The sequence below is a fragment of the Anthonomus grandis genome, chromosome 12 (genome assembly GCF_022605725.1).
Source record: "Anthonomus grandis grandis chromosome 12, icAntGran1.3, whole genome shotgun sequence".
Lineage (NCBI taxonomy): Eukaryota > Metazoa > Arthropoda > Insecta > Coleoptera > Curculionidae > Anthonomus > Anthonomus grandis.
The window spans coordinates 16,928,852-18,082,284 of NC_065557.1; the positions used below are offsets into that span (position 1 = coordinate 16,928,852).

General features: G+C 29.6%; 6 protein-coding genes and 1 pseudogene across 21 annotated transcripts; 4 read left to right on the forward strand and 3 right to left on the reverse strand.

The window, feature by feature from the left end:
* The first annotated feature begins 37,832 nt into the window (after window positions 1-37,832).
* LOC126743099 (CUGBP Elav-like family member 4) lies at window positions 37,833-922,930 on the forward strand. Of its 16 annotated transcripts, none has more exons than XM_050450048.1 (15): window positions 37,833-38,297; window positions 209,030-209,100; window positions 563,213-563,377; window positions 762,894-762,942; window positions 763,209-763,277; window positions 827,839-827,964; window positions 841,648-841,727; window positions 884,151-884,297; window positions 884,689-884,824; window positions 891,655-891,852; window positions 896,524-896,640; window positions 899,740-899,817; window positions 908,653-908,676; window positions 909,458-909,616; window positions 920,856-922,930. In XM_050450048.1, exons 3-15 carry the CDS (start codon window positions 563,279-563,281, stop codon window positions 920,981-920,983), a joined length of 1,410 nt encoding a protein of 469 aa, XP_050306005.1. In that variant the 5' UTR covers window positions 37,833-38,297; window positions 209,030-209,100; window positions 563,213-563,278; the 3' UTR covers window positions 920,984-922,930. The 16 variants fall into 16 exon arrangements, with proteins under 16 accessions (XP_050306005.1, XP_050306009.1, XP_050306004.1 ...); XM_050450052.1 differs by having other exon boundaries at window positions 909,479-909,616; XM_050450047.1 differs by having other exon boundaries at window positions 37,834-38,297; window positions 899,737-899,817.
* LOC126743101 (uncharacterized) lies at window positions 83,136-84,949 on the reverse strand. Its single transcript, XM_050450064.1, has 2 exons — window positions 84,705-84,949; window positions 83,136-83,695 (listed from the first exon to the last, which is right to left on the reverse strand). Exons 1-2 carry the CDS (start codon window positions 84,925-84,927, stop codon window positions 83,316-83,318), a joined length of 603 nt encoding a protein of 200 aa, XP_050306021.1. The 5' UTR covers window positions 84,928-84,949; the 3' UTR covers window positions 83,136-83,315.
* On the reverse strand, window positions 744,187-751,778 carry LOC126743097 (probable cytochrome P450 6a17). The gene is made up of 8 exons (XM_050450045.1): window positions 751,516-751,778; window positions 750,025-750,222; window positions 749,623-749,757; window positions 745,954-746,149; window positions 745,746-745,894; window positions 745,466-745,690; window positions 744,603-744,842; window positions 744,187-744,487 (listed from the first exon to the last, which is right to left on the reverse strand). The coding sequence occupies exons 1-8, from the start codon at window positions 751,736-751,738 to the stop codon at window positions 744,321-744,323; spliced, it is 1,533 nt and encodes a 510-aa protein (XP_050306002.1). The 5' UTR covers window positions 751,739-751,778; the 3' UTR covers window positions 744,187-744,320.
* A 27,167-nt stretch (window positions 922,931-950,097) lies between the features above and the next one.
* LOC126743111 (meiosis-specific nuclear structural protein 1-like) lies at window positions 950,098-982,057 on the forward strand. Its single transcript, XM_050450074.1, has 9 exons — window positions 950,098-950,265; window positions 950,338-950,618; window positions 955,968-956,091; window positions 956,248-956,502; window positions 956,860-956,999; window positions 957,113-957,191; window positions 975,619-975,822; window positions 980,693-980,877; window positions 981,776-982,057. Exons 1-9 carry the CDS (start codon window positions 950,263-950,265, stop codon window positions 981,921-981,923), a joined length of 1,419 nt encoding a protein of 472 aa, XP_050306031.1. The 5' UTR covers window positions 950,098-950,262; the 3' UTR covers window positions 981,924-982,057.
* Window positions 959,149-960,173, forward strand: LOC126743113 (uncharacterized). Its single transcript, XM_050450076.1, has 2 exons — window positions 959,149-959,814; window positions 959,871-960,173. Exons 1-2 carry the CDS (start codon window positions 959,538-959,540, stop codon window positions 960,059-960,061), a joined length of 468 nt encoding a protein of 155 aa, XP_050306033.1. The 5' UTR covers window positions 959,149-959,537; the 3' UTR covers window positions 960,062-960,173.
* LOC126743112 (calaxin-like) lies at window positions 960,277-974,253 on the reverse strand. The gene is made up of 5 exons (XM_050450075.1): window positions 974,061-974,253; window positions 973,397-973,578; window positions 967,132-967,326; window positions 962,866-962,976; window positions 960,277-960,717 (listed from the first exon to the last, which is right to left on the reverse strand). Exons 1-5 carry the CDS (start codon window positions 974,158-974,160, stop codon window positions 960,532-960,534), a joined length of 774 nt encoding a protein of 257 aa, XP_050306032.1. The 5' UTR covers window positions 974,161-974,253; the 3' UTR covers window positions 960,277-960,531.
* A 74,624-nt stretch (window positions 982,058-1,056,681) lies between the features above and the next one.
* Window positions 1,056,682-1,057,224, forward strand: LOC126743344 (uncharacterized; annotated as a pseudogene).
* The last annotated feature ends 96,209 nt before the right edge of the window (window positions 1,057,225-1,153,433 follow it).

Consider the following 1,153,433-nt stretch of genomic DNA (forward strand, 5'->3'; position numbering starts at 1 on the left):
AAACTTATCCAATTTTATTTATGTGTTTACATAATACTTTTAAGATCCAGAGAGGCATATAGAGGTGAAAGGCGCACGTGAGTCGTTTCTAAACTAAGGCCTGTGGGTCCCACACCACGTCCTATATCGACTTTATAACTTTGCTATCGTGTTTCAGTAATGAGATTTAGTTGCCGGAGTCCCAGTGCCTGGTCCCTGGACATGCCCTATGTTTATTTTTGTTAATAAATATTGAACGCGAAATCGGCAAACGTGATAAATGCTCAAAACAGCTTGGAAACTTAGTTAGGGAATATAATAATATAAGAGAAAATGGTCAAATGCACAAGCTTGTTTGATTTGACAAAGTTTAATTGAATTTTCAATACTAGTTGTTTGAACTTAAACCGAATATAGAATGCAACTACATGTTTGTCTTTCAAAATAAGATTTGACGTGGACGGAGTTTTTAAAATAAGAATTTGCTACTTAAATAAAAATTCAAAGCCAGTGTACTAGCTCTACTAAATTATTAATTAGAACTAGAAGAATACACCAATAAGTGAATAAAATTAAAATATTTACCATATTTACAAGTACATTATTTACTTATTTTCCACAAGTCAAAGCTTTTTTTTATTTTTAAAACCCAATAAATCATTTAATATTAGCACAAAGGTAAATAATTACACTTTTCCGAGAGCACGGACATTTCTGAGGTTAAAAGAACCCCTTAAATAGAGCACTTTTTAACCTGTGTGAATACTACTTTTAATTCCAACCAAGCACTTATTTTTATACGTGCTACTTATTTTTACATTATACATATAAGTTACGTCGTTTGTTAGTTTTCGGATTTTTCTCATATATCGTTTTAGGTTTAAAAAAATGCTTGCAGATAGTAAAAAATATATTAAAAAAAAATTAAACCATAAATATATATGTACATATAATAACTATGAGGTTTCTATAGTCTAGTGAGTTTAGGCTATATAACCTATAAGCTTAATTTCTTATTTTTTGTAGTTACAGACAATAATAATTTTAAAAAATTAGGTATTAATTACCAATGAAACTAAGACTGTGGAAAAGTAAAATAAGTAATTGTTTGCTGCGTTTTGGTTGTCAGGACAATAAGATGGCGTAATTTGCCATGCAGCTTTAATCATATTAATTATTAAAAAATTTGAATCAAAAGTTCTAAGATTATATATTTTCATAGTTTGGTAACGCCAATCGGCCTTTACGTACGAAGATCACATGACTTATTACACTTGATTTTTTTTTAATAGGGTTACGTTAATGGTTAGATTTGCATAAATAAAAAGCTTTTAACAAATTGGATCCGCCAAGATACTCTCAGAATATATTATTCCGAAATATTTTAAAAAACACCAAATACTGCGGTAGATATAGATGCGCCCATTCAATTGATATTACTTATCTTATTTGAGGAAATAAATAAAATTTGGAAATATTAATACAAAATAAACGCACATGACCAAACTTATTTGGAATAAAGTAAGCATATATTTAGAGCATAGTTTCGACAAATATTTCACATATTTCTATATTTATATCTTTGTCGTCAGTAGAGTAAATCGTTTTATTTTAGTAAGTTTATTTTTATCAAAAGAAAAATAACAGCGCCTTACGTTGGACTAATCTGCAACAGGGACAAATTATTGCTCGTTGAATAAGGCATATCGCAGTGGCAGCAGTAATGGGTGTGTGACCCGAGGAGCAGTTTCCAAAACTTGTAACAGATATTTAGAAATAGGAATCCTTAAGAACAGGCCAAGACAAAGTCGCCAAAAAGTCACAATCAAATAGCAGGATTATTTTGTATGCCAAATTGCTAGGAGAGGTCCTAATGTTTCGCATATAGAGCTAAAACGTCAATTTCTGGAAGTTACCGATGTAAGTGTTTGCATTGAAACCATATGAAAAAGGCATCATGCGTGCGGTCTATATAGCAGAAGACAGTTACCGGTTCCTGAGCTATCCAGGAAATAAGATTATTGAAAATTGGAAAAAAGTTCTTTTTCCTTCTTCAGATGGTCATTCAATTCGGGTTCTCAGAGGTCTAGGAAGACGAGCTAAATGCGTCGTCGAAATCTATTTTAAGGAACCATATATTATAAGGAACCATAATGTTTTGGAAAGGAATAATAATAGGAACAAGAACATCATTGATACCACTTCAGCAGATATTGACGGAGACAATTTTATTTTTATGCAAGATAATGCACCTCCCTATGCCAGCAGAGTAGCTCATGATTATTTTGACATCGAAGAAATTAACATTTTAAATTGGTCTGCATGTTTACCGGACATAAATCCGATTGAAAATTTATAAAATCAGATCAAAAGACGAGTAAAAGCTCATTGGGATAATGCTGGAAACAACCAACAAGTTATTTAAGCCATATCAGAAAAATAAGAAAATCACATCGGAAGAAATAATTACATCAGAAGAATATTTATAATAATTAGAAGCATACCAGTACGTACTAAAGCCTGCGTAGAAGCTAGAGGAGGCAACGGCGGACTTTTAACATTTATGACTTTGACTTTTTGCCTTCAAGAATTATTTTTATATTTTTTTGAAACCCAGAAATATGTTTTGTTTATTTTTAAGTTTTCTTTGCTGGTTCACGTCGTATTTTTATTTTTTTTGTCAATAAATAAAAAAGTTTGTAAGCAACGAATAACTTTTTTATTAATATTTTTTAACATAATTGCAAAATTTAAGGTGATTCCAGATAAGGTTGTGTGTATATTTAATTCAGAAACAAAAATTTGATTACCCTTTATATAGGTTTTACCTATAATCTTAAAAGAGGGTATTTTTCTATATTTATTATTACGACAAAATTCAGCAACGTGTTCCTTGAAAAAAATTAGGCAAAAAATCTTATAAAAATAAAGTTCTAAAGTTTCCTTAAATATGTTTAGGCTGAGTTTTGAACTACAGGGTAGTAAAGTTAACGGAACATTTTTTTTTGGTAAAATTGACACCCTTGTAGATGTTTCAGTAGCTTCTCTTAAACAGCGCTTCAAAATTGCAGTTCATCATTCTTCTCTAAAAAAATACTGTAAATTGTATTAAGTTTTTTTTTTATAAACCGTACATCAAGCAAAAAAAACAAATATTTTATATAAGACAATATGGTGTATCGTTTTCTTTTTTAAAAGTGTTTAATTTAAAGCCCATATCAATGTTAATAGTAAATAAGAAAATTCAAGTGGTGTGTCAAAAAATGGCTCTGGACACATAGTTATTGTATACCAATTTTGCGCAAACTATCTACAGTATATCAAATTTATCAAAAATAAAGAGTTTTCTGTTACAATTTTACGACTACTAAACCTATGATATTTAGGATATTTAGAAAAAACTTTTCTAATTGAATAATAATTTAAATAACAGTTGCAAATCCTTTTTTGCTATTAAGTTTTTTGTTGTTGTTTTGTTTGTTTGTTCAATAATAATTAATTGAAAATTTGATAGTAATTTAACTCAATTATCTACGTTCTTTTTCTTATATACCCTATAAAAATAATCATTATTTTATTGCCTAAATTACCGTGATAAACCGCAAAACCCGTTTTGTAAAATTAATTGTGAAGCTAGTTTTTTTTTATGGTAGGGGCTATTATGAAGCCACTGAAGCTTACCAAAATTTGCGCAGCGGGTATCGAGGCCAAAACAGGTTTTGTCTGCAACAAATATGGAAATTTCCACACATTGTCCTATATTCGCTAACGATAATAAAACCACCTGCCTATTATATACGAAATCGTGCACGGATTAAGGTCTAACCTAAGTGAATTTAGTAATAATTTATGAGTTTAATTGCATCAAAAGCTTGATGTTAAATAAAATGGACTTTTATTATCTTCAAAAATAAGCAAAATATTAAGTTAGGTTTTACCAATAAACCATATAAGTTAAAGTACTAAATTTACGGTAAATTACTTATAAATCTTAAATTAAAAATATTAAAATATAATTTTTTGTTTATTATTTCTCTTAAGTATCCTATACAAAGCTTTAATAATTATGGAGATGGAGTTAGTTTTTGGGCATTTATTTTAAAATTGAACTTACCATTAAGACGTTATATTTCTGTAAAAATCTAACAAATAACAAATAATACGTTTTTAAAATAATTATAAATAAAAGATATTTTTCAGGTTCGCTCCTCATTGTAATTTAATTTTTTTAATTATGAAATTACGCCCTTCATAAAGATTTATTTTATTATTTTTATTAAAACATTTTTCAGATATTTGAGATTTGTGTCATCCTTTAAAAAAAATATGTTAAAAAAGTCATCAAATCGATAGATTACCTAGCAACTAACAGTGGGTCATTAATCCGCAGCACAATTAATCCAGTTTCGGGAGTAAAAGCAATTAAGCCCTAAAAAACGAATATTGAACGTAAAGTGCGCGTGGATGCAAACACTCTAGTCCAATTTATGCGAAGTCAGAGAACATTATTTAAATTCCTACTGCGACCGGTCTGAATCAATCGAGTAAATGGGGTATTTTGGGGCATATGTTTAGAAATTCACTATTTATACGAAAATACTAACTTAGTGCCTCAAACATTAAAACATTTTTCACTTTCCTCTTAAAGGGTTTGTAGTGGTATATATTTTAATAGTATACTGGGTGCTGCCTCGCTAAATTGAAAAAAAATCATGTAAGTCTCGGGAAAAGTTTTAGCTTCTCTGTATATTTTCTAGAAAAATTTGCACGCAAAGCCGGACAATGGCCGAATAAAAAAAAAACTTTTTAAAAAGTGGCAATATCGTTACCCTATATAACAAGTTAAAGTACATTCGAATAAGTCAATCTTAAGGTATGTAATTAAAAGAATTAATAGGCAAACATAGGAAGTTTTAGGCAAAATATTATGAGACCATTTTTTCTAGAACATGGCCGTATAGCAGAAACTCATTATAAGAACAGTATACCAAAACTTTAGGGAATTCTAATAGAGTATTGTTATTGCGATAATATTAACTACATTGGTCAGCCAGATTTCCTTACCTTTATGTACTTCAGATACCAGTGTTGGGCAAATGAGTCTATCTATAAGGAATATTAGATCAAGAAGCTTTATTACAAATATTTTTACTATTCACTTTTCCTTTTATCAATTCTCAATACTCAACTCCAATATTTTCATTCAATCTCAAACTAATATTTCCTGTAAAACCATAGATTACGATTTCATTTAATATTTTAAGGTTTGATTATTAAAATTTCATGGTTTTTGGGCTTTCGAAGTGAGTTGTAAATTAGCTTTTTTATTTTTTTCCGCAGGATCTATATGTAACTTAAAACAATTATCATTCATAAATTAATATATTTTTTTTTAATTAAAAGTTATTATTTAATTAAACAGTAGCATTACTTGTGCCGAAAGAAATCTAAATGTTTTATCAAATTTAAATCTTTTAGCTTTTAACACTGTTTTATTTTTTTTATATATTTTAATCGATTTTTCACTGTCTATCATTATACTAATTTTAAAGTCATCTTGTTGATCTCCTAAACTATTGTCTTGCATTTTCTATAACAGAAATGCTATTAAATTTATACCTAATTTTAGAAGATACCTTTAAAAAGAATAGGATCTTCTGTTTCAGATAAAAATCTAAAAAATCAATAAATAAGCGTAAGTGATAGTTTTTTCTAAATTTTTATTTATTTAAATTTTAACGTAATACCAAACAAAATAAGTAACTAAATATGAACTTCTTACAGTATTAGGTTTTACTTTTTATCAATGATAAAAAGTGTATTTCTTTTTGGTTGTCTTCATGATGATTAGCAAATATATAAAGTTCATACCATTGAAAATAATTAGATAGACTAAATACAAAATCAATGTTAAGTCCCTCATAAATAAATGTTTAACCTTAAATGTCTTTTGTTTATAACCTTTTGGCACTGTCCTCATATATTTATTTATTATACACTCATAAAAATATAGTGGAAATATAGAGAGTGCTTACTGCCATAAGGCAGAAAAAATAAATACTATCTATGGTAATTATATAAACTTACTAAAATAAAACAAAGAATAGATAAGAATCATTTATGACACTAGACTATTGCCTAAAATTACAGATCAAATTTGTCTTATATAACTATTAAAACACCTATATCAAATATTAGTATGATTTATTTACTTTCATACATCAATTTATTTACAGGGGAACTACTTATGGATAAACATTAAAAGAGCTTTTTTTGTTTTATTCTAAAGTTTATTTTAGGAACTACGAAAGATATGTTCTTAATTAAATACCATTTTTTATATTTTAATTAAGTAACAATATTAAAAATAAATAGTACATTATATAAAATACGTCTAATACTTAATCTTATTATATTGAAGTCATGTAAGGATAGGTATTGAGAGCTCTTAAGTATAGATATCTTAAAAATTACTTTTGCATTTTTTAAATCATATCAATATGTACCATTGTCTGTAGTGACCTAATAACTGAAGCATATTCCAAATGGGGTCTGACTAATGCATTATACGGGGTGTTAAAAATATAGCCATCTACTTAGCCATAAAAAAATCTAGAATTACCGTTTCTTTCATGTTTGCGATACAATTAATTTGATTTGACAAAAATTAAAGCTGTCACGACCTACTTCGTTTCCTTCTAATTTAATAGTTTAGCTGGGTTTAGTAATGCTCTCTCATCGTTTACCAACGATTTTCTCTAAAAAGGTTAATTGTTTTGAAAAAATGCAAAGAACAAAAATTTAAGACTTTTTTCTGGCTAATGCATCATCTCATATTGCTGTATTTTTTTAATGTCTTACTGCAAACATAAGATAGGCACCATCAGAAGAGTAAGCTACCTGAATACTACCCTAACATTGAATTTACATATTTTTTCGGATGTCAAATGGCAAAAACACTCAAAAAACAGAAATTTTCAGGACATTTGACGCATAACTGTAGGACGGTTTCAATTTTTTTTCAATCAATTTGCGCAGACTGAAGCTCTGAGAAAGGCATTTTGGGACACATGTTTATAGAGAAAAAGTCTTATTTCGACTTCAAAAATACTCTCTTTAAACACTTGCACCGAATTTTGTAACATCTTGATTACCATTATAATTAATTTCCTTTTTGTGTTCTTAATTAAAAAACCAAGAAGTTTACAAGCTTTAATAACAATGGTTTCATAGTACTTAATAAATTTAAAATTTGACTACATGTGCGCACCAAGGTCCCTACATTCTTTTCTTTTGCTCAATGACAAATCATCAATCATGTAATTAATTTTTGTATATATGACTTTTCGTATAAAGGTTAAATTATGAAATTTATTACTATTAAGTGACATTTTATTGATATTAAACCAATCAGATATGGAATCTAAATCACACAGAAACTCATTACAATTTTTCAAAGAAGATACAAGTTTAAATAATTTAAAGTCATCTGCAAAACTTAGACATTTAGATTGGTGTAAAAAGTTTATTAAAATATGAATACAAATTACAAATAGCAATGGATAAAGGTTATTCTTTTGCGGCACTCCAGACATTGCTGCGTATTGCATGGATAATTCTTTACCTATTTTAACTTGTTGAATTCCCTTGCTTGGATAGGATCTTATTTCAGACAGCGAAAAACCGAAATTACCTAATAACAGAATAACCTTCAAAAATAGCTGTTGCAGGGATATTAGGTTTTAAACGTTTGGATTATTTAATGATTTATATAGTCTCAGAAGCTATTTGGATAAATATAAACATTGCTTTTAACAAGGTTATAATACGATTGAAGTTCTTATTCTTTTATATGTTTAACTATTGCTTTCAGAATTCTAAACGTGTCTTTAACTCTTAATTCCTATATCCTTTTTGTATTTGTCTGTAATGTTTATTTTTTTAATTAATGATTTTTTCTAATCCTGTGGAAAAGTAAATTAGATAGTTATTACTCTTGCAAATGTCTCTTTTTACTATTTTTTTGGCTATTGCTTATTAAGGTCATTAAGTTCTTAAAGGTCTGACCAGTCAACGCCCACTAATAAATGGTACAAAAGATAGAAATGTCCCTTTAAATAATCATAAATATATGTATTGCAAACTTGTTCTTTTTTGTTGTGATATATGTAAGGTAGGAAGTCCTTCGCTAAAATTAGGCTACCACAATCATTTACATTTAAAATGTTTATATTTGACAATACAAGATCCAGCTGCCATTTGCAAGTTATATTGATTCAAATTATAGTAGTTTAAAAAATATTTAATAATTTACTGTTCTTACAGCCTCCTATTGAGTGCTAAATTGAAATTACATAAAATTATTATATATACATTTTTATCTAAAATACTTTTAAATTGATAAAAAACAGACATATACATCAGCAATTACATTCGGTAGGATATAAACGGTACATAAGTAAAATACTTTTCGTTTAATTTTAATTTTTACGAGCAACCACTCGAGACTAGAGTTATTAGAGATATAGGGATATAGTTCACATGTTGCATGCTGATTTTATTCCTCTTTGCAGCTACAAAAACTCTAACTTCTCTTTTGCCGTCATCTGGGTCATTCCTGACTATATGTTACCTGTTGTCGAAGTGTTCTGCAATATAAAATCTATCTGTAAGCCACGTCTTTGTCAGGATGATGAGATCATATTCTTCAGCTAAAATACTTGATAGTAACACGAATATAGCAATTAGCAATAATAGAATATTACATTTGTTGGCTTGATCTTTGGCTTGAAGTTGGACAATTTTCTACCATTAAAATTAGTAATTTCTCGTTTGAAAGCAATATTTTTCAGGTAAATTTGCTAGGATATCAAGAATCTGCTGCAATTTAATTTTTATAAGTTAGAGGTTAAGCAAAGTCTTAAAAATAAAAATTGTATATATTATAAAATATAAAAAATTGTGTCAAAATTTAAAATTAAATAAATAATATAATAAGTTCGAAGAATTTTCGACTTAAAAACCAATACATTATGATGCGGACCATATAAGAAATAAAAGTAGGCTAATTTACTGTGTTTATTGTGTAATATTTAAATATCTTATGTTTAATTCTCAATTTTTTTTTGTTTGTCAATATAAATATACTTTTTCTTAAGCTTCTAGATAACTTTAAAAACCAAACTCAATATTTCAAAGGAAAGTACTGCATAAAGTAATTGCATGAAACACATCAAAATATCTAAAAAAATTTTATCTATTCTTACTAGACGGCACTTTAAATACAAACAATAAAACATCTTTAAGTTAGATGCGCTGCTGGTAACTTTAATAGGATATAGGATCGCATTAATTTACAAAGGATAGAAGAACATATTTATATAAATGTATAATCTGCATTATAAAATTAAAGAGAACCACAGGCCACACTTTACGATGATGCGCTAACTATTCATCTTTTCAAATTAACATGTGTAAATAATAAATTTTACAATATTTTTCCGGAAAAATATTAAAATTTCCTAGTTATTCAGACTGATTCTGCTTGCGAGCCTTAAAGCGATCATATGAAGAATAAATCAATTTTATTTCCCAGAGAGGTCAATTAAGTTTTTCTAATTTGAACATATCGCAATAGTTTATGAACTAAACGTTTGTAACTTAACTAAATCTGTATCTAAATCAACAGAAACAATAGTTGATACTTTATTGTCTAAATAGACACACTAATTAAACCAAGATATAAATAAACCATATGGTATAAACACATAATAAAATATTTATTTCTTTAAAGTTAAAAAGGCCGTCAACTTGTACGCTCTTAAAACTTAAATCACGAAACTAACCGGATGTAAGGTAAATTCATAAAACAGCTTAATTTACAATAGCGTAGTTCGTGCGTTTTCAAATTTGCCCTTAAGTCATATTATTCATAGTTCTATTACGATTATTTTTATTTCTGTGTATGTGAAATGATTTTTTAAATAACACTTTTTTATTCTAAATAGGGTATAAATATATATTCTTTTTAAAATCTTTAACAATTTTACTTGTTTCCGGGTTAAGACATTTAATTATTGGTAAGGTCTCAAAAAATAAAGGTTTGCTAATATTCAAACGAAAAATAAAATATTGCCTTTCAATTTTTGATGATAATATTTTTTTTTAAAACAATTTAAAATAATTACTAAACTAAGTTAGGTATTTTTTTTATTAATAAGAATTTAGTCATATTTCTAAGAAACTTACACACTTATAAACAAAAACGTTTAGTTAGTACGCTATTTTTAATGTTTTAAATTTTTAAGTAATTGACACATTTTTTTTAATAAAAGCGGTTGAAGCTAATAAACATTAACAATGGGCAAGGAACCACATTGAGGTTAGAGCTGACATTAAGTTTACATCCTTATCTCACTGTAACATTTTTATTTGCACTCTGGAACGATTCAATTTAAGAAAATTAAACTTCGTCCGGTTTTAAATGCAAAATTACCGAGAGACTATTTAGTTTCTTGGCCATTTTCCAACTTAATTTTCCCACGTCTATTTCCGGGAAAATCTATCATTCTGTTGATGATCAAAGTCGTCGAAACGTGAGTAATTATCCAACACTAACCTGGTTTTATATCGGTAAAATGTAACAGAGAAAAAATCTATTAAATTCAGTTTTTACTGGAAATACAATGAATCTTAAGAAATAAAATGTTTCTGCTGTGGCTTATGTTAATTACTTTTATGAAAATTAATTATACAAATAAGCAAGTGAAATGAACCAAAAATTTTATTTATCAATTTCCTATTTATCTGAGTTAATAAATACGAGCATATTTCTGAGAATTTCGCATTAATCAGAAAAGGAGAAAACCGATATTAACTTTAAATTGAGATTTGAATACATGAAGGTGGATCCAGTTATCAGAATGAGGTGCAACTATGAAGATTTGTCTGTAAACTCACCTAAAACTAAAATAAATAATAACTTCACAAAGAAAAGGGCCCTGAATTAACTAAGCGAAATACAATTATTGTTCTTAAAAGAAGTTGGGTACCTAATAGGTAAACATTAATTAATCTGGAAGCATTTAGGATGTGGTTGTATAGGAGAATGCTCAAAATACCATTAATAAGTCACATTAAAAACATAGAAGTGCTAAGAAGAACGAGAAAAGATCTATAAATTATGTATATCATTAAAAAAATTAAATTAAAAACCTAAGGCATATTATAAGAGATAGAAATACTTCCTACTGCAAACCATAATACCAGGAATCGCATCACATTATGATTGCGGAACTTACGAACTTGAATTCGGAAAAGCTCAGTTAAACGTTCTCGAATTGTTATGAAAAAAGTTATAATTGCCCTATAATTGATAGGTACTTGAAGAAGAAGAATGCTGTCATATTATCATATCTCTATGTCTTATTAAATATTGTCATATGTCTTCACCTGGGAAATGAACAAAATACAAACCACAATCAGGCAAGTGCAAAAAGTCCAAAAGTTATCTGCATGTGTATCACCGGAGCTATGAGAAAAAATCTCCGCTGCTGGATCTACCGTCAATCCACATATTCATAGAACCGAATTAAAGATAGTTATGAGAAGGTATAAACATAAACATGACCTATGTATTTTCTCAATTTCTTAAATGTATTTTAAGATAATTTCTTCTTCAAACACTTTTCTATCAAAATTAATAAAATATATAGGATAGACTAGAAGAGTAGCACTTCAATAGAACTAGACTTCAGGAATCGGCATTAATTAGGGTAATAAGAATACTATTAAAAAATATACCAAGTTTAATGAATTTTAGAAATGTCTCTTTAATAGGTTATTTTCATTTATCAGATTAGTAGTATCCATTTAAGTTATGCATATTCGGAAGTTAAATTCGTGATTTTTATTTATCTTCTGGATGTATATACTTAACTGGTTTACTTAATAATACAGCTAAGAATCCTTTTATATTACTAAAAATCATAAAAAAAGGAAAACTATGATATTTGTTTTAATTACCCTAAAAATTAAATATTATCTACGCCATATTTTATTATACAACTTTATTTACGTTATTCAAATGATAAATTTATGAAAACATAAAGGGTATCTTGATTTAACTAGATAGTTGAAATAAACAGAATATCTGCCTCGCAACTATCATAATATCGATCACAAAGACGAAACTTGTCCGTCCAATATCTAAGCAAATCTTAATAAATAGATTCCTTAATCCGGAGGACCCTTTGAAACAAGCTATTGCTATGGAAACCTTGATAAAGCTATTCGGCACCGGTTTGCTTATCGAGGTCGTTATCAGTTCACCGGACGTAGATAGCGCTGAGGAAGGATATAATCACCGGTTACATAGAAACTTTGGTAAACGAGCATTTTAACAATTTAATAATCTTTTGAAAGTTAAACACAATTTTTTTTAAAAATAAATATTTGTTCCTTTTTTAATTAAAGAGACGTTTTGTTTTTTTTTTGCATATTCAGGATTAATAATTTTATTCAAACATGATTTTATTATGCATTTTATGCAAAACCTCATATTATAAGCTGTTATAGCCAACAAAGAAGAATACTAATTATTCCATTTGTGGCCTACTTTTTCTTATCTTTCAACGTTTTTGTTTCGGCCATTCCCGGAATTAACATTTAAATAACCTTAGAATTTTGAATGCAAAATATGTTTTTAGTTTATCCTGTCCGAGAAATTTTCCTTTGACTGATAAAATATTATACTAATTTCTAATTACTAAAGCAGTATTTATTTAAATTTCTTTTTTGGCTTTTATTAATAAAGTAAATAAATGCACGCATGGTATTAAATTATCCTACGTGAATCAAACCAACTGCGATGTACAATCTACTAATATACAAAATGGTCTGCAATGGAAACAGATTATACCGAGTATAATCAAGTGACACTAGAATACTCCAATTAATATTTACCTTCACCATTTGCAAATGAGATTAGCAGGAAATGCAAAATTTATTGGACAACAGTCGGTTGTTCAAGTGTTAATAATAGAGAAGATCTTTTAATCCTTTTATGTTTGTATGTTTGCACTATATAAAGATAAATAAATATATACTATCAGTATAGTACTTGTATGTCATTTTAAAAATTCCTATAATCACTGACTTTTTAAGTATGCAATGGAACTCTTTTTCGACAATTACATGATGAATTTGTTTTAATATCAAATATTGAAAATTTTATATTTAGGCGACATCAGCTCCTTTTTAAACTTATCCTTTATTTTAAATTAAGGCATTTTTATAATAAAGGCTATAAAAAGACTTAAATAATTAATTTTTTAGTCGTGATATTTTTCTGTTTTGCTAAGAATTTTATAGTGATTGCTACAAAAATACGAAAGTGAAATAGCTAAATTGGCAAAATGGTACTGTTGATACTAAAAATTCCTGAGAAAAATCCAAGATCTGAACAAAGTTTTAAAAAGTCGAAATAAGTTGATTTAAAGCAACTTGCTTTAGTAAATAAAATTAGTTTTTTTTAATATATGTATAAATATTTTTAAAAGTATTACTTAAGTATCCTGGTTATTTAAATAGTAAAAAAAATAGGTCTTTACTTATGTATCTTATTAGAAATTGCTAAATATATTCACATATTCTGCGTTTTTAAAAAAAAGTAGTAATAGTACTCTTAGTCTTATTATAATTTAGCTAGAGGTTTACCTAAGAACGTATTGTTTTTATACATAAATCTTTGTATTTTTCCCTTTATGCCAGTTACCTTCAATTTTTTTTGTGGACAGATTATTTATTGTTGAAAACATGCTTTATAATTCTAGTTATGAGTCATATTTTTAACAAAAAAAATTTGAATCACAAAACAGTTTTACCATTTACCAGAATTCTTTATTTTTACGTTCGGCTCCTGTTTAGCTTAAGATTTTGGCATCATCGGGAAAAGTCAAGTTTTGTTTTTCTTTCGAAAATGTAATTTATTATAATTTAAGTATCACATCAAAGATTTCAACCATAGATCTAAAAAAATGAGAAATTTTTTTACCAAAAAATTTATTAAATGTCAAAATATAATTGTTAGGTGTCAAATAAATATATTTATACATACATGCAGTTATGTACTGTCAAACAATAGTCACACATGATCAGATCATTTAGCACTAACCTTATAGGTTATATAGCTCTTTAAAAAGAGATATTTTTTCATATTTTTTGTCTCATAATATCTAAGTAATCATCAATGTTTATATTTTCAAAAAAATTAACTTATTATTGACCCAATGATAATGTCATGCAGGCATCAAAACGTTACTGTAAAAAGTTTTTAAATAAATGATCTTATAAATACTAAAAATGATATGATTTTTTATTTAATTATAATTAAAACTCAGAGGAGGTAGTTTCTTTCAGAATCTTTTTTTGGTGTCTGGTATTCAAAAAATTAATTTATATTTTAGAATTAAACATATTAGATATATGTTTAGATCGAAGAATTCTATGATTGAATTTAATTTAGTTGTTTACAGTTATTTGCAATAACAATATCCAAAGAAATTGAATTGGCGGAAATTTAAGATCGAGTAAACTGGCCACAACCAGAATCTAATAAATAAATAATATCTTTATTTAGCAAGAAGCTACATTCAATAAAAATATAGGTGATATATAAATAAACTAAAAGTGTAAATTGGCACACTCCGGTTTGTCCATGGATGGTCTCGGTAATCCAGAAACAGCATCCCGGTTCCAGAAATATCCTGTCAGAGGTAGACCATAAATTAAAACTAGACTTAACCTAAACATTATTTCCTTGCCCTACTAATTAAAAGCACAGTTTATTATTGTTTGCCTTATAGTAATAAAAATAATGTCGACTCAGGTTGATCGAGTCGGTTCGGTTGCAATCAGCCGATGACACACATTTGGTACTTGGTTGACCTTGCCGACTAGACACATTGGTCCCCCCGTGTAATACTTAGAAAGGCTTCGGTAGTTCCAAGAAGCTGTAACCAGTATCCCGGTTGGCCCAAAAATACCCAGTCAACAGATAAACCAACAATCAAGATGATGATTGGAGCGGAAACAATGCATACTATAGTAAAACTTAATAAATTACATAATTAAAATAAAATAATAAAATAACAAACACAATTTTACTTATTTATAATAAATTTTCTCAAGAGCCCTCTGAATTGATTTAAAGTAATACAATTTTTGATGTTAGCAGGCAAGTTGTTAAATAGTATTAAACCTTTGTATAGAACTGAATTATGCATTTGGGTTGTGTTACATCTGTCGACTAGTATGAAGTCTATACGATTTCTCGTATTATAGTTATGTATATCTCCAAAAACTCTTAATTTATTACAAATATAATCGGGGAGCATCTGATGTTTTAATTTAAAAATAAACAAATAAACGTTATACAAAATTCTTTGATGTACAGACAACATATCTAGGACACCCAACATAGAGATAACAGGCGTGTAACGGTTACAATTTAGAATCAGTCTCATAGCTCTATTTTGAATTCTTTCCAGTTGGTCAATTCTATACTGTGGTAAGTTAAACAATAATGTTGAACAGAACTGTAAATGAGGAAGAGCAATGGCGTTGTAAAGTTTTAATTTGATGTACATTGACAAATTTTTTCCAATTCTTGTGATAAATCCAACTTTTTTTGAAAATTTTCTCATTACATAATCTGCATGAGCATGGAAATTCAAATTGGCATCGAAAATTGTTCCCAAATATTTAATTTCTTTGTCGTACAAAATACTTTCCCCATTCACAGAAATCTGTACATTGCCCATGTCTATAGAACTTAATCTAGATCTCTTGCCAAATATACAAAACTTGGATTTACTTGTATTTAAACTTAGTTTATTTCTACATAGCCAGATGAATAAGTTATTGAGTTCAACGTTCATGACCTGTTGCAGTTGGTGAATATCTTTACCCACCACATACAACATTGTATCGTCCGCAAACAACACCACATTACACCCCCGCACTACCTCCACCATATCGTTAACATACAATAAAAATAGCAAGGGGCCCAAGACCGTTCCCTGCGGTACACCATGCTTTACATTAACACTTTCAGATGAACTATTTTTGTACATGACTCGCTGAACTCTACCACTTAGATAAGATTGAAACCACTTCAATACATTATTTTTAAGGCCTAATCGTTCTAATTTCCTAATTAACATTTCTCTACTCACGGTTTCAAACGCTCTCTTAAAATCCAAAAATACAGCAAGTACTAGATTATCAGAGTCAAGGGCCTTGAGAAAATTATCAACTATATTAATAATGACAGACTCACATGAATGATTCTCACGGAACCCCGATTGGTTAGGCACAACTATTTTATTTATATTACAATGTTCGAGTAGCTGTTCCTTAACAGTTGTTCTGTATTATTGTTCTTAACATCTGTTGCATTATTTCCTATAGATATTTTCTTTCTTTAAAAACTTAGATATGCTTCAGACTTATTATTAAGGAGTTGAAAAAAAAATTCCAAAACGAACATAAAATATGAGAAAATAATTTGTTGAGTTTATTTTCAGTTATTCTAATAAAAGAATAATACCGAACTAATTTAAAATTACATTAAAACTAATTATTATACTCATAATATTGGAGTTAAATATTAATAGAATAAGATATATAAGATAATAAGATAAATATTAAAAATGAATATTAATTTAATATTTTATATATATTTTAATTTTATTAAAAAAAAAACAGATTTTTCGGTTCGGCCTGTAACTTTTAAGTATGAAACCTTAACTGATAGTGTAGAAGTAACACAAAAAATATATATATTTAAAAAAATTAAAGCCTTTTTTTAATCTTTTAGAGACACCTTGTATGTGATAAATATCTTATTTAATATACTCTAAAGTTTATGACTTAGGCAAAAAACAATATAATTTTTCAATAATTCAAATATTCAATAAACGTTTATGTATTGGGTTTAATATAAAGTATTTACAAAACATGTTTATTTTAATACTTAATTATTAAGCATTGATAACTCAATGTCCTCTAAAATTTCGTTTTTTTTATGGACAACATCGTTGACTCAAAGCTAACGTCAATGACAATGGCTCACACTACTTATTGAAATAAAAAAGTAATTCTTAGTAAATTTTATATTTTTCGGTTAATCCTTTTTAGTTAAGTGATCATATTTGCACGCAACGTAGCAGTCACAATAATTATACTTACTGTCACAAAAATTTTATTTTATGCAACAGAGTCACGAATGTTGGTGCATTTCTTTCCTTTTTTTATCGTCTGATTAATTTACGAGGTTTAAGGAAGGTTGTTTTTTAAATGTAGTTTCCTTGTTGCTTTAGGAAGTCGATATGCAAAGCGAGAAAGAGTAAAAATGCATAGACGGTATGAGTTTTATGTGATTTTTTAGCTAAAGTCTGTGCATAAATTTTATTTTAAAATGTGCCACATGACATTTGCAGTTTTAAAAAGAAGTTTTATTTAAGCTTAGTAAATGACTGTTTACAAAAGATATGTGTAGTCAGTGGTATATATATAGGATGTCTGTTATACAAGAGATATTATTTTATGTATGATATTGACTTTTATTTTAATCAAACCATATTTTTTTAACCCAAATGCATTTTAGGACAAATTAACTTTTTTTATTTATTTCTCATTTAAAATAAAATTTTCATGATTAAGCTTTTATAATATGACACTTTCAAAATATGAAACTGCAAAAAAATACAGAACTTTCTAATGAATGTAGTTTTAATAAGCATACATTATTTATTTATATTATAGGTTTAATTTTTGAGTTTTGAATACTTTAAACTATATTAGCAATGGAAAAGCAAACATTTTGGAAAACATAATAATTTTAATACAGCTTAAGAGTAAAAGAATATTTAAATATTTCTTTCTGTTTTTGAAGGTGGTAGACGATGGTACAGTGAAAACATCTTGTCGAACTTGCATTGTCTTATTTAGTTAATGTAATACGACGTTTCGGTTGGTAAGTATCTCCAACCGTTATCAAGTGTAAACTGACAGCAAACTACTATTCTATAGGCTTATATACTAGATGTGTGCAGCGATGTGGAACGGAAAGTCATCCGTGAAAAGAGTTGGGGGGAGGACGCGCCTCTCTCTAGATCCTACACTGTCCTGAGAGTAGAGGCTTTTTAAATATTTCTTCATTAAATAACTTACGGAACGTAAATGTCTTTGCTAAAGGGGCGCTTTTTTGCTTCCAGCAGCTGTTAGTAGGAAGCACAATTAAATGTACGTCGATTTTGTAAAAAATCACTACCTTGCATTTAAAAAAACATGGTTGCTAGTGCCTTATTAAGTAATTACGTTAATAAAGACATGTTTTTTAACGTAAAAAAATTTTCTAACTATCGTCTGAGGTATTATTTGATTAACTTTGATACATGTATACTAATATTTAAGTTTAAGATTTCCATAGATTTCTCCAGGGTGAAGTACCATTATGAAAAGCAAAATAATAGGCGAAGAATCCTGTTTACTTCACAATCTTTATTTGAAAAATCCCGACACGTTTTGGTTATTAAACCATTGTTAATGGAAACAATATATTATCGCAAAATGTTCATGAAAAGGTTAAAAAATAACGGCACACACAACATTGCAATACATTAACCTAAAAACAACTCATCTTACCGTATATTTACAAACAATGGAAACGCGTCGGGATTTTTTAAATCAAGATTGTGAGGTAAACAGGACCCTTCACCTATTATTTTGCGTGCATAATATTTAAGTTGTTTGTATTTTCTCAAAAAATATACCCTTAATGGACATCTTAAAGTGGTATCAATGGTCCGTTTTATATAACCCTGAAAAAAGCCTAATATAGGTCAAAACGTTTACGTAAGGAAAAATTTAAAAGTTTAATTTCGCTTTAGATCCAACTAAAGCTAAAAAACTAAAAACAATCAACTGGATCACTAAAATAACATTTAAAAATATTATATTTATTATGTTGAAAATTCTGTTCCTTAATCTGTCTATTTAGTATTTAGTATTTCTTATTGTAATTTTCAATCCTGGTTAAGAAAAAAAATTAAATTGTTATCTTTTCATTTTTGTTATTTTAGCAATAAATCTTTTTTAAGATATTTATAAATAAACAAATATAATTATATTAAAGCTAACTACAATAACAAATAGATATTAAAATTAGAAATTAGAAATAGAAAAAAAATTAAAGTTAAATTTCAAGTAAAACATTATTGAATAATTCGTTTTCCGCTTTACACAATCCTTTTTATGTCACCATTTGATTTATTATGCATAAAAACACCTTGTCCTACTAAGACCTTATGTATTATCTCCACATCTATTATAAAATACATACTTCCGCCTCGCTTTTTATCTTTTTTAACCTGATCCATATATAGCAAGTCAGACACGGAACAATAAATGCCGTGAGCTCTTCCAGAGCTGAGTGCACGCAACGCGCTTTAACACCGATAATATGGCATCCCGCTGCTAGAAAATGATTGATTTGAAAATTCGGCCTTCGTGCTGAACTGCTGAACCCTAGGTGTAGTTATCGGCTACCATTGAATTCCCTTTAAATTGGAACACGTTGTTGATTTTCTTTAAGATATAAATCTTGTAATGAGCCGTGTAATAATTGCCGGCACTCCATTTACCTTTCTAAGCTTTCGTTAAGGATATTGATTTAAAGGGTTAAATATAAAATAAATATTATAGAGATTGCAAAGATCATATAAGCTCAACTTCAATATGCACATTTATTTTCTCATTATTATATCTCCTATTGAACGTAGAAACTTTTAAAGTGCTGGTTGTTGTCAGCAATAGGTTCAGGAATAAATTTTTTTTAGTAAAACTTAAGATTTATCTAAAAATATTAAATATAAATTCTTCCTTATTTATTTTTGTCTTAAATGTTAAAAAAATAGTTATTATACATATTATTATTTAGCAATGTCGAGTGGATCAAAACTGTTATTGGTGATTTAAAAAGGAAATCATGTTAGAGTAATACATAAGATTCTTAGAAGCTTTTTATAAAATATTTTTTTGTTCTATTTATTGTCTTTGTCTAAAGAGTGAGATAGGTATATTTTTTATTGGTAAAAATCTTTCAGCTGAAACCAAACTCTAGCTCAATCCAATCTAATCATATTAAATTAATTTTGATAATCAAAATCTATTTCACTAATAATTAAAATAAATTAGAACTTTGAGGTACCTCTTTAAGAACCACTTTTAAGACTTTTAATCTAGAGTATTATTAAAAACACTAGAAATGTGTGATGTGAGTACACTCTCTACATTGGGTATAGAGAAAATATTACTAATATGATTGGCAGGCATGAATTGTTATTGTGGACGAGTAATATGAATAGGTGGCAAGTATCCTGAGCTGTATTTATAAGTAATTTAAGGTAGAAAAAAGAAAATATATTTCAGATGTAATTAACATATCCTTAGCGTAAATTTTAGAAACACAGTGATTGATTCCAAAGTATCTGGTATATGTTCACATATTTAAATTAACAGATAAAAATAATCTTGTATTTAAAAATCCCGTTTATGTTACTTTCGGCAAAATTAAAAGAGGTACTTAATTGTTTTAATGATCTACACTATTACTAAATTTAAATCTAAATAATTTTAAATGCCCAAAAATTTCTCTTTCTTAGTAAAATAATTAACTCCCTATATAGCTTTAAATCTTAATAGCTTTAAATCTTTTAAGGTAATATGATGATCATAAAATTAGATTATCAGTTTGTTTTTTAAGTATGTATTATGTTAAATGTATAAAATTTTATCATACCTTGTTTAATAAAATAATACATGTTTAAAATAATATAGGATTTCATATAATAGGTTTTGTAATGTTTGTCAGCTATCTTTTTTTAATGACGATATAATATATATGTTATTCTTTTATTTATCTTCTTATAAGTTCTTTGCATGAAACTATTATGTAGTTACATTATAATGACGTGATGTTACATTAGAGTACTGCCCATTGAATGTCCAAGATATTTTCAAAAATTAGGGTGCATAACCTAATTGGATAATATTTACAATTGTCATATATTAAAATAAGTCTTAAAATTATTATTTTAATTAAATAATATAAACTTATATACGAAATAATTAATAAATATATACAGTGATTTTAACAGATTTTAGAAAAAAGTTGAATAGGTGAAATAGGTTTTAACAAATATAAAAGTTGTTTATTGTCATTCAAATTATGTTTTTTTTATTATATATAAGTGTTTTTAATATATACTTCTTAACTGTAAAGTCGCTATTCAAAATTTTAAATTTTAAATATGTTTTTCGAATAAATAAATCTCAAAAAATAAATTTTAGAATTGAAATATTAGAAGAAATCTAAGACATTATACTTTACTCGTAAAACTGCAAGACTACATGTTAAATAGAACTTTCGATATTTATTTATAAAGAACTACCAGAAGACATATATGTAAAGCATATACTTTATCTTTCCATTGTCCCTCAAATTTAGTATCAGTGTGGCTAAAATCGAATATTTTGTAGTCCTCTAATTTTTTTATAAATTATATGCTTGGGTATAATGTTATGTTATTCTGTAAAAACCAAACTTTTTAGATAATACAGGAATGTTTACTACCAAATGTTTCAATTAGCTTCGCAAGCTTTAGGAAGATAAAGAAATGCGACACTTTAAGTTAGGTCGCAGTATAGGGAGAGTTTATGCATTTATTATTTCCTAAAAAATCAATATATCTTAGACAAATTAAAAAATCATAATTTAAGTTGACATAAAATATAAATGAATATTAAATTTATCTATTAATATAATCACACCAGTAACACCACTGCTCTTTAAACTGAAAAACAAGCTTATAAACATAATTAAAACTTACGACCCAAAATAGTATTTTTCCTTATAAAGCTTAATAAGCTTTTTCGCTCCGAGCGCTAAGTAGTATAAAATCTGCTTATTAAAAAATTTCATGAAGCCAGATACAGCGTAACCTCAGAAAAAGGTAAACAAAGCTTATTAGCCAGTTTGTTTAATTTAAGCGCAAACAATAAAAGTAGAGACGTAAAGCGCCGCCCTGCGTCCTGGAGCAGCTGTGTAATAGTGTTAATATAAAAGCGTGTAAATTCAGTCATTTCATTTTTATAATTTAATTGCAGGTTGCGCATTCCTTACGTACTTCAACCCGGAGAGCGCTCTTAACTGCCAGAACGCTCTGCATGAGAAAACGACGTTATCAGGGGTGAGTGCTCTTATAATGCTTATTTTAGTCTTCTTAGTTTGTGGCATGGTTATTCATTTACATATGGCTTAAAATATATTTACTTATTAAATTAAATATGATTATATTTTCTAAAAAAAAGAATATTGAATTTAATACAGTACGAAATGTTGTAAATAGCTTTAAAAAAAATAGTCGAGACATTTTCGGCTTTAATGCAAGACTAATAAAAACAATAAATTTAACTTATTTCTTTAAGCTTTACTGTGCATCAAAGACCAATCGTTGCCCGATTTCTCTAAAAAAAACTACAGTATGTCTAATTTCCAAGAAGAGCGCTATGGAAATTGTTAAATATATAGACCAGAATCTTGGCTTCCAATTTTCTCAAAGATTTATGGCCTTGCAAATAGTCAAGTTTCTAGAAATGGATTTAATTAGATGAAGTATATACACTCTTGTTTTGATGTCCGATTTAAGTCAACCGTTCAAGTGTATCAACCATGATATCCTGCTAACTTCTAAAATCTAACTTAGAAAACCAAAGGCAGATGAATGCTAACAAAACAAAACATGTTGTGTTTTCAATGAATGCCCTAGACTGTGTAAATAAAAATCCTAGGGAAGTGATTTGATATTTCTGGATCTTAACTTGACCCGAAAATTACTTTGGAAATCATATATGGTTAAACTGTACAAAAATCTCAGCAAAAATCTCTAGCTTCTGAGAAACCTCTTATACTGTGTATTTGGGACTATTTTTAAAACAGCATAATATTTCTCTATATTTTGCTTCTATTTGTCCTACGCAATACTAGCTTGGGCAACAGAATGTCTTTGGTCTTCAGCGTAAAGTATTAAGGGTACTTGCTAGCCTCGATAACAGGGAGTATTGTCACTAAACTTACAAAGACCTTAAAATATTCACAATCCCTGGACAGTATATTTTTAAAAATCCGAAATTTCCTAGAGCGAAGTTGAATTCCTTTAGAACGCAAGAGAAACTTCACAAATATCGGATTAGATATAGGGAATATATTACTTCAATCTTCTGGAGAAAAGGTTTTAAACTGGGCACGAATATTGGACAGTAAAATGCTATAATCCTCTACAAGATAAAACAAAAACAATGACAAATTCTATATTTCAAAAAAAGATTAAACAGATCTAACTGAGAATGCATTTTATTTAATCTATGAATATCTTAATTACAGATTCATATCGTCGTTTATTTTGTGATATCTCTTTTTTATGTTGTCACTGGTTGTGAGTATGATGTATATTGGTAATGTTCCTGTAATTTAAAGCATCATAATTGTAAATAATCTAATTATTTCCTGTATTTCAGTTTATTTTTATTACTAATTTTACTTTGTATATTATTAATTTATTATGACATGTGTAAGTACTAATAATAACATAAATAGACTATTTGAATTTGAAAACAAATCTTTCAAATATGCAAAATATAATAAATGCATTTAATATAGTAAAAATATATTTATTATAAAATTGTTGGTTTTGTGTAGTCACTGGTTAGCATTGTACTCATACTTAGTGAAAACAAATAAAGACAATGAACTAGAATGAAAAACTGTTTGTATTGTTAAATGATTTGAATTGTAATAAAAAAAAATGTTTTCTTTTCTCGTAGTTTTACAACTATTTAAAACTCAACGATCCATAATTATATTTACGTATTAATCTTTTTTATCTACAAGAGAAAACAAAAAGAATATAAAGTTTACCTAAATATGGGACCCTTTAGGAGCCTATGCATGGATAAATTCATACCTAAATTAAAGCATTTAAAGAAAAAATATTGATATTTTAAAATATACATTATAAATATCAACATATAAGGAAGAGGAAAAAGGAAAAGAAAACTTAATAAAGCCTAAAGATTTTCATGAAAAAAGATTCATACAATTTTAAAATAGAGGCATCATACTTGCATCTATCTTTAACAAAACAACTAATTATTTTTGGTATTTGATCGTAAAAATATTTAGTGTGGCTGAAGAATTTATGAGAGAGTTTTTATGCAATATATCTAGCATTACTAATAAAAAATCTAATATTTTACAATTCTTAAAAAAAATTATTTGGAGTTTAAAAAAAAAAAGTTAAATGAAAATTGCAAAATTAAACACATTTTCTTAAATTTCCTAAATGTTCTAAATACTTTTATAATTTTTAAATACCTTTTGCAAAAAAATCCAACCCATGAAGTATATAAGAATTGGTGACAAAATCATAAATCAGTATTTAATAAAGAACTTATAAAAAAATACTCTAATTGTCAGCGTAAATGAAATTTCAAAGTACAACAGAAGTTGTCTTTAAATTTATGTCTTTAAATTTATCTTAACCCTTACCACAGAGCGAGCTCAATGTAATAATTTGGAACTAAAATATTCTACCCTCGGATGTAGGTCATCCTATTATTCTCTTACCTTCGCAGATTAACCTAATTTATTTTTACAATAACTAAGACATATAAAAAAAGTTAATATCTTCTAAATATATGTACAAGTGCTGAATAAATGATTTTATTAGTAGTTTATTTTATTTTTTACAGAAAGAAGGCACTCATAAAAACTAGTTAATAAAATTATTGCCAAAAATCAAAAGGGAAATAATACGAAATGCTGCTTTCAATAGGAAAATCTATTAATTATTTTCTTTTGATAAAAACAACGATTACATGATTGCCTAATTACATATTATAAAAGATGAAATTTTTTTGTATAAACCTGAGACAATTTATTTGCAGTAGGCTAGACGATATGCCATCACATAGAGTATAGTAATATAAGAGAAAATCCGGAGCATCACGTTTCAAAGTTTTACATGTGGAGATAATATTCAAAATCCGTCAAACTCTAATTGAACCGCCGAATCCAATTAGTGTTGCCGTTGCGCTTCTCCTGCAAAACGAACGAATAATAATCAACAAGAAACAAGACAGAAGGGCTGAGATTCGCCTGATATTCCTTTTGATATTCATTTTATTTCGTTTTGATATTCCTTGATATGTGTCCGTAGAAAGTAATAGAATTCGTCACCAAATTTTGTTGTTAAAAAATTCGTAAATATTATAATACATATATAAAATACGCAAAAACACATTTAATAAAAATATAATTTTGGTAGTTTGGGTCCTATTAAATATAGCAAGAGCGGTTTTAAATAAAAAACAAAAAATAACTTTTTTTGATAGCTTATCCGACATGCAAAGCTAAACCGAAAACAGTTTTTTTGTAAAATAATTTCGCACAGCATAAGATGATTCCTATAATAGATTTGAGATACTAGGCATGCAGGCTGAAAAGAAAGGCTAAAGTACTACAGTAGACTAATTGACCAGAGACTCAATAAAAATACGTAGTTTAATTTAAAATGATCTGCTTAAGAAATTGATTTGGATCTCAGTTAAAATAAGTAAGGTGTCATCAGCATATTGGCAAATAGGCTCCCATAAAAGTGTTTTTAAAAACTCGTTTTCATACAGGTTAAGAAGAAAGGCCCTGCTTAAAGAAATATCTTTGAAGTGATTTGACCTTCCATCATTACAAACATAAAAATTAAGATATACGAGGTAATAAGTTGTGAAAATTCATGATTTCAAACTTTGCAATCAGAATATAGAAAATTGACGAAAAACAAAGAAAAACATAAAGTCACGGTCTCACAACATGTAATTGAACAGGCTACACGTGTTTCGCTCTAGTTAGAGCATCATCAGGCCTTTAGAAGCTATCCACACACTTCACAGTACATAAATAAACCTATCGTTTAGAGCGAAACACGTGTAGCCCATTTAATTATATGTTGTGACACCGTGACTTTGTGATTTTCTTTGTTTTTCGTCAATTTTGTATGTTGGTCTCTTAGAGAATAATGGATGAGATTTTTGGATTAGAATATGGAAATATTAATGGTAATAATAATATAAAATTAACATTTCTTCTAATTATAGTTGCTTTTTAACTTAAATATAATATTTTATCAAAAGAACTATATTTATTATGAATTTTTTTATTAACTACTGGAATAAACATCAAAATAAAGATTTAATTAAAATATGTGTATACAGACAATTTAATATTATTTACATTATCTGTTTTGAATTAAATGTTTAAATTTTACCACATTAAAATTAAGTTTTTTGAGTAAATAAATTATTTTTTAATAATATTTAATTAGTGAATATTAAATAATTGACTAGAATATCTTTAATTTTACATGGTATGATATGAAAACTCAGACGCAGGCTGAAAAACGAGAGTATTACAAGGCAATAATGAATAATTATTACAAATTAAAATTTTAAAATTTAATTTATGGCTGCAAAATTGACAAGAACATATGTAATATATTTTTTTTGTATAGTACGTAACTATTTTTAGTATAGTCCAGCAACTTGTTTTATGATGTTCTAATGATTTTTATAGATTTTTATAGTTTTATAATGTGGAATTTTAAACATATGATAATGCAGTTGAAAAGTCGCCATAAACAATGTCTCCATAATCTAGCAGTGACCATACAAGGGAATTGTAAATGATTTTTGTACTGAAATAATTTTTTTAAACGCAGATAGGCAATTTTAATTTTGTTTTTATTATGAGAAGTGAAATTAATGTTGTAATCAAATAGAACTCCTAAATATATTTTTTTACAACTATTGGTGTGACTCTTATATTAATAGCTCTTTTAATATTTTTAAAGTGCAGTGTTTTACAGATAACATTTTTAATGCCAAAGAAAAGCATTACACATAATTTTAAAGTATTCATGTTGAATTTATAGGTTTCTGCAAGTAAAATAATCTTTTGTTAGCCAAAGTTATTTTATTCTGTGCCATCTGAATATCCAATATTTTAAAAGAAGTACAAATTTGGAAATCGTCGGGAAATTGAAGTAGCATGGAATCTTGTATGCACTAATTCATGTCAGCATCATATAGATAGAAAACTAAGAGACTTTAGAGCACTCCAATTTAAAATGGCAAAGACTAGAATAATCTAAATTTATCATCATTTAGCATAAATAAAATATAACGAATTTTTAACGTTAAGAAAAATTAAGTGAATTTTGCTGAAAAACCAAAAAAGCGCAAATTTACAAATAGTTATCTTAATATAAAACCCAAAATTATTAGATAGCGTAGTAATTGAAATAATTTAACACGACTTAACTAAGAACAAAAACATAAATAAGCTCTTCCCAATCTAAACTAATAACTAAAACAAACCCCAGATTAGAATATTCTTAAAGCCAATGATGTCGAACTAACTTTTGACGTCACTCAAATTAGTGTTCCAGGTCGCGCGTGCTAATATTAATTCAAGTGATTTAGATAGTTTCAATGTATGTACAACTTAAAACGACAAATGATAAATTTATAATTGTTTGGTGTCTATTTATTATATTATGTAAATATAGCTTAAAAATTTACCTATGGAAGCATTATATAAGAAAGAAACCTAATCTGGACATATTTTATATTTAAACTTATACTTACTAATTATTTCAATAATATTTATTACAGTCATTTCACAAAAATCACAAAAAGTAGATTATATGTTTCTTTTTCTTTCTCTGAATCAAATTTCTGTAAATACTTTCAGTCATATATGTATTATTTTTTTAATGGATATGTAGTATCCCTTTATATAGCTTTAAAGGTAAACCTGAGTTTGATGGAGTCTTGTGCACTACATCCATCTTAAAAATTCTGCCTAGCTAAAACCTAAACTAATAGGCTAAGATTCGTCATACTTGAAACAAGGATACATTTTTTATATGATTGGCTTATATAACCAGTATATAAAATCTTGATATCTATTAATTTTTTCATTAATTGATTTTACTACAATCAGGTGGCTAATAAAGAAGTGGATAACGAACTTTCAGAAAATGTAAAAATACAAGGTGGTGTAGGGCAATCATGTGTACTATAGTCACTATTATTTAATCTGTATTAAAAAAAAAATCATTCAAAGAAAAATGGTAATCTTACAAGGGGAGTAAAGAATAATAGAATAGCATACTTATTACCGAAACAACAGAACATTTACAGAGTTTGGTTGATCAAGTAGTGATAAGTAGCGAGGAAAGCGGACTTACCTTAAATATCAAAAATACCAAATTCATGACCATTACAAATCCAGTTATGCAACAGAAAAAGCTATGGATCATCGGAGAACTAGTAGAGAGAGTCAGTAAAAACAGATTCTTAATAAAATATTGTAAATACTACTTAGGAATAATGGTCAATAAAGAAAATGAATTCACTAAGAAAATTAAATACAAAGAACTGGACAAGTAAGAACTATATTTAATAGAATAAGATATGTGTTCTGCATTAGAGATCTTAACTTACAGCTTGTAGTTAGAATACTGATATGCTATGTTTCTTCAGTATTGCTATATGGGATTGAATCCTGGACATTAAAAAAGCATAAATGTGATCGACTGAAAGTGTTTGAAATATATTGATATAGAAGTATCTCGAGAATAAATTGGGTGGACATGCTAATAAATGAAAAGGTACTAAAGAGAATGAGAAAGGAAAATAATAAATTAAACCTAATTAGGATAAGGAAGCTGCAATATCTGGGAGACGTCATAAGTGGGAGAAATATATATTGTTGCAGAATATCATACAAGAAAAGATACAGGGAAAAAGAAGCATACGAAAAAATGCATTTTTTAGTTAAATAACCTGAGAAAGTGGTACAACTATAGTTTCGTTGAGTTGTTTAGAGCTGCAGCATCAAAACTCAGAATACGTTGTTGCGAGAATATACAAACGGAAAAATATAACCACCTTTTGAATCCATTATGGCATCTAGAATTGCTTAAATGTAGTAAATTGCGTATTTACTTAACTTAGGTCTTTGTATATCAAACAATTTCTTCTTTCTTTCGCTTTTACTTAATAAGTATTGCGATTTTCTTTTAACTACCTGTAACCTAATTTGAATATATTTGAGGAGATCAATAATGTAGACTGCAGTTTCTTAGATGAGTGCCCTAAGATTCACTCTTTATCTCCGGTGTCTGTAAATGATTTTGTTTTTTTTGTCAAAGATTGCTCTGTAACTCTTTTTACAGGCATAGTAGTAAATCTAGATACTAAATGGATTCTGGCCTTGGCTCAGCATAAAACTGTCAAATTGACCAATTGGAGCTGATATGTAGGTTACCTTAAAGCAATCTTGCAGTTAAAGAATATCATCAGTATTTTTCGCTAAATACCGTAATTTATATCTATTTTTTGTAGTTATCTCTTATCTATATGTGAAAAAGATCAATAATATAGTATTAGAAATGCAAACAAAAATAATCTCTTAAAATTTCTAATAGTTTCTTTATTATGTTAGGAGTGCTAATACCCTTCAAGTTTTCAAGAAAGCTTTTAAGATCGTACTATCTAACTACTGTTGTAAGCTTTGACAGAATTTATTAGGTGTAGCTTCAATACATATGTTTTTTTGATATTTTACTACTAAGTTTAGAAATGTACTTTTACCTTTTTATAAATTTTGCTACCAAACAAATCCCGAAAATCTGCTTCATCTAAAATCCTAAAAGGTACATTAAGATGTTCCGACGTGTAAACGTATTTAAAATACATCATACAATTGAAACGACAAATTCAATTCGAGTTGAATTTGGGGCGATGGCGTAACACGTTTAGTGCGAAGTAAATGGATGGAAATAGTGGAAAATAAATGCGAACTAAAGCCTGCAAAAAAGGATGTACGGTTACTTTTTATATAGCTTTCGGTATGATGGATTTGGGAATTGGCGAGTTTTGTTAAATTCGATGCAATATTGCTTTTTCAAGTGGCTTTTTTAGACTTCAATCATTAAAAAAGTTGGTATTCATCTGATGTCAACGATATGTTTATTTTTTTTTTAAATTTTAATTTTATAAGTTAATTGGAAATACTAAAGCAAATATCGATACAAAATTGCAAAAAAGAAGAGTATATATTTTAAAATAGAAGGTAGCAACAGAAAGTTAAATGACAAATAGTCGTTAGCCAGAAAAAAGAAAGAAAAATGCGTTTTTTGCTAAATAAAATAAATTACTTAATTAATTATTTAAATAGTAAATATCCTATCCTGATAAATCTAGTTTTTATGTATGTAAAATTCTATTGATTTGGATATTTTTAAAGAGAAATAAGAATGTTAACTATATTTTTTTAAATCCGGTTTTAATTCTGTGTCAGATTCTCGTTATAATTCATAGCGTCATCCAATCTTTAATTTAGATAGAAAAAACTAAAAAAGTTACAGACTAAATTCTATTGTAAATTGATTTTTGTCCAGATCATAAATTGGCAATAAAAAATGATATTGAACATAAAATAATATCTATATTATTAGAAAAACATATTTATTAATGAAAAATGATAATGTAAAATAATAAAAATAAGATATATAAATATTAACTACTATAAAAATATTAATAACGTAAAATTAGACATTTTATTACGAAGTTAAGTAAAGATAATTTTCATCGCGGATATCTAAAATAACTTCAAGTAATAGCATGTATTAACTAACATAAAAAAGTCAAATTAGGATAAAAAGGTATAACTTAAATCAATTTTAGTTTTTAAAATATCTTTTTTATAGCAGGAAAAACAGATTTAAGTTACATACTTTATAAATGACAAAGCAAATATAATTATTCTATTAGTAAAAATCAAAAGCTGTGATCAATCAGCAGAATTTATTATTTTCACAGAATAATTTTATGTTATTAATAAGCACCATGTTAGTCTATATTACACTTTACTCTCAGTTATAATTCTCGAGAGTCTAATTCTGAAGTAAAGTGAAAATGGTGGATTCTTACTCAATTTAACAGAAATCAGAGCTGGCGGTGATAAATGTTACTTTCTCGTTACTAGCAGGGAAATAACACGTCAAATATAAAATGTCCCTTTTGCTCCTTTTTTTTTCTTAAAAGGTTGTAGACAAATGGGTGGACTAATCGAAAGGTCACGTAATTTTTGTTATATATAATTGTAAATTATTTTCAAGAATAAAGAATGTTTTTTAAGTTCGATATTGCAGTAAAATAGTATCTAATTAACAAAGACTACGTATCAGTTAAATTTTAGAAAGTAACAAAACAGATAATATTCAGCAATTTCAGCAACATTTGTTGAACATTTTACATATACAAGCATATAATTTAAAATTTTAAAATATTAATTGCATAAATATAAAAGCAGCAACAATAATTTTATTTACTTAATATAAATAGTTATATTTTTTTATGAGAGCTAAAGACAATGCTGTTGTGTTGAGATTATAAACAAAAGAAACCAAATTAAAACAAAATATAAAATTTTTATGGTACTTACATATAAACTAAATGCATCCGTTAATAAATAATGTAAAAAACATAAGCAAATATAATAATATTTGTTGTTTATAATTTAAGTGCTTGTGGCAAAATGGGGAGGCTAAGCAAAAAATAATAACTACTAAATACACTTGACTTTTTAAGAACTTAATTTAAAAAAAATTAATAGTTATTCATTTTTTTAAAACCGGTCTCTATTTTTCTTACTCAGTTTTATTAAATCCCACTAACAAATAAATAAATTAATTTTATTAAAGGGAGCTAATAATAATTATCAATATTAAAAGAATAAAAAGTTAGCAGAGTTTCTTATTTTTATACAATAATATCAAATTAACTATGATTTTGCATCTTAATTGCTTATTATAAACTTTAAAATACTTACAGTTTTCTAAAACTCAGTTTTTTTCAAGTAATGAGGAAATACTAAACTCTTAACAATAATAATAAATATTAGGAAAAACAAAACATTTTAAATGTCTTATTTTCCAACGAGTTTAAAAAAACATTGGTGGGCTAAGCAGAATATTTTTATTAACGGATTTAATAAAATTATGCTAAAAAATTCTTTTAAAAGCAAAAATCGTTGTTATCGTAAGGCAATAATTAATTTACACCCACAACTCTAGTCTACAATACGCTTTAATTTATTTATATCTTTCGGAAACTTGAACCGTTAATCAGTAACAAATTCCTAGAAACTGTTATTTTTCCAAACGCTTTAAGGCTTAATCGTGACGATCTTTATCCTAAATATCATGTAGTATGAGAAGTTGCTGTGCCTACAATCATAATCAAAGTAACCTGATTTAGGAAAATAATATCCATACTGATGAAGCTACATAACCTTTTACTCTTGGTTTAAGCAGTTAGTCAGCAGTCAGCAAATAGATCAAAAATTTTTTAACATGCGGTGTGTCTCTTAAGGAATTAATTACCTTTTCCGTATAACTGAAGTAGCATTAAGTTTGATAATGATCTAAAGATATATAAGGTAATTTCTTCAAAGAATTAGGCTCGCAATCTCAAAAGAAATTTAAACTGCCTGCAGCAATAAACACATATAAACAATATCTTTCTAAATACTAAAATTTTTTTTATAATTTTCTTTTCATCTACAAATAGAAACACTATTACCTATTTTTTTGGATGGCATATCTTTACACTACATTTTTCTTATCCTTGTTTGCTGTAGGTAGATGAAAACATAAAAATGATATCAAATACCTAAAAGACAAATTAAAATTACGCCAGATTTTAGAGAAACGCAAAAAATTATTTCCTATCGCTGAAAAATAAATAATTGCGTCAAATACCAAGAAGACAGATACAAAAATGAAACCTAAGGCCTGGAAAAAATCTAATTCTTAAAGAAAATAAAAGTTACGCTAAAAGTCAAGAATAAAACAATGAAGTGCCTAATATATATAATTTTTTTAAGATATATTTTTTTAATTAAATCACTTCATAGATGTCTCCAATTACTAAGTGAAAAAAACTTCATAAAACGTTAATTATAGTTTATAGCAAACTTTTCCTAAACTAGCATGTCTAAAAAAAGGCAAACATTTTTAATTCATGCAATACTAAAGTTTCACCGATCCTATACTGAATTACATAAATGACTCGTAAGGGAGAGAATTTTGAAATATTGGTCCTTGCTGTTGACAAATGGGAAGTGCGCACATGTCTCGTAGAAATACGACAAACGTGAAAGTTTAAAAGCATAAGTAGGTCTGGTGAATCGATAAAGTTATTTACTAGTTTAAACAAAAACTGTAGGTCAGCTGATTTACGTCTATCATTAAGAAGAAGAATTGAAAATCTGTCCAATAGTTCCCGTTATGAAGATCCGATCTCAATATAAAACACTCTTATAATTATAATACACTTTCGCATTTAGTAAAACACACTGCAATAATTTGTTTTGTTTATTCTCAAGTTCCTAAATATGATTGACATAAAAAGTGATATTCTAATACTGACCTCACTAGTGAGAAGAAAAACATTTTTATCAAGAATTATTATTAAAATATTTGTTACTCCTAACAAAACCTAACATTTAAAAACTATGGACAGCTACATTATATCTAAAATAAATGTGAGGTGAGAGAAGAGTAAAAAAAGCCCCATTTTTGTAGAGATTTAGGTTACTATCATAAGCAAATAATTAATAATTTATAGTACTACTAACAAAGACTAAGAATACTATTCATAAATACATCGAAAAAAAAGGTTTAATATTAAACCCTGTCTTGGCAATAATTCTGACCGAATTGTGAGCATAGCATTCTACAAAATAATAATGACCAGTTTAATAAGCCATAATACTGGTCATAATTACCTACAAAAATGCCTTGATCAAGTTTAAGTTAAAAATATATGAGTATTTAAACCACACTATATAATTATATCTTTTGATTTTAATTTTACTTTAGTTAACAAAAAAACTTCATTAGCAGAATACAAAAAAAAACATAAAATTTTATCGTAAATAAAATTATTTATGATTACCAAATTATTTATTATTGAAAAAGCGACAACATCTAAAATAAGAATATGTTTTTATTTTTGCCAAATTACAGTTGAATATATTGCGCTGATCTTCCATATAGTTGTACGTATTATAAACTCTTCCTAAAATTTAGTAGTAATAATTAAAGACCTTGTAAGATAAAAAAAAGTTTAATGACTGCGAGCTGACAGATGAAGAGTGTGTAAATTTAGAAGCTGTAATATCCTTGGCCAGTCAAAAAGTTCAATAATTCATTTATATAAAAATTTTAAAGTTTTTCTGATATATTTCTTCGCATTTCAACCAATTAAATTTAAAAAGTTACGCTGTATATTTTCAAGCTCTTGAATATGATTCTAATAGTACGGTAAAAATTAGAACTGGGAAGAATATTCTAAACCTAAATAAACATAAAAAGGTAAAAGAATTTAATGCTGATAGATATTGCCAAAAATTTGGGGATTCCCATATTTTTTAACTTCTTTTTATGAAATTTTTAATGTACAAGTTAAATGTAAATAAGCTATCAAAAATAATTTTTAGGTCTTTTAAGTGAGTTGATATAAATAGCATTAAATATTCAGTTTTATAGTACTATAAGTAATTAAATTCTTTTTTTGGCGTTTTAATGAAAGAAATGAGCTTTTTCGAGGGCTTTAATGAAACATTTAAAGGACAAGTTGTTTTTTCTTAAACTAGTTTGAAAAGCTTAACTGATTATAAAGCTCTTCTGTTAGAAAGCAATGGTCGTTTCGAAATATCATCCATTATTGTCATAGACCAACATTCAACAAGATCAACATATACCAACATTTGACAAGGAATCTTCTCTGGTTTTCGTAAAATGCACCGATTATATAAAGACGGTTTAGACGGTTAGAAAAGAAGCTCTTTACCCTATAAACTGTAGAACCCCTACTCTACGCGCTGCCTAAGGTTTATAAAGAAGGACAGCCAATCAGATCAGTGGTATTTTTTATGGATTTTCCTTGCTACAAACTTTCTTCTTGGTTAAATGGAGTTTTGAGGAAGGTAACTGGCTCTAAAGTTGTTTCACTAAGAATTTTAATAGAAATTGTAAGTTATTTAAAATGTATAAATATATACTAAATAAAATGTATAATTATATACCAGACATTGCCATTCTAATTTCATTAGATGTCAAACACTTTTTTCTCAATATACCATGTACTGACTGCGCTGGTATTAAATAGAATTATTACTAGGAAATTTTAGTATACCCAAGTTGAACTCTTCAGACCAAATTTGCTCATTAAAAATGGTTTTTAGACCGAAACTTTTTTTAATTTAGTGGTAAAATGTATAAGTAGAAAGTTAAGTTAGCCGCAAGTCCTTGCATTTCTTCTTTTTTGAGTGAAGTTTTTATAAATAACTCAAATAATAAAATTATAAACACCACTTTTGTTGTTCGATATATAGCGGGAACCATCTATAGGAACCAATATAAATTATTTTATTATGTTTTATATTAAAATTTAGTAAAATCTAATAAATTCATATGATTTGTTGTGAAGAAATAGTCCATACTTGCAGTGTAGTCGTAGCTTAAGGTAAAATGAAAATCCTTCAGGCTTCCTCCACTTATTAAATAAACATTTAGTTAGCTTAAATAAAATTGAAAAAAATAGTAATAAATAGAGGGTTTTTAGTATGTAACCAAAGCCTGGGGTGTGTGCCTGTGACCAAGTTTAAACCTTTTACCCCCTGATAATGGACATCACTGTGTCCGAAACTTGTAGGGAATCTTAAGCTAACTAAATGTTTATTAAATAAGTGAAGGGAGACTGAAGGATTTTCATTTTACCTTCATATTATTTGGTTAAAGAGATTAAAACTATTTTTTTTGTTTTAATATTTCTTTAGGCCTAAAAACTAATAAAAAAACACCTGGTAAACGTAAGGGGTAACAAGCAGCAGGCTTTAAAATCTGAGTTATACTCTTTAAATTGTAGTGAGTAATCGGCTGTTTATGTTAGTTAGTCCAGGAAAAGAGTATAGAGATGATAAAGAAACAAAGTCAGCATTTGTAAATCATATTTTGTCAACTAGACAAATTTTTTTGGTGTAGAATGATGTAACTAGTTTACATGAGTATGCGAACGATAAAAACTTGATCTTCTGGAAAAGCTAAAGATTACAAGGGCTAAAAAAAGTCCAACCTTAAAATGTGTCAATGACGTCTATAATTTTAAACCCAGTCTCATTAAGAATATTAAATATTTCCAATAAATTTAGCTTTTTGGAAGATCTTATTTCATTACTACAAGTCTATCCTTGAATAAATGTAACACTTTAATATCCTTTGCAACCCGGTTTGGTGACAAGGTTAGTGCTTAGTAATTTGAATGCTAAGCTTCCGGGGTCCAATCACCATTCAGTTTTCAAAAACTTTTTAATTTTTTTGTTTTTATTTTTTATGTTTATATTTTGTGTTATTTATTATAAAAAATATGTATAAAATGTATTGGATTTTAGTAATATTCAATGTTTTAGGGTTCATATTATAGTCAATAACGATACGCGATGTTGTAAATAATATTTTTATTTTAACTATGTTTTAGGATTAGTGTTTGTTTTGGTATGGCATTGTACTTTAATCAGGTATATTCTTTCTGTAAATTAGTGTTTAACCATAGTTACTCAGTTTTATTGAATTTCGTCGGTTGTATGCTGTAATTACCAATCGAAAAAGTCGAATAGAAAGAGATCATATGATGTCGTTAAGAAATACTATTATCTAGTACTAGTAGAAAGCTAGCGTAAGAAATACTTTCTATATTCTATATTAGTACTTTATCTATATTCTATATCTAGTATTTCTATTTATTATTACGCTATCGTACGTATTTTTATTCTATTTATTGACTTTCCCGATACTCAGTTTTAGTTAAGGTTATTAACAATGCCAAAAGGCGAAATGCGTAAGCCAATAACTAAATGCTGCATTTATGAAACTGACTTTGGGTTTGGCTTTCTCCTTGTTGCAATGGCAATGTATTCAAAAGTTGTCTTTTAAAAAATCTATATAGACTACATTAGGTGAAAAATTATTATTTAAAGATTAAGAAATAAATTCTATGATCGTAAATAGATTAAAAATAGTAACCTTTTTTCATAAAGCCACGAGTATCAATGAAATGTTTTAAAGGAAAGTGCAGTGCGACATAAAGGACTTGCTCGAAAACTTCAAAAGATTTTTGATAAGTATAACCGGCCGATAATCTTATTTGGTCTTTAATAGAATATGAATAAATTTTATTTTCGTTTAGAATATTGTTAGGAGCTAGCTTTGGACTATAGTTTGAGCTATAATAAGATGAAACCACTAACATAACATATTCCTTGTGAAGTCATTGGGCAAAGTCTTCATAATTTACTCTTTTAATTCCTCTTGAAAAATTAATTCTAATTTAATTCTGCCTACAATATGTCCAATACTATATTAAAGGCTAACCGTGACCCATATATTTTTAGTGTCTATTCTAAAACATCCACAACTCTCGAGAACCCTAATTTATCCCGACTAGAAGAATATCGAAAGCAAGTACATGCTTCACCTTCTGCCAATAGTCAACAGTGCAACAGTTTATCGTTTGTATCGAGGGCTCTGGAAGCTTTTAACAGTCCCGCATTTTCCTTCAATAAAAACGCCCGAAATTTTACACCGTGCGCGCTCTTTGGCTTGTGCTTAACTTCAACCGGGAGCCACGCGATAATATAAACAAACATGCCGGTCGACTAAAAAACTATTCGATTTTACCAGTTGGGGTCCAGATTGCCGCTCCGTTTAGGTTGCTATTTATCTGGATCGAGACTTTATTTACGTAAAATTTTACGCCCGAAAAAACAAAGCGTGTTTTATACGTTCCAAAAAAAAAACGTGTTTGTTAAATAAAACAAAAAGCGACGGTATTGGCATCCGTCGAATCCATTATTATTTGTGCGCGAGTGCTTGTGTTTGTTTGTTTAAGGGTGATACTGTTTACTTTGCAGGTTGCAAAACTAGGATACAGTGTTTGCCGTGCCTAAAATGGAATATGATTTATTTATCTATCCGGAATTGCTGGCCTACTATGATGCCGCAGCTTTGGTATGCTTGCGCTGTTAATACGTAATACATTTACCTAGAGTATTCCTATTTCAGTTAAAAATATTAGTCAATAAAGAACATTACAAAAATAGGATTATATACGTTACTAAAACGTACATATTAAAATATTTATTATTTTAAAATACCATTTAGTATTTGCGTAATAACTTTAGTATATTCTAAGATCATTCTTAATATTGTTAAATATCAGTTCTATGATATTTTACTAAAAAATGAGATAATAGGATAGTTTAAAGATTATCCAGAGATTCCTCCAAATAACTTTCAAGTAAGAAATATCTTACCTTGCTTGACTACTACATGTTTCAGAAAAATCAATCTTGAAATAAGATTGTTATAAGACATTTTCTTTGTGGACATAAGACTTCCTTATAAGAAAACATTTTAATAATTATTTTAATTAATTATTATATATTAATTTTTTTTTTTATATAATTATATTTTTTTTATTATTTTGTTTTATTTATATTTTATATTTTATTAAATTATTAATATTTTATAATTATTATTTTAAATATTTTCTTTATTAACTATTATATATTAATTTTGTTTCTGTGATATTTTAGAATATCGTATGTATGTCTTTAATACATGATATATTTGCTTTAGAAATATAACAGAAATGCTTCATTTAAAACATTTATAGGAATATTTTTGACTTAAATCTTATTAAAATGAAAATTATTATTTATCTTATAGCGTTAAATGTATTTTATACATACTTTTATAAGATAACACATAACAAAAATTAAAACTATCTCACTTAAATATATTGTTTTATCTTAGAACTAGGGTAATAAGAAAAAATTACTTACCTGCAGAAGCAGTAGCCGAATTTTAGCCTCTTAGAATTTTATTCAGAAACGTGAAAATTAAATGGCAGGAAAATCAGCTTTAAAATCTGAAGTATTAAACCATAGATTAATACTTTCATATCTTTTATTTCATATTCTAAATTTTATGCCGGTAAAAATGACAAAAAACGCCGCCTGCACCCCATTTATCGAGTCACTGCAGCTAGTGCTGCCAACGTAAATGAAAGTGTCTTCTAGTTTCTTACCAATAATTAAACGATAACTAATGTCACTTCTATGACGGTTAATTTAAATACAAAATTTGGATGATTTTTATTTAAATTATGTATATAAATTAACCACCTATTTAAACGGAATGTTGTGGTGAAGTAGTATATTAAATTATTATTTATAATTATAGCCGACACTTAATCAAACAACTAGATATTTAAAATTATTGATTTTCTGCATATTGTATATATCTAATTATCTGGGTATATAATAATTAATTATGGCTTGTAGATTTTTTCTGTTTTTTATATTTAAAAAACCTCAAAACTTTTGTTGTTATAACATGTTGTTGTTATACCATAATGTTAAACATTTTGATTTTTTATTTTGTGACTGTTAAAACTTTCACATTCATTTAAAAATTAATCAGTTAAATATTTTAGAGCATTGTATGAGAATCATACCGGCAATGTTTTACAAAAATCATCGCTACAATATACGATTAATGTCCAAAACATGTATTATATGGATTCACCCCATTTCCAAAATGGACTTCTTCAATAAAATATATAATAGCCTAAAACTAAGTTTTTATTTTAACTATAATAATAGATGCAATTATTATTATCCTAAAACTATATCACTTTTAATTTAAAATATTTATTATATGATAACACTATTGACAAAAAATAAAAAAGAAGACAACAAACAAGAAAAAAAATTATAATGATTTTAATTAAATGCAGGAATTTCTAAGAATTTATTATTGTTGATCTATTAAAGTCTTTTATCTTATTAAAGGACGTACTTTTTAAGTATATTGGGTAAATGTTTTATATTTTATGTATTGTATAGATGAAAATTGGTTGACATTTTGAATTACTACTAATTTATTATGCTATGCTCCAGTGTTCATATTATAAAAAAACCTAGGTCAGACAAAGAGGGTAGGAGAAAAAAGCATATGTTCATATCATATCAATATCATATAATATTGCTATTATATTGAGTAAAGTCGTAATAATAATAGCAGTTTATAGTTGAGTTATTCAAAGAACGAGACTTATATTTAATAACCAGTAAGCACACAAAATTGAATTGAAAAAACTTGAATTGTTAAAAAATTACTGTACTTTTATGCCTTCACATTCTTTGTGGCATTTTATACTTTATATTTTACCTCTTTACTACATATTATCTTCTCCTGCAAGTATAAATAGTTTGAAGAGTTCATCTAAACATATAAGAAACTTAAATATGATCTATAATCATATGAAGGTAGTATAAAGATCGCATTAAAATATGCTAATGATTATACGATGTTTCTAACGTTTTCATCAACATTTTATTATGAGTAATCAAGATAATTACGTAATAATGTTCTTACCGTGTGAAATGAAGAGAAAGTGTCGCAGGTTTAGGACTTCAAATAAAACCGATTTTATTTGAGAAGAAATGCTGACGTTTTTGCCCTACAAATAGCCTTAATAAAGGCAAAAATGTCAACATTTCTTCTGAAATAAAATCAGTTTATTTGAAGTTTTGATCAAGATTCAAATTCTCCGTAAGAGCTGTATAATTGCATTGACAATATTACTGATTTATTTTAATTTCATAAGTATGCAATTAAAAAGCTTTATCAATTAAATACATATAAACTATAAAAAAAATCAGTGCATTTTTCTAGAAAAAAATAACGAATATCGTTTTTTACAATCAATACATTTTAATTAATTTTCATAATAATTTAAGATGACTTTTGCAGATTTTGGTAAAGTTCTATTTCTTTTTTATTAGGAAAATATACGCCATATAATCTCTCTTGAATCTATGATTTTAAAGTATATGTTAGTATATGTTTAATTTGGATTACAGTGCAATTATTTTGATAATACTCATCAAAACTTTAAACAAAATATAATTATTTTAGAACAAAAATACTGTTTATATGATTTTACTGAAAACTATTTTTAGGCATCATTTCCGGATAACATCGAAATATCATTAGTAAATTTGCTTTACCAATTAAAGGTACCCTTAATATTCACTTCTACAGTAATTTAGAATGCTATTGTAATTTATTAAAGAAAGAAAATCTGGTGCCATCAGCAGGAATGGTCATATTCTCTTTCTAGTACATTTCTTTTTATACAGAGCTAAAATTAGTCCAGAAATTAGAGTCAAAATAATATTTTGACCAGAATTAAAGTCTTACTATAAATAGGTACTAGCCCAATAAACTATACTAATTCAATTGTTGCATAATTTTCTTCTAGACTTCTGATATTGGTAATAATAATGTTGACATAAAAAGTTATCAAGATCGTTTTTTCTAAAACTTATTGCAGTCTGATCAATAAAAATAATATAAACCTCATATTTTTGTATCAATAATAAAGGAATAAATAAACTGTGGCGTTAACTTTACAGTGTTACTATTTTGCCAAGAGTTTGCAGACGGTAGCTCAAAATTATTGGAGGCTTAGGATTGTTCAAAGGTTCACTTATGACTGGCTATTAAAGAATCTAAGCTTGATTATAACTATTAAATAAGAGAACGCCATTTAGTTTTTTGTTTTATAAATGAAAAAAAAACTAAGAAAAAGACTTGGTATATAGGTTTTAATTAACAATAACATGACCCTGGAAAATTAGATTTACAAAAGTAACATTTAAATTATGATTTCGCTACTAGGTAGAATTCAGCACTTGAAAAATAAAAATCTTGGGCATCCTGCACCAGAATTATGAATTAAACAGTTCTCTAAAGGAACAAAATTAAGGACTATAAATTACAAACCATATTGGCCACTTCCTGCTTCACAAACTTCGGAAATAAAAAACTGGCCTTTTAGGTGTACTCCTACCTGCAACACGGGAACAAGTCGTCAAAAAATGGACCAGCACCGACTAAATCAGTAACGACCCCACCTCTCGCCTGAGCTGTCAATATCAGCTAATCAGAGAAAACATTAATTAAGACTAATCAGAAAAGTGACGGACAGTCAACAGAAAGCATGGATAATTAAACCAGGAGAGTGATGCGTTACAGTAGTAATGTGTTATTGACAGTGTGAATATAAAGAAATATGAATAAAAGAAGTTGACTGAAATTATTAATGTAATTATTTATATTAATGAAATATCAATGGAGCAGTAGTGAACATAAGGAGTAGAAAAATAAAACGCTACAAAACTAATACTGTTTTAAAGAAAGTAAAATCAAGTCTTCATATATTTAAACGGATTTATTTGTAAAAAATATACAATTACACCTATAATTAAACTATAAGGAATTGGAACTTAAGAACTAGCAAATACAAAGTACCTTTCTAGGATGTTCAAGTCAAAATAAAGAAAGTAGAAATAAACGCATCTAATATTTATTTAGTTTGTATCAAGACTAACATCCTGTAGAAATCACATTTCTCAAGTCATGGAATGTCAAATTCAATTTTTATTATTTATTCTGTCAAATCTTAAAATGTCATGACTAAATATTGCAAGCATATTACAAGTTATATACTTTTAATATCAATCTTATTGTGTATGCATAATTATTTACAATATATGTGTGCACATGGTTTAATTATATATAAAAAAAGTTATAAGTAATGGTAAATATAATATTACACTAAGTACTTAAATATGTAAATGATGAAAGGAATAAGTTATACCAGAAAATAAATTAGCAAATAAGCACGAACAAAGTCATTTAGTAAACCAATCTATATTATTTACAAGTAACCATGTATAAATTTTGCGTTTTATTTTGTTCAAATTTTTATTTTTTATATCTAATAAAAGCATGTTGTATATTTTTGGCACTATATAAAAAAGACTATTTTGACATTTTCCAAGTTTTACATTTTGTGTTACTGCTTCCTTATTACAGTTTGCCCTAGTAATAAATGTATGAGTTAAAAGACTTATAAATGATTTGTTTCTTGATATGTATCTAACTACTGTATTAACATATAATTAATTTAATTTTAATACATTAGCTTCACAGAAAAGCAGTAGGTGAGTTAAGTTTAGTTTTATTTTTAAATAATTTTTATTTTAAATTTCTGGGTAATTACTAAAGGTTCTATAATTGTTTTATTTGTTGCTCCCCATACAGCAACGCAATAATTTAATATAGTTTCTACGAGAGATGAATAAACTAAACTTTAACATTTAAATTTATATATACATACACATATTCTATATATGCCAATAAATTCAGATTTGGGTCAATAACTATACCGAGATATTTTATTTATACTGTGTTTTTTATAGTGACATTCACACTGAAAATGATCTGAACAGTTATGATCGCAAATAGTGAGGTTATCTAGAAATGCATATTTATATTTAGTTACTGAGAAATTAACAAAGTTTACTTTGTTTGCATTTATCGTTAAATAATTAAGATCAAACCAGGTTTTAATTTTTTTTACGACATTTTTTGCTTTATTCCTAATCTCCTCACAGTTGCTCCCTTACACTAGAATGGCCGCATCGTCAGCAAAGTAAAATACTTCTCCCTCTTCATAAATCGAGTAATTCATTTACATATACAAGGAACAAAATTGCTCCCTAGACTGTACCCTATGGCAGACCAAACTAGGGTACAGTCATGGTGTCAGCACAGTACATGGTAAAGGTTCACTTATACTGTTATTAACATTTACACTTTGGGTTCTCTTTCTCAAATAAAACTCAAAGAGCCTAAACGCCACGACTCTTTTGCCTAATTAGTTTAGTTTATTGAGTAGAAATTGATATGTCAAATGCTTTACTTAAATCAAGCAAGATGCCCAAACACAATTTCCTCTCCCAAAAAGTTTTATTGACAGATTCCGTTAGGGATATTATGGCATCCTTAGTGCTAAGGTTTTCTTTAAATATTTTCTAATATGAAATACTTACATCACATCCTGTTCATTTGGTAATAACGGATATAAATACATTGTTAAAATGGTATTTGTAATGAACTATGAATAATACATTAATATGATAACTAAATCCAAAAAAAAAAATGGCCTTACTGAAAGATCATATAGATGAAATAATTTATAACTATTAAATTTAACGCATGTCAATAATAACTTAAAAATAATTTGTTAAAAAGACTGTTAAGCCTCTAGTAAATAAAAATATTATTTACTTATTTTAACTTAAAAATTATGCATATTCAAGGATAAAATATTTGCAATATTAACTGAAATACTAAATATAATGTTTACATGCAAATTTCGTATTTTTTCATAATCACCATCCCGATATAATTAAAATTTGCGGTTTTTTTAACGGGAAGATTCAGAATCGGCGATGTTTGGCATTATAGGACATACCTTGTATGCTTATTATGAACGGTTAGTATTACTTCATATACGATTCTTAAGATTCTTGAAATTGATAACATAAATGGCTTCCGGTGTCTGAATATCAAAATAAAATTTAAGTATTTAATTTCACTTTATTTAGATTCTCTATCTTTTTAGCTTTGTACCACCAAAGATAATTATACTAACGAACTAGTTTACTATTATTTTCTTTGGTACCACTTATTGATTAACCTAATTTTCTGAAAGAAAAATCTACCTTTTTCTTTATAAATAAAATTGATTAAAGTTTATAGTGAAATGTTGATTTCAATAACTTAAATATCTTAATATCAAGAATCGCTGAAATACATAAAAAATATCGAAGAACGGTTTTAGCCCTCCGCCTCACCTAGAAATCTTGAAAAGAATTAGTACTGTATCTCTATTAAAGATTTTATCACTTGACACCTACTTTTTTTCTAACTCTTTTTCTCATATGAATAAAATATTCTTTTACCGTTTTTATTTTGGCATTTTATTTATGGTCTTGTTCGATTGTCAGTTTTTTTGCAATTAATTAATTTTTAAATTCTGACTAACTTTTTGCTGAGTCCGTTTCACAAAATTATAATTTTATCACTTTAATCATTATCTGGATTTATTAAAAAATGCTATTAATTCTCTAGTAATTAAAGTTCTTAAAAATCAACTCGATTGTGGTAGAAATTTTCAACTCAATATGGCTGGAATACATTTTCAACAAGATGGGGGTTTTTCTCTCTACGCTTTTCCAATTCGGTAATAATTGGATAATAAAGTTCCAGATCAATACAGCCATAAACCATGTAAAGTGGCCAGCTAAATTGCTTGAGCCCATTATACTTTTTATTTTAAGTCAATTAAAGTCTCATTTTTAAATCCCTAAATAATACAATATACAATTGTTCAAATAAACTCACTTGAAATTAAAATAATATTATTATTGGGCCAATGACAGATGCCTATTTTCAGTATTTATTAAACTATGAATTAGCATACCAAAAATATTTATTTTAGTATACACTCATTTTTCTTAAAATAGATATTATATTTGTGGAAATTTATTAGAAATTTAGGACTGGAAAACCATATATATAAAACAAAAATAAAAATTATTGGGTTGAGAACATGTGAACTTTATCTTGTGATCCCTAATAATTCCAATAATATAACAAAACATAAAACCTTATTTGGATCGTTGTTAGAAAAAAGAAATTAAGCTTCCAGAGTTTTCTAGAAAAATAAAGAGTATTTTAATTTCCAGATAAACCAAATGCTTCTTGTTATCTCACCGACCTTGATATTTCAATTACCACATAATTAAAATTATATTTTCCTTACATAAGTTGAATGACTACATACGGCAAAAATAACTGCCTTACAATTACCAAATATAGTTGAATTTAAGATGACATAGCATATCTGCAAATTAAATCAGTTGTTTTCTTCAATTAGGTGTTTTCTTCGACTTCTCTTAAAGTTAGTCTCTTTTACCCTTAAAATTTTTGCTTTATATGTATATATCCTATTTGTATTTGAGTAATTATTTAAATCTGTAAGAATTTAACTTGTGTACTTAAAAAGGGCTTTATATAAAAATTATATTAAGATTACCATTACACAGGCGAAAACTTTTAATTTTCAGTTTTTGCTTTATTTTTTGTGAATTGGATATTGATGTAATAATTTATCCTGAAGAATAGATGAAAAATCCAATAAAAATTATTATGATTCTTAAATTGTTTTCATTTTAAGTTCATTTAGAAGAATGATCCTAAAGTCACTAATATAAAAGGGTTTTGCCAATTTAGGTTACAAAAATTTAGTGTTATGTCAATCGCTATCCTAAATACTTTTCTTTAAATAATACTGGAGTGTTACGTAAAAAATATATCCTACCTTTTCCATTGCTTAGAGTTTTAATTAACTTATAAAAATTAACACGCTAAATTTCCTAAAATTCTAAGTTGCATTATTGATACTTTTTTATGATAATAATAAAATATTTTAAGCACCTATACATCAACAAAAAATATACAAAATATAAAAAAATTAAAATGCCATTAACTACTCTAAAATTATCTAATTCTAATTATCCGTTTGCATTAAGGATTGGTATATTATCGATAAGCAAACAATAAAATAATAAATTTAAATTTAAATATTATCAATTATAAAAAAGTTAAAATGACATATATATAAACTACTATTACTGTGTCTAGTGTGTCTGCTATGTAAGAAACCATAGAGAAGGCCCTGATTCCTAAAATATAATTTGCATCGTCGATAGTACTTCTATAATTCTCAATAAACATTTCAATAACGCTTTTTTATATAATGTTTTAAGACAATATTAGAAATCTATTACAGGAAGAAAAACAATTATTTTCCTGACGATTATACTCGTATTTGTATATTATATGTATTCAAAATCTATAAACTAGAAACCTGATACTAAAATTTAAAATAGCTTAATTAAGATTACGAGAAGTAATAGGATTTGAATAAATATATATTGAAACATCAATTAGTTAAAAAATGTTGGCATATCTTAAAAAACATTTATTACATAGTCTCTCTGCCGAGGCCTGTATGATTAGAAAATAAATTATCCTCTATCGAGCCATAAGTTTTAAAGATGAAAGAGTCAGAAATAGATATTGGGTTGGGTTGGGATGTTATATCAGTTAATTCGTTTTGTATTTCAAGTATCATATTATATAATTTTAAATATGATATAAATTATTCAGTATAAAATAAATAATTTTTGGCAATATTACATTTATAATTAAAAACATAATAAATGTACATGCGATCAAGAAAATTCAGGAATATTTAATATAAACAAATCGCCTATGGAAGAATAGGTTTTGTTTGTTTTTTTTTGTTTATTTACTCGTATCTAGTTAAAACTCGAACAAGCAAGTGGTATAAAGATTTTCCTTACAGTGTTAGGGAATCTGCCTTGTTCCGACTCTTAGCCATTGAACTTATAAATAAGTCAATAGTCGTCCGAAGACAAGTCAAAATCGTAAGGTTTTGAAGACCAGTCCAAACTAAAAAATCATGCCGAGGCTGTTTGAAAGTGAAAAATTTATTTGTTACTTTTTACACACTGTCTACTTTTATACCGACTACCGAGCCAGACAAAGAAAAAAGAATATAAGTTTTCTGTTTTAAACCATTTAAGGGATGCCGAATGTATTATGGCCAGAACTATATGATGATAATTGTGGATTTTGTACGGCGATAATGCGTCATCGCATCGGGCCAGAATTGTGCTTATTTATTTAAAATGATAAAATAATTATCAGTATAGGAAACCTACAGGCTTTAGATCCTACTTAGGCGTAGTTTAACATAAATCTTTCTAAGATATTGTATATAACTCATCCAAAGAAAAATTCTCTATTTTGTACTTCCAGAAACTATATCTACGACGTATAAATAAACGCAGAGTAAATATATTTTATTATAAGTATTTTTCATATATACAAACACTAAGTTAATGTGATCTTACAAGTGATATTAACAACTTTAATTAAATATTATCTGGTAACTTGTTAAAAAATTTAATGCAAGAAGAAAATCAAATTTGAGGTCTGTATATCTTTTAAAATACTGTGAAATGGTCTTGATTGTTGGAACTTTTTCCTGTTTTGAAATAAAAATATTAAGCAGTCACATATTTAGAGATTAGTAAATGAAAGTAAACCTAATTATCTAAATATGGCTCTACATGAGTGATTCGGTAGAAGATAAAGCATGGTTCGTATTGCTCTTTTCTGTAAAATAAAGCCTCAATTTACTTTAATACTTTTGCCCTAGAAAATTATACCATAACTTAGCAAAATAGACTTTTAATATCCTGCCATAACTCTTAAAAATTAACAGGCAATGTTCTGGTCGACATACGTCACCATAAATCTTATAAGAATTGATAGCATTATAGTTTGATTAGTTAACATAATTTCCTCCGGGGTACTCCTCTGTTTTAGTATTGTGTGAAATAACAGAAAATTGGTTTCCTCAGTGTTCAGTTTTCAAATAAAACTATTGCTAATTAAATCGTTGCTAGGCAGTTTTTAGTAAATCAGAAAAAACATGAAGGAACTCTGAAAGTATTGAAGCAACCACAAGAAGATTTGAATTATCAGTGAATTTTACCAAAAGTGCTCCGTCATTAAGTATTTCTCTGGCTAAGTTATTACTATAAAGAAGAAATAAAATGGAACCCAGTATACTTCTCTGAATAACACTAAGAAAAAAGTAGTCCCGATCAAGAAAACATTGCTCTCCCATATTAAAAGAGGCTCAGGTATCCCATACCTCTTTAATTTTTATAGAAGATTCTATAGAATCACATGATTTATGCTGTCTAATGTTTTGGATAGATCTATTCCCATAGAAATCTTCCCATCCCCCCAACTATTCAGAATTTTCTCGACAAAGTCATAGGTCACAGCTTGAATAGATCTGTCACTAAGGTAACCATGCGGTACATGACTTATAAGTTTTTCAATATAAAAGAAGTGCATAAGCTTTGTACACATGGCAATGTTAAACACCTTATAAAATGTTGACAAAAGACTAATTAGTCTTTAGTTTTTAAGGCTTTACCAGAGCTGATTTTAACATGTCTAGGGTAATGCCATATTTAAAAGAATTATTGATTACATAGCATAACAGATCTGCAGTTTTCTTCGCGTGAACTTGCAGAAATTTAATCACTACCGGCATTATTTTTATTTTTTATTTTTAAAAAAGGTTTAGAGAGTCTCATTTGGTGTTACTGCTGGTAAGAAAAAGGATTTAGATCCAAGAGGTGTCACATGAAAAAGGTATCTTCTCTTAATTGTCTATTAGGTTTGGGGCTGCATGTATTACGAATCGGCTGAAACTAGAGCACACTCTTACTGGTATCTTTGAGGCGTAACCAACGTAAGCCGTATTTGTATTATACTTTTCAAACACGTATATAATGATTTTCATGTGCCTCCTTAAGAAGATAATTTTATTAACGTTTTTTTGCCCTCTAGTTTTACTTATATTCATTATCACTTTTGCTAAGAACTAAAAGGGTATCAAGTTTCCTTTTACATTACATCTCGAGGGCAACAACCCTCGAACTACAGAACTCCGCGACCTGCGGCCTTGGTGGTCTGTTTTTAATAGAAAGTTCTCTTTAGAGAGTGATTTTATTATATTATTAAAATTTGTCCACTGACAGTCCACCATAGGCTCAGGAATAGAGAATATTTCATTTCAACCCTGAGTGCTTACTTGTTTTTGAAAATATCCGGTTATTAATTCTGTTAGGTTGCTCGGATTAGGACCCTTAAAAGACGAAAGATATTTTATATGGCAGATAATCTGACATATGAGTATTTACCAGTTTTGCCTCAAAAACCAAATGATTGGTATAGATCTTGTCAATGCTACTTTTAGATTTCCCATCTACACTTTTATTAACCAAAATAGAGAGCTTATCATCGAAAGTCTCGAATAGGTCTATGAAATATTTGGTATTCTTGATCTCTAATATCCGAATTAAGTCTCCATTAAATCTTTCCTTATACTATATTTCACCTCATTTTTGAAAAAGATAATTGAGCCACCGTGGCCTTTAGGTCTGTAGAAACACGAAGCTAGTGTGTAAGATTACTAATAGATTGTAAGTTGGTCCTCTCGTAACTGTTCTTTTATTTTCCAATGCTCACTGACGCAAATTGTGAGACAGTCCTTCTCTGTGTTAATTATAAAAACTCTTAGATATAGGCGTTATAGGCGGTACCAATCGAGTGCAGATTTTGAGGTAGTATGCACACTCGCTTTAAATTCTTGTCTGGCTGTTGACCTCTTGCCATTCATGAATTTGAGATGCTAGGTACTTTGGGCTAAAAATCACGAGCCTTAATATCAACCTCTTGTGGCTCTAGTATGTCTATTTAAATGAACCGATAGACTGTTTTTTAGTGCGAAGTTTTTCTGACCTGCATAATTGAATATCCTTTTTTCTTGCAAACAAGTTTTTACTTCTTCGGTAGTAGAGTCCTCTGATAGCCCTAATATAAAAAGCCTGGTATAATTTGGTCCTTTGAGGCTAATTCTGAGGGGGATAGCTGCACCTCTCTTTCCACACACTAGGGGGTGACCAGATTCTGCTATTGAATTGGTGTTGTCGGATTAGTTTGTCGAATTTTTTTGTCGAATTCCTGGAAGTCCGCACAGCCGTATGCAGGAACTTGACGACATGTTGCTGATTTCTGTGTGGCTGTCTGTACTAAGCAGAAAAAATTAAAGAATTTTTCAAACTTCGCGTTTTGCCCGTAATTTAGCGGTCGATCTCGCAAGAGTTTTTAAACTCGATGGTAATAACATATTGGAAAAAGAAAAACAAATCCGATAAAGTAGTTGAAAAATATTTAAACTTATGAATAACTAAAAGAGAATAAGCGTAGTCTCAAATTTATAAGAAATATGACAAATTTAGTTAACAACTTTTTTATATTTTTATGAAACAGTTAGTATTTTTAGTAATTTTATTTATTATCTATTTGGTTTCTTTAAAAAACAAATTAAAACATGTTAGATAGAGTTCGTTTTTTTGGCAATTGGGGTGAATTTTATTTTTATGGGAAAACTAGAAACAGTTTTAGACTGACCGTCTTTTATAGACGTCGGATAAAAATATAGACTTTTGCGTTCCATATTTATATGAAAAAAAATCCAAGGCAATAAAATATTTACATTTAGAAATAAAAACACTTGGTCAGCACCAGCTTTGAGAAACTAGTTTAAGATTAAAACGGTGAGCAAACTTCTATAATATCACGTTAAAATATAACTAAGTATACAATTAATATTTTTTATGTTAATACTAAGCTTTTTATAAAAAAATCCTTGGTTAAAGACTTTTAATTATTTCTACAATTTTGTTGAGGGATAGAATTTTTAATTCTTGAGCAAAAATAGTGACACAGCTAATTATAGAAGTTAAATTATATTGTGATACGGTTTTTGATACAGTTTCAAATAGTTTATGCTTCCTCCATAAAGAGTTTGCTCTCCTTACTGATTCGTTATATGTTTTATCCTACTCAATAACGCTCTAGCTAAGTTACTCTGATAAAGTTAAGCCAGCAGAAACGCGAGTGGGCAAATGCGTCTTTCTAGGTTCTACTCCCATTTATGCATAATATTTCATTGGACGACTACATTTTCCAATATAAGCTGTCCTTTTAAGTGTCTATCTTTGTGTAACAGTATGCAATCGTTAAATAAGCCCGGGTTTTCGTCAGACCACTGTAATAAGTTAAGAAGCAATGAATGTATATTTGGCTAATTATTTAAATTTATATTTGTACTTGCATTGGCTGTATTACAAAATAAAAGCCGTTTCAATAAATGTCATATAAAACATAAATACTTTTATATTGAGGACACTCGGCAGATTATTCCACTCACATCCTGTTTATTAGATAGATCTCCATTAAGAAAAATATTTTCTTCTTTACTTGTCTTTTTTCAAGCAAACATATTATACCTGCAGTATCAAAAACCTTATTCATATTATTCCAGGAGAAGCTGTTTTTACTAAACCATTCTAAATATATTTTTTAAGCAGGCCTCAAACGTTTTATACTAATAAACATGCATGACATAAATAGCCCTAGATATATTTTGGTGAAATTTTAAAGTTTTTTATAATTTCTTTTTGAGATTAAAAATTCCTTTATACACGTTGTTTTAATAGTATACAAGTTTGTTAAGATTTTCTTGGATGAAATATTTTTTTTTAAAAAAAAGAGCCTACAATAAAAATTTAGACAAAATTAGATTTTTACCTAAAAAAAACATGGTTTTTACAATTTATATTATTTTATGGTCAGCTACATAAACTTTATACAAATTGAAAAAAAAAATAATTTGTGTATTGAAAGAAAGAAGCAGATGAAAAATTTTATTTTTGAAAATAGAAGGGAAACATAAAAAGTTCTATAAACTATTTTTTAAGATTTATAATTTTTTAGAACTCTTAGAAACTTTATCATCTCTAGGAGCTAAACAAGTCTTTTAATAACAAATATTAGGTAACCAGACTTTTTAATTAGGCAACTCCATGCATTTCAATGATTTTGCATAGGCTTTTCAAGTAAACATATTTTCGCACTATTTTTGTAAGAAGTGTTAGAATAAGATTTTATGAAAGCAAAGTGCTTTTAGAAAAATCATAAATATCTATTATAAAAGCCATGCAAGACCCTTTAAAAAATATATGAGATTCACCATATTAGTTCTTTAAGTTCAAATATTAACTATTTTTAAAATTGATGACGAAATTTACAAAAAAAAAGACATAAAAGCTATATTGTAAATATTTAACAAATAAATAAATTATTTATATATTAATAAAATAAAACCTGTAAACTAATATTAAAAAATTTAATTAAATCTATGCAGCGAACGTATCATAATTTCTCGTAAGAGTACTCGAACTGCGTATTCAAATTTTCGAGAACGTTTCCATCGTCAACTTCTCCGCGCAAATGCAATTCGAATAATAACGTCGCGAACATTTCACTTTGCAGTTTGAAATTGTGGGAAGTTTGCGCAAACTTCAATTATTGTTGCTTCAAGGAAGTCCAAACTAAGAATATAAAGCAATTTCATATGGATGGAGGATCGTTACATTTATTAAATCATGCTGGCTGACTAATAAATTTTCAAATATTAGAAACGAAGTTTGCTTCCAAGTTTTTTATAGTGCTAAGATGTTTTGTTAGGCAGATTTATTTAGCAGAGAAAATTGATGTAATATACTTGATAATATTATTGGTTTATGAGTTGATGATTAAATCTTTTTAATGATCTTTCGAGAGACTTAACAAGAATATTTTTTCGTTATTAAAATATCAGTTATTGAAACATCTAATTCATTATTCTAATTTATAAAAATATTTAAAGATTTTTTTCCAGAAAGAAAATTTTTCCAAATATTTCAATAAATTTCTTATAATATAAAAATTATTTGTTAATTTTATCGACTTTTGAATAAAAATATCGGATCTTATTAGACACTAATACCAAATTATTTTCAAAGACATGTTTAATTTAATAGAGGACCAAGAACCTTCTAGAGCTAATATTAAGCTAATTTAATATTGTTACACTTGGACTAATAATATCAAGTTAATTTTTTTTTGTTATATATAATTGGTGAATTCTTAAATAGATTCTCTTTAATTATTTAAGATTGAAAAAACTCTATGATTAGATTAAAGATTCTCCCAGAGAGGGATCTTAATTCCTCTTATCTGGAACATGATGAATAGATTACTCTTAGAAATTAAGGAATATTTAAGGAAAGTTTAACACGACAGCAAAAGACCGACTACATTGGGTGTGCCAAAACAAAGAAAGAAAAAAGGTCTAAATATCAGTTTTTCTTAATCCATATTTGTGTCATTAACTAAAAGATGAGAATTAGAGGGCTTAGGATATATAATACTGCAAAGTAGAGAACTTTCTTTGTTGGGAGAAATTCAATACTTGAGGCTTATTCTGGTCTCCAAGAAACTAACGAAAACATTGAAACGTTAAGAAACAATTTTTGTGATAGTTAGATCAATGCATAAACAAAAATGGGCTTACAACTCAGGATAATATATTGAATTTACCTCAGATTAACCATTACGTATGCAACACTGAAAAATTACAGCAAGACAGAAGTTGTGGAAAATGCAAAGACTAGCTTGTCTGAGAGAATCTAAATATTAACTAGTAAGAAATATGATGGGTAATATATCAAGAAATAAAGAAAAGCTATTGGCTCATAACTATTTACATTGCCGTTATTTCTTTAATTTTTATTTAAATATGTCATATGATTTATGTCAATTTGAATATCTGCTGTAAATATTTAGTTTAACTTATGGTGTTATTTTCTTGTTTGATTATATACATATATAATACCAAGAATTATTTTATAAAAAAATGTTTGCTTAACTAATGCAAATTTAATTTTTTACTTATAATTATTTGTTTGGGTGCAGCACACTTTTTGTGTATTTTCTGAGTATTTGAGCATATATTGTAAATTCTTTATATCTTTAAAAATTTACTATAGGTTTATTTTATTTTCGTGGGAATATATTTTTTTTTTAATATTCAGATGTCCACACTAGATCTTTGTTATCAAACTTTGCTTGTTTTCGAAATCACCTCAAATATATAAATAACGATGTCATTGAAGTGACAGAGACCTAACTAAGATCTGACATCGATGTGAATGTTGTGGGGATAGCTGGGCATAATTTTTTTTGTCAAAGTCAACAATGCGTTCAAGAAGGAGGTACAGGAATTTTTATTAAAGACCATATTAAGTGCTCTATTTTATTTAATGAAATTCAGGACTATATTGAATGCATCTGGCTAAAACTATCAATTTATAAAAATATAGTAGTACTAGGTATTATATATCGCCCCCAAATTCTAATTTTTCTCAATTCTTAAATTATTTTGAGGATATATTTTCAAATATATACTCAGAATATGATAATATTATATGTATGGGGGATTTTAATGCCAACCTAATTAAATCAAGTTCTGACAAATCAGTAAGTTTAAATCGATTTTATCCTGTTTTAAGATGTCTCAATTAATAAAATAACCCACTCGTGTATCTAGGTTTGGCATGTTTCTCATTCCCTTATTATATATATTATATTATAGGAATAGCAGATTTTGTTTTAATTTAATCCGAATTTAAAATCGAAAACGTCGAAAATAATTTCGAGAAGCCATTTTTATATAGGTCTTTTAAAAATATTAACCTGGAGCAAATCGAACTCGATTTACGTAGCTATAGCTTGGAACAAATATTTTATATACGCATTGTTGAGAAAATAGTGTACATAATTTTACTATACTTAAATCTTTTAATTTACACTCTCCGATAAAACAATGTAAAAAACTCAAAAATTACAATAATTATGCTCCATGGTTTACGGAAAATATTAAACCTATGCAAAAATTAAGGATTAAAGCGCTAAAAATCTTTAAGCAAACAAAATCTTCAAAACATTATAAATCTTATAAACAAATAAAAAAATTCACTACGGCAGCAATTAGAATAAAGCAGTATGTATACTTGCGTACGAAATTTTAAAAATCATTGTACAAAGAGAAATGGTAGAAGCTACGTAGATTATAGCTTAAAAAATCAAGAAATAATGTGTTTGAAAAAATTTAAGTAGTCCTAATAACATAAATCACTTTTTGCGATTTTTAAAAAATAATAACACTTCGTCGCCTAAAATTTTTAATTTTTATATATACAAAATGTAAGCAATCCTCCCTTCAATTTTTTGTTATCGAGCGAATATGAAATATTGCAAATATTGAGACAAATTCAAAGCTACTGGTGCAGACTTTCTTAATATACAATTTTGCAGCTTTTATTTCACCATTTCCAGATTCATCCAGCTTTGCTCTTCATTTTTATTTCCTTTTATTGCACATATTATAAATGAATGCATTTTAAACTCCCAATTTCCGAGTGCGTGGAAACAGGCACATGCTATCCCTCTGTCCAAAATTAAAAATCCTTCCGAGCTCTGTCATCTACGTTGTGTGAGCATACTGCCTATAGTTTAAAAGTACTTAAAAAAATTGAAGAAACAAATTAGATCATTTTAACAATAGTATAATATTTCATCGAAACTAAATAAAATCAGGCATCAGAGCTGGCCATAGCTGTGAAACAGCCTTAGCGCCTATAACAAATAATATCTTTAAACCCATGGATGAAAGTGAAATAACTGCTCTAGTTTTTCTTGATTTCAGTAAGGCGTTTAATATGCTAAATTATAGATTTTTTAATCTCAATCTTACATTATGTAGGGTTTGACGTAAATGCTAATGTTGTTTCATCAAATCCTTTTTAACTAATAGAACAGAGAAAGTAGTATATAATATTTAGTACTCGGAATCAAGTTTGATTACTAATGGTGTGTCGCAAGGTAGCATATTTGGCACTTTACTTTATTTCATTTATACTGTCAACTATTCTTTATATATTAAAAATCTCAAATCTCACTTTTATACCGATGATACACAGTTATATTTCTCTTTTCTTTTAAGCGAGGCTGAGGAGGCTGTAAATTGTATAAACTCTCTTTAAACATTTTGCTAAATGATATTGCCTTACCTATCTCTGGTCCGCGTGTTTAGGTCTAGTCATGGATTCTAAACTAAGATTTACAGATCATATTACCTACATTAAAACTTCGATTGGCCTACTCAAACTTCAACCATTTTGATGGTGTTTATCATTCCTGCCTTAATAGTTTTAATCAATGCAAAAAGTGCAAAATTCATCTATCAGACTTATCTATGGCCTAGAGAAACTAGAATTACACCATATCTTCAATTATGTAATTGGTTATGTATAAATAATTGGCACAAACTTCGTTTGTTTTGCTTGAATTTTAAAATTATCAAATATAAAATGCCTTGTTTTCTTTATGAAAAATTGCGATTTAAAAGGGACATCCATAGAAATCTTTCTTAATTAATAAATACATTGCTATATCTATTCCGGTTTTCAAAAAACATATTAAAAATTACTCACAAAGTGGCATTATCATAATGGTATTTCCAAATTTATCTAATAACTTGTTTTCCAGTTCTAGCCCCACGGCATCAAGATGTCTGTATTTTCTTTTTCTTTTCCAATTTTTTAATGTTAATTAATAAATAATAAATTTTGAAATCATTTGCTTTCTACTTCTGGATGGATGTATTAATATATATTATGTAGGATATATGTGAATATATGGTTATCCAGTAAAGGAAGGGGTTAAAAGCAAGATTTATCAAGTAAATAATATTTTTATTTAGGTTAGGGCTTAAAGAGTATTCAGTATTCTTGTGTGAAAGTAACTGAATAGCTGCAATGCTAAAGAGCCCATTATACAACCAAGAAAATACTTTGCTAATTTTGTATTTAATTTGTTTGGTGAATGAATAAATAAATAAATAAATACTTCTCAATAAGGAGACTAAAATTTTTATTTTTTGTATCCATATTTGTACTTTTTTTTAGCAACAGTTTAGTGACATTTTATATATCTGGTCTTAATATTTATAATATTATAGCAAACCTATAATTAGCACATTTGAAAAAAAATGTGTAATAATTTTATTTTATTCCTTCTTCCATTTTTTCCAAAAATAATAAGACTTTTCAAAATATAAATAATTTTTCTATTAAAACATTTGAAAATTGGAAAAATGGTTTGACTATCTTGTAAGATTTAGGTATTTTAGGTTATTGCACTTTTCAGAATTTAGGAAGTACCTTATTTTTACACCAAAAGCACTAAATTACTTAAATAAATAACTTACTATCTAGTTTCTTGTTTTAAAAATATTTTTTAAATCAAACAAAAGTTTAAATAATTGTGTTTTTGTAATAAATTTTGGGGCATTGATATATAAAAGCCAAGTTAAATGCCTAAGTTTTATGATGCCATTTTATATTTATATAAGCATAGTGTATTTTTTAATTACATACCACTGTATATAATGTATTACCCTAATAATAACTAGAACACTACTTATTGTTCATTCTTAAAATAACCCCAAGTAAGCACATCGAAAGGTCTTTTCCTCCTTGGCACATAAAATATTTCCGGAAAGGAATTTCGACTATTTATTACGATTAAAGCTGAAATAGAACGTGCAATACTTGAAAACAACCGTAATCCATCTTTATTCGTCTTACATCCGCGCCTAAAAATAATTCTTTATTTTAAGTTTACCACTTTCGCACACTAGTGCTATTTTCTTTTGTTCTATTAAGATTGATGGTAATATTTTCAAGGCGACAGCTTATAAGCTGAAAATAACCAGATAACATATTCCAGTTATATTGTGAATGATATATATTGTAGCTACTAGAAAAATTTATTTATAAAACATATATAAAGTACAAGGTTAATGAGGATCAAAAATGATAGTTACGATTAACTTCATTTTTGTTAAAAACATTTCCATTATTTTCTAAACTAGGACTAAAAATTCCGAAATTATTTCCAATACATTTGAAATAAAAGAAATAGAAAACTGTCCAACGCTTTTTAAGATCAATTTATTCTTAGATACTTATAGTTGTCACTAGGTTCAGAATGCATTCTAACCGTTATTTTCATCATAAGAAGACTTGTTTACGTCTCCTAATTTATAGATATTGCCAGATGTATACTATTATATTTACGTATATAAGATATTCTTATAGTTAGATAAAACAGAAGAAGAGAAATAATAAAACAAATGAAAAGTAACAAAAATATCTTATGTGAATTGTCGAACAATAAAATATTATTGATAAACGCTAAGAAAGTCTAATCTGAGAATTTCTGTCACATTTCAGAATGTTTATCGCAAAATATTATTCGCATTACTGTAATTCCGTTTTATCACATTTTAATAAGAGGCTTTAATAGAGTTCTCAAAGCTAAGCTCAACTAAAGAATCTATAGGGAAATACATAAAAGTTCTAGAACTGGAAAATAAGGGTTACATGCGATAAATTGCATCTATTAGATTGTATTAAGAAATATATGGGGCAAGGCAGAAGATCTATTGATAACCGGATTTTTTTTTTTTTTTTTTTTTTGGGTCGGTGGAGAAATTCTTTATGAACACTGGTTACGCGGCGCCGCCCCCAGTAGTGTGGGACTCAGTGTCGAGTCTGTCTCGTCCTATACCCACTAAAACTCCACCGCTGGTTCTCCACACTGCTTCTACTGGGAGCAGCTGCCAAAGATGGAACAATCCAAACAACTTATAGGCAGCCCACCCTTCAAGAAGGGTGAGAACATACTGGGCCTCTCCAGATTGATAACCGGATTAAGGGACGAATTGTGCATATGAAGTATGCCAGAAAAAATGAGTTGTGGTGTGGCTGAAAACGTATTAAATATTCGTTATTCCATAGAAATTGAAAAATTTAAATTATCGAAACTCGTAAAGTAATACATTTTCTTTCTTTCGAAAATCTCGAAAAAAGTTACAAAATCAAAATATTTGAAAATAATATAAAAAAAGGTTTTTTTTAGTGACTACTAATGTAGCTAATAAGATGGATAATGCTGCTTATTAATAGTTACTAAACTATTTATCAATATTATAAAATCTGCTGATGTATTGATAAGGCACTTCAATACCGACAATTATATGTCAATTGACTATTGTATTAGGAGAGCAACTTAAATAAAGAGTTAAATGATTTGAAAATTGCTAAATGATACAAAACAAAAATTAACTCCTTAGAGTAAAAAAATAAACACACTGCAATATTATATAAATGTTTGTTTCTTAATTTTAATAGACGAAAATAATTTATAACATATATATTTTTTTAAACAACAAAATATTTAGTGTTTCATATGAGTTGTCGATTTACTATTATCGATTTACACACTAATAAGGATTAGCCGCTTACTATCATTGCTAAACTATTATGTTACCTCTTGTATTATTCATTTATTATAATTTTTATAAATTATACATATTTGTATAAATATTTATTATGACTCGTCAGAAGTTTTTAAATGTTTTAAATGTTTAATATAAATTTTTACCTATTATATCTTCGCTCAATCCTTAAATTTTAAGCCAAAAGTGGCAAAAAAGGCGTATTTTTTGTGAACATCTCCAAAAAAGTTGTTACAATTTTATGTCTACAATTTCACTATAATAAATTCTATATCTTTTTAGTTTGATAAAAAATATCAGCTACACTTTTCATTAGTAGTTACGTAGTTTTTTAATTAAAAGCAAACATAAGAATAAAATAATTTCAAAGCTTATTTGATGTTTCTTTTTATATTTCAGAAATTCTTATATTTTAAAAGCGTGATTTTAAAATTTAAGTTTTTTCTTGTATTAAGCTTTAACATTTTTTGTAAACAGTGTTCACTGACACATCAAATACAAGAAGTAATAATTTTCTTTTAAATAATTAATTATTATTTTTTACACTTGAATGCCTTTCTTACTATTTAAACGTTTTATGCGATTGATGACTATTTTTTTAGGCAAGAATGTTCGAATTGAAAATGTCGTTAGAATATACATAAGTCCGTAAATGTTTTTACATCAAGATAGCCCCGCGCACCGGATTTATATCCTTTGAGCTATTACTGGTATGGACATACATATTAAAAGTTTAGCGTATCAACAAAAATTACAAATCACAGCTTAACTGCTTTGTAAAAATAATTTTTAACTCATAATCTAAGTAAAAAATCATCATGTTATTAGGAAAGCTATTAGTCCTATTATTAAACAGGCTAGGCTATGGTTACAATATGAAGGAACTACATTTAAGAATTATTTTAAACATGTATTTTCATCAATAGAGGATCGGCGGGTGAAGTGGGTCACTAGAGATTTTTTATCTATCACATTTATCTACAGGGTTATCCAAATTTAAAAAAATTGAATGGAAACCCCTGTACATTATATTTTTATTGTTAAAACATCAAATTTTAAAGAAAAAAGTTTATAATAAATTTTCTCGTAGGCTACAAATTAATGAAGTTATCAAACCCAAACGGAAACAGTTAAATTGTATCGACCAACTTTATTTTTACCATTAACTTATAATCTTACAAAATAAAATAATTTTTTTTTTAAATGCTTAAAAACACTACCTTGTCTTTAAATACATTTTTTGGCATGTTTTTTAACTGCTTGAACTGTCTTAAGTATGGTCCTACCATCGATTTGGGTTATCTTTTTGCTGACTGCAGTCTTTAAAGCGTCGACGTTATGGTACCTTTACTTGTAGATTTGGTTCTTTAAGTAACCCCAAAAGAAGTAATCAAGTGAGGTTAGATCAGGAGATTTGGGAGGCTACCGGGTGAGACCATATGTTTCTATCCACTAATTTAAGTAGTACTTAGAAAATGATAAGTACCTCTGTAGTTGTGGCTCGGTCTGGCTGAAAATGCAGATGATATTTACTTATAAGATCCATTAAGTCTGAGATAATATTTAAAATTTCCGTTATGAATTTCACATATCTTTCACCAGTTAGTGTGCCCTTATAAAAGAACGAACCAATAATTTTTGAACCAATTATACTGCACCAAACGTTGAAATTGAAACGGACTTGTGGACCTCTTGGATGTACTAACAAAAGATTTTCTCTTGACAAATAATGTGGTGTTTTCTTTTCCAGAATTTGAGAAATTTGATTGATCTGTCCATAAAATGTAACGAAATTTATTTACATTTTGGTGACAAAAATAAGATACCAACAGCAAAGAACAAGTCTTCTCTCTGGGTCCCCTGTCAAAAGCTTTTAAACTGGTTGGTACTTATGCGTAATAAATTTTCCGTTTTTTTAAATCTTTTGATTACTGAAATTAGATTCCTTAAGTTAAATATCTAGTATTAAATTCTCACGATAAGCTGTGAAATATCCAATACTAGTAAAAAATATCCAATAACTGCCCGCTGACTTTAGTTTATAATGACTTTTCCGATGACTCTAGCAGAAAAGTCATTATATTTTTTTTTTTTTAATTTGATGTTTCAATAGAAAAAATATAATATTCAGGTGTTTCCATTTAAAAAAATGTCATTTTACTAAAAAACTCAAAAATACGAGTCTCAATTGTTTTATTTTTCTCTTGATTTTTACCAGCATTAAAGATGCTACAAGTTGGCTAATTTAAACAACTTTGTATTTTAACTAATAACACAGTACAACTAATGGTGGACACTTAATTTGGATAACCGTGTATAGTAGATTTTCTAGTTCTGCATATATCTACACAATTTTCACTAAATTTAATAACTAAACTTAAATCACGGTGAACAAGGAACGTGTCGGAACGTAAGAAGACACATTTTTTGCTGGCGTTATTTTTAAAGTTCCCAGTAGCATCTATTAGCAATCGGAGTATTTGATATATACTTTAAGGTGTTATTAGCTCTTTACGGAAATTATGAATGACAAAAATATAATATAAAAAATATATAATTTTTGTGTTTTATTATTTTCGTTTCTATATTTATAAGAAAAATAATCACTTATCAATATGTCATATACACATCACATGCGTGTCACATACTCACAAAATCAATATGTTCGCAACTTTGCGCAACATATTGATTTTGCATACCCTCCTGAAATATCCAGCAAGGATTCAAATAAAATATTTGTCAAAGAAGAATTTAATTTACAGATTTTAATTTATGAGATCATCTGTAACTGTTGGTCCATAATCTAACAATAATCCATATGAAGTTGACTTAAATCAAGCGGTGAACAAAAGTAATCTACGTGAATAGCCACGAGCTATTTTGTAAAAAGAAGTCCTAGAATAAACGAGTATTGATGCCATCGGAAATGTGTCCACGTCCGAGAGCATCACTCAAGAAAAAAAGTAAACAGGAGAAGAATATTTTGACAGGCTTTAAAAAAATATACTATGTGTAGAAAAAAAAAAGTCCAACAAGAAACAAATTGCCATAATAAAGGAAGGAAGATAAGAGAAAAAAACTCAAAAATTAGATGATGCTAGAGTGGCAGCTAAAGTAAAAGTAAAAAGAAGGAATAAAATACACACAGATAAATAGCTGCAAAAAAAATACACACTATAGATAATGCCTATCTAGGTAGGTAGAGTGAGTCATTTTTTGTACCTGTCGACTTTGTAAAAATTTATAATTAATATATAAACTCCTTTTTTGTAAATTGATAAAAAAATATATTAGCATATTAACTTTCAACAATTTGCATAATAATTATATATTTGTTTTTTCATGAAAAATTTAAATAAAAAAACTGAACCACCATACACGGCGCTCTCCTTGACTGAGTTTTTTTGGATTAAACTAGTATATATCAGTAATTTTGTTTTCACTGACAACATTAGATTATCTCAATAAGGAAGTATTTACAAACCTATATTCATAAAACAATTTCGATTTAAATTCATTTAAAGAACACGTAGTGAAATTTTGTCTTCTATCTCACAAGAAACTTTATATACAATTTAAAAATAAATATTAAGCTTTTTGGATAGCTTTTTGTCTTTTACTATATATTACTTACTATTTATTATTAGATCAAAATGCTAGAAGGATTTTAAATATTAAATATTAATAATACTTCTAATGCTTAAAATAATACAAGATATTCCTTAATATAAAAAGCTTATTCATTGGCCATTTACCATTACTACAACTACTATAAAAAAAAATATATATATACTGTGTATATTTTGAAGCTATATTTAAAACCAAAAAATTTAAATTTTTTAATAGAAGTAAGATCGTGAAATTTATAAATAAGTATTTATAAATATATATTTAATTATATATATTTTAAAATTATATATATTTGACGCTTACCATTATGAGATTAACTGTTAATATGACTATAATAAACTTTACAAGTCATTAATGAAGTTTTCGCATATAGTAACCATTTTACTACCTTTGATTTTACGGCGTGTATAAAAGTGCAGCGATGGCGCCTGTATTACCGCGGAGTTGAAGTAATGGGCATATTTTACATGAAATCACCCATTAAGCTAACACGACTGATAAAACTACGTATAAAAAAGAAGCCTTAATAAGTTCGTTGGTAAAAGTTAACGTGAATTCTTAGAATATAAAAAAGATACAATGTTGTACAACTTTTCACTGTAATGCCATACTAGAATTAAAAAAAAATAACCGAAACATAATAATTTACAATAAATTATATACTCCTACTATCTACACTTAAATAATTCTTAAATAACTTAAACATGTTTTATGCATTATGGTATTATTATAAATAGTTGGATTTAATTAGAACATGTTTGATGTTCTAATGAATGCACGGTTATACTTCACGGTTATGCTAGTCGGTTAAATTATTGATATTAGTTTAAAAACTATACTTATTAAATATATATTATAAATTTATTGCAATGCGAATTTAAAAATTTTTTAAACCAACTTTAACGCGCTTATTTATCTATTATATCTTAAGAGCCACGATACACAATAACGTGAAAATTTGCTGTCATTAGTTTTTACCCTCGGAAGGGTATAGGGATGGTCTTATTTGCAAACTTCGCTCTAAATTTTGTAATGACAATTGGCTGTTTAACAATTTAGAACGGCTGATCCTTACCGGGTGCCCTCACTGCTAGGTGGGAATTACGTAAGTAAAATCGGTAAAGCGGAAAACTTTTAAAACTAGATGGCGTCGTAACCACCAAGCTATCTTTACAAGATTGACAAATACTTGTATTTGGAGTGGAAACTTTGTTCTCCCTAGATCTCTTCACAGTAAATAAATCTTTTGATTATTTCTAAAAATTAATTTAGCAGGTTTCATTTATGTTTATGTATTGTTTATATATTTAACCAATAAGATTTTATAATTAGGTAAGAGTTTTATGTCAATTTTATGTCAGACAATATGACTGGACATAATTTTTTTAGAAAAACTAAAATATCAAATTTTAGTTTTAATTTGATAACGAAGCTAATCAATGGAATAAAATACGTATTTCTAGAGGCACCTAATTTTTTTTAATTTCTAGTGAAAAAGAAGAGGTCAAAAAAATTGGTTTTTACTAAGTTCAATTGAGTATTATCGTACATAAATTACTCTAACCAGACTTGTCCCTCAAACACACAAATCGATTTCTGTGACCTCGTAAAAGTGGTCTTAAACAAACCGCATGTATGTTGAGTATAGATTTTATTTTAATCGAATAATCAAATCCTACTTGTATTTTTCAAGTAAAAAACGATTTCGTATAAAACGATTTAACTAGCTATAAAGCAATCAGTCTAAATTAATAAATTGCATACATTTTAATTAAAATATTTCAATGCGGTGTATACAACATGGATGGATTAATAATAATTCTCGTTTTTAATATTATATCCCTTTTATAAAATAGGTACCTTGCATTGGTACCTAATAGTAGTGTGTACATGACCGTGAATCAAGATTTACATCGAAACTTATGATTTTGCCAGTTTTTACTTTTAGGAATTGATGTGAAAACTAAAACTTATTTGGTGCTTCTATGCAAGATTTTATTAACGGCAAAACCGAAATGAAAATTTTAATAGCCTCATTATCTTTCGGGACAGGCAACAAAGCATGGTGACAAGAAATGTCACGGTCCTAAATTAAATATTAAATTTTCCTGATTAACTTTATAAATAATATTTACAACGTGCCTGGACTGTCAGATTGGTGTTTATTGATACATAAATTCCTGGTCTTATATTTTACGGTTGCAGAAAGCGAGGATTTCGCATAAAACTTTTATATAAAAGTAAACAGACTGAACGTGCTAGGAGGTTTACGCCGGCGGTTATAAAACTTTGTCACAATGTAGCGCGGTGACTAATTTTGGTTTATAGTGCGCTAAAAATGTGGTGTCTAAGGTTAAGATCTTTATTAATTAGCTTTGTTATTTCATGTAATTAACTTAATCTGGGCTTTATAGTTTAATTTTGAATATTACATAGTAAAAGATTAGCATGGTAAGGTAATCATGAATTTATAATTAAAGTAGAAAGCACCAGATTTTTTTTCAATTTACTTACACAAACGTATTATGTGTGGTTAAAAAATGACGCTTTATTTTATTGGGAAATCAATCAAAATTAATTAAGGATTTAATATAATGTTCACACGCATAGTGTGTATTCATACTACAAAACCATCACATTTACGGCATCTCTAACAGCGACAGGTACGGTATTATTTGCCGCAAGTTTAAGAAAATATTACAAATGCTAGGTCATTAAAACAATATTTAAATAGGTTTTAATAGATGAAAATAATACTCCTACATACGAGTTTGTGTCATTGTGTACTTATCTTCCAAGTTCTATCTTAATTAATAGTTCTTTCAATTCGTTCAAGGAAGTCTTGTTCTGTTTCTACTTAAGTTTCGTAGGCCAAACTTAACATTTCCCCACAGAAAAAAATCTAGCGACGTTAAATCGGGTGACCTAGAAGGCCAAGAAACTGCTCCAGTTCTGGCAATCCAACGGTGCCCAAACCGCTAAGTCAAATCCTCAAATACTGCCCATACGTTGATACACCAACGTTGCTGATGTTGAAAATCATCAGCTATAAAATTTTTAAACGCTGACATTGATATTTTGAATTTTTGAGCAATTGTTGTGATCTCATATACAAAAGGCAAAAATTAAATGCATTAATTCCTATTTAGGCAGTTCATCGTATTTCTAAATTTTAACGCATCTAAGGGCCGTAGTACCGTAGTGACCCTTTTCTGGATATGGGTCCCTTATACTTAACTATTTTCTATTGTTAAACTCAATAACCCTTAGAAGTTTGATCTCATAGTTTTAAAAGACCCTGTATAATAAGCCATTGAAAAATTCATAAACTGGTACAGCATAATTAGGAGGCGCCTTATCTTTTCGAGGCAACACTTGTTGATTAACTAGATCTGGTTCTTAATGATCAGAAGGTGAAACTAATAGCAGGAAATAATTAACTGGAGAAACTTGAACCAAATAACCTGATAATAATAACTCAAATTATTTTCTTGAGATACATTAATCTATTAATATTCTTGCTAATGTACGGAAAAGCTTTACTGTATAAAATCTTTAACTCTAAATATCATGATTCGAAGGTGTATTCGAACAAGCTTTTATTTTCTTAAATGCATATCTGATTTTTATTTTATTATTTAATAATTTATATGGTATGTCCATAGTTATAATATTTATGTAATGATTATTTATATTAGTATTTAACAGAAACTTATCAAACCATATATTTTTATAAATTCATAACTCTTTTCGTAACTTAGCTATACTCATAAATGAAAATTTATAAATTTTTTATCAAGTAGATTTTATTGTTTATTTTAGTGTAGTTTTTTTAAATTTCTTTTTAGCATAAAAATAAAGCTTCATAAAAATTATATGTAGTTAAACTCAAAAAAAAAATCAAAAAAATTTAAATTAAATATACAGTGGGGTTTACTTTGTCTTTAAATAAAAGTTATATAAATATTTTAATAAAAAATAATAAAATTAATTACCCAACGATTTTTCTAAATTATTTTGTAAAAACTACCATAAAAAAACCAAACAACAAAAAAAATCTTAGGAAAAACTTTTATTATTGACTTTAATATAATCGTATGAAGAAACATTTTTTTTTTAAATAAGCCACAAAAATATTGTTTTGCTATTTTCAGGATAATAAATAACAATCCAGATCAGATGAAAATTGCAACGACTTTTTTTATTTGAAAATAGGTACAGAGAGAGTGTATGTAAAAGGCCTTTGCAATAACCAACCGCTTTATGGGGCCAAAAAACCCATTTTAGACTTATGATTCATAAGTCTATTAGAGAAAGAACAAAAGGGATTTAGGTATAAAATTAATTTTTGCTACAAAGTACATTTAATAAGATTCGATTAACTTAACGGTTTTTGAGAAATTTTCAAATTTTGCTATTAAGAGGGCTTTAAAAAAGCGAATTTCATATTACTTAGCCCAAAATTAGTCTACTTGAGCAATCTCATCTAGTATAAATTTGCTTATTTTGGAGGCTTGACGGCGCTGAAAGAACATTTAAGATTCCTACTTTAATAAGAAAAAGAAGACAAGACAGGATTGCATTTAATTTAGGCGACAAACGTGTCTACGTAATCCTTAGTTTCATGTAAAAATTTCCAAAAAGAACTTAGCTACAAGGAAATGTCAGCATTTAGTTTTGTAAGGAGGGTTAAAAATGCAATTTTTTTACTGTCAGGTAAATAAAAAAATTCGGTTCGAAATGATTAAAATTAAAGACTATGGTACTCTATAAGAATTAACATATATCTATTAAATGTTAAAATAGTTTACCGTTTTAATTATTTTTTATAAAAATTTATTTATTTTTTAGCTTTTAAACATAAGTAATTTATAGTATGTACTGTATTTATTAACTGTTTATTTAAATAAATTGCATAGTTTTACTGTTATTTAAGTATTCTTTAATTCTTTTGTCAGTTCATTTGGAGTGACTTTATAGCACTTTGCTATTTAAATTATTTATAATAACATATTATGCAGTAATAATAAAAATCTATATTATGCCTGAATATATTTTATTATTTTGTAGCAATTACATATATGACATAAAAAATTTAAATAAAAATTATTAAGATCTTGTGTTAATGAAACCTTATTGCCTAAAGAAAATCGGTAGTATATAGAAGCCGAAAAATAAAAAATATTATTTATTTAGTCCTAGTTAATCTATTATTAAGGTAAATGCATCACACATATGTCATCTCACATACGTATACAAGTTAGAAAAATCTATTTTATATAGTTTTTAAGGTTTTTTGGGTTTTGTATATTATTGAAATTACTTAACGGATAAAATTTTAAAACAACTTTATTTATCTAAGAAGGAAATAAAAGAAAATGCTCACGGTCGCATCAAATATTTATAAATGATTTTATGTTCAATCTAGTTGTTTATTATTTAAGTCATTTTTGCAATGTTAAGAAAAAATGTAGCACTTTTTTAATTAAGTGCAACTGACTTATAGTTAACAAACTTAAAGACAAAGATGTCGATCACAAACACTATAAGAAATCTGAGTGATAAAAAATATATCTATTATCTGGATTATTTATTAAATAAAATCTATAATCTAGTAAATCTATATTCTAATTATTATAATACTATTAATCATTTTGATTTATTGTATATACTACATTTGTGAGTTACTTATATGGTTAATTATAATATTTTCTGGTTTTTTACCTTTTTGTATTATTAACAATTAATATATGTGTCGTATATTATATGTATTTTTTTCATTTGTTCAAGTACCCTTAGAATAATTGTAAGTAATTTTTAAATTCTTTTTTTTTGAGTAATTTTATTTATAAAATTATATAATAATAATTATATTTGTAACTTTTTTTTATAAAATAAAGTATACTTACATTAGGATATAAGTACCTAGGATACTAGGCTAAACCCAAAATAAGCCGAAATTCTGAAAACAACAAAAATGTATTCCTACAATGATTTTTCTGATATAATATCTAGCAAATTTCTTCCACTCTAAATCAAATTTAATAAGTGAGATCCTTAGGTTCAATGACTTATCACAGAAAACCTGGTTTATTTTAGAAACAATAATTAATTAATTAAAAATATATTATAGATAAAACTACAGCAGATGCATAAAATTTGGAATATTCCATTAGATGCGGACTATGATATGAAGAATAACAACTATTGGACCATTGGCATATTATTCATATTATATCATTGTAGTAACAAAATTTTAAATAGAACCATAACCTATCTTGAACTAATAAAACTTTTTGTACTAGCATAAGCCAGACATTGCACAAACAATTATTTAGAAACCGAAAAACTTAATAACTCTTTAATAATTATATAAACTATTTATTTTCAAAATTAAACTTTCCTTTAAAATATTAGTTAAATATTTTATAAAAGCATAAAACATTTATCTAAATATCTATGAGTTTTTTCTATGTGACGCCGTCACTCATATGACTAAATTCGATTTTATATATTTTTAATGCGAATATCTAGTAACTTTATTAGGATTAGTAAGTCTGTTTTCAAGACAGCAACAGAAGCAGCACTAGAGTTATTTTAAGCGATCGTAACTCTTTTAACCCATAAATAAGATTATTAAAGCACAAGACCAATGCTGAAGGTGTTTCCCATTGCCGTTACATTAAATTTTATGACTTTTATCCAGTGGAAGTGATTTCTGGCATTATGATTTATTATTCGGCTTAGAGTTATCGGTGTACTCGTGATAAATTTTATTACGATTCCTACGGAGCTTATATCGTTTAAGCCTTAAGTTAATCTGAAGAACTGGGTTCAAAAACTTTTAATTAAGTTTATAATGTATTATTACAAGAAATAACCACGTATAATACTAAAAACTATATTATTTTAGACAAAAATAAGATAATTAAAGCTTAAAGTTTAAAATAGAAGATTAAATGGAACTTAAGCTATGACGTTTTTCATACAAATTTTTTCTAAAATTAATGAACACAGTAAATCTTTGTCCACAAGTTAACTTTCTTAATAAATAAGCACCTTTAGTTATTATTCATGTAAGTGTAAATATAATTATATAATCACTGTAATAAGCTTCATTTTACACATTTTCATTTATTGGCTACTAAATTTTATGTTATTTATTTTAGATTTGGGTATCGTAAATAACCTTATAAAAAAGAATGCTAATCTAACTTAAAGTCTCAATAGTTAAGTTGGATTTTTTATTTGCTGAAAGACTGTTGGGGTAAAAACGAGCAGTAGTAAAAAAAGCGAAGTGAGTAAACTGTGATTTTTGTTAAATAATATATAAATAAAAACTGAGAATCTAATTAATCTTAATTGTCTTTGCTATATAGTTTCACCTAATTTTGAATACTTAGTGGCATTATTTCTATTAGAAAAAATGTAACTATGTTTCTAAAAATTCAAAACTTTTAGTTGCTGGTTGACATCTGTTTGCTCCTAATTAATTTATTAATGTCGCTTTATTCAATTTGTAGCCACTGCTTTTGAGTATAGTTTAGCAATGTTATTTTTTTGGAAGACTGTTAAAACACTTACAAAATATTTCCCAAATTCATTCAAGGTCAACTTTTTGAATGGTGTAATGAAATTTAAATTTGACTCTTTCAAAGAAATCTTGAATAAATGCGCGTTACCAGGTTTGCTACATCCTTACATTCTTGAATCAGGACGTAAACCGAACCTTGATTCATTGATGAAAAGAATTCAGACCCAGTCATGTCATCTTGTAATTCTAATCTCCCTGAACGAATTCTACGGGATAAAAAATACTGCGTTATACTGAGTGAATTTTTTTCATCTAAGAATAAAACGTATTTTTTTCCTTGTTTTCTAGACCATCTTAATGTGTATGTTTAAAGCAAAAAAAACATCTTTTTTTACTAAATATCCTTGATAAGGACTGATTGCTAAACCTGTTCCTACATATTTTATACAACAATACTGTAATTGAATCTTACTCAAACCACCGGAAAGCCCTTAAATCAGGTTTAAAAATTTAAAAATCAAAATTATCAAAACCTCAAGATAGCTAAGTAAAATAATGGTCGTTCTGATCTAATAGATCTTTAACAGGGTAAATTCTTCGATATAAGAATAAAAGACTATACGTGGCTAGGATTTCGCAACATTATCTTATTTGACCAATACACCACCCTAATATTTAAATTGATGATTAACCTGTAACGAGGTCCTCTAAAATGTTGTGCAAATTTACTGCTTGAACAACTGTTACTAAAAAACCTGTACACCTAAAAGTATATCAACCAAATTTTCCTGAATAAATAGCAAAAGCTAAAAAAAGTTGTGATAACTAATCTTCTAGATCCTAAACTTGTAATTTTCCTAAAATAAATAATGAAAATTAAACTTTATCTAGTAGTTATCATCACTCTCTAGTAGTTATCACGCAAAACCACTCGTCAAGCTTTATAATTACTAATCAATAAAAATCTTAAATAAATAATTAAATTATATTATATCAACATTCATATTAAATCAATATTCAAACAAAAATTTCCTGTGGCTTAATGTGGAAAAATGCTTATTTTTTTGCCTTCCAAACCACCGAGAAATTATAGAAGCACTATAATCTAAAGATAAATTCTAAAAAACTTCCATATTTGGCAGTCTTCAAAACCTTGGACTTATGGTTTATAATGACCTAAAATTCGCTATGCCATTTTAAGACCACTATGTAGCAACATTCACATAATTAACCATAAATTAAGAAAAACGATCTACAAAAATCTTCTCTTTCTATTAATTGAGTACTGTTGTTTAGTATACTATGCCTTTTTAGACTTACTAAAAATAGATCGCAGAAAATTAAAAATGTTTGGTATAGATTTGTTTGGGGAATAAACAAGTACGATCATGTCTCTTATGGATTGGTTGAGCTGGAAGGGCTTAAAGTTGATACATTGCATACCAATGCCTATTCGCTTTTTGTACTTTATCTATTTTTTTACACATCACTTTAATATCTTTACGACAAACTGAGGCTATAAAAGCTTAAGAAATCGATTAAATACTTCAATCTTTCTAGTGAATAAGTACTATATGCATTGTGTGTTTTTTTTAGATTGTTTTAAATATAGACTCACAAATATGGGCCAGTTTTGACTAACTAAAGAATTATAAATATCCATTTAATAATGTATTTTATATGTGTTATTGCATATTAGTTTGAATTTAATTTTAATTTTTCTCTTTTCTTTATCACGTTTCTCTATGTTGGTTTTAGTTCAAGGATAAGTAGAGTAGTTATGTAACACATTTATATTATAATTATATTTAAATTATAATTATGCTTTTTATTATTAATATTATTATAATGCAGTTATTTAATTTTAAAACATGGATATTCCAATAAAAAGAAAGTCGTTTTATAAATATAAGTTATATTATTATAAGTAAACCATCTGAAATTATGTTAAAAAGATTATCTGAACAAATTGTTTTCATCTTTTTTGCCAAATTATTTAATTCATCAAATGCATTTGAAATATACTCAAGAAGTGCTTGATGAATTGTCAATAAGTCATTAAGCAACATGCAACATGTGAAGCAAGCTTTCGTGATCAAATGGTAATATCAAGTAAAAAATACATAATTAGCAATAATAGAATTTTTAGCATTCTTTTTACTCCATCCTTGCTTACTACATTTCTTAAGCAATGCTAGAAACTAAAATATGTATTTGCAAGCTCATTAGTGTTTTTACTTTAAAGGTGCGCTTTAATAATCAAACGTAAAAGAGCTTTTAATTTGCAAACCTAAAATAGGCTTATTAGTGACAATGCATTTTCTAGCATACAAGTAAACACTAAAGTTAATTAAAGGCGAGTTAATTGCCATTTTCCACATATTAAGTACTAATTTCAGCTTGTGTTTTGTTTATCGAACTGTGCTAAATTACTTAGCATAGAGTTTACAGTTATGCAACAAAAACAATTCAAAATAAATATTAGCGACTAATTCAGAGTTGGGGCTCTATTTATGGGCAAGCCACTAACCCAGTTTGTCTGTTTTGAACATAGACCATAAAATAATGTTTTATAATTTAGGGTTTTTGCGGGTATGTGCAAGGATCATACGTGCGGTGGACACCGTAGTTCTGGTTTAATAATTACATTATGCTTTATATTGCGGTGTGCTCCTATTAAAATATAATAGTAATTTGCGGATTCCTTTGGCAACAACATATATTCAAACCAGAGGATACTACTGCATTTGGCTTATATTCGGTTTTACAGATATGTATATTAAATTAAATAAACCAAGAAGTTTATTAAAAAATCAGTAAATTTATAGCAGTTCTAGATATAAATTCTTTAGGCTTTACCGTATATCTATTTTATGCAAAATAAAAAAACGAAATAAACAAATTCTTTACTTTTCAAAAACCAGGATTCAAAATTCTGCAACGAAAAGGCGTATAATTTGCTCGGATCCGGCACTCAATTTAATAGTGTTCGTGTCTGAAAGAATAGAAGTCGTCGTAGCGGCAGAATTAATGATTTCTGCCTTCTTGTGAGCAATTCAGGGGCTGCACCTACTAATTTACTTATACACTTCAAGTCGCTGCAAACTGGATAAGGATAGCTGCTCAGTCCTTAATAAATTCGAGTTTTGGAGGCTGGGGGAATATTTGTCATCAAAATGAATATTTTAATGAAAGCTCTTACACCATGCTGATTCCCCGGCTCAAAAATTAATTTAATATTAAAATTGAATAATTTATAATTAAGATAAAAATCTATATTTAACAAATGATTACGATATTAAATAAATATTTAATTATTGTCAACATGCTATAGTTTGGAAGCGCTGCAATCATTGATGTAAAATTTTTCTCTAATAACGTTAGCACAAGGTTATATTTTAGGAGAAGGCTTAAATAAACTCAGTTTAACTAACTTAAGATAAACCAGTGTGTACAGGGTGTTCGGATAAATAAAGGCCACTGCTTATCTTGACATTGGTAAAGCATAAAAGATTATGAAAAAAATTGATAAGAACCAAGAACCTAAACATGTAGGATTTTGAAAACCTTTAATTTTCTCTTTCTTCTCATTTAGAAAATTACTTGTTGGAAGCTCTAATAATTATGTGGTTTTAGCTTGATGATTATCCAGCTCATAACGACCACTATAGGACCACTATAGCGATTCATTTTTATTTTCACTCACTGTTGAGTAAATAATTTGAATAAGTGTTAACTAGTCTGAAGGTATGTTTCTTGTTTTGTTGTGGTGCTGTTATTATATTGATTAATAAGTATTTGTTCATCAAGATTAAAAATTTTATTATAGAAGTCCTATCTATCGCCGCGGCTTATTCTCATGTGGCTTATTCAAGAGCCTTGATAACTTTGTCTGAAGTAATGTACCAGTATTCTATGTACTTATTACATCTTTTCACTTCGTCTTAAAACAAGTACTGTCTTTAAAATCTAAATGGTCTTTTAAAGTTATTTAAGCATAATAATAACAATATATACAAAATACAAGTGATTTGAAATTTATAAAAATTTTCATATTATTTAGAAATACCTTATAAATTTAAACGATGTTAATGCTACAAAACTGATAAATTGTTAGTAAAAAAATTATGAAATGTAGCAGAGAATTAAAGCAAAAAATAAAATTATAGGCATCTTCGAATACTTTTCTAATGCCTTCATCTGTAGTAATATGAATAGAATTAATGAAAAATAAAGCCATTATAAAAAATATGGGGTAATAATAGAATACTTCTGCATTATTGCTAATATTTTCTTCTAAGTAAATAATAGTAGTAATTATTATGCATGCGTGGCTTAGCCTAATCATTGTTTAATATGATAATGCATGCAGTACAATACTTTACAAACCTTGGCACTGAATTCACATATACATATGGTTAAACGTTAAAGTTCTCATGGATATGGAGTATGTGTTCACATGCAAGAAAGATAAACGTTTCAGAATGGTATTTTTATTATAGCATAGAGCAGTCATTTTACTTTCCAGTGTTGAGAAATGTAACACAAGTAAATCCACACCATCCAGCTATGATGAGAAATTTATATTAAAATAATCTGTTCATGTTTTTTAGGTTTGATTTAATTTTGAATACTTTTCTTAAGAAAAATATAACAAAATGACTAAGTTGAGTTTACTAAACTAATATACCACTATTTTTAAGGTTTAAGAAATATGTTCAAAATTCTGTTTTTAATATAATATTAATTTGCCTCACTATTGGTTAAAATAGTGATATACAGAGTGTGTTCTTATGTAATAAAATTTAACCTGAAATATATAAATGGTGTCTTAAATTCTTGAATCGTATGTTCTACTATTGATTTCTCTAAATTGACAATTCTATAAAATCGGTTAATTTAAAGAAAAGCCTTATTTTTTTTCAGACTTATTAACCTCTAAGATAACACCGTGATAAATGACAAACGTCAAAATTAATTTCGTCAAATATTTGAAAAACTCTGAGTTTTGGAGGCAGAATTTAAATTTCAAGATTTACTAAGTTTAATTTTAACTCTACAACTTGCTGCCTTGAAATTTCAGTTTTATTGATGTACTTTTATTTTGTGTTCCGGCCATCACTAACAATAGTTTTTTTTTCATTCGGCCTTTTCTTATAATACAAATTTTTTAAAACCTTAATGATAATGGATCAAAAGTATTACTAACAATTTACTCTCCGTAAATCAATTATATTAATGAGATGAAATCAAAGACATATAAGGTACGATAAATCTGTAAAATAAAAAAGATACACCTGACATTTTAATTTTTCAGAAAAATGTAAATTTTATTGCCAATATTGATTTTTACGAATTTTAAAGGTCCGAAAACGCAATAAAAACTTCGGGTTTAAATTCTAATTAAATTAAAAGTTAAAAACTAAGTTAATTTAAATTTAACAATCTGTGTGGTATTATATTCTGAAAAATTTAACATAATAAATGTTGATACGTAATAAATGTTAATAAATAATAAATGTTTTCTAAATATCCTTTTATTTAGGTTACAAATAGTAGGAGTTTTACCATATTATTGAAAAATCTTGATGAATATCAAAAACGGTTTTAGTTTGGTGATTCATTTAATATCCTAATCCGCTAAGGTAGGGTAAAGTAATTAAGATAATTCAAGGTACAGAACCTGGTGCAGCTTCTGGACTTTGTAAGGCGCAACTGATTTTTGTCTGTCTGAATAACTGACTGAATTTTTTTTATATTTCTCGTGGGATAGCTATGAACCTCTTGGTAACTTTAAAACAGATGCAAGTTGTTTTTAACGTACGGGGTGGCGCATCGAAAACGAAATAGAGCCAATTACGGGCAGTCCATTAACTTTTTAAAAAAATGCTCGGACCCGTCGATTTTATTTTCGAGGGGGACACTTAATAATCACAAAATCACTTTCCCACCTACAACCCCCTAAGCGGGGATGGCACTACCCCTAAAATCTTAAATGGGAAGGGGGGTCGAGTGACACCTTATTGGAAAGGTCTTTTAATTTCCTTTACAAGGGTACTTGGTTTGACGCAATTTAAGTAAGTACTAAAAGTACTTTTAAGAAAAACAATACCAGGCAGTAGGACAAAACCATCAAGTATTATGAAATTATGAGACAAAAAATGAGATCTATCATATTACAGAATATTTTGACCTTAAGTCTAGACATTTAAAAATTATCGCAAAAATACATTTAAAAGGAATTTGCTTTAGTTCACTATCTTAATCACGCACCACGTTGGTATTAATATTAATTTATTTACGACAGGTAATAAATATCATTAGAGTAATACGGATGAACTAGAGAACGGGTCAGCCAAAAAATTTTACAAATATTTGTAGAATTTTCTTGTTGACCAAAACTAAAAATTGAATTATTCTCAATTTATTCTAAATGTAGTACGCTGTTACAAAGGTGATTTATAGTACGGGACTTTGTTTTTTTTAGGTAATACCTATTTTTAAAAATAAAAATGGTGCATACAACGGCAGAAAGAGTTGAAATAATTAAATTATTTTTTGGAAATAATCAATGTGCTAATAGAACGGCGGAATTATTTAGCGACATGAAAACAGCAAGGTGCAGCGAAAGTATTTATCGGAGCTTGTTTCCAAATTTAGAGAAACTGGATCAGTGGCGAATCGCAAACGCAATATTGAAAATCCCGTAAGGAATGTAGGTATGGAAGTGGCTGCCCTAGTAGCATATTAATCTATATCCTACATTAAGTACCCATCAATAGGAAACTGTCACAGGTATTAGTCGACGTAGTATCCAAAGAGCTCTAAAAGCCCATAAGTTTCATCCGTCAAAATACATCTTGTGCAAGAGCTGAATGAAGATGATTTCGATCGGCGATCACAATTTAGTGAAATTATGAGTGAACGAATTATTAATGACCCAAATTTTTTGTTTAATACGTGTTTCTCCGATGAAAGCTCTTTTTTCCTGAATGGCTTGGTTAATCATCATAACTGCCGATATTGATCCGACAATAATCTTAGAGTGTATCGTGAGGTACACACCCAATACCCACAAAAGTTAAATGTCTGGGCTGGTATCTTTGGTGATAATTTAGTTGGTCCATTTTTTTTACCTGGAAATCTGACAGGTGAAATGTACTTAGAGCTATTACAACAGGTCATTGATCCAGCATTGACAGCTATAATTGAAATTAAAAATGACAGACACGATGATGATAGATTGGTGTTTCAGCAGGATGGTGCCCCACTACATTATACGTTATTCGTGCGAGAATATTTGGATCGGACGTTTCCAGGATGATAAATTGGAAAAAGAGGTGCTATTGAATGGCCTCCACGATCGCCGGATTTATCACCTCTAGACTTTTTTCTTTGGGGTCACTTAAAAAGCAAAGTTTATGAGACTGAACCCACTTCGTTAGAAGATTTACAAGGCAGAATTGTAAATGAGTGCCTTCAAATCACGCCTGAAGTATTGCAGAACGTGCGACAACACTTTGAGCAAAACCTTTTTTATTGTATGGAGAATGGAGGTGGCCATTTTGAACATTTATTATAAGTTAACACAGGCAAATTCTTTTTAAATCTATTTTTGCGATAATTTTTTTAATGACTTGACTTAAGGTAAAACTATTCTGTAATATGATAGAGCTATCTAATTTTTTGTCTCATAATTTAATAACATTTGATGGTTTTGTCTTACTGCCTGGCATTATTTTTCTTAAAAGTACCTTTAGTAGTCTATGATAAAGTAAAAATATTGAAAAACCTTTTACGGTTTAAATGCGAAAATTTTAAAAAGTACTTACTTAAATTGCGTCAAACTAAGTACCTTTATGAAGAGAATTAAAAAACCTTTCCAATGAGGTATCGACCTCCCTTCCTATTTAAGATTTTAGGGGTAGTGCCACCCCCGCTTAGGAGGTTGTAGGTGGGAAAGTAAATATGTGATTATTAAGTGTCCCCCTCGAAAATAAAATCGACGGGTCCGAGCGTTTTTTTAAAAAGTTAATGGACTGCCCGTAATTGGCTCTGTTTCATTTTCAATGCGCCACCCGGTATATGTATAGGGGACTACAAGAGGTATGCACTGAAAATTGTCAACATCTGCAGATTCACAAAGGCCTGTTGACAGTCCTTTAATATAAAAACTTTAGTGGCATGAGAGGAATGACCACATTTCTGATAGCATAGCCCATGACTGATCTATTAATACGTTTTGTTTGAGTATCAAAGGTATCAAATCCTTTTGTAAAAATTTAACTCCATTAAAGGAGCTCCGCAGAAAAAAAGTAAAGTAGATCAGTCTGATTCAGCAAAGGGTCATCTACTTTGTTTTTCCTTAGCCTAAAATTTATTGATGCTTATTTTCCCATTCAAACATAATTTATTTGCACAGAATCAGTCTTCGATTGACACGGAAATCTCCTTAATTCCACTAATATCAATTAAGTAGTATGTTGTAAATGTGGTGCTGTTATCTGCAAAAAGGGTTACCTCTTTCAGTAGGCAGGCAAGGTCGTTTATAAAAATTAATAATAGGATGAACCCTAAGAGCGATTAAAATTTCTAAGGTGTAAAAAATACCATTAAAATGGAATTACTGTATGTGATTTGACAAGTATAAGGTTAATAGTTAAATATTTTTTGCCTAAAAATCATAATGGGGCAGTTTGTAAAATAAGGGCATTATACGAAACACAGTCAAAGGTCTTGGTGAAATCCAGATATAAGGCGAAGATATCAAATCCTTCTTAAGAAATAGATCTCATAAGACAAGTCAATCAGCTAGAAGAGTATTCTTAATGTTTTTAAAACCAGACTGATTTTTAAAGAAGAGATTATTCTGTTTACAATGTATTATTTTTTGTTTTTTTTAGGCGGATCAAGAATTATTTATAAGTTTGGAAATTATTACCATTTTCCTTTTTATTAATCGTAATTAAAATTATTATTATAGTAGAATCAGACCATTTGACATAACTTATCAAAACAACACACCCATTTTATTTACTACTTTGTAAGCAATAATTAAAGTCAAACAAATATTTTCTTAAAAAAAAGACTTTTGAATTTGAATTTTTGTAAGAAGAGACTAAAATCTAAGAATACTTAAGCAACCCTTTTCAATATTCATGTTTTTAGTTAAATTACACTTTTCCTAAATCTAGAAGCCATGAGATTTGAGAATCAAAATGTTAGTTAATACATAATCGATATATTTATTTGTGTATTAAGTGATTGTCTATCTAAAATCTCTTATCAGAGAAGCTTTCGGATAAAGAACATTGTAATTTTTATTTAGCCGCATATGTGCGGTACGCTATTAATTCCGTTCGGTTCAAAGCAAGGGGACACGGATTTTCAATTCGCAATATGCTCGAGCGTAATTACTTTTCGTACTTGCAAATCAATTTATTTGTGTTCAAACCGAACACTTTTTTACTGATCTCTATTTTTTTTTCGGAATTGAATCCGTTGCCTGTTTGTAACCATTAGATAGTCTCTCGGATTAATCTGGCAATTTTAAATCCGCACAAAGCATTCTATTTTTGTGATGACTTCAAAGGGATTTAGTTTTATTCACTGAGCATCCATATTTAATCTATTTTGCTTTTGCGGTATTTATTAATGTAGGAAAATTTATATAAACTAGAATATAAAGTTCACTAACGGGTTTTTATTATATTGTACTTTAAAAATATTTTTTTTATTGCACAATGTATATTTTAGGTATTTACAATAAAAAATTGAAATAAATTTAATCCGTACCAATACTGGTAAAGAAATTTCATCTTTTATCAACATGCCTTAATTCAAAAAATTAGTGGGGATTGAAACATAAGAAATTACAAAATTCCCTAAGTGCATAACAAAAGTGTGCAATTGTGTCGACTGACAATTAACAAATTATATGACATGAATTTAAGAAAGTATTACAGACAAACTTGTTAATGTAGAGCTCAAACCTGAGGATGTACAAAAGAAGTTTACCCAAAATCATTTTTCATTCAAGTTTATTCAGAATTAGATATGTAGTCGGAACACCCACTAAGAACATATACTGTACCATGACAAAAAAGATGATTTGGGTGATTATCCCCAAAAATTAATGCGAAAATAATCTTTAGTGTAGGAGAATTTACCATCATTATTAAATTAAATAAGAAGAAAAACTGAATTATTAGTTGGTTGAAACTTTCCAAAATTTCAAAAAACATAAAGAGCTATAAAAGGTCCTAAAGCTTCGTTAAACTTACAGAAATTAAAATCAATAAATCCATCAAGGGTGTTAAGATACCAAAAACTAACGTACATACCACGACCACTAAGATTATTAGCAAAGTATATAGATTTCAACGATAGTAGAGGTGTTAGACTGTGTTATTAGGGTGAGTGCACTGCTAATGAAAAATAAAAAGTATTTGTCATGACTAAAGAAACAAATTATATTATTCAACGACATAAAATATCAATAAGTAAGTCAGGATTAGGATACATCGTAAAAGTTTAATGTTAGCCAGGAAATTGGTTTAATTTACCAAATAATTTAAAGTTTCTTTGAAATAAATTTTATGTAGTTATATAAAAATAATTTCGAAATCATTATTTTAAACATGCCATTTCTCAAAAATTTAGACTGTGTAAGCATTAACAGAACTAGTTAAGGAATTCGCTATTACTGCACTTACGCTAATTTTAAATATTTTATTTTTGTACGGTTATACAAATATAAAAATTATTATATCCTTAAATCTAAAATAAAAAAAAATATTAATTTAATAGCGAAAACACTATCTATTTAAGCTTATTTTGATTAAAGTAATATTTGTAGATAAAGAGGTGTTTGTAATTACTTTTACCATTATTACATTTTATTTGATATTCGAAGGACTGCCTGAATCGAGTAACTAGATTGGACAGGGTGGACAAATAAGCGAGGCAAGCGGCTGTATTTCAGGCAACATCTGGCAGCAATGGATTTTTTTATTATTATAAGTGGTGACTTATAGATTAACCCATACTTTTGATAATACTATTAGAAAGAATGCCAAGAAAATTCTCCTTAATTTTTGGTTAAGGCTGATTAACTATGAACGATAGTAGAGGTGAAGGCAGCTACTAAATGTGTAATTAATAAAATCGGTGTAAATTCTAAATAACTTCTTCCGTCTTAGCAATTCAAAATTGATTTACAAGATCAATGTAGCTGTTTGAAATGTCCGATCTCATTATTATGCTATAATTCCTAATAAAAGAGCTATAATTATAATAATTCCAGTTTTTGTCATTTTATTTCAAAAGTTCAAATTAAACGGTATATTTTCAATATTGCATTTGAAAACTAGATAAAATTGGCAAAATGATTATAAAAACCAGACTGTAGGTTATTTGTTGTCGCTCAAGAATTAACTTTAAATGATTTTGAATGAACATTTCAGTCAATGTACAGAATAAGAAAAGCTTCATTCCAAGAATAAGTAGTCCAATTATTTGTAGACAAAATACGAACATGAGAGAATGTGTAAGTGCTGGAGAAAGGATTTTAATAACTTTGCGGTAAGTACTATGAATAAAACAAAACACATTACTCTACATTATCTGTATTGAAATTCGAGAAAAAAGAGAAAACATTTGGTGCTACGGCTGACCCTGATTGCGCTGTCGGAATTTCATTGTAATAAGTTTCTTCTGGAGAGTGAATCGGTCGATCAGGAGACACTAAAGATGTTCGTACAGAGTGGCTGGTAGATGGTCTTTCGAATGAAGATGAGGAGGATGGATTAAATGTAGGTTGAACATTTTGCGATTTTATTCCATCAACAAGGATCATCAGTTTGATTTTAAAGTAATAGTAAATAAAGTAAAGCATAATAAGAAGTGGTGCATGTGGCTGATTTTTTTCTTTATTTTCAGAGTTCTGCACATCTTAAACCTTTCTTGTTTTTGCTTTTAAGTAGTTGACAAATGTTTGCTCACCTTCTATATTGTAACGTTTACGACATCGAACGGTACTCATTGATGTAGATGCTGGCGTCGCTGATAAATGTTGTATTGTTTTCTGTTTTGCTAATGATGCAGGTCGATTAGTTTCTTCTGTTGAATTAAAGTCGTCATTCCGAGAATTTTCATTAAAATTTTCATTTGAAGGTGAGTCTTCTGTTGCTAGATTTTCACAACTACGGTCTTCATCAGGAATAGGTTCTGGGACATTGCGATTATTTTCGGAAGTATTTACTGCTTTTACATACTTCATACTTCGAAGAAATGAAGATCTAATGTTGCGCCATTTTTCCTCACACTCTTGAACTGAAATAAAATAAAAACAAATCAATTTGTAGAAATACAAAAGTTATATGTTTGATTATTTCTTATTAATTCTAGGTATCTTGCCACGGGAGGCACTTATTCTGCTCTGGCCTTATATTTTGCAAGAGGAGTTACCACAGTATCGTATATAGTAAATAAAACAACATTAGCTATTTGGAACACTCTTCACAATGTTTATATGAAACTTCCCTCTAACGAAAAGTGGAAGGAAATAGCAAATCGCTTTTACGAATTATGGAACTTACCTAACTGTTCAGGAGCAATTGATGGCAAGCACGTTAGAATACAAAAAATTCTCAACTCTGGATCAACAAATTACAACTACAAACACTACCATTCAATTGTTTAACTTGCGGTTTGTGATGCAGATGGCTTATTCACAATGATAGAAACCGACTATGCAGGCAGAAATAATGATGGAGGAATTTTTCGTGCATCAAATTTAGGTCAGTGGTTGGAAAGAAATGGTCTAAATCTACCCGCTAGTGCTTGTTTGCCACATGATGAGAGCCAGGAAAAAGTACCATATTTCTTCGTAGATCGCGTTTCCCATAAAATGATATTAATGAGACCATTCCCTATACAAACACTGGATAACAAGAAACGTATATTTAACTATAAGTTGAGCAGGGCACGAAAAACCATAGAATGTAGTTTTGGCATGGTAACTCAAAAATTTAGTGTTGCTAACCCCCATAAGGTGGACAAAAATCTCTAATATTATAAATATAATAAAATGTGTTTGTGTTTTTACATAATTTTATAAGAATTAAAGACGGGACGTGGTATTCGACACTAACATCCGAACACCGACTGAATATCGCAGTTCAAAACTACAATTTGATAGAAGAGATTATTCGCATAAACCCTGCATCTTCTAGAGCTACTGTTCGTAATTATTTAGCAAATTATTTTATCAAGCCAAATGTTAGCATCCCATGGCAGTATAACTATTGTTTATAAGACTAATATAAAAAATGTTTATTACCTGAGAGGTTTGTTTTTTTTGCCACCCTTTCCCATGCTTTATCCGTAATATCTTTCCGCGAATATTCTGCGATTTTGTAGTTATAGAGACACTCATATTTTTCTATTTCTTGTACTAAATTTATCTCGTTCGACATTTTCAACTTCCAAAAACAAACGTAAACAATCAAACATACATGCGGTATAAACCATTTACCGCCTAAAAACTTGCAGATAAGCAGCATGTAGAAAGCATGTCGTGCCGAAATCTTGTTGCGTCGACCCGTGTGAAGTCAAACATTTGGTTATATAGAAGCGACATTTGCTCTGCATACCAAACGTCTACCGCACGGCTGTTGTACCGCTGCCATACCGACCCGTCTGAAAGCGGCCTAAGAGTTATAGCGAATTAAAAAAATCTTATGCACTGAGTCAAAACTCATGTTATGTTAATAAAATACTTTTTACATATTTTTTTTCACTATTTATTTGTCTCTGGTTTAGCCTTTTGCGATCAACTAGACAATTTAATTTAAAACTAAAATAAACTCTATGAAATAATTGTCTAATTTAATTTAGAAAGTGAAACTGACTAATCAGAAAATAAAAAAATAGCATTTCTAGTACACGAAGATTTAATAGAAACCAAAAGGTTATTGAAAATAAAGCAATTATTATAATTAATATTAAAGCCTAACTAAAATACGTTAAAATGTTTAAAATAAGATCGAGAAGAAGGCTTGTAAAGAATTTAGAACTAGTGATATAAATGTGTGTGTCCTTAAAAGGGTAAATAGGTATTTTAGCTTAATATAAATTTTTATGCTAATAGAAATGAAAGGTGAAAGAAAGAAGGATTTCTTATTATGATAGGACTCTTATTTAACTTGTCTCCGCATAGTTTTGGTTCTTATACGCCTACATATAACCAAAATTAAATATATTTACGAATATTTAATAAAACTGTTTTAAATTCATATTACTGACAAGACGTGATACAATGTAAACATGTTTACATACGTATGTTACTTTGTGTTACATATATTTTTTCCTTTTCAATGATTTACACAATAAATAATTTTGCTATTTACATATTCACAGGAAGCTAGCATGGCTATACACACAGCTATTAACAAAATGGAAGAAAAACAAATAAACGAAACCAATTTGCCAAGAAAAGCCTTTTACTTGAGTTACAGTTATTTTACGATTACCACATATTTATGCGTTCAAGATTTATACCACGCGGAGAATATATCTAAATTTAGAGTAATGTTTATACTGCTATAATATTATGTCTTAAGTAATGGCAGCCATTTTTTTAAATGAAAATAATGTGCTTAGGATTTAATGGTTTGTAGAGTTTTACTCTAATAACAATAAATATTTCTGGAATATTCAACTATACATCATGACTTTAGAAGTTCAAAACATGCTGGTATATTCAGTTCTCTGCTGGGTGCGTTCTGAGGACGTTTTAATTTAACATTCATAAGATGACGAAACAAAATACCTATTAATATATAATTGGATTTAATTCCCGAAGAAAAAAAAAACAAAATTGGATATTTGAATAACTTCTTTTAAATAAAACAAAAATATTTAAAAAATTTCATTTTCAACTTAAATATTTTGTAATTTTTAAAAGTATATCGTAATTACTATTTTAAATTAGCTTTAAAAAAGATTTAAAAAACTTGGAATAAATGTTTTTTACTTTCTATTTTAAGATGAGCTTTAATAACAATTTAAATAGTTAAAAGGAAAAAAAAAGTTAAAAGAGAGAGCTCCTAAAATTTTATTTAGATATTTACATAATTATTAAGAAAACAATAATACCGAAATAATAAAACATTGATTTGAACTAAAATTGTGTTGGAAGTAGTGTTTAATTATAATGCATGAATATTTTAACTAATAATAAAAAGGCAATTCTTATTTAAGATAATAATATTACATTTTTCTATTTAAGATATTTTTGAACAAATACAGTAAATAAGAGCCACGTGCAAAAAAATTGAAAAAGTTACTGTATATCTTTAATTAAAATTTTTTTTTAATGTTAACAAATATTTTTTATCAACTTTTGCAAAAAATTAACACAGCATTATTTTCGGTCTTACAAAGGCTGGTCACTGGCCATTAGACAGTCGTGCGGCCAGAACACGTAATTTAAAGTTTGCACAGCCGAAGTAACGAAATAAATCCCGATAAGGGATTTATCTCATGCGCCTGGCTTGTTAAGGTAACGGAAAAACGTAAAAAAGACGTATGTTTTGCTTGGTTTATTTTTTGTTTCAGTTGGGTCACGTTGTGGACCTAAAGGCGTGTAGTATTTATTTGTCTAGAAGGCATTGTCTTTAAATGCTTTTAAGTAGTGGATTTTTAAACGCAAACAAAATATATTACGGCGTTTAGTAAGCGTATTTGCTTTTTTTAAAGTAGTTCGGACTTAGACAATATTTTTCAACTGTAATGCCTTTTCTTTAATAGCATCCAAGTATACTTACTGATCTTTAACTTAAAGGACCAAACTAATACCAAAGGAGATAGCGGAACTGCTAAAAGGCTCATTAGTTTTCAAAATGATTGCAGTTTTAAGTTCAGATGCCTGTAAAGAATTTTTCTTTGATTCATAGGTGTCTTAATTAACAACTGAAAAAATGTCACAAGAAAAGCCACACTAAATTAATTTTAAAATTAAATGGGCTCACGTGGTTTCACCTACTATTATTAAAAAAACGTACTGAAAGCTATTAAAATTCTCTTGAGAGCAACTCATGTTAATAACATTTTAGAATGAGGTTAAAATAAGTAAAAAATTAACCGATAAGAAGTTTGCTCTTGTATTTTTAAAAAAATATTAATTAACTTTAAATAACGAACAACACTACAAGGGCACAAAATAAGAGAAAAAGCTACGTCTACGGTAGAAAGATCACAATGTGGAACGAAAAGGATCGAAAAATATTCGCAAAATATAAAAAATATACCAGATTGGGTAATTTTAAAGTAATATAGGCAGACAAAAATTACAAAAATATTGACTTTGAATGGTTTTGCCGAATTCGTCCAGTATTACTTGTAACTTAAAAGAACATTTTGTGGCGAGCTTTAAACAATATTTAGAAAAACATAAAATAGATCTAAATCTTATTTGTTTATGATTTATTTCGTTACTTAAAATTATTATAAGTACCAATTATACAAAAATATGATCACTTTATTGCAACGTACTAATAACTCTTTTTCTTGTGTTTTTTCGAAAACCATTTATAAATAGGGAGAGGTCTGGTATATGTTTGTTCACATAAGCTGCAATATAAAAGGAAAAGCTGGGTTTAAAAATTTCTTTGAGATACCAAAACCTTGGAAATTCCTACAAGGGCTAATAAATAAAGTTTTAAAAATAACAAAGTCAAATAATTAGAACTTAATAACAACCATTTAAAAGCAGGATAAGAAGATACTTTTAAAATAGTTTAGTTTTAAAAGGTTTCAAAGATAATAATACGAATAAATGGAATTTAATGCTTTTGTTTATTCTTTTTTGGAATAACAGACCTAATCATTTAATGAAGTAAAATAAAACTTTAAAGAAAAAACTTAACTTCACGAAATAGGGATGAGAAGTACCTGGGATAAAACCAATTAATTTCAGAAAACGAAAAAAACACAAGCCAATATAAGAAAAATTCATCCGCAGTAAAGCTAGAGGGTGCTAAAGTTAAGATAGAAACTATTAGCAAAGAAGAGATTTCAAAGATTATTACACAGCATGATTAAATAAAATCCTGAAAAAAAAACATAGTTTAATGGTTCCTAAAGGAAACTTTTCGCAGGTTAATTTCTATTAAAACCACTTAAGCCAGACCTAACTTTTAACTTATGCTCTTATCGACTATAAAAATTGACAATTATAGTTAAAAGTTCTGGGAAACAAAACTGACATTTCAATTAGGCCACATCACAAAAAATATCAGATTCGAACTACTTAACATAAACGGAACTAACATGATTACATAAAGTACATGGTACCACTGATATTAGTATTTGATTTAAATTTTTTCTTGGCTTGACATTGTGTATCCTCTTTTTTTATTTGTGAAAGACACAAAAATAAGTACTTAAAATGAGCCATTTTTACAAATGGGAAATTTATCACTTAATAATTAACGTGTAAAATAATTTTTTTTCGCTACTAAAGAAAATATTTTAAAACGAAATAAAAATTACATCATGCACTAGGGCAGAAAAAAATTAAAATGAAAATCAAAAGTCAACAAATACGGCAAACTATTAAAACATTTTGAACAGCCCAATAAAGCACGATTCTGTACACTATTACTTTCTTATGCAATTGTATATCTTTTAAATATAGCTTATTTTAAAATATTTAAGTTTCACATTTAAAAACTGCTCTCGAACCGCGAAACTCGATTAATTTTGATAAAAGTCAAAAGAAATATATGAAAAGCTAACATTTTATTGCTTGCAAAGAAAGCAAAGGTTTCTAAGTCCCTATAATATTTAAAAAAAAATTGTGGGTGTTAAGAATGAAAATGTAAATCGATTTATAATGCTTTTAAAACAATACAATGGGCGTGGATAAATAAAAAAAAATGGCAATTGATTTTTGGTTGCTGGCAACAGATGTTCCGTATGCTGTGTTCTTAGTTTGGTTTATTAGAACCGATTGGACGCTAGCTTCACACACATTATTAAAAAAGGTTATTGACAACAGCTGTGCTAGGCCAACTGACAAGCTAATTTTTAGAGCAGCTTTATTTGTACTATAGTGATATTTCTTGTTTGTCAACAGTATTTTTATTAATATAAAGATCCAAGTAATATACAGGGTGGGTCTACAGGAATTCTGTCGATTAACTGGGAAAAAACTATAGTAAAAATCAGAAAATTTAGCGATATACTGAAGTGGATATAGGCAATTCGGCTAACATATTTTTAAGATGATCACTGCCAGTTATCTTAATATAATTCCGCTATTTTAAATAGAACATCCTATATACGAGTATAAAGGCATTCTATATTAAAATCTGAATACTTTTTGTATAAAGGTCCTATATGAAAGGAAATTATTTTTTTTTATATCTCCAAAATGATATTTGCATACAATAATTACCATTTTGTCCTATGAAAAACCTTTATCATTATTGTTGAAGAAGTAGTCCATTCTTGCAATGGAGTTAGTAGTTCAATGGGTAACTGAAAGTATTCTGATCATCCTGATTAAAGGACCTATTATTTTAATTATGTAGTTTTAAGTTTTAGTAAACCCAAGTTTGTCTTATTCACATGTATTTTAATGTGTCATTTTTGTTTATTCTTATTCGTTTTAACCATTTAACTATATCTGAGGCACTAGACGTATAAGTTTGACAGAACTCCTTAATCGTTATTTCTGATGATAAAACATGTTAAATTGATGGTTTTAAATAAGCTTAGTAGACGATGACCGGAATACTTTCAGTTACCTATTGATTTTTATCATTATGTTTTATTGGGGTTTCTTGTAAACCAAAACCAATTTTGACAGACTTTTTATAATCAAATAAAATTCAAAGATATGTATAAAGTGACATGTTTTAAATAAAAAACTGCCAATTTTTATATTTTATTCGTATTAAGCATTAAAAATAATGGCAATAATTATAAAAATGCGTTATGCAGATTCAAAAAATTTAATTTTTTAAAAATATTTATAGTTTTTTCTAGGAAGAATACTATACGGTTTCTAAGTTACTTATCATTTGCAAATAATCAATATTTAATCATGCCGGGACTCACATATACGAAAGATTATTTAAAAATACTTATTATTTATTAGGGCGAAGTAATAAAAAAAAAATTTAAAACGTCTTATCCCCGGGTGTCGAATAGTTGCCTTTTAAGGTTATAATTTAATTTAAAAAAAAAATTTTATTGTGCGATGACGTCTTCAGGTTCCTTTTTGAATGCAAAAATTTAGAAAACTTTGAAAAATCCAATTTTGTGGCAATCTAGGTTTCTCAAATTTTACTTCAAGTATTAGGAGGATTGCCTTTGAATAATGTGCGGCGTACAAAATATTAAGTAATTAGCAAAAAAATAACATAAAATATAAAAATCAATATTAAAACCAAGGCAGTTTTAAAGACTTTAGAAAGAAAAGAGCTTAAAAAAAAAGATTTGAGATGAAAACTGAAAAAAGTAAAGACTCGAATTTAGACTGTATTAGGATTTAAAATGAAAGTGAAGAAACAGAGGCCGACTACTGCAACCCGATCTATAACAAAGAATCTGCCGATTGTGCTAAGTCTCAAGAGTCACAAGCATCAACGTCTTCAAGAATGCCTTACAAAAAAGGATTAGTTTTATCTAATGTGGCTGAGGTATGTGACAGGGGTGGACTCTCAGATCGAAATGCGTCTCTCCTGGTAAATGCTATACTTAAAGATTTCAATTTAGTCAGTGACGAGGACCCATCCCTAATAATTAAAAGAGAAAGAAAAAGACGTAGGGATAATTTAGCTAAAATGGAGAGGGACCAGCTAAAAGAAATTTTCGGAATTTACTTTGACGGTAAAAAAGATAAGTCGCTGGTGGTTGAGAAAATCTTCGTATCACAATAAGCAAATAACCGAGGAACATGTAGTTCTTGTTCCAGAGCCAGGTTCAATTTACTTAGGTCATGTGACGCCTACTTCCGGGAGTGCCAGTAGTATCAAGAGAAGTCATTTTAATTTTCTTCAAAATCATTTGGTAAATACAGGGTTTAAGAATGGTGTTATAAAACAGTTAGAAGTATGCTTAGGAAAACCAGTTCATTGATTTATATGTCTGTTGCACTGTAATGAACTTCCCCTTCGTCACTTAGTTCTAGAAATAGATGGTAAGATCAAGAGGATTTACTGGTCCCATAGGAAAGCAGCTAGGTAATTGTGAAAAAAATCCGGTTGTGCCATTTCGGATTATTAAACCTGACTTCAAATTGCCTCCAATAAATTTTACCGATTTAAGTCAGACCAAAAGTATTTATATGAAATGGTTTTAGCAGTAGGAGAAGGTAATATTTCCTCTCAATTGAGCGCTAAATAATCAGGGAAGATGTCCCATGCACGATGGTTGACAACAGCTAACAGAATATTAAGACTGTATGTTACAATAGAACAGCCATCGACTGAATTAAATATATTAGCCGAGTACAACCTGGTTCATGATAAAGCACAAACCTGCTTGTAAGTATGGACCCAAATATTTATTCCATTTAATTCAAGCTTCTCGATATTTACCGACAAAATTTAAAAACATTGTAAATAAAGTTATCCAAAGAAACGCATTTTTTGCCCATTCAGAAAACATTTTAATTGCAATGCTGGGAGATGACAGAAAGCACATTAGAGAGAATTTTAAAATGTCGTAGTTCTAAAACTAATCACCAGCTTCGTGATTTTAAAGTGCCAAAACTGAACTTTGATGCTACCGATTATACAGAGCTTATTGATTGGCAATCAAATGAAGTTACGGAGCCTCCATTGACAAAAGGCATGTCAGAAATAAATCTTAAAGAAATGGTTGCTAATGTTCCCGATACCATAGAAATTCTAAATTTCCCATACTACACTCGGGCAGTCGAAGGACATATTAAGATGGTGACTGAAGCGTCTACATCAGTATGTGGAAATACGGCTAGAGATGGCTTTATTCGAGCAAAAATTGCTTCTAGAAAAGCTATACCCCAGATGGAGACAAAAAAAGATACTTAGTAGGTTTTTAGACTAATGGGAGGATGGGAGGGGGAGGGAGGGGGAGGGAGGGGATGGAATCCGCTTTGCAGCCACCTTCTCGTGGTAGATTCTGGGTTGTTTTTTTTAATTAATAAAATTAATATTTTTTATTTAAAAAAAACAAGCAAAGAGCTTCAACAAAAATTGCATTTTTTTAGATTTTTCGCGATTTTAAAATAAAAAAAGGAACCTGAAGGACCAAATATTTTTTGATAAAAATTCACCAATTTACTTAACTAACTAAAAGGCAATTATTCCGAACCCAGGCTAAATAAAAAAAGGATTTTTTTTTACCTATAACCATTGCTCCGCCCTATTATTTATGCAGAAGGTGATAAAGTTATTTTATATATCACATGTCTTTTAACCCGATTTCCATAAAACACAAACTGACATAAAGTATTATCAAGAAAATTTTACAAAATTTCAAAAATCTTGGATCCGTACCAGCAAAAGTAAAATAATAAAATTTGATATCTATTTATTTGCTAAGTGTGCCTTTATATTAAATACAATTTACATGTAGACTACTATCTTATTATTATATACAAAATGGGTCAGCTTAATATTATCTTCAAAATTTTAAAAGGACACTTTAGTGACTTTGCGCCATATCAACACAATCACTGTTGTCATGCCAATATGCTCTAACTTACTAGGTATATGCTAAAACTAGTATCTCAGAGTTATCGAAACTTGAAAATTTATGATTCAAATAATATTAATGGGTAATAGAAATTCTCTACAGCACACATTATTTAGTAATTTTAATATTTTCGAATTACTGTGTTTTTCCTGATTAAAATCTTAAAAAAAAACGAACCGTTTTAACCGGAAACTCAAACGGTCGCCAAAATTTAAAGTTATTTTCCGTGTTTTACCGGTTTGCTAAGAATAAAGCCATTAAAGAAATATAAATTTTATTCGACTCATACATTGAGTAACACGGTATATACATATACATATACATTTAATATTGCAAAAAATGTATGATCTTAACATGATTTCATAATCTCGTAAATATTTTAGACCATTCACTCTTCTTTTAGTTAATATGTGTAAAGAATTTTAGAGCCTTATTTCAGATTTTTCCTTGCACTTAAAGCAAAGATATTTATAACGCAATTACTATACAAAATTCTTTATTTTGTTAAGTTTCAATTTTTTTTTCTTTAAATAAATTGGTAATGCTAGCATTAAAAATATTAGATTACTAAATAAGTAATTTCACATTTTAATTAATATTAACATACAAGTCTACTGCTTTTTTGCGGAAAAGTCAATTTTTACCAAAATAGGTAAATACGCATCTCAAATGCAATACCCGACTTATTTGTATTCCGAAAACCTTTGATAGGTCAGAATATATTTTTGGGTATCCATCTATTCAGGTCCGCCTATTACTTTGATGTAACAAAGAAGTGGACCAGAAGAACGCAGAAAAGCCAGCCGCTGCATATTTATTTTCATCTTATGCCTTTCATCCTCTTTCTCCATTATTATGCGGGAAGCATCCATTGAAAATGAAAACCTGATTACATTGCTCGGAACTACGATTATATTTCATAAATCCTTTGTTTTGTGCTATCATTATAGTCCAAATTTTTAAATTTTATTTTATGTTATAAATCGGCAAGCTTGAAAACTGCCTGTTTCGGTGAAAGAAGCCGCAGTAAATAAGAGATTAAATTATATTATCGCTAAAATTTTTTAATTATGTTGTTCGCTTTATATTTGGGGTTTCTTTTTATCATCTATATATTAAATTACATAAAAATTATAATTGTATGTATATTATTCCGACGAAATTATATGTATATAATTTTAAATTGAAAATTTTACTAAAAATTTGTAAGCGCAATCTATAGCAGCCCTAATAGTCATGTTTAAAATGCATTGAAACCAAGAGTTTCAGACCATAAGGAAGATATGGAAATCTAAAAGTAAAATTTTGTTGATGCAATAACTTGAAAGGATGTTTAGGAAACCGTTGAGAACCGTTGTTGAAAACGGTAAGTCTAATTTTCTAAAGTAATACAATAATTTATTTATCCTAATTAATTATAACCTATTCATTGAGTAGTCAGCTATTTAGGTTAGCGCGATACTAGTGACACCAATGCTGCGAGGCTTGGACAGTATAACATTGTGACAAATATAATTAGATGGTTTTGCAAAGTCATAAAAGTATATAAGGAATTAATCATCTCCATTTTTAGTAATGATAACAAAGACAAATAGTAGTAATCATTTTGGTTTTATCAATATTTTGTATATGGCTATTACAAATCTCATTGTTCAATAAAATAAAATTCAACTTCTTAAAAATAATGTTAAATAGTTCAAAATAATAAAAATAAATTAATAAATAATTTAATAATTAAGATTATTTATTAAAAAAGACAAAATGTAATGAACCTATATTTATAATAAAAAATAATAAATTTTGCTTATGCAAACTGTAATAAAATCTATCCCAAAACATATTTAAATAAAACTTATATTAATGCATTTAAGATGCAACTTATTCATTTGTCTTTTGCAAGATAGCAAAGGTGCTAAAAATAATTTTTATTAAGCAAGTACAATTTAAAACTTGCGACATAATTTTATTATTGAGTATTCTTAGGAAAATGTTTTACATTAAGCTTGTAGCATAGACTATATCTAAAACGAACACCGAGTTTCTTTCCATTTTACGTTATCAAACTTCTTCATACAGAGTTCGTCCTCCGTTGAGTGCAGATCACCTGCACTTAACGTCGAAGTGTTCTCTGAACCAGTTTCGCTGTACCGAGTGTACCAGTACGACCGACCCGCCGTCCTTCTGCCCGATGATCGAGTCAATCATGGCTCAAGAACTTGACGAAAACTCTTCCTTCCTGTTGGAGGATGACGAGGATGGATTCTGGGAATTCTGCAACATGGATGAGGATGAAGAAACACCCCAAGACGAGGCCGAACTAAGAGCGGACCTAGCCGTCCTACAATCCACCCCGTCAAGCCAAGAAGAGGTATCCCACTACTACGTTATCCTCATCCGTAGTGCCAAAAGGAGGCACGACAAAGAAATGAACGGTCTCCGATGAGCCTTCCACCGGACGACCAGAGCACTTAAGAACCGAATAAAGGCTCTTGAGTCCGCCCTGCCGTCTGCTAACACTGCGGTACAGGCCAGTATCGCAGTGGAAGCTCCCCCTGCCGCCCTGGAAACGCCTGCTGAGTCCATCGAGATGGTCGAGCCTCCAGCACAGGAGCCTAGCTCCTACCCTGCGACTTCAGCAGGCATCCATGACGAAGACGACGGGTTCCAACCTGTCGTCAGCAGGAGGAAAAGGAGGAAGACCTCGGACCCGGAGACGATCTCAAGGAAAACTCCCACCATGTCCCAGACAACAACCACATCCATGCCCACAAAACAACCTACCCAGCCTCCTTCCACTTCCAGAGCTGAGTTCAGGAACACTCCACCTGAGCCCAAAACTGAGCCCGCTCTACCACCAACGAAGTCAAAGATCCCTTAATTAGCATACGAGAGAAGCAGAGGTACGAGGAGGTATATGCTGCCCTCCAAGCCATAGGAGTAAATCAAGGCCGCATCGTCAATACACGTGACGGCGTAAAAATCCATCCACAGTTAATAGAGGACTACAGGATAACCCAGAGCCACCTTGTCGAAAAACAAGTGCAAATCCACTCAATTTCCTTACCAAAGGACAGGAGACTATACATCGTCCTCCGAGGACCTCTCGAGCACTGGCCACTCGAGAGCATCCTGGAGGACTTAAAGAAACTGGGATTCCACCCACAATCCGCAGCCCGGTACTACCATAGGCACAGAGAGCCCACGCCACTGGTCCTCGTTGAGCTCCCGAAAGAGGAGAAATCTATCTTCTTAATCACGGAGCTGAGGGGCATCAAAATCAGGGTGGAAGCCCAGAGAAACAAATCAAGAAGGATTCAGTGCCACAGGTGCCAACTCCACGGGCACGCCCAGGCCAGGTGTACAGCAGCCTTCAAATGCGTGCAGTATGGCCAACCTCACACAACCGCTGACTGTACAAAACCAAGAGACCAGCCAGCCACATGCGCAAACTGCGGAGGTCCGCACACAGCAAACTACCTGGGATGCCCCAGAAACCCCAAACAAATCCTGAAGGCCAAAGCGGCCAGACGGGATCGCCCATTCACCTGGGGTATCCAGGACAACAGCCGTCTTGCCGCTCCCCCCATACTCCAGCTTCCAGCAATAGCTGCCGCCCCTCCTCAACCAGGTGCAGAATCAAATGCCATGCTCCAAGCATTCCTTGTTTCGATGCAGCAGCAACTCCAAATGCTGTTGCAGAGCATCAAACCAGTGGAGGCCAACTAATCTTCCCCACATTCTTCCTTACAAAGGCCATCTATTTTTGTTTTTATGCCATTTCCTTAATTTTCAAGAAAATATCCTCTTAGCTCAGTAGGCATAAATCTTAAGATTAACTTGTGTATATATATTTATATAAATAAATGTCAGTTTTAAAGTAAACGTAATTTAAACTTCTTTATCTCAGTAACTCATGTTTCGATTTTTCATTTTCTCAAAAACCATATTAAAAATTTTTAGCTGTAACTTTTTGTACTATAGATTATATCTAAAAATGAATGCATTAATCATGTTCCTGATATTTGAGAGAAGTCAGCAGGCGTAAAGCCATTATAATAACTATCACTTCATTTGTCAAAAATATATGTAGTTTCTTTTTAATGCCAATGTAAGATGTCGAAGAAAAAGCGGCAGATTTTAATGAATTAGAGATTGTAGTATTGGTGCATTTTTTGAATATGCCTAATATATTAGCAATCATTTGTTTTGCTATACTTGCAAAATGGGCTTTCACTTGTACATTCTTTCACTACTTTTTAAATTCTATCAAAAGTTAAATCAACATATTTCGATATGTTTTGACTTAAAATAATTATATTTTTTCATAATATTATAAAAAAGTAAATTTAATTGAAATTTAATTTAATTTAAATTTAATTGAAAAGAAGAACAACAGAGTACCGCATAAAAATGATATTAAATATTGCACGTGACAAAATTTAATTTGCGAAATCTGTTACTTTTTGAAAAATATTTCTTAGGTAATTATAAGTGCAATTCTTAAATATTCCGCATCTACCTACGTTTGGGCTAAGAAAAAAATACTTTATTCCAAATTTATTAATATAGATTTTACTTAAACAATTTAAGTATTCGAAATGAAAATTTATAGAATTTTGTAAAAAATTTTTTTTATGTGCTTTTTTTACTTTGCCAAGCTAAACAGTAATACCACGTTAGTTTTGACAAAGCAAAGAAAATAGTAAACTAATCATCAAAGAAAACAAGGAATGCTTATATCGCATGTTTATTACCCTCAGCTTTTATGTAAGGTATCACCCTAGGTGTTAACATACATGCGATTTTAGGCATTCTTTTCCTGTCGTCTATTCACCCTTTTTTCTTTTTGTAGAGTTAGGAACTACGTTTTTATATAAAAGTGATTAAAAAAATATTATTTAAAATAATAAAATATGTACCACGATTATGCACACACTTATGTATTATATATTTAGTAAAAAATAAACTAAAATAACATATCTGTTTAAAAAAGTAGGTAAACCATTAGCGTTGATGTAGATACATCTTTCGCATGATGTTTATAGAAACGTAAAAAATATCCAGGTATTTATCATTTATGGAAGTAAAACCTAAGCCTCCAAAAATTATCATTTTTTATAAAGCAAAATCATTTGATAGATTATATATTTAAATTTATCTAAAGATTTAAAGAACAGAACAATAAAAAACAGAACATCGCAAAAGTTAACTTACAAATTTTTTTTAACTTTCCGCAAGATATAACATATCCTTCTTTGTGTTAGACTTAATAATAAAAAACTTGCTTTTTGAAGGTGGTAGACAATGGTACAGTGAAAACAAAAATGCAAGTCCGACAAGATGTTTTCAAAAAAATTTGCCTTATGAAATCATTATAACAATATAGATTTTTCTTCTATTTTAACCTTTATTCGTTTTTCCAGGTGCGTGTATAATATTTTTACTCAAAAGGGATAAATATTTTATACTTTTGGGTCACAAAATATGACCCAAGATATAAAAGGATGTCGATCAGAGTACTCTAAAAATGAAACTAAGATGATATGTAAGTTAATGACAATTAAAAATCTCCATTAGCTTTCAAGTATTGCTAATATTTCAAAAATTATACTGTCCGAAACAAATTACCTAAAACTTGTGATTGTACAAATCTTAAATGTATCTAAAGAATCGTCATTATTTATGAAAATAAACCTAAACATCTCAAAGAAAATGCAGCATGTTCAAAACGTATAATATATCTTTCAGAATTTTTAATAAAATACCTAGAGTTGTTACATAAGATATTTCTTACTTTATTAGTAATAAATGTCACCGTAATAGGGAGATAAAACTAGGCAAATTGCAGACCGAAATATACACCGTATATATAAATACAAAGCGACTGAAAAGATGTAAAGGAAAAGGAAAATGACGTATTATGTTCTAGTCTTATTCCACGGAGGAAGAATATCTCGCGACTGTAATAATTCTCAAAGGCACTGGACCGAAATATGTCAGGGTGCGTTCTCGTAAACCATCAAATATATTTAGAATTAAGCAGAATATATTTTACTAGTCATTGTAGCTAAATTTATATCTATGGTAAATCAATTCGCATCGAAAATTGCCTTTTCATTAAAACAAATTAGCTTACAAATGTACCTAATTCTCCATAACGTTTAAATTTGGCTTGTTCATTTCTCATATCAATCAATACCCACACCTTACGTTTATACTTAGTATAAACTTATAGCAAGCCAGAACTTATCCTATCTAAATTTAGGCTGTAAAATAAACATTTCAAGTATTTAAGAAAGTAAACTGTTATGAGCAGAGGAATTGCGTTTTTAAAAACAAGTAAAAAGGTAATTTTAGGTAAAATTATTTGTAAAGTGTGTCCACACAAGTGTTTTATGGAAATTCTGGTAGTAGCTTGACTAAAAATAGTTGCGTACCACCAGATTTCAGAATTAGTAGAAATAATTCATAAAAGTTATATATAAAATAAACCGAATTATATGTAAATAAACTGATTACAGAATTAAATATTAAAAATTTTAATCGGACAAATGTCTCAATATTTTCTGAAGTTTAAAGTAGCTTTCTAACGATTTGAACATGCTGTTATAATAAAAAGGATGGTAGTACCAATACTTGCAACTTGGATATTATAATCAGGATAAAATGATCCTTAATTCTGATTTAAAACTACTCATGATTTTTTTGAATATTTTTCTTAATATTAATTATTTTTTTAGGACAGAATACAATATTTTTATCTACCACTATAATAATAATATTATACTAGTAAATAATAACTTTACCAATTACTCGCCATTGAGTCGATCTCAATTATTGCCACAAATATTTTATATATAGATATATGGTAAGTTTTAAGTCTAAAAAATGCAAAGAAGACTTTTAAAAAATAATATATTATTATTTCATTGTCATGGATGAGGTTATGATCTATAGAATCTTAATCGCATAATTGAAAATATATTTATTATTTGTCTAAAAAAAGTTAAGTTATAATATAGAAAACTGATTGGTTATAACAGAGATCGAATTTTGAACCACAGGGATTTAAAACTCTCATTTCCCTTAAAAATACGTAAGTAAACTTAAATTATTTAATTTAGTAACTCACGAATAAAGCATAATATTCTACTCCCATGTAATAGCTGTTATTCACTCACATGATTCGACACACGCCTCCAGCTCTTTATGTACTTATTTATATATTTACTTCGTCGTCTTTGTGAGTAACAGCGACAATTATGATGTTGAATATTGTACTAATATTTGTTATATTCCTATTAAAATCTCTACTTAATTTTTTCTGTTAAATAAACACATATTGAATAGAAACTTTTTGTTTCTTAATAGAAATATCAGTATTTTTCTGTTCTAGGATATCATTACACCTATCGCTCCGCTTATAGAAGAACATCATAATTCAAAAATTAATATTTGTCAAAATAGCGGTTTAAAGATTAATGATTTTTTACTCTTTTGTAACAATTTAACCTTGCAGACAAATTAAATGCTTTTATTGTGATTTTAGACCTCAAAGTATAGTGGTGAACAAGTGACATGAAATTTACACCTGAATTAAGAAATTTATGATTTATAAACACTTGTGTCTTTCTTCTCCAAAAAAAAATGCATTATTTAATTTTTTTTAACTTTATCATTATAAATCATATTGTGACTTCGTTTAAGAAAAATATTTAAACTTTTTTAATATTGTGACGCTAAAATAAATTTGAAGTAAAAACAATCTTTGTCTTTTTTTGTATTAAGGAAGTACAAAACTTGTAATTACTAGTAACATTTACTAAATCTTAAAGATCTGACCGCTTACGTTCACCAATTTTTATTTTAGACTTGTATGCAGGTTCAAGAGTCTGTGATATTACGTTACTCTTACCTCGAACTGCTTTGATCGGCATTTCCAAAAATTCTTCCTAAGAATACGATGTTTTATAAAAAACTGTAAGTGGATAATTTTTTTTAATTTTAAGAATTCTGATGTCGCTTAATTTATTCTGTCCAACGAAATTTTCAATCCTTCCATTTAAATGTCTTAAATCAAAAAAATCCTTAAAACTTAGCTCCTTTACTTGAAAAGGCTTACCACTTTTTTTTACAGTTCGAATTAAAGTTATGTACTCGTTAAGTAAATATATTGAGCTTGATTTTAAGTAGCGCTTTACTTGCCGTTCTATTACGGAATGTGCACAATCCCCCTCATTTTGCGTATGTGCCGTTACAAGAAATTATGGCATATAGATCTAATGTTAGGATACTTTCTTAGAGCATACATATACATAGAAATTATGTACTTGTTTTTTTGCTGACCAGCGCAACGTTCTTCCACAAAATTAGGACCAAACGAACAGTCTCTCTTGTGAATTTAGTAACTATCGTTCTTCTGCATAACCGATCAGTTAATCTGACGAAGTGTAAAGCGACACTTATGCCATCTGTCGGTAATGTTATGAAGTGCAAGTTGTGAGGTCTTTCACATAAATACTAGATTAGATTATGAATTGTTTTTATAATTTATCTACAAAATGCAGTTTTTTGAGTTATGACGTTCTTCTATGAACGGAGCAATATACATTCAAAAGTTTTTCATTACTCTTCATTTTCGAAAGTTTTTTTTTAATCGGCAAAACTAGATTAGAAACCTATTCATTAATTAGTTTTAATTAAGAAAACCTAATTTAACTTAAATGTTTGTATAACAAAACTTTATTGCTCTTAAGAATTTTTTTTTTAATAAAGCGTTATTTGTTAATACAAATTAAAATTAACAAACTGATAGTTTTTCTTAATGAAGGTACTAGAATTTTTTTTAATACCGGATATTTTCCTCTGACGTTTATGCAAGCTTGAAGACACCTGTCCATACTGTCTACGAAATCGGAAATGTGCTGTTGAGGAATATTCTGCAATTTTTTCTGAGCAGCATAAACATGATGAGAACTAGGTAATGCTTTGCATGCTGCCACTACCCTGGAAAGTATGTTTCAAACATATTCTATGATATTTTTGTTTGGGGATAGTGCGGGTCAGCCGAAACGATTGATACCTTTATATTCTAGATACTCATTTATAGCTCTAGTACGATGAGGCCGATCGTTATCATCCGTAAAAATAAAAGCCTTGCCAACAACTTCTCGCCATAGTCGCACATAAGGCTCTATAATCTCCCTCATGCATCTGTTAGAAATGATATCACCCCAGAACCGAGCACTTCCTCCTGTAAAAGGTGGTACGAATTGTGCATTAGTAGGCTGGGCACCTTCTGCTGGCTTTCTCCATACCCATATCCGATGACTATCCTGCACCAAGCAACAGTCAACAAGTCGAGTTACAAAATTCCTGTGCCCACTGTTGTCGAAGAACTTTCGGGTTGCAGTCAGGGCACTTTTAATAATTGACAACACTTCAAACCTGTTGTTAGTATTTGCCTCTGGAATGTAGAGACTGATACTCGAACTCCCAAATCATCACGCATGTCTCTTTGGAGTGCCGCTATTGCCATAATTAGTTCATAATTGCTTCGGATCATTAAGTGAGATTAACGGTTCTGTTATTGATTAGTTACACGCGTTCTACCCCTTCTCGGTTTTTTATAAATAGGATTTATTCTGGAGATAATGGTTGAAAGGGCAAAGCACATGACTTCAAATACACTATTAGCCACGAACCTTTGACAATGACTTTGACTTGGAATGTAACTTTTTTTAAGTAAAGCAACTCTTTTTGCACGGTAAATCTCACTTATGACTTCCCGAGGCATCTTTTCACGTTAACTCGTAAAATGTTACTGTCTTGATCATAAAGCTTTTTATTAAAGATTTCATTAGCTTAATCTGCTATTCTACGTATTAATCAGTGGCTTAGAAAAAGTATTGTGTGATGCATTTAATCTTCATGGACATCTCCAAGCCTTAAAACAAATGGTATCATGCTGCTTATGACAAAGTATATCATATTACTAAATAGGGCAAACTCATACAGTCGCATCAGTAATTTTTAGTCTTAAGTCATTGAGACCTCTATGAATGTATCTTAAGGCTTTTATATAGGTTCTTTGTTGTTAAATTTATTTTAGATTTATATTTCTAATAGTTTATATTTTGCTCAGTTTCCACTATTTTCCGATGACATGAAACTTCATAACACAGTAAGGAGAGGTGAAAAATGTTATAAGCTTCAAGTTAATTTTTTTTTACCTTATACATTGGTATAGACAACATGGTATGATATTAAGTCCCACCAAATGTAATGTAATGATTTTTTTAAACATATAGTTCATTAGTATATGAAAACCGAACTAATGTTACTCTTATATAGCATGTGGATATAACTAAGGATTGGGTATGATTTTTGACAATTTACTCACTTTTACTCTGCATTCTTTAGGTATTATCTGCAAATCCTTTAAGGTGATACATATTACTTAGATCCATACTAGAGTACTGCGCATTTTCCCGGAGAGCGTTAACAAACTTCAGAGAAAATTCTTACAATCTATTTACTTTAAGTATTTTCATATTATTAATTAATGGCTACTAAGCTATTTAAATCGCTTTAATTCTCGATGCTTTGTCTAGCTGTTACACCCTTCGGAAGATATTATACTTTTTTAAATAAATTCTTTCGCATATTTTCTTTTTTTTTAACAAAAATTAATTTAGAGTGATAACTATCCATAAACCTTTTTTTATCGAATTAGTTATGGTTTACATATGAATCTATCTAGAACAATTGATGTGGCTAACAATCGTGTTGAATTGGACCACTTTTCTTCTCTTTTCATAATTTAATTTAGGTATATATAAAAATCAAAATGCTTTTAAAGATTTAATATATTTGCTAATAGATATTTAGTTATAATTTTACATTATTATTTATTATAATTGAGCTTATACCATCAAAGAATCAACTAATAACTAATATCTGTTAGGTATTGTTCATTGCAATGACAACAGCATACCAAAAACTACTTCTTTACGCACTAGTTACATTACCAAGTACTATTAAATCCTCTTTAACCTAAAAAAACGAATAATCTATATTAAGTATTTTACTTACATTACTTTTTTAATTTCAGGTAAGTTCTATAAGCTATTCCAGATGCATAAGAAACATGTTCCTTGTATCGAATGGTAAGTTTAATCGCATTAATCTCACATGTAAAATATGGGTCATTAGATCGATAAAAGAGTCTATGTTCCTTAAATCACTTAATAGATAAAATACAAATTAAAGACGTAAAGTAAAAGTCACAAAAAGTGCAACAGCCAAAAAAGCCCGATTTTATCTTGTGTCAATGACGTACTTAACACTGAACTACATTTCTATTTTAATATCCAAAATTCAACATTTTAGTTTAAATTAATTAATATAGCTCAGTAGTCTTGTCGTAACGATATGACAATGAATTTAATAATATTAGGTCATTCTTGGTTCAATCTTTCCAATCATCTTAAGTTAATCAATTTAATTTTATTTTTAATCTCATTGTTGTAACCTTATTTTAGTATGTATTTCTTTTTAAGGTGTGTCATTTGTTTCAAAATATTTTCTAAATACTTTAACCTTAAAACCATGTATGATTATTAAAAGCTAGAGTCTGGAAATAGGTATATTTGATTATATTTATATTTTGTGGCTTTTTCCATATTTTTAGATTTTATGATATCTTAATACATGGGGAAGTCCGTGTGATCCACACAATTTTATGACTTTGACTTTGTGTTTTTATTTTTTATTTGCCTATAAGTGCTTAAAACATATTTAAACTTAATAATAAATTGCGTTTCTTATAAATCTGACAAGATTAAAAAAGAATTATTATGACATCTTACAATTTCAAATCTAAGGCATTGTCAAGAAAGGCAAATTTATAAATTAAACTTTTGTTATATCTTTTCGAGATACAAATCTTTTTTTGTTCCGCCAAAATGAAAAGTATTTTTTATTTATTTTTTCATTTTAATTTTGCAAAAGATGGACAAAGGTACACATTTCTTTCGACTAAACAGAAATTAATTTATAACATTTATTGTTGTTCAGGCCTCGATAAGAAGTTTATTTGAGGTTCTAATTATGTTTAATGCAATAGTTTCAACTGTAGGGTGTAATTTTTAGTAGTTTATCTTATTTAAGGGCTCCAATTTACGTTTTTTATATTATTAAGTACTTACACAAAATTGTCTTATAGATCTTTAAAATATCTGCATTTTTTATATTTTTATCAAATTTGTTCTTAATGGAAACAGTTAAAGTTAGACCGTCAACGCGAGTCTCCTAAAATGAGAGTTTATTAGAGTGAGAAGTATGTTATTACTAGAATATTTTACGATATAATAATAAAAAAAAAGAAAATACTAAAAAAAAATTAAAAAGTAAAAAAAAAATTAATAACTAATAAAAACTAATAATGGAAAAATTTATTTATTTATGTGTGCTAAAGATAATAAGATTTGTATAAAAATGTTTCTAATTTGACATTTTAAAAAAAATTTTTATAGGTTATGGCTTTTTATATCAATGAGGCGTGAATCCAAAAAAACAAGAACTTAAATTTTATATTTATTCTTTGTATGATTTAAACTCTTATTAAATCCACAGGATAACAAATTTTTGACAGTTGTATAAAGTCCCTCCATTGCCAAGCGAGATTAATCAATTTATAGATAGATTTTTCTTATTTTATTCCTAATTTTATCTTTTATAAAAGTGTGTAATAATATGAATCTATTTTCAACAAAGGCTAAATAAGTCAAAATTGTCAAAAATTAATAAGTCGTGTTTAAGTATGTTCTATTTTGCTTTATAACTTTAAGACTAAAATTTAATAGGCTTGAAAGTATAATTTAGCAAGTTTTAAATATTTCAATTATCATTTAACTTAATAGCTAAGCCGATAATTATCTTTTATTTCAACCAGTTTAAAAAAAAATAAAAAAACAAGTATTTGTCACAACCAAGTTGTTTTGCGAACACATTTGTAATATAGTTTTTAGGATGCGTTACATTTATTATAACTTGCGTAGATACCGAGATATAAAGGACATTTGATAATTAAAAATTTTGAAAATAATTTTTAATTTAAAAATTTAATTACATTAGTTTGCTAAAAGCATATCTCTAATTTCAACGGATATTGCCAACATAGTATCGAATTTGAACTCCTTAAGTATTCAAATGTCATTAAACTGTAATTTTACAGCATATAGTAATCGGACTATATCAGGTGGTGCATCGCCAAGCTGGCCATAGAAATTCCCATATAAATTATTATTGGCTATCGTGTATATTTTACAGAAAAACTGTATAAACAATTTTTTAAAGGTGCAAGTAAGATTAGCCACCATGCTAAAAGAAAAGAAAAACTTTATAACCTTCTTATAGGCGATTCAAGCTTTTTCGTTTTGAAAAAAAACTAAAATATGATTTAAACAACTAAAATAAATTTAAACAACTAAAAAACTAAAATAAGTGTTGTCAGCTATGTTCTATATACTATATACTATGATCAGTATGAATAACTATTAAAATATTTAAGAAATTATAACTATAATTAAGTGGAACCACATAGAAAATATTTTTTGAAAAGTCTCCGAAATATTCTCTGTGAATTTCCCTAATAAGCATTTACCAAGTAAAAAAAACATTGCAGAGTATTGTTAATAATTTTGAGTTAAAGGATACAATAATTAGGAAATGTAAGTGCTCAGAGCAGAACAATAATAATGGCAGAGCTAAAGAAAATAACTTAGATTCTGAAATGTTATTTCAGAAACAATAATAAAATAAAAAAAATTAGCAGCAAAAATCGTGGAGAAGTTACAGGAAAATATCCATAGTACGGTATTGCACATACTAGAAAAATACAAATACTGTTCCTTTAAGTATTAAGAACATCAGGGAGTAAGGTAAAAATAAATAATTTGTTTTACTGTCGAATGCACTTTTACCTTAAATAATAAGCCAAATATTTAATATTTTTGTAACTGGAGTAATAAAAACGAACAAAGATATGTTCTTTTAAGGACCCAGTACTCTCAGAAGCTTTGTAGTTTGTCTCACGAAATGTTTGGGCGGCTATTTTTGGTTATAAAATTATTGGACGTTTTTTTTTGTAAAAACGTTTGGAAGGAGAGGCATTTTCAAAACTTACAAAATCAAATTGGACTACAATTGAAAGAAGTTGCACCTGCAAAAGATTTGGATTTAAATGGATGGCTGTCCTAGGCACAATTTACAGCAAGTCAGAAAGTACCTTCAAAACGTATTTAATGGGCGTGTAATAAGGCTAAATTACACTATTAGTTGGCCAGCAAGGTGTCCAGACCTTTCACTAAACGACTATTTCTTGTAAGGTCATATGAAAACTATTATTTATAAAGGTGTTCTTAAAATTTAGAAGAATTAAATATGGCAATTTTAACGGCTTGTAGTCCAATAACGGCATATAAGCTTAGTAATGTAGGAAGTGAATTTTACCCTTGATTAGGATATTGTTTGGCGGTAAATAGGGGATTGTTTGAGTATCTGATTAAAAAAAAATAATGTACTAGTGTGAAAATAAATTTTGTATTTGGTTTGTTTGCATTTTTTTATAAATTAGCTTATTAAAAAGTAATAAAATTTGATTTGAAGGCTTATTTTACTCGCACCTTAAAAAAAAGTCTAATACTGTTTTTCTGTAAAATATACAAAAGGTATTAATAATATCTTTATATTTGAAATTATCTTATATTTGAAAGTATCATAATTAATCTAGAGTTTTCTAGGGCCACCCTGGCGATGCCCAGTATAAGAAGATAGTGATACCAATCCAATTTTAGCCACTCTGGGTCCAAAAAATATATTGTTTTTAAATGATTGATTAAATGTTTAAATAAATTTAAAAAATGTGTTGCAAGCCTAATTCTTAAAATCACAATTCTTCAGCCGTGATGATCCCTAAAATATTTGATGGATCGAGTGACTTTTATATCGAATATATTCAAGTTTTAATTAGCTACTGTCTGCCTATTCATGATCTTTCAACAATGTTAATTTGTTCTAAATGCTTATTTGTTAGTAAATTAAATGCTGACCCTGGGCCTTCATACAATAGTAGAGGTATTGTTTAAAATGCCTTCGGATATTTTAAAGCATCTCTGGGGTGTTTTCATGATATTCATTAAATATTCGCTATCGCAGATCTTGCTAGAAAATTAAATGGTTTTCTTTACATTGATTAACACTCTCAATGAATTCTACTAATGCTGGATAAATGGTGTTTTTTAATAATTCTAGATTCTCAATTATACCAAATTGCGGTCTCAAATATTTAGTTTTCCGGATATGGCGTTTGTATCTTATGAGGTATTCTGGGATCTGAGTCGAATCAATTATGTTTAGATGATCTACCATATTCTATAGGAAAAAAGTCTATTTGTCAGAAAAACGTTGGTTAAACAGGAATTGCTAATCATTTATTAACATGTATCTATTTTCTTGTACTTACTGCGTGTTTATTAATAGGAACATCCTAAAATTGCCACTTCAGTTACTACACCATTTTTCGTTTCACGTTTTTTGTTAGCTGCAGACCACTTTTTCCACAATTTTTAGGCCAACTTCAAAATATAGGTACTCTTGATGGATTTGTTGATTTTAATATTGATTATTAGTAGTTAGGTTGTTCTATCAACAGGTTCATCATTTGCAAAGAATTTTAAGAGAAATTTGGATTTTCTCATAAATGAAGTAACCATTATCACTGATATACCCCATTTAAGATACAGAATATGATCTCATCGAATAATTATTATTAATATTGCACAATATTATTTTAAAACCACAGATTCTCAATTTTATAAATAAAATATAAAGATATCATAAATTAATTTTGTACGTTTAGTGAGCTAGTGGGCTAATGGGCTACAAGCATAGTAGCGGTAGAAGCTCGGGTATTAAAAAAATACCGTCAATACTTGACACTTACCCTCGCATTAGGGATAGCGTTTAGGAGTTCAGCCTGTATAATAGACCGATATAACAAAAAAATTCTTTAACACAAAAAAGAGGTAATCCTTTTTCTGCCTTAAGAGACACTTATTAAATTTTTTATTTAAAAAAGACTTCCACAACATAGAGAACATATGTAGCAATTCATAAAAAAGGAATAAAATCCCCATACAGTACAATAAAGCTTATTTATTTTGTCGACACTATCGGCCATTCTTTCTTGGACCACCCATCAAAATTTATTCTCCGACAACCCCTGTCAGTCTTTCCGGCTTATAAAGGGGAAATAGTAAAATTGAGTGAGTGACGTGCCGGGATGAAAAATCGCCTTTGTCTTTTAAGTTTGGTTATTTTCGCGCTTCTGCAAATGTTGGGGAAACAAGATAATATTTTTTTGCGCGCGGCAATGCAGAACAAAGCTGCCTTTATTTCACCGTTTCAGTCTGCCTCTCTGTTTTGGCACAATCATAATCCCTTTGCCTGGAACTTTATGATATCCAACTTATTGCGAAAAATGTTTTCTGTCTATTGTTTTGTTCTATACACTGTACATCGCTACACCAATAAAGTCAATAAAACGACGAAGGAACAGCAGAATATTTATTATTTAGAATTTTAATGAAATTAAATTTTGGAAGTAAGCCCTTTTAAAGGCTAATTGCAATTACTAATGATTTTAGATGGATTTGTGTTATTCAATTATCAGATATGAATAAGGGGCCAATTATACAAAAAGTCATTCCAAACAATTAGTTTTTTCAGAAATTGCGTATGCACCTTCTAAAGTATTTATGAAACTTTAGTCAAAATTACTGTACCAAAAGTACTCTACCAGTTCTTAGGAAAAAAGTACATCTATCAGAAAAACATAGGTTTAATTGCTGATCGTTTATTGCTTATTCATTATCTACTTTTTTGTACTCATTTTCCAATACAAGATACCTTAGCACTTAGCTTATGATCTTGGTTTTCAGACAGAGAAAAGACTATACATGCTAGACACTTTATTTCTTAGCTAGGTATGCAATAACACGCAACGGAAAATAATTCTTCTATTTAAAGTGACAACTACATTACTTTACCGCATTTTGACTTGTGCTAAGAATTTACTTCACAAGTCGCACATCTCGGCCTTCTTTAGGTTGAAGTTTTGAATTAAAGTCAAACCCTAGTAAGTAGATGTATAGTAGGAGAAAAATTATCATTCTCTTTTTAGCTTGTGATTTAGTTATAAAGATTAAGATATTGCGTTATATTAATTTTCGCAACCATTTTTCTTAAATTTATGTTTTATATCCCTGATCCTGATCATTTTAGTTTCTTGCACTTTTTCTACTTTGAGTCTATATAAGAAATCTTTTGCCAAATAAATTCCTTTCTTAAAGTCTTTTTACGTAAAGACTCACCCTACTATCTTTTTCAATGTAACATATCTTTTGCTTTATAAGTTATATAAGCATTTAGTTGTTTTTATTTATTTTAGTTTGCCTTCATAAAATAAAATCCATTATTACTATAAATTTTTGCCAATACGTCAGCTATGTATTAAACTATAAAGGGAGTCAAATTTGACATATCAAAGTGAGGTTCAAAATTAAAATTTTCTCTGTTTAACTAAATTAACGCATTTTTTTTCTTTTCTTTTTAGTTACTATAGTAGTTCGATTAAAATGAAAACATTCTGTAGGGAAACTGATAAATGTTATAAAATATATAATATCATGTTCTTGTGCAAAAATGAAATTTTAAATATCCTTAAAATTACAAGCTAATTCAGTAATTACAAAAGTAACGTGAGTAATATCTAGCAAAATAGCTTAATATATCACCTTTTAGTTAGCGTGCTACTCACTCGTAGCTACAAAGATACCCAAACCGTTTTTCTCTTCCGTTATTTGCTTTGTACATGGCATAAACGAATTCTCTTAACTTCTTTATTTCGGTTTCTTTTATTTCTTTTTTGTTTAATTACAATAGTCGGTTTGCAGTTACAATAAAACTTTAAAGTTTATATACCCAAGTGTATTGTGGTAAAATACATTTAAATTACAACTGCACTTAACTTTACTTTCATTAAATTAAATCATATTTTTCAAATTAAACTTTTTACATCTCATTAAAAAATACTTAACATAATATCGGTTCTAATTAAATATTATGTCAGCCTAAGGGAATCATCATTTGCAGGTCAAACGTCGCATGGTCCTAAATATATTTAAACATTTGCAAAGTGGGTTTACTGAAATAAATAAACCACCATCATCCCGTGTTTATAATTATTCATTGGCAAACCAGCACAGATAGCCCGCAGTGCCGTAAAGCAAACACTTTTTGATTAGTGATATTTGTGGAAGCTGCCGAACGCGTACATAAACACTAGAAATGAAAACTAAATATAGAACTTTTCGATTATAAACAGAATTCCAAATTTTAGTAGCTTTTGGATAAATATTACTTCTGCAACATTTACGGCTTGCATTTGGAAATTTTTAATAAACCGAGTCACAGTCATCGGCCATTCTATTTCATCTTGTAATTTGTAAGATACAGCTTATGGAAACATGGTCTATGAGATAATATGGAAAATAGTCACTGATATGACTGATATGACTGATATGATAATCACACTCTTTTATAATAAAAACTATTTTATTTATTTTTAATTAATTGTTTTTGATAATGTTAGCTATTAGCTACTAATTCTGTTTTGTAGATATAATAATCAATAAGTTAGTAAAATAATTTACATTTTATTGTGAGTAGTTCTGTATTAACTGATTAATGATTATTAAAGGTAATCAAGTTACGCAAGTTAAGTAAGAATTATGATATTAAGCATAACCTAATTGGATATGGAGATAATATTTTCAAATGCCGTAAAACTTACCTAGGAAGGAACCAAAAGTAAAGAAAAAAGACTTGTTATAAGTAATTTTTTTAGGTAATCAATAAATCTTAAAAACTGTAAGATCAAAAATAATAACCAGATAAGATATAGTAATTAAAATCAGTTTTACTACTAATAAAGTCGTAGCCAGGGATGATCTATTTTGAACACCTAATAAAACTCTTGTTTTTTATTTGTCACAACAATATTGTTATCTGGTACTTATATATATTATAATAAATAATATTGTTATCTGTACTAATATTAATTATCATATTCTTTAATAGATTGGCAAAATAAAATATGTGTGTAAAAGCCGCGATTATATTTACTATTTAACCCACGTGACTAAATAGAATTTGATTTTTAGAGGGATATCTTTTTAACTATAACCGCTTAGTACAGGGAAATCTAAAAAAAAAATTTGCATTTCTTCCCAATTTTTTAAATGGAAACACCCTTTTTATTAATTTTTAGATTTTCTATTGTGTTTTTAGTAACTTTTGTTTAATAAAGTGTATATTATCTTTAATCGCGAAAATATCTCGCTTAATAAAATTCAAATAACTTATTTTAAAGTTACTAATAATAAATGGCAAAGAAATAATAAGCATGGATATCAGCAAGAGAATTTAGCATTAGTTAGTGTCAACGTATCTCATCGAAAAATGATGTTCCTAATTTCAAATTGTCAAATTGTTAAGTCACTTTCATAACTTTACTAACTTAATACTTTTTACTAACTAATAATAAAGAATAATTCATTTAGTTTAAGAAAAGGAAGTTTAAGAAAAATAATAACAAAATTGTAATATCAAATTGGGAGCATTGGAAAAGCGACTGCCCTATTGGTTAATATTTAAGTTGATATAAAAGTTTAAATAAAGAAATTTTTAACTTTTTAATATTTGCCATAATCCAGAAACCAAAGAAATGGGAGTTATTCGAATCTACATTTGTTTCGAGAGGTACGTTCGCGATATCCTAAAAAATATATGTGTGGCTCGGCATTTTCGCAAATCATATTATAGGACCGTTCTTTAATTCTAGAAACGATAGATAAGTCCCTTAAAATATAGTCCCTTATGATCGCATTTATAGAATTTTACCGTTATGGAGAATCTAAATATAAATGTTTTTTTTTTAATTCAAAGTGTAACGCAATATCTTATTTTTAAATCATTCTGTATTGTACGGCTCTAGAGGAAAAGGCGTCTTGTTAGAAATCATAATTGACTTGTCTTAGCATTTTTTCACTAACACCAATAGGGATGCGACCTTTTTGACAATATTAATTATTACTAGATGCTACTATTAGTTTATAAAAACATAGTCATTTAGCTAATTTTATAGTTAAATATTCTTATTCTCTTCAAAAGTAAATATACATAGACTTTATTTATAAAGTTTTGTTTAACCCTTGGCCAAAGATCGATATCGTAACAAACCATTATCATACTTGAAGGATGAGCTTGTCAACCGCAGCCGTCGGCTCTAATTTTGTTAAAATATGGTGCTTTGAAATTACGTAAATGTTGGGTGACACTCATGACACGTTTCGCGCCATGAATGTGAAAATTAAACGCTGCCTCGCCGGAATCAGGTATAATTTTGTTTGAAGGGACCGAGTTATTGTATGACATTAACAAAGACAACATTTATTTAAAATTTTAATAAAATTATATATATACAAAACAGGAAAGCAAGGCTGACATTTGCAATTATTTAAAACTGTGACAATGCTTTAAATAATTAATTGTTTAAATAAATTTAAGTTATAAGTTTGCAAGAGGTACAATATGGTTTTTAACGGAAAATAAAACTTGGGTTTTTTTATTATGTGATGCTAATCATTTACGTTATTACTTAAACAAAAAAAAATTAAAATTATATTATGCTAAGCCGTAGGTTTTTAATGCTATACTTGCTTTTAGAAAATGTCTTTTTATTTCTACATGCGAAACAAAGTAATGGCCATGCAACCTTTCCTTTAACTTTGGAAAAGAAAACAATACCTTTGTGTACAATCCAGAGTACAGATGTTCACAAAATTTCCCTTTTAAATTTTTCTAGAATAATTTCTTATTGATCAGCGTAAAAAGCTTCAAAAAATGTAGTTAAAAAGTTTAAAAAATTAAAAAAAAAGGTACTCAGCCACATTGCTTTTTTAAGTTTCTCTAATATATAAAGATTTAACATTAAGTTATTTAGCTTTATTTTCAAATGATAATTTCCAGAGATTCAATACAAGCTTTAAACATATTTGTTTAAGTTTATTTTTAGGAGAAAATTACACAAACAATATATTAATCATAAAAGTAGAATTGTCAAATAAGTTACTATTTTGCTTTTATATTATAACTTAACTTTTTAATAAGGTCTTGAAAAAACGCATAAAATATTGGAGAGTTTTTATAAAGACAAGCTATAACAAACTCTTTATGGAGAAAATTCTAGTTTTTGGCGATTTTCTTCTTATAATGGCCTCATTAAAATTTTTATCGGTCTTTTACGACAATCGTCTTGAAATGAAATCTATTCTGAGAGCTGTGAATAGTTCGCAGATCGTTAGAATTTTTTTATTTAAAATATGTAATTTAAAAATAATTACATGAATAATTTAAAAAAAAGTTAAAAATACTCATGTAAACCGTATGAATTATTTTATTAGTGTAATAGGAACTCGTGCCATTTAGCTCGATGACTTCTCAAATCTAAGTCTTAACTACGTTAGTAACTTTTGTTATTAACTACAATCAAGCATTTTTGTTATTTAAGTATAGGGTGTCTTAAAGTTCATTATAATTTATTTTTCATAAATGTACTGTCAACGTTTGCTTACTAAAGAAATACACACCAAAGGAATTTTTACTTTGTGGTTAAAATCAAATCAATTAAACTTATGGATTTCCTAATATTTGCATGTATGTTATCTGATGGTAAGACAGTGCTGCAGATACACTATTTTCTAAATATATCTTTTTTTTAGGTCTTTTTAGAGAAAATTTGTTTAACTTTACGTAGTTAAGTTTCAAATAGCACTATTGCTTTTGTATTTGGAACATTACAAAAAATGATTAAGAAACTGTGACACTTTACACTGAACTAGTATTAATTCAGAAAACAAAACGTAATATAATAAATCAACTGTCCTAATAGGTCTCTAATCTATTGGGACAGTTGCGATTTTTCATCAGACCTTCTTAGCTTATCCTTTGATATCTGAAATCTCAAGAGCCCTAATCAATGTGGGCAATCGTGTCATCAAATCTAAAGTTTAAAACTGATATGACTAAGACGGACGGAGGTGTGACGTAAATTGATATTTTAATAAGGAAATGACGAGATATTAAAGTTTGAAAAGGATTAGGATTAGGCGATAAGATTTACTATAAAGACAATTCGCTAAAATAAATAATATAAGCTAAGCAATACTAGAGTCATTCCATAAAAAAAGCTATAAAAAGAAGGAGACATACGATGTTCCGCCGGCCATGCAATTAATAATAATAAACGACTTAATACTTTTATTACAACAAAAGCTATCTATTTTTGCTCAATCAAGCTGCGAAGAACTATTAAATACTGTATATGATGTTCTGCACTTCAATTTTGTTTTTAATAGAACATAGTTTTTTTGGTATATTATGTTTTAATTAAATGACAGCAAGAGTCCACATAAATTATAGTTATTAGTTTAAGTTCCATTTTATTATCACTAAGTGTGACCATTGGAGGTTTGGTTTCAAAAACCAGTTAAAACAGAATAGTGGTTATGTCTCTTGATCCAGCTTACTTTTACTCATATATTTGTGTTTGGAAAAAACTGGCATAGTACCTATTGACAGCATTACGCTGCCCTTTATGCCCTTTATGTTGACTGAATAGAGTTTGTTGAAGGAAAAGATGTGAAAAGCAGAGGCTAGTTTAGCCTCCAGTGAAGAAAACAATTTTAAGAAGTGTTTTTAATAGAGTTAAATAGAAGGAATTTAACGACGTTGTAAATTAATTCTACAATATGTTTCAGTTAAAAATGGTCTTCTTATTCTCCTGGTTAGGTGACTAATACAAAAAGAAATGTTCGCGTCAGTTGCATTTGGTAAAACTATAAAACCTTCCCGAAATTACTTCGATTAAATATTAAACAGCCAGACCCTAAGAGCTGTTTAATTAAAAAGATGATAATGAATATACCGCTTTTGGAATTAGGTATAGCGGCGGAATACGGGTAAGATAAATGGGCCTAAATTTGAATTCCTCGGTGGGTACAAGATGCCGGTTTATTTAAGGCCGCTATTGCTAGTGGGGTCCTTAATATTGCCACAGTAGGTCGACTAAAGAGACCGATTATTAGTCAAAATTTTTAAATAATAATTAATTTTAAATAATAAAATTGCACCAGCAGAAAAAAATAGGTTTATTATTTCTTCCTTAATAATGAAAAGACTTAAATATTTAAAAACCTATAAAATATCACTTTGATATACAATATAATACATTAAAATCCAATCAAAAATATTTATTACCCGCAGAAGGGAAAATAACTTTTTTTTCAAATATAAGCAAACCGCAATTATTTACTAATTCTGCAAATGTAATTAAATTTAAATAAACGTTAAGCTCATTTAATTAGAAATTGCAAAATACAATTCGGGATGGATTAAATTGTCATATATATTTTCTGCGGATAAATGCATATCGACATCCATTAATATGCGTTATCGATTTGAAATTTTGTCGCAGTTAGGTTTTTTGCTTTAGAATTGTTATAATAATTAATTTTCAATAAAAAATACTCTACTACAGAGAATTGGCTTATTTTAAATTAAATACATTATTTTTACTTTCAACCTAATACCACTTTTTGGAAATTTTTATGCAAAATATTTCTATTAAAAAAATATTTATTTGAAAATGGTTTTTTTTATAATTATTTCGCTTATTTTCTCAATTTTTTAATATGTGTTTCTAATTTATATTGAATTAAGTTTCAATATAGGGAATTTCAGGATGAGTATTTATTTAAAGTTATTTGTCAAATAAATTATGTATTAGAAGTTTAGTGACTATTTGTTTATATTTAAATTAAAACATCGTTTGTTACCCAGCTATATCTGTGATAAGTTAAAATCGTTTAGGATGTACACACATACAATACTAGACATCGTCAAGATTTCGCCATAGTGGATAGGTGTGCACTGTTCAGTTACTTAATTCGATTTTATTTAGAGGCTCAATAGAATTTAATAAATTACCTGTGATAATATAAACCAGTTTAAAAAGCATCTTTTAAATAGGGATAGCTATGAGTATTTATATTTTTTTTTGTGTTGTACATTATATTCTTTTTATGATTTTAGTTATAAGTTTTATTATACCATTTGTGTCGTCCTAAATTAGGTTTTATTTATACCAATAATTGTTGTGTACGGTTTCTTTTATTATGCTGATCACCACTCTATTATCTAATGTAGCCCTGTATGTAATGAACTTTTATTGTTACAGTTTATTATTATTATTGTAGTTTATTTTCTTTGAAGACTTTAGTACTGCTTTATATTATAATTATAATTATTGTAATGTATGTAGCTATTATGCTAAATGAATTTCTTTATTATTTGTTATTATTTAAAAGTACAACTTACACATTTTTTGTATATACTATATTTATTTCCTTATTTGTTCTTATTGTCAGAAAAATTTTAAAAAATTAATACAATTTTTATTTCTATTATATTTAATTTATATTTGGTTTTTATATATTAAGAAAGTTTTACTCATTACAGGTTAGTCATAAAAAGTCATCTACTTAATTAGTAAATTCGAAATGTATATTACATACTTACTTTTATAAACTAATATATTTTATAGAAAATATTAAATATAATTTATAATTAAGCTATACAGATATTTTTTATATGCATTTCAGATATTTTCACTTCTATTTTAAAAGAAATATTATTATTAATAAATAATTTAAATGAGGCAATAAAAGAACATTATACCGGTCAACCATGATCTTAATTGTGGAAATTAGTGTACTAACAGATAATAACATAAAGGTGGCCATGACATAAGGCATATTATGTTTCTCCTCTAATTGGCAAGTGCAAGTAGGTAATCGATAAGTTATTGTCGTTCGCTGGTTAGCTTAAGGCTTTACTTATGAATTTCTGTTACACGTAAGCGCATGGGTATTTTGGCAATCAAAAAAAAGATTTGCTGGGCAGGTATATAGTATAATAAATATATATTTTTGACCCAGGAACTGAAGTGAATACCTGGCTAAATAATTCAATTTATACGATAATTTCCAGTGTGTAAGATTTAAAATTTAAACTCATGCTCCTAAATATTTAATTTTATATATACTCCATCTATGTTTCTTTTACTTTAATATTAAGATTTTTTAAATATTACCTTGAATACTTAAGCAATCCTATTTTTAATACTTGCCTCTATTTAGTTTTTAAAATAGTTTTATATTATTTAATTTGCATCAAAACTGACTGAATTCATAATAAAGTCATCTGAAACAAGTACTCGAAATGTTGCTAACATATTAAATGCAAGCAACTTCACTATATTTATGATTCATAAAGAACGTTAATTGTATCCGTGTCCAACCTCTACTACCCAGAGACTTCTTTCTACACTAATTTGTATGCCAATGAATTCGTCATCTATGTCTGTCATTTTGTTAACTGACTAGGATCTTAAAAACCATATATACAGGGTGGTCTAGTTAAAACGTCATTAATTTTACTACGTTATAATGAATTTAAAAAGAAATAGACTTCCACTATAAATTTTTTCTCGGAAATGTTTAATGACAAAGATACAGGGTGTTAAAAAAAAGAATAATTCTTTGTTTGTTTATCATAATTTTTAAACAGCTCAATTGTAATTAAATTTGGCATGCAGGTTATTGTAGTGAATTGTCAATTACCGATGAAGCCAATTTTTTCTAAAAGGACTTGGCCCTTTCTTGCCTTAAATTTGCGAGGTGATAAAATCTTTTTTTTATAAGAAGTCAACTGATTCTTTTAGATAAAAGTTACTCAAAGTTACTAAAATTCTGATTTAAGGCACTTTTCTTAAAATATCTTAGTTTAATTATACAGGAACGCTAGTTAAAATGCTGCAAAAACTTTGAAAAAAATATTAGGCTTGAATCTTAAATTTAACCTGTCAAATAAACTGTTGACTTAAGGTAACGTTTGATCATCTTTTATATTTAACTTTTGATATTTAACTTTTGATATTTAACTTGAATTTTTAAAAGTTTTTGCAACATTTTAGCAGATATTTCTGAACAATTATATTAAGATAAAAACAGTGCCTTAAATCATAATTTTGAAGTTTTTTTTTTCAATTTAAATGGAAAATCCAATAGTAAATCTTCTAATAATAAAATATTTTATCGCCAAGATTTAAGATAAAAAAGGACCAAGTCCCTCCGTATGTTACGCCAATGGTACTTTTTTAAAAAATTGGCTTCATCAATAGTTGATAATTCACTACAATAACCTGCATACGAAATTTCATTAAAATTGAGCTAGTAGTTTAAAAGTTATGATAAATAAATAAATAATTATTCTTAACTTTAACACCATGTACCTTTGTTATTAAACATTTCTGAGAAAAAATTTTATGATGAAAGTATTTTTTTTTTTAATTTTCTAACACGTATTTAAATTAATGTCGTTTAAACTAGACCACCTTGTATATGAAATTTCCATAATAATTACTTATGATGTAAAGAATGTAAAAAAACTTTGAAGCAGTCAATATTTGGCTTCGGATATATTTTTTTTTATAACTAATAGATCAATCTTACCATAGTTTCCCATGAGAATAGTTACCTTTTCTTTTTAAAAATATTGCTTTTCACCTAAGACAAAAATGATTGTTTACTTATCTTAGCAATATAATACATAATCATTTAGATAATGTATATACAAATTGGTATATACAATAGGTAGAAGGAATACGGAATATTGGCCTGCTGGATAACTTTATTTAAATCTTATCCGAATCTGGATTTAAAACATAGGGTTTTGTTAAGTCCTTAGTTTACTTTATTCCCATTCAAAATGTTGATAAAAGGAATTGTTAATATAATTAATTATGAAAAAAATATTAAATAGGCAAAGTATATTTGAGTGAATATGATAATCGTTTGATAAGGCGAAGAATTAAATCTTGTGTCACATCTGCAGATCATTTTGAACAATTGTAGTTTTTCGCTGATTTAAAATTATATTAGTGGTACTTTTTGTTATGGTTTCGGTGTAATGCTATTGTGTTAAATAGTTTTTGATAATGTATTGAAATAAAAAACACGTGTTAGGAAGTTCAAAAAACTCAAGAAAGTTTTGTATCACAAAATGAACAAAGATTAAAAAATTATTTCTAATTTGAAATGTTTTACGCAGTATTTCATTTTTTCTTTTAAAAAATTAGAAATATTAATTTAAAAAAATTAAGACACTTGTTTTAGAACTTTGTTGACGTATTTTTATCATCGCCGAGCCACAAGTAACATTGAGATTTTTCCGAAAACATTTTCTATTTTTCATACCTTCATACCAATTTGGTTTGTTTGCTATTTTAACATACGATGAAGATCTGTTAGCGGAATTACTGACCTCGAGTAAGATAATAAAGTAAGCCTGTAGGAAGAATTGGCTATACAAAAACGTTTCTTAAAATATTTTTTACTATACGTTAATGCCTAAACGTAAGCAATTTGAAGCTAGTTTAGTTGCTCTATAATTATTCTATATAGTCCGGAGCCCCCTCTGTATAATCATTATTGATCAATTTTAGTGTAATATTTCTTCTTTCCATCCATATGGCAATTTGATTAAACTCTATTTCTGCGTATTTTTTTAAAGAGAACATTCGAACTGTAGCCGTTATCTCAGAGCGATACTTGCAAATGCTACAAATATTTCTTACTGCCGAATTACGTAGATTGAGAGTTAAAGATTACGAAATATGGTTTCAACAGGATGAGGCAACTAGACACACCGCTAGAATAGTTATACAGTACTTAAAGCCTAAAATATATCTAAACAAGACCCGTAGATTGGAACAGCTAAAGAACAATATAAATAAGGAGATCAGAAAAGTTAAGGGAGAGCTTCGAGGCACAGTTTTGAACCACATGTGGATATTTCAAATTTGTAATTTAAAAAAAATAATAAACTATTAAAAACTGTATTTAATGAGAGTATTATATTTTAGATTTTCAACAAAATTTCTAGTCAGCACAGTGTAGCAAAAAACTTGATACTCCACAGCCGTACCTAATATTAATATTAATATCTTAGTACTTTGAATTCTAAGATAATAATATTTATATAGTTTGAATAAAAACATTGTTGATATAGATCTTTTAATGTGCAGGTCTAAAAACATTTTTATATCGTAAAATATTCCTGAAACAGGTTCAGAATGAAACTCGACGATCTTTAATATTATGCAGCACTGCACTAAAGTAGCCTTGAATATGATAATACTTCATCACTATTTAAATCCTAATCTTAAGATCAGTTGCCATAAAAAGAATTTAAACACTCAGGTAAGTGAAAGAGAGCAAAAAAAATACTCCTAATAAAGTAACTCTTTACAAGCAATTATATTCAACTATTTTAAATAATTAGTTTTAAATAGGGCTTTCCCTAAACTAATAGAGTTTTTCGAGATATGTACGCTCAACTTTGTGGAAATAGACTATTACTTACTATCTATTTGGCAAAAAATCAGAAATAAATTTTTTAGAACATATTCTGGTCTGCTTTTATGATAATTATAACAGTTACATGATTAGAATAAATTAAAGCTTCATTATTTATGTTGTAACGTATTTTGTTACCTATTATAAGTCCAGGCGTTCTCAGATTTGTTAAAAAGATATTTATAAATTATAGTGTTCTCTCATTAAAAGTATATAGATATTTAAATAAGAATATAAAAATAAATAAAATGCTTGTATAGATATTTTAAACGATGAGAAAAATTTATATAATAAATATTATATTAAATATTCTCACTATTAAATTTAATACTCTCTTTGTGGTAAAATCTTGATTCATGTTAAAATACCCTGTATGTACTTAAATGTTTTTTATCTTAAATCTATAATAATTTAAGTTATTACAGTTACATAAAAATACAAATTATTATAACATCTGTTTTAATGTTATCCAGTGAAAATAATGCATAACTTAAGTGGATAGAAATCTTACTTGCCTCCCTTTTACTAAGTTACTTATTCAAGTTATCATACATCTTTTATATTGGGAGCATATATATTTATATTTTAATACTTTAACTGAATTTTTATAAAATAAAGAATATAATTAAGCATATTATTTCCAATAGTAAGATCTTTTTGAGATAAGAAGAGAATAGATATAAAAGCCTGTTGAAAAATGGCGATGTAAAAGAACAAAACTCGTGGTGGATTTACGATTGTGTGAAAAATCGATCATTGATACGATTACAGCATATCAGCGGTGTAATTTTAAGGATTTTCTTTCTTATACATTTAGATAAAAGATTAAAAAAAAAGAACAATTAAAACTTATTACTAAATAATATTTAAAGCTAATTAGTTCTATATTTATTCTCTAATGTGGTGTTAGTGAAGTAAAATTAAGTCATTTTAACAACCTCTTGCTTTTGTAAATATATAAAATAATAATAAAAAATACACACATTAATATTTAATAGTTATGATTTCAACTATACTAAAACAAGATAATGACAGCAGTTTTAATAGCTCCCTAGGGGTTATTGAATAGCATCGCGCCTCATAAAGCACTAATATTCCGGGTTTTATCTGAGCTGATGCTGATGTTAAGCGTCGCGACGGCTCATCACCATAACATTCCCATTATTTCCCAATCTGATGGACGAGAAGTTCGTATAATGAACGGAGTTAATTCTGTGAATTGTACTGGTCTCTCTGTGTAATTAAAAAAACTTCAGCTTTCAAGTTGTATTTGTTGATATATTCGGTCTTAATGCATTTTGAGAAATGAAAGTTTTATTTTAATTTCCTATAGAACGAGTAATTTATTTGAAATTCTTTAGTTTTCCTAATAGCTACAAGAAATAATTTTAAATTTGTTGATATTTATTATATTATTAAAAAAGGCTAAAATAAGACATTCATATTAATTAGGAAATGTTTAATATTCATATCGAATAATGAGTTAAACAATTAAAAATAGTTTATAAACAAATAAAAAAATAGGATATTGAGAAGAAATAGTTTAAACCAAAGTTAACGTAATTCAATAACTCACAAAATTACAAAATTAGTAAAAAAAAAACGCCTTAACTTTAATGCTCTCTAACTTTGTTTTGGTATTGATTTCATAAACTAAATTGTAAGTAATATATTTACGTAAATTTTTTTGTTTATTAAATTTTTCTACATTGTCTAGCTAGAAAATCAAATTTAGAATAAATTAAGCGTAAATATTTTTTATGAAAGAAAGCCAAAGAAAGAAATACCGAGACTGTCTTGACAATTAATCACTTTTAATTTTTATTCATTATTCCAGTTATATGACCTAGAGCTCTAAATTCATCTAAAAACTACTGATAGTTTCTTTTAAATGTAGTATTTGATTGAAACTTGCATTCCAAAGATAAGAAACGATATCTTGCCTTTTCCCACAATACTCCCAAAGTATCTGCAGAAGTCTCAAGAAGCATTGAACCAACAAACCGATCCTTGTTATCTCTTTGTGTCCTTATATTAAGCTTCACAAGCCCTCTCCTCATCTGACTACAACCTTTTTTTATTGCAAATATCATGCTCTCATCTCCCAAAATCTATCTCGCAAATCAAAGTAAACCTCGGAATATGAAATGTATATTTTAAAATTGCAACTTACTTTTGGATTATTAACTGGACCCTTTATAGGACCGGATAACACCCATCCGAATCTAGTTTTCTGCAACACAGACTTGCTAGATCCTAAATTTATTTGCCCAATACATAACAAATAGTAAAACGACTAAATTCCAATCAATAAATCTACTTTTCCAGATATATAATAAGAAGGGTCATCAAGTTTCACACTTGGTATATAACCTGTTATCTCAGGTAACCCTAAGCAAGTCAAATATATACTAAGCCTATTATGTTAAGACTCTACACGCATACCGCATCGACATTTGACATGAATAGAATTATGTCCTCTTTATCTATTTTTAATATTTCACATAATTTTGAGTTTTGACTGACTTTCGCAGTTAAGTAATGCACGAACAACATGTCAAGATCTGTTTTTATCCTGAATTTCCAATAAAACTGTCGATAAAAATACATGGACATTAGAGTTGAAAGAAGATGTCCCTTTCTGTTGGTCTTGATCTACATTTAACTCTGGCCCAGAAGGCTTCGGAGCTTTAAAGTCTAACAATACATTATGTTTTAATTCACTTACTACACGAATAAGGCCTACTGTAGTGCTCAACTTTCAAGCAATTTATACACAGCTTAAATGATTATTTTCCAAAGATACATAAATTTGTAAAAAAAATATTTACATAAAAACTGTTTATGTAAAATAGGCAAAGTTAAAAAAATTTTGTATAATATTTTTATTGGACATAAATTATAATGTAGAATTCTTTTTAAACAATTGCAATTATTCTTATTAAAATGTAATTACCAGAATGATAGTATTTTAACATGGATTATACAATTTTAAACTAATTTAATAAATATTACTTGAAATTGTCTTAAAATAACACTTTTATATTATTCTAGGTTTATCTAAAATGTTATTACCTGATGTACCTTAAGAAATACAAATGTTACTATATTTAATGGTGAATTTATAGTACAGCTTTAACTAGTATTAAATATAGCATGATTTATTTATTGTATACTGATGTTATTAAAAGCCCTATAATATATTTTTTAAACTGATCTAATATAAAAATATAAGATGAATATGTATTAACGCGATACAGGACGAAGGTAAGAAGCGAATTTTGCCATTTCATTTAAATATCCTATTAATATTTATTAATAGGATAATATTTAACTTTCACTTGTGAAAATATAAAGTGAAATAAAAATTGCTTTCCTAATCATATTTTTTAAATACAAAATGCTGTATTTTATTATGAATCAAGTATGTATATTATTTTTTTAAAAAAACACCTAAACTAAAATTTATCAATATAGCCCTATAACTTTACTATTTTACAAAAACAAACCGGAAAAAAAATTAATAAATATAAAATAATACCCCACTAAATTTAATTTCGTTTTTAGCGCCTGCCATCTGAATGAATATTACGCTCGTTAAACAGCCTTAATGAAAATTGTGATAACAAAATTTTCCGCCGCAACAGCAGGTGTTTTTTATGTGATTAATACTCTAATGCTTCCTTTGGGACTTCAATAATGAAAGTGGAGTGTTATTTTAATTCCTACTTTTAGGTATTAACTTAAAAAGCTGCTCAGTGATAATTTTATGCTATGAAGTTTTATAATCCGAATTGAATGAGGGATCAGAAACTATTTTTATTATAAGTCAGTTAAAAAGACCATAAACATAAAATATTTTATTTATATTACTGTTTGTCATATAATTTCAGCAAGTTTATTTTTTAAGAATATTGATTTATAAATGTTAAATAAGAAAGATAATAATAATTTTCATTTTCATGAGCCTATACAAATCCACTTCTGGACATGGGCCTTTTTCATTTCCTGCCATGCTGACCTAATCTTTGTTGGGAGCATCCAATTCTATCCCGCTTTTCTCTGTGAGTCATCTCGCCCTCTTAGCATAGGTCTGCTTTTGCTTCTCCTTGTCCTCAGTGATCTCCACTGCATATTAATTATTGTTCATATCTGATCATTTCAGGCAACGTGTTCTGCCCAACGCCATTTGTTTTTGTCTCTGATATCCTTGTTTCTTTTTCTATTTCTTATTTTAATTCCCATTATCGTACACTCCATCGTTGACAAACGCATTGTTGTGCACATTTCTTTGTCTTTGTACTATATAACTGGTAGTATGCACGCATATTTTCCATTTCAGATTAATTAGTATTTTCGGTTTTTTGAGAATATATGAGAGTTTTACAAATGCTGCCCATGCCGAACTGACTTTTTATATGGCTGTCAGTTGTCTTTGCCTAGCCTGATGCTGTATCCCAAATATATATTGTGCTTTTACTTCAAAACAAACTACTCTTAATACCTTCTTAAAAAAAATCGGCGAATTGTAAGCAAACATATCTGTAATAATGAATACTTTATCGACGTTACACATATTTTGGTATGTGAAATGGCGTCATATAGTGTATTACCTCATCTTAAAGGCCTTATTATAAGTAAAATGGTAATATATGTAAAAAGGCGTTTAAAAAATAAACAATTTATTCAGTTTACAGAATTTATTTCATTAAGTGCTCAAAATGTGCTTTGTTATTCGCGAGACAATAATAAAGTTTCTAATTTGAACTTCCTCAAGAACATCCGCAAGTGTTTGTTTGCTAATATCCCTATACTCGCGAGTAATTCGATCCTTCAAATCCTCAAATTTTTGGTTACGATTTGCTTTACGTCAACCAATTTTGGTTTTTTATTCGTTTTAGTTAGATAGGAATTTGTATGCCATTTAAATGAATGTATAACATTTACAGTAGTTATTTTAAATATAAAAGTTTGAGATCGATGAAATATTTATTATTCCCAGATATTTTTGGGCGCTATTCGCTGTCAAATAGACATTTTAATGCTATTTACAATGATGTGACACACGATGGGGGTTCACATTTGAGATATCAAAGTAGGGTTAGCTGAAGGTGAGAAGATGATTGACAGAACTTCATCAAAAATAAATTAAACGTCCCCTTGTATATCTAGATTGACGTATTAATCCTAAGCTCGTTCTGGTGCTCCTGGTGACAATGTCATCGGCGAATCGTAGATGACTCAAAAATCTATCTTTCATGTTGACTCCTTTTTGTCGCTATGTCGAGTTCTTACACAAGTCTTCCAATGCTAGTAAATAATTTTGAAAAAATTTAATCGCCTTGTCTTACTATCTTTCGGGCTTGTCATATTTTCATTTTCTTTCATCTTGTAGATCTTTATGAGATTAATATTCTTAAGTCAGTCCTCGCATAACCTATTGTCTCCAATAATAATAATAAACGACTTTTATTTTTAAGAAACATTATCGCTAATTAACATCTCTAAAAATATGTTAATGATTAACAGATGAATAAGAAAAGGGTAACTGGCTTTAATATATTTAATTCATTAAAACTAGCATTATCTAATAGAATAAATAGGCATTTTAAATTTTATAAAAATTTAAACAACTATGAGTAAAAAGAAACAGCTAACTTTATTTTCCTTAACTCATTTATAATACTTAAAAAAATTATCCTACTTATTTTGGTCATCAGGGAAATCGTGAAAGTTGGTTGGGACGAAAAATATTAAAATGCCAAAAATTTATTATTTTATTTTAATAAATCATCATCCTTCTAATTATGTTTATTGAAGTTGATTGGGGTCTCCTATCTATATAATTTCATAAAGTATATTTTTTTACTTATAGTTACTACTCCACATCACTGAACTATCTATATTAAGTAAACTTAATAATTTTTAATATATCTAACATAACTTCTAATATACTGTTAACAATTCTCCTATAATTTGCATTTCAAGTAACATATAGATGATTGCTCTGTTAAGAATAAAGGTGTCATTGTCCTGTTTCTTCATTGTCAATTCTTTACATTAATGCGAGAAAATTTTAAGATATATAATAATCAATTTTATCCTATAGATATCCTTACAGACAAATAACTATCTATAGGGTTCAAATTAAATGTGTTAGCTGCTCCTTTATTAATTTTTTATTTTTAACATATTTATAACTTATGCAATTTATGGCTTACTTACGACTTAATGAAGAAAGTTTAAATAAATTATAAACAGAATAATGCCTAAATTGTCCTCTGCGTACTATTTATATAACCTCTTGTTTTCTTAAAATATTAATTATTTTAGCAACTTCTAATCTATTTTGCAAATTATTTTCCATTATCCTTATATCTAAGCAGAAATTTTTTATTTACTTTTTGAGAAATAATTTGCATATCTTTGGCTATATGGAGAGCAAAATGTTAAATTTCTTATATTGCCTCCTTATCATTGGGCATAGAGTTTAATAAATTCATTATAATCCTGTTTCTCTGAAGAAGGCGGAATAGACTGAAATTTAAAAATTTAATACAAAGTTTAACTCAAATAAAAGGTATACCTTATTTTTAAAATATTTAAACAACAAATTACTGGGACTAAAATGTCCCAAAACAAAAAGAGGCTGTATACCTTTCTTTTAGAGAAGATCGGTATATAGAATGTCTTATTGTGAGTAAACAAAAGTGATAAAATAATTAAATTGCTTCAGATGGTAAACAGTAAATTAAATAAGAAAGTGCTATAATAAAAATACTTTATCTTAAAAGAGTTATAAAATATTTGTATAAAAAAAAATTCTATGAGTTCGAAAAATCAGTTTTTTGAACTTATACACTTAAACAGTACCTAATTTAAGAACAAGTTTTTTCTTTTAGAAACATTATATTTTTAGGTAATAAATATTATAATAAGCTGACATAGCTACATCCTTTTAAAAATATTGATTTTTTGCTATTTTTTTTTTATAAATAACTTTAAATAATTGGTCTCTAGAATTCTTTTTAAAACAAGTTATTTAGAGAAGGCGTTCTAAAATTTTTACACAGGATTGCTTAATCAGATATCTAACGTTGTATAAAAAACATTTTTATTTTATGATTTATTAACTTTTTTATTTATTTTATTATTGTTGGGTATAAACTTATAATTTTTACCTAAATAGCAAAACCGATAACAAATATTAAGGCCATTTTGCGGCAAAAACTGGATAGACATATTCGCATAATAATAGTGCAAGTGAAAGCATACGGAAAATTAACGACGCGGTCAGCAGACGACGTATTTGCCAAGAACAGTTGAACATCTGGTCCTATGCCAGTAGGTATTACCGTCTTTACTTTTGCAACGTATTCCATTTTTCAGCAGACTAGCAAATTGTTGCCAAAAAAGTTTTGACAAATGTCTTTTTAAAAGCTCTAAAAATTCGGCAGAAATTGCCTATTAATGTCTACAACATAAATCTAGCAATGAGAAATTATAGGAAAATAATTTTATGCGGTATAAATAAATATGTTTTAAAAATTATTACTAATAGCAACAACTATTTTTACTATAGAGCTATTATTTAATACAATAAATAATAAGAAGGCATTTCTATTAGCATAAATGTGATAAAATCTTATTCAATCATTTGCGACATAGAATTTTATAGTTAATTTGGTAAAAACTATATGATGGTTGATTTAACACTATGATGATTAAACCATTCTAAATTTTAAGAACTTGTTAGTATAGACTGACAGCTCTTCTATCGCCCAATGAAGTTTAGTTACGGTAAAAGATATTTAAGTATTTTTATTTAACGAGAAAGAAATATTTAATTTAAAACAATATGACTTAATCATATTTTTAAATTTTGGAATATTATGTATATAATTTTAAAATAAATCTGCTATTCCTAAATATATAATTCTATAATTACTTAATTTTTCAACAGTATTTTAAATAAAGTTTCTATTTTTAAATATTATTTACAAAATAAAAAAGATTAAATTTACATATTAAGAATAAGGAGTAATAGGTATTAAAATAGAAAATTTTTAAAAATTTTAAATTATAAATTGATGAAACTCTAAACTAATCAACTGAAAGGTTATAATTCCTATTTAATTTATACTAAAATCTGTTCAATTATAAAAAACGAAATGTATACAAATAAGCTTAATAACGTCAGTTTTTATAACTCAAGACTCTTGAAATACATAAAAAAGTAGTCCAATTTTAGTTTCGTGTTTCCTAATCGTTATCTTACATTTTAAGATTGATTAGATAGATACTTACATGACCTTTTTAATTAATTCTTTGCGTGCCGGTGAAACTCTCATTTTTAAATAGACTTTTAGTGCTGATAATTTGTTTCTACCCTAACATAGTAATTTAATAATTAATTAGGTTTGGTGAGCATTTATTTTAAATTGAATATGAAACCACATATATTGTAAATAATTACATAAAATAAACTTTTACTACCATCCTTTATCATAATTACTGTATAACTTTTAAATACTTAAGAAAAGTATGCATAATTTAATAGTATTTTGTAACTTAAATGATTTAAAATTAAAGTTATAATATTGTGCAGGTAAGGCGACCAATAATAAGTTTAAATAACTTATTGTCAATTAGGCAAAAATAATAGGTTTTTGATAATATACCCCTATATTCATTTTTAAATATTACTGCTTACTACAATATATTTATTTATAATAATTTTAAATATTTATTTGTGAATATACTTATATACTTTTATTATTATTACCTATTTGTTATATACTTATAATAAAATATTTTATTTAAAGAAAAAAGTTATAAATTTAATAAACTATAAGTGCTGCTAGAATATTTATACACATTGATACAATAAAATACTATTGACGTAATAACATATATTTTTAATTTATAAAACAACTTTTTATGTTAATATTCCAATTAAATATAAATTAGTATTCAAAAGCGTTATATTAAATTTACGTTTGTACAATCAAAATTTATATTACAAGTTAAATGTATAGCCATTTGCATTTGAAATATGGCTTGATTGCCTAGTATTTTTGTATTATTAATTGGTTTATTCATAGAGATACATTTCTTTTATCTTTAATAAAAAAATACATTGAATATTTCGTAATATTAATCTCTAAATACCAATATTTTATACAATGTGAAACATAGTTAAAAGATATTCAATTAAGGTCTAAGTTAAGTTTTGGAGCCTTATCAAGTTTTACAAGAACTTCGTTGTTTTCATCGAGTTGGTTTTCTAAAGAGGAGTGCTTAAAAGATAATTAACTATCTGGAGGCTCATCAGTTTCATTTTAATTTTCCTTGAAAGCTGGCTAAAAACTTGTAAAGTAATGAAATCTAAATTAGATAATCCGTGTCTTGGAGGTTTTTGGCATTATAATAATATATAATAGTTTTTTCCCTATGGGATAATAATGGTTTGTAATTATTATAACTCTAGTTAAAATAATTAGGTGCATTTTGAAATAGTTAATTTGTGCAACTTTTGCACAATTTTAAAAGTATGTTAACAAATTCCGCATATTAAAAACACGTTTTAGGTTACCCGTTTTTTACTTTTAAGTTCTGAAATTCCTATTCATCTGAAGGTGATCTTACTCGATATAGTAACATTAGCAAGAATTAAATCTCATCATTTAAGGATTTAACAGTAAATAAGAAAAATCAATTTTAATTTTAATAAGACTGATTTTTCAATAAAATCTATTAGTGAATTAGGTAAAAGGTAATAAGTTACCGTCAGATATTATTATAATTAATATAAATATTTTAAATAGTCAATGTTAAAGTCAATTAACCTCACTGTTCTTCTAAAGCACAAAATGCTTACGTTATTCATAAATACTTAAAATTTAGTATTTATTTAATAAATAAGAAATTAAAATTTAAATTATGCTATAATAATAAATTAAATATAAAACATAAATCTAACCATTTTATATTTTACCATTTATTAATAAGTTATTAACATTAGTGACTCATTACGTCAGAAGCCTAACGAGTAAATGTACTTTTTTTTGGATAACTTCTACGTAACTTGCCATAGTTACCTAGTTATCTTAAAAGATGCTTATACTTCGTGATGAAGTGACACAGTTTTTTTATAGTCTTATGGTTGCAAGCTTGACACTTAAATCACTTACCTATCTATCGACCCCTGAGCTCGTTATTTCTTTTCAATATCCTACCTAACTTTTTTTATAATAAAACCGAAAAGAAGAAATAACATATTTATTGAATAAAAAGCAACCTTTCGGTAGTTAGACCTACTATCATTTTCAGGCTAAAAAAATAAGATAAAATATATAAAATACCTTAAGCCGACCCCGGTAGCACCGTGGGCAAAGTCTTCACGATGCGATCGTGTGGTCTTAGGTTCGAATCCTTGCATAGGCATGGCTGTTTGTGTTTGTCTTACAAAAACGAAACATTTGTGGTTCGGAACCCACGTTAAACTGTAGGTCCATAATAAACAACAAGATTGGGCGGCCGTCGAAATATGACGCGAGTTCATTGTAATTGAGGAAGAAGATGAAGAAAATACCTTTAATTTTTCTGTAATATGGGGTTCTTACTAACAAATTTTTATTAATGATTTAAAAATATTTCATCCCCAAACTCATAGTCAGAATCCCAATATCTTGGAATTATCTAGCAGAGCAATTTATTTTATTCTCTGGAACATAAACGAAAAGTTGCGAATTTCAGGTTACTTTATAAGTTGTTGTATAAAATTGTGAGCTGCAGTAATATATTAGAACAGCTCTCTTTTTTATACCTAAAGCAGCTGCTCGTCAGCTATTAAATATCTTTTAACAATATTTTTGTACTAAATTGAGAATTTATCATTTTGTTGCAGCATTGAAAAATTCCGTTTCTTGATCAGGCTATTTATTATATATTTATGTCTAAATTATTAGTCAGAATGACTTACACAACCACAGGAAAATACTTAATTGTTCATGATTGTTTTTGTATCATCTGTTCTAATCTACTTTCTATTAATTAGCTTTCATAACCATATTTGCCTAAATGATTGTTGGATACTGACCAGAAATAATCTGATTTTATTAATGTATATTTAACTAGGAACGATTTATTTTTATCCTTAATCTATTTAATACTTTTACAAAATATAAAGAATTTAGCCCAATGTTGTTATTTTTAATAAAATGAAATATTAATAATAAATGCGTGATTACTTCGATCATTAATATACGAAGTGCATAGGTCATTTTTTTAAATCAGGTACAATATATATACACTCTATTTTATTATAATCTATTAAAATCAAAAATATTAAAAATATTTTAATGCATTTTTTACGGTTTTCCATTTTTACATTTAAAAATATGCTCAATAATATTTTTTCAATTTCAGTTTTTCAATTTTAATTTCAAAACAAGTATTTGTGCATAAAAAAATGCAATTCTAATGCATCATTATACATTGGGCCCTATTTACAAAATAGCACAATGAAAATGGAATAATAATGCAAAGCGTATTCCGTGTGCATTAACCCATCGTCCTGTGATTAAAAATTACAATATGTGCAGAAAGTAATAACATATGACAAAAAGCTCTATTTACATAAATGAAAATTAAGTGCGCTCTATAATTTGTAAGCAAATTGGTAGTTTTAACCTTAGAATTGCCGTGTTTTGTACTCGTGAAAAATGTTTTGAACAAAACAGTGAAATAGGTTGCATGCTACTTTATGCTAAACACATTTGTGAATAAAATGACCATTGCGTTTCGTGTCGAGAATTTTATTTATGGATAATTATATTTAATCGTCAAGAGGTGCTTCCGAAATTATGTTTTATTGCTTTATGGGACTTTGTAATGTGATGTTTATGTAATAATTTACTTAACTAAGGGTTAAAAAACTCTTTACGAGGTTTAATAAATTTATATTTAGATACTAAAATATGAATATTAAAAACAAACGAATTTTTAAAGAAAAAAATTTGCTTTTTAAGTTATTTTAATTTTTTCTATATTTATTTTGTAGTAAACTTTCAGTATAAAGGTTATGGTATATAACAAAAATATTATATGAAATTAAAATACATTATTATAAGGCTATTTTATAGGTATTTTTTTAGAAAGATTGCCCAACTTCTACAATTATCTAACATTTATATATAATTGTTAACTTTTTATTCTGAGTCATTAGTTATATTGTAAGTTTCATAAAAATCCAAAAGTAATGTTATATTTTTTTAGTAGATATATTTATTACATCATGTCCCCTTTTTTAAAGGAATCGTGTTCAATATTGGCAATTTTTTCATTGTAACAAGAAATGTCATATAAATTTAAATTTTTCTGCAAGCTTTTGCAATACCTCCTCGCTCCTAGTTGTGAGCATAAAGTATGGCTAGTTTCTAAAACATCACATGAAAGCTAACATTTTTTGTACTTACATTTCTGATAAGCAGGGAATTTTTTTACCGATCTCTATCAAGAAGTTAGAGATATAGTAAAACCATTTACTATTATTAGAGATTCTGTTGGTAGTGATTGAAAGGTATGTGTTGTTCTATAAATAAAATAAAGTTAGCCTTACTACAGTTAAAACATCACTTTTAAGCACATCGGTGAGTTATTAATAATATAGTGTAAAATTTCAGTTGAGTCAGCTCTTAGGACGACTCAACTAAATTTGTACACTATTAGTTTATTAAGTGTTGTTAAGTGTCATAAAGCAAAATTTTAATTGCCAGCGTATAAGCTATAACTGAAAGGTTGGCTTACTCGTCGATTGTTTTCAAAAAACTCAAGATGTTTCCAAAACCTAATTTTTTTGAGTGAAATATTACTTTGATATTGTAAAAATTTAAAAATTAAAAAGTTTTTAAATACCTACAAAGTCCAAATGCATTTTTTCTTCGATGCGTCAACTTAGCTTTAAAAATTTTATAATGTTAAATCTATGTGTGAGATTAGCGGCCTAAGCTATTATATTATGGATTAGGTGTTTTATAAACGCCATACATATTTTAGTCCATACTTGGTCGGCCACTATCAATTTAGTTCTGTTTTAATGTTATTTTTAATCATTTCTAGTTTATAACAAGATCATTAGGAAGCGTCACGATATAAAAATAAATACAAGACACATATTTATTTTGCTTTTAAAACTAATGACTTTAAATAGTGTTCTAAAGAATGATTTTTAGATGGCGCCACAGATACTGATTTCGAAACAAGTAAAGGCATATTATATGTTCTAGCTTTTTTCGTGGAATACAGCATATGTTAATAAAACCTAGAAATGTAACCTATGTTATAAAAAATAAATGTCTGGAAAGGATAAAACTTATTACAAGAATCTCACAACTTCATTTTTAAGAAATTTGGCGCTTCCCAGGATTTCACAATTTTTTATAGAGCTGTGAAAATAAGTTTACAATTTCATCCTTTATAATGTTTGTGTTTTAGGTTTTCGTCTACAAATATATTTTTTTTAAACTCGTAAATGTGGTTTCAGTTTTGAATATTTTTGTTCTCAAAAAAATATTATGTGACGTTTATTTAATATACAGGGTAATTCATTTTTATTGCACGAAAATTTATCAGGAAGGTGGTTCAAAATATTGAAAAAACTTCTTATAAAATTAGGTCCGGAAATACTTATAAAATGCCAAATATAATAAATTAATAAATAAAAAGTAAACTTCAAAAAAATTAGAGGACTTTCATTTAAGCTTTGTTATCAAAGAAAAACATACATATATATTGCTTGTACACCACAAACAATGCAAGAAAATAAGCTTTACCATAAAATTTTTATAAATAATACTGTTGCAATTTTGTAACTGTTTTTTGTAACAAAAATTGACCGCTAACAATGAACGACTACGTGCAGTTGAAAAAGCGGAAGAGGCAGTGTTAAACCAAATTGAGGAGGACCCTTTAACAAGTACATATAAGAAAGATTGCTACAACACTTAATATTACATTGCAAACACTTATATTCTTACCATTTAAAGTGAATGCAGCACTTTACCAGATGCTTTTCCTCAAAAACTCGCATTTAGTTGATGGCTATAACAAAAAATAGAAGAAAAGTTCGTGGTAAGATTATTCTTCACAGGTGAAGCAAATTTCTACGAAAGAACACAATTACGAATTTTCGATGAATGTGTAGGTGGGACTTATTGGAGATAACTTGATTGATCCATTTTTTGCCAGAATAGTTAATCGCATTATCGGAATTTTCTCGAGGACGAATTACCTACATTATTAGAAGAAGTCATTGTTTAGCTAAGATATCAAATGTATTATAAGCACGATGGTTCTTCAGCGCATTTTAACTTAATTGCTCGATAGTATTTAGATAGATAATATCCAATTCGCTGGATAGGCCGCGGATTATACACTCCATTTGAAAATGTTAAAGAGTTAAGAAGAAAAAGGATATAGGCAAGTTGCGCAACAATTCGAAATACATCAGGCATTTTTAAACAAGTGTGGCAATCAACGGTTCATAGGGTAGGTGCTTGCATTAAAGTCGGAGGGCAAGACTTTTAACAACTTTTATAACCGCCACTTCTAGTTTCTCTTTTACGTCATATTAATCACTTTTCCCTGTTTTAAAAACCTTTGATTTTATAAGAATTAAATTGAATAAATAAAATATTTATTGTTGTACTTAAGAACTCAAAATTTAACACGTGGAGCTCTATTATTAAGATCAAACCATAAAAAAAATTTAAATTTAGTATTTAAGAATACCTTTTTATATCTAATTTCATATGGTTATTTTCGTTTACTTTTAAATTATTTAGAAAAATTGACAATGAAATTAGAATTTTAACGCCCTGTATTTGCAGAGAAGCATTTTTGAAAATAGGTTTATAGGAAGCTTTTTCAATAATTTTACCCAAGGAATGCGCCTATAAATTTTTGTGCAACATTAATGACTCACCCGGTAATTCAATTTTTAAGAAGTATAAGAAAAATGCGTGGATTTAAATTTTAACCTTAAACTAAAAAAATTTTCAAATATTACATAGTGTCATTACCTAAAGTCTTAATTTTTTCGGAAAATCTCTTACATAACGTAATTTCACAAAATTCGAAATCACTCAGCAAACAGTCCGAGTAATTAAAAGAAAATCATGCCTGACTATTCGAAAGCCATTTTAACAACGTAGCCAAGTCGGCAATAGCACGTCGGCCCGTGATTGATGCGAGCAAGAAAATCCACTCGGCGCGTCGTGATGTCGCCGCCTATCGAGCTACGAACTACGTGTTTCGTGAGCATATCTGTGAATTATTACACATCTTTCGCAAACCTAATGACCTTCTTGGCTGAAGCCGAATAAGATCGATCAGTTTATAATTCGATTGCGGCTGGCTCCGTCTTCAATAGAACAAGTTGTCAGACTTAAAATTCCGTGCCGGTAGAGCCAGTCACTCAAGAGTGCCGACGCGGTTTTCGTATTCATGACGTGCCATAAGTCGAGGATTTTTTTATTACATTATCATTTTTATAAGATGCTAAATGTGGTTCATTAAAGTCTTAAACGGGTTTTATACCAAATTTTCCTTTTTAGTCTCTTTTTCACGTATCTCTACCAAAATACATGTTTTAAGGAATCTATTCTAAAAGCTTTTAAAGGATTAAGTGATTTTAAACAAATGCATTTCAAGGCAGAGAATTGGACAGATCCTCAATAGAATACCGGAAACTAGGCAAATGAGTAAATGCAAGAAGCATTCGAAGAAAATATGAATGTAAAAATCAAAAAGAAAAAAAGGACAATTGCGCATATATAAAAATAAGAACTCCCAAGGACAAGTTGTGATAGAGACTTGGTAGTCCTAAACGTGGGCTGCAAGGCCATCCCGGAAATTGATATTGCACATATTACATTCAAACAGTATGTATGTATTGAGTGGGAGTCACAGAAGAAAGGACTAGAAATAAAACTCCAGAAAGTAAAGATCATGAGCTCAAACACCAACAACATCAATGTCAATAATATCGATAATCACAACCAAAGAGCTGATATAAGGAGGAGAATTAGGAGAGGATTTCATGACAAAGAAAAGTGCACAATAACTCCGGTTTGTCAGCGTGCGATGGAGCATACAATGTTGGGAATAAGCTTAAGAATTGGACAAAGAAAGAAAGTCTCGAAGCAAGAGCCAAAGTGAGTGACGTCGTAAAACAAACTGCAAAAAACAAGTAGCGTTGGGCAAGATACGTTGCATCAAATGATGAGAGATGGACGAAAATCATTATGCAGTGGAGACCACGTAAAACAAAGAGAAGCAGAGGCAGACCCATGGTAATATAGCGAGCTGACGTACAAAGAAGAGTGGGAAAGAACTGGATGGTCCCATCATAAAACTGGTCAATACGGACGAAAATAGAAGAGGCCTATGCCTAGGAATGGATTAATACAGGCTGATGAAGATAAAAGTTCTAACACCATAGAATTTAATACAAGATTCTACTTTTCTATTAGCACAAAATGATTTAATATAGGGCAATTAAGGGCTTAAATACAGAAGTGCGGGATTGGGAAACGAAGAAATTTTTCAGTGGCTTATATGCTGTAAATTTAATTTTGTAATATATATTTAGTCTACTCTGATTAATTTTTCAAAATTTCTATAACAGAAAATGTTATAATTATAATTTAATTTTTCCTTTTATGTGAATAACACTTTAATCAACTTGTTTTTAAAATTATGGTATTTCGAATGTTTAAAAATTCTGTTGCCAAGAAAGTGCTTTATTAGTTCTGCACATATATATATATACACTGGGTGACACAGGAAAAAGGGAATACTTAATAAGATAAAGAAAATAAATTTGGCATATCAATAGAATAGTTATAAAAGCATCTTCTCGCAGATTTGGTTATTTTTCGTTACTTCCCGTTTAACAGGAAGACAGGAAGTATGAAAAATAATACGAAAGTACGAAAATTATATTCTGAGAACAATGATGCTAGATTTGTATACTTTATATTTTATACTGATAGAAAAAACCGATTTTGTAAACTTTGAAATTGGGTGCCACGAAGGCGTCGAAAGTTTTAATTTTAAATCAAGTAATTAGGGAAAAATAATATTCATTGTATTTTATTACTTGCATCTTTTACACGATTATTTAAAATTTCCAAACCAGTATTTTTGGCATTTACTTTATTTTTTTTTAAATAGCATCTAATATTGAACAACCACTTTTGAAATGCAGTCAGTTAATATTTGAAATATTAGTGAACACTAAAATTTCATTTGACAGGATGTCAGGTATTATGCCAATTGAACAGTAATTGAAGAATGCGTCAAAACGCAGGCTCCTATTTAAGAAATTAAAGCCTTCTATGCTATTTCTATTAAGTAAATGCCTTTATTTATGTGATTTATTTTTTTTCTACTTATGCGCTTATTTATCAACCGATTTAATAAATAATCATATCAAATTATATAGAATAAAATCTGCATTTCAAAAGTTGTTGTTTCTCAGAACGTGGTATATAAAAAAATTATGTAAGTTCTAAAATTACTGGTTTGGACATTTTAAACAAGCGTGTAAAAGAGTTAAGTCATAAAATGTAATGAAATTGATTTTTCACATAGCACTCTTTTTTGAAATTAAAAAAAATTGATTTCTTCAATGAGTATGAAACAAAAATTAGCTAGCATCACTGATCTCAGAATAGTATTTTCTATCGAAATACGTAATAATATATCAAGTGTCTTATTTAAAACAAAAAATTGGATATGTCAAAAGATACTCTAATAATAAGTCCATCAATAAGTATACCAATTTTCGTTTGTTTATCTTAAAAAGTAACATAGTTATTAAGTGTTCCCTTTTTCCTGTGCCACCCCGAATATACTTTTAAAAATATGTGTGCGCTTTAGATAATTAGCAAAATTAAAAATTATTAGTATTTAATTTTGTTGTCATCATGTTTTTCAATTATCACTATGTTTCTTTAAAAAAATAAACGAATTTTATTTCCTTTATTGACTAAAGGCCAACATAATGTAACATTTATTTTTCTTTATATAAAAAACTAAGTTTTATTTATTATTTATGTTTTCGTTTTTTATGAATAGAATATGTTTAATATAAAGGTATTTTTTCGATGTGTATCTTTTATTATTTTTAAACACTTCTACATAAATAATTCTTCTGTTCGATCAACAAATTTCATTAAATAAAAAAAATATACTAATAAAATCTGGCCATAGTCAAGCTACACACACAAGCCTGCTATATTTTATTCACTTTTCCTAACACTGTTTGGTAGACTTTGGGAGAAATATTTTGAATTGCTCTTGTAATATTTCGGAAATATCGTTTGTAAACAATTCCTTATTTTCCTAGCTTTTCACACAAGCTGTTCTTCTGGAAGCACATTATTTATTATTAGGCATTCCAAGGAATTTTTCTTGAGACACATTCTTCCAAAAAACTTACATGGTCCAACAACTTCAGGAAAATAAGAAATATTATTACGAGTTCTGGCTCTAAGATTGGTAGGTGAAGCATCTGCAGATCATTTATATCGATTTTTGGAATTTATCGATTCTCGGCGTGGAAGTTGAAGTTTCTTAAACATCCAGTTTTGTTTTCAGTTTCACGGTTTCCGGCTTTCATTCAATTTCTAATTCACTTTCATACTTACTGACATAGTCGGTGGCATAGTCGGTTCATCATCATTAAAGTCGTCATTTTCGCTAAAGTCATTCTCCTTTACCTTTAATATACTTTAAGCTCATTTTGTAAATCTGGGATCATTGCTATTCAGTTTATTAATGCATGAGATGTCCAATTTTTCTGAAAATACAAAAAAAGTTCATTTTTAAGGATCTTAAAAAAAACTTAACTAGTGAGGTGTATTGACATTTTCATGATCAAAAAGGTATTTTGACACGACATAATTAATTATATACAGTATAATTTGCAAACACTTACCGATTTACTCGCATCTATCCCTTCGGCTCACAAGACACTGATAATAAAATACTGAACATTAGGAACATAATACTAATATTAAGAAACAGCAGATATTCTTCAAAGATATAAGCAGCAAACTACTCTAAATATACAATTTTTAAATGTAATACATTATTATCAGATTATCTGAATAAAAGATGAAATGTAATAACAACTGTAAGTAAAAAGGGAGCAAACTCAAAATCACTCGCTTTTACAAAAGATCAAAATAATCTTCATATATTAAAGAAATTTTTCCTGATTAGAAGTTGTGAGCATCTGCTGCCTTTATAAATGTTTTCTGGCACCTGAGCCGGGTATTAATTCAACAAGGGAACTAAAGCAGCGCGCCATGGGAAAATAGCGACGGAAGCCGATTCGAAGCGCAGTGGCGGAAAATAAAGATAATGAAGACATTTTATTTGCTCAAAGTTGTAAATATACTGCTTAACTTCTTTCAGCTAACATCTTTGGCATCTGTGTTTTTAACATAAAAAAGATATTGTAGAATTGGTAAAAAGGGCAACGAGTTTTAGGTTTTGATACTTTAATTTTTATTTTATTCTGCTGAATAAAATAAAAATAAATGTTCATGTTTTTGAATCGATAATAATAAATAATAAGTTTTCATTTTTAGTTTTTTGATAATATGGTAGTACTCACAATGTAGACAAATTTGACTTTTTTCCATTTTTTGATATACATATTTTTATTACAAGGAAATATTGATAAGGAAAGATCTTTTTAACTATTTAACAGATATATTCCGTACTACATTTAAATAAACAGAATAATTTTTATTATAATCAAAAAAATAAAATTAATTAAACAAATAGGCGTTTAATTGTTTTTTGAATAAACTTATTGTATTAAATCAGACTTTCGTTTATTGTTAAGGTTAATAAATTGAGGATATTTTTTTGGATTAATTTCATATACTAGCTGGCACATTTATTTTTTAAGTGCCCGAAATACGCATACGTGTCAAAATAACTCATAGGCAAACTAATTTAAAGAGTAGAGGAATTTGTTTCAATGATTCTGCGATTCTCCATATGCATTCATAACTAATAGGGAAAATGTTCGTGAACACGATGCACGTCTCTACATTCAAGTTAAGTCAAATAATAGTTCGTAGAGTAGAAGTAGGAGAAACACTATCTTTCAGTTTTTGATTTGTGCCTTAGATTGCTAATGCAAGTTAAAACATTGATTTTCGCACCTAGGACGTATATTTGCCAGGCAGGTATAGAAAAGTTTACTGCTAGCATTTTGAAAAGATTATGTTTTCTGTTTGTACAGGGTTGTTTCTTATATTTAGAGAGAGCCTAAATCAGTTATTATACGAGGTGGGAAAAAAACTAAAAATATGAAAATTTTAAAATAACAGGGGTATCGTAAATTTATTAAAAAATACAAACTTTGTAATATTCAAATAGAACACTTTGTATATTTGTATACTAATTAAAAAACGACTTTTTCTTTCGATTTGAAAAATATATAATATATTAATATTTAGTTTACCATTTTTGAGATATTAACATTTTTTGAAAAAAAAAACTTAATTGCTGTGAAGCGTTTTTTTTTTTTTAAATTTACAAACGTTGTATGTGGTTGCCATTAATTTTAACACAGTTTCTATGGTCTATATCTACATTTAACAGAGCCTTGGAAGTCAACTCAGGATGCTCTTTATTTAAGTAGTTTATACTTTCTTTATAAACTTCATTTTTTGGATACCTTTATAAAAAAGTATCTAACGCAGTTAAATTAGGGCTATTTAGTTGTTTATTTAATGAATTGATGAGTTCCAATACACGCTTCAAAGCAATTATTATTAAAAAATATGCTTATTGACATAAAGTTATAAGGTGGTGACCCATTTTGACGCCACATATTATAGGTATATTCTCTAAGAGAAATGTCTTCTAATAAACTTTTAATTTCATTTTTTAAAAACTGGAGATATCTATTTATAGTCAAGGATGTTCAATAAAAAAGAGATAGAGAGAATCTAGATAGAAGAGTAAAATGTAACAAGTTAAGAGTTATAATATAAATAAAGTACAACTATTACTAACATACTTTAACTCTTTCTAGAGGCATCTTTTAGAGACATCCTCAGAAGCTTTTATGGGTCGGAAGGGGTGATAAAGTTACCACCGCAATAAAACAAGTGTGTTGTCATTAAAAGGCATTTATTTATAACAATTTATTTATTGATTGTACTTCTAGTTGTACAATCTTTACCATTTACTTATTGATGAATTTAATGATAAAACTTACCGGTGAGGAAGGTAACCCAACATCCAATCTAACCTGCAAAAATCCGGAAATATATTCGCGAACAAGATCTGTTGAGGCACTTAGCCTTATAAGGGATGAAAGTAGATAATTGTTTTTAAAATTCGATATTTCGGAATTTTTTCCTCAGGAAAATTCACTCACGATGCCCTTTCAACAAGACGTAAAGATCGAGGAACAATGACATGCAACATTTCGTCATTTCGAATTGACACCTGATAACCAACTTCACAACCGGAAAATATTAAGCCATTTAGATGTACCAACTGAACGAATTCGTTTTGTAAAGAGCAGATAAAGGCAAACCCACGCCTGCTTAGCGCAACGGACAGATGTGTTAGGTCGAATCAACAAACAGGTTGGATATTATTTTTGATGTAATATCTATATTTGTTTAGTCGATATATAGAAACTCAAGTTTATTTTGCAAGTTGTAAATATAGAAAATTTATTTATATTGATTAGTATTCTTTTAGTTTCAGTGACTTGACCAGGCCTTCAATCAATACCCTCGCAATATATTCCTCACTACCGAAGTATCAATAAACTACCCAAAATAATAAGAATTTAAAAATTTGTACAGGTTTTGTTGTATAAAAAAAAACACCGTAACAAGAATCCCTGAAATATAATGTGTGCAATTATTTGGTTTTTAACGATACCACACAACACATTAAATAACATCAAGGCAGGATGCAGTTTTTTGTTTCGACATAAGCGCGATGAATTTCTGGTGTCCATATGTGAGTATTTATTCAATTATACTTCCTGGTCCGTTCCTAATAGAACACCCTGTAGTTGCTGCAAAGCGCTGACAGTACACTAAGTTTAAAGAGAGAGAGAGAAGAAATGCGACACCATCTCCGGCGGCCACCCAGCCATTCATTACGCTTCTTAGTGTCGACAGTGCATTATATTATTTTCATATTTTGTCAAGTGTTAAAAATGAAAGTTTTCAAAGGAAAAAATACTAAAAAAGAGAAGATGAAGAGGAAGTTAGAAAAGTTGTTAAAAGTGTTTTCTTCAAGTTTGTCAAGTTCAAGTAAGTAGTTATTATACTGTCTAAGATTTATTTTTTTTTATTGTGTACCTAATAATTACCATAACAATAATTAGTGCAGAAAATAATTAAATGATTAAATTGGGAAGTTTTAATCAGCTTCAATTACTAAAAAATGAGTGCTAATCAACTCCCCTATTATAATCATAAGGGTTTTTCCATATAGTCAAGATACACGCATTAGAGAGATTCAATCATCTCTTGATATAAAAACGCGGGGTTAAATCACCCCATAAATTGCATTAAAATTTTGTGTTTAACGACAACAGTTGTGTTGAATTAATGCTGTTTTAATGATGTCAAAAATTGTGGGTTAAATCACCCCTAATTGTAAAAATGGCACCATGTATTTTTAGAGAGATTCAATCATCTCTTGGTATAAAAACGCGGGATTAAATCACCCCATAAATTGCATTAAAATTTTGTGTTTAACGACAACAGTTGTGTTGAATTAATGCTGTTTTAATGATGTCAAAAATTGTGGGTTAAATCACCCCTAATTGTAAAAATGGCACCATGTATTTTTAGAGAGACTCAATCATCTCTTGACGTAAAAATGCGGGAAATCACCCCATAAATTGCATTAAAATTTCGTGTTTAACGACAGCATGCGTTTAGTTAATGCTGTTTTAATGATGTCAAAAATTGTGGGTTAAATCACCCCTAATTGTAAGAATGGCACCATGTAATTTTAGAGAGACTCAATCGTCTCTTGATATAAAAATACGGGGTTAAATCACCCCAAACATTGCAATAAAATTTCGTGTTTCATGAAAGCAATTTGTAAGAATTAATCATAAAATTGCAATAAAACACGAAAATAATTCAATAACGTTTAATCTATAGGAAACGGTCTCAACTTATCTAACTTAGAATCCCCCCTTGCCTTTTTTGACCTGGGTCGTAGACATATTTATGGCGTTAAAATAAACAACCGCCTATATTCGAGAGTAAAGCGATGCCTTTATGCTAAGGTTTTGGATTTATAAAAGAATCAGTAAATACCTATGTGTATCAGTTAATGACGTAATTTAGAAATATTGTTTAGTTTTTCAATGCCGTTTTTTGTGATTTTTAAAAAATTAAAGGGTTAATTAACTTCCAAATTATGAAAATAATACAATATATTTTCATTTGAAAAAATGTGAGGGTTAATCACCTTCCAATATTACGTAATAGTTAAAAGAAAAAGGCGCCGCATTATTTCGTCTTCCGATTCAGATGAAGAGGAAATAAATCCTACGCAGACAAAAACTGCAAATTAACTACTACTACTAAAGGAATACCTCTTGATAAAGAAATTATGCTTCGGTGGTCAAGGTACCTAACTAAAGGATTAAGTACCGATAATAAAATAGAATTAAAGAAAAAATGGGCCATACCGGAAGACTTTACTATTTTAAGTGCTCCGAAAGTCAATCCAGAAATTCAACCTTTACTTAATAATACAGATGGTACCAAAGATTCTATCTTTGCACACATTCAGAATGAACTGAGCTTAGGTTTATCATCTATGGGCACATCCCTAAACAAATTATTAGCTAACGACTTGTCAAATGTCAAGGACGATATTCTGCCTGGCCTAATAGATTCCGCCAAACTTTTGGCTAGGGCCCATTTTTTGTTATCACAACACCGAAAACATCAGATTTACCCAATGTTAAATGCACCTATACAAAAAGTTGCACGAGAATGTAAATCGGATAGTTTCTTGTTTGGCAAAGATTTTGCTGAAAAATGTAAATCAGCCACAGTCATTAAGTCATCCAGTATGGCATTAAAAGTTGCATCCAAACCTGGGGCAGTTCTCAAACAAAACAAACCAGGAATGATTTAAACTGGAGACGTCCCTTCACCAAAGCTCTATTCAAGAAGGGCCAAAACTACAAGAATCCAAAAAAAGTGCCGAACCGTTCACATTGAAAGTATCAGAAGGAGCCATCCTTCCAACCTCGTCAGGCCCGTCAACGCACCAACTACAATCCCTAAAGGTAAAGGGGAAATCTGCGGGTTGACTTTGGAATTTTCTGATAAATGGGAAAATATAACCAATGATTCATTAATTTTTCAATGTGTTCGAGGATATCGTATACCGTTTAATTAATAGCCCATTCAAAGAAAATTCCCAAAATTAAAACAGTTTACTAAATTTGAAATAAGTAAAATTCTAGAAAATATTTAAAATTTGTTAAGAATAAATGGCATTCAAACATGTAGTTCTAAGAAAGATCAATTTATATCATCATTTTTTTTTGGTTTCCAAGCCTAATCAACAGTTTCGATTCATATTAAATCTAAAAGCTCTAAATAAATTTATTTCACCACCACATTTTAAATTAGAGGATTACAGGTCTGTCAAAAATATTATTTCTCCAAATGTTTTTATGGCTACAATTGATCTTAAAGACGCGTACTTTGGTATTCCAATACACAAATAAAAAATATCGAAAGTACTTACGTTTTAAATTTCAAGATCAATTATATATTTAATTTCATTGCGTCCCATTTAGTTTAAATACGGCCCCTTTTTTGTTTACAAAACTTATGAAACCACTTATAAAATAATCAAGATGGAAAGGTCTGATGTCAATAAATTATTTGGATGATTTTCTGCTGTTAGGATTTACGAGACAAGAGTGTTTAATGAATGTCAGAATTACTATTTCTCTATTAGAATCCTTAGGTTTCATTATAAATTATGAAAAAAGTAATTTAACGCCTACCAGATGTTGTAAATATTTGGGTTTTTTATTTAACAGTGAAAAAATGAAAATAGAATTACCTTTAAAAAAAAAAAAAAAAAAAAAAAAGGGTTCAAGTCGTGCAAATTAGAACTTTTGCAAAGTGAGTAGGAAAACTAATATCATTTTGCCCTGCAATTAAATATGGTTGGTTGTATACTAAAGTATTAGAAAGAGAAAAATTCATTGCTCTAAAAAATAATGGAGGTAATTAGGATCAGAAATTAGTACTAAATAAAGATATAATTCAGGAATTAAACTGGTGGTTATATCAAATTACATTGAGTAAGAATAATATAAAAATAGAGAAATATGAATTAAATGTACTCGGACGCATCAAGTACTGGTTGGGGTATATCGTGTAATGGAGAAAAAACGCACGGTTCTGGAATACAGAAGAGTTAAATTATCATATAAATTTAGAATTATTAGCTGTATTTATTGGTCTTAAATGTTTTGCAAAACACGGTAGCAATTGTGCCATATTACTTAAAGTAGATAACACCACCGCAATTTTATATATAAATTGCATGGGTGGAATACGATACAAAAAATTGTCAGTGCTTACTAGTGAAATTTGGCAATGGTGCGAAGCCAGAAATTTATGGATTTTTGCTTCTTATATTGAATCAAAAATAACGTTGAAGCTGATTTTGAGTCTAGATCCAAATATATAGATACTGAATATAGTTTAAATAACAATTCATACCAAAAAATTACAACCTTATTGGGTACTCCAGAAACCGATTTATTTGCAACTCAAGTAAACGCCAAATGCAGTCTTGGATATTGAGAAATATTAAGATGCAGTCTTAATATTTCTTGGAAAGGGACCCAGGCTCAATTGCCATAGGTGCATTTACAATTAGCTGGAAAAATATAAATTTTTATGCCTTTTTACCCTTTTTTATTAATGGGAAAAGTTTTAAATAAAATAATTGCACATCAAGCGGAGGGGTTGGTAGTAGTTCCGTATTGGGAAACACAACCATGGTTTCCGAATTTTAAAAGACTTCAAGTTTCCAACCCCATTTATTTCCCTCCGAAAAAAGACTTATTAATATCCCCTTTCTGGCGCAGTCATCCTCTTTGGAAAAAGATTATCCTGGTGGTAGCGAGATTATCAGGGAATCTTTATTACGACGAAACATCTCAGAGGAAGCTTGCTTAATATTAAAATCTTCTTTAAGTAAAAACACTGTAAAACAATATGAGACAGTTTATAAAAAATGGTGGAATTTTTGTAGTAATCAAAAGATAGAAGAATATACAAGCCCTCTACTAATTAATTTGTACAATTTTTAAATGAACAGTATAAAAGGGATGTAGGTTATTCAACATTGAATACATTGTATAGGTCTGCTATTAATTTTATTATTAGTATAAAAGTAGAAGAAAAAATAATAAATAGGTTCCTGAAGGGCGTTTTTAAACTTCGGCCCATGTTCCCGAAATATAAATTTACCTGGGATCCGTCAATAATGTTAAATTATGTAAATTCAATATCTTTAGAACAATTAAGTTTTTAAATTCGAAACCTTAATGGCACTTTGTACGGGTCATAAGATTCAAACTTTATCAAAGATAAAAATTAATAATATTGTAAATCTAAATACTAAAATTGAAATTTGTTTTTTTGACATTTGAAAAACATTCACCTTCACGACAACAATCAAAACTCATAATACCTTTTTTCCCAGAGAGACCTGAACTCTGTATAGCATCAACACTTTTATGTTACATGGAGAGAACCAAAATAAATAGAGGTCAAGAATCCTATCTTTTTATTACACATAAAAACCACATAAAGTCGCTTCAATACAAACAATATCAAGATGGATTAAGACCACATTAAATCGAAGCGGAATCGATACAAAAGTTTTTACCGCACATGGTACTCGCCATGCTTCTACTTCAGCAGCCTTTAAGGCAGGTATTAGCATCGAAACTATCAGAGCTACAGCAGGTTGGTCTAAAGAATCTGAGGTATTTTTTAAATATTACAATAGACCTTTGGAAGACCAATGTAATTTTCCCAGAACTGTATTGGGATAAAATTATCTATTTGCATTTTATGATATTTCTATTATTAATTTTATGTACTATTATTTTATTATAAATAATGTTGAATTATTTTAAATATGTGTACATTTTTAAAGTTTATAATTTTTTTTTCTCTTATTTCTAGAAATAAAAGGAAATTTTTTAGGATAAAATGATCTTTTATTATTTCATTATTCTAAAGGGATAATATTATCTAAATATAATATCCTATTTACCGAAAATCGCTAGTTACTTTAAACAACTACAGGGTGTTCTATTAGGAACGGACCAGGAAGTATAATTTAAGATTAAACGACTTACCTGTAAGGAAGTTCAATCGTAATTATACGACTGGTCCGTTCCGTATAGAACATACCCTCCACTTACTACTGTTACAAGAATTGAAAAAATTCCCACCCTTTTCTGCGATTTTCTGAGTAATACGAAGCGTAATGAATGGCTGGGTGGCCGCCGGAGATGGTGTCGCATTTCTTCTCTCTCTCTCTTTAAACTTAGTGTACTGTCAGCGCTTTGCAGCAACTACAGGGTGTTCTATACGGAACGGACCAGTCGTATAATTACGATTGAACTTCCTTACAGGTAAGTCGTTTAATCTTAAATTATACAACCCTGCTGTGGTAATGACGGCGTCGACGCTTTAAAATATATGGTTATTTCTATTTTACCTATCTAATATATCATTGCAATAAGCTTGTCTTTATATTTCATCTGTTAATTTTTGTACTGGCATTATTTTGTAAGGATAATATCCATATTTATGCAACACTCTAACAGAATCTTTTTTCTATAATATTCAAAGTCTCAACTAGCATCTACGGTTGATAAATTAGGTTTTTCTAAAAAAATCATACAAATTATAATCTGATAAGACTCTTAAATATAAATTTGCTTTTTACCTTGAAAATGTAATAAAATTTGTACCTTTTTTTAAATTTTGCGGCTTTTCATACTCCTTTAGTGTAATAAAACATGAACCTAACTAAACGGAATAATATTCAGCTTGCGCTTGAGCAACATTATTGCTGTTTTTGTAAAATAGCCTAACAACCCTTTCTTCTTTCGTAAAAACCATATGTAAAAAATATTAACAATCTAAATCACAACCCGAAAAATAAATTTATTTACTTTATTATTAACAATGAACGTCATAGTAACGGGAACTTAATTAAACAATATTTTTATTTTATTTTTCCTAAGATTTATATATTTGCAGAACAGCTGAACCAAACGTTAACATATTATATATTTTTAAAATCAGAAGAGAAAGGTCATTTAATATACAAAAGCACAAGGTATTGCTTTAAAAAATACAAAACTTTTGCATAGGTTGTTAAAACTTAATCTAAAAACATAATGGTTTTTATTTTTGCCTGTGATAACATATATATGTTATATGTTACAAAATTCGGTACAAATATTTTAAGAAAGTGTTAGTATAGTCAAAATATTTTTTTTCCTATTATCATATGTCCTAAAACGCACTCCCTCAGAACTACAGCCCCGAAGATGATAGTTGTTAGCGAAAAACGTGTCGAGAGTAAACTAAGTTATTCTCAACATTTTGGTTAGTGCTAAAACTGTTTTATAATAACATAGCCTTATCCATTATCAAAAGTGTAGTTACCCAGTCTGCATCTTCAACGGTCGTATTTTTGATTTAAGGATAAGAGTACTTTTTACTTATACCCTCAAACAACTTTCCTAAATATTTGTTCTTCTCTTTAATTTATGACCATACTTTATTGTTGCTATATAAACGTGAAAAATTTTGCAAGTATCCCCTGAAATAAGACTAGTCAATTACATTCCCTTCTACTCTAAACCTGATGTAATAGATAGATAGAAAATCAATATACGAGTCTTAAAAGAATAGGTATTTTTTATATATTCCCTTTTACAATCTCTTTAATCGAGGAGCCCAATGAGCAAGTTTTCGCGTCCTTATAAAAGTTTTACTAAACTAAGTTAACTAACCATTATTGCGCATTTTAAACTTGCTAGCAAAAATAATTAGCAACCTTAACTATATAATTTTTATATTAAGTATAAAAACCTATTTTTAAAACAAGAACCTGCTATATCAGATAATGCCGTTCAAACTAAAACCCTCTTTATCAAAAATCTTTCTGAGATAGAAGCCCATATACTCAAAAATATTTTCTTTAGTAGTCAACTTTAAGTTTAAAGCTGCTGCAAAAAATATATTAAAAAAAAATTCTCAAGATTATATGTACGGTAATTGGGAAATTAATAGACACGTAAATTAAACATATGATAAGCGATAATCTAAAGGCATTTGTCAACAAAAAACACTTATATTGCCAACATTTTAGAGCTTTTATAAGCTAATTAATAGCCCAATTACCAAAAAAACTCTAAAGGTAAACTTATTTAACCTAAGCCAGCAAAAAGCTACTTTAATTACATAATTTCTTAATAAGTCTTGAGGTATGGAGACCACAAAGATTTTTCAATAATTTTTGAAGTGTAATTATTCAGTAGCTTTTTTTGATAGTTGATATAAATTTAAGTTTCTATATAAGGCCAAAGGATTCAATTATTGCCTATTTTCTCATTGTATAATTAAATTCAGGTTCATGGGTTTATATAATCAAAATAATCATTATTTAAGTATCCTTAAGATAACCCAGGATAGTACAATAGAAGAAATAACGTTGACAATTTTAAGACCTAGACTAAGCCAAACTAACGCCATACACCTAACCGAATAAGAAGTCCCCATAAAATAAATTAAATATAATTTTCATATGGAATTTCTTAGAATGCTTACTCTAAGCGAAAAACGTGTCGAGAGTAAACTAAGTTATTCTCAACATTTTGGTTAGTGCTAAAACTGTTTTATAATAACATAGCCTTATCCATTATCAAAAGTGTAGTTACCCAGTCTGCATCTTCAACGGTCGTATTTTTGATTTAAGGATAAGAGTACTTTTTACTTATACCCTCAAACAACTTTCCTAAATATTTGTTCTTCTCTTTAATTTATGACCATACTTTATTGTTGCTATATAAACGTGAAAAATTTTGCAAGTATCCCCTGAAATAAGACTAGTCAATTACATTCCCTTCTACTCTAAACCTGATGTAATAGCTAGATAGAAAATCAATATACGAGTCTTAAAAGAATAGGTATTTTTTATATATTCCCTTTTACAATCTCTTTAATCGAGGAGCCCAATGAGCAAGTTTTCGCGTCTTTATAAAAGTCTTACTAAACTAAGTTAACTTACCATTATTGCGCATTTTAAACTTACTAGCAAAAATAATTAGCAACCTTAACTATATAATTTTTATATTAAGTATAAAAACCTATTTTTAAAACAAGAACCTGCTATATCAGATAATGCCGTTCAAACTAAAACCCTCTTTATCAAAAATCTTTCTGAAATGGAAGCCCATATACTCAAAAATATTTTCTTTAGTAGTCAACTTTAAGTTTAAAGCTGCTGCAAAAAATATATTTAAAAAAATTTTCAATATATGTACGGTAATTGAGAAATTAATAGACACGTAAATTAAACATATGATAAGCGATAAGCTAAAGGCATTTGTCAACAAAAAACACTTATATTGCCAACATTTTAGAGCTTTTATAAGCTAATTAATAGCCCAATTACCAAAAAAACTCTAAAGGTAAACTTATATTATTAATTAGCCAGCAAAAAGCTACTTTAATTACATAATTTCTTAATAAGTCTCGAGGTATGGAGACCACAAAGATTTTTCAATAATTTTTGAAGGGTAAGTATTAAGTAGCTTTTGTTGATAAATGATATATATTTAAGTTTCTATATAAGGCCAAAGGATTCAATTATTGCCTATTTTCTCATCGTATATTTATATTCAGGTTCATGGGTTTATATAATCAAAATAATCATTATTTAAGTATCCTTAAGATAACCCAGGATAGTACAATAGAAGAAATAACGTTGACAATTTTAACTGACAATTTTAATGATAATGAACTAATGCCTATACCTAATCGAATAAGAAGTCCACATAAAATAAATTAATTATAATTTTTATATGGCATTTCTTAGAATGCTTACTCTGAAGATAAAAGTTTTAATGTATTGCTTTTGTGAATGACTTATTAACGATATTTCAAAACTTTCTTTAGATGTCATAAAATTGCTGAAAACTATAAAACAGTGACTCAATATTCTTCAAGCTAAATGTTTAGCTGTAATCCTGATAGAGGGAGATCTAAATACTTATCTCAGCTATTCCCAGCATAAAATTATTGAGGTCTTTGACCAGTTAATTTCAGTAATTTTCGCAACCCTGTCGGGTATTTGCCCTAAATTACTAAAGAATTTTTTTGCTAACGCTTTTCGAAAAGGAATTTATTTATTTTAGTAAAATTATCCTCATTTAGGTTAGCTTTTATTTTTATATAATTATTTTATTTAGATCTTTTTTCCTAAGCTACTGCATCTTTTAAAAACTATAATACATATCAATGATATCAGTTTTTTATAAATTTAATTCGCTTAATGTTCAATTTATGTCAAAACGGGTTTCTTAGGGTATAGTTTATCAATATTTAATATATGCCGTCGCTTTTCCAGGAAGCATATTCTACACTCTGTTTCGGGGGTGTGCGCTCGGTAAACATCGCTTAATAGATCATGCAACGAATTGAATTTCCTTGCACATATATCTCTTTCATCATGCAATGGCCCATATATCTTAGATTAGCATATTGCTCTTCGTTATTTTCGGGTTAAATGTATTTTTATATAAAACGTAAATTTTAAACTTTGTATTTTATATTTTTGACACTTTATTTTTTAATGTTTTTTTTTTATAGAAATAGGTAAATTAGAAATTCTAAAAATATATAATTCCGCAATTTCCGATAAAAATAAAAAATTAGGTTTTTAAAAAATCTTTATTAGTTTTACGAAATTTTTATAACTCTTATATTTATTAAATTATTATAAGTTACATCCTTGGCAGCATCAAAGTATTATCTATTATATTATCTATATTATATAATTTATTATTATCTATATATATTATGCTATGTTTGTGCCTATAAATTGTATACAAAATATCTGAGACAAAACAAATCATCCTAAAAATCTTTTTAGGATGATTTGAAATTTTGAAAAATAATTTTTTTAGCTAAACACGTCAAATTTAATAATGAGAGGAACATTGATTGCGCTCCTCTGACGTCTTTTCTTACATCATTATTTAAAAAAAATTGATTCTGGCGATCTCCTTATCCGCCAGAATAATTTTTTTTAAATGGGAATAGGGGTCGAGTGATACCCTGAGTTAAAGGTAATTTTATTTTCTACATACCTCTTTTTTAATTTTACCTAGTCGTTTTTAAGAAATATAATTAAACGTGGCTGATACCCTTTAAAAATTTAAATCTTGAAATTTTGTTGCTCGCATAATTTTTATTTTCTTTTTTAATTATCCAGGTATTATCGCTTATCAAGGAAAAAAATACGTGCCGAAAATTGAAGTTATTAGGGGTATTACGACGTATAAATATTAAGAATATTTTGACGCTTTTGTTGGTTTAGTTATTTTTATTATGGTATCGATATTTCACTGCTGTGAGCAATAGCAACAGTACCACGCAGTATTTCTTTGATCTAGTCCTGGTCATATTGATAGTATTGAAAACACTCGTTTTTACGCTACAAGAAAGAATTGAGTTGGTGGGTCTTTATTATTAACAAAATAAGTCTGCTAGAGCAGTAGCACATATTTATAATGGTGATCAGATAAAAAAGTAAATAATCTATGTCACGGATTTGATGCGACAGTTTTAAGAAACAGGGTCAGTACAAAACAGAAGAAATGAAGTTTATCATCCAGTGAGAAATGAAGTAGTAGAAGCAGTGTTGGGTTATATTGAGATCGAACCTAACACATCTGCTCGAAAAATTGCTACCGCATCTGGCGTGTCTAAAAGTACCCTTCACAAAATTTTGAAATCACACAAATATCATCCCTACAAAATCAAACTAGTACAAGAGCTAAATGAAGGTGATTTTGCTATTACCCGTTTACAATTTTGCGAGTGTTTTAGTAATAGGTACAATGTCTGTTTTTCGGACTAATGGTTCTTTTATCTATTACAGACACAACGGTAGGTACTAAAGAGATACTAATCCTCATTTATTTTGGAAAACACATACGCATCGACCTCAAAAACTTCATGTATTGACCGGTATTTTGGGAGATCATATTGGTGGATATTTTCCTATTAATACAAATCTGAATGCTAAAAATTAACTTCTGCAGGATGCCATCAATCCCAGACTAACTAAGTTACTTGGACAAGATGATAGCCTTCTAGAAAAATAGCTGATGTTTTAACAAGATGGGACACCACCACATTATTCTGTTATCGTTCGCCATTTTTTCTAGATGATGGATTGACCGGAGGCGTACCGTAGAATGGCCTGCTAGATCGCTCGACATTACCCTATTGGATTTTTTTACGGGGTAATTTAAAAACCAAAGTCTTGCTAGAGAGCATGACTCCCTTGACTTCAAAGTATTTCCAAATAGAATTGTTAATGAATGTCAAGTATTAGGGTTGGAAATATTCGCTAATGTGTGCAGACGTTTTAATCAACAATTGTATTTTGGTATAGAGGCCAACAGAGATTATTTTCTACTCCTTATACATTTACTTTTTTATCTCAATTAATGTTATCCACATTTACTCATATTCTTGAGAACAAATTAATAAAATAAAAATATAAAAATAGGGCTAGATAGAGAATAAAATTACTTTTAATTCAAGGTATGACTCGGTATTCCCATTTAAAAAAATTGACATAGGGGCTCTTGGGATGAGGAGATGACATCAGAGAAACACAATTTCTGTCAATAAGTATCGCCCTTAATATTTCATTTAACATGTTCTAGCGTATTTGGTTAAAGAATTTATTTTTCAAAATTTTCAGGGTGAACTGTTTTCTCTCAGACTCATGCAGGGAATCTTTATTGCTAAAATATAATTATTTATTTGTTTAATGTTAGACCCTGTGTATTTTACATAATTCAACAAGTACAAATATCTTTAACATATATATGTAATAAAAAGGTAAAAGCAATACAAAAGCTTTATTCTAAATCCTACACAATACTAATGAACTTTATATGATTAAAACAACTCCATCCTAAAAAAAAAAAAATAATCTAGATAAAAAGGATTTTATTACTCTTTCGAAAAAAATGACTCTTGAGTTCAGCTCTGTACATCCTAGAGATTGTCCGCTTTAAGCGAAATTGCAAAAAGCATGTATTTTTTCCTTTTAGTATTGGTACTTTAAAGATCCTCATTATCAATAAGGAAAAATATAAGTCAGAATATCGGATCACAAAAAAGACCGGTTGATATCGGCGTTCTTTAGTTCTACACCTTCCTCTAATAAAATCATGTTAACCCTCCCAATCTGCTTCCTATTCTCTAGGTATGGTTTCGTAAGTTTAATGCTCTCAGGAGTAAAGTTATGTATCCTAAGCTTTGCTAATAGCATCTGATGGCCAACAAACACAATCAAAGACCTAAACCACAAAAATAACACTGGTATCCTGCAGCTTATTAAATGATTCAAGAATAGATAATTATAATGTTTAAAGATATGCTATATTTTCTCGTTTCTTTATATACATTGTATACAAAATTAATAATAGGGTTGTTTAACACAAAATCCACATCCAATAATACCTATTTTGTTCAAAAACCAATTTAGATAAGGAGCGTGTACTTATAAATTTGCCTACAGAACTATTATATAATTAATAATTATTGATTTACTTAATATAAAGTGCAGGATTTAAGGTATAACTCTTAAGCGTTTAACTTGCCTTAACTTTAATGTTATGCAATCTGTGTATGTAAATATTGTGTGCCGCAGCGTCAAAGGCCTTTTTTTAAGGTTATAAATAAAAATTTTGTCCCTTTGTTTAAATTCCTTATAATATAGTAAGCCACTTTGCATAAGGTACTCTTTACAGAAGAGTTTCAACTAAACGGAAACTAGCCTTTGAGAAACGACTATGGCGGACAATAAGAGAAAAAATAAACCAAATATTCCAAGCCACAGATTATCAGCAAATTAAATCTGATACGAACTCAATTTTCATTAAATATATACTATCCTTAACTAAATATTTAAGATTTTTTTTCCTCTTACTTACTTCTAGTTATATATTTCACAAAAAAGTTTTTAGTTTTATTATTTCTATTTTAAAAAACCCTAATTAAACAAAAACTCGTAAGTAATTATTTACAAACTAATTTAGGTCTTTCGCTTTAAGCCACAATGAAAATTGATGAGCTTATAAAGATATTGGCTTATACTGACAGCAAAAATATTAATGAAAATCTGGCTTTGTTATATGCTGTATTCAATATATTATACAATAGCGGCGCTGGTGTGGTCAACACAGTATTGGTTTCTTGGTATTTTTAGATAAAACAATTAGCTAGGGCTTATTGGATTACAAATTATATAACGTTATTAATTACATATAAAAACGAAATGTTAAATTATAAAAATATGCTATTATTTAATATTATTTTACTAATTGATTATTTAAACCAAATATTCGTTTTATTATGCTGATATTATGTTCTTGTATGATATGTTTAGTTACAGATTAAACTACGTAATATTAAACATAATTAGGTTCGACAAATCATTGAATATTGAATTTATATATTACATTTTTATATATTTTCTTCTCTTCACACAATTTTTTAAATTTTTCATAAAAATTGTGCAATAATTCATTAGAGTTCCATATTTGCTTAGGTTCCTTATTAATCTATATTCGAGTTAAACACTGTAATTAAGTAGTTTTTTTAAAAAAGTCTTCTGCATATTTAGGAAATATTTTCTCTAATTGTCTAAAAATCAAAAACAATCCATTCCGCTAACAAAGATTATTTTTAACTACTCTAGTTTTTGTAAAGTTTCTCTTAAAACCAGCAAGTAAAGGGGCGAGACCTTCAGAGAATATTGATAATACACTAAGTTATTAATAATATTTGTTTTATTAACATACTGTGTTCTATTTTTTGTTTTATATAGTTATCCAGTTATTATTAAAATTTTCGCATAAGGTTAAATTAGAAATATGTCAAACTACATCTATATAATGTATAATGTATTTTGGCCTTTCCTAATACCGAATTGCACTAGTCTTAAATCTGAATACGTTCTAAGTTCTATAGCCTTGATAAAGGCTTGATGCTGTGAAGGTTTTGGTGTATATCTCCTTTTGAGACATTATAGTTGCCGAGCTATATTGCACGATTTTTATAAACATGCAGTAGGCTTTTTAGTTTTAAAGTTTCTTTTTCTAACAGAGTCTGCGTTCAATTGATTGCTCTAATTTTAATTTATTGCAATAATACTAAAAGAGATAATATTCTCTCGAAGACTCTTAGTTTTAATAATTATGCTGACGTAAATGTTAAAAGTTGATGACTCCAACATATATTTCGAATTATTTTGAACTCCAAAGATCCTTTTAGAAGTATTATTTAAATTTTTTTTCTTTTAGTTTAGTTATTTACTTTTTTAAGTATTATCGAGACCTCCTAATGAGGCGAGCTTATGACAGCAGGTGAATTTAGCGAATGACTTCAAATATTTACCGGTAAGCCTGAATGCTGCACTTCCTTCATATTTTCGAAACATGTATGTACTATTAAGTAACCATGTAGCTTTTCTATTAAGCAAAATACTTTTACTTATTTTAGGAAAGTTTTCCTAAAATTTCGTGTACCTGGTTACTTTTTCCAATGTCTACATCCGGAACATACAATAACCCAATTTAACACAGTTTCCTAAAGCATATAGGTCTTCTTGAAACTCAGTTCTAATAACCATTGAGCAATATTGCCATTCATGTACAATCAAGATACTCGACGGACAATTTTACTCCTAGCCCTGCACATAAAACCAACTATTACCATAACTCATACCCACTTGATGATGTGATTCACATATGTTGTGTAACATATCAGGAGAACCTTCTGTATTAAAATTGTTACTTATTAAATCCATATATTAGTGTAAGTAGTGCTTTGCTTTTTAATAAAAGCATGCTGGCTGGTTAGCTGTTAAGATTATTTTTTAATATCTATATAAAATACCATGTTTATACTTAATTCTCTTTATATTTTCTAATATTGGGCTTTAAATAAGTGAAAAAAAAAACTTATATTCCTAGGTCATAGTATAGGAATATGCCGTTTGCACATTGGGATCTATTAATTTTATATTAGTCAATCAATTGGAATTTACTATTACCAATTTCAGTCTTCTATTTTATAATATTTGCATTCTAGTTGCATCAAAAAAATTAAGATCTTAGAGGATTCTCTACACAATAAAAAATGAAATGTGAAAAAAATACTCCAACATTAATAAATACTTCTTCGAGTTTAATAATTTTAGGTTTTAAGCATCCGAGTTGTCAATAATTGTCTTTTCCTCATAGTAAGAGATTTTTAATGATTATTGTTTTCATATATGTCAAAAATACTCTCTCTTCTAGAATCCAACATCAATACTTTCATTAGCACTCCAACTTCATAATTTCAAATGGTAACTGCCCCGCCGTATCATGACAGTTCTTAAAAAATGTTTTCTAATAGGACCCTACAAAAGCACATATACATGCAATGTAGTAATTTTTTGTTTATTAAATGAATATAATGCAACTAATTTAAAATTGTATTATTTTATTTTATTCCCTTCCACCTATTATTATAGAAATTGTTTTCAGTGACTTTTTTCTTTGTAAGTTTTCACTATATTATATTAGTATATATCAACTATATTATAGTCGTACTTTTTTGTTTCTGATTCATTAAATAAAGCATGAATCTGCTAATATAAGTGAAGTAAGTAATTCTAGTAAAGAACTAAAATAAAAATTTTAAATTAATTCTACCAAAACAAACATATGCACAATTGTATCCTTATAAAGAAAACAAATAATAACAAAATATTATGGCATAAAAGCATACATATAAATCGGTCACTGGCTTTAGGTCGAACGCGATAAAAACGACCAAAAATTTCTTCGATTCTTTCTCTAGGTAAACAAAGGAAAACTTTTAATCGAACATTTAACCGTCAATACAATAGTCCGTCGACGTACTTCTCCTTTACTACCTCACCTCGACGGCTATTGCATCCTCCAGGGAAAGAAAGTTTCGAAGTTTCCAAGGAGTTTTCATAAATTACTTTTAGTATTGCGTTTGCTTTTATTAGAGGTTATTTTATAAATTATCGAATTTATTGAATATTAATTATATATTTTAAGTAAATAAATACTTAAATTTAAACAAACAAAAATTTTAAAAATTAGAGAGAATATAAATAACATATAAAAAACTAATGCAAAGTATAGCTTAGAAATGTTTTCTATCATGCGGAATCATAGTAAAACATTTATAAAAGCAATCATTTTTTGCTCGATGCACCAAAAATACGATAGTCTAAATCTATAATATGTCAACTGTACATTATTTGATCTTAATGCAATAATAAAAGCTTTTTCATTTACATCTTTTATTGGGTTAACTTAACAAGAAAAAACCAACTAATAATTTTCACTAATATTAATTACAAATTTGATATAATAAAGATATTTTTGAAAACTAGAATTATCAATAGTAGTTCTCCATCTTGGTTATCTAAGTAGTTTTATTACTCGTAACTTATGGATTTTAAATTCTTACACAATCTATGAAATTCCAGAATTTACTAAGGCATTTTAATTATAGAACGTTGATTAATACGACATGATATTTGTATTTTAAATCTTTTTCGTTAAATTATATAATATATTAACATGTTAACGTATATACTAAATTATATCTATTATTCAACTGATAGAATCGCTGTTATTGGCAATAAAAGGTTTTTTGCTTTAGAGTTTTTAGACAATGGAAACTTTTAAATTCGTTTTGCTTTCTTCATAAATCATTTTACGAATAATATCTAATAGAAAATAGCATCATGACTATTGAATTTTTAATACTTTATTTCAGCTAAGTAAATATGTAAAGAGAAATATGGGTAAAGTTTAAACAAATCGTAGTGTAACGTGCATATACACGTCTCGCAAATGTTTTGACGTAATAGAAATGTACATCGCTCATAAAAAGTTTCAACTAACAATTTAAACTGAACCCTTTTACTGTACAGTCTTTTTATTAATCCCTGTCCTCATGAAGACTGACATTGTCCTGGATGCAGCAGCTCCAAAAATTTTGCTCGAAGTGCACTCGATCAATATTTTTATATTTTTTAACCAGAAGTTTAGACCTTTTTTAACATATTCTTTTCCCTGAGTCTTTTCTTCAATTATGAGCCTTAGTATTTTGTACTTTTCGCCTATTTTGATATGGCCTATGCCTTTCTTTTTCTGTTTTTAATAATGCTTAATTGCTCTTTTACTTTTTTATTCTTCTTAATACGTCTTCGCGTGTAACACGGTGAATCTAGGAGATTCGAATACAGTATACTAGTTGGTATTTTAATGTTAGTTTAATTGACACAAATTTGTGTGTGTAGTAGTTCTCTCACGAATAAACCTAAGATTCTACTTATTACCTTCTTTAACAGAAGAAATAAGAAAAAACAAACGAAAAATTAAAAAAGGAGAAATTACCAGATATAGTTTTTTGCAAATCAAGTGGTTTTTCGCTTATTTTGCTTAAGAAGGTGATATCCAAAGATTAACTTTGCCTATTTAATTACCTAATTTTTTTTAAACTTTAAAAAAATATCCAATAATGGCAAAATCATCCTTCTCCTTCAAATTCATTGTAAAAAATGAACAATAAAACTGTATATATGTATGTATGTATTCTTCTACATTGTATAGTTTTAACTGTTAATTAGAACTGGACGTGTGACTAACTTAACTTTTATTTCGTGAATACGTTTCTTTAACATATTTATATTTATTTGGAACTTTGACCTATCTCATGTAATTAAAATGAACCTTATTTTTGTGTTCTTTATACGAAAACATTACTTATATCTCTTATTAAGGTGAAGACGGAGAACGCTTTAATTATCCGTTAAATTTATTTTGCTTTAATTGATTTTTTTTTTCTTATTATAATTAATTTAGTTTATGAAAATAATACCTTATTTAAGGTTTTTATATCCCATATGATTAACTGAACATGCTACCTGATGATATTATATATTATTCGGCATTAATTTTGCCACAGAGGACTCCACTTACTGTTAATAGAAAGTTACTTACTTTCCTCAATTTTGAGATTGGATATAAAATATCTAAGCCACAGTTGTTAAAACTGTTTAACTTCAATTTATTAACTCTAAATAATTTTTTTGTTAAAGAGTAGTTTGTTCATAAGTCTGTTTTTATTTAATTCTTTAAATAACAATTTTTATTTTGCTTCTAGTATAATATTTAACATGTCGATATGTTTTAAGAATTCTGAGAGACTAAATCCTTTGATATTATCTTAAATTAAAACCGGTTTTACCACTTTAAGATTTTGTTTTTACTACTTTACTTGAATTTGACTAACGATATTTACATCTTTAGGACAAGATTAAAACTCTTTTTTATTATTCTGAGTATGATGTGAAAGCTCTTTTATGTAAAAAACCTGCGATTAGATTTTTGTAGTTAAGTCAAATTTGACATAAGAAGAAAACAAAGTCAATGGAATCATAATCATATGATATATATATTTGTTTATCTAATTTATAAAATGTTATTTCTTCTATTTTTTATAAAATACAAAAACTAAGTTTTATTCTTTTAAATCAATACTATAAAAGCATAAGCTAATTAATCAAAAAAGCTTAGTATTTATAATAACTTAATATTTAAAATAAAAACAATAAAAAACTAGAATAAACCGATCATTATTTCACTCAAAACACGTGTATTCCAATAAACCATATAACGTTTTTTTAAAACACAATAAAACCTATCAATACATTTAAGCTCTAAAAGCAGTATTAACGTCAGTTAAAAAAAAACAGGCTATATAGAGCAGATAGCAAAAAGGAGAAAATCCTCATTAATGACCTCGTTGCGCGACGAGGCACGAAACAGCTTTCCAGTCTGGTAAAGATTCAACATGTGAGTTTTCGAAACCGATACGACAAGCCTTTCTATTCGTACCCTATTTTCCATGTCTTTTAATCTAACAAGAATAAGTAATAGTTCAATTATTAACGGTTTTAGTTTCCAATCCATCAAGATATAATAGGGTTTTGCTGAGATGGATGTCATTGGGTAAATGAATGAAGAAGTACATTAGAAAGGCGGTTGAAGTAACAGAGGATAAAATAAGTTTTAAAAAAATCAATCATTTTAAAATACACTATGTTTCAAAATGTCAATAATTTATTTGACATCATATCAAATAAAAAAATTCCATATAGCGTGTCCATTTAAATTATGCATGTTTGTCTATTTTTTTGTATTGCCAATTTTTTATTTAAATTTTTAGCCAAGTGGCTAAGTCGAAACAAAAATTTTAAAATATTTTTTAAATATTATTTACTTAAAAATAATAAGTTTGATTAAAGAGAAACTGTTCAAATGAGAGTGTGATTATGATATCACTAATAATTAATAATTAGTATTCAAATAATTATCTTATAAACCACAAAATATGTTATTACGTTTACAAAATAGTATATTAGAAATCGTTTATTCATATTTAATTTAAGTCCATTTATTTGATACTGACGGGACGGGTAAACCGAACTAATTTTTATAGAATTTCCATAAATTATAAAATTTTGTAAGAAACTAATATGACACGCTAATCATTATGTCTTTAATTTATAAAGAATAATAATAGTTTATCTATTAATGGTTTTAGTTTCGAATCTAAGTTTTAAAAGACATTTTTGGTAAGTTGTGGGGTGGGTTATAGTAACAGAGTGAAATAAGGTAAAAATAGATATTAGTGTCTAAATATGTATTTAAGGCAGATATATTAAAATACATAGAATCTTAAAACATAAACCGTGTCCATTATGCATTTGTTAAGTTGTTTTTTAAATTGCATTTTGCCATAGTAAAATTTGTTTAAAAAAGTCGCCTAGTTTTTAATATTTTAAAATTATTCACTCATAAAGCTATTTATAATATAAGCTCAAATAAGAGTATAATTTTGCCATTATTTATATTCGATTACATCATTATTAGATTATTTTTCATTTATTTAACCCTAAATTACATTCTCAAAATAGTGCAATGCAAGACGTTTATTAAATTAACTTTAATTTAATAAGCAGCTGCTAAATTAAAATGTTATTTATTAATTATAACAATAATATATTTAGTGGAAAAACTGATCAAGTGATTAATTTTAAGTGATAATATTTCGCCTTCTATATGAAAAACTGAGTCCATACTAACATTTTTCATATTAATATAGTTTGTAAGATTTTAACCGAGTAACGCTTTTTCCATATTTCATTATTCACACGTCAAAAGGCGGAAGCAAACACAACATTTCGCCGAAGCTAAGGAAAACTAATTTCTTCACTTCTCATAAAAGTTTTAATGTGCTTATGTGTTTGGCGTTGTTAAATAAATAATTTTGCAGTCGTCAAGACAGATTTTAAGTAGCTTAAAACTTTTAGTTTTGCAAGTTTGAAAATCCCGTCTTGCTTGTTGTGGCTTAAGTGAGTGTTTGCTAATGTGCCTGCGGAATACGGAGATCTGTGTCAATAGGTTTAAATCATTAGGTTTGCGGTAGTTCTAAACTTGAACCCATAAGACGCTTACGGCTCGGTTTCAAGGAAATGTTGACCGATCATTTAAATTTTAATTTGAAAGCAATACGCTTATTTGTTTACATTGTGATATAGAATGCGTTTTTATATTTAGAATATTCTATTTATTCCGTAAGCCGGGAAGCAGAAGTAGTAAAGGTGGTACCTGCTAATACGTCTTCTTGGTTTTTGTTTTTGTCAGATCAGGGCCACTAGAAAACCAAAGAAAAAAGAGAGGTAAACAAAATTCGTAAAGGATCACAAACAGGAGCGATCAACCAATTTGTATAATCATTTCTAAAACTTTTGGTTTTAAAGGAAAAATAGAGCATCCACACTACGTACTAACTGTGTGATAAACTGACTACGTGATATAACCTTAACTCGATAATTTTAAGCTACTAAGCACGAAAAATTAAATTGTAAAAAAAAATTAAATGGTAAAATGGAAACTTTATTATAATACCCCGTGAGACGAGAAGCAGAAAAGTAAAGGTATTACCAGCCGTATATTTTTTTTTATCCAACTTTCTTTTCTTTGGTTTTCTGGTTGCCCTGTTCTGAAAAAGACAAAAAGTGTGTGTCGGCAGATACTTTCTTTCTTTTGCTTCCCGGCTTACGGTTTTCTGATAAATTTATCTTCTTACCATTTAAGTTTTTTTAATCTACTCTTCTAAAGTAGTAGTTGTATAATGTATAATATCTATATTAAAATTAAGTAGTATTAAAAAATATTTTCTAACAAATTCTGGCGTTATTTTTAATGGATTTTCTTTATTTACCTTTATTTAGAAATCTTTCGATTTTAAGTTTAAATTTATAAAATATAAAATTAAAGGGAAGCCAATATTATAATTTTGTTATACATATAATAATAATTAATATTTAAAGGTATACTTAAGTTTATAAGTAATAAAATAAGGAACTTTATATTATAATTCTGCAAATACTTGTTAATAATAATTTAAATATACAAGAAATCTGATGATCTAGAAATTAAAAATTATATTCTAAATCACAGACTTATTAAGTGTTAAGAAAACTAATAATAGAGTTTTATTTTAAGATTTTAGGTAAATTCTCAGTTTATCACTTAACCTTAACATCAAAAATATCAGATATCCAACATCTCTCGAAAAAAACAGAAATAATAATAATAATAATCATAATAATTTAAAAAATCAGTTTATAAGTAAATAAACAATAATCACAGCAGTACTAGCATACGATTTGTACATGATAACTTATAACACCTAAATCTATACATAATAATAATAAATGTAGACAAAAATAAAGATTAATAATAACAATTTTTTTTTGTCTTGGGTCGTAGCTCTAGGTAATATAAATTTTGACTAGTTCAGTATTTAATATTTTTCTTTGGGATGTGGGCCATGTCTTGTTCAGTAATTTTCTTTTAATAATAAATTACTTTTTGAGCTCTGCAATTCCTTAGTTTAGTCAATTTATGTATGTGTCTCGAGACCAAACTTAGATATTCATAAAAAAATGCTTGAACTTTCTCAATACACATTTTATATTTCTGACTAATAAACCTTTATAAATTTGACACTTTTTTACTGGTAGTCATACTTTTTAACTCTTTTTAACATTTAAGCTTTAGCATAGACATGTTTAATGGTATGTTCATGATGACAATGTATTATATGGTCTTCTTAACATTGAAAGGCAGAACATCTGCAATAACAATATTCATAACATATTCTGAAGTTCCTCACGTTTCTTATATTTTGGTTACAATTATCTACATAACTCAAAATGTTTAGTGGGATATTCTTAATTCATGTATAATCAACATCATTTTTCAGGACTTATGCATTATGATTTTTAGCAAAGGAGATATTTGTAGAGAGCAATATTTTTCATATTTGTATTACAAAATAGCATTTATACTTTTTCAGACCAATAAAGCATATTTTTCAGATATGGTGTAATTTTCGAAATATGTAAATATTCTTCTACTATACATATCTGGATAGAATATTTGAAGATAATAGTTTTTCTCATAAACTCATTTAAAGTATATTTTTGTTACTTAGAAAAATATGCTAGATATACATTATCTGATAGCTACTCAAGAAGTAAAGAACCACGTTTCGATACCCTTACAAAAATAAATTATTTAATTTTACTGTACAGCTCACTAAAATTAAAATTATTAACATAAAAAAATATGTTTGTTTATTATTGAAAAATTTAATATACAAATTAAATAAATAGTCCTTTTTTAAAATTGTGTTACCTATTTATTGTAAGAAAAAAATTAAAAATATTAGAAATATCATAAAAAATGCCTCCTTTAAAGGAAATGAAAAAGAACCAGAATTCATTTAATGCATTCTTATCTTTATTATCTTATTTAAAATTTTTCCAGCTTAAGTACGAAGAATAATAAAAGTTTACTTTTCACTTTTTTTGTTTAATAACCTAATATCAATCCTAATAATAATTAATTTTTGTGATTAAATCACCATAATTTGATTCGTGCTTTTTTCATTTTTTATAATTTTACATAATTAGATATACAGTGTGTCCCAGTATAAGCGAATTTATACGTAAAAATGACAAAAAATTTTGCAGATGAAATTTGACCGTTTTGCCATCCTGCTTGAATAAAAAATAAAATTAAGCATATTTTTATTTTTTTTAAATTGAGCATGCCTTGATACAAGCATTTTTTAAATTTTATGAGTAGGTAATTAGTATTTCTAGGCAAGATATAAAAAAAGTTTATAAGAAAAAGTTGTTTAGATTGCAAAATTATGCCCGAATACCGAATTTTATAGCCATAGACCTACTTTGTTTTTTACGTTTTGTGTACCAGTTAATTTTGTTATTCATATTATTAGAGAAAAACTAACAAATTTATTTATCTAATAATTAAATCAATGATCTAAGAGTTACATCCTCAAAAAAAATGTTTGTAATAAAATGTACATAGTACGTCTAATTTAACAAAAAAATTTATTTTATTTACTTATTTTTAATTTATTCAATGTAGCTACCTCCATTATCGAAACTTTTTTCAATTTTTCTCCTAAACATATTAAAAGAATTTCTAATTTCTTCAATGGAAATTGAATTACAAGCGTCTCTAATTCTTTGTTTTAGTAATTCTCTGTCATTTGGTAATGGCTCGGAATAAACAATTTGCTTGAGCCGGCCCCATAAATAGGAATCAGAAATGGTTAAATTAGGTGATCTTGGCGGCCACTCAATTGGGCCGTGTCTTCCAATCCAGTTCTTTTCAACCATTCTGCTACTCAAATAGTACGGAAGTGAGGAAGAGTGCGGAAATTTTCTGCTCGAGATTTTACGTTTTTCTGTAAATAATAATTATATTATTAATAACTTTTATAAATTTTACAAAAAGATAATGACATAAGTACGTTTTCTGTACATAACTTTGACTGTGACAATGTTTTATAGTAGTTGCCACATTTAATTGAGAATGTTTACATTTTAAAAAGTTCGACAAAAAAAACTCATAAATGCAGCAAAAAAGAATCCAATTTAATAAGCGGCATGGATTCCATGAGCAAAAAATTCCTACCGATCGTAAAAAGAATTAGTCCAAGGGCAATAATTTTCACTATAAATATTTATTTGGTTTTTGTTTAAACTTTGAAAAAAGTGAAAATTAATAATTAATAAATAATTTAAACGTACAACTCAAATTAGGCCTATGATTATGAAATTCGGTATTCGGACATAATTTTGTATTCTAAACAACATTTTCTAATAAACTTTTTTTATATCTTGCATAGAAATACTGCTTTATATACCTACTCATAAAATTTAAAAAATGCATGCATCAAAGCATGCAAATGCAATGCATAATTTTAAAAATATAAAAATATGCTAAATTTTATTTTTTAATCTAGCAAGGCTAGATGCCAAACGGTCAAATTTGAACCCCAAATTTTTTGTCATTTTTACGTATAAATTTGCTCATCCTGGGACACAATGTATATAGAATCAGTGTCTAAACAGAAACATCTAAAAAAAATAAAACCAAGAAATTAGAAATTATTGTTTTTTGCTATTTAGCTAATATATTATTACGTTTGCAGCGATAAACTTTACCCTGTATTTATTTGTAGGATAATAGAGCAATATTTTAAAAGTTTTTCACCATAAATACTTTTACTTCTTTTGCTGGTAGTTGTAATTCTTAACATGTTAAACCACTAATAGATATCACTGCACTATATTATTATCACCTTTTTGACAGTGTAAAATAAAATACTTATTAGAGTTAAGCTGTATTCTGCAGCAATTAATTTTTTAAGTACCATTTTAGTAAAAGATACAAGTGCACCGATTTATCCTATTCTTGAGGCTTATTGGCTGTTTTCAACATATAACTTTTCGATTCGTGCTTTTTTCATTTTCTATAATTTTACATAATTATATTTGTAAAAGATACATATAAAGCAACTTAGATTATATTGACTGAAACATTTCTGATAACCTGTTGTTAATATATAATAGACTTCGTGCACGTCATACAAATTTATCATTTTACCGTAAATTTATTCTTGTTGAATCCAGAAATAGCAACAAGTAAACTTTAATTCTAAGTAAGGGGGAAATTTCTCATCTTTTAAATAAACCAACAGAGAATTCTAGTACAATTAATAGGTAAGGTTCTTTTCGTGACTTGGGTAAAAATATTTCGTAAATTGTGTTAGATTTTTTAGATCGAATTTAAGGTATCAGATTGTTTTAGAAGTTAATATAACAAATGAACGTAATTATTATAAATGAAATAGGGTGTTTTTTTAAATAAGTTTAATATTAGCCCATTCCTAGTTAATAAGGTTTTCTTGTATGTTTATTCCCAGTACTTAAATAAATATTACAGTTTATTATGGAGAGTTTTACAAATTGCATATGTAATAATTAATAAAAGCATTATTTAAACCATGAAGTAAAGTTTGTAATAAATATAAGTTAAATATGCAAATTATCCATTAGATTTGCCGAAATATATTTATACAAAAATTTACTTATTTAAATCTGTTTTTGTTGTAAACTCAGCATTTATGTTGTCAAAGTTCCAGTAATAAATTGGAAAAGTTTTAACTATCGCCTCTAATCTGCAACACTAATTTCCTTAAAACTTTTTAGTGGCGATAAAATTCTAAAGGTATTAAGACGAAGTTTGTCGCATCTCTGGGCTCTTTATGCCCATTCTTAAGAAGTGATTTTAACTTTTACTATCAAATTTCTTTCATTATGTAGCAAAAATTTTAACTTAATATTTAAATGTAAACCTAAAAGTTGTTTTTTAACACAAATCCAAAAATTTATTTGCTAAATCTTTTTGACTATACAACATAATCCTATTTAAAGAGTATCGATGAGTACTATTAAAAATATTTTCCTGTCCGTCCAAATTATGAAAGATAAACATTTATCATTCTTTATAAACATACATATATTTGGGTTGTTAGCTAAATAAAAAATTAGACTTATTTTATAAAATTAAATGCAAAATAGAGCAAGTAAGAATGTTACTTAAAATTATCCAAATGGTATTAAACAATTAACCGTTAAAAATATCTTGAAAGTGCATTTGTTACGCTTTTAAAACTTTAGCACTTTATTTTATGACATAATATATTTCTGAGTTGAAATTAATTATACAAGCAAAATTACAGTTTTTAATTTAAGACTTTGTAAAATTAATGTTCAGTAATGATACAATCATTGGATAATTATTACCGTAATTACATTGGGACACTAAAAGACTATTATTTTTTTAAGGTTTCCTATTAGTCTATTAGATAGTGTATAATTTCGGAATAGAGGAATATTCGCTTTCCCATTTTTCCTATAGGTTTTAATTTCAATTTCTGGAATATAAGGTAAAAAATATGCTGGAACTTTAACATTTGAATCTACAGATGTTCATTAGATAATTACCAGACAATATTTATTCTTTATTTTTATATCTAAAATTATTCAAAATAAGATTAATTTAATTGAAACAAAAAAATGAAATTCAAACATTAACACCAATGCTAAATAAGTCAGTGTTTCATATTATTCTATAAGAAATTTAATAATAGTAAACCTATTAAGATATATAACCAAATATTTTAATAAGTCTACTGGATTAAATATTTTTTTAATTTAAATTATTTGGAAACTTTTTACTTCTCTTATGAATAATAAGTTTTTATTATGAATATAAAATTTTTTTATAAAAAACTTAAAAAAAACGCTTATATAGTAAAATATTAAAATATTTAATATAATTTTTATTATTTAACAGGCTTTTATTGAAAATAAAATATAAATGTATTCCAAGTCAAGTGCCATACTAGAATTAAAAAAAGAGCATTTAAAATATAAAATAGAATTTATGTCAGTATTCAATAAATAAAAATATTTATTAATAAATATAAATATAGTTAATATTTATTAATGCTTAAACACATTTATATAAGTTAGTTCTAGTAGTATATGTTGACATCATTGTTCTAAAAATATGCTTTATTCATTTATATCGTAGAATACAAGTACTAAGTAATTAAAAAGAAAAATTAATAATTGATAAATTATGATATTATCACATATGTTGTTTAGAAGCAAAATATCCTAATATTATTAATATATATCTGAGGAAGCAACAAAGTAAATACAATTCATGAATAAAAGAGACATACTTGCAACAATTTTTACTGTTATGTGAAGTAGTAAAATATGTAATAAAAACATGTTACTATCTTGAGAAAAGAAATTAAGCCTTATTGCGTTAAATAGGCATTTTCGTGATGGTTTGATTTACTTTATAGATACGAAAAGAAATTTTTCTCCCTCATTTCTTTCTGATATTTATTAAGCATGTTGATATTATTCTAATTTATTTAGGTAGAAAGCTTTGCTTATTTAGTTAGTGGCATATTATTACTTACATATATCCTAAGCTTTTTTAGTTTAATAGTAGACTAGTTTTAAGTTTCATTTTTTTTAACAATCAATCATTATTTAAATGCTAGATTTTTTTAGGATCATACTAAATTATCCTGTTTTGAATTGACTGTAGCATTTAATTTTACTAATTAAATTTAGACCGTTATATCAGCGAGAAGGCGGGAGTTCCTAACGACATTTCTATCGCGTTTGATTTAGTGCTCTATTAGTTCGTTATGAAGCTGTTAAATTAAGCCAAAATTATTTGTTTTCCATCTAGCCCATATTATTCATGGTGTATGAATCGGCAAATTAATGGCTGTTTTTGCTCGACTACGGTAATTGATAATAAAATTTTATTTACCCCCATTTGCATTGAATTGAACGAATTATCGATAGTGAAGTGCCACTGTGGCGTGTTGAAATATTGCCAGGGCAATTTATAATTGTGTCTAGTTGGTTAATTGTAATGTATTGTAACAGAAACATTTTTTAATATTCTGGTTTTTTTTTAAAAGCTTTACTATAATGTTATTAATAATATTAATAGTATTAACACTACTTAAAAACGTATTAAATAAATTAAAAAAGATGTTCTTTAAATTTTTAAAATTAATATTTTTTTTTGTTTTTTAAAAGTATAGTAATTATTTGCTTATTTTTTTTCCAGGAAAGCATAACTTAATTGAACATCAGATACATTTTTAATATAAAATATTTTTGTAATACAAAACCCTGAACAAAATTGAATTTTTGGTTAAAAGATGTTTAAATTATTCAAAAAAAAAGTCATTGATCTCAATCTATAGATTGAATTAATATATTAGTTCGTCAATGCTGATACGTGTTTCGTCCACCAAGACTATATCATGCCTATGTTTAAAAATAAGGAAGAAACAAATCTTTATAACATAATAGAAAACCAACAAAAGGGTCTTGCATATTAAAATTTTACATTATTATCAAGGACTTTGCCACTAATCTATAAATCCTTAAAATTTAATTTCACCAAGATGAAGTTTTATATTGCCAAGAAGTTCTATTTAAAATGAAAAAATATAAAAGTATACTAATTAGTATATAGTAGGTATATAATACAGTTTTTAAGTAATTTAATAATACAAGTATATATTTGGCTTTTTGTATATTCTTCATATATACCCATATATACCCATGCATATAAGGTATCAACTCAATTAAATTTTAAGAAATTAAGAAATGTTTCTATTTCATCAATTAATTTTATTTTAGTTTATTGAGATTATTATCCCGAAATATGCATGTTTAATTTACTTTTATGCGAGGTTCGAATGAAGAAGAATGATCAAATATAATACCGAAAGTTTTACTTCTAGTTAATTAAAATACCAGTTACAATAGTTAAAATGATTGTTTATGTTTAACTGAATATTATACTTAAGATTTTGCCTGAGCATTTTATTAGAATGCATAAAAAGATTTTTTAGATTTTTACTTATTAAATACAGGGTGTAACATGACTTTTATTTTAAGGGTTGATTCCTTGTAACTTTTTAAGTAAAAAGGCTCATATAAACATATATCCGGAGACGTTTCGTTTTCGAGATACAGAGTGTTAAAATTTTTTGTAATAAAAATTTTTGTAACAAATAAAAATAAAACTTTTTTGTAACTTAAATTTTCTACATGTCTTGTTTCATTTAGAGAAAATAATAACATAAAAACCAGGTACTGTTAATTCAAAGTGTTTTATTGGGCAAATGACTATGAATAATGTCAAATTAGCTCAAATACATTTAATTTATGGCCTTGCAGATGGAAATCGATATGATGAAAGTCGACTTCACCACGAACGCTTTCCCAATAGATAGTTAAATAAATAGATACTGTTGCCAAGAGGTTTTCCTGCACGATTAGAGTTTTGTCGGTAGATTCTTCAAAGAAATGCACAGAATCCAAACTTTATGTCTAATATTCTATTCACATATGAGGCAAGTTTTTTTATAGAAAGCCATCAAGAACAACGAAAATCCTCATGCCATTGAAGAAAGTGGATTCCAACAATTTTCGGTGAATATTTGAAGAGGAATTCTTGATGATCATCTTACCGCATTTTCTTCCTCTTCGGCTGAATGATGACTTACATCTTAACAACACTTTTCTTCAGCAATGGATTAGTCGGGGTGGGACCTCAGCTATGGCCAGTACGATCCCCAGACCTGAATCCTCCGGATTATTTCTTTTGAGGATACCTGAAATCGCTTGTTTATGCGACGCCAGTTATTGATGAAAATGATTTAAGAAACCAAAGTGTGGATTCTTCTAATGTCATACGCAACATTCCAGGAATATTCCAACGCGTGCGACAATCGATGGGAAGAAGATTACATGCTTGTCTTGTCAGTCAATGGTTCTTATTTCGAGCATTTAATTTAATAAAAATTTTATGAAATTTGAAACTCAAGTTCTAATTATTTTTCATAAAAATTAAGCAAAGTACAAATAAGCCAAAGGATACCTGATAAAGTTATTAACAAACTGTAAAAATGTTAACAAATTTGTTAAACGTGTTTTTTAGATAATATTGAAAAATCGAACAGTTTTTTAACAAAACAACAAAAAAGTTTAACGCCCTGTATCTCGAAACCAAAGTGTCTTCGGACTCATGTTTAAATCAACTTTTTTAATTAAAAAATGACAAGGAATCACCCCTTAAAATTAAAGTCATCACTTATGTTACACCCTGTATAAGGCTAAGGTTTTCTGTGTATTTATGTAATGTCAGGGTTAAAATTTTGTTAAAGAGTATTGATGTTAATAATCTAAATGAAAATGTATATTTGTAAAGGATCTGCATATTGCTGGTCAAAATGTTGTTGTAATTTATGCCTTTTAGTTACGTACATTAAAAAAATAAAGATGATATTGTAGGCCCTTGAACTACTTCTCGGTTAGATGGTTTCAATTTACAATGTTGTGTATCAGACCGATGGTTAACCATGATATCGTTGATTGAATAATAGGTATATTATTATTATTCAATCTATCTATCCTATTATTCAATCAACGATGATATGTTAGCTTTTTTTACTAACATCTCATGGCTTAATGAATCGGAAGCTTTGGTAAAGTTTAGCAACGCGATACATCTAGAAAGACTTTTTTCTTAGTTTATTCTGGTATCATTTAATATTCCAAGTAAACCCGTCAATGCGTAATTTTTTTTTGAATTATGACTGACAACAGAACTTATGAAATTCTATATTTTGTATATTTTGAATTTAATTGTATATCTGTTTTTTAATTAGTTTGTTTGCAGATCGTAAGATATTTAATGCCCTTAAGTCTTTAAGCCCCCTCTGTATTGCTTTTTTGCAATATATTATTTAATTTTTTTATGTGAAATTGGGTAAAGTAGTGATTAACAATGTATAATTCAGAACCCAGACAAGAAATAAATATAATTTTATATCTCTTATATGAAAATACCGTGCACCATTTAAGGGGGTATTTTTAATTTTAATCAATTTTATTCGAAAAAAGATGATTTTGCATTATTGTCAGAGTTATTTATATAAAATTTAGTAGATGTAGTAAATTTAGTATGTATATATATTAATTTAGTATTCGTGTTGTAAAAAAAATATGAATTTCGTCTTTTATCTGAAGATTGTTTGCTATTTTCCAAAAACGAGAAACCAATTTGTTGGACAGTAATTCAAAAGATTTAAAGGATCTTTTATTTTATTAAAAAAAGATTAAAGATTTATTTTATATACACTATATTTATTCACTATTTCCTAAGTTTACTAGCAGATTCATATGTTCTGTTATTCATAAAAAACATTTTTTTTTTCTAAAATTGAATTATGTTCTAATAATAGATCTGGAACAAATAGGGACTGTTATTTTATAAAAACTAAATAATTACTACTAACACTACTATTATTTTCCTTTTTGTTTCACCTATAAATCTGATGTTGCCGATTAGTATGCGAAGCACATATGATCATTTATGAACTAATAAACCATTTTCTTTTTATTTTTGTCGTTTTAACATTACTTTAATTTTACCAGGGATGCATAACTTAAATGGCTATGATTTACTCTCTCTTATATATAGTTTATTTTACTAACATTAACACAAAAAAATGCCAGACCACGTTTTATGTCGTCGTTTAAAGCAAATTTCATGAATAGGAGATCATGAAATTTGCTTAAAACACAGATACTACCAGCTATTTGACTATGCGTTTGCGGTTCACTTCATCGGCATTTAATTGCTTTAAATAAAAACAAATACTTTTTTTATAAATATTATGTTGTTTAACAGCTTTAAGGAGTTTTATTTAAGTAACGGCTAATTTAAATTTATATTGTTTTATTCGGAGTCTTAAAAAATACCCCAAATTTTAAGAAAAATTCTTCTCTAAATATACTAATTCCAATTTTTCTTTATTGTTGCTTTCTATTTGCCAGTTTTAAACTAAAAGATGACTTTGAAATTTTATGTGCTACTCCATTACAATAATATAGATTAAGATATTTAGCTAAAAATTCTCTCTGAGCACTTAATTTCTATTAATAGCGTAAGGCCTATGATTAAACTACTTTCTGTCATTTAACTAGATTCACAGTATTTAGCTCTTATTCTCCTATACTTACCAATAATAAATAAGGTTTTAGTTGTAGCAGAAAGTTACAAGAGGAACATAAAACTTAAATTTTGGCTACTAATTAAGATTAATTAGCTGCCAAAATTTAAGAATTTTTTGATATAAATAGCCTTTAACGTTTACTTGGTAGGGATATAAACTGGTTATTTTTACCTAATCTATTCAATTATTTGTACATTTATTAATAATTACCTAAAACGAATTCTACTTAAAAAGTAAGTAGTTAAAATTAAAAACTGTTATTTTTACCTACGCCTTTATAGGAATTATCATATACATATATCATCCATCATAAATTATTATTTTTAACACAAATAAGTATGGTACGTTAAAGCATTACTTTAAAGTGCACAAAAATTAAAAGAGATGTAAAATAAAAAGTTTAAATATTAAGTATATTAATTTAAACACATTGGCTAAGGAAAGGAATTTGTACATGGAAGTGAATAAATGGGGGTCGGCATTATTCAGCAAAATATATGTGAATTTCCATTACACTTTACAGGGGCAATTAATGTATATTGCACTTGCTAAATCCCAAGGAGCGATAAAAACGTTATCAGTGCAGCGAGCTTCGCTAAATTACTACCCGACACAAACCATTATTATACAAAGAACACTATGAAATAGGGCACAGCAAGACAACAGTGTTGCTTCAGGGATTTATTACATTGTATTTAAAACTATTTAATGTTCTGAACTAGTCAATTGATGATTGAATACAATTTTATTTATCGGCCAAAGCTATAAGTTAAATTTGAGTTAAGCTAATCAATACAGATTTTGCAAATAAAAAACCGAATTTGCAATTTACAAATAATGCAATCCTTTGATTTAGTTTTTGGGTATATGCTCTGATGCACTATTTACCTTTAAGATAAAATTGAGAGAATTAGGCAGTAATTCTATTGATCTATTGCCGCGTATTTTTGGTTATGGCAAAAGTAGGATTTCTTTCTATGGTTGAAAAGACCTTAATTTAATAGGAAAATATACTCCTTTTATTTTCCAGCCAAAATGTATTTTAATCTTATAAGTAAGTAGTAAAAAATTAAAATCTAAACATTTGAAACGCAAATTCAAAACAATATTCTTTTTTTGCTAAGATTTGTTTAAAGAATTCTAAAAGCAAAACAAAGACTTCTAATAAAACAATCAAGTTGATTCCTCTTCCGGTCAAACTAAAAGTCATATTTGATTGTTTAATAGGTCAAAATATAGCAACCTTTTAATGATAAATAATACCAAATTTTTTTAAGGTGTTACATCTTGTCGTGTTATCGGTAATACACGGACCACTTTTCATTTATTAAAAAAAAAGCTACCTAATAGATAGCCACAGTAGTATAACTAGATGGCAAAAATTGTATAGTGAGTGTCATTAATACGACATAACTTAGCCATTACTAAGCATCCTCAACTAAGATAAAACTTTAATTTTTATTTTAAAGGTGTAAAGATATTGGAGTAAAAAAATCAAACTGACTTGGATATATGTTAAATTTTCTAGAACAAGATGTGAATAAAGAAAGTAATTTGACTGATATCTTGGAATATTAAAAGTTTACCTGGTGTTAAGGGTATTAGTATGGGGGCTTATATAAATATAAGGTGAGCAAAATAACAAGTCACATAATATGTTATCATTTATATAAATAAAGATTGCATATAAATTTTCTAAATTATCATTGTTTATGTGAACATATCTCCGTTAATTAAAACAATAATTAAAAAGGTGTATAAAGTTACTCCGTATTATCTCTATTTCCCGCACTTGATAAAAATCCTAAATAACAGTCGCATATTTTAACATTGCACTAAATTAGAAAGTATACGATGTTACTATCGAGGCAAATTTGCTAAATCACTTGCTTACTGAAGTTTAAAGTTTAAGATATGCATGTGTCCTTTAACAAAATTTTTTGAACAAAAAAGGTTTAAACATTTACATAAAATAACAAACATCCTATTTTTATAACAATACATAGAAAATTTATTTAGATCTATTTCCAAATTAAACTATATTTACTGTGTAAAACAGCCGTCATAAAAAAATAATAAAAAGCAAAGATAATTATACTAACGAAATAAAAGCAAAGATAATTATACTAGTTTACTATTATTTTCTTTGTAAAAAGTAAGGTATGCCTAGTAGTAGTCCGTATATCGCATCTACATCACTAGGTCGTGTATTGTTTACCATATATTAAATTCTACCAAAACCTTTCAAAAGCCTACTTCTCAGGCTTTTGAACCATTTTGACCATTTACTCCAACATTTTCAATAACTGAAATAATCAACTTTACTAAGTGCTTTGGAAAAATCGGTGTACAAAATACACAACTCTTAGTCTCTCCGTAGCCTTGTATCTTTTCAATAAACGGGGCCTAACTGGTAAAAACTGACTGTTACTTTTTAGCAGTTGGCGAGAAATGTTATGAAATCTATAAAAAAGTTATAGGATAAAAGAATTAGATATATGATAATTTAGCACAATTTACAAAATAATAAAATTTTAATTCTTGTATTCAAAAAATTACTAAAGTAGCATAATGTTCAAATAAACATTGTGATTTAAAAGAGCAAAATTTATCTAAATTATAAATATATCCTAAAATTAGTTGCGAGGTTTGGTTAACAGAAGAATTGAACTTGGATTTTACTCATGAGTGTACGTTTTTTCTTTGACGGGAATACAAATAAATAACATTAGGGCTATCGAAACAATAAAAATCCTGGATCCCTTTTTAGAGATCAAACAGTACAGTATCTAGAAAAAGTTAACAGTTGCGTAGTTACTGATGAGTCTATTTAGCTCTGCTGAAAGAATATTACGCTACCTAATAATATCTAGTTTCAAAAATCAAATTCATGCAGTAACATGATTTTGCAAGATTTTATTTACTTTTAAAAAGATCAGGCTCCAGCACACTAATTCTAGTTAAAGACTGGTAAATTTTTCCAATTTTCTGATAGATAGGTTAATCAAAGAGAAGAAAAGGACTGGTCCTTAAATCATCCGACTAATTGCTTTTACACTTACGATTATTGCAAACAGTTTCGAGAATTTGAAGAGAGGAATAAGAGTTTTATGTCATTTTTATATATAATCTCTACGAGGGACATTTAGGTAAAAGTTGCTTAAAATGTAAGGAAGAAATTTAAAAGCATATTTTATCTAATTAAGTAAATTTAGTAAATACATAAATATCTTCACCATTTTGCTGATTTTTTTAAGGTCATTAAAAAAATCACGTAATTAAATAAAGTATTAACCGACCCATAAATGATGCCTTTCTACTTAGGATTTTCGAGGTTATGTCCGACCACGCTAAACATTTGGTATAATTTGTTTGAAAACCACCCTACAATGTATTCATGCGTATTTTCAGATTTTATATAGGATTCGAAATATAGAAAATTGTGCATTTTAATATGGAATTCTTACTATAATCTTAAAATAGTTATACTATTACATCTTATAAACTGCCAGGCGATATAATATTGGAAGCGATGGCACCCATCGGCAAGCGCCAAATAGCATGCAATCTTGACACATTCGAAGTAATATTTCGAGGATGCTGTATCAGCCCGGGATAGCTGTTGGCACTAAGAGGGTATTTGGCAAAAAGTATAATCCATTTGTCTAAATCCGGACATAAAACCATTTAACTTGGCGTTAAACTGGATGTTCTAATTACAATGATATCTGTATCCCACAGACTGTCCTAATTGCTCCATAAGTTGGATTTTCGGGTTTTATGCGTTGAAAATGTAGGATTTACTATTCGCATACTTGGCTTGGCAACCTTTTTATAAAGATAAAGGGTTATTAGGTTGGCCAAGGGATAATTTTGGCCATATGGTTAGCTTAATGGAAAGATAAAAATATGTAGGGAGCTCTGTAATTAAAAATGTTTGATTAAGTTGTAAAAAAGTTTATGTTTTAAGTTTAAATATTATATTCATATTGTACAGATTGGTCAATCATAACTAAACACTGCCAATAATTAATATACCATGCATTAAGACAAATAGTTTCGATCCATAAATTTTAAATTTCCAGGAAAAAAAAATTGTTCTTTTAACCCTTTTACTTGCAGAAGTAACCACAAAATCCAAAATGTATAAATAGAATATTACTGTATGTTAAAAAAAAATAGATTTTCTTCTCAATCATCTTAATTATAACAAAAGATTTAAAATAATATATCGACTGTATATAATTTCAAATCTAAGAAGAAAAGAAAGAAGAGAAATAACTTAAAAAAAATAAATTAAGAATAATAAAACTGAAACTACCCACTTTATTACCTAAAGAAGAAAACTTCTTGGTTTTAATCCTAGATAAATTTAGTTTTTCTATTGTATAAAAATGATTACTGTGACTATATAAATCCTTTTTTATAAAGGTGAATTTTAATAAATATAAAAAGTGGATTTTACACATGAGTGAAATAAAAAAATTTTTTCTACTGTTAAAGAAAGCATTTGAAAATACCAAAAATACTAAATTACTTTACGTACTAGTATATAAGATAATTTTTGCTTTACGGGCTAAAACTAAGAATTAACAATATTGACTTTTTATTGACTATCTATCCTACATGAAAAATTTTTATTTTTTTTTTAATAAATTTGTTCTGACTTATAATGCCTACCAGAAAAATGCAAACTATATGGTTTATCTTATTAAACCTTAACTTTTTATTTTTTTGTCACCACACCATTAGCCATAGTGTTTTCATCAGGGACAAGCGACTCTGCTAGTCTATTGCAATTAATAATTTTTGCTTTAGGGCTTTGTCATGCCTAACTCATTTTTATTACACTTTGCTCATTTATTCCTTCTCATTCCTATTTGCCCTAACTCTCTATCGTCTCTTTTCTTGCTCTGCAATAAGCCCTGTGACCCTCTCTTTATTTATTATTTCTAATGCGATCTTAATATATCGCTCCTCTCTCTCTGACCTCACAAATAACTTCTTGATAAGCGCATAACTTTTACTAATTATTACTTAATATTCTGCCATCAGTATAGCAATTTGGTAACCGGACACTATCAGTTCGCTTTACCCTTCTTTTAATCTCTAGTGCTATTACAACACTCTTTTATTCTTTCTCATTCAGATTTTACTACTTCATCTTTTTTGACTATCTATTTTTTCCATATGACCTTTTTAAACTCCAGATTTTTCATTCCTTTATTACCAATTGGATCTTGACCCCCACATTTATTATCACTTTATCCTACAATTGACTTTGTCTTTCCATCTTAGGTTTTTTCGCTCTTATGTTTGTCGCTTGTACCAATAATAAGGAACAGCCATGTATCACATAAAAAGTTGCATAAGACTGTGGCCTAACTTTATTCTATTCCTTTTAGGGCTATCCTGCGTAAAGTCAATACTTGACAAAAATTTCGGCATTCCTCCATCTCAAAATATTTTTTATACCGTGTATTATATCATTATAATCATAAAAAAATAAACTATAGACTTTCATTAAAATAAAATAACTTATAAACTTGATAAAAGTAAAATTTAATTGTAAAATAAAAGGCTCAAACAAACTTTTTGCTTGGGTTAAACAATAGGATAACCTATCGTAAAAAACATTTTGTATTTCCATAAGAGTTTATGAAATGGAAATGGCGGACTCTACAATTTTCTTTCGCTAAATACTCCTCTAAATTGTACTAATTTCGCTAAATACTCCTTTATTTTAACCTGACAATGCCGTGTTACTAACACGATGGTCTTCTTAAGGTAACCCTAAAAATAAAAGTCATTTAGGAACAAATGGAGATCGGTTCGAAAAAGTATTTATATTCTTTTGATATAACCACATTATGAGCAGAATAGCATCTTGTTTGATTATTTTTGGCTGTTTAATGTACGATCAATGAAAAATTGCCCATATTACAGGTCGCCAAAAAGCCAGCCAAAAATATTTAATTTTTGAGGATACTGAGTACGTATTTGACTTCTAGGCTGATTTTCTTAATCATACAAAAATAGAATATATCGTAAAAAATTATAATTTCCATTTGCTTTTTCCATCACGGTTTCACAAAATTTATTTTGCACCGCTGGTCTTCGGGAACTATCTCCTGATTTTATTGGAATAATTAAAACATTTGCACCAATGTTTTTTCAAAATACTGGTAAGTTTTATGGTTCATATTCAGTTCTTTTCCAACACTTCTACTTAATCGTATTCGGCTTTTAAATTTCTAGAAGTAGATTCAAGAGCCCTACAAACCATTTCTTCCAGTCGTTCTTGCTTAGTTTTAATCAAGCCATTCCCTAGAATCTAAAATTTATATAGCAATTTCACATACTTCTTATAAATATATATTTCTATATTAGATGTCTATAGACATTAATAATTAGTTTATCGGTCTTTTTTAATAACATCAGTAGACCTTAAGTATTTTGCAGTACTATAAATTAATACTATTATTAATACAAATGATATGGGATGCGCTAAAAAATTTTGACTAATAAATCGGAATAAAAAACATAAAATAAATTAAGCCCTGCAGTTACACAAACACAATACACATCGTTGTTAGCTTTTGGATAAACGTGCGTTTAATATTTGAAAACAAATCTGAATTTTTTAGCCAGCATGCATGGTGCGTCGGAATAATAATTGATGAAGCTCATCGTTTAAAATAAACTAAAATTCGCTTTTGTTCCATTTTATTTTATTCAAATAGACTACCCTTAACGATTAAAAAGTTTAAAAATTATTATTTATTGTTTACACGCGGGATATTCACATCGAAAATTATAACCGAACTTTTTATGCGTGTGGTCTAGTTTTATTTTAATTAATGGATTACTTGCAAAATATTTTTTTATTTAAAAATAAGTTTACAAAATACCTAACACATTGTGGGCATCACTGTCATGTAAGGTTTAATATATTGTAATATTTTTTGCTGAACGATTTTTTTTTAGTTACTCATAATCAGCTTAATATACCTGATATGCATTTATCAATATTTTATAGTTAATGAGTTTATCTAGTAACAGAAATATAGAGATAATAATCTTAAAATTAATTCAACAAAGTCTTACACATCTCTACTTGGGTGTTATTTTCATTTTGCAATTGCGCTTTAACAAATAAAAACATTTTTAGAAAAACTAAGATTTTACTTCAGAAAATATTTAAAATAAGTAAAAAGCTGTTATAATTGACCATTTCTATTCTACATGATTTCTATTTAATTAAATATATAGTTAACGCATCTTTAGGTGAAGCAAAAACTGGTGATTAACCTTTCTTAATATCTGAAATATGATCTTAGCTGAACTTAAACATGAATATTTTAGAAAACTACTTGTATAAAATGGAAGCACGTCTATAGCTATAATAGTTATTCTGATGGGACTAAACTTTTTAGTATAATTAATAATTCAAATATGTGTTACCTCTTTAGCAAAACTCTATTTTATAAAAAGTTAATAGATTTAGTTTAAAAAAACAGGGTAATTCAATAGTTACAGTTAATGATTAACGACAAAATTATTATCAAATTATCAAGTAAATATTAGAAACTCATTTTAGGAAAATATTGACACAACAACTTCATATCCAACAAATATTGTCATGCAATATTTATTTTATGAAAGGGTTTTTCTCTTTTCTTTTAATCTGAAATTCCTATAATAAATTCATTAAATATAAAGTAGTAACTCGCGTTATATCTAACTTTAATATTAATTCGTAGGGGTTTTGAAAAAATAATTGTGCAATTATAAAGATTTTTTTTATTCTATTTTTTAGAGCTAATATATGTTTTTATATCGCCTATTCCTAAAATGATCCTTAACACTTAATTGTGTCATTTTTAATCTTGTGTTATTAGAAAACCTATAAAAACTTAAGAATTCTCTTACTACTTACTTCAACTGTCCATGCATCAACTTATTAAAGATGGTTCGTTTAGAAATAGAAGCGCTTATGTGTCAGGGATAAAAGGTGTTTTAAATCATGTAGGTTATTTTAAATCAAGTTTTTTTTATTGAATAAATATTACTAAATGCGATTTAAATTTTATATTGTATATGGTGCTAGATGCGTTTATGAATAAATCTTCCAAAACTAAAGAGGAGAGAAGCAAAAATGGCGCTCATATATACTAAAAAATAAAAAAATTATTTAACTGAAAAATTCAATTAATTTCAAAAATTCCCAACACCATTAAAATTTATAATATTATTTAAAACATTAATTTTGTTATGTCACATTTCCAATGTATACATCAATAAAATTAATTATTTAATGAAATTTCCATTTCCAGTTATGCTTTGGAGGTCATAAAAACTAATGAGTTTTTAATACAGAGTTTCCCATCTAGCATACAAAGCTTATTTTCGATTACCACGATTAAAAATTCATATTAATTAAACTCAGCCCCATTGGATACATCCAAATTAAGTTATCACTTATGCGATGTCCGTAAAATACGATGTATTATGAACGTACACAGTGTATACATACACATTTGGTGCGGAAATTAAAGTTTTGTTTATTCGTTTAATTTTGAGCGGAAAACGCTGAAATTTAAAGTACTTTTGGGTAAATAACCAAATACTCAATATTGGTTTTTATATTGTACTTGTTCGTTTGGTAATATTTTTTTAATGTTATTTAATCGGTGTATAACGATATTTAAAGCATCAAAAATTGAAAATGGTAAACATGTAAATCGTAGTTGAAAATGGAAAATTCTAAATTTTAAAGCTTTGTTTACATAGTCATTTTAAATAAATGTTTTAAGTATTAAATTCATTTTAAATTTATTTTTCAATAACAAGACTTACACTCGAAAGCACATTATTGTTATAAATATAACTTAAAATATACTTTCCATGAGGCATAATATAATTTGATGTGATTGATATAATTTTTTTAAAGCTGAAATTTCATCAATTATATTTTTTGAAAAGTTCTACATTGGTACCTTATTGCTAAGAGCATTAATAAAATACTAGACAATATTTTAAATTATTAATTAAAAATTTAGACTTTTAATGTGGAATGAATTAATTTAAAATATGACTATATAAAATATTAAAAAAAATTATTCAGGAATTACCAAAATCACTTAGAAGATTTTTAAATTTTATGTCAGATCTTGAAAAACTGTCAAAATGTTAAAAGAATAAGATTTAAATTTTTAATTTGCATTGCCTTTTCTACATTATATAACTTTAACTACTCAAGTTTACTTGGAGCCATAAAATAATTTTTGTTAAAAACTATCTAAATCTTGACAAAAATTGACTTCCTTCCAAGAATTTTGTAAAAATGTTACAAGTATCTTAGTAACTAACATTCCATTCCAGCATTTTAGCACAAAGTATATTCAAAGCTAATCCGATAGCATTTTAATGGGGATTTATCGATGGCCAATCACTATTTGTTGCAAAAAGTAAGATAATTTTAGGTCATTATAGGTCAGATAAATAGCTAGATATAATTAATATACACACCGCTATTAAATTTTCTGCGCTCCTCCTATCTTTTGAATGTGTTTCTATAAAAATTTAAAATTTGGCACACATCATTAGCAACCACTTTCTATTTCCTAGCTCATTTTGCAAAATTTCAAAATGGCGGCGGGAAGCCATTTTGACAAATACAAAAGACTTTTTGAAGATTTTTTTTTTAAATATATTATTATTGTGGGTGCTTTTCATATATTCTGCAGCGAATATGCTGAGCGGGTTGGCAATAACTCGCCGCGATCAATTAAATTGTGGTTAAAAAAATTAAAAGCTAAAATCATAGTAGTCAATTTTTTAATTCTAAGGGATTTCCAAAATGATCCATAAGACAGTTGTTTCTTAAAGTACTATTATAAATTCTATCAGTTTCATATAATAACATGTAAAACATAAATTACAAGGATGCACGCTTTGCCCAACTAGGCCAATATCAGACCTACAAATATACATAATAGCCCTTCCTGAATCAAAATATCCCGAAATTATAGTAGCTTCTTATTCAGATCTCCGGGTGCAGGCTGAAGGATTAATCTATGTAATATATAAAAGGCCTGAACATGAAAATAAACGTCATGCACCAAGATCTGCAAACCAAAAGATCTTACATTTTAGCTCTAGTAGAGACCAAATAATCAAAGTCATGTGTTATATCCTGGATACGACACACTGGATACACAATCGACTTAGGTATAACTTCGGCCTCGCCATCTTCATTACAAGCGACAGCAGGTGCTAGCAGGAAGAAACTCTGAAAACCCTTGCTATCGCTGTCTTGTAGTTCAAAATACCAATCTAAAAATCCACAAAGTATTTCTGCCTCATCTCCAAATCATATAACATCAACGATCTGCAAGCAAACTTTCCTAGTTTAGAAATTATTATTGCGGAAGACTTTGACTTGTGACAAACAGGGAAACTTTGCTAGCCTCCTGGATCTGTTTCTCGTGGCGAATCTTAACTCGTACAATTTTACCGTAAATGCACTACTAGGAACATCCGATCACAAATTAACAACCGGAATATCTAAACTAGACACAAAAACTCATTATCCACGCATGCGGCGAAGAGTGACGTTTAAAACAAACAGTTTCTCTCTTTGTTTCCTTGAAATAATGTGTTTCAGAACCAATGATTCTTCAGCGTGGGTAAGCGAGATTTTAGAGATAATTTTGGCAAGTATAGAAGCCTATATTCTGAACACTTCGAAAACCTGTTTAGATAGTAAACCGGGATTTGATAAAAGTTGCACCACAGCCGTTAACAAGAAAAATGCTGCCTTTTGGAAAAAACGCCAAAAACAAACTTCTGAATTGCTATTTTGATCTGTAGTAAAAGCAATGAGTCATAGTTTTTGTAGCTTAAAAGTTCCATCGTTGACTAGATTCAAAAAATGGTTCCAGTGACCACATTGGAAACGAGAGACGTGTGAGATTGGATGTTTCTATCAAATCTATCATAGACTTACAATACAAACACCACCAACTTTGCCGAAAAAGGCTTGCTCGATGCCTGAAATAATCTTCCGTCACAGAGATTTTAAATAAATTCTTAAAGACTTGAACACCAACCTAGCAGTATTATCCTATATAATCTGGCGGTTTATATCAGGGTCTATTAAAAAAGTGTGTGGACGTGCTGAAACAACCGTTGTGAAAACTGATTTCTCTATCATTCAACTCTGTCAACTGGAAACTTTGCACCAATACCCAAAAACAACTAATAGTTCCGACACTAAGGTCATTTTAAAGTGCATGGGGTGAAAGCATTTTGATTGAGTTTAGCGAAGCTAGTATCCTGTATTAACAAAGAAGGCTGCCTCGGTTGGCCCATGTGTGAGCCTACTTTCCCATTATTACTTTCCCATTATTTTCGTCAGTTCGCTTCTTAGGTGTGGAGGTTGGAAGTAATATGGCATGATCATGTGGCGAAAATAGTTAAAGCGGTGTCTCATAAACTTAAAGAGAGTCTTAAAACAAAAAAAGCTTTATTCACTATAACATTTCTACCGTTATTATCACGGTAAGTGCTCCTCTGAGCTGGCAGACCTGATCCCACCCAGGGCTGTTCCGGCAAGAAGGACGCGTCTAGCAGTTGCGGCTCATCAACATCGAGTCCACCTGCCTACCCCAAGGACGTCGCTGTATCGGGACTTATTCATCTGGAGAACATCTTCTTTGTGGAACGGGCTTTCACCTCACATATTTCCCGACGCATACAACCTGCAGCGATTCAAGATAAATGCCCACAAATATCTTCGCGCAAGCACCACTCCAAGAGTGACATAGGACTTTCCTCTTGTGCTTGTGTTTACCATAAAAAAAAAAAAACAGCTTTTAATGTTTTACAAGGCTCAGATTTATTCACCTTTTGAGAATTGCTCGCGCATATGGAGTTCTGCTCCCAAACACTAATAAAGCTTCTTGATTCTATTCAGAAGAGGGCCATATGCCATATAGGAAAATCTAGAGATAACTTCTAAATTTGTTTTATCAATTTCATCATGGTTATTATTTTTTTAAACTGGCCGAATATCGAGTGCATCTTCAGTCGCCTAGAATGCCGTTATCGGGACTCCTTTTTAAGCAGAAGTGCAACTCAGTGAAATCTACTCTCAAAGAATGTCTTTACTGAACATTAGAACTTGCAGAATCTTAAAAAAAATATTCACTGATGTTTTTGTAGCATTGGTACTGGTACGAGAAGGAACCTGCCAAATAAATTAAACGTATAACTCGTTTAAATTCTTATTACAAGATAAGATCGCCAATCTTCATTGTTTCCAATAAATATAATTTTTTCCCTTTCTTAATAAACGTGATATATTATTGGTATAATATTTTCCTATGAAAAATCATGATTAGCGTCCAGGAGATGATTTGTAGAATGATTTAGTCACTTTGAAATCAGTGTCATTAAGCCTAATAAATTAATTATGTTTATGTTTATTACTCCTAGTTAAGACCTATTAGTGCGTAGAGTCCCTTAAAAGGGACGCCACTGGTATCAAGCACATGCGCACTTATAATGTTTTCATAACCTCATGCATATATCTAGATGTTCGCTATTTGTTATAAAATCAGTTCATGTGCAGAAATCGGAGAGAGCATTTTGATTTTGTATTTTTATGTAAACATGGATCCCGAACCTTACTCTACTCGAAATGGAGGGTAAGTTTTAATTTTTTATATCGATAGGTTTTGAAACCAGGGTAAAGAAATTCAGTAAATATATTGTGTTTGAGGTTAGAATCATCATACAATTTTATCTGCAAAACAAAAATGTGTTATTGTTTTCTTAGACATAAATATTTGTTCTGTCCCTTATAACTTGACTCTATGCAAAACAGACAATCCTCAGTATAATTCGTAATTCGTATTTTGCAGATTATCTCTGCATGAATTGCAGACAATATTTAAAGAAAATGATGGTGAAGTTCAACAAGATCTTGATGTTTACATTGGAATTCCTGATGACCTAGGCGAAGACACAGAAGAAGACAGCGACAGCTCTGATGATGAGCATATCGGAGATGTAAATCGCTTATGCCGTGGAATACTTCAGCAGAATTGTGAAGTAAGAGCCAGAAAATAAAATGATTTTGACGAAGAAGATCTAGTTCCTTTAGCCCAATTATTTCCAAAGTCTTAGGGTTTATCTCGTTAAACCTATGAAGCCCCACCTAATGAACAAGATGATTTTGATGAAGAAGATCTAATACCTTTAGCAGATCTGCATTCTAAACCTGGGTCAAGTATAAGTCAAGGCAATTTTCCAACCCCTAAACGTAAAAAGCTATACGAATGAAAGGCAGATCCTCCCTTTTTTTCTATGAATACAAACTGTGTGCCACGAGAGTCATCTCAAGAAGCAAAAGAAGCCCAAAATCCATTAGATTTTTTAAAACTGTTTTTCGATGAAGATCTCACATCGAAAATTGTTGAGGAAACCAATAAATACGGCCAACAAAAAAATAAGGAGCTAAATTTTACAAAAGAAGAGTTATATGTACTACTTGGAGGAATGCTTCTTTCAGGTTATGCAAAATATCCGAACAAGAGGATGTTTTGGAATCCAACAGAAGATATACCAAACATTTTAAAAAATTGCATGCGACTAAATAGATTTGAAGTGTTACTTCGCCACATCCATTTCAACGATAATGCTAATATTGATCGCAGTGACTGGCTTTACAAAATTCGCTCTCTACTGAACTCACTGAATGAGAATTTCAAAAAACACCGAGGTTTGGATGAACATCTTTCAATTAATGAAAGCATACTATGGCAAACACTATGCCACACAGTACATCAAGGGCAAGCCGATAAAATTAGGCTTCAAAAACTGAGCTCTATGCAGGGTACATGATTTCTTTTGAGATTTACACTGGCAAATCAGATGCAGAAATAGTTTTTGGTCTTGGTGGAGACGTGGTTATGTCTTTACTATATAAATCGGAAGTGCCTTCTAACCAGGGATATAAAATATTTTTTAATAATTATTTTACAAGCCTGAGTTTACTGAACCATCTCTCGGAAAATAAAATTTGTGCAACGGCAACAGTAAGAGAGATTCGAACGGAAAAGTGTCCATTTCCTGAAAGTACTTCATGGAAATCAAAACCAAGGGGAAGCCACTGTTTTGTTTTTTGTGATAACGTTACTTTTGTACAATGGAAGGACAACAAGGTTGTGACATTGGGTACCAACTTTGAAAGTAATGACATTGTTACCACATCTAAATGGTGTAAGGAAACTAAAACTAAAAAACAAATTCCACAACCAAAAATTATAGCTGGATGTAATAAACACATGGGAGGAGTTGAAAAAGTGGATGGGCTGATTGCTTTGTATAGGACAAGAATGCGACAGCGAAAATAGTATTGGCCAATAGTTTCATATTTATTAGATGCAAGCATCTTAAATGGCTGGGTACTTATGAAAAAGCTAAGACCGAATGATGCAAATTGTGCCTCCTTACTAGAATTTCGGAGGTATATCGCTCTAAGTTTTTTACAGTCCTATGGTAAAAAACCAAGTAGAGGAAAAACTATGCTTTCAGTTCATAAAGCCTCTAGATTTGATAATATTAGGACATTTAATTCGGTACAATGAATCTGATCGATGGTGCCAAGTATGCAAGAAGAAAAGTAACTTTATATGTGTAAAATGTGACTGTGGACTTTATCCAAAAAATTATTTTTTGGATGAAAGGATGGGAAATTACCATATAAATTAAATAATATTAATTTTATGTATTTTATGCATGGAGTCCCTTTTGAGGGACGGACCTTAACACACTAATAAAAACTAATATTTGATTTTTATATTTTTTTATATCTTATTTAAGTCATTTAACTAATTCATAAAGAAAAAATACATAAAAAACAATTTTTATAAGTTCATGCACTAATAGGTTAACCAGACTGACCAACGTATACCACTGGACGATTGTGAATCTTGCATTTTACCAAAAGCTACTTGATCGCTTGTGTAAAAGATTGCGCGTTAGATCTGACGAAACGAGAAACGTTTCTTTTTTCTTCTACACGATGATGCAATAGCACTTACTGCAGCGATTTAATTCTTGACCAAAAATATGCTCCTGTGTATACTCATTTACATCTAATTTCTAAAGAGTCCTTCTAATTACCCCGGAAGAGTTTTACAAAAATAGACAAGGTACAAGGAGGTGTGACACCGATATTAAGCAGTGTTCTAAAAAAGAAGATTTTAAAGGGAAACTAAGAAAGTAAATGCTGCAAGGTTAAGCCAATTTATGTATTACTTCTAGGGAAGACTATTTTAAATATATAATTTAATAATATAATAATTTAATTCTTGTATTTATGTTTATTTGCGTTTTTCATATCTTATAATTCTTAAACTTTTTAGAATTGATAGTGTCTCTTCTTTTACAAAAAAGTTTCTGGATTCTGAAGGTATATCCAGACCCTATGTATTACAGCACGTCGACGTCTAATAAATGACTGACTTATAAATTTTATTCTTTTTACAGCAGCGTTTTTAAAAAACTTAAAGTCGCTGTATTTTTTAAAAAGTATATACTATCTAATATTTTAAATAGAAAACATGAAATTTAAACAGTAATAAAAAAACCATTGTTATGCGGCAAGAAAACGTTACTCTACCCGTATTAAAGTAGTAGCGGTGTGGGCCACCAGCCGTGCTACGCTCTTGAGATATAATATTAGCATTTGGGAGCGACCTATAAAACTGCACGTCGTATTACACCCTACAAGAAAATATGTTTGACACGGTTATGATTTTTAGAACAGTAAAACTTAAAAGCAAGTGTGACCTAAGTATCATGTCGTAAAGTTATATGACATGAAAAATTTCTTCCGGTGGCTCTGGGTGCTTGCATAGTTTAGAACCTTGTTAAAAATAAGAGTTTAGAAAAGTCTAAAATAATAAAAATTATAGTAGATAAAAGAGAAATGGTTGGCTTATAAATTTTACGCGTCGTGGGTAAAATTATGTTGCAAATAGATTGCCATTTTTAAATGGAATTATTCCTAAAATAATACATACAAAATATAATAAAATTTAAATGATTTTAGTTATTGGGATGTTAACTCAGAAACTATTTTAAAGTATTTTAGGTATTAGATTCTATAAGCTTTCATTTGGCTCAACTTCAAATTATTTTAATTTTAAGCAATATGTCATATCTAATCATATATATAGTTTGTTTAATTACTACAGTACTGATACATTTTAGTAGAAAATTATGTATTTACTTTCACTACATAATGTGTTGATTTACAGTTTACATAAATAATTTTAAAACATGAACTAGGCATTACATAATAATTTTAAACTAAAAATATATTTGGATTAAAATTTTTGTGTATTTTTGAATAATAATATTTATATAATGTAACCGTTTGAAATTACTATCACAAGATTAGTAAATTTTGATAATTAAAGCATAACATCTATTAAATAAGTCTAGAGTTTTGCCTGATTAAACATGTATTTTATTATCTCTGATTAAACCTAATTCACCTAAAGCGAGCACTTCCCTGTCTTGATTATTGTGCTTGAGATTCAAGCAGGTTTCATTGGTTCGTAGTCATTTTTCCTTCGTTTTGCAATATAATTTACAAATTTTTCTTGTCAGTTTCTCTTATCATAAAACAATTCTCAAAGTAGCTTTCAAGAATATTTAATTTTTTCATTTTTTGATTGCAGTATCATGTTGTCATCGCAGTATCATTATTTGTCAAGATATTTGTAGTTTAAAAGAATGGGCAATTACTATTATTATTATTATTATTATTATTATTATTATTATCATTATTATTAAAATCTGATAAGTAGGTAGCGTTACACACGTTGGACAATTTTTTCTCCTCCACACTTTCTTCACATCAAGATGTTCTAAAAATTCAAGATCAAGTGTTCAACTCTCCTTAAAAGACTTCTCGTTAAATGTTTGGATCTTAAAGATCTTAATAGTCAATCGTACTATTATTTTTGGAGCTGGATACCGGTTTTTAGCATGCTTTTGTAGCACTATCTTAGTTTTCCCCTAAACCCTTTCGGATATTTTGGACTTCCTTACACCTTTTAACCTCGTAGAATTTAGTCATACATTATTATAGAGCTGCGAATAATAATCAGTTATAATTGATCCTGGAGTCGAGATAGCAGCCGAAGAAACAAGAGTGTGTGAAGTCGTGCCATTTAATTTTTTAATAATATAAGCGAACCGTTAGTTCAGGTTATTTCAAACTTCATTTGTAATCCTTTTCCATTTTTTTTATTAAAAATTTTCAACTCTTAGATCCTCAGATTTAAATAAATACTATTTTTTTATTGATTATCCGGCTAGATCAAATTTCAGATGAGGTTAAAAAAATTACAATTAAGCCTTATGCAACGGCTTAGAATTTATTCAAATTCAAGTTCAAGTTCAAAAAACATTTATTTGCCAAAAAAAATAAAAATATAGAATGTCAATTACTAAATTTACAATGTTAATTACCTAGTAAATAGGTAATTTAACCCTATTTATCGAGCTAGCCTTAAATTATTTAAATCTTAGTCGTGAAAACTTGTAGCAATGCCAAATGTAAAGGTAATTTGGATTTAAATCTATAGAGATATAGCAGTTTAAAATATAATTTAAATTTATAAAATATACAGCATTTATTGAAATTAAAAAAAAGTAATTATTTTGATCATTTGCCTTGTAATTAACATGGTATTACAAGTGAGCACGATATTTATTTTTATTTATAGTTCTATAAATTTGGTACAAATTTTCAAGTTTTTTAAGTTTAAAGAAACTAATTTAAAAAATGTGACAAATAATTCACAATAATCAAAGAATGTACAATAGTAGTATTGAACATTAAATGTAGCTTTTATTACATGAATTTTTCGAAATTCATAAAATCGTTTTTAGGTAGTATAGCGATAATTCATTCATTCGCGTTTTGTTTATTACCAAAGAAAAAAAAATCTCATGTAAAGGGCTTTAATTGTGTCTTTATTTATTCTTTCATTGCTATTAAAATTAAAGTTATTTTTTTTATGTTAAATTACATTTTAGGTTTATAATATATCAAATTGTGAGATGTTCTAAGAACTTAATGTTACATCAGTTATTTAAAGATATTAAAAATTGGAAGTAATATATGTATCTTGTTTTTAAAAACCTGATACTTAGATCTCAAAATTAAATATTCAATTTTGTGCAATGCTAAAATTTGATCAAATAGCGGGTCCAAATTTAATTAAATATGAATCACAAGACTAACAGTAAAAAGCTTTGATGTCCCTAATCTCCTAATATCAATAAAATATTAAAATTTACCTTACTAAAGATTTATAAAGAAATATTAATATTTTTCGATCTTCCTTTTTCAATTTTAGAATAGCTGTAGCAATTCTCCAGTGAGGATTGGAAGGTAAAACCTCTTTTACAAGACTCAAATTTCTTTTTAAATTAATGAAAGAAAAAATTAATTATAAAGTCAAACTAAATTCGAAACTTGAGAATCAAAGCCTAAAATAAAGGAAAGTACGTGCAAGAATATTTAGAGGTCTCAAGGCATAGTAAAACTTATCAATGGAAAGGAACTTTATTTGCAATAAAAAAGAAAGGATTATCAGAGCTGACGGTGTATAGTCTTAGCTATATTTAACTGAATTTTATTCTAGTCCGACAATATTAGTCGCGTGATATGAGGTATATAAATATAAAATTAAATTTGCAAGGTGCGCTTTCTTTTGTGAAATACTATTCTACAAAATCCGTGAAACATTGGAAACGATTGTATATTTAACTGTAATAAAATATTACTTATTATTTGACTTTTTGGATGATTAATAAAGAAAAATTATGGAAAAATTTGTAACAAATAAAATGATAGTTACAACGTCCTTAAAAAGTACTTAAATAATGCTATTAACGTGAAATAAAACATTATTTAAAATTAGTAAAATTATTCTATACTACATAATATATAACTTGCAAAAATATTTAATAGGGTCCTATTAAATTTACTTGCCTCTACAGAATATTTTTATATGAGACTTCTAAAAACACAAGCCCCGTTAAACTAACGCTTACGGTAAAACCCACTTTGCTAAGGGGTTTACCTAAAACAGCGAAAAGTCATCTGGAAAACCGGCATGCGATTTCCCAGCAACCGACGAATATCGAAATATTTTCTTGTGGAATATAGTGGTCCACGGTCTACGCGGTATTTTGCCAAGGGAATTGCTCAGCCATGCGAAAGTATTTGAATACGTTACAATATGCCAGATGAAATCGCAAAACGCCGAGTTCACTCAATTTCATCCTGATGCCGCGATGTTCTAGAGGTAACATCGATATTGCCATTTTCTTCTTATAGCTGGCTGGGTCACCGTTATATAGGTTTCGTGCATTCGAATTCATTTGAATTACATTTTGCTCATTATGATTAATGTCTACTTCAGTATACGAAACGAATAATTTAAAGAGATACTTTGTATGGTAATTTTTTGCTGTATTTACAAGCAATTATGCCAAACATAACATGTTTGATAAATTAAGCAACATATAAAAAAATTACAATAATTTTTTATTGTATTACAATAAAAAATTATTGTATTGCATCAATTTTGTTGTATTGCAAAAAGAACTTTTTACTATGCTACTGAATACAATTTCTAGCTGTTTTTTTAATTATTTTTAGCCTGAAATAAGAAAGAAATTTAAAATTTTTTAAATTAAGTTGATTTATAATTACAATGTCTATATTAGTTTTCTTATCGAATATCTTTGGAAATAAGTGTCTCACAAATTTAATACGTAGTATCAAATTTGCATGTGTTTTGCTTAGCTTAGAGGATTATTAAGCGTTAAAAAATATTTACTTACATCTAGATAATTCTATATTCAATATCAAATAAATATGTTCCATATTTAATATTAAGGTAGCCTTTTATGAAATTCGTTGTTTTAATTTAAGACTAATATCATATATCTTTTAAAAAATTCTTGTTTTTTTTAGACACTAATTACATAATTTTGCCTTCTGCCAAAATTAAATCAACCTTATATTTGTTACTGTTTTGGATTGGAATTCACCTTAATTCATATAAATATTATTTAAAAAGCTTGTGGGAATGAAACCTTCAACTAGAAAAAAATATATTATAAGAGTAGAAAGCAGTATGTAAACACATTTAAAATATACTAAAAATATTTTCTTACAATTAAAATTATATTTAAAAATACGAATATAAATTCAGGTTATTGTATAATAAATTAATAAAGTCTGAAAAGTAATAAGTTTAAAGTAGGTAGTGAATTCTGTCAAAATACGGTTTCGCATTTTAACCAAAAATAAATAGCTATAACAGGGAGCACTGAATACATTTTTTGACAACCGGTTAGGTGTTTTGAGCCATTAACGCAAAAGTGTGCAACTATGTTGTAATTATTGTATATTAATTAGAACAAATAAAAATCTTTTTAAATTTTCTAATAGCTATAGAATGGTAAAATAGCTGTCTTTTTGGAGTACGTCAGAAGCTGAAAGTACGCTTTTATGTTCTTCTGTTCAATAAACGTTTTTGAATAATTTCTAGTAGCCTAATATTTCTATGTTTTTAAAACGCTACTCCATTCTAAAATTTCATATGTTAAATGTAATTATCTTACTTTATTTTTAATACATCCAATATGGCTAATTAATTTTAAGTGTAAATCAAGTACAACTCTCAGATACTTAATTTTTTCACGAAAATTAATATTAATTGCTTTACCAGGAAGAATAATGTTAAGTGCAATAAAAATAGATAAGGATTTAATGTTCCAATGAAATAAAAATTGTTCCCAAAATGCAAGTTTGTAGGTTCTTAATTATTAGAATTTTAGGTACCTATTGTTAAATGACCAAGCTATTTTTTTAAGAAAAATGATAGACAAAAAGTCAAAAGTTATACAAGTGGATTCTAAGAATGTACTGGAGAATAAAAGAGGCGTCTAAGACAATTAAGGGTTAGCTATATGACTATTCAAGTACTCGCAACAGAGTTGCTAATATAAAATGTTTTTTAATTAATAACCCGTGTAATATTCTAGCTCTATTTAAGATAAGGTTAACTAAGGATGAGGCATTCTCGTATGACATACATCTCGTGAGAATACCAAACTGGATTTTTTTAAATATTAGTAAGTCTGACTTAAAAGTAAGTCTTATAAATGTATAAGCCACTCTCATAGAGTAACGTTGATTTTATAAGAGACTTAGAAAATATTCTTATAAAATATTCTAGGAAACAAGTTATTGTTTGAGATTTATTATCAATTTATTAGAAGACTATATATTAGTTAATAATTATAAAGACCTAGTAACTATGAATAAAATAAAAATAAAGTTATTATTAAAATTATTACATTAAAAATTATTTTTTTTATTTCGAGCATTTTAAAGAATGGGATTTCAATGGTACACATCAAAAAAGCAATTTATCAATAGTTTTTATGATAATAAATTTGGCAACACTTATATTGACTTATTTAATATAAATCGGAAAATTAATAGAAAATAAAAAGAAATAGTTCATAACTTTTTAAACATTTTTCACGGGATGGTGAGAATATTATCAGTGAGTTAAACAATGCAATTTAAGATATAAAAATTAACTTAAATGACTTAAGTTTGAATGAAATTATTGGTAAGAATACTATGATAAAAATTGTACCAACAAACCCAATTATGTTAGAATTAAAACGTTACTCGTCCCCAGACTCCTCAGATGACGATGAAGTACCTATATTAATAACAGTATCATATTTAGTTAATTTAAAATTTTACTTTATAGTTATTAATGAAGATTTAACTACTTCTTAGGTTTTACTAATGCATAAGAGTGAAAAAAAGTCACTCCAATTTTAGAATCAGGTGAAAAATATCAAATGAATAACTATGCACCAATTACCGGAATAAATACTTTATCAAAAGACCTAGAGAAAGTTACTAAAAGCAGGTTGGTATCTTTTATTTATTATAATATGTTACTTGATCAGTACCAGTATGGATTTATTAAAAATTGTAGCTCCCTCGCTGCAACTATCGATTTTATTAACGCCATTTTAAAAACAGTGGATAAGAAAAAATATAGTGGTTATAGTATTTATTGAATTGAAAAGGGCTTTAGACGTGATTAGTCAAAATTAGTTATTAAAAAAATTAGTGGAATTGGGTCTACTATCAATCTTTTTAAAACATAAAAGAACCTATTTGAAAAATAAAAGTCAATATAAGTAACTTAAGTAGTGTTACAAATAAGTTACAAGTAAGGTGAACCTAAGGGTTTGGTACTAGGACCACCATTCTACGCTTTATATGTATTAAGCCTATTATGTTTAATTAAGAGCACGATATTTCACGTTCGCTAACGATATAGGTGAAATATGCATAGGAGATATTAAACAAGATCTGGTGAAAACTACGAATAATGATTTAGGTTTATATAATAGATAGTAGTTTTTAATAAATATATATTCAAAAAAAAAACAAAGTTATGCTATTTAATTAAAAAAATTAACATATAGGTAAGACAGATATTAAAATAGATATTAATGTTATTTCACAAAAGGCACCCTGTATAAAATACCTTGGTTTGACGATAGATAAATCTTTAGACTGGCAAATATATATAAATGAAATTACACAGAAAACAAATTGCCCTGTATCATGTATATTTAAAAGTAGAAGTTGTCTAAAACTAAACTAAATTTCTATAGTCCCATTTTCTTCTCGAATAAATATTTTTTACCTATATTGCCTACATGTTGAAAAATAAACTTCGGCATGTTGATTTGAACATACAAAATAACGTGCTTAAAATAATCTTTACCTACAATAGAACTATCTTATTATCTATATTATTTTACAATGTACTAACACTGTAAAATAATGTATAAAATTCTTAATAACCTAATAAAATGTAACTCTAGATTAATTTGTTTACATAAAATTCACAGCTACAATTACCTAGAGTTCAATTTACGAATTTATATGTATTATATATAATATATTTTATTATATATTTATATATATATCTTATATAAGATATGTATAATGTAGGATTAGTTCTACTATATAATATATATAAATTTCGTAGATTAAAGGCTGGAAATATACGCCTCTTTTCAAAAAGAAAATCATACGCGTCTTCTTTTACAACTTGTCGAGAGGTTTTTCAGTAGATAATGGTAGAGTCATATGCAAAACATGATACTATCCTAGAGGATTAAAGGTCAAAAATGTTATTAATATGGTCCTAAGATAGTTTCTATCGGATACCGGGGTTTACTGGTACTTCAAACTTGTAACATTACTAACCTCCACATTCTAAAAGTCCATTTCTCTAATGTATTGCCCTTTAATTCAATTTGTCTTTAAAATGTTGATGTTTGGTAACTAGATTTAGAAAAAAGATTTTTTGGAAATTTGGCTAAAGCATCTTTTGTGGCAGATATTCGCTTTTCCAAGCATTAAAATTTTTATTTTTTTTAATGTATCAAAGCATACTGATACATTAAAAAAAATCAAATTTTCAATACTTCATCTAAAGTACTAAATTAAGACATTAGTCTATGATTTATTACGGGATAGTTTAAAATATCGCTTTTTAAAGAATCTGTGGAAATAATTTTTAATATTAAATAGGAGTTTCCATTTTTAAATTTGTAGTTTTTTAGGGTTATATCCTTTGCGCCTTATCTACTAATATTTCTATGCCCTATTTCACTTTTAGTCTTATTGATATTCTTTGATTCTTGAGGACAATTTATCATATAATAAAATAAAATATATTTATTGTTTGTTTAAAAATGTAACTTAAACTTAAAAATACCTTAACACACATATATTGCGCAAGACTAAATTAAAGTAATCTTTTTACTTGAAATAATGCGATGTACTGATACCTAGCTAAAAAAAATATATTCATTTTAATTAAATGACAAAATCCCTAAAAAGGCCTGGTATCAAAACTTAAACTAGTAAAATGTTTAAAAAAATTATTCATAAAAACCATATTAGCACTAAAACCATCCTAATATAATATATATGGTATACTTCTTGTGAAAATGATGTATTATTTTAGAAAAACAGCATAAAATGTTGAGTAAAAAAGGGATATTAAATAATTCAATGAAGTATTAATCAAATTGAAAAATTTATAAAAAAATAAAAGAAGATATACTCATTTGTTAATTTTTCTTTTTAAGAACCAAAAACGCGATAATCCTATTAGCCAGATATACATTGTCACTTAAGTTTTCAATAAAAATTCCCAAAGAGAGCAATAACACTAAACGAGTCGAACAATGCACGGCAAAATGAGCGCTGAGGCATTGAATATTTAAAGGTCTCTAATGGCACGAAAATGGATTTTTTAATGCGACTAAAGTTCAGTCAAAAAGGAAATATTATTTAAAGTCGAGAGCAGTAGTCTTAGGTTTTATGTTTTATCATAAAGCCAATAGCATGGGATTTGAATGGACTTATAGTTCGTAAATCTTTATTGATTTACCTCTTCGTTATTTAAATAAAAGTATTATTATCTATTTCTGTCTAATATTTTGTTTTTAAAAATACGTTTAACCTTCTTTTCAAAATTTTAATAAAAGTAGAGGTAATTCGTCCATATTCTTGGTTCTATTTTAATGATTGGTAGACAGGGTGACAAATTAAAATGCTTTGATAGTTCTGATATTTTAGGTTTTACCAAAGAGAAATTAATTATTCCTTACTGAAGTGAAATAGTTTTTAAAATGCGTAAAGATGTTGCATAAAAATTATTTTTGCAATTGGCAAAAAAACCGTAATAATTTCCTGTGCTAAGGATTTTATTTTTTTATTTTAAATCGTGAAAGAAAATCAACTTATATATCGACGATATTGGTAAAAAATATTTAATAGACAATATTTAAAATATTTAATACATAATATAGGGTGATTAAAACGCAATAAAAGCATTAAAAAAATTAAGATTTGCTTTTAAATTTAACAAGGAAGTTTATGATTGTGCCTAATAATAATAATAAATATGTTGTAGTATTTTATTTTTCAATTTAATTTAATTTTTAACATAATAAGGGTCTATTCGTTACTCAAATAAATTTTAATATAAATTATTTTTAATTATTAGTTAAATAAAGCAACAATTTTTTATAAAATACCTTTTTATTTCTTATCTCATATTTATTAATTAAGTTTTATGGCCCACCAAAAAAAAGAAAATAAGTCGCCTAAAATTCGGCTTACCATTGATTTCTTGAAACCTCTTTTAATTGATTTCTTGAAACCTCTTTTAACTTATGAAGCCTTGATTTAGTAATTTCGTAACAGGATACCTAAGATTCAAATGGCAATTAAGCAAGGGTATAATGGTTTGGACTCCTGTGATGTATCCACCCATGACACTAGAACACTCTGGTTTCCAAATCACAGGGACTGTGAAAGACTCTAACATCATTATCAGCGGTTATGAGTACCATTTGACATAACACAATTTAAGACAGACCGTCCAGCTTATCTTTGTGCTAGCGTCCAGCTAACTTTACATATCGCTGACTGGAGACTAGAACAATTTAGGCCAGTTATTTTGTAGTAATTACTTCATCGCTAACCTTTTTTATTTTTAAATTATTTGTAAATATTAGTGAAGCTTGTTATTCTTATTTTGGTAAATTATACAGCTGTTTGAGTTTAATTTAAATCTATAATAATTTATTAATCATTCTTAATACTACACTTACCAAAAAAGGATCATGAATATTCACTCTGGTATATAATATTTTATATAAGCAAAACCTTTATTACCCTTTAATTATAATTGAACCTAAAGTGTAACCGTATTTCATATTTTTATTTTGATTGATAACATTCTGTGGACTTTATCTCTATAAATCAAAGATTTAGTTTTTATTCTATATAAGGTGTAAATAGGGTTATGTAAATAAAATAGGTTATTGTGAGTTTGCCTTTTCTTGCCAAATGATAGTCCAAATTGCCTTTATAGGAATTAAAATGATCAAGTTAGAAGTTTTCTTAGTTTTATCAAAGTAACTCGCTTATTTATTATCCTAATATACAAACTGTGACTTATATTCAATTTTAACCTACAAACGCCTAGCTCCCAATACCTGAGCTAACGTCTAGATTACTTATAAACAAGTTAAAATTTGTGCTAAAATGTCATCAAAATGCATTTTTTAGGTTTTTTATATAAGCACTTGGAATATTTTTTTACGATATCTATCATCCTTTCCTACGTCTTTTTTTTAACGGTAGGACAAGTGACAAATCAAAGGTGCGTGCTGTGTCGCATCAATCTTCCTCACTTTAACATTTGTCCTTACCGAGTTCAAGGAGCCAATGTGTTGTAACCACTTTTTATTAAAGTTTTGCTCTTAATTAAAATCGATTGATGTTGAAAGCCTTTAATTGAGTTGCATATATGCTAAGGACAGCTTATCAGTCTGGAGAATATTAATTGGTGGTGGGTTGGTATGAATTATTCTAGAGATGCTTACCTTTTAAATTGTGGGCGCCATATAGTTTGATGTGTTGATTTAAAGTGCAGTTGTAAGAACCTTTAACTAGCAAATTGGTACTTACATAAACAAAAAGGATGGTAAAAAATATAACACATAGTAATACACAAAATAAGCTTTAATAATTAACGCTACTATATATTAGAAAATATGCAATTTCTGGTCAATGTTCTTTGTTTAAAATTTTAGTTAAATAAATCACTATTGTAAAAATTATTAGACAGTTTCTTATTTGAAGTACAACTCCTGAAATCAAAACTCCATGCACCAAAGTTTCTTATTTTTTTACAAGGTCATTAACCGACGTTATACTAGATGTCGCGATCAGTACTATGTTCATACAATAATAAATTATTACCTTATATAAGCAAACAAAAAAAGTAAAAGCTTTACACTGTGCCAAGTTGCATAAACATGGCCTCCATTATTGATTCTTTCACAATGTTTGAATTCAGGAATGTTATTCTTTTCCTGCATCGTCTGCTGCTTGTACAGTTCATACAGCCAGGGATCATGACTAACGCAGCTGTTCATTACCAAATTTAACAATATTTGCGGTAAACAATTTTAACAAAAAAACAGGAATGCTGACATATGGAATTATTGTTCTGCATGACAACACCCGCCCTCACAATGACGGTGTAATCTAACAACTTCTTTAACAATTTAAAAAAGCTATTTTGACTACCCACCAATCAGTCCTCTCTAAAGAGATAGACTCCAACTCTAAAGAACTTCAAGATGAAGTCATGTTCACTGGTGGTAAAATTAGGTTAAAAAAGAGAGCATTAAAAAGTTTGTCCACAGGTGTAACAAATGCCTCAGTCATAATAGAAGACTAAGAATATTAGTAATTTTGGGACTTTGGAGTAACAGTTTCAAATATTTTATTCAGTATGAAATTATAATATTATTAGCTTTCGCGTATAAGCTATCATCAGTGCTAATTGTCAGTTATGCATAAAAATTCCTCAGATTAATATAACATCTTCACCCAATCAGAACATCGTTGTTCTTTCTGCTTCGGATTCCTTTCCTAGACCTTGCCTGCCCATTGTCTTTGAGAGCTGAACCTAATCCCGCCAGTAAATTTTTTTAATGGTCCGTTTTTATTGGTCAAATATCAACATCAAAAAAAGATATTCGTGACGACCTGCAGTGTAAGTTTTGACAAAAAATTTAAGATATGAATAAAACCATAAATTCAATATAATTAAAAATGTTAAAACCAAAAATATTTTACTTTTCTACCTCAAATGATGTGGCTAAATTTTTAATATTTTCCTGTTTGTAGCTCTCCTATGCTCCACACATGACGATTGTATTGTTGCGCAAGATTAGTTGGCAATTTTAAATGGCTTTAACATGAGTACTTTTTTAACTCTTTACTAAACAACCACTTTTTATCTTCACATGTAAAACCACCTACCTAAATTTTGTATTGATCATTTTATGTTGGTTTTTAGGTAATGAAGCATACAAGTAGTAATATGTGTGATTAATTATTGGACAATGTCCCTCGTGGAAAATACATATTCCAGATGGAAACGTACAAGCAGACCATATGTAGTGTTCACGCAACGTGTAAGTGACAAGTAGTACATATGCATACTGTGCAATGCGATGCTATGAATATTGGATATATAATATACATATAGGGCACCATCTGTTTTACGATTGCATTTATTTTTGGGTATTTCATATTATTTTACGTATAAAACTATATGACTATTATTTTTTATAATTTAAAGTTTATGCGACAATACGTACAACTCGGAAACAAAAGGATTTTAATTAATGATTTATGGAAAATGGAACTAAAATAAAGCTGTTCAGTAAGTGACAGTTTTTCCACTAAGTTATTGAAAATATGTAAAGATAAAAAAATTGTTAATTGAACCTTTAAAGTAGTCATTTTAAGCAGCTTTCCAAAATTTAATAAAATCATAATGGATAGATAGATACATGAAATTAAAATGTTTAAACTGAACAGGCTGTTATTTTTTATATTTTATAATAAAAATTTAACATATTTATATTTAATTTAACTTAAAATTTTTATTTTTATTGTTATTTTTTGTTAAAACTTTTCTTTTTCAAAAGAGCTTTTTTCTTATTTTGATGCCTAATTTTTTCTTTTATATTTCTTTTCTTAAGACACTAAAAAATTCTTCAAAATCTTGAAAAAAAAATGACACGTAAAAAAATAGAGTAATGATTTTTGCTACTTAGAAAGCAATGACTCCAAAAATCAGGACAAAATTTATTTTATTATAAAATTTTGCACCTTAAAATGAATTTAAAATTCTCTTTATTATCTCAAGAAAATAATATTCACAGTATAAAATAAAATTTGAAATGGCCTTAAAATCCTGTAAAATATATATTTTTAAATGTCAAAAAAAATTAAAAAATTTATATTTCTGACTTTTTCGTAAAATTTTAGTTTCTTCTCGAAATAAAAAAATGCCACGTCAAATACCACATAAAAGGCATGAAAAATTATTTTCAATAGTGAAAATATAAAAGAAATTAAGTTCAGTACCTGGAATTATAAAGAAATTAATAAACTACCTATTTTGTCTAAATCGGTAAGACACAAAAATGATACCATTAAATTTAAAAACATTAGCTTATAGCTTTTGAAAATTTAAAGAATGATGCCAAATACTGAAAACATTTTTTCTAGAATCATGAAAAAAAATATTTCGAGACCTGCAACAAAGAAATTATGATTTTAGCTGCCAAAAGAATACATTTAAAATGACATTAAGAAATCTAGCTTCAAAATTAAGAAAAAACTTAACTTAATAGCATAAAATGGAAAATTATTAAAAAATTTTGAAATATATATATGTAGGGAATTTCGTTAAAGCTTCAACTATAATACTAAGAACAAATTTAAAAGAAAATCAAATTTAATTTTAAATTTAAATTAATTCAAAAGAGTGTAACCCATAGGAAACTTTAAATGTCTACAAGCTGTAAGTATAAAACAAGGCGGAAGCTAAATAATCAACTGGGTTTAAAGAACTTAGACTATTTCGTAGTTTTTATATTATCAATTGATTTGATGGTCAAAAACCAAATCAAAACGTAAAAAAAATACACACTTATCAATTATCACTGGTAAACAGCTATTTTAGCGCAAGAATCTAAGTATATTGTCTTTTTTTTCTTTTCTAGTAAGATGAGTGTACTGAATCTGAAATCATATTCATTTTCTCTATCAGGTAAAATTTTTAATACTGCAAAAAAATCATTTTTGCACTTATGCAAAAATTCAGCATTTTTGTTTCTAAGTGCATTATTCTATGCAGCATTTTTAAGTGCTTTGATTCAACATGCAATAAAACTAAGGTTAAAAGTTATCAAGAGGATAAATTTCTTACTCTATTTCAGAATAACATTAAATTCGCATGATTGAAAAACTGACATATCATGTTGGATCGCGATAATATTCACAGAATCTGTAACTTATTATAACTACATTAAAAACAAGTTATGAATCAATTTTTTTGAAGATTGATAATTTACCATTTTTCTATTACAATAAGCATGTACAATATCATACTTGAGAATTACATCAATTAAGCATTCAATCATTAATAATAAGGTAAGCTGATCAAAGTCATAGGAATCATAGTCAACTAATGATTCTTATTATAATTGTTATAAATAAATATAAAACTTATATGATTATGATACTAAGTTTACATCTAAATTTACTCAAGCAGTGCCATCTGTTTATAACGTACCAAAAACCAAGCACATACACGGTGAAATACGCTGAATGTATTAGAATTATTACAATGATCAATTACAATAATTTCGCATGTTTCTTTAATCCGGGACTGTTGGATGGTCAACAAAAATATCTGTTGTATCGTAATCTACAACTTAAGTTGGGATTTAAATATTCCCATGAACTAGTCTTAAAAGTATTACTAAATTAATTAAAGAGTTACCTATTTTATTGAGTATTATGTCACTTATAGCAAAAATCAACCTAGAACATACTATCTCACACGCTCAAAAATTGAAAAGAAGAAAAAATAGACTTATTCGCGTATTTTAAAGAAATATGAACTTAAATATTTAATGATACTTTTCAATATACTTAATTTAATTTAAGTTTGATGAGTTTGAAATACAATAATTTACAGGAAGTATAAAAGATTTTATTTTTAATTTATTTATTAACATACCTAGGAGCAGAGATCTATTAATCTCTGCGCTCGTTTCTTCTTTTTAATTTCCTACCTAACCTTGTTATGAATATTAAAATTAAAAACGATAAAAAGAACGAGAAGACCTACTTTTTTAATAAAAACACCTAATTTGAACCAACGTTTCGGTAGTTATCTACCGAAACTTTAATTATTGTTGCTATAAGTGAAGTAATACTCAATAAAATAAGTAACTTATTATGAATTCGTCACAACAATACCGATTTTACTTAAGATAATTAAAAGTATTTATTACGCATATGCATAATTCCAGAAATATTTATGTTGAATAGAGATCCTAAAATAATTAAGAAATAAATAGCCCTTTTCTGTCTGGGCGGAACATATGCACTTCGCGTGTTCATTAATTCAAAATAATAACTTCGACAATTCTTTTCGAAAATTTGAAAAATTCACAATAAGCTATTAAACCACAGAATTTTATTAATTTTCAATTGATATTTTCTATGTTTTTGCAGTTTTAATTTCACCTAATTATGGAAATTACTCGAAAAAACGTGATTTTTTTATATTCAACTATGATATTTATCACGATTGATCAGAAATAGTCAAAAAATATTTTTTTCGTGGTTCCTCGGCGTATCGTTAAAATCATGAAATCAAAATTTTTGTCACCACACACCGGAAAAAATTCAAAGACCTTATCAAAATAAATGAATGTTATAATTATAAGTATTATATTTACCAGTTAAATTCAATTAATTCTAATACTTTCTATGGTCTCCCTATTAAATAGGTTATCACTGTGCTACTCGGCACTATTATTACATATGAACACATATTTTATACAGGAAGCGTTAATGTAGAAAATTGGTATTTATTTAAAAAATTATATTTGGATATTTATCAATAAATAAATGTATAATTTCATTTATCGGTTACTAAATTAATTTTGCCTAATGATCTATTGACAACAACTACCAACCAGCTATTAGCATACTTAAATATTTATTAATGACTCTAGGGCTAGACCTATAGAATAATGGAGCATTTCATTACAATTAATCATAATATTTTTCATCATAATCCCAAACCAAATATATTAAAAAATGCTTTCCTCCATTATGACAAATGTCGAAAACTTTAACAATGATTTGATTAATAATTCATTTCAATAGAATTGTTAGAAAGGTTCTTGACTTACTAATACGCAGCATAATCAGCCCTAAAATATGTTAAAAATATTGGCCTTTTTGAGAACATTGAGTAATATATTTTTATTTTAAATATATAACTTAATATTGTGCCAAGTAGGGTTATTTATAGTACAATTTTGGCTATGTAACTCTGGTTTTGCATTACAATTAAACAGGGATACATTTCGGAAATTCCAATATCCATCAACATTATTAAAAAAAAAACGTCAATTACTAGGTTGTTTTTAAGGTATAACTTTCCTGGTTTTATTTCCGCACTACATATTAGATATCCTTCTTTAATTAAAGTAACTAATTAATTTATTCTCTATCGACGAATATATGTATACTATCTGACCTTACGCTTGATGACCTTCTAAGTATATCAAATCATATATTCTCAAAAAACTTTTACGTAAATATTGCTAAATGTGCTTAAGAAATAAATATATATTACCAAACTTAAATGTTTTATTTTTTCGTTATTAAGAAGTGGCGAAACATAAAAAATATGAAACTATTTTTATCTATCTGTATGTTCTTTTCCTCATTTTGATCAGTATTTTTTAGTTTTTAAATATGACTGTAAACAACGTTGTATGCACAGGTGACAATTAAACTTTATTTTTTGCAGGGACTGACCGCAGCGCCACCCTGCTGGCGGCTCGGCTTGGTCTTGCGTTCCCCTCAAATGGTTGTTTTTTGGTAGGTTGCCTCCCGCAACTAGTCGATGTTTTAATATTATGTGTAAAGTTTTTCAGTTTTTTTTCTCAATAAACTTTTTTTCCCATTAATTTATACTTTTTCATATTTATTTACTGCCCATGGTTGAAGAATAAATGTTTTTTTTAATTTGATGTTGAAATTTAAAAAAATTAATAAAGAAAATGCTAGCTATAAAATAAACATAAGGATTTTTCTATTATATTTAGAATATATAACTACAGATAGAAAAATCTAACCAATTATTTTTTAAAAGCCTAAAAATAACCTGACGATCATGATAAAAATATTATTTATAGAAAAGCAAATACAAAATAATTGCTTTTTTTATTATATATATTTTATTATACTTAAAAATACTTTTTAAATATCCCTCTATATTACAAATAGCATATTAATTCTTATATTCTAATTATTTTGTGACTAATAAAAGCATAGTTAAATTCATTAAGATCCACGACTATTCTTCAGCCATAGTTATATTTATTTTATAGAAAACTGTTCAAAAAGTTTAATTATTATAAAATATTTTGTTGTAAAAATAATGGGTCTAGCATATAAGAAAATACAGAATTAATTTAATTTTTATTAAAGTAAGCAACATTTTAAATATAAACTCTTATTATTTTAGGTTGAGCTAGAATTTTTTGAACAGTGTTTGCTTTTTATTACCGCTTTTTTAACTGTACTTATTCCGTGTATTATTTCTAGTTATTGTGTGTACTCCCTCTATTTGGTGCACGGTTTTATTGTTCTGTTAGATATGTTGTAAATTAGATCCAACAAGTTTTAAAAATGTCTAACTTACCTTAGGCTTTCACTCAGGTAAGTATCAATTATTTAAAAAACTAAATAAAGAGCAGTTTCATAAAAATACCTCATAATTAAGGAATGTTAATATTTTGTTTTATTGAAAATAAACTGGGACGTTAATTAGTTTAAATGATAAAGACTAAAAAGGAATCTTTTATGAAATAACGTGGTCACAAAACTCAAGTCAGATATAAGAAATAAAACAAGAACTTCTATTCACTTATAGTAAAATTAACAACAAACTAAGTCAGAGAAAAAGAAAACATTGGTCCGATATCCTTTAATATAAAGGTTAGCCAAATTAGGTCTTGATGCGGAAATACATTTGATAACTTATTACGGTTTTGGGCAATTCTAACCAGCATTTACAGACTATATTTCTGATGTCCTCTGTCCAACTTCTTTGTGGTCTTCTATTGTTTCTGTTTTTTCTCTACGCCGCCAATGTATCATTCTCTCTGTCCATATATCTTCATCTTGTCTCGCTACGTGACCCACCGAGGTTCATTTCAACTTATCAACTCTCCTGAATATATCAACGTTTCTAGTCCTCCTCCTGATCTCCTGACTTCCTATTCTATCCCTTAAAGCGCTTTCCAACATTGCTGACTTTATTGTTCTCTGAGCGCTCTAAGCCAACTTGCATTGTGTTGGTTTAGTGTCATTGTCTCCAGACCATATGTCGCAAGAGGTACAACGCACATATCATGCACATTTCGTTCTATTTATTGGGATATCTGGATATCTCAGAACGTGTTTCAGTATGCCGAAAGCAGCCTCAGAAATAACGAAGCTGCACGAGTCTGGTTATTTCAGCCTTTTGACTCTCCATCCCGAGCTTAACAAACTGTCCAAGGTAGATGTATTCGGTGACAATCTAAATAATCTGGTTATCTAGAACCATCTATGTTCTAGATAACCAGTAAGATTATTACTTTCGTTTTATTAATCAGCATGTCATTTTCGCATGATGACCTATGCTCTAAGAAGCCTTTATTTTTGTAAATTTTTTATTTTATCTAGGGATATTTTTCTGGTATATCTTGTGAGACTACGTACTGCACACTAGGGTATATTGATGTACAGCTTTTATATTGGACATTCCAGATATGTATATTTCACAATAGAAACTTTTAATATTACTGTTTCTGGCTATCGTGTCTTGAATGATTTTGGTTCTGTATGCTCTCAGAGCTTTGCGACTAGTCTTTTTTATACGGGTATTGAATAACTGTGTAAATATCTCTGTCCTATCATTTAAATTGTTAATTTGCTGAGTCTATTGCCTTTTTTAATATTTAGAGTCTGGTTAATGTCCATCTTCTCTAGAGCTTCTTTTGGTTGCAAATATCTTATCACTTCTCGTATTTTCTGAATTCCTCATTTGTCATAGATCTCTGATTGTTAAAAAGCTTTTATGTTTCTAACTTAATTTAAAAAAAAAACGTGATTGAACCAATCTGTGGTTGTTTCGCATATTGAATCTTTTCAAAACTGCAACATCCTTACAGTATTTTTAATTATTAGGAAGGTTATAATCGATTTCGTTAGGCTTTTCCAATTCCAATTTCGTTAAAGCCTTTTTTTACAGAATGTGTTTAAACAATAGAGAGTTTCGTTTTTTAGAAAATTTTTTAGCATCTCTCTTCTGCTATTCTTGTCTCCTAGTCTGCAGTAACTAATAAAGTCAGAATATTCTAGTTTTCTTTTTCCAATTTTGACGTTAAGGTCTCCAATTATGACTATAAAGTGCGCTTTTTGCTACTACTCTGCAATGCCTATCACTTCTTATGGTTCTTTATCTTCGGCGGTGCTAGTAGGCGCGTATAGTTTAATTACTTACATTGCATGACGTTTCAGCTTGTTCAACCTTTCAGTTGTGTTCAATTTTAGCATCAGGTATATAACTTGAATGGATATAGCACAGAATTTAGATATTCTGTGTTTTATTCTTCTATTATATCCCAGTTAATGGGTTCTGTCGTTTGTTGCAGTTCCTCGAGATGATCTTCCATTCTTATGGTGCGTATAATATAGGTCGCAATATTTATGTGTATGAATGTGTCTAGCTGAATTGTCGAATTTTTGCCCTTCCCAAAATCCATAGGGCTGACCGACAGTATGGGATTCTTGGTTAATTTAGAAATTTTGACAAAATAAAATGCTATAAAATAAAGCCCTTCTATTAGTTTTGAGCAAATTAAATCATAGAAATCAACGAAGTTTAGGCCAAGACGTGTGTCGTGCTGCATTTCTCCTTTTAGAGACATGCGCAGGTGATAAAATAGTGATTCAATAAAGCATTGTCATTTTCTCTTTAACTTAACAGCATAATAAATTGCGCTATCAAGAACGTCAACTGGAGACGAAAATTCAAAATGACATACAGCGTGTTGACTTTAAGAACATAAGATATTTATGTATGTGTATAAATTGAGAGTAAAGACTACGTAAAGAAGACATAAACTGCCCGCCAGAGCCGATATTCACTCAAACAGCTAAAGTATATTTCGGTATTTCTAATATTCGTACAAAACATCTATATCTTGTAGTACTTATATTTTTACAACTTTTTTACCTACAACTTTTCTCTTATTGAATGGTCGAATATGGTAAATCACTTTATATAAATAATGCACAATACACATTATTTTTACTTAGGATCAAGTAGTTTCATTTAATTTTTTTACACTGTGTATATATTCAATAGTCTTTGGAACTCTAGTCCCAATTTTTGGGGTTGACGATTTGACCTTCCTGGTTGAGAGCCTGTGGGACTTGAGCAAAGAAATCTGGAAAATTCTGCCTTCTGTAGTTTGGAAAATAGCCATCGTAATGGTGTTTAACCCGAATTTATCTTACCATTGCTAAACCGTTGCAATAATATATTTCGGTAGTGAAAGAGTTCAGACGATTGTAATATCTCTCCATGGTCTGTGCCCAGATAAACTTGGTGATAACAACTTTTGCTTTCCTCAGTAGTTCCATTGGCTTTAATTAGTGTAACTGCATTTTTTTTACTTTGCCGCTCGTCATAAAACGAGATTAAAATAACATAAACAAATAGATGTTAAATTTTGACGTGACTTTTCTTAGAACTAGTATAAAGACGAGGCGGACAGGACTTCATTTAGCACGCACCTGCAACTTAAGTAAAGCTCAAATTCGACGTTGCGCCAATTTTGTCGCCAAGTTCAGTATTCCTTTTTGTCCATGATTCTTCAGAACACATTTCATGGTCCCAGCAAATCAAAGACCAGTTTTTTTTGTTTCTGGAAATTTCTGCTGTCTTTTATAATCTGTCAAATTCACTGCTCACCATTCCTGTTTTAACGTTTGAATTCTACGGTTCTGTGAAATCACGCGCGCGTGTTTCCATTATAAATTGGTGATTTGTAGAGAAATTGACTAGCTTTGAACTATTTGTTTTTAATTTTTTAATAGAATTTTAAAGTTTGGATTATTTTTTAATGTATGATTCCCAAAACTTCATGTAGTAAATCTTAGTTTTTTTTAACATGTTGGGATTATTTAATTTTTTGTGTTGCACACTTATTCAGTTTTTCTTTCTTTATTTATTTTACTAGAATTTCTCTCTAAAGATAATAAAACCATAAAACTTCGTTTGGAGCTCTCTAGTACTCTTGACACGTGTCTTTTCTTTATTAGCACACCTGTGGCCAACGCCCCCATTTTTGGTTTATTCTGGTGGTCGCCTATGAAATCCTTTTCGTCATCTTCTCATCAAGTATTTGAAGCTTAGTTCTTATTCATCTTTTTCTAATGAGAAGATCCAATAATATAGGTCCCTAATGCCCAACGTTCCAGAGATGATAAAGGATGAGAATTTTGTATTATTTTAATATTTTTTTTATTACTTTAGTATTTTTTTTTATTATTTTAATAATTTTAATTAAGTTTTTTTAATAAAAACCAACTAATAAGACCATATTTGCATTTTGCACCTTATTCCGTTTTCGGCCTCCCGAAACAACAAAATATTAGAAGTACAAAATAACAGGTTTCATAGTTTTTCCTTAAAAAACTACGTAGCCTCCTTTAACCGTTGCATTCCGATATATTTACGCATTTTAAATTTAAAGGATAAATTAAAAAATAAAACTAAACTTACATTGAATTTTACTTGGAACCCATAGGCCTAACAGATGCAGAGCTGTCGTCAACTGAAGTGGATGCATTCGGGTGCATATACATTTAATCAGAGACAATTTGCAAATTGCCTCCGATTTGTCTCGATAGCTGAGAAGCTCCTAAGATAGTTTGCAGCTTCTCGTATTATCCCACCGTTTTTTCAAAAACCTGTGACAGCATGATTTTATTAGTTCTTTGATGTTTGCTATGGTCAGACTTACAGAGGTTAAAGTCTCCGATCCAAGTGGTTAAAGAGCGGGGCTTCATTGGCAAGGGAGTTGCCGGCCGATTTCCCTTGCTGTGGTTGTGCCACTTAATTTCCACGAATTTACTATAGTATTTCTGCACTAGTTCTGATGTGAGGCCTAGTAATGACAGCACACAAATTATCTATCTGCAGTCCGTGTGGATAATCACCATTTTATCAGCAAAGTTGATACTGATTGGTTGTTTTGCCACCAGGTTATTACACGCCATATATTTTGGTTTAAAAGACACTTGGCATAATACCAAAAGATAGCATTGTGCTTAGTTGGAGATATTTGAACCACGCACCACAGCCCAAACCTGTTTAAGTTTTGAAACTATCTAAATATATGTGAGGAATAAAAGGATTGTGTAGGGTTTGTTGAATGCAAAGATTAGTGAGGCAGAATCAACTTGAGCCTCCAAAAGAGTTTGGACAGCGAGTTTGTTGCTTCTTGCCAGAATCTAGCTCTTTGCAAGCTTATCCCTATACTTTTGTTTATTCCATTAAAGTAGGACAGTCTATTTAATATATATATATATATATATATATATATATATATATATATATATATATATATATATATATATATATATATATATATATATATATATATATATATATATATATATATAGAACAGCCTAACTTCCAAAGCCCTAGTTAGTGTCATTCTCAGTGCCTTTGTTATATTAAGGATAGGTCTTATCATAAAGGTGTAAATCCATATTACTAGATACTACCTTGGGCAAAAATCCGCAGGTCTTTTTTATTATGTGCCTATGTTATTCGTAAAAGATATATGCTTTCTGAAATATATGGCAATTACAAGTTAGTATACTATTGAGTTTCAAAGCGAAATACTTTATTTCCAAAGTATACCTAACTAAGTGTCTCATAATTTGTGTGGTAGAAGAATTATAATACAATCAATAAGACTAAAGATATAAAAAATTAAACCCTTTTAAACCAAAGTGTTTTGAAAAAATAAATGAAGAAAAAATATAAATGAAATATTTTGATTAAATAATTTTTAATCATTTAGAATAGATAATTTTTAAGTGCATACAAGTGGTATAGGCTTGAATTTACAAAAATAAAAACCGATTAGATTTGTTGTTTCATAGTGGATTTTATTATGAATTTTCCCAAAAGAATTTTTCGATCCCCTGCCTAAGTTAACTCGTTTGTTTCCTTATTTTTCTAAGAGTATGAAAGCTTTTAGGCTTTAGCTTTGATATTCTGATGTATTTTAATGTCTGGATATTATAACACCCAAGAAAGGCATTGACCAGATGTATATAGGAATAAGTTGTTATACATTCTACCGAAAAAATATAGATTATGTAATAAGATACAAAATGTAATAAGATACAGTCAACGATTTTTACTATGACATATTTCAACTTTTAACAAAAAAAAAACCATTTAATACGTTGATCTCACCGTATTTCAAAACTTACTAGCTTAAAGAAATGAAGTTTATTTTTATATATCTTGAACAGTTTTGGTTATAAAGGTACCAGAAACTAAAATTTCAACTTCAAAAAGTTTTACTATCATTGAAGAAGATTTAGGCGCTTTAAATTTAATAAAAAAGTACGCAGCATTAAGACCAGCTGGAATAAAGGAGCGAAGATTTTTTTTTACCTCTAGAAAGAGTCGCTGTATAGTACAACCTGTTGAAAAAAATACCATAGGAAGCGTCCCAACATTGATCGCAAAATGTTTAAAACTGGATAATGCAGAAGCTTATACCGGCCACTGTTTGCGTCGCACATCGTGAACTTTACTTGTTGAGGCAGGTGCTTCGTTTGAAATGTTAAAACAACATGGAAAATGAAAAAGCTCTTCAGTAGCTGAAGGATATATAGAAGAAAGTATTTCATCCAAAAATAAAGTAGCCAAAATGATTGCCAATTCAGTTAATTCCGAGGTTAATTCCGTATCGACTATTGAAAATTCTTTAATGGACAATTTACAAACTATACAAAATAGCGTTAGTGTTACCACCTCTACCATCACAAAAAACACCGACCATTCTATAGTGGGATTAACTACATTTTTCGGGACATTTCAAAATTGTAATTTTTCTTTTGGAAATAAACTTTAATTTTAAGTATTTAAAGAAACATTCTTTTTTGTATAAAATGGATGTTTGTTCTTTATTATCAGAGAAATAAAATTGGATAAGCAATAAAATTTCCGGGCATTATCATAATGCCCGCTTATAATGCCCTAGGTGTGATAGCAGGTATTATTGCTACCATAACATATTCCATTTTTAACGTATTATAAATCAATAATAGATAGGTAAAACATAAATATATTAAAATCCATATTATTAAGAAGTTTTTTCTAATACCTAGTTCAGAATTCAATTACCTGTATATGTCTGAACATAAAATGTTAGCAAAAAGGACTTGTCAAACCAATTTATTAATTCCAGTCAGGAAATTAAAAATCTTGCATTCCGCGCTTATTCAAATCCCATAGACGCGACGTTTTACGCGGAAATTAAGCAGAAATTGCCGCGATAACATCGGCAGTTGATATTTACACAAAGGTTATTGTATTTGCAAAGGCTATCAAGGCACATACCTAAAAAAGCTATGGTATAATAGAATTTTTAATACTTTTTTATAGTGGTAGTTTATAACTGCGTCATGGAAAAATATATAAAAGTTTAATTATCAGATAAGAACCTTTGAGTTGAATATTAAATGAATTTAAAGAGAATTTTTTTTTCTTATAGCAAGGTGTCGAATTAATACAATTAATTTATCAGTTAGGGAAAATAGTAAGTAATTTCATAATTATTAGTGACTGCGAAATATGGGCCACAGAAAATTAAATTTCTGTGAAAGAGAATGCTAAGGAATGCATAAACTTGCATTAAAAATACTAGGTCTTTGCCAGGCCAATTTTTGTATTACCTAAGGCGAGAAAGTTGGGGAATATAATAGCAAAAGTGCACTATTGCTGTTATTTAAACTTCGTGACTAGAGTTTAAACATTAAACTTAGTAGAGGTTTAAAGAGATTGTGCTAATACCTTAATATTAACACGCCACTACGAAAGGACTGACATAAGGCTAGTAAATAAAATTTCCATCAAATTTTCTCCTAAATATCTTATATTAAATATAAAAACGGTAATTTTCTTTAAACAACTAAAAACCTAAAACTTATTACTAAGTGAACACACTCATTCCAGCAAGCACTCGAATAAAAATAAATTTTAAATTTAATTAAACACCAAGACAAAAGTAATTAACTAAATTAAACCCTTTGGCCTTAATACAAATAGCGTAACAAAATTATTATTGTTTAAAATAAAACACACAAGTGAAAATTACAAAGGTACCTTGTTTCTATGTGAAGACACAGAAAAACAAAATCCAATACACTGCTGCTTCCACACTATACGCTTCCACAAAATGTTCAATAGTCTTATCCTTGGTTCAGTAACAGCCTCCTCACTAGTTATTAAAACTGTTCATGGAAAATGTCATAAATGTTGACTTTTCTGTTCACAACTTTATATTCTTACGAAGCGCCCACAAAATAATATGCTTTAACTTAAAGGCAATTTAATAGTTAGTTTACAACGATTTTAACTGCAACGCTCAATTTCGCAACATAAATTTGCTTTTTATTTAAATTATTACATACAGGAAACAGGACAGGAAAGGTTTTATACCATTTCCGTCAAAAGACACAAACTGTTTACTAACTCTTTAAGAAGATCAACTTATGTGAAACAAAATTAACATCGACTTCGATGTTTTGGGTTTTTGATTTTACGTCGCTGGCTGGACGGAGCAGAGATCTTGCCTGGTTTGCATTTATCGTCATACTGGGTGTGGTGCGGGGTAAATTTCGTGTCGCCGCGGCTTGATCGGGGCAAGACAGACCCAGACACCAATTCCAGGTATCGGAGAGTTTTTGTAGACTGTAGTTATTATTTGAGACAAATTTAATTTGTCTGTGTTGAGAAATTGATTTCGCAACATTTTGGGGCCCGGTTGGAGCAAATTGCTCCAAACTACATAAGTATCCCCAACTAATTTAATGAGGACAAAAAGGTTTCAGGTATATCTTGTTGAGGCAAAGGACAGACCTTGGCCACACTTCGAGTAAAAACTCCGTCCTTGTTTTTAAGTTTCACAACTCTTACTTTACCATCATCTCCGGGAATGACTTCTATGACTCTGGAAAGTGACCAATGAAATGGTGGAGAGTTATCTTCCTTCAGAAGAACAAGTGAGTTGAGTTCTATATTTGGAAATTCTTGAAACCATTTTGGTCGATTTTGCAAACGATTTAGGTAGTCTTTAGTCCACTTTTTCCAAAACAATTGTTTTATTTGAGTAATACGTTTCCAAAGCGTTAATCTGTTTTCAGGGATTAAAGAAATGTCTTTTTCAGGATATGACATCAAACTAGTACCAATTAGCAAATGACCAGGAGTCAAAACTTGAAAGTCATTTGGGTCATTTGATAAGGGACATAAGGGCCGTGAATTAAGAATTGCTTCTATCTGTACAAGTATGGTATAGAAAGCCTCAAAGGTAAAATGACTTTGACCAATAATACGATGGATATGATGCTTGGCACTTTTAACGGCAGCTTCCCATATTCCTCCCCAATGAGGACTTCGTGGAGGAATAAACTTAAATTTTATTTCGCTCTGGGACAAAAATTCCTTAATTTGATTAGAAGTTTCAATTTTATTAAAGAATGAATAAATATCATATAATTGGTTCTTAGCACCTATAAAGTTGGTCCCATTATCACTGAAGATCATAGATGGGTTACCACGACGACTTATGAATCGCTTCAAAGCACATAGGTAGTCTTCAGTGGTCATGCTGGAGACTACTTCCAGGTGAACGGCCTTAGAAGACATGCAAACAAAAATAGCCAAGTAAGCCTTTATTCTAGGAGCCTTACGAAGGTTGGAAGATTTTAGGGTAAATGGCCCTGCATAGTCTACACCAACTTGACTAAAAGGTCTAGATACTAACACCCTGTCTTTGGGAAGGTTTGCCATGATTTGTTGAGCTGGTTGCGCTTTAAAACGATAACATGTGACACATTTTGAAATTATTCTCTTAAGGTCTCTAAGACCATTAAGTGGCCAATATCTGGATCGGAAATTTGAAAGAACATTTTGAGCACCTGCGTGTCCAAGTCGCTGATGCTCATATTTCAACATCAATGACACAATATAGTTATGAGACGGTAGAAGTAATGGATGTTTGTGGTCAAACGGGATATTAGCATTTTCCAATCTGCCACCAACTCTTAGAAACCCATTTGAATCAATAAAGGAGTTCAGTTTTCTCAAAGTCTTATCCGAAATATTTTTATTTGACTTTAACTCAGAAATTTGCTTTAAAAAATATTTGGATTGTATGACCTGTATTATTTGGTTAAGAGAATCTCTTAATTCTTGGACCTTTAAAGGGCCAGAATTTTTAATGTTTTTATTTCTGCAATTATGTAAGAACCTAAGCATATATGCTACTGTACGTTGCAATTTCAAGAAACTTGAAAAGCGTTTGAAAATGTTAGACCAAAAAACATCCTGATTTAATACTTCAGTACTAAGTAACGAAATTTTTCTTTCTTCTGGCAAGTTATTTAAACTCTGAAATTTTTTAGACTTTGTCAAATCAAGATCTGGAAGCTCTAGAAAGGCTGGTCCATGAAACCACACTTTAGAAGTTAAAAGATCAGTAATAGAAATACCTCGAGAGGGTAGATCTGCTGGATTGTCAGAGGATTTAATATGCCGCCAAGTAAACTCAGAGGTTAATTCCTGTATCTTGGATACGTGATTAGAAATAAATATATTCCAACGGGATGCATGAGACTCAATCCAAGATAAGGCTATCTCGGAATCAGACCATAGATTTACTGAATCTACTTTAAATCTATTAGCATAAATGTTTATGAGTTTTGTGATTAATTGTGAGAGCAGAAGCATAGCGCAAAGCTCTAATCGAGGAAGTGTAATACTTTTTAGAGGAGAGACTCTAGACTTTGATGAGACCAGAAAACTAGAAATGCTACCATCCGAATAGGATGTGCGTATATAAACGCAGGCAGCATAGGCTTTCATGCTTGCATCTGCGAAGCCGTGTAACTGAATTTCCTTTAAAGGTTTATCCAAAAAAAAATATCTTGGAATTTTGAGATGTTGAAGAAGATGTAAATTGTCAACAAAGTTTTTCCACTGGATAATTACATTACTATCCTTTAAGGGTGTATCCCAATCAATTTTTAAAGTCCAGATATGCTGAATAATCAGCTTACCAATAACAATAACTGGTGACAAGAATCCGATAGGATCGTAGCACTGTGCTACTGTTGAAAGGATTTTTCTTTTAGTAAAGGGTTCAGGAAAAGTCTTCTTAGGACTTGAAATTAAAAAATAATCGACTACTGGATTCCATTTTAATCCGATAACTTTATTTAGGGTTGAATGAAATTTAAATTCCAATTCTGAATAATAAAGTTGGTCAGTACATGCTGACAAAAATTGTGGTGAATTGCTGCACCATTTATGCAATGGAAATCCATGCTTATTTAATAGGGAGTTGAGTTGATCGTACAGAATTTTAAGATCATTAAAATCATCAACACCTCCTAAAATATCATCACAATAAGTTTGGTTTAGAAGAGCATTTGATGCGACTGAATAGTCAGATGAGTTGTTCTGTGCTATTTCAGTTAACACACGAGTGGCTAAAAAAGGAGCATTATTAGTGCCATAAGTAACCGTTAACAATTCAATGCATTTGAGTTGATCCTCAGGTCTTTCTCTCCAAAGAATATTCAATAAAAAGGTTTGCTCAGGATTAACCAATATTTGTCTAAACATCTTTTCAATATCACAAGTCAGAACATACTTAAACGAGCGAAAACGACACAAAATATCGTATAAATCTGGCTGTACTTGAAAACCCTTTAACATTATGTCATTGAGAGAATACCCTGTTGAAGTTTTACAAGAGCCGTCAAACACAACACGCAATTTAGTGGTTGCACTGTCCTCTCTAATCACTGCATGATGTGGAAAAAAGTACTTTTGCTGGGAAAACTCATTACATTGAGTAAGAGGAACAAATCTTGCATGACCTAGGGACACATATTCCTCGATAAATTGTTTATACTGTATATAATATTCTGGACTTTTCTCAAACCTTTTCTCAAGATTTTCAAACCTTTTACGAGCAATTGAAATTGAATCACCTAACTTGAGGTGCTCATCTTCATTTTTAAGAGGTAAGTTTACTTGGAAAGTTCCATTTTCTAAGATTTTTGTAGTATTTACAAATATAGATTCTGCCAAGTCATCATCTGGGGTGCGAAGCTTAACAGGTGGAAGTTCTTCTAACTCCCAAAACTTTGCAACAATGGTTTCAAGGCATTTTTGTTCATCATTTTGAGCAAAAAGGGCAACAGAGTCTTGACCTGATTGAATTACGTTCAGATGTGCAGTAGAAATATTTGAATTGGAATTTGAAGGATATAAACCTCCAATTACCCAACCAAGATGAGTGTTAAGTAGGGTAGGCATTTTGTTTCCCAAACTAATCATACCAGGGGTAAGTAATTGATAATATAGGTCTGAGCCTATAAGAAGATCAATTTCTGAGGGTATGTTAAAGTTGGGATCAGCTAAGAATATATTACTTGGAATATTCCATGCATATGTATTAATTTCTATATGAGGAAGGGAACATGTAATATTGGGAAGCACTACACAACTTAACTTAAAAGATTTTTGATTAAAATTGGAATGTAAAATGACATCCACCATTTTTTGTGAGACGCTATGAGACAGGGCAATACCTGAAACTCGTGTTCTTTTGTTATATGGAATATATTTTAGTTTTTCAATAAGAGAACTTGTTATATAGGAGTTTTGAGATCCATTATCTAAAATACCCTTGACGGTAACTGGGTTGCCATCGGCATCTAACAAGGTTAAAGAGACAGTAGCTAGAAGGACTTGACAGTTTTTGGTAGACAAATTTGAAACTGTGTGGGTCTCTTCGGAATGTTGACTCACTTCATTTTGTGATACATTAGCAACAGTTAGATTATTATTCTGCCTGCAATTATTGTGTGAAGTGAATTCTTGATCAACCATAGAATGGTTTTGATTATTGTTTATTTGGGAATGAATATTGTTCGTATGATTTCTGGCAGATTGATTATTTTGGAAATTTCCATGTATTGATCCTTGGTTAGATCTGGTTGGAAATCGTGAAGTCTGGCTAAAACGATTTTGATTAACTCTGTTTTGTAAATTCGAGCTTGGACTATGGGATTGCTCAAAATCATGAAGAAGGGAATGGTGTCTTTTGCCACAATAAATACAAGTTTTATTAGAAGGGCAATTACTTAAATTGTGCTGAGAAGCCAAGCAATTATAACATAACTGTTTTGATGAAACAGTTTGTCTCTTTCCTGTAAGTGATAAACCTTTAAATTTATTACAGCCTAAAATTACATGTGAAATTTCATTACAGTATACACATTTCTTATTGTTACCTTGATTTGTATTTGTGTGTAGGGAAGTATGGGTTCGAACCCTATTTGGTTTTTGAACTTGAGGTTCATTACTTGACAAATTTTCTAGAGTTACACATTTTCTTTCAACAAATTTAATAAAGTCAGTAATACTAGGCAACTGGTCTTGTCTACGTTCACTTTCATAAGCTTTACGTGTACCTATGTCTACCTTTTTTATCCATAGATAAATTACTAAAACATCAAACAATTCTTCTTTAGTATAGTTTAAGTTATTTAAAGACCCTATACTACCTTTGCATTTATTAACAAAATCTCTAAGATTAGCTGAGTTAACCTTTGAAACAACTGGAACATCTAAAATTGCACCAATGTGTGCATTAAGGACAGTTATTTTATTTTCATACCTTTCTTTAAGATAAGCTAAAGCTGTAGTAAAATTTTCATTAGTAAAAGATAAATGCTCAACTATTTCAAGTGGCTCACCTCGTAAACAGGATTTTAAATAAGCAAATTTTTGTATATCTGATAATGTGTTATCTTGTATAACAATTGACTCAAACATTTGCATAAAGGAAGGGTATTCTGACATGTTACCCGTAAAATGTTTAATTTTTATTATTTGTAAAATATTCGTAGAAGGAGACATCATTGATTTCCCTACTACTGCTGGCGATGCATTAGAACGCTGTAAAGAAGTATTTAAAGTACCTGACAACTCTTTAATTTTATTATGACACAAAACAAATCCTGTATCACATTTTTCATCTATTAATACCCTATCTTCATCATCTGGTTCACTATTATCTAAAGTTGAATTCAGCTCGAACTGATATTCAATTTCATCTTGAGCTAAATTATAAGCATCTAACGCATTTTGCAACTGATTTATTTTGGTTTCAAAAAAGGTTATATCAATTTCAATATCTTTTTTCTTATCAAGTGAATTTAAAACTCTTGATATTTTACTTTTGGCCAAAGTACGGTTCTTTTTTAACTGGTTAATATCCATTTTGAACTATGGATAATTTAAAAATAGTACTTAAAAAGGTAAACCTTTAAATAAAAACTCAGTAAAGGTATTGATTTGCTCAACAAAATTTGACTGGACTAAATTAGAATCTAATCTATTCCAGTACTAATTTTACTGGATGTAAAATTAAATATAATGGGTGCTGGAAATATGTTTTATTTAGAAAACTTGATGGAACATCCGGCTCGAAGGACCATATTTAAACTTCGTGACTAGAGTTTAAACATTAAACTTAGTAGAGGTTTAAAGAGATTGTGCTAATACCTTAATATTAACACGCCACTACGAAAGGACTGACATAAGGCTAGTAAATAAAATTTCCATCAAATTTTCTCCTAAATATCTTATATTAAATATAAAAACGGTAATTTTCTTTAAACAACTAAAAACCTAAAACTTATTACTAAGTGAACACACTCATTCCAGCAAGCACTCGAATAAAAATAAATTTTAAATTTAATTAAACACCAAGACAAAAGTAATTAACTAAATTAAACCCTTTGGCCTTAATACAAATAGCGTAACAAAATTATTATTGTTTAAAATAAAACACACAAGTGAAAATTACAAAGGTACCTTGTTTCTATGTGAAGACACAGAAAAACAAAATCCAATACACTGCTGCTTCCACACTATACGCTTCCACAAAATGTTCAATAGTCTTATCCTTGGTTCAGTAACAGCCTCCTCACTAGTTATTAAAACTGTTCATGGAAAATGTCATAAATGTTGACTTTTCTGTTCACAACTTTATATTCTTACGAAGCGCCCACAAAATAATATGCTTTAACTTAAAGGCAATTTAATAGTTAGTTTACAACGATTTTAACTGCAACGCTCAATTTCGCAACACAAATTTGCTTTTTATTTAAATTATTACATACAGGAAACAGGACAGGAAAGGTTTTATACCATTTCCGTCAAAAGACACAAACTGTTTACTAACTCTTTAAGAAGATCAACTTATGTGAAACAAAATTAACATCGACTTCGATGTTTTGGGTTTTTGATTTTACGTCGCTGGCTGGACGGAGCAGAGATCTTGCCTGGTTTGCATTTATCGTCATACTGGGTGTGGTGCGGGGTAAATTTCGTGTCGCCGCGGCTTGATCGGGGCAAGACAGACCCAGACACCAATTCCAGGTATCGGAGAGTTTTTGTAGACTGTAGTTATTATTTGAGACAAATTTAATTTGTCTGTGTTGAGAAATTGATTTCGCAACAGCTGTTGACTTTAATAATAGCTAGCACTTTTGTCTAAGAAAACTGACTTGCTAAAGTTACATTTTTCCATTCATCTTTTTAAATCTGATAAAGAATAAGACAGAAAAGATAAAGAAAAATAAAAAATGGGCATATAACCTTTAGAATCACTTAATATAATCTTTAAAGTATAATTTACAAGTTCTCGTATGAGATCTTGCAAATTGCACACTTTTTGGACTTCTGAAAATTCGATAACGGATGCATAGACTTATATAAATAAAAATTTCGATTAATAGTAGATGTTTGATATTTTTAAAATGTGCAAAAGTTACATTCGCTGCATAGAGAAAAAAAAATATTTTTTCATTCAATTCCTTTTAAACTAGTAAAAAGCAAAACTAAAAAGGCATAAACGAAGAAGAACAAAAAAAATTAAATGCAAATGTCAACTTGATCTTAAATTAATAATAAAGATATAAAACTAGATTCAAATAATATCGAATGAAAACATTTATAAATTTATATTAGGTCTTACAAGTAATATACTTTTGCACTCATTATAAATGCCAAAATGCACTTATGCATGGACATATCTCAAAGGAAAAATCTTAAATAAATAGTAGACACTTTAGTCAAAAAAAAATATATTACTTGAGGTGCAAAATTTATATTCAGCAAACTTCATACAGTAAAAATTCAGCACTGGTTTTGACTTTAACCTTAGCAGGTACTTCTGTCTAATAAAAATATTTGGAGTCTTCTATCCAATTTGTGTTAAACTAGTAAAGAGCAAAAAGGAAGATTTAAAGAAAAAGACGAGTAAGAAGAAAAAAGGTGTACGCCTAACCTTAACCTTAAATTACCCATAAAGAGATAAATTTGAATAAATCGATATACAGGGTGTTACTTAAAGACTTGATAATATTTAAGCGAGTCTTCCTGGAGCCATTTTAAGAAAAAAAGTTTCTATAAACTTATGTCCTAAACGTCTTAACTTTTGAGATACAGGGTGTTAAAGTTTCCAAAAAAAATCATTTTTCTAATAATAACTTAAACAATATTGTAGACATTTTTATGAAAATTAGAAACATATGCATCAAGGCGCTTTTTTTGATGTGCAAAAAAAATATTTTCTCTGCCACTGGCGTCCCTACAGGTCTTCTATTAAACATTTTTATTAAAAAAAATATTACGCCAATGCTTTTTCTAAAAATTATTTTTAAAATTCTCAATCACTTTTTAGCAAATTTAATTTCTTAGTTTTCTTTCGTTCGACGCATGGTTTTCGCTTAAAAAAATTTAAACCATTTTACTTCCCTAAAAATCTGATGCAGTGTGATGTTTGTCTGTCGATTGCAAGCAAATTAAGGTATCAGATTTATTACAAGAAGTATGAAAAGTTAAAAAAATTAAATAATTTAAGAAATACTCATGTTTTTAACGCGTTTAAAAAGTAAAAGAAAGTAAAAAAGTGCTGTAACGCGTCTTTATTTAACGCAAATAAAGTCGCGGAGTCGCCTATACATGTTTCTTAATGCTCGTTGCTATAAGCAACGAGCTGTGATTTTAAATGTCAAATATTTCTTTATCTAGTTATGCATAAATAAATAATGTTTTCATACATAAACATCGATGATGGCAATAACTGTTGTCTTAAAAAGTAATTTGGTGTTAAATACCATTAATTTTATTTTCTTTTTTGAGCAGTTGAGTATGATTAATATCAATTGGCAATTAGTTCAGAAATAACTACCTAATTTTACTTTGAAAACAACAGGGTTTTAAGCGCAAAAATTTGTTCTATTTAATTTTATGAAACTAAGCTTAAATGAACGACTCAAATGTATTTTATCTAAATTACATTGATTAGAAAATTTGTTTTTTAGAAATTGTTGAAAATGGCTACCTTCGCTAAGTAGGCATGCTTCCGCTCGTCTACGCAAATTAGGCACACGTTCAAATATTTCCGGCATATTTCGTATAGTTTCACATGAGGCAACTATTCGGTCTCTTAAAACTTTTAGAGTATTTACTGAAGTTTTATAAACTAGAGTTTTAAGGTGCCCCCATAAAAAGAAATCTAAGCTATTGAGATCGGTGGATCTTGCTGGCCATTGTTGTGGTCCTCCGCGACCGATCCATCGATTCGAATAAACGGTATTTAAATAGTTTCGGAAAATTAAATTAAAATGAACAGCTGCACCATCGTGCATGTACCATACTCAATTTCTTAGCAAAAGTGGCACATCTTCAAGAAGCCCGGGCAGTTTTTCTTCGAGAAACTGTAAATATGACCGACCATCGAGGCGCCCTGGTAGAAAAATTGGTAATCACCAAATCAGGTAATCACCAATAATTCCTGCCCAAACATTAACCGAAAATTGATGTTGAAAATAGGTTTCCTTTATGGCATGGGGATTTTCTTGTGTTCACAAATGATTGTTGCGAAAATTTTGAATAGCGTTCTGAGAAAAATTTGCTTCGTCTGTGAACAAAATCTGTTACTCAAACTGCGGATTTAGTATAATATTCTGGAGATACCACTGACAGAAGTTCACTCGCTGCGGAAAATCTCCGGAAAGTAACGTCTGTACTCTTAAAATATAGTATGGGCTTAATAAAAAATCAACCAAAATGCGCCAAACAATTTGATGACAGATATGCAGAGTTCTAACGATCTTCCTCGTACTCGTCTCAGGGTGTTCTTGCTTGGAACACCACGTTCTCAATTTTAGGGGTTCTAACAGTTCGAGGTCTACCTTCCGGAGTACCTTTCCTGAAACAACCAGTTTCCCTAAGTCAATGATGAATTCTTGAAAAGATACAGCTATCTGGTAGGACACGATTCGTATACCTTTCCTGATAAATATGTCTGGCTTCGGTTGCGTTACCATCGGCAAGGCCATAAACGAAATGCATTGGTACCATTTCTTCATTGGTATAATTTGCCATTACTGATAATTAGAAAAATTGCGTGGAAACAAAATAGCTTCAATAAATAGTTAAAAATCAAATAAATGATGCGCTGTGATAGTTTTTAACAATTTTACATTTAAAATTACTCTAACTATAACTCTACTAAAATACAGCTCGTTGCCTATAGCAAAAACGCGTTAAAAACATGAGTATTTCTTAAATTATTTAAATTTTTCAACTTTTCATACTTCTTGTAATAAATATATCTCCTAATTTGCTTGCAATCAACAAACAAACCAAGCAATCAAATTTGCTAAAAAGTGATTAAGGATTTTAAGAATAATTTATATTTTAAGGAAAAGCAGTGGCGTCGTATTTTTTCACTAAAAACACGCCACTGGCAGAGAAAATATTTTTTTGCACATCAAAAAATGCGTCTTGAATAGAATACGTGTACCAAATTTCATAAAAATTTCTACAATATTGTTTAAGGTATTATTAAAAAAATGATTGTTTTATAATTTTTATTTAATGATTTCAGAACATGATTAATGAATGCATTATTTGTTTAATTTAATAACATTAATTTGGGATTCTCGCAAACTTTAGCTTTTTTTTATATTCACGATTTCTGTTTACTACTTTCTTATTCCCATAATCTTTTTCTATTTAAAAAAATCTTCTACTTAAATTAAAACTGAACTGCAAAAAAAGATCATAAACCACAAATATGAAAACAATTCAATTAAGCCTTAAATGGTTTAAATTAGTGTCTGTCAAGTGGAGAAACAATAGCTCAACTGTACATGATTTAGGGAACAAAGAGAAGGGAAAAAGTTACATTCGCGACATCATCTGAAAAGGACAGACATCCCCGAACCGCGTCCATTGTGCACTTAATGAAGACGGATGATCAAAGCATTATATAAAGTCCAGGTTCACCGCTCGAATTTAGCCTTGGAAGTGCGGTGTTCTAATATCATTATTAATTTTACTTCTCCCTTTTGTAAAATCCGAAGTGCGGAAGACCTTTACAAACTAATTGTTTCTTTAGTGTCGGCTTGTTTTAATACTGTAGAGTTTTAGGAGTTATAATTATATGGAAAAACTGCATTTTCAGAAAGAAATATATAATATAAAAACTTTTATGCAGTTATATATATTTTTTATAACTAACACAATACTCTAATAGATATAGACATAAACGGGAAAAATTAATATTTATTCAACAAAATTCCTAATATTTATTTTTCTTTTAATAGTTTTAAAAAAAAAAATTGTTTTTATTAAATAGGAGTCTCTTGTTCCAGTTTAGACCTTATGCTGATTACTAGAGGTCACTAAATAAAGTATTGATCTTAAAATTCAATTCAATCCTATATTCTCATACTTTTTATTGCTTTTTTTTCATTTTACAAATGATTGCACGGGCATCAAACAAAATATATAGATGCAAATTACATTTTAAAAATATATTAAAAACTTCAATTAAATTAAAATGCAAATTTCTCAGGATTTTAATTTCAAGATATTTAAATTAAGAATCCTGGGACTAGAACCTTTGATGTAAAATTCTTTAAAATTAATTATTTAAACTATTTGACACGTATTTTTTAATGATAATAATATCCTTATAATAATATTAACATTAATATTAGATAAAATAAAACTTTTTAATATAAAAAAGATAGTAATCATTTTTTAGTTTATAGCTTAGGTTTATCTTCAATAAATATAAAGAGATTTAGAAAAGGTAAAAAGACCGCTGTTACCATGCTAAACATCTTTCACTTTCTTTCGTTTTAACAATAAGTTTTGATAAAGATTTAAGTCAGTAAAACTCAAAAATAAACAACATGGCGACTAAATGATCAGTGATACTAGGATTCTTATATCCGACAGCGAAAAAGGTTTGATATATCGTAATAAAGCCTTAAATACTGGTAATATTGTAGGCATATAAAATTATTGCTATTGTATTTTAGGAACCATAAAAACTTTAATAGCAAATATATTAATTAATACCAGAAGAGTTACAGAAAAAAATTAAAAATAAACTGTTTGGATTTTGGCTTTAATTTTATATAACTAAAAACAGAATAAATATTATTCGCGAGTTGTTTTAATATAAGTACTTCTAATATCTTTTTTTAAAATTTTATTCTCACTTTTTAGTTGCCACTAAAGATGATCTAAAGGGCAAAAGCACTTTGCATATTTTAATAAATTAATTGCTTGAACTTCTTTAAGCTCTAGGAGCAGCGCTTATTAGGAACTAAGTTTATAGGCAGCTTTAGAGGCAATAATAGTTTTAAAAGCAACTGTTATTGCCTCCTTATTACTTGCGACTGAATCTGTCGAAGTCGGTCGTAATATACATTGGTCCTGATCATGGGTGGGCAACGAATAATTTGGCTATTCATCTATCCCAAACTCCAATTCCAATCGTGAGAGAATGTAAGAATCTCGGCATTATTATTGATTCTAAGTTACGATTTCGCAGCCAATTGGCAGCGGTCCTTCAAAGGTCGTATATGTCATTGCGTAATCTGTACAAAAGTAAAGATATACTCGAACTGCCGTTGAGAAAGGTTTTGTGCGAAACATTGGTTCTCTCTCATACTGCTTATTGTAATATTGTATATGGCCCAGCCCTGGATGTAATATTATAACAAAGCTTACAACGCTTGCAGATTTCATATATAGGTTTTATTTACAATTTAAGGGCCCGTGATCACGTCAGATATAAGTTACCTACACTGAAGTGGTTAAATATGCAGGATCGAGAGACGGTACACTTCGCATGCTTTCTTCATAGAATCTTCTCTAGTGGAGCATCTGAGTATCTTAGAGATCGTTTAATTTTTGTATTCTCCACTGATGATCGTATCACACGTCAAAATACCCCTTTAAATATACCAAAGCATCGCACAGCAATGTTTTGACGTAACTTTTCGTTTCTTGCTTCAAAAGTATATAACAATTTGTTGCATAATAAGCTTCAAAATTTTAGTTTGTCTGTCAAGTTTTAAGACAAACATAAAAGGGTTTATGCTGAGTAAATATAGTTCTATACCAGGGTTGTAAACTTTTAAATATATTTGGATAGAATTTTGTGAATTTCTCATTATCATAATTATTGTTACTAATGAGAACTGTTAGTAACCATGTAAATTATAATATTATGTGTTGCTGATTTCTGTATGCTCGCTTAAGCAAACAGCTTTGGCTGCCCTTCGCCGAAATTATATAAAAAAATTTTAAATATTTAAAAAAAAGTATTTTCAACACGCATAATACATTTACTGTTTATTTATGTTATATATTATAATAAGTAAAATATGTATTATTGTGACGAATTCATAGTTCACTCATTCAGAAATATTTTTCACGGTTGATTAATATATAAAAATTAAAAAAAAACTACTTAAAATATTGTCGAGTTAGGAAAGAGTTTTGAAGGAAATATTAACGAGAAATTTAAGAGATAAGTATATTTAGTTCATATTTTTAATTTAATTTAGTTTAACTTTATTTACCTTGATAACGGTAGTAGATATAACTACCGAAACGTTGGTTTAAATAAGGTCTTTTTATTAAAAAAGTAGGTCTTCATCGTTGTTTTTTATCGTTTTTAATTTAAATATTAATAACAAAGTTAGGTAGGATATTAAAAAGAAGAAACAAGCTCAGAGATTAATAGATAACCTCAGCTCCTAGGTATATAAAAAAAAATTGTTATACCTAAAGTAAATTATTTTATTTAAAACTTATTGAACTTAAATTAAATTAAGTATATCGAAAGGTATTATTAAAGATTTGAGTTCATATTTCTTTTCATATATTTTAATACGTGAGTAACTCTATTTTCTTCTTCTTTTCAATTTTTGAGCGTGAGTGATGGAATTATTATTGAACATCTACTTTTTGAAAAGGGAATAAATTTAATTCAAAATAAATTCTACACAAATTTGACCATCGATTAACTACAACTTTATTCGTCGAAAATTAATAGATGAGTGATTTTATATAATGCAATTTTTATGGAGCCTAATAATATTAAAATGCTTATTTTGTTAATTCAAAAATATTTATAATAATAATAATTATGTATGGGGTCAACTGAGGTTCTTGGCCTGGTTGCATCACATAACTCGTGTGAGATAGTATTTTCTAAATTGATTTTTTCTATAAGTGACGTATACTCATTAAAATAAGTAACTCATTTATTATATTATATTATCTTATAATTTTGTATGTTAATAAGTCTAAGTTCTATAAGCCTTTATGATAGTGTTTGTCAATATCTCAAAGTTAAGTATATCCAAAAGCAAAAAATTTTTATTTTAAATGTAAATAGATTAGCATTGGGTAGCTTAAATTTTTTTAAATTTATAGGCATCAATTTTCCAATATTTGTCGGTAAAACAAATTAATAAGACGCTCATAAATTTATTATTTATTACTCATTATGGAACAAACATTCCTAATAGAGATGCAATATCATTTTTACATAAAAGTACTTTTATATAAATAGAAAGATATTTGATTCTATATGAAGACATTTTAAATTTAAAGTATTAAAATAATGCAATAATTATTTCAAACAAGCGTTGAATTGCAGAGGTTCCTAATAGAAAATGGCGAAAAAATCTTGAATCTTAATTTTTTTTTTGTTAAAGATTTAATTAAAGTAACCATGAAAAAGTTATGACTCCACAAAAATATAAAAAACGCATATCAAATTACTTCCAGGTACCAATTTTGATTCAAATACCGGCATAATTTGAGAAATTACTAACAAAAACAAATCTTTAATGCTATCTACGAAACGAATGGTTAAAATTTGATCTATTTGTATTTTTTAGTAAAGGAAAATGCTACATAATATGCTTTGGTAATATTCAAGCGTAGTTTAAATGTATTTAGATACTTTTTAATTTCTTTACCTTACTTTGAGCTTATTTTCCACAGATTCCCAAATTTTAATTTAAAATATTATTCCCTAGGCTTAACCATTCCCACCCATATTAAAATTACAAAGCATATTTATGTACAGAATAAATAAAATGGGCCCAAGAACGGTATAAGACAGAGTACACTTCAAACGGGTGAAGTTATATCATCCGTTAACATTGGTAAAATCCTTCCAAGTACAGCTACCCTCCCAGATGTGCGCAAGAAGCAATAATTACTAATTCCTAAAATAAAATCCTGCTTTGCAAAGCATGCAAAAAAATTAAGGCAAGGATCAAGGAAAACATTGACATGGATGAAACAAAAAAATACAAACCTAGTAAAATCCCTTTTTAAGCAATATTTAAGTCCTTTAAGAAAGTTTAGCAGAAACAAATGGGGACTCTTTTGACAAGTACAAATCTCATATGGATAAAGTACTATCTTAAGTTGTTATTTTAGTGGATAATAATATAAAAGCTACAAAGGTGAAAAATTAATTCATGTAGAATGGATTGAGACTCTAGAATGCGCAGGGGTAGATTGAAAAGAAAAAAATATCGTTAAGGTTGTTATTTCCAAACAAGATATCCATATCATTACGGTGACTAGATACATCATTAGAGCCATAAAGCCACAAGTTTTAAATGATAAAATTATGGATGCATACAGAGTAGGAAATATAGACGACTAAGCAAGAGATTTTAAAGGTTATTAGAGAAAAGAAAGGGAGGAAAAGCAATGAATGTGGATTAAATACATATGGAAGAATATATTTTAACACAGAATTGATATATTATAATCAGACTCAGAAGAAAAGTAAGGAGGTACAAAAAACAAAGAATCTAAAAAGTGTTTGTTGCCTTAACGGCAAAATGTATCTACCCTATAAGGATTGTGATTCTCCGGTAAGGATAAAAAGTCAGAATGACACCTAGATGGTATAAATCTAGACGGATAAATAAAAATATAGATTTGTTGAAAAAGTTAAATTAAAAATGTTAAATATATTAACATACAAAGCCTAAGAAAAAATTATCTGAATTAATTGATATTTGGTCATAAAAACCTTATAATAACAATATAAGTTCTAATAGAAACTCGGTTATATGCTAATAAATCACAATTCATTAATAATTAAAATTTTTCAAAAAACTGTAGAATTAGAAGAGGGGAAGGTTCAAATATTTAAATAAATACAGATTTAAATTCTACCCTAAATGATACCAATTTTATAGATTCGGACGAATGCAATATACTATAAGTAAGATTACGAAATCCTAAGTGTACAATATGGAGCATTTATTTATCACCATCTAGAAACATTTAGTATTTCTTAGAGAACTAAACAAAATAATGGAGAATGAAAAAACAAATACGTAATAAAAATCTATGTCCTTAATTTTATTATCCTAAATCTATTACAAGAAACAACTATAATTAAAGAATATAAAAATTGTATTACAACGCATGCTGTTGAAGTGGAAAACAAAATAACTACAAGTAATATTACAAGAAGTACCACTCAAAGCAACTCAATAATCATGTGATCGCAAATAAACACTTATAATACCAAATAATATCTCTTACCGAATATATGATCTCCGATCATAAAATAATGGCAATCAATTTAAATGGTAAAGTTGAGAAATTCGTAAAAAAAATAACAAAACAAAACTTATTAAAGAAACATAGATAAAATGTTCTATGAATTTTAAAATACGTAGCAAAAGCCAAACCTAATATCTTTTTGAATTTAGCGGAAAGTATTAAAATTTCAAATATACAATGCTCTAAGCAATATACTTTAAAAGTTAGAACTAAAAATGAGTGGGTTATAGCCGATTTTAAAAATACAATAAAAGATAGAAATAACTTATGTGTTAAATGAAAAACATTTCTTAACAAGAACGTTCCACTGTATGCAAGTATACAAGCATATAATTCAGTACTTAAAAGTATTCCAAATATGAAAAATAATTAAGAAATTGGTAAAAAAAACTTAAGTGTTTATAGCTAAAATAAACTAGTTATGTTTCTTCAAGTCACTTCATAAAATATGTAATCAAGAAACCGTAAAACTAAGTACCTTAGGTTAAGACTTAAAATTAACGTTAATATTGCAAAATTTATTAAGTTAGAGGCTCTAATTAAAACCTTCATAGTGCCAGTTTATTGTAAACTATTTAAGGATCAATAATAAAGTTCATTTAAAAAAAAACTTAAAAGATATCAAGATTGACTTGCTCAACGTCAACGAGTTTAAGTTGCACAATAATTTTTCCCCCTAGAGATTTTTCAATTATATTTAACGCAAAGCAGATCTTTGTGATATGACCTAATTGATATCCTAGTAGTAAACGATATTAGATTATTTGCAAATTCTCTAATGTAATAAAATTAAATTTCAGCCCTTAGTGGTCTATATAAATAGACCGATAAATAGTTCGAAATAGCCTTCATCTCCTATATCATATATACGATTATAATAAATGATAAAACGGCTGTTAAATCGAGCGACGTCGTAAAATTACCCTGAGAGATGTGGCGTTCCTGGCTGAGAGCCGAAGGCACTGAAATGCTATTCGGGGGTTATTTCATTACAAATTTTATTTTCCTTTTTTGAATATAAATATAGGTTACTATTCTGTAATAAAAAAATAACACGTAGTTTGATTTAAGCTTATGTACAGAAATAAAATGGGTTCTTCACTATTCTTAGAAATAAAATAGAAAAAAAAATTACTACTTAAAATTTTTTTTAATATTTTCCTAAAATATAAAATGCAAAATTAAACTTAAAATTTTACACACTTCACAGTTTTTTTAGCTGATTTATATAATTTATTAAAAAGCTTTTATGTTAATATATAATACAAATTTCCTATAGCAAATAATTAATTTATAATATTTTTCAAACTACACCATTTTGAATTCAAGTTATTTACTCAACCGTTATTATAGAAAGTGGATTAATATTGCTCGTGGCTTAGACCCGTGAGAGAAACGGGAACAGAAAAATAAAAACGTATAACACCACCATCCGAAGGGCTGTAGCCATTGTAAAAACTGAGTCATTAACTTGAATAACTGAAGCATTACAATGCGAGCCTTTGAAATTTTGGAGCTTAACCGCAATAACAATAAATGTAAATTTAAAAAGAGAATTTTATCATGGAAAAGTTGGGTCTTACTAGCTACGGAAACTGCAAAACGAACGTGAATTTAAATGTTACTTTATTCATTTGAAAAAACTTTTAACAATTTGGGATAACGACTTTAGTAAGTATATGTTATTTATATATAGCTGTTCTAGTGTTACATTATTACTTGTTTCTAATTTTAAAATATTTTCTTATTACTATTACAAGAGACTATTTTGTATAGAATACTTATACAACCGATTTTAATATCTTTACCATAATTAAATTAAATACAAGAAGCAAAAATAAAAAAGTTTATTTGCATTTTGTATTAAAACGTTACATATTACAAAGGTGTATGTTTGTATGTTTGTAGTACTTAATTTCAAAAAATTAAACCATGTAACAATGTTAGAATATCCTAAATATAAGGAAATAATTCTCTCGAATATTAACTAATATTATTTTATGATATTTTTTTAAAGTTTCCTAATTTGAAAAAGCTTACTATATTATTTTAACTCATGCAGACAGGAAGTGGATAATATTTTTATTGTCGTAGATCGAGTTTTTCTGCCAGTTAGTGGAAACTTCCTCTGAATATCAATAGTTATAGATTATAATTTATTGACTACCGCTCAAAATCGGATAATAATAAGTTATAAATTTTTTTCTTTTTTCATAATAACATATTTTAAATTAAAAGATTTTTCTAAACCATTTTTATAAATGAATATGAGACCTACATCACATTTAAAGTACGATTTAAAGTACTCATGAATATCCCATTTAAAATCTATCCTATATAGACGTAAGAGTATAACATTTGTTAATTAGCAAATTTATTATTGCAAAACTAATATTTTGGGTAAATTGTATTTTTTAGCTGTTTTTTTCACAGTAAGTTTTTTTCCCGATTTCAAAACAAATAAAATTTTAGTGGCTTACAAACTCTAGTGGAAAAAACCAGTATAGGGCCAGTATTAAAAAATCCAGGCCCAAAACCAGTATTAAAAAATTTGGAAGATTTTGGAAAATATTGAATATTGTAATCTAAAAAAAATCCTGGTTCTTAGAGACACTAAAATAAACATTTATACCATGGTTCACAAAAATTAGAAAAATTTCCTGAAAATAATTTAATTTAAAAATTGGTGTTCCGTGTTTTTCTTGGAAATTTGAAGGTTATGTAGAAAAGTGACTTTTACAAAAACTGTAGATCTTTGTATTCTCTACAACTTGTGTATTTAACTTTTTTTGATTTGACGTCAACTTTAAGGATAAATTGTAAATATAGGTTTTTTCTTCTTTCCAACCCCCTCTCTCCCAATGTGTATGTGTCTGTGTAGTATATGCTCCTCCACTATTCTCAGTCGTTTTTTTTTAGGTATATTTTTTTTGGCTATGGAAATTATAACCGTTGGTTTATTACTTTCTTGTTCTAAATACACTTAAAGCTAAGCACTCTTTTTACCTTAAATATTTTTTAGATAACTTATATACTAAATTAATTCTGAAATTTATCTTAAATATTCTGTTTTGGTTTTGTAAAATGTTTGCGGAGTCACTGGTGAAAGTTTGATATATTTCTTATTTTTCACTATAAATCGTTACATCAACTTTTGCAGATGATTAGACATCTTCTTTTGAAAAAGGTATGAAAAATATATATTGGTACCTAAATAGTTTCAATTCACTTAAAGTTATGATCATGAAATTCGCTCTCTAAATATATACTAAGTACACTATCTTGTAAGGAAAAAAACTATTTTAATATTTATACAACCACTCCATAGTAAATTATATAGAGCCATTAACTAGTTTGAATTTCTATTTGAAGAACGACAACCATAAGCTAAATTAACTAAGTTTATTTCAGGAAAAATAAATAAAGCTAAAAAAATTATTATTACTACTATCATTTTTTTCTACTACTACTATCTTTTTTTTCTTTGTGGCTATATTTAATTGTGCTTATTTTTTTTATTTTTGTGCTTTAATGAAAATTAAAAAAGGTAATTTAAAAGTTTTAAAATTTAGGCTTAAAATTATTTAGTTTTTACTCAAATATTTATTTTATATAATGTTCCGCAGGGATCTACACACATCGGAAAAGTCTAAGGATATTTTTATAAAATAATAAAATTATAAAAAAAAATTTTTTTTGTGTGATCAATTTAAATCAAATTTGAAGATTGGCTCATCCTGTAGATTTCTGTGAGACAAACAAAATCTTAACACTGATAACAAATATTTTAGGAATTTTTTCACAAAACAGAAAAAACCATGGTTTTTATATTGCATTAAATATTCTGGTAGTCTCGATTTCGTTCATGGTACAGAGTTACTGCTTTGCAGAGTGAATAAAAAAATTGTATTTTATCATGGAAGGACATCATATATAGAAGTCTCCCAGAGCGTTATAAGTCGATTGTCGCGGCGTTTTCGTGAAACTAGAAATCCAGCTGAACAACATCCAGGACGTGACCGCGCTACGACAGCTGCTCAAGATAGATTTTTAGTTTTAACTGCTAGAAGGCAACCTAACATTACAGCTTCTGAATTGGTTATCAACTTGCAGAGAGCACACAATATTATCGTCGGCCGTGATACTATAAGAAGTCGTCTCCATGAAGCCAACCTCCACAATCGAAGGCCACTTAGATGTCCACCTCTTTCCAGAGGCAATCGCGCTGCGAGATTAGAATGGTGCCAAGAATATCAAAACTGGAATGAACATGATTGGGCTACAGTTTTATTCACCGACGAATCCAGATTTGGATTTCATCCAGATTCATGTTGAGTGAGTGTATGAAGACGATCTGGAAATGCAGAACTGTTAAGACATGTCCAGGAAGTGTATACATACAGAGGGGGTACAATTATGGTATGGGGTACCTCGTTTTTTCAGATCGCTTCCTTACAGCTCAGCAGTACATCGATACCATTCTTCACCTGTTGTTCGTTTGTTTGCTGGTGCTATTGGCCGAAACTTCCACCTAATGCATGATAATGCGCGTCCACATGTCGCACGCGTAGTGAGAGACTAGTTGGAGAACGAGGGGATTGATGTATTGCCATGGCCAGCACAATCTCCTGACCTTAATCCAATTGAGCATGTATGGGATATGCTTTAACGAAGAATGACTCCACACATGGGTGACATTTACACTGCCTTTCGTTTCCGGGAGCGACTGATAGCGGAATGGGCAAACTTACCCAAACAAAAGATCGACAACGTTATTTTGCCTATGAACAATAGATGTTGAGCCGTCATAAACCAGCGTGGAGCTCATACTTTGTACTAATTTGCATTTTTTTATAAAGATTTTTTTGTATCTAATTTAAAAAAAAAAAAAAAATTTCATTATACAAAACAATAAATTTTTAAAGAAATTGTAGACTTTTTTTTTTAATTTTAGTTAAAGACAGTTCTTTACTTTTGTAATTTTGGTTATTTTTTTAGTATAGTAAAGGAGTCTTAATTACTATAATTCGGCTATTATTTATCCAGAACAATTAAAAAAAAGGTCAATTTATAAAAATATCTCTAGACTTTTCCGATGTTTGTATATTGGGATTGCTGCTTTTTATTATTTAAGCTGCTGATGTACTCAAATCACCACATTTTTGTAAAACGCAAGCATTTGCGGATGATACATAGCTGTTTTGTATACAAGAGCATGTAGTAAAACTTAACTCTGGAGTCTTTTGGGGTCGTTATAATAATAAAAGGATATTTTCAAATGTTAATAAAATAAATATACAAGGCAAAAAGCTGGAAATTTGTCATTCTGAATTTTAATTGATTGTAAGCTAAATTTTGAGGGGCATGTTAAGAATCTAATATAAAAAACTTTTGTATCTCTGAAACAATTATATAATAGCCGAGATTTTTTAAATATTAATAAAAAAAAATAAATTATTCGAGTCTCCTATACTCTTCCACTTTAACTACGCGGACTTTGTTTACGGTCTTTCCCTTACACAATATAAAAGTTCCAGAATTGAAAAAAATATGTTGCCGTTTTATATTTAACTTAAGAAAATATGTTAGTGTTTTACATAGAATCGATGAAATTTAGTGGCTAAGTATGTCAAATAGAAGACTCCTTCACCTAAGTACATCTTTTAATAAAATTTTAAACTATGAAAACAATATTGCTTCATCTTTTAAAATAAAGATTATAACCAACTGAAATATCCATTATATAAATACAATAATAAGGATAAGTTTATTATCCTTAAGAACAGGACTGCATTTTTCAAGAAACGCCTTATATATAATGCTATAAAGCTATATAATTCTCTGCGTAAAATTATAATATCATATAATTTAAAACAAGCAAATTTAGGTATGCATTAAAGTCTCAAATATTTAAAAAACAAGTAGAGAATTATGATTTGGCCCATCACTAGCCCTTTTGCCAATTCCAAAGGATTGAAATATTTAAGGAATTTATTAGTATTTTTATTTAAAGGTAGTTTCTAATATAAAACTGCTAAGTTATAGTATTGTTATTTTTTCTATATGCGGTTTTTAGCAAAACATTTTTTTTTAAATTTTTATCTATTAGAGATTAAGTTTAAGTAGCCATAGACTAGACTTCGCTTTCTCGGAATATTATTGTATATATGAATGGGTCATATAATTTTATGATGTTATATTTGATTTAATAAAAAAAGATTAATATTATTATTATTATATTTTTGTGGCATACCAAAAAAATTTTAATTTAAATATATACTCTAACATTTTTTAAGACAATTTTTTAAACAATGCAAAGTTCTTATAATAATTTTATATTATTGATCTTCTTATATATATACATATACACAGACCGCCTAAAGTTCCGCATAAATTCGATAAAAATTAGAGACATGATTTTTTGAGAAAACGCTCGGATCCGTCGATTTTTATTTTAAGTTGCGCATTATTTCACATAAATTTTGGTATACAAGGTGGAACAAAAAAAAGATATGACGTCATCGGTCATTTTTTTAAACGGAATGCTATATTTTTTATTGCATTTATGAAATATAGGCGAAATTCCAAGCAGGTTTCGTATAACACACCTTAACTCAAAACTCAACTGTTTCAGAAATATTTACATTTAACCAACAAGAAAGCAAGTAAGTACGTCTATTTACAAATTAAGATAAAATGGAGGATAAAATGTATAAACTCTGAAAACTCTTATTAATGTATCAAGTGTTCAAACTGATCTCCATTTACTTCTTGGCAGAAAGCAAGACGGTTTACAAACTCATGTAAAACGTTATTAATTATTTCGGGTAATATACGTCTAATTTCATATCTAATTCTATTTTTCAAATCTTCTACATTGTTTGGCTTCTCAATATAAACTTTACTTTTCAGGTACCCCCCATAGAAAATAGTCGCAGGGATTTAGGTCTGGTGACCTGGCCGGCCACACTATTAGCCCTCTTCGTCCTATCCATCTTCCTGGGAACACTATATCTAAGTAATTACGGACATCTCTGGTCTTGTTCGTCTGGGTATAGGGTAGCCAAAGCAGGGATAAGATCTTCTTGAAGAAAATTCAAATAGTGTTGTCCTGTTAAGTTTTCTTCGAAAAAGTGCTTCGAAAAATGGCTCTATTACTTTATTTTCCACGATACCAGCCCAAACATTAATAGATTTATGGTACTGTGTATGAGCCTCAGTTGCCCAGTGTGGATTTGACACTGACCAGTACCGACAATTTTGCCGATTTACGACACCGTTTAAACAAAAAGTTGCTTCATCCGAAAATAAAACTCGTAACACAAACTGACGGTTATTATTGCAAATGTTCATCATTTGCTCACAAAATTGATTTCTTCGATCAGGATCGTCCTCATTTAATTCGTGTATTAGTTAGTCTAATTTTATAAGAGTGGTATTCATTTGCTTTTAAGATGCGTCTTACTAACGTTCCGGCTATATTATTATCAACTGAAATTTGTAAAGTTGCATTGTTTGGATTTTCTTCGACGGAGAGCAGAACGTTTAATTTTGTTTCTTCAGAAATTTTTGGACGACCTGATCTTGGCAAATCCCTAATATGACCTGAAGTTATGGATTTTTGCTCTATTCTACTAACTGTTGACTGAGAAATAGGATGGTTTGGGTATTTGGCATTAAACAGTTCACTTACTTCTTTTTGCGTGCGAACTCGATCCCCGTACCTTAGCATCATCAAAATTTCAATTCGTTGGGTTTCCGTTAAATTAGCCATAATTTATTCTGATAAAAACTATTAATTTTCGAACTGACAGTGACATTCGAAAATGGAGATTCTTTACAAGTGCAACCATTGAAATAGAAACAATTGGCAGTGTTTATAACATTATTTTTATTCTCGATTTTACCTTAATTTGTAAATAGACGTACTTATTTGTTTTCTTATTATTTAAATGTAAATATTTTGGAAACAGTTGAGTTTTGAGTTAAGGTGTGTTATATGAAACTTGCTTGGAATTTCGCCTACATTTCATTAATGCAATAAAAAATATAGCATTTCTTTTAAAAAAATGACCGATGACGTCATATCTTTTTTTTGTTCCACCATGTATACAAAAATTTATGTGAAATAATGCGAAACCTAAAATAAAAATCAACGGGTCCGAGAGTTTTCTCAAAAAATCATGTCTCTAATTTTTATCGAATTTATGCGAAACTTTAGGCGGTCACTGTATACATTAAATTGAAACTCTTGTGTGTTGCAATTTAATGTAGAAATTGTGATCAATGGAGGAACTGCAAGACCTCTACCCATGCCATTGCCATTTTGAATATAATTTTCTCTTTTAAACGTTTTATATATATTATTGTTTTTATATTTAGATTTTCTCGTTTATACTACTATTTAAAAATGTCAATGTTTTTGAAATTCTTAAATTTTTGAACTACACATCTGCCTATTATTTTTAAATAAATTAATTTAGTTTAATTAATTTGTTTTACTCTTTTTATAAAATTAGACAAAATTTTAACTAATAATTAAAATTTTACTATTTTATAAAAAGATTATTAATAGGCTATTAATAATCTTTTAAGTCTCTACTATTAATTATATTCCTATTTAATCATTAGATTAGATTATAGAGGATTCAATTAAAAAAATACTAATTTTGAGTCATACCTCTGGAAAAAATACTTTTGTTTCTGAAAACGCCACTGAACGTAAAAATAATCAATCATATGATAAAAAAGTACAAATTATTAAAAGCCGCAATTAGCAATGAGCTTACAAAAATCTTAAATAATAGTTCGCACCTTCTTTTACTTATATTCTGAAATATCTCTATGGGTTATTCACACCTACACAAGGGTAGTTTGAGTTTTTTAGATAAATTAGGTTTTTCTATACAGAACTTATCTCAGTAAATAGTTTTATACTATAACATAACTACTGATTAAAATAAGAGTAGTTAACCTATTGACCTACATTTGCCAACAAACAACCCCATTTTCCAAAAAATAAACATTTCCGAAATGTCAGAAGTGCAGTAACAATATTATATATTTCGAAGAAAAGGGTATTACCGCAAGAGGGTCGTACACTCGCATTACGAAATTCTGAACAAACGTAACTTTAAAAGCAGTTCTCCAAACTAATACTAGAGTTGAAATCTCTGTAGAAATTACAAAGTTTTAGAAGTTTTGCTAAGTTTACTTACTCGGGTCAATATTCTTGATTATAGTTATCTTCTCTCCCATATATAATGTATATTATATGCCTCAACCGATATATATTCAGATATTTATTTTAAAATATTAACCTATAAGGGGTCAAAAAAATATGATATTTGTTACATTATTGTAATAAATTAATGTATTTGTAAAAAAAATTAAATATATTATAAAACCACATTTTATGTTATGTTAAGGGATGTGTTTTAGTTTTCAATTAAGCCTAAATGTCAAAAAACTACAGTGGTTTATTTTAATATTACATTTTTGTTAGTGTTTATTATAATAAATTATAATCTAAAGTTTAAATACAAAAAGTTAAATCCAAAGAAGTCATCTCATATCTAGGTGTCACAAAATATTACATTTGAATTTTTTTTAATAATATTCATGGATGATTTTTATGTTGTATGATGGATTATTTATGTTTATCAGTTATTAGATTGTCGATAATAGATGTTGTAAAATGATATTAATTGAATCTCTATTTTCTGACTATTAATTCATATAAATATTTGGTATAACATCATGTAATCATAATTATGGAAATTCTATTTAAATACTGGTTACATAAGAAAAAATTTAATAAATCTGTCTGAATTATGGATTATATTTAAGAACCAGTAAGTAGTTCTTCTAATAGATATAATATTGTAGTTATCTAATTATATTATGAATTCAAAGTATATTCTAATGATAAGCCTAACTTAAACGTACTTAATTTTAAGGAACGTACAAAGATTGTAGTTGCTAGTGTCAAAAAAAGTAGAAGGGAAAACTATTTTAATATATTTCATTATTTTTAAACTAAGAAATAAATTACGATAATTTTTTTTAACTTTCTTTGGCAAAATTTATTACAGTTTTTAATTTTTTCTTTTATTTCTAGTTAGTTTTATACTTTTTAGAATAAAATGTTATCCTGCTTTAAAATTATATATTATAGGAAAAAATGCCTGAATTAATATATCCAAAACAATTACTATTACTAATTTTATTTCAAACTGTAATTAAATATTTTTAGAGACCATTAACTATAAAAAGATATTCTTACTTAAGAAATTCCACTAAACTGAAAGCCAATTTCGACAAATCCTCTTATTCGGTAATTTCGCTTTCTGATTAAAAGTCAAGACACGTACTTAAAGGTCCCTTTGCCATCGCCCTTATGAATATTGATGATTATCTCATACTGGAAATGGTGTCGAATTTAAAACTGCTAAATAGATTAAAAAGTCAATAGGTTTAATTAATTTATATTAATACAAAATATATATTTTTATTCAGAAAATAGTTCCAAGGTAAATGGAATTAAACCATAAAATATTAACATTATATTCATGTCTAAAGAGAATTTGTTGAAATTTTAGTGAACTTTTCATTATAGTTCTTTGATGAGATTATCATTTTCAATTAGTTATTTTAATTTTCTTTTCTTTTCTTTTCTTAATAAAATGCATCTCTAGGACCTAATATTTATTGAGTTTTAAATAAATAACAAAATATTAATTAAATTATTCTGTATCATTGTTAAATATCTATTTTACGCTAGGATGACAATGCTGCTAGTATATTTCAAGTTTGTGAGAATAATATTAGGTAATGACATTTACTCCATATAAGTCAACTTTATACTCTTGATATTTGCTACTAATATAAATAAGGACACTAGATTAGATATCGTTAAGGCAACCCCTCTTTTTCAAACAAAGACAAGCTTGGCTCTATCAATTAGGCCAGAAAGAAAATAGAAAATTTCATTACAAGATATTTTTCCCCTGTTGTTTTATTTCACATTAAGATCAGTTTTCTTAAATAATGTAATTCTTTTTATTAATGATTGTTGCATATTAGACTTAAGCATAATTCTATAATGAAGCCTTTGAGATTATGGACCGGTTGCAAACATAAATAGTTTTTATGATTATATATTGTCCAGAAATTAAAAAAAGATAAGAAACTTATATATTTTTTAATGAATATAAGTTCTAGTTTACAATTATTGCAAAAAAATATTAAAAAATATGCTTTTTTAAATATTGATGTTAAATTAAGTTAAACCTATTTAGAAACTTCCTTACTGGAAGCTCCTTTAGCCATGTTTTTAGTCTACATTCACCAGAATTTTCGTATCGAAGGCTTTACTCAGATCACAAAAGATAAATGATGCGTACCTTATTTTATTAAATAATTTCAATATAAGTATATCTATATAGTACATTTTGGAAATTATAATTTATTTCGTTCTTACCCAGCAATTATTTGTCTTCGCTGTTTTCTACTTCAAGATCAATTGTATTATACACAACAAACAACTATTATACACAAGAAAACAACTGACCCCGTTATTTTCTTAATAAATTTATAATGTTTGTATGCACATTGGATATATTTCTCATATAAAAAATGTAAGATTCAATCTAGATTATCATATATATTGTTTCCGAATGACCAAATGGCCATAGGGCAACCTTATCAGAATACTCAATAATTAAATTGACACTATATTGGGTCACAGAGAACTACGTCGTTGGGTGACTTAATTAAAATTTGCAGCACGTTTTAGAAACCCTTATACCTCTTGCATTTTAATATCAATTAATTTTAGTCAGGCACAGATTAAAATAGAAGCACTTGCTTTTTTGTCATAAAACTGTCACTTTCCTTACATACATAGAGAAATAGCAAAGATGATCTAATCTATTAATCTTTTTTGAATAGAATATTGAGTTATGATAAAAGTAATGATGTTTTTGCATATAATTACATCTATTCCAATAATTTTCTAATTTTTTAATGCTTTTTTTATAGAGTGCTTTATCTTTGCTTTTAAAATAAGCCTCAGCTTTGGCTATCACTACCTTATTGATGAGAAATTTCTTTCTCTAAAGAATCCTTTTGAAATCTGCGAAGACCAAGTAGTTGCTAGTGGACAGACCTGGATAATTCGGCGTACGCAGAAGTATTTTAAAGTTGATTTTAAATATTTTTATCATAGTTTTCATCTATAATTTTGTAACATGGAGCATTGTCTTAGTTAAACAGCACTTTTTCCTTTTTCATATGTGGCTGTTTGACTGTTTTTTTTTGCCTTCAAATGCTTTAATACCATCATTTAATAATTGCTATCGACGTTTTTTCGTATCAAAGTAGTAATTTCCATGAGCATTCCAAAATCCGGAACGTTTTCTACTGAATTGGTCGCTTCGGACTGGTCCATTATATTTGATTCATAATGGTAGACAGTTTTGTTTATTGTGAAATTTTCTTTGAATTTATTAGTTAATTTTGAAACTTACTAATACCTTACAAACTTAGAACTATCAGGCGGTCATGTGCTACTGTGCAAAAGTCTTAAAAATACTGCCAAAGACGTGTTAATTAAAAAAAGTGTGTTAATTAATACTAGGATCTGTAATACTTTTAAGTCCCCTAAATCAAACTGTTTTTGGGTATATTGTTTATTTGTTTATAATTTAAATAAGTATATCCTTAATGCATTTTTCAAAGATTTGATCAAAATTAATAATTAAGCATACTAAGAGTAGTTGTATATTTTAGACTTGTCACTTATTGTGATAGGGGCGATTATCAAGTTTTTAAAATGTATTTCCGTTTGAATTTATTAAATGATTAATAGAGTATATTAATTAATAATTAAGAGATTAGGGGAGTATATTTATTTTTAAATGAAAGCTACAGGAAAAAAGAAAATGCGAAATTTAGGTTTATTCAACATATTTTAGAAAACCAGTAAACAGTTATTTATAACACTTGAAGTATTATTTTTACCTCGCAATTGTGACAAAAAGTTATCTATCAAAAGAGTAACTATATTAAAAGTTTTGCCTTTGACTCACTTAAACTTTAGATTATAATAATAAACCCATAAATCAAAAATTTGCATTTTGGCAGCAGGTATTTTGTATTCTCGAATAAGGAGGAAATCCAATTTTTGCATTTTCTTTATCCAATATCTTGTAGAGTGGAAGTTTAGCAGGGGGATAAGGAGATGCAGACATATTTAGGTCACCTAAAAATTCCTTAAATGGTTTTAATCATTTCAGATTATACGAGGTTATTTTTTATATTTGCACATAAACCAATAGGATTTTTTGTAGAGTAAGGTTAATTACCCTTTTTAGACTTCAGCTAAAAAAAATTAAATATCTACCACAGCATCTAATACATTTTAAGTGATAGGCATTTTTGACAAGTTCATATATAACAGACATCTATTATACATTTATTACTTAAGATGTTTAGAAGAAGAGGAAGTGACTACAAGCCTTACATTAGAATATATTTAAATGTTTAAAAAGTGCATAAATATTAAAAAAGTTTAATTACCCAGTAAAAGAATTCTTTTATCATTAAAAATGGTCTCAGGAAAAAAAGTTAAATTTTCATATTAACTAGACTGTATTATACTAAAATTTGGAAAGCTGATTTTTATTCAATGGACTTTGTACAATAATTTTAGATTTCAGTAAAACATTTAATGATTAATAATTTTGATAGACTTAATAAGATTGACCAGACAATTTACGCCGTTAAATGCATGGATAAATAGCTGCTTTTAGACTAAGGCAAATAAATTCTCCAAAAAGAAAAACAGTAAATATAAAAATAAAAACCATTGAATAAATGTGTTAATAAAAAAGTTATGAAATTTTAAGGAAAAAGACTTAAAAACGTTAAATTTTTACTATTTTATGTTAAGATTAAATTAGTTTAAGATGTTCAACGAAATTTACATTACTTAATTGGTAAAAAATAAGGCTGCTATCGCAAAAAAAATCATTCTAATAATTAGTTTAAGCGCTTTACTGTAATTCATTATCTTTTCTAGCTTTTAAAGAATAAGATAAAGGCTTAAAAAAATTTGAAAAAGGTACAATTACGTTTAACATACCTTATTAAAAAAATTAAAAAATGAGTTTTGTTTTAAATTAAATTTCCTTTATTTTTAGAAAATGTTAATTTTTTCTAAAGTATTATGTATTATTATTAATTTATAGTAAGCGAATCATTAATTTTAAATATATAGCAAGTTTCTATTTAAGAATATTATTAGGGCTTTTACACCAAATCAGTCACTTAAAATTATTTAATAGTTACTGTTTTTAGTGAAACATATAAAACAAAATACTTCCTAAATAAAGAATAATTTTATAGAACAAAAGTAAATAAAAGAAATTTAAAACGAATTATAATAAATAAAATAAATTATTTATTTTATATTTTCGTCATTTTAAATAGCTGAGGCATCTATAAGAGAGTAGAATCATTGTTAGCTACCAACCAATAATTAAAGAAGGAAATTAGAATTAGAATTAGATTAAGTAACCGGCGAGATACGAAACCTACAGAAAGAACTAAGGGACAAAATTAAGCAGTGAATAAAGAAAAAAAAAACAAAGCTCTAAGGGAAGACGTTAGCAGTGTAAACGCTTGTCTGGAGCTTTTAATTATTATTTATAAGTAATATTATTTTTAATATTTTTAACTATATAATATTTGTCAGGATTAAAGTACCCATTCAATTATTTTCATAATCTCTACAGACTAGGAAATTAAAATAGCGAAAAACAGGACCCTTTTTTATCGAAGCTAATACTTATTTGTTGAGAGGGGACATAATAAAAAATACAAAAAAAATAAAAATGGAAATCTATTTTCACCACAGCGTGCACAAAAATATGTTTTAAGGATACAAATGTTTTACAAACCCATTTTGAAAAAAACATGTTAAAGCCATCAAGAAGCAAATATAAGCAGCGAGCTAGCTGTAGTCGGTACAATTTATATATTAGAAAAAATAAATAGTGAAAATTTCGCTAACGATCCATTGGTGAAAATAAAGGAAACACCGAATCAACTTCTTTCAAGTGTAAAGCTATTTCGAGACCAGAATATTAGGCTTATAAGTTTTGTGAGCTTTCTTTATTATTTTTTTACGTGTACATCGCGTACGTTTGAATTATAGATTTCTCGTATTTCAATCAAACTTATTTTTTTTATTTTGTTTTATTTATTTTAGTTTCTGTGATATTGTGACATTTTAATAAAAATTATTGCGTGATTTTTTTAGTATAGCTATGGGCTATAAGTAAAGAAAAACAAGAGAAAATAATAGAAATAATAGCACGTTAAATTAGCAAGTATCACAAAATCCTATATAACATACAAACATAGTTTAAATACCTATTTACGAAATTTTAAGGATGGCAAAATTCAAAACATAAGAATCAGAATTTTCATTGAAAATATAGATGAACAGAGTTTTATTGTCTAACATATTTTAAAAACTTTCTATTTTGTTATACTTCTATATATATATTTTATATCGTATACAATGGATAAGCGTATTCGGAATTTTGCAGATGAAATGAGATATGGAGAGAGTTAACATTTTTGATATATTTATATTTTTTTAATTTAACAAGAATTTAAGAGTATTTTGTTTAAATATTTACAGTTTGAGCAAAAATTTTGACAAACTTTATTAATTTTTGCATAGTTAAAATTAAAAATTTGATTTAACTCATCTCATCCCAAACATTTAGACATGGACAAAATATGATATATTATACTATTATGGCGATAATAACATAAATGATGCAGAAGTCTAAAGTGTTAGGACCGATTTACAATATAATAGTAATGTAATTCTTCTTGGCATAGTCAAAGTGTTAAAAAGGTCTGTTTTTTTTTTCAAAATAAAAAATTAATTAAACTGAAATCTATAAGTCTTTACACAAATTAACAAAGAATTTTTAAGTCACCAAACAGATTCGACACTAACCAAAAATCTACATTTTATTCTCGACACGTATATCGCTAACGATTTTAGCACTTTCGGGAGAATATACATATTTGGCATAGTTTGCGTGTACTCTTAAATAAGATATTCGATTTACTAAATAGTTATTTATTAAACAGAAAGGAACGTGTTAACATTTGATAACCAAAGGGTACCGTTTTAGGTCCTCTGCTTTTTACCATTAAATTTTCATGGTAAAAAGCAGAGGAATTTAAACTAATCTAAACTTTTTACATATAAATCATATCCTTGAACTTAAATTAAAAACGACATTAATGTTTCTTAGTTTTGCGGTAATGTTGTTAATCTAGATCTTGTAAACTATTGAAAATATAATATAATCTAATATAAAGTAATTTAAATTAGAATTTTCATTTGAGCTTAGCAACGAATTTTATTATAATAAATTATGCTTATTGCAGAAAAAATAACATAATATGCATTTTGCAGCCTATAAAAATTTTCTTTCAATACCTGCAAACTTAAAACTGGCAAATCATGAAATTCCAGATTATATATTAAACGAGTTAAAAAATCAAAAACTTCTTTTAAAATTTATTTACCCTAAAAACTGTGCATTTCTCGTTAGTTCAAATTAATTTACATGTAGTATACTAGGTTGGGGAATAATCTCTAAAAATAATTTAAAAAAAATGAGAGACTATGCAAAAATTATTTAAAAAAAAATAATATGTATCCAAAAAATGAATTTTTCTCCTCTAATCCAAATCAAAATATTGGATCTACGCCAGTTGCTGTCTTGAAAAATTAAAAAAGTTTAAAAATTTGCCTAAATATTCACACAAGACGAAATACCTCTGCATATCAACATCAAATAATAAAACTAATGGTCAAAAGAGCTTGAAATACTTTTTGCGAAGATTGTATAATATGCTTTTTAAGTACTTAAGGTAAATTGAAAACTAGAAGACTTTCAAAACTTAAATTAGAGACTAGATATTTTTAGGGACAGAAACGCTTTTGATATATTCTAGTAGTATACTTATTGCTTTGTTTGTTTCATATAAGTATATTTTTGGATAGTGCTACCTAATGTAAACATGATAATATTCTGGATGTTAGTTTTATTATAAATTATGTCACTTCACATCGAATTTTGACAAAACCCTAGTTTGCCTCCTCATTCACGTACAAGCACTTAATGTGCTTCAGTGATTTTTCTTCTATACATTTATTATTCAATTTTGAATGTGCTTATATTTTTTAATTATTTTAAATATAATTAATAAACTTAATTGTTATCATTATTGTAAATAGAATTTATAAATTTTTAATTAATATGTGGAGGTTACATCCTATTACAATAAATTGGTAAACCAAACACTTAAACCAGAAAGTTAAAACTGCATTTCCTTGTTTCTTGATAAAATCTTCTTTTAGCAAACGGGAATTACTTTTTCTTCTTATTATGTTATTTACCAGGGCGACTTTCTACATGCAAATTACTGTAATGGATTTTTCTGAATACACCTTTAACACAGACAAAAATTAAAATTACGTTGCACCCCGCCATCTTTTAACTAAATTTCCATTGAAATTTTGCGCATAAAAATGTGGTTTAATTAAAACCGAGGGTGAGAAACGCAAGGAGAAAATCCGGTGGAAAATGAATTCTCATTCTCGCCGTTTGCTACTTTTCGAGGAATATAGACAAAGCTGCTTGGCTGGCTGCCTGGTTCGGGTAAAACGGGCAATTAAAAAACAATTGGTTACGGTTTATGTATCATGTTTAGTAGACGCTGTGCATGCTTTTTGTTGAAACCTGGAATTTAAATTAAAAATCGTTTAATTGTTTTAACTTTTATTTAATTTAAAAATCTCATTTAAAGGTATAAAATACTACTCTGGTATAATAATCTACTTTAAATATTAGGCTTAATTTTTTTTTAATTTTAACACTTTTTTCTTGAAATTGACCGGAAAACAATAAACCAACGATGAAAGTCCCTGTACATAATTTATTCATAAACCTTCAGCCTTAACATAGCACTAGTGACGTAAACCACAGTTTAAAAAAAGGAATTATTACAATTTTTCACCTCCTGAACCTATATTTCTATTTGCATTTGATACCTCTTCTCTTGCCTCTCTTTGAAAATAGCATCGACCTATCTAACTATAAAGTTAACGATATAAGTAGTGAATTAATTAACATTTTTCTAGAGTTTATTATTCTATTAAAAATTGTTCTCTTTAGATGATATAAAAAAGATAAATTCCAAAAACATTATTAATAATAATAATAAAAGAGATGTGTCTAATGTCCAGTAATTTCTTAAAAAACATTAATATTTTGCAGTGAAATTCACACATCTTTATAAAAACAATATCAATTTAGCTTTTCTTAATGAAACCTGGTTCCAACCAGAAAAAAATACTTTTCTTATTCTTTAGTTAATTTTATTTAAACCTATAACCCTAGTATATTAATATGCTCAGTATCTATTAATAATGAGAAAGTTATTTTTGCCTCAATTTAGAAACCACTTAATAGTAAGACCAGTAATAATGATTGGAATAATATAGCTCAACAAATATCATCATCATATTTTAGATTAGAAGATTTTAATGCACATAGTAATTTATAAGATTCATAAAAAATGATTTGGTAGAAGATCAAATACTTCGATGTAATATGGTTAGTTTAAATTATGTATCACCCACTAGGATAACATAGTAAAATGAAATAGGCTCTACCGTTGACCTAAGCTTAATTTCACTACACTTAGGGGCTAGAGTCCAACGGAACGTTGATAATGACTCTCTTGGATCAGATCATTATCCTATTTTATTAAAACTAAAAGGTAATTATTCAATACCAATCAATATAAATTCCAAAATCAAATGGAATACAAAAAAGCCAACTGGTATGAATAAAGTATGTTTATTAAAAATCGTATTTTTATTAGCTCAGTTCCTTCTAACACATCTAATAAATACACGTTTTTAAATGATAATATAAATAATGCTGCTAAAATATATGTTACCATAAATAAACGTTATTGTTATAAACGATCACCTCCTTCGTGATGGGATTCTTCTGACCATGATGCAATAATTAAAAAAAGGAAAAATGCAATGAATTTTTACTTTCACGTTAAATGAACTTGATTGTTTAAAAAAAAACTGCAGTACTTTCTCTGAATTTTAAATTCCCGACAAATTGTGTATTCTGCTTTTAAATTTGCCCATACATGCTAAGAAAATTTTACTTATAATAATTACTAGTAATAAGATATTTAGATATTATTAGTAATAAGATATTAGATAATTAGAATTTCAAAGTATCAGAGTAATCCTTATACAAAAACATGAAAAAATCTAGATATATAAATAGCTTTGGTGCTTAAAACCTTGGAAAGACTTATTAAAAATAGATCAAATAAATTTGGTTAGAAAATAAAAATCTTTTTTCCACTAATCTACGAATGCAGTAACAAAATTAACAACCGTTAGTCAAATCCGTCTCTTAGAAAATGATTACCCTACTGCCCTATTAATAACCAGGGTGCTTGTATAGTTCCGTATACTTACCAGATAGTATTGCACAGTCCTATCATATCTCTATATTTAGTGAGAAAAAATTACATTAGAAATCAGAAAAATTTTAAAATTGGCCCTAGATTCAGGTATATGGGTCTACCTAAAGGGTCTGTATTAGGCCCCCTCCCTTTAATATGTGCAAAATGTACATAATATAAGCTCGTACAGTATTATTCAATATGGTGACGATATCTGCCCTCTATAATACGTCAAAAATAGGTAGATATAAATAGCTTACACGCAATATACAGAGAAACATCCTTTTTCCAAATTGGTCTTTAGCAATTAGTTTTAGAATTTACGTAAATAAATCAAATACATGGATTTTTGTGTAGTTATGTGTCTGATTTATATGTCTGTAGTTTCATAACATAATTAAAGACTTGAATACAGATTTGTCTTACCCAATTTCTAATGGAAAATACTTTATTTGTACCATTGCCACATTTTTTCAAAAATACAAGAAATTGTAATAATATTTTATTTTATTTAATTATTATTAAGGTATTAACTACATTAAATGTTCAAAATGTCTGCCGCCTACCCTTACACATAATCTATATCGTCGAATAAAATTTCTTTTTAACCGTTGGAATCCCTGCTGGTTGTTATTGATCGCTTCTTCCATTTTTTGACGCAATTCGTATTCAGTGCGACTTTCTGTAGTGTAAACTAATTCTTTAAAATAACGCTACAAAAAGAAGTCCAATGGGTTAAGGTCGGGGGACCGCGGTGGCCAGCGGATAGTCCCACCCCTTCCAATCCAACAATTTGGAAACTGTTGGTTGATATAAGCTCTCACTACTCGAGCGTAGTGTGGAGGAGCTGCATCATGCTGCAGCCACATGTTTCGACGTGTTTCTAAAGATACGTCTTCTAGTAAGCCATTTAAATGATTTTGTAAAAAATTCCTTCTCTGGGCAAATGCTGGCCAGGAATTTGATCATTCACGTATATCCTATGAACATTTTAAAACACTCTGTAATCTGGATAATGTGCTCTGTTAGGAAATCGTGCCCTATACTCTCTAGCAGCAGCCCGAACATTACCGTCACAAAACCCGTAGACATAATGCATTTCTGCATATTCCTGTGGTGCATAAGGCATCTTTAATAGTTGAACTAACAAATAAAAAAAGTAGGTACTTATTAATCGCAAAGGTCGAAATGTAATAGCCCAGTATGGAGGAATACCAAATCGTTTGTTATTTTTATCTCAACAAAAAAGGATAATGCAAAATATTCATAATATTTTTAAACTGAACTTTAACGTTCACCTTAAATTTAAGAATTAGGTAAATAGTAAATACCTACCTTAATAAAATTGGTATGAAATAAAAACCTTTAAAAGTTTTTGTGATTTTTAAAAGAATTGGCAATGGTACAAGTAAAGTATTTTCCATTAGAAATTGGGTAAAACCAATCTGTTTTTATTATTTATTATTATGTTAAGAATCTACAATAATTTCTCAAAATTTTCTAAGGGCGGGTCAGTTTGTTAAAGGGTAATTCCTTTTTATCACCATCCATAAAAAAAAACTTTCTAAGATTTTTTAAAATCAAAACTTGTTTTTAAAAAGTTTTTTTTTTGGACTAGAAAACATCAGAGTTTTTGAAACTATTTTAAATTTAAAAGGACATCCCTAAGAATTAAACATAATCAAAAATAAAATACTAGTTCATCGCATTTATTTTGCATAACTCTTTTATTGTTCGCAGTATTCAATTTAAATAAAAAATGCAAAAAGGTGAATAACTTTTTACCCATCAATATTTTGATAATCACATATATAGATATTTAGATTCTAAATGACCTCCTCCTTCCCCTCCTTAAGTTTGATCGTCGACTTCTGGGACACCCTATATAGGTGTAATTTAAGACAAAAGCTTACTTTAATAGCGCGTACTAATAGCATATCTTCTAAATGTGAATGACGATTTAACTTTCTTTGATACGCCACTAAAACTTGGTGGGGATTTAAGGTAACGACGGCTTTAATTTTTTATATGTCTTATATAAGATCTATAATTGGTTATGGATGTTACTTTTATGGGTCGACCTCCAATAGTTTTCTAATCAACGTATATCGATAGAATTCAATATTTTTACATATTAACCTTGAAGCTCTGCGTTCTTTACCTTTATCAGGTTTAGAACACTTTTAGTTAAAGCACTAGAACCTTCCAATATATCTAAAATATCTAAACACATAATTTTTATGCAAAATTTATAAATTAAGCAGATTTAGCCAATACAATATCGGCGACTTAAAAACGACTCCGTCTCGTTTTAAAGCCTATCAAGAGTTTTACCCAATGTTAGAATTAATTACTACTTTTGATATTTAATAATTTGACTATTTAAGTACGTTCCAAAGCACAATAGATAAATACCCTTTATTTACTGACAATCTGATGATTAATGAAAGATTTTTCAAAAAAAGTCGAATTAATCAATAAAAATTAGAGAAGTACTTAATTTTTGTTTAAAATACAAATCCACTAATTTGATAATTTTGTCAGACTCCATGCCTATACTTAATAATGGAATCAGAAATATAATTTTATTTATAATTAATTTTATGTATAATTAGACTAACAATTTCAAATTTATATGGGTTAAGTCACAAATAGGGTTAACGGATGATAAATTTGTAGAGTACAATCAAATTTATTTAACGTGAAAGGCTTAAGTAAAAAATTATTGCATTTTTCCTTTTTTTAAGTATTGGATCATAGTCAAAAGAATTCCCTGACGATGGAGATGGTCGTTTATAACAATAACGTTTATTTATGGTGATATATATTTTAGCAGCACCATTTAAAAACGTGTATTTATTAGATGTGTTACTAAAAACATGCGCTAATAAAAACATGATTTTTAATAAACATACTTTATTCATACCAGTTAGATTTTTTGTATTCCATTTGAATTTGAAATTTATGGTGATTGGTATTGAATAATTACGTTCTAGTTTTAATAAAATATGATAACGATCTAATAGAGATTTAAGAGAGCCATTATCAATCTTCCGTTGGACTCTAGCCCCTAAGCATAGTGAAACTAAGCTTAGGTCAACGGTAGAGCCTAGTTCATTTTACCATGTTTACCATAACATTGTGAAAAAATAGCCCTCTCATTTTAAATGCAAGAGCATATTTAAAAATATATAATAAGTATGAATAGATAATACAAAAATTGATATTTCTATTTATAAAAAAATTGCAACTGGCTGTATGGATATTGTTTTATGCCAAAAAAAAGTATGTAATATAAATAACTGCTAAAAAATTTTTAAGAAAGTCGTAGCCTGATAGATTTTGCTACTATGCAAAAGCAAATATTTCTTTATGTACTCAAAAGTTAATTTTATTAATATTTGAAAAAATTTCACAAAAAATATTTTTAATCTTAATTTACTGTTTGACAACAGTCACCTATTAACCCCAAGATATTTTTTTTTAAAATGCTTTTATTCATTAAAATTCTACGAGGAAAAGAGCCAGAAAAAGTAATATGTGTTAAAATACTTTATACATAAAATTGTCCTTAAGAATTATTCAGAGTATGACACTCCAATTTTCTGGACCGAATATTTAGATAATTAAAAAAATTAAATTTAACTAATTCCGATTATTTATTTGGAAAAATTAATATACAGTAATAACATACAGATTTTTAAAATCATATATTATTTTTGTTCCAGAAAATTTGAATAAATTTTTATTATTATTTTAATATTAATTTTTACTCACAATTTGTTTGACACATAATTTGACTTAAAGTGTTGGCACCAAAATTAAAAACTGTTATAAAAATATAAAAAATATAAAAAAATTAATATTCGAATTAAACAGTTTTAAAATTATATATATTTTATATGTATTCACATTATATTATAAATAATACTATTTGAATATACTAGAAATACCTTTTGATTACTGAAGTTATAAAATAATTGACTCCCCACTAATTCCCTTCCTCTATGAAATCTTTGATAAATTTTATCTAAGACTTAGTTTCTTAATTCATTTTAAAATTTATTTTATAACCCAGTCCAATTCAGCTCTTGAGTGTGAAAGCTAATGAAAGCTAAGCTGAAAAATAATATTATAACTTGCAAAAACAAATCAAAATAACATATTTAAAGAAAATAACAGCATTTTCTTCCTATTTCCCCTTAATTACTAACGATCAGTCTCGTGATATGGTGTTCGCTATTATTCACTATGCAAAAATACTTTTCTCTTGTTATTGGGCAACGCAAGTGAAGAATTAGGAATCAGAATTTTTTTTTTTAATCGGATGCTTTGTCTATAATTTTCTCTTAAATCTTATTGCATGAGTATTTCAGCACTCAAAAACAAATTGGTCAATCGTGCATAAAAACATATGGCGTATATATTATTACATATCTTAAGTTTTAAATCCGTTTATCAGGTAGATGTTTCAAAAAATATTTAACACAAATTATTGCAAAAAACCATTTAGACCTTTTATTCTTAAGCTACAGCAAGCATCATACATTTTTTGTTTTGCTATTGGAGCATTTCAATGCATTCCTGTTGCTGTTGTGTTCGGCTTTAAAATAGATTTAACAACAACCTTTTAAGTTGAGAATTGCGGCGGTTCGAAAAACCGAAGAAACGGGAATCGCTGTTGTAGCCCATTATTCGACTGGCTATGTTCCAACATATCATAACGGTTGGTTGGCTTTGATTGCCTATAATATTATAAGGCTATAAAATATATTCGTATTAGAATTTTTCTTTTAATAACTTTATTAACTTTTTTATATAACAGAACATTATTAAATATGTATGAAATATATTTTATTAAAGTAGCGCATGACTTTTAGCACTTTTTATGTTTATTTGAAAATAAAATGAAATTTTAGATCTGTTAGTGTTTTCCCAACCCTATTTATCCAATATCCAAGATCTATTAACGCAGTTCTAATAAACTTTTCTTAGGTATTAAAATATATTAGAATATAAAGGGAAATAGAAAAAATATATAACTGTTATGGGCTTAAATTAAGTATAAATTTATATTTAAACCTATTAATGCCTGAAAAAACTTAAAGGATAAATATAAAACAAATATAAATTTTATTAAATTAAAACGGTATAGCATTGAATTTCACAAAATGCGCTTGGATTATCATAAATAATTTGTCAGGTTAACGTCATGTTGAAAAAGAATATTGGTATTGGTTTGCGATTGTGAATATTATTAAATTATTTAAAAAATTCTATTCACTATTCATCCGTCGCAGAACACAAATAATTAGTTTATATAATAAAATTATGCTATTATTGCTATTTGATTCGATCTGAAGTTTTACGAACTGGTAAAGAACACATTGAAGTTGACTAGCCCTCATGACGTATGAAGTTTTATTTTTAGATTCGTTATAGGAGAATTAACATATTTTCTGGTGCTTTGAGTTAACATACCATTTTGCACTAGAACTTTTCCAGACATTTTGAAAATAGTTTAAATTATTTATTTTAATTAAAATGAAATGAAATGTAACAAGGTTTTCAGCACAGTTAATCTAGTTGTCCTGTAGTTTATATACTATAAAATGAACTTTTAGACTTTATTGACGCGGTCGAGAGTTCTGTTTGGATAGTCAAAGTCAAAGTCAAAATATACTTTATTTACTAAATTTACAAACACATACATAACAATACTAGTATTTAATTGGATAATCTTAAAATAGAGTACAGAATTCATTTTGATTGTACATAGGAATATAATTTATATCATCAAGGAAAAAACTAAAAAAAGAAGAAAAGAAAAGGCAAGAACTAACATAAAACAAGAATAAAAAAAATCTGATCAACAGATACATAATTAATTTTAAATATTAAAATGAGTCGTTAAAATACTGTTTAATGCTGTAGTAAGCTTTTGGTAAGATTAATTTTTTTAGTTCCCTCCTAAACTTTTAAAGGTCTGTAACAGTCTTAATCGAAAAAGGAAGATGATTAAATATTTTACGACTAATAAATATAAGAAAGTTTCTCGTAAGTGAGGAGGTGGGGCTTGGAGTTAAAAGAGTGTTTCCAATATAAAGAGTGAGAAAACTGTTAACATTTTTTTAGCTACAAAAAGAGTTTCACAAGAGATTCTTAGAACAGCACCACACAAATACCTTAATGCTTTTTTCTGAATAGCAAAAATGATATTAAGGAGTCCCTTGGAGCACCAACCCCAAAACGGTAAGCCATACTGGATATGAGAGTCTATTAAGGCGAAATAAACTGAACAAGCAAATAACCTCCCCAACTCGTGCCTAGCTGCAAAACATATAAAAGTATAGCAGCGAGGCTGAAAACATGGTTATCAAACCTTAAACTCCCATCAATGAAGAGGCCCAGAAATGATGGCTCTGCTCATTAAACAAAAAACCCTCCACATTACACCTAAAGCCTAGAATAAAAGTCTTATCAACATTGAATACAAGCTGATTGCAGATGCACTACTCTTTTGTAAAGGTCCCCTTCTATGAGCAATCTACACAAAATAGTAATATCATTGGCAAATAAAATCACTAATCCATGCAGTGAAAAAGCTTATGATTGCGTCAATCATACGCTATTTTTGAATAAACTTTATATTTATGGGTTAAAAGGTTAATCTGGCAACTAAATAAAATTATTTTTAATTCGGAAACAATAGTATAATTTGAATTTTTACAACTCATTAAACAGTAAAGGCCAAGTAAAATAACAAAGTATAGTTCAGATATAGATATTAGTACGTCCCTTGATTTGTAAAGATTCACACTCGAAGCACATGCTACAATTTAGGAGAAAAACATTTCCGATAAAAAAAAAAGATTTTGTTCAGGATTTAGTCTTCTCTTAGTCTCTATTTAGTTTTGCGCAGTAAAAGTACTGATAAATAAGCGAATATTATTTGATTTTCATAAAATTTAACTTTTGTTTTATGACAATCAAATGAGAAAGATATTATATTATCTTTTTTATTTTTTTAAATTGTGTTTTTATTGTGTTGTTTATGATAAGGCTTTTTCAACAAATTAAGTAATATTTAGTCATAAATAATATGTCATTAAAATTGGTTATATTAAGGATAGTTAAAATTTCTAAAAATAAAATCTTGTCTTGTTAGACAAACATTTTAATTGATTTAAAACGATATATTCTTGTATTTTGCATCGAGAGTATACGGTTTTCATGGACTCAGATGAAACAGAAGGCGCACATTTTGGCGTATTTATTATGTTATGAATATAACAGTACCCTCTCCTATGTAAAACCCCATGAGTCGCCAGTAGACTCGACAAAGAAACTGCATGCTTTTGAGAACAATTGTCAATGCTTAAGTTAAGAGAAAGAACACATAGGTAAACTCTGCAATTTCTAGGATTGTATGTTAATTTACGTCTAATATGGAACATAGAATAAAATTTGCTTGTGCGAAATAAAAAAATTCGTATTGCTATTATTATATCATACCATCTTATAGTACTTAAAATATAAATTTTCTAATATAATAGAAGCAAATATGTTACCATAATATGCAACGTTAAGTTCCTAGGACAATATATTACAAATATTTTTCCTAAAACTGATCTCATAGGGTTGTCAAAACGTCGACTCAGTTTGCATAAACTGATTTCAAGTGAAACGTATAGAGTAAGTTTTTGGTAAAATCCCAGGCAATTTGATTTCTCAGTTTGATTGTGCAAGAATAGTGGCCTTACATCAAGAAGGTTAATCAAATCACCAGATTAAGCTTCGTCTAAATATTCTAGGGACTTCGATAAGGCGCAAAGTGGTCCTTTTTCAGCAAATTAATAATCCTGACAGTATCCTGAAAAAATGTGCGCGAAAAGTCCGCTCTCTGGTCGACGTTATGGTTAATTTTACCCGAAGAAAATAAATCATAACAATAATAGGTATTCTTTTTTTGCAAAAGAGCAAAAAGGCCTTTAGGAGTTGCCAGACTTTCATCTGACTATAGAGCCAGGCGTCGCCAATGGGCTGCTGAGTACCAAAATTAGCTTTAATCACAATGGTGCATGAATTACTTTCGGAAAAGTCGCTGTGTAGGCCGAATCCGTCCGACAAAAAGAGTCTGGAGGAGTTTAGATAAATTGGAACGACCGACTCTTACCAAAAATACAGGTGCCATATACTGGATAATAATATTGAAGCAACCATTTAACCTTTACGTGACGAATTTGGGAATAATTTCATTTTTCAATACGAGAATGCCAGACCATATGGCACGCACTAGGTAGAAAACTTGTAACAAGAAGGCATTGTCCAGAAATTGAATTGGCTAGCGAACTCTCTAGACATGAATTTTATTAAACGTGTGGGATTATCTTGGTAAAGCAATATCAATAAATTGGACAAGAAAGCAGACGAATTCTGTTTCATTAAATAATTATTATAAAAATGTAAAAAAAGTTGTTAATAAAAATATACAAGAAAAACGAGAGTTACATGAAAACAAAATGTGCAACTATAGGAATAAAACAAAAATGCTTTGAAATATTATAAATAAAAAATTGGGCAAACAAACAAAAAGCAACAGAGATTCCATTATTGCCATTACAGATAATAATAAAAAAACCGCAGATTTATTCGGAGACTATTTTGCCAATTCAGTAAAAAACATCTTGTGAAGAAAGTGTCCCATGATAATATAATAACAAATACTTTTTATTTTAAGCCTTTAAGCTCAGACGAAATCTCTTTGGTCGTAAAAGGTTTAAGAAATAAATTTTCCATAGGACTTGACAAGGTCCCAGTAAAAATTTTAGAACAGTGTTGTGATTTAAGTTCAACATTGGCATTATTAATGAAGAATTCTGTGGCAGAGGGAGTATTCCCGATAAAATTGAAATGTTCTAAATTTTCTGGTGTTTAAAAAAGATAATCTTGATATGATGATGATAATGATTTCACATATAATGATTTCTTAAGTCAGTGTTAGTATGAACTTGGAACTTCACAGGATGTAGCACTTTGAGGCCGTTGCTTTCCTATTATATATTAACGATCTCTCAGAATCCAATGGCGGCATTAAATTGTTCATGTACGTAGACGATACTACTATTATAGCTACAGGTGAAAGCATGGAAGAAATTGAATCACGTCAGTTAAATTTTTGGGATGCATAATAGACCAACACCTACCTTTTCTTTCTCAAATTGACTGGATATGCAGCAAACTATTCAGACTATATTTTTTATTAGATACTCTTAAAAGGCATCTAAAAATGAAGGGTTTATAGAGTGTATGCTATGGGATAGTATACCCTTTCTTGACCTCAGACGTTGCTGTTTGGGGTAATAGATTAGAGACACAAATGGTATTTGTATTCCAAAAAAGATTTATGAGACTGATTTTTGGTTTAAAATATAATGAGAGCTATCGTAAAATATTTAAAAAATATAGTATTTTGATAATGCCTGGAATTTATATATTTAAATTATTGTTGTACATATATAAAAATCAAGAACATTACTCCAAAGTAGGTTTTTTTAATAAATATATTGTTACATGTAAAGATGCTCTTTATTTGCCAAATTTTAACTTTTTTTATTTTAAAAGGACCCCCTTTTATGAAGGAATTAGCTTATTTAACCAACAGCTTATCATAGCGTATATGGTTTATGATATCAACGAATTTAGCAACAAGCTGTAAGTTGCTTCTGCCTAGTCAGTGTCTGTACTTTGTACTATTTGTTGGTACTTTTGTGGTTATTATAGTATCTAGGTTTTCTATATGTGTAATTAGATTTTTTTTATAATACCTTTTGCTCTTTTTAATAAGTTAGTTAAGTTTATAATTTTTTTTCTCCTGATTTCCCCTTCCCTTTAATAATAAAGAGAAGAGGTAATAATGTATAAATACTGCTTTATTTGGAAAGCAAATTAAAACATTATTTGTCAGCTTATGGTATTCGCATTAAGAATAAAATGCAATATATTTCGAATTTTTTTTCTCGTGGGTTTTCTTGTGATCAATATTAAGAATTAAAATGATAAAAATTCCATTATTTGTAAACACCTTTATAGATCTGACCATATTCTGGTGTACCATTCACAAAATATCAGCCATCGAGTATCATCCCCGGGTCTGACATCTTGACAAACTCGATAATTAAAAGGCTTATATATTTTTTTTTAAAACAAAAAGAGCCATTGATTTTGGCACTTCTGTATTTTTTTCTATTTTCCTTATTGATATTGTAGAATCTTTAACAACTGACTGGAGTATTGTTATTTTTGGGTTATTTCTGGTTAGTACAGATTTGCTGAAAGCACCGTGTTTCTTGAGATTTTAAAGCAGTTTTAAATATAGAACGACTAGGCTCGTTTCTCTCAGGATACTTATTCTCATACATGTTTGCAAAGGCATTACAATTTTTTTCGACATAAGATATAATACTCCATCATATCCAGCTTTTCCTCGTTTGAAAATTCTCGTTCCATAGCGCAAATATTAATAAAACCGAAAGATACTTAACAAACTAAATTATAAATGACTCTTGGAAAATTATAATAACATAAATCAATGAATAACAAAAATAAATTAACTGAGAAAACACTATTAAATTAATTATCTAAAAGTACTGAACACAAAAAATGTCAAGAGAAATGTTTGACATTAATTTGTTTATCTCGTCGCAATGAGTGAAAATTGTTTTTTCAGCGGCTACTCGTGCAGGACATAAAGGCCAATTTTGTCTAATATCTATGAGCTTTAGTTAGTTAATCCTTGCTCTTTTTTATTATGCGTAAGCGCTAAATTTTTTTCAACGCTCCTTTATGGCCTACAATACAAACAACAAATTTTCATAAAAAGTTACTTTTTGACCATACAGCTTTTTTAAATATTATGTGTGATACATCGTTTTAATTGTCATTAAATAGGCTTATATACAGAGGTTGTAGTTTTTTTTCGGTTTATATAAAAAATAAAAGTTGATGACGATAACTCAGAGCCAAAACGTGGGATTTAAACACAAAAAGTGGCAATAAAAAAGTGCTCTCGATTTTTTGGTATCTGTTAAAATAGAGCTGCTAAAAAATAGAATCCATTTTGCCAATTTTAGTTTTTTTTCCGTATATATCCGGAAGTATTTGGAATTTTAAAATGGTTAAAACTTGATTTAATTAAGATTTGGATTGCGCAACTTTTTTGTTGACTTTGACTGACTAGCCCAATATAAGTTTGTATAATAAGAAACTAGCAAAATTCCAATTCGGTTGTATATTATGATTTAACTTATTCTATACTAACAGAAAATTAAAAACCCTGCTTAGTTATAATAAATATATATGTCTTTATTTATAGCATATGTCTATTTTTAAAATATAGTGCTCTTAATTTTCATTCTGATTATAGCGGCAAAATCGATTTTATAAATTCTGTTGCAACATATGGCCTTCAATAAAATTTCTTAAAATAAATCCCTCTCAAACTGGTAACACTTATGGATTACATCCATTAAATATTATGTTGCGGCACCACTTGATCGTTCTAAATCGATGTTGGCGGAGTGTAATCAATATGTACGGAATTTCACTTTTGGTTTTGATTAAGTTGAACGTATAAATAAATCCCTGAAAATTTGTATTTTTAGATACAAAATTGAAAAAAAAAATATTTTTTTCTCAATAAAAATATGCTAACCTACTTTCCATTTAGGGCCCAGTAATATAAATTCGTTCCTGAAATAAATCATGAAGCCGTTCACCCTTTCTCATACGTGGAGTAACCCTAAATTATTGCTTTTACTAACCTGCTGCTGCCCTTCCGAATCAATTCCACTTTCGGTCAGTCATTATTTATTAATAATATACGTAGCTATACGACAGAATTTCCATAGAATATAAATGGGTCTGACACCTTGAAAAATTATTTTGAATTTGTATAATGCCAGCCGTACCCCGATATTTTATAGGTGTATTAGGAAATGGACGAAATGGTGTGATATTATGGAACATAATGGGTATGTCTGGAAATATTTGATGTCATGTCGTCATTAACATTCAAAGGTTAAAGAAATATATGTGAAGTATGCTAGAATCAATATTGTAATAGCAACTTTTTTATGAAGTTTAAATACTTTATATAAATAAATAATTTAAGAAGAAGCTTATTCACCATCTAATATATTTCTGTACTAATTGAATATAATAACACATACTTTTAAATTTTGGATATTATTATAAAACAGCAATAGAATAAGGTCAATATTATCCTAAATTTAGTAAAAAATGTATTACACCTGATTTGAATTAAATATACAATTTATCCTTGGATGACATACAGTATCGTAGGGCAAAACACAATTAGAATTATAAAATATGACACATTATATAAAATAGAAAATATTATTTTTATAGTTTTATATTGCCTAAACATATGATATGATGTTTAAAATCGGATAAGTATTTTTTTAATTAAAAAAATAAAAAAAAATATATTTAAAGTCATTTATATATTATATACATGATATAATAATATGTTTAAAATATTATCCATAATGTAAAATACAATAATTGTTATTCAAACAAAAAAAAAAGGATTTTTCACTACTGTATTTATTTATGAATATTGTTGTTTTGGTAAGAACAAAATGTAATTAAATTTTTTGTTTATTTATTAGAATATATGAAAAACAGACTTTATTTTATTATACGTTTTTAAGATTATAGTTAAAATCTTAAACTTAAAGAAATAATTCAACTGTCCATAATATGCAAAAAACTTGTTTTTTTAGGTTGGATTACCTATATATAATACAAACAAATTTTTTAAATACCACATGAATATCGCAGACTTCAAAATTCTCTCCTTTTTTTGTGTATTATTATTCTATATGTATAGTACTATACTATACTATATTTCTATATTACTGCCTAGGTCTGCTGGTGATTGTGTGTTCCTATGTACATTTTATCCAATTAAAACATTACTTTATCATGAATATTTTTAATACCTCAGGCTAAAATGAGAAAATAAGAAAAACTTTCGCTTTTTTTCACCTATTTTTTTCAGTTATACCATTTAATACTGAATCTTTTGAAAATTGTTTATCGTAGTTTATCTTATAACATTTAAAAAATAACACTAAAATACCGCTCTGTGTGATACCCTAAATTAAAAAGAATAAAAATTGTCTTACTTTTTATTTTTGTCATTACTTTTTACACTATTTTACTCTTCGGATTTGTTTGAAGTTATTGGGATGAAAATAACACGTTTACAATTTTTTTAATAGTACCTATTTATTTCTTTACTCCATCTATATTTGGATATTTTCTAATATGTGTTTTCTCATATATTTTACCTAGAGTAAAAAAAAAAACATAAGTTTAATATAAATATATAATTTAAGATATGATTGCAATAGAAGAATTAAAATTGAACTTTTATTTTATAGAAAAAAATCTTGGAGTAATATTAGACAGTAAAATTTTTGTTTAGTATACTAGATTTAGGCAATATTATTTTTAAAAAGTGTGAAAAACATAAATAAGTCTAATTAAAAATTAAAACTAAAGACTTAGGAACACAAGTTTAATAAATAAATGCCTTTTTTTAAACTAATAATGCTTTATTCTCAAGGATAGTACCCTAAAGCTTTTGTAGCTATAAATGAAATGTAATCCTTGACACTCACTCTATATATTGCTCTTAGTGCAAAAAATGTGAAGCAAAAAAAAAATAAGTATGCATTTAATTTTTTTTAACAAATCGATATCTGATTTCCAAATAAGTTTTTCTACTTCTGGATTTTTTTAATCACTCATATACCGAGATAGAATTAAACTATCTCGGTATATGAGTGATTTTTTATGACCTTAAGTATCATAAAATGTGATTAATACACAACAGATACTTCTTAAAGCTCTACTCTGCCTACTATTTTACTTTTCTAAAAGATAAAATTTGCATTCCTTGAAATTGTTAATAAAGAGTTTTTTGTAATCTGCGGTTTAACCGTAAGAAACAACATTTAAATATTAAATTGACCTTTAATTGAGGATCAACTTTATTGAAGAAGGTGCTACAGGCTGCTGAGAACCATGCAATAGTGTATGGCAGCATAATATATATAAGAAACCCAAAAAATACATATTTCATCGTTGTTCCTTTTTAGGCCAACTATTTTTTAGCAATAATAATATAAATGATTAACATAGATTCTTCTCCTTCCACTATTAGGCAACGTCGTAATAGTCGAAAAGTAACAATATTGACTGACTCAGTTTTAACTTAATAAAATAAAAAGTTCACTTTTAATAAATATGAATCTGTAAATAGGTCTTAATCTATTAAAATACAAGCATCAGATATTAATTAAATGAGCAATACATATTAAATAATAATTAAATATAAGTCCGAGACTTAAACGTTTGGTCTTCAAAGAAACAAAAGTATCTTTTAAAAACAGCCTATAAGTAGTAAGAATCTTTTTTTGAAGAAATTAGCTGTAAACAATGTAAATAGCAAGTATCCCAAAATTAACTCTTGTGGTATTTTACCTACTATATAAAGAGTTTTAAAAAGTAATTATACACATTTATCCTTACTCACTGGTTTCGAACCCTCAAATCGTCTGACTGCATTTTGAGAATTTTCATAGAATTTCAGTTTAACTAACAAAACTTGTGTGATTAAGACAGTAATATGCATTGGAGTAATCGAGTAACAGAAGCACATAAACAGATGAGTTATTTATTTCCCCGAGAAGGCCGTCGGTTATATCTAATATTGTTTTCCGACCTAAACCACAACGGTTCACACGGTAGAATATTTTAGGGAATCGATATAGAAGTAAGTGGTCTGTGTACAATTTTCTCGGTTACTTTGTGAATAGCATTTAAAATGCTTATAAGAGATGGCAAAAAAGGTTAAATATAATGGGGATTAGTTTTTTTGGAGAGGGTTTATAATATTTTCAACACTTTGTTTTCATCTACTTTACTTTTCTAAGGCTATTAAAATTAATATTATTTAATTAAAGTAAAAGTTTATCGTTATGAATATGTTGTAGGACCGAAGTCCTAAAAGAATCATTATTTTATCGGAAGTTTTAAGCTTATTTCAAATTTTTTAACAAGGATATCTCATTTATTTAATGTGTTCCAGAGTGCCTTTAAGTTTTTTATATTGTTTTTAAGCTCAGACTAATATAATATAATGGCAGCTCATATGTCAACATTTGACACAAATATTTAAAGTTAATGTATGGTAAACGACTTAAAATATATGTTTATTTTTTACAGCTTTTAGCATTTAAAGTACTTTTTTCAAACGATACTAGGAGAGATCGTTTGCATATTTGAAAAAAAATATACTCGCCGGCACAAAATTCCGCCACCCTGAAATATCGGCCAATTTTGATGTATTATGAATTTTTTATTTTTATCAGATTCTCACGATTTTGCCATCAGTTTTTAGATACATTTGTTGTGATTTTTTAAAATTTGTAAAGTAGCATTTGTCGATTAGGCTATATTATACAGGAGTAAAACAAACTGTTGTTTTTTCTCGTAATTTCAAAAGACCCTGTAGGAAAATTAAGGTGGATAATTCTATTAACATACTGTTCCTTGTAATCTTTGATGTATTCTAAACATTTCGATTTTTGATTCATTCCAATATCTCATTTCTTTTACGAGCTGCAAATTTTTTATTAAAACGCTGATTTGAAGCTTATTTTTAGATAATTAATGTCAAGTTTTCGGTTAAAATTTATCGACCTTGGCTAAGGACGCAATTAATGTGACATAAAGTTTAACAGTGTCACTATTATAATTTGTTGTGTGTCAATATGGTATTAACTCCAGCAGATCTGGGTAGAATTGTTGCGTTAATAGAGCATGGCCGTAGCAAAAGTTATGTCGCCCGTACTCTAAGATTTCTGCGGTCTACAGTTCGAGATACCTGGAATAGATATTTACAGACGGAAATTTTTACTAGACGACAAGGTTTTGGCAGAACGAGAATGACCACTGCAGCTGATGATCACTTTGTCACCATTAGTTCTTTAAGAGATCGAAGATCTACTGCTGTGTGTCTAAAAAATGACATGCGAATACTTTATGGAGTGTAAGTGAAAGCACGATACGTAGAAGATTCGCAGAAGCTGGACTTTATTCACGAAGGCTGTCCTGAAGAAGCCACTGAAGATGTCCACAATTACTTCCTCGGCATCGACAACACCGACTGAGGTTTGCAAGATCGCATTTTGAGTGGACTCTAGAACAGTGGGCAAACGTACTATTCACAGATGAATCCAGGGTTTGTTTAAGGACGCCGGATGGTCGTGAGCGGGTATACAGACGTAGAAATGAAAGATATGCTCACTGCACCATTTTAGAACAAATCTCATATTGTGGCGGTTCAGTCACAAGATTTGGGCGGGTATTTCTACCCAAGCACGCACCAATCTTGTATTTATTGAAAATGGAGCTCTAACCGCCCACCGTTACATTGAGGAAATCCTTCAAGAAGTTGTTGTCCCATTTGCTCCATTAATTGGGAACCAATTTACATTAATGCATGATAATGCTAGACCTCACGTTGCACATGTAGTGAGCAAATATCTAGATGAAGTTGGACTCTCAAGATTGAAATGGCCCGCATGTAGCCCGGATCTCAACCCAATAGAACATCTTTGGGATCAACCTAAAAGGGCCGTCGTCGTTGTCCTGTACAACCACAAACCTTGCAAGACTTACGACTAGCGCTGATCAAAGAATATGAGGCTATTCCTCAAGAAAGAATAAGGAACTTTATTTATTCGATGCCGCGAAGACTGCAAGCTGTTATTGCTGCGAGAGAAGGAAATACACGCTATTAAAATTGTTTTCTTTTAATTTACTTTATGATATACCTAGTGTTTCTCCTAATAAAAATACGCTTCAAATCAGCGTTTTAATAAAAAATTTGCAGCTCGCAGCAGAAATGAGATAATCGAATGAATCAATAATCGAAATGTTTAGAATACATCAAAGATTACAAGAAACAGTATGTAAACAGAATTTTCCACCTTTATTTTCCTACAGGATATATAGGGTATTTTGAAATTACGAGAAAAAACAACAGTTTGTTTTACTCCTATATAATTTAGCCTAATTGAAAAATGCTACTTTACAAAACGATTTTAAAAAATCACAACAAATGTATCAAAAAACTGATGGCAAAATCGTAAGAATCTAATCAAAAATAAAAAATTTATAAATCATCAAACTTGGCCAATATTTCAGGGTGGCGGAATTTTGTGCCGGCGAGTGTATATTCTTTAAGAGTAAATTACACTAATTTCCCAAATAAACCATAACAAAAAAAGATTCCCATTTCTAGTTACAATGTTGAATATATGTATACTTAATTGACTAAAACAACAAAAGGTTTTGCGGTCATATTCCGTAATACAGGAAATACATATTTATGTGGAGCGCGTTGCATTTTAAAAAAGGCTATATGCAGTTAAATCGTTCCGATAGTGCAATATACAAATTGGAACGGTTCCAGACAAAATACCCAGAAGCCAGTTTTTTCGTTATGTAGACGACCTGTCATTCCGTGAGCCACCGGAATAATAAATGCATTGTGACGGTCTAGGGAGAATGCTCCGCTATACATTACATAAACATGAATTTTATAAGTTAGTCAAAATGGATGCCAACGAGGAAGTTTCCTGTCCCTTAAGGATATTACCGTCTGGTAATATTTCTGTTTTTTAAGAACACGCTACGGAAACGAGCGAGGATTTACATCTTATTTTCTTTTTGCGGATGTTTGCTTTTTTTTCCTGTTTATGTAATTTCATCGCAAATATGAATTTACTTGCCGTCATACTGCACTAAGGAATAAGCTATAAACCTCAAAAGGGAAACCAAAATTTAATTACTAGATCCATGTGTAAATTGGTCAAATTTGAATAAACTTGTAAATATAGAAATACAGCAAGAGATGTAAAGCAAATTTCATGTTCTTATCAGAATATTTAAATAGAAAGGTATGCCATATGGAGTAGAGGCTCTTATCTTATATACACTTATATACAAATAGCGTATAGTGGAAGCTTCCAGGAAGTTATTGTATAAATTTTGAAGATTTATTTTATGTTTAACTCTAAACTATTTATTAAAATTATTAAAAAACTATTTATTAACTCTAAAACACACTTTGTGAGTTTTACAGTTAAAACAAATCTAATTATCTTAGCAATAAAATACATAAAATATAAGTAAAGTTCATTTAAAATATAATAATAATAATAATAATATTAATAAAAATTAAAATATTATCTATTAAAATTTATTATGTGTAAAATATAAGTTGGTAAAAATAAAGCTCAATTCCTAATTTATCAATATAAACCAATTAAGGTAATTATAAAAGTTTTAAAAATATATCTCAAATAGTAACAAAAAATGTTAAGAAATATATGATAACTAAGCCTAATTTTCTGATAAAGATAATCGAGAAACTTTTTCAAGATAATTTTATTGAAGATGACCAGACTATAAAATACCAACACGCATTTTACTATTCACGTCTCTATTCAATTTTCTCATTTTATTTATACATTTTACGTAATAGTTTTAAATCAATTGAACCCATCTTAAATCACTTACTAAGAGGCATACACCATATTCAACATCATTTTAAGTAAAATAAGATAACGCAAGAACTTTTCTTAAATCTTTATTAGGTAATTTGTATTTAGCTTAATAAGGATCTTCCTTATACATTAATCAACACCGTCATTAAATTTTGACTTAACGTTTAAGAGAATTAATTTCGAAGATGTACCTAGACTGCATCCGACCAAAAAAGAGGAGCTTATATTTACTTAGATTTAAACTTAAAACCTTTGCAAGTGAGATAGGGTCGTAAGACATCTTACCACTAGCTTGCAGGATGTCGTTAGGAGAAAATGAGAAATAATATTGAGTATCATCGGCCTATAAGTGAACTGATAAATATTTAAGATTTTTACATAACTGAGACCAATACAGAGTAAAAGAAAGTGGACTATGAATAGATCCTTATCGTATGCCATAGAAGAGACTCCAGATAGACTCCATTCTATTCTTAAGCTTCACCGATTGAGTGGGGCCTGTCATGTATTATTTGATGAGATACCAAGCGTTATCTCCGAGACTAAGAAATTTTAGTATTGTCACTTTTGAGACACTTTTACATACTGTGTCATTGAGATAGCACTTTTATCTCTTTGAACTGCCGCAGACACTTGGTTTTGAAATTGCCTGTAGTTTTCCAAACCAAGTTATATTTTAAGTGTTTTATATTAAGATAACGCCTTATTTTTAAAAAAATAAGGTACTATATCCTTATTTTCTTTTACCTATATATGAGGTATATTATCCGTGATCCAAGGACTTTTTCTTTATATTATTCGTGCTGTTGATTTTAAAATAGTGCTTGTTTGTTATGTTTAAAAAATGTTTATTAAAAAGATAAAAAATAGTGATAAATGAATCAACTTTAGCATTAATCTCGCCTATATAAAATATACCATAAAATCGGGTAATCAATAATTCTTCATAAAAATTACCTTGCACAAAATACTTAAGATCCTTATAAGTCAATATGATATCATATTCGAAAAATTTATTTATTTTAAGAAATTTTACTTAAAAGGAACGAAGGCTTGAGGTGAAGGAACAATTAACTCTAGCCCAGGGAATATTTACAAGTATGTGAGAGGCGTGTCAGTAGATTCAGTCAGCTGATCAGGTTAATCATGCTTAATAGACTTAAAAGAAATCTTAAAAATTTCGTCGGGTTTAACCATAAAATTAGATGTGGTACGTACAATCAAACATATTGTACGTATGGTCAAAAATTAAAGGTTAAAGCACAAGTTAACTTAGTAAGTTATTAAAACAAGAAAACATCAAACAAAAAATACAAATTACGTTCTCGTAATCTCGCCTTACGCTTATTTGACTCTGAAATAAAAATAAATTTGTTCTTATTTCGCTTATCGCCCAAATAATTCTTTGTAACAGTTCTTCATGCTTTCACGTGCTCCAAAAGAATATTTACCAGCATATGTAAGTAATTTTTTATATTAGATGATTGAGTTGCTCTGTTGGGCCAATAAGTTGATCCTAATTAATCACTAAAAAATGTCATTAAAAACTAATAAACTTTTTCAAGGTAAAAATTTAAAATACGTAAAATGTCAGCAAGGTGTTTTATAAAATTAAAAGTCAACAAAAACAGTTAATTACATTTTTAATTATCTTATATGCAGTGAGCTTTTGATATAACTAAATGTATCTTAAATTTTTTATAATTGATTTTCTTATAAAAACCGGGTCACTTATCAAAATATGCAAAAATTATGTTTTTTTTTGGTCTTCGCAACAAAAATAAGGTAAGCAGTAACGAGAAAAAAAGTTTCAATGTTTTTATCTTTGCCGACTTTTAATATTACTAAACCCTGTATAAATTTTACCACATTTTGAAATACTTTTAAACTATAAATTTTAATAGGGATAACTAATTACTTATTTCTCAGCTATCGAGGTTCCTAGAAAGCTGAAATTTTAAATATCACTTTAAAAGATTATTTTAATTAACTTGCAAAAGCCTTATTTAGTCAGCCTTTCATTTCTTATCTTATCTTTCATTGATTAAAATAGCTAAAAGTCCATTATTTTATATAGAACACCTTATATTTTATGTTCTAATGGACAGTTAAAATACCGAGTTCAACTACCCCAAAATTATGTTGTTTACCAAAAATCCATAAACCTGCCAATAGAATGATACCAATAATTGTCTTCACTATAGGATCTCTAACTTACAACATTTTAAAGTTTTTAGTAAAGTGGTTTAAGACATTAAAATTACCATTAATTTAAAAAGTCAAAAGCAGCCAACAGTTTATTTTAAAAGTTAATAATTTTATTCTAAATAAAAATAAAATTCATGTTTCTTCTAATGTATCGTCTTTGTTTCCAAGCATTCTTATACTAGATATTTTGAAATATTTGATTGAACTTTTGAAAAGTAACGGTTTTGATAATATACAAGTAAAAATAAATAATTAAATTAACAAAACTGTGCTAGTCACAAAACATCTTTCAATATAAACCTCGTACTATGAACAACTGGAAGGTACAGCCATGAGTAATTGCCTCTCTCCCTAGCAGAGCTCTTTATGAACCGTTTTGAGTAAATTGCAAAGAATACATTCCAATACTTTCCACGAGTTTAGTTCAGATATGTATGTTGACGATGTGTTTGCCGTATTCGATACAAGCAAATGCAATATTAACAATTTGGTAGAATATCTCAATAACTATTTTCATTCTATCGAAATTCTTAAAAAAAAATCATTTGTATCCATTTCATATTCAACGTGTGCAAGCTCTACTACCTAGAGACTTTTTTCCCCCGTCTATTTTTTTGCCAATGGATTCTTCATCAAATCGCTTAAATTCCTAATTTTTTACATGGTATTTTATTTACTGACGAGGCTACTTTTAAAAGATATTGCATACGAAATTTTCAAAACAATCACTTATGGGCTGAGGAGAATCCACATGTAATCTTTGAGTCTCATTTTCAGCATCAGTTTTCAGTAAATGTATGGCTTGGATTAATTGACGATCATTTAATGGGCCCATATTTCCTTCCTCCCACAACGCCTAACAGGAGAATCTTACCTTCATTTTTTACAGGAAGAGTTCTTTTTGAAGAAATTCCTCTACAGCTGAGGCAACACTTATGGTTCATGCATGAGGGTGCACCAGCCCATTTTAGTATCAATCACTACAGTATTTCTAAATCGTTGGATAGGTAGAGGAGGTACAGAACATTAGCCTGCTCGATAGCCAGATTTAAATCCTCTAGATTTTTGCATTTGGGATTTTCTTGTCATTAGTTTATTCCACTCCCGTCAAAAATTTTGATGATCTGAGGAATCGAAATATAGCTGACTATGAGATAATAAGAAATACATTAGGAATGTTTGCGCGAATACGAGAATCAATGAGGCGAAGAGTTAAATCCTGTGTAACGTCTGAGGGAGGTCATTTTAAACACTTGTAGCCTTGCGACTATTTAAAATTTTAGTATTGTAATTTTCTATTATTGTTATAGTTTAATGTCGTTATATTAGATAGTTCTTGATAATCTATTAAAGAAATGAAAAATACGCCTCAAGATGTTTTTTTGCATAAAAATGGCGCCTCATACGAAAAAAAGGTGAGACAGGTTTTTTGTCACAAATTGAACAAGAAATTCAAAAATTATTTTTAACTTAAAGTATCTCAGTAGCGTACCATTTTTCTGTTTAAAAAATTGAGATCAATACCCGTATGGGCGCCAATAGTGAACATAAAATTCTTAGTTGCACGTCAAAAAATGCGCGATAACTACCTCTTAAAACCGTCCAAATTTTATTTGCATATGTCAACCGGTTTTAAAGCAATAAAACGAAGCGTTTGCGGACATACGTTTATATAGCAGACGGTCATTATTTTTTCCTGCATAATCACTCCCTGAAGTTTGTCGCGCTTATTTACGAACACCCTGTATGACGCCATTTGTAAGTAGTATTAATTTAGTTTTAATCTTTATCTAAAGATGCTAACATCTTAAGCGAAAAACATGTCTAGAGTAAAATAAAGTGTTTTGGTTAGTGTCATACTAAATGTTTGAACCACAAGACAACTGCGTTTTATGATTAACTTAATTAAAAAGTCTAAAATAGAAGATATAAACTACTCAAATAAAGTTTAGATGAGGTCATTTATTTTTCATGAACAATGTGATTAAATAATAGCAAGAACATGTAGAAAAATAAAAAAATTATCAACCATTAATGAATCTGTGAAAGTTTGCAAGGTTACAAAATAATTAATTTTGGTAATAAGGGCTATAAATGAAAACCTGAGTTACAAGAAAACAAAGCTAGTTATCAATAAAGAAGATAATAGTATAATAGTATTGGTATATTTTACCGTATATCCACAACCTTCAATTAGAAGTTCTAAGGATGATTTAGGTTTGTCTTATTATTTAAGTCGAAAAACATCATATCACATATTCATCAAATCATAAAATGCAACCATACAAGTTCACCAAAGTTTAGGCTTTGCAATCACAAGACTATCACAAAAGGGTAGAATTCTACGAAAACATTTTCATTTATATTGATGAAAACGCTGACTTTCTGAAAAAAATAATTTGGACCGACCAAGCAAAATTTTCCAGGGGGGGAATTTTTAATAGAAGAAATAATCATTTTTGGGCTGATTTGATTCCACACGCGACAAAAGAAATAAGTTTTTAAGAAAAAATTAGTTTCTAGGATTTTTGCTTTTTAAAAGATAATCAATTAAAATTTTTAAATTATGATGAAACATTAAATTCTGCCAAATTTTTAGAAATTTCAAGAAATGTTGTAATTTTTTGGAAAATCTGCCATTGTACACAAGATTTTCGTACTGGTTGGTTTTAATTTGACAGAGTCCCGCCTCCTGTGGAGACAATATAATAAGATAACTGTACAATGTACAACATCGATAGTTTAGGCGGATGGAACCACGGTATTAGTCGGCGAGATCTCCAGGTCTGACATCCTTTGATTTTTATTTATGGGGTAATATAAAGGGTGTACGCAACACCACTAAAGAAAAACTATGCCAGCAAGTTAATACCTGTTTATAAGTGCTAGATGAAATCGAAATTAGAAGAATGACGAATATATTTACCAGAAAACGATTTTATAAATATTTAGATAATAATGGTAGCTATTTTTAAAAATTTCTTATGATAATATTTTTTTCAGTTACTTTTACGTGTAACTAATGAAGTCTTTTTCAGTACAAATTAAAAAAATACATTTTTTTTTCTTGAAAACCGCTACAGATAGGTATAGGGAAGTATAATTAAAAAATACTTAAAACTAAACAGGAAATCAAAGTGTTTAAAAATAAATAGAGTAATCTATTAAAAACATCAAAGCTGTTTAAAGGTAGTTTTTCTATATAGAGCATTGTGTGTTACCATGGCTATGAAATTTTCAGAAAAATGAGTTCCCTTTTTCAAAAAAGAGAGTTTAAAACTAAAAACTAATGTGTATGGTTCTTTTGAAAAAAATTGTGCATTCTAGTATTTATAAAATAAAAATATTTAAAAAAATCAAAACAGATAAAATGGCAAATTAAACGAAATTTAGTTTTAAGTAGAGTTGTATGAAAATTTTTCTATTAAAGCATTTTTATATATTGAACGAATTACAAAATAGCAATATATTAAAATATTAACTAGCTATTCTCTTCTTTCTTTAGGGTTGATACCTCCTAAACCTAAGACTCTACGTAATGCCTCTAAAATAATAATATTTTTCCTAAAATAACTCTATTAACTTATTAGTTCATCCATATCAAACAAGTTTCGGATGCTTTCTTAGCACCCTCGGAGTTAGCTAGTAAAGTTTTAGAACTTATTGCGTTATATATCTTTATAGAGACCCTGTAAGTTTATTACAGCGAGACATAACGTATTTCACTAGACGCTCTATCCCATATACACCTAGCACCAGTACCGTGCCAAAAGTTTTCGTTCATAAATAAACGAGAAGGTCTCATGTAATGTCCGTTAGGCGCTAAAATAAATCAGGCGTGCCATGCATGCAGCCGGGAACAAAAGTGCACACTGGAAAGAGCAATAAGGTTATCATTTTCCGGTGTTTTACTAAAGAAGACGCATGGTCGAAGGGTGTGCCAGCTAGCTATGTATATCATTCGTTCGATTAGGTATTTCTAATTGTATTTTAAATTAAAAGAGATTCATGGAGTTTTTTCGAACAGAAACACCTGTTTGCTGTAAAAAAAAATCATTTATTTTAACTTTTACTTAGAGTCTTGTTTTACGAGTATTAAAATATATATAATAAATATTCTTAGAAGGATTTTCATTTTGTTACCCAACTCCTCATATATAGAGTTTCATAGATATGAGCATGCAGATGACACCATAAACAGATATCCGGAGGATTCATATCGGGACTGTGAGCTGGCCAGTTAGGTTCGGCGCGTACAATGTATTCCTGTAGCTTTATTATGCATAAACCACATATAACCTCTTACTTAAACGACATGACAAACAGCAACTGATGATGCTTCTAACAAAATAAGTAAATGATGTCCAAAAGGCCTATGGAGGATTTACCTGTTAAACCTGCTGTAAGAAAGAGCCAAATTTGGTCACAATAATTCCTACGCAAACTGAAATTTACTTTTTCTTAAAACATGAAGATTTCCATCGGCATAATAAAATTATCATAATAAAAGCTTCTTAATAGCATCTATAAGCCATTTATGCATCTTAAAGTATTTTTTTTAAAAGTATTTCAGGATAAATAATTTTATCACAAAATACTCGTCTTTAACCAATATTTGTTAAAATTACAAAAATACATTTTGTACTATCGTATGAATCAAGCACCTGCAAGACTTAAGTGAAACTCTAGAGGTAGTAGAGCTTGAAGTAAAGCTATATATACAGGATGTTCCGTTGATCATGTTACAAACTTCAAGGCCATGTTTTCTAAACATCAAAAGAAAAACAAAAGTTCATATCAACATGGGCCCGGAAAAGCTTCCTCAGGGAGCTAGAGCTCTTTGAAAATAACCTTTAAAAACTAGTTTTTTTTTAATAGCTCCGGAATTACTTTAGCTACCGCAACCAATTTTGAGAGGTAAATTATTGTTAGCACGTTTATTCTTTTGAACCTACTAAATAAAAAAAATATTTACCAGGGGCTTCAGAATCAGGGGGGTATTAAGTAAATTTAGGCCTATTTCTTTAAGACGACTTTTCTTTAAGGAGATTTTTTTAGGTAAATGTTTACTTTTTGGGCTGACTTAAAACTGCAGCGTAATTTTTCTCGTACTATTTGACGATTTTCCTCTACGGCATTAAGTAAGTGTAGCAGTTCAGGCTTTGTTTCAGTTTCCGGTTTTCCACCACCCGTATTTTAACTCCCTTGTGGGTTGAGTCGTAATAAAAAACTTGGGAATATATGAGGCAAAGAAATTATTCTGTTATGACATTGGTCTGTATATTCTGCATGATTTTTACATCTTTATTTGGTTGTTAATAAATAGAGTGCATGTAAGTCATGTAAGCCTTAGAAAATAAAGTCATATTAGAATCACCGTATATAGAAAATCCTATATTTTACTGATACAATAATACCATTATTGAGTGGAGATAAGATAGGTAACCTAAACAAGATATAAAAAAAGGTTAATTGCCAAAAAGTTGTATTTTTAATTACTTAGTCTAAAGAAATAGTGAAACTGTAAAAAAAACTCATTGGCATTGTTTGTTTTCTGCTTTTTTCATGTTGTAGGTCAGTAGTGTCAATATTTACATGTTTGAGTCTTGGAGTTACAATAAAATATTTTAGATGTTTCTTCTAAGAGTTTAATTTTTAAACGTAGGTTCAGACCTATTGTTGGCGCTAAGATTCGTACATGTCAGAGTTACTTGGTTTCGGTTATCTAAGTTAAAGGAAAAGTCAAACAACTCAATACTAATTCAAGTCTATTATAAATTATGTTTATAGATACTGCTAGTTTTAATGTATATCTTAAATCTTAAATACTATTGTATTTTTACCTTATGATGCAGACCATTTAAATTCTCGTATATACCTGTTTCTCTTCCAGTATTCATAATTTACTCTTTTAGTACTATACTTTTTCTAACTTTTTATTAGCAATGAATGAGTATTTTAACAGTTAAGTAAGTTAGGTAGTTTATTAGTTAGTTTTTATTTTGAGGTTCCTAGCCCTAAGTGTCCTTCATCATAATGGAATTGGGTGAAAGGTTTGCACTTGGTATGCAACTTATTGCTTAAGTAAGACAAATTAGGCTGGAAAATTCTATTTTGACTTCCGTTTTTCCTTGTAGGCCTAAGGTCATACTAAAAATTTGATACGACGACTCTGATGCAATGAACTGATATGAATAATGAAGAAGTATCGCAGAAACACATTTACACTATTCTTTAATATAAAATATGACGACTTTATAAAACACGACAAGATATTAAAGTGCTAGTAAAAAGGTAGGAAATAGTAAAGTAACAAATAGAAAAAAATTCAGATAAGGTTTAATTAGCAAATGTCACTAGAAAACAAGCATTCACGTAAGTAACGCCTATCAAAAGGATAAAGTTAAAAGCTTAAAGCTAAGTTTGAGACGTTTCTTAAGATGCGAAAAAATCACTTATGATCTGAAAGTAATATTAAATGTTAAGCTCATGTCAATGCCGACAAAACTCTCTAAAACTGCTTATTTGAATATTTCCTCCTTATGAAGCCTAGAACCTCAGAAGACAACAATAAAAAAATGGTATTTTTACAGAAAATATACAAATATTATTTTTTTTTTGCACAATAGCTATAAAAATGGGTTTCTATCGCTATTATTAAAAGAAAAATTATAAATCCATACAAAATACATATAAATACGATCTCATAAAGTTTTACATAATGCCTTGAAACTTATGCTGACTCATAAAGAAAATGTTTGTCTTACTTGTAACACCCTCTACATAAAACACAAAATTGGATAATTTAAACTTTGCCTTACTAACTTTGTACTGTTTCGTAATAAAATCAGTTTCTCTGAAAACTTGGCAAGACGTTTTATATAACACCAACAAGATACCGGTGCGCCGTTTTTAGTTTCTAAGGCATAGGGCGGCACGATCGTAACTTGATATGCAAAGTGCATTCAAAATGTGGAGCCTGAACGTCAGCTTTCGAGCGCAAAAGAGCCCGTTCTCCTGTGCCTGAATTCAGCGAAAACTTAACAACAATTGCGCCATGCAAAAGCATGATGTTTGCAGAAAATTCGTATATAGATGGTAATTGGAACTTAGTTAAGGTAATGTTAGCCTTTGTTTGTTCTAAATTGAAAGCAGCAAATTTTCCGCTTGGGAAAATAACATTGTGATAGTATGAAAACCATTGACGACCTTTCTTTGAGTGCTATTTTCTATAATGCTGTTTAATATTCAAGTAAAAGAACTATTTATAGCGGTATTTTAAGTAAGTTTAATGAAAAAGAATCCATTACTCATAATGACTGAACATTTAGTGAACATTAGTTTGCATAGTTTAAGATATTGAATCTATTAAAAATTTTTGACAATTTTTGTTATTAACTCCAATTACATAACTGTTGTATTAAACACTAAATAATAATTTCTATAACCATGCGTAAAGTACTTACTCTGCGCACTCTTAATTGCTTATACAGGTAAGTTTATTAACTATCTTCATTACGAACCAGTGTTTTTTATATCATTTAATTTAAAATTTTTAGCGTTATATAATTCACTCTAGTTTCATTGAAAAAGATGACAAAATCACACACGGTAGCCTACCCAATCCAATCCATCATCAATAAAGCGTTAAAAAATACACTTAAAAATAAATCAAATGCAAGTAAGTTAATATGTTGAAGTGCTCTCAGGAAGGTTGATATTTTAGAGCCTTGCAATACTATTTTCATGAAAAAGCGTTGTATACAATGGTATCTCTTACTACGCTTTAAGGTATAAAGGTAGCTCATTTGACTGTCTGATATCACGCAATATAGGCAACAATATGATCTGAATATCAACGTAAAAAAAATAAAACAAATGATCATCAGAAAAAGAGATATAAAGGGAAATTACCTACCTATAAGTCAACGGATCTCGAATTAAACGGATTCAACAATATTGCTACTTTAGAACTATCATAATTGAACAATGGGACAGTGCACAAGAAATAAAATTTCGTACCTATACGATGACTTTTGCTGAAGAAGGGCGATGTTTCACAAAATAAATGCTATCTTTAAAGCGACAACATATCTTTTGAAAAATGTAAGTAAGACACTTCAAATGCTTTATCTTTTTTGTTTTATTATATGGCGTAGAATCCTGAATTCTCACAGAAGCCACCACTAAAAAACTGGAAGCATTTAATAAGTGGGTGTATAAAAGAATGCTTAGAGTACCATGGACAACTCACATTACATGCATGGAAAAGTGCTAAGAAGAATAAAAAATCAATCAGATCAATCTCACTTAAGACAATTCAAAACAGCTTTTTAATCCAAACTATTTTTTGGAAATCAATATTTAATATAAAATATGTACGGAACTGTATTTCTAGCGCTTTTAAGTGATCTTCAATAATTTTTTGCAATCAAAGTTTTACAATGAATTTTCTCGATTATAAATTGTCGACACTGGAAAACATTTCGAACGAATTTTTTTCGACCCTACTTTTCCAAATGTTGATCTGTTGAATAAAATTTTCAACTTAATCATTTGAAGTAAATATATCGCAATTTTTTTCCTTGAATAGACAAGTTTATATCGTTTAACTTCGCAAAAATATCTGACAAATAACACAGCTTGGATAGCAAAAGGCATTTTGAAAAAAAACAGCAAGTTCACATTTTCGTTCGGTTAAAAGTATTTCGATCTCGTCCTTTTATAACAATAATCTTCTTAAACTTTGACCTCTTGACAACCATCTTACTTCTGCATGTAATAACACAGTTGTGTATTTGGAATCTGTATCCTTACAGAGATCTAAAAATAAGCGGCTGTTAAAAGCATGGCTCTTAATAAAATTTATGATCTTAGCAGCATCCTGAAGCACATCGTTAAATTCTGGTGCATTTTTTTTTTGCTGCAAGAGCCTTTCGATGAATAAGGCAGTGAGTGGAAGTTATATGATTACAATGAGTACCTTGAAAAATTTAAAAACCTTCTGCTTTTAAAAATTTCGTTAACTTTACAATATTATATGTCTTTCCCTGTGGTATGATCTTCCATAGGTCGATAAAATTTAATTTCTTTAATTTTTGTAATAAGTTGTACTAATTGATCCTTCTTAATATCAGAAATTCTATTTAAGACATTGTCGTTCGACAAAGGAATTTTTCATATATCATCGCCATATTTTCTTCCATGTAGTATTTCTACCATGTTAATAGCAGCAGGTAACAGAATATCTTCTCGGTCAATATTATTGAATCATTGTTTAACCTCAATGTTATAAAATGGTATACATAAATATTTGACAGTAAAATCTCTCGTGACCGCAGAATTTTGATATGCGTATTTGGGGTCGCGACCCATAGTTTAAGAAGCCCTGGTTTAGAGGCTGGAGATTGCTGGATTTGTGGTAGCAGAGTTTGTGCAGTCGTTGGTGTCATTGATGGTGTTTGTCTTGTAGCTATATTATCATCGCTATCATACTCGAAACCCGCTTCATCAATGTTAGTTGGCCTAGAATCAGGTTCGGGGACACTACCTTCCAAGTTTCTTGGCGTCATTATATTTTTTAGAAAAAACATGAAATTATAAAATGGCCATTTGAAGGTGTAGTCCTTAGGTGCGTCGCTAGATTTATGTAAAGTAGATTTTTTAAACTCTCTTCTGAATATAGATCTTAAACCTCTTTTTTTTTTCTCTAAGTCATCACCTGCAATAGAATATATTTTATTATTTGTTTCATGTCTTGGCCATATATGTTGTAAATGATATTTTAATTTTATATGTAAAGTTGTGTGTTTCTCCACGCTTTGCGCTGAATACGATTGATAAAGTACGATGTTTGGAAATAAATATGCTATCATTTTAGATAACTTATTATTTGGCCATTATATGTGAACGGGGTTTAGTTAAGAAAAATTCATAAAATATAATTATTTTTTTTTATATATCTCACTACTCACGCTCATCTTTTCGGAATATTGAATTTTCAAGTCTTTTTTCAATGATAATCATATCTAATTTTTTTTAGCATTAAAAAAGAAAGTATTCTGTACCCAAAAAAATTTTTTTTACAACATACATGTCTGTGCACTTTAGTTGTGATGCTATTTTTCATTTTTATTTTTTTTATGCAGAAAATTAATTAAACACGTATGACTATACAACAAAATCCAAACCCGTTTGGATCGAGTTGCTTGTCGCTCCTATACGTGCATAGTCGTACGAGCAAGTCATACATAGTCGGCTCCAGTGTGAGCGTTCCCTAAATAGGAATTATTAAGAATATTAACTTTAGCAATAATGCATTGTTTAGATGTTAGTTTATCCTTAGAATATAAATTATCATCTATTAGCTGTCAGGTGAAAGGAAACGACGGCTTACACATTTACAGAGAAATCGAAAAACGACTTTCAGTAAGTAAGAAAAAACTTATAAGATGAAATTCACAATAATTAATTGTCTGAGATGTTCAAAACCGTATAACATATTTGCGATAGATCAAAAAATAAATATAGTATGTTAACTTATATAGTTTGTTAGAAGCAGGTTTGTCAAAGAATGTGTATACATTATTATGAAGAGAGGTGAAATATTGTATAATCAAATGTCTTAATTGTTTTTCCCTTTATTTGTTATTTAGTATAATATATTGATAATATAAATCAGGTATTTTTACTTTGCTTTAGTTTCTCAGAGCAGTTTTTGTTTTCAATTTTGATTTCATTTTGCTAAGCGTTTACTATAATTGCTGAGATATATAATGTATTTTATTTCAGACAAAAATAAAACAATGATATTTTTGGGGATGCTTAGCTCAGTCGTTGATTTTTTTTAATTGCCCTTATTCAAATATTTTATTAATCCCAAGAGGATAAAAAAAACTTTAAAAAAAGCACTAATACAAAACATTAAATATTTTACGATTTTTATTCTAGACAAAGAAAAGTATTTTTTTTTAACGATTTTAGTTTGCCAAACATTATAATGGATACAGAAATAACAATTATATTGAACAAATCCTTTTTAAATAACTGCTTAAATATTTTAAATAAAGCAGTTTTATAATGCTAAAATAACTCTCGAAATAGTAATTTATAACGGTATTAGTTTATTATTCCTTTTTCATCGTCATGAACTTTATAACCACTATTAAGATAATAATTTTATCTCGTTAAAGTTATAGATTTTAGGTTACTGAAGCCAAATAAATCTTGAAAAATTTACTTCTACAAAAGAAAACATAAAAAAACTAACTTGTTACATTGTTTTTAATATAATTCTATAATTTGTGAAAAATCAGTGACATATAATTTATTTTAAATTCATTATAGACGGTTTACTTTATTTCACTGCAAGCTAAAAAAAAATGTAAACTTTAAAAACTCTAGAGAGTGCGTAAGTGAGTACGCACATAGGTAAATAAATATTTTATTATTCTCAAGTAGATAACGGAAAAGTCTTAAAATCGCTACTGATACAAAACACTAAATATTTAAATATTTTCTGCCTCTAAAAGAAAATACATTTTTTTTACCAATATTGGCTCATCAAACTTTATTAATCGTTACTAAAGTAATATTATTATCGTATTTAATTCGCTGAAAAACAGTTATTTATATAGCGGTTGGGAATCACTGATTTGATAAATATGTTACGACTTAGAAGCCAGTATAAAGTCCAGGAAAGCATTTATTAATTATATTCTATTGAATTAATGCCAATATTTTTTTATTCGCTTTGTATGGCTTAACCTCTATCAAAACGTCTATCAGAAAATTATGAAATAGCAGAGTAAAAGTATTTTTAATATGGAACATGCTTTTAAGATACGACCATTCAAAATCAACAATGAAACGTTCCAGGCGGAAACCTCTATTTTTAGGCAGCAAGATATCTTCTCCAATTATTATAATGCTGCCTTGCTACGTGCCCCATGTCAAAAGAATAGACTTTTTTTGCTTAATTTTGGAGGAACGCTTTTTTATTTCAGACTGTGATTAACTTTGGTGCATAGCTTGGCGAAGTGTAAAGAACAGTTGATTTATGATTTTGCTGCATAAAGAAGTTTAATTATTTTAAAATGCAAATTTGGGTGTGCTAGAGGAGTCGCTAGGAAATGAATTAATAGCGTTTGCTCAGTTTACTCACACAGAGTTGGCATTGATGGACAGGATCGAATGATAAAAAGTTCCAATTTTGTTACTTTGAGGGTTGCTCAATTAATTTTTATGCATATTTATTCCAAGCAACTTCCAAATTACCATTTTTTTAAATTTAAATGAGACAATTAACAATTATTTTTGACATTCTAAATTAAATATGAGTTTTAATCCTTTCTTGTTGCATCCCAACAGATGCCTTAACTATAAAAAAAACTTCATTTTATTATAAAATAATTGATTAGTTACATAAAATATCCACAAAACATCCATTTAACATGATTGCCATTATAGAATCAATCAAATAATGCCTTTTGTATTAATATTTTTCTCGTAATATCTGAGTACTGTCAATATAATGATTTTATCATGGGAATGGCTTACGACCTTTTAAGGGAGACCAAAAAATTTACATGTAATATATTTATGATTATTTTTTTATTATATTTTTGCTATAAGATATATTAAAGTAGGCAAGCTTAATAGATCTACAATGGCTATTTTAGGAAGATTCTATAAGTACAATTTAAAAGTAAATTTTCAAGAAAGCTTAAGAAGAATTCCAAAATTAGACTATTGTGACTGGTTATGTAATGGTAACTTTACAGACAAGTTATTATTATGTCTGATGCACCCATAGATATTGTAAATTCTATGGGCTTCTATATATTAAAATCCTTGAAGATTTATAAAACTAAACCCTAGTAGTACAGTAAGGGCAAGGCTTGGGATAGCCTGATTGTAGCTATAATTGCATGATGTAACCAATAAATAGAAATTCCTAAGCATAAAAGAATAAATTATGGTATTTAGTAAAGAAATTTCTAGTGGATTCAAAATAATGATTTGGTTGAGTGGTCAATTTAATCAATTTCTTTCTAGAAAATGCGTTTCGAGTAATAAATATGATTATACCTCATCGTAATCCTGAAATTACCTTTAAAGGAGAAAGTCTTTGTAAAGTGCTTTCTCAGGTAATGTTTCGCCATCATTGGTACATAATTACCAGATTATTAGTATACTTAGTATTACTATGTTAAATTAATTAAAATGAAATAATTTAAATGATCTTATGATTATTAAAAATGTACTTAATGAGCCTAATAAAGGTGATGGTCTTTAATCAATTAAATTAAATAGATTATGGTAAAACAAAAATCCTAGAATAAAATAAGTGGAGGAGCACTGCAAGACTTTCATTTTACCTTAATCTACGACTCCACTTTTTATTTCTTCACTAAATGGATTATATTCATGTGTTATCATTAATTTAATTTTCTTAAATAAAGGGTTGATAAAAAATGAAAATATATAATATTAAATAATTGATACTGATGAGTCTAAGATTAGTAAAAGAATTTGTATTAAAATTAAAAAAATTCGTAAAGAGGCTGTAACTGAGTGGCTAAATTTATATTAAGATAACTTGTAAATATTCTGCAATAATATTTCCTATTAATCGAACAGCTTAAGTCCCTGGCCGAATTATTCTGATTATTTCAATGATTAAAAGAATTGGTGAAATAATTTTAGATGCATTGAAGTGTGCAAATATGTCAGTTGTATTTTTGAATCATTCGAATATTGTATGTCAATGTTTAAAGAGAGTCTGAATCTTAGATATCTTAAAAAGATTAAAAAATATGAAAATATCGCATTTAAATTAAAAACTTATACTTTAATGCTAAAAACAGAAATAAACCAAAACAAATTTCATGGGAAATTAAATGTTGCTAATACTACTTCTGTTATTAAGTTATTACTTGAGTTATTAAGCTTTCACATCAATTTTACTTTTTACAAATTATAATTTTAAAAAATCAATAACTAGATGATTTAGCCATAAAAAAAATTCTTCTACTTTATAAAAAAGTCGCCAAGGCTCAAGACCTAATGCGCCATTTATATAACTCTTTTATTGTCGTTATTAACTTTAAGACTTTCACTGGTATGTGTATCAAGATAATTATATTTGTAATTTTTTTTTAACAGATAATACCTTTAAATATTTAGAACGGAAAAAACTATTAAATATAAGAATAATACATTTTAATCATATTTCGGTTAGATTCATAGCCTTTATATACAAATATCAACATAGAATAATTTTTCTTACTTTCAGTGGTTTATTACTTAAATTTAATTTAATTAATTACTTGACTTTATTTTAATATCCTTATATGATAGACCTTAAACCTACATCATTGATAGGGTTTGAACACAGAGCTCCCACAGTCTTTAGATCATAAATAATTACCTCAAAACAAAACTAAAAAATTATCACAAATAAATAAATAATAATTATCACAAACAAATATAATTTTTCTTAATACAACTTTAACATACAACATTCCGATTACATTTGATCTAATTTCAAATTTACTGAATTAACAGAATTAATAAATTTATATATATTTCATAAAAATTATCACATTTTAGCATTCTCTTAATATAAGACCATATTAATTAAATGACCTAACTAATCTACTATTCGATCAAAGTTTTTTTGAGCAGACTTTGTAGTAATTTGGGAAAAATCTTTGTTAGTAATTATGCTACCCTACATAACTAATATGGGGATGTTTCTCATTGAGTTTTCCTATAGAGAATTGATTCAAATATTGAAATTTAAAAATAAAAAATTCTCTAGGTCAACTAAACATAAATCAAAATCATATAGTGACTACCTCTAAGTAGGACTCGTCAAAAGGAGATGATACATAAAAAATCACCTATCTAAAAGTCGCATAATAAAAGATATAGTAAAACATAAAAATTTAAAAAAGTAGGAATGTTGATATAGAAATTTTTTGATTATCGGCAAATGCCGTGTAAATTCTTTTTGTTTTTTATTTAATGCTCCTACCGTTTATCAAAGTTTGTCTTATGGTATGGTTTTCAGTACAAATCTTTGGTTCGATCAGTTCTCAAACTCAAACTCAAAAATGCTTTATTGTCAATATAAACATAAAAGTTGTAGACAAAGCCAATAGACTGTACATTAAGGGAATAAAAACGAGAAACTAATTTAAAATAAAATAAAATTATATAAAACTTTGAAAAATACTTAAATGCTAATCATTAAAAAATTCACTCAAACTGTAGCACGATTTACTAGCAAGAAATATTTTTGTCCTTGTACGTAGGCTTTTTTCAGTCTTAAGTTGTCTTATTTTTAGTGGAAGTTTATTAAACAGCTTTCTACCTCCATATATGATAGAGCTATGGACAAGTTCAAAATGAGGAATGGGTAGCCTCAACAAATAATTTTGTCGCGTATTATAGTGGCTTCCTAAGTGGAGTTCCTGTTTATATTTTCTAAAAACTAAGCAAACTATTTCCAAAATAAAAATACAACACAGAGTTAAAATATTATGACTTGCAAAGAGCAGGCGACATGAGTCACGAGGCTTGGAATCTAATGGCCCTTTTCTGGAGTATAGACACTGAACTAAAAAGTGAATTTGAACATGAACCCCAAAAGCAAATTCCATGTCGAAGGTGAGCCTCGATAATCGCGAAGTATGCAGATCTGGCGATGGATAAATTAAGACTAGTGGCAATAACCCTTAGGGCGTAGCAGCCTGATGAGACTTTTCTACATACATTCACAATATGGTCTTCAAATTTAAGGAACTTGTCAATGGAAAGACCCAAAAACTTAGTTTGAGTGTGGCATGGTGATGGCTTCATTATTTAAACATATATCATTTAAAATTAGGGATATTTGTTTTGGAAACATTAAATGTCAAAAAATTTGCATCACACCAGTCTTTTATTTTTAACAAATCTGCACGTATATTGCCCTTCATTTGAGAAACAGCAGAGTCATGCCAGAGGATGGTGGTATCATCGGCAAACAATGTAAATTTGCCAGTTACCTGCAGTTATGGCAGATCGTTTACATAAATGAGAAAAAGTAAAGGACCAAGTACTGATCCTTGCGGAACCCCCACTTTTATATTAAGTTCCTTAGAGATACCACCATTAAATTTGACAGTCTGGACACGATTTGATAAGTAGGAACGAAACCACTCAAGGGCAGTTCCTCTAAAACCATAGAGCTCCAGTTTCAACAGCAGTACTCTGTGACTCACGGAGTCAAATGCCTTGGACAAGTCACAGAATACCGCTGCTGCAACTTCACCAACATTTAGTCGGTTGTACAGGTGCTTTAGAAAGCTAAAGATAGCATCATTTGTACTCACACACTCACGAAAGCCAAACTGCTGAAGACTCAATAGGTCAAACCTATTTAAAAATGAAACCATCCTCACCTTAACGAGCCCTTCCACTATCTTGGCTAAAGTAGGCAATAATGCTATATGTCTAAAGTTAGAAGGACAGTCGCGATCGCCACCCTTGTAAAGAGGAACAACTATTGCTCTTTTTAAGCACTCTGGGAAAACTCCAGATATAAATGAAAAGTTAATTGACTCGGTCAAGACTTGCAAAGCAACAAGAGGTAAAGCAGAAAATATTTTAAGAGAAAGCCCATCCTAACATGATGAACTCTTATTCTTAATATTAACCATTAACTGTTTAAGCTCATCTACACTTGTGGGGGCAAAAAAGAAAGATTCGGCTACTACCATATTGCTGAGATAGCTCCTGGGATCTATTTTTTGTGAGAGATTGGCTGCAAGGTTACTAGCAATATCACAGTGGAAGGAATTGAGGACATTGGAATCTAAGGTACTTGGAATAACCAAGATATTATTTTTGCCCCTTAGATCATTTAAAATCTTCCAAGACTCTTTTGCTCTATTGGAGGAATTATTTATCCTCCTTTGAAAGTAGGTCCACTTAGCCATTTTGATTGAGTTTCTGTAAATCTTGCGGTATCTGTTATAATAATTTAAAAATGTTGCATTGTTCATAGCATATTTCCTAATGTAAAAAAGGGAGCGCATATTTTTCCCAGATACTCGTAAACCCTTAGTATACCAAGGTTTTCTATTTCGTTTCTTAATATTGATAACAGGAAAAGCAGTGTTAAAATTGTTTAATACTATTTGATGAAAGCTATGCAGTGGGTTAACAGTAGTTAATACATTATTCCAACTTGACATATTGCAAAGCAAAGAGAATTTGCGGAAATAAGCTCTAGTATAAAGTCTATCGCGTGCAAACTTATTCTCATTAGCTGCACTATTAAGCTTTACTAATCCCACTATTGCCTCATGGTCAGACAGACCGGCATTGATTGTTGTACACTGATTTTCGTGTTGGTTAAAATTCGTACAGAAGTAATCTATCAGTGAGGAAGAAAATGCTGAAATCCGGGTTGGCTGAACTTAGTTGTCTTTTAATAGTGCGTATGTCACTTATCTGATTATTTTGTGCGAAATAATGACCCATGTTTACGAAATCAATGAGCTAGTGGACATAAAACTTACCTATGGAGAGTGCAAACTAAATGGAGTCGCAGCATGCAGATTGTACGCATAAGTGTTGCGTTAAAAAAATTATCGGATCCCATATATGTTCGTAAATTTAGTTATTAGACTTCGTGATATTTATTTTTCGTGATATTCTTAAAAGAACAATGAGAAGGCCACTCTAGAGGAGCTGCTTAACCTAAAGTCTTACAAATTGAGAAAGAAATTTTAGAAATGGTTAAAGACAACTCAACCATGAATGCTAGAGCTATAGCAGCTCAGGTTGTCAAGTCCCTCCTTTCTATTAAAGTATGGAAGATAATATGACCAGAAACGTATCATCCTGATCATTATTATTGGGTATAAGTGTTACAACCTGAAGATAATCCTAGAAAAGTTGTATTTTGCCAGTGGCATTTAGTATAGTTCGGCAAAAATTAAGATTTAAGAAAACTAATTTTGTGTAAGGTCACATTTACACGAGATGTGTAAAATTTTAACAACAATCATGTTTGGGTAGTGGAAAATCCGTATGTTGTAAAAAGATCAAATTTTTGACATCGATTTTTATTAAATGGTTGGGCTAGTGTGGTAAATGACATACTTATTAGACTTTGCTTGTTTTAACCTCGACTGACCAGTAAAATTTTAAAAAAATTTCCTCGACACGATCTGCGACAATTATTAGAATATGCTCCTCTAAATATAAGACAGAATAGCCGTTCCTACTTAATAGGGCTTTACTATATTTTAGACGAGAAGTTTATAAACATCTAAATATTGATATTCCGAAAAGATGGATAGGGTGCAATAGACCCATTTTTTGGCCTCATTGCTTCTCAGATTTAACGCCTTCCAATTTTTTTCTGTGAGGTTATTTAAAAGAATTAATGTATTATGATGGAGCAATAAATATAAATATAAAAATTAAAATGCATTAAAAAGTCTTATGAGTTATTTCATAAATACAAGGATTTTATTTTCGAAACTTGTAAAGAGTCGTGGATTCGCCAAGCAAGATTCTTTGTTAGTCGAATAAATGAAGACAACTTTAAATAATTTTTGTAAAAATTAATAACTATTTAACTTACATAAAAACTTTTTTTAAATAGTTTTTAATAATGTAAAGTAGCTCTTTTATTATGCAACTTTTTTATAGATGATTTTTGGTATATTGACTTCATTTGACGAATTTTGCGAAATATTTAAATATAAGACTCAACTTCGAAAACATTGTGTATCAAATGTTGATAAATGAGCAGCTTCAAGAATAATAATACTGGTGTTTATTAGTCAAATACATTACTTAAACTATTAAATATAAATACATTTCGAAAGTAAATACAGAAAAAAACCTAATTAATAATACACGAACATAAGAAAATGCTAGAAAAAAAATTAGTTAATAGTAATTTTATAATTATATGTAAATATTGATTTAAAATAAAGTTTTGAATTTCTTATAATTTTGATATAATACGCAGGCAAAATCACGAAAACCAATTACGCTACACACATATTTTAAATAGATTTCCGACGAAACCAATCGAGTTTCAAGCCTTGAGAGTGGTTTTGATTAACTCTTTAACATTTCTTAAGTTTAAAATTAAAAAAAAAACAGAAGGTAAGATACAAAAGTAACAACTAAGAATTGATTTTCCAGGTAGTTTTAAAAATTGTTTTAAAAGTCCTCAGAAAGCCTAAAAAAGTATTGTTTTTAGATTTAGCTTAATGCGCATTTTTTATTTTATACTTACCTCTAAATTTGTCCTTATCAAATGTTAAAAGTTCTTTAAAAAAGTAAATCTATTAAAATGTAAGCGAAATCTGGTTTTTAAATATTATTATGTAAGTGTGGTTTTAAAATTACATATTTTTGTTTTTGTACTTTTCTTTGAACATTAATATGCGGTATAACAACGTGGTATATCCTACTTCGTTTTCCATTTTATATCAATATTTAGAAACAAGTTTTAAAGATTTGTTTATATATTTTAGAAAGGCATTTTGAAATTGAGCAATTTACATATTTTACATGACAATAATTTAAAATTCATAAAATGATAAATGCAGTAAAATTAAACAAAAAGAGTTATGACCTACGTAGAAAGTGCCGAAATATTAAATGTACCGTAATAGCCCTATAAAGAAAATATAGACTGTATAATAATATTTATTGTATTATTAAAGGTTACCTCCGCCATATAAAAGTTTCTTTATAGAAATATGACTTTAATTCTCTCAAAAATGAAAAATGTGGCAAGTTAATGATAAATTAATTAGTATTCATTACAAATAAATTTAGGAATATTAATATAAATTTGTTTAAATGATTTTGTATTAGGTCATCATTACGTTGTAAGAATATGTAATTACTACAGTTAACTACATACTTGTAAATACCTAATTTTCTAAGAATCTTGTGCTGCTAAGATCCGAATTTTCTTTCAAAATTTTCTCAAAAAAATCTTATAGTTTAATACAATGGTTTACATTCTAATAAAAGAGTATTTTAATAAAACATAGATTTAAAGGATTAAGTAGAAAAAATGCTATTAGCAAATTATATTTCTGTCAAGAGCTATCAACCATATAAAATCTTACCAAAATTAGTAATAAAAATAAAAGTCTTTCACACAACACTAAACCTATTGTGTATGCCTAGTAAAGAAATAAATTAATAAGGGTAAGCCTTAAGAATAGACGGACTCGCCTAAAAAGCAAAAAAATAATACTCGTACTATTCAAGTTGCCTCGGTTTTATGGCATCGTTTACTCAGGCGCTATACGTCAGAAACGGGCTCAGCGGAGCTATTATTGGGGTGAATCACTCCCTCATTCCCTTTAACCGAACACCGAGTCATTAGAAGCTGCGTGTTCTTTGCAGTTATGGCTCTAGCTTAACAGTAAAGAAGACTATCTGATAACTTTAGTATACTCGGCTGAATCACTTAAGAAATAATATCCTAAAATAATTTTCGATCTTAAGAGATTAAGGTTTTTAGAAAGTTAAGGTGTCTTTCAGCGCGAACTTATTAAAAATAGATTATTATTACGTCAGTTTAATTTTGCCCTTTTAACAGTAGCTATTCTAAATTCTTATAATTTAATTAAATTATTATTAATTTTATTAGTAATTCTCTGTAAATAAAACTAATAAATTTGTTATTTACTTTGATACGCGAAGGTAATCCTTAACACTTAATCAGAGATCAGTTTAACCTAACCCATTTCAGGCATACCTCAGTTTTTAATTAAAACTTTCACTTTCAAAAAACAATCGCAATAATCTTTGATAGAATCTTACTTCTAAATTTTTGAATTAGGTTTTTGTCCCAAACCCTAACTAACAACAAATTTTAAGCTTTTCTGAAAATTAGAGCAATTCTTCATTTTAAAAATATAGATTTTCTGAATACTTTTTTAGATTTATATAAATTATTTTTTCTTGCATTTACTTTTTTCTGTGTTTACTTGCATGATTCTTATATCATAGATTCTATCAAATAAATCTAACTTAGTTCTACAATAGTCATTCCTCGTTTTATTTTTTATGTTAGCTATTATGATAAGCATTACCAAACATGAAGCTCAATTAATAATCCATTTGTGAATTTTGACGTAATTTTTTACTTTATAATGTTAGACAGATATTTTACATTTTTATTTCAATTTACTGCGATTTAGTTAAAATTTAACCATAATAATTGTAGAACTCTGTTAAGGAAAATCGTTAGTGTGTTTCTGAAAAGTAAGAACTTTTTTAGCAATCTCACAAAACAAGTTTATATTTTGCCATTTTTGAACTGCCAGAAAAAAATTAATAAATAAAAATTAAAAGCTCTTAACATACATTTACAAAAAGAAACTAGAATTTGCCAAATATTCTAAGAAATTTACTAAGATTCCATTAATTTTATTATTTAAAACTTTAAACTATTTCTACTACAGAAACTACAATTGTCTTCCAGTTTAATTTAGAAAACTCGTAACAAAATCGATGTTTCTCAAAATAGGTAGATTCGAAACTTTTAATAGCAGCTTTCCTGTGCCAAACTTTTTGAGAGCATTACATGCTGTTCAATGAAGTTTTTATAAACTTAAATTAAAAGCGAACAAACTTTGGGAATGTGGCATGCCCGTTTTCCGACTTTTAGCAATATAATGGGATCAAAAAGAGTTTAAAACAGTTTGAATCTTATCATTATAGTTTTAGGATAAATATTTATTGATTTTTTTTTGTTTCAGGTAAGTCTTTAAAAACTGCAAATTGGCTCCGCAAATTTGTACAAAGAACTATACTAATATCTATTCAAAGATATAAGGCGGTAAGTAATAATTAATATTATATAGATATATTATAATTTCACATAATATTTTTTATGCTGTTTATCTAATTAAAAAATGTATTATTCGAATATAATGAAAGACTCGTCTCTTTTAGAAATGACTTTTAATCGTGGGTTCTGATTATTATTCACGTATAAATAAAAATTAAACATTTTCAGCGGCTAATAAATTTCACAATCTAATTTAGGATCCTTTTCGTAAAATTTACTCACAAACCCCAAAAAGAAACCCTTATTCTAGGCTAAAAATCCACTATTGCATTTGGTTTCCATAAAATTTGCATCAATCAGGGTCCTATCTGCATTTAAAGGGAAAATTTATTTACCAGTTTATCTAAAAAGGAAAACCTACTCACTCGCAAAATTCAAATAAAATTCTTAAGTGCATAATAATATACTGAAAAAAGCTAAAACTGATAAGTATTTTTGACTTCTTATAGAGTAATATAATAAAAACTCTTTTGGAAAAAAAAAAATGTCTTAGCAAATGAGTGTGCTAAATTTTTTTCTAAATAATTTTTGAATTTTTAATACAAACTACGAGTAAATTATTATAATTATTGACAAGAAAATATTTAAGCAAAATAATTGACTTGTAGCACTTCTTAGCCTGAAGTAAGTCACTAGGGTATGTATATATTTCGATATGAATCAAAAACATTTAAAATACCAATTATGTAAAATTTCCGCGACAAATGGGTATCTGCTCCAGATATAAGTATATGGACAATATTGTGATATTTCTTTCAGCCAGCCATAACTATGTCTAGCTTAGTTTGATATTTTGTACTTATTTATCGGTAATGTTTTCCCTTTCTTGGGTTTGTATGTTGTTAACAAGAAAACTCTGTAATAAAACGTAGCGTTTTTACCGTTCATTAGGTGTAATTTTTTTTTTGTCGATTAAAGAAAAGAGGCAACTAATTCATTTTCACACTTCACATGCGCAGTACTAAACACTATCACTTATGACTACTAGAAATATTTATTTCCACCGTATTTATGTCCGATTTAAATCTCGCGTCAATATTCTCAGCAACCAACGGCGCGGCTCTTTATATACTCGGCAAAACGCTATGCGGTGTGCTCGCTTGTATCATTCCGGAATGGCGAAGAGAAGGTAACATCGGCGGCGTTGCAAATATCGTCACAGTATCATAAATTCCTAAGTTCATTTCATTAAAATATTTATTATTATATAAAGAAATTATATAAGAGTAATATATTAAGAAAAGGAGTTATTTCAATTGATAAAATATGATTCGTTTACGATATTATCAACTACTAACTTTATTATTTCTGTTCAAATATAAGTTATAATGGCAACTTTTAATCAAACAGTAGATTGGCTATAATACGATTGAATAACTATAAAGAACTTACGCAGCTACATTTTACTCCTTAATAAATCTTTGCTGGGTATAAAATTAGGGACAATATTAGGTATTCCTAACATTCCTTAAGTATTCCTCTTTAAGATGCCGACTAACTAACTATTTCTATATTTAATATCGTTCGTTCTTAATTACTATCCGCATTTCTTTTAGAACTTAGAGGTTATATTGTCAATCTCGTCCAGTTTATTTATTTATTAAGATCGCGGTAAAGTGAGTATTATGAAGAACCGACAGATCTTGACTGTGATTCTTTATAAATTCTTTATATTAATTAGAGAAAAATTAAAAGTATATATGGTGTAGTAGAAGATGAGCTTTACAGACTCTGCAGCTGTGTTTTCTATATTAATTTACATAATATTTAAGTCAAAGCTAAAGATATTAATGCTATCCTAATCCGAAAATTCACGGACAATATTTTTCAGTACTTATCCTTAAGATAAATGACTAAACTTAGTATTCTATATATATTGGTCGATAATTTTTTATTATATGATTGGCTCATTTTTGGTCTTAGCTGACTATGTTTTGATGAAAAAACTATAATAAAGGTTAGAGTTACATAAATATGCATTAATATGCGAAGTCTTTTTAGTAGCTAACTGAAGAATGGAATAGTTTCAATATATTCAACATATTCGTTTTTAATCACTTACTATATTCCTTTCAGGACATGAGTAAAAATGGTGATTCTATGCAGTACATAAGTTGGATGAGATTTCGATTAATATTCCACAAAGCTTCATTATACTCTTTAAAGAATAAACTCTATTTTGGCGTATAGAGGAAACTTCGAAGTTTGTGTACTGTCGTCTTATCTGGTAGCTCAATAGCTATATTCTCAAAGACAAGTTTAAAATCAGTGTTTTATTATTGAAAAATACTATATATAGTACCTATAATGAAGTTGTGCTCGGATTAATATATCTTAAGAATAAAAACATAGACTCAATTTTGTAATGGCTGGTGAGGTTGCAACAGTGGAAATATGATCTTATCCCTGTCATGTCATGGTTACGTGTCGCAAAAGAAAAAGTTATTTCTACTATCTTATAACCCTTACTTAGTGAAACAGGATTATCTAACAGGTTTAAAGAAAAATTGAAGAAGCATTAATAGAATCTTTCAAGACTTTAAACAAAAAATTCTCTTAAAATAAACCAAATACTTCAATATAATTATATATCGATAATAATTTTAACATTTATCCTATACTAGTTTTAAAGATGTACCGAAAATGCTAATATTTTTAGCATAATCCGTGTCAAATAGAAAATAAATATTTTGTGAAATTTTATTCTCTATTCTACTCAACTATGTATATTTTATGATCAATATGTTTTTAACTCAATCATTGAAGATGAAATTTAAATATTTTAATATTTATACTAAAAAGATTCTTTTGTTTAATTGCATTTGATATTTTTGGTAAAAACTTACATATTTTTATAATCATCATTGAAGATCCATTTATATTAAACTATTGTCATCAATTATTTAACAGTCTACTCTAAAACCTTAGTTTTTGGTGTTTCAAATCTCAAAAACAAGATTTATATGTCTTATTATCGAGTGTTTGGTTCAGGTGTCAGTCCTCGCTTTATTCAATCGGCTTTTAATTTTATTTTATTTTCCAATTTTAAGTGCCTTTATTCATTGCTTTCTATTAAAAACATTTTAACCAAAATAAATTTAACTTAAAAAGAGGTCTGGTCTACTAGATTTTCTTGATACCACAATTAAAAGTATATTATTGATTGGGAGTTATTATGTATTAGTGAAACCAGATTGACATTACACTATAACATGAAATTTCTTTAAATCAGGTTTAATATAGATATAAATTTCTTATTATAGATTATACAGTGCGAACGTAAAGGTTGGAATAAATTCATTTAAAATTCAGGGGTATGTTCAAAAAAAAAACGCTCGAACATGTCGATTTTTATTTTTAACTGCGGGTTTTCTTACTATAATTTTATCTATACAGGGTGGCCCAAAAATAAGTTACGGTCATCAACGTAATTTTTTTAAATGTAAACACCTATTTTTTATTTTAGATTTAGGTTCTACATCAAATTCTAAGTACATTTCATGTACCATGTCCTATACCTAAACTCGACCGTTGACGATTGAATACAATAAAAGGCTATTTTTGGAAGAGTTATTTATATCAAGCAACCTATCAGTTATTGTTTGGTTATTTACATTTGTGGTTGGTGTTTTTGATTGTTAACTTGTCACAATTTGTTGACATCAAATAATTTTGAGTGAATTTAGTTTGATTTAGATGCCTAAGCAAAGTTTTGCTTGTGTTAAGTTTATCAAAAGATAAAATTAAAATTTCAAAAAATGGTACGTCTTAGTGAGCGAGAGCGAATAGAGATTTTGATTATGATTGGTTATGGAAACAGGATGCGCACTCAGATGGAAGTCTGTGAAATTTATCATGCCAAGTATGCTGATAGGCCACGTATATCTCAAAGTACTGTCAGTAAAATAGAACAGAAATATCGGGATTTGGGTCATGTCAGGGATAATTATACGAAAGGTCGGTCAAGTATATCAGAAGAGAAGCAACTAAATGTTTTGCTGGCAGTTGAAGAAGATTGCCATAAAACGACTCGCAATATTGCGTTAGAAAATCAGATATCCCAGACATCCGTCGTTAAGTATTTAGGTATAAATAAATGGCACCCTTACAAAGTTCAATTGGTTCATGAACTAAATGAAGATGACTCAGATAGGCGTTTAGAATTTTGTGAGAGACTTATGGACTTGTGCCATGCTAATCCACAATTTTCAAAAAAAAATGTATTTTCTGATGAGGCAACGTTTTGTCTTCATGGTAGTGTAAACCGGCAAAACTGCCGATATTGGGCTACTGAAAATCCGCACTGGATGATGGAGTGCCACAGCAAAGTCCCTCAAAAAGTAAATGTTTGGGCGGGGGTGATTGAAAACAGGGTTAAAGGGCCTTTTTTCTTTGAAGGATACTTGAATGGTGAGAGGTATTTAGAGTTTTTAGAAAATTACTTGGTTCCATGCCTTGCCACTTTATACCCCGATCCAAAAGACCCGGATATATTAGATAATTCCTTATGGTATCAGCAAGATGGAGCTCCAGCCCATTACACTCGTCCCGTGCGCCAGTACCTGGATACCGTTTTCCCTGGACGTTGGATTGGTCGGAGGGGTGCAATTGAATGGCCGGCCAGATCGCCGGATCTGACTCCTTTAGATTTTTTTTGTGGGGGTATCTTAAGTCAAAAGTTTATGTTAATCGGCCAAACAACATTGAAGTCTTAAAAATTAGAATAACGGAAGAAATAAGATTGATAGAACCTTCTGTTATCGATAACGTTTTACAAGAATTTCAGCATCGACTGGGATATTGCCAAGAGGTTCGTGGCAGCCATTTTCAACACTTAATAAATTAATTAAAATATTTTTATGTATTCTTGCTTGATATAAATAACTCTTCCAAAAATAGCCTTTTATTGTGTTCAATCGTCAACGGTCGAGTTTAGGTATAGAATATGGTACATGAAATGTACTTAGAATTTGATGTAGAACCTAAATCTAAAATAAAAAATAGGTGTTTACATTTAAAAAAATTACGTTGATGACCGTAACTTATTTTTGGGCCACCCTGTATACATAAAATTATAGTAAGAAAACCCGCAGTTAAAAATAAAAATCGACATGTCCGAGCGTTTTTTTTTTGAACATACCCCTGAATTTTAAATGAATTTATTTCAACCTTTACGTTCGCACTGTATAAAAAAAATGTTTAATATTTAATATATATACATTTCTAGAAATACAGAGCAAGTAGCAAGATTATAAGGCTATTTTTGAAAATAGCAAAAAATATATAAATATATTAATTAGACCAAGATCTTACTTTAAAAGACAATGTTTAAAATAATTAAAAAGAAAAAAAAACTTTGTTAGAGCCTTCGTGAAAATTATTTTATCATCGGTCAATGTCAGGGTATTGCTGGGCAGCACGGCCGACATCATTTATGACTGTAAAAGTCATAAGTCAACATTTGTACGGGCTGTGTACATAAAAGGGGCCAAAGAAGGGCACGTAGGTGGTCGCTAATTAAGGAACGTCGAGCCAAAAGGGAGAGAGAGGGTTAAACGAGATGATGTAGACATCGATCAATGAATCCCTCAGGATAGTAGCACGAGCAATTACGAAATTTATCCGGGTTAATTGATAACCAGGACTTAAGTTTAATTAAATTTTTTCTTAGTCGAGAGTAGTTTGATGTGTGCTCTTTTTTAGGGATGTAAAGCTTTTTTAAGATATGAAGAAGTATATTAAGGAATTAGTGGCAAAAAGGAATCTAAAAACTATAATAGCAAATGATTTCTGTTTGTCAGATTAATTTAACATAATTTTAAACCACTTTTTTCACTTAACCCAGAAGTCAATTAATTTTTTGCATTAAGTTACTTCTAAAGAAGCATATCTTGACTTAGTCAATATCCGAATATTAATTCTTTTAAGGGCTTAGTTGTTATATATTTTTTCTGTTTAAGTTTTTTTGTGACTTCAGTATATTAAGTACCTCTAACTACCTCTACCCCAAATATTATATGCAGTTATTGGTGGATGATTATGAAGGAAACTATCTATAGCACTTATCTATCTATTACACTTACATTTTTGTCAGCAATTGAACCGGAAGGCCAGTTTTAGAAGGACTTGTGCAGCGTTGGCATTGTCATATCTTTTTTTTTTTTAAAAAAAGTCTTAAAGGTTCCACCGTGATATTTACTGAATTGCTCACGGATGAAAACCTATATCTTTTTAAAAAAGCTTATACAGTCTTTAAGAATTTCTGTTGGTCTCAATATGGGAAGGTGTTTGTGATTAGCGAGGGTACTAAAGTGAATTTAAAATCTTGATGAATTAATCCAGGCTTTCACTGGCATCGTCGTTAGTGAAGCAGAAAATGAAGCCTCTAGTAAATGAGAAAAAATACATTGTTTATTATATACTTATCTTAAGGGTATGTTATGTTTGGGGTTTAATATGGTATAATATATTGTTTTAATATTGGGTATTTTACATCTCGTATAATTTGAAATATGTTGGCAACCTCAACTGCTGTTAAAATCATAATTTTTTTTGTTCTTTTTATATTTCGATTTATATTTAATAATCATTGGTTTTCGTTTTATCGAGGAAAATCAAATTTAATTGTTTATTGTTACTCTTTTTTTTGCTGGAATTACGCTATTAATAATATACGCTATTAATGTTTATACGTGTAATATATACCTAGTATTTCTAATAATATATTTTTGATATGAAAATATGTTTTTGTGCTAGGATACTTATGTTTACTTTTTCTTATATTTATATGTCTATATATATATATATGTCTTAAAATTTAAGCCAATAATTTTGTAGGCAATCTTTTTTATCGATCAGTGTGCTTGCTGGGGAAAACATTTTCTTGCTGCAAAATGGCTAACATTCCAAATCAATCACAAATCTATCGCAATTCTAAATATTACGGCATTATTTTAAAATTTTGCGTCTCAATCTAAGATCATTGACTACAGGTTTCGATGAACTAGTTAATTACATTTGTTAATAAATTTAACATACTAACTCTATCTGGAACTTAGTTTACATCAACTCAATGTGCTAGTGCCTTTAAAATCAATGGATATAATTGTTTTAGAAAGGATAGGTTGGTAGAAGTGTTACACTACACTGCTCAATGCCAGTCAGTTAATTTTAATATTCATTCTAATCCTTGCGACTCTATAAGTTAAAATTCTAACTTGGATAAAAAAATACTTTGTTCCTATCTGTTTTACCTTGTTTTAGACTTTTTCGATATTGTTTTAATAATAATTTATAAACTCTCTAAGATCTAGTCATTACTAGCATAGACTTAAAAGTTATTAATAATTACTCTAATTCTATTTTTGCAGCAATGTCTGATAGTTGCCATATTTATGCAATTTTATAAATCAAAATTAATATAAATAAAGAGTTATATTAAATTTAAAAATTGTGATAATTGTAATCGCCTTGATTTTGAACAGACCGCCAATAAACTGCCGTGGTATTTGATCTATCGATCCAATAGTATTAATGATAAACTTGACATATTTTATTTAAACATTAAGTACTTAATTGACAAATTTACGCTAGTTCAGCTTAAAAAAATTAAAAAATGTCTATCTATATTTGGTATCGCCGATATCATAAAATTATGAATTAAATTAGGAGATAAGGCACTTATAAAATAATTAAAATATAAAACAAAAAATCACTGTTAATAATATCTAGTTTTAAGGAACTTGCAAGTTCTTCATTCATTTATTCAGTTTGTAAAAAACTTACGAAGCATGCCATAACTCTTAACGGCGCCTAATTTAGTTGATAAAAAAATACCTAGTCGAGCCAAAATATTTTTTTTATGAATTTTTATATTTTTTTGTAAAATTGTAGTAATTTAATACGTTAGTAATAATAAAAAAATAAAAAAATGAAAATCTGCCAATCAGTTTTTTGTTTAATTTGAATAATTCGGTGGATCATATTGTGCACCACCGCGACACAAAATAAAAAAACTGAGAGTAAGATAACAAATTTATTTAAAAACTCATACAAACTTGGGTACTAAAAATTACGTTGCATGATAACTTTGGAAATACTCTTTACGTTTTCTCAAGCACAAAGGGACTTTACATAATTATGGAACATACCCAATCCGTCCTTACTGCTACAAAGCGCGTATCTTCTTCTGGTGCTCCTTGTAGGTTAATGAGCACTTGACTGCTGTCTTATCTCTAAGGATACGTAAAATTTGTATTTCTTTATTTTAACATCTGATGGTGCAACCAAATTTCTCTTTCGATTTACAAGCGTTTCTGAAATTAAACCGTTTATGACAGTTCGTCTAAAATCTTTAGCAGACATTTTTGGTAACTCCAACCTATTATAAATAATATTGGAATTTACAATTGATGCATCTAATAAGTTAATTAATATTCGATGCCACCACTTTTTACTGCGACGGTCAATCTTGTAGTTAGAAAGTCTTTGGTCAAATATGTCGACTCCATTCATATTAGAATTGTAATCGATTATAGATTGAGGACATGGAATTTCAGTAATTTGTCCACTTCTTTCTTTTCTTTATACTGTTCTTACATCTTCTGGCTGATGAAAATTTGATAACATGTGAACACGTCGACGGTCTTTCCATTTTGCAGCTAACAATCCGGTACTGCTTGTAAACCATTGCACATCACCGCGTTTCAAATTCTTGTCTGGTTTAAATTTTGGTATATGACGACGATTAACATTTACGATTCTAACAGCATGGATTTTTCTTTCTTTTAATTGTTGAAATAGATCGACGCTAGTAAAAAAATTATCAACATATAACACATGGTCTTTATTTTCTAAGTGTTTTATCAAATTTGTAACGACTCTTTAACCAAGGCACTTTTCTATCTCACCAGTAGGTGATTTTGTGTGTATAAATCAAATTTCAGGCAATAACCAGATTTATCAGCTAACATCCACATCTTTTGATTCATCCCCTTTTGATTGGCTTTTTTGGCAGGTACAAGGCTACTACGACCCTTAAATTTAATCATTGACACATCAACTACAACTACTTGATTAGGAATTAGGTATTTTTCAAAGTTATGAGTCAACAGTTCTAGCATAGGGCGAATTTTGCGAATTTTATAAAGCTTATTATAGTCTGGGGAAGATTTTGGAGGCATCAGAGAATTATTATTCAGATAGAGATGACTCAAGAGCCATCCAAATCTTTTTTGGGTCATTACTGAGCTGATAAAAGCATCATGCAATTCGGGAGCAGTTGACCAATAATCCTTATAGCTAAGACTACGTTTGATACCCATTAACAAATTTATGCCCAGAAAAGCATTAATTTCACACAGATTTGCAGGGACATAGTTTTTCCCAGTTGAAAGTTTTTCCTGCTCGGCTTAAAGATTTGTTTGAAACACTAAAGTATCAATAAATTCCTTAGTAATAAACAGTTCAAAAATCATATACGGTGTGGGATCATTAATGTCTTTGATAAACTGAGGAATTCCAAAAGGTTCGGTAAATTAAGAAAGAAGATCAGGTCTATGAACATTAGACCAAACAGGAATTTTACTTTTTGACCACTGTTGTTTTAGTTCGGAAAGGGGGATATTATCACTTGGATCTTCCTCCTCAGAAACCGGCAGATCTTCTTCCATATCTGTAATAACTGTAGGAACTAAAGTTTCATCCTCTATATCGGAGGAGTCCATATCAATTTCTGACTCAGACCCCGAAAGCAGTGTATCGACATAAAATGTGTCGATTTGTGTGTTGACTTCATCGTAAGTCAAACCTCCTACTGTCTTATATGGCAATGGCTCCATACCTGCAAGAAAATATCGTATAGATATTTTATAATTAGTGAAACTCGATATTCTAAGTGGAGCGGTGGTAGTAAAAAAGGACCACATAAAAACAATGTTTTTTTACAACATACTAATAAATATATGTAAATTAAGTATCTATACTTACTGGAATGATATAAGCTATCACTTTTTGCAGGATCTAATAGTATTTATCAATTTAGACATAGATAACTAACTTTTGTTTATTTTAACCTCAAATTGAATTCGTAACAGGCGTTTCATCAATGCTGCTATCCACCGAATAAGAAATCTAACCGCCAAAGTAAAAAAAAACGTGCTTTAAATTTTGTGCTTCGGCAACGCATTGCAAAGCAACCTCAAAATATGGTCTATTTTTTGAACCACCGAGCTTTTAAACCATTAGTCAGGGTGGTTTAAATTTTCGACCATGAATACTTGAAGACATAATACGTGAAAAAAAAACTCATATCTTAAAAAACTATTAAAAAAGACCGGTAAAATCTGTTGGTCCACTGCCAAAATATTAAATCTTTTACATAACACAGATTCTAAAATATCTCATAATTTAACTGATTTTGAATTACTTAACAAATATTTTGCAAATTGTAGCAATTTTACTGATACTACATCAAGAAATCAGACTTTGTTTTACAATAATAATATTTATGCTAATAGTTTATTTGATAAATTTAATTTTACACTACTTGCTGAATCTAATTTAATTTAATTAATAAAATCTAATAGTACTGGCTTTGTATAAGAAGATGAATTATCAAAAAAGAATTTAATTTTATGTTCGCCATTTTGTCTTAAACCTCTGTTAAATATCATAAATTCCTGTATATATTAGAATAACTTTCCTGACATTTGAAAAAAAGCTATTATTATACCTTTACCTAAAATATCTACACCAAGAGAGCCACAGATTAAAGGCCCATAAGTATTTGGCCTGTGGTTTTTAAAATTTTAGAAAAACATATTTATAGTCAGATACCTCAGTTTTGTAATAAAGATAATTTAATATATGATTGTTTATCTAGGTTTAGAGAGCAATATAGTACTACATCTTGTTCAATTAACTTAGTTATTAATATAAGACACCATGAGAACCAAAAAAAAAAAACTGTTTTGTTACTGGCTTTCTTGACTTTAGCAAAGCATCTGATACTGTTAATCACGCTATGTTGCTTACTAAACTTCACTATTGCGGTTTTTTAAATAATTTTATTTCATCTTGAAAATCGTATTTCAATAATAGATATAACTGCGTGACAACAGGACAACACCTTATATTTGAAAATCTAACTATGCTTTAATTAAAACAAGGAGTTTCACAAGAATCTTCTCGGGCCTTTGTTATTTTATCTGTATGTCGCAGATATGAATAACGTAATCTCTTATTCTAAACTTCTACACTATTTCGATGATCCCCAGGTGTATTTAACTTTTTTTGCCGACTCTTTTCTTTTTTTTCAAAATCAATTTAATCAGTACTTAAATAATAATTACAAATTTGCTGAAGAACATAATTGTAAGTTAAATGTGTCTAAAAGTATTTTTTGTCTATATTGTAATCTGTAATTTTTTTGTTGGAAAATAAAGTTTTTTCTTCCTTTTGTTCTTTTTTCTTTCTATAAGATGGCTTGAAAAAAGAATAACAAATTAGTTTGAACAAAATCTTCTTGAAAACTTATATATTCGTACTCTATACATGGTTCTGACTTGGCGAAAGTCAAGAAAGTAGTTTGGTTTTACCCACTAAACTATTTTAGATGAATAAAGAGTAGTATTCCAAAATGTCTAAAAATTATCTTTACGCATAAAGAAGTTTTAAAAAACACCTTCGAATTATTCGGTAATAAGCAAACAGTAAGACAATTATTCTTATCGATTTTAAACAAGCTAAATATTACAAAAAAAATGTATCAATTAAAGTATTTATAATCTTATTAAATCGTTTCAATTTTTAAAATTTCATGACTACGTTTTCATTTTTAATACTACAATAAATTTTCTTTTTGTTTTAAATTAAATATTAAAACAGTTTTTAAATAATTTTAATATTTGTCAGAAGCCGTGTAAAAATTAAAATAAGTAAATAAATTTACAATGGTTATAAATAAATTCATAATACGGTGTTTTATTTTGTCTGAATATAAGCAATTCGAACAGATAGGAAGTGATAGGGCCACAATTAAAACTATAGAAGGTTTTATCCGCCATTCTTGAAAGTTAATATAAAAATACATTAAGGACATGCAGAGAAGACATTTATTAGCATTATTATCCATATTTTGGGAGTAAATAACCGTTCTAATATTTATGAAGTCACAAGTCTTTACAATCTTCACCGTTATGTTTTAATATGTTTTTTAAGCTCCTTGTCTAAGATATTTTAAACTATATTAAACAATTTTATGACAATGCTTGGAGTTTGCAAACTCCTATGTAAGCTTTTGCATAGGAGTTTGCAAATCGGTGCGATATCTACAGATGCAGAAAAGGCCTTCGATAAAGTCAGACACAGTATCTTATTACAGGAAATTGTAAGTGATGAATTTTATAAATGGTTCCAAAATCTCATTAAAATTTACTTATCTGCACGACCGTGGAACGTTCGTGTAGATAAAGAGCTCTCGACTGGATATATGCTGTTTTCTTTTTTATAATTTGGTTACGCAGCTATCCCAAGTCTTAATGTCTACTATTTATTAATTATATCAAGGTATTTAAATTGGTTGTATTTCTAGCAGAACATATTTTTTTTGAAATCTTAGACTAGACGTCAAAATTCCACTCAGTATAATTACTCCATCAATATAAATCACTTTAACAACCTTGAATCTTTAATACAAGTTAGCCTTCTCTTTAACGGATGATTTTACTAAATTACTACTAAAGGATATACAATGCTTGGTTCATTACTTGGGTCTATAAGAGATTTTAAGGTCGAAAATAGCATAATAAAGCATAATTCATAATACTATTATCTGCCCCCACTTAGAATATATCAGTTTTATATAGTCATCGACTGCAGAAACTATTTCTGAACTACTATAAAAATGGTAAAAAGTTCCCTATTCTTATAAAAAAATTGTCTACCAGGTGGTCAGCTCAAGCATAAAATTTATATACTTAATTATGAATAAAATTAAATATAAAGATTAATTTTTTATAATTTTTTTTCATATTGCTGTTTATAAGGTAAAATTAAAATCTAGATAGTTTAATCCATTCTTCACTGACCCTACAAATTCCACTGCTTTAAATCGTATGCTTTGAGATTAAATTATTATTATTTTTAATACAATCTAAGTTAGGCAATTCATAGGTGTAATATTTATTTCTGTATTTTTATTTTACCCTTTGGATGTAATTACTTTTAAGTGCTTGTAAGGAGAACCTAATAAATAAATTAATTATTTTTTTTTAGAAATTTCAGCAAGACCTAATAATAACGTAATATTCCTTTATATATTCTTTTAAAAAAGTAAATCAAAATTTTCCCTAACAACAGCGAAGTTTCTATGTTTTTGGACAGGTTAGAATTTATGGGATTACCAAAGTGTAATATTCGGATAGCGTTTCAACGATAAGAGCCGGACGCGGGCTGTATATGATTAATAGAGCGTTTAGATTTTCGAAATCTGAATGCGCTGACATGGAAATACGGAACTTGACGTCCTGGCATTTTGGAGATCGCAAAACAGCCTGTTAGTTCGTATTAATTAGATGACTGGCTCGACATTAATTATTCCCTATGTAGTAAATTGTCCTAAATGCCAGAAATCAAGCATATTATCTTAATATACATATATATATATATATATATAGAGTTTCTATCTAAATAAGGATACGCATATTTAGGATGATATATTTTTTTAATTTGACTTAATTTTAAAATACCTCTTTAATTTTTCCCTAAGTTACCAAACAAAAGATTAGAAACGATTAATAAGCCCCGAGTATCTGTCTAAAACATGTAAAAAACAATAAAGCTACACATGTTTCGCCCTCTAACAAAGCAACATTAGACCTGTAATATAAAAATAAAGGTAAACATGAAAAGTAGGAATAAAACATACAACAAACCTTAGACTTACACCTACATAACTCGAAAAATTCATCCATTATCTCAAAGATGCTGATCATACACCTTTATAAAAGCTTTACTAATTTAAAAGCTTTACTAATTTCCATTGTCTCCAACAAGTCTAGTTTTTTATTTGTTTTGCATTTATTTTATATTTTGGCTGTCAGAAAAATTATGTTTGGAGTCGAGGAGGTGATTAGCAAATCCGATCTGGTGACTGTGATATCGGTATTTTTAAATTTATTATATTGGGCCTTGTGTTCACTAATCCTAGTAGAAATCTTCCTGCCAGACTGGCCGACGTACACTGCAGGGCACTCTTTACACCTAATCTTATAAACTCCCGGAGAAGATAGTAGGGGTAGTTTATCTTTAGTTTTAATAAGATGTCTTTTTAATGTATTATTGGTTTTAAAAGCTGGGGTTATGCCAAAGGGTGAAAGAAAGCGGGATAGTTGTGATGAAATTGGTCCAAAATAAGTAAACGACCTAAAAGTTTTAATATAGTTTGTTTGTTGTCTGATAAAATTAAATGATAATTTATACTTGTTCAGATACTGAAAATACATTTTATATATAGGTTTAAGAGGGAAAAAGTTACTGACTGCTAATTGTTTAATGGTTAGGAATTCTTTTTTAAAAGATTCACGAGAAAGTGGGATGTTAAAAAGTCTGTAAAACAAAGAATGGAAAGCAGCAAATTTATGTGAAAACGGTGATGTTGAATTATATGAGAGGGTTTAATTATGGTAATTAGGATAAGGATAAATTTTAACAAGTTTTATAACGAAAGTTCTTGAGCAATATGTTTATAATAAATTAAAAAAATAAATAATATCTTTTGGGGGCATATAATATAATATGGAATACTTTTGGAATATTATTATTTTGTTTACATCTGGTTTTTTGCGCGGTAGGAAGTGGATAAAACTTAGAGACCATCAGGCCACATTTTTTTCTTATTATATGTTTGCATATTATTATATAGTCGACTGTTTTTTTTGTGCATTTTTTTGTGGAATGACATGGAATTTGGAGGGATGGGGCGGTGGGGCGGTTTGGCACGGGTTGGGGTGGCGAAGGGTTGACGTATACGATGGGGGATAGTTTTGAAATCCTGCAGGATCGGCAATCTGAGGCCAATTTCAGTGTTGCTCATTTAAATCTTCGCTCCATAAAAACCGGTTTCGATGAATTTCTAAATTATGCCAGTGAATATGACTTTGATATTTTGGGAGTTACAGAGACTTGGCTTACACCAGATGATGATAGCTTGATTTTTAACATACCTAGTTATAATTTTATAAGGAAAGATCGGAATGGGCGGGGTGGCGGGGTTGGTATTTATGCAAAGAAAGTCATTAAGTTCTCTTTAGTAACATTTCCCCATATAACTGATGAGTTTGAGTATTTAAGTATAAGGTTTATTGCAAATAAAAGAAATATTTTATTAGTAAATATATATAGGCCACCCTCTTCTAGCATTCCTACATTTCTTGAACTTGTTGAAGAAATTTTTACTATATCTGTTCCATGCTATGATAGTATAATTTTTATGGGGGACTTAAATATAGATTTACTTAGACCAACTGCAGCAACTCAAAACTTTAAGTATCTTTTGGAAGTATTCGATCTTCGGCAACTGATTAATAACCCTACTAGAATCAACAATCGGTCTAATACCCTTATTGACGTCATTGTAGCTAGCAGTAACATCGAGTGTCTTAGCTCTGAATCTACCTGTATATCGGAGTCCATATCTGATCATAATCTAGTTCAAGCGATTTTAAACTTACCAAAATCTAAATTATGTAAAAAAGTTGTTAGGTCCAGGGACTACAATAGTATTAACATGACTTCATTTGGGGAGGAGGCCCAGCAGCTACAGTGGCATAATATTTATTATATTTCTGACATTAATCAAAAAGTGTCATTACTTAGCAATAATATTTCCTATTTAATAAATAAATACGCTCCGTTTAAAACAAGACTATATAAGGATAGACCATTTACGCCGTGGATAACGAGTAATATTAAACATCTAATTAAATTAAGAGACAAAGCTCGGAAAAAATATACTCGACAAAAAACTCTCGTGAATTTGTCATATTACAGGCAATTAAAGAATTATACTAAACACGCAATTAATCGCGAAAAAATTACTTTTTTCAAGCAAATGTCTACAGAAAAGGGTAAAGAATTTTGGAACAAAGCAAAAAAACTTAATTTTACTAAAAAAAAGATTGACTCTGTTCCTGAAAATCTCAATTTACCCGAGGACTTAAATAATTTTTTTTCGAACACCGTGGGCCCTACTAATTCAACATCATTAGAAAAACTTAACTTTTATAATTCAAATACATTTAGTCACTTTGAGACGGAATTTAATATAAGTCTTATAACTGAAAATAAAACTGTCGATATTATAAATAAAATAGGGTCAAATGCAATAGATGGTGATGGAATTTCCATTAGAGATCTTAAACTATGTCTTCCTTTTTGTCTTAAGCCATTAGTCAATATTTTAAATTCCTGCATCTTAGAAAACCAATTCCCCGATGATTGGAAAAAAGCGATACTCATTCCCTTACCAAAAATACCTTGTCCAACAGATTATAAAGACATTAGGCCAATAAGTATTCTGCCTGTCATTTCAAAAATCTTAGAACGTCACGTATATAACGAAATAGCTGACTATGTTTATAATTTAAAAATTATTCCTGATTGCCAGTCAGGATTTCGTAAATCTTATAGTACTATAACAAGTCTTATTAGTATTGTTAATGATATCAGGTTTAAAGAGGATTCAAAGGAAATAACTTGCCTAACTCTTTTAGATCTAAGTAAAGCATTTGATACCATAGATCACCAAATGCTTTTGGCAAAACTGCACTATTATGGTTTTTCGGCAAATGCCATAAATTTTTTTAGCTCTTATCTTAAAGATCGGTTACATTGTGTCCGAACGGTGAATGATGGTGAATTTAAATTTTCAAGGTTTTTGTCATTTAAAAAAGGGGTGCCTCAGGGTTCCATATTAGGCCCCTTACTTTTCTCTTTATATGTTGCTGATATGAATCAGTGCATCGAAAATTCTAAGCTGCACCAATTTGCTGACGACTCCCAAATTTATAATTCTTTTAAAATATCAGATGCTCAGGTGGCACAGAATAAAATTAACGCCGACTTAAATCAGATTGCTTTGTTTGCTGAAAACCATAACCTCAAATTAAATGCTTCAAAGTCATGTGCAATGTTTTTTTCACAAAATAAAAGTCATCTTCTAGATTGCATGGAAAATTTTAAAATTAATATTAATGGAACAGTTATACCAACCGTTGCGGAAAAACGTAATCTAGGGGTTATATTCGATTCAAATCTCAGCTTTGCCTCCCACATTAAGAACAAAATTAAAATTGCTTACGGTCGTTTAAAAAACTTATATCAATACAAAAATCAGTTACCATCAAACACCAAATATTTGCTTTGCAATTCGCTTGTACTGTCTTTGGTGGATTATGCGGACATTGTGTATGGCGACTCACTAACCGTATCTCTGTCAAGGACGGTGCAAAAACTGCAAAATAGTTGTATGCGTTTTTCCTTTAATATATCGTATAGAGACCACATTACTCCTTATCTAAATTCACATTTTATATTAAATATGAGAAATAGAAGGAAGTGTCATATGTATAATTTAATTTACAAAATAATTAAATCAGGTCAGCCGCCATATTTAAGAGACTTATTTTTTCACCATGATTATATACACAATGTAAGAAATCCAAATTTAATTAGAATTCCATTTCATCGAACATCAGGTTTCAAAAAATCATTCCAGTATGTAGGCATTCATATGTGGAACAGGTTACCGGAATACATTAAAAATAGTTCACCAAAGAAATTCATTGCATATGTTAAAGAAATTCTTCTTGATTCTCAATTAACATAGGCATTTTAACAAATTCACGCCATCAAATTCTTATTAAAAATATAATTTAATTATTTTTATTTAATTGCAACCATATTATTTTTGAATTTTTACTTTTTAAATCAACACTGGTCTTGTTGATCTTGCAGGCATAAAAATAAAATTTTAAATGGTTCATTTTGGAATATCTATTCATTTTTGCGTCGTGTTGCCCTCGTTTTCCAGCCTCGGCTCGTGTTTTTTGCCGCCCTTCCTCCTCTCTGTCTATTGCACAGATGGTACCTATATTAATGTAATTGATATAGTAAATTATTACACTATATTTTTTTTTTGTTTTTATCTTTTATATGTTTTTAGGGTTTAATGACTTATTTTCTTAATAATTATAATTGGGAAAGTCTTTATTCTTCTTTTAGTTGTAATTAGGTTAGTATGTTTTAACGGTCTGAGCAGCACATGCGCGCTAGCCCGTGTATGTGTTATCGGTTGTTTTTATAATCGCAGTTCAGTCCGCATTACTCTTAGCATTGTGTAAATTCTTGTAATAAAAAAATGTAATTTTCTATGTACAATGTTTAAGTGGTAATAAAAGTCTTTTGAATTTGAATTTGAATTTGAATATTGTATAATATTATCTGTTGTTGCTTGTTTATGAAATATTTTAAAGGATATCTTATTTCTTTCCATCTTAAGTAATAAATCTAAGAATGGTAAGGTGTTGTTCTGTTCCCGTTCATATATCATCCACATACCGCTTATAAAGGTTACTAAGAAATAATTCACTAAGAAATGGCGATAAACAAGAACTCATTGCTAGTCCCTCTTTTTGCTCGAAAAAATGGATGTTAAATTGGAAAAAATTTTGATCTAACACAGTAGAAAGGAGCAAAAGTAGATTTTCCACCAAGAGTGAATCAAGTTTCCCCCTGAGAAGATCTTTGACTAAGACCAGACAATCAGCGGGTGGAATGCTTGGAAATAAGTTTTTCACGTCTAGCGATATAAGCTGGGCGGCATCTAGAACGTAAACATTCTGAATGCTTTTGGCAAAATTCACTGAATTTGTTACAGAATATGGCGCATTGAAGTTTTTCGGGTTACATCATTTTAATTATTATTTAGGTCTGATGATGCTCTAATTGAGCGAAACATGTTACCTTTATCATTTTATTAAATATATTTGTGATGCTGTAGATTTTCTGTTTTTATCTTTTATAGAAGTTACACCTACATAGTGTAAATTATTACAACTAAAACAAATCAGAGAATCTAGGTTAGGATAACAATTCGATGATGCTCCGTTAGGAGCAAAAAACGTGTAGTTTTGTTAATTTTATTATATTTGTTTGAGGCCGAGACTTAGTACTTACTTTTGGCTTATAATATTTATTTTAATACTATAATAAATATGCAAAAATAAAACTATTAATTACTTTTGGCTTATAATATTTATTTTAATACTATAATAAAGATGCAAAAATAAAACTATTAATTTTTTTTAAATTTTTTAACAAACCAAAAATAAACTAAAGGAAAATCAATTCTTTAAGGTAAAATATAATAGACTAGTATACGTTTTTCCTGAAACTCCTCTTTATTAAAACCCTGTTTAAACTTTTTTTAAACCTCGACCGTTCGTTCTGGTAACAGCCGCTTGTGTCTAGATTTTAATGAATTTGCAGCTGAGGCTTTTTCGCTTTAAAACTGTTTTCGGGCTCCGGACTAAGGGCCGTGTTTGACACAACCATTGGAGGTTTTTTTAATTTCTTGTCAAGTTTTTTTTTTTTTTATAAAAAATATTAAAAACGTGTTATGGAAGAAATAGTTTAGAGCAAGCGAAAAAAGTAACTTATTTTAAAATATTTTTTTTATATAAGGCACACAATCACATAAATTTAAAATCCTATTTTATCTTGTGTTTTTATTATTTGTTAAGATTTGCGAACTACAAAGCTATGTAGTATTTTTAAAAATCAGTGAGCAAGCATTTTTTAAACGTATTATGAAAATATACATTATTAGCTTTTGAGGAAATCTAGTAGAATTTATTGAATAAATTCATTATTGATGTTGTTTTTATAAGCAAATTTGTTTTAAATTAATTATGATTATTGAAGTAATAACGTACCTGCACTTATATAAAAACAAAAACTAAAATTTGTAAAAAAATAAAAATGAACTTAATTTTTTAAACTCACATGAAGGCCAAAGAGTTAAAGATGAAAAATTATCAAACCTTTAAAAGATTTACGAAACATGATATTTATAGGGTTATATGAACTAGATAACATGTTACGCAATATAAATATTTTAATATAAGGAAAATGTAATTTATTTGGTAGTAATAAACTTGCTTTGTTTAAAATATTAAGTTAATCTTCAAACTCATTTTTTTAAAGTCATCTCTATGAATTTATGGTAAACCAATGATTTTATATTAAAAAAAAATACATAAAAAAGGCGTAGTATTAAAAATATGTTAGTCATTCTTTACGAGATATTAAATTTATTAAATATAATATATCCCGGTAGGTTTAAAACTTCTATTGGGTCAGTATTAGGGAAGACCAGAGAAAGGTGGTGAATCGAGGCCATTAAATAGGTATAAAATCAGTTAAAAAAATAGTGGACAATCATCGCCAAATGCTCAGGCAAATTTAAGCTTATGCTGCAAGGAATGCTCATAGGAATGATAATCCTTATTTTTATTTATCCGTTATTTTCTTTATAAGGTTTTTATTAAGTACTGGAAAATCTATATGGGTAGCTTTTCGAGGCCAGCAAAAAAATAAACCAATTTATCGGAGACGTAATAAATAGACTGAATATTGAATGAAGTCGGTAAGAGGAATCATTAAAAAAATTCTAAAAAAAATAAAAAAAAGTAATCGTATGAACTAGGAATGAAAATTTAAAGCTAGCCATAATACGAAAGGTAAATAATCTTAGAACATTGAGAGGCTAGAATTAGCAAACAACAATTTTATTTGAGTTCAACATGTGCACAGGGACAAAGAAGGGTGTTTTATTCACATTTCATAAACATATTCATCGATTCGCTGTTGGCAAGTTTACACGCATTTTCAAAACGAGGAAATTTTCAGCCATTTATATCAACACATGTAATAATGTTAATTTAACTTATTAATGTGCTATATTACGTAAGAATAATCTTGTGTACAAGCATCCTACAAGCTAAAAAAACAAAACACAAATACAATTTCAAAAATTGACAAAACAATGAACAAAGTTAAACACAAGAAGACATAACTTTTTGAACATACTTAAATTAAAGATACCTAAATAAAACAATCAATTACTAAATAAAGGTAAACTTGTTGACAAAACTAGAGAAGAAAAAAGGAAAAAAAGAAAACTTTCCAACATGTCCAAGGTTAAAACCTATCATTAAAAAAGTCATCCAGGTTATAATATGCCTTAGACAATAAAAGCGACTTTAATTCTCTTTTAAATTTCTTAATATCCGATATATGTCTACCACACAGAGGAACATGATTGTAAATTTTTTTACTTATGTAAATTAATGAGTTTTTGGTAAGGGAAGACGTAGGAATAGGTAGGGGAACATCATTTACACGACGAGTCAAATGGCCAGTGTCAGAGGGTAGTTTGGGAATTTTGTGAATAAGATTATTGTTGCCTTTTTCTCTAATATACGTAACCTACATTTGTTTTACTTTAAATGTTGACTTCTTTATAGAGTATCTTATCATATTTTATAAAAAAAAAGATTCACATTTTATTAAAGAGGAATAGTATTGTTTTGCTCCTGTCAAAATAAATTAACTTTTTTTATGATATTATAAAGTGTGTTTTTTTGCTATTTCTACACAAGCATTTGGTATCATTGCATCAGAGATGTTCCAAGCAAGCAAACTGCCCATAGCTCCACGACAATGTTAATTATTCTAGCCTTTAAATGTTCTAAGTAAATAAATATTTACACTAATCACTGGTCATTAATCCTTATAAACCATTATAAGGAATAAATAAGGTTTTATTGGCTATCCAATAAGGAAACAAAACAGCTTTTCCCGTGATCTTTAGAATCTCTGTTGAGACAAATATTTTTTTTATTTTTAAGCTGATTGGAAAATAATATTCTTATTCTCAATCGATAAGGCAACAAAGTTAAGTACTTTATTAAGACTTGACAAATAAAGTATTAAGCTGCTTTTACTGACTGACGTCAAGAAATGTTTAATCACTTATTAAATAAATTTATAATCGTATTATGGCCCATAAAAAACAAGTAATTGGTTAGTGTAAAATAAACATGTTAAAACTCTTTAAATCGGCATATGTGTATATTTTACTATTTTAATGCCAAATCACTGCCAAGATAAATATTTAATTTACAAAGTATCAACTTGACAAGCACATAAATCAGTTCTTATCTAGCAAAGATTTATTAAGTCTTAAAAATCATTAAAGTTCATAAGATTTTTGAATAACGCCTTATGACCCTTAAAATGCTCCAGTAATGCTTCTGAGCTCTTATTATCTGATATGTTACAGAAGGCTAAAATTGGTAAGTATTCATCTAATGTAATCTCGTTAAATCCAAGGTTTTTCGGGGATGTTTAGATCTATATTATTAGGTCCTTAATATTCAGTAACTAGGTTAATCAATTATTTTAGTATTGGGGCTGCTGGTGGAAGGCTTAAAGGTAAAAATAATTTTTATATTAAATTTTTTATTTATTAATTTTTTTTTTAATTTAGCATCAATATATATCCACCATTGCAACATGTAAATTTAAATAATTATTTTTTTAAGATGTTTAATTTTTTTTTAAGTTCTTATTAAATTTACTTAAGGGAATGTAGATCGTCATTATATGGGTTAAGTAAGAGTAGCTTTTCAGGTAGGCTTTGACTGACTGATCATTTTCGTTTTTCTTAAGATACTTTTTGTGTGTCTCGGTATTATTCAGATTTAAAAAAATCTTTAATTATTATTTAGTGAATAATACCTAGATACACAAAAAGTTTCTTAAGAGAAACGAAAACGATCAGTCAGTCAAAGCCTACCTTAAAAGCTACTCTTACTTTACTCATATAATGATGATCTACATTCCTTTAAGTAAATTAAAAAACTTAAAAAAAAAATTATTAAGCTTACATGTTGCAACGGTGGACAAAAACTTAAATTAAAAAAATAAAAAAATTAATATAAAAATAATATTTAAAATAAATTTAAAAAATAAAAATAGGATCTTTAACAAAGATACATTTTAATATTCTAAACTACTTTCTATAAGGAAAAACTTAATTTTTATATTAAAAAAAATTACTTCCAAGCCAAATTAAACCAAACGGTCCGCCTCATCTTCATAATGGGATATTAAATAATACGAAGTCGTAAATTCCTTACTTCCTCACATAGGCGGTTCTAGAGCAGTGCGTTTAATAAAAGATTAAGGTATAAGTCAGCGAAACAGCGTGCAAACTTCGTCCTTTACGGAGCCTGATTTCCATGTTGTTGTTATTACACGTTTTGGTGAATACCGTCGGCTTTATTTAACCCTTTGCGGAATAAAATAACTACGGTGTTAAGAGCTAACGGACTTACTTGCGGCTTTGTAGCCTAAAGTTTTCATTTTGTAACTTGGCGTTACACGCTATGCCATTTTCTGGTCTACCAACGCTGACTTGCCATGACCAGGAACAAAAGATATTGTGTTATTACTTAATAAAATAGAAAATATTTTCATGTTATAGAATGAGGTTTAAACGAAAAATGTTTTCTAATGTTTAGTATTTTATAGTTAAGAAAATCAGTAATGTACTGGTTAGATTCTGAAATGAATGGCAAAGTTACTAGATATGGCCAAAAAAACTGTTTAACATTGACTAACCGCAAGAATAAATACAATTAATTATTCTATTAATGTTATTCTTTTGTTGATTTTATATAACATAGATAACAGTGTGACAAATTTGCTTTTTAAAGAAGAACTAGGTTTAATTGGGCAAAGTTATATACAGGGTATTTCAGAACTATCGGATCCAACTTCTAGGGGTTGTTCAGTGCAACAGTAGAATCCATTTTGAGTATAGGAACCCATGTTCGGAAATGTGTCACTACGCCACTACGGCCCTAAGACGCGTTTAAATTTATAAAAAATATTAATTACCTAAATAAGATCTGATGCATTTATTTTACCTTTTGTATATTATACCATCACAACAATTGTTCAAAATATCTTCTCCCAACCTCAATACACCGATTTAAACGGCGCACATGATTTCGGCGGACTACACTAAAAATGTGATCCTCGTTTTGAATAATTTCAAATGCTGCTGTTATTCATCCAATTAAGTCTAGCTCTGATTCTACTCGAGTTTCGTAGACTAAAGACTTTACATGTCCCCACAAGAAAAGATCGAGCGACGTTAAATCGGATGACCTAGGAGGCCAAGAAACTGCTCCATCTCTAGCAATCCAACGGTGCCCAAACCACTGAGCCAAATACTCACGTACTTATACAGCAAAGTGAGCCAGCGCTCCATCGTGCTGAAACCACATTTGCTGTCTAACGTTTAGTGGAACATTTTCAATGAGTTCTGGGAGAACTTCCTCCAAGAAACGCAGATAAATAGGTCCTGTTAACCGTTCCGGTAGAAGGTATGTCCCAATTAAATAATCATCAACAGTGCCTGCCTATACGTTGACAGACCAACGATTCTAATGTTTTCTTGGAAAAATTGCATAAGGATTTTCTTTGTCCCAAACATGGCTATTCCTATTATTAAAAATACCGTCTCCTGTGAAAGAGGTCCACAAAACATATCGTAAAAAATTTGGTTATGCAATGATGTGATCCAGAAGCCATCGACAAAATTGAACTCTAGGACGATATTCAGCTGCAGTCATACCTTGAACTTTCTGGAAGTGGTAAGGATGGAGTTGTTGCTCGTGTAATACCCGCCAGACAGAAGCGTTACTCGTATTCATATTCTTAGCGACGTCACGTGTGCGGTGTGGTTCATCGGCAACTCGCTGAAGCACCTCTTCTTCAAATTCGACCATTCTTACGGTTCGAACAACACCAGTATCATGCATCTTGGTCTTAAACATGCCTGCCTCAGCAAGCCGCCGATGAACCGCAATAAACTTTTTGTATCCAGGATGCTGTCGTTCGGGATAGCGTTCATGATACAACAGCGATGCTGCTCGTGCATTGCAGTTCGTTGTTCTGTATGCCAAATGCATATCCGCCTATTTTTAATTGGTAAAGTTTTCCATTAGCAATAAATCTTTAAAAATTGTAAGCTATAAAATTTTTAAACATGACATTGAGAATTGACATTGATAAACGTTGATTTTAAATAATTGTTGTTATGGTAATATGTACAAAGGGTCAAAATAAATGTAGCAGATCCTATTTAGGTAATTCATGTTTTTTATAAATTTTAACGCGTCTTAGGGCCGTAGTGGCGTAGTGACGCATTTCCGGACATGGGTTCCTACACTCAAATGGATTCTTCTGTTGCACTGAACAACCCCCAGAAATTTGATCCCATAGTTCTGAAACACCCTATATTTTGATGCTTAATCTAACGCAATTTTAAAATCAAATCAATCTGAAAAAGTAACAAAAAAATATATTATATCTAATCTTATTCTTATTAATAAAATAGGCTATTCGTAATATTTGTGACAAAAATAATTCGTGTATTAAAATATAACAGTAGACAAGAATAGCATTAGCAGATTTGTTCGTCTTTTGAATTATTTGCTCAAATTTGATATTGAAATTGAAAGATCCTTGGCAGTATCGACAAGATTAAATTAGGAAATGAAGGATTTTTAAAAGTCCTTTTTTACTTTAGCACTTAAACAATTATTCCAAGTAAAAATAAATTATACGCCAATCTGTTTGCTTAAAGGTAAATATTTAACCCAATGCCTTAGTCTAAAGGTAAACATTGTAAGCCTCGTATTTAAGAACCATTACGGAACATTTTCAACTAATAATTAACCAATGATTTTGACATCCTATCTGCGTATCATCCGCCTCTAAAAAGATACTAATAATTTTTTGACATCTGTTATTTGGTCCTAATGTACTATCCTGAGAAGCTTTTGTTCTACAGACAGTACATTCTTACTATTTAAAAATTCACTATTTAGGTCATATTATTTGTCAGGCAAAAATGTTTTTAATTAATTGAAAAGCCAATTTCAAAAATCCAATAAAACAGGATAAAATATTTTATGGTTAGTTGGACTATGGTTATCTCATATATAGCAGCAAAGTTGATCCAGTCTTTACGCAATTATTTCTTATTTCCAAGTTGATCTATGCTGTTTAGATTATCTTACTCTTATCAAAAATAGCAGAAATAACATCTGCGTATTGAAGCCAAAATCGTAATAAAAAGTATTAAAAGGTAGTTTTTGCATTTAATTAAAAACAGTCCATAAAAAAACTTTGCCAACAAATAAGCGGGAATGCAGTTTTTCATTACTGTTGCCGCAAGTTGTTCATAAAAAAAATATTATATTGCAAACAGTATTGTAACATGCAAGGTTTTCTTAATTTAATTAGTTCTTTTATGATGTTGTTATTTTATTGATAATGTGGTAAAACTGTTTTTACTTAAAGGTTACACCAAATGTTTCAGTAATAGGATAATCAGTAAAGATTTAAAAAAATATTTTAGGAATTACTTAATTTCTGAGACTAATTTATTTGGCAGCATCATGACATAAACAAAACATTAATGTATTTTTAATAAAAAAAATATTTCAAGTAAACCGCCACAGTAAAATAAAAATGTATTGCTTGTTACTGTCAATTCGTGTGCACAATGATATATTAAATATGTTTACAATATAAATATATATATTGTTATTTAACTAGTCGGTCAAGACTACCCTCCCTCTCATTTTTTTTCGATAAATTTGACATCCCTCTAGATATTTTTTAAAAAATTAGTAGGCAGTTTTCTACTCTATTTAACAGTTATATATTTCTATGCACCCAGTACTATTTTTAAATACATAATTTAATTTTCTATTTTACTAATGATATCCATGCGCGCTGGAACCTAGTGAATTCTTTAAAAAAATAAATAATAAAAAAAATATTTCAAGTAAACCGCCACAGTAAAATAAAAATGTATTGCTTGTTACTGTCAATTCGTGTGCACAATGATATATTAAATATGTTTACAATATAAATATATATATTGTTATTTAACTAGTCGGTCAAGACTACCCTCCCTCTCATTTTTTTTCGATAAATTTGACATCCCTCTAGATATTTTTTAAAAAATTAGTAGGCAGTTTTCTACTCTATTTAACAGTTATATATTTCTATGCACCCAGTACTATTTTTAAATACATAATTTAATTTTCTATTTTACTAATGATATCCATGCGCGCTGGAACCTAGTGAATTCTTTAAAAAAATAATGCGCCACTGTTTTTTCTTAAAAAAAATATTTTTTAAATCTCCATTTAATTTAAAGTAAACTTTTATTAGTCTTTTGGCTTTATTTTCTCCGACGTACCGTTTTCCAATAAAAAAATAAAATCCATTTTTCAAATCCATTTATCTATTTATTTCTCGCTAAAATTTAAATTTTTATTTTCATCCGTTTGATAATATTTACGGTATTTAATATAAGGAAAAAAATTATATGTTTTTAATGTGGAATTATCTACAAGGATTTTGAGTGGCCGGATATTTCTAAGTTCATAGAGTTTGCAAAGTCTTTTTTTGGTTTTACTTACAATATGATTTACATGATCTGAGTTAATGTTTTTATCAAGATACCTTAAATGAAGGTTTTCTAAAAACGTATTTGTTGCAGTCATTATTCAATTCAAAATTATACCAATTCAAGAATCATGTACTGTTAAATTTTGAAAGTCACGCAATGACCAAGCAGAAAAAGGCCATACACTTGCTTTTTTATATATTAAGATAGTAAATACTGCCGTTCTACCTGTTTTTAATATCCGTATTGCCTATATTCGTACTTTGTTTTTCCCCGAATTTCAATTCATGCCAAAAAGTTCAGAAGAATTTAGTTAGAAATCATAGTATCAAAAGTCTTCAATGCATCTTAAAACATTCTAAGCCAACTTCATTGATCCAAATATTTTACAGATTTTTTCTGTAGTTCTCACTAGTATGTTCTTTGTAATTAAAACTATCTAAGAGAATTGATTTTCATGATGTGGATTATATTTTTCTAGAAATTTTACTAATTTAGTATATTGAATTTTTTTTAAAGCCGGAGGTCTATAAGTTGATAAAGATTTTGTATTTACCCATGAATGCAATTAATTTTTATATAATATTTTAAACTTAATCGTTCGAACAAAGTTATCGATAACATATCTCCTAATAGATAAAAATTATAATTACCAAGACAGTAGTTAGTAATAACCAATTTAGTTAGAGACTCGATGTTTTATGGAAAAATGATAGAGGGAGTATCATTGAAAAATGATTTTATTTGATTTTCAATAATGCCTTTTCATTGCTACATATATTCTTATTACCCGTCGGACAATCTTCATGAATTAACCCTAATGAACTACAATATAAACAAATTAAATAAATCATGATTATTTCGCTATATACCTCTAAGATTCCCTCCGTTGACCACATTATCTAAATCTTACCGTTTGTTATGGTGTAATAACATTTTTGGATGTCAGAGGTAGTCTAAGTTCAGCTAGCATTGGGTGAAATTAATCATATGCCTTTACCCTGCTCTCTCCAAATACAGACTGTATTTAACATGCTCCGGAAGGACACTTTAACCTTTTTTTTAGACGCATCGTCACCAAGGTAAGTTTTTACGTTTGTGGGATGCTCTTGATCAAAATATCTTAGATCATTTAATTTTGTGCATGCCTCACCAACTTTAAGCAGTAATAAAACTAATAATTATTCGCTACCCTTTTTTTACTTTTTGATAATTATCTGCTTTGTTACATTATTAACAAAAATAGTGAAAATATAGATTCTAATAAAATATTTTTTCGATAAAAATGAATTTTGATTCGTTTTTATAAGAGATAAATTAAAGTAAATGTACTTCGTACAATTTTTGTCGGAAAACTATGTTTTTTTCTCAGAGAATTGAGAATATTTTGAACTCCTTTCGATCGCTTTATTTTGAACTTATAAAATTGAAATATAGCAGAGCCTATTAAAAAGCTAATAAACGCAGCAATATTTTCAGGACTAAGTATTTAAATTCTTGCACGTCTTTATATTTCACAACCTTTTAAAGCCAACCCAAATTAGAAAGATTGCACTTATTATAAAGCCTATATTGCTGTAAAAAATATTCACCCCTTGTATAGCCTGTATAATTTAACAGGGAATTTTTCTGCAATCAGACAATAAAACCGCATGCTGACCAAGCAAATCGGACAAGAGGAAATTTTGTCGGACAGATATTCGACCGAACGCTGACCGCTGGCAATTTAAATTTTACCCACGAGGCCCAAATGCAAATTTTAACATATACTTGATTGAATTGATCAATGTTAGACATCGATCTCTCTGCACGTTAGTTTCTGACCTATTTTTCTGCAGGATGCAGCTGAATAAAACCGTATTTTTAAAGGGGACAATAGCCTGGCTATAAAACAACTAGTTTATGTTAGTTACGTAAAATAAAATTTGCTTTACTATATTTTATACTGAATAAATTTACCCTACGCTCGTTGACCGGATATTAGATCCGGTTAAAGTAAAACTTACAAAACAAACTCGATTTAGCTGTGCTCTGTTGTCCATGTAATTTTACGCTTATCCAAAGCATCAATAAGCTCGATCCCGGAGGCGACATTGGCTTGAAAATTTGCACCATGGTGTCAGGCAGTTTTTAATTAAACCAGTCTGTCAATATAAAATAAAGAAGGGTGCCATCAATTTTATTTATTTTTACAATGCTTTTATTTTTGCATTCAATCCTTTTTCAGGAAATTTATTAATATTAACGTTGAACGTAGCTAGTCATTTGTTAAATTAGGTAAAATTTTTAACATAATTTATAGTAAAATAAAATTAAGAAATATCTTCGGACATATTTATATTTTTACTCAAATGCCATTATTTTCTTTTAATAAAATGAATTTTTAGAATGAGAACTGTAATTGCTAATAATACTTCGGATAAGTATTTGATTCTATAGTTTTCTAAGAGTAACTTTGTCTAACAAAGCTACTACAGTCTGTAGAGCATTCGTACAGTCGCCAACTAATCTGGTATTGTCTTTGGGACAACTAAACTGATTGCCGTTGTTCTTACTTGGCCATCTAAATATTTTTTTTATTAATGTTATTATTTTGCTTAGATATTTTGTGATATTCCATGATATCATAAATATTTGATTAATTTTTCAAAAAATTAACAACATTTTTAAAATTTATGCTAACATCGACCAAGAGTTAAAAGCCTATCTTCTACTTGTTCAGTTATATCATATTAGCACTTTACATAAAGAGAGAACGTCTCTGTAATCTTGTCACCGATTTCATCAGTATTAATGCTTATAATATCGTTGATTTAACAAAAAACCAGCCAACCATCAATTGGTTTATAGACTCGACAACTGTAACAGTAAGAAATGTAAAAAAAATATATATTTGAAATTAAATCCATGGCCATTGGTTCAATCATTTTACCCTACTTAACCAACATAATTAATTCTAGATTCTTTATTTTCAGAATGTTAAAACACTTTACAAGTTATTTCATTTGCAAAGAACTTTCAAAAATCATCGTTTCAAGACTTGCGGCCAGTAAATAATCGCGCAAGTATATCTAAGGATATTAAAAATATAAAGTGTTCATACACCTAGACACTTAAGTGGGTACATTTTTTTTTTCATGTCAATATGGATTTCGAGCTGGCTCTGGTTGCACTACAGCTCATCACGGTGTAACTAACCATATCATAAAAGCCACAGAGTAAATGCACAGCCCTGGTTCTGTTAGAGTACATTAAAGCATTTGATACAATTAATCGCAACTTTCAAATATCGATCCTTAGTTTTATCGTCTTTTCCGGGCATGCGGCAAGCTTTTGATAGACGATCTTGCTGAAATTTAAACTTGCAGAACTTGCAGTCCCGACAGTAGTGGTATCCAGATGTTGGGAATATTAATACTGGACTGGGTGTATATTCTTTGGTTTTGCGTGTTATAGGTTGCTTCCACGAATATTCTTTTCCAGTGCAGCTTCCTTTTATTTCCCTGCTGAGGTCAAGAACAATGTTAATTGGAATTTACTTTTTGGATTGGTTGTGGACTTAATGGACACAATACTTCAATTAGTGAACAATGGACAAAACACCATAAGATGCTTATAAATCCAGCTTAATCAAAGTTGATGATATTTGATAAAATCGAAGACCATATTAAATCAGTAGTCGATAAAAAGAGGATTGTCAAACAATTGGGTTTATACTTAAGCGTTGGTTTAAAAATAATTTTCATTGATGCTTGATCATACGCCATTTTATTTTTGTAATGTTTTTTATTCACTCTACTTTGATTTACTAGATTTACTAGAAGAAAATATACAACCTATTCAGAAGTCTGGTCTAAGGTATGTCTATGAGCTGTATCGCATAAATTAGAAGACTGTTTTGAAGTGATATCACTGTTTGATATTTATTATAATATTTTTAATAATTTTTTCCATAATACAAAAGTTAGCAAGTGTCCACATTATTAATTGCAAAAATTAAGTATAGTTATAACTTTTTTAGGAAAAAAAATATAATTCTAGTATTTTTTTTTGCGTGGTTTTTGGATATTTGCGACATAATATCTGTGTCGTTAAAATATTTGCAGGTACTCAGTGTTTAGTTTATCTTTTAAGAGCACTTTTTTTTTAATATCTGATCATAAAGAGCTAAACTCAGATCTTTTAAAAATTATTTTTGACTCCTTAATTTAAATTTTATATCTAGATTAATACCTACGTTATTGTATTTTTTGATTTCTGGTTTGATTAATTTATTTATAATGTTTCTAAAGATATTTTTTTTTAAGAAGTGATCGAAAAAGAAATTTTATCTAAAAATTCAACTGTGAATTTTCTATACAGGTTTCAGAACTATGGGATCAAACTTCTGGGGGTTGTTCAGTGCAACAGAAAAATCCATTTGAGTATAGAATCCATGTCCGGAAATTCGTCACTACGCCACTACGGCCCTAAGACGCGTTAAAATTTATAAAAAACATTAATTACCTAAATAGGATCTGCTGCATTTATATTTACCTTTTGTACATGATACTATAACAACAATTGTTTAAAATCAACGCTTATCAATGTCAATTCTCAATGTCATGTTTAAAAATTTTATAGGTTACAATTTTTAAACATTTATTGCTAATGGAAAACTTTACCAATCAAGAATTGGCAAATATGCATTTGGCATACGGAGCAACAAACTACAATGCACAAGCAGCATCGCGGTTGTATCATGAACGTTATCCCGAACGACAGCATCCTGGATACAAAAAGTTAATTGCGGTTCATCGGCGGCTCGCTGAGACAAGTATGTTTAAGACCAAGATGCATGATACTGGTGTTGCTCGAACCGTAAGAACGGTTGAATTTGAAGAAGAGGTGCTCGAAGAGACGTGACGTCGCTAAGAACATGAATACGAGTAACGCTTCTGTCTGGCGGGTACTACACGAGCAACAACTCCATTCTTACCACTTCCAGAAAGTTTCAGGTATTACTGCAGCCGATTATCATCCTTTCAGAGAGTTCAATTTTGTCGATGGCTTCTGAGTCACATCATTGCACCAACTTTTTACGATAGGTTTTGTAGACCAATGAAGCCTCTTTCACAAGAGACGGTATTTTTAATAGTAGGAATAGCCAAGTTTGGGACGAAGAAAATCCTTATGCAATTTTTCCAAGAAAATATCAGAATCGTTGGTTTGTCAATATATGGGCAGGCATTGGTGATAATTGTTTAATAGGGCCATACCTTCTACCGCAACGGTCAGGACCTATTTATCTGCGTTTCTTGGAGGAAGTTCTCCCAGAACTCTTTGAAAATGTTCCACTAAACGTTAGATAGCAAATGTGGTTTCAGCATGATGGAGCGCCGGCTCACTTTGCTGTACAAGTACGCGAGTATTTGGCTCAGCGGTTTGGGCACCGTTGGATTGCCAGAGGTGGAGCAGTTTCTTGGCCTCCTAGGTCACCCAATTTAATGTCGCTTGATTTTTTCTTGTGGGGACATGTAAAGTCTTTAGTCTACGAAACTCCAGTAGAATCAGAGCTGGACTTAATTGGACGAATAACAGCAGCATTTGAAATCATTCAAAACGAGGATCAAATTTTTAGTGTAGTCCGCCGAAATCATGTGCAGCATTTAAGTCGGTGTATTGAGGTTGGAGGAAGAAATTTTGAACAATTGTTGTGATGGTATCATATACAAAAGGTAAAAATAAATGCATCAGATCCTATTTAGGTAAATAATATTTTTTCTAAATTTAAACGCGTCTTAGGGCCGTAGTGGCATAGTGACACATTTCCGGACATGGGTTCCTATACTCAAATGGATTCTACTGTTGCACTGAACAACCCCTAGAAGTTTGATCCCATAGTTCTGAAACACCCTGTATACAAATAAAATCTGGAGCAATATTACGAATCCTTTCGTAAGATTTATTACTGTCAATTTTGAATATGACTGTAGTTTCATTCCCGACGTAGCAATTTTTGAAATAAGCAATAGTAAAGTTTGAACAAGGCCCTTCTTTTACTGCTTACCTCTTTGCTTAACAAATATTTCTAAATTTATTAATATAATAGAAATTTTAATATAATATAATCTAAATGTTTAAGTCATTTAAGATTCCTACTAGCCCGTATTTAAAATTATTTCCAACATAAGAACTTATATGGCATATTTTTTAAAAAGGCATTATATTTTCTTTAAAATTGCGCTTTTTCTAAATTTAAGTTTTTTTTAATTTTAGTTAATTACGGATCGCCAAGAAGTTGAATTTAATTTTATCGACTGGAAATTTTTTTTATTTTTTTAATAATTGTTAAAAATATCTGTACCTTCCTTGTCTTGTGTCACTTCCTTACATAAGTACAGCAACTGCTCAAAGTATTCACGGACATTGCAAAGAATATTTGAGTTCCGTAGATTCTTGGATTCGTGTCGAACCAGTAATGACAATTATATTAATTGACAAACATTATAAAGTTAGTTGGGAGAATTTAGAATTATTTCAGGTATTATCATCATCATTTGACTTAGGTTAAATTTTATATGGGTGCCATTTCTACTGTTTAAATATTTTATCGACTGAATGTGTTTGCGACAGATCAGAAAGTTTTTGTAATTAATGTAATGTAATGTAATGTAACTTAACATAGGATTCATAGTAACTTGAACCAGAATAGGTACGTCTACTACCTGATTTCTCATCAGATTGAATATTCCGCCTTTTATTTTTCACTAAACCAGTTTAACACACAGCAGTTTTGCTGTTAATTCTCGTATGAATCTATGATATACATTTCTGATGCATGCTCTTAATATACAAAGTTACCATTATTCTTCTAAGTTAAGCATTGCCACAAAATTTTTAAATCATACAAAATATCTACGAATTTTTAATGTCTTTTTTACATCATACTATTAGTAATGCTGCCTTTGATTTAAAATGTTAATAAAAATTCTAGATATTTGACTCTATTTATCTAGGTTTTTGACATGTTTTTTCTGCATAAAAAGATAAATAAAAATGCACCATTAATTTTCTTACTAATATCATAAAAAGTTTTTTAGATAGAGCGGGTTGTAAGGCATAGTCAAACTAAGAGACATTTTACAATAGATGCTGGAGTATTAAACATTGCTATGATATTTAAATAATGATTTGAGTTTGCTCATTTATCAGATTTTTTTTAGAATGACTTAGTTACTGGATTATTACTCAGCGAATGTAGTTCTATTACTAACATACCAGATCAGCTAAATTAATATTGCTCAAAGCCTTAATTTGAGGAATCAGTTTCGAAAAGTAAAACATTTCTCTCTTCTATAATTGATAGAAAATACCTACAAATAAAAATTTTCTTTTACCTTTAAATTTTCATGCTATTTAATCGTTAATCAAATTATTTCCTTTTATTAATTAAAAAAAAATATATATCTTAAAGACAATTATTATTATTATTTCCGTACTTATCCTCATTTTCCCTCTCACCGTTCTCTTCTCACCTGATGCTGCTTGCGAACAGCTGGCGTCTAACGATCGTATTTATAAACAACACGTGACCTGTTTTAAGCACGTGCTTTAAATCACGTGTTCTCGAGGGGCGGAGTTGACGCTTCTATTGATCTGGAGCTGGAAACTAACTGGACGGCCATCTGTAGGTAAAACGGTCCAAAGTGCTTTGTAACAGTAATCTGCTCTTATTAGTTTACTCGATTATCACGATATGGCGCTGTATGCCTGGACCAAATTTATTGGAAGTGCCTTGTGATATTTGAATTATAGATTGCTTTATCCTCTTTGTAACGAGAGGCAACATTATTTGTAATAGGGTATTTAAAACCACTTAATTTTTATGATATTTAAGGTCACACCGTGAAAATTTATAAGAGATTATCATCTTTCACATTGATGCATGCTTATAGCATTTATAGAGAATTTATACTAAAAATGTATCTGCAACAATGCATAATTTTTTGCTGTTAAAATAGATGGCGCTAGGTCGAAAATTCTTGATTTTTTGCGTTGTTTTAAAATGTAATATTACATTTTGTGTATCTAGAGAGAGTATGGTGAATCTAGAGCTCAACAAGTCCTATCATAGCATTATTTTTCATCATAGGTTCTATTAACTTTATTTAATATTGTAATAACTGAATATGTTAATAGTTATGAATATTATCTTTGATTATAGCATATTATATTTCCTATATGATTCATACTACTCAAAATTATTTTTTAAACACTCTATTAATTTTTTTTTGTAAATTTACTTTTAAAAATAACTATGAACAACTATTAGTATTCTTTGGCATTGGGCTGAAAACACCAGTGAGTAGCCACAATTTTTTAAGTAGCTCACGATATAATGAAGGCGATTGCATTTGTTCACCCAACTGATATCATATATTACTCTATTATAATATACAGTGCTTTATTCAATACTGACCGCCCTTAATAACTTCTTGTTAAATGGGAATGCCCATCGTATGACACGTCATTGTAAGCAGCATGAAATTGTCATAAACATTTGCCCATCTGCGTGAGGAATTTCAAAATAGGCTTTATTATTGTCTTGCGAATAACCAAGAACATTTTAAGCACTTAATAAAATAAATGTGAACTGATTAAATTGTTAATTTGTTCAACAGCTTTTTACACCCTTACAGTTTATATGTTAATAAACGTAAATTTTTTATACACCGTTGGGTGGTAGACTATATGCCCTTTAAAATAATGTATTATACTATACAGGATAGCCGTTTGATATACCAAAGTATTACTTCGATAAAATATATCATTATTACCAGACATTTTAACTCACTATCCGCTGGTTCGTCAACCGAATAATAATGCTACTTACAATGACGTATCACATGGTAGTTCCCATTTAATATTTCAAAGTAAGGTTAGCTGAAGGTGAGGAGGTGATTGACTGGCCTTTGTCAAATATTAAATTAAACGTTCGCCTGTATGTCTAAATTGACGTGTTCTTTTTTTTGTTTTAAAACGTTATTAAGAATGGTTCGTTTTGAAATGAAAGCACTGTATATATCAAAGAATATATTTATTCTTAAAAAATATTCTTGATGAAGTGATACTATAATATGTAATAAATATACTTGATAAAATATAGATTATAACTTAGTTGCTGTAGGTATATTTTAATATCCTAATTCAATGTACAACCATAGCAATCATTGATTATGTGGGCGCATTGTTGTATGTTTTGTCAATTTCTAGTTTAAATAAGAATCTAAGGCGCCTAGCTTGTTGTCCAAAGACGTTTAAAACCTTGTCAACAAACTCAATATCTTCCTCTATCCTCTTTCGATGAACGCTCATCAAGTTAGTCTCGTGTCTCCCATCGTTGATCTATTCCACATCTTAACCCGCAGTAATGTGTTAAATGAATGTTCAATGCTGCAGGTTGTCGCTGGAAGAGTTAGGCCAATCTTAATTGCTTTACACACTGCTGGATAAAATGGAGTGGCTTTAGAAATTAAATCTGCATATTCTATAGATTCGTTGGACGTAGTTCCTTCTTCGGCTGTCTTAAACATCTCGTACCACGTAGTAGCCTCGGCAACAAAATTCTGTAAAAAGGCCCCAAACAATTCTTCAACTTTCGCTACTTGTAAAAACGAAATTTTATCGAGCTTTCTCATATTTTCGGGATGTAGCTGTATTAGGAAAAATGATTTTTTATGTGTAGCGGAAAATCGAGTTTTAAGAGACGAAATAACCGACTCTAAATATGGAGTGAAAATAGAAGTTCTAAAAAACTCCTCTACATTTTCAGATGTAGGTTGGTTTGATCGATAGATTTGTCTTGCTACGATTTAAGGACGCTTAAGCTCAACATCCAGTTCCTGGCAGATTTTTTGAGCTCTTTCAAAAATTATAGCGAACTCTATCAAGGAATTATTTCGATGAGATTGAAACACGGTCGTCAATTTATTAATATGGTCAAGAAGTTCTTTTGTATTTATATTTACATTTTGTAATTTATTGCACACTGGTTCGAGTTTGGTAGAGTAGCAAGCAATTACTAAGAGCGTAACAATGTATGTTGAAGTTGTCGCAGTCATATAAAGCTGATATGTTTTAGTTTTTGTTTTTGAATTTCATGCAGCAAGGGAAAGTTCTTTTAGAACTTGTATAATCGTAATAAAGTTCTCAGAAAATTTCCTTATACTTTTGTATTAGGCTGCCCAACGCTTTTCACAAAAAAGAGGAATATTTGGTATTTTGTTTCGTCGCAATGTGCTTTCTCTAAGTTTTTATAGTTTATGATATCCTTTGTCGTCTCAGCGGCATTTCTTACTTCACTAACTTCATTGATGTCATTGATTACAAGATTTAATATATGATTTGCACCGTGGAAAAATAATGCTGTAGATACTTATCACTAATAATTTTCTGTACACCACCTATATGACTATCCAATGCAGCACACCCGTCATATCCTTGACTAACAAGTTTATATAAATCCAAGATGCAGTCTTCTAGAAATTTAATAATTGTTTTTGAGATGGTGTTCGCATTTAATTCTTGCAGCGGTACATATCCCAAAAATTCTTCACAAATGACTAGCATTTTATCTGTATCAAAACGAATGTAGCGAACTCCAATTGATAATTGCTTTGTCCCACTTATATCTGCAGTTTCATCTGCTAACACAGATAAAGTCAAAGCCTGCTTTATTTCCTCAATTATTTTGCGTCTTAGAACATCACCGCAAATGTCTATTAATTCATTTTGAGTTTGGTGCGCAAAGCATTCTTAGCTCCAGAATCTAAAGGGCTTTTTAAAACCGTGTCCCCAGATTCAACCCGAAAATTTAAAACATCTGTAAAAACGGAACTCTGGTCTACTTTATCTCGAAGTGGAAGATCATGCCGTCCGCAAAATAATATTGTCGAGACAATTGATTGAAGTTTTACACGATTTTCTTCAATTTCCTTGTGATAGGCTGTATTTAAAAATTTTAAAAACCTCATTAAACTTTTGGTACTTCAGGCATGGCGAAATAATAAACTGTTCTTTTATACCATGCCGCACTGGAGGCCGAAATAAAACACATATTCGACAAAGAGGTCCTTTTGCTTTAGCTGAGTAGGCTAATCATAGATACATCAAAAACCACTCACATCGAAAACTCACACTAGAATCCACGTTATTCTTAAAATTGTAAGTCTGATTAGGACTCCAACGATGTTTAAGTAACTTGAAACGAAACTCGTCATCAATTTTATAATTAACGTCTAAACATATCCCAATATTTAATAATGAAGCACTTATGCAACTGCTTGAATTGCTAGTAGATTTCAACGATGAATTTGGTAGAAGATCCTATTTTTTTTGTTACACTAATAAATAAAAATATTTAGGTATAAAGTACAAATTTTTTTATTTGGAATACGGTAATTTTTGCAAATTACTCAGTTTTTTCGTAATTTATATAGTAAAAGCTAATTAAGAAATAGTTAATTACCTATGCAGTAGTGGATCAATCCGATAATGCAGTCTCGCAGTCTCCCGCAATCTATGCGTAAACATGTGCATGCCATTGTTATACTATTTTAAATGGACGAACTCTTTAAAAAGTCGAAAAATTGAGCATATGTTTCATTTAACATTTGATGTGCAACATTTAAACGTTGATTGTTTGTAAATATTCCATGATTAAAATTGCAAAGCCCACAAGTTAGTTAATTAATCTTGTTGTGTTTTTAACATTTTCTGAAATATTTTTTGAAATTTTCTCGGTCGATATCCCTAAATAATGATAATTACGTCAACTGAATGATTAATCATTCCTAGGCACATTTTCTTCCTGTGCTAATCTGATAGTCAGGGTATTCGACAAAAAAAACTGTTTCGACTTATTTTTGACATAATTCCTTAACTAGTTTTACGTTGCTACCGAGCTTGATGTAAAAGAAATCCGCCGTCAATTGCAAAAGAGACGTGCCTCAAGGTCGTATTTCGAATATTCTCCTAAATCTTTTTCGCTTTGTTTCGTTCTGTGCAATAAAGTCTATGTGTTGCCAGTTACTTCTTTTGAACCTACCTTCTTGGTGGAAGAACGCATTGTTGCCAAAAGTGCAATACACCTGCTTTGTCACAACTTATTCAAATTTTTCTAAGCAAATAAAATAAACATTTTCAAAATGTTGCTATAAATGCAATGCAGCATTAAAGTGCAGCATTGATGCATGCATTTCAATGCTGCTTTTTCTTTGAAGAAGTTCCTCGTACGTTCACAAATAATGCTTTTCCTTGTTAGTATTGATACCATTCTACGGTACCTTTTTGATGTCGCCTGAACTTAGAGATTTTTCACCAAAAAGCAACTATCCATTTTTACTAACGCTTATTAACAGGAATAGCATTGACGAAAAAGACGAGCAAAGATTATAACGAATTTTTATGTGTGGAATACAAGGAAACAATTAGGTACCTTTTAATTAGTCACTGTAACTCAAAGTTTTTATGTAGTAAAGAAACACGCCCGTGATAGCACCCAGAAAACCTGCACTGACAGATCTTAATATATCACACAAAATTCAATTTCATGAATGAAAGATATACACATATTCATTAAATTCATTCTACAATAGATATTCCACCTGCACAAAATAGAGAAATTATCTAAAATATACAAAACGGGATAAAGTACCAATTTTCGACATGCACATGTCGATCGAGTACTAAAGGTTCTTAGCGATAAGGTAGAAAGAAACTTTTGCAAAAGCGAAAAGGTAGAAAGAAACTTTTGCGAAAGGAATTTGCAAAAAAACTTATTTGAAATAAAACATTTTTATTTTATACTTCTTAGTAAATTTTATTATATGATATAAATATCTCTCATTATGACTAAACATTAAGCCAAAGCTCCATTTTTTTATAAATTCAAAACAATTTAATTACATTTTAATTTATTGTTTCAAAGGGTTTAACATAGGTCTATGTTAATACAAAGTACGGACAACATTGGATGTTACACCAAAAGCTTTTATTACCTGAAAAGTCAAACATATATATTACTGAAAATAAATTACGAACGTAATATATATGTTAATGTGATTCCCGCAGATTCGATTCCTAAAATTGGAAATTGACTTTTAATGAAACCAAAACTAACAAATAAATTGGTTGCATTACGTGAAGAGATAAAGTGTGTTTTTAAAAATAGCTGCAAAAAATATAGGTATACCATTAAGTGACAATGTTAAAAAAAATATTTTTTAAAGAAATAAGTAATTCATATCAATTAGTAAAATATAATATTTTTTTTAATTAAAGATTAATCATTTTCGCTTTTAAGTGGTTGCTTAAATAAAAGACCAGATTTACTTTTTTAAACACGACCATCAGGTTTCGTTTTTAAGACCGTCAGGTTCAGACTTTCGCATAGAACGCCTTAACGGTGGAATAGTCGCTGACAGCTTAATTTCTTCTTTGAGATTACCCTACCGTAGGAAATTGCGATAAACGTCATTAAGTCGATTTTTTTAAGATTTAAGCTTATTGGAAAATAAAATAGAAATTTAAAAAAGTAAAACGTTATCTTTCAAAGTTTAAGAGCTCTGTTTAATAAAAAGTTTTGTGTATAAGAATTAAAGGAAGAGGAACTCCAGGAGTACTAGGAATAATTTATAGCTAATAAAATGATATCTTGATGATAGTTAAAAATTGTAAATATTATTTAACACATTGATGGACAGTGCAAAAACAGTCGATGTTCTAAAAATCACATTGATATTTTAGAAACCTATGAACCGATTTTTTTCATATTTTGACCCTGTATATAAACTGGGATAAAGTGGAAAATAAACAAATTTGGACGCCATACTGCCAAACCACCAACATTACTTTCTGACTTTATGACAGGGCGCATTAATGCATAAGCAATAATTCCCTAATGACGATTATCGGACACTATACTCCTACACCAGTATACATTTTTAAAACGTTAACTTGGTGAAACTTTTATTTTAAAAAAGCAATAAAATACATCTTAATCTATAAACTAGTTCCTCAGGCCAAAATGTTAACTGCAAGTATTTCGAGCAATCCTCGAATAATCTTTTCTCGAAATTCGATTATTCTAATATTTTTTATTTTTTTCTTGTAAATAATAAATGCATTAAATAGTGTAACGTTTAGTAAATAAAAAATTATTTTCTTATACCACCTTATTGTCTTTCTTGGTTATCAATAGTAAGATAAAAGTTGATCCAGTCAATCAATACCAGACATATATTTGTTATATTTTGTTACTTCAACTGGTTTTAATTTTACCTTAAAAAAGTATTTTATAAAAACAAAAAATTTACCTTGCCAAAGCGATTTGAGACTTTAATTAACTTAGGATGATACTTGTTGGTTAAAAGTAAGACATCCCTGTTGTCTCTCTATTTGCAGACGTATACACTTTGACGTCTTTTCCAGATGAATTCACCTTTTTCGACATTTTTAAAGCCAGAACTTGTGAATTGCTTTTGCTATTGCTCCTGAGGGTCACTGACGTGTAAGTTTTGTGCTTTTAAAGCATTTCTAAGAGCCCTGCACTAGTATAAAAATTATTCATTACCAAATGGTGTCCTCTATTAATATATGGACTCATTAGTCGCAAAACAAGCAAATTTATTTTTGATTTCGCTTCAATTTTCTCACTTTTTCCTTTGTATATTTCTATATTAAATAGGTATCCATTTGGCGCACAAAACTCAAAATATTGTATTTCTTAACTTGCTCTTTTACTTTTTATGTACTGTCTGAAACTAAGCCTTCCTAAAAGCAGTAGTAACTCATCTAAGCTTAAGTGTTCCGCATTTTGGAAGTCCTGTATAATAATATCCAGAACAAGTTGTATCTTGTACAGTTTATCTTGACCTACATTTTCATAAGAAAATAAGTATCTTCGAATTTGCTCATATCTTCTTCCAGGCACAAAGTGAAAAAATATAGGGGGATAGTATAAGGGATCCACTGAAAATACCTTCCTTAATCGCATAACCTATTTGGGCTCTAAGAAGGGTCACAGCTATAAAAATATCAAATTCCCTTAGTTCAATTGAAACATAATTATATGACCTGGAGTTTTTTTTGTGTGGTCGACAAGTTCTGGACATGATCTTTCATATTTGTTTAATATTTTTTTCTCTGACATCTCAATTTTGGAACTTCTGCTTAAATCACTCTCATTGTATTCACCACTTAATACTTTATCATAAAGTTTTATCAATCTCTGTTCTTCTTTAAGATCCATCACTAATTACGCAGATCACAAAAACAAAAACACGTGCTACCTCTGAGATAATTAAGATGCAACTGGGTAATAAACAATGAGACGGTTACTGCCATAACAGCAAGGGCGCCAAAATTACTCCCCACTCAAGAAACTTGCTTATGCCAACTAGTTTCTCCTACTAGTAGGACAGTGCCCCAAATTTAAAAGCGTTGCGGTGAGAGTAGTAGTTGAACTGCAGTAAATTTATATTTAAATTCCTACTGTTATGGCAGAAGCGAATTTTTAAAGGAATTTTTAATTTATTTTACTGCCATAGAAGTAGGTGTCCCACGGCGGGTATCTTAGAATATTACTATGGCAGTAACGCGAGAGTAATTTCGAAAAAGTTGGAATTTCGAAAATCAAAATTCCATAAAAATTTTGGGACTATATCAAAAAAATATAAGATATGTTGAAACTTTATACGTTAATAAATGGTTTATTTTTATGTTAGCTTAAAAATAATAAAATTAAGTTATTGGTGATATTTCAGCAGTATATAATATATGTTTACAAAAAAACTTTTTATCAGTATAATATAAAATATGTATTAACTTTCAATAAGTCTCTTTAAAATAATACTAATTTTAATTACTTTTGGTGCCTTATAACCACCTGTTGGAAATTGAGAACATGTTAAAGAAGAAGGTCAACCTGAGGTTTTATTTCCAACTGTAAAAAATCAGGCAGATAATATTAGAAAATTCTTAAACTTAATAACATAATTCAATTTTTTCTGAGTATAATTTAGAACGTATCATTTACACAGTCTCTTTTTCCTATTCAGCATTGTTCCTTTAAAACTACGCACAATTAAAATCTTCGTGACTAATTCTATATTTCGTCTTACGTTCCGCTTTTAAAAAATTACAAAAATATTATTCTAGGAATCTTTCCGATAAGTGTAATACGCGGACGAGAAAATAAAACACAAAATTATTTATTTTCTTTTTAAGAACACATTCACACTTTAAAAAAGTAATTTCCCATATCCATTATGTACTAATCTCACTATCATTTATAGAGATGCTCATGGCAAATACTGACAATAGTTGTCGTTTGTTAGACAAATATGACATGTAAAGTGTATCCAAAATTATTCTATCTAGCTAATTTTCTAAGGCATCTTTTTATGTAAATGCCACCTTTAAATGCAGTTAGTTATGGCATTTACTTTAAGTCGTTAAATTAATATTAGAAACAACCAAGTTACAGGACATTGCGGAGAATTTGGCATAGTTCTTTTAATGATTTCGGAGAGCATGCTTTAATTTCGAAGTTTGATCTTTAATTTCGGTATTTCAATCGTAAACCCACGAGCTAAATAATCACCAACTAAATAATTTTTAAGAAAATTTTTATCAATATTAATTACTTCCAATTTTTTAGTAATATTGGCGTGAACTTAGTATAGAAGACAATGATCTGCAAGTCTTCAGTTAAATTTTTTACATATCTTGCTACTTAGCAGGTAAATTTCTAGTTATAGCACGGTTAGTTGATGATGTTCATTTACTGCAGGTCGCATATGTCTACTATTATTGTTTGTTTTTACTATTCAAAGCCGCCCAGCGCGCTATCAATTGATCTGTGGCAATCTTTCAGCCGTTTATGCGAATATTTATTCCTGTATTAGATCCAATTTGTTAAAGCTTATAATAAATTTTAATAAAAAGGTGTTGTTATAATCTTTTGCTAATTTTAGAAATAACAATATGCTACGAAGGCTAAAGAGATAAATGCAAATAAATGCGCAGTAGTCGCAACACGTCCACAGGCTTCCTGTCGGTAACTAACGCATTTATAAAGTAGGTTAACTTTTGCTACTTAGATCCGTACCTGACAGAGGTCAATTGAACTTTGCCAGTTTTCGATTCGCTTGTCGTTTGGACAAGTACAACAATATATAACGATACAATAGCATACATTTATTTAGCACTTCGCACTATTGGAAGAACCATTGTCAAATATTAACCGTTCCAACTTATATTACCCAACTAACCCGGCCTTCTGTTCGGTGAAGTTATACTGAATTCTAATCAGTAAAGAGTGAAATAAGAGAAACGCAATTTCTCTTTTTGATTGACTGATACTTATTGCGCAGCACCCAAGATCTCTATTAGCGAAACCGGTATATCCCTCTGCTCTTAGATCAGCTGCGCTATTTATTTATTTATTTTCTTAAGGATACAAATAGGTAAACCCACTACAGTATCCACTCATAAATATAGAAGCAAATATAAACTTGCAAACACTAAAGTTAAATATACTTAACAATTGCTAAACCAGAAAGAGACTATTAAATTTTAAATACTAATCTGTAAATACTAATTCCTACATAAAAGACAAAGTCTGGGACACGAATTATTGTAGCTCTCTCTTGAATACACCTCTCAGGTTTTTCTGGGTTTCAAAAAAGAGATCTTATAAAAATTATAAAAATTTGATAATCTCATCATTCTACACAGTGGAGATGACTGACAACTGATGAGCTTACTTATTGGACGGTAGTTGGAGATAATATTTTTTTGTCCGTTCTTATATATAGGAATTACATTGGAAACCTTCCACGCATCCGGAAATTGACCTTGTAAAAGCGATTGATTATATAATTTATATAAAGGATATGAGAGCCCTCTAGAACAATTTTTTACAAATAATGAAGGTATGCCATCAGGGCCTGCACCCTTTTTAGGATGCAGATCATTAATTCCTGATACAACCTCATCCAGTTGAAATTGAATTAAACCTAGATTATCATGTGTCATGTTACTGTTATGGTGATTATTTGATACACTTGGCGCTACAAAAACTGATTTAAAATACTCTGAGAATAAATCGCTAATTTCTTTTGAGGTGGAGGCTTCAATATTATTATATTTCATAACTGAAGGTAAGCCAGAATTTCCCCTCTTAACAGATACAAGTCTCCAGAAAATTTTATTATTTGTTGATATTTCGTCCTCCAAAAAGGATATATAATTGTTAAAATCACGTTTTATTAGCCCCTTAGATCGACTTCTTAAGAGTTTAAATATGTTTAGATCAGATGGGTTTTTATATATTTTCCATTTTTTGTGGAATTAATTTTTTTCCCTAATTACTTTAATAGTAGCTTTTGAAAAATAATGAGGGTAACCACTACTCTGATGAATAAGTGGGACCTTCTCTTTGATTATATCCATTAAAATATTATAAAATTTACTTAGATTTATATCAATATTAACACTAGTAAGAATAGTATCCCAATAAATTTTAGACATTTTATTATTGGTTTCCTCAAAGTTTGCCTTTTTATAATTAAAAAAACTATGTTTTGGGTTTCTTAAGGATTTAGGAATATCTAGGCAAAACAAAAATTCAAGAGCAGGATGATGGCTATCCTCTTTAACTGCTGGGGCTGAACATTTTATAATATGACTAATATAGTTCTTATTACAAAGAATTAAATCCAAAATTCTGTTAATATCATTTTTAATAGGATTATATTGCATTAGTCCACTAAATGATAATGTATCTATAAGTTCTGCATGCTCAGCACTTACGGTAATAGGTATCAACAAATCCTCAGTTTTATTTTTCTTTTCCCATGTAACCGAAGAACAGTTCATATCACCACACACCAGAATAGAACTATCACCCACATTGTCACTTATTCAGGATAATTTTGAAGAAAAACAAGAATATGCCATACGATCACTTGGCGGAATATAAACGCTACAAAGATACACTGTATTGATTCCGACTTTCAAAGCCACCCATACATCTTCTGCATCACTGAAAAACTCTGGTACACTAACTGCATTAAGCACTTTCTTGGTTGCTATTAACACACCACCCCCATCCTTCTTTTGTGAAATTGTTGTCTCCCGATCACGTCGAAAGACATTGTACTTATTTAAGTCAAACAGTTCTCCATCAGATATGTTTTTATTAAGCCAGGATTCACTTAAAGAAACAATATCAAAGTTCATTCCATCCATGGCCAAAGAAAATTCATTAAGCTTGGTTCTTAAGCCCCTTGTATTTTGGCAGTATATGTGAAGAACCATTTTATTAACAAAAATATCTTAACTAATGAAACATTATAAATATATTACGCAGAGCCATCACCCAACTTCTCCAAAACAGATGAGTTTCCCACAAGAAAAATTCGTGATGTTTCATTTTTCCTCAAGAAGATATTGCCATTTTTGACCCAGACAAATTTAAACTGATGATCCTTAGCAAACTGCTTGACCTCCTTCAACAATATCTACTTTTCGCTGATTAAGTTTTCATTGATAAATATTTGCTTTTGAGCACTGGCCAGCATTAAACCAGGTCCATTTTTCCCAGTAGAACGAATCTTGGCCTTTACAGCACCCATCTACCAAAAGCTATATCATCGAACTACTATAGGCTTTGGTAGATTTTGATTTCAACTCTGGACACGATGAATAAAATCAATTTTTTCTTCTTCGATATCGCACTGAATAGATTTACCTATATTACTTACAATTGTAATAAGATTTTCATTTTTTATTTCTGGTATCCCATGGATCTCTTTATTATTGGATCTGGAAAACTGTTCGAGTGGGTTAATTTTTTGCGTGATTAACAGAAAATCAGCCTTTAATCTCTCGTTTTCCTCTCTCAAGATTTTAATGCATTTAATGCTTTCAGAAAGTGCTTTTAAAGTAGCCTCAAAATCTGAAATTTTGTCAGAACAAAATATAACAGACTCCTATCATCATTTCACCCTCAGCTATCATTTCTAAACTGGTATTCATACATTTACTGTCTTAACTGCTCACTTTTTTATTAATTGATATAAACGTAAACTTCAATATCATTGGATATTAAACAACATAATTAAGAAATAACAAATTTACGATATAACCATAAGTAACATCTCGCAGCTCTCGTCTTCGGGTTATATGTTATTCCACAGAGAGAAAGATATACTTTATAGTCACCATTATAATTGTTGTTCCGGGGTTTAGATAACAAAACATCGTTGTTAAACATGAAGTTTAAGGTCATTAATCAGGTGGTCGCTTTAGCGGTGACGACTAGAAGACAACAGCAACAAGGATCCTCTCAGGATCCTGGCAAACCCTCATTTATTATCGCTTTGTGACACGTACATAATTAGGAACACAGTTATATGCTAGAGTTTAACAGGTTTAAGGAGCCTCTAATAAACAGTTTAAAAGATAAAATACTAATTAGTCTTATTTTGGAATTATACGAATAATCGATCGAATCGTCCGCATGGTAAATTATGTTTCTTTTAGAAGTTCCACCGCTCTTAATAATTGCTATCAAAGAAGCAAGCTGTTAGTACTTTTGCTATTTTTCGACAAGTATTTCTAGAATCTTGTTAATGCATATTTCATGTTATTCCAGTTTTGGGAGGTACCAGGTATTACATTTTTATTTTACGAAAATTTAGATATGTATTCGTTAGATGGAAATAAGCAAAAAAGTTCCCATGAACATATCTAAGCATTTTTTAGATTTTAAAGATTTGGTTCATCTGAATCACCTGGTATCTACCATATGTATTGAAACGATTTTACCTTTCCTTAAGGTGTAAACTTAAAGACTCGATGAACTAAAAGAGTCAACTAACTTATTAACATACTTACACTACTAAACACAATCACTTACGACCACTAGAAATATTTATTTACTCTATATTTATTCACTACTATTTAGGTCTAATTTAAATATCGCATCAGGCAATATTTCGAACCGAACTTAAATTGAAGTCTTGATTCTCTAAATAGAAATAAATGTCAACAGCTTAATAAAAGGATGGACTGGTGGACAATTCTTTAGATATACGGGACGATGACAGATAATACATGGATGTTACTAGTCTAGGATAGAGATAGATAGTGCGTTATTAAGCCGCATAAAAGTGCTTAATATTGTTAAATTGTAACCAATATAATATATACCAGTATATGTTAACCTACACAAATATTATATTGGCCGAAAATTTACATACATACATACTCAAACATGGTCTCTTTCCAATTTACTACTAAACGTTGTTATTATACCAGCCTTCTGCTTGTCTGCTAACTATTTCCGCTGGCTTAATAGATATTAACTTGTCCAAGCCTATCAAATATCCACCCCTTAATAGAAATGTTTACTATATGTATACGCACTGAGAACATAGAGCCCGCCCTTTATAGGGTGCAGTGTCTGGTCCGAGCTACGAATCCAAATATAATAGTCTGTGATTTAACACGGACCCTATTAGTGCCAAAATGAACCTAAATTACTAGTTGACAGATACGGTGTCAACATTCCACGTCCAGCACTTCAACAGTGTCGTCTTAATTAACTTCTATTATCAAAGAAGCAATCTGCTCCAACCAAGCTCATTACGAAAGCAATTTAATCTGCATAATACACATCAGCGGGCCCAACGGACAGCAACTCCGATTCTGGTTCGAAAACGCTTATTAAATTGAAATTAAAGTGAAACTTTCAAAATTCTGTTAAGTTGCAAGAGAATATAAAATAGTTTACGGTATACTAAAAGTAACAGGTAATGCCAGAAAAATTAATTATAAATTTATCACAACTACATATGTTTTTGGCAAACACATTAAAAAACACATCCTTTTAAAGAGTGGCTAATTCACACAGTTAATCTGCCTTAAAATGTTTTTGGCTGAAAAAATAAGTAAAACTGTTTTAAGCAAAAAGCAATAGCAATGGGTTTTCAGGCTAAAACTAACTAAAACCAATACTTTATATTTCGCCTCCTTCCTTGGAGGTTTTAATGGACTCAAATATTTTTGGATTCAGTTTTCTACGAAATCAGAGAGAATCAAGTTTATGAATAATGTTTTTTACAATTCATCTCATATTGCAGCTCCAAAACTACAAAAAGATTTTTTTTCTTTTTTTTCTCAACTATTTAACCCATTAAAAAAAAATGATTTAAACTGAACTCCGGATAACTGCTATTTAAGTATATATTTCATAGAAGTACATATAATTTAAAAAATCGAGACCCTCGATCGAGGAATCGAGAGTTGAAAAGCACTGTGTAACAATAGAGAAACAAAATACATTTTTTTGGAGTTTTATGGCCCCACTAAAGTATAAGGAAAATATAATCTGAGATATCAAAATAAGCGGCATACTCTATGTTACTAATTTTAAGCACATCCTATTTTCTACTTGCAAATGAATTAGAAAGAAATGAATTTTAAAAATATTTTGGGATTAGTTAGAACCCTCAAATGTAATAAATTTATTTGATGTATTATCACGAACTTAATACTGTATTTTTGCCCTCTATCTATACTATGTTTCTCTCTTTAGAGCCTGAACTATTATTTTTTATATCTACAGATTATAAATTTATTATTAATTTAGCAGGTCTATTCAGCAAATATTTTTAAATCATTAATGATTTATTACTACAAACCTATTTTCAAATTTTACTAAACGAAAGAAAGTGAAGACTTTACAAATACCTTTACATGCCACAATACTTTGCCAGAAATTTATTCATTTGCCAGACTATGATTTCTGACTTATTGATTCTTCTATTATTGTCGATTATCATTTTTTATTGCAATTTTTAAATATTTATTTTTCATTCAGCTTTTGTACTTTACTATAATTCATAATTTGTACTAGGCTTATTAGATTAATAAATAAATATATGCATAACACAAATAAAGAAATATACGCACTGTCATGAGAAGTCTGTTACACTCACAAGGAATAATTTCTTAAACTTAATTTTTCAGAAACATAATAACAATATTTAAAGCACGCTATGGTAACAACGACAATATTTTTTCTTTGTTTTTGTTGACCATTCCTAAAATTAAATAAGACAACGTTTTTTTTTTTGTCAATGTAATTTTTAATTATAATCTGCTAACCGCTTTCGATCTGTTAGACCATCTTCAAAGCCACTTTGCCAAAGAGTACACAGAAAAACACACCACATAAAGAGGAACGCAAAAGACATGGACTGATATACAAGGTTGAATCAAAATCAGCTGTGGCAAAATTTAAGGAGATTCACTTAGCCTCCTGTGGTTCTGCTTGGCATTGAACCAACTCTTCAGATTGTTAAATAGGAACGGAAGAGGATACATGACACATTGTGATAAACTCAAAAAACTGATCATCTTAGTAAAACAGTTCTCCAAACATATTAATACCAAATTCAGTCTTGGCAAATGTAAAGTAATCAGTATAGAGAAAGGCAAATGCAAAACAGGCGAAGTGTAATAAAATTGACAGACGGTGGCTTGATAGAGTCCATGCTAAAGGAAGAGGCCTACAAATATCTTGCATACCAACAGGCGAGGACAACTAAGGATGGCATTACCAAGAGAAAAAGAAGGAGGAGGCCTTACTGAGATAAAAACCCTGCACAACTGGCCAGTTAAGCTGTTGAAAGAATACTTGTACCAAAGAAAACCAACTCGCCCTTACATAGAAGTGCTTGCCTAGCCGACCGCGCATACATAGCCTTAAACCTGGCCAGTGATACTCTACAAGCGAATGAGTTGATAATCAGCATGGAAGAAAAACAAAAGAAATATTAACAAGATAGCGCTGAATACATAATTATGGAGTGAAGAACTCTTCCGAGAATTGGAGGGCTTCATGATAGCTATCCAGGTGGTAGATACTAAGAACTACATCTAGGTCATAATAGACGCGACAACACCAAACATAGCTGCCTGCTGTACAGTATTGCAGAGAAGAAGAGGAAATATACCGATCTGGCAGATGAAATCAAGAAATTATGGGGACTTAAAAAAGTAACAATTCTACCCGTTGTATTATCAGCCCCAGGAATCAGACCCTAAGACCTGCACAGAAGCCTCGAGAGCCTTGGGCTACATAGCAACTTTTTCCAGCTGCTATAGGAAGTCGGAATTTTAAGCACCATACGAATAGTCAGAAGATTCTTGAGTCAAGAATAGGTGAAAGTGCTTGGTACTGCACCCGTACATCTCTCACACTAGGAAAACTTAAGACTGGAAACAGAATAATAATAAATTTTATTTATTTAAAAAAAAATTTATGATGATACCAACGAGGTAATACTTAGACAGAAAAAAGTATCCAAAAAAATCATAACATATGTGATATATGAGAGACAACTATGTAAAAAATATTATAGTTTTATTTATTAAAATTGATGTAGCGTAAAAGGCTAAAACAATCAAAATTTAACTAGAGCCAGACCATAAATTTAAATCAGACCTAGAAGAAAATAGTTTTGACTTCTATATACAGTATCCGTGAATAGAATATAGGTATGTATACAATGAAAGCCATATATCGCCTTAATCTTGATTCTACGTAATAAGATTTTTTTTAGAATATCCTTTTTAAATAAATTAACCAAGCAAAGTTGTGAAATCAATCTACAATGCAATAAAGGTGTTAACTGTATTAAGTGTAAAAAAAAAATAACTTTTCAAAAATATATATTATTTTAAAATATAAGTTTATTTTTAACAGCGGAGATGAACTAGTTTTATTTAAAATTTTCAGCACGAAAAACGCGAGATAAGATTTTCTGCGGGTCTTTATATTAAGCCATCCAAGATCGCAAACCTTTTGAAAAATGTGGTCAAACTTTTTAATACCATGAACCAATTTATAACACACAATTTGACCTTTTGCATTTGAAATTTGTCAAGGCTCTTAAAAAAATATGTGTTGTATAAAATAGCAATTGGTAAAATGAAAAAATTAGGGAGTTTTACACAATTATTTAAAGGATTTTTTAGTGAAATAAATAATTTTGTATCAGAGCTTTGACATATTTTCCTAAATCTTCTAGCAGATTCTATAATAACGCCCAGATTTTAAACAGTTTCTACCACAGGTAATTAATTTCCATCAATTACAATTCTAAATCGGTGTTTTAGTATAAAGGTTTTACTTTTATTGTTAAAATTAAGTTCTACTCTAGTTCTATAAGGCTATTGGCGGTAGCTAATCTTTATATCAAACCCAATTATATGTATGTATAATCAGCACATCCTAGTAGCTGGTAGCTTTTAACCGACATCAAAATATTTGTGGCGTATAAAAATAAAATTAAACCCTAAAGAACGCCAGAATAAGCTCTAAGACATCAATTTGACAATAAATTTATTAAAATCTTTTATTACAATAAGAACGATTAATTTATACAGAGGTCTTATCTAACCCATAATATCGCAATTTAGAACACAGAGAACTGCCTGATTATGACATCAACTGGAGAAATCTATAGTACAAGAACTGAACATTTCTACTGAATCACTACTAGTTCTACTAGTTCTTTCAAAAACCATACTAAAAACTAAGGGCAAAATATTATCAGCTAAGACATATAAGAACACTTGGGTGTATAAAACTTTTTCAAAAATATTTAAAGGTATCGAAAAAATTATTACCAAAATTAGTAGGGTTTGTACATTTGGAGGGCGGATCAACCCTTAGTCCGATACAGCAAATTTATAATATGAACCACATATTTATAACAACTTTCTGTACAGTGGTCATTCCAAACGAAAATATTTCAATAAAAAATTAGTTACAGCTGAAATATCCAATTTTCTCATTAGAGTTTTTAACGTTTTGTAGGACTCATCATATCAATAATATTACTTTGGATCTCAAAGTATATTAGTAATATTTTTCATTACTAAAATAATCAAACAAATCTTTTAGAAACTATTTTATAATATAAAAACACATTTAATTATATCTATTTCGTTACTAACAGGAAAAAAGTAAACATAGAATAAATTCCGTAAGAGCAAAGCAAATAAGAAGCTGGATATGGCCATTATTTGATTACATACACATACCGACAAAATGCTATACATTTTATATGATTGAATATCGATTGACTAAATAAATATAGGCATCAGGGCTGTATTCGTATTCGGGCTTTATTGTGAATGATTTTTGCAGGCAAATTCAAATTTCTAACATGCTAAAAGTGCAAAATGCAAAAAAAAGACTAAAAAATATATTTAAACCTTACATTCATGTGAATTGAATATTATTTTGTCTCTAAAAATTTATTTATATCTATATTATAATTGCAAAAAAAGTTATTATATTTTATACATTGTTAAAATATATGCAATTGCATTATAGGCTTTAAACAGTGATATGAACGCCCCGCCTCGCAGGTCAATAACTAACTAGGTCAGTTCTCTTATCCAACGAAATAACTGCCTAAGTAAAGAACCGCCCGCAAATTCGGCCATTGGTTATTATATATCCAATAGTAAAAATTATAAACTTTGAAATGCTAGAGAATAGTTTTCATAGGTAACTTTTAAGTAGTGAAATAAATATGCGATTTAACTTTGCGAATAGAAACGACACGAAACCAGAGCTTTACCGGCTTTATAAGCAAACGAATTTATACTAAAAAGTTAGTTTAGACTGAAAAATTACGATGTCTCGTTGGCAAAATAATTATTAATGTGCGTTATGTTACTTGGGTGCTTAGAATACTGTTGAGTTTTATAGCATTTTTAACAAACTTCATAATTTTAATCAGTTTTATTCATATTTAAACTAATAACATTCACTTATTTTATCTGATTTGCCTATAATATTTGTTAAAAAATAATAAATTTAAAACTTAGTTATTTGGAAATCAGCGCGTAAGAGATAAATTTAGTGGTTTGAGATTAACTGCTATTCCTATATTATTAAAAAGAATTGTCCACTACCATATTGCCCCCTTAATGCTAAAACTAGATAACTTTAAAAAATCCGTTTTGCAGAAAGTTGATTTCAAGTTTGAGAACCAAAAAAAAAACAACAAATATTTCCAGAAACTTAAATTTTATTTTAAGAAACTAGCCTTTTTGGAAGTTTTAAGCATTGCTATTGAAAAAGATTATACAAATTATTATTAACAAAAGTTTGAAACGAGATGTCTACTTTTAGCACAAATTTGCAATATATCTATTTATAGCATGAATTTTTTAATAAAAAAACAAAAGTTATCGTGTTGAAAAAAAAATTAAATTATTCTAGTGTTTGTTTTTGTTGAAGAAAGGTTATTAAAATTCTTCTTCAGTATCAGAAGCAGCTTCAACTCCTCTATTTGTTGAACGATCCTGACAAGGCAGTTTTTGATAAAACGACCGAAATTCTTCAGGAAGACCCAGAGGTTTAATCGTAAATAAAGAGTTAAGATCATTATATTTCTCTTTATTTAAACCTAGCTGTCCCATATATAGTGGTTCCAGGACAATAAATGTAGTGCGTGTCTTCCTTTGGCAATTATAGTATCTAAATTCGAAATGAAAATCTTCTTTAAAACGTAAAGTATTAGGTAAATTTTTAGAAAAATTCATCCACGATATTTTTTGCCAACCTACGGGTTTTCCATTGCTGTTTTTTTTTCAAAAAATATAAGTTCGCTCAGAATACTTCTTCCAGTCAAAAATATCTTTATGTGTGACGTTATGAATTATGTATGGTTTGTCCCCCTTTCTCCGAGCACATCTCGTGATTGTTCTGCAGTCAGAAGGAATATTTACCTTGCCGACTCTTTTAAATTCGGTTGCTATGGCAGTATGCATTGAGTCGCATTCCATTTCGCTGTGTCCTTTTACCAAGAACTTCAAATCTATAGTTTGCAAGTGAGGAATTTCTTGAACTGCTTTCAAGCACATACCTGCTACATACTTGTTTAAGTTTTGACCTCCACACCTGTCGCTGTAGAAAATGATATGGCTAACTGCTTCTGGCAAATATCTAAAATAAGAATAGAGCCAACTAGCAATTTCGCACCTGCCTCTTTTTCCTTCGATTTCGCTCCACATAAAACAATCACCTTGATGAGAAACGGTGTCATAGATTGTAAATTTGTAGGTTTTAAGTATTTGCTTATAAAATAGCACATTATTAGTTTTGTCACTCGGAACCAAAAGCACTTGCTGCAAATCAAAGTTGCAGCAAACATTTCCCTCAGACTCGGCTGCTTTTTCTTTGTCAGATTTTTTCTCCTCACGGGCTCTATTTTTCGCACTTGTGTGCTTGATATTCAGACGGGCTCTATTTTTCGCAATGTGTGCTTGATATTCAGACTCTAAACTACTCTGATCACTTCCAGGGGTATTATAGGCATATTCTACACTGATCTTTTCGTGGACGAAAAAAGCCCAAATTGTAGTCATTGCAAAATACCTTTCTGTGAATAGCTGCAGTTCCAAATTCAATATTTCGCTCCTCACAATCTTTTTTATACATACCGTACATTATTGTTATGTTTAAGTCTGGATATAGGTATTTTCTTTGCGTCTTTTCACGGCAATAATGGGAAGCCATTACTGGAAATTTCGCAATGTGACTTCTAATTGCTCGAATTATTTCAGGAGATGTTGATTTTTTCACGTGTTTTCCTCTGTTGTCACTCGTAGTTGCCTTCAGTTCTTTTATTCAAAGCTATGTCCACGACACCTTTGTGTACGCCAAGAGTATTAATAAAATTTTTTTGTAAGCTTGAAGTTTGTTATCAGTTCGAGGTAAAAAAATAAAATTGTGCTATTTCGTCTTGAATTTTGTGTAGTGGTCCATTTTTTCTTAATTTTTTCCGTATTGCTATTAATAAAGTGCCTTTGCTTTTCATAAGAATCCCACTTGTAGTAATTCTGAAATACTTTAAGCCTTTCTTCATAAGCAACCTTATTGCTGCAATTACGTCTACAAGTTAGTCGACAAGGATCTTTTAAAGATGTTCCAGGTACAAATTTTCCTTTTGATGAAACATAGGCCTCTCCGCACAGTCTTTTTTTTTTGGATACATTTCGGTTCCAATTGTTAAAATTCTTTTTTTTTCCTAGGTTTGCTAGTTCTAGTTGGAAATTCCTCTATACCTTCTAATTCTTTTTGAGGTTCGGCAAAATCTATTTCTTCAATAATTGTCCTCGCAATTTTTTTTGGTTGCTTCAATGTTACGGATTTCTTATACATAGTTTTCTTTTTCCTAGGATAAGTTTTCTTTGAAATTGTTTTTAATGTCCGAATTGCTTGAAGAGCTTGATGGAATAAAATCAGAATGTGCCGGCGAAAAGGGCTCAACATCTGATTCAAGGTAAAAACCACTTGATCCAGGTTGCATAATAGCCATATGTACCCTTTCTGCGAAACCATTGTTACCATCTAGAAAAAATAACAGCCGTTTTAATTTAAGAACAGCTTTTAGTAAAGTATTTTTATACCTTGGGCATCACTGATAATGGATGTAGTACTGGGTGCAGGCCGGCATTCTATCGTTGCGAAATTAGAAATACATTATCGGCTGCGATAAAAATCATAATTAGTTGTTAAATGTTGTTCTGTTTTACAAGTGTCGTTTATACTTTAAACCGAAGTTTAAACTGCAAATTGCAACGCAAGCATGTGCAGTTTAAACTTATAAACGACACTTGTAAAATAGGCCCTTAAACTATAAAAGCAACTTACTTTCGGTATCCGTTAAGGGTGATTGGGGCTGCTGTCTAAATGGAAATAACTCCGTTGATTCATTTACTTTAGCTTCTAGAAGAAAGAATTAGGGTGCAGAGCTTATAAGATTACTTATAAACAACAATATTAATTTGTGTGTTATTTTACATAACCTCACTTTTTTAGACTCCAATTATTATTCACAAGAATTGCTTTTTTAGGCTTATTTTAACTTACCTTTAATATGCTTTAATGCCTCCAGAATTTTTTTACCTCTAGAAGTCATATTTTATATTTAAATAAACTCGTTCCGCAAGAAAAAAACAAGAAAACACACTTTCACTAATCGCCACGAGTTACAGCTGACAACTGGTAACTGGATATCTCAACTAACCAGAGAAGAGGACATCCAAGTAGATTTAAAAAATAACGCAAGAACTAGATAATTTAAGTTATCTCTATTGGCCTTGTCAAATGATTTTATTATTTTAATGCAACAACTAGGCAACTTGAAATATCTCACTATAGAACGAAAAAAGATAGGAATGTCGAAGTTAACTACTTTTCGCAACTTTATTTAAATACCTTTTAGTCATTCTAGGAGATATCTAGTTATAAAATTGAAAAGGGGACAAAATATTTAATGGGAAATTATAGATAACTCAAAATAGCCCAAAATCAAGTTATTTATTTTTAGCATTGAGAGGACGATATGTGCCCGTAAGAAATAAATTACTAACTTGTTAAAGTTGAGCTAATATAACTACTGACTACATCATATATCTGAACACTTTTGTAAGGTTATTGAAATTGAAAGATAAAGTTAATGAAAATAGAAGTTAATTTTATGTCAAAATTTTATATAGTCAACGAAATTGATAGCAGTGCTTAAGTAAATTTTAGCATAAATAGCAAATTAGATGAGGTATCAGCAGTAAAAGTTTCTCGTTAAAAAATTATTGTATTATTTGTTAACCACACACTTTAGATGTTTTAAGGCAGTGTTATTCTTTAATTTATTAATTTAGACAAAGGTAATTTTAATTTTGCCTAAATTGTGGTCGTACTCACATCATATTGTTGTTTGCAGAGATACATCAGATTGCTCATATTTGGATTTAATGAACTTCTTAAGCTCTTTTAGGTAACACATTTCACTCGCAGAATTAGAAGAATATTTGAATAGCATTCTAGCTAGAATAAAACAAAAATCTGGCACGGTCTGAATAAAACAAAAGTCTTGATTGTCAGATCATAGGGATATGATAATCTCTGTGCGAGTCTCCGAAATGAGGTAAAGGAAGGTTGACAGTGAGCCAGTTTTTACTAGGGCTATTAGACAATGAAATATTTTTGAGGCTCACTTATCCATAACTGAAATAAAATAAAATATTTTAAAATATAAATATGCAAGCCTAATAAACCAATTTCAGTATTTATTTTTAATACAGAAATAAAAAAAAAATATTAAAATTTATTTAAAAGGCTGTGGCTTATAATAGTAATAAAAAAATTAAAGACCATTTAAGATTCTTTAATGAACTGTGTCACAAATTTAGGTCGGTATTTTTTTAATAAGGTATAAAAATTTAAAAAAAGGGCTAATGCAGGGCACAGCAAATTGGCACTTGAAAACAAAACGACTAAAAACATGCTGGAATCAAATAAATTCAAAACGCTAAATGAAACCAAATGCAATACCATATGAATTTAATTTCAATAAAGTAATTATTTTTTTGTAAGCGTGAACCCTAGTATTTAGTAAGAGTTAAAGAATAAATGTAAATTTTAGTGTCTTATAATTAGTCTTAAGAAAATCCAAGAAACATAGATAGTCAAAAAAAATTAGGAAAAAAATATAAGTATCTATGCTCCTATACCTGAAAAATCAACTATATGATAACTAATAGCATTATTTAGAAATTAAAACACAATAACTTATTAGTCTAAATAATATAAAACCTATCAGCTGTCGCTTATAAAGCAGAACAAAGTATATTTAGTGGCCAAAAAGTCGCGCATTATGCTTTAGCATCTCAATTACCTGGTATAAGGAAAATTAAATTTCTTAATAAAAATTATTACAGCCTGCATGCATACAATTTTGATATGGTTGTAGATATTTTTTTTGTGACTTATACAACTAAATTTGGTATTGGCATATAAATTATTAAATTTGAGTCAAAATTATTTGTTTTTCTTTAATTATGAATTCACTTTTTACCGACGTTTATATATGAAAGTAATTATCTAAATTAGGTATTTTTTTGAAAAAAAAATTACCATGTGGCTTGTGTCTATTGTAGTTAATATTAACACTTGTTTTATAACTGTTACTTTGTAATTTTTAATATAACCTTGCTGTAACTGTTTTAGTTTAAGCAGTTTTTGTTTTTTTCTGGAAAATTAGTATTATATATTATGCAATTATAAGTTTTTTATTAAATAAAGGACAATGTATTTTAAAAATAGAGATTGATTCTGCTTTTCACCAAACTACCCTTCTAGTTCAAAGATTTGAAAAATTTTTGAAAAATTTAAAGGTTATAAAAAATTTAGAAAAATACATATATGATTTATCGTAGTTGAGTGAGATATTTTAGTGTAATCGGTAATTTCGCATCCTCATTTATATTCCTGTTGCTATTGTAATTCAAGATGAAATTATAATATTTTGGATTTTGCAGTCGTTATTGTTCCTCACCAAATATATGTGTGACAACTGATTACTTTTATAACAGAAAATATATAAATTTTTTATGGTTTATTAATCATGATGTTATCTACAAATGGAGAAAGGGATTCTTCGTATTAGATTTTAAAGCAATGTACATCAAAAGTAGCCTAAGTTTCAGCTAAAACAAAATTAAGTCATATCCCAATTAAAATGGTCTTAAAAATAGAAGAAGAAAAATGTCTATTCCATATTTTCTGTATAAAAAAAAAAAATATGTAAATATAATGAAAACTTAACCCTTTTATTATTATTATTTAGCCTTTAAAATTTCATCTGAGAATTGGGCCTAAATTAACATGATATTAACTAAGTCCCAGGGGTTTTTTATTTTTGATTATATAAGTGATAAATTCAAATTATCTATCAAAAATTATATATCTAAACAAAACAGTTTTTGTTTTTAAAAAATACCATAAATTTATAAAAAGATTATCTTGCAACATATAATAATATAATTTAAAAAAATTCATGTTGTCATCAAAGCATATAGCACACAGCCCATGACTACATTTTTCACGCAGAAACTGAGATTCACTTCTGTTTTTTCTTGGCATGTGGCTATATATTTCTTATTGGAGACTAAACTTTAGAAAAACTTTTAGAACCGCGTATTTTACTTAACAATAAATCTGAGCCCGAAGCCATAAGATACATAAATGTATGTACTTTTAGAACACATGCAGAAAACTGGATGGCTAAATACTACAAATATAAGTTCACTTGTACGTGACAGATTGAAACCAATTATATTGCAGTATTATGTACGCACATACGGTTATGCACATACGGTTTTGAGTATGCATAACCTATTTCAAATGTATTTCTTCGGATCTACGTGAAAACAAGTAATTTGTTTTGTTACGTGACACTGGTACTACTAAAGGTCAAAAATCTTATAGTAACCTTATTTAAAAATAAAAAAAAACAATTAAAAATACTACTTAATTATAAAACTTAGAATGGTTATTTTCCAATTATAAATCCGATTGTTTACATTTCCAGAATTAAATGTAAACTTTAGAATTTATTTTTTAGTCCATAACAGTCTGCCTTCTTAGTTTTTGATAGTTGTAGGTTTAATTTAACTTTAAAAAACGCTATTACGATTGCACTATATTGATTATGGAGGGTTAAAATAATCCATGTTAACTCTAGTAACATTACTCTTTACAGTGTTTATTTTCTTGTAAAATATTACCTAGAGAAGTACTAACATACTCTTGAATATACTCCGGTGAGTTATAAAGTCAGAATTTAAGGGATCGTCAGATTCTGACGTTGGTGTATGTGATGACTTAACTTTTATAAAATTCTTTTCGTACTGCATCTACTCAAGTACTAGTATATAAATTCCAATAATTTAAACTGAACTGTACAGAATATAGCACTTTTTACTTTTTAAAACCATTGCTGACTATATATTTGGAAAATACGAGGAACAAACGACTATTTGTGTATAATAGTGGTATCTACAACAGCAAATCTACAGCATTGAGCATAGCTTCTTCTTATATAAAAACTTCTTTATCACTCCATATAAGTTTGCAATTCTTAACGCATATTCATGCTTTTTTGATAAACGCTGATCAGTATACTAGTAATATTGACTATTTTAATTTATAATTCATGATTATGCAAAAATATTATTATTGCAAAAAATACAAAAATCTTATGATTTTGTAGTACTTTTTTTTCCAGAGTTTGAATTAAAATTTTAAGATTAAATTCAAGCTTGCTATCTAAAAATAAAACATTAGCAGTCCCCTACAAGTAAATTATGTTACCAGTTTTATTAATACCACTTCTATATATATAAATATTTGTAGCGACTATTTTTGTTAAAATAAATTGGAATTTTATATTAGGGTAGGTCATGATAGGTAACCTTTAATGGAAAACACTATTATTGATTGATCACTTAACTTGATTACATGGCGTAGAGGTAACGTAAATTTCCAGGTCACGTGGTCACCACATATAGCAGAGTCGAGCTGAGTGGTGACAATTCACGTCGCTAAACGTGTAATCCTCATGCGTATTTGTCGTTTAATTAAACTGGATAATTGCGAAAAGTGGCTAGCTCAAGGCGATCCGGTCGTTTACCATTAAAACCCGATTTGGTTTAGTGTTTACATTTACTTTCCTTCTATAAAATATTCTTTTACGATTTTTTTTAAGGAAAAAATCAAAATCTTTAAACATTCTAGGTGATTGATGCTTCCTATTTTTATTCTGACTTAAATGTAATCTCTGGATTTATCCGAAAAATAAGATAAATCCCTTTTTAGTACTTTTACTCTGAAATCTTGTTTTTATATTGTTTTAATCAAAATTTGCCTTGGTGATTTCGAATAAAAATATGATAACTTAGTATATTCTACAAAAAACCGAAAGGTGTAAAAAATTCCAGTACAATGACAATAACTTATAGGTTATTACAATGTGAACTGTAATATATAGAAAATAAAGGAAAAAATTGAAAAAACTGAAAAATTAAAGAGGATGGAAATAATATAATATTTTTATGGTAAAACTAAATAAATTAAACACGAAAGACCAAACGATCCAGGCACTAATAATAAAACAAAACCATGATATAGAAAATAGAGGAAAAAAATGTAATTCTTATTATCTCAGTCTGAAAATTAGAAAATAATGAAAATATTATTTGGTGATATTATTCTGGTATATTTAGATGAATTAAACCCGAAAATCATTATTTCCAGACGATCCAGACACTATCAATAAAACGAGACTATGATATAGATAATATAGGAAAAAATTGAATTTTCTTTTATATATCCCTATCTCAGTTTAAAAATTAAAGGGGACTGGGAATAAAGTAATATTTTCCTGGAATAATTAGACGAACTAAACTCGAAAAATACTAATTTCCAGACGATTCAGGCACTACCAATAAAATGAAACCTTAATATAGAAAAAAGAGGAGAAAATTTAATTCTCATTTATATATTCTTATCTTAGTTTAAAAATTAGGTTAGAACAACTGAGGAGCAGACTTTCTAGATGCAATTTGTCCATTTTTTGTAATTTTGGTAAATAAGCAAAAACTGCTACGTGTCTAGCAAGAAATTTATCAAAAATATGATACACCCGAAAAATTGATCAAAAATTATGCAAATGATGTACTTATATGCAGACAATCTGGTATTGATTATATCCTAAAAAACTTTGAAAAACTGTAGGACATACTGCATTTAGTTTCTCAACCTTGGACAAATTGCATTTTGTTTGTCTATACAAAGCGGCATGAATAAGTATAGCAAGGATATGAAAAAAACGTAAGTAGGTTTATAAGATCAGTATTTTATTTTTGATATACAAAATATTTTTAAATGTCATAGAGGTCCCCGTCGTCATCATTATTGTCACCTTCTTCACTAGCATTATCACCCTCAGTTTCATCTTGGTTCACTTGATTCTCATTTTGTTCATGGTTATTAGAGATAATAGGTTGCAACCATGTTAACTCAGGATCATTAATCCAATTTGCCCCTGATAGTTCCACCAATAGTTTTAAGAGGCTCTGGAGTTTTTTTGTTTTAAGATCATTTTAAAGCATTACAACAGGTAGCTGTAAAGTCGAAAGCTTTTTTTCGCGTTTTAATAACGTTTGAAATTGCTTGGATGGATCGTCATTTCTGTAGAACAACTCAGTCTTAAGCAAAATATTGCTGTTGTTTTGTAATCTCTTAATAATAATCCGTTTGGCCGCACTGATCCCTTCAATTTTCTTTAAAGAGGTTAACGCAGTTTTTATATGGTAAACAACCCAGTCCTTACCAAGTTGTCTAAGGGAGACGTTCTTGGAGTATATTTCATGATATTTTGTAGGTGTTTTTATTGTACTGTAGGATCATGTAACTTTTTCTATTTGCCAGATAACACGATCCGCTGGCAAATACGAATGGCTGCGTACCGTAAAGGTAAAACTTACCTGACATTACTTTTACACTCTTTAGACGTAAGATTTTTTTTCCTTTTTCTACTACCACGATCCGTATCACTAACTATATGATCCCCTGTCACAGGAAAATCCATTATTTTAAATTTATTCCGTAAAAAACAAAGAACTTGAAAGTACTCAAAATAAACACTTCTAACCGCAATAAGTGTAACGACAAACAAATGGCAATAATTCCACGGTGCAAGGACAAACTTCTGTTAGTTTTTCTACTGGTAATGGACATATACCATATAGAAAGTCCAAGGTATTTTCATTATTTAATTTGCATGAGACAAAGTGCATTTGGAACGTCTTTTGTGGCATAATACTGTAGCAAAGTGTATATAGTTTGCAACGCCATCTTTGGTTGGAAATTTGAAAAAAAGGACAAAATGCATATGGAAAATCTGCTCCACAACTGTCATCCCTGGTATTTTTTAAGTCTCGGGGCCTACATCAGCTTGAAGATTCGATTTTTATTAATAAGTAGGTAAACCGAAAAAAATTTTGAATGCAATTAGATTTTTAAATAAAATTTATATAAGTTGAAATTTTATAACAAAGGAATATTTTTCTTGAGATACTCAGATATAGCCATTGTAAGTTTTTAAATTATCTTCCTGTTCATTTAAGATCGTATAAGTTTATTTTTTCTTTTTAAGGCGGTTATAGAACTAGTGTTGATTATTTACAAAACTAGGAAGAAAATCTAGAAATACCACTAACAAAGAACAGTCAAACTTTTAAAGTTCTTTAATTTGGGTTGTTTACAAATTGCTAGTCTTTGATGATATTTTCAGAACCTTTGATGAGAGTTATACAAGTATGAATATATCCTCAATATTTTTAAGGTTTTCAGTTCTCTTGATCATAGAATTTTAATGGGTGGCTAATCTAGCGTAATATAAAGCACAAGTTTTAAATAATAAATGTATCTGCTGAATAAATGTGGACTCTTTTAAATTTCAATAAATGTAATTATCACGTGTTAGCATCAAAACTAGTACAAATTTTGATTAAAAAATAGTAATTTTTAACCAACAAAAAAGTCAAGAAATCCTTATTTATAGATAAAGATTAAATTTAGGAAACTGGTTTAATTTTTTTTAAACTTGTTCTTTTGCCCAGAAAAATTACCGTAATTTTTCACATTTATTTAAAATCACTCTAATTGTTATATTTTATTTATAGTTATGTTATATATATGGCTCATTTCATATATTTTATGGCAAACATAAACTTAAAATAGTGAATTTTCCAAATAAATGTTAGTAATTTAAATGCATAAATTTATTTTCTAATAAACGGTAGAATCTTATTGGCCTAATGTAAAAAACCGAAAAATACTACATGCTCGTAATTTTGACGAGAATATCTCAATAGCTTTAAAATTCTTTTTAAGCAAATTTTGCTTTTGATATGCAAAATAAAAGAAAAATTCAAGTATTTTTTATACAACGCTCACAAAACCTATATTTGAATATTAAAAAAAAATTTAATGCTGTTTTGTTTTTAAAAATACTAATTCGGATAAAATTGTCAATAATATTAAAATATTATTGCATTTTATGTCAACGTTATTAAGATCCTAATTCAGAGAATTAGGAAGTAATTAAAAACAATACTAGAAAATTTGAAATTGAAATATTACAAAAGATTACCTATAACTTAATGAAATATCTATCATTTGTTTAAGTTAACCTTATTTTGGTAAACTCTTTAGAGTTAATAAACGTATACTATTTTATATAAAAAGTTAAAGAAAAACAAATCTTTTAATTTTTCCTTTGTCTTAATTTAGAAACTTAAACTTATTTAAATTCAGACTTATCTTACTATTCCTACACGAATAAATTAGAATTAAATACTTATTTTCGTAAAAATATGACTCGTTATCGTAACAAATAATTAACAAGTTAATATTATTCTTCGTACCTAAACAATACTTATTTAATTACATAAATTTTTCCAAATATATACTCGCAATAGTTATTTTCAAGGACCCTAAAGTTCTAAAAAAAACAAACTCAATTTAGCGAGGGCAAAACACCATTTTCTCGGAAACGTTACAATTTTGAATAACGAATTATAAGCTCGCCTTCGTCGGCATCGTCTTAAACTTTTCTCATTTGCAAGTGTAATTGCGCGAATCCATCTCAATGTTTGATTGCATTTGACCGCTCTGGATCGCAATCTCAGAGTATTCTCAATTGGTGTTGTGTATATTTGGTCTGTCTAGTGACATAATGGATTGCATTAATAGTCAATATGGGACATATTAATATATGTACATATTTGTTAATATAATATGCAGAAATTATATATATAGGATTATTTTCTTAACAGATATTGCTTATGATCGCATTTAAATTAAAACACTGAACTAGATTATAATGTAAGTCTATTTGAGTCAGCTCCATTTTATTAATTTGCTGCAGTATATTTTTTTCTGAAAAAATCTATAGACCAATATTATCAGTTAAAAAAAAATAAATATCTCATATTATTACTCGTGCAGCATAACTTTCCAAATTAATGGAAATAAACTAATGATAACCATGCTCAATTAGGTTATGCAGTAGCTACTACTTCAAACGTTAACTATGTCATTATGAAAAAGTTATTTCATGTTTTTCGTAAACTCAGTAAGAAGCCTACATTATATTCAAAAATTGTAAGGTTTGCGTGTGATATTTACGGACGTGGTTACACGACACAGAAGCCGATAGTAGATTTTTAAAATAAAAATACTATAAAACTCTCAAAGGAAAATAATGTAAGTGCATATTATTAAATAAACGTTAATTATTTTTTTTTTATATATTAATAACTAATTATTTAATAACAAAATATTAATATAATAATTTGTCGCTTTTGGAATATTAGCAAAAAATGAAAAAATAAATTATAAGATGACTAAGCTGAAAAAAAAAGATTTATATTTTTTCGCAGCCTTTAACTGTTTTGAAATATTGGAAAAAAGATTTAAGTCGAGCTCCAGCGTCCAAATTAAGAATTTTTTAATTTAGGGTATATTCCCTTTTTAAGTATACTTTAAATGTTTGCATATTTTTAATCGGCCCAGTAGCTTTCTTATACATTTTTTTTCTTTTAAGAAGCTAATGAAATTTTTCTTAAATACACCAACATTTTTAAGGATCATTAATTTTTCCCTCGATAAGAAAAATGTTTATTTTGCATATTTAAAAGAAAGCTTATTTAAGTGCTTTGAATCAAGATGCTTAGACCTTACGAGAATAAATAACTATTTTAGTGCATATAATTTTATGTCATTATAAAATTATGTGTAATTCTTAACATCTTATTATATTTTTTACATGCTATATACTAATATTAAATGATAGTTTTTCAATTATGACAGAGAGACTTATTTTTTCCTGTCAGGATTTAGTGTGTTAAATATTTTTGTTTTTTATACAAGCTTAGTTTGTATCTGATATTTAAGATTTTTATGTTTCAAATTTTTATTCATTCAAATCAACATAAAATACAGGCCGCATAATAAAATCGCACATAAAAAAAGGTTTATTTAAATAAACTTTAAACTCTTTTAAAAGAAAGCCTGCCAATATAAGCTTCTGTTTTCGTTTTATAAAAAGGCCAAGCATCTTAAGAATTTTCCAAGGAGGAATTTCCATCATGCAAAATCGTGCGGTCTATTAAAGTTTCATTAAAAGTGGAATTTCAGCATGCCCAATTTCTTGTCGAAATATCTATTATATGCCGATATAGCTTTGGGAAGCTTCAAATTCATTTTGTTGGGATTTTACCCGAGGCCGAAGTTGCAGCCAATATCACTTTAGTGGATGTTGTGTGTCCTGCATGTTAGATGGGGTCCGGATTGAATAACGAAAAGAGAACTGGTCAAGTCGTAACAGATTTTATTTTAACAAAATTTCTCTGCACACATTTTACGATTTCCTTTATTTTGGTTTATTGTCAATAACTGCCACTGACAGCTTTTGTAATATTTATTAAATGTTATTTTTTGTATACGATATTTATTTGTCTTTAATTATTTAGCGGAATAACCATTAAATATTTATAAATTATTAGGAAAATTAAAACAAAAAAACTTACATCTTTTAAGCTAATTGCAATTATTTTATTTTTGAAAATATTCGAAATAGGATGTATATACAAACTCATTAGACAAAAATATGACAACGTCAATTTTGTGGTTAGCTCTTGCGAGCAATTTATAAAATGTATTATTAAGAGTTGTCGCTATAAGAGTCCAACGATTTATTTAGTGATATCAAAGATGCATTAAAATAAACTAAAATCGACAAATCTAACAAAATATAAATTGGCTTGCCAAAAATTACCCACTCAAAAATTATCGGGTAAGCCACTACAAATCAATATTTTCTGAAATATTGGTTAATGCATCCCTTTTAACCTAAAATAAATATAATTTTTAAATTGAAATACAGAGCTTTAAAACTACAATACATAATTTTCACAATAAAAATAACATTAAAGAACTGCAAAACTAATCAAGAGAATTTAAGAATCAGCCACACTTAACAATTTAGTAATAAAAACAATTTAATAAAATAACAATTTAACTTTTACTACTGAAAACCAAAAAAGAAATTAAAAAATTCCACAGATCAAAACATTTCCTGAAAGATTATCAGATACTCCTAATAACGAGCTTTTTATAATTTCCTTCAAATGTAAAACTACAGTAAGGCAGCAGGCAAAAAGCCCCAATTACCAAAAATTAAAAAGTCGTTTCATTTAGAAATTTCCTCTGATTGTCAAGGTGTAGGTCAAACAGGTCGTTATTTAAAAACTAGGAAAACGGAACACAAGAGAAACGTTAAACATAAAATATTTTTACGGTCAAAAAACAAAATAGCTTTGACAGAATCTGCATATTCAAAACAACACCAAAATAATTATAAAAAATATTAATTTTAGCAATGATTAAAATCAAAAACATTATAAACAAAAAATAAGATACTTATTACTTAACTACTTACTTACTACTTAAGCACATCCTCCATAAATCTCATTAATTTATAAAAGCCTTAAAATTAAACTCTAAAACTCTTCAAATATCCCATCTATAACCATTTAGCAACATTTAGTAGGGAAATGAAAACATTTTATATTGAGTTTACATTATTTAAATACCCTAACAACTTAAACCTATAATTTGAAATATTATTCTTTTAAATTTGTTGCTTGTACACCAGTACTTCAATAAAAAACTAGTCACCTAATGCAATCGTCAAAAGATACACTAATGTTCCACTTCAAACTGTCAAACGAAAAGCTTGATTGATTTTTTCTGTTGTAAGTACATTTGAATAATCCCATTTAATATTAATTTTAATTAAGATTTTTAACTTTTAGTGTTAATTTTTATTTCCAGAATTTAAATACATATTTTAGTTATTAAAGTAGTTATTAATATCGAAATAGTTTCATGTAATTAAGTGTATAATTGTTGTTGACCATCACTCTTAACCAGGGAAAAGGGAGAAAAAACAAATTTGTATACCACAATTAATTTTAACTAAACGTTTAGCTAATAACGTTTTTAAAAAAAATAGAATAAAACATCATTTAACATCTTATCTCTTAAAAACTATTTAACTGTCCATGTTTATATAATTTTTTTGACCCAAAACTGGTGTAGAAACGCTTTTTTTAAATTATAACATACAGCATGTGTCCATACAAAATTTTAATGGATACATGCTGTATGTAAATAAGTAGTTGAGAGGGCTCGACAAGCACTTTTCAAGCATTTGCCAAAATAGTTCTAGGTCGTACTTATAGGGCTTCAAAAGAGGTCAAATTTTAGAAACATATATTAGGGTATTCTTTAGAAAAAAAATTTGAACAGAATCTTTATTAGCATCACCAAAAGCCTCCCCATACAATTTTTAACACTTTAAGTTGCTAAATAACACTCATTTCGATATGTCCACCGCATTCTCGAAAGCATACGCTTATTGCTAAGTTCTCAAGTTCTTTTCATGTTGAAGGTCTATTGATAGATAGGTACCTAATTATTTTAGGTGCCCCATAGTAGTAATGGTGGGGCGATAGTGTCCGGTGGGTAGGCCTAAAATTCCCTTTCCCCCAAAGGTACCCTATAAGTAAAAATCAAGCGGTGTGAGATCCGGCGATTACGGTGGCCAATGAGCCAAAGCACTGTTACTTCCGATTCAGGTATTAAAGAAATTTTGATTGAAGCTTGAATTTGAATTATGAATTGGTGCTCCATCCAATTGTAAATGCAACTTTCAAAGATATTCTAATGAAAGTTGTTAAATGGCATTCGAAAAATCAGGTTGTCAAAAAAGTGATTATTTTACTTATTATATTGTCCTTCAATATAAGACAAAGAACATATCTTTTAAAGAATTCTGCATCATACATACTACTGCACAATTAGGATTGTGCTCACTCTAAATCCTAATATTTTGTGATAAAACCACGCCGTGGGTAGTAAATGTGGCTTTATCCGTGTACAAGATATTTTTTAAAAAGGCGCCGTCACCTTTAAGGTACATCCCTGGTAACCACAAGCAATAATCTAATCTGGCATTTGAATCCTCTTTTTCCAGAGTTTGCAGGTACTTTAATCAACTTTGGATGCACTTAAATTTCGGGCAGCATCTCTTAGCATTGATCTTGGGTTATCTCTAAAGAAGTTTGGTGATTAATTTGTGCTCCAGGATGTCGCCGAGTTAATTTGTAGTCTCTCGGAAACCGAACAAATAAGTCTAATTAACAATTTTTATTAAAATAGATATTATTTTATTCCATTGTTTTCTCAGTTGTATATTAACCCTAGAACCAAAAGGTAGAAATATTGTAACAATAACCACGAGGTGGCGTCGTATAGGACATCTTTGTATTGCACATTTATTTATTTATAATAATAAAAAATTATTTACAGTCAAAACAAATACTAAGACGATGCTCAGCACATACCCCATTAGGGCAGTGTTCACATTTGTTTTGAGCTTTTCGGTTTTTTTTTTCGAGCACAGAATGTACATCGGCTTAGAAAGTCTGCTGAAGGTTCTGCTATGGAATGTTGTGTTTTTTTTGCAATTCAAAATCTTGTAAATATTACTCCTTATTTCTCTTAATAAGACGGCATTTTTCATTCTATTCTTTAAAAATTTATTTATTAAAGAAAATTAATAGTTTTTTAAAAAGTAGGATCGTTTTATAAATTTTAAGCCTTTTGTAATAATATATGTATTTATTCCCGCTATATCTAATATGGCATACATTATTCTAAGTGGCCATATAGTTTTTCTTGCAACTGTTGTTAAATGGCATAGTTGATCGAATGTATCACCGCCTTTGGTTTGATTATAAAATAATAGTTCCGGTTTCTTAGATTCATCAATGATAGTTTCATCGTGCATAGTAGATAGTAATATCACCGACTTATTTTTTTTCGGTAAAAATAAAACTACATGTGCAGTTTTCATCAAATACAAATAAAGAAGACTCTACCGATTTCCCTTTGGTTTCCACCGGTTACGGAATATCAGGTTTATTTTTCCTGATTGTTCTCACTATTATTAATTTTTTTTCCAACAATTTGTCTGCAACCTCGTAGGAACAAAATTAATTATCCATCGTGCTGTTTCTGTTTGTTCCATGTATCTATTGGGTAAGTTCTAGTATATATTGTGTATGTATATATTCTATTAGTAAGTTCTATCTATTGTGTGGGAATGGAGCACGAGCTTGTTCTGATTTCTTTTCCTATGTATGGTTTTGCAGAGCACATGTAAGATGTTTCGGCGTCACACATTGTTACCAATTTTAGACCATTAGATATTTATCTGGCCTATTTGGTACAAACATTTCAAGTGGGCAACGACTTTTGAAAAGTGTTTCGTCTATGATTACATATTCTGATGGCATATAGCTCTGCCTGTACTGCCTTTCAAAAATTTCCCCTGCAGCGGTAAATTTATCCGATTTTTTTTTCGTCTCTGATTTCCTTGTTATTAAACCCCAAACTAAAAATTTAAACCTATTTTTGCTTACGGTACTCATAAAAAGTACAGATTTGAAAATTGGCGACCATCAATCATTAAGTGTGAGGTGTGCGTTTTTCAATTCGTTAGGCGTTATTTTTTAAATCATATATTTTTTAAATAATACCTAGAATATCATCTGTAAAAAATAAATTCTATATTTTCTTTGGGTCCGTAACATTTTTAGCTTTACCTTTTGGCCCTGGTAAATGAATAAGTATATTTTTTATGCTGTTTAACATTCCGTTGCCATTTTTGTTTCTATAAGTGCACTAATATGTTTCCTGAAATTTGAAGCTCCATAATTACCCGTAACGATCCTGGAAGTAATTTGGCATATGCCCAAAAAGTGTTTATCGAGGCCTATCAAATATTTTTTTTGAAACTCGGTTAAAAAACAAAAATTTTATAGGGACTGGGATTTCTTAGGGCCACACTGTATAATTAGGTTTACCCTGCATATGGAAACTGGTCCAATGTATTTATGTTTAAAGACCTTACTGAAGTAAACTAAAGAAACGGTTATAACAAAAGAGAATATACTTTACAAATTTTGTAAAACTTAAGTCTGCATTATTACGTTCATCTTTTTATATCCCCAAAAATTAAGCTTTGCAACCTAATTAAACAAGGTAATTCACCATTAAAAAAACGGGTATCATAAAGTCATTTTAGTGGGTATATTAGTGATTTATCCTTATGCTTTAAAGGGAGAAAAAAAAGAAGTAGCCTAATAAATTATTTATATTTATGCACCGGCACCTAACGGCATTCGCGGGCGTATATCCCGAAAATTAACCCCGGTGTTTGCTGTAAGCGGGCGGCTCGTACCGAAACATCCAAAAATGATAAATGTTTGCGAAGTTATGTATAAAAGTCGTTAATAATACTCAAAACTGGCGCGCTAGGTTATAATAATTCTCTTTTGCTCATCTTTCGGGTCCAAAGTTCCCCGCCCGTCCGCAACCGGATACCAAGAAATAGTCGGTGGAAGGAAAATTTGTCTACGTCGAAACGGAAAATGAAACTGAAAACAAAATGCTACATATATTACGTTTTGCTAAAGTAGGTTGGCGTGGTGCAGTTATGGTGTAAATTTATGACCTTAGTCGATTAAGATTTATTGTCGGTTTGTGCTTACGTATACAACGGATATATTTTTGGAGAAACAAAACAGATTAAGTGCCACAGTTACAGGCGAATTCTTTAATATCCTATTTGGATGGCTCAGTAGCAAATCATTAAGTTACTCTTCTATGAAAATTGAGTTTGGTATTAAAAGCATTTTGTAGAGAACCTTTTAGTAAATAAAAGTTTTTACCTTGCATTGTTCTATTTCATTACTTGATTTTCAATAAAATTTAAAATATCTAATTAAAAAGACAAATTTATAGTAATCAATACTTGGTTTAATCCTAAGTCAATTATTGTGAATATACTTCTAAAAGTGAAAATATTTAGTCTGAATTTAGTCCTTGATAAAAAATCTAAATAGGACTTTAATAAATTGTCATAATATAGTCTTATACTCTGACTCTTTCACAGGTTAAAACTGAAATTTTAAATTAAATTTATCGCTGCTTAAAACTTGATGATTTGAAAATAATTACGTAAGTCTCGAATTTATCATGAATTTTTCTCGATGATGTAGATTTTAAAACTGTTCATAAAAAAGAAAAAGAAGAAAAAGAAGCTAAGACAAAGAAAAAGAAGTTTATGTTCAAAAAATGAGATAAGCTTGTCAGTACTAAAAAAACTAAACTATTTAGCTGGTAGTAAAAAAGTTAATAGTGTACACACAACATATCCTCGGTATTCTAAAAATCAATCAGTGCTATATTTTATAAAGGAGAAGCTTCCTATTCATTAGTAAAGATAGAAAAACTTATTAGTACAATATTGTTCAGAAAATCCCAACCCAATATAAATTGAAGACTGTTCAAAGATAAAAAAGATAATTTTGCACTTGCTGCTTACCAATAATGCAAAATCAAGTTAGATTTAGAGTGTTAATGCATATTTCAGATAAGTAAGATATTCTATTTAAATAAAATGAAAAGATTACCCTCAAATTTTTGTTAATTCGGTTATATTAAGTTCTATCATTTTGTTATATCTCAATAACAATAGACAGGTTGTTACTATCGTAATGACATTTTTTTTATAGTTGTGAACTTCACTGATTAGTTGGCAAGATCTTTATTTAATACTCATTTATATGACAATTTTTATATTTGCACTGTACAAATAAAAACACTGTTTACCAAAAAAATTCTAACTATTCCATTTTTTTTTTAGTGACATTATTCAAGACCGTATTCACGGTTCTCAAATCAAAATTTATGTGGTTAAGGTAATGGTTCATAATTTCTTGATCGATTGTGTTCACTTTAACTAACTAGAATCTTAAAGATTTCTGCAAATCAACATTAAAAATCACTAAATTTTATTATTAAAATTTAAGCAAAAAAGCAAAAAAGACTTGGCTAAATAACAAAAAATAAGATAGAAAGTATAAATTAACATTGCCAATAAATGTAATACTTAAATATTTAAAAAAATATTATAAAGAAATCAAAAATCTGACGATTTTCGATTACATGATTTAAACAATCATACAATTTTAGAATACTTTTAGATTATAACCTCTTTATTAACTAGATAGTAACCTCTTTATAATAATAATTGAGGTCTATTGATTTACAGTTATTAAGAATTTGATATTATAAATATTTGTATGGGCACACTCCCATGTATTTACATTAACACTTCTAGAAAAATATATGAAGAAAAAATATATACTTCACGTGACATTATTCAGCTTCTTGGATAGCCTAGGAAGACTCTTTCTTGTATTTTCGACATTTTTATAGTAGTCGTAGTATATGTTTGTTGTAAATGTCAAAGTGGCACCTAGGCACCAAATATATATAATAGAACTTAGAGTCTTATAAAATTTCATTATAAATGTCCTAATATACCTATAGATTTCCAATTAAATTAAACTCGTTTTTATTTTTTTTGTAGCTGCAATATTCTTTATTAAGAGAAATTAAACCTATGAACAAATTTTTCTTACCGCAAATAATTGTATACTTTATTTTAGGTAAACATTTAAGAAAAAAAATAAAAATAAATATTTAAGTAAAGTAATTATATAAGCAATAATGAATTCATTAAAACTAGCGGAGACAGCAATAAAAGGTAATTTTACTACTACAAAAAGCACAATATACGAATGTGGCATGAATTTTAACGAGGGAAAATAAGAAAGGAATGTAAAAAACGGCTAAAAATACATCAATAAAAGATGTTTTTGCAAAAGGTTTTCTCAGTGCATTTTATAATAAAGATGAAAATATACAAAAAAGTACAAACATGAGACGGTTGCTAACAGCGTCAAGGGTAAATATAATAGCAACGGTATCGACGAGGATAACATAAAAGATCAGTTTCGCGATTTTCTATTCTGGCGAAGTTACCATCCATTTTTTTTTAAATTTAGAAAAAAAAATTAACTATGCATGTTTTTGCCTGTGTATGATCTAATCTTAGGGACTTACATATTTACCACACATCTTTAATATACATAGTATACAACGACCTGATTATAAATTATAAAGATGTAAGAACATGAATATGTAAAATATTGTGGTTTGTGGATTAATATAAATTTAATTCCTTACATGAAACTAGTTGTCTTATGTATTGTAAAAATGAATTTAGGGTTTTTTTAGGAATTTATTTTGTTAAAATTAATGTAACAAGTATAGTCTTATACACGGCAGGCAATGAAGGTCTTGGGTACAGAATTTAATATATTAACTTACATAGGCAAGTCCAAGCCACAAGTTAAAAAGAGAATAATGCGTTTTTTTTATTCCTCTATTTTCTATTCGCTCTAGCCCAACTTAAACGTAGAGATAGGCTTTAGCAGCAAATATTAGATTTTTCTTTCAGCTGCAAGCGCAAGTGGGGAATCGGTAAAGCATTTTAGGTTTGTTTTAAACCTAAAGTTTTGCCTATATTTTTCAATTATATTTTAACACATGCTGATACAAAATATGGAATTCCTTTTTACATATATTCTAGGTATCTATTTCAAAATTATCTTAAATTAGGCTATATTTTATTTTACCAAAATGTATTAGTACTAAAAATTTTAAGAAATGGCTCTGTAAATCACTGTCTGTTATTAAAATATACTGTTTAATTACTAGCAGAGAAGATTTTTAATTTTTTTGGCATTTACAACTGTCACTTAATTATTTTTTTTTAAATCTATAGTCCAAGCAAATAACATTAAAAATTTAAATAAATTTGATACGTAGTTTTATGTATTTATTATTTTAAATAAGTAAGAAAACAGAAATGATATATTATTAATAATTATAATAATCGAATCAAATTGACCCAGATTTAACAGGCCTGGAAAGTATCCATATATTTATTAGAAAAAAGCTGAATATAAAAAACACCATCCCAATTCTTGTAAGCAAAGAATAGATAGACAATATTATTATAGTACTACATACTAAACAGATACAGCAACTTCGAAAATTCTTGCTAAGCAAACATCCCTTCACCGGGCAGTCTGCAAAGCTGATAAAAATTACGCACTCTTATGGTCTATTAATTACCTGATTGATCTACCCTCAGCCAGTTATCCATCGGATACCCCAACACAACATATAGAAGAAAGACTTATTTATCAGGTACTCGCAAAGACATATAAATTCAAATTCAAATTCAAGGTGTTATTGTCTAACAGAAAACAAATCTTAATAATAAGACAATTATTGAAATATTGACAGAAAATACAATAAATTCAGTAATGCAACAAATAACAATATCAAAATAATTAACTGGTATAATATGAAACTAATAGTAGGTGTTACATTAAATACTTAAACAACTAACAATCTAATTCTACCTGAAATAACAGATTTGAAATTACTCAAACTTATGCCAAACAGATCAACATCAATCCTTAGCTTAACATCATTGAACCAATTGCCTGCTCTATATATAGGCTCTTCCTTGGCCAAATTGGTGCCATAAGTATCGAGATAAAATACACTGTGTCTTCTTATATGGATGTAGTAAATAGCAAAATTTAAAGCTGATAGGAGATCTAAAGCATTAATTTGATTGTATCACATTTTTTATAAAAACATCTCTTATATAAACTACCGCAAACAGTAGGTTGCTGAAGAGCTCATCAAAGTAGAAATACCCTACTACAAATATTCCCCAAACAAGATTATAGAGACCAACTTATACAGACTTTACTGGGATGTAGAAATTTGCACAGATTAAATAAAACCCTGCAACATACCAGACATCGTTTTTCAAAACAAAAAAGATAATATTAAATTAATTTATTTTTTATGTATTCTATGAAATAAGTTTAATTCCTACGTTATTTTTAATTATTGGTTAAGGGAATCAACCTGAATGCTCTTATCTTATAGATAAATCAATACCTAACGACCCATACATTTAAAACAAATATCATGAAAAAACAGCAAAGTATATGAAATATAGCCACATAAGTTTAGAGACCTCGAAACGGAAAAAAGTAATTAATAAACCACTTATTATTTCAATGACCGTCATCACCCTACATATTTTTAATACCTTAGAATAACTTCATCAGAATAAAAATATTCATACAAACATAAAAAGTCTCTAATCCCTAAAATATGCAATATACACTTAAACCTCTAGATAGAATATAATTAAGTATTTGACTGGTACTACAACTAATAACCAAAATAAAATTAAAATTCTTACAATTTTTGGTTTTATAATTGTGAACATCATGACAAATTTAACATTAACAAAGTTAACATTAAGCACAATTCTATAGTGAACGGATGATAAATTTAGAGTATCCCCAACATAAGTGGATGTTCTAAATTTGTTAGACTTTCTTGATAGGTGTGTATCGGTTACATTTTAGGATCGTTCTTACAGCGCTATTTGATCTGGGTTTTTGCCAATAATGTATAACACTATGTCATCATTAAATAATACAATTTTAGATAATACTATATTTAACAAATAGGCTGTCTTAGATAAATATGACTTAAACCAATTTAAAATACTATGCTGAACCCGCGCTTATTCTAGTTTTTTAACCTATAGTCTATAGTTTTAAAGTTAAAGAATACACAATCCGCCAATAAAAAATTCCGAAAATCTATAGCTTGAAAAAAATCATCACAAATATAAAAAGACAATAGATTCAAATAAGTGATTTTCACGAAAATTCGATTTTTTTCAACGAGTATATAATTTTTCCTATAGAATTAAACTAATCCCTTTTCTGCATATTTTAAACATCTTTTTATAAATTGGCACCCTGTTGATTAGCCGAAATTCATTATTGAACTTTTAATTTTAGCCTTGGGATTTGGACTAGCAGTTGACATTTTCCAGTAACTTAAGAAGACACCATTGGGTAATGATATATTGACAATATCCAGAAGTTGATCTTCAGCAACTAAAAACAAATCACAAAGAACTTTCCTAAAAAACCACACTATCACCAATTTTTTAGGGTTTTCAAGATTTATTTTATTTTTACCATTGTTATCTTTTCATAACTTGTAAGAAAATTTTTCGCACTAGAATTCTAGAAGTGTGAATGATACTCCGATGAAGTATATTGTGCAAAATAGTATTAACACTATCCACAAAGTAACGTGACAGTGGACGCTAACATACTTCCAAATCAAAAGAAACTTCATCTGGCAGTTTGTTTAAGTTTTTTTCCATTAAAAAAGTCTTTAGATATTTCCGTGATTCTTTTGGATTATTTTATATGACATAAATAGCAAGTTAAAAATTTGTGTTAAAAAAAATATTATTGTATGTAAAAAAAATAATTTTTTTTTGGTAAAATTTTTCAACCTAGAATTTGAGGAACGGTGAAAAACAAGCTAATAAAATCTTAAAAAAATTTAGTATTATACATTCCTATTAAAAAAAATTGTGGCCAACTATTATTTTTTATTTAAGCAAATTTTTTTTTAATTATCGACCAACATTAACCAAATACAATGTTTTTACAATTTTCATTTTATACACGATTTTTACATAATTAAAAAGCATTTTCAGTCTACACGGACAAATCGCTAATATCCAATTTCCAACTTTAATTGCTCCAAAAATTTAATTTCTTTATTCCTGTCGAAAATTTACGTTTCATCGAATTTGATCTAATTTTTATTTTTCAGTGCCGGGTTAACCTTAAAGTCTTTCGAAATATCATTGATTTAAATAGATGGATTTTGAGATGCTGATTAAATTATTAAAATAAATTTCATAAAATCTGCATGAATATGTTTGATACAAAAGTTGTGGGTAAATGAGTTGTCATTTCTAAAATTACACTTTTTTAAATAAGCACTTATACAAATATAATACATAATTAATTTTATACTAGAAATTAATTATTAAAGCTAATTTTTGTAAGTACACATAAGTGATAGCTTATGACTTAAAACTAATTATGTCATGTAAATTCATTAGAGCTAGTTATAAAGGGATATACAAAAAATATAATCGCTGTGATTGGAAATCCTTTAAATAAAAGATAATTAAATCTCATGATTAATCCGAACTTATTTATTTTCATAAGTAATAAAATTCCTTGGGTTTTCCTAACCTTTAATAAATCTTATAAACATCATGGCCGCAAAAATTCAATAAATTTAATTTAACTGAAAATGAAGCCAACACAAATACAAAATAGAAGGGTAAACGTAATTAAAATTCTCCGGAAAGATGCTGTTCAACATGGGGCTGAATCCCCAACTCTCGCAAAAGAATAAATACTCGAGCTCGAATTAAGGGGGGTTGCAAAACTTTTAACTCCCGAACAGGTAAAAGAAATATGATCGCTGAATTGGGGAAAACTGGCAAACAACATAACAGAAATACTTGAGAGGGTCTTGGAACTTGAAGAAGAGAGAAGACAAAGATTTTTAGACCGGTCTGCTGAGATATTGATTTTATCAATAATGTTTGTACGCTATCTTGTTCCGTGATTTGTTTGTTTATCCTGTTCAATTTTTAAGTATGTTGCTTATTTGAATACCGCATATCTATGACACAGGTTTATATGTGTATTTGCGATTCGCAATTTAGTAACAAATATATTATGTGATTAAAATTTGATGTTTATATGATTATTCATGTTATATGTGACGATGTTGGAAGTTAAACATGAAACTTGCATGAAAATTTTAATTGATATTAAAAATACGGAATTTTATATATTTTCACATTTTTTTATATGTTTCATTTGATATTTTTACTAATTGATTTTTTACTAAATAATAGATTTATTACTAGTTAATAACTAAGGATTAATTTTAATGGATCTTTAAATAAAATTTTAATAATTATTAATACAAAGTAACAAAAAATAAGAGAATATAAATTAAATTTAATAACCATCTAGAGTGACGTTTTCCACTACCTTTATTATTATAATTTAAACGTATTAAAATAATCAATTGCAAATATTTTAAAAACTATATATTCCTCTCCCAATAGGTATCCTTATACAAAGTCACCCTTATTTTTTATGGGTTTTAGGATTTATTTATCAAAATAGGTAGTTTTCATGAAAAAAGTTACTTTAGGTGAATTATTAAATTTTATTAGTATACTCCTTAATATTTTTCTGCTTCTTAAATTCTACTTTCCACAATACTTTCTTTTCGTATCATGTATTTTAATTTTCTGTTTTTCCTTTTCAAGAACATATATTTATATGTTACAAGAATATATATTTGTCCTTTGATTTTTTAACTCGTATCGTAAGTACCTAAATTTTTATTTTAGACTTTATGTTACTATTTTTATCCCTTTTAGATTTGTAGACTTAAAATTCCTTTATTGTAAGAAAAAATAATAAATGTGGCCAATAATGTTTTCTTATATAGCAATAGCCTTTATATAAAAAAGATTCTAGGTACTTTTTTTGGATAATACTAGTATATTCTACATAAATGTAGTTAAAAATATAAGAATATATTTATCAACTATTCATATTAAACTAAAGTAAAAAACATCGTTTCATTATTTTTAAAAATAGTTAGATTTTTGCAAAGCGATTGACAGGATAAACATTTTTTTTCATATAAAAAACTACGTAATAGCTTGATATTTCGAGTTAAAAAAATATTTCGCATAATTTACATTATACCTAAAAAGTAAGCAACGCCGACGGGCAGATAATTTTTACATATCTCAAAATATAATAATTATAATTATTTACTTATAATTTTTACTGTTTAAACAATTTTAAAGGTGAAATATTAAAGAATTAATAAATGGTAAATAATTAAAGAAACTACTTAAATCTGGTACAATTTAATATAATGCGTTTAAGAAAAAAAAAGAACAATGTTAAAATACTAAAGTTAATACTGTCAATTTTAAATCACCATCATGTTAAAGTGATAGAAGTGGCCATATATGGTGAACCATATATGGCTATTTAAGAAATTGTTATATTTTCTTATTAAGTTTCCGAACTTTCTCTTACTTCACGGTTACTCTATTTCTAGTTATTTTAATGTACTTAGTTTTATATGTTTCCTCTTCAGAATTTACATTTTATAGCCTGCTTATATAAAAAAATTATAACGTAAATGAGTTGTATTTATATTATAATGTTTGAGGGACTTGTTCGCCTCTCTTGCAATGTAGATACTAGGTGATAAAGTTTAGATGCTCTGTCCTCGAAGCAAGACATACATTTACCTTGGTCACTTATCAAAGAACCTAATGGTAACATAGTTTTGACAGGCTTAAGGCAGGAGTCTTTAATACAACTATAAATGTATATATATATATATATTTTTAAAGGTCTTCTGATTACTAGTTTCTAGAACTATTGTTTATAAAGCCTGTTAAACATTCAATAATAATTTTTAATATTATTAATTTTTAGAGATTTTTATATGTTTAAATTGTTGCTGACCCTTTTTAAACATTCCAAATGATTTGATATACTGGATTAAAAATCTAATTTCTCATAAAATGAAGAAAGCAAAAACCCCAATACATGCAACGAGCAATCAACATATGAAATGAAAAAAGGTGCAAAACGTATAAAACAACCTCCTGTGACATGTAATACGAAGCATGTCGAGAGCACGCTGCTCCCCCTCAAAGCTTTGGTTGCTCGGTGTTGCAACACATTCGTCAACTTCAAATAATTATTCCACTCAATAATGGCCCACTATGGCTTTATGTTGTCCGGAAATAGCGGTTATAATAAATTTAATATTTTTACATTTTTGCCGCTATAAATTATTTATAGGTTTAAGCGGAAAATATCGGTCTTTATTGTTAGCAGAGTAAAAATAAGACATTGTATCAATATGTTAGTTTATGTTTCTTAGTTTTGGAATAGATCTAATATTTTAATTTTGTGTTTTTCTCTTTATGCTTATTGAAGTTAAGTTCTACAACAGAGATTTTCTACAAAGATTTTAAAAATGCAAAGTTTATATTAATTCATATTACTTATTTATATACAATCTATACATATAATACCTATCTTGGTGTTTGTAGATATTTTGACCTTATATGAAAGTATCATTTCTATAACCAAATCCAACAAACTAACCAAATAAAATCCGATGCATGTCTTGTAAAGCGTATTTAGAAATTAAGTTGTTAACCGTATACATTTTCAACGCGGTCAACTGACTATAGTTATAAATTTAAATTTCCCGCTTTTACATTTTGTTGGTAGACAGTGACATACTATAGTCTGATATTGCAATGAAAAATCATTAATTTATTAAAATTGTTAGCTCAAATATATTTAATTGGATTAACTTTTAATAATTGTTAATATATTTCTCATATGCTTTTAAGTTCTGAGATTATCGTGTTTAAAAATATTGTAATCAATACAGTACATAGTTTTTATTGAACACCTTAAAAACTCCACAAATTATAATTAAATAACAAAATAAACCGACAGGCCCAAAAGTCGAATTAAAGGTGAGTTATGGTCACTTTTGCAAGTAGTATTAAAATTATATTCTTTTACATACATTGAAGTATTACGTATGACAAGTATCTTTTCATTATTACTTTTAAGTATTTAGATCTAGGATAAATTATTAAATCCGAGTTTTAAGTTTGAAAATGCCAAATATTTTACCTTTTTTTCACAGCATTTATGTGTTAAATTACTTTTCTTTATTTATTTTTCTTCTCATTACGATATCTACCTTCAAAGATTGACTGATAATAATTAGCCGAGAAACTGCTGCTCTGAAGTATTTGGATGTCTTTCTGAGCCATGGCAAAAATTTTTGAGCCATGAGTTTCATGTTCCCCCTTTTGACCTTTTTTACTGAATTTTTTTCTCGATGATCAACCGAAGTATTTTATATCTATATCCTCTTGTTACATGTCCAATATATCTTAGTTTTCGCTCTCTAATTGTGAGTATTAGGTCCTTGTTTTCTGCGTTCTATTGAGAGGTTCGGTATATCGTATTGCTTAAATCCAAGATAAGCGTAATATTCTCCTATAAACTTATATTTCGAAAGCTTGAATGTCATTTTCTAGCAAGGAGGTTGATCATCTCTTTTTTTTCTTAATTTTTTCTCTCAATTGTCTGAATTATTCATAGAACTTTAGTCGTCGAATTTCTCGTTAGTGCCCTTAAATCTCTGAAGGATAATGCTTATTTAACGATTTTATTGTACATTCAGAAAGCAGCTTGTGTTTGCACTTTCGAGAAAACCATAGGTTTCATTTGAGGATGTTTATATGTAGGCCGTAATGCTCGCTATAATTTTTGATGCCGATGCGCTAGGGTTTTTAAGATATTCTGCGAAAATGTTTTCCAAAAAGAGATGAAAGAGCAGTGCGGATCATATGCCAACTTGTGTTCTACCCTTTTTTGAGCTGTTCATTTATACAGATTTTTTTATTATTGTATTTAAGCCTTATTTAAATTATTTTTTGGCTCTCTAAATATAAGAAATAATACCTAACTAAGCCTTTTAAAGATTCTTAGGTTGCAATAATACAATGTGATATTTTGCATGATTAAGAAATCGTGTGTCTGAAATGATCTATCTATTACGTTTGAAAATAGGCAAAATATTTGCTTTAACTTTTTTTTTCTTCGGAGGAATAGTAGACTGTACATTAAGAAAAAGAAATGTCTTTCTATTTTTTTTGAATGAAAAAATAATTAATCAAAAGCAGAGAGATTGATTGACATTTTTATTATTTCCTAGATAAAGCTTAATTTAATGCAATCTTCCAATACACTTAAAGCCGTGTTATGGTTTCTGAAGATATTATTAGTTTTTAATAATTATGAGTTTTTCTCATATATATATTACGCTGTTATTGGTTTTTCATAGGTTGCTTACTATATACAAATATTAGGTCACACTATAAAGAATGTAATAGGCATTTTCGACACCGCTTATGAGAACTAATAAATTTATTTAAAAAAAATTGATCTTTTAATGCTATCATTTTCTGACGATGATAGTTAAATATTAACTTATTCTCTTCTTAAGTCACTTATTAGTGAGAGTTTAAAAATATCTTTCATAAAAAGTTATTCTAGTAATTTGATACGAAACTAAGTTAATTTATATTCTGATATAAAGAAATAAATAATGCTTTTATTTTAAAACTAGTCATTAAGATCATTGTAAATATGCAAGACTGGCAAAGCATAGAAAATTAATACGATTCTGCTTAGCCACCAAGTCCTAAAATTTTAATGGGTCTGATATTAAACCTAAACATAACCGACTTAATTTATTTTAATATGAAGCATCATTAAACAAATAAAACAAAAAGTAATTTCAAGATTCTTGTTCATTTTGTCATATTTTTATGTTGCAGTTTATTTTTAATTTTTATTCTTTGACTGTGGTCGAGTTTAAGTTATTATTATGATTTAAAAAATACACATTATCCTAAAATTGAAAATCACATTTATTTAGTCAACTGGTTTCTACTTATCACTTTTGGCTTTATATATCGGCATACTTCCTATAAACATATACTATCCTCATAAAATATTTAAAAGACTACACAAGCTATAGAGCCTAAGAATAGACCTAAAGTCAGACCATTTTATATATTCTGATTAAACCTAAAATATTTCGTAATAAACAGGGTGTTTTATTATTGTTGCAAAACAATTTATTACCGCTTTTTTATTTAAAAATTAAAAAACAATTATATAATTTATGATCGGTAATGCTTTGTTTCGTAGATAGAATTTAGAGTTTTATATAATTTTTTGTTTTTTCTAAATAGTCTTTTGTCTAAATTCAAAATTATGCCGATATTTAAATCACGATTGGTATTTGGAAATTTCTTTGATGAGTGAAATTCAAATCGAATATTATTTGAGCTTTAAGTGGTACTGATCTGTCTACATGGTTTTTGAATTTTTTAGTCTTCATAATTTTTAGTATGCTAGCGTAAATTAAATCTTTTAGCAAAGAAAGGAGGAAAAAGTGAAAGAAGTTTCTACGAACCACCGTTTTTAAGATATAGAGTTTGTATTTTTCTTAATCTATATTTTTATTAATATTCCTTAAATGACTACCCGATACAATATAAGATATAACAGTTGTTTAGGATGCGCAATTGCAATACTAACCGTAACCAACGAAGCATCGATTTAGGAGCTCATTCAAATATTCCGGGTGTAAACCTAATTATTTTACAAGATGCGATAATGCGATTTTGTACTTCTTTCACAGTTTTTACTGGGATGGTCTAAACTAAATATTTAATGTATCCCAAAAGAAGAAATTCCAAGTAATTTAAGTTTGTAAATTTAAGGGCTAAAGTTCATTTCCTCCTTAATCTATCTAACGATTCGGATACATTGTCTCCAAATATTTATCTGCAATTAAAGCGACATAATATTGAGCATAATTGTGCATAAAATACATTTGGAATCTCGACTGGTATAAAATATTACCCAGAAGTATGGGAAATTCATTTTTAAGAAAACCAGGATAAATTTCTTCATTAAGCTTTAATGGCAAAAACAATAGTCTGCAATTTTTGTCTGTATGCTAGGAAAAAATCTGGTTTTAATGATGGCCTTCTTAAATTGCAAGTGGATTCTCATCTGCCCATAGATAATTATTCTAAAATTTACTGTGTATTTTTTTTTAATTTGCTTCTATAATGTTTGTTTAAGAAACTAAAGGCTTTCCTGTTGCATCAAATTACATAAACTAATACTCTTAACTAAAAATTAGTCGGCCTGTACTTACAGAATATGATCTAGGATAGTGAATGGAACCTTTGTGTGACCCTCAACTCTCAAAACACTAACCAAAAACTCTTTACTTCATTTTCGACACGTCTTTTGCTCTTAGGGAGAAGATTAAAACTAATTTATTCTACTAATCTGTTACTTCATATACACAGTTTTTTGTAAGTATACAATAATACAATCAAATATACAATCTTTCTTCTACTTGTTAAGTTGCTGCTATCTGCCTTTGGTTATCAGTTGCTTGATATTTAAAATTATTAGTTTCACAAAGGAGTTGATAGAGATGGACAAATATCATATAAAACAGGATAGCGTGACCACAAAATTTTTCCCAATAAAATATGTAAAAAAAATATGTATAAATTTTACAACTTCAATTAAAACATATACGGTAGGTAGGTAGTACCGAATACGATAAACGTCAGAGACCTTTTTATCTTATTTTGTTTATTTCTGCTGTTTTCAGGAATTTACATCGAAATTATTTTTTTAGGTTAAATCTGTTTTATTTTTTAAAACCTAATACATTAATTATCTTAAATCCAAATATGTCAAAAACAATGGCTTGTATCAAGACACCTCCTTTACGTGAAAGAACTTTTTTTTTACCTCATTATTTATCTTAAGTAAGTATTAAAAAGTTTTTAATATGTAAGTAATGCCCCCTACAAATGGAAGTCCGGCATACATGCGAATTATCGCAAAAACATTATTTTGTAAATATCGTGAATTTTTTGTAATATTAATAAAACATTCTGTCTAAATTGAAAATTCACGGTTAAACGATATCGCGTTAATGACATAGTAGGTTTCTAAAATGTCCTTCATTTACTGACATGATCAACCGCTAGTACCAATTATGCCCGTAATTAAACATTGTAATTTGAAATTACATATTACTGAATTTGAAACTAACGCTTTCGATCAGGGCATAATATAGTAAAATAGGTGCCAACAGAGATTGTATTTTAAAGGAAAATGCTATTATGCATAAAATAATGATTTATGACTATATATTTTATATATGTAACATTAGTGCAATAGAGTAATTAATATCTCTAGAAATATACTACAATTACATACACAGTGAGTAGTAAATAATTATTAGAATCGTATTTCAACATAATAAAAAAAAAATAAAACTAAAAAATCCGAGATCTGTAGTGTTTTATAAACAACCCTGATGAATCTCGTAATCAGATCTTCTCTAATTGCCCTTGGCAAAAATGGGGATGTGTTTCCATATTAAGTAAAAAATAACATATCTGGTTAATTGGACTTCGCTGTTAAATGAAACACAGTTTAATGAAATTTGTGTGTATATTACTAAAATGCATGATTTTATTTGCAGCGTAAAGGCCCAGAGCAGCAAACGTATTATCACAACTTTAACATGGTTCGTATTGCGCTAAATAGATATGAAATGACATAAATAAAGGGGAAATAAATGAGCTTAAATAGGGATAAATTTTAGTCGTATATGCAGTTTAAAATTTTATAACTTTTCTTTGCTAACTTAATGAAGCTTCTAAAAGAAAACATAAAAGAACCTTTTTAAATACGTTTTTAAAAAACTTTTATTAAAAATGAATTTTAAAATATCTTTTACCTCTTTTTGAATCAAAATATAGTGCGTTTGAAATAATACTTTAAAACTTTAAAATTGTGAATAAAATAATTCAGCTTAATTATATTATTTAGCTTAAACTATAGAATTTACCATTTCTGGAACTAGCTCTAATAATAAACTATAAATTTCTATGTTTTCATAAAATATATACAACCTTGATTGTCAATTTGCTTCTTAATGATATTTAATATAACCAGGTCAAACCCTTGCTAATATTATGTATTATATATTACTTAGCAAATGGTTGCCTTGGTTAGAACTGTTATTATAAGGCATATTAAAACGCCGCATAGGGTTTTTTATTACTGAACATTTCTACAGAATTAATTCAGCCTAATTTTTTGAGTAGGTTTTTATACGTACTCAGCATTGTAAATTTGACTTTACATAGCCTTTTAAAATAATGACATAAGAAGCATTTATCTGCCACAGAGCTTGTAGAAATACACTTTTTTTTTTAAACGTTAAAATTTTGTTTAATTTATCCTATAAGGAAAATATAATAATACTTCCATACCATCATAAAAACTACACTTTATGAGTTAAGCCTTATTTCTTTTATTTTTCTAAAATTTTTAGTCTGTTTTATAATATTTTCATAACTGTTGTATCTAAATATTGTTAAAATGGGCCAAGGTTTTAAAAAACAATTAAATCAGAATTGGGAAATTTATCTGCAAAATATTGAAATTATACACATTAAAATTTAATTTGAAATAACTGCTGAACAGTATTTAAAAAAAATACAAACATTCATCGTGCTATATCGGAGGATTAATCATGTACCAAAATAGAAAGAAGTAAAATTTTAAAAATTAGAAAGAAAATGTAAAAGAAGATAATAGAAAAGAAAAAGTCTTTGTTAATAGTAGTGGATTTTTAACAAATTCTAAATGTGCTTAATAGAATTTAGTCCCATTTTCACTTTTGTACTATGAAATCGTCAAATATGCATGATCTTGTATATTGTATTATCTTTACTTTTAAACATGTAAATTTTTTTTAATCTGCACCTGCTACAAAATCTGCTATTTTATTTTTATCCTCTAGTCGATACTCTTTAGTGCTAACATTAAAATTGGGGATTTAAAAATTTTTGATCTTTATAACATGTTCATTAAAAGTAAGTTAGGGTTTTTTCAAAACAATTACGTTATACTTTCTTATCAATATTTTTCTAAAAAGGTCATAAGTATAGAATATTTGACATTCCTAAAAAAGAGACATAAATTGTGAACGAAACTATGACATAACTACAAATTCAAATAAAGTAGTCCAAAGATTGCCAAGTGATAAGCATCTAGACATTTATTTATAAAAAATCTTGAATATCCTTGCTGTTAAAAATTTGGCATGAAAACTGCAAGAAATGGTGGTGCGTGCATAAGCATGCTAACTTCGGAGTACTACAGCTACCATGAAGGACGTTAAAGGATATCGAAAGTCATAAGAACAATAATTTAAAGGAAAAACGCAAGTGAATTTGAATATGTTTAATATTCCGTTTTTCTCTTGCCTTGTTTTACTTCTTAATTCATAATAAAAACAGTTTTAAAAGTACCAAGATATGGCAGTAATATTTTTTTGATAAATTGTTCGAATTTTTGGTACCAGTATTATAAAAACTGCAGCCTACGTTTAAGTTTGGAGAGAAAGACACATAAGCTTATCATGTATAGGTTCTATTGCTCTTGTTGTACCAGCACGTCTTTCTCTCACATTACCTCTCTCGTGTGGGGGTATGCAGACGTGATAGAAAGGGGTAGGTGAGTTAGTTAAGCAACTTTTTGTGGATAGAAACGTTGGTCTATTTAAGTTTACTTGAACGTTTAAGCAGTAAGGATTATCAGACATTTCTTTGTTTATTTAGCATGCTGTAGGAAATCTTTGTTAATTTTAGGGCTGTTGTTGTTTTTGGATAATTAATGTGGTCACTGAAAACTTAATTGAAATTGATTAGATGTTCATTTATATGGGTTTTAAGAGGTCCGAAAGTGCAATCACAAGTGTCATAATCTAGCATGTAGATGCTACTTTTATAAAGGGTGTCAAGTTGATCCTTGTTGATGATCTAAACTGAGCCCTGATTGTTCTTAGTTTTGTATACATTCTAAGATCATCTGCTCACTCTTTTATTGAGGTAAGGGTCTAGGGGATATATAAATGAAGAACTGTAGGATGGGTGAGTAAATCTTTTTAATTTTATTAAACTAAACCTTTCTAATCATAAGTTGAGTTTGTATATGACTTTGTTTAAGAATGTTTTTTATGTTTTTAACGTTTTTAAGAACGTATTAACGGATATAATATATTATTTCCTAATTTATAAAAGCTACTCTTTTCCTTCTTACCCCAATTTACCTATTAAAATTCTATTAAGGTTTAGTGGTAAACGTGTCTCGTAATTTGAAATGAGGTATATTCAGGAATTATTAATGCAAAGATGTATGTATAACGCAGAATCCAAATCTAGCACAAATATAAAAAACGTACAAGAGGTTAACTAAAGATTAAAAAATTTGCAAACAAAGTTGATTTTAAGTGGATAAAAAAAACTAAATGATAGCTAAGAGATAAACTTGGAGAAGCCTCTGATAAAAAACAAAAACAAATTTATAGAGTGATTATATAGTATACAGATTATATAATATACAGAGTGATTTTTAAGCAGATGTCAATGCTTCTTTATTAAATTATTCTATTTTTTTAGTAAAATTTATGATAAGGTTGGAGTAAAAATTGGTGACTGGGTTTTCTGGTATGACAGATTTGAATTTAATATGGCTCTAACTTATAAGAGGCATATTAGATTTAAATCTGTCTACACGTCTATTTTGTCTGATCAACATAAATATACCTAATAATGATAATATGAGCAACTGTTCTCGAGATATTTGGATTAAAGGAAAATAAATAAAATATATAATTAAACAAAAAGTATTTTAATTTTTAGTATAACTGTTATTCTCAAATTATGGTCAACAAAGCATAAATTAGATTTAATAATTTTTCTCTGTGTATTGATTCAGGCGAATTTCTAAGAGTTTGTGAAGGGTTTGCTAGTTGAACCTTCGTAGAATATACCAGTGACATAACCCATCCCCAAAGACAATAATATAAAAGATTAAAGTCTGGCTATCTAGGTGGCGAATTCTACGGACCGCGACCAATCTATAGGTTTGGAAAGTTTTGCCATAAAAAATCTCTTAGACGTAAACTGTAGTGTGCAGGGGCTCTATCTTACTGCAAATAAATGTTTCGTCTTACATTTAGGGGACATTTTCTATTAGATTTTCCCAAGTGATTTTTAAGAAAGTGTAAATATATTTCTCAGGTAAGGTCCGTCGATTAAAAACGTAGCAATTAAATGACTATTTGACATTCCACACCACACAAAAATGCTAAATGTATATTGAAAATTATGTTTCATAAGATGTGAAGATTTCTTTAGACAATTGCGTAACTGAATAAGAATCTGCAATCCGTACAGTGCTTATGCTTAGATCATTTTCGACGGCACTGAGAATAGCCTCTTCTACTTTAACGTCATGTTCCGCTTTACATTTAGATGCAATTTTGACACTTGGGAACATAAAAACTCTTCTATCTGACATCCTTCGATCTAGAAAATGATGCTGGTACTTCGTGACTGCTTGAATTGAGACCCCATTGCAGAAGCCATTGACGTACATATCTGCACAATGTACGACTTACGATGTGGAAATTTCGAAAGCATATTAACGCACTTTGATCTAATATTTCTTAAATGATAAGACAATAAAAATTATGAATAAAATTTCATCTTATTTGTTATAACTCTTGTTACTATTGCTAAGTAAGAGGACGAAAGAGAGAAACGCCAATTAGCTCTGGCAGATAAGGCAGACTTTTATTTATTTACATAGGACTTTGTATTTGATAAACAAAAACAGATTTATCGTATTTTAAAATTATGTAATTTTATAACACCCGGAGAACAACTTTTGCGCCAATATATACATTATCATAGATTTTATTTAAAAATCAAAAAATTAATTAAAAACGTTAACACCTGTATTTTGAAACGAAGGCCTTAACGGATCCAAGTATGTTTATTTTTGGCTTTTGAAGTATTGACATTTTGTGATGCATCACCCTGTATATTACATATATTAGTATACAACTACTGCTAAATAAAAAGAAAAAGTATAAGAGAGATGCAAGAACTTACATCTGGCAGATTATTTAATGGAATGCAGCCTCCGGAAATAATAGTTTAATGGAAAAATAATAACCCTTTGACCTGAAAAAATAAAGAACGTTCAGTCATTGAATAAAAAAGGTATTTATTACTAATTTATTTTAAAAAAAAGGTTAATAGACATTACAAAATAAGTAGGATAAAAAGTAAAACAAAATAGAAATAAGTGTATTTGTTAAAATTAGGTTAATTCAAGAAATATATAGGAAAGGATCATACACTATTTGTGTTGAAAATCAAGACACAAATAAGAATGACATGATTGAAAACTAGCGATAAAATTCTTTGTTTACTCGCGACACGTGTTCCGCTAAAGATGTTAGCATCTTCGAAAGAGAATATTAAAACTCAATAAAATAATATAATAGGATAAAGGTCCCATACCTTAGTTAGTGTTTAAGATGTTTTCGGCTATGCTTCATAGTATTTTTCGCTCTATTAGTTACGCCACTAGTATATAAGCCTATTTGTAAGTAGTTTTAGTTTAGCTTTATTCTTCTTCCGAAGATGCTAACATCATTAACAGTGTCGAAACACATGAATAAAAATAAAGAATTTTGGTTAGTGCAAAAACTGCCTTGTAATTTGAGTGTCACACCAAAGGTTCCTATCATAGGACTATTGATGGGATAATTGTACTATTCGATTATTCCAAGGCATTTAATACTAAAGATCGATATGTTGTTGTTGTTGTCGATATGTTGGCTCAATTTTAGGTTCAACTCTTTTTGTTTTATATACTTTCTTCTTTTTATTTTCGTTACCTAAAATCTAGCATACATCATAGTTGTGTGCTATTAACTATAATGTGTGTTAGATTTTAAGTAGTTGAGTTACTTCACAACCATTTCATAGCTCCCCACCACAAACCTTTGCTTCTTGATGACTCTATTATCTTAATTTATTTTATTTTGACTTCATTAATAAATAAACCATTTGTAAGTATAGCTAAAAGGTGTTTATTTACTAGGTGATGCAGCGAAGAAGATATTTTTATCAATTGAATTATTTACTATGAGAATCTATTATAAAGGCTTTCTGCCATAATTCGTTTGTACTTTTGTAATTTTTATAACTAATAAGTTGTTTTTAAAAGAGCTTCATTCCTGCTATTCTTCTAGGAATTTTTTTCTAACTTCAAAAGTAGCTGCATCAACCTGATAACATACTACAAAAATATGCAATGGTAGTAAACCAGTTGTATTTGCTAATCACTTGTTAAAAGATGTATGAAAATACTTAAAATAGATAGATCCAAATTATAATCCTCTATTATTTTTACCCTGGCAAGCGCAGTGGGTTTGTATGTATCCACTAATCTGCAGCCATGGATTCGAGCTACAGACTTGGTATGGTGGTTTTTTAATACGGTAATTTTTGGGATTTCAATATCTAAATAATGCATGAATTATTAGATAACGAACTAAAATAAGCCCACTTAACTGCAAATAAAGGCATATATTTATTTTAGCGATTAGAATAATTTAAATCAAAAAACGAAAAATATATTATAACTATCATCAAATTTCGATGTAGGGTTTACACACAGCGATGCTTGCCCAATCGTGCAAAATAGCTAAAACGACGGATTTCCGTAAAGACGATGTACGTGTGATAACAACTCCAGACATTTTTAAGCTTAGAGGGGTCCAAAAGCACATTATCACTTGTGAGTGTTAGAATTTTATGAAAATATATTATACTTATATAAGTAAATTTTCGGTAAATAATATAATAAAGTTATTTAGTATACCATGATTTAGATTATAAGGAATATGGTTAAATGGTGCGCGTTGCGTAGCATATGCTTGTTTTAAAATATTAATATTAATACAATTAGATAATAAAATTTAAACGTAAATCTAAAAAAAATGAACTAAAAATAATTAAATCAGTTAGTTCATCAGTCAAATTTAAAATTTAACCTAAGAACAATGAACTTATTAATACTAATAATTATAATATATAAAAAAACAAAACTTTAATCAACTAGAAAAAGCGGAGGATATTTATTGATAAAAGAAGTGTCAATAATTATATTAAGTTATTAAAGAAATAGCTCAGAAGCTGAGAAGTCAAAGCTCACTAGGCAATTGTTCCTAAGATTTTTTCTTTTCCAACAACGTTAATTTTTTTAAATATACTGACGAGCTTAGGTTTTATCTCTGAGTTTTTTTTAGATCATACCTAACCTTATTTCATATAAAAAGAAAAAAAAAATTATTGAATTAACGCCTAAGTAGCTAAAACAGTCAAAATTAAAATCAAAAAGCTTCTAACTTTGTTTGATTTTTATATACTGTTTAAAAAAGAAAAATACACTTAATATTTTAAATTAAAAAAATACGGGTCTTTTACTTTATGTTATGATTTTATATTGATAAAATTGTAATTATTTTAATTTACATGATAGTCTATTTTGTGATTTAATAATAGTTCCTTATTTTTTTTCACTTCTATCAATTTTATTGCAAAACTCAGGTATTAGTACTAGAATAGGTGAATAACTGAACACTTTCAAACTTTTAAAACAATTTTTTTTAAATTTTCTCAAACGGTATTTTATTAATTTAATATTGATTTAAACAGCAACGTACTATTTAAATTAATACTAAAATTAATAACTAATTATAGTATTAAATTTAAATATTAGCAAACTAAGGTATTGAATCCTGTTGAAAAATGTAAAAAAACAAGAATATTTTTTTGAAAGAAAATTGTTATATAGTTGAAAAACTCACACTTTCTCAAGAATTTTTGACATTATTAATTTATCTTATTTAATAATTCTTAAAACATTAAAAGATTTCATATTCATTGTATTAAGTTATGGTTTACAGGTAACTTAAAATTTAAGCTGCGCATACCAACAAAACTTTTTTACGCCATTTTCCAGTTGAAACCCGTTATGTATAAACCTAATACGTGGTTCATCTTAATGTTTATTATATTTTTAAACATCACTAAATATGATCTAGAAAAATTGAGTGTTGACAAATAAGAAAGAAATATTTTACCTAATAATCATAAGTCCATAATAATCTATTGAGAAATTAGAATTATAAATTTGTGTGTCATCTGGGTGCATTAAAGTGAAGACTATGAAATATTTAAGGTATTCATGAGGAAAAGTGAAGAATACCCTGGAGCATCTCCGACTTAAATTCATTTGTATTTAAAATCTTTAAAAATGTTTGGATTTTTGGAGATCTCTCAGATAAATATGTATACTGTTAAAAAAGTAACTGTAAAAATACAATTTAACCATTGATATTCACTTCTTTTTTTATGTGTTTTTTTAAGTGTATTTTATTGTGTACAAATAATTAATTATTTTTGATAATAGTTATCAAGTTTCACCTGTATAAAATTTTCCACAATCCCAAGAAATTTTAAATATTTTAATTTTTATTTAATTATTTTTTACTAAACGGTTTTGTTTTTATTAATATACATCATAGTATATTTTGTAATTAAAAAATAGTGCTTATAATTTTTTTATAATTCCTTCATTTTTTTTACAAAAGCTAGGAATTAAGAAATATATAATGTGAGTTAAGTAGTTGATTGTGTTTATACATGAAATATCAAGAACACCCAAAAAAAAATCGAGAATTCCTTAATAGTGATATTACTTATTAAAATAAATATTTCCTTTCAATATTATGCGAGATAATAAATGCTCTTAAAATATTTAAATGTACAAGAGTACTTAAGATTATTTGAAAGAAAATAATTATCCAGTTGATTAACTAACACTTGCTTAAATTATTGATATTACTATAATTCATAATTTATCTTATTTTAAAATTGTTAAAATTGTAAAAGAATTAAGAACTATTAAGTTATGATATTAAGTTAATGGTTTATGTCGTACTTAAAACTTAGCTACGCAGACTAAAACAACTTTCTTTTAACTTTTACTTCGTTTTCCAATTATTTAAAATACAAATTGCCTCAGGTGATGTTTAGTTCAGTTACTTAAAAATCATTATTTAAAAGCTTAAAATTTTTTCCGTCTTATTTTGTCGAAAACGCGGCACAAAACATCTTTTTTTTTTCAAATATACCCCGAGCAATCTGGTATTAAACGATGAAGTTAAAGCTTGGCAAACATATAGCCTGGATCTTCCAAACTGCCGCTTATTTGTTGTTTACAGTTAAAGAATAAAAAACAGGGCTCAAAAAATAATCAAAAGATAATGAATTTTCTAATATAAAATTCAGACGATTTTTTACTGTACCTTATTCACAAAATTAGCTTTTTAAAAAAAAAAATAAATATCTTTTAATGTAATATCAGTAATAAACTGTGTCTTTTTTTAATATAATGATGCTGTTTTTTGATTGAACTCAATTTAATTTAATTTAATGTAATTGAATTGAATTGTTGATTTCTCTTTTTACATTTAAAAAAAATTTGATCCATCCACTGTATTTATTTTAATATATTGTTTTGTAAATTATTATATCAGTTTACACGTGTTATTTGTTTAAAATATATACAAACCAAAACGTCATGTTAATATATTTTTTAAAACATAAAGCTAAGTCCGACAATTAGTTTTTAATACTATTGTAGTTATAACACTTTTATTTATTGAAAATATTCTTAAATGATTCAATTTTTTTTGTTTAAAGCATAAGAAAATCTTAAAGTTCGACCATTTCTCTTTAATTACATAACTACTCTTTGTATAACTTAGTCTCTGTAGTCTAATATATTGTAAATAATATTTTTGTGAAAACAATATTTTTTTTCCATTTACTTTTGACTTTTAAATTAGTCTAAATTAGTCAATTTAAGAGTCAAAATATTCCTTTAGGATAACAATATAGGGATAGTCAGTTTAGTTAGAATATTTTCACATTTTATGCCATAAACTTTGATCGAATGACATCTTTCAATAAAATTATTTAAATAAGATATTTTTTTTTAATTAACGAAATATATAGCAAAAATAACAAAGTATTTATTTATTTTTGTGAGTCTAGCTCCGAAGGTAATATTTAAGATATTAACTGACTTGTCTCAGTTATCTTATGAAAGCTTTTATTACTAAATACTATTGCATTTAATATATAATTATATAAGAAAAATTTATTTTCTTTAACTAAAAAAATAATAAATTTCTTTCAATACACTATTTCTAGCAGCTTTTAATACCATAAACATTTTAAAAGCCAATAAGTTTAAATAAAGCTGTAAGCTATGTATTTTTATTATACATATTCTAGAGTTTCTTTAAGTATACATACAAAAATTAATAAAGAAATATAAACTATTAAAATTTTTAATGAATTGCAATTATGAGTCTTTTATTACCAAGTCGTTTCAATAGTTAAACTTTGTAATTTTATTTTAAGACGTTATTTTACTTAGTGTAAACATTTTGTTTCTGTTTTGAATAATATTTTAAAAAGGAAATATTATATAAATTCTTTAAATTTTAAATTTAAACAAATGAGTTCATCCGACAAGCCGTCAATGCAATTTATTATATCAGCGGGCAGTGCAACAAAATTAAATTACTGCGAAACAGGATTTTCATGGAAATATAGGCAGGCACGTCAACAAACAGTCTATCAATGTATAGCAAAATTAGTATCGGTTTAATTATTGTCATGATGGTCATACGATACGTGACAGGAAATATTAAAAACTGCATTTCCGAATAATCTATCAGTGTCATATTGCTTCTTGAAAATAGAGTTTCAAATTTTCTGTGTTACTCTCTACAAAAGAGGATTCCATATTTGTAAAAAGGTTTCAGTAGGTGATAAAGAAAAAGAAAATAGAGTAGACAGTATAGTTATATAGTTAAAACTTTTTTTTACTTTTGAGTCAACTCAAATAACTAAAATTTTTAGAGGATATAGATAATTATATGCATTTATAATTTAAGGATAATGTTTTTTTTTTAATTTACATTTTTTTAATATAGATATGTAAATGATATAGATAAAACATACACAATATTCAATAAGGGATAAAGTCATAGTAATTGGCTTTTCGAATATACCCACTGACCACCTCCGAAATAGTTATTGGCCGTAAATTCGTTACCATTTGCTATCTTTTTGAAATTATCAAACATTTTTACATACATAAAACAACAGTCAGTAAAGAAGTGAAAAACCTTAAGAACAAAGTATAAACCTTTAAATTAACTAAAAAATATTTTATATTTTATTTAGTTGATTTATGCATGTTATGCTTTTTTACGCAAGTGAGCTGATAGTTCCTACTACAGTTGTTCTACTTCACAGGTGCCTTTAAAAAGGTCATATTGCATGTGCATGAAAAACAAACTCCTACATTTATTATTTATTATATTTTTGACAAATATTATCTCATTTTTGTCTTTCATTAGATTATCTTCTTCAAACAGCTTTTCTTGACCATCAGAATAATCACTAGATATTTCTTGAAATTGTAATTTTTACGTGACACCTTGAAGTCTTTTTTCCTTTAGCTGATTGTAGTATTAAAGGGTACAGGTTAAAAAGGGGAAATGTCAAAAATCGTAGATTTTCAGGAAATCAATTTTTAATTGTAAAACCCTTATTATTTAATATTTTATCACTTTGTATTGAATGTATTAATGGATTTAGTTTGTTATGTCTATTTGGGATTGGAATTGAGAAAATATTAATAAAATTCCATTAAAAAATTTTTTTAGAGCAAAAAGAAGAAGAAAGTACAGATTGTAACGAACAAGAAGGGGGAATGTCACATATTTTTACTGTAGTTTTGTGGTATCATCATTTTTGTATACACAAGCAATTCTAAAGCAAAACAGCAAAGGTTAATTCGAATTTCTCATTTAATTGGGAAAGATACAGAAAAAATTCAAACACTTTTTTTTGCGCTTCTTACACACGAAGCTTTTGGAAAGCAAGCCTTGTCTTTGACATTTCTGGTATGTTTTAATGTAGAGAAATAATAAAAAATATAGTGGCTGGATTGCGATAGAATTTCATTAAGCACTGCAGGTCATTGTACTTGGCTAGTGTTATAGGCAGTAGTCCTGCAAATAGATAAAACATCCTTAACATTGGAAAATAATATTATGTGTATAATTAGGTACCTTTGTATAATTGGCCTGGTAATTCGAACAAATTGTTTCGTTAATTATTGATAAATTTTTTCTTCGGTTCAATCAAAACAGCCGATTCCCACATACCATTCCATGTTGATCGATGGTAGACAAGCCTGGGATGATCTTTAACGACTTTTAGTTCACGTATGGACTGGATGTTCCAGCATTTAAAAAAAATCGAAAGTGATTTCCCTAACATCAAAAGGATTTAGTTTAACTCGTGCAGCTCTAAAAACTTCAGTCCATTTATTTGGAAGTTTCACACGCGACTTTTGCTGAACTAGTTCAAAATCCTTGTCGCATTCCATAAATGAATGTCCTCTAATGGAAAAACTGATCTTGATTTCATCAAACTTTTTTTGCACATGCACTAAGTGATGGAGGTAACGGATAACTGTGTAATTCTTTTTCTGTCCTCCACATGAGTCGCAAAATATATCGAGGAGTCGAACACTACTAGGTAGAAAGTTGTAAACAAAATGATGCAACATCGAACATACATCGTCAGAGCCTTTTCGACCGTTTGTTTCAGGATAAGTATCGAAAATACTTTGACTAGTCGACAAAACATGCATATTAAAAGAGAATACAGATAACTGTCTCTTATAATAAACATCATTTGTGCTGATGTTGGGCACTGGCAGATTTTTAGCAAAATCCATGCATATTTCTTCTTTGTTCTCATTTACCCGACTAGATAATTTTGCAGCCTTTTTTCTTGAATAAAACACTTCAGCTTTATGCTTGTGAAGTAGATTTTCCTGTTGGAGGGTAGTGATTTTGTCATCTAGTTGTTTTTTTTCTATGGCATTTTCTGACATATTCTTGATTTTGGCTTCTAGGGACCTAATATTTGCCAAGTATTCGTCACAGATACTGCACGTATCCAACCTTGGGTAACTAAATGAAATGTTGAAGTCTAGTAAGAAAATAGATCTATATGTTTCATATGACACACAATATTTTTGATCTGTAACGGTATTTTTGTACATATTGTACATTTTTCTGATATTTAAATCTTCGGGCTGGTAGATTTTTAAAGAATCCTTTAGGCTGTAATGGGTTTGTTGTCTTTTGAAAGAACTAATATGATTGACTACTAGATCTTTAGCTTCCTGTTTCAGCTTGAGATGCCTATTTAAGTGTTTTCCTCGTTTATCAATTGGGGCGCTACCAATCACTTTTAAAGATTTCTGGAAAATTTCAAGCTTTTTTTGGTTATACCATGTAAGGAAAGAAAAGCCTTAAAACAAACTGGTACTTCTGCTGTCTCACCATCTAAAGAGATTATGACACGATAAGCACATGAACTCTCATGTAATCTTGTGACCTCTTCTGCGTTACGTGGATGTCGCTTTTGTACAGGACAGATACTAATAAGTCCACACATAGATGTTTTGCTCATACACGGATTTTAATAAATTAAACTCACTTATTATCTTTTGTCTTGCACGAAGTGGAACTTTATCAAAACACTTGAGACGTTTACATTAGCAGTCGCTTCCTGTCACGTGGCTTTGTAGGTTAAGTTTTTTAGAAACATCGGTTAGTCTTCCGTAACTTTTTCTCTTTTTTACCTGAACTGGCATAACAATAAAGTCTTTACTGTCACTGACACTTGGATTCGATTTATACTGTTTATTAGCACGACAGTATTAAAATACGACTTGTCACTTATATTTCCACAAGTTTGACGAGCAATAAATAAACACCAGAACCGGTAAACACAATCAGAAAATAAAAGTAACTGCAGTCAAGAGAGCCTTCTGACAGTTCCTGAATAACGTGCATTTGTGACGTTCCCCCTTCTTAGCATGTGGCGCGCGGACTCTCCTTCTTTTTAGCCAGTACAGCTTAATTTAAATTGTCGATATCTGGCGACTTCTTCCCTTTTTTCGCCTGTATAATGGTGATATTTCTGTCTATTAAAGTTTGAACGGACTGAACAGCTCAAAATGAGCAAAAAGTGACATTCCCCCTTTTTAGCCTGTACCCTTCATATGCTATTGTATATATTATATATTGCTGGTGACAATATGTTTATCTTAGCTAGTCGTAAAAATTGTTCTTACTACTAAGGTTATTTAATGTGTTAATTGAAAGATCTTTAAGTAGCAGCTGTTAAGTACTAGCAATGGCAGTTTCAAGCTTGTTCTTTGGAATACTTATTTATTCACTCTTTCTTCTTATGATTTTTCTTTTTAAGTGATTCATTTTCTTTGTTATTTTTCTACATATATTGATATTTTTTTTAATTCTCTTTTACTTTTTCTTATTTTCCTTTATAGTCAGCTTAATCTATTTCGTCAACTTTTTATTACTCTGAAACTTTTTCCATGACGTTGAGAATTGAAATTTTTTCCTTTTCGTTGAGGCGTATTGTGATTGTTTAAGCAAGTCTATATATTTAAAATTTAAATTAAAAAATCTATAGACTTTAAAATAAAGATGTTGAAATATATCGACTTTGGTATAAATATTGATCCACAGTACTGGACTGGTTCATGTTTTCTGTAAAATCTTTAACTAAATCATAATTTTTCTATATCTGCTAAAGCTTATAGAATTTTTGCGACTATTTAGAATATTGAAACCTAAATTCTTTTTCCTAAGACATTAGCTTAAGTAATTGCGTTGGAATTCCATAAAAATAGCTTACATGCTTTAAAGATATTGATTATAATTTATAGATGAACTGACTATGAAATAACACCGCTAAATAATTCTAAAAACTCCTTTTTGGTTAATTCTTTAGATGGATTATTTCTACGCCATTTTATAATACCCACACTTTCTCCATCCATTTTTAATGGTTCAAATGTAGATACATCTGCGGGTTCTAGCATGCGGGTCGCATTTGTTTAAAGATAAATAAGAATAATTTCCAGGTCCAGTCCCAACTGGCTTAACTTTCTATCAATGTGTGTTTTATGACCGTCGACGATGAGAACTACCGGAAACTTGATACCCAATTTTTTGGAAGTATGCATGAAAATTATTTTTCTGCATATTTGTTGAATATTTTTATTTTCATCCAATCTGTATCACTAGTACTACATGTAAGTCCGTCAGGAATAGAATCACTGATATCTTTACGAAAACTTATCCTGGATATATAATCAATAACGGTATATAAATTGTCGCAGCACTAAAAGTAAACAGCACAGTACTAATACAGCCCAATTACAAACTTTTGTTTTATATGTATTAAACAGTCGCTCGGGATACTAAAGCACTTCACGATATCTTATATAACTTAACTAGGATCCTATATCAGTCTTGCTAATAGCGGATAATGTAGAGGATACTCCTTTAGCTTTTTGGGTTGTTTTATAAAAGTCTTATATCATCAATCTCCTAGCAGATTTTCTCGAGGAGATTCATCGAGTAATTATTTTACTGCTAGTAGGATATCTCCTTTTCTTTGGAGGAATCCCTTTTTTGACACTCTTTAATTTGGTAAACTAAAATAGCCTTCTTTTTAGTTATAGTTTTTATTATATCTTCTACAGGCATCTCTCTTAGGCATTCCGTTACCTATTTGTTGAATAGCTTTATTTAAACTATCTTACCTTTTCCGAATACCTATTAGTATTCAATTCTTTATTGGCGGTTTTAATCATTCTAGAACAAAATAAAGCATCTCTCATTCAAATATTAATAAATTGATAATTATTAGGGCTTAAAAAGATTAATTATGAATTAGGTATATATTAGATTGTAGAAGAAAATTGCAAAAAATCATCAATTTGTTGTTAAAACAGTTATTGACAGCCATATTTGATATTTATTGGCTGCGACTGAATCCCAAAACTGAATTTCAACAAATTATTGGAACTATGGTATTAACAATAACTTAAATTATTACTATTTGCATTGTAAAAATTATTAAAGTATACATTTTATATATTAGATAAAAAACTATCTGTTGGCTTAATGACTAAACTTCAACATTTTATAAGTACAGTCATTGGTCCGGGCAATTTGTAGGTAAAAAGAGATATTTTCTAATGGCCTACAAGTAAATGCTAATTAAAAAGGATAATATATATAAGGCAAATAATAATCAAAATCAAGTCGTAACTAACAAAACATTTAGTAACTCTGATAGCGGCTAAATGTCAGTATAGGACGTTTCGCACTAGACAAATAAAAAAACAAAAGGTAATGTGTAGATAACACATTATTAATTACACAAATTAGTAAAATTGCTGGTCAATAAGTGTCACAGGACCAAAAAGTGTATCTTTTATCCTATCTTAAATAAGGGTCAATTTAAAGAAAATAGACATTTTATAAAGGATGCAGTAAGATTGTTGTTGAGTGGAAAAAGAATAATATTTCATTGCAATATTATTGTTTTTTTTGCATTATAAGTATTTTTTAAATTGTAACATATATTTTTTAGAAATTGGGCACTTTAACATAAATTATAGGATAGGAACTTGTAATCAATACAATGAACTCATCTACATCTCTTAAGAAAAAATAATAAGTAAATCTAGAAAATGCTTACGAAATAATCTATTTACCTGAAGACCACGAAACCCTCTATGATTAAATACTTCCAATCCAATAAAAGCAAATAACAATCCAAAAGACTTGATAGCAGATAAGTATTGCCTCTTATATACAATATAATTCTTTATATATTTTTTATTTTACCACACTAACATTTTCCATTTTGCGTAATTCTTGTATTTATAAATATAGGGAAGTACCTAGTTACCTAATAAGTATGGAAATCAAATACACCCTATCAAAGTAGATATTCATCTTAAACAAGTTAAAGTTTAAATTCATTGAATTTTATTTTTAATGGGTACTAAATTTGGTTAACCATTCTTGCTAGATTGCTTAAATATATAGTAAATAATATGTAAGGCTTAACAATAGAGATGTATCTGTTATCCGCCAACTTTCCAAGTTCGTTATATAGTTTAATTTAAAATTATCTCGAAAGCATAATAATTCGGTTACCCGTATATATAGGAGAAACTTTATCCTCCAATTTACCTTACTTTGGATTTACGGATTTCGTGGGTCCACGTATGGAAGCTGCTGTCGTGCTGTTTCTGCCAGCTCATTTAACTTTGTTTTGAAGAGTTGTATTAAATTTGGGTATTTTTTGCAAAAGAAAACTTTTCGAGCGTACCGCAGGTCTAATATAACGTAACCCTGGCGAAAGCTTAGAGCTTTTTTATCTGCACGCAATTTGTTTCATTTAACTAAAAAATAAAACTTTAGTATTATTTAAATTTATATAAAACTGGAACAAGAAAAATGTCATAATTAGTTTTTTGCGTGACTGTAAAAAACTCTAATATTAATAATAATAATATCACACCGATGGCTAAAAGTAATGATGTTAAAATGTTTATAAAAAAAAACGAATTTTAAGGTATTAAAAATGCTTTTAGTCATTTTAATGAAATTTTTAGGTTTTAAATGGTAGAAGGTGATGCCACTTTTTAAGGAATTGCAGGTGATTTAACTTCTATAGGGATAGACTTGCAGCACATGTGCGTTTAGTTTTTTGGAAAAAAAGAGTACGCTTCTATTTTTTTGAGATTTTTTTTTTGTAAAAACTGTTTTAATTTTTGACGAAAAGGACTCTTTTAATTTTTGCGCTCCAACCGTTTTTATTTAAAAAAATTAAATTTATATCAGGTTTCTTTGAAACGTTTTTTGGTACAGCGAGAAATTCAAGATCATAACGATGAATAAATAAATAAACAAGAAGCAATTAACACCTTAAACCAAATACTTATTGTTCTCCATGACAAAAAAGTCTAGAGGTGTAATCAGGTGGTCTTGCTGGCCAAGGGACTGCGACAAGTTTGGTCTAGGAAAGTCCTTAAAGCGCGAGTGAAATGCTCTGGGCAGCCGTCGTGCTTGAACCAAAATTGTAAAACTGAAATTTTGATTTTTTTTTAAATTTTTTGATGATACCGTTACGTATTTGTAAAGAAAATATGCAAGATTGATGTGAAATTAAGCTCTCATCTCAATAGGTAATACTACTCTCAATAGGTAATCTATTATTAAATGTAGTTGATATTTGTAAGGTAGTTTCACTATGTCTCCAAAAAAAAAGCTATTTATTTGTCATAAAAGTCCTCCAACTACCAAACTTATTAGCTCAAAATGCCATGAAAAAATTATAAAATTGTTTTCAGTGGTTCAGTTGAAAGTTATGACCGAAATTGTTTGTTAAAAAATAAAAACCATAAAATTATAAATGATTTTAAATTTTTGCGGGACTCTGGGCCTTAGGTAACAAAATTATCTCTAACTCCAAAATAGCATAAGAAACGCTTATATTTAGAGAATGTTCTATTTATTTTACAAAAATATTTGTAATAAAAGTCAAAAATTGATAAAAAACTTATAAAAAAATGCCTTATCCAAAAATGCCCTTACTATCCAAATATCTAATTCAAAGTAACGCCGTTACCTTCAAATTTGTTCTTAGGAATCCTACTACTATGGTTTTAAACACAATTTTTTTTGTGGTTTTCAAGTTATGACCGAAAAAGTAATAAAATTACAATTTAAGATCTTCAAATATGGCAAGTTCTGTCATAATCGCAAAATCGCCTTAACCATGCAAGAAGTTAAGAGGTACTTAAGAGGAATTTTAATAATTTTGGTTTATTATTGCGCATTTCTTGGAGAAATGCGTAATATTAAACCCAGAAAAAGGAAAAATTAAACATTGTCAAGAGAAGGTTTGTAATACGAGTATAATTACATTCATATTTACCTAGAATTTAGATCGATTACATATTTCCCGATAGAAAGTTGGCAGAGGGTTAATAAAATTGCGTTAAATATTATTTGGCACTATACCATATATATAATAGAAAATCAGCATTTTGATAGATAGTATTTTAAAATAAAATTAGATAATTTTAAAAATCCAAGTCACTATCCTAAATAACCCCTAGTTTTGTTTTTTATTTTAACCACCCTTATAATTTAAAATCGCTTAATGCTTCAAATTTCCTCTTATTACTAAAGACATTTAAAAAAAAATTGAAGAGTATATAATGGGAATATTACTTCTAGACAAGTTATTATTTGTTAAAAGACCTGTATTTATCAGAGGCTGGAAGTTTATAAACAAATTAGCCTCAAACTAAAAATATATTTAGGTATCATCAGCAAAAGCTTTCACTGCACAAAAATTGTACGACCTCAAAATAAAATAATAGTTTTAGAATTAACCTTGAATATGAGTATTTATTATTAACAAAATTTGTGATTTCTTGTTGATACATCATACTAATGCATTGGGAGTTATACGAAGTCTAGAATTGAAACAAGAATCGGCAATGTAATAAACCTGGCAATTTTTAATAAATTCTGAAAAATAAATTATGGTCAGACGATAAATATAAATGATTGTTAATGTTTTCATGACTTGAACATAGCAAAATTAAAGCTTTCTCTATTTTAACTTATATAAAAAATATATAAGATATAGTAGAGAGAGCTTTGACTTTACTATGTTCAAATCATATTGATAGTAATAATCATTACTAATAAAAAAATATAAGAGTTTTTAAATTAAATATGAGCCTTTAGAAGCTGTTTAAATCTGTATTAAATCCATTGTTATAATTTATATATATATATATATATATATATATATATATATATATATATAATTTTTTATCATAATAATAGTATTTTTGTTTTCTCTGAGTTTAATAAAAATATATCAAATGAAAATGAAAGTTAAAAATATTATTTTTAATCCTTAAAATTAAATATACCTAATTATTTATGCAAATGTATTTATTTAGTAAAAATATGTAGTACTTTATCTGATGAAAGACTAACATGTAAATATAAAATGAATTTAATTTTTAACTGGTATATTTCCATTGCTGAAATTCTATGTTTACGTTTTAAACAAAACAAGAAATGATTAATTCGTTTTGTTTAGATTAAAAATTTTAGTTAGGTTAATTGATAAATACCTTAAAATAAATAGTGATTACAATGTTTTAAATAACTAAAAGCTTTATTTCATTTTTAAGATTTAATTAATTACAAAAATATTTATTTAGATATTGTAAGATTAAATCAAAACTATATTTAAAGAATGCTATATATTAAAAAAAAATTAACAATTATATAGATATTTAGTTTTAAATGAAACTAAGTAATATAAAATATTGCTAAGAATATTATATTTTAAGGGTAAATGGGTATTTATTTATTTTAACATTGCAAATTAATGTTAAAAATGTGATTTAAATAAATAATGTATTAAATAAATATGATTTATTATATGATATGAGGAAACATAGAACGGCATTAAAAAACTGGTTTCTAGTATTTATTACGTAACTAATTTATACAAGTTTAACTATTTTTTTTTTTACAAAAATGAATTATCGATATTTAAAAAATTTCAAGCGGCTTTTTTTTAACACTTTTTGAACCATTTTCGTTCTTTTATTTAAAATTATATTTAGATATGTGCATGTGGTCTTCGCTTAAACATTGATAATCCTAATTAAATGATTTAAGTAATTATTTAAGTTTATTGAATATATTTTATAGTTATCAAATTTCTCTAAATATAGAGTTGAAATTAAAAAAAATACTTTTACGCAATTATTATAGGTTGGGTATAGTTGAAAGTACGTTATTATTTAAGTCCATTTATAGTCATTTATGGATTTGTGTTAAAAAGTAGACGACTAAAAGTTACTTGGGATCAACAAAGCTATTAACCATTTTTTTTGAACATTTTTTCATTGCAATTACCTAATATAATTAACTTAATTACCATTTTTTATTATTTCACCTTTGTTATCAGCTTAGTTGACAGACAACTTAAAATAATTACAAAATATCTCTATAAACTCCGTATATATATCTATAAGTTTTTTAAATGTCGAATGATAATATTACAGTTATAAATATTTATTTAAATATATAATATATATTTTTTAAAGATAATTAAAAAAGATTCAATCTAATAAAATAAAATATATCCTGATAATAAAAAATTATCCTGTATAATTTGTTATTAACAACCATGTAACAACAATAAAAGATTCTAATAAATACTAAATTTAATTGCGTTACTAAAAATTAATGTAATGCAATTATTTATCTAGACTAAGTGTTGTTAACGATATTACTTAATTAGATATATCAAAGATTTTTAGAATTTGTGTTACCTAGACTTGGTAGAAGAACTTCTTATCCATATGAACATGTAAACCATACTTAAATATAGTGGCGCGACAATCTTTGGATGCAAATGATCGTAATCGCTGGTTTGAGCGAGTACGCTTACAACTTTGGTCCCCTCGACACCTTAAAACATTGGCATACAAAACTCCCGTTGAAATAAAAGAAGATTTTAGGAAGAGTGAGTCATTTAATGATGAGGCGGCTAGACGATTGTATTGAGACTGAAGAAGGCTAAAAAAAATTTCGATAGTTTACTTGTGCTTATTTATTTTTAATGTTAAAACATAAATAAAATAATAGGTTTCTTTATGAATATCTTCAATATCTTTTATACAATTTTGCTGTAATTCTTAAAGGGTGTTTTAATAAAAAAAGTAAAATTTGAATTGCTATATTTAAGAGACATAATATCACATGACGCGACAGGTTGAAACTTCTACATCTACAGCATGTCAGTAGATGGTGTGCATTATAGTTTGGAGAAATAATTGGAACATTGTTATTTAAAAAAAAAAAATCTTGTGTTTTTAACAGTTTGAAATATATGTTTATTATTAGAGCTTTTTGTTTTTAAATTATTCCAAATTACGCCTGTCAAATTTATTATACCTACGTAAGTAACAACTTGTGTTGGATAAATTAAAAAATAAATAATTTTTGGGTTTTTAAAATTTCTAATTAAAAAGTCATATTATATTATTAAAAACATGGTGGTTTCATTTTTTTTTTAAAATTTAAATGAATTTTAACAATAATTAAATAATATACTTACTTATACAATTTATTAATTTAGTCACTACTTTTCAGTGAAGTCATAGAACATGTCTTCTTTACCTTATATATCTATGTAAGAATTAAAGAATTATACATAAGAATATATACGTAAACACACATATATATATATATATATATATATATATATATATATATATATATATACAGTGCGAACGTAAAGGTTGGAATAAATTCATTTAAAATTCAGGGGTATGTTCAAAAAAAAAAACGCTCGGACATGTCGATTTTTATTTTTAACTGCGGGTTTTCTTGGCCCAAAAATAAGTTACGGTCATCAACGTAATTTTTTTAAATGTAAACACCTATTTTTTATTTTAGATTTAGGTTCTACATCAAATTCTAAGTACATTTCATGTACCATGTCCTATACCTAAACTCGACCGTTGACGATTGAACACAATAAAAGGCTATTTTTGGAAGAGTTATTTATATCAAGCAACCTATCAGTTATTGTTTGGTTATTTACATTTGTGGTTGGTGTTTTTGATTGTTAACTTGTCACAATTTGTTGACATCAAATAATTTTGAGTGAATTTAGTTTGATTTAGATGCCTAAGCAAAGTTTTGCTTGTGTTAAGTTTATCAAAAGATAAAATTAAAATTTCAAAAAATGGTACGTCTTAGTGAGCGAGAGCGAATAGAGATTTTGATGATGATTGGTTATGGAAACAGGATGCGCACTCAGATGGAAGTCTGTGAAATTTATCATGCCAAGTATCCTGATAGGCCACGTATATCTCAAAGTACTGTCAGTAAAATAGAACAGAAATATCGGGATTTGGGTCATGTCAGGGATAATTATACGAAAGGTCGGTCAAGTATATCAGAAGAGAAGCAACTAAATGTTTTGCTGGCAGTTGAAGAAGATTGCCATAAAACGACTCGCAATATTTCGTTAGAAAATCAGATATCCCAGATATCCATCGTTAAGTATTTAGGTATAAATAAATGGCACCCTTACAAAGTTCAATTGGTTCATGAACTAAATGAAGATGACCCAGATAGGCGTTTAGAATTTTGTGAGAGACTCATGGACTTGTGCCATGCTAATCCACAATTTTCAAAAAAAATTGTATTTTCTGATGAGGCAACGTTTTGTCTTCATGGTAGTGTAAACCGGCAAAACTGCCGATATTGGGCTACTGAAAATCCGCACTGGATGATGGAGTGCCACAGCCAAGTCCCTCAAAAAGTAAATGTTTGGGCGGGGGTGATTGAAAACAGGGTTATAGGACCCTTTTTCTTTGAAAAATACTTGAATGGTGAGAGGTATTTAGAGTTTTTAGAAAATGACTTGGTTCCATGCCTTGCCACTTTATACCCCGATCCAGAAGACCCGGATATATTAGATAATTCCTTATGGTATCAGCAAGATGGAGCTCCAGCCCATTACACTCGTCCCGTGCGCCAGTACCTGGATACCGTTTTTCCTGGACGTTGGATTGGTCGGAGGGGTGCAATTGGATGGCCGGCCAGATCGCCGGATCTGACTCCTTTAGATTTTTTTTTGTGGGGGTATCTTAAGTCCAAAGTTTATGTTAATCGGCCAAACAACATTGAAGACTTAAAAATTAGAATAACGGAAGAAATAAAATTAATAGAACCTTCTGTTATCGATAACGTTTTACAAGAGTTTCAGCATCGACTGGGATATTGCCAAGAGGTTCGTGGCAGCCATTTTCAACACTTAATAAATTAATTAAAATATTTTTATGTATTCTTGCTTGATATAAATAACTCTTCCAAAAATAGCCTTTTATTGTGTTCAATCGTCAACGGTCGAGTTTAGGTATAGGACATGGTACATGAAATGTACTTAGAATTTGATGTAGAACCTAAATCTAAAATAAAAAATAGGTGTTTACATTTTAAAAAATTACGTTGATGACCGTAACTTATTTTCGGGCCACCCTGTATACATAAAATTATAGTAAGAAAACCCGCAGTTAAAAATAAAAATCGACGAAAAATAAAAATGTCCGAGCGTTTTTTTTTGAACATACCCCTGAATTTTAAATGAATTTATTCCAACCTTTACGTTCGCACTGTATATAAATACATATAAATTTATAAACATAAGGTCAATAGAAGTTTTAACAAAAATTATTTATTATTTTTCTATGGTCACTTAATATTAATTAATATTAAAAATTAATGACCAATATTGAATTTTAATTTGATAGGAGTGTTGGTTTTGATGTAACCTTTTAATAAAACATATAAAACCCGCAGTTTAAAATCTAGGACATTTAGAACACTCGCAGAAATATGTTCTATGGACAGCCAAGACCTATTTTCTAAAAATCCTATGGATGTCCATAGGATAATACCAATGTTACATATGTACACCGGTGCATAACCATCAAATAAAATATATCAATGGACGCATAATTTGGCAATGCAAAGGGATACATAAATAATATGTACAATAATATATAGTGTTCAAAAAACGTATTTCGTATATCCGAATAATTACTTAACCAAAAATAAATGGAGATCTACCAGAAAGCACGGTAAGGCAAGTCCTGAGGAGATCTTATTTGCGATGTGAATACATTAAAACAAATTATTAGAAAATACTACTTGTAAAACGGATAAAAGCTTCTTTATCTCAAATTATGTTTATAAATTTAACTACATAATAAGAATAAATAATAACAAAAGTTAAAACTACAAGATATTTAATAAAAGAAGCTATTCATAAAAATTCGTTTTGTAATAATATTTTTATGAGCAGCCCATCTTATCCACAATTTCAAAGTCTTCAGGGATTCTAAAAAATTAAAAACTTATATTTAGAAAAATGACTCTTTGTATTCATTTTCACTTATTAATATGCAAATTTACAACTCCCACAAAACCTCTTTAAGTTCCTTTGCACAAACCAGCTTTACTTGGAACTAATTATTTTTGCAACTCTTGCACAAAAGGCATAAAGCTTTATGTCCTTATTTTGATATGTTGCGAGACCTAAAAAATTTTTAGACTATAATTATTCCTTAATTCAAAAATTTGTATTCTTGTAAAATTTGTAAAGATATTCCGACTCATACTTAAGGCTTTATTAAAATTTATTGGATTTTCTAAGTACCCACTGAATAATTCCTAATTATCTTTAGATGTGAAAACTGCCACTGAGGTAAAAACCTTTAATGAACTGGAATATTTTTTTATTTTTTTTTATTTTCTACCTCTCTTCACACCACTGCCATATTAAACGTGCAAGACCGTTTAACTTTGGCAACTGAACACTCCCGCCTTAACCGCCTTATTTACATAGGCCAAAGCTGTAGTATTATCAACACGACACAATATATTACAGTTTTCTAAATTATAAGCGAAACATTTTAATGCAAAAAATGCCGCTAATATCCTTGCCTCAATTCTTTAGACTTTCGTTTTCATTATGAAATACTCCAATACATGAATTATATTATTCATATATTATTGTATAAGAGTTTTACATTTTTGTCTACCAAAAAAAAAGAAAAAAATTACATTAGGTTTCTAAGCAAAACTGTGTGACAAAAACGTTTAGCACATTACTATAATCACGTTTTTACATGATGCCATAATGACTACAAAAATCACGTGAATAAGTCCGACCAAAATAACGCCAGTTAGGTAACGTAATTTACGTATTTAGTGACGTAACGTCTATTACTAATCATTTGTAACTAATCATTATTTTTACTGACGAAATTCTAGTGACGCTTTTACTAAACTATTCTTTAAATGCGTTAGTTGCGTTTCTAAAAATTCTAAATATTTTATATAGAGCTCTCACATTTGTTCTGTGTGTCACTCGTCATTTACATTTATAATAAAAATGTAATACTCTTTTTCCTGTAAATATAAAGCTGTAGTCCGATAAATGCAGTGTTATTTAACCCGATATTTTAATTTAACGGACATATTTATATCTATTTGTTTTTTATTTCATTATGACGTGATTTAATTTTTACTCACAGGTGACCATTCTCTACAGACCGACCAGGAGAACTTAAAACAAAATTTAATTATATATAAAAAATTGCGAGGTTAGGTACTTTTTTTTTTAATTTTTAATTTAGGGTACTGAAAATCAAAATGCAAAAAACCTCTCTAAATACATTTTTTTATTAGGTATTCATACATCACCTTCTTGATAATAAAATGGTTATTTCAATAGCAGTTAAATAATTAATAATTTCATCACTAGAGGTTTTGCTGTTAAAGACCAGTTCGATGACATGTTAAAAAAATAAAACATTATTTGATAATAAAATTAAATACAATACTTGTTCCATCTATTATTTATACAAAAGGTACTTAAATTAATATAAAGCATAAATCAAATATCAAATCAAATATATTACAGAAAAATAAAAGTACTTTTACAATATTTAAATGTAGTTCTACACCTAGATGTACAACATATAATTACGTTAAGTCGATTTAACTGTAGCACATTTGTTAACTTAGGCACTTTCTAGTCTAACTACAAAAATGAAAAACAAAAAGAAAATTCGCTGAATAACTAATAGATACCCATATGTATATCATTATATAGCACTGATTAATAATGTACTTACTAATAACTATGCTTATTAAAAAATATTAAATATAATAAAATGTATAAACCAATATCAATGTTAGGTTATTACGATTGGGCCTTACATTATAAAGAAACAAGAAAGACCAAACCGGCAATTATCGATTGCCAAACGGAAATGCTGTAAGAATTTGGTGGTAATAGGTTATAATACATCACAATATAGGAAAGTTATCTTTTGGAAGATAATAGTTAATAGTACCAGATTATGTATATTTACTTATTCGTATCAGTGTACCTCAATAAACATCACAAAACACAAATTTTAAAATGCACAAGTGCATCAACGACGCCGCCGCCATCATGACATCATGAATATACAAGAAATATTTTTCGACCAAGTCGTCATTTTATTGCCTAAAATTGTTATCAATCTCAAGCAGCAGACAAAGTCTACTACGAAACAAAATTCGTTTATATTTATTATATTAAGACCGTATTGACCTATAAAATATTATTTAACGACTTTAATCAAAATAATTCTGTCTTATAAAAAGTTATATTTTATAACTAAGCTTTATAGTTACTTGCCATTTTATTAAATTATTTTTATAAAGCAATAAATAATTTGGTATTAAGCATTTATAAAACAAACTTATATAACTGAATTGCGTTGAGCAATATTTGTTATTTAGTTGATTTAAATTTTTTTTAATACATATCTATAAAACAGATATAAAATCATTTTATAACGGTTTTGTAGTAAGTTATATTATGTGATGTGTGTATTGTATTATGTGTGTAAGTTATGTGAATTATGCAGACTTTTATATAAAACAAATTACTTCAGAATTTTGACATTCTGACCAGTGTCCAGACATCTATGATAAAGGGGAATAAATAGTACTATTAAGGTTAAGGAACTTACTGACATTCCGAAAAATATAGAGATCAGTAGTGATAAGTCAATATTTTTAATAACAGTGTTTCAAATATAATTTTTTTAGACCTCTCAGAATAATAAAATCACGTAACGTAAAACAGTGCAAATCTTTTCTCTTGGCCCCGCCTAAAATATATTTTACCAAAAACACCTCATCTTTGAAATTTACTCCTATAAGAGCGCCTGTTGATAGCGTTCGCGTATAAAACAATTATGTTTTAAACGGATTCTTTAAAAAATAAAATTATATATCACTTTTATTAGTGATAAATTAATTATGTTATATTAGTATTTCTTATAAAATTAAAAATAGATTTATCTAATGATGTAACTTTGTAATGACATTTATTTGGGTTCATTTCCGCCGTGTTGGTTTTTACGAATTATTTAAGCGCATGAGATGCAAATTTAAGAAAAACATACTGGAATTATGATTCAGTCTAATTTAGTTATATTTATCGTACAAATGTAGGAAAAAATTAAGCGAAAAAACGGCCATTTTTTAAAATCTTAATTTCAGGAAATACTTTTTACTCATAAAACCTTTAATATTCCAAAAGGGCCTTAAAAATGAGATGGCAATATGCACTGATAATACCAGTAAAATTCATTTCGCAAGATAACATTTGCCCAGAGATTCCTAAAATAATGTTTTCCTATATAATAATCATTACAGATATGATCAGCTAAGCCGCCATGATAGGCGTCGTGTTGTTTTCAATTTCGCCATTTATGTTTTCTTTTTACAAAAGATATAGAGCTTTTAAACTCTGTTAATTTTATTAATTTCTATAGGTGTAATAAAATAATCTCAGCCGAATACAAATTGATGGTGAATAAAATATTTATATTTTATAATTGTATTTATATAATCTTAAAGTATTAAAACAAAAATATAACATTAATAAAATAATTCTATAAAAACTATTAAACGAGTTTAATAAAATAAAAATATTTTATTGGCGTGTGCCCTTTTTGAGGTTTTGCATGGTTTATAAATGCTTATAAGATTAAGTTTGGCGACAATAAAGTTTAATTATGATATTGTATTGCTTGCTATATAAAAATTTCAAGCATATTTATGCTGCTCGGAATAGAATATTCATTATTAATCCATTGATATTTTGACCTAATTTGGACGAATACTGGACATCCACTGGAAGATATATGTTATCTGGCTATTTTTATAAGAACTTTTTTGCTTGAATTTATTATTTTTATAAAAATACTGGGAAACCAGAAAAAATAAGGGCGATACTTGCCAAAACTTATTTCTGACTTAGGGTAAGGTAACTAGAAGACCAAATAAAAAGAAAAAACTTATATTTATGGTATGTCGACCAGTAGTGAGCAAATGAATCATCTAAACAAGGAAAGTTAGCTGTGTGATATAACCTTAACCCGAGTCAATAAAATTTAAAAAATAAAGGAAACACGGAAAGTTGAATATCAGACAGGTAAGTTTTCTCCTGTATTATTCATTACTAGAAACACCCTAAATTAGAAACTTTTATACCTGATTGTCAAAAAAATTTTTTTTATTGCAGCTCATCTCTATGTTTCAAACAACAGTTGTTAGGAGGCATGTTGCGTTCAAGGTCGCCGTCTTATTGTGTCCGACAGGTTACCACGGACAACGCACCGCATCCTAGCACGCGTTGAGCGAGGGACGCACGGGTGGGCTCTCGCAACGTTTCCCCGACGACGAAAGCTTAAAGCCGACACAGTGCGCAAAATTGCACCGCCTCAAACCAAGTGACGTCACCTAAATCAAACTCCTCCTCGTTTGCTTCCTAGCCACATTTTGGCCGCCTGTTGATAGTTTTTCAAATTGCGAGAGCCGGCACGTTACATGCTGATTCGAAAGTAGTAGTATTTTAATCGCGATATCCAACCGGCTTTTATAAACAAAAAAAAACTTTTCATTGGAGGCAAAAATTAAGCATCAATGGCTCAGGGATAATCCACAGGTTAGAGCTTTTGAAACACCGGCTTTCATTTTATCCCCGAGTTGTCCCTATTGGCTTTTAAGTATGTTCCTTTAATAAAAAATTCATGCATGTAGTTAAATATTTTGCTTCTTTGCTTTGAAGTGTATACAGAAGGCTGCCGATTAATTTGCATAACATGAATATATATTTATAACAAAAATCTTTAAATAATTAAAAATATATTAATCATATTAATTAAAAAGGTAAATAAGAAACGATGGAAAAAATAAGTTCAAGTTTTCTGTTTTTGTTTAAAAAAAGCAACGCTTCTTAGTCTAAGTATTTTTATTATTAAGAGGTCTCTGGACTACTTTTTTGAATTTAAGTATTTTTACATTCAAGTTATTGTTATGAAATAAATCATATAACAAATAATAATATTCTTTATCAGATATCGACGTATCATAAATTTTATCTTCATTAAAAATTAATAGACCAACAAAAATTTGATCAATAAAACACTTATCAAAGATTGATAAGTGTAAGTAAAAAGCATCTAGTAATTTGATTTTAATAAATCCTGCAATAATTATAATGCAGGGTATTAGAGTTTCAGTTTTATAACCAGTAAACTTCATTTATAAAAAAGGTGTTATTTTATAATTTACATTATTTAAATTCTTTTGTTTAATTTTGACTTATATATTACTTTCTTTATTTTTTTATACTACTATATTACTTTTTTTTAATTTAAAATATGATACCACCAGCAGAGCGACAAAATATTTATCTGATATGATTGCATTAATTTATTGGACACGATGAGATTTCTTTATTTCATTTAAGGGTACACATAAATGTTACTTAAAAGAAAAGAAAATATTCGAGTTTATATGCCTATTAAATAGCAAATTAAATTTTTTAAATGCCGTCCACTGCTATGATGTTTTCAATTATTTTATAAAAATTAAGATTTATCCTAACCAAAAGAAAATCAAATCAAATAATTTATAAAAATTCTATTTCTTCGTATGTCAAAACATAGACTAAAAGGTCAGTTACAACTAATTAGTTTCCAAATGGGACAGGGTCCTCTAAAAGGTTAAACCTAATTTCGTCTCCTTGTAAATTGAGTTTTGAAATCGGGATTAATTTTTTTTAATGGACTAATAAGAATATTAAATAACAAAAAACTAGCCACCTTATCTTAATAACTAAAATTAAATAGGCATTTAAAGTGACATAAAAATAAGGTTAAGTTAAATTAAAAAAGAAAAAAAATTAAACGATGATGTAGTATGCATAACATACATTTAATAAATTAACTCATACTATTTGTAAATTCATATTATATGTAATTGTTGTTACGCATAATATTAATGGCTAAATTAGGATAGTAACTATACAAAATGATTTTTTGTCTAATTTAGACAAGTCAAGCAATAAACAAAATAATAATTTGAATAAGAATAAATATAGTTTAAATATGTTAATAAAAAATTCATGCATGTAGTTATAAATATTTTGCTTTTTCGCCTTAAAGTATATACAGAAGGCTGCCGATTAATTTGCATAACATGAATATATATTTATAATGAAAAATTTTTAATAATTTAAAATAAATTATTCACATAAGTTAAAAAGGTAAACAAGAAATCATAGAAAAATTAGTTTGTTTAAGTCTCCTATTTTTATTTAAAAAAGGCAAAGCTTTTTAACCTAAGTATTTTTACATTTAAGTTCCTGTTATGAATTAAATCATATAGCAAGTATTAATATTCTTTATCAGATATCGACGTATCATAGATTTTAACTTCATTAAAAAATTATAGAGCAACAAAAATTTGATCAATAAAACACTTATCAAAGATTGACAAGTATAACTAAAAATATCTGGTAATTGGAAAAATATCATATAAATTTGATTTTAATGAATACTGCAATAAATATAAGGCAGGGTATTGGAATTTTAGTTGTGTAACCAGTAAACTTCATTTGTAAAAAATAAAATTATGTTTTATTCACATTATTTAATTTCCTTTCTTTTATTTCGGCCTAGAATAAATTACTTTCTCCTAATTTAAAATATGATACCACCAGCAGAGCGACAAAATATTTATCTGATATGATTGCATTTATTTATTGGACACGATGAGATTTTTTATTTCATTTAAGGGTACACATAAACGTTACTTAAAAGAAAACAAAATATTAGAGTTTATATGCCTATTAAATAGCAAAGTACATTTTTTGATTGCCGTCTAGTGCTATGATATTTTAAATTATTTTGTAAAAATTACCATTAATCCTAAACAAAAAAAAATCAAATCAAAAAATTTATCAAAAATTCTGTTTCACCGTATGTCAAAAGATAGACCAAAAGGTCAGTTACAAGCAACTAATTAGTTTCCAAATGGGACAGGGACCTCTAAAAGGTTAAACCTAATTTCGTCTCCTTGTAAATTGAGATTATTTTTTTTTTAATGGGCTAATAAGAATATTAAATAACAAAAAACTAGTCACCTTACTCTAATAACTTAAATTAAATAGGCATTTAAAGTGACATAAAAATAAGGTTAAGTTAAATTAAAAAAGAAAAAAAATTAAACGATGATGTAGTATGCATAACATACATTTAATAAATTAACTCATACTATTCGTAAATTCATATTATATGTAATTGTTGTTACGCATAATATTAATGGCTAAATTAGGATAGTAACTATACAAAATGATTTTTTGTCTAATTTAGACAAGTCAAGCAATAAACAAAATAATAATTTGAATAAGAATAAATATAGTTTAAATATGTTAATAAAAAATTCATGCATGTAGTTATAAATATTTTGCTTTTTCGCCTTAAAGTGTATACAGAAGGCTGCTGATTAATTTGCATAACATGAATATATATTTATAATGAAAAACTTTAAATAATTTAAAATAAATTATTCACATAAGTTAAAAAGGTAAACAAGAAATCATAGAAAAATTAGTTTGTTTAAGTCTCCTGTTTTTGTTTAAAAAAGGCAAAGCTTTTTAGCCTAACTATTTTTACATTTAAGTTCCTGTTATTAATTAAATCATATAGCAAGTATTAATATTCTTTACCAGATATCGACGTATCATAGATTTTAACTTCATTTAAAAATTATAGAGCAACAAAAATTTGATCAATAAAACACTTATCAAGGATTGAAAAGTATAACTAAAAGTATCTGGTAATTGGAAAAATATCATATAAATTAGATTTTAATGAATACTGCAATAAATATAAGGCAGGGTATTGGAATTTTAGTTGTGTAACCAGTAAACTTCATTTGTAAAAAATAAAATTATGTTTTATTCACATTATTTAATCTCCTTTCTTTTATTTCAACCTAGAATAAATTACTTTCTCTTAATTTAAAATATGATACCACCAGCAGAGCGACAAAATATTTATCTGATATGATTGCATTAATTTATTGGACACGATGAGATTTTTTATTTCATTTAAGGGTACACATAAACGTTACTTAAAAGAAAACAAAATATTAGAGTTTATATGCCTATTAAATAGCAAAGTACATTTTTTGATTGCCGTCTAGTGCTATGAAATTTTAAGTTATTTTGTAAAAATTACCATTAATCCTAAACAAAAAAAAAATCAAATCAAAAAATTTATCAAAAATTCTGTTTCACCGTATGTCAAAAGATAGACCAAAAGGTCAGTTACAAGCAACTAATTAGTTTCCAAATGGGACCGAGACCTCTAAAAGGTTAAACCTAATTTCGTCTCCTTGTAAATTGAGTTTTGAAATCGGGATTAATTTTTTTTAATGGACTAATAGGAATATTAAATAAAAAAAACTAGTCACCTTATCTTAATAACTTAAATTAAATAGGCATTTAAGGTGACATAAGAACAAGGTTAAACATAAACTTTACTTAAAAGAAAACAAAATATTCGGGTTTATATGCCTATCAAATAGCAAAGTACATTTTTTGAATGCCGTCCACTGCTCTGATATTTTGAATTATTTTGTAAAATTTAAGATTAATCCTAACCAAAAGAAAATCAAATCAAACAATTTATTGAAAATTATATTTCATCGTATGTCAAAAGATAGATTAAAAGGCCAGTTACAAGCAACTAATTGATTTCCAAATGGGACAGGGACCTCTAAAAGGTTAAACCAAATTTCGTCTCCTTGTAAATTAAGTTTTGAAATCGAGATTAATTTTTTTTTAATGGACTAATAGGAATATTAAATAACAAAAAACTAGCCACCTTACCCTAATAACTTAAATTAAATAGGCATTTAAGGTGACATAAAAACAAGGTTAAATTAAATTAAAGATGAAATACAGTATACAGAAGACTGCCGATTAATTTGTATAACCTGAATATAGATTTATAATGAAAATCTTTAAATAATTTAAAATAAGTTAATCACATTAACTAAAAAGGTAAACAAGAAATCATTGACAAATTTGTTCAAATTTCCTGTTTTTGTTTAAAAAGAGCAAAGCTTTTTAGCCTAAGTTTGTTTACATTTAAACTATTGCTATGAATTAAATTATAAAGCGAATATAAATATTGTTTGGCAGATATCGACTTATCATAGATTTTAACTTAATTAAAAATTTATTAAGCAACAAAAATTCGATCATCAAAACACTCGGAAAAATATCATACAAATTAGAATCATACTGTAGAGGCAAATGATAGTTTTAATCCTCCAGGCAGATTTAAAAAGTAAGTAAAATAGTGGTTTCTCCTACGTTTTTTAAAATGTTCAAAATATGTAATTAGGGATACAGATAAATAAGCCTTTGTAAGTAATTTTGCTTATAACTGTAATTTATAGTAGATTCCTGGGTGCTTGCAAATCTTTGCATTTTATCTCAAATAATTTTAAGTTATTTTGGGACAATTTCACAATAGTGCTAATTTATATTTTGTTAATAATTTAGTAGATTCTTATTTGCGTGTATTTAAAATATTATTGTAAATATAAAAAAAATCAATCTACGGAATATTTTTCCCTAATTTTATCTATGTTTAGCACTTTCTTAGGATTATGTTCAAGCCCAACAAATGATCTTACATTATTTATTAACTTAGTAATTGATCACATTACTCTGTTTAACAGAATTACCCTATCATTCTTATAACATTATACCTTATATGTCCACTCTATAGTTACATTTAAAAGCTGATCAAATGTGGTAAAAGATTTACTTCGTTCTGGTCGGCTAACATCTTCTACTGAACTTATTATCTCTAGTAAAGGAAATGATGACTTAGTAACTCAAGAGATCTTTTCAGTTTAAGACATATAGCCGCTAAAATTTCTTTACCTCGAAAAACAGTTTGGATTTTTTAAACTATTACTTGCACATGAAATAACTTGCTGCAATTTTTCTTAAAAACTAAATCACGTTAAGGTCATCGTAGAAGATTAAAGAAAGTCGCTTGAAATTCTGACCTCTTGTTCATAAAACGCATTGTAACTGATGACGAGACAAATCTTAATAAATTTTAAATACAAACTGGCCAAGAAGTTTTAGAATGATGCCTTCCAACTGCTTTTTAGCTGAATTAACAGCTTTTTCCGATTATCGTGGTGTTGTAAAATCAAAATTCTTGCTAGAAGGCAGAACAGTACGTACAAAATAATTTCTGAGCTTTATACAGCCTAAAGATCAGATTTGTAGAAAAAACTCATGAGTTTTATTGTCAAGGTAACGCACTAGCTCACAATTATATCCTTATGAATAAATTTCTAACCAAAAACTCAACGGTTTTATGGTATTTAGAGCCTACTTTGAAGGGAATATAGTAAACTAGCTGAATTCCCGTGGCGTTGCTCCCGTGAAAATAAAATAAAAGTCGAAGAAGGCCTCCAATAATAGTAAATGCAACCGACAATACACAAAAATAAAATCCGAAGCCTCGCGTCATTGATAGTACATGCAACCCACAATTGCCACGCCGTTTTTCTTGAGGTCAAGGGGCGCGATTAATATAATATAATTATTATAAAACCAAGACACAAATAATCTTAAAAATGATTTGGTAGATGCAGAGCGAGTGGTAAGACTGAGTCGAGTCACCTCTCGGGTATCAGTCTCGCACGGACCCGCCTTGTTGTTATGTCTACCAAAATATAAATAATACCGAGGCACTTTTTCAATCGTATTTATTAATCAGTTTTATGCGGCTATGCGATATTTATCATATCGCTAACACCCCTTATCGGTGGAATTTCAAAAAGTTCGTTCGTATCCGGGGCCTACATTATAAAAAAACATTGTTGCAGTTAATTTTTTTTCTTAAGTTAATGCCTGCGACTCGTTGGTGCGGGCAGTCTCCGTTCAAACTCCGAAGCCACGCCCCCTTAGGGTAGTTTGGGCTCTGCGATGATGAGTCAGTCAGTCAGGACAAACTCTTTTATATATATATAGATTTGGAGCAATAATATATATATGACTTTTTATTCACTAATTAAAGTAGATTTAAAGAGATTTAAATTAAAGAGTTAATTTAAAGAAAGTAGCACTTTCGGCCCACTGTCCAAAAAAATTACTCTTTTTCCCTACAGACCAGAAAAATAGTGGACTAACCACGAAAAGAAATAAAAATGTCTTTGTTGTCCATTTGTCACCCTAAACTTCCACTCGGATGCTAAATTGCATGTGAACTTTAACACTCTTTTCGCCCCCTTGATTAGTTACCTACCACTTTTTGTTTTTCCACATTTGAAAAACTCTATTATCGCGTCACCTCGAAGGTGTGCTTACATTTTTTAGTTTTCATTGATTTTTCCATTTTTACTGCTTTTTTGTCTATATAAAATTACTACTAGCAGTATTTCTAGCAGAATGCCATACTATAAAAGTCTTTCATATAACATAAAAGAAAACTTTTTATTAACACTTACTTTAATGACAACGTCGCGTAGGTCTCGGGACATGTCAATAGGTCGTTACTGTCAGCCCATTTTCGAACCAAGCAGTTTTGAGGTTTAAAAGGAAATGTCTCTTTCCGGATTTAACAAGGTTCTGTGAGATTCAGGGAATTGAGGATTTATAAAAGCTATGCTGAAAAGGCCAGGAAACAACATTCCCGGGAAGTAAATGAATTTTTCACTGGGGCGAATTTTATTTTTGTCGGTTTTTTTTCCCGTAATTTTGGTCGACCAACTAATGATTCGTCTCGAATGAAATTTAAAATGCAATCTGATTGAAATGAAATAGCCGCAAAGAATATTTAGTAAAGCTCGTAAATAGAAATAATTATCAGAACCAATTAACTTTAATTCCAAATTAATTAGGTATTTTGTTAGTGAGAGGGGTATTAAAACTTATGTTTTGATGTTTGCAGTAATATTTGCAAAATCCGAAGTAAAGGTATTAAGTTTTTTTTTATATATGAGCATAATAGTGGAAAACTAATTATTAGTTGCTGTAGAATGCATTTCTTAAAAGAGACTTTTAAATGCATATAATTTATAGATAATATAATTAAACACAATGCTCAAAAACTTGGGAAATATCTCCTAGAGAAATATTTCAGAGTAAAGATTTATTATGTAGTTACTTTTGCCCTTTCTATCCTTTAATATTTATTTTTTTTTCCGTTTTTTTGTTTTAATATCTCCTTTTATGTACAATGCGGTAAGATAAGAGATTCGATGACAATGAATAGTCCAGTTAAAAATGAATAATTTTTTTCATAAAACAACATCGATATATGTATATTAATCGACTATACAATATAAATATGTATAAAATAGATTACATATTAAACAAATACCAGTATCCTCTAAAAATTGTAATTTTATTTACTTATATTAAAATAAGCATAATATTGATATCTTAGCAGCAACAGAAACTTAGCTACATCCCTAAATACATAATGTACTTTCAACTTTTTAAGGTTGTAATTATTTAACGTTATATAACCTACAGGATAGAAGGGCAGGGGAATATAGGTTTTACGTTAGATTGGTTTTTTGTCCAGAATTAATCCGTGGTTCTTCTAGATCGAATGAGATTTTTAAGCAAATATCGCTAAATGTAAAAATTTGTGATACCAAATCGGCTTTTTGATTATTTATAGGACATCTAATTAAAATGTTCGATAGCTTTTAGGGGCTATGGAGGACACTCTTTCTGCCGTGTTTCCCTTTATAGTCGAAGTGGTATTATCGGGAAATATTATTGTCAATTTATTAAGTTCTAAGTGACGTAAGTTCTAAGTAGTGACTCGTTTATATGGTTTTTTTTTTAAATTACTAAACCTTAACTAAACCTATAAAAATATTGGCATTTTTTACATAAAAAGCTTTAATGCCGATGTATCTAGAACATATATAAAAGAATTTTTTAAATATTTTCTATACAAATGATATTGGTCGAAAAGTTGACATGCTGCTCAATATATAAGTTGATATATCGCAAGATAATCATTTAAGAAATTAAGGTCTTTAAGGTGTATATGAATAGTTAACTTGACATAGTCTTATAAATAAAACGATTCTTAGTCATCAGTAATTAATTTAATAAAATTAAAGTATATGAGGATATCTATAAAAAAATATAACATATACCATATTTATTAATAGAACAAGATTTGTGACAAAAACCGTTGATATTCTTATTGGTGATTTACGCTTTATATCATCTTTTCACTTTTTAAGAATTTTTTATAAAATTATAAAAAAATTTTAACACAAGATATAAATAAAGAATTATGTAATTCATTTTTTTTACATAGATACTAAATATGCAACAAAAAAAAACTTTATTTGCGAAGCCTGATTAAAGAAGTCCATTTAAGAGAAAAATAAATCCATGATCTCTAGTAGATTTAATATGCGAATTAAAAATATATTAGAAATACCCCGTCACAGAACAGTACTTTTCAAGGGATTCCTTTAGATATAGTGCAGCTGAACTTTGCATGTTTCTGGTTGTTTATTCATTTAAACGGACTTATGCTGTTAAATTTAAACAGTTTATGTTGTCGTCGGAATGATCAACAAATTCTACACAATGTTTCTAAAATTAACGATGAATATATAAATTAAAGCATAAATCTTTTATACGTAAAATAATTTTTTTATTGGTCCTATTAATAGGTCCTATAATATATACCTATGTTGGATTCCACATTCGTTGAGCTCTCATTGTATGAAGTGAATATTTGTTAACTTTTTTGCTCTTTATTTTGGTAATATTTACATCTGAGGGTATTGAAATGTCAATAACGTACTACCGTATATTGTTTTATTTGTATTTTATCTATTATAAATTTTTTTTTATAATAGAATATCTTGTCGATAAGCAGGTATCGTTTTATCCGTATGAATTCTAATATCGTAATATAGTTTGCATAATGGTAATATGGTTTTTTTTAAATAATGTAATATGTAAGTTTTAGCTTTAGGGCAATTTTTGTTCTAATATTTTTGTCGCTTTATTTTATCTTTTCGTAAAGATTATGCCTGCAACATTTTATATGTTTCATATTTTTTTATTTCCCCTCGATATTTGTTTAATACTTTTTTGTTATTGGTCACATTTTCTATATTTATCATCAACAAGTGTCTTTTAATTTTTATTTAAGTTTTAATTTTTAAGGTAATTTACTGAAGAAACTTATTTTTATTTAAATTTGTTTGAGGATCACCCGTTTATTGCCCGAATTTCAAGAAACAACCAAGTGTTGCGCAAAGCGCGAGATTTCGTTAAAGGCGTAGGAATTAATTAATGCGATTGGCCGGATACGAAAAGTCTATTAAGATCGTTGTACCAATACGTACGCAAAGGTGCGACGGAAGCAGTTGAGTCGAGTTAGTCAAGTTAAGTTGATTGTATTGACCTAAGTAGCAGACGGCGAAAGAGGCAAATATTAATCGTTTTTTCTTAAGAAGTGCCTAATTAAAGAAATACGAATAAAAGACGGTTAATCATGTAATAAACGATGAGTAATATAACAAACTCAGATGGGGTTTATTGTTATAATTACGTTTAGTTAAGGCCGAGACGCGACCTTCATTATTTATATTAAAGAGGTGGATTAAATGTACTTTCGTATGTTAGCTGTTGTAGCTGTAAGATTTTGGTTGTTTGTCATGAAAGTGTAATTACAAATGTCGTCAAACCTTTTTCTTTCCTAATGCCAACTTATTATCAATTTATTTTATATTTACATTAAATAATATTTAGAAGTAATCTGAGTATCTTTCTGAAATCCAGCCCCAATAGAAAATGACATAAAAAAGTACACAAGTGCAAACTCTTAGGTTTACCATCTTGTAGCCATTTCTAAAAAATGTTGGAATCTGTATTTTAATTTATGATTATATTTAAATGCTTATGGTGTCTCTTCTTTCTCTCCTGTGAAACGATTTTTGTGTCCATTGTTTAAATAGTTCTTCATCCTTTTTACTCAATATTATTATTTGATTGCAGGTCTTGGGATGATGTTATTTTTATTTTGTAAGCATTCTATTTCTAACGTAATAAAATGAATGTTTGCTAATAATAATTTTATTATTATTATTAATATTATTATTATTATTCTATATTATACCTGAGAATAAGAAAATAAAAATGAAAATAGTACTTTTTTAATATATCAAATCTATTCCTCCATTACAATCTTGATATTTTAGAAATTCTGTTTTTTTTTATTTATTTAATTAGGTTGTGAAAATTAGGTTTTAATATCAGTTTTATCATCCTATTTGACTTTGAGATAGAGATATGAGGATGAAAATGAAGCATTTCCACTATTTCATATTAAATACTACTATCATTAAGCTTCATTCTTAAAAATGTGTAATAATTTAGTTGACTAATAATTTTATTAATATAGTAAGAAAATCTTTTTTTTATTAAAGCGTTAATAAATCGTTTTTAAGACAAATGTTATTTACTTTTCTACTTTTATTAAAGCTAGAAAAAAAATTACAAAAGCTAAATTAATTTATAATATTTTTAGGAAAAATATTAAAAGAAAAATTTGTAGGTTATATTACTTGTTTTTGACTACTTATTTGATTTATAGATGCTCCCATATGGAGCCAAAAATACCATGAAAAAGAAATTTGGAAAAAAAAATTCACATATTTAGCCAAATAAAAGAATCTATCTATCTGTGATAAACTGAATACCAAATCAATTCTGAAGTATGATCAAGGAAACTGTAAACGACTGAACAAAGAATTATTTGCCTTATTTAAGAAAAAAAACAGAAATAAACTAAAAACTAAACTAAAAAAGAAAAAAAATTTAACTTTAACCCTATCGTGGGATAAGCCTTTTTAGCGCAATATTTAAATTCTCAATGAACTCATATTGTAGGAAATATAAAGATTCAGAATATGCTTGGAACAGAAATATTTCCGACAGAATAGATCAAAGGTTAATGTAAATACGAAATATCAATATATTATTAAATACAGGAAAACACAAATGAAGAAAACAGCAATTCTATATTTGGACATCAGAAAAATATGAGGAATTCGCACAATTATTAAAGAACTAAACAACAATAACAGTATATTTGTTGTCAGCGAATTTGTTGTCAGAAAATATAGACCGGGTAGTGCGCCGCCGAGCGGAACATAGGAAAACCCATGTAAATATTAAGGGGGTCAAATATTGGCTTCCCTGTTCATTTTATAGAAAAAATTTATGATAACTTTTTGATGAAACCAATCTGGCAAACCCTTGTGCAAAGTTTCAAAAAATTTTAATAAGAGAATCTTGATTTATTTAGTTAAATGTAATTGCAAAAATAGCAAATTTTTGGTTCAGGTAAAACCAAACGGGCACCAGTAAAATGAATATTGTCACTGACGTGAGGAAAAGTGTTAATAAATCAGTGACAGTCGATATTTGAAAACAAGTTTGAATTATTCAATCAATGAAAAAATAGCCATAATTAAGTGGCATTATGCGGGAAACAATAAAATTAATTAATTAAGTAATGTTAACGTGTCTTACTTTGAATGTATGGTTGTGAGATTGATAAAACGAAAAAAAAAAACATTTCTTGTATTCGGCTGTACGTCAGATTTGACAAAGCTTTATAACAAATTGTTTGTTGGTGGCTGGTATCTGGTTTTACCTGAACCGAAAATTTGGTAATTTTGCAATTACATTTAATTGAATAATTCAGATTCGCTTATTAAAATTTCTTTAACTTTGCACGAGGGTTTGCCAGATTAATCTTTTCCAAAAGTTATCTTACATTTTTTCTGTAAAATGTACAGGGAAGCCAATAATTGACCCCCTTAAAATTTACATGAGATTTCCTATGTTCCGCCTGGCGACGCACCACCCGGTATATAAATAGGAAGAAGAGAGGACTGCTTAAGCCCAATCATCCCTAATAATCTACAATGACTATTTTAAGGATTCCAAAATGCCGCAGAAAAATTAGGCATAGCCGTACCTAAGGCGAAAGCATAATCACCTACAACATCGAAACAACCTGAAAACATATGATTTACCGAAACATAACTAAATAACTTAGCAAGTTATCAATTTGAAATACCTAAAGATTAATATCACCAGCAACTAAAACCTTAAGGCAGAAATCAAGAAAAAACTAACAATGCAGTGTAATATAATACTGATACGTAGCTAATATTATATAAAGAAATAAATACATTCTAACACAGAGTCTAAGAAGTAAAGACAAAACAATTTGATTTAATAGATGGTGAGTATAATCACACCCAGACATAATTTATCCTGTCAAAACTTATGCTTTTTAACTTTGACAGCTTCAAGCGGGTTCTTTGGCAGATGACTAAAATAAATTATGTATGATGTTATTATTAATACTATAGATATCTTTCTATATATAACATTTGTTAATTTTTGAAATTTTCAATGTTATTGCTTATAGGAATCATCCAAATTTAACCTTAAATTTTTGAAAATAGCCGCTTGTGCAGTTGATTCTCTTGGGATGAGTAAAATGAATATCTTTTATAGTCAACTTTAGGTCAAAATGAATCAGATGCACCTAAATAAGACAGAATGATTATAGTTATTGTTACTTTATAATATAAATGGAAACATCAACAGCTAATGTATCAAGTGATAGAACTTTTTGGACTTTTCTAGATCTTTTTCTTCAATAACAAGTAGAAAATTTATATTTTTTTACTGATGCGTGCATTGTTTAATGCGATTCTTAATTGGTTTATAATCTCTGGCTATTAAGAAATATATTAACGTGTATACTAGTTATGAATTAACTTTTTTATTTTACCTTTAACGATACTACCAAGTATCTTAACGCAAAACTGATAATAAATTAATATGGTATTTAGTTTAGTCATCGGTTAAAACTTTAAAAAGTCTTGCTAATAACATTTTAAAGACGTGTAGTAAATTTAATTAAAATATGTAATAAGGTATTAAAGTTTGTTTAAAATTCACAAAAGTTAGGAGGTTTAGGACAAAGGTTTATTTAAATTTTTCTTCTTAAAATTAGCTTGGGATTTATCCATTTAGGAATCACCATTGTATTTTAAAACACCTTATTAATCACCAAATTATTTCAGATATATAATTATGATTTAAAATTATTATTAAGTTGGATATAAACAATATTAAATAAATGTAATTTTTAAAGAATATCAATATTTATTTACTTATGATGTTAACTAGTAAATAATTTTTTTTGTGGTTTTCGCTCATTATTTTAGTAGCTTTAGCGTAATTTAAGGCACATTTTAAAAATGTTTATAATGACTTACTCTTGATATGTCGAGAATAAAAATAAAGAATTTTGGTTACTGATAAAAGCGCCTCGTAATTTGACAAATAATGCTTATAGATTAATTATCGTTATTTAAATATGGTCTTTTTTTAATACAAATAAAAAAATCGCAGTAAATTAAATAATTGATTTTTTAAAGTAAGCAAGCATAAAATAAAATACAAAAATTAAACACTAAAGTTTAAAAGAGTAATCGTATAAGAGTTCTACGAATTTAATCACTACTTCCTGACTAGTTATCTCTGTGACCGAAATTGGCTTTTAAAGGGATTTAAGCTCTTTAGCGAAGAGCCTCGGTAACTTCATTTAAAATGTGGCAACTTAAAAACCTTTTTAAATTTGCATAACTTCTGGGCTCTCCGTTCATTTCTAGCAGTGCACTTTAGTAAGTGTAAGCAAAAATCAGAGGCGCCGAATTTATGATCTTCTGTTTTTCGTTCAAATATAGAATTCACATTTTTCCTAAATTCATTTTTAAGGTCTGACATTTAGGTAGAGCAGAAATTCGAATAGATATCAGTAGTAGATAGTATATAAATTATACGTTTAGATTTAGTAATTCTTTTTTATTCTTATTAGTAGTCATTATATAGGGTGGCGTAATAAGTAGCTTAATCCGTTAACTTCATATTGCTAGTATCAAAATATGAAACTTTAGTAAGTTACTAGAAATTTTAATATTTGATAAACGATCTTAAATTAAACTGTATGCTTAATTTTATTTTATTTAAGAACTTGTAAAAAAACATACAATTTGTTGATTTAATGTTAGCTATAATGGGATTTCAGTGGCCAGGTAGGTGCATCTTATTCCTAACCAATTAAAAAATAAATAAACAGAATTTCTTATATCCTATTTTTCTTATATTCTAATTTTTGTTAAATAAATATTTATGAAGCACATTTTTGGATAAAGGCAAACTAGATAAAGTAAAAAGTCTTAGTTTTAAGAGGATATTATATTATTTTTTAATTATCAATATGATTAATTTTACTTTATGTATTCTGCTTGTATTAATAAACCAAAGCACCCAAATCTACTATTTTCCTTTTTACTTTTTTATAAGTAATTGTTTCTTTCCAGCCATTTATTTCTTTAAATTTTTTAAAATAATTAAAATATTAATATGTTTTATTATTAAGATCAGTTAGATTTTTTAGTAAAAATTTGTGTCAAGCTTTCGAAATTTATTCCAAGTAGCTAAAAGTATTTTATGGTACAAATTGTATAAAAATATTTAATATCTACATTTTATGCATTAAGGATCATATTTTGTAACGTGCTGAAAAGCAGAGCTAAACGCGAGATCGGTACGGATAAACTCTACAGATACACGAATAGAATTTTAAATAGATGTAAACGTAGTTGAAGATATAAAGTTTGAAATCAACAAACCTTTTTTCAGTTAATCATTAAAGCAAATAGTCGCATTCTTAGGTGTATATTTCTTAATTATTTTAGATAATTTGTTATTCTTTGGGTAGTATTTTAAGATACGAGATAGGTTCTCATTAACTAATATCCTTATCACAATAGGTAGGTCCTATCGATAACAGGCAGAATCTCTGTTTGATTTATCTACATATTATTTTTATTAGTTATGTTATTAGTTATTACATCTATCGTCATAATGACTTAACAAGAATTGTGTTGTTTGTCGAGAAAATAAATAATAATAGCATAGGACGAGATCTGCTGCGTTTACCTTAACGTACTATGTTCAGTCCAACGATCTTTTATTTCAGGCCCTATCTGTACACTATTTAATATACATATTTAGACAAAAAGAAAAAATAAGAATACCTAGGAAGAGAGAAGGAAAAGCATGCCAATTATAAGGATACTATTAGCGAATTCTAAAGACTTTTTATGGATCACAGTCATTTTGATCATGATCATTTTAATAATACAAGAGAAAACATTAGATAAAATTCCAGTTAATGCAGAATCGACCCCACCAATTAAAAAAAGCTTAATTTTGAGACAAAACAAACGGCAAAGCAATTGCAAATCATTATTTTCTAATGAATTGGCCATCTGTATGACAGTATTTTAATTAATAATAGTAAAACTCTTTATAGAATGTATAAAATTCCTACACATGCAAAAATATATATGTTATATAATCTACATTGAGGGTATTTGCTCTATTTTCAAAGCTTGCAATGAAATATAATAAGTCATTAAAAATATGTCTTAGGCATTTATGGTCCTTTAACTTTTGACAATTGATTTTATTAAGGTAATATTCAGTGTTCACGGAACTATGTAACTAAGATGTGACAAAACTTAATAAATTAACAAAATGGAGTGACGTAATCAATAAAAAAAAAACAAACGGTAGGAATAGCAGGTTTAAAATGAGCTAACGTTTTATTGTAGAATTTAAAGATTGTAGAATTGATCGGCATGTACTGCACTCAATAGCGTTAAAAAAGGTAGAAGTGTTCTAACTCAATATTACCTTATAATTAGTCATATATTTATTTGCCATTGCTATCACAATCGAGGGACAAGCTTTATCGTAAGATAAATTTTTAATTTTTATTTTAGATGTAAATAATTTATAGTTACCATGTTCCTAATTATTTCTACATAAATCCCATTTCTCTGTAAATCATTTTTATATTATTTGTATTTGTTTTTACTTATTTTATTAACAATTGTGATTTTTTAAAAAAGCAAATGTACCAAATAAAAAAAAATTGTTTAAATATATCGCTATTGTTGGCATATGTCGCTATTTGTTTGACGCATCTTGGGATTATACCGTTCAACCTATCCATCTAATGGGAAAACGAGCATTTACTTTCTCTATGCTATGGGCCGAATTTTTCAAATATTGTTGCATTGTCAAAAAAACAAATATTGTTGCACAGCCTTTAAGTGTGAACAGCAGTGATATGGTATTGAACAAGATGGGTAACTGACAAAAAAGGCCATGTAACCTAATGTCTTTAATTTTCTAGAGAAGTGAGAACATGAGGACAAAACTGAGACTTAATTGTTCTTGTTCCATCTAATCAAGAGCTCTTTGGAAATCAATGATTTTGCCAGAATTGACATAAAAGGCAAAAATTACTACAGATTGCTGAGAATCAAACTAAGTTCGCCAGAGGAAGTACGCAAAGTGCTCCGAAACAAGAGAAACTTGAACATATTAAACCTAACTAATCAGCAACGCTAAAATCTAAGTGGGGAATTGATCATTATGCATCGAGAGGTATTTAAAGGCCAAATATGGCAACGCATTGTAGCAGAGTGCTACACACCTGCCACGTTATTTTTTTCAGTACGACGTATATCGCACCTTTAAAAGATTGTATGGAATTGGTATATTTAACAATTTTCTCTTGTAACTTCTCTAAATTTATTGGCCTGCTAAGTTCGTGCTTGTAAATATTCTTCTTAAGATAATCCCAAAAATAAAAGTCTTTTGGGGATAAATCTAGAGATTAGATTAGACACTAATTAGAACTGGGATTAAGAATATTATATTCTGACACAGTTAACAACTACGAATTAATTTTTAAAAATTTAATATTTTATAAAATAAAAAACAAAAAATCTTATTAAACATGACAAACTGAACCTCGCCTTTTAATATTTTTTTTTCATTTGATTTGTCAATCTATAATCTGAAATGTGAATGTACAAATAAAGTCCTTATTATTACTTCTATTATTATTAATTAAAAATTTAAAAAAGTATGAGAAAGTTAGTTTTTCATATGTTTTAAGGCTTCGAACTCCTACTGCTTATACATTTTATATTTTGTTATAAAGGCAAGCCTCAACATGACTATTTTTTAGGATACAAGCCTGGTAGATGCCTGAAGCAAAAAGACGAATAAATATATACCATATATTTAGGCTCACGAACTTAACCACATTTATTAACTTCCAGAGGTCACGAAACATCCATTTGTTATCATAGCAAATAGCTTAGTCGGAAAACATATGCTTTAGTACACAGTACAATTAAAAATATAAAATCCAAAAAGATAGTGATGTTGGAAAAATATAAGATTGGACACTTTTAAGTCGAGTTGATTTATTCGAAATGTGCTCGCCCATGATAAAGATGCTGATTTAAATTTACTTTTTTCTCTATGAGAAAAAACTTGTTTTATTAGTTAAGTCCAAAAGAAGCATTCATTAATACCTCCCTGATCTTAACTCACCTAATTAACATATATAGTCATTTAGTAATTAATGATAATATTATAACGCAAGGCGCACTTAAGTATATCATATTAGGAGAACACCACTATTTTACGTTTAAACGTATTATTTATGTACAAAAATATTCTGTCAAATCTGCAAATCAATACTAAATATAATTTTGTAAATTTAATCGATATGCAGATGACCTTCTACTTATTAAACCTATAAATACCCTAAGAGTCAAGAAAAAATTAATGTCTTATTCAAACTGATTGGGTTTAAGTTATCACACGTTTTAATAACCACAGGTAGAGTAAACCTTTATATAAGACTAAATTAGGCATTCGACCAGTGTTGCATCTATTTATCAGTATGAAGTCTGTACGGTGTCTAATATTTCGTAATAATGAACATCTCCAAAGACTCAACTTATCACAGATATAGTAAGGTAGCAAATAACATTGTCATTTTAATATAAACAAAAAAAAATTATACGTGGACTTACAGACATCATACTAAGGACACTTAACATAGAATTAACGGGTGTATAACCATTACATTTCAATATCAGTCTCATAGTTTTTTTTTTTTGGATTATTTGTAGTTGGTGAATCCTGTATTGGTGTTATAACATACAACAGTGATGGACAATACGGTAAATGAGGAAGTAATTGTGTTAAAAAGAAATAATTTAATATGCATTGAGAGATTTTTTCCCACTATCGTAATAAATCCAACCTTTTTAGAAACTTTTCGCATTATGTAATCTGCATGTGCATTAAAATTTAAGTTTGCATCTAGAATAGTGCCGAGATAATCAATTTTTTTCTCATAATAAATGTTTTCCCCATTTACAAAAATATCCATATTGTCTATTTCTATTTGCCCTATTTTTTCTTAGCCAATACAGAATAACAGAATTTTGATGTCGCCGCATTTAAACTTTTTTTTCAATTGCATTTTTTGTAAGTTTTAGTCTTTTTTATACACCATTGTATCATCTGCGAACAAAAAAACTTTACACCTTTTAAACACTTTTATCGTATCATTTATATATAACTAGCTGAATGCCCGCGGCGTTGCTCGGGTGAAAATAAAAGAAAAGTCGAAGAAAGCCTCCAATAATAGTAAATGCAACCCAAAATACACAAAAATAAAATCCGAAGCCTCGCCTCATTGATAGTACATGCAACCCACAATTGCCACGCCGTTTTTTTTGAGGTCAAGGGGGCGATTAATATAATATAATTATTATAAAACCAAGACACAAATAATCTTAAAAATGATTCGTTAGATACAGAGCGAGCGGTAAGACTGAGTCGAGTCACCTCTCGGGTATCAGTCTCGCATGGACCCGCCTTGTTGTTATGTCTACCAAAATATAAATAATACAGAGGCACTTTTTCATTCGAATTTATTAATCAGTTTTATGCCGCTATGCGATATTTATCATATCGCTAACACCCCTTATCGGTGGAATTTCAAAAAGTTCGTTCGTATCCGGGACCTACAATATAAAAAGACATTGTTGCAGTTAATTTTTTTTTCTTAAGTTGATGCCTGCTATTCGTTGGTGCGGGCAGTCTCTGTTCAAACTCCGAAACCACGCCCCCTTAGTTCTCGAGGTCACTTATCGGTGGAATTTCGAAAAATCCATTCTCATCCGGTGCCTACATTATAAAAGAAACCCGTTGGTAACATTTCACGTTTCTAGCTATTGTAGTTTGGGCTCTGCGATGATGAGTCAGTCAGTCAGGACAAACTCTTTTATATTTATATATAATAGGAATAAAATCGGCCCAAAACAGTTCCTTGTCGTACCCCAGAATTAACATAAACACTCGGACTAATATTTTTAAATAAAACGCGCTAGACTCTATTATATAAGTAAGACACAAACTAGTTCAAAACGCGTCTACTGACTCCCGACAGTATAAGTTTTCTTATTAAAATTTGTCTGTCAATAGTTTTAAATGCCCATTTAAAATCTAGGAATACTGCTAAAATAATGTTATCATAGTCAATGGCTTTGAGAAAATCAGCACAAATATTAACAATTACAGACTCGCAGGAGTGATTTTCACGAAACCCCAACTCATTGGGACTATTATTGCATTTTTGTCACAAAAATCACGAAGTGGTTTCTTTACGCAGGACTCAAAGAGCTTCTCATAAACAGATACAGTGTTAATAGGTCGGAACTAATTGTCCTGTTTGATATTTTGAACTTTAGGAACAGGAATAACAGTAGACAGTTTCCAAGATTCGGGAAATCTACCATTAGTCAGTGAGGTATTAATAATATCTAACAGTCGATTCCGAACTACACAAGAGATATCACGGAGAACTTTAAAATACCACTTTCACCACCTCCAACATTTTTAAAATTTATTAGGATTTCTTTTATTTTTATACGTAAGACATAGTAACTTTTTTAAATTTTGAAACTATATGATGTTCAGATCGCAAGATAAGATTTTTAATCTAATTAATATAGTATAATACTATATAGTCTTTTTAAGTTTAATCTGTGAGTTGCCTGTGGTATATCCCGTATAATCTGTTCCACACTCTCAATAAAATATTTATTAAATCTATAAGATATTTCTGCTTCTTCCTGGATTATCTCTAATTAAAATTAATTTGCTCGGACAGAGTTTGCTTTTTATTAATAAGGGTCTTTAAATTTCTGTAAAATTTTTTAGGATTGTTTTTGTTGGAATCTATGCATTCTCCAAAAAAATTCTCCTTTTCCACTCTAGTTTTATTTACAATGAAGGTTCTTTTTGCCTTATATTCATCCCACATATTTTCATTTCTACTAATCGCAGCTCTCTTGTATAGGTTATCTTTTTCCTTCATAAGTTCTTCAATCTCAGCGGTTATCCATTTTTTGTTGACATTTTTGTTTTTAAATAATTTGAGTTCTTGAGCATATTTGATCTATAATTACTTGAACATAATACCATAATAAAAGTGTCTGTTAATACATTTACGTTTTAAATATTACTATTCTAATTGATTGCCAGCAGTTCTTTTTGTAATTAATTACAGTTATAATTCTTAAATGATCTTTGATATAGGAGATAATTTCGACAGGTTTTGGTTATTCAAAGAGATTGACAAAATTGAGTAGTCACTGTTTATAGATGTAAGGGTGCATCTTATGTGGTAACAGTTTATCATCGGTGACTATATATTAGATTAGTGTTTGACTTGTACGAACGATTCGTGTTAGTGTTTTAACAATTTGTGTAAATCCATTTGTATAAATGATATTTTTTACTTTATTGCTATAAAATATGTTTTTAAGCAGGTCAAAATTAAAATCACCGACAACAATATTAGTGCCTCTTAAAGTACTGACCTCATCAAGATATTTGCTAAAAAAATCCAAAAACTTGGCTTCTTCTTTTTGGGGTGGATGATACAAAACAGAACATAATTCTATTACTAGTACATTACTAGTATTAGAATTAGTAACATAGTTATTACTAGTACATTGATCCAATTTGTACCCATCGATGATCAGTTCACATGACTCGATGTCAGGTGTAATGTGAGTCTCACTCAAAAGTGTGATCTTAAGTTTCCAATCATAAATTAAAATTGTTATGTTATCTTTGTTATTGATAAATCCCTGAAAATTGAAATAAATAATATTTGTATTAAGTTTAATATTAAGGTCTTATTGCCATTTTATATACTTACTTCTTTGAATTTCTTTAATCCTCGTAAGATTGACATTTATTAACATCTCAGGTAGTATGATTTACATTTAAACCAAGACCATACTTCTTATTAGACAAAGCACACTTTGTACACCTTAAAACATTTACCTTACACTCTTTAAAATCGTGGTTTTCACTTCATTTAGCACACACATTATTTTCTTTACACTTTTTAAGTAGGTTGGTTGGCAACATCTGAAACATATTTTTATCCCATATTCATTAAAAACATGACAGCCGTTCCATATAATGTTTAACTTTTCTTTATCACTTAAGACTCCATAAGTGTTTCCATCAACTTCAACCACTATTATGAATCTATTATTTATTATAGGAGATTTTTTAACAATTTTAATTTTATTGCCAATGCTACCCTGCAAATTATTCTGGTTCGTGATTTTTGACACAATTTTACTCAGTTAAACTGTGTTTGGATTCATTTATACCCACTACTTTGATACGATGTTCCAAGCTTTTGGGTATATTCATACCCATATTCTTTTGTATTTGGGCCTAAATGGTAGTAATATCCTTTTCTGTCACATTTAACAATAATGCTCTCATTCTTAGTCAATTTACCCAAGGATAAACCTATATCTGAAGGATTGACCTTTTTGCATAGATCCTCTTTTTTTGCCGGAAATCTTCTCAGCAGACTTTTGTTTAATGACCAGTACTTTGTTGTAATTTTTTTCATTGCTCTGGCATAAGATAACTAAACATTGTTACTTGGCGGCACTGTTTGCTGTTTACAGTCTTGTAATTTTCCTATTTCAACTTTCAGGCTACGATTTTCTATCAATATCAATTATATGGAACGCAGTCAAGATCCCTAGTCAAGAATCTCGTAACTCTTCAGTTTGGCCTTACTTACTATGTTTTTTCGTTCATTGTTCAAAGAACATTCCTTCGGTATATTGTTTATACATGTAAGTTTATACATTTCTTTAATTTAGGACTTTTATATGAATTTTTACAAAATATACTTTCTTTTTTTACTTTAATGATAAGAAGAGATAACTTAGATCATAAATAATTTCTTGAAACTTTTTTCACAATTTTAGTAGCATTCCCAGTTAGCAACACTATATCAGCAAATATATTGTTACAAAATTCGGGAACACACTTTTATTATCAACGTCAAAAAAACACTAACCTAACTCGCCTTGACTGTCGTTTAATTGTTTCCAAGGGAAAAACTGACTAAATAATTAGAACTGAATGAATTGTCACGAAGCGTCCTTTTTAAAACCGGATGGAACATATTTCGAAATATTAAGAATTATCTTCATTGTTTTTGCCCAAAGAGACCAATAATTTTAGGAGAATACTGACAGTCAAAGCAAGCAAGTATACAAATTCTAGAAAATTAGAACTACAGGGATTTACAATAATATAACCTAAATTGGGGCCAAAATGGGGCTCTCGAACAAGATGAACTACTTAGAAACTAAACACTATATACTCCTCAAGGGTTTCAGACTTATGGGGTCTTCCAGTAATAATGTCCAAAGGTAAACGAAGTTCATCACCGTAGACAACTTTTGCTGGGCTTTTTCCAGTTGACTTGTGGATAGAAGAACGATATGCCAATAGGAATGGTTGTATACAGGTATCCCAGTCGGTTTGCTTAGAGTTTACCACCATCCTCAAATAGGTTTCAAATGTGCGGTTAAATCTTTCAACCATTCTATCAGACTGGGAGTGTAGTGTGGTTGTACGGGTCTTATTGATTCCCAGCAACTGGAAAAAGCCCGGCAAAAGTTGTCTACGGTGATGAACTTTGTTTACCTTTGGACATTATTACTGGAAAACCCTATAAGTCTGAAACCCTTGAGGAGTACGTTGACCATGATGGTCTCATGTTTGATCGGGATGATCAAACTTAAGAGGGGAGCAGTATTATGAAAATGTAAATATGTTAATTATTCTTCTAGTTTTAGGTGTTGATCATATCCTTTTAAATTTACCATTCGAACCAAAACAGTAGATTTCTTCTGCGTAGATAACGTCTTGGCTGGAAATATTCCTTGACCATATAGTTTGCAGTTTTCCATGGGCTCAATCAAAACAGTTTCTTTTTTTCCTCCCATTGTAGCATTAACCACCACCTCTAAATTTGCTCGTATGGTAATATCCTTGAATAACGTAACGACTCTGGTATTTACTTTACCTTCATATAGGTGGTGCATAAAAATCTCTTCATTTCTCGTCGTCAATATCCGGTTATATACATCCATTTTAAACTGCTGAGCATTCATAACAACTAATCCTAATATGACATCATCCATGATTTCCGCCACTAGTACTGGCTGTTAGAATGTTGTTAAGCCAATGGTGACTGTAGCTTCATGCAATCCAAGAATTGGGATCCTTTTTCCATTTCCAGATTCCAGAATTAAATTGGGTGGTGCTGAAAGCCTACAGTGTGCTACGATGTTCGGCTTCATGATAGTATGACTTGATCCTGTATTCACTACCATCTCACATTCACGATCGCATATTTTTCCCGGTACTACCAAGCTCTCTCCAGGATGTGGCAGCCGGTTTAGTCTTATACGTGGGGTTTGGTAGCACCCAACCAGCTTGCAGTTGAAGTTTTCCTGGTTCCTTGGATCTTTTAAAGGCTTGGGGCATTGACGTTTAAGGTGCCCCTCCTCATTGCAATTCCAGCATTGCAATGGTCTTTTAGGTTTCCTCGCTAATAATGATTCAATCTTCTTTAGGCGGTCTTCGAGATCACTTTCCGAAGTTCTGATTTGTCTTATTCGTGTCTGCCTTTTAGTTGCTTGAAAAGCTGCCTCATACTCTAGTCCATGAGCCAAAGCTTCTGAAATACTTTTATGATGAGCCATCCTTAAAGCGTGGTTAGTATCTGGATCTCGAACTCCGTCAATAAAACAATTTATAGAAATTTGTTCTCGGAACTCTGTTGGGGCTGAAGGGTAAGCCAGATTTAATAATCGAGCAACATCGGCCTCAAACTGTTGGAGTCCTTCCTCGGGTTGTTGTCTTCTAGATTTCAATTGAGCCTGGTACACTTGTTGTAGATGGGCTTCACCGTATCTCATCTCCAGGGTACGCACCAGTACGTCAAAATTGAGGTGATCCTCAGATGGCACCATTCTTAATATTTCTGTAGCCTCTCCTCTAAGGCTTAGCTTAAGATTGATTGCCTTTTTTTCGTTATCCCAGCGACTACCCCTGGCAGCGGCCTCAAATTGATTCAAATAGGTACTCCATGCATCTTTGCCGTCGAATTTTGGTGGCTTTACTTTTATCATTGTTTGCATTCCAGGATCGGGATGAAAAGGAGTCTATTTTACTTTCATCTCTAGTTCTTGGATCTTTTTTTGTACTTGCCCCAATTCTTCTTCCACCGTTGCTTCAAAGTTAGTTATTAATTGTTTCTGATTCTTCTCCACTTCTTCTTTAAGTTGTAAAACTAGTTCCTTTTGTTTTCTGTCTCGTTCCTCCTGCTCCTTTTTAAGATTATCTTTTAAATTAAGTAAGTCATCTTTCATGGTTCGAATCAGGTCTTCATTTTCTTTCTTTAGGTCATCTTTCATGGTTCTTATCAGGTCTTCATTTTCCTTCTTCAGGTTCGATTTAATTGTCTTTAGTAAATATTCCTCTTTCTTATCTCGCTCTTCTTGTTCTTCCCTCTGTTTGCGGTCTCGTTCTTCTTGTTCTTCCTTCTGTTTACGGTCTCGTTAAAACTGAATGAATTGTCACGAAGCGCGTCCTTTTTAAAAACCGATGGAACAGTTTCGAAATATTACGAATTATCTTCATTGTTTTTGCCCAAAGAGACCAATAGTTTTAGGAGAAGCAAACAGTCAAAGCAAGCAAGTATACAAATTCTAGAAAATTAGAACTACAGGGATTTACAATAATATAACCTAAACAACCTAAATTGGGGCCAAAATGGGGCTCTCGAACAAGATGAACTACTTAAAAACTAAACACTATAGATAAAAATAATAAACCAAACGTAAGTAGAACCCTAAAGAAACCCTACGAATCAACTTTAACTACAGAATACTAAAAAAAATGTACAAAAACTATGAGAATAATTAACGTATTTATATTTTCATAATAATATTATATTAGCCATTTAGCAGAAACAATGTTGGCCATTATTTTTATATACATACCTAGAGCAATACAAATGCCTAAATCGTAGGTTGATAATTTAGATGTTCGGGACAAATATACAGTAAAAAAAGTCAATATATCATTTTATAAATACTTAAAGTCCTTAAATTATAAATTAAAAAAAATATATTAAAATATTTACAATTTTCATACATTTTGTAAGCTAGACGTGTATAAATAATTTAATTAAGCCTTTAGTAATTACTTTACGACTTCTAACAAAATAAAAGCAAATCAAAAGCGTAAAAGCTCATTTCTTAGTTAACAAGCACGCTTGTTACGGCAAAGCTGCAAATTGGCAACTCGTTTTTATTTTGCCCTTTATTTTCACCTCACATCGCAACAAAAGATGTAATAGAAAGCACCCACTTAACACTTTTGCTAATAAGCTTTATTTTTCAAGAAGAAAAAGCAAGAGTCAATTTATAAGGCAGGCATATCAGGTTAATTGCTTTTTCTTTTGAATCGATACTCTTGTTCTGCTTCTAGTAGTTTATAGTTCATTAGGTTCTTATGTTCTCTTGCTTAAACGCATTTAGCGTTAATTCGTTTTTTACGCTTGAGAGGCTTACGAATGGAAGTAAGTGAACCCTAAAGAATAACAGGATGTGTTAAACTGTGAATGTAAACTTACTTCTAATATTATAATCTAGAAAATTATTGTTTTATTTATAAGTACCTGTTGTTAATTATAATGAATTTTTTAGCGTTTTCATTTTCTTAAAAAATGTATTTTAAAAAAAAATTAACGACATGCTGTGAAAAACATAGAGTTTAATACATCACTTGAGATTCTTATTATAATGTAACAAAAATGATTTACAGGAGAAAAGTCCATATAAAAAAGAAAAAATATAAAGGTTTGACATTATTATTTTCTGGCTTTATTATTTTTACATATGTATATGAGAGCAGGAGAAACGTAAAAGTTTGTCATACACAAAGTGGCTTTGAAGAAAAATCTTTTAACTGAATATATTTCTATTAGTTTTAAAATTTCAGCAGGCTGCTCAATTTCTTCAAATAAAACTTTTTAAAGTCTTTTTTGTTCTATCATTAATTGTTGTTAAATTGCTACGCATAAATGCTTTTCGCACAGAAGGTTTTTTTAGCTTCGTCAGAGCTTCTGGATTCTGACACTTACGTATATGGGGTCTTTCATAATTAGTGGTACAAATTTAGACGGGTTGTAGTGAGCCTGAAAATAAGCCAGTTTAGGCAATAAATATAGGAATTTAGATCACCCTGTATATCGGCTCAGCAAATTTCTTTATTAGGTGCTATAAAACTCATTGTAAGTAGTAATTAGTAAAGGGAGAGTACGAAAATTGTTTATTCTCTTTTTAACTTGTGACTTCTTATTGCAACTCAATACATTGATTTCGGCACACAAGATTTTCGTTCATCTGTATAAGGAGATAAATGAGCTGGTGGTGGGTTCCACTATACATAGTTTCCTCTACGTTAATTATTATTAAAACTATAATAATTAACTAAATTATAAATTAGCTAAAATAATGACTTCGATTTTTTAATTAGGTATATTATATCTATAATATGATAAGACACTTAGCAATTATGTTAAAATAGCTTTGACGTTAAAGAAACAAAGATAATAAAGCCATCGCATGAGTTTATTTTAAATTATAGATGATTTCATATGATAACAAGTATAGTTGCTAATATTGAGAAAAAAATAAAAAAGAAAATTCTTTCAGAAAATAATTTATTCTTATTAATTTTACTATAATAAATCTACAACTTATTAAACTGTATGAACAAATCACATATCTACTAGATAAATCCTATAAAAGTTTTTCTATTAACACCTACAAATACATCTGTATGTGCAGTGTATTTTTAAAATGTATTTAATTTATTACAATTAAAAATAATTCAATAAGATTTTTAAATTATTATAAAGACAAGAAAAAAAAAATATTATTTACACATTACCCAACATTTAAATCAGAAGCAGAAATTAAAGAGGAAAAAAATACATACGTATCATATATGATACCTATCTAAGAACTGTTCAAATTAGGAATCGTTTTGTTATAGAATTTATGTATAGGCTTCCCGCGAAGAAGTTTTTCAAATGGTTTCTATGATTTGTTAAATTGAATGAATAGTAAAACACCCGCAATAAATCCACCCGAAATACAAGGAGGAATACGAAATATTATTACTTTCATGAAAAGTAAAACTTAGTAAATCTGTCGGGAATTCTATGAAAATAATATATAAAAGTTAATTAAGAAGAAAAAAACTAAATATAACTATAAAGTTGATAACCTCATTTAATCAAATTGACAAGGGATTTAAGACTTAAAATTAAAGTGCAAAAATGTAATTAGGTCTCATAATTAGGCAAATCTTTGACATCATATATTATGTCTTACCAACTGTAGTAGTAATAGTAGTAACTTAAGCCTAAATTTTATTTTGAGCAAACCGCGATAATCCTCCATTTTCACCGCTGACCGCTGCAGGACTTTTAGGTCCAGGTTATTGATTTTTTGCCAAGACAGATGTGGAGATCCCATTATTTCGATCCATGGTTCAGTTGTTTCTCCGTATCCAGCAGCCAGGCTGCTGTTGCTTTCATTGGGGTTAACAAGATTTCTTTAGTAGCTAGTCAGCATTTGTTGTTCCTGGTAAGCATTACCTAGTTTTTTCTATGCCCAAGTATCTAGGGTATAGGAAATGTACCTTCTGATCAGTTCGATGGATTCAGCTTCAACCAGCGGATAAGATGATCCAAACCTCGCGAACTTGACCGCTCCTTCGTTTCTTTTTACTATACTGTATCAGATTTAGCAAAACTGAAAGAGCATCTTCTTGATCTACCGATATAGACATAGAAATGATACTTCGTTTTTATGCACTCCGGCTGCTGTGAACCGTTTTGGAGCCCTATGTATACTATACTAGTAAATCGTTATGACGTTTAGCTCGTATATTTAGCCGTTCTTTCCTTTTTGCTATATCAACTCTGTAACCATCTAGTCATACTGTGTACTATAGCATCTTTGTATTTGGAAATAGCAAAAGAGGCAGTACCTTAACCACTTATTTAGGAAAGGAGATATGGCTTGCTTTCCCTGATGGATGTTATTATGCCACAATATATTTCGTACTTCTGTCACATGCGACTATCTTTTGCAGTTACCATAATAGGGCTATTGTCTTATTCTCTCAACCCTTATAGATCCCAAAGTATTTCAGTTGAATCAGGATTGACAGAGAACCTTGTTTCTATTCACTACTTTTGGATGATCCTGCGTGTAATTTCATGCGCTTACCAACTGTTACTCGTAAACATTTTTCAGTAAATCATAATTTCACTTAGAAAGCAATGACGATCATGATGAAAGTAATAAAGATGATGATTATGATAAATACTAAGTTGAGTGTTATTACTCAATAAAAATAATAATTATTTTTATTTACTTTTTTTATATTTATACCTGAACAGTATTATTCAAAAAATTTATTTAATTTTTTCAAAAAACTAATTATTGATGCAGATCTAGTACTTCTAATCTAGTATATGAGTGACTAATTAACTCTAAAAATATGTTCATTTAATTTTACTTTAATTTTAATATACATATATGTAATACGTCCAAATCTTAAAGTTAATTAATTAAGCCCTAAATGAGGTAAAAAATTATAAAAATAGTTGAAAATGAAAATAACCTGAAATATATTTTTTCATAATGCTCGAATCTCAAATATGACTTTCGTTGTTTTTTAAAAAGGGTCAAAAAGATTGATTCCTATCTAGTAGTATGAAAATCAGTTGGCATAACTGAAACTTTACTTCAGCCTGACTTTTTATGAGTGGAAGTATAAAACGTAAATATTGTCTTTTTAATCATTTATGGCTATATTTTGATTGTACGGATTCCACTAGTTTTGAAATATTCACTATAAACATTGTAGGAGAAAGTTGTAAGCCAATGAGAAAATCAAATAACCAGAATGACAGCTAAATGATCAAGAATAGAAATATGTAGTCGGCTATATATTACCTCAATTTTTATAAGACAAAATATCCAGACAATATAGCAAATACTACTGCAGATTCGACTAAGTTCTAACTACCTGAGACGCATAGGCCATTGCATCCCCACTACTGTTAGGTTCCATGGCATCCCATATTTTAGCGCGCTCTCTTATGTAAAGTACGAGAACTATTACTAATTGGTCTGCCTTGGCATAGACCGTATGCTTATATTCCGATATATTTAGATACTATTCACTGTTTTATTAGTTACTTAGTTTATATTGAGGGCATTTAATTTTATAGCCTGGTGGCATTATACAAATTACATGCATGTATGTAATGCTTATTAAATTTTCATATGAACAATATTTACATTCTTATATAATTATTTTTTCTTTGCATAGAGCAGCATTAGCTGTAATTGTTTTGAAAAACAATTGTATGCTTATAAAAAAATAAAAGAACATATTCTTGTATTAACTGCTGTTTATTGTTCACCTATTTTACAAATAAAAACTTTAAACAAAACCTTTTCGAACTGGCTCTTTTTCCTTAAATAAAATATTAACCGTTTGTGTTTGCCAAAAGATTATTCATCTCTAATTTAGAGATTTTAGCGCCTCTCGGAAAATTAATTATCACGATGAACCACCGCTGAATGAGAGTCGTTTTGGGGAAACTAGAGGCTTGAATTTTAATTAGTACTTTGTATGGGGCTGGCAGATGAAGTAAACTAGAAGCAGACTACGGAGGATATTGGAGCTGGCTTAGCGAACAGGGCTTTAATGGATTTTTTATTAGGTCCCTCTGTAAAAAAACTCCTATGCAAAATGAACATAAATGCTGTAAGGTTATTGTAACATTTTGAGTTGGTTACCAGTATTCCAAAATTTTATGGATAGATAATAAATGTTCATGTTAACTAAGTTTTTTTTTGTATTTAATCAATAATTTTTTGTATTTTTTTATCTAAAACTAATTATAATGCTATTCTAAACAGAGTAGCAACTATTGTGTTGTACAAAAAAACAGTTACTCGTTCTTTGTCAGACCTAATGGATTATAACCTCCATAGCAGGACATTAAATAAATAGCTTTGATATATTGACAAATCATCAAACAACAGGTTGGACAATCAATATTTTTTTATTTTACTTTTGTAGTATTTCTCTTTTGTTTGATCGTAGGGATGATGCACTTATCTTGATTAGAAATGCCAATTTATATTTTGTTTTGGTACCAAATATTTGTTTGGGCATGTTTTTCTGTTATACCTTTGTTATTTAAGGGGCAAGAATAAGCTATTGACTTTGTTAAGTTAAAGTTATTTTTATGTTTGGTGATATAAAAGTAAAATTAATTATTGCTGATATGTTATGAATTTAGACTTTTTTTCTATTTATGTTCCGTCAAAATTTTTTAAAAATATAGGTGAGCTAGATTTGCTTGTTGCAAATACTTAATATTTAAATTAACCAAAAAGAAAGACCTAAAAAGTTGATGATTACCTATTAGCTTGCAAAAAGATTATGAGCTTTACCAAGAGAAAGCATAGGAACAGTTTTTTTTTAATCAAACGTCTAATAGACTCAAAACGACAAACTTACATCCCTAAGTAAAATAGCCAAGTAGGCAAAAGATTAGTTCAAAGGATATCTCGAGCTATAAATAATCAATGATATAAGTACAGAAATTTTACCAAAAACTTTGAGGCTCTCGAGATATTATATATATCTTTAACTCTTTTATGTTAGGTAAATAAGCACGGGTTTTTTGACATATCCTTCAACCTATTTTTGAGTTTTTTATATATATATTTAGTTATGTGATCTATTATTATTATGCTAATATCTGTAATTTTTAAGACAAATAAAGATTTTTGATTTATTGATTAATTGATAGTATTTAAAGTAAGTTCCTTGTCTCCAATGCTGTCATAACACTACCTACCTTGACATGTGAGACCTAAATTTATTCTCAAATTTAAAAGGAATACAAAGGCCTGTAAGAAATATAATTAACGGTTTCTCAGGTGTATACTCCTAATAAAATTATAGGATCAACAAACATCAGTATATTAGAAGAAGCTCACTCAAATAGTAATGAGGTAATATTAACTAAACAAGATGAATAAGTTACCTAGTCCATATGTCAGATACGCTATTACTAAAGAAAATTCTTTACTGCCAAATAAAACATGGACAAAGAAATCATAGCAAGCAATAAAAACCTTTTATGGATATCCTCAACGCATATTTGAAAAAATGTCAAATTGACAAGGCCGACCCAAAAACAACAGCTTTCGCCGTTTTTTTGTGGTGACGGTACATAAAGTAGGAACCTTGGTACTTTAAGAAAGAACGACAATGACTTTAAAATGAAAAGCAGGATCTGGAAAATTTGCTGCCGTGTATTTTTTATTTACAAATATAATATTTTATAATATATATAAATATAAATCCCTCCAATTAATTTTCTATTATGAAACAATGGATTTTAAGTAGATAATGCTTTCCACTAAATAAATATAAATGCATTTTAATAAGGAGAGTGTGCTTGCAATTTGAAATTAAAATTATTTTGAAGTTAACAATGGTTATTAAAATGTAGCCTAAATTGGTCATTAAAAAGGATTTCCTATCAGTAGTAAAGCAGCAGCTCTGAAATTATAAAAATCATTGAATTTTTCAAAAACTCTTTTTTCTCAATATATTTTAGATCATACTTAAAAAAAAAAAACTTTTAAATTGCTTTCTAAAAACGAAAGTGCTGTAAGAATCCTGTAATAAATTTGATTATCCATAAATAAACGTTAAATTTATTTGCCAATTAATAACTTTTTAAAGCCTAAATGAATAATGCAATATTTTTACATATCTTTCATCCACATTTCTTTACGCAATTTTTTTTTTGCAATAATTCATTAAAATTTGATTGTTAATTTTACTTGAGGCTTATATAGTCACTTAATACCAGTTTAATTCAAATCCAACAGTACCAATCCACTACTTACAAAAAATATTTTTTTGTAAATATTTAAATAAAATGTTTCCACTTTTTTGTCAGACTTGATTTACCTTCACTCGTCTTAAAAATGCTTGGCGTGTAGCGAACAATATAAAAACCAAAATTTGATTAGAATACGATTTTGGTCCGATTTCTCGTCGGCGTATTTCTGTCCAAATTTTATTATAGTATCCCCGCTTGTAAATTGATAAAAAGTGAAAGAGACCCTTTTCCGTTCCCCAAAAACTGGAAAAACTTGATTTTGAAAAAGGAAATAAATTAGGAGACTGAATATACTTTATCTAATAGTCGCGTCTCCTTTGATAATAAAAAATGTACGTTACGTTTGAAATTTGATTATAAAAATCATTTTTGACGCTCATATAATATCATTTATAGACGACACGATTTATATATGACCTAATTTAAGCCAAACTTAAACGAGACCCACCGAAAATAAGGTTAAAAACATGAATATAAGATTTGCAATTTAAACCCATTAATTAAGTCGTTTATAAATCAGGAGTAAATTTTCAAAACGAATTACGTCCATCAAAACTTTTTCTCGTTAACAACAAAAAACAAATATTTCTTGTTTCCGTTAATTTTAAACCCGCATAGTAAAATATTTTCATAGATACTGGTCAATACTTCTGTAAAAAGTTCTTCTTAAAATCAAAATTAACAGATGGATATAATGCGTTTTGTTGTGGCCGATATGGGACATAATGCTCTATGTTGTAAACTTCAAATAGCGAATAAAAAAAGCATACCCAGCTGAGCAGTTTTTTTGACTTAATATAAAATAAAACATATAAAACCAAGATATGAGAAATATATATATTAAATATGGTTGGCTTTGTCTTTTTTCAAGTATTCTTCTAGAATTTGTGACGCAATACTTAAGGCATTGTTAAAAAAAGCTGAAAATGTTAACTAAATTTCACCTTCCTAGTCGACATATAGCTAGGATCAATTTTTCAAAAATTTTTTTTTAACTTTGTTGATTAAGTTAGATGAAGATGAAATAGATTTTGACCACGCTTTACTAATGGCAGTGCTATTTTTGATTCATCGTCAAAAATAACAATTTTATTAAATGTCAACAAATCAACACGTTAATACATCAACAGCTAAACTTTAATGAGTTAAATTATTGAGCATGGGAGAATTTAAAAAATCAGATGATTTGTTTACACGTTATCGTCATACAAATTTGCCACCTTCTATTGGCCAAATATCGTTATGCGTTTTGATGTATCAGATCTCGCGGACATAATGCGTTTCGATGTAACCATCAAGTTTTGCACTCAAAGTAGACAAAAATATAGTACTATTTGATTTATTCTGAGTTAATACGTAAATAAAAGAGGTGAAAATAAATTTAAAACCGCAATAAACTGAATTTTGTCCTTAAGTGGATATAATGCGCTTTGAAAAGTTGCTCCTCAAATACGGTCTGGACAAAGTTTTATATTGTTAGTTTATTATATATTTATATTATTATAAGTTAATAACAATGTTTTATCTCTTTTCTTTTTTTCCTGTTTACTCTTCTAAAGAAACATAAAATATTTCCGCGTTCTTTTTTACCCGTGACATTTTTATAAATTATATTATTAAAGGGAAGAATACTTAATCATTATATTCATTTATTGTTGTATATAACTGGTGTTGCAACCAAGTGTTTGATCCTATGCCTTATTTGAAATTTTAGAAAAAAAATTATGTATGGATATTTTAAATAGAATTTATATATTTTTGTTTATAAAAACCTTTGAATAATTAAGCAATTGCCTTGATCTATGCTTTCAATCTATATGTCTTTTTAAATGTGATTATCTATTATTATTTTTAGTTTTTTAAAGCGTGTTTTAAAAATTGTTTAAATAGAATGCTGCTTTGGCAAGTAAAATTCCAAAATCGCTCATTGATTATATTCATCGTATAATAAGTTCGCCATAAAAAAATATTATTTTGTATGGCAACTTTAAGAAAGTAGAAAAGAAATTATAAGTTTTTTATTATATTTCCGTATTTAACGTTTGAATTAACATAATATTACAAGACATTGCTTACATTAATATTCCGAAATCCCTATGTTCGCCCTTAAATTAAGGAAATGCTATACAGTTTTTTTATAATAGAAAAATTCTTTAGTACTTTTTAAATGGTAGCAAGGCCTCTGTTTACAAAACATAGTTTGGTCATTAAGAAAGAAACTGAGTTTGAATAGAATGCTGATTACGTCATAAATGCATGTCAAAGTGAATGATATCAAAAGCAAAACCGACGGGTTTCGAGAACAAACACACTTAATGAACTGGCGAAAGATTAATAATGTCCCATGGAATGTACGCCGACAAACAATTCAATTAAGCGCAAAAACCAGAATTCAATTACCAGCGTTTTTCGAACACATATATGAGTAACCTCGCGGAATTTCAGAAATTAGAAATTAAAAAATGTTTTTTAGCTTTATGCTACAAAAAACCTACTAGAAGTATTATTGATGATGTCACAAAAAATTCGTAAAGGTAAATTTTAGAGTATTATTTTGATATTAAAAAAAAAAAATTCTATTAATCAGAATAATCGTAATGATTGCAAGACTTTAATACGTTATATACTTTTGTTAATTAGACTCACCAACTAAATTGGGTAAATACTGATTACTTGAAAAGATTTTATGGATAGATAGATCTATAGACATAACAAATACTAAAATAAAAATTAAGGCAAAAAAAAGTTATTCTGGTTCATTAGTCAAAAATATTATACAGAATAAATCTAACAGGTGATTGCTACCTAAATTTTGTATTGAATAATTATCAGGTTTAAAGTACTTCATAATCTAAACATATAATAAAATGAAACACTACTATTTTATAGTATTAAGGATTTAAGAACGTGATCCTTGATAATTTATATTTTTTTATAAATAATAATTTTTCATTTCCTTGATTTATTTGCATTAAAAAATAGCTGCTTTAAAAAATGATAAATTGAATCATATCGATGGATCACAATATAAGAACATAAATGCAAAAACGAAAAGAAACTATTAATTTCCGTTTATACTTGCTTTTAAAAGTTATGCATATTATAACATATCCCATATTTCTTAAACATTTTATTTTTTTTATTTTTTTTTCTCCAATTCATTTATATAGTCATGAAGATGTAGCGTTATATTGAATGAAGTATGGACAAAATATAATTACATGTTTTTTTTATAAAGAGGTGTTATTTTATTTGTTGATCTGAATTTAACAATTATTTGTGTATCTATCATATAAGATATACAAATGAAATATGAAAAAGACTTAAAGATTCAAAAATAAATATATATCCTAATATTATAGCAGGTAGTTTTAAATATTTTCTAAAAAACAATTTTACCTACTTTAATTATTTATATCAGGACTAAGCATAAACTCATTATAAAACATAACTGGAACCATATAACGATGATAACCCAATCTTTCGTCTTTATCATAGTTTAAAGCTGATGATAATATTTAATTGGATAATTAAAAGTAGATTTCTTAATAAAATTTGCTTTTAAATAAATCTTTTATGATATAAACCTGATAATAATTTCTAAATTTTAAAGGTTTCTTTGAGTCTTTTTCAAAATTTTCTCAAAAGAATCTGTAAAGTTCATATATTTTTAATAATTCAAAAAACTAAGCATTGTTTATTTCTAGTGAAAAAATTTTTCATTAAAACACACGATTTTTTATACTCGCGACTCAATAATGTGTTTTATCTTATAATTATAAAAAAAAAGAAATAATAGTAATATGAAGAAATTTTTTCTCTATTGGCTAAAACTGCTTTAACTTTACGAGCGAAGCATACATAGAACTAAATTTTCAAAGTTATTTTAATAATGAATTAATCATATTAATATATGAAAAAGAACTTAAAAGAAAGAAATAAAATAAACACAGAACTAGAGTTTGAAACATGGCTTCTAAGCATGTCTTACCCATCTTTAGTACAGCTTATGTCTAAAAATTAACAGGTGTAATCTATATAAAATTCCTTTAGCTAGCCGTTCTTAGACTAGCTTGGCTCAGTGTGGACGAGCAGTATTATTCAGAATTCTGAAATTGATGTCGCGTCAATAAACTTCATCTCTCATTGTACCTTTGCGTACGAAAAACTGTTAGATTTTCATAGAAAACTCAACTCTAGGGCATTATACGTTCACCTTTAAATGGATGCACTTTTACGAGTTTCTCCAGACAGGAACTAGACAACTTAAATAAATAAAAAAGAGGATTGTAGCACTCAACATCATAGTGTACCACTTATCATTGCAGTAAAGTCTTTCCGTTTAGCTCTATGAAATGTGGTCGTCAACGAAGGGCATCTTATTGACCTAAAGCAATGTAAACCTTTTTCATGTAAATAATTTAATACTATCCAGAGGTCATACGAATTCAGATGGGGCCGAAAAACTCCTGGATAAAGAAAGTGCAATTTTTTACAGAATCCATTATAGTTCCACTCAGTTATATTCGATCCTTCCATTTGTCAATCTTGATCTACCTTCTCTGTGCCTATCTATAACAGATGTAGTTTTAGTATATGTATTACTAAAATATAAAATTTTAATTTGAAAGACTTTTCGAATTATATCAAATACTAACATTAGAATTCATTCAACATGCAATTCGAAGAAGCAACACAAGGCCTTGATTTGCAACCTATACTGTTAAAAGACATTTAGTTATATTGTCGATGATTATAATATAGCAAACTGCCACTTGGTAACATATGAACACAACTGACCTTTACGAAAATAAACTATAAATTTTTTTTAATCAGACGATATAAATATTATAGCTATAACACATTTTATACAAAATTTCTTAATAGCGAAAATAAAATATCTTTAACTTTTTGTGATCAGTTTATAAGTAATATCAAAATGCCTATATATGCAAAAAACATCTATAAATCTCATACCAATGCTTTCCTAAGCTAATAAATTATATTTCTCTCCAATTCCAATTTAGAAAAATTCTATATTAAAATAACGATGTAATAATAGTGATAACTCCTTTACTAATACACTTTTCTCTTTCGTTTACGTAACCCCTTTGAAAACGGAATTTTTATTCAGCACTTTGAAATTGAATTCAAATGAATTGGTTCAGCTTCGAACAAACACCTAAAACGGTTTAAAAAGCTATTAGTATAATTGCTCACCATTTAAAAAATGTTGAAATGTACCTGTGAAAATACTGTTTTTTACCGGTTTTGTATGTCTACTTTATTTTAAAGGATTTATTTAGATTTATTGTTGTAAAAATTAATTAAATTTAATTTTTATTAGATTTTTTTTGGTTTAATAAAAGAACTTAATTACTAGTTTACGAGTGATGCTAATAATAGATTCATTATTAATTCCGACTACGTAAAATTCTGCAATTTTTTGCGTATTTCTCGTGAAAAAAGCTTTGCTAATAATTGAGTCTATTGAGTACAGAGATGTACTCTATTGTAGTACGCTTATTGTTATTTCACTTATTGTGTTTTATTAAATAACTAATTAAATTATAAAAAAAATAGGTAAATTTTTATTATTGTTAAAAAATATTTAAAGTACATTTCCATAAGTTTTATGAGTCCTTAAGTTCTTAGTATCTATTAGATTTTTGAAATGTAATCTCTCGAGTTCTAGGTTCGTTTATTATTTAAAGCAAACAATATATTTTGTTTTTTCATATTGCCATTTAAGGGTGTAGTAATAGAAACAAAAATCCAATTTAAAGAAAGGGAAATAAATTGTAATAATATATACTGTATTATTTTATATATAAACAATCAAATTGTACACTAAGTCTAAGCAAATTAATTAGTTAAGAGCCACTGAAGTTAAATAAGTCAATTACGTTATATCTAAACCTACAAGTTACATAGCTATCCAGAGATTTTCATCGTTTTCCGTCTAATATTAAAAATTATAAAAAAAGGAAAAACACTTAAATAATATATACTGATATTGACTATTAGATTACCTTATAATATTGCTTTATATTCATTTTTAAAGCTGTATATTTCTTATAAATGGTTTGCTGTTTATAAGAAAACAATTAAATGAATTTTGATTTTAAAGTGTGAGAAAGTTATCGGACATTTAATTAGATTCCAATCAGTAGTAAAAAAGGATCTATTGAAAATTTAATTGCAAACGTTACATCAGTGTTTTGCAGCAAAATATTTGTTATATAAAATTGAAAAATAATTATTAAATATAATAAGAATACACTACAAGAACGTAAAAATTAATATTAATTTACTGCTTTTTCCAAATTGATTTTATTAAAACCGTCTTTTCAACATTTTAAGCAATTCAAATATACTGATTAATTAATTTAAATTTCTGTCTGTTCCAGGTAAGCAAACTCGCACGATTCACAACTTCAAATTACTTCAACAAATAATGTAGTAGGTGGTAAGTTTACAGCAACAAAGGTTTAAAGCTTTTGCCGTGAATGCCTAATAGACGAATATTGACGCTAAATATATAATCCTTCTGTACATATCTATCTATATTCATAATTAATTTGTGTTATTTCAGATAATTTTCATTTAATAATTTTAAAATAGTAACTAAAGATATTTAATTAAAATCCTCATTATTTATTTCAAAACCCAGAAAGAAGCTATATATACATAGATATATTGATTCAATATAATTTTTGTATTTTATCCTGAGGCCCTGAGGAAGTAAAACTATCTTGGAAGCAAATATAATTTTAAGTAAATAAAATATCCCTTTTGGAACAGAAGACAAATATTTGCTTTCTCATCGAAAGCTGAGCAGTTTCTATCACTTGTGAAACAAGAATTTCGTTTGGTTTGGAGTGGTAACAAATCAGGCCGTGCAAACACATTTAAAAGGAAAGATTATAAGACGTTCATAGATTAAATATTTTAGAGAGTTTGTTCTCTAAAATTTAAATTTTTATAGGAATTGATAGAAAACTTTTAACCAATTTTAATGTTCCTTATTCAGTATTATTTTTTCCTTAACTGAATCGCAACATAAAAGTATACAAATAATTAACTTAGCATAAAATCACTTATTGTTAAAAAAAGTTTAATTAAGTTTTAGTAATTGAAAATTGTATTTTTTATTCATATATATTATAATCAAAAATAAAAAGATTAAGTAAGTTTAGATAAAAAATAATAATATTTTGTACCGGGTTTTGAAATAGTTACTGTATTTCATAAAGTTTCCTAAAAGTATATAAAGTAATATATAAAAAGAGTAAGTATATTTTAACTAATCATCTTAGTTTTAAATAGGGGCTGTTTAAAAACATCCAATTTCAAGGGAAAGAAAAAGGAAATCATTTATAATCAAAATAATTTATTACAAAAACATTTTAATTTTTGTTTCTAGTATAAGAATTACCAAAATATTTTTAATCTTAAATTATAAAATTATTAGTAAAAAAAAACTAATCATAATATATTCGTATATTATATTTTGTTACAAGAGAAAAGGAAACATGTCATAATGTATTTATTCATTATTTTATAGTTATTTTACTTAATTAATTTTTGCATTAGCCGGTTAGTTTTTTCCTGTCTTCCTAAACGAGAATGGATCTTTTAATAAACAACAAAGTATTTATTAATTCAATTATTAATTCACAATTTGACAAAAGACCAAATATCTAAGTAACTTAAAATAAAATAAGACTTATGTATTACGACCGGATCTTAAGAAAATATTGACATCAAGACTTCGTATTTTATTTTTATTTTAATAGTAATAAAAGGCTTTTTGAGGATCAAATAGTTTTATTAGGACTTTTACGGCCTTAGTGCCGATACAACTTTTTTCATAGGGTATTCATAATTACGATCAGTGTTGGGCCTACTGCATTTTTTAGTATAATCTAATAATGTACTACCAGCTGGCGTAAAGGTTATTATTATTTACAATTAATACCAGTGTTAAATCATTTATTTAAAATATTTGGGATAAGAATAAAAGATGCTTGATGTTAATGTAATGTAATGTAATGTAATTGTATAAGTTAACTCTCAATGTTTCTAAATCTTCATACATTAGTTTCTTCCTAAAGCGTAAAGATCGACTGTGAACTGGGACCTTTAGAAGTTCCTTGGTGTTTCATTTATCACGGACTCTTATGGGAACAAGATGTACCAATTCTTGTTTAAAAGCTGTCCAAAAACATTACCTTAATTTATTCTTTGAAATCCCAGATTTCTGTGCAAGCGTACCATGGAGTTTTTTTTTAAGAATGTCTTATGGTTCATATATGTTGTAGTTGTGTACAGGTGTTTTTTATAAAATAAAAATAATAATAATAATAAAATTTAATTATTAAAATTGATGTCACTTAAAATTTGTTATTCTAAAGATCTCCATACAATTTTCAATACCTTTACAATGCATGTTATATCAAAAATAACAAATCTTGAAGATCTTAAACATTTTTGATTATATAAGAAATGTAAATAAAAAATGCTTCGCTTGCACACTAAAACAATATATTTTATTTAAAAGCTTTAACTCGGGATTGCCTTAAAAATGACTCAAGTAATATTAAATATCTGATTTGCTGTTAATTTTATTTGTTTACCTTTTGCCGTTTATCTTTGTGGTTTATTTTTGCAGGTTCAGTGATTTGCTTTGTGTGCAACATTTATATATCTGAAATATTTCTTTATTTAATAATTTTCTTTTACTCTTTTATTTTTTGACATGCAGAAAGGCATTAAGTTTGACAGTAGTTTAGTATCAAATATTATTTTATTTAATTGAATTTTATATTAATAGCAATTTAATTTCATATTAAAATTGCATAAGGTTTAAAAAAAAGAAACCCAATGAACCGTTTTTTTTATAAAAGAAAATAAAATAATAAAAGTTCATATTATTTTAATAGTACGTATGGCTAAGAATGTACACTATATAGGGTAGTTTTTATTATCGCAAAAAAATTAAGATCAGATTCCTTGAATAAAATTAGGCAAACGAGTATCTTTAAAATTTTCATATAAAAAAGCTTTATTAGACATTCTTTTACATTTAAATAAAACTTTGTAATTTCACTTAAACTGTCCATTATCTCATCCTAAATAGTTAATTTACTTTAGAAGAGATCCTAGCAGCTGCTACATTAGAATTTCAACTTTTTTAAATCATTATTATTTAAGCTGTTACCTACTTTCAAAGGAGGATAAATAATTCCTCCAACAGAGCAAAAGAGTCTTGGAAAATTTTAAATGAGCTAAGGGGCAAAAATAATGTCTTGGTTATTCCAAGTACCTTAGATTTCAATGTCCTCAATTCATTCTACTGTCATATTGCTAGTAACCTTGCAGCCAATCTCTCACAAAAAATAGATCCCAGGAGCTATCTCAGCAATGTGGTAGTAGCCAAATCTTTCTTTTTTGCCCCCACAAGTGTAGAAAAGCTTAAGCAGTTAATGATTAATATTAAGAATAAGAGTTCATCAGATTGGGATGGGCTTTCTCTTAAAATATTTTCTGCTTTACCTCTTGTTGCTTTGCAAGTCTTGGCCGAGTCAATTAACTTTTCATTTATGTCTAGAGTTTTTCCAGAGTGCTTAAAAAGAGCAATGATTGTTCCTCTTTACGAGGGTGGCGATCGCGACTATCCTTCTAACTTTAGACCTATAGCGTTATTGCCTACTTTAGCCAAGATAGTGCAATGGCTCGTTAAGGTGAGGATGGTTTCATTTTTAAATAGGTTTGGCCTATTGAGTCTTCAGCAGTTTGGCTTTCGTGAGTCTGTGAGCACAAATGATGCTATCTTTAGCTTTCTAGAGTACCTGTATAACCGACTGAATGTTGGTGAAGTTGCAGCAGCGGTATTCTATGACTTGTCCAAGGCATTTGACTGCGTGAGTCACAGAGTGCTGCTGATGAAACTGGAGCTCTATGTTTCAGATGAACTGCCCTTGAGTGGTTTTGTTCCTACTTATCAAATCATGTCCAGGCTGTCAAATTTAATGGTGGTATCTATAAGGAACTTAATATAAATGTGGGTATTCCGCGAGGATCAGTACTTGGCCCTTTACTTTTTCTCATTTATGTGAACGATCTGCCACAACTGCAAGTAACTGGCAAATTTACTTTGTTTGCCGATGATACCACCATCCTCTGGCATGATGTTTCTCAAATGGAGGCCAATATACGTGCAGATTTGTTAAAAATAAAAGACTGGTGTGATGCAAATTTTTTGACATTTAATGTTTCCAAAACAAATATCCTTAATTTTAAATGTAATACAAATGATATATGTTTAAATAATGAAGCCATCACCATGCCACCGTTCAGTAAGTTTTTGGGTCTTTCCATAGACAAGTTCCTTAAATTTAAAGACCATATTGTGAATGTATGTACAAAAGTCTCATTAGGCTGCTACGCCCTAAGGGTTATTGCCACCAGTCTTAATTTCTCCATCTCCAGATCTGCATACTTCGCGATTATCGAGTCGCACCTTCGATATGGAATTTGCTTTTGGGGTTCATGTTCAAATTCACTTTTTAGTTCAGTGTTTGTACTCCAGAAAAGGGCCATTAGATATCTCTGTGGGGCCAAGCCTCGTGACTCATGTCGCCTGCTTTTTGTAAGTCTTAATATTTTAACCCTGTGTTGTATTTTTATTTTGGAAACAGTTTGCTTAGTTTTTAGAAAATATAAACAGGAACTTCACTTAGGAAGCCACTATAATACGCGACAAAATTATTTGTTGAGGCTACCCATTCCTTAATTTAAACTTGTCCGTAGCTCTATCATATATGGAGGTAGAAAGCTGTTTAATAAACTTCCACTAGAAATAAGACAACTTAAGACTGAAAAAAGCCTACGTACAAGGACGAAAATATTTCTTGCTAGTAAAGCGTACTATAGTTTAGGTGAATTTTTTAGTGATTAGCATTTAAGTATTTTTCAAAGTTTTATATAATTTTATTTTATTTTGAATTAGTTTCTCATTTTTATTCCTTTAATGTACAATCTATTGGCCCTGTCTACAACTTCTATGTTTATATTGACAATAAAGCATTTTTGAGTTTAAGTTTGAGTTTGTAAGTGAAATATTTTAAAGCCATAGTCCTTTTTTATCGAAATAAAAACTTTAAGTACTAATAAAACTTACTTTTTTAATAACCTATCTTTTGACTTAATATTTTACAAGCCAGACATAAATGCTAAAGTAGAGGCATTCACAAAATTTTTGGTGCTCATCTTTCAGAAAAAATTGCTCGTATATATCACTAAATAGAATATTCCTTGGACTACACCTAATTAGAAGCATTTAATATTAGTGGGAACAAAGCTCGGAATAAATCTACAAAAAATTAAACTGAACAAAAATTTGATAGAGCTTAGGAATTATATAATAATTAAAAAAGAATTAAAATTATAAAATAATAACCAAATTTGATTAATTGAGTTTTGGGAGAACTGTAAAGGCTAGAAAAATCTACTAGGGTTGTACCCATTATACCAATTGATCCTTCAATGAAATAAGCCACAATTTTGTTACCATTTCTGAAGCTAATTCCGACTCTAATGTATGTAGTTTTTCTTTGAGTAACAGTGTCAACATCAATAGTTGTTGAATCTGACGATATATGAATTAAAGCGCTGCTTTATGCTACAAAATTAAATAATTTTTATAATGTTTTCCATATAGTTGGAAATTCTCAGTTATTATTTCTCTACACAAAGTAATATCCTATAGAAATCTTGCACCAAGTTACTATTATTCCAAGCAAATTTAAAATATCGGAGGGTATAGCTGATCATCGAATAGGGGAATATTTTTATCATAGTAATTTGGTATTGATATTTCAGTGGCCTAAATATCTCCTACTCTTTATAAGTCTGCTCACCGTTCTTTGGATATAAATACGTTAATATTAAATTTAACTATAATATAGTTCAAGATTCCTGCAATATTTTCATACAAGTAGAAAATATTTAAGTTTAAACACAATATATTTGTTTTTATAAAAAAATATATAGCTGAATCATAACTAGAAAATAACTTGAAAAATAGCTTTTACTATTTTGCATGATATATAGAAAAAAACAATCATAGGCTCTAACTTATGCGCTACAATAAAAACACCAGCTTGATTTATAAACCGCAAAAAAGCTAAAAATTCTTCTTGCCAGGACGGCATACGGAAATATTGGGTATCCGATTTGATGCATTGCGTCTATAAATTTATTCATCACGTTTCAAAATAATCTCTCCTGGTTTGGAATATATGTCTGACAAACGCTTTTGTGCCAGCCATACTCTTCACGGTAATGCTACCAAATTTATTTATTTTAATCTGTCAATATTTTAACCAAGATGAAATTTATGTTCGTGTTTATGTAAAGTATTGATTTGTGATAATTTTTGCGTTTATTTAATAAAGAAGAAAAACCTAATATATACAATGATTATAAAAACTTTATAATACAATGATTATATGTATATAAAGATTTTGTATTTCTTTTATCAGTTTTTTGCAGAAATTTTTTTAAATTACAATATTTTTTTTAATTAGATTTAGAATCTCTATTTTGACTATTAGATTCGGAAAAAGCGCAGAATAAATGTCCAAATTTTTTTTCCCTTGAGTCCTGGCGATCTGGACAAGGTCAAATTCTAAAAAATGTTTTCATAAAGAATATGCATATATATCTTTGGTCTCTCTTCGATATTGATGTAACAAATAAATGTTGTTAGTAAAAAATTATCTTGACATTTAAATACCATTGAAATTTAACAGTATGCTACCAAATGGCAAATACCTTTGCAAATAATCACATTAATCTAGACACGTGCACTTGCTTAGCGTGAAATAATATTTGATCTTGTCAAGGCCACGATAATTTTTCCTGCGGTTTCCATGATATATTTAATTGAAATTACTTTTGATATAAAAACAAGGTTTATTAAATCTAGAATAATTTTATTTGTTCTATACAATATCCCAGCATATGGCACATGTCGCTCTGCTATACTGCATAATACGACAATATACAGTAAGTAATATTAACAACAAATAAAAATTATAAAAAGCATTAAAAGAGACATTCAGAAGTCTGGGCAACATGAATTTTGTTAAATTGAAAACAGAATAAATGATTCTTTCATTAAAAAATTAGTATTGTTTAAAATTAATAAATAATATTGAAAATTAAAAATAAGCACTGACCTCATAAGACTACTAAGTCTTTCTGTAAATAGAAGGTCTTAAAATACAAAGAAAAACCGCAAAGTAAATAGAAATATAAGGGTATTAAATTCATAATTTATACAGGGTCTCCCGAAATTACATCGCAATATTTTACCAGCCGCATCTTTGTCTAAAAATAAGGCAAAAATTTCATATACAGGAATCTTGAAAAGTGAATCGTTTTCATGTTACAGGGTGTTTTATAATTCCTATTGAAGATGGTTTTTTGTTAATATCTTCGAAACGCCTGGTCATTATTTTTCGAAATTTTTATCATCGGTACTCTTGTCTTATTTCGTTAGAAGCCTCTGGTTTCCAGAAATTTTTTGTTTGTTTGTTTTGTTTGGTATTTTCCGATTTTTTTTTAGCTAATAAGTTAATTGTTTTAATTTTTCTCAATTATTTACAATTTTGAAATAACATTTTAAACAAAGAAAATGGTTTTGATCTTAAAATTAAGTAATTTTAATAGTCTTATGTCATGTTTATACCTGATAATTTGTAGCATACCTTTTAATTTTATTAAACGTGATTAAAAATACTTTATGATTGTAGGTTGCAAAACATGTATATCTAATTATTTCAAAAACGGACGCTCCTATCAAAATAAGACAAGAGCACCTTTTTTATGCAAAAATGTTAAATATTTTTAATTTTACTATCCACATAATTAAAAATTAACCAGAAAAAAAGTTATAACATTTTTATTTTTGCTGACCACTAATTTTAATCGACCTTATACATATTTTAGCATAAAGTGTAATAAAATCAGTTAGTAATAATAACAGTAATATACGATAAAAATTTCGAATAATAACGACCAGGCATTTCTAAAATATTAACAAAAAACCATCTTCAATAGGAATTATAAAACACCCTGTAACTTGAAAACGATTCACTTTTCAAGATTCCTGTATATGGAGTTTTTGTCTTATTTTTAGACAAAGATGCAGCTGGTAAAATATTGCGATGTAATTTCGGGACATCCTGTATAAACAAAAATAACGAAATACATTTTTATTATCTTAAGATTTATTACCAGTTAAATAGCTGCTGTATGTACTTAGGAAATTAAAGTTATATTAAAGTTTTGTTTATTAAAGTTAAAAACTATACTTTTAATTGTCATTAAAATTAATTCATTGATTTGTTTCAAAAGATTGATGTTTACCAATTGAAAAGTACAAAAAATATATAAATTAATAAATTATGAGAATATTCCACTGTAGCTATAATCATGTATATACGAGACAATATTGTGGCTAATAGATAGTCAAAAATAAAATGTAATGTAAAAAGTGTCATACTTTACCGGACCATTATTCACATATAAGGTTATAAAATACAAGTACGATGACTAAGATAAGTTCTGAACCTCTTACACATAGAGCACTTCCAACTGACATGTAATAAGATTGTGCTACGCCGTTTCTGCCAACTAAGCATATTTAAAAGAATCCTTTAAATGGTTTTTCGCAGCACCATTTGTCTTATGCCTTTCCAGCTGCTGGGTTTTCAATCACATTTCCGAGTAGTGCGCCTTTTATTGCTATTTCCCAAAGCGTAAGAGGAAACACTACGAAGCAAGGGGGAAGGAAAGTGTTTTTGTATTGTAGTAAAAAGGACCAAATTGAATATCTCATTTGATCTTAAAGTGCGCTAAGAAGTTTTTATTTATATGTACCTGTAAAGGCTTTACAAACGAAACATAAAATAATATTTAAATAGTGGTATTTGTACCCATATTAATGTTGAAATGAATATCTAGCTAATCCCATTATTCTAAAACTAATTTAGTCGGAACATGGGGCGTTGTTATTAACAAAGTAAATTAGCTAGCTGGCAACGTGTAATGAAGTTGATTTTAATATTGTCATGTACTGATTCATTCTGGCTATATTTGATGCAAAATCAGTTTGGCTTCCACACTAAAGTAAGTTAATAAATCAATATTGATGATCTGATAGTATACATTTCTGAATATACATATGCTTATTTGCCAATTAAATACTCATAGCACTTTATTAACCGGGGGGTGAAAACAAATAATGTAATGGTTCTTATGATGGTAATAAGGGTAATTTGATTAAAAATATAATATCAATACTGAAATTAGGAACTTTCAAGAAATGTTAGCACGAAAAGTAAAATAACATTTTTTTTATCTGATAAATTGATAAGTTTCTGAATATACATAATATGCTTATTTGCCAATTAAAAAGGGTTTTTGACAAAAAGGGGTGAGTTGCAAATTTTCAAAAGATTTCTAAATAATCGATTATCTTCAAGCAATTTGCGCGGGCTGTAGCTCTGAGGAAGTACATTTTAGGACACATGTTTATAAGAAAAAAATCCCTATTTAGCTCCAACAATACGCTGTTAAAATATTTGCACCAAACATACTATATACAATACATAATATGACTTACAAAAGCACCTTCAAAGACGTCCTTAAGATTGTAGAGATGTAAAACGAGTGTGCCTCCCTGCCTTGGATGTATGGTTTTTATTAGGATAGTTTACAAGGATTGCAATTATCTTTGGTGTAAAATAATTTATGATTTTATAAGAGTTTAACATTCTGACACACTAATTAACCAAAAATAAAATGTTTCACACAAAAAAATCAAATCCAATTTAAATGTAATTTAAGTTAGGGTAGGATATGAAGTTAATTTAAACTTTTGGCCCTTTAAACTTCTGTAACGCCCAACCCAACCCAACCCATATTAGGCCACTAATATATAGATTGACTACTTAAAACATTCTCTAATATAATTGTTGGCCAAAAAGCAAAATATAACAAATTAAGAACCTAAAAAACAGATAATTTATTATCGGGTAGAATGTTTAAATATTTTCTTATTGTTTCAATGACCCTGTCAAAAGACCTAATTATTTTTGAAAAAATTAAATTAAAAAAAATATTTTAAACTATTTCTAATACAACTTTTATTTTTAATTTTATTTTCAAAAAAAAGAACAGAGCTTTACAATTATAATTTCTTGGACAGTAAAATACGATCTAAAAACTAAATCAAATTAAGTTAATAATAGAACTTATACTAATAGTTAATGTAATGTTATGTCTAAATGTTATGTCATCTATTAGCAAATAATAGGGTCGTCATGTGAAACACAAGCAAAAACAACAATATATTATATTTTTTAACTTCTGTAGATAATATCATTTTAGCGTTATTTATTTTAATTATATTAACCAACTCTTACTAATAAGCAAGGTTAAATAATAATTATCACTTTTTTATGTTTCGAGAATACTTAAGGTAAAGATAAACAATAAATTATCGTATTGTATTAAAAATATTCCTACTTTTAGTTAAAAACCCAAGTCGTTAAGCCGTTAATAATACTATTTCTAAGTTATCTTTGTAAATTTTTTATCACCGATCCCAAAACAAAGCAGACGAAAGGTGAAAATTTAGGTCATCTTCCACGTTCCACGACAAACGGAAATATGATCGTAAAACGACAGTTGGCACCACTGTTTGCCAGTTTTCTGGAATAGAAAAGGCCCATAAAATTGAGAGGTAAAGATTGGCCAACCTGACACCCATAGCTAAAATCCCCAAGGGCTTACGCATTCTGATTTTATGGCCTTTATGTATTTCGAGGGGATTGTTATCCTAATAATAACTGTTTATTATAGCCTGAACATTGTTAGAAATGTGTTCTTAAATTATAACACATAGAAGTTTGTTAAAGCGATAAAAATCCTTCATATAACTCACTTACGTTGTAAATTAATAAAAATTATTAAATAAAATTTTAGTCAATAACAATATTTCAGAAAAAAATTTCTTTTTAAAATTGATGATTGCATTTTTGAAATTTGACTATTATGACTTTTAGTGATTGAGTAAATATAGTTAATTTATTTATTTTATTTACAAATAAAGTTATTTAGAAATTATGGTAAATAACAGGTTTGAGTCACATAGTAAGTATCAAATTTAAATATTAAAAATTATAAATATAAGAGTAATAGAATCTGTCACTGTTAAATTCAAGCGATCCAAATTATTATCGAGTTACCTTAAATTACAGTAGTTACCATTAGATAAAGTTTAAAATGAAATAGCACAAACTCCAATATTTAACTAATCATATACGGTTGAGGGTTGTTGTCTAAGTAAGATCTGGAAGGCCGTTCTTATATCCAACTAAATAGGATATTCATCGACTCAATATTTAACAGTTTTTAGGTGTGAATTTGTTACATCTAAGTTACATTTAAGTTAAACAACAGTTAATTAGACCCGATATATTTATGAACCCCACCAAATTTTTAGTCAAAGGGTCTAAAGCGGTCTTCAAAATTTCACCAATAAGACAAATATACGGGAATTAACAAATGTTTATATGTAGATGTATATAGATAGATATTTATCTGATATTAAGCTATTAAGCTACTATAGCGTCTAGGATAAGAAATTCGATACTTCTCTTCTGTAGTGAGAATCCAAGAGACTCTAGAGTTTAAGTTAACCACTAAAGGTGTTACCCAAAGGTTTAGTTAGAGTCTGGGATAAATCTAAAACCAAAAGAAATTACCACAAAATAAGCAAAAACTAAAAATCATTGGAAAAAAATTAGGGTTACCAAAGACGTACCACTAAGGAATATGACGTAGTGGGTTTAGTCTTAAATAAACTTCAGGGGGAAGTAAAAATAAAAATATTAATATTATTAAAATTAATACCATTAATGCCAGAGTTATGTTATTGTAAAGAAAATGTTCATTCTTTCGTCTAACGCTAGAAAAATTAAAATGATGAAAGTAACAATTCAAAATATGATAATACATATTGTATATTAGCAGTCTTATCTGGTTTAAAACAGAAAATAAATAAAAGTAACTGTTTTTCTTTTAATGGTACTCCGATAACCTTACTTGAAATTTTGATTAGGCAATAACACTATAAGTATACAATAAAAAAAAAATTATATTATCTATTCTGCCTAAAAAGCTGACACCACTTGTAGAGACTCCTTTTATAAACGAAAACAAGTAACAAAATTATTTAATAATAATAAACTAGGACTCTCTTTTACCAATTTTATATGTGCTTACCGCTTAAGACATACTTATAATTTATATTTTTTTTATATGGCTTTGCTACGAGGCAATTTGTAAGCGCGATTTATCTATAATAATACTAAGTTTATACCTCTTCACAATATTAAAACTTGCAAAATGCACGATGTCACCTACGATGCATCCGGCTTCATCAGGCCTGGTTATGGTAGGATTCGTACCTGAAACCACACGATCGTCTCGTGAATAACAATAATAATTAATACTTACAAAATCATTGATGCCTAAAACCAATTTACAAAATTATTAATATAATTACTATTTGATATATTTATTTTAAATCGATTGGACATGTGAATTTGTAAGTATTAATTGTTGAAAAAAAATTTTTATTTGAAAATCGAACTTGAAGCTGCAGAACAAACATAAAAAAAAATATTTTTCAGCTTAAATATAACTGATTTCAATTTTTTCTATTATTTAATTTATTAATCATAAGGAGTTTAAGTAGAAAAAAAATGGTATTCTCTGGGGTTATTCTGCTCAAAATTTAATCGGTGCGTTCTTGATCAATAATAAGTTAGAAGCTAATTTAAAAATTTTTTAAAAATATTTTTGAATAGCATTATTTTATTTTATTTAACAAATTTATATTGCGAACGTGTTTTACTCTTGATTTTTATCTATCTAGGAAGTAACCAACTTTATTTGCAAATAAACTTTACGTCGTTCGACAGCAAATAAACGTGACGATGATGGGGGCGAAATTACGATTAACCGTTAGGAAACATTGGATATTTCGATACCGCAGTTATTTGTATTACCCAAGCGGAAAGTGGTAATTTGCCGCCCCAACTGAGAGAAAATGACTCGGACTGATCGATAAGGGTGGTAGGTAATTGCCAATCGTGTTTTACAATTTTATTATTGCAAAATATTTGCGTGGAATGAAGGTCGTAATACGTTTTCTGGTTTTAAAACCATGCCACGCAAAATTATGCTTTAATTAACATTATATTTTATTTACATTTATATTTTTCATTATAAATTTTATATTAGTTATATAATTGTATACATAGCAACCTAATTAAATTACACAATATTTATTCTTTTAAAATGGACATTTTTGTGATAATAAATATAATAATAAGAAAGTTTTAAGCCGTTAGCCGTAATCCTTTTATAATAAAGTTCTTTTATTTGCAGTAACTAAGTGATTCCTTAATGAAATTTTGTAACATTTTCCGCGAAAAAGATAATAAAATATGCCATAAAATCTTGTAAGAAACCTGACGCATAAAAAATCTATAAAAATAACCTAATAAACCCTTTTTACTACTCTACTTTAATTTCTTTTTCGTTTGGCCTACAAGCTGTCAGTTTTTCTCTAATTAAGTCTTGTGCTTTTAAAATATAATTAGACGATTTCATTAGAATTTTATCATTTAATTAAAAATTAGATTTATTCAGCGATTTTATTTTTTTTTAATGTAAGGTTTTTTGCTCAAAATATGAAAAGGGAAAAGGTTGTTTAAAAACGTTATCGATAAATCCATAAAATAGTAAGTCCTTTAGAAATACTCATATATTTAATTCTATGTAGGTCAAGAAAAACAACATTTTATTTATTTTTTTTTATAAAAAATGAAAGTATGATTTAAAAATAAAGAATTATCACTATGTTATATTAAATACCTTACCTAATAAATCATGTTAAAATTAAACTTCAAACACTTTTTCAAAGATGATTGTAATTTTTTTTTATATTATTAAAATAATGTATTCTTTTGTTTTCACTACGAGAGCAGTTATCATTTAAACTATGTTTAATATAGTTGACAATTAATACAACTTCATAACAAAAGTTAACACTCCAAGTCATGGACTCATTAAACTTATTTAGTTTTTACTTTTGTTTTATTTTTTGTGTGGTCTCTTGATGAAACAATGGATGATATATTTCTATATAACATGATGATTTTATACTTAGCACAAAAATAATATTCAAATAAAATAAAACTAAATAATTTGCTTTTCTTAAAACTTTTCTTAAATAAAGTTGTGAGAGTTTAAAAAAATTTATTCAAGAATACATAGATCAAAAAATAACGATGAAGCTCAAGTTTAAATATAATCATACATATCGTAAATTAAAATCAAATACTTAAAAAAAAACAGAATAATATTAATATATTTATAAAATATTCAGTATCTTTAATTGTTAATAATGGATAATATAAGTCACATAAGACAAACTTATTGCAATCGTTAAAAATTAATTAGTGGTAAAGACGTCTGATTAATGTATACAATATTTAATACGATATTAAATTATTATTATTATAATTATATATTTGTTACAATATATAATTTTTTTATAGGTTCTTTTTTTCGAATAAAAGAAATAGTAGGCTTATTTTTTTTAAGACTATTTTTAGTCTAAACTATATAAAATGTATAAACTCTCTAAATATTTAACCATGCCAAGATGGTCAAGGAATTGATTGTTAAAGGGACTTTCGAAATAGAAGTTAGAAAACCCTTAAAAAATTAACCAACTCGACGGTTTACTTTTTATTTAAGTTTTAGAACTTTTTCAGATAAAAGTATCGTTCAAGAGAGGAGGAGAATTTATTTGATTATTGACCAACTTCCATAAGAATGTTACAAAATGAATTGTTCTCCTCATGGCCAGAGATTGCAGATTAAATCTACCTATCATCAGATCATGATCATGTCCCCTAACAGGATATATTCCATCCTCACGAAACATAAGGAACTTTAAAACCTGAACACTCTCAATGTAGCCAACATGGCATTCATAGAAAGGACACCACACAAAGGAACCGTATTCCAGTCTTGATCTAACATAGGAAAAGTACAATAGTTTTATTGGGTTTGATTTGTTAAAGAGTTCGCTATTTCGAATAACAAAACCCAGAAGTTTCAACGAGGAGGTCAATGTGTGTTCAATATGTGGCACAAATGTGAGCCTATCGCCGAATACAACCCCTAGATCTTTAATAGAAGTACTTCTACAGAGGATTTGATTGTCTATATTGTAATTAAACAAAATAGGATCCTTGGTTCGGTGAAAAGAGATCACACAGCATTTCGAGATATTAAGACGTAACTGATTTCGACTGCACCACCCCCTAATTAGGTCCACGTTACTCTGTAAGAACAAGCAGTCCAAGATACTATTGACACACCAAAATATCTTCAGATCATCAGCATAAGCTAGTCTAAGGCAGAAAATCAATTCTATAAGATCATTTATATAAAAGATAAAAAGAAGTGGGCCGAGATTGGATCCCTGTGGGACTCCAGAAGTTGAAATAAAGGTATTAGATCTGCAACCTTCCACCTCAACAAACTGTAGACGGTCAATAAGGTGTGACGAGAAGTTGAATTGCTTGTTTAATTTTTTCAGCAGAATACTATGATTTATCTGATCGAAAGCCTTACTGAAATCAGTATATATCACATCAACCTAACTTTTTCTATCGAAGGCTGAAGAAATAAAATGAGTCACATTACAGAGGTTACTGATGCACGACCTTTTAGGAATAAAAGCGTGCTGATCTATAGAGGGTAGTGATTGAACTTCGGGAAGAATTCTGTTATAAACAATAGTTTCAAAAGTTTTGGAAAAATTGCAAAGTATGGAGATAGGTCGATAGTTGTCGATTCTTTTTTTATCATCTTTTTTGTGAATTGGTATTACTTTAGAATATTTCCAGACGCCTGGAAATTTGCCAGTTTTCAAAATAAGGTTAAAAATATAACATAAAGGCTGACAAAAGACAAACATGCAGTCTTTAGCCACAAAACTTGGAACACCATCTGGACCGGCTGTCAACTTGTTTTTTAGCCTCCGACTAGCAGCAATAATTTCCTCAGTGGTAATTGATGGAAGAATGTCAATGAGGTCTGAGGAATTAGAAGGAGGATAGGTTTCTGCGAGGTTGATTGGATCTTTATAGGCATTCTGAAAAAGTTTGGCAAAAGCTGGCACAATATTTTCTGTTCCCTGAAAAGAATTACCATTGGCATCGCACATGATGGATTGGATCGCACGGAAGTGAAGAGTGACCTTTCTTAGCTCTAACAAAAGACCAAAACGATAAGGGATCAGTGACAATGTTCTCCTCGGCTTGGGTCATAAATGAGTTATAGGCCTCACGGGCTTGAGATTTTACTGTCTGACGAAGCCTTTTGTATCTGGAAAAATTAAATTCAGTTGGAGAGGATCTATAATCACGATATGCTTTTTCCTTCTTAAAGAGATTAGAAATAATTTGTTTTAAAAACCATACTGGAAATCGCCGTGATCTTCGTTGTTTTAAAGGTGCTGAAGCAGCAAAAGCTGAATCAAGTCTTTTTTAAAGTTCCTTGCAAGCGCTGTCAACGTCAGAAGACTACAAGGTGGACAACCAGTCTGCATCAAGCAACAAATTATACATAAGTGGAAAGTCTGCTTTTCTGAAGCTAAACTACTGTAAATATATAAAATATAAAAAATATATAAAAGACCAAGTCAAGAAGCCTATTATTAACATTTGGAATATTGTTAAACTGCTTAAGACCAAGGGTCTCGCATAGGTTGGTCAAAAAGCTTGCACTTGATACTGCTAGCTTCGGTTGTCTGATAAGACGGAACATTAATATCTCCAACATCATAACGCGTTTTGTGTGGACTAGATCCAGTGACATAATTGTTTCACACAAGGTCTCAAAGTGCAAGGGGGGACATAGATTACAAATAAATAAAATACAAAATAACCATAAGTGAGCTGACAACCTAAAATATGTATAAGTGGTGTGGAGTTAAAGATGTCTTCCAAGTTAACCCTCTCTAGGTAGATGTTGTGAGAAGTTACGACCAAGCAGCCACCACCACGAGTAGCGGCCACTCTATCCAGCTGTCTGTCAGATCTGAGCACTCTAAATGTTTCTGGACACAATTCAGAGTCAAGAATATCTGGTTGAAACCACGTTTCGGTGAAGGCAATGATGTCAAAGTCGCACACGGAGATCCCTGTATAAAGCTTATCAGTCTTGGTGCGGAGGCCACGTACATTTGGATAACAAAGACGTAGGTGGTGTGAAGTGCTGGAAGGATTTAGTTTTTTGTGGCGATGACAGGCCTGCCATTGTCAAACTTGATGTACAGATTTGTTTCTCCATTGGATCGCCGATGCTCAAGTACGTCCTTGACCTTTTGCAGATCACTCCTCTGACTAGGAGTGAGGTCAGCCTCAACACAAACCGCCTTAGCAGAGCTAAACCTCCTCCGGCTCTTTAGTACATTGGTTACATCAGAATTGTTTGATAGAACTATCTTGAGATATTTACGACCTTTACTATTTGGTCTGCCCAACTTAATTACTTCTGAGACATGGATATAAATTAAATGTATCATAAATATTTCTAAAAATAAGAATCATAGGGACGCGTCGTTTAATTTAAAAAAGTAATAAAGAAAAAAACTAATATCAACAGCTTAAAGGTAAAATTAAATAATTCCAGTGAATAGCTTTTTTGAAATTGATTGGAGTGACTCAAGTATAACTGGAGATATTAGTAATGCCCTGGGGCTCTTTCATATAAAAATTTATTTCTGTCTTAATGCGTGCTAAAGTTAAGAGGTATTAATCTATAATACCGGTAATAGCTTGATGATGACTTAAAATTGAAACCTCATAACTTTTGAAAGTTTTCAAGGAAATAGCTCCTTACCATGAAATATGTCTGCTGAGAAAGCAGAATTGTTGACTAGCCCTCAGGGTATTGCTAATGCATTTATTGATTTCTTTCAGAGTTCTTATGCGACTGTTGGATCACAGAAAAAATAATATTACTATAACTTAAAGTGTAGATGTACAACCCATAATTTTATCCAATTTTACGTAAAATGAATGCTACTTGCCCTAAAACCAATCAAGTACAAGGTGTTCTCTTATTTAATTCTGCTAGAATTAGTGAGACCACTAACAGTTCTCTTAATAAACAACTACTTTTCTAAATGTTTTGAACGTGTTTTTCATTCAGTATTATATCCTTCAATGATAGATCTTATAGATTATCGTCAACACGAATTTATAATAGGCAGACAAACTTAATTTGTATCAACATTTATCGGAGTCTAGTTCACAAGTTGACGTCGTCTATTTGAATTTCTTAAAGGCTTTTGGTCGACTACATCATGGTATTCTACACAATTATCATGACCAAATCTACGCTTTTTCACTCCATTTAATAAACTTTCTTAATTCTTACCTTACCGGTCGCCTTCAGCACGTGAAATGTTATGTTCGTATTAACATCCCGTTCTTTTGAACCTTTGTAATGAAGAATTGAATAAATTAAAAATTAACAACATTTAGATTTCATAGAGTTCTATATTGGACTGCTTTTATAAATGCATTTATAAATAGTATAGAGTAGCTCACTGTAAAAATTTGTTATACGCCGATGATACACAGTTATATTGTGGCATTAATAGTGTTTTAAATTGCATGGGATTGCACAATAATATTACAATCCTCAATACATGGTGCAAAAATAACATCTGCCTTGATGTAAATTTGTTTCTTATTCTCTGAAGGAAAACCTCGTAATTTATGACTATACTGTAGAAAATCAGACTGCCGAGAGAATGGAGTCCAGAGATTTCGGTGTCAAAGCAGCCTTTCTTTTTTAGCCACATATCTAAAACGTTATAATTCGGTGTTACCAAATGCTGGGTACTGTCATTAGGAACACACAGATCCTAAATGATATCTTTTATTAAGGTGTTATTTTTGTAACATGAGGGGAAACGAAAATCTGCTGACTTTGCAATTTTTATTTAAATTAATTTTTTCTTCTTCTCATGCTCTATCCGTTACGAATGTTGGCGATCATCAAAGCTAATCGAACTTTATTGACAGCGCATCTAAACAGCTCAGTGGAGGTAGCACCATACCATTTGCGGAGATTTGACAACCAAGAAAATCTTCTTCTGCCCAGACCTCTCTTTCCTTCTACTTTACCCTGTATGATGTTTTCTAGGAGACAACATTTATTTTTATTTCTCACTACGTATCCTAAGTATTCGTGTTTTAATAGTGAGTAAGAGTTGCGGTTGGCACTTCATTCTGTTTAGTACTTCAATATTCGTTATATGGTCGATCCAACGTATTTTCTGTAAACCCACATTTCAAAGGCCTCAATTTGTTTCTCTTTAGCCTTAGATGCTGTCCAGCTCTCTACTCCGTATAAGAGTCCCGGGTAGATGTAACAATTTACTATTGGCTTTTTCAACACCAAACTGAGGTCTTCGTTAATGAGCATGGTTCCCATTGTATTAATAGTACTTTGCGCTTTCTCTATCCGACATTTCACCTCCACAGAATGATCCCATGTTTAAAATAGGTGAATAATTGAAATTGTCAATCCTTTTAACCACCTCATTATTGACTCTGTAAATAATATTAGAATTTTAATAATATTGGAATTTTGATGATAAGCTTTGTCTCTTTGACATTGAGTTCTAGGCCATATTTTCTGCTGGTAATATTAAGAGAACTTCCTAGATCTTGCAGGTTTTCCAAGCTGTCGGCTATCAAGACTGTGTCGTCGGCATATCGAATGTTGTTTATATTTTTTTCTTGACTTTTATTTCTTATAAATTCCATCCAGAGCTGTGCTTTTTTACGAAACGAATTTAAACAGGATTTGAGTTCCCTTTATCCAACCGCACGATTGCCCTCTGTCCCTAATAAAGGTTGCCGATGGTCGCTCTCACTCACTCCAAAGATTTCATTATTTTATCGTGTTAACATCTATCAAATGCTTTAGTGTAGTTCACAAAACAAAGTGATGTTCGATTTACATTTATTGTACGCATCTACATGAATTATTTTAAGGAACACTTTCAGCAATCAAGCAAGTAAATCATTAAACTAATTATTCTAAAATCTTCATATGATTGTGCCTTGGGCTTTTTAGGCAGTGCGACAAAAGTAGATTTTAACCATTCATCTGAAATACTTTCGGTGTTGTATATTTTAATCAAGAACTGTGTTAATATGGCTTTAATAATTGCCACTCGTATGTTGTCTGGGTCTAATGCTTTGTTACTTTTTGCTCTTTTAATAGCGTTTTGGACTTCTAAAATGGTTATATCTGGCGATTCTGCATTTAAAAATACCCCTTTTTCGAGAAGTGAATCATCACTAAATAGTTTAACGATATAGTACTGCCACACCCTTAGTTTTACTTTGAATGTGTAAATATTAAAATATATTCACCCGACTTAATGCAGCTTTTTAATCTTCATATGCCCCATAAAGCGTGTAGGATTTTTATTTCTGTTTAGTATTAGTGTATCATATTCAACTCTAATTTATCCGAAATTAAAAGAGTACACTTTTCCTAGATAGTAATCATAAAATTTATTTTTGCTTATATTATTGTAGGCAACTATTACTATTGGTAATGCGTTCTTTTATTTTTCTTTATAACGTAGTTTATGTAGTGTTGTATTTTTTTTTCCCATTTTGATTTTATCTATGAAAAATAAAATAAAGTAGTAAAAATTATAATTTTAATGACTACGACCTGTGACTTACAATTTTTTTTAATAGTTAGTCAACTGTCTTTAAATGTCTTAAATTATTTACTTCTAATTTATAAATCTATTTTTTACATTTCTTTCGACATATAAACCATTGAGCAAACACATAACGCAAACACGTAACAAGGCCTCCTCATTCACAACACGACATCGTTAAGGACTGGGATGTAATTTGTCATATAAAGTACACTAATTTGAAACCGGATATATCTAATTCCTAACGAGGTTACCTAACCTCGGGAAGGAAATATAAAGTTCTTTTAGGTGTGGTGAAATAAGATTTATGCGGTCATTAATGAAAGTCCAAACGCCTCGCGGGGCTCGCTTCAATATCGAATGTAGCAACGAAGGAACGGCGGCAGCGGCAGCGGTTGAGATGTAGCGAGTTCCGTCAAGTGTCGGTAGCAGGTGTGGCAACCGAAAGCCGGCTCCTCGTGTTCGGCCACTCTCTAATTATTATGACATAAATTCTATTAAAACTCTGTTCTAGCAATCAATTATGCTTCCAGCCCCACAATATCAATTACGGGGATGTTTCGGCGACTTACAGTCTACCAAGTTTTCAAGGGAATATGGTAATTTAGATGCTAAGTAGAAGAAGCGGTATTAGTTTTTTTAATGGAGCTAATTATAAAATATTAGTTTAAAAAATAAAACAAATTATTGCAGTTCGAATCAAAATTTAGTTAAAAATTAATTATTTACTTATTTATTTACCTATATCACTCAACAGAGAAACTCCAATAATAGAGTGGAAACGATGTATATAAGCATATAATCCTCTTATCGAAATATAATTAATATTACAAGTATGATAAATTATTAATAAAAATATTATAAAAAGAAGAAAACAAGATGATGTCATGTGAAAAGCCGATTTCCGGGTACACTCTTTCGCATTTAAACCAAAGGAAGTTAAGAAATTTTCGCTGTATATTTTCAAGCTCTCAAATATGGTTCTGATAATGTGGCGACCAGACTTGGGAAGAATATTCCGAAATTGAACGAACTTAGGTAAAGTACAGGAGTTTAATACTAGAGATATTCTTAAAGAATGGACAGTTCCTGGTAAGAAAACCCAGAATTTTATAACTTCTTTTTTTGACATCTTCGATCTGAAAACTAAATGAAAGTGAGCTATCAAAAATGACTCCCAAGTCATTAAAGTGGGTTGATCTTGGTAGTAACACAGTTCTTTTTGAAATAATTGGAGACTACACAGCATTTAGAGGCAAGTTGGTATTCTTGCACCATTCATTCACTGAGTTAATGGCTGCTTGGAGTTTAATGCAGTCCTCAATAGTATGAATTCTACAGAATAATTTTTTATCATCAGTATAATAATTATAGTATAATAAGCTGTTTACTTCTAGGTCCTTAGAACAATGAGTAACCTTAGAACAGTGGTAGAGCTGTACTAGCTACTAGAGCTAGGATATTTTAGAAATTTTTACTATAAATATTTTTTTAGAAATACTTAAGATTATTCTGGAAATATTTTAAAACGTAGCAGAACGAACGAAAATATTTAAAAAAAAAACAAAGATAGTCTATTAAATATGAAGGAACTAAAAATTCTTTCTAAATGTTTAATTCCTTCTTTCATAATTTCCTCTGGACTCATTGGTATTCTAACAGATCCAATTTAGGCTTAGGCTGAGCTTTAAGGTTTAATAATTAAAATTATTTTTGTATATTCCTTCAATATTTATTATTATTCGGCCATATGTTTATATATTTGTAATAACCTGCTTATCAGGCAAATCATGTTTTAAAATTAGTTTAATAAATAGGAGCCTCTTCATAATACTTCAACATAACAACATATCCACATGTAATTTTAATAAAAGTAAATTCAAATTAATAGCCATTGAGTGAACAAGCTTTGTTTATAAAGTATTATTAATTTTTTTCATCACAAAGAACATTTTTTATATCTGTCGTCATATTATTTCATTGTAATCCACCCGGTTACGTAATACAATTCACAAAAAGCAAGTGCGTTAGGCCGTAGATCTAAAAGCGGTACGCAAAGCCGTTCGAAATAATCCTTTGAATTTATATTAAATTACCAGTTGAACACAATATGTGTGTCGGTAAAAACGAGTAGCACGGTTTGGTGCTCGTATGCAGAAAACGAGAACAGGTAATTCCATGAGCGCTGAATGGGTCAGACAAATTGAATCCGCGAAAGCGTAACGACACCCTCTCGGAGAGTGCTACATTTGTTCTTTCCGATGAATGGAGCTAATTAATTAGTTAGTCTGTCGTTCTATCTCGTCGTTCTATGTATTTCGCTGGTCGCTTTGTTATGTAGGTAGCCGAGTCACCACTAAATAATATTAAATGGTTTTAAAGCGTAGGTATAACAACTGAAACTCCAAGTAAAATGACCATGGTAATTTTTATATAATTGTGCAATATTTTTGCAGTTTTCTCACAAACGATCTGTATTTTTTTATTTGATAAAAAAGAATTTCCATACATGACTGGTCAATTTCCTCCTTAATTAAAGGAATATTTATTACATTTGTTGACAGTAAGTGACTTCATCGAAATAGATAGGACCAGTAGCGTAGTAGAGATACTATATTGCTGCTAATCAAGCAATGCTATTATTTCGATAGTTACCTTTTCTTTTAATGCAACATTAAATTTTTAATGTGGTTTTAGAAACATTGACATTCTATACACGTTTGGCCAATTTCCTTTATGTATGCTAAATAACCCATTACTTACATGTCGCTTAAATTTGTTATTGTAGGTTGAGTTGGCCAGACCTATATGTTTTGCTAATCATTTTATTGGGCAGGTAGGCAAGTTGCTACAAAATAATATATAATTATAAATTTTTGTTTATAACCTAATATTTAAAATTTTAATATATATTTCAATTATATTTTTATAATTAATGTTGGTTAATGATAATATGAATAATAATAAGTTTGTGATTTCTTACATTTTTTCCCTCTTTTTTTATTTTCTTGTTACTGTGCCTGTAATAAACCAAAAGACAAGAAACGTATTGGCACGTACACCTTAGCTTCTTCTGATTTCAGTCCTATTTGAACGACAAACGTATTTAAAAAAAATAATAATAATTATAATGTTATAAAAATGTAAATTAATATTTATTTTCATATTTTTTGTATAATTCTTGTTTTGATCCAATTTTGTAGTTTAAGTTGATAAGTTGAGTTTATTTATGGCTCTAACTACGGTAAGTTTATTATATTTACTTTTCGGCTTTATTTTAGGTTTTTCAGGGTTATTTTATTGCAAATCCCGGTAGTTCAAAATTTCTAGATTTTGCTTACTTACTTCCATAGTCAATATTGTCTTGAACTTATTGGTCTCAATCGGCAAGAAAATAGATCGACATTTCGTGACCTATTAAAATGGATCCACAATTCCTATTGAGAATAACCCTTCAAAATAAAAAATAAAGTTAAATGTGTCAGTAGTGCAAATAAAAATAAATTGATCCAAAAATAAGGTATTCAAATATAGACAAACTAATAACGTCATAAACAAACAAACATAGAAGATGAGTTTTAAAATTCACGAATAATTAATGGAATCATAAGTTTTGAAGACTCTTCAGAGACCAGTACAGTTCATATAATTTTATCTCATTTAATATTTATAAAATTAGAGTAGTACCAAATAAAGTAATGCCAGTACTGGATATTTAGGTACCCTAACTTTAATTAAACTTAGTTATTCCCAAGTGCTACATACCTATAAGTTTTTTTATTTTAAGAATTTTTTGTTAATTTCGCAGAAGAAAAGTTACACTATTGCTAACCTGAATACATATTCTTTAATATAATCTAAACCTCTTTTATGCATTAAATTTGTTTTATTGTTGATAAATATATCTTATTAAAAATTCATTGCTATTTGCAAATAATTCGCAGTATCCTAAGTTTCATAAATTTCTTGTAACAAACAAATATTAAAAGGCATATATAAAATATTATGCTTATTAAACAGAAAAGGTGCACTCTTCTCGCCAAATCTAAAAAACAGTTTTATGCTTCAAAATATCCTCAGTGCCCCAAATAATCATTTAAATAATAAATTCTATATCGCTTTCCATCAACATGCTTTAAATGTTACATTACTTTATGAAAAACTAGGTATTAATATTGTAATAACCAAACAATATACCCTATTAAAAAAGTATTTTAATATAAAATGTCTTGTATTATTTTAATTATTGATTTATTGGTGAAAAAAATTATTCAACTCTTACACAAGTCAATTGAAAATTTCGAATTATCTAACCAGTATTAAAAATCGAACAGTTACACATACATATAAAATTAATCTAATAATATTAATATAAAAACCATTCTAATGCTTTATTTTCTATTAGAGAGTTGTATTAAAATTAGTATTGAAAAATTCCTCAAATAAATAAAATCCATTTAAAATTAAAAAAAAATTACCCTGAGTATGCAATGAGTAGGGTAAGAAGCTTGAGATATCTGAAATACTATTTCCATTAGTACCTAACTGATTTTCTATTTGTTCAAATATAAGAGGATAAATGGTGTCAACCATTTCCAAGTATATTATGCCTTTAAAATTACCATTATTTTATCCATTATACCATTATTTTTTTAAGAACCAGTAAAATTAGTACCCAGTATTCCCGCCCATTCATTTATTTTTTCTGGATATTGTGTACGTCGTTCCTGAAAACATGTGTACATTTGCCGGTAACACAAATATTGTTAAGCAACTCAGTAGTAATCTTCTACTTTTATATCATGATAAAATTATTTAATTTAATTACTTTGCAAACGAATTCAGGAGAATTTTCCGTTAAAGCTGAGCGTTGGGGTAGAGACATTTTAGGATTCATTGTAAAATATTCTAATGCTTCTACTTGTGCTGCTGCATCAAGTATTCTTCGCTAAATCCCTTTTTGGTTTGGCATCGGTCCTGTTTCTTCATATTTTAATGTCAGTTGCCTCGCCTTGCGTAAGTGTAACTTACATTTTTTTCAGGATTTTTCTCATTAAATAGAGCAGTAGTACTAAAGGTGCAACGAAATTCACACCCATAAATAAAATAATTTAAATTCCTTTAGCTAAACTATACATTACTGTTTACACAGCCGAAATACATGTACCTAAGTGATCTACATGCATTTTTCTTGGAGATAAAGACTTCCCTATTTTGTAATCTTTAAACTATACACTGTGTAAAATATTAAATTATTAAAAAAAATAAAACGTTAAACTTTGCTTAAATTTATGTTAAATTAACCATTAATATTATCTTTAATATATAATTCAACAAACTAAATTAGGCAGTACTTATTTAAGGCAACTATAACCTAACGCACTATACCTAAAGTATTTGGAGCAAATAATATTCTTTGTAATTAAAAAAATGCAATTTGAGCTTCAAATATCTTATTATAGCATTTAACAATAAAAATTAATTTCAACTATACATGATTTTTCAACCATGAATACTACTCAAAAAGACATTTAATTTGGCGTATCATAAGGAGTCGTGGTAAAATTTATATAAACAGAAAAATTGCTTTTGGAAATAAAATACAGAATTAAGATAATTATAATTAGTGCTAAAGATAGACCTTATCGATAAGTTGAATAAAAAAAATAATAGTTCACGTAAGCGTCTGTAATAAATACTCATACAAAATTTCTGTATGATAACTATACTAAATTCCCTCTTTTTAATTCATCGAATAAAAAAGTTGGCTGATCTCTATTACATGGAAAAATTAAGTTTGAATTATGTCATTGGCAAAAAATCTAAAAACGTAATCTTTTATAGAGTTGTCTTTTTGGCAAATGGTGCGTATTCTACCTCAGTAGGCATCATTAAACTAACATTCATTCCTTGCGTGTTATCAATTTTTGATGGGCTTTAAGAGCTTTTAGAGCCGGCGAAAAACAAGGGATTTACTTTTTTTTAAAGCTGAGGTTTGATTTAATTCTGTTCGCACTCACTGAAACAAGAAGATTACTGCTTTTTTTGTAATTTTTTGCCCATTTTAAGGTTAAATCATCAATTAATTAGTTTTAGTTAGATTTTATTGTTTTTATTACTATGTAAATACTTGACGAAATGCATTAAGAAATTTACGTAGTACTTCGAGGTCAGTAGCAAATCTTCTTTCAAGAGAATTATGGCACATTATATGTTCCACATATTGTTCAGTTTTCCACTCAAAATATAGTTGTTCTTTATAAGATAACTAGAAAATAGATATCTAAATTTTAAAAAAAATACTCAGTTAGGCTATGCTTTATATCACATAAAAATAAAAATAATTATGTTAAATGGATTCCACAAAAGATAGACAAATATTTACATTAGCTTGTTTTTCATAAATTATCCTATTATAAGTTAAAAAAATATATAGGTTTTTCTTTCTTACTTGATAAAATATTCGGTAATTAAAAGGAAAAGTTTTATACTTTGTAACTAAAAATATAATAGTACGGTTAAAGTCACGCCTCACTAGGCCCATTGTGTACCCCTGTTAAAAGCGAAGAGGGGACACCCTCAGCTCGTCACCCTTTCTTTGCGACTCAATGAGAGTGACCATGTCGCCAAGGTAATTCTCTAATCCCCCCAAGGATATCATGCGATGCGATATCATGAAAATGATTGACAAGAGATCTGGACAATTGCAAAGTATGTGTCCATTGTCTCGTGTTCGTAGTTGCATGCTCTGCATACTGGGCACGTGCTTAGTATCAATTAGAGCAAATCCCTATTTAATTAATCAGTAGCCCATATCTGATACAGGGCGTTTAGTTTCTTTCTAGATAAAAAGTGTCTAGAGACAAAGAAAGAACTTACTATGTGCAATATGTGTAAATATATAACATTTTGATAGTAACGTTACTGTTGATCATTTGTTGTGATCAGGATTATGAACTATATTTGCTTTTGAAAAATATTTGACATAATGTCTGATACTTACAATATGTTAAATTAGAGGTTATTGAAGTGTACGCAATAGCGCTTACCTTTGTTAGTTTTACTATATAGATCCAAGCAGATATTAGAAATACCGGCCATTCAACTGATGCTGTACCCCTTATTTTGAATACGTAAGGTTTTTTAAATGCAAAGATTGGCAGAACAAAAGCTCTAGTCTCTAGTAGAGGAAGGGAGTTTGTTGCTTTCTATCAGAAATAAGCTCTTTACAGCTAAATTCCTATTCTCATAGTAATCTTAGCAGAATAAAAGCCACCAATCATTATGGTTATCTTATTTAGCATTACTTTTCGCATTCACTCGGTTAAAGTTAATTTTCCTCGTTGTAAATAAATGCCCAGAAGCATTATATACAAAGTTCTTATAACTTCCAAAGCTCTAATTGGTGTGGTTTTCATAATTTTTGAGGTATGGGCCATTTTGTAAAGATGGTCAGATTTGAACTAGTTTCTGGCTGCAGAAAATAGAGCTTTTCAATAGAATAGCTCTCATGAAAGCTGTGCAGATCCAGATAAGGAAAAGCCTTAGGTCTTTACATTTTTACGTCTACACTGTTCATATGAGCTGTATGCTTTCTGTACTTTCTTTGTGATATGACGATTCCAATTTAGTTTACTTTTAAGTGTTATATCAATCGGGCTTGAATTTTAAACCCCGTAACTGCATGAGTTACCTAATAGCTTAGGTGCAGGTAGAGGTATTAGTTTTCTTCTCATTTCGACGTCTTTTTCTTTGATAATGAGGCAGTTTTATTTAAAAAATTTAATAAATTTCTCTCTAAAATTTTAATTTAAAAGAATAAAAATAAGTCCCAACACTGCACACTTTAGCATACCAAATTCCACTAAATTAGGATAACTTATGCAGGGTAGGGCAACTTCACATATGCACCATTTTATTGTTGTTGCAGTATGTAAGCTATTTTTTATAATCGAGAAGGGTCTTTTTTGTCAGGAACTTATAAGTATATTATATATATAATATTTTATTTGAGATATTGGTAAATAAATCCGTTTTGAATTTAAATTTCATTATAGTACCCTTAACTTTTACACTTTTACTCTTTTATTTAAATACGCATTAAACAAATTATTAAAACTATTTCTTATGTATTAATATTACTACAGTTTTAACCTAAAAATACTCATTTAAATTAATTTTATTTACAAAAATTTTATTACTGTCATATTTAAAAACAAGAATTACATATTAATTTTGTTTATAAAATAAACAAATAAATAAAGTTAATCCTACTAAATTTTTTTAACTGATAAATAACTCTTTGCTGTTTCTCTTCCCAATCTTGCATTTACCATAAGACACATGTTGCTGTCGAGAAAAGATAGGAAGAAGTGTAGTTGGTCATGTTAAATAAACCGCCCGTCAGCTTAATCCAACTAAAATGGGTACGTCCTGGATTTTGGAAAATTCATGGATTTGGCGCTTGTGATTTACTCGGATTTAGCTAATGCGCTCTTTTGCATCAGCTGGATTAAAAGCGAATATTATTTTTCATGTCGAGTTTATTTTCCGTACGGTGAGCTAAAGGTTTTTAAGGTAATTTAATATTAATATTTTTAGCAAAGCCCTTCCTGAAAATGGACAAATAGGGATTACAGAACCAATTTAATGTTAACTTAAATTTTAAGCCTTATATATGCATTTGATGAACTTCTTTTTAAATATAAACTCGTAATATTAAAATTTTGTCCTATAGAAAAGTCTCTAAGAAGGCGTATTTAAATTTAAGAAAAAAACTTACTTTTATTACTTCTTTGAACTACCTACATCGATAAATATATTACTGCGTCCTATATTGTACCAAAAGAAAATGTCTGTTAGATTCGTTTGATGCTTTTATGAACTGTAGATGATACATCTTCCAATAAATTGAAAGTCAGGGAAGACGTAATAAAAGTTCGAGCTCTTGAGTGCTTTATATTTTGATTTTAGTGTTGTAAATTACATTTTATGGGATATATCAGAAACGATGCACAGGTATTACATTATAGAAAAAGTATAGTAATAAGTTATATTTTAATAATAAAATAGTTTTTACTTATTTGGTGTTTTTCACAAAGATTTATAAGATTTTTTTACGACGAGACATTTTATTTATTTATTAAAAGTCAATTTGTAATAAATATAGTATGTACAGGGTGTATGTTATAATTCGCATAATGGACTACGGCGGTAAGGCATAAAAGTTTGGAAAAAAATATTTACTAATAGGATGGGTAAGAAAAATATCTGTAAATTATTTGACAGATTTTAAATTCATCGAGCTTATTTGCTCTTAGGAAAAATGAGCATGCATTTTGCCTTTTAAGAGCTTTAAAATTCAGACTTTAGCTTTAGCTAGCTTATTGCATGGTAAAAAATACTGTATTAATATTTTATTTGTTAATATGAAAATTTCTGAAATAATAATGGTGAAAATTATTGCAAATCTTTATATTTCAATAAAACATTTTAAAAAAGCAATGAACTCCTATGCTTCTTGAAAACAACTTAATCTTAGCTGATCTACTATAAAATAAATTAATTTTTTTGTGTAAACTTTAAATATAAAAACTTGTGCTTTATGCTAGTTATTTTTTTTGTAGGACGTAATTAGCTTTAGTTTTACTTTTTTTTAACATAAAATATGTTATTTAACACATTCTATAACTATCAAAGAATTTTATTATAAATAAAAAGGTTATATGTAATTTATCAAGCTAAAAATCCAAAACTTTTACTGACTGCAATTAATTCATGGCAGTTGTTGTAAACCAATCCCAAGGAACTTGCGTGCTGAAAATATTGTTTCATCGTAAATTTTGTAAACACACTGTTATTGGTGCTTCCATATAAAGTAGTGTTGTTTTTCTAAACATTTTTGCATTTTGATGTTTCAAATTTAAAAAATTAAGTTTACTTATTTATTTCCTTAAAAAACCTTCAAATATCAATAAAATTATACTTTTATAAAAAACGCCGGTTAACCAGTAAAGAGAATATAACAGATAATTATAATATTATACTAGTAGATAATTATAATACTATTCTTATTAAATGTCTATTATTTAAGGCTAGTTTACTTTTGTAGATCATCCAAACAGAAAATAAAAGAGCCCTGCTATTTTAATTTTAGATTTACCTGAATAAATTCTATTTTTTGCTAATTTTTTAAATGTAATATATTTAGTACTATTAAAGCTCATGATATTTTTATTTTGTAAGTAAAACATTAAAAAGTTAAAATATTTTTACGTATGCGTAGGTCCAACAATCATACTCGTATGATAGGTTAAAACAAATAAATTATGTATGTTAAATATTTAAAAAAATATAATATAAAAATATAAAAATATATATATTTTTTTATTATAGACCATTATCTTCATTATTCTTATGATAACTTAAAAATTTAGTTATTGCAGAGCCATAATTTAAATATTTGTTAAATGCTGCGTTGCTAAAATGCAAAGCCTATACCATAAATAAACGGAGTCAGAGTATTAAAGACATAAATACCAATTCGCAAATTTGCCGATAGGCATTAATTTGCATATATTAGTGCTTTAATTGATTTATTGGAAGTTATGTTTCTTTAAGAACGCCGTTTTTATTAATAACTTATTATAAAGTTTTTAAAGAAAGTAATACTCTAGTCTCGTTACATACAAAAATTTAACCCTAGATCAACCGACTACATGAGAAATAATACAAAAATTAGGCTGAAATAAATTTGTTGATATGTTATGAAAATTTGTTAAGAAATTCTAGTTAATTATTTTTTATGCTGAAATATAGAAAATCTATAAAAAGGTTAATTTAAATATAATAATATTATTTTGATTTTTATGAAGCATCATGTGAGTATATTCTATATAATAAATTAAAATTCAAAGGTTAGATTTAACTTGATCTCACTGTAACAATATCTTACAATAATTGTTAATTTCTTACCAAGTGTCCAATGTATCACTCCTTGCATAATAATCCCTATCTTAATCTTAGTTTTTATGGGACTGCCGATTTTACAGAGGTTAGTTTATTTTTATACAATAAGCATAGGCAGTTTGCATAAGCACTAATAATTGCTTATGCAATTCTTACATAGAGTAATATTATCGCAAATCTTTTTTTCATAAGACAGTAATAACGCTAAAGATCAAAATGTACAAAAACGAAAAGCCTCACTGTGCTTCGTACCCATTTAAGTTATGCTTATAAAACTAAGAAGAGGGAAGTGGCTGTGTTGTTCGAAGGACAATACAAATCAATTAAACTAGATGTATTCAGAGCAATTTTTATTTTAAAAGCTTAGCAGAGCGCTTTCGGCGTATGAGCCATCATCAGTGCTAACTGAAATGAGTTGGTTGTTAAATGCGTAAAAGACGCTGTAGTCAAAGGTGAACAAATGGAATGTACTCACTTTTCAGTTAAGCCCAGAAGTTTACCATAGTGGGAACCAACAGCCAGATGGCCTGGCTATGGGCAGTTGCTGATCTCCATTTTTGGCGAAGGTCTTTATGGATCACATGGAATCAAATTTTATAATGACTGATAACAATAAGGAAATTTTCAATTGGTACAGATATGTTGACGATTGTCTCTGTTTGTTGAATTGTGACACAGTAGGAGCTCAGTTACTCTTAAACAAGCTAAACCAAACATCCTAATCTTTCTTTCACACTAGAAATTGAAACAAATAATAATTTGAATTTTTTAAACTTAACAATACATAAACAATCAAATAGTTTAGAATTTTCAATACACCGGAAACCCACTCAAACAGACCACATAATTTCAAATGTTTTCAATCACCTTAAACACAATAAACACAAAATGGCTGCCTTTAATTGTTACATTCACCGTCTTTTAAGCATTCCTCTATCTCCTTCTAATTTTCAAAACGAAATAAATGTTCTTAAACAAATTGCTTATAATAATAACCATGACCTTAAACTAATTAATATTTTAATCAGAAAAATAAAATTAACAAAAATTAAAAAACATATCTTTCCTGATATTAAAAAAGATAGTAAATTCATATCTCTACCATTCATTAATTCTCATCTAAATAAGAAAATCAACAATAGCTTCATTAAACACCAATCAGAATTACAAATTTCTTATAAAACTAAAAACAACTTGAATTCGATTTTGATCAATACCAAGGATAAACTTGCAACATTATCAAAGAGTGGTATTTACAGATTGCAGTGTGACTCTTGTGATTGCTCATATGTGGGACGAACTTGTAGACCCTTAAAAACACCCATAGCCGAGCACTTAAGTAGACCCTCATCTGCATTTGGTGAACATATAAAATCTAACAACCATAATTTCAGTCCAAAGTCTAATTCTAAAATTCTCCAACAGGTTACCTCTAAGAACTATAACCGACTAGATTTTCTTGAAGACATTTATAACACCAACGAGCTCATGAAAAATCCCTCTTGTTTAAATATACAAGTGTACTTTAACAGACCTTACGTTCCATTACATAGAAGACTCCACAATTAAATTTGTTTTATAAGCATAGGCAACTTTCTAATTTAAAAGTTCGCTTTACATCCTTAAAGGATAACAACTTCCTTATCCGAACAAAAATTCACTGTTGTAGTCTAATTTGTGCCACCAATTTATAACCAACTCGCACTACCGCACATCATTTACGATAATGACATCTAGACCGATCTATCGCTACTACCACTCTGATAGGTTCGCATAATATAAATATTAATTTTAAAGTAAAGTTAATTGTAGGCTCACCTAGTTTGACACACATTTTTTCCCGCCATCTAAGAAACCACAATAAATGTAAACAAAACACAAAGGAGATCAACGTTCTCCCCTTTTTAAATACTGTTCGTCCTGTTTAGTGTTCTGTATAGTCTTAAGTGTGTCTAAATGTTACGTGTAATTTTAATAATATCGAATGTGTTCCCACTATGGTAAACTTCTGGGCTTAACTGACAAGTGAGTACATTCTATTCATTCACCTTTGACTATAGCGTCTTTTACGCATTTAACACCCAACTCATTTCAGTTAGCACTGATGATGGGTCATACGCCGAAAGCGCTCTGCTAAGCTTTTAAAATAAAAATTGCTCTGAATTCATCTGGTTTGATTGATTTATATAAAACTAAGTGCATATAAACATATCACGCAATCATGTCAAATACATTTTAAATACAATACATCACATACATTAATTAAAAAGCCTTCTTACAACAACTTGTATAAACTCTGTGCATTTACTATCATTTTTAATAACTTCGGGTTGTTATAACTTAATTATGCTGTTAATAATGCCCAGAGGTTGTCAATTTTTCCAAAATTTGCCTTACATATTTTCTTTTACATTAACTTAGAAGGATAGTTAAATGAGATTCAAGAAAATAAGATTACGGTTTATTTTAAGAGTCAAGGTAGAGCCAGATTATTAAAATGCAATGTCAAGAAAAATAAGCTGATAAGGAACAGTTATTAAATACAAACTTCAGAACTTGTGAAGTTATATCTTAAAAAACAGTCATATGAGAAATATTTATTTTTAAAAACATAATACACCTACATGTATATAACTATTTGTCAAATGCCTTTCTTTGCATTTAGCATGCCGATACTATAACAAAAAATGCTATAGTTAACTACATAAATTATAATACTTTTTGTTATAATAATAATAATATTGCTATAAACACGTATATAACGTAAATATTATTTATTTATATAAAAATATAATGTTTTAATTGTGTTTTAATATATTTGTTCTACTTTTATATCTAACGTAATGTAATCATGATTATATTTGTTTAAAGATTAAGTAGAAAAAAATAAAATAAAACTAAGACTAAGTACTATTAAATTATTTTCCTTAATATAGTAGTATAGACAGAAATATTATATTTTTAAATATTTTTAATATTTTACCAATACATTTTAGAGATAATTTAAGCAAGAATATGGCTCTGTAATATTTAGGATAATATCAATCTTCTGAAAACTTTTTACACTAGGAAACTATACTATACCCCCTATACAAAAATGGTGTGAATTTTCCTTGTTTTTTTTTATATTTTTGTAATTAGTTTTGCAATATCCTAATAACTAAATCCTAAATATATAATAATATCCTAAAATGGTAAAAAAAAAGTTACAGTTAATTTTAAATTAATGAAACCTATTTTGTATACATTTCTTCAAATTACTTTTCATATATTAACTTTAATATAATTGTAATGTTTATTTTTTCTTTATTAGTCCTTAGCCTGCTAATCCAATTTGGCTAAGTCGCAAAATAAGTTATCAATAAATAGAATTAGTTTTATTTTTATAAAAATATTTCTTTCAAAGTGCGCTCTCTCGATAGTGCAAAATCTTTGGCTGTCTTCAAGTTATGAGTAGCCAAATAATTTTCTTACATAATACTCAGTGTTGCTAATGGGTCAAGTTTTCAGTGCTATTTTTAATGAAAGTCGAAAACTTGATAAACATAAAATGTTAATTTATTAGGCATTTAAATTTGAACCATCTGGCTTAAATGTACTGTGGTAATTTTTATTTTCCTTAAAATAACATTCAATTATATTAAATAGAGCGTGGCCGTCCTATAACTTAACTCTTGAAAACATATTTGGCACTTTTGAATCATCATTTAAAAATAATAAAATTTAGATAAAAATACTAATAAATAATTGTGTAGCATTGGGACTTTAATAATGTCAATTGGACCTCAAGAAGTTCTAACTAAAGGCTCTAAATAATTTAGGAATTCTGACTAGTTAAATATATTATTGGCTTTTGCGTTTTTCTACTGATGTGTGTATTTTTAGAAACTATTAGCTATATTAAGTGTAAAAAATATTTAATATATCTAAAGTTCGTTATAATAGGCGGCTGACACGTCGTGTATGTAATATCAAAATAATTACCAAAGGGCCGTTATCTATTGCCTCTAAAGGTTCGTTGCTTGAATAAACATTCAGTGAAAACATACTGATGGGGATTATAATAATGCCAGTGCACAGGAGGAACTGATGTTCTCTGCTTATTGGATAAACACACTTAGTATAGCCTCTCGGTAAATTTTCCGCTAGCGTGACCGCTTAACTATATTAATTCATGGAGAGATGGCCCACAGCCACTTCCGATTAAGACCGGTGTCGCCTTTACGAAATGATTACATCGCTAAATTAACGGAGAAAATGGGTTTAGCAACGCAAACGCCGATAAATATTGATCCTTCTATTATGAGCAACGTAGCGATGTATTCATATTTGTTTGCTAGTAACATGTATAAAAAGAACTAAAAATATATTTTTTTTAACTGTAAAATTTTATATACTTCTAAAAAATATTACATTTTAGTTGATTTAAATTTCAACATAAGGAATATATAATACCTTAATTTTTATTACAAAAAAAGGTCGGCAAAAAAAATTTGATAAGAAAATATATTAAATCAACTAATGTTAAAGCGAAGCAAATAATATATATGTTTCTGGTTTCTATTAGACTCTACGGAGTAATTAGCTAAGGAAACCACTTGGTTGTTCGTGTAGCGAAAATATTTTAATAATAATAAATATTATTATACCAACCGTAGCCCTCTTCAATATTCTATTTTACTTTTTAAGTTTCTTCAATTGTGTTTTGATAAATAATATTCTGAATAAAAATGGTATCTCTAAAATTGAAATTGTTTTTTATTACAATCTTTTTGTTATTAGATAATTCACATATTCTACAAAATGAACAAGGAATATTATAAACCCTTTGTAAATGGAGTTGGTTCTGCACTTGTAGAAATATATGGAGATTTTATCCAGTACATAATTTTCAATGATGAATGAGCAGTTTCACGGTCTCTAGAATATGTATCGGTTTAATTATTATAAAAATGAGATGGCACTTTAAATAATATCTTTTCCTTGAAAAATCAAAAGAAGTCTGCAAGTTACCTTTCTTTAAGCTGCTTTAAATTGATCTATATAAATATATCTATAATATAATATATAATTATATATACAAATATTTAAAAAAAACTACAAAGAAATGTAATAATAGATTTTATTATATACGTTTTTCATAACATGTAGATACAAACAAGAAAATTTTCTGAACAAACTTTTTATTTTAACCTTTAAAAACATAATGTTTTCTGTTCACATTATTGGTACTGAAGTATTGGTATGTTGGTTATTTTAAAACTTTACTAAGAACTAAATTTTGTTAGTAATGAATGTAATTAGATTATCTGAGATAATTGCGTCGTGTTTATACTTAAAATCATCAAAAACAATTATTACAATTAACTATACATATAATAAACGAAACTAGTAACAAAGTATATATAGATTTTAATTCTGTTGTATGGATTTTTATCATTTATAATCATTTATACCGTATCGGATTCTCTAATAAAATTTATTTATAATAGTGGAGCGGATATTATTATTTTATTAGTACAGTGGAAGATTTTATTTCTATAAGAAATTGTGTTCAAAATCTTACTTATTTAGTGTAAAGATACAGATTTATAAAATACTTTTTGCATAGAATCGTTTCCTAACAATTTGTGATAAAAGATAAGCACTATTTTTTTTACTTCCTTACCCGAAAATTACCATATAGTGCCTGAAATATAAAGTGGATGAAACTGATTCATCACTTCTTACAAACTGCGACAGTTGTAAAAGGGAAATCCATAAGAATGTCTGATCTAGCTTAACGAGGTAGTGAAATAGTTAAACTACTGAAATAAATGAAATAAATTTAAGCCGTGACAACAATGTCATTGTTTACGACTTGCCTGCGCAAAATAAAGACTTGGACAGTACAAATACTCTCTTGGACCATCTTAGTATCCCTAATATAGAAGCAAAAAGCACTTTTTGACTCATTTTTCGAAAGCAAGAGACATTACAACTTGTTCTTCATTCCAAAACCAAACTACAAGGTTAATTATTTACACAGCTCTAGATCTGATCAAGATGCAGGTAGAAGCGAGGAAATTTAGGTAAGAATTATCAAATGAAGAAAGAGAGTTACAGATTCGAAATATTTAGGGGCTCCTAAAATTATCAAAATAAACTAAGTAGACCAAATTATACTAACAGTTTTTTGGTATTACCATAACACTCAAGTCTTAAGAACTAAGTTGGATGTGCTACAAAATAAATCACCAGCCTGTCAACATGACATAATTGTATTTGCAGAAGCTTACCTGTTAATTTGAATGTTAATATAAGAACTGTATATATTTTATTCAATTCGTCAGCACAATCCTACATAGCTTTTTCTGCAACATAAGACTCAGTTGCTCTTCATATGCCGACTTGTAATCTACATAATATAGGTGATTTCAATTTGCCTCATGGTATATGGAAAAAAAACTGCTTTAGCTCCAACGTAACGAAAATATGAAAAAAGACGATCACTCACCTACTAGATCTTTTCCAAATAAACTAAAAGATATTTAGACAAAACAAGTTGTGCCGGAAAGGAAATTACTAATATATTAACTAAGTTTTTTTCTACACTCTACTCACACCATAAAGTTAACGTCTTCATTCTTGAATTATCTGCATTCAATACCCATATTCCTCACTTTTACATTAAAATATTAGATATATTTACTAAATTCTCATCTTTGAATAATAACAAAGGTCCTGGACCAAATGGTGTGCCTCTTTATTTTAAAGAAATTTGAATTGATCTCTCCAGACTTTTGTACCACATTTTTAATCTATTCCGTCAAACTGGAGTGTCCTCATACTACTGGAAAGAGAGTTTTTATAACCTATTCATAAGTCAGGCGATAAAACCAGTGCCACTTTTGGCTTCAGACCACGCAGATACTCAGGTGGACTTTTGTTTCCCTTCTGCAAAGAAGGGATATCAAGTGGATAAAATATACACTGATTTCTTAAAGGCATTCGACATGGTACCCACCAATATATTGTAACATAAACTTTGTGCATTAAAATTAAATAAATATTTTTAATGAACAGAGAAATGTAGTAATAGATTTAAGTAGAAAAGTTTTTGTAAAAACAATTACATACAAACACTCTTTGTTTTTGATTTTTTAAATAAACTTTTTACTAAAATCTTTTAAAACATAAATAATGTCTGTATAAAAAATCAACTAAGACTGATAAACCAACACCAACATTTATGTTCAAAATATATTTTGAATCAACTTGCAGAGACGAGATCTACATGCTTTTTCTGGAAGATTATTTGATCATTCCGGAATTTATAATCTGAATAATTTGAGATATTTTAGAAGCAAACATTTTTTCCTTCCCCTCCTTCCTCATATTTTTACATTAGAATTATCATGGTGATGATTAATTTTTTTTTAAGAAATTAATTATATCCATTTTTTTTTGTAAAAAACCACACTTTTTCCGAAATGCGTTTTTTCGATAAATCGAGGATGGGTAATGGGTCCTAATATGCACTATTATAATGTAGAAAATCCATGATGGTTCAGAGAATTAGAATATCAGCGGAAAGTCTATGGTGTGAAATTATTTAGGATAAGTCGATTAGATCTTAGTGTAAAAACATAGTGGAGCAGTTCAACTCGCCGCGGCTCTCGCCGTTCACCTCGCCGTGCGGCTATGTTAAATGAATCTAGTACAGATTTATGACAAAAAACATATTGGAACAATGCATCTCACCAAGCAACTAGACGTGCATCATGCCGGATCCAAGCAATCAAAATAATTTGTTCTTTCATCAAGCAGTTGCCTGAAAGCAGCTTTTTGATTGGCCCTATCAAGGTCACACATTGTGAAGCACATTGCGGCGAAATCGTCTGACGTTTAGACTTTGAGTATAAATAATACACGCGGAATATTTCTTTTAATATGAACAAAGAACAATTAATTAGTGCTGTTTATCGAAAACCCGAAATATGGGATCAGCGTCATAACAGATCATAATATCATGTTAGATATCATCATAATAGATATGTTTTGGATAAGTGCTGGGCACAAGTCGCTGTGAGTTGTGGAATTACAGGTAGGCATAAAGAAATTACGATAAAAACGTATCGTTTAATGGTATTTTTTTATATTTATGATAATAATTATGTGAAATTAGTCCAATGTGAATTATTTTATGTGCATCTAATGTCCTAATGACTATATTTCTGAAAGTCTTAGCCTAAGAAGTGTAAACAGACTTAATAACATAATATCAAATATTATTTTTGGTAACAAAATATTCCTTAAATGAATTTCTGACCGAAACAGCCTCTGTTGTGGAACGATTGTTTCTTCTTGTTGCTAGGACATCTTGCAGCACCCCACTTATTCTGTCCTCCGCAAATTCATTAAATATTATGTGTTCTTTGTCAATTATAGTATTGCGGAGAATACATATAGTCTTAATAATTGCATCAGCGGTGTCAGGATGAGTTTCAATAGCTTTGGTTAATATTCTCCATTTCATTGTTATAATTCCAAAGCTACATTCAATTGTTTTTTGTGCTCGAGAAAGTCTTTTGTTAAATAGCTCATTTTCTTCATTTAATTGGTTTCTACAGTATGGCTTCATTAAATTTTTCAACAAAGGGTACGCTTCATCGCCTATAAAAACAAAAGGCGCCTTAATATTTGAACATGGAATGTATGCTTCAGCAGGTATGTTCAGCTTTTGCCTTTCCATTAATTTATACAGTTTAGAACTCTGAAACGTTCCTCCATCGCTCTGTTTGCCATATGCCCCAACTTCAATAAACAAAAACTTACAGTTAGCATCACTGACTGCTTGTAATACAATTGAAAAATATTGCTTATAGTTGTAAAACATTGTTCCTGAGCGAGTTGGGTATTTGATTCGAACATGTTTACCATCAATTGCACCTACATATCTTGGAAAATTCCATTTGTAATAGAAACCATTGGCAATTTCTTTAAACTGCTCTTCAGTGGGTTGCTTCATATGTAAAGGCTGCAAAACTTCCCATAATAAAACAGTGATTTCTCGTACAATACTCGCAATAGTAGAGGCTCCCAATCGAAATGAAAATGCGAGACTTCTAAAAAAATGTCCACTTGCTAAGTACCTGGAACAAATTGAAAAAAGAATATTGTCTGCCAGTTAGATTTAAAATAACTTTTTTTTATAATTTATCCGAAAATAAAAATTAAAAGACAGTCCTCTTTTGAACCTTTTTACATTATAGTTTTAAGTAACCTGTAAAATATTTGTTTTTTTGCAGTTGGATCAGCTAAAAAGACGGGAAAAGTACTAAGACAACAGTTCAAAGTGCATTTTGATAAACTTCCACCCCGGAGATCAGGAGATGCTGCATCAGAAGAGGATGTGTCATGACCATATTTCAAAACGCTGTTGTTTCTTAAAGATGTTTTTGAAAAAAGGCTGGCAACTGGAAATTTAGATGCAGAAACTCAGGACTTTGAGGATCATAGTGATGAAACTAACAATACTATTACTGAAGATGACACACAACACGAAACTGATAGTATGTTAGCAACCACTTTTAAACCTTTTTCAAAAACCTCAACTTCACCTGTTCAAGACACTTCAGCTTCAACAAAAGCTACACCTTCGACTTCATCTGCACATACAAATTTAGGGTACAGAAAAAGATTTGTCCCTAATGACCCTATAGGACAAGGATTGCTAGAACTAGAGAGGGAGAAATTAGAAATAAAAAACAATAAAAAGAAGTATCAGATTTCAATAAAGATGAGGACGTGGCCTTCTTTACTTCGTTATTACCTCATGTCAAAGAACTGTCTCTTGCTGAAAAGCTGCATTTTCGACTTCAGGTTCAACAAATACTGATGGAAATGGCGTATGGTCATGGGAACAGCAAAAATAAATGTTTACAACCAGAGCCAATTCCATCAACGTCACGCTCATAAGAGATTCCTGTGGAACAGCAGAACACACATTTTGATGGAGATAAATTTTATACAATTATGGAATCTCTTTAGCAAGCTGTACAAATTTAAAGGACATGTATTTGTCTCGTTTAACTCAATAAAAATGTAAAAAATTTCTTTACCTGAGTGTTACTACTAATCTTTCCTCTGCGCTAACAGGTTGTTTATGTATGTTGGTATACACCTTTTCAATTCTAGGTTCTAGCAGCTGTAGAATATAACTAAATGTCGACTGAGACATTCGCAAATATCCGGAAAACTTTTAAGACGTTGATACAATGTATAGAATTCACCAAGCTTAGTACGTTCTTTGTTCAATGGATGCACACCCCATTTTCTGAATCTTCTTCTGGAAAGCAACCACCATTTTACACCATTACTTATGGAATCACTGTCACTATCGGAGCTTGAAAACATTTTTAATAACAATTTGATGGTATAGCCTTTAACAGACTGACACTCAGGCACTGACACTCAGGCCATGGTAGGAATTCCTCGCGAAATTCTTTCACTATGTTTTAAGCAGGTGAGTATAAATGCGCGGCGAGTTGCGATGTAAGCTGCATGGCGAGAAACGCGGCAATTTGAACTACTCTATTATGTTCTTACACTTATTCTATTCAAGGAACACTAAATGGACAAAAATATCAAAAGGCTCCCAACTAATATATAAATATTTTTGATGAAGATTTGTTTCGTTCATTTTGTGAATATTAGATCAGTATTACCCTGATCAGTGAAAAGAAAAAACCGACCTGCTAAACCTTCGGATTTACCAATTCTGGGTTTCTTAATGTAAGAAAATCTAAGAAAAACTGTATCTCAGAAGTTTTCTATACCACTAAAAAATGTGTTAAAAGGCATCAGAAACGCTTGTAGAGCTATTATTGGAGATAATCTTATTCGGTGTCATAAATGAATTATAAAAAAAATTGACAAATATTTTCGAAATGACGATCACCATTTTGAACAATTGTTTACTGCTCATAAAAAAATTGTGTTTTATAAGCTTTGTTCACAAAAGCAAAAATGAGAGTCATCATTTTAGATAAAAAAATGTTTAAAGCAAAAGATATCGCTTTTTTTCCCTACAACAAAATTTCGTAAGAAAAACAAACTTGTAATATTCTATATATAATCTTACTACATCCTGTAAGAATTTAATTAAATGTTTTTCTTACAATTGAGGAAAAAGTATGATATTTTCCTTAAATTATTTTTATTCTGAAGGGTAAATATAATATGGCTTTTGTAGCACGTCTCCCTAAGGCACTAGAAACTTACCAGCAGAAACACGATCTGGGCATGTACTGTCTGTGTAGATACCGTAAATAATAGCGATTCACTTCGGCCCTACCACTGGTAAGTTCGCTCTCGGAAATTCGGAATATATAAAAAGGCAAACATTAAAATACACGGCCAGTTTTGCCTCGAGCTTATCAGGTTGGAATATCCAAGCCGTATGAACGATTTAACTGTTTACAAATGGATATTTTGGCATGCCCCGTGTTCAATTAGCATCAAAGTTTGTTCACAAACACGAGAGGGTGGCTAATGGATCTGATGAACCGGACTCGATTGGACTTAATTAGTTGCTCCCTCTGTGTTTACAGAACAGACGTTTCTAATCTCTACTTGGAATAGCGCGATCCATGTAAAAGTATACGGGACTTAGTTGCTATATTAAATTGTCCTCACCAGCAGACTATTCACTTCATAACTTTTAGGGACTGATAATCTAATAGGTTAAATTAAATGGGCTTCTATAAATAATTTTCTTAACCTTTTTAGGTTTAATTTAATTTAATCTTTAGTAAACTATAGTTTACCTAATGCAATTTACATTTTTTGATTTTTTTTCTTGGAAAAGTGAACCTATTTTCATACTACGTGGCTTTGTAATAATAAAGAAATAGCAAAATATTCTCAGACTAAAAAAAAGTATAGAAAAAAAAGAAAATGTTTTTTAAAACATGTTATTAAAGATATAAAAAAATAACATTCTAACAAAACATTGCTAAGACACATAGTAATGCATGTCAAAGAGGCAGTTTTAATTATTTTGAAATTTGATGTGATTCGCGTCGTCTGTATTTGTTGTTAGTATTGCTCCATAAAGGGATTTGGTCATCTACCTTTTTACATGTCATTGCTGCCTGTTATGGCCTAGGGTAAATTTTCCCGTATTTTAGGTTTGATAAAATTTCAACGTGCTTTGGTTTTGCGTTAATTCTATACCATTGACGTAAAGGATATTAACATCAATAGCACAAATCAACAACAGACCATTAATATAAAGAGAGTTTTTTTTAATAACTTGATCATTGAATCAATGGAATTTTTCTTTAAAAAAATTAAAACGAATCGAGAAGATTTACAGTTAGAAAATTTACAACAGTTTATTTAATTATCAGTTTTTTCAGATTTTAACGAAATCAGACCGCAATGTGTAACTTCTGTTTTTTTGCATTTATTCAGTTACTTTGGCATCTCTATTTACAGGGTCGTTCTCTGGCCTATCTTACGATATCTTAAATGTAAATCTAAGCTCTGACTTTAAACAGTTTCCCTACATACCTATTTATTTTTTGATTCTAAAGATTAGAACCTACAATAAAGCTCTAATAATCGTTGTACTTTTCAGCTTTTCCGTTTGATTGTAATCGATTCTAGTCTGACTTTTAATATATATTTAAAAATAATAAGTTGGTCAATGCTTTTGTTATTTTATATGTATTAAATGTTTTGAATGTTTTTTAGTTTACTTGGGAATTAGTAGAGTATTCGTGTAAGCGTTCATATAGAACGAGATCATCGACACGGCAACATATTTAAATTGATTTATTTCCCATTTTGGGAGAATTGGGCTCAGGTTTTCTCCTTATATTATTTCTGTTTCGATAAGTTCTCAATTGCCTGGTTCTCCGATCATATATATATATGATCGGAGAACTTATTAGAATATTATATTATGTTGTTCCCGATGTTGAGTTATTTGTTAAATGCGTGTATTTTGAGGTCTATATACTTTAATTGTGATAAATAACGGCTAAGTGATACTATTTTTACTTAAAAAGAGTTTTTTATTTAAAGTGTTATCTTTTATTCGCAAATTAACTTATCCAAATAAGCTTAGCTCTTATTATATATCCTCCTTAAACCTATATCTATTAAACACAAAATAACGCCTGTAAGTAAAATTGTACTGGCCAAGAACTTTGTTGGTCCAACCAGTCTATTTTGGTAAAACAATCAAGTAAATAATTAATATTATGTACTGAAAGACATAACTTTATTTATAACAATTATATTAATAAATTTTATATTACTTTATTATTATTTACTATTATCAATTAAGAATTATGAGCTAGTAATTTGAGCAGCTTTTTTAACGAATTATATTCCCTTTTGGTTACAAATTATTATTTAAATGATAACTCATAAACGTAAGTTAACTTTGTTTTCGTAGTATATATACGTATTAATGATTTCATATAAAATAGCCCCAATCATAATATTTTTAATATTAATATAGAATCAAATCAATATATTATTAAAGAGAATTAATAAAAATTTCGTTGAATTTAAACATCTATTCTATTATATTATTATTGTTATGAGAATGTAAGTAAGTTAATTATTCCTATAGTTTTTTAAAGTGTTTTATTTTTATTTTATAATTAAGTTGATAAGTTGAGTTAATTTAGAATTATACTTAACTTTAGTTTAATATTTTCAAATTCCAATTAAGATAATTTAGGATATCTTATTTTAAATCCTGGTAGTTTATATTTTCTAGATTTTGTGTACTTATTCGATACGTATTATCTTTAAGTTATTGGTCTCGATTGGCAAAAATAAAGTCTAAACTTCTAAGCATTTTTAAATTATTTCATGGGTCTTTAAAAAGGACCAAATTTTATCATGAGTTTTGTTTTTACCTTAGAAACAATTAAGCGACAGTCAATGCAAATCGTATGGAAGTTTTTTAATTTGACGTTGTCAATAAATTAATATGTATTTCAGGCATTAAAATGTATTCAAAAAGGAGTATATTCCTTAGTTATGTTACAATATCTTAAAAACATTTTTATTGTCTATAATTTAAACACTATAGTATTTAAAAGCCGTAAATAATATTTAATATTTAAAAAGTGTATTAAAATACTATGTGAGAAATAAAAAAATATAGTATTTTTCATCTATTTATAAATCCGTTTTTTATTCTTTATATTTTTTCAAGTTCAAATAATTTGTTTTTTTTTTTTGGCTTCTTACACCGTGATTTAATTTCATTTCATTTCTTTCTCTTAAGTTTTAGTAGATTTAGGTCTTCCTTACGCAATTCTAGTTTCATAAATAAGCCCAGGATTACACTGTAACTCTATTCATAAATATATGAATTTAAATATATTAAAGAACATTTAAAGAGCTATCAATGGTATAGGAAAATCTTTTAAGAACCTTATAGAGTTTTAAAATCGAGATTTCAAACTTTTAATTTTTTTAGCATAAAGTTTTTCAAAGCTTTGAATACTAAATAAAAAAAAATTATAAAGGGTAAATGCTATAGTGATTGGCCTGTTAAGCCTGCTAGCGATGTATTTATTGGTTAAAATTACTATAAGCCATAGAGTTACAATATTTTTTTAAATTTTAACCAAAATCGGTCTTTTTTACTTGATTTTTATATATTTTGATCATATATATCTTGCTTCAAAGTATTTTTAAATATTTAATTTTATGTTTATGTCTAAATCATCAGTTATTGGCAGATCAAAATACAGTTATTGGCCACCTGAAAATAAAGATATGTGAGATTCTTATCATGGTTTAAATAGGTAAAACTTAGGTAGGTATGAATGGTTTTATATTAATTTACTTATGGTAGCTGGGTATACCGAGAGAAATATTAAAGTTACACTTATGTAAAAAACAAAAGATTTATTTTCTAAATAAGAAATAAATTCTAGTAATAATATACCTAATAATAAAATTACAAATGTTGTTAAATGTCCTGTAAACAAAACATATTTAAATTAGAGTCCCAAATTAGGTTTCAAGGAGCTTGCAAGTGTCACAAGAAAACAAATCTGAAATACCTTTTTCTTATGGGCGCATTCACATGAAATGTTCTTATGCATGAATTGCATTTAATGCCTACTTTTTTACTTGTAATGTTGTACGTGCAATCGTAACACACTTTGATTCTTAAATAAAATTGTTGAAAGATTAGGACATAACAGGACACTTGAAAGAACATTAATTTTCTTTACACCACAGTCAATGTCATCGTCACTAAATAAAATTCTTTTTGCAAAAGTTACCCTGGAACTGACAATTTGAGAAGTACTATTTTCTTGATTCTCCAACTGTAATGTTTTTACTGCAGACGAGTCTTTATCAGGAAGATGAACTTTTACTCCTTTTTTGAAATAATAGATCTTTGCTCTATGGGTTCATTACAGATCTTTTTTAAATTAATTTTAGTCGATATTGCCTTATTACGATTATTATTTTTGTTAGTTCTAGTTTTTGTTTTTTTCTTACTTTTCCTTTTTGGAGTCACTGGCCAACATAAGAAAGATCCTAATGATTCAGAAGCTTGCTCTATATTATTTATATTACTTGTAGTTAACTTTTCTTCAGGTATTGCATCTAAATTGTTAACATCAAATAATTCATTTTAATCAATTTCAGGGTCTTTTGTAATTGTAGCAACTTCCAAATCAGAAACTATTGGCATTTCAATTAGATTTATATTTTCTACATCGTTTAAAGTTGCCCACTGGCTTAAGTTATTGTAATTGTTATTATATGTTTCTGCATCTTCCTCAATTATAATTTCAGTATCATCTTGCTGCGCATTCTCAATAATAGAAGTAGCTTCAATTGTTTTCTGTGATTGAGGGTTGTTTGTGGAATCTCTTTTAGCAATAAAATCTTCATATATTTTTTTGAGTATTTTAAAATCTTCAGTTTTATCGTCCATGTTTTGGGCCACTAGTAGTGCCGAAAGATTTTCTAGTCTAGCTAGAAATTTAAACCTCTCAAATGAAATATTTATGTCCGAGGTAATAGCGCAAATCTCATTATTAATAATTTCATTATCAGCCTCTTGGTTCCCAATATTTTTTCCAATACACTTGGTATAGTCAAGGGCTCGATGGAAAAAGTCCACATGCTCGAAAACCACTTTTTATTACCTCTGGTTGTAACATTTCTATTGTGTCTTTTAATAGTGGTGCAAATTGGACCTTGGATAAAACTTTTTCACGATTTTCGCGTTTATAATTTAAAACTGATTTAGCCCAATGACTTTTAAGTGCTGCCACATCAGTTGGCTGCAATAATATTGTTGTATTTGGGTATAAAGCAATTAAAATTATCTTAGATTCCCTGCATAGTTGACTTGTTTGGACGGTAAGGTGGGTTTTCTGACCATCAACAAAAAGAATCACCGGAAGTTTGACTTCCTTTAATCAGGTACGGTTTAAAAACATTTGCAATATATTCATAAAAGTTTCTGTTGTCCATCCAACCATTATCCGTCAAACCAATACCCCACTCCTTTGGAACTGATTTTAATATATCATTTGGCAAACGCTTATAGGGGTATATCACCATTGGTGGGGTAATATCTCCTGTTGCAGCGAAGGTGAACATAACAGTTAAGTTAACTTTTGGATTGTGCTCAATCTCATACACATTTTTTGAACCTTTAACCGCTAAAACTTTGTTTTTTGGACACAGATATATATATCCTTGTAGGATCATTCAAAATATCTAACAAACCTTTTTTATTAAGATATGAGCTGATTCCATCATACCATTATTTAAGATCTTTAGCACTAATATTAGAACTGGCAGCAGTTACTCCTTCAGGAGTTCTCAAGGAGATATTCTTATGGCGATTTAAAAACCCCTTTACCCATCCGCAGCCTGGCTTATTCCCCTTAAAAGAGTTTTCTCGAGGAGCGCTGTTTAGGAATGACCTTACGGATTCTTAAATGTCTTCAATTCGCACAGGAAAGCCTCTATTTTGGCAGTAAATTATCGATTCTTTTAAAAATTTTTCTTCTTCCGAAGTGAGGTACGGATTTGGGCCAGGTTTAGTCTTTGTAAATTTTGAACTACAGCGAAAATATAGAGTTGCTCTGGGTACGCCAAAACGCTTTGCTGCGTTCCGCTGACTCAGTCCATTTTTAATTGCATTGAGGGCTCTTTCAACGTCATCTTCAGTTTAATTTTTAGTATACTTAATTTGCTTTTTTGGTGGCTTTGGAATTTTGAAAACCCCTGAAAAAAATTTAAAAAATATATTTTTTTTTAAACTATTTTTCTTTTTTTTCCAAAAATTGTTGTTTTTATTTTTATAATTTTGCAAGTTTAACTATTCGTCATCAATATCTATGCCAATAATTAAAACGTGATTAAAGTATTACCGTTTTAGTTATTGGCCCCATGCCAATCACTGAAATTACCCAAATTTCAATGTACGAATGGTTGGCCACATCAAAATTAAAACAAAATATATAATTTTACAATAACTTCTCTCGAAATATTGTAAAATATACATTCCTACACGGCTCAAATAAAATAGTTATAGTATAGAATTACAAATAAAATGTAAATGTCTTACCAACAACTCTGAAGAATACTCATAAATTAACAAAATTCAATAACAAAATTTATTGAGATTCACACGCACTGCGTCAAACACACGTAGGCCAACTAAAACCGTATCGAAATAAAATGAAATGTTAACGTTTGATAGAAAACATGTTGCCAAATATACCTAGATTTAAAAACTAAGGCCATGTTGTCTAGAATTCTAATTTTTCCTATTAAAAGGGAAAGTGGCCAATGACTATCATATGGCCAATAATTGTATCAGTTACCCAATCTTTCAACTGGAAACCAAATTTTCTAGAACAAAAAAGGAGGTATTGACTATGTAATAATTATTAGATTAAAATTCCAATTGAACTAAACCTTAAAATAAAAGGGAAAAATATATATTATAAATTAAGAAAAATTAAATTTTACTCTTTATTCATTTAAATCTAGTTTGGGAATACTTGTAATAACCAAAAGATTTATGGGTAAGTCTGAAAAGCTTATACCATCCATAGACTTTCACTAGTTTTTATGTTTTTAGTGCAAATTTCAAATAATTTTAATAAAAGTTTTTGTTTGTTACGTACGGTTATTTTTTATGACGTGACATTTATGTGCAGCTGTTTTTTATAAAAACCATTTATTTACTTATATACTGACACTAAAAAGATAATATAATCAATAGACCATGACATACGTTGTCTACATTATACAAAGTCATGATATAATCATAAATCTTCATCAAGCAGGCTGGGTTCATCAAGTAATAAAAGGAGGATTTGCCGGTTCCCCTAAGCGCAACAATTAGATTAATTCTTTAGAAAGTAGGGACTTTTAGTTGTAAAACACGATAGCCTAATTAGACTTATAATAAGTAGTAAAAAAAATAGATATTAAAGAAATGGTTAATTCAATCATTTATATATATTAATAATATTGTATTTTTAATGCTTTAAGTTTAATATTTAAAGCAATATGTGAATTTTGAAATATTTTAATTATAGTAGAAGATTATTTTGAATTATAAAGGGATAGAAACGATATATTTACTACCCAGAAATGGTCCGTGTCTTTTGAGCGTAATATTTTTATACCAAACTAGTTCACATTTTAGCACAATAATTAAGGATTAAGGCTTATATGTTAAATGAAGCAGCTTATACTATAAAAAACTTAACCATACTCAACTGAAAGCTTTGGATATATCCAAATATAGACCAAAAATATATCGAGTAAGGAAGTATTAAAAGATTTAAGGCATAATAATCCCATTCTAATTAAAGTCATGGTAACAAGAAATTTTCGAAACAATGAAAATATTTGTGTTACACTGACCCACTTAATTAAACAGTTTAAATCCGATGGGGTATGCCTGAATTATGTTCATCAATATCATCATATCAATATAATATGGAATATATCAATATAAAATATATTCCACTGTTATAATGAACTTTTTAATAAAAAATTATAATGTTTACCATTTTAATTTTAATTACCATACATATGTGACAAATTTAATAAATTTTAAATTGCTTCTTAATTTCAAAATTATTTGAACATTTCGTTATAATACCAGTATAGACCATAAATTACGTTAATATTATGTCGATTATATCCATTACGTCTTCTTCCTTATCTCATGTTTAGATAATCAGTAATGCTTTCAATCTATCTTATCTATTTGGATTTAATTTACCTAAAGCGAAGGTAAACCGACTACGCGACATCGTAAACAAACTACAAATGCTTCTTTAACCACTTTATCCAACAACATATTTTATTCATCAATCGATATTATTCCACTGGCCTTATTCTGTATGAGAGGACTCAACGTCTGCTTCCATCGCTCTCACGTTTCCAATTTATATCCGTCAATCGAAACCAATCTCCTTGAGTGGATTGCATCCAAATATAATTAACATACGCGTATTTTTAAATGGCTTAAATATAGGCTTTTGTAATTTAAATTTTAAAGAAACAATGTTTGTATGAGATTTTACCCTAGGTTGAGCCGAATTAAAAAATATTAAATTATTAAAAGATTTTTTTTATTTTGAAAAAATTGCAATATTTAAAAAAGTTGCAAACTATGGTTGAGTTATTTAAATTACTTGCCTTATTAAAATTGAAACCTTACTAACCAAAGCCAATATTTTCAATAAACAGGTTGCAGCAAAACAATAAATATGTATTTTTAAAAGGTACATTTTGTGACAATCTATATTTTCTTGTAATAGGATTTGAAGAAATTAATTATCAAAAATTATTATTAACTTTAACATAGTAAATACAAAAAATATTAATATTCAAAAACATCACCAAACCTAATTTGAAACTATCCAGAAATGCCCTGAAAACTGGAAATATATTGGTTGATTAGGATTCGTAGTGCGAAACCGTATCCGGTAAATCAAGTTTGGACTTGGGCTGGAATCTTGACGGTCTTGACCGCATTCGTGCCGCGGCATCGTCTGATCAATAGAGACGAAGAGGACCGCCATTATTAGTATAACTTATCATCTAGTCCTGAGGGCTGGCTTTCAATCTATGTTCCCAAAGGGAAATTAGATATAACTGCGAGTTTGCTTGCTTACGGAAATTTGCCAATCTGTGGGCTGACAATAACAAATTGGGATTAAGATGCATTCTCAATTCAATTGCGGTCATTAGACGCTACATTTTAACGAAGCTTGAATATTATTTTTTATAAAGACTCCTGAATAAACAAGGAAACTTTTAAAATTTAATTAGTTATGAAAAATCTAAGTTTATTTATTTACCTTTATAATAAAATAAATGTTAAATAATGTAATAACTTTAACAGCAATATGAGTTAAAATTTTTTTTTAATTAACAAATCTAATTTACTGCTTTAAATACCTGAACTAACTAAATAAATAACATTGCTTTCCTGAAAAACGGATTAAAGCTCAAAAATTATTTCAATTTCAAAAGTGAATGATAGAAAAATATCAACAATAACTTATTAATTTCGATACGTGCTTGTAGTACTTCTTGGGAGTTTTTCAGGGATCTTTTTTAATTTTTTTCTTCAGAATTTTACTTTAGTATTTATTGAAATGTGACGTCAAATTTTGTAAAAGTCCACCTCAATAAATAACTATGAGCTTACCATCATTAAGAAAATTAAATTAAGGAATTTCGATGTATAGTCTATGACACATTTACGGCCTGTGAATTTATCGTAATCACATTTTCTGAAATTCCTTGTTCCTGATCTTTTATCTTTTCTTCTCTTCCTCTGTCTTTTCCTTCTTGGTGCTTTTTTCATTCCTTAAGTGATCAATTTTGTTCTTCGTTAATATTCGCCAACATCACGTTTGTCTTTTTTGGGCTTGTGTTATTTTGTTAGGAAATTCTTACAGTCATTTATACATCACTATTTTCCATACAACTTTCTTTGTATACCTCATAAAGATAAACAACAGCAAAAAATATCTACTTCAAACATATGAATATTAACGTAACTTGTTAAGGTTTTCGAAAAATGTCTATATAACTTTATTTAGGACCCATTTTGACAAAATGCCTCCATGGACTTTTTGTCCTTCATTTTTTTCATCGTTTATTCCATACTTAGTTCTGTTGACCCATTAGCAAACTTGACGTTTTCCTAATCCTAGAGTAGAAAGTAACATCTTTTTACATACAGGATAAAAAGTACTCTGTATTTAAAGAGTAATTTGAAGTTTTTCTGTTTTTCGAAAATGTCCTACTCATTACCTTCTCTTTTGTAGCGATGTGTAATTTACTTAATTTTATCCCCTTTTTGAATCCTTTGGTTTTCTTCACTTTAAATGTCTTGAAATGTATTCGAGTGATTTGGTGGTCTTTTGTATCCCATGCATGTTTCCCCATCCTCAAATTTTGACTAATTTTTTTTTTAATTCATACCAAATTTGTGTTTTTGTTTGGATTGTTGTTGAACTTGCATCCGATTCTGATTCTAAGTTTTCCTCACAAGGATAAAAATCCCTCTCTTGGTTTACCTCGTCGTATTTATTTTCCTAGAAAACCGCTTGGATATCTTGTTTTTTCTAGGTGTCAGCTGCTCTTCATTCGCTGAATCCTCACGTGGATAATAATTAGAAAATAACGATATTGAATAAACGTCCTTTTCGAGGCAAAGATTATAACAATAGGTCAATTGTGCTCATTAGTGGCACTAGTAGTAGCCTTTAAGGTCTCTTGCAAATTAAGCACGGTACGTTCAACTTCATAATCTACACAACCAGTCCAGTACAAAAATTATTCTATTTTCTTTAGCAATTTTATTTGGTCTATTTCCACCACTGTAACATATTTTACCCATTCCCCTTGTTCTTAAACTTATTGTGGGTGAATGTAAATTTATTCATTTCATAAAATACAAAAACAAAGAATTATGAAAAGAACGTGTTCAATGCAAAAAATTTGATTAATATCAGGCAAATTAGTTTCATCTTAAGTGTCCTCGTTATTTACAAGAAAAACTGCTTAAAAAGTCACAACCTCATGAATCAAGACTATATATAGACATTATATTAAAGTTTTTGACTACTGAATATATCATGTTTTCATCATAATACTTATTGCTCCAAAACTACCTAAAACAAGCTATACATTTTTAGAGCCGGTATTGTAAACATTTATGTAATTTCAACTTTGACAATAACCTTTAAGCTGACAGAACCTATTTAAAATATAAGGCAATTTAGCGACCTATTAAAGCCTTAGCAGCGAGGGCGATTAACGTTTATTGAGTGATGTTTCATTAACGATACCAAACAAACACTAAAATAAGGCGCGTTTTGCATTTGAGGTATAGTTCAGTAATAACCAAAATATTACCAATATTAACAATTAATAACAGTGATGATGCTCAAATTCGAAACTCTTGATGTTTATCAAATTCTTAATCTTCAACTTAAAATTTGTTTTGAATTGCTTAATTAAAAAATAGGGTTGAAAATAATGTCATTTTATCTGTTACCTTTTGAGTTAATCCTGACAACAGTTTTATTAATACTGACCATAAGTAAAATAACATATAAGTAAATCACATTTCGTGGAGACTTTCAACACTGCGTAAATCAACCGAGTCAAAAAACAATGTTTTAACCATAAATTTTATAAACTTACTTATCAATTTCTTCTCACCTTCATTTTATCACCATGCAATATCAATTTTCTTAATATTTAAGGGTCCAAATTTGTTTGAAACGCAGTAAAACATTTCTGATAGGCGCCTTCAATGCTTAACTGCTGACTTACGAGTTATTTACATTAACAATCTCCTTATTTCAAATCACATAATAATTACAAATACTATACATGAAATAAAATAATGTCATTAAAAACATGCATTAGGATAAGGTACAATAGTGTCTTAAAGAGTAGGGTTCCAGGTTTACTAAGAAATCCTTAATTGCAGCCTTAAACCTTCCAACTGGTACAATTCTTTTTATGTATTCTAGTAGAAAGTTAAAATAGTTTTTTACATGCATAATATGGAGATTTTTCTGTTAGTAAAAGTTAATGAATTGGATACCAAAAGTTTAATATCCTTGTGTTATAATTATATCCATTTTTGATTGGAAAAGATATTTGTTTTTAAAGAAAAACATTAAACATTTAACTATATAAGACATAGCGGTCTTAATTCCAAAATTTTCAAGTCTAACCTATAACTTTGAAGAACCTATTTTTTTAATAATTTCCATCAACTTCTTTAAACAATAAAAACATTTTGTAACATACTATATTTTCCCCAAAAAATTATACTATCCTTAACAATCGATTCAACGTTAGCCAAATACAGAATTCTTAAATATTTTTGATTCGAGTATTTTCCAAATACTCAATAACAAATAAAATTTAACTTTTTTATTAGCTGGTTTATACAGGGTGTCCCAAAAGTAGACGTCCAAACGAAAGGAGGCGATAGAGGAGGTCGGTAGCAATCAAAAAAACCCCATATACTATTATTCGATTGTTGATGGTTTAAAAGTTATTACCGTTTTTCTGTTTTTTATAAAAATAGTGTCATGAATTCTGTAAAGAACTCATAGAAAGAATATCCTCACGTATTTGCGTGGTATTTGTTATGAATGTTGCCTTAAATATTGTACTTTTTCATAAGTAATAATTGCATGCAAAACAATTGCTTCTGTCACTACTTAGAAAATGATAATTTCCCAATGTGTTTAAGTTTTACATACACATTTTTGCGTTTGAATTGATGCTGCTGCAAAGCACGTGTTCGACCAAAAATAAACAGCATCAGAAAAAGTTGCTTTATTTACGCAGATTCTTTACGGTCAAATATTTATGATAAGAACACTAAACATTCTTTTTCAAATAATTTTTAAGATCAACATACCGTTTCCCTGTCGCGAATGTAGTTAGTTTCTTTCTGGTTTTTTAACAAATTAGGCTTTATTTCTTATACTTAGACTGTTTGCTGTTTCTATTTTCGGATTTTTTCGTGTTTTAACTCCTTTGCTACTATTACAAGTAAACCTTCACAAATGGCTTATAGTTCCCACGAATATGCAGAAATGCACTATGTTTATGGGCTTTGTGATGGAAATGCTCGAGCTGCTGCCCGAGAATATGAAAGACGCTTTTCCGTTTGAAATCGCTATCCTGACCATAGAGTTTTCATAAATGTGCATCAGAGTTACTTGGAAGGCATCATTCCTGGTCAGCCACGGATAGTAGGAAGACCTAAAAATGATAACGATGAAGATGATATTGTGGAATTTGCAACAGAGAATCCAACAACAAGTGTTCGTCGTATAGCAAGACGTTCGGGACTTCCCAAATCCACAGTTCATCGAGTCTTACAAAGAAATCTGTTATATCGTTATCATGTGCAACGTGTTTAAGCACTTCTGCCCACTGATTATGAAAAAAGGATTCAGTTTTATCGGGAAATACTGCAGCGTAATAGAAAAGACTCTAATTTTTTTAAAAACATTTTGTGGAGTGACGAAAGCAGTTTTAAAAGAACAGGGATATTTAATATACACAATTTGCATTATTGGAACTATGGTAATCCTAATATAGTGAGAAATGATCGTTTTCAGAATCAGTTTTCAGTCAATCTATGGGCAGAGATCATTGAAGGCAAATTAATTGGACCATTCGAGCTACCAGGAAGACTTAACGGCGAAAATTATTTACATCTCTTGCAACATAACTTGAACGATTTACTTGGAAACGTATCTGCAGCAACAGGGCGAGACATGTGGCTGCAACACGACGGAGCTCCTGCTCACTCTGCCCGAATCGTAAAGCAACTGAACACCTTAGACTTTTTTTTATGGAGATATTTCAAAGAACTTGTTTTTATCAATATAAGCCAGACTGAAGTAGAACTGCGAAGAAAAATAAGACAAACGGCCAACCTTATAACCAACAATGACAGAGCCTTTCGGCGCATAAAAAGTAATTTCATCCGCCGTTGCCGAATGTGTATTAGGGCAGGTGGTTCGCATTTTGAACATTCATTGTGATGTTTAATACCAATAAATTATTTTTTTTTTATTATTTAGAATTAGATAATTTAGTATTACAATATTTTGATTTTTGTCCTAAAAACGATTAGTTTAATAAAAATGTCAATCAAAAAAGACTCGTATCACTTATTTGAAAGTATTTTACCATATGAGAATCTTCATTAAATAAGTATCTTTTCCTGATAATTTTTAACTTTTTGTAGTAAATTTGTTTCTGCCAGGTTCACTTAAAAGGCAAATAATTTTTAAATAAAAATTAAACATATTGAGAATTTTTTTTTCTTACTAGTGAAAGAAATAATTATGCATCCAAATCATATTTATGAAAGGGTGCACTCCTTAGGGTCACACTCGCACTAAATACTAAGTAAATAAATTATGATATTTTTGTAATAAATTTTGTGCATGATGCATGAAGCGCTTTTTACAAAAATGAGAAAAATGGAAATAACTTTTAAACCATCAACTATCGGATAATAGTATATAGGGTTTTTTTGATTGCAAATGATCTCCTCTATCACCTCCTCTCGTTTGGACATCTCGTTGTCATTCCATTTGCAAAGGCTTTTGCATGTTATATTGTTTTGTTCGAAACATAATAATATATGTTTTTTGTTTGTTTAAAATTAACCTATTTGTATTAAAACAGTATGTGATGATGTCAAATAATTCTTCTGTTTTAGTTAATATTTTTTTAATGATTTACCAGAAATAATAATATTAGTGTTATTCAGCATATTTAACAATCTTCTGACTAGGTATGCAACAATGCTGCCTTATGCAATCCTATATCACTAAGTAAATATTAAGAATAACCTGTTTTCCCATTCTTTGCCATTTTTACTATTTGTTTTCCGTTAATAATGTAGGACCTTAACCACTCTATTATATTACCCATTATACGATATTTCTTTTACTTCTTTATTAATAGATCCCTATTCAAATAATTGTACGCTTTAATTATCTAAAAGAATTCCAAGAACAACTCTTTTGATTTTTATAAAATCGATTTTTAACGATTATAATTTACGTGGTATTGTTTCCCCGGTAATGTATTTTTGTAGGTTTACTATTGTCTTACAGATGGAGCCCCTAGCTTTAATAAATTAAAATTTTAAAATATCAATTTTTGGCCGTCTTATGAGGTATTGATTTGAAACCATCGATATTTATTATATATACTCTTTTTGAAAAGCAATGACTTTATTAACTTGAGAATCTGACTGTAACTTACTGTCCGATTTTTACATTAAAGTATCTGTCCATATTTGTTATCCCCAAGATGATAAAATCGTAAAGTCGGCGCTTAACTTCCCGTTTGAAATCTAAACGCTTTATACCCTTAGAGGAGTCGAGTCCAGCACAGCCAATGATGCGTTGAGCTCTTCAACTTGGCCGGAGTTCAAAAGGGGTGGCTTAGAAATTTCATTTTGCTCTTTATGGCCAATTATTCTGACATATGTCCGGGTAGCGACCTGCTATTATCGTTTAGTCTCGTTTTAGTAAAAACTTCTAAAGGCTCGCATTTTATTATCGAGTTATTTTTGAGAAGAACCGCTATAAGGTAGCGACTACTTTCTTTGAAATAATAATTAAATATAACGATACCACCATAAGTTTTATGATTCAATAAAGTAAAGTAAAAATTAGAAACTTAAAGCAGTTTTGAAATTTTTCAATTTTTATTTTATAAAGGTTTAAGTGTTATAAAATTAATAAAAACGAAAAATAAAACATCCGTTTCTTTTTAGATCCATTAAAAACTCTTTTAGAATTGCTTCTTTTATTCATGAACCAGAGCACGAAAAACGGTCGGAAAAACCCTAAACAAAATTTTAGATTTCGGCGTTACGCATTCACTTCGCCCACTGAACTGAAATTAGGTCCAGAAAGCTTCGTCGTGTAGCGATTTGTATGATCGTTCGAGCGTTTAAGGTATATAGGAACCAAACTTTTTCTTTTTTAGTTGCTTTTCCTTTGATCTCGGGCCCGCTCTTTCTGCTTTAATTCATTATAAGCAGAAAATGTCGTGCTGAGTCTTGATATAGCAACTATCTTATTTTCTTAAATATGTTCACGTTCTCTTTTTGCGATCCTTTGTGACAAACTTCATATTATATAAAATATTGCTAGGTAAATAGATTTTTGAACATAAAAATAATGAGTTCCCTTTATTGTAATTAATAGGTATTTATAAAACGTTCTCTATTAAGATATGTCTAAAATTTGTTTTATATATTTTTTAAAAACTATAACTGATGGTAGTAATGATGATGGTATGCAGAGATGCGTTGTATTGATACATTTACCAATGACTTACATAATGTTTTAATAAAAATTAATAATTTTATTTATTCGACTGTAACAATAGCGTAGTTATACAAGTAAAAGTAACAGCAAAATTTAATTTTTAATTTTTAATGAAATATTTTATAAATATTATATAATTTATTTTTCTTAAAAAGAACTTTTAAGATCCACTTTTTAGTAACATCTAAATTTCCTAAGTATTATTACCTTAATGCACCTCAATCAAATTTTACATATTCAACTGCCTTTTAAATAGTTTTCAAGCCAATTATAGAGGCTGATTCTCCGGGAAATGAATCAATAAATTACAGGAAAACTATGAATAGAAAATGGATTTATGATCGCAGAATTCCTATTTGCACGGAAAGTAGATGTCATCTTTGTTAAGTTAAATTGAACCACATAAGGGAAAATCTAAAAATATCTTATATATTAAGTTAATTGATTTTAATGAGAATTAAATATGTTTAGAAAAAAATATTTTAATATGAAAATATTTGTCTATAAGCAAAAGTAATCTTCTGCATAAAATTTTAGATATCTTAAAAATCATTTGACTATGGTACCTGATATTTAACATAAAATGTGTATAAACTTTCATGTAGATTCCAAAAATATAAAAGACGTACCACTGAAATTAAAAAATAATTAGATGTTTCGTGTTTGTGACCCAATATCTTCAATATTGCGGAGGGTTATTGGGTGGGGTCAGAAATAAAACAGAAACCTGTTTATCTAAATGTCGAAGTTTCAACTTATATTAAGTCATTCTCAGGACACTGAAATGGATTCAATATCAAATTACTTCCATAATTTCAAGTACATAAAAAACACTATTAAAATAAATGTTCTTTACGTGTACAAAAATTAAAACAACAAAAAACAAAAACCACGTTTGCGACGTACTTTACAAAAAAACACATCAAGAGGAAGAATATCTACAAGAAAAGAGTGGATCAGATTTAACTTGTAGTAGCAAGCCTGACAACAGTCACAGCGAGGATGAAGAACAGTGCTACTTCCTTTCCGTAGATCAAGAATTTCCGTAGGTAGATTTACTATCAAGTTACAGGAAAAAAAAACTATTTCTAAACTTAAAATAAACTTAAATAATATATTTATTTCAGGACGCTGATTCAGAAAGTACGACAAATTGTAAAATATTTTAGATCAAAATTTTCCATGAGAAATGACTTATTGCAAAATTATATTAAAGGAAAATTTGGCAGAGAATTGCAAATGGTCAAAGATTGTAAAACACATTGGAGCAGCCTTGCGGCAATGACTTCAAGGTTCAACCTCGTCAAAGAGTATTTATTTAAACCTCTCGTTGATCTTAAAATTACATCATCTTCATATTCATTTACTGAGGATGAATGTAATACGTTGACAGATATTGAACGTGCATTAGAACCAGTGAAGCTGGCTGTAAGCGTTTTGTGCCGCGAAGATGCAACACTAGTTACTGCTGAAACTACACTGCGATTCATGATCAGCAAATTGGAAAGTCATCATAATTCTGCATTGAGTAAAGAAATGGCTAAAGCTTTACGTTCTAGGATAAAAGAGCGCCGTTTATCACTGACAAGTATGTTACTGTATTTGGAAAATCCAGGCAAATATCTGGAATATCTGGAACAACAGTCAGCATCTACCAACGGTCAAGAAGAAACATTTTTACTTCATAGCAAATCAAAACTACGAACAGAAATAAAGAGTTTGATTGAGAGGCAACAAATAGAGAACTCTTTAGAATGCTTCACACAGTTAAAGAAACACAGTTAAAATTACATTCAGGTACAATCCGTTAAAAAAAAAATTTTATAATAAAAAAAGTATAAAATTAATTTTTTATACATTACATATCTGACCTAAGTCTAGGTTTCTTTAGTTATAATTAAAACACATTTATAAAAGGAGCGTAGAATTATTTTTAACATGGGTTAAATTCTAGGTGTTACTGTGGGCAAACTAGAATCAACAATAAGCCAAGAAACAAATGTTTTTATTCTTTAGGATTCAATGTTATGTTGATAAGTTAAGGATTAGTAGATAAGAAAGATGTATGTATCTATTCGTTCAAAACCAGAAACTTAATTTTTTTAATACACTGTGAGATCTAAATTTGGGACATACACTCCTTGACAAAAATAAAACTTTTGTGTTTTAGTTTTATTTTTTTCGTAATAAATTAATTAAATTATAGTAACTTGCACTCAGATCATCGGTGCCTTGTTATTTGTTAATATTTTCTTTGTACAACTTTTCTAAGGCCAACTTCCCGCGAGGATATGATTGCAAGAATTAGGAATGCCATCTTAAATATCCCAATAGCTGAAATTGAATCTGCTGTTTCTTCAACTCATTAGCGTCTTCAGATGTGCGTCCAAAAAGACGGAGGCCATTTTGAACACCTGGGTCGCCATTAGATCACTTTCTTGTTCCTTTCATGTTTCATTTGTTTCATTTTCCAAGGCCTACCTATAATATTAAAGTGACTTATTACGTTCGGGATGCGTTTTTTTTCCTTATTTTCCCAATATTTGCGGTTAGGAAAGACATTTTGACAAACGGTTTTCACTGGCCTCTTTGGATGTTATTTGGCTACTTTTTCATAAAGAAAAAGTCATATCATTCCATTTGATTTTTTTGATTTTTTTATCATTTTGGGTGATGGTGTCAAAGCTAGCTCCCAGGCGGAAAAGGATTCAACTAAATCAACTATATTTTGGTTGATTCTTATTGCCCAAGGAATGCTCTTTTCAACGATACCAAATTTGTTAAAATCGGTCAAACCGTTAAGAAGTTAAAGCAAGTTATTGCAAAAACAACTGAACGCGCTCCACCATCTTTGTTTTTGAAATGGCTGATTTTTTTATTTTACAAAAATCATAGATAACCTGGTTCTCTTTAAAAATGTAAAAAAAAAAAATTTGGTTGTTATGCGAAATTTAAAGAAAAATGCAATTTTAAAATTTAAGATGGCAATTACGCCCTCTGGTGGTAATTTTTAGAACTTAAAAATATTTTTCAACGATTTTTCATGACCGATTTACCTAATAATTTTTTTTTTTTAATTTTTTTTACGAACAGTTCCCGAGATATGGCCGAGGAACAGTCTTATTGGGTCACCCTGTACATTTTTATATTAACCATTTCTAGTAAAATTCTTTTTTTATAATTTGATTCTCTGCCAATGATCCGAGTGCTGTTAAAATCAAATTGGTGTTGTTGATTGAAGGAGTGTTCTGCTAGAGTTCAGTTCTTAAGAGAGTTTAGTTCTCTAGAGTTTAGTTCTTAATTTAGAGATTGCGTACACACACTGGAAAGTTTCCCCAATAGAAAATGATTTAAAATTTATAAAAGAAACTGTTAAAAATACTTTACCGCATAACATATTTTTGTCTTATGAGCAATCGCAATTTTCGTACTATAATTGTTATTTTAAAGAACAGAAACAAAAGCAAAAAAAGAAATTACAAATTCTTATTTTAGACAGTATAATAACAAACAAATAATGGTTTAAGAATTTAACAAAGTACACCTTTCCAAAAAATGTAGAAGCAACTTTAGCTTTGGGCAATAAATTTAATCTACCTTATGATAATCATAACTTTCCTCTTGAGCAGATTATTATCGATATAGAGTATGCTATTGGCTTAAATAAAGATGAGTTAAAAATACCAAAAAGAAACCAATCTATTAACATAGTTACTAATTTTATAAACTCATCTATTCTGCATAAATTAAATAAATCTGAAATAACCCTCCTAAAATACAATAAGGAAACGAAAGAATTCTTAAAAAAACATAATAATATTTTAATAACTAGGGCTGATAAAGGCAATGTCACCGTCGCGTTAAATAAGGAAGAATACTTACAAAAATCAAACCTTCTTCTCTCAAATACAGATACCTATCAAATTTTAAACAAAGACCCTACTACTTCTATTCAGAACAAACTTAATAAACTATTAGAAAACTTGTGTAAATCAAACTTCTTTTCAAAAGATCAAATTACAAAACTAAAATACAATAACGGAGTGCCTCCAAAAATGTATTTTTTACCAAAAATACACAAAAAAATACTCCTCTAAGACCAATTGTAAGTTCTATAGGTTCCCCAATATATAATGTCAGTAAATATTAAGCAAATTTACTTAGCTTAGCATTTAAAAAAGATCAATTCTACACAAAAGACTCCTTTGAAGTAGTCACGCAATTGCAAAATTTTAAAATTCCAAATGACTTTATTCTAATATCATTAGATGTTATATCTTTATTTACCAACATACCAACTGATTTAATTAAAAATATAGTCCAAAATAAATGGCACCTTATTAGAGACCACTGTAACATCCCTTTAGAAGAATTTTTAAGTCTTTTAGAGTTTGTATTTGAAAATAGTTATTTAACTTTCAATAATATATATTACAAACAAATTTATGATCTTGGAATGGGTAACTGTCTATCACCTATATGTTCTAATCTAGTTATGTCAGAATTACAGAAATATTGCGTGGGGAAAATAAAATTTAGGTTACCATTTTTTAAAAGATTCGTTGACGACATTGCCACGTGTATTCCAAAAACTGAAATAGAAAACATTAAAAGTACATTTAACAGCTTCCACCCTAAATTACAGTTCACTATAGAGTGTAAAACAAATAACAAACTTCCATTTCTAGACATTCTATTAATCAGAACAGAAGATAATACAATCATCACTGATTGGTATCACAAACCCACTTTCTTTGAGAGATTTCTTAACTACCAATCAAATCACTCATTTAAACAAAAATTAAACATAATTAGCAACCTAAAATCTCGCGTAATAGCCTTATCTTATTCCAGTTTTCATCAAAAAAAATTTAACAAAATTAAAGATATTTTACTAAAAAACAATTTTCCTCATAAACTATTAAACAAAATCCTTAAGAACAACCCTACACCTAAAACATTAAAGTCAAAGAAAACCAAAATCATAAATTTGCAAAAATTCCTTATGTCAAAGGTTTGTCTAAAAGGCTAACAGGAGTTGTTTCTGATGATGAAGTCAAAATAGCATTCAAAAATGAAAATACCGTTAACAAATACTTTTCAAAACTCAAAGATAAAACACCAAATGAATTACAAAGTGGCGTGGTTTATAAAATACCCTGTTCTTATTGCCAAGGTCTGTATGTGGGTCAAACGGGCAGGTACTTAAAAACCAGAATTAGCGCACACGAAAGAAGCGTAAAACCAACGAATTACGCAGCATGGGAAGACTGCTCTAGCAGAACACTCCTTCAATCAACAACACCAATTTGATTTGTACACGTAAAGAACATTTATTTTAATAGTGTTTTTATGTACTTGAAATGATTGAAGTCATTTAAAATTGAATCCACTTCAGTGTCCTGAGTCGTTTCTATACCATATATAATGTTAATAAATTATTTACTAAAAAACTTATATTTTCCTAATAAGAATTATTATATTGGAATAATACTTAAATATTTGATACTAAATTTTATAATTACTTTGTCTCATAGACCACGTTTATTTTAAAAATAAATGATAAATATATATTAATTTATGAATTAAAAACCTGAGACTTTCAAAATATTAAAAAAAGATTAACTTACAAATTTTAAAATTTACATGTGTAACAATGTTAAGGTCATACGAAAAATAAATATATGCATGTAATTTGAATAATTTATTTTTTACAAGCAATGGTTAATCATCTAACACTAGACTTTCTTCAAAAAGAAATTAACTCAAATTTTCTTAGTGTATAATATGCAGAGTGAAAAAATACATTTAAATTTTTTGGTTACAAATTTTGTATTTATATTAATGTTTAATTATATCTATATTAATTATTACATGTATTAATATTTTTTTGAGAAAATTAAAAGAAGAAGCCTTGATTGAATGTTCACCATAGATCACACCATCCCGCATTAGTTGCTTAAAAAAAACTTTGCATAATTACTTCGCTTAAGCGTTTTTTATTTTTGTATTTAAAATATGATTTCGTTTTTTATTTTCGCGAAAATAAATACTCTATAAAAATTATTATTGTTACTTTTAGTGCATGCAAAAAAAATCTTATTTATAAATAAAATTCAGAAATTCATTACGAAGCCTTTTTGTTTTGATAGATAGATGAGTTCCTTTTATAAAAAAAGACAAATACTTATGCCGAAATACAATATGTGTAGCAACTTTAGATTTAACCAAACTTTTACCAACCTTTAGACTTTATTTCTGTAAAAAGAATCCGCTGTAAAATTTATAACGATCACTTATGGTACCCTGTATATTAGTGAACTATATAGATAACCGTAAATAGCGGCAAAATATTAATAGCCAAATAATAGTTGATATTCCATTCTTCTTTACCTTACTATTGTTTTTGAAGCATCATATTTTACACTCCTGGTCATCTTATACAATAAGCCAATATCGATATTTTTAATTACATTTTTAAATTTTAAAAGCTGATCATCTAAAGCCAAAAATTCTCGGGTTTTATATTTTCCTCCTCTCAACATATTGCTACAGTTTAAATGTTTGTTTGAGTTACTTCGGTTAGTTTTGCAAACACGGCAATTTCGCAGGAAGGAAAATGCCGTAAATTTTGGTAATGGATACTCAGGAATGTTTTTAAAAAGTTAGAGATTGGTGATTTATCATACAAGTTCCGTACTCGAATTCAAAAATCTTACAAAGTCCAATATTGAGTTTAAAAACAATAATTTAGAAGTTGTTTAAGTTTTGAAAAGAACTATCAAATAGTTTCAGGTTATTTACCTTTGAGTGGATAATAGTAGCTGAATGCCAGATGGTAATATTATAAAGAAAGTAATTTTCAAAGCAATTTTCGTATTTTTAAATGTTTTACGTTAATAGTATAATTTAAGTAAATGTTATGGTTAATTGATTTAAAGAGATACCATTAATTTTAATTAAGTCAGTATTATTGCGACAATTTACTCTTTTTTGAAAATCAGTCGTACAGCCTCGATTTTTTAAGAAAACAAATATAGAGCCCGTTGAAAGGCCTTGAAATAGAGTTTTGCAGGCAGCCTCTCATCGAACCTTTTTTTGACACATATTATTTTAAAAGATAATTAAAAATATTGAGAACTAATTTTAAGAAGCAGGAGAAGTTCGGCTGATTTATGAAAAAACAAAAACAGTTGTGAAATTGTACACATGTTTAATTTAATTAACATAGGTGCTTACTAGGTTAATATTAGTTCATTACTAATAAGAAAATAACAACTATCATTAAATTCGTGCTTTTGTGTAAAATATTATCGATTTAGCTACCAGTTTAATCTCACGAAAAATGTGGTTACAAACATCGTTTTAAAGATATCACTTTAAAACTTTAAGAAGCTCCGATAACACCAAATATATACCAGGTGAGTAAGTCGTCAATTTGAACAATTTAACTTTAGTTTTCCGGATATTTGGCAGCAGCCCAGGTAAAGTTTGCTTGAGTCTCAGTACATTGGAATGGTGCCCAAAGTCAATCGAAGTATTTTACAAGTTTGTGGGCGCCATCGCCTTTTTAAATTTAAGTCTGTGGTTGTTTTTCTTGTCAATTTCATTATCCGGAGTGGAATAAAATACGACCGGCTACTTCGTAAACTTGTCAGCTTCTTTCTTAAGTTTTCAGCCACTTGCGTTCGAATTATCTTTTTTTATGTATTTTTCTCAGAATCTGTTTAAAGGTATGAATTTCAAATCTACCTTTTAAATTTTATTTTAACTAATTTTTATCAATGGCTTCTCAATCTTAGTAATTATAAACATATTTTTTTATAAGGCACTGAATTTACAATCGGCTTTTGAACGGTAGTCGGCCCAAGGGCAAGACTGCTGGTTCTACTAATTCAAAAATGATCTTTCGACATTTGTCGCATCAACTATTACTTATTTTTGCATTACTCGCTAAATTATTTCAAGAATATCTACATCTTATAATGAATCTTATAGGTTCTTTGAAATAAGTTCCATACGTTAAAGTGTTCTTTAGGTGTTTTTCTTCATACCGAGATGACCTTTACTTTTTTGAGATTTCATAACTCTTTTACTTCGTTTTCTAGCTCTTCGTATTTGTTTACTTTTTCGAGATATTTGATTTCTGTATTAGAGATGTTTGGAATATATATATCGATTAGGAGAGCTTGTTTTGTTTGTTCGTTGATCACTGTGAAATCTGGTTTATTATGCTGTACTATAACATCCGTCATATTGATTGTAACTATTCATTTTTTAATACCGGTGGGGATTTGTATTTGTAATATGGTATGTTTTTTTATCGCCAAGTTTAAATTTCTCTAGTATTTCTAGGTAGACCATTGTAGGCGGTGGATTTTTTGTTCATATACTTTTTTTCTGAAGATTCGTAGTTTTCTGTGCTTAGATTTAATGGAGTATAACCTATATTCAATTTTACTATAGTTTTGTGGAGTTTATTGATTTGATGAATAAAAAAATTTACTAGGTTTATCTTTCTTTTGCTGTTTAGTCTTTTGTTTTCTGGCTGCAGGCTGCAGAGACATCCCTTATTCCTTTGCCTCCTTTTTGACGCGGTGGTGTTATTCATTTAAGTGATGCTTTTAGATAGTGTTTTATGAATTTGGAAGTACTGTTCTGATCTTTTTGTTTATCGCTTCCAGATCAGCTTGTATTCATTTAACTATTCCGAAGGAGTATTGAAGAACGGATATGGTATAGCTGTTTATGGTTGTGGTAAGGTTTCTTCAGTAAAATTTGGATTTCAGAAGGTTGTGAAGGCATGTTTGAAATTCCTTGGTCACTATTTCTTTTATTTACTTCTGTTCTATTTTATGGGTCTGCAGGATTCCTAAGTATTTGTTTGGTTTATTAGTTATGGCATTAATTACTTGTCCTAGTAGTAGTTCGATGGTTGTCCCTTTTTTTATTTTTCCTGTTACAGTTTGACATTTTTTCAGTTCTGTTTATGCGCCATATCCAGTGCGGTTTAGGCTCCGTGATAGTGAGTTCAGACACAGAGATAGGTCTGACAGAAAATCTTGGAATATTTCTATTTTGATGTTAATAGATAAAGTTCCAACACTTTCTCGTTTTAAGTTGATTCTTAGTTTCGTGTTTCATTTCTTCAGGTTATATGTAAGAAACTCTACTATTGATGTATTTTATAGATCTCTAACATTTTTATTAGCCAGCTGTGAGGTACTGAATCAAATGCTTTTTGATAGTTTATGTATGCCATGTGTAAATTCTCGTAATACCTCGTCTATGCCATGTAAAAATTTTCGTATTTGTTCGAGAATAATATTTTATATTATTGATGGTTATTTATTCTTTTCAGCCCATATATTTTCTCTTGCAGCCTTACTGTTCCTCCGCGTATGTTGTTGTTTTCAAGATATGTATAAAACTTTTCGTATAATGCTGCCGTGAAGATGCTGTATGTTGTGCGGACATAAGTTATGGATCTGTATTGGGATGGATCTTAGGAAATAGATAAGTTATGTCCTTATAAACGGAACTCTGGGAGATTTTCTGTATTTCTTAAGGCGACATTAAATTGGTTTGCTAAGACAAGGATGAATGACTGTTAGTGTCTTGTATTAAAAATGTTGTAAGCCGTTATTTACTGGTGCTTTCCAGTTCAACAGGTTCTTAATAACTTTTTTCGGATCTTCTTTTATGAAAATTACGCTTCCATTTGAAGGTGTTTGTTGCTTTCCATTTTGCTTCAATTGAAAGTATTTGTTTTTGATGGGTCATTAATTTAGGTTATAAGCACTGTAGTGGTTGGTATTTATAGTTCCTCTTTTTTGGTGGCTCTCCTTTAAGATCAGCTTTTTTGTTCAGTGAGCCGTTGCATGCTTTTTAATTTTTTGAAACAAGGTTGTTTTGTAATTTTCGTTGGTGGCTTTCCTGGAATTTTTTAAGTCTTTTAGAAGTGACGGCAAGTTTCTCTGTGATCGTATCTAGGGCATTTTCTAGAACTGTTTTCATTTAGTTTTTGTTTTCCCATCTAGTTTCTCATTTATTTTGGCTGGCAATGTGTTTAAGAGTTTTTTGACTTATGCCCGTTTGCTATTTGTTGCATTCTTCCAATATCCTTTTTCTTCATTTTTTACTTTTGTGCGTAGCTTTTGTTCCCATATTCGTTTTTGTGAGTTGCGTTCCTTGGAAGATAGTTATAAGGCTGCACAATATACATGTAAATGCATTTCTTCTAAATCCATAGAAGTGACCGCATGTTTGCGGTATAAATGAGTTTTGGAAGTGTTGGTTGCTTGGTAGGATCAGATCCTCTGAGTTATGCAACGTATCGTTGATATATTTCAATCCACGATGTTTGACGACTAAGTGCTGAACGCTTAGGGTTAACTTGTGGTTGGTTTATTATAAGCCCTCTATTTTGCTCATCTACGATGTCTTGATCTTCATTTCCAGGTTTCTGTTGATTGATCTCTCTTCCCGCTTTTTTTCTTAGTTATCCTATTAAGGATTGTGGTAGCCGAATGTTCCTGAAAGTAATTCTTCGTTTGTTTGCTATTCGTTGTTCTGTTAAGTGATTTAAGTGGAGCGTTTTTTTGATAAAATGGGTGTGGAGCCTTGTACAGGATCATATTGGTTTCGCGTGCTGTAACTGTGAAAAACGAGTAAGTTACTTGTTTGTTGGTTGCATTATTCTGTCTTATAAGTCGTCTTTCTTGTTGTGCCTTGTTCGGTTCGATGAGCGTGTCTGGTTGTCGCACAACGTATTCGGTACGTAACTGGTTCCGGCTTAAAGTTTTAATATGGTAACTTGGCTGCTGATAAGAAACTTAGTTTTTCTGGGCTCGCTTGATGCGGTATCTTCGCAAATAGTTAGTCGCTAACAATCTTTGTATTCCGCTGGTGCAAAAGTATGATATTCATCGGTGACTTGCTGAATGGACTCCGTTGTCTAACATCCGTCACTTTGTCGGATCACCTACGACAAACTTTAAGAAAATTTAGAATTACAGCTTCCTCTAGAAGCGTGTGGACATTGTTCTGAGTGTCTTAAGTCTTTTTTGTAGACCTTTTGGCATAAAACCTGTTGCAGATATTACAATTAGTAATTGTATTTTATCGATTTTTACATCATCATATTTTTTGTTTGGTATTTTTCCGTTTTTCTTCGGTGATAGACTGCATGAAATTATGAATGTTTCGTATCGTAACACCAATGTTATGCTTTTCTATAATTTTTTATTCTCTTACTACAATGCCAGACTTTTTAAAATTGCAAGGTTACTCTTTGGTCAGTTATAATAAATTTGTCATACTAGTTTAATCGACTTGCCTCACCTCAAAAACTGGTGGTTGTTCATGTTCATAGTAGAGTACTTTTGGTGTTTGGTTCGTTTTTTAACCCTAATTTAGCACACAAGTCCTGATGGAAAACATGTTAGATCTGATTTATTATAATCTAAGGCTCTATCCATTCTATAGAAATTCCTGCTTAAGTATTATTAGTGGGAAGATAATATTTGCTATGGTGGTGGTATGTTCTTACAACTTATCTAAAATAGGAAGTCCTCTGCACTGATCCATTTCAAAGAAGCTACTTGGTTGATGTTTTCATTTCAGAAGCTTTTGGTAAATTAACTACGCAATGAAGTTTGTTCTTCATTTCTAGTGAAAATCTCAAACTCGATTTATTAGTGTTGCATATTCAAAGGTATATATGTTTATCCCTTTGTATCCTTTGTCTACTGTTACTGCTAACTTTACTGTTTTCGGACTTGAGCATTTATTGCATTATAATTTTATCGTTTTCGTTTCTTTAAAGGTCATAACATTTGTTTTTACTCTAATGGTGATTTGACTTATTAAATATGACGATATTGCGATAGAAATAACGTCTATTATAAGACTATTTTAAAATCTATGGATTGATCATTGACGTTTTTAGCAAGTTTAAAAAAATTAACAAAAAAAAATTTTCTTCCAGGGCTACTTACAAGTTGTAAAAAAATGTTGCTCGTAATATGTATTTTTCCTTTACATCTCAGCTCCCATTTTAGAATGCATTTGCGAACTACTTATTGGAGTTAATATTTATTTTACAAAAGATATTAATAAGATCTTGAGGTAATCTTATGCCATATCAGAATGCATTATCGACCTCTTTTTGTGAAGAAATTTATGAAACTAAGCATTTTCCAAGTTATTAGTAGTCGTAGTAATTTTTTTTATATCATACTTTAATATAGATCAATTTAATCATCTTCAGTGATAAAAATATAAATTAAACTGTAACAAATCTACAAGATTTTCTTAAGCGTATTTGCTGAAGAGCGCATTTTATTCCGTTAAAGAATTTCTACAGGATAATGATTTTCTTGTTTATAAGTTAATTGGTCTGTAAAGAGTATGTATTTTTTTGATAGCTATTTGCATTGTTACTTTTTATTATATTTATGTAACCATATTTTATTGTTTTATTTATTTAACGCCTTATCTCTTTGTTGCTAATATTTGCATATTTATTATATATTTAATACTAGATCAAATTTTGAAGACTAAATTACTTTAAAAAATTATTATGTGTTCTTACTATTTATATAACTGCTATTATATGATATTATAAAATAAACAATAATACACGCTTTAAAAAATTATAATAAATTTTAAAATATCTCTTCTTTATTTTGGTTTAATTTTTTAACACACAAAATTGCAGACATGTTACCTACTCGTCGCTGAACGCTTTCATTTTGCAATGCTTAAGCATAAAAAGGCAAAACATGTTGAGATATCTTAATTGAGGACTGCAAAAGGATGCACTCAACTGTGAGTGTGTAGCTCATTTTTTGAAGAACACTTGAGGGTTGTCTGTGGCGGATAAAATGTTTTTAAGAGTCGTCTTTCATGTCTGGAACTAGACCGTATTATGCAGCGGATGCGTACTTTGCTCTAAAGTGTATGCAATATGAAACGCTTTTGTAAAGCTGGAATTTTTTGGTAGGAAATATTAATTTAAATTAATGATATTAATACTTCATGCGATTAATATGGAAAGCGGATCTTATTTTTTTATAATATTAAGATAAGCTTATTCTTCGGCGTCAAGTATCGATTGATAAATTTAAAAAAATGGTTGAACATATATATGTTATATAGCGTTAAAAGAAAATTAGATGTTAAATAGAGTGCTATAAAGGTTAAAGCTATCAAAGTTTAATTATGTTACCGTAGGAAAATAACTTTGATCATGCTTGGTTTGTTAGGTACTCTACAAAATTACAAAAAATAGAAAAACATGTTGTTCAGGTCTAATTGCGTAAAAAAACTAAATTAATAAAATAATTAGATTTTAAAAATTTTGTTTTCAAATATGTTAGTGTAGTTTTTATTAGAATTCGTGAAACAAAAATGTCGTGAAATTGAATCAGCTAAATTAGATACTAAATCATATTATAATATAAATCTCAAACTAATGGCAAAAACGGAATGCTCTAATTAAGAAACTTTAATTTTTACATAATTTTTATAAGAATTAGTTTTTTCTGTTAATATTATTTTTAAATAGGATTTGAATAGACTTTAATAAGGGTTTTTTTATGTAAAATATTTTACTTGGTTTTAAACTTATTTATACAATAAACTCAATTTCAATTTCTTAAGTGACTAACTTTCATCTCAAACTAACAACGAAGAAGACATTAAAGAGATAAGATAGTATATTTAGCTCTTACACTAAATGAATGAGCTCATGTATATACTTTTTTTATGCTATACAGTGTTGAAAATATATGCAAAAAATATTAAATTATTCGAAATAATAAAATATATTTCTTGAAAAGAAAGCAATTATAATTAATATTCTTTAATTTTTGAATTTGGAAATTTTTGGTTTTTAAACGAACATTTTTAAGATTTTCTACACAATTAGTTAAAAAAAAAACTTTTGAACCCGTATGAGCCAAAATAAATAGAAATTAAAAGTTGACTAAATTTAAAATTATTTTTTGCTATGTAATAACTCTAAAACGGCTATGAAAAAGTTATAAATCATTGTGATTTTAATGCAAAAGTAAAAAAAAGCTTTATTTACATAAAATGGTGTATTAAAAAATACTTAAAACAAATTACAAACAACTTCTGTGATACTATTCTCTCATAGTTCGTCTCAATAGTTTCCTATTCTCCTTAAAAGAGCTTTGGTTAGCTAATTATTTAAAAAGAGTGATCGAGAAGTTTCTGAAAAATACAAGTTTACTTTAATGCTTTCAGTTAATTAAAAATTTTAGTGAAGTATATTTTACCATAAATAGTATAATTTCTTGAACATAATAACTGTTAATCTCTAGTTCCCAATTTGGCTTCAGAAGATATAAAATAGAAGATAATAAAAGTAGTCTTGTGGATCTTAAACTCAGTTGATCATGTGGGACATAATTTTAAGACTCTTTATGCCTCATATTTATTGTACCATTCTCTGATAATAACAAAAAATAATTTTAGCGATAAAAACTTCAAATTACATAAATCAAATATTTCTGACAGGGTCCAGGCTGTCCGGTTAATTGAAGAGGAGTCAGCGGAATATGCTTTTAATATAGGTAGTAGTGTCATTTATATTATTTCTAATATACAATATTAAGGATTTATATTTATATATACCTAATATTTCCCTTAAGAGATATATGCAAACTAACCCAGCCAATAAATAATAATATATGTTCTAGAGGTCTTCTTAGATATAATACTTCAGCTAGATATCCATACTGACCAACTGTACAAGAAACTCCAAAAGTATTTTTATTCTTTAGAATCTTAAGCAATGTGTCAATATCGTAGGTTTAGGGAAGAATGCAAGCAAACATAGAAATTTATGGATATTATGACCTTCCTTGACTAATGGATTATTAAATATATAGGGTTATGATTTAATAACTAATAAATTAAATAAATCATCTTTTTTTTATTTTTTAATTATTAATTTTTCACGAAAAAATTACGTTTAAATGATAATTATAACACTTTACTGAAACATAAATTGATAAATTATATTTTACATATAATTGATAAATCTTCCTAATTACTGTCTAGAGAAATATTCCTAATTACATTACAAATGCGATTTTTGAGAATATCAAGCGTGTGTGGTTTATGTTAATGCACTTCGTCTTTGATACAACCTCAAAGAAAGTAGTCTAATGGATTAGGGTCGGATGATTCACTTTGTTGATTCACGTCTGACTATTCACCGATTTGGGAGAACATTTTCTAGGATTTTTTTAATAATCGTAGCGTAGTGAAATCTTGTTGAAACCATAACGCTTAAATATGGTCCTATTACTGTCTAATTAATAATCCCTGCCATATATTCACCTTTTTATAATTCAGGGAATGACCTAAACCAGTGTGGTAAAAATCCACATAGTATCTAAAATGATATAGTCTTTTTTTTCTCACTTGAATAACGATAAAAATGATGAAAGCGTGCCGACGAAAAAACCGATAGACCGAGGCCAGTTTTAAACCTACTTCTTTTCCCAGAATTATCTTAAGATGGCGGTACACTGACAGCATACTATGCTGCGGCGAATTTGCAAAGAGACCGCCCGATGCAGGTCTGCGTCGGTATCGGTCCTCAATAACAGATCAATGCCCATGGCGCAGCAAAAAAATTGCATTTATTTTAATTGGATTATTTTAAAACATTGGCATAGTATTAAGTTCTTACTTAATAATATAATATATTGAGATGAAACATGGTTTTACGCATGACGTAATTAAATATGGGTTGATAATTCCACGTATTGTGTTTTGAATACGCCATGCTCAATAGGCAAATGAGTCATTATACTTCATGCGGAAAGTACAGAAGGATTTATTAGAAATGCGTTACTTTTGTCTGCTTAAAATATTTTTTAATCTTCAGCTGATTCCCTTGAAGATATGACTGCGGCATTATTTGAAAAATCGTTTTCTAATCAGCAACATTATCTAACATTTATCCAAATTCAGTAATTGTTATGGATAATGCATCTAACCATTCAAGAATGCTAAATTAAATACCAAGTACTAGTTTCAAAAAACAATATACATATAACTTTTATGAAAATTAAGGATATTCCTGTTGACGACAAATTAGTGTGCACATTTCGTACGATTCCAAAAGGATGAATAATTTCAATCCCTTTCTTCAAATTTATTTCTCCAAGAATTGATGAGATTGGTACTAGGTGCTTCACTGACGTTGTGAAGAGCATAACGAGCACCCAACCGACGTAAAACTGCAATGCAGGAATGATTTAATTTATAAAAGCTATGGACATAAAACGCACGTTATTGGGTATCAAATCGTTTCATTATTGCATCTGTCAATTCCGACAATAAATTTCGGATTGCTTGATCCATTGCGAAAAAGTAGGCAATTTAATATAAAAAGGTATTGTATAATAGGTGAATTTTTAAACCATATTGTATTTTAAATTAAACCTTATGTCCCTAACTTAAAACATTGTATAACGTTTAAACAACTCATGTAAGCTTTACAATAATACATTTTAATAGTATCAATTCTAAATCTGTTCAAAACCAAAAACATATTTAGAATTGATAAAAATCTTGTCAGATCAAAGCAATTGAAGTTAATTTTGTTAGTAAAACTATTATAAACAAAACTGAATTTAAACTATGAAGATAACTTTATTATATTACCCACCCGTTTTATTTTAACGGCACGCCTCTGAGGGCGGCAGAGTTCAATATATTTTTTTGCGGTCGCTTAATATTTGGCTTCTTCAAGTAAGAGTAAAAGGACCATACTTATTTGCTCTTTTATTCAAACAAAAAGTTGCCTTGTCTGAGAAACATACCTGTTTCACTAGTCTAGGGTTATTATCAACTTTTTCGGTCATAGTCTGGCAAAACTACTTCCTGCGATTTGGCTCATCTTCTAGTAGCTCTTGAAGTAGTTGAATTTTATATTTTAATATAAGAGTATCACTTTTCCTTCTTCAATAATTTTGTTACGGTCGCTTTATGAAGCGCTATAGAGTGTTATCCAAAGTGAGCTGATTATTTGAAAGATTCAACATTCTGTGTAGCAAAATCATGATATTTTGTTTTTTTATTATTAGGAATGCCCATTCTGCCTGGTCTGACAAAACCTTAACAGTTCTAGTCTATCTCTACTTAGCCTCAATATTACTGTTTGTAGACCTACTTGTAGATTCTCGGTTCATATATTCATTGCTCAAGATTACTTGAACTTTTTTGTATCTTTTAGTCTTCACATTATTGTCAAGCATAATTAATCTTTCTATTCTCTGAGTTAATTAGCAATACAGTTGAAACTTTTAAATAATTGACACTTATTTAAAGACTTTTCAAAAAAAATAAAAAGAGGCTTAGCTAATTAAAAATAAGCTAATTAAAAAATTTGCTGGTTATGATAGCCATTTTCAGCCTTTGATTCAATAAATTTTAAGAATGTAGAATGCAATTTATCAACTAATATTACAATAAAGTGTTATAATTATAATTAAAACGTAAAGGCGTAAGAAATTATGCAGAAAACCTGTCCACAATTTAAAAAATCCAAAAATGCAAAAAATATACACAAAAATCTATTTAGGAAAAAAAATTTCTCTCACACTTTTCTTCTTTCACTATCACTCTGTATATTTATATTTGATGTCAAAATATACCCGATTTAAAAATAAACTCGAAGAAATGATTTAAAGAAAATACCCACCCCTTTAAAGATTTTATCCGTTATAAAATCCAAACCCTGTATATTGAAATTTATGCTATAAATTTTAAAGCGGATTTCTACTCATGTTGACCCATCAATATCAAAAGATGTATCGCTTCCTAAATATAGAAGGAGATAAAAAAATAATAAAAGATATATCAGTTCAATTATAAGTTTAATAAGTAAATTGATAGAAAAATGGATAGAAGTAAAAACTATTAAATATTTTTTCAATAGATATTATGCATAAGGATGCTTTTAAGTAAAACATTGTGTAGCTGGAATAAAGCTACTAGTTTATTAGCATATTATCCGATCTTGATTTTTTTATATTTTTAGTCAAATAAATAAATAGTTATATAAATAAAAATAATTAGCAGTGTCTACTTTAAGAATTAGAGCAATTACTTGACCAATTTTATTTAGCTAAAATTAGCTCCGTATCTGTAATCTAAGATAAAATATAATTTAAAAAACTTATTCATTAAATAGTTTTACTTAGAAAAGGCAATTTTACTTTCATATAGTTCAATGAAACTGAAGAATGTTTCTATAAGAACTCCGTAAGTTACGTAAATATTAACTATTCATAGATTATCTGCTTAAGACAAATTCGATTATTTATTTAAACTTAAAATAAAAGTGAGGCAACAAAAGAATAAACGAATAAGAAAACATGTAAATTCAGAATTTAAATAAAATTAATTAAAGTAAATACTAAACTGAAGTATGATGAAAATTTCTGTGATATTTATGTTAATAATACAAAAAAAATATATTTGTCAATTTAATGTTTATATTAAAAAGATAAAAGGTATTTAAATATATTAAAAAAGTGTATCAAATGAATCCTTAAACATTATAAGAATATTTAAAAAAGGAAAATTTTAAATAGAATATATTAAAGATGTTAGAATATATACTAGAATATAACTACTTTTTTAATGCTACTTTAGTAGTATCTTCCAGCAATGTTTGTATTTAATGAGTAGCCCTAATAACAAAACTAAATGACCAATTATATAGTTTTTTAAAAAAGCAGTTGCTAAAAAAATATTACAATGTCAACAATTTATTTATTGCTTTGCATAGCAAAGTTTGTTAGAATACAAGTTAATATTTTATAAATCAGAAAAAGTATTTTTTCGTAAATATTCCAATTCCTCTCGTTATTTCCCAAAAACATCAAAAGGTAACTTAAATTCACCTTGGCACATCAGGTAATCTGTTCGTTCCATTGGTAGAGACCAATGGGAGCAGCAGCGCTTTTTCCCGATTTCCAAGAAAAGTAATTCAAAATGACAGATCCCATTATTTACGGAAAAACAACGCCGCTAAAGTAGCAAACCCTGTAAAGAAATGAAAACGGGAAGGAGAGCCTTATCGTGGCCCGTGAAAGCTCGGCTCTCGTCTTATTATGCTGCAATATATTTTCTGCTACATTCGCAAACGCAGTGTACAATTTATACTATTATACATTATAGCCTACACATTTCTTTTGGGCTTGGGGCAGAATTATTTAATAAAAGGGCTGTAAGTTGTGAGAAGGGACCGTTATACCTTCCCAATACGATAAATGCCCGGGAGGATTTCGTGAAATGTTTGGCAAAGGAGCATTTATACATTAAGTTATTTACGATTATAAAAAACTAAACAGGTCCTTTGTCTGTTCTTTACAGTACTTTTTTATATTATTAATAGGTCGAAGAAAAAAAATTATGTTTTTTTTAATATTTCTGATAATATTTGTATGATAGTAAAATATATAATACAAGCATTAGAGCCCCTAAGTTATTAATTTTTTCTATTATATACAATAATAAAATTTAGGATGGAATCTAGCTCCAATAAAAAAACAAGCGGCTAGCTGCAGCCTCCTTGTATCGAATTCAAAATTTCATGGCTGCGCAGTGTCCTATGTCCAAATCGTGATTGATCAATTTCTTAATACATTTTTTAATGACGTTGTAGTTTTCTCTTTTTAAGAATTTTATATATTTTGATTTTAAAAATACAGCAATACGTTATGAAAAGACTAGCGACATATTGTACGTCATATGCCAAGAATTTCTCAACTCCTTGAGAATCTATTTTATAAGGAAACAGTTGGGTATTATGTATTTTTAAACGTTATAGATATTTCTCAATCAGAAAAACCACATTAAAAAACACATCCTGGTGAGAATGCATGACTGTTTTCTATACCATTTTTAAACAACTTAGAAGACGTAGAATCAGTAAGAAAGGAAACCTATAAATATAATGAGTGTGAAGTATAACTTGGAATACACTAGTGAAACATAAAGCATCATACATCATTGCTATATTTTTTAAATGTTTATTATGCCAGTGTAAGAAGGCATCGACAGATATTATTAATTATAGACAAAATTACACCTTAAAAGCTAGTTATGAAACTGTAGAATTTAATTTAGTTGGGGCTTTTTCGGTTAGTCTCTATTATTACAAATTATGTAATTTATAAATAAGTCTATGACAATCAATAAATGACAAAGCCTTAAAACTAACTAACAATTTATAATTTTGAATAGTTGTATTTTACAAATTTTATTTCTTTCTGGGTTATTAAATGACACAGACATACTTGCATTGGATTTATTTTTATAAATGTATGTTGGGCGTTAGTTATGGTTAACGTACCATTAAAAAATAGTTAAATTTTATAACTTATTTCTGGTTTTAAAATTTGAAAAGGAAGTCAAAGGTTTTGCCTCATTTGTACAAGTTAGGGATGCTAAAAAACTCTTGACCAAAATTAATAATGATGCATAAACTTACAGCACAAGGCAGCAATAATATTAAATGTTTTTGTCTAGATAAAATGAGAAGTTTTTCAAAAGTGGTAAATCTAAAGTCCACTTTAACAATACTTATCTTGGCCATAGCCAGAAGTGAGATCTTGGACATCTGTTTTTGACTAAGGTGGAAAGAAAAAGTATATGCTTCTAAGATGGGGAGCAAAAATACACTTGCAAGTCATCTTAGATGAGATGGGAGACTCAGTTTAAATTGCATCTTGAAGCCATGCATTTATTTTTAAACAAAGACTACATAATATAAAAAAGTCATTTAATTTAAAAGGCTTCTCTGTATGACATCCAAATGATGCTGTACGTATAAGAAGCATTGGGTTATTGAACTTAGAGCGTTAATGAACTTTTAGTTTTATAAGCTCTAAAATAGTAAAGTTTGTGTGTGGAATATCTCAAACTTAATTCTGGATCACGACACAGAGCCAAGAAGATTTGCTAAATGATTTTGGAGAAGACTGCATATATACAGACAGTAAAGATGGTAGAAATTGTCAAAGTTATCTATTTTTTAATTTAGCTTTATATAATTTAGAACGAGGATATACTAGTAGTCAATATGGTAAATTTGTGGTACTTTTTTATAATAAAATAAGATTTTAATGTTTAGAATTTTATTATAAAGTTATTTTTTTAATTACTTTGTTAATAAAAAAATTCAATTCATATTTTATTCCATTTGTTCGCCTGCTACAAACGCAAAATAATAAGAGAATATATATCTGTGTACTGTTCTAATAACTACTTATTTTGAAAATGTTTTATGACCAGTTAGAGGCATTTGCACAAACTTATTAATATAATTTGTCTTCAATTCAAAGTGTAATTATGTAATATAACGATAATAAAAAAATAAAACATAACCATATAAAGAGTAAGTAAACTGCAAAAATGACTAGGGACACTTTCTCATAAAATGTGTTATAATGAAAAAATAGCTCTAACTGGAGAGACTTGGGCTAGAACTTTCTTTTTATTGTTTCTGCTTTAAAACAGAAAATCATTTGTTATTATACAAAAAGAGTGCTTACCAATACAACCTTAACCTAACAATCTGATGTCCATTAGATAATATACCTGCAATTAAATAACCTAAAAATTAATTTATGTAAAAGAAATAAAATAGCGTATATTATACTATTTGTTTACAATCTTCGAATAATTTATTTCTTGAGCAACAATCAGTTTTCTCTAACAATAAATAAGAAAAAAATTTTATATGAATGTATATTCTGAACGTCTTACGTTCGGATCTACATCAGGGTCTTAGAAATTAAAGAGAAAAAATTGGGTAAATAACTTTACTACCAATGTTGATTTTTTTAATTTGCGAATGTGTTTTATGCATTAGGCCCATTAGGGGATATTTTTTGACGTACAAAAAAAAATTGTTTTTAGCAGTGGCATCCGATAAGCCTTTTATTATCGTAATTATACTTCCTGGTCCGTTCCTAATAGAACACCCTGTAGTTGCTGCAAAGCGCTGACAGTACACTAAGTTTAAAGAGAGATAGAGAAGAAATGCGACACCATCTCCGGCGGCCACCCAGCCATTCATTACGCTTCTTAGTGTCGACAGTGCATTATATTATTTTCATATTTTGTCAAGTGTTAAAAATGAAAGTTTTCAAAGGAAAAAATACTAAAAAAGAGAAGATGTTAAGAAGTTAGAAAAGTTGTTTCCTTCAAAATTTCCAAGTGTTTTCTTCAAGTTTGTCAAGTTCAAGTAAGTAGTTATTATACTGTCTAAGATTTAGTTTTTTTATTCTGTGTACCTAATAATTTGATAACAATAATTAGTGCAGAAAATAATTAAATGATTAAATTGGGAAGTTTTAATCAGCTTCAATTACTAAAAAATGAGTGCTAATCAACTCCCCTATAATAATCATACGGGTTTTTCCATATAGTCAAGATACACGCATTAGAGAGATTCAATCATCTCTTGATATAAAAACGCGGGGTTAAATCACCCCATAAATTGCATTAAAATTTTGTGTTTAATGACAACAGTTGTGTTGAATTAATGCTGTTTTAATGATGTCAGAAATTGTGGGTTTAATCACCCCTAATTGTAAAAATGCACCATGTATTTTTAGAGAGATTCAATCATCTCTTGATATAAAAACGCGGGGTTAAATCACCCCATAAATTGCATTAAAATTTCGTGTTTAATGACAACAGTTGTGTTGAATTAATGCTGTTTTAATGATGTCAAAAATTGTGGGTTAAATCATCCCTAATTGTAAAAATGGCACCATGTAATTTTAGAGAGACTCAATCATCTCTTGATATAAAAATGCGGGGAATCACCTCATAAAATGCATTAAAATTTCGTGTTTAACGACAGCTTGTGTTTAGTTAATGCTGTTTTAATGATGTCAAAAATTGTGGGTTAAATCATCCCTAATTGTAAAAATGGCACCATGTAATTTTAGAGAGACTCAATCATCTCTTGATATAAAAATGCGAGGAATCACCTCATAAAATGCATTAAAATTTCGTGTTTAACGACAGCATGCGTTTAGTTAATGCTGTTTTAATTATGTCAAAAATTGTGGGTTAAATCACCCCTAATTGTAAAAATGGCACCATGTAATTTTAGAGAGACTCAATCATCTCTTGATATAAAAATGCGGGGAATCACCTCATAAAATGCATTAAAATTTCGTGTTTAACGACAGCATGTGTTTAGTTAATGCTGTTTTAATGATGTCAGAAATTGTGGGTTAAATCACTCCCCTAATTGTAAAAATAGCACCATGTATTTTTAGAGATTCAATCATCTCTTGATATAAAAATGCGGGGTTAAATCACCCCAAACATTGCAATAGAATTTCGTGTTTCATGAAAGCAATTTGTAAGAATTAACCATAAAATTGCAATAAAACACGAAAATAATTCAATAACCTTTAATCTATAGGAAACGGTCTCAACTTATCTAACTTAGAATCCCCCCTTGCCTTTTTTGACCTGGGTCGTAGAAATATTTATGGCGTTAAAATAAACAACCGTCTATATTCGAGAGTAAAGCGATGCCTTTATGCTAAGGTTTTGGATTTATAAAAGAATCAATAAATACCTATGTATATCAGTTAATGACGTAATTTAGAAATATTGTTTTGTTTTTCAATGCCGTTTTTTGTGATTTTAAAAAAAATTAAAGGGTTAATTAACTTCCAAATTATGAAAATAATACAATATATTTTCATGTGAAAAAATGTGAGGGTTAATCACCTTCCAATATTACGTAATAGTTAAAAGAAAAATTATTTCGTCTTCCGATTCAGATGAAGAGGAAATAAATCCTACGCAGACAAAAACTGCAAATTAACTACTACTACTAAAGGAATACCTCTTGATAAAGAAATTATGCTTCGGTGGTCAAGGTACCTAACTAAAGGATTGAGTACCGATAATAAAATAGATTTAAAGAAAAAATGGGCCATACCGAAAGACTTTTTTTATTTTAAGTGCTCCGAAAGTCAATCCAGAAATTCAACCTTTACTTAATAATACAGATGGTACCAAAGATTCTATCTTTGCACACATTTAGAATGAACTGGGCTTAGGTTTATCAGCTATGGGCACATCCCTAAACAAATTATTAGCTAACGACTTGTCAAATGTCAAGGATGATATTCTGCCCGGCCTAATAGATTCCGCCAAACGTATTGCTCAGGCCCATTTGTTGTTATCACAACACCGAAAACATCAGAGTTACCCAATGTTAAATGCACCTATACAAAAAGTTGCACGAGAATGTAAATCGGATAGTTTCTTGTTTGGCAAAGATTTTGCTGAAAAATGTAAATCAGCCACAGTCATTAAGACATCCAGTATGGCATTAAAAGTTGCTTCCAAACCTGGGGCAGTTCTTAAACAAAACAAACCAGGAATGATTTAAACTGGAGACGTCCCTTCACCAAAGCTCGATTCAAGAAGGGCCAAAACTACAAGAATCCAAAAAAGTGAGGGGGGGGGGGTGCCGAACCGTTCACATTGAAAGTATCAGAAGGAGCCATCCTTCCAACCTCGTCAGGACCGTCAACGCACCAACTACAATCCCTAAAGTTAAAGGGGAAATATGCGGGTTGACTTAGGGAATTTTCTGATAAATGGGAAAATATAACCAATGATTTAATAATTTTTCAATGTGTTCGAGGATATCGTATACCGTTTAATTAATAGCCCATTCAAAGAAAATTCCCAAAATTAAAACAGTTTACTAAATATGAAATAAGTAAAATTCAAGAAAATATTTAAAATTTGTTAAGAATAAATGCTATTCAAACATGAGGTTCTAAGAAAGATCAATTTGCTAAATAATATAATAAAATCTAATAAAAGCTCTAAATAAATTTATCTCACCACCACATTTTAAATTAGAGGATTACAGGTCTGTCAAAAATATTATTTCTCCAAATGTTTTTATGGCTACAATTGATCTTAAAGACGCGTACTTTGGTATTCCAATACACAAATAAAAAATATCGAAAGTACTTACGTTTTAAATTTCAAGATCAATTATATGAATTTCGTTGCGTCCCATTTAGTTTAAATACGGCTCCTTTTTTGTTTACAAAACTTATGAAACCACTTATAAAATACTCAAGATCGGAAGGTCTGATGTCAATAAATTATTTGGATGATTTTCTGCTGTTAGGATTTACGAGACAAGAGTGTTTAATAAATGTCAGAATTACTATTTCTCTATTAGAATCCGTAGGTTTCATTATAAATTATGAAAAAAGTAATTAACGCCTACCAGATGTTGTAAATATTTGGGTTTTTTATTTAACAGTGAAAAAATGACAATAGAAATACCTTTAAAAAAAAAAAAAAGAGTTCAAGCTTTAGAGGTAATTAAATCCCTTTTAAAATTAAAGTCATGCAAATTAGAACTTTTGCAAAGATAGTAGGCAAACTAATATCATTTTGCCCTGCAATTAAATATGGTTGGTTTTACACTAAAGTATTAGAAAGAGAAAAATTCATTGCTCTAAAAAATAATGGAGGTAATTAGGATCAGAAATCAGTAGTAAATAAAGATATAATTCAGGAATTAAACTGGTGGTTATCTCAAATTACATTGAGTAAGAATAATATAAAAATAGAGAAATATGAATGAAATGTACTCGGACGCATCAAGTACTGGTTGGGGTATATCGTGTAATGGAGAAAAAACGCACGGTTTCTGGAATACAGAAGAGTTAAATTATCATATAAATTTAGAATTATTAACTGTATTTATTGGTCTTAAATATTTTGCAAAACACGGCAGCAATTGTGCCATATTACCTAAAGTAGATAACACCACCGCAATTTTATATATAAATTGCATGGGTGGAATACGATACAAAAAATTGTCAGTGCTTACTAGGGAAATTTGGCAATGGTGCGAAGCCAGAAATTTATGGATTTTTGCTTCTTATATTGAATCAAAAATAACGTTGAAGCTGATTTTGAGTCTAGATCCAAATATATAGATACTGAATATAGTTTAAATAACAATTCATACCAAAAAATTACAACCTTATTGGGTACTCCAGAAATCGATTTATTTGCAACTCAAGTAAACGCCAAATGCAGTCGTTATATTTCTTGGAAAGGGACCCAGGCTCAATTGCCATAGATGCATTTACAATTAGCTGGAAAAATATAAATTTTTATGCCTTTCCACCCTTTTTATTAATGGGAAAAGTTTCAAATAAAATAATTGCACATCAAGTGGAAGGGTTGGTAGTAGTTCCGTATTGGGAAACACAACCATGGTTTCCGATTTTTAAAAGACTTCAAGTTTCCAACCCCATTTATTTCCCTCCTAAAAAAGACTTATTAATATCCCCTTCCTGGCGCAGTCATCCTCTTTGGAAAAAGATTACCCTGGTGGTAGCGAGATTATCAGAGAATCTTTTTACGACGAAACATCTCAGAGGAAGCTTGCTTAATATTAAAATCTTCTTTAAGTAAAAACACTGTAAAACAATATGAGACAGTTTATAAAAAATGGTGGAATTTTTGTAGTAATCAAAAGATAGACATATACAAGCCCTCTACTAATGATTTTGTACAATTTTTAAATGAACAGTATAAAAGGGATGTAGGTTATTCAACATTGAATACATTGTATAGGTCTGCTATTAATTTTATTATTAGTATAAAAGTAGAAGAAAAAATAATAAATAGGTTCCTGAAGGGCGTTTTTTAAACTTTGGCCCATGTTCCCGAAATATAAATTTACCTGGGATCCGTCAATAATGTTAAATTATGTAGATAAATTGTCTCCTCTAAATTCAATATCTTTAGAACAATTAAATTTTTAAATTAGCAACCTTAATGGCACTTTGTACGGGTCATAAGATTCAAACTTTATCAAAGATAAAAATTAATAATATTGTAAATCTAAATACTAAAATTAAAATTTGGATTTTTGACATTTGAAAAACATTCACCTTCACGACAACAACCAAAACTTATAATACCTTTTTCCCAGAGAGACCTGAACTCTGTATAGCATAAACACTTTTATGTTACATGGAGAAAACCAAAATAAATAGAGGTCAAGAATCCTATCTTTTTATTACACATAAAAAACCACATAAAGTCGCTTCAATACAAACAATATCAAGATGGATTAAGACCACATTAAATCGAAGCGGAATCGATACAAAAGTTTTTACCGCACATGGTACTCGCCATGCTTCTACTTCAGCAGCCTTTAAGGCAGGTATTAGCATCGAAACTATCAGAGCTACAGCAGGTTGGTCTAAGGAATCTGAGGTATTTTTTAAATATTACAATAGACCTTTGGAAGACCAATGTAATTTTCCCAGAACTGTATTGGGATAAAATTATCTATTTGCATTTTATGATATTTCTATTATTTTATTATTTAACTATAAATAATGTTGAATTATTTTAAATATGTGTAAATTTTTAAAGTTTATAAATTTTTTTTTTCTTATTTCTAGAAATAAAAGGAAATTTTTTAGGATAAAATGATCTTTTATTATTTCATTATTCTAAAGGGATAATATTATTTAAATATTATATCCTATTTACCGAAAATCGCTAGTTACTTTAAACAACTACAGGGTGTTCTATTAGGAACGGACCAGGAAGTATAATTTAAGATTAAACGACTTACCTGTAAGGAAGTTCAATCGTAATTATACGACTGGTCCGTTCCGTATAGAACATACCCTCCACTTACTACTGTTACAAGAATTGAAAAAATTCCCACCCTTTTCTGCGATTTTCTGAGTTATACGAAGCGTAATGAATGGCTGGGTGGCCGCCGGAGATGGTGTCGCATTTCTTCTCTATCTCTCTTTAAACTTAGTGTACTGTCAGCGCTTTGCAGCAACTACAGGGTGTTCTATACGGAACGGACCAGTCGTATAATTACGATTGAACTTCCTTACAGGTAAGTCGTTTAATCTTAAAATATCTTTTATTAAAAAAAAAGTGTCTCACTGCATTTTTCTAAAATAAATTTTGTCTTTGAAATCCGTTTGAGCAAATTTGTATTTTTGAGCTTCTTTACCTGACCATTTTTGGGATGGTCAAATTGACAATATTTTCTTAAAAATTATTTTTCTTATTAAGTTTTTTGTTCTAAAATGAGTGCACCTCCTCAGTTTACCCCTTAAAATTAGTTTTACGCCTTTTCTATGATAAAAAGTAAATAGACCGCCTAAAATAATGGGGGTATTCCAAATTTCGTTAAATTTGATGCAAAACTGTAGACACAGTTTTAAAAAATCGATTTTCTTTACACTTCTTGCGATGGCTGTAGCTTGAAGGGGGTGCATTTTAGGATCCATGTTTATAGGAAAAAAAAGTCTTATTTTAACCTCGGGAATATGCCCTTAAAATATATGTAGTGATTTTTGAAACACCCTGTACGTATATTCTACGATTTAATAAATAAACATATATTTAAAGATAGTAATATATGGTCTATTGCTTATAAAGACTTTCCATTAATAGGATAGAGAAGTATTCCAGATTGAAAAAAAATCTTTCAGAAGTGAAACTGGCCAAAGTTCATATCAGTTTTAGAATAAAACTGTTCCAGCAAATCAGGAACAGCAAATGCGTAATCAAAATAATAATAAGAAGAAGCGATGAGCCGATGGAGTTTTCATCAATGAAAAAGTTTACAAGTGAGCGAAAGCAAGATAAAAAAAAGTTTAGTAAATTTTTTAATTAGTAACCCAGATTAAATAAATACCCTATTAAAAAATGAACCTTCTACTAGCATAATCTGCTAATTAGGAGAATTCATGAAAGTGTCAACGAGGTTCCATGACTCTTAACTAAGTATGCGATGCTTATGCGATGAACTTAATAGGTTCAACATTTTTCTTCTTAAATGAAAACCGGCTAAAATAACTAAAGTTCATAAGCTAATATGCATATTCAGTTTTAATCCAGTAGAAAAAGAGGAATGGATGAAATGAAGTCATATAAAAAGGATGCTGAAAGTTAACCGGAAGTAGAAAAACAGAATAAAAATCGAGCTGAGAATTTTTTTCTTCCTCGGCAACAAAATTAACTCCACCTCTATACTCGTTTAGCATGTCAAAAGCCGAAAGTGATTAGCGTACCGAATTTGAAATAAAACAGGAAAACTTTTATTTGCTCCCGCCTGTCTCATCTACATTGAATTTGCCAGACTTCATTGGTTCAGTAACGCTGCAGCCTCCGGATATGTAGCCGAATGTAAAAGCGGATTTTCCGAGCATAAAAAGCTGAAATACAGACGACAAAGAACATTCTGAAAAGCCGCAAAAGTTCTGGGAAAATTGTAAAGAGGGTACACTAATTGAGGTCGAAATGACCACAGGTCAATTTGGAAATATACTTTTTATTAAATAAAACTTTTGCTTATAATTTTTTTGGTTGTCAAAGCTATAAGATATTCTAATTAAAATTTTGTTTGTACATAATATTTAATTAGGTCTTTCGGAGAGTTTTGTAAATCAAAAGAACAAACTTTCTTAAGATTAAAAATTTGGATATTTTCGTTTACTTTTTTGAAGTTTTAAAGGGAATCAATAAAAAATAATTAACGAAAAAATTTAAATACTATAAAAAGTTAGGGAAATGAATAATATGTCTTACAGAAAGGTAGGTATATTATTTCTGTGTGCTTAATAATCGCATATACGTACAAGCCGGCATTTTCTATTAATGTGTGTTATACATATTTAACTGTACAACACAGAGCATTTCAATGATTTCATAGTCTTATTATTTAAGCCCTTCTAAGTTTATCGTTTCGATCTGGCATTCATTGTCACCTTACTGACAACAGGAATATTCATAAGCTTGAAACAACTAAAAAGAGAAGAATTAAAATAAATTGAGTTTAAAATATAGTCAGTTATAGTCAATGAATAAGAAAAATGTTTTTTATAATTTCAGACGATTTGTATGCATTTATGTACTCGTATATTTCTCTTCACTTCTTTCTTTATTTTTAACGAAAAAAGTATTTTATTAATGCACTATTGCTGCAATCCACCTACAACTCCATATCCAAGAAGCCTGACAGACTTTTTCTTACAAAAATTTGTAAAATGTCTTCATTTTATTTTTGCAGTTTACTCTATACTGTAATATATTCCCAGGTAAAAATGTCTTACCTTGTTTGAATTAAAATTTTTTAATGTTAAATTCAGAAAACATATTTATTTAATAAATAAAAAATAAAATATTATCTATAAATCTACATATAATTTTAAAATGAAATTTACAAATTAAAAAGGCAAAATTATTTGATAGAAAGTTTTGTGGTCCATAATTTCTCCCATGTAATTCCGCTATTCCAGACAATTCACTATTTTATTCAAGTGATACAGATTCTGAGCAAAATAGTGAATTCCTTAATGATTACATTTTGGTTTTACAGATATCTCTTAAATTCAGCTCAAACTTACTCAATTGAGTTTAGATTTGGATAATATAGTGATAATCGTAACACGTCACACCTTTTGCATTTATTATTGTGGCTTTAACATTGATTTATCATATCTTCTAAGCAGTAATCATTCTTGTGTTCCGCTTTCCTTGTGAAGAAGGTTTGGTACTTTTTTTAGTGGTTTATTATGCTATGGGGCGTTATCAATTACAACCACAGTTTTTCGTTTTTAATTTGGAATTTAATTCTCCAAATTTTTATCATTTTCGTAGTTTAGTCATGATGATAGTCGCCACTTGTGGTAATTGATTTCCAACTTACGTACTTATGCGATAAGAGAAATATTGCCAGGCACAGCTTTAGTTTCCGTAAAATTTAATAAATTGCTAAATTTATTTTACGATTTTGACAGAATAATAATGCTTATTTTTTATTTTATTTTAATTTTAAAATTAATAAGTTTGAAAATGCACAAAAAACAGCTGCCACTATCATTTAATTAATCTCGACGGTAACTAAGAGCCTATTCAGATGACGCGATTTACGCGGGAATAGACTAGCGCGTTTTAATTTGAGCTGTGTCCAGATAAGGCGTTCAGCGCGCGAGCCCACTTGCGTGTAAATTGCACGTTTTTTCCCAGATACCGCGTTTTAAGTGCGTTTCTATGCAGAGCAATTCAGAGACTAGTGGAGACTAGTTTTGAGTATGGATTTGAATACAGCGGTTGTGTTGTGGCTTGCATACCGTAAATAGAAACGTCCTAAGCGAAGAACAAATCGACGATTTTACGTGCATCCAATTCTACATGACAGAATGATGCATAGTAAGTATAACATTATATCCAAAGCTCGAAGAACACAGTGAAAAGTTTTTTAACTACTTCCGTATGTCAATTTTATCGTTTGATGATTTACTGGAAATTATTCAAGATGATCTGGCTCCATGTGAACATTATGTAGTACGGGATACTGTTTCTGCAGAAGAAAAACTGGTAATGACTCTAAGGTAATATCTTTTACTGTGTAAACTTAAACTTAAAATTAGTTTAACAAAAATAAAAAATAATTTGAACAAACATTAGGAACCATTTTAACAACTGTTAACAAATATTGGCAGGTAGGTACTTAACATTAACATTGTACTGGTCCATTAATTCAGATTCTTGGGAATCTTGTGTAGATGCCGGTGATGGAGTTGTAGGGTTGTTGTAGGCAGGCGTTGTAGATGGAGCGTTGCGCTGCACAGTGTAGTAACCTTTATTGTATGTTGACAATTGTAAAAATGGCGCAGTTGCTGGAGGCGGCGGAGGTAGTGCAGGTACTTACGAAGATGTTGAAGGTTCTGTTGCATATCCTGTTTCTGCATAATTATCTCTCTGATATCCACGTGATGACATATTTGGCAAAAACTGCAAAATATAGTAATGAGAGAACCTACGAAGACCGAATGGGAGGAAATTTCAAAACAGTTCCAAAAATACCCAAATTTTCCAAACTATGTTGATGCCATTGATGGCAAGCATATCCGTATTGTAAAACCTAACAATACTGGTTCCCTTTTTTATAACTATAAAAATTATTTTTCAACTGTTTTGTTGGCTGTATGCGATGCAAGTTATTGTTTTATTGCAGTTGATATCGGCGCATATAGAAAAAGTAATGACTCCACAATCTTTAAAGATTCTGCTTTATATAAAAAACTTTTCAACGACACTTACACTTACACTCCCTTACCCCATGTGATAGTAGGAGATGAGGCATTTAGTTTGTCTGAACACATAATGCTCCCTTATTGCGGTAAATCTTTAACAGTTAAGAAAATAATTTTTAACTATCGGTTATTCAGGGCCCGGCGTTACATTGAATGTTGCTTTGGTATCTTAGTAGATGAATGGAGAATATTTCATAGACCTTTGAATGTAGATATAGAGTTTGCCGAAACGATCATTAAAGCTTGCTGTGTCCTTCATAGTTATGTAAGGTTAAGGGATATTTATAGGTATCACCACACTTTGTATGAAACATCTTTGATTAATTTAAATAACACGTCAGTAAGGCCTAATGCGAGATCGCTGAATACAAGAGACAGAATTGCTGAATATTTTTTTAATGAAGGGAAACCCCCTTGGCAAGATAAAATTATACAGTTTTTTATATTTTATATACTACTTAAATATGTATATATATAATAAACTATTCTTTATTTGCCTATTTTTTTTTCTTTTTTTCTGAGTCATCAGCTCCACAAAATAATTCAACTATTTCTTCCCAGTTTCTTCGTTTTACTACCCTATATGAATATTCCTCTGATTCCATATCCCATATAGCTGGCCTTTTTTCAATTTCATCAATGAAAAGTTCGGTGTCAAAAATTATCGCGATCCATCATTTAAATTTCACAAATATGTCAGCTCGCCACAAAGACGTGCGTAGAACTGCAGACCTGGACGCATCCTATGGCGCCCTAGTACGTCGAATTGCGCGCATCTCATACGTGCGAAGTCGAGAGTCTCGCTCATTGCAAGCGTTTTACGAGCGAGTTATCAAACGCGCAAGAGTATGGACGGAATAATAGCAGCTATATAAGTATTATAGTATCTCGAGAACGCGCGAGTGTCTATGAGCGAGCAAAAACGGGAGTTAACGAGCGCGTAAATCACCTCACCTGAACAGGCTCTAACAGGCCCGTACCACTGAAACTCTTTAAATGATCTGCGGTCTTCGTCAGTCACTTCAATATAGTTTAGTTGTATTAAATTAAGAAGAACAACCTATATGCTATGATACATTTCATTTAATCTTGGACTTAAGAAAGAACATATTACATGAGATACTTTCATTCAAATGTTACAGATATTGACGTTTATTTTTATCTTTTTTTACTTAAAGATTTAATATAAAAAAATCACTTTTCTTTTTGTTTTTTCCCTATTATTATATATTAACATTATTAATATATATTATTAATATGCTCAGCTATACAAATTACTTCGGAACTAAATTAAAAAACTTTATAAAAACATGAAATAATTTAGTAAAAAATTTAAATAGATGCATATGGGATATGATGCATAAGACAAAGTTAAAATTAAATATTCTATAAAAAAAAGTGGAATAATGATTACTGAACATATGCATAGATTTCTTAATAGTCGTATAAGTTATAAGTCGTAAAGGGCATATTTTAGGTAGATAAAAATAACATACGTTATTGTTCTGCAACATAAATAATTCTTATTAATAAAGCTTGAAAGACATACCTACAATATTAAGTTCTATAAGATAGTCAATAAAATATTAAAATTTTATGCAACTTGCAAGAATAGCAACATTTAACAATGACAGAAATATTTTACTAATATAATTGTTGGTCAAATTGTAGAATCATCGCCTAATAGAGACTACATGCTACTCGAGATTAAACAAAAAATATTCATCAATAGAATAAAATGCATGGTCAATTAAAGGGTTTTTGCACTTATGTTAACACATTTTCAAATATTTAATACAACGAACACTCTATGGCCAGTGGTTATAGATTTTAATGCCCATATAAATAATGGAGTCATTTATGTAACTGAAGCAGTGAGAAATAGGAAAACATAAATCATATTCCTGGCAATTCCTTAAAGTTACCGTCATGCTTTAGGACCAGAAGCTAGCTTCCTAACTAGATAACTAACATAAAAGTCAAATTTCAACCTGTAATGTATGTTCAAACCCAGATATTTAAAATCTTCAACAACCTTCAAAATTTGAGTCTCACTGGCAACAATTTCCAAGCGCATGTGTCTAACTTTAACAACATGGGTTCTTGATAGGATAGGAGCTAGTTGATTAGCATCACACTAATTCTGGATCTCTTGCACGTCAAGAGCAACAATATGCTGCAAATCGAGAGGGTTGTCCACGTCCAGTCACCATAGTGCAGTACAATCATCAGCAAAAGCTCCAATCTCTCTTGAAACATCAAGGCTTAGCAAATTATTGATGTAAATTAGGAAGAGAATTGCTCAACACAGACCCTTGAGGAACACCACAAGTAATGATTTTGCTATCCGAAGCTCTGCTCTTGATAGAGACCGACTGTGTCCTCTCTGATAGATAAGGCATGATCCATACTTATTAGAAACTTGGAAGCCATACTTAATAAGCCTAAACAGCAGTATTCTGTGACTGACACAATCGATCGCTTTTGATATATTATAGAACACCGCTGCTGAAGACTTACGCTTGTTAGAAGAATAAAGAAGACTCCTCATAAAGTGGAATACAGCACCTGCAGCGCTTTTTTGGTATTGAAAACCAGACTAATTTGTGTTTAAGATGCTGATGTCAGTAAAAAGCTTTGTGATGCGTATGTTAACTAGGTATTCTACTACTTTGGACAGAGTAAAAAGCAATGAAATTGGTTTATAGTTCGACGGAGCAGAAGAGTCACCACCCTTGTGAACCGGTATTATGTGGGCAAACTTAAGGCAAGAGGAAAAACTTCCTCAAGCAAATAAGGAGTTAACGGTAAGTGCCAGTGCAGAAAGAGAATTTTTAGGAAGTTCTTTGAGGATTTTTAGAGAAATACCATCATATCCTGGAGCATTCTGATTTTATATCCTGTGCGGAAGAAAAAATAGAGTGATTTGTTGCACAAGTCTTTAGATTTAGGCAATGGAAATTGTTATACGAGTGTAAGATTTTGAATTTCACAAAAATTATAGACTGCAACTTTCTATGACTATCAATTAGTTTTTTTTTTAATTTTTTTTTGCATTTCTAACTTGATATGAATACCTTAAGTCATGTTTTACAGTATGACTCATAGGCGCCATCGTATAAAAGTAAAAACTGGACACATATTTGTTTATACGCGTTACGTTTGTGACCCAGTGACCTTAACTTATATTTTTAAACATTACGTTTAAATGGCTTTACATGTATACACTAATACCGTGATAAGTAAAGTAATATACAGGGTGTCCATTTATAAACTGACACATTTTAACTGCTTATAAGTCGAGAACGAAAAATGACAACAATGTGCGGTTTTCACAGAACTTCATCAATATTTTTAAAGTTTTTTTTTTACCTAATTTACCTAAAATAGAAGGAAAAAATTGATGATTTTCAAAGGCCGATTTCTCAAAAATTTTAAATGTAACACCCTGTACTTTTTAATTTCACATGAAAGCCTGTTAAATCCCCTTTCCGAAAATGTATAAATTGTCTTAAATTCATTATTTTTTTTTACAGAGCCAATTTTAGTAAATGACAACTTTTTGAAAATTTTCCTACAATAAATACCTATTAAATAACAATCTCGGTATCAAGTGACAACAATAACAATTGTAGCTTGTCAAGGAGGCTGTGAATTGCACAATTTGTTTTGTGGGCTTCAACTACAGTCAAATCTTTTTAACGTCGTTCGTTGGGCAGTCCCAATAATTTGATTTCTATATGTATTTTTGCATTTTTAAAGATTTTGAAAGGTTTAAATATGTTTACCACCCGGGAAAAGGCACGTTGCGTGTTATTATTTAGTGAATGCAAATCAGTTACGCAGACGAGAGTAAGATTTAGGCTGATTTTTGAAAAGGCTCCACCATCACGCAATTCTATACTTCATTGGGTACGCCAATTTTCCCAGGAGGGAACAGTTAAAAGAAAAGTTAGAACAAACCAAAATCTGTTGGATGATATTTTGCTGGTAAAAGAAGTGTTGTCCTTAAACAATAACCAAATATCTATTAGGAAGATAGCTCAAACGACAAATATGTCAAAAAGTAAAATACATAAAATTCTAAAAATAATTAAGTTTAAACCCTACAAAATTCAAACTTTCCAAAAGATAGAAAATCGCGCCCTTGAAAAAAGATATTTAATGTGCGAAACACTACTAGATCTTTTTAGAAATGAGCCGGATACCAATTTAATAATGTCTGATGAGGCAACATTTCACATCAGTGGTCGAGTAAATAAGCATAACTGCCGAATTTGGACGATGAGAGATGAAAATCCTCGAGTTTTTTAACGAATTTGACAGTGATTCTCCTAAGCTGAACGTTTGGTGTGCAGTATCGAAATCTAAAATTTATGGGCCATTTTTTTTTCAAGAAGCAACAGTGAATGGAAACAATTACACCGATATGTTGGAAACATTTTTTTATCCTCAACTTCAGCAGGATGGAATTTTAGGCACGGTCTACTTCCAGCAAGACGGTGCACCACCACAATTCTCCAGGGTCGCAAGGGATTTTTTAGATATTACTTTTGGAAACAGATGGATAGAGCGAGCAGGTCCAATCGAGTGGGCACCTTATTCTCCCGATCTAACCATTCCAGATTTTTGTATATGGGGATATGTAAAAGACCGTTGCTACAATCCAACCCCAAGAAATTAGGAAGAACTTCGCAGCAACATAGTAAACGTTTTCTACCAAATTACACCGCGAATGCTACAAAACGGCTTCGGCAACTTATTTTTTCCGTCTACATTAGTGTTTCGAGCAAAATGGGGATTTTCAGCAGCTAATTTATTAGTTATAAATTAAAATTAATTTCTTCAAGTGTTTGTTGTTAAAATTGTTGTAAATAGTTGTAATTTAATACATAGAATAAATACTTTTTATAGACATGGCAATAGCGCAAATTATTTAATTATGATCATGCTATAGTGATACATAGGCAATTACCAGAAAATGTTTATCAATCACCGAATATGTGTCTAGGAAAATTTTCAAAAAGGTGTCATTTACTAAAATTGGCTCTGTAAAAAAAAATAGTGAATTTAAGACAATTTATACATTTTCGGAAAGGGGATTTAACAGGCTTTCATGTGAAATTAAAAAGTATAGGGTGTTTCATTTAAAATTTTTGAGAAATCGGCCTTTCAAAATCATCAATTTTTTTCCTCCTATTTCAGGTAAATTTTGAAACTTGGCAACACTGTCAAAAAAAACTTTAAAAATATTGATGAAGTTCTGTGAAAACCGCACATTGTTGTCATTTTTCCTTCTCGACTTATAAGCAGTTAAAATGTGTCAGTTTATAAATGGACACCCTGTATTTTTGAATTAAATAGAAACCAAGCTTTTTATTTGTTGAAACACACATTCATATTAAAAAGGAAGACCTCGGCTGTAAAACCTGTGAAGTGGCATTTAACTCAAAATCATAATTTTGTGTTGTAAAACTTGTTAAGTACCATCTTTTTTTATGGTAATGTTAATTTCTACCATTTAGTCAGCGATGGCGCTACATTCGAAGTACCTAAATTATGTTTAATCGCGGTGCTTGCTAAACGCGGAAAGCAAAATGTGTTATGTGCCAAAACAATATGGCCGCTGTACTTAACAGGCATTTGTTGTTGTGGGTATAAAGGTCAAAAGTACAATCTAACTATTTAAGTAGCGACTTGACTTGACTTGACTTGCTAGTTTTAATGGCTTCTGCTACGAGGCCAGGACGATTTGGAGATTCGGAAAAACTGTCGAGTATGTACCCTGTTCCCCGAATCGATATTTTCACAATTTTTAATACTGAAATGCACGGTGACGCCTCCCCTACGATGCATCCGGCCTGGCTACCGGCATGAATAGGTTCAGCTACCACTGGCAAAGGGCAAGGGCAGGAAATGGTCTAAAAAGGGTTCCAAAGGATAAGAAAGGAAAGAACGACCACGTGTTGACTGGGTGCAGGATGACGCGGATGTGGGCTTGATACTTTCACTAAATTTACTTCTTAAAGGCACGTTATAACCAACGGCAAGGGTTTAGGAAAGGAATCCGAAGGATAGGAAAGGAAAAGAACGACCACGTGTTGACTAGGTGAAGGATGACGCGGAAGTGATTTAAGTAGTGATTATGATGACTCTGTAGCGGATCAAGACATTTGAGGTTAGTTTTAGCACATGTTATTTTTACTATTTTATATAAAATATGTTATCTACTGCGCATCTCGAAAGTATTGTTCTTAACAAGTTTTATGTAAATACTTTTGTTTTAGAATATTTCGTTGTCTTTCAAGGGGGGAAAACGGCCTCGACTATGAGGTGTACAGAATAAAGTTAAAAAACTGAGGAATAGTGGACAGATGTATAAATCATGTTTCGAAAAAGGTCGAGTGATTAAGCGATTAAGAGATGAACAAAAAAAAAAGAGATAAGCGTCAAACCTGTACGATATCATATGTTATGAAGGGACACAATTCTACCTATGAAATTTGCAAACAAGCGTTTATATCAATCCATGGAATTGGCCGAGGAAGATGTGAATACCTTGTGACCAATATTCAGTTCCTGTTTTGGATTACAGAGAGAAAACACCAACAACACAAAAAAAAATAGTGAAGCTGATCTTAAAGATATCAAAGATTTTATTGACTTGGCAAAAATACGTGAGCTATTACAACCGCAATAAACCGAAACCGAAACGCACTTAAGAAGGAAAAACTCCAATATCTTTCGTTAAATTTAGGAGACTATTTACTAAAGAGTATTATTTTTCCTTTAAGGGACCAAAATCAAATAAATGCGCTACATGAGATGAAAATCCATATAGATTTAATGAGATTTCTATAGCCATGAAATCAGGAAATCAAGAGATGCTAAAAGAATTGGAAGGTTCTAAGGATCTGCACCCCAAAAAGGCTAAAGCAGTTAGAAACAATAAAAAAATGCTGTTGAAGAGGCTAAAATCATATGAAAAAAGATCCACGTCATTAAATTTGGCTCGCAGCATGTACTGCCGACTCTAAATTTAACAACCAGGCCATGTTTTTATAAGCAGAAGTTGTGGTGTTACAATTATAGTGTCCACTGCTGTAATCATAGTTCATGAATATTGCCTCTGCAATGGAACTAATTTTATTTTCTATGACACAGAATAGCTGGCTTGTTAAGTTTTTTTAATTTTTATTTTCATTTCGTGTGAGTAATTGTAATCAGTCTTTTATTTATAGTTACAAAGTGCCTTAAAAAATATACATTAATTTTTTTTTTAAAGCATAGCAAATTCTTTATAAATTTATTTTTTTAAACAAATATACTTACAAAGAATTATCTTTAATAACGCAATTATTATAATATATTTTTAGTTACTTTTTTAAAAACATAAATGTATATTTTAAAAAAAGTTGTTGTTAAATATTAAATTGACAAATGGTAATGGAACGTTAAAATGTAATAGAATAATTGTCTTTGCTACTAACGTATCACTCCGCATTTTCTTGATATTCGTTTGCTTCTTATGTTTATCTTATTAATGTATTTTTTTGGATGTATAAGTAATTTAGGAGTCGCAAAAAAATGTTTAATAGGTTTCCAGTAATAAGTCCCAACCCAACCCAACCCAACCCAACCTCAATTAGGCCTTCAAGTACCAAAGCATAAAAAAATAGGCTTCTCTAAAGCTTCTTTATTATTGAGAAAAAAACTCAATTTAAAAAAAGTTTGATATCTTATTCGATTTTTTGTTCATATCGTTTGAGACCTTTCCTTTTATATACCTAAGCTTCCCAAAACAGCTTACTGATATAAAATATAAATACAGTTAAGAAGAAAAAAAAAACAAAACAAAACAATCGTTTCGGCGGTCTCGTTATCGTTCTCTCTAAAGACGATTTTGCCCTCAGTTAACAATGGTTTTATTCTGTGTTCAAGATCGTGAGAATCAGCATATGGCGAGGCTTCGGTGTTTGCGAGGTCACGGGACTTAAATAAATATTACGTGATAGGGAAGCTTATTATATTCTTAAGAAATTACGACAAGCGTTATGAAAACAGGTTACCGTAGAGTTTTTGTCACGTTCCAAAACGGAAGTACTTGAGCGAATATTAAATTTTGTTCTTTGCTGCCGCTTTTTGGTTTTAAAACAAAACTTTTTAGGTTTTAACAAATTTAACTACTGTCAACTTTGTTAGGATGAGAAAATATTCAGACTTGTACACCATGTATAATCTCCTAAAACACTAATTATTTTAAAAATTCATCTTATGATAATATTTTAGACACCAAATTTATTTTATAATAAACAATATTTTTTATTTAAGTGTTTTAAGTATTTTAAAATTAGAGCAAATTGTGCGAGCACTTTAATTCCAATCAGGATAAAATAAATGAGAAATTTTCTCTGCAACATACTTTTGAAATGATGCTAGAGGAACGGATATCGGCCCTTTTTATATTTTAAAGGAATGTGTATTTAATTCTAAATTTATCATTTAAAATAAAAGCAGTTGGTGAACTGTTTTGAACAAATTTAGTAAAAGTGAAAATCATTTACGTTAAAAATTGTTTTTTTTAATCTATTTCTTGGATAGAAATTTATGTATGCATAACTTTTACTACTAATACTAAATGTTATGCATAATTTTTAAAAAAAAATTGCAGATGATTTGCCATTAAAAAGACACTTAAAGACATTTAAAACGCCACTAAAAAAATCTCTGTTCTGCCAGACAAAACTTATCTACCAGAATGCCTATGAATTCTAATGCCTAAAATATACTGGGTGACACAGCTAGCATGTAACAGGCTCTATTTTTTTTGAGTTTTGTATTTATTTTTTGATTTTTGTTTATGTTTATAAGCCATGATTCCACTTAATTTACATAAAAAAAATATTTAAAAAATCGCAGCTTTCATTTAACGTCTTTTATTTCTTTAATTATTTAAAAAATTAGGATATAAACTGAAACACCATATTTAATAAAATGTTTCAATATGTTTCAAAATGCATTTACTTATTTCCTAATGTAACTTTTCAATTTCGTATAAGAGTCGAGTAAAAAAAAGTGCGCTGTTCAGACATGGCGTACTCTATCTGAAGGATACGAATGTGCTTATCTATGGTAAAAGTATAATCAAACTAAAAATTTTATACTTATACCTTATTCGGGAATAGTTATAACCATACGAAAATTGTAAATGTAAAGTATACATTTTTTATTTAAAAAACAGAGTATTACACTTTCGTTATTTTTTTAAAATTTCCTTATGCTAGGTCTACAAATGATTTTTAAGCTGCTTGACACTGTTTCATAAATTTGTTATGAATAGTAAAAAACGCACTTTAAAAATTACATTTAATATTAACTTTATTCAATTTTAGCGATAAGACAACAATTTGTTTTTTATTTTTATGGTTAAAAATGTTTATTTTCTTATTAGTAAACCTGCATTATTGTAGCGAAAAAAACTCCCGTCTAACAAGAAAAACTAATTTTCAAAAAAAGTTTTCTGTAAATGTGTAGATGGGACTTATTTGCCGTGATGTAATAAGAACAAATTTTTTTCCCAGACCCATAAAACGGGGATATTTGTGACAATTTTTTACGGCATGACCTACAAGAGCTTCTTGACGATATTCCTTTCACTGTTTGAAGATGAATGATATTTGAAAAGACGGCTGTCATTTCGGCAGTTCCTGAATGAACGTTTTCCAAATTATTGGGTTGGTAGGTCAAGTCCAATACTTTAGCCAGCACGAAAACCTGACTTAATCCTCTCTTGAATATATCATATGAGGTGAAATGAAAGCACTGATTCATGCAACCCCAGTAAATATCCGGGAAGATTTTATCCAAAGAATAACGAATGCTGTCTAGGAGATGCAAAATAAAATAGTAACCAGAACTACAAAGAAGGTAATAAGGAGATGCTGCTAAGCTTGTATCCGCAAAAGAAGCTCTTATTTTGAACAAGATTTGTAAAATGTAAAGTTACTTTTTTACATATTTATAATAAATTTACAAAACGGTGTCAAGCAGTTTTGAAAGCATTTATAAACTGTAAGCTAGCTTAGGTAATAAGGAAATTTTACTTGCACTTTGCATTTACAATTTACCTATGATTATAACTATTTCCAAATTTGCATCATTGTATACGTAACACCATAGTGTTGGCCATGTATTTTGCTTAAAAGTTTAAAATTATGTACAGCAGATTTTCTGGACACTTACTTTTAAACCAAAAAATGCTAAGGTCTATCTTTTGTAAAAAAAGCAGAAAAATTTAAATATTTTAAAAACTATCAACTTTTGCATAATGTATAGGGTTCAGTTTACTCCTTACCCCCTCTTCTATCGTATCTCAAGGGAATGTAACGAATTACCACTAACCCTGTATTAATTAAATTCTCTAACATTAACTATTTAACATAAATACAAAAAACAAAACAAAGAACCTAAACTATGTATATAAACAATAACAATAATATAACCAAAATCAAAATAGACATTGTTCTCACAGCAAATATTTAAAATGTTAATCACCGTTATCTATACATAGTTGTACCCTTCGTATTATAGCTTTTATCACACTTTCGAACTGATGTTTTGAAAATTGACCTACTGCAGCTTTTACACTTCCTTTTAAGTCATATCAATCAGTTGAATTCGTTTGAAAGATTTTTTCTTTAAGATGTCTCTAAATAATAAAATCTAGTGGGATAAGATCCGCTGATCTTGCTGGCCATCTTATTGAACCATTGGTGCCTAACCAATTTTTTCCAAATCGTTCCTTTAAATAGTTCGAGACCATCCTGGTGTTATGTGGTGGTACCCGATCTTGCTGGAATATTATGAGATCAAAATTTTAAGGAAGTTCTTAAAAAAATTCTTAATTTTATTATGGAGAAAATTGAAATATGTTTCTCTATTCAATACATCCTCAAACATAATGGGGCCAATCCTCAAGCATAATCTTCAAACATAATCTTGCAAATATACCCAAACACACGTTAGACCCAAATCGTTCTTCAAAGCCACTTTTTCTCATATTTCTGGGATTTTTTTCTTATGGCGACCAATATCCAGTATTATTTTGATTAAATAATATAGGTTTGTAAATTTTGTCAGAAAAAAGAGTGATCAAATGGAAATTATTGAATATTTTTTCCAAACCAATAACAATAATTTAATCATCTAATACCTGATCATTTTCATATAAATGTTGGTGTATTTAGTATTTATAGGGTTTAAATTTATATTTTTTTTAAATGCGGCAAGCTGTCTCATGGTTCACTCCAATTTCACTTTGTATTTGTCTCAGCGGAATTGTTGGATCAGTTTGAACCAGTGTCACAACATGTTCTTCGCTTTCAATGCAGCAATTTTGGGGTGGCCGTGGACATAAATTGCTCTTCGAGTCTCCCAAAATAATTGTTTGGTGAACAACTTCCTTGGGGATATCTGTCGGCATACAATTAAACCGGTCTATGACAATTTTTTTGATATTCGCCGTACGTTAATAACATATCCACATTTTCGCTGTCTGAATACATGATTTAAATGTTTTAAATTTAAAACTTTTAAATAGTAAAATTTCAACGACGAATAAATATGTTGACATTAAAAATGCTATTTGTTTTATTCTATGCTCTAATTAGTTTTTCGTTGGTTTTATTTTATGACCTACTAAGTTTAAGTTTTGCCGCCATGTAGAGAAGGCGCTAAACCAACATAGCTTCACATAATTTATCAGGCAACCGACTATACAAGAATCCTTAGGCTCAGTTCATATGCTTACGAATTTAAGAACGCGAATGGCGGATAACGCTGCTATTGGCTGCCTTTGACGTATTTAATAGTATTAAAAAAAATTGCAACTGAAATATTTGAAACTGAAATATAAAAAATATTTCAGTTTTTATCCTAGTTTTTAAAATTTATGAAGAAATAAAAAACTTTACTTAAATTTCTAAATACCAGCACACACAGCTTAAACAATTGCTAGTTAGGTGTCTAAAGCCATCTAGGTGATTTACATTATAATCACTTTTAACTGTCACTTGTCAATTAAATCTCAACTTGTAATAATACGTCGATGAAATGAATATTTTAATGCACAAGTAAGAGCCTGTTACATGTGTTAGTGTGTTCCCCGGTATATATTGCGCCTTAGTTACAATTTATTTTAATATAGTTGCAGTCAACAATAATCTATATTTTTATTGACTCGATCGATTTTACAGACTCATAGCATAGCTCGAAGGTTTTCTTTAAAAAAATTAGAGTTTTGAATTTGTTCAAAAAATTTAATTTTTTTTAATTTAAACTTTTGCAAAAGCTTACCGGACTAATATTCATACTTTCGATGTTTTTGCACTGTAAAAAGATCCGGATTTAAAATTTTTGATGTAATTTTTTTTCTATCTGTTTATTTTGGGGTGAATGTTTCAATTTTATATTTTCGAAACGAATTGGTACTTCACAAATATATACAATATATATTGTATATTCATACCAATATATACAATACTCTATATGGTATAAATAAAAACTTACAAAAGAATTTAAAAAAGATAATTCATATTCGTGCCAAGGTGGCCACGTAATATGTTAGGTGATACTAGAGGGTGGAACTTAACCATTTACTTTAATTAAATTTAATTATTAGTTACCAGTACTTTTTCTAGTAGTCTAACATGATATTGCAGAGTGGGCGACACTTTATCCCGATTTAATATATTTTATTTCTTATATTTATGTTATATATTATTTATATACCGTGTGTATTAGCCAAATGGAATAAATTAGCTAATAAATAGACGGGAGCATGTTGGAAAAAATGCTCGAACACGTCGATTGGTTTTTATAGTTGCGCATTTTTTTTCATAAAAACTTTTTATACAGGAAGTATCAGATAACGGTGGCCAATACTAACTTGCTTAGTTTACACATAACACCCTGTATGTTAATTAATTTTTAGATTCCTCAGATCATTTTAGACATATTTTGTATACAATGTCCTATACCTATCTTTGACTGTTTCGGAAATTTTAAGTAAAATTAAAAAAATCACATTTAGAAAAGAAAATTATTTCTTTGCCGAAAATTGACAGGAGATTAACAAAACAACATATTCAAAAACTTATACATAATACAAATCTAAACAATAATGTCAATGTAGGAGATGTTCAAAATGCTCGCCACGAACGTCTTGGCAACACCCTACCCGTAAATAGAAATTTCTTCTAACGTTAATTGCCAGGGTTAATCGTCTTCGTAAGTCAGCTAAGTCAGTGGGTTTAGTTTTGTATATAATAGTTTTCACATATCCCCATAAGAAAAAGTCTAAAAGCCAGATCGGGAGACCGTGCTGGCCATTCCATCGATCCTCGCCTCCCTATCCACCGATCTGGAAATATTTGGTTGAGGTACTGCCGGACATTTATTTGGTAATGGGGTGGTGCTTCATCTTGTTGAACCCATATCATATTGGCTGGAACTTGTACGTGCCCTGGATCATGAAATCATCAAAAATCGTCTTCCGTGAGCTCCTGGGTGAGTATAGTTTTATAGGGATGCATTTTGTTTTCTTTTAATATTCTAATAACTGATAAATAGCTCATATCAAGCACTGGGGCTTCCGAGTAGATGTATGTGGGTGTTCCTCAAACTCAAGCATAACAGTTAATTTGGTATTCTTACTTATTGCATTGGCAGCTGCTTTTTTTACCTGCCTAAGATGGCCCAGCTCGCGGAATTACTTTTCTATTTTACTAATTATCCCTTGGGTTAAAGGCGGCAAATTTGGAAATTTTTCGTGAAATAAGCGAGTTACTTCCATTTGCGTCCGTGTATTATCTCCATAGCCAATCATCTGTAGAATTGTTAATGTTTGAACCATTTTTCTGGCTTGTAGTTATTGAAATTCAGACGACTATAGCACTGACAACTACTTCTGTCATGCAACATGGGTCAACATTAAGTCTGGTATTTTACACCAAAGTAAACAACAATTTTTAGTTTTTTTTATTCTCTTATCAATAAAAAGGAATGCTGAAATAAAAATGGGCAAGAAGTATTAAGTGAGTTGTAGAGAATCTTGAAAAATAAATAAGTTTCTTTTTTAATTGGTATTTTTTGAATTTTACTTAATATTTCCGAAACAGTCAAAGATAGGTGTAGGGCATTGTATACAAAATATGTCTAAAATGATCTGGGGAATCTAAAAATTAATTACCATACAGGGTGTTATGTTTAAACTAAGCAAGTTGGTATTGACCACCGTTATCTCATACACCCTGTATAAAAAGTTTTTATGAAAAAAAATGCGCAACTATAAAAACCAATCGACGTGTTCGAGCATTTTTTCCAACACGCTACCTTCTATTTATTAGCTAATATATTCCATTTGGCTGACACACACTGTATAGTTTATGTATAGGAACTGGGATTTTATTAATCCCTTATATTAAAAATTATATTCTTACATGAACCATTTGAAAGGAATCCGAAGAGATGGGATAGTTATTTAAAAAAATAATATTATATGCTCTAACTCTAGTACTCACCTGAGTATTCTTAGTCACAATATCTTAACAAATGTGTTGGATCGAAACCAAAAAGCTCTCTCCTGACCACTATACATTTTACCAACTATTTCCATTTAAAAACATGTAAGCTACCTGCAGAAGAGCTTCTAAAAGATCTTTAGCTGCATGCAAACCCAACCCAATGATATCGTTAAGATTGTGCTTACTGCATAATTTCTTAAGGGTAGTCGTGTTTATCTTCAATGTCACATCGGTTAAAAGACAATCGCTTTGGTGTGCGGATTTATTATACTATGAGTTTAAACCTCAGTTTTTAAAAGGTCTAAAAAGTATCGACATGGAGAGATCTTCAAAAGAGATCAAAAAGATTAGTTTGGCAATGATCAGGCATAGTTTATGGGTCAGAGGCACATCAAAAAACTAAAATAACGGAACACTCACTAATTTATGTTTTTTACTTTAAAATTTCAAGTTTGTCATATCTTGTGACTTGCATCAGATAATTTCGCCATTGCATACGACGCTCTATAAACAAAATTACTAACCATTTTATAATTTCCATATACTGGACAAATGTTGAAAAAAACTAGCATCAGGAATACAGGAAGTTGGCCAAAATCAAGCTTTTAAACCAAGTTTATGACAAACCTAGTAACCAACTGAAATCTACTACTGGAGTACAATTGATTTTCAAAGGTTACATGATAGAAATATTTGAGTTGCGAAATTAGAATACAACTAAATCTATTAGGAAAAATTAACTGAGCTAAAATGGACCGCATTTAGAAAGTTCGGACATAATTTAAGTCTGAACTATCCATTTGCTTCAAGCATAGAAGGATTTCGATCAGTGCGTCGTGCCGTTCCTAGCGTTCAGCTCAGAGTTATTAAGTCAGATAAAAAGTATTAATAAAATAAAACTCACCTAAAAAGGCATGGAAAATTCCATGATTCGTATTATAGTTAGACATTTAGCTTTAAATAAATATGTGCCCTAAAAGATGAGAGTATCTGATGCAGTAGGAAAGATAATTTATTTAAAATGGAATTAAGCTGGATACATTGCTTGGATAAAAAAAAAAGTAGAACAAAAAAATTATAGAATGGAATTCTGAAAAGACGACTCAAAGAGAGGCATACCAAATTGGATCCATTATTCACAAATCCGTAAAAATTTTTGAGAGAGGCTTATATCCAACAGTGGACAAGATGGCGGATTAATGAGGAATTTTTATTGTTTCGGATATTATCAGTGGTCATCTTCATTTTATTATAATTTATCTCCTGACGTTATAGAGTACTAATAGCTTTAGGTCTCTTCGAAACGTTATTTGTTCTCTAGAAGTATTTCAAATTGCAGCAATCAAATTCGCATTACCAGTCAGTGCCAAGTTTAATGATTTTCTGCCTTGGATGTTTACACTATCTTTTCACTTCTCCAATTATATACGAGATCATAATATTTTCGTGTTTTTGTGCACATATTAAATAGGGGCGGTAATAAAATATAGCTAAATTTACCAGACAAACAGTTCTCACCTTTCACCTATGCCGAGTTAATATTATATATTTGCAGTATGAGGAGCACAAGGTGATCCGGGACTTCTACTGCCAGATGTATATGACAGCTTTGACCCGCTTTATAGCACCGAATGCTTTGTTATAATTGACAAAGCATAGATATAAAAATTTGAAGCTTCGTTGATATTTGTCAAAGAAGATATCATTCCTAACGCATAACAAAATAAACGTATAACAAAGGCAAGTAGTCTGTAATTTTCACAGTTGTTAATAGCCCTTTTGTGATTTATTAATTCTCGTAATTATATAACAAACATGGCTATTTCATTCGTGCTACCTGAAAATTTTAATATAGAGCACGATATAGTAACTAACATACATAAATGCAATAATGAAACTAAATTTACCGGTAATTCTTCAAAACGTGTAATGATTAATAGTCCGTATTAAAATTATCACTAATTAGAACAGAACATGAACAACGCGGCATAATAATAAAGTGGTTTACCCCAGCTTAGCCCCATAAATTAGACAGAGACTCATTAAAAATAGTTCGAACCCATTCCAAGAGGTAAATCATAGCAATTATTTCTGAAAGTTGGTGTTTGGAATCGAGTAGTTTTGCAATAATTAATATGACAAGAAAATCTGTTTTCCTTCGGGGCTTTGAACAAGCTTGCTTAATAAATACGAAGGGAATATAAGCTTTGAGAAACGCAAGGACGCGTAGATTAAATTTAATTAAAAGTTAAAATGTTTGGATAAACTAAGATAAATTTTATCGTATAAAAATATATAAGTAATAAATAAATTATAGTCAATAAAAACACATAACTAAGAAATTTCCGTTCTTTTTTTATGTATTAATGTAATAAATACACTTTAGCTTTATATAGTTTCTTCTCTCTTTTTGACCATAGATCTAAAGATTCCTGTCGAGGAGTAAACCCCTGCCATCATTAAAAAATATAGAATAAGACTTGTGACTATGTCTAATTACTACACCTGCATAAGTTAAAATACGTATCTATACGCATACACAAAATAGTTGATAATAAAGAATAGCTAAAAAAATAAGAATGACCTAGCAACGAAAATAAATTTTAGCTATACGTATATTTTTTATATATGTAAATACCACTGCTAAATAAATCTATAGTATACATTTGAGAAGTAAAATTGTTCCAAATGCATTGACAACTCATCAATTGCATAAACGCATAAACAAAAAAATTATTTAAACAATCTTTCATTCTGTTAAATATCCACACTTAAATCTAAAAAAATATATTGTCTAAATACAACCTGACTACTCCCTTCTGGGAGTAAGTGACGATCTAAAAGAAAGATTCAAATCTTTTGTACAGAGTCTGTAAAATTGTAAACTTCTAGCTCTTAACTTTTATAGTTTGTAGATACTCTAGGTGAAAGATCTAATTAGCTGGCTAGTTAACTGATATCTTGACTATATTTAAAAAATGTAATTATACCTAGACACTGCTAACTTTGTAGTTTTTTAAATAAAGATACATTGTTGAAGATTGATATATATATTTATTTGATTATTTATATTAAATCAACTTAACTACTTGTGATATTAATAACGGTATTTTTTTATAAAGATGAACAACAGTGCATAGGAATTTAATGATAAAAGGTTTGTGAGTGGACAAATCTTCGATTTTGCATATTATACCATCTTGACTAGCTTTGCCATATTAGGTAAAGCGTGATTTTCTCTGTGTATTATTGCGTATTCGCAAATTTAGCAGGAATCACTCAATGATTTAGATTATTTATAGGACTTTCATTAAATAATAAATTTTTAAAGGCTCAACATTTATACGCATAATATTTATTGGTGTAAATTTTACAATTTTGCCTCAACATTTCCTAGGTTTAAGAGAATACCTCGACGATATTCAGATTATCCAAATGCTTACTATATATAAAATATAATTTTCTTAATCAGAAGATTAATTTCTTAAATTAGAATTCTATACTTTATTTTTATTATTTGACAAGCTTTTTCGTTTTAACGAATAGATCTATCATATTTTAATTTAGCTTCATCAATTGAATGACTACAAACTACTCCACCTTATGATTACAGACATGATGAATTACTGCCTATAACCATTAAATTCTAAAATGGTAGATGAACTTGCTCCTTAAAAATAAAGTGTTTTAGAATTTAATTTATATTTTATATTTTAATTTAATTATACTGTTAAAGCACCAAGATTTCACACAATAACTTTTTGACAATTCGACATAACACTTGACTTAAATGGACTTAACATTTTCAGAAGAAATGTTGCAAATGTATTCAATAAACTTAGCAAATCATTATTCATTTTAGTTTTTTTAAACATAAGCTGCTGTTAAGTCAGCTGCATAATATAGATTATATGATTAATATTTTAATTTAAGGTAAGTCCTCAATATTTATACTGAGGTCTTTCAGTGATTTTAGGACGCATTGTTATATTTTTAGATTTTTAATGCAATAACAAATCAAAAAATATTACAGTCCGTAGCGTTACTGAAAATTAATTCAATTTTGTTATTTTTTTAATTTTTACATAAATATAAAAAACTATTTATTTTATGTTAAAAAAAATTATAAAAAACATTATTAAGGTTTTCTCGATTCTTAAAAAAAAAACTCTCACGCTGTACTTTGAAATTAAGTATCACACCTATCTTTATATAACTTTTCATTTTAAAATCACACAAAAAATTACATTTTAAGTTTGGCCACGTACTTAACTAAGCTGTATAATGAAAACTAAAGGCCCCAAATTTCTCATATATATTTATTTTAATCTAAATTAATTTTAATTTTTTTTTTCTCTTAAATTTCAGGTGAGTACATCAGCCGACAACCTGTTGTCGTCGTTTGCCAGAAATCAAAGAATCGTTAATAAAGCAATGCTGGTCCGGGCCGTGCTCGATTACCAGGGCTGCATATCAACCCTTGCAGAGGTCCCTGTACCAGTTGATCATGGGATCATCTTTTCAAATGAACCGGTACGATTTTTTTTCCTAAACACTTTAAACTTTGCTGTATATTTTTGCTTACACATTTTCCACCCTATATTGGTCTTAAATAATATTTCTTTTCAGTAAGTGTAATAAATAGATTATATTTCATATCTTAGTTATACTAGAAGATCCCACTGATTTCCAGCGGATTTTTAATTTTTTTTTTATGTTTTATTACAAAATATATTGTACTATGTCATTGTCACTTTTGAAGTTTACTAAATATAAAAAATCTTGGTTATTATCTTTAAATAGCTTTTTACAGCTTTTTGTTTTATATACGACCCTAAATTTTTAATTTCGTGTTTAAGGAACCCTAAAACAAATAATAACAATATGTAACAAAAACAAAAAATGGCATCTTTAAAAATATTTTTTTTTTGTTAAAGAAACTTTAACCAAATTATCCACTGTGAAATAATATTTATCTAAATATAAGTTATGTAAAAAGAACTTAACGGTATTTGAAATAAATAAAATTGATGGTCGGACTTAAGACTTTTCCTTCTTAACCAGGTTATCGAATAATAATAACGACATTTCGTTTTAAGTATCTTTCAGCAATTTTTTTTAAATTTAATTCTTCATATCTTATTTAATTTGTTGCTAGCTGTAGAACTCTAAAAGTTAAGATAATAATGTGTAAGATAAGGAAAGTTACCTATAAATGTTTTTTCTTTACATTTCAAATAGCATATTTATTAGGCACAAAATAGCACGGAACAACTTGCATGGGACCTTTAAAAAATCACAAATTAGAATGCATAAAAACTTACGAAAAAGTTATGAGCACAATAATTGATTTTGTAAGTATAGACATGTGAGCACTAGAATTAATCATTTTCATTTTTATTGTAATTATACTTGAATCTGTTAGATGAAAAACACAATAAACCCAAATTTGTTGTTTTCTGGGAATAAATAAAAACTCTTCAGTTTTAGAACTATTTTAGATATAATTTTTGCTTGCGTAGGAAAGTTGTAGCTCTTGTTTAACTTTCCTACGTTCGAATAAGTTATATGCTTAGATATTTAAACAAAGCTTTATTAATTAGGTCATGTCCTAAAAAGAATTATGGACTTGTACTGTTGTTCAACTCAAGCCAAATACAATGTAAAATAATACTATAAAAAAAATTTGAACGTTTATTAACTACTAAGGAACAATGAAAATAAAAACAAAACCTCATTATATTCACCTTGTTTGGTTTCCGTAGTACACTATGAAGTCACATGCTAAGAAAATTATGATTTTCTCCCGCAATATATGGAGTACTTTTTTAATAACATAAAATTTTTGTCTTGTTAATAAAAACAGGTGTTTTCTAAGTCTTTATAATAGGAAGAGCTAAACTGTTCTTATTCTGCTTTAGAAGCTTAAGCGTTTTTAAAAGTATTATTTAGGAAAGAAAAAATGTTTATTTGTAAAAAAAGCGACAGATTACATTATTGGACATAACTTAATTTGATAAGTTAGGCAAATAGGACTGCATCTCGATTATAAGAAAACCATTGGACAGTAACACCGCATAGAGTTACGTGTGATGCGTCGTTAAAATAACTACCTACTTAGAAAATATATACAATACAATATTTCAGACATAAAAAGAGAAAATAATAATTTTGAAAAAAAAAAAGAAAATACAAGTATATAAGGCTAGGCAATACCGGCAGGCAAAACGTGAAAAAAGGGCGGGAGACCAGTATTAATATTACAACCGTAAATAAGTTAGTAATATATATAAGGTTTTTTTAAGTGCTGGATTTATTAGTTAGCTTATATATTCCAAACTATCAAAATCGTCAAACAAAAAATAAATCACCAAACAGGTTGTTTTTGCAACAAACTTATTTTAATGTATTTTTTAAAGGTATAAAACGAATATAATACGAATAAACGAGGTAAACAAACGTAGAAAAACCACTGTACTTCGTTAAGGAGTTCTAAAACTTGTTGGTGTTATGATTATGTTGACTAATATTAAAGACCTTTTTTAAACAAGGTAGTTTGCCAGTCTTTATTATATGTTGTGATTTCTTATTTTACATCGAAAAAAATGAAAATTGATTTAAAAAAGAAGTGATATGACTTTTATAAGAAATATTGAGTAAAAAACGCATACAAGAATTTTGGAGTTTTTTAATTGATTTTGATATTACAACAGTTATTGCCTCTTATGCATGCTTAATTTTTTGTTAATATGAGAAGTAAAAGTTAATTTATTGTTAAGTGTAAGGTCCTAATGTTTTTGTTTTAAATTGCAAATTTCAATTGAAATATTTTTTGAGATTAAACCATTCCTTTTTTTATTTGATCCAAGGAAAAGGGCACCTGACTTTAAGGCATTAAACTTAAGATAATTGTTTTGAGCAAACCTATCATTATTATTTAAGTCCTGATTGATTGATTTTGAGAAAAGAGAAAATTGTCGGCATACTATTAGAGTTTAGAATAAGAGATTACATTTTTCATAGCTGGGACATACAGAGAATATAAGAAATGCTCGAGAATAGATTCTTGTGGGAGTCCAGTTTTAATTAAAGCATAGTTAGATTTTGAAATATAAGAATGTTGTCCTATTGCTACAATATTTATTACTGAGATGAGATAAAAAATAGAATTATTTAAAAGACCATAATAGTGAAGCTTAGCAAGCAACTTAAAAGCTTTGCTGAAGTCAAGAAGGCACAACACGTTATTTTAATTTGGCTCTTATTAAGTTTTATCTTTAACTAATTTAATAAGACTAGATGTAGTACTATATAATAAATGTGAATAAATATGTGTTTCCAAAATTTCAGAAATCACAGGCAAAATACTTATAAGCCATAAGCCTTAAATCTTGGGTTCCGTAGGAATAAATATTTTAAGTAAATGTTTCAATAATAGCTTTTTGCTAGATTTAGGAAAATTATTTAAGAGTATATAGAAATTAATGATCTCTGCTGAAGATTTTACATAAAATAACAAACCTAAAATATATCCTTAATTGATTTATGTTAAGTTTATCTTCTCCTACAGAGCCAGTGCTAATAGAGTTTTATAATTTAAATAAATCATATTTATCAAGTAATCTAAAATTTATTTTTACAGATTAGCTTTTAAAAAATATATTTTTATAATATTTTGATGTAGTCCCAAATTATAAGGCTTAAATTATTTACATAGGTAAAAAAATTAATATCAAAAGTTTTAAATTTAAATGAGTACGCTAATTGTAAATGTCTTCTAAAAATAATTCTGATAATGATATGGTTAAAAATCTCTTATTTTTGTTTCATTTCTTTTCTTACCTTACAATTTAAAAAATTTAGATTTTTATTGATTAAAATATAAGAAATACGTAGCATGATTAAACTATTTTAATAAATTTTATATACTTTTTAGATCTATAAAGATTACTATACTTTATTAGAGATTATATTTAAAGATTACTATAATTTTTTTAAGGTTTTTTATAGATAAAAAGATCACATCATAAATATGACAACTTACAAATTACCATACTATAGTGGGTTTTAAAATTTTCTATTCGAGAAATGCTTTGAATATTTAGGTAGTTTTAAAATACTTCCCTCACTACCTGATTATAATCAAAATATAAAACTAGAAAAACAAATATAAAATTACATCAAGCTCTAATATAAATATAAACTTTTTTATAAATTAATATTTTTTAATGCATATAGTCGGTCAGTCACCTATAATGCAGATCTTTCCCTTTTTCATATTCATTTTATGCTAATAGTGTTAACCTTCTTCACAAAATTAATCATATTAATTTTTTGACTACATAGATACTTGATTTAAGACAATTTATAAATAAAAATAAATACGATTACTTGCTTAAAATGACTATTTTACCGGAAAGGTTTAAAGGTATTTTTCAATAAGCTAATCTAATTTTTGATTTTTATTATAATATTCTATAAATTAATGTTATTTGGCTGTATATATTTTATTTATATGTAAAATATTTATTAGTAGTCATTATTATTAGACTAGACTTGGGGATTTTTATGGCTCTTTTATTACCGCAAAAGAATTTAATTTAATTTACATTGTTATAATTTAATCTAGTTTATTACTTAAATAAGTAATAAGTTCAAATAATTAACATCAACGATAAGATTCCAAATAAGTATTAAACTAGGTTTATTCCAGTTTAAAATAAATCTTGTTTAACACGATAGCAAAATCGATAGATAATAATTACATACCTTGCTTACCATATTAATTACGGGGCGCTGAATTATTATGGCAACTGGTCCTTGTGTATTAATTTGCATCTCGAAACCTAGGAACGTAATATTGAGTATAGATAGAATCATACTTAGCTGAGTAGTTCTATAATCATATATTCGCCTTAAAGTGCTGCTATTAAAACATCTCTACAAAATTACCAACTCAAGTGTTTGGGATTAAAATCGCAATATAGTAGTTGGATGGTATACAGTCTTCGAGTATTATATAAGATAATCCATAAATAATTTTAATTAATGACATAATTGATTTGATTACAACTGCTACCCCAAAATACGTAATACATTTTATGGACCTGAAGAGCATTTTATTGGAGATTAATTTAAACGCAAGGCTTGTAAGCTTCAAACGAAGTTTTATTTTATTAAATTTTTATAAATATAGGGTACTCTGTTTAGTTAGGATGGACTTTAATCGACGTTGTTAATTCAATGATATTTTGTATATCCACGCAACATCAGTGTTAATTCTACTCTGTGGGTCAAAGTATTTTTTAAAAACAAATTTTTTATTTGATGACCGATATCGATCCTGTATTTGACATTGTGTCAAGCTAAAGTACAGTAGGTTTATTTACTTATAATAATGCTAGGTAAAAAGTCATTTTCCTATGTTAAAAAATATACAGGGTTTTCACTATCGACGTTAAAGTCGATTAGTTCAGAGAAAAAATATAAGCCTATAATAAAATGCCTACCCGATATGCCTGACGTATTTTTGTTAAATATTAAATATAAATTTTGATGTTTACATGACTTTTTTTGTGCGGAATATATTTAAGAGATAATTAAAAAGATTACATATTACACAAAATCATTGCATATGCAAGATAGACATAAAAACTCACAAAGAACGCAGTTTTTAAGATCTCTTACTATACCGCATTGGTTGAATTAGTGAAAATCAATACTTGTACACAAAAATTTATCACTAGCCAATCTTGAGAGCATTATTTCAATATGAAAATTTCACTGCAGCCTAGGTATACCCCGAGAAACTTTACATATTTTACATTGGGATTTAAATCATGTAGCTTCTGCATTGAGAAGACCAATCTAGTGGTTTTTTTAGTATTTAGCAGGAGTTCATTTAAACTAAATCAGCTTTGGATTAATACCTGTAGATACGCCTATAATGTATTACATTACACAACTATAATGTATTAGAATATACATATAACTCTGTATCATTACCCACACAAATGTATCCTGATTATCCGGTAATAAATTGCAAGCCATTTATGTACATTTAGAAGGATATCCGCCTTAAAATTAATCCCTATTGACGCGATGCTTTCTGTACTTAAAATACGACTTGAGGAAGTTGACACTATTTGGGCAAAAATTATAACATTTCATCTTCTTCAAAATGACTCTATGGATTCTTTGAACATTAAAAGTATAAGTTTTGTAGTTGGCGATGTCGATACTAATGTTAAAAAGATATTATTGACATATTCATTCCAAATCATTATGTAAACAAATCGAAATATACATTATCCTGTTTAAGAAATGTCTTTAAACTAGTTAAAGAAAAAGAATGATCTCAACAAACAATTGAAAAATTTGCCAAAACTAAAATGATTATAGTAATGTTTTTCACTTCAGAAAGCCTTTAAGAATAAGTATAAAATTTTACTATACACGGTACATTGATGCAGCTTTGAACAATATCATAACAGACACCAAAAAATGTTGATCTTTTAATATTAAAAAAAAAAATAATCGATACCTAGCAAAATGACCTATATTACCCAAGAAGCCATAAGAAATGAAAGATATTTTTTCTCAATATTTTCATAATGCATTTAAAATAAATGTAACAGCAAAACCGGGTAATACCGATTTCATCCTATAATAGTTTCACCATATTAAATATTTCAGATGTCCTGATCATGACGAACTACCTGCCCAATTGTTATAACTATGTCCAAGCTTTAGTCGACCTATTTTCATTATATATAATAAATGTATTTTTACAGGCACATATCCTTCACTGTGGAAAATTTGTTTAAATTGTTCTAGTACACCAATCTAGTAAAAAAATCATTATTTATAATTATACACACATATCACTGATAAGTTACTATAGTAAAATCTTTAAACTACTTATTTTCGACAACTTTTTTTAATACCAAATTTACAATCGATCTGATACACTGCATTTAAAAGAAAATGCAGTTCCTAAATTTTGTAAATCTCGAAATTTTGCATTAAGAGACAAACTAGAGATTAAGCGAAAAATCTAGTAAAACATGGTATTTTAACTCCGGTGGAATATAGTAGTTAGCCTAATTGTTCCTGTTTAAAAAAAAACGGATATGTTAGAATTTGCGGAGATTATAAAATAACTTTGAATGGAAATATAAATATGGATAAATATGCAATTTTCAAAATTGAGCACTTATTTATTAAATTGAGTAATAAGGTTTCCTTTAGTAGAATAAATTTATCACAGATCAGATAAAGAATTAAAGCGCAGATTAAATTGTCAGAAGTCAATAAGGCTTTGAAAGTTCTAAATACGCATAAAGGCTTACTTACAGTTAATAAATAAGTTAATAATTACCTTTGGAGATAACTTAAGACCAGAAATTTTCCAAACAATTCATAGAGAATATTTTTGCAGGTATTGAAAAGTTTGCGATTTTTTTGGACAATATTTTAATAACGGGTAAAGAGAAACACTATATTAATAATTTCTATATTCTTTTGAAAAATGACATGATTATAGCTTTAACGAGTTAAAATGTTGAAATGTCCCTTTTTCCAAAAAGAGATATTTTTTTGGGGTATCTTATAATTAAAAAGGGTTAGGCATTTCAAAAGATAAGGTTGAAGCTAATTTAAAAGCCTTAATCCCTAGTCATGTAACAACTCTAAACTCTATTATACAGGCTTAAGACATTTTTACGAAAGACGTATTTTTAATTTAAATAGTTAGTTCCCTTCTTTACATAAATAACTTGGAAAGAACGGAAATAATATGGAATTCGAGTGAGAGATAAAATAAAGCTTTTGAAGAAATAGAAAAAAAATAAGCTTCCCTAAAATTGCTCCTCTAGTAGAATTATAGTGTTAAAAACAACCGTCCTATTTCTAGCAAAAAAGGTATACCTGTATATGCTGCTAGTAGACTTTACAGATGGTGCATTAGTTTTAGTATGTATAACTATCAAATTAATCCATTAAATCAGAAAAAAATAATGCCGATGCATTATCACGTTTACCCTTAGACGTACACATCGAAAAAGACTATGAATATTCTCATAATATATTTTACTTATAGGAATTTTTTTCAATTGACTACAGAAAATTGGGTTATTTACAAAAAAAGACGCCATTTTAAATATTGTTTTAATGGGTGGCTAGAACTATATAATATTTCAAACTATTTTAAAGCTTTTTATAACAAACATGATCAATTACAGTAAGAAGATGATTGCATATTATGGGGTTACAGGGCAGTCGTCCCTAAGAAATTAGGATAGTTTTCACTAAACACTGTATTTGATTCACATGGGTATTAATAAATTTAAGCATATAGCTAAATCATATTTTTGGTGGCCAAGAATAAAATGTAGACAGATGAAGAAATAGAAAAGAGTTGTAAAATATTTAAAACATATAATGCTGTTCAATAAAATCTTCCTAAAACTACCTTGCACTTTACGAAAATACACCTTGGAGTAGATTGAATATATATGTATATATGAGACCTATTTTTAATAAATATTTAATTTTTATTGAAATGGCCAGCAGTTTATAAAACAAACATAATAGATGCTAGAAGTATCATTGCAAATTAAGAAATAAATTTGATTTATTAATTCCTATTTCTAAGAAAATCTTGGAGGAAAAAACAGAAACAAATAAAAAATTTAAGGGATGTTCTAAAAAGGATTGAAATTAAGGATAACATTTTTTAAAAGAATTATATGGAACGCGAAAAATTAATTTTGTCGGAAGATAAAATAATGGGACAACAAGGATTAGTGATCTTTGACAAAGAAACACCAAAGGTGTGAGAATATGGTCATTCAAACCAATTAAGGTTATCAATTATAGATCTTGATAAAAATACTGAATTAAAAGAAGATTTTGGAGGAAGTTCAAGGTCCAATTTTACTTTATAAAAACATTAACTTTAAGATATAATTTGCACCCTAGAAAGAATATCGCAGACTCTTGATTCAAATGACGTGCATACACTTTATGTTTCGCACTTGCCTAAAACAGTAAAATATAAAAATGTGTCATATCAATATCATTAGGCTTAAAATTTCTTGTTTATTTTTATTATTAAGTTGTATATCTTTTTTATTATTTAATTTTACTTTTTTATTAGATTAATTTCTACCTAAAGAAATAATTTTATGGATTTATTACAAATCTTTTGATATGGCAATAGAGTTTATGATTTAATGTATGATTTAAGTAAGTTTTTTTTATCTGTAAATATGCTTTTCATTTAATGTGTGAGGATTTGGTAAAGGCAGTGTATGATTCAGCAGTGTACAGTTTAAATGCGAACATTCTTGTTTTGTATATATTGCTGTTTACCTGTTACTATGCAAAATAAAGATGGAACAATACTTAATTTTTATACACCTTATGAAAATCCCAAATTAATATAATAATCAACACGTCTTTTTTAGAGGCCGCTGGTAAGAACCGATTACCAATATTATAGGGCCGTATATTAAAATTATTAACAGAGCTATAGAAGGAGGACTGGCGGTTTGTGCTGTGTACGCTCATTTTTCTAAAGCGTTTGATGAGGTTCATAATCTGACTTTGCTAACTTAACTTTAGAGAATGTTGGTGTGCATGGAGTACTCATCACATTTCTAAAAACCTATCTTCTTAAGTTCCGTTCTTACTTATATTGTGTTTATTAAAAGCATATCATCTAAAGATGCAAATGTTACATCAGGAGTACCTCATATTTCATGCGCGAGCCACTGCTTTCCGTAAACTGAATATTCTTTATATGCCGACTTCGCCACTTTTGTCAAGTTGTAAAATGACGTAAATACGTTTTTTGAGTATTACACCAAAAATAGGGTCTTTATAAACCTAGATAAATACCATAGTACAGTCTTTCAAACTTAATGCACAGACATCTTCAGGTAACCTTTAACTCTTAAACTCTACACTTAAATGTGTTAATACTATCAAAGATCTAGGTGTAACACTTTGTAAAAAATTATCGTTTTCACACCACTTGGAAATAATTTTTGAAGAGGTATAAAATATTTAGGATATTATGCGAGCTACAAAGAGTTTTTCCAAAGCTTCTTCGTCACTTCCATTATATAATTCCTTACCCATATTAAAATAAGCCACTATTATTTGGACACCTTTTCATAAAGTATATATAACACGCATAGAGATTTTACAAAGAAAGCTCATACATTTTCTTAGATACTGTTATAATAGACTAAGACATTTTTATAAATGCAATGATATCTTAAAATTTTATATTGTTTAATGACTTGGAAATTGACGTCAATACTTTTTGATTTAATGTTTATCTATAAAATTATAAATAATTTATTTGATATTCACATTAACACCAAGTCTTACACTCTAAGCCTTACTTTTAGTATCCCAAGTAACTACAATAACTACTTTTTGCATTTACTGCGTATTCGTTGCGTGGGAGAATTCACAAAAATTAATCACAATTTGTTATATTTCATTTAAATCTTAACACATATAGGGAAAAAATTAAAGCTCTGTTAAGGTTAGTCGCTTGGAAATACTTTGGGTACATCTGGTTTGAGCGTAGAATACCTGCTAGACTATTGATTTTTGTTCCTATACTTTATGCCATTTAGTAATTGAAAAGGTGCGCCTATTAAGTCTTATAAAGGAAATAAATAAATAAATATTTTGAACTATATCTGTATATATTTTATAGGTTTTGTAATTTTATTTCGCGATTCTTTAAAACCTAAAAGAAAATCAATTAAACATTAATAAATAAAAAACATTAGAATATAAAAAAATATGGTAATTCAAAATAAAATTCAAATTTTTAATTACATCATATTTCATTTTGCAAAGCAACATTATATTTTGAATAAATTTAAAAAAGAAATACACCCCTTTTCAGTGTAAAATAAACCTTCTCAGAATTAAATTAAAAAGTACTTATCTTATCCCAAGCGATAGCCTGCGAAAATAAAAGGCAAATTGTTTTAGGGTAATATCGTTATAATATAGCATTGGCTCGACGCCAAAAGAACGGAAGCGAGTAACGGGTGATGCTCAGAAACAATCAATCATCTCTTGCACACACGTATAACGAAAGCATTGCATTTATAATTTACGGCTTGTCCATCTTTTTCATTGGGCGCTCCGATTACTATCCAATCTGTCATGGTCATTACCTAATGAAACTAAATTTATTATAAAAGAATATCGTGCATAATATCATATTTTAAATTAGATTTAGTTAAATTTTTAAACTATTTTTAGTGTTAATTTTTTTACATTCTATCGTCATTAATGTATAAAGAAATTAAGTGAACCTTATACGCTTCATTCTTAATTTATCACCAAAACAGTAAATTATTGTGGTCGGTTATCATGATCCTAACCTATTGATAATGGAATGGATAGAAACAATTTGATGCTATATATCAGTTTATACACAAATTTTATCTCTTTTATTTTTTTTCAAGAAAGAAAAAATTTGACTTAAGTGAATTGGTTAGTAGGTTTTTATTAGTTTTGGATGTATTCAATAATTTTGACTCTAATCACTAATTTTTAAAATAAATATTTAAATAAAATATATTTTTTCCCAAAAATATAAAAGTTGGGAAATATTGTGGCTTAAAATTAAAATTAAATAATTTTAAGGTTGAATATTAAAAATGTCAAGTTAGAACCATTAAGAGGGATATACTATCAAAATAAATAAAAAGTTTAAACATCATTTAGAGTTAAAAAACAATATTTTAATAATATTCCAATCAATGGTGTATATTTTTATAACTTTATGTAAGAGCCTTTTCTAAATTTCTCCCTTTTTAAATATCTTCTTATAACGGCGTTTCTCTTACATCATAAATGAGAGTAACTATACATCATTTACAATTAGTTTTTAGACTTTATTTTGCTTAGTCTTATTTATCTCTCTCCTATATCTCTATCAGCAGTATTTTTAAAAATAAATGAAAATTATACAGCGACTCCATTATTTTTTAGTAAAATCTTTTTGCTTTTATAACTAGAATGAAATATTTATCGTAACTCTTAAATGTACAATGTTATAAATATAAACAAACGTACACGAATACAATATATCTATACATGTATTTTCTTTATGATAAAAATGAGTAAATGGTATACTAACTGGAGAATTTCCTAAAAAAAATATTTTAATTATGTTTTTAATAATAAAGAATTCCTGATTTAAAAATTATTCTTTATTCATCTTATTATGTTTTTTTAATGACTTTGACTTAATTTAAAAAAAAAAATAAAAACGACTTAAAAAGTCTTTGAACGAATTTAATAAAAAACAACTTCTTACGCTTCAACGACTTTTCCTTTATTAAAGTTTAATAATGTGTTCTTTTGAAAATATCAAAAAGTTTTCAAAGCAAAGAGAAATACGTAAAAGGTGACAGAAAATATTTAGAATAAATTGACGTTAGTTCCTCTTTTGCACCTTCTTTACTTTGATCATATATCAGGATTCTGATAACTGTGGCAAATAAAAAAAATATTGTTGAGTTAACTAGAGTTATTTGTATAATTGCTTTAATTCTAACTTACAATGAAAGGTAGAATCTCTTGTAAATTGTTCTATTTTAGAATATGATATTTGATTTTAGGAGTTACTAGAGGAAACTCACTAGGGTAAAGAGATGATAAAATGATAGTGAAATAAGTAGTTCTAGTTTTAGTTTTTGAACAATAAAAAATTTACCGTATTAAAAAATAATAAATCACAATAATAACAAAGTTAAACAAATAATATTTGCATAAATTGCATATTTCGAAATTTTATTTTGTTTTAAATATGAGTTATCAATTTATCAAATAATATGAAATGTGCTTACTTTAAACAATATTTTCTTTTTGACATTTGCCACGTGTTATTATAAAAAATTAGTTAATCTTAAAAAAAATAAAAACATAAAAAGTTTTCTAAATATATTGTGAATAAGGTCAAAATTATTATAACACCCCAATTCGTCCGAGTTTTAAATTTTGTTAACAAAAAAAGATTTAAAAAAATTAATATTTTATAATACAAACGTTAATATTACAAAAAAAATGCAACAGCGATATAAAATGGTTTATTTATTTCTTTTGTTTAAATGTTAAGTACCTTCTTCCAGTATATTCATTACAAGTTTTTTGCGTAACCACAATATAAACCTCCAAGGTTATATTAAGTTGTTTAAATATTTTCTGATTATGAATTCTTTCATTTCATTTTACCTGTAAAAATAAGAAAGACAGACAGGAAAAATATGGGAATCGAAATTTCTTGATACTTGATTTACTTGTCCTTTTTTAATTGAACTGCTTATGCTAATGTTCTTCCTTTATAACATTTTATATCAAAAGTAAAAATATTAACTCTTGATTGCGTTATAATAATTATTACAATGACGAAAGATGTTAGCTTCAGCCGTCTAAGCAAAAGATTTAATAATAAGTCCAAAAAATTTACATTTGATCTTGAAAAGAGCAAAGTAAAGAAAAAATATTGCATTTTATAACAAAACGGAAAAAGAAATTCATCTTCAAGATGGTACCTGCTTCAGTTAAAAACATTTAAAATATTGAGATAAAACATTAACATGCTTAAAAATAGCTAATTCTTTTATCGTGACTTATCTGCACTTAAAGGTAATTGCTAATTTTGTTTTTATATTTTGCAATATTACTAGAGCGATCAAATCAAATACTGATATATTTGTTTACCTATTATTCCAGACTTCTATTATTAGATCAAGCAGTAACAAGACCTAATACCATTTGAAGTAGTTTTATACGGCGATGAGTCTCATCATGCAGTTTAAAATTATCTACGAATCTTTAAAATCTCTTATAAAAGGTTAAAAGTTATAGAATAATATGCGATATATAATATATTTATCAAAGGAATTTAACGAATCAAAAACCTTTGATAAAAACTGATGAAAGACTTAACTAACTTAAGCAAAACTAACCATTTTGAAGTTCTCTTACCAGATGATCATGACTAAACATGATTAAACATTTTCTTTTTTTAAGAAAATGTTTTAAGATGTTTAAAAAGACATTATTATTGAATAATTTTCTATCACTGGGAATCTGATAAATTGTTTTAATAAATATATGTTATATTTATTGTAACATTATCATATGACATATCACGTTTAATAAATTCCCTAAAGTACAGCAACAAAAAGTCTAGGATTTACTGCATCAACACCGACCGAGACCCGAGCCAGTTAAGCAAACAAGTGGTCGAAATTATTTATGGCCTTTATTGTGAGCCCCGGTTCAAAGCCAATTAAATTACATCCCTCTTTTTTCGTCTGTTATTGATTTCCCTCAGAGCTTCATGATTAATGTTTTTAGCTTCTTATCGGAAATCCTCTCGACTTGGCGTAAGATATCTGATATAAGAAATGTTATTTTATTAATAGGTAGCTTTGATTTGTTTAGAATAATGGAACTAAAATACAATGACTTTTAAAAATAAAAAGTATTTATTATTTTTAAAAATAAATATAAATAAGCAAGGTGCCCTTATTATTAAAAAATCCTATTTTTAAAAAAAAGTAAAATTCCTAGTTAAGAGTCCTTTATCACTAACTCGCGCAATTTAATTTGCTTAGAGATATCAACATGCAAGAAATATTTGATATAAATCTATAATACTATATCAGATTGCATACAGAGTTTTGTGCTTTCTATCGTATTATTATTAGTTTAATGTAATTGATATAGTCGCAAGCATTCCTATGAGGATGTATTTTTATTTATTTAAAGAGATTAAAAGTTTTATACAAGGAAATATTAACAAAATATTGTTACAACTCCTTAGATTCAAAAATTGTGTTACTTTTATTAAATAGTGTTATACTGATTAAATATGAACTGTCATCAACTGCTTAAACAAATATTAATATGATAAAAATAAGTTAAAGTTAAGTTAAAAGCATCAATACCATTTTGAAGTGGATACTTAAGTGCTTTAACCACCAGATGTGGACAAGCTAAGGAAACTACTGTTAACCCCAATAAAAACAAAGCCAGCCTGGCTGATTTCTCAGCGCACGGGACCAATAGGAACGTTTACTGGTCTTAAAAGGCTCAACCGATACCTATATCTCTTATTTAAATATTTGAAATCGTAAAAAACAATCAAGCATTAAACTCTTATCATAAAAAACTTTGCATATATAGTATTAACCAAAAATGTTAAAAAAAATTAAAAATTTAACAAACTTATAAAAAGATTTCATAGATGATATTGAATCTTTTATATATTTATACATCTTTACATGACTATATTTTTACAATATCAGTTTTTGTTAGACAAAAGTAATCTTGTGAAGTAATACCGCAAAACCATTGCTCTTTTTAAGAAACGGGTTCAGTAGTTCTAGGACCAGATTTGGTAGAGAAAAATGTAAATATGGTGAATAAATCCAAAATAGTAATTGTATCCAAAATAGTACAAAAGTATTTATGCGAATTCTTTGCCGCCGATTGCAAAAACAATAACATCTAAAAATAATATGGCGACTAGTATCCAATTCTACCAGAACCATGTTTTTTTTTCCAAGGAAGCAAGCTCTGCTTGTATTTAGATCAGATAATTGAAAGCATAGAAATACCAAATTTGTTTTAAGACATACTATTTTACTTTAAATCAGAGTGGTATACGCTATATCATGGTGTGCGATTACGCTTCTGGCTAGCGAGTGAAGCTAAAGTGGACAAGAGCTAGAAAGTTTTATTATATTGCTTGGTAAGGGCTTTTTAATAATATAACTCCTCCCTTGTTAGACTGAACTACGTCTTTATAAAAGTAGTTCGATTCGGAGATTGGTAGAACTGGCTTCTTTTTCTTTTTCTTGTTTTTCTTCACAAAGGAAATCTTGACTTTGTAAAATACTAGGATAAATGTACAACTGATTGCTATAAGTACATATATGAGGACTGTCCAGAGATTTGGTAATCTAGATAGTTGTGAAAACGAATACTCAGAAATTGCTTCTATTTGACTCTGGAATCTCTGCAGGTTAACAGGATAAATGTTTTTAACGTGTAGGCCTAAATTCGATTGGCATAAAATTTAAATTTATTGTTAGAGTATTAGAGTGTTGAGTGTTGATTAGACGCGCCTAGGCACGACCTTTATCAAAATCGAGTTTTGCTTGCAATATTTTAAGATTAAGCCTTAAAAATTTTAGAAGCAGGAAATAATAAACTTATCTAATGTGCTGATTCTTAGAAAATAGTTGAAACTATAAAGGGATAATGAAAAATATTATCGGTATAAAATCTTTCTGCAATATCAGGGACAATAAATGATTATGTTGAACCTGAGTCTAATAATATTTGTTATATTAGTTTCACGGAATACAATGTAGTTATGATAATTCACTCAAATTTGATGTTTTCAATTAAATTGATTTACCTTGATTTATCACATTCTCGTTCGAGATTCTCTTAAGGAAACTTGCTAAAAATTTTTATTTTCATTGGGTTCGTTAACTTCATAACTTTTTTGTTCTTTAGTCTCAGGTGACTCAATAAATATTATTTTCATCATAATATTGGCCTAATTTTGGTAAGGTTGATAAGCAGAATCATCAGTATTATTTCTACCAGTTGACTCAGTACTATATAACACCTCGAGTTTAAATTCTGGGGGGTTACACCTAGAAGTACCTAAATTATTTGCAAAAGGATTAAATTGTATAGATTCTACTGACATTTGGGTAGCTGGTTGTGATCGTTTTACTTAATTTATTTGTAAGAACGTTTTTCTAGTAAACTAAGTTAGTAAAAAATCGCTGCGGTTGTCTAGTAAAGTTCAAATTAATATTTACCGGTTGTTAGGGTGATCTAAATGGTGATCTATATGGTTGAAAAGAAAAGTTACTATAATGTGGTCTATATGGTGCCATATTTGGATAGAAATAATTTTGATTAGGGTTAAATGGTTGAATAGTATTTTGCTAAGGTTTTGATATATGGCATATATTAGCCAAATTAATTTTTTGAATAATATCATGTAAATAGTTATCATTATCCTCTTGCGTTACGCAATGTTTGCATAAGGCTTATAGATCTTACCTAGTTGTAGTTCCTAATCGTACCTAAAAGTCCTGATAAAAAGGTTTTTAAAGCTAAGTCATTATAAAGATTACGGTTTAAAGCTTTTGCCTTATCATTGTCTTCAGACAAATCTACATAAGAGCATAACAAATTTAAAATAGGTAAAATTCTATAATAAAAAATTATTGGATTTTTAGTATTAACTCCAAAATTGTTCCAAGGTCACATAGGACGAATAGGGAATCAATTCTTCATTTTAAGCTATTTAGAATCTGCTTTGTATGATTGATATTATAATAATTCTCTTAATGCAACAGATCTTCGTTTCTAACATTTTGATCCTTTATTTTCTTTGATGCCTTTATAAAGTACATTAGGACTATTATTAGTTTTTTTCACCAATAAGAGAAGCTATACTTATTAGACTAGACATAATAACTTGACACAGATTCTTGAGGAGAAGAGGTGTTAATTGCTAATTGTATATATAAAATTTTTTCATTATACTATTTTTTGACTTACTGGTTCGTGAATGTATTGATATTTGATATTAATATTAATGAACATGTGCATATATCTGGCTGCGTTATTTAAAATTTCTAAATTTATCACTTTTAATATAGAACAAGGACCCTAATTAAAAAGAAAGAAATATTTTGCTTTATAAAAAAAAATAACAAACAAGATATATACCCAATTATTAATTATTTTAAACTATTTAGTCAAATGCAAAACGCTATTCATAAGCTTCAAAATCAGCTGTAAAATTTTACGATAGTTGATCAACTTCACATGATCAAATGCAGTTGCTTTTAAAACCCAGATCCTTTCGAAGATAGACAAGCTTGATTCTAGCTTATCTATTTGCCAATGCGCCAATTTCGACTAAACTTTGGATTGGCAGTATTTGTCAAGAACGATTTGAGTTGCCAGCGGGAGGAACGCTTGAACCTGCGGAGTTCGACGTCATGTGGTTCAAAATATTAGCCAGTGGTGCCACGAAATTTATCTTTGTATCTACAGACCACCAAGCGACATCCAATATAGACGGCTCTTTTTGAACCTGGTTGATTGCATTAACCATCTGCAAATTGACTACCCAAGCGCAGAAATCATCGTCATGGGTGATTTTAACGTTCACAATATCAACGGGCTGCGCTTCTGCAACAAGAACGACGATGAAGGACGAGAAGCTGAGCTATTTGCCACCATATGCGGGCTTACGCAGCTTGTGGAGGAAGCTACCAGAATCCCCGATCGAGACGACGAGTTCACGAGTCTCCTAGATCTGGTCTTGGCTTCAGACCCTGACTCGTACGCAGTATCAGTACATGCCCCCTTAGGAACATCGGACCACAAATTGATAACAGTCTCTTGCCAGTTGGAGGTTAAAACGCAGGATCCTCTGATGCCGCGAAAGGTATGGCACTATAAATCAGCAGAGTGGAACCATCTTCGGGAATTTTATCGCTCATTCCCTTGAAAAGAAGTCTGCTTTAGAACCAATAACATCTCAGAATGTGCAAACCAAATTACAGAGACGATCTTGGCAAGAATGGAAGCTTATATCCCTTTTTCTACTAAATGCGGATCAAACAACAAGCAGTGGTTTAACCTGAATTGCAAAAAGGCAGTAAACATTAAATACGCAGCATATCGCAAATGGCGTCAACATCCTTCCATCGAAAATCGGAGGAACTTTTTAGCCTCCAGAAATAGCTGCAAGCGAATTATTGATGAATGCAAAGAGAGTCACAACAACAGGATCAAAAACAAACTGCTAAACTGGAAACCCAAATGGAACAAGATCTTTCTGGTCGGTATCGAAAGCCGTTAGTCAAGGATTTGCTAAGTCGGCCTTGCCACCCCTAACAGCAGATGATGGTTCTATCGCGGTAACAGCAAGGGAAAAACCCAACTTACTGGGTAAACTCTTCGCGTCCAATTCTACTCTGCACTTGCAAGGCAAAACACCGCCATATTTGCCAAGGGTGAATTCATCGATGGGAGAAATTTCGTTTCCCCAACGAATTATAAATAAAATTCTTAAAAGCGTAGACACCAACAAAGCTACTGGACCCGATGGAATTCCAGCCCTAATATCAAAACGTTGTGCAGACGAATTGACTCCTCCCTTATGTAGACTGTTCACGGCATCGCATAAGCAGGGCCAATTTCCAACAAGCTGGAAAACTGCTCGAGTGCAAGCTGTACCCAAAAAGGGTAAGAAGACGATGCCCTCCAAATACCGCCCGATTGCACTAGTTTCAGTAATATCGAAGATTATGGAGAAAGCAGTCAACCAACAACTATTAAGATATCTGGAATCATCTGGACTAGTCAGCGATCATCAATACGGCTTCCGAAAGCTTAGATCCACCGGCGATCTTCTGGCCTACGTCACACACTTGTGGACGGAGGCCATGGAGAAGCACGGCGAATCCCGTTCAGTCGCTTTTGACATTTCCAAGGCATTTGACGGAGTGTGGCATGAGGGACTACTAACCAAGCTCTCCTCAATCGGCATATAAAACTCATTATTGAATTGGATCAAATGTTTTCTTAAACAACGAACAATCCAAGTAGCCGTCGATGGATACCTCTCCGACAAATTTAACATTAACGCTGGAGTCCCTCAAGGATGCATTCTATCCCCCACCCTTTTCTTGGTATATATCAACGATTTGCTAGGAACCACTGTCAATCCAATCTACAGCTTTGCGGACGATAGCACATTTATTTCCACATTTAAGTCCACCAAACCAACGATAACTGCAAGTTCTCAGAATCTTAGGTAGCAACAAGTAGCTTGTCAATTTTAACGCTAAAAAAACGCAGGCTGCAGTATTTACGATGAAGACTAACCTTGGTGGCCCGGAGCTGGTTATGGCAGGGAAAACATTGCCAATGAAATCATCTTTACATCTTCTAGGAGTCGAGGTCACCAACAGTGTGTCTTGGCATGACCACGTTGCCGAGGTTGCTAGGGTGGCTTCCAAAAAACTCGGAGTGCTTTTCAAAATGAAAAAACTGTATACACCAGAACAGCTGCTGACTCTTTATAAGGCTCAAATACGCCCTTCCCTCGAGTATTGTTCGCATGTCTGGAGCTCTGCACCCAAGCATAGTTTAAACCTGCTGGATGCTATACAGAAGAGAGCTATTCGTCTTATCGACAAACCAGAACTGACAAAGAGTCTGGATAGTCTGGAGCACAGGAGAAAGGTGGCTGATCTCTATTTATTCTACCGTTATTATCACGGTAAGTGCTCCTCTGAGCTGGCAGGCCTAATTCCACCCAGGGCTGTTCCGGCAAGAAAGACGCGTCTAGCAGTTGCGGCTCATCAACATCGAGTCCACCTACCTACCCCAAGGACGTCGCTGTATCGGGAGTCATTCATCTAGAGAACATCTTCTTTGTAGAACGGGCTTCCACCTCACATATTTCCCGACGCATACAACCAACAGCGATTCAAGATAAATGCCCACAAATATCTTCGCGCAAGCAGCACTCCAAGAGTGACATAGGACTTTCCTCTTGTGCTTGTGTTTACCATAAAAAAAAAATTAAATACTTTAACCGAATTTTCCTTTAAAAAAAAATTATTAACGGCGTAAAATGTTACTTATTAGTATAATGACTAGAGCTTACCCTAAAGCTAGAAATGCTATCAAGTTTTATTTATAACTTTTCATATGATATGCTTGGTAAAGACGTCCTAGTGATATAACTCACGAAATGCTAATTTTTCATATTATTGCCTAGCGTACTTGAAGGGTCATACTGACACTCTGGATAGAGATTCACATTAATATATTAATAGGAGTTTAATAATTCCCGCGTACAAAATTTACTTTGTCGTTTACAACTTGTAAACAACCGCTAACCTCGCAAACTTATTTAAAAGTTTACAGGGAATAGATTATGTAACAAAATTTTAAATTTTTACTGTGTTCAAAATTTAGGATTAAATAAAATAAAAATATAAAAATATAGGTAAAAGCAAAAATACGAGTTGTAGCAGACCAGACAAGTTAAAAATCACACACATAAGAACTAATACAATCATTTATTCACTAATATAGCTATGTATATAAAAACTATGGTTACCAGGCAAAAAAACGGAAACTATAAATATAGTAAATAATTTCCTAAATAAACAAGCTATATGTTCGGCCACAATATAATAACCCCTGAATTGATTTGTTATTTTTCATATATATTATTGTAATTATTATTTGTTTTATTTTAAATATTTCAATATATAATATCATATTTTAATAGGATTTTATTAATTTCAGTTTTGTAATTATGTTGTTTATACGTACAAAACTGACTTCACCGCTTCTAACCCTCAATACGTTCAAAGTTATTTGAAAGTTGGCAGGGGGTAAATTGCGTTGCAAAAGCACTGTTTATAATAGAGACGCCCTCAAAATCGATTCCTTCTAAAATTAGAGACATAACGGCAAACAGCGGACCCGCCTAAAGACTGTTAAAGTGGTGTAGCTATGCCGCTGAATACCAATTAATGGAGCAAATTCATGAACTGTGACCTTGAATTTATTTATGATTTTCATAAATTTAAATTTTTCTTATTTTCATGTTCGAGATTTTCATATTTTACTTAACCTATAAAAGCTTATTTTTTATGAATAATATTTGATTTACAAAATAATTTTAAGTGGTTCAAAGATAAAGAGATACAGATGCGTTAATCGAAAATTCTAAGCAAACATCTACAAACGAACAGATTAGACGTGATAAAGTCGTAACTTTTTTGTTGGAGACTGAATTGTTAAAAAACATGAAAAAACGCTATAGGTCAATCTCATACATATGTGTTTGCTATAAATTAAATTTAAAATTCTTTGAAAGGATTTACTTCGATGACATGAATTTTATATATATTTTAAAATACTCTAGGATATAAGATAACGAAATGAATTAAAAGTACTATAACAGGTTATTACTGATTTTTATTTTATAGGAAATTATGTAACACTTACGTTTTAAATTGTCTTTCATCTATCTTCAAGATTTACAATATTTGTATGTTGTTTTCTCAAAAATTGTTCAGAATTATTTTTAACAAAAAAAAATACACATATTTTGTTGATCAAAAATATTATAATATTAAATAAAACCGCACAGACCATATGAGAATTGATATTTGTGTGCTCGATCTATGTATTTTATAATCTGTTGTTTTATTATATTTTTTTTTTGTAAATAATTTTAATTAGTTACTGACGAGGCGGATTTTATAGTCAAGTTCAAAGATCATTTGCAATGACTAATATATTAATTCCAAAACACTGCAGATAAATTAAACATGACCATCTCTATCGAGACTTAGACAATATATACGAGAGTTAAGAAGTGTAACATAGCAGCAAACACAGCATTGAGCAAGTTATTAGGGGTAACCAGTTTATTTACAAACATCACATATATGGCAGATATCTAAACAGTCATCTTCTTCTACTCCGGCGCAAGAATTGTGGGACCACTTTTGACATATTTGACAAGCTATCCATCCTTCAGTGGACCCCACATACCTATCACCACAGTATAAACATTCGGTGTCATTTTCGGCTGTATTCTCTGAAGCACCATTTGTTCCTTTAGTTTTATTTTTGACCTGTGTTTTCTTTTTAACCACTTTTTGTTTTTTTTTTCCATCAGAACTAGAAGTTTTTAAATCTTTAAGTTCTCTTTTATACGACGTTGACGTAAGGATGGCCGTCTTGCCTCGACGGCAATTATTTTTTCTGGCTTTTATTTCTACAGTAGGAACAGGCATTATCTGAGCTGCTGGAGTACAGTTTTCAAAGCTGGTACTTAAGTCACGGTAAACATTTTCTGTAAAATTCGAGCCAACTCTTTTAGGTGGCGACCCACTTGCCTCTGGGGTGTTATGTAACGGATTATGAGATAATGTGGCAAGCTTACTCAAGGGCAATTATCTTCATCATCTGAGCTTTGGAAGCCGGGAGATGTGAGATGATGATCTGTATGGGCCTGATAGCTGGTAGATGGCTGAACATCATTACTAGAACCTATGGTTGAGTGATTACTAGAAATAGCAACCGGAATTACATCCTTAGTTAAGTTTGGCTGATTTTTTTCATGAATGATAGAGGGAAGACCATCTTTATTTGCATTTGCTTGTGATTGAGAAACTTGCTCATCTTCCGTTAGGCTTATGTTTGTTGTTTCTGCAGCAAGAAAATCGGCATCTGTAAAGTTCTCAGAGTTGAATGGCCATATGCCGCATTTCCAAAATCCGTTAATCGTTGTAGAAATAGTAGCAGCTTGTATGAAAGCTTTACCAAGAATTTGGCTAAATTGCAACATGCTAATAACTCTACCTGAATTAGATCTAAGCCATGCTGTTGCAGCTTGGTCATAATATACACTCCAAGGCTTCATAAAAGAAACATCCAACGACTGAAGCCGATGAGTGTAGTGAGGTGGGAAGCAGATTATAATCACATCGTTTTCTCTAGCAACGTCTATAAGTTCGATGTTTTTTGTGTGCGTAGAGTGGCCGTCGAGCAAAAGTAGCACCGGAGTGTCTTTAGTTGCTCCATTGAATTGGACGAAAACTTTGAACCATAAGACAAATATGTCTGTTATCATCCATCCACTGGCATTGCAATGAAAAGTTGTTCCTGGTGAGTTATTCATTAATTCGGCTTTAATACGTTTCCGAGGAAAGATTAGCATCGGGGGCATATAATTGCCTGCTGCGCTAACACAAATCTTGACCGTAACTGTTTGTCCTCGTTCATCTGAGGATAGCGACCCGACTTGCTTTCTACCCTTGCGTGAAATTATCTTTGACTTTGTTTTTAAAGCCGAAGAGACTCTCGTTTCATCATAGTTATAAATCCTATCTGGTCCTAGTTTATAGTTATCTAAAGCATCACCCAAAAGCTTATAAAATTTTGCGACGAAAATTTTATTAAAGCCCATAGCCCTAGCAGCTGAGGTTGCCTCAGGCTGTCTTATAGATAAATCACTGTGACGTTTTAAAAATCCTTGAACCCAGTCAACACCAGCGAGTTTGCCTGTTTCATTAAATCTATGTTTCTTGCCATTTTTGCTGGCCAGTTGGTATGCTAAACTTCTCAGTTCCGTTATGCTAAGTCCAAATTATCTTGCTTCCATTTCTTTCAAATATCCGACCAATTCATTTTCTTCCTTTTCAGTGAAAACAGTTGTAATTAGCCCTGAGGGTAGATCCAATTTCATTTCACCTTTGGTTTTAATAGCGTTGACATGTCTCTTCAACGTTGTTTGTGGCAAAGAGTATTGCGACGCAGCTTTATGATAACCCATTTCCTTGGTCAAAACTTTTTCAATCGCTTGTTTCATGCTTTCCTTGGACCACTCTCCTCTTGTTGTTTTCTTTTTATAATTGCGGACCATTCTGCTGCAAATAAAATAATATTTTAAATGACCAATATTTAACTAATCAATTCTTTTGTTGAATTTGTCATAAAAAATATATGGATGAAATATATGGATACCCCATCTTGCCTCAAATAGGGTATCCCATCTTGCCCCAAAGCACGTGTTTTTGAAAAGGTATTTTCTTACCTTTAATAGGCGAATATAACCAACAAATTTTTTGTAAAAAGATGCTTCTATACAGGTACACTGCAGTAGGAATAATAGGTTTCACTTTAGCTTCCTGCGCACTTTATGGCAAGCGATATAATATTCCATAAAATAAGATCAACGAAGGTCAAAATGGTAAATTGGCTGTAACTCGAGCAGACGCGCACCGAACGAATGTCTAGGATGCACTGAGCGCGGGTATTGTCCGGACATGTGACTCTAGGCAATAACGGTGGTCACACACTTTTAGGTTTTGATGTAATCGGGGTACCCCATCTTACCTCATGATCTTGTCTTGCCCCTAGTTTCCCTATGTATGACATCGAAATCATAGAAACGAAAAAAAAATAAGATGGACAGACAAGGGTTGAAAAACAAAACATTAAGACTACCTAGAATATATCAGAAAAGTTAAAAAAGCTGAAGACCATGTTTGCACTGTATCATCAGAGATTGGAAAAATTATATGGACTTTTCAAATTAGAAAGAACAAGGAAAAGAAGACAAAGAAGATTTTAGCTAGTTACAAGGTAATAATTTAAAAACTTTCAATGGTTATATATTCGAAAATAAAAAAAAACCTAATATACTTACTGCATTGTTTTTAATCATAAAGCCTTGAAAAATACTTTTAAATGATGAATGCATTTAGGTTGATCTATAAATGTTTTTAATTTATAAGAAACCCCTATCAAATTTCAACGATTTACTAACTATTTCTGAAACATTTAGGATAATTCTGATTACTATTGTAGTTTTCAAGACTTCTGATAAATATTTTAATATCGTTCGATATGCATGAGTGCTTTACCGAAAACACGAAAACTGTATGCGAAATTTTATTTTTCTTTTTAAAAGACTCGTATGTGTTAAATTTCATGCCAGTATATCAATTGGTTCAGGACCTATTAGAAAAAACTATAAATCAAATAATGCTTTGACACCCAGTATTTCAGTTACTATTAAAGTTAGGATAAGGCGAGTTGACCTCAATCACAATATTTTGACGTAAGGAATCTACTGTTGTTCTATGTCCCATTACTTTCGGGACACCCTGTATAATATATTCAGAGGTAATTGCATAAGTGCAACAAAATTATTAATAATTTTTAAAAAAATGTGGTTTTATATAATTTCAAAAATACTCTTCTTTTGGGGAGTCGAATTTTTTTGGTAAAGAAAAATACGTTAAATAAATTAATACAGTAGTGTAATTCATATGAATATTTACGGAATTAATTAAGAACTCAAATGAAGTAAATTCAGGTATTATTATATTAAACACACTGAATAAAATTATAATGGTGAAAACCACAAAAATTACAATGAAAAGTGCAATAATTGTTTAATTATTAGTCAGTCAATGATGTTAGTTATCATAACATGATTTTTTTTGACGTTTGGTAACAATAAAAAGCCGCTTTGAAGTTTTGCCAATAATATAAATTTGCGATAAAGTTTTCGATTTTTGCAGTGCAATTACTGTTGCAATTTTTCGTCTATTGTGCTGGTATAAGATTTATTACTTATAGGGGTAATATTCGGCTTAAGCATGGTTACCCGAACGAAGATGTTTTAAATATTTTCTACTTACAATTCCTAAATTTACATAAAAACATAAAACTTATTTTCAAGAAACATAAAATCGTCATGTATCTAAATACCTCTACGGTGATAAAGTAATTTCATGAATTAGTTTAGAAAATAGACATAATATGAAAAGTTTTATAAAATTATAACTATAAGAAATTACATTTGTAAGAAAATACTAATATAGTCTTTATTAGTTATGTAAAGAAATTAAAAAAAGCAAAATTAAAATAAACACCTTTCATTAGAATAATAATACTTTATGAACTTTGTTCTTATTTTTCAATTTTTTTCTTACAGATTTATCCATATTTTTTAGATAATTTTGACTAATTATTTCTTTATTTTAGGTAATAGAAATATTATTTCATATTTTTTAAATTTTAAAAGTGTTATTATTATCATTGGCTATAATAAGTGTTTGTATCTACTAAGTATTATAAGCAGTAAATGTAAGTATTTAACAAGGATTTGAAGAAATTTTGTATTAATATTTTTTAAGAATAATTTATGTCTTTCAGGAATTTATTATAACAAAATAATTACTGAATAAGTTGTGCATTATTAAAATAATTCATAAAAAAATTACATTATCAAACATAAAAGAAAGAACCACAAATTTAAAGAGACAAAAGCAAAAACACTCCTCATTATCGACGTTGATCAATCGACGGTGCAAACAAAGTATTGACGTCATTAAATCTTAAACTAAATAATAACATTTTATAAGTTAGTTTTGTTTGTTATCCATTTCTTGTTATCTTCGTTGGTTTTTTATTACATTTTGTGAATTGTTAATATTAATTGGATATGAAAATTTTATAACAAAAAATGTAAAAGTTAAATGATATTGGATATTTAAAAAAAAGCATGGCCTAAAATAGGATACTCAATTTTGAAAATTTTTTATACCCAATATTTAGTATTTAGGATCATCTAAAATATACCGGGTAACACAGAAAACAGGAAACCCTTAATAACTTTATTACTTTTTAAGAAAGATAAATGAAATTTGCTATGTTGATAGAATAGGTATAAGAGCATTTTTTGACATATTTTGTTGTTTTTTATCACTTCCGATTTAACAGGAAGTAAGACTTTACTACTAAATTTTTAATTTTTAATTAAGTAATATATTTAAAATTTATAAGCCAGTATTTTTGGCCCTTACTCAATTTTTTTTGCTAGTACATTATTAGAAACACCACTTTTGAATTGCAGACTTTTTCTTAGCAATTTTATATTATTATTTTTTAAATCGATTAATAAATAAGACAAAAAAATAAACAAATTTAATAATTAAAGCCAATAAAAGTAGCACAGATGGCTTTGATTTAATTATTAATAGGAGGCTTTGTAATGACACGTCTGTCTTTTCTTTTTTTAACTGACCTAACACATCATATTCTGTGAAAGGTCATATTACATAATGTAAGTACACACAAACGGAAAACAAACAGGAAAAACATTAGGTTTGTAAATTATTCTAATATAAAATGTTTACATGTATTGTTTGAAATGATTACCTTCTGATCTAATGAGAGTAGGTATACGAGGGCATATAACGTACGGCATATCAACTTTTTCTTCATTGGTAAACATTTCAAATATTAGTAAACACTAAAATTCTTTCAAAAAACTGAAGTACATTTATTAAAACAACAAATAATAATTGCGCTTTACAAGATGTCATGTATTGTGTCAATTGCAATTAATTGATTTAAATAATTGAAAAACACATTAAAGCGCAGCCTTTTATTTAAGAAATCAAAGCCTTTTATGCTATTTTTATTAATTAAAAGGGTTTATTTATGTGACTTCGTTTTTTCTTCTTATGGGCTTATTTTTCAACCGATTTAAATAATAATTATATGAAATTATTGGGGAAAAACAACATTTCAAAAGGAGTTGTTTCCAATAATGTGCTATTTAAAAAAATAAAGTAAATGCCAAAATTAAAGGTTTGGAGATTTTAAATAGGCGTGTAAAAGATTTAAGATAAAAGTGTTTTAATGTTAAAAGTTTTAATGTGACGAAAAATAACTGAATATGTCAAAAGATGATCTTATAACAATTTCACCTATACCAAATATCGTTTGTTTATCTTAAAGAGTAAAATAGTTATTAAATATTCCCTTTTTCCTGCGTCCCCGGTTTATAAGTAGTATCCACTATTTTTAAATACTACTGTATTACATTTTTTTTATTACAACTTGTTTTATTATTAAATAAATATGATCTATATAATTCTTCTAAGTCAATGTGCTTAATATTAGTATTTTGCCATCTTTTTAATCAGTTTTAATATTACTTTTTGCCTTTAAATATATCTATTTTTAATTTTAATTTAGAATTTTAGATTCTTCTTTGATATTTAATAAATTTTAAGCTTTTTATAGAATCTTTAGTGGTTTAATGTGGCCTTTTTTTATTTATGAAAAAATTCATTTATTAACTTAAAAGTAATACTTTTACTTTTAATAAATACCGTGCTTTTTTCTATAAAAGTGTTTTCAATCTGTTGCTTTTAATATCCTAATAAATTAAATAGAGGTTGAAGTTTTCGTTGAAGTACACATTTTTAGCAAAATCAGTGCAATCTTTAAAATAAAGTAATAATATAAAATCAATAAAAATACATCGATGTAACAACACGAATATGTTAGTTATTTTGAAAGTATTTCATTTCATTAATTTTAAAACGTTTGCATTGGGTATGTACCGTCAAATAAACATAATCCGATTAAATCAAAATACCCTTTTTTGCAAATTTTAATGAAATATTCTCTTTATATTAAATCAAATATCTATAAAATAATATTTAATAAATATAAAATTGTTGCTTCGGGATATGAAATTATTAATAAATGTAGAATTTCATTGCTCTTTTTAAATATAATTTCGTCAAATAAAACATGACGAAAATATAAAAATATAATTGTTTAAAGTTTTGCTTTAGGATTATTTATTATTTTCTAATGGGCAGAGATTTTAAAACAATAATTAAAAGTAAACTTATAAGTTTTTAGGAAAACGCTTTTTTACATTTTTAGTTTATTACTTTTACAGTCTAACTAAAAAATAGGAATAAAAAAATCTTATTAATAAAACATCGCTTTTTTGGGGAGGCCCATTTTGTCTTACCTCTCTCAATAATTTTGTTTAGAAATACTAATAAGAAATATAATTTGCCAAAGTTTGTCTCACAATGCCTAATTAACACAGAACGCTATTAATTATAGGAGATAAGATTCATGCTAGTTTAAGGAACTTTGCTCTCAATTAAAGTAGGTGCGTATTTTATCACAGCTGCAAAGTAATTTTGGTTCAAGTTTCTGGTCGGTAATTTATCATGCCTGATTAGTTTTTCTTTAAATTAATTGCTTTAATTCTTGTCAGTTTGTATATTCTGAATTTTGGTAAACACTGAGTGTATATTAGAAATAAATGAGGAAGAAACTCTGAAAGGTTTCATAGTATTTATTAAAAGTCGATAATGTTTATTTAATATTGTTAGTATGATTTATTGGAATTTCCTATTTTAACATTTTTAGTAAATATGAGCTACTAGCATAAAAACTATCACAGTCATTACAAAAGATACTTGTAACTCAACTTAAATGGCTTAACATGTTTTAAGAAAAATTTGATTAAAAATGAATCTGAAAAGTAAATCTTATAGTTTAAAAATCATTGGAAACCTTAGAAATATTAATCTGTTACAGTAATTTACCTTCAAATTTGGAATAGATGAATCTTGGGAATGACTATGCTTGCTAAAAATTGACAATTTACCAATAACAAAAAATATTTTTAATTTTTTTTGATAAATTAATTTTAATTTTCTTTATAAATAATTTATTTTCATATACCTATGATAGCCAAATAATTTAAATCAAACTTAAACTATTATTTTTGTTAACATTCTTGGAAAAATGAATATTTATAGTGAGTTAATAATACCCTTGCAACCGATTTACTGTTTTAAATGCTAGTGATCTGGCACTGTTCAAAAGGTAATAAGAGATTATACACGTTTGGCCAGTAAAGCTTTTAGGTGCAGTGATGAACATGATAACACCCAAACATAAGTGCGGTCTAAATTAAACACTCAAATGAATAAACCATATATCTCTCAGCAGTAAGCGCAGGTGCCATAATATATGCCGCAAGTGATTCAAACGTATTTGAATAATTACTTTATTTGATACACTTAAATTTAAGGGCTATTAGAAATAAGAAGCCTAAAACTAGAAATTTTAGAGCTTAATTTTCAACCTGTGTTAAAATATTTTTTTTTTGCAAAATCTTTGAAGTCAATGTTTATATTTAAATTGACATAATTTGATATAACAAGTTCTTCTGTCTCAATGACATTAATTTTTACTGTGCTTAATCCGGACTACTAATCTAAATTATAGTTAAATAAACCTTTAATACATCGAAAATTATACCATATAATATACTAAAAATTTTATGAAAATATGTAAAAAATAAAATAAAATTATTTTAACTGACAAGACCTAAATTTCTAGATAAAATAACCTCAATATTACAATTTTTGAATATATTACATCCCAGAATTCAATTTAAACATTAGTTCCCTAGTAATTCCTTGGTTGTCTTTGTCAAAACGGTATTTATATTTCTTTCGCCACTAAAGCTATTTTATTTAAATAAATAATTGTCTTTAAAATTAATTTTAAAGGCTTTCTAATAGATAAGCGACCCTTTATTTTAATATACAGGTATTTTATTACAGCTTACATAATTACAGGCTTTATTAAGGTGCGTGCGGAAAGTTATTCCTCACAAAGTTATCCCAAATGTGTGGATCCCGCTCCCCATATTCTGAAAATTTGTGGCGAGACTAAGAACAACGCACAAATGCAAATTAATATTAACAAAGTAAAACCACTCGGTCCCACCTTACGAAAAGAGGGTTTATTTTCTTAATTAGTTTAGTTTACTTATTTAAATGATTTTACAGAAGGCAAGCAGTAGAGCATAATAAAAGGGATATTACGGTAAGATTGACTTGAAAAGTGATAGCAGGCTTAACCGATTTCTCATTAACTATGTTTAGATTATGTTTAATAATGCAAACTTATATAGCGTAAGTAGATATTTATTCCTTTGTAATATTTACTTTAAAACATATATTTCTTTTTAGGTATATATAGAAGTTATGCTAATTTGACTGAATTAATATGCTATTAATATTACAAAGCTTCAAAATTACTAAGAAATTTTTATAGTATTATCGTCTCCATTTAAGTTATGCTTATAGCTTAAATCAGTTTTTATGAATAAGTTAGAAAATACCTACCTATTTTTTTTTTTCACTTTTATTTTTATTTAATTTTTTGTTTGAATTTTGAGCTCTAGTGGAATGTACTAAAATTTTTCTATTTATTAATATTAGTACAACATTTTTTTTATCTATTTATTTGCCTATCTATTTTATCATAATCTACTAATTCGAAATATCAACATTTTTATTGAACGCCTTTTATTATTAACTTTTAAAATTGTTTTCTTGCTATTTAGGTTTATATACAAGAACAAAAATCTAACTAAAATATAGTTTTAATGAAGTTAGTTGCAAAAATGTTTAAGAGGAAAATCACTGTAGTAATTTTTATGAAAGGTAACTATTTTGTGGTAAAACCTAAACAACTAAAAGAAAATGTAATCATATCATTAAGTAACTACGTCTAAGTTTATTTATTATTATTTTTATTAAAAGATATTCATTGACCGTTTGTATTCTTAAAATTAGTTTTCACATAATTACTAAAACAAGCCAATAAAACATATTTATTAGTAATTATGATAATTGCGTAAATACATATTTTAGAACAAAGACAAATTCTGGAAATATCGTATATTCAATAAACTGGCCACCGATGAAATCCCGGAATTCGAACAAGGCTCGTTCACAATACCCACGAGAGTTTAGAAACAAGTTTTTGTCTGGAAACTGGTTGAACTTTGTTAATTGGACCCTTGTTCATTGTTAGGTGTAAGGGTAATAGTTTGCAGTAGTTGGATGTTCTATATTACCTCAAAATATAATGTCACAGATTATTATACATATGCGTTTCGTGACGGACTTCTCATTTATTATTGTGAATTAATTAGTTTTATATGATGACCAAAAATAATTAGGTTTTGATTTGACTCTAAATTGTTCATGTACTAGGCAGCACATTATAAATGTTATACTATAGTGAAAAATATAAAAGATGTAGTAAGAATTTATAGGTGCATTTAAAAAATTATTATCTACATGGTTGCCGGGAATAAGTTATTACGAGAAGTCACTGTATGATATGCAAGTTTTTATTTAGTTTTTCTTATGTATTTTTTAATTTTTATTAATTGTATAAAATTTTGTAATAATAAATAAGTTTAAAATGCACTGGATGCTTCGACCAAAATCTAGGTACATAATAAGTGTTGCTGTTACTAAGGCTTCAGGATTTTTAATAACTAAGTATTGCATGACTACATTAAGATTCTTGTTGTAAAGAAAAATAGAAAATGAGTATAAGCTCTTTGTTGTTGCAATTAAGAAACTGTATCCTGGTAAATAAATGAGAATATTCTTTTCGGTCGCAAACCCAATTCCGAAATATTGTAGATTTTTCAAGTTGAGAAAGATGTTTGCTTCAACTACTTTCCTTAAAATAATTTACTTTCTCATGTTTTTATTTTACCTACTTATATATCTACTTTGCTAACTTACAATAACCTTCCTAATAAAATCTTAATATTTTTTAGTCAAATTATCGTTTCATAAATTAAGTATAATGTCCCAGTTTTAAGTAAAAAATAAGAAAATTTACTACTAAAATATTACTAAACAATTTAAAAAAAAACGCTATCTATAGAATTTTCCAAAATATGCAAATAGTGTGGTAACTTACTCAATATTTTTAATTTACACTTTAACTATGTCTAATCTTTTTCGATTTTTCTAAAGCGATAGTTACTGTATATAGTAAAAAAAATAATAGGTTGTGTAAAATGCCAAATTATTTTTTAAAATATATAAATTTATATTAAATCCTTTTAATATAAAGGCCATTTTACGAATTTTATAGAAATATTATTTCTAAAATTATATAAAATAAATGTTAAAAGTCCCTTTTAAATGCATTTTAAAGCTGCAACAAGTTCGCTAAAAGCAACATGCATCAGTGCAACTAGTGGTTTGTTGGATTCGCTGCCTAGACTGCGAAAATATGAGCAGGAAGCAACAGAACATTTGGCAGGTAGCCAACATTATGGCTACTGTTTTCGTATTTAGCGGCTTTAATAGCCTGAAATTAAATAATATAAATTCTTCTTATTCTATATTTATTTTATTTACTATTATGGCATATAAAAAAGAATACCAAAAATAAAATATATATTTTATCCCGATAAGTAGAAAAATGGATGATAATTGGACTGATAAAAAATGCTTATTTATCGTTCAGTATCGTAGTTAAAAAACATTTCTTTAGAATAATCCACGCGTATATATAATATTTTTTCCAGTATAGATATTAAGGCCTCATTAGGCATTTCAAAAAAATACTTTGCGCTTTGATTTTATTGTCAGGGAATTTTTTTTCCGCTTCGTCTTATTTCTTATACCAATTATGTTAATTTTCAAGCCGAATAATTTTCGCGAATTTTTCCCCAGCAAAATTTAAACCAGTTCCTTGCACTACTCAGGGACGAAATTCAAATGAAGTCGTCTTGACTGCCTAAAGAAAAGTGAAGCCAAGCGAAATTTAAAACGAACTCGAGGTTGGTTTAATAAGATACTGCTAAGTGCGTTTTTTCATTTCACTTTGTAAGTGTTACTTAGCTTTTAATCCGACCTTTAACACTGAAGTGGTAATTTTGGTTTATGAGAGACTACCAGAAGATGATTTTATTTACAAAATAAACCAGTTGAATTGCGAAGCGGTAATAAGAAAACGGTAACGATTTACATCCGGAAGTTTTTGTAATTTAAAAAAAAAATTAATCATGTATAAAAATGTTCTATAATTTTAAATACCTTAGAAATTACCCATACTATTGTTAAAATCAAACGATTGAAAAAATTTAGTCAAATTACATTTCGTTTTCTTTTGCTATAGTAATGTATAAGGTTAAGCTTAAAAAACATGTAAACTGGAGAAAGTAAAGGTAAAAAAACGACGTAATATGTGGCTTTCCATAGAGCCGTCAAATTTTTAAAAAAATGAGTATATTATATTCCGTAATATTGATCAGGGTTTTATAAAAGTTATAGTTGTTAAGCCACATTTGCTCAGATAATTAAAGCTTTTGAAAATAATAATGCGGTATTCGTCCTTTGGGATTTCACCAAGGCTTTTGATATGGTAAACAATAGGTTACTCTTGGCTGTGTTATTCTTTTTAACCAATCAGAAACAAAAAGTAGTCCTGAATGGAAATACGTCAAATGTTGTAGAAGTGGCTTCCTGTGTACTACAAGGTAGTATTTATGTACTATTATTTTATACTTTATATACGTCACAACTAAAAAATTCTCCACTGAAAATGCCATTACTAAGCAGATAATACCCTGCTATATTTTTCAATTAAAAATATTAATGTAATTCAAAGTACTCAATTTGTCAATAAGTACCTTTATAGACTATACCAGGTTACTGAAATATTCTCTCAAAAATTAATCCAATTATATCATTAATATTTTAATCTGCAGTGATTAAATAACATAAACCATAGATCAAATATTAAGGACATTTTACATTAGATAATGATTCCATAGCTTTCAAAAACTCTGCAAAGCATCTTGGACTTTGATACAAACTTAAGTACTGAAAGCACCTTACTATTAAGTTGGAACATAGATATTTTGCGCTTAGAAAAAATTTCTATACTTTTAAAGCTGAAATATTAAGATTAAAAAACATGATTAGTATTACAACCTTTAAATTATTGTACAACTAATTACAGATATCAAAAATTTTGTTGAATTAAAACTATAATTTACAGAATCTCTTTTAAAGTAGCATATCTCATTACGAATATGGAAAATACACTTTTGCATATGAAAATATAGATGACAATATGGCACTGGAAATGGGTTGCGGGAGCCAAATTCTATTTATTTAGTCATCTTTTATCTTCCGACAATTTATATTAAAATACTTGCACTATACCAATATTAAAACAATATTAGTTTTACTTATTAACTATGAGTAAAACTAATATTGGGTGGTATCATAATTTCTAATAAAAAAACATAAAATTAATCTGAATACTCGGTAATTCTTGAAGCAGAAAAATTAGTCGTAATTCATTATATCTCATTTTCTTTCTCCTTTGGTTTTCTGATTGAGTGAAGCAAAAACACACGTCGGCAAGTACCATCCTTTTTTTTTCTTCCCGACCTATGGAATATTTTGATAATCCTTTCTTTTTATTTTAAGTTCGATGATACTAAGAATGATTTTCAATTTCTGTAAAATTTGTATTAAGGAAAAAAACAGAGATCAACTGGTAAAAGTTTCATTAGTTGAGCTATTTTTTTAGTGGCAGTTGTACACATAAAAATGTATAAATGGATCAACATTTGAATATGTAGATATTAACCAAGTTGAATAATGATTATCATTAACATAATTACAGTAATATGCCGCAATACAAGTGACGAAATCAATATGTAAACTCCTGCCCTCTAACGTTCGACCCCAATTGTACTTGGCAAAATAAATTGACAAAAGTTATTCTGTTGATGTTAACTGATAAAATAGCATGAGTCGTTTCAATAGTCTTGATTAATATTAACTGAGTTTGTTATTCAGGCATGAGTTGGGTTAGGTTATTGCAATTGAGCTAATTTTTAAATAAAATTACTGGCTATAGATGGGTTATTAATGTCTAGTACCCTGGCCAGCTAGATCTCCTGAACTTAGTCCTTTAATTTTTTATTTGTGAAGTCATTGTAAGTAAATTGCTTACTCTACATCTACAGACAATAAGAATGATCTTCGTGGGTGAATTTAAATAAAAAGATTCAATCAAATTCGCGATATACCAGGTATTTGAGAAAAAATTAAGAGGAAATCAATTTAAGCATTTGCCTTGAGGTAATGGCTCAAGACGGTATAGTAATGAAATAGAGTATTAAACAACAAATTAAAAAATTTTAAAATAAAGCTAATAAATTAAAATTTTATTAAAGTAACTTTTCAATTTGTGTAAATGCCTTTTAATAAGGTAAGACAGGATTTCAAATTTTGAAAGTTTCCATGACCATCTTACTTTTTTTAGTCAAATATTAGAATTTCATGGGCATGATAGATTTTCTTCAAACTTTTTTGACCAAAACAGTAAAACTTACTTTCTAAAAAAGTTCATTTTTTTTGAAAAATGTTTTTGTTTTTTAACCAAATTTTTAAACAACAAAAAACTTAAAACAAAAAATATGCATGTATGCCCCTTTTCACTTTACACCACTGACATGTTTATTAGTATTAGGTATGTTTGATATATTATCTTCTTCTTCTTCTTCGTCTTCTTCTTTCTCAAATACAATGGACTCGCGTCGTATTTCGACGGCCGCCCAATATTGTTGTTTATGGACCTACAGTTTAACGTGGGTTCCGAACCACAATGTTTTGCTTTTTATAAGACAAATACAAGCAACCATGCCCATGCCGGGATTCGAACCCGAGACCACACGATTGCATCGTGAATGCTTTGCCCACGGTGCTACCAGGGTCGGCTTGATATATTATCCTTTAAAAATTCATTTAGGTCTATTGAAATTGGCACTCCTCTACAAAAAACTCTAAGGAAACCTAATAATTATTTCATGGTCTGTAAGCATCATTTTTGACTTAAAAACTTAAATATATTAAAGATTAGAGACACCAGGTATAGGCCATTATACACAAAATAAATTTATGTGGCTTAGTATATAGGAGTATTTAGATTACTAGTTAAGACAGCGAAGTTGACATCTACTTCCAGTATTACCGGGATAGCCGGTATAACTAGAAGTGCCATTTTAAAAATATTTTATTCGACAATTATATATTATCAAATTTTAAGATTTTTTCTAATTATAGTTTTCTTGCAATCGATCGATGTGGCTCCTAGAGAATCACCCTGTAAATTGTTAAATACTGATTTGATTCTGCAAACAAATATTGTTTCATAAGAATCCCATCACTATGTTACTTAATGACAATATTTAAAGCAAACTCCTAAGAAAAAAGGTTGCTACTAAAACTAATTAAATTAAAAGTGATTTTTTTTATCAGTAACCTTTGGATTAGGTATTTTCTTGAGGCATTGCAATTAACTAATGGGATTTTTTATAAAAAATTTATTACCTTAATTTATTTACGCCTTTATACTAAATTAGGCAGTTATCTATATCAAATTAAACATACCTAAATGACAAATTATCTAATTTTTTAAATTTCTTTACATGCAACCACCATTTCTTTATATTTTTGTGTTCTGCAATTTAGGCCTAGATGGCGGCTTATTATAATTCTCTTTATAATAGCAAGTGTAACTGATGAGTCGGTAAATCATTGTCATTCCTACTTTAACTTGCTTTGCTTGCTAATGCTTTGCCTATACAGCATGTTTCATAATTAGTACAAACTTAAAGGGGTTGTAGAGGGCCTCTTAAAAGTTTTGGTAAAAAATAAATTTTCAACAATGGATGTTTTTTTCTATGCGAAAACGGTACGTCGGAAAAAACAAAGCCAGAAAACAAAATTTACTCTAAATTATATGAGGATTTAAAAAATATTTTTTATTTAAAGATAAAACAGTGGCATACCATTTTCTTTTAAAGAATTCACTAGGTGCTAGCCCGCATGGACGCCACTCGTATATTAAAAAATTAAATTATGTATTAAAAAATAATATAAGATGCATAGAAACTATCTACTAATTTTCAGAAAAATATCTTAAGCGATGTCAAATTTGTGAAAAATAAGGTTATTTTTAAAATATTATCATCCTGTATCTCAAAACCTTATCTTATCTTTGCTTTTCAGATAAGGATTTTTGTGCAAACTTAATTATTTTGAGACCCTTTACAACTTCTCCAAGTGTGTTCCACTATCTTGCATGTTAATGCATGGGTATTTTGGCGCACAAACAAGAATTTTGTTAGTCGTGCATAAGAATTTTACTTAAGACTGTGTTCTGAAAAAGCCGTCAGAATAATCAGTGAGATGTCACTAATATTGAATTGAATCTGATAGTGCGCTTACTGTCAGACCTTAAAAATAAGATAAAAATAATTTTTTCCCTTGATTAAGGTAAAAATAGGATTCTGTAAATGTAACTACTCTAATAAAAAATACTTTATTTAATTTGAGATTTTTTAAGCGGTTTGAGAAAGTTATAATTTTATGGGTTAAAGGATATTTCGGTTAAATTTTATTGTTGCTTACAGGTGCACAATTATTCTAATACCAGTATGAAAATTTTATTTATTATACAAACAATTTTCAAACATAGTCAAAATAAGTCCGCTACTATGTTTTTCAAAGTATATAATTGAGTAAATATATTGGAAGGTAATAACGTTAAAACAAGTTTAAAATACCTATAAAAAGTATATCTGCTAACACAACAATTGACGCTTCTGACACAGTTTATATGACCATATTAATCATATTTTTATTTATAAGGTATTTAACGTATGTATTTTCTCTGTAATTTTTATAAAAGAAATTTTTTATTTGACGTTTTGCAAAATTGCCACATTTAATTTAAGTGACTATTTTAAAGGTGTTAAAGTATTTTTGTTTTAGTATTAAATGTAAATGCAAATTAAGTCCAGGATAATAAAGCACGGACATAAAATTAACGTTATATCAGTTTCGTTTTGTTCCGTTAATATCTTGTTTAAATGGTTCAATTTGTTTTAATGATCCAATAACAAAAGCAAGCGCATCCGAACGGAATTAGGGTCTGTGTCTGAGTAATTTAATTTAAAATGAATAAACATTAATAAACTTAAGAGAGAGCTGAAGCTTTATGTATTTAGTTACTATTATGATATTCTATTAACGACACAGTGTTGGGACAAACATTATTGTGGATCAATTATTGTTAAATTTGAAGTGGCTTTGGTTTAATGAAGTTGAGGGTTTTAAGTTATTACCCTAAGCCCTTGGGCTCTCATCATAATATTCTAATGACTTAAAGTTAACCTGCATCAATAAGGCATGTAGTATTGCCATTAAAATATGTTTTTGACTTTTTGTCACCCACAGATATTTTAATCAACTAAAATTATTTAGTACAAGTAGATTCAATATAGGGTAATTAATTTGGTTTATTAAGAAATACTCAATTTAAATATAATTATATTTTTATTATTTCTGGATATACTGAAACTAGATTAATGATGTTGATATTTATAATTTAAAATTTCTAAACCAATAAAATTATTTGTTCCAATGACTGTCACGTTGCTCAATCTTCAATATTTTCTATGCGTAAAATACCCATTTCTTTAATTTCATGATTATTTTAATAATATTAGGTATTCTTGGCCGCCGCTAAGCTATGTGCGCAATATTCCAGAATCTATATCAGCAATGTAACCACAATCATATAATAGCTTTTAATAATATTACTTTTATAAAGCATGAAAAAGAAGCATTACAAATTCAAGTCATTATTATTTTAATTATCATTAAACGTACTTGTTAGTAGATAGGTTCTCTAATAAGAACCCTTCTAAACTTTAATTTAAACCTTACTCAGATATTTAGAAAACATATACTCTGCTTAAGTATTTTCAATATTAGATGAATATATTAGTTATTTATATCCCATCAAACTTAATCTGACTGTATAATGAAAAAATTACTAAATATAATTGTTAATACTTTCTAACTAACATCAAGTAAGATCTCTTTTGCACCCAAGCTCTAGGAAAACCTTATAAACTTATTGCAATTCCTGCATCAGAGCCGTGAATTTTACTAATTTTAGGTTAATGAAATTATAGACTTAAATCATCCTAAGTAGTACATTTTATTTAAGTTATTCAAGACTAGATATTTTACTTAACAGTTTTACTTTTACTCATCTTTCTAGCAAAGGAGGTATCCGTTAATAGGCAGATCGGATAATGGAACTTTTGTTAAATGATAATTGATGATTTCTGAAACTTAATACTTTCGCAGGAAGTCAAGTCGATTACAATAAATAGAATCATAGTTATGAAAGAATGTGTGTATGGTAGTATTGCCGTATTAATACAAGGAAAGTTATACCTTTCGACGAAGAACTCTTATAATGAATAATTTCAGTAACAATACTTGTACTTTATAAATTCTGCGTCAAGATCACTCTGCTTAATAAAATTATATTTAATTTAATGTAAGATTAATTTGATATAAGATTTCAAAATGTACCACGTGTTCCCACCACGTGGTAGATCCGACTTCCAGCTTTTGAGTACTTTTGCTCTCTTTATACGCTCTAAAATGTGTAGTGATACTGTTTTACAGATCAGAGACATTTCTTCTGTATTGCATCATGACACACTTAGAATTCGTCTGTACACCCATAATTCCCATGTTTCAATTATTTTTTCCATCGGTTTTCTTTAGTGTCCATGTTTCAACAGAAGTTAGGCAGATAAAGGAATTGACTAGCATTACTTTCACTGTTTTTTGTAGTGGTTTGATCTGTTCATATTTTTATGAGTTTAGATGTTGCTAATCTGCTTATTGTCTCTCCCTCCATCTTTGGGTATCAACGATCCCAGGTATACAAACTTGTGTACCATAATCTTATATTTTTAGCACTAGCAATTTGCAAAAGCCTGATGTTGTACAGACTCAAAACATTACTTATAAAAACTGAAACAAAACATACGAAGAATATGCGTTTGGCTTAATTAATTATAGTAAATATGAATATTATAATAAAATTTACTTTCTTTTTTAATCGGAAGATTCTTAAGTCACAATTTTACTACAAGGTTTAATACAACAACTACTAGATTACCTTATAATTAAATAGAAATGATAGCATTAGAACTTGTTATCTTATAGAGCAGACCGATAGTGTCAGCGTATATGTGTGCTAAGCGGATAATGTAAGTGAATTTTCAGTAAAAAGCAAAACGAACACGACAGTGCATTAACTGCATTAGGGTAGTATATTTTAGAAAGCCACTTCGAATTCAATTTTCAGCTGGCCTAATGGATAATAATATGAAATATTTCTGGAAAACAGCTCGCAATACTGCTTTTAATCTTTTATTATTCTAGAACAAGTAATGCGTATTTTGGTAAGCTTTTCTGTTAAGAATAATAAATGATAAAGTTATTTTAACTTAATATTATACAGTCTAATTATTTTATGAAAATATAATTCAGAGAATAATTTACCAGCAAAGAATATAAAAGCCACACTTTTTAGTAAAGAGGCGTTTTTCAATACTACAATAAAAACAAAATAAAAAAATGAAACTTTGTCAAAAAAAATTGAATAAAAGGGTATTCTTAGCAGAACCTTGAAAAACGAGATTAAATTTAAAGCTGCACCGTAATAATGCTTTAAAATGTATTGGTAATTTTTTTTTTAATTCTTGTTTACAGGCACCTCTTCAGTATTAAAACTTTAATACTAAATATAAAAATTTAAAATCCAGCTCTTCAATTGGAGTTAAAAGATAGGAAGAACTGGTTATAATAGTAGTATCTATACCTATATTTATCCTCTTGATATCCCCTTTATGAAAAATTATAGTTTTTTTTTCATAGTGCATATTTTAATACATTTACGTAGTAAATCAATTATTTAACCTTTTTTCTTTTAACTATAAACATCATATTACCGTTTAGATTTTTAAGGTATAATTGATTATCTTTAGAGACTGACAGACCGGTAAAAGGAATTTTTGAAATAACTATACATATAACATATCAAGCACAAAAAAATGTACTTCTATGACATGTAAAACATAAATAGCGGATAACAAATAAAAGAATCTTTTAGGTCGCACCATTGGAAATAGTTCATACATATAAAGAAGTCTTTAAAACAACTTTCCCAGAAAGAAAACCGGCATAACACTTGAAAATTCTTTTTCCATTGACTACACAAAAGTGAACGTATTGTGTTTTATTTGAATGTTTCCTTATTCGTAGATAATCTTGTTGTCGGTTACTTTGTCGTAAAAGATCCCCGAGTAGATGGTTTTGTCTAGTAGAAAAAAAGGTTTTTTCTTATAGAGGTAAGTTTATTTTAGCTGTTCGGATTACCGTAAATACTTTTAGAGCAACATGTTTAAAAGCTTTAATAGAATTTGAACATGTTTTTATTTTTCATTTACATGATTTTATAATATTGGACTTATAATATATAAGTAATACATAATTATTGTTATTACCTTATACGAAAATATATAGTTTCTTCAAAGGTATCTTTTTATAATTTTAATATCCTCTCCTTTCCTTGTAACATCAATTTCCTTTAGCTTTTAAAATTAACAATTGGATATCGCACTAGTCTTCCAGAGGAAAAATGGATCAATGTCAAATTAATTAATTTTTTAATATTTTACGTATATTACTAAATAATAATCATCATGGACATAGAAGTTTAAAAATGGAAGAGTTTTGAACTAAAACCATATATAATACTTTTTTTTTCACACCCACTTTCGAAGCAATAAGTCAAATGTATTTTATTTCTTAAAATTCTTTCTCTAAATTTTACATTGCAGGTGAGCTATCACCTAGCTCCTAAAACACTTAATTCATAAAAAGTACCTCTATCAAACAATAAATAGGCTAATATACCTGATTTTGAAAACAACGAGCTTATTTTTTACAATTTAGTTTTGGCATAATTAGAGACTCTGGCCCTCTAATCATCGATTGTAATAATTGAAAATGGCACTTAAATTTAAAAAATTATCAACTATTGGGCAACTCAACAAATATATATATATTTTATTCATAAAAGAGCTAATTATTGAAATAAGTATAAAAAGTTGCACCGTATGATATGAGCCTCAATATTGTAGTCAAACATTCTTCAGGGTCCATAATATTACAGTAATCAATAATGCTGCTACTTTTCAAAATAAATTGGGCCATGATATTCAAAAATAAATGAAATAATATCATTGTAGATGGAAGTAATTGTGATATCGCTCATTTAATTGAATAATTGGATATATACTAACATGTGGTTGTAACATGTTGTAAAATTATGATGAGTAGTAAAAGCTGAAAATGTAAATGATAAATCTATTTTTTAAATATTACAGATTATGAAAGAAATTCAGTATATTACTTATAACTTCCCTTATTTTAATAGAAAGATGCTTAAATCATTACAAATACTGCTTGAATGAAGCAAGAAATTTAACGTTCGTTTAGGTACTCACAGAAGCTTTATAACAAGAGCGCGAAAAAATTTATTTTCTTGAATACCGCATAAGTACAAAATTTCCCGCTCTAATGATTTAATATTTAAAAGATCTTATATATATCAAGTAAAGCTTACTCTTCTAAAAATACCCGGAGGGCGATGATGAGTTTCATATAAAATTGTTACGAAATAAAAAAACGCAAGTAAGAAATAAGCTAAAGTTCATAAAAGTTTAAATTTTTCCTTGAGTTCACAACACTACCGAACATTACTTGATGAAGAAAGTGAATAAATGGTTAAAAAAAATGAGGCCCAATACAAGGTTGTTCATGCAACGGTAAGTTTGTTTCTCGGATTGTTTAGATGTTTGCCTATTTGGCAAGTATAGTATAGTATTTGGATAAGCTAAGATGTAAAAAAATGTATATTATTTACACATATAGTTGCTAGATTCATAAAATCTGGCATACCGGGGCAATTCCGATATTACGAAAGGTACACTGAAAGAAATTTCGAAGGCTTAAGACATTACTCATTGCAAGAGAACTTGATAAAAAATTATTGCTAAAATCAACATCAGAATCGACAAGAACAATTAGTTTTATTAATACATCTTTATTTTTCTCCTTATAAAATGTCGTGGTTAATTATTTTCTTAGAATGTATGCATTTATGCATCTGCTAGCGTTATTTTTTTTCTATAAAATTATCTTTCGCAAATTTTAATAAAGGTTATTTTAACATATTCTGAAAGAAAATATACGTATAAAAAGTAAAAAAACATTAAAATTATTTTTTTATAGTTACATGATAAATTTTAATTTTTATTCATATTATGCGCCACACAATGACAAGTAAAGTATTATTGGTTTTCAAATATTATTTTCTATAAATTTGTAAAAACATATAGAGTCTTTTAAAATGAGAAAATTGAGGCAATTTTTATTTAGCCAAAGCAAAAAAAGCGTAATAAAGTTATATACTGTTCCCGTTATCCAGGACCACCATAAAGGGTGTTAGTAACTTGTATTTGTTTTTAAGTAAAATAATATTAAATTGAAGTCAATAAGTCAATGTGGCAACATCCAAATTTGTCCCATGGTGTGCGATGCACGGGTTATTGCAAAAAGACGACTTGTCAGTCTCTCTTTAACTAACTAATATTTAGTTACAGGATTACTTAAAATTGAGAGATATAAATTTTATTTAATGCCCAAACATACAAGTTTTATTAAAAATATTTTTTCATTTAGAATAATTCATTTAGTTTATTACTAAAATTAATTTAAGTATATTTTACTTCAAAAACCATTTTCAGTTTAAGCCTTGCTCCTGCACTTTATTCATTATAATACTAAGTAATTAAGATATATATGCTGCACACAAACCCTACATCCGTAACTTATTCTATTTACTTAAACGAAAATTAATATTTATATTAAAATAACTTTTATACCGGCTTCTGTTGTTTTAAGGACTCTCTCTATTGAATATTCCGGTGCATTTATATTTACCGGGAAAACATAAAATATTCTAGTAAAACGGTTATTTTGCTTTTAATGTAATAAACGCAACTGAGTTATCACTGATTCGGTTATTTTCCTCTAAAGTCATCTAAAAGCCGGGCGTAATTTTGTTTTGAAATAACTAAGCCTTTTATAGCGGGCTTTAATGTAGGGGCATAATGGTACATGTACCCGCCATCAAAAATAGGAATCGTGGAGCTTTTAGTGAAGTTAAAATTTCGTTAAAAGGTACTTAACTTAGTTTATGCAAAATTATTATTTATTGATAAATGGCATATAGATAAAATAACCACACAATAATTAATATAAAACTACAGCAATTTTCATTAACTTTCAGTTACATTATTGGGCTAAATACGTATTTTGAGTAAAAAGACTGGTCTTTAATTACAGAACCTGCTGACATTACAGCTTATTTATTATAGAATACTATAAGAAGAACTACTAGGAGAATATCTTAAATCTATGAAAAAAATGAGATTGAAAATTTGATTTATAGGTCTCGACAAATTAAGAATTTTAAGCTTCAGTTCCATTTATTAATTATTCATTTTACTTTTTTCTTGCTCGTTTTTTAAATGTGTATTTTTTAAATATTTCCAACATCTTTTAAAATTTTACTACCAGCTGTATAGGCTACTGTATAAGATATCTTCTATAATTATATTTTTTTGACATCTTTATTTTTTCTAATCATTTTTAAACGTCCTTCTTTGCATAACTTAAATGCAGAATTACATTAAACAATAAGAATCCATTAAAACTAACATGAGAATATTTAATAGGGATGAGAGGAAGTCCGTAACTTTCCAAGGCTTAAATAGTTTCCTGGAGTTTATTCAGGTTTAGAAAATAAGAAAGTTAATGAGCTTACCAAAAAAAGATTTAATAAACAATTTATTAAACAATAAGTACTACACAACACAACAGCAAATAGTCTTGACAGGCAGATTGGGTGCTATAGTTCCTGTTATATGTATATAAATTGCTTGCAGTTAAAAATTCCGGGCACAAAACTGTAAAATAATGTTCATATTTGGATGGTGATCTAAGTCTATATTTTCGAATTTAGTTTCTTTTGTAAAAAAAATCTGTTTATATTTTTCTTATGACGACTTATATAGTTCTTAGCTTTAAAGTTTATATTTTTTATTAATTTAATTATTTTTATTAATTAATTTATTTAAATATTTTAATACTATGTTTTATAAACTATTTTATTTTCATAGATATTGGGTAAATTTAGTCTAGAAAAAAAGAAATACGCTAAATAGTTTCTATGAAATTGTAGAAAGGGTAGATAGTAGTGAGGTCTTCAAAGCTTTCCTAACTGCGAAAATAATTTTGATACTTTCAATTTAATTAGGTATATGAACAATTAAAAATTCATAGGAATTATCCCACACCTGAGATTTTAAGGCAAAAAGAATATAATCTGTATTTGCATTATTATTGCTACATTAATAAACAATATACATTACACAAGGTTAACAGCATTTATACAGGTTTCATAAACATATTGCAAGTTATTAAAATTTAATAATGGATATTATGAGGACTTTTCGACATTTATTCAAAAAAGTCATCTATGGTTCTCTAAGATACTTTCTTAATCCATGTTAAAATTAAAACTCTAAATCTACAGTTAATGTCAGTTAAAGTCTGTAATGTACTTATAGTAACATATTTCGCCTTAAGACATCATTAGACTTTCATGAGGTAGCTGAAATTTGACAGTCTGTAGTCGTTAATGTTTTAATTTTTAAGTCAGCCTCTTTGTTTATTTTAAAATATTTAACTTGTTACTTAAATTATATTTATAAAGTATTTGAACTAAAGTCTTTTACAATATCCCTATAATTATGATCTAAATCGGAAAAAAAACAATCGAGTTTACCGAAAGAACCAAAGTAAAAAGCAAATATCTAAGGCTAACGTTGATGTAGTTAAGTTGTCGGTATTGTTGTTAGATTTCTTCTTTATGCCACATTTTCTTTACTACGGTTGGCCTTCACTAGAGCATGCCCAGCTGAGTGTTTTCTTTATTTTAAAGGAGAGTTCTGCTTATCGCAAAATTAAATGTTAATTTGCAGCAAGGTGTAACGTGTCACTTGCAAGAAGAGTCACATAGCAGCCTTTAAGAAACAAAAGTCAAATTATTTATAAATAACTGCAGTCCCAAACACTCTCTTGGGAATCTTCAGTTCTAATACTTACCACTCAGAGAGTCCCAACAGAAAAATATATTTTTAAATGCACTAAAACTGGCCTTCGTTATATTGAGGTGATGTATTTAAAACTATAGTGAGGCTGCAGTATTTAAAGCCTTACAAAATCTTAATAGATTTCAAGAACTTAATTTTTGTTTAAATTTTGCTATATAATGATATTATGCAATATTTTCAAATTCAAATATTTTTATTTACCCAAGTAGAAAAAATATATTACATAGTAAAAAAGATAATAGAAAATATTCTATTATCATAATTATCTTAATTTAGACAAATACGGTATATTTCACGATTATGGAGAACTGATTTATTACAATTACAAATCAGTGCAAGATGACCCTTTTACTTTAAATTCTAAAAAACCTAAAAGGAAAAAGACGATAATCCAGCTTAGCCTTGCTTACGAACAGTATTGATTTCTGTCAATTAAAATGTCAATTAAAAGGCTAAAGTTTAAGTATAGATTGATATAGACGATGAGAAAAGATTCAGGAGATATTTCACATGCTTATGTTTCACAAATATGCAAAAATTAAATTTGTCAAGGTGGTATTTATATGAGCGTGTAAAAATTAAATAAATATATGAAACTTACCAGTTTCATAAAACTTTAAAAGGAGGTAAGAAACTAAGTTAATTAACTGAAAATACTTAGTATTAAATAACCTATGTGTGACCGTTTTGCTCATTTAACATTAGCAAACTCGTTTAATTTACCAAAACATTTAGATATGCTAAGATAGAAAATACCAATATTTTTTAAGAATGGAATTACTTGCCATATAAATAGAATTTGAGAAGTAGTAAAGTCTTAGAACTTGTGGCCGTGATGCGCAATGTGCAACTGTGCTAAACAATATTTTTGTAATAAAAACAAAATAAAACCCATACATTATATAAAAAGTGCTTTAAAGTACGAAATACTATCAATATTATAATAGCAGATCCTTACAGATCCTTAATAAGAGGTCTCTTATCTTTTATGTAAAATGATATAACATTAAATACCTTGTGCTCTTTTAGAACATACCCGAGTAAAATGACAAGCTTTAAAGTTTTTACATTTTTTTATAGTTTGTTATAATTTTTTTCAATTTAAACAATTCCATTTTTATTCACAATTCCTGATATTTAAATAATTCCCTATACATAGTGTCTTTATTAAATTATCCCTTACTTGCAATAAATTTTAGCATATTTGGTTACTTATATGTATATGGTATAAAAATATTCTTTAGCCTAGACGTAAAAAAACCCTTAGAGAAAAATCGAAAGCTTAAGCATTATTTAGAAATGTAATAAAAATCCTTAATACCTCTCCATCCCATGGAAGAATAAATTATTAGAAGGTTTCCCTACGGAGGACATCAGGTAGCACGAACTCGTGTTCGTTACCTGCTTTAGGACTTTTTTTGCCAGAATTTAATGCCACCCGAAGGAAAACGATAAACGATGTTTTGGAAATACCGAGACACGCAAGGCGTGAATTTTAAAATTGTATACTAAAAACATCGATTAACTCATTTATCTTTTTAAATGCATTAATTAGAATTAGGAAGTGTATATAGTTAACTGGTTATATTACAAAAAGGTAACATTGCAAATTAAAAATGTAGACCATTTAGAAAAAAAAAGGTAAATTGGAACAATGTTATTCTTTTATGCGTAAACTAGTATAATCAGGTTGGTTACAAAATTACATATTCTAAGAAATAGACAGAACTCCTAAAATGCTCATCTTTATGAACTTATTAATAACGAATGTCAAAATGCAGATGTTTTTGCTTAGATCGCAATTTTTTTAGCAGTTTCCAGTTTGTCAGTTCTCTCATGTTTTGAAATTTTAATGTTTAATATGTATTTTTTTGTAATTCTATTAAATTTATATTATTCTTTTCTAAGTTACCTATAGTTCTCGTTTTTAAACCTAACCATCTAAGGTCGCAGAAATCCATTATGTTTAATAAAGTTATAAAATCAAATTCCACATAAGAGAAATGTGCGTTACTAACCCAAAACAGAACACTCATCACAAAACAGTTTCATTGACATGTATATCGCGTGCCTTTTTATGAACTACGAAAAACGTGTAATAAAAATGGAACGTTTAATACTGAAAATATAAAAAAAGTGTTAAAAGCAGCTGCTTTTATCGCGTTAGCAAAAAGCTATTGACGTTAGTGTTTTGTGCTTAAAAAACACGCAGCCCTATATTCTAAGTGTCTCAGTGAAAATAATTCGGGTTTACGAGGAAATTAGTTGGCGACTAAACTTGACTATAATAAATTTTAACATAAAGCTGTTACTGTTTTATCGACGTATTTATAACGTGCGTAATAACGTAATGTAACATAATAGAACAAACCGTTTTGTTTCGTCAGTTGAAAATTAGATAAGTTATATTAAATACGTCAAAATAATTAATATTATTTTTTTACTATTGCTTAACTTTAAGTTAAGTTTAGTTAATTAGGTTTACTAATCTTCTAAATTTCAGAAAAGGTTTTTCTTTTTCTTATAAGTTCTAACTGACTTGAATATCGAAAAATAGCCCACCAAAATGTAGTCTAGTTTTTTTTATGATACGGTGAATTAGCTTAAGAACAACTAAAGCAGTGACGGCAGCTAAACATTCTATTAAACAATAGGTTACTGAAAGTGTTTCGATCATCCTCCACTAAATTTATTTAAAAAAATATAAATCCTACATGTTTCGGACATGTTCATCATCAGGTATAATAAATTAAGCAGATCTGTCAATTTATCTTATAAGTTCCTCTGACAAGGTTAAGAGGTTAAAATACATTTAAATACATGAGAAAGGGACATAACTCGGATTTACAAAATCTTTAAACTACATAATTAATAATAGGTCAATAATAATACAACTCCATATTTGAGTTTTTTAACCTTGTCTGAGGCACTGGAACCTATAAGATGAATCGACAAAGCCCCTTAATTTGTTATCACTGACGATATATTTATTATATGCCCGAAACATGTAGAATTTATAATTTTTTAAATAAGTTTAGTGAAGGGTGGCCGAAACAGTCTTAGTTACTCATTAATCTATTAACTTCACTGCAAGAATGGACTACTTCTTAAATTCTTTTAAAAGTTATAAAGATCTATTACATGAAAACCTAAATTCAAAATGTATAAAAAACCATGTGAAAGAGGTAGCACAAGATCAGATGAGACGATCGATTTAAAAAATGTAAATGTTTAGTTGGCAGGTTAATTTTTATGTTTAGAATAGAAATATTTATTTATATGATAATACAGAGATGACAATTATACTACAAATATAAAAATACTACAATTCTTAATCATATGACAATATTTCTCGACTGTAATAAAAAAGTCAAATACCCATTTTGAATACTTGTTTTAGTATAATATGTATAATTAAGCTATAATAAGGTTACTACAGTTGATACCCTTATATTTACGATTTTTAAATAAAGGCTAGATTCAGCATTTTCTTAAGTTTAATTCAAGGCGTCTTATTAATTTTAGCATATACTAGTAAGCCCACATAAGAATAGATCGCATGTACTGCTTAGTAAATATCAATGAACGTTAGTAACGAATTGTAGAAAGTGGTAATATTTATATCATTATTATGTTGATATCTTGGTCTAGATGCTAAGATAATATTGATAATGATGTTTGCTTTAATTTAAGCTCATAATTGTTTTAACTATAGACAGAAAAAAATAAGTTTCTTTAAATTGATTTGTCTAAAATTCTTAAAAAACTACAATTAATCTGATAGATAATATCTCAACAGATATATTTATTTATAAGCCAGCAATTCAAGTATTTAAAGTGTAATTTTTAGTTCAATTCTGCTTTTCGTATATGTGTACATTTATTATGTCATATATCACATTAACATTATTTCTACCTCATTGTTTTTTAAAAGAATTTTATTAAGGTATCATAATGCTTGTTCGTTACAGCGCCCCTGTCATCATTTTCTAAAATTCTGAGCCACCGAATTTTTTTTTTACTTTGGAAATAAAATTAGTACCACTCTGAAAGCAATAAATAGACTTAATAATATTAAATATAAATTGGCTCTAGAAAATCTAATTTATTAATTTTCACATAAAACCTCGTAAACCGATATTTAGTCATAGTTGCTTATGTTATTCTGAAATATTTCTATTAGAACATAAGTTTATATGATATAAAAATAATTTTTTTTGCGGACATTTTTTGTCACCGTATTAGTTGATGCTCATTATAGGAGCCAATGGTCTCTTATCAATAATTCCTCACACAGTCTTTTTTCTTTTAATAGTTGGAAACCTTATTGGCGTCTTCTCTACCCAAACTTGTCTCTTTTTTGTGTATGAATCACATTTCTCCTCTTGTAACTTTTGAACTAAATTTTAACAAATAGAAACTATATATTTTTTGAACTCTTAATTAAATATTTAGTCTGTAAAATTTTTGTCGTTTAAACAAAGGTACCACTTTTGCTTAGCCTTTTGGTTATGTCTTTATTTCTGACGGTAAATTTTAGGATTATAACAAAATAATGTATTTTAATTCGATAAGTCGTTCATGAGAAACAAGTAATTATTCTATCAGCAAATGGTGAGGTCCAGATGAGAAGCTTTGGCGAGCACTTCCCTGATCGCACTGTCCCATTCTAATTTAAATCAATAAAGAAATATTTTTAAAGTTAATATAAATACAAATGTGGTATAACATATTTAAATTAATAGAAAGCGTTGACTTAAAATATCATAAATACAATAATTGTACATTATAAGAAAAAGAATGTTTAAAGCAGCGGTTTTGTGAAACGGTGTTGTTAACATACCACTATGCCTAATATTTATATTATTATGAAAATGTAAATACGTAAATTAGTGTCCTAGTTTTTATACTATTTTGTAATTAAAAGTTGATTGGACAAAAACAATGAAGAAAATTCACTCTATAAAAAAACATTTCTAATTTGTTCCATGGTCTCTAAAAGGGACGCGTTTCGTAACATTTTATTCAGTTTTAATTGTTTAGTCAGTTTTTATCTTGGAAACAATTAAACGACAGTCAAAGCGAGTTAGGCTAGAGTTTTTGACGTTGCCAATAAAAGTGTGTTCCTGAATTTCGTAACAATATTATGGACTGTCCTAAAAGATAGTCGGTGATACAAATATTTTAAGCATTTATTGCAAATAATTTTGTTGTAAAAACATGACTGACATAGTTCTTGCCTCTCCTCCATGTTTAGCCAGTCAGCTTCTGCGATCTTGTAAGAAATATATTTAAACCTCCTTATGCCTTAGATTAGATTTAAAGATAAAAATGAATTTTGAAGTTAAAAAATCAAGAAATCAAGATAAATTTTATATTTTCCATTTACCTATATTCATGAAATAATTATTATAGATAACATCTCCATGATTAAAAGTTTATAGTATTAGCGGATCGCACATCATAATTTAAGGCCTAAATGCATATATTTAGTAACATGAGTGGTAAATCTTAATATATTATCTAAATAATTACCTGAATTACCAATACTATTTAGGATAGGTAAATCTACTTCATTAATTTAAATTTTAATCAGATCTACAGTAGCAATCTAATAAGTTTACAGATTTAAGTTTAAATCTAAAAAGTTAAATATCGGGTTATTTCCCAAACAGCATCACGCAACATTTATTTGAATTTAACGTAAATAAATGATCTAAGGAGAGTTTATTTAAATTATTTAATCCTTAGTTCATAGTATAACAGCCCTCGGCAATATCAGTTCTATCGAAGGATAAATAAATTTGGGTGTAATGCGCTTAAAGTTACAAAGAGCATTTATTAAAACAGTTGGGTAAGAAAGATGAGTAAATGGCATATAAGAGTGGGGATAAAATTGACCCTTGTGAAACCACATGGGAGATATTACAGGATATGGACATTGTCTATCAAGCCTGATTGACTGAGGACCTATCGAGCAGTAAGTTAAAAAAAACTAACAGTATGGATTGAGACACCTGTATGGTGTAAAATTGCCAAAAGCATTTTATGACATATTGTATCGAAGACTTGAGTTTCAGGAAGTAAATTATATTTTATTTCCGTATGTTTTATCATCTGGAAATTTATTATTTTTAATTTATAAATTTTGAACGTCGGTGGGGGTCCACTGACTGATCTTTGAAATTTGATTTTCTTGCGACAGATGATTTTGGGGATAGGAGACATTAAAGCCTTTTTTCGTTATTCAGGAAAAAAAGATTTTTTAATAAAATAATTAAAAATGTGAGTTATAAAGGGTAATAAATATGAACAAAAGACTTTTACTAAATATGATCTCATACCGTCTAATACCACTAATTTAGATTTTATCTTCTGTAATATTTATACGACTTCAATTTCTGTTATTTTGCTTAGACATAAATAAAATTGTACTTTTTTCATGTATAGAGTTTTCGTATATATTTAGAATATTTAAATTTTTATAAGTTGGCACTATTTTAGTAAAAAATAATTTATTTTGTTTAGATCATTAAGATGTTCGGGAATTAAACCTTTATTTTTAGAAAATAAGATATACAGCTTTTTTGGTCATGCCAGATGTCTGACTTTTTTTTTAATGTAAGGTCTAGAAATGCCCTTTTTTATCTTTTAATTGTAATAATTGTAAGATTTTAGATGCCTTTATAATAATCCCAATAACTAGGTAATTTTGACATTTTAAAACGTGATAGTGCATTATTTCTAGTTTTAGTTATCTCAGCGATATACGTTATCCATGGCAGATTCTGTTTAGTAAGTTGTTTTTACAGGCGCATGAATATCTAATAGGATGTCAAGGCTAGGGTTAAAAAATTGAATTTTTTCATTATTAGAAAGCAACGTCATATAAATTACGCCAAGATATTGATTGTAAGTGTGTATTAAATAATGTGTAATTGATATTTTTACATTTCCACATTTTTGTATAGGGGCTTGGTTTACAATTTGGCTGATCCAAGATATAGGAAGATGATTTTGTTTTTCTGCGTCTAAGTAATATTAACTGGAACTATTTATACATCAATAAGTGAGAAAGTGGTAGGGTTGGGATGCAATTTTTATGAATATCAATTTGAAAATCACAGGATATATTATAGCCTTCCTTAGAGTCTTTACTTTTGATCTAAGATATTTTCCATCAAGTTTTTTGCAGTTTTATGAAATTATAGTTCATTTACAATTACCCGATGGTATTTACAATTTCCCCTGTTATTTGGGGTAAACGTAAATTGATTTTAGTCTAAATATGGGTGATAATGTTTCAAATCAAAGGGTAATTGGAAACAAATGGGTCGATAATAATTTTTCCTTGACTAAAATAATGGTAGTTTTATATCAAGATCTGTCATTTACAATTACCCCATGTGCAACGTTTACAAATAGACCATTAAATAATACTAAACATTTAAAAGTAGTTTTTATTAAAGAAAAGATGCCTACAAAGCCACTTCTTAAAAAAACATAAAGAAAAATAAAAAACTTAACTCTAGTTAACTCAGTTTTTGCCCAATTATGGTTTATTTTTCAAATACACTAACATAGCCAGGAAAAATATACAGCAATTTTCTTTTTTCCAACTTAATTTTGGGGCCTGGTAAAATTGCTACTATTGAGCTGAACTCAATCTCTGTAGCTGGTTCTTCTCGAGCAGCAAAAACATTAGAATATTTATTCCCCCTCATCTATAGATACTTGTTCAATGCATACTACATATTTGATAATGGTTTGTTTTCCTTAGGCCCCCCAAAAAGTCTACCACTAAAAACATGCCGGGTTTAAGTTTGTTCCATTCTGGCTGTTCATAATCTACTTCTTTCAAATTTTCTTTTATGCAAGATACCAGAAAATCAGAATCATCTAATTCATTATCTGAGCTATAATTTGTATTGTGTTCATCGAGGTCTTCATTGTCTAAATCAGTTTCAATTGGATTTTTCTTTTTCCCTGTCTTTTTTTGTTTCTTCTGTTTCTTTTTTAAATTTTTATTTTCTTTATTCCTATTTATCTTGACTTCTTTTTCCCTTCTTTGAGCTTCAATAATTTTCATATTTTCCACGACTTTTTCATTAGTAAGTATTTCACCGTATTTTACAGATTTTAATCTTGGTACTGGATTAATTCTTCTTTTAACAACCTCCAATTTTTCGTAGCTGGTATTCATTGCTTGACAGAAAATATCTATTATTTTACTTGGGCTTTATGGGTAGAGGTCGAAGGAATAGCAAGTTCAGGACCAGAAATTTTAGAAACGTTTTTTTCCAAATTTATATCAAGTGTGCTGTTTTCTAAGATAGTATTGGCTTGATTATTTACACTTAATATTTTAAGAGTTGCAATAGGAGATTGCTCTTCAATATTTTCTGTAAATTGTGTAGGGCTAGTGCATGGTGTGGATGAGTTTTTAGATTTTAGCTGATTTTCTTTAAACCTTCTTAACAAAACAGGATTAAAATCTGCCTTAGGAAATTTGGTTGAATCAACTGGAAATGTGCCAGTAGAAATAAAACCTTTAACGATGTTATCATGTTTCATAGAATCTCTTCAAACCTCTCCTAATAACTCAACAAATTGGGACTTTAATAACCTTATGTTACCTTTACCAATTTGTTTTTTCGTAAAGGTTATTAATTTTTTTGTCCAAGCCGTTTTCACTGGACCGAAGACACATTTATCCAATGGTTGGATCTTATCAGTCAAATGACTCGGAAATTTGTAAACTTGAATGTTGTTATCAAGTGCCGCATTTACAATACGACAGCTTATGTGAGAACTATGGCCATCATACATTAAAAGAGCTGTTTGATTTGGTGTTCCCCATGTCCTTTTTTTATTCTGAACCTCTTGCACAAAAGGTGTAGAAAACCATTCAAAAAACTGGGGTTCCTCCATCCAACCATTGGATGAAGTAGTGTGTAGAGTCCCTGGGTAAGCTTTTTCTGAAATCCATCTTTGTTGAACTGCTGCTCCTTTAAATAGTATATAAGGGGGCAAATACAAACCATCTGCACAAATTGTTGCCAACACTGAAATGGATTCTCTGCCTGTCCTCCTGTGACACGTACTAAAGCTAAAACCAGAAAGGAAGGTTGTACAATGTTAGTTAAAAATTTAATAAAGAAAACTTACGTTTATCTTTTTGTCCTAATGCCTTTAGTTTATGTGGATCAGTACCAAATCCACTTTAATCTGTGTTAAAAATAAATGATGGTTTTTCTTCCAAATTATAATCCTTAACAAGCTGCGAAAGTTCATTATAAAAATCGTAAACAACTTCAGGGCTTCTGGCGTCTTTTCTTGATTTTTCTAGTAGTTCGGGTTTTTTAAATGATATTGAGGGATTCCGTTTTAAACACCCGTAGTACCAATCGTTTTGACAACACTGATGGACGTTCAGCACCTGTTTTATCTACAAAGATATTGCGTCTTTTAATTCGATAAAAAATACAGGATTTTGGAACACCGTAAAAGTTTTCAGCTTGTTGATATGTCTTGTTATATAGGAGCGTCTGCGACTATATTATGCACGCGAGCCCGGGCCCGAAAAATCGTGTTTTTTTGGAAATAAAAATTCATATCTTTGGCTGTATGGTTAGCGAAACGATGAAATTTGGCATAGGGTCTCTCAATACATTGGGAATGATGGATCCGTAAACGAATTTTTTTTCCGGTACCACCAAACGGAGCGGTACTGTCTCAAAGTCAAAAATTCGTAAAAAAATGGGTCAAATTCCGTTCAGACGCGAGAACTCAAATAAAAAGCCTTTAAAAAACTTTAAATTTTTAGGACATAAGGGTCGGTGGGGGCTTAAGAACTGTATACTTTTTGGGCCAGATCGGTATACAGGGTGAGTTGTTATAAGCGAACAAAAGTGACTAAAAAAAAAATTCAAACTTCTCCAGAGGCTAAAAAAAAATTTTTATAAAAAAAGTGTTTCGGCGAAAAGACTTCGTTTTATAAGAGATTTAACATACTTGGAGCTTTTTTTTGTAAAAAATTTATTTTACGAGTTCTGGCATTTTCAGTTTTTTGGAATTTTCTGCCAAACAATACTTATTTTGGGAAATTTTTTTTTTTCAAAAAATAACTTCATCCTTTACCTTTCATATGCCATATAACCGAAATTTTCGTAAGCCATACAGGGCGAGCAATAATGAACTTTACCCATGAAGGTCCGACCCGAAAATCACATTTTATTTAATAACTTTTTCGTAGTGGCACCTGGACCATTTATATTCTCAGGCATTAAATACTTTAATAACCCCATTATTTATGTAAAATTACAATCTTCCAACATTAATAGGTTCTGAGCAATTCGAATTTTCGCGTTTAATTCATTTGCCACGTCCCTGTACATGGTGAAAAGATCAAACAACATCTAAAGGATCCGAAATTTTGTTTTACAACACATACTAAAATTTCAGGGTTCCAGCGATAGTACAAGTACCCGAAAAAAGCGATTTTATGAAAAAAGTCCATTTTTTTGCGTTTTTGCAGGTAATTGGAGGTGTCAACCTAAACTCTGATGAAATGGCTGGTGGGAACAATACTTTGACGCATGGTGGATACAAATTTTTTGCTCGTGACAGGTGGCCGGGACTTGGTTGGGTTTTTTGTAAAATTATGAATGAAAATGAACCGGAAACGATCAGGGAAAGGAAGCACCGAATCAGAAAATGAATGGGCTTTCCGAATCTGTGCATATCAATAGGGGAAATTGTGTATTGCGGCCAGGAAAATTCGGCAAACATTTTGACGTCTTCGAAAAATGCCGTTTTTTTGAAATGTCAGTGGTTTTATACCGGGGTGAGACGAAATGAAATTTGCCCGATTATTTTATTAAAATTATTCGAATATATACACGGGTCAGTCGTAATGATCTATTTAATTTAAAATAAAAATTTCGATATTAGGTGAGTTTTTACTATTTAGTTTATTATTAATATATGTTAATAATTCTTAAACATTGCTTTTGGGATATAAATAAAAATTTTTTGAAATTATTGATTTTTAAGGTTAGTCGAGTATCATAACTTTTTTGGTATTGGTGCGATTTGGTTGAAATTTGGTACCTAGTACCTATTTCGGATAAGATTAATAAATTTTTACAGATATTTGACATGACTATGTTTTAAGGTCACGTGACTACCTTAACTTTCTTCCTATTTGTCCGATTTGATTGAAATTTGGTATTTGGGGTTTATTTAGGATGCAATTATTAATTTTTCACAGATATTTGACATTTGACTTCCAGGTCACGTGACTATTGTAACTTTTTTGCTATTGGTCTGATTGGGTTCAAATTTGGTATTTGGGCTTTATTTAAAATGCAATTATTAATTTTTGACAGATATTTGACATTTGACTTCCGGGTCACGTGACTATTGTAACTTTTTTGCTATGAGTCCGATTGGGTTCAAATTTGGTATTTATGCTTTATTTAGGATACAATTAATAAATTTTAACAGATAATTGACAAATTATATTTTAAAGTCACGTGACTTTCATAATTCTTTTGCTATTGATCCGATTGGGTTGAAATTTAGTATTTGAGCTTTATTTAGGATGCCAGTAATACATTTTGACAGAAATTTGACAGATTGAATTTTAAAGTCACGTGACTTCCATAACTTTTTTGCTATTGATCCGATTGGGTTCAAATTTGGAATTTGGGGTTTATTTAGGATGCAATTGTTGATTTTTTACAAAATTTTAAAATATTGAGTTCTAGGGTCACGTGACTATCAAAATTTCCTATTTGATTGAAATTGGCTATTAAATGATATGTATATATTTGTAGATAATATTTTGTATGATTCTATTCCTTTTATCTTATTTTGTTAAATTATTTCTTAAATTTGCCTTTAAAAAAAAAATTAAGAAATCATCGGTTCGAATACATAGGCTTTAAAGGGAACTTATGTTCTCTCGTAATATTGTGGCATTATTATAGATTTTTAAAAATGTTGTCATAAAGCTTTTTTATTACTTTTTGAGTGGTCTTTCGCCAGAAAAAAGAAATTTTGAATTTGGAGCATGTTTTGAAAAAATTTTCATTTTGGGCCCGATTTTGTTCGAAAATCGATAAATGCAAATAAATAGGTTTTCTGTTCATTTTAGAGTCAAATCGATAATAACCTTTTTGAAAGGTATCCTGAAGTAGTACAAGATAGAAAAATAAAAAATTGAAATTTTTCTATAGGGCTCTTGATAATTCGATATTTATGATTTATAGTTATTTACAATTTTCTCCGAATCTGTGATAGCTATAATCAATTAGTTTTAACATTCGAATACCTCGTAACATTCCCTAGAACTTTTGTTTAAGACAAAAAGTTGTCAGAGTTATAGTTTATTTAGAAAAAAATAAAAACCATTTTTTCACAATTTTTCATGGCATACCCCTTTCGATTTTGGAGCAAAAAAAAAATTTTTTTTTCTTGGGTTTTTTTTACTGGAAATTGCCAACTTAGGGCTTACATTATAATTTGTCGATTATAATTTTAAGAAAAAAAATGGTACCGTGGGAAAAAAACGAGTTTTCTTTTATTTTTTTTCACATTTTTACTAATATCTCGACTTGTATAGCTTCGATTCAATTCGTTGATAGTTTCTATTATTCCTTATTCTCCTCCAGTTAATTCTTTTTATATTTTATTACAATTGCCTTTCGAAATAAAACTGAAAAATTTAAAAAATCGACGTAAAAGCCCGGTTGTCTTATCCCTGTACATAGGCTCTTATGGAACCTAATTTTTCCCTTTATATTATGGCACTCGTATAAATCGTGGAAAATTTTGTCATAAAGCTTTTTTATTAGTTTTTGAATGGTCTTTAACCAGAAAAAAGAAATTTTGAATTTGGAGCATATTTTGGAAAAATGGTCATTTTGACCCCGGATTTTGTTCGAAAATCGAAAAATGCAAAGAAATAGGTTTCCGTTCATTTTAGAGTCAAATTGGTAATAATCTTTTTTAAAGATACTCTGAAGTAGTACAGGTTAGAAAAATAAAAAATTGAAATTTTTCCATAGGGCTCTTGATAATTCGATATTTATGTTTAATAGTTTTTTCCAATTTTCTCCGATTGTATAATAGCTAGAACCGATTCGTTTTAACGCACGGATACCTCGTAATATTCCCGAAAACTTTTGTTTAAGACAAAAAGTTGTCAGAGTTATATTTTATTTTTAAAAAAATAAAAACCATTTTTTCGCAATTTTTCATGGCTATACCCCTTTCGATTTTCGACCAAAAAAAAATTTTTTTTTTCTTGGGTTTTTTTTTACTTGAAATTGCCAACTTAGGGCTTACATTATAATTTGTCAATAATTATTTTAAGAAAAAAAAATGATACCGTGGGAAAAAACCAGTTTTCTTTTGTTTTTCCCACATTTTTTCTAATATCTCGGCTTCTATAGCTTCGATTCAATTTGTTGATGGTTTCTTTTATTTCTTATTCTCCTCCTGTCAATTCTTTTGATATTTTATTACTATTACTTTTCAAAATAAAAAGAAAAATTAAAACAAATCGACGTAAAATCCCTGTTTGTTCTATTTCAAGAAATAGACCTTTATGGGAACTTCTCTCTGAATTTGGTATTTATGGTTTATTTAGGATACAACTAATAAATTATGACAGATAACTGACATTTAAGGTTCAGCCTAGGTCACGTGACTACCGTAACTTTTTTGCTATTGGTCCGATTCTGTTCGAATTTGGTATTCAGGCTATATTTAGGATACAATTAATATACTTTGAGAGATATTTGAAATATAAGACAGTATATTGACACACAACGCGACTATATAACAAATTATGGTTCTTTGAAGCATGATACCCCAACAACTGGTCCTCTCTTACCTTGGCAGGTAAACGTTAGCCTCCCCGACTCACCTAAGTACACCTGATAATTTTTGATTTTTTTTTTTAATTCCCTTATGGCTTTTCACAAACAAGACCTAAAGGTTCCAAACTGGTCCCCACGGACCAAAAGTATAGGAGCGAAGCGACTATACTTGTTATATAGGAGCGTCTGCGACTATATTATGCACGCGAGCCCGGGCCCGAAAAATCGTGTTTTTTTGGAAATAAAAATTCATATCTTTGGCTGTATGGTTAGCGAAGCGATGAAATTTGGCATAGGGCCTCTCAATACATTGAGAATGATGGATCCGTAAACGATTTTTTTTTCCGGTACCACCAAACGGAGCGGTACTGTCTCAAAGTCAAAAATTCGTAAAAAAATGGGTCAAATTCCTTTCAGACGCGAGAACTCAAATAAAAAGCCTTTAAAAGACTTAAAATTTTTAGGACATAAGGGTCGGTGGGGCCTTAAGAACTGTATACTTTTTGGGCCAGATCGGTATACAGGGTGAGTTGTTATAAGCGAACAAAAGTGACTAAAAAAAAAATTCAAACTTCTCCAGAGGCTAAAAAAAATTTTTTATAAAAAAAGTGTTTCGGCGAAAAGACTTCATTTTATAAGAGATTTAACATACTTGGAGCTTTTTTTTGTAAAAAATTTATTTTACGAGTTCTGGCATTTTCAGTTTTTTGGGATTTTCCGCCAAACGATACTTATTTTGGGAAAATTTTTTTTTTCAAAAAATAACTTCATCTTTTACCTTTTATATGCCATATAACCGAAATTTTTGGGAACCATACAGGGCGAGCAATAATGAACTTTACCCATGAAGGTCCGACCTGAAAATCACTTTTTATTTAATAACTTTTCAGTGGTAGCACCTGGACCATTTATATTCTCAGGGATTAAATACTTTAATAACCCCATTATTTGTGTAAAATTACAATCTTCCAACTTTAATAGGTTCTGAGCAATTTGAATTTTCGCGTTTAATTCATTTGTCACGTCCCTGTACATGGTGAAAAGATCAAACAACATCTAACGGATCCGAAATTTTGTTTTACAATACATACTAAAATTTCAAGGTTCCAGCGATAGTACAAGTACCCGAAAAATGCGATTTTATGAAAAAAGTCCATTTTTTTGCGTTTTTGCAGGTAATTGGAGGTGTCAACCTAAACTCTGATGAAATGGCTGGTGGGAACAATACTTTGACGCATGGTGGATACAAATTTTTTGCTCGTGACAGGTGGCCGGGACTTGGTTGGGTTTTTTGTAAAATTATGAATGAAAATGAACCGGAAACGATCAGGGAAAGGAAGCACCGAATCAGAAAATGAATGGGCTTTCCGAATCTGTGCATATCAATTGGGGAAATTGTGTATTGCGGCCAGGAAAATTCGGCAAACATTTTGACGTCTTCGAAAAATGCCGTTTTTTTGAAATGTCAGTGGTTTTATACCGGGGTGAGACGAAATGAAATTTGCCCGATTATTTTATTAAAATTATTCGAATATATACACGGGTCAGTCGTAATGATCTATTTAATTTAAAATAAAAATTTCGATATTAGGTGAGTTTTTACTATTTAGTTTATTATTAATAAATGTTAACAATTCTTAAACATTGCTTTTGGGTTATAAATAAAATTTTTTTGAAATTATTGATTTTTAAGGTTAGTCGACTATCATAACTTTTTTGGTATTGGTGCGATTTGGTTGAAATTTGGTACCTAGTACCTATTTCGGATAAGATTAATAAATTTTTACAGATATTTGACATGACTATGTTTTAGGGTCACGTGACTACCTTAACTTTCTTCCTATTTATCCGATTTGATTGAAATTTGGTATTTGGGGTTTATTTAGGGTGCAATTATTAATTTTGGACTAATATTTGACATTTGACTTCCGGGTCACGTGACTATTGTAACTTTTTTGCTATTGGTCTGATTGGGTTCAAATTTGGTATTTGGGCTTTATTTAGAATGCAATTATTAATTTTTGACTAATATTTGACATTTGACTTCCGGGTCACGTGATTATTGTAACTTTTTTGCTATGGGTCCGATTGGGTTCAAATTTGGTATTTGGGCTTTATTTAGGATACAATTAATAAATTTTAACAGATAATTGACAAATTATATTTTAAAGTCACGTGACTTTCATAATTCTTTTGCTATTGTTCCGATTGGGTTGAAATTTTGTATTTGGGCTTTATATAGGATGCAAGTAATAAATTTTGACAGAAATTTGACATGTTGAATTTTTTAGGTCACGTGACTTCCATAACTTTTTTGCTATTGATCCGATTGGGTTGAAATTTGGTATTTGGGGTTTATTTAGGATGCAATTATTGATTTCTTACAAGATTTTAAAATATTAAGTTCTAGGGTCACGTGACTATCAAAATTTCCTATTTGATTAAAATTTGCTATTAGATGATATGTATATATTTGTAGATAATATTTTGTATTACCCTATTCCTTTTATCTTAATTAGTTAAATTATTTCTTAAATTTGCCATTCAAAAAAAAAATTAAAAAATCATCTGTTCGAATACATAGACTTTAAAGGGAACTTATCTTCTTTCATAATATTGTAGCATTATTATAGATTTTGAAAAATTTTGTCATTAAGCTTTTTCATTACTTTTTGAATGGTCTTTAGCCAGAAAAAAGAAATTTTGAATTTGGAGCATGTTTTGAAAAAATTTTCATTTTGGGCCGGATTTTGTTCGAAAATCGAAAAATGCAAAGAAATAGGTTTTCTGTTCATTTTAGAGTCAAATCGATAATAACCTTTTTGAAAGGTATCCTGAAGTAGTACAAGATAGAAAAATAAAAAGTTGAAATTTTTCCATAGGGCTCTTGATAATTCGATATTTATGATTAATAGTTTTTTACAATTTTCTCTGAATCTGTGATAGCTATAATCAATTAGTTTTAACATTTAAATACCTCGTAATATTCCCTAGAACTTTTGTTTAGGACAAAAAGTTGTCAGAGTTATATTTTATTTTTAAAAAAATAAAAACCATTTTTTCACAATTTTTCATGGCTATACCCCTTTCGATTTTGGAGCAAAAAAAAAATTTTTTTTTTTTGGGGTTTTTTTACTGGAAATTGCCAACTTAGGGCTTACATTATAATTTGTCAGTTATCATTTTAAGAAAAAAAATGCTACCGTGGGAAAAAACGAGTCCCTATACATAGACTCTTATGGGACCTAATTTTTCCCTTTATATTATGGCACTCGTATAAATCGTGGAAAATTTTGTCATAAAGCTTTTTTATTAGTTTTTGAATGGTTTTTAACCAGAAAAAAGAAAATTTGAAATCGAAGCATTTTTTGAAAAAATACTGATTTTGAGCCCGGATTTTGCTTCAAAATCGAAAAATGCAAAGAAATAGGTTTTCCGTTCATTTTAGAGTCAAATTGGTAATAATCTTTTTTAAAGATACTCTGATTTAGTACAGGATAGAAAAATAAAAAATTGAAATTTTTCCATAGGGCTCTTGATAGTTCGATATTTATGTTTAATAGTTTTTTCCAATTTTCTCCGATTGTATAATAGCTAGAACCGATTCGTTTTAACGCACGGATACCTCGTAATATTCCCGAAAACTTTTGTTTAAGACAAAAAGTTGTCAGAGTTATATTTTATTTTTAAAAAAATAAAAACCATTTTTTCGCAATTTTTCATGGCTATACCCCTTTCGATTTTCGACAAAAAAAAAATTTTTTTTTCTTGGGTTTTTTTACTTGAATTTGCCAACTTAGAGCTTACATTATAATTTGTCAATAATTATTTTAAGAAAAAAAAATGATACCGTGGGAAAAAACCAGTTTTCTTTTGTTTTTTCCCACATTTTTACTAATTTCTCGGCTTCTATAGCTTCGATTCAATTCATTGATGGTTTCTTTTATTTCTTATTCTCCTCCTCTCAATTCTTTTGATATTTTATTACTATTACATTTCAAAATAAAAAGAAAAATTAAAACAAGTCGACGTAAAATCCCTGTTTGTTCTATTTCAAGAAATAGACCCTTATGGGAACTTGGTATTTGGAACTTGGTAACTCTCTGAATTTGGTATTTATGGTTTATTTAGGATACAACTAATAAATTATGACAGATAACTGACATTTAAGTTTCAGCCTAGGTCACGTGACTACCGTAACTTTTTTGCTATTGGTCCGATTCTGTTGTAATTTGGTATTCAGGCTTTATTTAGAATACAATTAATATACTTTGACAGATATTTGAAATATAAGACAGTATATTGACACACAACGCGACTATATAACAAATTATGGTTCTTTGAAGCATGATACCCCAACCACTGGTCCTCTCTTTCCTTGGCATATAATCGTCGGTACACCTGATAATTTGCGATTTTTTTTAAGAAATCCTCTAAGGCCCATCACTGACAAGAACTAAAGGTTCCAAACTGGTCCCCACGAACCAAAAGTATAGGAGCGAAGCGACTATACTTGTTATATAGGAGCGTCTGCGACTATATTATGCACGCGAGCCCGGGCCCGAAAAATCGTGTTTTTTTGGAAATAAAAATTTATATCTTTGGCTGTATGGCTAGCGAAACGATGAAATTTGGCATAGGGCCTCTCAATACATTGGGAATGATGGATCCGTAAACGAATTTTTTTTCCGGTACCACCAAACGGAGCGGTACTGTCTCAAAGTCAAAAATTCGTAAAAAAACGGGTCAAATTCCTTTCAGACGCGAGAACTCAAATAAAAAGCCTTTAAAAAACTTTAAATTTTTAGGACATAAGGGTCGGTGGGGGCTTAAGAACTGTATACTTTTTGGGCCCGATCGGTATACAGGGTGAGTTGTTATAAGCGAACAAAAGTGACTAAAAAAAAAATTCAAACTTCTCCAGAGGCTAAAAAAAAATTTTTATAAAAAAAGTGTTTCGGCGAAAAGACTTCATTTTATAAGAGATTTGACATACTTGGAGCTTTTTTTTGTAAAAAATTTATTTTACGAGTTCTGGCATTTTCAGTTTTTTGGGATTTCCCGCCAAACGATACCTATTTTGGGAAAATTTTTTTTTTCAAAAAATAACTTCATCCTTTACCTTTCATATGCCATATAACCGAAATTTTTGGGAACCATACAGGGCGAGCAATAATGAACTTTACCCATGAAGGTCCGACCCAAAAATCACATTTTATTTAATAACTTTTTAGTGGTGGCACCTGGACCATTTATATTCTCAGGCATTAAATACTTTAATAACCCCATTATTTGTGTAAAATTACAATCTTCCAAATTTAATAGGTTCTGAGCAATTCGAATTTTCGCGTTTAATTCATTTGCCACGTCCCTGTACATGGTGAAAAGATCAAACAACATCTAAAGGATCCGAAATTTTGTTTTACAACACATACTAAAATTTCAGGGTTCCAGCGATAGTACAAGTACCCGAAAAATGCAATTTTATGAAAAAAGTCCATTTTTTTGCGTTTTTGCAGGTAATTGGAGGTGTCAACCTAAACTCTGATGAAATGGCTGGTGGGAACAATACTTTGACGCATGGTGGATACAAATTTTTTGCTCGTGACAGGTGGCCGGGACTTGGTTGGGTTTTTTGTAAAATTATGAATGAAAATGAACCGGAAACGATCAGGGAAAGGAAGCACCGAATCAGAAAATGAATGGGCTTTCCGAATCTGTACATATCAATTGGGGAAATTGTGTATTGCGGCCAGGAAAATTCGGCAAACATTTTGACGTCTTCGAAAAATGCCGTTTTTTTGAAATGTCAGTGGTTTTATACCGGGGTGAGACGAAATGAAATTTGCCCGATTATTTTATTAAAATTATTCGAATATATACACGGGTCAGTCGTAATGATCTATTTAATTTAAAATAAAAATTTCGATATTTGGTGAGTTTTTACTATTTAGTTTATTATTAATAAATGTTAACAATTCTTAAACATTGCTTTTGGGATATAAATAATTTTTTTTTAAAATTATTGATTTTTAAGGTTAGTCGAGAATCATAACTTTTTTGGTATTGGTGCGATTTGGTTGAAATTTGGTACCTAGTACCTATTTCGGATAAGATTAATAAATTTTTACAGATATTTGACATGACTATGTTTTAAGGTCACGTGACTACCTTAACTTTCTTCCTATTTGTCCGATTTGATTGAAATTTGGTATTTGGGGTTTATTTAGGATGCAATTATTAATTTTTCCCAGATATTTGACATTTGACTTCCAGGTCACGTGACTATTGTAACTTTTTTGCTATTGGTCTGATTGGGTTCAAATTTGGTATTTGGGCTTTATTTAGGATGCAATTATTAATTTTTGACAGATATTTGACATTTGACTTCCGGGTCACGTGACTATTGTAACTTTTTTGCTATGAGTCCGATTGGGTTCAAATTTGGTATTTATGCTTTATTTAGGACACAATTAATAAATTTTGACAGATAATTGACAAATTATATTTTAAAGTCACGTGACTTTCATAATTCTTTTGCTATTGATCCGATTGGGTTGAAATTTAGTATTTGGGCTTTATTTAGGATGCCAGTAATAGATTTTGACAGAAATTTGACATATTGAATTTTAAAGTCACGTGACTTCCATAACTTTTTTGCTATTGATCCGATTGGGTTCAAATTTGGAATTTGGGGTTTATTTAGGATGCAATTGTTGATTTTTTACAAAATTTTAAAATATTAAGTTTTAGGGTCACGTGACTATCAAAATTTCCTATTCGATTGAAATTTACTATTAGATGATATTTATATATTTATAGATAATATTTTGTATTACCCTATTCCTTTTATCTTAATAAGTTAAATTATTTCTTAAATTTGCCTTTTTAAAAAACATTAAAAAATCATCGGTTCGAATACATAGGCTTTAAAGGGAACTTATCTTCTTTCATAATATTGTAGCATTATTATAGATTTTGAAAAATTTTGTCATAAAGCTTTTTCATTACTTTTTGAATGGTCTTTAGCCAGAAAAAAGAAATTTTAAATTTGGAGCATGTTTTGAAAAATTTTCATTTTGGGCCGGATTTTGTTCGAAAATCGATAAATGCAAATAAATAGGTTTTCTGTTCATTTTAGAGTCAAATCGATAATAACCTTTTTAAAAGGTATCCTGGAGTAGTACAAGATAGAAAAATAAAAAATTGAAATTTTTCCATAGGGCTCTTGATATTTCGATATTTATGTTTAATAGTTTTTTACAATTTTCTCCGATTCTGTGATAGCTATAATCAATTCGTTTTAACATTCGGATACCTCGTAATATTCCCGAAAACTTTTGTTTAATACAAAAAGTTGTCAGAGTTATAGTTTATTTAGAAAAAAATAAAAACCATTTTTTCACAATTTTTCATGGCTATACCCCTTTCGATTTTGGAGCAAAAAAAAAATTTTTTTTTCTTGGGTTTTTTTTACTGGAAATTGCCAACTTAGGGCTTACATTATAATTTGTCGATTATAATTTTAAGAAAAAAAATGGTACCGTGGGAAAAAACGAGTTTTCTTTTATTTTTTTTCACATTTTTACTAATATCTCGACTTGTATAGCTTCGATTCAATTCGTTGATAGTTTCTATTATTCCTTATTCTCCTCCTGTTAATTCTTTTTATATTTTATTACAATTGCCTTTCGAAATAAAACTGAAAAATTTTAAAAATCGACGTAAATACATAGACTCTTATGGGACCTAATTTTACCTTTATATTGTGCCACTCGTATAAATCGTGGAAATTTTTGTTATTAGGCTTTTTTACTAGTTTTTGAATGGTCTTTAACCAGAAAAAAGAAATTTTGAATTCGGAGCATATTTTGAAAAAATTGTCATTTTGACCCCGGATTTTGTACGAAAATCGAAAAATGCAAAGAAATAGGTTTTCCGTTCATTTTAGAGTCAAATTGGTAATAATCTTTTTTAAAGATACTCTGAAGTAGTACAGGATAGAAAAATAAAAAATTAAAATTTTTCCATAGGGTTCTTGATAATTCGATATTTATGTTTAATAGTTTTTTCCAATTTTCTCCGATTGTATAATAGCTAGAACCGATTCGTTTTAACGCACGGATACCTCGTAATATTTCCGAAAACTTTTGTTTAAGACAAAAAGTTGTCAGAGATATATTTTATTTATAAAAAAATAAAAACCATTTTTTAAAAATTTTTCATGGGTATACCCCTTTCGATTTTTGACCAAAAAAAAAATTTTTTTTTCTTGGGTTTTTTTTTTGAAAATTACAAGTTTAGGGCTAAAACTAAAATTTGTCATATGTTATTTTAAGGAAAAAAATGATACCGTGGGAAAAAACCAGTTTACTTTTGTTTTTCCCACATTTTTACTTATATCTCGGCTTCTATAGCTTCGATTCAATTTATTTATGGTTTTTTTTTATTTCTTATTCTTCTCCTGTCAATTCTTTTGATATTTTATTACTATTACATTTTAAAATAATAAGAAAAATTAAAACAAATCGACGTAAAATCCCGTTTGTTCTATTTCAATAAATAGACCCTTATGGGAACTTCTCTCTGAATTTGGTATTTATGGTTTATTTAGGATACAACTAATAAATTGTGACAGATAACTGACATTTGAGTGTCAGCCTAGGTCACGTGACTACCGTAACTTTTTTGCTATTGGTCCGATTCTGTTCGAATTTGGTATTCAGGCTTTATTTAGAATACCATTAATATACTTTGAGAGATATTTGAAATATAAGACAGTATATTGACACACAACGCGACTATATAACAAATTATGGTTCTTTGAAGCATGATACCCCAACAACTGGTCCTCTCTTTCCTTGGCAGGTAAACGTTAGCCTCCCCGACTCACCTAAATACACCTGATAGTTTTTGATTTTTTTTTTTAATTACCTTATGCCTTTTCACAGATAAGACCTAAAGGTTCCAAACTGGTCCCCACGGACCAAAAGTATAGGAGCGAAGCGACTATACTTGTTATATAGGAGCGTCTGCGACTATATTATGCACGCGAGCCCGGGCCCGAAAAATCGTGTTTTTTTGGAAATAAAAATTCATATCTTTGGCTGTATGGTTAGCGAAACGATGAAATTTGGCATAGGGTCTCTCAATACATTGAGAATGATGGATCCGTAAACGATTTTTTTTTCCGGTACCACCAAACGGAGCGGTACTGTCTCAAAGTCAAAAATTCGTAAAAAAACGGGTCAAATTCCTTTCAGACGCGAGAACTCAAATAAAAAGCCTTTAAAAGACTTTAAATTTTTAGGACATAAGGGTCGGTGGGGGCTTAAGAACTGTATACTTTTTGGGCCAGATCGGTATACAGGGTGAGTTGTTATAAGCGAACAAAAGTGACTAAAAAAAAAATTCAAACTTCTCCAGAGGCTAAAAAAAAATTTTTATAAAAAAAGTGTTTCGGCGAAAAGACTTCATTTTATAAGAGATTTGACATACTTGGAGCTTTTTTTTGTAAAAAATTTATTTTACGAGTTCTGGCATTTTCAGTTTTTTGGGATTTCCCGCCAAACGATACTTATTTTGGGAAAATTTTTTTTTTCAAAAAATAACTTCATCTTTTACCTTTCATATGCCATATAACCGAAATTTTTGGGAATCATACAGGGCGAGCAATAATGAACTTTACCCATGAAGGTCCGACCCGAAAATCACATTTTATTTAATAACTTTTTAGTGGTGGCACCTGGACCATTTATATTCTCAGGGATTAAATACTATAATAACCCCATTATTTGTGTGAAATTACAATCTTCCAACTTTAATAGGTTCTGAGCAATTCGAATTTTCGCGTTTAATTCATTTGCCGCGTCCCTGTACATGGTGAAAAGATCAAACAACATCTAAAGGATTCGAAATTTTGTTTTACAACACATACTAAAATTTCAGGGTTCCAGCGATAGTACAAGTACCCGAAAAATGCGATTTTATGAAAAAAGTCCATTTTTTTGCGTTTTTGCAGGTAATTGGAGGTGTCAACCTAAACTCTGATGAAATGGCTGGTGGGAACAATACTTTGACGCATGGTGGATACAAATTTTTTGCTCGTGACAGGTGGCCGGGACTTGGTTGGGTTTTTTGTAAAATTATGAATGAAAATGAACCGGAAACGATCAGGGAAAGGAAGCACCGAATCAGAAAATGAATGGGCTTTCCGAATCTGTGCATATCAATAGGGGAAATTGTGTATTGCGGCCAGGAAAATTCGACAAACATTTTGACGTCTTCGAAAAATGCCGTTTTTTTGAAATGTCAGTGTCTTTATACCGGGGTGAGACGAAATGAAATTTGCCCGATTATTTTATTAAAATTATTCGAATATATACACGGGTCAGTCGTAATGATCTACTTAATTTAAAATAAGAATTTAGATATTAGGTGAGTTTTTACTATTTAGTTTATTATTAATATATGTTAATAATTCTTAAACATTGCTTTTGGGATATAAATAAAATTTTTTTGAAATTATTGATTTTTAAGGTTAGTCGAGTATCATAACTTTTTTGGTATTGGTGCGATTTGGTTGAAATTTGGTACCTAGTACCTATTTCGGATAAGATTAATAAATTTTTACAGATATTTGACATGACTATGTTTTAAGGTCACGTGACTACCTTAACTTTCTTCCTATTTGTCCGATTTGATTGAAATTTGGTATTTGGGGTTTATTTAGGATGCAATTATTAATTTTTCACAGATATTTGACATTTGACTTCCAGGTCACGTGACTATTGGTACTTTTTTGCTATTGGTCTGATTGGGTTCAAATTTGGTATTTGGGGTTTATTTAGGATGCAATTATTAATTTTTGACAGATATTTGACATTTGACTTCCGGGTCACGTGACTATTGTAACTTTTTTGCTATGAGTCCGATTGGGTTCAAATTTGGTATTTATGCTTTATTTAGGACACAATTCATAAATTTGGACAGATAATTGACAAATTATATTTTAAAGTCACGTGACTTTCATAATTCTTTTGCTATTGATCCGATTGGGTTGAAATTTAGTATTTGGGCTTTATTTAGGATGCAAGTAATAAATTATGACAGAAATTTGACATATTGAATTTTAAAGTCACGTGACTTTCATAATTCTTTTGCTATTGATCCGATTGTGTTCAAATTTGGAATTTGGGGTTTATTTAGGATGCAATTGTTGATTTTTTACAAAATTTTAAAATATTGATTTCTAGGGTCACGTGACTATCAAAATTTTCTATTTGATTGAAATCTGCTATTAGATGATATGTATATATTTATAGATAATATTTTGTATTACCCTATTCCTTTTTTCTTAATTAGTTAAATTATTTCTTAAATTTGCCTTTAAAAAAAAAAATTAAAAACTCACCGGTTCGAATACATAGGCTTTAAAGGGAACTTATCTTCTTTCGTAATATTGTAGCATTATTATAGATTTTGAAAAATTTTGTCATAAAGCTTTTTCATTACTTTTTGAATGGTCTTTAGCCAGAAAAAAGAAATTTTGAATTTGGAGCATGTTTTGAAAAATTTTAATTTTGGGCCGGATTTTGTATGAAAATCGATAAATGCAAATAAATAGGTTTTCTGTTCATTTTAGAGTCAAATCGATAATAACCTTTTTAAAAGGTATCCTGAAGTAGTACAAGATAGAAAAATAAAAAGTTGAAATTTTTCCATAGGGCTCTTGATAATTCGATATTTATGATTTATAGTTTTTTACAATTTTCTCCGAATCTGTGATAGCTATAATCAATTAGTTTTAACATTCGAATACCTCGTAACATTCCCTAGAACTTTTATTTAAGACAAAAAGTTATCAGAGTTATAGTTTAGTTAGAAAAAAATAAAAACCATTTTTTCACAATTTTTCATGGCTATACCCCTTTCGATTTTGGAGCAAAAAAAAATTTTTTTTTCTTGGGTTTTTTTTTACTGGAAATTGCCAACTTAGGGCTTACATTATAATTTGTCGGTTATCATTTTAAGAAAAAAAATGCTACCGTGGGAAAAAACGAGTTTTCTTTTATTTTCTTTCACATTTTTACTAATATCTCGACTTCTGTAGCCTCGATTCAATTCGTTGAGGGTTTCTATTATTCCTTATTTTCCTCCTGTTAATTCTTTTTATACTTTATTACAATTTCCTTTCGAAATAAAACTGAAAAATTAAAAAAATCGACGTAAAAACCCGGTTGTGTTATCCCTATACATAGGTTCTTATGGGACCTAATTTTTTCCTTTATATTATGGCACACGTATAAATCGTGGAAAATTTTGTCATCAAGCTTTTTTGTTAGTTTTTGAATGATCTTTAACCAGAAAAAAGAAATTTTGAAATCGGAGCATATTTTGGAAAAATGGTCATTTTGACCCCGGATTTTGTTCGAAAATCGAAAAATGCAAAGAAATAGGTTTTCCGTTCATTTTAGAGTTAAATTGGAAATAATTTTTTTTAAAGATACTCTGAAGTAGTACAGGTTAGAAAAATAAAAAATTGAAATTTTTCCATAGGGCTCTTGATAATTAGATATTTATGTTTAATAGTTTTTTCCAATTTTCTCCGATTGTATAATAGCTAGAACCGATTCGTTTTAACAGGCGAATACCCCTTAATATAGCGAAGAACTCTTATTTAATACAAAAAGTTGTCAGATTTATAGTTTATTAATAAAAAAATAAAAACCATTTTTTTGAAATTTTTCGTGGCTATACCCCTTTCGATTTTCGACCAAAAAAAAAATTTTTTTTTCTTGGGTTTTTTTAGTGAAAATTACCAGTTTAGGGCTAAAACTAAAATTTGTCATAAATTATTTTAAGAAAAAAAATGATACCGTGGGAAAAAACCAGTTTTCTTTTGTTTTTTCCCACATTTTCACTAATATCTCGGCTTCTATAGCTTCGATTCAATTCGTTGATGGTTTCTTTTATTTCTTATTTTCCTCCTGTCAATTCTTTTGATATTTTATTACTATTACATTTTAAAATAAAAAGAAAAATTAAAACAAATCGACGTAAAATCCCGTTTGTTCTATTTCAATAAATAGACCCTTATGGGAACTTCTCTCTGAATTTGGTATTTATGGTTTATTTAGGATACAACTAATAAATTATGACAGATAACTGACATTTTTCAGCCCAGGTCACGTGACTACCGTAACTTTTTTGCTATTGGTCCGATTCTGTTGTAATTTGGTATTCATGCTTTATTTAGGATACAATTAACATATTTTGCCAGATATTTGAAATATAAGACAGTATATTGACACACAACGCGACTATATAACAAATTATGGTTCTTTGAAGCATGATACCCCAACAACTGGTCCTCTCTTTCCTCGGCAGGTAGACGTAGCCTCCCTGACTCACCTAAGTACACCTGATAATTTTTGATTGTTTTTTTAAATTCCCTTATGGCTTTTCACAGACAAGACCTAAAGGTTCCAAACTGGTCCCCACGGACCAAAAGTATAGGAGCGAAGCGACTATACTTGTTTTTATTGAGAACATCCTCCACAGCTCTTCTTAGATCTTCTCTGCTATATTGAGGTCCCTGGCGCTTCTTCGTATATTTGCGAGGAATTTCTGAGAAAAAAACAGTTATTTACAATTACCCTGAATCTATTTTTATAATTTCCCTATAACAAAAATTTTTTGGGGTAATTATAAATTATCAAAAATATACAAAAACCCTTTTGTCAAAAAGACACAATTGTTGCTAGTCAGATACTAAGATGGCTAACTTACCTTTTAAAAATATTTAGAATAAGTATTAATCAATACACACTCAAAATTTTTACAAAAACATTCAACGTTTATAAAACGATTTTTAGTTTTTTCGACGCATTTCAAAAACACGTGCGTTAAAACCTCATCCCACGAAATACAAATGCAACTTCATCATGTACATTATAGCCCAAGGTTAAAACATTGCTGCAGAAGCACCATCTACATTTTAAAGCCCGCGGCTATGTGACAAACACACCTTTTACATTTACCCCGTTTTTACAATTACCCCACTTGACCCTAGATGTGGTTCTATTATGTGTTCATATTAAATAAAATATCTACAATGTACCACTAACATAAAGGCGTCTAAATAAAATATTAACGAGTAATTATTGTAACTCCAGGGCAATGATCCTTATCCTGAAACTAAAGATAGGTAATGTGAATAATCTTAAGAAAAATGCGTTATAATCAAGACCTTATCCTTTGTATACCTGAAGGCAAATCCAGGTTGTGAAGAGATATGTTCTTTTTATAAAAAAATACCTAATTTATTGATTTTTTCTTTTGTTGATTTAAGAAATTACTATAGTATAGTAAAAATAAACTTTAATATTAAATTACTTAAAATCATTTTTTTTTAAATATGAGAAATAAAAAACGCAGTATACTATTTTAGATAAAATACATCAGATGGCATCGCGCCATTAGGCATAATTGAAATTCTTGGACAATATAACGTACGTGTCTGCCTAAATGCTAGAAAATGTAAGAGATGACACGAAATATTTAGAGAACATAATATATCTACCATTTTGAATATCTAAAAGCTACGGCCGCAACCTTTCTTAACTCAGAAAAAAAATTGTATATTTTTCTTTCGATATAAACGTAATGTTTATAATTATTATAAAAGCTATTATTTTCTATCAAAGGCTTTTTAAGTTCTTAAATATGAAATACTCTGTATAAGTCTCTAAATGTTTACAATTGGTGGGTATGATAAAAGTAACGAATATATTTTATCAATACCTAAGGTAAGACTATCTCGATTAAACTTAAGTTTAAGTTTAAAAATTTGTTATGCTACTCCTAGAGGAAAATTTTTTATTAAAAGTAAAAAAATATGCAATTTTGCAAACGATAAAAAAGGAACATTAATAGGTTCACTTAAATAAACATACAATACTAATTACTTTTACTCAATATTAAGAATTTAGTGGTACTAAGTAAAAAACAACCACTTGCTTACAAATATGGTTAAACTAATATAAAAAATTGCTAAACATGAAAGACGCTTACGCTCAATAATATCTTTCCATACATCATCGTAACAAAAAGCTAACGTTTTAGCTAAAAACATATTTTTTATCTTATATTTAGTATAGTATTTAATTTTCGAAAGTATAGGCAAAACAAATAGATATATTTTGTACCAGCCATAGCTCTCTAGTACAATCATTTTATATTCATTGCTAAAAATGTCTTGGAGCAGTGAGCAAACATATGTTTGTTTACGTTGCAGAATTGAGAAGTAAAATCTTTTCTTAATGGCCTTAGGCAGCTGAGCACAGATAATAATTGAATAAAAAAAATCATTTTAAATATTTTTAAAGGAATGCAAATTACATTAAAAATAAGAATATTTTGTAGTGTGTTTTTTTATTCTGCTTTTTAAAAAGATATTCTTTAAAAAATCATCGTAGAACCACTTTAAACTTAAATAATTAAATATCTTACGATTATATTTCATTTTAAGCAATATGTATAGGTTTTCATAGTCGACTAGCTTGATTAGATTTTGACTGAGCCTAGGGACTAACTAAATCAATTCCTTCTTTTTCTATTTACATTTTATTTTAAACATAGAATGTTTCAATTTGTGATTACTCACAATTATCAAGATATTGCGAACATAATCAATATTAAATATATATTTTGTAAAAAATAGATAATATAGGAGAATGCATAATTTAAGCAATTCCATTTTAAAAAGTAATTTTAAATAGAATAACAAAAAAAGTGATTTTTTTCTGTTTTTAGGAGTAACTTTAATGCTATACTTATATTTAAACTAAAGATTTTTCAAAAACTTTGTCTATATACAGACTTTACCAAATTAAATCATTTTTAAGAAAAAAACAACTTATATATTTTAAAAAGTTATGAGGAATAAACAAAAGAGAAAGGCACGACTTGCAGTTTATTCTTTTTCCATTGCAGTACGTTAATGGTTTACTGCTTTAGTGTTTACATATGATTACCTTCTAGCTCAGTAATGTTATCAAAAAATTATATTTCCGATCCAATATTATCAGCAAAGAGTATAAAAATTAGAAATATTGTATCCCATCTTATTATGTCCTATATGATTTCTTTGTATGCTGAGAAGATCGTCCACGTCTTCTAAGCTGACGATTTGTTAAAAAGCATTGAAGGGATACAGAGAGAGGCACAACTAACTTATCTCAAAATTTTAAATTATTTTATTTTAGGAGAATCACTGAAATCATATTAGGTAAGGTTGAGACTGACTCACCATGAGTACGTGTTTGTAAAGTTCAACCAAAAATTTGACGAAGAAAGTTATGCTCTCATAAACACAATAAAACACTTTATGTAAATACAAAATCGTTTATTTATCATAATAAAAAAATATACATTTTATCGAAAAAGAAGCATAACAAAAAGGACAGTTAATCGATTATAAAAAAAACTGCTTCACATGCTCTTTATATTAAGAAATGCATATGTGAACTATCCTATATGTAACAAACAAAACAGTTATATAATTCTTAATAAAAACTAACCTAAAAAAAGAATCAATGCATGGCAGATGCAAGCTTATGATACAACAATACTTATGATAGTTATTTAGTCTATGAAAAAATTTAAAACGAGTACAAGAAATATAATGTTAAGTTATGGAAAAAAACAAAAATTACTTGAAGAATTAAGAAACACAATACAGAACTATATGTAAATATTTCTTATAAAAATATGTACACGTATTATATCTGCCATAGCAAGAGAAACAAATAATTTAATCTAAAGGTTTTGCCCTTCTTTGTAATATTAAAGCAATAAGTAGTACATATACGGCTTACGTAGACACCCTTTTAAGCTACTTAAAATTGTCTTTAAAGAGGAGGCTAAAATGAGAATGTATAGATTTTATTGAAATATGTCTATGAATTTACGTCACTTCAAATTAAGTTGAATGAAAGAAAGAAAGAAAATGTGCTATATTACGTAAGAATAATCTTGTGTACAAGCATCCTACAAGCTAAAAAAAACAAAACAAAAATACAATTTTAAAAATTGACAAAACAATGAACAAAATTAAACACAAGAAGACAAAACTTTTTAAACATACTTGAATTAAAGATAACTAAATAAAACAATCGATTACTAAATAAAGGTAAACTTGTTGACAAAACTAGAGAAGAAAAAAGGAAAAAAAAACTTTCCAATATGTCCAAGGTTAAAACCTATCATTAAAAAAGTCATCCAGGTTATAATATGCCTTAGCCAATAAAAGCGTCTTTAATTCTCTTTTAAATTTATTAACATCCGATATATGTCTAACACATCAGATGATTGTAAATTTTTTTACTTATGTAAATTAATGAGTTTTTGGTAAGGGAAGACGTAGGAATAGGTAGGAAAACATCATTTACACGACGAGTCAAATGGCCAGTGTCAGAGGGTAGTTTGCGAATTTTGTGAATAAAAACAGCTGTTTCTAAGATAAAGAGTGAAAAAAGAGTAAGGATTTTTTCAGAAATTAAGAGGGGTTTGCAAGAATCTCTTAACTTAGCAGAACACAGGTATCTAACTGCTTTTTTTGAATAACAAAGACAATGTTAATTAGCCCCTTATTGGTTAAACCCCAACAAGGCAAGCCATACCGAATATGAGATTCAATAAGTGAAAAGTACACTGAACGTGCAACCACCCCTCCCAGCTCTTGTTTTGCCATTCTTACTGCAAAACATCCAGAAGATAATTTCCCAGGTAAATGTAAAATATGATCTTCAAACCGAAGGCGACCATCAATGGTAATTCCTAGGAACTTGCAGCACTCTTCATTCTGCAAGAGGGAATTTTCGTCAAACATCAGACCCTGAACATCGCACTTAAACCCCATAATAGACGTCTTTCTTACATTAAACACGAGCCTGTTGGAAGCACACCATCCTGATAAAATCTGAAGGTCTTCAAGGATACAGGTCTTAAAATAATCAGAATTTTTATGGCTCCATAGTATGGTGGTATCATCAGCAAACTGAACCACCTTGCCCTGCAGTTTCAATGAACTCAAGTCATCCACATACAGTAAAAATAACAGTGGTCCCAACACTGAACCCTGGGGAACGCCGCATTTTAGGGATCTAGAAGCAAGCAAACGCCCTAACACTCCAACCTTCTGAGTACGATTTGATAGATAGGACTCAAGCCATCGCAACGCTAAGCCCCTAAAACCATATTTATCGAGCTTAGATAACAGTATTCCATGATCCACATAGTCAAATACTTTGGATAGATCACAAAACACTGCCGCCGATGACTCTCTAGAATTCAAGGACACATAGACGCTCTCCAAAAAGCTAAAAACAGCATCATGAGTCCCTTTACCGGCTTGAAATCCAAACTGATTTGCAGACAAAATGCCATTATGATGTAAAAAGGACAAAATTCTGCTTTTTGCAAGATTTTCAACTATCTTAGAGAGGGTAGAGAAAATAGAAATGGGACGGAAATTACAAGGCTGATCCAAATCTCCACCCTTATAAAGAGGGATAACCACTGCCTCTTTTAAACATGAAGGAAAAATGCCAATATGTAAAGAATTGTTTATGGCAGAAACTAAAGCATTTAAGGCTAAATCAGGCAAAAAGAGTAACAACCTCGAAGATATTCCATCAGCTCCAGATGATTTATGGTTTTTAGGCGTTTGATTTCATTTTTTACTTCGGTAAGATCGACAGGATGATAGAAAAATGAATGCTCAACTGACACTTGTTGAAGATAGTGTAAGGGATCAATGTTACTACGAATGCCCTTGAACAAGTTATTAGGTATATCACAATAATTCGTCTAAGTCGTTTAAAACTCCGGTTCAGATACTTTTCTATGGCATATGTTTAAAATCATTAATAATCGACCAACACTCTCTTTGCCTATTTGATGACATATTTAAGCGATCCCTATAATAATTAGATTTTGCTGCTTTAATTGTCTTTCTGTAGAGACTACGGTATTTCTGATGATAAACAAGGATATTTTCATTTATGGTATATTTGCACAATTTAGTCAAAAAACGGAAGTTTTTAGCTGAAATGCTAAGGCCTCTTGTAACCCATGGTTTTCGTTTCTTAGTTTTAGGAAAGCACAGATTGATCTTATCACACAGAACTTGAAAAAATAAAGTAAGTGGGTCAGAAGCCGTTTCAAGTGCATTCCAATTTACCGAAGCTGTAGCAGCAGAAAAAGCATTGAAATTTCTCCTGCTAAAAATTCTTCCCATATAATGAGATGAAGATAATACAGTATTATATGGCATTTTAGCAAGAATAGCTTCATGGTCGGAAATACCAGATGGGAGTACTGTGCATAAAAGGTCATCAAAATTTGTACAGAAATAGTCAATTGTAGTTGCAGATGAAGAATTTATTCGTGTGGGAGAAAGAACGTGCATTTTCAAGTCGTAAGAATTCAAAATAAGTCACCAGCCAATATAACCTTTGAGTGTAGGGGCAACTGGGATAAAAGAGAAACAAGTTTGTCCAAAAACATAGCAATATCTTCTGTAGGTGGCCTATAAACACAAAGAATGTATAAATTTAAACGCTTACAAAAAGAAAGAGAGAATTCAAAAACATTCTCTAACAGAAGATTATCATGCATATCAATACTACAAAAAATCGTTTCAATTGTTTGCCTAGCCAAGATCATGGTTCCTCCATGTATAGATTGTTGACGACAAAAATTTGATATAGGAACATAATCAGATATTAAAAAACATTCACGAGGCCTCAACCAGTGCTCAGTTAGAAGTACAATATCAGAAAAATTGAACTGTCAAAAATTTATTTAAAATAAGAAGTTTTACGTGGTTGTAAAAAGATTTCAGAAAATTGCTTTGAATCTGACTGAACTCAGAAAACAAAAGGGATATTTCAGAGTAAAATATATGACAAGCTGATATTTAAAGAGAAATAACTATTATGCCATTGTCATATAGATATTTTTTAGGAGAATCTAAAAAAAACTTTTCTTATATAGAAAATGCCGCAGTAAACGCTCTTTATTACTGGCATATGCACTTAACAAAGGTGAACATAACATCATCTACATTATAGTTATGGAATATAGTTCTTTTAAATAAAAGTCAACGAATTGAATTTTATAATTAAATTATTATTGAATACGGAGATAAACAAATAACTCAAGATGAAGTTTGTAAATTGTTTAATGTAAAAGATCCGAAAGGGCCCATTACAAGAAGCACAGTAAGTATAATTGAAAGAAAATTTAGAAAAACAGAAACAGTGAAAAATCGTATACGGCCAGGTCATCCAAAAATTAATGAATACTTAATAATTCCAAGATTATCCCCATATTTTATCTTCTGAAGTAGCCCAAAATAATGTTGTTAGCCAACGAATAACTTTGCGTGTATTTAAAAAAAAATGTTCGCAGACTAGAATTTTCTGCAAATTTGATAGAAATGTGTAACTCAAATCCATTGTTCCATCGACAGATACTATTTAGTGATTAAGCCACGTTTTGATTACATAGCATGATAAATAAGCAAAATTGTAGGTATTGGAGCACAAATAATCCCCATTGAATGAGAGAAAATTATACACAGCATCCGCAAAAATTAAATGTTTGGGCAGGGATTTTAAATCAAATTATTAATTTGATTTAAAATCTCTTTTTTGATTTTAAATTAATTTTTTGATCAAATTATGACCGGAGAAAGATATTTAGAATTTCTTCAAAATCACTTAATTCCAACTCTCGCAATTTCTTTTCCAAATCCAAATTTGCTTATTAAATAGATCTATTTGGTTTCAACAGGATGGTGCCCCACCCCATTTTGCTTGTCAGGTACTCGAATATTTCAATGCAGTATTTCTCGGACAGTAGATTGGTAGGAGGAATCCTACGGAATGGCCTGCAAGATCTCGAGATCTCACACCCCTGGATTTATTTTTTCTTTAGCGGTATTTAAAATCAAAAGTTTTCAAAGAGAAACCGCGCTATTTAGATGATATATAAAATTTAAAATTAATTATTAAAAATACTCTTAGCAATGTTTTGGATGAGTTTTTAAATAGACTAAAATTTTGCCAAGAATTGAATGAAAAGCATTTTATACACTTAATAAAATAATTAAAATTTTTAGTTTATTAAATTTCATTTATAATTTTACGTACATTGATAATTTTTTTGACAGTTATAATACATTTTATGTTTTTAGAAAAAAGAAATCAAAAAGTAAGAATGGCAAAATAAAACAATTTTTTTAAATTTTTAGTAGAATAAGTTTTAGAGGCTTTTAAATTCATAAAAACGGCAATTTTCAAAATCGCATATCTTAAAAAGAGTTGAATAAAATTATGACGTGTGACATAACAATAGTAGATTCAACGTAGAATCTAAAAATCTAATCACATATAGGGTCACAATCTAATCACATATCTATTTAAAATAAGAAAGTTGTTATTGAGCACGGCTATATAAGACAATACAGTATACGAAATTTATCTTGCAAAACATGAGCAACAAAAATAATTATCGACGTATGTGAGTGTTTTTTCGAACACGCCCTCATTTATTTTTTATTGAATTTGTGCCATATTTTTGCTATTTCCTGTATAGTTCCTTCCTAATAAAATTTGATGCATATCACGTTGGACGTAGATTTTTTGCCAACGGTGTTAATTTTCCGCTCCTAAATTCGGTTAAAAACAGATTGCGTATTGCTGTTTGGTAAATTTCATTTGCTTATTTGCATTTTGTCCTCAATTTATTGAAATTCCTCTATTGTAGTGTAATTTTGAGCATTCCTCACCTCCAGCTAACCTCACTTTGATATGTCAAATGGGAACTTGCATCGTGTGACCTATCATTGTAAGCAACATCAAAATGTCTATTTAACAGTGTCAACAAAAATTTAATTGATTGACGTTTCTTTTGATTAACTAGCTTTATCAAGAGACTTAACTGACTTAACCTAAATAAAGCACTATCAAAGGATTTTATTCTCAAGTAGAAGGTAAACATTAGAAAAAACAACGGCAATAAAGCTGGGTCACTCTAAGTTAAGAAAAAACATACGTTAACCACCAACTGTAAAAAGAAGATAAAGTGACCGTCAATTCGATCTAGAGCTATCTCGTAATAACACTAATAACGAATTTCCAAAACGTATAAATTACAGAAGAAATTAGCTTAAGCTTTGTTGCGGTTTGTGTAAGCAACTAGTCATATAGAAAGCCTAGAAAAGGATTTTTACTTGTGTGTTATTAGGCTATAATTTGTGTTGTTATTTATTTTATATTGAAAGAATTAGTAATAGTTGAGAATTTAAGGCTTATTATTTTAAAAAGTAATCCACAAAAGAAACAACGATACAAGTCTGCTGGTTAAGTAGAGGCAGACTAAGGCACCCAAAGACCTATCTCATTAGAAAACTATTCTCTTAAAGAAACCCGGTAAGGTGTTGAAAGGAGTATAAAATTGCAAACCGCGTTATCGGTAAGTGCCGAGCACTCAGCAAGCTTGCTTTAAATATCAAATCTACAGTTTACCCAGCGATATTAAGTACTTAGAATTACTAATTGAATAACTAATTATTTAAAAAATTGTAACATTTTGTGACAACGTCAAAATCAGTAAGTAGATGCAAGAATATAAAATACATTATAGTCAGATATTGCTAATACAGTAAATAAGTCAGTCAATATTTTGTTAGGTTTTAAGATTTTCTTAAGCACTTAACTATTTTTTAATTTGGTTATAAACGTGGTGTTACAGATAAAAAATAGTTTAAAGAATAACTTAGTCACACTAAAAAATAAATTAGTTATTCCTTAGTTCTCTTAATTTTCTAACCAATGAAATATTTCGATCACACTAACATTTTGTGTTTTAATGACAAAAGCTTTTCAGTAAATCTAAGTAATTTTAAAGAAGAAGTTAGTGACTACCAGCAATGTTCCAAAGTATGGAAAACTTGCATTTTAATGCCACACTGGATTTATAATTTTAAAAATAATCATATAATATTATAAAACGTCGAAAAATTATAATAGGAAAAATACATCTAATATGTATATGACTTTGATAATATTTTAAAAATTGACTTGATTTTAGTACAAGATCTTAAAATACCTTACTCAAAAATTTTATATACTATTTTAAAAATTCTTCCAAAGTTACATAGAAGGAAACAGTAACGTTATTTATCTTCCTGCTGCTCCTTACCATCATTATAACCAGCAGACATATCAGCCGATCCTATTTCACAGAGAAAGAAGGGAAAAAATCACGGATCATAAAAATTTCATATAGTCACATTACATTTTTGTCGGGATATTTTTATGCCGTGTGACACGTCGCATTATTCGCAGCAACGAGCATACGCGTTCGGTCGATCATATTCGCGCACGCCTTCTTCTTTATTCCATATGGCAGCGTTATTTGCAACCATTTCAAGCGTGTATCTGACAGCTGTTATATTACCTAAAGTATAAAATGCCGCCGTATTTATGCTACCTGGAGCAAAAATCATACCAAGGACGTCTTTTTTTCACATTTAATAATAGGAAATTATTAAATATAGCTTTTTTACGGCATATATGATTCTTGTACCGGTTTACATTTAACAAATCCTTTTAGAATTTAAATTATGTTGTTTAAATTGTGTTGTACCCCTAATGATTATATCGGGCAAAAGAAAAATAATAAATTATAGCACCAGCAGACATCAGAAGTGAAAAAAATAAATCTAAAAGGTGTACGCTTTTAAAAACTTTTTACTTACCAAGGTAAATTTTATATAATTGTGTATTTTAAAATTCTAAATTTATAAGACCAATCGTTTTCATAGAATACTTTTATGGTCCTAATATTCTCTCAAGGGGCTTTTTAGCTCGTATCGCGATAAAATCTTTTTTGATATTCTTGCCACTATTTATCGTATTTGATAAGAATGATCCTTATAATTTAGATTAGTTTAGACTTATTAACATTTTGTATTTTGTTTTTTCTCCAAGTTGCGAAAAGTCCAACTGTCATACACAGTCTCTTAAATAATGTAGATAGAAAATAAATGATATTAAGAATAATAATATTAATGAAATTCATATTTAGCTGTCCCTAACCAAAAGGGAAGGTATTGCCGCCGATTGATATGATTATGTTTAATACCTTTTACAATATCTAATATTGTCAATCCTAATAAGTATACATCAAAAAAATACATTAACCGAAAGTCCAGAAAATTAAAAAAGATGAAAGAAAGTAATGCAATGCAGAAAGAAAATTATTTGTAAAGTTGGTTTTCCACAGCTAGTACTATTTGTTAATATTTTATTAATTAAAAATAGCTTTTAAGTTATTAGAATTATTTAAAAACAGTTTTGAAATTGTAGGATTTAACAGACAGAGAAAAATCGGCAATTTATATATTGTAAGTAAATGAATAACATATCTCATTAAACATAAATATTTATTATTTCAGGACAGAAACAATTATTTTCGTAATAATTTAAAATATATTCAGAGTAGATGAACAGAATGCAGATGCTTATGGATCGAAGGCACATCTAATGAGACATGTTTATAACAACAAACCCCAATAGCAGAAAAAATTGTTTACTTTTAATATCTTGTGGATTTATTCATAAATTTATATTTTAAATAAGTAATAATAACTTAACCATAAAAAAAATTAACTTAGTTCATAAAACGAGCTAATATTTGTATAATTACAAAAACATGCAATGTGTCTATAAAGTAACAGTATCATATATTCTTTATACAGGTGGTTCAAAATACATTATGCTGTTCTATATTAATTTATTTTTTAAGAAGCAAAAGTTTTGATTTAGTATGCAACGCTTAAATAATTTAAACCTATCTGCGTCAGGTAAAATTGATATTTTAAAATTTTTAAAGTGCATGCATACAATGTGATACATGAGCATCTATATTTTCTATCATACTTTTATATAATTTTATAATGTATTATATATAGTAAATATAATAATTATATTATACTATGAAAAGGTTTAGGGAGAATAAAGCCGAGTGGAGTTATTACATGGGTTTAAGGTAAATCTACATAATATAATGAATTAACACCAAATAATCCTAAATTAACCTTTGCTGTGTAGGTTGTACATAAAAACCATTCTAATCGCTTTTTAAATTGAGATTTCCATGTATGACCAAAAACGTCCTCTGGTTAGCGTGACGTCAAAAGTTAGTTCGGCTTCGGGAATAGTGAATGTATACCATATGGCTAGCGTTTGAGTTAGTGTTAATTTTTAGGGATTGGGGAGTGTGTTCACTTATGTTTTTTTTTGTGACTTAAATAATTTCTATTATATTAATTTATTTTAAAGCCACAAATTTTTAATATTTATGAGCCAAGATTGTTTTGAAAACTGTCATTGTTTGCCTTATATTGGAATTAGTTAATTTTATTATTATTTTTCTAAAAATTTATGCAGTAATTTTTATCTACTAATTATTTATTTTACCTTTACATTTTATAAAGTAAAATTTTACTAAGAAAAGGCCATCAAAATGATTCCCGCATATAAAAATATGACTTGTTTATGAAAACTTCTTCGATTCTTGATTCTTAAGGTAATTCACACAACTTCTTTTTTTCGAATCATTAATGAAAAGAATTTATATAAAAGTTTTGGCTGGTATCCTTATATATTTACATTTCTTAGATTGTATATCTATCAAAAAGTGTAAATAACAAATAATTTCAAAATGTATTTTAATAAAAGATATAAATTAGCGTGAAAATATTATGATTAAAAAAATATGGACTAACTAACAAATGACATTACGGCCTATAACTAAACCCGATTTATTATATAAGTATTATAACTTATTTATAAAAGGAAAATAATAATAAATAGTTTTTGGTTTAATATGCTTCGTCGAATAGGTTATTAAAAAAAGCATCAATTTTGTATGCAAGAACTTTATTATAAACTAAATTAAACACTTGTACTGAAGAAGAATACTTTAAGACGTAGATAAAAATTTAAAAAATATGCTAAAAAGTTTCATCGGTATTAAAAAATCTTATTTCTTTAAAAAATAAATATTATTTCGTAGTCTTTTTAAAAAAAAATTGTTTATTAATATTCTTGTGGCTTGATGTTATCCCCAAATAAGATAATTATAATAATATAATATTTATTTCGGTTATAATACAACATGCCAATTAGGGTAATAAATATTTGATGACACGCCGGACTTTTTGTGAGTTTATTATTACTTTATACAAAATTCAGCATCGTCGTTAAGCTCCCTCGTCGAAAAAGTAGTTCATATATCGAAACTTTTTTTCTCTCCAGTCGATACTGGTTCAGAAAAGTTCTGCAAACTTCCGTACCTTTCACGCCCGACTAGACTTTATATATCTACGAATATATACGTCGAATTGAGAAACGTGACCGATCTTTCATCTCGGGGGATTGCCAAGAGATTTCCCCCGATAAAACTATACACTTTTGTTGTAAACTTTGGTAATTCCTTTTCAAATCATCTATCACGAGATCCCTAACACACGGTATTACGGTTTGTTTTTTTATCATTAATTTTTATTTTATTTTATTTTTGCTTGTATGTAATATACGGCCTGAGTTCTTTATTATTCTTCAGTGACATAATTTGAAAAAATAGATTTTTTGGTTAACTTAGAGCATACCTATTTATTTAGAAAAATGGTTTTTGAGAAAAATAATTGAGACGTCAACAACCAAGAGAATATTGTCACTACTTTTTATCGCCTTTTATGAAAAAATATATTTGTTCAGCATTTTTACCATATAAATATCGAAGACAATAAGAAAAGAAACTTCTACCACTAAGTTTCGATCATATAAAATACGAATACTTTTTTTTCAACTTTGATATTTCTCCTGCAATATCTGACATTTTATTGTCAATAATAAATCTTTAAAATTTGTGGTTATATTTTTTACTTTTTATACCCTTTAAATTGAAGAAATAGACAGAATGTCATGATGTGCTGCTACGTATTCTACCTAAAACCTTACACACTGTTTTTGAGTTATTTTAGATTTATGTAAAAACTTACATTTGCCAATATATCACCAATAATTACTTTTAATATAAATTGTAGTTGGATCCCTGAGAAAAGGAAAACTTTCTTAGTGTTTAAAAGTTTTTACATCTTTTTTAAACAATTCCAAAAATCCATATTTTTAAGTGGAAACTGAATTTCTTTTTTTTATGAAATATTAGCAATTTGATTTTAATCTTTTTGCAAAAATGATGTTTGCTTATAAAATGAACTAGCTTATAGGTTTTAACTAGAAAGATAACGAGAGTTAATATTAATTTTAAAATTCAATTGTATCGATGTAATGTACCCAAAATAAAGGTTTTTTCTATTTCCAAAATTTAATTTTTAAAAATAACCTTTTATTTCTTATGAATATATAATTTTTATATGTAACTTGGCACATATTTTGCTTTATATATTTCAGCAAACTAAAAAGATTTTAAAATTAAATAATTTAATAGATTGCTATCAAATTGCAGAAATCAAATATTTTCATTAGAAAAATTAGAACATTTAAAATAGCTTTATACTAAAGTGCTGAATATTTTTTTACAAAGCGGTTTTTTATTTTGTTGAATATTTTTATGAATTTTATATTTATGTTCTTGGAACTTCAATCTAACGATACGTTGTTGGCTTTTTAAGTGTTTTTCAATTATTTATCTGAACTGCAGATTAAGTTTATTAAAATAGTTTTTAAAGAACGAAGGTTTAGTAACAAAAATGAATAGTATAGTAAACTTAGATATTGAATCCTAATTAAAACTAATATACAAAGATATTGCAGAACCTAAAATTTAAATAATTTTTTCTTTACCGAGCAGTTCTTATGCACACTTTTTAGTCTTTTCGCAAACTAAAAATTCCCTCAAATATTCCAAAATTTAGTATAATATTCTGAATTAATTACAAACTTGAGTTTTTAGCGGTAAAGTTTTTAGCAAACGTTTAAAAAGAAATAAATTATTAAATAATTTCAAAGCAATTAAAACCAGAAAAAATACAAAAATCTGAAATTTGCATTATTTCTAAAAATCTTTAATTTGGTAAAAAATTTGTAAGTTTAAAAAACAAATCATTAACTCCTAAATGATAGTTATAATTTTAATAATATATGTTTAAGTCGTGGGTAAAATTATTAAGTGATAACATTTCTTGATGAAAAAGACAAAAAAACATACAAGAATCATAGATTGCAATATTGATCTGTAAATACATTTTTATCACGAAAATATTGTATTTTTATAATACATGCTCATGCTCAATTTTTTTCAGTAAAAAGTATTTTTTGTTTATGTTTTTATGTCTGATATCAAAATACATATATAATTATTAATTGTATATTTATTTGAATATCTAATATAAATAAGTACAAATTTTATTAATTCTATTAATTCTTACATAAACGTCATAATATATTTCAGTTATTACAATTATTCTTTATATTTTAAATGTTAGATGATATGTGGTATTTTTGTTATACAAAAGACAATTTTTTATTAATTTTTTCCTATTCATGAGAAGTGGATTAAATAAGGCAAAACTATACTAGATTGGAAAAACTAAAGCAAAAGAATTTACTATAAATCTTAAAATAATCTACATAAAATTCGGTCCATGAGTACGTTTAACAAATTGTCTTAGCCCAGCTTACTAAAGTTAAAGTCAAAGTCAAAAATCATTTATTGTCTTAGATGCCAGAAACATAGTATAGGCACGTCAAAATTACTATACAAAGCAATACCTATGATAAATGTATATGTATACTCTTATCACGAAGTTGTCAAAATATATAAACAGACATATAATAAAAAAAAATTATAAACATTAAAGAGTTCTAATACTGATAAAATTTTAGAAGTCAGCATTTGGTATGCAGTACCCACTTTAACATTTATAACATTTTAAAAAGGTTTCGAACACTACAACCGTATAAAATAGATCTATAGTTTTAAAATATAATAGCGATTTTGCTAATTTTACTTCTGTAGGTAATAAATTAAAAAGATGGCTTCCAGAATACAAAGGAGACTTCTTATGAAATTGGTGAGGATATTTAGTAAGAAATAAGTTATTTTTACCAGGAGTATTATGCTGATGTCCATCACTGAGTGTAATCGATTTACGTTTATTTTTAAATACAATTTCAAGAAGTACCCGCCACTGTTTAAATCTTTTCTTCTTAAAGATTGTTTAATAGGACGATCTGAATGGAATATTAATTAAAATCCTAATTATACGTTTTTGAATCACAAACACTGTTCCTATATCCACGGCACTACCCCATAATACTATGCAGTAACCCAATATAATATAAACATAGCAATAGAACACATTTACCAATTCCTTGATATCAAGTGAATTTGTAAATTGGTTTATAAGAAGACACTTTTATTAAATTTTTTACATACAATATTAATATGTTCTGACCGGGTCAAATGTTTGTCAATTATTATGCCCATGAATTTAAATTCTGAACCCGAGAGAAAGTTGTCTTCAAAACTAAAAACCAATTTATTTGGTTTTCTTTATTTATTATATGTTTCAACCATATCAGTTTTTGCATCATTACTATTAGTTTATTAGATTTAAACCAACTATTAATTCCAGTTAGACATGACTGGACCTTGCGTTGTAAGTTTATCGAATCTGGATCAGAAATAACAGCTATTGTGTCATCACCGAAAATAAGGATCTTCACACTTTTAATAAATTATAGTAAGTCAGTTATAAAAATTGTAACAATAAGCGGTCCAAGCACACTACCCTGTGGTATACCCAGGTTTATCACAAAATTTGCAGATTGTTCATTTCCCTCCTACATCAAACATGCCTATGTGTTAAGAATGACTGAAATATTGAATTAATATTTCCTCTAATCCACACACTCTCCAATTTCTTACTCACACATTTTGGGTTTACTAAATCAAAGGCTCGGGAAATATCAAATATTTACCGGGTGGTTCATCGCCGCGCAGAACATAGGAAAGCCGATGTAAATTTTAAGGGAATCAATTAGTCTGAACCGAAAATTTGGTAATTTTGCAATTACATTTAATTGAATAATTCAAGATTCGCTAATTAAAATTTTTTGAAACTTTGCACGAGGGTTTGGCAGATTGCTCTCTTCAAAAAGTTATTTTACATTTTTTCTGTAAAATGTACAGGGAAGCCAATAATTGACCCCCCTAAAATTTACATGAGATTTTCTATGTTCCGCTCGGCGACGCACCACCCGGTATATCAATACTACTATGTATTAATTACTACAAACGTAATCAAAAATATGCTGTGTTAATTCTACGACAGCACTCTCTGTGGATAAGCCTCTGCGAAAGCAATATTGGTTCGAGCAAAAAACGCTATTCGCATTAAGAAAATAAGTCGTTCTATCATGAATCACTTTTTAAAAAATGTTTGAGAACACCCTGAGAATTGAAATAGATCTATAATTTGTTTGTTGCTTTGTTCGCTTTTTTTAAAGATTGGAACAACTACTGATCTCTTTAATTGGTCGAAAAACAAACCCTTTTCTACCGAGGTATTGATAATTATGGGTAATTTTGTTAAAAGTTCATCAACACATGCTTTAACAAGAGACACTGGAATGTTGTCGGGTCCAGCGAACTTGTTGTGGAGGAGAGATTTAATAATATTTGCGATTTCTAGAGGAGTAGTAGTCATAAAAAACATCGAGTTAGGGACCACACTGATAAATTAATCTGAAGTTTATTCTTTACATCTACAGAAAAATATTTACCAAATTCGTCCGCAATCTCCATATTATTTGTTTATGTTTTTTTCCAATGTTTTTATCTTATTTATTGTACTATTTCTATTTTTTGTAGTTGAACTGTTTATTATTAACTTTGTTAATAAGCTTAATTTTATATTTAGGTATATTAATTATTTGTCATTTATTATGTTTTATTAAATTTAAGGTATGCGAAAAGCAATTGGTTTAATGATAAGGCTATGAATTATAGTTTCTACGGTTTCTAAATTTTTCTTCTAACATTCTATCTCTGTAACCACTAATCAATATTTTTTTAATTAATTTGTTGTAAAGTTTTATGTCTTTTATAATATATGAAATTTTAGATATATTTTGGTAAGTAAAATTCTACACGATCCTATTCTTACGTAACGTAACAATCAAAATAATTATATATTATTTATTTCTTATTTAAGGACACAAAAAAACCAATATAGATGCAACAATTGGGATCGAATTAAGTAAATAATGAAGTCAATAATCTGTAATAATTAGTTATTTAGGGCCGCTTAATTACCACATAAATGTTAAATTATAAATATCTGGAGAGTTAACTTATTTTAAAAAAATTTTAGGATGCTTTATTATAATTTAGTTAAAATAAAAATCCGACGTAAATTTTAAATTATTTTTTTAAGCTTGTAAAAGGTTTTTTTCTTTTTATATAAATTCCTTCATGGTAGCTACTAGCTACTTTTACGTATCTGAGTAGCTGACATCTATGAGTAAAATGCTTTTTATTACGAATATAATTTAAATAATATACAAGAAAACTAACAAAAGCATTTAAAATGTAATAACTATTAAATTAAAAAAATCTAATAGCTTCAAACAAATAAAAACTGCTATCCTGAAGTTAAACGTGCCTTTTTTTAGTGAAGGGGTGTTGCAAACTGATACGTGCTTAGTGAACCGCACGTCCCCTAAGGATTGAGCTAGACGTGACGCATGAGGACCACACGTCCCATGTTTATTTTCGAATAGAGCAGAAAAGGCTATATACCACAGGGTATGAAAATATTTGGCTATGGTCTTACAATAAAATCTAAAATTTTAATTAAATTATGTTACTGTATTCTAAAACTCATAGTAAATTAAAATGTTAATTATAAAGGTGCATTTTTTCTCTTAGATATAAAGAGTCTTCTCTTAACTACTTCACAATTCCTACTACAAATGCAATGGTAACAATTAACTTGATTTATTTTACAGCTATATTAACCCTTCATAACTGTAAGTTTTTTCTTTCTTGCTTGCAAAAATAAATGAGAACTGTAAGAATTCTAAATTTTCAATAAATTAATGTATTGGTTGTAATTAAATAATCACATCTCTATGTCTTTTCCATATACCTAGGATTGTATTAAATAATATCAACGAAAATCAAAAATAGATAAAATAGATTGCAGTTGATACCATTTGTTCATGGAGCAGCTAGTTTGTATGCCAGTTTCTATTAATTTTTAAAAGAAAACAAAAGAATAAACAAAAGTAAAATTTATTCTGAAAGTTGACCAATTTTTTCGCCTAAGGTATAAGGTATTAAATATAATGATAGAACAGGTGTATTTGATAAAGTCAAGAATATGTAAGGTCAACAGGGAATCAGTAATTAAATATTTATGAATATATTAGTTTAAAGATAGTTGGCGAAGATGTCCTCTTTTCTTAAATAGATTTAAGCTTTTTCGTTTCTTCAACAATAATGAAAAATATCCATGCTATGGAAAATGATATCGTTACAGCTTAATCATTGTAAAATGCTTATTACTGTACACAAAATTCATTTTCTATTTCGATATATATTCACAATGCAATAAGATATGTAATTCTCTAAACCAATAAAAACATAGTTAAAATTCTATAAGTGTTAACTTTGGCTACTCCTTTGATTTAATAATATAGACAAGTACCGAAATGGATACCAACCTAAATTAGATCTACAGAACAGTGTAATAATGGTAAACATTTACACCTTATAAGGGAGTCTATATCCTCCAAACTGTAAAATAGAAAGGAAACTTCAAATTATGACTGACAATGTATAAATCATTATAAGTGGTAGGATATAGTGAAATCAAGGATGAAACTTGTCGAACTTGCATTGTCTTATTTATTTAATGTAACACGACGTTTCGGTTGGTAAGTATCTCCAACCGTTATCAAGTGTAAACTGACAGCAAACTACTATTCTATAGGCTTATATACTAGATGTGTGCAGCGATGTGGAAAGGAATGTCATCCGTGAAAAGAGTTGGGGGGAGCACACGCCTCTCTCTAGATCTTACACTGTCCTGAGAGTAGAGGCTTCCAGATGTTGGGTACATCGACGCTTGGCTGGCTGAAGACCCCCTGATTCTGTGAAATGAAAAACTCTCAACTCAACTTAGCTACTACCGTTGGAAGAAAGCACAAATAGAAATCGAATGCATTCAGCGATTCGAAGAAATCAAAGAAGTTACATTGGAGGAAGACTATCAACCAATATTTGACAAAATAGACTTCGCTTGCCAAAAACTAAGAGAAAAGCTAAGAGCAGGCCACCTTTCAAAACTCCAAAACCTTAAATCCAGACGAACCAATATGACTTAACCAGCACCAACTTCTAACCTCCCCGCCACCATCATTAATGTGTCAAAAAGAACCCTTACCGATGCTGAACAAAAGGTGTTAAACAGAGGACTAAACTTCGCCATATCCTCAAAACCATCCTTTATAGACATAGTGTCTTCAGTAGCAAATAAGAGGAAACAGCTCTCAGGAATCTCAAAAGTGAAAAGAACATAAAAATTCTTCCTGCAGATAAGGGCAATGCAACTGTGGTTATGGACCTGGAAACCTACGAAAACAAGGTTGAGGAAATTTTGAACGAAGGCGAATACAGGCTACTATCTAAGGATCCGACGACAACCATAGAAGGTCGAATTTACAGAGCACTTAAGAAGTACTTCTCAACATTGTCGGATGCGGTTCGCTCTAGGCTGACAATACATTATAGCAAACCTCCACACCTATACGGACTACCCAAGATTCATAAGGAGCAAATGCCTCTGCGGCCCATCACGAGTTCTAGAAATTCGCCGACATCAGAACTCTCGAAGTAATTCCTTTTGGAGATCATTAGACCAATCCAGGGAAATGCAGCGTCTTTCGTGCGAAACTCTGCCCACTTTGTAGACCTTCTTGGAGGGATCGAAGTCGAGACCAATGACAGATTGGTATGTTTTGATGTCGAAAGTCTCTACACCAATGTACCCATAAGAGAGTCTCTTAACATCATCCGAGACAAACTAAGCAAGGATGCAGCTTTCTCAACTCGGACCACACTGCCTCTGGACGGGGTGATGGAACTTTTGGAGATCTGTCTTCGTAATTCTTACTTTCAGGTCACGGATAGATTCTACGCCCAAGACGAAGGACTTGGGTTCATCTCTTTCCCCAGTAATAACAAACATCTTCATGGAATGGTTCGAGGAACATGCAATAGATGCCTCCCATTGCAAACCCAAGCTCTGGCTTCGATATGTGGACGATACCTTCATCATACCTTTCCTAGATGTCCTCGTTAAAAAGGTCGGTGGAAATCTACGAACTTCAGTTTATAGAAAACCAACACGCACGGGCCAGTATCTTCACTATGAGTCCAACCATCCTGCAACCACCAAAGTAGGCATCATAAGATCCCTTTACAATAGAGCTCGAGCCATCTGTAGAAGCGACGAGGATCTCAAGACTGAAGTGGATACCATCTACAAAGACCTACAATAGAATGGATATCCAAAGAAGCTAATAAGTAGGACCATCCAAAGGACGCGTCTAAATCAAATCAGAGATGAGACCACCACGACAACCAGACTTCTACCCATACCTTACATTAGGGGTACATCGGAACAAATCCGACGCATTGCCAGCAAGTACAATATTAGAACTGCCTTTAGATCTAGCACCACTATCAGAAGCGTGGTATCAAAGACCAAACCAGATGGCCTGTTGGATACATAGGTGAAACGAAGCGCCCCCTAGAAGTCAGAGCGAAGGAACATCGCAGCTGGACCCAAAGAGGAGAGGTTCCCAAATCCGGATAGCAGAGCACGCGTGGCATAATGGACACAATATCCATTGGTCAGAATCCAAGATTCTGCACAAGGAGCAGCACTGGCGGAAGAGGAAGTTCGTAGAGGCAGTTTTTATTTCACAGAATCAGGGGGTCTAGCCAGCCAAGCGTCGATGTACCCAACATCTGGAAGCCTCTACTCTCAGGACAGTGTAAGATCTAGAGAGAGGCGTGTGCTTCCCCCAACTCTTTTCACGGATGACATTCCTTTCCACATCGCTGCACACATCTAGTATATAAGCCTATAGAATAGTAGTTTGCTGTCAGTTTACACTTGATAACGGTTGGAGATACTTACCAACCGAAACGTCGTGTTACATTAAATAAATAAGACAATGCAAGTTCGACAAGATGTTTTCACTGTACCATTGTCTACCACCTTCAAAAACCGAAATCAAGGATAATGAGTGGACAGAACAGATGTATTAACAAGTCTAGATACCAGATATCATTTCGTGTATGCAGAGCCATATCTTGGTCTCAGTAATATACTCTTAGGAATTAATAATTTGAATTGAAAGATGTCAAAGAACAATAGAGTTTGATTAAAACTTTAAGTCTTAGTAAGTCTTCTAATCTTTTTTGGAAAAGATTTCAAGTCATATATAGAAAGGGTCATCGGAGGAGAGAATCAAGTGTACAAGTGTTAGTTGATAAATCCGAATTGACAAAAAAGGATAATTACCTATATCTTGATAATATGTTTACTTCCTAAAAGATAAACAATTGTAGGTTGTGTATTTGAATATGGCCTATATGTCTTTGTACATATAAATCATAAATTTTTTGAGAACATAACCCACTTAGTCTCGCAGATAAATAAATAGTGTTTTAAAATACAGGTTAATCGAACAATATTTCCATATATTTTATAAAATCAAATGAAAACGGTAATTGAAAATAAAACCAGAGCGGATCAAATAAATCTTAATATGTTCTTATTGTATCTGGATAGAATTTAGCCGTACATAGTTCATATTATCAATTCTTGTATTTGAAAAAATTATTTTCCTCATGCTTGGAAGGTAACATTAATGATAACAATGATCTTAGACCTATAAGTATATTGCCAGTTTTATCCAAAGTTATGGAGAAGATAATGCATGCTCAGAGAAGGGAGTATCTTGATTCTTACAAAATCTTACCAGAATATCAGTCAGGGTTTAGATCGGGGTTTGGTACAACAGCACTTTTGAAAATTACAGATGATATAACTGAAGCCACTGATCATAAAAAATCTACTGCACTAGTGCTGTTAGACTATAGCAAGGCATTTGATCGAACTTAAGAAATTAATTACAAACTGCTTTATGCGATTTTGAGCTATGTGGGGTTTGACTACAATGCACTTTTTCTGATTAAAAAGTATTTAACACACCGGTAACAGTTTGTTTAATCTAACAAAGGTGTATTATCCAAAGGTACACTGTTGTATGGGGTACCACAAGAGTCTATCCTGGGGCCAATTTTGTTTTGCATTTATACTTGTAACCTTACTAGTTGCCTAAAACATTGCAAAGTTCCTTTGTATGCAGATGATACACAACGATATTTTTCATTTTTTTCCTAAGCAAAAATAAAGTGCTACCAGCAAAATTAATAACGATCTAGAAGGATTGATTAGTATTTCTGAAAAACAAACTTTGAAAATTTTCAATTTTTGTGGTTTTCTTTCTTTTGCCCATAATATTGCTATGAAAACAAATAGCTATCACAAAAGTAAGAATATCATTAAAAAGCATATTAAATGCAGTAGTTTTTTCTAAAAAAAAAAACATGTCTGTATTTACCAAATTTTAGAAAAATGACAACGAAAAAGATACCACTAATTTTGCACATTTCCCAAATGTTATATTTAACTTCTGATAACACCCGGTATAAAAAATTATTCAAAAACTTAAATATACCCCTCTTATAGCATATTTAATTTTCTTTCAGATAGTGTATCTAAATTTTATGTGGTGGTAAGAATGTCGGAGATATTCTTGTTTATATAAAAAAAAAAACAAAGAAATTTAATAAAATCAAAAAATGTTAAATACCAGAAGAACTAACAACTTTTCGAAAAAATGTTATACGACTTTTTTGTTGCAAATGACTTGCTTAATCACCTCTTAAAGTTTGGGGGTTTTTATAGAAGACATCTTGTATAGTATATAACCAAATTCCTGAAAGATTTAAAAATTATCTATTATAAATTATTAGAACATATTGATTCCCTGTTAAATTTGTATCGCATTCTTTTGGCACTGAGCGTTATTGCTATAGTAGCTATTTATTATGCTAGTAATTTCAAAACACATATATGTGTATGGCGTGTGTGTTAAATAGTATAAGATTGTGTTAAGAGTAATATAGATAATATGGTATTATTTTGTAAATATGTATATTTTTAGATATTTTAAACTTATTGTTTTGTTTTTTCTTTTTAAGTTTTTTAATTTACTTTACACTTGTATCTTTTTAAAATTGTTTTTTAACCTCCTTTTTACAATTTTTGTAAATAGATGTTACATATTATTTAGTTATATATAAATATAAATATATTGTAAAAAAAGTTGTGTTGTATAATAATAATAATAAAATTGTATTATTATTATTATTATTATCATTATTGTTATACACACACTATCTTAGCCAATTGGCTGGATAAAATTCACTCACCCCCGGATGCAAGTATCAAAAGGGTTGGGCTCTGTCAATAACTCTTATACCTGTAAAAATTGTCTCACGGTGCGGCAAGTGTTGAGAATGACCGCTTTCTGGAGGTCGATGTAGGTATTCCTGTGCAGTCCCAGTTTCAAGAGGCTAGCTTCTAGTGATTATACTAGAAGATATTACTGGGACGATTTCGACCCTGTTTGCATGCCACATTTGTCAGATCTCAAAAGCTAGATCTGCGTATTTACTTACCTTCTCCTGATACTTACTCAATGCGTTGTTGTTATTTGGTATCGCGATTTCTATTAGAAGGACCGAGTTGACTCCTTTATCCCCCACTACTATATCAGGCCTGTTATCCGTCACCTGTCTGTCGGTGATAATGGGCCTATCGTAGTAGAGTTTAAAGGTGTCGTTCTCAAGTACCTTCTGGGGTTGTTATTTATAGTATAGAGTGTAAGTATTAATAAATCCATACTTGTTGGCCAACTTTTGATGGATGATATTGCAAACCTGGTTATGTCGATAGAGATAATCGGTATTTGCCAACAAGCTGCATCCAGATGTTATGTGCTAGATTGTTTCTGATACTTGGTGACATCTCCTGCATTTGTCTGACTCGGTGTTTGGATTTCTAATGATAAATTTCTTATAGTTGTTAGTATTGACAACTTGATCTTGAATTGCCATCATAAACCCTTCTGTCTCAGGAAAGATTTCGCCTCGAGAGAGCCACCTATTGGATGCCTCCTTGACGATATGAAGTTGGTTAAGGTTGCGATAATGTCGACCATGTTGACCAACTCTTTTTGAGCCCATTCCTCCATCTTTGTAGTGTCCGATTTTACTTCAGACGTTACTTCAGGCGAGGCGAGGTTAAGAGGCGTATAGTTCTTGTTTGCCTTCGCAACAGTATTATGGAGGCTTTGTTTTGGAGCTTTGGATTGGTTCGAGTTTTGGTGTAAAAAAACTCACGGTAAAACCACATGGACTTCAGAGAGTCGCCCTGGTAAATTCCCCTACGAATAGATATTTCATCCGTTGTTAAATACTTACCATTTAAGTTGAGGTGTAGGTTTGTCCGTCAGGTTTTTATTATGGTGGAAAGAAAGGTAATTATGGTGAGGTGAATTTTGTAGATCTCTAAAACTTTAATAAGTTAAGAATGCGGCACGCTGTCGAAGGCTTTCTTGTAATCTACGAAGGCACTGCATATATTTCTTTGGTTGTTCTGAGCCTGCTTGAGAATTACAGAATCTACAATAAGTGATTCTTTACACCCGCGGTGCTCTCGCTTACATCCCTTCTGCTCTTCGGCTAAAATGTTGTTAAGTTCGACATGCTTGTAAATGCGGTTAGTTAAACATAACGTTAGTATTTTATATAATGTTGGTAGGCATGTAATTGGTTTATATTGAGTAGGATCTTTAGTTTCTTAGGCAGCATATTTGTCATACCCAGTGTAAGGAACCTTGGTGAGTCTTTCGGATGGTAAAGAATGTGTGTGAACTAAAGTGCCAGAAAATTATGTATTCTGGTAAAATATTTTTTGTTCCAGAAATTCTGGATATTATCAAATTCTGGTGCTTTCCAATTGTTGGTAAATTTAATTACCTCCGAAATTTCTTCGGCTGTTAGTTCCTCAAAGAGCATCGGTGGGGTATTTACCTTGTCCATTTCTGATACAATCCATGGAGTATTCTTATGTTCTTCTGGGTTTGACCACAATGATGACCAATAGAGCATCGGTGGGGTATTTACCTTGTCCATTTCTGATACAATCCATGGAGTATTCTTATGTTCTTTTGGGTTTGACCACAATGATGACCAATAGTTTATAAGGTTCTCTCTATTTGGCACTCTTGTTGTTAGTCTGAGACCCTAATTTCCTGTAGAACACTTTTTGATTGTTGTGACATAGGGTGTTTTGTTGTTTTCTTTTGGCGCATTTTACGTATCTGGATAACCTCTTAGCTTTAAATGCTAAAGTTTTTGCTTAAGCATATCAATATACTCACACACATGCTGTTGATGTTGTTGATGGATGCTTCTAAATTTACCTTGATGTACTTTTTTTTATATTGGAATTAAAAGAGTTCCGCGCCGAACGGCAAATTAAAAATTGTATTTTAACCAGCTGTTTGATAAAAAACAAATCCTTCCTTTTAAATTCCCTCTTTTTTAAATGGATTTTAACATAAAAGTTTGCACATAGAAAAGTATTAATTTAAAATTTTTACATTTGTTAAATTAAACCAAGTCTACTTGTTTGTTGATTTTTAGTATTCGGTATTTAAACTACGAGTTAATATTTCATATTTGTTGTACGCGAAATCGAAAAAAAATTTAATATCTGTATTGAGAATTGTACATCAGCTTTGCAGTTTTTTTTTTAATCAAATTAAAGTTGACAAAAACCTGAAATATTTTATATAACTGGTTTATAAAAGTATAAACCTTTCAAAAGCAATAAAAAAGTAATTCACTACAGAGACATTGGCCTATATATACTACTGTTGCCCTCTGAATTAATAAAATAGGACCTTAGGGTCCCGGGACTACTTTTGATAAAAAATATCCTGAAAGTCCTAATTTCATTAAATACGAAGCTAAAAAGTAGCACCATACTGGCCTTATGAAATTCTATGGCTGGTTATTCCCGAACGGACACTTTTGCGTTTATTGCTGTGTCGTTTTGAGCACGAGAGCAAAGAAAATTATTTCAAATGAGCATTGGCGAGCATGGGACACATTTTCCTTTATTGCGCCCATTTTTAACTTCACAAACCTCTCTAAGCTCTTAATGAATTTTGCTTAGTTAATTTTATATAGTTCCCGTTGGGAAGTAATTGGATTTCTCTGCACATCTAACTAATGTATTTATGAGTATTTGCTAACTTTCAGTACTTCAGTAGCGCTGGTAAAATATTTCAGCCTATGTACCTAGTTTTAATAGGATGTAGAGAATTAAAATATATAATGTAAATTTGAATTAAAATTCGAATTAAATTTATAAATTTTTAACCTCTAACTATAAGAGGAAAACTATACTTGTTGAAACACAAAATACAATGTTTAACAAAATTTACAAATTATTTTTCCAATTTATTTTGATCATTTGAATTACAGGGCAAATTATGTAAGTGACTTCGCGACAACTAGTTTTTCGTATAAAGGTCTGGCTCACTCTTGATCAAGTCTAAATTTAACTTAAATCCAATGCAATAATCAATTTAAAAGGGATTGTAAATCTTTGCAGTTTTCTCTTTAACTTAAGGATTTACCGCCTATACTTTTTAATAATGTTTTTGTAAGTTGAAAGTTTTTGCCATATAAGAAAAAAAATGGCGAATGGTTTATATTTGACCAGTCGACGCTGTTTTATTGAGAAAGACGTTCAAATTTACAATAAAAATTTCATGCTTTGAAAACGTCTGAGCTAGAATGATCTGCTAGTATTTTTGACTTATTATTAGTCTTGTATATTATTAGTCATAATAAATATCAATTTTAATTAATCTTCAGATGGATTAAAGAAATATTGTTACAGTCTAAGGATATAGTAAAATATTAAACAAGATCATTCTAATAAATATTTATTTTAATCAGCTAACATTAAATAAATATCACTCTCATGTTCTTTTTTATTTTCAGGTAAGTGCCAATGAAGTTTTCAAAACGTAAGTAAGATGTTTAATCGAAAAATCATAAAAATAAAACATGTTTAAATATTATTAAATAATATCATATATTTATCTATACTCAACAGACAAAAATACTTTATACTACGAACTATTACTTAAAATTTAAAAAAAGACTTTCCAACGTTTTTTCACTTGTGATGCGGTGAAAATGAATGAAGTGGATTCTCCTCTAAGTTGTTGTAATTTGTAAGAAATAAGTCATACATAGAAGATTTTATATATTTATTTTAGTAATAAATATAATTTCAATATTTTATTTTTGCAATAGGTAGTAAAGGTATATTTTAGAAAGTGTCTCGAACAAACGTTTAGAGCCTTGATGTCAAAGTAAGATTTAATTAAATTTTTATTGTTACTATTTAATCACATTTTAGTATATTTTATTTAACAGGATTTTAGAAAATACACACCCCACAAAAATTATCGCATCACTTATTATTTATTGATATTGTTAATTTAATCACCAAATAATACGACTTTTACAACATTTATTTTAAATCAATTCAATCTACAGAGGACAAACATTTTGATTTACTAAAACATACAAAAATCAAAAAAATTGTACAAAACATGTATACAAAAAAAATTAACTTTGTTTAAGCCAATCTAATAGCGTGTGTTACCGCCCCTGGCTCTAATTACAGCTTCCATTCGTCTTTGAAGGCTTCTAAACAGGTTCTGGAGGTATTCTTGCGGCACATTTGCCCAGAAGTCAAAAAGAACATTTTGAAGATCATCTAGTGTTCTTAGTAGTGCTGGATGTTGCTGAATTTGCCATCCTAGATGGTCCCAGACATGTCCTGTCGGCTACGTGCAGGCCAATTTAGGGTGGGTATCTCGACCTCTTCTAAGTTATGCCAAACAACTCTAGCAGCGTGTGGATGAGCATTATCATGCATTAGCACAGAATTATCACCGATATATGGCATATAGGGCACTACATGGCACTACAGGGTTCTAGGATATCAGTTATGTACCTGTCAGCATTTAGTCTTTCATCATTCACCGGTACTAGCTCCGTGCGACCCTCAAAAGAAATTCCTCCCCAAACCATGATAGAGCCACCACCAAAGCTTTCAGCTTGACAAAAATTAACCTGATCGTGCCGTTCACCACGTCGCCTATACACTCGTACACGCCTATCTGATGAATATAGATAAAATCTTGATTCATCCGTGAATAAAATATTGGACCAATCTTGAATATTCCAATTTGCGTGTTCTCTAGCAAATTGCAATCTTGCTACTCCATGTTCTCTGGTAAGACGTAGACCTCTAGCTGGCACTCTGGCTCGTAAATCTGCTTCTCTCAGCCTATTTCGAACTGTCTGTAGGCTTATTCGGACATTACGAGCAGCCAACAGATCTGTTTGCAGTCTTCTAGAGGAGGTATGCCTAATTCTTAAAGCCGTTAACCTTAAGTAACGATGATGCTGCCGAAGTTACCCTTCTGCGGCCTTGTCCTGGTCGTCTGGATAGTTGTCCTGTTTCTTGGTAGCGATTAACAACTCTGTATATGTTGCTTTGTTGAACTCCCATTATCCGAGCGACGTATCTTTGACTGCGGCCATCTTCTATGAGAGCAATGATTCTAGCGGCTTCTTCATTAGTCACATGTCTTGTTAAACGTTCAGGCACATCCATTATAAACAATAAATTAAAATTTTCACTTTAGAATAACACTATTTGTATAGAACGTTTTCGATCTCAACCGTAGCCGATCGATAGTTCTAGCCTGGACACTTATCCCCGCTTCCATCGATACCTCACAACAGAAGCCGAAATCATGCGAGGCGACAACCGCATCGCGATGGCAAAAATTCCGCGCTGGGGCACGTATTTTGCGTTGATTCGAAATAATATTTTACTGCAGTTATTATTGTAGTTTATAGTAAGATTACGCATTTAAAATTTTAAACTACCAAACTATTTTGATACTCGCTTTGAGTTTTAAAAAGAATACAAATTCGGTATTTAATTTAGGTGGGTAAATTAACAATTTTATTTTTAACTTACATTTTACAATCTTAATTTTATTTAGAATAATGCCTACCTCTTTCTGCATTCCTGTTTAAGCTCAGAAAAAATTAAAATGGATTCTAATTTTTTTTGGTTTTTTTTATTATCTTCGGAATCATTAAAATTTTCGATTTTTTAAATAAGCAACAAAAATTTGGCGTAGGTACCTACCTAATTTTGTTTTCGGCATTAACATTTTTACGAAAAAGTAATACAGCAATGCAAAAACTTTCCCATAGCAACCAAGATAACCCACAAAAGTGTCAAGAATAAGTTTTTGAAAATTTTTTTTTCAATAATCTTCAAAACCACATAAAATATAATATATATATTTTTTTATATGGCATATTCTTTTACAAGTAAATAATGTGCAACTTTGGGGTAAATTATCCATTTTCGTATTTTGAGGGTAGACGAATTTGAAACACCGTTTATGCATATTTTTTCAATAAAATAAATAATAAAAAATATTTAAAATATTTATCATATACCTAAAAATACGTAATAATAAAAAAAAATTATTATCTTGTAAAATGTAAAATATTAGGTGCACGCAGTATCTCCACTTAATCGTTCCACTGTACGGCGTGCGCCACCAAATCTCGGCTTCAATTTTGACGCCACGAAACCAGTGTCACGGCTAGAACTCTCGATCGGCTACGTCTCAACGCATTCGCCAACACAGAAATAATCTACTCGAGCATTTTTGCTTCAACAAAATATGTAAGAAATTCCGATAATTTTTTGTCCATGATAAGAAACCAGAAATATCTTTTAAGTTGATACATATACACTATACAGATTGTCCCAAAAAATATTAAAAATATCTTAAAATACTAGTGATGCGATAATTCTTGTGGGGTGTGTAGTTTGCACCCAGGTTACTACCAATAGATCATTATCTAAGATGTTCAGTTAAGGGTGAACATCATTTATATCTCAAGAACTCTTGATCTCAGCCAAATACGAAAATAATACACACCCCACAAAAATTATCGCATCACTTATTATTTCTTAAACATTTTAATTTTTTTGCCTGTTTTTTAAAATTTTATTGATATTGATAATTAAATCACCAAATAATACGACTTTTGCAACATTTATTTTAAATCAGGTCAATCTACAGAGGACAAACATTTTGATTTACCAAAACATACAAAAATCAAAAAAATTGTTCAACACATGTATACAACAAAAATGAACTTTATTTAAGCCAATGAATTTCTAATAGCGTGTGTTACCGCCCCTGGCTCTAATTACAGCTTCCATTCGTCTTCGAAAGCTTCTTAACAGGTTCTGGAGGTATTCTTGCGGCAGGTTTACCCAGAAGTCAAAAAGAACATTTTGGAGATCATCTAGTGTTCTTACTAGTTCTGGATGTTGCTGTTCTATCGGATTAAGGTCCGGGCTACGTGCAGGCCAATTTAGGGTGGGTATCTCGACCTCTTCTAAGTTATGCCAAACAACTCTAGCAGCGTGTGGACGAGCATTATCATGCATTAGCACAGAATTATCACCGATATATGGCATATAGGGCACTACATGGGGTTCTAGGATATCTGTTATGTACCTATCAGTATTTAGTCTTCTATCATTTACTGGTACTAGCTCCGTGCGACCCTCAAAAGAAATTCCTCCCCAAACCATGATAGAGCCACCACCAAAGCTTTCAGCTTGACAAAAATTAACCTGATCGTGCCGTTCACCACGTCGCCTATAAACTCGTACACGCCTATCTGATGAATATAGACAAAATCTTGATTCATCCGTAAATAAAATATTGGACCAATCTTGAATATTCCAATTTGCGTGTTCTCTAGCAAATTGCAATCTTGCTACTCGAAGTTCTGTGGTAAGACGTAGACCTCTAGCTGGCACTCTGGCTCGTAAATCTGCTTCTCTCAGCCTATTTCGAACTGTTTGTAAGCTTATTCGGACATTACGAGCAGCCAACAGATCTGTTTGCAGTCTTCTAGAGGTGGTGTGCCTAATTCTTAAAGCCGTTAACCTTAAGTAACGATCATCTACTGCCGAAGTTACCCTTCTGCGGCCTTGTCCGGGTCGTCTGGATAGTTGTCCTGTTTCTTGGTAGCGATTAACAACTCTGGATATGGTGCTTTGTTGAACTCCCATTATCCGAGCGACGTATCTTTGACTGCGGCCATCTTCTATGAGCACAATGATTCTAGCGGCTTCTTCATTAGTCACATGTCTTGTTAAACGTTCAGGCACATCCATTATTAACAATAAATTTACATTTTTAGTTTAGAATAACACTATTTGCTTAGAACGTTTTCGATCTCAATGCATTCGTCAATAATCTACGCGAGCATTTTTGCTTTAACAAAATATCTAAGAAATTCCGATCATTTTTTGTCCATGATAAGGAACCAGAAATATCTTTTAAGTTGACACATACAGATTATTCCAAAAAATATCTTAAAGAACTAATGATGCGATAATTTTTGTGGGGTGTGTAGTTTGCACCCAGGTTACTACCAATAGATCATTATCTAAGATGTTTAGTTAAGGATGAACACTATCTATATCTCAAGAACTCTTGATCTCAGCCAATTACGAAAATAATAATAAAACAAATGGCAATGAGGAATCATCCAAAAATAATTTTGCAAAGTAGCCGTAAGAGGGCATTTTTAAATTCAGCCAAAATTTAGATATGAGTTTGATAACGCTACAAAACTGAGTAAATTTTCTGTAAATTCGATTTGAGCCAAATTTTCAAGAAACCAATTAATCTTGTCATAATTAAATCGTTTAATTTTTTTTATTTAATCGGACGAGATTAAGGGTTTTTTGAATTACATAGTGTACACCTTGTATATTAATAAGTTTTTTTTCGATCTAAATGCTTTGGATTGATAATTAAAATTTGCTTATTATTCGTTCTAGGTTATATTACTATTATTGCTTTTAGTAATATTCTAAGGATATGAATTTATTTTTTTATATTGTCGTATGTTTGTATATTTGAATGTATTATGATATCGATCACTCATTCTTTTCATCATCATTGTTTTTTCTTCGTTTTTCGTGGTTAGTGTAGTAAACTGTTGTTTTTTATTATTACTACGGTAATTATTAGAACTAGTAATATTATGGTATTAGTTATATTATAAATTAAATGCCAAGCGCCGTTACTATCCGTCCTGACTTAAGTGGAACATACATTGATTTAAGATATCAAAGATCAAGATAAAGCATGAATGGAAATATCAAGGATCAAGCTTTTTTGTTTAACCTAACTTAATATAATAGCTTAACTGACCTAGTGCTAAGCAGGACACATTCAGTAGATGTTGCAATTTGTTTAGGATCTAGAATACATCAGAGCCTTCGATAAACTTTCGGATGATGCGACTAGCAGTGCTTATTTTTGCATCAATTTATAGATGTTTTCATTTAATTGCAGTGGCTTGGTCTTTAATCAGATTACTTAGAATTACTTCTCCTATTGATATAATGATTGAAATAATCTGCACTTCTCTCATTACCCATCGTCTTTGAGTCTGGTGTTCAAAATATCTATATTTAATGAGCCTTTCATTATAATTCACTCTTAAATTATTATTATTCAGGTTGCAATATAAATAAAAAATTTTAAGTCAGGAGTGATATAATTTTTCTGTTGGTCTGTACGTACACTTCGGCTTCAATATAATTTTGATTCGTAATTTTAAATTATCGGTTGTGAAACATACTTGTGATATGGTACCTTATCGGTTGTCAAAAGTTTAATTTTCCTGCTTCTCGCTACTACTTATCATTATTAATATTCTTAATAATATTAGTATTATTACCAATAAAATTATTTAAAAAAAATTTAACCTTAGACTGAGGTCTTCATCTAAGGCTACGTTTAATTAATTATTATTTTTGTATTAACTTTGTATATCCCTCTAGATAATAAAACAACATAACTTTCTTAAAAAAATTTTATCATATGTAATAGATAGTATTTTTTAATTGAATATTTATTTAAATAGTAATGTAATACTCAACAAAATAGGTAACTAAATAATTTTTATTGAAAATCATCCTAGGCTAATATCTTAATTATTAATTTTTTCTTACTTTAAAAAAATACCTAGAACGCTCTGCTACAATTTTTTTTAGTTCGGGTTTAAGCTTAATACTTGCTACCTTGTTAAATTGTTAACTTCTAACTGCAAATTTCTTGGTCAAAAATGAAAGATTAATTAATTATAACTTTAACCTCTCGAATAATTCACTCAATTTTATTTCCACCGGGACTTGGTCTCGCCCACGGAGAAAATCTGAAAAGGCCGGGCGCAAATTTCGAAACTTATTCCGTCGTGTAGTTAAAGAGCTTAACACAGCTTTAAGTTTTGAATAATGAAATAAAGCTGACCAGATTCGATCCTTAGAAGCCGCTTAGTTGCTTAAATAAATTAATGCCAGACTGGCCGGTCTCAGGTCCCAGATTTAACCAAACCCATTGTTTTGATTTCGCACGAAAAGGTGTTTAACTTAACCACAGTCAATCGGCAGTTGATGTGAAAGCATAATTTTTTGTAAGTTTGTTTGCGTTTATTATATAGTTTGTATTTAAAACAAAACATTTGTAATAAAAAATTATTAATTTAAAGGCCTACCTTCTCAACAGTAAATAAAAGCAATCGTCTGGAAAAATATTTCTTCTGATTGCCTGAGCTTTAAGAAGCCAATAGGAAGAAACATGTGCAAATAACTAGCACTCGTACTTTGTTTTGATTTTGCTAAAAAGCTGTCCCTTAAATATTTAATTGGATCCACTAGTCTTCCTTTTTAATTTCATGTTTATAATTATTCCGAAGTTTTCGCTTTGAACTTTTAAAATTAAAGTGAATTTGGAGTGAAGTTAAAAATTTGTAATTAGTAGGGCAACTTGCCAACTTCTATAGTAATCTTTAACAAAAACTTCCTTAGGTATTAATAATTTGTCAAATGCTTTTCATGTGTCGGGTACATTAAAATAAACTTGATGTGAACTGTTCGTGCTGACTATTCCATAATTTAATTATTGCTAATCAATCTTAAATTAGTTTTGAGCCTATATTTTTAGCAAATGATAATATGCGCTTCAGTCTGGCTTTATTATTCTTGATCCAAAAATGCTAACATTGCTAGGAAACCGTTTATCTAGAAGAAAATAAAAAGTTTTAATAAGTGGTAAAATCGTTTTTTCATTTGTATATTTAATAAGCAAAAAACCCTTACAATTAAAAAATATTAAGCTATTTCTGTATAGCATAAAAAAACATTATCTAAACATAATACTAACATCTTATCGCAATAACTAAAGCTGCCTCTAAAATATAGGTTATATGATTTGTTTTTTTTTTTAATTTCAATTACATTGAAAGAATTAAAATAGGGTAAAAATATTAGTTTTTCATCCGATTTTTTATTTCAAAATAATTTTGATCATCAATAAAGTCCATATACGTGTCGAAAGTTAATTTATTATTTAAAATAAATGTCAGATCCCTAATTTCCTTTACCTTCAATAAAAACTTAAGACGTCGCATTTTTGAGTAATATTAAATAAACTATTATTACTATTATTTGGCAGTAAATTATTAAGTTTTATTTTATAGCAGTTTGTAATTCTGTTGTCTGTTTTATTCTTTCTCAGTTATTTCTTACTTTACTTTAAGTTCCTTTTTTTGAATTTAATTAGTCATAAGCTACAAAATAACTAATCTAGTTTTACTTTATTCTCGTATAATAGTTTACCCACCATTTACTTTGGTTTTAGTTATTTTGCATTTAAAATTCCGTCTGGTATCACACACGCGTCTTGTGATACACTATTCATATTTTAACTACTGTCTTACTCCCATGCTCCTTTCATAAACATTATACCTTGCAACCTACTTCACCTTACCTCCTTTTGACACCACCCAAGAGGAGTAATCTATATATACCGAAATATACCCACGAAACCTGTGTGTGGTACCTATCAAAGCAGTAGTTCAGAATCAATCAAGCACTAAGTAATTTGTAAGCAAAATAAGCCTAAGATACGACGCGTCACGTGTATACCCTAATACAACAGGGCTTATTGGGGTATTTCCTTTGTTTCACATCCTGTGACCTGTCACTACTACTAAGGGTAAGTCGAGTACTTTTCTTCTTTTGTGCTTTACATTTTTTAATTATTTAATTAATTGCATTTTTTTTACGTTACGTGACATAAAATTACGGTATACATAATTTTATGTTACGTAATCACTAAGGGTGCGTCTTTGGGTTAGAAATAGTCTTCTGATTTCACTGTAGTGGAGCAGCGTCTCTAATTGCTAGAGTCTGACCTTGGTAACTTTTTTTTTGATTTGTTCTAATTCAAATTAATTAAGTTATTACGCAATAATGTTCGAAGCATCTTTTCTACAATCTTAACCTATTAGTGAATTTTAGAATAAGCAAAATTTTAAAATCTTTTACAATGCATAAAAAGAAACCTATGGTCATACATGAAACAAGTAATTTACTAACGCAGCAATAAAGATTACTAGGCAGCAAACGAACCGAGGAACTTATTTTAAGATTTGTTTTCATGATCGCCTTGTAGAATAGTGGTCACTATGAACTTTACTCCCTATTTAAAGAAAAAAAACAAACCCTGGCTAAATATCGATTACTATCCATTATTTTCTCCAACAAAAGCACAATAACCCATTAATGAGTATCATTAGGAAATATTATTTTCCGATAATATTCGGTAGGTTAATACTTGCTTTGCTTCAAAGAATTTATTAAGCAAGAACTTGTCGGCATTTACTATCACTGTTTTTTTTCACTGTAGGTGTCAACTTCGTTATTTTAAATTGAATACCCTGTATATTTTTACATTTTTGGCTTTTACGTAAAATTTTAGGTATATTTTGTGTTTAATGTCCTATACCTAAGTGTAACTGTCTTTGACATATTTTTAATTTCATGTGAAAAATTATCTTTAAGCCCTAACATAATTACCGATTGCTCCCTTTTACTAGCCTTTATTTATTAATTAGTTTCAGTTTTATTTTAAAGCAAGGACAGCCATAGCAAATACCATAAAGTTCGGGAAATATTAAAGAATTTTATAACGTGCTCTAACTATTATAAAATTGATTTGTCTTTATATTAAAGATAAATATTAAATGAGAAAAAAGTCTAATATGAGTCCTTTATCTCCAATCAAAAAATAGCGTTTTAAATTTTATATTTCTTTCAAAAATTTTCTATAAAAAAATATATTTATGTAATATTTTTTTATGTAATATATTATGTATATATATTTTTATATATATAAAAATATGTATATAAAAATATATATATTTATCTTTTAACTTAAAAATGTTTAATTAATTTTCTCACTACTTCACTTTTTATAATTTATCTTCCATAACAAATGACAATTTTTTTTAAAACTTATCTATTATAAAAAAATCGTGGGTTATAGAGGGCTATACAATACCTCATATACAAATATTTACACTGTGTTTCATTTTGATTGCAATTGCAAAGTATGTATCTAGGTTATTTTTAAAGACAGAACTAGTCCTTCACGTGTGATTAATAAAATCAAGTATAGATTTCTAAAATTAATAAAACGAAAATCTATTATCAAGAAAAACTAATTTTCTTCATTTCATTTTCTTCTAAGGTTCAAGTAATAATTATGAGATAACTATTTTTTTTTTGCTTTTAGAGCATTAACTAAAACAAATTAATTACTAGTAACTGCTATACTTATTGAAATAATAAAGAGAAAAAATAGGCATACGCCATTAAAAAATACAGAATATTTGATTTAAACAATATCCAGTAGGAGTCATAGCTCTTAAACGACGCCTGTGAATTTTATTTTAAGTCTACCAGTCAATTTTGTGCAAAAATATCTATCAGAAAATGTTTATCTTTTTCCTATTTTATACAAGATATAAGAAGAGAAAGGAGTTATTTTTATTCTGTCCATAGCACTATTCATTTTAAAACATACGTAGCATAGCGAAAACCTCGTTAAGCTTTGCTTTAAAATAACGGAGATACCCTGCAAGTATAAGTAAACTCAAATATATTGTACTTACATATAAATTATATATTTATTAATTAATCTGTGAATTAATAATAAAAGGTATTTTAGGTATCATAAACTCTTTATCGCTTTCTAATGACCCTTAATATTTTAATGCGAATAAAATTCAATTTAAAAAACCTTTTTTTTTAGTGTAATTAATCTGATGCGAGACTGAGTTACGCTCGCAGGGAGGATAGTAAATTTAAGCGATGCCGCTTCAACCTCGTCCTCGTATTTGAGGTAAATTTGCCTCGAATCACTGATCTAGAATATTGTAAACAGGAGAGGTAGTGGTTTAAGTTTAGGCCAACACCGAATTATCAACGCAATCCCATCAACTGTGTTCGCGATGAGTACACATCGTGATCAAAGCCGGTGACTTCGTTTTATTCGTCCTCCGTTTTGATTACCGAACGTGGGAAGAAGCCCTTCGTGTTTGAGTTTTAAATTTACATGAAATGTAAATGTTGAATGGTTTAATCTCTAGCTAATAGTTTTACTTCCTACTAGATAAGTAAATTTTGTTTTGGAAAATTCATGTTAGTGCATTGTTTGCCTATTTAAATAGATATTATACCACTTTATTTATAGAGTCATTAGAGAAAAATAATATTTTTCTATTTATTAGACTTTTACTTTTATTATTGGAAAAGTTATCTTATTGACTCTTTTCTGTCTTTTGTCTGAGTTGATAAAGTTTTAAATATTTTTATAAATAAATAAAAGAATAATAATATTTTAATATAATATTTAATAAATAAAAACTATAATTCTACTTAAAATCTACCCAATTTCAACATGAAAACTAATTTTGGTTAAAAAATTAGTAAAATAAATAAATATATATCGGAAACAAACTTAAAGACAAAGGAAGTTTAAAAATAAAAGCTCTAACCAAAACTCTTTACTTTACTCTCAACGTGTTTCGCTACAATGCTTACGATGTTAGCATCTTAATTTTAACTGAATTTTAATATTCTCCCAAAGATGTTGATCGTTAGCAAAACATATGTGAGTGCTTTGTTTGTTGGTAAAACTGTTTTGTGCTTTGAGTGTTACACCAGAGGTTTTAACCATAGGATTAAAACTTCTTATATTAACAGTTTTAAATGAAAAAGGTAGACAATAAAAGAGTTCATAAATAGATTACATTAAGTAATCGTATAAATGCTGCTTATTGCAAAGAACTGAGAGATCTGTTATGCCCCACTGATGAGCTGTCAGAGCACAATAATCTGGTAAGAGTCAGCAAGCTGCTCTGATTTCAGTTTTCCATTACAACCATTACACTCCTCGATGACGTAGCATAGACGACTTCTTAAGATGGTCAGAGGGCACAGCGATCTGTCTCTCCACATTATCTCCTGACGACAGCGAAGCTGCCATGTTAACATAACGGTATAATAACATGCATATAATCCAGAGCGGATTATAGACTAAAATAATATTTTTTAGCACTTTTAAGCAATAAATGAATTCTTTAAATAACTCAAAGAGTTAAAAAATAAAAATAATTTTTACGAATTTCAGGTGAACGGATATTTAAAATCTCCAATTTTTCATTATATAATATGGGTGCAAAAATAAGAAACTTATCACTTTCAGTCCAAAAAGTCCACAAACCATTCTTATTGGTTAACAGGTTTCGCGATATGTAAGACACAAATAATAATGTTAGTGTTGGAAAGAACATTAAAATATTTCTTAAAAAGAAAGAAAAGAAAATCTAGGTCAAATAAGTTAAAATGATTGATACTTATATTACTATTTCATTAAGACCTATCATAAAATATATACGTTCTTCTTTAAAAACCTTCCAAACATTTTAAAGTCATCTAAATTCCAAGAATGCATTCCACATTTTCCGAAAACGACTAGAAAATCCTTCGACAACACAACTGCTTATCTCCCGCTCACAGCTTTCCAAAGTCTCGGAGTTTTTCCAGGAACGACACAAAATTATTGCTGTGCCCTTGGCGGAAGCATTATCAACATCTGACTAAACATTGTAGGAAATTCGGTGCATGAAACGAGGACAAATTATTTTATCAAGCAATTTCCGAGGAGTTTATTGTTTTGTTGGAAACTGCACTTTATGTAGGTACTTATAACTAGAAAAAGTTTGGAAGTTAAAGATATGTAACCTTGTCAAAACTAAAGCGATTAATAATATTAGTACAGCAAAAATTAAAGATAACTTTTTTCAAAATACCTAAATAAGTTAATTATAAGTTATACAGATGGATCAGGAGAAAAAATTCCTAAATATCCTAAAATTGTATAATATATATGTTTAAATATAGAATAGGAAGATCTTAAAGAAAACCGCACATACCTACTTGCATTATATTTTTTAGTGTTTAGTTTAAATTCCTTAACAAGTAACAAAACTACAAAACATTAAAAAGTTTTTTTTTTGCATTTTGCTAAATATACGTTTAAACACACTAATTTAGTAATGCAGTATTTTTTCTTTTACGTAAAACAAATTTATTATCCTTATTCTTTTAATTAAAACACCATATACGGTCCCTTTATTTTAAAGAAAGGCTCCTTTAATAAAGTTCTTAAAAGAAAAAAAACACTTTACTTTTGATGATTGATAAATTCTGTTAATCGCCTCCTTACCTTCAGCTAACCCCTCTTTAATAATATTTCATATTGAAACCCCTATTTCATGATTTTTTATTTTAAGCAACATAAAATTATTGATTCAGCCTTACCAATAAAAAATTAATCGATCGATTGACGTTTAAATAAAAATGTGCGGTAATACTGGAAATTTTATCGATTCCAAACTTTAGATATTTTTTTTTGATTTCGTTTCTTTTGCAAAATCGTGATATAATTTTTTATAAAGACCTGATTTTTCTAACTCGAAAAATATAGATTATATTTTTTAATAGGAAATTATCCATATTTTTTTTTCTTATGCTTATATGGATTAGATAAATCTCATGCTCAGTCGTATCTGAAGGATACGTATCAATATACGATTGTAGTAGCTTGTTATAATACTGTAGGACTGTAGGTGTTAACTTTAAAAAGAATTTTTGTTTAATATATACTATCACTATACTAAAAATATCTTTTATGCAAATCTGGTTGCCTGGATGTCAATTACAGAAAAAATCCCAAACGCATAAGCTATCTATAATTAAAAAGTGTGTGCTGTTAGGTATAGTGAATTGATACTAAATCGATACTTTGGCCATGGACCACTAAAGGCTTAGATGTTTTTGCAAAAAACATGCGCTCATTATCACACCTGAAAAAATGTACAGATAGCGTATTTTTTCATAACTATGTCAAGCTTTATAGAAAAATGTACCATAAGATTATAAAAGCTGCAAAAGATATTTATTATAATAAAAGGATGATCGAATCAAGTAATGTTGCCAAAGAAACATGGTCTATTGTAAATGAAGTAAGAAATAAGACTTATTCATCTAGCACTATCCCTACTTTACCTGAGGACCTTATTCACTACTTTGTTAATGTAGCTAAAAATCTAATGGCTACCATAACACCTTCTCACGATCCTCGTTCATATCTCCCAAATGAAAATTTACACAGCTTCTTTTTTACCCCCATTGTATCAACAGAGACTACAATAAATGAAATAAAAAACAAATCATCATCTGGTACAGATGGGCTTGCTCTCAAAATGTTTTCCAATCTGCCAAATTGCAGCTTAATCCATCTAACAAACAAAATCCATCTAACAAACAAAATTAATTACCAATTCATTCCAAAATGAAGTCTTTCCTACCTGCCTTAAGACTGCAATAATTATGCCTTTGCATAAGGGAGGAGATAAACAACAAACTTCAAACTATCGCCCAATCGCACTCCTTCCGACTTTATCAAAGATCATTGAACGATTGGTTAAAAAAAAGGCTCTTATCGTTTCTGTTAATATAAAATTCTTACTTCTCACCAATTTGGATTCTTGAGTAACAAGTGCACAAATGATGCTATGTTTTCTTTCTTTAATAGTGTTTACACCAGTATAAATAATAATCATTCAACAGCAACTATTTCTTGTGATTTCTCCAAGGCTTTTGATTGTGTAAACCATAACATCTTAATTGACAAATTGTATCACTATGGGTTCAGAGAAACGCCCCTTGAGTGGTTTAAATCGTATCTCAGTTACAGAAATCAGCTTGTAAGGGTTGATACGACGAAGTCTCCTTGCAAACCAATAGAATGTGGGGTACCTCAAGATTCAGCCCTGGGCCCTATTTTGTTTCTGATCTTTATAAATGACATGGCCCATCTTAACATCAGTGGCAAAATCTGTCTTTTTGCTGACGATACTAGCTTTACATAGAGCAATCCGGATACTAGGGCTACTAGACACTACATGCTACTATTTCTAATGACTTAATTACCATTAAATCGTGGTGCGATTCTAATCTTCTGTGCCTAAATGTCTCAAAAACTAAAGTCTTATCATATAAAACTACTATTCAACTCTTTGTACTTAACAACACCAGTTCGAACGTTGTTGAATCTGTGAAGTTCTTGAGACTTAATGTTGACTACTCCCTAAAATGGGACTTGCATATTGATGCCTTATATAAAAAATTAATTTCAGCATGTTTTGCCTTAAGATCAGTTTCCAGGAAATTAAGTTTTCAAATATAAAGAACAGTTTATTAGGCCCTTTTTGAGTCACATCTACGTTACGCCCTTCCATTCTGGGGCACAGGCGGTGTGACTCTATTTGAGCGCATCTTTAAACTCCAAAAGAGAGCAGTTCGGTATCTGCTTGGACTTAATAGCAGAGCTCACTGTAAAGAAATCTTTAAAAAATATAAGATACTTACTCTTCCCTATTTATTCATATTAGAATCTATTTGCTTAGTACGCAAACAAGTCAGAAATGCCAAGTAGGCCGTCTCACAATTATTCACTTTGAAACGCAGTGCATGATTTTTATCTGCAAACCCCTCGGTCCGAGTTAGTAAAAAGCTCTATTCCATACAGAACCAAAAAGATGCATAATCATTTGTCTTTGGAAATTAAATCAATTACTTCTTTTCCTCGATTTCATAATGCTTCGAAGGCGTACTTTCTGGAAAAAGCCTTGTACGCAGTGGAGAATTTTTTTTCTCGGATAACTTTTTGGGTATCACACACATACTGGCTCTTTTTATATCTTAAAATAGAGTATATATTAGTTTTTTTATTTTTTTTTAGTAAATAAATTGCACTTTCATTCTGTATTTAATTAATTTACTGTTACTGACTATTGTTTTTATTTTTATTGATATTTATACATCATGATGTATATTGACCAGGTACACTGTTTTTGTATAGTTTTGCATGTATTTATTTTGTTTGGATATTTATTTTTATTTTTTTATTTTGTGTGTTTTGTTTTGTTTTGTTTTTATATGTTTTTTTTTTATTAGCTTTGTCTACAAAATTTTGTAATTTTTTGACAATAAAGCATATGATTGATTGAATTATTATAATTTTTCAATATTAACCCAATTAAATTTAAACCAATTCTTATTATTTTAACATAACGTTAATTATTTTAATGATTGTATAAATTCAAATTTTACTATAATTATCATCTAAACTTTTTCTTTATTATTTCAAATTTTAATTTTTAATTTTTTTTGAAAAGGTTTTACTTAAAGTATAAATTCTTAAAATATAGTAGCACATTTCTTAAAAACCTTACTTTTCTGAAAAACCCTATACTGCTCTTATGATTCAAAATAAAGCTATTTAGTTTCTTTCTCTTATTCAATTATTTTAAACTTATTTCTTAACACAATAACTATTTCAACAACCTGCATGAGTACTTAATATTGGATGTGACCTGAATTTCCAGAAAAGCTTTGGTATAAAGAACAAAATAAAGTTTGGCGGAAAAATTCGCAATAGTCGCAAATGGATTTTGACATTTAAGATTGGAAGGAAAATACTTAAATTCTATTTAGTTAACTTATATCGCAATATGCGAATATTTTTTGAGTTGATAACGTGCTAAGTGCCTTTCAAATTTTAGTACTTTTATGTATTTTAGGGTGCAATTTTGGAAATAAATAATAAAGGCTCTTAATAAAATATGGAGACAAACTTTAATTATCGAATCCTTGGTCAATTTGAAGACGACCGCTAGAGACCCATGTTCATATATGAACATAGATCCCTAACGGCTATGTATTTGACCACGTGCACTATCACTAAATAAATAAGTACGTCCAGAGTAATAAAAGGTATTTATTGGACAGCTGGTACAACCTATGACCAATATTACATGTGTTAAAAGTTCAAGTTCTAAGACTCAATTTAAAAGTTGATGTAAATAGTAATATCTTGCATTTTAAAAAAAAAACGGCAACATTAGAAAATAATTATTATTTTAGGTGTAAAATAATTATGGCCGAAAACTAACATAAACTTGTATGTTGATGCCACAGATTTATTTTATTTATTCCAATATATAACTATAATTAATTAAATTTTAAATGTTTTAATGCTTTGTGATATTTAATTAATAAAAATTCCGGATCGCAAATTATCCTTTTTATTCTATATGTTTTGTACCAAATCTTTTAGAACATTTTTAATTTTAGAAAACCGTGGAGCCGTTTTGAAGTACCGTTCCAATTAAACAACTTGGTACAAAAAGGACTCTATTTAAAAAATATATAACTCTTTAAAGGACTCTATTTACTAATATTCAGATATATTCGAAGGATTTTACAGATGGCACGAAATATTTAACAGAGTTAAAAGAACACCTAGGATGAACTAAAGAGTCTAAGAATCTTCTCTAATGAGTCCACTTATGTATGTTTTTCTTATCTTTTAATAGAAAAACCTTTTAATTTTTTTTAAATTTAAAAATGCTTTCAATTATTATGGCGTCTTTAAATTCTGTTAGTAACTATGTTGAAAAGCTAAATAATAATTTTTGAGATCTTCTAGAAACTTGCTTTAATGGGTTTATAAAGTAATAAAATAAGTTATAAGTAACGCTGTTAGTTAAATCGTGATAATCTTTACATTAGTTGTCTTAAATTTCTAATTATTACAATTATTTGTTTAATAAATTTTTTATCTATCTACTATGAAGAATTTAGAAATCCTGGAAAAAAGATGTAGATATTACGTTAATATTCCTATATTTTGGATAACCATCGTGAAGAAAAGTGTTTGCTTCTGCTGTTAGACAGTTAACGGGTTTTAATCAAATATTAGAAATAGAACAACGACGTCGGTAAAAATTGAAAGATGTCACTATATTAAAAAATTTATAGTTGTCATGTTGATATTAAGATTTGAAGAATATCATTTAGTTTATATTCAACTTATTAGTACTTTAAGAAGTTGTGATAATTTTTTTATGATATGTAAACCAAAATTTGTATAGATTACGGTCACTAAATTATTTTTAATTCTAATAAGTACTATTTCAATTATCTTTTATATATTAAATGAAAATAACTATTTTTATTGTATCTAAGCGCAACACTCATAATTATGCAAAAGTATTATGAATTTTCGTTATTTTTTTTAGAACGTTATATAAGTTTATTACATTGACATATTTACTTATAACTAATACATAACTAATACAATAACTAATATTATAACTAATACCTAATATAAAAGTTATAAACTTTGTGAAATGTAAATTAATTATAATAATTATCAATTATTGCTTCATTATTATCATTACCTATGAAATTAGCAGCTACCATTATATATAATGCTTCCATCAGTCTCTATACTTTTCTTTTACTTTTTGCTTTATTTTTTTTTAATTTTTTTTATAAAATTAAATTTTATTACCAAATTAACACTTTTTTGGTATACAATAACATGAAACATTATCCAAATTAATAAACGCCTAGCAACTCCTTTCTGCATGGCGTATTCAAAAATTCTATTTGTGACGTATTTGTAATAAGACTCTACAAACTAAGCAATAAAGGTATACGACAAGCTAGACTTTAATAATTATGAGTTCCCTACGCGCGCTAATTATCAAACAAGTACTATATTACCAACATAATTATAATCTTTAATATTACATTTTTTGTATTGCTTGTTAAGTCATAATTTATTGATATATTGTAATAATGGAAAATGGTAAAAATTACTGCCAAAATATACTTATCTTTTGAAAATAGTACAACAGCCTAGTAAATTTTATTAATTATTTACCTCAGGGCCATTAAAAAATATTTCTTCCCATAAGCTTTAATAATTACCTATGTTTGTACAGGTGTTACATACATGATTTTATCAATTAATAAAGTATTTAGGTGATTTTCAACTTTCTATTTTTAATTATAAAATATCTTATTAACCTATCCTTTTAAACGTATATTCATATTATTAGCATAAAATATATATAATTCCAGGCCTAACGTGACCTACCCTTTATGTAACATTTTTATCTTAATCAAAAGGCTTGTATAAAAACAGACATTCGATCTAAAGTTTTTGTTCTCATATGACGCCAGTATTCCCATAGAGTCACCCCAAGACACGCGTAAGGGGAGGTGTCCATCGCCGTTCGTTTGGGGTGAATTCTATCAGGTTATTGACCCAAGATACCAACCCAAGGACGAGATATATATTTTATCTGGGTCAGCTGCTAGACACGTATCTTTATTTTCTTATATTATTTATATATTTTTATTATTTATTACCTGTGCTTATTTTTTTAATTTTAGGTTTCTTTTTCAATTAGGAATATTTAAAAAAATAAAATTATTTTAATACTGGTTTAACTAATGATAGCAAAACCTTCATTTTATTATAATTTCATATTATACTGATAAGGGGATGTAAAAATGAAAATAGAACTTTTCTACTTGTTTCCTATATAAATGATTTATTTCTATATGGCTCTCTGGCTATTATAAAAAAACTATGTTTTTATATCATAGTTTATGAAATTACATATAAAAACACCTCTATTTCACTACCGTTCCCTATAGCTAAGATGGTGATATAAGAATGCAAGATGAGAAGAACTATGAATCTTTTTTCTATATACTAATTATAATAATAATGAAGTTATTTGTTAGTTACATTACAAATTTATAATCATCTCTCAATAATACACATATTACTAAATATAATTACAACAAAAGGAAGTTGAGGGTAGCATAGCTGACTGATATTGAATAAACTTCATTTTATTGTTAAAGCTGTAAATCAGATATAATAGAATAAATTCAATGTTCATACTTTTAAACAATATAGACTTATACTGCAAGATAATAACATTGTTTTCTTCTTCCATCTTTTTATGTACCCAGCCAAAATATGAACAACCTTACAAAAAAAATTAAACTAGCTGTTTAATAATTAATAAATTGCTATCTTAGTCTTCAAGAAATTCTGTTTTTCTAATGTATCTTACCAAGTTACATAAAAAAATTATTATTACTATTCCTTGGGATACTTTCCTATATTACTGATTTAAATCTAAATTTATTTATTTATTTATGCAATCTACACACACAATGTCCATTAAATGATTACAATTGGTCCGTAATGACTAATAAGCACAGTAAGTAAGCACTACATATTACAAAATTTTAAAAAGATAAATTCTTTGCCCCCCAGATAACACATTAGGTAACTTAAAAAGAAAACTAAAAAGAAAAAAAAAACTTAAAAATATTCTACATTAGATATATCTTTTTTAAATTTTCCAAATGGTTCGTAAAATATGTCAATATGAAATAGTAGGTCGGCGGCACTGGACATTCAAAAATTGGCGACTTTTTACCTAAATTGGTATTGTTTTTTTTATATAAAAAGTTCCTAAATATTGTTATGAATATTTACCGTTAACAGCAATTTTTCGAGAATAAATAAACAATCTATATTATTATGAAGGATCTTATGTGTGAACAATAAGCAGGCCACAGTTCTTCTGGAAGTAAGTTTTTTTTAATTAAATTCTGTCAAAAGGTTTTCATAAGATATATCCATCAGATACACACCATGTTTTTTATAGTACGAATACCGCAAAAACCTTTCTTGAACTTTTTCATTATTGTATATATTATCTGAAAATTGTGTTTTTGCATAGCTTAATAAATAATATTACAAAAACATTACGCCAAGGATTCGTAATAAAAAGTAAACTTGTCACTTTTTTAAAGTATATTGGATCTTCTGGAAATCCTATTTTGTTGCATTGTCTATATCATTTTTTATAAAAAAATTCAGCTTATTTAACATTGTATGAGATATCTCCAACTAGAATATATATAAGTATAACCCTTAATTTTTTAACTATCTATTCTTCTTCTTCCTTAGACTATTCTTTCCAGCCTAATCCATTTCTGGTCATAGACTTCTCCATGAGTTTTACATTCCTGTCGGTCTTAAGCAATTCTAAGCCAGTCTTTAATATTTATTTTCTAATGCCTTCTCTATGGTCTTCCACTGTTTCTCTTTGTTTCTCTAGGCCACCACTGTATCACTTTCTTTGTCCATTTCGACTCGGCAACTCCTGATTATATCAATGAGTCTAGTCTTCCTCCTTATCTGCTAATTTCTTATCCTATCCTTTAAAGAGGTTCCCAATATTGCTCGCTTCATTGCTCGCTCTGTATTGGTTTAGGGTCACCACAGGAAAAACGCACATATCGTGCACTTTTTTTTAAACTTTATTGGGATATCTGGATTTCTAAGAATGTATTTCAGCTTGCCGACAGCAGCCCAGGCAAGCTGTCTGGTTATTTTAGGCTTTGGGCTCCTCTCCCTAGCTTAACAGTCTGTCCGAGGTCGATGTATTTGGTGACGTTCTCAATAATCCAGTTAATAATGTAATACGTAATGTCTGTAAATGATCGATTGTGCTGAATCCATTTCAGAAAACTGCCTGTTCTACTACCTGGTAAAAATCTAAAAGTTTTCTCGAGAGACGATTAATAATAATCTTGGTAAAAAGTTTGGGATAGCAAGCTGATGAGGTGCTAGTTCTTGATACTGGTAGGATTTCCCTTTTTAATTAGTAGTACCACTTCCGCATTAGTTCATAGTTCAAAGATTTGGTAAAAACTTACAATACAAGTAAAACATACAGTAAAAAACCAGTTATAATGTTGTCAACAGATTATTATCACACATACAAAGAAATAAGGTAACAGTTTGTAGCAGCAAAATATAGCAACTTGTTAAAAAATTTAGGAGAATATGGCGTGTTTTATTCCAGGAGGTTTTCAAGTGCAAAAAATCAACTTGCATATTAAGCCATTGACGAGTATTGTAATCATGGGTTTGTTGAACTAACGTATAGCCAGAAAGGTTCTTTCGTAGATACAGGAGAACCTTAAATATTATGCTGGTATAAGACGTATCAAGACCTTTGTACTTTTGAAGGAAGGTTTAGCATCATCGCGGTATTTTACTCCAGCTATTATCCTTATTACTCTTCTCTGTCAGACACGAGCGGAATGCGCATAATGTCCCCAGACCAGCACCCCATACATGCATACAGAATGGAAAAGTTCATAACATGCGATTTATAATGTTTCCATGTTAAGTATTTTTGAAATATTATGAAGATGCATGTTGCTGAGCAGTTTATAGTTTTTTTTTTGATGTGTCAACGTGGGTTTGCATTGCACTAGGAGTCTGGTATTTTGCGGTCTTATAGAAATTTATTATTCGAGTTGTTTTCACCAGTCTACTTCCTGCAATTTTTAGCGTTTTCACTGTGACTCGATTTTCTCCGGGTCATTTTTCATTCTTTATTTTTTTAAACTGTTCTCTTTAAAAAACTGTTTTCCTACATTTCTTCTCTACTGTTCCAGTCTCTTAGTTTGTTATGACCAATAAAGTCAGAACACCCGTGTTTCCCCTTCCGATCTGAGCGTTAAGGTCTCCAACTATAACTAAGTAGTGCGCTTTTTCCTGTGGCTTTAAAATGTCTATGTCTTTATGCAGTTGTTCTACTTTATCTTCTGCGATCCTAATAGGCGCATATGCATTGATTACTTGAAATTTATAACGTTTATTTTTCAGCATTAAATAGATAACCATCTATTATAGTACAGAAAATTTATTGTTTTGGCTTAGTTTATTTAACTATAAAGAAAAAACATTATTTAATTACGTTGTGACTTTAAGGTCAGTTGCCCTATGATACTTTATACTGATATAATGATATTTAAATGAAACTTCAATTAAAAACTTTTCCACGCTTTTCTCATAATAATCCGTTTATTTTTAAATTACTAGATGCATCTTTAACAAACATGTGAAACAAAGAATTTTGTTTTGAATTTTAATGTGTATATTATGTTTTTCTTTAAACAAAAATAATGTATATTTCCAGATTATATATGTGATAATTTGAGAGTATTCGGTTATTTTTATAGTTCACAATACTAGAAACCGTACAGACTTAATATTATTTTGACGGAAAATTAATCAGTTATTTAATTCTCAACTTAACTAGAGATTAATAAGTGATATTAAGATCTGTCATAATTTTAACCAGTTTAGGAGACTCTTATAAAACTTTACTTTTATGCGAGTGTGTAAATGTTCATTTTACTTTACTTCTGAAGTAAATTATATTAACCCTAGATTCGATTTTATTTTTACAAATCCTATTTTATTTTTAGGCCTTGTTGCAGGCTTATAATAGTTAAGGATTTTCTTTAAGCTATCTATATATGCTCATTTTATTTATTATTTTTTCATTTAGCATTTTAACCTTAGTGTAAGATTTTTTTTTATTCATTTTTTGTTTCTAAATTTTTCCATATATTTAACCTTATTTAATATTTAGGTTGGATTCAAGTTAGTAAATTGTAAATTGTAGTAAGATATATGTACCACCTCTTTTATCACGCTAGGTTTAAAACTTGTTTTTATAGTACAAATATTTTTTTTCATTTGATTTTCGCTATGGCAATGTGGCACAAATTGCTAATTCAATACATATCATGATTAATTATTCATCTAGTTTACCTTTAAAGCTAATAAATAATTGTTGCCTAAAATTATTATATTAAGTTACATAGATTTATATTAACAATTGAAGAAAAACCATATAATAAAGAGTAACACAGTAATCATTAGATAGACAAAAAAGTACCATAATTTGTTATCATATAAATTATATAGTTATTATCATTATAGTTAAAGTTTTTTTCAAAGTATGATATTATTATGAAAAATAAATAATAGAATTAACTTTTTAAGAATGACATTTCAGGATGTACGATGACTCACTTGTTTATCTCAAATGTTTATCTTATCTAAACGTGACCAATTATATATAAATAAATAATATATTACAAAAATACTCATTTATATTTTCAGTAAATACAAGTGACTTTTAAGGATAAATTGATAATGAGTGATAATAATTATAAACTTAAAAGTTGTAAGTTTACATTCTAAAGTCTAGTTAATTAATACTTAAAATTCCATATTATCTTCTAAAAACTATTTAACAGAAAAAATAATCATGTTATAGAGCTTTTTATTGTTGATTGAAAAATACTTATTGTTCACTCAACTTTTTTATGCACTCATCATTATAGAAACCTATAATTTATAGAAAACGCATTTTTTATTGAATTTGGATTATGTAATAAATAAAATATGAGTGTAAAATTACTCGAACTGAAATGTAAAGTAATATGAAAATAATTTGTAAACTCTAAAAAACAATAGGTAATATCGCTATTGGCACAAAATTAATTTCAGCCATTAAAACATTGCAATATTTATTAAACATGCACTAATAACTCGAAATAATTACTAATTATATGGCTAAAACCTATAATTTTATTTTGATTGAAATATGGTTTAGTTGCAATGTCAATAAAACACATTTATTTAATAATTCATGTAGAATGTTTTAAAAAGCTGATGTCAATTTTAAGTGATTAGCCTGTTATAAATAAATTTGATTAAAATAAGTGATGTAACTGAAATTTTAGCCAACCCCAAATTTTCTTTTTTTTTTAAGCTGGTACTAAGATTATTATTGTACTTGTACTGAAATATGCTAACTCAAAGTTTATTTTTTATTATCTTAATGTTTTGAATCACTTTGAAATAAATTATCAAAATTAGAGTTATTGTTCTTTTTAATGAGAGGTCTTTATTACCTTGAAAGTTAGATTATGTGTTTTCAGCCATATTTTATAAAATAATTATTACAATGAGAGTGAATTTTCTTACCCCAATAATCCTTTTAATAGCTCATAACTTCCTATTAAATTAAACAAATTATAAAAATATTTGTAATATTTCAGCATCTTGTTATAAAAATGAAGTGATTAAAAGCCGTTCAAGATAATATAAATTAAACCTATAAAACAGGAGGAATATATACATTTATGCATTTTATAAAGTAAATATTTTAAATTCAAATATAGGTATAAAAATTTACAAACACTTTATATTCGCTTATAACTGGTAACGAAATTTATAGCAAATCAATTTAAAAAAACTCTTACTTACTAAGTTAATTCATATTATAGAAAGATAAAATAGAGGGTCTATAGAAATAATAGTATTATAGTGTAGAAATCCATACTAACATGTAAAATAAAAATAAACATGTAAATCTATAAAACTTAAAAGAGATTCTTTTAAGTTAGATTTACATGTTTTTCGATTATAAAAAAACCGTTCTACAGTAACGCCTTGGCGAGGAGTTACGTGTGATGCATCACTGAAATGACTAATTTGGAAATATATTCAATACAATAATTCAAATAAAAATACTCAAAAAATATACACAATATAATACAGATTTATAAATGACGACCAAGCAATACTTCCTTAAAAGTTTTTTAAAAATCATCTAAATTAAACAGCTTTTTATATCTGCGTTCCAAATGTTTTTAATCTCGTTCAGTATTTCAATTCTGTGAATGCCACTCACCGAAAATCCAATTTAAATTTGGCTTTTGCACTTCTCAGAAGGGGCGCAATACAACAAAGTTTTATTAAATATAAACATCTAAAGAACGGGCGTGAGAAAAACTTAAAAGCGTGTTATTGGTTAAAAATTTTCAGGAAATTCTTTAATTAAAGTTAGATAAAGGAATTGATTTTAAATATATTGGTATGAGGCGAAGCTGTCATTTCATTATTAAAAGTGCTTAAATTAATTTTTACTTATTTATAAGTGCTATAAGAAGCAACTGGATAAACAGGTTTCTATAATCTAGTTACGGAAATACATTGATATTATGTTACCTTTTCTATGAATGTTAAAAACATTACCAAATATTCTAAATATAATTACTAATTATGCCTAAAATACTCCGTGAATCATTCACAGAAAAATGTAATAAAAAAACAGTAATTACATGTAACGTTACGTTTTAACATGAAACGTTTTTAATGGGCGATTTTGAGCTAATGTTCTCTTAATATCGATTGGGTAAAACTCAATTTTTATATGGGACTTTATATTACCATAATGAGGTCTATGCATAAAAAGACACATAGAAGCGAGTATTGCATATTTAAATTAATTAAGGATTAAACTATATTATCTCTATATTGCTATTATTAAGTTAAATATCTTTTAAACTTTATTGGTAATCGCTAAGTCCATTGTCTAACTTTAAATAACACATTGTTTAAATAAAATGCAATGATAGTCAGATGCATTTTATTAAAAGATCTTCAAAAAACATTAAACAAAAAAATGATTTGATGATTTGTTGATAATTTATTATAAAAGCAAACATACTAGTACCCATAACCAACACAAGAACCGGGTAATATCAAAAGACTTGACGGCACTTTTGCGAGCGCCAGGAACAAAACGCAGATAATTGAGGTACATATCCACATCCCTAATAGTAAGATAACCTTCTTTAGGGTCAGCTTAATATGGAGAACTTTTTGGAAAACTGCTATGGTAATCCATATACTTAAAGCCATGTATTCAATAATCGAGGCAATCATTCAGGGCAATTGATCTGACCTCATTTTTATGAAATAGTATATAAAAGATTATAGATGAGTATATAAGAGAAAAGGCTATCACTTTGAGATATAACAGGTTCAATAAAAATCAGTATGTCTACCAGGAGGAAAAATCAGTAAAATGAATTCTCAATAATGTTTAATTAATATTATCTAACTAATGCAGATCCAAGTACAAGCATATGCTGCTGATCTGGTAAAATAGGATCTGCTCGATCATCCAAGTGATGTCATAAATGGTTCTTAAATGGTACGCAAAAATTGGTAATTATGCTATGCACCAGAGGTACAATTATTTCATTTGCAAGGTAGGGGTTAAGCTGGAACTTTCATTTAAAAAAAAAAACATCAAGAGAGCAAAAATACTAGATCATATAAATCTGTGGTAGTATAGATAAAGGTATCTCAACCACTTACTAGAATAATATCAAACGGCCTTTGAAGGCAGGCTACTATTCCTACTAGCTACGGGTGCACTGAAAATCAAAATGTGGTAATTTTACAGCAAATTTAGTAGGTCATATGTTGCCAGCAAAAAAAGTGGTAAACTTATTTTAGTACTGTAAATTTAAAACATCTGTAAAAATGTGAATTTTTTGTTTTGTAATTTTACTGTGGTCTTCTGTAAAATGTAAGCAATAATTATAGTAATTTTTAAGCAATATTACTAAAGATTTACTGTAGTCTTGCACTTTTACAATGGTTTTAATGCAAATTCAACGATTATGTCCGTAAAAATCCTTTAAAAAGGTTAAGCATTTTTCAGAGACCCTGTAAATTTACTATAATATTTTTGGTTAAAAAATGCTGGTATGTTTTTTGTGTTTTTATTTTATATTTAGATATAATATATTTTTGCTGTAACATTTCTTAAATAAAATTCGTTTAAATATTGTGGGATTATCCTAAACTAAAAGCTTTTATAAAAAAATAAAAATATATTTCCTTATACATTTATTTAAACATAACTTAACATAACAAATTTATTTTGTAGTGAAACAAAGAATAAAAGATAAACTTAATGGAATTAACCTTAAAATATTAGGATTCATTAGGCTATAAACATTTAACTTGCTTACATGCAGAAAAAACAATATGGGCCTCTTATTGTGTTTGCTTTTTGATCCATGTTCCGTTTAAGTAATGTTTAAAAGCTTAATTTCACTAAGTTTATTTTTAATGGTACACTAATATACTAAACGAATGTAAACAAAACAACATTAACATCTATATTAATATAAATTTTAGTATAATTCCAAAACTTATGCGATTCCATATTTCTTGACTTTTAGGTTTAATGTTCTTAAAAAAAAGAAAAAACCGTAAGCTATTAAAAAATTATATATTTACAGCCTGTACTTACGTCAAATTGATAACAAACGATCCACAAATCTTCTTTAAAGTAATATGCCAGTATCCTCAGTGACTGCAGCACGATTTCGTCCTGATCTTCATCAAAAAAGGTAAACTTCTTATACTTGGCTTTTTGGGTCTGCTTTGGAAAATGCCAAAATATAGCTTTTTTAGTAAAAAGCATAGGCCATTCTTTTTTAATACCCCAATTGTAGGCGGATCAGTATTTGTTAGGAAATCTCTTTGATTGTTTCTTCTAACAAATCTTTAAACTTGGTCTGGTCCAATACTATTAATAATTATTTTCGAATTACTAGCATCATTTTCTATTAGTGGTTTCCACGTTAATGCAGAGTACCCAGCATTTCTATTGATGAGTTTCTTTTTGTGAATTTTTTTGCAGAAACGTTTGGTCTAATAAAATAACCTATTCTCTTGGTACCTCTATTCATATACCAATTTCGATTTTGCATTTGGCTTACTAAGATGCAAGCTGCCTAATATTCGAATTTACAGGTACCTATCATGTTATAATAATGTAAACAGGGAATTTTAACCGTATTATAATCAGTTTTACGGGCTTCTATAATTTTTGTGACGTTCTGTAAGAGTGCCGGATTTTTTAACCATATGGATTTATTCTTATGCAAAATGACTATATCGACAGTAAAAAAGCTGTGATTTTCCTAAATCTAGTATCATTTAGGTAATTTTTAATAAATATAGTAAATTCACTTTCTGACATGGTAAATTTGCTTTAATTATAATAGTTAATACTGCTGTAAAATTGATGGACACATTTAGAGTGTGCCCTTAAAACCTTAGAGGCAGTTGTCATGGAAATGCTGCCCTATTAAACTTCATTGCAGCTCTACCTACGTGGTAAATCTTAAGAACCACGTACAGGCTATATCCTGTAGCAAATGGTAACTTTTTTACAACTGATGTTAGAATTTAGCCAACTAAGCTGCTGGAAAAAATATCTGCCATAATACTAACACACCACTCTGATTACACGCATGGAGAAAGAAGAAACAAAAGCACATATTTTATATAACTGTCGCACTGGACAGAACCCCAGGTAGGTCATCCGTGAGACCGCCGCAAACAGAATTTATGTCTTCTATATCTTCCTAAGACGCTTTATTAATTTATATAATTTATGTCTAACTTATATCGTCTTTAGACGCTTCTCCCAAATAACTCACAAAACTGGATGGACGACTTAAATGAATTTTAATGAATATAATGAATTTAAACTATATAGGTATGAGCGATAATAAGGCAGTGAGTCCCACTGGATAGCTAGTATATAACTAGTCACAGTAATCCAGGCCTTAACCCCTATAACCAAATCATTAATTTTCCCCAATGAACCAATTTCCTCGGTTGTAACTTTGACGTTTATATATTAAATTTTACAAGGTATTATTAAAATATTTAATAAATTGCTATTTTTTATTAATTTAAATTTTAAAATATGAGTTAATACTTGATTTTTTTTATTTCAAGCAATAGCAAATAATAAATGTACTCTAAACAAATAATGAGCTAATATTAAATGAGCGTAAGTTTTTCCAACTAACGAAATTTGTTTATCTCTATGTATTAAATGTTAAATTCAGTTTTTGTAAGACAATACTGATAAAATTGTAAGTAATTTTTCGTGCTGTTTCTATATAACTTTTCTCAAATTTTATAGAAATAGGGTAAATATACAAGTATTAAAATAGTTACATAGCAAAAAATCTATTGCTGTTAAACCAGTCATATTAGCGTTTGTTTTAAATCTATATCCATAAAACGCAATTGCTGATAATATAAAAATTGGCTTTAATAAAATATTATATATAATGGTAATAATTTATTTGGCTTAAAGTACCCGATATCCAAACAATGATGATTTTTATGAGAATGCATTTGCATATTCGTTTTTAATAATGAAAACCAATTTAGAAGAGCAAATATACTGGGTGTAACTAATACTAACCTTAATAATTGTAATAAATACATATTTAGTTTTAAATTTATTAACATCTAATTAATAAAGGAGAGTTCTATTAATTTCTTCTTAAATCCCTGTTTCAGTTTTCTTTAATTTAATGAAATCAGAAATCAATTTTTTTTAAATAGTTTCATAACTTGAAATCTGCAAATGTCAAATCGAGGCTTTAAGTTGGCCAATATATCTTCCACTGCAACGAATGGAAGTAAATGAAGAAAGTTAGTATTAGATACGTAAAACAAGGTTTTAACAAATCTGCCAAAAATTAGTGATTATTATAGCCTACAAAACTAGTTCAAAGTATTAATAAAATATGAGGTAAAAAGTACATTGATGAACTACAAAATGGATCGACAGATTAAATTCAACAATTTTTTTTTGCAAAAAACATAAATTGAAGTACTCTGGCTCGAAATAGGAAAAACACAAAACAGAAAAATCCTTTAACACAAATCATATTATCTTCGACCAAGGATCCAACAAAAAAATAGAAGCAAGTAGACTGAGTTACGAAAACTATACTACGAAACATTATTTTAAGAAAAGCAATAAAAAACAAAAAGGAACTTAGTATCTGGTTGATTACTGCATTGCCATTGAAGTTAAACAAGATTTTTTTGAGCATTTGGTATTTCATTTCTATAAAAATTGTATATCCAATCACATATTACTCTAATCCAATAATTAGGTACCACAGCATCCCATATTTTTGCAAGTAATTTCGTGTTATAAGAACTCCTTTTTCTACTATTATTTTTGCATGAATCGAGCGCTTTTAGTTTAGGGTAAATTGTATTAAATCTCAGAAATAGATTTAGGGACGAAGTATATTTTTGACACAGCCTTTCAACTGAAGGAATTCTTTCTCATATTCGGTGTATCTCATAATACGGTCGGTTCTTACGTAAATAATATAAAAATCAATTTTCTGTTGCTGGTGCATAAATTACGCTAATTAATTTTTTGAACACTCAAATATCCAATTGTTAACATTTTTTTTAATTTACGGTGCCTGTTTAAAAAAATAAAATTTAAAAAAATAGTTTTGTTATGAAATTTAATATTGGTTCTACAAGTTTTACTGCTGTAAAAAATATGTTAGCAATATAAGGCTGAATGAATTTTAATTAATTTTTGAACTTTCTAGCCTCACCTTATTTAAATAGATTCAATCTCAAAAACTGTATTTTATACCCTTATAGTATACATAACTATTTTATACATATGAAATATTTTAAAGTTCTAAGAATTTTCATAATTATTATTAAAATAAATATATCATATTTAAAAAACGAATTCTTGTATGCTTACATAAAATGTGTAAAGAGAATAAGTTTTTATATTCATTACGTTACCTTTTCCATTCTTTGTCTCCCTGCTCGGTCTTTAATTTCATTATACCAAGTTTTATATAACATGTTTGATATAACATTCCTGCGTCTCTGAAAGAAATTTTTAATTTAAGGGAAACATTTAATTTTTTTGCAAAAGTTCTCTTCAAACTTTCGTATCTATTCAAGTAACTTTAATTAAATCCTTTTAAAAAATGCATGGGTTTTATATGTCAATAAGCTTAAATGTACATGGTGTCTTAAATTCTAGGGCAATTTGAATTTAAAGATTTGGATAGCATGAAAGAATAGATTTTTAAGGTTAATTTGTGTTTTCATTTTAAACATAAAATTAGGTGTTGGTCTATAGGTTGTTCATATTAAAATGTTTTTAAAGGAATAATTACATTCTCTGATCTTTTACGGGGATAAATAGATAAATGGTATTTACTTTTGGTAAGCTTGGCCCAATTCTATATCCGACTAAAAACTCTTAAAGAAATTCATATACAATTAAACAGTTTTTATAATACAATGTATAAATACATTAAAATCTGAAAAATACAAATTCTCATATTATGATCCATAAAAAAACAAGAAAATTTTTATTTTGTTTTCTATCATTAATACGTTTGTCTAAATAAATATTTTTGGGGGACAAGGATAAAAAGCTGTCTTATTTTTAAACGAACAAATTTTTTGCCAAAATAAATTATGCTTTTTATTAATCTGTTGGTGATATGAGAGAATAATGACATGCTGAGATAACAAGATCAAAAACATTTATACATGATAGGTTTATTCGCCTTCAGGCATTATGAAACCAATAATACTACCAACCAGCTAAAACTAAGCTTTATTATATTTATGGCGTTAATATTCAATCAACAAGGCATATGTGACATAAAAACAATCTTCACGTCTAACGTCTTGTTAAAGCTCTGTGGAAATTGCAAAAGAAGATTAGGATGAGCATTCTTGCCATTATTTTCTTCGGTCTATCCCAATCTCCCTATGCAATTTACCATATTTTCATGTAACCCATTCTTTAATGTTTTAACAATGTCACTAATATCATGAATATTTTGAAGCTCACTTTTTAGTTATTTGGTAGTAATATTGGCATTTTCAAAAATACTTTCTCTCATATCACCAGTCTCTACAAATATCTACTACAGCCTTTTATAGTGGTTTCTATCGAATTTACAGCCTCTGAAACATCTTAAGTTACAGACGATATATTTCGGGATTTGGATAAAAATCACGCAACTGTTTTAATTCTTTTAGATTTAGCCAAAGCATTTGAGATGGGAAATCATGAGATACTCATATCTTTATTACATTATCCAGGATTTTCTCAGTCAGCCTTAACATTTATATCATCTTTTCTTTTAAACCGCAAACAAAGAGTTCTGCTAAATGGAAAAATATCGGAGGCACTTGACGTTATTTCTGGTGTACCACAAAGTAGTATTTTGGGTCCATTTCTATATACAATATATCCCATCGCATTTAACAAAAAAAAATAAATAGATGTAAACATCACTGCTATGCGGATGAGACTTAAATTTATTATTAATTTTAACCCAGTCATGTTCCTGAAGCTAACCTTAATATTAATATAGATATTAATAGTATCTTTGCTAAAACTTAAAATCTACTTTTAAAAATTAATCCAGCCAAATCTAAAGCTGTTCTTTTTTGTAGTGGCGATCACCGGATCGAGATTTGAAATAACTTTGGACTTGAAATGAATAACAATGTAATACAATTTCAAAAATCAGCCGATAATCTTGGGCTCCTAACGTCATGAACTAAAATTTAAAAAGCATGTTACACTTAAACTTAAAATTGGATACTTGCTTAAAAAACTATTTACTCACAAAATAATTACTTAAGTATTAATATTAAAAAACTGCTTTGTGAAGCATAGGTTTTGTCACCTTTCAATTTCTGCGACACTATCTATGGTCCTTGTCTTGACTACTAAGATACAATAGGATACAAAAACTTAAGAATTCGTGCTCAAGACTTGTATTTGGCGTAAGGAGAGAGGAGCATATTTCTCATAAGCTAAAAGATGCGGGCTGGTTAAATATGTTCAATCGACGAGTATTACATCACAAGTAATTTTCATACTTGATTGTACACTATACAAATAGGTTTAAAATAAATGATTTTACAATGACAGAAAAAAACTTTTAAAGTTAACATTAAGCTGCTTCTCCTTTTAATTATATGTATTAGGGATTTTTTTTTTACATTTTTGCGTACAATATTGTTCATGATTTTGTTCCTGAAAGGTTTTGAACGTTAAATAAATAAATCATTATATTATTTCCCTCATCTTCTCTTTCCCTCATATTTTCTTTCATAACCCATGCTCCCGTTTCTTCCCATGCTCCCGTTAGGTATGTTCTTTCTTTTTCTGTTGAATATTTACTATTAACTTTTTTAATTATTGTTTGATATCTCTCACCTTACACTTTTTCTTTAGTTGCAAATTCTTCGATTTTTTTGGTTATTGGTAAATGGTGAGATACTCAATTTTTAGTGGAATTTTGATAATATATTAAATTTTGTAAAAGTTAATACACCTACATATTAGTTTTATACTCTGTGCTTAATTGCCGTAATTTCTTGGTGACTAATAAACGCCTTATCATTATTATTATGGTGCGCGCAATTAACACAAATTCCTACTATACTGTCAGCAAGAATTGTACCAAATACGTTCTTCACTTTAATAAATATTCCTTGAAAATTTTAAACGATTTATTTAATATCAATAGAGATAAGAATAACTAAATATGATGAATGTGGTTTACACTCGGGAATTATGTAGCAAAAGACAATTGAAGAACTTTTAAAGGGATATAAAACTGATCTTTTAAATAGGTGCTTAGAGCATAAAAATATAACTATATTTGAGCCGGCTTTTTTTTGAGATTTTTTTTTATTTGTGCAATAGATCACACCTCCATATACAAGCAGATGGCTACGTTCAAGGGAATGTATAATAAATGATAAACACAGTTTATCTTGGAGGGATTTTTTTAATCTAAAAATAAAACAGCCTTATTTTCTTATCCCCTAGACCATTTTGATGTATGTATTTATGGCACCCACTATATTTGAAAAAAAATTAGATCAATCTGACGATAGATTAGAAGCAATTCGTGTGCCTTTTCAAATTAGGTACTTTTGTCCTATTAAAACTTTATATTTTATTTCTATGAAGTTTTCAGCGTTCATGATCCGGTAACTCGGGTCTCGGAGCTGGAGAGGCCTTCCATTCTGTCTATCTCTTTGACGACGGGCATCGGGAGCGATCGATGTGACAGCACCAGCAGGCAGGCAGGCAGGCAGGATGGGGAACGTGGAGGAGTGCGTGAGGCGGACGCGCACCATTGGCCCTACGTTCGGCTGCGTACGGCACAACACGCTTGATTCCTTTCAAAGGGTCCCGAATGCGTTGCGTAAAGCCCCCTTCGCACTACACTACACTTGTTTCCGAACGTCAGGCAACGCTGCTTGTCGCGCATTTTCATCAGACGCACTTCGTCGGTCCGATTTACCGTTTCCACGAGGGCACGTTGTTGCATCCGGAGTTCTGTTTTCCAGGTTATTGCGCGCTCACGCTCTTTTTCTTTGTTAACAACTTGTAAACTTTTTCGGGTTTTTCGCTTAAGTTTTTTTTTCTTTTTTCTCGTTTAAGGGTATTGAATTTTAAGTTTTTCCCTATGGTTCAAGTCTTGGAAATGGTGCGGTCGAAGCATATCGACTATACGTATCAAGTAAGTTCTTAAAATATTTTGTTAGAAATTCATTAATAAGATATTTTAGCTCAGATATTTTTAATTGTCGCTGCTTTTCCCATTTCTTATTAATTATTATTGTTTTTGCATTTTTTTTAAATTTTAATACATTTTCGTATCGCAATTATGTCGTATAATGTGATTTTTATATTATAAATTTTATTTTTAATTCTGAAGTACATAAAATTAGAAATACATTATAATTCATCGTATATTATTTTAAATTTAATAACTTAAAAATAATTTAAAATAACTAAAAAATACTTGTTTTATTATATTTTTTTATTCTATGAACAATTTAACAAATACTAAAAATATAATAAAAATGTAATTGGTTATTTAGTGAAATATAACTAAAATGTAGACATTTTATTAGACATTCATTTTGTAAATTGTTTTTAACAGATCTAGGATAAGTAAGTAATCATTTACATTCTCTTTCTTTTCGTTTTAGATATTTTAAATCTAATTTGTGTGGTGTTTAAAAAGAGAGTAATGCGAGATTTTCTACAAAAACAGAGAGGTTGCGCCTCTCTGTATGCCTATTATTCTCATGCTTTACATTGACTACTAATAATAATGTATTAAAATGAGTGCACTATTGTAGTTGCAATTTTAGACTGTTTTTTAGGCTATTTTATATTTTTGGCTGCTTTTGTTATAACCTACAAAAATAAATTCGCCTTGTTTTACAAGACACATAACAAAACATTTTTTAGAAGAGGCACCAACTTACTGTAATATTTATATAATGGAATATTAAAACACAAAACATATATATTCTTTTACTAAAATACTTAATGCATTAAAATATTTAAATCAAAATTCGCTATAATAATAATATGGATAATGACGTTGAAATATATTTTACAATAATCATATCAAACATTATTATTATATAGCTTTTAATTATATTTTAATGGCAATTTTTTTTTATTATTTACTCCAATAGTACAAAAAATCTGAGAGCTTTTAGTAATGTAAAACTGAATTAAAAAATTCCGGTTAATAAAAGAATCTAAAATGAGTTTTTTTTTTTAATTTCAGAAATTTTGCAAAAACTACATTTATTTTATTTAAAAATGTTTGTTATTTTCGGTCCATGGACATACAACGAATATTGAAAGTGTAATAATTTATTTCATAAAAATATATATGTGTAGAGAACATTTTATAAGTAAATAATTCATTCTCTTTCTTTCCTATATTAAGACATAATTTTAGTGAAATAAAACCTCTAGATATTTTAGATATAATTTATAATACATTCTGATCTCATATGGTGTGTAAAAGCAGTCTGATGCGACATTTCCTATAAAAACAGAAGAGGCGCAACAGTGTGCCCATTGTCATGCTTCACATTGAGTATACTTACCTTTTTTAATTCTTCTACATTTTTTATTTATAAAAAATGTATAAGAATGAGTGCACTATTGTAATTGCAGTTTCATAGTGTTTTTTTGGGCAATTTTATATTTTTGGCTTCTTTTGTTAAAACCTATCTTAGTTTTTTGAAAATCATGATTATTATTATATTTTTTTCGGCGAAATTATTTTGAATATTTTAAGGTTTATTTCTCAGTCACCAATTTTAAAAATATATATAACAAAAAATTTAGAGAAAAGCAAGCAACTTACTTTACTATTTAGATAAAGAAATATTAAACTAGGAAATTAGATAGATTCTTTTACTAGAATTATTAATGCATTAAAATATCTAGTCTAAAAGTCATAGTTTGCCATATTATTATGCATAATGGCTCTAAAATATTATATAAAGTAATTATTAGATTCTACATTATCATTAAACATTTTTCAATATAATTTTTTTAGGCAAATTATTTTTAAACCTTAATACTGTTTTTTTTAAACAAAACAATTTTTTTTAACAAAAGTAGGTATTCTTTTACTAGAATATTTAATACATTAAAATATCTTAATCATAGTTAGTTATAATAATATGCATAATAGCTCTGAAATATATAATATGTTCTTCTGTTACAATAATTAGATTATTTGTATTTAGTATAAAACACATTTTTTTATAAATATTTAATAATTATTAGATCATTTATTTTGATTATATAGGTTTAAATTATTTAAATAAAATTTTAGGGCATTTTTTTAAATTTTTACTTCAATGACATAAAGCTTTTATTAATGTAAAACAAATTTAGAGAAAAAAATACATTAAGATTAAAAGATTCGTCATATCTCTACGAATTAGGAAGTAAAAAAGTAAGGGCACACTTGCCGACACATTTTTATGCTTGTTGGTTTCTTTAAGGCCAGACGGGGACAAAAAAAACTGCCTAAAAAGGCTGTTTTTTGTCAAAATTTAACAAAATGTTACATTACAATATGGTTAACAAATTTTTTTTTCATTGTTTAAAAAAAATTTTGAGTGAAATTATATTGACTATTTTAAGTTGTTAAAATGTTATTTTATTGCCATTAATATTTTTTGTTGTCGTCGAAGAATTTCTATATAAACACAGGTAGTATTTTAATCCCTGGTAGTATGGGTCTTTATTCCTGGTTACCCACTAAAAGTTTCCCGCTGGGAAGATACCAGTTGCTTCTCTGTACTGCGATCTACTTTGTTGCAGTCCTATTGTGCTTATAGATTTACTCCTACAGGTTCACTTCTGCTGCTTCTAGAAAGTCCAGTATTTTGGTATTTGCTCCAGTAGGTATTATTCTCTCTGCTGAAGGTTGTCTTTGAGTCTGTTACTGGTTCCCTTAACTGCAAGTTGGATTACTTTTCTTGCAGCGGTTGTCCATATTCTGTGCTAGAGTTAACTCTGGCCTGTTTTTCTCATTGACTAGCTTCGCCAGATCCTCCCTGTAGTTTTTTACAGCGTTTGACCTAGTCTAAACTCTCCTTAAGTGTTTATTGCAGCCTGGTCTCCTGTAATAATTGCGAAAGTTTGGCTCCTTTCCGCTCCTTCTCTCATCAGTTGGACTCAGGTCTGGATGCCTATTATATTTGCCTATTCTGCCTGTTGCTTCCAGTCCTAGGTTCAGCATAAGCTGTCCGCCTTGTTATTCATCCTCTAGTACGTAAACTGCCATCTCCATTTTCGGTCGTATAGTCCTTTCCCTGCCTAATCACAAAGAGTTTGTCTGGCTGCGTAACGGTTTTGTCCTTTAGTAGTACCATACGCCTAAGGTACTGTATCTTGTCGAATAAGCCATTGTGTCCCACATTTGTTAGAATCGTTGTACTATTCTGCAGTAGGTTTTTTGCTCCTGGTATTGGTTCAGCCCCTACTACTACATGTAGTGGGCTTAACCCTGTTACGTTTTCTAGGCCAGAAGTCGATGTCATTGATATCCCTCCTGTTATATCCAGATATGCTATTTTCGTGGCCTTGTTTGTATTGTTTATGATGTGCAGTAGGGTCTAGGGTCACCTCTAGATACTTTACCTTATCTTTGAGTAGCAGGTTACCGCCAAAAAGCACTAAGTCTCTTATGGGCTTTAGTTTCTATTTTTGCGGGACATATCCTCCGTTGTTTTCTCATGTATCAATGCTCTATAAGGTTAGGAGCTCTTTACATTTTTTGAAATACATGTACCTGGTTACCTTTCCCATGCTAATAGAAGGATGTCGTTTGCGTATCCCATAGCGAAAATATTATATCTTTACAGTCGTGTCTGCACGTTGTCCAATACAAGGTTCTGCAGCAGTGGTGAGAGTACTCTCTCCTTCCGGTATTGCCCTATACAGCTTGGCTTGGCATACCATGGTGCTGTTGAAACTCGATGTCACCTTCCTATAGTTTAGCATTTGGTTGACCCAACTGCTTACTATAGGGTATATATTTTATGCATCTAGTGTATCGTTGCCTCAGTAAAATGACGTGTTGTCAAATGGTCCCCCAATATCGAGTCACGTCCCACTTTTTTGTAAGAAACATTACCTTCGCTTCCCTCCTAATCTCTGGTATGTGCATTGTGGCTAGACTGGCCCGCATTATTTTGCATAACGCTAGTAACATACATTTTTCCCTGCTGTAGGCTACAACTTTTTTTTCCCAGTTCTCAGTTCTTCCTTTTGTCCCTGTTCGGACTAACAGGAGTCGGGAATCGAGCTTCTGTTGATTGAAGAATTTCCGATCCCGGGAAGTGGGTGTTCAGCATTGAGCCAAGCGTTTCCTCCTCAGTTTTCGTATATTCTCTTTTGAATTTTATGCAAGAACCAAGGATATTTTGCGGCCCCTTGACTATTCCCTTGTGGAGTCTTGCATATGCTGCTATCTAAATTAGATCCCTGCATAGTTTCCTCCAACATTTTTTCTTGCCTTTTCTATGAAATTTTTGTATCCGGTTAAGCTATGTCTATATTGATTCCACTCTTCAGCTCTCTTTTCTCTGTTAAAGGGTTTTTTTACTATCCGCCATATCTCACTTAGTTCTTAGTTCTACCAGCAGTCTTCCCTGTCTAACACGGTTTACTTAAGGGATATAATTATTTACACTTTAAGCTCCGGGTTGTTTTTAGCCTCTGTTAGACAGTTTTCCAGGTTGCGTCCCAGTGTCCGCAGATTCTAGTTTGAAACTAATGTACCTGTGATCTGCCAAACTGGATTCGACCGATACAAGCCTCACAAGCATCCTTTGCCGAAGGTTAGATCAATTACTTCTCTGGGGAGTACGTTGACGAATGTTGGCTTGTTCCCCATATTTATGATATTTAGACCCAAGGCTGCACAGTCATCTAATAGTGATTCATCTCCTTTGTTTGCTAGAGCTAACCCAAATAGAGTGCTGTTAATTAGCATTGCATCGTATTAAAAGGTTTTCCGATCATTGCTGGTCTACTAGCGTCCGAATTGTTGTGGAAGGTTTTTATGTGAACCTTTTTGATCGTGCGGGAAGTATGCTGATCCTATTGTTGTATTGCAGTATTTTTCCGCTGTCTTCATTTGCAATTTGACCGCCGTATTCCTATCGCAAAATTCCCTGTGTGGCCTCATCTTTCTAGATCTTTTTTTATGCAGCTTCTTGGATTAGGTCCGCTTTTTTTGGTTTGACACAAGTCTCCTTTTAAAGTTCCCTAATCGTCTTATCTGGCCTGGTAAATATACGGTTCTTGGATTAGGGCTATCTGAATAGCATTGTCGGCCATGTACTTTTTCAGCAGTTGCTGCCTCGCAGTGGTACAAGTTTATTTGTAGTAATGTTACTACCATGTTACTGTTATTTACGGTTGGGCAAAGGTTTATGGTGTAGGTCCCTCCATCTCCATCGGGGTTTCTTTGCTCACCCAAGGGCTTCACTTTTATGCTACCAAATTTGATCTATAGCGATTGCTTCGCTTAGCTCACGTTGGCCCATAATTTATCGTTCATGGGGAAAGTTAGCAGGTAGCCCTTGCCATATTACTGGTCCTGTCCTTTCACTGGTCCTTTCTCGGAGCAATTACTTTCCACAAGCTTGTGCTTCTTATTTTGTACATACAGCCTGTGTAAAGATACTTTTGGTTCCTCGACGAGACCCGGCACCCAAGCCACCACCTTGTGTGGTTTTGGGAGTTTGCCAACATCCGTTATTAGAAGTTTAGCTTTTTCTTTCCCAGGGAAGTCTCGTTCTCCATCAGGCCGAGGAGCCAGTTTTTGGTCGGCTTATTGATGTGACAGATTTCCCACTATAGGCTAGACAGGGGGTCTTTAGAACTAAAATTTTTATCACCATTTATTTTACATTCAAGATTTACTGCAAAAAAATTAATTAAAAAATAACAAAATAAGAATTACGTTGATTTACAATGATAATAAATTTTTAAGTTTAAACAGTTGCGGTTATACAAATTTGGCAATAAAAACTTATTTAGGTTATTATACGATACTTATACTTAGGTTATTATTAGATAAAGTTTTTAAAATCAAAAAAATTACTTTATTTTAGTATATTTAGAAACTGTTTTACAATTAATAATCCACAATTTAATTTTGAACTAACAACGCTAAATCTAAGCCATTCCTAAGCAAATGAACAAGAACTAAAGCAGCAGTTATCCAAAAATAAATATTTTAAAATTTACCAATTTATTACCCAACTCGGACTCAATGCACCGCTCATAAATTTAGTTAATATTATGAGGCCAATAAGCAGAACTGATCCTGATATTTCTATTTACAGTCACAAAAAATATTATATTTTCTGATATAATTTTATAATAATTGATAACAGCTTTTATATTTATATTTACTTTTATTAAATAGGAAATAATATATATTTTTAAATATATTTTTATGTAATTTATATTCGAGGAAAAGTTACAGGAAATATGTTCCTAGTATGTAATTTATTTTTAATATTGAAAACGATTCTTACGATAACGATATTTCATGGAAATTTTATGCATTCTTGTAATATTAATATAACTTGTTCCTCCCGTATTAGAGTAGCAGATATACAAGATCAAGAAAAGTAAGAGTCTTTGTAGTTTTAAATATAATGATTTATTATTTATGAGTTATTTAAATACTTTGTTTTTTAAAACGAATAAGGCCTTTGATAATGTTTCCAATGATTCTTATTGAATAGTTTAGAATATTATGGAGTTAGAGGGTTGGCAAAAAAAGTGTTATAAGAAAACAGTACCTTAAAATTAATGATATACGCGATCTTGAAATAATAAACACAAGTATACCAAATGGAACAATATTCGGGCAAATATTCTTTAAGCATATATATAAAATCGCCAGGCCAAATAGTTATTATGGGTGATTTCTAAATACTTAGTATTTAGAAATCACCCATAGAAAAAAGTAAAAAACACCTTTAGTATGGATTTTGGACAGGTTAAAGATTGATTATATTCCCAGGCGCTGACAATATAAAAAAAGTAAATACATAATTATTTCTTTAAACCAGAGCCAAATTTAGTAAAATAATTCTGAACGAAAAAACAAATAAACCAATCCATGAAAACAATATAACTAAATTATTTAGAATTAATTTTATTGTACAGAAGTCAATTATTAGTGTAAGTCGCAAAAAATAGGCTCTATTTAATTGAGCGCCTGACATCCTATGTCATGTATACTTAAGGTACTAGAAATAATATGCAAAACAGTTGGGCTTTACTACGCAAGAAGCAAATAAACCTTCATTTCATAGAGCCAAAATTTTATAACTTCATCCTTCTAAAATTAAAAATATAAAAATTGCTGTTATATATATTGTTATAAAAATAAATAAATTAAAAAAAATAAACAATTCAAAATCAAACGATCATTTAAGCTTACTATTCTAAACTACATGAATGTTTTACTCTATAGAAGAAATGTTTTCTGGTGCATATGTCATCTATGGGAAAAAAATTATAATTTAAAGGAAATATTTTTAAAATATAATTTATCGCCTAGCATCAGGTCATTAGTCGTATATGATTAATAAACTAAAAAAGCAGTAAAAGCTTAATGATTGGAATACTAATGATATCATAATATCTTAATTTAATTAAATATGTTTTTTGATTCAAAATATTAAAAATGTTTTTAAAAGTATAGCTGAATATACTGTTAATTTGTTAATTATAGGTAATTTTGATTATCAGTTGTATCCCATCTATAAAACTTGCAGCGTCTAATTTTAAGTACAAAACTTTTATGCGTTTTTTTTTAAATAAATAAAATTTATCATTTTTTGTCCTTGGCTATTTAATAGCTTATGTATTTACCCGAAAATTATGAAAATAGGATTTGAAAAAGTTACGTTTCTAATATTTTTATGATTGTGGATCCCAATTAATTAATTGTGAATAAGTGAATAAGTGTCATTTATCACATTTGACAAGTTGAGTTCAGTGTTATTGGTTAATTGCTTGAATCAACTTCTCTTATATCATTTCAATTAGGCTTTTTTTCTCCGACAAGTTTGATTGATGAGGCTCACATGTCCAGGGGAAGTACATTTTAGCACTGAAAAAAAAATTTAATATAATCGAGTATTTTATTACATCCAGAGTTATCTGATATTCTTTAAAACTCTTCTTGTTTTATTTTTCTTTTAATTATGAGTCCTTTATATTTTTATAAAACTAGTTCTATAAGATATTTGACAAACTATATATTTGATTTTTTTTTCAATAACTTATCTTTTATGTTTTCAGCATATGTAATTGAAATTTAATCTCCTGCAATCTTGTTTTGTCCACGTTTCATTCTGCTTTATTTAATTTTAATTTATTTTTTTCGCAATTAAACCACATTGTGTTTCTCAATAAATGTTAAAATTGCACTATTTTACTAAATCAAACAACCTATTAAGTGCCCTGATTTTTTAATTTATGGATTTTAAACAATAAGGGGATATTGAACTTTATCTGAATATGATCTTTTCTTTAGCAAAATTGTATAAAGCCTATTTCAAAAATTATAAAAGTAAAAATTTGAAGATAATTTAAATTTAGATAGTTATTTTCATCTTTTTACACATTCCTAATTTTACGTAATAGTCAATTGTTAAATGACGGCCACTCATATAAATGAACAATTTTCTAGAAATAAAAACGTAAATGTTCTGGTTTTTTTGAAGTATTACGTATAAACAAGCAATAGTTGAAATTATATTAAATAAATGAATTTAGTATCTTAACTTCGGACGCTGAACGCATCATCACTCATTTCCTAATAATATATCTATAATAAAGCCTTTTAATAAGTGAACACTGATTCTATATAAATCTAAAATTACAATTATTGAACGTCCAGATAAAACATTGTTAAAAATTAAAAGAATATGCAAGATAACTGTCCTCAAAAGAGCAAATGAGTATTTGAAAATGTATTGCCTACCCACCACTGACATTAATATATTTTTTAAGCGATGATGTGGATTGTACTTAAGCTACACGTAAAAAATATTTATTAAAATATTCAGCAATTCTATGATATAATATTTTCAATAAATAAAATCAATATTATTAAATATCCTATACAACGATAAGTCTAAACGTCTTCTGCTTTTTTCTTTGTATTACATGCAACAGACCATGATTTATGTTAAGTAGATGTTTCCTAAATATTATAGAAATTTGCTTTAAGTCTCAATTTTTTGTTGCGAAGAAGTATTTTAATACTTTTGATGCAGTAATCTGAAATAGAGAAAATCTATGTATCATCTCTCTATTTGGTTTACCAGGTTTTGGGATACGATTTAGTATACTTGTTTGGAAGGATTTTATAAGTTTTTTTAATGTTATGTGTAGTTATACCTATTATATATCCTCACAAAGTAACTGAATTAATAAAATACAATAATTTAATTCTTTCATTTGGCATGAAAGTAATCATGCAAAAATCCAGTTGAATATCAAGTTCTTAAATCCTAAATCGAGCAGAAATAAAACTCCTCTGCCCTATGGATTGAATAAAAAAAAAAGAAAAAATTACTTCGAGCACACCGTTTAGGTCGGTAATAAAAATACGTTGCCGGGCATGCCGCGTAACACGGAAACACATGTTTATTTCCCACTTGAGTTTGTTTACATCCATGTGGAATGCGTTTTCTCATTCTGTTTATGCACGAAGGTGAAACCGAATCGGGTGAAAGTCGACATACACGTGTGTGACTTTTTAGCGTGTTAATATAAATGTTACTATTTTCCATTAAACTCCTTTTTTCTCAAAGGGGTTTATTAGGACATTTTGTGCTAAATAAGTACAGCTCATATAATTTCAGACTTCAAATTGTGATTTCGATGATAATTACTGCTGAATGTTTTCTGTAGTAATATGATAAAGTCGAATCGTAAAATTATTTATTAGCTTATCAACTTGGAGGTTTGTATTTGGCATTACGGATTGGCTATATACAGCAGTAACCCAAAAACTAATCACTCCAGGACTAGAGCTTTAGAGATATAGAGGCTATTACCAAAGGACATATTAAATGCACTTATAGAAGTATCGCAATAAGCCGAAAACCGGTGCCTACAGTTTCTTTGATAAAATACCCTTTAAGCTAAAAAATAAATTCAATTATATTAAACATTCTGATAAATACATTTCATTTAATTGTTTACATAGGCACGATGACCAATGAGTTTTATCTATACAAAAACATCACAATTTTTTAACTAAATTATGTGGTATGTTGAATATGTAAAATGAAAAATATAGTTTATAGTATGATTTTATTTTTATTTAGCTAATGGAATGTTCATTTTAGAAATGGAACATTATGATATTTAAAAAAAAATTGGATCATTCTTTTATTATTTTCGAGTAATCAGATCATCACAAAATATGGAATTTTTATCCGAGTTATTCTGAGTACAATCCTTTAACTAATTGTCATTTTTTTAAGAATAATAAATATATAATATAGAAGTTATACGTCCATTTTTTATATTACAATGACAAAAACTAAAAATTGTTGAAAACTTTAAGATAATTCAACTTTCATTTATATGCAAATTTTATTACAAGTTACCTTATCTATTACCACCTTTAGTGTCATCTATAAATTGTAAGACACCCACTCACATACTTATTTAAAATGAAAAACTTTACTTTTTTTAATTTGAAATTGAAGTAATTTATTTTGAAATATTGCAATAATAATAGTTGCTGAAATTGTAGTATTACTAGTTAACTGATTTGTTATTGTAATTTATATAATATTGTTAAGTAATCAAATGGGGCTTTTGTAGTATAAAGTTTTTAGTTTCAAAAATATCTTTCTTTTCTTGAATTTATAATCTTGCTTTCAATTTCTTTTTTTTGTATAATATAACTTGTAGCACTCTTGTTGATTTTAGAATATTGTTTGTAGTTTTAGAATTGTTTGTTACCAATATATATTAGGTATGTAAAATAATAATTTCCTACACATATACAAAAGTACTAACGATATTTCAAAATATTTGATATTTTATTACTAATATTTATAAATAAAAGTAATTATGTGATAAGAAATAATGTTTTTATTATATAAATGTTTTAGAGGTGTATTTTTAGGATTATAAATCTGACTACTAGCAATAAGAACAAGAAAAAATCTAATTTTTCTTTTCAAATAATAATTATTAATTTCTATACAAAGGAAACAATTAATCAATTATTAAAATTTTATGTTAATTATTTGTATTTTTACTTTATAACTTAAGATTTTTATATTGGCCGTTAGCTTATTTGAAGTGTTTATTTATGTTTTTTATTAGGTGCAAGCCGCTTGGCGTTCCTACTAATCTATATTATTTACTTTTAGTTTTATTCAAATTTTAAAATTGGTCATAACTAAAATTTATACTATCATATTTAAAAATAAATGTAAGACATTAGACAACCAAAGACAACCGAAGACATTATTTGTTTTTAGTTTTTTAGATTGAGTTGGATATGGAAACAAATAAAATTCAAATCAATTTTTCCTTATGCCAAGATTTCAACATTTCATTCAATATAAGGCCTTCTCCTGAAGAGCTTATATAGAACAAGATAATTGTTAACTCGTAACATAATACAGGGTGTTTCAGAACTATGGGATCAAACTTCTGAGGGCTTTTCAGTGCAACAGAGGAGTTCATTTGAGTATAGGAACCCATGTCCGGAAATGCGTCACTACGCCACTACGGCCCTAAGACGCGTTAAAATTTATAAAAAACATTAATTACCTAAATAGAAACTGCTGCATTTATTTTTACCTTTTGTACATGTTACCATAACAACAATTGTTTAAAATCAACGCTTATCAATGTCAATTCTCAATGTCATGTTTAAAAATTTTATAGCTTACAATTTTAAAACATTTATTGCTAATGGAAAACTTTACCAATCAAGAATTGGCGGATATGCATTTGGCATACGGAGCAACAAACTGCAATGCACGAGCAGCATCGCGGTTGTATCATGAACGTTATCCCGAACGACAGCATCCTGGATACAAAAAGTTTATTGCGGTTCATCGGCGGCTCGCTGAGACAGGCATGTTTAAGACCAAGATGCATGATACTAGTGTTGCTCGAACGGTCGAATTTGAAGAAGAGGTGCTTCAGCGAGTTGCCGATGAACCATCAAATAGCTCACGTGACGTCGCTAAGAATATGAATACGAGTAACGCTTCTGTCTGGCGGGTCCTACACGAGCAAGAGCTCCATCCCTACCACTTCCAGAAAGTTCAAGGTATGACTGCAGTCGATTATCATCCTAGAGTTCAATTTTGTCGATGGCTTCTGGATCCCATCATTGCACAACCAAATTTTTTACGATATGTTTTGTGTACCGATTAAGCCTCTTTCATAAGAGACGGTATTTTTAATAGTAGGAATAGCCATGTTTGGGACGAAGAAAATCCTTATGCAATTTTTCCAAGAAAACATCAGAATCGTTGGTCTGTCAACGTATGGGCAGGTATTGTTGATGATTATTTAATTGGGCCATACCTTCTACCGGAACGGTTAACAGGACCTATTTATCTGCGTTTCTTGGAGGAAGTTCTTCCAGAACTCCTTGAAAATGTTCCACTAAACGTTAGACAGCAAATGTGGTTTCAGCATGATAGAGCGCCGGCTCACTTTGCTGCACAAGTACGCGAGTATTTGGCTCAGCGGTTTGGGCACCGTTGGATTGCCAGAGGTGGAGCAGTTTCTTGGCCTCCTAAGTCACCCGATTTAACGTCGCTCGATTTTTTTTTGTAGGGAAAAGTAAAGTCTTTAGTCTACGAAACTCCAGTAGAATCAGAGCTAGACTTAATTGGACGATTAACAGCAGCATTTGAAATCATTCAAAACGAAGATCAAATTTGTATTGTAGTCCGCCGAACTCATGTGCGGCATTTAAATCCGTGTATTGAGGTTGGAGGAAGACATTTTGAACAATTGTTGTGATGGTATCATATACAAAAGGTAAAAATAAATGCATCAGATCCTATTTAGGTAATTAATATTTTTTATAAATTTAAACGCGTCTTAGGGCCGTAGTGGCGTAGTGACACATTTCCGGACATGGGTTCCTATACTCAAATGGATTCTACTGTTGCACTTAACAACCCCTAGAAATTTGATCCCATAGTTCTGAAACACCCTGTTTATTGATAACAATTATAAAACTCAAATATCTATATTAATATTCCTATTACTACTTTACAATCACAACTAAAAACTAAGAGTTAAAGTAGATTATTTAAAATGTCGAACATTGGTCAGTTAAATTAGTAAATATGCAGTGTTAAATATTAAAAGGAGAATAATTTCTAATAAATAATTAGAAAGGACTGGCGTTCCTTATTATAAAAACTGAATATCCTGGTTTCATTACACGAAAATCCGAGCCTCGCAAGTACTAAGCTTTTGTATTCAGTACTAAAAAAGGAAAAGTGGCCTCCTTTAATTTATTTACTTTAAGAACTACTAGAAGATGATCCATATCATAGAAACGAGTTTTTCCAGACCATGACTGGAAAAACTGATAATAATTCTACACTAGTGAAACAGTTATGCTTTTCAGTCGAGGCAACTCTAGGTATTAGGCATCTGAAAATACTCACCGGTTTAGGCAAACTAATTCTCAGAATTATGAAAAGGTGAATGTAAAAGCAGGGATTATTAATAACAGAATAATAGAGCCATAATTCTTTGAAGGAACTTTGGCGGGACAGTCTTATTATGACTTTTTAGCAGACGCCTTTATTTCATACGTTAGCACTGTATCCTGATAAAAATTATCCATATATGCCAAACGGAGCGTTATGGCTTTAACAGGATGGGATGCCTTTCCACTAAGCTGCGATTTTTAAAAGATTCCTAGATAATGTCTTCCCAAATCTGTGAATCAATAGAGGGGCTACCTAAGTCACCCGATTTTACTATATTATTGTAATTTAATTTATTATTATAATTTCATAGACAGTTGAAGATAGGTATAGAATATTATATATAAACCATTTCTAGAATCTTTCAGAGAATTCGAATTGCAATTATATACAAGATATTCTTTATTAAAAAAAATATATTTTTTTAATAGGATCCTTTTTCCTCTTACACTTTATATAACATATATAACATAACATCCTGTATATTTACATTTGAATATCACATTTATATATATACATATAAATATACTGCTTACCTTCGTGAAAAATTTAAGAGTGTCAAAATGTTTTCGAAGAGATGTGCACGGCGTCAATCTAAGATGTATAAGTAAATTATCGGCTCCTCGTTTTTATTCTGCCTTATTTCACGGACGTTTTCTTTTTAATGGTGTTTCGGTGTATAATAAACTTCCGAATTCACTTACATGTCCATTGCTGGTTTTAAAATAAAATCAAAGTCGCATTTTCTTACGTTACAGATGATCTCCTTATTATTTAAAAGGAAAACATGTACATTTTTTTTTCTCTTTTAGTTTTATATCATTGCTTATTTTCCAACCCAAGATAGATTTCATAAATTTCACGGGTTTTCCATTATTTTCTTTCTATAACTGCTATCTATTTATTTATTTATTTATTTATTTATTTATTTATTTAGGGAATTCATTTACAAAAATGTTACATAGTATACCCATACAAACATATATATTCAGATACAAAACTATCTATAAATCAATGAGAGGTGTAGGTGAGTTAACTAATTAAAGCCCCTATGAAATAATATTTTTTAACTGATCCTTAAAAGATATCCTAGAGTCAAAAAAGCTTATCTGTCGTGACAGACCATTAGCACTTCGCGCCATTCGTGTAATTGGCTCATTAATGCCATAATTGGTATGGTAGAATGGGACTGAAAATATTTCTGATTGTCTATTCAATCTGGAAGGCACCCTAAGTTTAAAAAGAGACAATAACTCAGGACAATCTATAGTAGCATTTAAAACCTTATGCATAAAACATAAGTCGAGTAATGTTCTTCGTGACTCTAATGTCGGTAAGTTCAGGTTATCCCTGACCCACTGATAGTAATACTCATGTCTCCTGTAACCACAACTAAAAGCCGCCACCCTTAAAAATTTATTTTGAGTTTTTTTCAATCTGCTCAATGTAGCAGTTATATGACGGGGACCACACAATTCAGCCATACTCCAAGATGGGCATAACAAGAGAGCAATAAAGTAATCTAAAAGAAGCAAAGACAAATCAGTTGTAGACCGTTGGATAAAACCCAGCATTTTCATTGCCCTACCAGTCACCTGATTGATGCGACTTTTAAAAGACAACCTGGAGTCAATAAATATTCTTAAGTCAGAAACCTCTGTTTTGACACCAATTGCTACACTATTTATTTTATAAAGAAAAGCAATAGGGTTTCTTTGCTTAGAAAAAGTAATCTTATGGCACTTATTGATATTAAGGGACATTCTATTCAAGTGGCACCAATCAAAGAATAAATTGAGGTCTTTTTGCAGGAGCACAGCATCAGAAAGGGATGTGATAAGCCCAAATAGCTTCACGTCATCAGCAAACATTAGCAAACGACAATTTTCAAGTTTCCAAACTAAATCAATCAACAAGAGGCAAAACAAAACAGGGCCCGAGTGAGAGCCCTGTGGCACCCCAGATGGCACCAAAATTTCAGAGGAACATGTACCTCCAAGATTAACAATCTGAGTTCTACCTCTGATGAATCCCGAGATCCACTGAAGAAGAGGCCTCACAATACCTAAAGCCCTAAGCTTCTGCAAGAGTACCCCATGGTTAACCCGATCAAAAGCTTTGGAAAAATCTGTATATATTGAGTCAACCTGAAGTCCCTTCTCCAAGCAGCGGTAGAGGTAGTTGACATACAGCACCAAATTAGCATCAGTAGATCTGCCTTTTATAAATTCAAATTGCTCAGGATTAAATAAAGATTTAAAGCTCCAGGCAATCCTATGACTGGCCAGGCAGTCAAGCAGCTTTGGCAACTCAGATTGGGTACACACAGCCCGATAATTGGAAATTTCATTTCTACTACCAGATTTAAAAATGGGTTTTAGAAAACTTTTCTTCCAGAGAGTGGGATAAGAACCAGTACCTAGAGATATATTAAAAATAAACAGTATTGGTTTCGTAAGAACACAAACACATTTCTTTAGGAAGAATGCCGGAATCCCATCTGGTCCAGCGCAGAGCTTATTCTGAGAGGAAGTAATAACCTCATAAACATCCTGCATTGACAGAGTTAAAGTGCTGAGACAAATTGATTTATCAAAATCAAAAGATGGTATGTCATTAACTTGCTCATCCGAATAGATGGATGAAAAGTATTCTGCAAACATATCCGTAGTATCTGATATATTCATACTAATCCTGTTATTGTATGTCATTCTGGAGGGAAGACTAAAACCAGTTCTTTTATTTTAAATATATGACCAGAAGTACCTTGGATTGCCAGCGAGATTCATTTCCACCTTATTAATGTATTGTTGATAGCACAACTCTCTTAAGTTCTCACATTGTTGTCTCAACAATACAAATTTATCATAATCCTACTATTGACTACTAATTTTAAACTTTCTGTGAATTTGTTTCTTTCTTATGATCAAACTGCGAAGCTCTGAAGAAAACCAAGATGGAAAAGAAGAACTTTTGTACCTCTTTAGAGGAATAAACCTTTCCATTGAGGAGTAGATCACATTATAGAAAATTGAAACTATGACATCAATAGATGTCTCTCCCAAAAACAATTGATTCCAGTCTATCTCAGGTTTTGTTGGTCGTTAATTGCTATGTAATCTCCCTTACCGAAATCATAAAAATATTCCTCATATATTATATCATCAGAATTTGCTGCACAACAAAGGTCAAAACTAATTGCTGTATGCTGTAAGCTATTCTCAAAAATCTTGTCTATTGCACGTTCAACACTATATAAATCTGAGCTACTAAATACGAGATCCAAGGCAACCGCGTTGGTATTTAAAACCCCATTTACCTGGAAAAAGTTATAGAAGCTAAGTGATTTTGTATATATTTTTATTCACGTAATTAGAGGCTAAGTTTATTAGCCCTAGGCTAGACTTCGCTTTTGTACATTTTAGTATAATAAAGACATTATTAATTTATTTATTTATATGTATATTTATACTAAGAAATAATTTTAACCCTAAAGGTAACAGATTATGTTTTCAAAACAATTCAAAGAAGCCCATATTTTTGTTTCATTGATTCTCCAAAATGCTTATTATTATTGAATGTTCTTGTCTTACATTGGTTAAGGCAACTCTCATTACTACCTTCATAAATGGAAATCGCCTGTTCTGCTAGATTATTTCTATTGAGAGAAATTAAGCTCCTGAACTTTAGAAACAAATTAATCAATTTCGTATCTTGGTAGCACATCGAGTTTCTATAGACCTGTCGCATTGTCTATAATATTCTATTATAAGATGTATTCGTCTCTTGTTTTGCATATTTATATGCGTCTTATTTAACATATTTATTTATGCAAACTATTTTCTTATTAAATTTTATCGCTTAATTGGACTTGAAAATCAATCGTAAGCCATGCAGGTAATGAGGAAGCCGACTCTCTTGCCAGACTAGGACCCGCAAATGTGTCGATGGGGCCGGAACCCATAGTTGGTATCGCCAAATGCGTTGCGGTCGCGTCAATAAGGGGTCTGCTGGACAAGTGGACCCACCGAAGATGGATTGAGTCCCCTGGTAAGAGACAGGCCAAAGTGCACATAGGTGGGCCCTCTGCCTGTCTCACCAAAAATCTACTACGCCTAAAAGGACGCAAAATTCAGCTAGTGACAGATCTTTTAACCGGTCACCGGCACTTAAGAAGCCATCTCCATACTATCGGTATTGCGGACAACCCGGAATGCCGATGGTGCTGTGAGGAGGATGAAACCATTGACCATGTAGTCGGGGAGTGCCCAGCATTCACGCGCGCCTGGTTCAAATACTTGGGTAGCACTTTCAGTGTACCGAGTGACTTTAAGTCCTTCAGACCAGAGAGCCTTATCGGTTTCTCTAAGGCCGTTGGGCTCTGGTAACCCCCGGTGGGGCATGACCGGTCCATCAGGAGACCTATATGCACAACTGCCTTGGCAGCTCACTGTTTCGACAATTCAGTTCAAATCAATCGTAAATTGTGGACTCTTATTCGCATATTTTGATATTAGCACGAATTTAATTAACTCTAAAAACAGGTACTTTAAGTGGCTCTTCGTTGTATCAGTTTGTATGAAGTTTTCAAACTTATAATTGTTCGATGTATTACTGTATGAGGTAATCCTCAGGACCCTACAAGTGTTTAAAACAGAAATATGACCCCTTGAAATAGTACATTCATCAGTTTTCTTGTGGAAGTCGGGATGCGATAATTCTACCTTTAGAGTTAAGATTTATATTTATTTTTTATTTAAAATTATACTAATAATGCACATTTCTTATAAGTTCTTTATTAACACGCTTAAACATGTTGACTGCCAAAAAGCAAAAACTTATTTTTAAAATTTACTATTACCTGTACTCGAGAGCAAAGTTTAATAGCTTAATATATTCACGTAATAGTAATTTACAATTAATTTTAATTAAATTTTATTTTTCAATTATAGCATAATAACGGGCTTATGCAATGATAAAGGGGGAGATAACATCTAGTAAAACTAGAATGATATAGTTTGGTGTTACTTGGAACCCCTTTAAACGATTTAACACCTTAAAAGTGTTCTTGGTCTATAGTACTCCTCTTTTTTAGAAACATTAACATCTAAATTTACAATTCTAATATTTTCATCTTAAAACTCGTCTGTAGCAAGTCAATTATTAGTTGCTTAAGTGGCAGTTAATTTTCTACATAAGATAGATTAAATTTATCACCAAGTGCCGACAAATATTGTAAATTTTTAAGTAAAAGATCCGCAAAATTCATTCTAATTTATATTAGAATCATAATCATAATTTTGTTGACCGATCTGCTGTAAAACAAGCTAGGTTAACCTTAGTTCTTTTTTTTAATGGGCTTTTATTAGTATATTTTAAAACCAACTGTGAAAATACGTTTTTTATATATTTTCCTCGTGTATGAGTTATAAAAGGGACCAAGCGATCCATGCGACTGGTGAATTTTTTATAAAATTAGTCCCCTTCTCCGGTATAGTACGAGAATAAACCCTTATCAAGATGCGTCTGACAACCGCTCTCTTTTAATAAAAGTGAAGTGTTGCCTGAAAGCATCCTCCCTGAATGACCACGCTATATTGTGGCCCTTCGGCTGCCGAAATTACTTTTATTCATCGATATATAAAGATAATTTTGGGGACGTTTTTGTTTGAGTTTTTATTATTCTGTATCCATTCAAGCTTCGAAAGACTTCTTTACTTAATTCGTAGGTCTTAAATTATATTTAGATAAAAAACCTTTAATTCTTTAAGGAAATGTAAAGAAAATCGAGAGTATATGATAAATCTACTTTTTTTTTGTGGCATCGTAGTTTAGCCATGCAATATGTTTTAAACATAATTTTTAATTTATAATTTTTAATGAATTCGGACACAAACGGCCATGCCAAGTTTGGAACCCGAACCCAGGACTACACGATTACTAAGCAGGTTCCATCGCGACAAATTTACTTGTAAGAGAACTGTTTTAATATACTGGAATAATATTTTTATTAAATTAAACTTTTAAAAATATAATGAATTTTTTTTTCAATATGTTATGAATTGACTAATGCTAAGTGGACTCATACAAGTATAGCCTAACTGTTTGAAAGCTTTTGATCGGGTAAATAACTAATTTTTTTTTAAAAAATTAGCTTTGCTTTTATGATTAGTTTATTAAATTTTTTAATAGGTAGACTTCAAAGGTTTAAAGTTCCTGACAGGTACTCTGATATACCTCAAGGCTTGCCTCTTCTTGCCTTTTTGTAAAGGTTATTATGGCTTCCTTTTATTCTACAAATTCTTTAAGTTTTAAGCCAAAGTGCTGAAAACTGTTACAACTCGAAATTTCCTTTGATCTATCTGATTGGTGTGCGTAAGACTTTTTCTTCAGGCATAACTAGAATAGCTTGCTGTTTCTTGGTAAGATCTTGTTAGTGTAAATCTCGTATTTTTAACTTCATACTGAGGGTCATTAGAGAACTTGATATAACCTTTTAAAATACTCTGCTTTTAGAGAAGGGATTCTTATTCATATCCTTGAATATAGTATTTATTTTTGACTTTCTAGGAATATGGCGATATATGCGTGAACCAATTTTATTCTGTAAGATTGTTTATAGGCTAATTAGTTATTCTTCATAATTTAGTTCTAGCAATTATTTTGTACGTGTCATTCTATCATACCACATATACTCCGTTTTAGAAAAAATTCTTCGCACATTTTACGTGTTCGATGGAATTCAACTCAAAGTTTAGGTTAATTAATCCATAACAAACCTAAAACATTGAAAGGCTACAATAAGCATTGCCGTGAAACTATGAGCAGTTTGTTTGCTTGCAACAAAGATCTCTGATGCAACGATGCCAAATGCCTACGAAAAAATGCAATAAAACACTTCAATATCTTAAAAATTAGTCATTTATTTTGACAGGCACAAAACAACACTACTGTTCCTCTTTAATAAAATATGATAAGATACTTTATAAGGAATTCAATATTTAAAGTTAAATAAATGCATATAACGTCCCTATATTAGAGAAAAAGGCAACAACTTCGCAACACCGCTTGATCGCATTATTGATTACACCAACACCAGTAATCATTGCCAGTGACATCGTCAAAAAATATTTACATGATAAATTTTTATCAATAAACAATATATAATACTTCAAATTATTAACAATATTGCCGTTTATGAGTTCATACGTTTTTCTAATGCACATTATTGAAGGTATCTCCCTAATAAAATGCATTTTTATGGAAATGAAATATTTTATAATTATTATAGATTTCTTACTAAGTTTTTATTATTTTACTTGTGAAAAGATCGGCTTGAATCACCTTTTTTCTATGGTTCGGCACGAACGGCACAAGTTTTTACTATCGTAACAGTTCACAAAAACACTCAAATGAGATCTTCTTCCTTTTTCAACCAAAAACTAAAGAAAAAACCCAGAACTTTACAAATTCCAAAAATAAACAAAAGCTTTTGAAAGTTGTAGACAATAGTAATGTAGAAACAGGTAGTCGGACTGACATTGTCTTTATTTTCGTACAACACGACGTTTCAAAAGATCCAACGGCGACCATTGAAGGAAAAGTGTACAGAACACTAAAGAAGTGTTCCTTTTTGTTAACGGACGCCGTACGTACAAGACTTCACCCCACATCACAGTAAGCCTCCATATCTTTATAGACTACCAAAGATTCACAAGGAATTTATGCCACTGCGACCCATTTCTAGGTTCCTTTTAGAAATAATCGAACCACTCCAAGGGAATACCGATTCATACATTAAGAACTCCAGTCATTTTGTAGATCTACTTCTACCTATCAACATCGGACCAGAGGATAGAATAATTAGCTTTGACATGGAAAGTCTTTACACCAATGTCCCGATTGGAGATTCCCTGAAGATTATCCAGGATAAACTGAGCAACAACACATCACTTCCGGCTCGAACCAAGCTTCCGCTCGGAGGAGTGATGGAACTTTTGGAGGTCTGCCTACGTAATTCCTATTTTCAAGTGAAAGATTTTAAAAGGTTTTACGTGAGAATGAAGGTTGGCTTATGGGATCATCGCTGTCTCCGGTGGTAGGCAACATATATATGGAATGGTTTGAGGAACAGGCAATCAGCACCTCATGACAAAAGCCAAAAATGTGGCTGCCATACGTTAATGATACATTTATCATCTGGGATAAAGGGGAAGACAAACTTCAGGGCTTCTTACACCACCTGAACAACATGATGCCAAGTATCAAATTCACCATGGAGACGGAGAAAAATTCGACGCTGCCATTCTTAGATGTTCTTGTCAAGAATACAAATGGCATTATAAGAACGTCTGTGTATCGGAAACCGATGCATACTGGACAATACCTACACTTTAATTCCAATCATTCTGGTTCGACTAAAGTTAGAATCATCAGGTCTCTGTACAACCGAGCTGTAACCATCTGCAATAACGACGCAGACTTTAAGGCGAAAGTCGCACTTCTCACTAAAGATCTGGAGCAGAATGGCTATCCCAAAGAACTTATCCGGAAAACTATCCAGAGGTCGATGGCGAAGGAAACCAGAACCAAGCAAGAGGATGAATCAACTGGGCTTCTCGCAATCCCCTATATAAAAGATACATCCGAGAAAATTCGATGAATTGCTAAGAAGTTTAATCTAAAAACCGCATTCAGATCTGGCAATACAATAAGAAGTTAGGTTTCCAAAACAAATCCAGAATCTACAGCAGACACCAAACACTACATCTATCAGATCCCTTGTGAGTGTGGGGACTCATAATTGTTGGCGAAACCAAAGAACCTTTGGCAGTTAGGACCAAGGCCGTCGACCAACATCGTAAATGCATCGCTGAACATCTTGGACAAACGGCCATAACATTCACTGGTCTGAAACAAAAATCCTAAGGAAGGAGTCACACTGGCAAAAAAGGAACTTTTTGGAAGCTGCCTACATAACGCAAAGACAGGGCGTCTTCAGCCAACCCAGTGTGAATGTTCCCAACATATGGAGACCTCTTCTAACAGACGCTCTATTCACGCATCATCAGAATTCACGCCTCATTGATCCCATCAATCATATATAAGCCTGCAGAATAGGAAATAGCTATAGTTTACACTTGATTACGGTCGGAGATACTTACCGACCGAAACGTCGTGTTGTACGAAAACAAAGACAATGTCAAAAATCTAACAATAAGTTAAAAGAACATTATTATATGCGTTCATATATAGCTGAATTTTTTTTTATGTGTGTACACTTAACAGAAAATTAATGAATATGTTTGTAAATAAAGCAACCCCCTCTTGCTCCTGTTCACGTGTTGAACTCAAACAAGTTGTTGTTTACTAATTTTAGTCGTTCAATGTTCTAAAATAACATAATATCATGATCAGAAGGATAATTTTGTACTTATCATGTTAAAAAATAACTCTGGATTAACCAAGGACAAAATATTATTAAAAAACTTCACTAATTTATATAAATGTCCTTATTGCTTTTGCGGATACAATATCTCTAAAGTTATTTTATTTATAATAACCTACCTTTAGTCTGGTAGGCGTTCACTTAATCGTCTTGAAAGTGTAATATGTCCGTCAATAAAATTTAAAAAAATTATGGATAATAAGTAAACATAATAATAGTTCATTGGAAGTTTTTTTTTTAGTAATTATTTCTCCACAAATAAGTAGGTATTTAACTGTGATGGGCCGAGCTCAAAGAAAAGGTTTTTTTAATAGATTTTGTATAGTTTAAATACGCAATCTTACCTAACTGATTTAATAGCATACGAGCAGTACTTTAACGTTACCTAATAGCCTAAAGTCGAAGAAGTTAAACTTTTATTCTCTAACTAAACTTTTCTTCCAATTTTGTATCTAATTTAGCTTTTATTTAAAGTATCCCGACTAACATTTTACATTCGTACAGTGGATATCTTTAGTTTCCCAAGTAAACTAACTGCTCTATCAATTTGAATCTCTGCGCACATACATATACCTCAAAATTTACAATTGGTTTTAAAAAACCGTGAATATTGAAAATTACTATATACATTTAATTAATAAATTTCCTTACTACATTAAGTTCCCACTTGCAAAACTAAAATGTCTCATCCGTCTCTTTTATTTAGTTTATTAATAATATTTTATTTGTATTTATACGCAGAGGTATTTATAGTTTAGTACGTGTTATTACAGCCATTGATCTGTGTACCAACTCCCTATCTAAAAAAGCTTTTATCAACATACATACATGATAATCATAATATGGAAAACACATTCATGTTGCTTTAATATCAATTTTTTTATCGCTATTGATATCAATATTAACTCTGAAATATATCGTTAAAATGTAAAAATTACCCAAACGCTTAATTTGTGATAATCATATTAGCAGAGGATATTGATTATTGTTATAGCTTGTATACTAAATCTAGTTATATTATATTTGTAAATTCTCACATAAAAACAGTGTAATAATATTTTTACTTTTGATAAATAAAAATGTTTACGTATACTAAATCTGGAATGTCAACAAAATATTAAAGCTCTTGCACCAACTTCGCCGCACAAGATCAAGCAGAATATATCCAAAAAAATATCAAAATAGCCCAACTTTTCCCATTTCTGTTTCAAATTATCTTCTTTGACTCCAATCTTAGGCTTTGGGGAATAATATACGTCAAACAAGTTTGATTTTATTTTATGGCAAATACTCACGGGAATCGGAAAAGTTCTTTTTAGTTCAGCAGTTATTAAAAAAAATATTAGTAATTAAACTATTTTCTATTAATAAATAAATACATTTATTAAAAGGAAATAAATATAAGTAGTAATAAAAATCAAATTTATAGCACTAATAAAATATTTGTAGTAAGTAGGTCATTACTTAAAACCTGAACCCTAACTTACCTTTTAATGTATTATTTCTTTTGACATTTCATGAAGTTAATAAATTAATAATTCTATTGGAAAAGTTTTATCAGGAGATACTCTCAGTAGAAATGATAAGCTTCCAACTGGATCGCAGCAAAGCAATAAAAAAGCAATTTATCCATATCAATTTTATGTTTTGTTCATCCCTGGAGACTCGCCTTATTCTCCGAATATCAGCTTAATTTCGATCTGAGCTTTACAAAAAAAGTATTGCTCACTCTAGCGATTCCAATAACAACAAAACCTATAGGCTATTACCACCTGTTTTTACTTTATGATTATACTTATATTAATTTTTCTATTTAAAAAAATACCGGCCAATGTGTACTTTAAATACCATCCCTTAAGTTTTTAAAATTTTAGTTATAAAGTTGATTATTTTCTAATTAAATTCACTTTCAGGTTTAAGCAGTTACTTTAAGCAATTTTGTTTTACTAATTGTCCAAAAAGTGAGATGGCCTAATGTGTAAGTTGCAAGTGTCTCTTGCACTTGGGAAAGAGCCATTTAACATCAACTAACATACAATTTCTAAAGCAAGCAAAGCATTAAGATTTTTACAATAATCCATATACTGTATGAGATAGATCAATAGCTTGTCCCTTCTGTCTGGATTCCGAACTATTTGGTACTTATGGTATTTGTTTTCTGTAGGTAGATTCCCTATAGATTTTTATATTTTCTAATCATTTTTAAATTAAAATTTCTATATGAGACTCTCTGTTTAGTACTAAACCTCCAAACATACGAAAAGAAATAAGCAGAACGATCTGAAACTCCTCTCTAGATGACATCATTTTACCATAGACTGTTCACAGCTTCAAATTTTTTGACATGTACCTTGTACCATCTTATTGGTTTCATCGACACATTTTTTTTACTTCTTTACTTTTATATTGCCAATTGTCTTTTTACTGAGATCTCTCTAGTCTCTACTCAAGTAATGTGGAACTTTTTGGTTCAGTGCTAGTTCTAGTTAATATCGTCGGTGCAATACCAGACCCACGAATGTGCAAAATGTTTGTTTTTCACCTAAGTACACTTAGAAGTTATAACTTGGGGTTTCATAAACCCAAAAAGGACCAGTGTAAAAAGTGCTTAAAATATACGAATATGACGGAGAAGGAAAAAAAGGCTCATGAAGAGGATCATCACGAACACATGCTAAGAAAAAAATTAGCTCGTGAGGCTCGAAACGAAGACAAAGAAATTGCAAGAAATAATTCAGAGGTACTATCATTCAACTTTGACCTTGAGGCAGTGCTAACGACTCCAAAAGGTCCAACAGGACAAATATTTTATCTACGAAAATTGGCGGTTTATAACCTGACTGTTTACAATTTAGGAAATCAGGACGGAATCTATTACCTTTGGGATGAAACCCAAGGAAAAAGGGGGTCAAACGAGGTATACTCATGTATTTACAATGATCTTAGCAATCAACAAAACATTACTGTTCGAATGATGTCGGACGGGTGTAGCGGCCAACAAAAAAATTAACATTTTGCTGCTATGTGCTTGAAACTTCTTACGGATCACACCAATTTAAAAACTATTGATCACAAGTTTGAAACAGGACATACCTAGATGGAGTGTGATTCACTTCACACGTAAATCAAACAAAAATTAAAATATGCTCCTGTTTATTCATCCGAAGGTTGGGCTCAGATAATAAGAAGTGCTCGAATACACCCACAGCCTTTTAAAGTCAGATTCATGATGTTTGATTACGTCTTTGACTATAAGTCTTTTGGAATACAAAATTATAAATTAAACCAAATTCCCTGGCAACAAGTTTGTTGGTTACGATATATTAAAACCGATAACGTCGTGACAATGACCTATAAAAAAAATTTTGGAGATGAATTTCAACAAGTAGACAGCATGAAAAACCTTGGACGACCCAAAAACGTTGACTTGAAGAAAGCTAGCAGTTGCCAATTGCGATTGCCAAATATAAAGATCTTCAAAAAATGTGCAATGACTTAATAATTCCAAAGAACTATCATAACTTCTGGTAATTCTATAAATGGTGATAAAAATATAAGAGACAATTTACCGGAGTCAAACGAAAGCGAGGATTCAGATGAAAACGAAATTATTTTAAAATATGATTTAAGTGTTTTACTACAATATTATTTCTTTGTCTAGTTTCAATATTTGGATGTTCTCTTTGTTCCACTTTTACCATAATAAAGGTTGATATAATTTCACGTATATGCATTTTATTAAAAAAGCTACAATACCACAATCACAAATATATATATTTTTTTTAAATTAATGATATTTTCATAAATGCCTGTTCATATTTCTAAAATATAACTCTAACATCTCTTAATAAAAGTACAAAAAAAATGTCGCATTAACTCCTGATTTTTAACAATTAATTGAAAGTTTATAAGTGAGATAATCTGCTAACGCTCATTTTACACATTCGTGGGAGTGGCATTGCACCGACGATATGGGTTTTATTGATTCTCTTCAGTAAGATTTTCTTATAAATATCTTCTAAATTCATCCTGTGTTAGGTTGTATATCAGTTTAAGATAATGCTTTAAAAGAGTCGGTGGGAGGATCAGCGAAATATGAGCCACTGCAAATACGAGTGGTAATCTATTAGACAATGAATCAATCATGATAACTCAGATCAATTATTAATGAATTTTGTGAAAACTAATTTGCAAAATTTATATTAGCCAACATAACCAATTTCATAAATTTGAAAACCCTTTAACTATTTTTCTCCAAATATTTTAGATCCTCTTCATTTAATAAGGCGACTTAAAATAAGCGACTCCAATAGTATCAAGAGAAGTTCATTAAAGATCTTTACTATTTAAGCAAATATATTTACAGAATGTATACTATCAATATATCTAGAGAATATTTGTATAGAATTCTACACAAGTAGAGATGTTTGTTGTACGACCCTTTCCGGCTTTAGATACCTTAATTAATATTTTATAGCATGACTGTTAGATGGAGCCACGGCATAAAAGTAAACAAAATGAATTTTAAACGGTAGGGGAGACCAAAAAAGATACAATGGACACCAGGATAGAATGAACATGTTTAAAACTCCCGCTTAATATGTATTTGAAGCGCCCTCATATGGTAAATTAATGCAATAACTACCGAACAATCGTTTGGCATTCGCAAGGTAGCAAGCATTGAGTGTGGTTATTTTTATCGATATTTTCCTGTTTCAGCCAGTCTGTTTGTAACTTTTACGGTAAGTAATGTAACAATTTATTATTTTCTATGCAACACTTTTTAATATCTAATTATTTTAGTGGTGATGTGCATTATAGAATATGGTTATAAGAAACAAATAATTGAAATTGCTTGTTTAGTTTTCTCGGAAAAAGAATAATTTTACTATAGGGTCAATGGGGGATACAATGGACGGATGTCCATTGTATCCCCTATTGTCCATTGTATCCCCAGAATGTTTTTATTTTTTTATTTATTTTTTTATTTCAGATGGTGAGAGAGTATAAAAAGAAAACCGACAGGGAATTCCCTGAAGGAGATCTAAGAAGAGCCGTAGAGGATGTCTTAAATAATATTGGTAGCTTGCAAAAAGTTTCGGAGAGGTATAATGTTACTAAGTCTCGTTTAGCTATTTATGTGAAAAGGGCTAGAGAACAGGGGATAGAAAATATATCTTTAAAACCAAATTTTAAACATCGTCAAATTTTTTCTCCAGAAATGGAACAAGCATTAGCTGAATATTTACTCAAATGTTCATCTATGTTCTATGGATTAACTCCAAAAAAAACTAGACAACTAGCATTTCAGTTTGCGTCTCGAAATAAGCTTTTAATCCCGGATTCTTGGGCAACACAAGCAATGGCTGGCGAGGAGTGGTTTGCCGGTTTTTTGAGGAGAAATCCAGAACTCTCAATTCGAAAACCGGAAGCAACATCTCTTGCTCGTATGACGGCGTTTAACAAAACAGTTGTTGGGAAATTCTTTGGCAAGCTCAAAACTGTTTACAGCCGGCATAACTATGAGGCAAGCCAAATTTTTAATTTAGACGAAACAGGGGTTACTACAGTACCGCCTGTTGAAAAAATTGTAGGAAAAAAGGGAGAAAAGCAAATAGGGCAAGTAACATCTAGAGAACGCGGTGAGCTAGTAACCCAAGTTGGAATAATTTGTGCAAATGGAAATGCATTACCACCAGTATGGATTTTTCCCAGAATACGTTTTGACGAGCACCGCATGATGTTTGGAGCTATGCAAGGATCTATGGGTCTTGTGAATAAATCTGGCTGGATGACAACAGATAATTTTATTAAAGTTCTTCAGTTTTTTTAACGAAATATCAGATGTAGTAAAAATAACCCCGTGTTACTGATATTGGATAACCATGAATCCCATTTAAGTGATGATGGCATAACATTTTGCAAAGAAAATGGTATTGAAGTTTTGACCTTACCTCCGCATACATCAAATAAATTACAACCTCTTGACCGATCTGTTTTTGGACCTTTCAAGAGATATTTTTCCGAAGCTGTCAATTCTTGGATGATGACTCATCCAAATGAAACTCTTTCTATTTACTCACTTGCGGAGCTATGCTCAAAGGCCTGGGATCGTGCTGCTACACCAGAAAATATAAAGTCTGGCTTTCGTAAAAGTGGAATTTTTCCTTTTGATCGGGACATATTTCAATAAAACGAGTTTTTGTGTTCGTCAGTTTCAGATCGACCTGCTCCAGATATCATTACCAATCAATCTGGTGGAAGCTGTATTTTCGCCGAAACAGAAAACCTAGATGAAAACCTAATTCCAGCCACTGACGGAAATCGCGCTGCCGATAAAACCTCAATTCCTAGCACTAGCGTTACTGGAGCTGCTAAATGTCCTTTAAATATATCTAACTTTATTACACCAGACAAAATAAGTCCTATCCAAAGGCGGAACCCCGAAAACCTATGAGAAAAGGAAGAAAACGAGGAAAATGTATGATAGTTACTGACACTCCAGAAAAAGAAGAATTATTGGCAAGAAAGAAGCCTCCTCCAAAAAAGGTTGAGGAGATTAAGAGAAAAGTTGTAGTAGAAAGTGACTCTAGTGATAAAGAGAAAAATGAAGAAGTAACAAAAGATTCCTCCTCAGAGTGGGAGGAAGAAGAAGAGACAGTTCAGGATACCCACGATGTAGAAAAAGGCGGTTTCATTGTTGTCAAAGTTCCGGGAAAAACACCATTTTCTGTAAGAAATTATGTTGCTCGGGTAGAACGAAAACTTTTCGACGGATTTTAGGTTCGATTTTTTAAAAGAATGATTCCATCAAATCGCTTCAAAATTACAGAAGAAGAATCTTCTTTTGTAACATTCGGAGAAGTAATAGCTGTGCTTCCAAAAGGTATTGAAGACAGGCGTCCTCGTTTCAAAGATTCGATTTATTTCAACGCAGATTTGACAGAATTTAGTTTAACTTAAATAAAAGTTGAAAATTTGTTGCTTCCTAAATAAATATTTACTCTAAGACTTTTTGTCTTTATTAGTAAATGATTGTCCAAAATATCCCCTTATCATGTCTATTATTACCCCAGAGCAGGGGATACATTGGACAAATGATCAAACATTTTTGATCCCGGTTTAAAAATATTTTTAAATTTATTTGGATAATGCTATGTAGTAATATATTATGACAAAAGTTTGTTTATTACATTAATAAAACCTTATGGATAGAGATTTCTTCGAAAAAAAGTTAGAGATCATTTAATCAAATTTGTCCCATGTATCCCCTAGTCTATAATTTCAGTGACCTTGTTTTCAATTAAAAGTTATGCTTTAAAACATGAGTTTGAGATAGCTTTATAGGTTCTGATCATTCTAAAACTAGAAAAAATTATATCGGGATACTTATATTTCATAATAATTGGAAAAAATACATTTCCAACAATTAAAAGATTGGTAAAAGTTTATAGAGAGTTGACATATGTGTGTAATCAGCAGCGACGTTTCGAAAATAGTAAAATTAATATTATTGTGGTAGTAATTTATTAAACTTAATTATTAATTTGTCGATGATATATATTTGTATATATTTCTTATAATAAGCTACGTATTAAAAATTGATAAATGTATTAACCCTTTCTTCATTCTTTATTAACATCCTATTAAAATATTTGTAGATCGGGTTTCTAAATATTTCTTAACTAAAAACGTGGTAAGCATACTCTTAACTAATCCGGTAAGCATACTTTTAAATATTCGTACTAACTTTTTTTTTGAATTAGCTATTTTTCTAATCAGGCTACAGATAAATACATTATCAAGAATCCCTTTAGATCAAATATTTAAGATATTTCACACATGCTTTTTTAAATTAAAGTATTAATAAATATATATTTATGTTAGCACAATGAATATATGTTATCATTCATATTATCATATATCATATTATAATAATGCTGGAAATTTTCATATTTATTTAATTTTTATAATAAAATCTTATGACTTATATAATAAAGTTCTAAATTTTAATAGAATAACGTACAATTCTTGTTTCTTTAATATACATTTCATTATCATAGAGACGCTATCTGTAAAAGGGATTGGTCTATAATTAATTAATTAATTCGCGTTAGCCCTGAAAGGTAGCTTTCCACCCCCACAGGACATTATCTAAAAATGTTTTAAGCACGAAATGTATCGGTTTCGTGCATACGAGTATAAATGCCAGAATGAGAAAGAAAAGCAAAATATATTACTGTATATAAAGCCTTTGTTCGAGCAAAATTTTTTCATGTTTTTTTTTTAATTTACGTTTTTATGTTTTATGATAAAAAAGTGACAACATGACGACAAGTTATATAATGTATTATTTGTGTGTTATTCAGAAAATATTTTTATATTAACCTTATTTCTTAACTAATTAGAGATCTCCACATAGAAAGGCATATAATGCTTTTAAGAGTGTGTTTGTTTTAAATGCATATACTGGAATTGGGGAGAAAAGTTTAAACAAATTCTCAGCGTAAGTTTGAATGACTTCTATATAATGTTAAAAAATCTTGTATGCAAATTTTAAAAACCCAAAAGGTAATTATGGAACCCATTCGCGGACAAAACAAAATTTTTTGGGGTCTTCCTGGGACATTTTTTTTTTAGAATCGGCATGTCTTAAGGTCATAAATTATATGTCAGTTAGAATTTTTTTGTTTGTGGTATTTTTTCGTAAAGAAACAGCCAGACTGCTATTGCGGACAATATATTTATTGAAAGGTTGCATAGGTACTACGAAATAATATATCATGTATAAAAATAAAAGTTTTTATTCACAAAAGTAAGAAACTACAAAAATATTAATTCATATGCTTATAACATAGGTATTACAAAAACCGAAATTCATTTATTGGAATGAAAATTTTCAAAGCATTGCCCAACACACAATGGGGGATGCGTTTCGCAAACCTTACATCTCCATGATATTTGCCCGCGTTTGTCATGCTTAGAACACTCCCGGCATCGCAGGAAATGACTTTTGCGTTTAGAGTTGGGCGGGACTGGTATTTTTTCTAAGACATGTAGAACTTCAAGTACAATTGTCTCGTCAGCTGCAACGTGTGCCGCAGGGACTGAAACTTTTGCAGCTTTTGCTGCACCTTGGTTCACCAGTTTTCTTCCGTCTCTCAAATTGTTTGGCCAAGTAATCCTCTAGTGATACTCTCCCGAAATTGAAGTAAATTTGTTTTTGATTTTGTGATATCTCGATACAGCAAGAAACTATTTATAACTGTAACATCTAACAGATAAAATATCACCTTTTTGTACCATCTGATTGATTTTCTGGGGCAGCTATAATAGGAAGTAAACTGATCACATCTGTCTGCCCCTGACATATTCATGCTATATTCGTGAATTTCTTTTGACTTTTGTAGTTTTTTCCCATAAGAATTCGAAACCTCTATCATCGTTGGGTGAAATTTGGTAGTAATGTGCAAAACATCGCGCATGTCCTTCCTGACATTTGGTGACATACACTTTACCATTTCTTTTCCAAATATGGTCGCCTCTTTTGAGTTTTTTTGTCGTAACTACTTTTGGGTTTTGTTTTCGATTTGATCTCAAAGTACCTGTCGTGTGAGTTTTTCTACGAAGGAGAATTTTGGACAACCCCACGCTATTATAATAATTGTCCATTATCAAGTGATGACCTTTATCTAAAAATGGCTGCATTAGTCTGAATACATATTCCTGTAGCTTCGTCTCTCAAATTGTTTGGAATCCCAAGTAATCCCCTAGTGATACTCTCCCGAAATTGAAGTAAATTTGTTTTTGATTTTGTGATATCTCGATACAGCAAGAAACTATTTATAACTGTAACATCTAACAGATAAAATATCACCTTTTTGTACCATCTGATTGATTTTTTGGGGCAGCTATAATAGGAAGTAAACTGATCACATCTGTCTGCCCCTGACATATTCATGTTATATTCGTGAATTTCTTTTGACTTTTGTAGTTTTTTCCCATAAGAATTCGAAACCTTTATCATCGTTGGGTAAAATTTGGTAGTAATGCGCAAAACATCGCGCATGTCCTTCCTGACATTTGGTGACATACACTTTACCATTTCTTTTCCAAATATGGTCGGCTCTTTTGAGTTTTTTTGTCGTAACTACTTTTGGGTTTTGTTTACGATTTGATCTCAAAGTACCTGTCGTGTGAGTTTTTCTACGAAGGAGAATTTTAGACAACCCCACGCTATTATAATAATTGTCCATTATCAAGTGATGACCTTTATCTAAAAATGGCTGCATTAGTCTGAATACATATTCCTGTAGCTTGGAAACTTCTCCATCGTCCTGTTTTCCTTTATATATTTCAATGTTATGATTGTACCCATTTAGAGAGCATAATTCAAAGAATTTAATTTCATATTTGGCACGTTTATTTTTTATATATAGCCTAAAGCTCAATCTGCCTCGGTGCAATAAAAGCGACTCATCCAGTGCTAATGCCTCTTTCGGGGAAAAGGCTTTTTGATATTTGCGTATCAAAATTTGTAGCAGAGAAGTAACTTTATTAAGACGATCGACATTTCCTTTTTCCTTGGTGCAGTTGAACGCCCGTAGTAATTGCTCATACCTCCTTCCAGTCATTACGTTGGAAAATATGGGATGATAGTAAAGGGGATCCAAGGAGAATATTTTTCGCAGAGTTGGAAAACGTACTTGGGCTTGAAGAAGTGACAATCCAAAAAACTTTTCACAACATTTCTTCAAAATTGGTGTTCGGAAATAATGCCATTTGCGCATACCTTGCATGGGGTCTGTTGGTCGTTTCCATTTTTTCCCATACTCATTAGTGCATGATGTCAAAAGATCCATCACTTCATCATCCCACAAAGTTTTGAAAACTTTCAGCGGTGATGGTACATGATCAAATCTTAATTTGATCCCAGCATTTGCGTTGTCAAAGTTGAAATCCGGAATGTCTTCAACGTCGCTGTGTTATTCCTTATCGCTGTCTGACTGATTAGAGCTTCGCGATGGTAACGGAAGTTCTGCGTCATTTGATGCTGAACTGATATCCTCGTTCTCAGAAGCGGTACTTTCTTGAGTTTCATCAGAACTATTATTTGATGGAACATAGTCTTCATCCCCACTTTCAGAATTATGATAAGGATCCTCATCACTTTGTTGACTAGCCTCATCCGAACTAGACGATGCTGATTCACCAGTCTCGACTTCATCATAAAGCTTCAACAGCCTAGCTTCTTCTTTTTCGTCCATTTTTCTGCAAAAAAAATAGAATTTTAGTGGTACTGCCGAGACAAGTAGCTAATATAATACAGAATGTCCATTCACAGTATGTACTTGCCTAGATTTTCTAGCGAGGAGGGACTCTTGCAATAAGATGTTTTTTTATTTGTTTTGGTTACCAAAATCTATACAGATAAAAAAATTTTGAACCTAACCCAACTACCACACAACGAATTTTCGGGCTACACAGCTGCAGCTACATAAGCAAAAACGTGTAAAAACAAAATATTATACTGTGCCCTAGTTATTTTTTGTGTGCACTACTTTTCAATGTTAGTTTTCTATTATCACCACCAACTCCAGATTGAAACTGGCCAAAACTATATGTAAATACAATTTCCACAAAAAAAATGAGCCCCTACTACTTATTTTTCACCTCTAAAACTTACCGAACACAGGTGCACTTTATTGGGACACAAACCACGTCTGATTGTCTACCCTTATGTAGATTTTGTCTGCACTTGCAGTCTTGGCGACAAAAGATCAGCTGACTGTCAACACATGCGCAGGTTACATATATGCATACTATACGCTTCGTGGGACGATTCTCAGTATTATTGTAGTATTTAGTGGGACACAACAGATCTTTCTAAACCTTAGTACACGCTAATAACGACTGCAATTGAAGACTTGTCCTCTGGGGACGATCAAATTGCGTCTTCATATGCAGGCGTGTCCCTGCACGTCTGTCTGCATATGTAGACGTGTCCGTGAATGGGTTATGTAATTTGTCTTATATTGACAATAGTATTGTTAGACTAGATGAATTAAAATAATAGATAATTAAAATAAAACTAATACTCTTTTTACACTTTAAATTAGTTTATAAATTTTTAACAAAATCTCAGATTTTTATTCCTGCCAAAAAGAAATTGTTTGATTTTTATGTTATTGTGCCCAGATTTTGCGATAAATTTTTGATCGGAATTTTACTCTTAGGTTTGGTCAACATAAATAAAATCACCGTAATATCTGTGCTAAAACAAACATGTCAGCCAATATATAAAAACTAATGAAAGGCACTATAATGATTATTCGTACACCCACGTTTTTTGCAAATTGATTAACCATAATGTGTTTTATGTTTTTAAATCAATTTTGCAATTTGGTTAGTTCATTGAAGTCTATATCTATGAGCCTGCATGAAATAAAAGCTGAGTCTTTTGTTAAAATAACATCAATTACTCGGTTTGTTAAAAAATAATTTTGAAAGATTTTTGACTTCAAATTTAAAATACTTTATTTGCTCGTAAAAAAACAATTTCAACTAAAAAATCTAATGCCGAGAGAAATTACATAATTTTTTTATACTTACTGGCTTGTACTTTTTTTATTAAATTTATAGTCTCGCCTTTAAAAGTTTCTTAATTATTAAATTATATTAAGTTTTTTCCATATCATATAACTATAATTCATATTTATGCCATTGATCATAACTCCTAATACTTTTGGCCTGTATTTTCAACGTTCCACTTATATCGACTAGTAATATTTAATAACATCAGCTTATGGGCACAGTAAGTACAATGAATTCAGAAAAATTCGCCAGTTTTTCTACGACTTTCAATGTTCTAATATATGCTTCTAAGAGACATGTATTAGAACATTGAAAGGCTAGAATTACCATTGCCCTGGAACTACTATGGACAGTTTGTTTGCTTGTTGTTACTTGCACATATCATTACATGATGTAATGATGCCAAATGCTTATATAAAAATAGCAAAAAAAAAACACTTTATAATATTATAAAAATTTGTCACTTATTTTGCCAGGCGCAAAACAATATTATTCCTCTTCAAAAAAATAAAAAGCATTTTTTCATAAAATATGATAAAGCAGGCGGCTTGAATCGCTTTTTTCTCATAGTGCAGCACAAAGGGCCCAAGTTTTTACTATCGTAACAATTCACAAAAATATTAAAATAATTCAACCTTTTTCCTTTTTTATCCAAATCTAAAGAAAAAACACAGAACTTCACAAATGCCGACCGTAAACACAAAGCCGTTTGTTCTAAGAGGCATATTTTTTAGGGTAACTAAAAAATATAATTTCAGCACTAAGGGAACATACATCTAAAAGTGAAAAACATAGATGGTTAATTTAGTATAAACCAGACTGGCTCTACGGGATTATGTTATTTGTAATAAAGAAATCATAAATCTGTGTCTGAACAAACTTTTCTAAAACTTGTTCGAAATTACTGGAATAATGGATATAAGTCTAAGGTCGCATTAATCCTTTGGACTACTGATTTTAGCTAAAGACATTATAAGAGAAGTCTTCCAAACATCAGGAAAACAACCTCTTTCCAAACAGGAGTTTATAACATGAGTCAAGTGAGGAGAAAGATGATAAATACAATGGTTAATTTAGTATAAGTTAAAGTAATAAAGAATAAAAACCCTATATTTAAATAATTTAGATTCTATTTGATTTTTTTTATTCATAAAAAATTAATATGAGTTTCCTATATTTTTACAGGCATCTTTCACAAAAATAAACTAATAATATTTTATGGTAAGTTAAATTATAAACGTAAATCAATAAAAAAATTTAAGACAATAATGTTTAATTCTGGTTCTCGAAATCTTCAATTAAACACTAAGTCTACTATCCTGATTTATTTTAGCTTGGCCATTTATTAAATTATTTCGCGTACTCGCAAACTCGTCGAGTACCTTCCTCAACAAAGTTTAATTCAAAAATTATTAGCTCTTAGCATTAAAGCAAACCTTTAATATTTACTGAAATATCGAAAATATAACCAAGAATTTCTAATTAATTAATTAAGTTCTACCGAGATAGATGCGATTTATATTTCAAACAGCTTTCGCTTTGCCATAATTCTTATTTTAGTTTTGAATAATTAACTAAATAAATATTTTTCATTGAGAACTTTTAATATTTTATTATGGCTAACTTTTAGGCAAGATTATAAAAAGTTAAACATTGTTTTACTCGGCTTTACCTAATAAGTTTTAAAAAGGCATGCAGAAACTAAGGAGTACTTTAGAAGCTTATCGAGTCTTTTTTTACGGTTTAAAAAAAGTGTATTATTTAAAAAAATCTCCTAAAATTTGAATATGCTTACATAACTGTCTTTATTCGTTATTTTGATTTTAATTCATTGTTTTAATGCTTTTTAAGGTATTTTTCGTAAAACAATCTACAGCCTGTAAAATAAAATATTAAAATAAAAGTTTTTCACAAATAAATTCTCCAACGTAAAAATGAATTAAATTCTTTATTGAATATACTTCCTCTTAATATTTTATATCATTCAAAAGTTTACTGTTAAAGAAAAATATTAAGCAAGGTAAGTCCCTTGATCGGCTCTAGATAGTTGTTTTGCAATCTTATTAAAAACCTTTCAAAAAAAAAAAAGTTTCTACTCTCGAACTCTAGAGAATATGTATACGGAGAAAAACCTTTTTAAGCTACAACTACTAATGAAGGTCGCATAACAGAAAACATTATCAGCAAATGCAATTTAGCGTATTTGATCAATAGGTAAATTAAATGGAACTTTTTTTAAAGACATTAAGATAATTATTTACTATTTTTTTCACCAAATTTTAAACGTCCTTCGAGAGTGTGTGTCCGGCTCACAAATGCTCAAATCCATGCTCAGGTCCGATGACCATTTGTGATTTTCTTTTGTAAAGTTGCCTCAAGGAAAAGATTTTTAGGCATAATACTCATGCTTTGGAATAACTGAAAAGTAGATATTATTCCGACAAATGTATACCAGAATACAAAAAAACTTCAGAAATTGTCTGCATCAGTGCATAGATTTTGAGAGTAAAACTTAAGGGTGTGTTTTTTGATAAGTTGTGCAATTTTTTACAGGTATTGTTTAATACTTGGATTTAGTATTCCTTAATGATTAGAATTGAGAAATACTAACCTGTTACAACTGCTGTAACTTTAATCTAAAGCTATTTCACAGACAAAAGAGTGCTTTGTGAGTGGCTAAATTTCAAATCAACGCAAAATTCAGTGCACATTGGATGTTACTAAGGATAAATTTTGGGTTACCTTGATTCCAATTGTATAGTTTAAAAACAAAACTAAAATTATCCTTCTTGAACAATCGTTTTATAGTCAAGTAGATCGTCTTGAACATATTCTTTTGTTGTTGTGTTATTTGTCTTAAATATTATTTTATTATGTTGTTTGCCTGTTCGTTGTCTTGGTAGTAGAAAATCAGATCTTTCTTATTAAGAAACCTAAATTATAAATGGTAAAAGCCACGCCACAGATTCTCACTATAATTGAATTACCTGCACAGTCTATACAACTAAGAACATAGTCGATATTTCAAGAATATCCTGTGAAGATGATGAAAGTCAAAAGAACACAACTCAGCAAAAACTGAAATAGCCATTCTAAATTCCAAAAACCATTCAAAGTATTGAAATGCCGGATCGAAATTAAATAATTTAAATAAGTATAGTCTTATAAAATTGAATAAATATTTTACCTATGTTTTGATTAATGACTGTGACCAAAAAACCAAAATTAAATATTTTTTTTTTTGGAAAACACACGATTCAATAATAGATACCTCTAAAAAAACTAAAGCTAAAGGAACTCTAATGAAGTATTGAATTGTATCGTAAAAGTCATTAAAGTATCATTAAGAATCATTATTTATGAAGTCGAATAGAAACACATAAATTATTTAGAACAATCTAGAGAAATATTTTTTTTTATTTTGTGCATTGAGGCCAACCACAATGTACATTTGATTGATTTGACCCACCACATTTAATAAAATCGAAACTAACTGAACTTATTTTTTTCTAGTTATGTGTTTGTCATGATGTAATAGTATTATAATTGTTTTCCATTTTTATATTTCCTTATATAATTTAAGGTAAAGACAATGGAAGTCCGAAAAATAAATTTTACTATTAAAAATTATGATTAAGAAATCGTATTTCTCTTTTCATATAAATTTGCGAAAGTGTGATAAACATAATAATAAAACTACCCAAAAGTGTTTCTCTTGAGCCATAAGGCTAAGCTAAAAAACTAGGTTACTACGATAATTTAAATGGTCCCCTGACATGAAAATGTTGGTCATTTATCAGCTACTTTATCAAGTTTATTGTGGTCATATCCTGGACACAAAATATTACGATTACCATCAAAACATATTGAAAACCGGATTCACCGTAGGTTATAATAGTTTTTTGATGTGACTTAATAATATACATTTGCAGTGGGAAAAAATACGAACATAATTTAAGAAACAAAGTTAAAAGAGTAGATTTTGATTAAATATAAAACTTTTAATTAAATATTAAAGTTTCCGAAGAAATGCCTATGAATTAATCTATTGATTAATTATAGAAAAGACAAGCTACATGTACCCAACATTTGTTGCTTGAACACTTTGTTACAAAAAATACTCTTAAAGAATCAGCTTAATGTTAAAAGTTAAGCTGATTGTCTGGTTACTGTAAAAAAATCTAACTCTCACAATGATACAAGCAAGTATTTATAAAGCTACAGAGAAAATCGTAACTCAAGGAACATTTGAAATAGACTTAAAATGATATTTCTGCGTTTCGAGGTTAAGAAAGGTAAGCAGCAATGTTATATTAGAGGCGGATATTCTCGAGGAAAAAGAGCGGTCTTTCTACTTAAGAATAGATTTTATTCCCTTATTATTTTTTCTCGCAAATTATCATTTTAGCTAACATATTTAACCCTCAGCTACTATCGAGCAATTGTAATTACACTGGTACTATCGACGAGTCCCCAGGACCCACTACATGAAAAAAATAAAAAAAAGGAAAAAATCTTAATTTTTATTACCGAAAATAGTAAAACAAACCTACTAGCATAAAAAAATAACAAATCTACTTATCTAAATATTTAGGACATTTTTTTTGCAACACTGTTTACAAATTGGTGTTTTGCAAACATCACAATTAATGGCTGTCTTTCTGTCCTTTTTGGTGGGATAAATGCTACATCTTTTCCGTTTGCTCTTCATTGTAGATTTTCAAGGGCACCTTAGGGTTATCCATTCTAGAACTCAAGTGTTCGTCAATTAACAGCATTCCAAGTTGTTGATGAAGTTATATCGTGGAATTTCTTCACCACCCTATGAAAATTGGTATATTACCCGAGAATTGACACTGGCAATATTTAAAATGGCATGAAAAATGGCTACTGGCCACTGATTTGTTCTTCTCGATGTTGAGTTTAATGCACACTTTGCATCTAAAGCATCTACTCCTGATTTTGTTTCGTTATAGAAATGAATGGTTTCTGGCTTTAGCTGTATCCTGGTTTATTGAAGAGCTGTGGTGAATGCTGGAAAGTAAAATGACACTTTTTCCTTTTTTTGGTATGTGAGAGACTATGGTATTAGATGAAGAAAATCCAAAAATTGAAGAATGAACAGGTCTGTTCTTATGAGGTCAAAATTCAGGAGGTATGGCTCTTTTATTTTTCTTTAATGTCCCAACATATGTCAATTTTTTGTCTTTAAGTGCTTCAAGAAGTTCAACTGAGCTATACCAGTTGTCCCCAGTTATATTTCTTTTAGTGCCTTCAATACACTGCGCTAGTCGTAAAACAACTCTTGTTGGATTGGATAGCTTTGATTTCGGTTCAACGGTTTTTATTTCAGCACCGGAATATATTTCTGCATTCACCATATAATGAGTCTTTGCGTCTGCCTAAATTTGAACTTTAATGCCATATTTGGCCGGTTTGTTGGGAATAAACATTCGAAACGAATCTACCCCGAAACGGTATTAGCATCTCATCAACTGTTAGATAATATCTGGGGCTAAAGGATAACTTAGAATTTCTTACAAATTCATCAAAAAGCTCTGATATTGCAGCCAATTGATTTGTTTTAATCCTTTCTTTTCTAGAGGTAACGTCATCAAACCTGACACAACTTAATAGAAATGAAAACCGAGCAAGGCTCATTGTGGTTCGAAAAATAGGCTTCTTAGTTCCATCTGTCGCCCACATTGATCTAATGTCCTCATGACCGGACTTAAAAATTCCTTGTAAATATAAGAGGCCCAAAAATGCTCTCTTTTCGGATAAGGTGGTATCGTTCGTAAATGCAGGTCTACATTTTTTTTGAATATGGGTATCTTCGAAACTTTCGATATTTTTCTCGACACATACCTATTTTTATATTAGTATAAGTAACTACTTTTCTCAGCATATCATCAGTTAGCAGTAAACGCCAAGCCTCGTGGGGTGTTGACGAAGGATCATTTCGAGCAGTCCCTCTAAGTCCTGGTAAAATAGTAATTAAATTATGAGCTGCCATGCGCCCCCTTATAATTGGCGTTTTCACCATTTGGTGAAATCTTTCCCATACCAAGCATTTCTAATTGGAAGCTCTTCTTCGTCCGAGTCTGAAATCTCTTGCTCACTGGCAGTGTTGTGGTCGCTGAAAATTTCCTCGTCATCATCCAGATCACTCTGATCGGCAAAGGTCTCTAGTTCTTCCAATATAGTAACTTCGTTCAAAACCATATTATTCGATTCATCCTCCTGGTCGGAATTTTCATCCACAGCATCTTCTTCCCAAAACTGCTCGTCGTTTAAAATTTCTTCCAACTGTTTCTTTGACAAACCTTGTGAACTGTACGCCATTATACTGAAAATAAAAAAAAAAATTACGTGATACTAATTTATTCTGGATGAAGAATCTATGAAAGGAAGACATATAGTGCAAAAAAAGCACATGCTTACGAATTCATATTATTATACCATATATGACATCATTTATTGCTTTATACCAAAAAAAAACCTAAACAACCTAGAGAGTCCAGAACACCCTGTATATGAAAAACTTAAAATAACTATGTAGGTTAGTGTAATAGTTTTGAGCCAATTTTTTAACCCTTACCCGTATAATGTAGAACAAAAAAATCACCTACCTGTACAATACTCAAACACTAAAAAAATAACACCTTGTTCTGACACAAACTAGGAGATAAATTATTAAAACTATGTTCACAAATTCACTACTGACGGGTCCTGAGGACCCAGTCGACCTACTGCTCAGCACCGCTAAATCTGACTGACGCGTGTTTACTTGCATTGCGAAACAATTCATATAGTAGGAGAGTACAGGGACGGACAACCCGCAAAAATAAAATTCCTAAGAAATATGAGAAAATAAAAAACTCGTTGGGTCCTCAGGACCCATCAATAGCAGCTGAGGGTTAAAGATAAGTTAAATTTATTAAGTTTTCCATTTTTCAGATTTGATTTAATTGATCGACTTTCGATAAGCCGATATTCTATAGTCCTGTACTAATTAAATATTCTAGTCGGAGGCTTTTACCGGCATGTAATAAACTGACAATTATTAAAAGATTAAAAATATGTGGTGATAGATTCTCAATGAAGAAGTCAACTATAATGTAGAATGAAGACCATTAATAAACAACACCACTCTAAGGTTTTGCAGATGGAAATCTGTTATCGGCTTGATTAACACTTAATTATCAATTCCAATATAACTTATTCTAACCTTATTAAAAATGCAGAAAAAGTTAAAGAAGATTAGAAATAATTAGGAAGTAACAAGAAACTTACAATAACATTAGTTGTGTAATATCATGACTGACACCAGCAAATTAAATGAAACCGATGCCGCAAAAATATTTTAATATAAGAGTAGTATAACAAGTAAATCTTCAAAAACTATATTTACAAAATAATATTCTGCTACAAAACATCATTTTGATTAATTATACTGGTTTCTATTTGACTAAACTACAACTAGTCACTAACTAATTCTTATGATTAGAAAAATATGAGAAATGCGTAAAATTAAAAAAATAGTAGGTACACTTGACTTGGTTTATCTTAGTATTTTATTTGTATTGGGTAGCTCATATCACAGAACTCATGAAGTCAGATAAAGAAACTGTTAAATTAAAACAGCAACTTAAAGAAGTTAGCAGTATGAAGTGATTGACGACCGATTTATTTCTAAAGATGAAAGAACATTACTCAAAACAAGCCTTCGCGAAATTATTTATCATGTGCAATATGATCAAATTAAAGCAAGAACATATTGAAAAGTTAATAAAAGATTTCCTACTTTACAAGCATTTTAAACAAAAAAACTTATTAGTTACGGAAGTTATAGATGACAAAATTTGCTTCTGACGTATGTGGATGTACATTTTTACCAAAATAAAAAAGATTACGAAAATACAATGGAAAAGTATCCAGAATTACAGTAGAGACTTAACATAACTATTTATTTAAAATTAATGGTTAACCTTTGTCATTTTAGATTTCTTCACAAATAAAAATCAAGTGTCAGATCAGGCGATATCGCAGGCCGGTAAACTGGCTCTATTTTAAAAACGCCATTATTTAGGTAAAAGCACATATATTCTAAATAACGGTAAATTATAGGAATATTTTTCCTTTAATTTAATGTGCCAATAAAAACAAAAATTCACTTGTTGCAAATTTTAGTTTGGAAGAAAGATTAATAATTTTTAAGTGGCCTTTTATAACATAGAGCAAATATGCTTAAGGATAAGTAATATGAGGGGGAAAATAAAAACAAATTTTGTAATTGGTTTTTCATATACGCCTAATATATTATAAAACACATCATATTTCTGGTAGATAGGTCTTACCTTAAATAAATAAATTTAAATGAGTAAAGAAAAACTTAAATGTATTTTCTGCTCAAAGTAATTTAATTTTTATAAAGGTTATGTAATGTTTCAATTATAAATCTCTAGTGGAATATAAAATTTAAAATCCCTATGTATATATCGGTCTCATAAAAAAATTACTCGACCCGCCGGACGTTTAACCAGATTCCGTTTTCAACTGCTAAGATCGGTGATGAAGGACAAAACTTAGGAGGGTAAACAGTTTTCGGGCTAAGGGTAAATATAAACTTGTTTATCAACGAAGCGAGGCCCGTTTTTGACTGCATCATACCAAACCTTAAACCTAAAAGTAAATTTGCTTAGTGTTGAAATAAATTATGATTTTTTACTCTGTTTTATAATTTCTATCTTATCTATCCATCATTTCTATCTTAAAAATTTTACTCGAACAGGCTTACCTAAACATTGCCTTGGCCCCTCACCAAACGACAAAAAGGTACAATCAGTTTTCTTTTGTTCAAATCTTTCCGGTAAAAACTTTTCTGGATTTGGATAGTAGTCGGGGTCATATTGTAATCCAAGAAGAGGAATATCTATCATTGTACCTTTTTCAATGACGATATTACTATTTGGAATTACGTATCTTTTTGTGCACATTCTGGGAAGGGAAGCAACGGGAGGATATTTACGAAGGGACTCTACAAATTTAAAAGTTGATACAGGGTGGTCGATATATAACTGACTGAGCTGTTCTTTTAATTTCAGATTGAGGAGTGGTTAAATTATCAAAGATTTTAAACACATTTTCGGAAATATTTTTTTAAGAATTCATTATTTCTCTATGTGCGTAACAAGTTCAACTCAGTCTAACATTTAATGGAAATAAAGTGGTCGTTAATAAATGACACAAGGGTTGTCTAATGCCCAGTTAGGAAAATTACTATAATGTTATTACTATTTTTCGGTAAAAATCGTTTTCTTGTATATAATTAAGCGTCATGACATGCGACAAGTAAAGGTCGTAGAATGCATTACTCACATTTTACAAACTAAACAATTTGTAACAACTTGGTAGTTCTTGTAACATACCAGAAATTCGAACACGGCCTGACCTTCACAGATTTTTAATTTCACCTATTTCTTAAACTCATGAGCGTTGATACTAAATTGATACCGACACATTATTTTAAGGGAAATCTTAGTTTCGAATAGTTGCAATCATCTAGACATTATTTAAGTAAATATTGTCAGTCAAATTTGCATCAGTCAGTTATATATTGGCCACCTTGTATAATTTTAAAACATGGGAAATATATTTTACCGTAAATAACGTGTTCCAAATAAGTCATTTCTTGTATAGCTTCGTAGCTCATAATTCCGTTATGTTTTTTAAGAGTGTCCCTTACTTCCTTTCTTAATTTGTCTTGAACATCTTGATTTTGTGCTAGTTCTAGTAGAGCGAAGGACATAGTAGTTGAAGATGTTTCAAATCCAGCACTAAAGAAAAGCATACATTGTCCCGCTAACTCGTCGAGTGTTATTGCATCTAAATAAAAAATATGTTTTTTTTTTTAATAAAAAGTTTAATATACGGATGTTACCTTTTTCGCTACTTTTTTGGTAAACATCATTTTCATTTATCAAGTCTGTAATGGTGCCTTTATTTTTAAGTTGAATCATAAGCTGCAAAAAATCTTTTCTAACTAGTTTACTTATTTCACGATATTTCACCGTGTCGTTAACTACGTTCCTATAAAATTTAAAATGAAATTAAGATTTAAAAGATTAGTAATTTTTCATATTATATACTTGAAAAAATCTTCAATACCACTCAAGTCCGGCAATCTAATTGGGTGAATAAAGCCCAAAATTACTAAAAGTAGCACAAATGGATTGGGAGCTTCTTTTCGGCTTGAGAGTAACCTAAAGATGTCTTGACCTTTCTGGAAAAATACCGAATCCACATCCTCTAGTGAATTACATTCTATACCAAAGGCACAAGTTCCTAAAAAATAAGATAGGAAATTAATTAAATTAAAGAGAAATAGACCATTTTGATGATAAAATGAAAATAGATTGTTTTGACTCTTGATTAATGAGATATTAAAAGGTGATTTATTAAAAGTAACAAAATTAAACTCACTTAATCTTTTTAGTTCAAATTAAAATTTCTCATGTTGTTGATCCTAGGACTTACTATTCTGTTATAAAATGTTCTTTTAAACAAACAAAAAGAATTTTTTCTCTCTTCTTGATAAAAAATCTCCAGTAAAAAATATTACTCTTATTCCTACTACACATTTTTGGCAGAACTTAAGAAGAAGTCAGGACTCTAAATTTGCAAAAAAAAATTATTAAGAATAAGATTATGAAGGTCAGTAGGTACACCTTTGATTTAATCAATCATTTTCTTGATGAGTTTTTCAAACTCCTAGAAATTATCCTATAAATATGAAAATACCCTTTTCCTGTGAATATAAAACATAAATAAAGTAAAGTTTTGGTTAAATGAGAAATGTTTTCGGTTCATATCTCTTTAGCTATGATTTTGGTTTAGGCTCTGCGGTTTATTATTAATGTTTCTAATAATTGAATTAGTTAATCAGTCAGCAGAAATAGTTGACAAAAGATAAGTTTTCCACCTAATTCATATATGAGTAGATAAAAAATATCGTCCTAGAGTATAGTAAAAAACCCAAAAATTTTTTAATTGCATTTGAAAATTGCACCAACGCCTCCCAGCTAAGTTGCCCAGTGAAATGGAAATTGGTCATTTACCAGCTGACCTATCAGATGCTGAATCTACTCCCAGCTGTGCAAAATATATAAGACAACAGTTAAAAGATGTATTAGCTCAGCTTCGTGGTGCTTAGCAACCAGTTGATGGTCCCAGTCTAGTTTTATCAGGATAAGAGAAAGCTACTTCTCCCGTTGAAGACAAGAGTATTTTCAGAAATTACACTTGTTGATCAAGAACGACAATAGCACGAAGTCTGAATAAACTGCCTTGACAACCCAGCTTTACCACATACAGTTGATCCGTATCCACTTCTCCCGTTGAAGACAAAAGTGCCTGTCAGAAATTATACTTGTTGATCGAGAACGATAATAGCATAAAGTCTAATTAAACTGCCTTGACAATACAGCTTACCACATACAGATGATCCACTTGAAAGTAATGATGATATAATAGGCATAAACTAAAAAATAATCATGATTTTTACATTTTAGAGTGGACATCATAGCAGTTATCGAAAAAGATAATAGAAAAGCCGTGAAATACATGAAATCTATCTTGAGTTGGAAAATAAGCAATGACATAAAACTAAAAAAGAAGAAAAAAAATTTACACATTTTCCCTTTAAATTATAAGGAGATCATCTGTAACGTGAGAAAATGCGACCTTGACTTTACTTTAAAACCAGCAATGGACATGCACTTAAGTAAATTCGGAAATTCATTATACACCGAAACAGCATTAAAAAGAAAACATCTGTGAAATAAGGCAGAATCAAAAGGAGGAGCAGCTAATTTACTTATACATCTTAGATTGAAGTCGTGCACATCTCTTCGAAAACTGAATTTTTCACGAAGGTAAGCAGGGGAGGATATACCAAGCAATCGATTCACAAAAACGGCTAACTGATGCTAGCAAATGATATGGGGTGACTTTATCTAAACAAGGAACATAAACAATGTTACAGAAGTTCATAATAGGAAGTACTAAGGACTCGCATAATTTCTTGCGTCTTTGTAGTTAATGATACTTCTTAGCGTATGGTTTGAGCGCAAAATAGGATTTTTAAAGTACGTCAGAAAAGTGCATTTTGAATCTCAAGTCCTCCTTGAAAATTATACCAAGATTCTTAATGTTATCAACTATTTTTAACTGCGTTCCCCCCACAAATAGTTGTAGATTATCCAAGACAATTTTTTTCTTATTTTTTGAAGAAAAGCACATCACAGAACACTTGCTGGGATTTAATTTTAAATTATTGCTCGACGAGAAAGTTGAAATACATGAGAAATTTTTATTTATTCTACTACAACCCTCCAATCGGTCATCAGCTTTAAAAGAATAATAAATTTGCCTATCATCTGCAAAGCCCTGAATACTGCAATATTTAACAACCTTATACATCTCTGGTGTGTACATTAGAAATAAGATAGGACCCAAGACGGATCCTTGTGGTACCCCAGAACTTATATAAGAGCGGTTTGACTGAGCTTGATTTTCTAATACCACCAGTTGCTTTCTTTCAGAAAGATTCGACCTAAAGAAGTTTGATGAATTATTATCGAATCTATAATAGGTCAATTTAGCTAAAAGCAGGCTGTGATCCAACGTATCGAAAGCTTTAGAAAATTCAAGCAATACGAGTATCACCTTTATCCAAACCCACAATGATTTCTTGAGTAACTTTTAACAAGGCAGATGTGGTGCTGTGCCGCTTTCTGAAACCGGACTGGCCCTGCGGGATTATGTTATTTGTAATAAAGAAATCATAAATCTGTGCCTGAATAAACTTTTCTAAAACTTTCGAAATAACTGGAATAATGGATATAAGTCTAATGTCGCATTAGTCCTTTGGACTATTGATTTTAGCTAAAGGCATTATAAGAGAAGTCTTCCAAACATCAGGAAAACAACCTCTTTCCAAACAGGAGTTTATAACATGAGTCAAGTGAGGAGCAAGAGGATAAATACAATGTTGGAGCATTTTCGCTGAGATGCAGTCACTACCACAGGCAGCAGATTTGAGGTCTAAAACTATTTTTGAAATTTCTGCTACAGTGGCTAAACGAAATGAGAACTGAAGATCAGGACTAAATGTATGATTAAGAAAATATTCGACTGCCTCTGGGCAGTTATCTGAAGAACTATAAACTGATGAAAAATAATCATTTATTTTGTCAGGATTTTGAAGGTTTACAGGTATAGAATGGCTAAAAGAATTATATTGTTTGCATAAAATAGTTTTTTAATAAAAAGCGTAAGTTTAAGTAAATCAAGTGAGAAATTATTGCAGTAAAATAAGGAACAGAACGAAACAAGAATAGGAGCGAAATCTAATTATTATAAATGGAAGAGCATCTGAATCTGCATTTTAAATTCCAGAATCTTAAGTGGCTAATTTATGATATAATCTGACATGAAAAATTACTCTATTTTTATAAATTTCTGAATACTAAATGATTGTGGTCTAAAGTGTCTAAATAAATACGAAATCGTAATAAAATAGGTATAAATGATTATACATAAGTTGTTAGTTTTTTAAAGTCAAATGCAGTTTCAAGTAAGATATTGTGGAAATTAAGCTCAAAACACGCTATGTATATGATATTTATGGTGCAAGAAAATTTTATCAGTTTTTTTAAGATACTATTTGCTCCCAGCTGATAATATCATCAGTCAATCATATAAAGAGACTTGTATGTTTTCCTTTTCAACATTTTTCTTATTATTTAATTCCTTACCTATAACATCCGTAGTGAATCTAGCTAAAACTTCTTTTATTTCGGCAGGTTTGTTGCTAATAGCAATATTTTCCACAACATTCGTTAATCCAATAGTTTTCTCATAAAGTAACTCATACATCATTTTCATCTTCCCTAAAAAAAACTAAAAGTTTTAAAATATTTTAATTTAATAAAATATTACAAAATATATAATTTCATTTTTTGAATAAAATTTAATATTTAACATAACATATTTTATTACGCATCATTTATTTTAATCATATTTGTTTTAATATGAAAAGCTGGAATATATAAATAGCATTTGTAACTATGGCAACATGCTGCTTGAAAAAGTTTTTAGGTACGCTTAAATTCAAATAACTCAAATTTTCCGATAAAAAAGTTTTAATATATTCTTACCAGATGTAAATGTTGGAGTCAGCTTCCTTCGCCAGTCTTTCCATAAGTCTCCATCAAAATGGAAAAGATTGTAAAAAAATAGTCCTGAAGAAATCTTTGGAAAATGTGCGGAAAAGGAATTAAAGTCCGTTATTAATACGGTTTTTATTATCTCTGGATCCACCAGTACCAATTTTGGTCGTGTCATTAGGTACATCCCTTGTGAAGAATATAAGTAAAAAAAAATTAATTGCAACATGATATTTTTAGTAGACAGGTAATAAGAAGATTTACTGAAAGCCTTACAGGTCAGTACCCCATATGCTCAAGAAAGGATTCGAATCCAGATATATAGACAGGGTGTTTTATGTAAAATTAAGACAAAATATAAAAATGTTTCCCTTGCATTAAGAAGAAAAAAATTTCTATAGTGTCTAATTCTAGTTCTATAAACTAGACACTAGACTACTAAATATAGTTTCTATAGTTTTCTATAATGTCCTAAACATCTTAGATTTTGATGTACAGAATGGTACACTTAAGCGGAATAGGTTTTTTTTTCAATAAATTTGATACCTCTGTTGATATTTTCTTATTAATTTCTACACAGCTTTTATGCATCTAGGAACATTTTCTGAAGACAATTTAAATTTCTTAGAATTACTTTTATAGCATGTCCGATCAATGGCTCTTTTTTGGCTCGAGCCACACTCTTAACTTAAAAAAATTAAAACCATTTTTGTGGATAGCCATAATATTTCAGTGAAAAGTGGCTATAAATGCATAAAAGCTACGTACTAATTTTCAGATCTACAGGGTTATAAATTTAATAGAAAAATATAATTGTTATATATGTTATATTGTATAATGTTCAAACCTACAACTGTAGTTCAAAGATTTCTAGGACATAAGATCTTTTTTGTTCAATTTCATCTAAGGAATATCTCACAGATTTTGTCGCGTTATTAAAAAAAGTAACGCAATAATGAATATTTTAATACTGGTAATCATTTGTTTTTTTGCAATAATTCAGAAAATGAGGCAAAATATTAGTTTAAGTCCTAATGTCATAAAATTTTATTGTATCCTTGTTTGTTAATCTTTTGCTTTGTTTTCTGTTGGATGACACTTCAAGCCACCGACCTCCGTTATAAAATTATAGCAATTGTAATTTTTTTCATAAAATACATCATTATTTTTGTTGGAAAAATTGAAACAGTCTGCATACTTTTATAAGATATTTATTTCATCCCCAATATCATAAATCATTATATATTTCAATTATTTGATCTTTTGCTTAATTTTTGGATACTCGTGTTTGTGATGGAGATAACATAATATTCTTATGTACTTTATGATTTAAAAAAATCCTAAAATTATGTCGTAGGCTAAATAACACTATGTATATTTATAAAATTAAATAAGAAAGGCAATTTCTTTTAAAAGTTTGCAAGATCGATACTAAGTTTTTACTTACTTATATGTTTATATAGTAAACAATCATTAACGTACCTCCATATTTGTATCCCTTTTTCTTAAAGTTAAAGTAAATGTCTCTTTCTAATTCTGCAGAATTGGTCTTTTTTTTAATAGAATCTTCTACATCTCCATATAACCAATGAGGACTTAACTGAGGAACACCTCGTTCTTTCCAATATACAAATTTTCTTTTTACTTTTAACACTTGGTATAAAATAAGTGAACCTAAAATTGTTAAAAGGGCAAACCCGATCATGTTTATTTTATTATACTTGAAATATTTGTGAATTAATGCCAAAAACGTTGTTATACAAATTTCTAATATAATCATTTTCTTATCTGTCAGATAAAGATAAAAATTATTATGATAAGAATGTTCATTGAAAAGGTAGAATTTGTTCTTTATGACTTCAGTTTAAAACAAAAATAGTCGACATTTTTAGTGAATGATAGTTAATATAATAAAGATTAGAATGGAAAATTAATTCTGGTTAAGAAAAAAATAACTTGCTATATCCAAGTGATAAGAGTATGTATAGCTCCAATATTAGGTTAATATTTTGATGCTGTAAAAATGAGTAATTTTCAGTCTTCTCAATAATAGGCGCATTTGGCTCCATTTATTTTCATTTCAAAGTTTGAACCTCCAAGCGCTTACCTTTTTCTGAACATTTTGCCATGAACTTAATTTGTATTGTTTACAATTAATAGAAAAAGTGAGTTAAATTGTGAATGCTTTGAGGAGATAAGTTTTTATGACTGAAGTTTTTATGAATTCACGTGGACTAATAAGACAGTAGTGCATGGATCAACTTACTTCTACTTTTGACCATGAAGCTCCATCCTTGGCCACAGTAAAATACTGGTATAACTAGTTCCATTGTGGACGCTCCAGTGCCGAATGACATCATAAGGTGATCCAAAATAAGTTGTCGTCTAGAAAACCTTCATGTTTTGCAAGAACTACTAAATAAAGATTGCCAGGTGTAATTTACCTTGAGATTAAGGCATCATTGGACACTAGTACAATGAGCATCAATAAGATATTGTATCAACATTTAGCCATGGAAAAAAATTGGTTTGAAATTGAAAAAAAATTAGATCTCGCGTAACTTAGCCAAAGCTGAAGAAGATAATCCTCTCAATTGATGCTAAGAAATACTGAAAGCAAAACAATCAAAAAAGTAAATGATTGCCTAGTTCTACGTAATTACTAGAATGAATCACCTATAAAGTTAGAGTAACATAGAACGATGAATCCAGAATAATGCACTAGAATTTGTTTGCCATAAGTGTTTGGTAAAATACAGCAAAATAAGCGGAAAAAAATTGAAGCTCTTACAAAACAACTAAAACGCAAATTTGGATTGCTAAACGTTAAATTGATCGGTACAGTCCTGACTTAGCACTAACTTTTTTATTACCACCAATATATAATTTTATTATACACCTAAAGAGACCATTCATACATTTAAAAACCATGTTTTGGAGCAGCTTCAATCGAATTCGAAAAAATGTTGAGTGAAAATTTGTTCGAGCGCATGCAATATTTACACCCATTACGCCCCAACTTTGCGATATATATATTAAAAATATATTATCTATGACTCTAGGAGCTTGAAAAATATAAATAAGCTTTAAATACCTAAATATTTTAAATGTCAACAAGAAACAAAAAATTATATCAAATATTGATAATACAATTAAAAATTTCTAGTAGTCTGGAAGTTAAAAAAAATTTCTTTAAATGTCTAAAAAATGTAGTAACATTTTGTAAAATTCTCGATCTTACTATTTATAATTAGCATTCGCTATCAAAGCTTTAAATCCTTGACTGTACAATAAATTCAAAAGGTTTATAAAAAAATATATGCATAAGTAATAAACTTTACTAAAAATATTTTTAATTATATTGCTTAAAAAAATGTAAGACATGGGTTTATGTACGTTAGTCGTAGAAGATTTAGGGATAATTTAAATTAATAACCTACACTTCAGGTTAAGCACTACAAAGATCTTAGTCTAATTACTCCTTTGAAAATTTGTACTTTAATCTTCAAAATATGGTATATTACACAGGCGAAAATTAAGCTATTTTCACTAGTAAACAAGTTTAGGTTTACCTTGAACGCCAAGACTATTTACCTTGCTAAGATAATTTCCTCATCGCCCAACCCTAAAGCAATATCTGTTTAAACATCATCGATTAAGTAGTAAAATTAATAATGCCAAGCATAATAGTATACACTTGTTGTTTGTGTGTGTATTAATATTGAAGTACAAGTAGTCCTCTTATTATGTTTACTTTTAAATCAAAAGAGAACAACACAAAGTCTCGGTCTCAAAAAATTCTTTTATTTTTTAAAGAGTTGACACGTGTTTCGCTCCTTAGGTCTAAGAGCATCATTAGACCTAAAAAATAATGGAAACAAAACGAATAAAATTACAAAAAGACCTTAAAGTAAAACGAAAACGTATAAGGTTAAAAACACGCCCGACTGGGTCAAATATACACACACACTGAACGGTAAAATATAAGTTTAAAAAACTGACATTACAAATATATAAAAAACAACAACATAGAACTCGAATACAAGAAAATAGTAAAAAGGTAAAAAGGAACTATCGCTGTTTTTGTTACTTTTTTTTACTTTTTTTATTTTACTTTCCTATTACTATTTTTATTTACTTTCCTATTTTCTTACTTTTTACATTTAGTATAAGAAATTTGACCAGGTACATTTATGTCTTTTGTACCCAGTTGTGTATATATTTATTTAGTACTTGTATTTTGGTTTCCATATTTGTGTGTGTTGCTTTTTATGTATAGCTTTGTCTACAATATTTTTTTAATTTTTTGACAATAAACAATAAAGCATATTTGATTGATTGATTGATTAATTGAGATTCGAACCTACAACCTCACAGCAAAACTGTTCTCAATGCCCTGATTTCGAAATATTTTTTTTGATCCTACCTGAAAAGTGATATTGAAGTCTAAAAAGTGGTGCTTTAAATATTCGGTTTTTTAAAGCATGTTTATATTCCTTTTTTCCCGTTAAGAACCAAAATATTACTCTTATTAGTATTACTAAATATAGCCCATCGACGTCACATCATTAAAGAATGTGCTCTTTTTCCAACCCAAATAATTTCTTTGCAGACAATATTTGATATAATATTTCCCCTAATAAAATCATGACTATTTATTTAAGGTATAAAAGGACGAAAATAACGAATGTCGAGAGTCTGGTACAGGAAATATTATTTGTAATTTATTGTTTTCTTGCAAGATTAAAAAGGGTTATTATCAGTGGCGAAGCGTGAACTTTTCTTTCGGGTAGACAAACAACAAAAATTGTTAATTAGAAAAAAATGTGTATTCAATATTATTCACTTTAATGAAATAGAGAATGAAAGCGCATGAAAAATTAACTCAAAAATATGTAGTGATATAAAAAAGAAAAAAATTATTACTACTAGCATAAAAAGATAGATAGATAAAAATAAATACTACTTACAAAAAAAACACAACTGTAAGATGTAGTTTTTTTCCTTTAAAAAAATATTAAACTAGACTAATCACTTCGTCCCGTTTCTTTTAACGCCGCAATAACTGTTAGGATTAAGAAAGAATTTATGGACAAGCCATACAAGAGTAATTCGATACTTGAGGTTCGATCTTATAAACATCCAGTCTAAGAGCCCTGAGATCCAAACTTTGCTTAAAAGATCTTTTTAAAACATACTCGACTTTTGAAGTGAAAGTAGCGTGCGTGAATATTATTTGTTTTAAGTGCTTGTGCCTTATTTTGGATTATTTTTATACTGGTGAGTTTTCTCACGGAGCATATCCAATTTCCATTATTTTTTATTTCCTATTTTTATTTACATTTCAACATTTTATTTTAAATATATGTGTTTTACAAGATAATAATAATATTTGACATAAAATATTTAAGACCTGTTTAAACTACATAAAATATTTACAGATAATTCATTTAATAAAAGCAGAGTGCTAGAGCTGCATATCATCTTTTTCCTTTTACCTAAAATGGCCATATAACGTAGATTTATTTACCAACAAGTTGTTTATTGTGGAGTGATTGAGCCACAGAGCAATCTTTCTGTATTGTGGAATGGTTGAGCCACTTGCAGAACAATTATTTTATTTATTGCTTTTGTGGAGTGCTAGAGCCACTTAGCACTGTATTGTGGAATGTTTGAGCCACTTGCAGAACAATTATTTTATTTATTGCTTTTGTGGAGTGCTAGAGCCACTTAGCACTGTATTGTGGAGTGTTTGAGCCACTTACAGATTTGAATGTTGCAAACTACGTTTTCCTGTACTATTTATAGTATGAAACTATACCTTTCCAAATATCCTATTTTACTATCTGTTTAAGCAGTTAATAGCACATTTATATTGCGTTAGTGGGTGACAGACACAATGCGTAATAATATTTCAAATATAATAAATAGCTGTTAAATAATAATTTAACTAGTTACAAATGTTTAAATCTTTTAATAATCAAAATGTCTAAATACTAAATAAAATAACATAATTAGGAAATTGGTTGCTCAACACATTTATTTTTTCCAGGTACGTACGTTATGTCATCTTACACTTGACTACATGTATCAACATATTTATCAACATAATCAACAAGTAATTTAAGTATCGTGGTTTTTAAATATATAATGTAAGTAATTATCACTAAGATTAGTATTTGATTAATATTGTTTTTATAATAAAAATTGGTAAACGCCCTATATATTAAATTTAAAATATTTATTTACCGCTACCAGATTTGAATTTAACATTTTTGGCCTGACACAACTAAAATACAATTACCAATATCACACAGTCGTTCATAAATAACCCCTAAAATATCCACTAAAAAATCTTTTCTATACACCCAAAAATAAAAATACTAATTATTAAATTACAATAGCACGCGCCCGCACCAAATGCCAAATGCAGATTCATGAAAAAACAAAACTGAAGATGTATTGCGGCCGACCAGATCAAGCGTGTCCATAAACCATAACCCTCAAGAGCATAATAAAATAGCTGGTCGACTTCGATAGACAAAAGCTCAAATGTCTTTCCCGCGAGTAAATTTTGCATACGTAATAGGCTGAATACTGATGCGGCTGGACCTCTGTCACCTGCTTGATGCGTATATGGTTCGATTAGATGCTCCAAATTTTGGAATACAAATATCAATGTGTCTTCCTGGGGCTCGTATATATTAATTGGGTGTCAGCCCTGCATTTTTATTTTAATTGGTGCGTCAGGCGGGGCGCGCCTTAGATATTATAGATAGAGAGATATTATAGCCGTTTAGATACTATATAATAATAGTAAGGAGAGCGACTACATTCTGTGTTATTTTTCTTTAAATTTAAATTTAACAATTACATGAAATAATTATGTAATAAATTAATGAGAAATAACTGGATAATTTTGGGTAGACAGTGTCTACCTTGTCTACTCGTACGCTTCGCCACTGGTTATTATATTATTGGCAATCTGTAAGATAAATCTCCTATAATAAAATGTTGGTAGGACCCCAAACATTTTTAACCCTTTCCATAGCCATTGTTTAATAAAATTAATTTATATGGTTTTGCTGATTTCGGTTTTGCAAATAATGAAGACAGAAAAATCATATCTAGTTTTGCAGTAAAAATTATTAAGAATCTTATTTCTTGCAAAACAAAAAAACAAAACATTGTGCTTTGTGAAACGCCTGGCTTTATCAAATCCAGAATCAGAATATCATGCTCTTTCATTTTGCGTTAGTGAATTTTTTTTTATGGGGCAATTATTGTCATTACGACATGTCAAATATTAAAGCCAAATGTGTTTTTTATTTTGATCTATGAAGATAACCATCAATTTTGTATTAAAATGGCGTTACTTTAAAAACTAAACAAACTAAACATATTGATATCAAACACCATTTCATACGAGTTGGTCAAGGTTCTAGAATATGTTTCAACTGTGCTTGTCACAAGCAGATATTTGTACAAAAGCTTTACCTAACGTTAAGTTTAAGTATTTCATAAATTGTCCTAATATCATTGATACAGTTTAATTTCGTATGCTACTTATTAATAGTGTATAATATATATTATACACTATTATATATAATGTAAGTAGTAATTTTAAGTGTTTTAACTGTGGGTATTTTTATTTTTGAGGTCTTATACTTGCAGAATTGCGGGAGGGTGTAGATATTATGCATTTTGGTGCAGACTACCCAATTCCGCAATGTAGGTTGGGTTGCATACCCATAACTCTCACAATATCAATATAATTATTTAATCACCATTATTGTTAAGTATGTTGTTTACTTACGCACTAATAGGTACATACTCCTCAACAACAAATAAACCAAATACAATCATATAAAACGACTATGTTCTATTTATCACAATTAAACGAAGAACTTTGATGTTTCTCTTTGCCCTGAAGAAGGCCTAATATAGGCCGAAACGTTGGCAATTAAAGAAAAAATTTGAAAAGCTTGGATTTTTTGTTGACCATTTATCCAACTAAACCTTTAAAAATTAAAATAATTATAAGTTATTGTTATTATTATGTTGGTGACACCGTATTCTAGAAAAAAAAATAATATTTTTTCTTATATATTTAACTTATATTTTGCCTGCGTAGTTTTTACTTGTATATTAATAAATATCAATTTATTTACAATCGGTCTGTGTACTAGTTAGCATATATAATACTTTACCCCGCGTGTCAGCACAAAAAATAAAAACAAATCGTAGAACACCACATTAAACTAAACACCTGGAAACATTTTGTGCGAAATATAATAAATCAATTTTGTTAAGATTTTTCGCAAAGTTTTAATAATGTAGTCTTTTGGCAGAAGTAAAAGAAAGCGCCTACAAAAATCTAGAAGCTAAAGAACTACGAAACAAAAAATTGCCGCTTTTTGTATGCCATATCCGATGCTTGACAGTCCGTGTAGTCTCAAGGCGGTAGTTTCGCTTTTTTACCGTCATCTATATGTCGAGGCGTAGAAGCTCTTTCAGTGGTCTGTTGCGTCGTCCCATTCGTATCGCATAGCAACGTCAAGAGTTCAAACTTTATTCATATTCATATATTTTAGAATTTTTTTTTGTTTACGAAATAAACATTTTGTTTTAATAGCAAACAAATGATGCTAAAGGAATAAAACAAATAGTGCGGCGAGGTCTCAGTAAGTAGAGTATAATTTTTAAAAACAGTTCATGTAAATTGGTGCAGTACAACTCTCTCACGAACTTTTTGAAAATTTAGCTTACTATTTTAAATTTATAGATAACATTTGATTTTTAATTCACGAGAAATAGTATTTATCTGCAACAATGGAGAAAGGATAATATTATTTGTTATACCAGCTCAAGTATTTAATCAGAGGCATCTGTAGGAAAATGTTAAGTCCCTGTACCTTCGTCAATTAGTGACAAAAATTAGTGACAAACAAAACTAGTACTGTGATACATAAAAAGAGGGATGAACCAAGATTCTTGGACGAAGGACAAAATTTGAAATACTTGGACACATTGCAATAAATCCTACTTCATTGACACGTCAAGCAGCTGCCGAAACCTTCCAGAAATTTGTAAGAAAGTACTTAAATTGCATAAATTATATCCTTATAAAACCCAAATCCTTTAAAAATTTTGTCGTAAAGTCCTGCCGAAGAATTGAGTGTTGCGAAATTGTGACAGCTGGAATTACTACAGGATCTCGGTTCATCAAAAATATTTCATCTAGGGACTCTATTAACTAAGCATATAAATAGACAAAACTGCCATTCCTCAATAAATGAGAACACACGAACATTTAGAGAAGTACCTACGTAATACCTCCACAAGATTAATGTTTGGGTTAGTATATCGGTAGATGTGATGATAAGTAGAGAAGTAGACACACACGGGAATTTATCTTTAGAAGAAAATGTTTTACATTTCCAACAAGATAGACAATAGTTAAAAGATAACTATTTAAAACACTGCAATGTAAGAAGATGTTCAGTTGAATATCTTTGTAAATTCCGGACCGATCGCCTCTTAATTTCTTTCTTTTGGGGCCACCACAAGACCTGTTATTTTTAGAATGCAAACTCTATCTATAGGACTCAACTATCTACTCAATAGGACTGACTGAAAAAATAGTTCATGATTGCGAAGCCATTTATAGAGAAATGTTTGCAAATAGATGTCAGAAGTTTGAAAATAAACTCTGATGTTATCTTAAAGGCAGCAGAAAATATTTGGGAAAAATACAAATATGCTTAAGCATTATCCCAGATAGCACAGACCTTCCAGTGCATATTCATAAAATGTCTAAATACGTTATAGAGTGTCCGATAAGCTATACGGATATCCAGTGGATATACCAATTTCGGCATGACTAAAGATATTTGTTAAAAGATATTGTATATTCCAGGGGACCTTCATATTTGGATATGTCATTACATTTGATATTTATTAAAGCAAACCGTAGAAGAAAAAATGACACACTTCAACAAGTCCTATAATCTCATACATATATCTGCTTACAAGTAAGTAGGGTGCCTTAAGGAAAAACTAAGTTGGTAGGGGTCAAGAGAAGATTAAATGAAAATGCAATATATGAAATAATCGTATATTCAAAATTCGGCTTGATCCAAAAACGATGTGTATCAAGCACCCATATGGTATCCAACGGGATTTAAGGGATTATCGCTTGGTATCCAGAGAATACCCATCACTGGATAGGTTTTTGCTGCTTTTAAAAAATATGCGTACTTTAGACATGTAATTAAAAATATATCTACGCACCATGCACGCATATATTGCTCCCGAGCAAAAACCGTAACGCTAAATATCCGATATTGGAATCCAGCGGGTATCCACAAATGGTGTCCAAAAGGATTTACATAAGTAGTATCCACGGGATATCCAGTGAATACTTGCTGTCCCTACATGGATATCCATCGAACAGTTCCTTTATTTAAAAGGTGATATCCACTGGGTGGATATTCATTGGATAGATTTGTGCTATCTGGGATTTTATTTAATAAACAAAAAAACGACTAAATCGAAGGTTCTTTTGTGGGATACAATTGAAAAGCTTTTAAAGAGGTCTCTGGTAAGATTATAAACTTGGAATGGTTGAGGGTAAGATGGTAAGTGAAAACAAGTTAATAAGAAAGTTTCTTTTACAAGTGAAAGAGTTTTCTTTACAAAATATAGAATAAAAGACTCTTTTTTTAATAAAAGAGTCTTTTTAAGAAAATATATACCTTACTAATCATTTACTCCACTTCCAAAATAAAATTATTTAATGAAAAGAAAACAATTAAGTTATTTCATTATTTTATTTCCTGCTTCTTAATATAGAAATAGTTTAGCGAATTTTTATTTATTTTTTTGGTTCCTCAGACAAAGCCATGATAAGTTTTAAAATAGTCACCCCGTATATAATAGAGCCTTTAACTAATCAATTCAGAAAGTAATTTTTTGCGTCCTCCTTATATAATTTTAATATTTGTCTACTCAATTAGCAATTTTTCGACGCGACAACGTTGCAAGTTGCAACGCAACGTTGCATTGTTACGTTGTCTTAACCGTAGAGACAACCCCGTTTTACACCAATTTGAAAGAGATTTTTTTGGTTGTCTCAACGTTGCGCAGTTACTACACGTTAACTTTCTAAACGCTTTTGCAACGTTTTTAGAGTTACTGATTTTTGGACAAGTGGACGCCAAAACGACAGAAAAATTAATTACTTTTTTAACAATAAACTAATAGATAATTCCAGTAGGCAGCTACTCTAAAAATACAACCTTTTTAATCCATCTTTTGAACAGTCTTTATTAATATTTAATTTATGTGTAGTTTAATATGGTGAAATATACGTGTAAAATAGTATAAAATTTGAAAGATTAACAAGCACCTAACTTATAAACGGAACATCGTTTACTGTAAAAAGATGTTATTTTAGCCCTAAATGACACGCGCACCCTGAATTTATAGCGGAAAAAAAAAGTATTTTTTTTTATAGAAACCCGCTATCGTTGTCCCTGGTTAGCCTGAAGCAAGAGGAAGAACGGATCGACCTAACCCAAAATATTAATATTTCAATTATTGTTTGTAGTTTGTTGCGCGTATGCAGCATGCATGTTTTTTAACTTTAATAAACAAAAACTTTAATTTTTACAAAAAAATTCATAAGCTCTTCGAAAAAATTAAACTCAGAATGTAATGTTAACATTACATTCTAAGTTCATCAGCTGCTGCTATATAGATCCTAAAAAATAGAACTTTATAAAATTTACCATCTTGCCAAAACAGCAGAGTTTTACAACAGTTGCGATACAGGTGCAGTACGTCGAAGTTTGGTCGAAAATAAACGTCGTTGCAAAAGCAACTAAATTTTGCACTGAAAACAACGTTGCAACTAGTTAAAATAAGAGTAATCTCAACTTGACTGCAAATTGTTACTTGGGTATATTTACTTTACACGTCTCAATTATTTTTATTTTTTATAATTTTGCTTTAGATATCTATTATACAACTTTCAAAAAATTTACTAAATATCTATAAACTTGGCTGTTCTTCTGTTACGCTCTTACTCTATGAATATTTTTTATCGACAGACATATCCCCTCTCCTCATGCTTACGTTTAATATTTTGCCGCAAAGCGTTTTAAATCGAAAAGATGTAGATTCACAGCAAAATTATCATCGTAATATTTTTGTTGTAACTTTTATGGCGACGTTTAAAAAAAAAACAAGCTTTTTTATCTTGAACATAACATTTATGCTCCCTAGCGACAAAACTAGGAACTTACAATTTTATTATAGGTTATTTATTACTGATATATGATACCTCGCCACTCTTAGTAAAACACCCAATATAAACTTCATACTTCAATATGCATAGTGTGGTTGAAGTTTTCGCAATGAATAGTAGAACTTCTGCATAACGAAATTCTACCATATATTGCCTTCGCCATTATATTAGAATAATAACGCTGTCATTCACTAGATGGCGCGCCAAATTTAGAAACACGTTATTTACATGGAAGTTTACTTACTGTACAGAGCCTTTCTATTGTACAATCCCGGCTTACGAAACAATAAGGTTAGTTCTAGGTTATGTAATATGTTTGCATATTTTCCGTTTAGCTTATGAATTCTCGTTGTTACATGGAATAAATAATATCTTAGTTACATATTTAATTAAACCATTTAATTATATGAAGAAAGTATACATATTTCTGATTTTCATAAATTAGGCATTTATTTTTTTCATTTCTCTGTATACCAATAATAAAAGCGCTATTAGACCGTTTTTAGTCGTTAATCTAGACACGCATAAATAAAATAAATTATTGTTTCAGATGAACCGCCCTATTCAAGTGAAGCCAGCTGATAGCGAAAACCGTGGTGGTGAGTTTGATTTTTGTGATAAATATTGTGACTAATATTGTGATAGTCTGTGTCTTCTAATAACAATTTGCTTACACTCTTGCATCTAATTTTTAAAAGAAAGCCATAGGTTAAATCTCCGAAAAGTAACTTAAAAATTATACATTAATAGAATCTAAAAGTTTGCATTGTTCTTCTACTAAAAGATAAAGACTTTCATATTTTTTCCATACAATTAAAAAGTAAATAAATAAAGTGATGTACATCAACGAAAATTTATTTTACAGATTTTGACAAAGAAAAAAGCGCAAAATCAGGCTCATATAACCGATTTTATAATAACGGGGATGGTACCGGTAAGCATCGACGTAGTTAGAAACATATCACATTTTATTAAATATTATTTAATAAATTAATCATTGATACAACGATACCTAAAGATATTTAATTTTTTTAAATAGTCTTTTTTTTTCTTTTTTAGTACGTTTGAATGCTTATTTTATAAAATGCTACAAAATATATATTTATTTAAAAATTTTACAAAATTTACTACAGCGAAAGTAAATTTGATTTTTGATCTTGTAACTTCGGGTATAGAACAAAATAAAAACATCTCACTTCTGGCATAAAAGTTTAAACAATCCGGTTTTTGGAGCAATGTATGCCAAAAATACAAGCAAAATATAAGCAGGGCTGTTTTGTCTATAAAATCTATGTACATCGAGAAGAAATATCTCATCTTCAATTAAGAATTATTTTAACATTTTTCAGATATTACACAATGCTGTTCGATTTTATTATTGGGTTACTTATATTTATCTTCGTTCATTAGTACATTCGTCATGCTTCAGATTGCTTATAACATTTTTTTGAAAATAGACAAAACTTATAAACACAATTTCTTGTTTTGTTTGTCACTAGAATAATGTTAAATGTTTTTATTTAAAAACATTTAACATTTTTATATTAATTGTAGTTGTTTCTTTGAATCTATAGTTGAACGTGGGCCCCTAATTGAACTACGATTGGATTCTAGTCGTTATGATGATTCCCAATTAAGTTTACACATTTATTTTGAAACGAAACCTTTGGCGTAGAACAGGACAGAATACTGCAAGTTTTTTTTTTTTAACGATTATGTTTAATTCAATGGCATTCTTAATAGATGGTATTAGGAATGTAATTATCTCGGGATTTCTAATACACAGGTAAAACAAAAATTGTTAAAACTAGACACATTTTTTTAATAATTATCTTGTTTAGCCACTCGATATCCAATTTTAAATATTGCCTTCTCCTATTTCTCTCCAGTGTTCGTTTTTTTGGTTACATTCTGCAAAGCTCCATATTAATCTTGCAACGTATTCCGTGGCATCTAGTATCTTTGTTTCACTCTTGATCCATTTATGGATTAGGCATACTACCAATATTGTTCTGTCCACAGATCCCTGGGTTTTTCCATTTTTTTTAGTTTGTTCAGTGAGTCTTCAAGTCTTCATCTTTCACAGTTAAAAGGATACATAATTTTATTATTTTAATTATTGCAGCTGCCTGATTTTCCTTATCGCATTTAAGTATTTGTGCAAGCTATATAAATTCCTTCACCTTCTCTGAACCGTAGTTACTTAAAATCACACTTAGTATTTCTCAGATGTTCCTATCGTTATTTGGTTTGTATATTTTCTCTGAGGGTATTTAATAGTATCGATAGCAATTGTAATTCCTTTAAAGTTGTACAGATTAGGATAATATCATTGGGAATTCTAGACATGTTAGTGTTCTGCCATTGATTTTTCTTTTATAACTTAAGCAGTCTAGTAATCTATACTCATCCTGAAAGGTGAACGTAGAGAGTTTCGGGAATATTAGATCGCTTTTTCAAACTATTCCATTTACGCTCCTCTTCAGTTCTACACTACCAAATGCATTCTCATAGTCGATAAAGGAAAATAAATATTAATGATATTTATTCGTTTTGCTTTTATGAGGTTTCTTATTATGAGGAAATGATCTGATGCACTATATCATTCGATAAAAAAACGGCAATGAAAATTTTAAAAACATCAAAATTTTGAGTAGTTTAGTTTAAGTCATTAAAAATCAGTAGATGTTTTCTGAAATGAACAAATAAATATACTTTGTAGCATCTCAAATCATAGTAGTCAATTTTTTATTTATTAGTTATACATACCATTAGCAATATACCTGTTAGCCTAAATTTGATAATCTTTATGTCTGCTAACGATCAGTTACATTATTGATAATTTTAATTTAGGTCTAGAAGTTATATGATATCAGAGTGAGATCTAAGGTGATATTGTCTTGTAATACATGTAAAAATTTAAAATTTAGGTTCTAGTGCCTCTTGATCTATTTGAATAATACAAAACTGTTCTTATACATTTTTAATAAAAAAAGCCATTAAATAATTACTTTACAATGAATAAATCCATACGAAATTTTAAATTTAGGCTACGTGGTATGCAATTTGGTGCACGAACATTTTTTTTTAGTAAATGCTTGGGAATGATAACCTTTTTTTAAATTTTTCATAGCAAATCCTTATTTTATTATTAACTTAAAATACTATTAAGGAAATATTTACTCCTTTTAAAAAAACTATCCTCGAAAATTCCACAATAATTTTTAGTTTTGTTCAGGTGTTTTCGCGTGGCTACGATCGTTAAGTTTAATATCTTATGAAGCGAAGGCAAGGAGGGCCTTCTTAATTATTTATCCAAAATTGATGGATAAAACTTAGAAAGACGACGCTCTAAAATGAATCTAAATATGATTAATTAATAATTTATTAAAATTTTACTTTAAGACAATTGATAATGTTTGAAGTTTTCCCTTATGTTATATGAGTGTTACGGTTTAATTATGATGGAGTATATTTTACATATTATGTACCATAGCATACAATCAATTTGCAAGATTTACATAATTATGAGAATATATTTTTTAAATAATCTTAAAGTATAATTTACTTTTGTATGTCAAACCATTTGAACTCTTCCGCAATTAAATAATATAAATAGTTGAATTCATTATATTGGCAAAAGCTCTAGAATATATAATTTTATTTAAATGTATCTTCAGCTTATTGCATATTCTTGCAAAAAATCTAATAATTAAGTTAACTTTACAGGCATAAACTTTACGTTCTACTTGTATTGTACTAATTACGATTGTTAAAATCTTTTTTAAATACTCTAATATTTTAATGATCATGTAAAATAAACTAAAACATCAAACGATTTGACGATATATATATCTGATGGATTTATATCTGATCCATCATAGTAGGATTTAATTAATAAAATTTTTAGGGAAAATATTCACAAATCTACAATATTCTTTAGTATTTACTCACTTTAGTAATTTTTTAAATTGTGTCTTTATATTTTTAATCTTTCCATTTTGTCTCACGTAGCTACATATAAAATACTTACTGAGAATAGATGGCGTTGACGAACTTTTTAAGATGGAATGTTGAATTGCTATAAATTTTGAAGTATTATATTATATTCCCTCTGCTTTGCATTAGGTACAAATTACAGGATACCGGGCACTACATTCTACTATTTTCTTGCGTTACAAGTAAAAAATAATAAAAACAGTAATGAATCAAAGTATAGCAAGCATTGTAACATGTCGACAAAAATTTTCAAAAGAAACTAAGAATATATCTATAACCAGTATAAATCAACTGAATAACTTTTTATTTTTGGCTCCCGTGACTTAATTAATTAATAAAATCAATTGTGTAATTAAAAAAAAATAGCACTAGTGATTATCATATTATGGCACAATTTTTGAAAATATTCCATAAGTGAATAATTGTATCTCTTATTATCGTATTCTAAAATTTTAAAAATATTATACCTATTTATAAATCTGGTTCTAAACAAGGTCATAGTAATTACCACCCCATTGCACTCAATAGTCATTTTAATAAAATCGTAGAAAATGCTAGGCAATCACGACTTGAGTCGCTTGTATTGTTAGATTTAATAGCAATGCAAATCTCAGTTTCACAATACAGGTTTTATAGATGCTTTAGTACTGTGGATGTCTTTGTTAGGGTGGTTACAAATTTTATGTCGAATGTTTGTTGATAGTTTTAGACCTGACCAAGGCATTTGACACTGTAGGCGATCCTACTGCACTCAAACAGAGATCTTGATGTAACATACATTTTATAATGATTCTATGAGAAACCGGTGCCAATAAGTAAGAAATTGTGAGTCATCTAATGACCCTTCCTCAGTAGGGTATGGTATACCTAAGAAAACTGTACTTGTGCATCAAGTATTTACAATCTTTCGTAATACTCTAATAGAAAAAGTGGGCACTAATATTATTTGTATTATGCTAACGACACAGCTGTAATGTCATACAAGCTTTTTAACATTAAGGTCAGATAGAAAATTCATTTTATGGGCTTTACGTTAAATGAATGGAATTACTCTACAAGGTGATTTAAAACACGCATATATGGATGTAACTGCCATTGTCAATGTCATAAAAATCTTTACACTAGATGGGATCTGCATATTCAAATATGTTGTCATAAAAATTACTCACACATGTTTCTTTCAGCAGTTTAATTGTCGGGAGTACAGCATGTCCAATAGAAATAGCTCAATAAAAAATATATTAAAAATTATATTGCATAAAACAATGAGATTTTCCAGTGATTTGTAATATATGTAATAATAAGAATTCGCAATAAAAACCTAAATTTTATAATTATCTTTATAATAGGATAATAACTTGAAGGAAAGCAGTATTAAAAACTGTAGATACTATAAAACATCTCGTATACGAAAACGGCGACACCACAAAGCATTAATTTGCCTGGAAGCCATCCGGAAGAAAAACAGCGTAGCAGAGGCCAGAGAGGCACAGTAACAACTACTTGTGGCACACACGGTTGTTTTATATGAACCGCAGGGGCTTCATATTGCTTTTGACTTTATTAAAGGAGGGTTTCGCCGTAATTAGGTTTTTAAACGGACGTGACGCAAAAGCTTTTACTTTGCTACATAAATTAAGACACTCCGAGTACGTAAAAACCTTTTCGTTAAAAGTGATTTAAGCCAAGCTTCATAAGTTGTTTTAAAAGGGGATTCCTAGCGATGTATTAACAAGATACTTAAATTATATTTTTTTATATAATTTTATTTTCTATTCGACATTCTTTATACACATTAGTTATCCTATTATTAAGAATATAAATGAATAAAATATTGTTATGATTAAATTACAAACCAATTTTAGCGAAGTAAACAATTACTTAAAAATTATAAGTCTCCTGATGTAGTCTATGTTATCCATAAATATTAATGATTAACTTTAGTTCTTCGTCCATTTCAACCATATCGTGTTAAGTCTATCTTTATTACAATATGTAATAATGAAAAAACTAAGAAACATCAAATGTTCTGTAGAACAGAGCTGTCGATTATATTTAATTTAAAAAAGTAAAATAAATACCTATTAATTTAAAATTTAAGTATTATGAACAAATCAAATATTAAAACAACAAATAAGGATGTATAATGGATATTACAAGAAATTTAAAATACTTCATTTTACAAATAAATAAATATTACTTGATAAAATTAAAGCAAGGACTCCTAAATTCGTAGATATATAATTGCTCTCTAAGAATGTCGTGGTTAAGAAATGGAGATCGAAATACAATCCTGCCACTTTTTGTTTTTTATCAATTCGTTTCATTAAAAATTCTATTGTTTTGAATACTGCTAATTCAGTGAACTTTGACACTCTTAAACCGTATTGTGTATCTGTAAAGATATAGTGTTTCTTTAATGAAATCTACTAGCCAGTTTTAATCGCTCTCTCGAAGACCTTTGGCACTGAATGAAGTAGTGACACTGGTCGATAATTATTTGGTATTTGAGGGTCACTCTTTTTATAGATTGGGACTATTTTTTAGCGACCCTTAAAGCTTCAGGAAATGTCCCTGACTCAAACATTTTATTTATGATAACGCTTAGGCACTTGCATCTATATTTGGCTCCCTGCTTTATAAGAAAACCTGGAACTTTATCAGTTCCTGTTGAGTATGTCTTTTTTTCTCTAAGAAGTTTCATTAACATGTTGTCAATCTTGAGAGCTAGATTCAAGCAAATACTATTCGAAACTTAGACGAGAAATGCCCAATTGTCCTACTGGGTCACTGATCGTTTTTCCAGTATACTGCCCAGCTATGAAGAAAGGCAGTAACTAACAAAAAATCCGAAATTGGTTTTTGAGCACCATTGATTGTTTTACACAAACTCAACACAAAAAAGCAGTAAACTATATAACTTTGTCTAAAAATTTACTGCCGTTTGAAAAAAATTTGCTGTAGAAAACATTTACTGCCGTTTGAAAAATCTAAATCTCTGCAAGTTAGAATGGCAGCAGAAGTAATATACAATGCAAAAAAGGAGTATTTTGTCATGCAGACTGTTGGATGCTGCCTTTTTGTGTTGAGCCAACTGATTTTAAATTTAACTTCCAAACAAAGATCAACGGGGTAAAAATCCACTTTTCAATAAACTTGATAGACAAGTGATATTAGCACATGTTCATTTATTTAATCCATCAATATCACACTACCGTCGAGAACATGTGCCCAGAGTAAAATATTTACCCAGGTAACTATTATGCATAATGATTTTTTGGAAAAATTTCCGCATTATAAATGTGGGTACGAAGCTTATCGGAAAATACTATTTAGTGAAAATATCAGGTTCACTAAACTTGGAAACGAAGAGTGCAAGCACTGTAAAATAATGGACCTACATCCCCATAAGCGTGAAGACCTTGATCCAGAATGTGACACATGTAAAAAATGGTCAAACCATATAAACCGTGCAAAAACAGCGCGACATTTATATCAGGAAGATGCAGCTATTGAGTATGATTCAAAAACAAAATAATAATGCTGTCCAGAATGGAGAACTTCAAAAAATCAGTAACTCAAAACAGATTTTCTAAATAATTCACTCCATAATCAGAGCCTGCAAAGTTACAGTTAAAGTCTCCATAGGCTTTAATTTGCTTCTTCCTACTATATACAGAATTTAATACATCAACTACTTTATTAAAAAGAATATCAAGATCTCCTAATGGAGACCTGTATATAAAAATTACAATTACCTCAGTTTTGTTGATTGTGGCAAACAATATTCAAAAATTTTTTCAGTTATTTTTATGTTACAGTTAACTTCTTCTACAATCAGGTCTTTTCTGCTGAAAATCGCTATTGCTCCACCTCGATTTGCTTCTGGAGTGCTTAAACTCGGTAAATCATAGTTCAATAGGTGCAATTTTTTAATAGCATTTTCTTGTAGCTCAGTAAGCTACAAGCTTCTAGTTGTAAAGTTTTATGGTTCACACTACGTATGTTCCGATGATATAGCACATTTTATGTTCTGCTAAGCATGGTTTTGGGGTTGGTTCTTGTTCGGAAAATTTCTACCCAATGAAAAATAAAATTTTTCAAAGTGGCCTTCCTTTGGCCACAATTCTTTCCCATGCACCATATCTTTAACGACACGGTCACGCCTATCATAAGACGCAGATTGTTTGTTTTTTGCACTGTGGGTTTGCATAGCTTCACCTCAATGTCGTCTCCTGGTGAGTTTGTATGCTTCACAGCATAGTCGCGGATTGCGACTTTAATTATTGTTATTGATTTTCAATAAGAAAATTCATATTTTGTTCTGCTTGTTTTTAGCAGAAACTGCTCAACAAACTATTTCATCGTCGTCGATCGGGTTCCCATTTGTTTGTTTATTTTGTAGTGGAACTTTTTTAGGTTAGGACGAAATTATTCTTCTTTTTTGTTGACAGGTTGCCCCTGGGTGCTGCTAGGACTTTTCTCCTGTTAACTGGTGGACGAAAATCAGCAGACGGAGTTTTCGGTGGCATTGGATTTCCATTGTTTTTCTCACCATTTTTCCGGGTTTTTTCCTTTTCTAGCTCCTTTTCAAGAGACTGGGCTCGGTCTTTTCAAAACTGGGAATTTTCTGTTAGAAGCATTGATTTTTCTTTTCATTCTTTTAAATAAAGTATTTAGTTTTTAATAGGTAAATAGGTAGGATGATTTTTAACTAGTAAGCTCTTAATTCAAATACTTTTCCTTCCCACCCGACTTCGGCAACTGAAACGTTTCAAGGCTTCCTAGGTAACTTTAGCTTTTCAAAGGAATCTTTGACAATGATTTACTTCATGTGTGTGGAAACTATAAAGCACATTCACCTAATGTGCAGTTATCAAGTGTTAATACCAATATTCTATAATAGAATTATTCATATTCTATACTAGAATCCGGCCCTCAGGTTCAGTTTTCCACTAAAAGAACAAAATGAACAAATCGATATACATTAATTAACTTGGAATAATCAATTAAATCCTTACTCTAATCTTTGAATCCTACTCAATCAAATTAGTACCGTGCACGTATCTAAACGCATGGATCTAACGCATATTCCATAATTACTGAAGCTGCGTGTTTGGCATTTCTGTAAGTAAACTCGAAGCGTGGCGGTCTAAGACAGTATATATATATATATATATATATATATATATATATATATATATATATATATAAATATATATATATATTCAATAGAGACATTAAAACTGCTAAAATCAGTTAAGGGGAAAAATATTATTTCGTTTTTATTCTTGGCATCGGCGACGAGCGAAATTCTAAAACTTGATATTAATAAAAAGTGCTATAAACTGCATACTGATCACTAAAAAAATACATGGATAGGAATTTACCATGATATCTTTCAACAAGAGACACTATAATACTGAGTCTTATTTGACTGGAATTTTTGATATTTTTGGATCAGTGTATCCAAGTACTACCAAGTATACCAGAGTGTATTGCGCTTGTTTTTCCAAAATTTTGGAAAAAAAAGTTTTTTTTTCTTTTGTTGAAGGAAACAATACTGATGCTGTAACAGCAATTAAAAATATTCAATTTATATTCTTTTCTAGAGCATAATAAAGTATATTATTTTTTCTAAAATATTATATTCTATTAAAATATTTGATTTTTCTCCCCATTTAACACTAAGTACGTTAAATTCATTAATCTGTACCAAATATGTTGTAATTGTTATTTTTTAAATAGATTATTTATTATTTTTCTAAAATAAATTTATTTAACAATGAAATGAAAATCTCTCTTTGGACTGTATCCCTTAGAAGGGGGCCAAATGAAAAAAACCTTTTTTTCGGAACTCTTACCAAATCCTGCAAAATCGAAGAGACTACGTATATTTATTATTTTTGTCCGGTTTTTTATTACATTCTATAATCCGGCCTTCCTTCCTCCTTTCAATAAACAAATCCCAACCTTCCATAAGTAACATACCGATACACAATTACAGAATCCCTAAATCGGCTGCTTCATTATTCGGTCGGCATCAGCGATATGGCAGCAGGAAAACGACGAAGCCCTAACACGGAGATAACGAAATTGGTTTCGCTGAATTAATTTATGAACCTCTTTTAGGAAAAAAGGGATAAAAGAAGAGCTTTAGAATGGCTTTTATTGGGGGAGTAGGTTACTGCCGAATTAATTACAAATTATCTGAATTATTACTTGACCTAATTTATGTGTTAATACGTTTGTGATATATTTTTAATATTGCCTAAAAAATATAATTTAACAAATTAATTATTTTTTACAATATCAATATCATATTTGATATTAATATCTTTAAATATAGCCCAAGGCAGCCCAACGAGAATCTCTTTTTGCGTTAACAGCAAAATTTCGTTTTCTTATTTAGGCATCTTAAAATCCTATTAACTAGAAAATTTATAGGGTTACTCAGTATTTGAAAATGGTACAGCAACAGATTTTTGCCGAAATATCAATATTACCAAGTTAATAATTTCTTGTTGGTTTATTATCACCAATAAAACTGCACTAAGACACCAACTTCAATTTATAAAAAATGATAATGCCTAGTAGGTAATTAATTACTCAAACTATTTTCTTGCATACAAAATGCTTCCAAAATGTACAATTAATGAAATTAATTTGTTTGATAAATATAATTGTAAAATGGTAATAAGAAACGTTAATCTCATGATCAGCTTAGCCAAAATAATACAATTCTTTTTTTATAATATTATAACTTCAATTTTAAATGGTATTTCAGTCAAGTATCATAAATCCATGCCATGCTAGCTTGTTGCAGTTGACAATTGGCTTTAAATCCGGCAGAGCGATTTAATGGCATTAATGCGATCTGTTATTTAATTAAAGATAGGTGGATCTATCCTATTGGTTAATTATATTGAAGTGCTGATTATTGAATAATTTGTTAAAATAAACTCTCGCCTTTCAACATTGCTAACATAATTGGATTACATTTAAATGGCAGATATTATATTACAAAGCGGTTGTTATAAGCATATTATCTATGTATGTACATCTATATTTTTATATATAATAAACCGTTTAGAAGCACATATGTAATGGTAGTAATAAATGTTTTTATTTATATATAGATATTTAAATATATTAGGGCACTAACTAAAGTTCCAGTCATCAGCACACTAGTAAATCTTGTTTTATGATTTTCTGTAAATCGACGATACGTTCTTTGATTTTTCACTATGATTTTCCTTTAATGTTTTTCGGTGTTTATTTGGTAAAGGAGAAATTAAAAATTTTAAGCAAATAATTATTTTGCCTTGAGAATAGTTCAATAAAATTATGTAAGATGCATTTTAAGACCTTTTTGACTACTCTGGGATATACTAAATCTCTAAAAAGGCTTTTTCTTGTACACTCCTCTTTTGAGATACCCCAAAAGAGAAATTATATGGTTGTTAAATCACAAGATCTGAACGGCCATCTACTATAGTAATTGTCATATTTCTTCTGCTATGTTTCTGGTGGCACTGTCCTGTTGTAACAGTTTTTCAAATTGTTTCAAAGCTGTTTTCTTACGCTTCTGGATCGAGAGCCATATTTTCAGGATCTATATTCATTCCAACAGTCTATATTGAGTGACTTTTCCTAAATTAAGTATTAGTGCGTTATTGGATGTGGGCTACGATGTAAATAATTTAACTTATATGTGGTTAATGTTTCGATCGGTGTGAGATCATCTTTGGGATTCAAATCAAAAGTATGACGCTTCGACAAAGGACGAATATTACATTTATAAAATTGTGTCAAAATTGTTAACTTATAAATATATATACATTATCAAAGTCTACTGTTTACATAAGTTTACCTAAATTATGATGCTGGTTCCACATTAAACTATAATTATTTTTTTTAATTACTTTTGAGTTGACAATTTCAAGACAGTTTTATAAATATAAGTCCTTTATCAAGATGTCATATTTTTGATTTGAATGCTTTTAGCCTTGAAGACGATGTCATAGTTATCAAAACGCCGACGTATTATGCAATTAAGTAATTCTAAGAACACATTAAAATGATAAGAAGTTAAATTTAAATATTAATTTTAAGCTAATTACTATTTGTATATAAAGATGCCCTCTGTATATATATATACATGCGGTACGAAATAGGCATGAAACCAATCTAATATTGATTCTTGAGAATGCAATTCTTTAAACACAAATCAATTTTTGTACATTGTGATGAAGACATGAGCCGTCTTTTTCAAAAGCTTAATGGATTGTGTTAGTTTGTACGAAAATTAAGGCTTATTGTACACAATTAAGTAATTTTATTTTGCTTCTGCGCACCCTTAAATATGTAAAGTATTTATTAACTTACCAATAATTATCCTTATAGCCCAAGCGGAAGAGCACACTCCCAGCCTATTTTTGCAGACTTCACTAACCCTTTCGAATTAATTTTGATTCTAGGTATACTATAAAACCAATACATTCTTATTTGCGATTACGATAACATGTTTGTTAGCAGATCTTTTCTCATTATGTGACTCAGTCAGCCTTGAAATATGCAGATGACTGCGATTACCTCAATTCTGTTCATCAAATGATTTCCTGGCTATCGTGAAAAAGATAAAGATTGAGTTTACGCCTATTTTTAAATAAATTGAGTTTCCAATGGCAGGAGGCTCGACATTATGATATTAGCAAAGGTAATCCCAAGTGTCTGGAAGTTTTTCTTAATAATTCTTTGAGATGACAGCATTAAATAGATGTCCTAAATCTTAAATATCTGTTTTCACTGCTTTTTGTGAGAGATTTGTCTTACAATTGGTCACAGATCGGCTTTGACCGTTTACCATCCGCTTTTCTGTTTCAATGTGTCTTATGATATTTTTGCATTGAAAAATACGGCGGCTTTCACTAACTTAATACTTAATTTGAAGAATAAAGCCTGGAATTTATTTATTAAAGGAGATTTAAATTATGTATTCAGTTATCCATATTTAACGTGAAAAGCTATAACATCATAATTTTCCATAAATCAGCATCGGTAAAATTAAAATCAGTCCCCCCATATAAAATCAAAACCCTCAATTATCCTTCCGTATATCTAAATTGTAGAAACTATTACGTTAATAAAGTCGTCCCCAAGTTTTTCCTCGAAAACAAATTTTCTTTCTCAACTTTTACCCCGCTATATCCTGCCACATCATTATTTAGATTGTATCTTCGAGAGTAACTGTCAGAAAAGTCACTCAAATTTCCACTCCCGTTGCGCATACATTTATACTTCGAGAGTTCGTTTTTGCGTCCTGGTGAGCACCCTCTTATACCTATAACTAACCCAACTTTTTGATAAGACCTTGTCAATCACTGACAAGGGATAACTTTATATTCTAAGGCCAAATATATCGCGATAGAGATATATATCTATCGATTTTCATTCTGAATATACTTGCCTATTATTATATAGGTATGGCATTGCCTTTACGCCATTTTAATAAAAATCATTGTTATTCAATGTGCTTATTGCATTATAATATAATTTTTATTTATCTTTTGTGATTATTAATGTGATTAATAATTTTATACATAATCATATTTTTTTAGATTTTGCTTCAAATCGTGTTCGTTTCATAGAGAATAATCCTATTTGATTAACAATGGGTACATATGCAGTTTCACATTAAGCAAATCGTCTTCCAGTTTATCGTGAATAATTTCGACGTCGTTTTATAATTTAAATCGCAAAAGGGTCGTTCTATTTACGAAGTAGGGTAGAAGCGAGTCATGTTATTAAATATGAATGAGATAATGGCACCTTCCGCAACCTCTGTTTCAATTGAAATCTACTTTAGTTTAAATAAAAAGACTTATCCCCTGTGCATTATATAAAGCTGCAAATTGTATTCGAAAGCAAGAAATTTACACACGTTTTTTTAAAAGGGTTATTTGAATAGAAATTTTCCCAGAAGTGTTTATATGATGAAATTTTATTTTCTTAATAATATTATAGAAAATAGATTGGTTATCTTACAAATAAAGATATAATGTTGTTAATAAGTATATTTTTATCAGTCATATTGCGTCATTAATAAGTACTCATCTTCTAAAATAGGTTTTAATTAATGGATGATCACCATTTTTGGGCGCCAAAATAGCTCACATTTAATATAGGTATGCTTCAGTTCCTGAACATTTCTTTTTCTTAAAGTAAATGAGTATTAATGACTAAATATTACATGTAACTGGGAACGATCTAGCAATAATAATAATAATAATAATAATAATAATAATATATATATATATATACAGAATACAATAATATATACAGAAACATGTTTTTAATTACTACTATTAAGAAATATATGCATTCCGATATAGTTTTTCATAAAAGAATACACTCATGCCATAATTGGAGAGAGAACTGTACTACTTTTGGAGTGAATACCTGCTAGAAACTAAATATTAACTAAGGTTACTAGATCTAAAAGACGGAAAAATAATCTACTGCCCTAAGTAATATTTTCAATCATTTATCCAAGTCTCTTATAACCCCCTTTGCGGACCTTCTAGTTGTTTTATTAGCTTTAGTTAAGGGTAGGTTGCATATTTAGATTAAGTTTATGTCACAGGTGGCACATTTATCAGCACCGAGAAAAATCAAATATTTCAATGTAGCGCGTTGTTCAACTCATCTTTGTCAGCCAAAAGAGTTTTTTATTAATCAGCTGAATAATCACTCCCTAAATATCCCTCTGGATCCATCTCTAGTACCTCTATGACTCAATTTAATAAAATCGTTTGTCGCGGTTACAACGATGTTGAGTGAAAAATCCTTCATTTTAAAGAAATGGCTCTGAACCAGCGTCACACTTCTGTTTCTAGAACAAACCAATACCAGTCTTGATTGATGATCTAATGATCTTTTATCAAAAATTCTTGTAGGTTTTCGAATTTTACAAATTATATAGGCTTATGGAAAAGTATAGACATATAGGGCAAGTAAATTTCTTCTGTAATTTTCCTACTATATATTACCATTATTGAACGTTGATAGAGATTTAAGTTAATTTGCCTAAAATATATCATACTTGAGTAACTTTCAAAGCTTCTTTCCTTCTTAGTCAATTTTTTTTGCCAGCAAATAACTTTATTAATATTTCTTGGAATATTTTTGCTCCAAATTTGAATGACAATTTTTTATTTAATCATTATAGTCTCCTATTTTCTACTACTCTTTAACCAAAGAATATACTAAAGTAGAATTCCATGAAGTCTCTTTATTAAATTTTAATCAAATATAGCTAAGAAAAAAATTATTGAATAGCTAAGAAAAAAATTATCGACGAAATATAGGCGTTCATCATTTTTTTTTAAGGGTTTATGAGTTTTCATTAATAGTAGGTTATTGATCAATACCTGCCAAAACGAGATATCAAATATTCATACGTTCAAGTTGAGGCTCCCCTCACAAATAATAGTTGACGTTGATGGAAAAGACCCTCGATATTGTACGTATCACGCAACGCACTTAGAATTATTTATTATTTTAGTAATTTATATTGAATTTGTACTTAATTACTTTCAACTGTAAGAAATATCAGTACCTATTTTAGTTTGCCTATTTCTCATTCATATTTTATAGATTGCTTAGATATTCTATAGTTATAAACCTCATTAAATCAGGCGCATATATGTATATATTTTTTCTAGGTTGATCTTTTTAAAATTATATAAGGATAAGACTAATAAATGGCAATAATAAACAGTTAGCCCTGCTCTAAGAATTTGCTTATCAGTTACATGCCCCGGATTCAAATCTGCTCGATGTTACATACAAATAATTTTTTTTAATGAAGTTAGTTATGACAGAGTGAAAATTTGGTTTTATAATGTGACCATATTTTTAATCCCTTTAATGACTATTAAATCTCATAAAAAGATGCAGGGTGACAACCGGGTACCGGATGTTTTTAGAACGCATAGTACGAAGCTTGAGGCTATTAGAGCAAGCGAAGTTACTACCTCTGTAGTGGTGTGTTATTGCAGTAAAGATACAACAGTGGACGGTAAATCATCGCATTTTTGCATACGATACATTTATTTATTTTTTTAGATGATTATTTATTTAATTAGTGATCAGTACGCAGCGGCTTTTTCGAGTTTTTCGCACTCGATATTATTGTTGGGCGTGGAGCGGTTGTATGTCGCAACAGAATCTTAGGATGAATAAAGAATTCAAGAACAATAGACGCCACTAAAAAGCACCCGATTCCCGTCACCATTCGGCTATCTCTGACTGTCCCATTCGGATATTTAAATATTATGTGAATGGCGGGCAACCAACAAAAGAGCAATGTTTGCTGCTAGAAGCAGCGGTTTCTGGCAATAAGAATTAATGTAAATAATAATTAATGGAATAATTTAATTAAAATAAAAAATTGCGTTTCTGGAATAATAATAACTATTGATTCTTTAAATAAATTAAATATAAATAAAGGATGCAAACAAGAACATTGAATTATTAATTTTATACATAATACCCTAATGTAAGTACCAAAAAAATACAGTTTGGTTGAACGATCCAATGGAATACAAATTGAATTTTTTTTTTCGAATAAATATTTTAAAAAATTTCTTTGGGCGGACATGGATTTATTTAATTTTGGATATTATTTAAAATTACTATAGTTTATTTTTGAGAAAGTGTTATTTGAAAAATTTATTTTTCTACTACATTACAAGAAAATTTTTAATTTTATTTCCCTGCCTTATTGAATTTTTTTATTTGACTATATCTTGCTTATTATTTTTTATAAAATTAATTTTTTACATTAAATTGTGCTTATTAATAGGAATGAAAGTAGGAAATGAGGTACTGTAGGAGCAGTGTCATTTCCTCACTGTGGATGCTTTTGCTGGATCAAACTTCATCTACGTGGAGGAGGAAATTATGCACTTTGCTCCCTTTTGTTATACAAATAACTATTATTTTTTTAAGTTCTCTATATGTGGACATATCAAAAGGAAAAGCCCAACTTACACAAGGGTACTGTATATTTAAACTAGGGTATTGTATATTTAGAAAAAATAAATAAATGAAAAACAAAATTTATAAAATATTGCACTTTAATTTTAATTTTAATCTTAAATATATAAATGGTATTAATCTTTTTGAAATAAGTACCTATTTTTTTAAATAACTTTTATACCTAGGTAGAGAGGTAATTTTGGTAAGTGAAAACACAATGGATTTAATTAGTTATACTGTTATATAAACGCACCATATATTAAAAGTTTTATTTTATAAATGCTGCAAAGACATGTATATGACTGATTTGAAAAGAAACTTAATTTTTTTATGCTAAAGAAGAAACTGCAAGAAACTTATGAGATAGGTAATGTTTTTTCAAATATTTGCCTAAAACTTACATAAAAAATTATAATACACATATACATATATACTTAAACCATAAATAGAAAAAAATAATTTACAAATACAATTTATTATTTTTATTTACTGCTCCTTCTTCTTCTTTGATGGAAAATAAACTTGTTTGTCCATTTTTCGTTTACCTGTATTTGTCTTATTTACCTGTTCCATCACTGATGTCAGTTGTCTCATGCACCTAGACATTTACAGGTATATGTTAATACATCTTATATAATTTTATAAAAAGATAACTTACTTATCATAAGTTTCAATCATTGTACTGCTACTTGTTGATTTTCAGTTGTCTTCTCATTAACAAACGTTTCAATTTCTACACTATGGCTAGCTTCAATATTATTGGAAGAACATTCCCCAAGGAGTTCACCTAAAACAGAATCGCTTCCCTTTCTTTGCTCACACATCATAAAGACAACACAAAAATAAGGCTTACAGCCATGCTACTGGTGATCATCCAGGCCCATTGTGTGGATACCCTAAAGGACTATATAATGCTAGCTGCACCATAAATCTTGACATTTAAATGAGAAGGACATACACCATTCATTTTAATGGAACCACTACATTTTATTGTTCTCTTACTACATTTGCTTTCAAATCCTAGAAACAGCTACACATTAAATACATGTTTAACAATCTTTCACTAAATAGTACAATGAATATGTATAGTATGTAATAAATACTTTGCTAGAATTGAAATTGCTACAAATTTACCTCTAAAATCACTTCGATTGCAACAATATACTTTTTCAATCTTGTCTTCAATTTTCCTTGTGCAAACAAGTGCATAGTTTGTGCTTATTTTATGCTCTCTTAACCATTCCTCAAATCTTTCTTCTCTGGAAAAATGGAATGTTGAGGACTCTATTTTGATATCATGACTTACCTGTAAATGAGCTTCAAGTTTTTGATAAATCTCACAAGAATTTTTCATCTCTTTGCATAAGGGACAAGAAATATGTGACTTTGGGTTATCTGGGAGCTGCTGGTTATGAATAACCTTAATATATGTTTGTTCTTAGCTGAAATGGAATAAAACATTTTACTGCATAAGTGGCACATATTTTTGTTGATAGTTTGGTCCTGATTCTGATGGTTTTAAGTAGAGTCCATCTCTACAGCTAAAATCGCTGAATTGGAATTAATACAGCTTTTCAGGTATTATTTTAAAACACTATAAGCAACGGTATGGTCAATATTTCACAAAGAAACAAAGGAAAGTTCAGTATAATCGCAATAGTCGATCAAATTAGTTGGAGCTTTTTTACAAAAGTAAACATTGTTACCCAACAAAGGCAAAAAAAGCGGGAACATTCGTGTCATTCACATCAAACGACCGAATTGTTCTCCGAACATACACGATCACCGGCGGGAATCGGGTGCTTTTTAGTGGCGTCTAAGAACAATAGTCAGTGTCAAGAAAAAAAAACAGAACAGTAAGAACTCCTGAAAACATAGAGCGAGTGAGAAAAGCGGTCGTCAGAAGCTCCGCTTGAATATATGCTGTTCAGCTAAATATTAATCGGAAATCGGTTCGAAAAATTTTGCATAAGAACCTAAAATTTGACCCCTACAAATTACAAATTGTCTAGCAATAACAGGAAATAGATTGTGAACCTAGCGAGGATTTCGCTACAAGACTGGAACTTATTTTGGAAGATAACTTAGGTCAACATCTTGTAATGAGCGACGAAGCTCATTTCTACTTAATGGAGCAATTACTAAATAGGCTTACAGATACTGAAATATGAAATATCCATGAGCGTCCTCTACATTCTGAAAAAGTCGCAATATGGTGTGTCATTGGTCTAACTGGGAATATTGATCAATATTTCGTCGAAGAGGCTGGCCGTATAGTCACGAATAATTCTAATGACCACGTTCACATGATCCAAAATTTTTTGGTTTCAGAACTACGCAAAAAATGAATATGTGGTTTCAGCGTGATGGTGCCATGGAACATACTGCCAACTTCAATGAATGTTGTCCGCAACCTGTTCCTAGGAAAACTCATTTCACAGAGAGGTGCGTCGCTTCCAAAGTCTTCAGACCTGTCAATTAGTGATTTTTTTCTATGAGGATATTTAAGGAGTCATGTATCTGCTCACAAGCCTCGTAGTTTGATCAAATTGAAGAACGCAATTCGACCACAAATCCTAAATAATGATCGAGCGATGTTGCGCGTTATGGAGGATTCCATAAAGAGGATCGAAAACTACACCAACTTGATGTTCACTATCTTGATGACATTATTTTCTATACTTATTCTTCATTTTGATGTTATCAACATATAATTTGCTTGCACATTTCTTATTGGGTATTATTTATTTTAAAATTATATCTGTCATCCTGTACATAAGAAAAAACAACTCGTATTGTATTTTTTGCCCACTTATGCAGTGAAAATCTTTAGTATTTTTAATTTTTTTAATTATTTTCTTGGGTAGAAGAAGCAATTTTGTATTTTACCCAAATATAAAATACCCCTTTTTTTTAATGATTTGCGGCATTCGTTTAGGGCACATGCGACAAAATACTTATTCATAAAAAAAGATTCATTTTAGAAAATTACATATATAATATGTAATTTTCATTTAACAAATTAAAAATCTAAAATATTTTAATTAGGTGCTATCCTAATTATGAATTTAGATCTTACCAATTCCTCTGACCGAAGTCGTAGTGTTTTTCAAAGTTTTCCCTTTCTCTTGTCATAGAGTTTTCTTAAAACTATATTTTTTATTTAGCGCTAAATAGCTAATGTATAGTCACCTAAAATTACTTTTTCCAAAATTTCGTCCTGAAATAATTTTTTTTTCCTGTTTCAAACATTTTTAACGTGTGAAACTCAAAAAAGCCTTCCAAAATGATATATGCATTTTTTTCAATATCTCTATCGACATACAGCCGGTTTATTTTCCACAATCGCATTTTATATCAATATGAATGGCACTTAATAATTTACTGGAGCTGTTCTATTTCACTTAACGTTCCCGGAGCATGTAATTTACCAAAAAATTGAGTTACTTCCCCCTCCTTGGATGATTTTTGGTTTACTCAAAAATTTATTGGATTCTATTTCTTATGAAAACTGCTCAATGATAGTATTGTCACATATATTTAATGTGTCTTATTTATTTTATTACAGCGCTAAACACAGGTAGTAATTATAGATAATTATATTTTAAACATTTTTTGTCTTAGAAATCCTTCTTTAAATTGAGTAGTTTTCGTAAGATATTTATTTTAACAAAAAATTTTTGAGTAAACCAAAAACTAATCCAAGGAGGGGGGAATGACACATTGACAATTTTTTGGTAAATTACATGTTCCGGGAACGTTATGTGAAATAGAACAGCCGCAGTAAATTATTACGTGCCATTCATATTAAAATAATGCGATTTTTGGAAAACAAATGAACTGTATCTCAATAACGAGATATTGAGAAAAAATGCATACATATTTTTGTAGGTTTTTTGAGTTCTACACTTTGATATTCAAAAAACAGTGGAAAAAAAATCATTTCAGAACAAATTTTGGAAAACGTCATTTCATGTGATTTTGGCGCCCTCAATCTTCTGCGCATTTGATTTTATAGAAAAGATCCTGGAATTAAAACTGTAGATAATTTAGTTATAAACATTTTTTGCCTTGGACACTTTTTATTAAAACCTAGAGTTTTCTCAAAAAATCGATTACAACAAAATTTTCAGTTTTCCAAAAAAGTACGTGGGTAGGAATCGCAACTTTTTGATTTGTGCTTTTTATAAGCAACAGTGGCAAAGTATCATGATTTCGCCTGTTTTTGCTGAAATTTAATCTTTTCAAATGACAGATTGATTTTGTATATTATTATATTATTAAATGTATTAACGTCTTAAGTAGTTTTATGAAAATTCTGTACTTAATGCTAAATGATTATAGAATTGACATTTACTAAAATTAAAATAGCACATTTACTTAAGAACGTGATATAAAAGCATATTTTCGTATTAAAATTATTTGACCCTTACTTCTTTATATAATTTTATTTATCGTTTTAAATAATATTAACGTAAAAAAAGCTATGCCCCGCATAACAAAGTAACCCTTTTCTTTAAATAAAACAATCAACCTTTTCCTTCCTGGGATTCCGGTGATCCAGCGAATTGTTCGCCTTAAGAGAATTGAATATCCTGGATGAGGTTCATTTCTTTAGTAAATTGCCAACATTTACTTAAACTTTAGGAATTCCAAAGACTACTGTTTCTGGCTGATATATCCCTTTGTCTTTTCTGTTTTATGAAGTTTTATGCTGCCGCTGTTTGATAAGCAATAAGGGACCTTGCCGTGCTGTTTAGTTTTTGAGGATTCCCCGCAAATATTCCTTTATCGTCTTTCTTCCGTGCCGTATGTTTTTTATTATGTCTTTGCCTTTTTATGAGACTTTTACCTCTGCAAGAAGCCTTTTTTTGTTAACTTATCTTTTTAGCGTTCTTGGATTTTCTTTTAATAATATTTTACGTATTCTTCTAGTAAAATGTCAAAGTCTTTTGTCTTTACCGATACCTTATAAAAGATAAAAGAATTTTTTTGTAGTAGCAGAAAAACGTATTGGACAATGTAAAAAATCAGTTTATGGTATGTTTTACTCGATGGTGCTTATAGAAAATACAAATATTCATGTGAAACGTGAATTAATATTAACAATAATCGAATTAAAATATTTAAAACAAAGCGGTGAGGCATTTTCGCTCCCTTAAATTTATTCTTTCTATTTTATCTAACCTTACCTTTTACTTTGGTTTTTCGCGTTTTCTCTGATAGCGCGAGTATCAGAGGACAAAAGAAGATTTGCACCGGAAAACTTAATGAGAAACCTAAGTGGATTTAGATGTAAATTAAAACTGACAACTAAGGTTTCCCGCCTGAACGTTTAAAACAGGGAACTCTGGCCGAATTTAAAATTCATCACTATTCACAACATCAAAACAAGATTATCTCGAGCCCTTTTAAGGCACCTAATTTAATTATACGGCGAAATTGCTGTCTTAGATTCTTGATAAGGGAAATGGTCCGGTGAATGCGGTTGATCGATATCCTTAAATTTAGAAAGCGGTGCTTGAAAATTGCCATTTAGCAACACTTTATTACCATTATTAAAAAGAAGTTTATTAAGGTCTTCTTATTATTAAGTGGTGAGTCTTAGAAACATAATTAGATATTGCATACCGTGAGTATTTAGTGAATAGAAGTGATGATGAATATTGTTTATTTAAGTCGATTGTCAACGTATTCAGATACAAGTCAAAGGATAGAAGTCGAAAGTCTAGGGGACATTGTTTTCAAATGAAAAAATGCTCAACAAGACGAGCAACAAAGATGCTGGCAATGTTTGTTAATCAGACTGTACAGATTATAATACGTTGTTAGATAAATTAATTCAATACAGATTTTAAATCGTCAGTATTAATAAATGCTTATTTCTTCAGAGTTGTCTGAACCATTTGAGGATTTAATGTGCTGAATATGGACTTAGATTAAACGCTACAAAATTTAGTGGGTTCAATTATCCTAGATAAAAGGTAGCAATCAAATAACAATTATATTAATCACGTTGAAGGACAGTACAGATACCTAGAAACTGGTTAAAAATGGCACTACTATTTTTTAAAAAATTTTTCATTAGAATGCGAAGTTAAACCCAGAAAGTTCTTAGAAATTAAAAAAATATGTATTTTTGTAACTTTTAGAGTATTTTGAAATTGACGCCGATAAGTGGTCCTGTCAATTTTTAGGTAGATTTTTCGTTGTAAATTGGCACAATGCCGATAGACGTCTAAATACATAGAGAAAAATTTATGGTATTTGCTGTATTCATACAAAAAAACATTTTATTCTAAAACAAAAAATTTTCAAAAAAGGTATTACAAAAAATAGAATACCTACTTAGGAAATAACTAAAAATATTTTATTCCTGGCCATTGTGTGCCATTCTTCAAAATAACTTGGGCACAGGGGTGGTTTTTCCCTACAACCCTTATATCTATAGCTTGTTTCTTTTCGTACCTTATTCTTGGTGCATATTCTGCTCTTTAAAAATATGGACTTTTTCTGAGACTGGCCGCCAGGAGTCCCTGAGATTTTTTCAGGCCAATGACATTGCAATTCTTGCATTGTATTATTGTCTTGATTGATATGAAGATTGTCGTTAGTCTGTGTTGGTTTAAAGCGATGACTGTTATGGTTTTGATGGCTGTGCAGTACCATATCTCGTCCCTTAGTATGAGTGAGTAGATTGATAAGGGATTTAATGAATTCATCTCTAAACAGCACAAAACGAATTTTACGCGAATTCCTTTTTCAATATTTTCTATATAGAAAAAATGTGTTCCATGCACGTATGTCAACTAAGTACAATATAACCTTTTTGTACCATCTTATTGTTTTTCTTGTAGCGTTGTAAGTTGAGATCATCTGATCACATCGATCAATTCCTGACATATGTTCGTTATATGTTGCTACTTCTTCGGGCTTATTTTTTTCCTTACCAAACTTATTTTTGACTGCTATCATTCGTGGATGGGTTTTAGTAGTAAGCACTAATACATCTCGCTTATCTTTCCATTTCGACACATAAACTTGATTTTTTTGCATCCAAAAAGCTCGCCATGCTTCAATTTTTTTTGAAACAACTAATTTTGGATTGCCCCGTCGATTGGACCTGAAAGTACCATTACTATGAGTCCTTAATTTTAAAAGTTTTTCGGATAAAGGTATGCTATTATAGTAATTGTCCCTGTAAAGTTCGTGTTCCTTAAGTAAGTAAGGTTGCATCAGCCGGAGAACTACTTTTTCTGTCACAGTATGACTCCCAGTTTCTTCATTATTAGCATTAGTATTATTGACACTCCCGAAACCACTGTACATTTCTAGGTTTAGCACGTATCCCTCAGATGTGGTCAGCTCATAAAACTTTATTCCATAACGATCTTTTTTGTTTTTTATGTATACTCTAAATCCCAGCCTCCCTCAAAAATGTAATAAAGATTCGTCTAAAGATAATTCTTTGGTAGGTCCATACGAATTTTGATACTGAGTCACAAGCATATCTAACAGCGTCTGAACTTTCTCCTTTCCCTTCGAATTTGATGGCGAACAGCACAAAATCCTTAGGATCTGTTCAAATATTCTAGAAGACATAACAAATGGAAATATAGGGTGGTAAAAAAGTACAACTTTGTAGGAAAAAAAAGACGTTGTTCGTTGAAACTTGACCTTGAAGTAAACAGAGTCAAAAAAGGCTTTCATTTTATCGATAGTTATCGGTCGATAATTGGCTGACCTGCTGTTTCTTGCTTTGGGTCTATTTGTTTGCCCTAGAAGCTCTCCATAGTCGTTTGAACACTGAACCACATATTCCAATATCTGTGGCGTAAGTAAACAGTTAAATACATCGAAGGGAGTGAAATTTTCGTCAATATTTATTTTAGCTCCTACTCTACTTTCATTGAAATCAAAATTGGGAATGGGTGCTGTAGTTTGCCCTAATGATTCGGGTTCATCGTCATTATTTTCCCTTTCAGCATCTGATAACTCGGGGCTATCCAGTCCTATCCTGTCATCTTCATCCGATAAGGTTTGGGTTAGTAAGATTGATTGTTTTGAGCTTGGGCCTTATTTTTCCGCATCGCTGTCTGACGAATCATTTGGTTGATAATCAGGATCTAATCTATCATTGCTTTCATGATATGGATCAACTTCCTCATCGCTACTAGAAAACTCATCCCATAGTTTTAGCAAATTTTGCTGCTCTCGTTTATACGGATCGCCGGCATCATTCATCTCAAACAAACAAAACTCTTTACTGTCAGATAAAAGCATTAGGTACATGCTAAACCAATCATGTTACAAAACTCTTATAATAAAAAGTGACTAAAACAAAGATTATCTGAATCTAACTTATAAAATAGTAACAACACAAAACCTAACTATGTTGAAAAACTCTTGTGCTAAAAACATAAGTAGGTACCTAAAAACTACCCTATTTGCAATAGTATCAAGACGTCTTACGGCGTCTTGCATGTGTTGGGTGGGGAAGAAAAAAGCCTCCATAAAGAGCGGGGATTTTACAGCGATGCAATAACTTATAATTCTGGCAGTATCCAAATGCGACCCAGGCTAAGATTGACAACATCGAGGAGGACGCCGTCAGACGTTACTGTCCTTCAACGTGTTGAACAAACTTCACTAACTTGTAACTAAAAGTTGTTGTAACTAAAAACTGAAATTGCATTGCTTTATTTAATTCTCAAAACAATTTAACCTATCAATGTAAACTAAACGTCAAACTTAGTGTGAGTATGCTTAATCATGCTTTACAGTGATCTGCTAGTAACATCATATGTTTCAAATGGTGATTTTTCCTTTTTCTCTGGTGCTTCTCTTTGGTGATAAATGATCTGCCATCCCTAATTCGAAGACATGTTTTATTCGTCTCCGATCTTCACTTTCAAGCTTTATTTTTCCTATATTTAAATCTTTACTCTCACAGAAGATCTGATAAATGCAGATTTTGGTCTGTATTAGGCTCCCAGTTTTGGTATTTAATACTCCGCATCTCAATGTATTCCTAGACTTTCAGTTCAGTTCGAAAAGGTGAGTTGGCGCCTGCTGAACGTTAGTCCGCATTATTATTTTTAACTAGTTTAGATATGTATGACCCTGTGCCACCTTTAGAAGAAATTATCGCTGCCTATGAAAGAAAGATGTTTCCTGAGGTTATCCAAAGGCTTGTATTACCATCTAGAATCTCAATTCGTTAATCAAATCTCAATTAACGAATTTGGAGAATATTTAATCGAAAATAAATTGGTTTTTCAAAAAAAAAACTTGTTTCTTTGGAACACACTTCGTATACATATACCTATAACAGGAATCTCAACTTATATGTTTTTTTGTTGTTAAAAACAAGTCTTATAGATCATATTTAGGACATCGACAAATTATTTATCTTATGCTGGGTCACTGACTTTAGTTTGGATTTTATCCTAGTAAGAATATTTTGTGTTTGGCATATTAGATCTAGAGCTATAAGGCTCTATATAAACGAACCTTATCAACTTCTGAATCAACTGGGACCTTCCATGGGATGAATCTATAAATAAATGAGGATAATGAATTATGAAACAGATATGAAAGCGACTCAGAGGTAATAAAAAATATCAGCAGTAAGTTTCTGGAACCTTTTAAAGCAGCTTACATTACTTAGGAAGTTGAGGTAGAATTTTTTTTTAAGGTATAAAGAAACGTTATAAAGTTTTTCTCCTTTGGATTGATAAATATGATCCAATAGAGCCCTAAACACTATGTATGTCTTGGTTTGTCTGTTTTCAGGTACTTTTGCCCATCTTTAAGGAAAAAAAATATGGAAAATTCAGATAAGCTGAAAACTTTTTTTTAAATATAATAAGTACACACTTCATTTTAATAAATGAAATAAAATAATAATATTTTATATTGACTAAGGTAATAAACGTATGGTGAAAAGCATACGTAATACAAACATGATTACATCTTCATTTTACATTTTTTTGCAATAAGAAAACATAGCACGTGAACGCTAGCATCAAAAAATATATCTATTCATTATTTGTCTTTAGTTAGTAGGTGTAAAAGAGAGAGAAAATCATTTACATTAAACATCAAAAAATTAAGATATATAAATTAAAATAGTTTGTAAGCGAGACTAAATTTAAAATTGAAATAGCTATACAGAAAATCCGGTTATTTTATAAAACATTTTAGGCAAAAAAACATATTTAAAAATTAAAGTTACAAGCATCCGGATGTAATATTTGTATTTCACAATTTTCCGTCGAGCTTTAATTTAGCAAAAAAAAAACAATATATTGGATTTCATTTGTCGACACATATTAATTCACGAGATGTAACCAAAAATAAAGTAAAAAATCCAGTACAGTAACTTAAAAGGAAGTAGATAATGAAATAATAAAAATTTAATAATTAACTTCATAACTCATTGTGTGAAAAGAAAGAGCACCTTTAAATGTATAAATACTATAGTTATAAAGTTGAAACGACTTGCTCATAAAGTAAATTATGTTCGAACTTTTGTTAATATTACCATATTTTTTATTGATAAAAACTTGGTTTTTATCTCTTTCTGGAATTTTTAAAATTCGTCATGATAATTTATTTTTTAACTATTAGAGTCGCAAGCTTGCTATAATTGAACAAAACAACATCTTTTGAGATCTTAATGATGGTACTTATTTTTGAGCCAAAATGTGCTTATATTTATAGTATTTTAAATTAATTTTTATCGGAATATTTTTGACCTTTAGCATATAATTATGCCAACTGCTGCTTCTCTAGTTATCAAAAAATCATGTGTAAAAAGTTTTGAAAGCCATTATTGTATTGTAAGTAAATTCGTTTAAAAGTTCTATTGAAACATCTTATCATTGTTGATGATTAACACTAATAATAAATGCAATATATTTTTTTGTTTTATATACATATCACATATACAGATCGTATATATCTTATATACGATCTGTATATGTGTGTAGTTTTAAGTATTTAATATGAGTAAATATTTGTTCATATATAAACTCAGTTAGGATAGAAAAAAAAAGACTAATTACGCCTGATATATTTATATAATTTTTTTTAATATATACAGATTATTGAAACAAAAGAAATAGCTGTTCGTTATTAATCTTTATTTAACGAATGTAAAAGAGACAGAAAATCAGTTATATTAAATATCAAAAAAAATTAAAAGTTATGAATTAAAAGAGTTTGTAAGCGAGATTGAATTTAAAATTGAAATAGCTATATAGAAAATCACTGCAAAAAACATACCTAAAAATTAAAGCTACAAGCATCCGATGTAATATTTGTATTTCACAATTTTCCCGCGAGCTTTTAATTAGCAAAAAAAACAATATGTTGGATTTCATATTGTCAACACATATTAATTCACGAGATGAAAGTTCCTCTGTCCCGGAATTACAACGGTGTTTGTTATACCGCGATGCGATTACTGTTAGCGCAAACAAAATTATTTTCTTTTAAAGTCAGGGCTTATAATTATTTTGTTTTATTATAATATAAAAAAAGTGCAAAATAATTCATAAGAATACAAGGTGAATGTCGACATTTACAGATGATATCGATAATTCACGGTTGTATAACTGACTAGTGGCTACTGGCTTTTTGGTCGTTAGACAGTGTCGTGTTGCCTTTGGGTCAGTTGCAAGGTTTACCAGTCATTAATAAGTCATTATATTTTTTGTGTTTAATGACTACTGCAGCAAATCGTGATAAATTTATAAAATTTACTTAATTTTTTTGGCTTGTGCTTGGCATATTTAGCAACTAGTTCCATAGGAACATACTATAATAAAATTAAATCAGATACTCTCAAACGCCCATGCCAAGTCTGAGAGTTGAACCCAGGACCATACCGTTGCTAGGCAGGTGTAAACAATTGTCAACAAAAGTAGTCTTGGTTGTTAAAACGTGTTTTATACTTTAAAAGTTGGTAATGAATAAAAGTGAACTATGCCATTAAAACCAGGGGAAACTAATATCTGGAGTAAGAATAGGCCATGGAGGAAAAACACGATTGTAGTTGAACCTAGAGTTGTAACCTAAAAGTTGAACATTTAAATTTTGTCTATGAATTCGTAATGTCTTATTTAAATGTGGAGAAACAGTATCAAATAAAGCGCAGTATAGCTCAAAAAACTCAGTTATTAATTGAACCATAGATGTCTAGTCGACTAAATAAACTTGTACTCATACACCTATAGCAAATACAAATTTATCATGGTATACCATGATCATGTAGTAAAGTTTGTCCGGTTACGACTGCTGAATACCAAAAGAATAGAAGAAGTAGCATATCACCTTTTCCTTTCACATTTGGTGCTTCCGTTATATTTAATTTGGATATGAACTTCAGAAAACGAGTGATATGTATGCACTACGTGGAAATATGTTAAATTAGTGCACGGAAAGTGTAGACATAGTCATCCAGAGTCTCAGTAAAAAGAACCAATCAGGGTCAGAGCTTAAATAAAACCAAATTTGGCGTAAAAAAAGCTTCGTCTCTACTACTGCAAAGAATTTCATTTAAAATATTGAAACCGCGGAATAGCTAAGTGTGATCATATTGTTGGTAAGCTACCTTAGCGGCGAACATTCTATGGAGCAGATTCGCACACCTTTATCTATAGCGCCAAATGATTCTCAGTGTAGCTGGTTTTTATCATAAGAACTAATCAATATGCAGCCCCTAGCATATCCTCATCTTAAGTACTTATTGAAAACCCAAACTATTTTTTTCAAAAATAGCAGAACATTTTTTTAAATTTTTACTTTTACCTAATAAGAAATATTTCTGCCGATGTATTTTGATACAATACTATTTCTTGACTTTGTTTATATATACTCATATATCATATATTGTTATCTTGAAGCTATATGTCAGCAGTAGTAATATTATTAATGATTGTGTTCTAAGTGTGTCTTTTTTGGAAAATATGGGTATTAGCGTTCTCTTAAAACTATAAGTATGGTGCAAGTTTTATTTATAGTGTACTACAAATTTCTAAGACTAAAGCCTTATATATAATTTATTTTATTTTCAAATAAAAATTCTCTCAGAGCAAAAAAAACATCATCAAAATTATGTTTAGTCCTGTCAGTTTCTTAATGAACTATTTTATTAAAACAGCAATTTACGTGAATCTATTAACAAATTTAATGCAAAATTTAACCCTCGTAACTCATAAAAAATTAAATTATTTTATAATCATATTTTAAGAAATACACAGACATGATTGATTATTTTGCTATTTTTAAACTACTTAAAACTGAAGATTTTTCCTATAAAAATATTTCCATTTTAATTAAAAATTTTACTAGTTCGAAGCTAATTTATTCAAAGTTTATCCCAGCATCCAATTAATTTTTATTAAAATTTTCCAACCATAAAATTATCCGTTATTAAAATTAAAAGGTTTGTAGTAGAGTATACTTTATTTTTTTAATAGTTTTTATTATTTCAGTAGCAGGGTTTCTAATATAGTTACATTAATTATTGTAAATTAAGTAATGGTGCTTTATTTATTTATTTTTTTTTTAATTTTAATATTAACAAATAAATATATTTAAAATTAAAACAACTTTCCACTACCACATAATTACGTTGCTAAATTTTACCAAAACCGGATAACCCCATATTTAAAATAATATTAAAAAATGAGCTTTAATACAAATTTATTTAATCAATTCGGTTACCGTAAATAGGAATCATTCTGGTAATGAAGTAACCATTTCTGTAATTTTCTCGTAACAATATCAAAGCAGTGTAGTGTAGCAAAATAGCTGCCATATTTACTGGAATTTTCCTACTATGCATCAAGTAAAAACAAATTAACCTGATGTTGCTTTACTCGATAAACTGGATAAGTTCATATTTATGATAGAATATTTAGCTGTGGCTAAAACCAACATTTATCTGATCTAACAAAGTGCACCAAATATTTAGAACTAATTGGCAAACTTCGGACACTGTATCTGGAGTAGTGTGTGAAACGAGTGGTGATGATCATCAGTCAGGACAATTTTATAAGACATTTAACCAAAATTAACTCGACCAACTCATGATTTAACAGATGAACGATACTGATCGAAGAGAAGTTGTTGCACTATTCACATGCTTTATTTCATAGATCTATATATTTTGTTTGTGACAGTATATTTGTATGTTTTATTTAAAAAAATACTTTGCACACTTATTTTAGAATTGACCTTTTTTAATAACCTTTTTAAAAAGCAGATTGGGTTGCGCGGGTATAGACATAGTCAAACCCTTGGCAAGTCTGAGTTTTGTATTAGAAATAATAACTGAATGCTACAACTAGCCTTACGAAGAGTATTTTAGACTAACTAAGTCTGTAAAAAAGGACTACATAATAGAAGATAATTAGGAAAGTCCAAAAATGAAAAAGTAAAAGATGTCTGCTTTCTAAGACTAACACAATTAAGGTTGTTAATTTTTTTTTTGCATTTTTTTTTCGCGCCAAAATTTTCATCATTAAGTCTTGGAAGCCAGAGATTCACTATTTTAATTCTATCCTTACCTAACTTATAATATATTGTCTTTTCTCAGATTTCTTAGATTTATTTGAGGTTTTAATTTCTCCGTGTATTTACGCTTGAATGTCCTATTTATTTCTAATTGGGCACTTGCAAAGGAAAATATTGATAATGTTTTGGTTGAAGATGACCTGTTAGAAGTTGAAAGAATTCTTTTGTAATAGGTCTATTGCGATATAAGAAAAAGCTATTTTTATTTTTGGGAATAAAATGTTTTTGTATGTATATCGAGCAATTAACTTGTAATAAATATAAAACCATTGAGGGAGCTAATCAGACTACGGTATTTAAGTATAAAATACCACGATAATCTGACTGGCCTCTCTATGAATACTTGTAAGACAGCCACATCCATTATTCTTATAAATATATTACAAATTACAAAAATATATTTTTTAGCAGTGTAGCAATTGCTCGAAATAGAAAAATTACCATTTCATTTTCAAAAATATAGTACAAGCAGCAATTTTTTCTGGCATCTTATTCGTCTTATTTCGCTATTCTCTTAATGTCAGTTTGTGGATAAAGATAATTCAGTGTGATTTAGTTAAGGAAATATACTTTTTGTTATACTTAATATTTACTTAGATTTGTTTAAAACTCATGAAATGAAAGATACTATGTTACACTGAGGTAGAAACTCAAAATGTCCTTTGAGGGTATCTATATTATTTTTCTGGAAATCACATATATTGTTTTAAACATACTGACTATTAGATTATACATAGAGTTAAATGCTGTGCAACATTTTCTTCCGCAACAATTCTGGTTGTTATCGGCTGGCCAAATAATTTAAACGGTCTTGCGCTAATGCAAATACTATTTGAACATATGGGTTTTGTTTAATTATATACGCTATTTATGAGTGATTTACAGTATTTTCGAGTTTGTAAAGCAAAATAATTCCTTATGTGAGAGAAGCATTGCATTGATTGATGTCAGGCCATTAAAAATTACTATGAAAGGTATGAGGTGCTAGTGTTATGAAGGCATCATTATCGAGGTGCTTTTTGTTGTGCGACCAAAGTTATAATTATATTGAACTTGTTTCGGATTTAAAGTCCGATGCTTTTATAGCTGCGTTCAATATTTTCGTTGCCCGTCGAGGCAAGTAGACAAATATACAGGTTGGGGCATTGATCATTACGCATAGAGAGGTGCTCAAAGGCGAAATATGGTAAGCCGTACGCACACATGCATTGCGGTCTGCTACGATGCTGTTTTTCAGTACGACGTGACGTTAGTAAACGTCTGATCCTGATAGAAGTAACTGTATTACTTGCAATATAATTTCACAAAATAGTACGGGAAGGTTCAGGAATTTCTAAAATATTTTTCTGATACAGACTTTTTATTCATTGGTGTACAACTTGCATAGAAACGTTATCTCAACATTTTCATTTTGCTGTGTATTGCATAATAAAAATTAAGGCGGTATACTAATAAAAATAAAATTAAAACTCTTAAAACTAAAATTAACAAAAATTAATTCTTTAATAAAAGCCTCAAACAAATTTCCTTTTTTGGATAAATAATGAATTCGCATATCAAAAACCATTTTGTATTGCCAAAAGTGTTTCTAGTAAAATGGTTTTTGGCACACTCAATAATTTTCTCTCGCAACTCCTCTAAGTTTATTGGCCTACTGCATCCGTGTTTGTAAATGGTCTGCTTAAAATAACGCCAAAAATAAAAGTCATTTGGGCACAAATCTGGATATCTAGGAAGGCGTTTATTATTGATAATCCCACTAATAAGACGGTACGAAAAGTATTTGTTTATTTTTTTTTAACCATAATCGCATTATGATCCGGACAGCCGTCTTGTTGAAAATAGACCGATCACAGCTCTAAATTAGGGAGGATATTTTTGGGCGTTTAAAGTGGCATAATTAAAAAATGGTCGCCTAAAATGCCAGTCTAAACATTCAATTTTTGAGGATACTGACTTTTTACAGAATTGAAAATTTCTGAATTTTCCTTCCGTAAAAGCGTTTTGGTATATTTATAAAAAATTTACCTATATTGTTTTCTAATAATAGTAGCAGTTTTATGGTCTATACCGTTAAGTATATGACATAACTTCCTCTTCAACACTTTTACTTTATCTTGTTCAATCCACTATTCTAGAGCACTACAAACCATTTCTTTCTGCTAGGGTGTCTCAAAATTCGAAACCACATTTAAAATGGTTTTTCGCAAGGAAGTGGCCTATTTTCAAATATAATTGAAAACAAATCTATTCTCCTACATTATACTACCGAATGGCCTCCATAAAACCATTTAATAATTTGAACTCTTTCGAGAGAAGAAGTATAGTCAGCCGTAATGGGTTGAAAAAAATAGCGCTTTAAAATTTAACAGCGCGGCGTGCAGTCGCACAGCAAAAGAGGCACGCCGATATAATTATTGTTAATATCTAAAAAATAAAAAAACAGCAAATACCTATCAGACAATCGGAGGCGACGAAAAGATTGTCGATGAAAAGAAGTAGCGTTGACATTACTTTGCATAATGCGTAATCTTAATTTCCCCAACCTGTATACTACAGCAGAAATTTTGTTGGAACTGGCAACCAGTTGGAAAAACCAGCTTAGTTTTCTTTAGATTATTTTAGATCTTGTTGTATAGTAAGTTACGTTCCACATTTCAATGGGCTATTATTAAATGTTTTGGCACAAATCAATATTGTAGTGAATTCACGGTCCCTTGCTGCTTAAAGTTTAATTGCAAATAATCTATTGCCATTAACTCCTGGATATTTCTTTATACTTGTGCATCTTAACCCCTACCCTGATAAAGAACTTGCAAACCTAAAATTAAATATTGTCAGTTAATGCTAATTTAGCACCCAGTTTTGATTTTTGGAGATAGTAGACGACTGAGTATTTAAATATTTTGCAACAGAAAACCAAATGGATTGATTTATCGGTCAAAATTAAGTTAAATATTTTAGTCTAATAAAAGATGAAACTAACAACACCTTGTTAAATTGGATCTTTTGTAAATAAAAATAGCAAACTTTTAGGTTTTTTGAGAAGAAGTTTACGCTTGCTTTGGAAATCTTTTTTTTTTATTGGTATTCTTTAGAATAAGAAAAGTACCTGCGTTTTAGTGGACGGAAAAATGTATTAACAATAATTATTCGCACGCTATTCTTTATACTAGAAATCAAATAGGTACATGTTGAACTTGCCTAGTGCTGGAAGAATAGGGTAGATTGATAGTAAAAATCAATTTGCCTAATTGATTAAAGCATCTTATCTGGTTCTTTTTTTCGAATAACTATATTAATTATTATACTTCCTATGATAATGAATATAGTTTTAAATAGAATTTTCTGGTGTGTGGATCAAATAATTGAGTATTGCTGGATTGCCCTCACTGCGGTAACTATATTTGCTTTTTATTAAATTAAACCTCTTGTTGTTTGCAGTCTACTATCAAGTTATTTAACTATTCTTGAAACCCAAATGAAACTTTTTTTTATTGTTATTATTTGTTGATTTGATCCTCTCTAATTATTTATTAAACATGATCTGGGTAAAATGATCGTTCATATCTATTTGTTAAAAAAATCATTACCTACTACTAGCCCATAGACTATTTCTATTTAACAACCTTTTGTAGATATAATAAAAATAATATGAATAATACCAAGTTATATAAAGAGGATCGAGTTATGACATTAAAATAACAAATTCCTCTATTGCTGTCCATGAAATATTACAAGAACACTTATAGAAAAAAATATTTTTGATACATTTTGTATATACCTTGCTACTACCGTAATTATTAGTTTTGGAGTCCTCGAAAGAATAAATATTCAAGACGCTTGAATATTTTAATGTAAGAAATTATTGAGTTAAAAGGAAAAATAAGTATACTAATTTACCAAAAATAGCAAGCAAGCGTTTTTACTTTTCAATAATTTATTAATACATTATCCAGTTTACCTTTTATTCTATTTGCATATCCTTAAGTAAATGTAACTGACTTTTTTTACTGATATCTCGTTTTCCTTCGTAAAACTTTCTAAATTAAGATTGATCAACCAAAGGAAAATAACGTGACCCCACTCACGTTTTCCCTCTTTGCTTAGCTAAAAACGGAGTCTCATCAGAAACCCTTCATTTTGGGTAAAATATTAAAAGGGTATTGATTAGGTATTTTTATATTAAGTTTTCATGAATATCATCCACATTTTAGGGTTTATAGTATAAAGAATTTATGTTCTTCTTTATACATGGTCTCCAAATAAAAGATTAATTTTTTTCTGAAAACTCTTAATTTTTCTATTTTTATTTACTATATAAACTACAGGTTTAACCGTTGGTTACATTTTATTTAAAACATATTTTTATTATCTCTATATTTTTTTTATCTAAAAACTAAGAGCAATGTGCCTTTCATATGCAGGCAAAACTTATTGCAGAGAAAAATATTGACATTCTTGAATACTCAAGGGAGAACAATTAAAGAGCAGCCCTATACCCCAAGTAGATTCCAATTATTTTAAACTTTCAGGCTGTCCTATAGCACTCTTCTCGAACCCTTAGGTAATATTAAAGCAGCATATTAAATCGTAGCCTTTTGTAGGAAAACCAGTTCTTAGGTAAGAAGGGAAGACTATATTAACTGTATCGAGAAATAAGATAGTGGCTGAGTTTAAAGTCTTTCAAGACTACTTGGAAAACAAAAAATGTCCCTTTATATGAATTTAATAGTAATTAACGTTTTCAGAACACTGTTATATGATTGTCATTCAATATTTTCTTATCTTAATTTAAATAGTAGTCTGCTATCAATTTCTTTTATATTTTATTGCGAGTTATTAACTTAGGTGCTTTAAATGTTAAATGAGGAGTAATATATATTATTAATAGTTACTAATTTCCTAAACCTATTACTTTTTTTATCCTGAGAAGTGATAAATTAAGTATTTTAACATACAATATCTCAGAAGTAATACAAATTAAAATAAAATACTATACGCTTAAATTTGTAGAATTTTATATACAGGGTAACTGGTAATATATCATGATCCTTTTAAAGTGTTGTAAATAAGGTTAATCTTTTACATTCCTTGAAAATGTAAATAAGAAAGTAAACGGGTTTTAAGATATTTACAGTTTTATTATATATTTTTTCTTGAACTGAAATTTGAAATAATAAAAATTACTTAATGATTTTTAAAATCTAGAGGTTTACACATTTAGAAATTAATTTTTTTTAGATATTAAAAAAGATATAAAAAGCCGCATCAAAATAAAAAAAAAATTAAAACATTGTGAACACAAAATATTGTGATGTATATATCAGGCTCTATAATTTTTTTCTGTTACTGACTTTCTAAATTATTAGATTTCTAAGGGGGCATTTAGCATAGACACCACACGCTAGACTCAGGGGGTACAAAAGTAAAAAAGTCTAAAAGCTTCTGGCGACATGTTGGGTTTCTTTGTTCCAATTCCTAAAGTAGGAAATTAACGTCATTAACCATTATCTTCCAAAATGAATCCAGAAGTTTTTAATGGAAAACTCTGGTTGCCCTTGGAAATTTTCCATTAAACTAAATGCAACTTATTTTATTATATTTGTTCTGTACCATATTTTTTGCGTCTTGTAATTAATTATTAACTATCAGATTTTTAAATCAAGAGGAAAACTGACCGTAATAAAATACTTAAAAGAAGAGAGAAGCTTGCTAGAAGCTTTATAAGAAAGTTTTTTTGAAAGTTTCTTTAAAACAAAACTTCTGTTTGAACGAAAAGAAAGTTGGTTGCCCCTTTATTAAACATCAGATTTCACTGGATAAATGATATAAAAGGTTACAAAAAGCGTCGATAGTTTTTTAAACTTTTAATATAAATTTGCTCTTGAATAATTAGTTTTAAAAATCTTATTATTTTATTATTATTTTAGAGAACTTATGGAGAAGATGTTCTTTTAAGTCTTTTATTATCTCTTGTGACCTAAGTAGACACCAATATTGCAAATAAATATTATTTACATCTTTTTAGTGACCTTTGTACACTTATAATTTTGTTCAATAAATACCTATAATATCTTATTGGTTAAATAAAAAAAAATTAAAAAAAAACAAATGCTATAAAACTAAATCTAAAGCAACGCAAAAATACTTTATTTATATTACCATTGCATTATAACAAATTGCAAATAGAGGAAAAAAGTAATTATTAATTTTGTTTATTTTGTTAAAATTTCTTACACTTTTATAGCAATTTCAATAAAGGTTCGTTTGGTATTCTTGGCAAACATGCTTTTGGCAAATAAATTAAGTTACCCTACTTGAGTTTAATTAATCTGGGCCAAATATAGCATCCTTTCTTAGTTTTTTTTTTACTATCTGAGAGTTAGTCTTGAGTTTCTTATTAAAAATAATTTTACTAATTTTTCGTCGTTAGTTTAGTCGTATTTTCTTTTCAATTATGCTAATTTTCAAGCCAGCTTTTTTATAAAGTGTTTTTGTCTCATAAATTCGGCAATATTATGAAGAATTATAAGAAAGAGCCACTAACCATCTGCAGATCCATGCAAACTGCCATCTGTAACTCGTCAGTTTGAAAATCGTTCACCTTTCATCCATGGTTCACTCCATTAGCTCTATATACTGGTCTGGGCAAGTTAGATTTTGGGTATGGAAATCAATGTAGGTGAAAACGATAAAATTTCTCCTATTTTCAAATCATATTAAATCAATATATTAAAACATAAAAATTACAAGGAAAATTTATAGGTCCAGTCAGTAAAATGAAAATGAACTTCTTAAGAAGTATAACAGATATAAAAGAAGCATTAAAATATATCAGTTGTACTGATATAAATATTGCTAATTAAATTTAAAATACACATAAATATTACACTATAACTACTAAAAGCATATGATACAAGAGCATTCTAAGAACTTAACACTACACGTGATAAAACTTTTAGAATAGTTGAAATTGGGCAGTGGCAAAAATCAAAAATATTTTGAAAATGAAGAAATACTTTGTTTGTTTTGAATTTAAGCTCTTTGTAATACACCGTCATCTGTAGAATAGCTTTTACTTTGTTTAAGTATTTAGTGCCCACAAGTCAGTCTAGAGGCCGGCAATCTAAGTTCTCCATTATTCTGGGTTTTATGCTGGTGACGGTCACAGCCTCTCTCCAAATCTTTTTTAAGGATATAATCAACCAGCTGCAATATATAAAGACTTTGCAGTATGAGAATAACAAGTTTTTTAATTAAATTTTTACAGGAGGCATCTGGAATTGACTCTATACATCTCAGAACTTTCTTTTGCGCTATTAATACCCTTTTGAAATGTCCTGATAATGTCCAGAAAATTATTCCATATTGCAGGACAGGCTATAGCAATCCATGATAAGCGATTCTCTGCATCTCTCTACTAACTGAGTTTATGTAATTTGTCTTAACAGAAAACATTATGGTCCAAGTCTTGTGCAAATCATATCTTAGGAAAGTGGCATTCCCAAGTAAGACTTTGATCCAGGTATAAACCCTAAAAATTAGTGGTTGGTCTTTCAACGACAGTTTTCTCATCAAGCCAAATTAATAAGCTATGTCTTTTTATTATTAAGCATTCAACCAATCTTACAAAAATAGTCACTTCTATCATTCATATCACATGCTTCGCTGCACTTTTTTGCAAGTTGATCCTTATCTGGATTCCTTAGTAATAGATTTGTGTCGTCTGCATACAGGACAGTTTTTCCACGCTCACATTGTCATTCAAAAATAAAATGAGAAAGCAGTTAGTTAGTTTCATTTAATAGAACAACCTGTTTCCGTTTTGAAAGGTATGAAGTCGCCCAACTGTATAGCGTACGACGAACACCCACAGCTTACAGTTTTTGCAATATTAAGTTTTGATTGATTGTATCAAAAGCACGGCTTAAGTCATAGAAAAGGCTCACAACTTGTTCGTTATTATTAAGTTTATTTGGTCAAAAACCATGCTATCCGCTAGCGATGTATTTGTTTGCTTTTACAAATTACAGTAATTTGTTGGCAAAACACAGTTCAAAAATTTTCCCTTTATTATGGTTAACCTAAAATAAACTTAGTGAATACCAAAATGCGAGAGAAGACTGGCAGAACTAAACTGAACGTTGTTCACTATCCAATAAACATTTTTCTAAAAAGGATTTGCACTAAAGTTTTTCTTTGCAATGGTCAGCGCAGATGTTTAATCGAGGTAGCATTTTCATTCTCTCTTTAAATTAAGGCTTTAGGTACCTATTATTTTCTGCTGAATATTAATGCATGCAATTTTGCCACTCGTGAAAGAAACTGGCCAGTCTTGTATAGGTTCTAACGCGTGTACTGCAAATGAATAGTAATGCTTTATAAGGCGCCTAGGATATGGATCAATTGAGGTCAAAAATAATTTTATTTGAAAACATTGACCTCGGTATGATTAGCTTAGAAAGAGCCAGAGGATGTTCGCTTTTAATGCAAACTTGCAATGCAAACAGTGGAAGAAAAGACCGGTAACATGGATGGGAATTGAAGAATTTAAAAAGAACAAGCTTTAAATCAGGTTACCTTATTCTATATACTTTGTAGTTCGAATATATATTTCAAGAGATATATTTAAAACCTGTTCAAAGTTTTTAAGAATTACGCAGACTGGTGTCCGATGCTGCTACTATGTAAGCTCTGTATACAGGTCTGGTCAACTTAGGTTTTGAATGTGGATATCAATGCATTAAATTGCAATAACAAATTAAAAACACAAGTTAGTGTAAGTTAGAAAACCAACTAGAGTTCTGCCCAAATTGAACTTGAGAAAGGCTAAGAGGCAATGGCTGCTAAGAATGTACAATCGAATCGATCCTAACTTATCTCACGTGTGTTACTCACTACGCAAAAATATATTTTCCAGCTAACAGGTCATCGCAGAAGTGGCGAATCATGGAACAATTGTCGGTTTCAGGCTTTACCTATAATTTCTTCTTGTGCATTAGTAATGCAATATTGGCACCATCCAAAGAAGCTGTCGTTTATAAGTTGTTTATAAGCCCCAATATGTGTGCTGCAAGTGAATAGTAGTATTCTCTAAGGAACGTATAGATCAAGCCAATTGAGATCAAAGTACACGTTTACTGAAGAACATTTTCTTCAGTTTAAATGGCTTAAAAGCAGCTACAGATTGTTCGCTAACTTTGGTTGGAAACATCGGTTGGGTGAGAATTATAGAACTTAAAAGTGGTGCTTGCTCACTAAAGTATATTGACGCACTCTGCATTCTTGATTGCTTTAAGGAAACATTAATTTTACATCTGAATCCTATTCAGTAATTTTTAGAGTTGTTTCAGATTCCCTTATGATATAGCTCATAGAGCTTACTTGATAGATCTCAGACTTCACACTTATTGACCTTTATTCATTGACAAACATAAATAAGTATGAAAAAGCTCCTGTAGCTCTATGATTTGATACTAGTTCAAAGTCGGCATGCATTTTTCTCCTATGAACCAAAAGCGTAGACTGGCGACGTATATATGTGCTTTTTTCAATATTATTTGCAAATCAGTTTGTTACCTCATTTAATAAATAGGACTTGAAAAAATACGTCCAAATTATTTGTAAAACATTACTAGACGAATAATTAGACGATTGGAGTATCCAATATTTAAAAAAAAGACACAATTTAAAAATTACGCTACATAAATATTTTAGCTTTTTTGCAAAAATTAATCTCTATATAAAATAGTAAATAAAACACTTTAATTTTTCTAAATATTCCAAGTTCAAATAAAATAATTTAAAACCATTGCTCTACCAAAGATATAACTATAAATCGCGCTGTCAAAAACACAAAGCAATATATACATTTTACATTACGCTTTATTCCAAATAATCTCATTTGATGTATACATATATAAAATATACATATAAAAGCAACAAAATAAAATTAAATTCGAAAATATTAATTACTTAAGGCTAAACCGATAGATCGGAAATATTACATGTACTTGAAAACAAAAGCGCCAAGGGTATATCGATTTTTGCTGACACAAATAAAAAGGGGAGAAGTTAGTCATCACTGGCAACGACTGTCCCTGCTACACTCTCCCCCATCCTTAAAGCAAAGTTACGTCAAGTAATGAGATTCAGTGGGGTTGCGTCGCTGGGAGTCCCCCTTGCTACATTTTCACCTAATAAGTTCCTTTATAAATAGGAACAGTTGACAACGTTGGAAGCAGGCTAAGCTTATTTTTGATACGGTGCCATTTCTTGAAACTTAAATAATGTCTTTATACAGTGTGGTGATTTTCAACCTATTCGCATAAACTTGGGAAATAATAGTTGATGAGAAATAATGAAAAAAAAATGTAGTAAAATATTTTTAGTTTTGGAGATATCCATATTTTTTTAAATAAAAAACGTGTATTTTTTAACGTGTTTAACTTAAACTAATTTAAAGCAACTGTTCGAAGTTGTTTCCATTATTTTCGACACATACTTGAGCTCGTCGAATCCATGAAGGCGTACATGCACGGGCCAAACCAGGCTGTAGGCGAATTGCGTCACTGGCAGCGTTTATGCGATGTCGTAGCTCTTGCTCAGTATCAACTTCGTTTACATACACCATTGTTTTCATATGACCCCACAAATAAAAGTCTAATGGATTAAGGTCAGGCGAGTGAGAGGGCCACCCAACTGGACCATCACGGCCTATCCATCGTCCGGGAAACAAACGATCTAAATGTTATCGCATTTTTCGTGAAAAGTGTGGTGGAGCACCAACATGAAGAAACCACATGTTCTGCCTAACGTTGAGATTCACATTTTCAAGGAGCACTGGTAAATTGTTGCGCAAAAATTCTAAATACCGAGCACCAGTAGAACGATTTTCCAGAATAAAAGGTCTGATGAGCATCCCGTTTAGAATTCCAGCCCATACATTTACAGAAAAGCGTTGGTGAAAGTATGTTCTCCGTGTAATATGCGGATTTTCCAAACCTCAGTAATGAGTCTTATGAAAGTTGAAAATTCCATTGCGCGAAAAATTTGCCTCATCCGTAACTAAAATGTTCATTGTAAAGTTTGGGCTTAACTGCTAGTGATATAACAACCACTCACAAAAGTGTACTCGAAGCGGCAAATCTCTTGGAAGTAGGGCTTGTACCCTCTGCACATGAAACGGGTACAGCAACTCGTGCATTAAAATTTGCCAAATTGTAGATTGCGATATTCCAAATCGCGCTGCAATTGTCCTAGTGCTAATTCCAGGTTGTTCTTCGATAACTTCTAAAATAACCTCCACCAGATTTAGAATGTGCCTAGTTAATAGCTCCTCCATCTTGTCCAGGCCGCGGCCGCAAATTGCCAGTCTCTCTACCCCACTGAATACGTAAGAAAGCCCCACGTCTCGGGTGATATCTTCGGGGAAATCTTTGGGCATACAGATCAGCTGCTGCCACTGCATTTTGATGCGTTTCTTCGTCAACCAAAACCATGTCGACAAGTTCTTCGTTTGTAAAAATGTGCGCTGTTACATTTGACGCTTTTATTTTGTTCATGTGAAAATAACGATCGAAAACGATCATAGCCACCAACAAACTAAGTACTGCTAAAGATTCCAAACAACAAATTCCAAACATTATGACTTGTTTACTATCAGTTATTAATAAACAAAATAAGTTCGTCTGATACACGTTCTGTTGACATTTGTTTAACTTTATATCGGAAACCAAAAATATTTTACTACATTTTTTTCTCATTATTACTCATTATTGATCTTCATCTACCATTTCCCAAGTTTATGCGCATAGGTTGAAAATCACCCTGTATAAAAAAATATAAAAGTCGATAATATTATATATACAATTGCACAAGTGTACATAAAATGTATTAAAAAGTATTTTAATCTTTTTACAAAGATTTTTAATTACGAGGGTACTAGTTTCATAAAATAATGATATGCTCTTATGAGGTAATTTAAAATCAGTAGCAATTTTTTGATGTAGAAGATTTTTTAAGATGGTAAGTGGTAGTATTATTACCAGATATTTTTTTTAAAAGACGCCACTATTTTTTCTTTAAAATATGTTCCTTTTTTTATCGAGACTGTTTTCGATTTTTCAATAAAGTTCGATGGATACTCACTCACCAGACATAGCAACATTCTTTCTTGCTTAAAGATCCTTTTTTTATTCCATCTAAGTATGATATTCAAATAGATTACAAAAATACGCCATTGATTTTTATGAATTAATTTTATTTTCATGCCTGGTATGGCTGAATGAAAATAAGGAAAAGTCATAGCTGCTTATTAAAAATGTAATTGTTGATAAAAATCTTTTTTTGAAAATGTTTTTAACACGCAATTTAAAAGTCTTACCACCTTCTAAATCCAAAAGTGCTATGATTCAAGAAACGCATTATCAATTTTATCAAAATTTCATTATTTCATTATTCACGACATTAATACATAGGTTGGCTGAAATTAATGAGAACACAAATTATTTGTAGCTCTGACAAAATATTTACAAAGTCATTTAATAATTAGATAGTAAACTTTTTCAAAAGATACATCTGGAAAGATCAATCAGCCATATATCTTTGATATTCACGTTCTTAATTTCGTTAATACTTACGTTCTATTTTATCTTGCGATTTAAAAAACAATAATTTATCTACATATGTATTTGCGTTAGAATCTTGCTATTATTATTGTCTGAAATAAATAGACTATTTAAAATATATTCCTGTTCTTACATCCCGTTTTATATACCATACGCAGTTTTTCAGTAATATTTTATTAGTTATAAAATATGACTATATCATATTTTATTAGTCAGTCATATATTATAGAATAGCCACAAATTTTAAGAATATTATTCTCCATTTAGGTGCTGAATTAACGTTAAGCATGGAAATATCAGTAATGATGTATTTAGATCATAAAAATAACTGTGTAATTGTAAATTTAAGGCGGACAGATATTAGTATTATATTTCATTAATATAGATTCTTTCAAATGCATTTAGAACATGAATTCTTAAATTTAAATCTTAACTGCTGCTTTGTACATTAAGACTCTGCATGATCACACAATCCTTAGACTGTAGAAAATTAAGTTAACTCTTAAATTCTAATCTTCATAATTAGCCTATAAAAGTTAGTATAAATTTCGTAGTTAGTAGTTCTGATTTAAATCTCTTGGACTTTTGCTTTCAAAGCTACCTTAGTTGTACACAAATACACTTTAAGGATTTGTCAATTTGATAAATTTGAAAATAAATATTTAAAATACCTTAGCATTTGCATAAAAAATTATTAAATATTGTTAATGGTAATAATTCCTAGCGTGATACCGTGCCCCCACTAATATAATACCTCCATATAGGTCTTCTTTTAAAATTAATTAGGTACGTATAGCAATTAATTTTTAAAACGAATATAGTCTACTCTATTTCCCTAATATGAAATAGTTCTATTAAAAAATGTTTACGCTAATATCTATAAAAAAACGACTAGCAAGTAGCGCAATTAAGGTATAATAAAATAAATATAAATTAAGAAATTAAATTAAAATTAAGTGAAAACACCACTTTTAAGAACTGCTAAATGTTAAAGAAATAAAGTAGGCTACTAAATAATCAATAATATAAAAACTAAGGTCAAAGTTCAATGATTTATTTTGCTAGCATAATTGTAAAACCTAAGTGTTTAATGGTGTAATTTTCTATTGCTTATTCTCGTTTTATGAGCGTTTGTCGAATATTTTAAGCAACTTTCTCATAACGTTTGCACGATTATTTTAAAGCACTAATTAAAATCACAGAGCAATTTATCATATAAAATGACGCACAATACCGAACTGATTGATACCAGCCTGTTTTCCTGATTTTTTGTTAATTTAGCTACTTTTTTCTAGTAGCAAACAATATTGGTGAAATGTTCTGTTTTCTCTTTGCTGAAAGCTCTATTAAAAGTCTGCTCGCCTACTCGACGGCTAACAGAGAGGGTGATATAATTAAGTTTCGCTTTTATTGCTCTGATATATATTTTTTCTATTAATGATAAAGAAATAAATGTAACAGTTAAATCATTAAATTTGACTTGATTAATATTGACTTCTTTAACTAGGATATTGATTCTTCATCCAAATGTTAATAGAATAGTTATAAATCTTCCAGGCGTAAAAGCGCTGAAATAAATATCAATACTATTTGAAACATACATATAAATAGATATTTATGATAAATGTAACTTTAATAATTGTATTTTACCATTTAACGTAAATAACGTTGAATTAGTGATCCAAATTATTTTTTGAGAAACATGATATTGACACGGAATCAATAAGATAATATTAGAAAATGTTTATATTTTGAGTGAAAAATATGCTGTAAATGCTTTAAAGAAATATATTTCAATAGTATTCAGACTAAATGGAAATGCAGTTTCATAAGATCTTAACAAGATCTATCTTTATAAGATATAATAGAGACCCGTATTTTATGTAGCGCTAGTCTGCAAAAAGCTCAAAGTAAAGATATTATAGAAAAGAAAAAAGAACTTTTAAGTCGTTAATAGATATTTTTTATGCGTAAAACATCATCACATAAACAGTCAACCAAAAATATCATGTGCTTAAAAAACGACAAAGCAAGGATGACGAATTCTCCACATCACAGAAAGAAATAAACATAACACTAATGAGCAAACCTCTAAAACTGAACAGTGACAGTAATATAACTCATTAAGCAATACTTACTGAAGAAACATTATTTTTGAATGGGAGTTTATTATTATTTGCTATAATAGAACCTATATAATCAGAATTATAAATCAGCGTCTAATCTGCCCTGAAATTACTTTTTATAAAATTTTAAATTTGCTGAATGAAGACGACACATAGGAAGCTAATTCATATTCAAAAAAACTAGTAAGAAAGTTATTTTATTTAGCAAAAAATCTAGGATATAATAAACTATTAGCTGCAATATGAGGGACAATCTATAACTTTTTTACAAGTAATTTTAAACTCATATATTTTTTTAAATACATGGATTTTACACCAATCTACTTTAAATATGGTGTTAGTCGTTTAAAGCTAAATTTATTACCGTTTCCCTTTAAAATTTAGAATCCTTAAAAGCAAAATAAAACTAGGTTTTTGCTATGGGTTAATTGCTAAAAAGAAGGTATAAAAAATGGTCAATATTCATGCTAGCGGACCCCCGTATATATCTCGTCGCCATGCCGTCAGGCAAAATAGCCTTAATATTAAGTTAATGATAAAGTCATCTCAAAAGGGCAATTTGACGAGCCAGACGAACAAAGCTGACTCAACGATTTTAGAATTATTAGCCAGGCCGAACTTTCCCTTTGATTTTTAATTGCTTTTTCACGACCGTGGTTGTAACTTTTTGAATCGTATCTGACGTCAACAGCCCCAATAAATGTAATAAACCTTCTATAATTGTCAAAGTTCTAATAAAGTTGCGAAATGATTAAACTTTAACTTTTTTTGATTATTAATTTGTTCCTGTTATTAATTAAATCTGCTGATACAATATAAGTGTGAAATTGCTTAATTAAAATTGTGAGAGGCAGAAAAAATATTTCATAAATCGAAATTAATATGTAATTTTTAAACGAGATTCTTGTTGCTTTTATTATTATAGTTAGTAAATTTCTTCAAAGATCAGAATATGACATCAAAAATACAATTTAAGGGCGAAAACTGCTTGTTATAATGGCAGTTAATAAAAGCTGTTTGCGCGCTTAGAACTAGAAGTTTGGAGTTGTCCAAAACTTTGTGAGAAGTATACAGAATCTCTTAGAATTTCCGTCAAAGAGCAATCGATCAATAGCTATAACGTAATTAGAAATACTTTGAAAGTTCCAGTTACCAGAAAGGCCAAACAAGATATAAAGTATGTTTAAGTAATTAATATCTTCAAAGTTATTTAATAATAAAATGAATAAGAGTCATAGATATGTTTCCTGTAATTGGCAATTGATAATAATTTCTAGTTTAGTAACTGCGTGTATTGAAAATCCAATGATCTGCATTTTATTTTAATCTATTAATTTTTTATTTTATTTAAATTTTCTAAAGTTAACTTTAAATAAGTTTATAATTACTTTATTAAGTTTGATAAGTTTATATTTAACTTTACTACTTATCTTTACTTTTATTATTATCATCGATTATGTGTTGGAAATATCTTTACCTAACTTTATTGCAGTCTTCTTGTTCTTCTTCTTCCTCAAATACAATGGACTCGCGTCGTATTTCGACGGCCGCCCAATATTGTTGTTTATGGACCTACAGTTTAACGTGGGTTCCGAACCACAATGTTTTGTTTTTATAAGACAAACACAAACAACCATGCCCATGCCGGGATTCGAACCCGAGACCACACGATTGCATGTGAACGCTACCGGGGTCGGCTTTATTTCAATCAAGAAATAAAAATAGAAATGGTAAAATTCATTGAGGTAGCAAGTGTGTTATATGATTCTTTAAACACATACAAAAATAAGTAATAATTCCATTGGTGTTTTATGTAAAAATGTCAATGAGTGTAAAGAGAATAAAATTTTATATAACGTGGAACGGATTTGAACCTGGAACCCTTTGCATACAAGTCAAACACTACAATAACTATTCCAGGGCAACTGGAATTATTCATTACTTAATTTTTTTTATTTTACTGAAAAATATGTATATATTAATTAAATGTTGATTATATTTTAGGTGACAGGTAAACAGTTAAAATTAATAAAAAAAAACGTAAAATCTGCATTCTTTTATGGTACTGTTCATCAGTACTTACTATAATGTTATATAAAGAAAAAGAATTAACAAGCTTACGTCTTAATTCAATTGAATATTAACTCACCAATGTGGCTTTCCCAACTGAAAGTAACTAACATTAACACTAACATTTCAATCCTCCTTAAACTAACACATTCAGATTGTGATTAACTTTCGTGAAATAGTACCTAAATCTTTTTTTTTCTGGAAAACGACGTCACAGCTTGAACACCATATCGATTGGTAGCGACCATAGACTACTCAGAGTAAAATTAAAAATAATAACAAGCTAGAGCGAAAAAACTACAGAGTAACAAATAAGCAAATGGACACAGAACTCCTGAAAATTAACAACGACCAAAATACTAATCATCTAAAAGAAGCTCAATTAAATTAATTAAACTTGGTCATAACCAATGGATTATTAGAAGAAAGTTCTAGTGCCGATCAAAAACAAAAACAGCTTAAAATTTAGTGGAATATTCCCAAGACATGCTAATAAAAAGACGTCAAATTTGACTACAAATAAAAGGAATACAGTGGAGTTCTATATTGACTATATAATGCCGCTCAATGCACTCTAGTATTTCGTTAAATGTATATGTAGGAGAACCGCTATTATTTGTTTTCAGACCACATTTTAACACTTGTTAACATAAGGAAATATTGAAGTCAAGTTTCTAATAAAATAATGCCAAACTTTCGACCCGTAAAGATAAGGACTTGCGATACATAGCCGGTTACCGATCTCAACCAATTCTCTCCAAAAACTGTCGGTCCTTGCTTCTAAACTCAGTTAAAACCTTTTTGAATGCTTGGGTTAATTCATTCCCGGCTATGCTTCACTTTTTCCAATATTTATTTCCTAATATCGGATCATGTTGCATATTAGTTCGAACGTCGAACATCAGCTCTATCAAATTAGAAGCCAGAATAATAAAGATAGCTTTAACACTTTTGTGATAATCACAGTCGCCACAGTCGCCAGTCCCTAAGAAACTAATATAAACAAATACCCTAATTTAAATCAAAATAATCTTGACAATATGTGGAGCCGTCATATATAAGAAAAATAAACTTCATTAGGAGCAATTCGTACATTAAAGTGGTTATAAGGTCCCGCTGAGTAATGGTGTTCTGGTCGAACACCATCCGGATTTGCAAATGATTCTTCGGGCGTTTGTCTGGATTGTTTGAATGGAGGAAACGGCAAGGGTAAAGATACATTTACCCTAGCGTAGACACTTCGGAGAGAATTGGACAACTTGATCCTAACGAATAGCTTTCTCTGAAGATGTAGGAGAGAATCGAGAGCTATCCCTTAGCTTTCCCAGATTAAGTCGGAGCAAAAGAGAATGCAAAGGATTGGCTAGGATCAAAAGAGAAATCATAGCTCCGTTCCTGCCATGAGAGGAACTAGAGGACCTTAACTGGAAAGGCGCGCTCTCCTATCAGCACTTGTTAGCGGTATGCAATCTAGTTTTTTTTATGCTCTACTAGTCAATTTGCAAGGTCGCGAAAACTTTAGGTATTTAGAATTTTAGGCTAAAATTATTCTCTACATTTTGACCCCTTATTTTTTGTAATTTGAGTACTGCGTTACCAAGTTAGGGTTGGATTGGGTTGGGTTGGGTTGGGTTGGGTTGGGGTTATTAGACATTATTCCTGTATTTTAATTACGATAAAGCTAAGACTATTTACCCAAACATATGTTTTAAGTTAGTATAACTTTTGCATAGTCGTTACAATTAGGGCTGAATAAGTTGTTTTATTAATAATGGTCTTTACAAAAGCACGCTTAAAATTTATTTTATTAAGGCGTTTAGTTTATGAGGTGTTCAAAGTATTCTCTATTGTTCTGCAAACAAAAATAAAGTCTATTGTCAAATTTTTCCCAAACATTTTAAAATACCACTTCTGGAAGGGCCCTACATGCCCCAGTAATTATTCCTTTAAATCGTCAATATTATCAGGCTGAGTTTTGTTTACAACCATTTTTATGTGCCCCATAAAAAAAATCTAACGACGATAAGTCTGGTGACCGAGCCGGCCATTCTATTGATACCCTTGTGCCAATCCATTGGTTAGGGAATCCGTTATTTAACGACCCTCGCAGTGGCCGAAAATAATGGGGCGGAGCTCCATCTTGCTGAAAGTGAAGTTCGTTCTCTTGCAAAATGTTACTACCAACTTGATTTTTGAATTCAGTTGTTATTAAAGGATGAATTACATAATCATGTAGGTGTAAGTAAAGCCTTCCATTTATGTTTTATTTAATAATCAATGATCCTATAACAGCATTTTCGAGAATACCGGTCCAATCATTAACTTTTTGTAACTACTGGGTACCACCCTCTCTAAAAATGTGGGGATTTTCGTCACTCTAGTATCGAAAATTCTGTGTATTGACATGGCCGTTTAGGAAAAAGATACATTTACCACTAAAGCAAATGTTTGTTACCAAAATTTCAAGTTTATTAAGTTGGACATTGTTTCGCAAAACTCTATTTCTTCTATCAAAATGGTCCTCATGAAGTTCCTGTAAAATTTGCCTTTTGACGGATGATATTTATGTAACTTTAATCCTTTTCGTACAGTTTTATGTAATATTAAAGTTAGAGGTGCTACTGTACGGAGGAAATTGGTGGGTTCTGCAACAAATGTTTTCAAAATGTGTACTTGAGCATCTTTGTTTTAAACACGCCGATTTGCCCTTTTTTTGTTTCCAACTAAACCTGTTTTAGTAAATTTTGCTCTAAGTCCAAAATATATCTGTGACTCGCATTAAAATTAGAATTTCTGTTATTAAAAACTTCTGTCGTTCTTCTTGTCTATCTTTCTTGCTCACTATAAACAAAAATCATTTCAATTCTTTTCCTAAGCGTGTATGTATATCATAGTTATTCACAATAACACACAACTTATCGCAATAAATTTTAAGTGATTTAAATATCTACTGACATTCACTGATAGGAAAGTTCACTAAATAATATTTTAAAATTTAGTGTTTAATTCCAGCGCAAACGAAAATAAATAAAAACGAAAATAAATGTAAATGTTTATCTTTAATGACTAAAAGAATTTATCGGATTGATAAACACTTTCAGTGATAAATGCACCTGTTCTCTTTATGGTCATGTCAGAAAACGGTAAGTGAATAGGTTAGTAAAATGGTATTGATTTATTAAAATAAATTACTAACTAAAAAAACATATTTCAATACAAATCATAGCTTTACCGTAATTAAAACACTTATAGAAATAGTGTCTAAGAATAGGTAATTTATAACGTTTATATACCTGGCATAACTTGGCAACGCAGCACTCAAATTCAAAAAATAAGGTGCCAAAATGTAGAGAATAAAAAGTTCCTTCAAATGAGATATCACTCAACCCCTATTGTCTTTTAATTTTTAAGAGAGAAGGTCTGGGGAGTAGGGGGTTCAAAGAGGCAAAGTGATTTCTATATAAAAATTGTTCCCCTTCATAATAAAATTAACGTGTCCTGGCGTTTACACAGGGTGTCCCGAAAGTAATGGGACAACAGTAGATTCCTTATGTCAAAATAATGTGATTGAGGTCAACTTGCCTTATCCTAACTTTAATAGTAACTGAAATGCAGTCTGTCAAAGTATTATTTGATTTATCGTTTTTTCTCATAGATCCTGAACCAATTCATTCGTTAGTTTTTAATTTCTTAGAACCCCCAACTTTTTTTCAGCCCCGTATATCGTATTAAAAAGTATCATAATAAATTATTTTTTTAATTTTACAGAAAAAAATTGTATAACTTACTTAATTCGCTAGGAGCAGCCATTTTCGACATAATCGCCACTTTTCAAAAAAAAATGTTTAAAATAATATTTATTTACTACTTTAATTAATCGCAACTTTTTGGAATGTCATATAAAACTTTTAAAACGAGAGAAATTTTTTAGACAGACAACAACCAAACCATAAATTATTCCAAAGAATTTATAGCCGACTAGGAGAAACTGGATCATTTCGGTCAAAAATGCCTATTTTGGGCGGCCCAAAAAATATTATTCCAAGAACAGGAAGAAGAAATTATAGTCTGCGTAGCAGAAAATCCCGGGTTAAGTAGTAGGCAAATAGCGGCAGCTATGGGTGTAATCAAATCATGTGTTGGTAAAGTACTTCAGAAAGAAGGCCTCTATCCATACCACTTTACAACAGTTCAGTGTTTGATCCCACCAGATTTGCCAGCCAGAATGCAGTTTTCTCGTCAGTTTAAAAATATGCAAAACGCAGATCCAATGCTTATTAGCAGAGTGTTATTCACAGACGAGGCTACATTTACTAGACGCGGCGTATTTAACTTTAGAAACGCTCATATGTGGCATACTGAAAACTCCCATTCAGTTGTCATTTCCAGCATAAATCTAAAGTAAACATTTAGTGTGATATTATTGGAAACCATATAATAGGCCCCCATGAACTATAAATATAAGTCGTATATATAATATACCACTATATAATAAAATATAATATACCACCTAATTTGAACAGAGACTCGTACTTAAATTTCTTACGAGATGAACTTGGAGGTCTTTTAGAAGATATATTATTAAATGTTAGACAGAACATGTATTTTATGCAAGATAGGGCGCCAGCGTATTTTTCTCGACAGGTACGCAATTACCTTAACAAACAATATCTTGAACGTTGGATTGGCCGTGGAGGACCTTTGCTTTGGCCTGCGCGTAGTCCAGACTTAAACCCCATGAACTTCTGTATTTGAAATCAATTATTTTTGATAGTTCTATAAATAAATTAAATGAACTAAATTTAAAAATTGTAAATTCTGTAAATATGTTAAAAAATAATGAGGATCTTCTTTTTAAAATACGATAGTCGTTTGTTAAACGCATTTCGAAATGCATTGAAGTGAATGAAGGGCATTTTGAACCGTCGTTATAGTAGCGCTATTTGTATGTTTCTTTGTTTATTATTCTTTTTGGTACATTTGTTGAAAATAAAATTAAAAAAAATAAATATCATTTACTTTGGTTATGATATAAGAATTAGCAAAAAAGTCGTAACATTTTTTTTTATTTAGTAAATTCATATCTTCATTCTAATTTTACATAAATATTAATAATCTTAGGTACTAATTTTGTTTCATTCAGGATTGCATTTGAGTCATTCACATATTATGAAAACCTAAAAGTGCGACTATTTCGAAAATAGTTGCTCCTAGCAAGTTTAATAAAGTATAAATTTTTTATGTAATATTAAGAAAGGAAATTATTTTGTTACATTGCAAACCAACCAATATACGGAGCTGCAAAAAAGTTAGGGGATTTAAAAAAGTAAAAACTAACGCAACGAGCGCCCTCTACCGAAAACACGAAAATTGTATAGGAAATTTTATTTTTCTTTTTAAAAGACTCGTATGTTCTAAATTTAATGTCAGTATGTCATTTGCTTCAGGACGTATGAGAAAAAAACGATAAATCAAATAATACTTTGACGGCCTGTATTTCAGTTACTATTAAATTTACGCTAAGGCAAGTTAACCTTAATTACGTTATTTTGACTTCATTTTGTTGTTCTATGTCCTATTACTTTCGGAACACCCTCTATAAAAACTTCACCCGTTTTGAGATAATAGGGGTAAAAATTTACAAATTGATAACCTGTATGTTATGTCCTAAATATTGAGCACTAAATATGGAGTAAGAATTAGCTAAAAATTATAACGAATGACGTACGTTTTTTAGGAAAAAAAAATTCTTATTTTTTAAATTAAATTGGCAATTAAGTTTTTTTTTAAATTAAAGTTTCATTTTAATTTTATAAAAACTATGGATTTGATATTCTGAAAATTATGGGTTTTGCACTGAGCTTGTATTAGATTACCTAATAAAAGTTTTTTCTGGATAGACTGTTCTATTTCAATCATATGAAACAATTTATATTACCGCTTTAATCTTTTATCCATTAGCCCTTTATATCTACAGAAAATGCTGAAATTTCTCAAAAATATGTTCTTTTAGCCGTTAGTTGTTTTAATAAGATTGTTTTCTTAGCGTTACTAGAATTCAGGACCTCACAGTCAAAGCCATAACCAGTCTATTGGGGCAGAAATGCGTGGACATCAATTAGGATTTGGTTTATAGGTCTTGCTAAAAACAAATTTTTGAAAAAAGTAAAAACTATCCAAATATGCTAATGTTCAAGCTTGATGGGCGGAAAAAGGAATATACGTTTTTATAATATCATGCTTCAAAGAACCAAAATAGTTGATTTTGTAAAATCTACAAATCAACTATCTGTTTTATATATCTATTATATAACCTAAACTATCTACAAATTGCAAAGATACATTAAATCTATAAAAATGTATGACGATATATTATATAAGTCAGATACAAATCACTTGTTTGCATCCATATTTTTCCTATCAGTTTTATATTTTCCCATCCAGTTCCCATCGGTATTTTCGGAAATAATAAATGAAGCGCACGTGAATGTCCTTATAGCTTTAAATATGAAACAGCAAAACGTGCAACGTCCGCACGCGTGATGACCTTTAAAAAAAGAGCAGTATGGTTAATATAGTTTACAAGATCTAAATAATTCGATAAAGCTTATGCAGGACAACGAACCGAGCGATAAAGAGGACCACATAATATGAATATTTAGTTTCACTAAGCAAAATATTAACCGAAATGATTTTGTGTAGTTTGTAGGGCTGCCTATGACTTTTTTTGCAAACACCATCATCCAAGTTGCTCACACTAACTATAAAAATGATGAATGTCAATAAAAGACTATTGAATTATAGGAAGTAATGAATATTTTCCAGCTACTGGAGGTTTCTGTAAAATAATATTAAAAAAGCTTAAAATCTTATAATAATGTTGTTAATACATTTGGTTAAGTATTTTAATAAATACAAATATTTTATTTTTACGTTTAAAGGTCACAAAGAAAGAGAAATTTAAAGAAAGAACTATGCAAACTTTTAATGTTAAGTTTAATATTATCATATTTTTTATTATCGTCAAATCTTATCAGACCTCCACAACGAAATCAATGCTCATACAAAAAAAAAGATTGTATGCCTATGTTATTGTATATATTGTATATTATTTAATTGTTGAATTACATAAAGTTGTACATGTAAAATGAGAATCATTATATGAAATTATATGAATATTATATAAAATTAAAACCAAAGTTCGTGACGTGAAATATCAAATTAATTACTGTACCGACATATTGTTTGTGTTAGTTTTATATTTATTACATGAATCAGCAGTGTACTTCTGATTCTAGAGCTCACCATGTCAATACCAAGAAGCAGACATCAGAAATGGTCGAAGTAGGGGTAAACTCTTTGGGTAACATCTTCATTCTAAGGATCCTAACCACCTAAGGATCTTGTCTTACTTCAAGAAAATCTTCCCATAGACATAATCGTCTGGATCCCGGTCACGTAAGACCAAGTCCAGTTCCGTTGTTCTCAGAAACTTGGATCCAGTTTCCATTATCTTTTCTTTGTAATAACAAAATTTATACCCTACCTTTAAAGTTGTATCGAACTAAAGGGGAACTAAGTCCGGTATGTTTTATAATTGTAAATCACATAGTTTTTTTAAATATTTATAAGAGTTTGCTATTTGAATATTAATTAAATTTAAGAATTCACGCAATTCCTATTTTAAGTATGTTGGATCCAAGTCCCTGATTTGTCTGTGACATTGATGTCGTGCGTATAGATACTAGTTAAAATATTTGAGTTGATTTACATTGATATTACTAGCACAAAAATGGTGAAAAAATACATCAAAAACTAAATAAATGCCTTTTTTAATAGTTGGCTCTATGACAGAATCAATAAATTTTACAACAATGGCAATTAAAAAATCATAAATGGATCTTAAATTTTTAATTTAATGATTAGCATCAAATAGTAATGCAAAAGGCTAATACAGGAACCTGATTATTCTATCCATCTAGCACATTGCTGACTCTATCAACCTATAGCGATGATGTGAACTTGTGGATTAATTTATCCATAGTTAAATTTACCTGCCCAAGTAATTCTGGAACACTTGTGATCCGCTGCTTTGCATATGCTGTTTACATGCCCCTTTTATATAATTTTTTTTGGTCTTCTATACACTTCAGTTTAACTCAAAACTCTGTTATATAATCCATAATGATTTTGACTTTTATTCCTTTCTTAGTTTTTCTAAATAATAAATGATCCTAACTTCTTTCACTTTTTCCTGTTTATGTGATGCCTTTTTTATTTAAAATGGCAGCTGTAGGTCTTTTTTACGCATGCCATTCTAATAATTCTTTTGCATTTTAAGACTTACAGATTAATCTGCTTAAAACATGCTGCAAAGTGTCCGAATAACATATAGTGATTACCTATTAATGTTTAATAACAAACTTGATCGGACCTGTAGATTTTGTAGTTTCTGGTATATAGTCGACAACACTATTATACTGTACCTTAAATGGTCAGATACTCGTATTTATCATTTGTGATTTAAACGCTTTTCTATTATGTTTATTATGATTATGTTTATTTTATTATGATTTATTATATTTATGTTTATTTTATTATGATTCCATTACCCTACTCAAGTTCATGTCATCAGAAATTATTAATAAGGACTTTAGGACATTGATGATAATTGTTTTTACCTGCGTTTTAACGCTCGTCACGAAAAACCATGTTTTCTTCTTTCCATCTTGGCAATTTAAACTCCAAATCATCGTATCGTTCATAAAAATATGTAGATAATACTAAGATTAAATATATGGCCAGCCTAATTTGTACAATAATTTATTTTGTCATGAGCCAGCTTTAAAAAGTTAAACAAACCTTAAGATTTTATATTTGGCACTAAAATTTAGTAAATAAAAATAATGTTATAAACATTTTGTAATATTGTACATTTATTTTGTTATTCTGTTAATGCTGTATAGTGTCAGTAGCCAGTATTTTTATTTTAACTAATTACGATCATACAACACCAACATTTTTGTGACTTGTAGTGCGTTGTTTCGTTGTGCAGCTATGGTGAGCTCGTGTAAATGTTGTTTAGACGTTGTAATGTATGTTAGGCGGGCACAGTTTTTTATTTTGTGTTTTTAAATATTTTAATTTATTTTGCAGTACCTATTTTACAGCACGTACATTTAATATTATAGATATTAAATTTACCAGCGTATTAAATGTTTATGCCAAAAATATTAATTATATGTGTTATTCTGTTTCACAACAAAATAACGAATCTGATCTGATATGGTTGTTAAATATCAAGCAGTATTTGATTAAACTAAAAAAGATTCTCTGCGCTATCCGGTTGTACCTAAATAGCAAAGAAAATATTGTTATTTTTTTTGACGATTTTAAGCTATTAGCTAATCCTTATATTACTAGGGCAAATTAAGTTTTACGAATTTTATGAAGTTTAATAGATATTTATAAATTTAAGATATCTTCTATATAAAAAACGCATGAATTATATATTAAACTTTTTTGGACTAAAGTTTTGACAGATTTGACTTGTCATAGATAATATATTTTTTAAAATCCCTCTTAATACTATTCAAAAATGGCATACCACATTTATATCAGAGAAAAATTAATTCTTGAAATGAATCTTAAGCTATTATGATGATTTTTATTTGTAGTACTACATACTATTTAAATTAAAAAAAAAGTATTTTAGGTCGAGTCTAGAAAACCATAAAACTATACTTTGTATACTAATATCCTGACCATCTTCTACATTACTATAAAAAAACACAATATGTTATTTTGGTGAAAGGTATTCTTCATACATTTTTAAATTATTGTTTAACTTTTTTTTTTAAATTAAAAGTTTAAATAAGTGGACAAGCGGCCATTCTTTGATTGGAAGAAATTGATCTTAAATGAATTTTTGATGTAGACAAATTCAACTCAGAATTTTACTATTATTTTTTTTTTACTGAATTCTATTGACACTATGGTGTAACTTTTGGTGTGACACTCAAATCAGAAAATAGTTTTACCACTAACCAAAACTCTTCATTTTACTTTCGACACGTGTTTCTCCAACCAAGTGAACTTCTTCGGGAGAAGAATAAAACTGCTGACTTCATTAGCGAAACACGTTTCGAGAATAAAATTACCTGATCTAAACTTTATTGCTTATGTTCACTATCTTTTAACTTACCCACCAGATATAAATAAAATCTACAACTACAACAATCAACACAAATTCATTGTTAAAATTTGCGTAGGGATACCTAAAAAAATTTGTTGAACCATTTTTTAAGGGAAATTAAATGGCATCGTGCAAGAACATTTATTAATCTATTAAATAATGTTCCTATACAAATTAAAATATTAAGATGATGTATTTAACCAACTCCTGTATTTATGCGTACCGGTGCGTCTCCTTTTAGCCATTTTGATCGATAGAATTTATGAAATATTTTTGTAAATCTGTACATAGGATGAGGTTTTCGTGTTTTGACCACCAAGCTCATTTTTTTTAAGGGAGAATTTAAAAGCTTCAAAATTTTTATGTGAATTCGTCTACCAATACTATTTATACCAATTAAATCACATTCGATACCTACTTAGGAAAAACTTATCATTATAATAAGATATTTCTTTCAAGACATTCGAGCAACTCATTTAAAGTGCATGAACAAAATTTTCATTGTATAAAAAAAAAATAAATACCAGGAAGTTTTGGTTAGATGTTAATGTTCTTTTCGTATATAATATATTAATATTTAAATTAATGTTTAATATATTGGTATTAACTATTTACTATATTTTATGCCATAATATAGTAGTAGTTACGAATTGCTACTGGTCAAAGCGTTATAGAAAAAACAATAAAATTAAATAGTTTTTATTTTGGACGTGTATTCAAAAAAAATATACAAGAAAAAAACAAAAAGCTTTTAGCTATAACAAATGACCTCTGTCAAAAATATTGTCCAAATGTGACTACTCCATTCTTTATTTCCGTTAATATATAAAAAAATCTGCTCTAATTTACTTAGATTTTAGAGTTTATAAAAATAAAATATTTAATAAGTCGGACGTCGCACATAGGAGTATTTCATCAATCTGGGCGGCCAAAATTATTTTTGGTTTGTAATCATGTTTCTAACATGATAATAATTAATACAGTCAATACTAATTAACTACAGTCGACTGTAGCAATAATATGGTGTCTTTTGAGAAAAGTTTAGACAACTACAACAATAATAATTTATACTAACTATAATATTAATTAATACCAACTACAGTAAATACTACAATAAAAATACTACAGTAAATACTATTTAAATACAGTCGACTGTAGCATTGAGCCGAGAAAATTTTCTTGTGAATTTTGGCGATAGAGGCGTATGTATTTGTTCCTGGCTTCAGCAGCCTCCTCAGACAGTTGTCCGATTAGCAGCAAAGCATGTCCTATCACTTGAGGCCCATGGATAAGTATTTTGTGGAGCGGAGGGTCATCGGATGCCAAGGATACAGCTGGATATAAAGTTCTGCCGTTTCTGTAGCGAAAACCGAAATTTTTTTCGTATTCACCTCATGCTCACTCGACAAAACTTCCAGAATAATTTTCAGGCGATAGATAAATGTCGCGTCTATAGCAGTAATTTCTGCAGACAGTTCGTGGTTTGCAAAAAATCGTCTACTGGTATTGCCGTCATTAGTGTTGCCGAAATTTGCCTTTGGGACATCTACAATGAGACCCATCTTTGACTTAAATTCGCTTTGGCTTGCGAGTTTCCTAAGTTTGACTTTTTCTTTTTCTTCATCGCTTCTGAGCTGCCACTTTTGTACTGGTAGTTTATAGGCCAAATGTAAAGCAGCTTCAAAAAATCGTATTCGGGCATGAAGAATAGATAAACCAAACTCAAAAGTTTCCACATTAACTGTCCCCTTTTTTTGGATACAGTTAAAATCCTTTGAAGTTAAGCCACATATGTAGCACCTCATTGTAGATGATGTGCTTGTCACAGAGTTGCACACCTGAAATGTTTTTTTTTTTTAATTATTAGATAGAACTACAACAATAAAACCTAATAATCACGTTTCGGGTTCGATTCTTAAAATAGTAATAAACATTTTCAATTTTTGTTTTTTTACTCACCTTTCCATCGACCATGGTCAACATCATTGTATGCGATACCTCGCAAGCAATATTTTCTTTCATTTGGACTTTCGTTTTGTTCAAATTTTTTGAAGCATCTTTGATATATGATATTTCTTCTCTTGTCACATCTGCGGTTTCTTTTATAAATCTCAGCCTGATTGGGCGGCAATAACGAGGAGATGAAGGAGTGGGGTTCTGCCATAGTATTTTTCCATTTAAGGAACAAATAAGCCGTAAAGGAACAAGTGAGCTTTGGAACAAGTTAGCGTCCGTGTCGGAACATACAAATTTTTGTTTGAATTGCGCTTGTTGCGCTCCATCGCATCCCCATTTACATATGAGTTCCAAGGCATTTCTTTCTACTTCGTCAAGCGTTTTAACTACTTCGTAAAGATCTGTTAGTAATCTGAATACAGTGTGATCCATCAAATTCTGATGCTTAATATCTGCTAAAGTTTCGGTGACAGTAATAGATTCTTTGTCGGGGTAACACTCTTTTTTGACTTCTTGGATCTTACTGTAGCATGGATACATAGATGGATTATAACTTCTTATGATTTTGTACTGCCTCTTTGATAAGTCTGCTGGGATGAACATTGATAACGCTTGTTGCGGTGTTAGTTGTACCTTCTCTTTGAATTTACTTGCATTGAAAGCTTTTTTATAGGCAGCGGCTTGTTTGGGTGTAGAAGTGATTTCTTTCAGTACGAGAGAAGCATCACTAGCTAGAAAAAAAAGCAACAAAACGGATAATAATTGGGTTTAAAAACCTATGTATCTACCATCCACTTACAGCAAATATGTGTTATTAAATCAAGTATTCTGCGATATTGACAAATATGTCAAAAACAAAGTTAGTTGTCATATACCCGTGATTATAAATATTTCAATCCGAAAATATAATTTTGAAAATGGCTGCAAATAATAGTAGCCGATACGTTATATCTGAAAGGAGCAACACCGAACAGCACATGGTGAATATATTTGAGAGGCATTTAAGACCCGTTTTGAGGGAAATAAGTCGCGATACTTTAATTGCATTTATTTACGGAATGCAGGATCAGGAGGTGCCAATGCTAGAGTGGAATCAAAGTAGGTTGCAGCAGGAAATTTTAAGTGTCCTACAAAGAAAAATCTGGTCTGCATATATTGGGTTACCGAACAACACCGAACAGCAGATGATGATAACATTTGACAGGCATTTCAGACCCGCTTTGAGGAAAATGAGTCGCGGTTTATTAATGACATTTATTTACGGCATGCAGGATCAGGAGGTGCCAATGCCAGAGCTGGACCGAAGCAGGTTGCGGCAGGAGATTTTAAGTTTCCTTCAAAGAATAACTAGATCTGCAGACGATGCGCTAAATTAAACTTTTATAAATTAAGAATAGGAACCTAATTCCTTTTTCATTTTAATAATATAAAATTATCATAAATAGATATGTGTGTATTTTTTTTAAATCTGAACGGTACTTTCTTTAAGTTGGTTATTATTATGATCTTTATATTTTTTAGATAATAAATTTGCTGCCATTTCCGGCCTTTAGCATTGAATCGTCTAAAAGTAATTTATTTTGTTTACTCACTTACCTAATTTTACTTGAGTTGCAAAAGTAAGTTCTTCCAGGACATTGTCTCTTCTCAAAGTTTCCGTTTTTCTTCTCTTGGTTCTTCGAATCACTCACTCGAATCATAGAATTTTGTTTTTGGACGGCCAACTCTTTGAGAGGACGAGCTCAGAGGTTTAGGAAGTGAAATGATTCCATTCGGCCATCCTTTATTATTCTTTTAGAATTTATCCCATATAGCATGTGACTTTTTCCATTTTGATACAATTTCAGACTTCAACCGACGAATTCCTCGTTTTACTTTTATTTCATCTTCATCAGAAAATGGTCCAAAGTTAAGGATGTATCCTTCCAGATTTTTGCATTTTTCTGTTATATTAACACCTTCTGACTCCCTGACAAATGTAAATAGCATCCTTCGTGTCATATTTCGAAAGCCAGATGCAGCTAAAACATGAAGAAATCAGGAAATGCCACATTTCAAATTTTCGATATTTTGAGATGTCCTCCTCCCTCCTTTAAGGCGTTAGTTCAAAAAGTTGAAAAAAGTGGACTCTTATTTTTTGTACCATAGAAGACAAATATGTAGGCTATTCAAAAATATTAATATCAATCCCCGGCAAATCCCGGCACTTTGACTTAATCATTTTTGATATATATTTTTTTTAAATGTTTATTACTAAAAGGTTATCATCTTAAAAATGGAATACCAAAGAAAGTATACAATAAATGTAAAAAAATAAAAATGCAGTTTGTAAGTACTTACCTGTTGTATTAGATTCCATAACTTTTCTTAAAATAATCTAGGTACGACACAATTCAAATTAAAAATTATTAAATTTATTTCATTCTAAACACTTTGATATAGACCTCATAAAACTATTGACCTTAAACAATTAATAACAGTTGGGTTTGATGCACTATAGTCTTGGATACCTAAAAACATGTATCAAATCTTTTACGGCCCGATTTCGGAAAACGGACTTTTGGCCGCCCAGATTGATGAAATACTCCTATGTGCGTCGGTTAAAAATGTCTAGAAACGTAAATTATCTCTTTTTGAACAAGTATCTCTTTGCGGCCCTGTATCTCCATTAAGAAACACTGTAGGATTTTTTTTAAATACAACATTATTAGTTTAGTTTTCATCTTCCCTGTATACACCAGAGTTATGAATTTCATACCAACAGAACATAAAAAAAAAACATTAATTAAAAAAAAAAGGATGGGCCATATTGTTACATCTTACAATAGTTGACATGAAACAGACAATAATTAACGTTTGAATTTCCCTTACAACATAAATTTAGCGTAATTTAACAAAAAAAAGTACACAGATTGACACTTTACATTTAATAATGGAGCTTTTAAGAGCAAAGCTCAAAAAATACAGAGGATAAAACTTAATGTTAATTTCGATTTGTAGACAAGACAGTGGTTTTACCCTAAATCTTGTGGGATAATCTTTAATGTTGATAGCTTCGTCTAATACCGGCTGAAAGCTTTTTGTTGGTCCTTTGTTTGAGCTGAACACGACCGAAAGGGAAAACTTCTTTCGGAGGATCGGGACCAGGAGAATTACTGTCACTAATGTAAATTTGATCACTAAATTGATTTTACCCACATATATTTGAATTTCGCAGGCAGGGTTGATGGAGCTGGATAAACTTTGTTAAAAAATTCATCAAAAAAGGATAAAAGAGTTGGATAAGGCGACCTTAAAATACGATTAAACAAACAAAAAGTTTCCGATTTGAGACGAGTTTCATTTAGAAATTGCTTATTTATCTTACATTATTAACCAAAGTGGAATTATGCTGGGAGATTTTAATAATTAATATGCTGTTTTTTAAAATGACAAAAATTTTATCGAGTTTTATAAGGTAGATTAATTTTATTAATCTTGTGCGTTAGTATATTGTTTTCTTTTGCTTATTACATTAAACTTTATAAAAATATTAAAATTTAGCTCAAATTATCGTTTTTTTAAAGAAGTCTTTAGCTATTATAGATAAAATTATAGATATTATATATAAAACGAACGTTATGCCAACTGGCCTAACTAATTCAGGACTTACTATATATTTGTTGGCATATTTAAGCAAACACAACTAATTGACTATCAAATCTAAGATTTTGTTTAACTAGGATAAATTTAAATTGCTATTGTTATTTGCCTAACTTATAATCATAATATACATATCACCTCGCAGCTACTTTGAGGATTAATCAAATCTTATTATTACTATATTAGTACACAGTGTGAGAAAGTCAGAAAGACCGCATGGATGATAAGTATTCTCGAATGGGAAAAGTGGTTAGGGTCAAACTGGATGAGTGTCATTTTTATTTTCATTGAATAAGCAGAACATTCATAAATGTAAATTGTGCAATGCTGTATAATTATTTAATTAACTATACACTAAACTGCAGTTAATCTGAACTAAGTTATGAATACAATAGAATATATCCTACGGATTAATTGAGACATCACGCGGTCATGCCAACGTCAGATTTGTTAAAATATGGGATGCTCTGGTACCTAATTGTGGCGTCAATGCGACCAAAATCGAGAAGTATATCGGGTCGGAACTTTCGCTTCTGGGTTTGAGTAATGCATGTCATATACTATGAAAACGAACTGAAAAGTAGATTTTTTTAAGTTTATTTCTATCCTTGTTTTAAATCCTTCATATTTTCTAAAAGAATTTTTATGAAGTAGGCAGGTACCGATTCTACCAATACACCTATTACCAAAATGATATTCTCTGACATTTAAAGGAATTAAAGTTATGTTAGAATTATGATTTATACTGATATTTGTCCAACTAGACCATAACTGATTTATAAATCTGAAACGTGGATATAATATAATATAAATTTCCGAATAATTTTTTTTTTACAATTCAATAAGTAGAAATCATAATAGCTATAGAAGTATGCAGCACTGCAAAATATGAAAATGTGATTTTAAAGCGTTTATACTACGTTTAAGCTTTAAGGGTGAGCATTTTAATTAATTTAGAGGACATTAAAATACACCTAAATTAAAAATTATCTTAAATACAATTTTAAATATAGAAATTAATTTTCGAGTAAAAACGGTCTCCTGTGGCGTCCACTGCTTAATAGTTTTAGATTTTAATACCCAAGTACGATAACTTAATTAATATATGGCTAATGAACACTTTTGAATTAAGACAAAAAGACAAATAAAATATTGTCATTTTAAATACACCCTGCTATGGTATTACTTTGTTAAATAATAAATATTATAAAATTAGATTAATTTTTATATTTTATTTTTATGCAGACCGTAAGCTGTTCGTGGGAATGCTGAGTAAACAGCAGACGGATGAAGAAATTCGACAATTATTTACACCATTTGGAACAATAGAGGAATGCACTATTTTAAAGGGGCCTGACGGAGCTAGCAAAGGTAAGCAACATAACTGCAATACTTACTTAATGCACTGAATTCTTATGTTCGTAAAGAAATTTACATAAATTTATTATGTTTCATAACGAATTATTGACAGGCCGCACTGATATAAAGTTCAAAAATGGGAAAATATTAAAATATAAAAAAAATTCTAGAAAAAAATAAACTAGAAACATTCATTGTCGAATTCTAGTGGGTGTCAGCTTGATACTAATGGAATGCCAACAATTTAACAATTAAAATTATTTTTTTAATATGAAAGTGAAATAGATAAAAATTAAAAAATTGCAAATAACTTTTTATCTATGAAATATTAAATAGATGTTGGGGAACAAGCTAATCTTTGTGTTCAATAAATTTCTAAGTTTATGTTCAAACCTTAACTTTAACGTGCTGCAAAACTAATAGATCAAAATTCTTTGAGAACAATGGTTTATAAAATATTATATAACTATACATATAAATAATATAAGAAATTGGTTTATTTTTATTAAATTAAATAATTCCAATGCTAACAAACACTGAGTTTTTTCTTTCTCCTAAGTTAAATCTTTTTTTTAATCAATTTGAATTTTGATGTTTGTTTTTACTTTAATGGTATTCCTGATATTCGATACAAAAAGAAAATCCGTTTTCAAAATATTTTCCTTTAAATGTTTGTTTTTAGAACGCAATGAAAAAGCAAATAAGCAATTAGATATAATTAAGTTTAACAAAGGAAAACATCTGTTTTTACGTAGAAAAACAGACGATACATTTTTTTTGCCTCTGGGCTTTATTTTCCGCTCGTTGGCAAACGGACAAAATGTTATGCCATGGAAAACATACAATATTTGCTTTGTGAGGAAATTTTACGTTTGTACAGGATAGCGTTTGACTTGAAGTACACCCGTAATTATAGAGGCTAATATTAAATGTATTCATTTTGATATTTTCATTAATATAAAATATGGTAGTAATGGCTCCTACAGTGTTCTTTATTCTTATTTAAATTATTCTCAAGTAAGGTTCTATATAAAACTGTAAATGTCTTGCAATATTTTACTTAAAAAGTGACACACAAGAAAAGCTTGAGACAGCTAGGACAGCTAATATATTTTTCCTACGTTAAGATTAAAGTGTCGTTCAATGAGAATGGCTTTGCTTGTACCGGAGAGACCAGGATGTCCTATAGCATAAACTTTTAGAAGCACACATACCTCTCTCTCATGGGAATACATGTTACAAATCATGACCTAAAGTTTCTTGCTAAGAAAGTAATTTTTTTGTTTTATTGTTCTGTTAAAGTTTTTCTTAATATCAGAGCCAAAAAAAATATGTAGGACTTTTGTTATTATTTTTTCGAGCAGATAGAAATAAGTCACTTTATTTTTAATATCAAACCTTTAATACCGTTGTTAGCTCCTCTAATAGAAATAATTTTGCCCTTTATATATGATACAGTTATTTATTTAAGACGTAAAATTAATAATTAAGAACTGCTAGAACATATATTAGGTTATATTACGTTTGAGATATTTTTTAATTAAAAAGCGAGGAATTTTATGAACCTACTAATAAGAGTATATTAAAAGAAAAAATATATGAAATGCCATAGTTCTTTCAATTAAGTACAGACTTAAAAAAATACTTACATATCTCAAGTTTTTCTCCAGCTCAAGTTTACTAATGAAAAATAACCGAAATTCCTTTTGTAATTTCTTTTATTGATGAAATTTTCTTGGTTAGGGGAAAAAGCAATCATATTCGCCTGCTGAGTTTATGAAATTTGAAATAAACAAGTGACTTTTACCGGAAAGGTAAGTTAATAAATAATAAATAAATTAGGGTTTTATTTTGAGTGAAATTGCTAGCAGGAGAAAGAAGAGATAGTACATAAAGTTAAAAAATCTATTTTTACTATCTTTAAATTAGTTATATATAAATAGTTATATAAAGGCGTGCATAATTTTACATAGAATATTAAGAGTACTATGCTTTACCGAATATTTATTTATCGTCGGTTTACGTATATCTTAATATTATTAAAATAAATTATAATTATATTGGAGTAATTAAAAATAGTGTCTAGTTTCTAGAAGTTCACCTTGTTTGAGGGCCTTATTTGAGCCTTTTTATATGTACTTGCTTGCTTTGACGGTCAGTATTCTCTTGAAATTATTGGTCTTTATCGGCAAAAATAATGTAGGAAATTCTAAGCATTTCCAAATTGTTCCATGGGCCTTTAAAAGGGGCGCGTTTTATGATATTTTAATCAGTTTTATTATTTAACTCAAGAAACGATAGTCGATGCCTCAGATGGAAGTTTTAACGTTGTCAATAAAAAGGTATGTTCCTGGCATAAAAGTATATTCCTGAAGTATGTATGTTCTTAAATTTCATTACAATATTATAAATGCCTAAATATATATTTACTTTATAAATATATATTCAATTTATTAAATTAATTAAATATTTTGTGTAAAAATTAAATAATATTACTGTAGCAAGAATATCGTCGAGTAAATTTTTGGAGCAGGGCTAACAGTATCTTCTATTGTACTATATTGCTTTTTCGTGGTTTTTTATAACAAACCTAAATTCTGGCGAGTACGCACGGAGTTGAACAAATGATTTAACATGAAATTTTATATATAATTATATATTTATTTTTTAAAATTTTGTTTTGAATAATTAAACCCAAAATAAATTGTTGCGAGCCTTGCGTCTGTGTAGTATACTCTATATTATTTCATTTCTTCGGTTTATTACTATACGGTCTTGAAGCACCTTGATTTCTTAAAGTGCGCGCACCCTTTTGGCGTTGATGCGCAACATAATTAGTCAAATTGAGAATGCGCAGCATATATTCTCTCCTAGATACCCGCAAACATTTTGATTAAAATCTTTTTAATTTTATTAAAGAGTTTTAATAATTACTTGTTTCGCAACTGACATAAATTGCGTTCTGCTATTGAAGATATTCCATGCCAATACCGTGCACAATGGCGCACTCCCAAATTATATGAAAGGCTTATATGTCACGGTCTTTGCAGTCTTACAGTGGTTCTTCGGCACATCTTGTGTATCTGTTTTCTTCAGGAGCGGTGCTTAGTAATCCTGTCACTGGATATATAAATTAATATTGTGCTTTTATAATGTTTTAGCTCTGTTTTGAAAACACTAACAACACTATCAAAATCGCAATGAAATATTTGCATCAAATACGCTATTCACTCATAAGTACGAATCGTGCTTAACGATTACGTAAGCAGCTCCAGGCGCGAAGGAAGTCTTTAGTAGCTGTTCATGTCTCACACTGTCGATGCGCTAGATCTCTGTATAAGAAATATTTCCCGGAATTTCTAAAAATAGTAAAAGTTAAATATTGGCTTTTTTACTAGCAGTTTTTCTCTGTACTCCAAGTGTTGTTAAAAGTGGAAGTAATTTTAGTATTAGAAGTTTGCTGTACCCTTAAATGTAAGTGTAAAGTATTATGCATTTGAAGTAGTGATGTGTAAAAAACGGATTCTTTTTCACAATATTAAAGGGATGTAACGAAGTAACTTTTATATGTATTTTAATTTAACTTTTGCATTTCCTGGGATAAAATTCAACCTAGGGTTGTGGTCCTTCGAAGTCAATAGTAGAATCAGTTGCGCGGTTCTACATGGTGTAATATTAAGTGCTGCACTCCCCTTAGATGTTGGGGATTCAGGAAAACCCTACCCCTCCAAGCTCCATATAATGTAATACTATAAAAAATTGATGGTAATTTAATCCAAATTTGAAAAGTCAGCTGCAATCTTAAGGCACATTATCTTCATATAACCTTCAAAATTTACGCCTTTTATGAAGTGCAAATAGCAAGTCTGATGAGTATTACTTAGCACTAGATATATTTAATCAAGCATAATCTAATGTGTGCTTACTTACGTTGTCTGTAACCTCTTTTGCTTTTATTTAAGGGCTGCAATTAAGTGCAAGAGTATAGGATCGGCAAGTATTTTGTCGATAGTTTACTTGTTCCAGGAACCATTATATTTTCCAAGAAAATGATGCCCATATTTGCTGTTTTTACAATATATGTGTAATTTATTATTCAGTACCAAGATTTATCTATAAATAATGTATCATTTATATATTAAATCTGTGAACTTAATTTCCGCAGGTAGTTTAGCTTATTATGTTTTAACTAAAACTTTATGTATGTCGAGTTCATGACGATGCCCCTTGCATTAAAATCACCAAAGTGCAAGCAACTATATTGGCTATTGTGAGATTTCCGAAGAGTCTTTAAAACGGTTATCACAAAAATCTTACTGTATGGGTGAAATTCAAAAAATATTTCCCTTCGAGTGGTAGATTTATAGTTTTCTTCACCTGCTTTCTATAGTGAAGTGTACATTAAATTTTAAAGTTGTTGTAATACTTTAAATTATTTTGAATAATAGTATTAAATAAGCAAACTTTTCTTAAGGCAAGGCTTCACCAAACTGGGGTAGTATTTTACGGCATCCAGCATCTTGCAGTAGCTTCGCTGCGAAAATAGTTCGCCTTGACCAAATTGGCTTCCTTTACAATTAGATTAGTATTGAGAGTAGATAAATACGATGATCGGAAAAGAATCGGAAAAGAGGTTATATGTAAAAATCATAACGGTCACAAAAATTAAAAAAAAATACAGGTTCTGGTATTTACTTAAACGGAAGTAAGTATTTTGGAACTGAACTTCTACGAGAATAGATAAGACATGATTATGATTTAGTGTTTGGCAGATCCAACATTAGAAGCTAATTTGCAAAAATTTAAATTTAACACAAATCTCAGAGATAAATCTTAAAGTTTAGATATTTTAGGTGCAGGTAAAACATACCAAGCGATTGTTTTTTACAAAAGCCATGGAATTTTCGGCATCCTGAATATTTCTATTTAAATTTTTGTAGTTGTAGGAGTGAACAAAACCTTTATTTTCATCAGCCTATCTATTAAACGCAACAGTTCAGATGCATATTTGTAATGTCAGAATAATTGCTACAAACAAAGTTATTGTTTTAGTCTCATTAAGTAAAACGAAGACATTTAAAGGTTTTGCTGCCGGCTTAGCAATTAGGTGTTGGTAAACGAAATAATACTCTCTTTGAAGTTTTTCATTTGACGCCACTGGTTAGAACCCCATTCTTAGCAACCACATCTCTATGAAAGGAAAGGAGAAACCCTAACAACCCCGCCCGAAGCCACGATGTTGTTAGCGCATTCCAAAATGCAAATTAAGCGTTTTCGAGGGTAGATTATATTAAATTTTTGGTCTGCGTAGTATCTCTGCCAAGCCCACAAAATTATGTATTTAAATGTCCTCTGATATACACATACACTATTGTTAGCCCTTATGTTAGCCCTCCTTTTAAGATTCATCCGCTTTTTATTTTTTCTATAGAATAGATAGAGATTTTCACTATGATTGGAACTATTTAAAAAAATAGACGTTTAGGCTATTTTCCATTTAAAAAGCATTTAAAAAGTACATTTATGTCTTATATTTTTATGTAAATACAGGGTGCTAAAGTTTTTTCTTTTTTATATTTAATAGTCATTAATTGATAAATAGATAAGCACGCGAATACATCATTTCATGTAAGCCTCATATTTAAATCTTTCTTTGTTAGTTCTAAATCTAATTGAAGTCATATTAAAACAATATCGAAAACTTCCAGGTTCTAACATATTTAGGCACATGTGAAATAAGAATTTAGTTTTATATTAAAACATTTACTGGAAATTCAAAAAAAGTTGTAGCCTAGAATTTACAGTCAAAATAGATCTAGAAAATACTGCCTTTCAAGTTTAATTTAAATATATTGTTCGACTTTCTTTTTAGATAATTCAAGTCTCTCCTTAATCTTTTTAATAATTTATTATATTTAAATAACGATATAAATGGAAACCATACAAATTTTTCTATTTAAAACACTACTTTAAAAAATGCATAATCTAAATGGATAGGAAGCACATTGCTTTTAAGATTGTAAAAAGTCGATTGTTTAATGAAACCATCAAAAATATTTATACTTCTAGCCAAAACTCTACAGTAAAAATATATTTTAAAATATTTTTTCAGTATATTTTCTTGTATATATTCTATTTCATTAAATATTTTCATGCATTTCTAAATTATGTTTCTTCGTTACTTGCAAGGTATTATAAAATAAGTTTTCTGTTATTGAGTTATGAATTTCCTAACTTCTTAGTCAAATTTGATTTAGCTTATATGTCAGAAACCATCTAAAAAGAAGCAAATCTTTAAGAATTAAATTACGCTGTATTGTATAAACCTAAATATTACGGAAAGAAAATGTAATTTCTAGATTAAAACAAAAATTTTATACGTTCGTAATTCAGCGCATTCTTTGCAAGGCTTTTGTATGCAAGAATCTTATTTTTCATTGCCTATTTCGAGTCAGAGACATTTTAAGCATCCAGAATTAAGTCAATTTATAAAATCCGTAATAAAAGAATGTGAAAATCCACTCAGACTGTCGTTCAAAATTTGTTTTTCATTACAGAAAGAAATGAGCAAATTCCCGCTGTTCCTGGAGGAAAATTCGAACGCAAAGCTACTCTATTACTGTCAACTTTAATTTAAATCTACCGGCATTTTTCGGGTCGAGAGATAAAGCACGAACATAATTGCATCCTTCTACACACCGCTTTGAAAACTCGTTTGTTGACAAATCACTTTAATTATAACATAATGTATATTGCTTTGCAAATAATTAAGCAATTAAAAAATATTATTGTAATATTTTGCAGTTTTTTTAAAGTAAGCCACATACTATCGCCATTTAAATAACCAAATATCCGCTTTAAAAGTTTTGCAATTCTCTTTGTGTTTTTAATGGTGCTTCTTTAAATCCGTCGTTCGCTTACTTAGGTCTTCTTAAGCCGGATAAATATGTATGAATGTTTCATTTTCTTTAAAAGCCCAAAGTTTTTCGATATTAAGCATGCACTTTTTACTTTTTTAAGACGGTAAAAAAGCTCCTCATCGCTTTATTCCAAAGAAAAAGCTCTTTTTGCGAAGCTAATAGCTGTTGAAGTTATTTTTCTGGCAAATAACGCCACAAAGGAAAACCTCACGCCTGCTGTTGGGGAAAACAGCAGTGTTTTTGCTTTTTAACAGAAGTGAACTACCTCAACTCGTCAGCCGCAGATTTGCTTTAGAGTTCTTTTAAGCGGACATTTTTCCATGTTTTCCATTTACTGGAGGTGGCATTTCACCAGGCTTAAATCGAGAAATTACTGCCGCGCCACAGCGAGTAGAGGTGTGAAAGAGATTAACCCTCGCTAAGCATGAATGGGGCTTTATTATAAAAAGTTTCATTAATTTTTTTTCTCTGATTTTTATGTAAATCGGTCTATTTTTTAATACAGTTGTATTAAATTCGTACAAAAGCACCAATAGAAATTGCATTTTTTGATTGCACCTTAATGTTCGTTTTATTAAATAAACAGACACTGCTAGTTAAATTTAAATATTTACAGCAGTAAAAACAACAAACTCAAGTTACTATCAGGAAAGCAGGGAAAATTTGACCCCACTCCGATCTCCTATAGCAACGAAAAATGTCAGGTGAATGTCGAAATTACGCAGCTGAGCTTAATGAAAATCCAAAGCCAATTACAGAGTTTCGGGCCTTTTGCTAAATTCGCTAAGGCAATTAATGAAAAGCTAATTAAATTTTTAACTCGGATACGTCTCGCTGAAATTTAAAAGGCCCTTTATGCCTCCCATAAATAAACAGGTAACCTGCTTAGGCAACTTTTGGAAATATGCGTCAAAGTTTAACCCTTAAAAGTGTTTCTAAATATGGGTATATATATCTTACAGTCATTAAAATGTAATCAAAATTTCCTTCGCTTTATACCTTGAGTGTTGGATTAAAAATTTTTAAATTTATGGTAATAATGTTCTAAATAAGTAGAAAATCCGATTTTTTTTTAAATTAAAGAGTAATTTATGAAGACATTTGGGTTCCAAATATTAATATTTTATATCACATGTAATTAATTGTTACCAATTAAAAGTATATTTGATTCTTTGATAATACGGGTCCTTTATTGGGTATTAAAAATTAACCACTAATAAAACTTCTTATAATAAATAAAAAGATAAATTTTAAATAAATAGTGTCTATATATATACGCGTCTAGCCTAGCGCTAATCAACTTAATTTTTAATTTTTTTTTATTTTTTAATGCATAGAGCACAACATGTTTTTATCTGTTAATTTAATTCCTTTTCTCAATTGACTAGTGATTTAATAAGTGAGATATTTGCGTTTTACTCATTTTGAAGAAGGGTTCAGGTACTTTGAAAAATGGCTTTGACCGTTAAATGTAGGGAATTGCAATAAATTTAAATAAAATTAAACAAATATTCATTTAAAGAGTTATAGTTTTCACCTATTTACTGAACCATACTTTCCAAATATGTTGATTAGCAGTATTTATCGAAAAGTTTTATCCATTTGGGAATTGAAACAAAATTTAAATTTTTCTTCATGAATAATTAAATTACATTGCCAATATTATGGAGGATTTCTTGTCTACGTAAATGTAATTTTTTTATACTTTACCCAAAACATATTTTAGCTTTTGATGCGAAATCTTTAAAGCTCATAATGTATGGGTCCTCGAATATCCCACCATATAATATACTTATAACTGTAATAATCGAGAAATATCTTCAGTTGCCTAGAAATGATCTCTCATTGCCTCCAGGCAGTTGATAACAAATTAAACTAGCTGTCATAAACGAGAAATAAGTTTCAGGCAGCTAAAAATTAACAGGGTTAGTATATACAAGAAAATGTCTTTAGATGCCTGGAAAAAATAGAAAATAACTTTAACTAAAAAAAATGAAGAATGAATGCCAGGCAATTCAGAAATTATTTTTTAATACGACATTTTTCCTTCAGAGTTTAATTTGCTATAGAGGCTTACAATATAAGGGCTTACAATATGCCCCTTTCCCTTTGATGTTTTAGTAGGTCATCTACTTTTCATTCGAATTTATCATCAAGTTCAAGAAGGGCATACCTCTTAAATATTAATACCAATCTGAATATGGCCCAAAATATATATTTTGTATATATGTATATATATTTATACAATATATATATTTGTGTACAATCTCCAAAACTGTCGGAAAAGAATCTTGCTCTAGTCTTAATAACATGTAGAAACTTTTTATGAGAGAAAAGAATAGAACTTTAAAGATTACAAATCAGGGAAGTCTTTATCTCCAAGAAAAATGCATGTAGGTCACTTAGGTAAATGTATTATGTATTTCGGCTGTGTAAACAGTCATCATCAGATACAGAACATTACAAAAAACATATACGTTCACAAAAATTTTTTTTTTTAAATCTATATATAGAACTTTTATAAATAGAACTTTATCTATAACTTAAAGATAACAAAATAAAAATTGAAAGCATAGCTCTGATATATTTATTAGATCTTCTACTTTGGTTCCCTTTTTACATTTGCCAAATATTGCATCGATATTGATAATATGCTATATGCCTTTAAGGTTCCGAAACATTTGTGTAAAGATAATATATCCTTAGTTCAAACCTTTTTGAAATATGTTGAGATGGTTCGAGCGGCTTAAACTATCAATACATATTAAATAAAAAGTGGTTTGATAATTCAAAATATAAATAACATTACAAATAAAACCATAAATTTATATTAAAATAACAAGCGAAAGTAATCTAGAATATCTGGATAAATAAAAAAAACCTATAGATGAAGAAAAATTAACAGTCAGTGACGATTATGATATTCCATTTATGTAGATTCCGTAATTTAGCCTAAGCATAAGAAAAACATTTATATTAAAAAAATATTATAAATTAACTTGCTTATTAAATAAAGAATGATACTTGTGTACTTAATCCTAAACTCTACTATTTTGTACGATAATATAGTCATATTTTCTAAGACCCAAAAACCGGTCTGAAGCATATTTTCTATCTTTTAATGCGCCATTCTTCTGTACTATAAAGAAAATTTACATTAAAAAATCTTGATTTTTTTTAATGCCTAAAGTGTGTTAATTTGTATCTGTATATTAGCAGTATTAGCAATAGAAGACCATTACATTCTTCACAAAGAATGTTGATGTAACTAATAACTTTTTTTCCGTACGTTCCTTTGTGCGGATTTTCTTCTAGATACTAAAGACTATATTGCATTGCTACATTTTCTGAAATTTAAAACTTATAGGCGTTTATTAAAAAATCCATACTAGTTCTATCTCGCATTTCAGAATAGGAAGTATTTTTATATCTATTGCTTTGCCGTGAGATCAAAGTAGGGTATTTGATTACTGGTTAATTTCTCTGCCTTCTATTCTTTAGCTATTCTTCATTTAAAATATTGTTATAATCATATGATCTATAACTGGTATGCCAACTTAGCGATTTTTTTCGTTTTAAACCTCATATTTACACTATATGTTCAGCAAATCATTATGGAATAATTCTCAATCTATGAGTAAAAGTTAAACAAAAAAATAGAACAATTGTTATTTTCAGAATGCGATGCGATCTATATTCGACCTGATGCTGACATTTTGACACATAAATAAGAGATTGACAAAGATAATAATTTACGAGATTCCTTTTACGCAAGTGTAAAGTGAGTACTTTACGCAAGGTAGTAGAAAAAGGTTTTTTTGCCACAGGGACCATTCGTGAACATCGAACCAGTCGTGGTGCAGCTGATAAGTCGAATATTTCCATAGTGCTTTGGAGTGACAATTTAGTTGTAACGGTCGTCAGTAATAAAATATAGAATCTAAGCAAAAAAAAACTTTATAATAGAAAAGAAAAAGCAGATACATTTGTTTAACACCCTTATGCAATATCTGAAAACAAATTTATGGGTGGGATAGATGTACACGACAATGGCATTGCAAGCTATAGGTATTAAATTTTGGGAAAGAAATGGTGGTGCTCGATATTTTACAATGCATTGGATAGCTTGGTGGTAAATTTATAATTTAGTAGATGAGGACAAAAAGTCCTAAATAGATTTCAAATTATATACAGGGTGTACCGTATCGTTATGTTCAAATTTTGGGGCATAAAGCACGCTTCATTTTAAGTAAAAAAACGCAAAATTCGTAGGTCCCTTTTTACTTGTTTCAAAGTTACACGCCCATGAATATTATTAGAGCCTAAAAATTAATTTGTTAAGTAAGTAAAAAAAAGATTACTTGATAGATAATATTTTCAAATTGTCCACCTCCTTAATGAATGCAGGCTTGTGCCCGTAAGCCAACAGATGACGTAGTTATCCGTATTTAACCCCTATTTTGTCTTATTTGTTGAGCAGGTTGCTGAATACGGTCCAATAACTCTTCCCTTGTATTCGAAACTTGCGCATAGAACAAACGTTTCATCTACCCCCATAAATAAAAATCAAGGGGATTGTGATCGGGTGATCTAGATAGCCAGGCAATAGGACTACCTCGACCAATCCATCTTGGATAGTTGGCTGTAATCCAAATTCGGACAGCAATTTCGAAATCCGGTGGAGCCCCATCCATTTAGAACCACATGTGTAGACGAATATTCAGTGAGACATCCTCCAAAAGTCCTCGCAGTTCTTTCATAAGAAACTGACGGTAACTATCCACATTCAACCTTGCATGAAAGCAGAACAGGACCAATCAATAAGTCATCGATTAAAGAAGCGCAAATGTTACCAAAAAATTCATGTTGAAAATTACAAGGACGTACAGCCTTGGGATTTTCTAATTTCCACCTATGTAGGTGATTTCTCAGATTTGTAATACCACGCCTTGTAAACGTCGCTTCATCTGTCCATAAGACTATTCTGCAGAAATGAAAATTAAGACAGGACTGTCTTAATATCCAGTTAGAATAAACTAGACGAGGCTAGTGATCGTCCTCAAGCAAACTTTGTACCTTATGATAATGATACAGATGTAAGCCTTTTTTAGCCACGTTTTAAAATTCGCCAAACAGTCATTCGCGATACTCCGACTTGTGTAGAGATTCGACGTACACTGATAGTTGGATCTCTTGCAACAGTATCTAATACTCGTTGATCCAAGTCTGCTGGCAAGTTCACTCTCCGATCGAAATAATAATCACGCAGTTCGCATTCCCGAAATTGTCTGTGTACTTACTCAGAAATGTTCTGTAATGATAAATGCGCCTATTTGGAAACCAATGTTCATATTCGATAACTGCTTGATGGCCATTGCCGTTACAGTAGCCATATACAAAATGCATATCTGCGTACCCTTGAAAAGACAATCGGTAGGCCATTTTGATAAAGATACCGTCACTCACTAAAAAACCAGGAATAACTGCCTTGTTTATCATAAAACGATTTCGTTGGTATTTATTGTGATCTCGAAAAAAAATTTAGAAGTTTTTATTTTCTTTAGGAATTTATTTTTAGTATTACCCTCTGATAACATTTCATTGAAACAAATGAAAATGGATCTACAAGTTTTTTTTACGTTTTTTTTACTTAAAATGAAGCATACTATGCCTCTAAAATTTGAACATAATGATATGCGATACCTTCTATAGATCTACGTATTCTAAAAGCTGATATTAGGATACCTCTAAGAAACGTTGGTAATGATATCGATGAATTGAGGTTTGATAATCGTTTCTCATACTCAAAATTTACGGCGCAGATGTAGAATATGTCATAGTCATACACTCTACATCTGTACTGAGTGTAATTTTATTTGTGTACTAATTGTTTTGTACAGTATTATCAAAATTTAGGAATATTTTAGTTTTTTATAGAAGCACATCTAGTAAACAATAGCTTTAGACTAGATCAAAACAAAGAATTAGGTTAAATTTTAAAAAAGTTTATATTTGTCTACTTAATGAAAATTCTCTTTTGACTATTCTATAGAAAAAGAAGCTTCCTATTTGGATTAATAAAGATTCCTGTATTTAGTGCATTATTCTTCTGAATCAGTTACATATATTTTTTGTAACGTTTGAAGAAATCTAATTTAAAGTCTGCATTACATACAAATCTTTCTCTTTCTCTTTTTAATCCTCAGAGATCGGGTGATACAATATTATTCATACATTTATCTTGTAATCTTCACCTGTTATAATAAATAAATGTATGAATAGCCAAACAGCAATTATTTCACTATGAATTAAAGTAAAGTTATAAACCTTTTTTGCATTTGTTTAAGCAGTCATCATGAAACATTTCACTTCTATAGAATTAAGTATAAATTAAAAATATAAAAAATACATAAATATTAACCTCAAAAATATAAAGACACCTATATTTTTTACGAGGGTATATTTTTTCCTTTAACACCAGGTGTTTTTCGCCTTAAGCCGTTTTTATTAAATCTCATAAAGAAAAACATTTAATACGACAACTTTACTCCTGAATACAGTTCTAAATTGGCTATTATCCATAGCGCGACAGGAGTAAGTATCAATTCCGCGTTATATACTGGTTTAATTTTACAGGATTTTTCATAACAAGTCAATAACACTTGAGCTAATATAAAAGTAAAGGGGTGGTCGTAGATAATTCAATTATGGTAAACGGAGATATTGTAATTAAATGTTTTTTTAAATAATAAAAAGTATTTTTTTATCATTTCAGGTTGTGCATTCGTGAAATTTAGTTCACATCAAGAAGCTCAGGCGGCAATTAATACCCTTCATGGTAGTCAGACTATGCCTGTAAGTATTTTTTTTCTATACACGATATAATGTAGAATTGCAGTATCTCACGACTGTTAATCTAGAAAGTGATTAACACATAGTATTTTTGGTATTGCTTTTAAAAATGTAATTTAGCTTGGTAATGTATGAATAGGGATCAAAAAATTGTATACATGGCTAAGAAATGTCTTATCTTTAACTTCTAATAAACATTTGCTTTTAATATAACTAACGTAAAATGTTGCTCAAGTTATAAGTGCATTATGCAGAAAATCTTAAAATTACATTTATTTTTAATGTAATGCTATGTAACAATAATATTACGTTCGCTTATTACTATGCTGAGGATTAAATTTTACTATCTTATTCCGGCGCAGCAAAACTAAAGGATAAGTAAACCCTCTAAGCAAACAAAATGTCCGAAGCGAACGGTCATAATGATAGAATATACACAATTTGCATAATACGTTCGTCTCTCGAACCGAAGCCATATGAACAGATTCCCAGTTGAGATACGCTTGGGACCTTGGCTAGAAGGGTTATGCAAAAATTTGATTATACTGAATAATTGAGTTAGAAGCAATAGCCCTTTTTTAATGCCAAGATTGTTTTTGTGTTTACAAAATTTATAAATTTATTACTATTAGGTATCAGGTTTTTGTTGTTTTTTTTAATCTCTAAGCCAAATGTTTTGCTTTTGATGTTTTTAGAAGTTATACTAGTTTCTAACTGTAATATTCTGTATCTCTTAAAACAGCCACATTTCTAAGAAAACGAGGTGCTTGTGAAGTCTATGTAGTTTTCCAATAACTGGGTATATCGTGGTCAAATAAGAGCTAAAAGCGCAGAGAAAGATGCATTTCCAAAGTTTAAATTGAGAAATTTAAATATTTTTAATGATTTAATGTTTTATTCGGAAAAGTATAAATTCGAAATTTATTTAAATATATATAAATGCTTAAAATGTCTGGAATTTCTACATGCTGTAGATTCTGACATTGTATTATATTATGAACATGACACACATTACATTACTAGAATTTTGTAGAAGCATTTAGTTAATTTTTAGTTGTTTCCGAAGTCGAGTATTTATCGTTTATGGTTAGTGCTCGACCACTATTTATACCACAGTAATGTGAAAAAAAACCCTGAATTCTATTTTACCATACTGATTTTTATTTTACCATGAACTTTTGATTCAGAATAAAGGAACTAAGATCCATGAAACAAATTGATTATAGGTTTTGCATACTAACGATTTATTTAAATGCAGTGAAAATTATAATAATCCCTGCCATACCTAAATCTATACTGATTTTTTTTAGTGCATCATGATAAACTAGAGCAGAATTTGCGTTTTATATTCCTGGAAATCTTTGTTAACAATAAGATCTCATATTGATCAATATACAGGATACATTACTTTAAAATTTAAAAGAAGAAATGCAATGGACACAATAATAAACCTGCACTTTCTTTGCTTTAATTGTTTTTTATGTTAATCCCTGTTTCTGATGTCGGTAATTTATTAAAGTTATTGTTTTTAAACTAAGGCAGTAAATTTAAAATTTTAATTAATTGAGATATATTTGCAGAATCTAAAAGTAACTGGTAATATAAATGTTTTGAAGCTAAAATGTATTTATAGGAAATTATTTATATTTTAAAATTCTTCAGATTTTTAAAGCGTCAATTTTCTTTAAATTTAATTTCGTTCAGTTTCTCCTTGATAACGTTTCGTTTATTTTCCACTGAATGAAAATTCCTTAAAATATTGCCGAAGACATCGTAAATTTTGAAATGAAAAATTGCCAAGATAAGCTCGAACATAAAAAATTCATATTGTTCGTTGTATTTTCTATTGATTTTATTTTGTGTTTTCGTTTTCTCTTTATCTCTGTTTCAAGAATTTGTATACTTTTATCAAAAAATTTAATTGACTAGAGTTTTAGAAGTTTCTGAAGATTTAACACACTATTTTGAATGCTGCAAAATCTTCCTTTTCTATTGCGTGTTATTCAGTTTGTTTTTTTATTCGCCTGATTTTTATTTTGTTCTTTGTAGAGTCCTCATAATTTAATATGAACCTCTGCAGCTATAGATCTGGTTGTGTCAAGTTCTATCTTCTTAAAAGTTTCTATTTGCTGCTTTAAAACTTGGTACAACTGGTACTATAACTTAAAGAGAAATAAACAGGAGATAATTTAATTTGAAATATAATAAATTCTCTGATTTTTTGACTATACAATTATATTTCTTTATATCTCTTCAGATGATGAGCTGTAGAGATAGACCTAAAATTTAGAATTTTTCACGCTTTCTAATCTAATATGAAGAATCTATAAAATTGGATATGGATATAACCACCGCCAGACTTAATTTATTTTGGTCAGCTGTCAAGGAAGCTGGCAAACAATTTAAATATCAGGTGGCGACATAGTTGTGATATGTAAAAATTAGATGTTTTATGTCTGGTGGCGACTATACTAGAAGTTTGGTTTATAATATTCAGTTGTAAAAAATCTAAATAAGTCTTTTAGAGATAAAAGTTTAAAAAACTAAAAAAGTATATTTATGAAAAAAAAGTAATTTATGTAAGCTAGTAATAAACTGGTGATAAGGTCATAATATAAAAATGTCTGTGAAAAATATAACATTTTCAAAAAGTTTTTTTCTGGTAATATTATTATTGTCAATTGGAGAATATAACTTGAAAACCCATAATTAAAACATTAAAGATCATAGTATTACAGCTTCTTACTTATTAGTAATTAAAACGTTCATAACACTTAACTAAATATTAAAATTTTACCACATACTAACATCTGAAATATAATAATTACTGCATTTCGATAGCGGGTCGTTGTATCCTATGCAGGATTTCTTTTTAATATTATCTCTAGAATAAATAAACGTACAAAATAGCTAAAGCATTAGTATAAAAAAAGACGGCAAATGTGTCCACGTATTTAATTGTAAAAACTGAGAATATTTTTTGAACACCTCTATTTTGTTCTTTTTTCTTTCTACTTGTTAGGGTAGCTTTTGTGTAAACGTGTCTTTGTTGGTGCTTAAAGTCATTTTAATTCCAAATTTCTAATTACCATTTATATTGTACATAGTTTTAGTCTAATTTAGTTTTATCTGCTTTAACTGACTTCAAACCCTCTTTAAAAAGAAATTGGGGTTCAATGTTCGATCCAATCGAGAAACTTAATTGTAAGGGTTTTTATAGGCATCTGACAGAATTGCAGTTGATCAGTCCTAATATATTTAAAAGCTTTATGGAAATGTGGTTATATATTATTGCCCTAATGTTTTTAAGTTTTGTTATTCAATTGTACGAGGGTTACTATTTATATTTTAATTCTGATAATGTAAGATTAGTAGCTTTATTGTCTTTCTAAGTATGATTCTCGATAATGATAAATACACATTTACGAGTGCTCGAACCAATTTTCTTAAGACTTTTTTACTCTGATTTGGATATCTCCAAAACATTATTTTTGACTGCATCATTCGTGTTTGTATTCGTGAAATAAAAAGAGTCAAATAAACAAGGTTTTCATGATGAAGAATAATCCTTTGTTGTAGCCTGTTCTTCCATATTTTACTAAACTTCTGTAAACAAATATTACTGTTCCATTCACTGGTATCCGCTACTCTATAAAGTAGTAGTTATGGCTGTTACTTATTCAGTTAAGATTAAAAATCAGGATCTAGCAAGAAAACATTTTATCACAGCCGTATGTTTATATAATATCTTATTGATGATCATCATAATAATCTTCAAAGATACCTCAATTTTATCTGATGATCTTTATTTAATAGTTCTTGCACAGCATCCAAGATCATTTAGGAGTACTTGCAACACTAAGTTACTATGGCTTAAATTCTAAATAGTAACCCTCATAAATCTAATATTAAAAAGGAAAATGCAAAAACTTTTAATTTTATACCATTTTCTCAAGCTGTTCGGTACAAATGTTAAATGATCATCGAAAATAAAATAAATTTATTACGAATCACACCGTCAAGTTTATAGCCTATTTTATGGATATCCTATAAATTTATATCCAAGCTGAAAAAAACAGTAACGTCGATTGTCAATTTATGAAAAAACAAACTTTTACCTGCCTATCAAAACATATAGAATAGGTTTGTTGGCCAAGAAGCTTAAATTTTTTTAATCTTTTATATAGACTTTTATTTAAATATTGTTGGAAAAACTTTATTGAAATTCCTATTATAAGGCCGATATTTATGAAAAACTCTGTACTTAACGTTCAACTTTCATCTTAATAAAGTCTAATAATAACTTAACCGTACCTAAATTTGAAGAAAATTTCTTATATAAGTGAAAGGGAGCGTAAGTAATTTTCAGGTTGATGTGCCTTTGTTACCTTGTTTAAAGTTATGGAAGCGTTTTGAAGATCCTAAAGTACTGAATAAGTTTAAGAAGGATGTTCGCGTTCCCAGGCTGGATGCTTGTACTTATATTAAGCTTTTCATTTGTACGAACGTAATATTTAGTAACTTTAACGTTTTTTATTAACCTTTATTATTGGTAAGTTTTAAAAAGATTTATGTGAAAAAAGGTCTTATTTATTATAGGATTTTTGAGAGAAATTTATTTTTAGTTAACATTTTTAGATTTATAAAATTAAGGGGTCAATTAAATTTTATATACACAAACAAAGATAATATAATAAATGAAGACCAGACTTTCCAAAAAGTTCAATGTATAAAATTTGGTGCTAAAGTACATTTTACCATTTTTGTACTAAATCGCAGATTATAATAGTATCTGGATATTTCACTTGGACTTTCAAAAGTCCACCTAAGTCAAGCAAAAAAATAATGTTAGCTTTTGTCAATAACATGCATTGTCTGTTTAAATTCCAAAATAGGTTACACGTTTATGGTGTTATACTAGCTTTAAAGAAGTGTTTTTTTAAAGGAGCTTTTAACTTTGAAAATAATGATGGAGGATAAAGGGAAGCTTATTGGTGACTTATTTTATGATTACTTAATATATGTTACATTTTCATTAGTTTTTTGGGTTTTCTCATTTTTGTGACTAAACGTATTTTGAAAGTTTGCTTTTTTAAACTTAAAATATTAATAAAAAATATTAATCATGTATTGAGTAAATGATAAACAACGTAAAAAAACATTAAGGTTTAATTAAATAAAAAATAAACAAAATTACTCTACAACATTTATTTTTCTAAGGCGATGGCTACCACTATTAAACTTAAAAAACATATTTTATCTTAAAAGTTTTTATAATTGTTATGTGTTTTCTCTTTTTATAATAAAAACTGATTACACACTAATAAGGTCTAGGATATAAAATACACCTTTATTTGATATAAGTACAATCTATATTTAATTGCCAGAAAATATAATTTAAAAAAAAATAACTTATTTTAGAAAACTTTAGCAGAAACTCCCGCGCCTTGGACCTGTACTCTCAGTAAAACTGTTTAGCTACCATTATCAGAATTAGCATCTCAATTAAAGTCCTGATCAGCCTAATAAACTATGTCAGCCTCAGATAGTTTATCTCTAATTACTTCACCACTTTGCGATGCACTGCCCGCTCTTGGATCTGTTCTTTAGTTAAAGTCAGGTCAAGTTTCTTACTCAAATCTATGATCGCTTTTAGTTTATTTTAACTTCATGATTTATCTAGCTAACCTGACTAGTAGAATTTTGTTTTCTTCACCACTATCGAAAGTAATGTCTTTATTTATTATTTCTAATAAATAAATCTAGAAGATTAGACATATTCTTATATAAATAAAATATTTACATGTTGGGAAAAACTATGTATGAAGAAGCCTTAAAAATTGTGTTAGATGCGTAGAGGTAAACAGTTCAGTACAACTACTTGCCTTTTGCAGTGTAAAACTTATTAATGATATAAGATATAATAAGAATTTTGAACTTTACGAAAGAATTTGATACACTTGATTTGATAATAAATGATCTAAAAACCCCGAATGTAGAATATTGCACTATTTGCGTTTTGCAGATTATATATTATATAGATTTTATTTATTTACTAAACGGTTTAAAATGATATTCTACTCATAGATTTCACTATGTTGGAATTAAATGTCAATACTTAATATCAAAAATAAACTATGTGCCTTTAAATACTAAACTATTTACTAGATTCTTATTTTCTTCCTTGTAGGTGTTTGATATATAAAAACAACATTGACTTATACGAAACTTTAACAGTACGCTGATGTTTCACACCTATATACATCGTTTTGTTTCAATTACTTACCCCTTTCCCGAAGAAAATTTAATAATGATCTAAATACCATTTTTGAAAATGCAGAAAATCATTATATATAATAAAGTAGAATCCAATAAAATTCAACCCGAGGCAGCGAGGAATAACTATAATTTAAAGATGCAAAATATACAAAACCAGCAGCTGAAAAAGCTAAGAATTTAGAAATGGTTTTTGATAGCAGTTTAATCTTCTTACCCTTTACAAATAGAAAAATAATTATGGCTTATATACATCTAAGGGGTCTATAAGTGATTCGACCTTTATCCCTGTTAATAATGTTTTTTTGATTTTTGAATATTGCTAAACTTGTATGCATCTAATTTTCTATTGTTATTAACTGGTTCAAATTAATTTTAAGTTATCTATCCCTACAAAGCAACCAGTATTTAAAACATGTTCAGCCACACTTGACTTTTCAACTATTCCATATTTCATATGAGCTACATGTTCTTTAAATCAGGCATTAATTGATCTTCTAGATTGTCGTATGTACTTTTTATCACAATCGTTGCAAATAATCTCATAGATCTCAGATTTTCCATTGGTCATTATTTTATCTTTTGGATTTCCTAAAAGATTTCGTAACTTGACCGAACTTCGATAGACCATTCTTAGACCTAAGTCTTTAAAAACCCTATCAAAGCCTCTCGTCAAGATAGGATCATATGGTATTGCAACAAAAGTTTACTTATTTTTATCTTTTTAAAATGTGGTAGAGTTTTTAAGATTAACTTTAAACCTATGTTTTCTAATCAGCTTATCAATAATCTCATCGTCATAACCATTCACCTTAGCAATTGTTTTAATTGTTGTTTTTTTCTTATTAAATCTGCTATTATTTAGAGGAAATGAGACCAAACGATGTACCAAGAAATGCATGCTAGCCATTTTATGTTAAAAACAATGATTAGAGTCACTAGTTATGTATCTAAAAGTATTTGTTTCTTTTATTAAATATCAAATTCTAACTTATTATTATTTTTGATGACAAAAGTATCTAAGAATGGAAGTTGCTTATTTGTTTCTTGTTCGAAGGGAAATTTAATAGATGGAAAACAGTTATTGAGTTGTTCTACAAAAGTATTAATATTGCATTTCCTCTTGTCGAACACGGCCAACATCATCAACATATCTTAACCAAACTCGTGGAAGGTATTGGAATGTCTTTTTTGCATTTAACTTAAAATGGTTTATAAAGAGCTCTGCTAGGAAGAGAGGCAATTAGTTGTTCGTAGTATGAGTTATTATTGAAACCATTACTTTCCAGAACTTCCAATCAGATATTCCAAAGTTTATGGTATAGGAATGCTTGGGAACAAAGAAGATTCATCCAAAGAAACAAGAATTTCAATTTCACTTAGAATTAATTTATTGACTTTTGAAATAAACTATTGGCTGTTTTTGACTGAAAAACATTCATAAGGTAATTTTAATGTCTCAAACTGCTTTACTAAAAACTTTGTAATGTTGTAAGTTGGAGATCCTATAGTGGAGGCAATCGGAATTTCATACAGATGTCGCATTACGCTTTTTCTGAAACTTGACTTATTTAATCAAAACTGTGCAACCACCGTATTTGGAAAAGCTTTTTAATATTTATGGTCAGTCCAACAATACTAGATATATCCATCACATTGTAAAATAAACCAACATCGTAAAGTTGCATTTCAATGATCTTTCAGTTTTGTGGTCATTTAGATGTGGAATAATTTACCCGATTGTGTAGGAAATTACTCTTTCTCTTAACCTACCTAATATATCAACTAACACTATATATCTATTAAATCATAATACGTATTTAAAATGTCTTGATAAGTGTATTAGTACTTAAATCTTTTTCACTCATTCTTACATCAATTTTTCTCACAACTACTCCTGTTAACTTGACTTGAGGGTTAAACTTCATTTGTTTGTATTGCCCTATATATTTCTAAAGAAATGTAATTAATGTTACTCTTACTCTGTGAATTGGAAATTTGTTTCCATAGAGATGTTTTGACATTTCTTACTAGTGTTTAACATGCGGGTATCTCTTTCTATTAAGATTTTGTAAGTAATTCTCTAAGTGTTAGAGTGAAAACAAACTAAAATAAAATTTGGGATATTTAGTTTTTTGTTATTTAACAATTAATTTTTAATTGCACCTGCTGTCATTATCTAGATAAAAAAAACAACTTCTTTGATAATTTTAAGTGACCGCTTATTATGCGGTGACCTCTTTAAGAATCATTTAGCAGGGAATCCAGGGGCATAATCTGTGACTAAATTTCGATCTCACCTTAAACTCTATAGTTTTGCGTCCTTCTGATGGAAGATACTCTTCATAGAACCATTCACGTAGAAAATAATTCTGTTTACTTAAGCTTTGTTGGTCTTTATGCGAAACAAGAAGTTATATATTTCTTCAAACCCCTGATTTTCTAATTAATCAATTTAATTTGTAATGACAAGAAGCTTTGTAACAGTTCTTTCTCTACTTTTTGTTGTGGATCAGATTTTTTCCTCTCTCGTTTTATTTGAAAAAAAAATAAGTGAGCTGAAAAACTAAGCTTTTTGACGTACATTTACAGGAATAATATAAGTTGTATTTCTTTGTTATAATCCTTAATAGACAATTCTCTTTAAGTGGGAATAAAGAGGCAATAATAAAATATAGGTTTTGTTTCTGACTGGCAACTAAATAGTAAAACATATTTGACGTTTTCACTTTTTTCTAGTTTAAAGATATACAGTGCTTTCATTTCAAAACGATCCACCCTTAATAACTTTCTTAAAAAAAAAAAAAACACGTCAAATTAGATATGCAGGGGGACGTTTAATTATGCATTTACTGAAGTTCTGTCAATCACCTCCTCACCTCCACCTAACCTCACTTTATTATGTCAAATGAGAACCCTCATCGCGTGCTACATCATAGTAAGCAGCGTAAAATTCTCTATTCAACGGTAGCAAAAAAAATGAAATCGTTAAATGTGTAAGCAAGTAGTTAGCGAAAATCTCTAGAAATAATGAATATTTTATTTACGCCAAACTTTGGTATGTCAAATGGCTACCCCATGGTGTGATACATTATTTTAAAGGGCCTTCATTATGCTATCAATGGTTGTAAAAAAAAAATAAAATTAAGTGACCAAGAAGCAATTAAAGTGTAAATTAGTAGGGTAGAAAAACAAATTTAATTAGTTTAACAAATTTATTTTATTAAATGTTCAAAATGCGCGCCGTTATTACCAAGACAATTAAAAAGCCTATTTTCAAACTTCTTACGAACATTGGCAAGGGTCTGCCCGCTAATTTCTCTGCATTCTTGAAATATTCTATTTTTTAAATTCTTAATACTCTCAGGTGGGGTTTTATAAACTTTACTTTTTAAGTAGCCCCAAAGAAAAAAGTCTAGTGGGGTTAGGTCCGGAGACCACGCAGGCCATTCGTATGCACCACGTCTGCCAATCCACTTTTCTCGAAAATTTTCATCAAGCCACTCTCGAACTACTAAAGTGTAGTGCGCGGGAGCTCCAACCTGCTGAAAATGTATATTATTTTCATTCAATAATATAGTACCATGTTGATCTACTTGATTTTCCATAGATTGGATAATGGAAGGGTATATTGCATTTTCTAAAAGGTTTAAATAAATTTCGCCAGTCAAATTTTCTTCCAAAAAAAATGGCCCGATTATTTCATTCCCATAAATTCCTTTCTAAACATTAATTTTTTGGGGATATTGAGTATGGCCTTCCCGAAAAACATGCGGATTTTTATTATCCCAGTATCTACACTAATGTCTGTTCACCAGACCATTTAAAAAAAAGCAAATGTTCTTCAATAAATGGGGATCGTCGTCAATTCGCTGGCACATCACTTCACAAAATTGAATTCTCCTATCAAAATCATCTTCTCCGAGTTCATGAAGAATATGAATTTTATAAGGAAAGAACTTATATTTTTTTAAAACTTTATGTACGGAACCAGTGGAAATATTTGTTAGTTTTGCGGCCTTTGGTATAGACAAAGTTGGATCCATAGCAAATTTTCCTAGTACTTCAACTTGGCATGCTTCATCGATAACTCTATTTTCATATTTTTCTTATTGCAAATCGATCCCGTCTCTTCAAATTTTCGTATCAATTCTAATACGTATTTATGGCTCACGTTTTTATCTTGATACCTTTCATTAAATGCTCTCGCGGTTCTGCGAGCACACCGATCTTGAGCTCCATATTAAGTTTTGATCGTTTGAAATGAAAGCACTGTATTTTTTAGTTAGCTATTCCTCATTTGCCTTATTGTTCTAGTTTTCTTATTATTTTTATTTTTATTACATTTTATTCTTTTTTGTTTTATTTGTTAGTTCATATGATTATTTCTGTTTACTATCCCGTTGCCTTTGTATTTTTTACTTTAATTTATTCCAAGATTTTTAGGCTCGCATATGATATTAATACCATAGGCTTTTTTGTGAATGACTTTAATTACTGGTTTTGACTTGTTGATAAGTACTGAGAATAATTACTTTTATTTCAAATTAGAATTAATATGCAATGTATAATTAAATTACTGTTGTTACCCTAGGTAACTTAATAATAACTTTTGTACTGTGACAATTTTTAACCAAGACACTTTTAATAACCTCGTAGACTTGCGACATAGCGTATATAAAGTCAGGGGTCTTATATACGTTATATCCTTTTAATTGACGATAAAACTGAAATCCCTGTAAAGGCATCTTCGACTAAAAATTTTATGAACACACCAACTATCACTGACTTAGTATGACCGTGAGGTTCAGTCTGCATCAGTTAGTTTCCAATATATATTTCGATTCCAGGTTAAAAAAAAAATTAAAATTAAATAAAATTAATAAATCATATGTATTTTAGTATACGTAATAGTATTTGAGTTTTTTATTACCTATTGCATTATTGCGTTATAGAAGGTAAACCAGAAAAACCATCACCTTCTTAATCTATTTAAAAAACTTATTTAAAATGAAAATTGCTTCGTGGCATTCTGACTGAAAACGGAAATAGCAAAATAAGGGCCCAATTTGATTTAAATCGCTTCCAATATAGCTGATTGAAAATCTCGGCTTTAGGTATTATCTGTTAAAATGCTATTTTAGATTCAAAAAGATATTTTATTTTAAATATTATCATTAGTTAAAAGGTCTTTATTAGTAAGCATTTACTGTTCAAAATAAAACGTTGTATATTTTATTACTTCCTTTAGAAAAAAAAATAAACGAAAGGTAATAGAACATGATAATAATTACTTTACATTTACTTAGCTTAAAGCTTATTAAATTATTAGGGGCTTAAAGAAAATCAAACTCATTTTTTTTTAGTTTTATGCATATAATATAGTTATTATGTGAATAAACGCTTAACAAAAACACAAATCATAACATAATTTTAATAAAATCGTACAAACAATGACTATTAAAAGAAAATGTTTTAAATACATTTTTAACCTTTCTAAAGAGCTGATAGTTCTATGGTTGGAACGGTTTTTTGCTGTAATACTCAAATCACAAAACAGTTTTACCAATAACCAAAACTCTTTATTTTGTTCTTGACAAGTGTTTTGCATTAATAGCATCTTCAAGAGGAAGTTAAAACTGAAGAAGTCGAAAAAAGCGGTTACGATTACTCGCTGATAGACGAGTTATAGTTTTCACAAGACTAGCTTGGTTTTTTCCTCGACATTTTTGTCCGTTAACTTTGACTAAAATAATAATGCATCCATCTTTTATCACACATCACGATATACATGCACATAGATACTTTAAAATGTCTCTCCTTCCCGCCGAAATCGATTTAGATGTTAACAACTTTGGAAGTCATCAAGCATAGATTTTTTTAAAGTTAAAATAATTTTTAGTAATTGTTTAAATACCTTTAAAGCTAGTGTCCATCATGAAGGCTATTTTATGAATCTAACTATTTATCCCTCCTAATAGGGCACGAACAGCATTAATTATTATTAGATCTTGGACTTCGATTACGACTCCATACTTCTTTTTAAATTTTTTGGCCTAATCAAACACTTGAGTTTCAGATAAGGTATCATCTCTATAATTAACCTTCTATTAACTTAAATTTTTGCCTAATTCAACGCCTTATCAGCAATTCAATTAAATTTATTGGTGATAATATACACAGAATTTTCACAAGTTAGACATGCGGTAATCACAAAAATACTATATACTAAAAAAACTTACACAAATAAATAAAATTATAAAATATCTCACAATATAAAACCTTAACTACAAATTATGCAGGTTCTCCATCAGGTTTAAAAATTAAAATCCATAAATTCGTCCACTGAATAGAATGAGTTTTCAATCAATATCTTTTTTAGCTGAATCTTAAACTTTAAGGAATGTAGTTCTGTAAGTCTCGCAGTTAACTGAATAAAAAGTTTAAGAGCCAAAAACCCCACACCACCCCGACAGCTAATCAAACGTTAGTATATGAGTGTTAATCTGTGCATATTTCTGCTCTTGGTTGCTGCTATTGGTGTTTATTTTTGTGTACCTACAGAAGATTTTCGAATATGTAAACCGATGTAAGGGTAAGTATGCCCATTTTGGCAAAGACATGTCTGCGGTCCTCCCCCAAGCTCAGTCCACCAAGAATTCTAAGTGCTTTTCTCTGCAAAGCGAATAGTCTCTGAGACAGGTCTGAGACAGGATGGAAAGTACCAAATAAGCTATTCTCAGAGCCATAAGAGAAGAGAAATCAGCAAGATAACGAAAAGCATAGACTGTACTACTAGGTTTGCCCGCAACACCTTCAATATGTGCAGGTCACTAAAAGAGAGGGTCCAGTTGGACTCCTTAACCGTTGCATCCCTTAATATTCCTGACTGTCTTAAAAAAAAATTGGCCCTATTTGTTTTGTTTGCATTTAAGTGAAGGTGATTCATGTTAAACCATGCGTATATTTGGCCCTGTATCGTATTAATTTCCATCAGGCACTCACCTCCAGAGAGTCAGCCGCACATGCTGCAGTAGTCAAAGGCATCAGCAAAAAGTGTGAGTTAACCATTTTGCTCTATTAAAGCTAAATTGTTTATAAGAAAAGTATAGGACCCAAGACTGAGCCTATTAGTCAAGTACGAAACATACTGCTATCATTACCAAGACCATCCCAACAAGTTATACGCAAAATAATGCTATGAGGTACACAGTCAGATGCATTACCCAATTCACAGAATAAGACGTTGCTAAATTTAAGATTATTAAAAGAGTCCAGTATAAAAGCAACAAAGTGCTAAATTTTCATAACATTATTTTTATTTTTTCGAAAACCAAACTGAGATAATTCGTTTTCCTCAAAACACCTTACTAACTGGGAAGCAATACACTTAAAATGGGCAAAAGTGAGATACGTCGATAGATTTTAGGTTTGCTATTATCACCCTTTTTAAAAATAAGTATTACTTTAGCTGATTTGAGAAGTTCTGAAAAAGTCTTACTATGGAGACAACGATTACTTAGTATAGCCAGGGGACCAATAATTAAATTTTTAATTGATTTTATTAATATTAATATTAATATTAAAACCGAAAATTTTGCGGCTTATGACCCTGATTTTAACTAAAGATACGGGAGAGAAATAAAATGGAGTTTCAGATACAGGCAGATTCGGTAGAACCTGAACAGGATCGACCTCCGAAACAGGAAAGTGTTTTACAGCATCAAAGGCAAAATTGTTAAAATCATGAGCGGTTATGTTACACTTTGTGTTATCTGTCGGTTTAAATTTCCCCACACCAGATTTAACTACCCTATCAAAGAAAAGAGTTCCTGTTACATACCCTCGTCCCATTGATACTAACACTGGTGGGTAATTGGATTTCCTGTCCCATATGATCGAATAATCTGAGATCAACAATATCCAATACAACAACATCCGTACCAAACTTAACGAAGATATTGCCCAGGCATGCACCAGATCTTGTATTATTCATAATTATTGTTTGTTTAAAACCATAGCTTTCCAGGGTGTCAGAGAGGTCCAGGGCTTTCGGCGGATATGTTAAAATAAACATTAAAGTCCCCTGCTAATTTTTAAAATTTGTATTCTTTTCGTTCAGTAGGGATTCCAGAATGTTTAAAAATTACTGAAAGCTACCTGATGGCCTATACAATGATAAAACATACACATTAAAATCTAAAATAAAACATCTAAGACATTTTTTTTACAAAACATACTAAAATCATAAATTGTAGTATTGAAACATTATTTTAATGAAATAGAGGACAGTTTATATCGACCAACACGTCAAGGTACTGTCAACTGTCAACTGCCAATGCTCAGATATACAAACCAAGTTGGATTTTTTCCCTTCCAAAAAACCCTAACCACTTTTATTTTGTTTCGTACTTATTAGGTATTATATATGCCTTTATATTCCTTACTGGCTTGCCTCATGGTTTGTCTGTCTTATGGCTACAGGTCGACGCCGTAGGTTCCGAAAATGGTTTACAATTGCCGTAGAGATGCGGACATGTACATGTTTATCCTTTTAAGCGGAGAGCTGTATTTCTTCTATTTTACAGTTTTCATCTTTTCAATAATGCATTTATTATCCAGATTCCTGCTTTTTAGGTAATTCAAGATGTTTGGATTGTGTGGAGATCTAGACCTGAAACAAATAAAGTAGTCGTTTTTTGTGCGACTTTAGTATAGATTCACCTTTACTCGAGCCTCTGATTTGGGACGTGAAGCATCCTGCTCTATTCGTGACTTTTTTCTGGTTATTTTAGTCCATTCTGTGTTGTTTAGCGCCATTTGCATTTTTGTTTGACGTCTCGGATTTTGGTGCTGCAGTTTTTTCTTTACATTTGAACTGTCATCTAGCGAAAGTTCGGCTCATCTTTGGGATTAAAAATAAGCAGAAACTCTAGGATCCTTGCCTCCAGTACCACCACCACTGTCGCCATCTACCAACGAGATGACAGACAATGTATCTCTTTCTTATGCGCAATGTTGTACCTGCACCTGCGTTGATATTTTGTTTTGGTCTTTTTTACCTTTTCCCATATGATCACTGTTTCTGCATGCTTAAATTTGATTTACAGATAACTAGCCTTTTGTCTCCAAACATGTTTTTATTTGCAAATGGTTTTTGTCTTCCAATTCTGCTACCCATTTCTCAAGATAAAGAATATTTTTAAGCCTTTATCGCTTTCTGCATCAGCACCATTGTTATCAGGCACGTGAACACAGTATCCGATTCTCTCATATCTGCTTTTCTCCAACGTGAGGTGTGAAACAGCTCAAGATACTTTAAGCACTTATTTATCACTGCCACTATTTTTTTGCAGTAAAAACATTTCTGTTTAGTAACGCTTTCGTTTGTTTCAAGAACGAGGCTCGAATGTAACCGCCCACTTGGCGCCATCTTAAATTAATGTTAGAGAAAAGCTTACCAAGTGTTCTACTTTACTAGACTCTACGCTCGTGACTGGCTTACAAAAAAGCTTGTTAAATTCCTATTTTTTATTTAATTTATATGATAGCTAAATATTTGTGATTAAGAATTTGGGTGTATAAATCTTAATTTATTGACTAAACTGAAAATATGATGGTTTAGTTTTGAATTAGTCTCTTCGGTATTGTTTTTTTGCACCTATTTAATTATAATAATGTCAGGTTCCTATATTTTTATTTTAATATTAAGTTATGTGACGGCAAGTATATTGAATAAATACTAAACGCTATAAAAACTTTTTTACTACAATTAACTATTAGTAGACGATTATTAAAAAACTTAAGAACTGGCGCAAAGTCCCTCTTGACTGTATTTTTTAAAATAAGATAGAATTAGAATCAATACAGAGTATTGAGTGTCATCTGCAAAACAAGCTATTGAGTTAAATGATAAATAGGAGTTGGGGATTTCTTTTTGGATACTACTTAACGTGTCCCCTAACTTGACATCGATGAAAGATAATTTAAAAATCCCTGAATCTAACTGTTTAAGAACGTTCAAAAGAAGATCCTCTGATAAATCTGCAAAACCACACAACTTTTATAGATTTGCGAAATCTTGTGCTGATTTGCTCTCCCCAAAAAAAAAACATTTTAGATGCTTGAATATCTTCTATTTTGAAGCAAATATCTCAAAGGATCTGAAAGATGTAACAAAAAATCTAATTCGTTTTATAACTGTGAAAAAAGTAATATTTTGATTCAAGAAATGTGTGATATGACCTACTGAACAGAATGACCTAGAAAAATTGTAATACCCTTATACATTTTGATGCCTAACGATGTCACCGTTAGTAAACTAAATTTGAGTTTCATTGTTTCTCCCTTACTTTTTATATTAAAATGGTTTTTTTTTCCATAATATTAAAATATATATACTATCCTTTAAATAAAAAGCTCGAAGTTTTTAGTAGAATAAAATTATATACTAATATTCTTGTTTTTGATTCTGTGCATGACTTAGTAGCCTCAAAAATTAATCCGTTCTACAAAAACAGATAATAAACTCCAATTATAAACCAAAATGTTGTGGTGCTTTTAAAAACGATAAAGTAAAAGCACATTTTATTCAAACACAATACTTCTAAACATGCACTTCAATCAAATTTTCAACAACCCTTTTGAATACTAATTTCACGTTTCCAGTCTATCGGTTTTGGCCAGCGAATGTAAATCCAGTGCAAAAACCATTTTAATTATAGATGGGGACCACTCGATTCAAATAAAATTTCGGGTTTGGAAATTTGTATTATTTTTATTTAAACTCGTTTATGGTATGAACGGTCGTTCGTATGCACAAGTGCACTGTTTAATGTTGTAAAACCAAATCGCTTTACATATTGACATGTTCAATTCACGAGAATAGTCAAATGGAATTTTAAATATAACAAATTTTTGTATAATGTAATTTTGCCAAGAGTTGCAACAAATAATTTTTTGTGTTGCAACGGTTAGTATTATTGCCTAATAAGATCATTATTATACAGGTTTCAAATTAAACGCCTTTTTAGTATCAGGGGCCCAATTTATCTTTTCTTTATTCAAACAGTAAAATTTTAAATGGTTGTTGCAGCATCAGATGCTAAACATATACCTCATACTCAACTATTTTAAGTTTCTTTTGTATTGTTTTCAGTTAATATCCTAGAAAATTAAATAAAGGTTAATACAAATATGCTGATGTCCAAAAGTTTTTCTAATTTCTTATTTTCCGGGACTTGTGTTCTTAAATCCATATAATCTTTACACAGTTTCATGAGATTTTCTACAGTTTCTTCTCACATCAGTTTAAAATTGATAAACGTCCTTGTGAATGAAAGATTAATCTTATATCATTTTTTCATGTTTATTTAAATTTGGTTATTTTTTTTTAAATTAATAAACCTGTCTTTGGCTACCCTTTATATTTTACCTATGCTTTTGCTGCTATAAATACCTTTATTTATTCTACCATTATAATAGAGTCCTTAAGATTGAAAGTTTGATTATTTTCATGATTTTTTCTGGGAGGTAAGCAGCAACAGGCTTCTCTATTTGCTTTACATTTTCAATTTTGTAAATATAAAATATTTAGCTAGTTACCTTATTCTAGCTAAAAAGATAAATTTTTATACAGCGCAACCATATAAATTGACTTTAATACACTTGAACCGAAATTTGTGCTAATATTTTTATAGGTGCTGATAATTATTATGTTTTTAAAAAGCAATTCTTTGTTTGTACAAATTGACCATTTTAACAGGTTCTGTAACCCTGGACGAAGTAAAAAATAATGAAATGTAAAAATACAAAAACATGATTAGAAGGAGTATTTATAGCTTTCCAGATTTAGTTTTCATTACCATCAGTTGAACGTAGATTTTTTTTAGTCTATGATATTGCCAGATTGATCACGATAAAATATGGTTAATAGTATCTCTATATTAAAGACAGACTCTATACGAGTAAATCAAAAAATAACCTTACCAGTATTTCTTTTTTTTTTTCAATATTCTAAACTACAAAATATGTAACTGTAATGACTGCCAACTAGTTTAATATTATATTTCAGTTCTTGAGACCTCCTCAATTAGTTCCTGATCGACTTTAGAGTCTGTATTTACACTAATCGTATTAAATAACGTTATAGCCTTACTAGTGTATCATGGCCTTGTAAAGCATTGCTTACAATATGTAGGCTTCTTGAAACATGCAGAAGACACATCATACTGAGTGCCGACAAATTTATAATTCTTATGAGTTTGAATAGCTATTTGAGACAATAATTTCAAATCATGCCTTACAAAAACGGCAGCATCTTTTTTAGTTAAGAGACTTTAGTATTACGCCCATTGAGAACCTCCCGGCTAGTTTTACGGCTTTGAATTTAGGAATTAAGAAAAAGTCGGTACCGTATTCTTTTGTTCCCAGGGGGAAATATTTAATATATTATCGTTTATTTAGCCTAATAGCTATATTCAAAAAATTGGTATCAAAACAAGTATATAAAATATACAAACTACAAAATATATAAGGCTGGAAGGAGAAAAAATACAAAAACCTTGAGAAGCACGAAAAACTGAACATTAAAAAGTGATAAAAACTAATCTAGATTAAAAATGGTAAAGATAAAAAAGTATTATATTGTAAATACAATTCTAGTTAAGAAAGTTAAAATTTTATATATACAATGGCTACAAAATATTACAACAAAACTGAGACAAGAATAAATAAAATTTCACAATATTTCAACATTTATTTAAAACAAATCCTCTCAGGTGCCGCTTGAACTGGTTTAAATTATCACAACTTTTGATGTCATTGGGTAGCTTATTCAACTCAATTAAGCCCTTAAATAAAACAGTATGGAGCATTTGACTGGTTCGACATCTATCTACCAGAATAAAATCTGTACGATTTCTTGTACTGTATTCATGTACATATGCGAATACTCTTAATTTTTGACAAACATATCCGGGTAATAGACGTTTCTTTATTTTAAAGATAAACAAGTACACATTAAACAAAATTCTTTATTTTACAGATAACATATTCAGGACAATACATATACATTTTATTACTATTCCTTCAACACTTTTGTCAATGTGGCATTCACTCCTATGTTTTAAGCGGAAAGGGATATGTTAAGCTATACCTTTTAAAAATGCAATGAATTTCTAATCTATCGACTGGTTTTTCAGATCACCCGATTTGTCTTATTGTCTTACCTTGATGTTTTCTTTAGGTGTCATTTGAAAAAAACTAACTGAATTAATAATGATTTTTGTTTCTGTGTTTTTTGCGAGTAATCTTTTTATATTTAGTAAATTATATAAACTTTATAACTGCCTTATATAATATGATCTTAAGCTATTTATTTACATTAAAAAAATTACACACAATCTTACAATATTCAATAAAAGACTTTATTAAACTGTTTCTTTTTCAGTTTGTTACAAATTTATCTAATATTCTGTATAATATGAAAATGTTAAACCTTACAACGACAAAAGCCTGACATAACGAAATTAATGATTCCATATATACACTGCAATCTGTATACCATATCATTATTCAAACTCGTATATACGAACAGCAGCGTCTCAAAGTTCACACAACTAATTTTTCTTATTTTAGTGGGTTTATGAAAACAAGGAGAATAATTACATTAGGTATTGTAAATTGCTTCATTAGAGCAAACCGTATCAGTGTGCCACGGCAATATGGTTTAGCGCGTGCATTAGACTGAAGTGTTGAAATGTCACAAGCAGAAATTCGCTCGGGTTTCACGCTGCTTGACATCGGAGCCGAGCAGTTCTGAGGAACGTATAATGGATCATTGTGTGAACCATACTTGCTTCTGATTCGGGATAGAAGTTTTGAGATATGACGAGTTTAAAACTCAGGTGCAGTAACCTACAGATCTTTTTTTTTTATTTGCTTTTTTATTCTATAGACTAATGTAAGTTAGCAAGCGAATAACTAAGCGTAATTGACAATTTAAAGTAAATAAATGAAATGAATAAAACGTATTGAATTAGGTGTTGCATATTTTTTAAATTGCTTTATTAAATGATACGTTTATAGCTATTATATAATATAAATATAATATAAATGTTTATAATATAAATATAAAAGGTTTATCCTTTTTTTATTTTTTTTTGTTTCAAATAAAAGTAAGCTAACAAATAAAAATTTTGTAAACTAGGTACTGTTGACAATTTTATATGATTGGTTTTTGTTAACTAAATAAGAATCATTAAGCTATAATAATTAAAGGAAATAAAAACCACATACAAATTAATAATTTGCTGAGTATATTAGTTAGTAATTTGCTTAGCAAAATATTAATAAATCGGTAATTTATTTATGGTTTATGTTATATAAGTTTGATAAAAACAATTTATTTCTGTAATTGGGTTCAGGTTTACTGGTCAATGGTGTTTTCATCTTTTAATTTGAAAAAAAAAATAAGATATTGATAATAATATATATTTTTTAACAAGTTTGCTTTTTTGACCTTAAGCTAAATATTAAAATGACTCCTGCAACTTGTTAGACTTGTAAAAGATAAACCATAACCAATTAAGTTATGCATGTTTTTTTTTAATTAAACAACTTAAATATTATGAACATTAATTTTTAATATAAGTTTAAATATATATTTACATGCAATTGTTGAGGTAATAGCATGATAATTATTACTAGTTTAATATTATATAAATTATTACAGAATTAATAAAAACTTTTAGCTTTTTATTGTATGGGTTCCCTAACTCAACAATATAACTTATTGCTAATTATTTTGACAAATATTTAATTTATATCTCTGCAATATTTCGGTTTCTAAATTTCAACTTGTTATAAGTATTTATTTAATTTAAGTCTTATAAAAGTGCCACTTTATAAAATCTTAGGATAGGAAAAGATAAACCGTTTTCAATACTACTATTACCTATATGCGAGTATTTTTTTTAAATATCCCATTAGTTTACGGATATCAATTTATCAACATTAACTCTTTTCTTTGTGAAATAACAGTACAATTTTATTTGAGAAATTGTTTTATATTAGCTTATTAGATATCTATTTAAATTAGATAGTAATATAAAGACGTGGTATAAATCTTAAAAAAATATTTCAAACCAGTTAAACCATTCTACAAACTAAGAAACTGAAATAATTAAATATAAATATTAGGTTAGCTATTAATAATTGTTATTCTAATATTTTTTTTGCCTCTTAGAAGATAATTTGTTGTTTTTTAAACATTTTGTTTTTCATCTTTTATAAGTAGTTGTCATACAATCAGTCTTTATTCTTTTGTAATAAATAAACTGAAACTTGCGATACAAATCTGGCCACAGGAATTTGTTACTATCTGGATTTAAGATTTTATCGGTAAGATATTTTTAATACATTTATTTAATTCAATTATTAGCTAAATGTTTTCTTAAATTATTTTAAAAATAACCTATTTTAAGTAACTTATTCAAAGGCTTTGGAATATTATGCACTTTCTGTCCTTTTTGTCCTAAATAATATTTTAGTTTTAATATTATGTAAATAAATATACAAATAATTAACAAGTTTAAGTTATACTATCTAGCTATATATTACTTACATGCAATAAATAAATAAATATAAGCATGAGAATGTTATAATATTATGTATCAAATAAAAAATTGAGACCAATTAAATATTTATTAACAATATTCTTAAACTATTCTATTCTAAAAATAATAAATTTCAAACTACAAAAATAATAACACCCAAAATTAAGTGCAAATAAAGAAGAAATAATAAAAAAAGATTTGCCACATTAAGCCCCTCCACATTTGTTATCTCCAGGGGTTATTCTGTACTACAAATTGATTTCGGAACGGACTGTATAGCAGCAATTTTTTCAAATTAGAACAAATGATGCTATAAAGTTAGTCGGGGCTTTGCTTAACCCATTTTTTAGCGTCGATAAATTACACCTCGCGAACATGCCGGGCCACACGGGTAGCGGTATGCGCTAAATTCATTTAGACAACAGATCTCCTAAATTGCACTTTACGCAATTTGAAAGGAGTCACGGAGTCGTATTTTTAAATTAATTTGATTAGATTTAGTATAATTTTGTCTCTTCCTAGTTTTAGTTGTGAATATTTATTTTTTAATATAGGATAAGAATATTTCAGAATCAATTTCTGTGACATCGAAAAAAATGGTTTCAGATAAACCACATGAATGAAGGGTTTTTAAAATATATTTTTTAACTCCGATTCCGATCTATTTTTAACTTCACGCCACAAGTTTACCGAATAGAAAATTCTGAGTCGTTATCAAAATTAATCCAACAGTCTCCTTTAGGTTAGATTAATTTGTAATAATATTAATAATAATAAATAGGTATACTAATATTGGCAAAACACGTACAAAACTTTAGTCAAAAATATATTATTGCATTCTTTACTAATATTAGGTACTATGTAGTAAAATTACTAATATCAGTAATAGTTGTTTTTATAAGAATTATTTATTTATAATCGCAGATTCTTGGGAGAACATAAATTATATTATTCCCATCCCTACTGTTTAAAATAACTAGCGAGCATCAAAATAACAAAATCTATCTAATAAAACGTTAAGGAATCATATAACTTATGATTCCTTAACGTTTTTTAAATCCTACTAATGATCATCGAAATCAAACTACCTCTTACAAATAATACAATAAATTTAAAAAAATAAAACGGTCAGTATGGCTATGGAAGCATTAGCTTTTTACATGAATACGTCCTTACGTATACATAAATATATATATTGAACTGATCAACCGGGGCTATATTTATTTTTAAGTGGGCAAAAATATTATAAAAGTTAAAGCCGATAACTCATAAAATATTTCATTTTATTTAGTATATATAATTGGGTTCTAGAAATTTTATTGAATGCGTTAAATTTTAGCATTATTTTATTTCAAGCCAAATAATATTTTTATATTGAAAATGCTTAAAAACAAAAAATAATTTTATTGTAATGTAATTAAAAAAAATATTTAGGGACATTAAAAGACTGAAAAAAATTATAATTTTTCACACTTTAGATATTTTATGTACTGTATATGTTATGCATATAATTTTTTTCTATTAGTTACTTTATGTAGCTTGTCTATTATAAAGTTTGCAGATAAAATAATTTTATTTCTATAAAATACATGTTTTTATTTATAAGCGTTTTACCTGAAATTTTAATATGATTATTAAAAAATAATTTTTAGTTTTATATTTTTATATTAGCAATCTTTTTCATCTAATATTTTTTAACGTAGAAATAATAATGAAATTAAATTTTATTATTTGAATAGGGCAGTAGGTGACTATAATTATTTTTTTGATTTATGTAAGATTTAAAAATCTAATAAATTGGTTGCTAAAAGTATGTATTTATTAATATATTTTAACAAAGCTATTGATTCATAAGCAAAGTAAATTAAAAATATTTTTTTAAAGCTCGAATATTAAGAAAATTTTCTGATAAAAATTAATACTATTATCAAAATTAAAACTCAAAAAATTTTTATTTTTGCATAAAATTGGCAAATAAAAGAGTAAAAATTAAAAGAAATTATGTAATTACTAAACATATTTTTCTTCTAAGCATCCCATCCTTTTAACATTTAAAAATATTTTTAGTTAAGCTCTATTCATCTACACTTGTAATCACACTTGTAGTTGACCACATTTTAATTTGAAAAATAAAGTTGCATTAATATCAATGTCCTTAAAAATACTTTAATTATATTTGAAATTTGCCTTAAAAATCCATGCTTGTTGTTTTCATCGAAAACTTTATTAAGATTTTTAAAACTCTTAAATTTTCTGTTTCCTCATATACTTTGCTTAAAAGTTAATAAAAATTTTTGATAATCTTCATATTTTAAGAATAAGAGCCTTTTTTAAGTTTGTTATGGCCTTGCTTACAAACCTTTCTTTTATTTTTATAAATATCAATTTTTATTTTACTGGTTATTATTTGATAATTTTTTTAAATATGTCAATTGCTTTTGAGGAAGATTTAGAAAAATCTCGCTATAGCTCCTAATGGAGCCTTTAGAAAAAGTTTTCTCCTTTAATAACTAAATTATTTACAAGTGTTAATTAGGTAAAAAGGATAAAATGTTCATAGGAACTCAAGATCATAGATCATCATTAATAAGTAAATCCACCAATGCTATTATTATTTTTCCTAACCGCTTAGAACTAAATAAAAAGGTTACTTTAGAAATTTTTACCCATTATCCATCGTTTTATCTATGCAAAACAATAAACCGGTAAGGCGAGATCTGGAGTACGTAAATCAATGTATTTATGAAATAAATCAAACTTCGGGCTGATTCGTAAACAAAATTAATGGTCTAACTAAAGATGTATAAATACGATATATAGAGCTAAATATTACGCGAAAAAAGAAATAATAAACGTTAATTGAACGACCGATGTGCTGCCCTTTACCAAAATTGTCCGACTACATTAGGCCGGTCAGATGCATCCCGAATTATAAGATCTATGTCATTCATATGACTTGGCTTATTTACATAAGCCTAGCAACAGAGACAAATTTTAAAAGTGTATTATACTGTGAACAAAAAATTTAAACATTAAGCGATTTTTAATGTTTTTTAACTGCTTATTTAAGTTCTTATCAAAAATATCATAAAATATATAATATAATCATATCTTTTTTATCTAAGACTGTGGAATTTCTGTTTTTTCGTTGCATGTACATGGATGTTTCGGCACTCGAGAAAGAAATTTGCCAAAAGTGTATGTTTATTTTTGATTTTCGTTTTAAATTCTTCATTTTTTTTAAGTATCTATTTATCTAGGGCCTAGCATTTATGATATTATTTTAACTCTTAAATATTAAAAAATAAGTATCATTGTATTTTTAAATATACTTATTCAAAAAGGTATGTTTGCGGTCGCTATTCAGAATCATAATACAACTCATTTTAAGATTAGAAACAAGACGAAAGCAATTAGTCAAGAAGATTTCGTCTTCATTACGCTGCGACTGGCAGTGGCTGTTTTATAACAGCAACTTCGCTTTTTTAAGAGCATTCATTACCTTAAACACCTGACCTAATAAATCTTATGAATTGTCCCTTTTGACAAAGAGGGAGGTTAAATAAAATAGAATGGCAGGTATTATTTAGTTCTTTGTTCCAAAAGCGTCCCCTCTCTTTGTTTCGAATGATAAATTTTCATTAAAATGAAACTAACAATCTAAGGGAAATTGTTGAATTGTTTGCTGCAAAGCAACTATTAAGTTTCTATGAAATTTAATTTTATGTTTGAATAGTATGCTTAAAATTGACAGTGCAATGCGTGATATTAGTATTTCAGTTTCGTAGAAAACATTTATAAAATATTATTAATATATAAATTCAAACAATATATTGATCATATGTTTTATGTAATCATATACCTAAGATATTCAATTTTCTGATTCATTTTCATCCTAATTTCAACTTACGTTAATTGCTTTTATTAGAAATGCAGACTTATTTTAATTAAGCTAATTTTATAATTATAATTATCTTCCGCTAGGTATTTTTTATATTCTACAGGTAATTTATTTTTTGTTTTTGATATCACAATCATTTTGTAGTATCATCACCTAGTTAATATCATTATTAATTGGTTGGTTAGAAAAATATAACTCTGAAGGTAGATTGTTAAAGATAAGTTTGCATTTTTTTGTTAAATTTTGTACTTAATATTATTTATTAGGTAATTTTTTTAAACTATTTCAAACTATTTAATTACAACATTTTTAAGTACACCTGACATTTATAAATATGTTTAACGTACAGTATATATTATATCAATTATGTATGAGTATTGCAGTAATACTGCAATGTATAATGTATATATATTAGTTATAAAATTACAACCAAAACTCCCACCCGACATATACTACAATATTTAGTATCAATAAACAGACACTTCTTAATGAAAAAAAAATCAATTGTCAATATAGTTTTGTTATATTTTATATTTAAATAAATAAATAAATAATATGTAGGAGCTTACCATACTGGCTTACCACTATCAAATAATTCTAGGAGAAACGTATACAATTTTAACTACTTTAGCGACTTGACCTCTGAATTTCAATTTTGAATTAAAGAAAACTTCAAAATTTTCCTATTTACAGACCGATCGTTTCATTACGTATTAACAATTTAAAGTAGTTTTTACTCAGTCTCTCTTTAAAGCCAAATGCGTTACTGTTGATTTCAGTTCCAAGCTTAAGTCCATTATCATAAGAGTATCTATTGGAGGAGTATGGATTGAATCCAAATTTCCATCAATTTAAAAGTCGTAAAACCTGGAATCTCTTTAGAAGTTGCGTATCGCCTGCATATTGATGATTTTTTAATTTACAACTTGGCATGTCATTTACAAAACTCCTTAAATATTAAAAATAAAAGTCTCAAGATAGAGCTCTGTCGACTCACAGGGAGCTTAAGAGAGATATTTTTTTAGATAATTACCTTTTGACTCCCGATACCTTAAATCTTGTTTTACAGTATGACTGATAAATAGGGTCATAAAAGTCCAAATAGGATTCAAATATTTCTTTAAATGGTTATCTTTCTAGATGCAGTGACTTTAATTTATATTTCGAAACTTTATATTTAGATGGCGTCACTCACTCCAAAATAAGTAAATGAATAAATAATCTTTTACTGGCTTTTCGTCAAAAATTCTATTCGTAAAAGAAGAATTAGAAAGATCTTTCGAACCTAGTTTATAAATTGTGTTACTTATTTAACTAGTTTTTAATACCACAGGTTCTGTAGTAAATTTTTTTCCTAAATAACTAGCAACTATTTTAAAAAGCATCGATAAGTTCGCATATATTTCATTTTATAAAACTTCGTTATTACACAAACTTTAAATTATGCATATACATGGTTCCAAACTTTCTTTAGCCACATTTCACTTAAAACTGCTACTAGTAGTTCAAACTCTAAACAATTATCAATTGGCTAAGACACTAGTAGCATATCAAATGATGCATGTCAATTAGAATTTATGAGACATTTAATAGCGACTATTAGCATAATTACTTATCTTACTGGAAAAGGTTTCCGTTAAGAGAAACAATTGATGATAAAAATTATTTTATCTCCGTTATTTCCTGGTGAAACCGATATTTTATAAATTATTATGAAATAAATTTCACAATAAGATAAAAATCTGAAAGCTGTACTTTATAAAACATTCAACAACATTCCGGATTCTTTACCGCATAAATTCTAATTATCTTTGTATTTGTCTAATTATTAAAGTTAACCAAACAAACGTATTTTTTTATTTGACCTAATACAAAAAAAAAACTATTTACCTCAAACTATTTAGTAGCCAGTATCTAATACTTTGACACTCTATTATCTTATTAGTTCTTAATTCTTCCACATATCAGTATTAGGTTCCCCACGCTATTTAATAATAAGCAGTTAAAAAGTTATTTTATTACAACTTATTTATCGCTTACAGCTTTGGTTATATATTTTTTAGCATATTATTCATTAAAAGTTCAAATTTATTCCAAAAGAATATTAATTATTTAATAATGGGATTTACGTAAGTAAAAGAGATTTTAATTTGGAGCTTATCCTGCTTTCCACGGCAGAGAATTTTCTGTAGGGAGTAACCATTCAAAATTTTCTATTGAAGCTTTTATTGAAAATAGCCGCCTATTTACATAAGACCGTGAATATTTTAGTAAAATTTGTAATGAACTTGCAATGATTTATTATAATTGTTTGAAAAAAATAGTTATTTATCTCAGTAAACATTATGTAGTTATATATTCAATGCCTAATTGTTGTGAAGTGTTCAGTTAAAAATATAGTACAAAATAGCATGTTTAATATGATTTATTTACAAGATTATTTTCTTAACTTTCCATTAACTTGTCACTCAGTTAAGTTGGTTACCCCCTAACGTAACGTGTAAACACATTTTATCCTTACCCTTCCTCTAAGTAGACATCAGCTACAGCCGTTTCCCCGGCAATTGACATGCGACGATGTCGTCAAAGATTTTCATTAAACGCTCTGTTTCTAGTTTAATAACGGCCGGGTTGTATGACTAAATTGTTTTTATTGTCCTTATGATAATACACTGAAGTTTATAGTAAATACGAAATGAGACGCGGTTACAATTTTAATGAAAATACAATTGAATTCAGCTATTATGCATGTTGAGTTACTTATTATATTGGGTATTACGTCACTTATAGCAAAAATCAATTTAGAAATTTTTTATCTCACACGCTCAACAATTATTGAAAAGAAGAAGAAAATAGACTTATTCACGTATTTAAAAGAAATATGAACTTAAATCTGTAACGATACCGTTCGATATATTTAATTTAATTTAAGTTCAATAAGTTTTAAATACAATAATTTACTTGAGGTATAATAGATTTTTTTATATACCTAGGAGCTGAGGTTCAATCTATTAATCTCTGAGCTCGTTTCTTCTTTTCAATATCCTACCTAACTTTGTTATGAATATTATAATTAAAAAACGATAAAATACAACAAGAAGACCTACTTTTTTTAAAAAATACCTAATTTGAACCAACGTTTCGGTAGTTATATCTACTACCGTTATCAAGGTAATTAAAGTAAAATTAAATTAAATTAAAAATAAAATATACTTATCTTTCAAATTTTTAGTAATCCAGTCTCATCAAAATTTCTTCCTAATTCGAAAATACTTTATATACTTTTTTATATGATTTGACGGTTTATTAATAGTTTGACAAACTATTTTGAAAGATAACAAAATTTTCAAAGGTTACTTTTTTAAAAATTAAAGGGGTGTGATCTTAATGTAAATTAATCATAGAAAATACATGAATATCAAATATTTTAAATCATTAATTAATTTTGAGAATACCCTGATCTACCTCTCTCTTTAGCAAAGGAATCCATGTATTATGAAAATCAACCGAACAAGTAGCTAAGCATTTATCTTCATTTAACATTATAAATGCACTTTCCTTTAGCTTACGTAATTTTGAAATTGGTTCCTTTGCTAAAATTGAGGAAGCATTCCAGTCTATTCTGTGGTTATTGTCGAATGCATGTTGTGTAATTTTTGATTTTTGAAATTCATTGTTTTTTATGTAAGATTTATGTTCATTAATTCTTTTTGGTAATGGTCTACAGGTTTCACCTATGTAAAATTTACCACAAATACAAGGAATTTTATAGATTACATTTTTATTAAATTCATTTTCATTGAAAGGTTTAGTTTTTGTTAATAAGTATCGTAATGTGTTTTGTGATTTAAAAATAGTTCTTATATTAAATTTTTTAGCAATTCTTTTTATCTTATCAGAAAAACCTGGAATAAATGGTAAAATAAGATTTGTCGTAAAAAGTGGTTGATTCAATTTTATACGTGGATTATCAAACTCTTTAAAGCAATTTTCTAAAAATTCTTTGGGATAATTATTTTGAATTAAGATATTTTTAATAAAATCTTTTTCAGTTGCTAAATATTGATTATTACAAATAATGTGTGCACGATCATATAAACTCTTTACCACTCCTTTCTTTACCATTATTAGATGATTAGAATTAAAATTAAGATATCTATTAGTAAATATGGTAAAGAAAGGAGTGGTAAAGAGTTTATATGATCGTGCACACATTATTTGTAATAATCAATATTTAGCAACTGAAAAAGATTTTATTAAAAATATCTTAATTCAAAATAATTATCCCAAAGAATTTTTAGAAAATTGCTTTAAAGAGTTTGATAATCCACGTATAAAATTGAATCAACCACTTTTTACGACAAATCTTATTTTACCATTTATTCCAGGTTTTTCTGATAAGATAAAAAGAATTGCTAAAAAATTTAATATAAGAACTATTTTTAAATCACAAAACACATTACGATACTTATTAACAAAAACTAAACCTTTCAATGAAAATGAATTTAATAAAAATGTAATCTATAAAATTCCTTGTATTTGTGGTAAATTTTACATAGGTGAAACCTGTAGACCATTACCAAAAAGAATTAATGAACATAAATCTTACATAAAAAACAATGAATTTCAAAAATCAAAAATTACACAACATGCATTCGACAATAACCACAGAATAGACTGGAATGCTTCCTCAATTTTAACAAAGGAACCAATTTCAAAATTACGTAAGCTAAAAGAAAGTGCATTTATAATGTTAAATGAAGATAAATGCTTAGCTACTTGTTCGGTTGATTTTCATAATACATGGATTCCTTTGCTAAAGAGAGAGGTAGATCAGGGTATTCTCAAAATTAATTAATGATTTAAAATATTTGATATTCATGTATTTTCTATGATTAATTTACATTAAGATCACACCCCTTTAATTTTTAAAAAAGTAACCTTTGAAAATTTTGTTATCTTTCAAAATAGTTTGTCAAACTATTAATAAACCGTCAAATCATATAAAAAAGTATATAAAGTATTTTCGAATTAGGAAGAAATTTTGATGAGACTGGATTACTAAAAATTTGAAAGATAAGTATATTTTATTTTTAATTTAATTTAATTTTACTTTAATTACCTTGATAACGGTAGTAGATATAACTACCGAAACGTTGGTTCAAATTAGGTATTTTTTAAAAAAAGTAGGTCTTCTTGTTGTATTTTATCGTTTTTTAATTATAATATTCATAACAAAGTTAGGTAGGATATTGAAAAGAAGAAACGAGCTCAGAGATTAATAGATTGAACCTCAGCTCCTAGGTATATAAAAAAATCTATTATACCTCAAGTAAATTATTGTATTTAAAACTTATTGAACTTAAATTAAATTAAATATATCGAACGGTATCGTTACAGATTTAAGTTCATATTTCTTTTAAATACGTGAATAAGTCTATTTTCTTCTTCTTTTCAATAATTGTTGAGCGTGTGAGATAAAAAATTTCTAAATTGATTTTTGCTATAAGTGACGTAATACCCAATATAATAAGTAACTCATTATGAATTCGTCACAACAATACAGATTTTACTTATTATGCATGTTGTTTTACTTTTGACGTTATCCGATGTTTCGTTTTCAAAAAACCATCATCAGCTTAGTTATTTTATATGGCCTGAAATAAAAATGCGCATTGTATCTAATTAAATTTTTTATCGTGAATTCAACGATGTATTTCATATTATATTCTTTTAGTATATTAAACTTAAGTATTTTAAGTTTTTTTCTATTTTTAATTTGTTTTAAGTTTTTGAAAAATTTAGATATGGATTATTAAGAGAAGAGAACATCGATCATGTTAGTTGCACTCCTGGTGAAGCCCTATTCTTTTGGTTTTTAAACAGTCAATAGGTGGCAACATCTAGGTATAGGAGCTTGAATCAAAATAGCAATCTACTATAAGGCCTTCCAAAACGAGTCATATCCGAAGCAAATAAGTGGTATTGCAATTACTCTTTGGAATAACTGATAAGTGGCAGTGGCAGTGATCCAGTATGAATGCATCACTCTAGAGTACGTTAGAGCGTTGAGCTACTTGATCATACGGATTTTAAGATATGCGTGCACCAGGTATTTAAATGGTTTCTAAAATACGCAAATTTAAGTCTTATACAAAAAAAATGGACCTTTAAATGTACCCAAAAGGCAACTAATATTAAATTATAAATATTGTTATATAAATAATAAATATTCATATATAAAAAAACATAATATATAAATACAAATTTTAATCTATTTAAAGCCAAGAGTGATGAAAAGTATGAAACTAATTATCATTGATCATTAGAAAGAATACTTAGAAAATAATATATTTCTTTTCGACAAAATATTTATCTTCAGTTTTAAGATACTACCTATTTAATTTGAGGCAAGGATATAATATCTGCTCTAAACTCTATAACAACAATTATAGTAACTATAACTATTTGTTAATTACATCTGTGGAGATTTGTTCGTTATATGCTATCTTGTTAGCATATTAGTTAACGATCGAATAAATTTAAGCATAATTTGTAGTTATATATTGCCACAAAAATTAAATAAAACATATTTTCAGTGATTTAAAAAACTTGAGAATAAAATTTTATGTGTTATAAATTATAAACTGTGAGGCCTGAGTAGAATATAGTATTCGATTCAACTCGCAGTAAGGCTTATAGTAAATAAGGTAAAATTTCAAAGAATTGTGTCTAGTATTTTGAGAACAATTTTGAATAGATTTTCGAGGAAACTGCTGCAAAGGAACAAGAAAATTTCATTGAGAGGCTTGTGTTTACTGTTGTATTTTGCACTAGTCTTTTGACTTGCTTGAGATGTTTATAATAATTTATATAGAACCTATAAGTTTTTTAAAATCTATTCTTTCTTCAAATTGATTTTTTATTGACACTTTGTCAATGAGAGAAATGAAAAACTATCTTTAATAAGTAAATCATGTCGTTATTCAATGTTATTTTTTATTGAATATTGACTAAAAATATGCCAAAAATGTTCAGGAATAATTTTTAGGAGGCCTTTGTTCTTGGGACTGATATTTAGATATAATTTTATAAATACTATCATTGCCGACCCCGGTGGCAACGTGTCCAAACGTTTACGATGTGGTCGTGTGGTCTCAGGTTCGAATCCTAGCATGGGCATGGTTGTATATGTTTTTCTTCTCTTCTACAAAAAAAAATTAAAATAAACAAAACTAATCAATGCCACAGTCGTAAAAACAAGTTGAGTTCATTGGAAAGAAGAAAAAATATTACCAGCGTGGATTTATATTTATCAAAACTAATTTATTTCTGATAATCTCCTAATTTTGCTTGATGTTTTTTCTTTTTTTTTTAACTGAAACTGAAAGGCTACAACTAAGTAAGTTTCTATCCTCTTACAGGCAATTGTAAAATGATAAATATACTTCAGCAAATAATATGGTTTTGTGTTTATTCTTATACATTAACAAAGAACTTACTCATAAGAAATGTAAATAGAGCGGTTGCATAAAACAACAACTAAAAACTCAAATATATCTAGGGTTCTGTTTAAATCGACAAAGCTCACCATGCAGATGTGCCCTGCAAAGTTATTTATCTGACTTTTCATATTTTTGTTTTAAAACGTTCGAAAAGGCATTCTGAGATAAACTTAATGCTTATAACAAAACCTCAGATTGACCAGCCTGACTCATAAAAAAAACGCGACGTAATAAGACATAAAAAAATCATCCCTCTACCTCGCAGTACACATTAAGCAAGGCTTGGATCATCTCATCCTGAAACGGAAAAAGAACATATTTTAGGATCAGATTTTGTCTTACTATCCTGTTGCACGTGTTGTCCTGCTCGGGACGTCAGATTCTTTTAGGTTGGGTGGTCTTAAAGGGCCGGGTAGTTCTGGAGGGTCAGGTGGTCGTGGTAGGCCGGATTGTCTTGGTGGGCCTGGTAGTGCCTATCGGCCGGAGATATCCTCTTCTAGGTGGTTCCTCCTTCTAAAGGAGTTTGGATCTGGGCAGTCATTGAATGTCGCGTTTGACCTTAAGTGTTGTCTACGCGGTATCTTTGGAAATGTAGTTATTGCGAACATACCACCGTATGTTACCTGCTGTCCTAAGGAGAGCCTAGGTCTTAAGCCATATCTTTTAAACTATATAGTCGATATTGTAAGAGCATTCTCCACAATATGTGACGAGTAATGAGTAAGACTTAATGAATTATATGAATCAAATGTTTGTGTTTTAGATAAAAGAGATCCAATAGAGACCTGCCCTGAAATTTTAATAACACTATATCACACTGAAATGCGTGGCATTATTTAAAAACTTATCTTCTCTGAAAATTTAAAAACAATAACTGATTTATTATAAATTAATCCACAAGCATAATGCCTGTTTTAAAAAATTTTAAATATTTAAATAGATATTTTCAATAGTTTATCTGTTGGAGCGAGAAGTAGTATTAAATATTGAGAAAAGCAATTATTTTTAAAAAACTGCAATAAAGCAGGCGTTGAAAAGTTAAAAACCCCTTTACATTTTACCAACATTTTCCTTTTAACTACCAAACCTTCGTTTCTTAAATGAGATAAAGTTCTGTAAATTTTGTTGAGGTCAATCAAGTTACAAATATTTTTATTAGACGTTTATAGATTTTCCCGCTGCTCCTCTATCCAAATTCAATATTTTATAACAAATACATGTAGAATTGATATAAGAATATTGATATTCAATTATTTATTTGTAACTTTTTTGAGATGTTCTTTCAGCATAACTTCTTTTTTCTTGACCATGGCAATTTCGCTTATTACCGACAAAAAAAGTTTATTTTTAGCAATTTAGTTTAACCTTGCAGCCCTTAATAAAGCAGCCTATGTACACAATTTAAGGTACAGTGAATGTATCACATCTAAAATCCCTGATAAAAATCGTAAAATAAAAGAAAAAAGTAAGATGGATTCGCTGTTTAAAATTAAATTACGTTAAAAGATTTGATCATAGTCTTTTAAAATATTGTAATAAAATTCAGGAGCACCCTTTTATTGGCAACGTCAATAGAGTTTTTGACGCCTAACCTAACTCGCCTTGGCTGTCGTTTAATTGTTTCCAAGATAAAAACTGACCAAACAATTAAAACTGAATAAAATTTCACCAAGTGCGTCCTTTTTAAATCCTGCTGGAACAATTTCGAAATACTTAGAAATTCCGTCATTGTTTTTGCCGAAAAAGACCAATAATTTCAGGAGAATACTGACAGTCAAAGCAAGCAAGTATATAAATTCTAAAAAATTTAAAATATAAGGATTTACAATAATATAACCTAAATTGCGGCCAAAATAGGGCCCTCAAACAAGTTGAACTATTTAAAAACTAGACATTATAGATGAAAATATTAAACCAAAGTAAGTAGAGAACCCTAAATAAACCCTACGAATCATGTTAACTATAGGATACGAGTAAAATAGTACAATAACTAGGAGAATAATTAAGGTGTTTACATGTTCATAATAATATTATAATTTAGTATGTCTAATATACTTATTATATAATATGCACTCTATTAGCCATATCAGAGGAGTAAAACATTTTAGTTAAAAAATTGTTAAACTCTTTTGTAAGACTCTTTTTTAGCCTTTTCTATGGAAAGTTAAAATCTCGATTAAGAAACATATATAAAAACAAACGATTTCTTTAATATTTTTTAGCATTTATACTGGTCCCAAATTAATCATTTTGGTAAGTCAAAATAATTAATTCTTATTTAAGAATAAAAATTCATTTAAAGTCCGGGAATTCATTAAGCAAGACGACACCATATGATTGGCAAAAAGGTGTTAATCCAAACATATTTAGAATTGATGTGGGAATATCGATATTTAAATATTTTTTGTAACTTTGATTGAGTTGTTCTTTCAACATAACTTCTTTTTTCTTGACTGTAGTAATTACACTTATTACCAGCAGAAGAACTTTACTTTTAACACTTTAGTTTGGCCTTGTAGCCCTTAATGAAGCACCCTGGTTACATAATTTAAGGCATCTGTTAATTCACATTCAAAATCCTTGATAAAAAAAAAACATTGGAAAATAAAAAAGTAAGACAAACTTACTGCTTAAAATTATATTACGTTAAAAGGTTTGATCATAGCCTTTTTAAATTTTGTAATTTGTTATGTCTAATATGTTTAGTGTTTATGCACTCTATTAGTAATATTAGAGGAGTAAAATATTTTAGTTAAAAAATTTTGCCTACTTGGAGAAACAAAGACAAAACACTCTTTGGCTTTTTGCCTTCTCCAAGCAAGTAAATAACTTGAAATATAAATTATATGAAAACAATCGACCTCTCTCATTTTTTTAGCATTTGTAATGCTCCCAAATTAGTCATTTTGTCAGTTATGTCATAAGATGGATAAGATGGCTGTTATAGATCAAGCAATGCACCATGGTCCATTCAATTTTAGTTCATTACGCAAGACGACACCATATGTTTAACAAAAAAAATTAAGAACTTTTTACCAATATACTCCAACACTGTTTTTGTCTGCATTAGTGTCGAGCTCAACTAAATAAAAATAAAATATATCGAAAATGTTCAAATTATATTTCAATCCGTTTCCATTAAATGATTTTATTGTGGAAGCCGGGAAATTTAAAACATTTTATTGTGCGGTATTTTGCGATGACATTTTGCGCGAATTCTTGACAATCAGTAACCCTGGGCATTCAATAACAGGTTGTCTGTTGGGGCCTTTACGAAACGGCAGCATCTAACAGAATTGAATAGCGTTCCCCCGAACTTGGGATTTAACGATTTCTAATAGATTTGCTTGGGCGATGGAGCGTAGCCTCGCTGAGACAGAGACGGATCCTTTGAGTCAATCTAACAGATGATGAGAAATTATTTCTCCGCAGTAGGTCGGTTGACATTAAAAGCGAATTCGAACCTCAATTGAGGATTTAATTCCGGTTTCGTCTGTTGTATACAAATAATGGCAGTTTATTATTTCTGTTTGATTTTTTTAACCAAAAAAAAAATATATATATAGAAGACATATTTACATATGTAAAATATAAGCTTATGCAATTTAATCTGAATTTTACCAGGGCTGCATTTTGATGACATGTTTGCTGTTTCTATACATCAATAATCGGGTATTTCGAAAACTATAAATTCTCAAGATAGATAAACTTACCTTTATTTTTAATCCGACAGTACAAAAAATAGGGGGTTGCTATGTCACAAAAATAAATTACTGTTGGCAATTTTTTCGGTAAGTCAATCTTCTTCTAGATGGAACATCAACCATAGGCAAAGATAACGCCTAAACTATACGAGGTAGAGCAAAAAGTTTTAAAGCAAAACCTTTTTCCTTTAATCCTCAATAGCTCCTTTTTCGAATCTGTTCTTTGGATTTTAAAATACTTGTGGTTTGCAGATGTCTTCTTTCAGGGCACCGTTGACAACAAATTCTAGACGTTAAATTTCTTCTAGCAGCCTTCGGGGTATGCGTCACATCAATAAGTTTCTCACGTGAACTGTACACCATAAAAATCTGATTTGATTTTTTAAATCGTTTGATAAATATTACAAAATAATAATACTCTAATAATTAAATAATAATATAATAACTCCTAACCTCATATTTCAATCAGATCTAGCTGATGTATATTTTAGTATTGGTCATATGTTCTATTTAGCACTATAGACACTAAACAGATTGACCGGAAAACACTCTTATCAAAAACTTTAAAGAGAAAAATTATAAGAATATTACCTATAAAATAAAAAAATAAAATAGTGTATATATTATATTTAATAATAAAACAAAAATATTCGCAAGTCGATCCTGTCCTGGGCCCTTGTCAGAGAAGGATATTGTTCATCTCAACTTCTTCGTTCCATTTTGCTCATCATCCTTTCCTCAAAGCCACGCCAATTGATTTGCTCCGAAAGGATCAGTGTTGGATTTACTTGAAAACTACTTTTAGACATTTCGAATGGCGTTTTTTTTTCTGATATAGAGTTATGCGGCAGATAAAAGTTTTAGGACCCCTTTAGATTTTTTCTTAAATGTATCGGAAGTTTATAGCTGGAAGAAAAGAAATAAAATACGCCAACCGTCAATGTGCTGAAATAACGATAAATGTGTTTTGTATCAGGTTATAATCTTAAATCGATGATAAATTGAGGGCATGTTCTTTTAAGTACGGGTACAAATAAATTAAATTTAAGATTAAATATTAAAATATAAAATTTTTGGAAAAGGCGTGTAGTTGTTATCCATGAAGCATCGTGTTTAATAAGTAACTGCGATTTTTATTTATCTGCCTTGTTTACACAACTATATAGTCTACAGAATAAGTAGGTCTTAAATTAGTCTATTTACACAAGATTTTTTCTGCCCCTTGGATATGATATGAAAAAAAAGTAAGATAAAAAGTGTTTGTTTTAAAATACTAATTTTGTTGGCAGTATGCTATGTAAATAAAATACCTAAAATTTATGATTTGTTTATTTTTACTTAAGATTTAGATATTTTTTTAATAGTTTATTTGATGATTTGGAAGGTACTCGATCGGAAATAAAGGGTTCTATCAGGTGGCCAGCCCAGTCCCCTGACTTAGCATTGCTAGATTTTTTGTGGGGATATCTTCTTATTTTAAGGGACAAATTTACACTAAAGAGCTGAGAAATTTGGAGGATTTAAAAAACAAAATTTACACGTGAGCTAATAACACGGTACCAACTCTGTCAAACCGAGAACGGTCAGCAATTTGAACATTAACTATAATTTTTTTAAATTATTCTTTTTTTATAATCGTTTTAAGCTGTATTAATAGTAGATTAAATAAGAATTAAATAATATGATTATAATAAGCAATTATCTCAAAAACCATCAACATTTGTCGTATAGTGTATTATTATATATACTATAGTAATATAGTGTATTTTTAATGTAGAATTAAATGAAGAGTAAAAATTCGGAAAAATATGCAGGGCATTTGATTTAAAAATCTTTCTTGCTAATAAAAACCTTGTTTGGGAGACACATTTACCAATACTGTCAACAAAATTAGTATTTCTAAACAAACACTTTTTATCTTAATTTTTTTTATATCATATACCGGAACAAAAAAATCGTGTGTAAATAGAGTTGGGGCAACCTGTAATAGTTAATAAAATGAATAGAAATTTTTATAGGTCACACACAATTATATTGCATATCTATATGTTCATGGATTTGTACTAGTATATCTGATAATACTATTATTGCTTATACTGTAAATTAACTTAGTAAGCCCTCGCAGAGGTTTGTGAAACAAATATTTACTAATTATGAGAATGACATACCGTGCTTGATGAGATCTATTATGTATGCTTCGGTTAAATATTAAAGTTATAGTTCAGTTTTTAGATTTTAGGCGTTGTAAAGGGTGCACCTAAATAACGTGTACAAACGAAGGTCATAACTACATAAAATCAATAAGTCAAAGAGTTATGCATTAACTAAAAAAATATATATTTATTTTAATATTATTAAGTTTTCTTTTGATAGTCAATACTCAAATTTAGATATGAAATGATTTATGTATTCATGCTATTTTTTTCCTTAGAACTTATTTGCTTAGAAGTAATTTCTTTAATATCCCTAAATAGATTATGGGATTATTGAGGTAAACTATTCCTCAATCTCATTGAAATAGCAATTTATATAAATTTTCAAATGGCTAAGGTGCATTTCATCAATGGGCTTTCAAACAGAAATATACAAGAAAGGTGGTACATAAAGCGCTATCCAAATAAAATGGAACCCGATAATTCAACATTTTCATTATAAGTATTTAGTTGCTGAGAGTCGATCTTCTTCATAAAAGGTGTACCTGCGGGTATTTCTAGATCTTTCCAAGTATTTACGCTCTTTGTGCAGCCAGAGTTCGAAAACTTTCTTAATTCTTAATTCTTTAATACATCGTGATCCTTCTTCCATGACGGATGCATCATGGAGTCTGGCTACCCTCGCAAATAGGTTGAGCTACCACCCAGTGTTAGCTATTTAAGGTTAGAAAAAAGTCTAGGAACGAAATGTGAGGGATATGAAAGGATAAAGTACAACCACGTGTTGACTGGGTGAAGGATAATGTGAATATCCACGAATTGCCTTTATCATTTGAGAACTAACCCATTTTGTTGAGGCATTTATTGTGCTACATGCATGACGTCGCCACAGTACATGTCAGATATTTTGGCTAGAGCATTTAAGTATACAAATGCATTGGAGCTCCCTAAACACCCTGACATAAAAAGCCTATTTTTTTCTGGGGGCATCTACAGTCTCTAATATATACAAAACCAGGTTATACAAAATACAGTGCGGCTCTTAATTGTCTCCCCCTCCTTCTTATCTTTTAAATGCGTTTATATAAAAATTTTAAATTTGGCACTCATCATTAGCAACCTAAATACTACTTTTTGGTCCCTAGCTCATTTTGCAAAACTCCAAATTGGCGGCGAACAAAAAAAAAGTAAAAAAACCAAAAACTTTAAAATGCAAAATCAAAAAACTTTATTTTAGGGTTGTGCAAAATGTAGAGACCAAAAAGTTGTCTTTTAGTTGCTAATGATGTGTGCCAAATTTCAAATTTTTATATAAGTGCATTCAAACGATAAGAGGGGAGGGACAAAGAGCCGCACTGGATACACAACCTATATACAAAAACTATATGACCTATATAAAGAATGTAAATACATTTAAAACCCTAAAAAATATTCCTGGGATGTTTCAAAGAGTATGAGAAACAATGAGAAGAAGATCGAAGGCCAGTACATCAGTTGCACGAAGTCACTTTTATTATAAAATTAATTTATTTTAAGTTAGATTTATGGAAGAAATTACCCTGTAGATTTTGGCTATCGTTTTAGATGTAAAATATTATATTCCTTACGTCGTAACCTACTTTATAAATAAAACTCCCCTTAAAAAAACTTTTTTTCTATTTCAACACCTTGTAGATCAGTAACGAACCGCTTACAGATATTTCTAATAAACTTTAATCGCAAGATAATCCAAATAATGTTCCTTTCCCATTTGTATAAGATATTTAGAAACGCCCTGTATAGCATAACTTAATTATAATTACATATCCAATTAAGCATAACTTAATTGGATATGCGGATAATTTAGAAAAAAAATATTATGTTAATACTGATATTACGTTTTAGCTATTCTCCAATGGTTATATAGTAAATTAGAAGTATCTTTTTAATGGACATTTAAAACTATTAATGTTTTGAATGTTTTTTTTTTTAATATTTGTGCAATTGAGTGAATAAGAGATCTTATATTATGTTTGACCCTAATACATTATTAAACCATAATTAAACTACTTACAAATGATAATTCCAAATTAATTAAATGATTTTTTGGTGCTGCCCGAATAGTCCAATGCCAAAAACGAAAATAATTATGGTAATATATTTTAACATAACATTTTATGTTAACTTAACAATTAGTTGGATTAGAATTAATGCCGAATTGAATGGCAGGGAAATAATGAACGCCTATTGACGCATATAACTAAGCTCCAATTATTATCGGATTATATAACATCACTGCAATAATGAGTTTAAATCTAAGCTCTTAATATTAGTAGTTAGTTATTTAGACTGCAGTTCAGGATTATTTTATAGATATATAGTTTTGCATTTATTTTTTTCTTTTTTGGTAGCATTAACAATTTTTAATATAAGTCAACTTAAAAAATATTGTTATTTATTTTACAAGGTCTTTTTAACTTTAATATTAAAAATTCGCAGTTAATTTAAATTCAAATTTAAAATTTGCAAAAAATAGTAGGTGAGATCGAATAACAAGAAATATGTGAAATATACACACAAATAAAAATAAAATAAAGTGTTGATAAGACCTAAAGCTAAAAACAACACAATCACACTTATACCAGTAGGAACTAAATACATTAAAAGGTATCATTATAATATTCTTTAATATCATAATAAATTCTTACAACAAGCAACCTCTTGACTTCCCTTTTAAATCTGTTAGCCTGGTAAATCTGTCTTATTCTGACAGGCAAATACTGATTGCATTAAATATTTAGAACAAGAAGCCCAATAACATGTTTGGTGGTATCTTTAACTAACTCATTCGAGATTATCCCAATTGCAAAGCAGTTTGATGCAAGTTTTCTACTCAGTTGTTCAATATGTTTTTTATACTTTAGTTATTTATCGTTTTGAATGCCTAAGAATTTAGTAACTGATGTAGTGCTTAACAATTGGTTTTGTAAGTAAACTGATCCCAAGTCACACTTAAATGAGGTAATGTTGGTTCTTGAGACATTTGGTTTAAATCACAGGTGCTTTTAATAATTGAGAATCAGACATATTGGAATTCTAAAAATATCCAATAAGTGCAGCGTTATTTTGTATATGCTGTTTTACATTAAATATACATATATATGGATATAGATATATAATCCTTATATCTATATTTATTTTCTTTTTTAAAAACACTTAAGCTCTTTAATGTCCACATTTAATTGTTTTATAACACACAATTATTTAACATCCGATCCTTTCTTTTTTCAGGGTGCCTCTTCGAGCTTAGTGGTGAAATTTGCGGACACAGAAAAAGAAAGACAGCTTAGACGAATGCAGCAAATGGCTGGAAACATGAGTCTCCTTAATCCCTTTGTTTTTAATCAATTCGGTGCCTATGGAGCGGCGTACGCACAAGTAAGAAAAAGAAAATATTTGGGTCATAATATAAATTTTAGCTTTTGTAAGACAATGTACTATTTTTAACTATAGAAGTTGTAAAGTTTTTTTAATGAACGATTAAGTGGTCGAGAAAAAAAAATTGTATCTTATAGATACTTACACGCTTATTTTCCTTATTTTATTTTATTTTATTTTGTTATAAATAAAATAAAACCATCTCTTTATCAGAAAAAAATTAACTCTGTATAGTTTAACTTTTTTAGGGACTATGATAAGCACTGGTCTATAAAAATAGATTTTAAATCATTTCTCAAACACATATGTTTTTTTAGTAATTCTGATCATTTTATTAGGGGTTAATCCCCAAATATCATATAACAGTTTTAAATATGTTAATTTCTTTTAGCAACAAGCAGCTATAATGGCAGCAGCAACTGCACAGGGTACTTATATAAATCCAATGGGAGCTATTGCCCAGCTACCCACTCACGCTATTAATAGCATAAGTGGAATCGGGAATGCGGTTGTTCCTCCAGCAAATGGTAAGCTTATATATTTAACATGAGATTATATTAGTATTTTTAATATTACAGACAAATAATTTTTAATTTTTTTTAATTTGAGCATCTAAGCATAAATGTGCTTTACTACGACTTAATAAAATAAGTAGCTGAAATTGTTGTACTTATATATTTTGTCAAAGCTACACTAATGGGAAACGTAGAAGAGCAACTTCACTCTTTGAGTTAATAATGGAGTTTCAGGAAACATTTTGCTTGGAGATGGCGTTATTGGTATCTTAGTGGCCAAACACTAGTGACATCTACTCTGTTTTGAATAGTAAATAGATGTGATTAAAAGCCACTTTGTTTTGTCCTAAAAATGTCAAATTTTATATAAGGAAAAGACGATTTATGGGATAGCCTTTTTTAACTAATAAACTTAACTATACTAGTTTATAGTATAGGGATAACTAATTTTTTAATTTGATTTGAGAACGGCTGCTGAAAGTTATCGATTATTAGTTCAAGCTTATGGTAAACAGTCCAATCCAAAAAAATTTATCAACGATGCTTTCAACGGCTTAAAAGTGGTGATTTCTATATTAAGGATCCAGGTCGGCCAAACAATGTTTGCAATTGGAAACGGAAACACGGTTATACTGTCTACTGTTTAGGAAAGTGAGGGTGCTGTGTATTATTAATTGCTAAAATATAGTGTAACGATTACTGGTGAATGATGTCATTAACAGCTAAACGAATTAAACAGAGATTAAAGAAAAAATATCCAGAAAACACCCAAAGACTCGAGAAAGTTATATTTTAAAATGACAATCCTGTAACATGCAATGATATTTAGAATACATCAATCATTTATTCCAATTAATGCGGGAAGACAATCAGAAAAATATTTTACATCTTTTGAAGAGGTAAACATTTGGATTAGTGGAAGTTAGCCTGTAATAAATAAGGCTTATTTTGGTAAGGAATCGAGATAAAATTTATATATATACAATTTTTTAAATTCTTTGTTTGATATAAGATGAAAGAATAACGATGACGCATGAGTTTTTAAATGAAATTGTTTCTTTTCTTCTTTCATCCTTTTACTATACGTTTTACAAGTATGAATCTGTAAATTTATAAAATTTGCCAAATGACTTAACTCAACTTCGAAATGCGGTTTAAGAGTTACTAGAAATGAGAAGAATCTGCTTAGATTTAGAACATTATATTAAACGTCTGTCCTGATGTACGAGTTCTCAGGGATGAAGAATTGAAAGACTTCTAAATTACACGTATTTACATTTTAATATACCTTTTGCTGTTCTTTTTCTTCTCCCCTCCTATTTCCTCTTCAGACTTCTAACTAAATAAAAAATTAATTCAATACTTCTCCATAATATACTTTTCTTTGCAGTATTCTTTAGAAAATTATATTTTTTACTATAGTCTAGCATGTATCTATGCCACAGTTTTATAGTAGTTTTTGATATTTATATGAAAATGTCTACCTATTTTCATGTGAAATTCATAATAAAATCCTTGCGTTACTTTTAAAATTCTTAATCTGATTCAAGGCCTTCTCAGCTCTCTCTATAGCTGTTTAATTGATACTTAATTTATTAAACCCCTGCAATAACCTAAAGTGTAGTTCTTCTTCTCTAGTTTAACCTCCAATTTTATGTTCTTAATTTAATACATATAATGCGCATCGCAAATCTTCACTTATTTTAAAATTAATTTAACCAGGTTTTATTTTTTAGTTAATAGAAACTTATTGTTAAAATTATTTAACAAAAAAATGCTCTTTAATGTTTAAGTAATTATTCTAATACTATTATTTTATGTTAAATGTTGACTATATTTTCGATACTACTATAGTGAATTTATCATGAATGCACAATTTAAATGGTTGCTATTTACTTCCTTGCTAGGTTTGCTTATTTTGTGTTGTCTTTGATATCTTGAATCTAAGTTAAGGCTTTCTTAGCTTTTTCTGTAGCCGTTTGTGTAGTACGTACCAATTCAAACCCTTGCGACCATCATTAATCTAGTTCTTTTTATCAGCTCCAGGTTTTATTTCTTAGTTAATAAAAACTTGCATTTTAATATTCAAATTATTATTTGAATACAATTTTTTATTCTAAAATATGACAATATTTGCACTATCGTAATATTGAATTTATCATATATGCATAACTTAAATGGGTACTATATACTTCCTTGCTAGGTTTTAATATATTTTATAAATATGTAATTTAGAAAAATATGTATGAATGCACCATTCAAACATATTCCTCTAAATTAGAATAAGCTCAGTAAATCGGTGAGTCTTAAGGATAGGAATTATAGATGTTTGCCCAGCCAAACTAATGATTTTTTTTTAATCACATTGAATTAGCGGCTATTTATAAAATAAAATTTGTTACTCTGGCATTTAGATTCCTTTTTAGTTGATCTTATAAAAATTCAGATTCAGGTAAAATTAAGAACATTGCTTTTTCAGGTTTTTATAAATTTAAATCATTTGTATCAAAATAAAAAGTATATCGAGTCTACCTTAAAGACATTGCTCAGTTAATCGATCGCCGAGGCAAATATTATTTCCTTTTTAAAAGGTCATATTTCGAATAGGAACCAAGTAAATGTTTAGATTTTATTCGAGTATGAAATTGCTAGAACAATTGCATGAACCTCGCGGTTTTCCCTAAAAGAAAAGGAACAACATTTAAAAAAAATCTAAATGAGGTTATGCTTGATCACAGAAAAGATTTTTAGCGAAATATACCTATTAGAAGCTATTCAAATTAATATATTGTTTTTTATTAAGTGCATATTATTATTATGTACATATGTATGTTTATATTTTAGCTTTCTTTTTAAATGTTAAAATAAACGATCTATTTATGAAAAGTACAAAAATTATAAATTATCTGTCAGAAATTATTGAAATGTACTTAGCAAAGATGCAGTACCGCAACTTTGATATTCATTACATATTTTGCTTAAGGAAAAGCAATTTTTCTTGGTACAGTTTTGCAAAAATCTATTTTTCTAATTAAATATTATTAGTTACGTAAATATAGGGCAGCAAAACTTTTTTATGGCTTAAGAAAAAATTAAAAAAAAAATTTCTCATCGGTATGTGATAGGTAAAATGCAGATTGACGATTATGTCTGGCGACGACTATAAATTTGCTTTAGTACCATTTACAATTTTATTTGAGTAGCTTATTCAATTTTTAAAAATAGTTCATAATATTTTGGATGAAAACGAAATATAATTAAAGTTTGGAATTTTATAACCTATACCGAAATGTAAAAAATTGTTTAATTGATCAATCGTATAATATTATTTTTATAATACACCATTTATAGTTGATACATTTTTGTCATTACTTTTGTGTTAAACTGTAGAATATATATCTATATTTAAAAATAGCTTAGTACTATACTCTTATATCCGGGTTTCTTGCTATTTATTTTGTATTATGGAATGGTCGATATGCATTATATTATTAGATTTCTATAAATAGATTATTTCATAAGAACCAATATAAAATGTCCTTATACTAACATTAATATTTACCCAACTTGGACTTCTATTTTGTCAGTTATTTACGACTTTATGTTTATGATATTAATACAAGAAGGATAAAGCTCAAAATGAAATTTTTCCTAAAGAATAACTTTTTACAAATTTATCCACAAATCGGAATGAAATAAGAAACATCACTTTTTTTGCTGCAAATCTTATTTAAAAGTTAAACAACAACTGAATTAAAGATGTTCCTATTGGACAAAATTCCAAGTAAAAAGCTTATATTTATTACGAATTACGGTCCTATCCATTGTCAGAAAAAAGGGACGTGGGTGAGCAGCAACCTATAAAAATCACTGATCGTTCTAATACAAAATCAATATCTCCAAATAATTGCCAAACGTATAAAATTGACCAAGATATTTAGGTTTCTAATATTCTAATATAGTATCTTTGGATGTTAATAAAAATATATTTACTAATTAATCTGGATAAAAACAGTTATTTTAGTTTTCATGATATATAAATTAAACTCCAAGCCTTTTAAAATTTCCTTAATGCCAATGTTTCGGCCCATATTAGGCCTTTTTTTAAGGCTACAGAAATAAATTGAGATGTTGAATCATGAAATGGAACATTGGTACAACAAGACTAAGGGTCTATTAATTAGAAAACATACACACAACCCCAATATTAAAATACAGGTATCCAAATTAATCAATTAACAGCTCACATAGCACTTTTGATATTGCATTGCTTAAGTGTTCAAATTAAATATTTCTACTCCTAATATACAAAATTTTTTTTTAAATTTGTTATTTGGTTTGAATCTTTAAATTATCTTACGTTATTAGATTCAGTAAACTACGATGAATTTTTGTGTTTTTGAGAAATTAATGTTTATCGTTATTTCCAAAATGAATTCAGATCTGCTTATTTTCAATATTTTCCAAATTTTCATTTAATTGTCTACTACTATGTTTGTCCCCTAGACTATTCCCTATTTTAGTTGTGCTTTTCATATTACCTTATTTAAGGTTTTTGAATTAAGTTTCAATTTTTGGAAAAATACACATATGGTCACATATGTCACAGCAACACATAAAAATCACCAATCATTCTACGATAAAATCAATAAACTCAAATAATTGCCAAATGGGCAAAAATTACAAAAACATCTAGGCTTTACTTTAGAGAAATAAATTTAATTATCTTTTAGCAAAAATAACAACTGGTCATACATGTTGATACATTTTCAGTTTGGTGCTTTATTTTGTATTAACCTAAAACCGCTAATTTAAACCGAAACATAAACACAAACGCATTTAAAAATAATAAATGGTCGTGGAAACATGCTGTAAATAAAACGTGTGTTAATTAGGGTTTTACCGCCCTTTATTAAATATATTACGTTGTCGGCTAAATAACTGTTTTAAACCTAGAGGGAGCAGTCACTCTTTTAATTAACCGAATAAATAGTAATCCGAATTTAAACCCACATTTTGTTTTTCTGGCATGAGGAAATATTATAGAGTTAACATTAAAACCCTATCATATATTGTATGGCCACATTATTTACATTGACAGTTCAGTATTTGGAATGAAAATATTTGACTATCATTAGATTATATAAGGTACTCTCATTTAATATGTAAATGATATACGGCCATTTATTTACTAGCATATTTGTTTTTACTTATGTTTTATTTGGGTTTAGCTGCAGCCAAAACAGTTCTTTTTTCCAACAGGCATTTAATATTAATACTGTAGTCAATATGATTAAACATTTATCGAAATTTATTATTAAAAAACTTTTCTTTTCATTAATTTAGAATTTTAATTATTTTTTTTTTAATTAAGAGTCAACAATAATTAATTTTTTTTTTAATATTAGAGCCTACTTAGAAAGTTATGATGATGTTTAGAGTAACAAGTAAAATCAAATTTATCCCTTAAAAAGAAAAAAAATATTTAAGAAATTAACTTTCTTTCTTTAAGTTTGGACAAAGTTTTGTAGTAAAGTCTGACAAGCTCAAAAAAAGTGCAAAATTTAAATTGAAAGAAATACATTCTTCACAATATAAAATAGAGTTTACGTCACTTGTAAGTCCCTTATATATGACAGTTCTCTGAAATTAAAAAAGCTTTAATTTAAATCAATTAAAAATTGTATATTCTAAACTATACAATTTTTGTATCTTAGTATTACCGTCATTATTGTTGTATGAATAGGTTAAGCAATACTCATTTGGACCAACTTAAAGCTGCAAAAATTTGTTCTAAAAATTATCTGTAACAAAAATTATGTTTTATCTGACAGTGACATTTTTTATCCATAATTTTTTTAAACTAATGATTAGGTTTTAAACTCTTTTTTTTTGTCTGAAAATTTAATAACCTATTATAATTTTATTATTTTTGTAAGGTGAACTATTTTCTTGGAATCAGTAGATAAATAACGTAATAAATAAATAGAAGTGCTCAGGAACTTTACTGAGGAAATTCGGTCTTACTGCCTTTGTTTTTGAATTCAGAGTGCTTTAACGAAAAAGTAAGTTGTTTTAGTTCTTGTCTTTGGGAATATTTTCAAGGAAGTTTATAAATAAAATGCTTTATCTAAATAAATGCTTTAACTTTTTAAAGATACACTAATGTAGTTAGAAAGATATTATTATTATTATTATATTATAATTTTTCATGTAAGGTTTATGCTGGAATTTTATTTAAGACTTTTAAATAAAAAAATACAAGCTACTGATTATTTATTAAATAAAATTATGATTTATTTCTTTTTTTTTACTTTAATTTTTATGCAATTTACTAAATTATGCCACGCAAGTTTTTGGTCAAAAGAGTATTCTATAGGTTACGTATTACCGATATATTAATAAAAATATTTCCTCTATTTTTAATAAATAATAATTAATTTATAGTCATATGTAATTCAATCCTCTATTATATATCTTTTATTTCTATGTTATATAGAAGACCGGAGATATTCCAAATGATTTTTTTAAAAGTGATTGAAACTCAATGAACCAGTTAAACTGGCTCATCTGAGTTAGGTATATTTTTTTTGTTTCATAAACCATTAAAAAATAAATCAAAAATTTATTTTATTAAAATATTTTATACGATTTTGTCGAAATGATTTATATAAAACAAATAGTTTAGTAATTAAACTATTTAGCTATATTTTATCTCAAGACTAGACGCATGATGTATTTAACTTCCGGGTGCTGTAAAACTCCAAAAAACATTATAACTTTATATTAATATGAGTTTTTGGATATGTTCGATACAAAATATATTTTACTTTTTATTCTAGCTCCAGAATATGCAGAAGTACAAGTAGGCCCTCCAGTAGACAGAAACGGACAGCCAGTTAATGGAAGTATCCCAAGTTTACCATCCCCGACCATGCCGACGTTTACTATGGCTGCTCAAACTCCTAACGGACCACAAGTCAACGGACAAGAATCAATTTATACTAATGCGATTGCGCCACAAAATTTTCCTCCACCGCGTAAGTATTCAATAAGAAATTCGGAAATTATTAACAAGGGAAAGTTAAATGTATTATAAACACGTATTCAGCGTAAGAAATATATTGACATCTGTCTAGTGCTTTCGTCCATAGGCCATCATCGGGGCTATGACTTGGTTAAAAGGACAGCTCTACTACAAAAACCGAAGTTTACAAATCCATCGTATTGCCCACTGAGCCTTAATGTTCTGTTGAGTGTATAAGTTTTCAAAAAAAGAGGATCATTTGTGTAACGAAGGTGTTTTGGTTTTTTTGTAGGTTGGTTTAGGTAGAGTCGTTCATTTAATGAAGCATAAGTCATAGTCTAAAGCGCTAGGTAGATGTCAATTAATTTATTACGCTGAATGCACGTTTTTATTCGATTTGACTGTCCAGATTAACTCCAGTATATAGCTGATCAAATCTAATTAATTAATTAATTATTAACAAGGTTTAAGATGTAGCAATGGCTTTAGTTTAAATAAAATTTTGTTTTCTAGTAAGAAAAATAATCATGTTTTCTGAGTTATGATGTAGTTTTTGATAAAGGAAGAGCTTTATGTCGTATTTAGGGTAAAAATATTTATCCTTTTATGTGTTTTGAAATAACCGCGGCACCACAGTCATGCTACTAGCGAAAAAGGTAAGCCATGCAAACAAAACTGGAACAAGGTTAAGAATCAAAGCGATTAACTAATTAAAGACACTATTATGATAATCTATTGTGTTAATTTGGTCTCATGCTTAACAATAGTTTAATATTGATAAGCATTTACAAGATTTGACTTATCCAGAAATTGAAGCCACATCGCTATCGAGCTTTTTTTTAACTTTTAAATGGCTCGAAAGAAATATTGCTATTTAACTCCTGATTCAGATTATTCTCTGAAGAAACCGGTGTAGAGTGCATTAATGTGTAAAAAGATATAAATGTCACAATCTTTTTAATGCCGAAATTATTATTTTATGTAATGCTGATTTGGAAGTGTGATTCTTAGAAAAATATTAAATGCTTTCGTATTTATATAATGCTGTTTATCTCAAATTTGGTTTTTAATAAATGGTCTAAAAATATAACATAAGGCCGGTCGCACACTGGACGCGTTTTCCTACGAAGTTTACTTGCACGCTCACAGCCTTCCAAGTATTATGACAGCGCGTAGACTGGATTCGTCTTAGTTTTACGTAAAAGTGCCAATATCCGAAGATAATCCAAACTTGTTTGAAAAATAATTTTGAAGTACATCCCTGATGTTGTTAGTGTCGTAGTTCTATTCTCTTCTGCAGTCATGAGTCCATTTTTAGTTTGTGACAGTGGTGTTTTCATAGACAAATCGTAAATGTAATCCTTATTAATTATAATGTTCTGAAGTAAACATCTAATATCGCGTCGAAAAAAAACTGGGACAGCAAAATCTCCTAAATCTCTTGGTCTATTAGAATAATGTATTTTGATGTTGTCAAAGTTAATTTAATTTTGTGACAGCCGCATCAACAAAATTGTTCTTTCAAAATGCCTGCATTATCTCCTCAACAAAAAGCGATATTATACACTCGTCTGATGGATGGATTTCCTATAAGAAATATCGCAGAAGAGTTGGGCATTAGTAAAAATAAAAAATACCATTTCCTTAGCTATGGCAAAAATTGCAATATGGAGCTATTGTAAGAAATCCAGGTTCTGGTCGACAAAAATTTCAAATAACATTTAAGATAAAGAGTTAGTTTCTAAGAAACAATCCGTTTGAAACAGCAATAAAGGCGAAAGAAGACACGCATTATCCTGGTTCTGCTAATACAGCTCATAGCAGGATAAGAAATTCGAAAATTAAAAGTTGCTATGCAACAAATAAAATATTTTTGACTGAAGGAAATAAAGAGAGAAGATTAGAATTTGCCCATCAATATGCACACCAAAACAACACCTAAAATAGATGACGCATGGGACCAAATAACCGAAGAATATAACAGAAACTTAATTTTAAGTATGCCACGACGTTTGCAAGCTGTAATTGATGCCAACGGTACGTTTATTAAGTATTAATAATTTTTTATTCCTATTATCAAAAAAGATAATAGTTAGTCTTGGTTCATTTATAAAATGTGTTCCAAATAAAAATGAATATCGAAAAATAAAAATGTTTTGTATCAATATTATTATTTAAATATGTAACTATTAAGACTCCAAAAATTCACAATGCGTAAATATGCATATCATACCCAAGGAATGTGATTTACTATAATAGACTAGGAGACAATTCCCTACCTAAATTTTAATGTCCCAGTTTTTTTTCGGCACGATGGTACATTATATTATGACATCAACACGATCGGGATTTACTTCAATTGTTTTTAATAATAATCTCCATTTGCTGCTCAGAATACCAAAGACACACCCAGCAACTTAATTTGAATTTGTTAAGTGTTTTTTAAATATTTCGTCTTCCGGTCCCACATTTCTTGGGGGGACGCATGAGATATGTCGTTAACAGGTAAGGTTCATCATCAACTAAGAAGTGAGGCAAAGCTATGTCGGTGCTTGGTAATACTTTTTCCTGTCTTCCGTTGAGAGCACCATTTTCCAATTGTCTTGAAAGATTTAGAAGAGACAATGTTGCACCGCTACTCTTTTTGCTATAGGCTCCAACGTCTATAATAATAAATCTGTAGTTTGCACTTATACTAGCTTTGAAGATGCAGCAGTATTATCTGAAATCCTAAATGAATATGCAAGAGTCAAAGTCGAGTTGAATGATGAACCTGTCGCTAGGTACCTCTAATAAAAGACAAATTTTATTTTATTTTTCAGTTGATGAGCTAAAAAATAAATGGCAAGGTCTATGAGATATTTTCGGGACAGAGTTTAAGAAAGTCAGGATCAAAAAATTTTGCCAAGCAAGTACATCAGAACCTGATTCTAAATGGCTATATTTTTACTTTTGCTATTTTTTCGAAGTACAATGTCTAAAAGGGAGCATGCCAGACATTTGTGAGTGTTCTGATGGGGAAGATAGTTCAAATACAACTAGCAGTTATATGCTTTCGCCGTTCCCCGGTATATCTTCAGAATCAAGTAACAAACAAATTCCAACAAAAACTTTTAAATGTTCAATTAGAACAAGACTATTGCAGATTGAATAGAAAAAGTTAAAGTGCTTTCAAGCGACTGCAAATGATCCTTATATGCCCAATTTCTAATAAGCGTTCTACTGTTTTTAAAGTATATTCCTCAACATCCTAAATTAATGGAAGGAACCAAACTATAACAAGTTCTTAGAGAGTAACAAAATGCTGTACTTCCTGCGGTGGTGCTTCGTCAATCTAGTGACTCGATCCAGTTAATTAATATTGATCTCAGTATGTCACAAAATAGTTCAGCACAAGGACAATCGCAAGAATATGTTTGTCCATTTCTCCGATTCTCAACAGGTGCTCTATCTCAGTATATCATGCAATTTAATCCAAATACCAGTAATTAATATATGTAACTTATGTTTTGAATAAAAATGTTCAAATAAAAAACTATATTTTACTTACCTTACTTTTCCTTACTACTTTACCTCAAAGTTAAAATTCATGGTTCTTTAGGCGATATTCTATTGCGAAAGTTACTGTATTTAGTCACGTTAGTTTTGACAATGTTCGGCGTATATTTAAAAGTTATTTTGTACATACGTGTATAACCATGAAACAGTAATTGATCAATATGATGAAATTCACCAAATTCATCACTTTTCAAATATTTTTCACGCAGTCACTCGGTTCTTCAAAAAAGTGTGCGCTCTTAATTTATACGAATAGCATCATAGGCTTTCATATGATACAAATTCGTATTAAATGTGCGACTGGCCTATTGCATAGGAAAAAAAATCTATTTTAAGGTAATTAAATTGTTCTAAATAATATTTATTAAAGATTAAAATAATAATCCTTAAATATATCATTTACATTTGAATAATGTATTAAGGGAGACATTTAAGGTAAAAAATATAAAATATAATAATATTATAAAACTTCTGACACAACTAACATAAGCAGACAAAAAGACCGAAAAATGTATATAACATTGAGCGGTTTTGAATTCAGGACGTTTTACATGCAAATCGGATACTATTTTTGACCTTTTATAATTTTGTTAAGTTTTGTATTTATTTTTTATTTTAATGTGTTTTTTAGTGTATTATTTTTATTTGCTTTGTCTATAAGTTTACATTTTTTTTATTATAAAGCATCCTTATTATAATAAACATACACACGCGTGCCTGAATGACGTTTGATATGATCGTTACCGTGTCTAATTTTTTGTCCACAATAAAATTACAGTGAATTTTCATTCAATTTTGAGAAATAATGAAAATTATAAAAATAATGCAATAAATATAAATTAAATGCCAAATAAATGACAGATTTACTTTTTACGTACTAGTGTACAAAAGAAATATTTTTTATGCACGGCATAAAAAAGGTAAACTTTGTAAACCCTGAAGAGTGTGTAGATTAGTACTTTACGCACGGTAGTACAAAGGTTTTCTTATTTTGATTTAAAAAATTCACCTATAAATGTTATTATTAAGAAAACACTTAATATATTAAACAATTTTTAACACCTATTTAAGACTTTATATCAATAAATCCTTACTTTTATCTAAATAATTGCTTATCATTTCATAGACCCTCTTCACCTTTCCATACCGGCTCAAGGACTTCCGAATGGCGAAGCCGCTCTGCAACAGTCTGCAGGATTTGCACAAGCGATGCAACCACCTGGTTTCGGAATCGGCGGAGTTGGTGAGTATTTAAATATAATTCAAATATAAAGTGTGTCGTAATGGTAAGTTTAATGTAATATTGTAAGATAAAAAACTTCAATATCTGTCAAGTATATTGTCTGTGTGTATATTTTAATATTGTGTAACTGTATGGGTGTTTGTAGTTTTCAGTAACTTACCCTATTCTTACTATTCTATCCTTAAGTATAAATTCATCATTTTTGAATAGTTATTATATTTCTAGTCTCTTATTTTAATAAAATAATATGGAAAGTGTGAAAGCTATTTTTTATTGAAGCAAATGAAGAGCAGGTTATTTCAATAACTATGTACCCTGTCTTATAAGTCTAGAATTTCTTTCCTTAATAAGAAATAAGTAAATATATAATTCATTATTAAAATAGACTATCTGACCGACTTGATAATATTCCAAATATTAATAAATGGAACTTGTTACATTCTAAAGGATATTGAAATTGATAAGTTTAATTTTCTTTAATAATGTCGTATTTTTATAAATCTGTATTTTTTGGTTCCTGGATTTTATCAAAAACCCTTAGACAAGAATCCATTAGCATTTTGGGCTAATGCTATGCCTTTCAAATAAGTATTTAAATATTTTCTGTCAACCAAATGGTTTTTTTTTTCGTTTTCTAGAAACGTATTTAAAAGAACAAAGTTGATGATCATCGCTTAAATACGAAACGGCGACTTGAAAATTTGCGCCATTTTCTAAAACAAAGAAAGCAGCAATAAGAATATGACATTTGTTTTGCTATATCTATTTAACCCATATTTTACCAGGGCATGAAAAAACAACAATTTTTCGAATAGCAATATTTATTATGTATTAAAATAGGTTAGAAAAGAAGATTATGACACAAAAAAAAAAGTTACATTCAAAAACTTTCAAAAAAGGGCATGTTGCGTTTTCGCATCATTGGCTAAATATATGAACAAAAAAAACGTAATTTTACTTTTTATGGTAACGCTTAAAACAATCGGTATGGAAGGGCACGTTGCATTTTTTACATAAAAATACCGTTTGACTTCTACATATTTTGCATCTACGTCTGGAGTGGAGTGATTTAGTGATAATATGACCGATATTATCATATCTTTGCTCAAGAACTGCCCTAGGGGTAGTAATAGATGTACGAATGGAAGATTCAGTTTTTATCAGGCGAAGAGCAATGTACGATTTAAAGTCTAGTTGACTAATATTTTTGTCACAGACAATGTTATAAACCTTCCAACAATTGACTAAAGTGTTATCTATAATGTTAGCGAACAAAGGCCACCACCACTTTTTTTCAGATATCCCTATTCTATAATTGGCTATCCCGTTATCGTAGAGATCTATTCCCCCCATGAATTTGTTGTACATATTGATAACATTAGGTTGCTGAATAGGATTGTCTTTTTTTGCTTTACGGTCATACCTTTTAGCTCTGTATAATGGTTCGTCATTGCAATGGTTACTTAATACTGTGACCACTGAATTATCGTTCCATCTAACTAATGAGACCCCACTAACAGTGTCATGTGCCGAAATATAGTAGCTGCGTTTTTGTTTAGAAACACTTTGGGTCCCTTCTATAAACTTTAGTAATTCATATTTATCCAACTCAAAATCATGTCGATTATTGTCTTTTGCATATTTTTCCGAAAATGTTACAATAAGGTTTAATACTTGGCCATCAAAGAACAAAAAAATGTCTAAGGGTGACTTTCTGTGGATTAAATCTACCAATTTCTCAAGCGCAGGGCCTTCATTCGAAATAGGCTGGGACATCATAGGAATTGAACCCTTTTTCCATTTTGGTTCCCTACTTTGAAATTGGCTGGTATTAGACCTTTCGATTTTCCGTTTCTTTTCTGCCAAACTCTCATCATCAGACGAATCCCAGTCAAATTCGTTGTCCTGTCTTATCTGTAATTCAAATGTGCCCGCTATGTCTACATCATTTTGGCTGTTTTTTCGTTTACAGCAATTACATCGTCATCTATATTTTCTTCGTCAGTCAAGCTATCTGGTTCTGGAGGAATCTAAACTGCATCAACTTCAACTAAAATAATTTCCGTCTACATAACAGGCCCAACAAAAATACTTAGCAGATCTTACCAAGATCTCCGAAATGTTCTGCTTCCAAGTCATCTACTACTTCATATCTTCACTCTCCAGCTCTTTTTGCGTAAGAAATTTAGGAATTTTTTTCGAAAATACACATACACTTAGCACCGATTAAAATTCAATATTACTAAAAACTTTCTTACACACAAACACACACACACACAAGCCTAAACCGCAATATCTCTAGCTGATACCATTGGCAACTCAAGCGCTATTTCGACCAAAAAACAGATAACGTATTTTCCCAGTGATGCGTTTTCGCAACATTTGAAATTTGGAGTCAAGTATTTTGGAATTTGTAACATTTTTTTGTTGTCAGTAAAAAAAGGTAAATACACACATGTGTTAGCAATACGATTAAGCTAAACAAATCTCGCCTGCATTATGCTTACCAATAATAAACAATAATATTCGAAAGTATGTTTAGACAATAAAATTTTGCTTAAGTTGGAATAAAAATTTAAAAATCAAAACACTGGTTTATTTATTGAGTGTTTTGAAAATCTTTTTAATTCAACCTTAGTAAATACTATAGTAACGTTAGAAATTTAATTTTTTATTTTGTTTATATTATAAAAAAAATTAATATGACTGTTGCGTTTTCGCATCATTGGTAAAAAATGGGTTAAATAAAAAAAATAAAAGATGAAATAACAAAAATTTGTTTTTTTCAAAAATCTTTGCAAATTTTTAAGTTTTAATAAACACCTTATTGCTCAATTTTGCCTCCATTTAACTGTCATATCTTTTCTAGTTCCGAGATCCTAATAATGAGGCTCGAATTTGAGATGTACAGTATACATTAAAATAAGCGATATTTTTCATATGTTAATCTTTGCCTTTTTATATTTCCCAAAACTTATATTATATGGTATGATAGATGTTATGTGCGACTTTACTCATATATACATACATATATAATATAAAGCATGGTTATTGCATCTTCGATGGTTTCGGTGTGACTTTCTGTTATTTGTTTAGCAGCTTATCCTGCAATTTATGGCCAATTCCCACAAGCAATCCCTCAACCGGTGTCGGCGATGGCCCCCGCACAAAGAGAAGGTAAGCCCTTATGTCTGCTAAATTACTTGCGCTCTGTTCATTTTTTAATTTCGGCTAGGCTTAGGTTCCCGAGGGAGGTGATTCAGCAGGAAGTTTGTAATTTAAATAGCAGTTTATAACATGAAAATAAGAGGTTACTTTAAAAGAATTTTATTTTAAATTAACTTAATACATTTTTTCTGTATAATCTCAAAAGTATTATAATTTGTGCCTGCGTGTAATGATATAATTTATTCTTTCTTTTAAATCAAAATCAGTTTTTTCTTAAATGGAACAAGAACTTAATTTTTACTATATTAAACTTTTTATAGAATATGTTTATGGCAAAATTAAGATCTTACGTATTTATAAAATTAAAAATATACTGTGAACTGACTTAAAAAGATAACTATTATGAAGTATAAAATCGGATATTCTGGTCAGTAAAGGGTTATCCCTACTGATTTTGTTTGTAAAGGCAAAAGAAAAATCTTTTGATTTTGAAAAAAATATCCCGGTACTTTTTGGTTTTTTGCTAGAAGTAAACTCAAAAATGCTGGTATGCCAAGAAAGTGTGTTGTGTGTCCTATGATAGTTTGGAGCTGATTGGTACTTTTACACGGTATTTTCATTATGTGTTATCCATATTTAAAATATACTTAATACTCAACTGATTATTGTAATGCTGATTCTCTCCAGTATCAAATGTTTCAGAGCTAAAAAACTAGTGACAATATACTTGGTCAATATAATTTATTGACAAGATAAGAATAGAATTATTTAATAGAAGATAGAATTATTTAACCCTTAAAAGCATGATTTTTTTCTTTTAAGTTAATTTATGTGTAATAATGTTCTTAAGGATCAAAGAGGCCAGGAAAATTAATAAAAAAAATTTAAGGAAAAAATTATTATTTTTATTTTGAAAAAACTGATTGTTGCCAAATGGCTACATTATGACTTAATGATAAAAAGTGCTAAATTTATTTATTATGAAATTTTTTGAAACAATTGTTGTTTTTATTTAGGCATAAAGCAACACCACATTTTTCACATTTTGTGCGGGTAAAGCTTTTACAGTTAGGGTACTTGCATCTAATTTTTAGATTTTCAATGACGGGCCAATGAGCAACTTGATCTGTGCGTACTTCTTTTGGAGGCACATGTTGTGTTGGTCCTCGACTGCGCTTCGCCGCTATTTCGTTTTCGACACTATTGCTTGGCCTTCCACGCTTATTAGGTGCACCCTTGCCTACATTGCATTAACATTTTGCAATCTCGGCCCTAAAGTCTGCCTGATTTAGAGTTTTTTTTCCTTTTTCTTGGTATACCCTTTTGTGCAAAAGCCAAGCATTTACAATCCAAGATTCTTGGTCAAATCCAAGAAATGATAGATTATGTACCATTTTCGACTTTTTCTTTGTATTTTATATCATCCCATTATGCTGTCTAATAAATCTACCCTGCCCATGTGCCTGTTATATTCTCGAATTATATATGGGCAGTCTCCTTCAAATATTTTCTTCTCTTTTCTGTCATATCTGTTGATTTTTGTTAAGGGCTCTTTCCCTGCAAAAGAAGAGATTAGAGCCACATACTTATTGTCTTTCCATATTACGTTGAAAAGTTTGCAGTCCGTTACCCTATTGCGCCTAACTGTACCCAATGAATAAATACCTTCCTTGGCAAGATATACCATAAGCGGAATGCTAGTGTGGTAGTTGTCATGATATAAGCGAAAGTTTTGTTGTCATGGTATAATTCTTGATAATCTGACCACAATATTACCAGTAGAATCCAGATCAGGTTCGTTATTCTGCCTTTGTAAGTTATCCTGATCTGTGTAGATTTCAAATCTAAATGCATAGCCTGAGATCCCCGCCAATACGAAAAATTTGAAGCCCCATATTCATCGGCATATATTGCTTGATATAATGCCTTACTTTGGTAGAGCACATTTGCTCATCAATAAGATGCTGCTCTAGTGATACAGAGGATAATTTTTCATTCAAATAATCACATAAAATGTCTTATTTTGTGAAGTCGGTCATGACCAAGTTGATCTCTAGGTACAAAGCTTTGATTGTCATTGAAATGAATGTATTGGCGAATCTGTTTATTGACATTTATCACTTGTGGAAATTCTAAATCTTTACTCCAGAATGACCGCGAATTAGGCATATGGTCTAAGGACATATATACTTGTATTCCTGCATACTGCCGGATGTCAACATCTATAAATGTCGGAGGCCTTTCGGGTTTTGCTTGAAAACTATAAAGATTCGTTTGTTGTACAATCTTGTTTATTAGATCTTCAGAAAAAAATAGCTAAAAAATTGATACGGGGTGTCCAGCTGCATGATGTTTTCATCAAATTTTGTATTTCCGTGAAACCGTAACTGATCTTCATTTAGCTCCAAACACTTCCGCTTCCAGGTGATGTTCTTTTTATGTTTTACACCTTTTACTGGTTTTTTTATTAGCGGGTGGGTCTTGCAGCTTGGAGCAAGATGGCAAGCTGAAATCAATATCGTTTGAATCATTTTCTATAGTTATCTCTTCTTCGCTGTCGCTTATAGACTCTTCAATAAAATCTTCCTGAGGGTTGTAGGTTCTATCCTCCAAGCTTTCCGAGTCACTCTCAACTTCATCGTCACTTTCCAGACCTGTAAAGTTTTCCCAATAATCATGCAAGGCTTGCTCTGATAGAATCTTTTTGGAACGTCGTTGATCACTCATCTTGTAACAAAAAAAAAAATTATATCAATATCTATATATACCCAAAATGCATACTGTTGCCGAAACGCAACAAAGCGTGATGTCAGATTTAGCTCCCGAATGCATAATGTAGACAAAAAGCAACATAAGAAAATCGCCTATTTACAAGAAATATAAAAACTATTTTGAAACTACGCACTTATTGAAATAAAATACATACCTTACTCTTTATAAAACACAATTTTTGAACAGTGTAGCTCTTATTTTTCTCAAGTAAACGACACACTAAATTCTATTTGCTAAGTGTCCTGCTGAATACAGCTGTCAAACAGCTGATTATATTCCGCTACAAGTTAGAGCCTGTACACCTAGATCCCCGATTGTTTCATGCGATGGTACGTAAACTACATGATGCAGCGCACTGAATTTCCTTCCTAAACTCGTTCGTTATTGGGAAAAATATGTATGTTTCCAAGTCAACGGGATGCATTTAAGGGTTAAATCTGTTCGTAATATTAAGGACATAGTGGCTATTTTAAATGATTAGGATTTAGTGCTGAGTTATCTCGAAAAGAAAGAAATGTCTCTAATTGCCATTAGCGCTGTGTTGTTTCGTAGGTCATCATCAGACCGTATCGATCTTAAGACACACCTGTAAGAAAAATTATATTTTATTACTTATTCTTAAGTAACTTAAATTAATTTACCTGGTATGTTGAAAAAAATCCAATTTTACCACTTACTCATAATTTAATAACTACTCTATATGAGTTTCGTTAACAGGAGAAAAACTTTTTAAATCTTTTCTCGCTTGTTGTAATGTTTTAAATTTAACTAGAAATAATAGACATAATTTAGATGTGTGTACTTGCACTTAATCTTACAATCGCACTTAGTAATGATGTAAAAAAAATATTCGTCTCTCTTTGATCCTTACACAATTCTTAACTGAATTGGGGTTTCTGCCTTAAGGGCAGAGGAAAAAAATTACCTGTTCATACCCTCTTTTGCTTAAATCTATTTACGTCTAGAGTTTTGGCAAATACTTCTTGTGTTTTTGTATGTGATTTAAAATAACATTCTCCTGTAAGTGAAGCTGAGAATATATTAAGTAATTTTTAATTTGAAAGTTTTGTCGAGATTAGGAACTTTAATATTCAAGTTGAACAAAAATTGCCCGAACCGATAATTTTAACAAAGGCGAAGTCTTTTCCATTTAGGTCGACTCATAAAAAACGATTCATCTTGAAATAAGTCATCTGCTGGCAATAGTAAACTGAAGCAGATATTTTACCAAAAGATATCTATATAGCAATTAACAATTCCAACAAAAGAGGACTAGCGAAAGGGCAAACGCTTCATATTTTAAAAAGATATTTGAAAAGAGGAGATTGCAATCTGACTATTGAAAATATGCCTAAATACTAACAGATCTAGTTCACACTCACGTTTCTTTGCTATCGTTTAAGCCCTTACCTAAAAGAAAGAAAATATAACAAGATAAAATTGAATGGCTATTTTTATATCCTGGTACTAAATTTTGAGCTAATAGAGCTCTAATTTTTTAAGCAATAGAAGTAAAATATCAAGTAGAAAATATTCATCTGGAAAAGCGCGTTTCGGGGCTTTAGAAATCCTCTTATAAAAGTTAACATACAGTGACCGCCTAAAGTTCCACATAAATTCGATAAAAATTAGAGACATGATTTTTTGAGAAAACGCTCAGACCGGTCGTTTTTATTTTACGTTGCGCATTATTTTACATACATTTTTATATACAGGGTGGAACAACAAAAAAGATATGACGTCATCGGTCATTTTTTTAAATGGAATGCTATATTTTTTATTGCATTTGTGAATATGTAGGCGAAATTTCAAGCAAGTTTCGTATAACAAACCTTATCTCAACTGTTTCAGAAATATTTAGATTTAACCAATAAGAAAGTAAGTAAGTACGTCTATTTATAAATTAAGATAAAATGGAGGGTAAAATATTATAAACTGTGAAAACTCTTATTATCAAGTGTTCAAACGGATCCCCATTTACTTCTTGGCAGAAAGCAATACAATTTCAGGTGATATACGTCTAATTTCATATCTAATTCTATTTTTCAAATCTTCTACGTTGTTTGGCTTTTCAATATACTTTATTTTTTAGTTAGTATTATAACTTTACTTTTCAGGTACCTCCATAGAAAATAGTCGCAGGGATTTAGGTCTGTTGACCTGACCGGCTACTCTATTAACCCTCTTCGTCCTATTCATCTTCCCAGCCAAAGCAGGGATAAGATCTTCTTGAAGAAAATTCAAATAGCGTTGTCCTGTTAAGTTTTCTTCGAAAAAGTATGGCCGTATTACTTTATTTTCCACGATACCAGCCCAAACATTAATAGATTTGCGGTACTGCATATGAGCCTCAGTTGGGATTTGACACTGACCAGTACCGACAATTTTGCCGATGTAGGACACCGTTTAAACAAAAAGTTGCTTCATCCGAAAACAAAACTCGTAACACAAACTGACGGTTATTATTGCAAATTTATCATTTGCTCACAAAATTGGTTTCTTCGATCAGGATCGTCCTCATTTAATTCGTGTATTAGTCTAATTTTATAAGGGTGGTATTCATTTGCTTTTAAGATGCGTCTTACTGACGTTCCGGCTCTATTATTATCAACTGAAATTTGTGAAGTTGAATTGTTTGGATTTTTTTCGACGGAGAGCAGAACGTTTAATGTTGTTTTTTCAGAAATTGTTGGACGACCTGATCTTGGCAAATCCCTAACATGACATGAAGTTATGAATTTGTGCTCTATTCTACCAACTGTTTGGGTATTTGGCATTTAACAGTTTACTTACTTTTTGCGTGCGCACTCGATCCCCGTACCCTAGCATCATCAAAATTTCAATTCGTTGGATTTCCGTTAAATTAGTCATAATTTATTCTGATAAAAACTATTTATTTTCGAACTGACAGTGACATTCGAAAATGGAGATTCTTTATAAGTACAACCATGGAAATAGAAACAATTGGCAGTGTTTATAACATTATTTTTATCCTCGATTTTACCTTAATTTGTAAATAGATGTACTTATTTGTTTTCTTGTTATTTAAACGTAAATATTTCGGAAACAGTTGAGTTTTGAGATAAGATGTGTTTTACGAAACTTGCTTAGAATTTTGCCTATATTTAAAATGTAGCATTCCATTTAAAAAATGACCGATGACGTCATATCTTTTTTTTTGTTCCACCCTGTATACAAAAATTTATGTGAAATAATGCGCAACTTAAAATAAAAATCGACGGGTCTGAGCGTTTTCTCAAAAAATCATGTCTCTAATTTTTCAGTTTATATTTCAAATATGCAAGAGTCCCTTGCCAACCGAGTGACTTATAGGATTGGCCACATAGATATATCTGCAATGATGACAAAAAATTTCCTTTCAGATAATTAATATTTATAATTTTACGCTTTTTTTAGTACTTTATTTAAATACGTATTTTTTTATTTTTTATAAACTCCATTTTTAAAATTTGATGAAAAATTCAACATGCGGAAAATACATTGTTTTACATAGAAAAAGTAAAACACGATACGATGAAAACTTCTGCAGGATCACCTTTTCTCCTAATTTCCCAGAAGTCTGTTTTAATATTCCCTGCAGCACTTACGTAACCTAAATGAAGATAACTTTATGCTTTTAAGGCATAATTTATTCATTACGGTTGAGCTCACTTTGTTTACCCTCATTTAAATATATTTGCTAATAATTTTATTCCACACGTACTGATTTTGCGAATAGATAACTTAATACGAATATGCTTCCACCTAAAAAAAATTAAAGTTTTTATCTTGTTGGGCGAAAAAGGTATTTTTCGAGTGCTCCTTTCCATATGGTAATTTTGAGAGTATTTTTGGAAATATTAGAGCATATGGTTTACTTTTTTATAGTAGCTGTTTCAATAATAAAATAAAAAAGTATACTTAGTGCTGTGAAGTGAGTTGCACGAAATTATTTTTTTTTATTTTCAAGATAAACAAGTCGAACATATTTATTTTTCTTTAATTATTCTACATATGTATTAGTCATTATGTGAGGTACTGGGATATAACCAATCAAACTATTTATAAAATTCAGTTCTAACGTGTATGCTTTATTCCTAATCCCTGCTTATCATAGTTATGCAAACTGTTATAATATAGATATATATTATTGCACGATAAATTTTACAGCATCTTTTATGTTGGATTCAACGAATCTAGTAATATTATATAAAATACAAGTTACATGCCTGTAATATTTTAATTATTGTAAACCCATAGATTTTTTTATTTATTATCTTTTTATTAAATCCATTTAAGTTATAGATAACTGAAATGTATATGATAATAATTTTCACTTTTTACTGTTTTTAAGTGTTTTTTTTTTTTCATTTTTTTATATTACAATAAAACCATTGCGTAATTAAATACGTTGTAACTTCAATTCCGTAGGCGCTGTATTAATAGTTTATTCACCTTTAACTTCTACCGTCCTTGTTTTATTAAGGAAATCTAAAACAGTAGATTATAGGGTGTCTAACCGATAACCCCATAGAGGTTAATTTTTCTAATAAACTGAGTTCTTCAATAGAATTAAAGTAAAAGCTTTATGTTTGTTGAACTTAGTTTTTTTAATTACCGGCAGCTTGTGAATTGTTTTATAAGAAGGTTAAAAATGTCAAGAATTAGAAGTCTTCAAATGTCTTTTTGGCATGTAAAGTATTTTTTTATATCTTTTATGAATTTAGTTTACATTGGTTTATATTACAGACTTTTAATCAAAATTTTTAATTTTAGTTTTGATAACCTTTTAAAATCCTGCTGGGCGCAAAAAGTTATTTTTGTTCAAGACATTTTTATTTCTTTGTAGGTATTCAGTATCTTTTAGGAATTAAAAATGCCTAGTTATGATTTTCAGGCTCTTGGGAGTAATTTTGTATGTCTATTAGGCATTTTACTTCATTTGTACGACTTAATCAAAATTAAGACATAAAACTCATTTTATTGCAGGATTTTAATGTTTCTTTTTAAACATCCTAAGTAATTTTGCATTTTTCATGATCCTATATTTTCCTTGATTTTGCTAAAAAACGCTATCTTTTAGGTATTTGCTTTTTCGTTTCATTGAAGGCTTTTGGTGTAATTTTTTATCTTTTCAAGGAGTTTGAAAAAGGTTTTCACGTTTTACAGAAAGTGATTTATTATCTCCTCCAAGCATTTGATATAAGCTCGGTACTTTCATCAAATTTTCTGTTGTTTATTTATGTTTTCCAAAAGGATATTTTTTGTATTAGGACTTAACAATTAATGTTAATTTTATGCCAGTGCCTTGAATTTCCTTCAACAAGTTAAAAGTTAATTTTGTTCTATACTTTTAAACATATTTTTCAAGTGTTTATACTTTTGATATCATTTTCTTGTTTTTACGCATTTTATGTGGCCAGGGATTTAAAATGGTTTTTGTACGTTTTTAGACAGAATAATATTTTATTTTTTTTAACCATTTAAAGTTATTTCAAGTGTTGGTCGTATCGGTTCTATTTCAATAATACATTTACAGTTCTAAAGAAATATTTTTTTAAGTGGTACATAAAGTCGATGATCCTATTGAAGAGCCACCAATTGAATTACTTTTTCTATACCACTAATTAATTATTATATTTATCTTTTTGTCTGTAAAATTCTATAATTTTTTTTGTGTAAGTCATACCAAACAAGATAAAAACTTAATTTATCAATTTTAAAAATATTTATTATCAAATATTGGACTTGACGAAGTTGCAGCGCATAAGGTAACTTGTATTTTGATTCCTAACACTGCATTTTTACTTAATATTGTGATTAACCCTACTGAACCAAAAACTATCTGATTCCCTTATGTGTCGTTAACCCAACTGATCCATTGGAAGAAAGAAATGTACATTTTGTAAAAAAATACATTGTTAGGTGTTAGCGTACTACATATATATATATACAATACTTAGGCAGGACTGATGCTGTTTATAATGCCTCAAAATGAAATTTTACTTAAAGATATTTTAGAATGTAGTATTTGAAACACTGTTGTTAGTATATTTATTTTGTCTTTTTCAGCTTACCGTATAATTGATCATCTAGGCAAGTATCCTTACTGACATTCCTTTCTTCCATTTATTTGTTTGCACGTATATTATATATTTATAATTATTTTATATTTAAATATTGTTTGATAAATATATTTTTTATGCTAAGAGGACATTCGGTAACACAAGGTCGATTAAAATAATTAATGTAATTTTTATATTTAAAAGTATATAATAGAATATTGATACCTAATTAATCGACCTTGAGTTGCCTTTGAATACATAAATTGTTTAATGTTAGGACTTTTATTTTGGTAGTTTAGATATTGTTATTTGGTCTTTTCAAACGTTTAAAACGTGAAAAAATAAGTTTTAACAAAAAAGGCCAAATATAGAAATTTGGAAAACGTTTGAAGAATCTAAATAATGAGTAAATATTTTGGAATAGTACTTACATCCCTTGAAAACCACAAAAATTCGAATTAAATTTTAATATTATCATTATGCTCTTTTTTACACTAAAATGCTGCTTTTCAACATCTCGTTTTGCTAATTATCAAGCAATTAACGATGTTCTATTATGATTTGATTTTACTGCATTAGAAAGCGCTTTTTCAAAAATCAGAAATGCACATTTATAGAAAATATTTGTATAAATGAACAGGCAAACATTCACAATGTAGCTTTAGCTTACAAAAAGTAGATAATGCAATCAATATATAAGAATAGTGATAAGCAAAACACCGACATCAAATTATGCAGCAGCTTCGTAGAGCAAATAATGAAATATTAAAACCTGTGTGTCAATTTAAAATGCTTTCTTTTAATTTCCATAGGTTGTTCTATATCTGGTCCAGAGGGTTGCAACCTGTTCATCTACCATTTACCTCAAGAATTTGGTGACGCCGAGCTAATGCAGATGTTTTTGCCTTTCGGTAACGTCATCAGCTCCAAAGTATTTATTGATCGGGCTACTAACCAAAGTAAATGTTTTGGTAAGTGTGTTTTAAAAATATATTTATAATAAATAATTATCATAAGTCCAAAAAAAATTTACTATATGTAGCATGTTTTTTTAAACGTTTTGGATACGCGATTCAATTTTCCCTAAATAAAATCGTAGGAGTTCTAGACAAAACCAATTTTTTTTAAGCAGACTATGCTTACATCATAATACTTTTAACATGAAGATTAAGTATCTTTGTCGTTCTCCCCACAATAAAATGCAAAATATTTTTGAACCTATTTATTATGCTTATAGCCTATTGTAATAGCCATCATCAGATACTAAAAGAAAAACAAAGAAATCATAAACGTCCAATCTTAGTAAGTACTTAAAACCTATCAGAATTATATAAAAGTTAACATTGATTTTACGGTACTGACAGAAATAATAAAATATTATGAACAATATATCTAGAGGCATCTATGTCTAATAAGTACATGCAAAAAGTTAAAACTGCGATACAGGTCAGACTTAAATATCTATAATTTATTTAAATAGGACAAAGAACGATAATGAACTCTTGCGTATGTTATTTAATAAAAGGAAAACTATTTTTTGGTTAACAGAGAGTAATAATATATCAAATTTTATTTATTCATTTGCAATAGCTAATTAAAATAAAAATTCGCAAGCTGTCAAAGTTAGTCTGTTCATTGACGGAAATAAAGTTAAGATGGCTCTATTTATTTCAAAGCAAGTCCAAATTCAACCCCTTCTGACAGATATGAAGGACTTCTGTATTGAGTCCCGGTTACTGTTGTTATAAAACTTTTAAAATAAACATCAATTCTTCTTTCACGAACAATATTCTAGAGTCAGGTTATAACTTTTATTTGGGACATAATATAGCCCTTTATGTCTAAATCACATATAACCTCACATAAAAACTAGTGAAGTATAACTACAAAATAAAAGCAGAATACAAAATAATATTTATATAGTTTAGGCTGTACCTTTTTTTAACAATATCGGTAGATCATGAAATAGGCAGCTTAAAAATTTTAGAATTTTGGAAAATGGTATTTATATGTAGTGGTAAAATGGGAAATATCTCATTAAAAGTGAGCACAGGCTTTAAAGTCAGATAATTATTTCCTACAATTTTAATATAAAATTAAATGGCAACACGTTAGTAGAATTTTGTAGTATCTAAAAGCTTATATTAAAACCTTGTGCGTTTCTAAAATAATCACCATGAAGTTCCTGCAATTATTACAATTTTTGTATTTAATTTAAGAAACTTTAGAAATTTTATAGTGATGCGATGCTTCTAGCCTTAAAATCAGTTTTAGTACAATTTGAAGAAGTTGAATTTTTAATACAAAATGGTAAAATAACTTTATATCATTTGATACATAGATTATGGTTTTTTTTCTATTTTCACCTTAGAGCAGGTTTTTAGTATAGTTTTAATATAAAACTGGGTGAAAAACAGTACAAAACAGGTTTCATAAAACCTACTTACAATATCCAAATCAAACTAATAAATTGAAATTATAAAAACAAAAAAATATAAAATAAGTAAAAGAGAATAAAAAACAAACAAAAGAATAAAATAGCGCGTTTAACTACATATATACATAAATATTAAAGTTAAATATACCCCTTTAGCAACCTTTTAAATTCTCTCATATTACCACACTTCATAATATTATTTAGTGACTTATTAAATTTGCTTAACCTTTTATAAAGAATAGAATTCATCCATTCAGCTATAAACATTCTAAAATATTGTCATATAGATATCATAGATATAGGACGGTAACATTATCTACTAACATTTGAATAAAAATAAAATATTAAGCATTAATTCCATTGGCTTATAACCATTACATTTTAAAATGGCTCGTATTACCGGGTTTTGAACTAATTGTAGTTGTTCGATTTTAAAATTACGTATATTATACAATAGGGTGGAACATAATTTTAGATAAGGAGCTACTAGGCTAATACTTATATATAATAATAGTAGAGTATTTACTGACAAATGCTTATTCACCATTGTATAATATTTAATTTGGATTTCATGTTTCAACCTTAAATTGTTCACAGCAATACTTAGATTTTCCAAGTTAATATTGACTAAACTATGTTTTTTTCCCAAACAAGCAGAACTTTGATTTTGCTTTATTAGTTAACATTAAAATAAGTTATTTACATTTTTATTGATATTGTTTTTTGCATCTCATCTAAATTTTTTCCAGCCAAATAAATCATGGCATCGTCAGCAAATAATTTTGATTCACACCTATTAACAGAATTAGTTATATCATTTATATAATAATAAAAATAAAAGAAGACCTAGAACAATGCCTTGTTGTTGTACACCATATTCTAGCCCCAAATCGTCTCATAATGAATTGAAAAATTGTACTTTTTGTTGATCTTTTTTTAAATATGATACTTTTAAAGCTATACTTTATGAAAGTTGCTAAAGTTGTTATGATAATATGCCCCTATTAACAGCTACAAAGACTCATTATAAATCCAAAAAAAAAATAATTTTTGAAAAATGATTTTTTCGGAAACCGCAGTGGTTTGTTGCTAGTATATCACTAATACAAGTGATTTTGTATTTGATTTTTGACTGCAAGTTCTAACACCATTTCATAAACCTCAAGAGTATTAGTAGGTCTAAATCCATTTGCCAAGTAGGTTTTTGGTATTTTTTGGACAGATATCACAGTCGATTCTTTCTAAGTCTCTGGCAATTTATCGCTTGTAAGTTATATGTTTAAAAACTATTTAACATCCTATTTCCAACAACACCATAAGCATCACACAATAGTTTTTTTGAAATGCAATTTTTTATATTCCTTAATATGTCTTTCATATCTGTCCTGCTTATTAGCTGAAAATTCAAGAACTGACTAAATTGCAAATAAAGTTGCTAATAATAACTTCCGAGTGGGAGTATTTTGGAATGCTACCTATGATTTCATGTATACTAGTGACAAAGTAATTTTAAATTTATCAGAAATTGTTTGCTTATCTTCGATTATTGCTTCTTTAAACTTTATTTTACACCTAATTAAGATATTTTTCCCGGAGGTATTTTGTGATGTTGTTTTACAACTCTTTTAAATTAGTCAATAATATTTTTAAAGTAATTATATTTTTCGTTTTTTTAGCAGATTGACAATGAAGTTTCAATTTTTTTTAAATTCTCGCCAAAGTGCATCATTTTTTTCATTAACAGCATATAAGTCATCTTTAGTCTGCAATTTTTGTCATATTTGACTGTTATCCATTATTAATATGTATAGATACTTTTGTTTTATAATAAGCTTTTGATTAGGATACATAGTATTCAAAATGTTGTTAATATTATATATCAAAAAATACCTCCTATTGTGTTTACATCTGCACTATCATTATTCCACCCTGTATTTAAAAGATAATTGTGTAGTTGGTCGGTATTATATTTAGTTATTAATCTACGGTTAACAATTAAATCTTTATTATCATCATCTATCTTTTGATCTGGGTAAATAGTTATATTACTATGATCACTAATCTTTAGGATTAAAAATATATCACAGGGAAAATCTTTATCATTTGTAATAACAAAATTAGGAATTAGCACTTCTATCAGCTATGCCCATTGGTGAATCAATAGTTTGAGTAAAGGAGTTTGTGTATGTGATAGGATCTTATCTTCATAAAATAATATTTCTAGTAAATCAAAATTAAAATCGCCCATATCAATCCTCTCAAACATGCTTGCCTGATCAATATATTTTTTCAAAAAATCAATAAACTTTGGGTTTTCGGTCTGCAGTGGGTGATATTAGTATAATTAGTAGGTGGTATTATATAATATACTCTACATAAATCCTTGACTTTCGATAAATAAAGGAATTGAGAAGGAAATACCAAACATAATTCTGTAAGCAATGGACATTTTTTAAATTATAATTAATATTATTACGAATAAAAGCCATGGTACCTCCGGTTCAATTATTAGTAGTAGTATATTGCTCAATTTGGTACCCCTTAATACTTAATTTACATCCCGATAAAATTACAATTTTTGGGCGTGTATCGTTTATGAAAAACCCTATTTTTGTCTTTATTATTTAAAAACCGCTGGCATTTAAAACTAAGTTTACTAGAATTAGGGGCTTTTTTTCGGATCTAATTGCTATGTTCAAAATTTATCTTCTTGCATAATTTTAACTCCTTTAAGTTCACACTTTTGTATATCCCAGACAACATGATCATTACTTAATGACATATCATATTTTTTATTAGAAAGTAGACAGAACATTTCTTTATAAAACTAGCACAATCTTTAAAATCGTATTCTTGATTACATTTGGGACAAAAATTTTTATTTTTACAATATTCACAGATATGACCATACTGACAACATCTATAACATTTCATAACAGCGTATTCGTTATATACAGGACGATTCCATTCAATATTAACTTTTTTCTGTTTATAAATAAAATATAAGTATTATCGTCGACCTCTAATATCAAATTAAATCTATGTATTGATTAGGATCATTTTGTTTAATTACGTTTTTTATGATTTCAACGTCACTGTTTTTAGCTCACTTTCATTTATTCCCGCAACTTTGGTAGGATACTGTAAAATTTTGGGACGTTCCACACTGCACTTATCACCAAGCCGGCTTTGAATTTCTGACTGAATATATGATATCGCCCTATCACTACTGCAGCTCAGAATGAGGGCCTCTTTTATTACGATTTCAACGGTGACACCTATTCCTTTATCAGTTGGATCTTAAAGAATTCTTTGATTTTTTTAACATCATTCTCTCAGCCTTTTTGGTTAACAACAAGTATTTTATTATCTTTTTGGGTAACTGATGAATATTGTAACGAAATTCGGGAACACATTTTAATTATCAACGTCAAAAACACTAACCTAACTCGCCTTGACTGTCGTTTTATTATTTCCAAGGTAAAAACTGACTAAACAATTAAAACTGAATGAATTGTCACGAAGCGCGTCATTTTTAAAACCCAATGGAACAGTTTCGAAATATTTAGAATTATCTTTATTGTTTTTGCCCAAAGAGACCAATAATTTTAGGAGATGACTGACAGTCAAAGCAAGCAAGTATACAAATTCTAGAAAATTATAACTACAGGGATTTACAATAATATAACCTAAATAACCTAAATCGAGGCCAAAATGGAGCTTTTGAACAAGATGAACTACTTAAAAACTAAACACTATAGATAAAAATATTAAACCAAACGTAAGTAGAACCCTAAAGAAACCCTACGAATCAACTTTAACTACAGAATACTAATAAAATTGTACAAAAACTAGCAGAATAATTAACGTATTTACATTTTCATAATACTATGTTGTTTCAGGGATAGGTAGAGATAGAGCGATATTTTCAGCTTGCACACCTTTTAGCTTAGCTATTTCTAGACAAAGGTTCTTAGCTAAGAGTAGCTCAACTTTTTGGTTAAGATCAGTTTTATTCACCAGCAGAACAAATGTTAAGTTAATATTATCAATAATGTTTTTATCAATGTACGGTTCCTCTACACGGCTTCTTTTCCTTGATCTCTCTAGTTTGTTTACATCAGTTTTCATTTCCATCATAGTTTCTGAGTATTGCTTACACCTTTAAGTGGTTTTTCTAATGTAAAAATCCCGTAGATCGCGGTTTTCACATTTTTCATGATAGTAGTACTTACACACAATATTCTTTATAACAGATTTTAAATCACTAAAATTCATTTTACAATCAAAGGAGTTTATATCAGGATCGCTCTTATCCACCCCTTCGATTGAAGCTATTTCAAAGAAAATGAACAACAACAAAGTCCGGAATATAGTTGTGGTCTAGGAAAGTCAACAACTTATTAGCGCCAAGAAATCAAAAGTAGCAACACTAAAAAATATATTAACACTTAGAAAAATGAATTTCACGTTAACTAGTAAAAATTCCTGACCGTTTAAGAAACTTGTTTCGATACGTATTATTAAAAAAATAATTTTCAGCCGGTATCCCAGAAACAAAAAAGTTTAAATTTTCGTATTTACTAATTCTTTAATATTTAAACGTGGAGAAGAGACACTAACAACATTAGGTGAAAAACTATCTTATCTCCAAAGTGACATTAAAAAGTCTGCTTGTTAGTAAAACTGAAAACTTGTGACAGGTCGTAAAAAGATTCCAATATTTTAGATTTTAGACTAAACATAAAACTAGGAAGACTTATTATGACGAAGTGTTAATATAAATTGCACTTTTAATGTTCAAGAGAGTTTTCGATCCTAGTTGAATAACCCGTTATGGGAATTTTATGATATTGCATTTTGCTTGTAAAAGCGATGAAACAGGGTTTTTTATGCTCGCTCTTCCTTGCTAGTAGTTTTACGATATAGCTTTTATAATTTTCTAAAATAACTTAGAAGCATTTTAAAGTGTAATAAACTATTGAAAATTAATTAAATAAGTATAGGGGGAACAAAAAAAATAAATATTTGTTTAAAAAGCGAGGTAGATATAGCAAAAAATATTAAAACAAAAATTGTGGAATCGTATTTAAATTATCAAACTTATGTTTTTAATTAACGAAATTAAACCGCCTAGTGGTAGAGTTATCAAAATTAAAAATAATCTCTAGATACTTTTTTTCATTACTTTTTTTTTAGTTTTTTTTCCCTTAAACCCCTTTATTGGTAAGATATAGTACTTCAAAAATTAAATATTCTAATTCCAATTCAAAATAAATTTATTTATCAATAAAATTACGAGCATAATTATCAATTTATCAATTTACAATAAATAAACCATTATGATAAATAGGAAAATACCTTGTAAAATTTTCTTAGTATTTATTTAATTTTTCTTTACTGATTTTTGTATAGTTTTCAAAATATTTCTATTTCTTCTCTTAAGCGTTGTATCGTCCTTCCCTTTATAATTCCCTTTTTTTTAAATTTCATCTTTATGAGCTTTACTTATTTTTTAAAAGACTTAAAAAATTTCTGAAATTAGTACTAGCGATTGTAGAGTTACCAACAATACCTGTCTATCTAATCACGAAAGAAATAGGTCAAAAAATTAAATATTTCCCTATTTTTTTCTTCTCATATGGAGTAGAGTCTGTTCAAAATTGTAGCATTTTTGATTTAGCATTTTTGTAGCACATAATGCAATTTTCTTAAACTCTATAATTTGAAGGTTTTTCTGTTGCTATATTTTTCCTTACACAATAATAGCACGAACTTTCACAGAAACTAATTTTCCAACCTATATTATACCTAAAAACTTTTGTTCTTAACATTTTCATAGCTTGTGCAAAATTAGACATAATTGTGAAGGCATTCTGTAAGTAAATCGCGCATTTCTTCGGAAGTCTACTATGTTTAAGAAAGATAAATGGAACGGACTTGTATTTGAATTATGCTGATGTCTTTTATTTTAAGTTATATAGGGCGTCCAAGATAAGGATCCTAAGCATGGGGATCTCAGTACCTATTGAAGTTACAACTTAGGTTAAATCAGAAAAAAGTTGCGTACATCGAAGCGTATTTAAATGCCGTTGAGAAGAATTTTATGACCTACCGAGATATTGAGGAAGAATGGAAATTTGCCAAAATCTATTTTATTTTTTTCTGACCTTATTTTAAATGATATAAACAAACTAACAACACTTTTTCACTGACACTTCTTAAGAGCTACGTGATGGCGTTTTTAGATTTAAAATCCGACGTTTCGTTTTCGAAAAACCATCATGAACTTTATTTTTTTATATGGCCCGAAAAAAAGTACCCTGTATCGGATTTAATTTTTTATTATAAATTCGACGATGTCATATCACATGTCACATTTTTTTTATTAAATGCAATATTTATTTTTTTTTAATCATATTTTTAAGTAGGCTTTCAAACAAATAATGCTGTGACATTTTGACGCAAATACCTCTTACCGTATCATGGTTAATGTTTGTGGTTGGATAATATAACAATAATTGTTGAGTTGATTTAAAGTTATAAGTTATTATTAAGTTTTTAGAGTTTGTGTTGTTGTTACAGTTTTTATTGTTTATTTTTTTGTTGTGTTAAAATCGTTGACTTTGCCGGGTGGCCTGCTATATTTTGTGCCAAAAGAACAAAGTAAATACAGCAGCAATGTATTTAAATGAATTTCCAGATAGAAACCAGCCATGTAAGTCAATTTTCTTAGAGTTGGCACGAAATTTTAAAGAATATGGTGCATTTAAAAAGCCAGTTTTATCTAGGAAAAAAGAATCTTCCGAAAACATTCAAAATAATGTGTTACAAGCAGTTGTTGAAAACCCTACTATCTCAACCAGGCAAATTAAGAAAAATGTAGGTGTAGCCAAATCCCCTGCTCAATTTATTTTACGTATAAATAAATATCATCTTATTTGAATCATTTAGAATTTGCCAAGCACTGAAACCAGGGGATCTGGAACGACGACGGCATTTTTGGTGATTGGTACACACGCGCATGCGAAGATGATATAAATTTCCTTGCAAAAATAATATGGTCTGATGAAAGTTTAGTGATATAAAGTAATGGTGTCTTTAATTGCCAGAATAGTCCATACTAGACGCAACAAAATCCTCGCATTAAAAAAACATCAAGAGCGCTTTAGCTTTAATATGTGGTGTAGAATTTTCGGCACCCAAATACTAGGTCCATTGATTTACCACAATTCATTACCTGGATACCTTCAACTGTTGGAAAATAATTTGGAAGACTGCTTGGATAACTTACCGCTGGCACCATTCAGTAGTTGTTAGTTTCAACAAGATGGTAATTTAAGGCAGGTTCGCGGGTATCTTACGCAGAGATTTCCTAATGGAAAGTGGATTGGAACCCTCAGTGCAGTACCTTGGCCAGCACGATTCCCAGACTTAACGCCTCTGGACTTCTTTCTTTGGGGGTTTCTTAAAACCCAAATATACCAGCATTCTTTTGGGACAATCAAAATTCTTTTCAGCAATTAAAAAAATTTGTAACTAACGCACTCAATAGCATTACACCTGACATGTTGCATGCTGTTTTAAATTCTACGGTAAGAAGATTTTATTTATGTTTGGAAAATAACGGGAATCTGTTCGAACATCTACTTTAAATTAAATTAAAAAATTTTGATTTACTTGTTGTCTCAGTTATTTTTAAATTTTATTTATTTTTGAAATAATGATGGTAGATTAATTTTTTTGTTTATAAATAGTTCCTAGTCCCTGCCCTAAGGTCTTTTTTTTGTTTTCTTATTATTTTGTTTCTTTTTTTGTTGCTTTTTCTTAAGGATGTATCACTCAAAAGTGCCTCTTGCAGAGGTACTTTTGAGAAACGGTTTTTATAATCGAGATGCATTCCTATTTGCTAACTTCACTTACATCATAAGTACAACTGTTTTGTCATTTTTGATATTGGCAAATAAACGTTTTGAATTTGAATTTGAATTAGTACGTTCCATTACTTTGTAAAAATATATTTTACTAATATGGGAAATCAATGACTCATGAGAGGTATTTAGGTATGTCGAAATGTCAAAGCATTATTTTTTGCCAAGCCTACTTAAAAATTTGTAAAAAAAATAGGAAAATCGCATTTATTCTTGCATCTAATAAAAAAAAATGTGACATGTGATATGTGTTTGTTGAATTCGTAATAAAGAATGAAATAAAATTAATTAAATAAATAAAGTTGATCTCGAGAACGAAACGTCGGATACGAAATGTAAAAACGCCATCGCGTAGCTTTTAAAAAGTGCCAATGAAAAAGTGTTAGTTCTTTTTTTATAAGGTCAGCAAAAATAAAATCGACTTTGGTAAATTTCCGTTTTTTTTCTAATATCTCGGCAGGCCATGAAAATTTTTAAATTTTCTCAACGACATTTAAATACGCTTCAAAGTACGCAACTTTTTTCTAATTTAACCTAGGCTGTAACTTCAATAGGTACTGAGATCCCCATGCTTAGGATCCTTATCTTGGACACCCTGTATAGTTTAAGATCATCTCATCCCTTAGCATCTTTTAAAAAGAGACATGTCAGCAGTTCTTTTGAAGCAAGTTTTATTTTTGGTCTTAGATCTGTAGACTACAAACAATAATTACTGCAGACTCGCTGTTCATCATCTCCTTTCATTTTTAATTAAAATTACTAAATAAGTATGAATTCCTAAAATTTAAACATTTTTTATTTTAATTATTTTATAGGTTTAATAAGTACTTCTAAGTGTAGTACAAGCAATCTATCATTTGAAATTAGGAAAAAATCTATTCAGCATTTTTTTTGTTTGTTTCCTTATGTATATTTCTTCACCTTGCTGTTTTTTGGAGAATCCTGAATTTAATTTTCTGTTTAAAGCATGTAGAAAAAATTATAGAACAAAAAACTAAGTTTTTTACTAGTAAATGAAAAAGGGTTAAAATGTTTAACCCTCCTATTTTTGTAGAAGGGACGTATCTTTGTAGTGTGGGTTCAACAGGATACCTCCTTTCTTATCTATAGAGTAATAAAGGTGATATTTTTAGATACGCAATACCTTAAAAGCAATGTGTGATTTGTTAGAGTGTATTCTAAAATAAAAATTTTATGTGGAAACAAAGAGCTGTTAAATAACTTCTTTCATCTACAGGAAGTACTTGTAACTTAAACATGTTTTAATATATGTCGGAGAGTCACTTTCATTATTTTCGGCGGACATGTTCATTATAAGTAAATAAAACTCGTAATTCGTGAAAATACACACTTAATTAATAATACACACAATTACACTAAATAAACAAATAAACTAACGTTTATAACTAAATAAAATAATAAAAGTACCGTCGCGAATTAAATAAAAAAACTAGTGATCCGAAGCCGGTCTATCTATCATTAGTTCTCTCAAAACACTGCCTTTTCTTTTCCTTTATGGTTCTCCAAGCATTCATTCCCGGCTTCGTTCCACTCTCTCGATATCTCTTAAAAGATATTGAGTCATGTCCTTTATTTTATTTCTAAACAAACCTTACTAAAAATCAGCATGAACCCAGACTCATAAAAATAATTAATGGTCGGCCGTACCGCCGATCGTTGACAGTAACTTAGCACCAAGCCTAATACTAATGAAAACAAATCCTTATCTTAATGTTCTTAGAAAAATACGTATAGCCGACATATATATTTATATTAAGATTATTTATTTATTATCACGATTCAGATTTGAACTAGTTACTAAGTAGACATTTTGTTTTATAGGTTTTGTATCGTTTGATAACCAAGCCAGCGCCCACGCAGCCATTCAAGCTATGAACGGCTTTCAAATTGGAATGAAACGCCTGAAAGTTCAACTGAAGAGACCTAAAGACACGAATAGGCCCTACTGAACCTAAGATAACCTACACAAATCCGGCCACAAATTTGGCAAAGAACATTGTATCGCCATAGCATCTAGTCGTCATTTAGCTTATATTATATATATCTACAAAAAGTATGTGTGCGCTTAGTGGATTAACCTCAACATATTATTTAATACAAAATTGTATGTGACTTATTATGACTAACTGTGATTTCACATACAATATTAATACTAGTTGAAATGCTCAATAAATTAATGTTATGTATGTGAAAGCTTCTAAAAAAATAATGTTTGTTTAATAAGTATTTCTATATTCACATATCGTTATGATAAATAATCTTAAATTTTCAGTATAAAATATAAATGTTTTATAAAGTTTAAGATCTGTCAAAAAATATATGCGATTTTGATATGTTGAGGTTTAAGCTAAGCTCTACTAGGAAGGAAGGATACAGTAACCAAAAATTAAACTCATTTTGGTTTAGCAGCCTAGCAAGTTTGATAAAATAGCATAAGAAATGAACATAGCCAGCTAAAATTTAAATCTTTTTTAGATTTAATTTTTGATGTGACCTAAGATGATTTTTAAATGCTGATTTATGCTCTAGTAAACGACTAAAAAAAACGTTTTATTTTTGTAGATAGGGATTTATAGACGTGAAAAGTGCTGGGCCGCCAAACTAGTCGAGAAATTCCAAATGGGCTGTGAATACTAAAAATCAGTGTTGATTGTCAGACCGTTTTGTATTCTCGTGAAATAAATGTAATATTTGCTATTTTTAATACTCTGCTAATATGCTTATAAGTATTTTAAATAAATGTATATTTGTAACATGACAAAATCTAGGGTTTACTGTACCGTTTCTTCTATCTCATCCGTTGCCAAAACTATTGGTCCAAGACCGCACACTCTGGGACTAAGGTATGTGCTCTAAACCAGAGGTTAAGCGCACGAACCGTTACTTGTTAACAATCTTTAATATGTGACCTGTTGCCATGTGTTTGAATTGGCATAACATTTCATCCGAAACTGCAACCAAAGAAAAAACATTTTTACTGAAACTCTAAGCATAATCCTTAAAAACGTACCAACTATATAATATACCTGTATATTTTTAGTAGTAGTTACATTTAGGCTAGTTAAAAGTTGAAGCTACTTTTGTAAGTTAAGATTTAAAGTTGTTGCTTAAATGAGAAAATATAACAAAATTTTTAATGTTTTTTTTTTTATTTAAGCAATATTCCATAGATCAGAACTTACATAGGGTATTTGCCATCTATCGATTTTAGAACAATTTGTTCACAAGTTATAATAATATTTATCTAATTATACTGATAAGTTTATATTATAATATTATTAAATATCGAGTGCTGATTGAGCGTTTTCGCCAAAATAGTTGTTAAAAAAATTAGTTTACGCTTTGCAAAGTAAGACTAACGCCACCTGGGTATGAGATTAATAAGGTAAATATAATTTTAATAAGAATTGCTTTGATACAGAAAGACATGCAATTTATTCAAATATTTAAGACATAGAAATATTTTATACTATACAGGGTGTTTCGCAAAGTAAGATTAAGAAAACTTTACTTTTGGAGGTATTGCCAGTTGATTTTTGTTTATGAGTGATTTGCATTCATTTTTATCTGGACTATTTAAAAAATAAAATTATCAAAAATTTATTTTTGCCTTATATAGTATGCCTTAAATAACGTATGCTGCTAATGCTCTCTTAGAAAGTATAAAATATACGAAGGTTTAAAACTTGCCAATTTTGATGCTTATTCTAAATCCTATAGTAGGGTACAATCTAGGGTAAACTGTCCAACAGTGAACCATTTTTATTTTTTACTCATTTTTTAAAGAGAATAGAGAAGGTAAAAATTTGCAAACTTCAGCTTATATTAGTTATTATAATGATGTATTAAATACAGGCACCATTTAACAAAAAATAATATAGAGTTAATCTTTATAATTTTTTTTTTTAAACCTGTTTTGTGGTTTACTGTGTACCACCTTGTGGGTACAATGAACCATCTACACTGTTCACAGTGAACCAAAAACAAAAAAAAAAACGAATGAAGTATGATTATGTATTTTTCAATAATTACAACCAGTTTTAAAGTTTTAAATTCTAAAAATAAGTTAACAAAAATAAGAACTTAAATTAACATTAAATTTAAAATAGGAATTTTGCCTTGAGGTACTTCCATTAATATGAGGCTTTGGTAAAATAGTTTTTATGTCCGCTAGATCTATATCTGCCATATCTGTAACAAGAGGCATGTAAAACATATTGTCTATAACTTTTCTACGCAAGAACGTTACAGAAAAACTATTTTTATTTTCTTTTAAAATTTTCTCCACATAATAAATAATATTTTTCTTTAATTGAAATTCTGCAAGCACAAAGTCATCAGGAAGTGGGGCTCTCTCAAGAGCACACTTAATACCTGGCAACGCTTCATCTTCTGATGTCTCATTATCACTGTCTAAAACCAACGATGTGTCTGAGCTTGACGATGAACTTTCCATTAGGACTCTCTTTGTCTTCTTCGGAACTATTCGTCTTTTACCTTGTTGCTCCATTTCCAAGAGGTCCTTTTCAGGAGTGTCAGTTGCAATTAGACTCCTTCCCGCTTTGCGTCTTTTCCTTGTATTTTTTCTGGCGGCTGCACGGAGTGGTGGTTGAAATTCTTTGGGAGATATAAAAATATTTTTGTTGTTTTGTTGATACGAAGTGGTTGGAATAGGAGACTCGATATTTAGGTTTTTCTCGATACCATCTGGTTAATTGGATATAGTAGCTTTTTCTTTTGACATGTCAGGTTGTGAAGTGTTTGTGTTTTCTTCAATATCATCTCTGTCATCTGGGTTTCCATTTTCCACCTCTTGGTCCAAAATATATAGGTTTCGATCCCCAGGGTCAGGTCTATCGGTGACGGAGCTAGGCATAAAGTCAACTTCTGAAAAAATGTAATTTATAAATAGAATGATGCTAATTCATAAATAGTAACGGGAATCCCAGGATTTCTCAGCATCCAAGAATCAATAGAGGCATTATAATATTCTTTAAACGGCTTCATTATACCAACATCTAATGGTTGGGTTTTCTGCGTTGTATGGGGTGGAAGGGTTAAAATATTAACACCGTTTTCCTTTGCAATATCAATAGTTCTGATTATCAGGTGCGATTCGTGGTTGTCCATAATCAATATGGATGGATTCTCTTTTGAAGATGAGCTATGCTTGACAAAATGAAGCATCACCTCGCTAAAGAGATCTGAATTCATCCAGCCACTGGACGTTGCCAAGCCCAAAGAGCCTGGTGGAGCTCCATTAAGCATATGCAATTTAAAATGCACTCTGGGAAATATTAAAGCTGGCGGTAGACTTTGCCCACTTGCACTTACGATACAACATGTAGTAACTAATGTTCCCTTTTCTCCACTGGGTACTTTGGACAAGCATCTTATACCCTTGGGTGCCAAGACTCTTTGAGGTTTTTGCACGGTAGTAGTGGAAGTTTCGTCCAAATTAAAGATTCGCGTCCCATCGGCAAACCGTGGATCTCTTTACAAAATATTATAAAGATTATCAAAAAATTTTCCCACATTTGATCGATTAAAAGAGGTTGCTCTGGCTAGACTACAACGCTCTGGGCATCTTAGCGTCAAGGTTGGATGTCTTTGGCGAAAAGAACGCAGCCATTCTATTCCAGCTAACTCCTGTTTTGACCATGAAGCAGGCATTTTTATATTATTTCTTTTGCCATTTGGTAAGCAATCCTACGACAATTTTTATTTGTTACGCCGTAAAAAGCATAAGCACATTCATATATGTAATCCACTAACGACTTTTCTTGCTCCACTGTAAATACTTTGTTAACCTCATAGTTTGGAGTAAGTCGAACATCGTCTCCTAACTGTTGCTGCTTCATGAAGTATCTCCGAAGTGTTGAATAGGGAATAGATTTCCTTCTAGAAGCTTCTCGTAGGCTAATTCCCGTATTCTTGAGAGCAAGAGCGTCAGCCATTTGTGTCTCAGTGTGCTTTCGTTTTACGTTCTCGTTTTTTGCGAGCCATGATGCTAAAAGTCAATTTTTTTATAAATATCATTTTATAGATAATACGGTCCACAGTGAACCGATTTACTGTGTAAATTTGCTACTATCCAATAAAAAAATTAATAACAAAATAGCAATAATGAAAAACAAAAGAATTATTATTTATAAGTTGGCTAAAAAGAATCAACAATAGATGACACTATCAAACATTTCAAAATATTTGAGCAAACACCCCAAAAACATTGGGTAAATGAACAAACGAAATTTAGTTTGCTTACCTGAAAACACACAATTGCACGTGGCGCGTTTAAAATAATACTGATCGACGAGAATCGATTAGCATAAGTTAGAGATGCTTTAAGCGGTCCCCACCACACACACTAACGACCGTTGGTAAATGTAGTTGCGCCAAATTTGAAAATGGTTCTCTGTGTACTGTGGTTCACTGTTGGACAGTTTACCCTATATTAATTTTATGGTGATTTGTAAAATGATTTCTGAAGCTGTACACCGTGATTTAAAATTAATTTTTTGACACTTAGCATCCGAATTTGAAATAGCAAGTTTGTTTTTTCTTAATACTGTTTACGACTATATTGTATATAATGCAAATTGCATGTATACAATATTTATTCTATTAAACAGTTATCTTTTTAATTATCAGTTATTTTAAACAGTTGTTATATTAAAACGTTGTACAGTTTAATTCCTGAAAGGTAAATTGTAGAGAACTTAATTATCCTCATTTTTCGGTCTCATGTTTTTCTGTTCGATTCATAGTTTAGCGACAAAATCTAATTTAAAATCGACAAGAGATGCGGATTTTTGTTTCAAGGATTTTGTCATAGGCCACTAACGAATGATAAAAAATTGCGGTAGCATAAATCTTTTTAACAGACACTTTTAGATCCCACATTTTTTTTTAAATCTCTTAAAAATAAAAAATGATTAAATTAGTTTTTTTATATTATTTAAACTAAATTATTACAAGTTGGCCTGTAATTCGTAAACCGATAAAGATTTTACAACGCTGTAAACAGATTTAGAATAAGTTGTTCAGTAGGTAAATCTTTTCTAATTTATCGCCCTCGTAGATTTTTCTGGAACAGTAATGGTGTGCACTATTAAACACACTCTGCATATTAATCAATAGATTTATGAAAAAATATGTAAACCTATTTTTTGTAAATATTAACTCATCTGAATTTTAAATTGTCAAATATGCATGAAAATCAATTTACAAAACTTTAACTGTCAATATCTTCAAAATTACTATACTACTAAGCTAATTAGATCAAATAGCTTTTTGAATCATCATACCTACCCACGATTTTTATCTGCTAAACACCATATATATTTTTCAATAAAAGGAAAAAATTAATAGTAGAAAACTGCTGAATTCGTTTTGCACTGTTAAGTATACAACACAATAGTTTCACTTTTTTCATTAAATAGGCATATTTCATTGATGAAATAAATGATGTAAAAAAATATGACATTTATACAAGTTATGATTTATATTTTGAAACATTTCTTCAATTAGGATAATTGCAAGCAAATTATTCAAAGAGGTATACTAAAAAAATTGTTCCCAAGAACTGTTTGTGAAGTAATTACTCTTCTATAGTAACAGCAAAAATCTATTAGAAAATATATTTACTTTAAAAAATCAAGGTTATCTCATCCAGGTTATTCACTACTAGTCAAATTATTTTACCCCAAAACCCGGGGTAAAAACTAGTTAATACTTTTAGATATAAATTTTACTTGTAAGACATATTATATTTAGAAAACCTACTATTTATTGAAGTTTTACATATTTAAAAATATGTAGTTTGATGCGATGCATTTTAATATTTGAATTTTTGGCTAAAAATCGTGCAATATTTTTACAGAACGACTGAAATATCGTTAGAAAGGAAAATAGTTGTAGATCTCTGATTTGTTAATTAGTTTTTTTTTTATTTGTTTGCTTGAGGGTGCATTGGAAACGTGGCAAGAAGCATATCATTTTTGTTTTAAATTGCTTGAAATCTACTAGAGATTGAATAATTATATTTTGTTCTTACAACACGTGATATACTACAACTAGTTAAACCAAAAAAAAAATGGTATGTTCAGTAGAGAGTTAAACTTAAGGAATTCAACGTACTTGTATTATTACCGAGAAACACTTAATTTTTTTTCTTTTCTTTTTTTCTGCAACTTAATACCCGCAGTCGGTATCAATAATTTCTCTTACCAATTCTAATTCTAAGTTAAAATTTGTGGAACTATTACTACGTAGATTGAAATTTGAATTATAATAAAGGAATTAAATTATATTTGCAATTGTTACAGGGGTTTTCAAAAAAAGTTTTTCAAAATTTGGTACTCGTTAAAGTCCCACTAAATAATAATAGGGTTAAAGATCTAATATTGCAATTCAATCAAATTTAAAGTTATTATGTCTCAAAAAGTATTCATCGATATAAAATTAATTAATATTTTTTACATCATCTCAGAAAATTGTATATCTTCTGACAATTTCCGTTTTAATTTAAAACAAACTGCAAATAAATTATTCTCTATAGATAGAAGATACTAATCTTGATATAAAATATATCTAGCAATTAATCTTACAGTTATAAATATAAGGCCTGCTAAAATATAAATTTTAAGCCTAATAATAAAAAGACTTTGTATGGCTTTTCGTAGTAGTCTCTAGGGTGATCAAAAACGTTGGCCACGAAATTTGTTCTTGACAAGCGAAAATAAAAAGAATTATAGTAAATCAGCACCAACTTACTTCCTCAGGGATCACCCATTAATTGAAAATGTCGGTCAGCCAATTAGGCAGTTGCTTCACCCGATGTATAAGAGCTTGCATTGCTATGATACAGAATAATCGTTTTTGCTTCTTTTTTCCTATTTTACCAAGTAGTTCTGGCAAACAAATGCTCGTGTACCACTCAAAATTCTGTTGCTGTAACGGTACAAGAGCCTTGGAAAATAGCGATAGAGTGGATTGCTGTTTTGTTGTGGGCTTCATCTTAAATTATGCAAGATTCGTGAAGGCCATTATTTCATAGCTAAATGTTCGTGCAATATCCCCAAGGATATCTTATTCTCACGATAATTCACAGGACAATTCTTCTTTAATAGTTGCTTGCACAGCCTCAATATTGTCTGGAGCCACAACTGATTTTGATTCTACTTCAATTCAATTCAAACTTTTTGTCGCTTGGCGAACGACAGTCTCGGTACACCAGCATTTCAGAGCAGATGAAGCAGCAAAAGTGGCAGTAAGTTGGATGACTTGTAGAGAGTAGTAGAATTTGTTAAAAATGATCGCCCTAAAGTGTACACGAGTAAGGTTCGCTTCTTCTTTATGACAAAATTCGTGAGTGTCTGTAACAATACGTTATGTTCAAGTAATAAAATGCTCTGAAGAGGATAGATGACAAAGGGGTCAAACTTCTGACATCAAATTGTGCCTAAAGTGTTAGTTATAAATAGCGACCCTCTAAGAGTTTTGGCAAATTATTGCTCCACTAATGGCTTCTAATTAAACAAAATTATTTATTCATTTCTTTTGGGCTCCATGAATTCCATGAATTTTAAAATCTTTCTATGAGTGCACTACAGAAGTATCTGTTAATAATGTTCATGTATATTTTAATTGATTTAAAACATTAATATATCTTCATTAAATCTCTGTATATATCTATTTGTGGCATATATCCAAAAGGGAAAACCGCGATGGTTTCTGACGATCTTTGTGATTTTCTGCTACATATTGTACGGAATCTATTATATTGATTGTACTAGTTACTATATTGTCCTAGTTAAAAATATAGGAACAGATATTAATGTAGAGTTGCATATTCATAGAGAATTGTTGGAAGTGTACCCTAGACTAAACTAATTTTCATTCATTGATATAAATTACGAAAGAGTTTAGGGCCTGCTTATAATTTTCAATAAATGATCTTACAGGAGATAATTTGTAATCACTCTATCTTTGTTATTTTCTTACATGATCGAAAAAAACACCGTAAAATATTTAAAAATTAATGGATCGATTTGAAAGTTATTAATCTGCCAGCTTTGACATTAATTTCACACATAATTTATTGCATCACAAATAACTACTAAAACACCAGTAGTTTTTTGATATTTCCTGACACCTGGCAAATTGTTTTGTAATATTATTTAAACACGTTGATATAAAGGAAACTTGTACTATGTCGATGCATTTCTCTTGTCATTTTAAATTCTGAAATTGTTAGTCCAATATTTTCCTATTTACAATATAAATCTTCTATTGTATTATTCTTCCCCCAACCAGTTTCTGCTCATTTTCAACAAAAAGAACACTAAATGTCCTCGCTTTCTGAATTGATCATGTCAGTATGAGCCTATAGAACTTTAAATCTGTGACTGTTGAAACTTTTATCTCGTGTTATATTTAAGATAAAAAAATGTCAGATTAAAATATAATTACAAAAAAGTTGGTATACCTTACATTTTTACGTGTTCATATAAACATATAAAAATGAGCTTTTAAATGCCATTATCTTTATTAAATTATTATAAATCATAGGAAATTTACCTAGTACGCTATTAAAAATGATATATTCGATTTTTTTAGGCATACATACATATTTAACACAATATTGTTAAAAAAAGAAAATTCAATTGCTATGAAGCAAAAAAACTATGCTTGTCCACATAAGTTTCTCAGTAATAATAAAAATACGTCTAATGTAAATAATATAACTCTGAATATGATATAATAAAATTATTTATTTACCAGCTTCATTATACGCATATGTATATTATTGCAAGTTACAAGATCAACGTTACAAGACAATAACTTACCCAGCCGTAATTGTAAAACAAAAATTATGATGCTTTTATAGCAAATTCCTGTCCGACAGCTCTTATATTTACAGTTATTTTGGAAAATTTCTTCTTCTGATGTGTATTGATCCTATTTATTTTAGGCATTTGAATATTTCATTAAATAAAGGAAAATAAAGAGTAGATTTTATTTGGATTTTTTAGAGTAGTTTTTCGCACTAAATTTGAATAGCTTTTGTTGTTTACTCACTCCTTACGTTAAATGGAACTGGCTTCTATTCCAACTGAAGTTACCTTTAATTAAATGAGAACAGAAAATTGATATTATGTCTTTTCAATATTGAGTTGTTTAGGTCAATTTATATAACCTCAAGATTTCAATTCACCCTCATTATATTCTCATGATAAAGAATTATTATTTTTCGTTGCTGTACTGTATTTCGTCGATAACTTATGTCGAAATATTGAATTGCCCTTATATTTCTTTGTTCTGGTGGTACTGTTGGCATAAAATACTACCAAAGAATCCAGAATCTAATTGGAACAAATATGTAGAAGTGATCGAACAATAAAAAAGTGGTAAATTTCTCAATTAAAAATGGGCCAGAAAGCAAATTACAGGTATTATTGTGCCTAGTCATTTATCCATGGTTCGCTTTCAGTTGTGGAAGGATTAAATTCTAAAAAGAACATTTTGGACTGAAACAGCTACTAGGACATTTAAACACTATCAACTTTAGATTTGCTATTTAAAAAGTTGTCATGCGGCCATGGCATGAAAATGCAATATGAATTTCATTGGAAAATATGAACCACTTTTGGTTCGTATCAGAATTCTCTGAAATCTGAATAACTTGATTAACATGGAAGTTTTCTGAAAAATGTTTTTTGCCAAAATAAAGCAAACTGATGTGAACTTATTAATACTGCAGCTAATTATCCCAATGAAATTGAAAATCATACTAAATCCAGTTGCTTATTTTTGTTCGTTTCAACAGTCATTTTCATATGCTTGAACATCTAATAAGAAATCACGAAATTCTCTAAAACTGATATGACTATTTTCTTAATTTTTAACTATGTAAAAGTGCAACATTTTTTCCCGATATTGAATCATATTCAGTCAATTTAGCATGTATATTTCGTTTTTCATTTTCAAGTATTCGTCATTCTTCTTTAAAGTGCCGGAGACTTTCCATTACATGTCGTCGCCATAAAGAATGGTTGAGGGCCGTTGTTTAACGATTTTGTTGGTACCACGATTTTTTTATCATCATTTAAATTCACAGTAAAAATTTTATTTAGCGGTCATCTAGTATCTGGACGCATGACGTTAAGAGTCCATCGTTTCTAATGGTAGATCTGGTTTTTGCTATTTTGTATAATTTACTGATGTTTGTTGATCAATCCTACCATTTATTCCTATTATCTGCTTAAAACAAATTTGGATACATTTCTCAAGTGTTTAATATGCTTTCCGTGGGTTCTGTAGGTCGTTATGTTAACGTTAGTAGTATGGCAGCATTCTAGAGCTTAGTTTAATTTCGAACTTAAGGTTATCGTAGGCTCGTTTCAGCAGGCGGCCAGAGGCAGCACTGCTACATCTCAGTGAATGTTGAATTTCAAAATTAATTTATGAACTTGATAAAGGGTGGCTACCGAGGTATGGGAAGAGTTCGAAGTTCTTTATGGTTTGACAGTTATCGTAAAAGGTCATGGTTCGGTATTTGGACCTTGCTAATACAGCATTTGCGTTGGATTAATATTTATCTTTAGCCCTTAACAATTGTATGCCTCAATAAATGCATTAGGAACTATCTGCAAACCTTCTTTTTTTTTTGCTAGAATCATGTTATCATTGTTGGCGCTATTACGCAACCCTTCTTGACGCCTGTTCTAGTCTTTTAGGGTTCGTCAGGTTTTCTGAAGAACAGTAGCGCTTACGTTTTAGTGCTATTATTGGGACATCCAGTTACGGTTATTATTGTAAATAGCTGTTAATAACCCAAAGTTTTGACAAGATTTATGAAGACCGTATTCTATAATTTTCGGTGATTAGTAGTACATAAATGTTACTTACACATTTGACGAGTCCCAATGAATTATTTACATGACCACATCCAAATGTCTTATGCACTTATTTCTTTTACTAATTTCGATCAGTTTTTAATCAATTTATGTAATTTCTGTTAGATGTAATGATATCTATTAAAAAAATTAGGAAGTTACCTTATTTCGTAAAGAGAGAAATAGAATAATAAGAGAAGATGCTTGGGTTACTAAATTACTCCTGTTGTGCAATATGAGTTACACTTAGTTTATTGAACAAAACCTTATATTAATTGTAATATTATGTGCAATTTATTATTAGAATACATTTAAAAGAGGAATGTTTCTATCAAGTATGAGGAGTTTAAATAGGATTCATACACAGCAGACTTAGAAAATATGCGTTTTTAGATCTACCTACCTGATTTAAGTAAACTATTGCCTATAAAGCATTTGGTTGCCTAAATTCTAGCGCTATTAATAAGGTTTTAAAAGTGTATATACTAAGCTTTAGATATTTTTTATAAGACAAACAACTTTAGAGTAAACAATTTGAGAATGCAAGACGTAACTAGTAATGTTGACGCTACTTGAACAATATTAATTTTGTTTTCAGTATTATTGTACTTATGTAATATAACAAAAAATAAATAGTTTTGTTGAAGCTAATATAGTACAAATACTATAGAAAGAAGTAAAATATATGAGGGAAAGAGCACAAAACTGCGGTATATGAAGCACACAGAATTGCAGGCAGGATTTTATTAGATAGCTAAAAAAAATAAATATAAATGAAAATACCCTATATATTAATATATTTAATAAAGTAGGAACAATGCTTCAATTTAGGAAACCAAAAAGCTACATCGTCTCTGCGAAAACCGCTTATATGTTTTACAATAATATTGTTAACGAAAATTCGCTTTAATTTTTAATCGCGATCTTAGACTTATAAAATAACACTTACTAAACAAATAGAAAAATACAAAACATTTTAAGTTTTATCTTTTCAATTTCTAAAAAAGAAACTCTATAGCAAACATCTCATTTTTTATGTTTATCGTCATTAATAATCTAAATAATTTATTACAGTTTACCTCACTTCTAATAAAGATAAATCTTAAAATTATATTTTTCTATTTATTTTCTAAAAGTGTGATAACAAGAGGGCAACATATTTTTTAACTATTGGTGGTAAATTAAGGCCTACTTGAGTCACAACACATTTATAATGACATAATTACGTTTTCACAAGTAATATAAATCTATGCCCACTTGTAAATAGTTCATTTATTTTGCTATAGTGATTTAAAGGATACAGGGTATGTTTTGCAATTATATACTAAAATATGTCATTTTAAGGCGGCCAAATTCCCGTTTTTCGCGTTGGCCGTTTAAGGACCCTTTAATTTGAATGTTTATACGTATACAAAATTGGAACCAATAATTGTAAATTTCAACTGTTGTAATCAAAAAACAAACTATAATTTTTTTTTTATTTAAATGAAAAGGTTGTAAAGGGGTAGAAATAAGACAAGTAGTATATTTTTTCAGCTATACGATAATTATAAATTGTAAAAACATTTAACTATTAAATTATTCTATTGGAATTTGTATACATCTAAATATTCTCATTCTATTTTTGTAAATATACTTGGGTCCATCACTAAAATACGAACTCAGGCGCGAAATTCTCTCGCTCTACGAGTATTTTAGTTGATATCTGCTATTTGTTTATAGAATATCTTACAAAGGTAAGCTAATAACATTTTATTTTAAGAGCTTAACTCATGTTTAAAATACTGAACAAAACCCAAGCTAATGTTCAACCCTGCCAATATCCGAATATCATATTCTAAAAAAAAACTAAAGGAAACTATTATTTTATATATTTAGTAGACATTTAGATATTAGGTTTTAGAGGTAGAACCAATTAATTGCATTTGGTAGAACAAGTATGGCACAAGAACAAAAATAATGTTTTAAATAAGTAACTAAGATTTTTACCTAACAATATAAAAATTACATAGGCGATTCATAAAGTAATTCATCACGAATAAAGTTTTCTGTCATGGTACTCATAAAAAACCCAAACAAAGTGATTTAATCCAATTTAGTGGTATACTTAATTAATCATAGTTAAAACTAGTCAAAGCGCACGATAATAAGTATATAACATTATTTTTAAGTGATATAACATTTTGTATCGACCATACGTACATTAACTGCTTTAGGCTCTTGAACTTGCCGTTAAATAAATTATATTAGTTTTCGATGTTAACTTAACGGGTAACATTATATTTAGTGCTTTGAACTAAATAACTTTAACAATTTTTCTCTGCTGTGTTAAGTTAAGTATTTTCATTGATTCTAGTCGCAACGTACTTAAAAAAATATATTTTTGTACTTATTTTTCTCACTATACAAACCCCTTTTTGGGCTTATATGATCTCTTATACTATTTCTTAGATTTAGTTATTTATTTTTATTTATGCTTACACAGATTTATTATTTATCTTGTCTCACTAGAATATAATTAAAACTAAATTATTTTACTTAATACTACTTGTATAACTAATTTATTCACTTATATTTGTATAATTATTTACAGTATTAGCCAACGCTACGGTTGCAATTAATTTAAAAGATCTTAATGTATATTAAAAATAACATTCGCAATATTTAATGCTTACAAATGAAATGCCTAACTTTAATGTACACTATCTAATATATAATTTAAAATTGGAATAAAATTTATAACAATTTTATTTTTGATTTGCGCTATAATTTATTTTTAATTTTTACACATCTTTTTTCAGGATTTTCTAAAGAAAAAATTAACAATAACGTAAATAAAATCAATATATAAAATTATTTCAAATTTTTTGGCCTATACCTACATTAAACACTATAACAATCAATATTTCAACCGATGCAAAAGGCTAACCATAGTTTTAATTAAATTATTAATTAAATAGTTTTAAGGCAGTATTTATATTAGATTTAAGCGAAAATAGTTGATTTAGTTAATATTTTTTGGATTATAAAAAGTCAACAGTATTACTTAAAATGTGAGTACCATTACTAAATAATTATTTAGACGTGTAAAAAGGAAAACTGTAACAACAAAAAATTCAAAAATAAACCTAAGAATGCTTCAGCTTATTCTCAGATAGTTCATTGTTATAAAGTTTTTAAAACTTGTGGATGAATAATAATATTTTTGTTCGTGGTTTTATTCACAGTGTTGTATTTTTATTACAAATAAAATGTGATATTCCATTTGTTATAAGGCCGTAATTGTTATTCAATGTAATGTTAAGAACTATTGAAAATAAGCTCGTGGGGTTTCTTCAGGTTAAAAATAATAGGGCCATACTTTGTTACTCAAAACATTATTATATTTTAATAAATTTATCATAAAAAGTATTTATGATTATACTTATATTCTATTAACAGTAGAGATAAAGAAAATGTAGCGTTTATAATCCGCTAAATTGTAAAACAGTACTGTAAAAACATATGATTAAGTTAGGACAATGAATGCGTAAAACTTTCTATTCCTCTAGGAAATTTATAAAATATTCAACTTTTTCTTTCTAACATCGTCAATTTTGCTGATCTTTTATATTTGTATCACTATAACGCTTAATTCTAACAATATTTGTTATAAACAACAATACTAATTAAATGAAAAATAAATCGTTGTAAGCTCGGTATAACTATGTTATGAAAAATCATATTGTCCTATTACAGACGAGCCATAACTCAAATTGTATCAATAAACTCATATACTTATGCATAAAACTCATTTTAGCAAATTTATTCTAACCGGATTTGATTTTACCTTTCTGCTAAATTGACTTAAACATTTAATTTTTTAATTGGTAAGATAACAGGTAACAGGAATTTTGAAAATTTAATACATAGTACACTATATTACTACTAACTTTTGTAACTCCCAAATGAGTTGAAGCACCACTAAAATTATATACTTTGTAGTAATATAAAATTAAAATTACATGAATTTATTAAGATTACTTAAACGCCGTTAGAACTGCGTTAACTCATTTGGCAGGCTAATTAAATTCATATAAATCTTTATGAGAAAAATATAAATAAATAAAGTTAATTATAATTAATCGTATTTTATTTTTTATTAACTTTAATAAGCTTTTATAATAAATAATAAAGATGTTTCTGGAATAAAATACTCAATTAGATACCTTTCATTGAAAGGTTACGTTGGAAGAAACACTTGTATCAGGTGGATTTTCAATACATAAAAGTGCACAAGATGTCAAAATTAAGAGTATTGTGACAAGAGGTTGTCCGCTGTGAAGGTATCGTCAACTCTATCTATTGTGAAGTACCCTATACTAGATAGTCTCATCGTCTGCCTAAATAATAATTTTGAATGCAAAATAGCTTATGTAGAAGACTTTTCCTGTAAACAGGTAAGTTCAACCATACACTTTGCAAAGTGCATGTCTTTCTTTCATCTGCTCTTTAAATAAAGGAGAAAATTAAAAAAAAATTGTGTGGAGTACTCCATTAACCTCAAAGATATTGAAAACTATACACTATAAAAATTGTATTTTTTTTTTATGGTTAACACAAGCACAAGAGGAAAGTCCTATGTCACTCTTGGAGTGGTGCTTGCGCGAAGATATTTGTGGGCATTTATCTTGAATCGCTGTAGGTTGTATGCGTCGGAAAATATGTGAGGTGGAAGCCCGTTCCACAAAGAAGATGTTCTCCAGATGAATGAGTCCCGATACAGCGACGTCCTTGGGGTAGGCAGGTGGACTCGATGTTGATGAGCCGCAACTGCTAGACGCGTCCTTCTTGCCGGAACAGCCCTGAGTGGAATCAGGCCTGCCAGCTCAGAGGAGCATTTACCATAATAATAACGGTAGAATAAACAAAGATCAGCCACCTTTCTCCTGTGCTCCAGACTATCCAGACTCTTTGTCAGTTCTGGTTTGTCGATAAGACGAATAGCTCTCTTCTGTATAGAATCCAGCAGGTTTAAACTATGCTTCGGTGCAGAGCTCCAGACATGCGAGCAATACTCGAGGGAAAGGCGTATTTGAGCCTTATAAAGAGTCAGCAGCTGTTCTGGTGTATATAGTTTTTTCGTTTTGAAAAGCACTCCGAGTTTTTTGGAAGCCGCCCTGGCGACCTCGGTAACGTGGTCGTGCCAGGACACACTGTTGGTGACCTCGACTCCTAGAAGATGTAAAGATGATTTCATTGGCAATGTTTTCCCTGCCATAACCAGCTCCGGGCCACCAAGGTTAGTCTTCATCGTAAATACTGCAGCCTGCGTTTTTTTAGCATTAAAATTGACCAGATTGTTACCGCCCCACTCCAAGATTGCTCTAATATCGTTGTTGGTTGAAGCTACTTGTTGCTGCCTAAGATTCTGAGAACTTGCGGCTGTCGTTGGTTTGGCGGACTTAAATGTGGAAATAAGTGTGCTATCGTCCGCAAAGCTGTAGATTGGATTGACAGTGGTTCCTAGCAAATCGTTGATATATATCAAGAAAAGGGTACGTGATAGAATGCATCTTTGAGGGACTCCAGCGTTAATGTTAAATTTGTCGAAGAGGTATCCATCGACGGCTACTTGGATTGTTCGTTGTTTAAGAAAACTTTTGATCCAATTCAATAATGAGTTTTGTATGCCGATTGAGGAGAGCTTGATTAGTAGTCCCTCATGCCACACTCTGTCAAATGCCTTGGAAATGTCAAGAGCGACTGAGCGGGACTCGCCGTGCTTCTCCATGGCCTCCGTCCACAAGTGTGTGACGTAAGCAAGAAGATCGCCGGTGGATCTAAGCTTTCGGAAGCCGTATTGATGATCGTTGATTAGTCCAGATGATTCCAGATATCTTAACAGTTGTTGGTTGACTGCTTTCTCCATAATCTTCGATATTACTGGAACTAGTGCAATCGGGCGGTAATTGGAGGGCATCGTCTTCTTACTCTTTTTAGGTACAGCTTGCACTCGAGCAGTTTTCCAGCTTGTTGGAAATTGGCCCTGCTTATACGATGCCGTGAACAGTCTACATAAGGGAGGAGTCAATTCGTCTGCATAACGTTTTAATATTAGGGCTGGAATTCCATCGGGTCCAGAAGCTTTGTTGGTGTCTACGCTTTTAAGAATTTTATTTATAATTCGTTGGGGAAACGAAATTTTTCCCCATCGATGAATTCACCCTTGGCAAATATGGCGGTGTTTTGCCTTGCAAGTGCAGAGTAGAATTGGACGCGAAGAGTTTACCCAGTAAGTTGGCTTTTTCCCAGTTGGTATTTACTATCTAGATATCACTAAATGTATTCACTAGAAGAAAAAGCATCTCTACCGGCACGTAAACTATCAGGTACCTCACGAACTTATGTTTCGGAAATCGAGTACCTTGTTGTGAAACTCGATAGCAAACTAACTCTCATTGAAGCGTCTGTTTCAAAATAACCAACAAAAAAACTTAAAATTACAAACGGCACATATACATATTTCAGTGCGCGTTAATGTTTTTTTTGAAGGGAACCTACTTTCTGAGTAGGCCAGGGATATAATTTGATACATTTAGAGTTCTGACCTTTACTACTCGAACCCGTTTGTCTGAACCTGGCATTACTTCTACCACTCTAGCTAAAGGCCATTGGAAAGGAACTGAGTTATCTTCCTTTAAGAGAACTACGTCATTAATTTTAAGATTCGATGACGGAGTTAACCATTTTGGTCTATTTTGCAGAAGATTTAAATAGTCAATGGACCATCTCTTCCAAAATGATTGTGGAATTTGAGTCAGGTGTTGATAAAATGTTAACCTATTTTTAGGAATATGTGCGACATCCGGCTCGAAGGACCAAATATTCGGGGGAGAACTACTGCCTGACTTCTTCCCCAAATAGAGGGGGACACAATTGTTTAATTGTGCCACTGGAGAGTACTAGTGGACTCTACTTATTTATTTTGTATGTTTATCGAAGGACCACAGCTTATATAGCGCTGAACCAATCAACTTAATAAATAAAACAAAACTTACAATACAAAATATGCTCATCTAATTGATCCGAAGACAGGAAAATGGAACAGTTATTCATTAAAGCAGTTGTAAACTATGAATTGTCTTTGCTGCTGTCCTTTTGTATACTTAATTTTACCTTATTTACACTCACTTTGCTTCGTAGCAAGTAACTTTACTTACTTCTTACTAACTACTAACAATGGTGCTTATACTCTAATTACAAAGTGTTAATTACTTTAACTTATTGTATCAAAACACGACCACCAAACTCATAACTAGCGACAATAATACAGGTAGTTTTAACTGGGTTTAGAGTATGAGGGTACTTACGGACTTTCCTTAGTAAAGGTCACTAAAAGTATAGAGAGAGAAAGAGAAAACCCCATCTGGTGTATTAGTGGTAACAGGGAAAACTTCCATGAGCAATTTCTCACACCGATCGCGACTACGACTAGCGACTCGACTCACACACTGCTTCTCGAGGACGTGACCCAACCTGACTTTTGCAACAACTGAGATTGACTGTGTATCCTTTTTACCAACTTGTTTTACTTAATGGATGTAGAGATGTTCAATAAGTGAATCTTTCATCAACAAGGGATGTTAAAATGGGCTTAAGACCTAAGAACCTGAGAGTTTCATATCAATTCATGGGTTATATTTGTTTTCTTTAAAAGTTTGAAACGTTTAAAAGTAACCACTTCAATTTGATTATTTTCTGACCTGTGGGAACCTTCTAGGAATCGATGATGTCCTTAAAATTATGAACATAGACCAATTAAAAATAAATACATCTCGACGACAGAAACGGGTGTTGTTGGGTTATTTCCCAACACTCATATCACAAAGAGATTACAAAAAGCCTTAATCTCATATGAACAACTTAGCAGACAATTGGTAAGACCTGGAACATTAGACCCTCAGGGTCGTTGTGGATCTATACAGCTATCTTTTAAGGCCAGAAGGTAAATTAATTCAAAAACTGGCATTTAACAAATAAAAATATAATATACTTTAACCAACAACAAGGGGACAAAATCTGAGATGGTTCCAAAAATAAAACGAGTTCGGGCTATGGCATATACTCCAAAGACCTCGAATTAAATATAATGTTATCATTTAATTATTTATAATGCATCAACAGCGAAAAGGCCAATTACAGATACGATTCTAGTAACTAATATTAAAATTCGAATAGTACAAAAAACTAACTATAAGTAAATACTATTGAAAGCAAGTCATATAATATCTACGCAACCAAAACGACCCAATTATCTAGCAAAAAAAAATAATGCAAACTATACCTCCAAAGCTTGTATCTGAGAATCAAACATTCTATCATTTGTTTTGTGATTCTATCCGAGCTAATTAAGTCAAAGTTTAAGTTACTAGCATAAATATTAAAAAATTTGTACATTTTATAGTTGATACCGTGAACCCATAAAAATGTTTGTCCTGAGAAAATCAAAATTTAGAGTTTCTTTGTCTAGTGCTACCAGTATTGATAAAGAATGGAAGCATTGAAAGTATTTCTAGAGAAATTATTTTATTGGTTAAAATCTTGTACATATATGTTAAAACTTGAAAAACTCTTTTATATTTTTAAAAACAATATTTTTACTTTAAATTATATTTATTCAAAAATTAAATGGACAGAGTAACGTGCTTAAATTTATTATAATACTACTGTACTTTTTATTGAAAAACATCCTATTTATATTTAAAATTGATTGCTTAATTGGCATATCTCACGGTAAATTCCATATTTCCAAATATGCTGAGTAAGTTCCGGCGGTCGTTGCTATTGCGACACCGTGGGATCGTGACCTGCTACATAAGGTCAATATAATCGCATATAACATATATATAAGACAAATTTTGGGGTAACAATTTTTTAAAAAAAGACTATTAAACTCCCGCAATAATAATAAGTGATTATAGCCTTGATGCGGATAATAACTATGCTTCTTTACAGAAATATATTTCAGGATTTTACGTTGTACACGTTCTATAATTTTCCCAGTTAGTAACCATACACCCTCGCGGTAGGGAAACACACCACAGTTTTCCGGTGTGTTTGCTATACTCTAAGCAGAGGTGTTTGCTATACTCGAAGTAGCGAACAAAAGAGAGGCATTAACAGGGGGATTTGCATCTACTCCGATAGTCAAGCTGCCCTCAAGGCGATTCAGAAACCCAGGGCCAGCTCAGTGCTAGTCCAGGATTGCAGAGACGTATTGGAAAGGCTTGCAGCACACAAGGAAGTGAGACTGAGGTGGGTCCCAGGACACCAAGGTGTTGAGGGCAATGAGCGGGCCGGCGAACTAGCGAGACAAGGTTCCGTTAACCCCTTCGTAGGCCCCGAACCTTGTCTCCTTCTTAGCAAAAAACAAATCTCCCAGGCACTTAATAATTGGGCCTGGGAAAAAACAAGGAAGAATTGGACAGACGGATGTAGTCAGGCCAAGAAAATGATACTAGACCATGTCGGCTCTAAAGCAAGGCGACCGCTAACAAAGACCCGACAAAGTATTAAAGACTTGGTGGGAATCCTGACCGGGCATGACAGTCTAAACAGGCATCTACACCTTCTTGGTATAAGAGAAAGCCCACTCTCCCTGTACCGCACTGTCCGAATTGCGGTACAGGGGAGGAAACTTCATACCACATATTAGGTATCTGTGATAAACGCCTGAGAAGGAAAATTTTCGGAGCAACGACACTCCAGCGGGAAGATCTTAAAGATCTGGACTGGGACAACGTGCAAGCCTTTATTAAAAGGACGAGCCGACTCAGTGGAGACCGCGCATTGGGAGTGGAGGCATAAGGGTGGGTGATTCTGGGGTTGGCGAAAAGGGACTGCTCAGGCCTACTTGCCGAGCTTTAGCTCCCCCACCCTTACTACTACTACTACTACTACTACTACTAGTAACCATACAACGCAACCGTATCTAAGCACCGGCAACACCAGACTGTCAAACAATCTTAAACAACACTCAATGCTTAGACCCTTAGTGGATAAATCAATTTCTTTCTCAATTTCATTTATGCCATATTAACCAACTTAATAATGTTATCTTAAATGCTATACCTCTATAGTAAATAGTCTACTATATGACACCCAAGTCTTTCTCATGCTTACAGTCTTGTAATTGTGCACCAATAATACTGTAAGTACATTTGATTACATTTTTATTAAGAGTTAAAGAAACACAGCAAAATTTTTTTCATGAAAACTAAAATGTTTCATATAATACCAGCTTACAACTCTTTCCAAATTTCTTCGTAAATTATGACAATCCGCCATTTTGAACGTATTTGCATGTACATTTTAAAGTCATCAGCGAAACATAAAGTCTTTGAATTATCTACAGAACTTAACATGGCATTTGTAGCAATTGAAAACCACAGAAGCCCCAAATTGGAGCTTTGGGGAACCACAGTGGTGCTAGAATAAATATTAGATTTAGCACCTTTGACTACAACATATTGCTGCCTATCATTTGAATAGGAGGTAAATAATTTAATTAAAATATTTCTCACATCACTTTTATAGAGAGAATTTACTATCTGCCATACTTTATCAAAAGTTTTCTTCATATCAGTATAAACTCCAACAACCTATTTTCTTTTATTAAAAGCATTATGTACATATTGCAAATTGATTCGTTAAGGGTGTGACCAAGTAGCATATTTCAGAATCTGTATAATATGTGGCATAAATATACATGGATGTAGCCATATTTGCTGATTGATTATTATTTTTTTGTAGTTCTGAACATATTTAATTTTATATCTAAAAACAATATTGCTGTTTTTCTGCTGTTAAATATAATATTAAATTAAAGGACTTTTGAATTACCACACTTACGATACATTAGGAAGTTTTATTAGTCCAATAATAAAAATTTGTTCTCGTATTTTTTGTATTATTAAAACTGCAGCCAGAATCGAATGCAAATCGGGAAAAGCCATGGTAAAAAATGGACTCTACCCATCGGGGAATTATTGAAGTAAGACAGCTTCTGTAATGTACGGCAAATCGATGACGTGCCGCGCCATCTTTCGATCAAGCGAACAAGTCAAAACAATTCGACACATTCGTTCCATTCACTTTCAGTTGTAAAGGGGATGTTCTGTGCAAGTAATTAACAATAACGTTACTAATTTGATCATTGACAAAATGGTTTCATATATTCACTTTGATTGCAGACAGGCAGTTCTCGTGCTATCTAGACTTCGCCTCACGTCAGAGCTAGGACTGCAATGGCTTCGCAGCCTTATCGAAGCTTCATAAAAAAACGAGTAGGAGTTAATTATATTAATGACGGTTACATCCACATCGGGCCTCCGATTCCCTAACGAAAAGGGCCGTCGCTCTTCAAGTATTATCGCGGGTCTGATTATAACAAAACTCAGAGAGCTTATCAAAAATCTCTTATATGCTTTTTAAAAAGCAGTGAGGACAATACCCATATGGATATAATTTGTCAAAAAGAGCTTTTCAGCCAACCGGACAAATTGGAAGCAAGTCGCCTATTGTCTATGACTAGAAGGAAACTACGCCTATCAACGGATATCCTTATTAGCACTGTCTATTAAATGGTCATTTGTTCTAATTAAAACTAAGCACGAGTGCGCTAGGAAGGGTTATCAACCACGACGACGAGATAACTGAGAACATTCTTTGCGATTGCCCTGCTTTCTCGTCAATACGCGGCAGAATTCTCGGTGTATCTCATCCATTCTTTGGAGTTTAATAAAGGATCTACCCTCGGCAACATCGCTCTCGTTGATTCATTGTTCGTCTCTTCATCACTTTCGACCGAGGCGAGCAAGAGGTGTTGAGTGTTTAATGCAAAGCACGTACAGATGCAGATGGTTACAGCGGTTGCAAAGCCTGTTTATTATTTTTTTTTAATAAATAAAGTCTTACCGAAAACCAATTTTAATTTATTGTAGCATTTTTACCCATTTGTTAGGTGTAAATTAAAACACTCGATGCACAATAATAGTTAACTGATTTCTTTTATACGTACATTAAATACGAGCAGGTAAAACTACAAAAAATATTTATTTACACTGTCGGTTTAAAAGTCGCGCCAATATTCCTACTTGAACTGACATCCTTGTTTTTTCTTAACGTGGCCTTGACTTCTGGGTTAAAAGCTAGAGTGCTATGTCTGTACCCCCGTTCAATGAGCCGCTAAAGCAGATCATGAGTTAATGCAGCATTGCATGCCACTGCGGTGAGTGTGGCTCCTAGATCTCTGGCCTCGGTTTTGCAACAAAACAGAACCACTTATTCCACCACAAAAGTGTCTAAAGTTAATAGTTGATTTGTTTTTAAGATTTCCAATGCATTCTGAGTACCATAATGATAAAAAAAATTTATAACATAATACTTAACTTTCTTTGTATAGTATCTAAGTAGTATTGCTGTGGTTTCTAATGCTTGTCATAGTTTAGAATAATATTAATAATAATATCATAGGTATTAATCTTGACATCATGGAGTATACGTGTGTTGAATATTCTGATATGATATATTCTGACAGATTCCCTAATAGACACTTGCCAAATATGTTTCAACGAATCGATCAGCGGTTTCGAGAAACTGGTAAAAAATGATTATAGCCTTATGTTGAGTCAAGTTTGGACTCCAAATATGGACCGACATAGTGGAGCTACCAGAACTGTAAGTACAGCTGAAGTTGAAGAAATTGTTGAATATTTTAGATGCTGTCGTTCAAAATCCTACAGTTGCGATTAGGAATGTAGCTTGAGAATTTCAAGTTTCCAAATATACAGTAAATACCAATTTTCAAGAGGAACTGCCACATTCATACCATCTGCAAAAAGTACATGGTTTAACCGCGAATCACACCGCAAGGGTAAACTTTTGTACATGGTCCTTAAGGAAGTTTAACCACGATGATGGATTTACTTAATATTATTTTTGGAAGAAGCAGGAAGAGCGAAAGAATGGGCCGATTAACACACATAATCAGACACTTTTAACAAGTGGACCTTTTTTGTTGTGCAAATACGAGAAAATAATATTTCGTCAATTGTTGATACAGTGTAGCACAAGAAAGTTATGATAAGTTATTTACCGAAATAGTGCTGTAAGTGGCGCCCTCTAGAAGGTTAGCCATAAAAAGTAACAGAGTCTTGATTCTCATACTAGAGAACCTTTCTATACCGAGTTTTTCGCCAAAATAGAAAAAAAAGAAAAAATATAAAATAAAATTCTAACTTTTACACCCTGTATATACAAACTATCAACTTTTATACAGGGTGTTTCAGAACTATGGGATCAAACTTCTGGGGTTGTTCAGTGCAACAGAAGAATCCATTTGAGTATAGGAATCCATGTCCGGAAATGCGTTACTACGCCACTACGGCCCTAAGACGCGTTAAAATTTATAAAAAACATTAATTACCTAAATAGGATCTGCTGCATTTATTTTTACCTTTTGTACATGATACCACAACAACAATTGTTTAAAATCAACGCTTATCAATGTCAATACTCAATGTCATTTTTTAAAATTTTATAGCTTACAATTTTTAAACATTTATTGCTAATGGAAAACTTTACCAATCAAGAATTGGCAGATATGCATTTGGCATACGGCGGCTCGCTGAGGCAGGCATATTGCTCGAACCGTAAGAACGGTCGAATTTGAAGAAAAGGTGCTTCAGCGAGTTGCCGATGAACCATCAAATAGCACACGTGACGTCGCTAAGAATATGAATACGAGTAACGCTTCTGTCTGGCGGGTACTACACGAGCAACAACTCCATCCTTACCACTTTCAGAAAATTCAAGGTATGGCTGCAGCCGATTATCATCCTAGAATTCAATTTTGTCGATGGCTTCTGGATCAGGATGCGATCATTGCACAACCAATTTTTTTATGATATGTTTTGTGGACCGATGAAGCTTCTCTCATAAGAGACGGTATTTATAATAGTAGTAATAGCCATATTTGGGACGAAGAAAATCCTTATGCAATTTTTCCAAGAAAACATCAGAATCGTTGGTCTGTCAACGTATGGGCAGGCATTGTTAATGATTATTTAATTGGGCCATACCTTTTACCGGAACGGTTAACAGGACCTATTTATCTGCATTTCTTGGAGGAAGTTCTCCCAGAACTCCTTGAAAATATACCACTAAACGTTAGTCAGCAAATGTGGTTTCAGCATGATGGAGCGCCGCCTCACTTGGCTGTACAAGTACGCGAGTATTTGGCTCAGCGGTTTGGGCACCGTTGGATTGTCGGAGGTGGAGCAGTTTCTTGGCTTCCTAGATCACCCGATTTAACGTCGCTCCCTTTTTTTCTTGTGCGGACATGTAAACTCTTTAGTCTACGAAACTCCAGTAGAATCAGAGCTAAACTTAATTGGATGAATAACAGCAGCATTTGAAATCATTCAAAACGAGGATCAAAATTTTAGTGTAGTCCGCCGAACTCATGTGGGGCGCTTAAATCGGTGTATTGAGGTTGGAGGAAGACATTAAAGAACAATTTTTGTGATGGTATCATATACAAAAGGTAAAAATAAATACATCAGATCCTATTTAGGTAATTTTTTCTAAATTTAAACGCGCTTTAGGGCCGTAGTGGCGTAGTGACACATTTCCGGACATGGGTTCCTATACTCAAATGGATTCTACTGTTGCACTGAACAACCCCTAAAAGTTGGATCCCATAGTTCTGAAATACCCTGTACTAAGGCAATCCCATAATACAACAAAATTGACGTTGCACCTCGGGTGAAAATTGGTTATTTAGAAAACGACTTTTTTCAAACCACTGGAAACATCATCTTACTGATGATCTTGACTTTAATTAAGCTACGTCGTCATTACAACGTTTACCCAATCGGAATAGTAAATATTTTGGGAATAAAACGAAAACGTTTTGATGGCGTCGAATGGCTTTTGGCAACGATTTTTCTTTATAATAATTGAATTCCAATCTAACCTCAATATCATATTTATAATAATATTGGAATATGAAGAATAGAATTCTCTTATTTCTTTTTACTAGCATACTGGTCTTAGCTATCCGGCAGCTCCAACCGTCATTTCCTAGTGGTAGAACCACTAGGATTACGAAAGTCGGGACCGGGAAGAGTAAAAATACAAACAAAACAGAATTATAATTCAACATTTGTTTTTTTAAATTGTGATACCAGAAAATAGAAACATTTATTTGCTATTTGCCGAACACAAATTTCCACACGAAAATCAGGAATATCAAATATGTAAATACGGTTAATTCATAAATAAAAAAGACTGTAAAATGTCACTTACGTCAACAAATATAATTTTATTATTTATTGGGAGTGGCAACTGTACTAGAACGATTATCGTAATTTTCTGTCGTGTCTCATTATAGGTAAGTGTTTGTTTATTTATATAATCATAATATATGCTTATGGGGCGGTAGCCCCCTGTGCACGTACAAGACGGGCAGACATGATGCGGCAGCCTGGAACCTTGACTTGGCGCTAAATAGTGGCTTAGGTAGTCGTTTGAGCCCTATTTATGGAATGGGATAATAGTTAGGAAATGGAAATTATAGATTATAAAATAATATTAACCCGGGGCGCCACCCCATGTGGGTGTGCTAGTATATGCGTGTATACATATAAGCTTACGCCCCATTTGCATGTCCCAATCTAATATCTTTGACATGCGGGAGGTAGCCTGGTAATCATTGGATTATAGTTTAAATATTATAAATATATAGTTAATTATTAGATTATAGTTTTGGATATAAATTCTGTAATGGAACCATATTGTAACCATAGTTACGCTTAGTTATTTATATCAATGTTTTATTAATCAAGCTATTTATTGTTTTGGCTAAAAGGTTTTAATTTACGTTAAACCTCATCGTTATTATTTACCTATTAATAATTAAATATCCGAAATTATGTTTTTTTTTTCAAAATTTATACTTATAATATATTAAATTACGTGAAATATCAAATAATTTAAATAAATAATACATATTTCTAACACCCGATAAATGTGTTTTGTTCATGTAATGTAAAATCTATATGCCTTGATTATCTAAAATTGAGTCCACATCCTAACTAAGTCCACAACTGAAAAGTGTTCCAGACAAAACAAAAAATACTACTGAGGACATAGTGAAGCCACTCCCATTTTTGTCAATAAATCGAACAAATATCAAAACAAAAATATACCTAATATATAAGTTACAGACAAAAGAAAGCAACAAAACACGTATTTTTTTAAGCAGCCAAACATAATAAACCTCTATTATTTATTTAACTGCCCCAAAGAATTGAAATAAACATTAATTAATCGTTAATTGTTTTTATATAAAGGCTAGTTTAAACTAAAGAATCCTTATATGAAAATTATGAATAAATATCTATATAAGATGATAAAGTCTCTAGGAGAAACCAATCATTACGAGTTAATAACTGGAGTCTTGAAGCAAAAGTACAAAGAAACTCGTGATTAAATAGCCATGTACACACAATAGAAACTCAATAAAAAGAAAAACAAATTTGAATAAAAGCATATCCTACTCATTGTAAAAAAAAAGGAAGAGAAAAACCATACTTCAATAATTAAAGGTCCAAAAAAAAAAATACTCATATTGTTAGTTAAAAATTTGGAATTATACCTACATTATACATATTACCCTAGAAAAGTACCTATATTAAAGAGATATAAATATAATCTATAAACTGTTAATTTAAAGTTAATAGTGAAATTATTAGCAGGTAATATAAGATGTTTGTCTTTATTATTATATGTGTAAATGTCCAAAATAAAATATGTACATTTAAAACACCATACCATTTTACTCGAGAATTTTTTGGTAGCCGCGGTTAGAAGGCCAACGCGATACTGCGTTAGGTCCTCTTTGATTTGTATGTTTGTTGATTTTAAGTGTTTTCGGTTTTTTAAAACTGCACTCCGCACGGCATCGTCTGAGAATTTGAGAAGTACAGCCGGTGGGTTGTTACTAGGATTTTGGGAGGCAACACGACGACATATTATAACTGATTGTCTTTCAAATCATTGATGTACATTTTTTTGAGGACATCCACAATTTTGCCACGAAGATTTTCATTTTCGGTTTGTGGAATACCAAAAACTCTAACATTAGGAGACCTTGATACCTGCTCCTGATTGTCCAAGGCTTCAAAGAATTTAGAATTTTTACTCTTTAAGTCGGCTACTTCCCTTTTTAAATCACGGATGGCTTCCTCTTGTCTTTTAAGTCTTTTCTCGAATTTCGCCATGATTTTCTGGGAGACTTTATCTGCAATTTCTTGTAGGAGGTTCTCTGTAAATATTCCTTTGATGTTTTCAAGATCAGCTCTTGACAGTACCATTCTAACCTCAAATTATCTTCAATCGGTATTAGCCGAATTACTGTGAAATTATTTTCAAGGTTCCTTACAACAGGCACGTCTTGATGTTAAAACTGTACTTTTTAGTAATGTTTCGGTATATAAAAAATGCTGTTTGCAGTTAAAAAACTTAATATTCTTAACAGCTACTTAAAACGCGTTCGTTTACTTGTAAAGTGCCATCTATCCATGGTTGTTAATAGGTTATTGTTTTATTTTTCGTGTGTGTAAATTACAGAATATATAATATTAGGGGTACAAAGCGATAAAAAATCCTATAAATTTACAATTTTAGCCCCCAAAAAGTTCCAAAATTACTTCAATATATATATTTTTTAATTGTAGCAAAACGAAGAGCTAAAAAGCCTTGTGCAAGCTGGCAATAATTACGTATTTAACGTATGTAGCAAAATCTTCATAATTTCCAAAGCTTTGTATTTTTCCAATCATCCTCACTTTTTTATCGATATTTTGACCACAGTCAACATTCTATGTAAAAATTAAAAAAAAATTCGGTTTTAGACGTCCCTTTAACTTTACCGGACTCTGCAAGTCGACAACAGTATCTGCATTTGCCTTACCGGACGTTCGCTGAAGATACGCTTTAAAAAGCGGAATCCGCCTTTTCGTTCCGTTACGCCTTTTTATTGTCATCGGAATCGACCATCAGCCGCCGAGATCGGCGGCCCTCAAGTACACACTTTTTGCATCTGTCAATGCTGTCAATTGCCAATAATTGACTGTTTTCTGATTTTTACTTTTTTGAAAATATTATTTAAATAAACAAATATTAAATATAATTGTATTAATTTATGTGATAAAAATTATACATTTTCACAATTTTTAAAAACTTAAAAAGTATAAGAAATCAATTTAATTATCGCGTCTAAAATGGTAAGTTAAATATTAGTTATTATTATTGTATTTGATTCTCATGGAGTATATCTATATACTACAAATTTTTAGGAGCTTTTTGGTAATAAGCAAGAAAGTATCCGAAAAGCTCACCTAAAAAGCTTGGAGGAAGACAAGTTTCTTAGATGCAAAGTTAACATGGAAGAGAAAACGAGGTTTGGGAATCTCAACAGATTTATGAATAAGCAACACATAGAATTTGAAGATCAGCAAGAAATACAAAAAGGGAATGAAAAAGCTGCACTCAATGAGTATCAGCATGAGCAAGAGAATAATTTAGCTCGAGAATTGGCAGAAGTTAAAGTAAATGATATTAGGCAGCTTAAATTACGGTAAAAACCTAAATGATCTGATATAAAATTCAAAAATAATTCTCTAAAAATAATTCTTTTCACAGAGGGACAAAGTATGGCCATCAAATACAATTGATGCATATATTAAGTACATAATCATAGGGCTTATGTAGGAGATATCTTGCTAAATTTTTATATAAAAATATATTATATATATTTTTTTATATTGCTTTTTTAGAATTTTCTCGAACAGCCGAAAATCGAATTAATGTAGACTCCTCCAATTTTTGGAACTATGTGCAGAATAAGAAAGGAATTTCACATATTCCCAGAGTAATGCTGTTTCAGGATCGTACAATAAAAGATCCACAGCAAATTGTTAAAGCATTTGGAACTTTCTTTCAAAGCGTATATATTGAGTTGGACCCATCTAGTATTAATGTTGGTATTGAATTGAGCCAGACTATTAATAACTCTCTAAATTGCTCTTATAATTTTTCGGAATATGAAATTGTCACCTCCTGCTAGGGCCTGTTGACACATTGCTTTCCGCATTGGGCTACATGTATGACTATATTATCTTAACAGGAGATATTAATGTAAATTTACTCTTAGAGACTAGTCACAAAAAATTATTTTTTAAATCAATCTTAGAAACCCACAACTTAGTCTAGGTGATTGACGAACCAACTCGAGTATGTCAATTTTCTGAAACTCTGATAAGTGTGGATTGAGGTATGCAGGTTATTACGTCGGGAACTGGAAATGTACAATGTAACAGACCATAGGCTTGTTTATTCTTTCTTAAATTTAAGCCTCAATGTTCATAAACCTAAACTCATAACTTTTCGAAATTTTAGACATTTTGATAAAGATTTGTTTAATGCTTTTATGAGTAATACTGATTTTGGCCAAATATTGACCCAAGGCTCTATTTATAACTCTGTCAAAATATTGAAAAGGCAACTAATTGAAATTTTTGATTACTTTGCGCCTTTACAAACTATAAAGCTTAGAACACGACCTAAACCATATATAACTGACACAATCAAAGAAACTATAAATCTAAAGAAAAAATCATATAATAGATACAATCACTCACTTGCTTTGTCTGATAAAAATTACTATGTGGATCTTAATCATTACTTATCAACTGCAATAAAAAATGAAAAAAGGCTACCTGACCTTTCAATAGAATAAGATTAAAAATAATTCTAAAAAGATTTGGTCAAAGCTTGATAGTTGGAATGTTCATTCTAGGGCTTCATTTGAAATCCCTGGTAGCCTGAAAGGTGTCACAAGAATTAGCTATTACTTTGCCAGCCTAAGCGATAGGGCCATCCCAGTGGACCCGGAGCTGGTCAAATATTACTCGTACAACACTATATTACCTTTATCGCATAACACCTTCAAATTATCAATTGTTACAGAGTATGATATTTATAAATCATTTTCGCAGATTAAATCAAAATTTATGGGTATTGATGAGATAAGTTACGATATGCTTCTGTTTACCATTGATTTTTTACAATAACTGTTTACAGAATGGCGAATATCCTATCATGTGGTAAACGGCATTAGTAAAGCCACTGCCCAAGACTACACATGTCAGTAGTCTGGATGAATTACGACCAATTAGCCTCTTGACGATCCTTGGGAAAATGCTTGAACGACTGGTTTCTGACATGATGAACAATTTTGTTCACTCTCAACACATACTGCCAGATGTTCACTCTAAATTTAGAGCTTGTCATAGCACGGTAACGGCACTTAGCAGGGTTACTAGTTGCATATCTAAAAACATGGATGAATCAAAGGTCTCCTGTCTGGTACTTTTAGATTATAGTAAGGCATTTGACCTTATTAACCATGATATGCTGATTGCTAAGCTAAACTTTTTTGGATTTTCTGATCAAGGTTGTGGCTGGTGCTCATCATATCTAAAGCATAGAAGGCAGGTGGTGGACCTTGATGGGGCTAGGTCTGACATACTCAATATCTTCAACATGGAGTGCCTCAGGGGTCCATTCTTGGTCCCGTACTTTTTGCCCTTTTTACCGCTGACTTACCATCTCAGATTTATCAATGCTCATCACATCTATATGCTGATGACACTCAGCTTCTATGTTCATTTTATCCTGAAGATTATTGCTGGTGTCAATGTTGATCTGGACAATGTCTCCGACTGGTCTTCTGGGCGTGGTTTGTTGCTTAATACCAAAAAAAGTGTACACCTGATTATTGGGTCCGAGGCCGTCCGGGCCAAGTTCATTAGGTTCAATTTTACAACCATTCATATAAAAGGAGTAATTATCCCGTCTGTTAAATATGCTAGAAATCTGGGCCTTGTAATGGATGTTGCGATGAATTTTCGGCAGCATGTTTTGAAGAAGCTGTGGTCTGTTTACTTAAAATTGAAGAGCCTTTATTCTTTTAAACACTTAAACACCTCTTGGTGGAATCCTTAATCCTGCCAGAGCTAGACTACTGTAACTCGGTTTACTACAGCTACCTTACAGAAGAGTATAAAACTAAAATACAATTGGCTCAAAATATGTGTATGCGTTTTGCTTATGGAGGTCGTAAGTTTGACCAAATTACTCCATTATATATCAATAATAAACATTTAAAATACAATTTTCGTGTTGACCTCCACTTTGCTATATTTGTATATCGAATTGTAAAACACAACTCTCCATTTTATTTTACAGAATATTTGACTGCAAGGGGCACTTTACATAACCCTAACCTTACAAATGTGGCTCATTTTGATATTCCCTTTCATCGCACAACAAAATTTGAGAACTGTTTTGCCTACCGTGCGGTGGAATATCTCAATTCAAATTATTTGTTGGTGGCTGGCTCTGGTCATTATTCTTTTAAAAATCAATACACCAAGTTTTTACAACAGATGATGTCTTAATTTTTTTTTTGCTCTTCTCAATACTCTACGTCTGGGTTGAGTTAGTAAGCTTAAGTTGTCTGTATATTTATTTTTATTCAACTGTTTGCTTCTTATTATTGCTTTTTAACAGTACCGTAATTGTATGTATAATGTATGGTGTTATGGAAAATCGTTTTACGCGAATAACACCTTTTGTGTATATATGCTATATTAATGCACAATAAATCAGTTTGGTTTCGTCAAAAATCGCTATTGTACAGTAAACCTGGTTTGCCTAAATGAGTATTTGTGTCAGCATTTGGATAATAGAGGTTAGGTTGAGGTAATATACCTTGATTTCTGCAAAGCTTCTGACCAAATTGACCACTTTGTACTTCTTCATAACCTAACATTTTTTGGTTTTTCTAAGGATTTAGTTGTTTTAATAAAATCTTACTTACGAGGTCGTAAACAATTTGTTGTGACAATATGAAGGCTTTAAGTCTCCTATATATGAAGTGTGTTCGGGAGTTCCGCAAGGATCTAATTTGGGCCCGCTTCTCTTTTTATTGTTTATAAACGATCTTGCCAAATTACTGTCTTGTCAGAGTTTACTATTTACGGATGATATAAAATTGTTCACAAAAATAGATACTAAAGACGATTGCGAATTCCTTTCTTGATAAAGTAGAGAATTGTTGCAATGTCAATAGACATTTATTTAAATATTAATAAATGCTCTATTCTCTCATTTTTTTAGCAAACTGTTGCCAATCAATTTTGACTATAGAGCAAATAATGTTGTGTTAGCCAGAGTGGATGAGGCGGTTGATCTGGGAATTACTTATGATGCGAAATTAAGTTTCGCCAAGCATGTAGCAAGAATAGTTTCTCACTCTGCCAAATTGTTGGGTTTTATTTATTGAAACTGTCGGCATTTTGAAAATATTTATACTTTAAAACTACTTTTCTTCTCTTACATATGCTCAAAAATAGAATACGGATCTCTAATGTGGGACCCAATTTATCTACCTGATCTCTGGTTTAATTAAATATTTTTTTTTTATATAAAGAAACCTTTTATGTTTAATGCAGTTAACAAAAATTTACTGTAGCACCACAATTTAATTGAGCTCCTGCTCTCTTTGTCTACATCTCTCAATACAATATTCCACTGCCTATTTAAAGGTAATCTGTCAAATTCTTTCAAAAGTAAATAATAGTCATATCCTTCTTGTGGATAATATCCATTGTTTTTATGAAACATTTATTTCAAAAATTGAATATGTATTCAGTGTAAAAAAGAATGTATTAATATGCTTTCAGCCATAGGCCATCATTAGATCTATGACTAGAAAAAACATGAACAGGTTAAAATCATTAAAATGAAATTACCAAATTATTTTATTTTCATTAAGAAAACAATATTTGTATTGTTTTCTTAACAAAACATTTGTAAAAAATATGGTAAAAACCATCAAATTAGTGTTGAGTTAAAGATATTGTAGGACCATATCAGTCATGTAATACCTCGTTTTGTTTTTAATGATATTTTAAATGAAAATTATGATTTTATCCCCTTAAAGAGGGACTTAAAATATAGAAAGTTAGATACAAAAACTTCATAATTTACTTTTACAGAAGCAAAGACATATATGCCCCTTAGACTTAAATGCCCCTTTTTATTCTGACCATTCTTTTCATAAGGAGGTAATTAATTTATCTAATTGTAATTTGGATTAGGATCAGGATTTAAGTTTGCTGTTAGTAAGGATATGACAAAGAAATCATTAGGTAATTTTCATACTAAAATAGACTCAATTATTGATCAAATTACTGATGATTTTAATATCTAGTCAACTCTAAAATCTGTAAGAATTTGATAAAATTAACAAAAACTATCTACCTTCCTTTATAACTAAACTTAAAACACTTTTCAAACAATGGTCTCCATTTATATCCTAGTTTAAACAATACCCAAATAACTTAATTACCCCCAACCCTTCTATACCAAAATTATATGGTCTATCCAAAATACATAAGGCCAATTAAAATAAAGCCTAAATAAAGTAAATGTTGCATTTACTAAGAATTTTTACTTCACTTAAAATTTGTTGTTGAATATTGTTTCTTGATAAAATTTTATTCTAAAATTAAAATCTAAGTCCAATCTTGGTGTTGCCTTAGTTTATCAATGCTGAAAATAGATAAATATAAAAATAAATATATATTATAGCCTTGAATGAAACTGACCATTAAACTTTTAATCTAATAATAATGTCTTTTTGTCATGTTTGGTTGATTTTGATATCCCAAATAGATTTCTGATCAAGTGACAAGAGACTAGTGTATAGTAAACTAATCAAATTTTAATTTTATACCAAGTGATATTTTATACAAACTGATAGAGGAGCTTTCAAAACAGATTCAATAGTTTTGCTATTAAAGCTCTGCTTTTGTCAAATTAATGATTAATTCATACAAGATTTACCTTTTATTTTTAGACAACAGCTTAGAGAAAATTCCCACGAATTAAGGGAATTAGAGAGAAAATTAAAAGCAGCATACATCAATAAGGAACTAGCAGCCCAAATAGCTCAAAAAGAAGCTGAGAGAATAAATGAAAAGGTATGCTTTTAATATTTTCTTCTACAATTATATTCATAAACTCTTATTATTTTTACTACTGGCAGTTGTTATTAACATCTAAATTTTGTGTCTAATAAGAAGAAAAAAATATTTTTTTTTTAATTTTTGTATAAAAATAACTTGTTTTTTATATAGATTCAAGAAAAAAGGACTCACAACATATGGGTGGAAGCTCTAATGAAGGAAGAAGAGTTAAAAAGAATGTTGGCAGAAGAAGATATAATAAAAAAAGCACAATACAAGCAAGAACTTCAAGAGCAAATAATATTAGGCGAAAAATCAAAAAGATTTTTATATGAAGAATTTTTGAGAGAAAAGAAAATGATTGATGATGTCATCCAAAGGATACATGATGAAGATGAAAGAGAAATGCAAGAAAGGATGTGCAGAGTAAGTAATACACACACTGTTTACTAAGGACGTTTTCAAAATACATAAAGAAATTAAATTTTTATTTACTTAATAGTTTTTATTTTCAAAATTTAAATTTAATTTTGATTTGTTACTTTTTTCTTGCAAATTTTTTCCAATACATAGTTAATAAAATCTCGCACTTAAATAATTTTTCTTTCATAATTTTTTTCTTTATCATATTTTTTATTTCATCTCATGGCTTATATAGTAATTTTTGGAGGTATTGTTTGTGGGAAAATTCAATTTACAAGGAGGATTTTACATTATTAAAAATAAACTGTAACTATTAAGACTTAACCTGTTTAGTAAATTATTTTTTTGTGTAATACCTAGATGCAAAAGACCCGTGAAGAAATGATGGATTTCAAGGCCGCACAAGATGAGTGGAAACAGAGACGAAAACGAGAAATCGAAGATGAAAATAGAAAGATTCAAGAATTTTTGCAAAAGAAAAGTGCAGACTCATCAGCAAGGTAACAAAAATAATATGATATGATAATAAGGGTGTCACTACTAGTTTAATGAACTTAAATCATATTTAGTGTTACATTCCGTTTTTAGAAACTGATCGGATGATTTTATTTAGATTACAGGAAAAGAAACGAAGGGAAGAAGTCAAAGCTAAAATTCAAGAAAACCTTGCCAAACAGATTCATGAAGAAACGGTAAGTTGCATAAACTTTACTGATTTTATAAAATGTATAAAATTATAATAATAGGCAATCCAGTTTGAAAAGAAACTTTTTAATTAGACATATATGGATGTGAGCAAATTTTGCTGACACGGTCACGTCACGGTCATATTGAAAATGACGCTCACGTCATTTATTTTTGTATCAATTAAAATTAATCAATTAAAATCTTACTGTCGCAAAAATAAATGACGGTCATCCAAATAAACGACCATCATTAAAAAAAATGACAGTCACAAAAAATAAATTACTGTCACGAAAATATCAGCTAATTTTCAATGTTTACTGCTTAAGACAAGCTGCAACCTGCTTATTGCATTGGCTTGGCTGGCTTGCTTGCTTCTTCTCACGATCGGCGCGTCAATTCAGTTGTTCGGCGGCATTACTACCTTTACGATAAGAGCTATTTTATATTTTCAAAGTTTTTTCCTGTGCCTATTTATTTTTTGTTGTGTTTTGTTTTTTAAACATCAAGAAAATGGGTAGAACTAAAAGTATTGTATATAAATACTTTAATACTCTAAAAAAGCCAGGACAGAAATTGAAATGTTAAGAGTGCAAATTTTGTAAAAAACAGGTTGCACACCATGCAACTAGAATGGGCTTACATCTTGTTACATGTGAAATGTGCCCTGACAATGTTAAAGTAATGTTAAAAAGTGAACTAAAGCTGAATGAGTCAGAAAAATCAAACAAGAGGAAACTGGATGTGTCGGTGGCTGAATCAGCAAAACAGCAAGCAGAGTTAGAAGAGGTAAGGAGTAGTTCATTGGCATCGGGGCCTTCGGCATCTAAAGTCCAGAGAATGAGTAGTCGTAGTCAATGTAGCTCAATTAGTACCCTAAGCACTCTAATCAGTTTTATTGACAACATTAAACCCGACGATCAAGATGAAATTTGGTTGATGCTAGCATAGGCAATTTATGCTATAGGTCTGCCCTTAAATATAACAGAAAATATATATTGGATAGACCTTTTTAAAAAAATCAGACCGTCCTTGACGTTGCCTTCACGTTTTGTTTTATCAAATTCGCTTTTAAATGCTGTATTTAATCAAGTTGAAATCAGTGACAGATAATTTAACAAATCCTAAAGTCCTGGGCATTCAATGCGATGCATGGACAAACATAAGGAATGAGAGCATAATTAATTTTGTTATAACCACACCCCAACCTGTTTTTTACAAATCATTGTCTACTGAAGAAAGTAGACATACAGGTGAGTTGTACATGGCAGATCAAATAGAAATGGTATACAATAAGGTGGGAATTAACAAAATAATCGGCTTTTGCTCAGACAATGCCGCTAATATGAAGAAATCTTGGGATTTGCTACAAAGTAGATATCCAGACAAACCAATTTCATTTTACGGTTGCGCAGCACATACACTTAATTTATTGGTTACTGATATAATGAAATTAAAGACCACAGAAACTCTTCTTAATGCCTCGACGTCCATAATAAAGGCAATAAAAAATAAATCGGTTTTAACTTCTGCATTTAAAAGAATTTCAAAGGAAAAGCAAAAAGGTGAATCCTGCACCCTTAAACTTCCAGTGGCAACAAGATGGGCTTCCATAGTTACACGTTTTGAGAGCCTACAAAAAAACAAAAGCACTCTTCAAGTAATGGCAATCATAGAAGAGTATCAGACATTGCTTGAAAAAAGAAATAAACATGATATTCTTGATGATATATTCTGGACGAAAATCGAATATTTTTTAACTTTATTACAACCAATAAAGAAATGGATTTTGCATTTGGAGTCAGACAAGTGCAACATTAGTAAAGTAACTGTTGCATTTTATGAAATTGCTATTGTATTTTAAAAACCAATTGTCTACCTCACCCTTATTGAAGCTGAAGGAAAAAAAAATAACAGAAAGTCTACCTTTCAAGTAAGGCAACAGATGTGCCTTAGAGAAATACACTTTGCTGCAAACATTTTGGATCCTCGATATAAAGGTAATTTTTTTTGATACTTAAACAAAACTCAATACCTAAAAAAATTAATAAACTTAACGTAACTTAACTTTAATATGTAGTGTAAGTATACTTTTATACTTATAATTAAATTATAAGTTAATAATTTTTTTTTTTGTTTTTTAGGAAAGCAACTATCGCAAAAGGAAATTGTAGGTGGTTAACTTACATCCATTCTGTTGCCAGTACTTAGATTATGTTGATGATGGCAAAGTACTTGAAAATTTAGCCACCTATAGGAGCAGCGAAGGTTTTTGGGGATTAAAATTTGTGCAGGATTGTGAAAAAAATTTTAACATTTTACCTTTGATATACTGGAAAGGTATTTGTACTGAAATGCCACGTCGACATGTGGCTGAAGCTGTACTTGGCATGCCAGCTACTTCAGCAGCTACTGAGAGAACTTTCAGTTCTTATGGATTTATACATTCTAAAACTAGGAATCATCTAACAACAAAAAGAGCTGGTATGCTAACTTATATACATCACAATCTAAAACTATTTTCTCATAAAAGCGTTAAACCGAGCAAAGATATAAGTTTCGGATTAGGATTAGTTGACAAGGAGAGACATGTCAGACATGTGTATTCTAGGATAGAACAAAATCGTTTAGGTATTAACATTATTATTTTTATTTTAAGAAATATAGAAAAAACAGTATTATTCTAGAAACTATTCCCGATGCCGATGAGGAACCGTCTGGAGCATCAAAATCACCATTACCCTCTACCTCCACCTCTAAAACCTTACTTGATAACGGAAATGAACATGTAAGCTGTACCAGTGACCAAGAAGGTAGTACCACTGACAAAAGCATTAGTCTTATTGAAGAGTTGGAAGGTATACTTTCCAAATCTTAAAATGAACTTGATATTAGCTTCAGTGATATCTATAATTATGAGACTGAAGAAGAAGAAGAAAATTACGAATTTTAGTTAAATCCAGTTTTATTACTTTTATTACCTACCTTTATAAGCATTTAGTTTGAATTTACATATTTATATAATTTTTTAATAATACAACTTTGTATTTTTTATTATGAGAATTTAATGTTTTGTTTTACGTTGTATTATATTTGTTTGTTTGAAATGTGTGTTTTTATTGCTATAATAAGTACCTAGGCTGATATTGAAAATAAGAAAATATAAATGACCGTCATTTTACATCCCTAAAGACATATTATAATTACTAAGTCATTACATTCTTTTGGCGATAACACTATATAGTCTTTGAACTAGAAAGACAATTCTGTTTAAAATTTTGATTTATTTATCGAAATATATTGAATTTTGAGTTACGTTTTCTGAAGCCCTTAAACAATTCAAATCTCTTACAAGGTCGAATCCGTAAACGTAAAGGTAGATAGAAAAGCATAAACGGCATGTCTGGTAGGTAAACATTGGCCAAAAGCTTCCAAAAGCATCGGATTTCTTAGGACAGACTGCCGGTAATCGTGATAAGATATTTTTCCGTCTCTGTCAATGTCCATTTTTTTCGTTACAACTTCTATCATATCCTACAATAAAAACGTCATTTATGAAAATGGGTAGATGATATAATAAAATGTATGTTTTTAAATTGTCATTTATTTTAAGACGTATCTTTTTCAGTATGTTGTCTATACCCGTGTATGATTCTGTAATAATAGTTCTGGTGAATAAACATGTTTTCTAAAACTTACTTCAAATTATTATTATCGAAGCAAAGTTACAATGCAAATCAAAAAATATCGTAATTTTTGCAAAAAGATCGATATGCCACTTTACGAGACTGGCTATTTATATTTTGAGTCTAATGAAAGAAAGTTATTTATTATTGAAATGGCTTTATTGTTTTTTTAGAGTATTCTCTATGAAGTCGCTTTTGCACGCGCTTGAACCAATTTTCGTAACGTTTCTATTCCTATTGAGGCACCTCCAAAAAATTGGTTCGAAACAACTTTTTTGTGTACTGAAAAACGTTGGACATGCAATTTTTTTTTGATAAACAAAGTTAAAAAGAAGTCACTTGGTACTAAATCAGGACTATTGGGAGGGTGCTCCATCAATTTAACATTTTGGCCAATCAAATAGGCAGTTGCTTCAGTGGATGAATGATCCTGTTTACCAAGCACTTCTGACAAACAAAGTCTTGGGTACCATTCAGAATTCACTATTCTACGTTGTTCTAATGGTAAAGCTGCCTCATGTCCAGTCATTCGAAAGGAACAGGCAATTATTTGCTTGCAAGAATCACTTTTGTCGCAATTCTTCATTTTTGGCCCGTCTTGGAAGACCGATACTTAATTTAGCTAGTTTGATTTTATTGATTAATGTGTTAATTAGGTTGAGGTCATAGTTGTTTAAAAATTTGTCTATAAAACACTCTGATTATATCTGGTTTGATTATTTTATACTGTCCTGTGAGCAACACGGCTACTTTCCTCTTTTAACTTACAAAGAAGGCTTATATTAAGCAAAAAGTAGTAATCGAGAAATAATTTGTAGTAGAAGCTAGAAAATGTAATAAAAAAATTAAGGTCATAACACATCTCAGACTAAAATGCCATTAAATACCATTGAGTATCGCTATAAAATTAAGCTCTTATCAGAAAAGCATATAAGAACGTCTGCAAGACCTAAAATCTGATTGTTTTTGAAAAATCACACCAAACTGAACAGTGTTAATTCATATTAAGCCTAGGTAACATTAAGAATCTGTAACTAACATATGTAATTAAAAAACTATAATGTAAAAGTTAATTTGAATCAAAGATGACAAATCGAGTCAAATGCGATATTTTAGCATTAGTTTAAAAAAAATATGCATAACCAACCGTACTTTATAACCTTAGTTAATATTTCTTATACATAATAAACTTAGATTCATATAAAATTGAATCTATAATTTATTTTTTAATATTCAGTACGTAAGGTTTGTGCTACTCCCTCAATTTAAATAACATCAGGTCAATTTTTTTTTACGTTGCATCCTTATACAAGATGTTCAGTAAATTGCTATTTTGTTTCTAACTCTTATGATCTGAATATATGTTATTCATAGCTTTTGATGCTTTGCAATTATATTTCTTGAGCATTTCTTTACATCAATTGATCCTAACTTTATTTTAAATTATGTGAATCCAACCCAAACAATTATTTTTTCGAAGCTAACAGCAGTTATTGATGCCCATCATACTAAACTTTAGCTAGTTTTGATCGGCCTACACGAGTTTCGGTGAACGTTGGCCACGATGGAGTTTGTTATCCTATCGTTTTACAGGCGTTATGGAGTTTCATCTCCAACTAAGGAAGTAATTTGATCGATCGACAAGTCGAAAATCGTAAAAATCATGCCAGAAAGAGTTTTTTCTCATCTCAAACTCAATTCTTTTCGTTGAGACAAAATTTTTGGGTTATTCGAAACAATACAAGTTGTGCTTAAATGATAAATTGAGAATTGTCAAAAATTGTCAAATCCTCCTAAAGAACTTAGTGTTGCCAAATTTAAATAGCACCCTGTATTCAAGAAACATACAAAAAAAAACAATTGCAGGGGCTAGTCTTCGATCCAAATATATTCTGTTTTCAGAAATTTACTTTAAAATCTTAAAATAAATTTAGCTCTATTGGCTTTAAATAAAAATGTATAAATTTCACATAAATATTTTGACCAAATATACTACCCTTGCTGATTCTTCAGCGTCTTCTTCCCCACTCTGACTGATTAGCGAGGTTCGAAGTAGGTGAAATATGGAATCTCTTGCTAAAATGCCATCACCCATTATGTCATAAACCTGTAACCAACGTAGATATAAGATTTAAACAATTGCGAAATAAAACACCCAATCAGAACGCAACTTTTTTGTAGAAGCTTAGTATTTTTGTTTTCGAACTATTACAGAAAAATTTGATAATTTTTAATTATTATTCAACTATAAAAAAATTAACAGAAAATGCAAAACATCTTAAATAACTGAATGTTATATATTTGTAGTTAGAATATTAAAATGCTTAACGTTAATGGTTCTAGTCGTATAAAAGTTGTTGAAAACAGAAGAATGTTTATGTAGCATAGCTAAAGATTAAATTAACAGAATTAGACTGATAATTCATCCATCATGCTTTTTATGGGTTTTAATTTTTAAGTTTAACCTTTTTTGACTTAATATTGATGAATACAGTTTAAAACATGTTCAAGTAAGTGAAAATATCTTTAGGTTATGTTTTACACAAATTTAAAAACTATTTAAAAGATTTTGCATAAAATCCAATATACAGTGTGGCCTGAATTGGGTATGGGTATCTTGGAAACTAAAAACTTTAAAATCTGTAAAAACTGCATCCCGGCATTCAGTTTAGATTTTTGACGTTTCAATTGTGAGGTACCACGATCAACGTTTTTTCTTATGGTGGTGTCGCGAAAAGGTGTTGGTTCAATGCGTCAGCTTAAGGATGGAAGGGTATAAGTTTGAATGAAAGTCTTCTTCCCGGTCCTAAATTTCAACCTGATATCAATAGTATTCTCCTAAAATTTCGCTTTTATGCTGTGGTATTTTCGGCTGATATAAAACAAATGTATTTACAAATTCTATTGACTCCTAAGGATAGAGATTTTCAACGGTTGCTTTGGCGTTTTGATTCCCAAGGCCCTCTTCAGGAAATCACTTGAACACCGTTACTTTTGGCGTAAGTTCCAGTCCATTTTTGGCCATACGTACTGTTCAAGAGCTAGCTTGTCAGGAGTCTCATAGATATCCAAATGCCTATGAAATTTTACGCAAACAAATGTTTATCGACGAATCTGTCCTGCTAATAAGATAAGCCCCAGCTTGCTCTATACATGAGGCTGTTTCTCTTCAGAAGGATCTTATTGGAATTTTGAAGTCAGGAGGATTCGAATTAAGAAAATGGGCGAGCAATTGCCGCACCCTCTTGAAGTCCTTTTTGCAAGAGGAATGTCAGATTCCCATAACCTTTGACAAAGAAAATTCTTCACCCTTAAAGGTTCTTGGCCTCCAATGGAACCCTTCAACTGATACTTTTTCATATACATGTCAACCATTCGACAAAAGTTGCACCAAAAGATACATTTTGTCAGAGATTGCCAGAATTTTTGACCCCTTGGGTTTTCTTTCTCCGGTTACTTTTTTCGCTAAGTGTTTGATGTAAAAGCTATGGTTGTCTAATTCAGGGTGGGATGATATCCCTGATTCTCATATCATCAATTCTTAGATGCGATTCAAGCTAGAGTTACCTGCTACATCAAACATTGTCTTGCCCAGACAGATTTTCGCTCAAAATAGTGTATGCTGTGAAATTCATGGATTTTCTGATGCCTCTGAAGCGGGATATGCCGCTGCTGTGTATCTGCGCACCAAGTTATGTAATAATACAATTGAAACGTTCCTAATAACTGGAAAATCGCGAGTCGCACCTCTTAAATCACAAAGCCTACCTCGATTGGAGCTTTTAGGAGCTACTCTTCTACCAGATCTTCTCGCTTTCGTAATAAGAACTTACTCATCTTCTCTCATCTAATTTCTATAAATGCTATTTTTGCATATACCGATTCCGCCGTAGTCCTCGCCTGGGTTTCGAGTTCTCCTCATCGTTGGAAGACTTTTGTCGCCAATCGCGTAGGCCATATTCAAGAAAATATCCCTAATGTTTCGTGGTTTCACGTTTCATCAGATGACAGTCCTGTAGATTGCGCAAGTAGAGGCTTAACGCCAAATAATTTAGTTAATCATCCATTGTGGTTTAGTGGTCCCACATGGCTTAAACTACCCAAATCGGACTGAAAATTAAATTCAAATTTTGCCAAGTCTCTTGATATTACCCAACAGATGTCTTGCAAGGAAAAACCCCTTGTTCTCTCAGTTGTAATCGAAGCCAACATTGTAGACGTACTTCTAGAAAACAAATCAAATTTACTTCAAATTCAGCGTATTGAATTAATATTATAAATTAATATCATATTCAGGCTATTGCAATCGATTAATTTTTAATTGTCGCAATAAATCGATTCGAATTTGTGCCTCTAAACTATCATCTGACGAAATGCAAGACGCTCTGCTTACTTTAGTAAAAAGATGTCAGGAGTCTTCTTTTGATCAATTAATATCGAATATATACGACAATAAACTTTTACTAAAGCCAAGTTTGCGATAAACTTGCCCCTTTTTTAGACCAAAAAGGTTATCTCAGGGTGGGCGGACGTTTACGTCATGCCAATATCCCGTTTGAGATAAAGTATCCTCTTCTACTTCCCCGTACTCATCGACTTACTGACCTTTTAATTGAAAATATTCATAAAGAACATTTTCACCCTGGATTTAATACTGTTTTGTATTTACTTCGTCAACAGTATTGGATACTTTCAGCTCGCAGGACCATCCAGTCTGTTTTATCAAAATGCATTCGCTGCTTTCGCCTTAAACCAAAATCGTATACCCCCTATATGGGAGATCTACCCTAATTTCGTATTTCACAATTGAAGTGTTTTTCGCATGTCACGTTAGACTATGCAGGTCCCATTAACATCTTTAGGAAGATATCGTGGTTCCAAGTTGTCTAAGACCTATATTTGCCTTTTCGTCTGCTGTGCTGTAAAAGCAGTACACATTGAGTTAGTATCGACCATATAAAAAAATCCCAAATTGTTGCAGCGACAGGCGGCCCTTTTGTTTTTTTGCTTAAATAAAAAGAAAATGGCTTTTTCCTTTAACAAGATGCATGACACTTAAAAATATTTGATTTTTATATAAAGAAATTATAAAATTAATTATTTGCTGAATTGGCCATCACTACGAAGACCTTTTGCCGTACAATTAATTTATTTATTAACTTCTTAACTATTATTCTATCGACGCTTATATAATTACAATTTTTTTTACTATTAGATAGCCAAAATGACGACCATTTTGATTAATGCATATTTCACGTTTTTTTTAAAACAGTTTAAGTTACAAGTTTTAGTATTGCATGTCCATTTTTGAAAATCAAAAGTTACTAAAATACTACCAAATTCAAACAAAAACTACAAAATACTAACAACAACTACATATAGTAAGTACGTATATAAAATTAATACCAAAGAACTCAATATTAACAAGGTAAAAAATAAAATCAAATGATTATATCAATATTTTGCAGAACTGTCAGCAAAATAACGTAGAAAACAAATAGGCAATTGTTGACGTCCGTAGTCATGGCTTTTTTAACATAAAAATAAAATATTTTTATGAAGTATCATATATTTCAAAAGAAAAAAAGTAGTTGATGCATTGCTCTCCAAAAGTTATCCTAATAATGTTTTTACAGATTTTAAAAATATAAAAAAAAAAATACAGCACTTTTTCGAAAATGCAACTTTTTGGTTTTTTCAAAATAATTTAAAAACGAAAAAAGATAAAATCATTAAATTCCCTACAACTTTCCCCATTTAACCAATTTTTTATCTCCCATAGTTTCCAAGACACCCCAAACATGTATACCCAATTTAGAAAATAGATTTGGAATCCCTAAAAGGAAAGTTGACTAAATACATAGGTAGGTGAAATTTCACATTCGATTCTTTATCGTTTCTGCTTTAATATTGTTAGGTCCAGGAGATTTTTTGCCTCAAATACTGACACGTCGAAAAACGTTTAAACTTCTTTTATCCCTTTCCGTCTGCTTATTGTATTCCAAGCCCGGAGGTTTTTGGTTTGGCAGATTTTGACATTCATTTGTAAATCGATTTATGTCTTAAAAATTGTTGTTAACATTATTTGTTGTTTTATGAGAAACGTTGAAAATTTGGTTTTCTTGAAACTTATTATTCTTAATTATGGTTTTGTTTTGTGTTTTATTAAAAAATATTTATTGAAGCTTGCCACAAACTAGTTGAATTATTCTTATCTCTTAAGTTAAGTTTTTTTAAATATTTACTCTATTTTAAATCTTACTGAGAAACAAAACTGAATTTTTTCCTCCAAAGTGCCTCTTAGGAATAATGAAAAGGCTTGTGCCCAAGTCTCCATTGATATGCATGCACTAGGGCCTTTGTCTAGAGCTAAAAACACTCGGTCCATTAAAGTATCGTCTGTCATATCTAAAGCGCAGTGGAGTACGTCCCGAAACTGGACTTTGGTTACACCTTCCTAAAAAGTTCGTACTTGTAGACTATACTTATTGAAGTTGCAAAGAAGAACGTTATTTCTCAAAAAACTATTTATCTTACAACATTGAATACACTAGAATAAACATTGGCTGCTTTGGATTGAGTGCAACATCTACACAGGGGGTAGAGGGATTATATTTTTGATTTATTTTTGATATATTAGATAAACATGTAAAAATAAAGTAATATAATAAATTATTGTAATTAGCAGAAACTGTATTGCATTCTTTAGTATAAAGCACAAGAAATAGTGAAATCCGTTTAATAACCAAAACTAGTTTGTACTAATAATTAATATTTTTAATTTGCCTTCTTCAAATCGTCAAATTTCTATACACACCGGCCACGCTGTAAATTTCGCTCAGAAATATTCTCTAGATAAAGCTATCTGGCAGCTGCGCTTGTTGTTTACGTTTAGATGGTGTACATTTTCGTTATAATATATTCGTACGTTTTGTTTTAGTATTAGAGGGATATTTTGAGTGATTTCACTGGTTTGTGTTAGAGTCTGATGATGATGAGTGAACTCATCGAAATGCATAACTCTTGACAAAAAATTGGCATTTTCATTTGTTAATTTAATTTAAAGTAAATTATAAAAGACGACATATCTCTGAAGTATCTATTGAGTATTGGATATCAAAATTATGCTTTTTTCCTTCTTTTTAGGAAGATATTAATAAAAATGTATAATTAAATATCTTTTTATAATGTGGTAAATTTTTCGCTTATTCAAACCAGTAAACACCGCAAAAATAATGTTTGTGAAGCTAGTGACCGATCAATATCCAGCACCTAAAATTGAGATCGCAGCATACATATGTCGTATGTCAGCAGCCTATTTATAGTCCGCGCTACATGTTATTTAATCGATATAATGCCCGTATCTCCTAGGCGCAATTCACACAGAACGGGCGTATGGCGGTGGCATGGGACTGGCATGAAGCTGGAATGGAGCGGACGTGGCGCGCACAATTCACATAGAAAGGGATTCAATGTGATTATTGTCATTTATTTGTTACGTACATAACTGTGTAGTAAAGTTACAATGCTTTCGGATGACGAAGATGATCAAGATATGTTGAACCTTGTAAATTTAGCTAACATTCAAAGGTAAAGGAGTTACTGAATACATCCCTTGTGGTTAGATAAAGAAAAAACTGGTGGTTCGTTTAATGTTATGCGGGAACTCAATATGTACCCTGAATGTTTTCAAAGTTTCTATCGAATATCTGTTCAATGTTTTTATAAAATACTAGTAAGGGTTTAGTAAGGGTTAATATCGAGAAGAAACCTACAAATTGAAGAGAACTTGTCAGTTCAGAGGAAAACTTGTTAATAACGCTGAGGTAAGTTGAAGAAAATATATTTAAGTGAATCTATTTCTGTTTAATCTAAAACAAAAAAAATAACGATAATGTTATCCTAATATTAATTATGGTATTGTATAAATTTACTCAAATGAAATTCATCCGTGTTTCTGTGCGGTACTGAATCTAGATTTCTATTTACCGAATCTTCAATCCAAGATTGAGAACTATCCATTGGGATAGTAGAGGCTTCAGGAATGGTTGAGGATAGTATTTGCTCGGCTAAATTCAAAATTTCAATTTTGAAACGCCGTTTCTGAACAGAATTCATGGACTTAAAAACGCCAAGTCTGGGTCAGGAGGATCGATTGTGGCATTCGTTTTCGTGCTGTTTTGGATCTCCAGCAATTGTTGCTTTTTTTCAAAGTACTGGTAAGCTTGCTGGTTGAGCTCATTCTGTAGTAGTGTTTTAGGTGCTCTCATTGCTATCAGTTGATCTTCGATAGACGTACTGGAAGATGGTAGAGGTGACCGAGAGGAACTACTGGATTGTCTTTAAACTCATTAGATTGTGACCCCGTTTCAGCTGCGTGGTGGCTCGATGATGCGTCGGCAGTCTTGATCCACGTTGCTCTTACAAGACTTCAAGAAAGGATCCAAAAAGGAGAGACGTGGGGCCAAATAATATTCATTGACTCGTTTTGTTCCTTGTCCTGATTTTATTTTTAATTTGGCCTTATATTTTGAGTAGCTTCCTCGTATGTTTTTCCAGCGGTCTTTACACTCGGTTACTGAAACAAAAGTATAATTTCTAATGTAAATACTAATTTAAACATCTTTTGTTAATAAACACGTACATACTTACCATTTTCATTGAATTTATTTGATATTTTTTCCCGTGCTTGATCTTGTGCACTTCTATTATACTATGCTTGATCTTGTGACCTTTTATGGTCGTATAGAACTGCATACTGTTGCACGTCTTCACAGAACTCGTATTAAATAAATATTCATCTCGCATTTTACCAAATAGACAAAAAGAAGCAATATAAACCGCTGTTTGGTATATGGCATTTACCACTAGTGTAGGCCACTCGTGGCGTCGAAGTGACGTTGCGGTGGCGTGACTTATCACGCCTGTGCCACGCCATTTCTATCTGTATTGCCCCATAAGCGAACATGCAAGTGGCACATGCGTCTACCACGCCACCCCCATACGCCCGTTGTGTGTGAATTCCGCCCTAGAATTCCCAAGAAATTTTAATATTTTTTTTGTCCAAACATTAACAATCAATAGCTAAATCGATTTATGGTGGTTACAAACCTCTACAAACTAAGGTTTTTTTATAAACATTAATTAATAAGGTCGAATGTTAAATAAATAAAAAAGGCACTAACTCCCAAAGGATTTGGATAACTTTTTTATAATACATAATAAATTTTAAACCGATTTGAGATGCTTGCAAATCTCTACAAACGAGTTTTTGGATTAAAAATTCTTCAATTGTTTAAGTATTCAACTTCTAAAGGAAGTTTATAAAAGTTAATTAGTGACCATTCTATTATATCAATTTCTATAGACCAATCGAATCGAAGGAATAGCCATTGGATATAGTAATTTATACTAGATCTTTTAAAAACCTATAGATGCAATAAACTTCAGGAAGAACTGCTTACATGCAATTGGAATAGAAATAGTTTAGATGTTGACTTACTAGCTAGTACTTTTGTCACAGATATTAGAACAATTCTTGACAGTATGTGCCCAAGGATTAAAATTATGCAAAAACAGAAATATGTCGATAAAAAATGGATAATTCAAGATATAAGGGAGCAAATGCCGGAGAGGGATCGATTATATAAAAGGGCTGCTATAGAAAATAACGACAACATTTGGAATGAATAATATAAGAAATAACATAGTAAGCAAGATAAGAGTAGAAAAGGACAGATTTTTTGCGAGGACCGTAGATTTAAATAAAAATAATCAAAAAGAACTCTGGAAAAATCTGAAGACGCTTTTGCCAGAAAAAAAAACGAAAACATGCCTAATGAAATAAAGTTTGAAAATTAAATCATTACACAGGAGGATGATATTGCACATAGATTTAATAATTATGTCGTGAATAGTATTGATCTTATTCTTGCAGATATTCCACCAGCAGCAAATGGTCAAACATATTTCATTGGACCACCTACAGTCCATAATACCTTGACACAATTTAATAAAGTTTCTATGACTAAAATAAAAGAAATACTTAAAAATCTAAAAAACGTTGGTGGTGGGGAGAGTGGCATTTCTAAGCAGGTTCTTTGCGATGTTGCTTATGTTGTAGGTGATCGTCTTTTGGATATTATCAATACATCTTTAAGTACTGGGTTTTTTTTTACCGTTGTTCCTGTTCCAAAAGTGCAAAACACTAAATTGTGTCATGAATTTTGGTAAATTAACACCGTACCTATTTATGAGAATCTCCTTGAAGTATGTGTTAAGGAACAGCTACTCGAACATTGTAATATAAATAAAATAGTTGTACCTAACCAATCGGGGTTCCGTGAGAATCACTCATGTGAGTCTATCATTATTAATATAGTTGATAATTTTCTCAGGGTCCTTGACTCTGATAATCTAGTACTTGCTGTGTTTTTGGATTTTAAGAGAGCGTTTGAAACCGTGAGTAGAGAAATGTTAATTAGGAAATTAGAACTGTTAGGCCTTAAACATAATGTATTGAAGTGGTTTCAATGTTATCTAAGTGGTAGAGTTCAGCGAGTCATGTACAAAAATAGTTCATCTGAAAGTGTTAATGTAAAAAAAAAGCATGGTGTGCTGCAGGGAACGGTCTTGGGCTCCTAGCTATTTTTATTGTATGTCAACGATATGATGGAGGTAGTCAGGGGGTGTAATGTGGTGTTGTTTGCGGACGATATAATGTTTTATGTGGTGGGTAAAGACATTCATCAACTGCAACAGGTCATGAACGTTAAACTCAATAACTTATTCATCTGGCTTTGTAGAAATAAACTAAGTTTAAATACAAGTAAATCCAAGTTTTGTATATTTGGCAAGAGATCTTGATTAAGTTCTATAGACATGGGCAATATACAGATTTCTGTGAATGGTGAAAGTATTATGTATGCCAAAGAAATTAAACATTTGGGAACAATTTTCGATGCCAATCTGAATTTCCATGCTCATGCAGATTATGTAATGAGAAAATTTTCAAAAAAAGTTTATCACAAGAATTGGAAAAAATTTGTCAATGTACATCAAACTAAAATATTACAATGCCATTGCTCTTCCTCATTTACACTTCTGTTCAATATTATTGTTTAACTTGCCATAGTATAGAATTGACCAACTGGAAAGAATTCAAAATAGGGCTATGAGACTGATTCTAAATTGTAATCGTTACACGCCTATTGTCTCTATGTTGGGTGTCACAGATATGTTGTCTATACATCAAAGAATTTTGTATAACATCTATTTGTTTATTTTTAAATTAAAACATCAGATGCTCCCCGATTATATTTTGTAATAAATTAAGAGTTTTTGAAGATATACATAACTGTAATACGAGAAATCGTATAGACTTCATACTGGTCGACAGATGTTGCACAATCCAAATGCATAGTTCAGTTCTATACAAAGGTTTAATTCTATTTGACAACTTGCCTGCTAACATCAAAAATTGTATTACTCTGAATCAATTCAGAGGGCTCTTGAGAGAATTTATTATGAATAAGTAATATTGTGTTTATGTTATTTTAATTATGTAGTGTATTAAGTTTTACTATAGTGTGCATTGTTTCCGTTCCAATCATCATCTTGATTGTGGGTTTATCTGTTGACTGGGTATTTTTGGGCCAACCGGGATACTGGTTACAGCTTCTTGGAACTACCGAAGCGTTTCTAAGTGTTACACGTGGGGACCAATGTGTCTGGTCAGCAAGGTCAACCAAGCTCCAAATGTGTGTCATCGACTGCTTGCAACCGAACCGACTCGATCAACCTGAGTCGACATTATTTTTATTATTATAAGGCAAGGCAACATCAATTAACTGTGCTTTTAATAAGTGGGGCAAGGAAATAATGTTTAGGTTAAGTCTAGTTTTAATTTATGGTCTACCTCTGGCAGGATATTTCTGGAACCGGGATGCTGTTTCTGGATTACCGAGACCATCCATGGACAAACCGGAGTGTCCTGATACAGTTATGGCCAACTTATACTTTTACTTTATTTTTCATTTATGTTTTTATTGAATGTAGCTTTTTGTGCTAAATAAAGATATTATAGATATTATTTATTTATTTATAAATAACACCGGGCGCAGATTATAAATAGGATACTGGCAAATATTTAATATTTTTTTATTCTTAAAAGTTTGTTGATTAGTCTCAAAGTATATATTATTAGTTAGCAAATAAAAGAAAATTTTAAAGAGCATATTTTTTAGCTACTTCCAAATTCAACACATTAAAACAATATTAAGTCGATTAAAAAAAATATAGATTGTATGCAAAATTGGAAAATCAATTTGACAAATTGTCTGAGAGATGATGCACTCAAACACCACGCCTATGGTCTTTAGTATTTAAGCTTATTCTAGGCATTCAATATTCTAGGGGGCCAGACGTAAACAATTGATCAACTAAATTAAGATAAAAGGTTGTTTAAGCCTGAGTTCTTTTTGTATTGTGAATGCTATATCTAAATATCTTTTATTTTATGAGCTTACCTGCTTTGGGTTAGTTGCTTTTCCCTCTTTCCACATTTTATAGTAGATTAAAAGTAAACATTCAAGTTCCATAAAAGAAAAGTGAAGTTTTTTTTCAAGCCTTTGTATTAGGTATTGCTGTTTTTTCTTAAACCGAGTTTCTTCCATTGAGTCCATGGAAAGATCCAATTGTCCAGACATTCCTATAAATATTTTAAGTAGGTACCCCGAGATTGTATAACCGATCCTAAAGACTCGTTTACATACAAGCCTGTGTAAAGTAGCCCTTTTTTCAATAATATAAAATTTTAGATCCGACTTAACATATAAAATAAAATATAATTCTATTAAGCATGAAAAGCGAGAACTGATATCGAAAAAATAAAAAATGTATTACATAATTTATAGAACGAAAGTTAGCACGGTGAGTTAAATGAAAAAACTTATCATTTTATAAAGTAAGAGGATTTTTTAAATTTTGCAGGCAAATATTTTTTTAAATAGTTTATTTTTCTTAAACGCATTTATGCTTTACTATGTTTATGTTTAATGTACGTTTAAAATGAAAGAGCATTATTACAAAACATTCTAATTTGTTCAAGCGTATATTTTGTTCATCTAATGGTTACATTTACTTTATTTGAAAAATGTTCAATTTCTTTTTAAATATGTACTTGTAGCTTACCTCTGGCGACATTTTCCCTTCTTTGTCTTGCGACTTTTTTTCGTAAAAAGGCTTCTCTTGCTGTAGAGACAATTTTAAAGACATTTAGGAAGTTAGCCATGATAACGTAATTTATTAAGTTTTGGGAGTTTTTCTATGAAACTAATAAAAAAAAAATTATTAAATGAATGTCAGATTATCAAGTAGTGACATTCAAGACGTCATTTATATGCTTGTCATGTAAATTCGTAGGGTTCATAAAAATCTTTTAAATGGGGTGTTATGGTTATTATGCTAGGCTATTTTAAAATTAAATTTATTTGGAAAGGTGGTTTGCTTTTTTAATATATTACTATACTTTTCAAGTAATTAAGTTTATTTAGTAAAAAATTAAAATAAAGGACATTTTAATGTAGCTACTGAAATATCCATTATATAACAATAGTTTTATTTTAATTAAAATGGTCAATTAAACTCTTTTTTTTTTAATATTTGTCAAAGAATCCGTAGCTAATTTTAAGCAGATGCATATCTAATTTCAAAATTTTTTCAAATATTTTTGAATAGTTTACATTTAGAAATAGTTAGGACCTAAGAAATTTTGCATAAAATATATATTGTTTCTATTATGTATTAGTTTAGTCGCTCTCGATTTCCATTAATTGAGAAAAATTCTCGAGAATCTACTTTAAAAAAAAATCGATTTTGCATCTTTTAAACATTTTATCTTTAAAAGTTAATTTATCAATTGTCTTGAAATATATCACCAAACAGTTAAAACTCATCTAAATTAAGTATTAAAAGATATTAATGCTTAGTAAATATTGGGACATGATATTAGTTTTAAATATTATAATTCAGAAAGACACAGAGGTCTTATCATTCAGGAAAAATATGGAAGGTAATGCAGAGAAACCTAAAATATAAAACTTGATTTCATAGTTGGCAATTTTTTTTCCGAAGAAAGGCATAAGGTTGATTATATTGGGGCCCTTAATTTCAATGAAAATTTTATTGGAAATGAATATGTTTTTTATGAGTTTAATAAACTAGTGGTGATGGAACGAACTATCTTCTATTGAGCTACGTTATCATCTTTTAAAACATGTTAGAAAATTTCAAGTTATACAATAATGCACGCATGATAATATTTAAGTTAATTACAATTTATACAGTTATGTATAAATTCAATTAAATGTAGATACTTCAATCCTCGATTTATATTAAATTAGACCTAATAAGAATATTAACTATAAGAGTAGTAACGTTGTCATTAATCTTTAATTACATTATAAAGTTTTTTTAAGAGAATATGCAGAATCCAAATTATTGAGTCCAAAAATCGAAAAAATAATCGAAATGTTGCCCCATTTTTTACTTATAATTTTTTTAGACCTGGAAAGATCATTCTCAATTTAAATAAAAATAAAATTCCCCGTATTTCTTTCAAAACTGGTTTTCTAGTGAAGCTTGTATATTCTGTCAAATATTTTTTTGATTAAGTTTTATTAATGCCTTAATTTTAAATTAAAGGTAGTGAATAATAGAAATTTTTTTAATACTTTATATCCAATATTAGGAAAGAAAAAAAGAGCGGGACGAAATATTGCAAGAGCTTATGCTTGAAGAGCAAAAGGAGGCTGCCGATCAAAGATTTAGAGAAGATGTGGAGAAGCAAGTACGTTTGAAACTGGAAATAAGGAAATCTCTAGACGCTCAACTGAGAGAGAAAGAAGAAAAGATAAAACAAGAAGCTGCTGAAGATGCTAAATACAAAGAACAGGTAACGCATACAATAATACAAGCTTATGTACATATAATTGTACCCAATTTTTTTAACAATTTTCTTCCTTCTTAATATCATTTTGATTATTCTTTCTTACGACCTTAAAGTCAGTAGAGTCTAAGTGTGATTGAAAATTTGCAATTGGAAGTTATTTACCGATTAAGTATTAAGTACAGTGATAATGTAGATTTGGATGCCAAACAGACTACACAGAATGCTAGGCATAATTTACTTTGGACACCTGTCAAACTCCTGTTTTTTTACTTGTCACAACTATATTGCCACCTGCTATTTACATTGTCAGGTTCTTTGACAGATCGCCAATAAATTATGTCTGGCGGCGACTATACCCTTATACCATCTTTAATCATCAAGATATTTTCTATAGCTTAAATGTAAATACGAAAAACAAATGAAAGGGAATGTATGCTGCTCGCTGCTTTCAATAATACACTAATTCAATTTACAGTCGCAGTCATAAATCACTGGTGACGAAGTATAGTGTGCAAAAAGTTAACCTTAAGAGGAATATATTAATCACGTCGTACGTAACAGTAATTTTAGTTAATGAAAACTTAATTACTTTCTTCTCTAAAACGGAAATAAGAGAAAGCACAATATGCTCTTGTGACAACAGGAGCATGGATGACTTGCATTATTGGCTTTTAACGAGAGGACATATAAAAGTTAGATGTCTTTCGTAATATATAATATATAATATACAGATCGTGTTATCGTGAGCTACGTATTACCCAAAATAATGACAACACCGCTTCGTTGCGGCTTGCAGGCGGCGGAATTTTTCGTTTTTATTTTTTGAACCGGGAGTCAGCAGACTGTAGCGGGGGTACTTACGTACTCGCCGTATGTCCACCCTCTAACCTTTGACGCCGCAGGGTATCCGTCAACCCCCCTCACTATTTCTTTACAGTTATAGGAGAAAAAGTTGACAAAATGCCTCGGGCGTCACTCTAAGTAATTAAAGGAGCTTAGAGTCCCCTCTAGCCTCTCGGGTAAGCCTTTAGACAGTGAAGAAACCAGGTAGAGATTGAAAGTAGACTGTCCGGTTATAATGAGATCTTATTGCTCTTAATATTTATTATTACAAATACTAATAAGTAACAGGTTTGGTTGCTTAAAACTAAATGAACAAAAGTGTCCTTAAAATCTAACAATCCCCATTACCAATTTCTATGATTAAGCACAGGCAGTTATTTGGAAAAAATGTACCGGAAAATTCGGCATTCTATTAATGACGCAAAATAGTATGATTTAAGGGACGGGGTTATGATGTTTTGTACAAGCGGTTACGGATGACATTCGTTAAGCAAAGCCGGAAACTCAACACCAATCAAGCGAAGCAATCTCAATCAATCGGTCAACATTTACCTCTGCTCTGTTGCTATACGGATAGTAATTATGACATCACGGACTCGGTTATTACTTGTCTCTCACCACTTTGCGAAGCCAAGGAATAATTAATAAACGCGGCTACTGCCTGCCCTACAAAACACGAAGAAAGATAATGTCCAAGCAGTAGTTTTCATCAATTAAACGGAACGGTACGGCCGCGGACAGAGCAGAAAATAAAAAGTCAACAGTAAAAATTATCAATTAAATACAAAATAAATCCGCAGTGAATATTTCTCTGGCTGCAAACAAGAATGTAACTTTTCGCGAACGGAACTAATGAAACGTTGGTTTAATCACTCATTTACTACCTGCCCTACAAAACATGAAAAAAGATAGTGTCCAAACCACAGTTTTAAAAGTTCATAAAGCGGAACGGAATCAATATGAATATTCTAATAATTAATCACAGATAAAAACTCACAGCCGAAAAATAAAATACCACCGTCTTCCAAGCTTGTAAAAATGGTAACTAAAATACCGTAACGCGGGTAATTTTACGATAATTTCATTAATGTAACCCGCTTACTACCTGCCCTACAAAACACGAAGAAAGATAGTGTCCAGGTAGTAATTTAACAAAAACGCGCTGCTGTCTGCCCTACAAAACACGAAGAAAGATAGTGTCCAGGCACCAGATAATAATATTCGCGACTTTGGCTTGCCCTACAAAACACAAAGAAAGATAGTGTCAGCTCTCAAAACCGGGTATTTCTAGGTGAAAACAGCGGGACAAAAGCTGGCTACATGTGTACAAGAAAACCGGCTTTTCAGGAAAACCGCGGGAAACTGGAACATGATTTATATTACATTTTGCCACACCGGGCATGCCCCTTCATTTAACAGGGCTTCCCAAGGTAGGTAAACCTTGAAACTTGCAAAATAGAACATGTAAAAAATGCAACAGCATGAAAGGAAAATTTCATGAAAATAACCGGAAAACTGGAAGCATAGTGATGAAAACCGTCTCAGTTTTAGGCATTTGTGGTTCTTTATTATCCTAAGAATAACCAGGGCTGAAAACAATAAGACCAGAGACTACAACATAGTCAACGGAGAACTAGACATAACCTATAAGAAATCAAACCTTTCCAGGATACTATCAGGCTAGAAACCTCTTTAAGTTGGTTTCTTTATGTATATTTACAATTATAAACCCCTCATGACTCACAGGTAAAGCTTAAAATGTATCTTTTTGTTATGTAAATTATAAATTTAGAGGTTAAAATGTTAACAGAACAAAATTATCTAAGTTGCCTTATAAAAGACTGCCTGGGCTTACCCTTATTACTATAAAATAAAGACAAAATCTTGTAACTTCGTTACAAGACCTCACTTTGCTGTGTTACTGCACGTTGTAATAATAATTTTTGAGCGTTATTTTCGTGTTTTTTTCACTATGGCTGTTTATACCCCTTCCGAAAGAGTTCAACTAATTAAATGGTTTTATGGAGGCAATTCGGCAGTACAATGTAGAGATTTGTTTTCAGTGACATTTGAGAATAGACCGATTCCTTGTGCAAAAACGGTTTTAAATGTGGTTACAAATTTTGAGACATCTTTTGGTCTTCAAAATTGTAAAAAATGCCACACAAAACGTCAAGAACCATCTGTTGAAGTGGTCCAGGATATAGAACGGCGGGAAGAAATGGTTTGCCTAGAACTTGATTCGACACGGTCCACTAGAAGTGTTGGAGAGGAACTGGGAATGAGCAATAAAACTGTTGCTCGTATCTGGAAAAAATATGGGTACAAATGTTTCAAGTATTCAAAAACTCAGGAAATATTTCCTGAAGACCAGTGGCGAAGAATGGAATTTTGTGAAACCATGATGGAAAAGGCAAATGAAAACGAATATTTTTTTTTAAATATTTTGTTTTTTGATGAATTTTCTTTTCCATTACATGGCAAGCACAATCCTTCCATTGTTCGTTATTGGTCTCAGGAAAACGAGCACAGAAGTTTTCAGTTTCGTACCCAGTATCGTCAGACATTGAATGTTTGCGCAGGTATTTTGGGCGACAATGTTATAGGGCCATTTTTTATTGATGGCACTTTAAACGCCCAAAAGTACCTTGAGTTGCTGCAAAACCAAGTTCTTCCTCCATTCAAATCCTACCTGATGTAGACGTGGGATCGGTTTATTTTCAGCAAGATGGATGTCCTGCTCATAACGCGGCTAGGGTAAAAGAATTTTTAACAAATACTTTTCCTAACCGCCTTATTAGTGGGACTGGCGATATTAAATGGCCTCCTAGATCTCCAGATTTGTCTCCAAATATCTGTGGGGTTACCTTAAGCAGATCATTTACAAGCATGAATTTAGTAGGCCAACAAATTTAGAGGAGTTGCGAAATAAAATTGTCGAAGGCGCCAATTCCATTTTACCTGAAACTCTTTTGGAGGTACGAAATAGCTTTTACGATAGGTTAAGTTTTTGTTTTACGAAAGAAAGTGGTTTATTTGAGCCTTTTATTTAAAAAATGATATGTTGTTAAGTTTGTTTATTAGACTTTTATTTCGGATTTTTTATTATATTTTTATCAGAGTTGATATTTTATTTTTTATTAGAATAACGCTTTAATTTTCATTATGCAAAACACAGCATAATAAACATTTTAAGATTACAATTCTATGCGGGTTTTACACATTGTCTGTAAAACCCGCATTAGAATAAATATTTTAAAAATGCCTGGATTTTCGCGTAATATTTTGGGACATTTTGTCGCCAAACGACAGCTCCCACGAAAGTCAGATGTTTACTAATCCCGTCCTCGGGGCGGTGCTCTGTCGCAGGCACTCGTACACGCGCGACGTTGCAAAATTTCGCCTCTATGCGGTTTCCTATAAGTAACGAACGAAAACACGATCGGTATAAGGGTATTTAGCGGCGAAAAAATTAACCTTTTTATTAAAAAAGGTTTTTCTCCGTCAATATATTTGTACCTATATTGTTCTAAGCTAATTTTAATTTTTTGTTTATGGTCCAATCCTAAGAAAAACGCTTTTTTTTTTAATTGCTACATTTTTGTACACTGTAATATTTGTATATTGTTTCTGTAAATATGGATCATAATCAAAAAAATTGGAATTTTCATGATTTCATTCTCTTCGGAATTATGCCAATTGTACAATATAACAAACTTCTTACTAAAGCCTATCCATTAAATACAAATGACATGCGTATATGAACAAACGGCATATAATTTGGTTTTCTATATTCATGTTTTACTCATCTAATAGTTGTAGAAAAAATATAGCCTAATATATGTGCGTAATTCAAAATTTTACACTCGTAGAAACCTCTTTGCTTGTCTAGAATTTTGCTTATTCTGCACTTGTTATAGAATATACTATTTTTACATCGCAAGCAGACAATTAATTCAATTCCATTTCCATTACATTTACTGCTACAATTCCTTTAATATTTGCATAATATTTTTTTTTATTTTTAAAGCTGCTTAATAAACTAGCAGAGGATGAAAAAATAGAACAAATGTCAGCGCAAAAACGAAGAATGAAAATGCTACAACTAAGAAGGGACGTTGAACAGATGATGACTGACAGACGGCAAAAGAGAGCTGAAGAAATGCAGTTGATGATTCGATTACAGGAGCAAGAAGAAAAAGAAATGGAAGATAGGTACAGTATTATTTTGGTTTATTACGTCGTTTAAGTTTTAAAACTGGTTTAAACTTTATATTTTATTAAGATAAAATATATATTTTTTTACAATAAATTATTAATCTATCAGCCATTTTTAGCTAAAAAATACGCAGCTTTATTGTTTTATTAAATTCGATTGCCACTATTTCAATTGTAACTGACTTATTAGATGATGATAACATCAATATGAACAACAAGAATTATTTTATAGTAGGTTAAAATGCCTTTAGGGCAATATTTATAATTGTGTAAATAGTAAAAGCAAAAAATTAGGAAAATTAAATGCAGTCTCTTCACTCACTAATATACTTAAAAATAGTTTTTTTTTTACAAAAATCTGGAAGTTATTTTACAAATGTTAGAAAAAATATGTTATTTACATAACGAACGAAAATAAACTTTTATATTAAATGCTTCAAACAAAAATAAAACTTAAAAACGTAATAAATAATTATGTAAAGTCTCCTAAAATAACAGAGAACATTTTGCAGTAAATGATGATTTTTTCCCTTAACTTACTTTTGAAAAAAAACTTGCTTGTATAAGGTTTTATAAAACAATGTTAACTAAAATCCCTTTATGATTAAAAAAATAATATAATTAATTTGTTAATTGAGAAGTGTCAATATTCCTCAATAAAGATATTCAATTCACCTTCATATAATTATAGACACTAGAAGCCCTCTTACGGAGTTAGAAGTAATCATCTATGTGTTATTAGTTATCCTGGTGAAAGTATAGGACTTTCCAAATCAATTTCACGATATAACTGAAGTTAGGCATTTTTACTTGTCACTTTTCCTCTAGATAAGCGATCTACATTATTTACCTTAACAACCAACCAAATGATTGGATTTTTTTTCATTCATTTCAGGAGGAAGATAATTGAAGAAGAAAGAATTGTGCTGCTTAAGGACCATGTTAAAAATCTCATTGGGTACTTACCTAAAGGACTGCTTAAACCTGAAGATTTGCCATATATTTGCGGTGACTATTCCCAGTATGCTGGAAAATCTACCTAACGAACTACTACTTATTAATTTACGACTGGTTTTTATGCACAAAGCTACAAAGTTGCATTTTTTATGTTTTGTATTAAAATCGCCTGTGATGTTACTATTTTAAAATTATTTATTAAACATTCTACTATATATCAGTTTTAGTATCTTTTTAGCTTATTGGTGATAAACCGAATGATTTACAATTAATTTGAGGCCACGCTTGGGAGTATGTTTGGCATTAATTAATAAAATGTTTTACCGAATAACATCGGTTTAATGGTTAATTTAATAATTTGTAAGCATTCCAGCTATCGGCCACTTACACTACATTTTCCCACAGATATAACGAGACAAATAAAATAAGTTGTTATTCTCGGTGTATCTGGGATTTTTTTCAATAATAGGGTTTTTAGAAACTACATACATATGACTATTACTTAACAAATGATGCTTATTTAAATAGTAATCATTATTAACAATGATGATTACTAAACTAAAAATACTATTTCTTTTGGTTTAAATGAGTTAAAAATCTTTTAGGTTGATCCGGTAGATTAAAAAATAGGCAGGCAGTAATTATCATAGAGCTGTCGTTATAGGGACTATGAGTGGAACTTAGTAAATTTATGAAGAAATTTATTTAAATTAAAATTTACCCACTATTACTTAAAAGTACGAACTTAACCCTATCCAGTTATCGGCCTACCATGTTGCGTCTAATAAGCCCTCTGCCTATTTTAAATCGTTGACAATTAAAAAGGGAGAGGGACAACAGTGACCGATAGTACGAATTTACCAACTGATATACTGAAAGTTCATTTATTATTTATTTTAGGATAATATAAGTATTAGAAAACGATCTTTTAGCTTTTTGTATTTCGTAGTCTTCTAGTTTAAATGTTGCTTTAGCATTAACATGGCCATTATATACACAAGTTATATCAATTTTGATTAAAATGTTTTTGACAATGAAAATAATTAACCATTTTAACCAAACCAACTTTAAAAATTAAAAGGTCAAAAAGCCTAACAGAATTAAACATACATTAAAACTACAAAATAAACTAATAAAACAGAGGGAAAAAATAAAAAAGTCTCGGTCTCAAAATATTTTTTTATATGTTGCGAAGGTTACATGTTTCGCTTAAAAAAGCATCATCAGACCTTATAAACTAGTAATAACACTCACGAGATCACCTGCGCAGTACTGACAGTATGATATCTGATAATGCTTTTTTTAAGCGAAACATGGGACCTAAAAAAATATTTTAGACCAGACTTAGGGTTTTTTATTTTTTCTCTACTTACGTAGGTCTCTTTGAGATAATGGACGAGTTCTTTTAATTTAATAAAACAGTCGAAAAAAATGCCAAAGATCAGGTGTCTACTATTAAAAAGGTATTAAGGATACTAATTAGTTTTGCCGTGGACCTATCGAACCAACAATTGGACAATAGCAAATAATAACTTTTCATTCTTATTAAATAAAATGTCTTTTTATGTTTATAAATCTTTAAATTTTAATTGCTTCATAATTGATTGAATTAAGGTCGTAAAATCTTTTGAATTAAATAAAGAGGTCTTTAATTTTTTTAGAATTTTGTTAAATATACAAGCTGAGTGTAATTGCCTTCGCCCGACCATATTAAACGATTGTCATGTAGTTGGTGAGAAATATAAGATTTTCATTACTTCCAGACATTAAACCAAGACAACTGTAACAACTTTAAATACTATGTAGTCCTATAATTTAAACTATACATTAATAGATCTGGACAAATTAAAATACAAACACTATAACCTATATAATATTTCGTGTTGTTTCATGTAGCATTTTTTTTTAAATTGAAGATGACGTGAGAAGCAATCAACAATAAACAAACAATGCACAATTCTATTTGTTTTTTAGGTTAACTGTATTGTAAGTATATATACAGGGTGATTCATTAATATTGCACGAAAATGAAATGCCGGTTTTTTTGGGTTAAATTATGACGAAAAGTTCCTATAAACATATGTCCGAAAGTGCTTCGTTTCCGAGATACAGGGTGTTCAAATTTTCTTAAAAAATCGATTTTTTATTAATATCTAAGAAATGCCTTTGCTGTTTGCAATGTCATTCACACCATTTCTGGATATCTTAATGATGTATCTTTTTGACATATGACAGTTGATTTGTTATTCCAGGGACGTGCCCAAGGGGTAAGCGGGTTAGGTTTTTTGTACAAAAAATAGCACCTAGTAGATTTTTTGAACCTCCTGTACATTTTTTGGATGACGCAACTAAAGATGGAATTGTTTCAACTCTTGGGTGTTTTTCGTATCTCCCTCCGTTTTCGATAAAAAAATTAGTTTAATGCAAACGTTTGAAAAAACTTGAATAAACATAATAAAATGCCTACTTATCGATTTACAGGGTGAAGAATAGTAAATACGGTAATTTGGAATTTTGACATGACATTAACTGTACTACCTGTTGAAAAATAGTTTTAATTAAACTTAGGTACATTAATTAAATTCTTAGAATAAACTTTAGTAAATTGATGAAGGTAATGAAAAGCTATGGACTAAGAAACGTACGCTATAAGAGTTGTTCAAAATGAGTTCCTCCAACTGCAATGCATGCGTCTGTCCTGCGACGCATTGACTGGCGAACACGTTCAAAGATCCCTGGCGTGTTTCGAATAATATCGCAATTTGCAATAATACGATTTCTTAATTCTTCAACATTTTCGATGGGGGTGGTATAAACTAATTGCTTGAGGTGGCCCCAGAGGAAAAAGTCTATTGAATTTAGATCGGGAGATCGCGCAGGCCAGGGTTGTATACCTCCACGACCTATCCAACGATTGGGATATACTCTATCTAAATACTGTCGAGCAATTAAGCTGAAATGCGCCGGAGCGCCATCATGCATGAAAAACATTTGGTACCTTAAGTCAAGCGGGACGTTTTCTAATAGTGTTGGGAACTCCTCTTGAAGAAAACGCCGATACACTTCTCCACTTAACCTTTGTTGCAAAAAGAAAGGACCAATTAAGTGGTCTTCAATGATTCCAACCCAAACATTCAGTGAAAATTGGTGTTGATGGCGACTTTCACTTATTCCATGTGGATTTTCATCTGCCCAAATGTGATTATTATGGAAATTCATTATCGAATTCCTGGAGAAATTAGCTTCGTCCGTGAAAAGTATTTTTGATAAAAAAGGAGGATTTTCTACAATGTTTTGTTGTAACCATCGACAGAAAGCCACTCTATGAGGATAGTCGTCTGGCAAAAGTGCTTGTACCCGCTGGATGTGATACGGGTACAAAAGCTGATTTTTCAGTATTCTAAACACTGTTGGCTGACTAATGTTTAAAGTGGCAGCAATCTGTCTTGTACTCGTTAAAGGATTATCCTCGATTTCGTGGAGCACTGCTTCTTCAGCTTCTGCGGTTGCAACTGTGCGGGGTCGTCCATTGTCGACTGTAAGTTTTTTAAAACTTCCACTTTCTCTGAGACGTTGATGGAGGCGAGTAAACATTTGACTATGAGGAAGTACTCGGTTAGGGTATTTGTCCGCGTAAATACGCCTCGCTGCTTGTGAATTACCATTAGCAAGACCATACACAAAGTGCATATCGCACATTTCACTATAAGTGTACTCCATTTTAGACAAAAATGAGGAAATTGTCTACTTGACAGGAAAAAAACAACACCTTATCACTGAGCCACACCTAGTAATGTTAAATGAACTGGTATTTTATTTATTGCATTTTCAAAGCAACGAAAAGAATGCGACAAAAACTAAAACGATAATAGTATTTACTAAATTTTGTTTAATACGTATTTACAATTTCAACATTCCGCAGTATTTTTTAGATCAGCAGTTGTTAATGCTGTACTTGATATTCGACACTATGAATAGGTAAGTATTACATTTTAGGAAGAAAATTATTTCTTTGCTTTCGCGTGATTTAAAAGCATTTACTTGTATTTTTACAGAGGGATGCAAAAAAGCAATTCTTAATTTTTTTATCGAAAACGGAGGGAGATACGAAAAACACCCAAGAGTTGAAACAATTCCATCTTTAGTTGCGTCATCCAAAAAATGTACAGGAGGTTCAAAAAATCTACTAGGTGCTATTTTTTGTACAAAAAACCTAACCCGCTTACCCCGTGGGCACGTCCCTGGAATAACAAATCAACTGTCATATGTCAAAAAGATACATCATTAAGATATCCAGAAATGGTGTGAATGACATTGCAAACAGCAAAGGCATTTCTTAGATATTAATAAAAAATCGATTTTTTAAGAAAATTTGAACACCCTGTATCTCGGAAACGAAGCACTTTCGGACATATGTTTATAGGAACTTTTCGTCATAATTTAACCCAAAAAAAACGGCATTTCATTTTCGTGCAATATTAATGAATCACCCTGTATAGGTGCTATTGTTAATATTTATATGGCGTGTAACGTATTAAGAAAAAATTGTTTTTTGATTTATTTAATTATATAAAATTGGGAAATAATTTAAATTTAACAGTAATTTTAAGTGAGCATATTATTTTCTTTAAACAAAACTTGTATAAGTTCTAAATTATTTAGGTAGGGTCCTCTGTTGACAAAATGTCAAATTTTAAAATAACTATTAGGGTCGTAATTATAATTGCAATCTAATGATTGATTGAATGAATGATTGCAAATATATACTAAATTTTGATACATTGGTTAACGCCTTTGTTTTAATTTTAAAATCCTATAAGCTCTATCATATGATATACCCCACTTCTTTCCATTTTGTGTCTGTTGTCGATTGCTTCTTACGTGATACTCAATTCTGTTTTAAATTAATAACGGTCGTCACTAAATAAAACAAAAAAAACTCAAAAAAAATTATGCTTCATAAAAAAACATGTGCTATGGGCTAGACTCTAGGTTATTATGTTTGTAATTTAATTTGTCCATGTCTATTAATGTATAGTTTTAATTATAAGACCACGCATAGCATTTTAAGTTGTTATGTCTTGTTGCTCTTAAAACTTTAGAATTTTTAAACATGATAACTGCTTTAGAATTTTAAGTAACCAATATCTTATTAAAGTCGTTAAATTTAATTTTTATTTTAATTAATTGTCAGTAATACTCATAAGTCTGTATTTGTACTCTTGTATCTCTCGGAAATGCTTTAGGAGACCTCATGATGAGGTTTTACTAGTAGCCATTAAAAAGGATTATGAGAAACGACCGGACGTGTTTCATTTGTAAATCACATTTAAAAAAACATCATTCAACATTTAAAAAAAAAATATTTTAACTTATATAAACTACGTATTGCCTAGCTTGATACACAGTCGTAAGGTTGAGATATATGGATTTTATGCAGTTGTTTTTTTTAATTTATTAAATGTGCATGTGCCATTAGCATTCTACTAAATTTTGAATTGCATCAAGGCCTAAAATAATTATTGGGCGTGAGTTATTTGTTGGATGTCAGCTAAAAGAGAAATGCATATTATATGTATTGATAATACAAGTATATGAACATATATTATTAATAATATATGAATTATAGGAACAATTCTAAATTAGATATCTGTGGTACTGCTGTTACAAGTTGAAAAAACTTTAAAAATGTATTCGACTTTTCAACAGCCTTTAAAATGACATGAAGAAGTAGGTGATTAATGGTATCAAAAGCTTTCGAAAAAGCGATGAAGACAAAAGCAGCTAATTCAATTTTATCTGTAGCCTCCCATGTCATTTATTGGTTTTAAAATAGAATAAAGTAATTTTAAGGTCTTCCATGTTGGTTTAATGTTAGCCTGCCTTACATCTATATTCGAAATAAGCTCTTTTATTTTTAATTACAAAATTAATGGAATTGAAAAGTATGTATTATATGATCGAAAAATGTCCAAGTACCTAATTTAGTCTGCCCTTTTTATTTTTTTACATTAACAAGTGACACCTTTCTTAGACATGCATATTTATGTGTGCCTAACAAGGGCTTCCCTATCTGGTAACCCCTGATTCAACATTCCAGTTATTTTATCTATTTATTATTATTATACGGGATCAACCCTATTACAAAAAAGAATAATACAACATAATAATTCATTTAACCTAACCACAACAATTAACTATTAAATTCTAACAGAATTAACAATCATATTAACCACTTAATTGTCATTAACACTGATTTGGCTCTGATAACTTAACTACAACCCATAAATGAATATAAAAAAGAATAATAGCTAAAAGCTAATTTCACAAATATTAAAAATTAAAATACCTTCCATAATCAAAAGGAAAAAAATTGGAAAAAAAATTAACAAAAAGATTCAAATAATTTCTCTAATTTGATGCCTAAACTGAGACAAGCTAATGCTTAAAATATCCACTTCACCTGAGTTTAACAATCATAATGTCCTCTCAATTAGGGAGTGAGATGAATAACTAGTACCACGAAAAGGCAGGGAAAACAAACGATTATGTCTTAGGTTTCTAGTTAGCACATTAAAGAAAACATCTTCAGGAGCTCAGGGCCATTTATATAGCCATTTAACAACTTGAATATAAAAATAAGATCTGAATGTAAACGTGTTTGTTTTAAAGTTTTTAGATTTAGCATCTCCAATGCATGGTCATATATATGATTATCAGGGATTCTCATATTTCAGGAAACAGACAAAATCTAACGAACTTGTTCTGAAACCGTTCCAAGGCTAAACAGCTGTTCATATAAAATGGCGACCAAACCGTTGAACCATAATCAAGCAGAGAAACTACAAGTGAGATATTAACTTTCTTGCAGGTCTCCAGTGAGAAAGCCCTACACTTGCGAACCACAAAGCCAAGAACCCTGGACGACTTTAAGATTATATTATTAATGTGTGTATTAAAGGTTAGTTGTTCATCAAACCATATCTTAAGGTCCTTTATTGTGCTGCAGAACAGGAGGCAATATCATTAATAAATATATTAAACAGCAGAGAAGAACAATGGCCACCCTGCGGAACACCAGAGTAGACAACAATGTTGTCTGACCTAGCATTACCAATGCGAACTTGCTGGAGCTCCTTCCAGACAAGAAATCAGAAAACCAAGCTAATTATATGTCATGATTAACTCTATTAAAAGCCTTGGATAAGTCAGTGTAGATGACATCCACCTGACACCCCTTCCCCAAGGCAGTTAGTAAATCCTGATGAAATATCAGCAAATTTGTCAATGTTGATTTTTCAGATGTGAACCCATGCTGCGCACCCACCAATAACTCCTTACAATGAAAATGCAACTGATTATAAATAATTCATATACAGTGGAAAAAAATTGAGCAAAACCCTTTGCAATTTCCTCACATCCCAAGAATTCATTATCTCTGTAATTCGTCAAATTAGGTATTCCATTTACCTCCCGATCCTTATTAAAATTAAACCAAAAACTTTTAGGGTTAGTATAAAGCTGCTGATCCAACTTCAAAAGGTGATTTTAATAGCAAATATCACTCAAAGTTTTACATCTCTTTCTGAAATTAGAAAATTTTAAATAGTCAGCTGCTCGATTACTAGTCCTTTAACACTTATGAGCACCTTTCTTCAACTTAACCAATGTTCTCAGTTCAGCTGAAAATCAAGAAGGAAACTGGGATGTTTTATACCTTTTTAATGGCACAACGAGTGCTATAACCATTCCTAAAATATGATAAAATTAAGAGACTACGACATTAATATCATTTGACACCAATAAAGTATCCCAGTTAGCTGCACCTAGATAATTATTGATACCATTATAATTTGCCATTTTAAAGTCATAGTAAAAATCAACAAATTTAATGCTCTTCCTATCAGCACTACCAGGGACTATTGAAAAACAATATCCTTTATTATGAATAGACTCCTTAAAAAGATAATCAGTGGCCTTATTAACCAAAAGATTAGATATATTAGCGAAAATCAGATCTAAAAAGACCAGTCTATTGTTAGGAATTGTTATCTGCCGATAAAAATTCAGGTATGAGTAACATTGATCTAATATTAACCCATGTGAATTGAAAGGGCAAAAAACAGCTACCCCTGAGTCACCATTCCTCCAGCTGGCTTCAGGTATATATAAATCGCCAAAAATATAAAAATCAGTTCCTGAATACTCCTGCCTCAGAATTTCGACTGAGAGGTCCTTCATACAAACTCGCCTGTGAATTTGGTGGAATATATACCTCACCAAGTAAAAAATTTCTAACACCTAATTTACATAATAAAAATAACTGTTCAACAGAATCATATGCCAATTTAAGCTTTCTAACATGAACAAAGTCTCTGACATGAATTAAAATTCCAATTATGTCAAAATTATGACAAGGTTTTTTTCTGTGTTAAAAGTTAGAACATTATATTTCGTCTTACACATCTCAAAGGCCCTAGCCTAAGTCGGATTTGAATTAAGACGACAGAATCATCTGCAAAGCATATTATTTTGCCAGTTCTTATTAAGTATATCTGATTAACCATTAACAGACCCAAGACAGAATAGATTCAAGCATGGAGCACCACACTCGATTCATTGAGGTTGACTATTTGTACTTTTAATTTATACCACTACACATGACAAAAAAAAAAGGTTACCGTCATCCCTTGACATCAATATTTTTAGACTTTTAAAGTAGGGGTACAACAATGTGAAATGGTTTAGGCAAGGCAAGAAAAACTGCCAGAGGCTTACACCTATCATTAAAACTACAAAATCAAAACAAAAATCGAACCATTTAAATCATCATCAGAATCCCTGGCTATATCTAGAAGAAATCAGAACTAATCAGGAATCTGGAATTAAAGCTATGTATACAGAGAAAAAGAAAAGAATGCTTAAAATTGCATGCAATTGTATATGCAATTTTTATTTTTTATGTGGTTAATATACTTTTTTTTGCAAGAAAAGTAGCAAATGTTGATTTTCATAGGAAGACGAATGTCTCAATAAAATAATTAACTTTTGTACTATTATTCGCTTCAGGTAGCTTCTATACTTTTATTCAAACGTTACAAATAATACCTACCTCTCTTTGCAAATCATCTCCTAAACAGTACTTAACTGCTCTTATCCTGCTAGTACAAAAAACTTGAACTTTACTGAAAGTGATAGAGGTGCGCAAGCGATTGGGATAAAACTCAAATTAGTTAAATTAGTGCAAGAATTCTAATTTCTTGATTTTTTTTAATACCTTTATTTTTTTTAGTTCATATTCTGTCTCGTTAATGTGGTTATAAATCCAAGATGCTATTCTCAATAAATTATCTTAACTTATTGATATTTTGGTGAGAATTGTACAGTGTCTCAATACACATGATTTAGGATCGATCACCGTGTTACATACATGGAGTATATACTTAGTAATCAAGTTTTCATTAATTAACTATTAAGCTGCTTTACAATAAGATCTAGTTGATATGAATAAGTCAAGCAATTTAATATTACCACTGAATTGATACTCGCATGGATTTATTTATTGAAAAATCGGTGATAACAATAAATTTACCTTTGACATATAGTTTGATAAGATGAAAAAGTTTTTATGTTTATTCTGTAATAAAAAAGTATTCTCCTCTCGAATCACCATGGCCTCTCTTGTGCTACAATGTTTTTTTGCGTTATCGTACATCTAATGATATGAATAAAAATGGCTGCATTTGGTGGTCCCAATTTTCAAGCACTCTCTGCATATCTACATGAATTCCATTAATGACACGTGTTATATTCAATTACAAAACAATAATCCATTGTGGTTTGTCGACATAGAAATTTGATTCACTTAGAGTAGAAAAAATAGTCTAATGAAATGTTTGTCGACCTGTGATTTCACATAGTCTAATAAAACCGTACCATAAACGTATTTTTCGAGAAAAATACGGGTCAATAGCAAGCTGTTCCAATGCCCATTGATCGAATTGTACGAATCGTGGGGTCGTACTTGGTTGCAACATTTTTTTGCTAGTTTTCTTGGCAATATTTGTAAATATTTTTACAAAATAACTGAAATATTCTTCAATTGGTTTTGGACAAAGTAAGACATAATATTTTTCTTCTGTAGTAGTAATAGTGGGGGGACAGTGTCCGGCAGGTAGACCTTAAAATCCCTTTCCGCCATGTAGTAGCTGTAATCGCTTTAGACGACGCGCCTTATATCATGTGGATCGAACTAGGTAAGTTTGTAATATTTTCCTTGCAGTTTTTGGCGATCAAGTCAATACTATGACTGGATTTCTGGAATATCCCATATACATTATGGTTCAAAATTGCCAAAAGAATTTTAGAAGATATTATGTGCTTTTGTATAATCTAGTAGATTTAAGAGGTCTGAACACAAACTAAACGGAGTGCTCCAAAATCTTCAAATAAACAGACAGCGGTACACACTACACAAGACTTTTCACCTGTTCAGAATTTCAACTGGTTAACGTATTATAAACAGTGTGGGGTGATGATGAGGGGCGCCAAGCAGAGGACTTTGAGATTTGTCACGGTCTAACGCAGCAGATACGGGAGCCAACCAGAATCCCTGATAGACAAGGAGACTGCTAGACTTCTGGATCTGTTTTTCGCGACGGATTATGACTCGTACAATATTACCGTACATGCACCACTAAAAACATCACATCACAAATTAATAACCGCAATATATGAACTAGAAATAAAAGCTCAGGATCCACCGATACCACGAAGTGTTTAGCACTGTAGCATTGTAACTGGAGACATTTAAAACAGTTCCTCTTTTTGTTTCCATGACGTCTGCTCCAAGACCAATTATCCTGCAGAGTGTGCGAGCGAGCTCTTACAGATGGTTTTGGCAGGTAAGGAGGTTTATAATCCGAACACCTTGAAAAGCTTATCAAACAGCAAGCTGTGGTTTGACAAAATTTGCACCAGTCAGTCAACAACAAAAATGCTGCTTATCGCAAATGGCGCCATCACCCAAGCCTTGCAAATCGTCAACTTTCAACAATCTTATCAACTTTATTGCCTTAAGAAATGTGTACAAGCATGCGATCGATACCTGCACAGGAAAATATAATAGGAGAGTGAAGAACAAACTTCCTAATATCCCAAATGTGTCAAGATTGTTCTGGTCTAATAATTCCACCATTGACTAGGAAAGTTCCATTGCAATAATCCCAATGGAAAAGGCAGACTTGCTGTGTCAGATGTTCCCATCGCATAAAAGAAAATAAAGACAATAGAAATATTAAGGTTACCAACATCGTTAGCGACCGTCAGTAAGGTTTTCGAAAAGACATGCCTACTGGTGATCTGTTGACTTACGACAGGCATGATTAGACCAAGGCTATCGAGAAATATAATAAATCTCATGCAACAGCTTTGGATATTTCAGAGGCAGTTGATAGGGCCTGTCATGAAAACTTCTAAAACAAACTGTATTCTTATGGTTTACCACCAACTCTCGTTGCTTGGCTGGGAAGCTTGTTGCAGAACAGACCATCCAGGTTGTCATTGATAAGCACACCTTGCAGAGGTTTCAAATTAACGCTGGTATCCTAACGCAGCGATACATCTTGTTCCCTACTTTCTTTCTGTTATATATCAACGACTATCGTGACAAAACTTCTAATATAATTTGCTGCTTTGCTGATGACAGTACATTGGTGTCTTCGTTCAAGTCGCCCAATCTGCTGCCAATTGACACTGCAGCAATCAAAGATAACGAAAAGCTTGAGCAGTTTGGCGCCTAGAAGAAAGGTGGCGGACCTGACTTTGTTTTGTACAGCACATATCAGCAGAGTATTCTCGGTAAGGGTCCATGCTACTGTCTTTCAGGCTGAAGTTTTTGCTGTGTTGAAATGTGAATAAGAAATCCTAAACTGTGGACATCACAATACAACACAGTCGTGTCAATCTGCTCTGACAGTAGGGCTGCCATTGAGGCTATTACGGACGAAAAGCTAAGCTCCAAGCTCGTACTGAAGTGCATAAAGGTCCCAGAGAAACTGATAAAGGTGGGCTGCAGAGTTTGGCTTGTCTGGGTACCTGGGCACCCAGGCCAGGCTGAAAACGAGGAGGCGGATTCTCTTGCTAGACTAGGATCTGCGAAACAGCCGGTGGGGCCTAAACCCATTATCAGCTGTCATATAGCAGCTGTACCAATAAAGAGTATGCTGAGCAAGTGGACTTTCCGAAGATGGACTAATGCACCTGGCATGAGACAAGCTAAGGCACTCGTAGACAAGTCGTTTGTTTGCCTCGCCAGAAATCTCCTGCACTTAAAAATATGCAAAATTCGGCTAGTAACGGGTCTCTTAACCGGACACTGGCTTACATGCCAACAATTCCCCGCTCACCACTTTTGACATTGTGGACAATCCGGACTGCCGGTGGTATTGGAAGGAGGACGAAACTGCAGACTACGTTATCGGGAAGTGCCCAACGCTCACGCGCGCTAAGTTAAAACTCTTGGGTAACACCTGTAGTGTACCAAGCGACTTTAAGTCCTTCAAACCAGAGAGCCTTATTGCTTTTTCCAAGGCACGAAAAATCTACTCGACAGGCAGGTGCGACTCATGAATATCGAATGCATCTGCAGACGCCTAGAAGGTCGCAATATTGGGACTCTTTTTTATGGGGAACTGCAAGCCCGTGGAATCAACTCCCAGAGCATATCTTTCCTGCAGAATTTTAAGAAAAATATTTACAGATACCTTCGTAGCAATGGCGCTACTCGTGATACTCGAGTACCAAAGGGTTCTTGTCAATGTCAAAAAAAAAACTAAAAAAAACACACCTACAAACAAGTTAGAAAATAAAAATAATTAAAAATGCGAAAAATAAGATTTTGAAAGGCTGTAATTTTGCTATGGGTAGAAGTAGTGACTTAATATTCTAGGACTATGAAGCATTCAGTGGGAGCTTTCAAGCGATGTATTGCATAACCTTCTTTTCTGTTTAATTTTATTTTCAAAAATGACGTCCTGCTGCCATTTTTAAGTTAATGATGTGTTCCAAACTTCAAATTTTTATATAAACGCATTCAAAAGATAAGAGGCGACAATTAAGAGCCGCACTGCACATATTATAATAAAAAGGCAAATATTCAAAAGCAAAATTTGAATAGCCATAGCAACATAGACCATTGCCTTTCTGAGAGCACTCAAATTTTATTCAAGACTTACTTCTGTTACCTGAGATGACTAATCAAGTTAATTCCATGAGAGCGTTATAGGACAGAACGTAAATCAGCCAATCCGAGTGTCGCCGGGTCTGAATTTTATTCAAGCTATCCCACTATCTTGTAATACGCCACTGATTTTGGCGCGAAATGTATTCTCAAACTCGCTGCTGTTATTATTCATACTAACAGCGCCATCTATCGTCTTCCTATGGTAATTTCATTTTCCATCCTCCACAGAAAATCCGACCCCTTTTAAAAGACGCAACGCATGGCCTTGTTCTGGCGGTCGGTCCTACGAGCCGACAATATGGCATCGAAACGTGTCGATCGTTTCGCGGATCAGCTGATGGCCGTCTAGCCATTACCCAAATTTCTGACCAGTTTTTCTGATAATTACAAGAAAACGATGGCAGCTGCTGCTGACCTGTGGCAGCCGAAGGATAAAAAGACAAAACACCGTACGTACAGGTAGGAGTAACCTGTCTCAGGTGCACCAATGAGGAAATACAGGTGGCGTCCAATGGCAAATAGGCGGCTCTGTTTACATCGCAACACCGGCGAACTTGATATGAATATGAGTTTTCGCGTAGCTGTCGCGTGTGAGGGTTGTTTAAACGGGATTTTCGCAGGAAAGTTAAACTCTTCTCGATATACCAGATCGTTGCATCGTTATATTCTTATCATAATGATCGTGCCATAGGCATTGAGCTTCGAACTATCTGTTGAACATTTCCAAGATATGTAGTTTCCTTTAAAATTCTTGCATAGAAATGCATTAAAAATTGTTATGAGGATGTCTGCTGTAGAAAATGGTATGCCTAGAAGAAAACAAGTGAATCCAAAACGTAAAGGTAGGAAAGCAAATTCTTCTACTTTTGATTACTAGTGTAGTTGCCATACTTTTATAATACTCCCACGTGGGATTGTACGTAATACGCATGTTCTTAGCATTGCATTACCATAGCAACTCTACGGATATATCATACTTCAAATTCAAAAATAATTTATGTGCCATTAACCATGTGTACATCGCTAAAAAAAATGTTTTTTCAAGTTTAAAAAAATAATAATAAAATACTCTAGACAGAAATGACTGTCTTGCGATTTTGAGTATGTTTTCTATTTACATGTTATATAAAAAACTGATGTGTGGGCAAGCCCCTTAATATAATAGTTGAAATAAATATATATTTATAGCTATAAAATATAAATTAGACATATTGCTACTAAATTGGAGATATATTTTCTTCAAAATTATATAAAGGAAGGAAAAAGTGGTTTGTTTCTCTCAAAGACAATCCGAAACAGCATGCCGACGGAGCCGCCATAAGAAGGACTAGTGGGCCGATAAAAAGTGAGTGATTGATAATAATTTTAACCTTAACGTATTTATTAAAATCACAATATTTAAGCATTTTTTGATTTTGTGGAAGATCATTTCATATTTTAGGAGCTACATATGGAAACGATTTTTTCTAATTATTTGCCCGAATAATTTTTAAAGGGTATAAAAAATTCTGCGTTCCAATCAGTTTAGATATGCCGGTGAAAATTAAATATCATATTTGAATAATAACCTCCAGTTAACTTTACGTGAATATATCTCACTGTCCTACATTGTGATATATAAAATTTTCTATCCAACCGTACTACAAAATGTAAACTCAGTGAACGTAGGCTCTCTTTATTTACACCAGGAAATTAATTATTATCATATTTATATAATCATATTATATATTTAAGATCTATGGGCACATACCAGAACTTTCTAATATAAAAAAGAAAAAAAAACTATTCCAGATGCCCTTTTTTCTACTAAATACTTTTCATGACTGTGTTTATTGTTACTGTTGCGTATATTGAGTTAAAAACTAAGTGTGCATTAGTGAAGAAATAAAGACATTTAATATTACATACGGTTTTTTTTATTAGTTTTTGAAATTTGCCTTTAGAATTCCTTGTTAAATTGTTTAGCAGCCTTTCCAGAAATATTTAATTTTCTTTCAACATAGCATTTAAGGAATATTATCCAAATTAACTCTGTAATCTCTGGATGGATTTTCTGGATGATCAGAATGCTCTTTATGAACATCATGGAGAAACTACGGTAAATTAATACCGACATAAAGAAAATAATGTTAACGGCCCGTAATGGTTTAAAATTCACTTTTACAGTTTAGAACAGGCAACTCAATTCATGTTTTTTTATTTACCTTGTAAAATTTATTTGAACTTGGAAGTGTAGGAGAAAAAATGTGATTAAAACCATAAAAAAATACATAATTGCATTAAATAATCAAGAACTAAAGAAAATGTGAGCTGCCTTAAATAAATAAAAATTAGTTTCTATTATCTGTAAGGATGTATAATGAAGTTGTTTATAGAACAAATTTTGGTTTAGACAGGTTAGACAGTAATGTTATTTTAACGGCCTAGGGAGGATTCTATTAATTTTTCCAAAAGACATTAGTAAAAATGTCTTCTTTCTCTGCCTCATCTTCCCTTCCCCTCATGTTTTTTTCGTATCCTGATCCTCTTCCCATGCTCTCGTTAGATATGTTCTTTCTTTTTTCAGCAGAATATTTATTATTAAATTTTTAAATTATTGTCTTTTTTAAATTTTTTTTTGGTCTCAACAGAATTTAGGGAGCCGTTTGTGTAAGGGATATCTCTGTAAATCTGCATATTATAGCCTATTGGTCACCTTGTATTATTAGCTTTTTTATTTACTTACTAATTCTTCGATTTTTTTTTGTTATTGGTAAATGATGAAATACTCAATATTTTGTGGAATTTTGTAATATTTGAAATTAATACAGTTACCTATTAGTATTCTTTGTGCTTAATTGCTGTAATTTCTTGGTGCCTAATAAACGTCTTATTATTATTATTATTATTAACAGAATAAACTAATCGAATATTATTATATGCCGAAAACCTAATTTAAAAATTAGTAAAACTACTTAGATGAGGTTCAAATATTTCAAAATGTTGTATTTAGATTGTTAGTTTGAATATCTAACAAATATATATTTTTAATAAGCATGATTATCATTGCCTAGAAAATATGAAGATTTACTGGATGTAATCCTAACTAGCTTAACTTGAAAAAAGCATTAACTTTAATCGCCTAGAGCGGACTTTAACAAAAAAATTTCTGTTAAAGCCTTGCGAAATAAATAATTCTAAACTACGTAGAATAGAAATAATTAGAACTGCCTGGAAAATTTAAATAATTACTGAAAATTCTAGAGATAATATTGTTAAAGAAGTGTGGGTAGTTATATTCCTATCTTATTGCTGGAAAAATTGTTTTAAACCTCGAGGTTTTGGTATTAAAACAATTGTTTATAATATTTCAAGTCAGAAAAGTATTAACGAAATTTGTGAATTGGTGAAATATCAATCCAAAAACACGCAACTAGAAAATAAATAGAAACGGATCAAGCTGATCAAGAGAAAAGCTGACAAGTAATGCAGGCTCATCTGTGAAAATCAAAAGATTTTATAGTAAGACAAGGGAAAAGACAAAAACGAATTATATACATTTATTTCAAATCAAAGTTGTCTATAGCTAATCAATTTTATAATTATTTTAATCGGCGTCAGCCTTACCGATGTTGCCTCTAACTATACAGTGCTTTTATTTCAAAACGATCCACCCTTAATAACTTTCTTAAAAAAAAAAAAAGAAAAAAACGCGTCAAATTAGATATACAGGGGGACGTTTAATTATGCATTTACTGAAGTTCTGTCAATCACCTCCTCACCTCCAGCTAACCTCACTTTAATATGTCAAATGGGAAGCTCCATCGTGTGATACATCATAGTAAAATTCTCTATTCAACGGTACCAAAAAAAATGAAATCGGTAAATGTGTAAGTAAATAATTAGCGAAAATGTCTGGAAATAATGAATATTTTATTTACGCCAAACTTTGGTATGTCAAATGGCTACCCCATGGTGTGATACATTATTTTAAAGAGCATTCATTATGCTATCAATGGTTGTAAAAAAAAATAAAATTGATTGACCAAGAAGCAATTTAAGTGTAAATCGGTAGGGTAGAAAAATAAATTTAATTAGTTTAACAAATTTATTTTATTAAATATTCAAAATGCGCGTTATTAGCAAGACAATAAAAAAGCCTATTTTCAAACTCCTTACGAACATTGGCAAGGGTCTGCCCACTAATTTCTCTGCATTCTTGAAATATTCTATTTTTTAAATTCTCAATACTCTCAGGTGAGGTTTTATAATCTTTGCTTTTTAAGTAGCCCCAAAGAAAAAAGTCTAGTGGGGTTAGGCCCGGAGACCGCGCAGGCCATTCGATTGCAACACGTCTGCCAATCCACTTTTCTCGAAAATTTTCATCAAGCCACTCTCGAACTACCAAAGTGTAGTGCGCGGGAGCTCCAACCTGCTGAAAATGTATATTATTTTCATTCATTAATATAGCACTATGTTGATCTACTTGATTTTCCATAGATTAGATGATGGAAGGGTATATTGCATTTTCTAAAAGGTTTAAATAAATTTCGCCAGTCAATTTTCTTCCAAAAAAAATGGCCCGATTATTTCATTCCCATAAATTCCTGCCCAAACATTAATTTTTTGGGGATATTGGGTATGGCCTTCCCGAAAAACATGCGGATTTTCATTATCCCAGTATCTACAGTTATGTCTCTTCACCAGGCCATTTAAAAAAAAAGTCGATTCGTCACTGAAGCAAATGTTCTTCAATAATTGGGATGATTGATCGTCGTCAATTCGCTGGCACATCACTTCACAAAATTGAATTCTTCTATCAAAATCATCTTCTCCGAGTTCATAAAGAATATGAATTTTAAAAGGAAAGAACTTTTTTTTTTAAACTTTATGTACGGAACCAGTGGAAATATTTGTTAGTTTTGCGGTCTTTGGTATAGACAAAGTTGGATCCATAGCAAATTGTCCTAGTACTTCAACTTGGCATGCTTCATCGACAACTCTATTTTCATATTTTTTCTTATTGCAAATCGATCCCGTCTCTTCAAATTTTCGTATCAATTCTAATACGTATTTATGGCTCACGTTTTTATCTTGATACCTTTCATTAAATGCTCTCGCGGTTCTGCGAGCACACCGATCTTGAGCTCCATAAAGGAAAATTATTTCTATTCTTTGGCTAGCGTATACAGTATACATTTCTGTATACAGTACATTTTATTAACTCACTGTTTTAACTAAAATTGAAAAATTGCACGCGTCAAACTGACAGTTTTAACAATAATAAATCGCCTGCTTTTTAAACGCCTTAAAAATGTAAGGTATTGCAGTGTTTTTTTGTACCTATTAGGTAGGTTTCGCAAAAAATATAAGTGAAATAAATACACATACAAAGTAATAAGACTGCAAAGATTTTTGCAAAAAATTTGAAGACACTCTTTTTTCTCGCAAATAACGGTACACATTCTTTACTTAAAAAAATAAATAATTTGCTTGAACTAAATGTACTGTTTGTTACCACACATTTTAACTTCTAAATTGCTTGTGTTTTTTTTTTGATGATCTACTATAAAAAATGTAAGAATTTTAAAATGATGTAGGTACCACACTAAAAGTATTCATTTAAAATACCAAAGTTTGGCGTAAATAAAATATTCATTATTTCTAGACATTTTCGCTACCTATTTGCTTACACATTTACCGATTTCATTTTTTTTTTGATACCGTTGAATAGAGAATTTTACGCTGCTTACTATGATATATTACACGATGGGGTTCCCATTTGACATATTAAAGTGAAGTTAGCTGGAGGTAAGGAGGTGACAGAACTTCAGTAAATGCATAATTAAACGTCCCCCTGTATATCTAATTTGACGTGTTTTAAGAAAGTTATTAAGGGTGGATCGTTTTAAAATGAAAGCACTGTATTTTAATTTAAAGAAAATGCATTTAAAGGGCTTGATGATGGCAAGTAGAGTCATCAAACTGTGACAAGAAGAAGTAGTGGCCACGAATGGGTGAATAATTACTTGACTGATAATTAATATGAATATTTATAATGTCTAAGACTTTTAATCACTTACACCAACATATTACAAGTTATCTTTAAAAGTATTTCTTTTATTGCTTTTTAGTTCATATTTTGTTATTTTGCTTAAAAATTAAAAATTGGTGTTTTATGTGTTTTAATATAATAATGATTTAAACATGAACTAAAATATGAGTGTGTGAAGTTTACGATATATGATATTTTAATATTTATTTTTTTGGTCGGATAATTATTTTTTTATACACAGGGTGACAGTTTAAAAACAAACAGCATTTAATATTGCCTCTACCAATAACCAGTTCAATTTCCAATATCGGTTTAGGAAAAAATATACTACTTTTAAATAATTTTTAATTCTGAAAAAACGACAGTATTAATATTATAATTTTAAGATTTTTTTAAGATTTTTTCGTACCGTAGTAAAGTATTAATTAAATTCTTCTCATATTTTTTAATTAGTAAGTTACAACGTTTTCGGGTTTTGTTTACAAGTTTCAAAAATTTGCTTAAAATATCTAGTTTTGCCCAGTACTTTTGCCAAAAGATTTTTAAGATTTATCAATATTTATTTATGATTTAAATTATTTGGGTTAATTGCTGATAATTTTTTTATCCTATCTCTCTCTTATAATTACACGTTAATAGTTTACCTGTCAACCAAGATTCCTTCTTTCTATAGTTATATATTATGGAAATTTTTACAAATACATAGTCCACTTTATAAACACAACATAAAAGTTATAATATAATTTATAGATATTTTAATAATAATTAATGTGTCTAATGAAACGAAAAATTTTACTTCACTACAAATTAGGCCTGTGTTCAAAATTTTTCAATTCTTTGTAGTTTCTGTTTGCATGATAGTTTTTGCAGTTTTACTATACATTAATATAGAAACAAAATTTTTTTTTCCTAAATGAAGAAGTATATTATTATACTATAAAGATCAGAGGAGCGGAGGAGGCACAAGAAGTAACAAAAATTAAAAAAAAATTGCAAAACAAGAGATACGACTATCAGGGAATTATAATTGTGATAAATAGCAACTACCTAAGCTGATAATTAAAAATAATTAACAAATGTACTTTAAATTACTTTATCAGTAACTTTTTAAGACTATTATAGTTTCGTGTAATAAAATGTATTAGTGTTAGATATTAAAATTTTTCTAATTATGATTTTTCTCAATTTTTGGGGTAAGATATAAGGTATTCAGTTATTATAATTCATTATTTCTTTTATAACCGATGGTATATTAATGATCAACCTCAGTGAAAATAAGTTTTATTTTTTGTATAAATAAAGACCTTTAACATAAGAATCTTCTGGATAAACTACTGTATCATATTAATTTTCCAATAAGTAAATAACCATATTTACTTGGTTCTTTTTCTACAAGTTTTCCAGTTGTCTGATCACCAATTTTCTTTATGTACTTGTTTTTATTTAAATTTTTTTCTTTTAAGATGATATTCAGGAAAACGTGTGTTCGGCCCTACAAATATTTGCATAAGTTTTTTGCTGATTTTATAAAATAGTAATTTAAACATCAATTATGTAGCCAATCCATTCTAGTAAATTTATATATTTTGCTTCTTAATCCTAGAGATAAGAATAAATTTAAATAAAGGCATTTATGCAATATAGTCTCATTTTTTTTCCTCTATTTCAATTTTCGTGTCACCAAAAATGATTTATGTTTCTAGCTTCGTTGTTAAATTATTTAAAAAAAATTTTCAAGGCATTAAACCAAGTTATATCTATATCTTCCGGTAATATTCATTTCATAGGAGTTTTTATTTAGAATTGTCCTTTCATTATAACGAAAAATATAACACGGTATATTTAGTTTTTTTTTATCTTTTAAGCTTATGGTTTTGGAGAGTGTAATTACAACAAGGTTTTTATTTGTAAAATCTAGATATATCAACGAGTTATCTAAATATAAATGTATACTCTCATAATTTAAGAAATCAGTCTTATCTATACTATTAACAATTAGTTACGTATTCTTGAATATTATCGCAGATTGTGTTAAGCGCCATTTATAAAAATGAAATATAGAATGCTCTGGTTATTTTTAACTACTTCTAGTTTTAAACTTTATTTTTGTTTACTTGTATTTTTCACAATACCTTGCAGATGACGCATATTATGTATCTTAGCAGCATCTTTCCACTGTTCGACCTTCCTTGCTCTAGATAAAATCAAACCTCATTCCCTTCAGTTTAAATTCTTCACGAAGATTTAATTATTAACTTCTTATTACCATACATGTTTCGTATATTTGGAATGCCGCACGCTTCTTCAGTAATTATTATTTATGTTCATCTTTTTTTTTTTTGAGCAAAATAGTTTTATTATTTTCATGAGCGAAAGTAACAACCATCATTGGTTTATCGGGTTTGGAATTGTGTATTTTGACTTCTGTAATATTTCTATTTTTAATACCTTTATCGATGGTATGGTAAAGTCAACGAACAAGCCTGTCATTATTAAAGCGAGTTCAATCCTTACGTTATTAGAGAGGGACATACGTAATTCCCTTAAAAATTAAATATTTGGGCGGGTATATTACGTAATAGCATCACCGGTCCCCTCTTCATCAATGGAACTCTAAATGGTGAATTTTATGTTAGACACAACTATAGAACCTCTTATAGTTCATAAGGTGAAAAATCAAAGGGACGCCAATGGAAATCTTGCTCTAGATGAATATTTGCTGCACTTCCAACAGGACGGAGATACTCATTAGAGACGGTTGGATAATCATTACGCAGATCAGCGGATTGGTAGAAAGGACCCACAGAATGGCCAGCTAGGTCGCCAGATCTGACACCGCTGGAGTTCTTTTTATAAGGTAACTTGAAATCCATTGTATTTCAAACTTAACCAGATTCAATTTAACAATAACAACAAAGAATTGCACAGGAGTGTAGAAGTATTTCACCTGAAACTTTTCAAAACGTTCGAGAACAGTTTGAATACCAGCTATACTTGTGCTTAAGGAAGAATGGAACTCATTATGAACAATTCATCAAGTAGTTAAGGTAAGGTTTCCAGTATTTCATTATCATTATCATAATGTTTCAGAGAGTTGCATAATTTAAATGTACATAAAATACATTTCTTTCATTTGCAAGGTTAAGTCAGGATTTTGAAAAAAGAAATTAAATGCAGTTTATGTAAATTTTTATAAGTATATAAGTTATAATAACACAAAAATGGTAAAAATAATAAGTTGCCATTTAAAAATTTTAGGGGTAGGTGCACTGGTGGTCAGAGGGTTGAAAGTAACACGACAAAAAATGCCTTACAAAATTTCCCTTTTATTTTATAAATTGACCTGATTCGCCTAATTTTAAGATTATCATTGGTACAGGCAATATTAAATGCTGTTCGTTTTCAAATTGTCACCCGGTATGTTGCTTTATTGCTTTGGGAATAATTAAATTAAAATAAAATTATTTACGAAAAAAACAGTAGTAAAGACTCATGTCTTTTTATTTTAAAATATTTTGTTTTTATTTTCTTGCGTAGAAATGGTTGAGTACTAACAAATAGAAAATATAATATCTTTTCATAACCCAAAATTGTGATATAGTTATAGCAGGTTTATTAGAACAAAAATTGCGACTGGTTCATGTTTATACTCGAGTTGTTATAAAATATTAAACTGAAATATATCACTAATACCATTAAGAGCAATCTCAGCATCACTTAACAAAAAGTAAAGCCCAAATTAAACCATAGCTAATAGCTAAATAATTATTCCTTCGGTTAACTTAAAATATTCAGCATCTGCTTACAACACCTAAGCATAATTTAACGGTGTTAATTTCGCATCTTATTTCCAAGCCTCTCTTCTTGAATGCGGTCTTTCGAGAAGCGGGGGAAAATTAACTTGCTTGTTACTTGTTACCTCGTCTTGCCATATACTTAATTAATCTATTAAATTAACATGCCATGTGCCAGTGTTTGTGTCACCTGCCAGGAGGCCACAGATATTTAACGCTTATTTTAATAAAGCCTCGGAGAGCGCTTCTTACATTACGTTTAGGTAAACTTCGGTGTAAAGCCACAGCGGTAATTTTCCAAGAATATGCTAATAAATACAAAGACTATTTTATTCGGTCTTGATTTTAAGCTATTTTGGTTATTTACAATACAAACATGAATTATTAATGATTATCGCAGTTTAGACAATATAACCCAGGCAGCACAAGATGACGTCTTAAGAACGTCGTTTTTCGTACTTTTTGGCCTATATAACGAGTCCTTTTGACGTCCTTACGACCTTAAAGTGATGTACAAATGTCACATCTAAAATGACGTCGATGAGACGTACTAAATAAAGACAATAAGACGTCTTAAATAAATTTTAATCTTTATAATATTTCGGTCGAACATTACCTCCTGAATAGTAAATATAACAACTTTTCTTCTCAAATTAAATCTCAAAATTAACCTAAATATAACAAGGCATACTAATAGAAATTAATGCTTTTATTTCTTAGCTTAAAATTACAAACTGTCAAAAATCTATTGAAATTAAATAACAAAACGTGAAAAGGATAATTTATTTTAACAAATAAGGCTTATGAAGACTGGTGCTGCAAAAAGCGATAAGAAGTAAATTAGTTTTATTGCACAATATGGCCGTCCAGCATGTTCATATCAACACATGGCAGAAGCAAGTACAACAGCTATTAAAAAAAACTATTTTCAGTCGATATTTAAACCATTAAAATATAATTAGCGCTTAGTGTGTGTTTGTTGTAGGTACAGCAAATATAGTGCAAGTGATCTCGGATTCAATTCTCGACATTGTTTCTTCTTTTTTATTTTTTTTTTACTTAATTTTTTTTTACCTAAATGCGAACTAAAAATGTCGCTTAACGTCATTTGACGTCATCTTGCTACCTGGGAAGATGAGGCAAAATTTATTTATTTATTGATTAATTTATATTCTTATATTTGAACATAACTATATTTTAATGACTTGCGAAAAAAAGTAATAAAAAGACTAACCTATATAATCCACTAAGAAAACCCTTCAATATTATAAAAAATAAAAAAAAAATAAAAAATTTACATAAATTAGTAACAACAAAAATCAGATGGCATAAGAATGTTGTACTTAAATTTAAAATCAGTCACTTTTCTATAAAACTATTACGCTTAGGCATCATTCCATTAACCTGAAAGCAACTCAAAAGTGAATACTGAGAGAGTTTGTTATGTGTTTATTTACAAACTCTCTCTTTTGTTGTTTCTTATATAACACTCAACCGCACTATTTTAAATTTTTCTTTGTATTGGCATACTATTATGTGTTCTTAAATACAAATATCTTAAAAATCTTTTCTACACTTTTTTAATCATAACATTATGCATCAAGATTTCTGGCGCCCACAAAACAAGTCTGGCAAGTGAATTGTATACAAATATTATTGACTTAACTTCTTATAATAAATGATATTCCTAATTATAAAACTAAGGCGCTTATATGTTTATTTACAATAGTTTCATGATGTTGTTTCAATTTCAGGTTAGTTTTAACATTAACTTTTCCTGTTTAAGAATAAATTAATAATTTTAAAATTAAAATTCATTTAGCACTTAATGATAAGCTAAACTTTTCCAATCTATTCATCAACAGACCATGATCAATCTTGTCAAAATCCTTTACACAATCTGTTCAATCAACATCTAACTGCTCTTTGTTATCAGTGGCCCCTGCAACCTCAATCAAGGTATAATAGAGACATCGTGAGGAGTTTGGTGATAGTAGAGATATCGCGCCAAAAAACCATGTTGTGGCGGAGAGAAGCTATTCAAAAAAAGATCAAAATACGCAAAATATTCTCAAAATGTTTGAATTGAAAACGCTAATTGGAGTTACTAGCTAGAGAATTGTTTTCTGATTTGAAGACTGAAGTAACTATATTTAAGGGCTTCTGGAAATGTGTTTCGTTTTCTTTTTAGATATTAGCCCTTCCAGGTCTTCATTTAACTTAATATTTTTCTTTAATTCTTGAAGAAAGTATTGGTAAATAAGTTTTTACTTTTGAAGTGCCTTTTTTACAAACTTTCTTTTTGGGTATTGTTAAATCTAAACACTCGTAATTCTTTTGATGAAATATTTGGGTGCACATGTCTCTATTATGAGCTGTTTCAGGTTTTGACAAATGAACATCCCTCAATAATTTGTACAATATATAAAAATCGTAAATATATTTATAGTTGTGATTATCCATAGGCATGTTTGACAGTTTTACTAGTTTTTTCTAATTTTCCTAAAAACTATTATTTTGGTCCAAAAAGAAAAATATTAAAAAATTATTTAATAATTTATTTTTCCTATAGCCTTCTCTTACCCAAAGTCGTAGATTAAAATAACCTTAAGTAAAATCCACTCAAAAAAATTAGAAACTTGCATATATCTATATAATATTAGTTAATTTTGGTGGAATAAACTCGCAAATAAAAAAAGTCTTTTTTATTTTAATTTATATCGGTAAGAAAACTAGAGTTCTTAGAATATTATAAGCGACAATTCCCATACCTGTTCTTTCTTGCTTATACAAGAACGCCTTTTCTGAAATTAAATATACTGATGGTAATAGAAGGGACCTAAGGGATTTAGATGTTATCGAACTAAAGGACTTTATTTGACTTTTATATTTAAATCAAATAATGAAGACTTAAATTCGATATTTGCCACCGATGCCGATGGTACTGGTTAAGAAGTTTTTAGATGCGCCATGTTAATAAAACGTTTCCAAGTACTTTTGACTGCGCCTAGATTTGATGATCAAACTACAAGAGCAGACTACTGTAAAAAACCTAATAAACTGGCCTTAATTTTATCAGTTTTTAAGAAAAAAGTTTACAGAAAACAACAGGAAAAAATTTTCCATATGGCAGTATGCTTGCATAGATGAAATACTTATTGGCTTTCGGTAAATATGAGTATTTTGCATGAACTTGCCTCAAAAACCCCGCAAAAAATGGCACTAACTAACCAGTACCAGAAGTGACGGTCAAACAATGTCAGAAAAGGAAAGAAAATTTATCAAACCAACGCAACTAGTTTTTCGTCTGGTAAGATCTATTGGTGGTACGAACCATAATCTAACAGCAGACAATTGGTTTACATTATTAGTAGATATAACTGAGATATTGTTGAATTGTTAAAAGAATAAGAAAGAGATATCTGCTTCTTTTTGCCAAATAAAAGAACACTTACGGACTCTTTCCTATTTCCATTTGGTGTTAGGGTTACAGTAGTTTCTTACGTACCCAACCCACGAAAAGCGGTACTTTTGATGTCATTAATGCACTTCAGTAAAGCATTAAATTTAATTAATTATCGAATTTTACAATGAAACCAAAGCAAGCGTCGATGCGTTAGACGAAAAATGTAAAGTGTATTCTACACATTGCAGGAGTCGAAGATAGCCTCTAACTATTTCTAGTACCATCTTGGATATTTTTTCCATTAATGCATTTAGAATATACTCATGTTTACTTGAAAATCATCAGAGACCGAGGTATGAATTTATGAAAAGTTTGGTGCAGCACCTTCTTCAGGACCTTATGGAAAGAAAATGAACTACTATTTAAATTCCAAGGCAAGTGAGACATAATATAGCCTCTATTTTACAAAAATATGTGCCTGAACAGTCAAATAATGTTTTTGAAAAAAGGTAAGGTGTCCTAAATGTCCAGGATCATTAGATAGAAAAACCAATATTTTTTTGCGCTAGTTCCAAAGCACTCAAATGCCATATGTGAAAAATACACATTTGCAAAGATTACTTGTAGGAATAGCTTGCAATTTTTGAGATAAATTTTATTTATGTTTATTTTTTATAGGGAACATTGAACCTACCAGTTTAGTTTTTAAGAAAAAAAACAAATATTTATGTTAGCACATTTTATATTGCAGGGTAATTCTTATGTAACAAAATACTGCTCACCCAATCTTTTTTCCATTTAGTACATGTTTTATTTATTTATTTATTTACGGGATGTCCCCATTTTAACAAAATTACAAAATAAATTATATCCTAGGCCTAAATGTATATAATTATTCTGCCATCAACAAATATATTAATAAGATATTGTATAATGAACTTATTCTATTAAATAACCAAATTTTCAATAAATCAATAATATATCTATCTAAATGTATATAAATATGTAGCAGCCCAAGATATACAAATAAGATAAAACTTCCAATAACTTAACCAAAAACTTCCAAAAAAAATATAAAGCAACTAAAAACATACCATTAAAATAATCAAAATAAGAAAAGTAAAAACAATCAAATTTATTTGATACTTAACATACGTACTGAACGAGTAAACTCATCGAGACACCTTTTGAAGGCTTTAAATCCACTAATCAAAGCCTGATTAAATCTATTTCCCAACATGTGGAGTCGATTAATTGGAGAAAATTTACCATAGTTTGTATGGTGATATTCAACCAGAAAAAGGGACGTCTCTCTAAGGACTTTGGTATTGCATCTAAAGTTTAACCGCGATAACAATTCAGAGCATTAATAGCAATCAATAGCATTATTATCGCCAGGCACAAGTCCTGAGAAATTTATTTTGGACCTTATCAAGACTGTAAATATGGTTAGCATAATAAGGGGACCAGACTATGGAAGAATAAGACATGACACTACAAATAAGTGTAAGATATAAAACTCTGAAGGCAGCTACTGAAAAGTCTTGAGTATTTCTAGTTATAAAACCAAGAGTACGAAGGGCTAGGGAAACCATAGCATCTTAATTTAAAAATGAGCAATGAGTGGATGACTGTGTCAAAGGCCTTTGAGAAATCAGTATAGATGGAGTCGACCTGACGACCCTTCTCGAAAGCCCTGACAATAAAGTCATGATATTATACAAGGTTTGTAGAAGTAGATTTACTCTGCCTAAACCCATGTTGCTCGTTGATCAAGAGACCTCTACAATGCCAAGTAAGATATTTGTTTAGGATAAGCTCAAAAAGCATAGGGATAGCAGATAACATAACAATGGGCCTGTAATTTTTTATATAATCGCTGTCACCATTTTTGAATACAGGAGTTATAAAGCTGTCACGCCATTTCTCAGAGAAAGTTTGTAATTTGAAAGACAAATTAAATAATGTACACAAAGGTCTAGACAAACTATAAACACATCTTTTTAGGAGATAGGTAGGAACATTATCAGGATCATAACTCAGTTTGTCCTTAAGACCAAATATAGATTCAAAAACCTCAGCAGGGTGAACTGGATAAAAGGCTTGTCGACAGAATTTGCTACTGGAAAATTAAAGTTGAGATCAACCTCATCAGAGTGATAAACACTAGAAAAATAGGTAGAAAATAATTTGCAATATCCTCCCCCGAATCTGCTGAAATATCATTTAAATGCATAGCATTTGGGATACCATGACTTTTATTAAGGGAGTTAATATGATTCCAAAATTGTGTAGTGTCAGATTGAATTGACCCATTTAAGGAAGCAATGTAAGATCTATAGCATTGCTCAGTATGAACTTTACATTGAGTACGTAGGTTAGCAAACAGGATATAATCTTTAGCTAAGTTAGTACTTTTGAATTTAGCATTATTTTTTGATAGAATAAGATTCCTTAATTCTGGGGAAAACTAACGAGGAAACTTGGAACTGTTTATATATTTTTTTTGGTACATAGAGTGAGATTGCATATAAAACTACTTCATAAAAGTTATTCACTGAATTATCGATGTCTGAATCATCAAAAATACTAATCCAGTCTGTTAAAAGTTAATTTTAACAATTTATTTTATTTTATGATTTTATGGAATCGAAGTTTATGGTTGTCAAACGAATAATACCTTTTTTCTCAAGTAAATAATTTTTGCCTGAACTTTCTCCCAAATCCCAACATGTGTTTTTACCTACTTTTTAAGAAATGCCTTTGTTACCAGTTTAGCTTAAGTGCACTTAAAAATCCATTTTTCTCCTCAAGTTCACTTAAGTGTTGGCCCCATGACACACGTGCATCCCACATTTTTACCCAACATTTCACCCCGAGTCCCACGAGAAAAAATCAGTATTCACTCCGTCGCCGCAAAAAGAAGTACCTACTCTCGCGCCCCCGAAACACAAGGTTTCTTTCACCAGTGAAGGAATTCACAAAGCTTAAAGTACCGAGAAAATAAGTTAGTCAAGAGCAAGTTGGCGCAAGCAATTCCTCTCTCTCTCACTCTCTTCCGTTTAAGTATTTGTCTAAAGTTCATATATGTATACCTAATTGTTACGATAAAGTAGTTTAAGTTATGTAAAAAGGTCTATAGTGAATAAGTGTGCGTAAAGGTGGAAAACTGAACTGAAAGTGAGTGCAACGTTGTGAGTGCAACAGTGGTTGTCAATAGCTGCACAAACCAAGGTGACGTTAGTGCTAATGCCGTTCCTGGTTCCTGCTAAGTTCCTGCTATTGGTCTTGTGATTCTGGAAGGCTGGTAACGTCAACTAATATTGTAAACCCTGGTAAATAACTAACTTCAACATTGTAAATCGTTCATTAGTCTATACCTGTTAATTATTACTAACCAAAAGGTACAATAAACCCTTATGTAATCGTAAATCACAACTGTGTAATTTATTGAACTGGACCTATGTCATCGAAGGGCTCGTCAATGCAGTAGCCGTTGCTCGAGCAGGTATAGGTAGGTTTTTTAAGAAACCCTAATCTATATTCATGGTCCTTCGAGCCGGATCTTCCCAAGTTGTGATTTTACGATTCATCTAAGCAAAAACAAAACATACTTCTTGTGTAAAAAGTATATAATTGGTTCCGACATATGTGTCGGTGGTCCTTCGAGTAAACAGTATTTTAGTTAATTACTTACTAACAAACCTTTTAGTTATTTGTCCCTTGTTATTTTGTTATTTTCACTTGTTACTTGTTATAATTGTTATTTGGAAATAAGTAGCAACTCACTTTTTACTTTTTCTTTTAAATTGTTTATTGGTAATTAGTTTATTTTCTCTTAGCAATTATTGTTTAAATTTAAAGGAAATCTATTCCCAAAAAATAAGCATCTGGTTGTCTCGTAATTTTTTGTGTTTATTCTGTAAGCCTAAAACTAAAAAATAAAATGGCTGAAGGAATAAAAATATCAGTAGAAGCGTTGGTTAAAAATCGCGGATATTTAAAGGCTAAAGTAACACGAATTGTTAATTGGTTTTTAGAAAATAATGATAGTATACATGACTTTTTAGAAATTCAGGTACGTGAAAGTATGTTAACCCACGCTTTTAAAGATTTTGAAGAGGTAGAAAAACAAATTGTAGTTTTAGATATAAGTAAAGTAGACAAGGATGATGTAGAAGACAAATACTTAACGTGTGTTGCTAAAATGCAACGTAAAATTTTAGAACTTTCCCCGCAAGCGCCAACTCAAGTAAGACATATAGTTCCCCAACACTCTCATTCCCCAAATGTTAGTTTGCCCCAAATTAGCATACCTCCATTTAACGGAGACATCACTAAATGGAATGCCTTTTTTCAACTTTTTTCTACCCTTATTCTAGATAATCAATCTCTCTCTGATATTCAAAGATTAATTTATTTAAAATCTTATTTAAGAGATGAACCCCTAAATTTGGTCGATAATTTACAATTGACCACTGACAACCTCCAAATTGCCCTAAATACCCTTAGACAAAGATATGATAATCAATTATCAATTATTTTTGCCCATATTAAAAATTTAGTTGACATTCCTATCCTAAATAATGTATCCTCACACACACTTAGGGAATTTATAGTTTGCATAAAACAGAACTTTGATTCACTGAAAAATCAAAACATTCCAGTAGACCACTGGGATTTAATTTTAATTTATATTTTTTCTCAAAAATTAGACTTTGGCACAAGAAAGGCATATATATCCGAGAGAGGTTCTCAAATGCGCTCTTCCTCACATGTGGTCCCTAAGCTTGAAGAATTTCTAAGCTTTTTAGAAAAGCGTTGTTCGGTGTTAGAAGATCTCTCTGAAAGCCCTTCAACTAAAAATTATTCCCATGGACGTTCTTCTCAACACAACACTCCCTTTGTTAAAAAAATTTCACACTATGCTCATGGTGGGCAACGCCAAGGCAACCAAGTCATACCTCAAAACTCTCCTCAAAACTCTCGCTCACATTTTGTTGCAGGACAAAGGTGTCCCTTTTGTGAGCACCCTGATCACAAAATTTATACTTGTTTTAAATTTAAAGATCTTAGTTTAAAACAGAAACAGGATTTTGTTATTCATAATAATCTATGTTTTAATTGTCTCGGTTCAAGGCATCAAGTAAAAAACTGTACATCTCAGAGGTGCCAGATTTGTCATATGAAACACCATTCTCTTTTGCATCCAATGGATGATGCAGCACAGCCCTTGCAAAGCAGAAATTCACATTGGAGGCCAAATCCTCAAACCCAAAATGAACGATCTCAAAATTTTAACAGAAATTCGCTTCTCATAAATAGCTCCCATTCTCGGAATCAAGGTTCAAGCCAAAGCTCCTCTCAGACTCAAGAACCACAAATCCCAAGCACAAGCAATGAAATTAACTCGAATCGCCCTCACGCTAATAAACCTGTGACTTTGTCAGTTTTCGCCACTGAAGATAATGAAATTTTATTAGGTACTTCATTGATTCAAATACCCGACAAGAATGGTCATTTTATTATTGCAAAGGCAATATTAGATCCCGGGAGTACTATATCAATAGTAACCCAATCGCTGGTTCAAAGACTTGATCTCTCTCCTAAGACGCAGCCAATACAAATCTCTGGTATTGGCGGCAAAATTAAGCACTCTAATCACGCAATTTCCCTGAGAATTCATTCCTGTCACAATCACGATTACTTCCTGAATGTTAACTGCTGTGTATTAGACAAAATCACAGAAAAATCCCCTCACTTTAAAGTCAACAAATTTATGTTGAACCTTCCCAATAATACACCGCTTGCAGACCCCTACTTTGATACGCCTTCTACAATAGATTTATTGTTGGGAGCAGATGTATACTACCACATTCTTTCAGGCGAATACACCAAGGTTAACAACGACTCTTTAACGTTGGTAGGTACCTACTTTGGCCACATTCTTTCAGGATTAATCCCCTCCCAAGCTCTCGTTCACAAAACCCCTTTGGCAAATTCTAAGAATTGCTTTTTAGTGCAATCATTAAATTCAGATTGCTCACTGGACTCATTAATTGAGAAATTTTGGTTACTAGAAGATGTCTCGCCCACTCACGAAAAACCCCTATCCCCTGAAGATTCTATGGTTGAACAGAATTTTCAAAATACCACGGTATTTAAAGATGGTCATTTTCAAGTCGACTTACCCCTTAAAAGGCCCCAAGAGTCACATCCGCTAGGAGAGTCATATTCATTAGCCAAGAAAAGGTTTCACCACTTAGAAAAGCGTTTTCAAAAATCTCCTGACCTTTTTCTTGAATACAAAAAATTTATCGGTGAATATATCTCACTCAATCATGCACGAATTATTCCCCTTTCCCTTAAAACTGAAAATCACAACAATCGATACTTTCTGCCTCACCACTGTGTAATTCGTGAGGACAGTACAAGCACTAAACTTCGTGTAGTGTTTGACGGATCTATGAAAACGTCTTCTGGGCTATCACTCAATGACGTAATGCATAAAGGATATACAGTTCAACCTGAACTGTTTGATATTTTACTTAGGTTTCGAAGTTTTAAATTCGCTCTCACTTCTGATATCGAAAAAATGTATAGACAGGTGCGCGTTAACCCAAATCAAACTTACCTGCAAAATATTTTATGGCGCGACCATCCCTCTCAGCCAATGCAATGCATTGAATTACTCACCGTCACTTATGGCACGAACTGTGCCCCCTATCTGGCTACACGCACCCTGAATGAACTTGCCATTATTCATAAAGACGATTATCCTCTTGCGTCTCAAGCTATTTTATCTCAATGTTACGTGGACGATGTTCTCTGTGGGCAAGATACCTATGAAAATTTGGTAGAATTACATAGGCAGCTGTTGGAACTTTGCAATATTGGAAATTTTCACTTACATAAATGGTGTTCAAATAGCAATTTATTTTTGTCCAAAACTTGTGATAATGGGTCCCAAGAAAGTTTCACCATAGAAACCGAGGGAATTTCAAATAAAGTCCTTGGTGTAGGCTGGAATCCCGACTCAGATGAGTTTTTTATCTCTTTACCTGATACTAGGTCCGAAAGCATAATTACTAAACGTATAGTTTTATCTAAAATTGCGCAAATGTACGACCCCTTAGGATTCATAGCTCCCATTGTTGTAAATGCTAAATTAATTATGCAAAACATTTGGAAAGAAAAAATTAATTGGGATGAACCCCTGAAAGAACCCATTTTAACCCAATGGACCACCTTTATTAAAGAGCTTCCCCAACTAATGTGTTTAAAAATTCCACGTTTTTTCCTAGCTAATAATAATCCCAGTTCACTTCAAATCCATGGATTTTCAGATGCCAGCAGGAAGGCATATGGTGCGTGTGTGTATATAAGAGCCCTTTATCCTAACAAAAATGTCTCTTGTCAACTTATTACTGCCAAAAGTAGAGTAGCCCCGATAAGAGAAATTACAATTCCCCGCATGGAACTCTGTGGAGCACTTTTACTTTCCAATTTAGTCACTCGTGTGTGTTCCATATTAAAAGAAAGATTTTCAGTTGACAACATTAATCTTTGGACTGACTCTGAGATTGTACTTGCTTGGTTAAATGCCCACCCTTCTCGTTTCAATGTGTTTGTAGCAAACCGCATTTCTCAAATTCAGGTTTTATCTCAAGACTGCAAACGGCGTCATATTCCAACTGCGGATAATCCAGCTGATCATCTTTCTCGCGGATTTACCGCAGACCAGATTCTCACCTCTACGCTTTGGTGGAACGGCCCAAAGTTCTTACTGGACCCGAATTTAAATTTAAAAATGTATGAAAAGGGACCTTGCTCCACTGAAGAAGAAGCAAGAAAAGCAAAAACGGTCTTGCTTGTTAACTCCGAAGATTTCTGGATAACACTTTTTAATCGGTTTTCTAACTTCTCGCGATTGCAACGAACTATTGCATTTATACATAGATTTGTAAATAATTGTAAAGGTAATGGTAAAAAATTTTATGGTGCTTTAGCTGTAACTGAATTAAAGGCTGCAGAAATTTTTATAGTAAAGCAAGTTCAACACCAAACGTTTTCAAAGGAAATCAGTGAACTAAAGTCAGAAGAAAGAAAAATTTCAAACAAGCAAGTCCTTAGGTTAAACCCCTTTATCGATACCTCCAATCTCATAAGGGTTGGAGGCAGATTATCCCAAGCACCCATATCATTTGATCAAAAATTTCCAATTTTATTGCCCTCAAAAAACCATGTTGTTGGACTCTTGCTGAAAAAAGAACACATTAGGTTAGGACATGCTGGTCCTCAAACGATATTGTCAAATATTCGTCTTAAATACTGGCCGCTAAATGGATTAAGAGAAATAAAAAAGATCTCTATAAACTGTTTACAATGCTATAAATTTAAGCTTAAAACAGGAGAACAAATTATGGCAGATCTCCCTAAATCCAGAGTTGTCCCTTCTAGACCGTTTTTAACAACAGGTGTCGATTTTGGAGGACCATTTATTATTAAATCGTCATCTCTTCGACGCGCCAAAATTGAAAAGGCGTATATCGCTTTATTTGTATGCATGGTCACTAAAGCTGTTCATTTGGAGCTAGTATCAAGTCTCTCTTCACAAGCATTTTTAGCATGCTTTAAACGTTTTATTTCAAGACGTGGATGCCCGGCAACAATTTTTAGTGACAATGGTACAAATTTCTCTGGTGCCAGCAATCAAATTAAAGAAGTTTATGACACGCTTAAGTCACAACAGACACAAGAGCAATTGACTGCATTTTTCTCATGCCATGAAATACAGTGGCAATTTATACCTCCTTTCTCTCCTCACTGGGGTGGTCTTTGGGAGGCAGCTATAAAAAGTACTAAACATCACTTACGAAGATTAATTGGAAACCAGAATTTAACCTTTGAAGATTTTTCCACTATTTTAGCACAAATTGAGGCTATTTTAAACTCCAGGCCACTTCTTCCCCTATCAGCTGATCCACTGGACTTAACTTGTCTTACCCCTGGACATTTTTTAGTTGGAAGTCCTCTCGTTTCGTACCCTGAGCCCAATGTCTCGTCAATTCCTGAAAACCGCTTAGATCGTTGGCAAAGGTTAAGTCAGATTCAACAATTCTTTTGGACTAGATGGACCAAAGAGTATCTCAACAATCTTCAGAATAGGCCTAAATGGATGTCCCCAGTCCCCAATATTGAAACAAATGACCTTGTTCTTCTTAAAGATGAGAACACCAAACCTCTTGATTGGCCGTTGGCCAGAGTAGTAGACACTTTACCTAATAAAGATGGTAAAATACGCTTGGTAAAAATTAGGACTAAAAATGGAATATTTACTAGAAATATAACCAAATTATGCCCGTTGCCCAAATCTGATAGTAACTTAGTTTAACCATAGTATTTCTTGATAAGTTTTGTCTATAAGTTATAATGTATAATGTTTGTTGAAGGCAAAGCCTTCAAAAGGGGGGAGTATGTTAAAAGTTAATTTTAACAATTTATTTTATTTTATGATTTTATGGAATCGAAGTTTATGGTTGTCAAACGAATAATACCTTTTTTCTCAAGTAAATAATTTTTGCCTGAACTTTCTCCCAAATCCCAACATGTGTTTTTACCTACTTTTTAAGAAATGCCTTTGTTACCAGTTTAGCTTAAGTGCACTTAAAAATCCATTTTTCTCCTCAAGTTCACTTAAGTGTTGGCCCCATGACACACGTGCATCCCACATTTTTACCCAACATTTCACCCCGAGTCCCACGAGAAAAAATCAGTATTCACTCCGTCGCCGCAAAAAGAAGTACCTACTCTCGCGCCCCCGAAACACAAGGTTTCTTTCACCAGTGAAGGAATTCACAAAGCTTAAAGTACCGAGAAAATAAGTTAGTCAAGAGCAAGTTGGCGCAAGCAATTCCTCTCTCTCTCACTCTCTTCCGTTTAAGTATTTGTCTAAAGTTCATATATGTATACCTAATTGTTACGATAAAGTAGTTTAAGTTATGTAAAAAGGTCTATAGTGAATAAGTGTGCGTAAAGGTGGAAAACTGAACTGAAAGTGAGTGCAACGTTGTGAGTGCAACAGTGGTTGTCAATAGCTGCACAAACCAAGGTGACGTTAGTGCTAATGCCGTTCCTGGTTCCTGCTAAGTTCCTGCTATTGGTCTTGTGATTCTGGAAGGCTGGTAACGTCAACTAATATTGTAAACCCTGGTAAATAACTAACTTCAACATTGTAAATCGTTCATTAGTCTATACCTGTTAATTATTACTAACCAAAAGGTACAATAAACCCTTATGTAATCGTAAATCACAACTGTGTAATTTATTGAACTGGACCTATGTCATCGAAGGGCTCGTCAATGCAGTAGCCGTTGCTCGAGCAGGTATAGGTAGGTTTTTTAAGAAACCCTAATCTATATTCATCCACTAAAGAAAAATAATCATTGAAACTTACAAAATCAGCATTTTTAAAATCAAAATAAGTTGTACTATAATCCAACCTTTCAATCATATCACTAACCCTAATATCGCCAATTGTTGCTAAGTGGTGAAAGTTGTTTGGAAGAAGATTGTCTAAAGCTTGTTAAACAGTTATTTTATGACACTCGTCAATACTGTTAAAAATCAGATCCAGCTATATACAGATAACAGCATTCACAAACTACCCTGGCTGGATAGGTCAGTGCGCACTCAACTAACAGACCCTCTTCAATTGAGTAATTCCAAGTGACTAAGGGTAAATTGTAATCTCCAAATAGAAATACAGGTATATTGGGAAAACTGTCCTTAATACTTTCAACTGCTGAGCAATGGGCACGAAAGACTTCTTCTGAAGAATTAGGAGGAATGTAAACACAACCTAAAATATTAGATAGCTCACCATAATCCACTTAAACAAAAATCTGCTTCACATTTAAGATATCAGCCTTGAGTTGTTTGGCTTTAAATTTATTGTGTACTAACATTATTACTCCACCACCACGTTGTTTAGTACTAGTTAAGGAATTGCGATCTAGCCTAAAAATCTGATATTCCGAATTAGCTAATTCATTGTCTGAGTAATGTTGATTTAGCCAAGTCTCAATCAAAATAATGACATCATAATCATATTGCAATATTGCACCACGAATTTGATCAAGTTTAGTACCAATGCCACCCAGATTCTGAAAATAAATAGATATGGAGGTTAATGTGTTCGATTTTTTGGTAATTGATGGAGAACCATTAATGAATTTAATAATTAAATCAGTCTCTCCTTCTTGTTCTCTGCCACGTAGCTCAGATAGAACAGCTTTGAACTGTTCTTGCTGAAGCTTTGAACAAAATTTAAAACGCATCTCCTAAACATTATATTGGATCACCATATTAATTAATTTAAAATATACGTAAGGGGACACTTTAAGCTTTTTTAATAATTTATTTTGTCATTAATTGATTTGTATGTATTTATTATTCCAATTTTTTACAATAGCGTGTAAATTTGTCTGATGCGGCCCTTTTTATTAGTCCTCAATGCCTCTAAAAATTGACTTACAAACATATTTTTTACTGATAAGCTTTTATTACTATCATATACTTATGATAAGACAAATAAAATATAGATTATTTGGTTCATGCGAAATTATATACAAGTGTTGGATATGCTTCCCAGCAGTTAATGCCTATTGGTAGTTGACTGTAAAAAGTATACTAAGGTTCGTCCCCTATTAAAATATCTGACGCAGTCATAACTCTATTTGGAACATTTTTCTGAATTGTTCTACTCATTGTTCAACTTGATCTTTGGTCAATCACCAAACAGTCATCAAGTCTTATACACTCTTTAATGAACCACTACCATAATAAACAATTATACTGCTTTATACCTTACACTCCGGATATGTTATATTGGCCCTTAATAATATGATATCTTCTATTAAAATCAGTGTATTCGTACTTCTGTTTGAGATTACTGACCAACATTTTGATTTAAATAGTCAGATGATTGCTGTTTTATCCCTTGGAAGCATCATTTAGTGCGTTAATTTTTTTATCTCTTCTTACTATCACCGTTCTCTTTCATCACGTTATACTCCATCTAATATATTAATAAATAAAAGTTAGTTATGTCAGCTAAAAAAGTTAAAATCAAAAAGATGCAAGTGCAAAAGAATCAAGTGCTAAAGGAATGGAATAGCAACTTAAGAAATAAATCGTCTAATTAAATAATTGAACTAACAATCAGTATTTTTATGGCAGTATTTTTTTCACGACAGCAATGATTATTATAATCAATACATTTAATTTAAAGGCATAAAAACATTTTTTTAGCTTAACTAAAAAAACGTATTTTTAATCGAATCGAAGAAATGGAGTCATTGCCTTAAAAAAACAAATTTTGTTTTCATAAGATACTGGAACTGACGACTGAAAAAAGTTTCTTCATTAATCTCTATGGATGGGCTTTCCTATGTCCGAAACTGGTCTGATTAAAAAAAAAATAGGTATAGAATGACTTAGAGTATATTTTTTACCATTTATTTAAATTAGGTGCAATCAGGCGATAATTTTTTTAATGGTTTTCCGAATCTTTGTTTGCTCACATCCAGAAATAGAAAAATCTTTAGGTGGTCTCATTGTTCCATCACTTTCTAATGCGACTCTCCTTTTTCACCATATAGGCTAGACAGATATAATAAAGAATAAGTATTTATCAAAAGAAGTTTACCAATCCTAATACTAATGAGAAACAATTAATTTTAAAAAATGTAAGCATACTGATTTTTAGCCTAAAAATAAATTTAGTGAGATTTATTACAAATTATAGACGATTTGGGATAACACCATCAAAGAAGTTACCTTTGGACTCATTTCAAGCTTAGTTTTAATTTAATTAATTTTTAGAACTGGAAGCTTCTCATACCTATTTCTGTTAATTTTTAATATGAAGGTTATCTAAATCCACAAAATCAATATTGTGAGTTAACTTGATCCTTAAACTGAATAAAGGTTTCTAAACAAATATTTTAATCGGCTTTCTACTATATCACAGCACTAGATTTTTGTAACGCCATATTTTTGAATTGTCATGTCTTTGAAAAATATTTCTCGTGACCTCGGTTATAGGTTAAAAGATGATTGATTTTTGTCGACGTTTCGATCTTATGAGATCATGATCTCAGGTCTATATATGACCTAAAGACCTGACGATAATCCAATAGACATCGAAAGGTCGACAAAAATATATAATTGATCATCTGAAGTAGTTTTTTTTTACCTTTATCCAATAAAAAAATAAAGGCAAACTTGCTATATTTTTTCGATCATCACACATATTTATAGATTGGTAGACAAAGTTCAGACATTTCCTAGCTAAAAATTAAGTATAATAAATTCTCTTAATTATTTTATTGCACATCCTCAATCTATTTTTAATTAAAATTAATATTTTTTTCTACCTTCTAAATGCAATCACGAAACCATCTTGTACTATCCTATCAAGCAGGGGTTAATCTCCAGCGTTTTAGTAGATGGCGAAGTTAAAGTTGTGAGAATTGGCCCGTCTTATCCACGTAACGAAGTTGTCAGGAAAGTAGTCACCGCTACTGGAAAGGTGATATGGACCTGTCGCCTTCGAACCTTATTCGTCCCCTTGTAGCTGACCCAAGCCGCAAAAGCTATTATTGCCCCCCTGCCGATTATATACAGTAACAGAGTTGAGAGGAGTTTTTGTAAAAGCAATTAAATTCGTTTTTGTATTGGAAATAATTAAATAAAATAAGATACATCGATAATTTATTGTTTCATAGAGCAGACCTGTTTATCCCTTAATTGGAATTGGCCGTGTCGGAAGTACAGAACTTGCATTGTATGCAAGAGTCTGACATAATGGCTTTTATTTACCTTTAATATTCTCTTTTTCTAAATGTCTTTTTTTCTTGATATTAAATAATAACATTTTGTTTATTATTATAATTAAATAATTTTTTTGTTCAACGCTTTAACTTCCCATATAAATCCCTTTCTAAATATTTTTTTTTAATTTGATAAGAGATTTTTCATGTTTTGTTAATCCAGCATTTGCAAATTTTGCAAGATTTGAGTTCGAAGACCAGTTCCTCTTTATTATGCATACTTCGTCGGATTTTATTAATAATGTTCGTGTATTTTTTTATTTACTACTTCTACATTCTGGAACGAGTCATCAATATCTCTATTTTGTCGACTTTTGAACTTGGATAGATTTGATGACTTGATGTGAAACTATATGGAACTTCTAATAAATCTTTTCCTTATAGATTGTCTTTATTGTAGTATGTTTAATGAAATGCTTTGGCGGAAAATACTATACCTCTCATGATGTAATGGAGAAATTAGAGTTATCCCTTAAAACGTAGTTATTAGTCAAATGTAATCTACAGTAAGACTAAGAAATTATAGACCTTACATTGGAGAAAAATGTTAAATCTACATTTAGAAAATTGACTACAAGAGTAAAAAGAAGAATTTTACAATACAATTTAACCATAAGGAGAAAGCTATTGAATTACATCAAGTTTTAAAAAAGATACTAAGCTTTGCTATTTTCGCCCAATTCTATTACTAGACGTACTGCGTTCAATGGAACCTCTTAACTGATCTTCAGCTATGACTAACCAATTTCGCTATGAGGTAAAATGTATTTTAGATCAAGTCAATTAGCAAAAAACAATAATAAGTATCGATAAGGAAACAGTATTTGCTTTAAACAACCATCTCATCTTTAATTGTTGCCCATCATTCACAAAAGCAAATACGAGAATATTTTTTAATACATCTTTAACCCTAGCATTGGAATTCTTGGATCCAGAACTTCGCCATTTTTTATATCTCCATTGGTCCTTTAACATCGGTTCTAAAGATAAGCTAGTGAGCTTCAATCTAACAAATGTTTACACCAATTTGCCTATAGGAAAATTTCTTAGCTACGAAAAGGTAAAAATAAAAACAGTTAAGCTTTTCTAGGAGAAGGTGAATATCTTTTTACACTATTTGTTACATTAAAAGTGCACTTATACTATGGTAAGAAATACCAGATCTGCTGGTCCAATTGATATAAATGTTTTGTCTGCCATCTATTCATATATAGTTCGATCAATATATCTTTGTGTTCACGTCATCATTCTTTACATCTATTCAAGATAATCAGTACACTATTGTAGTAGCTTTAATATATGTCGAAAACATAGAGAATAATGAACGTATGTCTTGAGTCGAAAAGAAATACGTATTCTAAAAACCATATGTCAAACAAGGATAAATGGCATTTGTTAAACAAAGAAAAATAATATTCGTGTTTCCGACATTCGATATTTGACACAGACCATTGGCGTTGTTGTTTTGTAGTATTATTTTTTGATATTTAGACTTTCAGCAGTTTGTCTGCTTATTTGCGGTTAAAATTTTATTTCTTTTTATTATTATATTTAAACAGTTGTTTTCATAACTTTTATTAATGTTTAAATAATAATCAGGAGTTGCTACTCTGTTATAATTATTATAACATAACCTCAACATGCCGGAAAAACGCTTGAATTCTCAAGCACGTGTCCTTATTGGGAATCTCATTGATTATTTTAAGGCTGAAAGAGATAATAATGGTCCGCTTATTTCTCTAAATGCAGTCCAAGAGGTAAATAATACTATTTTTTTTCAATATTTGATAATATGATAAACTGAAAAACTTTATAGAGTTGCTCATACCCTGAAAATCAGCTTAAGAACTGTAACCGGCATCAAAGTATCCAGAGATCAAAATGCGCTGCCTTCAACACCTGGAAAAAATAGGTCTCGAAGAAAAACCAAAACCTCGACCTGAATGAGGATACTAAAACAAAGGTTCGAAATGTATTATATAATATGTATGCACAAAGTAAGTTATATATTTTAAAAAATGGCAAAAATTGTATATTGTTATTATATTTTCAGAGAAACATGTAACCATACAACGGCTTAAAGAAGAGCTATGCCAAAAAGAAATAGTTGATATAAGCTATGGATCTCTACGAACCCTACTTTATCATTTGGGGTTTAAATACAAGAAAGATGATAACCGAAGAGCACTAATGGAGACACCTAATATAGCTTCAATGAGAGCAGCATTTTTCAGAAAATATATGAAAAATAACCATTCAGAATTTACACGTCAACTAGTTTTTCTCGATCAAACATGGATTTTCTCAAAGGACAACAAAATGAAATCATGGCATGATGATAATGTAAAGAGTGTTCGTAGACCAGGTGGATTTGATGGGAAACGCTTCATTGTATTACATGCTGGACACAAAGGTGGTTTTATAAAAAATGCCAGTTTGGTTTTTGCTAGTAAATCGAAATTGATGGATTATCATGGAGAAATGAATAGTGAGAACTTTACAAAGTGGATAAAAAATCAATTATTTCCAAATTTAGAAGAACCATCTTTAATTGTAATGAATAATGCTCTATATCATTTAGTTGAGTTGGAAAAGCAACCATCATGTTCTTGGAAAAGAGGTGAAATTGTTGAGTGGTTTGAGAAGAATGAAATTCCATTTGATAAGCAGATGTTTAAAGCATAATTGTTGAGCTTAGCAAAATTACACAAAAAACCAAAGAAATATAAAATAGATCAATAATTATTACAAGCAAATGGACATAAAGTTTTAAGATTGCTACCCTACCATTGTCCTACCATTGTCAGTTCAATGCTATTGAAATGATTTGGGCAGATACAAAACATTATTATAATACACATATTGGTGAAGTTGGGCATACAGATGAAAACGTTTTAGAAATGTGGGAAAAAGCCTTAGAAAAATGTACGCCAGAAGTATGGCAAGTGAAAGTGTGTCACACCGATAAACTAGTTCAAGATTGGTATGACCGTGAAGTCATAATCGAAGAAGTTCCAGAGCTTATTATCTACCTAACCAATGAAGAAAGTGATAGTAATGAAAGTTCTAGTGAATCCTGTGAATCATTAAATGAAAAATTATAGAAATACATCAGACGAACATTTGCACAAATGTTGAGATTTAATGTAAAATAAAATTTAAACATTACTAGAAAATATTAATAACCTAATAAGTGATTTACCCAAAGTAAAATGTTTATGTATATGTATTTTTAAAGTAGGTGATTAAATATTAAAAAATAAAATTTGTGATTAATATAATCATAACATTTTCAGTTTATTTCCAAAGAAATGCATATTTTTTTATTTGATTTAGTACTTTTAATTACTTTGGTTATAAATAAGGTATTACGAGAGCTTGATTAAATCAAATTCTGTATCCATTTATCAGTTTTATCACTAAAAATAGAAGTAACACATAGATTCAATGGTTGGTTATCATCAAGAAAAACCTCGCTAAATTTGATTAAAATATTTGGTCTTGTAGAGCTCCTCAGTACGATTATAAACCATTCAAATAATCATTCCAAAATATTTCATAATTTGAATGTTTTATAACGAGCCTGTTTTTGGAGTTATTGAGGTTAACTTAGACCATTGACAACATATCTGGTAAACATATATTTGAAATCAATATAGTCGAGTTTTTTAACTTTTTTAACTAGATACTGTAGAAAACAAAGCACTTTTTAAAACTTAATTAATAGTTTATTTGTAGTAGAAACCCTCAAACCGACGACACTGAATTGACAGCTGATTGAATCGGATGAATGTCGGCCATGTTTTAATGATGACGCGAACGCTCATCGTTCATCAAGATTCGTTGATCGAACTATACCTTCGATGACTTATACATCAGGGAATTAAAAGCTCTTAGCAGTAAGAAACATTCCGCCGCGACATTCATTACTCTAAGGTCAAAATGCTATAGAGAAAATAACATTGCAGAATAAAAAATGTTGCAGACGCTATGAACATTTATGAGCGCTCATCAGCCTTTCCATTTACTCTTTTGTTTTTGCAAATTATGATTTTGAAAACGAAATATTTTGATTGAAAAATTGCAGATTGAAATTTAGTCCCGGTTTCTGCCGTATATCTTGCAGCGAAAAAATTATCTGTCTACATACTTTTTTATACTTTCTTAGGCGTTTAAACTAAATACAGCAAAACTTATTTAGGCAAATTTATAACTACAACTAGACAATTAAATTTCAATAATTACATTATTTTCTTTATACATCGTCGATTGTATTGATCGTCGATCGGTCATGTATATAATTCTTCAATTATATACATGAATTATACAATAATTCTTTTTTTGCATAATGGTTTTTCCGCATTTGATCTTGCATTCCGTTTTTGAGGTTGCACTTAACCTATGTTAGCTGCTGTTAATATGAGGTCTTATTGATGGTCAAGACTAGTTACATCAATCCGAACTTTCTAATTGTCTAAATATATGCAGATGCCTATCTGTATATAGGCTTGTGTTTAATTTTTAATTTATACTAGATAGACAGAACGCAAACGTAAGACTGATTCAAGGTCTTAGCAAAATTTTAATTCGTTCACTGCTATTATATAAAAGATATTAGAATGGTGAGATGACTATAGTCACAAGACACAGCATACTGAAAATATATCTGAATGGATATACTGAAAAGTTATAATGCAGATTATTCATTTAAGATTAGTGTCCTATATTGAACAAAATTTATTAGAGGACTGCAAACCCAGGAAAAATTTATTATATGAATTTGTCCTTAATCTAAAGTTATGTACTAGATAGGCTAAAATCATCAACATATCCCACAATATTCTTGTCTACAAAAATTATTATTTGTAAGATATTCCTTTGAGCAAAGCATATAATATTCATTATATTAAATTATACTTGTTGATATTAAATAAATAGTTTACGTTCTTCAAAGTGTATTGGAAAAACTAAAAAATATATTCAGTACAATTTTTGCTGAAAGTCTAGTGTGAATTTGGTTTAAATGTGCGTACGTAGTCAATATGCGAAGGCAATATCTTGATCGTAAACCACAGTTACGAGCTGCTAGTATAATACAGGTGGGCGTAAACATCTGCGACGTTGCAGAAGCTGTAAATTCTGCAAACAGCATTATGGAAACATTATGGCAAAGATTTCAAGACATTGGTGATGTGACAGAAAGACATATTGACGTCACTTATGTTACCTTCGCTTAGTTGTTTTTTTTTTCTCAAACACCTACCACAGAGACCTTATATGTAGGGCAGGAAAACGCACTACTTTTAAAGCTAGTGCAAAAACCCTTGCGATAGTCTCAAGGGAAGAAATCGGGGTAAGAAGGGGACAGACTAACGCTAGCTCCTGTTATCTTTTAATAAATTAATGTTCAGCAGTGTTTCCCAAATGAAGTCATATTTTATTTGTCCCCTTGACTATTTTGATGCCTGTATTTTTGACAAGTGTATTTGGAGTTTTGGTATTTGTTACACTTTATACAAATTTCATTCTTATCCTCTCCTTTTTATTAATCCTAAATTTATGAGATCAATAGAATAACATTTTTATAAGAAATATATGAAGGAAAATATTTAAATCACAAAAATTACCTCCTTCAGATATTACATTAATTGCAGTATAGATGGAAACCGTTTATTGGCCATTTAACTAATGAAAGTTATAAATAGCATTCCTACTAATTGCAACTAACTTACCAGTTAATTCGACTATTGCCGTGTCTTATTTACCTTTAGCTTTCAAAGCTAAGTTTCAAATTAACTTCTCGGCAACCGGCCAAGAATTGCCCGATTTCGAAGTACTAAATTTTATTTAAAAGCGTTGGCACATTTACAGAAAAGGCATAATCCTATTCATCGGTAACATGTCTTAAAAACACCGCAGAATAATTATGAAGATTTATCTTGATGCAAAATGATTTAGCGCAGGTTAGGTTCAACGATCTTTTTACATAATAGCACTGAGCTATATTGGGTTGATCTATACCTTACAATTAGCATTATGGTTTCCTTTAAATAATCCATTTATATTAATATTTCCTATACGATTTGAATCTCGTACACAGTGTTGAAAAATGGAACGGTTGTATTAGTGGAATATCTACATAAATATGTGAAATGATTAATGAAGAATTTATTTTAAAAATTAGAACAAATTCTATCTGCTGAGGTAATCCAAAAGAGATATAAGAGAGATAATCAGCTCAGTCCTCTCAGGCCAATAAGTTTTAATTTAATTCAGTTAAATACTATGTACAGCATATGGATGTATTTTTCAATCGCGATTTTTCCAATACTGAGAACTCTTTCCTCCAGGAATAGAGAATTAATGCCAGTTTTCTGTTTTCTATTTTCTGAGCAAATAAAAAAAATTAGAAGGTACAGTCAACATGTGCTATCTCTCACAGTTTAGCTCTGAATAAACTTTAGGATATAAGGTCAGTATCGACTAATAATTCAGTAGTGAGAGACTTCTCCAAAGGCTAAAGAAATTACAAACCAAGATCTGAATAATTCTAAAAGAAAAAAAGTTTGATATACAAAAAATCAGTTATTAAAAATTAAAATTAAATCTCTGTAAGAAACTGTTGATGTGATGGATAATTAAATAGTATGACCAGTAAAAGAACGTAACAGTAGATGATAAAAACTGCTAATCAATTTCTGTGACTAATCGCATGGGTAAGGAGTATTCTCGTTTGCGAAAAGTGTCTGCAGACCTTAGAACATTGAAAGGCTAGAATTAGCATTGCCGTGGAACTATGGGTAGTTTGTTTGCTTGCAACATCTCTGATGCAATAATGTATTATTACACATTTCTACATATTACTTATACTATTGGCATTATTAAACATTTTTACATAGAAATGGCAAAAAAAACACTTTTTAATAATATCAAAACTTGTCACTTATTTTGACAGGTGCAAAACAATTCTACTGTTCCTCTTTAATAAAAGATGAAGTTTTTTTTAATAAAATATGATAGATAGAGTTATAATCTATACTAGTAAGTATACTAGTCTATAAAAAATTAGAGAAAAAAACAACATCGCACTGCCGCTCGATAGTATTGAGCACATGTTGAACTCAAACAAAGTTGTTTACTAATTCTAGTCTTTCAATGTTCTAAGAATTAACTTTTGTTTTTTTTTGTAGGCTCAAAATCTCATAAATCCACTTTGATGTACTTTTTTTTTGAGAGCTAACAGTGTCGCCATATCATACACCCAGATTAGATAATTCTCGTACGATGCATCATATACAAAGAAGATTAATATAACCTCAATTTGTTAGTAAGTATGTTTAGGTTTTAAAACGGTGCATACGGCCGTAAATGATGCGCATTTCATATGTGAGGCGCAGCTTTAAGCTTCCGCCACCAGTATCCGTTAAACGTCCTGAGATTTATAGGGTTCATGCCCATGATTTTGACTTTACCAGCAAGAAGACTCGAGTGAGGAGAGATATCTCCTAAAGTTTCCTCATGCATCGCGCTAAGGCCGATCTACAGTAACCAGTTCGTTTTTCCGACTCTCGCATGCGTCTCATCGTTTATCTCTTTGCCTCCCTTATTTCTCTGCCACTCCCGCCATCACATGTTCTCCGTCATCGTTCTCCGAGAATACATTATGGAGGAGCGGACTTGCCATACAGGATTTGGCCCACCCAGAACAGGGAAGATATCCCTCCTCCTTGTGGTCTTCTTGATTTTGACTCTACTAAACTACTAAGTGACATTGACTGTTGCTGGCACAAGATGACATTAGTGACATTTCGATTTATCTTCTTCACAAAAAAAAATTTGCAAATCATCTGGATTGAATGACGCTCTTAAATTAAAAGGAAACATGATTTTGGTAGAATACGACTTGGAAATGAAGAGCGCGGACAGCCCCGCAGGCCCAAAAGCAGGCGACAGGAAACGCGAAACCGATTTGTTCCGAGAGTTTACAAGAAATTCGAGTTTGAGGAGGAATTCCACGATATTGCAGAAAATAATTACACTTTGATGGATATTTGGCAGAATTTTTGTTTAAGATATGTAATTTTGAGTTCACAATTTGATATAATTTGATATTCACAAATTTTTTATTAAAATTGGTCGAAAAGAAAATAGTAGTCAGTATGAAAATATTAATAACATCCTTCTAAGGCCTTTATTTCAGTTCAATGGGTTTTTGCCAGTTATATCCATCTCCGTGTATATTGCGCATATGGACATAGTTCAATACAAATTCAATGTAAAGCTCTGTAGTGTAGTGGTAAAGGCCTCATTTTTTTTAGCGTGGACGACCCCTTATGATTCCCAATATTTTTTCTCTATTCAGTAAAAAAAAATATAAAAAACAAAACAAATATTTTGAAAATTTTTTATGATAATACATTGCTCAATGCGTCCAATAATTCGATTGTAGGAAAATTCACAAGTCAAGAAGTTTCATTTTAGATCATTGAAAGGCTAGAACTAGCATTGCCGTGAAACTAGACGCAGTTTGTTTGCTGGCAACATCTTTAATGCAATGATGCCAAATGCTTATGCAGAAATGTAATAAAAATACCTTATAATATCATAAAAATTTATTATTAACTTATTTTGACAGGCACAAAGTAATAGTTCTGTTTTTCTTTAATAAATTACCAAGCATTTTTAAAAAATAAAATATGATAAGATACTCTATAAAAAAGTAAATATTCAAAGTAAAATGAATGCAGATAACCTATATTAGAGAAAAAAACAACAACATCGCAACGCCGCTGGAAAGCATTGTTGATTTCGACGACACAACGAATCGTTACCAGTGACGTCGTAAAAAAATATTTACATGATAAATATTTTTTAATAATAGATTATACTTTAAACAATATTACCATTTATAAAATCTATATGCGTTTTTTTAACGTACTTCCTTAAAGAAAGGGAACCCATCTTATAAAAAGCATTTTTATGGAAATTAAATTTTTGGTAATTATTATAGATTTTTTCATAAGTTTTTATTAAGGTTTATTTCTATGATCCCCCAGCACAAGTTTTTACCATCGATAAGATGACAATTTTTTAGAAGCGGTTTTGGGAAATAAAATGTTAATAATTTTTTTCGCTTTTAAGATGTTATTTTTGCTCTTAGAGTAAGGTATATAATTTCTACTTTTTATTTTTAATATCAAAATCTAACACGAATAAGTTAAGTTAACATTATTATAGGTGTTTTGAAAATGTCTTCTTTTGAAAATCTGTGTAAACTTGACAACAGAGAACCGGAGAATATGTTTGTAAACAAAACATCTCCCTTGCCCCTGAGCAGATGTTAAACTTAAACAAAGTTATTGTTTGCTAATTCTAGTCTTTCAATGTTCTAAGGTGCAGACTAGCTACCTGGATGATGAGTATTACTGACAATCATGTAATTTGCGTGATAAGACAAAAAGACCAACCGTTATCAAGTGTAAACTGACGTCAGTTAACACTTGATAACTGACGTCAGTTTACACTTGATAACGGTTGGAGATACTTACCAACCGAAACGTCGTGTTACATTAAATAAATAAGACAATGCAAGTCCGACAAGATGTTTTCAATATCAAAGCATTTGACGAATATTGTTCAGAAACTATGAGATTGTTCGTTGATTTGTATCTATGGTACAACATGTCGACGACTGTCCACAAGGTGCTAATTCTATTCGGGAACTATCGGAAGAGGCACAAGAAGCCCGGAATAAGGATGTGAGAAATTACAGAGAACATTTCTCACGAAAATGTTCGCAGGAAAGTACGTTGGAAAACATTTTTCTGCAGCGCCTTCCGTCTTCCGATCCATTGATTTCAAGTTGGTAAAAATCAAAAGTAAAGCGAAGTAAAAGTTTGTTTCCAGAAGCATTTGCTCGTTTAAGTTGTACGAATAACAATGATTGTGATCAGTCTAGTGCAAGAAACAAAGAATATGAACAATTGACAGATGAAAGCGACGAAGATGACAACTATTCATAAGATTAAAATTATTATTGCAAGATAGTTGTTGATCAAATTTTATAATAAAATACTGGTTACAATACAATACAAACTGGTTTTTTACAAAAAATCCATCATTTTGTTTTCGCCATTTTGAATTTAAAAAAAATTATATCATTTATGAATTCAGCGACCCAGGAAACGTAAATAAAAGTTGATTTAACATTAAAACGCTGTTTTTTTATACGAGTCGGCCGTCATTTTGTACCCGCCATTTTGAATTCCAAAAATTTAATGAAATTTTTAAACTCCTTTACGAAAACGTAAAGGAAAGTTGATTTTAATTCAAAACGCTATTTTTTTGTACAATGTGGCCGCCATTTTGTGTATGCCAATTTGAATTTTGAGAAACAAAAATCATTTCAGCGACCCCAAAAACCTTGGGGTATGTACATTCGACTTGATTGTGCAGCTCGTTTCTTAACTGGTTGACAGTAATATTGTGATTTCGTAATGCCTAAAGGCGAATAGACCTATCATGGTGTCTGCTGCTTTTTTTGAGCCATGTGTTTCTTTCACATTATCAGTCTCTTTAAATCTCTGCCACAATCTTCCTCTACTGCTGTTGTTAAAATTTATAGCTTCTGTGACGTCGCGCATGTTTATACCGCCCAGTATCATACCGATTTGCACTCTTTAGGATAAATCTTCATTTAAGTTAAGTGAACTTTCTTTTCTTTTTACTGCACGACTCATGAATACGAGTTATGTAGCTGAATGTATAAAAGAATGGCTTAATAAAGATTGAAATAACAATATATCTATATATATATATGAAACAAACATCATTTTTTTTCGAAAACCCAAAATTTCTTGTTCTTGCCCTACAAAGCTTAGTAAAATATATTTTCCAAATTACACTTGTACTAAACATACCCAAGCCATGCCTCCAGTTGGGTCACGTGATCCATTAAGCATCGACAAACAAACGATCACGTGACAACTCTAAGATGACGGCCAAATATGATATACTGAGGGGCAGCAAGAAGTTCTTAATTAAAATCATAGGAAACAAGTACCAATAAAACGAGTATTACTATAGTAATTAGATTGCTTGAATAATAACTTAATTATTGGTAAACAATTGCCAGGAATTGTTTTGTTAACTTTAAAATTAGATTTTAAAAACAAATAATGAACTTACAAATTATTTTAAGAAATAGATTATTTTAAGAAAAGGATAAAAGGTATTAACATCAAAAATGCAAATTAAGAGAGAAGTGTATTACAATTTTGGAGTCCTTACAATATAAATATGTAAAAAAAATTAAATTCAAAAAGAATTTCATAAAATATTTTGTAATTTTCCTTTATATGTTACCGTTTTAAAATTATTGAAAAAGAGTTTTATAGCCTCTAACCCATAGTAGACCCCAAAGTTTAATATCTCAATTTTATCCCAAGAGAATACCAAAAACATTAAATTAAATAACAGTAAAAATCAATTAACGAGAATGGAAAAAGTGCCAGGAATAGTGATATGGCTTAATCTAACGAAAATGCAAAAAAAGTCGTTTTTGTCACACGCATAAAACTCGAAAGCATAAAAACTAGCATATGATCTTATGAGTTTATTATAAAAATATAAAAAAATATAAGTCAGCTGCCAAGAAAACATGGATAGATATATCAGCTGTAACATACCACACGATGAATAGTGCGCGCTATAACCCTACTCTGCACTTTGTCTTGCTTTAAGTTTTGCCACGTTCTAATACAAACTAAAAGTCATTTTTACAATTTTCAGATCTTAAATGATCATCTAAACAAGTTTAAACTTCTTCTTTTTCTATAGTGCCCTATCAAGTATAAGATTAAGCTATATTAAAATAATTGGGAATTTTATAAACGTATTTATATAGAAAATCGACAAGGGTTTTTCGATATTGATATTGACACTTGCTTTTTATAATGATTTCAAAAACGAGTTTTTAGAAGACTTTTTCTAGATTTTCATTTGCTTTAACCACTCATCTAGACCAGCTGCTAAATCTTGTTGAAAAGCTGTAAACAAACAATGTATAGCAAAAAAATAGCTTTACTGAAATGGTCCGGTTAAATTTGACGCTACCTCCCTTACTAATACTTTTATTTTAATGCACAGCGCCCTTCACATCCCTCGTCACCAAAATTAAAATGAAAATAGCCGTTCGCGGTCGAACTGTAGTTAGCGATCTGACAAAGATTTTAGTATGCAAATTGGCATCAGAGTGGTTGTCATAGTAACTGATACGTGGCTTTACAGGTGAGGGCTGTTCTTTATTGTTGTCATAGGTAAAACTTAATGAGATGAAATTTTGGAACCGTGTTACTTATACAGGGTATTCGAAAAATAGACGGAGATATTTCAATGGGTCATTGCTTGTAAAAAGATATGAGAAAAAGGTTCTATAAACATGGGTCCGGAAAGACACAGTTTTCTAGATACAGGGTGATATATTTTGTTAATAAAAAAATATTATTTTTTTATTAATATTAAAAAAAATATTTACTTGATTCTTTTGAAACTTAACAGTATTACTTGTTGTATTAAAAGGCTAATTTAGCTTTAATTAAATTAAAATTAAAAGTTCAGTGACGTCCCGGGGAACATCTTAGCAAATATTATTGGTACAAAAATGTACGCCACTGCCTTTTTTCAACATTATGTTTTGTTATTGAAGTATTTAAAAATTCAACTTTTTTGCCTTTTGTATTTTTTTCGTATTTCACATCGTTTTCGACAAAAAAAATTAATACCGTTTTATTGCATGCCACTGACCAAAATTGGTTTATTAATTTTTGGTAAAAAAATCACAGTTCTACTGGAAAAATAATTAATATTAATAAAAAATTAATATTAAAAAAAAAAATGTATCAGCCTGTATCTTAAAAACTGTGCATTTCCGGAACCATGTTTATAGAAACTTTTTCTTATATTTTTTTGAAATATCTCCGTCTATTTTACGAACACCCTGTATATTGTGTTTAAAATTGGTGATGTATGTTTTGCGAACTTGGAAATACAGAAAATGCGAAAACTTTTAGGTAGTTATATATATATAAATTAATGCTGTTCAACTTGTAATTTTGTCCGTTTTTGAGATATTTTGAAAAAAAACTAAATTATTTTAAATTGATTTTGATAAAATATTTCAATTGATTTTAAAATTTGTTAAATTTTTTTAATCCAACTTTTCAAGCAGAAAGCAATTTTGTGCTGATACTTTATTTACAAGGTTTCATTTGAATAAAACCAATAACTTTGCTTTTTGAAAATAGACGACATAATGAAAATTTCTATTTTTCAAAGAGCTAATGGAAAATATGGTATTTAAAAAAACGTCTGGCTAAACTGTTTTAAATAAAAAGTTTTATTATGTTTTTATTCCGCTACTCGTTGAATCTTAAATTGCGCTATACAGGTTGGGGAATTAAAGATTAAACGTTGTTCAAAATAATGACAACACCCCTTCTATTACCTGTGAAATACAATCGTTTCATTGTTTGATATTGGTTTTGGGAAAATGAGCTTATAAATCTTTTTACTTTGATACTTAGTATCCTGAAAAATTAACTGTTTGGGCTAGTATTTTAGGCGACCATATTACAATTATAATATTTTTTATTGATGGTACTTTAAACACCCAAAAATACCTTGTGTTGCTACAAAACCAAGTTCTTTCTTCTATTTAGACCTAAGATCAGTCTATTTTTAACAAGATTTGTGGTTAAAGAATTTTTGACAATTAATTGGAGTGATGATATTAAATACCCTCCTAGATCTCTAGATTTATCCCCAAATGACCATTATATTTATGACTATCTTAAGGAAACCATATAAGTACTCTAACAAATTTGGAGGTGTTGTGAGGAAAAATGGTTGAATGTGTGAATTCTATTTTACCAGAAACTCTTTTGTAGTATTAAAAACAAAAAATAAATAAAAGTACGAAATGGTTTTTATGATAGATTAACTTATTGCTTTGTCTATGAAGGAAGTCTGTTTAAGTCTTTTATTTAAAGAATTAATTTTCGTAAGGTTTTTAATACAGTTACAGCGAGTAAATAATTCAGTTATCCCTATCAAGGTCAGACGCATAGTAACGTCGTACTAAAAAATAATGACCTAGCAGGCGAGTAGTAAAACGCACGGTGCGTATTGATCGATTCCCCTGCCTGTATATATGATTCAACTTCATTTAAACCATTATAATATACATATGAAAAGAATTAATTTTAAAGGCGTTTTCTACACTTAAAAAGACGTCGAAACGTTGGCCTATTTTAAATAAGGAGTTTTATTTATGTGTTTAATCCGTTGCTTGCTAAATTTAAAATCACACTATAAAAATTTTTTAGATGATTAATTACTTATATGTAAACGCCAATTTTTTACTATTTAGCTTTCACAGTAAATATACCGATAAAATGTAGGTATGTACATATGATTTGTTACATTTAAGTTTATTTTTTTTTACTAGATATTAGGCGCGATTCGAGTTTTAATTTTATACCACAGGAAAGTAATAATATACGATATAATTTCGCGGTAAAATTTATTTTTATGCTACTTGGTGTAATAATATCATTCATTCGTGTTTCATTTTTAGAATAGTCATAACAAAAGTAAAAACAGACGAACTTGTAATTAACACCAATTTCGTTACAAAAATTGGCTTAAATATTTTATTTATTAATAATTATTGGATGCGTTTAAATAATTATCATTAAGTTAAAAATTTCTTTTAATATATTCTTAATAATAAGCAAAAATAGCCAATTTATTATATATTATATATTATGTTTTTGTGATTATGGGACTTCTTTTATAAGTAAGTACTCTGCATAGTTTACAATAGCATCTCAAATATTATTTTCATAACTGGCTCTTTAGCTATATTTAGCTCATAATTATTAAAATTTTGTATTAATCAGATTGCCGAGGATAACAGACAAATGAAATTTGGTATGTGATATATAGGTATGTTACGTAAGTATCAATATTTTGAGATATCCACTTATTTTCTATCATTTCCGGTTCAACCGGTTTAACCTTATTTAAATAAGATCGTTATTTTCCTTTTATGAAGTTATTTGTTGTTACAAGTTACACCAAAATTATTAAAAATTAAATCTTTTATAATGATTTTGATATTAAGATATGATTTTGATATATTGATATTAACTTATTTTGAATATTTGTGTAGAGCACATAAAAAACAAACCATGATCAAAATTATTTAGTCATGGTTACTTTAAGCAAATTTCATATTTTTAACTTATTCATAGCACCCTATTTGAAAATTAAAAATGTGATTTTTTGACGTGTATTTTTAAAATATAATTTTCTATCGAAATATGTCAAAAAATAGCGCATATTAAAATTGTAAAATTAGGATAGTATTTCGTTAAACCGGAAGTGTCAGACAATAAAGAAAACGTCATTCAAAATATTAACATTTACATAATTATGCTATGTCCGGCTAAACTTCACTTTAATCTGGCAACGACAAGATTGCAAGGGAGGTCCCTATTTATTTTTCAATCAGCCAGTTATTTTTGTCGCTGTCTCCCAGTATTGCCTATTCATATTTCTTTAGATTTTTCAATTTTTTTTTAGATTGGCTAATAGATCTAGAATCATAACTAGAATCATCCTGATATCATAATTAAATAGATACATTGGATGAAAACTCTGCTTCGTAAGTATTGTTCTATATTTGGTTTCTAAGTAGACATTAAAGTTCACTAAATCCTGCTCAAGCCAATTGTGTTCTCTGTCAAGTCAATGTCTTATTATCTCGTAGGAAACGGATAGAATCGTAATTTTAGCATATCGAAATTTTAGCTGTTTGAGTAATTTTGGTAATATTTCTCAATAACTTGCAAAGTTTTCACAGCTATTTGTTATCGTATTGTCATATATAAAGTTTGAAACCGCAACTTTCCTTATGAAAAACTTGTTAAAGCCTATTGATCATCCAGATCCGCTCTTGATAATCCGGTATATATCATATACAATATGTCAACAGTCCTGGTGTTTATGAAGACAATCGGGGAGAAGGTGTCCACTAGGGTACAAGAACACCTTCACCTTGTCATAACTTTTCGGCTCCTAAAAACGTATCTATTGTTCACCGATATCCCAAGGGTAGAAAGTTGAATCTCCCTAAAAGGTTAGAGGTTGTGGAAGCCCAAAAACTACAATTCAAATTTGTATCCATGATATTTTTACCTTCGAAGCTAGGTCTTAGCAGTTAATCACTACTAAAATTGTCTTTAATTTGTTAGTTATTGTAATGGTGTTTACTGGCGCTTACTAATTTTTTTAATCCCCTCTCGATCTTCTGGGTTATTCATAAAGTTTGTAGTTGGTTATTCAACCATTATCTCGGGTGCCACCCTCAAGTTTAATGTGGATGAGGGACCACGGCCTATCGGGTAGCCTTTAGTTAGTGGAGAAAGTAATCCAGGTCTTCTGTGTGAGTAAAACAATAGACAACATTGTAACAAAATCACATTTATTCATCCCCAAACCCAACGTGTCATCTCTTTGCTAACACTTCTCAATAAGCCTTACATACGGCCAAATTCAATACGGTACGGTGCGGCAAGAGGAGGGGTGCAATGAAGAGAACCCATGTCGGTAAGCAAAATGTAAAAGCGGGACGGTAATTTATGGCAGTGAATGAACGGATCAGATACAGCCCAGAGAAAATAAAGCATAAAACGGTCGGTATTAATCGGAATGGTAAGCGGTAAGTCACCCATAGGATATTTAATCGATCTAATATGGAAAATAATGCTCGTAACCTTGGCCAACTCTATTTAAAATGTCGGTAGACGCGATCTTAATTATGTAGGTAGAAGATGGCAATGTTGTGAGGTTGGGAATAATGGGATAATATTCAATGCAGGGTGCTATCTCGTAACGGTCCGACACGTAGCTCTCTGCACTTTATTAAGGAATACACAGTGTTACCCCGTAACGGTCCGGCACGCAACCCCGTGTATCCTGTGGACACTAGGAATAGGAAAAAGGGATTTGCCTACCTTCTTACCTACTATACTTACATGCTGGCAACAGCGGCGGAGTGAAGGAGCTGGCAGCGGTGGAGCGATGCCAACTGTGGGGCTTACCTCGGTCGGTTACTGCTGGCGCTTCGGTGGGTCTTCTCAGTCAGACTGTTCTTAGTGGATCGCTACTCAAGGGACCACCGGACTGCCGGTAGTGCCGGTCAGTCATAGAGTAGTGAATATTAAAAGAGTGTTCGAAAGGTAGCCTAACCTGATCATCAAGTTCTAAAACTTAACCTAACAAATTTAGTTCGGTTAGACCGCATCGAGTGCCAACTTCTTTCATAATTGTCATTAGATTATCGATTTTCTTTCGTTCCTTGCCACCACCCACCTTCGCATCATCGATCGTCGCGGCAGACGTCGCCATCGGCCATTGCTTATTCATTTTTATTTTGGCGTCCATTGGGTGTGTACTTTTGTTTTTTTTCTCAACAAAAAATAGTTCAAAATGTAGCTTAAAGTGACTCAAGTGTAATTTCATCATATAGAAGCTTTTTTGTTGTTTTATTGTGTGGTTTCAGATCTCGAGGATGGGGTAAGTGCAATTTTTTTTATCAAATAGTTTTCACCATGTTGTAGGTCACCTAAAATTGTTGTTTACCGTTTTAAAACTACCCTAATAATGTTATCACCAGGAAAATTCATTTTTAAATGCAAGGCACCTACTTGTTCTAATACATACTATTGGCCTATTGAGCCAATAGTATTTAATAGTAAATTGAGATTGAAAATTTTATTCATACAAAAATAAAATTTTCTTTAAATTTCCTGAAAGTGACGTTATTAGGAGGTCCGAATGGTTTAAAATACTTGGTTTAAGCCCAACCTCAACAAGGTGTTATTTATGTCAAGACCATTTTGATGATATTTCATTTACTAGTACTATACATAATCATTTAAGAAAGTGTGCTTTCCCAATTGCTGGCCCAAGTATTATTCAAAATGCCCCAGTACTGGTTGAGGCACAAGTACCTTGGGAAGATACATTGACTTTATTACCTGCTATTATAATCCAGCAATCTCAATATAATGTTCGGATTGAACATAATTATGCTAGACCACTTTTTACTAGGTCTGACGAAAGGCATCATCAGTGCTTTGCTGCTAGGAAGTACCAAAAGCACAATAAGTGAAACAACTTTCATTCTACCAGGTCACTCCTCAAAGAGGTACCTCACCTCGATAAGGTGGGAGTAAGATACAGGGATTATCCTTGAATATTTAAGAATAAGGACCGATGACATCTAGAATTTAGGGCATACATCAGTGTTAACTAATTTTTAATATCATACTCTCCATAAAGAATATTTTAATTACAGGGTTAGTTTTTATATATTACCACTCGCCTAACATTTTTGGCTACCCTCTGTACAAAAAAGTAGGTAGTAAACGTAAAATTTTTAGGGCATATTTTTGAGAAATATAGTTCTTATGTCTATAAATAATTAATTTAAAAATTTGATAAATTGTAATTTTTGTATCATATCCTCAAAATGTAGAAAAAGCAAAATACATACCATGGACAGTGTTGTGCTAAAGCAGCACAAAAACACATTGTATCAGGATCCCTTTTAAGACAATAAATTATAAGCTTACTTTACAATTGACTTTAATTCTACCCCTACCCTTGTTAATTTGTTGATAACAGTAAAATTAACATTGTTAGTATCAAGCATTTAATTCTCAAAATAGGACTTAATATATTATACTTAAATCTCTAAAATATTGTCTTACATAATTGACCCATTAAATCTTTTTTTGATAGCGTATTGGGCTGTAAAATCTCTCTCTTCACATTCTCTAAAAATCAATGAAAAAGTGCATTATTAACAATTTATTTTTTTGAAGGGCCTTAATGCATTAACTTAACAGCTTAAAAGCAAATTTGATGAATTTAATGTCAAAAAACTAACGAATTCAATCAAAAAATTTAAAAAATAAACTTAAATTACATACATTATCACTCTTAGCCTATTCAAAAATTAAATTAATACACTTGCACTATTTCATAATTTTTTAGAGTTTGTGATCGAGATTCATAGCTTTTACGCTGTTAAAAATTGATTTAATGGGTCAATAATTTTAAATTTCGCGCCATTCTAAAATTTTGAATAGCCTGCCCTTCATTTCTATGACGGATCGGTATTACAGTAGACTATTTTACCGACTGTGACAAATGTCAATTATTTTAGTTCGGTTAGACCGCAACCGTATGCTGCAATCGAGTTTAGGGTAAAGATGGTGCCAACTTGTCACTATAGGATTTTTTTTTTGGTAAGGTGAGGGAATGCTCTTTTACGCACACCCAGCTTGAGTTGGGTAGTGTGGGACTCTCCTAGATAGGAATACCCACTAAACCACTCACCAAGCAAGGTTTGACCTCTCACCTCCACTGCTCGGTTACGGGTCGGAAAACCTGCTTAACCGGAACCTCTATGTTCGGTTGCCTCTTGCTCTTTTCTAGAAGAGCGCCTCTTTTCAGAGTGCTGTCTCTTCCCTGTATCTCCGTATTTCTACGGCAGGGCTCTTTATAGGATTGAACCCTCTCATACTTTTAAATACTCTATGCGGTCAGTGCATCGCGTTATATAGAGCACGGACATGCGCGGTATTTAGTAAACCCGGTAACAGTAGTGGTGGTACGGACACGAACGGTGCTGAGCTATTAACGCGATGATAAATTAATAATTAACGTGGTCGCGCGTTTATTAACAAAATAGAAACTTTCCTAACATTACTGGGCAAATCTTAGTTATCAATATAAATCTTGAAAATTATTAATTTAAGTTGAAAAAAGAACCGAGTAATTCTATAGATAAATAAGAGAATTACAGAAAATTTAGTAACTTCGTTACATTATATTAATGTACTAACTTTCTTGAAGCCAATACTTTGTATTCCATTTTTCCTTTTCATCTCATAGTTTTTAAGTGTAAGAAATTAACAACCTAGTGTAGCAACCAATACGAAAATATCTAATAATATAGTGCAAAAATTATTGAAACTCGTATTTATTTTTAATTAAATTACCTTCTACCAGATATACAAGTGATTAACAGTAGTTAGAACAGATAGACATAATATATTAAGTGTTTCACTTTGGCTAGCTGTCGGTAGTTTTTAGTCCTATTCCAACAAAATATACGAGTAACTAGCTTAAATATAGATTGCATAAATGTCAACCAGATATAAAATTGTAATGGAAAAATCACTGCAAAATATTTCAAAAATTATTTTATAGTTTTGAGAAGGAAGTTAAAATCTGTCTTAGTTTCATAAGATCAGGCGATCCAAAGGCTGAAATTTAAAAAAAAAAAAAAAAAAAAAAATTCCTATATACAAGATAATGTATCTTATTATTTACAGGCACTATCAAAATTCATCATCTATTTATAGTTAAAAGGTCTTAAAGGTAATCAAAAATGTAAATTACGTGAAAAAAATCTTTAAAATTTAAGCTCAATAGACTTGGTTGAGATGAAAGAACTGTTTCACTATGAAACTAAAAAATCAATTCAATAGTCTGAGATACGAAGTGGTAAAAGCATTACTGATAAAACAACACTTAAAAATAGCCAGGTTTAAAGAGAAAAATTGAAATTTGTCAAATAACAAAAAATAAATTAGATACGGTTTTTATGTAAACCAGGGGCGGATGGCTAAATGTCAAATATGTAATTACATTTATTTTTAATGGTATAATTTATAAATTTTTAATTAAGTCAAGGGGCTTAAAATTTGGATCAACAATGTATGTAAACCACAATTGTATTTAGGCTTCATGTTAATGATCAAAATTAATCGAATTAGTATTTAATCGTTGGAAGAGTTGAGCTGAGCGGATAACAAAACTTAGATATTTTTGATTATAGAACTAAATTGCACATTTAACTAATAATAAAATATAAAATTTTATATATCATATTTAGCTACCCGCCTCTGGTTTACTTAAAAACCGCATCTACTTCGTACACGTTCCTTCTCTGCTAATATTCCTTTCCCTTCCATTTTCACTAATTACTCAAAAATTTAAAGGCTGTCGTAAAGTTTTACGTTACTGGCACTAAAGTTAGGCCAAATTCGATTAAAAAGCCCTTACCTGTTTCCCACCACAGGTCGTTAAGTGAGTCCCTAATCTTTTAAAACGTTGCCATGATGCCTTAATCATCTCGCTAAATCTAATAACCGTCATCATTAAAATGGAGAGTTGGCGCAGATATTATAATAGCATGGTTATTATTAGGATAGCTTCCCAATAATTACTTTAACATTAGGAGTTACTAGGGAAGAGTTTAATTTTATGATTGTTTTAAACATTGTTTTTGTATATGTTATTCAACTTTGTATCATTATGTTTGCGCTAATTATACTGAACTTCTTACAAAAGCTTGCTTAACAGCTGCTAAATTTTTAAGTATAACATATATATAAAAAAAAATCTTTCCACTTATTGACCACTCAGTATGATGCTGTAATAAGGAAGTTAAAATCCCGACCTTAATAAAAATACCAGAGTCTATAAAAATCGTCAAGAAATCCAACCTTAATCGAGTTACTGATCTATACGGATCTTACGTTGGACAAAAACGAATGCGCGAGAACCCATTAGCTAAGATGCCCCGCCTGTAATAAGTTAGTACACGACTAATAACACGACTGGCCAAATTTTTCCCTAATTGCTTAAATATCTGTGCGTTATTATTGAATGATAAATCATAGGCAAAGTAAATTTCAATTATAGAAAGAACGATCTCACCGATTCTATGCTTGCGCTGACCGTTGAGAGTGAAAGTCTATTTTGGCGTGGTAAACTCCGCACGCGACATAATTTTAGATCGATCATTGATTGTATATTTTCGCCAGTTTAATTTAGGAAGGATTTTAGTAAGTAGAGGAGGAAATAAAAGAGACGCTATCTTTTTTTTTTAAATTGTGACTTAGATTTGTTATTGCAAGTTAATACATTGATCTGCACCTAACACGTCAGTTGATCAGAAATATATAAGAAGCTGCAGAAACCTCGTCCCTCAAATTTTGTTTTTGGAAATATAATATTATTTTGAGTAAAGTAGCAGGACCTTCGTTAGTAAATGAAAATTCTAAAATTAGAACTATATGTTCATGTAAGTATATGTACATAAAGGAGGTGATGAGCATCTGATATTTAATTATCGAGAAATTTCACTCTTATCGGTGTTTTCGAAAGTTTTTGAAAAGTGTTTCTCTAAACGTTTGGAGTCTTTTCTACTCAAAGAAATTTTTTTTAGTAAATATCAGTTTGGTTTCAGGACGGGTCGCTCTACACAGGATGCAATTTTGTCCCTATATTCATATGTTTTGTCTAATTTGGAATTAAACAATAAATGTGTAAGCCTATTTTTTAATTAAAAAAGGCGTTTGATGTAATAAATATTAACCTATTGTTGGATAGATTTAGTGACTGTGGTATGCGTCGTCTTGCCCATAAATTAATTAAATCGTACCTGAACAGTAGGTATCAAAAAACAATATTAAAGAATGGAAATGTCTCAGTGCGTCTGAATCCCTACCAGTTGTTAGTGGTGTCTCACAGGGTAGAATTTTGGGGCCATTGTTGTTTGTTATATTTTTGATAGCATCCTGGATAAATTTCCTGGTCACCATATAGCGGCGTTTGCAGATGATGTTGTTATATCAACGTCGAGTGGTGACTTAGAAGAACTATCTAGGGTTCAACCGGCGTAGTTGACCAAATGATAAATATCAGTAGCAGGAACAGCCTAGTGCTTAATGAATCAAAAACTGAAATGATATTTTTTTGTCTTACCGATTTGAATAAAAGGTTGCTTGTTAAAATGTATTACAAAACAATAGAATAAAATAAGGTTGTTAAGTATTTGGGAATATTAATCGATGAACATCTTAGTTGGTCTTATCATGTAGATATAGTTTTAAAAAATTATCAATTTATGCCTATGTGATCTGGCAGTTGCGTAATAAAATCGATATTGGCATGATACTTCTTTATTATTATGGTTATGTCATGTTTGTCATATGGCATAATGTGTTAGGGTAACTGTTCTAGAAGTGGTGAAGTCCTTACAGCCCAGAAAAAAATAATTACAACTATTTTATTTAAGCCTTATACATTTTCTTGTAGAACACTTTCTAGAATTGAAAATTATGCCATTTCCTTGCCTATTTATTTTTAACTCGGTCATGCATATAAACCGTAACCTGTCTGACTACTCTTTGTCTGTACCCACTACTACTCACTATGAACTCAGGGTTAACTTAAAATTGGAGTTACCCAAACATAAATTAACCAAAGTGGCAAATAGCCAGGTAGTTTTACCAATTAAATTATACAATAATCTTCCTCTTAACGTAACAGAATGTGCATTGATTGAAGCGTCTCGTCTTTACTCTCATAATTCGTATTTGTTTGTTTGTTAAAAGCTCTAGTTTTCTTATATTCTTACTTCTTAGTTAATTTTAGAATTTTTATTGTTTTTTCTTAAGGCCTTTTAAAAGTTCTATATTTAGGTCTTATAGGTTCATTTTTTGACATTATCCGATACTTATTTGTATGAGTCTATGGAAATAAATATTTGAGTATTGAGTATTGAGTACATAAAGATAAGGATTTTAAATTAGAGTATAGGTTTTCAGGGAGCAATTGTTTTAGTCTCATTCAAATAAATAAGGAACTTTTTGTTTTGGTGATATATTTTAGAATATTATACAGGGTGACCCGGAAGGAACGCACCAAACTTCAGGTGACTACTGTACACGTCAAAATAATTAAAAAAATACCTGTTGTTGATCTGATGATATTGTTATGATGTTCTTATGCGATCTCATTTGTTTTTAAAATGTAGCGTAATTACAAGGAAATAAGATTTCCTGCATTAATATGGTTTAGTTATATACTTATATAACTAAACAAATATAAAATAATATAAATATACTTATTAGTACTCTCTTAACAAATGTTTAAAAATACCGTCATTAACTTTTAAACACTTTCTACTTCGTCTGTGAAGGGCTCTTATTGCTTTTCTAAGTCATTCATATCTTTCTTCGACAAACAGTGCCCCATTTCTAGAGTGTCGATTTAGGGCCTCCCGGCTGATGGGCTGATAATTTTTGAAATATTTTGCAGTGATTTTTCCATTACAATCGATTAGGGCGTTGACTTTTATTTGTAAACGTCATTTAAATTAGCCCCACAAACAATAGCCCAGCGGTATGAGGTGTGGAGACCTTGTAGGCCAACTAATAGGACCACCAGGATCAATCCATAAACCTGGAAAGTCTTCGTCCAAATATTGCTTGACTTGACGAGTTGAATATACGGGAGCTCCATGGTGCTAATAATACATTTGCGTTCTGATGGTTGGAGAAACTTCCTCTAATATAGCTTTTAACTTATTTTGCAAAAAAGTAGTTTCTCTTATATAAAATGAAATGTATGGGTTAATTAAATAATTATCCACCATACCACATCACATGTTTACCGAAAACTTGTGCTTAAAATTATTTTCGACTGTTGCTTGTGGAATTTCATCAGAACAAACAAACAAGAGAATTGTGTGTATTGTTGATGCCATCACGAGTGAATATTGCTTCATATTTGTATAGTTTAGTTAGTGTTTAAGATTTGTTCGGCCATGCTTCATTGCATTTTTCGCTCTATTAGTTACACCTTTAGAATATAAGGCCACTTGTAAGTAGTTTTAGTTTAGTTTTAATCTTCTGTCGAAGATGTTCGTTAGCGAAACACGTGTGGAGAGTAAAATAAATAGTTTTGGTATTCACTGACCTGGGGCGACATTGCCATATTGATATAACTGATATACAAATAAGCAAAATACAAAAAAATATTTTTATATGGAAAAAGGGTTGAAGAAGAGTTGAAGCTATCCAGGTTTTATTTGTTTAAATTTTAAATAACTATCTTATTGAAATATACTTACAAGGGCATTTAGTTCAATCCCAACGCACTTTTTCTACAATCGGATTATTGGACGCATTAAACAATGTATTATTATCAAATATTTTTTCAAATTTTCGTTTGTTTTTTCATATTTTTTTTAACTGAATATTTTTTTTTCAGAATAATTTTCTTTGACTTGGCACTAAACAACCACACTCGGTAAAAATATAAATTAAAAAAAACTCTGGGAATCCTATCGAGTCGCCGACGCTAAAAAACGAGACCTTTACCACTGCATTGCAAAGCTACAAAGCGTCACATTGAATCTGTGTTGAATAATGTCCATATGCGCAATACACACGTATATGGATATATGAGGAGGCTTGAAACAAAACCGAATAAATCCATTTTTTACAAAAATTTAGTTAGCGGAAAATATTGGATCATCTTGCTGAATTACATCATATCAGCTAAATATTGGCGTGCAAAAACGAATAAATCCTACTTAATTTTAATGGCAATATTGATGTTTTCATGCAAAACCAAATAAATTCACTTTTTGTTCAAACCCGAATAAATCCATAAATACATTCATTCTATTTCAAATTTCTTACTTATATATATTACTTAATAATAGATGGCACTATCACTACCGATGTCGTAAAAATTTGAACATGCGTGGTCAGCCATTTTGTCGTTGATTCACCTCTGCGTGTTTGCGCGCATGGACTGGGGCGACCATGTGTTAGTCGGTACAGTAAGTAGTGTAAACAGAAACATTGGGTGCGGTAGTTTGATTGATGTGGTTGAGTTGTTGTAGTCGTGCTCTATATTATTTCTGGTTTGAACTGTTCTTTTAGTGGTTTTTAAATAAAATAAATACAAGCTGCAGGAATAGGTCCTAAATGAAAATTACGGAGGAAGATTTTTTGAGAGATTCAGTAGCTGTGGAAGAATCCAATCAAGGGAGCAGAATAAGGGAAAAAGCCCCGAAAAAGCTAAGAGGAAACCATGAAAGGTAAGATTAGGTATAAAAGTTTTAAAATAAAAAAAAATAGTTCTTAGGCAATTACATTTCTTTTAACATTATTTATTTTATTTTAGACCAGACCTAAAAAAATTTAAGCGTCCTTGTTCATATGATAATGAAACATATCGATGCCAAAATGTTAAAATATCAGATATTAAAAATGTAAGAAGCTACCTGTATAGCGTACCAAACAAAAGTATTCAAGATGTAAAACTTTGTCATATGATAAGCGTTTCTGATACTGTAAGGAAGAGGTCTGTTAAAGATAACCCTTGCCAGAGAACAAGGGCTGCAAACTTCTTTTTAAAAATTAAAAAGAACAGATCAGCAGAGGCAGTTAAAGTCTGCATGACTTTTTTTATGGCAGCAACAGTTGTCAAAAACTACAGGTTGTTTACAGTATGTAAGATTGTTGACTTAGGGGACTGTCCTAAACAGCGAAGGAGGTGACCATATTTCAACAAAAAGTTTGGACAAAAGGGAGAGAGTACGCGAATTAATTTGTAAATTGCGTGGCACTGAAAGTCATTATAATCGGAAAAAATCTCAAAGGGTTTATTTCCCTGCCCATCTAAGCATTAAAAAGTTACAACGTATGTATAATGAATAGGCTGAAAGTAAGTACCAAGTTGGCTCCAACATGTTTAGAAGGGTTTTTCTAACAAAATTTAATACTGGATTTTCGTCTTCGGCTTCTGATACCTGTTTCCAATGCACGCGTCTAAAGCATTTAATTAAGTCTGAAAAAGGCCAAAGAGAGAAAACCAAGTATATGACTGAATATCAAGTTCATAAAAGAAGAGCAAAAGCCTTTTACGAGCTTTTTTTTTTATGGTAAACACAAGCACAAGAGGTCCTACGTCACTCTTGGAGTGGTGCTTGCGCGAAGATATTTGTGGGCATTTATCTTGAATCGCTGCAGGTTGTATGCGTCGGGAAATATGTGAGGTGGAAGCCCGTTCCACAAGGAAGATGTTCTCCAGATGAATGAGTACCCGATACAGCGACGTCCTTGGGGTAAGCAGGTGGACTCGATGTTGATGAGCCGCAACTGCTAGACGCGTCCTTCTTGCCGGAACAGCCCTGGGTGGGATCAGGCCTGCCAGCTCAGAGGAGCACTTACCGTTATAATAACGGTAGAATAAACATAGATCATCCACCTTTCTCCTGTGCTCCAGACTATCCAGACTATTTGTCAGTTCTGGTTTGTCGATAAGACGAATAGCTCTCTTCTGTATAGAATCTGGCAGCTTTAAACTATGCTTGGGTGCAGAGCTCCAGACATGCGAGCAATACTCGAGGGAAGGGCGTATTTGAACCTTATAAAGAGTCAGCAGCTGTTCTGGTGTATACAGTTTTTTCGTTTTGAAAAGCACTCCGAGTTTTTTGAAAGCTGCCCTGGCGATCTCAGCAACGTGGTCTTGCCAGGACACACTGTTGGTGACTTCGACTCCTAGAAGATGTAAAGATGATTTCATTGGCAATGTTTTCCCTGCCATAACCAGCTCCGGGCCACCAAGGTTAGTCTTCATCGTAAATACTGCAGCCTGCGTTTTTTTAGCGTTAAAATTGACCAGATTGTTATCGCCCCACTCCAAGATTGCTCTAATATCGTTGTTGGTTGAAGCTACTTGCTTGAGCTTCCTAAGCAAGAGCCAAAAAATTCCCTGACATTCTGCTTTAACCTGCATTCAACCCTTAACACACACGCCAATTTCCGATGCATTTTATTCAAACCATATAAACCTCTATTTTTTTTGCTGTGTTGGTATGAACTCGAAAAACCCTACGTTTTATATTTGGACTGAAGATAAGGCTGGGAGGGGTACTACAGAAGTGTCATCTGTTTTATTTGATTACCTAAAATCCTTGGAACTGGATAATATAACCTAGATTATATTGTTCTACAATGGATGTGGGGGCCCGAACAAAAATTCCCATTTGATTCATATGTTATTGTTTTAGCTGTTAAAGTATTCTCCTGAAAATATCACAAAAGTTTGTATTACCTACCCAGTAAGAGGCCACGGTTTTATGCCAGCAGATAGAGTTTTTGGGCGACTTGAAAAGATATTTAGAAGCAATTTGAATGGGAGTGGAAAAGTGACGAAACTTTTTTGTGATACAAGAATCTGTTATGTGAAAATAAACAAGTTGAACATACTGCGGATATAACTCAGGAAGAAGAAGAGCTAAGAAATGAGTGTGACTGTTTAGAACAAGAGTTTGCACTTCATATTTAAATGCACCGTTGGTTTTGCTGTTAGTTAACGAAATGCCATAATGTTTCTGTTTGTATTAGTAGTAAGAATAACACTTTTGTTAATTTTTTCTAATAAAGTTGTGAGCTTAATCAAATAAATCCAGTTATTTCAAGCAAAACCAAATAAATCCATTTTTGTTTTTATTTTATTTTATTTTGTACTAAATTTTTTTTTTAATTTATATTTTAGCAAATGCTTCATCATGATTTCTCTAATAGTGCTTGCTAGTATGAAAAATTAAAAAAATACTACTTTTCTCGTTACAGCAAAATAGTATTATTCCAAAAATCATTTTTGGTGGATCTATTCGGTTTTGCTCTAAACCTCCTCATATGTAACAAAAATCCAATGAACTTAAATAAACGCCTTACAAGGATGTTATTACTATTTCCTTAATCAATATATAGATATTAATTTGTTATTAAACTAAGAAAGAACTAAGCCATGCATGGCCCAACACAACCAAAAAAAAAACAAATTTTAATAATTATAATATACAAGTGTTCCTTAAAGACTAAGGGCTAATATTTAAGGGGGTGGTTCCTGGACCCATTTTAAGAAAATAGTTTTTATGAACATTTGTCCTAAGCGTCTTAACTTTTAAGATACAGGGTGTTTAAGTTTTTTAAAAAAATCAGTTTTTTAATAATAACTTGAACAATATTATATATTTCTTTTATCAGACATTTTTATGAAATTCAGTATGCGTAAATAATGTAAAGGGGATAAATTCTATGCATCGAGACGCTTTTTTTGATGTGCAAAAAAAAATTCTCTGCCAGTGGCGTCCCTACCGGTCTTCTATTGAATATTTTTAGTGAAAAAAATATTACGCGACTGCTTTTTCTTAAAACAAAAATTATTTTTGAAATCCTCAATTACTTTTTAGCAAATTTGATCTCTTAGTTTTTTTCGTCCGACGCATGGTTTAGGTTTTCGCTTAAACAAAAAACCTATTTTACTTCCCTAAAAATTTGATGCGGTATGAAAATGTTTGTTCGTCGATTGCAAGCAAAGTAAGGGATCAGATTAATTACAAGAAGTATGAAAAGTTAAAAAATTTAAATAATTTAAGAATTACTCATGTTTTTAACACGTTTAAAAAGTAAATGGGAGTAAAAAAGTGCCGTAACGCGTCTTTATTTAACGCAAATAAAGTCACCAATGCATGTTTCTCATCGCTCGTTGCTACGGGCAACGTAAAATTGTTTTAATTTTTTAAAGCGAAAACCACGCGTCGAACAAAAGAAAACAAGAAATCAAATTTGCTAAAAAGTGATGAGAATTTTAAAAATAATTTTTATTTTAAGAAAAGCAGTGGCGTAGTATTTTTTTCAATAAAAATATTCAATAGAAGACCTGTAGGGACGCCACTGGCAGGGAAAATATTTCTTATTGCACAAAAACGCGTCTTAACGCATGCGTTTTTGTGCAAAAAGAAATATTATATATAATTTCATGCATCAAAAACGCGTCTTGATGCATGGAATACATGTACCAAATTTCACAAAAAATTCTACAACATTGTTTAAGTTATTATTAAAAAACTGTACTGAAAACTTTAACACCCTGTATCTCAAAAGTTAGAACGTTTAGGACATATGTTCAAAGGAACTTTTTTTCTTAAAATGGATCCAGGAATCACCCCCTTAAATATTAGCACGTCTTTAAGGAACACCCTGTATATATTATTGTATAATTTATTATTTTTATTTATTAGATTATACTTAACAACAGGTGAGTACATCCTACCCATTTTAATAAAAAATTTGTGAATATCAGTGTCATCAAAATTACTTCTCTTAAACAAAAATTCGGCCGAATATTCATCAAAGTGTAATTCTTTTCATCCATATCGTGGAATTCCTCCTCGAAAGTTCTACATTTTGAGGATACACTTAAATCCTGTCTGGTCTCATTTTTCATAGGATATCCAACAATCTAATATTATGATAGTATCAGGCAATACCCTTTGTCCAATTACTTCTAATAAGGTAGATGAATAAATCTTTACGGCAGATCTATCCTGAATGAATACAATAAATACTTTTCTGGTTACCCTTTTGAAGCCTCCAAAAACCCACTGGCCCTCTATTCTTCTTCCTTTGTTGAATTTTCTTTTTCTACATTTTCCTTTATCACTTAATAATAATAAAAAATGGATTGAGTACAATGCTACTCACCTTGCCTGTGTTTGACAAGGCAAGGTGAGGAATTGGGCCGGCAAAAACAATAAGGCTGGTGCCAGGTAGTTCGGTCAGCCGTTCAGATCAGAAAGACACGTTCAATAAGGAACCCAAATGCAATTTATCAAAACTCAAAAAAATGTGAGTTTATATTAATAAAAACAAATTGAATATTAAATAAAAGTGAAGTATTGCTCGGAAGCTCCCACCTAATATGGCGGTTTCAGACAATCAAATGACTGACTTTTTCATAAATGAAAGTTTATTTACTGAATTAAAAAAAAATGTTTATACTGAAAAATCATAAAATAATTAAATAAGTCTGGTGAATTTACCCTGTTATGAAAACAAAGTTAATTAAAGATATAATAATTCCATCTGATCCGAACAACTTCCCGACACCTGATATCTGCCAAGCTGCTCGATAAGGTCACCATAATAAGGTCACAGGTAATGAGTACCATTGACATGATATATAAATATAAATAAAGAGACATTTTGACAGACATTTCAAAGCACCGTCAACCTGAATTTTGTCAACTCTAGGAAAAGATTAAGTTTAATTGCTTAAAAAAAATGGTAAAGTCATAAAATTACCAAGTAGGTTCCTGTAAAAGAAAGATGACAGATGACAAAATATAAAGAAAACCATACAATCAAGGTGATACATATTATGGAAATAATACAATTAATCAATTAATTGATACATAATTAACAAAATGCTTAGTTGACTTACAAACCAAAAAACTATAATTTAGTAAGTGTAGCCGGTTGTCGAAAATCGCTGATAACATAGCCAGTGCCAGCTATGCACACTATAGTCTTATGCAGTAAAAAATATAAATACATGAAAATGGCTGATTTTTCAATAGAATTCATCATGGATTCCATGGTTTGGATGTTTGACGAGATGTCATAAATGCTTTGACTGTGGCACAGAAATACATTTAAAAAAATGTTGTGAATTTTAACTTAATTTTTACCCTTGACTTGTATCATGTAGTGTTATTCTCTGCTTCTCCTTTTTTCTTTCTTTTGTTTGGTGAATACACAAGTGGATCTGATGATGCCCAGTATAAGCGAAACACGCGTAATCCTTTGACTTTAATTTAATAAAATTAAGACTTGTGACTTACAAAGTACCTGCTGCTGAACCTGCCAAAGCAGGTGACCGACAATATAAATAGCTAGTGGCAACGTAATTGTGAGAGATAAAAGCAGGAGTTTTGACAGCTGTCAAAAATAAATTATGTCTGGTGGCGACTATACAGACCTAACTCATTATAATATTACAATAGTACAAATATTCAGTGCCAAAATCTTGTTATACCAATTACCATCTGTAATATTATCAGCTATCCTAATAGTTAAATAGGTATTTGATTTAAAAACTATTCTAAGCCTGGGTTGTTTGCTTGTTACTTACCAGATTGGTGAAAAGTAGCTTTTAGGCTTACCCCGCTGATCCCCTCACCATACCTACTACTACTACTTACCTTATTTTAAATTAACACTTTTCTGTGCCTTTTTTTATATTTTGCCCAAATGATTCAATGTCAATATTTGAATTTAAAATTTCCAAAAATATTTGATTTTTAATATTGTGAAACGAAATAAGTGAATTTTATATATACTTTGTTTAATTTTTCATATGTGTAATACTCACCTCTATTACAAGAGTAAAGTAAATTAAAACCTAAAATTTTAATTAAAATATTAAAAGCATAGTAAAGCGAATCTGCATGGGCCAGTAGATTTGTCATTTATATTATGTGTACTGTCCACCAAAAGCACGTATACTCGTTAACGAGGGAGCGATGCATCTATGTTTAACGTGCCGTATCATTTATGATATATTTACCTAAAATCAATTTAACAAACATTAGGTAATTACAGCAATTACACCTAAAATATGAATTTGTCAGAATATATATAGATTTAAATATTTGGGTGTATTGAAAATTGAGGGTCGAGCATATCGTTAATGTGCATAAAATATGATTTTACTAAATTTATTATTTTTTGTACTTATTTTGCGGTTGTATATTATTGATGTTTTACACATAAGAGACTTTAAAAATATGTAAAGAATGGTAAATTTAGATAGATTTTGCATTATTTGTAATGGTATAATATACAAGTGTAACCAGCACAGATCTTGAAAAGCGGAAATCAATGTATTAACCTGCGATATTAAGTATAAGTCAAAAGAGAACGATAGAATATAATTGTAGAGAAAGCTGAGACGTATGGCGAATTTTTTTTAAACTCAAATTTGAAATACGTTATTTGCCTATTAAATAGAAATAATACTAACTAAAAAACTAATTGCGAAAAAACTATTTTCTTAAACAAAAAGAATAAACTAAAGTTTTTTTCGATTATCACGGTATTGCGTTCTTGGCCTTCTTACCCGAAGGTGGAACAGTAAATAAGGGATATTATCAGCGTTAAGAGGCGGTTGATAAAGAAAATTCATCAGACGTTTTCATTCGTTGACATAAAGGAATTTGTGGCGAATAGAAGTTCTACTGAAGCCCGTTTCAAAATCTGCGTTTGGCAAATGTTTTGATGATTGGGTTGCTCATTAGCGTAGCTTATTATTTCGGGAAGAGTCTAAATTAAAGGAGTTTTATTTGGCAATTCCTGGTACTATTTTTACGGAGTAGTATATATGTTACAGACCATATATAAAAACAGACCGTATGTAAAAAATATGGTATTTTATTTACGTACCAGACTGTTGATATCGTATGATACAAATTTTGGGAATAGAATCTCGAAAAGAAAGGTATTTTATTAATGTAATAACAATAATTAGTAACATAACCTCACCCAAGTTTTACCTATTAGTTTTTGACAACAATTGTCATAAAATTGTTTTTGGTTTATTTAGGTTTTATGAACAATTGTATGAGCGACGAAAAAACGTCGCTAAAAACAACAATGGCTTAACGATAGAAAAGTACTCTGCTCTTATTGAAGTAGTGAAAAGTGCTAATGTTGCTGAGAAAAAGACGCCAATAATGCATTGGCTTCTGAACCATGACGATGAATTATTTAACATTCTTCAACACATATCTACAGGTATGTTGTTCAACAATTATTGTGAGAAAATGCTAAATATTGATAATGTTTTTGTACTTACAGGTCATCAAGAAAAATACAAGAACATAGTTCGTACTGATATTTCATTATTTATTAACCTGTCTGCACCATGTCAAATGAAGCAAAAGAGAGAAAAGAAGAGAATTGTGTCAAAACCCATGATTTTCAGCGATTTGAATCCCCGCTGTCAAGTAGATCTAATAGATTACCAATCCCATGCTGATGGTAAATACAAATTTGTTCTTGTATATCAGGATCATTTGAAAATCTTGTCATTTTGCGACCACTCGAGACTAAACGTGCAGAAGAAGTCGCTTACCACCTTGTCGATATTTTTGCAATTTTTGAAGCCCCTGTGATTTTGCACGGTCGTGAATTTTGCAACAGGGTAAATTGAAGAATTAAAGACAATGTGGCCCGAACTAAAGCTTGTGCATGGCAAACCACGCTACAGCCAGAGCCAAGACAGCGTCGAATCAAGATGTAGAGAACATGCTAACCACATGGATGTTGGAAAACAAAACAGAGCACTAGAGTCAAGGTTCAAGACTTATACAATTTATGAAGAATACTTGTTTACATTCTGGGATTAAAAAATCTGTATATGAAGCCATATTCGGGGACAAACCAACAATTGGATTAAAAACTTCAAATATTCCACTAAAATCTATACATAGTGTAACAACGGAAGAAGACTTGGAAAATGTGATAAATTCTATTCATGCTGATGCTGGACATTGCCGGCAATGCACAAATCAAGCAATCGCATCAATAGGAGATAGAAATTGTTACAGAAACAGAAGAGGTCATACAAAAGCAGCTGGAAGGAGTATTAGCGGACAATCATAATAATGGTCAAGAATGTTATGCATTACTTGTTTCAATCCCGTGAATGAAGAAGGTTTCCATATTGGAAAGCCATGTTCGGAAAATATTTGCAGTTTTTGCACTAGAAACAGAAACATAACAATGGCAAGAAAAGCTGCTCATGATTGATCAGAGCTACAGGCAAAACGAATGAAAGTAATATTAGATAGCACCCATCTACAACCGAAAATTGGATCAACTGTAAGAAATCCCGTTCCAGACGTCGATCGAGGCAGAGGAGATGCTAGGTCAGTTTTAGCTGTAGCACTGGAAGCCACAGAAGATGAGTTTTACTGCTTGGGAACAAAAAAAGAAGGAGTAATTTCAAAATACTATAGCCGTTCAGAAGTTAGTACGTACCCTGCTAACATTTTAAAAATTAAATAAGTTTCCAAAGACAGGAAAATCAACATGAGCAAGATTTAAAAAAAAATTTACTGTAAGGGTAAATTTCAATCAAAAAAATGTGCTTGTCAAAAAGGTAATGTATTATGTAATTCTAAATGCCATTATAGCTTAAGTTGTACAAACAAATAAAAAAAATTAAATGTTCTGATTTGTATTCTTTACGTACGCATTTTTGTGTAGAACCTATTTCTATAATAAATAAATCAATAAATAAATTAATTTTAAAAAAATTTTACAAACGGACTAGACCGTTCATTAAAAGACAAGCTTTTTACACATATGGACGAATATCCTCAGTCCTTTTATATATGGTCTATTTTTCATAAACGGTCTGTAACAGATATAACTATTAACTCAAAATTGAGCTTGATACTTCGATTTACGGCCTTTAGGAAACCAAGTTCATTTAAATATTAATTTTTTATAACTACAAATTTTTCAAATTCTCATAGGTTATTTTTATTAGAATTATAATAATTAAAACCTGTGAGCATCATTTAAATAATTTTATAATCTTTAATACGTTAAATAAATTCAAAATAGTCCAAAATAATCAAAATAAATCATAAAAATAGAATAAACACCTTGTAAAACAACTGGGCGCTTGGGCGACTCCAAAGTAGAGATGGTGACGTGTATACCTGAAATAATAAAAGTAACCTGAGCACACTTATTCCCGTAAAATTAATTAATAAAAAATAATATGAAGTAAAATTCATTAATATGAATAATATTAATTAATATGTTTTAAACTTGCTCAGTGATTTTACTTTTACGATAACCATTTAATTCATGTTCACCAACATTTAACCACTTAACTTAAATATCTCAAAATTCATTATTCACCAACTTATTACTTTTATCCGATTGTTAGATGTCCCAGTAACGAGAACGTACTGATATTAAATGATATACAATCGTTTAATATGCCAAAACGTGACACTACTCACAAACCGTAGCCAAAATGCTACCAAAAACATTATCATAAAACATGAGATTGAGACAGCAATCTCCGATCTAGACCACTTGACGATAACACACTTTGTACTGAGGGGTGCAATGGACACCAAAACGCGAGAGTCCTCTCCAGATACAAAGGCTTATTAAATACAACGAGCTGTGCAATGGTCCCAGACCAGCTCAGTATCTTAACAAGAAACAATAAACAATCGTCACAACAACAGTAACAACACAAGCAAGACAAGTAACAATCGGTCATATAAATATATAAATATTTCATTAATCACATTTTTAATTAAAAAGGTAAAATATCGGCGTAATCAATATGATAGAAATAAGCATACTCTCTGATAACACTCACCCTTTCTTGTAGTAAAACACTACACCAAACCAACACAGCTTATTTCACGTCGCAACACCCTTTATTGTTTTTATTAAATAACTTCACTCTTTAGTGACCAAAACTCAAATGAATTTCATAAACCAAATATTTATCTCACTCTTTTATCGAAACCCATAAAAATAATTCCCGAGGGAAAACGCTAAGTGTAAACCGTATTTGGTTACTTACGGTACCGCTGAGCTAGCTTTAGTTTTGTAAATATCCTGGACCTCTTTTCGGTCAGACCGATAAATTTCATCTTAATGACTAAGAAAAATATGTCAATTCTTTAGAAAATAAACAGGGTCTTACAGAATTTGAAAAATAAATGAAGATTTATAAAATATCATTTAAATAACACCGTCCAAATAACAAAATTCAAGTTGTACTTAAGAGTTAATTTAATTAACAGGTCATTAAACAGCGATCTGAGTAGCAAATTAAGTGTAAATTTTGCAGTTGATATAGTCTTTCTAATAGCTTACTAATCAGCAACATTAATATCTATATTTAAAGATTTGGCATGACATGACGTGATTATTTTTGAATTGTCATAATTTAAAGATTTTTATGTGGCTTAAAGAAACCTCATATCTGGTGTCTTGATGACAATTAAGTAATAAATAGAGATTTGCAATTAACATGAATAATGCACGTAAATTAAACAAACCGGGTTATCAACTTCTATTTATTTTATTATTTATTTAATGAAAATAATAGTTTAAGGTTTTAAAAAATCAAATAAGCAAATAATTTTTTTTCTTTAGATATCTCTTTAAATATACATATATTCATTAAAACAAAAAAGTGTATTAGTCAATAAATAAAAATGACCTCAATCATGATGAAATCTATAGTTACTCACCGCAGTGTGGCGTCGATCAGACGCGTCTCGCACTTCCAGAAAGTAATGCCAACGTCCGTTAATTTATCATACTCACCTAAAACGTTCGCCAGATAAATTTTACCTGATCCATCTTGTTTACTTTAGTAATGGACCAAATTCAGCGCCTGTTATAAAGTTATCATGGTAATTGAGACAAGTGGGAGACTCGTTTAATCATTGTCAGGAGCAGGAGGCCTAACGCGAATATTTCTGCTGATGACCTTTGTTATTTTATTCTTTGTAAATATTCAAGGTGTAGGTGGGTAATTTGTCGAGTGTTTTAATCATAACGTATAAGTTTTAATAAATATATGAAAATGATAATAACAAATATTAAATAAAATCTGCCATAGTTGAAAAGAAACTGGAAAATATGTTTTCATTCAGCTGTTTTGTTACTGTTATAAAGGAAGTAGGCAATTTTACCTTCATGTTAAATTCAAACCAGTGGTTTGTACATTCTTTTAAAAGGTTGTTGGCAACTGAATCCATTCATTCCATGCCTAGAAACTTTAAAAACTATGCAGCAAGTTTTTAAGATAGAAAAAAATTGATTTATACAGGAAGTTGCAGGGTAAGATGCTGATCCTTAAGGATGTTAATCCTTAGCTGATTTTAAGAAGAAAAGTTTAAATACAGCTATGTATTTCCTAAACTTCTTATCCTTTGAGTTACAGAGTGTTAAAAAAATACAGTGAGTCTTTTAGTGGCCACTTTCAACAGCTAATCTAAACTATTTTCATTTTTGTTTACATATGGTTCTTTTAGTTTAATGATAAAATAAGGTATATACATATGTTCATCAAATAAATAAATTTAATTTTTTTTACTAGTAAATTAACCACGCATTAAATTTGTTTTTTCGCGTTAGTCGCATGTCAGACAAAAAAAGGACAAAATATCAAATTTGCCCTAAAATGAAGAAGGGTTATAAAAATAGTTTTTTTTTACCGAAACGCAGTGGTATACATATTTTTCAAAAATATTTAGTCTACGTTTTAAAAGATTTTAACACCCTGTTGCTTACAATTTAAGGGGCTTAGGACATACTTTTATTTAAACTTTTCTTCTTAAAATCACTTCTTAAGGATCAACACCCTTAAGAATCAGCATCTTATTCTGTAACACCCTGTATATCGAATTTGTTAATATAATTGCATTGCTCTGTATATTAATATATGTTTTATATTTTAACATCTTTTATATTGACTATATTTATTTGTACAGTTTTTCTACAATTAATTTTTAATATAATTTCTGGTAGATGTCTGAACAAAACAGTATTAAGAATCATATGTGGTAATTCCTATTCCTGTACTGATACTCTGTATGGGTTATTGAAACTGCCTGGTTTAACACAAATAAAAAAAACTTAATTTTTTAATTTTTAATACTTAAATGACTAACTGCAGAAAGGGGATATGTCACAATTTTAAAATTGTACAGGAAGAGGAAAAAACTACCTAAATTTTGCTTAAAGCTTATTTGACTATTGTATTTTTGCGGAAATGTACCTAGAGGTATATTTTATATATCACCTTCGTCTCTTTTGGTGTTTTTAAATTTCCCATGAAGTTATTGTCAATTTTGACATATGGACATGTCTCCTTTTTGCAGTAAAATAAAACAAAATTCTATAATTTTGACATTTGCTTTATTCAAATAGTACATACTCGTTCTACATCGCATTCTTTTTCACTTGTCGGCCAAGCCGAAATGATCCTCCAAAATTCCATATAATCCTCAGGAATAAATTTTATTGTATTTAATATATCAGTAATTTTTTTTTTGTTAATTGGTCTTTTCAAGGTATGCTTTTTTAGAACATTGAGTTAATTCTTTTTCAGCATTTCTAAGCCGATAAGTATTACTTACAGGGCAGTTTATAAACTCACGGCCAACTATCTGAGTGGTTGTTGAAATACTCAAATGTTGGAAGGATGCGATAGAAAACGATTTCTTTTGAGATCGTTATACTCTTTACGTAAGATTCATTACTTAGACAGGTTCTTTTATAAAATTGTGGCCATCAACGTTTGAAATCATACACAAAATCGCTAGACAACTGAACAGTTGAAAATTTTGCTGGATTTTTGCAAGCCTTGGAAATTATTTCATAAAAAATTAAACATAATCCTGGATGGTGTAAAATCATTTTATTTTATTAAGCTGTCGTATAATTAGGCCGAAGTCACGGTCGCAAGGCATAAATGAATGGCCTCTCATTGGGAAGTATTTTCTAATCTCATTAAATCTCTTGAATTCAACTAAACTCATTAGATCACGATATTATTTTTATTCTGCCCACTACAGTTGTCACAGAAAATGTGAAGAGTTTTATACTTTTGCAAGCTTTGCTGATCTAAGTAATGCTTGAGAAAAGAGCAACGTCATTTGCACCTTTGCCCGCCTCCCTTTATGGTAGACATAACAAGCAATATTAATAGATCCTAAATTATGTATCCCAAAAGTACAAACAGTGAGCTGTCGAAAGTAGTACAGACTTGAATCGAAAGTTGTGGTAGCGATACATTCGCCATAAAATCAATGCAAATACGTAAGGTCTGCTCATCTTCAGTACAGCGCTTTTTTACCGAATCTAGAGCAGTATAAAACTTCTTGCTTCGTCTCTTGTGGACTTTAAGTTCAGCAACTGCTACTCTTTTTGCATTATCGTTAAGACAGTCACTCAGGTACTGCAAGTGTCTTTTGCTGGTCTACCAAATTTTAAGTTAATATTATAAATATATAAATTTTAAGATAGTTTTCTTTAAAATAGAACCAAAAAAATTTGTAAGAAATTTTATCATTCGGGTGTTTTTCTCTAAACATCTCAAACATTTTCTTTACAGATAATTTGTAATCTGGATAAGGAATTTCTTGGCTCGTATAATGCGATATTTTTACCGGATAGATTTCAATGTGGTTCCGGATATTTGCAATAACAGATCCTTTTATTGCATTTCCACTTACATTTTTACCGCGCATATCCTGAGGGGTTTTGTGATTTTTTAGGAGAAAAACAATACGTTCGCATCGCTTCTTAGAGATTCCATAAAATGATAGAAGTGCTCTTTTACAAGTCTGTATTCTACTTGAACCATTAAGAATAAAATATTTGACACTTAAAGACTTTGGTTTACTCTTAGAAGCGTCTATGCTACACCTTTTTCGTGAAATGGAATATATTTCTAAGAGTCCTTGTAAATGCATATCTTGTAAGTCTTTTGTTTGCAAATTACAAAACAAATTAAGCATACTTTGTTTTTCTTCTTCAGTCAGTCCACTTAAACATTTCTTGTAACAATTAAAAGGATAAACTAGTTTGCCTAACGATGATTTAAAAAAACGCCAGACTTACCATAAAGCACCCGCAACCTCTTTGGCAGGAATGCATTTTCCAGAATAATTTACATGTTGGACGCCTTGCAGTTTTGCTCTTTTAATATAATTTCTTTTATATTTCTCAGTGTTCACAACACCTTTTTGTCGTTTTTTTGGGATATCTTCAGATTCTGAACTCGAACTCATTTTTACTATTCAACTTAAATAAAATGAAATTATAAATGAAATAATCACGTGTTGTTTCCTTGTTTCTATGAAATTCTAAACAGAACTAAACGACTGCGTTTTTTATTACTCAGCCAGCAAAAACCAAAATAAATCAGAGCGGAACATTAAAATAGATCCCCGAATCTCTATTGCATTTTAGTGATTATATTATCTGGTCTTTTGTATTGGTGTACGAAACTGCACGAAAAGAACCGAAGTCAATAGTTTACCGCAGAAAGGTTACTTCTCCAGGACATATCCCCTTTCTGCGGTTAGCGAGAATTATAATGCTATCGAGTAAATGGTGTGACACTGTCGTATGTCCCGTTTATGCAGTAAACGACGTATTTGAGGTAATGAAATCTAAATATCTGAAAATATGAATTTCCTAAGAAATTGGAGATGTCCCCTTTCTGCAGTTAGCGATTCACTTATTAATTCAAGTATGCTCTGAGTCAAAACATCTTGCTAATCCCGCTCTAAGAAATAAAAATTACTAACCTCACCAAAATTAAAGCATGTAAATGTGTTTTCTGACATATATTTGAAATTATTTGGATGTAATTTTCATTATTTGTCAAATGCTATTTAATAAAAAGAGGCAAAAGAATTTATATGCAAGATTTAGTATAGTTATATATAAGAAAATTCGGACCTAGATAATTGGAGTATAATATCGAATTTAAGAACATTCTTCTTATAATAAGAACTCTCGCATAAAATTAAGATAACAGAAATGTAGATTATTTCTGTTTTAACAAACATTATTTAATCCTCAAGTACCATTACACTTATTAATGGTTGAAGATCAAACTAGTTTATCATTATTGAAAACAAAAGTATACGGATCCAATGATTTTTAAAAAATTTTTACATTCAATTTTTTTATCACGTAGAGCCGTAAATCTTGCTGGACTGTTAACACAATTGTTATATATGTTATATAGTTGTTATTTATATTATTGTTATATAGGGTGTTACAAGATTCGGTGCAAATATTTTAAGAGCGTATGGGTGCAGTGAAAATAGACTTTTTTCTTCATAAAAACATGTGTCCTAAAATGCTCCTCCTCAGAGCTGCAGCGCGCGCAAATTGCTTGAAGAAAATCCTTAATTTGGAATACTGATTACGTAGAATAGTTATACGTAAAATGTTTTGAAAATTTGCAAGTCGATTTTCTTTTTTAGGTTTTTTGTGTGCTTTTGAAATTGTTCGTCCCAAAAATGATGTAAATCCAGATTCAGACGGGCTTACCCTTATGATAGCTCATATCTTAAGTTTCCAATAAGAATTTTGAATTTTTTGTTGGCAATGAAAACATCTCGAATGATCTTTTTTTGCATTTTTTCGTTTCAACTATTTTGGTTTAACAAAAATGAAAGCAGTCACGGGCCACTTCCTTTTTTCCAATTTGATACTTTATAATCGGATTTAATAATGCTTCTATTTTGTTTATCAGCGATTTTCTCAAAAACGGTTAATTGTATCGAAAAAATGTAAGAAAAGAAACCCAAATTTTAGATTTTTTCATGGCTAACTATATAATGTTGCTAGATTCTTAATTTTCTTATTGGAAACATAGTATAGGGACCATTAGAAGGGTAAATCTCCCTGAATCCTTTCCTAAAATTAGATTTACATAATTTTTGGGTCAGAAAATAAAAAGAGTTTCAAAAAAACAGCAACTTGGAAATTTTGAGAAAATTGATTCATAACTGTAGTCACGATTCCAAATAATTTATTTTCATCAATCAATTTGCGTGGGATGTCGGTAGCTCTGTACTAGTAGGACATTTGTTTATAGGACAAAAAGTCTTATTTTTAGTCAAATAATATGCTCTGAAATTATGTGCACCGAATATTGTAACACCTTGTATATTTATACTATACATAGCCAAGCAGCACCCATATATATGTACTAAGACGTATTATATTTGGTACGCACTTTGGATATCGTAGGACCACTTTCTGCAGAAATGTACATAATATATACATTTTAAAACTTTTACGTCTTGTATTAAATGTATATTGTACTATGACAAATCAAGACATTTACAAAGTATTTGTTTATGAATATATCCGAAAATGAGTAATAATAATTTGTCGAAACTGAAAAATGTGCTTTAAAAAAAAAACGAAAAATTTGCCTATAAGTTTAAGCTATTGTAAGAAATGTTCACATAACAAAATAAAAATAAACATAATATAAACCAATGTCTCTCAACACATCTCGTCTATAAAACAATATGAATATCTTAAAAATTTTCAGTATTCTCAGAAACATATCTTTATGATACCTCTTAAAATATGTACTAATGTTAGACCTTTTCTATCTAGAAAAAAAATGAATAAGTGCATTAAAAACAAAAAGACTTAAGCTAAAAATAAGCATACTATAGACATCGCCTTCAGAATCATTAAGCAAGTTCATTTCCTCAGCAGTATCATTGGAACTAAGAGCAGATTTAGCAAGAACTTCATTATAGAAAGAAAAAACTTCATCGGTAACATCAATACCGGTCAAGAGCTTTTTGATGTCGGTTTTTTAAATGTCGCTAACGTGTTTAACTGCTAGAGGCTGTTTTGCTGTCGATATTTGACTTGCATTTTTGAGTCTTTTTTTGAAAATTCCTACTTCTATGTCAGGTTCTGTCTAAGTGATTCGAACCTTACAGATGATTACGTAATTTATTTTCTAGTACGATAGAATACGAACTTCAGTTATTTCAAAAGGCAGTTTTTTCTTCAATATTTTGTGCGATATCAACATATAATCAAATGTATTTTGCCCAAACATTTACAATTCAAAATTTCAATATTTCACAATATTCTCTTTATACTATAATCTCTTCTTGTTTCCGATATTGTTTTTCAACTCTCCCAAAAACTATATCGGTGGCCAAAAAATTGTGATTCCTTATGGGGAGAAAATGACGAATTTCATTAAACACTTTAGACCTGTCCAAAAAGCTAATAAGAACAGCCATCATTATGCTGTCCTTGTTCTGGGAATTGCAAGAGTCTGAAAATAACTCCAAGGTTATCTGATTTTTGCCTTTCTCAAATAATCTACTTTCTATTTTGCTAATATAATGTAACAGCTCAGAAGCTATTTGGTTACATCCCTGACCTGCCTCTAAAAACAAAAGCACGTGGATAAACGCCGATCTGTATTTTATTTCAAGCTGTACCAAAATAACAAATGAATTTTATAATAAAAATATTTGGCTAATTACTTATCGAGTTTTCAAGTACCATGTGGTTATCGAGTTTCAAAAAAACTCTAGGTGTTGTCTATACTATAACTTTTGCATATATCTATTTATCGTGTATCTGATACCAGCGGTTGATCGGGCATTTAATTTTCACCCGGAATCGTAATATAACTCATTTTCGGTAAAAATATACTTATCGAGTTTAAAAAAAACGGTCCTCAATTTCAAGACATTAGTAAAATACTGACTAAAAGTTTTTTGTTTTAAAATTATTTCTATCAAAAGCTCTTTCTAGCCGTAGCTTAATGGCTGTTTTCTGGTCAAGGTTTGAAGCCTTGAATATATTTAAAAAATATTCAGTCAAAATCACAATATTCACTAATCAATCCACAAATTTTCCACTGATCCAAAAGTTCTTTCTTCTTTGCGCTAACCAAATTTACTTTAAGCTTGTACTAAGAAACCTATCCTTGGTCCTTATTAATCTTACATGCAAATCAGAGGACCACCATGGAGAATATATTCCCCAAGAATAGATCTTCAAATCTTAACCAGTCACTTAATTAATTTAGATAATGTTGATAAATATTAAATTGGCCAACGGCAGGAATTATTTTGGATAACTTAACTCATGAAGGAAATTGTCCGCTTTGAAAGCACGTGATTGTAGACCGTCATGAAAATGAAGACATCGTTACATATATATTTAACTACTGACCAATATATTAATTTTTGCAGTTTGTTTTGATTAAACACTTTTTATAGTATGACTTCAGATATATCCCCTATAAGTTATAAAAAACAAAATACTTTTAATTAAGATGAATTATTGTTAATAATATCAACTGCCATGCATATTCTTATGAAATATTAATAGATCCGAATTGATTCTGCTTTCTGATTTAAATTAAAAAATTAATAATAAAATACTATTTGAATAGTTCAAATCGATAGAATTATAACTTCGCTACTTTATAACGTAAAATAAATCTTTCTTGATGAGCTACTTGTCAATGACAAAGGTTAAAAAAATACAATTTACTCAACCCATCCTAAAGGATCGCCGCCACATTTCTATATTTTTTGCTACAGGGAAATCTTTTGTTACTATTGACATGCTCTTTTTACTAAATGTTATCAGCTCACCAAGGCCGACCCAATATCGTATATGTCTTTGTTCAAAAATAGACAGTTATTAGTCAGGGTACAAAAACCTACTTTCATTTTCTTTAAGTAAAAAATAACAATCAGGCAAATAATTAATGGTAATACTGTATAGTTAATAATTATTTCAATTAAAAGCTTATAAAAACTCCTAAAGTACGAAACAACTGCCTAATAACAATTAAATTTACTGCTTAAAGCAACCCTTAGATGGGTTATCTTAGCTATTTTTCAGAAGTGAGCTTAAACTCAAAAAGCACCATTTTTGCGAATTTTGTTGTGAAAATAAAAAATAACAACAACTCAAAACTTTAATACAAAAATTTGAGAAACCGATCCCGGACTAAAAATCGAAAAAGGTAAAGTCGATTTAAAATCAGACCTGACTTCGAAAGGACAGTCATAATTTAACTTCAGGTTTTCCAAGTGGTTAGGTAGAATATAAAAGAAAGTTCGATTTTCCTTTTATCTCTTTAGAGGTTTTGTTCAGATTTTATATGGCTATGTAAGACCTTAAATATTGCTTTTTAATGTGCTCTTTTTTGCTGTTATGTAATATAATGTTATTAGATCTCTATTTAAATATTTAATTAATTAATATATAAAATATTAAAATGAAATAATTTGCAGAATTTATGTTGCTAAGATAAAGAGTAGGACAGATATAATCAAACCAATTAGCAACCTTAAATCGATATGTATGATTTTCAAGGTGGTTAATTTTTGCTTTTGGATCAATAAATTAACATCAAATTATTACTACTTTTACCAAAATAAATATTTATTTCCTTTACTAGAAAAATATTTTACATTTGAGTGTCACTACGTACAGTATGTAGAAAGTAATAGTAAACTGAAATAATAATATTTTTAAGGCAAGTAAATAAATATAAGTTGATGTTATATATTCTGCAAACCTTTTATACGCATGAATTTCAGAATATAACATAAAAATTCAAGTAAAAATTAATTTAGAATATTTCATAGCTATTCAGTAGTAACTTACCGGTTCGCCATATGGCGTTAATGAAAATCTAAAGACAATTCCGTCATAACGAGCGGCGAGGGCCTGGTCAAAATCGCGAAATGAAACAAATATCGTGTTGAACAGGTGTGTATTTATACAAAAAGAGGAATAGAAACAAAAGTTTTACTTTATTTTACGTGTTTGACTTTCATAATGCAATTGGGTTCGATCTTGTTATAATTTTATGTATGATCAGGCTTTAAACACTATTACAGAGATTTAATATTTCAAACTCTGATAGATAATTCATTCCATAGTAATTTAAATTAATTATTAAAATAATTAGTATCTTAAAAACAAAATAAAATGAAAGGCGAAGAAACCAGAATAACTGATAATACTGTATAAAAAAAGTGACTTTTTGTTCATAAAATTTTTCAATGCGTCTCATTTTATTGATTTTCTTACATTTTGGATTAAGGCTCACTTTTGACATTTACAAGTTTCATCAGCTTTTCTCTTTTTTCTCTTCCAACGTTCTTTGCAAGATTTCCTCTCCTTTCTTCTTTATAAATATCAAACATCTCATGACCTTATTAAAAATGTTCCTAATATTTATAGCAAATATGATATAGATAGTAAGGTGGTTATAAAAAATGGCGCACGGTACTTATGTTTGTTCGGGTTGTGCTGCGCAGTTATTAGGTACTGCTTTTTCTAAAAAAAAAACCAATATATTTAACTTTATAATTCTTATTCCAATTCATAAGGGTCTTTTCGCATAAGCTCCTAAAGAGCGTAATGTTAGCTTAGGTTTAGGTACTCTTAATTAGGTTTTGAAATCGAGAAATGGTCCTATTTTGTCAAATTATTTTTAATTTAATTTTTATAATACAGGGTGTTTTTTAATATTGCGACAAAATTAAGAGGCATGTTCTTTGGACGAATTCAAGAAAAAAGTTCTCATGAATATACAGGGTGTCCGGAAAGCCAACGATAATACTGAAGGGGCTAATGGTGCAACTTATAAGCACCCAGAAAAACATAAAATGATCTTAGTAAAAATTCGATGGTTTTCGAGATATTGACACTTTAGTGGAAGTCACCAAAATCCTACTCTTGGATCAGATTTTCGATTGTCACGCCTTAAAAATAGATATTTTTTAGAATCTCTTTTTAGCTATGCAACACTGAATAGCCATTTTACTGATCGAAGACAAACATTAAACTAAACGGCCAAAAAATTTAATAAGAAATCTATTCTAAAATAAAGTATTACTTATTTTTATTTTTTAAACTTTGAATTTGGCCGCTCATACTGGACCGAAAAATTGTACGGCAACCCGGCTAATACCTTAAAAAGTTTGCTCATTTAATTTAATTTTAAAATTACCCAATATATTTTAAAAAAAGCTTTACTGTTATTGTATTGTGATAGAGTGAAAGATAAACCTAATCTACCTTATGAAAAAAATAAAACAAATTTATAATTATGTTATGTTCAAAAAATTTTTTTATTTAATTTAAAAAAAAAATTAAAAATCAAATAATATGTTCGAACTATCTACCACCAATGCGAATGCAGGCGTGGCATCGTTTAATAAATGACCTATTGATCCATCTTGAATTCCTGGCAGCGTTAAGATCTTGGGCTGCATCATTTATTGGCTGCCGTAATTCAGCAATATTATTTATTGATCTTGCATAAACCTTTTCTTTTATGCAACCCCAGTAAAAAAAATCGAGGGGGTTTAGGTCTGGAGACCTGGGAGGCCATAAAATTGGACCAAGTCGGCCGATCCATCTGTTGGGGTATGTTTGGTTTAAATACCGACGAACTTCATGGGTATAATGTGCCGGGCAACCATCATTTTGGAACCACATTATTCGGCGACTGGCCAAAGGAACATCTTCTAAAAGAATTGGTAGATTGTTCCGACAAAAATCTAAATAAGCCTGCCAGTTCAAATTTTCTGGTAATTCGAATGGGCCAATTACACGTCCGTTCAAGATACCAGTCCACAAGTTTACTTGAAATCGGTACTGTGACCTTTCTTCTCGAATAGAGTGGGGATTAAGTGTGTAAATTGTGCATGTTCATAAAACCATCGTTTTTGAATGTACTCTCATCCGACCACAGTATATTATTTAAAAAATTCGGATCCTCTTGATTTTTTTGCAACATTCTGCGGCAAAATTGTAGGCGTGGTTCGTAGTCTCGAGGCAGTAGGCTTTGCACTCGTTGAACATGATAAGGGTGATATTGAAATCGCCTAGTAATGTCGTTTACTACCGATTTCGGTATCCCTGTTCTTCTTTCGATTGCTCGTGCCGAAGTAGTCGGATCATTTTCAATTTCTTCTAAAACTTGATCAACATAATCAATACGAGGTTTTCCCTCTCGAACAGGAGCATGAGGCATTCTGCCTTCGGAATATGAGCGGTGAACATTAATAAATACACGATAGTCATGATATCGGGCCAAATTCGGATATCTTTCTTGATAAAGATTAGATGCTGCTAGAGCATTTTCTTTGCATTCACCATAAATGAGATGCATGTTTGCATATTCTTGGGTGGTATACGGCAAGGGCATAATAAATGATTAACCAATAAAACAAACAGCTCAAAGAACACAGTCCACAGGAAAATGAACTCAAAAACAAATCCAAAGCAAAGGGTAACAGAAACGTTAGGATACAAGCAAAAAAGTAGTTAGTTCACGGAATACTGTAAACAAACTAAATTTAAAAAATGTTTATTGTTTATTGCTACGGTGATAAGAATTACCTTCGCTCTTGATTTTTTTAATTTTTAAGTTAAATAAAAACATTTTAAACATAACTTAAAAACTTGTTTAATTTTTTTACAATGATATCATAAGGTGAATTAGGGTTATTTTTTACTATAACACAATAATAGTAAACTGTTAAAAAAACATTTAGGTAATTTTAAAAAGATTAAATGAGCAAAGTTTTTAAGGTATTAGCTAGGTTGCCGTACAGTTTTTTTGGTCCAGTATGAGCGGTCAAATTCAAAGTTAAAAAAATAAAAATAAGTAATACTTTACCTAGATTTCTTATTACATTTTTGGCCGTTTAGTTTAATATTTGTCTTTGATCAGTAAAATGACTATTCAGTGTTGCATAGCTAAAAAGAGATTCTAAAAAATATCTATTTTTAAGACGTGACAATCGAAAATCTGATCCAAGAGTAGGATTTTGGTGACTTCCACTAAAGTGCCAATATCTCAAAAACCATCGATTTTTTCAATTTCTTCGAACCATCGAAGGTCATTTTATGTTTTTTTTTGGTGCTTATGAGTTGCTCCATCAGCTTCTTTAGTATTATCGTTGACTTTTCGGACACCCTGTATATCTTAAACGTTCTAGATTTAAAAAAAAAACCTAATTTATTCGAAAACTTTGATACCCCTGTAGATATTTGTTTAAGCATCCGTAGCGTTTTTCCTATACATAATTTAAATTTTTATTTTCGCCATTGGTATTCAGGCGGGCTTTTAACTGAATATTTTTTTAAAGAAAAGGATACGCAACTGGTTTAAAAGATATTTTCCTCCTTCATTCTTTTCTTAAAATAATATAGGTCTTGAGTGATGAAATAAAAGACGCCATTTTTTATTAATTATTTATTGATGAATAAACAAGATTATAAAAGTTATTTGTGGCCACCTTGAACAGAAAAGTGTCTAGTCTACGTTGCATTGATTGGCGTTTAAAAATTTCTGGAATCTGTCGAATTATTTCACCAGACTTATTTCATAGCGGTAATGTGATTTCGCAATTCCTTCACATTTTCAATTGGAGTTCTAAAAACGAATGTTTAAAGTGGCTCCACAAAAAAAAATAAGCGGACTTAGGTTGGGAAACCATGGAGCCAAGGTTGGGTACCTGAGTAAAACTGCTTTAAAGTTATTTTCAAAAAAAAAGTCAAGAAGAAGAATTTTTCTCAAGCGGTTACTCAAAAATCAAAAAGAAGATGTTAGATTTGCATCATTTAAATGTTTTCCAAAAACACCAAAGAAACCATTGCTCATATTGCTATGAAGATAAGTAAAACTTACATAAGAAGTATTTTTACTTTGTCTTAGTTTTTTATAGTAATTTTTATTTTTAATTATCGATTATTATATGTCGATTGACCTATATTATAATATTGCTAAAAAAACTCTTTAGATTAACATTGTAATTTTAATTGACGACCACTAACGTCATAACACTTACGCGACTACTAAAGATAAAATGATTTTTATACTAATAATGGATTATTTGTCATATGGGATATTTCGGTATGCAAGATTATATCCGATACTTTTAATCTTTTGTTTCAATGGTGTGTAAAACCTTATTTGACTAAATTGACAAAAAGACTTAACAAATGAAGACAAAATCCAAATAGTACACGGTGTACTCGATTGCGCACTTCATTAATTAACATTATATAAAATAATAGGAAAGCCTAAAATTTTAGGATGATTCGGCAGTTTAGTCATTTATCATTTTGTTGTTGATTATTCTTGAGATTACATAATACTATATTAAAATATTTATTTCATGCAATTTAAAAAAATAGTGTAACTAATTTTTGAAATTAATATTATTTTTAATTTTTTTACGCATATTTTGATTGACCTACATATGAGAAATGTAGTTAATTTACCTCTAAAATCTCATCTGTAAAATATTATAGATACGACCTTTTTTACACGATTTTTTTACAGGTTGTATCTATTATGTCTGTTTTGAGTTAGTATATTTCTAGATACTTAGTTTTGTATCATTGAATTTGATCATGTTTTAGAATCTAGAAGGAATTTAGCGGAAACTTAAAACTAATAAAATTAAACATTAGAACTTCTACAAATAAATAAAATTTAAACAAGACTGAAAAGTAAACTACTAAAAACCTATATATTATTATACCTTATTTATAGGTATATACCTTATATATTATATTTTATATGAGTAGCTACTGCAACTAGACATTGCCACTGCTTGCACCTATACCATTAAAATATTAAATTAATGTTTTATACTACTTACTTATGTATTTTGTGGTATCTAATAAAAGACGATTTATTATTATTATTATTATTATTATTTTTACACAATTTTTACTTTTACATCATAATAAAAAAAATCTGCTACAGCCCTATCGCCGATAAATTCATAGACTTTTTAAATTCAAAATATTATAGCGTCTTTCCGTTTGGGATTTTAAAGATGATTCTTGTCTTTGTCAATGAATTAGATGAAATATTTTTTTAGTTAAAAAAAACGCCTAAATATATTTAGAGTGCGTAGTATAAGCTAAATAAAAAAATATGAAAGTGATGTATGTAAGACATGAAGTTCTATTAAAAATTTGCAAAGGATTTAGGTTCTTTGGTAATAATTATATTTTTTTATGGTGTTGTAGATCTTCTTCGTTAACAGTGATAATAAGTGTACGATTATTATTTACATTGATCCAGTTAATATCAATTTTTTTATTGACATCAGTAAAGGCCTTATTGAATCTTTCCTCTGAAAGGAGGTTAAAAATCAAGGGTGATAGAATGCATCCCTGCGGCACTCTTCGCTTAACCCTTTTTTTTCATCCAATAATTAGAATTTCACCAGTACTGCAACTGTCTGATGACAGTACAAATTGGCAATTATACGAATATCTTTGCCATCTGTCATTGTTGTTTTTAGAATTCGTAGCTTCTTATCATCGCATACATTATCAAAAGCCTTTTTATAATCGATAGAATAAAAGAACACACTATGATTAACATCACGACATCTTTGAAATCAGAGCATGAACAGAGAACAACGTCTCTCTAGTTTCTAGGTTTCTAACTATATCCGATTTTTTCACTTATTTATTACCTTGCTATGTATCACTCTTAAAACTATCTTAAATATCTTTCATTATCAAAAAGTTCCGCAGCATATTCTTTAATCGAATTTTGGTAGACAGTCTGTGAGAATCAATCGATCATTATCGCTAACTTGCTTTAGTTTTTTATGTAAATTAAGTAAAACTTGTTTTATCTCTTAAGTTTTCAATCTCTTTGCATTCATTAGTATGACATTCTGCTTCTGCTCCTTTTACTCTGCATCTTATTTTACAGTGTATCCTCTTATATTCCTTCTCGGCTTTATGTGTACCCTTTTTGAATCTGCAGGAGATCTTCATGTATATATGCGACGTTTTCGAAACTCATAGGATGTGATGGATAGTTATTTTGTAAGCAGAACGTTGAAAGCAAGTCGGCCACTGTCATTACATGTACCCAAGCCATACCCTCCTATATTCTCTTTAATAAATCTATAATAGTTGCCATCATAATAACCGAGATAATATTACCTCTATAGTAATTTAAATTTCACAATGAAAAGTTTCCTCTTATGATAGTCTTCGCAGCGGTAAATTAAAATGCGATGAACTATAAGTAATGGAAAGTTTCACGTGCCATGGAAAGTATCGAACTGTATTAAAATAGAACTGTCTATCTTTCTTGTATCTCTTTTCTCGAGGAAATATATTTTACAGATGTAGTTAAATTATTTTATATTATTATTAGCATTCACGTATAATATTTTTCTCCACTAGAAAATAATACCAATTATCAACAAACTTTTAATTAGAGGTGCATTTATTGTATAGTTTTATTAAAAGTTATATATGCCTTGGTATACTATCCTCGATAGAAATAGACATGAATAGAAATAAAGAAATATGATATTTGCCATTTTGATAAGGTTACTTAAATGAGATTATTGAACTATTTGACTATAAGGCTCAGGTTATAAATTCAGATGTAGGTTGGTTAAGACTATGTTATCGTTATCTGTATTTTATCACGTAATATTTATGTATAAAGAAAAGATGCTGACGTAGTTTAATTTTTATCTCCTAACTCCTTGATTACTACTAGTTACTCAAAGTCAGATTTACAAGAATGCCTGATTTTGAATTCATGATCGGAATTTTAATTCGCTGCTATAAATAAGAAAAATTAAGATATAGTTGGTCAGAGCTTTAGACTATAATTAAGTTATTACCTCTTACTTTGTATTAAATGCCCAATTATTTTCATAGTAGCAGCAATATGATGTCTATGGTACACTTAGAAAGAGTCAGATTAAAGCTACTAGGTTCAGCTCTGTGGTATATGATATAAGAGTTGTTATCAAATGGATTTTTTCATAATTTCAAGATTTAAAATTAAGACCTGATTCCTTGTAAATATGACTGCTTTGAAGATACTAAAAGCTTTACACAAAGCTAAATATTTTATAAACTCATGTAACAATTTTATTTATTTTAGCTTTATATAAAAACTTTTTTAGTTTTCATGATGAAGACTTTCATGAAAAAAAAAATGGGTCGATAGAGAATAGAATAGTATAAAATACTTAATAAGAAAAAAAGTTGATGCTGGTAGCTAAAAATCAAAACGTCGTATCATCAATTTTAGTATCATTTAATGCTCCCTCTAGCTTTAAATAATATCAGAAAATATATTTTAATAAAAATATCCCTTTGTATTATTAATGTTGCTTCCAAATGTAACATTCCAGGATATTAAGCAATTATTTCAGATTCCTAGTAAGTTACGGTATTTTAAAAAAACATAGATATACATGCATACTATTACTCTAAAATAATTTAAGTTACCTGGTGGTCTTTTTGTTCTTGCCTTATGACTGTTTACCTATTTATCTGAACTCCTGTATATTTCTTCTTTTAAAAAATGTTTTTGCATTGATTTCAGTTCAACAAGCGTGTGGCTCTGTTCAAGATCCCTTATACTAATCCTTGTTAAATATTTCTTTTCCTTGTTTATAAAACGTTATAAAAGATACGACATAAATTATATTATTCTTAAATACTTTAAAATACTATATAGTTTAAAATAATACATTTATAAATTCTTAGTATTATACGTGTATTTTACTATTACGTTCTAGTATTAACCATGGCTAAAATTTACTCTTTTTATTATATTGTATTAGGAGCAACTGACCTTTTATACACAGAAACAGCATTAAGTGATATACAGAATACTGTATATTTATAGGCAAAAATCACAAAAAACAAGTTCGATTTGATTAGGCACAACACAAGGCAACAAGATGGTTTTGTTGTAGTACCACTGCGCAAAAACCAAATTCATCAAAAAGTCACCAATCTAAAAATACTTATCAGTTTTTATTGCAACAATAATAGCATTTATAACACCCTCACTTAACGGCAAATCTACTTCTCTAAATTAAGAATTTTCTTTAAAACATTTTTATTATATTCTAAACCCAAATTGTTACAAAACTTTTGAAACTATATAAAACCCTAAGGTTATAATCGGCTTGTTGCTTCTATATACTAACATATTTTATCATAACCACATTGTGGGGTATGATAAAATTTTATTTCATTGTGGGGTAGTTTTCTCGCACAGGTTTGAGAAGTGAACTAACAACTAATGTATGCTTGAAGGACCATATTTATTTAACAAAGGCACAACACATGATAGGACCGACAAAAGGGTGCGCAGCCGATAATGGTTTCTTAAATTCCCTGAGCTTTATTAGACTTAAAAGATGAGATGACGCTAACGCTACCGAAACAGGGACGAGACTCTGTCATAACGCCCACACGGCCGGCGCGGCCGTCACAAACTTTTGCGACGTTGTCACGTAGAGCACATATTAATATGGACTCAATAAACATAAATGGTTAATAATATAAAAAATAAATATCGTTTAGTTCCTAACACACATTGTCTTTAATCTTATGTCTCATAAAATAAAATCTTATCTCCACATGCCACAAAATGATATAGTCATATAGTCCTTTATGAAATTCAGACTTTTATAACAACCAATCTGGCTTTAAGCTTAAATTCATTTCCATTAATATGTCTCTTTTTCTTAAACACCCATTTAACCCCATATGTTTTGTTTTCTAATAAAACATTATTTATAACTCTATTGCTTTTTTCAACATTCTTGACTCACTACTTGCCATTGCCTCACTGGCATCCTAGTCAATTTTCTGGGGCTGTATATCCCATCATTTCTTCTATCAACTCCTTGGTATTCGTTTTCACTCTCATCACTATTTAAAATTTTATTACTCAGATTTTTATCTGCCATCTCATCATCTCATATCATCTCTTTCTCTATTTCACTGTCACTTGTATTTTCTGTCATATTTCATATTTCTGTGTTTTATATCATCTTTATCTTGACTATCATATTATTCACTTTTTTTATTTAACTCTATGGTTCTGTCTGATAAAAATATAATATCCCAAAGAATTTGTTTTTTTTTCTGATATAAAGATTATATATTCTTTTACATTTTCACTTTATTTCAAGAATATCCCAGACATATTTTCCCCACTTGAGCCGTTTCTTTTGTGGAACATCCACTGAGACTTTTGCTCTAAACTTTTTGAAAATATTAATGTCTGCAGAATTCTTATACCACAACTCATATGGCGTGATACCTTTGTTTGTGCTTGATCCAGCCTTATTTAAAATAAAAGAGGCTGTGTTCATAGTCTGGCCACAGATTTTTGTTTAGTTTCTGGCCTTGTTACATAGTATCAGCTTGTTCTATTAATATTTTTTTTCTCGTTCAGCCCTTCTATTTTGTTGCATTGTATGCACTACTGATCTTTGATGTTTAATTCCTTTGGTTTTCAAAACATCTTTCACTTCTTTGTTTACAAATTCAAGCCCATTATCTGATCTTAACACCTTCATTTTGAAGACTTTCTCTTTCAATCAAAGAAAAAATCTTGCTCCCCCAAGAGATTCCTCCTTCATGGAACCACAAACATCAGTATGTACTAGCTCTAATGGTTCTACAGACCTGGATGCCCTTTATAAAAAGCAAACCTGTACCGCTGTTCAGTTAAGCATTGTTCACATATAAACTTACTTTTCATCAGTAAAGTCAACATAACTTTTCTTTAAATATTTCTTTTCTTAAATACTTCACATTTTGACGTTTTAACTAATTTAAAATGCCAACTTTTTAACACACATAGTATCTTAAATCATTTTTATTATACTTTTTATACTTGCCTCTGATGATTTATTTCTTTTCTTCTCAATAAGCATCCTAGAAGTTAATTCTTTCAAATTTTATTTATCAGATGGCACCGACTCCCAAGCAGATCTGAAATGCATGTATCCTTCAGGTAAAGATATTTTATTGTTTTTTCAGATAATTTTTCTCCTACCTGACTTAGTTTACTCCGGATCTTTTCAAGTTTTGAAATAAGAGTCGACACCGAGGTCTCATTTTTAAATTCCAACATAAGAATTTTTCTTGAAGAACGATCTTTTTGTCGTAGGCAGACTCTAAGTTATTCCACATACCTTTAGAATATTTACAAGAAAATATATGTTTGACTTTCCATCCTTGGGACAATAACTTTTTGTGTTTTTGCGTCTATAGTATCGCATTTCATTTGCTCATCTCCTGGACCATCTGGCCAAGCTATTATACCCGAGTTATGTGATGCAACCAGGCCAAGAACCTCAGTTGACCCCATACATAATTATTATTATTATAAATATTCCTGAATTAACAAAATAAGCATTTTAATATTATTAGGCTCCATAAAAATTGCATTATATAAAATCACTTATCTATTAATTTTCGACGAATAAAGTTGTAGTTAATCGATGGTCAAATTTGTGTAGAATTTATTTTAAATTAAATTTATTCCTTTTTAAAAAGTAGATGTTTAATAATAATTCCATCACTGGCGCAGTCGGTAGGATTGGACGCAGCCAATATTTTACTACATTGGATCTAGCCTCTAGCTTTCATCAAGTAGCCATGCATCCAAATTCCATTGAGAAAACCGCATTCAGTGTCGAAAATGGACACTACGAATTTTTTCGAATGCCCTTTGGCCTTAAAAATGCCCCTGCCACTTTTCAAAGACTCATGGACAATGTTCTTAAAGATCTCCTTGGCAAAATATATCTTCTATATATGGATGACATTATCGTCTTCTCTACATCCTTGCAAGATTATTTCTAATCTAAAAGCCGTCTTTCAAAAACTCAAAGAAAACAACCTTAAAATCCAGCTTGATAAATGCGAGTTTCTCTGCAAAATCGTAGAATTTTTAGGACATGTTATTACGCCCGAAGGTGTGAAAACCAATCCGAAAAAAATTGCAGCTATCCAAAAATTTCCATTGCCAAAAACATCTCGCGACATAAAGTCATTTCTAGGCTTAATTGGCTATTATCGGAAATTTATCAAAAATTTTGCACACCTCACAAAACTATTAACAAATTGTTTGAAAAAAAAATAAAAAAGTTGAACATACCCCTTAATTCATTCAGTGTTATGAAACTTGCAAAACTCTGTTAATGAATGACCCTGTTCTTCAACGTCCAGATTTCACAAAACCTTTCGTTCTTACCACGGACGCTTCAAACGTCGCTATCAGTGGAATTTTGATCCAAGGCCCTATTGTCAACGATTTGCCAATCGCATTTGCTTCACGCACCCTAAATCCGGCAGAAACAAACTATAGCACCATCGAACGTGAACTTCTTGCTATAGTCTGGGCCACAAAATATTTCCGCCCCTATCTTTATGGGACCCGTTTCAAAATTGTTACATATCATAAACCATTACAATGGTAATTTTCTGTTAAAGAACCCAATTCTAAACTTATTCGGTGGCGATTAAAACTCCAAGAATATGACTATGAAATCGTATATAAAAAAGGAACACGAAATTCTAATGCCGATTGTCTATCCCGCATACAAATTAACCCCATTGAAGACGATCAAATGACAATTTTACCCAACTTCGACTCAGATGAAATTCCACAATGACCGCCTGAAGAGTTTGATGAAATTCTGAACACTCTTTGTAATGAACCAGAACCAGACAACGAAAAAATAAACATAATTTCTGACATAAATAAAATGCACAACTCTATACTCAATCCTAACCAACTTTTAAATTTAATAGAAAATATAAAAACAATATATGGTCCAAACCAAATACCTGAATTTAAAGAATTAGTAAACTTTTATAACTATTTATCTGTTCAAGTAATTATCAAAAATAGCTCAATTTTCAATACACACCCCAATTGTCTTTCCCAACCACTATATACTTTACAAACTCTACCCAATACCCATTGGAAACAAAACAATTCTCCCTTCCAATCCTTATATCCTACTCATAAACGATAACTACTGGACCACAGAAGAAGAATGCCCGCAGCTAGAAGACGTTTTCATCTGCAAGCAAACCACCCTCTCAAAAGACGAATATAGCCTCTTCCAACTGCTAACAACGTCAACCAATATATGCCCGTTAACCAATGTTAATTACCAAAAAAGTACCATTCAACGCCTAAATAGTAACGAAATTTTGGTCATTCCTGTGCAGATGACAATCGCCCGAGACAAATGTCAACAAGGACTTTACAAGATCTCTGAACCAAGTATTGTTACCCTATCTATGTGCCCCGTTGAGATAGATAACAAAACATACGAAGGCGAAAGAAAAACGGAATTCCAATATGTGTTAGAATTGCCAAAGTTTTCGCATGTCCAAAGCAGCAACAACAATTCCAAATTAACCCTCGAGGAAATAAACTTGGATGAATTGAAGACAGCGCAGAAAATATTGTCGACAATCCAGTTACACCCTCTAGAGGCGCCCGAAAATTCCACGTACCCGTGGATCGCTCCAATCTCATCCTTTGCCGCCCTCATATGCGGAATCCTGCTGTATATTGGATGGAAAAAATGGAAAAAGCCTGTTTCATCCCATAGAAGCCACCACTACGAGAACGACCCCTTCGACGGTCCTTCACAAGAGAGTCGAAAAAACGAGCAGCCATTGCAGCCCTTATTTTCCGAACTTAAGGAGGGAGGAGTTATGTGATGCAACCAGGCCAAGAACCTCAGTTGACCCCATACATAATTATTATTATTATAAATATTCCTGAATTAACAAAATAAGCATTTTATTATTATTAGGCTCCATAAAAATTGTATTATATAAAATCACTCATCTATTAATTTTCGATGAATAAAGTTGTAGTTAATCGATGGTCAAATTTGTGTAGAATTTATTTTGAATTAAATTTATTCCTTTTTAAAAAGTAGATGTTCAATAATAATTCCATCACTCCCGTCACAACGTCATATTCACTTCGACTCTTAAGCATCATGGAAGTTTGAAATTTCCATAGTACCCAATTATTTCCGTTTAATTTTAAAGTAGCCCGATTACCGTTACCGATTTAATGTTACTTTCACTTCACTTACGGTCGCGGTATTAGCTACTACCGTTACGTTAGGTACTCCCAAAATTATTGAACTGTTTAGCGGCGTAGTCCTGCTCATTTGCCGCTTTTCCGACGTCTAATCCGCTCTCGTGATTGGTGACTTTTAGCATCTTAGAAAAGTACTTAAAAAAAAACCTCACATCAAAATGAGTTGAAAATTGGTCAAAGTGTTTCTTATTCGATTCCGCTCAGATTCACTATTTTGTTTGGCGATCCGTTATAATTTACATTTTGTGATTTGCTATTATTGGCTTCCCTCGTCAGCTGTTCAGGCTGGCTTGCATCTTATTCGATGCATTACATCTTATCGATGGTATTTTATTTACAGTTTATTAAATTTTAAGATAACCAGATCGAATGTCACAAAACAAAATAGTGAATCTGTGCGGAATCGAATAAGAAACACTTTGACCAATTTTCAACTCATTCTGATGTGAGGTTTTTTTTTAAAGTACTTTTCTAAGATGCTAAAAGTGACCAATCATGAGAGCGGATTAGATGTCGGAAAAGCGGCAAATGAGCAGGACTACGACGCCTTAAAACAAAATTAACTGAATATATTGGGAAAATAAAGAAAAAGTCTGGTCAGTTTTTACGGTAAAAAGACGACAACTTAAGGAACTTAAAATTTCTTGACATTTTTCGTTGCACTTATGCCAACATTTATAACAATCTTGTTAGAAATTAGGCCTACAAAAAATTAAAAAAAAAAACGAATTTTATGATAAAGTGAGGTAAATTGTGAAAATTAACAAAAAGCAATTTATCGAAAGGTGAAAATTGACCGAAAAATGATTTTATTTTCAATAAGGACTGTATTTCCTAATTGTGCCAGCAGAGAAAAAAGAAAACAAAAAAGGAATAACATATATTTTTGTAATTTTTTGAAAAATTATATTTAATCTTACAAGGAAAATTATTACTTTTATGTTATGTTTAGTATAAGTTTATAAATTTTTAACTTTCTGTAGGTTTTGTTTTATTAAGGTAATTATTTTCATTTGATCTGACTGATTTCTGGTAAGGTATCACTACATATTTCTAAAGTGTATATCTTGAAGACGTTGTTTTTCGTACTTTTTGGTTCATATGGCGAGCCATTTTGACGTCCCATCCCTCCACATCCCAAAACCACGTCTTAAGAAACGTCCTAAATAAAGGCTAAAAAACGTCTTAACGGAATTGAAAAAGACACCTGGAAGATGTCAAATATTTATATAGAACGATGTTTAAAATGACCTTTGAGGACTTCTTGAGTATAAAAAAAACATTCTTACTTAAATTCCTAATAAACATTTATTTATTCATTTGTAAGTATACCAAAATAAAACAAACATTATTCGGTTCATTTTCTTGGGGAAACATTCGGTACAAAAATATTGACAACTTTAATTTTTATATACTTCGGGCGGATATTAGCAGATCCTCCTGAGTAGTAAATATCACATCTTTTTATGAACAATATAATTTTTACATACATTTATATAAAACATCATACGTTACATAATGTACTAATATAAAGACATACTAGGTATATAATACAAGACATACTATTAGAAATTAATGCTTTTTTTTCTTAACTCAGAATTCGAAACTGTCAAAAGTCTAATTAAATTAAATCAAATAACAAAGCGTGAAAAAGATGATTTCCTTTAATAAACAAAGCTTATGAAGACTGCTGCTGCAAAAAGTCATAAGAAGTAAATTAGTTTCATTGCACAATATGGCCGAACACATGGCAGAAGTAAGTATTGCGACCTAAAAATGACGTCATCTTGCTACCTGGGTAAGGCTTTAGTATTTTTTAATTCCAGTATTTTTGTCCGCCTGGACACCAGTGGTAGTGAAAATCAAAATGTTTGTACATCGGAAAATATATCTTGCTGGATAGAATACATGTATTAAATTTCATAAAGATTTCTACAATAATATTTCTGTAAATATCTAAGCACTTTTTTTTAAACTACCACCCTGTTAAGATATATGATGGTTAAGGAGTCTAGGATATACACTCATAGGAAGTATTATTCTTAAAAAATAGGTCTAAGTATCACCTCCATAAAGATATTAGCATGTTTTTAAGGACTAACCTGTATATGCCTTATAGAATATGTTACATTATTGTGTTTGCTTTGCTTTTGTTTTGATAAGGTAGCCGTATACGTTTCATTGTATACTCGTATATCTGTTTTTTTAAGTTTTAGTGGGATGAGACGTGTTGTATTTGAATATATATTTATTGCTAAATAAAGTTACTAATAAGTTAAACATAGCTACGGTTCTTATATTTTTAACAGATTGGATATGGGGTAAAACACAGGCAATTTGGCTTTATTTTCGATTGGATACTTGATTTAAATAGATAGAATTTTAGGGGAATATTTTATAAGTTGAACCAGCTAATAAAAATAAATAAATAATATAAAAATTAGCCTGTACCAGGTGACCACTTAAGCGAGGTAAGCGGAGAATTTTTTAAGAACCTTAAAACATTATTATAGAAGTTGCGTATAAAATAACCTGGAAAATATTTACAAGTTCATTAGTCATCTGCTAAAGGGCGTTACAGCTATTTCAAAAGCTCGAAAAAATATTACTGTTAGCTTTTGCCGAAATCCATCAAATCGATCTATTATGGGAGAAAATTTGCACAAGAAATTGTAAAAACTTGGCAGGTTGTAAACTCATTAAAGGACACACTAGTAAAATATTTTGATAGTTGAAACACTTCCGGTAATGCCGAAAGTAGTATATATTGAGGCTCCAGGTAAACTAACATTTTTTTACTTCTAATATTTAAATTTTATCAACCTTTTTGCTCCATAAAACAATTTTCTTAATAATCAAGTTTTCAGATGTCGTCCCAAAGGTCATATTCAGATTTAGCAATAACTCAACTTTTCCAACAAGGCGGAAATATACTTCCCGCAGGTAAGACAGGACCCCCGTTTTTCTCATGTATTATGCATGAAATATTTCGTTTATGCAGTAAAAGACTCACCTACATAATTTTGGTTGGTCGGGCAACTTTGTCTTTAACTTTTTCGCTTATAAAGGAAATGAAAAATTATCTGCCATATCACCACAGCAAAATTGCTTTATTAGCATCGAGGTAATTATTTATATGCATAACTTAAGTTGCCTTAATTTAAATTCCTTTTGATATTATAGTAAATCGATAATATACTGAAAGTTAACACAATCTATATCCTAATTTTATTATATAGTTCAAAGAAAAGTAAATGTACCGACATTTTACGCGGAAGCCTTCGGGTACACTGCTATATCCACGGGTGACGAAGTAAAGGTAAAGTATAATAGTGATAATAAAGGTGAAGGGAATATAAAAGTATGGATCTAATTAAGTTTGGCTTCACGAAGGTGCAAAACGGTGGGCAAGGGTCAGTCTTTGAGGTCGACAATTTGGTCCAAAGGGACACCGACAGGGCAGGACTTAATTAAAGAGTTGCTATAGTAACTAATAGCTGCGGTGTAAGGACCTGGACCTTTCGTCGGACCAAAGGTGTTTCGCAGTTCCATGTAAACGAGGGAATTAAGTGCTCTGAATGGGATTTTAAATTGCTCAATTAGTGTAATTGCTCGTTTCGTTAAAGGCACATTTAAAATATTAAATAAAACATGTTTTTAATAAAGAAGATTTTCTGTGGAATAGTCCTTGTAACTTAAGCTCTTAATAGGTTTTAATATGTACAAGCACATCTGTCGCTGCAACAATTATTTCGCGCGTCTAAAGTTAAATTTTTATATTTATACATTGGCAATACTTGGTTGGCACCTGGATGCGCAGACGACTTAGCAGTCTTGCGATTGAAGCGCCACCAGTCGTCTCTCTCTCCAAGTATATTAAAAAAGTAATTCTCAAAAGGTAGTTTTTTGCAAGTTCTTTTTCGCAAAAGTCTACATTGTTTTTAAGAAAATCTAATCTAAGTGAATGCTTTGAAACAAGCCTAATCCAGTCAAGTTCTCCAGAGGAAATCAGGGATCCCTGCGACACTCACATCCAGAAATTTCAAAGGTAAGGTGCCATTCATCATTTTTATTGCCAAAGTACTTTTTACAAGGAAAATTAGGTTTCAATCTCGCGCCGAATCTCAATAAAAAAATAGTTTTTAATAGGAACCACCTTTTCGCGATAACATCTCTTTATGATAATATATTATTACCTGCATCATACATTGACATTAAGAAAGCGATTTCAAATGATAAATCGACCTTTATATGCTCCTACCTTCATGGCAAAATAAAGCCTACAAAAAGTAGCTTCCCAGTTTGCAAACAATAAAATTTCTTTTATGTTGAGTTACGTTCCTAGTTCACATATGTACATTCTGATTTATGTAAACCGATTTGCGTTTTACCGGTTTGCATGCTTTCAAACTTGGAAAGGCAAAAGCCGGAAAACAAACTTTTGAATCACATGTTGATCGCTGAATTATTGCTTGAGAATTATAGGTAGATTACTACAATTCCACCTGTTGAAAGGATTACGAAAGAGATTTATTTCGTAACTTTATTTCAAAATTGTTAAAATAATGGTATGAGAAACTAAATTGATAGATTTCGTGCCTCTATATTTAACTAAAACTAAGCAAAGACATTAAATATTTTTAAAAAATATATAATTCGACATAAAATAAATGCATTGGTTAGTCATTCCAACTATCTTTTTAAGTACTTTGTTATTCCTTTATGCTACTAAATTTTTCAAGTTTATAAACTAAATTATTTTTCGACAAAAACAAATATAATTGGTTAGTAAGTTAAACTAACCTTACTATTTCCATCAAATTATTACATGAAGAATATTTTCTTCTTTGATTAAATTACATTTTACTAATAAGTTTTAAAAATGTTTATAAGGTAAGTTTTACTAAAAAAATTAAAATATTAGGTTAGGAAAGGATGTATGTTTATTGAATTGGTTTAAAAAAAACTATCTCAAATGCAGAATAATTTATGGCTTCAGTTGATATAAAATCAATTTATTTGGAAATCCCATTGATATATCTTTCTCTCTGCACTCATGGATTTCTTATGGGAAGTACTAGAAGGAGTAATCGGACATGCAAGTGCAATACTGCATTTTAAAGGCCATTAAAAATAATTTTTGTAAATTAAAAAATCCAATATGGCGCCCATAAGAAAAAATAAAGTTGATGATGATCGAAAAAAAACGAAACGTTGGATTAATTTTTTTTGCATCATGTTATAGGACATAAAAAGTGACAATGACAATCTGTTTTTAGTTTTCCGATGTCTCTTTAAATGAAGTCGGTAGAAGGTAAAAACGATTTTGACAATTTTCGATTTTTTTCGGATAACTCCGGAAGTATCAGAAATTTTAAAATGTTTTAAACGTCATTTTATTAAGCTTTAAATTGCGCAACTTTGCCGTCATTTAACCGACCCTGTAACTTATACAGTTTCCGAGATTCTAATGGTCACCCTCGAATTTGGGACACCCTGTACAGAAATACTCCTAAAAGAGTCCGGACACATTTTTTTCAAAAAACCGAAAAATAAAAAAATTGCATTGCCAAAATGTTATAAAATGGGTCCATTACGGTTCTGTCTAATTTAAATAAGTTGTTCAAAGTTATCACCATTAACTTCAACACAACGATTTGCTTGACGTAACCACTGTTCCGTAACGGCACGCAATAGAGAAATCGGCTTTTGTCTAACTGTTGCCGCAGCCTGCTCAATACGTGCTATTAGTTCTTCTAATGTCGTTGTAGTTCTTCTGTGTCGATAGGCGTCTTGAAAACTAAACTTTTCATATACCCCCACAAAAAAAAGTCACATGGATTTAGGTCTGGCGCCCTTGGTGGCCATGCAACTGGTCCATTTCGGCAAACCCACCGATTTGGGTAACTTATATCCAAAAATTCGCTCACTTCTCGTCTAAAATGGGTAGGTGCTCCATCCTGCAGGAGCCACATAGCTTGCCTGATATTCAGTGGCACGTCTTTTAACAGAACAGGCAGATTATTTTGCAAAAAGTCCAAATAAACATCGCCCGTCAAACGGTCTGGTAAGATAAATGGTCCAACAAATATTCCATTCACAATTCCTGCCCACACATTAGCAGAAAAGCGGTGTTGAAAATTGGTTCTGCGAATTGCATGGGGATTATCAACAGACCAAACATGCGTATTTCGAAAATTGTGAATTTCGTTTCGGGTGAATGTTGCCTCGTCCATGGCTAAAATTTTGTTCGAAAAATGTTGAAAATGTAGGAATCATTCACAAAACTGAACTCTGCGGGGAAAGTCTTCAGGCAGTAGCGCTTGGACACGTTGAACGTGAAAGGGATAAAATTGATTCTCTCGTAATGTTGTCCATACTTAATCCGACCTGCTCTGCAACTTGTTGTTGGATCTTCTTCGATAAGATTTAAAATTTGTTCTTCCCTATGAACATTTTCAGGTCTCCTTCCTCTTTCTGCATGCCCTCCACGATGTTCCCGTAAATCGCCAGTATCCCTAGCCTGTTGAATAAGATTTATGAAACATCTGGGGGTAGGATGATTCCGCAAAGGAAAGGTATGCGTATAATACGGAAACAGCAGCAGCACTTTGAAGACACTCTCCATAAATAAGCAACATATCCACAAGTTCATTGTTTTCATAACGATGTGCCATTTTTAGGATTTGCAAATTTAAAATTAACAACAATAAACCAAAAGTGCCTAAGACTAACTGATAGGTACAATGCGTGATCGATAATACAAAAATTCGAGCAAAAACTAAACATAAACAGACGATGAAAAACAAACCCATATTCACTTTTTTATTCTGTATGTCCCTTATTTTTGAGTGTATCGAAAAAAGTTATTTGAAAAAAATTTATATTTTACCGAGTTCGATACACAGTTAAAAAAAATATCAACCTAAAAATCACACTGTTTAATATAATAAAGAAATTATATGTATATAACTAAGCCTATACGTAGAGAGAAAAAATCTTTTTAGAGTAATATCTTAATAATGAAAATAGTAAAATATTCTAGAAAACATTAAAAAATTTCAATATTTTTTTAAAACAAAGAAAAAAGATAGTTTATCTGGTACGATATTTAATCCTATTGACATAAATAATTTTTTCGTAAATAACATACTCCCAAGTAATATTTCTGCTGAAATTCATAGATACTATGAAAAACCTTAATATGAAAAAAGTTAACCCTTAACCCTTTTGAAAAAAGTTATTGGTGCAAAATCTGAAAATTTTAAATTTATCATTGTCTCAGAAACTGAAGTGTCTAAATACTTAACCCAAATCAAGACTAACGCTGTTGGTTCTGATGGCATACATGTAAATTTTCTAATATTTTACTGTCCTTTTATTTTAAAATATATTTGTCATCTAATAAATAATTATATAGCAAATTCTCTATTTCCTTCGGAATGAAAACGGCTGATATTGTGCCAATTTCGAAACCGAATATTGTAAAGGGTTTTAATGACTTAAGGCCCATTTCCATTCTTCCAATATTGTCTAAGGTTATTGAACGAGCCCTGAAGAATCAAATTGTAGACTATGTGGAGTCTGAAAAGTTGATTGACGCCACGCAATCAGGTTTTCCAGAAGGTTACAGTTGTGCTACGGCTCTTCTTAATGGAACGGATGACATTTTTAGATCTGTTGATAAAGGTAATTGTACTATTCTGGTTCTAATCGATTATAGGCATTTGATACCATAGACCATGATACGTTATTACTAGTCTTGGAATATCTTGGTTTTCAGTCAGATTAATTCAGAATTATCTTATGAATCGCCAGCATGGCTATTCATAAGATAATTGCCACCATGGCGAAGGGTGGTTTTGAATGGCAATAAATCACATTATCTTGGCGTTAATTCAGGTGTCCCTCAGAGGTCAATTTTAGGACCAATTCTTGTTATTTTATATACTTCTCCATTTCCTAACTTTGAAACACTACAAAATACAAAAGTATACAGATAACACTCAAATATATTACTCATTTTCGCCTTCGTTGCTAGCTCATAGTTGTTTCTCTGTAATTGAAGATCTAAAAACATGTTTTCCACTTGAACCCAAGTAAATCATTTATCTTATTTTTTGGCATGCCTATTGATGTAAAACATCTTACTAAAAGACTCAATCTTAAAGATTGACGATGAGATTTTTCCTATAAAAACAGAATGCAAAAATTTGGGGCTTGTTTTAAATAATGAATTAAGGTTTGACAACCATATTTCTATGTGCATTTAAAAATATCAAGGGAATCTTCGTACCTTATATATCTACAGACATTTCCTTAATCAAAAAGCTAAAAAAGTTTAATGCGATTTAATGATTCTATGTTTTTAATCATTGTGATGCTGTTTATGGACCTTGTTTAACTGCAGAGTATTGTAAGAAAATAGAACGAGTTCAAAAATATTGTTTAAGATTTATTCATGGTATTCGCCGTAGGCAACCAGCCAAGTCATAAACTGGAGGCCACCGGGTGAGTAAATATGAAACAAAAACGTTTTATTCATAGATGTGTATTGTATCATAAAATAATAAAGTTAAAGTCTTCTCTATACATGTTTCAAAAAATCACATTTAGGACAGATGACAGGAAAGACTCTTAATTTGCGATTTAATGGGATCATCATACCTAGACATCAATCTACAAAAATCGAGAAATGTCTTTCATATGACCTGGCTAAAGTATTTAATAGTCCTCCCTCTGCCCTACAAGTCTGCTCTATCTCAGCTTTCTCTAATCTTATTAAAAACTATGTCTCGTCCTTGCCTCAATCTTCTTAATTTAATATAGCTAATTCCGCCAATAATCAAATCTTGTACCCACACATCATCTAGTTTTATAATAGACAATAAAAAAAATAATTTTTCTTCTAGAATTAATAAGCTTTAGGATCTTTTTTTATTTTACTGAAGGAATGTATGTCTACTTCTCCTTAAATATAAGTATATAAATTAGCAAACTTATACTTGAATAAAGATTATTATTATTATTATTATTATTATTATTATAAATTAAGACTAAAAGGACAAATATGAATAAATTTCCTCAAGATTATATGCGCAGACATTTAGGATAATCTTTTTTAAATTGTTTTTAGATTATGATAATGGGAGATTCTGTGCAAGAATAGGTGACAAGAAGTTCTATAGCTTTCAAAAGTTGTTTGAAACAATATATTACAACAGTTATAAATTAGTATTTTAATTTAAACAATCTCCTTGCTTTTTTTTTCTTTGTTTCACTTTAATGCAGTTGAATGATTTAAAATCTAGGATGATATGTCTTTTTTGTGGTGTACAATTTTGTAACTTCTTTATGTTAAGAATAATTAAAATTTAATTAATTAAATAGAAAGGGGAGCACTTGCTATATGTAAGGAGCAGCAAACTACCTCGTCCAATCCTAAAGATTTCATATTCTCCTCATGACTTTTGGTCGGTTTGGTTTTAGAATAAAAAAAGAAACTAGTCATTTAAGATAGAATATAGTAAATACTTAAACTATAAGATAACCATTGAGGCTTATCACTGGTGTTAAATCTAGGTCCATAAGAATATGCGGCTGGAGATGCTATATTTTATTTTGGAATTTATTTTTTATTATTTAGCTTAATTTTATTGCTTTTAATTTTTTTATGTTAGTTGCCCTTATTTTAATTAGCAAAATTTGTGAATGTGATCCAGTTATTTCGTTTTTATTTTTTCTTTAATTTTTAAGCGGCCACCATGCTTAAAATTTTTGACATCGAAGACTTACCGGTTTGAGTCCTCCAGACTTGTTAGATTTTTTTTAGAAATCAGTGGCACCTTTAAAGCAAGGTTCTGTTTTAGTCAAAGTTATTTTTCTTTAAGAACTGACCACTTTATGTCATCAAAAGAATTCTAAATAAAAATAGAAGTACTTGCTCTAGGTCTAAATTTGCAAACATAAAGATAATTATTTATTCATTATTTTGAACACATCATTTACTTAGTCTGAAATTTACGTGAGATATTATAAATTAAATTGTGTGTATACTTGAATATACTAAGAATCGTACAGTTTTTCCTACTTCTCCCTCTATAAACTCGAATTCGACTCAAACTGAACGCAGTAAAGGGAGAGACGTACAACAAAAGTATACACATTGCATTTCTCCTCAGAGGCGAGTGAAAAATCAGAGTTGATTAATAGAAGAAGATTGTAATCTCTTCAACTTGTTACATCAGGAAAGTCAAATAGAACACTAACACGTAGAAATTTCTTATGCTGAATACGTGTTGGTATTCTATTTGACTTTGCTGATAGTCAATTACAGCGTACTGAACTGACGAAGTTCAATATATTGTTACATTTTAATGCATTTTGGCACTTACTCACAAAAATACAACATATATTTATATTTTAGCAGCATATTAAGTATTTAAATATTTTTAAAGGGATTACAAATTTTTAAGGTTTCTTTAACAAATCCATTAAAAAATCCAAAAAATATTTAAAATTACTTTCAACAAAGCATTTATTACTTTGTGAAAGAACTGACATCTACTTTATGTCGTTGACGAAATGTAGGTATTAAGTTAAATAGTGAAAATATTTTGAATTATAAGTATCTTTAATCGTTATAAGATTGTTTTTTACTTTCATTTAAGTATCTAATTACAAAACTTCTTTGTATTAATAGTAATAATATTTACTAAAATTAGTTAAAAAGCGCTTAATCTAATTTCCAAAAAAGTACTGTATGTTTTTCTTGTTTTAAAACAAATTTTTTAATATTAGAAGATCTATCGTACAAAAAAAATGGCTCTTGAACGTAAAATTAAATACGATTTACTAAAAAAGGTATCACACTCGCACACAATATATCTGGTTTATATGCAATACCCAACCCATAAAATAGCTTGAAAATAAATCCATTGTTCGCAGTGGATGTTTATAGTTTTCGCGGTAAATTTTACACAGTGCATGTATACATCCTACAAAAATATTTTCAATATAGGTTAAGGTATCTTCTCCGGCGCCTGAAATCCAGTAAACTTGCAAATCCAACTTTGTATCGATGCAATCCCATAACGTGTTTGTAGGTGCAGGATGTGCGTTAAACAGATTTATGTGTTTACGTGGCCAAGATTAGCTAGTAAATAACGTTTAATTTTCATATTAGTGTTATTTTGCCTGTAATTTTAATCCTTTGCGCAAAAGAATTTATGAGATAGTTTTGTATTCCGGAAAATAATAATTTTTATGAGGTATGATTTTACAGTTTAAATATCTAAAGTTAGTTATTTCCTTAGAAATGCAATGTAGTTATTCGAAAACAAAGCGAGATCTATTGTAGGCAATCAAGATAATTTAAACATTATTCAGACCCAATTAATTTTCATTTGACAACAGAACTGTGAAATATTATCACGAATTAGTGTAACGAGAAAACTTTATACGCTTTAGAAATATATAAAACATATTTGGCATATAACTAGTTATCTTAAATTAGCGTGTTCACTTTAGAGACGGCATCGGCAGATAAAAATATCACCGTAAGATCTTGTGAAACTAACTCAATCATTAGACTTTATCAAAAATTAATTAATTTTATAAAATTTATGAAATCACATTTAATGTAAAATAAGTCAAATATAAATTAAAAAAGCTAAAAGAGGCTTTATTAAATATTTGTTACTCTTTATATAAATAAAATTTTTATTATTATAACATATGTTATATGCAATTGGATTATGGTATGATTTTGACATTAATTTGAAATTAACCAATATATAGTTAAACTATTGTTTCTAAGCGGAAAAAACTTTTTTCAGTGAATCGCATTTGTCCGATTCATATCCATTTAAGTTATGCATCTTTTCAATAATTATGTTTTTAAGAATTTTTGTCTTGATAATTACCAAATTTCTATAAATTATCAAGTTTTTTGTTATTTATATTATATCTTATTAAGTGTAATTACTAGGAGTTTTATATGTTTGGAACGTAGGCGGTTAAAAGAAGTTAGTTTACATGCGTTTATTTAATTAAAAAAAAATATTAAACGGTCATCGAAAATGTCCTGAAAATTGTAAAAAAATTTTCTTTAAATAGTCTATACTTAAAGGTTAGTTTTTTTTATTTGCAACGGAAGTCCAAATGAAATGCTTCACTGGAACTCGCATTTTAAGAAAACCATAAAGAAAGCAAAATTGGCTTTCTGGAACTGTTACAAACTGTAAAATTTATGGGAAATACTGGAAAAAAATTCTGATCACACCGGCTTAAACCTCGCACATGATTTCGGCAAACTTGGTTAAAAGTTTGAGACTCATTTTGAATGATTTCAAGTGCTGCTATAATTCGTCCAATAAAGTTTTATTCTGTTTCTTTTTTCTACTGGATTTCACAGAGCAAAGACTTTACATGTCCCCACAGAGAAAAATTTAGGGACGTTTAATCGGGTAACCTAGGAGGCCAAGGAACTGGTCCACTGTCTCTTGGGAAAGAGGCTTCATCGGTCATAGTATTAAAAATTTTGCGGTGCAGCGATTTGATGAAGAAGTCATCGACAAAATTAAACTCTAGGACGATAATTGGCTACAGTCAATCCTTGAACTTTCCGAAATGCAGCTAAAAAACAATGTCTTTTATTGTTTTTAAAGATCAATATACAAGCGCCAGTAAATTGTTAAAAATCATCAACTATACAGTTTCTAAACATTGACATTGATATTTTGAATAATTGTTGTAATAATATCATTACCAAAAAGAAAATCAACTTTCTAAATTTTAATGCGTCTTATGGCTGTAGCGCCTTAGTGACACTTTTTTAGACATAGATCCCTATGCTCAAATGATTTCTACTGTTGCACTAAATAACCCCTAAAAGGTTGATCCCATAGTTCTGAAACACTCTGTATAGACCTTATACGTTTGATACCTCTAATAGATATGGGAAGGAGGTGTAAAATGTCTCAATGAGTCAAGTACAAGCCTTCAAAGACAAATAGAGGTGCTACTCTACTTGACTCTAAAAAATGATACTTATTCTGTGTGACTCTCAAGCACTAGAAAGAACCAGGCCAACTATTCTTGGGACCTTTGAAATGAAAGATATTAAAAATGCTTTCCTCATTCAACTGATCGAAATCGTTAATATTGCAGACATGATGAGGGAAATCGAAATAGATGTAAGTTACAATATATACCTTTCACTTCACTTACCAGTGAGGACTTTCAATGACCATTTACATTAAATTTAACCAAACCTAGGGACTTATAAAGGATGCACTACACCTATTTTAAAATGAATACTATTACAACTCATTTACCAATTAATTAATCTCTGTTGTGATCCAATGTTTTGCCTATAGAGGCAATGCACATTTCTTTCTAAACCTAATCTATTTGATGTCCACTGTAGAAAAAAACGTTTTTAATATGGATATAGAGAAAAGTTTATGTATTTAAAATCCATGCATTAATTTTTGAATTTTCTTTCCATGCACAAAGCAAACATTTTTAACAACTAAACGCTAAGAGCCTTTTATTTTTCGATTAATGTATAATAGGTCTCAATTGGGGACCGTTGTCCATTTCTCCCTAAAGGGAAAAGCTTTGAACATAAGTTTTCCCTCCGGTCCCGGTCCAAAGTGAAGCTGGTCACAGGCGAAAGCCAAGCCTGAATTATTAAGAAGAAATCATTGCGGGAGCTTGTAAAGGACAGGCCACTTTAACCACTAATTGAAACGTGAATCGTGCAAACAAGCCGGAATCGGTATTAAAGGGATTTTCATCGCAGAAACGGTTAAAAGCTTAATTCGTACCTTATAGACTCACTCCAACTTTTGTCCCTAGTAAGTAAACGGAAGGGCTAATTAAAAGTTTTCTTCCGTGTTTTATTAGAGGTTTCACGTAATGTATCCCAAGATATATTTTTTCTATTAAGAACTATAAAAGTTTAAAAACTCTTCTTAGTATAATAATTATTTATATTCTAGACAAATATTATTTTATCAAGAAATTCCAATAAACCCTTTCTTTTATTTGAAGTAGTTGTAACCCGGTATCATTAATTTTATGAGAAAAATCAAATTCCTGGTTTCTTTAGAATCAACGTTTTACCTCATAATAAGATATTTTAAAAATACTAAAACAAAATTTTTGATTAAATTTTTCCTTATAGTGTAATTTTAATAAAATATCAAGAAAGCTAACAACGAATGAACATTACTCTTTGTTTATTATTTATCTATTGCCATACATATATAAAGCAATTTGTTAATCACTTAAATACTAAAAAGGGAACCTCTTTTCTTTTATAGTATTTTGACCCATTTATTGCATCTCCTTATTAGAAAACTGGTTTACATTTTACAAAAAGTAACATGATGCTCAATTTTGGTCCTCAATAAAATATTTTTAATGATTATTTGGGCTCGCTCTGCACACTACTGCGCGCATCTACTTGCATTCTATTTTACTTCATTTTTATTTTTTTATAATACAAATATTTATTTTTTATTTACCACTTTAATATTAATCTTTGTTTTTAATATCTGGGCTACTACTCTTTTATTAAGAGATATTAAATAAGTTTCTCTCTTTTTATCTTTAAATCCAGGTAATAAATATATGATTATGTATATAAGTACAGCAATCTTTAGACCAACAAAACTTGCTTTTTTATGGAAAAAAATTATAGAATTATATATAATGTAGAAGAAGTTAAATATATTGTATTAAATGTAAGTATTTGCAGAGTTGAAAGAGCCTGGGTTAAGTTTTCCTATTTTCTTCTGTAAATAATATAAATATTAATATACTTGTGTCTTTCTGTCCCACATATAATAGTATGTATATAGAGTGTTTGATGCTATTTTTTTAATGTTTTAATGTTAAAATCATTCAAACCCATTATTTGATAGGAATAAACATACTTTTTTCTATATATGTTTAAAATAACGTATATAGTTATTTGTGGTAAGTAACCTATGTATGTTTCATATCCATTTAAGTTATGCATTCAATTTATTAACATATGCATGCTTTTAAATATATGTTTTTAAGAAGTATTGCAACTGGCCATTTAATAAACTTAATATCAATTATGTTACTTGTGGCTGTACGCATACAACAAAAAGCCAGGAGATTGTGATTTCTATTTGATTATAATTAGTGCAACTTATCACTATGTTGCTAGTCTTTCTACCAACAACCTTTTTAAATATCGTGAAAAAAGCAAAATCGAGATTCATCTGAAAATACGATATGTTGTGAGGTAAAAGGCTGTAAACGAGAAAGAGCCCTTTCTAGGAGAGCAATGACTTATGGGTGTAATTACCCAGGTAGTAGACCTCCTTTGGTAATTCTTCAGTCTAATTATGTACCCAAAGCTTTAATAAAGGAATTGTACATCCATTTACCGTACCCTACGTCCTAGGTTCAGAAATGTTACATTTCAATAAGAAAACAGCTGATCCCTCCATATTGCAGCGGTTAAATAGTTTCTTCCAGCTCCTAATATAAATAAATCGTATGTCCTGCGTGATTGCCCGATCAGGGGTGAAAATTATTCCGAAGGCTCTAATTAACTTACAATAGCTGCTTGATACTTCTTCTTAAAATTCAAGTCCTGAAAAAATCTAAATTCCAATATAAAAGTGAGGAACAGCTTTTCCAGATGTAGAATATGTTTACTTTAAGCTCGGACTGAAAAAACTATTGAAATTTTAGTGTGTTTTGTTTGACACGCAAATAAACAATAAATATCATACTGTTCAAATGTACCCCAGCTGTGGGGTATATTTGAACAGGCAAAGAGGAACAAATGAACAGTTTTTTTGATTTTTATTACAAAAAATCTATCGTAAATAAAATTTATTAAATTGCAGCTTAAGCTCCAGTAATGAAGATGTCCTCTAAGTACCTTTTTGATGCGGAACATGTAATTTCTTAATTACATTCATAGACGCTACTGTACTTATATTTTCGACTGCGGGATAATAAAATTTCCGTCCTTTTTTCCTTAAAAATTTAATGATATATTCATCTTCTTTTTGCCTGATAATTTTTCCTACTTAGTGAACCAATGTTTTCTTAGTGCAAAATCAGACTACAACATAATCGTCAAATTGTACATCCGACGACAAATTTGGCGAATCTTCATTTTCATCAGATGACCTTGACAGCTCGAACTCATTTTCAGAATCATCTTGTAGGGATATGGAATCATCACATGATGAGTCACTATCTGCCAATATTGCTTTCTTTACTCTTGGCTTCTTGCCTACTGTTTGTACTCTTTTCTTAGCTTCCCGAGCAACTGCTTCGGCTTCAATGGCATCTTTAATCGGTGTATCTGTCAGAAACAGAGACTTTTTTGTTTTGCGACTTTGGCGACGTTTTTGGAAGTCGAACAAATATCGGGAAATGGTCTGACCACCTCAGGAGATATTACTTCAGGTTCAATTAATAAGGTCGTGGAAGCTGATGCTACAGAAGTGATCGGAGCTGCAGATGAAGTAGACTGTAGAGAGTCATTTTGTTCCTTTGATATTTCAGCAATATCATTGGTAGATGCTTTTCCTGCTGCGCTCACTGTCTGAAAAAATATTTTTATTTAACGGCCACATCCCTGCTTTTTGAAAACCAGATATTATGTTTTATGCCAGGTCATGGATTGTTATGGCTTTTCCGGGATTCGAAATTAAATAATCATGTTGCGCTATTTTTAATTTAGCCTTAAAACGAGCCGTTATTAAAACCTCCAGTAGCTGAAGGCGATGACTACAATGAGGCGGTATAGTGACCACCTCCAAGCCATTTTATTTTGCAAATTTAATGGCATTTAGCGAGCAGTGGGATACGTGGTTGTCCATTATTATTAAATTTTTTTCATTTTGGGTACAATTTGTAAAATATTTGATATGTTCCAGTGAACTTTTATAAATAACGTTTTTGTCATCCAACCGCTAGGAGGATTGTTTATTAGTCCTATGCTTCCAGCTGAAGCACATGTGAGGAAACTGTCGTGATATCTAGCTCGTGGGAATATAAAAATTGGTGGTAAACTATTTTCATCTGCACTCATGATGGCACACATAGTTACAAGAGTGCCCCTTTCGGCGGAAGTAACTTGGTCCACTTGCTTAGTTCCCTTTTCAGCAATAATGTTTGACGCAGCTACAACAGTGGTTATACCCGTTTTATCCAAGTTAAAAATTTTATGTGCAGGAAAATTGTATTTTTCGTAACAGCGCACAAGATTATCTTGAAACTCTGTTAATGTGGTTTGGTTAAATGCTGTAACACGTGACATACTCGTGTTTTCAGGCCCTCGGAGACTAAGATTTTGATGGCGTTTCATAAACCCTTGAACCCAATCTAACCCTGCTATTTTGTCAGTATTCCAACTAGGTGGATATTTTATAGACATAGCTTTTGCATAATCAAATGCCAATACCCTCAGATTTCTATACGATAAGGCATATTGTAGTCTAGAACACGTTAAAATATATTTTACCAACATAAGTTCTTGATCATTATTAAACACTTGTCTGAATTTATGCTTAAAGGAAAACACCTGCTCCCTGGGTTCTGCAGCTTTTCTTAAAGACATTTCTTTTTCTATTATAGCCGCTATCGCCTTCTTCATGTCTTCCTCAGTAAACCCAGTCTTCTTCTCCCTCTTATATTGTCTTACCATCGTGATTTGCAAATCTGGAAAAACAATGCTACTTAGAATCATTTTTTACTACTAATGGGGTACCTTTGAACACTCTTCAACAGTGCCCTATTTTAAAGTTCAAAGACACCCCTTGTGCTTACACTTGAATTCAACCACGTTTGCTAAAACTATCCTACCCTCAAAAACTATCCTCCCAGATTGATTTTCACAAAACAATCTACATACTTAGTCTAGTTGACGACCTACTGCAGATTAAATGTCCTCTTTATAGTTTAGTGTTGAGTCTAATTTATTTAAGTAGGAAATATTACAAGAAAAAAGTTGAAAAATAAGGTTTATTCCTATTTGCGATACAAGTCGTGGAAGCCGCTGCACAATACAGTTGCCTTCTTGCACTAGTTACTTCAATCACGTGCCATTTTTAAACGATTATCGCGCCAGAGGCGGGAAATTTGAACGAACTTCAAATGTGCTCCACGTTCAAACGTACCCCCTTTTCCCCTACTGTATTATATTATTATAGAAGTCAATTAAAGGAAATGCCATTACCCTGATTAACTATTTATTTGCTAAAGTTAAGCCATATTATGAGAGAAATATTAGAGAAGTGAATAATAGATTATGGATTAATATTCAACATATATGTGAACTCTCAAACAGCTTTCATTACAAGCATAATTCGAATGTTTCTGTAACTAAATATCTAAAAATTATACTTTTTGGATTGGTAAATAATAATATTAAAGACTAACCCCTTTTTAATACTTCTGTCAATCAGTATATATTTCAATTTTAGCAGAAAAACATGATAGTTGATATGATCACAGGCCTTGAAAAAGTCGGTATATATGAAATGAACCTGATACACATTCATATTTTTTTTACTTTTTGTAAGATCGCTTAACATAAAGAGAGCTAAAAAATAAAGAGATTAGCCGAAAATGGATAATTATTGTAGTGTTTAATATGTATTTATTGTAATACATGAATATTTAGTAAAAATTAGTTGGAATAATAACAAAAAAGTTTATTCAGAATTAAAAGATGAAAATGCACTTTCATAAATATGTAAGGTTAAAATATTTCTCTTTCTTTCTCAAGTTCTCATACTATTAACAAAGATACTGCTAATTATTATAAAAGTTCTTGGTGGACAATTTAAGCGTATTTTTAGAAACAAAGTTTTCCCAATAATCTTATATACCTCGAACACCTAAGTTAGCGCTTCTAAAAGGACACACCGATAAAACTTCAGTCTAAGGTAACTAAATTATCGCAGCTGTCTCTCGCCATTGCCACTACACTTCAGTAATTATCTCTAAAATTGGGTCTGGGATCTGGGGAATTACTGACCTCTGGCCGCGTTATAAAGGCTTTTGCCTCATGCGACAACAAAAACAATCAACATGATGACAAAGTGGTGTAAACACCTTGAGGAGGAAGGCTAAAGGAAAAAAGGCAAATTAAATTTAATTACTTTTCGATGTTTCAGCATTTTTTATAAATAAATTTATTTCTAGACTGCAATTAAAAGAAGTATGTATTAAATATGTAAAAAAGGTATATAAAAACCTTTCTATCTAGATTATCGAATACAATTAGTTTACCACAGGAGAACTAAATTAATATCAAGAGGTTTATATGTTAAAGAAAATTATGTTTATTCATAATATCTCATTGGAAAAGTGTAATGAATCTAATGCCTTAAGTATGCTTTATGTTACAGATCGGTGACGCTGACAGAAATATAGAATTCTAGCAGATAAGTGCCAAAATTCAAAAGCAAAGAATATTTAGGCGTTACGGATGAAGCAGTTTACCAGAGATTTGGATTTTTGGATAGTCGTTATCAATTTTGCTATTATGGTGTTCCCTCACATTTCAGACAAACTGTAACTGATTTTTTGAATAAAAATTTTTTAAACATGTGGAGAAGCAGAGGCAGTCCTATTCAATTGCTTTCTCGATGGCCTATTTTTAATCGTGTGAACATTTTACCTTTGGAAACATATAAAAGCTAAATTATAGTATTAAGGTAGTCGTAAAATTATATTGTTATGAACGGAACATTCAGCACCGATATTAGAAGTCAGCACCCTCTTTTTACCATATCTCTCAAGAATGCTTGTATACTCTGCAATTCATTAATTGCAAAATAGCTTAGAGGTTTTTCAAAAATTGGCAAACCAAATTGTTTTGAAAGCTAGGATAAATAATGAAGCAAAATGGTGGACATTTTGTGATTTTGAAGTTTTTGTCTACTTTTTGATTAAATTAAGTATAAATAGTTATTATGATTTATACATTTTTATTTTATTTTTTCTGTTACTTTAATAAAAATGCAAAAAAATTAATTTTTTTTGTTTTAAATAATAAATCGTTAATGAAACTATTAAACTATTATAATTTGTTTTTAAGACATTTTGAAGTGATTTTAAAAGAAACTGTTTTGTTGCCCAATAAACATGTAACGAAAAAGGACAAAATAATAAAAGAAAATTTAGACCTAAAAATTATTATTTTTTGAAATTTGTCTAAATACTATTTGTGTTTAAAATATGTCCCTTTCATAATAAAACGCAATACTTTTAAATTTTTCGTTGGACCAAACAATTATTCTCAGTCTTTTTTTTATACCATTAACGCGATTAAAAAACACAAATTAGTGGCGTGAAAAAAAATTTTATGAGAAAAGTATTGCCATGCCTAGCGGGCACCTATTCAATTTTAACACAATATTTAAAACCGTCTTTATGAAAAGAATTAAGAATGGCAAATAATTTATTCAGTTGCTGCGAATCCTCTTAATATCCTTCAGTTCGACCAACCCGTAGGCGGTCTTCCTAGTTTGCTTGTCCGTTGTAGGTCTTTACTCGAAAAGCCTCTTTTCCCATCGATTTCCTCGATCATCCCGCATCCATGTAACGTGGCCAGTTCCACTTATCCTTCGCAATAGTTCCAATTATATCGCTGATACCGCTTCTTCTGCGAAAGTCTTCGTTTGTTATGTGGTCCCTCAAGGTCATACAAACATGGATATCTTCATCTTTCTTTGTATCACTCTACGTTTCTTAGCTGTAGCTGTTGTTAGTGTTAGGGTTTTTGAGTCACATGTAACTTACTCGTAGCAATCTTCAAACCACAGCTAGGAACAAGGTTTGTTATGAATTTTGTTTTTGACATACTGATATTAAGAAGGACTTTTCGTATATCTCTTGCAGGTCCTGCAACTTTAGTCGCATTTCTTCTAGATTGTCCAAGATTAGCATTATATCATCTGTAAAACGTAAGTTATTTAGACTCTTGATATCTATGTTTATACCTCTTTGACTCCAGTTCAATTGTTTGAATGCAACCCTTCATGACTATAATAAACACTTTTGGTGATAGCACCTGGCTCAACACCACGTTTAATAGTTATGAGGCTGGTATTTTCATGTAGTTTTACGGTAAATATTGCATTTTTATAGATATTGTAGATGAGTTTGGTATCTTGGTAGTCCACCCTACATTCTTGAAATCAATTCCACCGACATTTTGCTTTATTGTATCGAAAGAAGTCCATGAATATCATGACTAAAGCTCCGCTGGATTCGATTGTCTTTTCTGTAAGTATTTTGACGCTTTGGAGGTAGTCATTCATTCCAAACCCAATACGAAAGCCTACCTGTTCTACAGGTTGATAGAAATCTAATTTATTTTCCAGTCGGATAGTTACAATTTGAGTAAATAATTTGTAAAGGTGAATTTGGAGACTTATTGGTCGGTTGTTCTCTAGTTCTGCTATATCTCCTTTTTGAGAAGCATTTTTTTATTACTTTATACCAAAATCGCTCGAGTCAGACGAGAAAAAGTCAAAATATTAGATGGATTAATTATAACCAGATACGAAAGAGCGGCGATTTGGCGATTTGGTCTTGGATCTTTGACTTTGCGCTGCTTGCACCAATAAATTTACCGATTTAAGTTGTTTTATAGATATAATATAAGATTATGATATAAGATTGCGAGCATCAATTTTAAAAATATTTGTATATGTAGGTAAAGTCCAGTGCAACGATATATTAGAATAGTGACCCGTCAAAATATTAGCATTCCACCTGCCAAACGATGTCATCCACCTTCTATTTACATTGTTTGACAAGTAAAATGCTGGTGTTTTGACGGGTGACCATTCTAATATATCGTTGCACTGGACTTTACAATGACTAACAGAGTAATTGAAAATAGTGGAACTTCAACCATATTACAAAGAACGATGAAAAAAGATCAAATTTTGTAAAAGTGCAATTATTTTCTAACAGTTTTTAAATAAAAGTAAACTGTTACAATAAATAAAATAAAAAAAAAACTTAATGCTATCATTTTTTAAATGCACATGTTAAAATTTTTTTTTTATTTGTCCTTCTCAGCGTTTTTTTGCCAAAAGTGTCCAAAATCGGGGTACGTAGTTTATGAACGTAGCTTTTAGAACTACCAAATTTTATTTTTGCTTAATAAGTAATAGGGGTCTTAAGAAATTTAGAGGGTAGAATTTCTTAATCCTCCTAAAACTTAAAATATGTTAAAAAACTGTTTACTATTGGACATACATTTATTAGATTATAGATGCAATACTCTTAATTTTCTATTTGTTTTAAGCACTTAATATTTCTTAAACTGTGATTTACATATTTTAAAGTATAAAATATCCTTTTTCTAATAACTTAACTACATTTATTTTGGGAAAATCTGTACACGGGTGCATAAAAGTGCTTTTATACTGTACCTTACTTTATTTTTAAATTTTGTAATTTGAGTTGTTAAAAATTAAAAAATAAGTAAAGAAAATAAAGAGGTACATATGCGAACGGTAGCGTTCAGTTTTGAGTTGGTCTTATTTTGTTGGTACCATCTAGTTTTGACGGAGTATTCAAGTTCGTCAGAAACTTACAACTAGCAAAAGTTTGCTATGAATAAAGGATCAAAAGAAATATAACATTTGGTAAAAAGTTGGTTTTATTGAAAATATTCAAAGTGAATCCTAGAGAAGAATGATGCCATTTTAAAGCATGATTTATTCTAAACATTTTTATTTCAAACTTTTCTTTTAGATCTGTCAAATAATCGGCGGGGGAAGGGTTGAATATTTATATCTAAAATTGTTGATAACTTTTGATTGACCTAACCAATTTTAACGAGCTTACTTTTGTTTTCAAGAATAGTTATCAGGCTTTTATGTGGTATAATTACTTAACCGACTTAGTTGTTTTGTTGAGCGCTAGACGGAGGTTTGTGTTATTTTGGACATTTTCAGCGATTTTCTGGCAAATATCAAATACAACGATATAATTTTTTTTACATAGGCTAAAAGATCATGAAAAAACATAAAAACTGGTGCAAACCGCAACTCGATATCTTATTATTTTAAATGTTTTAATTTTATTATTTTAAATTATTAATTAAAATGTTTTTGAACAATAAAAATAAAACTCCAGAACTCAAATGTTTGTAATAGATAAATTGTTTTATATTTTTAATGATGTCTTAGGTGCTGAAACTGGTTTCCTTCATTTTCAATATACAGTCGAAGTTGTTGCGTCGTTGACAGAACCGCTCTTTGGATTTCTGCTGTGGGTATGGAATTTATTGCATTGCGTATTTGGTCCTGCATGTCGTTCTGTGTTTTGGGTGAGGTGACAAAAACTAAATCTATAATCCTTCCCCACAGATAAAAATCTAGAACAGTCAGATTTGGGGATCGAGCGGGCCAAGGAAAAATACTTCCTCTTCCTATCCACAAACGATACTGTCTGGTTAAGTATTGACGAACTTGAACTGCAAAATGTGCAGGGCAACCATCATGTTAAAAAATTAATTGCCCTCTTGTTTCCAAATCAACATCTTCCAGTAACCGGGAGATCATTTTGCAAATAAATTAAATACACATTACCAGAAAGTGTTTGATTGAAAAAGAAAGGACCAATAATTTTTCCGCCAATAATTCCGCACCATACATTTACAGTCCATCTGCCTTGGTGTTGAGTCTTGCAAACCCAACAGGGATTTTGATCTGCCCAATAATGCAGATTATGCAGGTTTACACCACCATCACTGCTAAATGATGCCTCGTCCGTCCATAATATCTTCGAGATAAATCGGGTATCTTCTCTAATCATGTTCAACAGCCAATAATAAAAATTGAGTCTGTTATCAAAGTCTTATTTGAGAAACGCCTGGTGCAGAACCACATGATATGGATGAAGTTCAAGTAAAAAACAATAAATATAAGATAATAGGTTGCTTATTAGTGTTGTAACAAATAAAAATAGGTACCTGTGCTCTTTCAGAATATTTTCTACTGTGTATGAAAGTGTGTAAGTGTCTGTTTTAACCACATTTTTAAGAATATTTTATTTTAATATAATAAGTTTTTAGAAATAGAAGGCTCATAAAGTAATAAACAAGCGAGTTTCTTTGTTACTTTCATCTGTAGACTTTTTTTATATCATATAAAGGCATATTTATGTGAGGACCCTATATAGTATAAAAACAAATTCTAGTAACATAATCCAAATGATGAGAACAAAAGCTTATCTTACATTTTATCTTAATATTTTGCAGAGCCATTTTGTATATGAAACTATTCCGAACTACATCGTTTTTAAGGAAGAATAATCCGTAAAGGACCTTATACTTTTATTTTCAGAAAAGAAAATAATCGTAAGGAGTAGCAAGGGCCCAATAATGTCTACTGAAACTTGTGGAAAACTTTGATTAAAAGGGATGAAGCCGAGAGCCGGTGCTTCTCTGACCAACTTTGTCACTTTTAAGGTTGCCATTAGAGGAGCTGAAATTAGTTGCCATATGTATATAAATATTTAAAAGCTACTATATGGAAATCTTAAAATAGTGAAATTGTACTATACTAATAGTAGGACTACGTGTACATGTGTAAGCTACAAACTCAAGCTATAATGATAAAAAACTAATAATTACCCAATTTGAAAGGGGAAAAACTCAATCTAAAAATTTTACACGAGTCTTTGCTAGAGAGCTGCTCTGATATGACATGGAAGCGTCATATTTAGTAATTCTCCAGATAGCTTTCTAAGTCTGTTTGCCTGATAAGAAATTTTTTAGAATGTGTGTTCCAATAAAGCGTATTACCAGCATATTACAGCTACTTCAGCTCAATCAAGGACTATGCAATTTACAAAAAAGATGAATAAGGCTAATGGCAGTGCCCTATAAATATTAAAAACAACTTACAACTTTTTCAGATGTATCAAGACTATTCCAACAGAATCAAAGAAAATCTAAATTTAATTCAATTTTGCCCTACAAGGTCCAGAAGTAGCACCGGATTCAATAGCTTTATTTTTTTAAACTCGTTATCACAGCGGATTAGGATATTTAATGCAAACTAGTTTAAAAAGCTTTTAAAATCTTTTTAAGGAATATTTTTTAGATCTGTCCTAACGTAACATTATTTTTTGGAGTGTACTTTTGTACTATATTTTTTTAAGCTGTAATTTAATGTATATTCATGAATTTGTGAATTTAAAGAATATTTATAGGAATCTACTGATTTTATGATTTATGTATCTTTTTTGACGTATAAAATACTATTTAATAATAATAAATCCAATTTTATTAATGTTTGGTTTGGAAGGGAAACCGTGGACTCTGCACTCTACCATATATATTAAAATAGGGCTTTGTACAAGTTATATGGCAACTAAAGGAGACCTTAATAGATTTAGTGTGTACAGGGTCGCCAAGCAGCCAAGAATGCGAGGTACTGTATCTCAGAACGTACGACATATGAAACTAACAAAACTTCGAATACTAAAACAGTTGAAGCCCAAGAATGGCTCTTTTTAAAGAACACAATTGTGTTAAAGTAGACTGAGCGATTTCTAAGATACAGTGTGTTTTTTACGGAAACAGGGTATTTGCTGTATCTCTAAAAATAATGTTGTGGGGGTATTCAAAGATATACCCCACTAGGATAGTAATATTTAAATCATTCTTATTATATAGAGTAAGCCAAAATACGTAACACAAAGAAATAATACAAGAATATAAAAAAAGCATCTTCTTATTTCATTCAATCTTATTTAAAAAATTAGAAGGTTATATAGTGTCTGATTTCTTCCAGGTAGTAAAAGCGATGGACCCCAAATACTTTTATGTTTTTTTCAGTTACTATAGTTTCTTATTTTATTTCAACAATTAAACAAATTTTTACAAAAAAGTAAATAATTCTTGATTTTTATGTGTTTTATTTAGAAAATTACTTAATTTGAAGTTTCTTACCATTAAGTTTCTTGCCATTTAAAGTACTACTAATTTCCTTTAACCATTTATATATCAAACTCCTTTGCGGATAACATTTTTATTTAGGGAATATAAATCGATTCCGATATTTTGTAAGGCCGATGAATTTATATCATAATTACTCCTAAACACCTTTCTCTATCATAGAGAATAATGAGAATTTTTCATGAGTCTTTCCTATTTACAGCAAGCTAACAAATGTCTATTTATTTTCTTTTAGTACAATACGGTTTGCTTTAATAATATTGGTCTAATAAGTATCTGAAAAGACGATTAAGAAAAACTAACTTTTTTATACTTAGAACCTTTGTGATGTACTTACATTTTTAATATCTGTCTAAACCTAGTATATTTTGTACGATAATAATTTGTCTTTTAATACAATTCATTACTTATATCCATAGTGCCCCAAAAAGTTGTGTAATTTTATGTAAAAAAATTTGTATTTATTTTGGAAAATAAACTTTAATATTGTTTGGTAATATGGTATGGTTTATTTATAATAAAATCATAATTATATTAAAAATGTAAATTAATTTCTGTTAGATAATATATTTACTAATCTCAATATATAGTATTATTGGTGATTGTCTATCGGACATATGAACTGGACTAGAAATGCTGCATCTTGCCCTGTAATTTTTCTTATACTATAAATTTTTGTGTGCCTATCCTTTGTTTGGTACTTCTTTAGTTCAGATTATGGTTTTCGCACATTTTTCTGGTATTCCTGTAGAGTATAAGTATTTCCACTAGGTCTAATCTATTCTCAAAGTCTAAAAGCTACCTTATTTCATCTTTTTTTTCCCCAGTATTTCGAGTTGTTTTGGGAGTTGATTGGGTCATTCTTGTTAACTTTTTGGTTTGCTCGTTCTCTCACCTTGCTCTTTAAACAATGTCTAGAAAGGCCTGCGAAATAATTTGAATTAATTAAGAAATACTTAAAATTTTTTTATTTTTAATATAGGGAAAAAGGCCATGTATAGAGCTTACCATTCAGTGGGCTATACTCTTGTGGTTCCCATCCAAATACAGTGAGTTTCTTTTTGTTTTCCGCATGGAAATCGTAGTTTTCGCGAAGGGATTTTCTGTGGAGGCACAAATATAGAGAAATGCCTGTTGCCTAATGATCAGACAGAAATTACATTGACAGCTCTATTGACGTTGGTGACAAAGACGGGGAGACGGAAATTTAATTGCGCAACATTGAAATTTAAAGTAATTTGCCGAAATACAGAAGTTGATGCGTTAACTGAAAAATGATGAGAAATATATTTAAAAACAATTTTATTATAAAATTAACAATACGCTTATCAGTATAAAAATACCCACATTTTATTAAAGTTGTTAATTTTGAATTTGAAAGTTGCGAAAGAAAAATAAATGTTAATATTGCATATCTCAGACATCCCTTATCACTTTCTTCAAGAGCTAACACATCAACTTAAATATTATTTAATGTAAATTTGGTTCTTATTTAGGGCATTCAAGTCTGGATTTTAAAGATATTTAAATATAGATATTTACTAATAATTTTAAATTAGCACCATATGTATGAGAGCAAATTTGAAATTAAAAAAAAACAAGATTAATTTGTCTTTTAAATAATTAATTTTAAGATGAATTAAAACATACTTAGCAAAGGGCTTTAAAACGCATAAAAATAGTCACAGTACATTTTAAATTAAATACTGTAAATAAGAGTTATATTAATAAGACCTTTAATGGGATAAAACAAATTTTTTTATTAATTTTTAATTTAGCAATTAATTTTTATAATTTCAATTTCAATAATTTTTGAACATTCAGAAAAAATAACCTTCCTTACAAACATTCAATCATCATTGTGTAACACAGAGCAGAGGATAAGAAAATTTTTTAATAATGATATACCTAAGTGTTTTCTAATAAGGTTTAGATGCATTTTGAATGTATTATCATTTATCAAGGTATAATTACAGATTCAATCCTATTTTGGTCATATCTATGTCATAGTTCTCAATTTTTATAGTAAATTCTTACAGTAATATTTTCTAATTCTCAGACCTCCACCGATCAAAATTTTGGGAATTTAAATTTTATTGTCTTCATTTAGGTTAAAATAATTATGCATATATCCTTGACGCACTAGTTTATATATTAGTAATTGCCCAGACGGTCACAGTAATCATAGATTTTTTAAATTTCTGGCGAATCCATTTTTACAAAAATCTTGGAGGAAGATGTAATTTCTAGTAAAGATATTACAGATTATCGAATTTGCTCGAATAATAAAGCATAATTACTTAAAGACCCCTAATATAAAAAGTCCTATTTGCAACCCAGTGTATCTCAAGATGTATTTATTGATGTTGTTCAAATTGAGAAAGAATATCTTTTTTTAGTTAATAAAGAAGCTCTAAGTTCATTTCACAGTTCAAAAATGAACTTAGAAAAACGGATGGTTTCGTTAAAATCGTGGTTGCAATCTTACAAGTTTTAATTCATTAAACTGCTTTATAATGGTGGGTTCTAGTTCATTGAGAAAAATCCTAATGACTCGTCCTTAGGATTTTTCTCAATGTTTGTAGATAGTCGAGTAAGACTAAAGCTTTCTTCCTCGCCATTTTTCAGTATTTAATACATTTTCTTCAATTACCTTCACCTCGCAGTTTTCAATCCTCACTTTCCAATATTCCCTTTGAATATCGACACAATAAACTTATTCTTGAATATCCTAAGTTACAAGCGGAGTCTATGAGTAACATAAACCGCTGCTGTGCTCTCATGTCTGATGAAATTTTATTTTAATTTTACTTTAATTTCTTGGCTTTGTTATGAAAAATCTGAGTCTCTGGTTTTGAGGATTTGGGCGAACTTGGCAGGACCACTAATGAGGCAAATTGTGCTTTGGTTTTTATGGTAAGAGACCTAAAAAAAACTTAATAAGATCTTGTTTCTTATTTTTTTACAACGAGCACTAATAAAACTGAGACGGAAAAACTTATATTATCGTGTATAAAACATTAACAATCCATTGGTATAAAAGTCTGCACAACAATCTGTAATCTGGGCACCACATTTAAAAAAAAACATATTATTATGGTTTTTATATCATTGTGTACATTGTTATATTATGTCAGGGATTAGGTTAAGTTTTTTATTATAATTTATTTTTTTTTTATTATTTTTTGTTTTCTATAATATGTATTATAATTTTGTATTACATAATAGTAAAATCCGAAGTAAAATCTTTTTAGAATCATATTTTTTACTTAGGCGTGTTTATTACATGTTTCTTAATATTATAATATTTTAAATACTTATAGAAATAAAAAAAAATAGGTAAATTTTTCTGCAAAAATATGCTTTATATCTGCAACAATATTATATCGATATTCATACATAAAAGGTCTTATTAATACCATGCTTACAAATTACAGTTTTTAATTTAGAATATATTGTAACTATTTTTATGCATTTTAAAGTCCTTTATTAAATTTGTTTCAATTCATCTGAAAATAAAATATTTAAAAGACAAATTGATTTTGGTTCTTTATTTAAACTTTGCTCGCATACATATGGTGCTAATTTATAAATATTGGTAAGTAGGTATCTCTGTCTAAATATCTTCAAAATCCAGACTTAAATATCCTAAATCACGAATTTCTTGGGAATTAAACTTAAACCAAATAATATTTTAGATATTGTGTTAATTTTTGAAGAAAGTGATAAGGGATGTCTGAAATTTGCAATATTAACATTTAATTTTGTTTCAAATCCAAATTAACAATTTTAATAAAATGTGGTAATTTTTACACTGACAAACGTATTGGTAATTTGATATTAAAATAGAATTCTATTTAAATACATCTCTCATTACTCTTCAGTAAACGCATCAACTTCTGCATCTCTGCAAATGACTTCAAACTTAAATATCGCGCAATAGATCAGGCTTAAATTTCCCGCTATACGCCACTCAAGATGGCTTAATAAGTTTATATGAATTGAGTAAGTTGTTGGTACTACCTGTCGAGCACTAAACATACATGCTTCGTTACTAAGGAGATAAAAAAAAGTAAAATTTAATAAATATGCTGTTTCTTTCTCTTTTTTTTATATAAATAAGAGGTACTTGTACATTGTGAGCTACCACGATGTAAGCCATATATTTTAAGTAATTTGATTGTAATTCCTATCATACACAGGAGCTTCTTTAATAGTCTGAAGTAAAACGATTGGCCTGTAAAACTCGCCCGAACAAATCTTAAATACCAACTAAACTATACAATTGATTATAAGGGATTGGACTTTTATCCCTGTTAAGAATGTTTTTTTTTGATTTTTGAATATTGCTAACCTTTCGTATGCATCTAATTTTCTATTGTTATTAACTGGTTTAAATAATTTTAAGTTGCCTAACTTGACATAGTGACCAGTATTTAAAACATGTTCAGCCAAACTTTTTATCATAATCTTTGCAATTCATTTCATAGATCCTGGACTTTTCAGTGGTCTTGATTTTATCTTTTGGGCTTCCTAAAAGATTTCGTAGCTTGCACGAACTTTATTAGATATTCTTAGTTTTAGTAAGTCGTTGAAAACCCTATCAAAGCATTTGGTCAAGATAGGATAATATAGTATTGCAACGAAAGTTTCCTTATTTTCGTCTTTTTGACATGTGGTGGACTTTTTAAGATTACCTATATACCTATGTCTTCCAATCAGCTTATCAATAATCTTATCGTTATACCCATTGACCTTAGCAATTGTTTTAATTTTTGCTTTTTCTTTATTAAATCTGTTATTACTTAGAGGAAATGAGACTCAATGATGTACCAAGAAATGCATGTTTGGCATTTTATGTTGAAAACAATGGTTAGAGCCACTATTGATATAATTTTTACCCCCAGTGTGAAAAAAAAATTTGGATTCATATATTCAAGCATTAGCCAGTGAAATTTAAGGGTATACCAATGACACCCAATGCTTCTTTTTTTATAATTAAGTAAGTGGGTGCAGGTAACAATATATAATCTGCTTATTAAATAACAACATATATTATAATATATAATAATAAAAACATGTTTATTTCTATACAAAAAATATAAAATTAAAAGTCTTTCAAGTGTCAGCAAGAGGCCCCTAAGAATCATATGAAAAAAACCGCTCGTCTATAATTTCCTAGGTGTTTCAGGTCCGGTGTTGCCATGACGATAGCCAAGTAGGCGCCATCATAAACACTCATTGTTGTGATGCGGTGCGGCATGGCACAGCAAGTGGCTCCTGTTTTAGCCTGCTTTTCCTCCAGGACTTCGTCGGTCGCATCGTCAAGCTGTCCTCATCCCCAAGAACAACATCTTTGGGGCCTAAATTGGATTTTATACTTAAGGTGGGGAGCAAGATAAGTTTCAGGTTTGAACTTCGATAATAGCGGAAGAGATTTTATCTTGAATACTCTGGATTAAGCTTATTATATCTCGAAAGACATAAATTGTACATTTATTTTATTTTATAGTAAAACGGGTATAATAAATTTTAAAATATGTGTGTGTTAGGATCATTTTAATAATGAAAAAGGTTATTAACTTATCAGGTAAACAAAACAGATTTTGTTTTCGTTTGGTCTCTTAGAGAAAAAATGGTTGATACGTTTCTATTTTCTATTATTATTATCAGGTAAAGTTCGTATGGACATGTGTTTTAATTTGCCCTATTTTAATGATTTAGAGTATTTTATTTATAGTTTGTTTTTTTTTTAATTATATTGCATTAAAGATAGAAAAAAAAATTACATCTCTAAGTTGCCGGTCTTTTAACGTTTTATTCAACTTTTTAAGGCTAAAAAATATCGACAAATGACAATATAATGACCTAACGTTAACAAAATAATCCAAATTACATAAATATCTGCGGCAAGCAAAACATCTTGTTAAGGCAATTACATTAGAAGATAGTAGAAAAAGTAGAATTGCACAGTAAACAATAAATTAATAATTTTAAGCATAAAAAGAATTGAAAAAAACCAAAATTCACCTAATTTGAAATAGAAGCTTTTGGTCAACTAGTATAGTGTAATATAAATCATACTATTTTATAAAACAATGAAGAATATTAAAAGTATAAAATACCTATTCAAAATACCTAATTTTAAATTTAAGGGCAAAGTTGTTTCTAGTCAGGTTATCGAAATCAAATTTTATTTTAGAATGGATTCTTGTGGTAATCAGAATGAATACATCACATGCTGATGGGCACCCGAGAATGAAAGTGGTAAAAATATGTTCATGATAAGTCGTCTCTTATGGAGGATAATAATTAAATCTTTTTTATCATATGGAGTAAGCCAAAATAGGTAATACAAAGCAATAACATAAAAAACATTAAGAATCTCTTTTCAAAAAATCATCTGGTCTGTGGGAGCATCAGTTCTATGCCTTTTTAGCATTTTAAGAGATTAATATTTTTTTATTTATATTAATTTTATACTTATAAAAAATTAATTTTTGTCATTTTTTTTACGTAAATGAAGAAGTATTGAAGTAAGAATATTTTATAGTAATTGATTCAATAGAATAAAAATAGGATAATTTGTGTTAAGGAATCATAGGATTGATACAACTATATGTTAAAAGATGTGGTTTGGCACATGATCCATAACTTATGTTCCTTCATTATGTATAAAATATGGCAAGTATTGTAATACTTATTGGTCACTTATATCTTTATCACATTCTAAGCGGGTAGTGAGATAATGCCATAAATAGTAATATCAAGGCATTTCAATAAAATAATACGCAATATTGAATATATCACATTTGCTAAATAATAAGATTTCTATAACTACTATTTTAATAGTGTATAGTTCAGATAGATCTATTTTCGTCCAATATTTTACAGAAAGTTATGACACTGGAAATTTCTGTCTTTGTTTCAAGTAATAATATTTTGCCAGAAAATTAGTCAGGATTTCGACGTGGACATAATTGTACAACTGCGTTGACTAGGACTACAGACCGTAACACTGGATTCAATTTGTGACTAAAAAATTAAATTTACCGAACACATAACAACTTATATTCAAAAATCCTACTGCGCCCTTTAATCTTTTTTTCCTTAAAGGCATTACTTAGAAAAGAAAACAAAAATTGAACTATGTGAGGCACTCGTACTATCACACTTTAACTTTGCAGATAGTGTTTAAGGTCCTTTTGTGGATACAACAGAGGGCCGGAGAGTGCAAAAGGTTCAAAACTCATGCATACGTTTTATATGTGGCATAGGACGTTTATAACATGTATCACATAAGCTTAAAGAACTTAGCTGGTTGCAATGTTCAATAGGCGTGTACTGCACTCGCTTTTCTGTTTTTATATGTAAATATCGTTAAACTTCAGTATCCTATCTATCTCAGTAGAAAAAATGTTGACAGAACTGATGTTCATAATATAAATATACATGTAGAAAGCACATCCTTACGATCCCCAAGCACAATAAGGAACTTTTTAAAAGAGGATTCTCTTATAACATAGCGTCAACCGTAAATAAATTTTAAGTTACTCATTTTAACACATCTTTATCCTGTTTAAAAGAAGGATTAGACAGCAGCTTCTGAGTGAGTGAGGTTTTATGGGCATTTATATTTATTTCAGAGATAATAAGATATTATATACATACAAAATGTTATATTTTCTTAACCAGAGCTTAATTATTATTAATATAAATTCTAAAATCAGAAACAACTACTACCCACAGATCCTTAGAGCCGCCACCCCACGTATGGCAAACTGAATGATCTCTTATGTTCCGAAACATTTTTGCAACATTTACTGCAACATTATTTGAAAACTTCTTAAGAACATTTACAAAGTTATTTGCTTTATAAATATAAATATTACTGACATATTTTTAACTATTATTGAGTATTTAATCCAGTAATTTTTCAGACCCTCTTATTTAAAATTACTTGCGTCAACATTTTATTTGATGTAAACTTTCACTAATTATTTATAAATATATCAAACAGCGTCTCTTTTTTTGTTAATTCGTAATATGTGTTCAAAAAAATAAGATATCTCTTATTTCTTTAAAACAAATCGATGGCAAACATCATTATTTAAAAAAAATATATATATATTTTAAGATCATTTCCTTAATACTTAGAAATTCAAGCAATGGAAACTAGAGAATCAGGTAATTAAGATACATCACTTATACATGTCCTTTATTAAATTATCAAACAATAAAAAGGTATGATATAATTTGCCCTCCTTAAGTTACTCTAGATGTAACTGTTATTTTATCTAATAAATCGATTTTTACTTATTTAGGAAAATTAAAAGGTTAATTAGAATGTGAAATGAGAGGTTATATTAAGTTAATATATGCTGTATCACAAATATAAGCAAAGTTTAGTTATTATTGACTAAACCTATTATAGCTAATACAAATTTAATTTTTGTTTGCTTTTAGTAAGGGATATATACAATGTTATAAATTATACTTAAATCGAAATAAAACATAAACCTGGCAATTAGTTCTTCCTGCCAAACGATATTACTGTCGCGAGTATTACCTCGCCGTGATTGTGTATCAGTATACCGGATCCATACATAATGTGTTTATCTGGGATGGATGTTCCGTGTATACCGGGTCGACCATGTTGCTGCAGCACTCGACATGATTAATCGTTACAACGCTGCCATTAGCAGAAGTAGGACCACTAACGAGTCGATCCACTTCCATTTTCGTTAAACTAGAGATTTCATATTTATTTTATTTATGATTTTAAAATTTTTACTTATAAATTTGACCACAAAGATATTTATATTTGTGGTAAATATAAAAATATGGATTTACATATATCATATATTTTACCATACATCATATTATACACCAACATAATTTTGGCTGGGTGTTTCTTGTTCGATGTTCTTGTATAGTACTGAAAATGTTAGCAGTTCTATATATTTCCTGGCTTATTTGTGTTTTTTGTTTTTCTTGGTTTTTTAATTATTTGTTTTTGTCAATATTAATTAATTTTAAGGAGTTTTTTCACAATAAAACTTCCATTTAAATAGATCTATTGCTATCAATTATATAATCGCAAAAGAATCCTATTTTGTTATATATCAATTATAATACGTCATTATTAATAAGTTATTGTTATTTAATTATTATGGCAGAATAAATGGTTTGAATTTAAATTAATTTTAAGATATTTAATTTAAATTATCTATAGACCTATTATATTTGTTAGTTATAAATTCAATTAAAGAATATGGGACTCCAAGGGGGCGGTTACTTATATTTGGCTATTCGACCCGTCATGGTCTACGTCAAGTTACTTAGTAGCCTTGGAAAAGCAAATGAGGCACTCCGGTCGGAAAATCTGAAAAACTTGATATCGTCGGGCAAACTGCAAGTATTTTCCAAATATTTGAAACTAGCGTGAGTGCTGGGTAATCCCCGATGATGTTGTCTACGATTTCCTTCTTCTCGCTATTATAGCGTCTTAAGTGCTGGGGTTCATTTAAAAGAGCGAACACTAGCCGAATTTCACTTCTGTTTAGTAATTATTTGGTGAGAAAAAATTCAGCTTTCCTGTGCCTTGGCCTGGCTCAAGCCAGGCCCTTCTGGAGTGTGTAGTTTCCGAACTCTGAGGTGGCAGTAGCAGATATACGTTTTGAGGCTTTTTTGGCAAGGGAGTCTTTTTACACTTTAATACTAGATTGGAGCTCATCTTATTGGCCGTAATATGATGGCTCTACTATCTGAGATTGAGCCTGTAAGTAAGGAAACATTTCAAGACTACGAGTATTTTAGCTCGAAAAACATAAGTGCTTCTCAGCAAGTAGATCTGCTAGTAATCAAGCTTTTTTCATTCTTTATTCACTTTATTAATATTTTAGCCTAACACCCAATTTAACACTCCATAACAAACATAATACAGCGAACATGATTTATTGCTATATTCCAACAAGTAATATAAACTATTAAAACAATAACAGATAACAATCCATATTAGCCCAATCTGCCCAATATTTGAACAAAATTAACAATAAATAAAAATATATCAAATCATTTACTATTAATTAAGATCCAACATTAATCAACAGCAATTCACCAATCCACATTCTAACAACCAGGTTATGGAAATAACAAAAAAACAGTAATAATAATAATATACCAACACTAATAGATCTTTGAACACTGAAATTAAATTAAACTTTTAATTTGCCTCTTAAAACTAGGTAAAGTAATGCCCAATATTTCAACTTCATTAGAATTAATAAATTTAAGTGTTTGTTCAATAGGGGAATGGGATGCATAATTAGTGCTATCAAATGGTAGTGGGAATAATCTATTATGCCTAAAATTCCTAGATGGTATATTAAAAAATATTGCATCAAGGAGTTCAGGATAGTTTAACTGACCATTCACCAATTTATACAAGACCATTAAATTAGCATAAACTCTCCTTTGCCTCAGCCAACAACTTCCGAGTATCATCATAAATGTGAATGATCATTGGGAATCCTCATACCAAGCTTATATAAACAAAATCGAATAAATTTATTTTGGACCCTTTCATGGTACAACAATTTGTGTAAAAAGGGGACCATATCATTAATGCATGTTCCAACTGTGGCGCAACAAGAGACATATATATATCCTTTTACAGGTCTCAACAAAAAATTCTCTGCAATTACGCAAAAAAAGCCTAAAACTTTTGAGCAGTTAAGAACCAGATTAGTTATATGTGTGTTGAAGTTTAGGTGGTGCATTCTAGAGCTATCTGTGTAACAGATAATCCCCCTGTATAGTAATACAGGCCTATTAGACTCCTTCCACTCCCCTCGTCTTATGTGTCAAAGAGACCTTATAGTCAGGGCTATAAAAGTAGTAGTTTTATAAAGTCACTCCCCATCACAAGAAGAAGCAATTTCTGTGATGCTTGCGACCAGATCTTAATGTGGCCAGGGTCGCCAGCCGATAACAAATAAAGGACATAAACGCAGTTTTTATGGCTTTAAACTATATTTTAAGGCCCAGTGGCGGAAAGTTCAAGAGTCTCAAGGGCTTTAGTTGGAACCGCATAGATCCTATGATAATTAGGTATGAATAGATAAGTAAATCCAATGAATATTCTTCGGAGACAGACCACAGATGCTATCGAAAGTTCTCCTATTGGATGAAAGCGCACAGCTTGCCTTCGCAATACTGATATCTGAGGGATTCTACCAGCACAGTTTGGACTCCATTGTGACATCTAGAAATCGTACTTTACAGATATATGGTCCTTAGAGAAAAACTTAATGTAATGCAAAAGTACCTTTTCTTCTAAAAGATAGGAGCTCTGCCGTTTTTGAGTTTATATCCTAATTCCCTCCGAGAAGCATTTTTTCAAAGCCTTTCATGATACAAAGCTTTTGAATCTATGTGTAGTTGCGTAATAACCTATTAAAAAACTATACTAGTTGTAAAGCTCGAAGGACTAAAACCTATTATTTTTTATAGTACTTTTTATTAGATAGACCTATAGATCTATACGCAAGTTTTTTAAAGTGTTCAAAATCACTTTTATTTTGTATGGCATGACGTATTTTTTACTTTAAAAACGGAATTTACGTCGAATGTTAAGTGTTTGTAAAATAGAAAATCGCTCTACTAGTTATGGAATTATGACTTAGTATGCAAGTACAATAAAACAAATTCTTTTCACCTAAATTTTATTTATTTATAGTCTATTATGCTTAAGAAGTTGTTTAAAATTACTTTCTTTAACTTCCAGTCTCTTATTCTTTCTCGAAAAGAGTTTCGTACCCGAGTATTGGAGTCGTAGGTAAAGTAACCATTAGTCTATCCTTTATATATCATTATAAAAAATATCAACGGGGTAAATATGGTGAACACGCAGGCCAGTAGATAGGACTACCATGACCAATCCACCTGTTAAAAAATTGTTTTTAAATAATTACGGGCCTGTAAGGCATAATGGGGTGAAGCTCGATCCTGCTAAGACCATAAGTCGGGATTTATATTTTGTGTACATCTGTCCATTCAAATGACCTTAAAAAAAAGCGGAGCAATAACTCTGTTCTCGAGAGTACCACACCATACGTTAGTAGACTAGGGATATTGATTTGGTATAGTTTTTATCCTGTGAGGATTACAAATCATTTAGTAATGCATATTGTGTATGTTTACCTTAGAAAAAGAATCTCTCCAGTCCATTTTCGACTCTTTTGGCTTAATCATGCACATTAAATCACCTACCAGAATAACTAAAACCAGCTCTAGTACAATAGATTATGTCGTATCTTCCTTTGAGCCAGATTTCGTCGATTGTACTGTCTTAAGCCCAGGTTTCTCAGACCATGAAGCAATGTTAACAAAGTTTTCCATAACTAAATCTAAAAGTAAAAATGTTCCACGCAAATTAGGCCGTATTTTCTCGGATAAAAATTTTTTACATTTTAGACACCTTTGTCAATCAACTTACTGGAATATTCTCTCTGACGACGTTGATTCAGGATTCTCTAGATTCGTAAAAACGCTATCTAGTCTTTCTCACAAGTCCCTTCCTTTGAGACCTCTTAAAAAGAAGCAACATAACCCCTGGTCTACCCAAGGCTTGCGTACATCTGCTAAGAACATGCGCTTATTATCTCATCTTAAGAAATTTTCAGACAGCGCTTTTTTTCATGAGTACGTAAGACTTTACAAAAAGATTTATCAGAGAACTTTAAAAGCCGCCAAGGATATTTACTATAATAGGAGACTGGCTAAATCTAAAAATGTGGCTAAGGAAACATGGTCGATTGTTAATGCTTTGAGAACTAAGCCTTCTTTGTCGAATACTATCTCCACTTCATCTGAAAACCTTAATGATTATTTTGTAAATGTGGCAAATAATTTAATGAGTACCATAACTCCTTCCCATGATCCACTTTCATATCTTCCCATTGCACTACATAAAGGAGGAGACAAAGATCAGTCTTCCAACTATCACCCTATTGCTCTTCTTCCCACACTTTCAAAAATTATTGAAAGATTGGTTAAAAAAAGACTTCAATCATTTTTGCTAAAATATAAAATACTTACTTCCCATCAATTTGGATTTTTAAATAACAAATGCACAAATGATGCTATGTTTTCTCTTTTTAATAATGTATACTCTAGCTTAAACAACCAACACCCTACAGCAACAATTTTCTGTGATTTTTCTAAAGCCTTTGATTGTGTTAATCATGACATCTTATTAAAAAAGTTGCAATATTACGCGTTCAGAGGAGCGCCTTTTGAATGGTTTAAGTCGTATCTCAGTAACAGAAGTCAAGCTGTGAGAATTGATTCGACTATGTCTTCTTGCAAGCCAATACAAAGTGGAGTGCCTCAAGGTTCCGTACTCGGCCCTATTTTGTTTCTTATCTTCATCAATGACATTGCTAATCTAAATATTAACGGTAAAGTCTGTCTATTTGCTGATGATACTAGTTTTACCTGGAGTGATCCGGATATTTCTAAACTTCATAGAACCGTATCAAGTGACTTAACTACTATCAAATCATGGTGCGACTCTAATCTCCTTTGTCTCAACATTTCCAAAACTAAAATGTTGTCCTATAAAAATACCTTGCAATCCTTTGTACTTGGTAATGCAACAATTGACGAAGTTGATTCTGTAAAGTTTTTAGGGCTAACTGTTGACAACTCGTTAAAATGGGACACACATATTGACTTTTTATCAAGAAAATTAAGTTCCGCTTGTTTTGCGTTAAGATCAATTTCTAAGGAGCTTAGCCTGTCTACTTCTAGAACAGTTTATTTTGCCCTTTTTGAATCGCACCTTCGATACGCCCTTCCATTCTGGGGTACATGTAGTGCAACACAATTTGACCGTATTTTTAGACTACAAAAGAGAGCTTTACGTTATACACTGAGACTTAAATACAGAAGTCATTGCCAGCATTTCTTCAAAAAATTTCAAATATTAACTTTTCCATCTTTATTCATATTTGAGTCCCTTTGTCTAATACGCAAACACGGTTCAGCATCTGATAGGCCTTCCCATAGTTATCTACTTAGATACACGGAACATGATCTATACCTGCCTACCCCACATTCAGAGTTGGTCAAAAGTTCCATATTATATAAAGCAAAAAAAATGCACAATCATCTGCCATTGGAAATTAAATCCATCACATCTTTTTTTGCATTTCGTAAAGCATTAAAATCATTCTTACTGGAGAGAGCTTTTTACACAGTTAACGATTTTTTTTTGTAATCATTGATTTGAAATTTCGCACTAGCAGATTATGTATTTTTACTATCTGTACATGTTTAGGTATACTGCTTTTTGTAGCTATTTTAGGATTTTTTACTTTTTTAAACATTTTAATTTTTTTTTTTTTTTTTTTTTTTTTTTTTTTTAACGTAGAGAGATTTTTTAATGATCTTTTTTTTGACATTGTATACATTAAATTGTATATTTTATAATAATATTTTTGACTACTTACAATTTCTAAATCGTATTAATCTGTATATATTGTAGATAATCTATTCTATTTATTTATTTATATTTTTTTTAAATTTTGTTTTGTTTTTCTTTTTTTTAATTGTGTTTTGTTTGTTTTGTTTGCATTTTTGTGTCTTTTTTGTTTTACAGCTTTGTCTACAAATTGTAACAATTTCTTGACAATAAAGCATTGATTGAATTGAAAAAAAAAGTCTAGAAAAAGAAACAACAAAAGCTGAATATGAACTAGTTAAACTAAATTGAATCTTACTTGCCCATAATGACTAAAAGAAGCTTCATCAGAAAAAATTATGTTTTTTAAAACTTTTCAGGCATTTTTCTCGAAACCAAGTGTGTGAAACTAAGTGTATGTATTTCTTAAAGTCATATCCGTAAAGCTCTTGATTAAGTATAATGTGGTAAGGATGAAAGTGGTATATAAACAGAATTGCTATAAGTAATGTTTCACTAATTCCAGCATCTAAAGCAAGCCGTCTGATACTTGGTTAAGGATTAATAGCTACTGCTCCTAAAACCCCAACCTACTTATTTTCATTTATTTGAGTTTTAAGCCGCTTTTAAGCTTTTAAAGGCCATACTCATATGGCCTTTAAATGGGCCAATTTTGGACTATTCGGAAACCCTTCTGTCCATACTACTGTATGGACTATACTATGGACAGAGACCTATAATTTTCTCTGCACTCCTCCAAACAGCATCAACTTCTACATTGAAATTCGTTTCTATGTTTTTTCGTTTTAAATTACCAAAAATAAAAATGTATGTCACAAAAAAAATTTGGCCTACTATTTACTATGATTTCCATAGTAAAGACTGTTATACTTATACTTATTTTGACAGGCGAAAAACAATACTATATCTCTTTAATAAAATATGAAGCTTTTTCTTCCATAAAATATAATAAGATACTTTATAAAGAAGTGAACATTTAGGTAACATTATAAGTAAATAACGTATATTAAAGAAAATGGCAACAACAACGCAACGCCGCTCGATCGGATTGTTAATTCCCCCGACATAAGTAATCTTTACCAGTGACGTCATAAAAAAATATTTACATGATAAATATTTATTATTAATATTATGAATTATTATACAATATTATATTAATATTATATATAATTATTAAAATGATTTACTTTTAGTTAAATATAATTTGTTGATACAAAGCCAGCTGAAAATGTTGGTTAAGTCACTATTTATATCAATTACGATCTGATCAATATTGCTTCCTATTATATAAATCATTGTGTCATCTGCAAATAACCCAGTTTTACATTTTTTATATAACTTTTACCATATTCTTTATATATAATAAGAACAATAATGAACCCAAAACTGTTCCCTGAGGAACACCAAATACAACATTAAAGACCTCAGAGAGACTATTCCCATACTTCACATGTTGGACTCTATTACGCAAATAAGATTCAAACCAGTTTAAGACATCACTTCTAATTCCCAATTGATTTAATTTATAAAGCAGAATTTCTCTGTCTATCGTTTCGAATGCTTGTTTAAAATCTAAGAATATCGCTAAAACATATTTATTATTATCAATCGCTTTGAGAAAATTATCATATATATTAACGACAACAGACTTACATGAGTGACACTCACGAAAACCAGACTGATTTTCAATAATTATCGAGTTTTCGGTACAGTAATTTAGGAGTTGCTCTTTTACACATACCTCAAGGAACTTTTCATAGACAGGTACCGTATTATTTGGTCGGAACTCACTATGGTTGATGGTATTTGGTACTTTGGGAACAGTACCAATAGTAAACAGTTTCCATGATTCTGGGAAGACTTCATTTCCAAGTGTTAATAACATCCAAGACACGATCACCGACAGCACAAGATATATTACACAAGACGTACTTAGATATGTTATTTCCCCTATCTCCAACATTTTTAAAATTTTTAAGAATTTCCTTCATTTTTTTCATTGATACTTGACGAAACTTGGAAAATAGTTTACTAGTTCAGGGGCTCTGATAGCATTATTTATTGCATTTGGTGACTGTGGGATGTTGGTGACAATAATGTGTATACATTTTATAAAATATTTATTTAATTCTTATGCAATGCTTGCTTCATCGCTCACTAATTTCCCATTGAAATTTGATTGATCAAACTATGCTTTTTATCTGGTAGTAGAGCTTTAAGATTTTTCCATAGTTCTTTAGGATTGTTTTTGTTTTCGTCTATGCATTCTGCATAATATTTTTCCTTCTCCACTCTAATTTTGTTTACTAATACTGTTTTATTAAAAGATGGTGGGTATATGTTTTCTTCGTATTGCCCCTATGCCGCCATTTTAAGAAAAAATACCACTGAATAAGAAAAAATATATACGTTAAAGAGAAAAAAATTTGATACCTTTTCTAGTATTAAATCACCAATAAAAGGGCGCTTTTTTTATAAAAATTTAAAATTTAAATTAAAAATTCGTCTTGACACCATTCGTAATATTTCTTTTAGTTTTATACTCTTCCCTTCCCCAATTCCTCTTAAAATTGGTATATTGAAATCTAAATTCAAAATTTCATACTTAAAATTTTATCCAGAAATGTAACAAAATCACTCTGTTCATTAAATACCGTGCAATCATAAAATCCTGACCTCAAAAGTATCTAAAAATAAACAGGTAATTATAATTATAAAGATTCAGTACCTCTATTTTAAATAACAGCTCACAAATCTGTCCCGACCGCAAGTCAGGTAAGATGATTTGTGATTCGTGCCACAATTTTGTCACTTTGTAAATACGCAGACTGTTAGCTGTGATTTGTGACTCCACAACTCATTGAAATTCTATTTACAATTGTTGAAAGTTACAGTAGAGTGCCTCGTATAAAATATTTATCTTGGATTCATCTCGTTTCGAGCAAAACAAACAGGTCGCTTTAAAATCACACCTTTCCAGTGGAGAGTAATGTTATGTGTCTGCCGTTGCCAAAAATAAATATCAAGTTGTATATTAGCTGTAACGTTTTCATTGGGAATCCCTGGTGTGTTCACCGAAACGGATGACAATAAAATTTAGGAGGATTTGGGATTTTAAATGGATCCTGTTTCTAAGAATACATTTTTTATTTGTCATGGTACCTGGAGGTTGGGGAACTTTGCCAATATAAACTTTATGTATATATATTATTTGAAGTTAAAAATTTTTGGGGTCAAAAGTTTTTGAAACAAAGAACTAACGGATTAAGAGGAACGCATATATGACATTGAATACTGTTATACTATTGTAGAATTTGAGTATTAATATTTTTGTTTTATATATTTATAATGATTTGATTTTGTATAGTAATATATGAATATATGAAATGATGAATGGAACTATGAAACTATGAATGGGTATATTCTTATAGTAATATACCCATTCCATAGCAGTGATAGTATAGTATATTATAGAGAGTCTTCGTTTTCCGTACCTGAAATGTAACAATTTTCCTTTGGTTATTTTTTATATAATTTATTGCCCTATTATTACTTAAACTAATTAAATTCCAATTTTTAAATATCGACAACATTATAACCTCAATTCAAAACAACCTTTATTATCATAAAAACATGGTATTTGTGGATAAAGCTTCTTATATTATAAAACAGGAATATAAATTGACATGTTACTAACACATAATTTCAGAAAAAAATTATACAATAGTGGGTTCAACAATAATAACATTTAATATCAAATTCAACACGAAACGAGGTAAAATTTTATTAGAGTAACATCGCAAAAAATATATAACATGACAAAAAATCTAACGTTTTATGTTTATTAAAAAATAATTATATTCTATTGGCCTATTCCCAATTATTATCTTCAAAAAACTCTGTTAAGCTGTAAAAATACTTACTTTTAAGCAGTTCCGTTAAAGACTTATTAAAGCAAGAAGAACCTTTAAAGGCTTCGACGCAATTCTTAAAAAATTTTATACTTAAGTATCTAAGGGAATTCCATGATAGTTTACTTTTCGGGATGGGCATTGGAATATTTTAGTTTTGCCTAACATTATAATGTTTCGAGAAGCCATTATTTACAAGATACGATTTATATTTTTTATATATTAGGCAAGTGGACTCAACAATAAACAAGCAACAAGGTAAGTATCTTTAAATCTTTCCATAGGAGTCTACATGAGTTCTGTGGAGATTTATGATACATATATTGAATGGCTCTTTTTTACAAAAGAAACACAGAGTTAAAAAACCTTTACTACAGCATAGTACAGCAACGCCAAAAATGCTACTCCGTACCGTAGGCCACTTTCAATCAAAGAAAAATAGACTGATTTTCCAGATTCCAATTCCAGTTTATTTGAAATCACTCTAACAGCATAAAATCCTCTAGCCAGTTTTTGCCTCGATACTGATATATGGTCATAAAACTTCACTTTATCATCAATAACAATTCCAAGAAATTTGTTAAAATTATTTATTTTTTGTAAATCATTAACTGGTGTAAACATACAAACTTAAAACTTAACAATTTAGTCTTATTTATACAGGGTGTTTTAGAACTATGGGACCAAACTTCTGGGGGTTGTTCAGTGCAACAGAAGAATCCATTTGAGTATAGGAACTCATGTCCTGAAATGCGTCACTACGCCACTACGGCCCTAAGACGCGTTAAAATTTATAAAAAACATTAATTACCTAAATAGGATTTGCTGCATTTATTTTTACCTTTTGTACATGATACCATAACAACAATTGTTTAAAATCAACGCTTATCAATGTCAATTCTCAATGTTATATTTATAAATTTTATAGCTTACAATTTTTAAACATTTATTGCTAATGGAAAACTTTACCAATCAAGAATTGGCGGATATGCATTTGGCATACGGAGCAACAAACTGCAATGCACGAGCAGCATCGCGGTTGTATCATGAACGTTATCCCGAATGACAGCATCCTGGATACAAAAAGTTTATTGCGGTTCATCGGCGGCTCGCTGAGACCCGCGTGGTTAAGACCAAGATGCATGGTACTGGTGTTGCTCGAACCGTAAGAATGGTCGAATTTGAAGAAGAGGTGCTTTAGCGAGTTGCGGATGAACCATCAAATAGCACACGTGACGTCGCTAAGAATATGAATACGAGTAACGCTTCTGTCTGGCGGGTACTACACGAGCAACAACTCCATCATTACCACTTCCAAAAAGTTCAAGGTATGACTGCAGCCGATTATCATCCTAGAGTTCAATTTTGTTGATGGCTTCTGGACATTGCACAGCATTTTTTACAATAGGTTTCGTGGACCGATGAAGCCTCTTTCACAAGAGACGGTATTTTTAATAGTAGGAATAGCCATGTTTGGGATGAAGAAAATCCTTATGCAATTTTTCCAAGAAAACGTCAGAATCGTTGGTCTGTCAACGTATGAGCAGGCATTATTGATGATTATTTAATTGGGCCATACCTTCTACCGGAAAGGGTTAACAGGACCTATTTATCTACGTTTCTTGGAGAAAGTTCTCCCAGAACTCCTTAAATATGTTCCACTAAATGTTAGACAGCAAATGTGGTTTCAGCATGATGGAGCGTCGGCTCACTTTGCTGTACAAGTACGCGAGTATTTGGCTCAGCGGTTTGGGCACCGTTGGATTGCCAGAGGTGGAGCAGTTTCTTGGCCTCCTAGGTCACCCGATTTAACGTCGCTCAATTTTTTCTTGTGGGGACATGTTAAGTCTTTAGTCTACGAAACTCCAGTAGAATCAGAGCTAGACTTAATTGAACGAATAACAGCAGCATTTGAAATCATTCAAAACGAGAATCAAATTTTTAGTGTAGTCCGCCGAAATCATGTGCGGCATTTAAATCGGTGTATTGAGGTTGGAGGAAGACATTTTGAACAATTGTTGAGATGGTATCATATACAAAAGGTAAAAATAAATGCATCAGATCCTATTTAGGTAATTAATATTTTTTCTAAATTTAAACGCGTCTTAGGGCCGTAGTGGCGTAGTGACACATTTCCGGACGTGGGTTCCTTTACTCAAATGGATTCTACGGTTGCACTGAACAACCCCTAGAAGTTTGATCCCATAGTTCTGAAACACCCTGTATTTAAAAACAATAGATCACACCACTGTTAGCCATTAATAAATATTTAGAAATTGTTCTTGTTAATATGGTTTTATCATTGTCTGCCCATAAAATGGTGGTGTCATCTGTAAAAATAGTAAGGAGTCCAAAGATTGATCTCCTGCCTGATAGTTCTTCTTAATCCTTAATATTTCTCACACCAATTTGATTAAAGAAATTAATGAATATTTTATTTTATTTTATTTTTTATAAAGTCGTTAAAGCCTGATACCAATTTTTAGACTTAATGTTTTCCAGATTTTTCTAATTTTGTCTTCGCCAGTCCAAGTCCAGTCACTTTGTTTTTAATATATGACAATTGTTATTCTTGCAAGTCCTGTTGTAAGCGAAGGTCCTCATATGAATAGTAAAGGCTAGTTAAGTATTACTATTTTATCATTTAGTGGTAACTTACAATCTAAAGTACAAACCGTTTCAGATAAATTTTTGTTTTTGTTGAAATAACTCCTTGACGATCAGAAGCTTCTTCTTTCCGCTGACGAACACTAATCCAGATTGCGTCAACACCTAGCAGGATATTCATTTTTTTGTTCACTCCTTTTGCCACTCCTGCTTAACATATAATAATATTTCAGTATCTTCGAAAAAGGCTGAAATGGCTGGACGTTTATCTATCTTAGACGAACTTAAACGCGAAGAATACCGGTTTCTTAAAAATAACATTTTGTGAAAGAAATTAGAGGCTGAAACACTTCAAGATTTCATTATTAAACTAAGCAAAGATAACCTTTAACATGTGATATTTATTGCTGACAAATTTGTGATCTATCGCCTTTGGCAGAATGAGGAATTTTATGATGAAGTAGGTATTCTGCAGTTTCTTCCTCCTCTCATGGCCTGCAGTCATCAGATTATTCTAATTTAAATTTTCTGTAATACTCTCAAAGGCAATGCCTTGACAGGAAGCCTGTAAAAATGTTTATGTTAATTTGATTAAAACTTACTAGATTCTTAGATCTTCTGGGGTTAATGGTTCCAAGAAATATTTTGTACTTAACGACAGGAGGCCCTTCAAAACCCATTTTCTGAGATTTATGAACGAGATTCATGACGCCTCGTTCCACTATCACTCCTTGAAGATCAGAAGCTTATACTTACAAATAATGAACACTAATACAGTCTTCGCCAAATCCTAGCAGGAAATTCATAAGGGTCATTTTTTCACCACTTCTGCCTAACATCTACATATCTGACTTCTCCATAAGCGAAATGACATAGTTATTTAGGCTTCAAGAAACTGGTCTCGTTCGCACCTGCACATCAATCTACCAAAGACATAAGCTATACTCAGAATTTCTACGAAAGTTGCTGGAATGGCAGTTTCTTAAGAAAAATACTTTGTACAACGAAATAAATTCTGAGGTACTACAAGACTAATTATTAAACTGAACAAAGAATATCTTTAAATTGTGGTATTTATTGCTGACAACATTCTAATCTGCCTTTTATAGATTGAAAAATTTGTTAATAAAATAGCTGTTCTGCAGTTTCTTCCTCCTCTCCACGTGATAGATTATTCTAAATTAAATTTTCTACGGTACTTTCTAAGGTTCCAATGGCGTATCAGGAACTATTCGTATGTTAATTTTATATAAACTTACTAGATCTATAGATCTTCTGAGTTGAATAATTCCAAGGAATATTTTGAACTGTTTTAATCACGGCAGGTCTCTTAAGAGATATTATCTGAGATTCCTATAATCTTTAGCACATTCCTGCCCATACAGCAGAAAGCTTCTTAAAAAGCCATTGGTTTAGTGAGTTTGGTTGCTTGTTGTGCAGCCTAAATAATCATGCTTCACTTTCTTTGTAGGTTTTTAAAATATCTGCGAATAATTTCATAATATTTTCTCTGAGTACCTGGGTAACTTTTCTATGTATAAAGTTGCTTCTATATTGTGCCTTTTTCTCAAACTGATATTCTTCTGTTATATCATTTTAAGATTAATTAAGATGACAATTAAATATTCAAATTCATTATGTTGGAAATATCCATGCTTTCTGATCAATGATATCTGTGTCCCTATGCGTTCTAGTGATAATGTTGAACATATTTTTATAGCTCTTACAAATACATACTTAAAATTTTGCACTTTATCAAGCCTCTCAAGTGGTATTTAACTTTATAATGCAATGTATATAGAATATAACTTATTATATCAATTCCAGAAATTATTTCCTAGCATATATTAAAAAAATACAAATAGTAAATTTAATAAGAAAAAAAAGATGCAGCCTAATGTGTGTATATTTAAAATTTAACATTATATATCTTTCGGTGAAGTGAAAAGCGAAAAGTTGATATAAATCAGTCAAATAGGTAAAGCGGTAACATATGCAGAAAATCCGTTGCTTGTCGGAATTGCATAGGTGAAATACTAACACACCAAAGTGGAGTCACATTTTTACCGGGTGTATAAATCCAAGCGGATTTGTCATCATATTTCACGTGTCACGGGCTTTTACCGGGGCCAACTTACGCCTGTCGCTGCCTACGTTTTGGCGAAACTCTTAATGTAATGGTAAAATAGGAGAGGTATCTTGCCAAGTCTTTTAAGATCGACGATAACATGCTTCATTGATAAAGTCGCTTGACCTTATTTATTAAACAATGCCCTTATAGGTACTTGCTAGAAAATAATGAAGCAAGGATAATATTAGAATTAGTTATAAAAAATTTGTTACATGACTAAGCCTATATTAAATTAAATGTACGAAACTCAAATAATACCACAATATGCACTTTCCAATTTAATTTTTGTAACAAGTTTTGATTACTGAATGAGCCTAATGGTCATCTTCTCTATTTAGACCAATAGTATGCATCAAATATTTGAAACTATTAGAAGAATAATTCGTCCAGGAACATTAGCTATTTGATTAACAACAAATATAATTGCAGAGCATTTAGTAGTTACCTTAATAAGAAACTCAGGCACTTACAGTTTCTTTATACAATACTAGCTGAATGCCCGCGGCGTTGCTCGCGTGAAAATAAAAGAAAAGTCGAAGAAGGCCTCCAATAATAGTAAATGCAACCCACAATACACAAAAATAAAATCCGAAGCCTCGCCTCATTGATAGTACATGCAACCCACAATTGCCACGCCGTTTTTCTTGAGGTCAAGGGGCGCGATTAATATAATATAATTATTATAAAACCAAGATACAAATAGTCTTAAAAATGATTCGTTAGATGCAGAGCGAGCTGTAAGACTAAGCGAGTCACCTCTCGGGTGTCAGTCTCACATGGACCCGCCTTGTTGTTATGTCTACCAAAATATAAGTAATACAGAGGCACTTTTTCAATCGTATTTATTAATCAGTTTTATGCCGCTTTGCGATATTTATCATATCGCTAAGACCCCTTATCGGTGGAATTTCAAAAAGTTCGTTCGTATCCGAGGCCGTCATTATAAAAAAAAACATTGTTGCAGTTAATTTTTTTTTCTTAAGTTGATGCCTGCGACTCGTTGGTGCGGGCAGTCTCCGTTCAAACTCCGAAGCCACGCCCCCTTAGTTGTCGAGGTCACGGGTAACAATTTTCCCACTTATTACCCCTTATCGGTGGAATTTTGAAAAATCCGTTCTTAGCCGGTGCCTACATTATCCTGCTACAAAAGGAACCCGTTGGCAAAATTTCGCGTTTTTAGCTATTGTAGTTTGGGCTCTGCGATGATGACTCAGTTAGCTAGGATAAACTCTTTTATATATATAGATTTCAGTATAATTAGCGAGTTCTACGGTAAATTTAAAACTATAGTTATTAAATTAAAGTTCATCACCCAATATATAGTTTTTGAAATATCTAAAATATATTTTATGTAAAAAATATAAAACATTACCAGGTCATCAAAAAATGATTTTTTTAATACGAAAATTTAAATTATTAAATGTTGATCTAATTTGTTAACGGAGAGATTCAAATTTGGTATTAATCTTATAATAATTGACAAATAGAACTACAGAATCGCTTTGAAATATCGCTAGAGTACTTGTAATACTTTTACATTCATATATTATCCTATTTCTTAAAAGGCATATATTATTTAATAGTGTTTCATACACTGTAGCCTTAAGATCACTCCAGCTTTCCATCTACTTTCCATCCAAGAATAACATATACCGGCCTATCGTACATATACCACATACAATTATTAAGTACAACCGAAAAAACTTTAATCAATAAAGGCAAATCGTTTGCTACAGAACCTATTATCAAGCCGGCTAGATAAAAAGAAAGACCATGCGATGTAAGTGTCTCTTCAGTACATAAATAATGCTTATATATAATTTATATTTAGCATTTTATAATAGCATTTTTCGAAAAATTAGCTTCTTAAGTGAGAATAAATTCCGGGTCAAGTCAGTTTACTTGGTACTAGTTTTCAGAAAAAATTCTATTAAAATTAAAACTTCTACTTATAATGCTTGAATAGTACTGACCTTACCTGCATTGCTGATATTTTTTAAAACTCGAAGATTCAACAAGGCAGTGATGAATGACTATGAATACTCAGTTATAAGATATAATACGATAGAGAAAAAGTTTTACCAATTTTTTATTGATAAATATATGCATTCCTCCTATTTCCATCTTCCATTTTCTTTTTTCTCTATTTGCCAATATCCCAGCAGCTAGTATAGCAAAAATATTCATGGCCCAGAAAAAATATATTTTTGTGTATTACGTAAATTTAAATGAAACTAAAAAGCCTACTAATGCATGACATAATCTTTAGTAATACTTACATATCTGATTTTAAAAATAAATAGTGTCACTACGATTTAATCTCTTTTCGTTCTTTTGTCTCTAGATATCTGAATCTATCTCATGAAGCATGATTTTCAGAAAACGCTACAGGTCCTAATTCCAATGCACGTGAAGAAATTAATATTTTAACTACTTTTATTTTTAATAATATCGCAATGAATATATTTTGCAATAGTCGTATTCTTATTTCAATGATATGTCAAGGAAAATCAAAAAGAGAATATCTATTTATTGTTAAATAAGCAGATTCTGATTATTAATATAGAAAATACTTACAAGACAAATTAAAAGCTAGATCGGAAAACAAAAATCTTTGATTTCTTATAACGATTTTTAAATAAAACATATTTCATAAGCCTGTATAACAGTGACTAATTGTTATTTTATAAAATACTTTTTCTGATACAGTGAAAATGTAGGAAAGTACATTGATGGCAAGAAAGTATATCGCTTTTAACATACTATAGTTAAGTCTTTAAGCTGACATAATCTTCATCTAAATTTTGTTTTAAGCATTGTTCTTCCAATTTAAAATAGTTGCACCATAAGAAGCCATACTAATATAAAAGCCAAAAAAAATTTAAATCCATAAATGAAACAAGCCTATTACAGCAATCCCTTTAATAAAAAAAACACACAAAGAGAAACTTCGTTTACAGTCTAGAGATAAAGTGGAATTATCAGTGGAACAATCTTAACTTTGGCAGACAATCAGTCTAGATTAGACCGGTATTATCCACCTTGTCTTACCTCTCTCTACGGAGTTAATTTGCAGACCTAATTTTCTTCTCTTCTTCCAGCCTCTTGTCTTGTTTAAATTTCGTTAAGTAAGAAGCGATAAGTTTGTTACAGAAATAAGGAAGGGTCCAAAATTGAGCGAATAAAGTGCTGAGGTCTGATTTTCGTCTGTAGACCGAAGTGTAAATGAATTCAAATTTCTCGCTGCTGCTTTTTTTCATAGTATTTAATGCTGAAGAAGGCAGTAATGGAAAAATTAAATGATTTTATTTATCTTACGAATTATTAATTAAAAATTAAAGTTATAGATATCACGAACTTTTTGTTATTACAATAATAGGTAAAAAGCATTGCGGATAATGTGAAAAAACGCAACATATCTCGAATAAGTACTCTTGGATCACCATCAATCAATAAGCAATTATTGTCCTACCGTATAGTTTTCTCTAGATGATCAAGACGTATATAAGAGCTTATATTTATAAATATAACAGATTAACTGCTCCAAACTATAATAGGAAATAAAACGGACTAATTGAGATAATCTTTTGTCTAATGCCATTTCACTGTTTTCTCATTTTTTGGTAAATTTAAAGGATAAGTACTACGCATGATTTTTTTATTAAAAATATTTCTAGCATACAAAGAAAAATTAATTAAAGTGAAAAATATTTCGGCTAAGCTTAACTATTTTATTTGCATTTACTTAATTAACTTGCATAATCTACTTGGGCACCTCTTAAAATCTCTAAGCTACAATACCCTTAATTAAAAAGGGAATTTCCTTTTAGAACCCTTTTCACATTTCCATTTACAAATATTTTATCCATTGCTTGTTTCAGGTAAACAAGGAAAATTAATCGAGCATAAAAAGCCATTACACCCTCACCTACAAAACCAGGCTTAAAAGAGAAACAGCAAAAACATGGCGCGTTGCAAAATCATCGGGTGATTACGAATAATAATTGTTCAACCGAACACCGGTGGATAATAGAAAGGTGAGTGACATTTTACGCAGAGGGTTGGATCCGTTTTCATTATTGTGTATAGGGAAAAAAACGGTTTAAAATTAATTTTTGGCGCTATTATGGCTATCACATTGAAACTGTGATGACAAAATTATTAGCACAATTATTATTTAACTGAGTAAATATGTCATTACTAATAAAAGAAACTGTTAAAGCAAATACAATATTAAAAAAATATTCTCTTAATAGTTAGTTAATTTACAAATCGATTACGAAAAAGAATTTTGCAATTTAAATATAAAGTCTTCAGAAAATAGTTTAATATACAGGTTGGTGCATCGATCATTAGGCAAAGAGAGATGATTAAAAGCGAAATATGACAACGCACATATATGCGTTTCGTGCGCTCTGGTACCCGCCTACTAAGTTGTGTTTTAATACGACGTTAGTAAGCATCTGACTTTCTCTCACAACGCTAAATTTGTTGGCCTACGAAATTGGTATGTGTAAATTGTCTCCTTAAAATAAACCCAAACATAAAAGTCATTTGTGGATAAATCTATAGAGCTAGGAGGCCATTTATTATCGCTAGTCCCATTAATTACGCAGTTAGGAAAAGTATTTGTTAATATTTCTTTTACCATACCTGCATTAGAAGCAGGACAAGCGTCTTATTGAAAATCAGAAAAGGATTTAAATATTAGGAAAAACTTAGTTTTGGTACAAAACCAAGTTTTTCCATTAAAGGTATTTCTTACTCTATCTTTGGGCATTTGAAATACGATCAATAAAAAATGGCCCTATAATATAGTCCATGGGAAAAACTGATAGATAGATACTGACTACGGGAAAAACTGATATGCTTATTTTCCCAAGACCAATATTGAATAATGAAAACAATTCTTTCAATAATTATATATTCAAATATTTGTATTCTTGTTTTTTTTTTAAATAGCGCTAACAGTTTTATGTTCCATACTCAGTTTCTCTCTACCACTTCTAATTGAACGTGTTGAATTACTAAAACTTGCTGCAAAAACCACTATATTTAAAAAGAAGGTACGCTACTTGTTTCCGTTTCTACCAATATTTTTTTATGTATCGTTTCATACATTTATTTACTGACGGGTTTAAAAATAGGTATTTTATACTAGATGCATGAATTTCGTCCAATAAACCAAAGGATGAAAAATACTTTTCCAATCTAAATCCAGAAACTCTCCTAATGATTTAATTTTTTTTTATAATATCGAAGAAACCTTGAACGCCGCTTAAACCAAATAATGGATCCCAAAAGTTTTCGTTTTACCTTTCTTTTAACTTTCGTTTAAGATTCGTCTAATATAATTATTTTTTTTTAAAATGCCTTTATTAAAGTTCAGTCATAATTACAGTATCATTTACAATTTTCTCAATGAGCTTCATTACTAGATACATAGTGGTAGAGCTTTCGCAGCTATTTTTTGCGACCTCTCCAAAGCTTTTGACTATGTTGGCCATAAAATCCTGTTGTTTAAGTTTCAGAATTTCATCATGACAAGAGTGGTGTTGTCGCCTTCCTGCGCTTACTTTAAAGATTATCGATATTTGTAAGCTCTGAGTACTCCAATTACCAAGCTATATCATGGAGCATTTTACATAGGTCTATGCTGGGCCCTAAACTATTTCTACTATATATAAATACCTTGATAAATGCGTATTAATTTATCTTGTTTGCTAATGACACCATAACTCTTTGGCATTGTAAAGATAATGAGTTCCTTTTTACAACTTCGAGTTCAGTTCTCATTTCTATAAAATAATTGTTTAATTTAAGTTTCCTTTTCCTCGATGTACATAAGAAAAAAGTTTTAAGCTTTAAGGGAACACCGAATGATATAACTCTCGCTGTAAAATTTGTTGGAATCATCATTGGCAGCAGTCGAATCAGCGAGGTCATTATTATATGCTTTTATAGAAACTCATTCTTTGTATAGCATCTCCGATTGCGGTAATACAAGTGTATACGGATGAAGAATTGTTGGAGAATTGAAAATTGAACATTGTCCAAAATAATACCAACACCACTTCCTCTCATTGATGAGCGATCGCCTCCGGTCATCTCATAGATATTTGCTATTTTTATATTGTTCCAAATAAGAAAATAATATCGGCATATCTAATTTTGCTGTGTGACTGCATTATTGAATTTTAAAGCGCTGTTCTTTTTTTCTCAATTCATTTAGGCTGTTTATTATTTTTTCCAAATAGTACAAATTATTAAATGGTTTATAGGGGCATTTCGGAAATATAATCTAAGGATTTTTTTAAATTATATTTTAAAATAGACCGATTCCTTGTCAAAAAATAATTTTAAATGTGGTTTCAAATTTTAAAACATTCTTGTGTCTTCAAGATTATCCTAAATGCCACACTAAAGTACAAGTATCGAAAGAGTCCAGGATCAAGAACGACTAAAAGAAATGGTTTGTAGTGCCCTAGAAGTGGACTCAACACGATCAAGTAGAAGTGCTGCACATGAAATTGGGTATAGACCATAAAACTGTTACCAGTATTTGGAAAAAAACGTGGGTACAAATATTTTAAATATTTCAAAACTCAGGAGAATTTCTCGAAGACCGGTAGCGAAGAATGACATTTTTTAAAACCATGATGGAAAAAGCAAAGGAGAATAAAATTTTTTTTCCATTACATGAAAAATACAATCCTTTTATTTTTCAATATTGGTTTGGGAAAATGAATGCAAAAGTTTTTGATTCTGTACTTAGATAGAAACCAAAACGAGTGTAATACAAAAACAAGTATTTTATGAAAACCTACAGTATTCTCTTTATTTATCAAATATATATCTAATTTTAAAACAATATTTTGTGTGTAATTTTATATCATATTTGGATTATAATTATTGTTAACGCATAATGCTTTGAAGATTTAAAGTAGACGGTATAAAGTAAAGTATAAATAATTAATTCAAATTTAAATTCAAAAGTAATTTATTTGCATAAAGAGTCAAGAATTGCTAAAAACAAAATGAAGCTAATATATTTGATATTTTAAATTACATCGTCTCTTAGCAAAAAGACAAACCGGTCAACCTAAAGTTAATTAATAGGGAAACTAAAAAAAAATAAAAAAAAAGATCATAAAATTAAATACTATAGAAAGAATAACAAGAGATTTGCGCGAGTGTGCGCTAAGAGTCAATATAAGTAATTTATATTAAAATATATTTTTATTTATAATATAATTTTCCCATACTAATTAATTATAAGCTTGAGGCTAGAGGGAGATAGACGGTCCAGACGATTTTTAACAATGTTTACTTGTATGTATTTTAAGTCAAAAAGCGAATGCGTGCGTGCACCTTTATTGTTAAAAAAAAAGAAAGTAAAAACTAAATATAAGAATAAAATTAAAATGTATATACGTATTAGTTATACGAGCCTATAGTTGAGTCTGCAGGAGTATTAATTTCACATGCTTTTTAAGACTATTTTATGTAAAATATTTTATTGTATTTAAAAGGTCATTCCAAATCTTGGACACTGTATGTAAATTATTTTTGAAAGTTTGTCGTCCGGTGAAGAGGAACTCTATATAAATAAATCTTTCTAGTTTTATGAGCAGTGTGTGGTGGTGGCATTAAACAGTCATGCAGAGACTCCGGTTTCCCAGTCTTGACTATCCTATAGAAAGCAGTACATATGAAGCTTTCTTCTATTCTCCATGACTAAAATTTTATTATTATTTAGATGTGGAGTTATATGATTTCTATAGGTGATGTTAAAAGAGAATCTCATGAATGTGTTTTGTAATTTCTGATTCTTTTTATATAAACTTTTTATAGAGTTGGAGTATACCACATCCCCGTAATCAAATAATCATAAAATTAGAGTATAACACAGAAAATATTTCATTTTTGAGGGTAGATACTCGTAGTTTTTTAGGTGATTTACACTTTTTAGGCAATCGTAAGCTGCTTTTAATTTATTATTGCTGCTTTTATTTAATTAATTGTTGATGTGTGTTTCGAATTTTGTTGTTTCGTCAATAATTATGCCCAAGTCTTTTGCTTCCGATTTAAAAGGAATGGGTTCATTATTTGAGATAATTGACATATTATTTTTTAGGTACTCCCTTGCTTATCTAGTTCCCACTTATGAGAATTGCCTGGTGTTTTGTAGCAAAATTTTAATTATTGGCATAATTAAATAATCTCTTGCTTGATTTGTTTTAAGGTTACACACTAAGGTTATCTGTTACGTATATAGAAAATAAAAGTGAAGATAGAATTGATCTTTATGAAACGCCTTTTGTTAATGGTTCGTACTTTGATTTGTGTACCTCGGATTTGGTTGCAATTCGGTTGCTATTAAGCAAGAAATTTGAAAAGAAGTTTAATACGGGTTGGGAAAAATTATGGTACAGCATCATTTTGAGATACAAGGTGTCAAATGATTTACTAAAGTCTAGCGTTGTAAGAAGTGTAAATGACTTTTCCTCGTCATTATGTTTAATGTAGTTAAGGATTTTGACCAAATACGACGTCGCACTAAACTGTTTTTTAAAGCACGACTGACCTGAGCTTGGAATTATTTTGAATTTTTCTGAAAAGTCACTAATTTGTTCGGAGATGAATTTTTCAATAACTTTTGACATAGACAGTAGTAGGCTGATAGGTCTAAGATCGTTAAGACTAGCCAGTTCTGCAGTTGTTGGAATTGGCTTGACTATGCTCCTCTTCCAGACATCTGGAAATACACCCTGCAATAGACATGTATTTATTATATTTGCTAAAGAACCTTTTATGTATGGAAGGCATATTTGAAGATCTCTACTAGAAATTCCATCCTCCCCGATAGCTTTGATATTTATTTGGCTTATGAGCCTTTCAATCGTATCCAAGTTTATAAGTGTAAAATCAAAACTTGGACCTGTATTTTCATGTTCATTAGAAAGATAGAAATTTATTTTCTCATCAGATGTCGTGGCTCCAATATGTATATTTGATAATTTTTTTAAATTTATTTCAAAAGGGTTTTTAAAATAAGGTGGCAGATCATGATTACTATTTTTGTTAGTTCATTTTAATTTCTTAGCCGTTTGCCCGAACTCTTTTCCTTTTTATAAACAAAGTTAATTAAAATAAGCAACCTTTTCTCTTAGTATTGCATGTTTAGTATAATTTCTTAATTCTTGGTAATACTGCAGTTTGGGTTGAGTTCTGTTCTTATTGTAGGCTCGTCTAGCTTTATCGCGAAATTTCATTAACAACCTAATATTTTAAGTAATCCAAGGGGTGAACTGTCTCTCCTTAATTCGTTTGGTTTCTAACGGAGCATGTTTGTGTATTAAATTGTTAATATGTGTGTTAAGCAGTTCAAACTTGTCATTAATATTTGTTGTTCTGTATATTTGTTGCCAAATTTTTTATTGCATCTTGAGTTAATTTATTCAGATTAATATTCTTATAATTTCTAAGATATTTCTTAATCCTGGTTTTACTTTCAGTTTGGGGAGGTTAATAGTTATGTAAGTTAAGTTAAAATCTGTTATTTCTTCAGAAATTTTAAAACTTCAGAAATTTAATTAAACCCGATACACCAGTTGAATAATACTACTTCTTAACTACTTTTCTAGTCTTTTCGTGACTCTTTTGTTGGTTTAAACATTTAATTCTATTCTTGCGTGGTGCGTAAGGCACTCAGGATGAATCGCGTGTGCATAACTTGTACAGGGTGTTTCAGAACTATGGGATCAAACTTCTGGGGGTTGTTTCAGTGCAACAGAAGAATCCATTTGAGTATAGGAACCCATGTCCGGAAATGCGTCACTACGCCACTACGGCCCTAAGACGCGTTAAAATTTATAAAAAAATATTAATTACCTAAATAGGATCTGCTGCATTTATTTTTATCTTTTATACATGATACCATAACAACAATTGTTTAAAATCAACGCTTATGTATCAATTCTTAATGTCATTAAAAATTTTATAGCTTACAATTTTTAAACATTTATTGCTAATGGAAAATTTTACCAATCAAGAATTGGCGGATATGCATTTGGTATACGGAGCAACAACCTGCAATGCACGAGCAGCATCGCGGTTATATCATGAATGTTATCCCGAACGACAGCATCCTGGATACAAAATGTTTATTGCGGTTTATCGGCGGTTCTCTGAGACAGGCATGTTTAAGACCAAGATGCATGATACTAGTGTTGCTCGAACCGTAAGAACGGTTAAATAAGGTTGTTTAAAGAAGAGGTGCTTCAGCGAGTTGCTGATGAACCATCAAATAGCACACGTGACGTCGCTAAGAATATGAATACGAGTAACGCTTCTGTCCGGCGGGTACTACACGAGCAACAACTCAAAGTTCAAGGTATGACTGCAGCCGATTATCATCCTAGAGTTCAATTTTGTTGATGGCTTCTGGATCACATCATTGCACAACCAAATTTTTTACGATATGTTTTGTGGACCGATGAAGCCTCTTTCACAAGAGACGGTATTTTTAATAGTAGGAATAGCCATGTTGAGGACGAAGAAAATTCTTATGCAATTTTTCCAAGAAAACATCAGAATCGTTGGTCTGTGAACGTATGGGCAGGCATTGTTGATGATTATTTAATTGGGCCATACCTTCTACCGGAACGGTTAATAGGACCTATTTATCTGCGTTTCTTGGAGGAAGTTCTCCCAGAACTCTTTGAAAATGTTCCACTAAACGTTAGACAGCAAATGTGGTTTCAGCATGATGGAGCGCCGGCTCACTTTGCTGTACAAGTACGCGAGTATTTGGCTCAGCGGTTTGGGCACCGTTGGATTGCCAGAGGTGGAGCAGTTTCTTGGCCTCCTGGGTCACCCGATTTAACGTCGCTCGATTTTTTTTTGTGGGGACATGTAAAGTCTTTAGTTTACGAAACTTTAGTAGAATCAGAGCTAGACTTAATTGGGCGAATAACAGCAGTATTTGAAATCATTTAAAACGAGGATCAAATTTTTAGTGTAGTCCGCCGAAATCATGTGCGGCGTTTAAATCGGTGTATTGAGGTTGGATGAAGACATTTTGAATAGTTGTTATGATGGTATCATATACAAAAGGTAAAAATAATTGCACCAGATCATATTTAGGTAATTAATATTTTTTCTAAATTTAAACGCCATCTTAGGGCCGTAGTGGCGTAGTGACACATTTCCGGACATGGGTTCCTATACTCAAATGGATTCTACTGTTGCACTAAACAACCCCCAGAAGTTTGATCCCATAGTTCTGAAACACCCTGTATAATATGAATATTTAAAATATTAAGTTAACCTTACGTTAATAATATCGGTCACCAAACATGCAGTGTTTTTTATGTTAATATAAATAGTAAATTACTTTTTGCAGTATAATATCTTAATGCAAACCCCCGCATAAAAATTAAATTGAAAAACTCGTAACTGCCCAGTAAATAAAAAAAAATAAAACTAAAATATAAATTCTGAGAGTGCTCACTGATGTACGAAAAAAATCCCAAATTAGTGAGCAGTGAATTTCAGAGCAATCGTATATTTAATGATTAGGTAAAGGTTTAATAACAAAGAGATAGTTTGATAGCTGTGGTAGTTACCTAAATAAGTTTTAACTGTCGCTACGCGAATGCAAATCTTCACCAGAGAGCTCAACAACTCGACCCAGAGGCCACTTCAATGTAGCGTGTTTTCAAATCCCTTAAATAAAGGATTTGACCACTTATTTCGCTGTTGCAGCAAGTGATATTCACAAAGATTTACGTTTAAAGTTTGAAGCTTACTACAAGGTCCAGTGTTTCCTGAAGCCGGGCAGTTCAAGTAGTGAATTGATTAGGACAGCATCAAATTTAGTTAAGGACTTTACAAAAGAAGATTTTTTAATAGTAATGTTAAATGGAATTTGTTCTTCATCTGATGTTTTAAAAAATTTAATTCAAAATCATGTTGATACAAACACTTTAGTGATGACAAGCCCTTATACTTATTTAAACCATAATGTTATCTATAATAGTAATAAAGCCCTTTATTGTACTTTTCATGCTACTAATATTAATCTGTATGGGATTTTAGAGTCTAATCACGCCAGTAATTTTGGTTCAGACTTGGCATCATTATTAAATGCACATATTTTCAAATATTTTAAAATCAATATTTCATCGAATAAATTGTCTTTGAATCATCAAATTAATGTGTCTGAACTGATTACTGATCGTGAATTGAATTCTTCTTTTTTATGGACATGTCCACGAAGGTTGAATCTCATTCATGTTCATATTCTACTAGTAAGATTGAAATTAGCTCTTCGAAAAGTTTAAGTATCTTTATTCTTAATATACAATCCCTAAGAAACAAGATAGATGAGCTTCATCTTTGCGATTTTTGTAATATTGATAAGTATGCGATAACGATTTTTTGTAATATTGATAAGTATGATAATCTTCTGTTAGAGAATGTTTTTGAATTCTCTCTTTCTTTTTGTAAGCGTTTTAATTTATATATTCTTCGTGTTTATAGGCCACCTACAGGAGATATTGCTATGTTTTTGGACAAATTTGATTCTCTTTTATCCCAGTTGTCCCTACACTCTAAGGTTATATTGGCTGGTGACTTTAATATCAACTACACTGATGAAACCTTACCACGTACTTCTCTTTTAAGTATTTTAAATTCTTACGACTTGAAAATGCACGTTCTTTCTCCCACACGAATAACTTCTTTATCTGCAACTACAATTGACTATTTCTGTACAAATTTTGATGACGTTTTATGCACAGTACTCCCATCTGGTATTTTCGACCATGAAGCTATTCTTGCTAAAATGCCATATAATACTGTGTTATCTTCATCTCGTTATATGGAAAGAATTTTCAGCAGGAGAAATTTCAATGCTTTTTCTGCTGCTACAGCTTCGATAAATTGGAATGCACTTGAAACGGCTTCTGACCCACTTACTTTATTTTTTCAAGTTCTGTGTGATAAGATCAATCAGTGCTTTCCCAAAATGAGGCTTAAAACTAAGAAACGAAAACCATGGGTTACAAGAGGCCGTAGAATTTCAGCTAAAAACCTCCGTTTTTTGACTAAATTGTGCAAATATAGCACAAATGAAAATATCTTTGTATATCATCAGAAATACCGTAGTCTGTACAGAAAGACAATTAAAGCAGCAAAATCTAATTATTATAGGGATCGCTTAAATATGTCATCAAATAGGCAAAGAGAGTGTTGGTCGATTATTAATGATTTTAGACATTTCCATAGAAAAGTATCTGAACCGGAGTTAAGACCTGACATTTTAAACGAATATTATTGTAATATACCTAATATCTTGCTCAAGGGCATTCGTAGTAACATTGATCTCTTACACTATCTTCAAGAAGTGTCGGTTGAGCATTAATTTTTCTTTCATCCTGTCGATCTTACCGAAGTAAAAAATGAAATCAAACGCCTAAATAACCATAAATCATCTGGAGCTGATGGGATATCTTCGAGGTTGTTACTCTTTTTGCCTGATTCAGCCTTAAATGCTTTAGTTTCTGCCATAAACAATTCTTTACATATTGGCATTTTTCCTTCATGTTTAAAAGAGGCAGTGGTTATCCTTCTTCATAAGGGTGGAGATTTGGATCAGCCTTGTAATTTCCATCCCATTTCTATTTTCTCTACCCTCTCTAAGATAGTTGAAAAACTTGCAAAAAGCAGAATTTTGTCCTTTTTACATCATAATGGCATTTTGTCTGCAAATCAGTCTGGATTTCAAGCCGGTAAAGGGACGCATGATGCTGTTTTTAGCTTTTTGGAGAGCGTCTATGTGTCCTTGAATTCTGGAGAGCCTTCGGCGGCAGTGTTTTGTGATCTATCCAAAGCATTTGACTGTGTGGATTATGGAATACTGTTATCTAAGCTCGATAAATATGGTTTTAGGGGCGTAGCGTTGCGATGGCTTGAGTCCTATCTATCAAATCATACTCAGAAGGTCACAGTGTCTGGGCGTTTGTCTGCTTCTAGATCCCTAAAATGCGGCGTTCCCCAGGGTTCAGTGTTGGGACCACTGTTATTTTTACTGTATGTGGATGACTTGAGTTCATTGAAACTGCAGGGCAAGGTGGTTCAGTTTGCTGATGATACCACCATACTATGGAGCCATAAAAATTCAGATTATATTAAGACTTGTATCCTTGAAGACCTTCAGATTTTATCAGGGTGGTGTGCTTCCAACAGGCTCGTGTTTAATGTAAGAAAGACGTCTATTATGGGGTTTAAGTGCGATGTTCAGGATCTGATGTTTGACGAAAATTCCCTCTTGTAGAATAAAGAGTGCTGCAAGTTCCTAGGAATTACCTTTGATGGTCGCCTTCGGTTTGAAGATCATATTTTACATTTAGCTGGGAAATTATCTTCTAGATGTTTTGCAGTAAGAATGGCAAAACAAGAGCTGGGAGGAGTGGTTGCACGTTCAGTGTACTTTTCACTTATTGAATCTCATATTCGGTATGGCTTGCCTTTTTGGGGTTTAACCAATAAGGGGCTACTTAACATTGTCTTTGTTATTCAAAAAAAAGCAGTTAGATACCTGTGTTCTGCTAAGTTAAGAGATTCTTGCAAACCCCTCTTCATTTCTGAAAAAACCTTACTTTTTTTTTCACTTTTTATCTTAGAAACAGCTGCTCTTATTCACAAAATTCCCAAGCTACCCTCTGACACTGGTCAAATTTAAAAGAGAATTAAAGACGCTTTTATTAGCTAAGGCATATTATAACTTGGATGACTTTTTTAATGATAGGTTTAGTAGTAATTGATTGTTTTATTTAGTTATCTTTAATTCAAGTATGTTCAAAAAGTTTTGTCTTCTTGTGTTTAATTTTGTTCATTGTTTTGTCAATTTTTGAAATGGTTTTTTTGTTTTGTTTTTTTAGCTTGTAGGATGCTTGTACACAAGATTATTCTTACGTAATATAGCATATTTTCTTTTTTTCTTTCTTTCTTTCTTTCTTTCAAGCCATAAGACTAATGCCGAATAATCATATTATTAGTATACACAGACATATAAAATAATTATAAGTAAGATTACGCCAGTATCAAAGCTAGTTGCTATTCGGCTAATCGTTAAATGAATTTTAAGATTTTAATATAGGAATATCGTGTGTATGTACAGGGTGTCCCAAATTCAAGCCTCACCATTGAGTTCTCGTAAACTAGAAGAGATACGAGGTCGGTTAAATTGAAGCAAAGTTGCGTAATTTGGTGCTCATTAAAAGGCCCTTTTGAAATTTCACAAATTCCGAATACTTCCGAAGATGTTTAGAAAAAACCGAATATTCGCGATTCAATTTTTATTTTTTTTACCACTCTATTTGAATAGATATAAGAAAATAAATTACTCATTCTCATTGCTACTTTCTCTATTTTACAAAATGGTGTCGTCAGATTTTTAAACCGACGTTTCGTATTTGAGCTGTTATCATCAAATTTGTTTTTTCAAAATACGGCCCTGGATTTTTTATCACGGATTTTAAAAGCTCCTTATCTATTTCGTTTCTAAACCAATGATGTTTATTGACTTATTCAAAAATTTTATATTAATGGATATTTCTATAAGGACTCATGTGTTAAAAAGAAAGACAAAAAATATATTTTTAATAGGACCAAAAACCTTTTCTTTACAATAACAACAAAAAAAATTAATAAATAATACAATAATTAAAGTAGCATTCAGCAAATCTTAGGCCCTGAAATAAATATGTTTATGTTAAAATTTTGGCAATTATTTATTAAAGTGGCGGTATGTCGTGCACGCTGACAATCATTGTTTATTGGTTTACTATTAAACTAATTAATATTTTGACAGTTCGAGATCTAATCGTTTTTATGCCAATGCGCATTTAACCAAAATGCCTTTTGAAGGAAAAAGACGTCATGATAAGGATTTATTATATGTCGCACCGAATTTCGAAAATGGCTTATGAGCGCTATTTATTGCAATAACTTTGGAATATATTTTGCTAATATTTATAACAATTTAGCTCAATACGGAAGTTTTGCTAAACCAAGGATTAAATATTGAAGACGAGTCGATCCCGAAGAGAAACAAATTATCTTTAAGACACTTTAAGTTTTAAAACCATTACAGAGTAGAAAGTAAAATGAATAATTTTTAATTATTTTTCAGGCAAATAATAATCCTCGAGTTTTAATTAGAGTTTTCTTAAATGAAATGGCACTACCGTGAATGACAGTTTAGAGAGCTTTACATAATCGTGGATATAAACCTTACAAAGTTCATATCAGTCAATCACTAAGACCTGGCGATTCTGAGAGATGCTAAGAATTTTTGTTATTGGTTGCCAGATGAAGTTAGTAAAAATGCCGACTTCCTAAATAAAATTATAGTGACAGATGAATGCAGTTTTTCAACAAATGGACTATTTAATAGATATAACGAACACTATTGGCCAATAGAAAACCGAAGGAAATCTGTAACTTCCCGAAGATATACAGAATTAGTAAGGACCAATATAATGGATTCTTTAATGGAAGAGCCTTTGCTTCTATTACGTCAACTATGGTGGCAACAGAACGGTGCATCACCCCATAATGGACGATGCGTCACCCATTTATTAAATTAATTGTTCCCTAACAAATAGATTGGAAACCAAGGACCCATACGTTGGTCCGCTAGAAGCCCCGACCTAAACACTTTAGATTATTTTCTTTGGGGATTTCTTCAAAACAATCTTTATCAGAATATGCCACAAAATCTTAAAGCCTTACTACTTAAAGATCAAACAAGGGAGATCAGGGTTATCCCCACAAAGAGTATTCAGCGTGCGATCCATAAAATTCACAGACTCACACGAAAATGCATCCAAGCAGGCGGATTACTAGTTGAATATTCGCTTTAATTGTGTTATTTTTAAACCTCTTTTTAGTGTTTAAGCTTTTTTTATTAATTCGTTCTTCTCTAAAAAAGGTGTTTGTTTTTAATCCGGGTAAAAATATATTTTTTGTCGTTAACATATGAGTCCTTATGGAAATATCTATTAATATAAAATTTTTGAAAAAGTGCGATACATGTTGGTTTAAAAACAAAAGAAGCTCTTTAAATCCATAATAAAAAATCCAGGGCCGTATTTAAAAAAATAAACTTGATGATGACAACTTAAATATGAAACGTAGGTTTGAAAATCTGACGACACCATTTTGTAAAACAGAGAGTAGCAATGGGAATGAGTAATTTATTTTATAATATCTATTCAAATAGAGTCGTAAAATAATGAAAATGAAATCGAGAATATTCGGTTTTTTCCAAATATATTCGGAAGTATTCAGAATTTGTGAAATTTCAAAAAGGCATTTTAATGAGCTTCAAATTGCGCTCCAAATTGCGCAACTCTGCCTCAATTTAACCGACCTCGTATCTCTTCTAGTTTACACGATCCCAATGGTGAGGCTCGAATTTGGAACACCCTGTACATACTAATAAAATGGATACTAAACTTGTTTAACTGATAAGTTTCCTGATGTACTTAAATAGTTTTAATCCTTATAATATTAGTTTTATTTAAAGTCTAAGATAATTATACAAAAATTATATTCAACTAAGACGTTGATTACACATCTTTGTTTACAATTAAATTAATATTTTAATGTCTTGCATAGCTCACGGGTATTATAGAATGTTATAAATCTTAAGTAATCCTTAATTTAAACCTAAAAGTTTTCGCTCAGCTTCTAAAAAATCCTAAATTATGGGTTAACCGTAGGAAAATCTGCGAGTTTTTAAAAACTTTGAATTTGAGGTTAAGTAAAAAAGAGTTCTTTTTCTTTGTAAGTGAAGTTTTGTGTAAAAAATAATAACGCCTCCATTTACGACTAAAATTCTCGATTTAATTAATCTTTGCGGCATTTTAAAAAGTTTTCAGCGAGCCCGTGGATTAAAATAAAAGAATAACGTGTTATAAATGACCGAACATGCAGGTTGCCTTAAAAGTTTTAAAAGAACCAAGTCTAAAATTACGAAGTTCTAATTCTTTTAACCTGAAGCAAAAATATTATTAATGGATTTCCTAAGTAAAAATGAGAGCTCAATATCTAACAGCGCCTCGCTTTTTTGTTTGAAAGTTTTTTCTTCATCCCGAGGCTTTTAAAAGAAGTTTTGTTATACGAAGTCAAATACATTTGTCAAACCGAGAAGGAAAACAACTTTCGATGGAGATAGGTTTTCCGAAAACTATGAAAGAAAAAGGGATAGGGACGTTTTTATCGTTCTACGGTTAGACTGCCCACCGGTCGTCGGAGATATAGGTAACAATATCATCTATTTTCTCCTTTAGGAAACTCTTTTTCTCGAAGCTTTCCATTTTATATATAAGCAGAATTTGTCGTCTTCGTGGCGCCGTTTGTCAAATTTCTTTTGTCCTGCTTTTGATGTGATTTGTTTATTTTAAGAGACCCCTGCTTTTAAGGGCTTTTATAGGACCTGTGCTAACAAAGGTATAAAATAGCCGAGCATTAAAATAAAAATAATATTTATTTTGCAAAAGAATATATTTAACGCTCTTAAGTTTCACAAATTTTTTGTTTTTGTCCAGATAATTTCTTAAATTTACGTTATCAATTTTGTTTATATGTATCTAATTCCTGTTATCTTTACATACTTCTACGTTTAAAGTAAAATAGCAAAGAATAGAATTATAAATTGGTTACTTGAATTGATATTAATCAATTAATTTTAAATAAGAAAAAGCATTAAAAAGATTCATATTTTTCATCCCCATTAATATCAATATCGGTCTTGTGTACACAAAATATTTTTGAAATGAATATTTGATTTAAACTATTTGCAATCTTTAAGAAATATTTTCAAAGCAACATAAACAATGAAAAGGGAGTCGAAGTTTTCTAAAGGCACCAGTTGTGCCCGAAAGCTGTCGAGTTTTAATATTCACCTCGCAGACAAAAGGCTGTTATTGCCTACCTTTCGATATTTACGAAGCAATATTGGATATCTTGCCAACTCTAAATATTTTATTTTCAGCGGGAGGCAAAAGAAGTTAGTTTACATATGTCAGACGTGATATGAATTTTATTTCATCTCCTTGGGTTTGATTTGAAAGTTTATTTTGAATTTTTTAGACCTTATTGAGATTCACTTTTCGGATGCTTTCTTGAGTTGATGGAGCTTTAACAGACACTCAGTCAATAATCTAAATAAATAGGTATTTTTTTAGTAAAAATTATTTAATATTAGTTTAATAATTATTTTATTTTACAAAAATATTAGAATAATTATTACAAATAGTTTTTAAAATGCTCCCTTGCCCACATAACAAATAAAAACATGCCCGCATAAGCTTGACTGAAAATTAAACTTATTTGCAAGATATAATCTGGCTATAAAATTAAAAATTAAGATAGCCTATTTTAATTATTTTAGATATTGAGAACATTTTATGTCAAGCCTTCTTAATACTTTATTTATTAATATACTTAGCAAATTTAAATACTTATGTAATTTTTCTTAATTTACAAAATCCTGTTTAAGACACCTTTGGGTCCTACGACCTTTCCTTAATTGAACGAACCTACTAGAATGTATATACAGGATGTTTCACAACTTATGAAAAATTTTAACCACATATGCGCTCTTATGAAACAAGTTGATTTCTCAAAAAAAATGTAATAAAAGTCTTACAGATATTGAGATAATAAGATAATACAGTTTAACAGTTCACTTACTTATAAAGGCTGTTTAAAATTGTTTCCATTGACTCTAATGCAAGCTTGGGCACGTTTAATCCAATTTTGGCGCACTAATTCAAATACACCTCCTTCCTGCTGGTCCTGAAGTCTCAAATTATTGGCAACCACTGTGATTCGGTCACGCAATTCTTCAATATTCTGAACTGGAGTACGGTTTACCTCGTTTTTCAAGTGTCCCCATAAAAAGAAGTCCAGAGGATTTAGGTCGGGAGACCGTGGAGGCCATGCAATTGGTCCACCTTTTCCGATCCAGCGTATCTGGTGTACATGATTCAAAAAATCACGAACTTCTAAACGAAAATGCGGAGGAGCTCCATCGCGCATAAATCACATTCATGCTCGGACCGCCAATGGCACATTTTCAAGAAGGATCGACAAATAATTCTGAAGAAATTCCAAATACTGGTGACTATCCATCCGATCTGGCAATATGAATGGTCCAATTAGAAGTTCATCGACAATATCTGCCCACACGTTTAAAGAAAAACGATGTTGGAAGTTTGTCTCGACCACTGCGTGAGGATTCTCAAAGGATCAAATGTGTGTATTCTGTAGATTGGTTATACCATTACGAGTAAAAATAGCTTCATCGGTAGCTAAAATATCAGCTGTAAAACGCGCATTTCGAGCATTTTCTTGCAAAAACCATTCACAAAATGTTACTCTTAGGGGATATTCTGTAGGTAGCAACGCCTGAACTTTCTGGACGTGATAAGGGTACAGTTGGGCCTGATGTAATATGCGCCACGTTGTTGCATGTGATACTTCTGGGATCTGTTGGGCTAACCTCCTTGTGCTTATTCCTGGATTTTCTTCCACAATATCCAACATTTCTTCTTCGGCATTTAAAAAGCGTTGTGGGCGAATCCGACCGTGTATTTAAAACAATTAAACTAAATGTTTCGTGATGTGGTATGTGCCTATTCGGAAATCGGTGTGCATACAAATGAGACGCCGCTAGCGAGTTTTGCCTTGCTTCTCCGTACGCTAAAACAATGTCCACTAACTCCTCATTAGTGTACACATGTGCCATTTTTATTAATAAATAACTAAAAATTAAACTCGCAAAATAAATTCACAAAAATCGACCGTACTTCATTCAGATCACCCACGTTAGAGACTTTGTTTTCGTCAGTTGTTTGATACAACATTTGCTACAATAAATTATTAATGTGTATTATAATATCACGATGATGAACGCAAAATACAGATATTTATTTTTATTTTTCAATTTATTATTGAAACTCAGGTTTATCACTTAATTTCTGTAGGACTTTTATTACATTTTTTTTAAAGAAATCAACTTGTTTCGTAACAGCGCATATGTGGCTAAAATTTTTCGGATAAGTTGTGAAACTCCCTAGTATATAGACATCGCAATATCTCGAAAATTAAACATGTATCCAGAAATTATTTTATGCGAAGTTCGAATGGTTTTTAGGGGGCCATAAAATGACGTCATTGGTTTGACCCTGAGTGGACGTCTTTAAGGTCAAATGAAGGTCAACTTCACTTTTTTGCATAGAAACCTCTATTTTTTTCATAGTATCTGCTTAAGCGTTAAAAAATAAGTAACTTTTATTTGATACTTTTATACATGCGACCTTTCCTTTTCAAGATATTAATTCTTGATTCTTTTACGAATATTTTCCCTGACAATAACATTAAAAACGGGAATAGCTTTGGTTTAGCAATTCTTCAATATTGTTGTGACAAGGCATTGTTGATTAATGATCAATGCAAGTTGTTATGATGCGAACATTTTCTATAGTGAACAGATTTCACGTGTTTATCCCAGGTATTTCAGGCGATTGTAAACAAATACTGATGTATAAAGTAAATGTGAGATTATTTTGATTTACAGTATTCGTTCAGTTATCAAGTATTTGACTACTTTGTTGAGTGACTATGGAATGCCTAACAATAAATAAAAAAGTTGAAATAGTCCTTATCTTTGGTAAATCTGAACGGAATATTAATAGAGCCATTGAACTGTATACCATGCGACATCCTCAACGGCGACTTCCATCGCGAGCATCATTTTATCGTGTAGTGAACCACTTTATAGAAGATGGAAGTGTGAGAACGATAAATCGTTCATGAAAGAGAAGCATTACCAGTCAAAATAATGAAATTGCCGTCTTAGCTGCAGTTGCCCATAATTATGGAGTCAGCTCACGATCAATTTCTTCTGCTTCTGGAATCTCCAAAACAAGTGTCGTGAGAATTTTTAAACGCCACAGGTTTCATCCGTATCAATTGTCGTTACATCAAGAGCTTCACGGGAATGATTTCCAAAATCGAGTGTTGTTTTGTGAATGAGTCCAAAATCAGTTGCATGAAAATAACAATTTCTTGCTGCGCGTTATTCACCGATGAAGCTTCATTTACAAACTATGGTAACTAATCGTCATAACATGCATTATTGGGCAGTTGAAAATCCCAGGTGGTTTCGAGCGATAGAATATCAGCGGCCATGGTCTGTGAATCTCTGGTGTGGCATCATCAATGATAAAGTCATAGGACCTTATTTTATTGATGGTGTCCTTACAGGCCAAAAATACCGTAATTTTTTGCTGGAGATTCTACCAGTATTTTTGGAAGATGTGTGTTTTGAAGTGGTACTAAATATGTGGTACCAGCATGATGGTTGTCCTGCACATTATTCACGCGTTGCGCGCCAAATAGTGTTGAATCGTGATTTCAATGGACGCTGGATAGGTCGCGGTGGAGCAGTCCACTAGCCGTCACGGTCACCTGATTTGACGGCCTTAGATTTTTTGCTATGGGGTTATTTGAAGGAGATCGTATATCGCGATCCACCAACGACTCCCGAAAATATGAAGCTACGAATCACGGAGGTTTGCGGGCAAATAACTCCACAGATGTTCAACTCTGTTCATCGATCGTTTAGAAAGCGAGTCGAAAAA

Bases quoted from the DNA above. Each gene is read 5' to 3' on its own strand.
- LOC126743101 (XM_050450064.1), bottom strand. From the start codon at position 84,927: ATGCTGCTTATCTGCAAGTTTTTAGGCGGTAAATGGTTTATACCGCAT. The intron at 83,696-84,704 runs GTAATAAACATT...ATTTTATTTCAG, and splicing joins AAAAAAAACAAACCTCTCAG to TTCAAGAGTGTGAGGAAAAA.
- LOC126743099 (XM_050450047.1), top strand. From the start codon at position 563,279: ATGCTGGTCCGGGCCGTGCTCGATTACCAGGGCTGCATATCAACCCTT. The intron at 763,278-827,838 runs GTAAGCATCGAC...ATTTTTATGCAG, and splicing joins TAATAACGGGGATGGTACCG to ACCGTAAGCTGTTCGTGGGA. The intron at 896,641-899,736 runs GTGAGTATTTAA...TTATTTGTTTAG, and splicing joins TTTCGGAATCGGCGGAGTTG to CAGCTTATCCTGCAATTTAT.
- LOC126743097 (XM_050450045.1), bottom strand. From the start codon at position 751,738: ATGATCGGGTTTGCCCTTTTAACAATTTTAGGTTCACTTATTTTATAC. The intron at 744,843-745,465 runs GTAAAATATATT...TTAAATTTGTAG, and splicing joins TTTGGAACACGTTATTTACG to AGTCCCTTCGTAAATATCCT. The intron at 744,488-744,602 runs GTAAGCCTGTTC...ATTTACTTTTAG, and splicing joins GGGGCCAAGGCAATGTTTAG to GTTTAAGGTTTGGTATGATG.
- LOC126743111 (XM_050450074.1), top strand. The intron at 956,092-956,247 runs GTATGCTTTTAA...TTTTTTATATAG, and splicing joins CTGAGAGAATAAATGAAAAG to ATTCAAGAAAAAAGGACTCA. The intron at 980,878-981,775 runs GTACAGTATTAT...CATTCATTTCAG, and splicing joins GAAAAAGAAATGGAAGATAG to GAGGAAGATAATTGAAGAAG.
- LOC126743113 (XM_050450076.1), top strand. From the start codon at position 959,538: ATGCCACGTCGACATGTGGCTGAAGCTGTACTTGGCATGCCAGCTACT. The intron at 959,815-959,870 runs GTATTAACATTA...GTATTATTCTAG, and splicing joins GATAGAACAAAATCGTTTAG to AAACTATTCCCGATGCCGAT.
- LOC126743112 (XM_050450075.1), bottom strand. From the start codon at position 974,160: ATGGCTAACTTCCTAAATGTCTTTAAAATTGTCTCTACAGCAAGAGAA. The intron at 967,327-973,396 runs GTAAGCTCATAA...CGAACTTTTTAG, and splicing joins AAGCAACTAACCCAAAGCAG to GAAGGTGTAACCAAAGTCCA. The intron at 960,718-962,865 runs GTAGTATATTTG...TTTTTATTGTAG, and splicing joins ACGCTGAAGAATCAGCAAGG to GATATGATAGAAGTTGTAAC.